Source organism: Sturnus vulgaris, chromosome 9, assembly GCF_052056855.1.
Source record: "Sturnus vulgaris isolate bStuVul1 chromosome 9, bStuVul1.hap1, whole genome shotgun sequence".
Taxonomy (NCBI): Eukaryota; Metazoa; Chordata; class Aves; order Passeriformes; family Sturnidae; genus Sturnus; species Sturnus vulgaris.
Window position 1 is genome coordinate 22,572,268 of NC_142251.1, and position 1,140,632 is coordinate 23,712,899.

The 1,140,632-nt window shown below is 38.2% G+C and overlaps 8 protein-coding genes and 4 long non-coding RNA genes across 21 annotated transcripts; 6 read left to right on the plus strand and 6 right to left on the minus strand.

The window, feature by feature from the left end:
- The first annotated feature begins 34,964 nt into the window (after positions 1 to 34,964).
- Positions 34,965 to 184,862, plus strand: DENND1B (DENN domain containing 1B). 2 transcript variants are annotated; one of them, XM_014885761.2, is made up of 23 exons: positions 34,965 to 35,047; positions 37,855 to 37,919; positions 73,840 to 73,883; positions 89,183 to 89,232; positions 97,159 to 97,278; positions 105,791 to 105,860; positions 107,688 to 107,768; positions 110,369 to 110,428; positions 112,227 to 112,280; positions 115,225 to 115,335; positions 128,290 to 128,390; positions 133,892 to 133,937; positions 135,446 to 135,547; positions 143,384 to 143,509; positions 151,421 to 151,522; positions 155,362 to 155,452; positions 159,423 to 159,463; positions 160,266 to 160,334; positions 162,487 to 162,543; positions 163,343 to 163,453; positions 174,939 to 175,018; positions 176,050 to 176,263; positions 177,480 to 184,862. In XM_014885761.2, exons 1-23 carry the CDS (start codon positions 35,031 to 35,033, stop codon positions 178,029 to 178,031), a joined length of 2,364 nt encoding a protein of 787 aa, XP_014741247.2. In that variant the 5' UTR covers positions 34,965 to 35,030; the 3' UTR covers positions 178,032 to 184,862. The 2 variants fall into 2 exon arrangements, with proteins under 2 accessions (XP_014741247.2, XP_014741256.2); XM_014885770.2 differs by lacking the exon at positions 110,369 to 110,428 and having other exon boundaries at positions 34,966 to 35,047.
- An 11,930-nt stretch (positions 184,863 to 196,792) lies between these two features.
- CRB1 (crumbs cell polarity complex component 1) lies at positions 196,793 to 292,310 on the minus strand. Its single transcript, XM_088170134.1, has 12 exons — positions 291,995 to 292,310; positions 264,840 to 265,424; positions 258,449 to 258,644; positions 254,893 to 255,032; positions 253,409 to 253,591; positions 230,758 to 231,708; positions 226,764 to 227,314; positions 226,215 to 226,380; positions 223,009 to 223,915; positions 221,609 to 221,737; positions 218,566 to 218,692; positions 196,793 to 197,515 (listed from the first exon to the last, which is right to left on the minus strand). Exons 1-12 carry the CDS (start codon positions 292,068 to 292,070, stop codon positions 197,300 to 197,302), a joined length of 4,227 nt encoding a protein of 1,408 aa, XP_088026260.1. The 5' UTR covers positions 292,071 to 292,310; the 3' UTR covers positions 196,793 to 197,299.
- On the plus strand, positions 275,420 to 307,382 carry LOC148222848 (uncharacterized). Its single transcript, XR_015805498.1, has 3 exons — positions 275,420 to 275,583; positions 298,392 to 298,573; positions 303,560 to 307,382. It is a non-coding gene; the product is annotated as an uncharacterized LOC148222848 (long non-coding RNA).
- Positions 307,383 to 307,608: 226 nt separating this feature from the next.
- ZBTB41 (zinc finger and BTB domain containing 41) lies at positions 307,609 to 324,804 on the plus strand. The gene is made up of 11 exons (XM_014885792.2): positions 307,609 to 307,677; positions 308,335 to 309,538; positions 310,710 to 310,917; positions 311,623 to 311,692; positions 314,067 to 314,214; positions 314,886 to 315,015; positions 315,609 to 315,704; positions 316,230 to 316,336; positions 317,764 to 317,869; positions 318,883 to 318,971; positions 319,710 to 324,804. Exons 2-11 carry the CDS (start codon positions 308,416 to 308,418, stop codon positions 320,351 to 320,353), a joined length of 2,721 nt encoding a protein of 906 aa, XP_014741278.1. The 5' UTR covers positions 307,609 to 307,677; positions 308,335 to 308,415; the 3' UTR covers positions 320,354 to 324,804.
- A 562-nt stretch (positions 324,805 to 325,366) lies between these two features.
- ASPM (assembly factor for spindle microtubules) lies at positions 325,367 to 352,014 on the plus strand. The gene is made up of 29 exons (XM_014883288.2): positions 325,367 to 325,675; positions 327,130 to 327,273; positions 327,647 to 329,003; positions 330,348 to 330,449; positions 331,183 to 331,329; positions 331,948 to 332,193; positions 332,348 to 332,415; positions 332,969 to 333,110; positions 333,188 to 333,318; positions 333,567 to 333,742; positions 333,842 to 333,987; positions 334,066 to 334,151; positions 335,501 to 335,716; positions 336,575 to 336,785; positions 336,869 to 337,014; positions 337,115 to 337,243; positions 338,074 to 338,268; positions 339,196 to 343,821; positions 344,759 to 344,908; positions 345,214 to 345,383; positions 346,207 to 346,366; positions 346,887 to 347,096; positions 347,614 to 347,763; positions 349,026 to 349,217; positions 349,663 to 349,855; positions 350,349 to 350,503; positions 351,038 to 351,214; positions 351,440 to 351,612; positions 351,691 to 352,014. Exons 1-29 carry the CDS (start codon positions 325,367 to 325,369, stop codon positions 351,794 to 351,796), a joined length of 10,413 nt encoding a protein of 3,470 aa, XP_014738774.2. The 3' UTR covers positions 351,797 to 352,014.
- A 144-nt stretch (positions 352,015 to 352,158) lies between these two features.
- LOC106858915 (coagulation factor XIII B chain) lies at positions 352,159 to 362,282 on the plus strand. The gene is made up of 12 exons (XM_014885842.2): positions 352,159 to 353,207; positions 354,285 to 354,485; positions 354,940 to 355,125; positions 355,575 to 355,751; positions 355,859 to 356,035; positions 357,206 to 357,376; positions 357,701 to 357,793; positions 358,451 to 358,633; positions 360,083 to 360,286; positions 360,645 to 360,827; positions 361,505 to 361,746; positions 361,984 to 362,282. Exons 1-11 carry the CDS (start codon positions 353,126 to 353,128, stop codon positions 361,726 to 361,728), a joined length of 1,881 nt encoding a protein of 626 aa, XP_014741328.2. The 5' UTR covers positions 352,159 to 353,125; the 3' UTR covers positions 361,729 to 361,746; positions 361,984 to 362,282.
- Positions 362,283 to 363,538: 1,256 nt separating this feature from the next.
- Positions 363,539 to 391,452, minus strand: CFH (complement factor H). 2 transcript variants are annotated; one of them, XM_014885869.2, is made up of 24 exons: positions 391,268 to 391,452; positions 387,351 to 387,536; positions 385,508 to 385,613; positions 384,747 to 384,823; positions 382,864 to 383,058; positions 380,546 to 380,716; positions 378,877 to 379,056; positions 377,222 to 377,422; positions 375,810 to 375,986; positions 375,311 to 375,487; positions 374,297 to 374,473; positions 373,965 to 374,138; positions 372,653 to 372,835; positions 371,796 to 371,978; positions 371,115 to 371,297; positions 369,720 to 369,899; positions 369,146 to 369,352; positions 368,321 to 368,497; positions 367,517 to 367,693; positions 366,382 to 366,558; positions 365,739 to 365,921; positions 364,844 to 365,044; positions 364,064 to 364,258; positions 363,539 to 363,920 (listed from the first exon to the last, which is right to left on the minus strand). In XM_014885869.2, the coding sequence occupies exons 1-24, from the start codon at positions 391,326 to 391,328 to the stop codon at positions 363,901 to 363,903; spliced, it is 3,948 nt and encodes a 1,315-aa protein (XP_014741355.2). In that variant the 5' UTR covers positions 391,329 to 391,452; the 3' UTR covers positions 363,539 to 363,900. The 2 variants fall into 2 exon arrangements, with proteins under 2 accessions (XP_014741355.2, XP_088026261.1); XM_088170135.1 differs by lacking the exon at positions 368,321 to 368,497.
- A 10,043-nt stretch (positions 391,453 to 401,495) lies between these two features.
- On the plus strand, positions 401,496 to 518,114 carry KCNT2 (potassium sodium-activated channel subfamily T member 2). 7 transcript variants are annotated; one of them, XM_088170137.1, is made up of 31 exons: positions 401,497 to 401,702; positions 429,542 to 429,621; positions 435,390 to 435,489; positions 438,212 to 438,268; positions 438,946 to 438,994; positions 440,301 to 440,360; positions 443,561 to 443,635; positions 444,113 to 444,196; positions 444,769 to 444,863; positions 464,586 to 464,766; positions 466,856 to 467,020; positions 468,578 to 468,714; positions 470,538 to 470,601; positions 475,501 to 475,609; positions 480,979 to 481,087; positions 483,337 to 483,393; positions 484,452 to 484,601; positions 485,721 to 485,950; positions 486,670 to 486,886; positions 488,390 to 488,495; positions 488,721 to 488,893; positions 490,524 to 490,595; positions 493,757 to 493,891; positions 498,030 to 498,141; positions 501,916 to 502,017; positions 505,387 to 505,470; positions 506,764 to 506,892; positions 509,096 to 509,116; positions 512,972 to 513,272; positions 514,532 to 514,616; positions 514,936 to 518,114. In XM_088170137.1, the coding sequence occupies exons 1-31, from the start codon at positions 401,608 to 401,610 to the stop codon at positions 515,045 to 515,047; spliced, it is 3,546 nt and encodes a 1,181-aa protein (XP_088026263.1). In that variant the 5' UTR covers positions 401,497 to 401,607; the 3' UTR covers positions 515,048 to 518,114. The 7 variants fall into 7 exon arrangements, with proteins under 7 accessions (XP_088026267.1, XP_088026263.1, XP_014741289.1 ...); XM_088170140.1 differs by lacking the exon at positions 401,497 to 401,702 and adding an exon at positions 422,831 to 423,261; XM_088170141.1 differs by lacking the exon at positions 509,096 to 509,116 and having other exon boundaries at positions 401,496 to 401,702.
- Positions 503,041 to 515,003, minus strand: LOC148222849 (uncharacterized). Of its 2 annotated transcripts, none has more exons than XR_015805499.1 (4): positions 514,886 to 515,003; positions 510,467 to 510,575; positions 505,805 to 505,847; positions 503,041 to 504,222 (listed from the first exon to the last, which is right to left on the minus strand). It is a non-coding gene; the product is annotated as an uncharacterized LOC148222849 (long non-coding RNA). The 2 variants fall into 2 exon arrangements; XR_015805500.1 differs by having other exon boundaries at positions 510,467 to 514,266.
- Positions 518,115 to 518,773: 659 nt separating the features above from the next.
- On the minus strand, positions 518,774 to 523,281 carry LOC106858947 (beta-1,3-galactosyltransferase 2-like). Its single transcript, XM_014885880.2, has one exon. It carries the CDS (start codon positions 522,874 to 522,876, stop codon positions 521,791 to 521,793), a length of 1,086 nt encoding a protein of 361 aa, XP_014741366.2. The 5' UTR covers positions 522,877 to 523,281; the 3' UTR covers positions 518,774 to 521,790.
- On the minus strand, positions 518,780 to 526,725 carry LOC148222850 (uncharacterized). Its single transcript, XR_015805501.1, has 3 exons — positions 526,216 to 526,725; positions 523,775 to 523,874; positions 518,780 to 518,861 (listed from the first exon to the last, which is right to left on the minus strand). It is a non-coding gene; the product is annotated as an uncharacterized LOC148222850 (long non-coding RNA).
- A 1,407-nt stretch (positions 526,726 to 528,132) lies between these two features.
- Positions 528,133 to 939,373, minus strand: LOC148222851 (uncharacterized). Its single transcript, XR_015805502.1, has 7 exons — positions 939,272 to 939,373; positions 889,416 to 889,482; positions 810,502 to 810,666; positions 544,774 to 544,926; positions 539,549 to 539,635; positions 534,575 to 534,676; positions 528,133 to 529,040 (listed from the first exon to the last, which is right to left on the minus strand). It is a non-coding gene; the product is annotated as an uncharacterized LOC148222851 (long non-coding RNA).
- Positions 939,374 to 1,140,632: the final 201,259 nt, after the last annotated feature.

Below are 1,140,632 nucleotides of genomic sequence, written 5' to 3' on the forward strand. Positions count from 1 at the left end.
CAGATAATATACAATTTAGCTTTGTTTATCTCTGCTACTATCTGACTCTGCTTTCTCTCTTGGTGTTCCCCTCATCAGCACTGCATTCTTAGTCAGAGAAAAAACAGGCAGCAACCCAGTTATAAGAACCTGATGCCTGCTAATGTGCCTTACTCTATCATGATGTAAGGCAATCTTAGCAAAAATGAGAATTAGGTCTTGAGTATCATCTCAGGCCCCCTGACTCTATCAATATAAATCCTCTACACAGCTCCTCATGAAAGATAAGAATGTTCAGTGCCTACAGAGCACTTTGAGGTCAAGGAAACTGGGGAAGGGGAGCAGTCTGAAATACTCAGGGGTCTGAGGGATTGTTGTAGTGTCAAATTCTCCTTAGTAGTAACAACCACTGTGTGTCTATTTTTATAGTGAGCTAGCAAAGTAGGGAGACTGCCATTACAGATGTGATTACTTACTCACTGCCGTGCCTTTTCCCTTGACTTGTTTTTCTTGTGTTTTGTAAACTTACCTCCTTTCTCATTTTTGTTAATGTACATTTATGGTACTTAACTGTTAATAGGAAACTACAATTTTAAGATCAAAGAGTAGCTGGTGGGTCAGAAGCACTTGTTCAACAGTTGGTGATTGCAGTAATTTGCTGTTATGTATTGCACGTGCAATCACCAACACACAAAATCATAGTATCGATATTAGCTAATTGAAATGCTGGATATGGTAGCATTTAATGGGAAAGGGCTGATTTGCTTTAGCCTCTGTTTCCCTCTGTGATTCATTGCTTTTTCTCTAGCACATATGGAGGGAGTCCATTGCAAGAACTAGCACTGGCATTTCAAGGACTTGGTGATTTTGTTTGTACAAGGCATATAGGAATGTGAAGGGTTCCACTTGAGAAGAGAGCCTCTTTCCTCTGCAAATTGTATGAAGATTATGTTCTGTCACAGGAAAAAAATCTTCTAAACCTGTTATTTAAGGATTATAAATGAGGACACAAATATTTATGGGTACTTGTAGAAGACTTAGAGTTATCATATAGTTTTATCACCAATAAGGAAAAGATACAGCACTTCATAGGTTTTTCTGTCTTCACTAGAACAAAAGAGTTAAGCTAATTATTTAAACTAGTTTAAAAAAATAGCATAATTCAGTCTACTTCAAACTAGCAGTGAATTTTTGTTTCCTTTATTTGTGACCTGAGGTGGCAATCAGCATAAACCAGCATTTGTGTAATACATGGGCAGATAAAAAAAGCCACCCTTGTTTTTGTGATATAAGGGGGGGATTCTGTCAGGACTGATTTCTGCCAAGCTGGAAAGACCATTTTGAGGTGCAGACAGTAGACACATAATTCATGTGATCTAGAACCTGTTGGTCAAAACCACTCTGCTGCAGCCTGTAGAGATTGCACAGGTTTGTCCATAGTTCCTTTCCATCCCTGAAGGCAGGAGGTGGGAGTATCCTGTCACAGCTCAGACTGAAGGCTCTATTACCTCTCTTTTACTGTGACCTATGGATGGCAAGAAATATATTTTTAGCAAGGGGGCAATAGGTCTGGTGCAACCTCTAGTATAAAAAGGGATTTCTACCACGTTGTTTTTATCTCATACCAATGGTACAAACCACCTCACAGTATTATATGGCAGAAACCTCCAATTATTTAGATGAAGGCACTTACTGAGCAAGATAGTGAAGGCTTTCCTGCAGGACAGAATGCAGGTGTATTAGCTAATTTCAATGGCAGGCAGAGCTGGAGAAAGTGCTCTGGGGGATTACTCTGTGTGTGCATATGTGGGACATACATGCATCTTCCCCCTGAACCCAAAGAAGGTGATATAAAGTGTGTTTGGCATCTAAGAGGAGTAGGATTAATTGCCTGGCCCCTGACGGCACCAATAAACTTCCATGCCCTGAACAGCCTCACCTGGGCACCCTCCCATACCCTGCCCTGGGGCCCAGGGCTCTATTTAAGCTCAGCCCAAGGAGCCCCTCTGTGTCTTAACTGTGTGTGTTATCCTGAAGGAATCATGTCAAGATTTCTGCTACTAAGGTTTGTGACTACTGGGCTTCTTTTTAATTGTATTTGGAAGAGTGGAATATGTGCATTGGTGGGTTTCTTTCAGGAGAGAAGTTTTTTTGGAGTAAAGTATTGTAAAAACGGTTTTATTTTCATAAATAAGCAGTTGAACTGAGCTGCCTTCTTCTGCAATAGGCGTAATGACAGCCTACAACTGCTCTGTGGCTGCATGCTTTTAGCTATTTAGTAAAAGAAACTGGTAAACCCAGCTAAAAATACCAAGCATGAGGGCTTTCAGCAAAAAGCCAAAACTTTTTCTCAGCTGCTGCCTCCAGTGGTAGGTTTTGACAGAGTAATTTTTCTTCAATGCTATAGGTGATTTTCTGCATTAAACATGGGGGCACCCTCAGTGGTTGCAGGGAATTGCCTCTCTCTTAATTGGGTTTAACTTCCTCACTGCCTGTCATTTGCTGGAGCTCTGATGCCCTTATTCAAGCTGTTTATCTCTGCTGACACTGGAAAAGAAGAAAAATATCTTGATAATGTTTGAACCAGACTGATTGTTATGTATGAGCTGCTGCTGACTGTGGCTGGCAGGGATCTGAACTGAGCTCTGAGGGAGCTGTGCCTCACACCTAGGAGGTATGGGACACTGCTCCTGTCAGCAGGGGGACACAGCTTCTGGTGCCCATTCTGGGCTGCTTTTACTTTTGAGTAATTCTTCCCCTAGTATTTCTGTGCTTTAAAATAATGAGTAATTAAGAATGGTTGCATTGAGATAATTATCAAGTATTTGCTGATGATATGGTGATGATGAAATTATCAACAGTCACGTTGTTTTTACAGATCTCATTTTGGTGGGGATGCCACTTTTGAAGCCTTAGGAGCTAGGAATATAATCACAGAACCTTTTCTGCAGCTCTCTTCACCCAGCCCAGTGCCAAACACCAGCCAAAAGCTGTGTGTACACTGCAGGCTGTTGAGTGCAGCTTCTTTTGAGTGCTTGTTTATGACTTAGCAGAGCACTGTAAACAGTCATCTTCATGTCCTCTAATTTGATCAGTATTAACATTAACTTTTATTGCTTGTGCCTGGCAATAGTCTAGTAAAGCAAAGTACTGCTTTTACACTTTTTTTTTTTTTTTTTTTAATTTAGTTTAGTCAAACTGTAAGGAGAAATTGGAAGGTCTTTTTTCACTCTACTCTTCAGAGACCCAGGATCACTGTTGGGCTGAAGAGCTTTGTTTGTGGTCTACTGAGTCTTTTTATTCTTTCTGTGGCAGCTCTATCAATGCTTTCTCAGTTGCTCCTGTACCTAACTTGTGAGTCTAGAATGTGGCATGTGCCTCTTCCCAGAGTTCTACCCATGTGTAGCAAGAGCTTTACAGAGCAGCTAAATAAATAAAGCTCTCAGCTTGGACAGTCAGGGATCATTTCTTTCTAACCTATTGTGGGTCCTTGTCTCTAGAGAGCTCTGTTCCCTTTGCTCACTGCATACAGGATGATAAGCCACCTGCCTGATTGGATCAGTGAAATTCACTTAGCTCTTGCTCAGAGGGACCAATATTTGCCAGTAGAGTATGGATTTCATGTGTATGCTGCCAGCTTAATACAGAAGAGTTTTTTCCTTGAGGTAATGCTCCAGGGTAGTGTGCATCACAAGCTCTCTTGCTGTGTATATGAAGAAACCCAAACCAACTAGTTTTGCATAGGAATAGTATTGTATAACAGCAAAACAGGAAAGAAATCTTTAACTGTGAGATTAATATTGTTGTTTTCCTAAGAAGCACAAATCCTACCTTCCCCATTGCCTGTCTCTGTTGGTTTGAGGGCTCAGACTCTAAGGTAAGGTTTGATTCATTATTAAAAAGCACGACTGCATTTGTAACTAATCCATAGCCTTTGCTTTTTCTTTTATTATTAGAGAACAGAAAAGAAAATTAAGTAGAAATAAGCTGCTTTGTTTCTTATGCCACAGAAAATAACCCAAAAAACCGAAACCCCAAACCCATCAGGGTTAGGAAGATAACAACTCTCTATTTGTTTTCTTGGCCAACTAAAAGCACCTACTAACCAGTGTGACTCCTGTAAAACTCCCCATAGAGGGCCCAGTTTCAACTCCTCCAAGACCTCAGTCTCCTTGCCTTTAACGGGGTGAGTGCAGCCTGGTGTGAGGAAGGACAAGGCCAGGCACAGCAGTGTGCCAAGGCACTGAGGCTTTGAAAGGATTCATGTGTCAACTTTGAACATCCCTTCTGTTTTCTGGGCTCTGCCTCTTCAGCTGTGTGACACTGCCACCTTTGTATGACAGAGCTGCTGAAGAATCAGGTTTTGAAGAGCCTCTTGATTTTTCATATCCAGTTTACTGTGCAGTAGCTAAGCACTGTTGTAAGGTTATGTGGCTCATATCATGAGCAATGTTACTTATTTGTCTTTCCCTATAGAGAATGTGCTTTAAAAAGTCCCATGAACATTTAAAAAGCAATAACCCAAATTAATTCATGTTTGATTATAATCCAATGCTGAGTTTGTAGTAACCCTGACTCTGCACATTGCTTAAATATGTATGATTTGGGCTCATAGAAATCTTGGGTTATGCAAGTGTTTGTGTCCCTTTGGTAAGTGCTAAGCAACCAACTCATAAGTGGGAAGTTCGGTGCTCTCTGGTTTGTGTATTGCTAACTAAAGATATTTGATTTTAAAATAAAGTTCTCATTTCCACCATACACTGCTCAGAATGATGGGGAAAGCAATTTTCAGTAGAGAAAAACATCTGATGTGCATGCAGTGCAGGAGCCTGACACCTGAGCTCACTGACCCTGTGTCCCATGGGGGCTGCAGCACTCTCCACAGCCAGGCACGGCAGAGATGAGGCACACTTCACATCTGAACATATTTTGGCAGTGAGTGAAGTAAGGGCTTAATGGAACACTTCTAAAATCAGCTCCCTTAAGTCTTGAAATGTGTGAGCATTTTGAGAGCTGGAACCTCATTGTTCACTTGCTTTTGTCTAAACCACAGGTCGCCCCCAGTGTGGAGTTCAGCCTTGTTGTCTGGTGGGATGAGGCTGTGGGGGAGAGCAAGGAGCATCAGATTTCCCCAGAGATGGAAGAGAGAGGCTACACCAGCCTGTTGGGAACTGGGGAGGGCTGGGGCTTGGCAGGCTCTGGTGCAACAAGATGGAAACATAATTTTACAATATATAATATTTGCTCTATCACAAAAGCAAACCCTTCATTTCAGATCTAATATTCATACTGGGTTGGTTGAAGACTTGGTACAATTGCTTCTGTATCATGATCTGCCATAGCAATACACTCACAAAGGGAGAGACCAAGGACTACACACCTCAGTCTTGGGGCAGGCTCGCCAATAATTCTGTTATGCATCTGAAATTATTGCTATTACCCATGGCAGATTGGTACTTACCCAAAAAATAGATATTTGCATGTGCTTTTGAACTGCAGCTGTCTCTGCCATGAAATATGATTGTTTAAACACCAAAAGCACAAGAGAATAATTAAAATAGAACTTGATCTCAGTTTAGCTTGGACTGCATGAGCAGTTGCAATGAAAAAACCCCCCTCAACTGCTTTTCAGAGGTGCTGGGGAAAAAGGTTGGCTGTATTAAAATGTGTGAACAAGGACAGGAGATACTAGGTTTTGGTTTGCTTGTTTGTTGTGTATGCCAGTGATTCAGCCAGAAGGGGCCAACCTTTCTAAGCAAAGGAATTGTCAGATAGATGGAAGCACTTGGAACAACACAGTCAAAGTCCTCCTTCACAGAGGTTTGGGATGGAGTCAGTAATCAAATTTTTTGACTGGATTTTAAATTCATACCAGAAAGACATATTAAAAATATGACAAGCTTTGAGAACCTAAAAGATCCAAACCAGTAAATGAGCTTATAAAAAGTTAAAAGAAGCAAGGATCCTCCTATATGAAAAGTAATGGTTTCAAACTTCCTAGACTCGCTTCAAAACTCAGCTGTGTGCTTTGCTTTTGCTCAGTTCCAGAAAACAAACTTGGATGAGGTTAGAGTTTCTTTAGGACTGGGACTTAGAATACTTCTGTGTAGATTAACACTGGCAATTACACATGGTGGACTGAACCATAAAGAAAGTGTTGTTTCTCTCTGATGAAATAATTTCAAAATCCATTCTTGGTTTTAAAGTTTTTAGAGTTGGCAGCAAAAGTGCTTCATGGGATGGAAACACAACTGCAGTCTTTGAACTACATTTTTTCTGAGTAAGAAGCAGAAATACAGTTTTTCTAGCAGACAGACATCTGGCAAAGCAAAAGTTCTGATCTTCGTGGCCATCTCTAGACTGAGTATATAAGGACTGCATTAACTAAGATGATTTTGAGCAAACGCCTTGTGGTCAGGTGTTTTAAAGTGATGTTTTAAAGCATCAGGGCAGCTGGTTAAATTTCATATACATATTGTTCCCTTTGAGTACCATGTGCAGAATTGCTCCCTGTTTAGGTACCTACACTGTAGGTGCCCATACCTGACCTGTTGGCTTTGTAGTCTAGTGACTGTATTTTTCTGAAGGACAAGTTAATCTCCCTGAAAAATCTCTCCTCCAGTCAAGTCATTTATACTTTTGAGGTGTTTTTTTTCTCCCCATGGATGATAGACTGATTCTCACCCACTTTGGTGTGGGTTTTCTGAGTTCTGCAGCTCAGGGAAATGTGATTCCACCCATCTTGTCCTTCCTATTTTGTGCCAAGTATGCTGACAGCCTGCTAATTTCAGTGTGCTGGATATTTCAAAATACACTTTTTTGCTACTGTAATTATAGCTTAACATGAAAACAAAAGCTTTTGGTCCCCTGTGTTACTGGGGAACTGTTTTGACAACAATGCTTCAGCTGGACATTGAGCCTTGGAATGAACATGTAAATGATCTCAAAATAAGCAAGATATCTTTAGCCAGTGACATTTTCTGCCTATAAGGGTCCCTGGTTATTAGGTGTTCATTGGCCTAACTTCTTAATCGTTTTTTTTTTTAAATGCATTTGAAGTGTCTGGAATATAGGTAAAAAGCAGGGGCACATGAGCCAGATGGAAGAGCTCAGGAATGCCATGCCATCCAAAAAGTGTGGGACTAGGAGCAAACTGTGGGAGAAGCACAATAATGAACATTCAAGGCTTGCATCGTGATGTAAGAAGGAAAAAAAAATAGGGTAGGAAGGGAAGACTCATAATGGAAAAAGCAATATACTAACCTGCCAAAGTTAGCTTAAAAGGAGTGATTTTACAATGGCAAATATAACTGCCACAGTAAAGCAGATTTCCCACTCTGTGTGGGAGGTTTCCATGTCGTGGTGAGACACTCTGAGCTGCATGGAATTCCAGTCTGGATACTGTGTGTGCAGGGGATCCTCTAGGTTGTGTTGGTGGGACTGAGAAGATCTGGAGGAGAGAGATACTGATGTAAATGTATCCTGATTTCTGGGAGTAATAAACCAGCTTGTGAGTGCATGACTAGGACTTCAGCATGCCTCGAAAATAATGAGAGAGACAAACCATGATTCAGCTCTAATTTATGCCAGTTTCGCATTAGTAAGTCAGCTGACAGCAGTGGAAGTAGTCCTGAATTTTTGTGATATAAAATCAGAACCAAGAATAGTTTGTGTTCTTGGAATTTGGGCTTCCACACTCCATCAATTTGTATCACAAAGACTACATTATTCAGGCACGAGTTGTTTCATATTTAATATCATATTACATATGTCCCTTGATGAACAAAGGACTGTAATGTAATTGGGTTCAACCATCAGGTTAAACCCTCAAGAGAACAGAGTTCAAGCTGTTAATAAATTACTGCAGAATCCTGACATAAAATTGAACATTGGGAATTCCATCTGTTGTTTTAATAGAGAGAGAGAGAGAACGATTACTTAAATATTTCAGAAAGGCTTGGCTGAGTAATAACCAGAGAGATGAGGTAGAATAGTATTTATGAGTCTGAGCTAATGACTCATTGTGATAGCATTATAAGACAAACAACAGGAAGCTGCTAAAAAACCTTCAGTTTTTCTTTTCTCAGTCTCTTAAGCTTCCCAAAAAATTCTCCATCCTAGAATAAGACATAGCATTAAAAAATTATAAAGTTGACATGGCCTTGGCTTCATTTCTGGAGGCATTACTGCTGTAAAATTGCAAGGTCTAACCTTGATTTAAGTGCCTTGAGTCTGAAATGTCTTGCTCTGAAGCAGTTTTATTGCCTGGTGATGGAACATAGGAAATAAATGACTGCTTTGAAGCTGAGTGGTAGGAGCTGGGTAGAGAAGGGAGGAATCATTGGTTGAGCAAGCAGAAGAGCTTGTGGTATAAGACAAAAGAAAACACTATTAATTAGAGGACATGTAATTTGGGCATTTTTCTTATTCTCAGAAGGAGCTAAAGATGGAATCTGTGTTGAATTCAGCTTTGAAAGAGTACAGGACTGCTTAGATGTGCAGTACAGAAACTAGAGATGCTGCACATAGAGTTGCAGCTTGGCTGAGGGCTCGGAGGCAGCTGATTACCCTTTCCTCCAGCCTTTCCTTTGCAGAAGCTGTCCCTGAAGTGTCCCGAGCACTCTGCTGGGGCGGTGGGGAATGCTGGCCCCCTTTGCTCCCTCCTCTTGGTGACAGCAGCAGCTGCTGGACACGGAGGGAGCAGTGGCTGTGTGGGTCAGGACACCTTTGTGACCTTTGTGGCCATGAGCAGAGCTTTGCTGCTGGGCTGAGACCCGGGCAGGCAGCGCTGGGCACTGCCCAGCCAGCCTCGGAGTGCCAGCTCCATCGGGACATACAACCCCTTCCTGGGAGGGAGGCTGCCAGGAGTTCTTTCAGTTAAAACCAAACTCCTGTTTCTGTGTCAGAATGTACAGAGTTTTTGCATAACAGAAGGCTTCTTTATTGAAGTATGTGCAAAGAATAACATTGCGAGGTTTAAAAATACATCATATTGAATTTTTTTAAAACCGTCACATTTTTGTAACTAGGTCATCTATCCATTAATTCATATCCCTTATTGCTCAGAGATATTAATATAGATATTTTTTTCATAGCATTAATCTCCTGCAATATGAATCTTCTTGTTTCTAAAATAAAACCCATTAAGCATTTGCTGGTTCATAAAAGAATACAATAATCTGATATCCTGATTAGATGTTATTTAATTTGATAATGGTGCGCCAGTGGCTAGGGGGAAACTGTTAAATAAACATGGAAGCATTGCTCTATTAAATAACAGTTAAATCATCCTCTTGATCTATCCTTAAATCTCCCACTTTCTTAGCAGCATTTTTAGGAACGGATTAATGAATTCTGTGGAATAACTTGCATATGCAATTTATAAATGCGATTACTTTCTGTAGTCACAGCAGACCCAGGTGACGACACAACTGCCTTCAAGTTTTTGCCAAAATGTAGAGGTATGCTGTGACATTGGTAAGTTTATGCCCACATTTTCAGCTCCTCATGTCCAGAGGGAATGAACAAGAATGGCACAGACCTTCAGGACAGAGGCAGCACTGGGCAGGATTGCTCCACCTGCAGACTGCCCATGCCTTGGCTGGTCAGGCTGGGAGCACAGGGCCTTCCCCCCTCCTGTGCATGGGGAGGTGCTGATACACCCTGACACCACCTCTGAGTCCCAGGAGGCTGAAAACATTGCACAAAAAGATGCAAATCCTGCTGTTAGCCCTGCCTGTGCACTGGTTTAGGGAGAGGAAGGCTGGGAAGGAGGTGGGAAGTGGAGCAGGGGGAGCTGGCACAGGTGTCACATAGCATCTCAAGGAGAAGGATTCCAGCTTCCTTTATGGGGCTGGAGAAGTGATCCTAAAGCAGGAGCTCCCAGAGGTGTCAGGGCAATTTTGGGCTACTGCAGTGACTTGCAGTCCTTGCAGAGAGAAGGTGCTGCTGTGGAAGAGTGAGCTGGGACTGGTGTTTGTCACAGTGGTAAAGGTGCTGGGGAGTCTTTTCCCATAGCCCCAGGGTTTCTCCAGGAAACAGAGCCTGAGTGTCCATGTGCAGTGCCCAGAGCTGCAGTGTGTGCATCCTGTGATACCTCTGCAGCAAATTGCATTTGCTCCAGTGGAGTTGCTCCAGTTTAGGCCTTCTACATGGTTTGGATTCAAATTATTGCTTGTCACAGCCACCAAAGTCATTTGATGTTAATTCATTGGGGTACTGTGGATTGTCTGTGCTCTCGTCTTGTCTCTTACTGTCAAAGAAACATCCCCAGCTGAAATGTATCCAGGGCTCAGGCACAGCAGCTCGCCTCCTTTTCCTGCAACTCGCAGGAAAGGAAAATTCTTTTTAGTACACAGTGACAAGAAACTAGCTTGTAAGTCAGGTGTAAACTATTAGAATGTTAAAATAATTCTGTGCCAAAGAAATAGCTTATATAAATATTCCTTGTGGGGATTATGCATGAAACCAGTTAGCAGGAATTACTGAGTTTTAGGCAGCCAGAAAACATCAATTTTTTCTATTGATTAAGTGCAGCCTTTCTGTAAATCTCTATTCTTACCTTGGTTGCTGCTATGTTGCTACTTTTTGCACTCTGCTTTGGGGTTGCTCTTGCTCTTTGGCTTGTTTGGTTGGTTTTTCTTTTTTTTTTTTTTTTTTTTTTTAATTTTTAAATTCTTTTTTCCTCCAATCTCTTGTGGGTTCCCAAGAGTTAGAAGTCTTGGGAAATGATGATAGAATGTGATTTGTTTTACAAGTCTGGAAGAACTCTCTGTAAAAGTGAAGATGGGACCTGGAACAGGGTCTTAGTTTGAGGATTACAGATACCATATATAACCCCTGAAAACACATGTGGATCTCATCCAGTATGAGAAAAATGTGAGCTAATAATTTGTTATTGCATACTTTAAACGTTTTTTCTAAAAAATGAAGAATAACTAACCGGAAAGGTTCCTTTGATATTTTTTTAAAATTTCAGTTGGTTTAATATACAATAGTTATATACTTATTTACAATAAGTTATATACTTATTTTTTAAGCTTATGTTTTGAGAAATTTTAAAATTCAAGTGAATTTTATGTAAGTCTTTTCAGACCTTGCTTCTGTTTGCATTATCATTCACATGCCCCTGGCATGCTTTAAGGGACAGTGGCTTGAATCCCATAAGAATAAAATAATTTTAAATGGCAAAAGACATGTCAAAAATGTCTATTTTATTTTATAGTGAGATAATTAGTCTGATTTGCACAGGAATTAAAAATGTATTTATTAGAATATATTGCTAGCTAATGGAGAAAAGGTCAGGTTTTTGTATTATCTTAGTAAAAATATGTTTTTTGGATCAAAAAATTTTAGTGTATGTTTCTCAGACATGGATGAGGGAAGGCTATTTTTTGGCTTTCTTGTGCTCTTTTTGCCTTTTATTTCAGCAATAGGGTTTTGTTGCTTGAGCAGGTAACTTCAAATATGTTACAAATCTAACCTAGACTACTGATGAATCACATGGCCTTTGCAAGAAATAAAAAATAAAATAAAATTTTAAAAAAAGCAAACTTTTCTCTGAAATCTGTGCCAGGAGTTGGAACTTTGTGAAGGATGATCAGCTTTTTGTAAAGAGTGCTCAGGTTCTTCTGCATAGCTTTCTGCAAAGGTGCCTTGTGTTTACAAACCAGCTCACAAAATTCAGGGTGTGAGAATTCGGAAGTGATGCTCCAAAAATTCTACCTTGAACTTTGCCTTTACATGAGATGTGAAGAAAATGCCAGTGGGATCATGCACAGGATGAACCTCTTTTATCTGCTGATTTTCAAACTTCTTTTAAGGATGTTGTCTAGGAGATCCTGTATGTTTAAAGAAGGTACAAGTGAATAGGATCCTTTATTTTGGGAGTTAATGCTTATTTACAGCTTGTCTTAGTCTTCATGCCATTGACTTTGTGAGCCATTCTGCCACTGATCTTTGAGATTTTTCACAGTAGTTAGTTCTGCAGAATTAGCTGGCTCTGGTTTGCTTTAGGCTGAGGTAATGGTGCTGTGCTTGGAGGTATTGGGTTTCTTGAATCCCCACTAAAGTTCACACAGCAGCATTGCCACTGTTGGAAAAGGTGAATCAAGCAGCTGAATTCCATTTTTTGCACCTCTCTGTTTACTTTCTCCAGTGAACACTGAACTTTAAAGGACTATAGTAACTACTTGAAATAATTGAATGTTTCAGGATTTGGACTATTTTGGCTGGTGGAATTCAGGAGTTGTGGCTGGAATTGAATTGCACACTCAGCCCAAGTATGATCAAAGCTAAGGTACTTTTTGCTGCTGCTGTAAAAAACCAAAACAACAACTTGGCCTTAGGTGATTTTCCCTCAATGAAAGAAGTGTTTTCAAAAGCTCTCACACCTCTGTTTCTTGGCCTTCTAAAATTGCTGAGCAATTACCTGTCTGTGTAGGCAAGCAAGGGCTTTGAGAAACCAAATGCCTCACACTTATCTGTACTTACATTGTCCATCTGTCCATGAAAATAACGTGGTATTCTCAAATATTTAAAAGCTTGACAAAACCTGTTCAGCAGGCTTGGAACCAATGGGTTGTTAAGGTAGCTTTTTTTTTTTTTTTGAAGCATCTAAACAAACATTAAGTTGTCAGGTGGAAGAAGGCTGTCTCTCAGGAGATGGGAGAGAACAGGGAGCTGCACCTTCTCTGTGAGTGCTCAAGGGCTGTGGTGGTTCTGAGCAGCAGAAGTCAATAAGGCTCAGGCAGCAGGATTCATTTCAAAGGTGATGTTCCCATACCATCTGGGATTAATACACACTACAGGATGATTCATAAAACTGCACGGAAATGATGTCTGTTCATCCAATACCTTTGGCACTCAGCACTATTCATAAAAGTGTAAATGTTCTGTTCCTTTGAAATAGGGACTTGACAGTGTATAGGGTTCCCTGCTTCTTGTTAGCATCTCATCTAAGCTAGGAGTGGACAGGGAACATTTTTATTTCTCCTGTGTCTCGGGGGAAGGGCAGATCAGTCTACTTCTGCATTATTCTGCCTACCAGTGGTCTTAGCTATAAAGTTATAAATGGTAATTTTCCTGCTGAAACGGCTCTTGGATGAGTTGAAGATCAACTAGGCAAAAGAGTTTGGTATTCACTATAGAAAAATGTAAGACACCAAGACTAGAATTCTCCTTGGACTGTACTTAGACCCTTTAAAAGTACCACAAATGTTACTGAAACAATCAACCCCAAAACAAGCCCCAACATTTTAAGGCAAAACAAGCCCTGGGCAAAACTAAGTAGAGCCTCAGCATTCATTATACATTACAGGATGCTTATTCCTATAGCTGCAGGTGATCCAGGTACTCCATAGCAACAACCTTGAAGCATTTAAAAAAAATTGTATCATTAAAAAGTAATAGTTGCAGGGACTCTTCAAACGCAATTTTAATACTTGACAGACTATTAGAATTTTGGAAACTGAACTTTATTTTTATAGTCACTCTCATGACAAAGATTTTTAGCAGAAAAATTTACTCTAAAAACCCATAAAGTAATACTCCCCAAGTGAAGGAGTGGGGTTTCTTACAATGCTTTTTCATGCAAGCTCAATCCCAGAAGGAGCAGCTGCAGTATACCACAGGCAGCTTTGAGCAGTAGAACTGGGGGGAAATGGCTGCACAGTCTGCAGATCCTGATTAGAAAATTGAATGAGAACCTAAAACTTGTCTGAATTAACAATTTATGTCGGAAGTCCTATTGAAATGAGTAACTTGGCCACAGAGTATTTCTGAAAAATCTCATTTTACAAGTCAAAAATATCACTTTACAGGACCACTTATGTTCACCAAGCAAGTTAAATGGCATTGAGAGCCCTTTGCCAATAGCTTCAGTAAGAAGTGGGAGATTAATCCAACACTTGCATTCAAGAGCCAGGGATCCAAAGTCACACACAGCCTGACATGACAGTTTTCTGGTACCTGGTGACAATGCAGAAAGTGCCCTCGGGGTAGCTCAGTGATCCTGAGCTGTTTGGTCATCTGGGATGCAGGAAACCTACTGTGACATTTCTGCAGTGGAACAAAAAGAAATGGGGGAACTTCAGAACCTCACATGGAATAGTTATTTTCTGCCTGGCTATGTTATCTGCTAAACTTGTCCTTCTTCATTTGGAAAACATAGATTGCTCTGCTCCTGGGGATTGACCTGAACCTGGCATGAGTCCATGGTATCCAGCCTGGTAGCTGGGACTAGGGCTCTTCCCTGTGCATTAGTCCAGACTCAGGAGGTTGATGTGGACCCTCAGTACAAGGAATTGTGTGTGTGCAGAGCAGAAAAGCTGTGGTCATCTTGTTTCATTAGCACATGTTTGGTTTTAGTATAGGTGAAGGGATGCCAAATCAAGTGAACACACCTCAGGGCCAGAAATAGGATCCTGGTGCTGGGCTGTAGGATGGCCTCACTCATGTTAGTGAGGGGAAGAAAAGTTTTTCTCCCCAAAAATTAGATGTTAGAGAAGCAACTGCTGGAGCTGTAATGCTCCTGAAAGCACTGGGAATGCAAAACCTCAGTGGTGGTGGTTCTGGTCATAAGGGCTGCCTCTGGCTCAGGTGAGTGGGAAAAACTCATCTGGAACTGGCTTCTGTGATGGAGGAAATGGGGTCACCTTCCTTTCAGACTTAACTTCTGCTCTGTTCACTTCAATACACTTCTTGTTCTGGCATTGGTGTGCTGGGCAGCCGGGTAGGGATGTGAGCACAGATTTTAAGTGTATTGAATATGTTCAGAACAGAGCAGCTGCAGCAAGCAATGCCAGAGCCCAGGCCACCAGGCAGCAACCCAGAGCATCTGCTCAGTGCCTCCCCTGAGCACCAGTGCTGGGCTGTAGCAGCTCCCTGGTACTGGGAACAAATGGCCCTTTTCATTGACCAAGGGGCTGATGGTTCTGGAAAGCCAAGTGTGGCCTGGGCGAGACTGCAGTGACCCAGGACACGTCTGAAAGGGAATGTTTGTGCCAGTGCCTGATCCCTCTCCGTAGGGTGCTCCTGTTTGCTTGCAAGCAGATGCTCTCCCTGTGCTTGCACATCCTGCTCGGGAAACTAATTCAGTGTCTGTGTGGTGGAAGCAAAGGTCTGAGAGGACTGAAATGAGAATGAAGGCTGTAACACCTCCTCAAAGTAAGAGTGCCAAATGGACTCTTAATCCCTAAAATAACTGGTTTAGTAGAACTCAAAACAAGAAGTAGAACTCAAAACATGTTTTCTAAAGAAATCTTCATCTACTGGGCCATTTTTCTTGAGCCTGCACTTCTCAGTAGGTGAGTTATGGCCCCTTCTAGCTCCTCTGGAAAACTCTCCCTCACCTCAGAGGTGGAGCTGCTGGAGTGGCCACTGGCCAGAGGTGATCCTGCTCTTCCTCTTCTGCCAGCTCTGGAAATTGCCTCACCATCTGTGGGGCTTGTTCAGAGCACTGAATTGGCAGAAAACTACCTCAGGGAGATTTTTAAAGGTTCTTCCAGATGAGCATGTTCATTTACTACAAGGAAAGGTATAATTTCCCTGTCCCTTGGCACTGTGTTGTCTGACCAGGATGTGGGTGCCAGCACAAGCTGGTTGGGCCACGGAGAATATACAAGGGCTCACCAAAATCACCCTTTTTCCACATCAAGATGGGGCTCCTTACTGAAGCAGCCCATAAGGATGGTGGACTGTAATATATGCATTGGTGTAATGAAAATCCTTGAGAATGAAAGATGAAATCCTGGCATCATTAAAATCAGTGGAAAAATGTGCTGAATGCTATTAAGGTATTTTACCATAAAAAGTAGGGGTCTCTATTAACCCATCAGGCTCTTCATACCTTCAACCCTTTCATGGCTTAAGAGCAATTTTCTGGTGGAAGTTTTAATTTTGTTTTCTGGTAACTTAGAAAAATATCAAGCTCTATACACTAGGTCAATGCTTCCCTTCCCACCTTCCCCTTTGAACTTATGAGAAAGCAAATGTTGCAATCTGTTTTCCCTGGCCCATAACAAAGAGATGCTCTCTCAGCTAGGCACACTTTAAAAGTGAAAGATCAAGACTTAAAGAGAAATATTAAGGGCATGAAGTTATCGAATAATGCAGAAGTTTGCATCTCTGAATTAATCACTATAAATCTTGATGTTCTTGCAAACCACCACTTCTTTTCCCAAAGTCAGAAGAGAGCTTGTCCCTTGATTTCCTGTTGGACCATGGGATAAGACATACTTACCCATGTGAAGTTTAGGTTTGCCTATGTTGCAGATTGAGGCTATGTAGAAAACACAGTCCTTCTGGTTTTTTGGGTTTAAAAATCTCAAGCTGCACTCTTCCCACTGAATGGGCTGGAGTGCTACAGAACCAGAGGCACTCTAGTTTCAGCTTCATGGAGCCTGTGGTGACAATGCAAATGCAAAAACCTTTTGCAGAATTTGAAATGTAAGTTATATTGGTATTATATAGGACATTGGGGACATAGGAGTCATTTGGCATTGACTTCATACTGGCATATTTATATTCACGTTTTTCTATTTATGATCATTTAGGAATAGGATCAGGAAATGGATATTGAAACATTACTTGCCAAAAGCAAAGACGACTGAAACAGATGACGTGATCTTTAGAGTAATTTTGTACAATTGGGGAAAGAGAGGAGTAAAGGAGAAAACCAGTTTACATGTCAGTTCTGTGAACTTCAGAATAGAAAGGCCAGAAACTACAGTGAGAAATGATCTGAAACAGTCAGCAGCATTGCTTTATTGTGAGAAATGATGATGATAAACTTGGCTACAAAGACAGTGAGAAATTTTGTGGTGTAAAAGATCACAGTCCAGAGTTACCAGGTTCACAAGACTGAAATCAGAACTGGAACTGGATGCCAGCAGAATCAGACACTTTGGCTCCACAGAAGAAAACTGGGCAAGAATAAAGATTTTTTCATCCAAATGCCATGGCTCCAGTCCCTGACTCTGAGAAAAACATACAGAAGATCTTGGTTATTGTTTTCCCTGAAGATGTCTTGTACAACTTGATAAAGCACAGTAAATTGCATTTACTTATTAGGGTGTTTAGAATAGGGTAAAGCTCTAGGCTAAAGATAGGAGCATGGGCAGTAGGTTTGGAGTGACCTTTTCAGTTGCTCTTTTCTGCCCTGACCCAAGAAGCTGCACTGTCATTATCCTTTCATAGTTCACTTCTCTGAAAAGAAAACTTATTTCCTCTTTAAGTCTCCATGAAGACTACTGTTTTTAGCCCAGTTCCTTGAGCTGTTGCTATTATAACTTAAGCTAAAAACTTTTGGTAGCAGCAGCTTCAAAGATAGCTGGGAAATTGGATCAGTTTCCCTCCCAGCCTTGGTTTTCCCAAGCTAGATGAACCACTTGCTTCTTTCTACCAGAAATCTTGTCTGGCATGAGAATCTCTTGTTTCCTCTGTTCTGTGTTGGCTTTACCAGTTTGTATCAGCTTCTGTACTTACTCCTAAAATACTTTTGGAACTGGTTATCCTGGGGCTACTTCTGAAGTCCTTTCCCTACAGTTTTCCTCACTTATCAATTCCAGAGAGTTTTAGCAAATTTTGTTTAAGAAAATCTCTAGTGTTAATATTCTGGATGACTTCAGGAAATTTTTTCACTTAGTTTCCCTTCCTTAAAATCTGCTCTTTTGAAATAAAACTCATAGTTAGAGATCAACATTTGTTTCTTTTTCCATTTAACTAAACGCAAGCAACTTATGATAACTTCAACTTTCTTTTGCATGCACAACTCTCTTATAGTGTGATTTCTAAAAGTCTAATATAACCTTGCTAGTTAGTTTGATAATTATTTCATAAAGAAATCTGCCAGCTGCCATGTTTAGGAATAACTTTTTCACATCATTAGTAGAAAACACTGTTTCATGTGAGCAAAGTTAAGATTGCTCATTATAGAATTCTTGTTAGTGTTCAGCTTCCTAATATGAGTGGATTTCAGTAGTAGGTTATTGAAGTGATCTTAGCAGAACTTCTTCTCGTGCTTCTTCCACATTTTGAAAAGCTTTAGATCTTTAACTGCTTATCTCATTATAGTTTATTACAACATTGATAAATAATTCTACTTTGCTGTAATAGGTTTCTCACCTTTTGTTTCTTAATGCTAACTGCAGGTACCTGTACTGGGATTAGGGTGAGGTTCCCTTGGTTTTGAGTGCCTGTAAAATGTCTTCCGTCAGTTAGCTGAAGTTTAGCAAGTTTCTCTTCATTTTTCTGTTCAAATTTCTTGTATTACACAAGACAGTAAGGGCAGGCATCCATTTTCAACTACATTGAAGCTTTCCATGCAATTTTAGATGTTTAAGGTCTGTTGAGCAGTTAAAGCAGATTTGCGCAGGTCCAGGACTTTATCTGCTCGTGTGTGTGTGCAGTGACTCAGAGTGCAGAGTGGTTATGCATGTGCAGGAGCTGAGCTCAGCTCTGCAAGTGAAGTGGTTACATCAGGCCTCCTGCTATCATCTGAGGTGCCCTTAACATGAACACATATTTATGTGATCATTAACTACTTTACAATGAGTATTTTCCTGCCTTTTTAAAGAAGCCCAGTAAACAACTAGGAAATTGCAGAAGGATGGTTTGTTCCCTGAGATCTGCTGAACTGGGAGAAACTTTTTCAGAAATAAGCAGCTGACCAAGACAGTATTTGATCTGAAATACTGGGGCAGCAATGTCATTGCTGTGGTCTGAGGTTGCAAGAGTCTAGCTCAGTGCTCTGCAATAGGTTATTTTATCTTCCAGGTTTTAATTCTCTGCCCAGGAGATAGAGAATCACATTTAGCTTTCTCATAATGGTGGTTTGTTGGGATTAATTTCTGCAGGCTGCTGAATTTGGCAGATGAGGATCTTCATAAATCAGACTTTCTAGACGTGAATTGCAATCTGGACCCCTCCTTTGGGACCCCTTTGGAAGGCAAGTACATTGAGACATTTTCTCTTGGATTATTGTACAGCAAGACTGCTATAGATATATTAGCCAGTTTAACTTTTTTAGCCTTTTCAATATGTCCTGTCTCTTACAGAGCCTATTATTCCTGACAAAATGATCAGAAAGTTATGTTTTGAAGTGTGGACTGTTTGTTCCTCACCACAGTTGCTCAGGACTCATCCTGGCTTGTCATGTGCTCGTGTGCCCAGAGACCAGCTGCAGTTTCAAAGTGGATTTGCTGTGCAGCGGTAGAAATTTCTTGGAAAATAGGTAATCTGATATATTAGTTTATATTAAACCATGAGGACTATTATTCATGCTGTTCCTGGTCTTCATCATCGTGGCTGTCAGTCTGATATCCCTTCTCATCAGCTGGGTAGACAGGGCTGAAAGCCTCAGGCATGTCTATGAAGCAGAGAAAGAAGCAGCACTCCAAGGCTGCCTGGCAAAAGTAGCCTTCTCTTGTCAACGGGGACAAAAAGAGAAGGATGGAGGTCACATTGAGGGTTTTAAAACAATTTTGTCGTGGGGCTGGGAGGTGTGTGTTGATTTTTTTTGTTGTTGTCGTTTTGTTTTTGAGGGGGAGGGAGAGGCAGAAAGGCACTGGTGTAGCCTTTGCCTGTGCTTGACTTGGCTTAAGAAAGCACTGCAAAGCTGTAATGTACCTCTGTGTCCTAAACTGCAACAGCAAACTGAGATAGTGCTAAACCTGACCCTGGGGACTGCTCATGGGGGACTGCTGTCACCCAGGTCCATTTCTTAGAAATGCTTTTAGTAAGCATGATTAATGTAGTCAATCTCTTGATGATCTGAGCTAGTGGATTCTTTTTTGTCAAGTTTTGCTAACCACAAAATCAGCCAGTCACCACCAAAGCATATGCAATGCTTTGAAAAAGAGAAAAACACATGCCAGATTATAAAGGTAAGATTTTAAATATGCAGCTATCTAGATAATTGGGAATACTGGAAATATTCCTGGAAATACTTATGCATATACTTAACCTTAAGCATACACATAATTCTAGTAACTTCAGTGGGACTATATATATTTCTAAAGTGGATCACCTGTGTGTTTGAGAAGACAAAGCCATTAAGCTTCTCTGCATGCAGAATCTGATCCTGTGACTAAGTCTTTGTGTATCATGCTGTAAATTTACCCTGGAGCTTGCCATAAAGTCAGTGCTTTAAAAGAGTATATTTGAAGAGCTTCAGTAGAGTCTCAAGGCAGTTATAATAGTGAGTATTTGATTTACAGCATGCCATTGAATTAGAAGGCTATTTGAAAGAGGATTTATGTTAAAATAATATAGACAGTGATTTAGAGCATGGATTGTGGCCATAAGTATGGGCAAACCAGAAGAGTTTATTGCAGCAAACAGCTCATTGCCTTCTGCGGAAAAAACACTGAAGTAGAAAATTTGGAGATTGTCATCTTGGCTGAGTATATCTGTTCACTAAAAATACTGGTCAACACATGGCTTTTCAAAGTACAGAGGACTTTCAACAACATTTTGTGTAACCAGCACTGGATAGAATTATCAATGAGCTGGAACAGTGATTTGGAAAGGAGAACCATGGAATCAATAAACCAGCTGGGACAACGAATCCAAGAAATATACATTTCTTGGAAAATGACAAAGCATTTGGCAATAAGTGCTACAAAAGAAAGCTGATCTGAGAATTTTGCCAAATTCCTCAATGATACTGAGATGGCTCCTGAATAGACACATGCCTTGACCTGATTAGTAAACATTTGGGTTTTATACAAAAATCTAGAAATTAAATCTTAAAATAATAATTTCAATTTTTTTATAACTCTCTCAATCACTCTCAGTATTGTTTTCCTAATTTCTTATTGGAAGCTTAAAATGCTATCAGCTGGCATAAATTACCTGACTTTTGTGAAGATGGGCTGGTACAAATGATGTGAGGCTTAATCTATCTCCTCCAACATGTCTCTTCCCTGCCTTTATAATATTACAGTCTGTTATTTTGGACTTAAGTGGATTTTTAAGATGCATGAGGCCGCTGTGAAAAACGAAAACTTATTTTCAACATAATGCTGAACTTAGCATACACTTGTAAAGTGAAAACTGTGAGAGCTCTCTGTGTGAACTTGCACTGGGAGACAGGCAAAGCCCACGGTGACTCATTTGGTGACAAAGTGCACCTGAGCCAGCCCAGAACGTTTCCTGTTGCTGCACAAGGAGCACACGGCCGTGCCAGAAGGTGGGACGGGCAGAAACCATGGGACTTGTACAACTTCTTGGTTTGGATGGCTGTCTATAATTCTGATAACAAACTGCTGATTAGGGGGTTGCCAAGCTTATCAGCTGAACTCTCAGGTGCTCGTTTTGTTGTTTTTTTTTTTTTTAATGCTAACACTTGGAAAACAAACCAGTAATGATCCTCTGTGGGCTGCAGTTCCCTGCTGAGAGAAGCTGGTCAGGCTGCTTCCCCTTTGAAAAACATCATATTCATTCTTAGAGCCTGAAGTCGCTGGGTAAAACTTCGCTGGATTCACTGGGAGAGGCAGCACTGCTTTCTGTACCAGGAGCCTCACGAGTGAAGTTCCTCCCTAGGACTGTAAGGATAGAGCAGATAAAAACTGATATGGGACAAATGCCGAGGACAGAAAGGTCTGTGCAGTGAAATGATGCATGAAATATTAAGGGGGCGGTGTTTGGCAGCTTCATTAGGAGGCCAGGGGAAGCATTCTGCACACCAAGAAAGGATGAAGGCAACTGTGTCTTGGAAACTTGACAAAGAGATCTTTGTGTTCTCCTCTCTTGTTTGGTTTAACATCGTCACACTCCTCTCTCTTCCCGGAAAATGCTCTCAGCCACAGCAGAGGAGCCTGTGTTTCTGTTTGGGTGGATGTGCAGGTCTCCCTCCATCCCCTACCCTGACACACTGAATCAGTCTCCTGCTGGATCCACATGGATTCACACAAACTATGGGAGTGGACAGAGGGAGCTCTCCTGCTCCTGTTTCAGGCAGGCTGTGTGTTCAGCCAGACATTTCAAGATCAATTATTCTCAAATTTGAGTTTGAGCTAGTGAATGAAAGGTTTTGAAAACTTGAATGATTTCTTGTTTTTTTTTAATGGGAAAACACAACTTCATCCCAGTGCTCAAAGGATGATGTGTGCCTCAGTCCAACATGGAGAGAGTTGATGGCAAGAGCACAGATGAAGGAGCTCATAAATAAGTGGCAGTAGAGCTGCTCAGAAATAGCAGCAACAGTGCTGGAAATTGAACAAAATTAACTCCCTGCAAAAAGAAGAAACTTGAAAACATGTGGAAGAAAAAAGCAGTCCAAAGAAAATTATTTTGATGCTCTCTGGGAAAATAAAATAGACAAGGTTGAACTGCATATAGTCAGATCATGATTCCTTTTTTGGACATGAAAATTTCAGAAACATTTAGTAATATAAACTTCTTACCCCAAAAGTGGTTGCAGAGAATATTAAGAAAATGTTCTTTGAATCATAGAATGCTAATTAATATTCTTAATGTACTTTATCAACTTTATGGACAGAAAAAAATTACAAATTGTAAGTATGTCATAGACACAGATGAATAGGCAGTAAAATCTAAAGACCTACAGAGAAAACAATTTTTAAGGTAAATTAATCATAATGCATTGGAGATATTTTTCTACTTCTGTTGAAGCAAAAGTAGGAAGCAGCATTGCTACTCCTTCTCACAGGAAAGCATCCTGCTTCATATAGAAACAAGGAAATGCAACTTCTTTTGTCAGAGGGCTTTAAGAAATTTTCCACCACTAGTACTCGTCCTTTAGGCCCCTTTGTCTCAGGCACCTGTCAGCTCCTTTATGGCTCTGCAGAGGTAAAGCCTCTGTGATAGAAGGAGGAGACAGCAAAGGAAGCAAAGCAGCACAGTGACCTTGCAGGTCACAGGTCAACCAGTGCTTGTCCCAGTTGTTTAGGATCCTATTTGCCTTGCAATCCAGCTGCAGGACAGATGTTTTCCATATAGCTTCTTCTAAAGCTCTGAGAAGATTATAGATCTCCATTTTATGCCATCAAGAAGAGTAGTCTCTGGCAGACATTTTCATGGGCTGGTTCTAGAAATGCTTTCTCTTGGATGCATAACTGTGAACAGTCACCAGGAAACAAGGATCCCTTCCTTGTCCCTAGTCAATGCACCTGGGTTTAGTGCTTGGTTTTAAAGTGCAGGATGAGTTTAGCAAAAGAGTAGCTATACAAGCAGAACTGCCATACTTCAGTAATTACTGTGAGTGATACAGATCTCCTGTGTAGCTGGATACAGCAGAGGGACTGGAGGGATGCTGGTTTGTTGCTTGCATTAAAGGTGATTTGTGCTGATTCTTCTGTTGCAGGGAGTGAAAACCTGCAAATGTTTGGTTTGAGAAGTGCAGGGAAGTTGTTCTCCTTGATTCTGAATGAGTCCAAAACAAAATAGGTAAGACAAATATCTTTACTGGCAGTGTATGACTGTTCCTGTGCCATATGTGTGATGGAAGATTTATGTTATGGGTAATGCTCAGATTTATTGAAAATATTGGTTGACTTCCTCAGCAGGCCAGAAATCATCTTGCAATAAAACACAGAATGTTATTACTTCTCTGGGTTACTGCTGTTACAAGTTGATGACTGCACGATGAGAAATTTAAATTTTTCAGTGATAACATTTAACAGAGGCAGTCTCAGGCAAAGAGCAGAGGCAATTGCAAGCATTTGGGTAAGTGCATGGGCACTGCAGTTAGACTATTTTAAGAACCCCTTACTGTATCCATCATAAAAACAACCTCTAGTACATGAGAAGATTGATAACACACTCTGTGCTGTACATGATTTTCATTCAGTCTGTAGATTACAAAAGTGAAAACAAGTTGCATCACATCAGAATCACAGTATATCATGTCTCCAGGCTAAACTAGAAGTCTTTTAAGGAGGTCCTTCAGTTCAAAACAAGTTTTATTTACTTAATTAATGCCTGAAAATACCCTATAGTTTTATAGTTTTACTGTGGAAAGGAGTTCTTTCTTCTCTCTTTTTTTTAAGTGTACTGAATGCTTGATTATACCTAATTGTCATCCCAGGCTTATACACTGAAGAAAGAAACTCCTTTTGCAAGATTCTGGCTGTATTTTGTAACACATTAGAGGAACTCTCATATGGATTACATCTCCCAAGTCTGCTGGTGCCTGACATATGTTCTGTGAAAAAGAAAAATGACATATTGTTCTGTAAAACTATTCCCCGTGTCTCCCAACTTGCCAAGTTTACTATACATTATGTGAGGGGAAAAAATGTCCAGAATATTTCAGGAAAAGTGGAACAAACAATTGTAGTTGATTATGACAGCAGTGAATATACTTGTAAGTGTAAATGCTGGTATCAGGAATATTCTTTAAGCTCTTTGGAATGCTTTCACTCGGCATATTTCAGATTTCCTGGTTTGTACCCTGAAGAACAGGCCCAGCCCTGTTTATATATATCAATTGAGTGTTATTAAGCAATGCTAGGTGTGATGAGCAAACCACGAATGACAGATAACAGCTTTCACAGTGCTTTTTGAAATGCACATCAATGATGCTTCGCCATAGAAGCCTGTATACAAAACACCACACTTAACTGTTGGCATTAAAGAAACTCAGAAGATAATAGAGCAGAAAGAACATGTCCTTGGACTGGTTTATAGAGTGCAATTACATTTTCATGTGTAAAAGGTCCTTGAATGAGGAACTTTAGCTTTGCTTTCTCTGGAGATTGCAAGAGAAATAAAACATTGATCCTTGGAAATGAGAATTTCAAGACAATTGTATTTCAATATAGTCCATTAGATCTCACATGCTACTTCTGGTGCTGTTTGGATAGAAACATGCAGAGATTAACTGCTTCAAGAAGTGGAGGTGATAAGGATGTAGGGATCTTCTTCTTTAGGGTCAACACCAAATTCAGGATTAAGGGGATACCCTCTGGCTTGGTGTCTTGATCTCAGGCTCAGTCCCATCGTGTCCATCCACATTCTGACTGACTGCAGCTCACCACAGCTCTAAGATGCAGATCCCACTCAGTGTGCATGATGAGGTTTCTCTTTGGTATCACATGTGCTTGCAGGGATATTTGGCATCTAAACACATTGTGGGCATAAAGATGAATTATTGTTTAGCCCTGTTTTGAGTGCTTATCACAGGCCCTGGCATTCATAGAGAATTTCAAACACCCTGTCCACTAGAATGGTGACAGGATCATGCACAACCAATCCAGGAGGTTTTTGAAGTGTACTGAGGATATCATATTGTAGCAGGTGGTGACTGAACTGATTGCTGGACCCATTACACACAAAGAAGGAAGAACTGGTTGAAAAGGTGAAGGTCAAGGGCAGCCTTGGCTGCAATGAGGGTGAGACTTGGCAAATCCCCACGTGAGACACTTGGAGGAATGAGGGGCCCAGGAGAGTGAGTCAGTCTTTAAGGACAAACCTCCTTAGGGCATAAGAGTAGTCTATTGCAATAAATGGAAAGTAAAACAAGAGAAACAGAGGGCAAGCATGAGTGGAGAGGGGATTCCTGGCCCAGCTCAGATGCACAGAGGGAGCACACTGAAAGAGGAAGCAGAGATGGCAGCACAGAAGGTATTCAGAGACACTTCTTGAGCATGCAGACAAAGAACTGCAAAAGCCAAAGCTCAAGCTGAGTTGAAATTAGCAAATGACGTAAAAAGGTATAAAGGGGTGGGCTTTGTGAGCTTATATGCCTGGAAAGAGTGGCCAGTGTCAGCCTGGGTTCAGTGACCACACAGCAAGTCTGTTGTGACGAGGCAGGTTCAAGGTCAAGGCAGGGAATGAAGGCAGCAGGTCGGGATCAGGGAGGCAGGGGACTGGGCACTGACACAGCTGCAGCACAGCTGCAGTGCTGCTCAGGCACAGGCCAAGTGCAAGCGCCTCAGCTTGAAAGCAGCTCCCAAGGGAGGGAGAGGCAGGCAAGCCTTGCTGAGGCTGTCTCTAGCTTTATTCCCAACAAATAGCTCAGATCAGCAAAAAGGCTGACCTTGAACTCAGTCAAATCAACTCCTAAACCAACTAAAATCCTGGCAGGGGGAGTTGAATCAGGGCCCTGATGCACTACAGGCTGGGGATTTGCTATGCAGAAATCAGTATTACAGAATAAAACCTGGGAGACCTGGTGGACAAGGAGCTGACTGTGAGTCAGCAGCATGCTCTTGTAGCAAAGCGAGGCTGACAGCACTCCAAGCTCGGGGAGCCAAAGGCCAGGCAGCTCTGAAGGGGAGGCATTAGTCCCTCTGTTTACTGTGCCCCATTTTGGGCTCCCCATCACAAGAAAATGAAGCACTAATGCAGGGCCAGTGGCAGCTTGCCAAGATATTGTGTGGCTGGAGTTTCTGAGAGAGGGGGGAGCTGCTGAGAGAGCTTGTTCAGCCCTAAGGAGAGGTGATTCAGGGAGAACCCCCTGGTGCATGCAGCTACTGAGGGGCGTGAGGAGAAGATGGAGCCCAGCTTTTCCCAGAGAGGGACAGAGGCAGTAAAGATGTGTTGAAACGTGAGAAATTTTGACTTGATGCAGTGATTTTCATTTTTGCTGGGGGGGTGGTGGAGCACTGGAACGAGCAGGATGCCCAGGGAGGCTGCAGCATCCCCCAGCCTTGGAGATGCTCCAAACCAACCTGCACGAAGCCCCAGGCAGCCTGAGCAGCAACCAGAGGGGAGGGCAGCATCCCACAAGTGGGATTGCACATGGCAGCAAGGTGCTTGGTTTGGTGTTAAAATGCAAGTCTGAGGACAGAGGTTTGTACTTAGCAACATTTCTAATTCTTAGGAACACGTACACATCATTCTGCTCCAACATCTGTTAATAATAGAGTATGAAACAATACGACTTTCTAATGGAACTGTCGAGAAGAGCAACAGATGGAAAATTTTGTGCAAACTATGTCATATCAATATGATTTAATTTTTGTGTTTGCCTGGGACTCTGATAATAAACTGGCCTGATTGTGTGGCAGAAGTACAGCAACACTTGAGAACTACTACAAGCCCCGTTTTCCCTTCACCACCACTGAGGAGCAAAGCCCTGAAATAAAACAGTGAGGTGGCTCCACAGGCTTGCTGCTGTCATCTTTTCTGAACTCTCTCAGGCACAACCTCTCAAATGCCAAACAGGATGGTGTTCCTACCACCCTTCTGCTCTTAAACTGAATCTACAGCTCCAGTGGTTAGGGTAGGCAGCAGGACTAACTCCAGTAAATAAAGCTATCAGATGTGTTAATGCAGTAGGGCTGTACTGTCCCTAGGACAGCCCACTGGCCTTGCTTTTCTGGAGATGGCACTTCCTTCTGATTTCATTTTACCTATTAAACTCAAATTTTAGCTATTAAACTCAATAATTTCTTCAGTAAGCGTACTAATAAACATGAAAGTTTATTATATTAGTTAATTGCTGGGATTACACTCCCATCTGTTGTGCTTAGAACCTTCCCATTTGCTTTGTGTCTTTGGTATCAGATGCAGTGGTGAGTCAAAAATGGCAAATGCATATAGGGACCTTAACCCATCTGCCTGAAGTACTTGTAGCTATTTTGCACAATGGTAACTGGGTCTGCTGTCCTTACACCTCTGAATGAAGAAACCTGCAGAAGATGTATTCGACATTTCAGTGATTTACCTGTGATCCAGTTGCATAACAAAGTGCTAAAACAAATAGCATTGTAGGAAGACTTCCTTAAATACCTGCCATATTCCTACATTAGGATTCATACACTACACAGGGATACAGCTTTTCCTTTATAGGCAAAAAAAAAAGAAAAATCATTTTGTTAGAGGGAATTTACTTATTCCTAAGAAGAAAGGTTGGCACTGCTGAATTACCTTGTAGAATGAATTATGAGCAAAGCACCCTCAAGAAAAGATGAGGACAAATTTCTGGCCAAGGAACCTGGCACTGAGGGCTCCCCATTATGTCAGCCACAACGTCAGAAGAGGGTTAGGGACATTCTACATCTTATATCTTATCATTCTTATATCTTTTGATATAAGTAACCATACAGTGATTTTTAATCTTTTAATGCAATAAACAAAAAAATACACTGTCTCTACTGGCTATTTGTAAATTATATACTGTTTTTAGAGCTGAGAGACTGGCTTTTTTATAAAGAATTTTCATATAAAACATCTGTCAGTATATACTCTTTTATGTGTATGCTAATGCATAAATAGGGCCTTAATCCATGGCAAGTAAATAGCTGGAAACTGTTTTTTTAATATTTAGGATTCCTTGATTTACTGCTTGAAATTTTTTGGTAGACACAGCAGATAGTTTCTAATGCAGCCTAGAGACTTTTAACATCTTCATTTTAATAAAAATCTGTTCCTAATTTTATGTACATTTAGCCTTCCCACAATAAGTCCACATTCAGAAGATTACAAGAGTAAAAAATTTTTATGTCTGATAACAAAAATCAGTTTCATACTGCTTTGAATAGAACTTTTTAAAAAAGCTCCATTGTAGTTTTAATGAGTACCAGATTCATCAGGTAGCCTGCAACCTGCAGCATTTAAAATATACATTTGAGAAGTATGAGGAGTATATTCTTGCCTAAAGAGAACTGAATTTATTCAGCAAGAAAGCATTCAATCTGGGATGAAACTTTTACTTGCAAATGACTTGAATGAGTGATTTCCTTCTCCTGAATCCATGCATATTGAAAGATGCCACCTGACCCTGCTGCTTCACTAAAAAATTCTTCCTTAAGCAAACTGTCTGCTGAGCTGAAAAAATTTCCACAATAATCACTAAGTATGGGAAAGAATTGGGTATATTCCCTTAATATTGCCATAAATGTTTCTTGAAACTTTCTTTGATATTTTTTTTTTTTAATGCAAAGGAAAGAGCAGCTTCTTTCTTTTTTCTGTCTTTCTTTTCTTTGAAGTTCCTAACAGGGAGGCCGGCTGCAAGGTGTCTGACTCGCATCTAAACTGGAACTGGGCAAAGACCACCCCTTGTTTTCAAACACTCCCATGAATAATCAGCATCCACTGGAAAGCACTTGATATTTGCTGGCTGAAGGCTGGATTTGGGCAGCAGACCTGAAAGGTGGCTTATTCTACTGTTAGATTCTGCCAGCTGTCATGTCTGAATAAATTAGAAGTCCGCCCAAATTTTCTAAATTGTATACGAATTGAAGTTAATATGCGTAGAAATGCTACTTAATTAATTACTAAATTATTTCTAAATTAATTTGCATCTAAACAACTGATAAAGCATCCAGACTGCATAGGTTAAACAAATGTATGGTTAAACTTTATAAAGGCTTGTAAATATTAACTAAATGCATACTTCACATCTTCTGTATATTATGATGCAGATCTATCTAACAAACAAAAGGTATTATGGATTAGACTGCAAAGATTTGCAAACACTACCCTATAAATAGTATAAATACTACTCTATAAATAGTATTTATAGAATTAATTATTATTACCAGTAAACCAAATGCTGAGGTAATACAGCTGTATCATAAGTATTTACATTTTGACTGTCTTATCTCTCAAAGCTCTGTAGTTATGTTCATAAAAGTTCCCCCATCTCCTTTGTTAAACTCGTAATTACAGCTGACCTGATTATGAAGACCTGCTAGCTCAGTCTTGTTGGGAGGGCACATTGATTAGAAAGCCAGGGAATCCTCATTTCCATCCAAGCAATGATCTCTGCCCAGGAGTGCACTGATTAATTAACGAGTGTGCTTACCTGGGTGTGTGAGTTTGGGCAGATTAGCCTTTGCACACAGCCTGGCTGCAAGGACAATGACAGCTGGTGGAATGCAGCATCCCGGAACCTTAATGACAATGTAGCACACACATCACATCAAAGTCCTTACCCAGCCATGGTGAGGTGTCATTTGTGGTCATGCCCACCTTAAATAATTTTCTGTCCTTAAGCAGGAAAACTTAGAGCCCTTTACAGCGCATTTTTGAGTAAATAACATTGAAAGGTTAAAAAAGATGTTTGTATGATCATGCAAGGAGTCAATAAAAATGTGCAATACTTGTAGATATGTATATTCTATATATATATTTAGTTAATAAACAGGCTTCTTGAAAGAGAGTATCTTTAAAGAAACTGAATGATGAAATCACATAATGCAGGTATGTGGTGGTTTTTTAAGGTACAGTATTTTGTCTCTAAGTATTGTCTCATGACAGTATTATGGCTAAGAAGTTTAACGGGCAAATTGATGTTTGTGAATTTGGTAGTCTGGAAAATTTTGCATAGGGCAGATGACATAGTCACTTATTTATAACTTGGGATGGGTGTGTGTAAGATGCAAACAAGGTGATAAAACCCCCAAACCTCCAACCCCATTAAAATGGGGCTGAGAGCAAACTCTCATTGTAAGAGATGCTTTTCAAGTCTGTGAGGTGTGACAAGGTAATTATGTTGTTAGGAGATGTACTGATAGCTGCTGAGATAACATAAAACTACTGTAACTTGTCTGAAGGACAAGGACTAAAACAGATAGGAGTACACTCAGGGGTGAGTGAAGAAGTAATTCTTGGTACAAGGTATAAACTGCAGATCATATCAAAGTATTCTAAGAAATATTTATTATGGCCATAGAGTGGGAAAATTAATCGTTTTTGATTTTGACAAACCCATTGGTGTTCCCAGGGGAGAACATCTCTTTCAGTAAGCTCTGTTAATAATCTTCTGAAGGAAATCTCTTTATGGGTTTCAGCAGCACTTAAGAGGAAAATCACTTTATTAGTAGTATGCTTTACTATTAAATGAATTATACCTGGCTAGTGAGGAATTCTGTGATACTAAAGATTCCCTAATTGACAATATGTATGCTCCAGCTTATGGTGATGATGGGTGTTTTCTACCTCTCAAAGCCTTGCTGGAGTTATTTGGGGTGGGAGATTAAGATCTGTACAGAGCTGGATCCAGTCAGTGATTCCTAAACCCTATTATTTCATAGGGTGGCATTTATGTGTAAGGTAAATTCTGTTTCCTGTGCTCCCTGTGAATCTCTCTGCACAAAGCATGGGTGCTTGCAGTTTACATTAGGAGGATTCAAATTCCCCCATGCTAAATACTGAACAGAATAATTTTTGTCTTCAGAGGTTTAGTGCTTTTGTCTTCCCTCTGTCCCTTTTATGCCTTCTGTGCTAAAAGAAAATCACTACATGTGTGAATGTAGTGGTATCAACTCAAAAAAAGTAATTGGCTTCTTGTGGAACTTCTCTTCCTTGCTCCACTGCTTACAAGTGACACGATGTGTGGCCATTTTTTGTCTGTTTCTCATCTCCCTTTTGGAGATCTTAACCCTGCTTTGCACCACTTTTATAGACCCAAACCCACATGGTTTTGATTTGGCAGAGAATGGCAGATTGCTAACAGAAAGGATGTGATGCTTGTTTTGGCATTTTGCTTGGTGTTTTTCATCTACATCTCCTGTTGTGTCCATATTGAGCTTGGTTATAAACTAGAAACTATGCTCTGTGTTTTTTGGGGCTGATAACAAATCTCATGAGGTTTGGGAATCTCATGAGGTTTAGTAAGGTCAAGTGCAAGGTGCTGCAGGAGTCCAGAAGGGGCCACCCAGCTGATCAGAGGGATGGAGTACTGCTCCTGTGGGCAAAGGCTGACAGAATTGGGTTTGTCCAGCCTGGAGAAGAGAAGGCTTTGGGGTTGCAGCCTTCCAGTACCTGAAGGGACCCTACAACAAACATTGGCAGGGACATTTTAAAAGAGCAATGTAGTGACAGGACAAGGGGGAATGGCTTCAAAATGAATGACAGTAGGTTTAGACTACATATTACAAAAAAATTGCTTGTTCTGAGGGTGGTGAGGCCCTGGCACAGGTTGCCCAGAGAAGCCCAGCATGCGCCATCCCTGGAAGTGTTCATGGCCAGGTTGGATGGGGCTGTGAGCAACCTCGTCTAGGGGAGGGTGTCCCTGCTCAAGGCAGGGGACTTGGAACTAGGTGAGCTTTAAGGTTCCTTCCAATGTAGGCCATTCCATATTCCTTGAAATGGAGCTGCCCTGATGGCACTTCCATTTTCCTCTTATATGATACAGATGAAGTAGACTTTTGGATATTTTTTCATTCATCCTCTTACTCCAAACCATGAATAAATCTGGGAGAAAATTAAGGCTTGTAGATCCAATTCAATTTACATGAGACCTCTTTTACTGCCAGTATGAAAGAGCTGAATTGTGTAAGTATCTGTATCAGATACTCCTTTTCTTATTAAACTGGTAAAAAAATGACTAATGAATATCACCACTGGTAAACTACAATGGACAATTGAGTAGGAATCTTCATCTCTAAGTTACCTGGTTTTCAGTTGCTCGTATCTACAAAACAAATGTTCATCTCCCACACCAGCAAATCCTCTTATATCAGGTCCTATGCTAATAGTTTAGATATAATTTAGGTTGAGGTCAGCCATTTTCATGTTATGCAAAACATAAAGTAAAAGGCTTTGTGTCTTCTTGGATTACATGTAAATCAGCTGATTCTGAAACGCCCAAGTATCAGTTGCTTCATGGCTCTAATTTCGAATGGAAAACCAGAGTAAAGAAGAGTCAACTACACTCACAGCTTCAGAATATACTAAATTACTCAATTTTCTGCATATCTAGAGATTTTGCTTTCAGTTTTTCCTTCTTCCTTGACCCTCTTCCAATGAAAAGCTGAAACCAAGGCAGTAGCAAGAGGTGGTTTTGAACACCAACACCTTTCCTAAAACATAATCTTTCATTAAAAGGTGCTGTGGTTGCAAAACAGTCTTGAAAACATGAGCTAAGTGTAACCTGGACAGAGATGTCTGCTTAAGCTTTCACAGAGTCTGAAATAATGGCTCGGAGAGATGTGAGCCTCATCTCAACAGGGTGTTCTCTCATATGCCTTCTATTTTAAACTTGAACTTTCTCTACTCTTCCTGCTCTTCCAGGCAGGCGAGGTTTAGTCACTGCATGCAGTCAATTTACTCCAGTGACAAGGCAGGTATTTACTTTGGGAAAGAAACCCTACCCATTTTTTCTCCAATTACAGTAAAATGAAATCTAAGGGACCCAATGGTCCTATCTGCCATGACAGACCCTAGTCCAAGAGTGGCTGGAATTGCGTGGCAGATCAGCTTGACAGGCCGCCAGATTACTCTTCTGTCTGCAAAAGAGGCAAGCATCAGCAGCTTAAGAGAAGAGGGAAATAAATGCACACTAGACTTATAAAATATTTATTGTATTTCAAAATACAGATTTACTGAAACCCTGGGGTTTTTTTGGGGGGGGATGTTGGGGGTTTTTTTGTTTTTTTTGTGCTTTCTTGTACACCTCAGATTAAATTTTTTCAAAATGTCTTAGTATTTGGATAATCATCTGATCCAAATTCAATCTTGTTAAAGTATTAGCCATTTTTTTGCAGGAGAGACTTTCAAATTCTGTTTGCTTTACAGTAGGGGAGGGGTCTGTGGGGAGAGATGGAGGGCAGAGGAGAGGCAGGCAGAAAGACAGAGGTACAGACATGACTGTGGTTGTGCCCCATAGCCTTCCCCTTCTCTTGAACCCAGCTTTACCAGGTGCTGCTGCTTTTGGCTCTGTAGCATCCCTGGGTGCTGCATGCCTTGCTCTTCCCATCCCCTTGCTAGAGCAGACATGGGCATTGCTCCCTTCTCTCCTGGCTCTTTAATCCACACTGATCTCACCAGAGAAGTTCAATTTAATAGTGGGTAAATTAACACTGCCTGCTATGAGGGCCTCTCATGGTATACAAAAATTCACATTTAACTTTTTTTTTGTAAAAAAAACCCTAATCTACATGAAGTGCATGGTTATATGTTAAGGATACAAAGCCCAAAGCAATTTAATTTACTTCAGTGGGAGTTGCAAATACTGCCTGCTAAAACATAGCCAAAAATTACCACAGAACAAGGACTGGGAAAGTAAGTACTTGAAACCCAAGAAAATCCCCAAGCTAAGGTTACTGCTGCAACATTCAGTTCTTTTTGTTGTACATCTATGTGGTTTATTATTAGTTAATCTATGTCCTGTGAGGTGTGTAGGATGTGCAATGAAGCCAAAACAATATTGGTTTGGAGAAGTTACTATTTGTAATTTCCTGACTTTTGAATATTTGATTTTTCAGTCCCAGTAATGCACTAATGCTGTTTTATGTGTTTAATATATAATTGGCTTGAATTTTTTCATCTTTTCAACTGTTGATACGATGATTAGTTTCTGGAGGAAGAGTGAAAAGAATGACGTTTTTTCTTTGGCCCAGTACCACAGAATCTATTTTATGCACTTTTTCATTGCAGTGTTACTATGTTGGTGAGGGAAACTTGGTGTAGGTGGGAATTTGGCCTCTCAGATGAATGAGACTTGGAAGCCTCTCAAGGACGGTGTTATTTTTATTTCCTTTCCAAACTCGAGGGAAGCACTCGAACTGAAAGCTTTTCATGTGTGTTTACAGGACGGTGGCTTCGCTGCAGCCGTCCCACGCTGCACCCGCAGCTCTTCAGTTTGGGATAGTGTTTGTTTAGCACTCGATAAAAACAAAAGCTAAGCAGATTACCGCAGGTTAAAGTAACATTTATGACCTTTAGTACAAAAAGCTCCACTTTGCTGCAGTGCATACAGAACGTGAAAGGGCTTTACGATGTGTCAGTGCACACAGCAGCCGGACCATTGCTCCGAGCCGCGGTGGCAGCGGGTGAAGGTGCCCGTGACGGTCCCTGCCCTGCCCTGCCCACCCGCACCTGCCGCGGAGGGCAAGGGCCGCCCCCAGGTGACACCAGCCCGCGGCTCCCCGGGCCGCCGCCGAGCTTCCTGGTTCCCAGAAGGTGCCGGAGCGGCTGCAACAGGAACTGAGAGACGGGGGAGGAGGCGGTGCCGCCGCTCCGCCGCAGTCGCGGCCCGAGCCGGGGGAGCGGAGCGGAGCAGCCATGGGCCGCCGCCCGCCGCGGCGCTGAGCCGCCCCCGCCGCCCCGCGGCCGGCGCTGCCCCTTCGCCCCTGCCGGGCGGGGCGCTTGTCCCTGGGGCGCCGGGGCCGCCGCCGGGGGCCCGCGATGTGACCATGGACAGCAGGTTCAAGTGAGTGCTGTGTGCGCGGGGGCCGCGGCGGGGCCGAGGGGCGCGGCGGGCCGAGCCGAGCCCCCGGCGGCGGGCAGGCGGCGAGCAGGCCCCGCGGCAGCCCCGGTCCGCACGATCCTGCCGTGCGGCGGGCGGGGACGGCAGGAGGGGGAGCCCACCCGGCGGGAGCGTGCGAGGGGCCGGGCGCGTCCGCCGCGGCCGCTGAGTGACAGCGGGAAGGGCGGGCGGGAGCGGCGGGGCCGGAGCCGGGGCGAGGCGGGACCCGCGGGGCGGGGGGAGCGGCGGCGCCCCCCGACCCGGCCCGTGGCGGCGGGAGGAGGAGGAGGAGGAGAAGAAGAAGAAGAAAGAGGAGGAGGAGGAGGAGGAGGTGGTGGCGGCGGCCGCAGCCCCGCCGGCCGCTCCCCCGCCCCACGCCGCCTCCCGGCCCGCGGCGGCCCCGGCATCGCCCGTCCGTAGCGGGCAGGGGGACGCGCTCGGCAGCCGCCGGCCCGGCCGGGCAGAGGCCACGGCTGTGCCCGGTGAACGGGCCCGTGCGGGGCTGGCAGCGCGGTGCCAGGGCTGCCGGGCCCAGCAGAGCTGCCCGCAGTGCCCCTGCCCGCCGCGGGCCGAGGCTGTCACAGGCATCTCTTTCGGAGCTCACGGAATTGTCAGGGTTGGCAGGCAGCTCTGCAGATCATCCCGTCCACTCGCCTTGCCAAGGCAGGGTCAGGTAGAGCAGGAACACTTTCAAGTGGGTTTGGAACGTCTCCAGGAGAGGAGACTCCACGACCTTCCTTGGGCAGCCTGTTCAGTGCTCTGCCACCCTCAGGGTAAAGTTCTTCCTCACGTTCAGGTGAAACTCCTTGTGTTCTCGCTTATGGCCATGGTGGTTGCAGATCACTGTTCTGCCATTGCGGCACGGCAGGTGCAGGAGAGGTTTTTTGGGTGTTTAGGAGCACTGCCGCCCGGGCTGCCCTGCGGCTCCGGTGACTTTGAAAGTGACAAGATGTTACACACGGGTTTCGGCGCCTGACAAGCAGCTCCGTATCCGTACGTGCTGAGCAGGCTGGCACCGCCGAGCTGGCAGGGAAACCAGAGATGAGAGACGGGCTCACGATTCTCAGATTAGTTTGACACATTTTTGACACTTCTGAGCGTAGTGGGATGTGAAGAGTAAACTTAGAAGCATTTTCCTGCGAAAGCAGTTATAGAGTACTACAGTGAAAGACAGAAGGCAGTATTACTTCAAAGAGCTTTTTTCATGAGTGAAATTCAGCTAGGAGTTAGAAGCACTCATTTGGTGACGGTAACACAAACTGATTCACATTAAAACCCCAACCTGTGAGGATAAACCCAAGGCCTAAGCTAGAGCAATGTCATGGGGAGGTGTCATTTCTTTTAAATGTAGGATTTTTGTGGTTCAGTTTTCTAGGTGACTCAACCAAGCACAGCCTTACCAGTTTCATTCTGAACCTGCTCGCCAACCAGAGGAGCAATGGACAGTTTTGCCAGAGTAAATCTCTAATGTGCTGGATTTAGGCTGTTGTATCTCCTACAGACAGGATCAGTAGATACAGGATTTCCCCAACAAAACGCTTTAAAATGAAAGGAAGGAGTGTGATATGGGCAAGTTATGTCTTCATAATCTGAATTAGACTATAATTGCATATCTCAATTGATGATGGTGCTGAGGTCAGTGAAAGCATGTACTGAATCAATTAATTTGTGACAGCTGAGTTTTTCCCTAGCTTAGCCTTTGGATTTCATTCAAAATTTTATTTTAAGAAACAACATGTTAATTTCCTGCATGCTTTATGTGAAGCATTCTAGAAACCTGGAACCAAGTCTTGTTTTTTTTCTTTCCTATGCTGAATCTCCAGCTGACTTCAGTGGGAGTGTTACACAAGACAGGAGTTCAAGTGTGTGCCTTTTATGTGGTTAAACAGATAATTGATATGGGTGCGGTTATGCCACTTGTTTTTAATATAAATAGCAGTGTGCTTGGTAGGAGAGAGGACTGGTAATGGCATTTAGACCTGTTTCAATGAATATGTAGTTTGGGATTAGGTTGGGTGTTAATTGCTGTTGGCACATGCAGTTTGTTATTACATTCAGGTGGAAGAGGCGCCGGCCGTCACCCGCAGCTGCCCTGGATGGCTACTGCAGATAGGGCTGGCTGCCTCGGGCTTGTGTCATCCCTTAGCTCGGGCCTGTGTCCATCCCTTAGCTCGGGCCTGTGCCCATCCCTAGGCAGTGCACTCGTGTTGGCTCTCGCAGTGAATCACGCCTGAGCTTCAGCCTCTAAAGTCCCAGCTGGCGATCAATAGCTGGTGAAAGAGGAAGCCAAACGATTCTCGGCCTTGGGGTGGTAATCAGATGCATTGAAAGGAGAGTGGCTAAACATAGGGAATTAAAATGGAAGTCTAATGATGGGCTGTTGCTATTTAGTAGAAATAAGATGTAGCTGTAAAAAAGGCTGCCTGGGACTCCATTAATGTTGCAGATTGACTGATTGATAAGGAGCTTAGTAGCTCTTTTTTCTCAACTGTGAGGTGGGATATGGTGGAGTGACTTAAAAGCTATTTGATATATGAGGCAGTGACAATATCACGTAAATAAATCACACAGTTTAGCATATTTATCTTTCTTACTCCTTTCTTAAGGCTGCGAGACTTTTTGGTTCTTCCTTAGAACTAATTTGAGTACAAGTTTTGTTTTAATGGTATTTTCATTCAATTTATTATTCTATTAAAAAATAGAAGGGATATAACAGTAGAAATAAGATCTGAAATATGTATATGATAATTGGTTGTGTTTGTTTCTTCCAGGGAAAATCCAGAACGTACCTTTGATTTGGTACTGAAAGTAAAATGCCAAGCTTCAGAAAATGAAGGTAATATACTGTGCCTATGATATTTATATAGACAAATGAGAGCTGGAAAAAAATACTTGGCATCCTAATCTAGTGTTATTTTATACTTTGAATTGTTTTTGGACTGAGATTGTGTTAGAATGTGCCTATGATTATTTTATTGCTTTTAAAAATCTATTACTTTGTAGTAGTTGTGGGGTTTCTTATGTTTTCATTTTATCTGTTGTAAAAATATTTTTGTTCTGCATGATATATTTGCAAAACTTGGACTTGAAATGTATTTTCTACTCTTAAAATGTTGGTTTTGTCGAAGATTTCATTTTAGAAGAATAGTTGACTTCTGTCTATCAGGGGAATGTTAATTTTGATCAGTGTGATAGAGAGAAAGCAAGTTATTTTCTGAAAAACAATAGGAAGATAGCTTCTTTGTAGCTCACGTTTGGCAGCTGCCTTGGTCTGCCACACCATTCAGACAGCAATGAGAGCTGCCTTGAGCTTGTATCAGCCGTCACTTTCACGTCTCTATAAGCACAAGGTAAAAGAGATGTAGTGGTGCAGGAGTTGTCTGAGAGAGGCTTTTTTTCCTCTTGGGTAAAAAGAAGATGGGCTTTCCAGTACTGAAATTAAATTAATTTCCAGTACTGAAATTAAAGTGACCTCTTGAAAGTCCGCTGGGGGAACTCGGTTCATGTTCTCGTCCGAGGTTGTTGGCCTTACAAAAGCAAAGGGAGAGGAGGAGTCTGGTTGGGGTTGTATTGTGGTCATGTTAGTCTGTGACAGCTGTGTCTTAATCAAAACTGTAAAAACAATAAACTACATCTTAAAATAGACTATATTTCTTATCCTACTGTGCTAATGGATGCTGTTTCCAGAGTTTACTACTTTAACAAGTAAGAAGCCTATAGACGTTTATAGCCCCAAATTATTACTTTTTTTTAAAATATATATATTTCAGGCAGCATTTCTATTAGTGTTAGTTGTAGGACCATGCCTAATGTGTTTGGGGGAAAAAACTATTTTTGTTGAAGCTAAACAATTGTAGTTCTTCAGGTCTTTTAATTATTTTTGTGACCAGCCAGCATCCTTCAGTTTATTGCCTGCTTTTAATTTGCTGTTGTTATGGTCATAGTTTGGCAAATCAGGTGGGCTTTCCTAACTCTGATCATTGTTGTGACTTATATCACATGGCATCCTGCCTTCTTTTCTCTCCCTTTTGTGGTTTTTGCCTTAGAGATTTCATAGATGATGTCTGGGAACCCTGCTTAGCTACTTGACTTTGGATCTGTTCTTCCTTGCACTGTGCTTTTAGTCTCTGCCTCTACTCAAATAACCCTTCCTGGGGGCCTGTCCATGTCTTGGCTTAGGCCTAGCTTTAGGCTGCAGATTTTATTCCCTTTATTCCTTTCCATCCTGAGATCTAGACTGTTGGTAATCCTTTTAGGTCTTCATCTTGAAATCTTGAAAAATGTGGGCTTTTTTTCTTCTGTGATCAGAACATGGATCTAGATCCTTTTAATTCCTTTTATCTCCTGTTTGACTTCTCATTTTTCTTGTGCATCTTTCTGCCTCTGCTGCTGTAAGAAACCACTTCTCATTGCGTGCAGCTCTGGCCACTGACCACTGGCACCTGAATTTTGGTCATAGGCACTTCCCTTGCCTCTCTTGGTGGGCAGTTTTGCTGTTTATTGCTTGTCCTCTGTGGAGAAGAGGATCTTTAAGAAATCTGTGTGTCTCCGTGTGCTGTGACACGAGTTAATGTAGAGACTTTGTTTGTGACTATATTGTGGTTTCATTCTCTGCTATTCCCCTTTTTGTCACAGTTGCTTCTACGCTGTGTGGGCTCAGTTGCTCTTGGTTTGTGGGGTGGCCAAAGACAGGAAGGAGGTTTGGTAGCAGTAATTTTTTTGAGTCTGCAGTGTGTAACTGATGAGGGGCTGAGGGGCCTTTAGCTGGTCTGGAGCTAATGTTGATTCTTGCATGCATCCACAGATCAGGACAAAAGTACAGTCTCCTTTTGCCAATCTAACAGTGCTGGCTGAATATTCCCGTTACCATCCTGTTGTACTTGGTGACCCATCTGGGATTTGCTTTAATGTCTTTCATATCATATCTAATTCAGATAACAAACTCACTCCAGTGAGGGCTTGACATCATATTTACATATGGTAATATGAGCACAGTGATATATCAAATTAATATATCTGAGTGTTAAAGTTATCTAAAGGAAATTCGCAAGGGACAAAAGTGTATTGTCTTCACTGCCACTTTAGAAATGGAGCACAGGGCTTGTCATGCAAAACAGGGAGCTTTCAAGGTTGGCTTATTATAAGGCCTAACAAATTTGACAGTTACCCTGTATTGTAGGTCTTGCCTTTAAATAGATTTTCATGCTAGGATAATCTTTTGAATATATCATACTTGAAAACGTGATCCATTCACCTGGTTCTTTGCTCATGCCTCTTTCTTTCTTATGAAAGAGATTTGTGTTTAAATAGGGGCTTTCTCCCTCGCATCCCATCTGCTCCTTGTACTTGATCCTGAAGCTATGTCAGGACAGAATTTGTGACATCACTGTCACCAGTGTTGCCGTGGAAATATCACAGCCACAAAATTATGATCTCCCTGCATGAGTGAGCAGCAGGAGAAGCTGACTTAGGAGAGAGGAAGACCTTAATGTGACCTGTGTATCTCGAAGCTTTTACTTTTCAGGCTTTGCTAAAGTCTGCCTTCTTCTGCATTTTAATTTCCCTGTGCTAATGTGTAACTGTTCTAACAAATCAAAATTGAGGTGGCCTTACTGCATGTGGAGTTCTGAGAAGATGTTTTTATGAGGATGCTAAATGCTTGCAGCAATGTTACATGATAAAGAATTTTGCTGTTAAAATTGTTTAACACTTTTGGAAAAGTATTTTTTCATAACTTGTTAAATACAACATAGCTCTCAAGGAATGTCAGTTTTTCAGATGTTACATTGTCCTAGGCCTGTTCCAACTGGAACTGGATCATGCATACAATGAAATGCAGCAGCATATAATTTCTTATATGTCTTAAGAAATTTGTTCTTCAATTATTTCACTAATTATTTTCAACATAGGTGTTTACACTGAGTAGAAACCAAAGAGGTTTCACGTAGGTTAGTATGAATCACTTCATGTTTGGTGGGTAGCTCTTGGATTGGTTACAGGCTCAGTTGTGCTAGCACGTATTTATTTATAGCTGGATTAAAATTTTGTTTCCCACTGGATACATGGTTTTTGGATTGTTTGTGATTTAAGAGTAGCTTGGGTACTTGAATATTTGTTACTCTGTTTTAAACTACAGTAGCATTGCTAGAACAGTGATCTTCCAACAGGCAGGAGAGAAAAAAAAAGATACCCTGTAGTTAAATATTCTCATAATTCCCTCACCAGTTTAGGATCTATTACTTACTGTACTTTGGAGTAAATCTCCAAAGAGGAGACAAAACCCTTAACACCAGCATCAGATTGTAGCCCAGATCATAACTTTGAGTCCTTGGCAGTGCTGAGGGTAGTGAATATAAATTAGTGACTAGCTGATGTGACAGCATTTACTTACACGAATTCATAACCCATTTCTTGCAAAACTTTGAGATGAATTAGCTTCTGTTCAGCAGAGTTTGCTAAGTGACTGGGACATAAGTGCTAAGCTATTCTAACAGCCTGGTATTTGTTAATTGTGAATTTGGCTTGCAGTATGAGTAGCACCTTACAGAAAAAAGTTTTACACTGCCTTCCAGGCAGTTGCATATTTTTGTAATTCTTTTCTGTGTTATTCCTTAATGAGCAGTGAACAAGAAATAGCAAAAATGTGTGCTCAATTTAATATCAGCAGCAGGCCTTCTGTATTAAATTTTCACTTACAGACCCAGAGGGCAAGTTGATAACAAATATTATCAAAACTGCTGTGTTATTTTAAGGACAAGAATTGCTCTTTTGCTTTAGGGTGAAAAGTTTTTTGCACCTTAGGCTGAATCACCCTTACTGGGTATCAGGAGTAAAGCAGTGGTACAGTTGTCCTAAGTGCACAGTCTTACATAAGTCTATTGCTCAACAGCTGCACCTACAGCAACTTTACTCTTCTCCTGGCACTCTTTTGTCCCTTGAGAGTTGCACTGCAACTGGCACTGGAAGATGGGCTGGAGCCCAGGAATTGTCTGAGCAAAGCTGTCTGCAGCTTCGTTTTTGCCATCCACATCCTTCCATCATGAAAAGTAAATTGAATTTCTGTAAGGTTAATGTTTCAGAGCTTTTCCACAGGACATATCCAAATTAATAGTGCCGTTGGAATCTTTGAGAGGAGTGTGTATTTGTGTATTGTATCTAGGAGGACACAAGCATGTCCAGTTGTGCATACACAGCTCTAAGTCTGAGCTGTGGATTTGAGTTAAATGGGCAGAAATGAAGTTTGCAATTTAACTCAGTCTATAAATTCTATATCCTGTGCATTGATTCTGTTAAAACTGGGCTGCAGATGCAAAAGGCAGTGCAGATACAGCAGCCAGCAGTAGAAAAGCAACGTGCAACAGCTTCTGTGAGCATAAAGACTTCAGCAGTTCTGTCCACAGTTTCCCAAGAAGACGATTCAGATTGGTTTCAGTGTGGTTAAGAGAGTGCTGTTTGCTGCACCTTCATTTTCTTTGATTACAGCACATAAAAAAAGCAACAAAAAGGCTCCTCGGAGGCTGCAGGTAAATCCGGAGAAGTTAACCACTGAATTGTGGTTTGGGTCTCAAGCAGTCCTGACTGTTAAAGTTTTACTTGAAAACCCTTTTAAAGTACCAGTTCATATTCTGTCCAATCTAAGAATAATTACCAGAACACCCTTGAAATTTGGTTGCTTTGTCTCTATTTCTTTTTTAAATGCTGAGAAGTCTTATATAGCACTAGGGCTAGATAATGTGATTTTCAGAGAAGGTGTTAAATAGGTTGTGTTGAATTGCAGGAGTAATTCCTGTAGTTTATCTTGCCTCTGCCAGAATGATAATAAATCTTAGTGATGTGTGATCTCCAAATAATTTTTCTTTAAAGGGTCTCATGTTCATTAAATTTTCAGGAAAAAGGCACAAATCCAGTTTAATTGTGTGTTGGTAGAGTTAAAAACTGTATGCATTAAGTCCAGGAATTAGTTTAGAAATGCAAAATTTGTTGTATGAGGTTTGATTGCTCTCTGTTAAGGTACTAACAAAATATGTAAGGTCCCAATTCCAAAAACCAGTTTAATGCAGTTGGTAGTTTTGTCCAAGGGTAATCTGTCTTGCTTTGATAAGATTTTGATTTAGAGTCTTCCAAGGCTGCCCCTAGGATTGTGGACAGAGCAAGCACCACTTTTTCTTCTTCTGCTTTTTCTTCAGTCTAGAGACTGGTTTGTTAACCACATACTCAGCCAGTGGGTGTAACATGCTGATCAAGATAAGTTCTTTCCTCTGCTCTACATATTTTTGTACAGCATCTCTTGAACCTGATGAAAGAGATAATTCTATCAGTGTAATACAAGAAGAAATCTGCAGGATTTTTTTTAAAGAGCAGTTAAAACTTTTAATGCAGTGTTTATATACTGCTAACCATTTTCCCTGTTGGTTTTAGCTGGAAGGGTACTAAATAAGTACTGGCCCACTGGTTTCTCTAATTTTTTAAAGCATGCTCTGTTCTTCAGGCAGCTATGGAGAGTAACTATATGTTGCTATGAACTAGAAAAGCTTTCTTACAAGTCTCTCATTTATGTCTATATTTTTAGTCTCAAATACCATATTAACATATTAGAATTTGTTTTACACCAATAAAAAGTTAAAGTTGCTTTTTCAATCAGTAAAATGTCATTTGAGACCATTGACTATCTGCTTATAGTCTTAGTTTAGATGCAGGTTTTGTGTATTAAAAAAATAAAACTTTCTTTTTATATTCTTCAGAAGTTTCATTGAGCTTAACATCCGCTCCCCTGCACCCTTCCCCAACTCATTAACTCATATGTTGTTATTTAGGTTAGTGCTACTTCCCTGTAGTGGTTTCTTGCTTTTCTGTTGCAATTTTGAAGCTAAAAAGGACATTTAATCTAGCCTGGCTTCTCTGTAGGATTGATTGATTAGGAGAAGAAAATGTCACAGTCTTTTGTTGAAGGTTGTGTAAATGCTTTGAAGACAAAAGCAGGTAGTGTATGAAAAGCAGGTAGAGCGTCACTTTTGTCCTTTAGACAAACCCAAAGAATATAAGCCACAGTTTGGCTGAAGTTCTCTTGTGTATGAACACCAAGCATTAGCTGTAAATCCTTCATAAGTTATAATCTTTAAACCCTCCACTTGTAGCTAAATGAGTAATTTCATTGTGTTCAAATTTCTGGCATTTAATTGGAAAGCCCCTGAGGGTATGAACAATGTCTTCTGTGTGTTTGGACTGTCACTAGCACAGAGTGGGTGTAGGAAAATTATGAACAACAAAACTAATTAAGACAAGAATGATTTTGCATCTAAGATAAAGATTGGCATATTGATGCTTTTTACCTTTTCCTTCTTCTCTCCAGAGACCAAGAAATGCAGTGTAGTCTCTCCAGCTTTCAGTTTCTCCACAGATGCAGAATTGTGGAGGAAAATGTTGCTACTTTTCAGCATCTCATTTCCTACAGATCTTTTTTTTTCCACCAACCTCCAGAGATTCTTGGATGTATATGTAATTTGGAGGTGGGTGCAGATATGTGTGTGTAGGAGGGGAAGGGGTGAGAGCTGCTGAAGAAATAGGTCAAGGAAGCCCTTTCTCCTATCTGGCCTGCATTCTTTACCAGGGTGAAGAGACCTCGATGGGGAGGGCAGACCCTGCTCCCCAGCAGCCAGAGGACAGTGCTGGGAGGAGTGGCAGCTCTGCTGTGCTGCACAGATTCCAGCTGCAGTGATGTGGGGGCAGGCACTGTGCTGGGAATGCTCACAGAGATGAATTATTCCCCTGCAGGCACTTGCCTGGCTGTGTCAGTTTTTCATGTACTGCCATATGCCACTTTCAGCAGTGTGATTGGGTTTTGGGCAGAGAAATTGAAAGGGAAAAACTCGATGAGTTAAGGAATATAAATGCTAAGCTAGTATAAAAAGGATTTTATATAAAATTGAGTAGAATGAACAAACTAGTATTAGTATAACTAAATATAAGTCGAAAACAGCAATGTGTGTACTATAGTCAATCAGTATGAAGGTTGACATTCTAATGCTTTTTTCAAATTTAATTTTAGTTTCGTTTTAGTACTTCACTATTTGAGATGGCTGCCTGGGGGATAGTTTGTGGGCTTTTAAATTGCTTGTATTCAGAAGTGTTAAGAGTTTGCATATTTTCCTAAGCTAATGCCAGCATGCTTCTGCCCTCCCACACACTGTACAGCGAGCCCATCGTACACAGAGATTTATCTTTCTTCAATGTGCTGTTTTATGCTGCTTGCTCTCTTCATATATAGTGTAATGACTTTTAAATTTTTTTAATGTACAGAGGATTTAAAATCTGCTGAAAAAACTTTGAAAACTAGTTAAGCTTCCGAGGTTTAAAATACTTTTTTTGGAAAGTTGTAAGACACTTCTGTTTACCACTAATTTGAAGATGCTGAAGTGTAGGGTTTCCTGTCTGGTTAACAAAAATAGTTAAATTCTTTTTCCTTTGCCACTGATGATATTATCTGGAGAATGGCACATACATGTACATGCACATGCTCATCATCTAATTGTTGAAATACATATTTTATAAATAAAATAAAACATGATCGGGGCTACAAAGGGAAGAGTTACATAAGTGTTCATGAAGGGTTTAAAAACTCCTGAAGCCAAGTAAACTGCTGTTTTTATTTCTTAAAGTAATGTAGTAAGAGTAATTTGAGCATATCATTGCTTTGCAACTAATATGTTAAGAATCTGTATTTTTCATGGCAGGCTGATATGTGATAACTCCAAGATCCTGGTTAAAAAACGATATTTACAGGCAAATATTTAGGATGGAAGATTCTATGTGACTGACAGATAAAGTAATAAAATGCTGAAAACATTAACTTCCGATATTCACCTTTAATATTTTTCCATGTATTTTGAAGAACTGCAGCTTTGTGCTTAAAACTGACTAATTTGGGTGAACAAAGACTTTTTATATTTTGGGAATCTGGTTTAGGAGAAAATTTTAAAACTTAGTACTGAACTTTATATGGAAAAAAGAGAAAAAGCAGAAGTTAAGAAAAAAGGCCTGAACAAGATTTTGGGTGTGGTATCTGTGCTTCCTGCCCTGGGAAAGCCAAGGCAGCAGTTTACAGTTTTACTGTGTTCCTCTGCAAAATTCTCAATCTCTGTTTGGAAGGTTTTGTCCAAGTGTTAAGTCCTTAATTAGAAACAAGGTTTGGACAACGCCCTCAGATGATTTTCCTGAATCTGGTTTCATTGCACATTTGAATGAGTATTCAGATGTAGATTAAAACCTAGCTAAAATTAAAAACTTTTGTCTGAAAAGAGCATATTTGTTAGGGTTTCTCTGGGACATATTTTTAAAAACTTTCTTAGTTAATGCCAGGTTTGATCATCATGGAAGCATAGTTGTCATAACCAAGGTATTTTGCCTTAAGTGGCTTAACTCTGCATTGTTCCTTAAACTCAGAATGATAGAATGACACAAAGACTTCCTATTCATCTGACTTTAGAAGCTGCTCAATATCAAGGGTTTTATTTGTTGTACCACTTGAACCTGATTAGAACACATGTGAATATTGTTGTATTGTCATTGTGTGGATGGGGTGAAATGTTTGTGTGATGGGGTGAAACTGGGAGGAGGCAGTTCTTTTGCTGTGTCAAAGGGACAAGCTAAATGCAAAAATCTGCTTAGTATTTAAATACTTAATTTAATTGTATTGAGATAGTTGCACTTGATGCAGGGAAGCCATGCTAATAATGATTATGGGCAGGGCATTGTTTCCTTCAGAAGTTACAAAGTAAAGCTTAACACTTGAAGGCAACTGTTTCCAGGAAAGAAATTGACTCATTAGGCAATAGCGATGCTTTTTATATCCATAGGCTAAGATGCAGTTGAAAAAAAGGAAGAGTGTTTTGTGCTACATTGAAGGTGTTTGTATTCTGTTTAAGTGCAAAATAAGAAAAAGTAGCAGCATAAAGGCAAAGGACAAGGGTTGTGTGATGATTGCAAACTTACCTATCGTGAGTTTGAAATAATGGAGTGAAACCACTGTGCCTTAAGTGTCAAGAGGGAAACAGTTACTGTAACTTAGTCTTGATGGCAGGAGCTGATCCTTTTTGCATCCTGTTCCTATGTTCTGGGGGTTTTTTGGCTCCTAATCTGTGTTTGCTGTTGTGTTTCATTTTAAATAGCTGGCAGTGCTGACAGCATGTGAGGGAAGCATCCTTCCTGCTCCTGGTGGCACCTGGCAGGCTGCTCCATGGCATACTCACCATCCACTGCTGGGGCTGCCTCTGGAGCTGACAGGACAAGTTCATTGTCTGAGAGGGAGGGACCCCATGGGATTTTCATGCCATTCAATGTGGCATCAGCTGTTGATTCATCTCTTAGTGCTAATTTCAAGTATTTCAGGTTTGTTGAAGTAAATGTATTGCCAGTTCCAGAAGCTAAACACGACTAGGTATGCCCTTACTCTGTCCTTCTGTCTTCCTGTTGGCTTTGTGTTGGAATCTGTTTGGGTTTTGTTAAATTCTTGTCTTGTTTTTAAAAAATGGGTTTGACAACTGTGGTGATTTTTCCCAGTTTTTCTGTTCACAACAAAATTTAGCTCCTAAGAAAAACCCAAATACTCAAAGTTAGAGCCCTGTCACCTGTGGACACTTTGAAGCATTGTAGATTTGGAGATAGATAAAATTTTCATTTTGTATAAACAAAATTCTGGCTAAAGACCACGATTGTACTAGGTTGATATCATGCAGTAATTTATAGAACTGAAAACAGTTAACAGTATTGTGACATAGCAGAGGAAATTCTGATGAATTTTGTGTCCAGGAAAGACTTTTGCTGGTATTCATCCTCTAGGTAACTTTTCCTCTAAGAATACTGCCAGAATAAGAACTTCAGTTTCCTGGTAGCAGATGAATTTTGCTGTCACGTCAGAGGAGGCTGTGATGGTGGTGGTTCTGTGACAGGACAAGTAAAGCTTCCTGACACTGAACCTGAGTTAGGTGAGGTTCTGAGCATTCAGATTCAGCCAGGCATTTTTAATTGATACATCTGAGTAAATCCATTTTGGTTTCTGGGAATGGGTGTGTTGCATGCAATATAAGTGTGTGTTTCCATCTGCTTTAACTTGAGTTTGGAGCCCTCTAGCACCTTACAAGTTCTAGTCTAAAAATGCTTGTACAAGTTTCAAGTAAGAAAAAAAAATCAGAACTAGCATAGGTAATTAATAAGTAAATGTTTTAAGGAATTTATAAAAACTTTTTTTTGGTCTTGATATAATATGCTGTATTATACAGAGAATGATTTGAAAAATACATTCTTTTGCGTTCTGATTGTGATGCTAGAAATCAATACTGTGACACTGCTTGACCAAAAAGAAGCTTGAGATGACCACCTCTCAAGTGCCTGGATGAAAATATTTTTCATTGGCAATAAAAACATTAATAAACTAAAGACTGTCTTAAACTGTGTGGCAGATAGTGATGGTGACTCTCTTTTTTTAAAATAAACAATTTTGTGTGATGTTACTGGACATTGACAGATACAGCAAACTGTCATTGAGAATACTTGTCACATCTTCCAGTCCTTGGAGGGAATTTGCATTGTGTTTTCAATAGTGAACAAAGCAGAAATCATCTCAGCTCCTGGTATTGGGGACAGTGATGGAAGACAGGGTAAACTAGAGCAAACAATAATAAAAATAAACTAAACTACCAGAATTTTCAGTGGAAGTGAAGTAGGATGAAGTGTGGAAATAAAAAGGTAGCAAATTGTGTTGACTGTGGTCAGCAGTGCTCTTGAAGCTGGTAAATCCATGAGGATGGGCATTGCTTACAGAGTAGCTACAGAGCATTACTTGCTCTGTAAGTGCTGGGAACATGAACTTGCTCTGCTCAGATATCATCTGCTTAGTGCAGTTTAAATAGATGAGAAAGATCTGAAACTGCACTGAAGCTCTAAAAAGAAAAAAAATACTTGCTTCCAGCCCTAAATTACTTCAGTTCAACCTGTAAGTTTGCCTTGTCTTTCCTCATGTGGGATTGCATGTCTCTCAGCTTTGAAACACTTGATTTTCTCTGCATTTCCCAGAAAAATTCTTGGTAATGACATTGCTCTAAGAGAACCCATCCGTGTGGCTTCTCCTGTCTGGGTGTTGTGGTTGGTGATGCTTTCTGTAGCTGCTGGACTTTCATAAACTGGAAAATACTCTGTGTGGCAATCTGTGTGAAAATAAGGATACCTTGTTATGATACCTTGTTACTCTGAAAAAGAGTACCCAGTAGAAATTTTAGCTTTCTGGTGAATTGTGACTATACTTCATACACTCTTCAACTTTTAAAATATTCAACAGCACATCTAAAGGGAGAGAGAAATACTGACTGTGAAAATGTGTATTTAGTCACTTCATAAGTAAGATGTGGCCTAGGATTGCAGAATGATCTGTGCATTCGCCAGTTAACACCAACATTAATTACTTTAGTAAAAGAGCCTGTAACTAATTCAACTTATGACAGTTGTAGAGGTGCTCATTACAGTTTTACTGTAGTATGGATTTAGAGCCTATCTGTGTAAAGCAAATATATACTCTTAGTAGATGCAGTTCTGGATTTCTGCTATGAACATAACTGGGCTCTGTATGGAGCCAAATCAGAATTTCTCACATTATGTCCTAGAACATAATGGGATTTTATGATCTGATAAAAGAGCCATGTTTGTTTTGTCTCGCCATGTCTCTCCTTTTATCTTAATATAACAAGGAAACTTGATACTAACATGTGCTACTGGGGGACTTCAGCTACTGGAGTTCTGCTTCTGTGTATTTTAACACTAGAAATTATTCATCTAAGCATGACCAGTATGTTTTAATTGTCAGCACATCTTGAAATATTCATCCTTCAGGGAGCAAGACAAGAAGTCTTGTTAGGACAGAAAGTGCCAGAACAGCATAAACAATATTTGCAAACAATGTGATGTTTCAAAGCGCTTTGTATGCAGAGAGATCAAAGTGGGTTTGTTCTTTTCTTTCTTTGCTTTGTTTTGTTTTAAGACCTATATTTAGTTAATGTTGCTTTGGGTATGTAGAACAGTATATGTTACTTAGCATAGCAGTTAGTATAGCAGCTTTGTGCTTGTGCATTGAACACAATGCAAATCATGAAACAGATACAGATTGCTTAATCTGAGATAAATGTTAAAAATTAATGTTACAGAAACTGAGAAAGTGCCTTTCTATTAATCAGTGTTCCAGAACCTAATTTTTTTCTTTATAAGTCATAGCAGTAGATACTCAATATTTTTAATAGGAATGTTAGAAGTCATGTCACATTTGTAAACCAAAAAGAAACCACAGTGTATGTTATCTTAAAGTAATATTCTTTTTAGAGAGCCATAGTGATCCAGTACAAAAAAGTAGTATGTTTTAGAAACCAAAGAAACGAAATTTGGAGTATATATACATTATTCTAAAGTTTAATTACCATGCCATGTTCATACATGGTTCACCAGCATTTATGGAGGCTTTTGTTTAACTTCAAATGGTATTAACTAGATGCACTGGAATATTGCAAATATGCAGGGTTAGGCAGAGACAGATTTTATTCAAGATCTACTTTGAACACCAATGGCCAAGAGAGAGAAATTTGAAATTGATGTTTTCATCTTCATCAATTCTTCTTAAGAAGTGTTTACTACAGAGGAGCATTGGAAAGTGGTGTTTTGTTGAGATCTGCTTATTGACTCTTCTAATCTGAAATTCTTAAGACATTCTAATACAATTTTTAGTTGTCGTCAGATAAAACATGTGAGCAGTGAAACAAGAATTCTCTTTCATATGTAGCTGTGTAAGAAGTTATGGGCATTGATAGAATGCACAGATGTGGGGATAAAATCTGCTTTATGTATAATGAACTGCAATCCTCCCCTGTAGAAATATCTGTGCTTAGAAAACTGATCACATACACTAAAGATAAGGTAGTACAAAACACAGTGTTGTACAGGATACCAGCCAGGTCTGGTCTTGAATAGTGCTAAGTCAACAAAGAAAAGCACTTTATAAACAATAGATGAAACATCTTCCTAACTTGTGCTAACTGCTAGATAGCTCAGTAGTTATTAATAGGATACAAAATCTTTCAGCTCTGGAATATGTTTACAGTGCTAGCTCTGATATTTTCTTCCTTCTTCTTTTGAGTGTCCTGTTATTGTCTTTGCTTCCTTCTTTGCATATGTGAGATTTATGTTTTCATTTGACTTAACAGTGCCAAGGGAAAAGGATGAAAATACTCCCAACATTGTAAAGGCCAGACATAATCCTTAAACCTTGTTGGATTTTGCCTTGTTCAGCCAAACTGGGAAAGAAATGGCTCCACAAAGGTAAAACACATCCTCTGTGTTAGTAGGAAGTGCAAGCACCAGTCACCATGAAGAGAAGTGTCAAAAGCCTGGATCATGTTGCTGAAAGCTTGGGTGATGCTTTACTTTGGGCCATATCAAGGAGCTGTACTGCCAGTAAGTGTCCATTAGGCAAGTTCTGCAAAAAACCACAGGTGTTTGAATAGCATTTTGCAGGAAGTAGGTGCTTCAAGCTTGAAGTGAATGACTAATACTGAGCATGGTGCATTTCTTGGTAGTAGAACTTTGGTGGTAATGGGAAGTGTTACTGTCCTCTCTTCTACAGCCTCTCTTTGCACAGGCAGGAGAGAGAAAGCAAAAGCTCCCTCAATTACTGCCCAGAAACTGTGTTGGTAGAATTGAAGTAAAAGTGAACAAATGAGTAGTCCCAGAACTGCCCCAAAGAAGATGACATACACATTCTGGAATTCAAGATCTAATTGCATTATAGAGAAATTACATAATTTTCCGAAGTGCTAGCTTTTCTTGGGCCTGGAGTAGCACAGTGCCAGTGTTGCTTTGCTTCTCTAAACTTGTCGTGCCTGAGAGAGCTGGCCAAGCAGAGCTGGCAGGTGTCTGTGCCTGTCACTGGGTGCAGGGCTCCCCGGAGAGCAGCAGGGAAACATGGAAACAAAATCCAGTGACCAAAGACTGGTTTGAGGGAGGGAGCAGATTAGGACTGGGCTTCTGTGTTGCATCATTTTTCATGTCTTTGTTTTTAGAGGGGAGGATCTTGCTGAACTCTGTTCTCAGAGTTCAAGGTACTGCACAGATGTGTCACATTTAAGATAAGAGACTTCATTTGATTTCTTTCTTTTTACTCAATAAAAGCAACATGTAGAGAGCAGTGAAGTGGACTGTGAGTCTGCTTCAGTTCAGGCTGAAAATTCTGCCACGTTTGTAATGAGCTTTTAGCATTTCAGGGCATCTGATAATTGTTTCTGTTAATAGCAGATTGGTATTGCTTTCTTTGGAAGCTGATTTGAAAACAGATCAATATTTTAAAGAACTATGAAAAGGAATGAATCTGCTATGAAAGTTACAAATGGGTGAATCTGTTCTGAGCTTCCTTTTTGTTGCCAAAGCCTTCCTGTATATTTAGCAAAGAAATAACAAACACTAAATTCTATGTTTTGTGGTTTTTTTAAACAAACTGAGAAACGATAGATTCTTATTCCAAATGTAAAACAAAGAAGTGATGTATTCACTTACCCTTTATTAGAACCCTTTCTGGGGAAAAAATGGACAGTTTGCAATCAGAATTCTCTTGAGTAATTTACAAGTGTTACTGGAGGATTATATTCAGTAACCTTTGTCTTAAACTTAGCTGCTGGGCTTTGTGGTGCTTGAAATGAGCCATGCATTGTACAATGGCTTAAAATCTTTATTTTTTTGTAAGTAGATCTATAATTCTCGTCTTTTGAAGGAGTTTTAGTAAGTGAATAATTGAGATTAAAATGACTTGTGTCCAAAAGTGATGATAGACAAGTAATGAGTAGTTTACTTTGCTTCATTAGCTGCTTCTAGAATAGTGCTTATTGCATAATTGTTAAATGTTAATTTTACTGTATGCTTGAAGGTCAGGAATGAGAAACAGATTAAGTGTAAGAAAGAACAAGATGGTAAACAAGAGCACATAGATGAAGACAAAGGTAAACCAAGTCATCTATGCAGGATGGTTCTTAAATATGTGTTGTGTGTTTTCGGTTTGTAACTGCCTGTAAAAGAAATTTTTCTTGGCACATCAGAAATGATATTTCAGTATCTTAATGAAGTAGCCCCTTATCACAGCACAGTTGATTCTCTGTTTTTATGGCTTCTTGTTTTTGGGTTTAATTTTGGGTGCAAGTGTATATGTGGGAAGAATTGTGACTGAGGCTGTTTGTTAAGGAGATACTCTATAATTTGAAGAACAACAGAAATGTGTTCTTAAATTAGACTTCTATATTGAAAACTTACCTTGCAGAAGTTTTGTGCGAAAGAAAGATGTTGCTTCTCATCATCAGGACAAGTAAAGATTCTGGCATTTTATTCACGGCAGATGAGTTACCTGTGCATTTCTTGATGTTTCATGCATACATGATCTCCATGAAGGCACGTTCTCTTACACATAGCTGGTAAAACACTGGTTAATAAAACCAGCTGAAGTTTTAATCACAGCAGGTGTTGCTATTTAGTGCTTTGGTGATACTGGCCAGCACAACCTGAAGCTGACTGCAATATCCAGGAAATGTCTTCTGAGAGATGCTTAACTCTTCTTTCCAGATCTGACAGCTTAAAATAGGTCTGATGTTGCTGCAAGGAGCTCAGTGTGCAGACTATGGAAATAAGGCTGCCTGCTTGGAACAAAACACCTGAATCCTTAGTCTAAAATATGCACTGTGTGAAACTTCTTTGCTGCTTGTATCCCAAACTAAACCATTATCCATTTTAGTGATCTCCAAAAGCATCAGGCCTCCCTTTTGCACGTGTGAAAATGTTCTGTCCTTCCTCATTGTGACTGAAAGGGGATCAGTCTGGCTGGGGAAGGGCCTGGAGGGCTGCTCCTACCACCTGCTCCTTCCATTTGTGTCCCTAGTGAGACTCCATTCTTCTATTTATACCTGAAAGGAAAATGGAAAATGTGTCAGAACACAGATTGTAGCCTTCCAGGCAGAGAGGAAGACCTGGGAGAAGGTTTTGTGGGAGTTTGTTCCTCTGCCTTCCAGCAAGTGGTGGTGCTGGGTGTAGGCACAATATGCCCTGTGTCACTGCCCAAAATCCACCTTGATGGATGTCACCCTAGATTTGGAAGCTGATGGAAAACATTTTCTCTCAGAGTGAAATGTGGGCCCATCTTGTGCAAGCACACTGGGGTTTGAGCTGTCTTCATGCCCTTGGCCTTGGCAGCAATCTTGAGCAGTCCTGTCGGTGGCTGTGGTACAGAGTTTGTGAGCAGGTTCCTTCTTTGTTTTAAATATGCTTCTGTTGATTTCGTTGGATTGCAGTTTTTGTATTACAAGAAATAGGGATTATTTATGTCCTTTTCTTCACTTGTTCCATAGGTGATGTTTTGCCCCCGCCATCAGCTGTGTCTCTAGCCTGAACGTGTAATTTATTGAACCTGCCCATGAGTAGATGCTTTTCCATAACTAGGTTATGTTATTTTATATTCTTCTCTCAGTCTTTTTTGGGTTTTGAGGAGAGGGTAGTCCAAGGTGGTGTTGTGCTGTGGATTTCTACAGGAGCTACAGGGAGAATTTTGAACTGTTCTGATTTTTAAGTCTCCCATAGTATTTCTTGTCCTGTCAGTAGCCTGGCGTAGAGCTAAAATTAATAACCATAAGAAAATCCATTTCAATTATCATGTTCTTGAGTTAATACTCTGTATTTGTTACTTCTCAGACATTTTGTCTTTATGAAATCAGTTTATGTATATATTCTCTGACAGGCCTACATATCTGTGAAAACGTGCATCTTGTTGAATCATTCTCAGTCAATAGCTGACTTACATAAGCAACTTCTTTGGTACCATGAACAGAATTATAGTATTAGATCCTATGTTGTTTTTCTTCTGTGGCAGCTGCATTGTTTTGGGGGGCTGACTTGGATACCTGTGTATCACTGGTCAGCTTCAGAGAGTGCTGACTCACCCCAAGAAGACTTTGTGTGTGAAGAAAGCAGATTGCAGTGGGGCTGGAGCATATCTGGGCAGTGGTACAGAAGGCAATCCTTTCCAATTTAAATACAGTAAATGCTTGCATTGCTATTTTTCAGTATCACTTCTGGAGATGAGTGGTAATTTGATGGGTTTTATACATGGTATCTCCAGGTAGAAGTAGTTCAGTAGAAGCCTGAGGGTGCTTATGCTCCAGTGGCAGTGCAGCAGGTGCAGTACACCTCTCCTTGGGAAGCACATCACGCAGTCTTGGGAAAGATCACAGAGCCTAAAATATCAGAAGTTGACTTAAGTACTTATATAGCTAAAGAGATTAATACTCAGCAGTCTCCAGGTCTGACAGCTATCTTGTGTGGGATTTTTTTTTTTCAAGGCATTACAGGAAACATTAAAATACTTCCTAAGCGTGACTGACCAGTGTGGCAGAGGGAGATGGTGGCATTTCCCTGGTGTCTGATGCTCCTGAAGACAGAGAAGGTTCTTACCTCCTGGTTTCTGCTTCCTTTGCAAATCCAACCTTGTTTGCCTGTTGAGAGAGCTGAGGTTGTTTTAGGCCCTTCCTGGATTGTTGTATTTGTGTCCAGGCTCCCCAATCCCGTTACATTCCTCATGCTGCTGCCATGACCGGGCACTGTGGGGTGCTGGTAAAGGATAAACGTTGTTGTTTTGTTGTGCCTGTTATGACAAGGATGATTTCACACTTTCTTGTTTCAGCACAAAACATGCTTTAAAAAAAACAAACAACCTCCCCAAAAAACCTAGCACACCCCCTCATGTTCCCCCAATCAATCAACCTATGCCAGACAGCAATTTGTTTGCCTCTTATTTTGAGACACTCTGGCTCTCTTTTCGTAACAGATTGGGGAAGTTGATGAGAGAGATGCATTTCCTCAGCTGTGCCTTATTCTGCTAGCAAAGCCCAGGGAATTCTTTCCAAGTACACACTCAAAAGAGGCTATAAGAATTCCAAGAAGATGCAAACATCAGTTTTTCTGCAATAACAGATTCTTTTTAGAGTTTCAAAATATATAATATGCTTATTCAGACATTGAAATATTGCTCAGATCTAGATTTTTTTTTTTTCCCCTGGCCTACTTGGGTTTTTTTTGGGGAGAGATTGTTTTTTTTGTTGTTGTTGTTTTGTTTTCTCAAGATTAAAGAATAGATTTTTATTAATGTTAGTCCACTTCAGTAAATTGTCCTGCTACTGTGGATTATTCATGCTACAGCAATGCAGGTATTGCAAAGAAAAAAAATACAAGTCACTGTAATTTTTTTTTTTCCCCTGGAAAATCCAATGTCTGGTTTGCACTCTAACTTTATAGATACCCTGCCTTGCCTACTGTTTTCCTTGCAGGTCTTGTTTTATACAGCAAGGCATAAAATGCTTCTGTTGCTATACTTCTTTTATTTTGTTTGCTGAAGATAACTGGGATAGTAGTGATGCTACACTTTCAATTAATTCTGCAAGATACAATTCTTTTTGTACGTCTTGAGTTCTGCTTTAGTGTATCCATAGTGAGTATAAAATTAGGCTCTGTGAATATCCAGAATGCTGGGTGCTTGAGTATAATTTAATAATCTGTGTATTATTTTAAAGACACACATAAGCAATAGCTGCTTGCTTATAAAATGCATTTACTGACCCATGAGTTAATTGATCCCTATGACTATTTAAACCTCAGGGCTTTAAAAGTTTTTCTCTTATCTTTATGTTAAACAATGGAAAGTTTTACCGTATGTTCAAATAACGTCTTCATCAGGTTCACCACAGGACACCATAGTTAATTTTCAGTTGAGTGCTTTACAGGATTTTCTTTTTGCTGGCTGGTTGGGTGAAAGTCTAGACACTGAGAGACGAGGCGTTAGAGGGGCCTCACAATATAGTTATTGTGAATGGTAAGTAGGAGCAGCTTCCTCTGATGTACGGACTCGGTGCCCAAACCAGTGGTACAAAGGCATAGCTTTTGTTCAGGGGGATAGGGGCTAATCCGAATGCTGCACACTGTGAAAAACCTTTTATGGAAGGGGGGAAAAACTTGCCTTGAAGGTGAGAGGTCAGCAGTTTAACCTCTGACTACAAAACAAGAGACCAGCGAAGAATGGGATGAACAAGGGGGAAAAATACTTCAAGTACTCCATTCTTTGTTTATCAGAAATGGGTCAAGCAAATGAGTGTCAGGAATGGTTACAGAAGTTCTGATGGGCTGCAAGGAAGTCTGAAGATGTGCTCTGGCTTAGTTGTGCATTGCTACAGAGTTTGAGTCTTGCATAGCTCTCTTTTAAATGCTTGATAAAGAGATCCCCAAAACAAAATCATATCTTTCAGCAGTCCTGAAAAGCACAGACACTGCTCTCTTCCTCCTCAGCCCATATCAGGTCCTTTTATCATTACAACTCTTTATTCTAATTTACCTTTTTGTAGATTAACATCATTTAGTATTTGGCCTTCTAACTCTTTGCACTGTTTCTGGGCTGTTCTTAAAAATTTGTAAAGTAGCATCACAGTAATCACATGCTCACGTGTTCAACAGGCAGTGAGATGGGTCTCTTAGCTAAAGCCATGGATCTTTGGGTGGTCAGTGCTATTGTACAACAGCAGGGGAGAGCTGTTTCCAATCTTTGTGCAAAGGGAATATGGAGGCTTTCCCCTCTGATCTCATTTTGGTATTATCAGTGCTGGGAATTTAGTCACAATCCAATTAGAAATGATGGAAGTTATGTTAACTAATAGTTAAGCCTCTCATATTCTCAGGTCCACCCATTTGGACTAATGGGTTGTGCTGCTCTTGGCTCAGGCTGGGAGAAGATACCAAGAGTGATTAATACACTTGGTGCACTAAAGCTCCCTGCTTGGCATACAACCATTCCTCGTGCTTCACTACATGCACCCCATGAGAAGCACTGTTCACCTCCCTCCTGGCCTCTCCCAGCATGCCAAAAAGCAAAGAAGACATAATGCCTTGCCTGTGCACCTCTGGAAGTTTTATACTTCACTGGACATAGATGTATTGTGTATATGAGGTAAATTCCTCTTCCTGCTTCACACAAAGGGATTAAAGCTGGGCTTTGTTGCTGACCCTCTTCACATGTCGCATCTTCAAACACTTGCTTATGACCTGGACAGCTTTAGGCCACTTGCATTCAGAGAAGTGATCAGGAACCAGCAGTGTTCATCAGCAAGTCAGTGGCAGGGCCTCTCAGCACTCAGGGAAATATGTTTTGGTACAGGCTTGATTTTATTTGTGCTTGGAAATAGACAGCCTCAGACATTGTGCATCCTCTGACCCTTGACCGAGTTTAATCTTTTGTTTCTCAATTTCACAGACATCCATCTTTCTTCTTTTTAAATATTTTAAGGGTAAATTCCTCAGAAAGGTGGTACTAAGTATACTTCCATGATCTGACACATCTTCAAATGAGGAAAAAAAAAAAGACTTCGTTTTTCTTGCATTTCTTAGGAACTCTGTTGGGTTGACTGATTTAAAATACAGCATTTTAGTGGAGACCTTGTTAAACATGCAAAGTTGTTTATTATATAAATCATAAATGAAAGACTTAGAATTGTGTTTTTTGCTGGAATTACCTGAGCAGGTGATTTCCATAGCTATTAAATGAAAGTAAAATCAGGAGCCCTTTATAGTCTTTTAACCTTGGTTTTAATGGGTTAGTTTTGTCACTTTATGAATTGCAATATTTTCGGCTTTTCAAATTTGATGGGATCAAACGGTGTTCTCAAGCTAAATGACTGACATTTTTGCCCTTGGGGAAGCACCAGAAGTTAAAATATTGATGTATTTTAGAGTAGGCACCTTTCATTATATTCTATCAAAATTTGGAAAATAAGAGAGAGAGTTTTTTCCCCCCATAATTATTTCTTCTGCAATCTTAAAAAGGATAAACCTCTTCTTTAATGGCCCTTTAAGGTCATTCAGTCCAACCCTTATCCCAGCACTGCCAACTCCACCACTAAACCATGTTCCAAAGCACATCTACACATCTTTTAAATACCTGTCAGGGGTGGTGACCTCCTTACTTCACTAGGCAGCCTGTTCCAGTGCTTGACAACTTTTTCTATAAATCATTTTTCCCTAATATCCAATCTAAACCTCCCCTGGTACACCTTGAGGCCATTTCCCTTTGTGTTATCTCTTGTCACCTGGGAGGAGAGACCAACCCTGTACTTGCTACACTCTCCTGTCAGGCAGCTGTAGAGATCTGTAAGGTGTCCCCTGAGCATCCTTTTCTCTGGGCTAAACACCCTTCTCATCAGACTTGTGCTCCAGACCCTTCCTCAACTGTCTTGCCCTTCTCTGGACACTCTCCAGACCTTCAATGTCCTTCCTGAAGCGAGTAGCCCAAAACCAAACACAGAGTTTGAGGTGCTGCCTCACCAGTGCCCAGTACAGGGGGACAATCCCTGCCCTGCTCCTGCTGGCCACACTATTGCTGATCCAAGCCAGGATGTCCTTGGCCTTCTTGGCCACCTGTGCCCAGCTGGCTCTTGGTCAGCCACTGTCAGCCAGCATTCCCAAGTCCTTTTCCATCTGGCAGCTTTCCAGGCACTCTGCCCCCAGCCTGTAGCATTACATGGGGTTATTGTGGCCAAAGTGCAGCTCCTGGCACTTTGCTCCAATTGAACCCCACAGTGTTGGCCTCAGCCCATCAATGCAGCCTGCCCACATCCCTCTGCAGAGCACTCCTGCCCAAGACTCCTGCACAACTAGGTTTCATCTTCAAATTTATTGAGGGTGGACATGATCCCTTCATCCAAACCATTGATAAATATATTGAACAGAATTTGCCCTGAAGGAAGGAGGTACACTTTACAGGTTTAGGCGTAATGTTATTCTATGGAATTTGCCTAATCCTCTGTGGGCTTGATAGGAATGAAGAATTTAAACAATAATGAGTCATTTGGGAGAACTTGATAAAATTAAGATGTGATATTTGCACATCCATGATTCTTGAATTTCTTTTTTTAGTATTTTCAGAAATTAGTGGATTTCCCCTGCTCTGGAAAGTTCAGGGATTTTGTTTATCAGAGTGATGGAAGACTCAAGATAAGAAAGGAGTTATCTGAGACATGCTTGAGAGAGAATGTATGTCTTTGTACTTGAAAAGTGCAGCAATTTTCTTATCCTGTGGGTTTTTTTTACTAATTATAAAAACAATTAATTAAAAATATTATATAAGGAGATACCTTAATTTTATGCAGACATAATTTCCAAGTACATTCTATCCCATTGATTATGAAATTTTCAGCATGAGTAATTATGATTAGTCTTTATTAATAAAAAAAATGGAATGAGTTATCTTAAAGCAAAGAAACTTCTGATTTGTCTAGCTGCATATTGAGCTGTTCTTGATGAGAAGTGTATGTGCGTGGGTAGTGATAGGTTTTTGCTGCAGCACAGTGTATTTTTAATGCCAGAACTGGCTTGTCTGAAAACATTTTAATGTTTCCTCCAAAGATTCTTTTGCATCTCTAATGATGATTGGTTGACACCTGTGATTAATTCTTAGTGTTCTTAGCCTCTCTTGTTTTCCTGTTAAATGACCAATGAGACAATGATACTGTTTTCTTAGGCTCATCTAGTCATGCCTCTAATTTCCTTAGATCAGAAATTATTTTGCTTTCAGCTTTTACATTGATTCTAACTGTACACTGTGCTGGTCTAGGTTCTTACATACATTTGTAGAGCTCAGCTGTGCTCCAGCAGGTGAATGCCTTTCATTTTCAGAAACAAAATGAAGAATAAAGAGAAAAGCTCCATGTAGTTACCCAGTTGTTATCAAACTGTGCAGAATCATTGAGCTCTCCTCTGAGGCCTTCCAGTGGTGAACCTGCAGCCAAGGCAGCACACTGTCTTAGTGGTGGAGGTGGAGAATGTGCAGGAGGACAGAGCATGGGTGTGAAATGACAAAAAGTGATGTGGGGCTTGGAGGAAATCTGAGGTTTGTTTCATCAGCTGCATCAAGGAAGAAGCTGAAGTATGGAAGCCAAAATAATTTAGCCCTTCCAGTAGCATTAAACCCTTCCATGCAACACCGGACATGGAGAAATTGGGCAGTGAGAGGGCAGTGGTTGAGAGGAGAGCTTTTAATGAAAATCTTCTTATAGATTAATGTATGACATGAGTGTGTAATGTTGCACATGTAGTGCCATGTGTTTTAGCTCCTTGTGCATTCTGTGTGTAGACAAGTGTTACTGTTGTGCAGGTTTATAGGTGTATTTGGAAATATTAGCACCAGATTTATTTGGTAAATCAATTATTTTCAGATGAGACAACCTTAATTTATGCTGTTGTTGATTTATTGACAAGTGTTTCTTTGTTCTTTCCCTTCAATAATAGTATCATTTTTTCACCTTGCTAATTTTTTGACTGCTGTATGGTGCATACACAGGCATTACTCATGCTTTCCATGGCCTCATCTCACTTCTTTCTGCTGTAATGCTTTTAGGAAAGTAAAATGAAGGCCTTCATTACTTAAGGAGCAGAAATGTTCAGTTCAAACATAGGGATGGTCCATCATTCTGCAATGCTCCCTTCCTGTAGATTTTATCTTCCATCTGCACTGCCCTTCCAAGTGTGTATGGGTCTGTTTTCTTTCTCCTTTCTGCTCTGCAGAAAGGAGAAGCACTGGAAGCACTCCCTGGGCTGCTGCTTTGCCTGTGTGAGGGGGTGATGGAGCACCCAGAGCCTGCCATGCCTGGCTGGTGTGTCCTGGCTTGGGCTCCCACTCACCAGTGTTAGCTCGCAGGGTGCCTTTGTTGGAGTAACTGCTTCTGACAAAAAAGTTCTTGTACTTTTTGAGCAGCCAGTTTGAATGCAGACTGCTGAAATGGGAGAAGGCAGCTTCTGACCTTGCCTTCTGGAAAGGCTCAATTTACAAAGGATGTGTTGAGTTCTGACCCCTCATGGGCCATGTGAGTGCAGCCTGCTGTTTTGAACTCCAGCTTTTTCTATTAGAGTGAAATATATTGTCTGCTATTATCACACTGTTAAATTAATTTTCACTATTTTGTGCATGATTTATTTGAGATTTCACTGGACAAAGCAGGCATCAGGCATTGAGGTTTTGTAAGATAAAACAGCATTGCACGTTAACCACATCACTTTACTTTGTAATGGGATGTAGAGTCATGAATCTGCATCAGCCTTCTACTTTGCTATTCTGAATAAATAAAAGTATTCTGTATTCTGTTTATTCACTGAATTATGTGATACCAAGAACCATCTTGGAGTGTTTTCTAGTTGCTGAATGTGCTTTGGGGTTATTAACTCAGAACCCATGCTTCAAGGGCTGCAGGACACAAGACCATTCTGGTACAGTCTCTTTATGTATTTCAGGTTGCTGTTTACATCTCAGGTTTTGCTGACCCCTCTCCAACACATAATTGGAAATTTTGACCTGGGTAACTGTAAACACCTGTGGGAAAACCCTTTGACTTGCCTTTACTTGTTTTATGTGTTTGTGTGGCTTGTGTGTTGAAATAACTTAACTTGGCCCCCATTGAAATGTCCCCTTTTTAGTGCCCTTTCTTTTGAATTAAAAAAAAAAATAAAAATTTCAAAGACCTCATGATGTTTGGGAACCTGAAATAACTGATTTGAGGTCAGACAGCAGGTAACTGGTAGGAAAAAATAGTGTTCTTCTTCTAATTCCCAGTGTGCTGTGCTGCTGGCTGGGTGTGTTCAACCTCTGCTGAAGCAGAGAGGGACCAATATTGTTAATGCAGCTCAACAACAGCAGCAACAAATTTCCTGCCTTCTATTTCCACTTTGTGATTCTTCAGAGTCTTGAAACAGATGAAGAGTGCAGAGAGTTGCAGCTATGTCAGAGTTTACTTTACTAAAAGATCAATCTATTTTTCAGTTAGAAAATGCTGAAGAAATAAATTGCATTAGCCTTCTGCCATGTGTGGTGTTCCCTTTTGAAAGGCTTAGTGAGGCAAAAGTGCCCAGTTTGGGAACACCCCTGGCATAGGTGTGCCACACAGGCTCTTCTCCAGTTCTGGGAGGTCCTTGGTGGGGATGAGAATGATCTGTGCTCCCTGGGATGTCAGGTGTCAAAGCCAGGGTGCCTCTGCCTCAGCCCCTGGCTCTCAGCATGCACTCTGTGTGGTTGCTGCCTCGGAAATGTTTGATTTCCTAATGTTTAGTTTGTTTTCTGTGGAAGAAACCCAAGGTTTGGTGATTCTGTGAGGATTGCTTGGTAAGTGACTGGCATATCTTCATTAGCTGTAGAAATGAATCCTAGAGGGGACTAGTAAACATAAATGCAAGTGCAAAAGTTGTTTTCTGCAGCCTTCTTTCTGAGCAGGGTGCTTGGATACTAAAGCATGAGTGCTTCTAACAGGGGAGATCTCAGCTGTTGGTGTAACACTGATCTTTCTGTGAGCAACCTCTCTTAACCTGCTCTTTGTGTTTTGTTCTTATCAAAAGTTTAGTGTTGACTTTTAAGGATTGGTATGGGAAAAATGTCAAAACACTGATTTTCAGCTGCATGCTGCCTGCCATAGACATATCAGGGTGGGTGCATGTGGGCCAGCCTCTAAAATATTTTGTTGGTGATTCTTGGTCACGTGGAGGGCCCTTGGGACTGATGGCCCCTCGCTGCTGATGGTTCGATTACAGCGATCACCCACAGCTTCTGAAGAGTGCGAAGAAAAGAAATTGCTTTCTTTGTCAAGGTGTTTTCATTTCAATTCTCACCCATTAGCCCTGTTTGGTTAAGTTTTGAATTACTCCATCAGGTGACTGATGAGTTTTATTTTCCCCCTGATGATATTAAAATAGATTTGGGGTAAGATGGAAAGGAAAGGCAAAAAAAGATTTGTGCTTATTGATCAGTGCTCCTTCATCTTTGTTCTGGCTTAATGTGTCATGAACAGCAAAGATTAAAATGAACACCGAATCAGAACATGCTAGAAAATACATACTTTAAAATAAAAGTTTGTGAACTGATTACATACATAGCAAACTATGTGTACGCTGTTGTTAACCAACATGATTGTTAAAATTCTGTAACTAAGGTTTGTGATTGTTATAATTTACATATATAAAATTATGAAATGTTGCTTTATGTAATAATAGCTTTTGAAGTTAGATATGTTTCAGCTGTAGGGCTGAAGATGTTCAGAGGAGTAGGAATCTTTTAGACCAGATCCTGATTGCCAGTGGTATTCTACTTCCATACCTTCCTACCACAGACTGTAAGCAAAATGTGAAAGGTTTGAATTTCATGTACAAAATGCTGTTTGTAATTGGAGAATGAAAAAAGGATGAAGAATTTGAAACTATGTTTTTATAATGTACAGTTATGTTCATTCTTCCTCACACATGAGGAGAATATCATTGCACAATTCCTAGTCTTGTTTCACAGCATAATTATAGATGGGGTGAATATATGATACAGTAGTATCTATATTAATTAAATAAAATATCATAAATAATCTAGAATAGACCCATGAAAAGAGACTCTAACCCCTTCTCCCTGTAGCTGTCTTTGGTTGTAAAGTCAGTGGCAGTGCTTTTCCAAGATGTTATGTATTCCACTATTGCTCTGGCCTTTAAGTAATTTGTAAATTTGAGTAATAGGTACTTACTTACCTCTTAATTATTGAGTAATCACATTTTACTGCTTGTGCTAGTCAGTGTTTAAGGCAAGGGGCATAATTTAGTGGGCAGTTGTGCTGACAAGTACCAGCAGTTGGGCTGTGCCCAGGATGTGGTGCTCACCAGCAGAAAGGGGAAGGAATGCTGCTGCACTGTTCAGGCAAGAGGTGATGTACATACATAGCCATTATATCATCTTTGGCCAAGAGGGAGTTCCTCTGCAACACTCATTTGTCCTTGAAGTAGCTAAAGACTGAACTAACTTTTGCTTAGAGAAAATACCTTGCAGAAGGATTAAGCTTTTGGTTTAATTTTTTATTGCTTTAATTTATTTTTTAAGGCATGTTAACTCTAATGTGAGATTTATTTCTGTATTATTTTTGGAAAATATCTGTCAAAAATGTCTATATCACTCTGTGTTTTCTGCAATCAATCAACCAGTTTGCTTTACAGGGTCACATATATCCCTGGTTTCATGTCCAAGCTGATACTAAATTAGTTTTTCTTGCTGTAAATCATGAGGCAGTAAACTCAGGTATCCATAATGTAGTGAGATGTAGTTTTTGTCATGTGCCAAAAGCTTTTTGATTTTTCTATATGCAGAGTGTGTTGGTTTCACAAAGCAGATATAATAGTGTAGTCTGTGAGATAAAATGGTTATCTCTGGTCACACATCACTGACATGGAAGAGCAAGTGATGGTCCATCCCTAGTGTACTTGGCAAGGCAAGACTTGTGCTTCTTCCTAATTGACTTAGTACATGTTGCTTGGTAATGATATGCTTGAACTTTTCTAGATCTTTCATAAAATGAAGACTGCATATTTCCTAATACAGGAAAATTTCATGTAGCCCATAATATTCTTAAAGAACTTTAAGTCCCACATCTTTATTTAAAATGAAGAAACCCCTGCACAATATCTGTTTGTAAGGGAATGTGGCAGGTTACTCTTTCATTCTTATGGGGAGGGTGTAAAAACTTATGTTTGCTTGCAAAGGTGAATGCTCTTGCTCTTACTCTTGTCAGGTACTGTTCATTTCAGTAGATCACAGCACAGCCTGTCTCCTTTAAATTTCTTTGAACAAGAGACCCAGGGACAGCAAAAGTATTTTGTTTTGTAAACTCTCCTTAAACATTAGCAATGACTGGAGACATACGTGGTGCCCACTTGCTGCTTCTTCTGCTGCTTTAGTTCTTAGATCCTTGTTCTCATGAGTCACTCATGCTTACAACTTAGAAGTAGGAAAATTTAAGAGTAACACAGCTTTGAAAGGCATACAGTTGTCGCCATACTTTACAAGGTCATTCTAAAGACTTACCAGGTAAAAGAAAACCCTGCTTATCTCTTGAAGAGACCAAATAAAGGCTGAACATACTCATTTTATCTATGCACTATCTGTGCAATGAACTCTCACCCTGATTAAGGTTTTAGCTAGAAGCATGGCTAATAGCATTGCAGCCAAAAGGACCCTTTCTTTCTGTCTGTAGTAAGCTGAAATGACTTACTGCTCTGTCCTTCAGTGGTACAAATTCTTGGGCTAAAAGGATTGACCTATGGCTCTGAAGGAGCTGTCAAGTTGTGGCTAGAACTTTTAACCATCTCCCTGCCTGTAAAATGGGAAGAAGTACTTATTTCCTAGTTCAAGTGCCTTGAATATCTGAAAGACTGGAAGAAATTTTGGGTCCAAAACCTTACAAAGTTCTGCTTTTCTACAATGTACTTGGCTGAACCTTGCATGTGATTAGTTGGGAGGTCAGTATTTACACAGTGTTCTCACATTTCTGAAAACCTTGAGGAACCTTTGTCACATAAGTTTAAAAGTAGAAATGTTTGAAAATAGTTCTGTGATAAAGGGTCCAATCAGCGAGTGTCGTGTGTGGCTTTGCAGCGTCGTGTGGACATGTCAGATTGTCACACTTCAGTGTGCTTGCTGAGCTGTCAATGCCTCGGTGGGGCAGCCATGGCCAGCACCTAAAAGCTGTGGAGTTGCTGTGATGAGATGTGGTGTGATGGGGCTGACTGAACTGGACCCACTGACTGCAAATGTGAGTGGTTTTTGTGGGAAGTAGAGAAGATCATGGTGTGCGTGTGTGTGGTTTTTGTTAAGAGCTGAGTGACTCTTAGAGATATGGACTGTACCTTTTTTTTTCCCATGTATTAGAAACAAAATTCTGGATTTCCACAAACATGATGTGAGCACTGGTATCCTGAAATAATTTGTTAAGTAGTATGTGTTTAGAGGAAGATGTAATTAAATTCTGAGCCAATTGATAAGTCCATGAGTAATTTGTGCTACTTGTGACTGGGAGCATTTTTCAAGCATACATCCTACAGAAATTACGTCAGTTGGAGGTGTTATTACTACAGTTAAAAACAGTTCCTTAGGAGAAGATTCCTCATGGAAAGAAGATGTTTTCATCTTGCCTGTAATGTCTTTGAAATTATGTTTCTGAACCTGATACAAAAATCACGTTTCTGATTGGCAAATGTGCAATCCCAAAGATTTACAGCTACAGTGACTGTAACTGAGGCCAGTAAACTGTTATTTTCCATTTGCCATTCCCCAAAGCTCAGTATTTAGAGTGTTTGTTGACTCTGTTGTCATTTAGTTCACACTTTGCTTTCTATGAGAAAAGTTGGAAGGAAAAATGTTAAAAGTCACCCACTCCAAATATCAGCTTTGATGCCAGTGTGAGATGGGTACCTTCAAGTCCTAAATAATTTTTCAAAATGGAGCATAAGCTTTACAATCAGTTGAAGACAAGGCGGAGGCCACTGGTGTGGGTGAGGGAGAGGGGACAGGAGACACTGGGCTGCTGTGGCTTGTTTTCAAAGGCAAGTCCCACCTGAGATCCTGAAGAGTCTGAGTGTATTAATATATGGGAAAACCTGGCAGATATAATTACTGGAACTCACTAACATTTTTCTGTAACTGATGTTGTCAATGACATTATTTTTGTCTTTTTCCTTTGCTATTTGCTGAAGTAGGAACTGTTTGAAATGGTGGAGGCAATTAAGGAAGGCACACTTATGAATAAAGTGTGAGTAAAGAGTTAAAGGTGCTGGATTGTTAAGATTTGATACAGCTTTGTAGATACATTTTCTTTTGCTACATGATTTGTATAAAAATGTACTTTAAGATATTTTCTGTAGTGGCACCTTCATTTGCATAATATCTTGAATCTGACAGGTTTTAGGTGCCTGAGAAGTTAGTGACTATTTCTTAGTTTCACTTTTTAAAAATCAAATTGCTTCAATGTATTTTGTTCTTGTTCTTTCTTTTGATTATCGATGCTTGGGAAATACTGTAACTCCCTTCTTCTCCCCTTTTCCATGGCATCCTGCTCTTCTTCTCCTGCTCCTGGCTGGTGCTCCACTTTGATCCCCCAAACCAGGGAGTTGAAGACCACTGCTGCACCCAGATCTTCTGGCAGCAGGGCCTCCCATTCCACTCCATTTTTGGCACTTCATGTATGAAACTGTTAACAAGCGGATTTTAATATAATATACAGAAGTCTTTTGTGGCAAGAAGTTTGTTTTTCTTTTTTAAATGTGAATGCTGTTTTTTTAATCAGATGATTTCATCTGTAAAAATCCTTTGGTTGTAAGTTATGGTTCATCTCTTATTTTGTTTCTGAATCCCTGTTGTAGTGATTTGGTTGAATACTAAATATTGATTAAAAAAGCATCACTAGAATTATTGTTGAGTGTTTCTGGAAAATTTTTTGAAGTATATGAGAGACCTTTGTTTTTGAACAATAGCAGTATCAAACTTAGATAACTATTTTTTTTATTGTTGAAAACTACTTAGTCTAACAAAATCCATTCTGCTTATTGCTTAAATGTGTTTTTATAAAGGTTCTCCCTGAGATAATCATAGATAATTTCAGATTTATTAATTGCATTCTCATGTTCGCATCAGGAAAAAAAAAGACGTGGCAGTTGTTTTTTCTAGACATAAAAGAAGAACAGTCTGCAATAAGCTTTGCTTAGCTACCTTCCTTTTCCTCGTTATAATTCTTTCCCACCCCCTTAGCTCCTGGCCGCAGTCTCTTCTTTCCCCTCTGCACTGACAGCTTTTTTCCAATGAAAACCTATATATCATCAGAGAAATATAACTGGAGGAATACTGAGCAGTTATCTAGTCCATTCTTCTGTCCCAAGCATGACCAACTCTGCTTGGCAGTCTTTTTGTCTGTTCTGCTCAGTACCACCAAGAGGGATGAAGATTCCTCCTCTCTCCAGAATACTGGACTACTTAAATCATATGTTTCATTTCACCTTAGCTGTGCTTTCCTCTCTGAAATATTCTCTGTTGCTGTCCAAGAGAATTAGCCGAGATGATGTTTCTCAGCATGTGTTTGTAATTTCTGTTCCATTACCAAATTGAATGTGTGCTAATTACCTTATCCTATTGTATTTTTGTGTGGCATTTATAATCTGCAAGCTGGATGGTTGTGAAGAGTATTTTTAGAGTGTATTTAACTTGTCAGTTTTGGGGAAAGTTACAACTCACAAAGCTTTCTCTCTTTTTTTTCCATAGTTTAGAATGTACTACTTCTCTAATCTACTCTGTCATGAGAAATAGTACCTTTGTATTTTCTTTGATTTGTTACAGAAGTTAAACTGTGTTAGAAGTTGTTTTCCGAAAATACGAATGACATGCTTTATGACCTTGCCTCTACAAGAATAGATTTTTTTGAGAGAAATTACCTTGAGGATCTGCATATGTTTTCCTTTTGTCTTAGTGGGTGTCAGGGATGCCTGCATTTTTCTTCTGGAGCAGTTCTAGATAACGACATCTTGAATTATTTTTTTTTTTTTTAAGCATTGCATGTGACTCACTTTTCTCTTTGTAATTGTACTGCACACTTTTGGTACCTCAGCAAACCTTTCCATGATTTGTCTCTCATCTGGCTCGTACCAAGGGAGATGTCCTTTCCAGTGCTGTAGGATATTTAGCAAAGGAATTTTCAAGTGTTACTGGCAGGTGCTGAGATTCATGTCTTGGATGTGGTAGGCATAGGAAAAAGTGCTGTTTGTACATGGAAATATCCATTTACACATGCAACAGTGTATATATACATTTATACATGTACCACACCAACTATGTTAGGTGTGCACTTGACAATTTCCTCTTGCTACTACATTTACTTAGAATTGGTGCAAGCCATTTGTCCTGAAAAGTCTGTTAGAAAAAGTGAATGAGGAGAAATTCAGTAGTTCCTCAGCTGACTATAACAACAGCTATTTCTGAGTGGTTCTCATCCTCTCACCCATAAAATCAGCATAAAATTGACCTAACGTTGCCAGATCAGACAGGGTATCTGGGATGTAATCCTCGGGGAAAAGAAAATTCAGTCTTTGTAAATCTGAAGATAGAGTGCATGAAGTTGCAGAATCAGATTATACTTTCTCTTTTTATTTCTAAATCGGTACCCTTTTGTTTCTTCCTTTGCAGCCCTTCTGAGAAGTTGCCCCAAAGATGTGTCAGATGTTGCCTGAGCCTAGCTCCAAAAGCATGATCTTTTGAAAAAAAACCCAATCCCAGACTTGGATAATTAGCATAAAATCCTGAGGCTTTTTATAGGTGTTAGGGTTTGGTTTCAGAGAGTAAAGGCATATAAAGAATATAGTAACTTTTCTTTTGGAAGCACAAGTCACATCAGATTTTTGTACTTAATAAATGTATGGCAAGTACCTACTAAAATAAGCAGTTAAAAGCCAATAATAACAACTGCAAAACCCAGCTCAAAGCAGTTGGACAAGTCTTGAAGGTATGTAATTTTTGCTGAGTGTAGCACCAAATGTTTTTCTTGGATTGAGTTTGGAATATATATTTTTTTAATGTTGGCACTTTTTTGTTTTCATGGAGTATTAAAAGTATTGTTCTTCCTGTTTAGATCGCATGACTTATTCTCTTATGATATGAATATCTTTCATGATATGAAAGTAAATGTTATACCTATAGTTGAGTGAACTGGAATTTACTTTAGATTTGTTTTTACCATTTCAAGTGAGACTGGAGTAGTATGAGAGAGCCTTAGTATGAAGTGAAGAAAGCAAGATGAGCAGGACACTAAATTAAAATTTCAGGGTTTTTTTTGTTGAGCTATCAGGGCACCAAAAGAACTTATTGGAGCTGTTGATCTTGTAGATAAAGGGTGGCCCTGTGAAATGCTGTTAGCTCTGTTGGCACCTCATTGATGTGTACATTTTATCCATGTTTTGACCCCAAACCCAAAGTTTTGCTTAATTCTGAGTTTGTACTTTTCTCATGACTGTGACCTTTTAAAAGGACACCTGGAGGTTTTGCTATTGCGATCTGCTTCCTATTTTGAAGCCTGGCAGTTACATGTGCACTGAGGAGAGTGAACAAAAGAAATTACATTTCTGTCCGATTTCAGAACCCCAGTGATTTTGTTACTGTGTTGCTAAAGCAGTCTCTGTACTGAGTGTTTCTCATGTAACTGTGCTTCACATCTGCCGAAACCATCTGCCTGGCTTCCTTGCAGGGAAGAGGCGGCTGGGGATGCTCCGGCAGCCCGGCCCCACTGCAGAGCGGTCCCCTCGCCTCCTCACAGCCCATAGCGCCCGGGTTTTGCAATAGAAACACCTCTAAATGGTCAGGCAAGGCTTGGGAAGTTGTGAACAAGAAATGGGTGATAAGAAACGGAACTAGAGGCAGCTGGTAACCAGCTTGTGTTGCATGAGCTGTAGCAAATAGTTGATGCTGGAGTGCTGCCGCACGAAGCAGTCCTGCTTTCTTCTCACCACAACTCCCTATTCCCCAGTTTTTCTTCCTTTTTTTTCTGGTGCAAACCAAATGGTTTTGGGGAACTTGATCTAGTCAACGCTGACCTGAAAGGTTTCAGACAGTTGGTTTGATCTCGGTCAGTTCCCTCGTCTGGCTCCGTGTAGCTGTGACAGTCTGCACCAGCAGGAGACACGCAGTGCTACAGCTTCACCAACAAGTACCTGGTAGTGGCAGTGCAGAGGGATTATTGCTCTTTCAAAGAGAGATTTATCCTTGAAATGTTTGTGGACATATGGCATTAGATTTACAAGTTCTGTCGAAGTATTTTTTGGATTCTGCAAGTTTTCAGTGTTTTTTAGCAAGTAATTTATGGATTACTTAACATCGAGTATTTGATATGCTACCATACTTGCTACTCTACTCCTTGGATTTATCAGGGATCACTGTTGATATGCAATTGCTTTCTTTTTCATGATACTAATTTGGAATAAAAACAAGAGCTCCTTTACAGGTTTGTCAAACTCCTCTTGTACCTGGTCATTATAGAGACTTGTTTGCAATTTAAATACACACAAAATAGATCAGGAAAGAAAGGTCTCTGTTGTAACTACCTGTATTTATTTGCTCTCACATTCTTACAAACATAGCATCTTATCTCTTGCTTTGTATCTGCCTTCAAAAGTTCTTGCTCCCCACGGGGGAAGATTTATTGTGCAAAATACACACATTTTATTAAATAATAGCTGCAAAGCCCTTCCTGGATTTTCTTAGGAGAAAAAACAAGCTCGTCCAACAAATCAAGAGTCAAATGCCTCAATTTTTATTGAAAAGCTCGCTTAGATTTGAATTGGGCACAAATTAGGTCTAAATTGCATTGAGTTGATTGACAAGTTGAATTTTGTAACACGTTTGAAATGTATGTTCTGCTGTTGACTTAAGATGTAGCTCGGGGTGAAGGAGGAATGCTGACCTCAGTCTCCAGCTCCTGGTGGCTGGGCCAGCAGCAAATGTACCTGTGTGACAGCTCTGTGCTGAACAGCAGGATTTGGGGTCAGCATCTGGCAATGACACCACCAGCAGTGGCATTTCCTTTCTCATTAAATCTCCAGTTTGCACCAGCAAACGTACGTGGGACCCGAAGAAGAGCAGAAACCTCTGTACTTTGCCAAAAGTGGAAAACCCTGTGATGTCAAACCCAGCAATGAGAAGGAGGTTTACAGTGCTGGTGCTAGAGGCTGAAGTGGAAATCTGAATAGCTTCCCAGACATTGGCTCCTTGGAAGCCAGGAATGCAGCAGCCCCTGAGGCAGACAAGAGGTGGCAGCTCCCATCAGGCAGTGTTTCCTGGCTCTTGCTGTTGTGTTCCTCCTTGGTTTTCCTGCCCTCGGGCACCCTGAGCTGCTGCTGGCCTCGTGTCAGTGGTGGCAGCATCTGCCTCACCATGGCTGGGGCACCAGCACAAACAGAGAGCTCTGCCTCTGGTCCAGCCTTTGCCACTGCCCTGCGTCTCCCTTGCAGGTTGATAATTTCACTTTTAGCAGGTGGACAAACACTGCTGCTGATGTGTTTGTTCAGGAGCCTGTGAGGTTTGGTGGGTGTTTGTGGCTGTGTAACAGCAGCACCTTAGAAAGGGTTTGAGTCAAAGGAGATTAACAGCTGGGGGGGAACAAGGATGAAGGTCATAAACTGTGTTTTTGTTGAAAGGTTATGGTTCCAATCATTGTGATAGAGCCTTTCAAAACAATATTTTAAGTGGAGACTAATATGTGGCCTAAATAACTGTGATTATTTTTATAATTAGCATTTTACAAGAGGGTAATGAAAACGTCAAGGTATTACTGAAATGCTGATTTTTGAATGGCTCTGGAACATGCTAGCTCTTCTAAACTCTTCCTTGAGAATGCTGCTTACATTGATACTATCATTAAAATCACAAAGGAAGTTTTTCTGTACTTTTATAAGCGCCTTTTTTTTCCCCTTATAATTTTCTGTTCTTTTTCCCTGGGATGAAAAGAGGTTTTCTATCTCTTATGTCTTATTTCTTAATTGAATTAAAAAGTGAAAATTAAATGTGCTTAAACAATGAGCTATTCGAGGAATAAAGAATTGACTATGAAAAGAGTTTGATACATTACAACCTGCTGCCATATGTAAAACAATAAACATACAGTTTCATAAATATGAAATAAGTCTTTTTAATAATCCAGTATCTTCCTTAGTTTTTAGATGTATTTTTTGCACTTGCCTCAAAGCTTGACGCTAAGCTGACCCTCTCTTTAATATTAATGTACTCTGACTGTAATACTCTGTTCCTTTGCCTCTGATTAATGCTGTCTGTCAATTATTTACAGATCCAGTGGTACTGTGGAAGTTCCCGGAGGACTTTGGAGACCAGGTTGGAAACATGAGATTGAACTTTTTTTTTAATGTTAGAATAATAATAAAAAAGCTTTTCTATTCAGCTGTGGAGAGGCAGATGCTAATGATAGCAGGGTGGAATCTTCACCCAACTGGTGGCTTGGTGATTAGATTGCCTCTGTGACAGGAATATGCAATAGCAGTTGTAGAGCACTGAATGTTGTGCTAATTCTCTGTATCACCTTAGTTTTGATATAGAGTATTTTATCAGGTGGTCCTGTTGGACATGTTGGGTTTTTATCTGCTTTAGGATTGAAAATGTGGGAAAAATTTAGCAATAAAACTTTGCCAAGCATTGATGTTATAAAAAACCACCAGAACAAAAAAGTTGAAGAACTAACCATGTATGTCCTCTTAATGTCAGAATGTGTGCATTCCATTCCTTTAATCCTTTTCAATGCATGATTTTAGATAGTTTTTAAATAATATTTCAGAGATACCCTAGTTATTTGCTTGGGGAAAAAAATCCTCAGACCCTTGTAAGAGACTGATCTAAAGTTACTGATTCTGAAAGCGTGAAAATCCTATGTTCTATCTATAATTAATCCTCAAAGGAAAGTTTATACATACAGGACTGATGGATTATTTCACTGTTTGTAGTGACAGCAAGCTATTAATTAGTGTGTTGGGTTTTTTGCCCCATGACTATTTTATGGAAGTTATTAATATTAAACTTTAATGAAATTCAGACAGAAAGTCTAAAATTCTCAGTGACCAGGGTTCCAACACTAAATTTTATTATTTCAGCAACTTCTACAAGAGTTTCTTGCATAGAAATATTTTTATTTTCATAAAAGAAAAATACATAAAACAGCTAAATAGAATTAATATCTCTGTCTCAATGGCTTCTTTGCCTCTTATTTTTATACTAATATTGAGGCAAACATTCTTCATTGGTAATGTCACCACAGTGGATGATCTGGAAGTGTTGTTGTATAGTAGATGTTGATAAATTGTTGATTTTTTTTTTTAATCAATAGTACAAGATTCTATAAAGACAGCTATAAGGTGATTCATGATGAAAAGAATAAATCTACAAACATAGAAAGTAGGATGTCTGGTTAGGGAATAGCATCAGTCAGAAATGTGCAGCCTGTAAAACAGTGACAAATGAGCAAAGTGTGCTGTTATATGTTCTCAGCTAGGCATTCAGCAAGTTTTGATAATTATCCTGGCTGCAGAATGATCATCTTCATTGTCATTTAAATTCTTTTTTTTCTAGTTTGTTTTGTTCTTTTTCTCCAAGAAAGACTTGCTCTTAAAAAAAAAAAAGAAAAATTATGTATGAAGAAAAATGGGAGCTTATTCAGCAAGTTCAAGGTTATTCAAAGAACAGCTGGTGTAGAAAAATGATTAGAAGATGAATCCCACTAAAGACTGGAGGGGAATCATACAAAGATGCAATAGACATAGCTAATGTATGAACACCAGAGGCCTCAGGCAGCACTCTGCCTTTGGGCTCTGAAAACCCATGTCTGCACATTGTGCCTCAGCTGTGTAGGGAATCTGGTGTTTCAGGTAAATTGCTTGTGTTCCTGGAAAACAGGATATTTTAATCCTTCTCTTTGCAAGGGAAATTTTCCTATTGGAACCACTGGATTTAAACAGAATATATAGTAGCTTCTAAAGCAAAGCCATGAAGCAAGTCATGAAGTGAAATCAGCAGAAATCAGCAGAAGCCTTCTCCACAATGTGTGTGTGCATGTTGAACTGGGTACGTTTAGATTGGAGACCTGAGTATCCACCAGATTGAATTTCCTTAAAAACCAAAAACTCACTAAAACTATCAGGGCTAATTTCCATGAAAGTTAGTGTGGAGATTGTTTAGAAAAAAAAAAGAAAGAAGAAGAATATTCTCTGTCCTGTTTTTCAGTCATTTCTATTTTAAATGTAAAATGTGTGAGTTAGTTTTTGGATGTATCCCAAAGAATCATCTTTCCTAAAATTGAAGGGCTGTCTGTTTGCACAGTGATGTGATAACAGTGGGCAAAATATTTTCCTCTCTTCCTGAATTTTTCTACAGTTTATCATGTCACCTTTTTGTTGCTTTCATAATGGAAAGAAAACTTGTCTAAGTAATTTTGACATTTTCTTCCTCTTTCTCACATTTGTGTTCTAAGTATGTCTGAACTTCCCAGTGCTTACTCATCTCTAATCTTCTGTTTTTCTTCTGCCCTCCCATTTTCTCTGATGCTGGTCAATATTCTTTTGGTGTACTTTTTTCTTAAATATTGACTTTCCAAATTCATGTTTTGCAAAACATTCCATCTGTTGTGGATGGGATTTAGAAACTAGAGTTGATCAGGAGGAAGACAAGTAATTATGACAAATCCCTGGTCTTGTAGACTCACAGTCTGTCAGCTGAAGGAAATATTAAGGCAAGGTTTTGGTACCACGAAAGAATTTGCAAGATTCATTGTTGATTTCCATATCTGCTAAGACTGCAGGGAAACCACTTATATTTTCTCTGGTAATTTCTCAAATGCCAGAATAAGAAGGAAAAGAGAAAAACAGAATGGGGAAGGAAAAAAAGTAATGCTTCAAGGCAGGAAATGAAGAATACTTCTCTTTGCCAGGAGAGTTTCAGAAAGTGTATTTGCCCTTTTATTTTTATTTTTTTTTTACATTTTATTTTATTATTTGAAGTGGCAGTAATTCCATTTTTAGTAACTCTCAAAACTGTCAGTGAAAAAATGAGCTCATGCTGGTTAGAATTCAAAGTACAAAGAGCCACACTATCATTTCAAAGAAAGTATCTATTACAAACTGCCTTAAAAGCCAGAAGAACTAATCTGTTTGAGACATCATAGAGTTACAAATTACTGTTGTACTGGCATTTGTGCTATAAAAGTGAGTTTGACAATGTTGAAAAAGTTGTGAATAATCTCTGCACTGTAGAAAAAAAATGAAAATTTCTGATTTGAGCATATATAGGTCTTCTTTGATTATCTTCCCATGCTCAAATTTGGATGAAGAATGAGTTGTAGCCATTTAATGGGCTAATTTTTTGTTGTTGTTTAAAAATGTATTTTGAATGTATATTCCTAGAGGAATATAATTTGTAATGTGTTCAAATATCCCCTTTATGCAAAAATTCCCATGATAAAAGATACGTATGTTTTTAATCTTGAAATTACTATTTTGTTTATTCAGATTGGTTAAGCTAGAGTTTCATTTCAGTCTTATGAGCCCATTTTTCAATGGAAGTCTGAAGAAAAAATGCTGTGATATATGGAAAAAAAATTCTATTTGTTTTTAAGAAGAAAGTATTTTTCAAGGGCTTTAGAACAGCAGCTCAAATGAAAACAACACCTTGGCTTCAAAACTGAAGTACGTGATGACCTGCTGAAGAAGAAAATGCACATTTCTGCAGAAGTCAGTGTCTCCCAGCAGAGCTGCCTTGTCTCCTCGTGGCACTGCAGTCAGTAGCAAAGCCCTGCTGATGTCACACGTGTCCAGATGTCTCCACTAGGGCTCTGCTCGTGGCTGTTGAGTCAATAAGAACACTGACACTCCCACCAGCTTCACTGGGTTGGAGCATTGCTGGGAAAAGAGTGGAGTTAGCACAAGCAAGGAGGAGAGCAAGGGGCTGATAGTGCCAGCAGCAGGTAGTGCCTGTGCAAGAGGCAGTGCTGCTTTCTGTGTTGTCTTATCCTTTGAGGCTTTTTTATTCTTATTAGCATTTCTTATTAATTTAAACATCTCAGCGTTTCTTATTAATTCAGTAATTACAGGCAAGTTGGGTATTATTTTTAGCTGTGTAAGAATTCAGTAGTTTTTTATTCTGACCACCTATTGACCTAAAGTGATTTCTACCTGTAGTACGTGGTGTCCATGAAATAGTTCTCATTCTTTGCCCTTCTAATCACATAATATTTTCTAGCTTCAGCCTGCAACTTCTCTGCTGGTGAAAAATCTCTCAGCAGGAAGATGACACAAATAGCTAATATCAGGAGATGGTCTTAGCAGAAGCCACTTTAGTAATAAATATGACAAGGGCTTATTAACTAACTGAAGATGTGGGTTAAGAAGGAATTCAGACTCTGCACTGGACTGTTGGGTGTGTTGCAGATTTCATCCTATTTCCTCTTGCTTTCTAAGACAAGCAGTCGTAATCTGCTTTCCCATGTCAGGCTGTTCCCAAACCCTGCAGATGAGTAATGAGTAAGGGATATGATATCCCATGTGAGGAATCTCTGCAGTTTTCTCTGAAGTTAGGGTACTGCTCTTTGTTATTATCTCATATTTTACATAACATCTGGGGTTTAGTTTTACTGTATCACATTGTGCAGAAGTCACCACTGAATTGTAAACTTTGTATCCTGTAGTGACCCAAACTACAGTCTGACACTATACACGTAAATCTACCTGGTTCATGTGAAAATATCTTTATATATAAGATATATAGGTGCATATGCAGTTGTTTTAAGACTAAATCTTCAGAAATACCAATGTGTTGGTCTTCCTGCAGCAAAGCACTGATCACACACTTAACTTTCAATGTATGTTTTAACTACTGAAAGTTAAGCCAGGCTTAAATAAGCATGTGATTGGAGACAAAAGGCTCAGTTTCTTTCAGGATGGAATATTTAATTGCATGGATCGTGGCAGCAAATACATAAATGAGGTCACCATGAAAAAGATTCTGTTCTTTTAAAAAGGATGTAAATAATAGCACAAATTGGGTATTTTGGGGTTTGGTTTTTATATTCTCAAGAAGCAAGCTAAAATCTGTTCTCTGGGTCAAGTTAATGTGTGGAAGCCAGCAGTGAGATTTTCGTGTTCCTCTGTGCCCTCTCAGGAGAGCAGCAGGAGCCCAGGAGGTCCGAGGCTGTTTACACTCCCTCCAAGGCTGCAGGCGTGCTGTTAGGGGATGCATCTCACCAGCTTTCTGCAAGACATGGCTTTGTTCTTGTATTCTGATGAGGCACTGAGTGCATGCTTCACATGTTTATGCTAACTAGATAGGTGCTTGCTTTGTAGCGTTGTTTTTATCAAGAAATCTTAAAGGCTTGGTGATTTTGTTGTTTGTGTATTAATAAGTATGATTAATATTTGGGTGCGTTGGTATGAGAAAGGTGGAATCAATCTAATGGGATTACTAATTTTCAGGAGTGTTTTTGTTTAAATGTTGCACGTTATGTTTAGTTAAGGGATATTTTCGAAATTGAATCTTTGTGGAAAGCAATTAGCCTTGCTGAGATGATGGCAATGTGGCAATTTTGTACCATTGCAAGGGAACTTTATCTGGTTAAGATAAAGTGATTTTCTGACTGCATTTGGAAGACATGCTGCTTAAATAATGAAAATTATTGAAAAATACTGCATGTGTAAGGCAGCAATGTTTTTTGTCTATGCAAATCCTAGTTGATGGATGAAGGTGTATTTATAGTTGCTAACTGCACTGTGTGAACAGAAAAGATCTGTTCAGTCCTGATAGTGGAACAAGTGCCCACGTAGATGTGCTGGGAACACCCAGAATCACCAAGACCCTTACATCATACATTCAAGATGTGAATATTCCAAGATGCTTTCTCAAGCTTTTCTTTTAATTCATCCTAACAGGGACAGAATAAATCTTTGAGACTTCTATTTTTAAAAATCTTAAAATTATAAATACCAATACCTGAAACTTGGTATTTCCTTGGAATTTTGAGGACAGGTGGCAACATGAAGTATGCTTGTTCTCAGAATTGTGGGAGTTTTGTTTTATAGAGCTTTTAAGTTAAAAATGTTGAACTTGATCAGCATATGGTACTGGCTAACCTCATCTCTACCAGCTCTTTTGTTATCTTGTTATTGTTACAGGTCTTAATGACAGTTGTAAGCCATAGTTCTGGATGCAGGGGTTAGTCCACCCTGGGGAGGAGAGAGAGAAACAGCAGTGTGGATTATGGAAATATGAATTGATCTAAAAAGCAGCTCTCTTGTAACAGAATGGGACTCAAAGAAAGACTGGGGAGAAGCTGGTGAAAAGACGATGGACTATGATGTGAAAATGATCATTTGAATGCTTTTCTTTTCATTCCCAGCTGCTGTGTTCTGGTGAAAAGGCACACATTTGTATATCTTAAGGCTGGGTGAAAAAGGGCCAGATGAATGGAATTACTTGTTAGATATGTTTTCATTTTGAGTCAAATAAATTATGTGCATTTTAATAGACTGTCTGCATATGTTAGCCATTTTTAAAAATCATACAGCTGTGATATTGGGGGACTACATTTTGTAGAAGTAGTTTTTTCTCTGTTTGCTCAAATAAGTACAGAATTAATATTTGACTGTCCTTCAGATATTCTGTATCAGGCTATTGAAAATAACTGTTATTGATTTGGCTTATTTCAAAGCCAAATCAGATTCCAGCCTACAGTGATGTGCCAAACCAAAGAATTAAAAAATAACTGATGGCTGAAGTAGTGATGACAATCATTTGGAACATCTTCCAGAAAGACTGCCAAATTGTCATGTGTGATGTCGCTGTTGATTGACCTCAGCTGCCCTCACAATATTCCAGTCGAATGTCCCCTAATTCCTTATTCTGGGATACCTTATATTTTCTCATCTATTTCCTTAATACCCTCCTTCCATTTCAGTCTTCTATTTGTTATCTCTGGTTTACTTTCAGCATTGTTTTTGTGTCTCAGGCTTACTCTGCTGCACTTTTAGGAATATCTTATCCTTTCTATATTAGTACTGCATGTAATATTCCTGAACCCTGTGCTTGGTTCTTGGCTCTTCTGCCTTTCTTGATGGTAGTTTTCTGCAGAACTGGGAGAGCTTTTGGGGTACATTGATTCACAGTTACTGCTACAGGTATTTGAAGTGTCACTTCAAATAATTTGCTGATAGTTTGTTAAATAAAATACTCTTCTACATATTGCCTATGTTAGGAAATGGTTTGGGATCAAAGTGCATAATCCACATGTGATGAAATCAAGGAGCCAGGCAAAGAACAAGACTTAATCAGGACTAAAATCAGGAACAGGAGCAGTAAGAGCAATGCAAGGGTGATTAGTGGGCTGCAGCTGGAGGGATCTAGGCTGCTTGATTTGGGATCTTGGGCCAGGAATAAGGGAAGGTGAAGCAGTTCCAGGCAGGTGATCAGGAAGGGAAATACGTTAATCCATCAGAATATAACTGTTTCTGGTGCTCATTTCTTCTGTATAAATTTTCAAGGCATTGTAAACTACCTGGCTGGGAGACTCTACTTGCTTCTCCCCTAAGCAGAGGTGTTGAGTTTCTGGCTTTTATGTGTCTGTTTTTGTGTGCAGTCATTAATAAATGTACACTTGGTAATGAGAGATCCACATAAGAGAAATCATCTCTCTCTGAGGGTACAGTGCACACTTATCTCTGCCCTTTATTCTTTACTAGGCACTAATGACAATGGTTAGGGAAAATTTATTGGGCCAGTGAACACTCACTGTACCCACTCTTGAATTTTAAACTAAATGTTGGGAGAGGGAAGACTTATTTCAGTTGATAGAGAAATCCTACTGTAGGAACAGGATTTCTGCTAATTTTTCAGTAAGTGTAATGAAGGTTTAGATTTATCAGTGTCTTCCCTGAGCATTGGCAGTTTCATTCTTCTGATCAAAGTCAAGGAGCTGAAAATCTTCTTGGCTGTAGCTGCTTGTGCTGCCTGGCTTGCTGGTGAAAGCTGCCTCCCTCTTGTCTTAGCTGTTCAGAATTGGCTTATGCTGTATCAGAGGTCAAAGCTAAGCTGATTGACTGAGTGCTGAGGTGGCTGACTGATGCTCACATGCAGCAACACCAGCCTGCAATTGTTGCAGAGTAATTGCTGGCAATAAAGCTGCCAGAAGTCTTGAGCAGGAAGCCAGAAGGCTCAGCTATAGGTAAAGTGAATGTACATTGCATATCTTCTAGGGAAGGAGACAGCCAGTTGTTTGTCCATTGCACTTGATTTTTTGGGATAATCATCTGTCTGCATCGGGTAACGCTAGGGGCAAGTGAACACTTTAAATTTACGCTTGTTTGCTTCTTCTCTCTCGCTCTTTGGTCTTTGTCTGGAGTTGTTTCATCTTCCTTCCGTTTTTCAACACACTTGATTGTATCTGAATTTAGTACTGAAAAATTATTACTGTAAGCACTTCTTACTGAGCTGCATTGTGATGGAGCTTAGAATGTAATCTCTGCTGAGTGTAAAACAAGAAATAGATGTTTCCTTTATAAAACTATCACAAATAATTTTATTTAAGGAATTATAATCCTATCTGGTTCCTTAGAAGCCGATTTCCTTTCTCAGTTCCTTTTCTTTCGGCTGTGGATTCTCGTAGCCCCAGCAGCTCAGCCCCCACGTCATGGGTTTCAGTACCCTGTACAAGGTGATGTGGTTCCCTGACTTCCCCTGCTGCTGAGCCAGCCGTGGGAGCCAGCATTGTCCCACAGGGCTGCACGTGTAGGCATGGATGAGCCCAGGCAAGGGTTTGGCTTTTGGACTATCTCACCTTGTTTACCTGCATAAATCATTCTCTGCTGCAGATGCTTTCTCTCAGCGAGGCACTCAAGTTGTTCCTTAATTTACATGATGCTCTTTTGAGTTTCTGAATTGCCAGTGAAATCAGGATTTTTTTCACGGCCACTATGCTATATCATTTTATGAAATAACCAGTGGGAAATTGTGATTCTGGAAGAGCATCACCTGGTGTTACAAGACAGTTCCAGTGCCCAGCCTGAGCAGGAGCAGAGCTGGTGCTGACCTCTCTGTGTACACCAGTGCTGGGTGTTTACTGGGCAGGCGAGTTGTCCACTAAAAGCTTTATAGACAAGGAATGGCATCCTACTGTTTACAGACAATCTCTGTTTCTGGATTTGTCTTTTAAGTAACTAATGCAGTACTTAGTGAGGGGAAGAAAAATATTTGGAATATATTTGGAACAAAATATGCTTGGAATTAAAATCAGTTTGAAACTTACCAAGTCACATCCGGAGTAGAATTGTCATGCTTGAAATGTTATGATTTTTTCAGTATATTTCATTTTCATGCAAATGCAGATATTCATTATCCGTAGTGTTTGTTTATAGTTAATTTTACTTTTATAAATAGCCTTTCTTGGTGGCTGAGAAGGAAATCTTGCAAACAGGAGCCTTTTGACCAGAGTATCAACTACACTCTACTCAAGATATTCTGTGATACTGTTTTGCAGACATTTCTGCGACTGCAATCTTCACTTTAAAGCAATACATTGAATAGCTAGAGTTGGGTTTATTGCAAATAGGCTCAGTTCTGTCCCTTGCTGTCGGAATTTTCAAAGGTGGAATGAAAAAAATAACATGTAAAACAAATAATTATGAACCAATTCTTCAATTTGTGATTTCTTTGACAATAATTATATTTTCACCAGTGGACAAACAGCATCTGAACAGGATGTGCAGGAGGTTCTCAGCACTGCTGCCAGAGTTGCATCTTAACTGCTGTTGTAAGCAGGGGGAGATCTGAAGAGGTCTTAAGTAAAACAAATATTGCTGCCGCCTTAGCTGTGCAGGATGACTTGGGGATTTTCTCTGACCTTCAGAGACTTACATATTTGGATTTAGAAAATGATGTCTCCTGTACTTCTTGTTAAGAGAACTTCTGTGTTGAGTTCTCAGATAGTGTTAGAGACATGGAAAGTATTTATTAATAAAAAATCACTTTTCTCCTACTGCATGGTGATAGAAAGTGTGCCATACACTGGTGCCCTTTTTTCCCTTTTTTTTTTTTTTTTTTTTTGCTACAAAGTGTAATTTTCTTAAAGGTAGTAAATACTCTACCACCTTAAAAGTTAAGTATTGCTCATGTAGTAATCTCAAGAGTGGAGATGGAAGGGCATATTTCCTGTTTTTCCCAACTCTCTGGTATTGCCTAGGGAATGATGATCTCCCTGACATGAGTCAGGGAACTGAGGGAAAACTATTTTTTGCTGCATGAAATACTAATATTACATGCATGCTAGAGATGTGTGGTGAAGTAATATTTATCTTGATTTTGTTTGCCTTGCCAGTAGTAAGGTAGATGGTAACATTTGAATCTAAATATTCTAAGGTGAACTCTCTTTGGGAAGAAGAGCATTGTCAATTTTTATGTTTTGATTATGAGTTCCAGGAAATTTGAAGGATTTTTTCTTTAAGCGGGAAATGTGCTGAACCTCATGTTGCTTTTATTCTGCTCTTTGTAAATGAGCTTGTTATTTTAATTGATTCTCTGTATACTATGCTGGACACAACTGTCTGAAATAGGCTTAATTTTTGTCTGGTTATATGATGAGATTCAGGAGCAATTAGGCAAATAGAGACTACAAGAATTTATAATTTAGTAAAATTTCTGAATTTTAAAACTTGCTCTGTAGTTGTTTAAAAAGTCTTATTCCTCAGTCTTATAGGACAGTGAGATTAGTCATGCAGGATTAGCTTTCTTTGTGAAGTGCCTTTGAAAGCTCCTGTGAAAGCAGTAGGATGTGCTGCCTGGGCCACCAGCCTTAGTCTGCTCTGCAGGGCAAGAGCATCCTGTAGCACTACAGCATATCTCCAGTTGGAGTGCACCACACACACCTTGGTCCTTCACTGTTCTGGTCCTTAAGGTTTTTCTCATTTCTTTTTGTGTGTATTTAATATGCTGTTGGTTCCAAGTGATGCTACAACAGTCACGTCCAGGTTCAGCCACAGGTACAGCTGGCCTTTGGGCCTCCAGTGCCACCTCTACGAGAGTTACTTGTTGATGTCATTTTTGCTTCTCTAAGATACCAAACTCATCCCATTACCTTGCTGTCTAAAGTCTTCCTGTCCTGCTACCTCATCTGTCTGTGCCCTTGTTGCTGTGTAGAGCACCAAGTCACCAGACTAAGCTACTAAAAATCTTCAGCTGCCTGTCTGACATCTTTTCCTGAGGCACCCAACAGAACGGTGGTCAGGTGGAGGAGACAGGAAGCAGAGGAAGAGAAATTAAATCTAACTGAAATTCTGTAAGTAATCTCATCCTCCTTTGCAGGTATTCAGCTCCTCATTCATTTTAGACAACGAATGTTTCTCTGAATAAGCTTTTGAAAGATGCAAACACCTTTTAGAGAGCAAGTATTCTAAAAGGCTCTGTGCTGAAGCATTATGAGCAACCCGATTCCTCTGAACGTCAGTCATTAGGATGTAGGGCCTTTCCAGTTGTGGTATACATGTTAGCCAACTAAATGAGCATAACAATGGTTCTCAGCAGTGGAGTGGAATTTGTTCTGTGGGTCAAAACAATCTGCCGTTGTAGAAATGTACATGTAGCTCAGTTTAGTGGAATTTTAATCTTGCTTGAATCCATTAGTGACAACTTCTGCAGTGTGGTCCAGAATCTCCTTCCTCTTTGCATGTTTGTCAGGGATGTATGAAGTGTTGTGTGGCAGCTGTATTGGGATAGAAAGAGCTGTCAAGAAACGCAGCACTATCTGCAAGTTAGTGTGAAAATTGTTAGCTGAAAAGAGCAGGTCTATTTTTAGGGAGATGCGATTGCAAAATTTTCTGTCTTCTGTGGACAGAAGTGTTGCAGCAGGTGGAGCTTAGAGGGCACATCTACAGCTCTGTGTTTTGTCACCCACACAGCACAGAGAGTCCCACGTCACACAGTTGTGTTACACCCATCCTGTGGTGTCACACTGCAAATGACATGGTGTGATGTGCACGGGACTTCTGTGGGACTGCCCCGTGGATGTGACTAGCAAGCCAGTTAGTAATTGCTATTAGGTATTAATTTTTCTGTAAAACAGTTTCAGGGAATTCTTCATAATTTGTCTTTAGACCTAGAGGAAAATCTGAAATATCCAAAGGTGAAACTGCTGGAATTTAACTACTGCCCATGTTTCTTTCCAGACTAGGAAGTTATCAGGACCCTTTTTTCCCACAAAGATGGCATCTGTGCATTCAGCAGCATTTTCTACCACTGTTGACATTGCTTTATAACATGCTGATGCACAGAATTAGCTGAGTGGGTGCCAAAGCAAGGAATGCTAAATAATTCTTACCTTTCAGGCTTCTGTAATACCCTCCCATTGTAGAGCCAGTGAGCATGGCCAGGCCAGGCTGGAGTTGGACAGTGCAACTGATGAGAGGGAATTAATAAACTATTGCACCATGAGCCTGTGAGAGTGCAGGCTTCTGCTGCTGTGCTGTTGATAGAAGGGAAATATTTTTGTCAATACCATTTCTGTCTTTAAGTTTTTTCAAGGGAAACAGCATGTCACAGTTTACATAGTATTAATTTTATGATTTTCATCTTTCTCTTTGAGTTTGCATGAGGAATGAAATAGTTATCCTTTAACTTAAAAATTAAACACAGTTTTATATGCACCTGTAGATATTTAGGCAGTGTTTAAAGCAAATAGAAAATTCTTTACTTGTGTGGATTTTTTCTTTTTTTTTTTTTTTTTTTTTTACATCATTATCATCTTCGCCCTGTATAAACCTTGTTTATGACACAAGGACCATTTCTGAGAGCACTAACAGTGTGAGAACCAGTGGAGAAAATAATCATGGGACACGTGAATCAAACTATTTTGCTTTCTGAAGACCTGTACCTGTTTTGCCTTCAGAAAAAAATATATAATTTTATCAAGTCATGAATACAAAAGACAACAAATAACATTATTCTTTTTCTGGGGGGAGTGTGTATGTTGACTCAGGAGGAAGTCCTGGCTGGTTAGGGAACCTCGAAAATGATGACCCGTTAGGAGACAGAGCTCCAATTTTATCGAATAGAGAGATTGCTGCAAGTACCAACTGTAATGGTACACAAATATGTACACAAATGTGAATGTCTGAATAATACAATTTGCATTTTAAATTCATCTAGGAGTATCTTGGGGGCATCTTGTTTTCTTCCATTTTAAAAATCTGAATAGCACCTGTAATTAAGGGAGAAGACTGAGCCCTGGAAGCTAGGTAGGACTTCCATCTATTGATCTGTGTAAACCCAGCTTACGCTGTCAGGGGAGAAGCACTCAACTGCTGAGCTGCTTTGTCACTGACATAAGCTGAGAGAAGATTTTTTTGTGTGTGTGTGTGTCTATAGTGTTTATCCAGCAGTCTATAGACCTGCTGGCTGGTTGAATTTTAAAGAGTGCGGAGGTTTAAAGACGCGTCCCCCGAGGGATGCCGCTGCCAGTTGGGAAGCGGGCGGAGGCCGCTCCGCAGAAGTTGAGCGCACGTGTGTGCCCGGGGAGGCAGCGCCGGGCTGTCGCTCGGCCGGGAAACGCTGCAAACACACCCCTCATTTCCAGGTTCTTGAGTCAAAATATTGAGCTAATACCTTTGGTTTTTTTGTTTTTGTTTTCTTTTCCTCGCGCGATAATTTATTCTGAGACAATACAATGGGGAACATAAATGAATACATTTCCATACCCAATTCTGAGTCAGTGCTAAGCTCACCAGGCAGCAATTAAAATCCTTGTTAGTGAGGAGAAAAATTACTTCCTATAGTGTGAGAATAGGTGCAGATTTAGAAAAAGGATAAAATACTATTTCTTTGTAACAGGAAAAACAAGCTTTATGAGCCTGAAGTGAAAGACTATTTGGAAATGTTTAAGAAATTTCTGAGTTACAAGTTTTGATTAGCCTGTTCAGTTTGCTCTCTTTTGTTAGAGTTTATTTTTGTTACTACCAGCACTGTGTGTGCTTGTTCCTGACTGCAGAAATCAAATGCTTACCTGCACTGTTTATATTTTGCTTCTCACTCTTCTGCAGTGGGCATTCAGAGCAGGCAGGATGGTGCTTGAGCAGTTCCTTTTGAAGAGTATTCTATGTGCTGCTGTTGTTCTTAATGGAGTTAACCTTCCCCAAAACACAGCTGTGGCTTTCATACACTGTGCTAACAAAGTAAAAGTTCTAAAGATTTCTTGAAATCTCTTGTGTGACTTGGAAATTTTAAAAACATTGACTTCCTGATTTTGTATCACATGAAGATTTACTGAGGCACATCATATACCCTTGAAATATTGCAGCCAACATAAACATGTTGTAGTTACAGGCATCTTCTTCCTGAACTATTCCTCTCTTGCTGATTAACTTGTGTGGGCTCTTTATATTTTACACTATCCACTGAGCCTGGTGAATGTTTGAAGTAAATAGTCATTGTAGTGTGTAGGAATTTAAATGCACAATGTCCCCTAACGGGAGCTGACTGTCCAACATGCAGTAAACAGGATGTTCAGGCTGCAGAGTGCTAACACCTTAAGTCAGCTTCTTAAACCTTCATGTGCAGCCCTGGAAATTTGTAATCAGTGTGCTCTTTTCTGAAAACAAACCTTGTGGGCCAGCTCATGTATTCAGAAATACAGGTCTGCTGGGCTGCTACAAAAAAGGAATTCTGCAGCTTTGACCAACTGCATTGATGTCAACTGTCTCTTCTTGCTGAAGCATTTCACAGGGGGTTTGTTTTCCCAGTTGGGAGCAAGGAAATAAAACCTATTTTCTAGGCTCTTGTGAAGTCGTTGTTTAATATTTGCTGCTAAATGATCTGGTAATTCACTTTTTTTTTTTTTTTTAAAGAAAAATGTTGACTAGTTTGAGAGCATTTTTATATTTTAATTAACACATTTTATTTGCCACTAAACAGCTTCTTAAATAAAATTCTGCACGAAAGAGAGACATTATCCTTTCATACTGTGGTATGAATGTAGATCTGGTGGATTCTCCCCCCCTCTTCCTTTATTAATAGCAAAGCTTGCTTGTGAAACCCAAAGGGTTAATCATATAAATTTCTGCTTTGGACCAGTAGGCGATTTCCATCATTTTCAGCATTTGACTATGGAACATGTATAGAGTTGTTATACCTCTCTGTAATTCATTCTGCTGCCAACTTCATTCCCTTTTCTCTGCCTGCATTTTAATTGAAACAACATTTGTATTTTTGAGCCAGGATCTGTCAGAAGTCCCTGTGGCTAGTCTGTGGTACAAGTAGCAGCAGACGTGGCTTACCCATATGGTGTGGTGCTTCTTGTAAAATCCATATGGCCTTGTTGAAGGGAATCCCAGCGGGGATGTGAAGGGTGTTAATACCCTTCAGGCCAGGCCTTTCCCTCCTGGGGCTTCTATGGCATTGTCTTTGCAATCTGCCAAAGCACAAACCTAATTCCTTTTTAATAATCAATTATTTTAGTCCAGGAACGTGTGCTGTATTTTTTGTAATCATATATTCCTTGAACTTACTATTTGTTATGAATATTTTTGGCCGTTTTTAAAAAATCAAACCTTTCAAATGCCTTTTCAAAAAACCCCTAACTTCATTTCTGTTGCTTGTATTTTCAGGAAGTGCTGAACAGCGTTCCAAAGTTCTGCTTTCCTTTTGACGTTGAAAGGTATGTGCTACAGTTATCATTTATTTTAAAATGTTTCATAGAAAGTTATTTTTAGCATAGTTACAAGCAAAGATTTAAAGAAAAGACAAATGTAATGTACTCCCCAAACTTGCACCTGCAGATGAGAAAACATACCCCTTGTTCAAGGAAGTATGAAGTCACTAGTAGGAAACTATCACAGCAAAATGTAATCCTTACAGAATTTTAGGAATATCTCTGTCCAGGTAGAGCTACATTCCAGCTCCCAGTTTTGTCCATTGTAATGGTGAACACCATCTGTGTTAGTATAAGGATATTATACAGTTTCCTTAAGCAGCAAGCTTCATTAAAAATGTTACGGTGCACTAGGATATAAAAACTCACTGAGCAGTACAGAAAACGTGTTGTTTGAGTTCAAAGAAATTAAGACTTTAATTACATGGAAGTAGCTGAATATGCAATTGATTTTTCTCAGAGAAGAATCAAGACCATTATTTATAATTAATTAGTCCTTACCTTTCTGGTATCAGTTATAGTCTGGCTTCCATGTTACGCTGCCAATCATTTAAATTGTTCATATAAAATGATTTTATTACTGAAAATATTTATTTGGGCTTGTCAAAATGATTAATTGTAATTTATTTAATACATTGAACTCACTCGGTTTGGAAAATCCGTATTGTCCGAACTGGCAAAGATTGAATTAAAAGCTTGATTTGCATAATTAATGAAAGATACACTCAGGTAATGTGCAGGCTGAGCCAATTTCAGAACAACGTAGGTATCAGTTGTAGATGGTGAGTTGGAGATGAGAAGCATCTATCAGATGGAAGAAGCTGCAGTCAGTGGAGGAAAAGCTGGTGTGTGTAGAGAGGAAAGAAGAGTCTTTGCAGCAAAATACACTGGCATAATAAAGATCTTTATAAATACAGCTTCCTTGAAGTAAACTAGGCTTATTTAGTCTTTTATAGCTGAATTTAATTAAGTTGTTTGGGTTTTGAACTGGTTAAGCCCTCTGTCCTTTAAGCTGTTTTAATGACGTAACTGATGTGGTTGTCAGTGTTGGCTTTAAAGCATTAAAGTCTTTAATGTGCTTAAGTTATGTACAGAATTCTGTTAAAATTGGTAATGAAGATGGATAATGGAAATAAAATTTGAGGATAACAGAAAAAGGTGAGGTTCTGTTGCTGCCATCCAGTGGCAAGAAGATAGTGGCAGTGAGTAATTATTTTCAAATAAGTTGTCTTACCTTAACTATTTCTCTTGAACCATTCAGAAGGCACTTAGCTGCTTGTATGAGGAGGATGAACTTAATAAACTGTGGGAATAGTTGAATTTATAGCATAGCTAATTATGTATTTTAGCTGATTATCTGAAGGGGTAAAAAACAAAGGAAAAGGGACAAAAAAGGAAAAAGTTAAAGGAAGTTTGGTGTTTGTTAACACCCCCTGTGCCCTCTCCCCAGAGATGCTTTTTGACTACTGGCCTCATGCTTGACTGTAAAGCAGTGTTCTGCAAGGTGCAAAATTTCTACAAATTCCATAAAACTTGTCAGCTGGACGGGAGTGGAGGTTCCTGGGAGCTGGGGTTGTGCTGACAGGAGTGAAGCTGCTCAGGCAATGCCGCCGTGTCTTCAGAGCAGCCCCGCACTTGCAGCTGTGCAGGGCTGGGAGCCGAGCTCTGGGGGACTGGGGGGAGCCAAAGGCAGTGTGGGATCATGGCACTGTGACAGCACGGGCACGAGGGGCACAGCTAGAGTGGAGCAAAGGACAGAGATGCTGGGAGCTCATTCAGGAGCGTGGCCACTGTTACTGGCGAGTTTTTTGTGTGAGCAACTTACTGGCTGCATGATGTGCTTGCCATTTTCTACTCAGCTCAAGCGTTTTCTATGGTGTGGACACACCAATTGTTTTAAACAAAACCTGTTTTGTTCTGCTTTCTCAGTTTAATTGTTTTTATTTTGGAGTGATAAAGAAAAGGATTGAAAAAAACACTGCTGAAGTTCCTTTTTATAGGGCTTTTTTCAACATTTAAGATGTTACAATCATTTTAGCGTTTGTCTAGCCATATATGTGCTTTCCCTTGTCTGATGAATATATAGAGTTTTCCTCTTGTATATAGGATCATAATAGATGGTATACCTAATACTCTCAAATATTTTACAGGCAGTTTCAATGACAGTTTCTGTACAGAAACATTTGAACTGAAATAGAAAATATCTATTTCATTCATTGAGCATGTTGTACCACAGAGAGCATAGCTTCTCAACCTGTAACATATGTATGTTTATATACATATGTATAGTATATGTATATTTATGTATATAAAATACTTCAAGCATTGTCTGAGCCTATTAAGAGCTAGAAATTACTAGGGCAAAAGTAGCAATTTCCACTGACTCTGCTGACCAAGATACTTAAAACAAAAAATGTGACTGTTTTATAGATGGCTTCTGGGTTTCTACTACACAGCATAGTTATAGATAATGGAGTACTAATACTGTTATCTAGCTAAATAAAACTAATGAAAGCAGGAAATTTATGTTCTTCAAATTATGGAGAAAGCAAACTTAAAGTACCAGTAGATCCTTGTCACCTGTTTTCTTTCAAGTCACCTCTATTAATTACTTAAGGAATTGAAAAAGGAAAGAAATGAGAACATATATTTGATTTTCTTTTATCCACTATCCTGCAGTAATCATAGAGATCCAGAATTAGTTCTCACTATTTGATGCTGCTTGTATCATCTCACCAGGCATGCTTTATGTAGATGTTATAAATAAGTGTATGCTACTCGTTCTAATTATCAAAAGTGCATACTGTGAATGGTAATTAAAAATGTAGAGGTAACTCCCATTAAATTCAATCTGAAAGTCAAGCCTAAAGAGGCACAATAGTGTAAAAAAAAATTCTTTTACCATGACTTAAACTTCGAGTTTTATATAAATTTTTTTATTGAAAACAAACACATAATTTTATTATTTCTAGTTATGGTTTAAATTTTATTTTAAAGGGATTAAGAGGTTAATTACATCGTAGAAGTTCTTGAGTATTTGCTTTGAGTACCTATGTCTCTTTATGTGAATAAATTATTTTACATTTAATAATGGGACAATTGTATAACATTCCAACAGTTTGCATGTATATATTTACAAAGAAAGACTCTTTTCTTTGGTAGTCAGTTTGTTTCTTTTTGTATGGTCTTGGAGGCTTTAACATTTGAGGACAGAGATTTTAACTTCCTTTGAACGTTTGCTAAAGTAATATTAATGCTTCAGACAAAACCATTTTGTCCACACCTCTTGTTACTTGAATCCTCTGTTCAAACCCTGCATGGTTTGCTTCACTTTTGTTTCTCCAGCAGTCTTTTTTATTTTCCCTTTCAAGCCAGAGCTGAGGTGTAACTTTGCAGAGTCCATACCTCAATCTCCACGTTTCTCAGTTATGTAGCTGGGTGATGGCTGGTGAGGACACAACTTCTCTCGTTCCTTTTGGAGCCATTTCAGGTTCAGTCTCAGGTTGTGTTACGTCACTGCTTGACCCTTCATTGTTATCTGTGCTTTGAGTCTCTGTCATTTCTCTCCACCATTAGTACTTCCCTTGGTGCTTTCATTCCTCAATCTTTCCCTTTCAGGATGCATTTCTCCTGCTGAATGTGAAGCACACAAGCCTCTTTTAGATACTCTTTTGGGAACTGCCTATAGGATCAGCATGGAGACAGTGACGTGTACCTCATTAATTCCCTCATGATGCTCACCCACACCCTGGGAAGGGTTGGATTTTGGAGAATAATCAATAGTGCTGCTGTAGAGAATTTCTCCTTAGCAGCAGAATGTCACTCGAGTATGGGAATTACCATGCAGGTTATTTACCTCATCATCTTTTAGCATGAGTGAGTAATGATAGCAGGAATGACATCACTGTCACTCTCCTGTTCCTGGCTGATACTATTTCTCTTGATATTTGTGCTAAAAGGCTGTGCAGAAACACAGCTATCATCAAGCAAAGTGCAAAACAATGCCTTGATATAATTGGATCTTGTAAAAGATACCTTACACAAAAATTTTGCCTTCATAGTAAATAGTTGAGAATGAAAAGTAAGGAATCAAGAAAGTACTTCCAGTTGTATGAAGGTAAATGAACTGTAGCAATTCCTGTACCCTTCAGGCACAGCAGTCAGTTTGCAAGGGGGGGTTGCAAACTCAGAAATGTCGAAGCAGTTACACACAACTGAGTTCCTTGCCTCTTGTGACCTCCCTGCATTATGGCACATGTTTGTATAATAGTGAATGTGTGTGTGAGAGACAGGTGTAAGGACAGGCTGCAGTGTGTGTTGTGAAGAGTGTGACTATTGATTTCAAACAGGGCTTGTTTGGTTTCTGTGTGTGTGCAGAAGTGCACCTGTCTGAGAGGAAACCTGGGAATGCCAAGGGAGCTGCTGTGTGCTCCCTTAGACCCTTGGCCAGGTGTGATGGCCAGGGCCCTGAGACAGAGCTTCTAGACAGGCTTCTGTTGCAACTTAAATACTCCCAGTGAGACTCTTTACTCAGTAGTTGTGGTTTCTTTTAATGCTTCTGTTGTTTCGAAAATATAACCCCATTAATAAGCTAACTGTGCTTTTTATTTGTGGGAATTTTCTTACTTGGTGGTGGCATTGTCCATTTTCATATCTTCTGCAGTTTTTCTCCTGTTCTTTTTTTTTCTTTTTCTGAATTGTAAAGAGGTGAATTTTTTTGGGAGGCAGAGCTCAATCTGGTTGAAACAGAGGAGCTCTTCACACAGGGAGCCTGAGCTGTGGACTTGTGGATCCTGGCGTGTGCCTGTAAGTGAAGAAAATAGTGCCTGAAGCTTAGATTAGGGGATAGCAATTAGCTGAAGGAGAATGCCCAACCTAGTGTTACTGTCTCCCCAGTCTCTCCATCATCTTATACCATCACCTTAACATCTGGTTTTCAAATTCCTGCTGCAAACAATTTCTATTCTGTTCCTTGCTTTGGGGGAAATTAGGGTGACTGGTGACTGATGGGTTTGGTTTTCCCTATCAGTTTGGGAGTTGTAATACATGCGAAGCTTTCAGGTTTAAGTAGCAGCTACCAAGCTTGAGTGAGACCTGTGTATATTAGTTACATTGGTCAAGGGCATGTATGTGGTATTTTATAAGTAATAATAATATTATGATGTATTTTTAAAAGAAAACAGAAATCTCTATTCCCACTTATAAGTTCTTCAGTTTTTTGAAACTCTTCAAAAAATTCTGAAATTTGAAGAAAAAAGTAAGTTCAAACATCTGCTCTATCCTAAACAAAATATTTTGGAAGAAGAGCAGTTTTTATAGAGAGCAAAGGCAGATATGCTCTTTTTGTTTGAAGGAGATTCAGTTCCTGACTTAATCAACTCTCTCAAGGCTCCCTTAAACTGAGGCCTGAGCTATGGCCACAGTGTAAACAAAAACCTTTAAAATTACTCTTTACCTACTCCATGGGTACTAAAGAGCCTTTTCTGCATTGTGTAGGTACACAGAAAATTTTAAAACCTATTTTTATTTCTATATTAAACTGTAATAACCTTGAAAGAGCCCATTGTTGTCTGCAGGGTTAATAAGTATTTACACACATTCTTCATTATTAGTGATTTATTATTGTTGAACTAACATTAAAAGTAAGCATGCAGGGCAAGAGTTGAAAGTGAGTCAAAAGCAAGGCAGAGGAATGAGTGAGGAGAATGTCAGCATTGGCTGGGAACGATTTGTGCCTGCTCTCCTCTTGCAAGTGGGCAGATCATGCTCTCTTCAAACAGCAGACTAGAACAGCATTCTTCAGAAAGGTTTTGCAGCTGGGCTGCTTGATCTTGTGCTCCAGTAAAAAGTCTGGATAACATTTTGTTGAAGGAATTCTGATAAATAATAATTTCATTTTATCTGTGCTGATTTTCATGCTAATTAAAACTTGAGAGGCATCAATGCTGTGGTCCAGGTAGCAGGGCCAGGAGCTGCTGCTTGTTTCTGGAGCAGAGATTGCTGAGCAACCTGAATGTGCTGCAGTGAAACAGAGAGATGCAAACCCCAAGTCACTTGGCCAGTGTTTGTCTGCATGATGGAGCATGCTATATATGTGTTAAAACTATAGTGCTAGCACTTGTGGCATGTTTTATGTGTCTGGTTTATACATTGTGGTCATCTATTGATTGAAATCCCCAATTATCATTTGTTTTTCATGGTAAGGCTTACATATAGTCAGTTTTAATTTTGCTGAAGAGGAGTAGAAAAACAGGCATCCTTGCTGCCCCCACATTTTAAGTGGAGCTCTCAAATTAGAAACCCAGAATTAATTCAGTATTTTAAACGGAAGAGAAAATGTAGTCCAGATGGATGGTCGGTCACTGGCTTCTGTTAGCTGTTCTTTTGAAGCAAACAGGACCAAATGCAAACTTTTGAGTTCTTGTGGAAATTCAGATTTAGCTTTGGAGTGTTTCTGATATTAAAAATCTGGGACTTGCTGCTCACATCTCTTCCTAAACTGTGTGGGAAGCAGTTTTCAAGCCGGGCCACTTTTACACTGACTGTCAAAACATGGAGTTGCCTCTCTTAAAGGAGCAGGGGGGAGATTGCGATTTGGAGGTGGTGAGATGGCATCAGAAATTCTTCCACTGAGCTCATAGCTTGGCTGGGCTATTTTTAATAGAAAATATCAGAATTTAAATCTCATTCTTAAAGTTGCCCTGTATACCGACATTTTGCCTGACATAGATGTACATGGTACATTACAATTTGGGTTAATATGGTGGTGCACAGAGCCTCCAGCCTAACCCTGGTGTAAGGAGAGGCCAGGCCTGGCTGCTGGAAGAAGCTCCAAGCCTTGGAGTGGGACATGGCTGGGCAGGGAGAGGCTGGGGACAGAGCAGCCAAGGTCCCTGCTCCCAGCATTTCCAGTGCTCCCACTGAGAGCTGCTGCTGGTTCCTGTGGGAGCCCAGGGTGTGCAGGGGTGCTGGAACCACACACACATTCATGGCAGTCTGTCACTGCAGAAGGAGCAGAGTGCAGAGATGTGGCACAGAAAACTGCAGGGGTGGCAGGGGAGCAGTGGGGCCTGGCTATTGATGGCTCTGTGGTGCAGTGTGCAGCATCCCAGCTACCCAGAACCTGAGCAAGGAGGGGCTGAGAACAAGCTATTGAGAATTTGTTTTTTAGAGTGTTCAAAGAGAGTGATAGATTGTTCCAGGCTGTCGAAGGCAACTGGGGAAAGTGCTCCTTTTAATGATTTGAGTTTTTTACCTAATGAAAAAAGTCCATGAATTATGGGTGATTATATTGGACTAAGTGTATCTTCTAAAAGCTCAGCACAGGCTTTTGGCTCATCCAAGTCACTTGATGTTCGTGAGGGGCTAAACCAAACTGAAAAGGGTGGGAGACTGCAGGCTGGGTAGTGGTACCACTCAGCTAATCTTTCAATCTTTGTCATGCATGTGTTAAAACAGTATAAAATCCCTGTGTCCTATGTAGCTTCTCTTGCCCTTTGATCAGCTGCTACTTTTTCCCTAGGAGGGAGATTTTCTATATTTTATTTTGCTGGTGATTTAAAAAACCCAAACAAACCAGCAAAACTGCAAACCCCCCGCCCCTGCCCCATATTGCAAGGGATAAATTTAAAAAATATTTGTGCTCTCTGACTGCTAGACTAAGGTCTGTGATGATTTTAAGCTTCTCTGGGAACTAATTTTCAGCATGGTCATCTGAGATTGAACCAGAAATGGTAGGTGTTAATTATTACTAGCAGGTTCTTAGATACTCTGCTGTAGAAGATTGTGCAAGAATTGGGAAAGAACAGCAGACTATAGAATTGTATTGAGGATTATAGTGAAGATTGAGCATGAAAATACTTGAGACTAATGACTTAAATGCTCGTGTTTTATGTGATTTAATGTTTTTATGCTCTGTATCTGGCTTTTCAGGGTGTCCCAAAACCAAGTAGGACAGCATTTCACCTTTGTGCTCACCGACATTGAAAGTAAGCAAAGGTTTGGATTCTGCCGTTTGACGTCAGGAGGCAAGGTCTGCCTCTGTATTCTAAGGTAAGGTGGTACAAGAAAAATTGAGTCAATAAGTGAATATAAAATTACAAGAAAAAAACCCCTATCTTTTACAAATTCTCTGCAGATGTGTTCAACTTAATCAGGTATTTTTACCTGATTAAGTAACTTTACTACAGCAGCGTTACCATTGCTTTCACATAAAAAGTGGCCCCAAGCCCCATATGATACTCTTCTGTGAAGCTAAATAATTTTATTTAAATAACATGAATATCTGCTTAAAAGCAGAGAAGAATACATTACAGCCTTAAAGGACTTGGACTGTTATGTGGCTATTTTTACTTTCTAATCAGATCTTTGACAAGCACTCTGTCAATTCAAGAATAAAGTGCATTATTCTGTATTACTTTCCTTGGAAAGGAGATTTTTGGGTGTCTCTTCCAAGTTCTTTGCCCAGACTATATCTAGTATAAGAAACACCAGATCCAGATAATTCACAGTGTAAGAGCATGCATGTTGTTGCAGAGATGCTAATGTTGAGGAGAGTGACCCCCAAAAATACCTTTGTTTCTCCCTCTGCTTTTTCTTTCTTCTCTCTTAAGATAATTGTTTTGGTAACCAAAAACCCCAATTGTTTAGCTGTCCTAAAACCATTTAAATTAAATTAAAGGCAGAGTGATCTCATTAAAAGATAAATTTGTAACTTCAATTAAGAGCCTAGCAGCCTGCAAACCCCACAGAGGAAATGGTAATATCCAGTTCAGCAGCAAATAGGAAGACCAAAATTGAATTTAAATTGCTTTAAAAGGGAGAATCTGGACAAACACGAGAGAGGAGGAGCCAAATGTCTTGGCAGCAAAGGGGAAAGAGAATTTTGGAGAGTAGGGTAGGAAGAATGTGGAGAAAAGCAGGTTCTCAAGTATTTGGACAACATGGAAATCAGGTAGTTCTGGAGGGTGTCATTAGAATAGACCATATGAGTTAGGGAGAAAAACCCAACATGAGCTTGTAAAAGGGTTACCAGTAACAGGACACTGATGGAAAAATGACCAGCCAATATAGAGGCTTGTAGAGTAGTGCTTACAATTATTGGAAAGAGCGCATCAAGATTTTAATGAACTTTTAAACAGATGCCAAACTAATGTTGAGAGCCACTAAACTGGATTTTTTTTGGCAAGTATTTTAAAAATAAGTGTTTGCTCTAAATATTGCAAAGAAAAAAAAATACTACCATATAATTAAAGTATCAAAAGGGAAATATTTTATTCTGGAAATGAATTTACTTTCTGGGATCTTTGAAATATGTCTTTAGTAATACTTAGGCTTATAGAATATATAATATTTAACCCTTTTCTCTGTGATGCCTTTTTTTTTTTAAATATAACTTCTTAAAGCCCAGAGTGAAAATGTATGTTTATGCTTTTAGCTCTTTTCTCTGAGTTAATCTTTTCTTCCCTCATCAAGAGAGAAACAAAATTTTTTACATTGTTTTTGTGGCTGTAACAACATTTAATCAGTTATGCACATTCAAGTACCTTTAAGTACTGTATGGAGTGCTGCAAAGCAAAGGATGTAAATTCTCAGCTGGTGTAAACTGGGTATTTCTTTTAACATTTCCCCATGGACATGCATCAGCTACAGATTAGTCAATGGTCTGTTACTTGGTAGAAATAAGTAGGAAAATGAAAAGTGGCAAGCTATAATTTTTCACTGAACTGTATCCAAAGCATTGCCTTTATTGCTTTTATTGTGACAATTTCAAATTTACAATGCACAGCTGAATGCATAACAGCAGTAGCTTCATAGCATTGCACTTGTATCTGGGTATTCTGCTTATCTCCAGAATATGTGTGTGTGCTGTGGTGTGTTCAGCTCAGACAGAAGGAATGCATCACTATTTCCATCTGATGTGTTCTAGTAGCCAGTCTGGTTTGTGCTCTGAATCCCAAGATTCATTAGAAGTCACCAAGTGAAAGAAGACTCACTAAACAAATTTCTTTGGGCATTTTATCTGCCTCTCCTTTGCACGTGCTTATTGTTCTTAAATTAACCAAAATAAATAAATTTTTGAAAAGGTATCTTTTATATATAAAGAGTGTAGATGCATGTTCAACCTCACTTTTGTCCATATATCAAAATGAAACATAAAATGATATTGCTTTGATACACATGTGTGTAAGATTAAAATCTTGTGGTTTATGGGACTTCTCTCTATAATTCATTCTCCATCTAAAACACTAATTAAAGGAAATTATCTCTGAATTTGCAGCCACATGCTCCTGCTTTAAATTAGATAGTTTGAAACAGTAATATATTTGTACATACAAAATTCCTCTATAAGTTTTATGGAGTATTTTTACATTTTATATACGTTTATATATGTATGAATTGTGTAAATAGGATTTTCTTCCAAATCAGAATGTATTGTTCAAATACTTTCTATGTTTATAAAGTGAAATAAAAATTTCCCAAGGTAGCTTTCTCAGGTATTTTTGTTTGAAGAACTTAACTGTGATATTGAATTGTCTAGAACGAATGTGCAGAGCTTGACTGCAGTTGTCAAATTCAAAGTGCTAAAGTATAGTAAGATGAGAAAATAACTCTTGGATTATTCTCCAGAAATGCTGTGTGATTCCTTTGCAAGTGTTATTTCATTTAATGCTTTTCATTAAGCTGCATGGCTGCTTCGTGAAGCTCTTGGTCTGAACCCTCTCCACAAACCGTTGTGCTAATGCAGCCCTGTAAGACAAGGAATGCACAGCAGGCATATTGTAACATACCTTGTTGAGCTCATATCCTATACTGGATCTTTTCTCCTCGTTTTACTTTTCCTATTTTGGGGTAATAGTTTTGCTAGTTGAGGTTTGAAGTGGCACAGTAGAAACTTGAATGTCTGCTTTTGAATAATAGTAGATTTAATTCTTCTGAGTTTTATTTCTAAGTATCACTGCTGCTTGCAGTGGAAATAATACTTTCTGGGTTTACATGAAATTGATTTTGAATTACCTGAATGGTTTTAGTACAAAGTACAAATAATTTGAAACTCTTGATGGACTCTGAGGTTGACCTTAGGTATGCAGAGGAACACAAAATGCATCATTAAAATGCTCAGTCTTAGATTTCATTAATTTTATGACTGTAAAATTGTCACCTGCATTTCCAAATGAAATGCTCTAATAAGGAAGACAGGTTTATGTGGTAAGGCTTTGTAGTTCTTCAGTTCAGACCACGCTTGAAACTTTTTCACTCTTCCTTTAGGCAAATCCCTTAGAAGCAGAATGTTTCAATTTTACACATTTTGTGTCAATTTTCCAGACAGAAAAGTGGCCCCTAGACATTAGACATTTAGCTACGGAAAGGCAGTTTCCTTAGTTTTATTTGATTACTAGAAGTTAGATTCCTGCTGATAGTTCAGGACTGTTAGTGGTTACCTGACTATTTGACAGAAAACATTTCCTCTCCTTTGTGTAACCTTTGACTCATGAATGTAAAAGTTTTATCAGAGCTGTAGTAGAAGCACTGGTGAGGTGGAAGCCTACTTATGGCAACAAGGGTTGTGCGTGACTTTTATTCCAAGTCTGAACTCCTGCCTTGTGGCTCATTTGGATTAAGAGAAAATGCTAAGTATGTTTTTAATTAACCATGAAGTATCTTGGTCTCTTGTTTTTGTGACAGACAGGGGCTGTACTTCTAAATAAAAAGTATTCTCAAACCCTGTAATCTCCATCAGGGAATATATATCTATTAATATTGTCTGTATTTTTATGTTTCTCGTGATTGTGGAAGAAATATTTAGATAAATTGTCCTATGTTTGTCTTACATGTTTGTTTTTCAAACAGGTACTGATTGTAAATTGAGGAATGAAAGGACAGTGTCTACAATTAAAGAAAAATAAATAAGAAACCAGTAGTGGTTTTATAGGTTAAGAACTGAAATTAATTTAGGCTTCCAAATACATTAAAATTGAACACTACAGCCCTGACTTTCCTCTACTTTCTCTGCTGTGAAGGGGCTTCATTGATAACCTTTAGATGTTTTCATAAGGCAGCTAATTAATTATGAAATGTACTGACTGCTCATAATTAATACTATGAATACAGGTATGGTGGTAAAGTTTTTCTGGTAATGGAGTTTAATTTTGATTTTATCTGTTGTTAAGGTACATATCAGTGTGTACCTTAACACATTAAGGTACACATTAGGGTACATATTAATGTGCCACATCTGAGTTAGGAGGAGTAATATATTATGTGTCTCCTCTGTCAAATTCAGCCACTTAAAAACTATGTGTTCCAGATAATGCATTTCTGTACCGACTTGGAAAAAAAAAAGTTACCCAGCTAATAGATGTTGATGGACATTGTGTGCTGGATGAATTTTCTGTACACTAGTTCTACTGTGCTAGCAAAGATTAAATAATTTTGCAAGATTTGTTAACAGGACAAGCTAAGAAAATCCTTTGAGCCATAATGCTTCTGGATTTTAGCTGTCAGACAAACAAATGTCAAACAAGCGACCAAGGCCAAGTGCTGGGGACTGTCCTTGCGTCACAACAGCCCCATACAGCATTCCAGGCTGGGCAGAGTGCCTGGAAAGCTGCCTGATGGAAAAGGACCTGGGAGCAGCTGAACAGGAGCCAGCTGGGCACAGGTGGCCAAGAAGGCCAAGGACATCCTGGCTTGGATCAGCAATAGTGTGGCCAGCAGGAGCAGGGCAGGGATTGTCCCCCTGTACTGGGCACTGGTGAGGCAGCACCTCAAACTCCGTGTTTGGGCCATTCACTTCAGGAAGGACATTGAGATGCTGGAGAAGGTCCAGAGAAGGATAACAGAGCTGGGTAGGGTTCTGGAGCACAGGTCTGATCAGGAGCAGCTGAGAGAGCTGGGGGTGTTTATCCTGGAGGAAAGGAGGCTCAGGGGTGACCTTAGGGCTCTTTACAGCCACCTGGCAGGAGGGTGTAGCAAGTGCGGGGTGTCGGGCTCTCTCCTGGGTAGTAAGTCATGGGACAAGAGGAAATGGCCTCAAGTTGCACCACTGGAGGGTAAGATTGGATATTAAGAAAAGTTTTTTTATGGAAAGTTGTTGGGCACTGGAACAGGCTGCCCAGGGAGGTGGTGGGTTCACCATCCCTGGAAGGATTTAGCAGACAGGTAGATGTGGTGTTTGGGCCATGGTTTGATGGTAAATGTGGCAATGCTGAGTTGATGGTTGCCTCAATGGTCTTACAGATCTTTTCTAACCTACAGGATTCTATGATTCCATATACAATTCTTTGTCCAATATGATATATTTGATAAAGATGTTAAGCCTATATCATCTAGTGTTTATCTACAAATAAATGTGTTTCTTGGAGTAACCCAAATCAATTAATAGGATTATTAACAAATGTGCTTCCAAAGTTAGCCCATGATAAAAGAGGACAAAAGTGTTACTTGACTGCCTTGAAGATTTAACAAATTGAAAAGAGCTTGTACTTGGTGTTTGAGTAGAGAATCTAAAAAACCACCTGATGGTGTCTTTATTATGAACAAACACAACTCTGTTCACCTATGAATGCAGAGATGCATTGTATATGTATACATGCAAATACAGTCTTTATTGTTTTTGAAAAAAAACCAAGTACTGTGATTCTTTATTATGCTGAATTAATTATAATTAGCAAATACATAAAAGAAAAATATAAAGGGACTTTTTTTGCTTTCCAGTAGATCTTTGTAATATTTTGTTGAAGAACATTATAATTAGAAATATTGACAAAAGCTTTTGCAATTAGGCCGTACTATTGAAGAACTGAAGATTATATAGAAAAGAAGCAGAGGACAAGTTCTGGCAGCCTTTGGTTTCATGCCATATAATGTAATGGAGTACTTGTTTTGATTTCCTTAATTTTTCAGGTTTAAGAGGCACATTGAAATTATATTAACCTTGTGTCTCTGGTTATAAGGCTTAAAGCAATTCTTTTACTATTCTTTCAGCTCGTAAGGGAAACTGACTTTCATAAACTGTGGTCAAGTAGGATGTTTTTCTTAGTGGTTTTGTTACACAAAGACATGGAAGTGTATCATCAACCTGATGTTGCTATGGGAAGAAATTTCTATGCAAGTACTCTGTTCAGCATGCCTGGTCAGCTGTATGAAGTAAAAATCTCCCTTGACTTTCTGTTAGGGTTCATTAATTTCTAATAATTAATTTGACCTTTTTAAATACTTAAAAATTGGATTTGCTTTTTCTTTTCTCAGTAATAGAGGAGCTGAGATCATGCATATAGGAAAGAAGTATGTTTAATGTTTTACTGAAATAGGAGAACTTATTTTTATAGAATGCTGTTCTTAAATGTTCATTATCAAAAATAGATAATCAGATGAGATTTTGGAGTATTCTACAGCAAAATGTGCTGGAGTCATGTATCCTGTTAACACAGGGGTGATAGCAAGAGACTGGAAAGCCTTTATGTAGTCTTACCCATTTGTGTGTGCAGTGTTATTAAAATACTTTGTGATTTATACTTACCTTGTACTTTGACAAAATGCTAGGACAGTGTTGCAGGCCCTGCTGTAATTCTGGGTTGTGAAGCTGTTCACAGCTCTGACATTTGCAGAAACTCTGAAGACTGCAGTGAACAATTAATTCTATTTGCCTCTCTGTGCTGTGTCTCAGTAATGTGTAAAACCAGGTTAGCATGATTTGAGAAGATAATAGAACAGGAGTCGTAGGTGAAAGAATGCTCAAAAATCAGATGTTTTAGGTGCTGATATGGTGGGTGTTTTATGAGGGCATGGAATGTTCACACCTGTAAGCAGTGAGTGGCCTTACAAAGGTGCACTCAAGTAAATTTTATGATTATATTAAGAATATATTGAGAAACAAATGTAATAATGTCACACCTTAACCACTGTCAGCAATACCAAGCATTAAAAACGTCTGTGAGCATTAAGAGGTTGATCTTGTTTTGATTAATAACCAGCACAATGTATGGTAAAGTGTGATAAAGACATTAATATGGTGGATTTAAAGGAAATCATTAAATCATTGCCTCTGTCTCTTTAGCTTGGCAAGAGTAAATTCGTGATGGATTTTTGTGGTTTTTGTTGTTTTGTTTTTTTCTCCTTTGTTTTGTTTTGGTTTTGTTATTTTAGGAGCCAGTAGTTAAGCATTTATAAAGACAGCAAAGATTGCTAGAAAATGCTTTAACTATAACTGTGTTTAGATTTCTGCTGTACTTTTTCTTTACCCTAAGAATCAGGATCTGTTTCTAAAGCCTTGCCAGGTGCGTACTGAGAACAGAGGTGTTACAAAGAAAACATAACCCTTTGCTGGACTCAGTGCACACAGCAGTACTTGGCTTCTCTACCAGCCAGGGTTTCCCCTGACTGCTTTCCTTTTCCTGTCAGGGAAAACATTTCAGTTCTGCATACCGGGTTTTTGCAGCTGCAGTTAGCATATTTCCTGGAATATATACATTTGAAATTTAAGGTCTGTCTGCAGCATGCACTAAAGCCTTTAAGAAATGCATGTCTGTGGATTTACACTGCATCGAAGAATGAAGTCTGTAGCAGTGTTATATATAGGTATGAAATGTTCTGAAAACCTTTCAGGCACTATTTCCTTTCCAGCTCCCACTTCTAATCTCAAACAACTAATATTACCTATTCAGAAATGATTGTGATAAAATTCTAACACACATGAGAAGATGTGTAACTTGTAAATAAGGCATAATTTATATTGTTATTATTTAGTTTATCAGACTTAGTATCTTAAATAGTGATAGTGGAAAGTTCTGTAACGTGTGATATCGCTGTTAAAGATAACTTCTATAAACAGGTGGCAAATTGGAACTCAGCACTGCGTTTGAGTTTATTTTCTTATACTCTTCAGTTATGTCTTATTTGCCTTGGATTCTGTTTAACTCGGAGTATTGTGCTCATGGGCTGCAGACTTGTGTTAAAAGTCTCTTAAGTATAGATGTATTAATATGTTTGCAATATTGATGAATGTTTTTATTTTTGGAAGTTAATTTTACCTATGGAAATGACTTTATAGAGAGACCAATATTATTACATGTAATGTGACATCTCTACTACTGCACATCATTGCACCACTTGTCAAATAGAGGGTACCTGGTCTGCCTAAACAAAGTTGTTTTTCATTCTCCAGGGAAGCAGCAGATCTGTCAGTCCACTGGGTATAGGAAGATGTAGAATTTCAAAATTGCAAATAACTACTGAAATCCGTAACAATTAGTGATAGTGGGAATGAGATTAGAATATGTTTCAAATATTTTTGGAGCCTTGAAAATACTAAGAAGTCTAAGTATTATGAGTTAATCTGTGCTTAATGGAACTTCATGCAAGTATCCAACATAAAGAAACCATCTATCTATACTGTCTATCAGTGATGTGCTATTGAATGTCTGGGGAAAAGTTTAATATGCTTTTTATTTATATATAGAGATGTCTTAAAAATGTATAAGTCAGATCAATCATCGTAGTATTTTATAAGCACTGGAAAAATACAGTGGTATTTTATTTAAATACTTTTTTCCTCCTCTTTTAGCTACCTACCATGGTTTGAGGTATACTACAAGCTCCTGAATACCCTGGCAGATTATTTGGCTAAGGAACAGGTAATGTTACATATTCTAGTTCTTTGTATAAAATATTTTCCTTGAAATATTAGTCACCATTTCGAATACTCTAAAGGGATTCTATACTGTTTAAAAGTTTAAGGTTTTAGTAGGATTTAGTAGCAAGTTTTATTCCTCTTATTGAAATTCGAAGAATCTGAACATAGAGCTTCCACAGTCACTTGAATCCCACACTATTCTAAAAAAGCTGCTGAGAATATACCTTTATAACATGTCAGTCTCAGCATAAGCAGGTCCTGTGTGAAGTGTGAGCAGTGTCACCTCTTTGGAGAGCAGTGTGACGTATTGACTGTAAACTGTAGCTCTCTGGAACTGTCTGATTATCAGCTGCAAACACTTTTGTTCAGAACTGTATAAAAGATGATGTACTGTTTCACCCTTCATATTAACTAAAAACTACCTCTCATAATTCTGACATCTCAAGTAGCAAGACAAAATTACTTGCAGCATTTGGTGAAGAATCATGATAGTTTAGTTTGCATATTCATGAGCAATTAGATGTATTCCAACATTACACAGCAAAGGAGGTACTGGCATCTGTCTTTACTGAGAACATTAGAGCTATACCTTTCTGCTTTATATTAGCTTGTTAGATTTCAATTTAAAAAAAAAGCATCAATATTTAGCCATATTCTGTAGACTGGAAAAACTGACATTTCAAAAATATATGAAGTATAGAATAAGCAATAATTATGCATTATAGTAAATGGACTGCAGAGAATGATGATATTTTATGTAAAAAGATAAATAGGAGAGTTTGGTGTTAGCTGTGTGATTCAATTAAGTGGAATATGTATAAGTCTTACAAATGCTATAATTAGACCTTGGTTTTGGTCCCTAGTTCACTGTTGTAGGAAAAACTGTTATTCAGACTGTATTTGAGAAAAAGGATAGGGATTTTCTTGATCACCAGTGCTGGCAGTGCAGTTACTATAAGCAATTTAGGTAGCAGGGTTTGTTATGTGCTGAGGCAACTGTTTTGGGTGTAGCAGTGCATGGAAGCAGTTTGTTGCATTGCCTGCAGCCATTCCTGTTACCTGTTGCTGGGGAGGCTGTGGGAGGACACTGCTGCCTCCTGGCCCAGGCACTGTTCATATGACCACGAGCTGCACCCAGAGCCTTGTTCACTGTATGAGGTCCAGCAGCATCCTCTTCTTACAGGGAGAGGCAGAAGCTTCCTGTAAACTCAAAACAGTGTGTTCAAAAGCTGGCCCTGGCTTGTCACCGATACTTTTGGTTTTACTTCGGCAACGTGAAGAATTTAATCTCCATGAACAAAACCCCTAAACTGAATGAAAATCCCAAACCCACAAAAGCTCCAATCACTTCTCTTTCCCAAGCAAATATTCCTTCTAGAGACCAAAGTGATGGATCCCAGTTAAACCAGGTAGCTGCAAGTACATTTTAATAGACCTTATTAACTGTTTTATGTGTTTTGATCAGACACATTTAATACAATTTTAAATAAATGTATATCATGGCTAACAGTTTTAGAAGGATAATGTCCAGGATGTACAGACCAGTGAGACATGGAATCTCAGTTTTTAGTTGCAAATAATGTGAGTCCTTTAAGGAGTGAGTGGGGAAGCATGTAAGGGATTGCCTTAACTTGCAGATACAATCGTTTTATGAGATACAAAACTGCCCTGAACTTTTCAACTTAGTATTTAAATACTTCATTATGCATTACAATTGTTTTGGTTATTAAATATTTATATCTCTTTGTCAATATGTAGCTTGATGTATACTAAATAGTAATTAGTTTTTATATGATAATTAATTACCTTTAAAATGCATTCCCTATAGGAAAATGACTCAAATGATTTGTTGAAATCATTGTATAGCCATCCTGTGCCAAAGGCGAATGCTTTAGTCAGTTTAAGTGTGGTAAGTATTTTTTCTGTTTTATTCCTACTAACTATGAAATAGTAAGTAAAGTTGAAAGAAAAAGAAACCTCAGCCCTTTGAAAGAGTAAGTTTGTGTTGCTTCCCATCATTAACTGGCTTGGACAATCTTTTTTTTTCACTCTGTGCAGGGTAGAGTCTGTCTCTGTCTCATGTTGTTTTCTGAAAGTCGTAGTCATAAAGAAGCAGAAATTTGAATTTTGCTCTATGGATGAGAAAGTAAACTGCAGTGAGATCTGACAGTGCTAGAACTACTTTTTTGTGCTTCCAGCTGTTTCATGTAGACAATTTTGGTTTCTCCTGCTGTGCATCAGGAGACACTAACTCAGTTTTATTGCCTCTTATGTCTGAGTAGGTACAGTTTCAGGATTGGTCAAAAGTCTGTGGAAGCTGGCTGTTTTCCTATTTTTCTTCCCCTTTTTCCTAGTTTTGCTTAATCATACAAAAATGCTGTAGGAAGAACAGTAGAAGTACACTCTGTTATGTGAAACTTTCAACACATCTCAGTGAAATAACATCCAGGCCTCCTTTGGGTTTGTGCTCCAACTTTTTGTGATGTGGGATGGGATGGTGACAGTGGGGCAAGATGGTGTTGCTGCAGAAACATCAAGAAGCGGATATGTTGTTGTTGTTGTTGTTGTTGTTATGGTTCCTGAAGTTTTAAGCAGAATTAGATTGTGGGTGCATGCTTAAACACCCTTGTGGAGCTTGGATGAAATACAAAGCCAGCACAGAGCCTCTGCTGTCCCCGAGCCATTGTGCATGTTCAGAGCACCTGTACAGTTTCTGCACATGCCACAAACACTGCAAATAGCTGTGTCCTGGTTCAGTCACCACATGTTGCAGGACACAGAAAGAAGTGACTTTGTAAAGGCTTTGCTTCCACACATACTGAAATATTGTTAGATTATTTATCTTGACCTTATTTGTGTGGCTTCTTGTGACTTTTAGGCTGTGTATTTTAGAAATAACCACTGTACTTCATTTAAAGTAAGCACAGATTCTAAAAAAGCATCTAGCCCTATTATGAAGGCAGGAAAAATGGAGTCTACCACTTCTGTTCCAGCAGTTACTGATCCTTCCTGCTTAACATAATTCTGCCTTTATTTTATTTTAATTTTTCATGTTTCAGATTCCTTGTTTTTTCACTAGACTATAGAGACCTAATATTTTCTCACCTTGTATAGTGCTAATTGATTGTATTTGAAATTCCTTCCAGTCTTGCATGTTGTTTTTCACCAGAACAATGAACAGGATTTGAGGCTGCAGTTGGAATTGTTTCTGTTGATACATTTTTTCTTTCTGTTGTCAGTGTAATGTTTCAGTTCCTAGCACCTTTGCCAAAAATACTTCTTTATCTCAAATAATATTTTGCTATCATTAGTCGTAGTATTATAACCAATTATAATTTGGCAACTCTAAAATGCTTTATAAAATGTTTTTCAAAACTCTTGTGGTTCAGAGGGACATAAAGAAGTTTTAAATATATTTTCCTGTGTATTTCTCACAAAGTTCATCTTGTCCATAACTTGCCCACCTCCAAATGAATGTTGTGGGGAATGTGGACATGGCTGTCCTGGTGAATTCAGCTGGCTACACTTGAATGACAGATTGCTTGCTATAAAGTCAATACTTGTTGGTTTTATTTCAATGTTGTCTGACTTTGGAATTGTTTTTTCTCAATTATGCCTCGTTCCTAGTTATATCAAAGAAGTTTTGTAATCTTTCTTGCTGAACAATGGCTATTGAAATGCAAACCTCTTGCCAAATGCTTGGCTGCAGGGAGAGTTGAGCAAATATTGTGGGTTCAGATAGAGCAGAGCAGGGAGGAATGGGTCAGCTGGAATCCTGATCCTTGTTGGATCTAAAGGCATCTCTGTTTTTGTAATGCTGCAGGGAGCAGGGAAATATTTATAGCCAGTTTCAGTTCTGGTCTTTTGTATTGATGTTTGTTTCTTGGTCCTCAGATATTGTAAAAAAGCTACACTGGAACCATCAGTAGTAATAGACTTTAAATTACAGTCTAAAAAATAATTGTAGAAATGACATCCTGAGGTGGCTTTTCCTTGTGCCAGGATCAGTCTGATTCACATTTCATTCACTCAGGTGTGCTGCAGGGTGAAGGCTCATGGATGCACCATGTTTGGGTGGCAGACCACAGTGGTCCTTAGGGTTGTGTGTGCATAACCATGCATAAATTACACCCAATATTTGGATATGTGGTGTTTCCTAGCAGTCTTTGGTTAGGAGATACAAAAATGCATTTGTCCAGTTAGGGACCAAGTTCTACTCTTACTTGTAATACTCTGCAGCTGAAATTTATGAGGTGGTCATTTGTTCTATGAAACCTGAGCTTAAAAATAATTTAGGTCACTTTTTTTGTTTGTTTGTTTTAATTTTTTTTTTAATGTTATCGTTATTGGGAAGAGTAGCTAAGCCTGAATTCAGATGGGGGAGGAATAAAACTTAGTTTCAGCCAGTATTTTAAACATGGAATGTTACAATCAGTAGAGCCAGCTTTGGCCTTTCTTGTTGGAAAACTCAAAAGTCAACTGTTCAATCTTTCTCTCATCTTGCATAAGAACCAAGAGATGATTTTTGCAAGTGAGCAAGTTTTGAAAAAACAGCCTTGTCTTGTATCGGTGAGTTTAAAAGGCACTGACTATCTAAAATCTATCATAATTAAAGAAATAATCACTTGCTATAAGACATCTCTGTTGATTTGAGGCTTATTTATACCTGTCCTTTGGGGAAATCTGCTGCTCTCTTTGGCCTAAAAGAATTGTCTAATATTAATGTACCTTTTCTGTTTAAATCCACCTTCAGAGCTATGTCTGTGTGTGTCATAATCCTTTTGTAAAAACTGCTACGAAAATCAAACCCTTGAACTGATGAGCAAAACCTGCATTTTCCAGTGTCCTTTTTAGAGAAAACTTTATACAGGACAGAAACTATTAATTTAGCATCTCTTCCAAGGTCGTTCATCTTCCTAAGGGAGTTCACAAAGATGTGCAAGGACTCCATACCACAGTATTTTTGCTACTTTATGACTTCTAATTACTGCAGTAATGGCTTTTGCTTCTCATAGTTCTGGCTTCCTTTTCTGTTTAATGAGTGAAATATTATTACTTTGTTAATTAGAAATAATTACTTCTCTAAGTTAATAACTTCATTACTCAGAAATCTTTTGATAAATATTCTGTGACCTTGTTACATATAGGGAATAATTTTCTGTTCTCAGTATACTTCTGAAGAATGCAGGCATTCTATCTGAATCTAATCTGAATATTTTCCTCTTCTTGAGCAGAGAAAAAAAAATTTTTTTCCTGTGTTGATGTGAAACAATACCTGTGATATTTATTGTGCTAGTGGTATGATGTTTATGGGATGCCTTTTTAAAGCAATTTTTTTCCTTAAATTCTAACTATTGCCAAATGACCTAATTTGTGGGGAAATTTTTCTATTAAATGTATCAAGCTGGTTTAATAAGTCTCCTACGCAGATTTAATGGTATTAATTTTTTTTTCTTGAATGCAAGACACATTTAAGTCTTGTAGACTTTGTTTTGGTATATCTTTCTCAAGTTTGACTTTAGAACAAGCTATGTCTTTGTGTTGCTATTTATAATTGTAAAAATATACCATAAAAACAAAACATCTGAAAAAACATCAAAATGCTGTAAAAAACAAAAACAAAACAAATCAATAATTATCTTATTTACCTAACATGCATTCATTATTTTCCTCCTTCAAAATTTAGGCTAACATACAAAAATGTCTTGAAATTACCGAGCTAAATCCATATCTCATAACTAGTAGGAGCATTGGATTAATGAGAGTTAATTTACATTACATCTGGTTTTAGTTTAATCCACTTTTTATTTACATCCTAGATGGCCTCAAACTAAGATGCATAAAATTGTTAATATATTTCATAAATGATTGCAGGATCTCAGGCTTCAGATCTTGCATTTCTGTTACCACATTTCTGATTCAAAGATGTTTGGAAAGAGAATTTATATCAAGTAATAATATTTCTATTCTAAATATTTTTCTCATGTGACTGGTTTTTCTTTTCCATTCTAAATTTACATTTTGTCCTTTAGCATTTTTTTGTTGCAATTTTTAATTCAATACTTAATTTAATCAATGCTGCTCAGGCTCATGACAACATTTAAAGCTGGCTTAATTTCAGTGTTATTTCAAAACTGCAGCCCAGCTTTTTGTTCACTTGGTTTTGTGCTGTGTAGAATCAGAGCTTGTCATTTCATGTCGTGATCTGCTTAATTCTTTGTCTAGCAGCAGTAAGAATATTATTAGAAAAATGGCTATTTGCTTAAACACAGATGGGGTTGGAAATCCTAAATGCTGGGTTCTTATGGAAAAAATTTTATTTTCCTGTGTGCATAAATTATCAATTATTTTTTTCCCCATCGATTAGCACTCGTATTTCATTACTCCTGATGTAACTGGATTGCCAACTATCCCTGAAAGTGTAAGTATTGCATTTCTTATTTAACCTCATTCTGGGCTAGGCTGAACTTTTGCTTTTATCAAGAGGAGATTTTTTTTTTCTAAGACTATTTTTAGAAATGATTGATGTCTGTTATTGCAACCTCTAGCTGGTAGTTACTGTTGCATTCATTAAGCCATTTTAAAGCATTAATAGGGCATTTCTGACCACTGTTATATCCACCCTTTGCTCATAGTTACTTGGCTTCTTTGCATTTACTAGGATTACTGATATATTCTACTTCTGCACCTCGGGTTTTATTTGAATACTTGCCCATTAAACACTGCATTGCTAAGCTGCAAATTCAGCCATCAAGATACACAGTCATTTTTTGTGCAAGAAGACATTGTTTCAGGCTTTTTGAAAACATGCTGTACCTGCCTACACTTGGATGCTATCCAGGCACCAGGAAAAGGGGATTTAGGGCTTTTTTTTTTGGTTATGGTTTTTAAATTTTTCTTTATGAAGACTTGCATTCTGTAGATGCTAAATTGTGGATTGTGCTGTGAGTAAATTGCAAACGGGAAATCTCAGATCACGTTCTCTGTGACGTGTTTAGCTAGATAGCATCTCATAAAAGAGCTTTGAAGGGTCCTTTTTCCCCCTCCAGCCTCTAAATCTGGAATTGTGTATGTCTGTATAGGTGTGTGTGTTTTTACACTTTCAAACAGTGCCTTCCTTCTGGAAGTTAAACTGTGGGGGCTCCCAAGTGCCCCAGAGCTTGTTCCTGGTGGGTGCTGATGTTGGGGCAGCAGGGATGCAGGGTGGGATGGGCCAGGGAAGGACACAGAGCTGGAAGCACTGGTGGAGAGGAGCCAGGAGGGTGCTGGTAGCAGAGAGGAGCCTGAGGGTACATCTGTGCTGGTGGGAAGGACTCTGAGCAGGTGGCATGGACCATGTTGCAACTCCAGAAATCAGGGGAAGTTGCTGGATGGAAGGATACAAGAGAGGACACTTGTTAGGGCTCATTGGGCAGGACAGGGCTTGGTTTTTAAATGTGTATTTAAAAATATAAACAGATGTAAACGTCTGTTTGATCTTACATTTTGAATGCCTCTATTTTTAAGGAATCTCTTAATTTATTAATTGGTGTTCTAATAAAGTATAGTTTTGGAGGCTAGAAGGTGTGTTACGGGCTTAAATTGAAGAAAATAAAGGAAAGCATTTATTAGCTGGACCTGTGACTGTCAAAGGATCTGCAATGGTGCCAATGTAGATTTATTTTTCTTTTTGAGAAAGGTGAAATAATTGTAAGGTGCCTTTCTGTAATTATTTTTTACTCCATTAATAACAGTCTCATCCTTTCGGTATGAATCAAAATAGTAAGGTACTAATGGAGAGTTAGAACATGCAAGGAGTGAAGAGATGAAGTAATTACAGTAAATTAACAACAAAACGAATGTTTTTACCTTTTGTTGTAAAGTTCACATATTTCAGGGGCAGTAACTTTTCAACTATAACAAAGAAATAACAGTGACTGTCTCTCAAAGATAAATTGGTCTGCACAAGATTGTGAACTGTTTCTTGACACAGCTTTTCCCACACAGAATCAGCACACCATTATCAAGTACAGTGTTAGATGGTGTCCAAGGTAAAATGGACTGAGATTCCCATGGTGCATCAGCCTTTGACAACCCTTTAGAATTTTGAAAGACCACGATTTTTTTCCTAAAACTGAGTATTTGTAGCCCTAAATCTCTGGTTTTTATCTCTTCCAAAATTCTATGCAGCATGGACCAAGAATAACTCTCAATACTCCATATCTTGAAGTCGATAATGGGTTTATGAATTTGCATGAAACTGGATTGACCACTGGACCTTTGTTTGTCTTTTCAATTTTTTTTGTTTAATGTTGCACTATATCCAAAAAGGAAGTGTCCCCACTCTGAAGCTTTTCCTACTCACCTTGCCCTGGCTGTTTTCTCGTGGCTGGGTGACCTTGCTGCTGTGTGTTGCTCACATCCAGCATAGAATGTTAGTGTACAATTGCACTGTTGTGTCTGTCCTTCTGCTGGGGCCTATCCTTGATAGACCTCCTGCATGGACATTCAGTAACAGTGTTGTCCCTGAGAAGAGATGAATAGCAGTTCTGGTTGCAGATATGATAATTAATGTGTGAAATTAAATATTTTGCATATTGAAGGCTGTATTAGTATATTTTCATACATGTTCTCCAGTGTTTACAGAAATTTTCTGTTTTCCCAGGCAATTTTGCTGGTAGCTATTTTGGCTTATTCAGAACTTGTGTGTCTCTGGCTCTGTGCCCTGCAGCAATATCTGTTACATTCAGCTGGAACACAGAGATCCCCCCACTCTTTTTCTCTTTTTCCCCCACTTTTCTGATGTCTGAACTATTAATGGGAGGTGGTGGTGACTTTGCCTCTGGTTAAACCCCACGGTGGGATTCTTAGCAGGGGTGAAAAGGGTGGCTGCAGGAAGAACCCAGTACCTTCCACCAGTTCTGCAGGATGTTTGATGTCCTGGCACACAGAGCTCAAGCTAAAGCTTGGTGTTGTTCAACAAGCTGTTTTACTGTACTAGAAATGGAATAAAATGTGTTGACTTTTGGAGACCCTGGCAAAGTAGCAGTTTTATTGCTGTAGCTGGGACAGAACAGTTATCACCGTGGTGGAAGATCTGTACCCCATCTCGTATTTTTCTGAATTTGAAAATACAAAAAGACAAATCTAAGTCACAAGCATAATGAAATAACCAAAATATTAATAACTTAGTCCACAGTTAACTTTTCGTTTGCTTTGAAACCTAATTAATTTTTTTTAAAGCACACAAATTCTGGTGCAAAATAGTTTGGGGTTATTTTTTTCTCACCTGCTAATTAGACAAAAATGTTCACAAGTAATATATATCAAAAGTTGCAGTTAGCTACTACTGTTGCTATTTTGTTAACTTTTTTTTATTTAAACAGAGAAACCTCACTGAATATTTTGTTGCTGTGGATGTGAACAACATGCTGCAACTTTATGCCAGTATGTTGCATGAGAGACGAATCATTATTACCTCCAGCAAGCTAAGCACTGTAAGTACTTCACACATCTCCTTTTAAGTAGGATATATTGAACATTTCACAAAATGACCTGCAGACCTTTGTGGTTTTAGATATGTTCCATGTGTACTTATAAGACAATATCTACATACTCTTCTAATATATGGTTTTAGTCTGGCTCTTGAAGTACAAAAGTCTGATTTATGTAAGACCTACTCAGATACATTAAGTCAGGTTAATTATTTTTCTTATCAGGAGATGAGAGTTCTTTAACTCTCCTGAGTTCATTTCTGTGCCTTCTAACCTAAAAAGAATTCTTAAGAGCTATTATAAGATCTTTATTATTCACTTGTGGCTTATTCCATTGGAGCTACTTGAAAGAAATCAAGGGTCCCTAATAATAGCTGCTATCCTAACCTGGTAATAGGTAGATTCATCTTTGTTAGAGTGGTTTGGGAGTGCACACTGTAATATCTCTGATTTGGAGTAGCTCTTCAGACTGTCAATAATGTACAACCTAAAATAGCAGGTTTTTAATTAAAGGTTTTGAGCTACTGCCCACAATAAAATGTTTCTTTTGCCTCCTTATGCCTGCTTAGGTTGCTTAATAAAAGAATATTGCATTTCACTTGGAAAGGATACCTAAATATTCAGATGCCATTTTATTTTACTCTTCACAGAATCTTACAGATTTTTAAAATCCTTTATATTTGGAAAATACTCCCAAGTCAATTTTGCATCAGTACAAGACTGTGACTTTATAACCAAGTTTTAATCAGAGAGTGTTATTCTTACACAGAATCTTTAACCTATTAAGCACTGTGACCTAAATTGTTTTGAAGAATGCTGTGTAAAACATTTAGTTTAATATGCTCTCTATGGTGGAAAATAATTCTGTATTTCTGAGCACTACTAATTGCACTACCAAATAAATGAACATATGGGTAAAAGGTTGGATATAGTACTAAAAATTACTATTTTCAAAGGCTTGCAGGTGCTGTAAGGAGTGAGAATTCTTTGATTAAAGTGGCTAAAAGTCCTTTCCATTTTTTTGAGTCAAAAATAAATTGAAGATAGAGAAGGTTCAGAATTGCTGTAAACAATTCTAGGTGCACTAGCAATTATTTAATTGCCTTATTATTTTTTAAAACAGCGTGGTGTTGGGTCCCTGGGTGTGTGACCAGCCCTGCAGTCAGGGCAGTGCACAAAGGCAGCACCTTCCCAGTGCTCTGCAGGGTGTGCAGCTAAGTCAGTCCTGGGAACTGGAGTGAAGCACACGTGGGGTCATCTAAGCAGAGGCCACATGAACAACTAAAAACCAACAAAAGAAATACTAAATTAATTTAGGCAATCTTCACATTACTAGTCTATGATAGATTTTTCTTTTTTAACCACCAAAGATGTTACTTTTTCTTAGGAAATTTCTGTATTTTATTACGTTTTTTTTCTCCCCTCCATGCTCCCTTCCCCTTCCTGAAATGGATAGGGAAAGAATTGTGCATTGCAACATAGTAATAAGACCTGAATGGGCAAAAAGATTTTGAAGGGAAAGCCCTTTCAAAGAACCTGTCTTAGCAAAAGCTCCCATGATGTAGCAAAATTGTGGAATCAGAATATTTTTTCACTTTGCCAGTCTGAAACACAGCTTGCTATATTTAAAGGGGAAAAAAATAAAGGGAAGAAAAAAAGAGAAATACACCATTAAAAAAACTCAGCTCCAATGATGCCCCAGTCAGCTCTGTTTTACTGCTCCAGTAGAGAGGAGATAGGAATGATGATGGCAGCTCTGAGCCCGTGGAAGATTCATTCTGCAGGTGAGCACGTGTCTGTCTGCTTGACACGATTTGGAATTGTACTCTCAGCCTACATTTTGATCTGCTTAGGACTTGTTTTTGTTAGGCTGAACATCTCGGCTGGTCTCTATTGCTAAGATGTGACAAGAGAAGAGGAAGTACCAGAATTAGACTGTGCTGATCTAGACCACCTTATTGAAATGATCAGACTTCTCTTACAAGTCATTACATGACAACAGATAGAATATTCTGGTTGTGAGAAACTTCCACTTTGTTTACACTTTGGCTGTTTATTCCTAACCTTTTAATGAATTAATGGCCATCTTGATAGTGTCTTGAAAATAATTTGTCACTTTCCAGACATTTGTAGTGGTGTTTGGTCCTGGAGAGTGTCCCCAAGCTCTGAATATAAATAATAGCTTCCAGGTCAAATCCAAAATGAGAGAGCCCATCAGCTTCACTTTTTTTCCAGTTGCTTATTCAGTCTACTAGCATTACTTAAGTCATAGCTAAGACTGTCACATCATGATGGATCCACTTTTGATAGGTTAATATTTGGATTGGTTAATTTTCACTTGCCCTAGTGAGTTCTGATGAAACAGAAAAGTATACCTGGCCTATTAAGAGCTTCAGTTGACAGAAATGCTGCTTGTTCATCTCTTTCATGAACAGAATAGGGGTAATGCATGGCTTGCTTCTTTACAGAGCAATATAGTTTAAAAAGGTAATGAAACACTTTCCAGTATTGCCTATAGGAATTTAATTGAATTGCCAAGAATGATTAAATGTATTTTGGCAAAAGATATTTATTCCTTAACGTGGGGATTGCTTGATGTAATACAGTAAGCAAATGGAGTGTGTTTGGACATCAACCTTTGCAAGCTCTGGGCTGTTTTATTATTGCATACAAAACAGCAGTTACAAAGTTCCTGTTTTCATATTCCTAAATTACAACTTGATACCAAAAAATATTTGCTCAAAGATAGTGCAGTCAAGCACAACTTTCTGTTAAGGGAGTTGTGTCTTATCTTTGGGGTTAACTGAATATCAAGTGTTTGTGTCAGTTCATGAAGACTGGGTTGTGATGTCACCTTCAAGTTATCAGCTCTGTTTTGGTTCACTATCTCAGGGCAGTGACTGATAACAAAAGGCATAATTCAAGGCCTTGCTCACTTTCTCCTCACCCTTCTTGTGGGGGCCAGGAATGGAAAACTGCACTTACTTATGTTCAGGAATTCTTTGTCCACCACTTCTGCCCTATTATTTTTATACTCTCATATTCAAGCGAAGTATCAGTCCTAGTATGGAAAAAAGGGGGCAAAAAATGATGCTCTATTTAAAAGGGTGTACTGTAGAGGAGAAAAAATAAAAGAAAAGAAGGTTGCTTATTTTAAGTTGCTGAGTAGAGTTTTTTTAAATTAAAAAAAACAAACCCAAAACAAACCAAAAAACACCAGGAAAAACAAAGAACCGTCTTGAGGATGTTTCAGCTTAGATTTTGTTTCAGCCAAGCAGGCTTTGGTTTTTGTGCATCTTCAGAATTTTGCAGTTGTTGGGCTTTCTTTGCATCTTCCTGTAAATTGATTTTCGGTGGGTTTATCTCCTTTAAAAATTCCTTTGGTGTAGATATTTGTCTGCTAGTCCTTCCAATAACTACCAAGATCCAAGTGGAAACTTCCCACCACTCCATTCTGTTGTAGCTTCTGGGTCATTATTTGCCCTAACTGTTGATACTTTTATTAGCTTGACTTGCCAACCACTTTAATAATGTGATTACCACCAACCTCACAGCTTGCTTCAGGCCTAGCAGTAGAGTGAGATGGATTCAGCTAGCCTGAGGATTATGCTCTGTAAGATGTTTGTAGCAAAAATTACCATTTCTGGCTTTTGAACAGTAAACTATGAAAGAGAAACAAATTATGTGGCTTTGGATTAAGTGAAAGGATGAATCAAACAAAGGGATCGATCTATTCACAGAGGTGGCTGTTAGTTATTTCACTTTAGCAGCAAAAGAAAGACCTTTCCTAAATGTCAGGCTGTATGTTCTTTCACAGCACTGGTTCCTCACACGCCACTGCATCTGCATGTATTCTTATTATTTGCATGGAGCTGTATGAGTTTCAGCACAAATAATTTTTTAATTCAGTCTTTCTATAAATTATTAAAGTGCTGGGGTTGGCTTTTCCAGGAAGGCTGAGCTACAGCATTGATTTTATGCATGCTGGAGGCAGGCCCTAGATGTTTTGGCCCCAAGTGCACCTGCTGTGGTAGTCTACCAGAACATCATACCACACTCTCATGTATTCAAAGCAAAGGAATAAATCATGATTTTACAACAGTGCATCAGTTGACTTATTGCTGTTTTGTGACCGGAGGTAGGAAGGATTGCTGTTTAAAGCCATGTCATCGGTTCTCAAGTCACTCGAGCATGAAAGCTTGTCATATGCCTCTGTAATTGTACCTCTGCAGTCTCTGCCTAACTAGTCAGCTGGGGCTGTGTGCTCGTCTGCAGCCCCGGCTGGCCAGTGTCTGACAGCAGCTTTCCCATCAGCCTGTCAGTAATATGCTAACTAGGCTGGATCTTCTGTGGCCGGCGCTGGCAGGTGGAAGGGCTGCTACACTTTACAGCAAATGTCTGAGCGTTAGCTCCACTTTGACCAGTATTTGTTTCGGGTAATACAAGCCTGACGTGGCTCAGAGCACAGCGCTCACAACTTCTGCTCGGCCCTGGCTCTGCGTTTCTTTGGTAGCCCTACAAAAACCAGACGTAAATATCAATAAAAGATACAGATGTGTTTGTTTTGGTGGTGGAGGAGAGCTGAATATAAATTTACACACGTGCATTTGTGGAATCACTTTTACTGTTGCTTCCATTGCAAAGAGAGCTTTCTGCAGTTGCCTCCAGTTGCCCTCAGTGAATTAGAATGAGTTGGCTTTATTCTCTTAGTCTCATTAGTCTTGTTCAGCTCTTGTCACACTATCCATAGTTGTCCAGGAAGAAGTACTACAGATTTAAAATTTAATTCATATCTCAAATTCATGTGACCTGGAAGTGTTCAAGGGCTAAATTGAGTTCTTAAAAGTTAAGAAAGGGATGGGAATTTATCATTAACTTGCAAGGCAGAATGGATATTCTGCTGATACTCACTGTGCTCCCAGAAGCATAATTAGAATTAATTTTGGAATATAACCTTGGTTGGGCCATTTGGTCTGGAAGTAAATGAAAGATGGCATTTAATTTTTTTTTTTTTTAATAGTTCATGTGTAGGCAGTCTAAGATAAACAGGGCAGAGGTGTAAACTGTTGTAGGTGCAGTTAGGTTCCCACTGGGACACCTGTAGGGTGCACATTTCCAGCAATGAGGCTATGGGATGTCAATATGGAATAAAGTGGGGTTAGAATATGCAGCCAGATCTGGAAAGCTGTCTTAGTCTTGAAGTTTAGAATAGTTTTCCCATTGCCACAGCGTAATATTAGGAGAAATAATTGCTGAAAGAATTTGTGAAAAGAAATGTGTGGTTTAAAAAAAAAAAATCTTCTAATGAGAGTGGGAGGGAAAAAGCCAGTAAATAGTTGGAAATTGCTATTACCTGCCATCTATGTAAAACAGATGAAGAACTTCATTGCGGAATTTTATTAAAAGAAAAAATTAAATCCCAAACCTCAAAAATCCACACTGGAAAAAGAAAAGGCATGTAGACAGATCTACAAATTAGTTCCAGAATTTAATTTTTCCATTACTAACTCTTGCAGGAAAAAGAAAGCTCCAAGACTGAGTCAATCTAGGACAAAGTTGTTTCTTTTTCATATGACTTTTGGCAATTCAGTAGAAACTGAGGGAACTAAATGCTGTGTAGAGCCAGTGTGGGCATTGCTGTGAGACTCTGAGAGAAGCCTTTAGCAGCTGAGTCCTTTGTGGCTGGGCTGAAGGGGAGCTGATGGGAAAGAGTCCCTATTCTGTGGTGCAGAACTGTCTCACCCCCTACATAGAGTAGCACTGAAGTAATTTATTGGTCGTGTGAAGCAAAAGAAGTGAGGAGGAGTTGCCAAAGGGTGAGTAAGTGTAATACCAGCCTTTGTTCTGGTGTGCTGGTATGGCAAGATTGACCCTTTCTATACTTGCTGCTGCTTTATCACCCTTTTTTCCACTCAATTCACCAATGATAAGATGAGCTATAGCAGCATTGGTGGTTATCTCTACTCTTGCTATAGTAAGTTGTTTTAAGTAAGCCATTCACAAGGAGGTTTGTTCTTGCTGCTTCTTAATTAGCTTATGGCAGAACATGCCATGGTATTCCTTTGGAGGAGGAAGTGTTAATAAAAGTGACTTTCCTGGAAACTCTCCTTTCAGAGGTGAGAAACGTTTGTAGAATCCCCTCCTTTTATGGCAGGGGCAGCTCTTCCTCCATGGAGATGGGTCATAAAATAAAGGAAGAAGGAAAGGAGGGATCAAGAAGATGGTCAGGAAAAGGGACACAACAGTATATATTAGTGGTGTTCTGTGTTTTTGTGAGTGAGGAAGAGATAAAGAAGTTAGGGAATAACTGAATGTCAAAATGGGAATAAACAAATCAAGAGCATACAGAAATGAAGAAATGTGAGGAAAACTGCAATTTTTGAACAGATGATATGAAGAAGCATAGTTAGTTTATTATTGGAGAAATGAGTATCATAAGAGACATCCTATTAATCCAACCTACAACATGTTAAGGATAAAATCTGATGATTAACTTCCAAGTGTTTAATTTTCAACCTATGAAAAATACAAAAAAACCTTTGTGGTATGAAAATACTGAGTAACTGAATGAAATTACATGTTTTTTTTGTCTGCACCCACACCTACTTTGTATATAGATATCTTTGATTATCTGTGTAAGTGCCTGTGTGTCCCTGGTGTAGGCACAGTATGTCAGTGGTATTCCTTGTTGAGCACTCACCTGTCTACTACCACTTCAATTCTATTTTCTGCTCAGCTTCCATTATTGGGAAACATGTCACTCCTGGAGCCATAGGCAAGGAACAAGCCATGTCTTCAGTCTTCTCTTTTCTCTTCCAAACTAATGCACAAGAATGATGCCATAATGCTGCTTTGTGAATCAAGAACTGCAAGAAAAGAGTGAAATTGATTGTATATGAAGTGCTGTCAGAATCATGAATAACACTCGTCTCTTCCCTTTCCTTCCTCAAGAAAGAATGCTAAAAGGAAGTGAATAACCCTAAAAAAATCCAACAGCAATTCCAGGAGAAAATAAGTTTGTTGTTTTGGTTTTTTTTAATATGTGTTTTCTTTTGCATCTTTAATTTTTAGAAGGGAAAAAGATAAAATTTTCATCTGGAAACTGGAAATATATTTCCCTTTCGCTCTCCCTTCTGTGAGAGAGGAGAGCTGGGTTTTTATCTTGCCAACAGGAGGAAAATGCATTATGGCTCATTTAAGGTCCTCCCTCTTTTTCTTCCTAAGGATTATGGGGATGGCAGATGGAAAATGATTAGCCAGGAGCTAAATTAAAGAATTACATAGAATGGCTTTGCATATCATGGCTTGGACAATATATTCTGTTTTCTTTTGCTCCTAATTTTTTTTTTCCTTACTGATTTCTCACCAGTGCTGCCAGAATGAGCTAAATTCATAATTTAGTCTGGCTGTTTAATCTTTACAGCTGGGAATAGATTTTTACTCTCTTGTAAACTGGCAAAATCGAGAGCTCACTTCCCACTTATGCTCCCCAGCAGTCTTCCCCCTGCCCTGCCCCCCATTCAAGAAGTGGATGGAAAGGTAGGTCTCCACAAATGTTAAGCATCTCATGGATTTGGGCCATGATCTTGTTCTTGATCAAACAGGATTTAGAGGTGTTTGCCCCTCTAAAATAAAGTTGGTTATTTTATGAGTTGTAATAATGTAGAGGAGAGGCTTCCTTTCAGCCGTGCAACTGTTCCCCTTTCAGGAAGCAGGGAGAGTTTCTCAGTAATTCTTGTGAACTGGGAGTATTGGAGAAGGATCCCCAAGGATTGGTCCAGGCTGATGGTGACTGCTGTAATTGTGGTAAAACAGTGACCCATCCCCTACAGTTTATTGCTGTAGGTATTAATGAGTAGCTGAGATAAGTAAACTAAACAGAATCTTGGGCATCTTTCAACATATGGGTGGTCAAGGCAGTGGGAGGGAAGCAGTGCTTTGGCCCATTGGGACTGTGAGGGAGGAGGGAGAGAGCACACCAGTACCCATTTCTGGACATGGTGTTGACAGAGATTGACAGTGTTTGATGATTTTTCAGGAAATGCTTTTATCACAGTAGTTCTTTAGTTGCTTACAGTAGATTTTGAAAGGTTGTATAGTATCACAGGTTAATTTTACTTTAGCATTTGTTTAACTTCTGTTGCTGTTTTTGGCTTTCTGACAAGATTCTGCTAATCAGTTTCTGTCTTTCTGTTTTGTGCATTGCAATGTGTGCAAATCTTGCCACCTATGCTCTTCTTCTCTTTTTTACCTTTGATTATAGAAAAGGCTTTGAAGAAAGTAATTTATATAGGTAGAAAGAAACGGCCAGGTACCTCTTGTGCAGGATACAGGTCTTTTTATGTTACTCATTGAAATTATGTGAATAATAGGTATCAAATCAGCATTATCTGTGAGTCTGCAGAAAACGTTTCAGCTGAAGTCATGTGGCTCCAGACGTGTCGCAGTATTTTAGCAAGACCTAAAATGAGGAAAAGGTAAAAAGATCAGCAGAAAAAGGGACCAGTCCCTTTGAAATACAGAAAGATTCAGTTGGTAGAAGTGAGCAATGGGGAAGCAGATACACACATCAGAACTGCTGCATCCACATGAGGGAGGGGAGGAGCTGCACTCTCTGCTCCCAGGAGCAGGTAACCCTGCTTTGATCAAGTCTTGAACTAAAACTTCTCACGGCTGTTCATGTTCATCACTGCATGGATTTTGAACAACAACCTTCCCAACTGTCTGCTTATTGCCATAAGGTAGAAAGTAATTCATTGTTCTCTAGAATTTGGGCATTGTTTCATTCTTGTTGAGATTTGGTAGTAATCAATTTTATGCCACCCAGCAGTGAATTTTGCTAACAAACTCTGTAATACTCCCACTATTTGGAGAGACTGTATTTTCACCACACATGCAGTTTCAGAATTTTTTTTTGCAGGGGCGAAGATAAAAATTTTACCAGAATCAGTGGAATACTCTGGAGAAAACACCAATTACTTTCCCTGCAGGATATGAAAGCTCACATGTTGATTCTGGCTGCAGCATCTTATCAGGAGAGATGAGAAACAGACTGAAAGTTTGTTGTACTCAGTACTATTAATCAACCTATTATAGTGGAATGAGACATAAAGCTTCTTATGCCCGGTGCAAATGCTAGAGATTTCAAATTAGATGTGTTTATCTTTTAACTAATTCAAATCATTTGACTCATGCTGTTCATGTAGTTTAAAACCACATTATTTAAACTAATTTTAAAAAGATAATTAGATTTGGTTTTGAAAGTAAAAGTTTTTTAACTAAAAGACATTCTTTGAAAAGGAGAAAAACAGTCTAAAAGTCAAAATTGGTGGAAGCAAGAATATTAGAAGTTCTGATCAGTGTCGGCAAATGAGTTTCAGCTGACAAAAACTTTACTTAAAGACTGTCTGTCCATTTTTTAATAGATAGAAACACAGCTCTAGTAGGTCTTTGGTAGTGCAGTGAACTACAGGAAGATATCTCAACATCACTTGTTGCCTCAAGCCAGGTAATAAATTAGGAGATTTGCAGAAACCAGGTTCTGCAGCACTCGTCTGCTATAATTCAAGATTTTTCACCAAACTGCAGAGTTGTGCAATGATATATTTGTGTGTATACGAAAACATACACCAATTTTATTGGACAGAGGCTTTTGCTTTTAATAAAAAACCTACCTGTAAAAGGAATCACAGTTGTCAGTGGAAAAATAGGTAGGGTTGTACACAGTCTGAAGGACAACTTGAAGATAGTTTGGGAGAATGTCTGCTGAAGACAACTTCAAGATAATTTAGGAGAATGTATACCTGTTTTGATTGTTATGATCTATGATGTATCTTTTTAAGGTAGTTCTTGATAAGTCCTTTTGGAATAGATAGCAGTTAACTGACAGACTCCAGAGAGATGCCTTTGTGCCTGAATAGTGTAAGGAACTGTTTTCTGCATAAGATAGCCCCACTTGGTCAAGCAGCAGATTCTCATTTCTTTGCCTGGGAGCTTGTGCTGGGTGCTGTGTTTGAGGATCTCCTCCTGCAGCCTTTGGCAGGTGCCTGCGGGGCTCTGCTCCCCTGCACAGACACTGTTGGACACCCCCAAATCTGGTGTCACCTTTGTAGAGTTCTGATGTAAATGGTCGAGTTCTCCCTGGTTCCCAGCTTTCTCAGATCTCCTGAACTGCCTGGTTCCTTATTCCAGGGTTCACAGCAGTTCCCATTCTGTTCTGTGGAGTGGCTGTGTCAGTTAAAGAGGAAGGTTATTTAAATAACTAATGCATTTGAGAAATTCAGTCACCACTAAAACAGTAAAAAAAACCAAAAAAGATATTTTTTGCACCAAGTATGCAAATTTTAATATGAAGTCCATAATTATCTTATCAGTATTTGCTTAAAGGCAGAGTTTGCAGAATAATAAAATGTGACACAGTTTGAAGAGCAGCTCAATTCCATAGCTGCTTGTGTTACAGGCTGTATACAACAGGAAACTATAAAACGTATTCATGGCATACTAAAATATTTGGAAACCTCCTGCAGCAGCATAGAGGGAAATGTTTAAATAAGATCTTACATTAAGATGTTATTAAATAGAGAAGCAAGGAACAGTACATCAAAAGCTTGAAGTGTAAGTAATCAAGTAAGTACTTTTCCTGCTAGAAATAATAAATTTTAGTATATAAAAAAAATAAATGGTAAATAGATGCTAGTGTGAGTGCCACACTAAAATACAGGTTATAAAACAGGTTAATAAAACTTCAGGTGTTTTTAAGGAATTGCACACTTCCTCTGTTAAAGTGAGAATTCAAATATAACAGACATGCATAAGATAGGGAAATTTCTTCATGCAAATAGTATAGTCATCTTAATTCATAATTTAAGAATGCCTATTAAGAGGAGGAGGAGGCAACTGTATACATCAGGGGATATCCTGTATGACTGTATGCTCAGCTTTATTTCAGCCTCTCATTGAAATTGAAAGAGCAAAAAACAATGCTGAGCTGGACTGTGCTAATCAGTAGCATTAGTTCAACTACACAAGAGATAATATGGAAATAAACCTCATAAATCCCACTGTGTGGAAGAGGGAGAAGGAACTCATTTATTTCTTCCCCTAAATCTATTCTTAGTAACAACCCAATAATTATTAAAATACCCATTATTATAAGTCCAAAATGAGAGTAATTGCAGAGGTGTGGTGTGAAGCTAAGAAAGGAGATGTTAATGTGCAAGGAAGAGTTTAAATAGGGAATGATGATATCCTTGGCTTTCTGCTGTGTAGCTGTCAGGCTCGGGCAGCTCGCTGGTCAATAGTGACATTCTGTGTGTCAGTGAGCAGAGTCTCCTGATACCTTAACCTGCAGTTCACACATTACTGAAGCTCCAACTGTCGAACATTCAAGTCCCTTGGTACCACTGCAGCTTCCAGACTCTCCTGACTGGCTCATGTTTCATTCTTTGGCAATTTGCCCTAATGATATCCCTCAGGAGCTTTCAGACCCTCTTCTTTTCCATATTTAATCGTGTTATATTAATCTGAGTGCTGAGCAAACTAGGCTGCACAAATTGTAATTGTCTGTGATTCCTGCTGCAATGGTTTTATAACTGCTTTTTTTCATTTTTAGTGTAAAAATACGTGTACAAAATTGTAGTGTAATTTTTTATTTACAAGTCTAAATGTCCAAGACAGCCAGGGTGTGAACGCTTTAACTGCTGATCTGTTCCTCAAAGAGGGTTGGTTTTTTTCCCCCTGTAAAATCTATAGTGCTTTAGCACTTGCTGTATGGGCAGGATTTACATTTTATTTTTTGCTCTTTGTTTTGTTACTGTGAAAGTTCATGTCTAATAAACAGTGCTATTATCAAGTTAAGCTCAGGTAGTAATTTTGTTGTGATATAAAACTTTAGGACAGCCTTGTCTTTTCCATCAGCTTGGTAACTTCTACATGGGGCATTCTCTTAATTTTTTTCCCTGCTTTTTTAATGAGGTTTGTAGTGCTACATGGGATGGATATAGGCTACCTTGTTTTGAACAGTGTGATTTTTATTTTTTCCCTCAGTCTGTTGTAACTCTGTGCCTGCATAAAAAAAGACTCTTTGATAGCAAAGATAGATCAAATTTGAATTCTTTCCATACTGCAAGATGATTTTGTTCACTTGTGGAATGAACTTGCCCTGTTTCTAATGAATTCCATAGTTATTTGTTTGTTTGTTTGTTTGTTTGTTTCTTTTAGGGGCAAAGTGGTGGTTGTGGTGGTTTTTTGTTTGTTTTAGAAAACCAGAGATATCTGTTTTGAGTGGTAAACAGTTTGTAGCACTTCCTTTCTTCATCAAGGAGTCCTTCATTTTCCATGATCCTTGTGCCAGGCTTGGAAGTCTCTGCTTTGGGAAGGGAGATTTGAAAAATTGTAGTTAAGTTGCTTTTCTGTTACAGGGAATGTTCACTTCATTTTTTTTTTGAGATAGTTTGGAAATCTAGATAGTGACACAAACAGGAGTTAATGCTGCTTCTCAGTTTAGTGCTGTTCTGTGGCTTCATTTAGCTTCAGATCAATTCCAGTTAAAAATAGCAGAAATGGAGACCAGAAAACTCCCCTGAGTCTTTCCCACTCAGTGGAGCCAAGTGAAACTGGGGTGCACTTCAGTCCTGTGTGTTCATGGCAGTACTCATGTTTGACCACGACTGCATCAAGTAATTCATGATTATTTCCCTTTTCCAAGGGAATAGCTGAGCAGGGAAGGCTAACTTGAGTTCTTAGCCTGACTTCTTGCAGATGTTGTGCTTGTATACATACATCAGAGTTCTTTGTGAATGTGTTTTGGCAATTCAGAGTAATTTACAAAATTATATAATTGGTGGTTTGGGGAGGTTAAGATTCTTGCATGTCTAAAATTAATTTAAGATTTAGTATTTTCTTTTTATTCATGTTTTTTTTTGTTGCCAATTCTGTGTGTGTGTTTTTTATTTTTAGTTAACTGCTTGTGTTCATGCGTCAGCTGCATTGTTATATCCAATGTATTGGCAACACATTTACATCCCAGTGCTTCCTCCACATCTTCTGGACTACTGCTGGTAAGACAGCTAACCTGTTCTCCCCATTTCTAACATTCTGACCTCTCTTAGAATTCTGGGTTACTGATGAGAACACAAACTCTATTGTGACTGAACATACAGGATGCAGTTGATGAAAGCACTTAGGCCAATGCTTAAATGATGATTTGAATAGGGATATTCCAGCATGCCTTGATGTGGTGTTTGAATTGGTATCTTGAATTACAGTGCTGATTACTATTAGTGCAGCATTTAGAATCCTGTTTGTAAGAATTGTTTCTGTTTTATTGGTAAGAGAATTCAATAATTTAAATGCAAATGTTTTACAGTTTACATTTATTTTGCTTTTATTTTAAGTTGAAATACATTATACTTATAGAAGCATTCAAAAAAACTCTAATCATTTTTTCCAGAATCAGATGTTAGTATTCACCAGTGATTTAGTATTTGTATTTTAACTCAGCCAGGCTCAGGATTCTAGCCAGCACCTTCCCAAAAGAGCTTAAAAACTCCTTTTGGGACTCCAAAATTTTTATAATAAGAATTCTGCTTCTCCTGATGTGTTTCTGTTCACATGACAGACTTTGTGGTTTTGGCATATGTTTAAGTTGAACAAGAATCACTTTTTGATTGACTTCTGATCCTTCAAGGGGATGATGTTTCCACATGCCTGTGTTTCACAATTTCAGGCTAAGACTAGCTTTTATTCAGAGTAGTGGCAGAGATAACAAATGAGAGTTTCCATTTTCTGTTTAAGCAGGGATATCCATCCCTGGAGATTTTCACTTTACCTCGACCCTCTGGGTCTGTTATGGAAAAATGAACCATTTCAAGCTGTTTCAGAGATTGGGAATTACTATATATAAAAACTGGGACCCAGCCAGATACTTACCAAGCTAAGTCTATGTTTTCTTCATAGAAATAAAATATGCCTATGTGTTTGCTGGGCTTTATGTTGTTGGTTTTGGTTTGGGGTTTTTTCCCCTTAAATCTGTGAATATGTTGGTGTTCTACTGAATTCCATCCAGTCTACTGAACTTTTGTTTTCAAACAAATTCTCACTATGTTGCCCTAAGTGTGTTTGGTAGTTTTTCCTAAAGTTCACAGTATTTGTCCATGGTATATATTTTTTTGTGGTAGTTCTTACAATTCATGTGTATATTATTTGTTGTTTTAGAAAAGAAAACAAAATTTCTTATCCAACTCTTCCCTTTGCTTACAAGTATATCTAAGCCTTTCATCTTTAATGATAGTTTTCTTTTGAAGAAACTCTGTCTTAATTGTTTCTCCTCTTACCTTTGATAAAATGCACCAAGATGGGGTAGAACTTGGGTGTGTTTTAGCTTTTGTATTGCTTGAGCTTATGGCCAGAACCTTTGTAATTTTTCAGATCATCCATAGATGCTGTTCTCAGAAGGCAGATCAACACCTTTGTTCAAGCTGTACCCTGTAGAGTGCATCCTGAATATGGGAAGATTTTTTATTTCCCCTTCTAAGCCCAGATAATGTTCCAGAAGTAACAATGTTAGATGCTGTACACAGCTCCATGTCATGATAATAATAGTTGGGATTCTAGGTCACTGTGGTGTGACCTGAGAAATTTTTTTACTCATTAAAAAGAAGCATGGAGTTTCTTAAACTTGTAAAATTCATTTATATCCCTTTTTCTTTTTCACAGTAGTACAAGAGAGTGGAGAAAAAAGTTCCCCTGTTTTAGAGATGTTCAAAAGGAAACATAAAGTTCATGCAAAGAAATACACAACTGATGAATTTATCACAGTAACTGTAATTCAGTTTGACTCAGATTTTTGTGCATTTACATTTCTCTTTCTGATCATCTGAATGGTTCTTTTGTGAGACGGGTTGGAAAAGTGTAATAAAAACACATAAATTACTTACCTTTCCTCATGTTCTGGTGTACTAACAGTAAATAAATGTTCTCCTCATAGGTATATAATATATCAAGTTAAAAAACCTTGATGAATTTTTAAGGTCAAAGTTTGTAGTAGGCCTGACCTAGTTTGCAGTTCAACAGGATTGTGCCAATTTAAAAATAGTGAAAGAATATAAAAGTTGTATGCTTCTATTTTTTTGTATAAGTTTGATGCAAAGTTCTTTTTATAAAAGTGCCATTTTTCCTTTTAGCTCAACATGCATTTTCATACCTAGAAATTTCATTGTCACTGTTTCACTTGGACTTGTTGGGATGTCTGCCAACTCATGAACTCATTTTCTTAGTGTTGTTCTGAAATGGTATTCAAAGACATGAAGTAGGGGAATATCAATTGGATAATTTGTTCATTCTGTGGTAGAAGGCTTTTTAAAAAAAATACATTTAAATTATTAAAAGATAGGCATGTTTCTATAACTTTTTCTTTTGCACATTCATCTTATAGCATCTTTTGAGAGAAACCCTTTTTTTTTTTTAAATTAGTTGGAATAAGAATCTTAATAATATAGTAAAGATAATGGATACAATTCTGTGGGGGTTAGAATTTGATTAATTTCATAAAGTGCCTAGCTGGTACACTTTGTAAGCATGAAAAAAGAAAAATGTATCTTTGAGCAAAACAAGGCTATATTAAAATTATTTCAATTCTTCCACTTGCCTTTTTAATTAAAAAGTTAGTTAATTTCTATCCTGCTGCCTGATTTACAGGCTGGATTTAGACCTAAAGTAACAGATGATTCTGGAGTAGCCCAAACCAGGGGGTCAGTGTGGACTGCAACATCCTCAGGACTGGCCAGGCTGTGAGTGCCAGGCTCCAGGGTGTGAACAGAGGTTCTGTTTATCAACTTCAGGAGGGTTTTTTTACCCCCACACAGCTTATCATGGCCTTAATGCCATTATGGGAGCTCCAGTGTGAGAATTGGAGTGACCATCCAAAAAGGAGATATAATCAATTCATTTTTCTAAAAGATAGTAAAATATAGGCTGAGGAAGTAGTATTCATTGTTGCTGCAGCAAGAAAAAACCCCACTACACAGTTAATAATAAATTGAGTTATATATTATGTTATAAAAAATTGATTTCTCTTCTACATTTAAGTAAAAGGAGAATGTTGCACTCAGTGGAGTGGGTGGTTGGCTTTCAAGAAAACTCTTACAAAAATTAAGTTTGAACATTGATACTGTAATTATATTTGAATAAAATGAATTTTTGTAAAGGAGAAATCTAATTTAATGAAATTGCTGTGTAATATCTTGGCAAACTAAATCACTCATATTAGAATATATGCCAGTTTTGTCTGTGGATGATAAAGCATCTGTTCTACTGGTGCTCTGTTGAGAATATAATGCAATCAGAAAATTCAAGTGACAATTGCAATAGGTCTTTATGAGATTTAGTCTCTTCTGAATTAGGATATACATATGCCTGCTTTCGTGAGAATGGCACAATTATTTTCCAATTAACTTGGATGTTTTGCATAACATAGTAATTATTTTGGGCAGTGATACCACAGATTGATATTTTTGGTGGTAACATGCATAAGCAAGAGAAAAACTCTGTAGTAGCTCCCAGTAGTATCGTAGTAAGCAATTTCATGTGCATATTACAAACCTCTGCTGTTAAGACTTCAGAATCCAGCAATAATAAAATCCACTTTTTGCTGAAAACAATTAAATTGACTTTCCATGCCTGCAGTTTTTGTTTCATTCATTTTGAAGATGTGCTTTGTATCTTTATTCTGTTAACTTAAGAATTGAAATGATGTAGCTGTTGCTTTGTTCTGTAGAGAAAAGAGCTACATGTATCCCTTTTTACTGCCAGATTTATTAATGGAGCAAATCATCATCAGCTATCTTAAGTCAGCACAGGCTGATGTATGAGTGTATCTCATATAGTCAATGTAGAAAACAAGTGTGCATAAAATGCATACATGACATAGCACTTGTTTTCACTGCAGTTTAGCCTGTTCACATTATTTGTAACACTGAGATATCCTGGTATGAAGAACCTGAAGATCTATTTTGCTGCATATTCTGCAGCAGAACTCTCAGTTATGTGTCAGCCATAATCATTCTTATTGGCTTGGTTAAATATATTACATAGTACAAAGCATTCTTAAAATTATAGAGTGGTTTAAAGCTGTTTAAATCCTCACTGCATATATATGAGTGTCTGCTCTGGAGTGACACTCGTTTACAATTTCATGTAATTTGTGAACTACAAAGACTTAAGGATTAGCGTAGGTGAAGTCATCAGGAAGTGCTAAAACTTGTCAGTATTGGGCTAAGAAAAAGATGTGTGGAAAAGTAGAGGCCTCTTTTCCTTTTTGGAAGCCCCACTGCCTTGGAACCTTAAACCATGACAGTTTGCAGTTTCAGGAAACCTATATAAAATCTTGTAGGGGCCTCAGACTGGTTTTTGTTTTGTTTTGTTTTTGTTTTTTGTTTTTTTTGCATTGATCCTCTCCTGTGGGACGTTGTTAATGAGAGCAATTGGCTAATCCATAGGGTGTACAGATTTTTCTAAAATGGGCTGTAGTCATAGGCAGGTGAGAATTGCTTTTTCTGGTCCCAGAGGTGGGACCAAATGGATGAGACCACGTGAATTGTTGCAGTGAAACCTTACCCATCCTTGGGAAATCAGTCACCAATCAGTCAGTGCCACTGGCTCAGATCTGTGATCAAATTATTGCCATGGAAGAAATTACTGTGTGTGAGTTGTGTACCTTTGTATGTCATCTTGCCTTCCATTTTTTTTCAGATATTATTTTTATTTATGTTTTTTTCTCTGTTGTCTATTAGTGATTCATTTCCCATTGAGTTGCTTAAACTAACCTGTCAATTGCTCACTTCTCTGGAGAGAATATGGTCAGTAATCTCACAGTACCCAAAAATCTCATGATGGTGGTTGGAGGTTTTTTCCTTCAGTGCTGGACACTGAGTATATTCTTGGTCAGATGTTGCCAGAACAGCAGATTGTAGGAAACCATGATAAATTAGCCTAGTTCACTTTCTTGCTTGCTTACTGCAGGAGGTTGTACTGCAGTGGCTTTGTGTGGAAATTTGTTCTATTTGGAGACTATAGTTCGTTGTCTTTTGGAAACTGGAAAAGAGAAGTTCATTATCTTGAGTTAAATAGGATATTATACAGCTTCCAAAGGCTTGCCAAAGAAGGTTTCAAAACCAAAACTGGTAGCAGTGATGTTTGTGTTGCATTGTGGTGGATGGTAACCAGGACCATGTCCTGCAGTTGGTGTTTTAAAGCCAGATCACTTTGGGAATATGTGCTGGGGTAGCTGATTGTGGTCAGTTACTGAATAGGTCTGGATGCAGGGCTGTGGGGCCTCTCCTTGCTCATGCCTCATGTTTGCAGCAGCATCCTTTATTTTGTGGTCATCTTTACTGCAGAATAAAACAAAATTTTCCTTGTCTAGTAAACATTCATGTAGCAGCTGTGTTCATTTAATACTGTCCTAAACAGTGACTTTCTACTAATTTTTTTTGTGCCAAGATTTAAAATACTCCATTAGTGTTGTACTTAACACTTGATGTTTTCCACTCTTTTTTGTCAGTGCACCGATGCCTTATCTAATTGGTGTCCACTTGAGCTTGATAGAGGTAAGTTTACTACACACTTCAGTGTACTGGGAAGGGTGAGGTGTGTGTGCCATAAAAAAATTTTAATGTAAATGCTTCAGAAAAAAATGCCTATATTTTAGCATGCAGAATTAAAAAATTTAAGCTTCATATGCTTTAGTAAGTAAAAAGTATCTCTCTTTGAAATCTTACTTTTGAAGTGTTTTATGAAGACTTTTTCTGTAGCTCTGCATCATGATTTGTTTCTCTGTCTAATTAGTTTCCTACTATTAGCTAGGTAACTATTTTCCTGCCTTTTAGTACTTTAGCAACAGATTTTCCCAATAATGAGGAAAAAATTATTTTCCAGGAAAAGTTAAAATTTATTTTGGAGTCACCATCACTCAGATTTCAGAATTATTGTGATTTCCCAGATAATTTAGGTTCCTGTCCCTTTGAAAACTTGAATCTGACCTCCATCCCATAACATTTCTAGCTATTAATTTATAAATTAGCATTTTTTGCCAAAAAGCAAGAGGTAGCTTTTACAGATTTGAACATAAAGCAACACAATAGAACTCACCTGACTGGTGCATAATAACTGGGTATGAAATAGTTTTAGCTTTTTCCATAACCATTTGATTATGCTGTGAAGCCTACATGTGCCATCTGATTATCATGCAGAGTAGATAATTGATTTGGGAACATTTTTTGATTTACACTTCTGCTGTGTTTCTAAGGATCAATTCACATCTGCTAAGCTGATAGGGTGGGTTCTTCCCTGAGCCATCAGCACTTTTGTTTTTCCAAAACCAGGCCTTCTATATCATCTACACTTCTCAGCTCCTCTCACATGCATCAGTCTTAATATCTGGATTAGGGTGCTTTTTCTTATTCAATAAGGAAATAATGGAACTGAAAGATTTGCCCTGAAAAAATGAAGTCAGTTCCTTCAGGAATTATTTCCTGCACTGCATTTATTATGTATTTTTGTAGGACCATATAGAAAAGAGTTCTATCCCTTTTTCCTGAAGGGAACAAATTGTTTAATTTTTGCTGCTAGCCAAGTACATTGATGAAAAAGCATTTTATCCATTCTTCTGTGGTAATAGGAGGCATCACATGCTTGGTGCTTACATAAATCTGCAAATAATTGTACTTTTTGCTGGTTTTCATCTGATTATATGATTAACATCCTATCTGTTTTTCACAAATATGAGAGAATGAAATGTTGTTACAAGATATGTATAGTTCGAATATATATTTATCCAATATATTCAACTGTGTTCTGTGTAAGTCTTGATTTTCAGGAATTCATTTCAGAGGTAATTAATATAACCTTAGTGTTTGAAGAATAAGAAGTATTTTTAAAAGCTACTCTAGTGCTGTATCTAATTCACAAATCCTGCATCTAAAGCTCCTAATGTTTTGTGCCATTACTGTCCTTTGTATTAAATCATCATTTGTAATTTAGCACATTACATTAAAAATGTGCTTCAGGAGGACACCATAGTAAATTGTTTTTCCAATATTTTTTTTCTTCTTAACAGAGAGTAAAAAATAGATCACTGGAGGATGTGGTTTTACTAAATGTTGACACAAACACTCTAGAAACCCCTTTTAATGACCTGAACAACCTACCTGGTGAAGTGGTAAGTCTTAGACATTTCATTCTTTCTTTCTTATATAGGTGCTTGAATTACTGATAGTTATTTTTGCCTCATTTTGCTAACTGCTATAAAACGAATAAGGGGGTGAAAAGCACCTAGTGCAGACCCCTATATTTGAGATTTTTACCTTTTTGACAGCTGAGGAGACGCTGAATGGAACATCATATTCCTTATTGTAAAAGTAGGATCATAATTACAAAGCTAGAGCTGCATTCATTAGGCAGAGCTGCTTTAAACGCAAGAGTCTCTTCATCTCATCTTAATCATTATATTACAAAGTAGGCATTTCTGTCTGCCTAGTGGCATGTCTTGCAAAAGAACGAGGGAGTTTTTGAAGGCAAAAAGAAGAAGGGGGCCAATTATCGGCTTCTGCTTCCCTGCCACCTGCCAGCGCTTTCCTTTTAATTAATGATCTGATGGCACTGGTCAATATAATAAGAAATGCTTGTACAGTTGGGGTCAGAAAATTCAGGCTTTGATCTTCCTCAACTTTGTGAAACATTTATTTGTTTTCTCTAAATTATTTCAGTTTTATTTTAATGTCTTATATCCTGCTGAGGGCTGCGTGAATGAAAACCTGTACTGTTTGTCATTTGCTTTGGCAGAGCAAAGACTGCTTACTTAGAATTCTATTTGTGAATTAAACTGCAAACCCAGTTTGTCATAAAAGACATCTGATCCTTTTGAAATGACGAAAGCTGTCTTTTGTCTGTAAAGGATGATAAATTAAGTGCCAGTTCTTTCTGGACTTTGATCTTGCAGAGGGTGCCCCCCCTCTTTTTTTTTTTCCTTTTTTTTTTTTTTTATTGCCTATAGGGGAACATACTCTGTATATCATTTTAAATAGTCACAAAATTCACTTATCTTGTTTTTCCCAATAGAGCTCTAAAAGAATATAATTGTGAAACCACTGTTTTCATTATTCAATTAAAGATGCACAAGCTATCACAAATAGTTGTCAAGACAAAGAATTTTATATCAAAATATGAAATCAAAGAGTTACATTTTCTGAAATTGTAATTGTAATAAAAAACCCGTAGTAATCAAAGTAAGATCCTATAGTGGCATACTGTGTCTTTTTTTATTGTTGGTAATTTGTATATATTTAGTACAACAGAAGTCAAACTGTTGATGATAATATTTGTGACACTGCCTTTGATTTCAAAGATCTAAAAATAAATCTAAAAATTTTTATAGATCATCTGATCAGTCTTTGGGCTTAGTATCAATTATAGTTCAGAAGTTAAAGGCTATAAAAATTATTGTGATGTTCTGTGGTTTACATTAGAGTGTTTATTATTACATTGGTATATTTTGTGATGTTTTGAGGTTTACATACGTATGGATATGTATGTATGCACATGTACATATGCACAAACATCTATACAGTAACTTTGACTCCTTTGAGAGTATAACAAGTTAAGTAAAAAAAGTAATTTCCTGGTGTGTCAGTAGTTTTAACTGGACTTGCATTGAGTGAATAGGGTTGATGTTATAATGCCATGAAGATCTGTATGCCAGATAATAGCTGGATGTGGAATTGAGAATTAGGCATCATATTCCATGAGATACTGGAGTTCCAGCTGGAGGTCCTTCGAACAGCCAGAATGGATCTTTGTGCAATAAGAGGCTCTTGTCATGTGTTTTGCAGGTGCATATCAAAATGACCTCTAAATCAGCAGGCTAGCATGAAGGAAGGGATACAGATCTTCCTACTTCTAGAAGTGTATTTTCTCCTAGAATATATGCATGTTTTTACTGCAAATCTTAATGTAGGTTATCCAAGTATACAGACTACAGACTAGACTTACAATATTTTTTCCATAGCTAATATAAAACAGAAAATAGCAGTGTCCTATGCAAAATAGACATCCAGATCTTGAGGATTTTATGCCAAAACTTTTAATTTGAATAATCCCATCTCTTACTTCACTTCAATCTGTAAGGCACTCTAATTAAACATTTTGGTGGAATGCATATACAATTATAGTTGGAAACCCTGGAAACAAAAGGCACAAGGCTGTGTTTGGTTCATAAGGTGACAAAATGCATGTCCTCCTTTTGCATTCATGAGGGGCAATGCAGCTGCTGACATCCTGGGGAAAAGTATAAGGCCCAGGAGTGTAGAGTTAAAACATTAAAGGGAATGTCAAAGATACATGTGTGAAGCATTTTAACTTATATAGGGAAACCTCATAAGCATACATACAAAAGTAGTAAAACTTCAGATGAAAAAATATGAGTACCTCTGAAAGGCATTAAAATAGAATGAAGAACTGAAAATATAAAAGAAGTTGTAGTCTTATTGTCCCTTTCAAAAATTGATTCCAGGTTAACAGCCTAACGAAAGAAATGCAGTATTTTCCAAATTTCTAAAACTGTTTCTTGTGTCCAGAGGGAACAAAGTAATTATTTTCTTGATCAATAAGCCTGATGATGTCCTCACAGCATAAGTATTTAATGGTTTACCCATGGATATATGCTCTGATAATGAATTTTTTCATGATAAATTTAAGATTGAAAGAAACATTATTCTATGGCATTGTCTAATAAACTGTATAATAAATTAACTGAGATTTAAAGGCATTTTTAAATCATTCACTTAAGTATTTAAATTATAGTTACAGGCTAGATGACTTTCCATGCATGTGAACTCTATTATTCTGTCAGACTGACCAGTGGTCTTGACTGTTCAAAGGTCAGTGGTCACAGTTGTCCTGAATTACCAGTCCTTTTTTCATGAGGACCCTCTGCTGCGTTGCATGCTGTAATCTTCTTAATGGCTTCATTCCAATATTCACACATAATATTTTAGATTTATTGACTGTTAGAAATACTACCATGCCAGTAGCAGTTCCGCTACTCCTAAGGTATTTAAAATTGGAAGAATAAATCAGGGCAAGACTTTCAGGAATCCTTTGTTTTCTTGGAAGGGGAAAAGCCCCTCTTTTTTCGCTCTCCTGACAAGAAAGCTTGTTTTTAAATTTCATCATTTCACTGTGAATTTGTCTATTATTTTTTAATTAGAAAAAAAAAAGAAAGTAAGGAGCTACATCTCTGGGAGTAAATTTCCTAATATAATAATACTGAGATCAACACTTTTTAATAATATAAGAACGTTTGTGACCACAGACTGAAATTTATAAATTTTGGGCCTGACCCTGCAATACCTGCTTGCACTTAACTCTGACATAAAGACTTCTCCTTTGCTCACATGTAAACACTTTCCCAAACAGCTTGCAGAATTGACAGCATCACTTTTAGCAACCAAGTCTTCATGACTTGAAATCACAGACTGAGCAGAACTTTTACAAAGATGATCTTCAGAAAGCAGCAAATTTTATAGTCTTTTAGCTTCTTTTGAGTTGTTTAATATTGTCAACTGCAAAAGCTACAGAGCTGTTGAAAGATGTGTAGTGTTTGTACTGCCTGGTACTTACACACTGTGATGCAGTACAGAATCTAAACTGGGCTTTAGATTAGTTTTGAGGTTCTTAAAGTCAGAGGATTTTAACACCATAAAATTGGCATATGAACATTGCTGTTCTAAAAGTAGCATTTGAGAAGTGGGCTGTAATTCATGTAGAAAATTGGTTACTTTATGCAGCGATTACTGGGAGTGCAAATTATTTCTTAAAGTATGATGATTAATGGTATTATAAGGAAATTAAGGTCGATGTATAACAATGCAATTAAAAATAATTTTTGCAAAATATAAGTAGCATAATTTATGATTTTTTTCCATCAGAAAATAGCCAAAAATATTGCTAATATATTTTAGAAACTCAGAGTGGTCAGCAGTGTTTGCAGTGTTATGAGGCAGCTGTTTATTGTGAACAAGTTCTTTGAGCTGAGATTCTGTTGAACCTTGGTATAGATTAGGAGCTAGAATACGAGATTGAGAAGTTCAACTAGTTTTGAAAACATTTACATTTAAGTAGTTGTTTTTGTCAAAATGGTGAAATTGTGATTAAATGCTGGAGATGCCTAAATCCTCTGCGTGTAGATAATAATCAAATAATCGAATATATAGAAGCCCTTTACTAGAAATACTGATTTAAATATCAGTCTCTGGTTTGTTTTGAGGTTTTTGTTTTGTTCTTTTCCTCTGCGATCTTCTCTTACTTTCTTGTTTTTGAGAGTGAGCTTCTACCTACTTTTATAGTGGTATCATCTGACAGAGAACGGGGAAAAGTACATTAAAACATAGCAAGTGTTGCTAATACCAGAGAAATATCTGGATATATTTTTTCAGAGGTCTAATAGTCATTCGAAACTCCAGTGTGTGGTTCTATATTCCTCAGATAACAAACATATAGGAACATAATTCTTCTATATGTGTTTAAATTTATGTGTGCTTTTGAGTTTTTCCAGGAACAAAGACTTTGATTAATAGCTGTGTGATCTTATTATTTTTTAATTTTATGTGATTCTTCTATTCACATGGATATTGAAGCAATATTAGTCATGTTTTCTGTCTATCAGATATTTAGATTTTAGGAGTCCTAGAAAGGTTGTATGGCAACCATTTAAATAAATGATACTTTTTGTTTCAATGACCAACACAGTATGTTTCTGTGTTTTAGGTACACTTAATTACGTATCAGTCTCATCTGTATCTTTGAAAAACTATTGTATTGATTTAAACTTTCCTCAGGTTCTGATTGCTCTTCACTGGCAGTGTTTAGCAATCCAATGAAGTCACTTTCCTATGAGAAGCTGTTGCTAGGAGAAGATAAAAACAGTTTGCTTCTAGTGTAAATTAATAATACCATTTCTGCATCGGATCACTGGTGTCTTTCAAAGATTAATTTTAACTGCATACTAACCCCTGCAGTTTGTTGTTGCTTGCAGTTCTTTATTTTTAAACTTTGTAAAAGGCTATTTCTGCAAGAGAGATACAATGAAAAATGTTTGGCATTCTTAATCATAGTTAGGAAGATGGATTAAAATATATATGAGGGAAAGATTTTGATACAGATGCTGCTTGCTGTTTTTTTGGCTTGGTGTCAGAATCATGTAACTTTAAAATAATTTAAAGTGCTATTAATGATGTCACCTAAAGGGGTCTCACATTTCCTTGGTTTGAGGTGCATGGAGCTGAGCAATCAGTCCTGCTGTGTACCAGGTCCTTCCAAGGAGTGCAGTGCACCCTGTCTCTTACTTGTGCCTGCTGTGCTGGCAGTAATAACTGTGTTATCACTCTCCCTCTGTCTTTGATTCCAATGTGGAGCCGGGAGAATTTGACATCAGCCAAGTGTGGCTGGGCTGGGCCCTGAGTAAGCACTGTCCTCTGCTCGTGTGTTCACTGGCCTCAGCTTGGAGGAAGCCAGGGCAGGTGCCGAGGGCACTCCAGGTGTGCTGCAGCCAGGGTCCTGCTTGGGACAGCAGCACATCAGGGCAGTGGCTCACATCATCTCTGCAGGCTTCTTCTTTAGAGCACCACACTCTTGGTTCTTCTGCAGAACAATCTGGTGGAGTTCTTCTTGCCTTTAAGCATTGCCCCCTGAGAGAAGCAGGAGTTGGAGGAGCTTTCTTTGAACTCCAGCATTGCCTTTCTGAGGTTCCAACTCCCTCCAGGACAGCACACAAAAATGTGTATCTGTCCAGAGTGCCTGCCTCCAAAGTGCCAGCCCATTGGAGGTTCTTAACATTGCTGAGCTAATAACACACCAGTGTGGCAGCAGAGCAGGAGATTGTTTTCTGTTGGTTTTTTTTAACACGTTTTTTGCCTAAAGCATCCTGTTAATCAAATTTACAATAGGGTGCTTAGGGCCTGCCAGAACTGAGAAAATTAGAAAGTACATTTTTCATTCATGTTCCCCATTTGGTCATCTAATCCCTCTGCTCCATTATCTTTACCCCCTCTCTTCTCTTAACCTGTCCTCTCATGTGCCATAATTTTCCCAAAATCATAAGGTATAATTTAGAAGAATATAGATTTTAAAATTGTAGAGACTTTCCTATCTTTTGCCTCTCTTACTTTTAGAAGATGCTTTGCCAGGCTTGACAAAGACAAAATTTTAACGTTGACAGTTCTTGTTGACTTCATTTTATTGCTTTTATTTTAGTCAAACAGTGCTACTGTCTATGGGCAGATCTTCCATGTATGCATTTATTTTCCCCACAATTAAATATTATTTTTTACAGCTATGAAATAGTCATACAATACAGAACAAAAGAAAAAAATCAGACCACAAAACCAAGACATGCATTTATTTTTTCAACCTTGAACTTCTTAACCAGTTTTTGTACGCGGACTTGTACTTTTTTTTTTTTCCTTTTGAGGTGTAAGGCAAGAACGTAAATGAGCCTTGGTGTGTGCTTTCCATGGGCTAAACGAATCAGGCTCTATACTTTTATCTAGATCTGTGGAGCTTGGATATAAATTGAAAAGATCACAGCTATGGGGAAAAGACCTATACTGTAAAGGCCTTTCTGCATACATTATGAACATCATAACTCAATAATTTTTTTTTCCAAACTATAGTTATAATTGGACCCAATGGGGGTCTCTCTCTTTGATCAGATCACAGTAACTGTGACTTTACACTGGAAAATGTCACTACTGTGAAGGTTTATCACCTGTAGAGCTGGTCTTTTCTCTGATGCCATGTTCAGTTCTCATTAGCATTATTCAAAGTTTAGTTGTTAATTAGGTTGACACTTCAATTACAATCATCATCTACAAGAGCAGTCGGGACTGCTTGCATAAAGAAACAAAAAGATACTCATTCTTGCATATATTTCCAAAAGAATGAAAGCTGTTTTGGTGATAAATTTGTATTTATAATATTCCATTTCAATAGTTACTCGGAATGTTACTTTATTTAGGGGCTTAAACAATGCTGTGTTGAGTACATTGCAATACAAGGGGCTGTAGAAATGTGTATTCTATGTAAATAGAGTTGACTTATTTTCCAGGTGTCCCTCCTAATGGAAATTAGGAGAGTTTAGGCTATATCTGAGTATAATTCCACATATCTTGTTACAATTCCAGAATTATATGATTTTCCTCCAAAGTATGTCCAAGTGACAGTTATTTAAATTAAAATTTCCCCCCCTTTCATTTTTTCTCACTCTCCAATTCTGTTTAACCAGTGGTTATTATTTGCCAAGTAAAAAAAGACAAACCTCCTTAAAAAAGTCGACCACTATAATCAGAATGGTCTTTTTTTCTTTCTTTTTTTTTTCTTCTGAATAGCAGACATTTCCTAATTACAGTTTTTGTTTTCTTCCCTTTCACGTGTTTTATCTTCAAGGACAATTCTAAAGGCAGTGTAACACTGAATTCACAAAAACTTTTCTCAGCTATTTGACTGTGGTAGCAGGTACTCCCATGATGCATGAGAAATGATGTAAGATAGGAATTTGACCTAAAATAAGAGATACTCCTTGGCACTGAATAGTATGTGACCATTAAGAGTCCTTGAAAATAAACCTTCATAGCTTAAATAAAACAGATCCAACTGTCTATATTCAAGCAAGCAAATACATGTTATACTAAAAAAAACAACCCTGCAATAAAGTGACTCACGTGCATTTTACTGTAAAATAATTAAGCTTATTTATGTCAAGAGGCCTTGGGAAAAAAAGAGATCATAAACCAATCTGCATTAGCACTCTACCATCATCCCCTGCCTTCATTTCAATTAACAGACCAGCAGGTGCTCCTTGCAGTTAAAAAGATAAGCTATCAAGGAGGAGGATGAATTTTTGGCTGACCTATAGACACTATGGCTTGCCTGCTGATTGAGTTCATACCTCGCTGTACCAATTTCTGAGGTGTTAATTTAACTGTTCCACTGTGTCACGCAGGTCTCGGCCTTGAAAAATAAACTGAAGAAGCAGTCGACAGCCACGGGCGACGGAGTGGCCAGGGCCTTCCTTCGGGCACAGGCAGCGCTCTTCGGCTCCTACAGAGATGCACTGAGATACAAACCAGTAAGATGGCTTCCCTGTGCTTTTCCCCACTGAATTTATAAGAGCATGGTCTTCATTCTTTCAAGGAAAATGTGAAATGTTTTATCGCTGTCTGGAATGGTCTGTTTTAAGTCTTACTCTGTGCTAAGGAATTGGAAGATACCACTGTCTCTCGACAGTGAATTGTACTGAATAATACTCATCCAAAGACAGCTATCTTCTTATTTGTATCACTTTTATTCTTTGTTTAGTACAAAATCAGATTTTATGAGTGAAGCTGCTCACACGCAGCTCACCTGGTTTAATGTGGTGAAGAACTAAAGGGATTGTGCCTTTCAGAATCCATCATTTTTCCAGAGGTTTTGCTGTGTTGGAGGGCAGAAGCTTCTTTCCTAGCAGAAGCTACATAGGAGTCAAACATGCATCTCTCATCTTACACACTTAACTTGGTTACACTTGGAAGACAGGAGAAATGAAAACCCATTTCATCACATCAGAAACTCAGAATTTGTATTTTTCATATTTTGCTGGTATTCACTTGATTAATGTTTTCTGAGCTTTCATAATTTCTAAATAATGAAGGTGACACATATCAAGCTTGTTGGAGATCAAGCTTTTTTCTGATAAATTATTTTGAGATTCATTTCATGCATCAGTCCAGATTATTTTTCTTGCAAACTACTGGTAGCAGTAGGCTTGATCAAATGCACTGAGATGACGTTGGGTGAATCGAATTCCGAGGATATGGTGCTTGGTTGTCTGATGGATTCTGATAAATTGAGATTTGATAGGAGAAAACCATCCTGACTTGAGGAGTCAAGGTAGTAAAGCTGGTAGGTGTGTGGAACATGGGTGGATATTTGTTTGAGGGTGAGAAGAGCACTCTAAGGAGCTATGGTATTCCTTGATGGAAATGGATAGAGTCGTTATTAATTCCAAACGAGGGCTTTGCTGGAGGGAACTTTAAAATACAGCTTGGGTCTTCCTTCTCCCTATGTGGTTCTCTTAAGGGTAGTCTTTTGTGCCATGAGCAATTTTGCACAGCAGCTGCCACTGAGAGCCACTGTTAGGAGAGGGAAGGTAACCCATGCAGACATGGAGCTGTGTACAGGTTTAGTTCCTGTGTTTCTCTTATGATAGGGAAATCCTGTTTGCATTCCATATTGAAAGGGCTGCACCTGTTCTAGAAATTGCTGGGTTAAAAAACTGCTTGTTTCAATAAAACAAATCATTTCAACAAAACAGCTTGTTATCCTTTATGCCATAGTGCCATCACCTGAATCTAATTTGCTCCTTAGTCTAAAGGTGAGGACACTAGTCCATGCCAACTCATGGCAGCTTGCAGTAAGAGCTGTTAAGTCAGAAAGTGTCTTTTGGACACTTGGGATATGTGCAAACAGAAGGATGTCAGTCTGCTTGATGTCCTTAACTCTGTTCTGACCAGAAGTAAGCTTCTGTCAGTCCTTTGTTTTGCTAACTGTGGAACTGAGCATGCAAGTTCTTCAGCATCCTGGTTAGCATCTCTTTTGAAAAGAGCTCACCTTTTAACTGATTCCCATTTTATTTCAGTTTAGCTGTTGGTATATCTGAGATCTCTACATTTGCACTGTATAGGAAACAGTGCACTATGTATCAACTGGCAAACATTTGTCAAAATGACCTTTGAAGTCTGTCTTTCTGCATTATTTTCATTTGCAGATTTATCTTTTTTGGCTCCATTGATTGCATATAAGGGAAGATATTTATGAAACCATTGTGGCCTGATTAATTTTTTTTTTTAAGACATTTTATTTCAGAATATCTTAGCAGGCAGAAGTCTGCTGGCAAATACTAGCATATCTTGGATTGATATCAAGTTGTCCAAAGACAAAGCATATATAAAAATAAATAAAACCCCCTTGTAACTGTTATTTTGAGCTGTGTTCTCATAATATTAACTAATTCAGTATTTCAAATAATTTTTGTTGTGAAAGAAATACTGAATTTGCTCTGGATTAATAGAAATTAAGAGGATTTTCACATGATTATTCAGCTCATTCTGCATTTGCCTTTTCCTTTGTGAATTGGAAAGCTGAAAAAATCAAATCACATTTGGCTGTATTAGGAATATTTTTCAAGAGTCTCAAAGCCTGATAACTGCTATTGCAAAGAAAATACTTCCCTTTGTTTTGGAATCTGTGGTGCCAGATCTAATAAAGTAATTTAAACCACAGCTACGGACTTAATTTACATTCTTTCAGGAACTTAAGTAGTATTTGTGTAGAAAATTTATAGAGGTAATAATTAAAATATTTTCCATATAGATTTGAAATACTACTTCTATAAATAAACTTGTAATCTCAAAATCAAGAATTGAGGTGTTTTTGGGGTACAGTTCTGAGGATGACAAAGCTCTTGATGAAAAATAAAATAATGTATTTGGACAGTTATCAATTGCTTCAAAGTTGTAAAACATGTCTAAGTGAACTATTTTCCTTGCAACAGCGTGTCCTGTATGATTTCAGCTTGAAACATGAAACAACTGTCATTAATATTCACTATGAGTAAAGAACAGCTTTAATAGTGTCTGTACTGATCCAACACTTCTCTCCACTCCAAACGCTGTTCATCACACTGAGCACTCATTCTGTGCAAATGTTTGTTTGCAGCACAGGACAGATTCTCCCCGGTGTAGCAATATGTCTTGGACAAACGTCTAGCAATTATTGAAAAAAATGATTGGTGAAAGGCAAAATGGGAATCTTCAGGGGTCTTGCAGAGAGTTCGTGGGCCTCCAAAGGACCATATGGAAAATCTGATTACTCCAATACAGACAGGAAATATGACATGTAATAGAGAAAATTTATAATAATTTTTGTGCATATTCAATGATTATGAAACATTTAATTCAGTAAAAGAAAAAAAAATAACTGTTTTTCCTGATTTAATTATTACTAAATTAATCTGTCAAATTGATATAACTGTTAAGAGTACTTTTTAATATGCTACACTTTGCATTAGCAAATGTTGTGTAATAGGAGTGGATCTGTAGAGCAAAGCAGCCCAGCTAGTGCTAAGGACCTGCCATTCACACAGTGTGCATTTCTGCCTTCATTGTGCTTCTGATTCTAGTCTGGTGTTGAATACCCATGACTAGCTGGAACTCTGCTTTAGTTTAACCCAGAATGAACCCACCTCACACATGGTATGTGGGGATGATGGAAAAAATTGCTTCAGTGTCATCTGATAAATGACCTAAAAGGAATCCAGAAAAAAGTATTATCAGTGGAATGGTGAAATATAATGGTTTTGTATATGGTCTCCTTCACACAGAGGACATAGCAAGCCATTTTGAGACCTTGCTTTGGGTGCTCACAACTTGGCCTTGATCCTTGTGTTGCTCCTAATTTCTTTGGGTAGTCCAGCATTTGGGAATTTCTCCTGGATTATGCTGCATGTTCCATGTTTCAGAATTGAAGGCATAGGTGGGACACAGACACAAATATGGCAGTTGTGAAGTTTGTGTCATTTTGTTATCAGGGTATGTGTGATGCTGTGTTTTTCCCAACTGTTTTGCTTTACACGTTCTTCCTGCCTGTACATGGGCAGATGAAGGCAAAGCCTAGTACATGTTTTTCATAAATCATATGCAATATGGGCAGTTAATAAAATAATGTGGGATGTAAAGAATTCTTTAAAAGGCAATCTATGTCTGGAAAGGGAGTGGTAGATAAGAGAATAAAGAAGGAGTATAAAAATATTTGCCATGGTAGAGATTAATTTCCCTTCTTTTGGGGATAAAGTCCTTGAAGCTCTCGATGTTAAAACAAAAGAAATGCAGAATAGCTTTCTTTCAAGTTGTGATGGCTGTAACATCAGAACTCATCAGAAATGAAGGAATGAAGAGCAAAGGCTGCTGGCTTGCTCTGGAATGCTCAGCAGTAGGAGTTTGGAGGGGGACAGGATAACCTTCATGGTGAACATGGCACAATCTGTCAGACCACTCTTGAACTGAATGTTAACTGCATGCTTTGGGCCAGTATTGACAAGCAGTGACATCAGCTGTCCAACAAATGTTGTATTCAATGTACAATTAATCAGAATAATACAATAAAATAAATAAATTTTATATTGGAAAAATTTGAGATTCAGAATGCATCTGAATTATTTGAGAATGCACAGATAATAAATGATTATAGAGTTCCAAAATGCAGGTATGTCTTGAAATGAGTATTGACTTCTTTACCTTTCCCCCAAGAGTTAGGAATAAAAAGTACAGCAGCACACAGCAACAGTAATGAAATGGCAGAATATAATTGGTGTTTAAATCCAGAACCACTCTGTGTAATACCTGTTATGACTATTTATTTGCCTTCCATAAGAATTCTATTTTACATATTGAAAACCATACTTTATTTGTGTCGAGGACTGTTAATAGTCCTTTTTTGAATATAGATACTGTATTAATAGGGGGTGGTTTTAGGTATAATTTGCCTGTAAGAAATATCAGTATATCAGTCTTTTTGGGTTTTTTGGCAGATTGCAAGAAATGTACACATTTTGTAAAAATTTGTTTGTAAATGGTAACTTCCTGAGAAGAATCACTGCACATGCTCAGTTACCCCTTGGCCTTTATCTCTGAATGTCAGAGATATCATGAATCTCAGAAATGACAAAGATTTTTAAAAGAGGACTTCTAATATCAAAATGAAATTATATTAATGGTTACAATAGAACTAATAGTTGGTATGAATCATGCTAGAGTGAAGCAATGTTTTCTGCAATAAAAAAGTATTTTTACTTCTTGTTCAAGTTAAATATCATGAGATTTAGAAAGCACAAACACAGCTTCTAATCTAGGGATTTTATTCCTTTTAAAATGATCACACTGCTTTAGCTCAGTTTTCATGTTCCATTGAGGTCTGTATAAATAGCTTGCTTAAAATGTGAATGTAGCTTAGAGTAAGAGATTCCTGCTGTGTGTGGCAAGCTATGAAAGGGGAAGAAAATTCTGTAGCAACTGTTGTTAGAAGGACAAATATCATGTTTGGGCATAGATTGTTTGGTGTGAGTATTAGCTGTCTGCTTTTCAGTACAGAGTCCCCACTGGGTTTAGATCGAACTTGTTGTGAAAGTGCATTGTAGATCAATACAGCAGGGGCCAGCTGATGGTCGAGCAGTTAAATAAATATCAGTGCAGCATTCCTCCAAAACTCGGTTTCTAAAGGTAGTCAGCTGTATTTGCAGAAACAGGAATGTTACAAGCTTTTTGTATCAAAACACTCAGGGCTAGTTTTGTTTATAGTGATTGAATAATTTACTTGTTAAATAGCGCTTCAAAAGGCTTTTTGTTTGCAGTAATCATCTGGAAGATTTGTAAAAGTTTTATTTAGAAAACAATTTTGTTGGTTGAAACCTTGAACAAATAAAAGAGCTAGGAGTTAATTGTGTTATTTAATGCAATTTCATTAAAGTTACCACAGATACCCTGAGAAAACTTCCATGTGGAATTTCTGCAGGTTTCAACAGATTTTCTTATTTTCATGTGCTGAACAGGTAGGAGCTTTAAACCTACTCAAGTTTTTAAATCAGTCTCACAGCCAGCAGGTTGAAATAATATGAATGACCTTTGGATGTGAACTCCTTATCAAATTAAATGAATTTTCAGCAAAGAAATAGCTTTGGTTATTCTGTGTTTGAACTGTACTGATAAGGGAAGAGATGCACCAGTGCATTCTTACTAGGTATCTGAAACATCCAGTGATTAAAGGAAAGTATTTGAGAAAATATTACAGCCATGCACTAAAAATGAGTGTTGAACTATCGTTTCCTGGCGTTCTCTTAGAAGGCTCCACCACGAGAAGTGCCATCAGGAAAACTGGCTGGCTGCTCTCTCTTCCCTGGCTGGTGTGAAAGGGCAGAGCTAACATGCCTGTTTTCTCTCCTGTAAGGAGATAACCTCTCCTTTTTCATCTGTCCCAAGAGAACTGGGAGACTGGCACAGGGAAGCATATCTTAGGTTTTATTTTATTAAATAATTTATTTTGAAATTATTTTCTCTGTTGATTCCTAAATTTAATGTCGTGAGCATCATCTAGTCAGAGCTGCACTCCTACAAAGCCTCTGTATTTCCAGAAGTGCCTTCTTTGTGTAACAACAACAATAAATAATTAAATAAATATGAGATGTGTGTGTGTACATATATATGTGTATATAGGGAGTTCTTTTAATTTGCTGCATTGAAATTTTTTGGAAGAGCAGCAGAACTGAGAAGGGAGTCTGCCCTCAGGAGCACTATGTCTTATACCACCATGTCTCACTGGAGCCTGTTCCATTTGTTTTGATGCACTTTGATTTGCTAAGTAGCTTGGGGTCATCTTCTTAAGACAAGAGTGTTTAGGAGCTCAAGAATAGCTAATGCAAAGTGGGTCAGGAAGGCAGTGCTATTTAAAGTACCACGAGCATTTCAGGCTGTTTAGCAGATCCATCATGTCCTGCATGTGTACTGTGTTCACCAGTTATTTTGGGATGAATAGAGGGAATAGCTTGGGTGCTTCTGGAGATTTGATTTTGACGATTGTACTGAGCTGGGTTTGTGTCTCAGAGCACTCCAGCTCTGGAGCAAGGATTGTGCAAATATAAGGCTTCTAGTTCTCCCAGTGAGAGAACTTTCCTAAAATCAGAGCTTCCATAAAGAAGTAAGGATGCAAGACTTGTTGAACCTAAATACTTTGCTGAGTCGGAAATAAAAGAAAGACTTGGAAGGAGGGAAGTTTTTGATAGTATAAGAATAGATCTTAAAATGACATTGTAATGGTTTTATTGCAGCATTCCCTTAGGTCACATTTGAACCATTTAAAAACAAAGTGTAAGGTGTGAGGAAGAATTGAAAATAATTTACAGCTGCTCCAACAAACTCAGCTAAGTCTCCTGGAGGAAGTGCTTGGTGACACTGGAAGCAATCCCTGCAGGGAGCTGGAATGGTGGGCAAATGCAGAAGTGCCATGTGCCATTGGAGTTAAGCAGGGCTAGGAGCACAAAGCTGGGGTAATCATGGTCATTGATGTTTGTTTTTAAAGTGGCTGGAGCTCTTCTGAAGATCAATGTAGCAGCTGCCTTTGATCTTTCTTTTGAGTGGCTGAGGGATCTTTTATTCTGCTGTGGGACTGCACTGGAGATGTAGCTTCTGGGTAGTAACATTTCAAATGGTAGATTTGGGTGGGGCATTTTGTGGCATTCCAAGTTTTGTGTCTTTGAGACCTTTGGTAATTGTTGTTAACCTGGTAATCGTTCTGGTGTTGTAAACTTGGGTGAGAGGACTTTTGGTTTTATGGTGAAATCTGATTTTGTACCTTGATTACCACACAAATTTCATAATGTTTCTGTTACTTGTCCAGTTATGCCAAACAGCTTCAGGTATTTATTACAAAGTATGGAAAAAGTTGGAAAAATGCTCCTCAGGAACATCCAGAGGTCTGTGCACACTGAAGACAGCAAATTTTAAATGAAATTAGGGAAGAATAGAAGAATGAATTTGATTGTTTATAAATACTTTCATTAACATGTCTTTCTTTCAATGGTTGTTGTTTTCAGTAACAGCTTTTTCAACAAACTCTTTTTCAATGAATACTTGTTTATCTTCTTTCATTATCCAAGGCTTCTGGTATCTATAGGCTGTGCACTTTTCCCATGTGGGAAAATACATTTTATTGTATTAAGTGTTAATGCTCAAACCTTTTCCATAACCATGGTTCAGTTTGTAGCTTTTGTTTTGTGTAAGAATAAAATGGATGTGTGTTTCAGTCATTTCCTGTTAAATCAGCAAGATATTTATCTTCTTGTGTCTTGGTAGAATAAATGTAAAATTAATGTGGTGCAGACACATATTCTTTGACTGAAGGACAATATATATGTATGCTTACCATCCTAACTTCTTCTGTTTCAATTTTTTAGGGAGAGCCTATAACTTTCTGTGAAAATAGTTTTGTGAAGCATCGTTCCAGTACAACTAAGCAGTTCCTGGAAGCAGCTGTTAATCTTCAACTGTTTAAACAGGTATGAGAGGGTAAATAGCTCATATTTAATGTTTTTTTATTAAAACATATCTGTGTTTAAATACATTTTCCTTTCTGTCAGCTTACAAAAGTCTGGGATGAAATGTAAATACAAGTACTTTGGGTACAGTCATCCCAGATTTGTTGTATTTTTGTATCTGCAGTTACAGTTCAATGGAGTGGTGGTGAAACTGAACAAAAAAATAACCCCAGGGTGCAGAGCCAGTGCAGCATCTCTTCAGAGCCAGTCAGCAGCCCAACTAAACAAGAAACATGAGGGATCTCCCAGCCTGATGGTTGAACTTCATTTTCAGCTCTCTTGGCTTATGCCCAAAGAGCCTAAACAGCAGAGTGCTTAACTTAAATTGGACTTCACTGGTGTTTATTTAAAAACTGGATTCATCCTGCAACTACAGTTTTCTTTGTTAGGCCTTTTGAAGTATGCACATAGAGAATGTCACAAACCTGAGCTGTAGGGGTGGCCTGAACAGTATTCTAGCTGATCTCTTAATGCAGAATCTGAATTAATAGAGGACAAATTGTTGAATGTCCAGCACAGCTCAGTTATAGTTTGATTGCAGTCTTTGAAATGGATTTTGTTCTTTGATTTTGTTCTGTAACTCTTCTCCCTCTTCATCAGTTGACCCCATTTCGTGAAATGGATGTTAAACTTAGCACTAGATTTTTAAGAAAATCAAGGAAAATATGAATGAAATCAGAAGAGTCATGAAAATATATATTTGTCTGCAACTGCCTGGAATGATTGATACACAAGAGTTCATGTTTAAATAATCAGGGGGACTTCTTTGAAGATATACAGCCATGATAGATTAAGGAAATTCATTATATGTGGAATCTTCTAATATTTGAAAAAACATTTGGCATTAATCAGAGTTTAGTGTCTAAAGTAAAGATTTGTGTGAGGATAGTATTTTATAGAAGGCCTGTGAAAATACGATCACAAAATTGGGCTCCTTTAATTTTACCATGGTTATATAAAATAAGCAATAAGAAATGTGAAACCTTTTGAAGTATGATTGATTGGATTGAAATGGGAAGAAGTATGATTGAAGATGGAAGTGTGGTTTACATTTTGCATATCTCCATGTGATAAGGTAGCATGAAATTTTCTTAATAAAAAGCTGCTTACAAGCAATGTTTCTACATTGCTGTCACACTGGTAGTACTGAAACAAAACCTTCAGCTGCCATGAAGTGGCTGACTCTGTACTTAGCCATTACATTTTAATGTGTTCAATTAAACAGAATCGGTTTACAATTTGTTTATAGCTTGTTTTAATTTTATTTCAATTGAAGGAAATAATAGAGGATTAGGAAATAGTAACAATTTTGATGATGTGTGTGGTTTAATAGTAGTGGTAGGGTTTTTTTCATTCCTCTGGTTCTTGTTGCAAAGGTTACTCCTACTTATTCAGTTAATCCTCAGCCCAGCTGCATCTTCTCCAGCTTTTCCCACTGACAAATGAGCTGTTTTCAAAGTTGTTTGTATTGAAAAAGACCAATCTGTATTTTATTCTGCTCTGAAAATCTTTTAAGCAGAAAATAGTTCTTAGGGGCGGCCTTAAACCGAGACCAAGCAGAAAATTGGTACTTTAAATTCACCTTTTTTTGCCATAATTCACAAGTGAGCTTTATTTGTGCTGTTCTGTGAAATCCCTTCTCTGTCCCTTGAATTAGGGTAGCATGGAAGGTAACTAATCTTTGTATCAAGCTGCAAACATAAGTAATTAATAATTGCATCTTACGTGTCAAATAGTTCTCAGGAGTGTCCAGGGAAAATATGAATTCATTCCTAGAAGTGAAGCCTAATGCCAGACTATCTCCCTAAATAGTGTACTTGTATTAGCAAGATAATCTGCAACATTTATTGGAATTTGTTCCTAACATGTTAGAAAGGGTTACTTAGAAAAATAAGTAATGAATGCAGGAATCATAAGCCTCTGAAAATTGTTAGTAATTCAGATATCATTGGCTGTCTTTATGAGCTGAACTCTCTTCCTCTGAGATATGAGCTTTTACTTTGTGGAAGTCAAATTTATGATGTTTTCTTTGTTTTTAAAAACCCTTTGGTTTTAATAACCCTTTGATTATTTTTGGATAAAATTACTTGGATAATTCTGAAGTAGATGTAGTCTCTATTTTGATTTTGGAGCTCAAAATCAATTGAAGATAATGTCTTTAGTCACCCTAAAATCCAAGGGTAACACTGGAATTGCTAGTTTTTCATTGAAGGAGGTAGTTACCCAAGGGCTCTTTGGATCTCAAAATGAATACATTTCTTGAAAGAGCATGCCCGTATTTTTCAGTCTGTGGGCTTGAAGAGTGTGGGCTTGAAAAATGGAAAGAGAAAACCCATAAATTTTATGTGTAATTCCACATGCTGTTCTATTAATGCAGCAGTTTAAGTGCAACCATTAACAGTAAATTACTCAAAAGTAATAACTACTACTAACACCGCTGCTAACACTTATCATTTCTTTTAAATAACGTCTCCAGTATCTTTTTGCCAACAGTTCTCTTTGTCAGTATTTACATTAAATGCTCAATTGGTGTGACCCTCTCAAATTCAGTGTCTCAGCCTTCTGTTGATAGGATTTTACCAGATGATGAGTATGTCCATAAATCTTGTGCTAGTTTATAGTATGGAATGAATTCATAACTTTTCCCCAAAGAGATAATGTGTTACAGTTCAAAGGAGGGGATGGCAGTGGAGGTTGTTGTTTTTGGTTGGTTTTTTTTTTCTCAGCAGTAGCTAAAGGTGCTCTTATCTCTTTTTCTTACTGTGAAATAATCCAGGAATCCCACAGTGGTCTGACCATGAACCAGCCTATTTGGAAAAAGGCCAACTTGGAGTAAAGTGAAAAAATAGGAAGGAATTTAGACAAGGAAGAGAGAAATATCTTCGTGCTTACCTTATTCTTGCTTCTGGAATTTTTGTACTCTGAGAAAGTTGTTTTTTCATGTCACTAGTCTATTCATTGGCAAGAATCAGATTGTCACTGACACTGTTTGGATAATCAGTCATGAAAAATGATACAGCCAAATAATTAATGCTGGTTCATTCCTATGTACTGTTTAGTACCAGTGAATAACTCATAATTCTTGCTAGAAGATGAACTGTGTGTAATTGGAAAATTGCTTTCTCACTTTATCTGTCAGACTTGAGTTAGCCTTTTCATAACAAAAAGGGAGGGGTTGCTTCTTGAAAGAATTTTAAATCTATAGGAATGTGTTTGTTCTACTTCCTTGAAGCCTGATAATTTTTGAAAATAACATATCATCCCTTCTGAGTGGTTTAATTGTTAATTTTCTCATTTTGACTTTTTCTGACACACTTGGATCATTTCAGTCTTTGTATATACACTTACCTGTAGCTGCAAATTCATGTGCTCATGCAGCTATAACCTCTGCATAAGGACAACTGTTGCAATTTGCATCTGTAGATGAACCTAAATAAGGGTTAGTGCTTAAAAAGACCCACGATTTCACAACAGGACATCAGGGAATGGCTGAGTGACCTTTATATAGTTATGATAACAAATCCAGCGTTTCTGTTAAGTAAGGAAATAAATTCTTTTCCTTCCATTAGAAAAATACAGAAAATATAAATATAAATAATTTTCTTGATCTTGATTACATTCCTACTATTCATGGTTACACCTGCTCTTGTAAGGCACATCTGAGAGCAGTGTATTATCCTTAAGACATACATGGTCTTGAACATACAGATTCCATTAAAATGGACACATTTAAAATTCTAACACTGTAAAACAATAGAAGAGACAACAAAGTGTGTGTGACCCTTCTTTTTCACCTCCAGTTCATTGATGGTCGGCTATCAAAATTAAACGCTGGAAGAGGATTCTCTGATGTTTTTGAAGAGGAAATCACAGCAGGAGGCTTTTGTGGAGGTACAGAATTAATTTGGGAGTACTCATTGACACTTCTTTGGGAACTGTTTGACATGATGTCCTCATGATGTCCTGTAAGTTTTAGAAGTCACTGATCTGAAATCTAAGTATCATTTTACAGGATTAAACAAACATATCTTCATTTAATACACTGGTGTAACTAGATTCATAATAATATGTGTCCCAGCAGTGATTTTTTAAAGGCTAAAATCTTTCCAATAATGAAGGAAAACAGTAGACCAGTAAAATAATACCTAGATTTCAATATAGGATGAGCTATCACTATAGTGTTTACATTTTTAACTGCATATTTATAGAATGTGATGCATTCTATGTAAACTGTATTTTCAAAGTCGTTTTGACATTTGTGCTGCTTAACTTCTAGATAATTGTTTTCCATAAGCACTTCATTTTCTTTTCACATCTACTTATTTCTGCAGTGTAGAAATCACGGTGGTGTCCTGAATGTTAAGAGAAATCTACTTTCTCCAACAAATGTGTTATTCTAAAATAAGGGAAAGCTTTTTTAAAATGTTTATATGTGATCTGAGAAGGGACATGGAAATTTATCTTCTTCATTAACAAAAATATTATTCCTCATGTTGTTTGCCTCTGTGTTCACTGACAATTGGTACAACACTTTTCACATCAGCTAACCCATGTGGAAGAGTGCTTCCTGAATCCAGTGCTGATTTTTACAGGATTGTGGAGTGGTTTCCTGTTAAACATTTAGGGACAGGTGTATTGTTATTTCAGGTATTGTCATGTTTTAAACCCAGCACCACACAGCTGCTCACTTTCCTGCAGCCAAAACCAGCCCAGGTGTAAGAGATGGTATCAAAAGATGGGATCAAAATGTGCACAAATGCTATTTTATGGTCAGTCTTGAAAGTTGTGGAGATGGAGATAAAGGAGATGGAGGTTATGTGATTTGAGCAACTCCACTGAGGTGCAGATGGCAGCTTTGGATGGGCTTCCTTTGCAAAACTGTCCTTGAATGGGACACATTGAGAAGAGGATTTGGCCCTCACAGAGAAACTATCTGCAGTGCTAGTGCTGCAGAGCCATCTGCACCTCCTAAAAAATAACTTCGCTGTACTCAAAGTGCATAATTTCTTTTGTTCAAGATTTTCACTGCCTTCTTCTGCTTTCTGTGTCTTGTGCTAGGATCTAGCACATAATCTGGGGTTTTGTTTCTTGATTAAATTGTGGCTAGTTATACAGAGATTTACTTCTTCCCTGCCTTTTTAGGGTAAGTTACACTGCTCTGTAAACAGATTGGAGACTTTGAGCATCCATTATTCAGATAGGTGATGTCAGTATTCAGAGCTCGTTTGCTGACTGCAGTTAGGGGTCAGGAGGCTGCAATAAAACTGCAGTAGAAGTTAGATAAGGCTTGTTTCTTGGCTGTGCTCTGGCAGGCTGTGAACTGTGTCTCACCTGGCTCTGCTCAGGAGGGAGCACTCGGCTCTGCTGGCAGCGCTGGGCTGCCCTGCACTGCCTGTGAGCTTTTCCAGTCACACAAGCTGATAGTGCCAGGCTGTGGACAAATTGCTTAGGGCACATACTCAGTATTTACATAACTGCTGTCTCATTATTGTTATGAAGTGCAGGGCTAACAATATGTGTGCAATTGAAGGTGACATTTTGTGATGCTAATGGGGTAGAACTATGATCTCTTTGTGGACTTAACTCCCGTCAACTTTAGCAGGAAGCCCAAGGTTTGAAAAATACAGGTGAAACCCAGATTTCAGAAAAGTCACAGAAAGTTAGTGTTAGCTCCAAGCTGTTAAAAGGACAGGTGAACACATTTGTAGTGTAGACAGTATAATTTAGAAACTACCGAATCAAATTCAAATGGAAAGTGTTTCTTTAAGTAATCTCTTTTTAAATTTGCATTTGTCCACCTATGCCACTTTGACTAAACCAGAAAATAAAATTAAATTGAAAATTGAATAATAAAACTTAAATTTCATTTTTGATTATTTTCTTTTTTTAAAAAAATGGTCAAAACTTACTTGTGTGCCTACATCTGAAAATAAATTTGTGAGACATTTTCATTACAGTTTGCACTTTCTAATTAAAATTTTATTTTCTCTTACATTTTATTCTATAGAAGTATTTGTTCTCAAGAGCTTTACGTAACTTTCAATACAAGAATATAGTGATGGATTGGTTTAGCACTCGGATTTCTTGTAGAATGTGTTAATTTTTAATCATATTAATTTTACTACAGCAGGTTTTCCTTTTTTATTCATGTAATGTCACTGGTGCTAATAGAAGTAAAACTGAAAAAAATAAAAACATTTGAAACTCCCTTGTAATGATAATTCATTTTAAGGGTTCAGTTTTTTATTTTTTGCTAGGGTTTCAGGAGGTTCAGCTCTAGCTGAGGGTTGCAATGTTAGCATGGCTGTCTGTAGATGAGTATTTATCTGTTTTCTTGATTGTCGTCCCTGAAGTCACTACATGAACATTAAACTTGGTCATTTGTTGTGATCCCATTTATTGTTTCTATTAATTGTTTAAGTCAGGCTGTGACAGAGAAAGCTCAGCTATGGAGTCACTGTTAAGGACGCCTCAAGGCAGGTGATACATGAACACTGTTGACAAGAATTGAAACTATAAAATACCATGTTAAAGAAAGCATTTATGGCTCATTCAATATCCTTAACACCCCAGCAGTGGTTAAATTTCACCTTATACATGTTATTTGTGTGCTTTCTTCCCTGACAGCTCTAGGGAGCCAAATCAAAGAATTGAAAAATGCTTGTTTCTGCTTTGGGGTGCTCTTTTCCTTTCTTAATGGAGATGGGATCATAATGGTTATGAGGGTGTCTCCTCTCTAAGGAAGCACTGCTTTCAGTTGTACTGTCATTCCTGAGAGTTTGACTGTCTCAAAATTGCTTGTAAAGTTGAGTGGAATGGGTGAAAGTACCTGATATGGGTCTAAAGAGTTCATGTTTCTTCATCTCATTTTGAAAATTGGGAATACCTTTTCCAATGATCCAGCTAGTTCTCAGAAATGTTCTAGGAGTGTATTTTGGCTCTCATTAGCCAGTGGAATAATTCTAGCCAGGCCTAGTTAATGGATTATTGTAACACTTGAGGAGTTTTGTGAGCTCCTGTTAAAAGTCTATAATGTTCTATCGGTATGGTCTTTTCAGCACGGTCAAACGCTGGAACTGGAGCGTTCTTGTCAAAGTGAATGTCTTGTATGGGGTCAGTAGCAGCTCACAGTGCTGGAGCATTTGAGTGACTGATGTACTCTAAAACTTTCTCAGGGATCATGGACCTAATCTTTGTTGTTCAGCTGAAGCACCTTTGGGAAGTATTATTGACTTCTTCATCAAGTAGAATTTAACGTGCTCCTTTGTGGCCAGTTTAGTCCTCCGTGGTCCTACAGAAGCCAGTAGCTCTCTCTTGCCTTTAGAGGTTTTTCTTTCTGAAAGAAAGCAGATACAGTTAATAATTTAAAAGGATTTTTTCTGCATGGGACTATACAGTTGTGTCATAAGCCTTAGACTTTTCTCTTGTTCTTTTCCTTTGGTATAGTACCTTCTGGAGTCCATGTCATTGCTGTGTTTGAAAGTTTGCCCAGAGGGATCATTATGCTTGAATGCAATTAATATATTATTCTTTCCTTTGAGTTAGTGTTTTAATTTTTATACTTTCTAGGAGTGTGTTACCTTATTGTAGTTATAATTTCTCTTTTACATCAATTGGAATTAAAACCTTTGTGTGGTGAAAACATAAGCCTTTACAAAGGAAAGAGAAAACAAGCAGTGAGAGATTCCTGGGTTTCTTTCTTCGTGTACACATTCTATTATCTTCACATTCCTTGTCTGTCTGGAAGGAATTAATTAAGTAATCCTCTAAGTGCATTTTTTATTCCAATAATGAAGAGGGTTGCAACATTTAAAATGTTGAATGTATGTTTGGTTGTGTTAATTTGACATTTCTCTTTCAGGAAATTCAAGATCTTATCAGCAGTGGATGCACACAGTGAAGGTATAAACTTGGTTAAGTAATTATACTGGCCACCTTGTCCTTTAGGTCTCCATCATTTTCCTTACCTCTGTGTAATGGTAAAAGTTTGTACATTTGTGAGAAAGATGTAAGTACATTCTATAAGAAATACTAAGTCTATAGTATATGCAAAACTTTTTGAAGCATTTTTTAAAAATTCCCGTACACAAAACAAATGTCAAAATGCATAAGGTTTTTATGTCTGAATAGTCCAAGATTTCACTGCTTTCTGTATCATGTTACATTCCATAACACTGAATTAGGTGTGACAATTTGATATGAAGCTTATCACTTCAAGTAAATAGCAATTTTGTTAATATGGATTTGTGCAATTTGGCTAGCAGAAGACCCTTGGTATAACCTTGTTATTCTGCAGCATTAGTAAAATATATTATTTTAGATTAAGAGAATTCTTGTGTGATTAAATGAGATAGTTCTTCTTGTCACGTCAAAGTATTTTTTAGTTGCATAATAAATATGATAGGAACACATGAAAAATAGCCTCACTTCTGAATTGATTTTGAAATGGTAACAGTGAATGAAGACCAAAGATCCATCATTCTGTTGGAGTGCCTTGATAAATGTGTCAGCTGTGGAATGACGTACTGTAACCCTTGTGTAGCTGCAGACAGCAGGTTGGGGAGGAAACACAGCTGTGCTTGCTCTTACCCATTTTCAAAGGAAGGTTGTTACTTCTCAGCACACTCTTTATTTTTCCTTGCTGTTGTCTTAAGGTTTGCCTTCTGTTAAAATGTTACTAAAATAGATTTTTTGTGTATTTCAGAAAGGCGGTGCACTGATCAACACAGCAATGACCAAAGCCACTCCGGCTGTGAAAACAGCATATAAATTTGTAAGAACATCTATTTCAAATAAATAATACATAAAAATACTGCAATTTCTGACAACCTCTCATTCTCCCTGCATACTGAAAAACCTAAGCTTTTTATAAATAAATTGCAAAAAAGTACTTCAGCCTGTAGAAAGTGTTTAGCTTAATTTGTTTTCTCATATAGCACTAGGATTTAGGGTTGATTCAGAGTCTTCTAGATAGCTTATACATAAAATAGACTTTATCAAAGCATCAGTGTGCTGGGTTTCTTTCAGTCCTAATACACACTAGAAGCTCATTTGAATATCATTTAGGTATTTGATACACAGCTGTAATTTCACTTTGGCAGTAAGTGCTGCACTATTGAGATGTGGTAAAGCATCAGTAATGTGTGCAGCAAATCATCTGCTCCTTTTTAAAAATCATAGTGGAATACCCATGTTTAACTGGGTTTAATGCTTATACTTTTCATCTTACAAGATCTTGTTTTTCAAAGGCTGCCTACCCCATGAAACATGTGAGATTATACTGTATTATGCAGTATGGTAAAACAGCAGTAGGAAAAAAGGAACTGAGAAGTATTTTAAAGTTGCTTTTATAATGTATGGGAAAAGATTTTTGGCTTCCTTTTTGCTTTTCCAAATGTTTCACTAGCTGGATGCATTATAAATAGTGCTGAATAAATCAGTAAATCAGTCTGTGCTAGAGTATTTTAAGTAAAGTTTTCAAACAGAATTTTTAATTTTATATCACTTGAAAAACACAGCAGTCATGGAGGGAAACAGGTAAATAAATTAAATATACTTCATATTCATGGACTCATTTATAATTTAAAAAATGGTTCATCTGCAAATTTCTCTTCTTCATTTGCACTATTTTAGACTGTGGTTCAACCTTCAATTTTGATAATTATGCCCTTGATAGTAAAGGTTCTTCAAAGTGAACTTTTGTTTATGCCAGGAAACTACAGTAAACTTCCGAGGATCTCTATGTATATGGTATCCATATTTCTACCCCATTTAATTTCTTACATTGTTGTCCTTTATGGAGCCTGCTACCAGAGGACTGAAGTACTCATTTCCTAATTGCCACATAACTGATGGGAGTTTTCAATAATGTCATTGGTAGCATCCCTCAGAGTTAGAACAAAGCACTCCAAAATTCCTCCAAATGCTGTGAGCAGGATCTGGAAAGTTTAAAGTGGCTTTCAGGTTAGCATCTGGTACATGGCACCCCATCGTGCTGTTACTGAGCTTATGGATGTATGGTTTAAGGATCAAAAAGACTCTATGGCCTCTTGATTCAAGAACTTTTTTTTTTTTTCTGAATTGCCACCACAGAAAAAATAGGTGGTTTTCAGATATTTATGCCTTTGAATATATTTTAAAAATATCTATTTTAAAGACAACCTTAAAGCTTCTGTCATTTTTTTCCATATTTGTGTAGGAAAGACAACTTTTTTTCTGTTAGGGTTTTGGGTGTTATACCCCATCCTTTATTTTGTTTCCTTCTCCACCCTTCCCTTTCTCTCTTTCTCTCTCTCTCTCTCTCGTTTTTTTTAGCCTAACAACATGGTATTCCATATTGATAATTTCTTTCTGTATTGAAGAATATTCTTGGCTGTTTTCTATGCAACAGTGATTCTTGTCTGCCTCTTTTAATGCATACAGAATTCCCCCCTAAATAGCAGCACTGTGCTGTTCAGCAACACTGGGCAAAATCTCCATCTGCATATGAAATCACTTCATTCTCTTAAGGTTGATGTTGCCCTGCAAGTTGCCAGACTGGAACACTGTAGCAGTCATCTTAAAAATCTTAACATTTTTTCAACATGCTTTATTGCTAAAATACCCTTTCAAATCTGGAGGAGCATTTCAAATAAAGGAGGGATGTATATGACCATTCTTAGCCTGTGCCTAGTAATAATTGGCAATGTATGTTTTCACAGCCATGGCGTGGATGTACTGAAAAAAAATCTTTAAATCTGTGGAGAAAGCACAAAAATAAAAAATACCGTGGAAGTCATGTTTGAAATTTGTGATAAAAGTTATTGCCCTTCTCTATATTACTAGGTGTTTAAAAAAAAGGCAAAATAAGTGTAGTATCATAAGGCATGTTCTGTGACTACAGCCAGTGTCTTGCAGAGCAATTTTAAGTCCTTTTATTTCTCCAGGCAAAAAACCAGGCGAGGCAAGGAATAAAAGAAGTGAAGAGTAAGTTAAAACACAAGGTATGTAGTAAACTTTATTTACTTTCTTACACTGCTTCCTGTATCAGTTTGAAGCTTATACTTTACAAATCACATGAGATTTGTGTTTTTAATGACTTTTGAAATATGCTTAGCCCTTTGTTCAACAATACATTTTTCATAACGAGCCCTCTGGCAACTATCTGTCATTCTATGCATCCTCTGAATAATCTCTTTATTGTTTGCATATTTTATCATAGAACAACAGAGGTCTTCAAAGATACATTAAGAGGATGTATGTTTTCATAAAGTTGATTGCTTTGATATCACAATCAAAGCCTTTGCTTCAAGCTGAGAATTTGAGAAGGGAGAGTCTTGCAGTACAGTGTATTTCAGGAGGTGCAGTTGTCCAGTTTTAGTTCCATAAGATACACGAACAATAGCAGGATTTCAAGATGAATGAATAGTTTCATTTTGCAAAAGCAACCTCACAAGCTATCCGAAAAGATGGTTTAGGCATTTTGCAGCTGCTTTTCCCATTTGGAATTTTGCTTCCATGTAAGATTTTTCTGTACAGAGAAGGAACCATTTTTTGGATACCTATTGTGCTATTTTAAGAAAAATTTCAGAAACATTTGAACAATTCAGCTTTTAAATGACCGTGTTGGTAATCCAGCATTTTGAAAAGCTAAATTTGGTTTTCTTACTACAGATGGTATTTTCATGACAGTAATAGATTGTGGCAAGATAATTTTGAATGCATTCTGCATGCATAATATGGAGAGTATGTTTGCAGATGATGATTATAAATAAAGGAATTTAAATCTGTTTTGTTGCATAGGAGAGTGAGGAAGAGTATGGAACTTGCAGTGCTGGTGCAGTACAGACTGTTCCTGTCTACACATCACATTATGACAAAAGAACAAGCTCAGAAAAACGAAGACTGGCACAGGTAAGACACCTGAAACTTCTGTTTGTATTCACATACATTTAGGGAAAAAAATTTACTGCTTACAGTAGTGTGTTTGTGAATCTGTTTCCAAGATGATTTTCCTGTCTGTGTTTGGATACTGTGATTAAAGGCTGTGCTTATAGAAATACTGCTGCACTGCTTGTGTGGAGAAAAAAATGCTATTTGTGTTTCATCCCTGTTGAGAGGGGAAGAACAGGAGATTTGTAAGTATAGATCTGAGATTTAATTCTTAAATACTGGTTTTGAGAAAGGCTTCTCACAAAAATATGTTCTGGTCTATTCATAGATCTGTATTAAGCTATCTCTTTTCTTTTAAGGCATATTAATTTTGTGTTTCTAATAAATTGTTTTGGCAGTTGTATGGCCTTTAACCTTGTTCAGATAGTTATGTTTCATTATTTTGTTAATAAGTCAGCTAGTTAATGCAGTGCCAATGTCTTGGCTTTTGTTCTCTAATCCTTTCTAGTCTAGATTTGAAGTAACAGGTGTGATGTCTCAACTTTGGCAAGTGTTCTAATGTTTTTGGATTCATTTTGACAGTTTTATTTCAAATATATCAACAAAGTAGTTTTTCTAACACCTTCCTTTCCTGCAAATATTTACCTGCATATATACATATTTTTAATGTATGGGTTTTTATTTTTGCATTATATTGTTTTTAATATATGTGGATTTTTAATGCCTGTATCTTCCTAATATGAGAATTAAGTATATAAAATCAGTCTAACTAATCCAACAACATTTACTTTTTGCTCTAGGTACTGCAATAATAAAAATCTTGGTTGTCTATTTAATCAATTTGATTTTAAATTAGTTTTTACCAGTAGTAAATATAAAGTTTTTGAAATACAACATAGAACTGATGCAGATGATTGCTAAATAAATGATGGTGAAATTGTACATTAGTATTAATTATTTTTAGTAAGATTATAAATAATACAAAGACTTTCTGCTTTGCTGATACGGTAGTGCTGCCTATTGTGATGTACAGGAGTCTAGGGATACAAAGGAATATAATTCACCTTGCTACAATTAAGGATTTCTTCTGAAGGTGTGTGTTCAAACAGAAAAATGGAACTTGTCTGTGTTTTTGCGTTTGTGCAGCTGTACAGTACCAAATCCTGTAATCAGAGCTGTTTGCACCAGTTGTCCTTTAGCTTTGCAAACAAGGCAGGAGTCAGATGTGTGCCTGGCTTTGTTTCCATGCATCCATGGACGTGTTATTGGATGTGTATGCACACAGACATGCATGTGTCTATGTGGGGTGTATTTACCAACAAAGCTGGGAGCTGAGAGCCTCACATTTTTCCCCTGCTCCAAACCAAAGGTGTCTTCTCCCCAGCTCTTGTCCCAAATGTCACATGAGCCCAGTGGGCAGGAAGGAGCAGCTCCAAGAACTCCTTCACCTCTCACTCATGCCATTCTCTTTTTCCTCCTCCCCAAGAGCAAACAAACCAAAGGATTTCTGAAAAACAAGTCTGCTGTTGCTACTCTTGTTTTTATTGTTGGTCTTGGTGTTTGAATAAGATAACATAAATTCTTTATTAATAAGTGGAGATTTTAAGGTATACATCCAAATAAAAATATAAATTGGTATTCACAATGCATGTGTATGAGACAGATCGTGTTTGATCTAGTACTGAATCTGCTGTTTAAAGGAAGTGAGATTCTGAGTGCTGTTGTTATCAGATTTAATCCTTTTTCTGGTAGTCTTTATCCTGCAAATGAGACTCTTCACCCAGATTTCTAAAATTATCTTCACCAGTGGCTGTATAAAGTTAGTGCTAATGTGGGGTTCAGGCAATTTGATACATATTTGAAATAATGACCAGACATTGATTAAGTTATTACATTGGTGTACTGCAACACCAAACTTAGATAAACAATGAACAAGAGAGAAGGATTGCTTTTAATCCAAAATATCCTGCCTCCAAAATAGAGGCACCTTTGCACTTTATTACTAACTCTTCCCTACTGAAACATTTAGAAAATTGTAAATACAAAGAATTTTGTGTAATATTTTGTCATATTAGAAGTATGCATTGAGGTTTTCCTTCTCCACTACTTGGAAACAGTTAAATACTAAGAGTTACCTGAGATGTTGTAAAGCATACTTTGAAAAGTTATGTAAGATACGAAAGTTTGCTTTTCTGAGAAAGATAATTTTAAAAATCGTTCATACAGGATTTAGGGATCTGAGAGGACGTTTTCTTTACAATAGGAAGTGAATCTCCTTTTACCCCAACAAACAGGAGTTTGTATATGGGTCTGCTAATTAGTATGGTTATTTCCTGTTTTGTTGATGAGGCTTTAATAAATGTCAAGGGTACAGCCATGAAGATCTCCCAATTAGGCTTTGCGTTTGTAAAACCCAACCCCTTTGCTTTTGTGTGAGGATGACAGTTCCAACTGCAGCCTCAGCCTAACAGGGCTCAAGGGAAAGGATACTTCTCTGGTTTTATTGAAAACACAGCCAATTTGGCCCAGGGAGAATACCAGCACTGGTCACAGTGCAGAGCCATTTTTAACAATGAATATTTACTAAGCTTTATCACTGCTGTCATAGTGGCTTTATTGTATTTTTTTTCTCTTCCAGATTGGCAATAGGCTTAAGAAAAATCAGCAGTAAATAAAAAAAAAAAAATTATAGCATCTAAAATAGCTGTCAAAACCTAACCAGAGGATAAATAATTAAATGCTTTATTGCAAACTGAAGCGCTTGGCTTGCCCTCCTATAATTTGCATGTTGAAAGTGTTTGCTAAAAGCAGGAGCTGAGGGGAGTGACTGGTACGTGCCCGCGTGTGCGCACAATGAATCTGTGCCCAGAGCAGCCGCTCCTCTCTGCAATATTCAGCTCAGCTCACTCCTGCTCAGGTTGGCTCTTCGGGGCTCTTCAGACATGTGTGAGCTTAGCTCTACTGCAAGTCAACATTAACAGATGGATTGCCCTAAGCAAGGGAAAACCACAACAACAAAATCCAGTGAAAGTGGAGGATTGAAGCGTTTTATTGTTAAGCCTTATTAAAACCTTGGCATGTGCACTGCTGTTAACTGTTTCATGCCTAGAGCTAATAATATGTCTCGGGTATATTTCATCTCTTACATTAATTAGGAATGTGGAAGATACAAGAAATCACCAGCTAAAATTTTTGAAATAAAAATTAATGCAAGCATGAGATTGCTTAGGCTCTCTTTGCAGTATCTTGTGACTGATACTGCTGAGTTCCTTTAACTATTGATGAGCAAGGTACAGCAGGGCATGCTTTAGACTATGGAGCATTCCGTTTTTGCATAATGTGTTTTAATTCTGTGCCTTTATATGCTCAGGTAATGCAGATCTCTGGGTACACAGGGACCTAAATGCAGTAGGAGCTCTGTAAAATTGTTTCCAATTAATGTATAATTAAAAAGAGAGCATGTTTATTATGATCCTGGTTAGAATGCCAGGAAGATCCATTTGATTTCATGAATATGATCTTTGTAATTTTCCTGTTATATCAGGTGTTGGGGCAGCTTATTGAAAATGGACCATGTCAGGATATCAACAGTCATAATGTATTTTATGGCAAATAAAACACTAGAAGATTAGCAGAATACCAAATAAGAACTAGAAGTTCCCTTTGCGGTTAGTAACTTAGCAATGCCCCTTGTCTCTCAGAAAATGTATATTCTACCTGTACCTTTAGGCACTTAGCAGTTAGTAACTTAGCAATGCCCCTTGTCTCTCAGAAAATGTATATTCTACCTGTACCTTTAGGCACCTACTACTTTCCATCTGTAATGGACATAGGCATGTGGATTTTAAGTGTGGATTTACCAATCACTGTGTCTCAGCACTGCTTTAAATGTTGCTATATTGAAGATACCAAGTGAACTACTCACCATGACTTTGCAGAATCCAAATACAGCATCTAAGAAGGTTTTTAAAACACTTTTAATGAAAATCAAGTTAGACTAAACTTTTTTCTTGGTGTTCTCAAACAGAAGAGAGGGTTTTTTCTTTCTTTTTTTTAAGCCTATTGCAAATGGAGCTTTTTGACTTTTATTGAAGCATGTCCTAGAGACTATACAATATATAATTCAGCTTGCAGTAGGTGTGCTTGGCATCTGTTCAACAAAGACAGCAAGTGTCAGGAGGAAGATGTGTTCAGAATAACCTTACCTTCAGGAGTGCCCCATTTATCAATATCCCTACAATGGCCAGTAAAATAAATGACATAATCATTAGGTACAAAGGACTTCTAGTAACTGATTACCCTCCTAACCTGAAAAACGTGGTGAGAGTGGGCTATTCTGAAGACTTCTTTTTTCCCAAGAAAATAAGAAAGGAGATTGTGATAATGCCGTGATAATGCAGTACTAAATATATATATTCTGTATGAGGTGACTGAATATCTTTTAGAAAAAATTTCCACAGTCAGCCCCACAGTGATTTAAGAAAGATTAATCTGATTAAGCATATTTACCTGGATTTGTAGTCAGACAATGTGCTTGAGATCACATCTATGCCTACCAACCACATACAGCAGTGCTTCTGTTGCTGGAGGTTTCTTCTACCCTCATTGACTGAAATATTATAAATTGAAAGATGTCATAAACAGAATGAGCTAGTTTTTAATGCAAATCATGTTTTGCTTCTGCAAAATACAGTTTTGAAGTAAGCATTGGTTGGTCAGTAAATTCTGTTTCTTTAGCTAATGTGGTGTAATGTGAAAATATCGTAGATATCATTAGCTTCCTTTAATTTTGAGAAAAATCTTTTGTCTTGTTGTGTCAAGTACAATCTCTTCATTCTGCAAAACAGTCAGATTTCCTTTTAATTAAAAATGAAAAAGCTAGGCAGCCAAAATTCAAATTGCAGATTACGAGAGTGCCCTCTCGTGGCTTCGGTTCCTTTCCAAAGTGGCAGAGCACAGGGGGATGCTCTGCCTGTGCAAGCCTTGCCTGGTACAACAAACACCTTTATTTGTGTGAAGTGAAATTTGCCCTGGATTTTGTGAAAATTAAGCATTTAGATGCTTTCATGTGTCATGCATGATACTATTTTCAGGAATAGGGAATAGAAGCTCCCAAATAGAGGCATAATAACAAAATATCCTGAAACCCTACCCTGCTTCCCACTAAACAGTGACAGTGACTGTCCTCGGGAGAGTTGTGCTGTTTGTTCTGCACCCAGAAACCGGTGTCAGCTTTGTGGCTGCCTGTCTTGGAGTTTTGCTGTAAAAATCACTTGAGAAATCTCCTCACTAATTACCACGGTTCAAATTTAGTTTAAAAAAAAAATAGATGGTGTAATGGTCAGGAAGTTGCTCTGGAATTCTTTGTTACCCTGTAGGATGCTTGGTTTTTCAGGGCAAAGTCATCAGCATACCTACCTCTGATCTATCTTACTGAAAGAAAAATTTATACAAGCAAAGAGTTTGCAGATGCTTTTCCTGGCTATTGTAGCCCCCCACCCCCTTTAAGTTTTTTAATAAAGAGAAATGCAGCTTTTCAGAGGGTCTTTCTTGTGCAAACAAATGAACCATACTGGTGTGTCTAGCACTGCTTCCTTTTTCTGAAGGAGCTCGGAGAAAAACGCTGTCTACCAAAGCATCTTCAAACTGGGTGAACCTTTCTGTCCTTAGTATTTAATTGGAAGAGCCAGATTAATTTTTTAATCAGGAGAATTTATTGGCATCTTAATGTAGCAGCAGTATCTTTTACTTTCTTTTGCTGTTTATCTTCTGTCTTGCAAAAGTCATGGTTTTGCTGCACTAAATCAGGGAGCCAGGAGAGCCATCAGAAAACAGTTGGAACCTGCATCCCCACTTTCATGTTGCTTTTGCTTTCTGCTTGAAGGTTTGAAGAGCACCACTTTACATCTGTAACTTCAGGTCTAGTACTCTATGTTCCCTAATATTTTCTTCCTATCTATATCCCTGTACCTAAGAATGAAAAAGAAAAAAAGAATAAAGAAATTCAGTTAAAGAAAAAAGTTTTTCTGGAGGCAAAAGGAGGGAGAAATAGAAGAAACAGGAAAACCCTTTCCTGCAGGGATCTCAGCATCTCTGAATGTGAGAGTCCAGATTCAGGCTGTCTAATTTTAGATACCTCTGAAATGCTGAAGTTAGCAGCAGTGCTGCCTTAGGCTCTTTCTGCAGTAAGTGGAGAGAGGGGCATGGCTGAAGGGCAGCTCAGCCCACCTGGAATCTCAGTTGCATCCCTACGCCTCTGTCTTGCTGCTAATTGTCTATTTTGGGCCCTATAATAGCTGAAATTAGTAACATCCAGTTCTAAAGTGCCAGCCAAATTCCACAGCATCTTGCAGAGAAAGACCTTTTTTGTTAAGCAGAAGACTCCTACTGGTGTCAAACAGGAGGTGGGACTCCTCCTTGGTAATTCTTCTGTTTGGAATCCCTAAACAATGTAGAAATGTGCTTGGAGTCAGTATTTCTAAAGCACAGTCTTTTTTTCCTTGCAAGTGTGATTAGTCTGTTTGCAGGCTTCATATGGAACTTTCCCCAAACAGGATTTTCCACAGTCCATGTCTGATGGACAGGGTTTGGTGCTGCTGAAGTCTGGAGGTGGAGGATGTTTACGTTTGCAATTACATCCATATTTTGTACATTTTAAATTACGTATTTTTGATAAGTTTTCTTCTGAGAAAGTCACACATGATCAGCAAATGGTGCTCTCAGCAGTGATGGTACCATGACATAGTTCTGCTGATGTAAGGGTATCATGCACATTTTACCCAAAAGATCAATTTAGCCAGTAGTCTCTTTTGTCTGCTTAGGAATTGTATCAAATAGATAGCACGTTCCAGCCAAATAAACTGGATTTACAGCTCTGCTGGTTCACTGAAGTCCCACACTGTGCACCTGAGCTGCTTCCAGGTCTCTTGACTTTCTTGTTACCTCAAGTCCATGTTCCCTTTTCTGGTTTTGTTCATATAAACATTTGTGTGGCTTTGGACACTGAGTTTTTCTTTTCTGACACACATTCTCCTTTCCCTTCCTGCTCTTGGGTCCGCTGTGACCCCTCAGCCCTCCATTCTATCAGTTTCCTTCCATCTAATCACTGTACATTGGGACATTAATAACCATCAGAAAAGGGAAAATAAATGATATATTTCTCTGTTTTTGTAACTGCAAATTCTGCCTGGTGAATCTGGTTCTTAAAATCATGCACAAAAAATGAGCTGCTGGCTTTAGTTGTTGCAAATGGCACTGCAAATCTCCACGTCCTATTTTAAAAGACTAACACTTGTGCTTGTTGCCAATTAAAGTGAAGCCAGACTGCCTTTGGATGGTGCACTCCTTGCAGCTAGGATGGTGTGTGGCACAGTGCCACGGTGCATCATCACTTCAAACGGGATGCTGTGCTAAGAATAGCCCCGGTGCCATTGAGGAAAGCGGGCTCTGCCTGCTGGGAGGTGCTGCCTCACTCTGGGCAGTGGGGCACCTCAGGCTGATTCGGGGGGCTCAGGCTTCCTGAAGAAAAAAGGGTCTGTGATTCCTCTGGGAAAGTGGAAGGCTGCTTGTTTTGGACCAAAATGTAACTATTTTTGAAGAAATATTTGCAGAAGGATGATTAGTTGTTAAAAAGGAAAAGCAGCATTACACAATTCTCAAATGATACCTGTGTTCAGGAGTTTAGCATGCATAAGGGAGGTGGCACCTTGTTCATTTTTTACCACAGTAATTCAGAACAAAAGTAATTACATGTGCTATCCTTGACTAAGTATCTCAACAAATTAATCACCCTTACTTATAATAAATCCTACCTCAGCATAGGTATTAGGGTCTCCTGTAGCTTTCCAATAGGCACTGGAGATCTCTGTGGCATTAAAGTGTACCTGGCATTTCAAAGCACTGTGCCTCTACACATATTTCTGGTAATATCTCTTTAATTTATATCCAGGACAGTTTTCTGATGTCAGAGCAGTCTTGATTAGAATCTGTACTTATTTTCTGTCTCTGCTTTCCTCCTTCTTTCATCAATCTCTGCTCTTGGGGAGTGTAATGAGGAGTACCTTCCTGTGAGTCATGGAAGGTGACAGGTTGTGCTTTACTGGAAAGTCTCATTGAGACATCTTTTGCTTCCCTACTGCATGGAGCCACAATTATGTCTGTGACTTGGTTGTAGAGGAGGATGAGTAAAGTAAAATACTGAATCATAAATAACAGTGGGCTTGTATTTATTTTGCTTTCTCATACTGAATGAATAATCTCTAAATTTTTAAGAAATTTTTAAGATTTAAACAATGATATATATTTTTCTTTTTTTGAAACTTTATATGTGTTGATGTATTGAGTAGCCAGTGAATGTGAAATTATATTTGTGCTGCCATTTATCAAAAGATTATTTGTTTTTCACTTTGAGTGTAATTAATAGCAGCAGCCTTGTTAAACTTCCTGCCTTCGTATCAATCAATAAGCACTCATTACCAAAAGCTGGACATCTGAAAGGTCTAGCATTATATAAAAAGCTGACATTTCCAAGATTGACTTTCATGCCCAATCAAGAATATAACTGTCTTACATTTAACTCCTTTAGCATTCACGTATTTTGGCATTTTTATTCCATCGTAGTACATTTTGTGAGGCTACCAGCAAGCAGAAGAGAGCAGTTTAAGGACTGACTCTCCCTTTATTTGAGTCTACTGTGTTTATACTGTCAGCTCCTTTTCCTTATTTCAGTGATCAGCATTGGTTCAGGCTGCAGACTACTTGCAGAAGGAGATTTTGAAGCAGGGCAGCAACCAGAGAGGATGGGTATGGTAAAGACAAAAAGAATATGTAGCCTCACACCAGGTTATGGACAGCATGAGCTTGTGTTTAAGTGTGCTCAGCTCTTACATTCCGAGCAAAATGAGAGATGAGAGATGCCATGTGCAAGAAGGTGAGAGAAATTTGAAACAGCAAAAGCTGAATCCTTGTCCTTGTTATGATATAAAGAAAATACATTAAGTAATAGATTTAATATCTAAGCAGAACTGTTTGGAAGAAGCAAAACAACCAGGTACTTTAAAGAAGTTTGTTCCTTTATTTTATAGAAAAAAACATGACAGCAGTCTATTAAGACTTTATAAAGTTCTGGTGCAGCAAGAAAGGACTGTTGGTATATCATTTCTTGTGGTAATAAATTTAAATGGTCTGGTTATTATTAGGATGCTAATCAGGAAGGAAGCAGAAGTCTGTCCTTTTTTCATAAAGGGGTATAAAAAAGGTTACACACTTCAAAATGCAGAAAAGACAGAAATTAAAAGCTTAAATAACTGCAAACAGCAGGGTACGTCAGTAATGGAAGGACTTCTTAAATGACTCTGACAGTTTTTGCAGGTGCACGTACTCTGTCACTTTGCCTAGTGGAGCACTGAAAAAGTTTTATGGCTCTCCTTTTGAAATTTATTAAGGGTTTCTTTCTTTCTTTTTCTTTCTTTGCAAAGTAGTCTGGACATACCCCTCCCTTGCAGTCGTTTTTATTACAGCTCCTAAAGGAAAGTCACCTATTCAAAAACATGTGTTGCTTGTTGTCTCCGTGGTTAGCTCACAGGGCTGTAAATGCTGGAGAAGGTCATTATTTACAGCCAGATATTTTCCTTCCCTTCCCCCATATCTTTTTCTTTGTATGTAAATCCTATTTTATTTAGTTTAGTTGTTGTAAGTCTCCCTGTATAATTTTATAATATACCCCTAATCATTTAAATTGGTAACAAAAACGTTTTTTCAAAGAGTTTGACCATCAGGAGCTAGGAGTTCTTGTTTTGAAGGGAGGTTTTAGGTTTATCAACTTGTCTGTTACATTCCTTTATATGATTATTTGTGCTTTCACTAACTGTTCGTAGATGTTCTGTGATGATCAATGTCTGTGATGTTTGCTGATTCTACTAAATTTTATTCAGCTCCTGTTTCTCAAATACCTTTTTTCCCCTTTTTTTCTTGAACCTTGAATCTGTCCTCTTTGAAATATTATTGTTTCAACAAATCGGCCAGTGTTATCTTGTAGAATTTTATTCACTGACAGAGCTAATTCCTCTACAGATGAACAAGTGTCAGTTTCCATTTTGTTTTCTGCAACTTCTCAACATTTTAAAGAACTTTCTTCCCTGCAAAATCTCATATTTATGTTAGTAGGAGTAAATGTGATGGCAGCATCTAATTTTGATGCAAATTCAAAGAAAATAAGAGAGGCAGAGAGGATTTTGCCCTCCAGGAGCCAGTTCCAGGTTAAAGTTCGAATTACTGAATGAATGTCATGTCAGAATTTTCTTGGGGGGGGGTGGGGAGTTACAGAGAGCATCCTAGTATTTGTAGAACACTGACAAAATCTGTAATAGGTAACACACTGAAATCCTCACAGTACAGGATTGTCAAGCTCCTTGTAGTCTGAAATTAAGGCCATATTTCTTCCCCATCAGGGACTTGTTGCAGGTTTAGGCATTTGGTGAACTGCATGATGAGATGTGGGCAGTAGCACTTCTTACTTGTGTATGATTTTCCTCAAAGTTAGCTAACACTGTTTTCCCTCTGACAAATTCCATCCATGTGTCTATAAAGTAATAGTGGCTATCCAGGGTTCACAATCTCATCAGTGCATTGATTGCCAGTATAATTAAACTTCTTATATGAAAAGTTTTTGATACAGAACAAGGATAAGAGATGTATAGTTCTGAAGACAGTCATTTGCGAAGTACAAGTGACTAGAATTCCTGATTTAAGTGTTCTGGTCAGCACAGAGACTTTTTTCCAATTATTGTGGAATTCTTTAGGCTGTTTTTGTTTGCTGAATAATAATGTGATGTAATAGGTGAGTAATCTGTACAGAAATGTGTGAATTTACAGCACACCAGCTCCTCCATGCAAAGTCCTCTTGGGTTGCTCTGAGGTTGCACTGTGTTGGAATTAATTGTAATCCACAGTAAATTATCCTGCATTCTTAGTGCAAAGTTTCTGATCTGGATATTAATTACTGTGCAGTCCTGCACAGCACCATAACATAAACATAGCTGTGTAAAGAGACTCCCAACTTCTTTTGTATTTACTACTTCAGAAATTAATTTTTCTTCATACTCAATAGACCACGTGAACCAAAGCTTGGCAAATATTGCTACCAGAAAGTATTAAACCCCAGTGCTTTTTGTGATGTGCTTTCAAGAAAGGGTAGCTGGTAGACTTGAGTGATGCTTTTCCTCCAGTATCCAGTCTTCTGCTAATCAATGCATTGCATAAATAATAAGGCACTCCAGGCTTTGCATAAATAAGGAGGCCCTCCACAGGCCATGAAGAGAAATGGTTCTCTTTAATTGGTGATGCTTGAGGACTTGGAACAACCTTTACAAGACTTGATCAATATGTGGTTTTCCTCATCAAGTGCTCAGAAGCCTTAATGAGTAAAGTGGCAGCTGGTCCCCAACTAAGTAATGCTCAAATAGAAAAAAAATAAACAAACTTATAATGTTAATTGTCCTTCCTCCAGACTCGTTTCAACCAGCGCCTCAGTAACCAGGATATTGCCTTGGATGAAGATGATGATGATGAAATTGAGAGAACAAGCAAGTAAGAAGCCTGTTTGGATGTGTTATGTATGTACAGGAGAGAGGGTAACTAGTGTTATTCAGCAAAGTGGAGTTCAAGTGACACATTTTTCTCATGTCCAGGCTGCTAGCTCAATTCTTGATTTAGATGATGTCAAGTAGGTTAGGATTTATATCTGCTTTAAAAAAGGGACAGGCTATTATATCTTTTCTTTTATTATTTGTAGTGTCCAGAAAAGCTTGATATAATCCTTAGTCTTCACAGCCTCCATATAAAAGGGCTACATACACAAAGAAACAGTGAAATATTTGTCAACATGGTGGGCAGTGACCTCAGCTAACCTATTCTTTAAGGCTGGTGTTGTGGCCATGACAATGGGACATTTTTTGAAGGGTCTGAAAGACAAATAATGCCTTGGCAGTTTTATATTGAGGTTTTCCTATGTGAGAACTAAAGGAAAACTGTAAGTTGAGGCTTAAGCTGCATTGAGGCATTTTCTGAATTCAGGAGTCGATTCTTGATAATGAACATCTGGATATAAACCAGAAAGGACATTGAAAGCAAAATCAAGCAGCTTAAGCTGTGATATAGTAGAGAAGAGGGAGCTAGTGAAGTGTTAAAAGGTTATAATGAAAATATGGAAAGGATGAGCCATGGAAAACAACCTTTGTAGCAGTATTGATAGACAGAGGTAGAAAAAGAATGGGGATCTGAGCTATGGGTATTGCAATGAACAAGAGAGGAAATAAGAGACAAAAGCACCAGTTCTCCTTGCAGTACTTCAGTAAATCTGCCCATGTGATGGAGGAGGAGTTGTAGTAGGAGAGTCCTGCCACTAGAACAAAGTATTTGGCTAGGCCAGGAGGCAGCTAATGGTAACTGCATCTCCATCAACACTGTATCTGTGTTCAGAAACATTCTTGAGTAGAAAGATATTCCAGGTTTATTTTCCTGTTCAAAGGTTTTGAAATGCATTCTCCTATGTCCTTTTAGAAGTGGCTATAATAAAATGGGTTTTATGTTCTTATCTGATGGAAAAGTTTTGTTTTCAGGTTGTCATCAGAAGACAGTGAAGAAGCTTCTGCCTACTTTTATGATAGTGATGGTTCTGGTGAAACTGGAATAATTCAGAATCAAGGAGAAATGGACTTGCTTGGAGAGATTCTGGACACGCTGAGTACACACAGTTCAGATCAAGGAAAACTCTCAGGAGCAAAGAGCCTGGATTTCTTTAGATCAATGGATGACATTGATTACAAGACGGCGGTTAGTCTCCTGCTTTCATTTGAAAACCAACCCAAGTCCATTTGCAGTGGAATCCTGCACTTGTGGAATGAACAACGTGCAGCTCAGACACTGCAGCACAGTCCTTAGAATTGCTGATGTGTCTTCCTGGGGCTGTATATAACAGTACACTCATGCTGGCCACTGCATTGTGGCCAGGCAAGAAATTGCCCAGGTTACTAAGTCATCTTGGAACAGTACTTTTCCCTTAAAGTAGTAACCACATAGAGAGCTGTGAACAGTATAATAATTTACCTAATCAAATAGTTTAATATTATATTTTTTTTTCCTGTAAAATCTGATATGCCTTGAGCTGGTTTAGGATTCTTTAATGCAGTTTAGAAGGCATTTTCATTTTCACCTTGTAGACTTAGACTAGTCATAGTGATATGATGATGTTTCCTTCTTGATTTAAGTCGTGGGATCCAGGTGGTAATTGCACCTGAAACACTGCTAGAATAGTACTCCAGAGTTTTCTAAGGGGGCTACTTGTTCCTATTTTAGGTAGAGTTGTACTGGTCCTTTAGTGTAAACACACTGCTTGCCTACAGTTTTAAAACCCTCACCAAGTCACTGCTGTGGTATTTGCCAAAAAAGCTTATTGTTTTTGAATTCCAGCACATATCAGCTGTCCAATGCTTACTTTTTGCTGAAAGGGATCCTATAGTAGAAGATTTGTTACTGGAGCACAGAAAATTGAAGTAAATATTTATAAAGCTTGTAAAATTTTATATTATGAGTATCACACAGTGGTTAGATTAATAAAAGGCCCAGTTTTGTTTGACCGAAAATCTTTAATACTGAAAATTGATATAATTAATTATTGAAGCAAAGAGGAAATACCATCTGGTTTTAGTTTTAGTCCCCCTGCCTCTCATATTATGGGTACAAACGAGAAAAGTGTGTCTTTGTTCACTGTCAAAACTACTTGTGCCAAGACTGAATGGACAGAGGAGACAGAAGTCCTTCCACTTTGTGGTACCAGTGGCAGTCCTTAGGCTAAGAGCCAGTGTTCTGTGAGGAAATGTAAAAACACCTGGCCTTGCATTGTGTCTGGGGTAGTTGTTTTGTAACACTGAGCTCCAAAGGGAATCCATTATTTAGGAATATATCGCTTCCAGTACGTGTGCTTCAAAAATACCAGTGTAGAGATGTTTCTTGTGACATTAACTATGAACATGTGGTTTTTTTCTTTCAGAACAAGTCAAATGCACCTAGTGAGAGCAACCTTACCCTGCTCTGCAGCAGTGCTAATGAGCAGGCAGAGTGGAACCTGGGCCAGGATGACAGTGTCCTCCATGGGAAGCAGCTCCCCCCATCACCAAGGAAGCAAGTTTCTTCTGCTGGCCAGAGCGAATCTCTCTCAAAGGTGGAAGAAGAAAAGAGTGGCAAAACCTTTACCACTGACAAGATGGGCACCACTAGTTTGACATCCCTGTCTCCAGTACAATCAAGTGCCCAGTTTGCTTCCCTAGAAAGTTTCAAAGCAGGCTTTTCTTCCTGTCAGTATGCAAAGCCTAATGAAACACTAAGCAATACCTCAGAAGATCAGCTCCCAGCAGGTCTTGCTCAACAGCCATCCATTCTGGTCCCTTGGGAGAAAGCTGGGAAAGAAGGAGATGAAACTCCAGAAGAAGGTGGACTTCTTCAAGAAGTGGTGTCATTGTGTAAACTGAATTCTGCTTTTCACTATGGTTTAAATATTTCAAAGGATAGCTTATCCAGCAGTAGCAGTGGAAATAAAACGTAAGAAAAGTATGAGAAGAGAAACTTGACTCCCATCAGATGTTAAAGGGAGACTACTCAGGACTCCATATAACTCCATATAACATGATAACCAAAAAAAAATGAAAAGGAATAAGATCTTCAGTTATAAAAATAATTCTCTTCAGTTGAGTATGCATTTTCTGCCATTGGACATCCGCTTCTATGTTTACTCAGTTCATTTGTTGGCTGTAGTTAGGTCCACAAAATGGAACTAAATATATGAATGCACTCTCAAATCAGGTACTAGTTAGTCTCTGTGTTAAAAATACAGCAAGTGTATGGTGCTTCCTAGCACTTGCTTCTGTAAGCAGCAAGGGTCTCGCCTAAAGGTAGCCAGGTTTTGAAGGTACTGTGTTAATCCCATTAGCATGAAATGAACCAAGCAATCTGATTTGTCTGAAATGTACAAATGTTAATATTTGTAATGAATAATAATTGCCTTAATCTTTTGAGAAGGGGTTTAACTGTCTTAGAAGATGAATGCAAATCTACAAAACAGCAATAATGATTTTCCATGGCAGGAATTTGCTTCAGCAAAGGTGGGGGGAGGGAAGGAGATTTTTTTAGATTAAGGAATTTCTTGTGACTATAACTTGGAACTTACTCCAAACTAAAACTGTGGCTCTGTCTTTCAGACTTCAAAAAGATAGCACGTGGTTTTTTCTCTTCTATGAAGTACATGAAGTGCTGAATTATAATGTGACGTTTATTGACTTCTGTTTACAACTAAGACACTTTAAAGACACATTATCAGTTTCCCTAGGTAGACTAATTCACCTAAAAATTCCCAGAAAGGAAAGTGTAAGTGGAATTGATAGATTTCTATTCTTTTTTTTTAATTTTCTGCAGTTTAATAGTTGGAAAACTAATTTGTGCCTAATTTGTAACACTAGAAAGCTAAATTTACAGATTCAGTTTGAGACTGCATATATCCAACTCTTGTTTTAGCCAAGATGGACAACCAAAAACTTATTTCTAAATTCAATGAAGAAGAAGAAACAGTTCTGATGTATAATGGATTTAGAACAAGCATTTGTCCTCCTTCTGGCAGTATTCCTGATGAATATTTGGATATTTAAAATCTGAACATTTTTAATGCTATATGGAGCAGCTCTTTAATTTTTAAAATTTTCTTCATCATTTCTTTTTCCACTTCACCATACATACCTTGTCTCCACAACAGCTCAGGACAGAAAAATTAATCTGTTTCAGCAGATTGGAATCATCAGCTTTGAGGGATATTTGTGGTAAAGTTGGTAGAAAGAGCACATGGGTATAAAATGAACCCTGCCTGTGAAGAATGTTCTCCTGCTTTTCTAGGTCATGAAACCATTTTTCTTTCCCACTTTGGCATGAATGATTTCTGTTAATCTCAGCCTAGGCCTGAGTGAGCCCGTTCCTGGGGCTGGTATTTGGGTCAGATTGTGCTTTAATATCTTAACAGTAGTTTGTAGCAGAGTTTCATATCAGTTGCCTCACTGAGATTTATGAATTCATTTACCTTCTAGCTGACACAAATGGGAAGGTTTTTTCTGGCTGCTTTCTTGCAAGGCAGCTGACCTAAGGGAATTGCTCCCTGTCATGGCAGAGACACGTTTGGAACCTCACCAGAGAGGATTATTAGGGTGAGACCTGGGGTTTGTTAGTGTGGAGTTTCATCTTCTTCCAGAATGAGAAGGGCTGGGCCAGTCCTTACCACTGAGCATGAGCCTCCAGAATTAATTTTTCTTAATCAGTGCAACAAAGCTAAAAGGTTGTAAAAGTGCAGATCTTGCAGAAATATCTGTGTCTGATCAAGCAGGAGCATTTTCGAGGGCATCTGCATTGCTGAAGAACCTCAGTGTTCCAGAGTCAGCAGTTGTACATCCAGAGGTCTGTGCTCCAAACTATTTGTTTATCCTTTGGTTTCCTCTTGTGCATCAACATGATATGTTGTGAACTTTTTTAATAACAAAAAATGTTACTTGGCAAAATATTTTGCACTATTAGAAATCAAAAGCATCATAAAAATAATGAAAGTCTTCACTCTCAGCTTTCCAAGTGGGTCAGGCCAGGTGCTGTTTAGATTGGACAAAGTGTCATCTGCTGTTGAGATGACAAAGCTCCAGAGCAACTTGGTAGTTCCTTGTTTAAAGCTGGCATTAATAACTTGAGGGCATCCTTCTGCCTTGCTGGTACTCAACATTGCCCAGCATTGTGCTGCAGCTGTGTCTGAGGAGACAGGCAATACACAGGTTCTTGTAGCACATCTCACTCCTTCTCATTCATCTCCTTGCATTTTGGGATGAGAATTTCAAAGTTCACCTTTTCTTTTCCTCTGCACCTCACATGATGTTTCTATCCATGGTTCAATCTAAGTTGCTTTTTCCCTTCATTATTAAAGATGCTAAACAGTATCAATGTTTTAAGGAGGAAAATAGGAAAAAAACCCAGAAATTATGGCCATCATTACTTTCAAAACTATCAAACACCTAAGTCCAGGAATGCTGCCAGAAAGTGGTTTTCAAAAATTACTGTCTAGTACTGGCATAAATCTTACTGGCTTTACATAAGGATTAGACACTGAACAAATTATAACATAGGTTGTCCCATTCTCAGCTTTGTGAAATAAATATGGAAGCCATGTGAGACTGCCAGTATTCTTAAGTTTGTATAAGGATCACAAAATTGAAGGATTGATAGTGGAATCTTTCAAAATTAAGGCATTATAGTAATAATTCACTGCTTCATAGAGTGAAAATGCAGGCTGAAAAGAAGTAAACAGTTTAAATAAAAGATGGTAATATTCAACTTAGAATTATTTTAATTTCAGTCAAAATGTTTCTGTGCTTATGCTGCATTGTTTCCTTACTATTTACAAAGCTCATAGTTTGTTTACAATCATTAAATAGTATGTCTTTTTTGGTTTTGAACCTTGTATGGGTTCAGATATAGCTTAGTCTTATATATATATATATGTTGATTTTAACTGTAGGTACATTTTTTACTCTGTAATATACAGAATCTTTTCCACTTACTATCAGTGATCTTTTAAAAAGGCTAATATTTGTGCCTTATTTAAATAGAATTGCCAGTTACCAAATAGATAAGAGTCCAAACTGGTATTTCTGGTTCAACACTCTTGTTCTCTGTCCTTGTGATAATATAAAACTGTTTATTGGCTACATATGCAGTATTTTTAGTACCACAGTGGGTTCTATATTAAGATAAACTTTCCAGGTCCAGTACTTTGCAAGTTTTATACTTGTATGCTTTTTATTTGTGGAAATCCTTCTAGTGTCTTTGAAATTCATCAACGTTGATCGCCAGGTACTGATGAGAACTGAATTCTGCTCAGTCAGAGCTCCTGAGGTCTTCTTCAGAGGCATCTCTTTTCTTCAGGATCTCAACAATCTTCCCATTTCTCCTGTTTAAGGGAGATACCAGGTTATTTGATTAAGCTTTTTGGTCTGTTATTTACACATAGGAACAAATTTCCGATGTAGAAAGTCAAACCAGGACTTGAAATTAATATTTTTGAGTTTATTTTGCATAGATGTCTGCCTAAAATGAGCCGTATCACTCATCTGGTTTAGGAGGAAAAAGTAAGGGCAGTGGAAGGACAAAGGGATTCCTGGATGTTCCAGTGCAGTGTGGTGAAGCAGAGCCTGGAAGTCCACAGGAGAGATAATAGCTTTGTAAAAATCCAGATTTCAGTTCTAGCTCAGTTACAGTGGTTTCCAGCTCAGTCATGTAAGTAAAAGTAATATTGCCTGTGGAGTTAACTCCCTGTGGGATTTGCAGAATGGATGATATGTTGTCCCAGTCAAAGCCTTCCCATTCACCTGTATGGAGATGTAAGGAGGGAAACTGCAGATACCAGGGAAGGACTGTAGATGCAGAGGTGATCCCTACCCACCCTCTATGCATGCAGAGGGCAGCCTGTGTAGAATAGGCAGTGGTTTGCTCTTCCATCTCACATATTTGGGCATCATGTAGTTCTGAAAAATAGACTTGTTCTGAAGAAAAAATGTAGTTGTAGAAGTTGTCCTAGAAGTTGTTGACTGAACCCTCCCTTGTCATTTAGCATTTCAGTGGTGCTGCTGCTGTTGGGGTGGGATCATCAGAAGCACTTGACACTGGCTGAAGTCCCCTCTCAGGCATTGCAACACAGACTTCAGGCAGAGTTGTAGACAAGTGCTGGGTGCTTCTGAAAATCCCACCCAATCTATTAGAAGAGTGTTCTAGACCTTAAATTTTTCTTTTAGATGTCTTTTCAGGTTTTAGGATGAGCTAGTTTACAACCTCGTGTTCTTGTAACCAATGTGAAGTCTAGGCAAAAGAACAGTTAAATCAGGCATTTAAAACAGCTTCTCTTTATCCACCTACAGTCAATAATACTCAGTTCTACAGAACAATTTTTTGTTGGTGCAGCTGTCTAATAGAATTACTAGGAGCATCTAAAATACTTTCTCTATGCATGTAAGTAATCAAAAAAACATTTCATGCAACAATCAAGTGCCAGCATGAGGCCCTTTTGCAAATGCCCCCTGTGTAATCCTGACTGTACCCTGTCCTGCAGGAAGAACCCCTAACCATGGACCTCCCTGATTCCTCAGGGAGAGCTCAAGAGGAGCTTTATTTCCAGGAATTAGCATCTTCTCCACTGGCACCAGCCTCCTGTCCAGGTGCTGTGAGACTCTAGCCAGTGTATTCCCAGCAGCCTGGAATTTCAGGCTAGACAAATGTGGCTAATAAAGTGAAACAGCTTCCTTATTGCAAAGTTCAGGATAGTGAAGGCTGTCAGTTCCCATGGTATTGCAGTGAATCTTTGAAGAATGAATGTAGAAATAATTGCACCAGCAAAACCAGTATGAATGGTGATGTGACTTGTGTTCAGTAACTTTGCTGCTGCTATGAGGCGTGTCTGTCTCTGCCGGGTGTTGTTCACTTGTTAGCAGAATCTGAGCTGACCAGAACGTGTCCTCATCTTCACCCCAGGAGCATGGACCACAGCTGGCCTAGAATTCATGTTCCTCAGGGTGTTGAACGTTAAGGAATGGAAAGGGATGATACAGTTTGTTTGTGCAAAGCCTCCTTGGATCTGTTTTGCAATATCTGTTCCACAGTTTCAGTCAGTGGCCAGTTGAAAGTACCTGACAGGTCTTTCTGAAAGCTGCTTCACTTATTCTTTTAGAGTTTCCTGTTGAGTCCTCAGCCACCTTAGTCTAGAGGGGCCATCCACAGCCCATGGAGTTGGCAGGACCATTGCCATCCTCTGCTGGGTTGGAGTATGAAGCAGGTAACACAGTTGGAAGTTAATCCAAGGTGTACTGTACTAAAGGGTACTCAGTTAAATTGTACTATTACTTAGGTCAATATTAATGACACTTGTGTTTAGAATCCAGTAACAGTATTAGCATCTGAAAAATAAGTTGAGTTCAAATACATTGACATTTATTATGCTTCAGTGTGAATTAACATTCTTTATGTTAAAAATAAGGGAGAAGCTTGGTTGGGAGGGGGAAATGAGTTGACTTTCAAATCTTCAGTGAATTTTGTGCAATATTTCTCCTTGTTTTAAAGTAATTTAGTAATTTAGTAGTGCACATCTGCTTTCAAGCAGATCCATGAAATTGTATTTTTCAGAAATATGTAAAATTACATGTAGCTTTGAAATATGGTTGTATGATAAAAACATGAAGAAATATATTCTAATGAGGCAAATGTATATTTCTAGTGACTGGGAGTGATTATGGATGTCACATTCTGTAGAAATAATAAGGCCTAAGCCAATGTTCACATACCAGTAGTTCCAGATAACTCTTAAAAAACCTGGTTAAATTGAAGTAAGGTTAACTATTAGAATTTATGATGTTTAGTTTATGATTTGGATCGCTTGCTTATCATGGGGTAAAAAGTCCTGCTTTTCAGGACCAGCAATGAGATGAGAGTTCATAGTGATGATGACAAGAATTTAGTTTGTGACATCCCTAATTATCATAAGTCATTACTTAAAACATCTACTAATGTTGCCAGTATTCTTTTAAGTTTTTGTAAATTAATGTCTTTGTATATTGATGTACATTTTCTTTTAACCTTTGTTTTTTCCTTGAGACCTTCTTTAAATTAATATACTTGAATGAGGCAATAAAGCACTGTGGAAGAGCTAATCTTGATGCAGCTTGCACACAAGCACATCACGTCTGTTACTTCATGATTTTTGAGGAGGAAGAGCAATTTAAAATGCTTAGATGTTTGGCAAACTGTCAGATTGTGTTTGTTAATTTTAAATCTGTGTCAGATATGATGAGAAATGCCTCGACACGGAACAAAGCAGAATCATGTATCTTGATGCTTCTAATTCGGTTTTTTTTTCATAATTTTTTTCTGTGACCCTTGAAAACCATTCCAAATAATGCCCCTTATTGTGAGCCTTTAATACTTTAAAGAGAGGCACAAATTACAGGACACATGGAGATTCTATTGATGATTGTGAGATTAAAAAAACCTCACCAAACAACCAGCATTGTCTTTACAGTTTTAAAAATTTAGTTAGTTACTGACCTTTTAACAAAACTAGAGCCAAATTTACTCCATGCTTTTGCACCTTCTGGACTACTGTTCAAAGTCATCTCGAGAACTGTAATTCTGACCTTAGACTACTGTTAGTAGTGCACTGTCTAGATGTACTAAGTGAGCTGTGATGTGTGGTGTGGTTTGTTTTTTTTTTTCCTTCCAAAGTTTGTGGCATCAGTAGAAGTTTTCGGTGAATTCCACATTACCATAAAGTGCCCAACACTGTATTATAAAATAAAATTTAACAATATCAAAATTCTTTGGGTGATGCAGGTTCTTGTTTGATGGGTTGATCTGAGCAGCATTTTCATCTTATCATTTTCAGCTTATCAGGCATGAAGATTAAAATGATCCTGTATTATTTTGGAAGTTTTTCTCCATTGAATGAACATTTCATTTTCTCAAATATAGAGAAAGCAGAATGTGTTTTCTTGAATGCAATAATGAATTGATTAGTGCAAATATTAAATGTTGATGTCTTTTGAAATTCTAGTGGTATTTTAAAAACCTTAGCTAATCATTCCTTTTTGTTAAACAGCTTTTCTTGGGCTCTAGATCTTCAAATTATTGCCGAAAAAGTAGGTATATTATCTTTTTCATAGGTTAAGAAATCAACATATTAAGGACAAACAAGCCAGAAGAAGGTACAGTAATAATTGATGGGTGCTGTGGTTTGAACCTTTCACATTAGATATTTTTAAAAGTAATAATTGTGATCTCACCAACTATTTTTGTGCTGTTCAGCCAAGTATTATCAGAGGTTAATATTGATAATGATCTCTTGGGGATCTTGCTGGTGAGGGAGGAGGGGTGCCTGACCTGCTGTGATAGCTGTGCTGGGATGTGATGGGGGGTCAGCCTGTGCTGCTGAGAGGTGCTGGCATCTCCCCTTTTTGCAAAGCTGGGCATCCCCTGCTCTTGTTCACCTGCCTTCACTGCCCTCCTTGCTGCTGCTGGGGAGAGGCTGCTGCAGAAGCATCTCTGGGCTTTGGGGGAGGCCGGGAGGACGATGGAGGAAGGTTTTATCTGGGCAAAAGGACATGTGAGGGCTGAGGTGACCCTGGCTGCCCTCTGCTGCTCCATCCTTCTCAGGGGGAGGGCTCCTCACTCTGCCCCAGCTCCATTGTGGAGGAATTCCTCCATGGGGGGTGAGGGGATTTCTGCCCCCATGGATCTCCCTGGGCTGCAGGGGCACAGCTGCCCCACCATGGGCTGCACCAGGGGCTGCAATCTCTGCTCTGCCTCCTGGAGCAGCTCCTGCCCCTCCTCACTGACCTCGGTGTCTGCAGAGCTGCTGCTCTCTCGTACTCTCTCCTCTCTCACTGTTATTGCACAGGGTATTTTCCCCCCTTGATCTCTTACCCCAGAGGTATTGCCAGTGTGGCTGATCAGCTCAGCCTTGGCCAGCTGTGAATCCATCCTGGAGCCAGTTGATTTTGACTCCACCAGACATGGGGGAAGCTTCTCACAGAAGCATTTAATGTAGTTGCAGGCGTGTGACTATAATTAAGATGGAATTCTCCATTGAATGGCTATGCAGTTTAATCTGATCTGTTATTGACTCTTCTATATTAAAAGCATTTTGATACCTTATGCAGACCACCCATAGACACTATGGTTTTAATATTTATGTAGTCAATCCACAACTGATGAGAAAACTACAAATTATCTTGATAAAAACAACAAGGGTATGATTTTAACACTTGCCATTAGACCTGTGCTAGCTTACTGCACCAGCAGAGTGATAACAGCCATGAAGCAAAGGTGGTAGCAAAGGGATCCTCACTGCTAGATTAAGCACAGCACATCTTGTAGTCATTCCTTTGACTTTCCAGTAGATATGCTCACATTTTTTCACCTGTTAAAATGATAGCTGTGAAAACAACCTTTTTGTCATAGGTCCAGATTATGAGTCACTTGAGGACATTATAAAAACAATCTTTGCAGAAGGAGCAAGAAGGAATGAAGCCTTTCAGGTAACGTTCTCCTGTTTTCCTTAGTTTTTTATCTCAAGGCACTGAGAGTGTGGTTGCAACTTGCATTCTGTGGATGTTTAAGTTCTTCCAAATCCAAGAATGAGAAAGGTGATAAGAAGAGGCAGTGCATGTTAAGTTGGCAGATTTTACACAGATGGTGCAGCAGGACTCTTCCTGTCGATACAATATGAAGTGTTTGAGAAAAACTCAGAGAGGTTTCCTGTACCAGCCATGTGGTACCTGGGTATGAAAGCTGGCTCATGTATTAGGAGTTGTGTCATTTGAGGGAAGAATGCAGTTCAAAGCACTGACTGACTGGGGACTTATTTAGAAGAAGAAATCAGAAACTCTCCTATTCATTAGTAACTTCTTGGTTGTGCTTCAAAAGCAGGTGAGAATTGCTTTTGCAACTCACTTTTACTTCCACACAGTGCAGCTGCAGCCTATCCTGAATGATGGACAAAGCATTTCATTTTCATTCCAGAACTCACTGTGTGTTAACCTCATGTTCACAAAATGAAAAATAACTTTATCAAATTCGAGGATTTAGATTTTTATTTGATGTGACAAGCAATAACAACAACAGCAACAACAAAAACCTAAGCAATGCCCGGAGTGTTGTTGTGGGTTTGCTGGTATTCAGATAAAGCAGAGTCGAGTCTGTGCAGATTTTTACCAGTCAGAAAAAAATGCTAACAGCTTCTTGCACTTCAAAAGCCCAGAGGCAGTCAATCCTGTTGGAAATTCTGTATGAAACATAAACAAGTACTAGTTCTAAAAGCAAAGTTTGGGCAGCACGTTTGGAATATGCTATGGGCTGTATATTATTTCTTTTCTGTGACTGCCTGTTTCACATTTCTCCTGAAAGTCGAAGGGCTGGGCTCCTGATGCTGTACTGCTCCACTATTTTTTTATTTTTGGGTCTGCTTCTTCTCTCAAATAATAGTCACTGAAAGACTCGGAACAAAGCAGCAACAAGCCCTACCATACAACTCTGAAAAAGAAAGCTACAGTGGCCTACAAAGAATCTACTAGACTTGGTTGTGAGGCTTTTCCTATTAGGTCTGTTATCTGTTTTTAATTGTTAAGTCCTAAACTACTCAGTTTCATGGATGAGACACAGTAGAGATGTCCTTTGCCATGTACAGCTTACACAATACTCATTTCTCTACAAAAGTTTGTTTTCCAGCTGTGTATAATTCTGTGAATAACTCAACCAAATTGTGGTATTCTGCCTTTAAATGTGCTTTAGAAGTTGTAGTTACAGCAGAAAGTTCAGTCCTGCCTACAGACCTCAGCTCAGTTCCATCCTTGCATTGGCTCCACATTCAGTAATACAGCACTGCATGGAGTCAGCCGTGTTCTGGTCACTGTTCCTTTTGAGAAAATAACCTGTTAATATAGTACCACCTGTTTAGCAATGAGAAGGATTATGTACTTAAAATGTTCAGCTGAATAATACATACAAACATCTGACATTTGGCCTGCTCTGAGAATAGGTGACATGCTTATTTAACGATTTCAGAAATGTTAAAATGGTGAGGTAGAAATTAAAATGTCATTTTAAAATAATATTTGTATTTAACTTATCTGATTCAGTCCTATTCTACATTTCCCCTTGGCATATTCGTACTGGGGGTCACAGTAGCAGTCTGACACCACAGATACTTTGAACGATATACTGAACATTGTTGGCATTTCAGCCTAATTAGTTGCATCCTATTTTGTGATTTGTCTTTGATCCTTTGGGTTGCTGGCCTAGGATTTTTTTTAACCTTTTTTTTTATGCTCATCATTGTCTCATTTTAAATGTCAACAGCCCAGTATTTGTGTAATTGGTTTTTTCCCCTTACTTCTTTTCTCCCCAGTGTCAGAAAATTTGACAAGCGATTTCTACATCTCAGGCAGGCTACACAAGAAAAATACATCCCAGGACTGAGTGACAAACACAAACTAATTTAGTCTGTGCAGGTCCTGAGTGCAGGCACATATTTTTCTGACCAGTGGCCACTGTTAACCATAGTTTTGAACCAGAGTGATCTTCTCTGGGACTGGTTTAATTGTTTGTGCTAGCACTGGGCCATGCCAAAAGGCAGATCTCCATCTTCTCTGTTGGGCTCATTTCTCATGCAAAAACCTGCTGGAGCTTCCTTCTCCCTGGGGTCAGCTTTATCATGCTTGTCTATGATCCTGCCACAAATCCCTCTGGAAGAAAAAGCTTGGTACTGGGCTTGTTCAACTGGGCATTGAGGTTTTATACATTCCAGAAGGAAAGTCTCAAACTGCTGGATTTAAATGTTTGCTTTAAAGGACCCTCACTTGTGCCCATGGGAATATTTAAATCTCTGGAAGAGCTGCAGTCCCTGGCACGAGGATGCACTGCCAGAAGCTGAGGGACAGGAGCAGTGCACCTCCTGCTCTTGTGGTTTGCTTCCCTGCTTTGTCACTGGGCTGTCAAGGTCACTCATTGTGTGGGTGTTTGTAGGTCGTTGTAGCCAAGGTGTGAAGCACTGTTCCCGCAGTGCTGCTGCAGCCTGGGCTCCTGGTGCCCTGTCCCACTGGACGCCCACAGCTTGTTACACAGGCATCCTCTCCCTGCTTGCTGAGGAGGGATCAGAAGCAGTTAAGGCCACATGTATTTGTTTAAACTGTTCTATCCTTCAAGCAAAACTACGTGGAAACTCCTCAGGTCTTCCCTGAAGACTTACACTTCCCTAATGTGGCTCACAATCGTGCAGTTACCTAGGGGTAACACTGGAATTCCTGTTACTTGTGTGCCAGCTGTGGGGAACACCAGAACTCCTGTTCCCTGTGTGCCAGCTGTTCTGTATGTGCCAGCTGCATGGGAGATGCTCAGCTTTTTGTTTTGTGGGGCAGAAAGCAGCTCTAACAAAATCTAACAAATTTCTAACACAAGGCTGCCCCGTGCCCACACTGCCTGGGCACTGCAAACACAGGAGTGCAGGGGCTGCTGGCACAGGTGACAAGGGCCACAGCCAGCACAATGTGGTCACCTTGCCTTAGGGTGGCCCTGCACAGCCCTTCCCTCCCACTCCTCCCCTGCTGCTGCTGCTGCTGAATCTGTGCTGCCAAGAAGGCTTAGTGCAGGTGCCAAGTGAAACTGAGTGGGTTTAAATTGGAAACACACATTTTTGTCAGCGCTGGTTATTACAGTACGTGCCAGTGGAAATTGCGCTTTTGCTGGAGCTACAGGTGGAACCTGAAAGGTCACACACAATATTGAGCTGAGGAGAATGGCATGCTTCAAATGGTGCCACGAGGAGCATGGAACCAGATGAAGGCCTGTGTGGCTTTTCTCTGATCAAAAAAGATGATTTAAAGCCATGATTTGGACATGCCCACCCCCGTGGTGCTTGACAATGTTAGATGGATTGCTGGGGAAGGAATTGCTTTGTCAAATGTCTCTGGGGAAAGAAAAATCATGGCCTGATAAAATGAGAAATTAAAAGCAACATTCGTGAAACCAAGTCAAAAAACAGGAAAGTTGCTCAAATTGGTTGCAATATAAAATCTCCCAGTACATTTTTATCCAATAAATATAATTTGAAAGAATGTAAACTCAGAAAAATCACGCTTGAATTGAGACCTCTGCCTGGCCTTCAGTACTTCACCTGTGCCTTGATTCATAATTTATGCTCTGGCTTTTCGCTGTGCAAGAGGTCTTCACACCTCATGGCATGCATTATAGATGGAGGAGTTTAGGTTAAAACATGCTTTTACTGTGAGGCTTGGGACACTGCCCACTCTCCACATCAAATTCATGTGTGCAGTTTAAACAAGACCTCACTCTGCTCCCAATAAATGCACACCAGATGTATCTTTTATAAATGTTAGGTTTTGCAGCATCTTGACACATGCCAGTAGTTTGAAGGCTGTGCATGCTTCAGTGGGGCATGAAAGCCCCATCCATTCATTCAGCTGTGACATCTTGCAATAGGCAAAATTCTAGTGGTGTCAGCTATTCGCTGCTCAACTTTATTGAGTTACAATGCCTAATCTGATGCTCTTTTTTTGAATTGTTTTCAGAGGTGTCAGTTTTCTTTAGCTGAGAGGTGATTGAATAGCACAGGAAAAGGAACTTGGCCAAAATCCTCTGATCCGTGATTCCTGATGTTATGTGACATTACACATGTAAGGTTTGTCCTGCAGTGACACTTGAGGCTTATGTTGAATAAAACATAGTACAGACATTTGGGGCTGGGAAAAAGACTTTGCTGTCTCTTGTCTGGAGACAAGATTTCTGCTGTGGGACTGTGTTTATTATGGACATTTTTAAAAGTGTGTCAACTATTTTCTTTATTTAATACTGTAAATTAGATGAAGTTTATTATTAATTAGCATCTGTGGGAACAATAATCACTAACCAGATGTAGACAGTGACAAAAAATTGTGGCTCAGCTAATCACTGGCCAGAAACCTGGATGGGCCAGATGCTTCCTCTCATCCTCCAGGAGCAGAAGGTGTGTTTTGGAGGTGTGGGAAGGGAGAGGATTCCCCACCTGAGAATGGCTGGCTGCAGCTAGAAAGTAGCTGTAAGTCTGTGAAATGTACTCGGAAAGTTTCAGATCACTCAGTTGTACTCAATAGAAAGATAATTCTATTTTGTTGAAATGAGTAAGAATTTTTGTGCTTCCTGTGTTGTGTGAAATAAATCTGTGGTGGTGGTGTTCCTCTTCCAGAGATCACAGAAAAGAACATAGGAAAGTTTTCTGTTTAAACCCCACTAGGTCAGATCATGATTGTCTTTGGAGAACAAGGCCTTAACAATATAAAAATATTGGCAAATGTGGGTTTCATGGTTTTGGAGCTGTTCCTCATGCTCAGACCTAAGAGGTGCTATTGATTTAGACAGCAAAATACTTTAACCCAAAAATCCCTTTGATTCTCCTTGCTTTCTTGGATTGTCCTGCTTTAACTTGTGCTTTTGAAGAATATACAAACTTTTATTTAGATGCCTGAAAAACTAAAGGATTGGACAATTATTTTTTAAAAAAACACATAATGATGCTTGACATAGCCCCTGGCACAGAGTTCCTCATGGGGAATCTGTGACATGGAAATAGTGGCTGACACACATTTATAAAAGGAGGAGATAAGAATAATACCTCAGTGGATTTGGATTCACCAAAGTGCCCTGTGATTATCTGGCAGTGCTCAAAGTGCCCTGCCCTGGGTGCACTGTGGCTGCTGCAGGATGCTGCTGCTTGAGTTTGGTTGGTTTTATGCCAACATACTGAGAAAAAAAAAATTCTCACCAAAAAAAAGTTCACATTCACCTTCTCTCCTGGGTGTATTGTTTTTGCAAAATGGGCCTTCATGACAGGCCTTTAGAGGGCTGGGGTGAGCACAGATGCCTCTTCCAAGAGGATCAGAGGACAGGGGTGTGGGAATGGCAGGACTCAGCTGGGAATGAGAGCAGAGTGCAGAAGGGACAAGAAGTGAGAGGCAGAGTTGGCCCATGGCCTCAAAGGCATCTGTTCACTGTTGGGAGTGGTTTCTTTAGGTGTTGCCTCCTGGGTTTCTGCAGTTTGGGAGGTCAGCTGCTCCCAGGCCATGGGGGCAGGGCTGGGCACTGCTCAAAGGGAAGGAACTGTGTCTTACCTGAGGTGTCCTGTCTTGGAGGAGCTGAGCTGCTCCCAGGGCACCCTATCAGGGTGCTGATGCTTTTGAGGCAGTAGGACTCTTGGCTTCTGAGGTCATTGATCTTTATTAAAAAGTAACAGAAAGGCTTTTGGAGAGAGCAGAAAATAGGACTTACATTAAGTGAAGAAAATCCTAACAGCTCTGCCACTTTTCTGCCTGTGCTCATCCACAATGCCTGGAAAGACAGCACTAATTTCCAAAACAGAGCATGTGCTTCTCAGCCTGTGTCTGTGGGGCTGTATTGATTTGTGCCACCCTGACACCTGGCACAAACACATCCTTTGGATGGTCCAGGGCAGTGGGTGGGTGTGGCTGCAGCAGAGGATGCAGTGCTGAGGCTGGCAGCCCCCACTGTTCATCTCATTCCCAAGTATGGAAAATGCTTCTTGATCACTTGATTTCTAATGGCAAACTTGACTTCTTAACCTGTAAATTTAGCTCTGATCTGGGGATCATTTCCTTTGTAATTGCATGATGAAATAATCTCATAAAGCAAAAGTAGTACAGGCTTTGATATAATCCTTATTTATTGGTCATTTTGATCCTGTACAGAGCAGAACAGTAATATGAATACAGCATCTAAACTATTATGTACATATAGAGAAGGAACAGCTAATTTTACATAAAACAGAGAAGGCACAATATGCAAGGTAATACTCACTGTTTCACAGCCTGGATGCCACCTTTTTCCAAGGAAAAAGGAATGGACCATGAAAGGGGAGAAGTTGCTTTTCCCTTCCCCTGCCTCTGAGAATCTTTGGAGGGATTTGGTGCAGAACAGCTCTTGTGTTCTAACCTCCCTTTCTTTGTAGAAAGCTATTAGATATGAAGAGAAGGTTAAATATGTAAGGCTTGGGAGCATACTGAGTTGTTGGGGTTTTTTTTTCTTTAATGGATAGGTTGTAAGTGATCATGAATAATATATTGTACTTCAAACTTTTGAGTCAAATAGTGAGAGAGATTAAACAAGTGGAATTTTGAAATCTTTTAAGTCTGTTATATGGAGATCTTGCCACAGTAGTAGAGGTTACCAGAGCTTTTTTGGAAACCAGAAACCAATTTCAATATATTTTCCTTATGGCAGCACACATGCTCTCCACATCTAGATGTTATGGCTTGTCCCTGAATGTCTGTGCTTCTATACATTCTGTTAAACCCCGGGGCTGAGAAGCAGGAAATACCTTGGCATCTGCTATCTCAGTCTTAATCTATGGGTTAATTTCATCAGGGATGTTACTAGACACTCTTTAAAATGTATTCTCTTTTGTTTTAGCTGTTGTTCCCTGGTTGAGACATGCCCCAGAAGGGTCAGTCCTCTTAACCATGCATATTATGGTCACTACAGCACGTTCATGAAGCGACAGCTTTGGGACTTTTTGTGCTTCTCCAGGCTGCCACTGAGCATTTCCAGCTGCATCATCTACCTCCCTGCTGCCTTTGGGTGTTGCTTCGTTAACTCAGATTTTCAGGAAATGTGTTTAGAAATGACATTTGTTGCCTTCTGGGCCTTTTTTTTGTTTGTTGCTTATAAGATCATAGAGTTTGGAATATTTCACATTTTAATGGCTGTTTGAAGTAAAACATGCTCCCTGTGAGTTACCCTGCACAGATCTGTTTCAATGGGTAATTCTCATTCCTGACTCACCATCATCCTCCCACTGCTTCCTTTGGCCTCACTGCTGTGAAAGTCCAGCTTCACCCTTGCTGGGATCCATATTTTGCCTCCACTCCCTCAAGTGCCATGTACTTTCATTTCCTTTTCTTCTCTCATTTTTCTGTGAATTTCCACCACTCTTACTTTTATCACTTCCTCTCCACCGAGCCTGACAGCAATCACAACTTACTCTAATCTTAGTTTAAAGGTTTTTCCCCTGCCTTCTGTCTCCTTGACTTACTTTCTACAAACCACACTCGTATTTCACTGTGAGATTTTTCTCTTTGTTGTGCTTTTATGAGTGTCTTTTTAATTCTCTAGGAGCATATTCCTCCTGAACTCTCTTTGGTCTGTATGAAAAGTCTTCAGGCTTTCATCTTCTCTGCCTCTTCCTTCCTCTGTACATGCTCCTGGGTATCTTGCTCAGCCCTAAAGATTCTCTCTGTGGCAACACTTTCTGGAATATTTTATTACATCTCTACAGATTGTTTTTTAACTGTCTCCCAAATTTCATCCAGAAAGTCAAACCACGGAGAAGAGCAGATGAACTCTTCAGCTACTTCCTTATTCTTGTGCTTTCCTTCAAGTTAGTTCTCCTTGCAAACTGCCTCCATCTTCAGCTGCTTTCTCCCTTTTGTCCTTTTTCTTTGGATAAGGTGATAATTAAGCCTGGAAGGGACCTGCTGATGTCCTCTAGTTCAACCTCCTGCTCAAGGGCAGACCTCAAAGTTAGACCTTTATTAAAACCATTCTACTGCTATTTCTGTTATGAGCTAATTTCTCTTTTCCTTTCTCCATCTCTGTTATTCCCTGAGATCTCAATCAATTCTCTCAGTTGAGCTCATTGACCAGAAAACCAAGAGCATGAAGCAGGTGTGTGGAAGCATTTTCTTTGCATCCACTTTGTAATTCCAGTGCTACTTCTGCTGCTTGGGCCTAATTCATTCTTCCACATTTACCCTGGTGCTGGCTGTCCCCAAATTTTTTCTTCCTCACACACTTCCTGCTTGCCTCCTTGTTATCACAGCCTCCCATGCCTTTGCCCTCTTGGCCACTTTCTTGGCATGGTTTGTCTTTGGCTCTCTTGCAGCTTTTTTGTGAGTGAGGCAAAACCCACGTGTAAGAATCCACAGAAATAATTCCTGCTTCCCTTGTGGTCTTTCATCTTCACATGCTGTTGTTCTCTGCTGGCTCATTTACTTGGCTGCCTCAAACTGGACACTCTTTGAGTCAATTGCTTTCTTTCCCCCATTCCCAGTGTTTATGTATCTTTCTAGAAATGATCACACCTAACAAACTTTGCTGTGTGCTTTATTATGCCTCAGCATAATTGTCTCATTGGGGCAAAAGCTGGGCTAAAGCAAGTTTCAATTAAAGGCTACTGCATCTGTAATTACATAAAGCCATGATTTGAAAAGATCCAGAGAAAATAGTTTCTGCTCTCTCTTATCATTATTTTAGTAACTTATTGTTCCACCCTTTCCTCAGTTGTCTTTTGAACTCTCTGAATTTAGACTGCAGCTGTACAACAGTGATTGCATTCAAAATAATAAGCTTCAGTAGTAAAGCTGTAAATTTGGCTGGAATAAAATCTGTCATGTATTTTTGCTGTGACTATATTCTGCTCCTCTAACTCAGCTTGAACCCAACCATACACTCACATTTTCTGTAGTGCCTTGTTTTGAAAGATATTGATGAGGACTGCAAAAAGTTCTGAATGTGCTTGCTATCATAGTTACTGCTAATCATCTAATACAAAAATAAATGTGAGTGGCATTGATCTTCAGTAATCCCTTAAGGGGCCACCCAAAATGAATCATGAATTGATCATTAATTGAAAAGATGAGTTAAACTCTCAGATACTGAGTGTGTGTGTGCTCTGTTATGCAACTCCTGGAATGATATCTGGGGTTGTTGTGTCTGTCTGGGATGTTTCACCACTGTGGACTCGTGTAAGCTGAAGTGCAGAAAGAAATGTCTGCATGGACTTTCCACTCTGTTGCCTCCTTATTGTGGGTTCAGTTTGTGTGGGAGCAATGTTTGTGATTTAATTACTTGGCTACATCTGAAAATTGACCGCATGAATTATACTTAAATTTTGCCTCTACATTCCAAAAACCCCTTTGACCTGGGAGCATTTTTGGCACATAGAATCATACAATTGTTAAGGCTGGAAAATACCTTTAAGATCATTGAGTCTAACTGCTACCTTACATTTTCAAATGTCTATTTCATTACACGATTTCTTTGTATCAAATGTTTGTTTCATTGCATTATGTGTCAATGTGATTTTTATTACATCTATGTAATTGTCTGTTTCATTACAAGATTTCTTCCAAGCTTCTCCTTTACATTTCATGCATTTGTTTCTTTTTCGACAAAGCAACCCTTTTGCTGCTGAGGTTTATGAGGTAGTTAAATAGGATTATCCCTGTTTTAAAAGAGGAAAATTGAGGCATAAAAATTTATTTGCCCATGATCTTATGAGAAGTCTGAGCTCCAGGAGAAACACCAACTTTGTCCTAATTATTTTCAAGCCAATGTTCTACCTGTAGACCACTTCTGCCTCTTTCCTGGTATTTTCCATGATCCTTAGGAAACATTTCTGAGCATGCTTTTTGGCAGCTAATGTATGTTTGCAATGTGAGAAGCAATAATTTTCTAAAAGGGACCACGGAATAATATTGTAATAAGAAAAAGGCAGTAGTATTTAGGATATTTAGGTTTCATGTCTCCTAACAGGTCAGGTTGTGCCCGCTGGTTATTTTATGCCACAGTCTTTTATCCAAAGATAAGCACGTTCTTTTGTGGAAACTGAAATTCATTTCACCTTCATTTTAATAGAAGGTGGAGGGGCAGCAAGTAAAATTAAAGAACCAGAAGGAAGAAAAACAAATTTGAAGCATTTATTTTGGAGAGTTTTCACACAGCTTCCTTTTAATCCCTGATTAACAGATAAAAGAAGATACACTGAGACACAGCTCTAGTACTAAACCCTTTGATAACAGAATTACAATGTCTTTACTGTACAGGCTTAGTTGATTTGTCTGCATCATCTTCTGCAGCACTGACTGCTAGGCAGCCAAAGGAGGGTGCCAAGGAGAAGCTGTTGTCCGTGTGGTGTCCAGGACAGGAGTTACATTTATCCCAGGAGCCATTACTGTCCATAATGCCTACTGCTGATTATCAAGGCTGGAGTTTCCCGTGCAAATAAAAATTGTCCTTGGATGAGCTGCTCCAAAGCAACGATAAATGTCATTGGTTCACTATTGAGCTTAAAAGGAAAGCAGTGAAAAAAATCATTGTAGAGTTTATCAGAACGAAAATGAATATATCTTACATTTGTACAGTGTCCCCTTTCAGCCGTGTCTGAGGATGGAGGAGTGGCTTTGCTCTCTTCTAGATCAGCCTTTCCATGGGTGGTGGCTGCACCATGTTCCACATCTCCACTCGGGAGCCTTCCTTCTCCTGGTGGCTGGGGCTGTAGGTGCCCTGTGTGGCCCTTTTGTTGGCAGTGACAGCAGAGGCCACCATGGCCACGGACAGCACCAGCAGCAGGGCCAGCGTCACCGAGCCGATGGCCGTGAACACGCTGGAGAGCAGGTCAGCTGCCAGCTGCAGGGTGAAATAACAACTGCAGTGAAATTGCTGCAGGGTGAAATAACAACTGCAGTGAAATTGCTGCAGGGGTGAAATAACAACTGCAGTGAAATTGCTGCAGGCTGAAATAACAACTGCAGTGAAATTGCTGCAGGGTGAAATAACAACTGCAGTGAAATTGCTGCAGGCTGAAATAACAACTGCAGTGAAATTGCTGCAGGCTGAAATAACAACTGCAGTGACATCGCTGCAGGCTGAAATAACAACTGCAGTGAAATTGCTGCAGGCTGAAATAATAGCTGCAGTGAAATTGCTGCAGGCTGAAATAACAACTGCAGTGAAATTGCTGCAGGGTGAAATAACAACTGCAGTGAAATTGCTGCAGGCTGAAATAACTGCAGTGAAATTGCTGCAGGCTGAAATAACAACTGCAGTGAAATTGCTGCAGGGGTGAAATAACAACTGCAGTGAAATTGCTGCAGGGTGAAATAACAACTGCAGTGACATTGCTGCAGGCTGAAATAACAATTGCAGTGAAATTGCTGCAGGGGTGAAATAACAACTGCAGTGACATTGCTGCAGGCTGAAATAACAACTGCAGTGAAATTGCTGCAGGGGTGGGAATAACTGCAGTGACATTGCTACCAGGAGCAGAGTGAGACACACTGGGGCTACCCCAGGAGGAAAACAGAATCCATTCTATGAACAGGGCTCTACATGGGTGAGTTACTGCTCAAGCACCATTTATTGTAGGTCACTACATGAACCCCTCCAGTTTGTTCCTTGGACTCCTCAGAACGTGACTGGATGCTTAGAGTTCAAAGCAGATGAATTTCATGCAAGGACCCGTTTCTTTGACAGCTTCCTTACCTTGAAAATAACCTGCAAGTTAATATGTCTTTGGGCTGCAGTAGTAATTCAGCAATTATTTAATCACTTCAATAAAAATTCATTATTCCTAGTTTGCTTGTGAGCACACTATTGCTGGTCTTTGCTACTGCAAGTTAAACATGAGCTAATTTGGACATATTTTGAGTTACATTTCTGTTTATCTTGCTGGAGGAGTGAAATTTATATTAAAAAGTATGTAAATATAAATTTTGCTTAGTAAACTTTTATATCAGCATGTTTGCATGAAATAAGCATATAGAGGCTGCACAAGAGTGCATAATCAGTATATTTTCACAAGCAAGTTTTAAAATATTCATGCAGCTCTTCCACATACAGAATTCACAGGTTCATCTACAGAAACATAAGCAACACAGTAAAGGATGAATGTAAGGATGCTCTGATATTTATTTTTTTCAGTTTTCATGTGGCAGTGGGAAATGTAATAATGTCAGAAGGCAGAGTGCACACAAACCAATCTGTCAGCTGAAAAGCTTCAGACCAGAGAAATTTTGTGTTTGGTAGGTGAATGTTTTGCACACATCTGTGTAAGCACTTTCATGTGTAAAAAATGCTTATGGTGAGGGGAGCAATGAAGTGATGTGGTTAGTGTGGAAAATGGTCACTATGGACAGAATGACCCTAGCAGGAATTGAACTTCTGGGCAGATTCTGCCATCCATCATCTTGTGATTTGTATTACAAGTGACAGCTGAACTGCCCGAGATGAACACGCGCTTGAGGCTGAACTTTCAAATCCCCAAATATTTAGAAACAGAAAACAGCAGGTCAGAGCTTGTTTCCCAGTTAGATGCTCTATGTTGCAGGGTATTTTAGTGAGCTGCTTACTCCTCATTTCTCAGGAAGGGCAGTCCCAGGCCAGAGCACGAGGATGGTTTTGCACTCAGCGATGGATGCTCTGGATGTGGATGCTCTGTGTGTGCATCCCCTGCACTCCTGCCTTTGCCAGAGAGCAACAATGCCAGAGGGAGAATGTTAGAACAATCCTCCTCTCTCCAATTCCACACTGATGTAAAAGGTCCTGCTATAATAGTAAAAGCAAGTTTGGCTCAGGGATTCTCTCCAGGGGATAAATGATCGACTAGGATATTTTCCTCTGTCCTTGATAGCTAAATATATGGTCCCTGTGATTTTAAATACATTTTTCCCAATAAAAATAATATAATGCAGGTGTCAGACCAAATGACTACTGCTCTAAAACAAGGTGGCATGAAGCATGTTGGTCTATTAAATTGTATTGGATTGGGAAGGTTATTTCATCTTTGGATGGTGTTACAGACATATTTGAGATCCTAGTTTTGCTCTATACTCTGTTGGACTATATGACCTTTGTTCCTCTTGTCTCAGAGGCAGAAGATTTTTAATGGAATTTTTGTTCTCAGAAGGTCTCTTTTATTTTCATTGCCTGCTCTGGGAAAATAAGGACTAAGATAGTCCAGGTTAACTCTGATCCTGGGGTTGAGCAGGCCATGTGCAAGAGAAATTCACTACCACAGGCAAATGGATGGTATGGCCTCACCTCTGGTATGTGCAATTTCTGAATTCAGTCTCCAGTTTTCCAGTCCATACTCTTTCCATTCCTGTTGCAAGCATGTCTCCCTGTATCTTTTCATTTATGATAACCTTCAAATTAATTTGGTTTCTTAAAGAAGAACTTTTTGCAAAGAATTGAGGTGATGAAAAAGCTTGTAACTTGCTAAAACAGAGTCACACATCTAAATGTCATTCTCAAATAAAAATCATCCTAACAGGGATTTTTTAAATTTTGCAATAGTTACTTATTAGAGAAACCTTACCCATCCTGAGCCAATATGTAAAAGAAGTTACCCCACTGATTAATATCTGGAGAGCTAGGGGTTTACCATGTTCAGATGCATAAGCTAACTTTATGTCTATATTACTTCTAATTTCTAAATGTGAAAAAAGGCCTTTACTTCATCTTTTAAGGTGGATTCTATTGATCAAAACCCTCTGATGTTCCTGTCTCCTGGTTTATCAGCCCACAGCTCCCTGCCAAAGTTTCCAATATGAGGCACCCCCTTAGCAGTTGTACTGAACTGGTAACAAGAGTTGCCAGAAGGCTCTGCAGTCTGGTCCCATCAAAATCAACTGCTTCTTTAGTAATTAATGGCTGAATTGTTAAATTAATTTGAAAATCAGCTGGCTGATCTGGGAAAAAAAATCTGAAAAGCTCTGTCCCCTGTCACCTCAGAGTCTGTTCACTGCGTGTTTGGTGATGATGATAGACTGAAATAATTGTAACTGGTGATTCCAAAAATAAAAGAATTGAGCAGCATTTTTAGTAACATTAGTGCTGCTGAAACAGGGGAGAGGAGGTTTTCTGTCACTGTCCATACTGTGTACTTTGCATAATGGAAGGGAGTGGTCACTGAAAATGCAGTTTGAAATTGAAGGTCCCATATGAGCGTTTCAGGCTTTTCTGGCAGGTCCTTGCTGGTGCTTCCACCATGGAAGGGTCTGGGCTGTGAAGCTCTGGGATGTTTCAAATTGCCCTGGGGCTGCTCCTCTCAGTGCTCCATCCATGTCTCAGACCCCTGGCCGTGGGTCTGGGGCATCCTGAGGGACTAGACCAGCACACTCTAATGTCACTTCTCAGCTTCATGTCACAATTCCCTTCCCTACAGCAGCTGGTTAATCCTGGCCATGAGCTGAGTGCTTGGGAGGGGGCAATACACAGATTTGTGGTGTGTTTGTTGCAGGGTACCAAGCAAGAGATGATCTTTGGCCTAGAGCTTTGAAAGCAGAAGAGGAAAGCTCTGGAAAGGAATGGACAGAGCAAGACAAACTTCATTTTGTCTTGGCACAAAAAAACCCACCACAGGACACCTGGAAGCTTGTGAAGAGGAACAAGTTCTTGAATTTTTTTGCTGGAAACCTTTGTTATTAGGGAAGTCTATGAGACACCCCCTACCCCCATACATTGTGATTGTCTTTCAGAAATAATTCTTGCTGGCAAATAACACATGGTGATCACAGCTATTTCTGAACATAACTTCAGAAGTGCTTATGAATAACTAAATATATGCAAGGTAAATGAAGGGGGGTTAATTAACTGGCTGGGCAATACCTTAGAGATTCTCTTTGCAGTTTGAGGCTGGACTGAAAGGCCCCCTGAGGCCAACCTGAATTATCTTATGAGCCTGTTTAGAAGGTATTTGGTCACAGAACAGTTTTAAGAGCCTCTCGTATAGAGGAACTGCCATTAAAAGCTGCATCGTTGGTGGTAATGGATACTGATGGCAAGATGATACCAACAAAATGAGGTTTGCTACCATTGGAAGGCTATCTGGTTTTTTTTTTTTAGGATGTTCTGTTTATTGGATGTCAGCTGGAGCAAGATAAGTTTATCTTGGCAATTTTTTTAAAAAATGAAAGAAAAAACATGGTTGAATTTAGTTTTCATGTAGAGGATGGTTTCATCTGCAAAGACAGAAAATGCAGGCAAAAAATTTCATCTTTTTCTAAAATCAAGTCTTTGGGCTTTTCACCAGTGGTTTCACATAAAAATGATTATTTTTTTCTAGGGTTATTTTAATTGTTAGATTTAAATTATTTAGAATATTTAGATTGCATAAAATAAATCATTGAATGGAGTGACATTTCTTTATAGCTCTGGGTTTTGCTTTTCATTTGGTTATGGAAACAGATTTATTATTCTGCTTTGGTTCCTTGATCTGTTTTTTGAATAAGAAGGGTCCATTTCAGATGTCAGAGCTCAGAGGCATTTATCAACCCAGTGTGTTTGCTTATCTTTAAATGCTTGTTTTATAAGAGGGAACATCAGGGATTTGCTGTAGTGAAATTTCCACGTGTGCCAAGTGTCAAAGGTGGGTGGGACAGCACGAGGGAGCCCAGCCAAGTGCCCAGGGGCTGCTCCTGCAGTGTTTTCCATCAGCACGGCTGAGCTGAGCCGAGCTGAGCTGAGGCTGCCTGGTGTCCCACAGGGATGGGTGGTGTGGCCATGGGTACCAGGGCTGAGCAGACCAGCAGGGAGGAGGAGGATGCAGCGTGGTGGGAGAGAGGCAGCAGTGCTTCCTCGGGGTGCTGCTGCCTGGGCTGGCTGTGGGATGTGTTCTCTGGAGGGGTCTGTGGGGTGTGGGAGGTGGGACCTGCTCTGTTCCCTGTGCTGGGCACCAAGGATTAACCCACCTTCCTTCAGCACTCAGAACGTGCCTGGCTCTGGATGTGTCTGAGACAGAGACATCACCACAGCCTTTACAACACAGGCACTGACAAACCCCAGAGACTTCCCTTCCCTGCCACGTGTGGGGCTGGCTGGGAATTCTGCAGCTGCTCCTGTGCCACTGGAGCTTCTGCCAGCCAAGTCTCTGGATTCTGAGTCCTGACACAGCTCCCAAGGTTATCAATTCATTCTGGTGAGAACATCTGATCCCTGCCTCCAAATCCAAACCATTTGCTGTGCTAATGATTGGCTTGAGGAGTCCTAATCCATGTCAGAATTACTTTGGAAGGTTTGGGGGCATATGGGGATAACAGTGAGCAGGCAAAGAAAAGCCATTTACTTGATTAAAGGCCCATAGATGTGCTGAGTTTATTTCATAGAGGATTTACAGCCATCTTATTGGAAATTTTTTCTCTTACAGACTGAATTCAAATAAGAATTTGTGTAGTTCAGGGAGAAAATCCAGTCAGGCACACACAGACCTGTTATCATGAGATGCATTGATAACCCCAGCCTGTGAGATTATAGTTTATTTTCAACAGCAAGAAAGTGGCCATAAATCTATAGACTGACTTTGTCCTAATAGAAGTATATTAAATGAGTGGCACATTAAGTCCCTTTCTCTGTGATTTTCTTTTTTCACCCTTGCAAACTGTGACCTATTGCTCTCCCTCAAATCACCTGCAAAATGTTGCTGCTCTGTTTGTGCTAAAGACCTCCACCATGTCCCAAGAGCTGTTGGGCTGTTGAGTTCAAGTAGTAGTAGTAATAATAATAATAATCTGTTTGAGACTCATTTAAGGAGCACAGATTCATGTCAAGCCAAACACTGCACAGGCCACTGGAAAAAGCAAACTATTTTAAAGATTTTTATAAATATCACCTATTTTCTATTTTCTTTAACTGCTTTATCCTTTAATGGTTTATCCTGGTTTCCTGCTTCATGCTGTTGTCCATTGGGCACTGATCTTTCACTGTGTCTATGCACATTTATTTTTCAGGTCCTTGCATAGTTTACTCCTTGCTGCTTTGGTGCCTGAGGCAGCAAAGGAGGCAGCACTTAGTGCACTTTAGCTGATTTTCCACTGTTTACCATCAGTGAGACCACCAGCTCCTTTTCCTTCTGCATACCTCAGAACTCTTCAGTTCATCTTGTGGGCTTCAAAAGTGGCAGTCACATTGTATAGACATTCCTCCTGTCCCCTGAAGAGATTCCTGAAAGGTGCAGTATTTGCTGTGCTGAAAACCTTATGCCTAACAAGTTTCAGGATTATCTGGTAAGAAAAGTGAATTCTCTCAGATGGAGAAACAGAAAGCAAGAGTTCAAAACAGATGTAGGAAGACTGCTGCAGGGTTTTCTCTAGCTTTGCTTCCTTTATGAGTAAGAAAAAGGACTGTTTGTAGGACCAGATTCAGCTGTGGAGCCGTGGACCCCTGAGGAAGATCCCAGTGGGCTGCAGGTGTGGCTGCTGGCCCCTGCAGTCAGCCAGCCCAGAGCTCCAGCTCAGGGGTCCTGGAGGTGCCACAGCACAGCTCTGCTGCCTTCTGTGGGCAAGGCAACACCCCCAGGTGGCATCGCTGCTGTTTCCTCCACATCTTGGGAACTTCTCTTGCTGACCCCCTGTCCTGTTGTCCCTCACCTCCCTCTGTAGCCCTCTGAAAATATCTCTGAATGACATGAAGAGCTGTAGATCATCTTGAATTTCCAGCAGTGCTGTTGCTGTTCCTGCCATCTGAGTTATTTTCCTGATAGCTGCAGGGAAATACAATCCCACTGCCTGGAGGGTCTGAATGAGACTTTGAGTCCTGTGGACATTGCTGAAGAAAAAACTTAGGTGACTGATTCTGATGTATGCACAATATCACAGTATTTAGGCAGTTCAAGAAAGATTTTAGGTAATCTGTTAGATTTCTTTTTTTGTTTTCTTGTGGGTGTTATTGTCTGAATATTTTCTTGAAATGCCTCTGAAGAAATTATGTTCACTACAACATCTTTATAGTATATGCTTTTTTATATAATGTAGTTTGAATAGCTTGTCTTAGTTGACACCTGACAGTTTTAATTGATTTCTTCCTGAAAAATGTCAACTTTTAATTTTCTGACACTTCTTGAAATCAAGGAAAAAGCATAGAGAGAATTCATGTTAGCTGCTACAATGATAAATTGGTCATCTGGCTTGGCCAGTTATAGATCAGAAAAATACAATCTTTACCATGAAGGAAGAATTATATCTGTGGCAGTCTGTGAGAAAATGAAGAAGATGAAGATGATTGAAGTCTAGGATTTAGCTGAGCTTGCAGAGAAAGCACCTCATTAAGAAATTCTGACAGCCTCCCTCCTGGCACGTGAAGTTGCACTGTTGTGACACTACAGAAGTTAATGAGGAAGTTTGTTCTAATTATAGAGGAGCAAGAAATTGGAGATTGGAGATGGAGCTCTCTGAAGCATTGCAACGAAATTGTTGTAAAGCAGACTTGAGTGAGAGAAGGGTGCTGCTCACATTAGTCTTGATCACCCAGACCACCTCCTCCCCACACTGGGCTGCAGGACCATTCCCAGATCACTTCAAACAGGGCTGTGTTTAAATCAGAACCATTTGCCCCCTCCTCAGTGCTGGCACAATATGTGGCAATATGTGTCAGTATTGGCCTCTTTCCAGCTCAAAAGGCTCACTTTTAGGAATTAACCTTTAGAGAACAGGCTTCCTACAGTAGCTATAATTTCTTTAACTACTCGTGGTATTGATATTTGGTTTATATTAACTGTTTAATGCAAGCAGACATGAAAACAAAGGAGTTTAGTACATCTGGGACGGTCTGTCTTAGGCAGAAGGAACAATAGTCCTGATTTTGGCCACCACACCATACATGAGCTCAGCCATGGACCCAAAAGAGCCAGAAGTACATAAGCAGCCCCTTAAAATCTGCATCAGATGTTTTGCTGGATCAGTATCTCACAGACTGTTGAATGCCTTTTAGGCAGCAGAGTGTTGGTAGCACAGAGAGAAGTGATTTGGGTTGCAGTTTGGGAGGGCAGCTCTCATTAAGCTGTGGGCTTTGAGAAGGCTCCTTGATAGTGCTTCTGCAGCAACTGCCAGTGCTAATTTTGTAAGTGCTCCAGCTCTTTTTAAGATCATCTGAGTGGCGCAGCACAGATTAAATGTGCAGTTCCAATGTGTTGTTATGAGATGTCTTTTAAAATTCTATCGACAGCCTCTGGTGTAGGAACTTCACCATCTGCTGCAATCTGAAAGGATAAAATCTATAGCTGGTGCAAATCCAGGCAAACCATGCTGAGGAGGAGTTTGTCCCATAGCTGCTATATCACAGACTAGACAAATGTTTTAGTAAAGGTGTCAGTCTCTGGGGTGCAACATCCTTTTCCAGTTTGGGAAATGCTTTGGGGCATCATACAGAATTATTTTTGTGCATGGCTGCCAGCACAGTGTATCAGGTGGTGTTTCTTCACAGGGGATAAGTGCTTTGCAGCTCTGAGACAGCAGAATCTGTATGAGTACATCTTGGTGGAGGATAAAAGCCTCATCAGACAAGCATCTTGCAGGAAGAAATGGGAGATATTTAAACTCAAGACTATCACTGAAAACATTGACTTTCTGTTTTTCCCTGCACGTGGCCAGGTTGAGTTTACTGCATCCCTGTAGCTGCCACAGTAGGAATGGCACCTGAAGAGGGATTTGGCCTTTTGGCCTTTTGAGGAAGTCTGCTGTTATGGGAGAGTGAAGTGGGTGTGAAGGGGTCAGTAGGTTAAACCCCCAAGCAGGAGAAGAATAAGAAAATATGCTACAGTGCTGAAGATGAGGACAGGAGAGTTTCCAAGGAAAAGAGATGGAGAAAGGTTCAGTAGACAGAGTGAAATAGGTAAAATGATGAGAAAGAAGAATGCATTTCAAAAGTGCTTTCTTCATTGGTTGCAAAGTTGTTGGTCAGACCAGCAGGATGTGCAGGATAATGTTGTGACACTCAAGATGGGGCTGATGGTAATGACAGCATTTGGAGAAGAGAATGGGGCAGGAAAGGGTAATGTAGGCTATCAAAAGCTAAGTCAAGGAAGCCACTAAACCATTCCTACTGCAAACTTCTGCTTTTCTTATTTTTATCATGAATATTTTATCTTGTCTAGATTTCAATCTCTTCTGTACAGGGAAAAAATAAAACAAAAGAGATTTTGCTGAGGTATTTGCAATGTGGAAGTTCTGTCTGAGTGAATACCTGCTTGTTTCTCCTCATTAGCATATTTCCTTGCACATTGCTTTCACCAGACATGATTCGACTGTATCAGGAATTATCAGTCTCAATTAACTTTAATGGAGCTGCACAACCTGACTTGTGCTCAACGTGGAGTTTCTCAAAACTCCACTTTTCAGCACACGACAGTTGAGGTTAAAGATTTCCTTCTTAATCAGTGATGTTAGTGGTGGGTGTTCTTTGATTTTGGTGATCAGGGCTTTGAGAGCAGCCCCAAGGACCCATCAAAGCCCAGCATCACAAAGGGTGCAGTTCCCTCCTGTGGGCCGGGTCCCTGCCTGTGACCATGGGCAGCAGGCTCTGCTCCTCTTGCCCCAGGTCCTGGTTCTCCTGTGCAGGTGCTGAAACTGAGAGCCCTGGGAATGAGAAACTGCTCTGTCCAGTGGTGCATTATAAACAGGTGGGTCAGCAGTGCATGGCATAGCACAGTCACAATTCCTGTCCAGCTTTGTATCTGCCAGACACTCTCCATCCCTGCTTCTCTGCTAACAACCAAAGCCAACGCTCTCAAAACTGTTCCATGAAATTCCTCCCCGTTCTTGGTGCTGGGCTCCTGCAAACCAGCCATGTGTTGCTACCTCGCGTTAATAGGATGCTGTCAAGTGGTGATGAAGTAAGGAGCGCTGTGACTGTTTCACACTGTCAGACAGCAAGGTATCGAGTCAGCAGCCAGCCTTTGCTGGGAGCAGCACTTCGATTGCAGCCATCTCCTGCTTCCAACTGTAAATATTAATAGTTTAAGATAGACCTTTACTGGCTACATAATACTTGCCTTAGCACGCTACGTGACACTGGCACGTTACTTTGCTAATTATATTCCTCGATAAAAACTTTCAGTGTGTTTTTATCCCACTGGCTGCTTTTTTTTTGGGTTTTGAGTAGAAAGTTGATTTGAGACAACAAAAATCATTACGGTTTAGCTTCAGGAGAGATTTTGGAAGAGGTGTATGTAGGTAAAATATAAACAAAAAAATCTAAAAACTGTTACATTAATAATTATTCACACTTGATTTAGACCTTTCATTTGTTAGCAGAGTTATTTTTTACCTTTTTTTAAAGTGTGCTTTCGTTTCATTGATAGAATTGTGTGAGTCTCTGAATCTCACCACTGTCCTCAGGGATTCTTGGTTCAAGTACTGCATACCTAATATAGGATCTATCATTGTATCAATGTAATAATATCTTTGTATAAATATTGCTGGCATTCAACAGGTTTGCATCTGAATGTGAGCTGGATGAAGCCAACTCTGATAATTGCTTTTTGGGTATCTGCTGAAGATGCAAATGTTTTAGAAAGTCTCTTTCTGTGTTATAGCCAGCACAGCACATGAGAGAAAGGTCTGAAAATGCAGTAGAAATTTCTTGTAAGTTTCTACTCCATGCTTTTACCTTACTGCCACCTAAAGATAACTAACAGAAAATACATTGTTCTTCAGATTAGAGAGTTTTATCCTGATATGCTGGGAAGGAATGGCAACCCTATCAGTGTCCTTCTTTTATGAAGAATTCCTACACTTCCAGATTTTCTTGAAGATCATCCTTCTTGGAAATTGGAAAAGAATCTGCTGACTGAGCTCACTGAATTTACTTCTGGTCCTCCAAGGCAAGGTGTCCTGACTCTGAGGCCAACTCACCCTGTACCTGGCCAGGTATGTTTGACTTAGATGATTAACTCAGATCTCTTCAATGCAGGCTGAGAACAGCATTTTCTGCAGTGCAGGGGGTCAGGTCACCTTTGTCTGTAGGTGTGAGGCATTTCTGACACCTGTCTCACATATGAGAGTGTCTGCTGTCACACAGGCAGCCCGAGGGGCTCCTCCTCCTCAGCACCATCCCTGGTGCCCTGTGTCTTATACAGCAGTTTCCAGTTTGCAGAATGCCTTTAAAGCAGCCTTTGGTCCCAGAGGGGAACTGAGGCATGAAATAAAAACACAATTAGCCCATGTCCAGTTAGGCAGCCCATGCTGGAGATGGTGATGGAGTTTAATCTCTTCCCTCTGCCTAAGCTCTGCCTGTCAGCCAGAGCAGGGCAGCCCAGCCCAGCCCAGCTCTAGCACTGCCCCTGGCAGTGGCACTGGCCACGTCTGGCCCTCCAGGCTCTGCCTTGCTGGCAATTTGCACAATTGCTGGTGCAGTGATGCAGAAAGCCCTGAGCAAGAGAGCTTGGGCCTGACAGCTGCTCTTTTATGGACCTGTTGCCATCAGACATTTTTACACTACGACATTTGTTTTTGGAGGAAAGTATGGCATTCTCTGTTGTTTAAACTGCAATATTGCATTTACACTGGTAATAAATCCCTCATATGTGCCTGCTATGGGTTTACAGTCTGCATTTAGACTAAACTCACATTTCCACCTCAACTGACCTGCTGTTATTTATTGGCTGAGCACCAGGACAGATGCTCCTTCCCAGGAAGGCCAGGCAGTGACTCCTCTCAGGCAAATACCCTTGAGTGCAGTCCTCACTCCTCTGTTCCTGAGGCTCAACTCCCTGCCCTGTGGGACAATTACAGATTCAAGCCTGCTTTGGTTTTATCTATTTTCAGATATTGGAAGGATCTGGCTCCACCAGCCTCATCACTGATAGCTGCCTCAAACCAGTGATGAACCATTTTGTTGAAGTACCTGGCTGTTGCAGTGTTTGGAGATTGTGACAGAGGATAAACAAAGTTCCACTCTGAAGTCTCACACACCTGACACTTTTCTTGCTGGCTATCTATATTTTTCATACCACAAATAAGGCATTTAATTCAACTAAAGATATGATCAGTGATTACCAAAATGCTTTTTTGTATGGCTCTGTTACTCCTCTGATTGATACTTGCATCCTTCCTTAAAATATTCCCAAACTCATATGTATTAGCAAAGTAATCAGAAAATCTGACAAATTATATATATTTTACAGAAGTTTCATACATTAGTTTTTTTCTCCTAAAAGAATACTTCTGCTTCCTCCTTCATCAGTGGTTTTGGGAGGGGATGGAAATAAATGATCAGAAGTTAGGAATCTTTGACTCAAAACTTTCTGGAAGTGAAATAAGTTGTTTCAGGTCTCTGGGTCCAGGCCAGTTGCAGTCTGAGCAGCCTGAGTGCTCCTCCAAGGCAGAGTGGGTAGCTGAGACTGAATGAAAATTTAACTTTCCTGCCTACCCCATCTAGAGAACTTCACAGTTTTGGAGATTATTGCTTAGCAGCAGGTTCTACCAATAATGCTTTAGTAGTTTTAAAGTGTTTAAAGCATCCTGGGGTAGGCTGTGGTCTCTCTCTCTCTGTCCAGTTCCTAGTGAAGAAGAAGATAATAACACTTGGGTACCTTACAGAGGTGCCCCAAGCACTCACTTGAAATAATGGAGTAATTTTTCCTGTATTCAGATACAGCCCCAGGTGTTCAGTGCTGTCCCCATCTGTTTTACAAATCCATTTAACTTATGATTTTCCTTATTTGTGTCCTGTCCCTTTGGAGGTAAGAAGAGGACAGCTTGTGATGTTACCAGTGCTTCCCCAGACAGAGAAATACTTCCATTTATTCCTGTAATGGATAAATTAGACCCCAAAGTATTAATGTGTTTGAGAATCCCCAGAATCCCTACCCTACCATTTCACAGAGACCACCAACAATCAAAGCTGTCTCCACTGGTGCAAAATCTGTTCACTCTAAATAATTGCAAAGATTTGTAAAGCTGCTGATTTCCTTGTCCTTTGAATTACAGCAGTATCACATTTTTTATTTCCATGCTCTTATTTTTTTGGAAAACCAAATAATTTGTTCTACCAAATATGATTTGAATAAATTTAAGGCCTTTTGTGTTTGCTGCACATTTAGATTGGTAGAATATTCTGATATCTGTGTAACAAGCTCTGCCTCTCATTTAAACGGTTCTCTGTATCAAAGTAGATAAATGTTCCTGATCATTGGAAACCAAAAGATTTTTCATATTCTCAAGAACAGGAATTATTTTTATTCCTTTTCAGTGGAGTAACATTCCATAAGCCTATTAAAGTGTGTAATTTTTTTCAGATGTTATTAGGAATAGAGTTTCATATCAAGAACTGAAAAAAATAGGAGAGAACATTAGGTCTCATGAAGCATATAAGGAAAAAAAAAGACAAAATTTAGTATCTGAACAATGCAGGCATGGAGTGCATGAATGTGTTATAAAGTGAGCAATGACTCAAGTAAATACCCATGTGATGTGGATGTGGGTCCACAGGGAAAACATCAGAAGGTGAGAATAGGGAAGACAATGCCATTGCAACAGAAAGGATGGTGTACAGACAAAATGTGTTAGTGTGAACACTGAAGTGTTATGTGAACACCGTGCTTGAGCTCATTCCTGTACTGCAGAGTGTTATGCTGTCATGTGTCATCTGGGCTCCCTTTTCTGCTTATATTTACCATGCACATTAAATATTCAACTGCTTTTCACTGATGCATGCAGTAATCCTGGACTTGTGAAAAGCTTCCTTGTCTTTCTCAGCTAGGACAAATTCAATAACCTTATTGTCTTTGCATCCTAATATTTTTGTACCTTATGTTGTGACACACATTAAATGTGCTTCATGCAATATCCTCTTAGAAGTTTTAGTTAAATCCTGTGTTTTGCATGCAGACTAATACAAAATAGCAAAGGGTATTAAGGCTTTATTCTGCTCCGAAAAACAACTGCAAAAATGACATTGTGACATTTCCAATGACTTTCAGAGCAGAGCTGCTTATTTTATAAATCTAAATATGTTTCTTCTTACCCCACATTCGACCTGGCACTGGAATAAAGCTGAGCCCTCTCTAGCTCCTACCATCAATGGTAACTATTCTGCCATGGTGTGTGATCTGCAGCCACACAAATGATGTGAAAACAAATACATTCCAGCCTTTTCCCAGCTCAGTTATGCTGATTCTGCCGGGCTAATAAAAGTCTACTTCAGTCATTTAAATAATCTAAATTAAATTCAGTAGCCTACCATCAGACTGTAACAAGTTTACCTGTGCTGTACAGTTGTCTTGATGAGGGTTTTCTCAAACCTAGGAAGGTACTACAGAGAGTAAATCAGAAGTGCCAGGAAATGCCCTTTATGCTTCCAGCAGCAGCCCTGCAGGATGAGTTACACAGCCCAGAGTGTTGATTTCCTTCCCACAGCCTGTTCCCTAAGCCTTGGCAGCTCAGGAGAGCTGAGAGGTCAGGGTTGGCTTCTGCTCACTGACAGCTCTGCTGACCCAGGGCTCGCTCCCAGCTTGGAGTGCCAGCAGGAATGTCATGGCCCTGTGGGTGCTGCAAGCTGAGGGATCTGTTCTGAACAGGGATTCAGTCCTCTCTCCACTGGTCCCCAAGCACTGCTGGGGTCAGTATGATGTTAGAACACGCTAGTGAGTGGTTTTAAACCCCTCTGATTTCCTGAGGCTGTAGCATTTGAGGCACTTCACCCGCAGTGGAAATAGGGACAGGGCACTTCAGAGAATGGTGTCATTCTGGAAATGTCACACTGTCCAGTTTTAGTCTTTTTCAACAGGCTGCAAGGGCTATGGAGAAGACAGAAGTCCCAGCAGGTACAAATGTGCTCCCCATTAAGGCACCAGCCTGATGCTCCCAGGAGCTTGGGCTGCTCTGTGCCCATCCCAGGAGAGCCTGGAGCTGCCCCACGCTGGGGGGACCCTCTGCTCCCTCCCTGCAGGCTGTGACAGCTGCTATAAGCTTTTCACTGACCTGGGGCACCCTCAGCTCGTGCTGTGGGCAAGCAGCAGGTGAGTGGCCTGTCTGAAACTTAGGCTGGCAGCACTTATGTTCAGTGGACTTACCCAGCTAACAAGTCAACTTGTTCATTTTACCACACTCCTGAGGCTGGCAGCTGAAAATCATTGCCTTAGTGTTCTCAGCACTGGGCATTCAGTCTTAGGGTAAGAATAAAAATTATCATATTGCCTTAAAATATATTTTAATAAGAATTTTTATTACTTTTTTTAAAAAATTATGTTTTATTTTTGTTCCTCTATTGCTCTCAAGGTCTTCTCTTGGGAGGTCTAGCAATGTATCTGCTTATATGGAGGCTGAAATACGTCTATAGGGACAGAAATACCAGATATCTAAGGCAGAATTTTTCAGTTTGAAGGTGCTTCCAATATAGCTACCCAAATTTTCCAATTTTCCTATTTTTTCCAATATGTCTACCCTAATCTCACAAATTAAAAAAAAATCTAAAGTATGAAAGTGTCCTAACCATCTGCAGCAGGAAAGAGCATAAATCCAGGACAAGAACAAATCTATAGTGATGGTGAAGAGAACGAAGTGCTTTCAAAGTTTTGCAATCTCCAGACAGAAATTGATGGGAGTGCTGGCTTAGAACTGGTGCAGAGTGGAAGCTTCACCTGCATGGGCTGTAATTGCCACTAGATCAATCTATAGGCCTTAAAGTACTGTTGATATTTCTGTGCACAAGGTAGAGGTGTACAAGAGCAAGGCATACAGGTAAAGCCACCGTGAGATTGGGGGAAAACAGTCTGGTTGTTACATTCCTGGTGTCCGTGTCTTTTAGTCAAATGATAATTATCCATTAATAGCCTCATAAGTATGAATATGTAAATAGCTATGGAATGCATTATTCATGAATCACCAGGCATTAATTATTGTAATTAAGTATCATTTGCTATGTTCCTATTACTAACCCTTCCAGTTAATGAATACATTAGCTAATCACTGTAGAGCAGATTCAATCAAAATTCCCTGTGTCTGTGCTCTGGAAGCCTGAGAGAGTTTTATTGAATTTAGATTCAATATTGAACATATCCAACATGCTTATCAGTGTATTTTTAATGACATTAAGTGTGAATCATAACCTCCAGTGCATGATGCTTGTCCTTGTGCCCAGGAGGATGGAATGCTACCAGCTGGAAGAGAACGTGGAAGCAGCAGTGGTGCAGCACACGGCAGCAGCTCTGTGTACCAAGGAGAACTTTAACTCTGGGACATGAAATCCACCTCCACTTTCAAGTCTCATGTATATTCACATGTACAATGGGAGAGGGGGTGTGTTTTGTGAGAGAGCACTGTCCCAAAGGTGCTGCTGGTGATTTGTTCAAGGAACAATTTCAAAGCTCAGCTGGAGCTGTTTGGCAGCACCAGCAGGACACAGCCCTGGCAGGATGTGCCCCGGTCTAATGGGGCTCAGGGCACTCCTGAAACACACAACCCAACCCTGGCTTTTGTCTTTACTCCCTGGAGATCCATTTCAACTAAGAGTCATCTCAGTAACACAGAAAGAAGATTTGCTGCAGCTTTTATTTCATTGCCTTTTTAGGGTTATAATTCTTAGAACCAGGCCTTGTGGGTTTTGAAGTAGAAATTTTGAATAATTTATTGCAAACAAGAGTTTCATTATTTTTAGGGAGAATCACTAACTCAAGATATAAATATGTAAGTTCAAGTGCTGAAAGTTAATAGAAACAAGTAAAATGCCCTCTTGGCTGAACTTTTGGCTGTCAGGACAGAAAAAAATATTTGCAAAGAAAGAATGAAATCTTATTTCATCACTGTTAGTTTGAAGCAGATTTTTTTCCTATTTTTAGGTTCACTATTGTACTGTAGTCACATGCAGTGAGTGAATGATTATTGGATCTCGTTTCCTCAGTAATCTGGGAGTAAGGAAATCTAAATAAGCATACATCAAGGATATTTTCAAATTTACAAACACATGGGCTCTTTGTAGTTAAAATTGTCATAAGATAGGGCTGCAGAGAAGGCTCAGTCAGAGCCTGGTTTTTAAGGGCCAGAAATAAGAACAATGGTCAGCAAAGACAATCTCTCATTCCCTGGAGACACCTTCTCAGTGAAATATCCCTCCTGTATTTTCCAAACACTGAAAAATCTGCTTTCATTCATCCCACAGCTGATGCAAATCCCTTTGCTCTCCCTTCCAGTATATCCATCACTGCTGTCTTCCCCCTCTTTTCAGAAATCTTAATTCTGCCTGAAGCCCAAACACTGTTACTTCTCATTATCCAGCTTTATGAATGACAGTCACTGGCATCTGAAAAGCAGTTTGAGTCTCAGTATCATGGAGGGATCCTTTACAGATATTACCAACAAGGAGCATCACAAGTCATACCTCCAAAACTCATGATCTTGCTTTTTGACTTTCTTTAATTTACATGTCTTATATCCCTCCTCTAATTCTGAGTATGTCAAGATGATGATTTCCCAACCTCTTCTCAATGCCCAAATTAGTAGGAGTGTGTTTTGATATTTCATTCTTTTTTTAAAATAAATATTAATTTTCCACAAAAGTATGAACTCAGCAGGGAGTTTGTAGTCTTAATTTAAAAAAAAAACACAATTATCAAAAGATTTGAAGTACAATTGCAACACTGGAGTAGTATGAAGATCTTGCTATTGTATCTCAGTATTAAACATGAATAATGGCCTTTACACCCCCTTGAATTCTAAAAAATCCTAGCAGTTGGACGTTTTTACAAAAAAGTTAGTACTCAGTGTTATTACTCATCCAGCTCTTTTTTCATGTTTGCTTCTGTTTCCCTTTATTTGTCTGACACCCGCATCTCTTAAAAAAAACCCCTAAATCTGGAATTTGTTTATTTATTTTTTGACTTTTAGAATTAGAAATATCAAGTCTGCAGGACTGCAGCTGGGGTGGTTGGAGTGCCTGAGGAGCTTCAGTGGGAAGCACCTGCCTGACTCTGCCCTTCCAGAACTCCTGGAAAACTCTGGGCTGAAGCAGCCTTGGTTGGTGTGTGGTGTTCTGTGTTCAGAAAACATGGCACACTGAGAGCAAATGAACAGAGCCATTAGCAGGAAATGAGGAGCAGACATAGAGACAAAGGCAGAAGGTTTATTTGGTGTATAAAGGTAGGAGATTTATGTACACGTGCACAATGCAGTTGAGGATACAGAAGTACAAAGAGGAAGAGAGCAGCATTCCTGAGGCCAGGGGATGTTTCATGATGACAAGGCATTAGAGGAAGGAAAGAATTCAATTACAGGTGAGTGTTTTCAGTAAAAGAAAGAGTGAACTGATGCCCTGCTAATAGAGTTTAGATTAATAACTTGCATATTGCTGCAAATTCATATAAACCTGTCTTTAACATTGCATAAAGACTCATATCAAGTGTTTAGTATTGAATAGAAAGAGCCCTGGAATCTCTATACAAATGGATTATTTTTGTTTTCACATTTTGGATATAGGTCTAATGTCAGACATACTGTTATTGCATTTATTGTTTTCTACCTTTCTTCAGCATTAAGACCATGATGAAATTTTTCCTTAGTGTGTCCTGTAGTGCATATTCTATAACATACATAATGCTTCAATTTAGTTATGTGGAAACTGAACTAAACCCAGTGAGAAAATAAAACCAAACCAAACGTCATTATGTTCTTAATTATAGTTATTAAAAAAGAGGGTACAATTGTAAGAACAGCTTTGATTAGTGTCAGCTTTTTTTTAATTTGAATTTTTAAATTTTCCCAACATAAGATGTTTTTATTTTAAATTTCCCCACGAGAAAGCAATTTTCCAAAACTGTATTTTCATTGGAATATAAAAAATCCCAAATGCAGTCTGGTTTTGGTTTTTTCTCTTTGCCTGAGTTCTGTAATTTCCAGTATTACATGTGATTGCCAGTAAGAAAACTAAACCTATATCTGACAGTATATATAATTTTGTTTTTGACACTGCTACAATAATTTCATCTCCAATGCATTCCCATCTAGTGTTTAGTGATTGCTTATGAAGAGGAAATTATTTTTTTGCTGAATTTATATATATATCATATTAAATTACTTATAATTATTTTTAATAAGAGTTTAACAAAAACATTTCCCTAATCCCTTTTCAGGTATGATGAAGCCAGCAAAGAAATTATCCTTGTGTACAATTCTCATAGGTAAATATACTTTGCTTAATTTTCATACTAAGGCAGATGCTAGGAGCAGGAATAAGTGACAGGGATGAATCATAACTTTTTTTCACAAATGTGCAAAAGTTTGTTTCGTTTTTCTCCTCCCCCCTAAAACAGGAGTAGGGTTTTTAACTGCATGAATGTTGCTGAATTCTGTGCTGAATGGTACTCAGAAAAAAAACAGACTTGGGAGCATTTACAAAAGGTGGAAAGTAAAAAATAGTCTTGATTCACTGTCTGATCCTGATCCTTCTGTGGTAAAACACAAACTTTAACATTGTACTTAGACACATTTCAGGGTGTCCTAATGTCCCTGGAGATTTCCAGGGGAGATTTGCTTTTCCTGGATGCACCAGGTCCGACCTGCAGTGAGTTAGGGAGGGCTGATGAAGGAACAGGGTCAGGTTTGAAGAGGGGGAAACTGATGTCAATGATTTCAAGGACTCCTCCAAAAGAGAAGTTGTTCCCTCTGGAGTCAGAAAACCTCCCAGGATGGTGTGAGTCTTCCCTATAACTCTGCTACCTGCCATGTAGCTGAAACAAAACATCACCCTATACAGGCTTCTTCTTTCAAATCCTCTCTCAAGGGCACTATTCAAATGACTAAAAGAGATAGAGAATCTATGCAAATATAATAATGAATGTCCAAATAAGTTATTTCATCATTCATAAATAGTGTTTTTGTCTTAAAAATGGTTAAAAACCGAGAAAACTCCTCACTTTTTACAAATGTTTAGTATTTAGCAGTGAATTTCAGTTGTATCTACACTCTCAAAGGCAACTACAAAGATATTTTGCTATAATATTTTATGTTAAACCTCCTGAAACTCATAATTTTCAGGTCTCTTTTTTCATTATTTTTAGGATCCATGGACAACCAACTCAATTACCTTGCTTGCTTCTTAAGAAGGAAAAATCCCATCTGTTTTTTGTCTGATGACACTGATCTACTAATAAATAAAACAGATTTACTTAAAGTTATGGAAATCTTTGAACAAAGAACAAATCTGTGATTTTCAAACTGAGCCTTTCTTGAAAGGGGAAATGTTGGTGTAGATTAAGATGGTTGTATTTTATCTCAATATAGTACATTGGAGATGTAGAGGCTACTGGAGCAGAGGATCAGGATTAGTGATATCAGTGCAGGATTGACACTAATTCAGATGGATGTGGGAGTCTCCTCAGCATGTTGGCAATTGCTAATCCAAACCATTACCTAATTATCCAAAAATATCCTGCATGATTTCACAGGTGTCAGGCCAAAGGAACAGTATAATAAACATGGTGTGTGATGTAAAGATAGTGACCACCTGGAAGATTTAATTTAAGATTAGAACTATTGAGGGCAGTGAGTCTTTGCCAGTCGTTGCAGTAGGGCTTGAATGCCACCCTCAGTAATGTGACAATTGTGTTTCCTGTTATTTGTCCCACTGCCAGTGTCCACGTGGTGAAATGCTTCGGTGAAGGTGGGGTGAGCTCTTTAATATCTGCTAGCATTTGTTCTAAAACTAAATCAATTAACTAGACCAGGTCTGAAGCAATTCATAGAAAAACCATTCAAAGAAATATAAAACAAGTTTTAAAACTCTGATATTTGTATTGCTTTAGTCAAGGCATCTTCTGCTGCAGTAAAACACAAAAGTTTAAAGACTGCTCAATAGTCTTCCTGATCACCCCACTCGACTGCTGGCTCATCATCCATTCGGAGAATGAGATAGGAGAGAAGCTGAAAGAGATTCTGCCACAGGAGCAAAGAGACAAAAAAGGAGAGGTCGCTTACATCGATCTCGCAGCGGTCGCCGGCGAAGTTGACGTCGCACAGGCAGTGGAACTTGTTGAGGAGGTTCTGGCAGAGACCCCCGTTCAGACACGGGTCAGAGCTGCACTCATCAATGTCCTTCTCACACCTGCAGGAACACTGCAAACAGTCAGCCCCTCAACCAAACAGGCACATTTTGAATTCAGAACCTCTGTGGGGGGAGGGGGGGAGGAAGATGCTCTGGGGTGTATTTCCACACGTGTTTATGGTTTTATGAACTAGCTGATTAGCCCCACTCAAATCCTGAACTTCCTGGATGGTTTTCAAACACAGATAGTTAAGCAGGGAATTCCAGCTCTGGAAAGCACTTCATGGTTAATGGTGCTTAGCAAGGTGCAATGCAAGTTCTTGTATGATTTCAGAGCCAGCTCTGGTGCAAGTCCTGCTGACAGCTTGTTGTCCTTTTTCATTGTTCCAGGAAGCTGAGGGCACGGTTTCCTTCTCATTAATCTGGATATAAGTCAAACAAGGGTGTGTTGTTCCCAGCTGAGTGCTCCTGGAAATATTCACCTGCTTTTTGGGGGTTTGTTTAACCTTTTTATTTCTTCCCTCAATTTGGAATGCCCATAGATCCTAGAACAATTTCCTATCGAATCTCTCTGAGGTGGGCCCCAAAAAAAGGTAAGAATGGTGCAGGATGGGTTTCATAGGCCTTAGTATGAATCATTAAATCTTTTTGAGCTAATTCTAGTGATACAGGAAATTGGAGTTATAGTTTCCCAAGGCAGCCAGTGGAAGGATAATGAAGGATGTGCAAGATTGTCTGAAAACTACTGATTTGGTGATTTTCTGTTCTGACAATGTTCCCTTTTAATTCCCTGCTCCCTTTTATCAAATTATGCTAACAGTTAATCATATTTTTTCCAGGTAAAAATGCAGGTTTATACTTGGAAAATAATGTGAGAAATTCTCTCTGAATTATAAGGAATTGTTTTGTTCAATCATATTCATAACCAAGCAAGAAAATTTTAATCTTACATCAGAGAAGAGCATTTTTTATATTGAACATTTTACTCGACTAATCTAAACTTCTTTCAATAGCTTCCTTAAAGGTAAGTTATATTCATATGCTGTGAAGAGCTAAGTTATTTATCCAATGTATAAAAATTGTATAGCTATGAAATTACCTATGCAAATTGTTAAAAGGCCAAAAACCTCTCAAATCTTCCAGGGAATCAGGTACCTGAATCCAACTGAGTTTTAGGAACACTTGAAAACCTGACTCCCTCTATGTAATTTTGAAAGTTGCAGCCTGAATTAAATGACAAATTTGGTTTTGAGACAGAGCTTTATCTTCTTTTATGGAGATTAATCTTTACACATTTATCTTTCTGCCTGCTATTAAGTTCATTGGGCTTTTTTTTTAATGTGATCCCAAGTCAATTGAGTGGCATAGAATTTCTCTGTACTATGCACCAGTGGCTTTCTGAGAGCTGAAATATTGTCTTAAAGGAAAATGCCTGCTTTATCAGCCTAATACATATATATACAAAGGGGTTTAGTTTTAATTTTGTTATTAACAGATATATTTGAATTCGTTCTGAAAAAAAAAATTAGAAAAGAAGGGATGGAATGCTCTCGTTTGATCTAGTGAGACCTCCAAGCATGGAAGCACTGCTGGTTTATGGTCTGGCAGGCTGGAGGAGCAAAGGCCAAGTGGTGGATTTGGGAGGCTGGAGAAGAGTGCCTGGCTGCCCCAGGCAGTCCCGTGCAGCTCCCCGGGCACAGCTCTGCTGCTCAACACGAGAGCCCCGGGAGCTGTAAAACAGAGATTATTGCCAGCCTGTGGGATGGGGCAGGAAGGCTCATTCCCAAAGCTGCAGTTAGCAAGTAGGCTGGCAGGGGAAGGAAGAAGGAAAAAGTGCTTTCCTGCTACCTGAAGTCCCAAGAAATACATGCAGTGCAGAAGTGGTGATGAATATGCTTTTACTTCTTAAAATTTTATTGTATTGTATCTTTTCCCCCTTGTTGAATATTGTGAGGTGGTACACAGGGAACCTGGCTCTTAACAGAGCAATTCAAGTGTGTCTGCCAGCTACACTGTGCATTGAGTGGGTGGAAATCTTCATTTCATGTCTTATATAGCCTACTGTACTCTTTCCACAAAATCAGTGGGCTCTTAAGTTTTTGAGAGGATGAAAACCTTTTGTTGGAAACTTCTCTGCGTTACAGCTTGGTCCTGTTGAACTTTTGGATGTTACACTCTGACATAATGCTAGTTTCACCAGGAGAATGTGCAGTTTTTCCTGTCTCTCAATCCAAAACGTCCTTACCTGTTCAGTCAATGAGTGGGACAATGCCTTCCTAGGCTTCTGCAGCACCTGATGCCCTGAGGCTCTCAGCCCTCCCTGCTCCAGAGCTCTTTGAAGGCCAGTATTAAGTGTGAATTGTGCTACAAGATACGAATTTCCCTGTGAGGAAAGTCCCTCTGTTCCAGGCTGAACAATAAGCTGTGCAAAGTATTCATTAATCTCTTCTAAAAGTAATCATTCTATTTTCACACTTCAGCATGCAGTAAGAAAGTGTGGTGTACCATGCCACCAGGTATGCCACCTCTTACCATCCCTGTGATAGAATAGATTGTATATTTACAGCACAGACATGTGAAAATGAAACAGCTTTGCATATTCATGTGCCAGAGCATGTAGCTGGTTTATGTATATGAGCAGGATAGGTGTGATTGGACAGGCAACCTTCTAACTTGTCATATAGAAATTCAGCACAGAAGCAGAAAAAGGCATAGAGAAGCAAGTGTGCAGGGTTCTTTAAGAAATAATATCTTGGGCTGGATTAGTGGTGCTGCACTGAACTAAAGCTTGCTGCATTCATTTGTGAATTTTGTCTAAAGCCACAGTACTTCAGACCCTCAGAGTCACTCTAGCAAGGAACTGCTGCACTTAAACAGCAGTTTAAGTCTGTATTTCTGCCAGGGGGCTGCTGCTACCCTCTTGAAGAGCTTTTGGAAGAGGTGCTCCCCAAAGATGTGCAGGACAAAGCCTCTCACCGTTCTCCCACAAAGCCTGGCAGGCACGTGCAGCTCAGCTCGCCTCCCAGGTCCGTGCAGTTGCCGAAGTTGAAACATGTGAGGTTCCTCTCTTCATTCCCACAAACTGTGTAAGGTAATCTTCGGTATCTGGCCAAACAAGAAGGCAGCAGCAGTTATTTGCACTCTCCTTGTTTCTGGGTGTCTTGTGCTCTCTGAGCTGCAGCAGGGAAACAGGGTATTGCCCAAAGGAATGACAGCTGGAACTCAGATTTAAGACTCTCAGAACATGTTTTGCCTAGCTTTTTTAATTTGACGAATTAAATTTTTCTTTTCCAAATATTTACTGGCAAATTAATGACTCATTTCTCATTTAAAAAAAAAAAATGGACATCACTCTACTTATATTACTAATGTAGTCCTGTGTGATACCTAGATAGCTTAGTATAAGAGTTCAAAAGAGACAGACTTAACATACAAGATAAAAAGATTGGGCCACCATGAGGCATCTTCAAATCCGAGGATGTCCTCACTACTCAGAAAAAGTCAACAAAGCCTATAAATTTTAGTAATTATATCCTAATATAGAATAGTTTGGTAGCACGAAGATTATTGTCTGTCTGCATCCTTTGGGCTGCAGCAGACTGGATTTGTTGGAGTCCTCCAAAGGAAGGAGGATTTTGCCTTCTTGGAAAGGAATTGGAGATGCTTAGAGGGGAGAATTTTATGAATGTGCAGAGAAGGACAATTAAAGGGAAAAGCCTATAGCCTTTCTAGAAGAGAGTCTGGGAAGAATAGGAAACAGCATGTGAGCAGTGTCAGAAGCAATGGCAAAAGTAGGATGGGATGTGTGGTGTTTGCAGCCACCAGGACTGAGAGTAAGCTGGGAGGAAAAGACCAAACCAGAAAAGATGCTGTGTGTGGGGAGAAAAACAACTTCTTTTCCTACTGTTATTTTCTCTAACCAACTCCGAACTCCTGTATTTATAGAGCTATATTACTCTAATAAAATATTGTTTTAGAGATTTAAAACCTTAAGATTTTTTCTGAAAATAAGATATAGCACATGTAGTTTCAAGCTCTGGAAGACTTGTAATCTTGTCATCAGAGAGCTCACAGGACCAATGTTGGCAGCAGAACAGGTAAGCAGAGCTGTGCCTTGTTCTTTCAATCCTTGCCTCATCAGTCTTTGCCTGAGCAGAGACTCAGCAGCTCTGCCTGAGCTGGCAGCTCTCCACTGTCTCAGTCCACATCTAATTGATCTGTACAACTTTCTGTGCTCTTCATACATCGACTCTGCAGCCATGATTAATACAGAGACAGATGCAAAACATCTGTGTTTAAAACAAAGACATCAGTGATATAGAAGCCCTTTAGAAGAGCCTTGACACAATCCTATGACCAGCCTTGTTATACAATACCTGCAGAACCTCCCTGTGAAGTTGGCAGCACACAGGCAGGAGTATCCATTAATCCCATCCACACAGGTGGCCCCATTCACGCACTGGTGGCCACGGCACTCGTCTATGTCCTCCTCACAGCTGTCCCCAGTGTAACCAGGCTCACAGCTGCACTCATAGGAGGCAATCCCATCTGTGCAGTTCCCGTGGATGCAGGGGTTTGAGGAGCACTCATCAATGTTGACTTCACAGTAGGTGCCAGTCCATCCATCGGGACATACACAGTGGTAGGAAGTGTACAAGTCTTCACATATCCCCCCATGCATGCAGGGGTCAGAGCTGCAGAAATCTGCCTGCAAACAGCCAGTAACAGCAGGGTTTGCAGATATTTTGAGAAATTGCTCCTCTTGAGGTTTTTTTGTTGGGATGTCAGCATTTTCAAAGTACGAGAGATAAATGCCACTGATTTCTATGGTGCTCATGCACCCTCGCAGGCCATCCAGGCTGTCAAAAGCCCTGTCAGCCACATAGATGTCTGTCTCTTCTCTTAAAAAGTTGAGGCTTCCTGCAGCAGCTGTGCTGGTTGCTGTGTCTTTCTTGTTGTCTATATCCAGGTGCCACCTGGAGGACTGGGACAGGGGCTCCACCATGGAGACCATCACTTGGTGCCATTTGCCATCACTCACGGGCACTGAACTCGCAAGGGTCAGCCTGTAGAAGCTGTTGCCACTTTGTAATTGGAAGAGGAGTTTGGAGTTGTGGATACTGATGATGACAAACTCAGGCTCCCTCTCTGCATACAGCAGGATCACGTCAGTGTCCCTGGTTCGAAAGCCAAAGATGATATTGGTGAGGTCTCTGCTGATTTTCCCGTTGCTTCGGTAAAATATCGCGCTGCTCCGGCCGCTGAACACGGCGTTAGCCAGACCTGTGCAAAGACAGCAATTGAGAAACTGGGCCAGTTTTACACCAACACACGTGGAACAATGTCTCTCTGGTGCACATGCCATGTAACTGCTTTTGGGTTTGCTGAGAGACAGCCAAATTCCACCAGTGTTTCAATTATCCTGGTCTGCCCCTCATGGTTGTGGAAATCACAGGGCACCAGCTATAATGACATCTAGACTGTACTGCTTTACATCATCTCAGGTTATCACTCTAATATACAATTCCACATTACTGTTATCTCTCTATTTCAAAAAAGACATGCATTTTTCACTTTATGATTGTTTCCTAAGTACAGGCAGCTAGTTATTCCCTGTGACAAATCTGGATGGGGTGAACATTCTTCCCAATTTCTTTTTTCTTAGGTGTGTCTTAATATGTTTTCTGAAGTATTTGATTAGATCCCAATTTCATCTCGATGCAAAAGGCTGAATTTAATGGAAGTGAGTTGATGGGCAGCCCCTTTGAAATGCCTGTCACGTTGGAAGCCAGCTTCTCTTGGTGGGCAGGCACTGCCACATCCTGTGCTGGTGGGACTGGGAGGGCAGCAGAACTCAGCTCACACTGCTGTGAGTGAAAATTGATGGGCAACGTTGTGGCAGCTTTATGGACATCTTCACAAAGGTATTTGACACCTTCATTAGCATGGTTTCTACTAAAATGCACTTACTCACTGGGCTGTAAATTTAAATGTTCTGAGGTTTCTGAGGATTATAGACAGGGAGGAGGGACAGGAAGGAATGTCTTCTGTCTGTACTTCAGAAAAAAATAGCTTGAAAGATCTGAGATAAGATGGGTTTCTGAACTATCTCTGGGCTTAGTAAATCTTGAAGAAAAGAACCCTGGGAGTCCCAGTATGAACTTATTTGCTTCATATCCTTATGCCAAGGCAGCAGAGGTGTAACTGCATTTCCTGGTGCATGAAATGTGGTGTCTTTCTCTTAGAATTTTCCTCTGAGGAAATCATACTAAAAGGAAAGTCACAGTTTTTCAAGATTATTCTTGTTTTTTTCAAATATCTCACAAACCTGCTGAGATTTTTTTTTAGCAGAAGGCACAAGGTAGAGAACTCACTTCCTAGGAAAGCTTTTCTTTTGTTATCCTGTGTTGAACAAGAAGAAGTTTATCCTGCAGCTAAGAATGCAATTAGTTAAAAATGCAGTTCTGTCATGCAGGAATTTTTGAATATCTATTAGGAAAGCTCCCCACTGTTGCCACATAAACCAGCATAGAAATCTAAAGGGGATGACCTTGAGTCATTGAAAGTGTAAATGAACTTGAGTTTAGAAGAAGGAAACAGTTCAGGCACTTTTCACTTCATTGTCTCTTGAGTGTTACTGTTCTACCCTAATATGCAATAGCAAATTTTATGAGAGAATATATTCTGATGTTATCACTAAAGGCATCTCTGAGAGAAAGAGAAATTATTTTAATTTCAGTTACAATCATAAGCCATCCTGCAATGCTGATCCTAACAATCTGCATAAAAATAGTATCATATTGGTCTATGATAGAGGTTTTTTGTTGACCAGCCTTCCCATTCCTAAGAGTCTGCCATTCTGACAGCTTCCATCAGACTGAGTGCGTATTTATCTTTTCTCATAGCTTTTTGTTAGGGCTTTCTTCAGTAGCAAAAAAAAAAAATCTTAAGAGTCCTTACTTGCTCTTTTTAATTCCACTCGAGGGTGGGAAGGAGAAAGAAAGTGGAGAAGAAGAGAGATGTGCAGGGTGGCCAATGATCCTAGGGCAGCTAATGGTCATCAGTTTTCAAATGGACTGCTTGGCATGCAGGTGCTTCTTATGAAGGCACTGCTGGAACAACTGTACTGCAGGTATTGAGGTGACTTTCTCCAAAGCTATTCAAGATTTAAGAAAACCAAATGATGTAATGTAAGTTATGTAGCTTGTCTTTTCAGGAGGATGGAGAACGTGCTAAGGTTAATCCAACACTGGATATCCTCTTATCTCTTTGCAGTGGAAGTGTGAGGGCAATGTACTGATCTATTGAACAACCCTGACTAGTTGGGCTGAGAAAGTCAAAATCAAAGTTCCTGTAAACATCAGTGTCTGAGTCAGGGGGTCTGGGGGAGAATTTCTGGGTTTACTAGGGCAGACTCTTCCCATTAGCTTTACTTAAAACTGACAGAACTATTATTTTAATACAGAAACAACACTTGAATGAACTTTAAAGGCAGTGAATACTTTGTTTCAAGGAAATGCTGCTGAAAATCTCTATTGCTGCTAATCTCCAAAGATGATTGGAACAACTGCAATGTACCTACATTCAAATCCTTGGTGCACCAGCTGGCATTGTGCTTCATGAGGACAGGGCCCAAGCTCACACCACTTTACTTCCTCACACGCCTTCCCCACCGTGTTAGGGGGACACGTGCAGGTGAAGTCATCCCAGATGGAATAGCACACACCACCGTTGTGGCAAGGGTTGGACTGTGGGGAAAGAGAAGAGAGAAACTCAGCATGAATCAAGGCTTTTGGACACCCAGCTCTAGGAATGGGGGGGCTGTTTGGCAAAAAGAAGTTTTCTTTTTATTTCAGATGGAAAATGATGAAGACCAGTACAGCACGTTCAATAATTAGTGAAAAACAGTACTTTAATTTCAAAATAGTTTCATTCTCCCCTATGCAAATACATTTTGTTTCTGATGTTCATCATATGTAGCACAGTTTAACAAAACCTGCTCTTTCTAGCATTTTTGCATGTTTTCCTAATCTGTCATTATAATCAAATAATGAGTGAGAACGTACTAAAAACTTAAAATAAATTCCCCACTATAAACATGTGAAAATGCTCTGAAAACTGTCGTTCTTACCTTGCAGAGGTTGTCACCAGTGCAGCCTTGGGTGACATTGATCAGAGTTCGGTTGATAAGAGAATTTGGTGGATTGGTGATGGGGAAGAATTCCAGTGGCTGGTTATTCACTCTTACATCTTGGATACAGCCTTTGAAATACCTGCCATTTCTGTCAGTTTCTTTGTTATCTGGTAGGCCTCCAATGTAAAGAATATCCTTCCTTTGGATGGTTAGTGCTGGAGTAGAAATAAAGCCTAGGTAGTGAGAGGACTGGAACAACTCCATCTTATTTGGTTCTATTTTTAATGTTATTAAGTAAAAGTTTCCATCGTTCAAGGAGTGTTTCCCTAATAACTTCATGGAATTTTGAGCTAGCATGGTGAGTTTCCCACCTTCCAAATAGACTCTTATGTAGAGGTAAGTGCTGTTTCTCAGGGCCAGTAACAAGCCAGAAGATTTGCGTGTTCGGACAAACATTGATATGATGAAGTTCTCATTGTGAGTGGAATCTACAGGAAAAGCAGCATAGCCTGAGGAGTCCTCGGATCCAAACCGGCCTGGAATGTACTCTGGAGGTTACACATATGGGAAAAGGTAAAAAAAAGAAATAAAAAAAATAAAAAAAGAGAGAGAGAGAAGGGAAAAAAATAAAACAGGGCTAAATGACAAGGGAGCCAATGCAATGATTAAATAACTACTTCTGATGATATTTATGTATGGTAGTAAGATGTGCTTGTATTTACAGATGAATAAAGACTTGATCCAGCTGTAAATAGCTTCTGCTTCAAAATTCCTGTTGGCTTCCATGGCTGTAGCATTAAGCCCCAGTGCAGAACCAGATGTTATATTATTGGGCACATTTTTCCTCTTTATCATGTTCTGTGTAATGCTGTGTTTTCAAGTAGTTAAACAAGGACAGATTTCTACAGTTTCCTGCATTGATCCTCAGAAAGATCATTTTGGAAAGAACCTACCTGCTTTGATCCTCTGATGACCATGGAAGTTAATGCAGTTCTGGGATTTTGTGATATTTTTTGCACAGATTCCAATCACAGAAAGTGGCTCTTGTGTGAATAGATCACTGTGTGGTGCTGCATGGGCTCCCCAGTTCTCTGACAGACTTTTTGTTGCTGGGGCTCAACATAGGCTCACCCACATCAACCTGTATCCAGTCATGAATCCTGCTCAGTCCCTGAGTGCCCACAGTGCTGTGGGAGAAACCTGATCCAGGACTGAGTAAGTTTTTTTTTTTCTTTGTGCTTATCAATTAAAATGATTAAACCAAAACCATCTGTCTGTCCTTTACCCCTTATTTTCGGTAATGATTTTCAGTCTTTTAAGGATACAAAATATGTAGCCAAAACTGTAATTTATTCTGATGAATCATCTCTTTAAAGAACAGCAAAGTGTTTCTATTTTTACACCATAAGTTTTGTGATCTTGTCTCCAATATTACAGACTTCCTGCCTAAACAGTTTCAGAAGCTATTTTTCATCTATCAAATTCCTAGAAAAAATAAACCAAGCTTTTATTAAATGCTCACATAGCTAAAGATTCAGTTGTCTGTTGTGCAGTAAAACTCCTGGAGCAGGATGTCGTAGGCCAACTTTCTGCCTGCAGAACTACCTTTTTATGACTGCATTAAAAAAAATGTTAAAAAAAGGAGACTGACCATGAAACCCCAACAGATCTTTAATAACCACACTGCACTGCTATGTGGTATGGTCATATTATTTAGCAACAGGAATAAATCCCATACAATTTCTTAATTTAATCTGGAGTAGTTTATTTCTATGAATAAGATTGTCTACATATCTACACCTACTTGTTAAACAGACTTAATGCCTCAAAACACGAATTTCAACAAAAAATTATTTCTAAATACAAGACTTTTAAGTTATACCTTCTCTTAAGGTGGTACTGGAGGCTGAGACACTTTTTTCATATGGGTAAAAAGACAAATTCTGCTGAACTGAGGATTCAACAACTGCAGTCTTAGAAAGAAGCCTTGATCTCCAGAAAGGCATTTCATGTTTACAATTACCTTGTCACATCTCTCTATTTATAAATATACACATATATCATCAGCCTGATCTGTTTGATGAGATGACTAGCATCACCTCGGTCAATATTAACCTCTTGGGTCACAACATCTGGATGTTGATCAAAATGAGTCAACATCTGTTTGTTATTTTGTATATGTAGAGAAAATATTGCCTCTTGTCAATTGAATATTTGGCAGCAACTTTTCTTCGGAAAGACACCAGCATTTCTTATGTTATCCTTTACCACAAGCCTCTCCCACTCTGCCTCTTTAGAAACCTGCCACACTCTTTTACATGTGACATATATCTAGAACCTATGCACCAAAATGGCATGGTGCCACGATTAGCAAGGAATATTGTGGTCACCAGGAAAAAAAAAAGCATGCTTTCTAATCATTCTCAACAGTTCTAATGCCAGTATAAGCAGCTCCTGGCCCTGAATGGTTTTAATTTTGCTTCATATAAGGAGGCAAACATATTTCCCAGATGTTGTCCTATATTCAAAAGTTGCCTTCCAAATCTTTGGATAAATTACAGCTACACTTCAAAGAAGTCTGTTACAATTACCTCTCAGACTTTGTCATTTTGCAATAAAACCAAAAGGAAAAACTATTGAAAGGTATTGATAAGTATTAGGTAGATCATGCAAAATGAAGTTGTATTCAAACATTTGAAATGTATTTGAAGGCCCAGCTTTCTGCAGCAATGCCTTCAACAAGCCCTGAGGCCACTTGTTCAGCTGATGTGAATCAATGTAGCTTCACTGGCAGCACTGCAGCCGTGCCAGTTTACACCAGTTTAGGATCTGTCCATTCCAATCTGACCATGGTTCTGCTGTTTTCTTTTTTTCCAGTCCACTTGGTAACTATATCTACATAGATATATTTGTGTACACGTATGTAATGTACGTATTTCTTGCTCCCTTAACATTGTTCTGCTGACCATGTGTGGATGAAGAGGGCCGAGGTAAGGACACGGTGTGAAGACTTAGTCCTGTGCAATTTTCTCAAACAAAACTGCTTGTTTGAAATCCCTAAAACTTTGCCTGGGGAAGGATTACAGAGCTCACCCTAAAGCATTCCTGAGGGTTGCTGTGTTTACAGCTCTAGGGGGCTTCACCCAGCAGATGCAGCAGGGACCTGGACACGGACCTCCTGCTGTCCTTCACTTTGCCCCAGCCTGCACTGCAAAGATCATTTGTAGCAGGGAAGGTGCTACAGGCATCTGCAGCCTTTGTGTTCCTGCTCACCACTGCCATGGAAGCTGCTTGCTGAGGTGAGCTCTGCTGCTCACACAGACAGGGACACGTTTCCCTCTGGTCAGCACTCTGGGAACAGCAGCCTGCACTGGGATTGTCCAGCCCTGCCTCGGGACCAGCTGAGGGATGAATGGACTCGGTTTCCAGCTGCTGAAGCCCTGCCTGCTCCTTGGGCTAATCAGATTAAGCTAAGAGTATAATCTCATTCATTTTTTTAAATTGGAATCTGTCTTTTTTAACTTGCAGTACTTTTGCCTGCCTTTCATTGCCTTAAATGAATCTCTTTATAAAAGCTTAGAGAGCTCGAGGATAAAATTTTCAAATAATGCTTTGAAAATAAGTCTTAAACTCCAAATGACTTGCTTGCTTTCTAAATTTTACTCATCATGGATAACCTCCAGTGAACTACAGTTTCTCAGAGTTTATGGAGTGCTAAGAGCACTGAGAAGATTTTAAAACAAGACGAGTGGAATCCACCAGTTTAGCCTGACTTTTTTTTTTTGTCAGGCTGAAAAGAAGCCTTCCTGGGAAACCTACTAGAAAATAACAAGGTGTGCCACTACTAAGCTCTTGCACTGGCTTACCACTTGACACTGAGCTCCAGAGATCCTGAGGGTCACGCTGCTACACCGCCAGGTGAGCAGGATTGTTTCTGGCCATGTTTTCAGCAGGCACATGAAACACCAACACCAGCGGTGCTGTCCCTTACCTGTTGCACAGTCTGGCCCTGTGTAGGGCCGGTAGCAGTCGCACTGGTAGCTCAGCCACAGGTTGATGCAGCGTCCCCTGTTCTGGCACGGGTGGGGGTCACACCAGTCCTTTTTAGCACAGCCTGTCCTGACATTTAAAGATGATCCAGATGATACATTCTCTGGAGTAATAACATTCAAGTCTATCTCAATATCCTGAAGACAGCCTACAAATGAAGGTGCAGAATGTGTATTAAAGGTGTTCTGTAGAGAGTTGCTGTTCCCCACTGGTAAGCCGCCCAAAAACGTGCTCTGAAACGCAAACATCACCAGCTCGTTATCTACCTTAGCAGACGTTTTATTGAGACAGGATTCTACACAGGAGCTGTCAAGCAAATTAAGAACAACAGCTCTTGCCAGGGTTACCTCCACTGAATGCCATTCTCCATCACTGACATTATGTGGAATATGCAAAAGAGCCTGTGGCTGATTATTGACTTGCACGGATAAGTGTAAGTAGCCATTCAGTAATTCCAACTTTGCAAAGGTGTTTTTCTCCCCTCGTTGAAATAGAAAAGCTGTGGGTTGCACAGTTTGAAACCTCAGGTTTATATTATAGAAAAAATTTTCCTTTTTATGGCTCTGGGGATTCTTCAACAAAAGGAAACTGTTTCCTTGAAAAGAAAATGTGGTTATGGTTTCACAGTGTATGCCAGTATACCCAGGTGAACATATGCAGCTGAATCCATGTTGGCCATTTTTTAAATGCGGGATACATATTCCATTGTTTTGGCATTGATGATCAGTACAGCCATGCAGAACTTCTGTACAGTTCCAGCCACCATAAAAAATCCCTTCTTTGTCTGCAGGTGGGCAATGGCAAGTGTAATTTCCAGGAAAATTCTCACAGATCCCACCATTTTGGCAAGGGTTCGTGTAACATTCGTTGACGTCTTCATCACAGTGAGTACCTGAAGAATAAACAAAGAATTAGGCATTCTGCTTTGAATAACTGGAGCCCAAAATAACACTTTTAATAATGTGTTTTATTATCTTTTATTAGAGGGTAATACCTTGATAAATAGATGATGGACAAGTTAAAAAAAATACTTTAAATATAAAAAGGTCAATCGTCATGGTTTCCTTGTGCAAAAATATTATGCAAACACTGAAATGGTGACCACATTTTAGAGAAAAGAACCAAACATATGGGCAGTTTTGAAATGGATAATGTGATGAAATCAAGATAAACATAATCAGATGGGATCAATAAATTGTTTCCCACATATCCTGTAGTAGAAATTTAGAGTAAGGAACCGAATTGTTTATCACATACAAAAACCACAAGACTTGTTGCTTAATTCCTGTCCATAATATAGTATTATATGGGGGATGAGCTGGAGTATGATCTGTTGGTCATTCCTTCTTTTTTGTGATCATTCAAACAGTGCAAGAACTACAGACTATTATTCCTGGTCCCATTTGAAAAATCTTGGAGCAACATTCTCCAAGTGAGAGTCACAGGACTTACAAGTGATATTTGATGTGGTGGGTCAGACTGACAAGTGGGTGAACATGCCTGCAAAATGTATGTACTGCAAAAACTACTACAGGGGAATTTTTTTACCTCTCCTTTATACAAAATATAAAGAAAGAAAAGATGAAAGGAATATTCTCTCAAACATCTCAGAGGTTGATTGTAGATGAGAGCACTTCTGCAGGAGATTGTCAATACAGTCTCATATTTCCTCTTCTTCCATATAATGTTTGGCTTCTGATATATCTGGTAAAAGGAGAACTCCTCATCTCAACTCCATTGTAATTGGATAGATGTGGCCTAAGTGGGTGTGCTGGATCACACTTCACAAAGAAAAACAAATCTGTTCCTCTTGTAAAACTAATCTGTTTATCCCTCTGCACTGTTGTTCATCTGTGAAGTGGTAATTACAGTAACTTCTCCCTTGAGCAATCAAGTGACCGATATGCATGCAGTGGATCAGGGAAAATCTGTTTCTCATCTCCCTTGGAAGCAGTCAAAATATCCAAATACTTTTTTGATAACTCATGCTAAGTGCAACTCTTAACATTTCCACTTCCCTTTATAGTTACCTTAGAGAAAAATGAGAAACACTTTGCAGATAGTTTTCAAACTAGTATCACCAGCACAAATTAAATAGCTAACTTTTCATCCATCCCCACAGAAAAACTGCCTGTAAATCAGGTAATGAGATGTGCTGGGGCTTCACTGAGTGGCAGCTGGGTGTACCAGACACCACACCTAGCTTTATGTACAAATTCACATCAGCCTTTTTTCTGTAACAAAACATAGCCATTCCCCATGGAAAATTACAGAGCAGCATTCAGTCACAATGAATTGCTTCAAATAGCAGTAGGTAAGTGAGTTACTCAGGATAATTCCTTGCCTGTCCACTTTATTCGATCACAGCTGTAACTGGACCCATCTGGGAGACTGGTAAGTACAGGAGAGCCAGGAGGGAACAGGATTGGGAGACATTTGGTTAAAAGATTAGCCAGAGTGAAGTGGTCACAGCAGGTACACAAAAGACTCTCTCTGCAGCCATCCAGCTCACTCATCAGCCCTCAATTAAAGCATACACTTTCCCCTTGAAGCTTCAGGCTATTGAGCACAGCTAGTGCCATCTCCCTGGCCTGGCAGTGGGGTTTGGCTGCAGCAGTCTCTCTCTGTTTTCCAGCCAGGCTCATCTTTATTCCAACGAGAGGTGTCTGTGTATACCTTAATGTGCAGTGGCATCTGGCAGAAATGTGACTCACTGGGGCTGACTTTCTCCAAGTGAAGTGCAGTTCCCAAACCATTCCTGACTAGGGGCCAGAGCCATGTCTGCTTTAACCAGTCTGTGGCAATTTCAGTGTTAGCAACTTGTCCTGCTTTTGCTATTCCTGTATATGAAAAGTGAAGTTACTGTGAGCTGTTTCCTGTTTTGGTCAATGTCTTAGTACATCTCCTGCCTGATGCTGCTCCCTTCCCTGCTCTGCCATGGAGAACAATGTGTCCTTGGGTTTTTATACAACTCAGTTTTAATATGATGGCTGTAGAAATGCAGGTCTCTTTGGGGTTTTTTTGTGTCAAAGATAAAAATCAGTCCAGCCCACAAGCAGTTGGATCAAGTTGTGCTTAGCCTTGTCCTAGGGCTTCAGAGTGGACAGACTCTGCTTAGGGATTTAGAGACTGGGAGCCTCTGTGAAGCCTTCCATACAAAATCAGCATTGTGAATGGCTAGGTCCTTAGCTGTTGCATTTTCAGTAATGTGTGGTGACTCTCTGTGTGTTATTTTATTATCCCACAGCACCTGCCAGACATTCCCTTTGCCCTGTAGCTTGTGGTCCGAGTCACACTTTGCAATAGTGACTTTGCTGTGGAAAGGATGATACAGATGCATTTACCTTTATAATAATCTTTAGTGTCTATGTTGTTCTCTACTTCATCAGATGAGACATAAAATTAAGACAATTATTGAATGAGAATGCTAAAATTTTTTTTGGAAATTATATATGTTTCTATCTTTAAATTTAGATAAGACATTTGATAATTGATCAATGCCCAACAAAGAAATCAAATCAGTTTTACAAGGAGGTACACATATAATTATTATTAGTGTGTTCTTTGCCTGTAGAAAATTAATAGTATCAGTTATTAAATATAAAGTGACTTTTATAGAGCCACTTAAATACATAAATTTCACAGTAATTTCAGTGTCTCAATACAATGCTTATTTTTTAAGTAATGATGTGAAAAATAATTATTTTATTGGGTTGTGCATATAGATACACACACATGTATGCACACACATATATAGGCCTACTATTTCATAATAAGATTAGCACAAACACAAATTTAGGTCACACCAAAAGACAAATAATAATTCACTTTTTTAATATCAAGAATAAATAAATCAGCTGTTCTTGCACATGGTGCTGATACTGCTTATTTTCTGCCAATTGCTATGCAAGCAAAGACCACTGTCAGTCAAGATAAAAGCACTCTAGATAAAAGGATTAGTCAATATTTATAGAACTGTATAAGCAGTTCAAATAGCTCAGGTTGCAGACATTAGCATGCAAAAAAAAGAATTCTCAAAAGATGTAAGACCTACCAAAACAAGTGCAGACACAACTATTTTTTTCCATGGCTACATGCATTAACTCAGCTAAGCATATTTGTGTTTTAAAGGGAAAAAGGAAAGTAGAATCATATAGCATTTTATCTTCTAAATATATTACACACTGACATAAAATTTCAGATAATGTGAATATTTTTAAAGATGATTACTTTTCCCAACTGTGAAGTTTGTCTTTTCTTCAAAAAAAAACACAGAGATGAAACAGTTCCTTTGATTCAGTTTGATAGCACCAATCGTGTCTACTTTTTTCACTTACACATTATTACTATATGGTGGCTATTTTCTAACTGTGTCACCTCTTAATTAAACTCTCTCTTGCAAAGATTTCCTGCAGAAGCAGGATGACAAAAGCAATTATTCAAGCATAATTCTGCTGGATGCCACTGATTTTCATTCTGATTAAACAATTATAAAAGTATTATGAAAATGACACGTTTGATGCACACCTTTGGTTAGAAATCTGCTTACAGCCTTTTGCCTTTCCAGTCCCCTGACACTAAATAAATACCAAGAAACTACAGGCAAGCAATCTGGATAGGTGCTACACATTCACTACAGTCTAAGTGCACATTCAAATCCACAAAAAGAAAATATTTACCTGTAAACATTGTCATTAAAATGATGTAAACTTGTATCCTAGTTGCAACCATCTTTTTCCACAGGAAAATTTCCGAAAGAAAAAGATCGTTTAGCACTTAGGCAGTTGACAGAGTCAATTTCTGTAAAATTCACAACAGTTCTTAGTATAAAGGCTTCCTTTCCAGGATTAGCTTGCTCCACTTCTGTACCTGCTGATGTAGACTGATGGTGTATTTTGCCCAAGCCAGATCAACAAGGCTTAAAGTAAGACCCATTAAACTGCTTACACAATAGATATGTATCCTATTTAAATTCTTTTTTCTCCAAGTTCGTGCTCACACTGAACATTGTTTGTGTTTCACAGAAATGTATATTATCAGGATCCATTCAAAACTGATTGGTCACTTTCTTTCTGTTTTGCCAGGTGTTGTTTTGAAGACTTTTTTTTTCCTTAGGTTTTTTTAATCCAGATCAAGTCTGTCATGGTCACTGTGATTCAGAGAAACTGTACATCTCAATAAGCAGATAGAAAGGATCTAAAATTTGATCCTGTTTCTTCATTTATAAAGTATTTTTGTTCCATTTGATCTCTCTACTTAATGGAAGCCTGTGTCTCTAGCTTTTTGAGCATGCTAAAGACACGTAAAAATTATTTACTAAAACATCTTTTTTCTTCAGCTTTTGAGCAACACATTTTGATTTAGATCAAATTTAATGAGGGGAAAATCAAGTTCAGATTTAACTATTTCTGTGATAATTTTAGCAGCAGACATTATCTTTGTCACTTCTAACTCTTCTGTCACTTCTTCTAACTCATTTATTCACTAATTAGGAAATTCCTGACCTTGTGTCACATTTGGGTTTAGGTTCACCAAAAGATGCATATACAGAAGACAGTTTTGGATTAATTTAATCTGCAGTTCACAATTGCTTTTATAGAGATGCTCAGAAAGCTGCTGCTTCTTCCAGCCTCTGACACAGGCATCAAGTGAGTTTTCCTATATTACATTTAAGTACCAAAGGGTGAAAATTTCACCCAGACTCTTGGAAAGGGGAATAAGGCAGCTTTAAACAAAATAAAGTTAATTTTGGTGAGTTAGTGTGAATGCACTTGATTAGTAGTGCTTATCAGACATCTCGTGCTTCAGTTTGATATTCAATGTGGATTTTACTTTGACTGTTGCAAGAGAAGCTGGAGGTTCTCAGTAGCAGTCATTCCTTTGGCAGTGTGACTGTGACAACAGGACCGAGGGAGGGTTATGAGCAGACACAGAGGTGGGGACACACATCTGCTCCTACAGCTCAGTGACCACACAAGGACGGTGGCACACTGAGATGGGAACTTCAGAGCAGGGTACTCAGCAAACGGCCCCAAGCCCTGCCAGAACCACTGGTGGGAGCTGGAACAAACTTGCCAGGAGCAGAAACTCTAATTACAGTCAGATATTGTGTTTAATAACATTTTCATATACAAACCAAGGAGAAAATTCCATGTGAAACCACCATAAAGCAGGTATAAAACTAGTGTAATCCTGCCCAGAAAGTAATTGTCAGAGGTTCCCTGTCAAACTGGGATTTGATTATGCTTTGGGATTGTCCTGGCTTTGCTTTGGTTGGTGTTTTCATAAAAGATGTGGATGTTGGCTCAGAAAGCTTATCTAGTAAATTGTCTGATAAAGCAGGATTAAGTGAAACATTTGAGTTTTTTACAGATAAAATGATCTTTATAAGTGAACATAAGAAATTGGAGAAATGGTCTGAAAAAGATTGTATTCAATTCTGGAAGAGCTCGCTCAGTTTCTAGAGTCTCAGGCCAGAATAATCAGCAATCAGGTGGAACAATAGTTTCAGTCTACAATGCTTCAGTTTCACTGAGTCCACTTTTACTTCTGCACTGCAAGGAAAAATTAGATCAATTAGGAAGAATTCAAGGAAAGCAATGAGAATGACCCCAGGTCGAGAAAAAATAAGAAAAGGTGGCTGTTCAGAGGAAATGTGACGTGGTAAGAGATTTTCAGTATAGAAAAGAGAGCACTCTGTGCCCTGAGACCATAGTAAACAGGTGGAAAAGTCACAGGTTTGGCTTGCACAGGGAACATCCAGGTCACACTCTAAGAAAATATTTCTAATGATAATAAGATGACAAAGCCTTTGCATATGATGCCCACTGGGAGCCATAAATTCTATTGTGGATCCTTAAATATTGGTTAGAGACAAAAATGCAGTGAGACACAAGCCAGCAGATGCTACCTTAGACCTATTGACAGTCCAAATGATACCTGCATGTCTATCCCTTCCAAGTCTATTTTTCCATGGTTTTGTGCCTCCCTTGAATGAAATAATTCCCAGAAACTGAGCTGTGGGTGTGCCAAACTATACAAACTATACCTCTGCACATACAGGTATCTCAAAACATACAGATACTAAATGCAAGCAGGAGTAAACCTTGGAGAAACTCAGATTGTAGCATCCCCTTTAAAATATACTTTATGGAAGACAAAGTTTTTAATAGCACTTTCTCCACCTGTATTTTAGAGTTTTGGAAATGCCTGTTATAAAATCCTACCCCAGGTGCAAACAACTCTCTCTTCAAGGGACTCATTAATCCTGAGGCCAACAGAAAGATCTGGCAGAGCACATATTCTTCAGGGCCCCAGGTTTTAGCAGACAATCATGAAAATTCTAACTTTGCCACACCTGTGCAGATAATTGCAAAGAGATAATTACTTTTTGCTGGAAGGAGGAAATGCACATTCATGAGTGAATAAGCGCAAGGAAATAAATTGACCATCTCTGGGTCGTCGTAATTAAACTCCATGCTTGTGGGTATAAATCAGTCACCATGCAGGTCAGGAAGGAAGTTTTACTCTTATGCACATCGTTGTAGAGCAAGTGAAGGGTATTTCAATGGATTTTTTTTTTCACTTATTTTTTTTCAGTGAAGAAGTGGCTTGTATTTGATACTGAACTTAATGGAACCAGTGGTCTCATCTTGCATGGCAATTTCTGTTGTTCTCCTGGCAGGAAAAGCTTGTGTAAGATGAAGGACAGAACACAGAGCAGAGCTGGAGCACGTGGAAAACAGGATTCTTGAAAATAGTAGGATAATAAGCATTTGTTAACATTGGGCTAATTTGCACATGATATCTTTCACACAGAACTCTATTTTCGTAACGTTTTAAGACCTTGCTAGTTACTCCTTTATTGCAGACAAATTCACTATTCTGCTATTTTTCTTCTTGCCATTTGAAATGTATGTATTAAGTTAATATTGGCTAGGAAAAAAAAATTAAAATGGAAATACAGTTGAGTGGCTTGGCTTAATCATTAAATATGTCACTCTAGCTAAGGGATATGGAATTCATAATGTGCTACATTCAGAATGGCATGCTGTAATTCAATATTTTTAAATGTTGCTGGCCCGAAGCTTCATAGACTAGTTTGAATTTTCAGTAAAAATGGATCTTTTTAAAGTAGTAAAAACCCCCAATCCCTTAATCTCTTCAATCAGTAAAGGTTTTCTGAGAGCAAAAGTACTTGGAAATGTTTTTCCACTTGTTTCACATGTTTTGTCACACCTAAAATAGTTTTCATTTGAAAAGGAAAAAAAATATAGAGAAGAAGAAAATCATGTACATGCCATAGGTGATTAGTTGTTTAGTGAGATTGGGTGTGTTTATTTTATTTTAGGAATATTGGAACCAGGCGTCTGCGCTGAGCTTGGCTGCAGCCCCCGGGTGGACGAGGCAGCCCCGGGCGAGTGCAGCCACGGGCGTGGCACGGCCAGGGGCCAGGGGACACTGCCGGGACAGGGGACAGGGGACACTGCCTGCCCAAGGCCAGGGGACTGGGGACACTGCCTGCCCAGGGCACAGGGGACACTGCCTGCCCAGGGAACAGGGGACACTGCCTGCCCAAGGCCAGGGGACACTGCCTGCCCAGGGGATAGGGGACACTGCCTGCCCAGGGGCCAGGGGCCAGGGGACACTGCCTGCCCAGGGGACAGGGGACATTGCCTGCCATGGGGACAGGGGCCAGGGGACACTGCCTGCCCAGGGGACACTGCCTGCCCAGGGCACAGGGGCCAGGGGACACTGCCTGCCCAGGGGACACTGCCTGCCCAGGGGCCAGGGGACACTGCCTGCCCAGGGGACACTGCCTGCCCAGGGGACAGGGGACATTGCCTGCACAGCACCAGGGCACGTCCTGCAAGGGCAGCACAGCCACACTGCTGCCTGGAGCCTGCACCTCCAGCCACCCCTTCAATTTGCACAGCCAGCCATGTGGATCCAATTGTGGGATTAGGATCTGAATCTGGAGTAAAGAAAATCTTGTTGAAGAAAGAAATATGTCCCTGCATGGCACTCATTTTGAGTGATGGAGGCAAGGAAGAAAATCACATGGTGGCAGCCCAGTTTTCCCAGGCAGCATCCTTCTGGAGTGGGTTTTGTGGCTGCACAAACGTGTTGTAGCTATGGCCATGCTGATAGTGCGAGATAGGAAGGGGAGAAGAGAGGAAGGACAGCACAACAACAGGGTGTGACAGGTTAAAGTAGAGAAAGGCGATGGAAAAAAGAGTAGGTAAGATTTTGGAGACTAAAGAGATGAAAAAGTAATGAAAGATGTGATTGAGGGAAAGGAAATAAAAATATGGGAACCAACAGTACCCCGAAGATCCTTCTGTTGGCATTTGAGACAGAATTCATGTTGGACACGAGGGCATTTGGGGGTAGTAAGAGGGCAGAGTACATGTGTATGGCCATCAATCTATATAGGATGTGTGAGGGATGCTAAGAAAGACATAGATCACAGATAAATTCTACACAGAGATCCGGGCTGAAACTGAGAGTGGGAAAAAGAGAACGTGGGAGCAATACCAGAGACAAAAAAAAAAAAAAAAAAAAGCCAAAGATATTTTTTTTGTAAGCAAACAGCCATGTGCACAGCAGAGAAGTCATTTCACAAAACACTGATAATTAGAACAGAATAAGAGAAAAAATTACATTGAAAGGAACCTTCAAAGGTCATCATCTGGTCCAGTGCTCCACTCAAAGGGTCAGGACATCATCCAGAGAAGAAATTTTAATAACAGGTTTGTAATTTAATACCTAATTCTGGACCAGGTATTTAGAAGCTAAAAAAAGATATTTGGCGTTCTGCTTTCCAGTATGGGGGGTTTTTTTATGTTCTCTGTAAGTTGGAAAAAAGAGTATGTGTAATGCAGGAATTTTTCATGTATTACCTTTTAGAAAACAGCGGCAAGACTGTCAAATTCAAAGCATTAATGATCTGATTTGCATTTTCTGTAGATTTATGAGCTTGTACATTTAGATGATATGTGTGCAATTGAACTGAAGTATATCCAGAGGGATCTTAAAACAACCAATACCTTTGAGCTGTTTAATTAGATCGTATAAGGTCATGTTTCATTGACTTGAAAATCTGTTTGGAGCACTTTGGAATTAGAAAACAAATTAATTTTCCATCCTACAAATACTGAAGGGCTTTAAAAGAGTGCTTACTGTTGATGAACACACCCATTGTGTCTTGTCTCCCCTAAAAGGGATTTTCTACCTTGTCTCTTGTTGGCTGTTTCCTATTTCTCCTAACTGAGTTAGGCAAGCACAGCCACTGTGCTGTCTAGTGTGAAACAGCTTCTGCCCTGGAAATGGCACTCGGGAAAATTTCAGTCATTTGCAGGATTTTCTCATTTTGTTATAACTAATGTGAATCTCCACAACATGAAAAAGTGACTGTGGTTATATAACTTCATTGTCAGTCCTTATTGAAACAAGCTGAAATAGCCAAAAGGCCAGAAAATCATAGTTTTAATTGGGCCTATACAGTTTAATTGATAATGGAGATGTGAGAACAGAAAAATGTAAAATATGAATGGGTGAGTGCACATAACATGTTTATGCTGTGTGTATTTTGAGCTGTGCACAGCATAACTGTATAAAGAGCATGGCTATGCTGTTCATAGTCACATTTCTCTATTTCTAGAGTATATATATTTACATTATTTATTATCACTTTAAATGTAGAAAAAATATCCAAGCTTCTTATTCTGAATTATCCACTTTTTATTATTTTTATGTGTGTTTTCTTTCCTAGGTAAGCTGTGGCTTGCTCTAGAGCAGATGTAGATGCAGAAGACCCGAGATTTTGGGCTGTGATCTTTCAGTCTCACTCCGTGTCAGTGGGAAGGGCAGAGGATTGTAGCTCTTTTCACTTCAGCAGCAGTGTTCACTTCCCTCATTCCCTGCAGTGTTAGTCCTTTGTAGTGTGAAAACTCATCTAAATGAGTTTTTGTTCATCCAAGGTTTCATATGCCTGATGGGGAATTTCCTGGAGCATATTACAGGTATGAGATTTAGCTAGATTAAATCTAGTTTTTCTATGTCTTTATGTGTTACAGTTAACTTCTGTAGCTGTGCAGACTTTTTCACAGTACAGCATTTAAATAGTTTTCTTTATTTGGTACTGCAGGCAGTGATTTACCATGATGTTCTGGCCTCACAAAGAGGTCTAATAACAGATTCTGAACCCTCTTTGTTAAGAAAAAATAGTGCCACAGGACAGAGAGTACAGCCATAATTGTATTGATCATTATAATTCTTTGTATTAGTGTCATGTTGTTAGCACAGCCAGACTCGAAGAATTACAGCAGTGGGAGAGCAATCTGAATCAGATCCACCAAATCTACTTCTAGCAGTTAATTATCAGCATAAATTAGCTGTCTATACCAGGTTTTTATTCTTCTCTCCAAGACAGTTTATTGAAAGTGCAAAGTTCATTGTCAGCCAGGGAAAGAAAGTGTTTTCCTTAATCTGGTTGTCCTTACACAATCAACAGAAGTAGTTTTCTAATTCAAATGTTTTAAAGGGATCAGCATGCAGGTCATTTGTAAAAGGCAAGCTTAACTTCTTTGAAATTCTCCTTGTACCTGAAAAAATCAGTCCAGGCACCTAAGCAGAAGCAGGTTGTGCCTTACTAGAGTCACCTCTGAGTTTATTTCAAACAGTGCCAATGAACAGGCATAAAAATACTGGGCTTTATCACTTGTTCCTCTTATTAGCAAACACTGTGTAATTAAGAGCTAGATGCTACAGGGAACAATTAATGTAAGAGCTTTTATGTAGTATATCACATAAAATTAGTTTCGGTGCTCACTTTATCAGCTTATTTTTATTGCTCAAAATCCCAACATATTATTTATGTCCTTGAGAAGACCTTAGACCTGGGACTCATCAGTGCTAATTAATTTCCAGCAAACTGCAAAATTTCTGAGTCCATTCCAACAAAAGCATTAAAGCAATTTTAAAAGTTTATTAACAATTAAAATGGGAACTGTATATGTGTATGTGTGTATATATACACGTGTGTGTGTGTGTGTACAAAATTAGAAAGAGGTTTTTATGCACCTGAGGGTTTGTGCTGCCATTCAGAGGGACCTCAGCAGACTGGAGAAGCAGGTAATCTTCAGGAAGTGCATGAAATTCTGCAAAGGGGTTCTCCCTCGCAGTCCTGCACCTGGGGACAGAAAAGCCATCCAGCAGAAGAAGCTGGGGCCAGCTGGCTGGAAAGCAGCTCTGCCATGCTCTGAGCAAGCTGGGCATGAGGCAGACGTGGGCCCTGGCAGCACAGAGGACCAACACACTCCTGGGCTGTGCTGGGAATTGTGTTGCCACCAGGTGGAGGCAGGTGATTCTTACCCTCTGCTCAGCACCAGGGAGAACGTGCCAAGCCCAGCTCTGCTCTCCCCAGGTACAGAAAAGGAGCAGGTCCAGCCAAGGGCCCTGAAGGGGTTAAGGAATTGGAAGATCTGTCATGAGGAGACACTGAGAGAGCTGGGGTTGCTCAGAAGCTGAAATGAAAGCCAGTTTTAAAGGCAGGAGATAGCCTGCCTTATTAAAATATAATATATAAACTTCACCTCAATTCACCAGATCCCTCCCTTTGAAGAACTCTGTATTGCCTGATCTTGTGTATGTGGTTGCTCTCATGGATGGAATTCTCCCCAAGACATGGTCACAGAAGTGTGACTCTCAGCTGTATAGATGTCCTGCTTTCAATTTCAAAACGCTGTATCTTGTAAAATAATTCTTTTTAACAGCCACAGGTGAGAAATCTGGCACATAATTGTACTGTAGAAGTTAAGAATATTCCTTGCTCCATTCCCCCTGTACACAGGCTTGGCAGTGTTAATCCAGGAAGGTTTAGAAGATTATGTGTACATGACAGCCCTGAGGATTTCCATCATGGTGATTTTCCTTCCAATCCTTTTTTTGAAGAGTGTAATGAACCTATGACAACTGAGCTTTATTCTCTGAGGAGCCTGACATTGCTCCTGTTTAATGGATCAGCCAGTTTGTGATACACCAGTTCTAGACACTTTCTTCCCCATGTCAGCCTGGGGTACCTCTTCAATATTTCCCATCTGTGCTGACCTGTGTGATCAAGAGGTCATGTCCTGAAGTCAAACCCAGAACTGAAACACTCACTCCTACCATGGGCCAGACTATTAATGCAACCTATTTAATTTACATCAACTTGGAACTTGACATTCAATTTCTCAGTCCAGAAGCAATTACTTTTAAAGGAACATGCCAACAATATTGCTTGGCTTAGAATGGTGAAAGTTCAAAAGGGTAAAAAACATTTCACACCATAAATAAAGAATTGATTATACTTGAAAACAAAGTTTGTAATTACTACTGACATTTCTGCGCCTAGATGAGGTGCTTTTTATGCTTTAAAAACTGATGTCATTCCTGCCACCGGCATTATGGGAACCTTATGTAAAGGTCTGAAATAGTCCTTTGCTGATATTTTAGGTACAAAGAGAAACATGAATATTTTGCACAATTCCTGGGTAAAATACTTTTTTTTTTTTTTCAAGAAAGGGTGCAAAATTCTTTGTGGGTGCCTCCCTTCAGCCCAATAGTCTGTAAGCAGGACCACTGGCATAATTAGTAACGTTCTTAATTTGTTGTTCTTCTTGTGTAAAAGACAAGCCTACAATGTGCTAAGAAATTTTAAGTAGGAATAGCCCTGTCTGGGTCATCAAATTCCTCTTTTCTACTCAAAACCATGGTTCTTGTTTTCTCCATAGCTTTTACAGCCCTGGATGACTGGCTGCAGACCAACATCCCTGAGCTTCACATGGAAGATCCTGCTAACCAAACTGCGTAGTGCAAAGCTGAAAAATGCAGCTAAGAATTTGGACTGGCAGACAGTGCTCATCACAAGTCCTTGGGAAGCAGCATCTCCCAGACCAGGCTGCAATGACAGCACTGACCAGACCTCACTGATGTCTCACAGATGCTGGGCATGGACAGCATTTCACGCTCCCTCTGCTGGCTCACAGGTACAGGAGGGGTACAGAGATCTGCTTCTCAGAGCTCTGCTGCGACCAAAATGCTGATTCCAAACAAATTGCATGTTTTCACAGCAGCTGACACTTTTTTAGCAAGGTAATACAAGGTTATGCTAAGCTGTGTAAAAACTTTAACTTCTAAGCAAACTGATGAAGGGCATTATACTATTTATATTTGATGCCATAGCAGTTTAACAACAGCCTGCATACTTTAATTTTTTATCTCGAAGTAGGTCAATATTGTCTTCATAACAAACATGTGCAGGTTTGGCATTCAAAGACGATGCATTTCCCACTGTCAGAAGCCAGACATGCAAAATAATTATTTAGTAGTGAAAACCAACAGGAACTGTCGTTATTAGCCAGCATGCTGCAAATTTTGCAGAAAGGAATGAAGACAAATTCTTGATTCTCCCCTCAAAACATCCAGCCAGAAAACAGTGCCCTTCAAAATAGCAAAAATGAAAGTTTGGGACCTTTTTAACTGGTAAGGCTTTCTATAAGCAGAGCAATAAAGTACTCTGAATTAGCTGTTATGTATGTGTTTGCACATATGTGTATTGCTTCGTGTATTAGTATATATGTGTGAGAACACACATTTATTCTACATGTACATGGTTCAGAACTACCAGCCCATGTGCTTTTTCTGACTGAGCTCCATCAGCTTCTCTTATGATACCCATGAATTCCTCTGCTATGCAGGGAAAGAGAAGTAATGCCTCCTAAATGTTTGGCTGTATAATTTAGTGTAATTCCAATAAGCCGGATTTTAATGGGGTTCACAATGGTGACATTATTAGGGCTGGTTTTGAAATCATCTGTTGAACAAAACTGAACTATTAAATCAGGTCATTTTGTTTATCACTTGACATTTGACCTTAAATATGCCATAAATTTAAAAGTATTGAGAAAGTAAAATATATTAGTCCCATAGCACAGGTCTTCTCTTTACTCTCTACTTGCCAAGCACTTTCTCCAGAGCAGTGAAAGCTGGATGTGTAGATTTAAAGGAGGTTCCTTTCTGTATGGGCAGAAGTTGTGCATTTGCTTAACTTTGCAATTTGACTGTAACTGAACCAGAACAATGCAGTCTTACACAAAGCAGTGCTAAAAAGCATATGCTCTAAAGTAACTCCTGAGATGCACAATCCAATTCTGAAGGAGACACTAAAGTTCTGCTGTCAGTTTGGTGTGTGCAGTACCTTTGATTTCACCCAGGTTTGTGCATGGTTATCACTTAGACCACACTTCAAACCCAACTCTCATTAGTGGTAGCCTGTGCCATCAGATGTGTAATGCTGCTGGCTGGGGAAAAACAAGAAAGAAATGAAAGGGTCAGAGAGATTCTTCAATAGAGAAAGACAGAACTGAGCAGGTTCATAAGCTCAGTCAAGAGGTGGCAAAATTGGGTTGTAGAGAGGCTATAAATATATGAGTTATGCCAATTAAAAAGGCTAGGAAATGTATATCCAGAGATTTAAGAAAGAAATCAAAAAGGTAAGTAGGCAGTGCTTGAAGAAGGCCCCAGGAGAAAATTCTTACTGGATAGACTTGATTTCACAAGTAGTCAATCATACGATGGAATGACCCACCAAGAATGAGTGTCAGGAAAATAACAGGTGCTTAAAAAGCATTATTCCTGATGCCAAACAATATCCAACTGCCTTATTTTTTTTTTTCCTTTAAGCATTTTCTGCCAGGTACTGGACACACTAATTCATTAAATCTAAGGACATTATCTGTCTGTGTGTTGCAATGTCTGGGAGCTTATGGATTAAAAGCCATTCATCCCCTCCTCCTTCCCTTCAAGGGAAAAGCTTTTCATGCTAAAAAGTGTTTATGTGCAACACTGTTTAACACAGAGAGATGTGCCAGATTCAAAATATCCACTGCTTCCAGGCTCTGTCAATCACACTGGACTACATAATATAACTTAACATATCAGTGCAACTAGAGAAAATAGATCATAGTAATGATGGGTCAGCTGTCAAAATTTAAAGCATAAAACTCTATACATGTTTGGAAAATAATAATGGTAGATGCTTCCTAAAGTTTGAATTTCATATATTTCTAACTAAATAAAAAACCCCCAAAACATCTGACCTTTGTGCACTCCTTTGGTGCTGATAATGCAGAAGTGATGGCTTACATGTCTCTGCATTCCTACTTGCAACAAGGAGAGAGACTGTAATTCCTGTTTCTCATTAAAAAATATACACAGGTATATCAGGGCTCTAAATATCAATTCCAGTGCTACAAACCAGGTATGGGAGCTAATTCTGTAAAGAGTTGTCAAAAAAAGCTCATTTCCTAATGATCATGGTTCAGCTTTTACAAAATTTTAACATAGAGTGGCATTACCAGTAAGATACTTTTCTGTGAAAAACTTCCCTTGTATAATAACAGGAATAACAGGGACAAGCTGAAATAAAGCCAAATTTTATTTCACCAAAAGCAGTCCTCTGCATAGTCAGTGCCCATGCTATGTGCATATTTTGTTTCTAGGATCTAAAATTTTGTTTCTAGGATCTGAAACTATTTCAGTCTCTACTTGGAGCACATTAATTGTGCTAAGTGGATCTGATAATGATGTACAAAGACATCCTTCATGGGCTGTGAGATTCCACTATTCACCAAAGTAATGTCATTCATTATGGTCCTATTGGACCTTGTTCTATTTTTCTGAAGTGCAGAAAATACACAAACATTCCGATCCTAGTGAGGTGAAGCCCAGGCTGCAAAATATTGTAATCACAGAAATGTTTTCAGGTGTTATTGATAACACTTAGGGATATATGCTACTCTTTTCTGATTCTTTAACCAGTGGCAAACACTAGGTAACCATTACGAGTCAATGCCTTCAAGCATTCACTCTCTCAGTCTGCTGCCATACAGGGGGCAAGTTAAGTCATAAGAAGATTAATTTTTGCCAAAAAAAAAAAAAAAAGGTATTAGGCTTTCATAAAGTGTCTCAAGATATGGGCTGTTAAGGAAAGAGCTGTCATGAAAAACACAAGTCAGTTTTAGTTGCTGCAGTGATTTATATGGTGAAAGAATGTAAAAATTACACTTTCTTTTACTAAATGGTATTTCTCAAAATTGTTCAAGAGGAACACTACCTGCAATAGAAATGAAATTGAAATGTCCCACTACTTCTGTAATGGTAACTGATAAAAGAATGGCAGATTCATAAATTCTTCCAGCTACAACCCAGTTTCAGTGCTGCCCACAGTTCTGAGGTATTGCTGCCCTTGCATGGCCATTGCTGGACTGAGTGTGTGAAATGCGAGCTCAGCCTTGGCTTTCCTTTTGGGGAACTATCCAGAAAGAGTTATCACACTGACCTAACAGTGTGCTTGGTCTGGGAGCTAAGCAGGTGACAAATCATTAGTGCTTATTGCAAAGAAAGCAGTTTGATTGTGAATAAAGAGACAAGCAAGAAACCAGGGAGCATAAATGACACACTTTGTCTTTCTAAGAGAATATTCTGATCATTTCAAATTAAGAAAAAAGGAGAGAAGGAAAAGCTCTGTGGCAGAAATAGAGGAGAAGCCAACTGGAAGGATTCAATTCTGATGACAATGTGAACATCTCCTTACTAGGATGCTACTGACCGAAGAAATGTTAAATATTAGTGGGTAGAATCATTAAAAGCTTACCCAAGTGCTCTTTCAAGATCAGAGACTTTGGCAGAGTTGGAAAAGTACTTTAAAGTGCTAATTGTCTGTTTGGTGTAGGGTTTTTACAGGCAGTAGGTGCCTGCCAGGCCCTGAGGGCATCCTGTGTTGGTCCAGCCCATGCCTAAATTGGCCATGGAATGCTGCAGCTGCTGGAGACCGGCTGGAGCAGGGGCAAGAGCTTCTCCTCCTCCTTCCCCCTGTGTTTTTGAACACAGGGACACGAGGAGATCACAGGGGCTAGGACAGAGACAGGGCAGCGCTGCAGAAGTCTCTCTAGGAAAGCAGGAACTTTGCCACGCTCAGAAAACAGGAACATTTGTCATGTGGTGCTGCACATCTGCCCGAGAAACCAACCGAGTTGGTTTTGTAAGGGAACATTTCACAGCAGTCCAACAGTGAAAAAGGGATCCTATCCTGACTGTGAGTGGAGTTTGGGCAGTGAGGAAGGGTGTTTGTATGCCAATTCTAGCCTCTCTGTGGTTCCAGAGTGGTAAGAAGTCCAGAGAGAGAAAGAGAGAGATCTCAAGCTCCAATTCTATTTTTCAGCAATTCATGTGTGTAATACACAAAAATGTACTTGGAATTTTTCCTTAAACCAGCTAATTTTGATGGATATTTCCTGGTATCAACATTTTCTTTCTTGAAACTTTGTTTGTATGGGAATAATAATTAGCCAACAGTACCTCCTGTTAATTCTGAGTACCTGTCTTGCCTGCGAGATAAGCCCGAGTCCCACTCAAAAGAGGAGTGGTGCTCTTGAAAGCCTCTTAACTTGAAAATTTCTTTTTTTCTCTGTCTTTTCTCCTTTTGTATCCTCATTCTTTCCTTGATCAACTTTGTCTTATTCTAAAGTCTCGGAATCAAGAGAAAATAACCTTTTAAACTGCGATGACAGGCCATGAATTAACCCGGTGTAATGGAGGAATGATTGGCTACCATGGTGTGAACAGCAAAAGGACAGATGAGGAAATAAAGGAAAATATAAAATTTGGATTTTGGAGATGAGATCTTTATTATTCATCTGCTTGATTTAATTTTTTTTAAGTCAGATTGCTTTATATAGCTGAGGATGGCAGCTGCATGATCATTGTGCTGATAGTTAAGGTATAAAAAATAAAGAAGGTGCATAATTATTTTTATAGTTATAAAAACATATGTATGTATTCTAAGCTTCCCAAGTTAGTGGTAATGTGCCCACAGTCCTAGCCACTACCCATAAATAATATTTATGTCTGCCCCACACTGTCAGAGGCCAGGGGAGAGGAGGATGGCTGGCTCAGTCTGCCCTGCTGTCTGGTGGGTGCTCTGCCTGCAGCAGCACCTACAGACATGCAGGGAGATGGAAGCTCTGTGTGCTTTGTGTTTCTGTCACCCTGCCCTAAGTGCAGAATGAGAGCCCAAATAATTCACTTTCTAAGTACTGGTCTCATGACATTCCCAGTTCAGTGTCTGGCTTGAGGTTTTCTTTACTTAGCTGAGTGTTCAGCACTCTCCCACACTGGCCATTTATCTGCCTCATCTTCTGGCTCTGGGAGACAGTTTCTTTCCCCCATGCATATGGCAGGAATTCAGTATGCATACGACACCAGTCTGATCATATCATTTTCTCTTGCAGTAGTCCAACAGGCTGGGAAAAGGGCCAAGGAAATTTAAAAGGGAAAACCAGAAAATAAGACAAACGAAAAGGCCAAAAACCATTTAGGAATTCCTGGTGCCAAAGCAAGCAGCAGTGCTGGTGGCACAGCTGGCACACAGCAGATAACAAGACACCAGCAGTGGCCAAGCCCTCAGCAGCCAGCACTCGTGTGTGACAGCAGGCACCCTGCCTGCAGCCGCTGGAGTGGGCTGTGCTGCTCTCATCCCCACCGTGCTGAAGGAAAATCCACGGGCTTCATCCCTGCTCCTGGCACTGTCCTCCTGCCTGGGGACCGAGGGCAGCACAGCTTTTTGGCACAAGGAGCAGGACCTGCCTGCCTGGCACACTCGCTGCTCCTTGGGCTCTGCTCCACTCTGGAATGTGTCACTTGGTAGACCTTGCAAGTACAGAAGCTCTCTAATTTTGACATGGTGTTAAGTTTATTACAACCTGGTGAAATGAGTCACTACCAAATCCATAGCTCTGCCTTTCTCCTTTCTCACAGGTTTTCATGAGTGAAGTGAAAAGTTTAACCTTTCAAATAACAGCCTTTTTAACAAACGTGCAGTGCTAGAGCAATACAATATATCCACAGTATGAAAGGACATGGTTCTAGGGTAACTATTGCCTTTACCTCGCAGCAACAAATCACAAGACCTTTAAATGAAAGCCCAATTTATTAAAAGTACTGTTGTGCTAGGGGGCCAGCATGCCAAGGTAATATAAAAGAAGCTAGGGCTTGCTACTGCAGTAGTACTGACACCTCTTGAAATTTGAGTATCCACAAACACTGATTTAAAAGGGAATGGGAGAAGTTTAACCCTTTGTAGAACCTGTGCAGAAATTTTCTGTCTTAGATCTGGATAAGGAATATCTAATGTCCTCAAAGAGTTTCTAGCAGGGATAAAGTCTCCAGACTGAGATTTATATATTTATTTTTAAGAATCAAATTGTCTAAGTAATTTTGGTTGCAGATTCGATCCTTCTAAGACTTTCAGTAGGATTTACTGACTGTTTTTCAGGTCACCTGAAAATCACTATCTGTAACCAGATACTGCCAGGTACTATTTATTCCTTTCTCCCAGTTTGTGAGTGAAATGTTTTATCCTGACATAGGCATGTGTTTAAGCTCCATTATCTCCTGCCCTTAGATTTAAAACTGTAGCCCAAAAAGTGGATATTCCCACTTTTTCAGTTCGGCTACACTAATTTGTTTGCAATCTTATCCAGTAAGTTCAAAGATGCTTGGTTACATACTGGCAATCATCCTCAGTTTAATTAGATCTTTCCACTGATTTCAGTGGCTTTTGGATCAGGCCCTTGCAATGCAGGGTATGTGGATTATCATTTCTGCATATAACCTGCTTTGGTGAAGTATGATTATAGTGCTATATGAGTCCTTTACTGAGAACAAAGGCATAATAAAATGAATGTGCTTTATTAGATAAAATCTCTGTCCTATTGCAATAGGAATCTGAGGGGTTATACCTAAAGCACATACAACAATTCAGGTGTTAAGGCTGGAAAAACTCCTGAGTTACAGCTGCAGAAATGTAGGATTTGGGGTGTCAGTGAAATACATTGATATCCAGATGGCAGGACCTTTTTTCCAGGTGGCTGTCAGTTCATCCCCATTAGATAAGCACCATATAGCAAATGGTCCTGATCAAGGACTCACCTGCTACCTTGAATCATACTACTGCTATGCTCTAATCTTAAATCTTCTTTAATTCTATTTTAAAACGAGGGGCTTATTTATCATTTGGCTATAACTGGAGAAATTGCTTGTCCAGATTGGAGGTAAACACTTCCAGTCCTGCCTTTAGGCTTCTTGTGATGAAGCTTCTAACATCCAAGGAGGCTGAGACTCATTTTGAGCACTTTTTATTTTCAGGTTACCTGGGAGGAGGAGAAAGACTGGAGAGAAATGTAAAGTGCGAGTGCTACAAAGTGTCCTGTTAAAGATTATGGTCTTCCTGCCAAGGTCTGGGCAAACTGTTTAGTAAGAATAACTACTTCGGGTTTTTTTCTCATGAAAGCTATATATAGTTGGAAAGCATCCAACAGGTATGTATGTGACTAAACTTACTTGTGGTTTTTAAAACTGTAATTTAATTTGCATACCGAGTCAGTAAACATTTCAGGGTCTCCAATATTTTCTCTCCCTCATACTTTGGAGAATCCTGCATTGGAATGGTGAAATTATGGATTGAAAAATTGATTCAAGATTGATATATTTACACACATTCAGGCACACTTTTTTTCAGACCAGTTAAGAGTTTCAGAGCGGGGGGGGGGGGGGGGTACGTCCTCCATATGAACAAAACCCATAGAATCATGATCCAAATCAGGCAAACAAGCCAGGTGAAGGCAATCAGCCAGGAAATGAGAGGACAAAGGACAGTTAATCAACAAAAGGCACCTTTCTGTTTGTCTCACAGACTAGGACAAGACACAAGGAGAAGAAATTGGAGGTCTGGACATCACTGAAAGGAGGTGAAGAGAAAGCAGTGGCACGAGAAGAGGTAAGGGTGCTTAGGACAGCTTGGGAGATGCTGAAAGCCTGGGTAGAACCTCACATTATGGTCTCTGAGGCAGAACAAAAGAACAACAGCAACGCTTAGTGACAGGATAGGGAAGGACAGTTAACGGGAAGGGCTGGAACAAAAACAAGTCTCGATGCCACTTCGAAGAAAAAGAAATATTCAGAGTGAAAGCTGTGATCTTCATAAGTTTTTGTACTTGTTATGTTGGAGACAGCAGTCGTGCATTTCACATGACGTGAAGTTCATAAGCTGCTCGGGAGATGAATGGAATGAGAAAGTGAAGGCTGGTTATATTAACACAGCTATTAATTATTTTTTTTCCTTTAGAAGGAACAAGCGGGTGGAGCTGACAGAACAATACTGTAGCCCCAGAAGCACATACACACTCCAAACCCGAGTGTTTCGCGGCTGTGCTAAACAGCGCTTGCGGTGGTAGAATAAAGGCGGGTCTGGACGCATCTCTTTGAGGATTACTGTTCCCTGTAAATCCCACTCTTTCCGCTGTGAGGACAGAGCTGTGCACACAAGTGGAGGTTGTTTCGCTGCGGCAGAGCGGTGCCGAGCGCGGCTCGGACCCGGACCCAGCCCCAGCCCTGCCCTGCGGCACCGAGCGCTGCCCGGGCTCGGTCCGGCCCGGCGGGACTCCCTCCCCTGCCCCTGGCAAGCGGCACTCCCCCGGCCCGGCCCTTACCGGCGAAGCCCGGCGGGCAGCGGCAGATGTAGCCCTCGGCCCGGTCGTAGCGGAAGGCTGGCGGCAGCCCCGGGACGAGCCCGTAGAGGCCGGCCCAGGAGCGCTCCAGGCAGTCACCGCCGGACAGGCAGGGGCTGCTGCGGCACTCGGCGATGTCGTCCTCGCAGCGAGAGCCAGTGTAGCCTGCGGAGACACCGCGGTAAGGGCACAGGGACACTGCGGGGACAGCTCCCAGCTCCATCCCGCCCGGCCTGAAACACCGCCAGGGATGGGGCAACCTGTGCCAGGACCTCACCACCCTCACAGTAAAGACTTTTGTCCTAATACCTAATTTAAACCTACTCTCGGTTTGAAGATATTTTCTCTTGTGCCGCCACATTCCCTCTATGTATTTCTTGTAGGGTCCTTTTAGGAAGGCTAGATGGTCTTTGAGGTCCCTTGCAACCCAAACCGTTCTACAATTCTGTCATTCCGTGCGCTATTCTTCCCTTCCAGACTCCAGAACATACAGTGTGAATAGGAACTGCACAGGCTTCAGGCTTTGTCATGTGCTAAAAGTTTTCCTTAGCTCCTTGAAGGTGTGAATGTTCCCTTGCAGCTCCCTGCTAGGGCTTGGCAGCAGGAATGGCTACTCTGCATTAGTGAGCTGAGCTGTGCCATAAAGGATTCGTTTGGGTCTTTTTTAGGCAGTAATGTGGAGATGTGTGTGTATAACAAGGCACTGCATTGTGAGTGTAATACACTTTCAGGTTGTGGGAAGGCAGGGAATAAAAATAATTTGGTGTTTATAAAGTGTTTCATCTGGAGGTTGAAGTGCTACCTACCAATGATCTCTGAATTCTGGAAAATGTGAAGGCTTCCGCCTAGTTTTCCTTATCTGTTGCACCAAGAGTTGTGTAGTGCAGCAACACTGAGGCATTTAGGCCTCACAGTGCTGTCTGTGCTCCTGCACCCTCAGTAAGCTCACAGACATAAACTCCTGGAGACACTTGTGGTTTGTGTGCTGATAGAGCTGTGTAGTCTCTCAAGAGCACAGGGTCTGTCCCCATTGGGGTGTGGGGTTTGTTTGCAAACAGCTGGTAGAAAACACAGCCTGTGGGTTTCACTGCTTTTAGACTGGTTTAAAGGTTGTGTTAATGAAGACTAAAACCAGTGTCAGCCGCAGCAGTGATGAATGTATCACATGGTTTGAAGGATTAAGTAACTGGGAGATGGCTCCTGGCTTTGACTTATCTCCTGTCCTCACACCATAATGCCAATGCCTTTTGTTTTGCCCACTTCTGCTGCCCAGGAGAATCAGTTCTTAGCTGGAAAAGCAAGCACCTTTCCCAAAGGGCTCTGCCCTGTGATGAGTGAAGCCCATGTAAGCACAAGGCCATAGGGGACTTTTGAGGTTATGGAGCTTCAACCTTTCATTGTATCAGGAACAAAAAAATGTCTCTACTACCACTCGAGGAATATTTATAGAAGAACTTGGAGCTTACCTGGCCAACAGTGGCACGTGTAAGTGTCAGCATGGTCCTCACAGGTGGCGTTGTTGTAGCATGGCTGTGACCAACACAAGGGAGCGAGGGTCTCGCAGTGCGAGCCCATAAATCCAGTCCCAGTGCAGTTGCAGCTGTACCTGCAACACAGAATGCAATTTTCACTCAGGCTGGAAGTCGAGAGATCTGGGCTTTGTTCCCAAACATACACAGGCTTCTTGTGTAGCCTTGGCTCGCAGGTTACAGGGTTGAGTCCAGCTCGAGACCACCATCTGGTGCTTTAGGAGAAACCGCAGAAATTGGGAACCAACAATGAGCTTTTCCCTGAAGTATGTGGTTTTGTCTGGGGAAAAAGAGCTGCTTGCGAATTGGTTTTGACACAACCCTAAGAATTATTGATCCTTCTTTTTTCTTATTTTTTAATTTTTTGGGGAGAAAAAAGTTTGTGGCATTTCCAATGCCTTTTTAAAAAAAATTTTATTTTGCAACATTCACAAAATGAGAAGGGAGGAGGCAGTAAGTGTGTTAGTATCCCTTCCTCTTGGACTGGTAGAAATTGAATTGGCAGAAAAATAAGGAATATTTTTTTCCTCAACTGAACAATTATTTTTTCCTGAAAACCAGCCTTTTATTGTTAAGTTAGAACAAAAATGTCAATTGCTTGCTTAGTCCTAATAACAATGGTAGTACAATTCCCTTTTGATAGCAATGTGACTACAACATAAATAAACAAACTAGTGTATTTATAGAAATTAACAATGTGCAGATATCAGTAATGTCTGGGACGTTTTGTTTGCAATTTTTTTTTCAGGAGAGCTGAGTGCTGTAAAAGCTTCATTCCTGTTCTTTGGTCATCAAGTATAAAGTTAACATGTACATGTCATATGAAAATACTGGCTTTTGCAAGGTACAAGTTAACTGTGCAGGCTTGTATGATCTTGTGTATGATTAATTAAAAATAATTATAGGAAACAAAAATTTCTTCTTCTATTTTCTTTTACATTAAAGTGATACACCATTATTATACAACTGCATTCATAGGGCATCTTGCTGAACAAGATATAAGTATACTTATTTGCTAATTTCTGTGCTTAATATCCAAGTCTTAGACTTGGAGTAAATACATGAAGAGAAAGTGAAACTGTTGAACATAAAGCAACATCAGAGAACAACTGGCTCCTGCAGTTTAAAGGACCAAAAAGTGTAAACTTTTTACTACACTGTTTAAGTGTGTGCATAAGCAGAAACTTCTGGCAGGCCAGTTTATTACTGGTGTATGGATTATTCTTAAATCAAAATCAGAGATGACTTAGACCAGGTGGCATTTGAATTTCTGATATAAAAAGTAATGAGGAAGATGTGAATCAGAAAAGTAATTTTTATTCTGAGGTATGTTCTCAAACCTGAAGTCTGCTTCTTCTGCTGAGTTTTTCACACATTTCTCCCATGCACCTTCAGATTGGTGCTGTTCAGCTTTTGGGGAAAACTTTTTTTTCTGCCTGTGTCCAAGCTACTTTTCCCTTTGGTTCAGAATCATAGAGCAGGGAGGAATAAGCAGAACTCACTGCTTAATGTGCAGCCCCACCTGTGTGCCTTTTTCTTGGGTATCTTTTAGTATTTGACATTGCTGTCAACCTTCAGGGGTTTTGGATGGTGTCCTGCTTGTGAGCAGGCTACAGCTGAGCAGGCAGATGGCTTTTTATAGTAAAAGTGTTAATTTAGATGCTCTACCTAGCATATTCTTTTGACTTCTTGTTTGATGTTCTCACAATCTGCAGAAATTAATACTTGTAGGCATTCTTTCCTTTGGAATCTCCTATGGACATTAGAGCTCCTGGGAATATTTCCTATGGAAAAAAGACATGGAGCATGCAGAGATATCCTCTGTGCCTAGGCACTCTAGGCTTTATAGTCCAGCTAAGTTTGTTACTCTTGAGTTTAAATAAGAATGCTTATTTATGTGAAAATGTTTTTTTAAGAGATCAGCTCATACTTTGTGGCATTCATGAAACATCACTGGAAGGTCAGTCTGAAATTTGTGAGAGAATTTGTTTTGATGTTTGTATTTACAGCTTTTTGTGCCAAATCCATTGCCTTGTACACATTTCTGTGAGAGATGGTGGCAGACACCTAAGCCTCAGCTGAACTGTAGATTAGTCAGAAAAGGAAAACTCCTGCTTAAATAATCCAATTCTTCATTTATCTCCAAAAATACACAAAAGAAAGGAAATTGCTGGACACCCTTCTGTTTTGAATTGCTTTTTTGTCCATTCCTTTCCATCACATAACAAAAGCAGAAAGAGCTCCAATTTTTCTCCAGATACCCTGCAGTATTGCAAGCCAATTAAAATTGCATGTACCTCAGATTTAAAAGCCAGGAGAAAAATAAGGAGGATTAAGTGTGGCCTGAATGAGCATCCCAGTTGCTCACCTCACATATGTATCCTCAAAAGGCTTCCAGGTTGCTACACAGGTCTGTGAGTGAGTCAGGTCCAAGGTGACCCCCTCTCACTGCTAGCTTGTGCTTTAGCTATACTGGGAAATAATAAATTGCTTTGTCCTGCTCAGAGCCATTCAGCACTGCTGAAAAGAAGCTCCACAAGGCTGGTGCCATGTCACCACACTGCACAAAAACTCATTCCCAGAATGTGATCTCTTATACCCCGCACTCAAGGCAAGCACCCTTTTGCTGACATGACTTCTGGACTGATTTTTTGGGCACCAAAGTCTTCAAAACTGCTTTATAAAAACTGGAAAATACACAATAAAGAACAAATCCTATACTGGCAAGAGGAGCACCTGCATGAATACACTGGGGAACTTTCACACTGAGCTTATATACATGTGTGTTCAGTTTGGGAAGCTCATGCTGAGCCAGAAAATCCAGAATTGGGGAGTGAATGCCAGAGCTCTGCTTGGACCTCTGTGTGGGGCCAGTAACAGTAGGTGGAGAATCTCACTTTTCCATTGCCTTGTATTCTTTTTTTATTTTTCTTTCTTTCTTTTTTTTTTTTTTTAATTACTGTTGTTATTTTTTTTTACTCATGGACTACAGGTTGTTTTGAACAAGTAGCTGTTCTACTATATACCTGTAAAGTTTCTGACATATTTCCTAATGACATCTATTACTATGGTTACAGTTATTACAGTTTTACTCTGCCTCTCTCTTCTAATCCTTCTGTCTGTCAGTGTGGGCAGCTGCTGTTAGCAAATTCAGTTTTATACAGTCTCACATATTCCTTGGAAACTAAAGTTTGGTAAGCATTAGAAACAGAATTCATATCTAAATGACAGTACTAACAGCCAGGAAAACAGCATGTTGTAAAGACTTAAAGTACGAATATGAAAAATACCCTTCTTGGTCAGTCTTTGCCATAAATACTTTGTTGTCCTATTGGCTCTGACACCAGACCGGCGCCCTTTAATTATTTTCAAGTAGAAACTGAAATGAGTGCAGGACCAAGGAGTGAAGTGTGGAATTAGGCTGGGAGGCTCCCGCTGTGTTCCCAAGAGCAAAGGGCAGTGCCAGGAGCCCCGGGCCAGGCTGCACACGTACCCGCCGGCCCCGTCCGTGCAGTGTCCCCCGTGCAGGCACGGCTGGCTGGAGCACTCGTCCACGTCCGTGTCGCACAGGTCCCCGAGGAAGCCCCGGGCACACGAGCAGGAGAAGCTCCCCAGGGAATCGTGGCAGGTGCCCCCGTTCAGGCATGGCTGGGACGAGCACTCATCGATTTCCACCTCGCAGTTCGTACCTTCAAAAGCAGAGAAAATAAACCCCAGGCTTAGGAGACAGCTTTGGAAATCTCAGCAAGAACTGCCTGAAGTACAATAGTCACATAATCTTTTTTTTTCTTTGGCATTTCTTCCTCAATGTGCTTGGCACAAATAGTTTTTTTAAGGCTTGGCAGAATTTGCAAAAGAACAAGCCAGTTGTTTTCACAAGAACAGGTAAAATAACTTTTTCTGTTAGCTTGAACGTGGAGACAGGACGAACTAATTTTCAGTTTATTCAAATGATGCTGCTGTCCTGTTTACATAATACAGAAGAGACCAGCAGTTTATTGATCTCCTAAGAACCCATTTAAAATTGGCTTTTAAATGCACAATTCACAGTTGATTGAATTCATTGGGAAGTCTCTCCTTTGGCAGTGGATTATTGCTTAATTTTTTTAAGGCTTATCAAATTGCAAGTAAATGGGTCTGTGGTGCCATGTTTGCAGCAGGTCAGAATCTTGGAGCTGCTCTTCAGCGATAATTGCTGGAAGTAAATCAGTTCTAATACGACTTTACAGCTATTTGTGATAGTTGGCAGGTTAAATATACACTCCTTTTCCTTATCTCTAGCACAGTCCAGGAGACATGAAGAAAATTTAATAACTAATACCTTGCAGCTTTGATTATTTCAGTGTTTTGTATGCTTATGCGCTTATTTAGTGTTTTGAGCAATAGAGTAATATTTTCAAATTTTTTTCAACTGCCAAGTCAGTTTGTTTTAGCAGCTACAGTATCAGCCATAAAACAGATGCAAAGTGGCAAATTATAATGAAGAAGCTGCTTTGAAGTGAATTTCCTTATTTTTTTATTTGGCCTGTTGAAGTAGCAGCAGTGTCGAAAAGTTTACAGGGGAATTTCCTTCTTGAAAGAAAAACTGAAGCCCTGAGAATGGGTTGGGGTTTTTATTTTTTTTTTTGTAAAAGTGAAGTTTGCAGTACAAGATAGACTTGTAGACTTTCAAAAGAGGGAATAGGCATGTTTGACGATGGGTATCACTCCTGCAATTCATTTAGGAGATCACCTTTAATTCTTTATTTATGCTCCTTTTGTCACCTCTGTACTGCTGTGGAATTTGTACATTATAACTCTGAGCATCTTTCTTAAAACACAGAGATTGATAACATTTAGCACTGTTACTTCATGAATAATTTATTTTGATGCTTGTGAGCATCTTTGTTTTAGAAGAATAAATCTGTACTATGGATAAGTACCAGGAAAATCCTAAAATGCCAAACCAAAAATTGCAGATGTTGACTCATAACTGTTTTTCGTTGTCTTTTTACATTAAAGTGCAAGTTCCCGTTTTCAGCAGTTGAAAAATAGTTCCTTGAGACCACATAGTGGATGGGGAAGCTGCCAGTGGCATGCCCCCAGTTCAAGGTTCACTGCTCAGCTAACCACTATTTTCAGCAGGAGCCTGCCACGAGAGCCCAGCACAGGAACGCTCTCTCTTATGGCTTTATGGTAATGTACATTACAGCCAGATATAGTAAGCAGTCCCTCTGTGGTCATTGCCCTGTGAATTCACTGTAATTATAAACAATGTGTTTGCAGAAGTGTGTCTAGTGACCGTAAATCTGCCAGAGCTTGTTAACAGCTTACTGCGAACACTAAAAATCATGTGACAAAACAAGCCCTGTTCAACTGATCCTCAGCTCAGCCAAATCTAAAACTACAGGCCTGAGAACAGCCTGACAATTAACATGAGAACATAGCGTTGTTGTTTTGGTTCATGTCTTTAATCTATCAAGCCCAGTAACCTGCCTTCGGCAATGTTGCCTCAGAAGAAAACTTCTCCCTGCATAATGCATCCAGCCAATGCGATCTGCCATGCAGACAGGGGGAATCCCTTCCTAGCCTCCGCTGAGTCTCCTGTCAGACTTTCTTAGATGTGTAGAAGAGAGATGAAAAGATTAGATCTGCATTTTCACCTCAGTCTAACATTCTGTCATAAATATGCTGTATGCCAAATATCATATGCCAGGCGGGAAGGAGAGCGCCAAGGAGCCCCACCGCAGTTATTGCACAGAGCTGCACCACCACGAGCTGAGGCACCCCGGGCTGTCCTGGAGCGGTCTGAGCATCCCAGCATGTACCAAACCACACAAATGGTTTGAACTGGAAAGCTGGGAAGGTGGGGAGAAGTCACATTCATAACTGTTGCAGTTCCTCTGAAGAACCACGGTTATTTCTTATACTGCTTGCTTCTCCAATGAGTCCTACTGTGCACTTCTTTCTACAGCCCCAGCCAATAAAAAATAAACACAAGTGATGGTGAAGGACACACAGCCAATGTTTTCAAACTTGCATGCCTACGGATAGAGTGTAAAATCACTTTCTGGTCAAAGATGCTAGCGATTTGCAGGCTCAGTGTACTTCCATGAGACCTGCACATTCTTAGTATGGCTGGAAATTGGTAACCCGGTCATCCTTTCTGCTCTCCTGCACTAAAATGCTGTGCTCAGGCCCAGCAGGTCCAGACGGCTGTCCTCAGATTCCTCATTTTGAATAAAGTAATCTTGTTTGCCATTATTTGAATGGAGAGTGTCACATGGCTGTTTTATAGGCACCAGGCTTGAAGTGACAGGAAGAGAGTTACATCAAAAATTAGACAGAGAGAGAAGTTGTGTTTCTTTGATCAAGGCTTGTCCTTTTTGAGCTTGAGCATCTCAGCAGAGCTGAATACCTGGGCTGGCTCGGACACAAGGTGGGGAGTGCTGGTTTGAACTGGAAAGCTGAGGGAGGAAACAGGCTTTGCACTGCTGGCAATGGCTGTTGGATAGAGCATGTTGTTTGCTATTACATCCCCAATGACATGGACATGACCTTATTGGGAAGTGAGATCTCTACTTGAGGTTTTTCATCCCATGGTAGAGCTGCTGTGCCTCTGCTTGCCTTTAAGTGTCTAAGACTTACTTATAATGCATCTTTTCTTAATATTTGCATAGCACATACATTATTGATGAGAATACTGAATGAAAACTTGGAGATCTATCAGGAGTGAGTTTCTCAGATTCTACAGATGTCATTGCAGCAATGGTAACCTCATAGTAAAAGGTATTGCACAAAGAACAAAACCAGCTCATTGCACCTATTTTGTCTGCCACTGAAATGTTTTCTCTTGCTGTCTTAGAGTGAGACTGGGTTTTGGAACTGCCATCCACTCCTGAGAGTTCACACTGGAATGTTCACTGGCAATGGACGACTGACTTCAGCAAGGTAATTAATGCACATAGCTGTGAGTAATAACAGGCTCTTACACCATGCTCTGTTGGGGTGAATTAAAAGCAAGTGCAATTAGTCCAATGGAGGAGAAAATGCCATTGATTAAGGTAGCCAGCAAAACTTCAACAAACCAATTGAAGTTCATTATTTAACAGCTGTGGGACACATGTCTTGTAAATAATTTCACACATGCAGAACATTATCATAGAAACTGCAGATTTCATGCTAAATTTTCCAGTCTTTGGCTCTTGGTGCGTTCTAACCTTTTCCATTTGTGTAAGAATTATATATGACATTTGTCAGCTATTTTAAGAAGTGCTGCAGCATACCAATCACACAGAATAGCAGTCGTAGTCCATGAAACAGGTAGCAACAGCAGCCAGTAACTCATGCATTTGGTTAACATTGCAGCTATAGATTTACTATACCTTCTTTACTTACATATCAAGAGATATAACCCGGTTTTACATCTTAGGGAAATGAGATGAGGCTGGATGACTTTCCACAGTAATTCATGGTGTCAGGCCAGGATAATAATGGTTGGTAAAATCCCCTGACAGGGTAAATGAGGGGTTTTATTACCACTGGGGACACCTCGAGGCTTTCATCCAGTAATCCCTCTGGCTTGTGCATTTAGCACAACTCACAGCAAGGTGTAAAAGAACAACAAAAAAGAATGCTTATGATAAATCATTTTGTTAAGTAGCTTTTAAAAGCTGATGTTTGTCTGCTGGAGGAATGGTCTGCTACTCCTCTATAGAATTCTGTGCTTAGTCTCTTTGCTGCTGGAAGCGGTGTCAGAGCTGTATGTCAAAACACTGCAGCCCCTTCTCCTGTGTATTTTAGACCTTTTCTCCTTCCTTGGTCCTCTCCTCATTTCTTAAGTCTGCTTGTGCAGAGTGTGGAGCATTGGTTACATTTTTTTGGTGAGAGAAAAGAGCATCAGCTTGGGAAACAGCAGAATTTCATGATGAAAGTGGAGCAACTCCAGCAGAGCAAGTTTTCATCAGCAGTTTGTGTTGACCTAAATTTTTTATTTCTTTTTGTTTGGGCTTCACTATTTCATTATGTTTTCTCTCCCTTTGTCTCTAAGGTGTATATTCTGACTCTTTCAAACCAAGTTTCTGAGCTGTGGATCCAGGCCTGGACCCCACTAACAGCGCCAGTTAAACAAGTACAGTTTCCTGAATACAACAGGAGGTCTGGGCTGAGTCTGATCATTGCAGAGTAACCATGCTGGTTGTTAATAGGTTTTTCCTTCCTTCTGCTCTTTGGCTTTCCCCCAGTTGTGTAGTTTTCTCCTCAGCTGGCCTGGGCTCCGACACCCCCTGGCAGCAGCGGGGTGGCAGGAAGGTAACGAGCTTCCTTCAAATAACATTCTCTGTGCTCATAAGGGATATTAACCAAGGGCTGCCTTCCAACGAGTGCTGTGTTAGACACAGGAAAGCTGCTTTTTACCTCTGACTTCCCCTCTTGCATGGGGATTTGGGGATGGAGCTGTAAACCACATCTCTTATTTCTTATTCATTTGAATCACTTGAAGCAATAGCTGTTTTTTCTACCCTTTTTGCTGTATGACTGTTTCTTTTCCTTTGCTTACCTGACTGGCAATCTATCACTAAAATACCTCCCCTTTTCTCCTTTTAATGATTCAGTGTGCTACTTCTCACAGTCCTACTCCTGAATATAGCTTTGAAATTTGAAGGTAGCTGTCTTCCAACAAGAATTATATGCTTTCTAGTAGAGGAAATAGGGAAGAAAAATCACACCTGTACCTTAAAAATTGAGCTACATAAAATGGGATTATCAAAAAACGGGCAGTTTGGGAACACAACACTTTTCTATGTAACTTACATAATGTTCTATTTGCAAATGAGTCCTTTGTTTCTGGGAAGGGCAGATGAGAAAAATTTAATGTGAAATGTCTAAGTTTAAGGGTAGCATTTGTCTACTTGGATCTAATTTTTATATCTGTCAAACACAGGTTTTGATCCTTAGAAAAAAACTAGATATAGCACTCAGAAGAGAGCATTTTAATAATGTTTCTTTTAAAAGCAAAGTCTACCCAGCCCTGTGACATAGCTTGGTGTTCAGAAAACTGCTGTGTAGATTTTGGTAAATTTGAGATTTCTTTTGTCCTTCTCTTTCTGGTATCAGTAGTTCACAGTGATGTGGTTATCCATAATGTACCAACAGCCAGTGGTGCCAAAGCTGAAGGCAAGGTGGTAATACAGATATGGCTAAATACATGTGTGGGCAAGGGGGTTGAACCTGGAATGTGAGTTATGATGGTTCTGTGTTGGAACCCTGGAAACTGGGAGTTTTGAACTTTCTATGCTGTCAGGCACTGACCCCCAAAAGAACACTGCTTTTGACCTGAGGCCATGGAGAAGGCTTCCAAAATTGAATGATAGAACTAGAATCACTAGTGTGTAGTTTGAATAGAAGTGTGGAATATCACATGGTGAAGAGTTTGGAATTTGGGGTTTCAGAATATAGTAATAGGTATGGGACAAGATGGAGGTTTTAGGGCGGAAATTTTCTTTCTCTCTTCACCTTCTTCTTGAGTTTAGGTAGTACTTTTTAATTAGATAAAAAATGCCACACTGCAGGTCATGGGTATTTGGTCATTGGGTCAAAAGTAAAAATAATCCAGGTGTTAGTTTTTAATTGGACCATTAGGCTTTAAAAGACCTTGTTACAAGCAAGATACATCTCCATTTCTTCATCTTTAGCTTGTTAGCTCGAAGTGCTGTAGCACTCACTGTGCTATAGATAAGAATTAATAAACAACTGAGTCCAAACACGAAATCCTGTCTCTCGTGCTTTTAATCCCTACTCTGACTGAAGAGAAAGAAAAGAAGACAAAAAGCAATAGTTCTGCACAAGAAGACAAAAAGCGATAGTTCTGCACAACCCAAAGGAAAAGTCGCTTTAACAGGGCTTACCTGTGTAGCCAAGGGGACAGACGCAGTCATAATGGCCTATCTGGTTGAGGCACATTGCCCCGTTCAGGCAGGGATCCGAGGCACACTCGTTCACCTCCAGGTCGCAGTGCTTGCCCTGGTAGCCTGGGACGCAGTAGCAGGAGTACTCGCCCACGCCGTCGCGGCACAGGGCTCCGTTGCGGCACGGCTCCGAGACGCACTCGTCCACGTCTCTCTCGCACAGCGCCCCGGTGTAGCCGGCGCTGCACACGCAGGTGGGCCCCGCCAGGCTGCTCTGGCAGGTGCCTCCGTGCTCACACGGGTTGGTCTCGCAGCCGCTGGCAGCTCTTTCACAGGTAGGTCCGTTGTACCCAGCGGGGCACTTGCAGGTAAAGCTGAGGTTGCCAGCAGAGCCTAGGCAGGTAGCGTTTTGGAGACAAGGGTTCGGGGAGCAAGGGTTGGAGGTTTTGTTGCAGAGTTCCTCCACGCTGTCCACTGATGCATCTGCACAAAGGCAAGGGTCGTCTTTATGACCAGCAACACACGTAGAGTTCTTTTGGCAAGAGTCTGACAGGCACCTGGAATCATTCCTCATGCAAAGGGATTCTAGGAAAGAAACACAAAAAAATCCTGAGGACTTCCACAGCACTGGCAGTAACCAACAGTGAAAGAAGTTCTTAACACAACTGTGCTTCAAAACCAACAGCTCCAGTTGCTGGCTATTGAGAAGAAAACAGGGCTGGCAACTAATGAATGGACTAATGAATGTAAAATGAAAACAATTATGAAAACTTGAGTAGGTTGTAATTTCCTGTTCTCGCCTCTTTCAACAGCTATGGTCTGGAGTGTCAGGATTGTTTAACATTATATTAAGAGTATAGTTGGGACAATATTGGTTGTTGCCAACAATATAGAACACATTTAGGTATATTTAAGATTTTTGGGGGGGTTTTTTGTACTAGAGAAAGGAGATAAACCACTTTTTTTAGTTCAATATCACTTTTGTGTCGGTACCATTCTTTTATGGTGGATGTCTTTTTGCATGGGGTTTCACAAGCTAAATTACTCAGATGCAGCTATAGCTCAAATAAACAATTCAAACCACCAGGCACCTTGATTTTGATTTGTTGATTATAAATAGTAATTTCACAGGTGTACAGCATCTCCACTACAAAGAATCTACCAAACGCCTGAGATGCAAAACAGCCTTGTGAGAGCCTTCCAGCCTCTGAGACAGGAAGGACATGGTGAACATGGTGTAAAGATGTTCCTTACTCCCTTAGCCTCTGGGAACTGAGCTTCTGTCAGTAATTAAAGGCCACTTGGAGTTGCCTTGCAGCTGTAAAGAATAACAATAGCAAGAGCTACTTCTCACTTCCCAGTCGAGGAGGGTGAGCTGTTACCAGCACTGTTCAGAATCCACCTCTGGGATACACTGAAGCAGCTGTATCTGGGCCAAGACTGCATGAAACGAAGCTGAATGTTCCTTTAGGAGAGAAAGCAATTTGTAAAAGGAAGAATTACGAGCTGGAGCACAAAAGTTGCATTAAATTATCTATATGTAAGTCCTGTAAACATATTTTTAAATTATTTTTCATTTTATACTTTTAGTGTGGAGTTTTGTTTGGATCTATGAGGGGTATGTGTCTTCTACAGCAGCAGAATAGTGTATGTTTGTGCAAACAGGGTGCTGTGGATGAGCTGAACTTCTCACAGGAATTCGGACACATCTACCAGCAGTCTCTAATTTCTTCCCAGCTCTTGAACTGAGATTTGGGAGAGCAGACACAGTAGAGATGGGGCACTGAAAGAGAAGTGGTGAGCAGAGATGGAGACTCCAATAACTGGAGTTAGACCAATGCTGATAAAGGCCTGGGACAGATCCCTGGAAAAGGGAGAGGCTAGGGTTGGTCACCTGAGGATACCAACCAACCAACCAACCACGGGGAGTGTCAGAGAATACAGACTGGCTGGTCATGGTGTGTTTCCATAGTGTGCATTTTAATATATAATACAGTTTAATCTGTTTTTCTCCTAGAGGGAGGAAGTGGAAGAAGAGAATATCAGAAGGCTTAACTAGCTCAGGAAAGACTGCTTGTGTAGATTTGATGCTAAGATAATAAATGGAAAGGCTGAAAAATTATCTGTGTATGACTTGTGCATTATCTGTGCTTTCTGACTTGAGGTGTACACAGGAGCAGCAGTGCCTCTGAGAATTAGCAGCACCAGTCTGCATGAACTTGATGTTCATGAATAGGTACATTTACTGAGCCAGATAACTAATTAATGCTTGTTTGAACAAGGGGAATAGAGATTTATGTAGTAACATTGATAGCAACAGTGATCTTAAGGATTACATAGAAAGCAAGCTAAATATTGATTAGCAGGAGGAGGGCTGGAGTTTTACCTCATGTTCTCTGAAAGAAAACAGGACAAATATAGTACCTTTGGATTAGCCTGCCTTTAAAATGACCATCCCCAAAGCTGTTAATAACCAGTTTTGAGAGCAGGTATCTCATCCTGATGCAGTGTTGGTTGCACTTGCTCCAGCTCAGAGCTCTCACTGAATGCAAAAATTAAAGACATTGGTCATGTGTACTGACCTGCACCACTGTCAGCAGCAATTCAGACCCTTCTCTTCCTCAGCACAGTCTCATGTATGTTCTGATGTCCTGGTTTACATGATTTTGTGCTTTACCCCTGCATTTAGGTTTTTTCTTTAGCCTGGATAATACAGACTTTACTGCAATTGATTAATTACAATTAAAATGAACAAAACTGTGCTCCTTAGGAACTTCTGCATCCTGTATTTTCCTTGCACAACTTTAGAGAGCTTTCCTTTCAGTCTGTGTACCTACTTAAAATTCATTAAAGTGCATGTTTGGGGAAACATTGCAAATTTGAAGAAATTAATTATGATCAAGTTATAATGTTGTCTAACTGTTTTACTGTGTAAGCTACAAGAGGTGAGGGCAATCATTTGAGTGCTTTCTTACACAGGACCACAGTGACACGAGAAGCAATTTAGTTAATTATTACGGCTTTTCCAGAGATAATTTGCATGCAACAGGCTGAGTTTGTATATAATGACTGTGTGAGGACATGATGTGTTTGCCAGTGTGCAGTTTTGATAGCAAGAGTAGCTGTGAGCACTGGTTAAAAAGCTCCATAGCTCTTCAAGGCAGTAAGAGTGGAGGGAAAATGAAGGAAGGAAAGAGACAGCCCTAAAAGCACTGTCTGTATGTAGTGAAGGCAACCAATCTGTCCCCAGGGTGACATCACTATGGGAAAAACAGAAAACCTTTCATGGATTTTTTGTTAAGCAGTATTTTAATTTCAACTTTTGTAGCTTTTATAAAATGAATTTCTAATGCAGAAATTTCCAACAGACAATTCAATAAATCCAATACTCCCTAGAGGATGCTCCTGTCTGATTTGTACAAGTTTATAGTGAAAGAGCAACATCTATGATGTTCTCTCTTTATTCTAGTGCACCATGCCATAGTTTTTGAGGCACACAAGAGTTCTGAAGGTCTTAGCAGAGATGTAACCATGCTGAGTTGTGGCTTAGTTGTGGTTTAAAGTGTGTGACCAAGAGTTTAAGGGTACTCTGTAGCAGTTTGTCTCAGCAGCAAAACTGCATCTCTAAAAGGTGATCATCAAAGCTATGCAGTTATCACACCATGGTTATCAAATGGTAGGCAGTTCACCTGGACATTTCCATTTATTCTCCCAAAGAGCCCTAAAAAAAGAACTTTTTTTTTTTTTTTTTTTTTACATCATGCTCCTGAACGATGTGCCTGATTAGCTTCAGCTAATCCTTGGACTCTGGACTGCTAGTTCAAACACCATTTTCCACCTATTTCAGGTAAGTTATTTGCACTACCTCCCTTGCTGCCCTGTGGAAACTGAGTTTTCCTGCTGCTCTGGAGTGATGTAGAAGGATGGATTTGGGAACCTCCTGAGCTGAGAGCTGCATGGAAGGAGGATGAAGAGTATGGCAGGTGGAAGCTCTGCATGCCCTGTGATGCAATGTGATGATGCAAAGACTGTCTCAGTTAGAGCAGATGCCTAAAGAATATTCTCTTCTGCATTCACAGAAAGAGCTGTAAAGGGACAGAAATGTTTCAGTGGAGCTTGGTTTTTGGCCAGGTTGTGGAAGGATAACCAGGAAAAGCCTCATGTTCCAGCTCAGATGTGCAGAGGAGTAGTTTTTCGTTCCTAAGCAATTAAGGTCATTTCAGCAGTGACTTGTTCTGACAGAGTCTTAAAACTTGTACGTAGCGTTAGGAAAAATGGAAACAAAATGCTGATTGCTTTGGATTTACACTGACTGACACTTGAGGTAATTATCAGTCTCTTTATAAACAGTGGTACTTTAATCTAATTACGAGAGGATTTAGTGCCAAGCGTTTTGCCCCATGGTGAAATCCTTGAGATGCAGATGAGATGGCTGGCAGTGAAATTCTTTGCAGTAAAGCTTGCCATCTACTGGCACATCACCCGTACTGCCAGAAACATGGCCATACCTGCAGCTATTACAGGAACTGGCACAAAGAACTTAATATAAGAAATGCCAAAAAAAAGACGGTTTTAGTTTGGGGTTTTTGCTTTTGGATAAGATTATTTAAATTAATTGAAGTGATCTTGTTAGTGTATGAATAATTCAGCACATACAGCTAATCAGCACTAAAAATGCATGATTTTGGCTGGTAAAGGCTTCTGAATGATCAGAAACTACTGTAGTGATACAAAACAATTTTTATGATGTTAGAAATGCATGTCATTGAAGGTAGGCCAAAATTAAATTAGGGAAAAGTTATCATAAACAGGGAAGGGATTTTGAAATGGCCAAAGCATTTTGGCACAGATAATCTGATTATCTGTTAAACCATTGTTCCTCAGTAAAGGAGGTAATTTTGAAAAGCTCATCTGCATATCTTTCCTGACAATTTCGAGGTGTTTTGTTCTACATCCTGTTTGAATCAGAGATTTACTGAGTTCATGTCCATTTTTCAAAACACTCTTCTAAGTTAGGTTGATAAGATCAAAAGTAAAGTGAATTGATGATCCCAGATTCTGACAATTAGCAATCTCAGCCACTCAAAGCCCCTAGATAAATCCTTTGCAATCTGTTTTGAGTCCTTTGTGTCAAAAATGTCTTTCAGCAAAGACTTGTTCTTTCAGGACACGACTCTTCCTACGAGTTGGTGAATATCATAATCAGTGGCAGCATTTAAATTTAAATTTCAATCACTGCTAATCATGCTGTTATGAACCAGAGCTCACTTGGCTGTGGCCATGCCTGCACTTTACTAATCATCTCATTGTGCCTGAAGGCTGCTTGTAATTTGCAGTGCTGTTCCTCAAATGTGCCTTCTGCCCCTGAAGGAGGACTCTAAGCTTCACAGAAGCTCTCATCACTAACAACTTCGGAATCTTTTACATATGCTGCAAGATTTTCTGACCTTCTCAACAGAGCCAGTCTATTTTCTAGGGGAAAAAAAGTCTATGATAAGGTAGAGAATTTCTTAATACCCATATAATCATCATCACTGATGATTTTACTGTGCTTTGAGGAATTTTTTCCTTTCCTTTTTTTTTTTTTTTTTTTTTAAACAAAGAGTTATTACTTTACCCATTTGAATTAAAACTAGGAAGCTACACCAGCCAGTGCAGATAAGGCAGTTCACAAGAAAACCTGACTTTTACTAAGTCATAAATTTTGGGGAAAAATGGATAGCAAAAAAACCCTGGTCTATGAGTTGTGAGATTAAATTTTAAAAATACTTTTAAGGAAAGAAAGATTGAATTGCAATAGCAAGATTTTTGGGTCTATAAAAAACCCCAACTCCAACATCACAAAATGTGTTACCTGTGAGTTTGTTTGTTTGGGGTTTTTTGTTTGTTTGTTTTGGGGAGGGAGTTTGTTTATTTTTTATTTAATTAATTTAATTTTATTAATTTTATTAATCTTTTAAATTTTATTGACATCTTGTTGGTGGTCAGTCACTAGAAAGAAAACTAAATCACAAATGAAACAACCAACCACTGCTTCTCTTAGTGCTAGTACTTCAGTCTGGATACTGTTGAATTAAAACCAGAATACAGCTTAGTTCACAGCTAAAGGCTTGCATTGTAATCAAATCAGCTCACCAAAAAAGTCACAGGAGAACATGATGGTAGCAAGGGTTTAGATAGCCCAGTGGCTGGAGTCAGAAACATGAACCTTCAATTCTCGTGCTCATTACTTGTTTGAAACCTGCCCTTGGGATTTTAAAACAAGTGTGTGAATCTGTGTCACTGAAATATCAAGCTCTGTTGCTATCCTGAGATCTTGAAATAATTATCATTTAACTGGAAATATTAAAATATTGCCCAAGGCATTTACTGCTGCATTGAGGAGCTGTGGCTTTGGTGTAACTAATCCTCTCTCCAGTTATCTGCAGTGCACTGTGACACAAAAAATACAATTCATCATTGTGACAATAGCTTCCCTGCAAAGACAGCCTTAGAAAGTTGTGGGTGTGCAGATAAATGTTCAGTCTTAGTGTATCATGAATTACCAGGGAAGAGATAAGCACAGCTGCATAATCAGCAGGGACAGAGGTTGGGATCAGGTACCTTTACCATGGACTGAAAGGCAGAGATGTCACTCCTGCATCAACATTTGGCAGATGGGGAAGGAAAGGAGAGCAAACCATGTTCTGGATAAAACAGAGCCAGGTAAGGGGCTGTCTTAGCCCTCAAAATAGCTTTTCCATGTGAACAGATAATTTCAGTTTTTCCACGCAATCTCAAACTTTTAAAGTATTTCACTAATACAATTTTACCCCTTCCCAGCTCCCAATACATTTGTATTAGCATTTTAATTATTCACTGTGATGAGCACCTTGTAGTTACTGTGGTGCCATTTGTCCTTTGCAAGCTTCACCTGAGAGGAGATCATCAGCCCCCAGACCCTCCCTGCTCCCTCCACAGCTGGAATCATTATTCCTCAATCTGCTCAATGGAAAATCCTACTTTGGGAAGGGATGATCAAACTTTTGCCAAACCAGCAAGCACTTGTTGTGTCTGCAAATACTGTGGTCATAAAGAGTTAATCCTGAATCTTTAACTTCAATTGTGTGTCCAAAACATCCTAGCATGTTGTTATAGAAACCACTTTCAGGCTTTAAATCTGGAGTCACGTTTATTACCATAGTAACCAGCACCACACACAGGCAGGAAAGGAAAAGGGTGGTTATACAAATATTCCATTGCTATCAAAAAAGCCAAATTTGGTTTTAGGTACATTTATATCAGCAAAATCAAGGAAAGTAAATTAACTTATTTTCTGAAGAAAAAGTATGGTACATTAATGTAAGAGTAACAATAGAATAGCATTAAAATTTTAAAATGTTGTTTAGGCAACACTTTAAAGCTATTTGTGATTGAAATTACAGAACTGGTTATTAAACCAATGTCTGCATTTTACTCTTCCCTAAACTTTTCTGTTCACACTGACTTGCTGCTGCTCCCTGAGAATAAAGGCAGTCAGTCTCTGGCTGGCTGTCATTGTCCTTCACTGTATTTTAACATTTGTGCCACCCCAGACTCCTTACTCCATGAGCACTGCAGCAGCAGCAGCCCTTACAGCTGCCCCCACTGACTGAACTGAGCACCACAGCAATGGCATCAGTTGTCCCAAATAAACAAACAAAAATGAGGTAAATGCCTTCTTTACTTCTAAATGTAAATAATTTTTGGCTTTCTCTTTATTTGGCATTATACCCTAGTGTTTGTGCTGGGAACAGGAGGAGAATCAGGCCCAGGAGCTCACCAGGGCTCCTATGCATTGAATTTGGAGGATTTTTGGTTCAATTGGACATCAAGGCACAGTGCTACTAGCAATGCAAACAGACTGGTTTCTAATGAGAATGAAAGATTTTATGCTCTGCTTCTTTTCATTTAGCACTAGAGCACTACAGTTTAAGGTGGTAGTGTACTGCTTTTACTGTGCACAGATATTTTTGTTTGTCTAAGATGTAGAACCGTGGCTGATCAGGCCAGGAGGCAGCTGATATCCATTGCAGTAAATGTTGTGGACACAGATGTAGAAACTGAATTTATCTCTGCTGTGCAATACTTGCTACTGTACACACTCTCCCTGAATGTAGCTCTCCCTTTTAAGAGTTTCATTATATTTGTCCTAATTTTTATCTTCTAAATCTGCAGAAGAGAAGCAACACAAGTATAGTGAGGTATTCCTTGTCCGTCTTGAAGTGCTGAAATTTTTTTTTTTCAGTTGAAGTCACACAGCAGAATTTATTCTTAATAGTACAGAACAAGGCTGCTCCACACAGGGACATAGGAGATAAATAGATGGGTGAGCAGCAACTGCAATACATGGTAGTGGGAACCTGTGGGCCAGCTTCAAACTTTCCTTTCTATCAGCTCTTCAGAGGTAAAGAACATAGAAAATTTATTTTGCTCAAAATCTGAAGCAATTTTATTTAGGTAATAAGCTTGATTGCTTATAGGAAAGATTTGGTGATTTTGTGGGTTAAATATCTTTGTCCCAAGGATTCGATCAATACCTTTTCTACCTGAACTGCTCTTAAGGCTTCATTAAAGCTGGGGACATCCTCAGCATGTAACTCAGGATACAGAGCCACGTGTTAAAGATCTCTCCTGTGAGATGAAAAGTTTTGCCAGAAATAAAGAGAGATAACCTTAGTGGTTTATTTAGAGGTGTGAATTATATCTTACACTTTAAAATGTTATCCTGGATTGCCTTTGGTGAGGTTTCTTGGCACGCCTAGATGAACTTGTTTGGATGGGTGGATTTGTGGTGCCTTTGTGAGAGGTGTTGCTCCTGCCTTGGGCACTAAAGCCACAAGCATCTACATCAAGTCTTGTAAAATGAATGGAAGCTCAATCTGCTGTTTGTAAATCCAGTGTCAGAACACACTGAGGGGTGCAGGTGTTGCTGAGGAAGAGGAAAGATGAAAGCAGTGCTTGCAGTTGGGAAGATACCAGCTGTATTTGCAGCTGTGCTAGGAAGGAAGGACAACGTGTACCCCTGGAAAGTGGATGCCTGGCCAAGTAACAAGGGAAATGGTGCCAGAGCTAGAAAGGGCTGCAGAAGGACCAAAGCATGGTCTCCTTCTCTGCATCGGGGAGGGATTTTCAGGAACACAGAGGGAGTAACACAGCAAAACACTGTCGGTTTGTGAGTTTGGGTGAAATCCAGTTGCTCCTGCTTCTGTGTGAATTCCAAATAGTGGAAAATATGGAGCAAAGAAGAAGTTTGTCTCTTGAAGAGGCTGGAGTCCAGGAAGAGTTTAAGGCATTTTTGTAAGACAGAGGCCTCCAGTTGCCACTGAGGAGCTGGCTCCTCCTGAATTCAGCCTCAGGAAGGAGCTGAGGGCTTGGCTGAGCTGGGGCTGCTGTCCCTCCAGCAGACCAGCTATTGCTGAATTGCAGTGCTGAGGTTTGGTTTAGGTGAGAACATGCAAGCAGCCTGGCTCCCACTGTGCTCAACCACTAACACAGGAGAGAAAAGGCATTCAGAAATGCTGCCAAATGCTGCTAAGAATCCCTCCAGTAGAGGGGCTAAAAACCGAGTAAAACGTTGATTTAATGTCCAAATTCTGGGTCCATGTGTTGTTTGCATTTGAAAGACATTACAAGATACCCTCTTCAGTCTCCTTTAGTTGTGGTTCTGCCATTAATTACTTCTTTCCTTTTGTAATATGAAAAGAGCATGAAGCAGTGATTCTGAGAATACAGAATACAGAAGACACACTTATCTGTGAGTCATAACTGGATAAGCTTAAAGCCCTCATTGTTAGGAATTCATCATAGCAGCCTGTAACATGGGGCAACTCTTAAAGTCTCTGGGTGCAAAGCCATGCTCTGATATGTGTAGATATTGAGATTGCCTGTGGTAGGTTCTCAGTAACACAGCTAAGGACTAGAGGTTCCTGATGACTTCAAACTGCAGCATATCAAAGTCATGATGCTGCTTCTCCTGTCTCCCCAGACTTAAAAAAAGTAATCAGCCCTGTGACAGATCTGCATTACGTGGCAGTGCACTGTGCTTTAAATGCCACAGGACTCAGAAGAAAACTTCAGTGTGGCTACAATGGGCAGTAAGCACAGAGAAAGCAAGGCCATGCTTTTCCAGCATGAACTTTGTAGAAGAGTTCACATTCCAGCCCTTTCTATTATGTGCTAAATTATTTTCAATAGAAATCACCTACAATTAGCTCTACATGAACTAATTACCAACTGGGATTTCAAGACTGCTTGGGGAAAGTCGCAGCTCCTGTGTTTTGGGGCAGGCTGGAGTGTCACAGGGAACTGGCACAACCCGAATTTCCTCAGCTGTCCTGCTGAGCCCCTGTGCTGAGGGCAGCTTCCCCTAGAGCCAAGGGCATAACACATCATGGTGATGTGATCCTGAGCTGCACAAGCTGCCCTCTCCAACTTCACAGAGACAGAAATCAGTCCCAGGCCCAGCAGAAGGAAATTATCACGTGAACTTCTGCAGAGGGCTGCCCTTTTGAACACAGTTCCACTGGCCCATGAAAGTGAACACAGTCATGGCTCTGATACAAAATCTGTGGCAGCTTTCCTGACCTGCAGACTGTATTGTAGCATCCTAAAAACTCTACTGACTTGCAACACGACAAGAATGAATTTGTTTCATAGTTTTACCATTCTTTTTTCCAGAGCAGGCTCAGAAGCACTGAGGAGGAGCAACTGTCCCAAAAGAAAAGTAGGTATTGAAAACCCACTATATAATTAGGGATACCTTTCTCTTAAACCTTTTTTAGATGCTTCACTTTAGAAGTAAAACCAGAATATTCACCAGCATCAGGGTATGCCCAGGAGTCTTCCTTGGGGGAATATGCTAAGAAATAAGCCTTCCATATTAGAAGAATATCACTAAAAGTCAAATTGTTAAAGGTTAATGTGGTGGCATGCTTTAGAATAAAAAACACTTGCCACTAGGGCATTAAATATCTGCTACAAGTAAAGAGGTGTCCAGCAGGCCTTTATCAAAATTAGATCAGTACCATTTTTGTCAGTAAAATTATGAAAAATTTTGAACCATGAATAAATGAATGAATGTTTATTCACCAGTAGCAATCAGTATAGTAGAGTAGTTTCTTGATGGGTTTTTAAATTTAAGTTTCTATTTCCCCATTTATTTCTCCTTTATTTTCTCTGTCTATTTAATGTATGGAAGAGGTAGATCTAAGTCCTCATCTCTCATTCCTTTCCTAGTTCTCCCTTCCGTGCCTTAGATTTTTTTCCATGCATTCTACTTTTCTTCCTCTGAGGCCTGATCCAGAGCAGACTTGGGTTTCCAGGGCAGGGATGGGAAATTACAGTAAGTTTTTGTGGCTGGTGAGTGAGCCCACAGTAATTGTAGCCCCAGGACACAATGTCAGCAGCTCCACAGGATAACACAGATGCCTGTGAGCTCTGCTGAAGTGCTCACACTCCTCAGGATGATCCAGAGGACAATGACACTGCTCTGGCCTGCTATTCCCCTGGATATCAGATTTAGCCATCCTGTTGCAGTGACAGGGGAATTTTGTTTCACACAGATCTGTTCTAAAGACACACGGAGAGCTCTGGGTGTTGGTTGGGGAATGGAAAATAAAAGCTCAGCAAGCAGGAGCAGGGAACAAAAGACTCCATGGCTTGACATCCACGTACTTACTGCATCTCAAGAAACTTTGGTGCCATACAATGATGAAAAAACCGAAAGAAATAGCCTATTTTGGGGGAAGGGGCCTTTGTCACAGTATCAGTCCAGACCTGCCAGTACAGGGTACATTATAGGGCAGCATCCTGCCCTGCTTTATGTTAAATTGTGCTAGATAAATAAAGGAGATGTGTGTGACAGTAAGGGTCTGGCCAGAAAAAAAAATTAGCAAAGATTTCATGGCAATAATGAATAAGTGATAAATATCTAGTGACTATCTTGCTGGGAGAATTTTTTTTCAGAGAGATCTATGATGGGGCTGGTTTTATGATCCCAAAGGGCATCACACATCATGGTGTGCTGAGAGGCTGCAGAACAGATTGAGAAGTAGTTCTCAGTACTTAATACCTAGGGATCCTCAAAAGCCATTTCCTCTTAGGATCACATTTCCTTTGATCATTTGGGTTATTAATTATAGATACCTTGAACAGAACAAGGCACTGTTACTGTACTCCTCAAACAGTATCTCATTTAAAAGGAACAAAATATTGTACTTAATTAGGGGTTCAGCTCTGGTGTCTTTTCAAGGCACTTTGGTATTGATTTGACCATGATAGCCTACTGTATCAAATATTATACCATTAATAATAAAGGGAGCTTGTAGACATAAAAGTGTAGGAAGGAAGCACCAAAATGTTTGTCATTCAGCTTGCCAGAGCAGTTGGAGTATAACCATCCAATATAGCATTTAGAATAAATGCTACATTCTGTGGTTCAGAAGTGTCTGCACTTATTTGGAGACCTTTCTTTTGTGCCATTTTCTTAATTGTATCAAGACCATGCTTCATCGAGTGGATTCAGGCAGAAGCATTTGAAGCTTAATTTTCTCTCTGGATAAATGGAAGCATATTTTTTCTGCCTTGACTATTTAGGCTAATTTTGCCTCTGTTCTGTTTTTGTCTTACCTGTGCTGTGGTCATCATGAAATTATCTATAAAAATTAACCATGTGAGCATCAATCTGCCTGTGTGCATGTTCACTTTACTCTCAGCATGTGTTGATTCATCCTTGCCATCAAAAATTGTATTAATTGACTGAGAGATGTTTATTTCTGTTAAGTTCTGGTCTCATAAGAAGCTTGACAATCATTTTCTTCACGCTGCAATCTTAGAGATGTGTGGCAGAGATACATTCAGGATTTACTGAATTGCATTCACGGGTTACCTGTCGGAAAGCAGAGGGTTTCTCTCCCCTGCCAGGTGGGTCACGTTCCTGTTGGGCTGCATAGGCAGGGGCAGGGGCAGGGGCAGGTCTGTCAGCAGGTCACAGATGGGCAGCTCCAGGCCCCTGCTCCTCCTGGCTCAGGGACCTGCAGGGGGATGGGGCCAAGGTCTCATGGAGCCCTGGAGCCCATGCCTGTGCCACCTCGTTTGGCTGTTGGGTGCCAGGATGGCCCTGCAGTTTGGGAGGTGCTGGAGAAGAGCCTGTCTCTCTGAGGAGAGGGGCAGTGCCTGGCCACCAGCCCTGCTGTTCCCAGGGGCTCTGAGACAAAGGGAACAAGCTTCGGGTGGCTTCCCTCCCTAATTTATTTAGGGAGAAGACATTAATCTGCAGTAATGGAGAGGGGAAAAGATGCTCCTCCTGGAGGAGCAGTGCTTGTGTGAGCTCCAGGGAACACCGCAGGTACCTACAGAGCAGTGTTGATGAGCTTCTGCTTTGCAAGGGATGAGCTTTAACTGCACTTTTCAGGTAAAATGTGGATTGTATGCATGCCAAGATAGTACAAAGTAGGTATTTTTATGTATTTTTTTTATTACCTAGGTGTTGTTGTAACTACTAAGAATTTGAACTAGTATCAAAACTATATGTGCAGGGATTTCTTTTCTAAAAAAATCAAATGAACAAACCACAAAATGAAACCCATCAACCCTCCCCACATGGTTCCTGATGAACAGAATTCCTACTCAAATCAACAGTAATTTTGTCAAATTGTTGAATCACAATGCTTAACTTGTCAAGTACAGCACTGTAGTATGTCCATGCTGTACCCAGTTAAGGAGTTGCTCAGAAGTTTAATTCAAGCAGAGAAGTAGATACTAAACTTACCCCACTTGTGCTGAGTTTTTTACCTGTTGTCACAACATTTGGCATTGGTCAGACTGATTGCAATGCTTTCTTTCTAGGCTCCTCTCTTCTAATTTGTGAGCTAACAAAACAAAATTCTACTTTATTATTAGCAAAGGGAACTAAAGCTCCAGCTAACCTGATTTCTTTTTTCTGTGGCCTTCTTTCTTTTCTGGTTGTCCCCCAAAAGGGATTCCAGTTTGGCATACTTGGGAGAAAGTGTAGCTGGAGAGTTCCAAGGCAGCATTTCACAGTAATTCAGCATCCCTGCTCCCCAGGAGATGGGCTGAAGTGTCTCCCATAACCTGAACTCATGGCAGTAAGAGGGATTGCTATCTAGGAACATCTGAATTTCAAGTACAGAACCCGTAACTTCCAATTGCCTTTGAGATTACTTTTGCCAGCCTTGGCTGAAGACTTTCTTAAATCAGCTTTTTATTAAAAACTCACTAGGAATGTGGTTTAGAAAAAGCAAAATCTTATTTTGACTAGCCTATAAATCGTCACAGTTCATCAACAATTTTCATAACACTTTTCCTTTTTCTTCTCCACACTGCCATGGCTGTTTGCTGCAGTGATTGAGTTTTCTTAACTGTCAGAACAATGTCAGGACAATGTGAAGACAGTGTCAAGGCAAATATAGAAGGGTGACAGTGTGAAGGAGGGAAAGAGAAAAGAGCTGTCAGTACTCAGAGTGCTCTCTAGAGAAAATATTTCCATGATAAAACCATTGTCACCATGCGCTGAGCAAGAGAGAATAAAGTGGAGGTAATTAAGTTACTGCACTAGGAACATGTCTGGATGACAACTTGGAGGTAAAGAAGAACTTAGAAAAGCAGTTTGTGAGGATGGCTTTTGTCAATTACTCTTGTCCCATATCATCTCCTAGATGATGCTCCCTAATACTTTTTTCTCTTTCTAAGCTGTGTACCTCAGGGAGGAAAGCCATTGCATTGCCCAGCAAGGGAAGGTGAAGGGTTTTCCCACTTGATGTGATTGCCAGACACTTTATTAGGTGTCATGAGACAAGACCCCTGCTTGTGGATAGTCAGCATTGAAAGGTGCTGAGTGTCCTGCTCCCAAATCAGTTCCGTTAAGGCACAATTTACCTCCACAGTGTGATTTTTTTCTGAAATACCCCTTAAAAGGTGACACATTGTCACAAGATGAGCAAAGTACAGAAGTGCAGCTCATGTGGGGCTAAATTCTGGTACCAAAGCCCTGTATTACAGTACATCTCCACTGAGGGCTTGTGCAGAGTGAGGTGCTAACCTTTAGAACAGTTTTCAGGTTTTAAAATTAGGCACTGGTCTTGCAGAAAATCTGTGAATTTGGTCTTTGTGCATATGCTGTTCCTTCCTCCTCAGCCTTAGAGATGGGGAGAATGAAAGGGTTTTCTACTATTTCTGTCCTTTTTCTGGACATCAGAATAATTGGATATAAGAGGGTTTAGATGGCCATTTGTCAATATATTGCAGTTCCGGAAAAACAGACACCCTGTTGCCAATGATTTCTAAATAATATTATAAATCCCACTGGAGAGGTTTAAGAAAAACTGAATCATAATTAGTTCCATAAACTCCACCAAATACTTCAGGGATTATATTTTCAGATACAAGAATTAAGTGTTAACTATTCAAAATTGAAAAGGTCAAGTATTTTCCATATATTGCATTATATATTTATTCTAATTTATTTTAAGGAAGTAGGTTGAATTGTTTACAGATTTTCTTACTTGTTGCATATGAAATAACTGAACCATAAAACCATTGCTTTTCTACCATTATCCAATAGCTGGGTTATACTTATTTGCAATTCATGACAGCATTAAGTATAAAAGCATCAAGCCGGGGTGACCTGTTTAGATGAACTGCAAATTTTATCCCCAGCTGCAGCAGCAGCGATGCTCAAAGGAAGCTGCTTAAACTGATTGTAGCCTAGGTTATATATCACTGAAGGCTGACTTTCCCCCTTGCCCAGTTAAGGGTTTTTAACCTGAAAATAGTCTGCCATTTTGGATTGAGCATCAGCTGGAGAAGAGTGTGTTTCTTGCCTGGGGCTCAGATGCCTCCTCCCATTAGTGTTCACACCTCAGCCTTCGTGTGCCTCTAGTAAAGGCTGGATCTCTCCAACCCTCACAAAGGAAGGGCTGTGGGATGGCAAGTGAGTGACCTGGTCTCTGCAAAAGAGGCAGCTAAGAGTGATCAAATGAAAGAAGTGATATGTAAATTCTTACAGTCAGCAGTGGAAATTGCACATACCAAAAGTGTCTCCATTTGTTACAGGAGTGAGTAAACAATAATGCCATTTTTTAAAAAGAAATGCTGGTCATATTACAGATCTCCAAGGCACAAGAAGAATCTGAAAAACTGTATGTGTGTCCTCCTGCTAATACATATCTATATTAATGTGTGTGTGTATAACATATGAAGGGAGAAACACAAGATCTAAATTTAGTGATTTGAACAGGGAGATCACTTGGATTGTGTTCACAGCTCTCTCACTGCAAGCAAGGAATTCACCTTGCCCTTCTCAGCTCAGCATTCTCACCTATAAAACTGTCACGTGCCTCCTTGCAGGCTCCAAAGCCCAATCTGTTTATACATTGCAAAACATGAAAAATACCTCACAAGGAAAAAGCTGGAATTATTTTCACGGGAGAAATTTTCTCTGCTTATTTGCAAGGGAAAGAATCTAAAAGAAGTCTGTTCCTCCACACTTGTATGCCTCTGATAGGCACGACCACACCTTTAAGTATTACTTTAAAGTCACCAAATGTCTTTGAGAGAGTCTAAACTGATGTCTAAACTCAAACTCAATGTACAAGTGTAAGTGCAGGGAGGACAAATGAGTTTTACAAGGTGAAATGCTGGACTGACCTTGAACACGAAAGCAGAGCCCTTGGTATTAGCACAGGAAAATGTTAGATTCTAAGACTTCACTTCAGAAGCAGAACTAATTAGAGAAGATTAACAGAAATGAGGCATATAATAGCTGGAATAGGGCATGACTGAAGTTTGAAAGGCTGAATCACTGGACCTCTCATCGAGGTCAAAATTTTAAAAACACCAGACCTTTTTTAAAGGCAAGTGACAAGTTTTACAGATGTCCCTGGGGTAGCTGAACATTTATTATAGAATTCAAGCCCTGTTGAGTACATAGGAGTTTCCTCTATATTAAGATTGTTCTCATCCTTCATGTCTGGATAAATTTCTGAGCATGGGATTTTATTCAGGGCCCCATTCACATTCCTACTACTTTGCAGGGGGTCCTGAAGAGATAGTAACTGAGTCTGCACTACAGTGGAGACTTTTTATTTTTTCTTTTTTTTCCCATTAATCTAGTAACTGTTTGTTTTCAAAAGAAGTCTGAAATATCTGTTGCAGTCTCTTCCCTTATACTTTCCACTTCACAATTTTTCCTGTTACTAACCAGCTTCCAACAAACTCTAAAGACCTTTTATTACTGAATGGTAAAAAAGGTGTCAGAATTGGTGAGGCAGCACTTCTGATACACTCCCTGATGTGACTGCTTTACCAGTATTGTAGTAGTGGGCTCAACTAAAACCCCAGTGGTTCACATGGAACAGAATTTGTTGGAAGGGACTATTGGTGATCATCCAGTCCAAGCCATTGCATCAACTAGAGCAGAAGGCTCAGCACCCATTGCCTAGGATGTGACTGCTTCTCGGAACTTTCTCTAATGATTTAGTACAAATTTCTTATTTTTGGAAAGCCAGGTTTACTGTAAGCATGTGTAACCACATGCCTGTGGTTAATGAAAGTGTTGGTGCTCATCAGGGATTGTAGAAAAGAAGCAGTCACCCATGAAGACCCAGAATTCTTCAGGCTGATTCAGAGCCCTTGCATAAAAGATGTGCAAGTTTAAAAGACAGGAGAATTCAGCTCTCTGGGTGTTTGCAGTTATGCTAATAAAAGTAAGGAAATGGTTTCCCTGTCTGTAGAAATGTTGACACAATATGTCTGAAAATGAAGCACAATTAAATAGCATTGGCAGCTGTTGTGTGAGTACCGTCTAGAACATGTTTTTATGTTAGTTCAAAGAAGAAATTGTGCAATTCAAGATGCAAACACATTTGTGATGCTGCTTATCTCTTGCACAAAAATCTCAGAAAGTGTAATAACAGTCTCCATTTGCTTCTAATAGTATTGAAGAATGCAGTTCACTCAAAGTTTAGTTTAAGAGCTGGAATTTAACAAGCAGAGTAATTGTTGCCAGCCAATCAAAGTATCAACCTCAAAATCTCAAATATCTCAAAAGACATCATTCTCCATCTCCTTGAAAAGAAACCACTCTTCATTACAACCCCTGACTTTCTGGTTTCATAAGCAAAGCCATGATGGCCCTCACTGGACATAACACAGCATCTTCACCAGAATGAATGGACTTAGGAGGTTAAACCAGAAAAAATAAAAGTGCAATCAGCTCTGCTCAAGGTTCCTTGTGGAATAGCAGAATTATGGGCAACATATATAACTGTGTGACTGCAGCAAAACCATTGCCAGCTCGGAGGTGTTGGCTGGGGATAGAAGAGGGCCACTGTAGGGTATTTGCCTTGGTCCCTGGGCAGTGAGAACACTGACAAAGATCTCTGGGAACACGAAGTGCCTGCATGAATCTGTGGGCAATTCCCCAAACAAAATGAAGAATGGAGTATTTATGGCTTTAAGGCTGTAATAGAAGCACTGTAAAAATAGATCTGCTGTGTGCAGAGAACTAAATTTCTCCCTTTTATATTCCTTTCTATCACTTGTCAAATCATTAGGTCAGTCTGTTTGCTGGAAAGATTTTTATATCCAGCTCCTTCAAAGGTGTTCAGTGTCAATTCTTCCTTCTCCTGTTTAATTCCATTAAAGTTTTGTTCCAAACACCCCTCAGTCTTGTCACTTCACTGCTGTGGAAAATGGTGGCAATCCCAAGTTGCCCACTTGTTTTTTAGGAAATACAATATTCTTTGGATATAGCCTTTTGAATGTAAAAATGGCAATTGATTTTAGTAACTTTAATTTTCTTGCACTTTTCCATGAACTCTAAAATGGGGCGATGTTAGACTAAATTGAATCAGACATTTAAGACATACTCATGAGAAAACAGAACAGATAGTTCTTGTTATATCAAACTGAGGGCATTTTTACATGGATTGAGGCTTGCAAAATGTTCAGTACCATTAGTATTACAACTTGAATTACAAATGTCAGCTGTATTTAATGAGAGAGAAGTGATGGATTTAGTTAGAAAAACTGAATTGGTGAGTCCTACAAAATGATGGCCAGACATTTGCTTTTTGCTCTTGCATTGCAGAGGCACCTACTTGCATTATGCTCCAAATATATATAAAGACAGGGATCAAAAAGTCTTGGATTATCATTCCACAAACATTTTTTTCATATTTTCCTAAATTTTGTGGTAGGAATAAGTGGAGGCTGGCTTTCAGAATTCTTTTAAGACTGAACGGAGAAAAGAGGGCTTACAAGGGCCTTGCATATTTTCATCCCATTTAACAGCTCTGATGCAACCTCTGATACATCAGTGTCACTCCCTGGCATTGCACATTTCTTTTGTGATGCAGCCTCTGTTTGCTTATTTCACAAGATTGGTGCCTTCTCTCTCTGCATCTTATTTATGAGGTTATCAAAGGAAGTTAGGGGGCTGTTGGAGAAGAGCAGGCACACTTAGGATTTCTTTACCCCGTGTCAGACCTCTGTAGTGTTTTTGCCTTTCTTACAGCCAGCACAGCTGCACCCTTCCTGCAGCAGAGGTGGGAGCAGAAAGGTGATGTGTATTTGTTCAGACACACTCTCAGGGGCTCTCTTTCCAGCTCTTGGGGGGGTGGTGAGTTATACTGCAGATAACAGAGCCTGAGCTCTTCTTTCAGCTGCATGGACACTCGCTGTGTTCAGACTCATGGGTGGTTTGCCATGCTGGGAGTGGTGCTTTGCAAGCACCTACAAATTGCCACAAAGCTTAGCTAAACACCTCTGTATTCAGATGTCTTTTCAAGGCTCCATTATTACAGTGAGAGTTTTGGGTTCCCTGCTGTGAGTAAGCTGTCAGTGCAGGTTACTTAAATTGCAGTTGCTTGGGTCCTTGCAGACTGATGACTGTCTATCATTCTGCATCCTTGCTTTGGCTTCCTGTCAAATCATGTTGTTTTCAAAGTCCTCTAGCTCACATTCAAAGAAGGAAAGAAATGTGTCACAGTCAAATTCAGAGCTAGGGCCCTCCTCGTGGAAGAAAGAGCTAATGAAGTGTTCTGTATCATCCTGTTGGAAACCCCAACAAGGGAGACTGGAACTGTCGGGGAAGAATGTGGCCAGTAGCTGTATGTATGCTGCCTGTAGCCTCCTTGGCACTCTGGATGTGAGTTAGAGCATCTCTGGCCTTTATTTCAGAGGACAGTCAGACTTTGGTAGCACCACAGTATAGGAACAAAGTTGTACCTCTCAGAAACCTCAGCAAAGGAACTGTCAGGCCATTGTGTCCATGGCTGAGCTCTAAGGGAGGAGTAAAGTTTTGTTTGTTTACTCACAGCCTTGATCTCGATCACTGTGATTGAGGGCACTTTGAAGGAATGTGTCCTGTCTGCAAAGTCTCTGACTAATGCAGTTAAAGATGCTTTGTCTGTCTCATTATTCAAGGAAAAGTTTAAGGGACTAGGCTGCCAGGATGCTCAGCCTTGGGCAGGCAAGCCAGAGCAGTAAAAAGAAGCAAGGAGTTTCTCCTCTTGCCTGCCAGCATCCACCCAGGCCACAATTACTCAGGCACAGCATTTCCCAGCACAGAAGGATGCACCAGGCAAGTGCCCTGATCCTTAGCTGCAGGAGAGGGGACACTGTAATGGGTTAGCAGCCCATGCCCCTTTTCAACCCACAGAAATATTTAGCCCTTGAAATATTCTGATTTCTGTCCCCGCTGATAAGATTCCAGGCAGGCAGAAGCTGCCCTAACCCTGAAGTTGCAGCAGCCTTGTTTTGTTGATGCCTGCAGAGGGACGTTTTGCTGGGCCTGGGGGAGCCCTGCAGAGCTGCAGTGGCAGCTGCGTGGTGCCCGCCCAGAGCTCCTGTCAGCTGCAGTCTTTGTCACAAGATGGAAGCAGCTTCCTGTTGACCCATTTTATGGGTGAGTAAGAGATAATCAATATAAAGTAAACATAAGAATCTCGTTGGGAAAGGGTTCATCTGGGTTGTTGGGGTATTTTGCTGTTTGCTGGTGTGAGAGGGCTTTCATACCACATAGCACTGGTAATGGCTGAGGAAACAGAGAAGTACAGTGAGAACTGACAAAGCATGTCAGTCCCTAAAACCAACAAATTAATCTGTGATATCAATCTGGAAAAGAATATGTATCATTTATCTCCTTGCTCCAGATGAGTCAATTAATGTAAAAGGTTTCCCTTAGAAAATGTAAATATCAGGATCTTTTTTCCATTTTTTGGCCACTACAAAGAGCAAAGGGAATACTCAAGGTTGCCTAGAGATTGAGGCATTGTCTAAAAAATTTTCTTAATGCTGGGATGTGAGTTATAAAAACAAATCCAAAAGTAGAAGTATCCCTGGGAGGTCTTTGGCTGCAAACCCCTGTAGGCAGGATCAAAGGCACTTAGGTTGCTATTTCTCTAACTTATTTATTAGGGACAGTTAGGTAACATGGACTAAGACATATTTATTTATTGCTTTGTAGCTGGCTGGATATATATATTTAAACCTTGATATTTCATAAATAAGTGATTTTTGCTGCCATCAAAATAAAATGCTAAACTTCTCTTAGATGAAGCAGAACTCCTACTCCAATGTTAATTTGTTGCACTGTATCCAGAATGGCCCGTTAGAACAGTTTTCTAGGAATCTACTGCTATTCGTTTTTCTGCATTAAGTTCCAGTCTTCCATTGCTTTTTTATATGAAGTGAGAAGCTGGCAGGTTCAGCAGGCAATCCATGTTTTCCATTCCATTTGAAAATTCCATTCAATGAAAATTTTGATATTAATAATCCATTCATTAAATGTATTTTCTTGCATCATACTTCCAACATACCAAATATACTCAAAATGCAAGTAAAAATATAAGTGATTTCACTCCAAAAGCTGGAAATCAAACTACATGATCTCTAGCATGGGGGTACTTTCTATTCTCATTGTAATCAGTGCCTTCAGTAGCCAAAATGTTTATTTTAATTCTAGAGTACCAGAAAATAAGAGTTCTTGATGTCTCAAAGAATGAGAGTAATCTATTTCCTCACTGAAATTTGGGCAATTCTGTTTTTGCTGCAACACAGGGGCTGGGTTCAGGGCTGCCTTTGTTTTGCACAGCACATAATCCCCAGTTGTGCAGAAGTGGAGGGAGCCATGTGCTCACCCTGCCCCAGAGCCATGCCTGAGCTGCCCTGGAGCCTCAGTGCCACCACAGCCCGTGGGGCAGGTCCCCAGCTGTGCCTCTCTGGGGCTCTGTCCCCTGAGACCTTCACACATCCCCCAGGGTGGTGCTGACTGCCCGTGCTCTGTGTAACACCAGCTGTGAGACAGCAGTCTAGACAATCTCTGGCAGATATTTATCTAACCCATTCATTAAAAAGTTCTGATATGGTGTCTTAATTATCCTTCAGTTGAGAAAGTTCACATAAATCTTCCCTGATGTACATGGAATCTATTATTTCCCAGAGCCTGCCCTTCTAGAGGTGACAGGGAGCAACTGATCTCATCACCATCCTTGATTGCCATTCTCTTTTGTGGAGATAGGACTGTAATCATGTCTTCCCTCAGGCTTCTCTTCCTGTGACCCTTTCTCAGAGGGCACATCTTTCTAAATGTCTTTCTATTTTTGCTGTCCCTTTCCAGCATTTTCCTAATTGCCTCTCTCTTGCTCACAGCAGCACTCAAAACTGGACACAGCCAGTACTGAACAGTGGTTTGATTGCTCTCCTGTGCCTTACAAGTCATTTTACTGTCCACACACAACAGAAAAATATTTGCCTTTCCCTGCAACTTTTCAGTGGGGAAGTGCCCAATTTGGCCATCAAAATTTGAGCACTCTTTAAACAGCATCGGGTTGGGGTTTTTTTCTGAGCTTCCTCTAACAGAGAGGAAAAGGTATAGAGATTTGCACAAGGAAAACTCCCTAGGTGCTTTAGGTTTATCAAAGTAACACAGGGAGAAAAAATTGTGGATAGATAGATAGAGGGATAGATAGATAGATAGATAGATAGATAGATAGATAGATAGATAGATAGATAAATATAAACTTTGTGTGGGGACACATTTGAAAGGTTTATGTATATATAAAAATCTTAGGTTTTTATCCTCTGCTTGTGTGAAATGCTTTAACTTTCCAGCATCAGTTTCTCCAGGACATTATCACGGATACAGAATCACATACATTAATGTTTCAAGATCTGTGTGAGGTCTCTGCTGCTGCTTAAGCACGAATGATAAAACACCATTTTGCACAACCTCCTTTCCTGCCCGTCAGACTCTTTCCTAATAGGTCATTAGACACAAACAGCCTGCTACAGACATTGATCCATGTCCTTGCTGCAGAGTTCCCTTCTTGTCCTGTGAATGTGAATACATCATTCAGTAGTTTGTCCTGTATTGCCAAAATCACTGTCACTTGAGGAGTAAATTTTTGAAGAAGCTGATATCTTGCACTGTAATTTCTTTATAACAAAATGGGATGTGGGGAAATGTTTAATCTCCAGAGGTTCTCAGTGGTGACAGTTCCCAAGTTACAGAGCACACACAGAGAGGGGATCTGTAACCTGGATCCTTACTCTGTTCTTGGAATGGTAGGTGTAGCACTCTAAGGATGCCTTGCAAGAATTTGAACTGAGTGGCTCAAGTACACTTGTGGCTGGGATGTTCTTAATGTCACTTTTACACATTTATCTTGCAGAAGTTACTGCCTTTTTTAAAGTTACAGGGTTACTAGTTTTCATTCTTAAGATTTAATTCAATTCCAGAGATGGAGATGTTATCCATAATAAAATATATACATGAAAAGGAAGCAAAAACCTCAACCCAGCACCATTACAAATGGGTCTAGAAGCTGTTGCTTTTAACTTAGTGGAGATGATGGCAGACATCTGAAGGATGTTTCATTTTTGCTGTGCCCCAGATGCAATGTGTGACAGCCAGGAGGGAGGCAGGGCTGCAGGGCTGCTGGTGCCTGTGCTCAGAGTGCAGCTCTGACAGGCTCAGCTCCACGGAGGGCTAATGAGGAGCAGCCAAATGGGCTGTGAATTCACCAAACCACACTAACAAGACTTTGCTGGGAAGCTCCTCACATCATCCGAGTGTGCATGAGGGATGAGCAGGGTGAGCAAAACCACAACTCTCTTTATAAGCAGAGCTTTATTCCTAACGCAGTAATTAAGCAGTAATTAGAAGTTTCGTGAGTAATGGGAATAGCTGTGCGAAATTAAGAGTTCTTGTCCACGGGGAAAAATTGCACAGTGCCAGCAACTCGGAGGGGTGGAAAAAGGCAGCAAGTAAAGCTCAGATATTTTGCTCACATTAACAGCAATTCCAAATGAATTTCTATTCTTTATTTCTGAAGATTTAAACAATTTATGAAGCACTCATTTTGAAGTAAATAATGCATTTTATCAGCTCTGCTGAAAGGTCACTAAAATGGAGAAAAATAGAATCACAGAATGGTTTGGATTGGAAAGGACCTTAAAGATCATCTTGTTTGAATACCCCTGCTGTGGGCAGGGACAACTTCCACTAGACCAGCAATGAGACATCCACAGCTTATATGGGTAATAGTTTTGATCTTAAAATATTATTTTCTGCATTTTTCCCAAAAGGAAGACAATTCTGCAGTAGTGATAGGTAATACATTGTAAAAGTTGTTAAAAAAATCAGTACTTGAATGTTGAATCAAAAGATTTTGAACTTGACTTCAGACAGAATCACTTCCAAAATTGATGTGTAAATATACCTGTATTTATCAGAATTTCTCTTCCTCTATTTCATAAGCAAGTCTCTGCCCACAGCTTCATGCTTGTAATTCCTGTTAGACAATAGTATGGCAGCAATGAGTTATCAGTGTTGTTTTGGATTTGGGACATGCTTCCTGTTGTACATAATGATTCCTGGTCCCTCCTCACACAGAGCTGGGCATCTCTGGATGCCCCCAGATTAATTTTCTGTGAATTGTTCATTTGGTAAGATTTGTAGAAACAAATGATGTTCACAAAATGCCATATAAACCCAACCTGTATTGAATGCTTGCATACAGAGTTCATGGCTACTAAATACTATTTATTTTCCAAATTGTTTAGAATAAGGAACATTCTGCCTTTAAGCAGGACCTAAGATTAGAATCCTTTGGGGGAAGACAAATCCAGTAAATTGATTTTAAAAACATAATGGCTGATACAACTTCTATAAATATCTTCACTCGCCTCTGCTCCATTTTATCCTCAGCTTTTGTGTCTTGGACATTCTCAGCTTTAATTTTTAAGAAGGGAAGTAATTGCAGTCAATTCTGCTTCTTTTTCTGGCTAATCTGTTCACAGTTATGCTTTTATTAACAGAAACTGTTAGCAGTTTCAAATGGGATACAAACTTCCTAAAATGAAAACACCTATCAAGATCATTAAATATACAGCACTGAGAGACAGAGATATGGTCCTGGGTCTGATTCTGGTTCCCAATGCAGCTGCTCCATCCTGGTATAGCAATTTGTATCACACTGTGGCAACAGCCACACTTCTACCTGAGAAAGTTCTCCAAGACTGAAAAGCCCCTTGCTTGAGACTGGCCATATGGCCACAACCCAGGGAAAACCCGTGCCACATCCGAGATGTCATCCCAGTGAAGTGGGCTAAGGAAAAGGCATAAAATGACATTCAATTACTTTCCTTGATTTGGCATCCTGCACTGAGCAAAGCTCACCCGAGGTGAAAGCCAAAACTTGTATTTATCGTCTTTCTTTAAACTGATTCCTTGGGGCTTTTTTTCATGGTTTTATTCTAGCAATGTTTTCTTTGTGCATCATGTTTTTAATGTGACCTTCTTAATTGATAAGAACTTTACTTGTAAGTCCCGTTCCCAAAGCTTTTATATTTTGTTCTGATTTGCCTGCATCATGGATAAATTAAATTTTCTTAACTAACACTACTTCTATTACTTTCCTTTACTTAGATAGCAGACTCTGTCTTAGAGACTTTCTGGTTGTTCATCCTAAAGGATGTAGACTTTGAAAATTGGTTTGTGAAAGTTAAAAGTCCAGTCTTTAAGGTCCAGTCCCTGATTCACATCAGTACATTTTTTTTTCCCCCAAAAGAAAATTACTAGCATAAAATGATGTTTCTATGACATTCTGTATTTTTCTTATATTTTCAAGTGTGGGATTTTTTTTTCCCAGTTCTGGTTGATTCAACTGCATCTGTTTGCTTTTTAGTCTTTAATTTATGTTGGGCTGTAAACTGTCCAAGTAACAATTTGAGTGATGCAGCAACAGAAGGTGACCCAGATTACACAACACTGTTCACTAATGCCAAGCCTTCTTGTTTAATGGCAGCTGCTCAAAGCTTTGTGTTATTGCTATTCACATCCAACAGACACAAATCAAACAGCCTCCTCAGGCACACATCCCACAGATCTTCATTTTAAACATGTTCAAGAGCTGCTGCTTTTCATACACACACAGCAGCCTCACCAGCTGAGGCCATTTAGCCTCCTTGGCTTGTATTTACTCTCAGCCATCTGACACAATTATCAAGGAAACCCATTGTGACTTCCAATATTTTGCACACTTCTGTTTATGTAGAAGTTTGCTGAGAACATTTTTTCTCTTTTTTTCTTTTTTTTTCTACTTTTATAAAGTAGTTGGACTTTCATGCTCCTTCATAATAGACGTATTTTACAACACCAAATACATCACAGTTATTTAATAACTGCTTTCTCTAGAGTCTGTAGTTTAAAAAGGATATATAATAAGGCAATACTACTTAAAAACATGCAGAGGATAAATTAATCTAGATTTTAATCAGAAAGGTTTAGGTTTACTGAATGAGTAGTATCAAAAAGCAGACTTTAAAGTATAGGTACAGTTTTAGCAAAATAACTTATTGCTGTACCTTGAATATGCAAAGCAACAAAATGCCTTCATTCCTTATTTGGAAAAAAAAAAGGTTAAAGCATGGAAATCAGGAAAGCTATCAAGCAATGAGTTCATACAACTTAGTTTCATGGACCAAATTTTTTTGGCATCTCCATCAAATTTTTAAAGCCTTCTGACAACACAAGCTTTCTGCTAGAAGTGAATGTCTAACCATCTCCCCAGAGGACATGTCAGAACAATAAGAAAAAGTGCAAATCTTACTTTTTAAATGGATGAGCAGTAAAAAATTGAGGTAGAAGATGAGTAGAGAGTTAATTCTTGAATGAGCCATATTCATCTTGATAGGACATCCTCCGCCGAGCCGCCTGTTGTCCAAGGGCTGGTGCTGATGCTCACTGCTTTCTCCTCATGTCTGGAGCCAGGGGCACAGCCGGGGCAGCCAGCCCGCTCCGAGCCATCCCGGCCCGCTCGCTGCCGACACTGCTCCACAAGGCACTCGTGCTTGTCAAGGTTTCACTTCGGCAGGTCCGAGAGATTGTTCAATCCCGGTGCAGATTTGTGCGGAGCTGGAGCGGAGCCTTTCCCTGTGCGGGCAGTGCTGTGGCCGGCTGTCCCCGCAGCGAGCCGCGGCAGCGCCCACGCTGAGCGCTCCCTGCCTCCCACCAAAGCCCGGCTACACGGCGCTCTCTGAAACATCCACGTGCTCAGGCTTTTTAGTTAGTGCGATGTTAGCCTGCTCTCTTCCTCAGTATTGGTTTTTTTTTGTTTTGTTTTGTTGGTATTGTTTACCCTGCAGTGACTGAAAAGCACGCTCCTAGGAGCTGGCACAGCACCTCTGAGCTTTCATCAGGTTGTGTTATAATCCTGAACTGCTCGTGGAGGAAGCAGTGACTTTCAGAACCAGGAGGGGTCGGTAAGAGAAGGGGATGGCAGCAGGGTATGGATGCCATACTCCACTCGGTTTAGCCAGGGCTGGTCTGAAATAGCTGGTACTAAGTGCCATCAGCCTGCCTGTTCTCAGGGAACCTGCCCCAGCTGCCATGGTAGCTCCCCAGCCGTGTGTGGCACAGGCAGCATGCTGTCTGTGGGCAGAGCCTCACCCCTGGATCACAGCTTTGTTCACAGATAAAACCCTTGTCCTGCTCTAGCAGAAGGGAAGGTGAGGGCAGACAGCAGCAGCCCCGGAGCTGCATTCACGCCATGGTCCAGTGCCAACTCTGGCCCTGTGGCACCTCGCAGCCCCAGTGTGTGCATCCAGTGTGGGGAAGCTGTGCCATGGCAGTGAGTGCCACAGCACCATCCTGCCTCTGAGGCCAGGACAGAGGTGAGCTGCCTGGCAGGCAGGGAATCTCCTCTTTCCACCGCCTTCACCTCTACCAGTCCTCCTGGTTTTTGGCTCTTGGCACTTACTGTCCTTGCCCCAGTGAGAATCCAGGCATTCCCAAGCCCAGGAACAGCCTGAAAAATCAGCTTGGTCATTGCTACGTTATGTTACTGTCAAAGAGGTAACACTCAGTACATTTGGTATTGTGTTTTTCCTCCCCACTTCAGCAGAATGTTAATCCCTGGTTCAGGAAGCCTTTGATAATGAGTTTAATTTTACATGTACACTTACCTGAACAAAGTACAAGCTGAAAGCTAAGTATATGCTGAAGGCCTCAGATGAGTTGGGAGCAGACTGTTGATGCCAACATGAATTCACTAAAGCTGTTTATAATAGGTAGGTACTTTCACGTCACTCATTAAGCTCAGTGAACTGATTGATTTGAAAATTTCTCCTGCAGCAAAGCTCCTCCTTCTTTCCCATCTCACCTGTGTGTAGCTGCACTCACACACTGCTGACCTTGTGGCACATCTTTCCAGACCCTCTCTCCCTTGTCCTGGCACCAGCAGTTCTCTATCATCTGCTTCCCAGGAATCCTCCACCTCCCACTCCCCTGAGCCTCCCTACCCCACTCACCAGCTCTGATCTCTCTGATGACACCCCAGGCTGGATTTCCTGGCCAAATGTCATGGGCTATGGACATTATGATGAATAGAAGTCCCAGTGGAAAGTGCTTAGATAATTATCAAGTTAAATATAATTAAATGGCTAATTATAGTTTTCAGCTCTTTCACTTTTTATAATCCCCTTTCTTTTATATTTACATTTCTGGTTGTTTGGATGTTTTCTTCTCCTTGCCATCTGTCTATTTAATTTCTGCTTGAAATTATGCAGTAAGATATATAATCATTACAACGTGAGCATGAAAGTACCACTGTCATCAGGGAATTGTTTTGTCAGGCTAAATTATGCAGTTTAGATCAGTGCTGATTGCCTGCTTTAAGTGCATTATTATTTAAATTTGTCACTATATAACTTACTTAGAACAATAATGTTTTCTGGATTCATATTCTAGTCAATTTGAAAAAGAAATCCTGTGAGTATTCAGAAAGATAGACCCCAAATTTAAGCAAATAAAAAGTTTTCAATTCTGAGGAATATAGGGTAAGTACTTCACGAAAACGGTAACATCTGGATATTTTTCTGAAAAATGCACAAGTACCTGTAAAATCTGTACTCTAAGGAAATTTAGCAGTTCTCAGACATGAGGATATGCCACTAATCTTAGAACCTAAATGTATTGTGTTAACACATATGTTGACATTGGAATTACTCTGCTGCAATTCTGTGGTAATTACAAAACATCCAGCAAGTATATGAACACCTCCTAAGTCTTTTGAAAGTTATTAAAACGTAATCACTTTCAGAATAACCAAAAAAGCTGCTTTTTCAGCCAGTTTGAAACTTAGCTCTGCATTTTCCAGTGCCTTTTTTTCAAATGTTTCTTCTTCTTCGTGAGCTATTCATATCCCAGAATTTCATGGGGGAATAAACTAAATTAACTTATCACTGCCCTAATTCCTTGAAGTTGCCTACAAGAGGAGGTTTGAATTTCTGCATGCATATCATTTGTACACAGTGAAACATAACATCTAAATGTAATTTCTATGCTTTCTCAGTACAGCTTAGCTGTAATGAGATTCTGCAGTCACAAAAGTCAGAGGCTATGCCAGTTTCTTAGGAAAAAAAGGTTTGTGTTGTCATTTGCTTTCACTTACATGCTGCCTTTTCTGATTGCTTCCATGCAATAAAGACAGAGTGGTGTGGTGTTAGACTACACTAGTCAGTGTCATCTCTTCTAAGACATTTTATGCAACTCCGTCCGACTAATTTCATTATCTAACATCTTTTGCTTCCTGATATAAGCAGTATTTTCAATTTCCAGATGACAGCAGTACTAATTAATTGTGTATCTTCTGCTTCTCACTGCTAGGCATGTTTTCTGATTGTTCAATGTTGCTCCAATTTAAAGTGCAATTTTTATTGATGCCATCCTGTGCCTTCTAGGTCAAATATATTTACAGGTGATTTTCCTAAGTAATTGGCATTTCTTTTCCAGTGTTTTGGTTGTTCTAGTGTAAACTACAAAATGAACAGAAACTAGAATAGTTAAGTAATTAATGTAAAGTGTAAAATTATCTTGCAAGTGGAAGATGTGAGTTTTTAAAATGCCTGATGCTGACTAACCTGAAGCTTTTATTAAAAATCCTTTTGTTCATTGGCAAGTAAGGCACTGGTAATAGTCAGGGACAGGTGAGTGACTTCATGGAAGAGTGAGCTGCAGATAACATTTGCCCTAGCAAGGTTTTGGATATGCAGAACTCAGCTGGACAGTGGCCCTTTGTGACCTGCTCAAACTAGATGTGCTTTGGGCAGGTGGTCCCTTCCCACCATATATTCCTGATTCTCTGAATATAGAGATTTCCTATAGCATTTAGATTTCCTGCACAAGCACCAGCCTTAGCTCAGTCCCCAGTTCTGCATACCTAATGCAGAAAGCCTCTATTTATAAAATAGTCCCTGTTTTTCCCTAGGCTCTTCCGTTTTCTTACTTGTATTCAATGGTGCTTCTTGTGTGCATATTCTCTTAAGTTCTTGCTGATTTTCATCAGGGATGAAATCGGGATTCTAAATTTCACTGGTGTTCCCAGTTCACCAATGGGAGAACTTAATTTATAAAAAAACTATGGAGCATTCAAGCATGAAGTCACTCTGATCTGACATCCTGGCTTGGACATTAAAATACATTCTGAAGTATTTATTGAAAACTGAGGATGGTGGAGTTTTCTAGAACAATGGACCTGACCAAGTCATCCAGATCATCTTCCTGTTTATGGTACTTTATGTACCTCTTCATTGAACAACTGACAGATAATTTTTTTTTCTTCAGCTTGTTGCACGTTGGGTAATTACGAGTGGACAAACCAATGTGAATAAGGGATGGCTGAAAGGTCTCCTAGATAGAGTTGTATTGTCAGAGGAAGTTGTTTACCTCATTAACAAAACCACTATAGATCTATTTGCATTTTAATTAGGCTCCTTGCAACAAGAACAATTTTGATTGCATTGACTTCCTTCAACACTTGCAAAGTTAACCATACACAAAAGAACTGGGCAAGAGAGAATTGGAATCTCCTTTGACCTGTACTTTTCCAGAGAGAAATATCTGATGACTATATTTAACCTACTGGTCTATAAATGTTACTTCTTTTGAGCTTTCTTTTTATTAGGGTGTACAAATTTCGAGGGTTTTAAACTCTTGCTTTGCTCCTTTTATGTCTTAGCCAGAGTAAAGCACCAGAGCACAACCTGCTGGTTCTGCCTATTTTTAGATTGCTAATGTTTTTATGAAACTCAAGGGCTTTATCTGAAAACATAAAATTATTTTGCAAGACCCACCAAGCATATTGCTTTCTTAAACGTAAAACATTTTCTGAAATTATGACTACTTTTTTGATTCTCATGGTAGCCACTTTCCTACTGAGCAATGAGGGATTCCTATGTGCCAACCTAAAATACAAATTTAACCAAAAATTACAGGAGCACCAAGCTGATTTGCTCAGACAGATCTAATTTTGGATGTGATAGAAATAGTGAGAGCAATAAAAGCTGTTTTGGCTTGCATATGAAGTCTCTCCTGAGTATTTTACATCTAGGTAGGCAAAACAAAGTAGCTGTGCAAGGTAGGACAGGATTCCCCTGGGACCTGCAGAAGTCAATAAAGTGTGTGATTGATTCACTTATCTTTGATGAATTTTTGTGAAATAACATGTTTTTATCATATTGTGTGTGGCTGGGAATCAAGAAGCAGGGAAGCAAGAGGCATCACCAGGGAAGCAATTTCAATCAGATGAATGCTAGGTCAGGCCTTGTCAATGCAGATGAAAATTGGCAATTAGTATTCTGTACCTTGCTGCTAATGAACCGTCTAATCAGGAAGTTTCTGTCTGTACCAATAAGCTTCATATGAGTGCCAAGGTTATAGGAGTGCTTGAGAAAATGAAACAAATTGTGTTTTTACAAAAGCACTGATATATTAAGTTCTAAATGGGTTGTACATTTATTTTTCCCTCTATACTTTTCACTTCAGCAGACTAGATGTGTTAGCAGTCTTCCAAATCCTCTTCTAATGCTTTTTAAATTTCCTTCAGAGGGAGATAACTCATGCTACAAACCAGAAAGACCTAAACATGAAAGTATTGGAATTAAATTGAAAATCCTATCTGTTACAGGGGACATAGTTGTATAGTTCATCCACAGTTTCAAAGGTATTTGGAAAATATTTACATAGGTTTGTAGCATGATTTCATCTGATCAATACAAAGTGGTTTTAGAAGGAATTCAGACCCAACAGTTCCAGCAGGCAACAGGGTAGGAGAGGATAAAGTGCAAGACTCAGGGAGGCAGGATTAGTAACCAAATAGGCTGGATTTTAACACCCACTTTGCATGTAAACATTTTCCTTCTGGTAAACACTGCAATTGTCCTAGGGACAGGGCAGGATGATGTTAAGTGGAGAGGCTGGGAAGGAGGAGATGCTTCTAGAACTATTGTTTGAATTTTGGTGTTTGCAAATAGAGAAAGGTGGCACCACCCTTGATTTCACAGGCCAAGCACTGGGCTGAGGGACACAAAACTAGTTCTCTCCCTGGTTTTCTTCACTGTACTTGCAGTGATAAATAATTTTGAGATAGTTAAATTTGCAATGCAAAATACCATAACACTCAAAAAGTAACAGGCAAATACAGAAGTTTCCTAATTTTTCATAATCTCTAATATCCCTTAAAACTTTTCCCCTCTTCTGTATTCAGTCATGGTATATTGAGTGTGACAAGGTTTTGAAAAGCATCTGACGATTTGGATCTCCAGGATTTGCAGGTTTTCAGTTGAAGGATGTGACTTCCAGAAAGCACAAAGCAAATTTCCCTGTAGGCATCTCTGAAGTGTCTCGGTGTGGATCATGGCAAGCACTAAATTCCTCTTGGAAATCTTGGCCTCTGTGTTAAAGTATTAGATAATATTATGGGAACAATAAGCAGTGGTAGGTGCCCCAAAGGGATTTCAAGTTTCTGCTAAGATTGGGTAAGACAGCATTCATCTTAATGCCAATGCCTCTCTCAAAGGCTGCAGTTTTGTACTGAACTAAACCCTGAAAGTTTGTCAGTTTGAATTACATTGTTCACAAGGTAAAATAAAATATTCTGGCTTCCAAACTTGTGCTGATTTTGATTATCTCACACCTACTTCAACCACTGGTGGTGACGCTGACTGCAGTGATGATGACGTATGTGATGTCACCATATTCCAATGCCAGTGAAAGGAAAACATCCCTGGATGGAGGAAGCACAGTTTGACCTCTAAGCATCATCTTGGATGTGAAAGGGGGAAGGAGGAGACATTACTACTGCAGCTGGCTTATATTCTTCAAGTGTCCAGAGAGCCCCTCCAATTACCAGGTAGTTTGTTGCTGAACTGCGTCTTAGTTTTTGTGTGTGGACAAGCTGAGATCTTTGTGTATGTTTTTTCTCTCTGTCTCTTTTTATTTTTTTTAATGGCATTTTTATAGTAAGTTTTTCCAATACACTGAAAGCCAGGGTGAATATGCTCGTTGTGCATGGGCAGGTGCTGAGACCTCTGGTCTATGCACCCAGATTTGACTTTAGCACCAACATTCACCAAACACAGTTTTGTGGGACTAAGACTTCTAAATCTGAGAGTTTCTGGGGTACAAGAATTTCTAAGCCAGCACTTCCAATGTGATTGCCATTATCAGACAAACAAGATTTTGTTGTCAAACTGCATCTTCATGCCTTGACTATAAGCAAGTTGTTTAAAAAAGATGTGTTCACAGTAGCAAACAGGAAATCCCCAGAGCAGCTTGGCCTATTGTGTTGTAGGAGCTCCTCATGCTGGCAGGGTAAGATTTCCTCTTAGCTCCCAACTGCACTCAGAATAGAGGACATTGCCACTGGTGTCACAGAGTAGCTCCACACCCCCACAGCACTTTTGAAAGACTTTTAGTCCCCAGCTAAAGCTGCAGGCATGACTCACATGCACGAAGAATGGCAAATGATGAGGTCTTTCAGAAATATATCCCTGAAAGTTCCTAAATGGACTGTAGTCTAAAGACACAGCTCAAACAGCTCACTCGTCCAAAATAAGATCAATTGGAGTGAATAAAACAGTCTCTGGCAGGATCTGACTACTGAAGAATGGATAAACATGAGCCATGTTAACCTTGACCCCCTCGACTCCTGCAGCAGCAAAGTCAGACTTCAGTATTCATTTGGTGAAGTAGATTAATGTAACAAGTCCTTGTGTAACACCATCTTTAAATAAACTGGGAAACCAATAACCCACAAGAATGATACCAAATTCTGTTCTGACATGGCAATCACAAGTGTTCAAGAAATGGAATTAACTTTCTGAAGGCTGGGCATGCAGGATTGCTGTATTTGCTCTTCTCTCCCTTAGAAGCTATGGAAATAACGAGTCTAGCACACTGCACGATTTGTGCTCACTCAGTGTGACTCTCTAACAGTTTGGCATTTCTTTTGGACCATATTCCTCTATGTGTCACAAGCCACAGTGATTCTGAAAATAAGTGTTATACTTGTAATTCAAGACAGGAAAGAAAAATTTTCTATCTGGCCAAACTGATGAATGTTCTCTAGCAATAATAGGTGAATTTATCTACTCACATTCATCATGAGCAAAATTAAGTACAATTGTTTTGTACTGTATGCCATTTAAATGTGAGAGCCCTTTTCCCAACACTGAGCAGAAATTCAAAGTTAGATGGTGGTCTCTCTAAACCACCTGGCCTTTGAAGTGAAGCTGACCAGAAATTTTTGAAGCCTTTCAGAAGGAAGAGGGTGAGGTTTTGTACTTTATTTTTCCGTGTGTTGTGTGTGTGTGTGTGTAGTTATGAGGTTTTAAAAGCACATTTTATTTTAAAATTGCTGAAAAAGAAGTTTTGGCAATTTTAAAAGCTATTACCTTCTTGAACTTTACTTGTTCTTTGAACAAGTAAAATAATTTTAAGGTGTTCTGAAAAATATGAAACATAAATTAAGATTCCTCCAATCAAACCTTTCAACTAATCCAAGCCACTTCTGATATCACACATTTTCAAGATAATAAACAAATATTAAAGATTTCAATCTGTGGTTTAGTTCAGAAAAAGAAAAATATTTTCAAAGGAGAAGAAAGCAATCTCACTCACAGATTTACTTTGAAGTCTCTTCTCCTTTTCTTGATTCTTGAATAACATGTACTAGTGGAAACAGAAGTTAAAAACCACTTAGAAGGAAAAAAACAATATCAGAACTTTAGCATGTAAAGGCACCCAAGCTCCTGTCAGCCCTTTTGCCACAGAACCCAACATCACTAAAAACACTCATGGTTGTCGTGGCTGAGGTTGGCAAATGGATGGGTGGCATAAAATTCAACCACAGAAAAGAATGAGCAACCATAACTGCTGCAGAAGGGAAGCAAGTAGCCTTTTGAAGGGCTACAGTGCTCTATCAAGTTTGCCTAACAAAAGGAAATTAATTTACAAACTGGTTCTCTGCCTCCACTGTTTTTATTGGAAATTAAAGCTTCTTTTCAAATAAAATTACTCTTGGGATAGCAACAAACTACACCAGAAGAGACATGTACAACCTATCATAGCATACCAAAATTCACTGAAAGAGGTTTAGCTCCAGTGACACCCCAGGCAGCAAGTGGGTTTGGTTCATTTTTTCATTTGGGAAGGTCACTGTTACAAGGGGATTGTTATAGGATTATTTCATAGGGTTATGCTTACTTTAGAATGAATACAAAAAGTTCTTTTCCTGCCACTGCATTTATTTATGCAGACATTTTACTAACTCAGCTGTCATTTAACTGTTAGGTTTTTTACTTTGGTTAGTATAATTCTTTAAAAATAACTTTCCTGTAGCCATTTCTTGCACAAGCTTGTTGTACAAGCTGGCTGTTTATGTGCATTGGATTGCTAACAAAGCAGAATTCCATATTTCCTTTTTTTTTTTTTGGTTAAAACATTTTCCTCTGTTTTGTGTGCTTGCTTTTTTGACTGGAAGCACTTTAGTCTTGCTCCAGGTTTTTAATAGTGACCTCAAAGCCTAATTAATATTCTTGTAGTCTGCCTCTTGCTATCAAAATCTAATTTTATTTTCTTAGGAAAATGTTGTAATTCCTATTCAAATGTAATTAAGAGAATAGATAATGAATGTCACCTACAATAAAATAGGGTCCTGAAATTCTCACACTATAGAGGTGCTCCAGAAACAGATATCATGCTTTCATTATGTAATGTTTGTTTCTAGCAGTGGGCAGTGTTACACAAGACTCATAAGCTTCATAACTGCAGCCTTTTATCCTGACTGTGAGTAAATGGGCAATACATCATGGAATATGTAAATTCAGACAAATAAAGAATGGCAGTTAGAAAGCTCATCTAACACTAAAATATCCTTGAGTTTCTGCAACAGTATGTGTTTGGGAAAAAATGTAGATGATACATACTTTTGACTTTATAATTTAAAACAAATAGCTTCCACAAATTACATGGATAGTGATTCAGGAGGGTGCAGAATAGCATTTTAATCTCTCCTACACCTTGAAGTACCCTGCCTCTCTAGCAGAGAGATGGAGTTTGGTTCCCAGACAACTGTAACCATGTCAAGGTTCATCACAAAGGGAAGGAGAAGAGCTCTGGGAAGCCTTGATAAACACTGAGCTGAGAGGCCTAGCTGAGTGCTTCTAGCCATCCTTATAATTACACAGCAGATATTTTCTGAAGGCACAAAGCCTTAATAGCTGCTGATAATTTGTCAGCTTCATGTGCAAACCTTCCAATGAATTACCACTATCAGCTTTCCAATTTTTTTATCCCATTCAGAAACTTTGATGCATTATACTCTATTTCTGAAAAGTCTTCAATAGCAAATGTATTTTTCTTCCTCTTCAATAAAAACTACTGAGCACATTGTACACACAGGTTTCTACATGTACATATAGTTGTATCTTACCCTGTGTACCAATTTCTGCTTTCTACTGGGCAATGTAAGAAGTTTTTAACCTTGGTAATTTAAATGAACTAGCTAGTTCAGTACCTGTGTTGGTTTGAAAGCAAATCCAGTGAGAGACTCCAAGTCAGTAATACAATTTAATAGGAAAAAAGAGGAAAAATAAAATACATGCAATAATACAAAAGAAAAACCACCGACAGAGTCAGAAATACAACCTGACACCCTGTCAGTCAGGGTGTTGGTAGCAGTCCCGTTAAATGGTGGCTGCAGTCCTCCTGGATGACAGATGTGGTTCTGTTGAAGCAGTGCTCCTGGAGAAGGTGCAGTTTTCCTCCAAAGATCCAACGATGATGTGGTAAAGATCCGACTTTCCTCTGGGATCCAGTAGAAAGGTCTGCCCTCGGGTCCCAAACCCCAGTTTTTTATCTAGGTAGGAAAGGCTTGGCTCCTGCCCCTGGTTGGGGCATCTCCCAATGGGATGATGTAATCTTATCAGTCACACAATAGGACTTAATGGCCCATTAACAGAATATATCTTCTGGAGGAAGGATGGGTTGTGAAAAGATAACGATGATATCCCCCTGATCTTATCAGATGGCACATAGGCAGAGGATATCTCCCACAGCGATAAGGATCACCACCCCTCCCACATTTCAACAGATGGTGATAGAATACACATTTTTGCATTGTACCCCAGGGCAGTACCACTTCCTTGTGTCATCGCAAGCAATGTGTTCCTGAAGATCTTGGAGGGCCAGAAGTAGGTGCTAACCTGAACTAGAATGGACTTGGACACCTAAGTGCCTCACTTCTTCTGCTCCAAACAACCCATGCAGTGAATTAGGCAGCCCCTCAGTAAATCAGCCTGATACTATGTCAAAAATGCTCTTAAGTTCCAAAGAAGTATAAGCTAAAAACTTTCTATATCCTTGCAAGAGTACTAGATAAAAACCTGGGATCTCAAGTATAAATCAGTACAAAGCTGCCACCTGAGGCCGTCCATGGCAGAACTCCTAACTTCATGTTCTCTATAAACTTGGATAGATAAAAGGATCTATTAATATTATATATATGAAAAGATTGGCATTTGTAATGTAAAACACAGTGGCTTTTCCTGGGGATTAAAAATACATTAATGCTTATGGAAAGGATGGAAAAAGAGAGAGAGACAGACCTGAATGGCTCTTAGGTGTATTCTGTGGCCCAACACACAGCACCAGGGCTGAGTGTAATAAAGCCCCAGTTACCTAATCTAGGGGAGGATAGCTGGCATCTCCTTCTACCCGATGATTTAATTTGGCCTGTCAGCCAGGGATAATTGGTTTCTGGTTGACTGAAAAAAGTGACAGTGACATCAGCTCCCTGCTACCCTCCATGACTGAAATTCTTGTTGTCTTGTACCAGGGCCTCAGCACTCAGGGCGCTCTGGCAGCTTTACAGGTCTCTCACCAGGCACTGCAATGGAAATGCAGCAAGGTAAGACACAGAGAAACTTTTTCATGCTATTTACTCTATACATTTTCACATTATATTTTTGAGAACCAAGATTATTTCTGTACAGGAAAGTCTGGTTATGCCTGTTTTACTTGATGATTTGATAATATTCTTGCAGTTATGATAGTCTAAGGTAATAAATAAAGCAAGATGTATTGGGAGAGGCAATACCTTTTAGTAACCAGCTAATATAGCTGGAAAAATAAAGATGATTTTAGGCACATGAAGTCTTAAGGTCACGTTCCCAGAGCTGGGGCACTGTTTTTAGTTCCAGTGGTGACATACACCAGCTGAACTAATAAAAGATATTTCACTTCTCCCCAGTTCTTGCCTTGTTTAAAGGAAAATACCTCCGATGCTAGTGGTGCATTATTGCAAAAGGTTTAATGTGCTCTGTTAAAAGCAACAGAAAATAAACATGTTAAGTCTTTGTTTCTTCTTTACACAGCTTCAGGAAGGAGTACAGCTTCAATTAACAGTAATTCTGTGGCACAACTTAAGACTTACATCAGTAGAGGGCAGACAGATATTTCCTCCAGTGCTATTCTCTCTGGTTCAGATTTCCTCTCACCCTCCTTTGCCCTGAGCTGCCAGGCATTAGTGGATCGGGTGGAGCAGGCAGGGATGGCAGGAAAACACATGGGCAATTTTCCTCTACCCAGGATTTTTTCAGTTGCCATATTTTTCAAAGTGTGAAGGCAATGCAGTGCACCTGTGAATCTACCTGTGGAGCTGGCCTAGTACTGAGTTCAGAATTACAAGACCTGGCATTTCTGCTTTATTGTGACAGCAGGGAGTGTTTTGTTCCTGGCCCCTGCTGATTTCACCTCAGGGCTGCACTGCATTAGCATTCCATGACATCTGTTCTGTGGAGTCTGTAGCCATACAGCTCTCTGCAACTTCTACACTGTATGAATTCCCTGAAAAAAGATGGCAGTGGCCAAGATCATTGTTATTCAACTCAGGTCTGCCTAGAGAACACTCCAGAAAACAAAACCCAAGCAGAGGTGGTGTCCACCCTTCCCGGCACTGAACCTCCCGGATGGAACGAGGCAGGCTGATACAGTCAGAGGATCTGACCTCCTTCTCTCCACGTTTCACTTGCTGCACTTCAGAGAGGAGACAAGGGGAGAAGCCTCATCAACATGATTCACATGTCAAACATCCATAATAATGCAACCAGCCTCCAGCTGATTAGTGCCCCAGAGAGTGCTCAATTGAGAGACCAGACCGGGGTGGTCTTTTCATGGCCTATGTGAAAGAATTTCTTGGCAATGGTTCCAGCAATGGACTTTATTCAGCACTGTTGGCTAGAAAACTTGTTGGAGTCTCTAGGCAATCTTATAACCCTTTCACTTCACAGCCTAATTTAAAACATTTGTGTGTATGTGGTGATTGGCAATAAAATACAGAAAAATCTCAGACTAGAGGAAGTATAGGCTTTGTGGGTTCTTCCCTAGGTCCCACCCATCACTGACACATCTGGGATACAAAAAGGAAGAATGACAGCACGGGTCATGTTTCAGCAGTGTCATGCACCATGAACCCATGGCAAATTAGCTATAAAATTCCTAGAGAGAGAGACATTTACCTTAGCAAAAATGTCGTGGCCAAAGTAAAGGCGGCTGTTTGAAGGAGGATGTGAATGTATGTGCTACTAGATTTATAACTGGGTGCTTACAGTGATCAGTTCTTAAGGAATATATTGGCAATAAACTGAAATTACTCACAGACAGGTATTAAAACTTGCATGCTATTTTTATGTAATTTTATTTCTGTTTAGTTGGCAACTAACTGCTTAACTTAAGAGTTGATTCCCTATCTGCTTATTGTTTAAACAGTATTTGATTCAAAAATCTGTCATTTCTAGTTTCACTCAGAAGGGAAGATTTTCAGCTGGAGAACACGTTCTTTAAGATGAAACCACCTCCTTCAACACCAAACTTTCTTCCACAAAGCTACTTCTTAATTTCTAATGATTCAAAACTATTTATTTGATAGATATACTGTTTTCCTGGACAAGTCAAAGCTGCTGCATTTGCAGATTCTGTACAGTAGGTGAGCAAGTGCTTATTCTTTGATTGATGCTGTCTTTAATTAAAGTAAAAGTCAGCTTTATAACCTATGTGGGATAGTCTATTAACTGGCAAGAAAATGTAGCATGAATAAGCATTGGGACACAAGGGATTACTATAGTTAAATTTTGTCTGTACCGCTTGTACCTTTGTACCAACTGCAGAAGACTTAATGCTGAAAGAACCATAATGACCTGAGATTTCAAGGACATTTTGTTTCCAGAGCACAATTATAGAGGCAATGCCAGGCATGGTAATGGATCACTTAGCACTGTACGATTTTTCTTTGAACTAAATCCTTCATGTATCATAAAATAGCAAGAGAAAAAAAGTGTTACCTAGGCTTGTGCTAAGTCAAAATGCCTGCTGAACTTGCACAGTTTGGCAATAAGCTGTAGATGCTTTGTAGACTGCCAAGGAACCACATTGTACTCAACACAGAGTAAATAATAGCAGCAGCAAATAAAGAAAAAAAACAGGTAGTTATCTAGGGGAAAAAACCCAAACCCTTCCCCAAGCCCCCCAACAACACAGAAGAAACTCAGGCCTCTCAGGCCTGGCCCAGGGAGCACTTCCCCAGCTTGGTTATGCTTGCTGGCAAAATAGTTCTCATCAAGGCTGCATTTTTTTTAATGTATTTCACTAACGAAAACTTAGTTTTATACTTTCCAAATGAGGGATTTGCTATGGAAACAGTAAGACCCAAGAAGCCAATTACCCACTAATGATGTTTTTATGTGCTTGCTATTCAGATTAGAGTGAAATGTAAGGATCAGCTTAAAATTTAAAGTGCCTTGCTCTAGCACTTTCTTTTTCCATGCAAAATCAAAATAGAGAAACTTACCAAATAGAGAAACATATTTTTACATTTATGTACATTTTAACAATTCTGCAGAAATAAAAGGTGGGCATGCACAAGGAACCCCCTAAAGGAGCAGATGGCTGAGAGGTAAGTAGATTTTGTATTCAGTGCAAGAAAACCTGAGTAATCTTAATTGCTCTATTTTTATTGACACCATTGTTTCACTGTAGAATAACGGAATAAAAGAACCGATACTACTTAGAATATTATTTGAAACAGTTTGCTATTGGATTAATATTAAAAATGAAAAAAAAAACCCGAACAACAAAAACAAAGCTTAAGTTAAATATTTGTAGACTTCAAGAAAACTGCAGGGCTGTGAGTACAGGCAGTACAGCAACACTCAGGAGGTAAAAAATGCTTTAAGAATTTTCAGTATTTTTATTGTATTTTTATTTAAAAATGCAAGACCTTCGAGCAACACTTTGTTCAGTATCCATTTACAGATCATAAGTACAGAATGCATGTCGAGGAATAAAGTTTAATCCTGCATTAATCCTTCTTTAAGGCTGTCAGGAAAACAAGCTCATTTTCGGTGTCACGTTGTCACTGGCAATCTTGGGGGAGAGCAGCGATGGAGCTGAAGGGACAGAAGGCTGAGGAGCTGCCCCCGAGCCGAGGGGCACCTCTGGGGCTGCTCCTTCTGCCACCCGGGAAGCACAAGAAGAGGGGATTTCATGTCAGGTGCTTCAAAATACTCCAGCAGAAAACAAATCAAAACTCGTATTATTGAACAGAACTACGGGAAGCACGAAAGTCGGGAATTTCACAGGCCCCTACGAGCACTGCTCCAAAGCAGGACACCGCCTCAGTGCGGCACGATGGCGCAGGGAGCGCGGCCGCCCCGAGTGGCTGGCGCTGCTGCAGCGAGCTCTGCCGCTCCTGCCTCGCCGCGCTCACCCCCCGGGCCACGTCCCGCCGCCGGGCCCGTGCAGGGCGCGGCCCCTCCGCTCCCGCCCCGCCCCGCTCGGAAGCGCCGCCGTGACCCCGCTGACGCGGGCGGCGGGCCCGGAAGCGGCGGGCGCGGGGCCGGAGCGGGGGCAGCGGCGTTGGGCGGCCGAGCGGCCCCGGGAGCGCCCGGCGCCGCGCAGGTGCGACGGCCGGGACCGCGGCGGGGCAGCGCGGGGGAGCGGCACGGCACGGGGCGGGACAGCGGGGCGGGCGCGGCCATTTTAAGCGCCGCGGGACCGCGGCGTCCTCCGTGCCCCTGCGCTCGGTGCCGCCGTTCCCGTTCGGGCCGGCCCTGCCCTGCCCTCGGCGGGGGACAAAGGCAGCGCCCCCGGGCCGGGCCGGGGCCAGCGCGGCCGCTCGGCGGGGACAGGCGCGGCAGGGCCGGGCCGGGCGGCGCCGGGCGGGTCCGGCCCGCCCTGAGGAGCAGCTGAGGCGGCTTTGCCCTGTTGGGGTGAGACGGGAAGAGAACGGGCTTCGGTGTAATAATAACAGCAGCGCACGCCCGTCCCGGAGCGGGGCACGGGCTAAATGCGGCCGGGAGCCGAGCGAAGCCAGCCCGGCCGCCGCCTTGCAGCTAATAATAGGCAGCGTCTGCTCCCTGGCTCGCAGCAGGTTATGGTCTGCAATGCAAAGGGATTTTAGTGATTTAATAAAAGCCTCAGTTACGCGGATACATAAAACTAACAGTGGAATGTAGAAAGCGTTATTAAAAATTGAAGTAATGTTTAAGTGCTAAGAGTAATTTTTATCGTAATTCTTTTGCAGAGTATGAAATTACTGTTGCATGTTTTCTTAAGGTCCAGAGCAGAACCGAGTCTTCACGGGAATTCTTCGCTAATCACCTATGAAGCTCCTGATCCTGAAGTTGCACTTTTGCAATGAAGAAAAGGAGACGGCTCGCTGCAAGTCTAAATGAAAAGGTTCGTCTTGGCCATGAGAAAGATACTTCAGAACAGATTCTTGTAGTGGACTGTGCACAACAAATTGTCTCCAAGACTGCAGAAATAGCTCCTGCAGATCAGCTCGAATCTTCCCAAGAACTTTCACCATCACCAGAACAAAGAAAGCTCCTAAGCTCATTGCAATATAACAAAAATCTGCTTAAATACTTAAATGATGATAGACAGAAACATCCATCATTTTGTGATTTACTCATAATTGTAGAAGGAAAGGAATTTAGTGCTCACAAAGTTGTTGTGGCTGTTGGGAGTAGCTATTTTCATGCCTGTTTGAGCAAAAATCCAAGCACCGATGTTGTCACGTTGGATCATGTAACTCATTCTGTCTTTCAACATTTGCTTGAGTTTCTTTACACTTCTGAGTTTTTCGTGTATAAAAATGAAATTCCATTAGTCCTGGAAGCTGCAAAATTTTTAGATATTATAGATGCGGTGAAGTTACTAAATAACGAAAGTGTTTCCAGTGTACAGACTGATGTGGTAACTGATGCACCTACACCAGTAGAAACACTCAGTGAACTGACAGGTAAACTATTAAATAGTCATCAGTGCACTTTTTGTGGTCGAAGTTTCTGTTACAAGAAGTCCTTAGAAAACCATTTGGCTAAAGCCCACCGACCCCTCTCCCTGGAGCAAAAGCATGGGTTAAAAATGGTTGAGAAGGGCAGCTTTTCCACCAGACGCTCCACGAGAAGCCGTAAATGTCCAGTGAAATTCGATATCAGTGACAATGAAAGCGGTGATGCCTCTGACAGCAATTTGGAAAAAGTCAGTTCTGACAAGGAGACATCTGAGAGAAGTGAATTTGAAGACAGTGAAAGTGAGTGCAATGTGGATGAAGACGGGCAGGAAGAGGAAATGTCAGGTGAAGATTCGGAATCTGAAGAGCAAAGCGAAAAGGAACAGAATGATGCTGAAGAGGGTTCTGAGGCAGTTGACTCAATGGGGAATATTCCTGAAGGCTTAGCTCCAGTCATCATTCAAAGCAGTAGCAAAAAACTACTCCAGTGTCCCAAGTGTGACAAAAAGTTTGATCGAATAGGTAAGGGCAAGTTAGGTTGATCTCGTTCATGGTGGTACTGTTTGTGTGGGAAACAAACCAAGCTTTTTTCTCTGTCCTGGAGAGTGAATATGAGAAACTCTGGATCATCTCACTGATCCAGTGTGCTGCTGTTTTCTTGAAATGTATTAAGTTATTACGTCTGTGGTGCTAATTATCTGAGCACGTTATTTTAAAAATCTGCAAATGCTGCATTTATTTCTCTTCCACTGCTCTGGATTCTGGTTGTTAGCAGTGTATAAAAGCACAGCTACTGTGGAGAAGTAAATGGCCTGTGAGTATTTAGGGTTGGAATGGTGCGTTTTGGTTCTGCACACATTGGAAGCTCTTTTCTTTTTGTACTTTGATAACTTATAATTCTAGTTCTGTGCTCAAAAAAATCCATTACAAGCATACCTTAAAACTAGCGATACATAAAGTTTTTCTTTATAAGCTTGTATTACAATGGGCAATTGACTAATATGTTTAAATTATGAACTTCTGTAGCTCATAAATTTACACTACTATGCAACAGCATGCATGTATGTTCTACAGAGAAAAAAAGTAAGATCTAGTGCAAAGCAGTGAGGCTGCTATAGACTCGAGGTAGATTTATATACAGGACAGAATTTTGTCCTCAGAAAAAAACTGGCAGACAGAAGAAGGGAATACAAGCCATGTGAAAGAAATGAGAGAGTAGCACTTTTATTTCTGGCAGTGTGTTGGATCCCAAATACAGGTAAAATGTGTACAATGTATCTTTCATTCAGTGTTCTGCTATTTGAAAGTACCTTAAGATTACCAGTTTGTTGTGAGGCTGTTCCCTATTCTGCAGAGGTACTTATGATCAGTGTAGTGAAAGAACAAGACTGTAACTTGCAGTGTTTAAGAACAGATGTAGGGTTGAACCCTATGTTGCAGGGTTGAATAAAAGTGACTTGTAACCCTTGCACGGACTTACAGGAAGATGGAAGTGTTTGGAGGGACCTTGGATCACATAGGTGAGCACTGGGCAGTTTTCAGTGGTGTAAGCCAGTAGGAATCTTTAGATGCATGTGGAGGGTGCTTAGAGCTTGACTACATGTGAGAGAGATTATGGAGCAAACCCCAGACATGCCTGTTGCAGATGATACGTGCTGCAGTTCATGCTAACAGATTTGACTTCGTTGTGCAGGCAAATACGAGAGCCACACACGTGTCCACACGGGTGAGAAACCTTTTGAATGTGATATTTGTCACCAGCGCTACTCAACCAAGTCCAACCTGACAGTGCACAGAAAGAAACACTCCAGTGACACTGACTTCCATAAGAAGGAACACAAATGTCCCTACTGCAATAAGCTGCATGCAAGCAAAAAGACCTTAGCGAAGCACGTGAAGAGGCAAGTATGGCATAATGTGTCTGGCATTTCTGAAGAAGCATTTTTTTCATTTTAAAAGTGAAGAAAAGCAGATACATAAACACAGCATATTCTGCATTGTTTTTATAACTACTTCTTCAAATAACTGCCTTTTCAAAGGGTATGGGGCTTAGCAATGTCACCTAACCTGCTGTAAGAAATAGCAGTAGTGTTTGTATGGGGGTTCTGCCAAAAGTTTTTATTACAAATTTTAGACTCTTTCAGATGAGCTAGCACAGTCAGAACACATCAGGCTTAAAAATTACCTGACTGCTTTTAATTTGAAGGCAGAGTAAAATCCCTTCGTTCGTTTTAGATGTCAGTGCTTTACTGTTTATGGTAATGGATGTCTAAACCATTTCTGTGCAGTTTCTTTGAGATGAATAATTTATGCCAGGTCTAATAAGGTATTATTATTTACATACTTATTTTAAAATGTCTCTTTGTAAATATCCATAAGTTGGAACTGCCTTCTGTCTTATCCAATGTTCTATGAGGTTCTACGGGAGTCCATAGTCAATGCTGCTTTCCAGTTACTTGTGCCATTGGAATTGTTTCACCGTCAGTATTCTGCCAGTGTGGTGATCAACTTCCATGACATATAAAGCTTAGAAATAGATATTTAGTATTTGGATTATCTTCATCTTGGAAAGCCATGACTACTTTAAATTTCTGTCTTTCTCCTAGATTTCATCCAGAGAATGTACAAGAATTTCTTTCTATCAAGAAGACAAAGAGTGAAGGTTGGAAATGTGATGTAAGTAATCCTTCAGTACTTTTGTTTTTCTCATACGGAGTTTACTTTCTGTGAACCTTAATGAAAATCTGGTATGTGTTATTGTGAAATCTCAGAAAGCTTTCTAAGGGATGGTTTTCCTCTATCTGCTGATTTAAGGACTGAACTTTGTCTATATGTACAGCCTCTGGTTGAATAAATAATCCCAATTTGAATTCTAAAATAGTTAGAGGCAGTATTTTTTCAAATACATCAGTTTACAGATTATTACACTTGAGTGTTATGAATGCTTTAAAAACAGTATTTGCTCTCCTGTGAATTACACACATCAAGCATTGACCATAAAGTATATTGTTATTGGAAAAATCTCTCAATTGTGAAGAAAATACATGTTAAATATGAAACACTTTCTCATTTAGCTGCATATGCATGTCAACAGAGTTGTAAATTTGTGCTATATTTATCTCTAGTTCTAAAATCATAGAATACTTTCCTTGATTTTCCCTGGGAAAAATATGAATATGTGAATATGTGAAACTACATCTGCTCTAAAGAGTTTGTAGAATTTCCATCATCTATGTGTATGCTGCCAAATGATGTTTCAAGGTTTCAGATGTGGGGTTTTGTTGTTGTTTTTTTTTTTTAAAGGGAATTAGTTTCCTTTTTTTTTTTTTTAGGGCAGCTGTTTTGTTTATCCAAGCTTCTGTATGCTGTTGTGTGTCTGTAATATTAGAGGCTGTAACATAATTACTAAACTTGCTTCATTTGGGAACCCTTCACTTGTAAACACATACAGAAGGAAGTTGGGAGATAGATAGCTGTAGTAATTTGTATTGTTTATTGTGTAGCTGGTGGGATCGTGGTTCAAGGTTATTACATGGTTCATTAAAGGATGTTATCTTCCAGGTGAAGTTGTATTGTGTGAATGTGTTACAGATTCTGTTTGATACTAGATAAGAAACGTTTTAATGGTGGGAATCAATTGTGCAACATTGTTGACATTCATTCTGAGAGAGTCTGTTACCAGATGAGTAATTTGATGAGCTCCTCTTCCTGGTTTGTGAGTTTATTTTTTTAATTAAAAATTGTAAGTAGAAATTTTTAAAGAAGTGAGCTACTGCTCCTGTACAGCTCATGTGCATTGAAAATTGAGTTGAATTAAAAGCAGGTAGAATTCAAACTTTTACAGCAGTTGGACACTGAACAGGACCCATGGGTGCTGTGCTGTGACTTTGTTTTCAGTTTGTGTGGTGTGTTCTGAGGGCAAAGGTACCACAGAGCTAAGCTGCAGGATTCACTAAGGTTATTTGTTTATACTGTAATCTGTTTGTGAACAACAAGATTTGCTTATCATATTTTAATCCTTGAGGAATATGAGCAAATTTACACAAACAATAGATATTGGTAGTAAGGAAAAGCAAGAGGGCTATTATACTTTGTGCAAATATGGGATTTTCTTACACCTATATTTAACATTAATGAATTTTAAAACAAACAAAGCTGCTGGTTTTGATTTTTTTTATTCATGTGTGCTCTGTGAAGCTGATTGCAGGAGTTAATGTGTGGGAGTTGTAGTGCTCAGCTGAGCTGTCATAAACAGCAGGAGTCTCACAGGGGAGCACTCTTGGTTTATGTTGAAGCATAGGACCCTGGTGATAAATTGTAATACCTGGTTTAAATGCCTAAATTTGAGCTGTGGATTAAATTCTGTAATTGCACTGCATGCTTACTTAAGTCGCTACTAATAATTCCTGAACATTTATGTTTTGGTTGATCTGAAAGCAGTTCTAAAGAGCACATGTAATGTTAGGCTTGTGATGGTCCTGTAGTTCTAAAATGCATTTTGAGTTATATTTCTTTGTTGGTATTGGCATTTTCTCTTTAATACTTGCTGTCAGAGAATTTCCCAGAGGAAATAAAGAAACAAGTATGACTCTGGTTCTACAGTAGCTTATACTGCAATAAATTTTACCATGGTCCAACTAAACTGTTTCAGCATCCAAAACCAAGCCAAAGCTATTTGCTTTTTTCCATTGGGTTATTTTCTGCTGAGTTACTGTGTTCAAACACTCTAGGAAAGGGGTCTGGGAAGTGCTGGAGTCAGCAGAAAGGAGGAGGAACATGTAACTGCATGCAGGAGCTGCTAGTGGTTGATTTAGGCTGCCATGGATCTGCATCCTAATCTAGTCCACTATGGCTTATGTAGAGCACAGGTTGGTTTGGATGTTGACTGCAAGGCTTTACATACTGGCATGGAGCAGGTTTTTGAAGAATACATGTTTAACTTTACATTGGTGCAGAGAGCAGATGAAATAAACTGTTGTATGAGTTTATGAATAGGAAAAGAATCTGGCTATAACTGATGTATTTTTGACAAAGTGTGTTATCATTTCAGATTTGTAAGAAATCTTTCACTCGAAGACCTCACTTAGAAGAGCATATGATCCTTCACTCTCAGGATAAACCCTTCAAATGCACTTACTGTGAAGAGCATTTCAAATCCCGGTTTGCACGACTGAAGCATCAAGAAAAATTCCATCTTGGTATAGAAACTTCCTTCTGACATGTAAACACTAGATTTAAAGTAAAACATTCCCCCACCATTTTATGTCCTGGTCAGTCTGCTTTCCACCCCACCTCCTTCTACAATTCCCTCTTCCACTTTTGGGGGAGAGTTGTTTGAGGGTTTTTTGTTGGTTGGGTTTTTACTTTTGTGTTCAGCTGTCTTTTTGAGGCATTCTCTTGTACCCAAAAAGAGGTCAGAATTAAGGTTAGTTTGGTTTAAACTTTTTTGCACAAAATTGCTTCTCATCTAGGGAGTTAGATTTTTCCTGAAGTTTTCAAAAGACCTTTTCCTCCTGAAGCATTCTGCAGACTTTTTTGTACTACTGATTATTTCTGCTGAGTAGGAACTAGATGAGTGATAAGAATTTTTTATTTCAAGTGGTCCAAGTGGGCTTAATTGCTTTTGACTATGAATTCTACATTTTTGCTTTCCAGTCATGAAATTTGCCAAAATGCCAAGTTGTAGAAGTAACTTAGCAGAAAGCTCACAAAATCTAACAAACTGTGCTGACTGTACTGAAGATGAATAATTTGTTAAGCAAAACTTTTGCTTTGTAAATTGATGAGGTTTTTCATAAGTAACCAGTCTGGGCTTGTTGTTTAGTTTAGCTGACAGTTAATCCTACTCTGTGTGTGTGTCTCCCTGCAGGGCCTTTTCCTTGTGATATTTGTGGCCGCCAGTTTAATGACACAGGGAATCTGAAACGCCACATTGAATGTACTCATGGGGGAAAGAGGAAATGGACATGTTTCATCTGTGGGAAATCCGTCAGGGAACGGTAAGGACTTGGCTGACTGCTTGAACTTCAGCAGAGCACAGCAATATTTAGCATACTTTGTTTGCTGTTGAATATGCTTGGAGTTTTTAGCATAAATGAGACCATTTCAGAGCATTAGTATGTTAATAGGTAGTGTCAGAGCCACAGGTAGCATGGGATTTTCTGGTCACCTCTACAATTAAGGGTGACAGCTGTAGGTAATTAATTATGAAGTGCAAATATATTAAGAAAAGTCTTACCTCTCATTCATTTCACTTAAGTTTCTTAACAGTAAGAAATTTAAGTTTCTGTTGTGCAAAAACATCTTGCAATTTTTTGGGAAAGATGTTTTCTGTAATGTATGTTTTCCAAATTTAGATTTGGACATTGTTTTATTTCTTTCTTGATACTGTTTCTAGACCCAGTTGGTTCAGTAAATAGGTTGCCAGACTCTCTTTGAATGCATGTGTTGGTATGTATATCTGAATTTATACAGTCATCTGCTTATATTGTGATCCATCACAGTAAAAGAAATTGAGAAAATTATAGTATGCTTCACTTTAAAGAGGCAGGGACATTGCTTAAAATTAAATTTTACTGCCTTTGTTAAACAGAACAACTTTGAAAGAACATCTGAGAATTCACAGTGGAGAGAAGCCTCATCTTTGCAGTATTTGTGGGCAGAGTTTTCGTCATGGAAGCTCCTACAGGTATAGATTTTTATTAAACAAGCTTCTAAACTGTTTTGCATATTTGGTGATATATATGCATTCATGTTATTGACATAATTCTTTGTAATGTATGTGTTTGATGCACTCTGCCTCTGAGAGCATTAGTCAATGTTCTAAACATCTTTCAATTTTAAAAATATATTGCTAATCTGTGAGAATTGATTTAATTTGTAATACATGAGTGGCTTAAACACAAAACCTCCTAAAAATCTTTTCTCAAAGTTGAGTTTTTTGCACATGTAAAACTTCTGTGTTTTTGTTATTCAAAGAGAAAATAAGCAGAGGACTGAAATATTCCACTTAATTAATTTCAAATAAGAGAGTTCAGGGCAGTTCTCTCTTGATTTCTAAGAGCAATTCAGGTGCATCTCAGCTGCAAGTTACTTCCTGATACTTATGTGAAGCATTAAAGACTACATTTTCTGCTATTTTGCATTGAATTGGCAGTACAGATTATGATAACAAAATTACATTTTATGGTCATGTTTATGACTAAATATGCAGACTTCATCTAAGAGTGCATCATGATGACAAGAGATATGAATGTGAAGAATGTGGGAAAACGTTTATTCGGCATGATCATCTGACAAAACACAAAAAAATACATTCAGGTAGGTATTTTCTTTGGAAATTGACTTCAAACTTACTATTTTGAAATAAAACCAAATAAAAAGTTCATTATGGATTTTTTTCAGTACATGCAATGTTTTAGGCCTGATAAAAGTTCCTGCCACTCTTTATAAGGTCTACTAAAGTAAAGTTAATCTTACATGTTTTAAAGGTTTAAAAGCCAAATATTTCCTCCATGATACCATAGACAGCCAAGGGACAGTCAAAAACATGTAACAATGAATTGCTTTAACAATCATAAATACAAAAAGCAAAAGTGAAAAAGGAGGATTTTTTAATGATTTCAGATTTCTTTTTTTTAATAGCAATTGTGTGAAACTTTATTGCCACAACACAGAAGAAGCTGTCAGAGTCTGTCAAAGTTTGTACACTGATCACGTCAATGTAAGAACATCAGAGAGGTGTTTCTGAAGTCTCTCTTGTGGGAAAGAGGGAAAAAAGGTTGAGAGAATCAGCCCTAGGAACACATGGGGATGATCAGGAGGAAGAAAAAAAATCTGTTGCTGTGAGAACAAAAGGTTATGAAATGTATAGGAAGAGCAAAGATTCACCAGTGAGTTTTTCACAACAGAATCTAGAGGAAATATGAAATATGACCTTCTAGGAGGCAAAATACTTTCTAGGCAGCATGGAAGTATGAAAGTGATCAGAGTCTAAACTTCTTGAGTCTTTATGTGAAAGACAGCTTCTTTCCTGCTAGTTGAAATCATAATGTCTGCTATGAAATAAAGAAATCTTTGAAAACTCCCAAGTACCAAAAAAAAAAGAAAAAATCCTCTTTTCTGCTCTATTTGCTTTTCCCCCCCTCTAGAAAGTTACATTCTTTGACTGTCCACACCCCTATTTATATGAGAAGAAATATTCTGCCACTTTGTGGAAGATCTCAAGATGACTAAAAAGCCTCAAGATACTTTTAAACAGCAGCATAAAACAAAAAGGTAACTATGTCCATCAGGATGATTAAAATGATAAATACTGAGGTGTAATTTTAAATTATACAAATCAGTAGCTGAGAGTAATTGGTATGTTTCAATAAGCTTCTCTTCTCCTTAAAACAGCTGAATTATTGAAGGCACCACACTTTAGGTCATGATAAAGATAATATATTCCCAGTCATTCACTGGTACCTCCCAGGCAGTGAGTGTTTGGGGAAGTGTCTCTTCACTTGGAACACAAAGCTCTTTGTAGCAATGACAGGGACTAGTCCTGTATAACAAGTGGTAAAATTCTTACTCTGATAGAACCACCATGCTTCCTAAATTTTCTTCTTTAATAAGAGAGAATCCTTCTCCAGGTGAGGTATGGAAAGGCTTGATTGGCTGAACTTTGAGAACATGATTATAGGTCATAGACATTTCATAAGTTCCAAAAAGATTGAACCAAAATTTATTGAATTTTGCCCTTGTAGGTGAAAAAGCACATCAGTGTGAGGAATGTGGAAAATGTTTTGGCCGTCGAGATCACCTTACTGTTCATTATAAAAGTGTTCATCTGGGAGAAAAAGTTTGGCAGAAGTAAGTGTGGGGTTTTTACAACTGCATAAGTTCTTCTGTACTGTAACTGATTTTGTTGGGATTTGCATGTGTGAGCAGAACTCTGCTAATCTATGTGTTTGTCATGCCTGTACCTCAGGCTTCATAGAGATATTACTGTTTGAGGATGTCAGAAAATTGCCTCCACAATTTAAGCTAGATATTTTCTTTGTAGGAAAATTAATTTACAATTAAGTAAATAAAAGCGTTAAAAAGGATCAGATTTTAATTTGTCAATTATCTGTCTCAGTGTTATTCTTAATTGATGGTTTGCTGTAATATTCTCATTGCAGACTAGTTAAAACTGAATTATTAGTCATGTAAACACTGGGAGAATTATCTCACATATAAGGTATTTTAGAAGCTGGCAGCAGATGAGTGGCTCTGAAAGAAGATAAAAACTTTGAAACCCAAGTTGTTTCTCTAACCTGAAAATGTAATAGGGTTTTAAAACTCTTGGGCTCTAAAAATAAACCTCTCAGACATTTGAAATAAACAGCTCTTGTTTTTCAAATGATGTGTTTTAGCTGTTAGCACTCATTAGGATTATGTAGAAGCCATTAAAGATGTGTCTGACTTAAAAGTACAGTACATTACTTATTCTGTTTTTTCCCTTGGTGGGTGTAGCCTACCTAGAAATTCTGCCATTCCTAGAACCTTATTTATGGTGTAATTCTGTCAAAGTAAAAGCTTCTTGTGAGTGTTGGGCAAAAAAATGTTACTTAAGAAGATTTTTTGGGGTTAAAAAAGAAGTTTTAATGGCTTTTGTTCTTTGAATAATTAGTGCCATCCCGACAGAGAGTAAAATTGAATATTGAAAAGAATCTAATTGATCTTATGTAGATGCCAGCAAATAGGAACTTAAGTGAGGAAATTTGGAAAGTTTGGTATTTAGCTATTTTGCTGTTAAAGATTTCAGAAATTACTATAGACGTAACTTTACTGTTAATTGGTTACAAAAAAAATAACATTAAATATCTTTTTTTTCTTTAAAGATACAAAGCAACATTTCACCAGTGTGAAGTCTGTAAGAAAGTTTTTAAAGGGAAATCAAGTTTGGAAATGCATTTTAGGACACATTCAGGTAAAAAGAAAATAAACCTCCACTACACCACAAAACATGTAGGAATGTATTTTTATGCATCAGTATTAATTCTGTTATTTTTTTTCATTATGGTTGTTGAGCATTCAGGACAAGAGTAGGAGAAAGCAGCAAGATTTTATTCATTGTCATATATTGGCCATTCCTGATTACTGTTTTATGATTGTTACTGATAATCTCAGTTCAGGTTTGTGGGACACTTTTTGCACCTCCTCCTTTAACTCACTGGTATGTGTGTTCTTGCCAAATTGACCAGACCTTCCAAATGTTTTTGTGCTCCAGAGATTACTGCATTTCAAGCAGTAATCTAAACAAGGTGTGAACTCCCTTTGGAAAGGGTTATGTCCTTTCTGTTTGACTCTGTTTTTCCTGCCTTGTGTTTAGGAAAATCATTGTCTTTTGAAGTATATAGATGTACAAACTGAACTCCTTTAATCCCAGTGTCGTATCAATTCTGTTATTTTTAATTTAGTTTGTATTCTAACATAAGTTCAGAGTATTAAGAGAATTGTGTGTCAGGAGAAGAGTATGCAAGTATAACTCTTAAACAGATTCCTGATGACTCTCTGGATTCCAGAATAGATACTGAACTTAGTTTGTTTTCAGTAAAATTGTTTTATAGTAGGTCTTGATGCCAGTAATCCATGGCAGGTATTTGCATATTTATGTGTGATTTGATGTTACTCAGAATAACTAATGGTTGCTTCTCTGTCTTTACAGGTGAGAAGCCGTACAAATGTCAGATCTGCAATCAGTCTTTCAGAATTAAGAAGACATTAACGAAACACATGGTTATTCATTCAGATGCTCGACCTTTTAACTGCCAACACTGCAATGCAACATTTAAACGGAAAGACAAGCTGAAGTATCATATTGATCACGTTCATGGATCTAAGGCTGCAGAAGAGGCATTGGCATCTTCTCCAGAGGAAAAGCTGGTCTCCTTACCAGTGCAGTACACCTCTGATGACAAAGTTTACCAAACCGAGGCTAAACAGTACGTGGAACAGTCCAAAGCATATCAATCAGAAGCCAAAACTTTGCTGCAGAATGTATCCCCAGAAGTGTGTGTGCCTGTGACTCTGGTCCCTGTCCCCATGCCAGACCCCCAAGCAGAGCTGGTGCAGCACAGTGCTCAGTCCCACGGCATGCTTCCCCCGCAGCCGGAGCAGCCGGATTATCAGCGAGCAACGGAGCTCTCCTTCCTCGAGAAATACACCCTGACTCCTCAGCCTGCAAATATTGTGCATCCTGTGAGGCCTGAGCAAATGCTGGATCCTAGAGACCAGTCATATCTTGGAACTTTACTGGGGCTAGATACAACTCCGACTGTACAGAATATTTCAAACAACGAACATTCATGAGCAGACCATAACATTCCACCGAATTTGCTAAGCCGTCGGCCACCAGAAGGCTGCTGATGGCAACTAAGATTTATATTTTATATTTTATTTGGACTCATTAAGTCTTCTGCATAGTTTTGGGAAAACAATTTGTTTACATAATATTTGAACATTTAGGCACATTTTGATGCATACAAAAGAGTGTTTCTTGTGATTTTAAGAGTTTTTAAAAATCTTATAGATGGTCTTTTAAAAATAATGCTCTGAAATATGTTTTAAGGATAGTGGCTGAACATGTAATTACATATCTGGCTATTAATTTTAAAAAAATTGTTTGCCTTTCTGCATCTCACTTTGAGTTAATGTTTTAAGTGGAATAGAAAGCATTCTAAAAGAATAAGGACTATTTAAAATCAATGAAAATTTGTAAGGGCAGGCAGGGCTATGAAACACAAACTTTGAATTATGTTTCACACAGAAATTAATATATAATTTCCTTGAACCTGAGGCATTTTTGGAAGGATTTAAAGGTGGCTGGACTCTGGAGCCTAGCCAGTGAACACAGGCACTATGTTCTTCTGAAAAGTGATTTATGACACTTTATGAAGACACTAAACAAGATGTTCGATGATCCCCTGAGTACAATTAGGCTGCCTAAATTTGGCTTCTTAGTTCTTTGATCTCTAATATTGAATAATGTGGGAAGAGCTAGACAATGGTATTGTCTAATTTTCTACACTTAGTTCTATATAATTTTAAGGTGCATTTTTTTCTTGCTTTTTCAATCTTCTTTCTCTTCTAAAGTGTACCCCACACTATAACTTCGAAAGAAATGGGAGTAATTGCAAGGTCGTTTTAATCCATGAACAATCACAAAGGATTGGTATGGTTTACCCTTGCTAGAGCATAAATGATATCAGGGTCCCACATTAATGTGCCCATTTTCAGGTTATCTGAGATAGAGGAGAAATTTAAAGACTGTTCCAGAACAGTATTTAATTTCTATTTTTTTTTAAAAAATCAGTAATTATAAATCTCATGTGAGTTGCTAATTAAATTGTTTTGTTTCTCACTTTCTTGTACTGTGTTTATAAACCAAAGTTAAACTCTTGAGAGTATTTTATGTCTAATTATTTTTAGCTCTTTTTTTACTAGACATAAGGGTTTTTTTCAAAAAAACCCGTTTGGAACTACAAGTCCGGTGTCACCATGAAATCTAGTATAGTTTAGCCTCATCTAGCTTTCTCTTTTAAGTCTACTTTGAAAATAATTATTCTGTGTTTGTTTGGTGAATATGATGCCAAAGAAAGTATCTGAAGTAATTTTATTATCTTCATAATTCCTCACAAGAATTGCATAAAAAGACTCGCATCTTACTAAGATGAGAATCAAGATTGAAATTTTCCCCCAGTTTTCCCTAGTCTTAAATTATTATCTCAAAGAATCTTTAAAACGGGAAACTGGATTTATGTGTATTGTTGTAACTGTTAAATTTATTCAATGACCTGAGCACAAGGGGGTTGTGGTGATAAGGTGACTCTCTTATCACAGTTCTACAAACTCTCAAGTGGCACAGATCATTTGAGATTGTATTCAGATACTTTGGTGTTAGATTCTATTAATCATCTACTTCATTGTTGAGCAGTTTGCAGGAGAGGGGCCAGAACTGCCTGAATGTTCATATTTTGAAGCTTGTACCCTAATGGATTCTTAACCTAAACACACCAAAGATTTCTGTTAGCTGTTAAATAGTGGCAGAGTTATAGAATTTTAAGTGTTACCAATATTTTAAATAGGACTTAGCCAAAGAAGCACAATAGAAGTCCTAAACTTTAAAAGTTCAGTTTCTAAAACAGGACTACTAACTGTTCTATGTTTGTATCTCTAAAGTAAAATTTAGAGCTGTGCTCTGGGAATGTTCAGACTGACATGCTGTAAATAGATCTGGGAAGAAGCTGAAGACTAGCAAATACACAGCAATAACAAGGCCATTGAATGCCACCTTCTGAAAGGACACTATCAAGTACTACCCTTCCTGCTTTCTTAACTCCACCTTTCATCTCCTTTCCAAATAAAACTGTTTCTGTCACCTTTACACTCCATGGCTTGAAAATGGCTGGTTTATGTGTGGTTTTCAAGTCTACATGTGTGTATCATATTCATACTATTCATGTGCACATGAAAAATGTTTTCTATTGCATTTGTAATTGTACTGTTGAAAGTAACCCAACATCAGTGGTGTCAGTGCAGTGCTCAGACTAAAAGCCTAATTCTTTGTTATTTCTTGTCTTTTCTGTCCTCCAGTAGAAATAAGTATTGTAGGACAAAACAGTAGCTTCAAAGTGGTTGGTAAATAATTGTTTCTTTTAAAGTCCAGTCTGTTTGGAGGGCACTCTAGGAAAACACTGAAATGGAATTTGGAGCATATTTACTTGATAATGTCCTTTTAAAAATTATTTCATAATTGTGCCTTTTATATCTATTCTAAAGAATGCTTTTTTTCTCTAGTTGAGTTGTTTATTCAGAAAACATTAAGGTCAATAACTTTTAAAGGGCTCCATGTTTGTGCATACCCGACAAGAAGTGGACTATAAAAGGACTCGTTTTTCAGAAAAACGAGTGTGCTCTTTGGGTGACCAGAATTACTAGTCATTCCTGGAAAAAATTACCTACTAGTTCTTTGGTGTTCTTTTGTTTGCAGATAACCCTACTAGTTAGTTTGTACCTGCTGGTCAGGCTGGATCATTGCCAGTTGACAGTGAAAGACAATAGGAAAGCTTATGTGCTAGATACATAGTTTTTATTTTTATTTAATATCATGAGCTATAATTTGTATGGCTTTACATCTACTTAAAATTCATATATGAGCAAAGTAAATTTTTATGGACTGGGACTTCGTTTGGTAGGTGAAAGTATCCGGTTTCTGCTTGATAGAAGATGGTCCCTGTTAGGAGGACTGGGGTGGAAGGGCAGAGGTCTGCACCTCACAGCTCGTGGGTTGGAACTCCTTAGTGTGTGCTCCCCCCGTTTCAAAATGTGCTCAGCAGAGAGTGTTTGTGCTGTTGATGTGCAGGGGGCGTTTACAATCAGTGTTTTATCTGGCAGTCTCTAGATCACTTGAGTGTTTGTTGCCAAAGAAGGAAGAAGCAGGTATCTCTTAAAAAGATCTCTAAAGAGTGTTTGTTTAGTGGCACATTGCAAAAAGTTGGTATTTTCCACATGCTGACCTTTGGAGGAAGAGTACTCCAGGCTGCTGCATGGTTCTGAGAACTTACTGCACTCGTTCTGTTCAAACATTAAATTCTCTATTTTTTTGCTATACAAATTTCTGGTTGTAGACTGGGTTACTGCCTTTAATTCTTTTAGTGAGTTCTATGTTCAGTTTATTTATTTATATTGGAATTTCCTCTTTGAGCACTGACACTTTTCTTACAGAGGTGTATCCTTCATGGGTTCTTTTCATGCTGAATATCAATCATTGTAATGGTGAAGATGTTTTTCTGTAAGGCGGTGGTTTCCTTAAAATTATAGTGCTACTATAGTCTGGATTATAATTCCAGTAGTTGTTCCTAAAGGTGGGTCATGCCAGACCACAATGACAAAAGATGTATTTGTTGTCATCAAAAAGCTGAGCTTATTTCCCTATAAGAAATGTGAAAGAGCCTCCAGAACTGAAGAACGCTTCCAAGGAGTCACCTCTCAATGTGCTTGATCAAACATGAAACGTGTTATGGACTACTAAGAAATAAATGACCCTCAAGTTTTTAAATTTAAAGTAACTTCTGTGTAGGAGTTAATGAATGTAGAATTATGAATTAATTCTGTTTTAGGGGAATAATGGGGTTTTTTTTCCCCTGATAACAATAAAAAATATGTGAAATGTTTCTGTGTGGAACGCACAAGCCTACCTGGTCGAGGCTGTGTGTTCCCCATATGCCTGAGGCTAAAGGGAAGCAGAGTTTCCCAATTTATCTGTAGGTCCTTGTGACTCTTGTCCTGAGGGATCTTGCTCTCCAGCAGTCTCACAACAGTTTGGTTATTTCATCGTGTGCATCAAAGAATGTCACTGGCAGAACGTAATGCAGGGCGGTCACCTTGGTTAAGGCCAAAAGGGTCTTTTTCATGGTTCATTAGAAATGTTTTGGTTTAAAAGGTTTTGATGGATTAAAGGTTAAAACGACAAAGTTTTTTTTAATCCCCTATAACCATTTTGATCATGTTAAATGTTGTTCCTTTTATATGAAAGAATGAGGTGAAAAGAACTCAATATTTTGTCACTGGTATATTGAGATAATGTGCTTTAAATGTGATCTGTACAGGTTGGTATTTTAGATGGAAGTCTTTAAAGTTGTCTTTTTAGGGGAAATCCTCTGCTGTAAGGAAAAGTTAGGAAGTGTACTGTAAATGTAGAAGTACTCAGTCCTATGTGTAATTTTGTTTGCTATGGAGAAAGTAAAGTTCCTTTGTCTTAACATTGTGTGCTTCACAGGATTTCTTGCAGGGGTGCTTGCACTAGGCTTTGATTTCTGCCCCCTTTCGTTTTTAAACATGGTGAAAACACAGTATTCTGTGTGTCTTTCAGTTTGAAAGCTCATGAAATTGAAACAGCTGAGACCGATGTTTCCATCAGATTGTGTCTCACTACTTTTGACTTTAAAGTATTTTGTAAATTAAATTTATTGACAAAACCCCCCCATTTTGGTTTGGTTGGTTAGTTTGTGTTGCAGTGCGGGGAGCAGCGCTGTTGGTCACAGTTGCTCCCCGCCCTTGTTTTGTTTCCCCGGAACCCTCACGGCACTGCTGGCGGCCCCCGAGCTCGGGCTGTTTAAATGAAGCGCCGGGCGCTGATTGGCGGACGGGTGAAGGGGTGGGTTGGAGTGGGCGCGATCCGCGCTAGGATTGGCTGGTGAGCAGGGGGACGGGGCTCGCGGGCGCGGCCGGCGCAGGGATTGGCGGAGCCGTGAGTTTGAACGCGCGAGCGGCAGTTGGCGCGGCGCTGCCTGTGCGGGCCCGCTGCTCCGCGCCTGCCCGGCCATGGCCGCGGGCTCCGTCACCGCAGCGGCGCGGGGGGACCGGGACCGCAGCCCCGCCAAGAACCCCGGCCGGCGGCGCTGGGCCCCGCGGGGTGGCGAGGAGGACGCGGATGAGGACCCCGCCGTGCTGATCCTGAGCTACTTTTCCCGGCCGCCCTTCCTCAGCTTCGGCCGCTTGCGCGTGGGCGCCTCCCGCACGCGTCTGCTGCGCATTGACAACCCCAATGACGATGATGCCGAGGTGGTCATCGACCGCTTTCCGGCCGCTGCCAGGGGCTTCAGCATCGAGCACCGCCGCTTCTTTGTGGAGGTACGGGGTGGGAACACGCCATGGGACGGGCGGGAGCTCTGGCGGCCGAGGGGCGAGGGAGGAGCGGCGCCGTCCGCGGTGTGGGTCTGCCCGGAGCACCCAGCAGTTCTCCGGGATGTGGGGCGGCCATGGTGTGGGTCTGCCCGGAACACCCAGCAGTTCTCCGGGATGCGGGGTGGCTGCGGTGTGGGTCTGCCCAGGGCACCCAGCAGTTCTCAGGGATGTGGGGCGGCCATGGTGTGGGTCTGCCCGGAGCACCCAGCAGTTCTCCGGGATGCGGGGTGGCTGCGGTGTGGGTCTGTCCGGAACACCCAGCAGTTCTCCGGGATGTGGGGCTGCCATGGTGTGGGTCTGTCCGGAGCACCCGGCAGCCATCCGGGATGTGGATGCTGCGGCCGCGCTGAGGGCGGTGCGTGTCGGGGGTCGTGTGGCCGCAGGCGGGGACGGCCGGGCCGGGCCCCTCAGGCTGGGGGCTGTCAGCGCCGCGAAGGCGCTACAACCTGGCTCAACAGAGAGGTGTTTGCAGTGTGGATAAAAGAATGAAATGAACTTAACTATTCTTTGGGAATGTTGTTTCAAAGACAGAGACCTGTCAAAGCGTTTCAGGGCATGTGTTTAGGAAAAAGACTCAGGGGAGAGGATGCCAGCTCAGTGTTCTGCACTCTGACACAACAGAGAGCAAGGCATGCTTAAAATAGGATTAAACATTTACGATATCTAAGGAAATGAAAACTGTGGCTAGTCCAATCAATGCTAGTTTTTAAAATTACAGTTTAGACGAACATATGTCTACAACTATCCAGACTGTCCAGAGTGTTTGTGAGAGAGGAAGAAACACTCTGGACATCTATTGCAATAGTGGGCTTATAAAACCAGGGTGAAGTCTCACTGAAAAGTGCTTGAATAATATGTTCCTCTAGGAATTAATGAATAGAAAGGTTCATTACTTCCTTGATAATTTGCAGTGTCTTACTTTTTTTCAAAGGAACTTGTATGTCAAATTTGAATAAAAAAATTGACACTTATATTTAGGGTCAGCTAAGGTCCTAAGTTAATCAATCTCTGATTATTTGTCCCACCATAATTCTTTCAGAATTACCCTAGAGGACTTCTTTGGTTAATATGTGCAAAAAAATATGTGATTTCTTCTACTCACCTTTACTCAAACCTTCTCCTTCTACTATGTGTTATATGTATTCTTGTTTTCCACTGTATTTTGATTCAGAGGTACACAACCTTTTAGTAAAACAGCATTTTTGATAGAGGTTGCTTAAATGTCCATGTCAAAGAGGGAAAACTGACATTTGAACATTTAACAATTTTTTATCATTTCATGTTGTCATAATATATATTTCTTCTATATACTGCTCGTTGTTTGGTTGTTTACTTGATCTTCAATGTTACCTAAGTGTACCTAAAGGGTAGATATTAAATATGTTTTTTTTCTCCAATAGTCAGGACAAAGAATATTTGTTTCTATCACATGGACCCCATTGGAAGAAGGAAAAATCAGAGAACTGGTGACTTTTGTTGTTAATGACGTTGTAAAACATCAAGCTGTGCTCCTTGGTGCTGCTGAGCAGCCCCCGAAGAAAAAGGTGAGTGTGTGTTTATTGTATCTTAGTTCGTTACTTTGGCATCTGTGATGCAAATTTTGGTTTTATTACTAGACAATTCAGTGAAGGAGGATTATAAGGTGATAAGTGATGCTGTGGAAATACCCATTGTCCTCAACTTTTTTTAGCTGGATTGGAAAGTAGGTACTGATAAACTACAGCTTAAAGAATAAAACTGAAACACGACCAAATAAATGGTTTTCAAGCCTGCAAATAAGGTATTGTGAATTTTTGATCAGGGCTTCTTTTTACAGTCTTTTTAAACTTTGAATGGCTATGCGAGTAATGTTTACTTCTACACTTAGAAGAATTTAGCAAGTCACCACACTAACTTTTATGTATGGTTCTTTTTCAGAGGAGTCTTTGGGATACACTAAAAAAGAAGAACTCTTCAGGAACATCTGCAATAAAAGTTAAGAAGAGTACTCTAGAAATTAAAAATGTTAATAAAACATTTCAAGTTTCTCAGAAGGTGGATAGACTTAGAAATCCCCTTCAGTCATGTGAGAATCAGAACACAGTGCAGAATAGTATATCCCAAGAAAATGACCCTCTTGCTGGCTCAGAAAATCAGCTGCCTCCATCTCCTATTGCATCAGTGCAAGAGGAAAATGGCAATACTGTTCACACACCACTTGCCCTGAGAAGGTCTACGGCATTTGGGGATATTGCTGCCTCTGGAAATAAGGAATTGTTACCTGAGATAGACATCTGTAACATCAATAAATGTGTTACTGAGCACAATCAATTGCAACCTGAAAGTGCCTCCAGTTCTGCTGGATTAGCACAATTGCCAATTTCAAATGATGGAGAAGTTCTTAATTTTACACTCTCGCCAGCTTCCACTCCAGAACACTCAGCCTCTGCGCCTGTTTTAAGTACAAGAAGAATTTTAAGTCCAGATGCTTTTGTAAATGACAATTATCAAGTGGATATAGATGTAATAGAACAACCTTTTCCAATACTGTCACCTGATCAATTTGTGAAGGATAGTTTGTCAGATAAACCATCAAAGACTCCTAAACCTGAGGCAGCATTAATATCATCCACCACAGAGACTTACGTTGTTAAGAGATTTCTACCGTCAAAATGGAAAAAAGATGGAGGCGTGGAGCCAGAAACACGTGTTCATGTAGAACATAGCTTAAATGAAGTCTTTGAGCTGCATAATGTCAAATCACAGGCATTTGAAAGTGATAAACCCAAGGAAGATCATTGCAGTTTTCCTTCTGCAGAGGAACTTCAGACTGACAATCCTTCTCGGAGAGAGCAAACAAAAAAACGTCCAATTCTTTCTGCCACTGTCATAAAAAGTAAGCCTGCTGCTACCAAAGAAACAAAAACAGAAACCCACCAGCCAAAATCTAAAAAATGCCTTAATAAAGCAATAATAGGATGTGCTAATGTGGTGCCTGGGCACGTGGAAGCAGAAACATCTAAACACCTACCAGTTACAGCTCCCATTTCATCTGAAAATAAGTGCCACAATGACAAGGTGAACTCATCTCCTACTGGATCAACTTCTTCATGTCGTAAGAGGAAAAGTGAAACATTCATAGGAAATAGTAGAGTTACAGCTCCATTGCATGTGGAAGAGGTGGAAAGAAAAAGAGCTCTTACCTCTAGCATGAGCAATCAAACATGCACAACCAGACGACCATCAGCCTTCATAGCCATGAGTGGAGAGAGAGTAGGGCAGAGGAAGAAAGCTGGTGAGCAGTGTTTCCTTCATTTACCATTTTCTGAAAGATGCCTTTGATTAGGAAATATGTATAGGAAACTGAACTGTCTAGCAAGTCAGCTCTGAAATCTGGGCTTTTGCAATTTGTTAGGTATCTGTGTTTTAAAAAACTGAAAACTAGGTTAGAATTTTGGTTATGTAATTGGCTTAAAACTTACTTTATTCCTGTGTAAATTTGTTAATAACAATAATAGGTAAAGTAGCTAAAAGCTCTTAAGCCGAGACATTGTTGCATAAATCAAATTTTCTGGGCACTTACTGCACAAGATTTATCACATATACATTTACCGTTGTGAATGTTTGCCTCCATTGCTGTTGTCACATATTTTCAAAAGCAGAATCATGAAGGTTGGAAAAGACCCCTTGGAACATTGAGTCTAACCATTAACTTGGCACCACCGTGTTCACCACTGTACCATAACCCCAGGTGCCACATCCATGCACCTTTTCAACACTTTCCTGGGCAGTCTGTGATAATTCCTAACCACTTTTCCAGTGAAGAAGTTCTTAAGTCTTTTTCATTCTGCCTGCTTTTTACTGTCTGTGATTAACTTGTCAGCCTTGTGTAGTTGTCTCTGCCTTATTGTTTGCTGATACTTTTTTGCTTGAAGATCAGAAGATGCTGACATGGCTTGCATTTCAGTTTATTTTGGGTTTTCTAACTGTTCCAACCCCAAATATGCTGTGGAACGTGAAAGGAATGAGGGTCTGGAACTTAAAGATGTGTTTAATTTGCAAAATTTAACTACCAGGAAAAGTTCATCATAGCTTTCAGACCAAAATAGCACTTGCTGCTTTCTTCAGCTGAATGATCTGTTCTGTGGTCTGGATTTGATTTGGGGCTTTCAGTAATGCACTTCACTATCAGGCTTTTAAAGATGGTTTGCATAAAAATAATGTGCTGAAAGTATTGATATGCAACAGGAAAAGGTGTATTATCTACCAGGGTATTTCTATTAATCCTTTAGGATAAAGCTAAATGGGCTGGACAAGGGCAGAGTAGAGGGGAACAATCCCCTCCCTTGACCAAGGGGGAGATGAGGATGCCATGTGGGTCTGTGTGGAAGGCTTTACAGAACTATAGGTAGATGGCATCACTTGGTTCCATCATATTCCCAGTGCAGAAGTGGGGCTTACCAGTCTGTAGCTCCCTGCATCCACACATCTTCCTTCCTCCCCTTTTTAAATCATCAATATCTTTTGAATGGTGCATGGGGAATTACTCTAGTTCTGTACTTTAGAAGTGATGTGAACTTTAATACATTAACTTTCACTGACATATTGTCTGTTGATATTTGTGTGTTAATGCTTGTAGGTTCTTCTCTTCAGAAGGCATCTAAAGCTACCAAGAGAATTAGTAAACCTGTCCCTGGATTGGCCCAGTCACACCTGACATTTGTGAAACCACTGAAAACAGGTAGGCAGACTCCTGGTATTTGGTAAAACACTGAAGAGAATGTCACAATTGTACTGCTGGTGTCAGGTAAGACCTAGCTGGTTAGAGCTGAGAGAAAATAGAAGATAGTACCTGAAATGAATCAAAACCTAGTAGAATAATATGTGTAACCTTTTGTGATCTGTTTTCACTACTTTTAAGAAAATTGGTTGCAATGGTCACCTAAAAGTAAATGTTACTTTGTTCCAGATTGGCCTGTAAGTGTAAGCTACATTACATTTCTGCTCCCAGCTTACTGATGGCCATCAGTTAAATGCCTCTTCCATATCTGAAAACATTTTAAGGCAACAACAGAGTATCTCAGAAGAGAATTTTTTTTTCCTACAAGATAAAAATTCTGCGGAGTTAAGAATACTAAGTTGATCTGATCATAAAAATGCATCTAATAAAACGGTTGTTCCTGGATGTAATCCAGTTCAGTTTGGGTTTGCCCCACTGCAAATGGCCTGAGTTCTAGGTGTCTTGTCTTACTTCTGGGACTGCAAAAACTCAAGCCATGTTTTGTGGCTGAAATTTATTTAATAGTCCCTGATCCACAAATCACTGAAGATTTTAACAATCTGCTTTTTTTGGCTATAGTGCTAAATGGAGCGTCAAACATGAATCCTTTCCACAATGAAATGTATATTGGTTATCAAACGTTTTAAGAACTGCAAAGGATTAAGTTATTGTTGTTTTGGTTTCTTTTTTGAAGTCATCCCTCGGCACCCAATGCCTTTTGCTGCTAAAAACATGTTTTATGATGAACGTTGGAAGGAGAAGCAGCAACGAGGTTTCACCTGGTGGTTAAATTTTGTTCTTACCCCAGATGACTTCAATGTAAAAACAAATACCTCGCAAGGTAGGAGTACAATAATTTTGTCTTCTCATTTTCTTAAGCTTTATGTAATATACTTTATTAACACCAACAAGTAGTAGTACTCCTTTTACACTAAACCTTTTCAGAGTCATGTTGTCATATTTTCCCCCTTCTGACGAGTGTGGATGGCTCACTAGCTCATGGCAAGCACAGCACACCACACCCCTGCGTGGGGAGGGTGCTCTGCAACAAGAATGCACTGGAATGTGTGGCTTTGGCACTTCTCAGTGGGTGGTGAGTGGGGAATCTCCACCTGCTGGAAAATATTATAGCTGGCACTTTACTAAAAGGATAGCCTACTTTTTGCTCTATCTTTAGCTTCATTTGAAGAAAACAAAGATGGAGCCATTCATCTTAAAACTGAATTCCTAGCACTGCTGACTTATGAAATAAGTGTTCTTATATTTAATAGTTGACTAGTATTCTTGTACTTGACAACATATGTGTAGTGCAACAGCTGACAAGCTTCCTGAAGGATAATTCATCACTCAGAATAAAAATAACAGAATGTCAGCTTAAAGAGGGAAAAAAGTAAATGAGGTGTGCAAAGTTACCCTTATTTGAGATGTAAATGCATACTTTTTGTGCATGTTTAAACAGTAAATGCAGCTGCTCTTCTCCTGGGGGAAGAGAACCATCACAAAAGGAGCCTTCCTAAGGCACCCACGAAAGATGAGGCGTCTCTGAAGGCGTACACAGCTCGGCGCAGGCTGAACAGGCTGCGGCGCGCGGCCTGCCAGCTGTTCACTGGCGAAGCCATGGTCAGAGCCATCCAGAAACTCGAGCTGGAGATCGAAACCCGGCGCCTGCTGGTCCGCAGGGACAGGCACCTCTGGAAAGACATAGGTAAGGGGGCTCAAACCTGGAATTCTCTCCTCTTGTAAGTAGGAAGAGGGTTATTCATGCACTGAGTTTGTTTAATCTAAAATTGGTTTAGAGAAATTTTTACATTATTATGAAATGTTTGCTGGATCTAATATTAAAAGATGCTCTCTTGCAGGAGAACGGCAGAAAGTCCTTAATTGGCTTTTATCTTACAACCCTTTATGGCTGCGTATAGGTCTGGAGGTAAGTGCACTGTGTATACTCTATAAACTATAATCTAAATTTAATGGACATTTAGCAATTTTTTTAGTAGAGGTTGTTTTGGGTGTCGTTATATTTTCTGTCATACTAATTCAGGTAGGTTCAATTCAGTTATAGCATGATGCATATATTTAAAATTGTTACAACATACTTGCTTTAAAAAAGTAATTACCTTATAAGAAGGAAAACATTTAATCAAGGTTCTTGGAAGTTAATTCCGTGACCAATAACACGAAAGCATTTCCCTATCGTTTTCACTTCAGTAAACTGGAGAAGAATGTGGTTGTCTTTAAAAAGTTCCTGATTGATTTCTCAGACACAGATAATCGTGCATGTTTTGAAATGAGACTAACTCTTCTGAAATTTCCTTTGGGTTTACCTTTCAGGGACTCACTTGAAAACTGTTTGATATTTAGAGACCAATTGCCATTTATTATTTTAGAAATTCAATAATGTGTATTGTTCAAAAAATCACATATTATTTAAGGTAACTTTTAGCACTTACTTCTGCTTTTTTCCCCTTCTTTCATATTAGACTATTTATGGAGAACTGATAGCTTTGGAGAATAACAGTGATGTTATGGGTTTAGCAATATTTATCCTTAATCGCTTGCTGTGGAACCCTGACATTGCAGCTGAATACAGACATCCAGTCGTGCCCCACCTTTACCGGGAAGGTAACAACTACTTCCAAAATAATTTATTTGTAGTGCTTAATTTTTAAACTACCACTTATCGAGTTCTATCATTTTAGGTCACGAAGAAGCTTTGTCAAAGTTCACACTGAAAAAATTGCTGCTGTTGGTTTGCTTTCTGGATTGTGCCAAACGGTCCAGATTGATTGACCATGACCCCTGCCTCTTTTGTAAGGATGCAGAGTTCAAGGTGAGAGCTGTGATTTGATGTCTCCCTCCAGAATTGTCCTAAGACTTAGTGTAGAATTTTTAATTGTTTTTAATCTGACTAAAGCTGAAGCTGTGTGACTTGCTAAAATAATTTTAAACAAAATATGTAATTTTGAGAATTAGACAAGGAAATATGAAATGTAATTTAGGACGCACAAGGGATGAAAATTGTATTCTGATTGACAAATATTGTAGTGTTAAGATTTTTTTTTTTTTTTTTAACTTTAGGCTAGCAAAGACCTTTTGCTTGCATTTTCCCGGGACTTCCTGAGTGGTGAAGGTGACCTTTCCCGTCACCTGGGCTTCTTGGGACTACCTGTCAGCCATATTCAAACTCCACTGGATGAATTTGACTTTGCTGTAACAAACCTGGCTGTGGACTTACAATGCGGCATTCGTCTTGTGTGCGTTGATACAGAATTCTATTGAAATATTTATTTTCTTTGATATCATACTTAATGTGAGCTCATCAGAGGCATTAAACATGCAATTATCTTTGTCAGGAGAACAGTGGAGCTTCTGACCAAAAACTGGAGCCTTTCAAAACAGCTGAGAGTTCCTGCAATAAGTCGGCTACAGAAGATGCATAATGTTGATATTGTTCTCAATGTCCTTAAAGAGCGAGGAGTGCACTTGAAAGATGAAACTGGTAAGGCCTAGAAATCAGGGTTATTCTAAGTGCATCAGATAACTATTGCACACTTTAATCCCTTGTTTTATTTGGTAGGTGCTTCAATTGACTCCAGGGATATCGTGGATAGGCACAGGGAACGAACGTTAGCACTGCTGTGGAAAATTGTCTTTGCCTTCCAGGTACTATTCAATTGCTTATTTTGTTTGGTTTTTGCTAGTTACAAAGGAGTAATAATGAAAACTACACTCTTTCAGGAATATTTGATGTATGTGAAAACCTCTACTAATCAAATTTTAGGCTGAAATGATTTGCTTTGTACATTCAAAGCTCCACGTAAACTTTACTAAACTGCTAATTGTTTCCTAACAATACAACTTGGATGTTTTAACCGTGCTTTTTCTTACACATTTCATTCAAATTTTTGAAAAAAAAAAATTAACTTCTGAGTTTATGCTGTATAGTAGCAGAATTGATACTTAAAAGTAAAATAATGTTGATCTCAAAGTGCAGGTAAACTCTTAGCAACTGAAAAGGACATTTTGAAGTTACACTGGTAGACAATTATAGAGTAATCTCTGAAGCTATAGCTCTTCTACTTTTTCTTCCTTTTATCTGAAACAGTCGATTAAACATTCTTGAAATAAGAATGCAGATTTCTTAGGCATTACTATAATGACATTTCTAAAGTTATTAGAGGAAGTAAAAATAGTTTTCTTAAGATTGTTTTAAGAGTTAGAGGGTGTTTTAAAATACCCTCTAACTTGAGACAGAGGTATTTTAAAAATAAGTGTCCAGCTGACAAATCCAGTTGGAAAGAACATAATGTATGAAAGGCAAAATAAGATAAAAGTTGAGGTGGGATTTCACCACTAAGTAGTCAGGAATGTAAGTGCAATTAAGTATATGTAAAGCAAGAATATTAAAGACTTCAGTGACAGAACTATCACTAAGATACAACAATATAATAAAAAGCAAATGCAATTATTTTCTTTCTTGAATACTGTTACACTACTAAGTAGTTAACTTCCTCCAGTTAGTTCTTCTGATGCATGTGTCACAGTTGCATTGCTTTTGATTAGAGAAATAACTTGAGTGAGTAGTGGCTCTATCAAAGCCCTGTGGGTATGCTACTTGTTCTCCAACCAGCTAAATTCCTTTTGGAATCCCTTAAAGAGGAGGATTGGTACATGGGCTCCGTGGAACTGCAGGCAGGACTCAGAAATTATTGTTTCCTCTGAGAGCACATTGAAATTACACAGGGAATTTCCCTGTTTCTCCCAACTATTAACTAATGCAGTAACTCTTTTACACAGAACAGTGGGAAGGGTAGATTTAGGTTTAGGTTTTAGATTTTTATCTGCTGTCTATGATGGCAAGTCCAGATTATCTACTACTGATTGTGTGGCACATACCTCACTAAGAAGTGAGTGTGGATTCTCTTTAAAATGCTATGCCTAAAGCTCTGCAGCTGTAATGCAGGAAATGTCAGACTGTTGACATGCCCATTTTTTGTTTTTCTTCCTAACAGGTGGATGTTTTTCTGAATGTGGAACATTTAAAAGAAGAAATTGAATTTTTGAAGAGCACACACAAGAAAAAAGTACTGTTGGGTGCTGTCAAGACTTTTCCAAATGATTTTAAAGTACAGGAAGACAGTAGTAACTTCTCATCTCAGACTTACAGTGAAAATGTGAAGCTGCTGATGGCATGGGTTAATGCTGTTTGTAGATTTTACAATATCAAGGTAAATAGTTCTGTGTACACTTCCACAAGTACACCCTGTGTTGTAATTCTTTACAGAACAGAGTTCTTCAAACCATCAAATATGTAGTAGAAGTCAATGGTATTTATTTATAAATATTCTACTGGACTTTGTTTAATCTGATTTGAAGTAACCATCGTTCTGTGAGTTTAACTGCACCTCTCTTTTTAAGCAAATCTGAAAAAAATTCCCCTTCAAGTTAGTCTTGTGCATAAAAATACTTTTTAAAAATGAACATTTTTTGCCAGAATGGGAATTTTTTGTGGACTTTCATTGAGCTGCCTTCTTAAAAGTATTTGTGCATAGAATTTTCAGTGTTTATAAAAGCTATGAGAATTAAGCTAATGTTTTGGATGAGGTCAGTTCATCTCCTCAGAGATGTTTGTTTAGAAGGGATATGTTTGCTCATTCCATGAAGGGAAGCCCTGGTCAGAGACCTGACTCTGGTCAGAATACAGTAGCAGCTGCTAGCCTTTCTGAAGGGTAAAACAGAGCTCTTAGGACTGATGCCAATTCAGAACTTATTTCTGCATTGAAAGCCCGGCATAAAGGTATCTGTAGAAGTTTTTTTGGGATCCTACTGCAGAAAGATTGGTTCCATAGATGTTCCCTTGTAGATTCACTGTTTAATGACTCACACCTCTTTTGCTTCTGGGTTCTCATAGCTGTATGTTACTGTACAGTAAATGTTCAAAGGAAGTACTAGCTCCCTAATTTTTTTTTAATAAAATAATTTGCTCTTGGTCACATTTAAAGGTACAAGAGAAGAAACTATATTCAGTTTATACCAACAGACTAGTAATAAAAATTCAAGGAATTTGTATTTTTTTTACTTATCAGGTGGAAAACTTCACAGTGTGTTTCTCAGATGGCAGAGTATTATGTCATTTGATTCATCATTATCATCCCTGTTACGTGCCTTTGGAAGCTGTGTGCCAACGAACTACTCAAACTGTGGAATGCTCAAGAACTGTTACAGTGGGACTAAACTCTTCTTCCTCTTCAGAGTCTGACACTTCTCTAAATGTTGTGGAAGAAATGTTTGATCAAAGTGAGTTATTTGATGTTCAGAAGTTCATGTTAAATCTATTTCTTTGCACAATTTGATTTGACTAATGTTTTGTCTTTACAAAGCTGTAAGTCCCTCAGTCCTATACAAGGAACTCTTGGACAACGAAAAGCAAAACTTCCAGCTGATCAATGCTGCAGTTTCTGACCTAGGTGGGATACCAGCAATGATCCATCATGCAGACATGTCAAATACAATTCCTGATGAGAAGGTAAAATGCCTTTAGAGTTGATATAAACATGTTCTGCCCTCATGTGAACGTGTCCTGCTCTTTTGTACAGCCCTGACCCTGCTGTGTTCTGTTTCTGTAGGTTGTTATCACCTACCTGTCATTTCTGTGTTCACGGCTTCTCGATCTTCGCCAAGAAACTCGAGCTGCACGATTAATTCAGGCTACCTGGAGGAACTACAGGCTTAAGAGGGAACTGAAACTCTCCCAGGTACTCTCTGCTTGTGCAATATTCAAAACTTCTATATTAATAAAAAAAGAGAATATAAATTCAATGGAAAATACAGGTTTGTTGGACTAATATTGGCATTTAAACTACTGGGTGCTATTTCTGTCGTCAAAATATGTGGTGTTCTTGGTGGTGTAATCTACCAAACTCCACTTTTATTTTAGACTTCTGAAGTAATTGCAGGTGTTTAGAGACTACTGTTCTTTTTTGTGTGTCACCCCTTAAACTCTTCTCCGAATATTTAAAATAGAAAATAGTTGCACTGTTTCCTTAAAACCAAAGGAGTAGTTGATTCGAGAGGAGTAATTAAAGTTCTTCATGAATTTACTATTTTTGTTAAGGAGGTAAGCTTCACCAGTCTTTTGAATTGAATTTCATGAGTTCTGATATTCTGTGTCTTGATTTTATGGTAGTTATACCAGATTTCGTGAAGGTTTTAAAACTATGAAACCTTAAGGTTGATAAATGCCAGCACTGTGTCTTGGTGGGTTACATATTGGTGTTAGAACAGCGTTCAAGTGAAATATTCTAAGAATCTGTGTTGTAGAAAGGGATCTACACAACCTTAACAATGATGACAAAACATTCCCTTTTACAACTCTTTTGAAATAACTAATAGTAAAGATGCTGGTGGGGGAGAAGGAATCGAAACCAAAACCCTTTAAAAATTGCAGGCATTGTATTTAGTAATTAATCTTACAATGTGCACATATGTACTATAATTTTATGAAATTACTGTAGATAGCTATTCAAATTAAAAATTTGAGTGAAAATTCCATAGCTAATGTTCAGTGCAAATGTACTCTTTGTAGGAAAGAGACAGAGCTGCTCGAATAATTCAAAAATCTGCAATGAGCTTCTTGGCTCGGCGACGCATCCTGAGGAAAGAGAATGCAGCCATTTTCATCCAGAAGCACTGGAGAGGATACTTGGCCAGGATGACTCTCTTCAAACTGAAAAAGGCAAAGCTGGAGGAAGCCAGAAATAAATCTGCCACAGTCATTCAGGTAATGCAATCTAAAGTGAGATTGCATAGCAAGGAAACCCCCTGAAACCTCTAAGAAAGAGCCTTGCCAAGGACCATCTATGCTGCTTGCATTAATGTTTTCATGAAATCTAATACTTTTTTTATTATTTCCCCCCCCCCCCCTCTGCTTTTGAGAGTTGTATTAAGTTTTTCTCTTCAGGGAAAGACAGTAGTGTGCTAATAAATTAACAATTATTCCTTCTTGGTGAATATTATGGCGTACCATAAGCATTAAAACACGGGGCCTTAAACAGGTGATGTAAGGAGTGATGGGGTTGTGTTGGTTTTCTTCTTTGCAGCTGCTGAACATTGCTTAAAGAAGCTTTTAATAAAAAATTACTTTCCTGGTGTTATGTCACCAGCAGTGGGCACATCCAGAGTGGCAGACATGGCAGTGTTAGTTGGGGCAGTTAATTCAGTTTCTTAAGATATTTGCACTACCATTACCCAAAGATAAATATTGCACTCCTAGGACTTTTTAGAATGGATATTAAAGAATTGCTGATTTACCATATAGTGTAAAAGGCAATCTGCTGTTGGCAGGGCAAATTGAGGCTTTTCCCAGAATTTAAAAAGCTTAAAAACCATTTAGGTTTTTGCTTTTATTTTCTTTTTTTAAAGTAGATTTCTGGATTTAACTTCCTAGGGATCAAGACCCAGAGATGAGCTCAGTTGGTTAGAGCATGGTGCCAGTAACACCAGGTCATGGGTTTGATCTTGGTATGGGCCATTCAGTCAAATGTAGGACTTGATTTTTGTGGATCCCTTCCAACTCAGAATACTCTGTGGCACTCTGATGAGTATAGGAGTAAGAAATCTTTTAAAGTCTGAAGATGACAGTCCTCATTCATGCTTAACTTAACATACTGTGAAGAAAATACTAATTTTTTTCTTTTTTTACCTGCAGGCTTATTGGAGGAGATACTCTGCAAGGAAAAGATACTTACAGCTAAGACACTGTGTTATTTTTGTACAAGCAAGGATAAGGATGGTGAAGTCTGTTGCTGCATATAAACGAATTGTTTGGGCTACTGTTACAATTCAGAGACATCTGCGTGCAACTAAGTTGGCAAAAATAGATCAGCAAAGATACAAAATCCTGAAGTCGTCAGCACTTATTATTCAGTCTGCATTCAGAAGATGGAGAAAATACAAAATTCAACAGAAAATTAAAGCAGCTTTGGTAATTCAGAGTTATTTCCGAAAATGGCAATCTTCAGAACTGGCTAAGAGAAGGAGGGCTGCCCTTGTCATACAGTCTTGGTACAGGATGCACAGAGACCTGAAGCAGTATCTACGGTTTAAGCAAAGTGTTATCAAGATTCAGGCTTGGTACAGGTGTCAACTGGCCAGACGTGTTTACCAGGAGCACAGGGCAAAAATAGTGACAATTCAGCAGTACTACAGAGCTTATAAATTGGGCAAAGCTGAGAGAAAGTATTATTTGCAGAAGTGTGCAGCAGTGATAGTTCTCCAAGCTGCTTTTAGAGGCATGAAGGCACGACAGCAGTACAGACAAGTAAAAGCAGCGTGTGTTATTCAATCACTGTGGAGAATGAAACGAGAGAAACAAAGATTCCTGCAGCTGAAAAAATCTGTGACTACATTGCAGTCACACGTGAGAAAATACCAACAAGTGAAAAGATACAAAGAGATTAAAAATGCTGCTTCTGTAATTCAAACCCAGTATAGGGCACGCATGGCCGCTAAAAAAGCAGCTGCTGCTTTCCAGAGGGTGCGCCTGGCTGCCATTGTTCTCCAGGCTGCCTACAGAGGGATGCAAGCCAGGAGGCAGGCTCGGATCCTGAGATCCGTGATCAGAATTCAGTCCAGTTTCCGTGCTTATGTCGCCCGAAAGAGATTTAAAGTCTTGAGAGATGCTGCAGTGAAGATTCAAGCTCTTACAAAGATGAGGCAAGTCCGTAAGCGTTACTGTGCACTGAGGGCAGCAACGCTTTATGCCCAGCGAAGGTATCGCTCTCAGAGACATGCTCTTCAATTGAAAGAAGATTACAGGAAGTTGAAGAGAGGTTGCATAAGAATTCAGGCTCTAGTTCGAGGCTATCTTGTCAGGAAACAAATACAGAAGTGGAGGAAGGCTGCAATATTACTTCAGGCCTGCTACAGAATGAAAAGGGACCGGCAACGGTACTTGAGTATCTGCAGTGCTGCCACTGTCATTCAACAACGTTATCGTGCCTGCAAAAAGACCCAGTGTCACAGGCAGGAGTTCTTGCAAGTTAGAAAAGCAGCTGTGTGCTTACAGGCAGCCTACAGGGGCTATAAAACACGCAAAAAGCTGAAACTTGAATGCAGAGCTGCTGTTAAAATTCAGACTGCTTTTAGAGCTCATGCTGCACGAGTGAAATACAAGGCAATGGTTCAGGCCTCCGTTGTGATTCAGAGGTGGTACAGAAATTGTAAGGGTGGTAGGAGGCAAAGACTGAACTTTTTAATGACAAGAGCAGCAGTGCTTTCTTTACAAGCAGCTTTTCGTGGCTGGAAGGTGCGAAAGCAGATTCAAAGACAGCATGTTGCTGCTACTAGGATACAGTCTAGCTTCAGAAAATTCATGGCTGTGAAGCAATTCAGGCTTGTGAAGCATGCTGTGCTAACCATCCAAAGGCATTACAAAGCCAAGGTTCTAGGCCAGAGACAACAGCAAGAATACATTCAGCTGCGAAATGCTGCAGTATGTCTTCAGGCACTATGGAGGGGGAAAGCTGTGAGAAAAGAGATTCAGAAGAAACATCATCTTGCAACAATTATTCAATCCTATTACAGAATGCACATAAATCAACTAAAATACAAGAAACTAAGACAAGCCACTTTGGTGATTCAGAAATACTACAGAGCCTACTCTATGAAGAAAACCCAACGTGCAGTTTATCTGAAAACCAAGGCAGCTGTGTTAGTCTTGCAGTCTGCTTACCGTGGGATGACTGTGAGGAGACAACTGAACAAACTAAACAAAGCTGCTACAACTATACAAGCTGCCTTCAAATCTTACCTTGTCAAGAAGGAGTATGAAAGACTTAGATGTGCAGCTATAGCCATTCAAAGGCGTTACCGTGCAGTAATTCATGCTAAATGTCAGAGGCAGAGGTATTTGTCTTTAAAAAGAGTCACAGTCCAAGTGCAGGCAATTTACAGAGGTGTAAGAGTGAGGCGACAGGTTCAGTGTATGCACCAAGCAGCTGTTTGCATCCAAGCCACGTTTAAGATGTATTTCATGAGCCAAAAATATCAGTCAATGAAAATGGCAGCAATAAGAATTCAAAGGCAATACAGAGCATTTTGTGTAGGTAAAGTACAACGCAAAAAGTACTTGGAGCTAAAGAAGTCTGTTATTATCCTCCAGGCTGCTTGCAGAGGCATGAAAGTCCGACAAGACATAAAAACTATGCACCAGTCAGCAGCAATAATTCAGTCCTATTATCGGATGCACAAGCAACAGAGGGATTTCAGAAAGTTGTTGCTTGCAACGAGGCAGATTCAGCAGTGGTTCCGTGCTTGTAAGGAGAGAGATGCAGAAGTTCACAACTACATGATTATGAAAAATGCTGTACTACACATCCAGGCTGCGTTCCGTGGTATGAAAACAAGAAAACTCATCAGAACCATGAATGAATCGGCTGTGATTATTCAAAGAAGGTTTAGAACTTTCCTTGAAAGAAAACATTTTCTTTCCATGAAGTCAGCTGCTGTTGTAATTCAGAGAAAATACAGAGCAACAAAACTAGCAAATATTCAGCGTCAAAAATATCTCTCTCTCCGTAATGCCACTGTTATCATACAGTCTGCCTATAGAGGATTTGTGGTAAGGAAGAAAATTCAGCAAATGCATCAAGCTGCTACGGTTATTCAAGCAATGTTAAGAATGCATAAAATTTACACTTCTTATCAAGCACTCAGGGTTGCTTCAGTAATCATACAGCGACGTTTTCGAGCTTACAGGGAAGGGAAGCATGAGAGAGAAAAGTACTTAAAACTGTACAATTCTGTTTTAGTTATTCAAGCTGCCTTCAGAGGAATGAAAACAAGGTGCTTCCTGAAGAGACAGCATGAGGCAGCACTTATAATACAGAGGAACTACCGAATGTATAGGCAGTACTGTCATTACAGAAGAGTTCAGTGGGCAGCCCAGCTAATACAGAGATGGTACAGGGCCCACAGGCTCAGGAAAATTGCTGTAGAGCGTTACACTTCATTAAAGAAAGCAGCAACTTGTATCCAAAGGGCTTTTCGAGACATGCGAGCAAGAAAACAACAGCGAGAAATGCACCGTGCTGCAACTGTGGTTCAGAAAAACTTTAAGGCCTTCAGAGAACATCAGCGATTTCTCTCTCTTAAAGCAGCTACTCTTGTCTTTCAGAGAAGGTACCGAGCTTTGGCTCTGGCAAGGCAGCATGCTTTGGAATATCGCTGTCTCCGCAGAGCAGCTATTCACATCCAGGCTGTGTACAGAGGTGTCAGGGTGAGGAGGAGTCTCAAGCACATGCATTCAGCTGCCAGTACAATACAGGCAGCCTACAGAATGCTCCGGGAGAGAAGGGCCTATCAGAATATGAGAAGCGCAGCTGTGGTTATACAGAACTACTATCGATCCTATTTGAAAGGAAAGAGCCAACGCAAGAGGTATCTGACAGTGAGGAATTCTGTTCTTGTTATTCAAGCAGCGTACAGAGGCATGAAGGCACGGCAGGAGCTGAAACTCCTGCACGTTTCAGCAGTTGTGATACAGTCCAGCTATCGCATGTACGTGCAACGTAGGTGTTACAAACAGCTGTGCTGGGCTGCCACAGTCACACAGCAGAGGTTCAGAGCCAAAATGGCAAGAGAAGCTGCCATGAGAAATTATGCAGAAATAAGAAAGGCTGTCATTTGCCTTCAAGCTGCTTTTCGTGCTAGGAAAGCCAGGCAGTTGTATAAAGCCCACGTTGCTGCACGGCACATTCAGTCGTTCCTACGAATGTGCACGGAGAGGAGACGCTTTCTCGCACAGAAGGCGGCAGCAGTAGTGATCCAGTCCACGTTCCGATGCCAAAGAGCACGGGCTCGCTATGCACGGCTCCGCAGCTCCGCCGTTGCTGTTCAGAGGTGGTACAGGTCATGTCTCAGGGCTCGTTCACAGAGGGCACAGTACCTGGCTCAAAGACAAGCAGCAGTAGTTATTCAGTCTGCCTTCCGAGCTAGGAAAGCAAGACAAACAGCAAGGCAGCTACAAGCCGCAAGGAAGATTCAGTCTTTCCTTCAAATGGCTCTGCAGCGGAGAAAGTACCTCCAACTCAGAGCAGCAGCTGTTACATTGCAATCCTATTACTTAATGCATAAATGTAAATCCCAGTATATGAGCTATAAAAGAGCAGCAGTTGTCCTGCAGAGGCACTACCGGTCCCACCTGACTGTGAAGCATCAGAGAATGGCTTACTTAGAAACCCGGAGGAACATTATCCTTGTGCAGGCCACAGTCAGAGGATACCTTGAAAGGAAGAGGTTTCACAAAATGAAGGAAAGCACAATTAAAATTCAGGTACTTCTGAGTGTATAATACTGGGATTTGGGTGGTTTGGTTTTCATTTGTAGGTGTTTTAAAGATTTACTGTTCTTGTAAACCACAGTTTAAAGATAAAGTAGAATCAGTTTCTGGCGTGTACTACAGGGCAGATATATAAAGCTTACTACCACAGTACACAGAAATAAGGTTCTTTAAGACAACTGAACTTCACCTCTAAATATTAGTGGCTCAATGAACGTTTTCTTTGATGGGAATATGAATAAAAGCTGTCTTGATGTTGTATGAGAGGGCACTGGTAGTGGGTATAAAGTGGCATAAATGGCAAAAAGCATGATTGCTACATTCTTTAGGACTCCTGTTTAATAAGGTGCGAGTAAATCAATCATGTTAGTCCTCCTAGGTTTAGTAATTGGCCCTAGACTAATCGAAGTGCCTAAGTAACATTTTGAAAAGGAATTTAAGGAGGGAAATTCCCCCAAATCCAGGAAGAAAAGGAAATAAATCATCTCTCATATCCATTTGTGGCCCTGAGTAGCCTGATCTAATGGGTATCCCTGCCCATGTTGGGTGGGTTGGAACTAGACCATCTTTAAAGGTTCCTTCCAACCCAAACCATTCTAGGATTCTGTAAGATTTTCTTAGGTTGGTTTTACTCTCTTGTTGGAGACCACAAGATGTGATAGATGTGCTTTCCTCACCTCCATGTTTTGGGGGTATTGGTAGCTGCTTAGTTATTTTCTGAATGTTTAACTTCTGTATCCTGAACAATATAAGGATGGTTACTTACCTTAAAAGGTAGAAAAAAAGAATTAGTTTTGACATTGAAAATATGTTTATTTACATTGTTTTTGTAACAAGCCAGTGAGTAGAGCTATACATAGAAATATGCAAATATTCCCAGCTGATATGATGCAAGTGGTGAAATATTCCAAGTTTGTCTTTTTCTTTGAAGGCCTCTTTCCGTGGATTTAATCAGAGACAGAAATATCTTCTGTGCAAGTTTTCTGCTGTGTTAATACAGCAGCACTACAGAGCCTATCGGAGGCGAAACATTGATCAACACAGATTCCATCAAATGAAAAAAGCTGCCATTACAATTCAGGTAATCATAAAAGTGGTTTTTATTGAGTGTTTGTTTGAGTTTTTTAATCTCTTGTATTTGTTTCTTGACAATGTAGTTGTTTTTGCAGACTTTAATATTAAAGAGTGGCATTTATGGTATTTCCCTGAATATGTTTCACTTGCTTTTGAAAACATCTTCTAGATGTGAAAAATTAAATATTTGTAGTATTTTAGAGATAAAAATCCTAAAAATTGTTCCTGTTGATGTGATATTTGTCTTTTTAATTTTGTTCATTCCGTTAACAGTTCTGATTTTTTAAAAAAATATTTTTATTTCTCTAATAGGCAGCATACAGGGGTTATAAAGCCAGGCAGCAGTGGATTAGCAAAATGAGAGCAGCACAAGTCATCCAAGCCTGGTTCCGAGGTCACAAGGCACGAGAGGAATACACATCTGTGCTCAGAGCTGCCCTTGTTATCCAGAGTCACTTCAGGGCCAAACAGCTGCGGGCTCGGTAATACCAAATCTGACATACATCATTCTGCTTTTCCAAGCTTTCATTATGTAATGGTTTTGTGCTGCACTGCACTCTTTAGAGCTCTTCAGGTTCTCAGGTTCTGCCCCTGCAGCATCCTTGTAACGTGTGTGTGTGAGTATAACCCTATTGGTGGAGGTGGGGTTATTATTTTGCACAAGATTTTCATTACATTTAATTGTTTTCCTGGAATGGAAGCTCCTTCACAAGTTTAAATTGTGTTTATTTGGGCTCCAGAAAGAGTAGGCCTTGATCTTTTTTCACTTCACTTTTTTGCAAGAAAAATGTTCTGGATATTGTTAAAATTCCAGCATACAGCTTGATGGTTGAAAAGCTATTTAATTTTAATCCACATTGGAATAGTTAAACTGGCTTATATGTTTATTTTGCTATGAGATCAGCTTGGTAGTTCATGTCATTCTGAAGTGTCCCATGCCAGTAGCAGTAAGGAATGCTGTTCAGTGATACAAGGTCCTCCCTCAGAATCCCTGCTTTTTAAACATCCTGCCTATTCCTGTTATTATCCTTTTATAGACTTGTTGTATGTCAGTCTGCCCAATGCCTTTCAAACTGCTGTGTCCCTCCCCAGCCTCCTTTGGCAGTAACTTAGGGAAATACCTCCTATGGGAAACTGGAAAATATCTTCTGTTTGAAATCAGACTTTCTGCCAGTGTTGCTGGCTATTAACCATTTTCTAGTGTTCCAAGATCTGGTTGAGAACAGCTCTGCTTTCCCAATATCTATCTTGATGATTTCATAAACCATCACTGTTTTCTTACTTACAAAAGCATTTCCATGTCAGGTTTTTGAAAATGAAGTCCTGCGCCCTTACCATCCAAAGAGTCTGGAGAGCAACCCGCACTGCTCGAGAGCTTCGGCAGCAGTTCCTGGCAACCAGGAGTGCTGCAGTGAAGATTCAGTTGGCATACAGGCAGTACAGAGCCAGGAGACTTCGAAGACAGGTATGTTTCCACTTGTACTCTGATGTGTCATGGTTACTTTATAAGTTTTCAATATATTTGAGTGATTTTTGTCATCAGTGTGGAGAAACATAGAAAAGGTGGAACCAGAGTAAAGATTGAACACTCTTCAAAATATTAAATATCCTTTTTTGCTTTAAGCAACAGGGTTGATTCTTGATTTTGAACAGTTCCAATTGTTGAATTACCCCTCTGTATACTGATACCAAAATAAAATGCCAAATTTTCTGCTGGCTTTATTGCTTGCAAAAGATTAAGTCCATATTTTGACCTCATTTAGGTAAGTGAAAAGACCTTCCAAACTGTGAAATTTCATTTTATATAAACTACTACTGCATGAATTAACTTGTTTTTCTCATTCCATATTTGTTCTTATGATGGAAAAAACACCTAGAACTAAAAAAAAAAAAAAAAAAGGTGTATTATGTATATTGATCCTGACATGAATGAAAAGAATGAACAAAAGATTAATTATCAATGCATTCTTCAACGTCTTTTTCAGAAGCACCAGGCTGCATGTCTGATCCAAAATGCATATAGAGGTTTCAAGGCAAGAAGGAAATTTGTTCAACAAAAAGCTGCTGCTGTAATTATCCAAAAACATCTGCGGGCTTGGCAGGAAGGCAGGCTTCAGTTTATGAAATACAATGAGACTAGAAGAGCTGTCATTAAACTGCAAGCATTTATCCGGGGTTATTTAGTCAGGAAAAAGGTTGGTATAATTCAAAATAAACCTTTGCTTAGGATGTAAAGTATCTCTAGAGCTGTTTTATCATGAATTCTGACTGACAGGGAGAGGAAAACTTGATTTCTTGGTGTTGAAATCAAGTTCTTGTTGGCTCCTGTGAGTATTGGGCATGCCAGAACAGATCAAACACAGTTTGAGTCTTTTCTTACAGTCCTTTATAGAACTGAAGTAGGTTTTCACTGCTGAGTGTTGTTTTAGCTTCTGAGATCTTTGTGGCTTACCTATAACTGGATAATTCTGCACACATAGGCTTGCAATGAAATTGTTCTCTGCTATGTATTGATGATGTTTCTTACAATCAGTTCTCTGTGTTACCATTTAGATTGGAGACCTAGTACTGCAGAGGGGTAGCTTACTTTAGTTCTGAGGTGATTTTCAGTATCTAGTAGTTTATTGCTGTGGACGATATTCTTTGTGTGGGCATCCAGCTACCTCAGAGTATGAAAATTAATGATGTTTTTGTTTTGTTTCCCTTCTACAGATTTCAGAACAGAAACAAAAGAAGAGACTTCTTTATTTTACAGCAGCTGCATATCATCATATCTCTGCAATTAAAATTCAAAGAGCCTACAGGATTTACCTCACCCTAAAACTTGCACAAACCCAGATCTCATCTGTTCTTATTATTCAGGTTGGTCTGATTAAGGCTGAGTGATTTGTGTAACAGTCTAACTTGTTTTCTATAAGTTAAGCTATAGCACTAAGACAATGTAGTTTCTTCACATGTGAAAATAAAGCTAAATTATGGAGGCTATGATTTATTAAATAATACCACTAATACATAGCTAAGCAAGCTCTGGAAGCTGAAGCATTTGAAAGCTGAGGATGGATGGGAAAGTCTGTTTCCTTCAGACCCTCAAGCTTACTAAAGAAATCTGAGTGCTGTCTTAGCCTATTTCTTTATGTCCTACTGGAGGTAGGAAAGACCAGACACAACAACCTGTCAGGTTTGTGAAATGATAGAGCATCTCCTTACATGAACAAATCCCTTGGGATGCTGTGATTTGTTTGGCTGGATGTTTCTGATCTGCCAGTGGTATCAGAGCCTGCGTAGGTTGCAGCATTTTAATAAAACCAGGTTTTACTTATCTAAAAGGAAGATCAAAATCAAGTCTGTATTGCAGCACTACCAAATTGTAAAAATAATTTTCAGCTCTCCAAACTGACCATTAACTTAGTTGCAGTATGGGAGGCCAGCACTGGATAAATGGAGAGGTGAAATAGGAGCTCTGAAATAGCTGCTCTCTGGTCAAGGATGTCATGGCAAACTTTGCCATACTACTTCTCTGTATATCCTAATCTGTTATTTCTCCCCATAAATTAGATTTTCCCTTTAAGGCAAGAGAGAAGGGATGGAAAAGGGTAATTTTGCTCTGATTTGGAACACAGTGCCCTGTCTCCTGTCTTTATTTATACAAGAGAATAAACAGAGATGGGAAATGAGAAGAGTGGAGTGGTGGTTCTCCTTAAAAGCCAGACAAGAGAAAGAGAACTCCTAGGGCATAGTAATGCTGGACAGAAGTATAAATTGGGAGAATTACATATTTTATCTTTTGGTTAGTTCTGAAGTGGTCAGACAGTTGGTCTGGATGATCATTGTAGGTGCCTTCTAACTGAAACCATTCTATCTATTCTCTCCTCTACCTTGCTGTCCTCAGAATGCTTCCCTAGTGGCTCCTAGTTAAGATTTCATTGTGCAGTCTTGCATTTCAGCTCCACAAGGGCAGTCAGAGTCGTGGAGGTTATTTGTGATTGGTGATGTTTATAGCGCCTGTATCTGCCAAAGCTCATGTTAGAACACCCAGTTTGTATCAGTGCTCATTTAGGGTGGGAAAAGGGAGTGTAGGGGAAGAGTTTTAAATAAACAGAGAAATGTGCTTTCATTTTAAACAGAGATGGTTCCGAGCAAAAATGCAGCGGCAGAGGTTTCTGAGGGCTCACCGAAGAGTGGTTGGGTTGCAGCGCACGGTCCGGGGCTGGCTGCGCCGCAGGAACGCGGCAGCGGCCGTCATCCAGAGGAACGCGCGCGCATTCCTCGCCCGCACGCGCAGGAGGAAGCTGGCACTGGGAATAATTAAATTTCAGGTAAACACCTCTTGTAAGAAAATAACGGGTTTGGGTTCGTTTATTTTTATTATCTGGGGTTTTTTCTCATGGGTTTTTGGGGAGAGGAAAGATCTTTGCTTTGGTTGATGGCTTTATCAGTGAAATTGCAAGCCAAGTCAGCTTTGCTTTAGCCATGAAAGCTGAAGGCAAACAGATCATGAAGGAATACTAAGCAGATAATGGCTGAGATGATTTAGGTGGGAGTGTGTGTGGACTGGATATGCATGGATTTTTTTGCCTTTTGTCTTGCAAGTCCAGTATTTGAAAGATAAAAACTGAGTGTCAATGCCTTAAAACTGAATACCCAAGGTCATTCAATACTTTGTCAGACTTGTGTAAAACTGATTTGGAATGGTCATGGAAGTTCTATTGTCTTGTGTCTCTTTTACAACTTTGTCTCTTTGTGGAATTTCCTTTTCCATAGGCATTGTGGAGGGGATATTTTTGGAGAAAGATGACTGACACAGCAAAAACCAGAGCTTTAAGACGCAGTTTAGAAAAGGCCAATGAAAAGAGCAGAGAAGAAAACAAACTGGGCAACAGAACTGCAATTGCAATTGACCACCTTCTAAAATACAAACATCTCTCCTACATTCTTGCAGCACTAAAGCATCTCGGTCAGTATTTTGTTCTACTGTAACTGATGGATTTTCAGAAATAATGATAAAAACTGGATTTTTCAGCTGAGGAGAGCTCATAATGATGTTTGGGCTTTCTGCATGACTATAAAATGTGAACATTAGGGGGTATAATGGGGGGTTTTCCTGACTAAAATTAGATTATTGATTGAAGAACAATATTCAAATGGTTATGTAGAGAAAGGAAATTTTATATGACTGCTCTAATTTCCTATCAGTCCTAGTAGTGCTATACCTAACATAAGTTTATTGTCATTTTTATTATCAGTGTATGTTCTCTGTGGGTCGTTTTGTCTGCTTCATTTTTAGTCTGGAATATTAATTTCTATTGCTTTAGAAACACTTACTTAAATGAATAATTGCAGTTTTTACTTTGCACTCTTACTTAAAAATAGAGAAAATCCTGGTTTGCAGTAATTTTGCAAACTTCAGAGTTTTCTTTTCTCTACTTGTTTTTCTTTAATTGTTTTAGAGGTGGCCACCAGGCTGTCCCCACTGTGTTGTGAAAATATGGCTCAGAGCAGAGCAATCTTCAGTATTTTCGTTCTGATTCGAAGCTGCAACCGAAGTGTTCCATGCATGGATGTGATCAGATACTCAGTTCAGGTTCTACTCAATGTTTCAAAGGTAACTTGAATATTTTCTTTTCCAGGTTTATAACCAATAGGCTACTTTATTGTAGTACTTGTTTATCCACAAAATTTCTGAATAAATCTGGAGCAATGAAAGTAGTAGTTTTGAATAAAAATAGGTTCTGATTTTTTACTGTTATTTTGAAACCAGTTGTTTATTTACCTTGTAGTAATTATATGGAGTTTTTTGGTGAAAAAATTATTTCATGGCCTTAAGGCATTGCAAGCTATCACAAGTATTTTTAAATTTCTCTGAAATTATTCTAATTTATTTCTTTATTTTAAATATAAAACCAGATTCTATGGATTTCTAAACAAGACAGGAAACAAAAGGCACCTTTTTATAATCTGTTACAGTTGTGTAAATACAGAAGTGATTTGTATTGCTTGGATAGCAGTTCAGCTACAAATTTATTCTAGGGGAGAAAATGGGCTATTGCTTTTTCCTCTAACCTCTAAATAGTAACCTATGAACTAAGGATATTTTAAAGATCTGTCTATAGAAGCTCTCCCATCTCTTGTTTAACAGTATGAAAGAACTACTCAAGCAGTTTATGAAGCTGAAAATTCTATAGATACTTTACTAGACCTACTGCAAATGTACAGAGGCAAAGCTGGGGACAAAGTTTCAGAGAAAGGAGGAAGCATTTTCACAAAGACCTGTTGTTTGTTGGCCATCCTTTCCAAGGACTCGAAAAGAGCTTTGGTAAGACCTAAATGTTTTGTGTTTAATGGTTTAATTTAGCATACTTTTCTTGCATATTTTGGTGGTTTTCTTCCCTCCCATACCTGTTATGGCTGTAGTATTAATTTCGACTAAACTATGGTTTAAAAAAATGCTTTTTCAAGATGGTGAACACTCATATTTTCTTGATTTAAGCTGTTGTTGAACTTGCAGTATTGACTGTGTGCTGTTTTCACCTTTCCTCAGGAAATCAGAGGCATGCCAAGAACTGTTTCTTGCATCCAGAGCCTCTACAAACTCACAGCTCGGAAACACAGGATGGATGCAGAGAGAATACTTGTGAAGCAGAAAACAAACACTGCCTTAGGTGGGAGCTCCTCTGTCCCAGTAACTCCTCTAAGAATAAAAACAGTTTCAAGGTAAGTGCTTAAAAATTAGTCTTCTATTTCTGCTGTGACATTGAAATATTTTAATGCAAGCCACTAATCTTTTCACAGGATTAAACCAGACTGGGTCTTGAGGAAAGATAACATGCAAGAAGTCGTGGATCCTCTGCAAGCAATTGTGATGGTGATGGACACACTTGGTATTGCCTGCTACTGAAATGTAAATGATGTATAGGAAGATATATTTGTACAGTATGTATGTAGTAAATGGATAAATGATTTTTTTTAAAAAGCAAATAAGTGTTAAACTACTGTTGGAAGTGTTTTTTCAGATTGGTATTAACATTTTGGTAACTTTTTGTGTTGCATACAGTTTTGAAACCCTATTTTGTACTACTGTCAAAAGCAATTGTACAATAAAATCAGTTAACTGGATTTTACTGGAAATTTCACTGGTGCAGTAATATATTGTTGTCACACAACTGTCACTATTGCAAACAGCATTCTTCACTCTGATTAGATATTGTAGAATTCTATTAAAAGCAGATGTTTGTGGGGGACAGTAATGTCTGATCTAGAGAGGTGTAGAAAGGGAGGCTTGGGCTGTGGATTTCAAAACTGACTGGTTTTGGGGAGCTTGATAATTTCTCTGTTTTGTAAACATTGCAAGACAGTGATGGAACAACAGGATGTTGTAAGGGTGAATTTAGAAATTATGACCTGACATTTTAAGGGAAATGGTCTGTGAGTTTTTTCTTCCTATCAAGGGAGGAATACATACAAGCATGCATCTCCTCTGGCATTGTGTTCATCTAGGTTGTGTTCATCACAGCATCCCTGTGCATTCTGTTCTCTTCTGCATTTTCAGAATTACATTTTCTTAGAGAAAGGCCAAGATAATGCAAACTGTAAAATTATACCCTCCCATTCCCAAATTTAAGCTTTGTATCTCTAATTATGCTAAATCAACTGATAACTATTAGTCAGTGAGGTGACTGTAAATAAAGTTCATTTTTTGTTTTGGTTTTGTTTAAAAAAATGCTTGGAAGAGGCTTGCTGTATTCAACACAACTCAGACAGATAATACTAATGGTGGCTATGTTGTTCATGTATGAAACTCCAAAATCATGAATATCCATAGCATGCAACTGCCTGGTTTACTCAGGGGCTAGGCTGGAGGATGGGGGAATTGTCTATCTCCTCTGATTTCAGCCAAGGTAAATAATCTGATAACAGAATGCCCTTTAAACCTGGGACTCTGGAGGTTGTGAAGGGAACAGTGATCAGCAAGTTTAAATTGTTCCATAAGCTCGTTGCCTGATTTCACTGTAAAATGATAAATTACAGATGGCAAAGTGTAAGAATCCTGCCAGTCTAGTGCTAAGGTCTTTGCAGAACTAATAGAAATGAAAATAGTTTTTCTAGTGAATTAACTTGTGACAAAATACCATAGACATTAAGGCATTTGTTGAATACCTTTAAAAATTCAGTTAATTATTTACAAAAGTAATACTTAGGGAGTTTTCAGAGGTGGTGGAAACTGTACATGGAGAGAGTAATGAAGATGAGATTTAAAAGCTATTTTATCTTCTTAGTTATGGTGTGTTCAGGCAAACTCTTTGCAGAAGGTAAATACACTGAATTCTATTGTTCATTTGAATCTAGAATATGCAATCTTGGTAACTTAAGTGCATTGTCTTTCGTCTCTTTACTGAGTAAACCCTGGTTTATAAATTTAAATGCAATTCTGTTTTGACATGGCTGATGATCACAATTCAGCTGTTGCTGATTCCTGTCGAAGCCGCAAGTTGTAATATTGAAATGTTCGACTTCAGTTCAGAAGAAATTTCTTTAGAAATGTCTTTGAGCTGTTTCGAGGCACTTACACAAATTGAAACTTGTACTATTAAAACATTTTATATATTGAAGTGTCTTGGGATTGAAATATTTTCACTTTGTTACTAAGCAAAATCGTGGAAGTTAACTGGAACCTGCAGAAGTTAATCTGGGGTGGTCCTGCATTTTCTATCCCTATTTTCAGCACTGATGTCTTCTTTTGGTTGTTGTTTTTAGTTTTTTTGTTTTGATTTTGTTATTTTGAGGTTTCTTTAAGTAACCTAATGTCATATTCAGCACTACTCTTTAAAAAGGTTTTCTCCTATTATTGGGGGATTGTTGGGTTTGGTTTTTTTTTAAATTGCCATTCTGCTTGTTTTTTCCTTAATCTCTGTTTCTTTTTTTTCTTTTCTGTCAACTGTTCTTAAATTCCTTTTCTTAAGCAAGCCTAACTCCTGTATTGCCTCCTAGCAGCTTGTTCTACTTTTCTGGTTACATTTTCTGAATTGAGGAGCTGAGGCACTGCTCACTGAATTTTACAGTAGGTGTGTTTGTGCAGCAAAGGGTTCTCATGCTCCTGAGCAAAAGAGAGTAAAGTAAAGGTGTCCTGCATCAGTTCTGCCCAGTTCACATTAGGAAGTTTTATTCTACAGCTGATATTCTTGTGAACCCTAAGAGCAAAAGCTGATAAAATTGTAGTATGTCTTCATTTCAGCAGGTCCTAAAAGGCCCTTCATGCTTGTAAGTATTCAGAATTTTGTTCTTGTTTGAAAGCCTGGATCAGTCAAGCTAAGATTAGATAAATTAATGAAAAAACATTAATATCTGAGCTGAAATTTTTAGTGGGAAATATATTGATCTTTTTGCAGATACATCTTGTGATTTGCCGCAGATAGAAAATGGAAATCTTGCCCAGTACTATTACAGTTTCAAAAGTTACTATTTCCCTATGCAAAAAGGAAAAAAGCTCTCCTATTCTTGTGTGGTTGGTCACACAACTGAAAGTGGGACTCAAGAGGGAAGAATAACTTGTACAGCCAAAGGATGGTCTCCATTGCCACGATGCTACAGTGAGTTAGCTTTATTCATCTCCTCATTGCTTCCAGCAGGAACATTACCCAGGCTGGTTTTCCTGGGACATAGAGGAAAAGAAGCTGCATTACAGAAGGGATAACATGTACACGGTGCAATCAATTATTCATGCTGAGACTATTCATACATAGGTTTATGTATGGACTATTACAATAATGCATATTTTAAGGGCATGTACCCATTTGTATTTTTTTATATGAACATAAAGTTTTCCAGTTTTCTTGGACTGGGAAAACTATTAGTTTTCCCTTAGAGGTATAACTTCTTGAGTCTCCCTAGCCCTAGATTCCTTGGCTGTATTCCATGTGGTTATTGGTGGTTTGATGTATTGTTTGATGATTGGAGCTGAGTTCAATAGGTCGAGAAAATCAGATCAGTATAGCTACAGTATTCCATTCTTTCCTTCTGACCAAGCTGTCTTGTTTCCTTCAGGAAAATGCACCAAGCCTCATTTGGAAAATGGCTCTTTTTACAGTACAGAAATGGACTTTAAAATCCATGAGAAATTGCAATACAAATGTAACCCAGGCTACCACACCCCAAGTGGTGCTACTGAAGATACAGTGCAGTGTCAGCCACAAGGATGGTCCTTCCAGCCGAGCTGTACTAAAAAACTTGGTAGTATTCTGCATTTTTCTCCTTCCTAATCTATTGCAGATGTATATAACCCCACTGTCCTTGCTGTACTTGTAGGCCCGAACTGCCTCTGACAGGCTGTTATTTGAGTACTCCTAAAGCAGGTTCTCAGCTGTACCTCTGGGGAAAAACTTGTCAGGTTTCACATGCTGCGGGTTTTGTGCATTTGCAATGGTATGGAAAATGATACATGTAAAATGAATCTGTAGAGATGAAATCACACTGTGTCAAGTAAATCCATTGCCATACAAACTTTCTGTTCCAAACGACGAGCGGAAAACTTGTGCCAACAACTGCACTTGTAGTTATTCCTTATTTACCAAGATTTTGCCTGGGCTATGGTTGCTTTTAAGGCGTGTCTAAGGGGAAACTTCGGAGTAGTCACCACAAAAAGAGCAGTTAACATCACGGCTGTGTTTTGTTTGTTTGAGAGTCGTGCCGGGTGCCCAGGTTACAGCACGGCAGCTACTCCGGGGCGGAGCAGGAGGTGCGGCTGAACGGGACGCTGCGGTACCGCTGCGAGCACGGCTTCCGAAGCGCCGAGGGGAGCGCCGCCGCCACCGCGCTGTGCCTCGCACACGGCTGGCACCGCGTCCCCAGCTGCACCAGTACGTCACTGAAAAATGCTTTATTCTACACGCCAAAGGGGCTTCTTCCATCAGCTGGTGGAGGGAGCCCTCCTCAGCTGGTTTTCACTGCTGTGTTTTCCTCCCAGGGATAACTTGTCCCACTTTGAGTGAAGTGGCTCATGGAGGTTTCTATCCTGTGAAGAAGATCTATGAAGAAGGAGATGTAGTTCACTTTTTCTGTGACAAACATTATTCTCTCACTGGATTTGACTTAATTCAATGCTATAATTTTGGGTGGTATCCAGACCCTCCAGTGTGTGAAGGTACCCTGCTTTTATAGTTTTACTGTGTCAAATTCTTAGAGAGAAGCTCACACCTTCTTTCAAGAAATGCTTTATAAATACAAAGTAAAAATACGGGATTTGTACCAGTTTGTAGCCTATTGTAAATCAAGTGATAGTCAAAGGGCAGGGAGCCAAGGTAGCAGGAAGGGAGGCAGTAGTAATTGGAACTACATTTCAGTGAACCCTAACAGCAGAGCAGATACTGTCTCTTACTGTTCTCCAAGTTGTATCCTGGAGAAGCAGGAATCAACAGTTACAGGGAATTTTTTAGACCCTGAAGCTCAATAAACTGTGTTCAGAATACATGAAGATTTAACCAGGCCTGCTTAATCCTGCCTCATGAGATGGGGATGTACCTCTTGAGAGGGATTAAAAATAAAATTTGTAACAAGGTCTTCCTTAGCTTGTGGTACTTTTCAGAGTTGTACAGCTTCCTTAAACTTTGTTTGTTTTGAACAGAATTAATTAAAAGATTGTCCTGAGGACAGAAACACGCCTTTAGCAATTGCTATCACTTCCCCAGTCAGTGAGGGATAATGGAAAGTCTCAGTAAAGAAAGGTCCAAAAGAATGAAAGGTGAACCAGTTGAGATACAGAGAAGAAAGCAGCACAAAACAACCTTTACTACAGCTTAGACTCAGCCCTGTGTTTATTCTCATGACACAGCAGGAACTTTTCTTGAGTGAGTGCAGAGAAGGTGGAGATGCTCAGGAGGAGCCTGAAAACAAGGCCTAAATCTACTTTTGAGGATACAGTAATCACAAACCTAATTTAGAGACAGGAAATGGACTATGATTATTGCTTCTTCTGTAGCACTAGAATTAATACATAATCTGTTTTAAATATTATATGAATGGAGAGTATGGGAAATCTCTATTTCCTGGAGTCCTATAAAGAACATTTTATTAAGTCTCTGTGGAGAAATTACAAATTTGTTTATAGCAGTGACATAGTACTTCTATTTTACATTTGTGGAATGCAAAATCACTTGTTCAGGTCTCCCATTGTATTAAGAAAATTTTATTTAGAAATTAGTCTGGCTTAGCCAAAAAAGCCTTTTGAGTGATAGGCTTACACTGTGTATGGTGAGCTTAATTGTGTACGTGGTTTTGGTAAGGGAGATAACGATAAAAAAAAATTTATTTTCAGATGTAAAACATAAATGTCCTCCACCACCACTCCCTCATGGCCATATCAGCACAGCCAGAAGAACATATCATAATGGAGACAAAGTTCATGTACAGTGTACCTTGGGAAGGAGAGGCTCTGAGGAAATCCAGTGTGAAGGAGGAAAATGGACATCACCCTCTGTCTGTATTGGTGAGTACTTCTGTGAAGGCTGACAACTGAACTGAAATGATTCTTCAATCCTTAATTTTCTGGAGAGTCTCAGTTTCTGTATGTGCAAAATTGTTACCATTCCTCTCCTAAAAGGCTTGAGAGGCAAAGTGCTGCATATTTTGCAGGCAATCCTTGGTTCCCAGATTAAAAAGGATGAGCTAGGTGAATTCAGCTGCCACCTATGACATCTTCTGTGGAAAACTGGGATTATTAAATTTTACAAGGCATCATGTCTGTCTGTTTTAGTATTTAAAATTAGCTGTTTCTGTGAAAACTAGTTCTGAGTCTCTGCTGTGGTTACAGGAACTGTGGATAAACAGGAATCTGGGGCATCACCACCACTCGAGGCAGATGCAGAAATAAGGGCAAGCCAAACACATCACAATGAAGATATGAGTAGGTGAACATTGCTCTTCTATTTAAAAGGGACTCTCCAATCCAATTATAAGCATTTTATGACTACTTTTATTCTTTTGCTATAGGGCAGTTCCTTATTCTTGAGAATGTTTGCACGAGCTGCAGATGTCAACGTACCCAAAAATAAGAGGCCATTTTTGTGTATTTCTAAATGACACAATACAATTACAATAAGCCTGCTCTGAATTTGTAATTTTATTTCATACAGAGCACTTACTTTCAGTCATTTTGTACCCTTCAATATTATTTGGACATGCAAGTTCATGAGTATTTTGTTGTTCCTTTGATTAATATTTCCAAAGAGGGTTCTTCTGGTTTTTTTTGAACCACACATAGATGAAACATTTCAAGTAACAAATGAGATGGTCTAGGTCACATAAAAAGAACTAATATGTATTGAGTGTAAACCAGCAAGGTCAAAAGTAGGCATAGATGTAGAGGGAAATAAAATGCATGTCTGCAATTCAGAAAGGCAAGTGTAGAATTTCTGAAAATGAAATTTGGAAAAGGAATTATATTGGTTTAGATTTTGTTTGCAAGTTTTTTTACTCAGTCTAGTATTGCTCTAATCCTTTCACCAGTGTTAACAATGTTGTACTCTAATCAAGATCTAATTGCCTCTCTATCTCATATCAGAAATGCAGCAAGACTGTGCCTCTCCACCTGTGATTAAAAATGGGGGTGTCCTGGGCCCATTATTGGCAAGTTACAAAAATGGTTCCTGGGTAGAATATGTTTGTCAGCATTACCACTTTTTGGATGGGCCCAGCACTGTTTATTGTGACCATGGAAACTGGACAGAGCAACCAACATGCTTAGGTGAGTGTTGGAAGGAAAAGCAAGGTTTATCATATGTAATATAAAAAGGGAAAATTAGAAGGAACCTCTAAATAATGTTTTCGTTACCATCTTTTCTCTTTTATTGGAGCTAAAAAAGATTCCAGAAACATGAGGATGAACAAAATTAGATTTTTAGCAGGCCTCTCCTGCTGGGTATCCTCTGGCCTGTTCTTAAAACCACACAATTAAATAGATTCCTCTGTTTCCTGAGTGAGCTATTCTAGTATACAGCTATCCCTGTTTCCTGGGAGGATTCTCCAATTTCTTTCCTCCATATTGTCCATTCACTTTAATTTCTTCCTGTCTTTCAGTAGATGATTAGAAGGAATGGTGTGGCCATTCCCAAAATGGCTTTTAGATATAATTTACAAGAATTAGCAATGACTTCATGGACTTTTGTTTTTAAACTTTCAGGCCTTTTTTTTTTTTTTTTTTTAATTGTGTCTTTATATCTGTTGTTTCATCCTGGCCTGGACTTTCAAATTTTTCTGTGGTGCTTTTATGTATGCTGCTCAAAACAATGTATAGAACTCCCACTAGAAAATTACCAATGCTAGTAGGAATACAAACAAGTGTTGTTTGTTTATCTTTCCTTCCTTCCTCTAATGAAATAATTCAATTTTACTAACATCGTTTGTTAAATTGGCTCACCTTTCAGTTTGTAATCTACCATGAAAATGAAAATACACAATCAGTTCAGTTTTAATTGCATATTTCTAAATGAACAGAAGTTACCTCTTCTAGACTGAAAGGTCCAGGTCTTCATCTTTGGATCTGATTACCTGAATTTAACAAATCCTGTGAAATAATGAAATCTCATTTCCTGTGAGCATTATTTGTCTCTTAAGTATCCCAATAAGCTCATCATCCTTTGCGTGTTTTCTGAGATTTCTTTTCCGTGCTCACCTAATCATACCAGAAAGAGCACACACTGATGTTAGCTTTGGGAAAATTCCATGTGAATTTGGTGTTACACTGCTGTCACCAGACTGCCAGTAACCGAGTTCTCCTTGCCTTTCCCTCAGCAAAGCATCACTAAGGGCCTTTATCAGCCAATGATTCCCATGGAACTTGTAGAAATTTATTTTTGTAGGTGACCCTCTGTTATGCTTTAGTGATGTTGAGCAGTGGTTTTGGAAGTACACAAGGTTAATCATCTAATGCAAAGCTACACTCCTCCATGTGATCCTGGCACTGAGTTTTAAGAACTTGTCAGATCCATTCCTTTTGCATGTGCTTGGTTTTTGTTGTCACTTCAGACCATTTCTTTCCATTTGCATTCTTTTATACATCTGTAGTTCTTTGTCTTGCAAGATTCAGAAGCATTTTAAAACTACTGATTTGGGGTTCTCTTTCTTCACCCCTACAAAAGGGAGCTAAGAAATCATTTAAGGTGGCTTTTTACCAAAATACACTTTTATTTGCTAGAACCATGTATTCTTAATGTAACTGATATGGACAGCAACAACTTAACATTGAAATGGAGACGGGAAGAATTAATTTTCCTACATGGAGATCTCATCGAGTTTGAATGTAAACAGGGATATGGTTTTCTCCAGACTGCCATTCCATCTCCTGGGAGGACACAGTGTGACCATGGCAGACTGAAATATCCAAAATGTGTTATTCAAGGTAAAGCAGTAATTTTTTATTGTGTTTTTAGTTAATCCATCTTAGACCTATTTAGAAATTATTTGCTTTGCTTTTTTTGGGCCTGGACTCTGTTGTAAATAATCAGTGCTTAGGCTTCAACAAGACAGATGCACAAGGCAACTGTATTGTTGAATATAGCCAAGTTTGGAGAAATGATACACCTTCCTTTGCTTGGCAAGGCTGTAGAAGGGAAGGGGAAGCTCTTCTCTGAGCCCAGGAAACTGAAAGCTCTGTAGAGAGAGAGCTGTAAAAAGAAAACCTTCATGTTAATTTAATTTATGATAAAGGTGTCAGTTTATTAGTTTATTATTCTTAAACGTTTTTATTGTTATTGCAGCTGCTGCAGAAAAATGTGGCTCTCCACCCTCTATTGCAAATGGAGCTCTTACTCTCCCAGCACTGCCCCAGTATGACAGTGGCTCTTCAGTTCAGTATATTTGCTCTGATTATCACTTTTTGCAAGGCTCCGAGAGAATCTACTGCTCCGAAGGACAATGGACTTCACCACCAGTTTGTATAGGTAGGTGTGATAAATAAGCACTTAATTTCTCTGTATTTCCTTGAGTTCACAGCCTCAAGGAGCAGCCTGGTAGTGACCTGCAAGGGCCATCTAGTCCAATCCCCTGCAATGAGCAGGGCTGCTCAGAGCCCTGTCCAGCCTGGCCTTGGCTGTTCCCAGGAATGGGGCAACCACTGCCTTTCTGGGAAAGGGGAGAACAGGGAAAACTGTTCCAGTGTTTTACCACTCTCACTGGTGGTAGTGTCTTCCCTGTATCTAGGCTGAATCTATGCTCTCTTAGTTTAACACACCATTATCCCCTGTCCTATTGCTCCAGACCCTACTGAAAAGTCTGTCTTCATCTTTCTTACAAGCCTCTTTCAGGTTCTGGAAGGGTGCAGTGAGGTCTCCCTGGATCCTTCTTTTGCCCTGGCTGAACAACCCCAATTCTCTCTAAAATCAGATACAATTCACAATAGAACTTTTAAATCTCAATTTCAGGGTCTTCAGTGACATATGAAAGTTTTAATAGAAGCCAGTTAAGCTCCTCTGGTGTTTTTTTTATTTCCTTAACTATGATAGGCCTGCAGTATAATAAGACAATAGGAAATAATTTACAGTTTTAGTCTAGCCTGCTCAAAATATTCTGTTCCAAAAAGAATCAATTTATTGGCACTGATCAAGTTTCTTTTTTTTAGAGCCGTGCACTTTATCAAAAACTGAAATGGAGAAAAATAATGTGCTGCTGCAAGCATTCTATGCAGACCAAGTTTACTTTTACCACGGGGATTATGTTGGATTTTACTGCAAACAGAACCATTTTGGAGCAGAATCTGGCACAACTTTATTTCAAGTACAGTGTAATAACGGACAGCTGGCATATCCAAGGTGTGTTGAAAGAGGAAAGCAAGTATGGACTTGAGGAAAACCTGTAGGAAAGGTATGTACCTGTTCTTTATTTCTTATTAACAGGTGCATTAGGGTGGCCTCGTGTTCTCCAGGTCACTCCACTCAGTTCTGGGAAATGAGTGCTGAGTCTGAGCTGGAGGGGGACAGAAGGGAAAGGCCTTTGTGGGATGAGGATGAGCAGTGCAGCACAGGGATGCACTATTGGCATACACATGGAGGAAGCTGGAGGAAAGAGTTGTACATCTTAACAGCAATCATGTCTCCCCAGGTAAAGAGCCTTGGAAGGACTGAGCTTGAGGAACAACAGAAAACAGCAAGTATAAAAAAAGTTTTTAAGGGATCTGTAAAACTACTTAAAAAGTATACAAATTTACTGAGAAGTTAATAATTATTTTAAGAATATTAAAATCCAAGTACTTAGTATGATTTCCTATGACACTTAAATACTGAATTCTTAAGGTTCTGCCTGAGAACAAGTGTGTCTACATCTCTGAAGAAAATCCAGGAATATGGACAATGTTTGCTTTGCATCCATTTTAGTCTGTTTTAATAAAAAAGCCACTCTAAGGGTGTCTCCTGTCTTTTATGTCTCATCTGTCTGTGAAATCATGGCATGTATGGTGCTCTGTATGGATTTCCAAGGGTTACATGAATGAATAAGACAGAAAAAGAAATGAAAGCATTCAGGAATAGAGAAATTCTGCTTATTTAGTCAAAACCCAGTCGACCAAGAGGTAGAAAAAAAGGTTGATAAAAATACTTTACACAATGTATATAACAGCAATAACCTTCCTCTTACAGAGCAAACAGAGGCAAATGGAGCAAAAGGGACTAAAAGGCCCTTGCTAGAACAGCTGTTGGAAACAGAATTCATTTACCCCCATCACTTCCTCTGGATGTGCACAAAACCCTGGCTGTGACTGTGAGCACAGGACAGAACAGTTCAACAAGATGAACTCTGAGGCAAAGAATGCATCAAATACTCGACCTTCATGTGGGGCTGCTGCCACTAACTCACCTACCTGTTTTAGTGACATGCCACATCTTCTTATTGATTGTTTTAATCCTAGTGTACCTTATGTCCCTTGTAAGTGCCACTCTGATCTTCCTCTTTTCTAACATTATCCATACATGCCACATCAATGCCATGGACAGCTCATCTTGGAGCCTGTTTATGCCTCAATCCCCTGTACATTGATTTCTGCTTCAGAGATCTCTGTGAAGTCTCTGATGAGATAAGCCAGTCCAGTTAGATGTGGTTTTCCTCCTGAAGATGAGAACTGAAGACTATTGAGCTTGCAGGATTCTATGCTTCAAGACCTCTAAGCTTTTCTGGACTCATATGACTCCCACACACTCTCATCTCCTCTTCTCCTAAATAAGTCAAAGTCTGCTCACCTAAGGTGTATGATTTGTACTCTGGTACCTGTTTTTTTCTCTCCCTTCTGAAGCAGGGAGTGCATTAGCACATGGCTACCACAGCCAGGCTGCCACTGATTTCCACAAGCACTTTCTCCTTGTTTGGGAAGGGCAGATGGGGCAGCACAGACTGCTCCATCCAGGACCTGGACCAGGAACTAGTCCCCACTTTCACCTAGATATCCCAATTACTTACACCCCAACATCTTGCCTTTGCAGGCAAGATCTGGCTCAAGTCCCCCCAGAAGAACTGGTTCTGGCTAGAGACTTCCTCAAGCTGTTCAAAGGAGACTCCACTTACTTGTTCTTTCTGCTCAGGCACTCAGGACACTCACCCCAGGCTCATTTCCAAGCAAGAGCATGGAGAAGAAGGTAGGAATAGACAAGGCCAAACACACTTTGTGTGCTGATAATCAAATTACCTGTCAGCTTTAATTCTTGTCTCAGTATGCCATCAAAGCCAGCTTGTTTTCAGGACACAATTGTTAATAAAAATAACAGTGAGATCAGTATAGAATGGATAAAATGCAAGCACAACCCTTTGGCTGCATAAAATGTAAATACATTTACAAAACTAGATCTGATGTGGATAATATGCAAACACAACCATCCAGTACTAAAACCAAGAACAAATTCCAAGACAGAAGCTTGGCTAAGCTGCAAAGCACAGAAAAATGGGGAAGACCAGGAAACATTGAGCTCAGATTACTGGGTTTCTTGAGGGCTCTTCCGTTTCCACAGCTGGGCTCCCTCCTGTCATTTCCATTTACCCCCACCATGATGATGCTGTGTAAAGAGGAAAAAAGGGGAAAAAGACATGAATCCAAATCCTGACAGACCCCAAGGGCTCCTCAGAGCAGTGAGCAGGCAATATCAGCAGAACTGCCTCCTACAACCCCCGCCCCATGCCTTTGGCAGCAAGCTCTTACGTTCACACTGAGGATATGTAATCACTCCATTCATGCACTGTGCTCTGAAGGTCTCTCTCGGGGAACCCTGCTGGAACCCATTCTTGCACTCAAACACAATGGAGTCCCCTGAGTGATAGTATCTGCTTGGTGAGCTGCGTGAGTGCAACCGAATGTTGTTACTGTTCATGGTTTTCCAATCCAAGAAACAGTTTCCTGCAAAAAAAACCTTCTGGTGTTAGCCTGTTGTAGAGAGCCTGGTGCAGGAATGGCTAGAAGAGAAAGGCCATAGTCAGATCAACTTGGTGAGGCTAGCAAAGTAAGCCTCAGTCTCAAGGATACAGTGTCCTTGAGATAAGGAAGGCACGCAGAATTGAGAAAAACATGAATGCCGAAGTGCTTAGCTAAGCAGCACATCTAGACCAATGAGGAGCTAAGATTTTGCACTATGCATGAGCTAATTAAGCACTGTATTTAATCGCCACTCTGCGTATCAATAAACGAGACTTTGCTGATGACCATATGGTGTCCGCGTCTCCCTTCTCCGACAGCCTGTAGATCTCACACTGGACAACTGATGCTCTGTTGGCACCGAGTGCCCCAAGTGCCCTTTCCCCAGCAGTCTCCCCAGCTCAGGTGTGCTGGGCCATGAATTCTTGGGGGCACTACCCCTCCATTCCTGCAGCTTCCAGAAAGCTCCCACACCCTGGCTCAGGGCCGGGAAAGGCAAGGGCTTTCTGCTTCCCTCCAGCACTGAAAATACAACAACAGAGCAGCAAAGCTGAAGAGGGGATGACTTACTTCCTGGTGTGCACCGTGGGTATTCCAGTGTCCCCTCCACACACTGTGCTCTGAAGCTAGAGGAACTTGTGTTTTGCAAATATCCCGGTTTACAACGGAATTCAATATAGTCACCCGATGTGGAGTACAGCTTGCTTTGTGCAACCCATTTCAGCTCAATATTGTTTCTGTCCATATCTTCTTCTGATGCCGTACAGGCCACTTGAAAAATCAAGAGAAGAATCTCAGCGCTTCATAGAGACATACCACATGTAACTGTTATGGCCCTAGAGCCTACAGAAGTTCTTCACATAAAAAAATGCTTCCGAGTATGTGCTCTGAACCTCTGTTACTTGCAACAGAAAAGACATTCTCACATCCAAGCTAAAGGGAAAAAAAAAAAAAGCCCTGGGAGAAGTCTTGTCACAGGGACAGTCAGGGCACGAATGAAGCACAGGTGGGGAAGACACCAGGCACGAATGAACTTCCCCATATATTTTTTGAGATTCCTCCTTCCCTTCTGCTCAGTACTTCTCTAAATTTGTTTTGTCATCCTGGAGGCACCCTTGGCTTTGCCCAGGTTTGCCACTCATGCAGACCCATCCTCCCAGCTCACAGCCTGCTGGGTGGAGCTGTGTCCCCAGCCCGAGAGCACTCAGGAGCTCTGCACAAGTAATGGAGATCCCCTCACAGGGACGGTTCGGCCACCTCCCCTCCTCGTGCACCTCTTGGCAGCAGAGGGGACTACACAAGCTGAATTTAAGAAGAAATTTCTTTGGGACAAATAGGAGGACTCACTGCCTTTCTGCCCTGCCAGCATTGTGGCCCCAGCACCAGTGCTGCCCTCGGGGTCTGAGAAGAAGACAAGAGTAGCAGTAACAGAGCCTTTGGCCCCCCAGCACATGCTTCAACCTACCCAGGCAAACTGGGGGGCTTGTCCACTGCTCATTAAGACAGGTGATTGTTGGAGATCCTTTTAAGATATAGAAATCCGGGCATTTGTATTCCACAGTATCACCTTGTTGATATTCTTGCATGGGGAAGACAAGAAGCTCTCCACTTTGAATAACTGGAGGTGTGCCACATCTTCCAGCTTGTCCTGAAAGAAATTTTCCAATCAGAGAGGAAGTTTGACTGCAGAGAAGGTCTGGTCAGAAATCCCACCCACACTATGTTGGCACTACTCAGAGAAGTGGAGGAAAACAGAGAGGAAACAAAACTGCTGGCAGGACTAAGAGTTTCTCATTTCTCCAATGTTCAGGCTCACAATTGCCAGCTAACCTCATCTGGGCACTGCTTAAGTGCTTGTAGTTGTCTGCAGGATTTCATCTTGTCCTGCATAAGGTGTGGCACTTGGCCCTCTTGAGTGAAGCCACCTGGGTCACTCAACTTGGTAAACTCATCCCATCTGAACAGAGACCTGCGAAAATGGCCTTGTCCTGACTGTGCCAGAGCCAGAGCTGTGCACCATGAGGGCACTGAGCTGCTAAATTACAATGAGGCAGCTTTATGATGCTATCTCTGACAGGAGGCTGGATAGAGAGAGAAAGAGAAATTACCTTTGCATTTTGGTAGCTCTGTCCAGGTCCCATTCTGGCACACTACAGTGGAATTCCCAGTCATCTTAAAATTTTTCCAGCACTGATACTCTGCACTCTCCCCAGGGACATACCTGGACTTTTTAATACCTTTAATTCCACCACCAGCAATTTCTGGAGGAGGTTCACATGTCACATCTGAAAAGAGACATTGCTGCAGTCACCTGTGCAGATTTTAAGATACTCATCTATACAACCAGAAGTGAAAGGAATTAGCCTTGTTACAATTTCTGTACAGATTTTCTGCCTCAGGTGGGTCACAGGAGTTCACCATGGGGAAAGCAATGAGGTATGGAAATGTCAGCAGAACACCGGGACTCTCAGGAAACGGCAGGGTCAATAGGAGTTTCTAGAAAAAGCCAGTGTTTCTCTACTTATGCACAAGAGCCACACCAGCCTTGTCTCTTGTCTCTCAGGGGAACCCTGGCCTTCCTGGAAACCACAGTGGTAGCAGCCAAACTGATTCCCTGCTGAAGTGCAGACCTCTGGAGGGCTGGTGGTGCCGGAGGAGCTTGTCAGCCTGTGCTGCTGGGAAAGCACAGCCAGCTCCACAGAGCTGTGCTCACCCTGCAGACACAGACTGGGACGGGGACTCTGGAGCACAGCTCCTGAACGTTCCTTGTCACAGGAACAATCTTTCCACTTCCATGGCCCTAGGAGATCTTACATGGTTTAGATCTGGCTCTCTGCTGGGGTCTGCATTGGTCAGAGTGGAGCACTGCAGAAGAAGAGCTGCTTCTCTAACCTACAACTGCTTCCATTCAGCTTTGAACATAAGAGAGAAGCCTTTTTGTGTCTGTCCACTGAAAGTCACTGAAGTGGTGGACACTGGGGAAATACCAACAGTATACAGGAGAATGACAGAGGAGCACATTTTAGGCCCTGCTGCTTCGGAACGTTTTTGCTATTGATGGAAATATTCCCAGTATCTCTAGAAGCATAAAGTTTAATTAAAGTGCTGTGCAAGGAAGCAATAGTAAGCTCAAAGTTGGGGTAGCCAAAGAAAACAAGTAAAAAAGGCAAAGTCTTTAGAGTATTTGGGTAGAGAGCTGGTTGTTTCCATGCTAACAGGCAAGGGGAAAGCACAGATTCCTACCTCTGCAAACTGGTGCTTCTGACCATTGACCACTTGAACAAAAGACGTAACTTCTATCTGCCATCTGAAAATTGCTTTCACACTGATAGTACACTCTGTCCTCAGGCATATACCTGTCCTGAAGAGGGTTTACAATGTACCCATTGGGGATCTCGGGCGCGGCTCCACAGGTGACATCTGCAAAGAGAGGAGTGTGCAGTGAGAGACAGAAGACTCACACAACACAGCATTCGAGAGCTCCTGGGGAGCAAAAGCACTTTAAGTGATGCACATAATTTTCTACAGGTAGAAAAAGAAGGTTTATTCTGATATATTACATGGCTCATTCTGCAATGCTTCAGCACTCAGTATTGTTTGCCTAAAGTAACTAAAAAGAGAGACCAGCCAGCTGTGCTGCACAGCATCATGTGCCACCAGTTTGGAGAGTGACATGATTTATTTACTATTTGAAGGTTCTGTCAGCAACTGACATACTTAGTGATGTGAAACTAAGATCCATTACCCTACAGTTATCTGCTCCTTTGCAGTCAGCACGCATCCCTCCATGTCTGCCTGTTTGATTTCAACAGAGAGACAGGATTCAGCTACCAGCTCCAGCCCACAGGAAGATGATTGCTTTGCTGATCTACCCTGCTTGTTGTTTCCCAGAAGCCAGGAAAATAGGTATGGTAGCAGCCCATTCAAAGCAAGTCACCTGTTGGTTCTATTGACCTGACCCACCTGCATGCCCAAGTAAAAATTATTTTAATTCACAACATGAAATGCTAAGAAGAATCATGGATTACTTAGAAGTAGAACCAACACCTTCACAGAAGGGTTGTGCTGTCCAATTTCCCTTTCTGCAGATAATTTCAGGGGGACCAGAAATCAGGAACCCTCGATCACACTGGTAGCGAATTGTTTCACCAGGCTCATAAAATGCCTTCCTTCTGCCTTCAAATTGAGCATTGGTAACTTCCGGAACACTTCCACATGACATTTCTGAAAAGGTAACAGAAATCTGATGCTCGAGTTACTGTGATACACACTGAAGAAGTGTACTTTTTCCATCATACAGGTGCTTTAGAGAGCTGTTTCTAACATCAGTATAGTCATCTGCTGACAGTGGATTATATAATTATACTTCATAACTGTATAAAAGGTAGCATACAGAAGATTAGGTAAGTCATTCCCTCAAATATACAGACTTCAGCTGCCGAAATACTTCAATTCTTTTGCTAAACATGCCAGAAAGTTTCACTTAAGGTTTTTGTCCCTTGCTACACTGATGTGATTTCCATCCCTGAAGCACCACAGCAACTTCTAGTCACCAGTGGACTCTGTAGAAAAGAGATCCTTGGATGAGGACGATATGCCTAGGACTCATCTGGCACAGATATGAACTGAAAAAAGACTACAAGAATATGAAGGAATATTTAAAAATTAATTTAAAATTTTCTGAATGCAGCTGCATTCAGAAAGTCAGTTTTGCATCCAAACAGGATTGTTCTGAAGACATTCATGATGGAAGAGAAGATTCCACAGCAAAATATGGAGTGGAAAAATACACTTTTACTGATCAACCTCCAGTTTAAAATTCTTTCCTTTCATCGTTAAATGCACTTCAAAAAAAGTAATTTTTTATATTACCCAAGCATGAAGGAGCTTCAGTCCATTTTCCCATAGAGCAATTTGTCTCTGTTGGTCCATTTAACATGTATCCAGAACGAGAAACATACTTAAATCTAGCACCAGGCAGATAAATCGTTTTCCCTTCTCTTTCAATTTTTAAGTGTGGACTTTCCAGCCTGGGAGCATCAGCACATTCTACAGACTGTGGTGGCAAACATGGTCTTTCTAAAAACGCAGACAACAGAGATAAACAATAATGCAAGACAATCAATATTGCAACTGTAACTAAGTAATAAATAATTTACAGAATACTATTTAAGGCCCCCAGTCAAAACTGAGACGTTGTTATGCAATATACTAAACAAAAAGATAAGCACACAGCTCTGCAAATTGTATATACCATCTCAGGTAAGTCTGTAAATGAAAAGACTATAGTTGTTTGCAACCTTTTTAGCAACTTATGTTCTATTGCTTTCCTGCAGTTCCCTGCTCGTGGTTATTTTAAACAGCAGCCTCCTGCTCATGATGACTGCAAATGAGTAACATAGATATTCATAACAAAATGATGGAAAAGAAATATGCCAGTACTGACCCACACAGTGAGGTGGTGATTGCCATTTCCCTTCTGTACAGGTTATTTCCTTTGTACCAACGAGCTGGAAACCGTCAAGACATGAATAAGCTGCTTTACTCCCATTCCTGTAGTTTCTTCCTACTGTTGTCTGCCGAGCACCAGACACCTGAGGTGGAGGTGGGCACATACTCTCCTCAGCTAAGGACACATATTCATGTTACAATAGAACAAAGAGAAAGTGTAGCAGTTCAGCAGAGATTACAACACAACCAAGACAACACCGGTGCTAGATAACTCCAATAGCTATCTTAAGCTTTAATTAATACTATGATCATTTTGTTCTGCTTCAGAAACACCAGAGCTGCCTTCAGGTGCTCATATGCTTTCAGAGTCATAGAAAAGACAGTCACAGTTGTCTACACCAAGCTAAGAGGGAGTTTCTTGCAGTCCTGCCCTTCTTTCTCACACAGCTGCAAACTCTCATGTGCTTTTCCTGTTCCTCTCTCTATAATGAACTATTTATTTTAGGAAAACTGAACCAACATCTGGAGTTCTTTCTTCAGACTAAGCTGATAGAGCTAAATGAGAAATCTAAAAGAAAAGAAAAGAAATAGGCTAAAGTTTTTCCACTCCAGGAATGGAGGACTATTTGTGCCAAAGGAAAGTAAAGGAGAGAATAAGGTAGATCTAGGACAGAGATCTGAGGAGTCTTCCAGAGCCTGGTTTCTTGCTTCTAGTGGTTCCAGAAAACTGAAGTAGGGACAGTGATTGCCATACTTCTCCCACTTCCAGGCATCATTTCCCATAAATCTAGTATAAACAAAGAGAGGAATGAGGCAATGGCTGTTTTATAATCACACTTTCTACAGACAATATCCTGCTCTGCCATGCATAAAGGCAGCCCTAAAGACGTTGACCTCTGGTGTGTGTGTGTGTTACATATGGGCAGCCTCTTCTGGGTCTGTGGTTTTTCACTGGCCAACTCAGCTTTTTTCTTATAGTTTCACTAGGAAGCAATTGGAAAAATGGAGGAAAAAACAGAATAGAAAAACTTTGAAGGTTTAGAGGAAATAAAGGAACTTTGGTTGGAGCTTGAACTATGTGCTCTCTGTTTTGCATCAGAGTAAAGCCCTTTTGAAGAACTGAGCTTAAAATTATCATTGCTCTTTTCTCACATCAGAAGTGCCAATGGCAACCATTCCAATTGTCAGAGTGGAAAGCATTAAGTCTGCCTTACTAAAGTGGTGCATCTCTAAACCTACTTAACTGCTCAAATGATGGCCACAACTACCTTTTAGCATATGATCAAGTAAATATTTCTATTTCAGCCTAGTGATACAATGCTAAGACTCCTTAATAATGAACATGTATCATGCCTGCATCAAAAGAAATGTTGCAAATGTAAAAACACACCTGTACATGCAATCTCTGGTGTCCATCTCCCAGACACACAAGTTGCCTGTTTAACATTTTCATCAGTTAATGTACACACGTAATGTATAACTTTATGGAACCCAGTCTTCCTTCTTGACATGGCATACTGGCCAGAGCGCACCAGCTTAACATCCTCTGGAACTACACATCGAGGGGATGCATCTGAAAAAAAAAAAAAAAATCAAAAAAAAGAGCTTTAAAAACAGATTTAGATCTGACATATACTGATGAAAATATCATCAGCTGACAGAAGTTTCACGTTAATTTGAGGAAGAACTTTACTGGGTGGGTGCTTGAGCAGGGAGGCTGGACCAGGTGACCCACGTGGTCCCTTCATTCTGTGACTCTGTGAGAAGGACTAATCCACATAAAAGTGGTTAGGCTGGGATAAGCCTAACACATTGTGGCTATTAACATTACTTTAAATTCCTTTTAATAATTGACTTTAACTGCTGGGCATGTGTCTATTTCCTTCCCTTTACAAAGCTATAGGTGCAGACATGAAGGACATGCTTCCATTTAAAAGGAGCAAATTAAAACACCTTAGTTTTGATGCATGAAACTACAGCATATCTGGCTACATACTGATGGCTGAAGTCCTTCAAATTTTGCATACAACTATGCTACACTCACATCTCAAATATTATGGAAACAGATTACCAGCACAAACAGGTAAAGGCTTCCATTCTCCATTAAGACATTTTATTTTCATTTCCTCAGTATTGTCAGAGCCTGGTTTACATCCACAAGTTACTTCATCCCCATGTGAATACTGGCTCTGGTCTGCCTCATACAGAACAATGTTCGGGATAGAGGAAGGTGATTCACACGGTGTTCTGTCTTCTGTTGAACAGAGCAGAAGTATTCCACAATAATATAGGAATCACATGTCAATAGCTGAAAAAAGCTTAAATAAAAATAACTGTATCTGCATTTGGTAAACCAAGCCTACACTCAAGAATTGTAGCAACTAAATTTCAGCACAGCTGGAGTAGGTATATCTTTTAGCCAGTTTGCTAAATTGCTCTCCTGTCATTTCCCTTCTTTTTCAAACACTGGCATGATCCTCAGGTAGTTTCGTGGACAGTACTTTCCCAAAGTGTTGGTACGTAAACCATAAAGAGTAAGGAAGATTTCAATTAATTCAAGTCACCTGAATCACTGATTCTGATCAGTCAAAATTAAAATTGATCATACACCTGCACATTCATAATGTGCCCTTTCAGTTAGAATTATTACAAGAACTGAAACCCACTGTAAGGTCTCAGAGGACTGTAGAGCTGTCACCTCTGCAGATGTTGTCTGTGAGAACAGCAGCTCCTGCTTTGGGTTGGCACTGCTGCAGTGGTAATGACAGCACAAGGTAATGCCTTGTAGTGCAACTTTATCTTATTATTTTATTACTTTGAACAGAACATTACATCTGCAAATACGTATTTTTAATTGTGAAAATATCTATGATGCAATAGCCTACAGAGAATTACAGACTTCTCAGAAGTAAGAGCTGTGTAGATTACCAATGCAAGAGGGAGGAGATGACCACTGTCCATCAATACATTCTATTTCCTTTGATCCAACCAACTTAAGTTCGCCATCACATTCATATTGCTTTCTGTCTCCATGCTGGTACTGTTCCACAAAGCCATCAACAATACTTCCATTGGTAATCTCAGGGGGAGGTCCACAGCCTCTGACACTCGCTGAAATCAAGAGATCAAATCTGTACTCTGAACTCAGTACTTTCACCACAGTTATATGTTAAGTGCAACATAAAACAAAATAATTTAAAGTGAAGAAAAATCAGTGGAACGGGTTAAACAGGTAATTGATTTATGCCTTTGAATATCTGGATTCATGTTGGGCTGAAGATCACAGACAGATACATGTGACCTAGTGTCCTGGTTTAGGGACATCATAAGGTTACCCTCAGACACCTAGGCTCACTTTTGTCTCTCACTTCCATGCACTGTTCAACACCTGCTCTGAGAAAAGTGGTTGATGAAACCAACCCAGTTTTAAGGAAAATTGACAATTCTGCAAGGAATAACCTATGTCCTGAAAGCCAGCAAAAAAAAAAAAAAAAAAAAAAAAAAAAAAAAAAAAAAAAAAAAAAGAAAAAATATACACATACACACAGAGTCTATTAAAGGAATTCACTTTTGATGCAGTGAGAGGAACCCCTATTAAGGGAGCTTAAAATATTCCCAAGCTAAAGAACTAAATATATGAAATACACTTGCTTTTAAATGCAAAAGAGTGTGAGCAAAAAGAAGGATGGCGGAGTAAAAGTCACCAAAAAAGCTGATTGAGTGGGAAGAAAGGGAGGTCCCTTTCTTCTTTCAAGCTTTGTGAAAACCTATGCACCTCATGAGAGGGCTCAGCATCAGCACAAGAAGCTCTTCTCAGACACCAGAAAGTTTTTTCTAAGCTGAAAAGAATGCCAAGTACAGGGGTACATATTTTTCCTTCTGCATGAATGTGCTCATTCTACTATAGGAAACAAAGAATTTGACAGGAAAATCCTTCACTGGGTTTCTTTTATTTGGGTCCAACTCCGTGTCATCTCCAAAACCATTTTTTCTTTCAATTTCACGTGATCACAAAAAAAGAGCACAGGATGCAATATCTCATGGGTATCAATATTAGGCAAAGGCAAAACTAGGACCTTTGGAATATAGCAAGAGAGGACACTACTCAAATTAATCATTGCCATACTGCACATTATTTATACAGTTTTGAACAGTAAAATTTTTTTCAAACTTAAATAACTTGATTAATATTTTATGCAAGCCATTTACTATTTCAGTTTCTGTATTGCAGAAGACTTACCTTGACACACTGGTGGTGATGGAAACCATCCAAAGCGGTAGCACTGAGTAGAGGCAGGTCCCACCCTTATGTGGTTTTTTGCACAGGTAAATTTTACAACAGCCCCACTGAGGTATTTACCCTCTTTAGGAGAGAAATCTCCGTTTCTCAATGGAAGAAGTGCACATTTTATTTCTATGGAGAAAAAATATTTTAACTTATAGTGGACAACCTACAGAAAGTACATGAAATGCTACTGGTTAGAACAAAACCAAAAAAAGGCTTAAAAAAAAAAAAGGTTCACTGAGTGTATACAGAGAGTGACACTGATTAGTAAACACAAAAATATTCACCATGACACTGGGGTGCTGGACTCCATTCTCCGTTTTTGCCACACACTGTGATATCAGTTGGCATGTTATTTGCAGTTTTGTATCCTTCCAAACATGAATACTCAATTTTATCTTCAGGCATGAACACAGTTTTGTTTGTGTGGTGAATCGAAATGTGCCCTGGTGCTTGACATGATTCTGAAGCATAAAACAAAGGGTATTTAGTTATCCAGAAACACTGCCCTTTGGAAGCATCATCCCTGTAGGTATATTTGAAACATCAATAATTCTGCATTGTCAGAACATTATTCTAGAATGTGCAGCATATTCCCATATTATCTATTGCATTAATCTTCCAAAAATTGTCTAGAAGTAATATTTAGGATAAATATTTCTTCTTTAGATTCAATTATTTCCTTTTCCTACATATTATCATTATCATCATTATTATTAATTTAGGTGTCATAGCAAATGGTTCATACTGCTGTTCCTATGATCAGTTGAGAGTTAGAAAAAAGCCACAAAATCCTAGGTAAAGGCAGTCTGAAATAAAAGGACAAGATAAAATAGCAGCTAAAGTTGGTCAACATTATGACCAACATATAACAATACAAGATTAAGTCTCTTACTGTACTATACCTGTGTTCAGGAGAGGAAGGAACTTTGAAATAATGAATCTTATTTGTCTCTAGTTTAATCCCATTTAAATAAAGTTCTGATTGGCAGAATGCCTCGGTTCACAGATGTTGCTCCATAAACTGGGATAAATTTGGCCAATGTACCTTGTACAAGCTAAGAATCACTGAAGAGGTTAGTGATTACCATTAACTCAGTGCTAAAGAGACCCCAAAAGATCCTTTACATTTTCTCTCTGTTTCTTGGAGCCTGAGAGAGGTTAATCTCTGGAGGATCAGCCATTATCTGAGTATCTCTCTGCCCAGTAAGAAACCTCTACAAATCAAGGTGACAAATCTCTGAGGCCACAGGACACACTGGTGACAATGAGAGGGAGCTCTGAAATCTTTAGCTACTCACTGATGCACTTTGGAGGTGGAGTCCAGCCACTCCCTTGGCACTGTGTGTGTCCTGTTTCTTGTCCTTCTGGAGTCACAAAGCCAGTGTAACATGTGTATGAGATCTTCTGTTTTAAATAGAATATTGAACTCTCCGAGTTCAAATAGCCATTCTCTAAAGTTATAGTCTGGCATTTTTCTGAAAGAGAGAGACAAGATTTCTTCCAAGTAAAGTACTGCTAAACTACTGTGCATAAACATCACAGCAGAAGGATAAAAACAGAAGCAGCAGTAGGATTTAGAAAATTGTTTTATACATAGTCAATTGAATACATTTTTAATACATAATGCTTAATGTTATTTAAATGGATGGAAGCCTTATATTCTGAGAGAAAACTTTTGTAGTATGTTAAATTCTTTACTGCTAAATCATTCTATTAAGGACAGTCTTCATTTTCAGAAATCACTGCTACAACAAATAGTTTTAGATAGAAACCTCACCAAAATACAAGCACACTCACTTTCACGGGTACATCTCGGAGGAGGTGCCCAGCCATTCCTTGTGCACGTGATTTCTTCATGGTGAGCTTCGTAGCCCTTGTAGCAGACATAGCTGACTTTTTCACCTTCCCTGTAAAAATCGTCCAAGCCACGGCGTGGGACATAACCATTTTCCATCCCTCTGATGGAACATTTTTCTAAAGAAGGAAGGAAAGTACATTTAAACACATAAGTTTCTACAGCAAGAAGTGAGGGAAATTAATCTTTAAGAACTATTACTAACACACAGGCCTCCAAGCACCTTTCTGTAGCCTTGTATGGCAAAAAGATACTTGTGTGCAAATTTGAATGAAAGCATGTTTTGTTTCAGTGCCTTGTGATTAATTGTCCAGAGGAACAAAAGTGGAAGTTACTGCATAAAGTGATATGAGGTGGCCTAGTAACCAAAATCTCATACTTATTGTTCACAAGCAAACTTGGCTCGCTTCAGTGCTTCTCACATCAGTATGCTCTGGTACATCTCTAAAATGTTGATGTATGCCCAGAGAGAACTCCAGCAAATTTTATCATCTCTGTGGAAGTGCAGTAGCCTCTCAAACCAGCTCTAGAGATTTTAGCAGCAGTTTAGCACACTGGTTCTAAGGCCTCCTGTCCCCAAGAGCCCAGACATAAGGCAGATGGCTAAAGTAGTGTTATATTGTGTTATCTGAGTGCCTGCTCCTTTCCTTCAGGAAGGGCTTCACTCATTTCCTGCACTGAGCACCACTCCACTGAGGGCAGTAAGGAAAGAGCAACCTTTTGTAATCCACTTTTGTGCCCTACCAGTAGGTAGGAACTTTGCTGTTGACTGAAGATGTGTGAGAGGAGGCCTCATCTCGCTGTTTTAGATTAATTTTAAGTGTAATTAATTTTAAATCTGAGTCAGTGTACGTGGTTTTCTTGCTGTTACCAAGATCAATTTCAGCTTATTGCAAAAGTGTGACACCTTTTCAGCTCTAAAAGTTTTCCAAAGGGACGAGGCAATGCTTCTCAGAGAAGATGAAGACTAAGTGCCAAAGTGCCCAAGCCACTGAGTAGAGTAGAAACTCTGTTCGTGTGTGCAGCTGTGGTGCAGATGAAAGTATGTGCTTGCATGTTACCCAGAAGCCAGAGAAGAGGAAGGTTTACTATATATTTATTACTCTAATGAATATTTTCAAGAGTAAACCATCTTCAAAATCCAAAAGCATAATTTCAGGCTGCCCCCACTGACAGTTTGTGCTCTGCAGATAGGGAGACAGTCTGTGTGCAGTTCCAGGGCTCAACTAAAGCAGTTTGACTTTCAGAAACTGTTTCATTTTGTGTTCCATCACAACAAGTTCTGCTGCACAGACCTTTGATTGAACCAGACTGAATTAAACCAGAATTAAGTATATAGTAGAAATGTACTTACTCAGGCATTTTGGCTGTGGAAACCAGCCCATTTCAGAACAGGTACTTCGAACCCAGGTAGCTCCACTGGGGGTTGTATAGCCATCGAGGCAGTAGTAGTCTATAGTCTCTCCAAATCTTCTTGGGAAGTAATAATGTTTGTAATTCTCATATGAACCACTTAACTTGCCATGTTCTATAACTGGGTAGTCACATGGTTTCCCTTGAAACACAATGTAACAGCAACAATATCAACACATGCATGATAAAAAGCTCAGGGCACAATTCAAATTCGGCTTCATCATCTGAGTGTTTTGAGAAATGGACAGAACCAGGACTGCACACCCTGGCAGATCCTAAGGAGTGCAGAAACAATTGTGCTCTACTGGGGTCTTTGCCAGTGCCTATATCTGTGCTACTTCCCTCAATTCCATTGCAACCGACAGAAATCCAGCCAGCATTCTCAGCAGACTCCCGAGGATGATTCATGAGACCAAAGGTTAGTATTCATTGTACAGTGAAATGACACTGTAGAGGGTCTTGATTAAATTTACTATTCTGACCATAAAGGGAGCCCAGTCATCTGGCTCAGATATAGAAACTGATCTGTGAACTCTTAAAATTGAGATGACACCTGCCATCTCCATTTATAGTTTTTGGGATCCTGCAGCAAAAGCTCTTCCTCTTCTCATTTTTAAAGCTGCAGCATTTTAATTTTCTCCACTTAGTTCCACAAAACTGACCCTTTCTAGGGACAAGTCCAGGATAAGAGGAGATTCTCAGAAGCTTCCATTCAAGTTTACCCAGGTTCCTCCCAAAATGCTCTGACCCAGAGCCTACATGCCAGGGCAGAGCAGATTACCCACTGGACAGACCATTGAATAAGGAGTGAAGTGGGCTCAGAATGACCGGAATTTTAGAACCCAGCTGATACAGAGAAAACATTAACTCAGATACTAAAAGAGCATGCTTCAGAAATAGCTCAAATAATCTTATCCAAAGGTTTCTTTACAAGGCTGATTTCATCAGGGTTTCTCTCACATTCTAAGTTTTATTTTCAGTGATCAAATATCAAAAGAGTGTTATATCATGAAGCTACCTGCTAATTTATATAATTTTTTATATTGTGCCTACTGGGCAAAACTATCATTGCACTTATGGGAAGTTTAACCCAAGAAAGAACTCATCAACCATCAAGAATACCTTGCTTTGTTATCTGACAGGTTATAAAATGGATAAAATTCAGTGACTGTCATAACACCAAATTACAACACCAAGTAAAAATCTACAGCTGCGATACTACAAGGAAAGCTATCTTCCAGTCATTACCTGTGGTTTAGCTACTTTAAACTCCCCATGTCCTCTAGTCCTGACTGGGATGCTATTCCTCAGATGGAGCACAAACCTTCCTGACAGTGAGCTGACTATAGCACATTTTAACAGATTTTCAAATACAGTAAGAGGTAATATGTGTGTTAATAAACACAATGTAAATCTGGATTATACCATTGTTTTTCTAGGTGATTTTCCTAAACCATCAAATTAACCTTTACAATACAAAGAAAAAAAATAAGCAACTGTCATATCTAATGCTCCTCAAGTTTTGTTCTTAACTTCTTTTTTCTGAGATAATTCCAACAATTCTATGTTATAACTTCATTCATGAGAGCTACTTACGGACACAGGCTGGCTCAGGCACCCAGCCGTTCTTGGTGCATTCAGCTGTGGTACTGCCAGTCATCCCTTTAAAATTATACCCAGCATCACACTGTACTGTGATTCTATTACCCAGTGTGTACTTGTCTCTTTCAGGTGTAAAGATCCCAAAGGAAATTTTTGGAGGAAAGCATGTAATTTCTAAATAAAAACAGGGGAAAAAAAAGAAAAAAAGAAGATGTTTAAATTTATTGCCTAAGTTCTTGCTTTCATGGTATATTGGTCATAACTGCTTAAAATTGCTAGAATTTTATTAAAGAAAAGGTTACATTTCTTCCTCGCTCTTAGAAATGTATGGTTCTGTAAGAGAAGAGTGACACCTGTTACTAATGTCAATTAGAAGATTAAAACTTAATTGCAAAGAGAATGGCTGGAGGAAGAACGGGAGGCCATCAAACTAAACCTGACTAATTTTTTCCCAGATCATTCTGCAGCTGGGTTTGCTGGGCTCATTTATGGACACCATCCCAAAGGAGGGCAGTTGCACTGGCAAGTCCTAACTGCAGAAATAATTACACTTGACTAGGAGCTGATCATTCAAGGGCGGTGTGATTAAGATTAGCGTCCTTCACTGACACTGGAAGTATTTCAACAACTGAAAAAGGTCAAGAATCTTATTCTTAAAAACTCAAGATATCTTTATGCCCAGAGAAGTCTGGGAAACATATTTATAAACCAGAGCCTGTCTTTTGGGGCTTTTTTTTTTTGGTCTTCTTCCAGTTCAGAAAATATCATCAACACTGGGCTGGGAGAGGATGACTGTAAGGTTGTTCCTGCTGTGGAGTGAGGGTGGGTGAATCAGTTTTCATGCATGCCCTGCTGAATCCTCTAGGTCCAGTGATAAGCCCAGTAGGATCCAGAACCACTATCTGAGTACACCCCAAGTACCAGAGCCCAGTGTACCAGTGTCTAGAAGAATGTTTTGTTTGGCACTCCTCAAAAGCAGTATGTTGTAAAACTGTAGGCAATGCATATTAATTAGTATCATTACTAATCTTGAATCACAAAGGTCAAAAATTGAGTGGGCCCTGAGACTGACAACAAGTCTTTATTTCTAAAGGAGTCTTTCTGGAAGAGGTCCCAGGAAGGTGGGTGGTGCATAAAATCCTACAATCTTGCTCTGTTGCCAATATTTTTCTTCCAGTTTCAAGATTTTGGCAATTCCTTGAAGAAAATTCAAGGCACTGATAAATTCCCCAAAATTTCGTCAAACTGTTTCAGTTGGGATATGATGTGCATATTTGGAGATTTAAATACAGCCTTTAAGTGCTGTCATTGAATTAAACTAAAATAAAATCCATGACCCAGAGGGCTGGTGTCAAACACGACTAGCCTCAGGAACTATGGATTGAACATGAACTGCTCAGAAGGCATTTAAGAGTTAAAAAACAATAGGGAGCTTTAGTATTGTAAATATATTAATTTGCAAAGATTCACAACAACATTCTGGTTTTGCTACTGCCCTTCATGGAAAACTCTTATCCAGTTCTTTGGTCCCTTCAGAACTTCATCTTTCCAGTCTCTGAATATTGGATGTGGATGGATTTATTTTGTTATGAATGAATTTATTAACCTCTAAAATTACTTCCAAACCCAACTAAAGTGCAAAACCATTTTAGGCAAGACTGACCAGTGCAATAGGGAGGTGGATTCCATCCCGATTCAGTGCACAGTGCATCTGCTCTGTTACCATATTTGTATCCTTCTTCACAGAAAAACTGCATTATTTCATTTTCCTTGTAAGACTTCTTTGAAGAACTGACATATCCATGTGGAATTTCTGGCACGTCACAGGTAATTTCTGAAATCGGAACAGACAAAAATTCAGGTATTTTTATTTTATTTGCTAAGAATAAATTTCTGTGGTAATAAAATTTAGTTGGGTTTTTTTGGGTTTTGGTTTTTTTCTTTTTTTTTGGGGGGGGGGGGCAGGAGAGCAGTATTAATCTAAATTCACAAAAACTTTCGCATTTGGAAGCTGCTTGGAACTTATTTGAGCACTTAGTTGATTCTGGGTTCCAGGTGGAAAATGTGGTGTAGCACAGCTTCAATTGTAAATTGCTTCATGATACAGATTTCAGGGCTTTGCTTTGGATTTTAATGGATCCAGAATCAAGAGATAAGGTAGAAGACATTCCAAAATAAGAAACTAGGCTAGCTGAAATTTAGGATTTTTTACTTTTCAGATAATTTCTTTGTAATTTCCAGAAAACCTAATGTGCTCTCAGAGCCAGTAGGTTATGAATTAAATTATGACATTAAAAGGAGAAAATAATTACGGTATCTGAAAAATTGACACTAGAATGCTTAATATCTCTAAAAGAACATCAATGTTCCTTGTCAAACCAAAGAAAATCACCAAGATCTTGCAGTTTCCTAGGTCACAGAACAGGACACTAAAGAGCTCCCTTGGCTTCTTTTACTGAATTTACTTTGTGTTTAAAATGAAATATAGCTCATGGAAACTGTCATTTTAAAATGAAATTCACTATATTCTGCCAATGTTACAAGAATAAATGTTTAATTCCACTTCATGCTGTACAAATATAATAAACGGGGATTTCAAAGTGGCAAAATGAAGCACTGGAATTGTGAACAAATCATAAATGTATTTGCCATCCTGACATGTGTATTCTGCTCTTCTAAACACATATTTCATGATCAAATAATGTAGAAATAATCTAAGAAACTTGATGTTCTGAATATTTAAGTGTTTGTTACCACAATCTTCCTGGGATTCATTCTCATATCCTGACAATCCAATCCCATCCATTCTTTTTGCAGAAACTGGGAGGGATAATCCCATCCATCAGTACCAGCTGCAGGAAGGGCAATGTGGGATGGACCGGCTGAAAAGCAGTTTTGCAGAAAAAAAGTTGGTGGTCCTGATGGGCAAGATGAACAGGGGCCAGCAATGGGCCTTTGCAGCAAAGAAAACACCTTGGGCTCCACTGGGAAAAATGCTGCTAGCAGATCAAAAGAGGTGATCCTGCCCCTCTACATCTCTCCAGGTCAGGACTTCCAGTAGAGGAAAGAACAGGGACATGCTGGAGCAGATCCAGTAAGGGACAGGAAGATAATTAAGGAATTGGAAAAACTGACAGATAGAGAGAGGTGTATGAGAGTCTGGAATAAAGAAGGCTTGGGGGAGGAGGGACAGTCGTTTTTACATGTGTAAATTCTTGCTCCAGTGGGGCAGGCTAAAGTAAAGATGATGGAACTGGACCTTTCCCACTGGCCACCAGCCATACAGTGAGAAGCAATGGGCATGAACTGAAATACAGGAAATGCCACTTCTAAGTTTTTACTAAAGAGAGTTGAACCACTGCAGTGGGTTACCCAGAGAAGCTGTGGATCTCCATCCTTGGAGATATCAAAAGCTGACTGAACACGTATAATTGCCCCAGATAATTGCTTTGAGGGACCTTGAGAAGTCCCACACCACCTCACTGATACTGGGGTTCTGTAAAAACTAAACACAAACCTTCCAACTTTTCCAAACACATTATAGTGTGAGGAAAGAAAAACCCAACTTTTTTTTTGTATTCTATATTCCCTAAAAATTAAAATCTTACTCGTTTACTAAACTTGGTTCACACAGGTTCAAAGTTGTTTCTGATTACTTTGGTTAAATCAGCACTGAAGTGGTTGACTCTTATGCAGACATATCAAAGAATTTGACTGCAACCTGGCAAAACATACAGCTTGTAGGAAAAATGTGAAACAAACAGATGGTCTATTATCATTATATTAGTATCCAACACTATTATATTTCTCTTTCTTATCTTACTTTTTCATATATGCAGTGGAGATTATTTACAGACAAACTACACTTAATTGCTATGAAATAAACTGAAAACTTTGTGGCTTCCCATATGGCAACCACAATTTAGGAGTCTGTGAGAACAAAGCTTCTTAATGACACACAGTAAATAGTGTCCTTTTTACCTTGGCACTGAGGCACATCATTACTCCATTTTCCATTAGCAGAGCAAATGACTTCTCGAGGTCCAACAAGCTTGTATTTTGCATTGCATTCAAAATTCACAACCTGGCCAAAGGAATATTCTTGGCCTAGCTCAAATGCACCAGTCATAATTATCCTTCCATTTTCAGGTTCTTGTACAGGTAAACACTTTATCACTGGAAAAACAAAACAAGGAAAAGAAGAAAAAAAAAAAAGTAATTTTGAGGTCTAGTCCATAAAATAAGCTGACACAAAGTTAAAACACAGAGAAATCACTCTAATTTCCTTACACACTTAAAAATACACACTCTAGCTATGTATTCAGATACCATTTGCAGCAAGTATAATACAAAGCCCTAAGCAAAAAGACAGAGTGACATAGGAAGAAGCTTTTAAACCCTCTCTAATCATCTCCTTCTCTGCCCTTGAAGGCTAAAGACAGAGCATCCACTGAATTATATGACCTCACCCAATCTAAATTATCTTAGGATCCTGCATTCTATGGATGGCTAGCTGAGCCTTGACTGACACCATTAAAATTTGCCAAAATCAGTTGACTTTGTTTAGAGTTGTGCCAAACTAAGTTTGCTATGGACAGACATCTGGAACAGTCCTCTACACACTGCCTACAACAGTTCAATTAAATTTTATTAACTAAAATTCTAATTAAGGATATCAGAGCAATCATATTACTGAAGTAAACAAACACAGTGGCAGGCATTAATTAGAGCTCTTGTACCTCCCAATTTTGTACCTGCAGGAAAAAAAAATAATTAACTTATGTCATCAGATATGTCTTATTAAGGGGGGAAATGACAATTAAAGCTCATTCTTAGATGTTTACATGGATATCATTGAGCAGGTACAAAAGGCTTCTGTTTTTTCTACCAAAGCTACTTCTCTCTGACATTTGCCATTTTAAAAGTCATCTGCCTTTTCCATGAGCTCATACTCTGTCTCCTGGGTTCTTCACATTTAGGGCATTCTACAAATTCTTTATTTCAAAGGCAATCATATTTCAATGAAAACTCAACCATGACAGAAATAACTTAGGAGGACTTTGTCTCATACTGGTGAGACATGACAAAAAATGTCGAAAACCCTTGCTCCATATGGAGACACACCTCAATACCTAAGTGCGAGGGGTCTCAAAATTCAGTAGAATAAACACAAAGTATTTAAATCCAAGGAAATATCAAACTACAGACAACAAGCTCTAGTCAAGATATCTACTTTCATTTGTCCTTAGAGACCTTTTTCTAACATCAGATGCTTAACCCAAAGAAAAATGTCACTGCTGCTCATATATGTTAAAATAAAGCAGTAAAAAATTATCCCTGTGAAGAACAGGAACCTTATTTTCATGATCATACAGGTCTGAAACTGGAGAAAATGTTTCTAAAACCATAATCTGAGGCATCCAGTCTATGATGTCTTTATCCCCTTTGCTCTCATTCTTGCTTGAATGTCTTCCACAGTATGCTAATAGGGAGACCTTAACAAAATCTTAATGCTTAGGATTTTCACAAGGATGGAGGAGGAAAGTAGCTAAAAACACATATGCCTTCACACTGGTTTGAAACTCATCATCTCAAATGTTATTTGCAACCATGTTTTGCAGGCAGCTATTCTATCAAGGCTTTTAGGTGAGGCAGAGCTTTAAGCCAGTCTGGAAGTGACAGGACTCCACTTCTTGAAGGGATTTTAACAAAAACTCACTGGGCTAAAAGAGCTGAGCAGTCACTGTAAAAGCTTCACTCCTGCCTAACTTGAATTTAAACATAGGTGAATTAATACTAGTAAAGCAATCACAGACCATTTTATATAGTATCAGATAGAGAATTGAATGTCAAACTCCATTTACCTTCACAGTGAGGGATGTCATTGCTCCATCCATCTGCCTGACACTCACGGTAATTCCTTTGGCTGAGCATCTGGTATCTTACCAAATAAAAAGTAAAAAATGCTAAAATACAGTTTCATACAGAAACAACAGTGATGCTGGTTTTGAAGCAAATGAAGACAGCTTCAGGTGTTCCAGCACAGAATAACCAAAATGTGACAGCACTGGGTAGTTTTTTACCTTAGTTTTCCCTATTTTCTTTCTTTTAATTACATATGGGAAAATATAAATTCAAATCAGAGAGTAGGAAGGAATAAGAAAGAAGGCTTCTTCATTACAGAGATTGTAAGCTTTGGCTTGCTCTATCAAATGCACTGAAATGACAGTGAGGAACTGAAGGGATTAAGGAGAATATTGATTTTGGAACTCTCTTTGTGGAACTCAGGCTAGATTCCAGTAACGTAACAACTACAAAAGCATGGCTAAAGCACTGTACCAAAGCTGATTTGCTTTCCAGGAATAAAGTATCCAGACACAGGCACAATACCATGTATTTGACTTGCTGCAGTTTTCACTGGAGAAGATGGATAGAAGATTTCTTTCAAGCATTCATTGAAGACACGTGAGTGACTCTGCCAGAAATGTCTTCCTTCAAATATTTTTTACAGCACATAAGCAAGCATTAAATATTAGTAAGTTGTATTACTGAGAACAAATCTGTAACTGACAGTATAATTAACACCTTTTGTTAATTCCCATACATTGAATTAAATGAGTATTACCCATCGTTACAACTGTATTCAACTCTGGCACCAAACACAAATTCACTTCCACTGGTAAGTTCAAAGAAACCATACTCAGTGTCTCCAGGATGTCCACAGGGCTTATCTGGTTGGAAAACAAGGGAAAAAGCCTTACTTACACTATACATAGGAAGGTGACAATGAGAAAGACAGCATTTTTCCAGTGATTGTAGTGTAGGTCTTTGAGGGCTTTCAAAAATTCAGAGGTGTTCAGCAGAAGTTTGATTGACCTCTCCTTTTTATCACTGTTTTCACAGATTTCAATGGTAACATGCTGGAGTATGCTTATTTTTAAAAAACAAACAAAACCAACCTACCTACAACAAACCCCCCAAAAACGAATTAGCCTCTTTTATTCCTTTAAAAAGGCTGGACTCATATTCAGTTTTATGACAAATTTATGGCAATTTTCATACAATTTGTGACATAATCTGGTCCAAAACCTCCACTAGAGAATCCATCTGTGATTAGAAATGAAATTTTCTCAATCTCCTGGGGATTGTGCTGAATCAAGTGAGGCCATCTAAAGCCACAGGAGTTATTCTGGTCCTTAGTGCCTGCTGCTCAAAGCTCCCCACAGGACTTTCCTTACGGCCTAATCCTAATTCTTTGCTTTGGATTCCCAAAAGAGTGGCAAAGATGAACACATCCTCCCTCCCACTCATCCCCTTCTGATCTCATAATATGGACTGCAAAATAAACTGCATAGCTGAAACCTATTACCCCTCCTCGGCAGAAATCTTTCCTGATTCTTGTCAAGCAAGGCAATTTAATTCTTGGGGCCTATCAACATCCTCCATTTTTAACAGTAAAGATGTGTTTGGGTAGGCCCTAAACATGCTCCAGTGGGATTCCGAGCAGATGGAAACTCCTGAGCAAGGTTTCTGTCGTCTGTCCTGCCAAGGGACCGTGTTCCTCCCAGCCTCCTCTCTCTCCACGAGCTCCCTGCCGGTGGCAGCAGCTGCTCACTGGGTGGCAGCATTTGCTAAAACATGCCACAAACCACACCAAATTTTGTATATGGTGTTCACTATTGTGCTTTGTATATTGTATTCACCGTGTTCACCGACTACTTACACAACACAAAGTAAAAAAAGCTTTTAGTAATTTATTAATTCTTATTTACTGTATGTATCAATCTCTGAACAACACCCAGGTCTTATAGTCTCAAATCAAATATTTATATCATATTAGCAAAAATTTTGTATGTTAGATACATAAGCATAACCCCTTGTTTCTAAAATTCCTTTGTATTTAAGCTCATTTATTACAGAAAAGAAGTATCTACTGACTAATGATAACAAACTCCAATTTCTTCAGTAATGAATTCTGTATGAAGGTGTGAGATACTTGAAAACTCTCAGCACAGTGTGCTAGAGATAATAAATAGCAGCTCTCATTCGAATTGTGAATTACAGCTTAGAAAGAAAAGGCAGGGAAAAATAATTTCCCACTTTCATAGAACTAGTTGAATAAACTGTCTCTTGACTCGCATTCAGAAGCTAGGTTTGTGCTTTATCCTTCTTAGACTAAAAAAATTTGAAAGCAAGCTTCTAAGAACTTAATAATTGATTTAAATAATGTAAATTGAGTTAATAAGGCTGGCCTAGAATAAAATCTTCTGTAAAGAAAAAAAAAATCCTTGAATCTGGAGAAAACTTAAAAAAAGCTCCATTACACACACATCCTTTTTAATGTGATATTTTAAAGAGTGCAGAAAGAAGTAATTTACAAGCAAAGGTACAACTTCACATTGACGTCACTGGCATGGAATATGGTCTGCCAGATGAAATGTCTGCAGATATTTTGCATAAATACTTACTTCTGCATTCTGCCACTGGGGCCATCTGCTTCCACTCTCCATCAAGGCACTGAAATGCAACTCTTCCAATTTTGATGTATCCAGGCCGACAATTGTATGTTGCTTGAGTCCCATGTGGATAGGGAGGCTTGTCCCATCTTTTAGCAGGTACTTCTTTTACCCTCCTAGGAGGAGGTGATTCACAAGCTAAAAATTTTAAATTAAAACAATAGTGACTGAAGTACATGCTATAAACACCAAAACAATCTTGCAATAGGAAATGTAGCAAGAAATCCTGGGGCCATTTGTGATCAAACCAGCGTGTTTTCTACTGAATCAGCACAAAATAGGAAATCGGCAAAGATCCACATTTTGTAGGAATGTGAATAGAAGGACATAGGAACAGCCAGGACACTGGTGGGTCACGAACTAGATTTTAGTTACAAAGCCTGAGAGGAGATCAGTGCCCTAGTTCTGACTGCAGACACCTCCTACCCTTCCATCTGCAGGAGCTGCTCCTGGCCTGTCCTTCCCCTGCCACAGAGAACAACTCTGCACTCTGGATTTTCCTTTCAAATTATTTTCCTCTCCACCCACCACTACCTTTACTGACATTATTTCACACGTCACTTGATTAAGTTCTGCCAAACTTTCTCTCCAGCCTCAGATCACCTGATGTTCCAAAACTTATTTCCTCTTCTTCCTTACTTACAAGTTCCTTATTACACAATATAATTAATTCTGGGTAGTCACTCTGACCCGTAGCTTCCAAGCATTTTCATTCAGTTTGGGGAGTGGATGGTGGTGTCTGGTTTCTTATCAGCTCAATATTATACAGTCCTTGCCCAAAAGCTCCTTTCTGGGCCTTCTTCAGTGCACATGAAATGCACAGCCAAGTCCATATGAACTGCAACAAATGAGCCTAAATTCATTTTATTAAGACATTCCTCAACAGCTTGAGAATGAGAAAAGTCACACTAAAGAGAAAAGAAGCAAATGTTGGGAAACTCTTAATGAAAGACTAAATGATTTTGTCAGGAAATAATTGCCTAATTTCACTGCTTGGGTGACTGAAATGTACCCATGCTGGAAGCTGAAGCTTCACCCAGAGTAACAGAGTCTGAACAGCTTAGCTAATTAAATGCAATGAACTCTGTTTTCCATCTGAACGTGAAAGGTCAGCATTCATCAGGAATACATAAAGCAAGCTCTGAGGAATAAAGCCTTGGTAAAGGAATGAAATCTCTGTATAGAAAGTAAATGGGAGAAGAAGTGTCCACCAGGGAAGGAAATCCCTTGGTGAGTAGATTCATTACTCAGCAGACACCTGGCACAGATATCCTCTCCCCAGTTTAGCTGTAAGGCCACGGGTTTGGGAAAGCAGCAGTAGTCTCACTGAAACCTTCTTATGGGTTGTCCAGGTGCTGCCTGGAAATAGGACTATGGGAAAAATCTTTGGGATCTTTCCTCATGTGAGGGATGTGGAGTTTAAGCCCACTGAACTGCACTGCAGAGATCACACCACACATTAAGTAGCTGATGTGGTAAAAGGTGCATTTTATCTGCTTACTTTGTGTTAGAAATCCCAAAGTGTGGAAAGTGAGTTTTACTTGAGTTTACAAAGACACACCCTTGAGAACTCACTCGTCGTATTTCAGTCAGGGGAGTACCAGCCAAATTAGAGGCATAATTTTATAAAATTTTTAAAAACTGGAAAAAATATTTGTTGCAAGGAAAAAATAGTATAATTTTAAGTGTTCTGTATGGCATTTTGAAAATATAAAGAAAATAATGTCATTTGTGAGCTCTAATAACTTTAGTTTAGCTGTTTTAAGTAGAAAGAAGAATTAGACAAACTTTGACAATACTGCTGATGTGCTAAAGGAAGAATGTGCCCACACATTCACATTTTTCCCCAATTACTCTGATAAGTATTCTCCCTCGTATGAATAATTACATCTGAATAAAAATTGTTTCTGTGCACTAGAGGGTACTAGGCTACTCTAATAAATGTAGGAGAGACTTTTTTTAGCAAGAAAAGACAGATACAAATTGTAACAACATTTTTTGCAAAATGTAGGAATAAGCAAAATCAAGAGGAATCTTCTAGCTGGTTCTTTCAAATGTGTAAAAATGGTTAGTTTATCCAAAAAGTTCTTTGCAATGGTGAGAAAAAGAATATTTTAAATTAGACCTTTTTGTCTGAATTAGCACTTTCAGTTTGCAAGCTGAGAGCACACACTGAAATCTATAATTTGAAAAATAGGTTATTGAGTACAGTGAGAACTTCTTTATTCCTCCCTCTGAACTGTATCATATTTTTATTGTCTGTTGTGCAGAATGCAGCCTCTTAACTCTTCCTTGCATTAAAAAAATAACCCAAAATGAAAGATAATCTCCTTAGTCTGTTCACCATTACTGAGATGTGCTGGGTCTTGCTGGGTTTTATCTCAACTTTTCCCCACTCCCGCCCTGATGCTAAACTGAGTGTTACCATCAAGTGTCACAGTATGTATATATAAATATATGTGTCTGTGTGTGTGTGTGTGCAGTTTATTAGTGACTTGAGGTGAAGAAATCTACTGGCAGGTTGTACTTCAAAGTTGTATTAATTCCATCGTGCACTCGCCAATACTGGCGGGTTTTATTTCTGTATCAAGCAGCATGCACTGAATGGATACCTTCAAATTCCTTACTGACAGACCAGAAGAGCTGGAATTAACTCATTCAGTCTTTATATGTGACTTGACCTCAGTTAGAAATAGCTCAAGCTGCTTTTTTTTGCCAACAATATGCTGGTAGCAGCTTCTACAAAGTACAAGCAAAATTACAAATCCAGGTACAAGCAGCTTTCAGTCCTTGGGCAAAACCCAGCTCTCAGAGCAATCCTCATAGACTTGCAGCATGAAGCTTAAACAAGAATCCTGCATGACCCATGGTAATAGTTGTTCTGGATAAATCAAATTTTGCTACATTCACGTTTCTTTCCAATCTCCCTGACCTAAAGAAAGCATTGTGAAAACAAAGCGCAAATTCAGGCAAACTTTCATTTCAAATTCCAGGACTTTTCTGCACTTCTTTGCAAATAAATTAGACTATTAGTTGCTTTGAGGCAATATTTATTTTTATTTAATTAAGACAGGACATTCCTTTAATTTTCTGATTTTTCAGTTTTTCAAAGTAAAATCCATTGGATCTTTTGGATTAATAAGGTCTTCATAACTTTCAACTAAACTTAAAACCAGCCTGAACCAAGCAAAGACATACCAGCTCAAAACCACACAGCACTCTGCACAACAGCCTATGCAAAGAAATTCAGACTTAAAGCAAACAAATAACTAAGGATACACTAAATAATATAATCACAAACCAAGAAAAATACATTGAACAGACAAACAGAAAGCATCAGAGGTTTCTGAAAAGATACACAGAACACCAGCAACCTCTTTAAACATGAAAAAGCATACCTGTATATATTTATCTCCTTTCCTAGACTAAAACCAGTCAGTGAATAGATATATTAGAAGCTTTGCAGTCAATGTGGTAATCATTCATCTTCCTCAGATCACCTCACAGGCTATTCCAGACAGAAACAAAATATTTCAGAAATGTGCATTTCTATTTTAATCTACGTTGCTTCCTGGTTTTAGACATTAAAATAATTAGCAAACATAATTAATAGAAAATTAGTTGTGTGGCTCAGTTTATAGTGACATTAACCATTTAAAAAGTTGGCAACAGAGTAATAATTGCAATAGCTATCTAAATAGATAGGTGAAAGTAATCCTATGACAGGACACTAAATACTAGAGGTGCTAGAATGCTGCCAGAAGAAATGTCAATTATTGACAGAAGTTCATGAAAAAACCTACAAAGCCTTTGTATATTGCTTTAGTTACCATCTTCACATGCACTCCAAGACAGGAGTTAGAGCTTACCTCTTTGTGCAGCACAATGCAGCCAACACAAGAGCAGAACTGTGTAGCCCAAGAACGACATTCTAGAGATTCAAAAACCCAGCAAACACATCCAGTATTGTGGCCTACTTTTTTTCATTACTTTGTGTTATTTCCACTCCTTTTTTACTTAACTGGTCCATGGACTGACCTTGCAAAACATTTATACTCTGATTTCAGCAGTCACTTCCCCTAAACCTCTTGCAACACACAAGTGTTTCTTTTTTTTTTAAACCCTCTCTCTAAACCTTGCTAAATGAATAAATAAACAAATGTCTGGCAATTTAGGTCGACACATTCCTTTCCCTGTGGTCTGCTTGTTTTTACATCACATTTTTCCATATTTATCCCTTCCAGGATCATATGAAGTTATGTGTTTTGATACCTAAAAGTTGGACAAATAAATTATTTTGTAATTCCTTGTTTCTTGAATGCTTAGTTAGAAAACAAATTCATGTTAATTGTGTGTAAAAATGAACTTCTCTACACCTATAATTCAAAATATATGTTGCAAACAATCAAAATAAAAAGCAGCCAAAGTACAGAGTGACTTAGGGGTCACTCACTGGTTCTTATAGAAGATAACCAACTACTCACAGCAAAGGAAATTTATTTGGTCATATTCCTCATTAAATAAACCCAGGTGATGTTGAAGCACTTCAGTATCACATAAGAAACGATAATATAGAGAAGATTTAAATGGAGTGTATCACAGATAATGAAAGAAAAATATAAAACTGCAAAAAGAACCATATGCCTAACAAAGGATCTTCCCATGGGTTTATGTAAGCAACAGCCTTATCAACAGTTTCACGAAATGTCTTGGTTTTACAAGTGCTCTTGAGTGGAAATGTAAATCATATGAAGAGAATTACTTGAGACTGAGAATTAGGGGGAAAAAATGTGCGAGTATAAAGTGCTCACAGGAGAAGGACATAAAACAGCTACAGGCCAGATGCCCCACAGTGGTGATGTCTGATTGGAAGGAGTACACACAGATCCATCCTTTGTATGTTCCCAAAAACTCACATAGCCTATCCTTAAAAATCACTAGCTTAGTTAGTGTGGTGCTATAGGATAAAAACGAGATCTCAAATAAAACCTGAATTCCACAGCATTTACAGCAGTTAAAACTTTTCCTCTTCTTAAAATGCAGGTGGAATACTTTTTTTCTAACTTTGGGCTGTGTTTTCAGTCACCAGTTCTAAGAAATGGTCTTAGTAAAACTGGCATTCAGCTGTTCCCTCTATAGAAATGACTTCAGAGAGCAAAATGTCTCTTCCTTTCCCTTCCCCTTGACAAATGACTCTTGTGGAGAATGAACTCTCACCGTGCTCCATGACCTTGTGATGATCGATCTGCATCCAGTTTACAGTTACTAGTGCACACCTTATCAGTAAATGGGTATTTCATGTACCTGTCAAACTTGCAATTTCTGCAGTTTTAAGTATTAAATAGTCTGATGTCATGAAGCTCAAATTGGTTCAGGTTTTGTCAAACTGCTTTTGGGTTATTAAACCACTTGTCAAATAATTATGGGCTTGAAATACAGTTAAAGATACTTTCAGGTACAGCTGAACCAGAACTGGAATTGAAATGCTAACATACATTTCCTGACTGCTCTCTATACATACAGGCAATGCTAAAACTATTTAATCTAAAAGGTAACATCAGCATGCAAAAACAGATATAAAATGTCTGTGAATAAATTTACACTGAAAATTAGAAGACTCAGCTGGTAAAGCTTTGAAGCAATATTGGTATATGCATAACACAGGCCTATACAAACAAACCATCTTCAATCACAAAGCAAGGGATCAGGCTCAGTCCTTGCCAGTCCTGGGTTTGTCATCTTCTTAGGTCATTTGTTAAACTTACCCTAGGCAAATGGAAATAGAATCAGGAGCTTAATTCTTTCCTTCCTCACTTCTTTCATTGGCTATCAGTTCAAAATCTCTTATCTTTAATTGGGTCTCACTTTGTTAGCCACCTCCAGTCTCTACCAAAACAGCACATCGAAAAACCATGCCTCAGGACCTCTAAGGCAAGGAGAAAAAATCCTCATCTTTAGAGTTTACCTCCTACTCATGAGAAAGGCAGAAATATCTAAGCAGTTATGCAACCAAAGACAGCTGGATTTTATCTAAGGAAGCAGAGCTACTGCTTTGAGAACTGGTGTGACTGCACTCAAAATACTGCTGTGGACACAGCCAGCCAGCCACACTATCAGCACATACTCCCTGTACAAGCAAAACTGCATGTCAAGGTGTGAGATCATAGGAAAGTACAGGTTGGAAGTTATTTTGCCCAAAACTCCTCCACAAAGCAGAGTCAGTGTGAGGTCAGAATAAGTTACTCAGGTTTTTATTAGTTCCTTACTCAACATGGAGGCTTAACATCAAAGTTCAGAGTGTCTGTTCAAACCAGAATAATTTTGAGAACAGTGTTTGGAAGCCATTTTGTGCTAGGAAAACAGGTCTGAGGAAGTCCATAGGGGACTAATGAAAACTAGTAATAGGAGCTTAATTAGCCACAGCTGAAATAGCATCTCTGGCCAGTACAATTTCAGCATGTTCTAACAGCATGCTTGCTGTCACACTTGAGTTTAATAACCTCATTAGAGCACACAGAAGCATCAGCCACAGCTTTACCCAACAATTGTCATGAAAATGCCCTATCCCACTGTATTAATAGTGAGATTGTCTTTGCAACCTCAGCATTTGTCCCTCCTCCCACTGGCATACAACTTCTGCCACTTCTAATTACATTAACACATCATATAACTGCTACAATCACAACCAAAGCGAGTGACAGGGAAAAACTGCTTAGTTTACTTCATTTAAACCAAATCATAATCAAACTGGTTTATTGGTCTATTAATAGAACACAAATAACTTGAAATCAGTGGAATATACTTTCACGTTCAGTATGGGCAATACACTGTTAAACAAAATGTTAATAACCACCTAATAAATAAAGAACCTTTCTTCACTAATCCCCCAAAGTTCTAATCATGCACACAAAGCTGTGTACCCAGCCTCTCATGGCTGATTTCCTCTCACAGGTACCCCTGTAGATGTTGGTACTTACAGTGTACTCTGCTGCTCCTTACCACCTGCTAATGCCCACAGCAGGGAGGAAGCACCACATAAAAATGACAGTGGTGTCATCAGCTGTGAGTGCTACCTGTGCACCTGCCCAGCCACTGCCCCAGCTGGACAAAGGCTGCTAGCACGTCCACACAGGTTTTGATGCCAGAGGATCAATGTACAACAACAAACGGTGTCAAGCCCACCTCTTCTGTTTTTGACCACTTGCTCTATTCCCATTGTTTTCCCTCCTGTTCCAATTTCATTTGTCCCATACATTTCTTTCCATTCATTTCAGAGCTCACTTGGTAACTCCCTAGTGGTTTGCCATCCCCTTTAACAGGATCAGCTGTGGCATAGGCACTCTCAGACAGGTTTGGATGCTTGAACTTGCATTCCTGTCTTAACAGCTCTGGCTGTTCAGACCATTTTACCGAGAATGGGTCATGAGAGCACCCTTGCAAACAGAAACACAATATTAGGAATTCTCTAGGAATATCCCTTTGACTTCTTCTGAGGTAAATTAGATAACAGCACGTGCTTAGACAGGAGATATATCATGTCTAATTCTAAAAGTAATATAAACCTACTTCTGATTACCTGTGTTTAAGTACTACCTCATTCTTCTGCCTTGGTGCTCTATATTCAAAAGTGAAGTGAAAATTACTTGAAAAGGTGTTCTTTGCAAAAAAAAAAAAAAAAAGATGTTCTCCTCCTATATAAAAGCAGCTGTCAGTAACCCTACTTTTAAATGAAGTCAGTCCTCCTACTCGCAGGCAAGTGAAGATTCACTGGAAGGCAATTCCCAGGTTATCTCCATTTCCCAGCAGTTTGCTCTCCTGTGACGCTGTGCTGCTGTTCTCTTGTTCCTACAGCTCCTTTCCAGGTCACCACAGATGCCAGAAGGCTGGGGTGCACCAGGCCCCGTGTGGCCCTGAAGTGGGCACTGTCCCTTCCATAATCTGTTCTGTGATGGCTCACAAGAGAAGAATAAAAGGATCAGGTCATATTGGATGCCCTGTGTCTGAAGCAACTCTCAAGATCATGCTTGCAGTGTAGAGTCCTGCTCACTGGGCCATGGAAAAAAATGCCTTCTATCTACCAACACTGCAATTTAATTAGACACATGAAACCACCTCCTTTTTTTTTTTTTTAAATGCTTTCAGAGGAATTATCACATTTGAAATCCCTCATTTCACTTTCTGCCCTAGCTTTGGAGCTTTACAATGACCTTAAAACTCTGTTCTCACTTCGGGCTATTTCAGTCTGTTACTGTTTCTGACACTATCAAACCTTTTGTGCCAGCAGAACAGACTGCTACTGTGCAGCCATTAAAAAAAAACAACAAAAAACCCCCAAAAAACAGGCATTAAGTGGAAAGATAGGAGGACTCCAAGAATATTTTTCCTCCTTAAGTTTAAACAATTCCAAACTCTGCAGCAGTGAACTCTGGAAGGTATATCAGACAATAAAATAAAGAGATATGCAAAATAGACAATAAAAAGCAAATAGGATAAATAAAGATTTAAATGTATATAAGAATAGCAAGACTTGCATAGAAAGAAATAGTTCTTTAAAAAAAAAAAGCCAGCATGGAGCAATCTGGAGCTTGTAAAAAATTATGATTATGATTTTTTTTTTTCCAAGTTTTATTACATGTAAGTAGTATTCCCCCAACAGCTGCACTTTCCTAAAGGACAGTTGAAGTTACCATTAACTCTCCCTGTTACCAGCCCAGCATTTTACCCAGCTACCTAGCAAGGAGGTGACACAAGCATTTCTTTCTGAAGAAGCTTACTGGGCTACACTGTCGTTTTTATGCTATGGTAATACTCGGACCCCATCCCCAGACTGTACTGTAAAATTGAGAATAAACCAAAAATGGGCCTTATCCCCAAAAGTCAAGAATCCAGTAAGGTGCAACAAAAGTACACTTAAACTAGCAAGCAAAAAAAGGGACAAACCCAATAAGCTCACATTGCCCTAACTCTCTAGCAAGTCCTTTTTAAGAAGGGGATGTGAAAGAGTGGGATTGCAGTGACAATTCCTTTGCAGCAAGGGAGAAGTAAGAAAATGATGATGCTTTCACATTATAATGTCTGCAAACAGAGGCTATTATGGAAAGATGCAAGACAAGTAACCACTGAATAAGAAATGACAAAAAAGAATAAGGCAGAGTCCCTGCAGTAGTTGGAGTTGAAATGGAAATAAACAGTTGCTCCTTGATCTAGCAGATTTGGTGTTATGGTCACAAAAATGGAGAAGATAAAACAGGCTGCCCTTACCCAACAGTAACTGACTGTGGGCCAAAGAAATTGTATTTTAGATTACATGAAGAAAATGTGCAAGAAGAAGACAGTGTGGTGGTAAGGATCTAAAAGTACAATCTCAAAGTGCTGTAGGCTCTACAAATGTTGCACTGCTTAGCAACATGCCTTTGATTTCTCCTTTAGCCTCAAGAAGCACAAATACTGGGTAAACCAAAGGGTATAGAACTTCCAGGTCATCCTGCCCTCCTCCAACTCAATGCCCCCTTTGGCATCCTGGCCAAGGTCCATTACTAAGGATTATCAGTGTGCAGTAGTTTTAAAACTTCAAAATTGCAGTCAATGAGTTTAAATCCATTCAGACATTCACTGATGTATTCTTTAGTCCTACACTCCACACCACTAAATAACAATCCTGTACCAAGGTAGGTAAACAGTGAGTGTTCTCCAAACACACCTCTCACCAGGTTTCGCTCCTGATTAGATTTAACCTCTCAGATCCATTCAGATTCCAGGATGCTGAGACTCAGTCTAGCACACCTAATTTTAGTCTGATAAGGCACTTGTACTTCAGATTTGAGATTACTTTTGCAGCTGATGGTCTGAAAGCCCCTGGAAAAAAGAATGGTAACAAATTCCTTTAAAAAGTAAAACACGTTGTTTTCTGAGATGTAAGCCTTTCTTAATGCTGAAATTCAGTTTTCTATGTAAGTAGTATTTATCAGCAAGGGCCCTTCAGACTTTCATCTAGGTACATTGTAACAGATAGTCATGATGCTTTTTCTACAAACTATTTTGGAAGTGAAACTGCAGCCAAAGTAAATAAAAGATTGTTGAAGTACAGTTTACTAATCTAAACCTCAAATAATTTTTGAACTCTGAATACTGAGTCCCTAAATATTCTATTCAGCTGCCAAGGGTGCAGAACTATTCCATGGACTGCCAGCACTGTCAGTACTCTAGTTCCCTGTTCTAGCCTTAAACCCAAAGCCACAGACATACTTGAGTGAGAACTGATCATCTGGCAGAAATGTGAGAGTTCCAAAGTTCACAATAGCAACACAAACATCCAGATGCTTCTTAATTATGGGGAAGAAAAATAAAGATTTAAAAAAAAAGAGAGACTTGGGAAAAAAAACTCAAAATAACCCTGATTTATTTTTTTAGCCAATCAGTTTTTCAGCCTGCCTGCCTAACCCTTTAGTAAAACCAACAGACAAATAAAAAATAAGCACACAAACTCTGCAGAGATGGAATTTCCACTGACCATTTTCCACTGCAGCCCAGACTACAACTTAGAATAAGTGCCTTGTGCATGTCTGCTGAGTTACCTGAATGCCATCCAGACAATACCAGACTACCTTCCTTGAAAGGACAATAAATACATGTTACTCATGTTACAGAACTCTTTGAAAGGATTACTGTGCATTCATTCCATAAACGCCTCATCCTTCTTCACCCTTTTGTTTAAAAATTATATTTACCGATGTCTTTTCTTCCCCCAACCTCAGACTATTATTTAGGAGAATAAAAACAATGATTGGGATGATAATCTTAGCCGGGGATGACAAGTCTCTAAGTCATGAAAAGCAATGGAGGCAACAGGGCAGAACTGTATCTGGCAGGACCATTTCAGCACCTCAATGCTGAGGACCAGCAACACATTCAGAGGTAGAAATGGAGCAGTATATCATGGCCAAAATGCTTCTCTAACTCCCTCCAATAAAGTTTGGCTTTGTTTTACCTGAATAATTTCAGGTATCAGTACCATCACTAAAGAATGCCCCAGTGAGTGTCAATAATTAAAGAGAACCTTGCAAGTGTTTTGAGCAAAATATCAAAATCTAACCTGATAATTTATTACGGTAGATTGCATAATTCAGATTTAGACAGAAGGACAGAACATCCTGAATAAAGAGCAGTATTAATAACCTATGTTTCCCTCCACACAATTGTTAAAAAACTCCAGCAGCCATTTGTATTGCTTCAATGTGTTTTACCTATATGCCATCAAAAGTATGGTAACCTAAAAAAGAAAAACCAACTACCTCTTTTTATTCTTCCTGTACCTGAGTATGAACCAGGATTTAAATCCAATCACCAGCAGTAAACTCAGTTACACAGTTCTTAAAGGCCCTGTCTTTCTCAGACTTCAGTCAACTACTGAGAACTACCCAACTGTACCTACTCACTTTGACAAACAGAAAAAAATAGATTGATTAAAGTCTATTTTCAGTCCCTAAGACAAGGTCACAGATGCTTCTGACACTTCTCAGGGCCAGAACCATCCCAAAAGTACAAACCTACATTTGTTCCTGAGAGTGGCTCACAGCTTTTCTTTAACACTAACACCTACCAAGGAACACCTGGCTTGAGCAGAGTGACCCAATATCATGGCTCATAACCAGCATCTGTCTCCAAGCAGATGACTCAGCATCTCCTCGGCTTGAAGACAAAAGTTTCTCAAGTGTTTTGAGTTACTAATCAAAATACTGGATTTAGCTAACTAAAATCCCATTTCTGCCCAATTTTATACACTTAGAGCTTTTCAGAGGGATCGAGCATCATACTGGCAGACACGTAAAAATGCATTTCACATTGCAAAGAGTTTCTATTACTTGGGAGCACAGAATTAAAGCATCTGTATAAATTGCATGACTATAGTCACAGTAATGAGTTTGTTTTCTATTAGCTCTGCTCAACTGCTCACCAGGTTGCTCATTTCCCAGTCAGCTATTACCTGTCTGAAGTGCATTTCCATGGCAGAAAAAGAGCAAAAGCTTTTCTTGCTACTTAGCTCCTCAAGTATGAAAACACATGTTAAATTAATCAATTCAGGTGGAAAAATTAATGAGGCTGCTAGAAGATAGAGTAGAAACACCATTAATTTCCCAGCCAGTCTAGGATTCATAGACTCCAGAAACGACTGCAGTCAGCCTAACTGCTTTGCTTTTATAACAAAACATTTTAACATATAGCCTGCACCCCACCTCAAGATTTCGTAAGATGAAAGACACTCAGGCAGAGAAAGGAAACAACGTTTTCCTACAAGAGAGAGCCCCTTTAACTGGAGCAGCAGCTGAGAAAGAATAAAGTGGGCAGCACATAACAAATATTCTAATGAAAGATCCTTGACTTTTTTTTAATTAGATTTTTAGAAAGCTCTGATTTCAGAACACAGCGTGATAAAACTGGCAAGAACATGGATGCAGAATAATTCGCTATTTTATTTATTTCCCATATCAGCCAAAGCAAAGAGCAAGTTACCTTTGAACTCTTGCCACATAGGTGCATCTGTTTTGCTTCAACTAACAAGGCTTTCTGAGAAGCACATTGTAAATGCTGAGTGCAGCAAGCTGTGAAAAAGGGTAAGCATCACAGTCCAGTGATCCCAGTGTTTTATAGGTCCTGAGACTCTATACTGCACCTCTCTAAAGAAACAGCAATCACCGAAGCTGTGCTTAAGAGCTCTGCTAAAGAAGCAAGGAAAGATGCAGTGACTGTAACAGCAGAGACGATCTGAGCTCTGAATTGAGCTACCTGTTGGTTACGTGAGGAAATCTTTGCATCACAGCATGGAGCTCAGAGCTGGATTCTCAGCAGGGCACATTGCTACATGACACACTCCAGGCTGCCATACTTGAGTTGATCCTGCGTGTCCAGCTTTTAACTAGCTTACCTTCCACACAGAAATCCAGATGAATGGAAAATACAAGGCTCTTTCTTCAATAAACCTAATGAATCCATGCCAGCCCCTTATTAAATATATGGTGTTTAAACCATATTTAGGAAATAAATTCTTGTTTATTACTTAGCTCCTGATCCAGCAAAATCTGAATCTAGAAACTGACCAGTGTTAAGATTAAGCATGACTTAATTCTAGGAAATGACTGCTACAACTGAATAGTTTAGGTGAAGAGTTAATCTAGGGAAGTTAATCAGGACAGGCTGCAGAAACTGCAGTAATGTCAGTGTTTACTAAAATTGTTTATTAGAAGTGTTTAGTAGAACGTTAGATGATTAGTTTGACAGTCTAGATTAAAGTAACCCTTTAACGGCAAATCTAAAACCACAATTCTCTTACTTCCAGTGCTTTCAATCAAATCACCATATTGATATTTTGTGCTTCATCAGTCAAGCATGGAATTAAAATACTCCTAGAGTGTCTCACACTTTCATGCATTACCTGCAAATCTCAACCATGGGAATAGTTCAACTTCTTCGTGTTTGTTTTTTTTTTTTTTTTTACAGGGCCGGCACCACCTGCTACGTCCAACAGCAATTTAGCTGTTCCCAACTCAGCAGACGCAGAAATGGACCGAACGCTCAGCCCGCTCGCACCTGGCGTTTCCGAGGAGCCGGCACTCCCAGGTGTGACCTGCCCAGGTGTGCCAGGGCACCGCGGGCAGCACACGAGGCTGCGGCAGCTCAGCCGCGCTCAGTGACCCCAGCGCCACCAACACCGGGGCTGTGCGGTCGCTACCTGTGGTAAATCGCCCGCTTCTCACGTCTCAGGGCCTGCAGGGAAGCACCCCCGAGGCAGCCCCAGGATGGCAGGGAGCTGCCCGGGGGGCGAGGCGCTGCCGAGCGCGGTCCAGCCCGCTGCCGTGTCTCTCAGCCGGCCGTGGCACAGCCCTTTGTTGTGGGCCGCGGCGGCGCGCTCGCCGTGAGGGTGGGCGTGGGCGGGGGGCGGTCGCGCCGCCGCCGAGGCCGAGGCCGCCGCCCGCCGGCACCTGCCTCCCCCCGGGGCGGGACTTGGCTCCCGGGGCCGAGAGGCTCCCCCCGAGTCACCGGGGACCGCGGGGACAGCCCCGCCGCGCCTTTGTGCGGGGCCAGCGCAGCCCTCGCCGCTGTCGCCGCGCCGGCTCTGCCCGCTGCACGCCCGGGCGGGTCCGGCCGCTCCTCGGGCAGCGCGGCGGGGCTTCCCCTCTTTCCCGGCTGCCCCCTGGCCCCCGCTCCGGGCAGCATGGTGGACCTGGACAGCGAGGTGCCGCCGCTGCCGCCGCGGTACCGCTTTCGGGACTTGCTGCTGGGCGATCAGGGCTGGCAGAGCGACGACAGGTGAGCGCGGGGCGCCGTGTCCCCGGCGGGGTCGCGGGGCCGGGCGGCGCTCCCCAAGGGCATCTCCGCCCGCGGGAGCGCAGCCCCGGGGGAAACTTTGCCGGGGATGGGGGGCGAGGACCGCCCAGGGGCTGCGGTGCCGCGCCCCGCCCGAGCCGGGCCGGAGCCCCTGGGCGAGCGCGGGGCATCCCGCAGGCTCCGGAGCGCTCCCGGCAGCGGCACGGCACGGCAGGACAGGTGTGAGCGTGTCCCTGGGATAACCTTCACAGAGGGAGCGTCCCAAACCAAACACGCGTTCCCGTTTGTCTAAAGGCTAACTGCAGTATCCTTTCGCTGTCCAGCCTGCTTCGCGTGCAGTTTCTTTCCGTGCTGGGATCCTAGGCATGGACGCAACTACTGTGATTTTACTCCTTGATGAATTTTTTCAAGTCTGTCAGTATCTTTAATCACACCTGATAGAAAAAGATTTGTTTGTTTCAAGTCAGATGCTGTCCTTAAGAATCGCAGAGGGAGAACCCGTTACATTGAAAGAAGCAAGCGAACCAGGAATGTGTGTTCAGTTTCAAAATGTTGAATCAACAGCGTTCATGAACAGCACCAGCATCATTCCACTCTGCTGGACCATACAGCCTTGTGTCTCAATAGACTATTACATGATCCCATCTTGCAAAATTATGTGTCGTATCCACTTCGTCTTAACGCTCTTTTGTAGTCAAATGTCAGAAAAGCAAAATCGGCAGCATATTAGATAGATTTTAATTCAGTAGATTTGCATTGTCAGAGTATGTCTTTAACTTGGCAGTCAGAAACTTTGATTATAATGATGTTCTACGTTGTTCAGATTTTCACTACTTTCCTGAAAAAATGTGGGTTCTTGTTGATTGCTAATCACAAGATCATGCAAATGTGTAACTAAATATTACCTCTGTTTAGGAGAATATGCTCTATATTGAAGTACGGTGAAAATGGTGTTTATTCAGACAGTTATGAAATGGTTAATGATATCCTAATATAGTCACTAAAAATGAATGCTGTTGGTTGGAAATGAGAGCATTGTAGCTACATAATGGAGAGTTAAATAGTATGTTTATCAAAGCATGGTTTTACTGTTTAAAAATTAGTAAGTATACTATAATGTAGTCATTACTTCTGATTCTTTAAGATTTTAGAAAATGTAATCTTAGCTCTTACACCTTCATCTTATTTCCTACTGGAATAGGAAAAAAGTCCACAACCTTCCTTATTTTAACAATTTTATTTATTAGTTTTGGGTTTTGGTGGCTAAAATTTACAAAATATGCTTTGTATACCTTTTTGGATCACTCTGGGGCTTAACACTTTTTCCACCTCGAGTTTAAACTTCTGTCAAGCACTTCCCTGATGCCAGTTGTTTGATTTGCACTTCATGAAGTTACCTTCTACAGAAGGAGCACAGTGTGGTCTCAAAGAGCAAATAGTGTAACTGTACAACCCAGAGCATCTTTTAGCTATTGTCTGTTTCAGGTCTATGTGCACTTAACAAAATCAAAGTAAATAATCCTTAAAGCAATCTTGATAGCAGAAATGTAGCACAGAAGTCTTCCAGAGCATGGTTACCATTTGAAAACTGCAGCAAGGAACTGGTGAAAAATTAATAGTCAATTTTAATTATTTCATTAATATTCCAACAAGCATTACAAGAAAGATCTCTGGCGCAATCTGAAATATAAAAATGTAAATGGCTTTCTAGATCTTTATGCACTGTCCTGTGCTGAGGCTGGGCACAGCTGCACAGTGGTAGGAAGGTGTGCAGGGGATTCCCCACAATGCAAGCTAGATTGTGTTTTACATGAGGCTGTCATAGCAGCTCTCTGTCCTCAGCTCTCCAAGTTACCATAGCAGTATTTTTGGATACCAGCTTTCCAGTAACTGAACGAGAGCCGTTCTTACAAAGATCTTGAGTATTATCTGTTGTTTGTCTGTCCAGATTCTTACTTTCCTGAATTGGAGGCTATCATGTGTAATACTGAAATATTCATTCCTTCCTATGTTGCTGGAATATTGCTGCAATCTATTATAGAAAAAGCATGCATGCTCTGCCTAGAAATAGTGTCAAGTGGAATATGTAGAATATTAGACATACTTCAGGAAATATTGAATGAGAAAGACTGCAGACCTATGGGGACCCTGAGATAAGCTTCTTTTAGTCTGCAAAGATTGGTATATATGTACAAGTATATATTATTTTTGTCTGCTTTATTGTCTTGTCTTTGTACTTTTAGGTAAATGGTTCTTGGTTGGTTTTGGTGAAGCACATCCTTTGTAGTCTATTCTAAGCATTGTGCAATATAGATACTGCCAGAGGTGTTGTTTGTAACCCCTTCAGTTGAATGGATGTTAACTAGGAATGGAATATCTGAATCCTGAAACACTGTTAAAGTAGCCTTTTAGGATGGTTGCACATGATTAAGATAGTTCATTTTAGGTATTGGACTTTGGCTGAGATGCTGCAAATATTTTTCTGCCTATTTGCAGTTCACTACACTTTTTAATTCCACTTGCTCTCAACTCTGGAAGTGTGATGTTTGCTAAGGGTTTCCATCTGTGTGATCTGTGAGCTTCAGGTCTGTTATCAGCCAAACTGTGTCTTGTCTTAGTTCCATTCTCTTTTTGATCTTTGCAATCTATTCATCCTTGGAGACATCTCTTTTTTCCTTCCCTTATGCCCTTTTTGGAAAGATGCTGGCTTTTTATCCATAGGATCCATTTCCTGTTTTTCAGGTGCTTGTTGGTTTTTTTAGAGTGGAGAGGAGATGGGATTATTCCTCTCATCTGCCACAACCCACCCAGGATTCTGTGTCGCTGAATCAGTTTTAATAGCATAGTTTGCCATTATATGTCATATGGTAGTATTTAATAATAAATGAGATTGTGTGACCTCTCCTCTTTTTGTTGAAAGCTATGTTTCTGACATAGCCATAGTTCAATTTTATAGTTCAATTTTGAAACCTTAATAGTTATGTTTCTTTAGGGTGAGTGTTTGATCACCTATTTCTTTTAAATGTTCCTATTAATTTATAAAATGCACATGTGCTAAAATGCTTAGCTGAATGTAACAGGGCTCTCATTCAGGAATTTTGTTTTTAGATCTCTACCTGTTTGAGGACAGATTTCTAATATTTTTGTTTTTTTCCCTTAGGGACCTTTCCTATAGAGGAGCCTCACTCAGACTTTTCTTTTTTTTTCTTTTTTTGCTATCTACTTCGTGATCCATTCCTTACCTGTATTTCTTCAATACAGTAACATCATTTCAGTGCTTTTGCATTTCTGTCCCCTCCCCCCAAAAATTCTGCTTTCATAGCTTAGATTCCTAGCCAGCCTTGCAGTTGGATTCAGTAACAGATGGATTCTGGGCTGTCATCTTCCACAAACCGCCAAATTGGATTGTATATTATTTTTCATAAAAGAAGTTGCTGTGTGCAGAAGAACATGCTGAATCTTTGACAAATGATTTTGTTCAGTGAGAAAGCTACTTCGAATAATTTATTGGCATTCTTGAATTTGCTGAGTGGTTTGGTTTTCTTTTTTTTTCAGAAAAAGGGTGTTAAAACCAGTTTTGGTTTTTGCAAAGCTAGATTTTCAAAGGAATCTTGGTTCCCTTTGAAAACTGGAGATGAAGCTTGATGCTTACACTACACTCATTTTATATGGAGAACACTTTTACAAGGCAGCATGTAAAAGATCAGCCCAGCTAGAGCATGTGTGTGTGTGTCAAGTGGGTGAATTCTGTGGCAGGTAGGGCAGTGGATCAGGTTTCCTCTGGCCATGGAAATATCCCAGGCACTGGGCTGAAGGTAAAGAGAAGATTGGATCCTTGACTTCTTCACTTGTTCTAGAATTATCGCTAATATCCCTTTGCAAATCTTACATTTTGCTTTCATTATTGAAAGTATCTGAAAATGAAACAGACTGGTTTGATTTACTCGATATTCTGAGATGTTTATTGACCATCATAATACAATTTACTTTTCAATTTGGCTGCTGGGAAGTGAGCAGAAATAAAAGGGAACTGAGTGATTAGCACTATTACTCACCTGTTAATTCAGACAGATTTCACTACATTGTGATTGTAATATTAAACTATGCAATGAAACGTGTCATAACCGTACTGGTCATCATTACCAGCTCTGTTGAAAAGCAACACAAATAAAATTAGAAAACACCCTACCTGGTGAAGAGGTGACATGTTCAAAGTCGGTAAATAATTTGTGCGGAGGAGGGGAGAAAAGAGGATATTTATTTCAGGTTCCCATGTAAGTTTGGGAAAGCTACAATGAAGAGGTTTTTGTGTACCTAAATAGTTACCATGTGCTTCAAAACAGCCAAACCACAGCACACTAGAGGTGTAAAGAAAGAATTCCAAGTTCAAAATTAAAAGCATTTACATTCTGTCCATATCACCACCTTTTTATTAAGGCCTTTAGTATCTTGCAGAGCACAGTTTACCTCACATTTCTTAAATCATTTATGTCCAGACATTTAATCCTTTCTTTAGAAGCTTTTGAAGATATAAAAACTGCATTTGGTTTAGTGAATTCTAGCAAGACAGGAATGTTTCCCACCATTGAAGCATGACTGATTATTCTGATGAACTGTTCAAATTCTCTGCCTGCTCTGACAAAAATGTCTTGCACTATGCAGGAGTGGTTTGGCAGTTGAGTGTCCAAGGAAACAATATGAACAGATAACTTGTGGGTAGTCCAACCTCCACCTTCAAAGCATCCGATTTCATAACTTTTTTATATGCTGCTGCAAGATATTTTTACAATTTCAGTCATGGAACAAAAATTTGCATTTTCCAATTCTGTAATTTTTTTTCTATTCTGTGCAGATATAACAAGAACATTAACTGGTACTGGAAATTCATTTCAAATCCTGCTTCTGTATTGAGATTAAAATTTGAGTCATTTTGCTACAGTATATACTTTAATTTTAAAACTATAGAGCTAAATTTTACCTTTGTGAAAGAACTGTTCTTACCCTGAGTACTTATAGGATTAAATTAAAATCAGCCCTCCATTCTGGTGTGCTTTTTACATAAATGCACATTACCACCTATCTGGAAAGGAAGGAGATTCACATAATACAGAACACCTCCACACATCACTTGGACAATTGTATCCTGCTGACTGTCATGTTGACTGGTGACTTTCAAGGAGCAGCTCCCCACTGCAAATCTCAGAAGGCACTTTAACAGTCATTTGTCATGGTGAGAATTAGTGAGTAAAGCACTCCCTTTGCCTTTCCTTTTGGAAATCACCTGAGATTGTTAAACTAAAAGGGGATAAAAAAGCCCACACGTTTCTGATTCAAGTGATTTAAAATAACTGAGTCTAGATTCAACTTGTATAAAAATTCTATTATAATTTCCTCAAAAGAAAATTCTATTGCAGTTTCTTCAAAATAATCCTCCTCTTTCCTTCAAGAAATGCATTAGTCAATTTGGCCTCCTCATTTTAGAAAGCACAGTAACTTACAGGAATTCTTTCATTTAATAGAGGCTACAAATAAAAGGACTTGAGCAGATATTGTCAAATTTATCTTGATTTGCCCTTGTAACTAAATTTTCAAAACCACGACGCCTAAAATCTAATGTAGAAACTTGATTTTGATTGAAATTGCTCAAAATCTTAACTGTCTAATTCTCTAAGAGAGCAAGTGTTCTCATATCTTGCAGTGGGCCTCTGCATAGTAGTAGTTGAAAAGTTTGAGTTGCCCTAAACCCTGAAAAAACTTGCTGTGTGTACAGGTCAAGCCCTTTCTCACTGCTTAGAAAAAAATAATAAAGAAAAAAATTTACATTTGTAAAACTACTGCATTTACCACAGCAAGAGGCCTGAGTTTATACTCTTGTGGCAGGCTTAGGAGCACAGTCCAAGGAAAGTAAACTGTTCATGTATTTCCCTACTCACTCTCCTCCTAAATTTATCTTGATTGGGTCCCTATAACAGATAAAACACCGGTGTGTAAGGGAGAGGAATTAATGCTTTGTAACAGGCAGTGCCATTGGCCTCATTCTAATTTGTATTTTATCATATTTCTTGCAACGACAGAGGCCAAAGTGTGTTGTTTCTGTGTTTCTATATTCCACTTAAATTAGCACACAGTGTGGAATTGGGAAAGGACATGGAAAGAAAAGAGGAATTTCAGTGCTGCTATGACTGGATCTGTCCAAAGAAGATGTTGGTAGCACTTCCCAGCAAGTTTTCTACTGCACAAACCATTTAAGTGTCTCATCTTGAAAACTCTCACAGACAAGTAGTTTTCCTCCTCTGGGACAACATGATGCACAGTTTGTAAATGTACTTGGTACTTCAATCATTACTTAATTATAGACTTATTGCTAAAGCTCTTATTTTTCCATCTCCAACTTGACACATACTACTTTACATCTGGCAGACTCTATAATACTCCATAGGGAGCTAAAGCCGTTCTTTTCCTCCTAATTTTATGATTATTATTCTATCACATCCAATGATTAAGACTATTTATTTTATAATAGTAAGCTCTGTGCTGCACTTTGCCTTTCATAATGACTCTTCCATAACAAATGGTAGCATTGATTCATAGTCTTCCCTTTATCCTTTAACAAAGAAATAGATCACTTGGAACATCAGAAATGTCTGCTTTAAACTTCCTTTTATAGAAAGAGTAAAGTTGTGCAATCTGCTAGCCATTTCTGTGCTACACATTTAATTTCTAGACTTCATAAGCAACGGTGATCTTTATCTTATCTGAATTCTGACACAGTATGCCCAAATGCTTATTGTAGTCCACTAAACACTTTAAATGTGGATTCTTCACCTTTTTCTCAAGTGAATGAACAATTCAAGTCCTTCCTGGAGGCCTTCACTCCATGGTCCCATAATCTGTGTCATTGGAGAGAATGCCATTCAAGAGCTCTAAGTGTTCTGCAGCACAGAAGATTTGGTGCAGAATGCCTTAAAACAGCTGTTAAAGATTTCAGCCTCCCCCGTGCAATCATCTGCTAATTATGTTAGCAGTCAACTTCCTGGTGGGAAGTAGCAATAAAACAGAAACAGTCATTAGGAGACAAAACCCAGTGTTTATCCTCACAGATAAAAACAGTGATATTATTATTTACTCAGAAGTATCTTGAGGGACAAATCCTTCCTCCACTTAGGGAGATATCTGTTGGGAAGTGCTGTATTTTTGTGGTGGAAAGCAGGTTGCCAAGTCTGTCATCTCTGTGCCTGCCTTGCCAAGTACCAAGCTATGGAAGATGTGGAAGGAAGGCACTAGGTTAAGATCAGTGCAGGTTATCTACTGAGGGAGCAAGAAAGAAAAGACTGCCTATCCTTGAGCCTGGGTGTGACAATCACCTGCCAGATGTAGCCATTAATAACTGCATCTCCAGCAGCCACCAGCACACGGGCACACGGGTCATGTGCCTGGCAGGGACAATGACACAGTTTGAGCAACAGTCCTCGCTATGGGTTAGCTCTGCCAGGAGAATCTGGCCCTCCCTCCTAGTTTCTGTACCCTGTGTCAAACCCCTTTGGCATTTTCAAAGAAAAGAGTTTTGCCCTTTAGCTTTCTATGACGTTAAAGTTAATGGCATTTGCTGTATTTGTAGCTTAAAGTTACAGAGTTCCTTCACAGCATAGCAGTTGTTAAAGTATGTAATAAGTAGTAAACATTATAAAATATCCTCACTCATTTATTGTTCCTAATAACCAAAAGTGTTCTAGAGATTTTATGTTATTCTCACTGTTTTCTCTTGCCCTTGTGGCTCAAGAAAGCTGCAGTACAGACAAAACCAGAGTTACCAAACCTAATCTGAACCAAACGCCAATGAGAAAAAAACCAATAAGCTGCACTGCAGATGGAACACTGTGGTTATGCTTTAGGTTGCTGTGAATAACGACCTAAATGCTGATACACAACGTTCCCTGACCCTGGAATGGGATTTAGTTTCTCATCTTCACACCAAATTCAAAAGAAGCTGAGGGCACTGGTCACTTATCACTCTTGCCCTGTAGTTCTCACCATGGAGCAGAGACAGCTCTAACAGAGGGACTAAAGGCTAAGCTCTATATTTAGCTGAATGTACCCTTTTGAGAAGTGAGCAAGCTATGTTTTCACTGTGTACAGCAATCTAGAATTTGATCATTGTTCAAAGGGGTTTCAGTTCAACAAATATCTTTTGAAAAGCTGTTTTTGTAGATAATGTCCAGTCTTTAATTACTGTTTTGCTCTCTCAGTAGTAATTCAAAGAACATAATACAAACACAAAAAGTGGAGCAAATGACTGTAATGTGCAGATGTTGATTAGTCAACCTGGTTTTATAAAGACTATCAAAATCTAAGTAGATTTTTCACCCACATAAAATTATCATAGAAGAGAAGCTAATCTCACAAGAGCCATTGCAGGTACCGTGTGTCTCATTGACACTGTGGACTGCATTCAGTGACCCACATGATCATTTATTTTTGTACTGGCGCTGACCGCAGATTGCATGAAAATTACAATTTAGCTAAAATGGTACAAACAACATTCAAAATGCACGGAATTAATTTTAAAGTCTTGATTAGCTTTTCCTTCATTTTTTTCCTATTTTTTGGCACTTGACAGATCAGTTTGAGTTCAGAAAAGAACAACAAAGTGAGTTAAAGTCATGTGACCATTATTAATCCATTTAAGACAATTAATTGTGGCTGTCGCTGTGACCAGCTCAACTAGTGATTCATAATGTTGGGATTTCACTGTGGTGTTGGCAGAGCATTTCATGTAGGAAGAACAAGGCTGGCTCCTGGGAATGTTTCAGATTATGGAGGAAGTACCTCTGAACCTGTAGAAGAGAGGAAAATTTCAGGAGCCTCTAAAAGGCTGTCTGCTGGGATGTAGCATGGGCTAGTCTGAGACTGAGGTTGTGGAAAACCTCAGGTTTTGTTCCTAATTTCAGATAAGAGCATGAATGTCTTCTTCTAAGGCAGATGAGTGGGGACATAGAGTCGTGTAGCACCCTGCTGACTTGACTTCAGGCTTAGCTGAACTGTGCATTTAGAATTTCCTTTCCTTTCTGACATGGCAGAGCCGCTTTACAGTGACAAAAGTGGCCAGATGGAGAGAGCTGGGAATACTGGGAATACTGCTGTGCTTTCTTGTGTCACCCTAGACATTGGAGAATTGGCTCCCAGACCTCCTGGCATCCATGCAGCCAGTTCTGTCCATGAGCACAACCTCTCCTCCTTGTATCCGGATATCCCATGTGAGTGTGAGCAGCACAAAGTCTGTGTCAGACTGGAAAACGAGGTGGCAGAACAGCACCTGTCCTGACCCCCCTCACCCTTAGGTAGCTAAAGGGATCTTAAGTAAATTGACTGTCAAAAAAGCCGGGAAAATCTGAAATTTATGCATTCGTTTTGGAAGTTATGTTTACAGGGGAAAAAAATAGTGTTTGTATTGACTAGGCCAATATTCTAAAGGCACTTGCTAAATGATTTTCTAAACACACACAAGGTACATTTTGAAAGTTTGACGTCATTATTCTGAAAAATTGAATACTGGGCAAACTATTCTGCCAGCCATAAAACTGATGAACAGCATTTTACTTCAGAGAGTACTAAGTGTTATTTAATATGAATAAAGATGACAGAATTAAACTTTTAAAATATTGTGAAACTTGATATTTTAAATTTTTCTTAAACTAATGAAGAGGTAATTAAAACCATGCCTTATGATTAATCAGGAAGTGTAATAGCTCACTCTGAGTAAGGAGACTGAGATTTATATGAAGTCAGTAATTATATGTACTCTGTTAGCTGTGGAAAGAACAGTATCAGACAGGTGACATTTTAGAGATAATAATGACTTTTAAAGCACTTGTTCAATTATGCGTTCAGAGTTCTTGAATCATTGCCACTCCTTAATGAGACATTTATAATTTATATGAAAATTTTGTAATTTTTTTTCCGTGTAAAACAATAATCATATCTTTGTATCAGGCTGCATTTGAAAGGAAAGAATCAGTTCCAATCCACTGTTAGATATATTGCACTGTGTATGTATGTTTAGTACATAGAAGTATTACTTCAGAAATCCTACATATTTTATCCTCCATCTGGATGTCATCATTGGAGCCAAAGCAGCTTTAAATACTAGAGAATGAAGACAGATCTGTCTCAAGGTGCAATTCTTTTGGAAGGAGTCATCAGCAGGAAATGTCATCAGCACTCTTCTCCTGATGATTTGGTAGAGGGAATGGAGTCTCCACAACCTTTCTCTGTGAAAGAGAGGAGAGACTTTCTGTGTGTCTGTGGGAGGCATCAGGAGAGACACCTCCTGTCAAGTACTGGGCTTTTGGTTTATGTCTTCATGAGTCTTTGTCTGAATGCTCCTTCTCTGTATTTATCTGTTAAATCTGCCTTTTGTGTGGCTGCTAAACGCATGCTTGTGGGAGACTGCAAGTGTACACAGCTCCCATCATTTCAGCAAAATTGCTATCATCTGATATTCAGCCCTGTATTACTTCTCAAAGTTGTTGGCATCCTAATGGCATATTTTGGGGTGTTGTCTAAGTGTTTCCAGATTGCATATGTGGACTGTCTCAATATGTAACTTTAAAAAGACACTCCTTTTTATAAAGTTACCCTGCTCCTGGGCATGTGTAAAAAGCATATGTGGTATAATTTTTTTTTTTCTTTTTCACTTTTTAACACTTCAGCTATAAATGGAATCTCAGAAAAGTTCTTTCTAGGCTTGTTAAGGTGTCTGTGGGAAGTTCCTGACAAATTTCATTTGACTTCTTATGACTTTTTCCCTTCCAGATCAGGCATGGTTCCCATAATTTTTTGCCCTATAATAAAAATATTGTTAATCTAAGTAAACCCGTGGACAGATGGGGAATTGAGCAGAGTACAGAAAAAAAGACTTAAGCTTTTAAACTAACTTTATATATTGGCTTTGATGTCATTGTCTTGCATCCTACCTAATCCTTTCCAACTAGAAGGAAAAATGTATCTTGGACAGGCACTAAACATGCAAGAAAAATTTAAGTGATCTGATGTAATGTTTTTCCATGCTCCTGTGTGTTTTGTGACAATGGTCAGTACATAATTTTGGAATAGACTCAAAAGATAATGGTGTAATATTTTTAAGTACTAAAAACTCTTAAAAAAGTTAAAATATAGTATCATTACCTTTAAGAGTGCTATTATTAACTAAAGACATTTCTCCTTTGGGAATACTGCTGGCTATGACTAGAATCAAGAAAAAGCTATAAAAATTAAGCTTCATTGTGTAATGTTTTGGCTTTTTTTCCTTACAGATAAATAAAAAACCCAAATAGCAGCTTTGTTCCATATTTGCCATGCTCTCCTCTTTTCCTAGTCACTCCACCTCCAACAGATTTATAGTTGAAACTAGGAAACTGTGAAAGCCAAACACCAGTGTTTGATCTGTGAGATTGCCATGCCACCTAAAGTGTATTTGTATAAATTCTCCATCACTAGTGTACATTATTGTTTTGGCCAGAGTTGTGTTCCCTACGTGTGATTTAAATACTGTACACCTACTAAGTCTACATGAAGAAAGTTAGCCAGAAAGTGTCCTGACAGTTATGGAGGATTGAGGCACATGTAAGCTTATTTTTAAGTAATTCCAGAGAGATTTTCATCTTTTCAGGTTGAGTACCACCTTCTTCTAAAGAGGAGTTCATTTCATGGGTGTCAGTCTTAGTGGAAGAGTTTTTTTTCCATTGAAGTACCAGGCAATACAGTATCATGACTTCTGATCATCTTCATTTATTGCACTTTGATCCAGTATAACTTATTAAAGCAGCAGATACAACTGCAGGGATTTCCCAATATATGGAAAACTCAAAGCTATCTTTGATTGCACTTATCACTAGAATAGATATAGGCATAATAGGTAAAATAGAAACACAATTGAAACAAAAGTCCAGTAAATTCTGTGCTGAATTTTTCACTATGAATGTGAAATAATAGTTTATTACTCTAAGTCTCAGTTTGATAAATGAATCATGATAAATGCATGACTACATTTTCAGCCCCTAAAGAGTTGGGATGTATGTATAGCTAAAAATTATTGGAAACCATCCTGTTCTATCCTATACTGAGGTTCATGGAGCATTCTGCCAGTGTACCCCTCTTATTTTATATGTTTTAAATGGAAATGCATATGTCAGTTCCTAAATAGAATATTTCAGGTGACAGCTTAGCCACCAGTGTTTGACAATCTAAAAATGTTCTAAGAGATTGAGAGGTTCACAGATAAGACATGTATCAGTCAAAATGTTGAAAAGAATATGCTAATTTTTTGTTATTCAGTATTTTAAGGATGGAGATGCTTTGAGTGCTTCTGTAAATACAACTTCTCTACAAGTCCAATGCTAAACAAAAAGCAGATACAAAAAAGAGAACTGCGTGTTGCAAGAGAACTTGGCTTTCTTGCAAACCTTAGCACCAGGTCCCATTTCAAGTATTATTTCAAGAGAATGTAAACTGGCTAATTTGAAGGATCAGGAGTCTGGGAAACTAATTATATTAAGAACCAAAGTATGACCAGTATTTCTTTTAATTTCACTTATTTTAATTGGAAAATACCCCAGGCTGAAGTTTACAGTGCCAAATAATAAACTGAAATATTCTTTCTTTTGTGTGTAAAGCTTTACTTTGAAAAGTAATTTATCATCAGAGATAAGCTATCATTAAAGTAGGTGGCATTTAGGTAGCCAAGAGGAAGTTCTGCTCTCATTAACCTTACAAATAAGTGCCTCATAAATTACTACATAGCTCTCTAACCATAGACAGAAGGTCTAAATCTTACTCTGAAGTCTGGCTGAGATTTTGGTAAGATGTTACAAAGGTAAGCATAAAAAATAAAATTACATGTCAAGTTGATCTTCAGAATAAAAAAAATGTAGTCATATGTGTTTGAAGTTAATTCAGTAGCTTCATTGAAAATTTGGTGATTTTTAAAGGCATGGTAGAGAGAAGCCAGAGTGGTATATAAAATTTCCCGTTGGTATTTGATCATCTCACCCATTATATGGCAGCATAAGTGGGATTGCTGGATAAATGCTGAAATACTGGCATAAATAGACTCCATAAATACAGTAGGAATGCTATTTAACAGTGTATTTGAATATATCTGAAATACACTTTTCCATTTCCAGAGGAGAAATAGTTCAATACAGTCAACTGGAATAAAATTATTCTATTGATAAATTGTACTAATTTCCTTTCCAACTGTGCAGAATTGAAAAAAAAAAAAAAGATTCTGAGAAAAACAAAACCAAAACTCCAGGTAGACTAATTTATTTAATCTCTGAGTCTAGACTGAATTGGCTACACCTTTCTCATCAAATTCCCCCAAGTCAGCCATTATTGCACGGCTTCATTAGTGAGAAGAATCTGGAGCATTTTGAAGACAAGGCATTTTACACTCCATCATTTTAACTGAGACTGTTTTATTCACATTTTAGTGATTATGATGTACACTTCACAGCACTCTGAGGTATGAGAGCATGATTTTATAACTTTTATTTCTTTGTAGTTTTTGTGGAAAGCTTTTAGAGCTGAAGACCAGAGTGCTGAAATAAGCAAGTGACCACAGACAATGCGAGAAACCCAGGCTACAGCAGGGATTTGAATCAAAAACATGCAAGAGAAGGGCCTGTTTGCTCTTAGTACCTATGATAAAATGAGTGGATTGGATGTGTAAAGTGCAGGTAGCAACATAACCATTGTCTTCCTGCTCTTCCAGTGAAGTTGGTAAACTGCAAGTCCTGAGCTTTGCATTGCCTTTCAGGTAATTTTTCAACTTCAGCTGTAACAATGCAATTTCAGACCCTTAGTTCAGTCACAGAGGTACCAGGAGGGAAAGCTCGATAGACATATTAGGAAGGGAAGAAAAATTATTAAAGGCCTTGGAACTGTTTGATTTTCCAAGTCGTACAATCCTGGAAATTGTTCATACTTCTTTTCCCTTTCTTTGTTAAAAATACATACCCTCCACTTGCATTACAAGATAAAATCCTAGGAAAGGGTGCATGCAGTATAATATCAGGAAATCTGAGCTTGGAAAGTTACTGAAGTAGACTAATTTCCTTATAACAAAGGGATGAAGATTGAAAAGTGAGAACAAATCAAAGTTCTTACCTCTGCTCCTGCTTTATGAGATATGAAGGTGAATTCTTAAGCTGTGGTGAGACAAACAGCAAAAATTTCATTTAATGGAGTAGGATATATGTTTGCTTAGGGGGAAAATGCATATGGTTTTTTTTTAGCATCTCTGTGACCAGATGCACAGAGGTCAGAGTCTGGTTAATAAGTACTGATGAATACATTTTTACCTAAACAATTAATATATCCACACACAGAAAGAGAGTAAAGTATATGGATTTATAATTTCTTTGAGTTCAACATTAGTAGATGTAGATGTATACAATTTGAAAAATATTTATTAAATGTTGTTGGATTAGTGGTTTAATTGTCTGGTTTCAAGGCAAATAAAGATTAATTTTGCTTTGCTTTATTTCTGCTTTAAGGTGCAACCAGACTCTGCCTTGCTATGTCAATAAGAAGTTACCTGTTCTATTCTATTAGAAGGCTCTCTGTTGTAGCTGTACATTCCTTTATGAAACAGGGGTTTGTGCTATATTTTCTTTTTCAAGTTGTTACCTTCTTATTCGTTAGTTTCTTTTCCTCTGTGACTTTTAAGCTGATTGATTATATATGAAAAATACAAAAAACGGCATGTTTCTGCAGTTTCTACAGTATTTTTATTGAGGATAGGCACTCACTTTATGTTATATCATAACATGTTTATTTTACTTTTTTGTGTTGTTTGCTTCTTTTCCTTTGTATGAGCATGTGATTTTTTTACCTTCAGTATCAATCTCCGGAGACCCTTTTGAAATGCCTTATAAAAATTTTAGTACATGATGTTCACTTTAGACTTCCCCCTTATCTATCTCTTCCAATTATCTCATAATGGAGCAGAGTGCTACAGCTCATAGTCTATTTATATCTGTCATTTGCTTCATTCTTAGTTTGTTCCCAGGCTAATCCAACTCGTAGATCTTGGCATGGGTGCCATTTATTCTTTTTTCATCTCTTGTTGACATGCTAACTAGTACTTATATTTTTGTCATTCTCGATGCACATTATGAGAATATTTTGGTTCGCCTTTTGCTGTGGTTTTATTTACCTGCTATTTTTAACTTTACTCTTATCTATAATACTGTGGTTACAAAATATGTCAACTCAGTGTCTGGCATTGGAGCCTAGTCACTGTAGAGAAACAGCAGTACAGGATTCCCCTCTCAGAAAGAGAGGGACAGAAGTCAAGCCATGTGCAGTGACTACATGGGGCACAGGACCAGGATGTATAGATCAAATATGAATTGAGCAATGAAAAATTCAAGGTACTGAATTACCCTTAATCTGGCACATACGTGACATTTGAGAGACACTGTTAGAGAGTTTTGAGGTTGGCTTGGTTTTTGAAAGTCATTTGAAGACAGCAAACATGAAAATGGAAGAATGAATGCAGGAAAAATGGCCAAGATGACAGCAATAAATGGAACACAGCCTTCCTCTGGCCAGAGCAGTGGCTCGACAGCCTTCAGGTGTAGATTTGTGTTTGTGCAGTAGCGTGGGACAGGGGATTTAGTTATTGACTCTGGGTAACTGCAGCTTCTCCAGAATCAGTTTAGCACAAAAATACGACCTGTAAAAGCCTCCTTTTGGGAATACTGTGTTTGTGCATCTTCTTACTTGTACCTCTGACGTGCACTTCTGACTATGCCTGTAAAAGGATCAGTTTTGATTTTATAAACACTACAAATTGAAATAGGGAATTACAGAATGTTTTATTTTAGTAAGCTAGCAGTGTATAATGCTGTTTCGGTTGATGGTGTAAATTTACACAGCCGAAATTTAAGATTCTTAGTTTTCTAAATGCCATTGTTAAAAGCGTGAAAGCACTCTTATAATATTTTCTTTTTGGCCAGCCATATTTGTCTTTGCTCAATTAGCTTTCTTTTAAAATTGAAGTGTGTCTGTACAAAGGCAGACTTAGTCTGTTATTTAGCAGAATGAACTGGTCTGTTCGGTCATTTATTTAGCAGAGAGTGGTAAGTGATAAGAGGAAATAATGTAAGAGCAGAGCAAGTAACACACTGTTGTCATATTATTTTAATATAGCCTCATTCTGGTATACTCCCTTTTTGAACATTTCCCTCCATCAACACTTACCTCATTTCCACACATTTCCATATTATCGTAATTTGTTCTTACCGTCAATATAGTTATTATTGCCATCAGCATTTTCCCAGTGGCTCCCAAGTGGTCCACAGTGGTCTGCTGTGTTCTGAAGTGCTAAAATGTTCTCTGGAGCTTTTCTATTGGTTAACATTTACAGGCAGTGTCAGTAAGGAAAGGTTGGAGAAACATCTGTAGCATCTTAGACAGGAGTAACTTGTGTTTGTGGAAAGGTCTTTGAATGGATGATTGTTATCATGGTCAAGTAAAAAGGTGATGTGTTCTGCAAAAGCTACCTCTGTGATCACAGTTAGGAATGCAGTTCCATGAACATCACCCTGTACAATCATAGAGCAGAACTTCTGGTTATTGTGTCCCCACCCATCCTTTCTTCCCGTTATTTTATTTGGACATCTAAGAATTGGTCCATTAACTTGTGGCAGCAAATTTCTGCAGTCTTTTACACCAGTAGAAAGAGATTGCAATTACTCTAAGTCAAACACTGCAAGTGGACTAGGGACCTGCCTTTTCCACTGTCCCAGCATGCTTACTCCTGCTGTACCTTTGCATTCGGTGTAAGAATCACAGTGATGAAGAAAGTCTGATCAAGAAACTGATCTCTTTGAAAATCTCCAAAGGAAAGAATATGGACAGTATCCAATTAGAGCAAAGTCCCACTCAGACTAATCTAGAAATCACCCATTTGTAGAGGTGTGAGCAGAGACACTCTCCCTCACTTGTACAGATGGCAGCTTCTTCCATTGGTCATAAAACAGCATCCTGACTTGACAATGTGCCTACTGCTGTCTGCCAACAGTCAGCACAACCTGATTTGGGTGATTTGGAGTTTATATCTGGTTTGTACACAAATCTGTACTGGTGGTTTATCTGGTAATGAGCAAATCAAGTGTTGGTTGGGCACTACTGATAGATTTAATGATAGCTGGCAAACAGTTGCATTGTTGAGAGCAGTGAACTACATGTTCGTAAATGAACAACTGTCTAGTTCCAAACGTAAATCAAACAGCTACTGCCTCTATAAACTAAAAACTGCCTAGATGGCTGTCCTGAAAGCCTGATAAACAATCATCCAATGATGATTAAGTGAAGGCATGCAGCTGACTATTCCTTAATGATTTTGCTGCTTCTGCAGAGATCCTAAATCTATACTTAAAAACGAGTCCGTGCTGAGCGCACACACACACACAAAGACACACACACACACACACACTCCCAAGCTGTGTATACCCTTGCCTGCAAGTTTCTCAGTCATACACCTCATGTCCTGACCCCCTCTACATTGCCAGACTCTGGCAGCAACTCTCTAATAGCGAGCTCAAACCAAAGCCCAAGGCTTGGCCCTGTCCTCCTTTCAGTGCTGCTGTTCACTGCTCTGCAGGCTGCAGGAGAAAGGGAACTTTGTGCCCCTCTGTTCCAGCAGCCTGAGCCCGATGACACTGTGTACTTGCTACTACAGACACTGAAATCCTGGGGAGCTGCTTTTATTTGCCACATCATAAGGCTTTGCTACTGCTTCCACCAACCGGTGCTTAAGTCTTTTTGTGGTGGTTGCTCGCTGTGACTTCTTTGTAACATTTTTTTTCTCGTGCTTTTATGTTTCTGTTTATTTATCTTCTAGTTGTGGGGGTTTTTTTAAAGACACAACTGGAGAAATAATAAGTGCTGTCATTTTGGTCTTTGTGGATTACTGCTGCAATAGTAATTTGGATTGCCAGACTTATTTACACTCTGTTGCACTACAAGGCACCTGTCAAGCACAGTTTTCAGGCAATTTCTGTGGAAGTACAATAATCTTAACTTGTCAGTCCTCTATAAATGTTTACATTGCAGTGTAGATCCGTACGAGGATTTACCTTCCACATAGCACATTTCAGCCAGCCTTGTTTGTGCTGTATGAGCTGCTCTGAGCAGCTCTGCTGCAGAGGGCCCTGGAGAGCAGCTTTGGCACTTATTCCACACTCATCATATCCCTCTCCGGAGGGGATGAGGAGGTGACAAACCACACTGTGCTGACAGCTGGGGGGTGGCAAGAGGAAGTTGTGAGGATTAGGAATGGGAGGAAAGGAGAAAGTGGCAAAGGTGGTAACAGGGAGTGAAATTGAGCACTTTTCTTCCTTCGCATCTCCTGAGCTGGAGGAAACAGCCAAGAGGTCAAATAATTGGAATCAAAGATGTTTGTGTCACAGTCGTGGAGATGCACACACAGACTGCACATGAGAGCACTGAAGACAAACTTCATTCTGCTTAAGTCAAATCTAAATATGTGAAGGTTATTGTGTCTTAGGAATTTGACTGCTTACTTTCCTGTGACTTGCCAGTAAGTCCACTGGTATCTGAAAAAGTAGCTTGTACCTGGATTGCCTTTGCAGAATGGGCACGGCTGAGTTGTAGACTGAGTACCAAACTTTCACTGGAGATGAATTTTACCTGCAAGATTTTTTCTGCAGCAGAGTGAATAGTTTTTGAGGAAATTATGTGAGTCAGGTTTTGAGGCATCATGTTATTATCACATTACAGGAAATACAGAAGCCACATTCTGTTTTAATTGGGTCAAAATCCCAGGTAGTACTAAAACTGAAATGAAAACAAAACAATACTTTGGTTGATTAATGCATTTTTCTTGGAAAAATCAAGTCTGTTTCCTACTTAAGGAACAGTAAAGAAAATATAAAATATAATTACCTCATTGAACAAAACAATTTTCAGAGGGGAAAAAAAAGAGATGTTTTTGACATGACATGTTGACATTTCTATCTTAGAACATTGCATTTCTGAAACTTCTCTCCTTATGAAATGTTAATCAGTGGGTAAGACTCCATATAAGATCATGTAAATTCATACTGAATGCTATAGTTTAAGACCATTTTTCATAAAGTTCCATTTCCTTTTGGGTAGGTGCAGCTAATACTCCCCTATAATTTACTATGTCATTGGTAAAAATGTAGATTAATTTACTAAATCCCAATATTTGAATTTGGAAAAAACCCCAAAGCCTTTGAAATTTGTTTTTCTGACTTGATGTAATTATACTGTACATTTGTTTCAGGAAACACTGAATAAATTGTTGGCTATAATTGAAGACTACCAAGTATAACTAACATAATACAGTAAAAAAGAACAAAAGAAGAAAAGCTAACAAACAGAAGTAATAATAGAACAAGATGGTGCCAATAAAAAGCTGAGGAATTATATTAAAGTCAATATGTAGATATGCTCTATTGAATCTCATACTGACCTCCCAGTTTTATGTGCAATACATTGCACAGTTGACATAGAAAGAAAATTACCTTTCTTTTGGGAGAAAAATACTAATTAAATGCTTAAAGTAATAGGAAAATATCTAGTTCGAATATTTTTACTATTTGATTATTTTACTCAGCTTTAAGTGAATAGAATATTCCATTAATCTCAGTGTGCATTGGATCAAAACTACTAGGAAGAGGGTTCTAGTTTCAAGTAGCATATTAATGAGATATATTTAAAATTATATTTTACACTTGGTCATGTAATTCTTAAAAAATGACAGATTGGGATTCACCCACAAAGTTTTTTTGTTCCTTTTTTTGATTTTTCTATCCATCTGCTTTTTTACTTCTTCCTTCTGCTGCAATTTCAGAACTTTAAATCTCTTAATTTCAAAGTAAAAATGAAACTGGGATTAGCCATCTAATCTGTCAGGATATCGAGGCTCTCAGCCTTGTTCTACTTGCAGTTTTTGAAAATACGAAATTCTGAAAAATGAGAAGTAAAAGGTAACTTACAGAAGAGGAGTAACAGAGCAGTCAGAGACTTAGAGGTGAGAAGCAGAGTTTAAGTAAATAGTGATTTGAATTTCTGTGGTAATCAGAAGCTAACTCGAGTCACTATCAAGGGACCAAAGTGAGAAGAGTTTGCTCAGCATTTCCTTAAGGTCAAGACACGGGTTTATCCTTTCTCTTGTTCATGGGACACCGAAGTTCACACAGTGTCTTTTGCTGGTTTAAGCTCTGCACTATTTCACCTACACCAAAACCACTCCAACCCAACCAAACCAAAAAGCAAGCAAAGATGGCACGTTCATTCCCAGGTATTTCTTTATATGTAAGAAAGGTGTATGGATCTGTGAGCTGCTTATCTAAAGTAAGCAATGAGTCTCTCAGATTTTTATTCATGAAATTCTTTAGACATAACAAAATCTACCAGAACAGTTTAAGGCTGTTATTTCTCTGAACACCTGTTTCTATCTTTATCTGGATAATCTCCATGACAATGTCCCTCATCGTGTTTACTGCTTGCTTTGTAAGAGAAAAGTGTTAAATGGGGAGCAAATTGAATCAAAACTTACTAAAATAATATCTACAGAGCAATAACATCACATGTTAAGTGTTTGGGTAGGAGAGACTCAATCCATCACTACCATCCATCTATTTTGGACATAGAATGGATATTTTCACAAATGGTCACCATTAAGTTTCTGTTGGGCTTGAGGAAGAAGGATTTTTGCCAGAGCACCAAAACTGAGATGCCCATGTGGCATTTAGGCAGCGCTGCAGGGTTAATTTATTAAAGCCTATTTGTTGGCTGCCCTAGTGTGCAAGAGTGGAAGTAGAGTGAAAGTTGATGAAATAATTTAAGAGGAGAGAAAAGATAAACATCTCAAAAGAGAGATTTCTCAAAGTCATGAAATGATAACTCTAAGAGTAGTAAAGTCCGAAGACTGAGTTACAATTCCAGATGGTGAGAGTGTAAAGAAGAAATGCATGTTGAAAGCAAAGGTCCGTGTAGGGAATTAGAGAAAAAGCCCCACTGGTGGGACAGTGCCATTTCCTCATTTTTTTCAACTCAGACAGTGAAACTGTGTAGTCCACAGAGGAAGAAAGAAAGAAAGAAAGGGTGAAATCTGCAAGGAATAAGAGAAAAGGAACTGTTTGAAGAAGGAACTAGAAGCTTTCTTAAAATTTGGATGGAAGAACAGGAAGAAACAGGAGGTGAAATGAGAGGACTGTGGACAGTAAATTGTGGACACTGAGAGTGGAAGAAGTAGCAGGGAAAAGGTTTCAGAGGACCAAAGAAAGAGACTGGAGGCAAGAAAGCAAAGAGACGGAGGGCTACCAAACTCCTAAACCTACCCCTGACCCTGCAGACTGTCTTCAGGGTAGACACAGGTGTGTCTACTTGGGAAAATAACTTCAGGGGGGAGTTTTTTGAGAGAACAAGAGTCTTACTGAAGTAACAATTAATTGGCAGCATTACAAGATACAGAAGTTGGGTAAGTAAAATTAAATAGCTTCAAATGAAAGCTGTGCAGTGATCAGCATTAAAATCCTGTAGTAGAAAATACTGTTAAATTTTAAATCAGCAACTTGAGATGTGTTGTGACTCTAAGAACAGTAATTTCTGTGTGTGAGATGCTCATGCAAACTGCCTGACCCTGTGTGTGCCTCACCTATCAGGGAGGGGACAGGGAGAATGCTGGAGTTGCAGGGGAGGGATCTTTGTGTCAGAAGATCAACAACTGAGTAGTTGTGATACAGAGGAATAGAGTACAAAAAACCAGCTTGCAGTGGGTTAGTTTGTATTTTGATCCTAATGCTAGAGCATTACAGAATTAAACCCAGGCTGATAGAAAGGAGTTGCCACAGAATGCTTGATTTCAACGAATTTGTTTCAAGTCTCTTTTTGACAAGTAGTTGCCACTATTACAAAAACAAAAAAGCAACAAATTAACCTTCCTGCTCTTCAGGTCTGGTTAATTGGCTCAACTCCATAAAACTGAACAGTGCCCGGAATCAAACTCCTGGAGCATATACCATTAGTCAGACTTAACCAGCAAAAAAACCTTGCATAATGGATTTTCATTGCAGCAGCTCTGTGCTGTATATATCCTACATGTGAAGTATTTTTGCCCAGAAGTTAAAAAGAGCTATTTTTACATGCAATAAAAACATTTTAAAATATCCGTTTCCTCACCTTTTATGGAAAAAAAAAAAGTTTTAAAAAAGTCTACTAAATTTATCAAGCATCTTCCTACAGTGGTTTTCTTTCAAACTTTAGCTTCAAAATGCACTATTTCTTAATGCATCATTCGTGTTTGTTTTATTAATTTTTCTCACCTTAGCTAATAGACTTGCAAGAAAAAAGTGTATTTACAGGAAAAAGTGTGTAAGAAAAACTACTTAGAGATTTCTTTTTCCCATAGTAAAGCATCACAGTATTTTCTCCTTTAAGAAAATTTCTAATGACAATTAATACAGATTGCAAATTCATTGTTTTTATTACTGCAGCATTACTAGAATGGTGAATTCTTGCTGGATTTTATGAGTGCAGGAATCAGATAATAATTTCGTTTTTGAATGTGCAAGACTGTGAATAAGGGATTAAGAAAAAGTATTATTAATTGATTAAAAAGCATGCATACTACCTGCTGCTGAGTCTCATCTCTTGCTATTAGTCTTCCCTTAAAAATCCTTCCCTCAAAAGAATGAAAAAATGAAGATATTTTCCACAGAAATGTTTGATAATGTCATTTCCTCTGTCTGTTGCTCTAACATTAAATTGCTGCTGTGGACCTGTATCGGTTTCACAAAGACAGTTTTATGTTACTGAGGCCAGCTGATTGCAAAAAGGAGCATGAAGCTGGCTACAATCAGATTTCAAGATACATTTCTATTTATATCCACCAAAATATAGGCACATGTACTATTTAAACTGTAAAGAAGATAATTTTAATTAAGGGCTGAATTTTTTAGCATTTTGATGTTTGAACAGTGAAGTAAAGGAAAAGTTTGCCTTGACATAGAAGGTATTTTTTTGTGGTTGCAGATCCAGATTTTTACTTCGTGCAACCTGAAAAATTTGGTTTAGCCAGTTTTCTGATGCTGTCTTAGTTTTGTTTCAGTCAAAGCAGCACTTACGGAAAAGAGACACTAAACAGAATTTGAGCACAAGATACAGTTCTAATGTCTTAAGATTATTTATGCATCCTTAATCCTTTATTTTATAGCTTATTATTAACTCAGCTTATGCTATTTCTATTTCATTAATGCAGAGAATTATTTACAGTGACACTGGTAACACCTGGTATCTATAAATCTATTAGTTATGTTAACATTCAATTACATAATCATGTGAATGTAGGTATGTCTGGAAAAACATCACTAAGGAGTTTAACTCAGATTCACTGATATGAAAGGCAGCTTCCAAGTAAAAATCCCTGTGGAACCTGTGTTCTGTCATGTAGTTTCCCAGGGTGAGGCATCATAAAGAATCTGCAAGACAATGTTAACACAAACACAGTTCTGCAGAGTTGTTGAAAATATTTATTGGTTTGTTCCTACTAAACTGGCAAAAATTCCTGTCAGAAAATGACCTTATATCTGTCAGTTTTAAGTACTCTGCACTTGCTAGAATCATGTTTAAGAAAGTGCAGGACCACATTGCAAAAGTTAGATTTCATCAGCCCAGTGCATGGCAAACACGTTCGGTAAGTGTGCTTACTGTGCTTTTGAAACAGAGTTCTGAGTGTTTCAGAACTTGCAAAACTTCAAATAGAAGTATTACCCATTAAGTCATCCTTAAAACACACTAATCCTTTTAATGAAAGCTATAAGAAAAAAAAAAGCCTATTTCTTCTTTTATTGCAGTAAAATAAGATCTGATGATAGCAGTTCACTTTAGCAGTTCAGGTGCTTCAATTTTAAGCACTTGTCTATACCCTACATAATAAGCTTTCAGGTCTGAAATCTAGCAGGATTTCACATATATTGAATTGGCAAATCCCAATAAAAAAACCCTATATTCTTTTTCTATTACACGGCTTTCTTTGTAGGCAAATATGAGATATCCTTTTCTAAAACGATGGATTTAAGTAAATGTAAGTATTTTTCTTCAGATTGGTTCTGTTTGTACACTTAATACCTTTTCTTGGTTCCAACATCAATAAGCATAAACATTTACAGCTCTTGGCATGCATGTAGTGAGAAATCCAGCTCATACTTTCATTTGTGATGTGATTATTTCTGCCAAATCTGGTTTTTAACATGAAAGTAAGACAATTTGTAGACTTGAGAGTGCAAGATAGTACTGTTACTGTTGGAAAATGTGGCTTTGGGGTTACAATGACATTGTAAATAGTAATGGAAAAATGCAGAAAAAATGAGTCAAGTAGACAGAGAGCAGACAAATAGGTCCCAGTGTTTTACAGCCACCAGTAGTGCTCTGCATTAGTGTCCTTGACAGGATTTAGGATTTTTCTGCTATACTTTGTATTACATTAAAATGTACTTCTCAAATTACATCTTAACTGAATTATTACAATGCAGTGTGTAGTTGGACTTAGGGTACTTCAAGATGATTCTTACAGTTTGAAAGATTTGAAATTATTTCAGTGACCTCACTGTTCTTTGGGTTTAACCTAGTGAGGACCAGTGCCAGCGGTGTTGAGCTTTAACACACCACCCTGTGTTTTCAGGACAATAATACAACTTCAGGAGTTTTTGCTACAAGCTCATCAGGTATTTGTGCATTTTCAACACAGCTGAGGGAAGAGTAGAGTATAAGACCTGTTCTTTTAACTTCCAGAAGCAGCTTTTCATGGAATATTCAACGCCAACTACATGTACTGAAAATTCCTGAGGCTATTAATTGACTGCCAAAACAAAATCCTTACATTCATCCACCGTTTCTCTCCCTGTAACCACCATTAAGGAATAGCATTTTAATCCTTCAGCTTCACTTCCTTCTGGTTAGGGTGGACTGTCTTTTACAGGAAGATAAACATGAAGCACAAATTGTTGAAACTACACTTTTAAGTTACACTATAAATACAGAATAAACCCAAATCTGTTCTGTAGGCCAGGATGTACTATCACCCTGATCTGCATGGTGGGCCATTTTGTCAAAACCATTTGCTTGGAATCAAATTTCAAATATCCTGCGACAGAGTAATCAAGTTTTATGTAAGTGTGTCACAAGAATTTCACTCCCTCACTTGAAACATCCTTAATAACTTGTCCTAATTTAGTCCAGAAAAATCTTGTTCAAGCCTTTTACCACTACTGCTACAAAATGTTCTCAATATTTCAGTGTGTGATCAGAATTTATTTTTTGTAGGTTCCCAGAAACCTCCCTTTCTAGGCTATATTTCATAGTGGGAAAAATACAGAAAAGATCAAATACTTGAGGTAAAATATTAACCATTAAAAGACTGTAATAAACATTCAAGTAGAATGAGTGTTCTCCTTAGAAATAAAAAGCAGTGTTGAAAAGAGTATCTAGAGATTTCTGTCCTTGCCAGGGGCTCCTTCAGCCAGTCATACTTAACTTTACTTAGTAAATAGCAACCTTCAAGAAATAAAGTGAAGTATTCTCTGGTCGCCAGAGAACGAGGAAAGTGCATTGATTATAGATGTGTGATAATGTATTTCTGCAAATGGAGAAGGCCAGTACAGTTTCTACTAAAGTATAAAAAAGTCAGGGGAAGGAGAAGGAGCCACAGAACTGGCATGAGCAGCAATCGTAATCCATTTTGCCATGGAAACTGCTGCTCTGTGGAATCCCAGTCTGCTGTGAGCACAGGTTTCTAAGAAAAGCCAAGAAGACAGCTGTTAGAGGGCTATCAGAGCAATTCATAGTGCTGGGGATAGGAGGGTGATTAGCTCCCACATCCTCTTCCCTCTTTATCATTAAACCATGGCCCACTGTTAACGTGTTGCTTTTTCATGGTAAGCCATTACTGACATTTTCTTACCAAAACTCTGATAGATTAATTCATAATGTGTTAAAAAAACCAAAAACCAAACACCATGCATCTTCTCAATAAAATCCCTTACTTCGATAGCTTGTACCACTTTGTTTACCTCTTGAAATAGATCCTTGAAGATTAAGTATGTACACTTAACATGGCAGCTGCCAAATCATGGGAGATGTTTGACACTAAAACTGTCACTGCATTAATGACAGTAAATACCTTGGAAAATAGATTTCTTAAAACAAGGTTGTGTTTGTGCTTCCACTGAATAGGAAGTAATGTAGGAACACTACAAGGAACACTACAATAAAACACACCAAAGGCTATAACTAGTTAAAATTAACTGACTTCACTGAGTGAATCATAGAGGCTTCTTTTTATGACCCTGTCCTACAAAGTGACATGCCTAAACTTCTGGTAATAAGCAGGCATGAAAAGTCACATTGCCTGAGATGCCCCCCATTCTAAACCCGTAAGTGAACAACCCTCCAATTCCTTAAGTGTATGGAAATATCTAACCACTATTTGAGAGACACTACAGATGCAGAAATTGTTTCAGCAGAAGGCTTCACATGCAAGATGGGAGAAACTAAAGTCAGGATTCTGCTAGAAAAATATGACTACATATAAAACCAAGTAGTGGAAGTACTGTTATTTGATGAAAGACTGCTGAGAAGAAATGCTGAAATAAAGTTCAAGCATGCTTATGAACAGAAAAAGTACATGCAGCTGTGCAAAATATGATGATCTAGAGAGAAAAGGAGATGTAGGGAAGTAACTCACTTGTGTGGTGTTACTTTGTTCTTTAGCAATAATAGACCTTCTCCAGCTGAGCTCTGGCTTCTCAGGAAGGCACAGATGTGCTGGGGCAGAGATTCATTGCTGGGGAAGAGCTGGCCTGGGGAGGGAGATTCACTAAAGTGGGTAGAGCAGGGACTTCAGTGAGAATGGAACTACTGCTGCTCTCTTCTTGCAACAAGCACTGGAGCACCACAGCTCTGAAGAGCCTGAGTTGTACAGAGCTAATGCACACCTTCCTCCCTGGCCAGTCCCTGCAACAGTTCTCTCTTCTAGTCTGTGTGGCTATTGAGGTGTACTCAGGCTGAACTGAGGGACAGAAAGATGAAATATATCCAGGCAGATCTGAGGGAATGGAGGAAAGATGCCCCGGTTGCCTTAATATAATCAGGAGGAGAGTTATTTTCTGTACAGTATTGGGGGATTGCAACATAATTCTTGCTTTCAGCTCTCACTATTTCATGGTGACAAAAACAAGTTCAGAGAGGGTGGTTTTGTTTGGTACATGAGTGTTTGATTATAGGTGAGTACAAACAAGTGGACCGAGACATGAACATTCAGCAGAAATGTGAACAAGATAGAAAAAAGAAGGATCATTAAAATGTCACTTTTAGAGGCAGGGAGTTCAATTGAGATGGGAGGCTTAACCTGGACATCAAGTAGGGAAATCTTCCTTACTAGCATGCAAATAGGAGAATGGTCATCCAATGACAATCCCAAAACCATAGAGCCTTCTTATTTTGCAGTGTAGACTGTCCAGTGTAAAGGGGATAAATTAAAGGTCTGCTTGGTGGTGGTGGGGTGTTTTTTTTTTGTTTAAGGGGTTTTTTTTAACTTTTAACATTAGTAATTCAAAGTCAAGTGAGCTTTTGGCTGAACACTCACTATAAGTCTCTCTCGTTTTATATCAAGAATAGATGATTAGAGAAATAAATTATTTTGAAATACTGATTTATTATCTTTCATAGCCAATCCTAATACTTTCTTTTTTTTATTATTTCAGGGTGCAAGTTGAATTCTATATGAATGAAAATACTTTTAAAGAGAGACTAAAGCTCTTTTTCATCAAAAACCAAAGATCAAGTAAGCAGTTGGATTAATTTCTGTTAAGCATATTTGTGATATTTGAAGTAAAATCAAATTCATTTGAAGGCAACAGTGAAGTTATTAATTTTCTTCTGAGTTTAGATATTTAAACTTGAAAATAATGTGCTCGTACAGGATCAAACAATTAGTGATATCACGAATTGTTAAATAAAATAATGATTTTATTTCTGTGTCGTGATCAAGTTGACTAATTTGCATTGATCTGGCAGCAGTGCTCATTGATAAATTGTGACCTTGTGACTAGGAAAGCAAAGACACTTAAGACAGTAAAGTAAAAAGCTGCAAAAGTACCAGCTTTTTGAAGTGTTCTATTTTATTATGTATTCCTAAAATTTCAAACTTTATCTGCACTGAAAAAAAATGGAAAGGAGACTACTGGGGATATGGTACTTCAGAAATGTAGTCCTTGTCATTAGCCTATAATCTAACTCAACTTACAGTCTTAACAATATAGTCTGACCTAAATATATCTTCATTGACATTCGTGCTTAAAGTCATTGGCCATCGTGGAAGAGAATAATGTGGAGGAACTAAGATATTAATCTTTTTTAATACATCCATGCAGCTGCTCCAGGTGGGTGGAAACAAGGAATGTTATCCAGTCTTGGTTAGGACAGTGGGGTTCATAGGTCAGAAGAGCAGTAACTGACCTTAATTTTCTTCTGTGCCACAGGACTGAAGTTACTTCTCTTTGCCTTTCAGATGTAGAGCACTAAAAATACAGTAGCTTTATACATAAAGCTTTTAGAATACAAAGAGTATATTTTGTCATTTGTACAGTTGAATTTGTTTAATGGTTTTGTGTCTGGAAAAAGACAGAAAAAAATAAAGAAATTTTTTGATGTCCCAGTCTGAAAATACCCAGACAAACAAAACTGGGCAGACTAGATCAAGCTTTTAAAAATAATACATACCAGAAAAACCTTCTATCTGTAAGAGCTAGCAGTAAATAAATACTAGCTTTACATCGCAGAACTTGATGATTTTATTAGCTAAGCTTCTTTTACTTTCCAAGTGTGGGAAGAAGAATACTCCTCTAAAAGGAAAGAAAAAAGGCACTGGGCTGTGAATAACTGACATTTTCAGTATGGGCTTTGGAATTAATTGCTGGTTTTTAGCTAGAGAATCAGGTTTAACAAAGCTTCTGGAGGTTCATCCATGGGGAATGCATTGCTTATTACACTTCCTAGACACACATGGGAAATTCATTTTAATTCAGGTGCCTAAATAGCATAGGAATGATGTGGAAAGCCATCATAGCACTGAATGAAACAAGAAAAATTCCCAAGCCAAAGTAGTCAGTATTAGTAAGCTGAAACACTGCTGCTCATGCAGATCTTGGTTCTTGTCCAAGTACTCAGAACCAGAACGTTCACAAAGAAAGTCTCCAAAAAGCTGCTGCTGACCCAGTAACCTGCCACTCTGTCACGTGTACTCATTCAAACTCCATTGAAACAGGAGTCTCTTGCCCAGAGGTACCAGGGAGCTGATAAACAAAGATAACAGATTTTAGTCAGTGTTCAGTGAGAGCACTGAAAACCTTCCTTCACATACTAAAGATGGACTTGCTGTCATTGAGAAAAAAATTGTCAGTAGGATCAGCAAAGTTTTTTGATAGTGTAACTAAATCAAACCTGTTCACCAAAGAGTTTTTGATAATATCACATGGTTCTGCCAACCAGAGCAGTCAGTCTAGAATGTATAAAAATTTTCTACAGAATACTGTCCTGATCTCAATCACATATGGGCAAGTAACTTGAAATATCAACTGTTTCATTAATTATTATCTTTCTTTAAACGGATAAACTGATAAAACAAGCCTTCATCTGTCTCATGCCAATCTAGTTTCCACTCAATCTTCTGCAAGCAAATGTCTAATCAAATTCAAACAATGTATAAAAAATATCTTACAAAGGTGTCACTCAGCACTCTCCCAAAGGAAAAAAAAAAAAAAAGAGAAAAAGAGAAAATGATATAGTCATACAAGCATGACTTGCTTGTACTTGCCAGGACCACAGACTGCATTATCACAGCCAACAGTAAGTCTCAAAGGGAAAAAAGTGAAGTTTCAAATCAGTGAAGAGGGAATAAAGGATAACTATCGCTAGGATATGAATTATTAAGAATATATTTTGGTCCAGCTCCTAAAGCCAGCTGCCACTGAAATGATTTTGCTGAGAATCAACAATATATTAGTGGCTTATGGGAAAGGAATAATGGGAGGTGATTCTAAATGCTCACCTGGTATCTGTCTCTCTGTTTAGATCAGCTCTCTAAATCTGACATTTAATCTACAAAAATGCTTGCAAGGAGAGCATCAAGAATTTATAACAAGTGAAAGTCAGAAGTGGTAAAATATAATGCATCACTCTATATTTAAAAATGCCTGCAAAAATAGCAAATACTTGTTTAAACTGAGAAAGAAATGTTAAGATTTGACATAGTTATATTTAGTTCACAAAACAAATAGATTTTAAAATGTTATTATAAATTCTTGTTTTAAATAAGACGAGTGTGTAACAACTTTGTTACATAGACACAGTGAAATTGCATTCCCAATAAACAATACATAACTGCATAACAGGTGGAGCTGAAAGTTTCAGGCACCACTCATATTCAAAACATAGAGATATTCTGTGCCAATGACCCTGCTACTTAAGCAATCTGTCTCTGAATGGAGAAAAAGAAATTAAGTCAAGCAGACCGTGTTGATCCATTGACAGAATGTGAAATACAGAACAAAAATAGACAGGAAGCAAACAAATATGAAATGCTTCCTTTGAACCAGAATAATAATTGAAAACCTGTTTTAAATGCCTTCTGTAGTGTTTGTGCCCTTCCTTCCCACATTTGAAATCCTACATCTCCATGATAGTGGAACACATGCATTGCTTCCAACTCACATGTGAATCCCCAGCTGGGAGGCTGCAGAATCTCTCTACCAGAGAAAAAATGCATTTGTTAGGCCTGCATGAATTATCCAAAATTTAGCAAGGTGGCTGCATATGTTACTAATGGCTGAGGCACACAGAGCAAGGAGGTGACCCAGGATAGACTTGAAGCCTGTTATTCTATATTTATATTTTAATAACTGACCCAATCACCTTTGCTACAGAACCTGTACTTTGCTTCATAAACAACCCCAGCCATGAAATTGACTCTCTAGAGAAGCTGACTGGATCTCTTAGATGAAAACATGGCTGGTTTGAAAACTCTGCCTCCCATTCTGTGGGAAGCAGCCATTCCTATGGAGATGCCCAGAGCCTGAGTTCCAGACCTATCAGAACTAAAATTTGAGAGTTAAGGGTTTAGGGCAGCAGGCTGGAGCATCAGTCTGCTGTATTGATGTAGCTTTAAATCAGATAATATAATATAATACATATAATTTCAAAGGATGGTTAGAAACCAGGCCGTTATCAATGCAGAAAACAAATGTTTCACACCAAGGATAACATTTACAGAGCTAAAAAGCAGGAGAAAAGGAACAGACTTCTGTACTTGCCCAAGAAAGTTAGACAATACAAAATTGGTAGGCTTTTATCTTGTTTAGGATTTGGGTTTTTTGTAAACATTATCTGCTTTAGTGGTTGTAATTGCCTGGTTGCTAGGGCAACCATTCATATTCCAGCAGATTTCTACAAAAGGCTTAGGACAAACAACTAATTCATGTTTTCTTCAGCAACACTTCAAAAAAGCTGCAAATGAGGATCATAGCACTGGCCAAGTCAAATAATAGGAAGCCCTTTCTCCCTCCCTCCCTTCCTCCCTCCCTCCCTCCCTCCCTCCCTCCCTCCCTTCCTCCCTCCCTCCCTCCCTCCCTCCCTCCCTCCCTTCCTTCCTTCCTTCCTTCCTTCCTTCCTTCCTTCCTTCCTTCCTTCCTTCCTTCCTTCCTTCCTTCCTTCCTTCCTTCCTTCCTTCCTTCCTTCCTTCCTTCCTTCCTTCCTTCCTTCCTTCCTTCCTTCCTTCCTTCCTTCCTTCCTTCCTTCCTTCCTTCCTTCCTTCCTTCCTTCCTTCCTTCCTTCCTTCCTTCCTTCCTTCCTCCCTCCCTCCCTCCCTCCCTTCCTCCCTCCCTCCCTTCCTTCCCTCCTTTCCTTCCTTCCTTCCCTTCCTCCCTCCCTTCCTATAGTCTGTGCCTAATTGCTCTTGATAGGGGAGCAGGGTTCCTTAGGTTAATGTTCTCAAACTCAATTGCCAGTAACAGCTATGGGAGTCCTCATGGACAACAGGATTTTTAACCCTTAGATCATAGAAAAAAGATGCTGTAAAAGCCCATCCAGTTCTTACATGATAACTGCAACTTCACAGTTAAAAGTAATAAGTGGTTTTATGTAATAAACTTAAAGATTTCTCTCACAAATCGCATGGTGAAATATTTAGGAATCCATTTTCTATTTTTCTGTGTTTGTAGTAGATGGAGTTTTAATGGGAAAGGAGCTAGTAGACATAAGGACAGATTTATTAGTTTTATCTGTAAGCTGCTGATTTTGAACTTAGGACTGAGTAAAGTTAAAAAATAAAGAAAAGTAATATTACCATAAAATGATTGTGATTCTTTCCTTAGCAGGAAATGTATGCACATAGCTTTGGGTATGCATTATTTGGGTAATTACTAAACTACAGAAATAATTACATTGAGTTCAGCAGACCTGCTGAAGTATTTGCAACTCAACAATAAAGCAAAGTGTCCTTGCTGTGACTGGGACAAGGAAAGTCAGATCTGGGTAAGACTCAGAGTATTCTGCTTTGGATAGAAGGGCTCAACCACACAGAACTGGACTCTCAGTTTGCAAGACTAAAAAAAATTATTGTTTAAGTGACCTCCAGTCACTTAACATTAGTCAACTAACTGTTTTAACTTAATTAGTAAATGAATCTAAGAGTCAGATGCAAATATTCACACTAGCAAAAAATTCTTTTGAATTCAATAGCAGTACTAAAAATATAAACCTTAATCTTCTAATGACTGCAAAATTACATAAAAATACAAAGAAGTTCCACTTCAGTAGATAATGGCTCCAATTGGCAGTGAAATAAATTAGCCATGAGATAGCAGTAAATGTCTATGAGGATCCCTTTGAAGGAATCCTGTCTTTGTGCATTAAACCTATGTTTCTGGGAAATAGTGTAATATTTTGTCATAGTATTTGGGGCATATCCGTTCAGCTAGAACATCTCAATATTTATATGGTCTGTAGAACAAGTTGTTGATTCAGTTCAATTGTGCATTCAGCATGACTTTTAGATGTCCTGATTCTTGAATGTATAGTTATTCAACTTCAGCATTAAATAACTCCAGTTTAATATTTTATGAGTTGGAATAGAGTTAATATATTCTATATGTAAAACTACTGCATAAAGACTTTTTTAGATATTAATATTTTCATATTAATTGCCTATCCTCTGCCTATGGTTGAAAGTATGTCCTTTCATGTTGCTGTATCCTGTATCTCAAAAAGCATTGCATAGTTCTGGTTCCCCTCCAAAGAAAGAGAACTTTTCAAGCTACCAAACACCCAAATAATGGCATCAGTAAGGATTAACAGCATAGAATATCTTTCAAACAAGTGACTGCATTGTTCTTTGCATTAAAGCAGGTTGAGTCTTAACCCAGGCTGGTTATATAGATATTTTCTTTTTACTACAGGACTGTTCTAACTTCCTTTTAGTTTTACCTTGAAGGTTGGTGGAAGTTTAAAACCCCTGTACTTTTTTCAATATTTTCTTTTATTTTCTTTTAAAACTAGGTCTGAGAATACGATTATTCAATTTCTCTCTCAAGCTACTAAGCTGTTTCCTGTACATAGTTCGTGTGCTCCTGGATGATCCTACACAAGGACTTGGATGGTAATGTTTGGGGTTTTTTCCTCATTTCTGCTTTCAAAGCATTATTTAAGTTGTAAGAAATAAATTAATGACTACATGAAGGAGTTGTTTTAGGTCTTCCAGGTATTTGGAAAGAATTACAAAGCTGGTCTTATATTGTGAATGGAAATAAGAATTAAAATAACAGTATTATTTTTTCCCTTTACTGCTAAAATAATCCTGGCTCTCTCGTTAGATACAGTGCATCAGACGTAATTGTGCTAACATATATTTTAGATTTATTATTACATAACATTTCTATGTAAAATTGCAAATTCCCAGTTTATGCAACAATTCTTTTTGGATTTTGCTTAAATTACTTAAAATCCCAGATCTCGGAAATGGACAGACGAATACATTAAACTGAGTTTTCATGCAGATGATATTGATGATTTTCTAGCCTTCTGCTTTCTCTAAATGCTTCAGAAGAGTGAGACTAAAAGTACATTCTATACTGGCAATTATTTATGGATATAATGCATGATTTAGCAAACTCTGAATTGCCAGTATGGTATTCTGTATGACCCTCTTTTTCTAACGTGTTACACAATTAATTACCAAATGTAGAAGAAATTATAATTTATTTAATCCTGTACTCCTGTTGTATTTGTATCCTGGAATATTGAATCTCCTCAATTTTTAATGCTAATAAGCATCACATTTGATTAACATATTTCCTTTCACTTGATTTGATTCTTTTGTCCTTAAATGCTGATAGAAACAAAGCACCTAAGAAAATACTAAGCTTAAGATGATAGAACCAGCAGTCTTCATACAATGTTAGGCAAGGGACAGAGTTTGAGTTCTAATTTTAATATTTGGATATCAGTTAAATCTAGTAAGGGTAGCACCAAAAAAAGGTAGTGCACAGGAGAAATACTCTACAAGAATGAAATCCCAAGCAAAGAGAGGTAAAGAATATTTCCTTTATTCAGCAGTACATGAGAGAAGAATCTGTGAATAGGAAGTACAGAAGATGCATTTCATATTTTTTGGGTCAAAATTTATCATGAGAATTTGTAAGATCTGAAAAAGGGCCCTGAAGAAATTTTCCTGAAAAACAAGACCTTGTAAAAAACTAATTTTGACTCTACATACACCTTAGAATGTCTTTTCATTAAGAGAAAACAAGCAGTAAAGTTAACACAAAAAGTTGTGGAGAAAAGGAAATCCATCCTTAGAAATTTATGAATATTAGCAACTCAGGGACTTAACATTTTCCATTGAATCATGGTTTCTGGCATGCTGCAATTCTTTCATTATGAGATCTCTGGTAAGCCCAGATGAGTATATTGTACTGCATGGTTCTGTCTGGGTGTGCAGGACAGGTTAAAATATCAGACCTTGTGCCAAATATACTTTTGTATTTATATGCAAAGATGCATATTCATATACATCTGCAGGCTGCTGAATGCCTCGCACCTTTCCTGGCATGTCCTTCAATGCAAGTGTTTTACAATTCACCAGAGAGTGTATTTATATTTTCTATACATGTTATTCCCTTACATGGTGTTGTGGTACATCTAAGAGAGTGTGTTCTGTCTCTGAATAACATTTGTCTGCCTGAGAAGATTCAGGTAAGTCCTTCTGCCTGCTCACTAAGGCCCTGTTCTTATACACTGTGCCAGACAAACAAATGGCACCCCATTAATGCCCTAGAGATACTGAGGGCTTGATACCAAAGCTCCTGCTTGAATGCATTCTTAAAGATGTGGTGATGTGAAAGAAAAAATAATTTCTAGGTACTGTGTCAAAGCGTGATGAAAGAAACTACTCAGCGTGCTGAGGGCGTGGCCAGAGAAGATGTTTTCATCTGGTTGGTTTTTAAGTGGCAAATCTGAGAGGAGTTCTTTTCATCAGATTTATTTCCTGCTTTTCAGAAATGCCTGCACAAGTTGGTGTTTTTCATTTACTCCTTCAGGCACAGCAGGTGTACAGGAAAGGGCTTAAGACATAAAGCATCCTTATTGATGGGTACAATTTAACACTGTCCCACTCATAGTTGGTACAAATGCAGTTTTTGCTAATTTGTGGGCTGCAGATCCCTTTATTTTCTGCTGACCTTGCTTGCCATGGATGAGCAAGGATATTTGTCATCATTTACACATTATATATTCCCACAACCTTATATGACCATTTAAAAGGAAGATTTATGCCAGCAATTAAAGGCAAGATAACATCACGTGTATAATGGCCAATATTTTTACTTGGGTATCACCAGTTTTGTACTTGACATACTGCTGCCTGCATCTCCAGCTCTCCCCACATCCTCAAAAGAGGTTATCAAGTGTAGTTTGCTGCAGTCTTTCCTGTTGAGAACGTTCTCTTTGTATCACAGTCTCTCCATGGGATAGGATTTCTAGAGTCTCTTGATCTTCAGTATATATTGTGTACTTAGTTCAGCTTTACAAAGTATCATTTCAGTTGTTTTTAAATTTGAAAAGAAATCTTTAAAAAATGTAACCTGGAATGCTTCATAGTCCTTTATCTACAGATATGGAACACATACAGCTGTACTTTCTAAAAGTTACTTTACTTTTAAAAATATATTGATTACTTTAGGTTTCAAACTGTTGCATGCATTTCATAGACCTCTTAATGATGTAATTAATGTTCTTTACCTCCCATCTGTTTTTATGACTGTGTTCCCATACACGTTTGCTAATGGAAATGGACTTTGCATGGATGGTATGGCAACTATCAGTAAGGAATTAAACCGGAGTTGTTCCAATCAAAACTACACACCTGGAACAATTGATTGGTGAGTTCCTAAGTTAAAACAGCAAACCAAAAGTCCACAGAATGGTGGGAAGGGAACACAGGAAGACAAATCCATTTCCGTCTGGAATGGTGGCACTTCAACACATAGTAGGGATGCTTCTGTAAATCTCTAGCCATTACTTATTTTCTGAATGTTCAAGCTGCATTTAATACTTTAATTCTTTCTCTTGATTGCAAATTGAACTACTGGACTGGATGCTGGGGTGAGATCTGGGTTCCATCAATGCTGATTGCAGAAATAAAAAAGGACGCCCTTAATTTAAAAAAGCAATTCTGAGTAGCAGTAGATGATTAGCAGGAAATTATTGTGCTACTGACAGTGTCCCATTCCAGTGGTGCTGGATCAAGTGCCTGTTAGCATTGATAGGATTCTTCCTAAGAATTAGATGCCATTTATATTGTTACACAGATAGCAAAATGTTCACACAAAAGGATTGTCAGTTTCCCACGGGAGCCTAATGATTTGCTGTGGGTTAGAAATACAAGACATGTCAATACTCAGTAGGTAACTACTGGTTTAAAGTTTTTATTACTGAGAAATTTTTTTTCAGTAAGTCTGCTCTAATTTCCATTCACATGTCCAACTTTTTTTTTGTTGTTGTTTGAAACACCAGATTATGCTTAATTTCATATTTATTTCCTTACTGTAATGAACAGGTCTCCCATTATCTGGGTGAATCGAAGCTTACCTTTATGGGGATTACAGGTAATATGTAAATGACCAATTCAATTCTTTCCATGGAACAGCTGCAGATGATATTGATTTACAGAATTGTAGCAGTGTGAAAGGATACTTGGAAATGTTGATGTCAGCAAGGAAATACTGAACACCAAGTACAGGAAAAGAATAAAGATCAGCTGATCTATACTGATTCTCTCTGTGAAATGTGGCTTTTTACTAAGAAAAAACTTACTACTTAAGCTTCCAGATTGGTTATACCATTATATTCTCTCACCATGATTGTGCAATGCCAATGCAATGATTGTACTTCGATATATTACACAGTTTTCTAAGGGAAGAAACCCTTGAAAATACCTTTAGAATATGCACAGTTTGAATAATTTTGGAACTAGTGTTCAGATTACTTTATTAAATTTGATTTAAAAATACTGAGATATTTATTTGTCTGTGGATATGGTCCTTTTCTGATATGTCTATTTGGTAGGGGTAGGAATTGATTTGAAAATAAAACCTGAGTTTATCTAAAACTCATAATTATGTGGAGAAGCTGATATATTTTGATTGCCTGTTTTCATAACTTTGTGTATTTTAATTGTTTCCCAATTCATAGCATCTTTTTTACTTCTAGATAAAGGCACTGTGCACCCTTCAGAGTATTCAGCTGTAGGGAGCATGAATTTAAAATTTAAAATCCTGAGGCTTGCCCTCAGGTTCCAGCCTGATAGAATCTATCTTGATGGAATATTGCCACGATGCACATTAAAATATAAATACTTTCTCTGCAAAGAACTTGAGTAAATTCTTAGTATCTCTAAAGGTTTAAGTATTTTGTTTTACTCTTTTGTTATTTGACTATTTCAATATTTTAAACTAGTTAATACATACACTACCTACATATAATCTAATTGAAGTCTGGTAAATCAAGCTCAGCTCAGCATTTACATATTAAAATCAATAATTATTCATTTGTATAATTTTTTGCTGCTTTCTGCAGAGTATACACAGTACACACAGTATACACAGTAAGAAAAACATTTGCTTTTCTACACATTCATAACATCTTCACAGGAAAGCAAGGAGCTGACTGACTTTCCTTATTTACAGCTTCCTTCTGTCTCTGTCATGTGGGAAGATTTTGGTACTGTTTAGGAATAAATGAAATTCAGAAAAATAACAATATCTAAGCTTCAAGCAAAATTCTCTTAGCTGAGAGGGTTTCAGAGGATTCATGGAAAAGCTATTTTACATAATCTTTTATTTTCATTGTAATGTTAATATCTATTCTCTAAAAGCTGGTATTAATACATTTATTTTATTCACTTCACTGAAGGTGTCTGTGGCCGTAATAAGTCTCTTTGAAACTCTGTTGCTAAGTTATCTAAGCTACAAGGTAAGTACTCTTTGTTACTTTTAGGCAGAATTCATTAAAAAGTAATGAGTTTAATGTTTCAATATAAAGTTTATGTACCTGTGCCCATGCTGGTGTCCTAGCAGGGAGCTGAGAAAAACACACTTATTGAGGATGGCATATTGTCACACAGGCAGCCCTGTTTCCCAAATTTATGAGGAAACTCCAATATCTAAAGAGTGGAAGTCAGCAGTTAAATGCTCACTATTTTCCATTGTCCACTGGCACACTGTAATTTGAAAACACATTCTCCAAAATGACCTTGATTTTTTTTGACACAGATTTTTCAATTGTGCAGTTTTATTTTTCTGTCCATAATGTATTGGACACATTTGTCGTTGATTTCAAAGCTGTAGCTACTCAATACATATAATTCAAGGTTTAGCCCTCTAAAAATGTGCATAGAAAAACTAGGCCAAGACAGTACTTAAAAAAAAAAAGGATATCTGCATACTTGTGTTATCCATCTGTGTGATGCTCTTGGAATATATTTTGAAAATGTCTTGAAATAATTTGATGTGAATACAATGTATTTCTGTATTTGCATTCTCCTTTAAAAGTTATTTTTTTCTAATATAATTATTCTGTTTTCTTCATTCCATTTGGTTCTTCTTTATCTCTGCGTTTTTAGTATCTTCAGGAGAAAAATACTAAAAACATTTGAAATCATTTACCAAAGAAAATACAAAAATATTTGGTTTCTAAATCTGAAAATATCTCGGGGGATAATATTTTTTTTTATTATCATATTTTGTATTACTGACACTCAGTAGCTATCAGAGCCACCAGTGAATTTAGAGACTTGTATTTCAGTGTGCTTATCGAGTGATTATGGCATAAATGTTTTCCTTAGTGCCCAATAATGCTAAGAGGCTTGCAGTTGTCTGCTCTCTAAAAATTATTCTTCTTAATCCTTGGAGCATATATTATTTAAGGGTTGGGAGTTAAAAGTGCAAATCAATTATGGGCAGAAATAGTCCAAAATTTATATCCTTGTGGCAAAGCAGTAAAGGGCAATCACAATTTGTGCTGTTCCTGAGTTTACTGGGTAGCATTTTATCCTCATCCATTCTGCTTGTGATTTGCATCAGTTTCAGTGGGTGCAAAAGATGAATTCTTGGCAAATCAGCTTCCATGAGAAGTTACTCATTAGTGTGGGATGGATGGAAAGCTCCACTGCCCTGATTGGCTGCATACACCTGTCACAGAAGTTGAGGCAATTTTGTGATTCCACTCCCCATAAGAGAAAGCTATGTTCTTTCTAAGACTAATCTAAGGAACAACAAAATTTTTCAATCACATCAGTCCACTTGATGCAAACACCTCCTTCCCTCTGGTCCTGTTTTCCTAGTTTTACACCATTCTCTTGAAGCTAAGAATGAGTGTTATTTCACCTGCTGTAAGGCTTTTCTGCACAGCCAAGGTGTGCAAAAGTGCCTTGATTCATGTAAATCTGTGACAAATTACTTATTTTATGGAAAGATTTTCAAAACTTTCACAATTTTAGTAACTAACTTTTACAAGTCAGAGAATTAGCAAGCAAGAAAACAAGAAAAAGATTATTGTGTTTGCATTGGAGTGCACATTATTAGAATTTCACAAATAACTTGATAAATGAATAAAGCTGTCATTTTAGAGAATACTCCAAGAGATTGACCTTTCTGATACCTGGTTCCTGACATATGAGAAATGATTCAACATGCAGAATAGTGAGGACAGAGTAGCATATAATGCTACTATGATGCAGTGAATTTGCATTTTTCATAGCTTTTAAATGGAGACGAATGCAAAGGATGTAGCATTGTGTTGTGTTGTGTTGCTGATCACTTGGATCCAGGAATGGGAGGTTTACAATCTGCATTCTTAAGTATTACATGAGGGTTTGTCCTTGGCCAGAATTCTAAAAGATGTCTGTGTCAAAAATCTCCATTGTCAAAACTTGCCACAGACATCTGGCAATGCTGCATATGCCTGGTGCTCAGGCACTCTCAGGGCTTTGAGCAGCACCATACATTCTCACTGCAAAAGACACTTTTGTAGAACTCATGATGCATTTCCATGTGGAAGCCAGAATCCTACAGCTGCATACATCCCTAATTACCTGGAGCCCATCCATACTGGCATTTTGCTGCACAAGTAAATTATGTGACATTTCTTCTCTATAATCCAGAGAAGAAAGCTCCTAACATTAAAAATGAGGAAATTTGTGAAATCACAAAATGGTTCAGTTTGAAAAATCAGATTTGATTTTGATTTTACTCTTCATACAAAACCCCCTGAGTTTACAGCCTCATAGTTTCACTTGTGTGTCTGACTCCCACCAATCCAGATGTGAAGAGTTAAAAATGGGAGAACGAATTTTCTATGATACGGAGTTTGTATTTAATTTTCAGTGGCTGTATCAGGTGGTTATTTTTTCAGGGAAGATGCACATGTCATTGTAACTGAAAATATAATGCTTTACTGCAAATTCATGTAATACTGTCATGGTATGTGCTACACTATTGCATTACCTATGATGGAGTCCTGATACACAGCATTAGTAAAGCTGTAAGTCACTGAAGTTCAGCTACCTTCGTTTTTTAATATGTGGATTTTCATCTCAACATTTAATCACACAGCCACTGCACAGATTTGGGAGAAAAATAGAATTATCCTCATCCTGTTGCTATCAGTAAGAAAATGAAAAGATCAATAACCACTTCACTGAAATATGTGGGAAGACCTCTCACTTCATGGAAGCAAGATCAAGTTCCAAAAAGCCCTGAAGTGTTCTGAAGTGTTGGAGAAAGTGTTGCAGAAATAGAGAACTTGATATTGAAGTCCTAATTCAAATATTAAACACTCAATTTCTTCCTTACTTCCCTCTCCAGAACAGTTGGGAAAGAAAAAATACAAAGTAAAGATAAAAGATAAATGCAAAGGATGAAAGGAAGGAGATTTAAAAGTGTTTATCTTTTACTTGGGAAGTTCATTATGATTTACTGTAGTAAAAAGGATCCAGAGTGATCTATATTCTATATTCACATTTGTCATGTGTTTAAATCTGAGATGATTGATATTCCTGAATTTCAGGTATGGGAGAGACTCCCTGTGTTTCATTGGGGTATCACATGTATTTCTCATTGGAACTGTTTGTAAGCTGACTGTGACATTGTGGGTTTTTTTCCTTTTCTTTGAAGGGAAATATCTGGGAACAAATTCTGAGAATACCCTTTCTCCTGGAAATAATTAATGCTGTCCCTTTCATCATCACGGTAAACATATTTGAATTAATACATTTGCACATTGCACTTTCATAGCTGCACAGATACTCGTACTTTTTTAAAGTAAATTTTATTCTTATGTGGATGATGAGTTTGTGCCAACAATAAGAAGATAGTTTGCTACTGGAGTGAAGTCATACAGATAACGTTCCTCTTCCATGGGCACAAACAAAACCAAAACCCTCTAATTCCAACTACAGCACAATCAATAAAATAAACCAGCTGGTTTTAGAAATGTAAGAATCACTCATGTCTGCAGTGAAAACTGACTGTGGTCCTATTTTATCTAATTATCTTGCATGTGGTTAATCACAAAAGAAGGCAAAAAAATGTTATTTAAAGCCAAATCTCACGCTAGAAACACATTAATAGTAAGTATTTTTCCCAAGTGTTTCATTCCTGCTTGAATAGTAAAGCTCTATTGTTTATCAGAAAAGCTTCTAATGAATTTGTTAATTTTTCTTTCAGATTTTCTGGCCAGTCCTAAGAAACCTGTTTATTCCTGTATTTTTAAATTGCTGGCTGGCAAAGCATGCTCTAGAAAATATGATTGTAAGTATGCAAAGGAAATAAATATTCTAGTGTTGTGGTTTTTTAGTATATTGTCTTTAGTGGGATTTTGGCAGTACAGTCCAACCCTAATAGGAAGCTAACCAGATCTGTATTTAGATTATACGAATGGTCAAGCATTACTAAACTGCTTTCTGCATGAAAACTAGAAAAAAGTAAGACGTGAAATGAAATCTTAATTAGTATAAATTGTTACTGTGCCAATAAAGGAAATGGCAGTGGATGGTTCTTTTGCTACTCTGCCATTCAGACACAATTGCAGAGAACTCAACTGTTAGGCCATAATTGGGCCTTGCAGCCTGTAATTTGTAAGCTAGACATGAGCAGACCTCAAGGCAGCTTGCAATAGGATCAGAATTGTGCTGTGATGAACAAAGAACTACTTAATCACAGAATCACAGCTGGTGCTTCTGCACCTCCTGTGTTATCAGCAAACTCTTAAGTGCATTTGGGTGACTGCATTGCTGTCAGGGTACTGCATAATTCCTCTGCAGAACCAGATCTTGACTTATTGGTTCAAACCCCCAAATAACAGCTATTTTCCATTAATACAGAATGATCTTCACCGAGCCATCCAACGCACACAGTCCGCAATGTTTAACCAAGTCCTCATTTTAATATCTACCTTATTATGTCTCATCTTCACTTGGTAAGTGGCCAAGCCCCCTCTGTTTTTATTATACATGTTGACTTCTCTTCCTCTCCTACGTGGTGATAAAACAGGCCTGGTGGAAACCATGCAGTGAAATGAGGGTGAAACACTTCTGTGAACGTGTTAACTAGCACCTGTACTACTGGGGTCTGGATGCACTGGCTTTGGAAATAGAAGGTGCATTCATGGGAAAAGGAATCCTTCTCACTCTTAGGAAGGAAATACAGACGAAGCAAAATCACAGGATAAAGTAGGGGGAACTTTTCATATGTACCAAGAGTGCAACCTCAGCAGAGAAGTCACTCACATGTGAAGAGTACCAACAGAAGTATATTGGCCCATGCCAAGGTCACCTTCCTGACTGCTGGGACAGTGAAGAATGTGCAATATCTCAGCCTTAAGACTTTGACCGAATCAGGTTCCCCTAAGTATTACAGGGGATAGCTGTTAATAATCCAAATTACAGATGGTATAGAATGTATTAATCTAGAGTACTGGCAGTACTGGATGGTAGATTCAAACAACCAAAATGTATTACTCTGAAGAATGCTTTGCTGCATGACCTGAAAAACTTAAATTTACATCCACAGGAAATAGCACTCAATTGTGCCATGTCTGTATTGTGCCACAGTGATAGGGTGTTAGCCAGGGCTGGAGGCAGATAAGGGAGAGTACATGGTTAGTCTGGCTATGCAGTAGCTCTGTGGGTTACTCAACATACAGAATTTTCTCATCAGTAGTGCCTGAGAATTGAGAATCATACTCAGGGGAAATACAGGACTGTGTACAGTGTGATACAAACTGGTGTACAAGAGGACATGGAAGAGAGAAGGTGGATTTGTGTGGAAAAGCTAAATCAACTGTATTTGTTTTGCCAGACAAGATGCCTTTAGGTCAGCACATTGATAAAGTTTGGTGTGTCATTTTGGAGACAGTAATTAGATTTTTCTCTTACTTTATTTCTCTAGCTTGCTTTTCTGATAGTCACTGTTATGTGCTGCCTAACCCTTTTGGTAATAAGTATAACATAGCACATGGCTTTTTAGAAGAAGAGTTTGCTCTAGCCGGTGGCTAAATGAATTTTCCAATTTTACCCTTTGTCTTAGGGCCACACACTTAGGGCTCTATGACAAATGCTGGCTGTTCCAGACAGTAATGAATTTTTGTGATGTTTAATCTCCTATTGAACATGATGTAATTTTATATGCATAAGGACTTGGACATTTTAATTTTGCTCCTTAGTTTTTTACAATACGAGGTGCTATTGAGTAAATATTCCTTCACCTTTTTTTTACCAACATACTTCAATATTTTACTGAAATTCTGCACAGATTATGTATCTTGCTCACCAGCAGGCATTGTGATAACTGACAGTAAAACACTCAGAAGTGGCAGACTCACCTGTAATAATGGCTGGGCTCAACACTTGCAGGTACTACTTCATTACAGTTCATTATTTACTGACCTAGGACTGACCCTGCTAGACTTGAAATTAAGCTAAATAAGGTGAAGACACCCAGTAATGCAGTAACAAGGAAACAAAGCACTTCTTGACTGAGAATAGTAGTTCAAACATCTGTAGCTTCTCTTAAGACTGGAGTTATGTTCAAGTGATTGTTACTCTTGTCTATGTGAACACACATAATGGCATTTTTATACATTCTTTCTTTATGCTACTGATGACATATTTAAAATACCCTAAAAGTACTCTATAAACAGTCCAAATCAATTAACTTAGTGTCTTTGGTTATGTTACATCTATGGGAATTTGAGAGAGCGTTTAATTTTATAGACATCATTTAGAGCTTATATGAATTCCTTCCTGGTGAAGGAGGACCCAAGTCCATTGCTGGGATCTGTGCACTTAAGGGTGCCTTTCACCAGACTATCTTTCATGTTTTCTGCAAAGGCAAGCAGTACCCAGGTCAATACCCCCAAACACATCTGGGAGCCAGCACTTGCACAATACACAAAACTTTTCAGTAATCACCAGTCTGTTGCCACAAGCATGCTTTGGTTCCATTTAGAAACACTGCCCCACTGCATCCAGTACCATGGCTTCAGTAAAGCAAAATTACTAAGCCTAGATTAGTATCTTGTACAGTGCCTTCAGCTGCAGAGCTCTTTCCCCTTAGAAGATGTGGGACATGCTCGTGGTGTGCCTGCCCTCACTGAGCCTCCCTGCTGGCACTCAGGCCCTGTGTGCATTCAGCTGAAACCCCACAGCCCCCTTAGCTCCTGGTTGCCAAGCTTGTGCCATCTGCTGCAAGAGCAACATCAGCACTTGTGAAGCCAGTATAGCTTTAAAACCCAGGTTTTCTGTTCAAAGCCACCTTTTTTTGGCAGACACACAGACAGAGATGGAATGGAGCTTTTTATGGGATTGACATGATTTTATAAGAAGTCCAAGGTGGTAGGATGCCCAGAAAGATTCCTCATTGGCTTTGTTCCCATCTGCATATAATAAGTATTTTCAAAATAACTTTAGCATAACTAGCAGGAAACACACAGAAAATGAATTTCACCTCGTACATCATCTGTAAAGCCATCATTTACATCTCCACATCAGAATCTTCTAAGTGGTGGTTGCACAGATGGGGCACATGCCAGCTTATGTCTTACAACTTAGATGGAAGCTTTCCAATGAAAAGTAAAAAAATAAATTATCGGAGGTTACAACTGATTGGCTAATCTCACAGTCTTTAGATACCATTATTCAGGCTGTCCTTTGCACTCAGAATATAGTAGAGAAGGGCTCCTTCTGCATTTTTGTACACAGCTGACAATTTTCACTGTTATTACAGAGCAAACAGTAATCACAACAAAATTATGCTCTATTCCACTCTTTGATCGTTGGTGATAATTGTTTATGGATCTGGGGGTGGAACTCATTTGCAGGTCAGTAAATCTATAAGACCATTTTCATCTATCTGTAATTTATAGATTACATACAAAGATTTTTTTTCTCTTTTTCTGACTTGAAAGACAGATCAGGCTGTCCAATGATTTCTCTTTCTTTAAGCATCTCAGTGGCCTTGTAACCAGAGCAATTTTACATCTACTAAAACATGTGTGCTCCAATATGACAGACTGTTGAGCAGTTACTATTGAGACAGTTCTAGCGAGAGTTACAGACCTAGTCATAATATGTGTTGTGTCATTAAGCTAATGGATGTTTGCACTTGTTCGTCAAATGGAATACTAATTATTTCTGTAAACTGTACAAGAAGACAAATAACAGTGAATGAGTATTTCAGGCATCTTTCTGTGACAGTGAATCATCTATTAGAAGTTATTTTGAATTCTAAAGCAGTGTTAGTCATATAGTGTAGAGTGATTAGCTTGTGAAAGAGGTGGCTACAAATTCTTTGAGGTGGACAGTTATTTTTTTTCGTACTCAAACCTGCAAAAACTTTACTTATGCTTTCATGGAAAGCTCACTGAGGTCAGTCTTAACTTCAGTGCCTTCAGCATCAGAAAATAAGGATGTTTCCACACAGTAACTTACAGAATACCTGTAGAATGGCAGTACTGTAGCCTCAATGGCAGTTACCCACTCACAGTTCTCATCAGAAGGAAGCAGTAGGAGTGAGTTGCTTGAAAGGATGAAGACAAATCCCAACAATGATCTAGTCCAAACAAGACAAGTAAAAAAATTATGATTTGGAACAATGTATCAAAAGAAAAAAAAACACCAACCAAGAAAGGATTAATCACAGACAATTTTAGAGAGGAAAAGGTATCTCAGTGCTCCAGTTCCTTTTATTATCAGTAAGTAGATATAAACACCTCAGAAGATGATCTGAAGGGAACTAAATCACTCCATGGACATCTCAACTTTACCTTTTTGTGTTGATTTTGACAGGAGCCTGTAATGGCAGTTATCCAAGAAAGATGCCTAGCCTTAAGTAGGATGAAAAGTGTTGGTGGATTATGTAATGTAAAATAAAATGTGGATTTTTATCCAGTGCAGTTCTTTCTGTGCTGTTACATTCTGTTGTGTCAGTGTGAGCAGTGTCAGTGATCAGGACTGGTCTCAGTTTGATTTAGAGAGATTTTCTGCATACCAGGACAGCCCAAGTTAAGACTGTGCTTCTGTCTTTTAGAATCTAATTATTCTAAAGTAGTAAAGCATGTGAAGTTTCAGGAGCTAACAGAATAAACAAGAGCTGCAGAATTTAAATCCTAGAATATTATACAACATTAATTGAAAGTTCTAAGTAACTGTAAATAATACAAAATAAATTATTCAGCTATTACCAGAATCCCACAAAGCACTGAAGTAATAGCAGTGGTACTTTTCTTTCTCTGAAACAAAGCAGATCTGTCAGGAACCTGCTTGTTTCAAACATGGAATCTCTGTTTCTTGCTCTGAAGTATTCCCATGCAGTGCTCTCCTAACATCAGCAAGCAGATCTGGAAGTAGGCCAGTAGCACATGCAGTACCTTCCACATCCATTGTACCAACTCCCAGCCTGCCCTTGTCCTGCTCCTCAATTCCTGGAACCAGGGCAGTGTGCGTGGCTGCTTTCTCCCCATGTGTGCAATGGAAATCGAGGTTGAGTTCAGACACTGCTTTTACACTTCCTTAAGTGAGGCAACAGTGAAAAGGCTGTGCAGCTCCTGGGAGGTCAACAGCAAAACATTTCCTAAAATATCCACTAATTATTTGTGAGCAAATGATCTATAAATTCAACTAGAGTTCACGTGAAATGTTGCCTTCTGGGAAAAAACTGTGCATGAACTCAAGGCCAACATTCTTGTGAGCTTTGGTAGGAGAAACACATAATGAATACAGAGTTTATCTGTTTAGATACAGGAATTTCTAAGGTGGCTCTGCTGAAATCTGCTGTATAAGTCACATGGGAAAACAGTGTTGCCAAAAATAGTTTAGATTTAGTTTGCCAATTTAGATTATTTAAATAAAACAAATTCAGATACAACTCTTAGAGTTTCTTTTGGAATACAAATTTATGGAATAGCCACACTTCTTTCACCTTTGCTAGCACTGGCATCCATTTGCTTACATGCCTGTGATTAATACTTAAAAGGCCAAGGCTTTTCAAAAGGTGAGCAAATGTAATGGAAAATTACCATGAAAATATGAAATAAACCCCACAATTGTTTCTTTGATTAATGCCTTTTCCTATTTTTATGCAACTATTTTATTGTGACAACACAGAAATATTGCCATATACAATTTTCTTCATTGATGTCTCTGGTTTTGTAATAATACACTTTAAAAATATTTTTTCATATTTAAGTTCAAGAGTTCAGATCTGAAAAAAGCATGTGAGTTATTAGTGCTGATGAGGAGTGTTGGATAAGGATGTGTGCTGGTTAGTTGTTGTGAAAGGCAGATCAGAAATCATGTATTATAGGGAGAGCAGAAGTATTGAAGCTCAATCAGAAGTCTTTTTGGCTACCCATCAAAGACAGTTTCTATGGAAACCTAGATAATTATACAGTGATTTTCATGCTATTTTAGTTATTAATTTGGTAGTGACATAATATTTCCTTTGTTAATCTTTTTAGATGTTTCTACATAGTTATTTCTAAAATAATTAGGTCAGCATCTTTCCCATGGCTCATGCAGGGAATTCTCTGTGCCACTGATGTAATGGAATATTTAAAACTCGACACAGACACTAGCGAAATTAATAACAATTTGAATAGTCTATTTACTGTAGTCTGTGGAAAAAAGTCATAAAGGTTAGAAGGTTCAATCTCAATTATCTTCTTAGTGTGAGAGATACATTTGTAGTCATCTTGTTTGCTTAAAATAAAAAATAATCAGACTAAATGATAGCTCTGAAAGCTGCCTTCACAAAGCCTCTCCAAAATGAGGTATCAACAACATTATTTATAAGCAAATTCTCCTATTTGGATTATATATATAAATATTAAATTAAGCAATTAAACAGTGTGATTGAGAGATTTCTGTTCTTTTATTTCACCCTGGAAAATGAGACAGATTCATGTACTTGTGATCTTTTCAAGTTACAAACTTTGCTAATTTTTTAGAACAGGTTACAGGTCATTTATTAGTCTGAAAATCAGTAGTTCCAAACTGAATGTAGATATAGGTGGGCAAAGTTAAATTTGTATAAATTTGAAAGGCAAAATTAACTTATCCACATTTTTTGTTCTCTGTTGTAGCACAAAATATCTCAGTATTTCGGTACAATGCAGTGTGTGCCTCTACCTTATAGGTCAAGTAAATCATCCTTTGACAATTAATGTAATTGCAATTTCACAGTCTAGTAGTATATTCTATAAATCAATATTTTAAATTGACACTGGGAAGAATTTTCAGCCTGTCTTGCAAAGCCTTTACTCTTGGTGGGAGTTACACATCAAAGCACTTACTTAGCATTCTGAAAGTTCCAGCCTCTATCCTCTGAAGCATTTTTATCTTTCTCTTCTAATAATTTTTTAATGCCATGTGAAGGTAGTGAAACTTCAGTAATCAGAATATGCATATTTAGGGAGGGTGCAAATCATATATTCAAAACCAAACTCCTGCCCAAGAAGAAGATAAAATGTCACTCAGATTCTTTCCCAATATTTTCCCCAATAACTTCCATGGGAGGTAAAAATTCTCAAATACCAAATGCTGCTAATATTTACATCAATAATCTTGACAACTTTTCATTGAAGATGCATTGAGAATATTAGGGAGTCACAATATTTTGGAAAACATTCTGCACTCTGAATATGCCATTGGGAGAATTTCAGCTTTTATTATCATGACATCTTGCAATAGAGTAATAATATTACCAGATACCATGACAAGCAGAGCTTGTTCTGGCAGCAGAGACCAATTACAATTACAAATGGAGAAAAAAAAAAAGCAAATGATTTTGAGTCATATAACATTTGGACTGTTAGAAATACAATTCTAAGACTGCATCTCCATGGTGTCCTTTCTCCAGCAATCATATTTTGAATTTTGTGAGTGATAATAAAATCAAGCTTGTTGCTAATATTAACTAATTATGGCTTGTCAACACATGTAAAGCAACATGTGAAATTGCTCAAAGTTGGTCTAAATGCATTTCTGTCCTTATTCCTTTGCAGGAAAAAAGCACAAAATAGAGTGACTGTGAGGAATATGTAATATCTCAGTAAAATTAAAAAAGTAAATTAGCAAAATGTGCTTTCAATGTCATAAAACGAGGTTTAGAGAAAATGTAGAAGTGATTGTCCAAAGAGCAAGGATAAAGAATAACAAAGAAAAACAGAGCACCATATTCCATGAAAAAACCCCAAACAGTAACCGTATTTTAATATGTGCAATATGCATTTGAGATGTGCATGTCTTGAAAATTATCAACACTTGCCAAAGATTCACAGGAAAAATGCAGTCAGATAAAAGGATTTGACATAGGGAGCCAGCGAGGTGAACTGAGCAGGCATGCAGGTTACTAGGATGGAGGTTTTCTAGTAAGCTTTCCATTGGTTTATAAACACACAAGCTTATAAGTAGATCCCTTGTGTGAAAATGTAAATGTTATATATGCAAAAGATGTTTGTTACCTTCAGAACAAGGGTGAAAAGAAAAAGTGCTGGAATGAAAGTTGATCTGGAGTGTAACCAGAGTCTGCAGGATGTGAAATACTGTACGATCATACTGGCAAAATAAATCTTAGGTTTTGATTTGGTTTTGGGAAGACTTATATGAAAGCAGGTATAGTTCCCTTTAAAGGGTTAATTTGATATACGAAATAAATGTTTGAACCCTCAGTCTTCCATGTCTTTCCTTACAGGAAGGCATTACATTTCACAAGCTTCATTTTGTCTTTGCAGTAAAAAGAAAAACCTGATACTCACATGGTGTCTGAAAATACGCTATCATTTTAGACAGTAGCAAATAGAATGCCAAGTGTAACAATGGTGAGTAACTATGCTGAGAATGTTACTTCACCATTCAGTAGCTGGCATCAAACCATCATCACTCACAAATCCTGGCTCGAAAATGAAGTCATTAGCATGCAGACTTAAAAAAATAAATATATCTTTCATTGACTGATTTATTAGGCTGACAAACCATTTATTTTACTTTACAGAGATTTGGTGTTTGTGGTGGTTTTTGCTAACACATTTAATGGTATTATCAGATGCCATCGGATATTCTGGTTGTCCAGTGAGCAGTAACTCATTATGGTGATTTGGGATCAGCATAACTCTTCAGTGCTTTGTTCACTTTTGTTATCTGTTTCATATTCCAACTATATTTTAAGGGTGTGGAGTTTAACAAAGTTCATATTTATCAAATCAGAAAGTGAAGAGTTAAAAAAGTTGTTTGATATAACTCTGGGCATACAAACAGAACTTGACACCAGCCTCCAGGGACTATTCACTCACTCCGTGTCTGTATTAAACATGTTGATGCTTTTTGGCATGTTGAAAGCACATCTCAGAGGCTTTGGCAGAAATCAGGTTGTGATACCAGATCATCTAAAAAGAAGGATTTTAATGCACTTAAAATGTTTTTTAAAAGAAAAAAATCACATCTAAAGTGCATTTTAAAAAGACCTATTCTGTATAGTTGGTAATCCATTAGAAATTACCATAATATTTAGACAGATGTTTTTCGAAGAAGTGAAGAGTAAAGGCACAGTCAGCCATAGAGTGTCACACTTGGGTGATAAATACACATAAAACAGTAGTTTGTAGATATAGACCCTTTAGGGTATAATCCAAATAAAAAGCACTCCGATTAGTGAGTTTTGTACTTCCACTGGCAATTAAAACCTTCTAAAAAAAGTTAAAGGTGGTAAATTAGTTGAGTTGTGTTGTATCAGTGTACTTATAAAGGAACTCAAGTATGTGCCTGAAGCTGAACATATGCTCCCATTCTATGCACAAACACAGCTGTATTTTTTCATGTTTCTGGAAGTTTTGCATTTCTACCATATATAAGTGTATATTAGAGTGGAAATGCCTGAGTCACAGCAATAAGGAACTAAAAATAATCAGTGTTCATTAGTATAAATTGAAGAACAAGCCATGGGTTGACTTTGTAGACTGCAAACATAACAATAGGCATGAAATGCTATGGCCAGTTCCTTTGGGCACAGAACACCCAGAGTAAGTAATGGCACTGCACAGCAAGCAGGGTGTTCTCTTTGCTGAAGGAGTAGGGGATCATACAAGAGACAAGGCTGTTTAAAGGTTTGCTGCATTGTTCAGAACAAAACTCTTTGTGGCATTCCATTTCATTTACTTTTTATTTTATATTTTAGGTCATTGTTACCACTGGCTTTTGTACATGGCAAGCCTTAGTCAGCTGCTGAGAATGAGCACTTAATCTGCTTTTTGGTTTAAATACAGTCCTATATTTTGCAAGTTTCTTTTCATTAGAGATGAGCAGAGGAAAAACAAGTAAATGCAAATATCTTATGCAAAGAAGTTAAAAATAAATTTACTGATGAGAGGGCACAGCTACATATGGGCATGTACTTGCTTTTACTAAAATTGGATAAATCACTGAATATTTCAAGTTGGAAGTAACCCATCATCAAGTCTAAGTCCCTGCTCCTAACACGTTTACCTAAAACTAAATCATATGACTAAAAGCTTTGTCCAGATGGTTCTTGAACTCTGGCAGGCTTGGTGCCAGGACCACTTTCTAGGGGAGCCTGTTGCACTGCCAAAACACCCTGAGTAAAGAAATTTACTTCTGTTTTAACTTTCCCTGTAGCAATAAGAATGACTGTGGGTCATCTTTTAAATGTACTCCTTCACTTGGATCTCTTTTTGTTCACTTCACTAATATTCTAAAACTATAAAAGAAAAAAATGCACAAAATATTCAGCCAACTTTAAGGCAAATATGAAATGCTTCCTATTGAATATTCAGAGTGAAAGTCTAATTTTATGAGTTGTAGTGTGTGTGTAGTAAGAATAAAATCTTACTGAATATTCTCCATGGGCTAAGCAATCAAGGGGAAAACATGCCAGACAAAACATAGCAGAAATTATAGAATATGCTGTCAGTCCTGGTAGGCACAGTGATCTTCCTTCTTCTTCCTTCCCCTTCACCTCTCTGCTGTTGTGATCATTTGTCCCATTCAAGCATGGCTGCTTGAGGAAGTTCCCCTTTTCACTCACTTGTCTCTTGTTTTTTGGTCATTATAACACCACCTGTGCCCTTCCTTTAGATGATGAGTATTAATCATGTACACTGTTATTTTTTTTTTTCCTAAACATGCTTGTATTTGTTAAACAGTCAAACCTCACATTTCAAGAGTCCTGAGATGTCTTGGATTGCAATGATTTTTAAGAAAAGTAATATGTATAGATCCATTTGAATTCCAGCCAAAGAAATTATTAGACTTGGAAGTTTTTCTTCAAGCAAGCACATTGTCAGAACAGGTGTCCCAAAGAAAATTTCTCTTTCAGAAAACTCTAAAATCATTTTAAATTGAGGATTTTTCACTCAACTAAAACATTTCATTGAAATCACCAGTGTTAACAGTAGTGAGGAGCAGGAGGAAAATGATGACAGTGAAATCCCACAGCTTGCTGATCAAAACAAGAGTTCAAGGTATCCAAGCCCTCTGGCTCGTAGCTAAAAGAATTGCTGGGTTTCCAAGCAGGAACTCAAACCATAAAGGAGTCTACCCTGTAATGCATGGTAGAATATATTGCTTTTATCTCCTCACAGATTACCTCCTGTAATTTTCACCCCATTACACAACCTCTGTTTAACGCTTCCCCTCTTTCTGGTGTTTTAGCAAACCTAAGCATTAAGTCTGGTGCTTAATTATATCTTTTCCACAAGCCAGTTGTTTCCTTGGTCACTGTCCAAAAGGTTGTCTCTAAGACTGTAGGTCAACAAGGAGGCGACTCTGAAGTAAAAATACCTTTCCAGAAGGAACACAAACAAGGAAAATTTACTTATGTGGCACGCATTTTCATGTGTGCCTTGGTTATTTAAGAACAATTTGTTATGAAATAAAAGAGCCAGAGCATACCATATGAGTATTTCAAATAAACCCCCCAGGCTGTATTTTAGGTCACATTGCAGTTTCCATACACCCCTTTGTGTCTTGCCCTCTTCAGTGAACTTTCTGCTCATCATGAATCTGCAGTGTTTTAAATAGACAGACTGGATATATCAGTGCACTTTTCTTGGATCTGCCCATACAGCCACCTCTTTAAGCAGCTGTGTGGACGCTCCCCTTGCAAAGCAGCAGCACAGCAAATGTTTCCATTTAGCTCACTGCCTGCTTGAACTCTCTTTGCCTTAAGACTGTCATGGAATGTAGCAGCTACATTGAGGACAAACTAAATACACATGCAGAGGCTTTACTTTCGTAGGCCAGATCAAGCAAACCTTGCTGGCAAGCTGCAGAGCTCTCGCTGTAATTATTGGCCAGATTTTCTATTTCTAATGTTGACAGGAAGGTGACAGATCTGAGAGTAACTGGTGGCCTTTGTTCTTTCCTGTACAGGTGACCTCACTGACAGAGGTATCAACACTTAAAACAACACCTATGCATATGAAAGAAGCTTAAATGATGCCAAATTTGTGCACATAACAGCTAAAATACTGAAAGGAAACACTCACCATGAGAACAAAGACCATTGATGAGCAGTGTTTTCACAGGGCAGTTTGAAATGCAAGGAATGTACACCACTGTCCTCATGTGATCTGACTACAGCCTTTTATCTTAAACATTCTTTCTATATTTACATTTTCAGAAGGGAGAATTATAGAAGCTGGAATTATAGAATTTAAGCTGGAAAGGAAAGCATTACTTGTGAGCCTTCCAAAGGGCTGCATACCTCATAGCTGCAGTTAAAGGGGATGAGACAAGAGGCATTTGATTTCAGTCACTTGCAAGTTTTAGAGCACTCTAGCCTGTATTTTTTACTGGTTTGAGTTTCACAGCAGGATAAACACTACAAGAAAGTCCATTCTTCCTTAATATTACTCATCTGTTATTTTCTAAGACATTCTTTTTTGTTTATGGTGTTAGCAACCATAAAATGTTGCAGCTAGGGTAAGGTAACTCGGCTTGTCCTGTAGCAGCTGTTTCAATAGCAGCAAGGAGAGCTGCAAAAAGAAGTTGCACTCAAAGTGCAGACAGATGAAAAGCTGTCAAGGAGATGTAAAAATGGATGTAAGTGTAAGGAGGATCCATGAATATCCTTAAAAATCAAATGAAAATGCAAAATCTGATACGGAGGGAATTTTGACTTAACAATAAAATTCATTTGTCATTAAAATATGTCATGACTTGAGTTAGGTTGCAAATTAACAAAAGGTTTCTGTCAGTAGCTAACAGAATATTCTGCACGCTGGGTTATCTTTTTCTTATGCACATTTAACAAATATTCAGATAATGAGTCTTTCAATTGTTAGTTCAGTTTGATTGAGGGAGTGTGGGTGGTTTGCATAACAACTGTTACACCCTAAGAGTGTTTCAAAACTGTTGCAAGAAACATTAAACACGATGTTCTGAAGCATAACATTTCGGGTGTATTAAATTAGAGGTTTGCATTTGAATTTTCCAGCACAACACATATAATTTTTTAATATTATAAATAGATTGCTTAATTATTCTTCCCAAGGAAGGATAGGTATAGAATACCTATTTCTGTAGCACTCTGCAGGTGAGGAGTATCTGGTGGTTAAATAGTGACTGCAGGATTCTGTTTCCTGAGTAGTTGCTGACTCCTTGTGTGAGCAGTCCATAACCTCAGGCTCCAGCAGGCTCTTGGGTGCCACAGTGTTGAGGCTACCTAAATTTACTTTATTTACCATCAAAGCTCTGGGGCAGACTGAAAGCACACACAAATACAGGTGGTCCTTTGGGCTTAGAGGCTGAAATGTGGACAGGCCTGCCTGTGGAAGCACACTGAGCTGGAGGCTGCCCAGAGAGGGACCCTCCTTGTGCAGTCTCAATGACCAGAACTCTTTAATTGCAGCTCCACTTCTTATCCCACTAAAGGCAGCAGCAGGAGTAGAAAGGTTCTCACTCAGATTAAACAAATATTTATATACACTTGGTCATTTCATAATCCTCTATTCTGCTTAACAAGATGTTCTGCAGTTGCTGGAAGTCACATGAGTTCCTAGGGGGGACAGTTTATTTTTATAAGTTGAGCTTTTGCAACCATTAGCTGCATATAATGTTCTGATCTTTGGGGAAGGAAAATGCTTATAAAGGAACCATGGGTAAGTATTAATCATATCATCAAACACCATCATTGGGGATAAAGATAAATTTGGAATGCAAACAAAAATGACCTTTCCATCTGAAGAGAAAGTCCGAATTAATTTCTGAGATGGTGGCATTGTTGTGTAGTGAAAGTAAATTCGTCACCCTTACCTCAACTTGTGTTCAAAGTCCTACATAACTGAAAAGTTTGATTCAAAGCTTGTTGAATTAATCCAAGTCTTCCCTTTCCCTATTGTGATTCTGGGGGGGGGGGGGGGGGGGGAAAGAAAAGAAAGGAAAGTGTTGTATGAAAATGAATGCTGGTCTCTGAAAAAACCGTATCTAGAAAAATAGATTTATGTTGAATTCTCTGATGAAATAGCATTAGAGTTGCAAAAATGTCTGAGATTGTTACAACTTTTGTCCTTTAATATTAAGAAACCACAATGTCCAGTATTGGTTTTGTCCAGTCAATGAATGCCCTGCAGCTGATCTGCTGCATTTGTTAGATCAGTTGTTGCCAACCAAGAGCAGCAAGGGTATTTCTCTGCCAATTTACTTTACAGGCAGCGTGACCTTCATCTTTCCAGTCAGCAGTTCTCCCTCATTTCTTTCACTGTCTTGTATGCAGTCAATATTTTCTATGTCCTGAAATTCAGTAATTCCTACAGCTTTAAAGCTTTTTATGTGGAATGAAAGGAGAAAATAACATCTTCTCATTGTAATGATTGAATTTGATAACTTTATGAAAATTGTACGTGTACTTAAACTAGTGGGGTTTTTTTTTCTATTTTAATATTGTTTATGAAAAATTGCTTTTAGAAAATAAATTAGAGAAAAAACACTGATTTTAGAAAAGACCTGAGAAAAGGCACAAGGCTTTGAAAAAATTGAAGCATTTGGTTTTTAGCAAGTTAAAACCTCATCTTCTGGGCTTTTGGATGAGATTAACATTTTATTATTAGTCAGAGTATTTTTTGATTGTTGCTTCACTCTTTTACTTGCTGCAGTTTCTGTCATCCCTTGTTCTTTTCGTCCATCTCTTCATTATTTACACAAGTGTCAGGGTTTCTGTCAGAAAGCATCAGGTTTTTAGGTCACAGGTAGGGTGGTTACCAACACCTTCACATTCTGCATTTATTGTCACAGAGAAGTCAATAGACAATATTTCCATATGCATCTGATACAGGGAGTGAAAAAGAAATGCACTTTAATGTCACTCCAGTTATATTAGTATTCAACCCAGAGTTTGTGAAAATTGCATGTCTAATGATTATATGAATACTAATTCTCCACACTGAGAATTGCTCTTCCATAATGTCTAATTTTAAAATATGAGACAAACCTTCACTGGCTCTGCATGATGTTCTAGAGAAGACTGAACACCCCACAGAGACAATTTCTAATACGAAAAGCTGTTTTCCTCTGTAAAAAGCAGGACTTTCTCCAAATACAGCATTAGTCCCAACACCACTTTCATTTCAAGGACTTCAGACTGGCACCTGCTTAGTATTTATGTCTTTGGCAAGTAGTGAGCACCTTTTGCCAATTTTAAGCAAGACCTCTGTACATTTATCAGACTTTTATGAGATATTGCATCTTCTAGAGTGAGACTGAAGAATGAACTATTCTATAGGTACATTTTATTTTGGTGTAGAGATTGAGGAAGTTTCCTTAAGCAGTAACAGTCACTGTAGTGGTAAAATAAGTCTCAAATGCTTGTCTGTATCCTGATTAGTCAACATGGCCCTTTTCTTCAGTATTTCACTGTATTTGTACTTTACCCATGAATATTTGCTAGAGTTAATAGTCTATCAACAACTTTGTTTAGTTCATTCCAGTTTTTTTCATAAAGAAAAAAGAAAAAAATCTGTGATACTAGGCTCAGAAATTGTTAAAATAACATGAACAGCAATTGGCAGGGACAATCAAATCGAAGTTTAATTTCTAATTTGTTCTAGGATCACCATTCTCTGGTAGGATATGAAGAATTTGTAAAGAGTTTTGGATGTGAGAAACTACTGATGACATTTGCTTAAGCAGGATTGCTGTGCTTGTGAGTTAGTTCAGGTGTAACTTCTGTACTACAGAAGCACTTAGCCTTTGCCACAGAATCACACTGAATGTGGTAAAATGAATCCATGTTGAGTTCAATACATTCATTAGCTGGTCCCTTCAGCCAGCTGCTGTAAACATGGCAAAGTAATTACACAAGGTGGAGCTCAAAGTTATAGGTCCAAAAAAACCAGTGCTGGTAATTGCTGCCTGATCCTCAGCACACAGAAGCAGCTCTGGCTTTTGGCTCAGCCTCTGGTGCATTATTTTAGACCTCAGGAAGTTGTACGTGTAAACAATAATTTTCTCTAGAAGTGAAAATGTAGAAATCAGATTAATTTGTCAATGCTGACAAATGAAAATATAAACTGATATCAAATAGACTCTAAACAATTGCTTATAAATAAGGATAGTTAATGCATATTATTTGCAAAATACTATCCAAATGGTTCTTGTTACATCCATTTCTGTGACATACTTCTGCAGTATAATAAAAAACTGACAGTCTCAAGGATTATTTTACTCTGCAGGATTTATTTCTGTAGTGCATGTAGAGACAGCTTATTTACAAACAGGAGTTAGTTTTGGCACATAAGGTACTCAAGCAAACAAAGATTCCTGGAACTAGAAAGAAAGCTTCCAGTAAAACAGACTGAACTCTCAAAAGTTCAAATAATACCCAAACTAAACATTACCAATCTTCAGAGATTACATGTTATTCTCTTTACTTTTTGTTTTTCAAGTACAGTGGTAGCAGAGTATTTGGAATCATACTTCTGTCCTCTGGATGTTTGTAATATATTTTCTGATGCTACTTTTGCTTCAGCAGACACTTAGTTTGGTTTTCCGTGGGGTTTTTTAGAAATACTAAATCCCTTCTGCATTGAGGCAATTTTGTTTTGTTGTGTCTCCCTTAGATCCACTGTGAAAAGACAGACTTCCTGAATTCACAGGAGTCCTAAAATTGCCATAGAAGGTGCTGACTTGGCCTTATGTTTAATTAGGACTCTCTGTGTACCGATTATTACAGTGGTTTATTTTCTCCACAAAAACAATTAGGTGTTAGCATCGCCTTTACTGCACATTCCTTTCTTGCTTGAAATAATTTTGTTTATCCAAGGATGACTAAATAAATTACTTATCTTCAGGAGATGAAAGAGGAAGAGGAAGCAAACAAGGAGACAAAAATATCACCAAAAAAATCAAAACAGGCAAAATATGGAGCCCGAATTACTGCACATTTCATTATATCAGGACACAAGAAAGCAGACACAAGAGCATGTGTATTTTTACATGCAAAATTTATGCTAAAAATAACGATTAACACTTCATTTCTGAAAATAGCTGATACTTTTTCATCCAGAGAATTGGGATGTATTAAAGGATGTCAATGAGTTGTGGGGAGTGGAATAACTAATCCATGTGAACTTGGCTTCTTGGACATCCACTGATGTTCTGCTGCACTCTCTCTGCAGTGTAATCAGGTAATTCCCAGACAGGTGGGAATGTGCTGTCAGTGCTGAGTAATATATCTGTGAAGGCATTGTTGGTGAGCTGAAAGTATAATATTCTTGGGGGAGTAGTCACAGAGGTAATATTTTAATTTTTAATTGGACTCCCATGAAGCTGTCTCTTTGAAAATCAGATTTTTTTTTCCTGCAGTTTGGTGCTCTCTGGCTCCAATAAAGAAAAACAGCAGAGCATCAAACCACCCAGACTTGGTAACCTGATTTTAGATTTACCATTTCCTTGTATGCAGAATGAGGGCTTCAAGTACAGTTTGGTAGAACTGCAAATGAGGTGCAAATAATTTCGAAGAAAGAAACGAATTTGATCAACAAGTTGTTAGAAGAGCTGAATTTCTTCTTCAGCAAACTAAATGTGGGAAGTGAGCTCATGCCCACTAAGTTCCATGAGAAACATCTCGAATCCACAACGTTTTGGATCAGGAACATTTGTTTGGTGGCTTCAGGGAGTAAGAATACATAGAACTGTAAGGGGGTAGAGGTGATAAATGAAATCTTGATCTCACTGAATTCAATGGGAATTCTAGTCTTCACTTAGAAAAGGCTGAAATAGTTCATATATTACCTTATTTCAATTCAGCTAAAGTATGATTGGGTGGGCTGGCTATGGAAATCTCAATAACAGTAACAACAACAACAATAATTCAAGACCTAAGTTTTCCTATCATCAAGCTATTAAAAAATGTCAAGGTTTTACAAAAAGAGCAAGAAATAAACAATTCTAATTCCTTGAAAATGAGAAAAAAACTAGCCTGAGGCTACCAAATTTTTATATTTTAATCCATCCTGTCAGATACCAGGAGTAAAACTGATCCTTTTGCATTTACAAACACCAAACAATTTCACAGGCATGAACATCAGAAAAAAATGCATCTTTACCAATGATAGGCTCATGCATTATGGTTCAATACAACGTGATCTGCAGATATTTAGTCTGCTGAGGGCAGTTGTGTAGTAGTCCTGTTACAGGGGAACCATACCCCAGCTCAGTGTAACTGTTGCTTTGGTCTTTATGAGCTTAATTCCTGAAGTCAAGGTTTTGTGGTTTTGGGATATATCCACAAAAGGCAGCTAGAGAGAAGAAAATGCACACAGGTGATTGAGAATAGTGAAATAAAGAATTAAAAATCCATCTCCATTCTGCTTTTAAAACTACATGTAACTTACGTGAGTATTGATATTAAAATAACTTCTTTTGCCAGGCTTCAGTGCCTTTACAATATACTGCATTATTTCATATTAAAACTAGAAAAGGCTTTAGCTGAGAAACTTTCTTGTCTGAGACCAAAAGAAAACTTCATTAGCATAATTACTTACAGTCCTTCTGTTAGTATTTTCAGGGACAAAAATATAATTATCCTTTTACTAAAAAAAAAAAAAAAAAAAAGAAAAAAGAAAAAAAGAAAAAAAAAACAGCAAAACTGTGAACATAGTGAAATAATGGAAGATCTGGATTACAACTCCAGTGAAAAATGTGGGATGAACTGGATAGGAATATAAATATCAGTTCTGACTGAAGCATACTTAGGCAAACAACAGGGGAAAAAACCCCACCCTTTTTAGAACATTTTGAGATGTGTGAAAACTACAAATGCTAGAACTGTGAAAAGGAAACTGGGAATTTGATCCATATGTTCTGGAAATGCCACTGCCCACAGCTAAATTATATTTGGAGAACAGAAGAGAGAACAGAAGAACAACTGCTAACGCTGTTATAAACACAGGGTCTCCCTGGTGATGCAAAGGTCTTCCCATGGCAGATATTAATGAGGGACTCTTACCATCTGGATACCATACATGAAGAAATAATATTTAGCATATTCTAGAATAATTACTGAGGGATACAATATGATTTGTTAATTATTTCTCTAATTCTCTGAGGAGAAATCATCCTGCTAGCTCCAAGGAGAAAATGTGCTGTTCGGGGTGGTTCACACATTGAGTTTTTTTTTAATATGGGTGAATAGAATTTAAAAGCTTGAACTGATCTAAGTTATTCCACTGTATCAGAGAAGATCATATTTTAAGCTTGGAAAGCTCTTTGCCGTGATATATATGTACAAAGTGAAATATTTTTGAAATCTGCAATGTTTGAAATAGCAGGATGACCTGTGGAGGGATTCTCTTACAGCTTCTCAAAACCAAAAGTGCATCATGCTGATTCCAAGAAAAATAATTACCAGTTAACTTGGGCTACTGTTTACTTCTTCTGAGGAATGTGTGACTGGAAAGGGTGAACTCCACTTGCTCTGCTATTACAGATGCAGCCAAGCCCCATATTTCTACTCCGTCCTTCTAGTGAGCACAGTTTTACCAATTGCCACCTTTCACTTCCTACCTGAAGGCTGACCCTGGATGCTCTCTCCTCTGATAATTCAGGAGTCTGCAGTTCTGATGTTCAGTTTATCCCAGTCAGTCAGTGCCCATTTGTACCATAGAAACCTCCCAATATGCAACGTGTGCTCTCATAACTGCTTCACATCAGTGACTTTCACCACGGAAAGGGCCAGAGACCAACATAAAGAGAGAGATTTAAAGAAAGCTGTATGTGCAGTTTTCTTGGCCACGGCAGCAAACCCTCCCTGAAAAAGTTGAAACATATCTATAAAAAATATTGAACGGTGGCAGCTCTATACCATCTGTTTTGTTCTGGTTTAGAAAGGAATTGCATCAATCCATGATGTTCTATATACTACCTCTCCTTCACAACAGCCACTAAGCAAAACCTAGCAACAGTTGTGCCTATCATATGAAAATAATAAAAAATGTGTTTATTTTATTACAAATGACGTTTGAAAATTGTAACAATATAGCACTTCTGGTTTGATACTAATTTTTGTTTTTCTTGGAAAAAATGTCTTTGCTAAGCAATTTATGAATTCTGAAAATAGTTCTTTGCACATATAATCATCAAGCTTGAACAGTTTTTATTTTTCATGTCTTTATTCATTCTTTTCTACGTAGTATTTGTGGAATTCAGCATCTGGAACGAGCAGGAAACAGGTTGACTCTCTTTGACTCCCTTTATTTCTGCATAGTGACATTTTCTACTGTGGGCTTTGGGGATGTTACACCCAAGATATGGCCTTCAAAGCTGCTTGTTGTCATTATGATCTGTGTTGCTCTTGTGGTGTTGCCCATACAGGTAAATGTGGAATTTTTTTTCTCTTTAGAATTGTTTTTGAAACAAAGGAACGATAACTGAAATAATTTATTGTTACTATTATTCTTGCACAGAAAATGTCAGAAAAAAGAACCATCTATCTCTCCTGTTGTGTTTTTTTCCTTTTTCCTATATGTTCTCCTATACTTTAGATTTATACTAAAAAACAGGGCAGTAATAACAGTTTTCAAGTGCTGATGGAAGTTTTCTGTGCCAGTCATGTACCACAGAGGCCTTCCTTTATCCTGAGATATGGGTTTGTTATTAATGGAGCAATTACAAAAAAACTCCACAACAGTAGCCAGCACTTTCTTTATGAGTACAGCTCTTCCTCTGCAGGCTCTCCCTGTTTCTAATCTTAGTTCTCTCCACTTCCTCTCTTACTCTCACAGCTCAGTGCTAACTTGAAAAAAATCTCATTAAATCTGCAACTCAAGCAAATTGGGTTCACAGCTGTGTATGGAACACATGCACACAGAGCCAGCAGCACAGTTTGGAATTTTTCATGCCTGCCTAAATTTAGGACTTCTTACAGTTTCAACAGAGAAAGAGCAACTTATGAAAATCCAAGTGTTCCAAGGAGTCAGTCAGCTTTATTAAATTTGTACCAAACATTTTCCAGCTCATTAGGTGAGGCTGGATGACAAGAAGTTCGTGAGGTCACATGGGAAACCTGCCAAGATGTTCACTGTTCCACACGTGGTGATCACCCAGCCCTTGTGCCAGAAAAAGAGAATGTGGGGAGACACTGCGTTTTTATCAAAGCTTACAGCAGACCTGCTAGACCATGAAGCTCCAAAGTTTCTCACACAGCCATAATTTCCAGACTCTGCTTCTTTGGCAGAGAGCTAAAGCTCAGTGTGGGCACACAGCACACAAGCCCTGGGAGGGTTGAAGCTCAACCTTTCAACGTTAATTTTCGTGAAGTTATTTAATACTCTAATTAAATATTGAATGTATGTATTCATAGCCATATGTGCTAACACAATTGTATTCTCACTCAGTGAAAAATTAGTGAAATGCATATTCTATTGAAAACTAAAATGTGCTCTGTTTAAGAAATTTGGAATTTCCTAGGACATAGGAATTTAATCCTTAAGGTAGTTCTGATACATACTTCAGGCCCGAGACCTCCACAGGAGCAGTAAATAAATTAGAATCTACTGGAATTTCACATAAATTTACCTATTATTAGCTACTTTATTTTATACCTTTTTAGTGATAATGGGGCTTTATAAAGCTTTCCATACACATAATGGAATGGGAGGCGTTCTCTCCTGAGTGTTTGCCCTTCAATGAGATGAAATCAGTTATTATTCACAATCCAGCCTCTCCTTCAGTGGAATGTGGATGAGAAAAAGATGCTATCACACAAGCATACAGTTAAATTGAGCTCAGTATTAAACATGTGTTACTTACAAGAAGCTTTGAACTGGTATTTGTATGTTTCTTTACAGACTTACAGTATTCTCACAAGTCTGGAGGATTCACAGTAATGTTTGCTGTTAACCTGCATAAATTGTTCAGCTGACAAAAGCAAACTTGCTGTATCAGCAACTGTTGTGTATTTAAGTTGTGTCTGAAATAATAAGGCAGATAAGAGCTTACAGAGCATCACCTTCAGAACACTACTCTGGAAAGAGTTGCTGCCCAAACTAAGAAAAAATGATGCTTCTCTCCAAGTATATTCACAATACATGTGTGAAAACTTAACCTTTCATATGAGGGAAGCAATTACATCTCAATACTAGAAAAAGAGAGCTCAGAGGTATAAAATACTTAAAGCAATAAGGTACCAGCCTTCATTATTTTCTAAACTCCTGTGATTTAATGTATTCTCATGGTATTTTAATGAATTTTCACTGCTGTTTGTGTGTGCTAGATTCTGGCACTATTGCCATGGTTTGTGATCACCTTATTAGAGAAAATTTAACAAAGAAAAAGATATTGTAGACTAAGGGCAGCTTTTCATAGAGGCATGAGATGAACCATACAACATTGCCAAGTTATTGTAGAGTTGTAGTGCTCACCTACTGGTCTCTATTTCACTGACAATTGGCATCTCTTGCAGTTTGAACAGCTGGCATATTTGTGGATGGAGAGGCAAAAGTCCGGAGGAAACTACAGCAGATACAGAGCTCAGACGGAAAAACACGTTGTGCTGTGTGTGAGCTCTCTGAAAATTGACTTACTCATGGATTTCCTAAATGAATTCTATGCCCACCCGAGACTGCAGGTACTGAGAATGAAAAAAAACCCCAGAAAACAAAAAACCCAAAATAGAACAAAAAACCCCTCCAAACACTGTTTGTTTGTTGTGCTACTTTTTTGTTTCTTCGTTTGTTTGTTTGTTTTTAAAAGAAAAGTTTCTGAAATGATTTTGGGAATAGATAGGTGAATTGGGAATCTATACCTGCAATAAGGAGCTGAGATAGCGTTTGGAGGCATTTTAAATTGAGGTATTGAGGTATTGAGGTGAATAGACTAAATAGGTAGAATTAGTGTCTTGTTGAATTGTGCCAGTCTTTTTAGAAAGATATTTCCATGCATATTCCTTAGATTCTACCCCAAAACAGAAAAAAAATGAAAGCTACTCAATTTATTTTTTCCCATTGTTTTGGGACAGGATCCAAAAATCCTCACATGTAAAAACATCCTTTGGTTTTCTCAATGTGCTTTGCTTTTTGCCAGTGTTGGGAATCACAGAATGGGTCAGGTTGGAAGGGACCACCAGGGGTCATCTGGTCCAACCTCCCTGCTCAGGCAGGGTCATCCTAGAGCACATTGCACAGGATTGCAAAGATTAGATCCTCTTGGAATTGTGGAAATTAAGAAACAAATACGTGTACTTTAAAGGACAAAGATCTTGACAGAATACACAGATTTTGTTAGTGTACACATATTCCCTAGGCAATGCAGACTTGTCATATGGCTTATTTGGAACATCTAGAAGCTTATTTCCATGAGGTGTCAATTTGGATTTGTTATCATTGCCTTTCCTACAGGCTCTCCCTTTTTGTGAACCTTCTCTATGTCTTTTACTAAGTTACCTGTGGTATCATGCTTCATTAACTACTGCAAGAATCACACAAATACAACCCTCAAACGGCTGAGCAGCAATTTCCCAAATCCCAAATCCAAAATATTCCTCAAAACAATTAGCTAGTAAGAGGCATAAGCAATTGCACAAAGAAATCCCGTCCTTTATAGATACAAACACAAATTGAAACACAACATTTAGTTAATTAAGCTGAAGAATGAGTCAGGCTCTGTGATACCCTAGAGACCAAGAAGAAAAGCCCTAATACTATACAGGTAACTTAAAAGGGCTTATATACATTCCCTTCACAGGTGAAATGGAGTTGGACTCAATGATCTTGGAGATCTTTTGCAGCCTTAATGATTCTGTGCACCGAGAGGCTGAAGGATACAGAGGGTGCACTGCATCCAATGCCATTTTGCTTTCTGCAAAGATCTCTGTGTTGCAGATGGGAAGATTTCTATGACCAGCCTGGCCTAAGCTCTCACTTTCCTCTCCCATGTTCCCTTTTTCCCTCCTTTTCATTTCTGCAGCTATGGATCCTTCAGATCATCCTTACTTTTCCAAGTAACATAGGAAGCAGTTTGGATTGGCCCATTAATGCAAAGGAAAAAATTTTGAGGAAGTTGAGGAAATAAACTCTGTCAGACAGAGTGTCTTATCTGAGACATTTTTGACATCTCAAGTCACTGTTGACTCATTCTCCAGCAACAATAACCATGACTATTTCCCCTTTTTTTTCTATTTTGACAGGACTATTATGTGGTTATTTTGTGTCCTACGGAGATGGATGCTCAGGTCCGAAGGGTGTTACAAATCCCAATGTGGTCCCAAAGAGTTATCTACCTGCAAGGCTCAGCCCTAAAAGATCAAGACCTGTTGAGAGCTAAGTAGGCAAATATTGACCATTCTTTTTTACTTTCTTTTTCACTCATGCTGTTTGATAAATAAGTTTAACAGGCAACAAAAGCTGTGCTAGAAGGAAAGCCATGTTTATTTAGAAGGCAAATCAAAGCTCTTTGATATAATTAGTTTTTCTTAATATCTGAAATTTTGAACCCACTGTACAGTTTTGTTTTCATAAGTTCAGCCTGGTAAAATTAAGCAACTATTCTGCTGTACATATGTGAACTCTTCAGGGCCCTCCTCTTACCACATACTTCCATCACTTCTAAGACATGCTCTCTGCCAATTAATAGTGAATGACATTTATCAAAACACATCAGTCAAGCAGAGTTCCTCACACACACCTCCCTCCCCCCAGTGCTCAATCAGTTGAGCTGCAAAGGAATTCACAGTGGAATTCACGTAGAAGGATCATCTCCTTAAACTCTCCGAAGAGAGGGAAAGGTGGTTCTTAGCAGATAACTGATTTAACTCATCTGCATTGCTCAGTGTCATAGGTTACTAAAATTAAGCTAATACCAGTCGGTGTCAGACAGGCTATTTGTGCCATTCTTTACCTGAGGGGAGTTATTTCTAAGAATCTCATCTGTGAGAAGCTTCATGGGCAGTGTTATCTTCTCAGACTTCTGCCACTGAAATAACAACTAGTTCTTCAGCTGTTTAAAATTTGACAAGACAAGAAAGCTTTTTTCAGGATCAGGGATTTTCTTTTGGAGAGATCCTTTTTTCTTTTTTTGTTTTTCTTTTTTCTTTCTTGCTGATTCCAAGAAGGAATTCATATGTGGATTTAGCTGACATTTGTTCTACACATTACAAGAATTAAAATTAGGCTGTTCCCTAAATATAATCTTGAATTTCACTTATAATAACCTGGAGGTAGTCAGCTGTGGAACTGTGCTTTTTCCTGCAGAACATGTAATTGAATGTACCTGTCACAGAATAATTTTCAACCTCTCCTGAGGGAAGAAGCATAGTGGGAATTTAATAGAGCATTTGATATGAAATATAAGCCTGTACCCAAGATGTTTGGTGTATTTCTTTTTAATGAGAACATAATGTACTGAGGAGATTACAAGGCACACGATAAAATTCTTCTAATAAATAAAGTAATGGTTACCAACGACAACAAAATAATCAAGAAGGCTCTCATTGTCAAAATTTATCCATATATTATATGTGAAGCCAATGTCAAAATAACACGATGAAGATCACACCAAAATGTAAGTGAATACCAAAAGCTGGGTGACTGCATTAGTAGGGAATAGCCAATTAACTAAAGACTGAATTTTTGCAAAAGAATCTCATCTAATTTAACTGAATTCTCTTTCCTATAACTTTGGTAAAGACCCTGTCTTCCAGAACTGTTCCCATGCTTAGCTGAAATTACTCATAGAGCTCCCATGTTTTCTTCCTAATCAAAGACCCCAAGAACTGGAAATAGTACATTTAATCCATATATACACAAAAATGTCTGTTATTTATCCCAAACACACTATTCTTGTACATCTACCCAACTTGCTGCTCTCACTAGGCAAGAAAAGTCTATTATCTGCCCTCTCTTGTTTATTCTTACCAGTAATAACTTGTGCATATTGCACTCTTACACACCAGGCAGACTGGTGCTATTTATTCACCTTCCATACTCACGGCAGATAACTTTGACACAGCTTTTACTGACACCAGGGTAAGAAATGAGAGCAGACTCAGCTTGGTGTTCTGTTTCTGTGTGCAAGGCTGGCTGTGAGCCATGAGTCCATGACTCGTGCATGCTGCTTGGGCTGTGACAGATGTGTCTCCTTTCTTCCAGGATGGACAATGCTGAAGCCTGTTTCATCCTGAGCAGCCGCTGTGAGGTGGACAGGACAGCAGCTGTAAGTTGGGGAGGGAGGAATGTGAGAGCATGTAGAGCTTTTACTGCCTTACTCCTCTCTGTTCTTTTTTATGCAACAAGGGCAGAAGAGCATAAAAGTAGTCTCATAGTATGGACACATTGATAATTGGTCATTAATCATTTCCAAGAATGGTACTTTGTCAATATGCAAAGTACCTGAACTGCTCTATATATTCAATTATATCAGTTGTATTCATTAAATCAGAAAAGAGACAGGTATCAACTGACTGGTGTATTCAGAACTAATGAAATAAAGCCTGAATTCCACTTTATAAATAAATTTGTGATGAATACAACTAACCAATATATATGAGACTATTTGACTGTTTGTCATATCGGCCAATTTTAAAAATGAAAAATGGCAATATTCTTTAAATAAGTTTCTGTGAGTTTGCCCATGCTGGTAGTTATTTGCAGTCAGGTAAGTTACTGTTCACAAAGGAACACTGCTAATGCAAACCTCTATGCAGTGCATCTGTGATAAAAGAATAAAACTGTATGAACTACAACTGTTCCAGCTAATGAAATCATCTACTGATTACAAATATCCAGAAAAAAAGTCCACTGAGGATGGATTTATATAACTTAAAATATTTCACCATATGCACTACAATGAATTATTGCAGTCTTGCCTCATTCAGTTCATTTTTGAACTCCAAAGGGGTTCAATATTAGTCTGAATATCCCCGAAGATGCTTATGAATTGCCTAACAAGACAGAACCAGTATTTATAATTCAGTAATTTCGTTTTAAGCAATCTCAACTAAAAATACTGTTTTAGTGCTACACTGTAAGAAATAGCAATTATTTTTCTAAATGTTGAAAACAGATATAGTAAAAAATAAGAAATGGGAGCTTTGCATTGCATCTGTAGCATTACTTAATATATTCTCTATCCCTTATTACTTCATGTGACATCATAACTTAGTTAAAAGGTCTTAGATAAAGACCTTCTGGACCCATCCACTGCAGAAAGTCACTGAGCTCCCCAAGAAATAAAACTGTGCTCTTGCTATAACATTTAAACTTACTGACCTAAGGACTTTGAATTTGATTCATCAGCAATAGACTCCTGAAAACACAGCAGTGAAAGCCACTGGACTGGCACTAAGTAAGCCCAGAGTAGTCAAGCAAGGCAGACCTACTGCTTGAAAGTGACATAGGGTCTGGGGTATTTAAAGGTAAGAACAAGCAAGAGTTCTTGCAAACACCTGGAAAAATACCTGCAACTTCTAGGAGACTGAAAAATTCCAAAATAGCCCGTCAGCCATTAATTCAGAACAAATCAGCTACAACATCTCATTTCACATAATGTACTTGGGAGTTGCACAGTGGTTACAAATGAGAAATCCCATAAAATCAGAGTGTGTGATTTACACTGCACTGGGAAGGTTTATGCAGCATTAAGGACACTAAGAGCACCAGTCAGCTGTTCATCTCTGCTCATAACTGCTTCAGAATTTACTCAAAGAAAAGACAATTTTCAGCTCTGCTGGACTGTGCTGTAGGGCAGGCAGTGGACTCTGCATGGAGCTCCCAGAGCTGCCATCCATTGTGGCCAGCACGGTGCAGGTTTGGCTCTGGAGCCATGGCCCACTGCAGCTCTTCCTTTCTGCCCTCAGGAAACATCAAAATAGTACCTGGCACACTTCAGCTGCCACTACAGATTTTTTCAAATCTCATTTCTCTTGTACCTGGAGCACACAAACAGGCATATCTCACCAAAGACACTCTCCTGGTACCTTCCCCTGGACCACAGTGATATCTCAGGGTCAGTGGGTTCTGAAGCTTTTAAACAAGGTGTCACCACTCTGCCTTGGTTTCTCTTTTGCTGTCAGATTACCTTTTCACAGGGAATGCAGTTATTTATACAGCAAGTAGAAATTTCTTAAATTTTTTTAAAAACTATTTCGTCTTACTGCCCCCTAGAGCTGTGAAATGAAATGCATTGAATTTCCTACAGTGCTCCAGCTTCATGTTAGTATTCAGAAGGTTTGTTTGTCACTGGGCTGAAGGAAGTTCAGCTGTCATCCCAGTATCAATCTTTCTAAGTACCTCTGATTTTCCACCCTGCTGTTGTTGAGAAGCTGACAAACTGATAAAAGAACTTTGGATCCTCTCCTATGTATGACAGCTGTCAAAATAAAAGGAGGAGATTCCTGACCAGAACAGCTGTTGTTACTCAAGTGATTTTGTGAAGCCCGTGAGGGTTTTTATTGCCCAGCTACAATCCTCAAGCATTTGCCATGGATACCCCTGGCTGTTCATTGCTTGCTATTTTGTTAGTTAATAACTTCTAGTGATAACACTTCTGCTGTTGCTGACAGCTTTGTTCTGAGGCTTTCTGAAAATTCAGAGATGGTCCAATTCAAGCTTGCACCTTTTTTTTCCCCCCCTTTCATTAATCAAATTGTGTGACTCTGCTGTACTGGTAATCTAAATTACACTGCCTTAATGGCATCACAATATGGATGCAAACATGGGAGGATATAACTAATTTATCAAGTTATGTGTTGCAAGAAAGAGATTCAATTAACAGAACTACTTTAAAATACATATTAAATGCATTTATTTGAGTTCCTATGATTTAAATACACCCACTTTAAAACTTCCAGTTTTTCATATATGAACTTAAATATCACCTCTATATTAATCACCAATTGTATGTCTGATAATTTTTTGATCACTGACTGCAGTTCATTGTGTGGAGATCATATAGAAGAGAATATATTTTTTTCAGTCACCTTCCAAAGAAACATATGTTTAATAATGGGAACAGAAGCATAATTTTTTTCAGTTATCTCTGTTTGTTGTGTGTACATATATACTATGTATTGGGAGAAAGGTGAACATTTTTTAAAGTGACTGCAATATAGCACCAAAATTGCTACATTTTTAAAAGAGAGCCACAATACTGTATGAAGAGACTGAATCTAATAAATCACTTAAGGTGCCTACCTGTCTTTTTCTCCCCTTGAGTGCTTCTTCAGAGTGGAATTTGGGAGAAAAACTGAGCAAAAAACTTGGGAACCAAATAACCAGCTTTTGTACACAAACACATGGATATGCCAAGTGGAAAGAGAGAAAAAAAACAATAATGCAAGGCTGTTAGATTAACAGTGGATACCCACTGAACTGATCTTATGGAGCTATTTAGGGCATTTAAGTACCATTATACAGATATAGATATATAAAGATATAGATATAGATATAGATATTTTATGTATTTGTGGACTGCTGGTTCAAAGAACAACTAGAAAATGGAAAGCAAGGCATAATTTGCAGTGTTAAAACTGTCAGTGTGCCAAATAGTAATCAAGAGATTTTAATTTTAAAGAGTCCCTTTTCTATAAAATAATGTAAAAAAATTATTTCATGTTGAGGTTCATACTTTTAGTTTTAAGACTCTCACTTCTATGGGTCTAGGTTTGTTTAAGTTTTTAACAAAATAGTGTAATTTGTATAATTTTAAAAAAAATCTTCATTCTTATATTTAACAATCATCATACATTCTGATAAAAACAGGGTTTTTAGACAAAATAATAATGAAAAAAAATCCAAGAAAATATCTGACATACAGATAACTGTATTTCTAGGCATGTACCATATCTGTGTGGTGGCCATTTAGCACATTACCCAGTCATTTGCTGCTTCTAAGCTGTGTTGGCGTGTCATTACCTTAAGACAAAACAGCAAAAAGCCCAGCAGCACACACACAACAAAAATCCTGAGCAGGGTAATTTGCTGTATGTTATAGAAAAGTGAAAAAAAAAGTAGTTGCATACAAGGAAAACCTACAGCAGGTTACACCCAAGCTCTTGAATCTCCTGACTGGGCACAGTAATCCTACATCTATAAAACTACTAATAAGAAAAATGTGAAATAAGATATTTTGCCATCCTCTTATGACTCCATTCTAGTTTTTCTAGTAGAAAAAGTACTTGCTAACATCTCAATTGTTAATAAAATATTATGGTTTGAAAATGTCAGTCACACTGTGTTCCAGGCAGATATTTTTCCCTTGTGTTCATGAGTGTGAAACCTTTTCTTACTGCTGATGCTGCAAATGTAATGAATCATTCTTTATATTTTATCTTTAAATATCACCAATATCATGGTTAGGCAAGGCACTTCAATCCAGGCATGACTTCCTAGATATAGCCCTGAAATGCTTCTTTTTGTTTTCAAATAAATAAAAACCAATGGATGATACACTGGAATTAGTTTTGCTTCACAAAATTCAAAATATGAATGCATTATCACATAGATGACTATTATGAATAGTAGTATTTACCCTGTAGGTAACTCATTCTTGCCATGTGGTAAAAAGAACTAGAACTAACAGCCTGAAAAATCTCTTGGAATCTTTGGTTAATAGCTGGCTAAAACCTGATATCAGTTGTGCAAATGTTTTAGTTCCACAAAGATCTTCTTTTAATTAAACTGATATTTTTAGAATTACCCACAGTTTTAAACTCTCAGTTCCTGATGTTGTCATTTAACACTATTTTAATTATGAGTCTCTTTGGAAGGACATCTATGCTGCATTATTCTTGATTAATTAGACATGACTAATCACTGCCATCTTAAGTTTTCACAATCATTCCACCTCCAAGTGCTACCCCTTTCCAAATGACACAATCATTAGCATTTGCAGAAAGATAGGAGAGCTTCAAAACACCTTATTAGTGGAAGATTTCTAGAAATTAATAAGTAGTAGTAATTATATAACTTGGACATAAATATCCATACCAGCTGGTGCCACTTGGTCTTAAAATGAGTTTTCTTCAATGGAGCAAGTCTAATAATAGATTCTTTTTCATTCCTTTGACATGGTTATTTGTATTTCATTGGCATCCCCTTGTACCCTTTCTTCTAGGATCACCAAACCATTTTAAGAGCATGGGCAGTTAAAGACTTTGCTCCAAATTGTCCTTTGTATGTTCAGATACTGAAGCCTGAGAATAAATTCCACATCAAGTTTGCAGGTAAGTGGAAGATTGCAGTCATTTGAAGCATTTGGTGTGTTTGACAGTTTGTTTCAGGAACACAATCAAAGTGAGAATCCCTGGGCATATTTAGTACTTGGAAACTGATTAAATGTGCAGTTTTGTAAAATGATACACATCCTAGCAATGGTAAAGACTTGCTTATAAGCACTTTAAAGAATTAATAGTCTTATGCTATGTAATATAGAGAGTAGAATTACTTGATGTATAAATTATTTGATGTATAAGTACTCCTTTATTACAGATCCAGGTAGGTCTCCAGCTTACTGTACCCATGTCTGTAATTTCTGTCTACTAAAACATAGTTACTAAGGGTAACTAAGAATGGTGTAAGAAGATCTATTCAGATTTAATTGAACAGGTGATTGAGGGGAAAAATCTTCTTATTGGACTGTTTTTTACCAAGTGGTATGGAAAACATTATTTTAATTACTTGCAAATATTTTGGAGAAATATAATTTAATTCTATATCCAGTAAAATGCGTGCCTTAGAAACCATGGCATAAAATGCAAAATTATGTTAAGAAATCTGAAGAAATTCACTCATATAAGAAGAGATTGCCATCTTTTATTTGACAAACTATTTCTCTGCATTATATGTTTCTCTTTCTTTCTGTCTATATCCAAACAGTCACATGTATAAGTACCTAGACATACATATGCTCATGTGCAAAAACACACAAATACTTCTGGAGAAATAGTTCTGAAGTAGAAGAGAAGCTTTCCTTTTCAACTGTAATTTTGAAAATTCAATTTTCTTGAATGATATTCCAAGGAAGAAAAGATTGCTGATTCTGCTAAAATAAAAACAACTCTATGGAAAAATATTAGTCTCCTCCATCATCCCAGAATGTGATGAAAAAGTAAATTCCAGCAGAACAGCTCCAGAGCAACAGTTAAAGCTGTAATTTTAAAAGCTATGGAATTTACCACTGGGTTAGAAAGGAGAAAAAACCCCATCAGTAGCAGTTCCGAAATTATAAAAGTGTAATCTCAAGCTATGAGATGGCACAGAGGGGAATAAGGCTCATGCTGTGATGAGAACGATGGTACTTTTTCATCTCCCCCTTAAAACCACCCAGCACAAACATAATCCCTGCTCCCTTAGCCATGGCTGCTTTTCTTTATCAGTAACTGTGTTAATTTGTTGTTCCAAATTGTGATTTTAAGAGACTTTCATTATTCCTAATGGCTTGTCTCTGTAGGAGCTTACATATAACTAGACTTCTAAAACAGAGCAATTTTTCATGTCTGTTAGAAGTGTTAGAGAATTTGGACCGTATTTTAAAAAAATAGAAAACCAAAAATAAAAAACAACAACCAAAAAGCGCAGAAAACCTCTTTAGGTAAAATTTCCTTCAACTGAACTTCAGCATCACCACTGGATTCTCACCTACTGCAAATGGTTAGGCACTGCTGGAGCTATAAGAATAATATTTGTTGGTAGACATTTTCCTAAGAGGATCCCCTTTGGTATTAATGCCATCCAGCACTTCATCATCCTGAAACGTGTACCCAGACTACAGACCTGTCCAGAGTGTTTACGAGTAAAATTTGTCACGGCCATCTGGAGCATTTTTCTAAGTGCTTTTCCTATTATGATTCAGGGCTGTTTTATTACTGCCTTAATGTAAAAGCTTCTTTTAAGTCCGATATTCCTTGAGAAAATGACTATTTTCTTCTAGAGGTTTCCCAAAACAATACTAGGCATTTTTATGAACCTGAAATATTCAGTAATAGGATTTCTTCTTCTTCTTCCTTTTATTTTTTTTTCTTTACACACAGGTTTAGAGACTACAGCTGTCAAAAATTAAGTTCTTTAATTTAGAAGAAATACAACCAAAGAGTCCTCCTAACTAAAGTTTAATTTTCAACTACTTTGAAAATGTATAAACCACTAGAAGCCCAGTTCTCAGCAGCTTATATTAGGTTACCAGTCCTTCTAGATTGCATGAGCAGTCCTGAAATTCAGACACTGACTGCATGTTCCTATAGGAGGGAAAAGCCTGGTTTTCTGCCTGGAGGTTTTCTGCATCCTGGAGTCTTTCTTCCTCAGGCAGAAATGGTATATGGGAAAAGCAGTTGTTAAAATGTATTCCCATCCAGTAAAGAAGACTTAAACATCCTTCCTGTCTTTAATGAGAGAATGAGAATTTATTTTTGTCCTCAAAGCAAGAGAATGGAAGCACCTTGGCCAGGTTCATACGACCTGTCAGAGTCAATTTTCCTAATTTTCCACCTGATGGCACACACACATCCTAGCATTCTGTGCCTTCTGATATTTTTTAGAGTGGATTCTAACTACTTTGTTTAAAATATTAAACTACTTACTTTGCTACAGTGGCATAAATATTTGTCCCAGCAAAGCCCTTGACAAGTTTAAGGTGTGAACACTTTAAATACAGAGCCTTGTGTATTAACATGGCTTAACATGACAGTGATCAGATGGGCAACTATCTTAACCTTTAAGCTGAAATGCTTTGATTTCTCCCGAGTAATTTCCAATATAAAAATGGCTTGACATGGCCAGTTTTTCTTTCAATAATGCTGGCAGTTACATTCTTAATCTTCCCACTTTTCTGTCAACCACACAAGGCTACAAGAGGTCATGTACCCTTGGTGCAAGCTCTTGGCCTTGCATTTCCACACGAATAGGAAATAAAATGAAGATTTTCCAGAGCAGAGCAATATATTTATGCAATTCAGAGACTATGAAATTCAATATTTTCTGAGCTGAACTTAAAACTTTTATAATGTGTATGTGTGTATATGTATGTATGTATATATATATATATATATATACTTTACTTTGAATATTTGGAAATTATATACAATTACAATTCCAAGAAATGGGAATACATTTTGACATTCTCTATTTATTCAAAACGCACCCATGAATTAGCACAGACTGTTGAGGTCTGACATCAAAGCTTCAGTAGTTTATTTCAAAGAAGCATAGTCCAGATTCACTGAAATGGATATTGAATGCAGCAGATGATTAATCTGTCCAATTACAGATAAAAATAGTCTAGAGGTAATGGATGGGCATTTTTCTCTATCAGATCTGGTAGTGGTCACATTAACTTAGCGAATTGACAAAAGCAAGGTTTCTCAGAATAATGTTGCCAGGTCTAGGTCATTCTTACCACATGGCTGCTGCTGCAGGCATAAATCAGTATTTTGAGTCTGTTTTATCCTCAGTAACATCACAGAAACCATAACTCACCCCACTGCATTACTACATCCATTTGAGACAGACTTAGCAACAAAACTTCTGTCAAAATATATTTTCAACAGAACCAGCAACTTAGGGAAATTCTAAATGTAGTGTTTCTTTAGTATAAACTCGGTCAAAATACTTCTTTTTCTGGGAAGCTGATTTGACGTATTTAATATTCACTTCAAGATAAAGTGCAATTTCCTGGGCTGCTTTGCTGTCTCTCTGGATGAGTAACTGGCTGATTGCTGTCAGGGGACATGACTGGTGTCCCAGACCTGAGGAGTGGGAGAGCTGTCATGCAGCTTCCTCCCTGCTCACTTCGGAAAGAAAGCAGCAGATAAAGTTCTGTGTAATCCTCCACAATTCAAGTCCTGAGCATACAGAAAAAACACAGTAATGGTCTAGGAAAGCTATGAACTGTCAAATAATTGGAGAAATGGGCGAGGCATTTTTGGCCTGGTCTGTGTCCAATACCAGAACTTAACTGCGGATGGTCACAGTCTCCAACAGGTGCAGAAATATCCGCAAGTCCAGCTCCGAGGCTGCTGATGTAACAACACTTGACAACACCATGTGAATCTCTGACATAGACATGACTGAGAGGCTGTGGTAGGAGAGCAATCTCTGTTTGCTGTGTGCTAAATTCTTTGGTAACATAGTATTTTACATAAACATCTGCCAAGAAAGTTTACCATATATGTTAGAGAGTAGAGTGAATCTGGAGGATTTAAGTTACAGTTTCCATCTGCATTGTGCCATCTCTCATTTATTAACTTCCATTTGGATATATTTAGGCCAGCATGTACAATTGAGTTCAAATACAAATCTGAAAAAACAGATGATGAAATCATTACCCTGTGTATTTTTTCTTTCATGTATTTTCAAAATGTTTAGCTATAATATGACAACATTCCAAACAAAAAATAAGGGGAGATTATTTGGGAAAATCCTATATAAATTAAAAAATAGGGAGAAGTCCCTTTCTTTCTGTGTAAGGAAGTTGGTGTTCCATAAATCCACTTCCATAAATCTTTGCCATCTGACCAATGGTAATGGACTGCAGATACTCCATTCAAACCACTATGCCTTACCCTCTCAAAAATCCCTGGTTTGAAATTCAAGTAGGTTTATTAATGGCATATGGTCAACTAAAAGAACATATTTCTATCTGAAATATATTCTGCAGGAAATATTTAATTGCTACAGCTGATATATTTACAGGAAGAAAAATCTCATTTTGTCCTACATTTGACAGTCTCTTTATATAACTAAATTCATCCCTTCCCTATGACATTTAAATAGGCCCTGATCTTCAGAAAATGGGAAAATTAATTACTCAATTCAGTAGTAAATGATTCTGTTACTGAAAAGCCTCTAGATATTTCAAAAGAAAAGGAACAGAGAAGGCACACAAAATATGCCTTCACTTTTATTTTCATGAAGTGTCATCAGGCTTATAGCTATACTATCAATTCTGTCAGGAAAGCAGCTTTGAGAGGCAGGGTGGTTCCAAGGATTTCAGTGACATGTTGGTTAAAGCAGAAGCAGGTGTGCACAGTTCAGGTCTAGGTGGGGAGGTTATTTGCCTGCTTTTACTCAACAACTTTCACATGCCTATGTTTTGATCATCTGCTGTACTACTTGTAATATTCTTTCTGATTAGAAGCAAATTCTACTCCCATTGAAAGAACCGAAAACTAAATTCAGAGGGGGAAAAAGCTTAGTATTAAATGCCTTCATGATTTTACAAAACCTCTCTGATTTTATGTTTCTACACTGACAAGCAGTTACAAGTTTTGTGCTTGTCCCTTTTTATAGCCATTTCAATACTGTCACAGATATATGGGAATTACATTAAAGAATTATTTCTATTTCCTTTTCATGCCACCAGCAAGCGCTGGAGAGCATTTAACTGTGATCTGGATTTAAAACAGTAGCCATCCATGTTAGATAGCATAGAAAGGGAAAATTTATACACAGCTGATTTCCAAGGTTCAAGCAGATTAAGATCTTGGGCCAACTGTTGATTAATCCATCTTCACCATTTTCCTAGACAAAGAAGTGATAATTCTGTTCAATTGAAAGTATTTTTGTAAAACAATTTGTATTCTTCGTTTTCTCCCTACAGATCATGTTGTATGTGAAGAGGAATTCAAATATGCTATGCTAGCTCTAAATTGTATATGTCCAGCTACTTCTACATTAATCACTCTGCTGGTTCATACATCTAGGGGACAGTAAGTATATAGTACCATAAAAAAATCCCCAAACAACTTGGAAAATCATAGCTGATACTCTTTGGAAAACAGCTTACCCTGAATTCCCACAGGGACAATTACAGTTTTAAAAAAGAAAATTAAATTTTCTGCACAATAAAAGCATCAAAATGCCTTACTCAAGGCAGTATAATTTTGAAGAGAACACCCCCTTCCCCTAGTATTTAAGAGTTTTTTGCATGCTGTTGTGCCACTTCCACAATATAAAATACGAAAAAATGATATTTCTAGTTTAGTAGATTGAAGTGCCTCTATCTGTCACAAAGTTCTACTTACGAGCACTAACAAGACTTAAGAATACCTATTAGGTTTATTTGAAGATTTGTTTCAATTAACTAAAAAAAATGTGGTTATTGATGACATATGGTAGTTGCTCTTCTGTGCCTGTACAATAAGAGGCAAACAAACATACATGATTTTTAACATGACCACACTGCTGGAAGGGCTGCAGAATTATGGTGTCTCTGCAGACTACATAGACACAGTAGAACTTCTCTGAATTTACTAAAAGAATTTCACCACATCTGGTGTATCTCTTTTATGCTGTATTCTTGGAATAATAAGGCATTCTTGATTGCAATGTTGTGGGCACACAGATGCAGTACAAGAGTGAATCTCTAAATATATTTTAGAAATGGAATAGCTGCATATACACTATATAAGTCTTGTAACATGCTAACTTCTTTTTCATGTAACCATGAACTCAGTATATATATAGGCAGAGTTATTTAACCTTCTATATGACATTTCTAGTATTCCCCTTTGCCCAGAATGGGGAAAACAGAAATTCTTCCTAGAACTGCTACTACTGAGAAAAACAAATGTCAAGATTTTAATGGCACTGTCTGCACTACAATCTCCTGGTAGGAAGACAACAAAACACTGTTTTGATACCTGCTGAGCACCGTGATTAAATACATTCTTCATAGATTGTTTCTGCCTGCCTTTCATTCTGTGACATGCACAGAATCCAGAGCCTCGTCCAGTTATTTCATATTGTGTGCATGTAAAAGAAGAGCAGTTTTCCTAACAGCTAAGGGAATTTTCCATCAGCACAAAACCAAACACACAAAAGGGAAATGTTTTCTGCTGTACTTAGGAACTTCAGCATTTCACTGGTTTAACACAGTCAGATTGATAATTTACAGATTCCCAACTGTGATGCAAAGTAACTGTCACAGAATTCAAAAGTGCTTAAGATTTCTTCTGCAATCAGAATTAATAGATATAACCAGCATAATAAATTTAACTGTTTTCTAGTCTGGTCATCATATACTAGGAGGAAAAAGAAAAAAGTTTTTGCATAAATAGTTGTAGCATTACTTTGAATCCAGAAGAATTAAAGTAATGTGTGTTTCTGTAAGAATGTACAATGTATGTTACTATAAGAATACTCTTCTGTATTTATACAGAAAGAGTGAAAAAGTGAAAATGTCTAGTTATTATTTATCTACTGTAGTCAGCACTCTTTAGAGCATTTATTCTCAGACAGACTCCAGAATAAGGGCATTTGTCATTCTACTGCTTGTACTGCAGACATAAAACTGCTTTGGATTTGACCAATTTATAGTTCAGAGGGTTTGGGGGTTTTTTTGGCTTTCCAGATGTTTTCTGTTGTTGAACAAGAAGTAAATTAACTGCTAGTTGTTAAAATTGATGAGATTACCTTTATTTATGCATATGAAAGATGAAGTCAGATGAGCAGTTTAGTTTAGCTAACTAAAAATTAGGTGAAAGCAGATTATTTAAACTACAAATAAAAATTCTATATACATGTATTTATAAACCAAACCAAATACAAAATTAGATCTACAACAAGAAAATAATTTGTTAAATAGACTCCCATTGTTAATATTGAACTGCTTTCCTTTACATTAGGTCCTGTTTAATTATCCTTTTATTATCATGGTTGCTATTAACACCTGCATTAAACCTTATGTAGGACTCAAGTTTTAAAACCTGTCAAGGAGCTGATAAAATAATCCTGTTGTCTTCTCACCTGTTTATGGAATTCAAAACTTCAGTCTGGGAGACACCAAAATTCTACCTTGAATATTGATCTCGTTATTAATCTTAATTAATAATCTTTAAAATTATCTTTAACTGTTTTCTGATTATCTAAATTATTAATACAACTCTGTTAGGGTTTGTTTGATGATACAAAATACTGGAAGAAAGTAAACTTTCTGACCTGAATGTGATCTTTACAGTACAGCCCCATGGGAAACTTTCAGACAACTCACTGGAACCAAGCAGACATTAAACAGGTGACCGTTTTATTTTAGGGGGGAAAGTGAAATAAGGGAAAATGTTCTGAAATTACATTGCTAGTTCTGCTGTTCTGTACCTAGTACACTATTTATAGTGTTGCAACAAAAACGGCTCACTTATTTTCATCTTGAAACAAAATGATTTCATTATGAGAGTGATAAAACATGGTAAATTGAAGAAAAATAGAAATTGTGTTAAGGTACTGAAAATGTAGAAATGAGCATAAAAGGAGCATGCCCCAGTTCTTGAGATCTTCACTCCAAGTGGCAAAACACAGAGCACACTTTTCAATGTCATCACCTATCTGCACATGTGTGTCTGTATGCATCAGTTACCTCCAGTAAAAGTCATGCAGGCAGAACCTCGTTTCCTTGTGAAAATCAAGAAGTTCCCAGGAGCTCCAGGGCTACAAGTGTTGGGGTTGCTGAGGTTTGGAACATTTCCACTAAATTCTTTGCATTAAGGACAGCAGCTGCATAAGGATCATCTGCTTTGTTGTTAATTTTCTTGCACTAGAGAAAAGAAGTGATGTACTTGCAATAGTCTACAAGACATGGGTACCAAAAATACCAGAGGGTAAAGATCGCTGATAAGCAAATGCAGAAAAATCTCTTTTACAGATCAAATGACCAAAGACAAATGATTCTTTCCTACATAAGTTGTTAATAATGATATTCAGACAGGAATGAGAGCCACAAAGCATGTGAAGAAACTGTCTTTATGAATATAATGAGAATGCTGCTGGGTTTACCTGTCATCTTCAAATTGCCATGGATCTACTTATTATGGTGTGATTTTAAAGTAATTGAGCCACCTCTCTTCTGATATTAAAGTACATACTGTTATATGTCTATTACTTAGCAGAAATTGCTCTTTAATACATTAAAATAATCTCTGTACTTACATTATTACCAAGATTTGATCTCAAATACGTCCTTCAGATTAGCCTATGGGACTTTTTCAGTTGATATTTGTAGTTTCTATTGACATGAAATACTATTCTGATTAATAAGAACTTTGCATTAAGTGTTAAATTATTCTCTTTATGTTTCAGGGAGAGTCAGCAATCACCAGAACAATGGCAGAAAATGTATGGCAGATGCTCTGGTAACGAAGTCTATCACATTAACCTGGAAGAAAGTACATTTTTTGCAGAGTATGAGGGGAAGAGCTTCACATATGCTTCTTTCCATGCACATAAAAAGTATGTTTATTTTTCTTATCAACCATCAAAACTTCAAAGAAAGAATTACTTGTTTTGCCTGCAATGTAGCTCTGCACTAAAGGCACAGTACTGCACATTAATCTGTTCCTGGGTTTAAGCATCTGGCCACTAATATGGATATATTTCTGTGAGTTGGAGCTGGGCAGAAAAAAGCTTGTATCCATTCTGTACAGCCCAACTCAGTCTAAAATAATAGAATATGAAAGATCCACGGGATATTGCTGGACAGCCAGGAAAAAAAGGCACCTTTCAGAGGTTTTTCAAGAACACCAATCCTTTCCCAAGTCTAAAACAATCTAGAAATGAATGGGTGGGAGGTGTGGGATTTTTTTTAATAATTTAGGACTCAGCTGGGAATCTGGCTTCTTTATAGCATGTTCATATTATGGAAAATGTTCCATTTAAAGGTGTCACATGGTACATTCTGGTGATCATTCAAACATAAAACTTTCTGGTAGATGATAACATACCTACTTTAAGGTCCAGATGATGCATCACTTATCCAGTGCTGCTCTCTGAGATGAACATGCAAAATAAACACAAATCATGTATGTTTGTATATATTTGATGAAATAAGCATTTATTAAACCCTAAATGCTGGGTTTATTCTCATATTTAATCAAGGAGAAAAAGAGGATTTTTTGCTGTAATTCCTTATTTTCTGTCACTAATCAAATACATTTTAAACAGTGAATTGCAAAAATGAATTATGAAAATGGTTTCCATTACTTATAAATAATGGAACAATTTAACATGATTAATAATTTTTCATATCATGTATCCATTTTTCTACCAATATTTTCCCAAAAAAGACTATTCATGTGACAGAAAAAAAAGAACTAGAACAACATTAGGAGAATATTATGGGCATTATGAAAAACACTTAACTGCCTAGGAATTCAGGAGCTCATAAAATCTGCTTGATTTGATGTGGCCTGTTTAACAGAACACGTTTTTCAAACATCTTTGTCCAGAAAGCTGCAAATGTTCATAAGGTGCAAAGAATAAAAATAAACCTGAGGTTCATTTTTGACAATGGAAATTCTGGTGTTTGCAGGACTATGCAAAATGAACCATGCCTTTCCTTTTCTAATTAAGGTTTGGAGTCTGTCTGATTGGTGTTAGAAAGGAAGATAACAAAAACATTTTGCTGAATCCAGGTCCTCGATATATCATGAGTTCTACTGATATATGCTTTTACATAAATATCACCAAAGAAGAGAATTCTGCTTTTAAGAAGCAAGAAAAGCATAGAAAAAAACACGAATCAAAATTATCTTATCATGGAGCTTCTAGGTTACCAGTACACAGTATAATAGCCAGCATGGGTAAGTAAAAAAAAAAAAAAAAAAGATTACATCACAACATATTCTTATTTAAGAAGTAGTACATTTTAAAGCATCTTCATCAACTTTTAAGAAACTATAAATAAGAGTAGAAAGAATTAATATAAAAATTTCAAACATTTGCTCTCATATTAAAAAAAAACCCACAGACAAACAGACAACAAAACCCAAACCAAAAAAAAACCCAGACAAAAACAAGCAGACAAACCAAAACCAAAACCCCCAGACAAACAAATGGAATTTCATTCTGTTCTACTTGACAATGTGGAATTAAACTATTAAACTGTGCTATAAAAAAGTAATAATGAAGTGCATGCAAACAAAACAAGTGAATAAATCATGTGAGTACTTCTTTGTCATTTCTACTTGATTGTTTGTAAGAAGTTTTTATGGGCTTCTTCAATTTCAAAAACACCATAAGTAAAATCTGCAGGTTGTTGATGCATTTAAATATGGACTAATTATATAAGGTCTGATTTTAAAGAGGTGGTTAACAAGAAGACGTAGACTAATTTTCAGGGAAAGTGTTACTTTCCTTGAGTACAGTTTAAATATTTGATTTATTTTAATGGAATAAACACAATCACCATAGTGTTGCTGTTGCTCCTTTGCCATGCAGCCAGGCAACCCCCACTAAACCTGAGAATCTCATCATCTGAAGGTTCTGAGAAGCACTGAGGAAATGTTTTCCCTGTCCCTAGGGACCGTGGCCATCGATCTACAGGACACGGGGTGCCGCGGGGCCAGCGGGGCCACCCTGGCCCTCCCTGCCGAGGGGGGCAAGGAGGGCAGGAGGCCCAGCATAGCCCCGGTGCTGGAGGTGGCAGACTCCTCCTCCCTGCACACCTGCGACCTGCTCAGCGACCAGTCAGAGGATGAAACCACCCCGTCCGATGATGAAGTCTCTGCAGGCTTAGAGTACGTGTCTTCGATGTAAAATAAAGTGAAAAGTTTGTACTATGTAAAAAGTATCAATAATCTTTTTTGAAATGCAGATCAGTCTGAGGACTTCTAGGAAGCAAGTCCCATGAAGCCCAATTATGGAATTATTCCCATCGAGGAAATGCTGGCAGAATGCCATAAGCCTACTTTGAAATATAAAAACGCCCAACAGATTAATTCTTCTATTTGCTGGAGATTTTCTCTTTCCAGTCATAAAAGCTGTAGTCGTGTTTTGCAATGCATTCATAGTATATTTTCGGGCCTTTTTTTTTTTTCTTTTTTACTTTCCATAATTACTAAGTGAGCACTCAACAAATTTGTAAACAAATAAGTGTTCCTGTCATAAGAATGCAGTGATAATCAGATCATCCAACAGGTTTTTGAATGCTGGGGTTAGGTGTGTGACTTCAAAATGCAGGAATGACAAAAAAGCAGTACAGGACAAAATTATCACATCTAATTCAAAATGCTTGTTAGTGTATTACTGAAAGTAATGATGCATTACTCAGATAAACCCAGAAGATTCAATCCTGCTGTGCAGATGAGCAATTATGTTTATTGGAATTGCTGACAGGGGTGTTAAAACTGAAATACACAATTAAGCCAATGCCTCAACCAGCAGAGTTTCCCATCTCCACCACTGACAAGCATGAGAAGCCCCAGGGAAGATTTCAGCTCCAGAGAAAAAATTAATAGAGCAAGTCATCTTAAATCTGCAGACTGAAACACCAGGATTTAAAAGGTCTCATGTAAAAAAGCACTAAGGCCAATTAGAAATTTCACCTTATTGGGAAGAGGATTTGCCATTTAGAATTTATTTCAGCCATTTTGAAAGTACATTGTTAAAGCTAAAAGGTAATGACTTCACTCATTCTTAGCAAATATTTGGAAAAAAAATGGAGAAGGAAGAGCAGAAGTACAGTTATTCCTTCCTTCCTTCCTTCCTTCCTTCCTTCCTTCCTTCCTTCCTTCCTTCCTTCCTTCCTTCCTTCCTTCCTTCCTTCCTTCCTTCCTTCCTTCCTTCCTTCCTTCCTTCCTTCCTTCCTTCCTTCCTTCCTTCCTTCCTTCCTTCCTTCCTTCCTTCCTTCCTTCCTTCCTTCCTTCCTTCCTTCCTTCCTTCCTTCCTTCCTTCCTTCCTTCCTTCCTTCCTTCCTTCCTTCCTTCCTTCCTTCCTTCCTTCCTTCCTTCCTTCCAACTTAGAAGTTTCCAGATCAAAACGTTGACAGCACACTGATACAACAGACTATTTTCAAAAACCCAAGCAAAATGCCTTCAGTCCCCAAAAGCATGGCAGCTTTCAGTAAGTTCTATTGATATGGCTGCAAAATATATTCTTTTGACCTCTATTAAACATAGTTCATTTTGTGTACTTGGCTCTAAAACTTGGACAAATGTATAAACATCCCATAAAACACTTGTGTAGGCAGCTGTGTTTTTGTCATTTGCTATACTGAAAAATGTTTTTTTTTTCTATTTTAGGTATGCCAAAGGCTATCCTCCTTACTCTCCTTATATTGGAAGTTCTCCCACCTTTTGTCATCTTCTGCATGAAAAAGTACCCTTCTGTTGTCTAAGACTAGATAAGGTAAAAGGGGTTTCTGCTACTGGATAACCCTGCATTCTCATTTGTCTCTTGAATCTGAGCACAGCTAAATTCTGATTTCTTCTTAGAGATGAAATTTGTGCTGTGTTTGCTATAATGCTGTGTTTTCTCCTTTTCATCATCAAGTGTTTATATCTAACCAGGTCTCTCTTGGTCATCTGATACCATAGTCACATCCACTGAACTTGTTTCTTACTTTGATTTTAGGGATGCCAGCATAACTACCATGAAGATGCCAAAGCCTATGGATTCAAAAATAAATTGATTATAGTTGCAGCAGAAACTGCTGGAAATGGCTTATATAACTTTATTGTCCCACTCAGAGCTTATTACCGACCAAAGAAAGAGCTAAACCCCATTGTATTACTGCTGGATAACCCGTAAGGAGACTTTTTTTCCCCCCTTCTGATAAGTTTTAAACTCATTTTACCATTACTTCAATAGATGACCCCTTTTCACGTGGCCAGCTGAAAATCAAAAACATTATGGCACACTTACCTTTGAGAAAAGTTAGTGACAAAAATCATACTCGATGTTCACTGTCATATACAAAATTGACTTTTTATTGACTGTTAACGACTGTAAACTTAAATGTTCTTATTCTTCATGGCCAATGTTTCAGCTAAGTTTTTCTTAAAATTACCCTCAAAAATGTGAATAATACTGCTAAAATTAAATGGCTTAATAAACACTGTAAAAAGCAAGCTGTGTAGCAGTTTCACAGCTACATGACAGCACTAACCTACTTAACACAATGCACTTACTGGCCTGGACCAGTTAGGTATATTTTTAATAACTCTACACTCAAAGATAAACAGTTCTTTAAGCCAAAAGGACGCCCACAGACACACTTTATCTAAAATTATTTAAAGCCATGGATGAACATTAAAACCTGCAGTATTGTTGTTACTTTTATATCTCTCTGGTGACTGCTGGAATTTTGCATTTCTTGCTTTAAATATTTCAGACAAATTTGCCTATGCCAAGACTGGTTCATTTATAATCTGATAATAAATTAGTTTTCTGGGGGATTTTTTGCATCACTTTGGTACAGTTCAGCTACTTAAAATCACTTGAAAGACACAGAAATGGAGGTTAGCTGTACACAGAATAGCAGAACAAGCTAAGACAGCAAAAATGTCTTGTAGGTTGTGATTCCAGGGCTGACACTTCCTTTTGCGTAGATCTGTTGCAGTTTAAGTGGTTTTTTTCTACAAAGACCTGCTGTGAAGTGTCCCACTTTCCCTCAGGCAGTTCCTTCGTCACCTGTGTTTGCAAAACAGAAGGTTTTTATGTCGGTACTAGAGTGAATTGCACAAACTGAGAAGCCTAAATGAGGCTAAATCACTTCCAGTGGCGGTGCGAGAGCAAAGCCATGGGCACGGGGGGCCCTCTAGTGCCAGCTCCTTTTGCCAGCACAGTGCCCAACTTCACACGCTTTAACGCTGTTGTGACACTTTATAGCTAAACCCACATTTGATTAATTAATGTAAGTTAAAGCTCTGCTTGCTAATTAAACCAACACCCTTAGTGTTGTCTATGCAGCATTGGCAGTGACTTCTCTGAGAGGGAGTAGGCTTGAAAGCAGTAGGTCTCACAAAACCCAAAAGATTATTTGATTTCCACTCTACATTTTAATTAAGAATTGTTGATGCTTATTTTAAGTCGTCATAAGACATCCATTGGAGTATACCTTGGTAGTGTGTCTTTGACATCACTCACTTGTTCTTATATTTGGAATTGTCCTGTGCCATAACATTTCTGATTTTAGAGGTGCATTTATTAATATAAGCATGCTAATTCTGATCATTCTTTATGATCACAGCAAACTGTTGATTCAAAGCTTTCTGAAAACCTATTTTCTGCTTAAACTGACATTATAATGCCAAAGTTTAAGAAAGTTTTTTTTAAAAAAAACACCCCAAACTCTACCAGTTGATTAAAATATTTTCGAAGAGATGCTGCTGTTGTGATACTGTGTTTCATTTTGTAATTCCATCTGCTGCTTAGGCCAGATATGCATTTTCTGGATGCAATCTGTTGGTTTCCAATGGTTTACTACATGGTGGGCTCTATCGACAAGTAGGTGAAATAACTGTTAGAAAACTTACCTTTGTAGTCTCAGTGGTTTGTTGTGTGTATTTGTCATTGCATGTTTTTGTGTGTGTGTGTGTGTGTTGTAGTTGGAGATGAGCTTTTTGCATGCATTGTTTGTATCTGTGTGCTGTAATTTGGGATTTCAAATTTCTGATTTATAAAGGAGCTCATTAGTGAAAAGCATGACAGGAAGCACGTGTTAATAACTTCAAAAACATAAGATTAACACTTATTTAGGTGAGTTCATACGTTTCTACAAATGAACAGATTATAGCCCTGATTCTAGTGTCAGTCTGTACTGAGTTATAATTTGTTGGAATTCATTGATTCAGGTTTTGTAAAGATAGCTACAGAATGTAAACAGTCTTGAATGTGTCCAAAAGTCTTCATCTTCCACTACTTAAATTATCACTTACTCCTACATCTCTGTCTTCACCTCTGCTAATATATGTTTATGGATATAGGTTTAGCAACAGAACTTTAGTGTGAAAATCAGGCAAAAACAAGAGAAGAGCAAGGAGTCATGAATATTTTAGTAAACTCCTCTGTGTAGATTGTAAATTTAAAGAAAACTGTTTGCTTCACTACATAGTGAACTGGGGCTACAAGCCCATAACATTAATTCCCCTTGTAGAAATCAAAAAACTTATTTTCTGCTTATAATAGTGATACAGTTACAGATTTGCCTTGGTGATAACAAATCCTTGCGAGGTTTACAAAGAGCCTACAGAAATGTTGTTTGCTTTCCAGTTTTTTCCTATAAAACAAGAAAGGGTCACAGGTTATTAATATCTACTGTTTTCTTAACTCTTAGTAATTATAAAAAGAACTCATAATGGCAGAATAATTAAACTGTTGCCTTTTTCCCAACCTGGAAATGAAACTCGAGATAATTTTAATAAGGAGGTAATATAAAAGGAGATCTTTACTTGAAGGCCTTCAGAGGCAGTTATGGGAAGATGTCCACAAAAGCTCACCCCTCCAAGGGTGGATACAATTTTAAAGGTTTTAGGAAATTAGCATAATTGATAAAAAGCACCAATTAGGAGGACAAGTGGTGGTGAAATTTCTCCCCAGGTCAAGCCCCTTCTCTGGAGTTCCCCCCTTGGCAGTGGCTGTGCTTTGTCCATGAAGGTGTTTCTTGAGGAGTTGTTCTTGGCCTTAGTTCCCAGGAAGAACCAAGACAGCACTGGGGCCCTGCACCTCCTGGGGCTTGGAGCTCTGGAATTTGTTTTGTCTTTCTGCCTAGGGAAAGCTCATGGCAAATTACTGGGAAAACTAACTACTAATACAATAGGCTACAGAGCTACACGTATGTGTGTGAAGAATACAGAGAACATATAAAAGCAAAAAGGCAAAACCCTAACAGCATCAAAATGTACACTCAAAAAGGAATACTCAAAGTATTTGAAGTAATGAATAGCTCAGATGTTAACTTGTTTTACTAATATAGAAAATTAAACTTCGTTTAAATTTACTGAGTTTATTTCAAAACAGAAATCGCCAAATGCCTCCTTAATGGTGTTTTGTTGTTCTTTCAGAATTAAATGCATTTTTAAAAAAATGAAGCATGTAGTCTTTGGAATAAGTGATTATTCAGAAGTTCATAGTAATACCAGCATGAACTTCTGCATCTTTTCTAACACTAAAATCACTTTAATTCCTGGTGCAATAAGCAACTATAGTTTGTAGAGGGTTTTTTTGACATCTGTTACCATCAATAAGAATGCTTTAAAAAACATAGTTCATACATATTCCCTGTGTTTTCCTCACCATGTTTTTAAATCATGTACAACTAATAGATCTGATCATCTGTATATAAGAAATAAAATCGAAAATATGCAAATTCTCCTTTCTTATTTAAGGGGTATAAAGTACATTCTCAAAGTACCACCTACTTTCTAATTATCTAAAATATTTATCATTTGTTCACCAGCAATGAAATATCATCATCTCAGAGAGAAAACGACTTGGTTTGAATGACTTCCATTTACCATTCTTTTGTTTTGTTAGAAGTAGATGGCTTACAGAAAAACAGCTTTCCCAAAATTCATAGCAGAGATGCACTTCATCAAAATATGTCAATAGTAGGTACCTGTCCCCCAGTCCTTGGGTAGGATTTGAGATCTGTAACTGAACAGATTTCACAGTTGTGTAGAAATCTAGTCAATCTTGAGAAACCTTTAGCTAGAGGTACCTGAGAACTAGAATTCCAATACTTCTACATTAGCTTTTTTCAAATTCTCCACAAATCAGCTGAATGTAACTCCTAAAATAAGAATAGCTATTGAGTTTATGAAACATTGAAATACAGAAAATCTGGGTATTTCAGAATATGCTGCTATTTTCAGGGATCAACTGAAAGTCTGAAAAAGAAGAAATACAAATTACTCAGAATAAAAGTTTGGACTTGTGCACTGCAGTTGTTCATAAATCACATAAAATCACTTTTTCTTTTATTGTAGTCAACCATGAGTGATATTGCACAGTTTCAAAAATAATGGTATATATTCTTTCAAAATATGTTGTTAAAAAAACCCACCACACTTGTCAAAAACTGCTTAGGATCCATGGAAAATGTTGTTTTAAAACAGCTGAAACATGCTTCATTTTGGAGACAAAGCTACAAGGCATGATGAGGACTGACTGTAACTCAGCTGTCTGTGAGTGTTTTTTGTGGTTGGGCTTCACACAACCATTGTCCAGCTGTGCACCAAGTTCTGCTGCCCTGCAGCTGCTCCTAAAAGCATCTTGAGAACACTGCAACTCATTTATTAACATTCTGAAACCAAAATAAAACTGTGGGAAACAGCAACCTGGAGCATTTATTTGGGTTTTTCTATTGTCAGAAGTAACTGCAATGGAGCAAGTTGTTGCAGTGGTTAAAGCCAAAGTCTTCCCAAGCCACTTAAAGGCTTATTAAAAAAAAAAAAAAAATCATTAACAAAAGAGAGGGATTGTAACAACCTAATTAAGTAGATTCTATATTCTATTCTACCAATTAATTGAGATATTATCCTTTGATTCTGTTAGAAGTTGTTACATCAGTTACATCAGTTGATCTGCAGGTGTGAGCCATGGCTAATCTTTCAGGTGTTCCATATTTAAGTTGCTTGTTTCTTTCTCCCTCTTTCTCTTCACAAAAGCCTAGATGACTTACTAAGGTGTGGGGTCACCTTTGCAGCTAATATGGTGGTGGTGGACAAAGAGAGCACGATGAGTGCTGAGGAAGACTACATGGCAGATGCCAAGACTATTGTGAATGTTCAAACCCTCTTCAGGTAAGGCATTTTTGCAATCTGTCTGCACATCCTCGTTAATTGTGACATACTTGATGCCTCTTATGCCAAAACTTTATTCTTTTTTTTATTCTGCTTAAGTTTTCCCTTGCATGAATTTGTGTCTTACGTGGGCAAACTTTTTCTCACCCTGCTTAGCAATTCACTTAAAATCCTGAACTATTCTCCTGAAAGCTCAGATGAAATGCTTTGTATCCCAAAAGCAGATAATCATTTTAAAAGTTAGCTGTCAGGTTTACAGGAAGGAAAATAAAATTACTCTTGAAGACTCAAAATGAAAGATAGTTGAGAAAAGAAAATTCACAATAATGCTAAAGCCCGTATGAAAAACAGATCCCTCTAATGCTGAAAGGTAAGCAGTGCATCACTATAAAGTTAGTAGTAATTGTTCATGTTTTGAATATCTAGTTTTGCACAAAAGTTAGGTTTTTAGGCACATATATACAATATTACATATGACAGCAACATGCTAAGAGTCATGAGAGTATAAAGAGGCTGAGGAGGCTGTGAGGAAAAGCAAAACACTGAGATTTGCTGTTCTTTTTGAGAGCTCTCCTCATTAAAGCCTTTGTGTTCAATATCTTGGTTCAATAAGTATAAAAAATGTGTCACTTTGAGCTAAGAAAAATACTACTTGCTTAATAAAAACACCCAAAAAATCTCACGTGAAGCAAAACACACTACACAGTCAGATATGAAATGCCTCCCTGATTTGGGCTTTAAACCTAGCACTTCCTGGTGTTCATTCTAATAAGACCTGGAATAAAATTGATTCAATGCTGCTTTTATGGCAATTACCTGTTTTCTTTGTCAGACTTTCCACGAAAGACTGGAGAGAGATGCATAGTAGACGTCTTTTGAATCCTTCAGTGATTTAGAAAATGGAGCTCATTAAAATGCAGTGGAGCTTTTTTTTTGTTTTGTAAATGCAGCTCTGTAAGAATGCAGTCATGCTCTTTGCATTTCTGCATGTGTTCAAAGGAAGCAAAATCTGCATTGCACAAGAAATGTTATTTCTGTCTGTTTCTAACATTTCGGTTTCTGCATTGGTATCTGATACCTGCACAGGTGTAAGTTTCATACTTACAACCTATGAAATTTGGATTGAAACTATAATTGAACTTTATCTGTGCATCACTCAGATCTACTACTAACCATACAGTGCTAGAGCATCTCACCAAGGTTTTTTACATACATCAATTTTTCTGAAATACAGTTTACCCTCAAATGGAAAAAGGATTTGTATCAAATGTAAAACTTGCAAAGTCCCAATTGGTTTTTCCCCAGTTGTGTCCTACTTTGTAAAAGAGAAACTACATACGATAGAAATGCCATTAGATGTTACTTTACACTCCTTCAGTTGTCTTGCACATTGTTTGCAACTAGATGGCAGCTTTAACTCGTGTACAAACTCTGTGTCTGCTTCAGCATTGTTTTAACACTGCATATTTACAATCAAAGTAAATTAAAATAAATAGCTTGATTTAAAACTTAACAACACTTTTTCATAAAACTTTGTAAACTTTCACAAATAGTGTATTGTATAAATGTTTTCTATTTTTTCCCTAGAAGACATAATGGATTTTTTTTAATTAAAAATTTTTAATTTAATAATTTCACTGCATTTTTATATAATATAAAATTTGTAGAAATAAGTAAGCTTTGGGAAGAGGTGTAAGGTAGTGGCATTTATGTGTTCTTCAGAATAAGCTACATTCTTTGCACTTAGGTAAATAGTTCTGTAAATTACCTTTAAAATGTATTGAGAGCTTTTTTGTTAATTACGAATAGCTAATAATATCAGAAAGTAATGAAGAAAAGACATGGTAGAGAGCAACAGCACTCGACACCAATTGTAGTGTTAAAGAGGGATTTAATATGCTGTTTTCAATGATATGACATCATTTATAAAGATTCCACTTTAGTCTCAGCAGGTGAAACTGTTCAGAGGATACAGGCTGATCTAAACACCCTGATGTGAGTTACTCAGGCCTGAAAAAGCCGTGTGAGAGTGCTGCAGTGACGTTCAGCCTAGGCTGGCAGTTCTCATACACCAGTTGTGTCATTATTCCCCGATTTACATAAACTAGCAGTTCTGCTTTGCCAGGAGAGTGGGCTCCCCACCCTGGAAGGCAGATGCATTGTTTATAAGGACAAGCTTATTAGCACCTTTAGGGATAGAAGCTTTGCCATCCCAATTAAAACTGACACAGCACTGATTTATCTGACACAGGAGTACAGAAGTGTGACTCAAATGGGCACACTAAGGAAGAGCAAGTTATCACAGCTTAAAAATAAAAGGAGAAATTAATAGTCTTGGACTATACCTTAAGATGCTTTTCACTTTTTAAAATTAAATAAGAAGCCAACCACTGAGTCCCTGTAGACAGGTGTGAGCCCACCTCAGAAAAACAGCAGGTTTCCTCAGGCAGTAGGTCTGTACTACTGTAAAGTTTTATTAGTTAACCTCTTAAAGGCTGTGTTTCAAATCCTGCAGGAAGCCTATTGCCAGCAGTACACAGCTAGTAACAGCTATCTAGCTGTCAGGACCATTTTAGAGATAAACCAAATGAGGTGTTATGGTGGTATTGCATTATTTTCTGGGTTTATCATTGTGGTTTGGGAAAGAACTACATGTCTCTCTTACTTGTCTGATTTCCAAATACAAGTTCAACAGCAAGCCATGCCTTCCATCAGGCTGGTGGGGGCTTTCTCTTCCCCATCCAGTCCTTTCTTACTAGAATGGTCTGCTTCAGTGCTGAAAGCTGGCAGGCAGTGTGCTTACACCCAGGGCAAGATGCAGCCTGTCCCTGACTACCTGGAGAGTCATTTCCCCTAATTTGGCTAAAAGGCACTCGTAAATAAATATTCTACCAATACCAATTTTGAAACTGATTTCCTAATGTAAATAATTTTTCACATCTTGGTAATAAACTAAACCATCTTTGAGAGAAACATAGCAGCCAGCAATTTTTCCTACTGTGTGTATTTTATCATGAGATCAGCTTTTAATTTTCTATTACTCCTAATTCTGAGTTCTGTAGTGTTAGTTTTTAAATACAGTGTGGGATTAACACATACTGGCAGATAATCTGGCTATACATTTCCCCACATTTAGGCTCTGCTTGAATTGCCATTTCAGTGATGTTTCTCCCTGCAAAACTGAGGGAGAAAAACAACACTTGCAAAAAGATGCATTGAATTCCATTTGAAACTAACTTACCAAATCCTGCTTCCATGAAAAGTGAGACAGAAGAACTACATCAATGATGTAATTAGTACTACAATTACCTATGCTAAGTGTAGGTCAGTAGCCTCAGGATCAGCAAAAGAGGCTACAGATGTACATCTCATTTTCTGACACAAATCTGTAGAGGAAAGATTTAAATAATAATATGTGTTCCAATCCAACCTATTTAGTATTTAAATAGTGTAAATGATGATTTTCTTTCTGTGTCTTGGAGCCCTGAGTTCTGAGGAGGGGCTCTTCAGTCTGCTGCTTGAAAATCTGTGTAATTCAGCCAGCTCACAATTGAGTTTTCCTAACTGCTTTTAGTTACTGGAAGCCTGAATTGGTGTTAAGTTATAAATATTTTGTATATGTAAATATCTCAAAGTGAGAACATAAGTATACATAAACATATATTTTCTCAGCAACTCCCACAAGTGTCACTTTTTATCTATATTGCTCAGACTGTAGTCACATCATACAAACAGACCTCAAGAGAGAAAAACCAACTGGAAAGGGTACATAAATCAGTAGTACTTTACATGCAACCAGGTACTAAGTACAAGCTTTGAACTTTTGCATTTTTTGGTTGTTTCCTACAGATTTGTGATATTGTACCAATCATTAAATAAAACCTCTGATAATGAAATTGTTTCTTTCTAGCATTTAAGTATTTTGTGAGCTCAGTGTGTGTTTCTTTGTGAATTCTACAGAGAATGTGTTGTTTCCTCTGCTGTTGCACCAGCATTTCACTGGGCCCAGACCCACCACAGGTTTCAAGGACTTAATTAAAAACATGGACATGAGCACAAGCTGTAGCTTTATGGAGAGCCTTACATTTGTGAATTGTTATGATTAGAAGTATAACCACTACATTCTTTTAAAATGCAGGTTGTTCTCCAGCCTAAGCATTATCACAGAACTAACTCACCCAGCCAACATGAGATTCATGCAGTTCAGAGCCAAAGACTGCTATTCTCTTGCTCTGTCCAAATTGGAAAAGGTAAGGAGATTTGCCTCCCCCGCCCTCAGTTTAAATGTTATATTTTTATGACTTTTTCTGGTTTTGTAACAAAGATTTCAAAACGAATGGAAACAGTGAAATGATTTATGGTTGTAGAGCTGTTGTAAAAGATTATTCTTAAATGAGACTAGAATTTTGAAAAAAAATTGTTTGGTTTCATTTAATCTCTTTACAATATATTAATCAACCAACTCTGTGGTGGAATTTGCTCAAGGAAAATGAAATGGTTTTGGATAATGAAATATCTAGAGGTAATGTAGTTGTCCAAGAAACTGACACGGGCAGTTAACGTGGAACATCTTTTAATTGACTAAACACTTAAAACATAAAGCTTTTATTATAATGTATTTTTTAATTCCACTTCATTTTAAATGCACTATAATCATGTCTTTTGTACACATTTCTGTGTATCTGTGAGAGATACTGGCATTACTGAGACAGTTTGAGAACAGGAATTGTCTCTGTCAGAATGATGAGGACACTGACGCTACTTAAATGTTAGATAAAACCTTCATATTTTATACATATATTTGGTATTTTCAAATTGTGTAACTGTGGCTGTATGGAGATAAATTTAATCTGCTTGTTCAAAATACTGTTACTTAAAACAGGTGGTGCAAAGGAAGTAATATTGTGTATCTATTTTCTAAACTCAAGGACAATCCTTTTCCTCACAAATATTCACTGGTGATCTGACCAACTGCCTCTGTGCTCCCCACATCTTGCAGTATTAATATTCATGATCTTTCAGGCCATATTCTGAGTTTGTGAGAGGCAAATAATATCACTGTGACAGTCTTCAAGGGCAGAAATCCTTCACTACAATATTTTTTTTCTGTCAGTCTATCAATCAGCACGATTGCTGGGTTTTCTCCTGTACCCTCCCAATCAGTGCACCTCAGAGCTCTCTTTGAATTCATGCCAAAATCATTACCATTACACTGATTTAACATATAATTTCCATTTCCTACTTGTACTGTAAATTTCCTGGATCTGGGGTATTTCAGAGTTCACTATATACAGCATAATACTAATGTAGGTAACTTTAACATATACGTAGTGCAAAAGAGCCTTTCCATAGAAACTTATCTTCCCAGTCACCAGAAGGAATCCTTCTCACAGAGGAATTGAATGCTGCAAAAATTCAGACTGTGTGGATGAGACAGGATAAGAATGAGAAGTAAATCTTTGACTCGGTTGAATATCACACCTGTGTGTCAACCACAAGATGTAGACATCTGGGTGGCCTTTAGTGACTTGTTATCTTTGCCTGTAATAGCATGAAGGCTTGATCTTGTGTTTAGGTGGTGACACAGACATAACCTGGAGAGCTATGAGGAAGCCAGACAAAAGCTGTTGCACAAAGATAGGAGCTGTTTGCAGCAGGAGGCTCAGCTTTGTTGGGATAATGCCACACCCACTACCCTTTAAGGTTTGCACCTGTGGCTCCTCCATTGTAACACTTCCTCCTTCCTTATCCATGAAGGATAAGCTAAAACTGGCTGGAATCTGCATTGCCAGTTCTTCCAGGGCAAGATGGGCCAACTGCTGGCTGGGGCCTTCAATGCTGTCAACCTAACTTCTTGTCTTGGTGGACTATGACTGACACGGATTTTGAAATTATTTGTTAACATATTCCCTTAATCTAATTCCAGCTGGATTCTGGAATTCTCTATGGGCTGTCTACTTCAATGCAGTGAAACCAGGATTTTTATCTCAATTGTTTCTTTCTTTACATAGGCTTCTTAATTTTTCAAGCAAATATTCTGGAAATACTTAAAAATATTTTAACTCCTTGACTATCTTTATTAATTTATTGTGCAAAAGTTATGAATATAGGTTGGAAGCTGAACGTTTAATGAACTTCCTATCCAAACTATGCTCTGCTGAAACAGAGGTGAATAAATTTTCTTAAAAAAAGAACATTTTCTTAATTGCTCTTGCAGTTGCCTGCTGTTGATATTTCCCAGTCACTTCATCTTAACGTTTGCAGGGAAATCTTCACAGGTGGTGCCATAGTTCATTTGATGTTTCAGAACTCCCTCATGCAAAATGAAAGGCGATTAAAAACTCCAATAAAAATTACCTAAAGCAGTCAAACATACAGTTGCTTGTTATTTCTGCATTAAGCACCTCATTTTCAGAAAGACTGAGAATGTCAGGCAAGTTGCCTTGAGGTGGCAGTGAAACTTGCAAAATTGGCTTTTCAGCCTAATGGGCTGCAGAAGACAGATACACAAATCAGATGTCCATCTGCTGTTGCAGCTGCAACTTTTCTCATTTTAGAGATAATAAATCTGACAGTAAACTCAGCACCGACACAGGAGACAGCAGTGGCCTTTATACAACAGAGAAAAGGAAAAACAAAACACCCACACTCTAAACTTGAAATCTGTGTTCTCCATTTGTCTTGCATAAGAAAAAAAAAATGAGGTAACCACTCCCTCTTTCTTGAAAGAAAGAGTTTGTAACGTTTTGGATAGGATTCAGACTTATTTTGCTATGTTGTTTTTCCAAGTAAATATTGCAGGTGTTACTGATAAAAATTCTAAAGCTGTAAGTGATCATTTTGAAATAAGTACAAGTTCCTATATCTTTTAATAAAACCAAATCATGTGGTTTTGTATCTTCCACAGGGATAAGCACACAGATGTTAGGTGAGCAGAAATCCATCTGGGATGGCCCAGTATATTTGCAGTGATTTGCACACAGCCACGCTGTTTTTTAACCTTCGGGATGGGGCTTCCTATTTTCTGTCTCCATTTTTTTTTCTTTAATATAATTCAGGTATTAAGCAGATTTGAATTAACATTAAGTAATAAAAAACAATACTGACATATGAGTTATAAAAAGAGATTGGTACTGCTTATTATTGGTGTCTTATTTTACATAGATCTCTAACAATTTTCATAAATTCTAAAATTGTACAAGCAATTAGCACACAAATTTGGCTGTTTGACTGACAGGTTCTTAGGAAGTTGTTCCAGATCAACACCAGAAATTTAATTTCTTCTTGCCAAGAAAGTAGGATTCTATTTCTCACAAGTCTCTTTGAAGCAAGAATGAAGGAAAAGCAAGGCTGTAGAAGAGATGGAAGGGAACTAAAGTGGCCTGGTCCAGTTGTATGAGGTCAGCAAGGCCAAGGGCTGGGTGCTGCCCTTGGGTCACAATCACCTCTTGCAGCACTGCAGGATGGGGCAGAGTGGCTGGAAAGCTGCTCATGGATGGGGTGCTGGTTGACAGCCTGAGCCAGCATGTGTCCAGGTAGCCACAAGGCAAATGGCATCCTTGTGCTCACTACCAGAAAGAGTGTGGCCAGCAGCACCAGGGCACCGATTGGCCCCTGTGCCATTTCTTCCCTTTTATACCAGATTCTGTTCATGTTTCCTGTTCCTAGGAGACTTCCTGGACCAAGATGACAGTCCACTGTCAGGACCAAGGAATTGGAGCAGGTTAACAGGAGCTAAGCAGAGTTGATATCCCTCCATCTTTTAAAAAGTGATCTGGTGGAATCTGCCCATGCAGTTTGAGATGTGATGACTGAAACAGCATATACATTGATCAATGTCTTTCAGCCTGAAAAACTGTACCTATTGAACAAAGATGCTGCATACTTGTAGGAAGAAACAATGTTGAGAGTAAAGAGATTTTACACTTTTGACTTCTTTCAAGATAACATCTATTTTATGTTTTTGTTACAGTCCTTCCAAAACCAGCATTAAAAATGTTTTCTATTTTTTAATTCCTTAACAGAAAGAGCGGGAGAAGGGATCTAATCTGGCATTTATGTTTCGACTGCCCTTTGCTGCTGGCAGGGTTTTCAGCATCAGCATGTTGGACACACTGCTTTATCAGGTACTATGAACTGTAACTTAAAACAAATATTGCTACCCATTTTATTGTGCTTAATTTCTAGATGACCCTATTTCTGCCATAGGATCTGTTAAAGTATGTCAGTACTGGGAACAATCAATGGCAAAAGATAATGGGGCATACTCCATGTGTTAGTTCAGTTATCAATCCCAAAATCACCCTGTGACTGCACAAAATCTGATGTTGCATAATATAATAGTATTTATGTATCTCTCCGTAGTCAAATAGCTTTGATAAATTCTAGATAAATTACTTATTATACAGAAGAATAATGCTTGTACTCTGCAAGGACAGCATTATGTCCCTAACAGCAACAACAGAATTACTTTAATATGTAAACTTGCTGATAAAGACCTCAATTACTTTATAGTGCCTTTTTGTCTTACTCTTGTTGACTAGACGTGCAGAGGCCCTGTCATTATACTGTAAAGTAAGCCATGCTTACCCTTGCAAGGAATGCTTTCAGTGGTTACAGGGACAGTGGGGGAAGAAAGGGCAGCAGTTCAACCTTGTGGCTCAGAATCCAGGAAGTAGTGATGACTGAGAACCAGGGAAGAGCACGACTCCAGAGAGTTGAAGAAAAAATACCATAAAATACAGTTGGAACAAATTGAGGCAGTAGTTGCTAGTTTCGGGGGGGAAAATAAGCCCATATTGCTCACTCTTCAGCAGTGCCCACGTTTCTGCACACTCTGACACACCAGGATGCCCAAGGAGCAGCCCCCAGCACTGCCCTTCAAGGACCAAGGCACATAGCATAAGCAGGAGCACCACCATGGCCCAAATCATCCTCTCACCTGAGCTTCTCCTGCTTTGCCTCTACCTAGGGATAGCCTGTGGGTGCTTTAGTACTCAGGTGAAAAACATCCTTACAGGGTGTCTTGGTTTGAAAGACAGGTGTCTGCTAAGGAAGGCAAGAGCCTCTTTTGAAATAGAAAATGTAAATCCCTTCCCTCCAAATTATTATAATTTTGAAATTAAGGAGCTCTCAGGCCAAGATATGGGATAGGAATAACAGTTCTTTACTAGGAGAATTAAAATAAAAATAACAAGGAAACAGACCACTGACAGAGTCAGAATAAAACCTGACACCCCATCAGTCAGGGTGTTGGTAGCAGTCCCATTAAATGGTGGCTGCATCCTCCTGGATGACAGATGTGGTTCAGTTGCAGCAGTGATCCAGCAGAAAGGTGTAGTTTTCCTCCAAAGGTCCAGTGATGGTTTGGAAGGGTCTGGTTTTCCTCTGGAATGCAGTGGAAAAAGTCTGCTCTGATGTTCCAAATCTCAGATTTTATCTAGGTAGGAAATGCTTGGCTTCTCCCCCTGGCTGGAGCATCTCCCAATGGGATGATGGAATTTTATCACTCTTGCAGTGGGACTCCATGGCCCATTAACAGGTGATATCTTCCTGGAGGAAGGATGGGTTGTGGAAAAGATAAAGAACACTGCCCCACCTGTTTGTATCAGATGGCCCATTAGCAGAGAATATCTCCCACAGAGATAAGAATCACTGCCCCAGATGGTTTCAACATATGGTGATAGAATATATGGCTTTTGATTATGTCCTACATTGAAACCCAAGACACAGGGAAATTAATTTACTTGGTAATTTGGTGCATGAAAGGTGTTCTTTCATTGCAATTCCACTTCCAAATAAATTTCCTGAAGGCAAATTCAAAATGAATAGAAAAAAATTTCTGGAGGTAAATTTTTCTTAAGAAGTCATTTATATATAAACAGTCCTGTATATGGACATATATATTTTTAAGGTTCTAGAAATAAATGTATTTGCATATAAAACGTCTTCATAACCTTGCCCCAGAATATCAACATCACATACCACAATACTAGAAGTAAAAATTCCACAGACATATATATAGAAACAGATCTGTCAATCATCAACAGCTCTTGCCAGCACATAGATAACTTCAATGTTTTATATTTGCTCCTAGACATGAATAATCATGCTATGACTTGACAGAGTAACACCATTCAGCAGAAAGTGTTGAAAAAAAAAAAGCCGCACATGCTCATTCTCACTTTAATTCCACCTGTCCTTCCTTTGAACTGCTACTGCTCATAGGTGAACTGTCATTTTTCTAGAATTATCTTTCTCAATCCAAGTTAGAAATTCCATAACAGCAGCTCGCTCTTCTTTTTCATGGTCCCATTTTCTGTCTTTTTCTTCTGCAAGAAACAGAGCAAATGACATGGGGAACATCAGGGTTCAGCTGGTGCTTCCCATTATAGGCTGAAAGAAAAGCCTTTGAATTATCTTTAGGAGAGTGATTAAAAAATGAAAACTTGGTTTTGCAAATCCTGGTGAATAAACTTGTTAATTAGATTAAAGTTCCATGGCAGAAATGATGCAGCCAAGATAACAAATAGGCTTAATTTGCAAACAAATTTTATTCGAGATGCTCCTTGGTGTTTAGCCCATCACAACTGGGAGACTACCAGTACAAAAATTAAAATAGTTGAATCACTATGTATCAAATTAAATCCATCTAGCTTCTGAGTTTGAACAAATCCAGTTTCTGTAGCACTGGAGGATTTCTGTAATATCTTTGTGAGGTATTTCTTTGTGAAAACCTCTTTGTTACCTGTGCATTTGCATGAAGTGAGCAGAGCTATGGTGTGTGCTGCATTCCAAGGACTGCAATGCTGCCCTGCTACACCTGAGTACAGGTGGCAAAGAATACCTGAGCCACAGCTAGAAGAGCACTCTCATGGCCCTCTCATTCCAGCAGCCCACCCCAGGAGGAGAAATATTTGTGATTTTAGCTGATCTAATGTCTGTTCCTGGCCTTAGTCTACACTTCTACACTAAATGTAATTTCTACCTTTTAACCAATAGCAACACATTTTTTAGCAGAGCAACAAGGCATATCAACCCTTAAAAACTCTTCAGATTACTCATTTGAATAAAGTAATAGCAGTGTCACCTCAGAGGGACCCACTGAAGACTGCAGACCCATCTAACATGCCAGCATTTCTTTTGCACAGAAGAGTTCATTATAATTTCACACCTCGTAGGACTAACACCTCACTTCCACTGACACATCCATTTTTGCTTCAATGCCTTTGTTATGCCTTAGTCTCCTGAATATTGTATGTACATTGCATGTACATACAGAGCCAATTTAGGAAAACCAACTTTATATAAGTAAATTCAGCAAAAGGAAAGGGATAGGTATTCCTACAGTGATTCAGATACTTAAAGAGATGGACTGTAAACACAGATGTATAATTTCTTTGAAGTTCACACGTGGTACTAATGGTTGCCTACTCATCTGTTCATTAAAGCTTTCTTTCTTTCTTTTTTGTCTCTCCTGTTAAAAAATCTTGCAGTCATTTGTGAAAGATTATATGATTTCTATTACAAGACTTCTGCTGGGACTTGACACCACACCAGGATCTGGGTTTCTTTGTTCTGTAAGTTATTAAAAAAAAAAAAAATCAAGACAGAGTATCAGAGAAGATTCTGTACTGTCTGCAAAATGCTTCAGCTTTCTTTTTATGGCATTTCCTTTTGTGCGAGCTCAAGGAAAGCCATCTGTTTCCTTTTTCATCGGGGAAAAGATGAGGAAACGAAACAGAAATACCCACTTTTAGTTCCATAGCAAAAAGCATCTCCCCAAGAAAACACAGTGCATTCCATTCATCAGAAAATAGGAAAAACAGAAGAATAGTGCATTTTATGTGAAATAGCAATGGCAATTCAGAAAACAGTTTGCAAATTAAATATGTAAAAACTAGGAAGTGCTACCTGTATTGTGCAGCCTGGCAGGACCATTTCCTGTTCCCCATTCCTATGGGTAATAAAGGGCATAATTAGTCTTTACATGAAGATTAGATGTAATAAATGACTAGAAATAAGAGTTATAAAATCATCTTGTTATTTTATATGTCGTTATTTCCCCATGCAACTTAACTGTGTATATACACACATAAAAACTTAACTGAAGTGATTTTTACTAAAATAAACCCCACCTTTCTCTTTTCTCCTACATCCATCACGCCCTGCATAGCAAACAGATCAATACGAGTTACTTGCAAGATGCTTTATGGAGATCAATAAAGAACAAGTTCTTTATAGGCAAGAAGTTGTTTAAATAAAAATTACATATTTCTTGGTCAATCATTGAGCTTCATTACAGTGAATGTAAGAACACTTGAAAGTACAATTGTATCTCTAAAAATGAACTCATACGTCTCGAAATAAAGCTAGTAATTAAGTAAGTAAGCTTCATGTAAAACTTTTTATGCCACTTCTGCTCAGTGTATTAGTTCTTCCCCACTTCCTTATCCCCATATATTCAGCCTGCAGTCTGGTGAACAAAATTAAAATTCAAAATACTCATGCAGTCCAGTCTGTCCACACCAGTTTCTTATTGCTGACAATATTTAGTTTATTCGTTCATATTTTAGTTAAATATAGACACTGGGTGAAGGCTGCCATGTAAATTTTAAGTAATCTTAAACCAAGAGGAGAAGTTCATAATTTTAAACTGCTTCCACTGCAATGTCTTCTGAACAGGGAGAAAGCAAAAGAAACAGTCTCACAAACTCAATAGAAGTGGCAGACTTGCTGTGGAGCAAAGGTGCAGCACTACAATGGGATAATTACCAGCTAGTGTTTAGTTTTTGGGGTGTTTTTTTATGAGTAGCATAGCGAGCAAGTGATAAACCCTCAAGAGTTGAAAGTCCTCCCTCCTATTTGTTCAGATGAAAATCACAGAAGAGGATCTGTGGATTAGGACGTATGCCAGACTGTATCAGAAGCTTTGTTCCTCTACAGGAGACATTCCAATTGGAGTGTACAGGACAGAGTCCCAGAAGCTCACAACATCCGAGGTGGGTCATTCACTGTGCTTTTCTGAGAATTTGATTGCAGAGTGCACGAGGCCTCTGCTGACACGTGGATGGGCACATTAAGCCAGGCTGAACCCCACGCTCCAGCAGTGCCCAGAGCCAGTGGCCTTTGATTCCTGTGCTCCCTGCTGGGAATGGATGTTTGGGAAACAAGGGGTAGCTGGGCCTGGCTCAGGAGTTAGCTCTGCTCTGACCTCGCTGTGCTCACTAAGGGCAGTGTTTGTAACAAACCCTGGAACCAGGTCCTCTGCCACTTGTGTCAACAATGGCAGCAGCACTGTCTCAAAGCAGGTGGGATTTCACTGCTCACATGACCTAATTCATTGTCCTGTTGCTCACTTCTGGTTAGTGTTATTCAGAGTATTGTGGGATCTCTCTAAATGTAGCTGCCGAACAGTGGTAATATTTTATATATGTATTTCTGTGTTTGCCACATAAATGTGTACATTTCTCCATCTCTCTGTTTATAAAAAACGGCAAAAATATATTTTCCTGACTATTTAACATACCTTTTTTTTTTGGGGCAGCTTTGATTTCTGTCAGGTATTATCCATTTGTTTATATGACCATTACTACTGCCATCTCATTAAACCGTGGCTTTAAAATGCAACAGTGAGCAACAAATCTTTCCTTTCTTCTGAAATACTCAGACGTAGTTTACACTAATTTCCAAGATAGGTAATTTATATTTTCTTTTCCATATTTCCGAAAAATATTAGAAAACGTTCAGGAATATAATGCTTAATGGCAAGATTTACTCTTGAGGAACTACATTCAGTTGAAGTTAATATTATAAAAGGGTGATAGAAAGCCTGTGCAAGATGTCACCCAGTTCATGGGTATATCTCTTTGTAGACCAACGTTATCTCTGCATGTGGCTTTTACAGCTTAGCCAGTGGACTCTGTCACTGCAGTAATGTCTTTTGAACTATAGTAGCCTTAATGTAATCCATCAAAACCATTCCTTGAAAAAGAATATAGTCAGCCTCACTGCTAATATGAAAAAAAGGTCTGTCAGAGCTTTCCACAAAACAGAGGACATACCAGATTTTAAGAATTCATTAAATAAGGATAAGATAAAATTCATGGCAATGCTTTCTTCTCACATTCAGGGCTCGTTATTTAACTTCAGGTCCAAAAAAAGAGATTGAGGAGTTTTCCTATTACTTCCTACCAATTTTCACTGGTAATCTCACGAAAAATTTGAGTTAAATCAGGTAGAGGATTAAGGAGGTGTGGCTGGAGAAACCTCCTAGCTAAATTATCAGGTATTGGACAAATGTGGAGGAATGGCGCTGAAGGATCTGAATGCAGACACACAAATACTTGTGCAATTTCTTGTTTAGTGAGTCAGAATTTGTAAAACCTTTCCTCTCTAGAGAGGGGCAGGGAAATCTCCCCTCATTTACGTCTTCCCCAGAATACGAAAGAGCAACATCTCTGTGTCTGGCCTTTATGGATACAGACCTACAAACACAGAGATGCTGAAAGGCCTAATCTTTCTGCAAAGTGTTTATTTTGAAGTCAGAGGAATTTTTTACTTATTTCACTAATGAAATATTAGCATGGGTTATCATTTTAGCTTTTCAATGTGTTAAGCCAGAAGAATGTCATTGGGTAAAATCTTTAAAATGGAAATCAGAGAAAAGTAGTTCACTCTTTTTACTCAGGAACTATGAGCTTCTAACCATAAATTTCAAGGTTTATAACTCAGAAAACTTTCAACATGATTATCAATTTGAGTTTAAACAGATATAAGAAACTAAATTTGTACTGCACATACCTGGATGCTGTCAGGTAATAACATGGTTAACTTGAGTCACGCAGACAAAATATGCCAATATTAATATTTAGTATGTACAGTTTATCCGTTGCCACTCCCTTTTTCACTATGCAAATGAAAAGCCCTCACTTCACTGACAGATACTTTAAAAATAAAGCAAGTTTTCAGTGATCCAGTAACTAAATAACAAGTGTATCTAGCCTGCCTCTCAATGACTATCACACCTATGACCCAAACCATTTCCACTACATTCAAAAAAATATAAAAAAGAGATGTAAAATCTCTTTTCATTAGCTGCTCAGCTGCTTTTCTGTGGATCCTGTTTAATAGTCCATATTTGTCTCTTTAGATTCACTTCTGTTTAAATTGTCTTTTGTTTTCTTTTCCCCCTTCCTTTGTCAGTCACGAGAAATGGCTTCACAAGTAAGTATTTGCTTATTGTCTGCCTGTTTCTGGGTGTCCTGGTTGAAGCAAGCCCCACCTGCTGCTGGCTTGTTTGCTCCCCCCTAGGTGGGATGGGGACAAAACTGAGAGGCTGAAAGGGAGAAATCTCTTGAGTTCAGGTAAAGGCAGTTCAGTAACTTAAGCAAAAGCTGTGTGTGAAAGCAGAGCAGAGTTTGCTCACACTTCTGATAGGTAGGGGGCGTTTGGCCATCTCCAGGAAAGCAGGAGGGAACAGCTGGGAAGACAAATGTTTAAGTCCTCTCATTCCTTCATCTTCCTGCAGCTGTTCCAGGATGCACTATGGATTAGGGATATCACTTTGATCAGTTGGGATCAGGTGTCCAGCTGTGTACCCTCCGAACTTCATGTGCTCTCCCCCAGCCCACTTGGTGCTGGGGTGGGAAGCAGAAAATGCCTTGGCTCGGTGTAAGCACCACTCAGCAGTAATGAAAACATCCCCATTATTAACATATCATCTCCACAAATTCAAAACATAGTCCCATATAGGCTGCTATGAAGAAATGTAATTCAATCCCTGCCAGAAACTGTACATTAGGTTCAATTGTGGGAGTAAAATCCTCACTGAAAATGGAACTATGCAGTGGATCATCCTTGAGTAAATGCAACATTGTTCTGGACACAAACAGCTTTCTAAAAATCTGAAAGCTGACAGACTGGGAATTTCAAAGAAGCCCAGTGGAATTCTGGTTCCTTTTGGGCCTGCTCCTCTTATATTCTGAAGGTAACAAGTCATCTTTACAGTGAAAAGATCATCTGATGAAAGCCTTTAGCTTCAACACACCAAATGCTAGTAGAGCAAAATCCCCAAGCTTATCACAAAAGGAAAATGTGGCTGTACTTAGCAATGGTTTAGACAGCTTTTGGAGCAGAAAAACATTTCTAGAACCCTGGTTGTAAGTAGCATTCTTGGTAGGCAGAGCAGTGAAATGTAGTTAATATAGAACTTGCAGTAAGGTAAAAATAAGGCACTGCTTCAGAATGGAACAGATGAAGCTACACCTTCAAACTATTTAATACTTTACACACAGCTCCCAGGGAGCAGAAGGGCAGCAAAAATCTGAAGTTAATAGATGTTAGGTGTTAGCACCACAGATACCTCGATCACCATCATTTCAAATATGCACACTGGTGTGTCTGTGACTACATTCCCATTTCTGCCATGTGTTGACCAGCCTAGTGTTTAGATTTTAGGGCATGGAGCAATCTATTAGAACACCATGCCTGAGTGGGTCACAGCTGTCTTGGCAGCACAAGTATACGATCACACACTTCAGGGCACACAGTGGGATACGTCAGACAGGAACCTACCTTTAGAAGCAAACAAAACCATGGGTTTAAAGGCAAATGTTTCTTCACTGTGTGGCATAGGAGTGACACTGTGTCATCAGTCATGCTTCTCATGTGACAGATTTACCTGCTATGAAACAAGGAAATTAAATTCAATGAAAACAATCAAACCTCAAAGTAATGATAGTTACAAAGTATTTTTAAACGAAATACAAGACTGGTTAAAACAGAGGGGGACACACAGAAGTACTTTGCACTGGAGTTTTATCTTCTCTGCCACTGGCAGACACACTTTTGTGCTGCCTTTGAAAGAGAGTTTGGGCTTTGATTTTGTTTTGTCTTTAGAGTTGAATTTTTTCTTCTAGCAAAGGGTCATTCTGCACATCCTTCTCAACAAGTACTATAAAAACTTCATCATTGCTGAAGTAAATATTTAGCTTTATCACCTTCTTTTATGCTTCCAGCTCACCTATACCAGTGTTTCAAAACTTCAAGCTAAGGATTTACAGATTCACAGAAACAAAAAACTTATTCTTTCACTTGGCCTCTCCCATTTAATCTCTGGCTCAAAAAGTGACCCTCCTGCAGTGATGATGGTTGGTCTCTGCCTTGACACTACTGCTGTCAGCAAGTCTGGTTATTTGTTTTGCCAAGAGCTTGACAAGGAAAGCTGCCAACGCAGGCAGGAAGAAAGGCAAAACAAGACCATCCTCTACACTCAGTTTGTATCAGATTTGTTCATACCAAATAGCTCCTTCCTACCCAATAGCACCTTTTCCTAAGGAATGTACTCTGCCTACCTTAGTCCTTGCTATAAAATGCACACAAACCCAAAATGACAGTCTAACAAACAACAAAATCAAATTGCATTCCTGTTCAAAGGGATCCAGGTTCACTCTTCTGTCCTAACATCAGTGGAGTCAGTAACAAAACTTTAATAAATCAGGTTGTTTAAAAAAAAAAAAAAAAGAAATAAAGGAATCTCTTTTATATTGCAGACTAAGCTGAAGAGCCTCAATAAATTAGTTGGTCTTGTGGCTTATTGCAAGATCCAGAATATTAAAAATGTGATTTTACTTGAAGTTCTAAAAGATAAACATCTGTAGTATTCTTCTTAATTATGGGGTTTAATTGTTTTGCTGTTTGATTGGGCTTGTTTGTCGCTTTATTTTTCTTACACTGATATAAAAGCTAGTTTGTGCAAAAGTGAAAAATACATATCTTTCACACTTTATCCAGCTTACTCATATCAAATACTGTTTTATGGACTTCAGAAACCTCACAGATTCTGTGGTGAGCCTCTTACAGAAAGGTTGTATTCAGCACTGATGAGGTCAACAGAATCTTGCTTTCAGAGTTCATGTTAGTGGGGAAAGGACATTCAGTAGCTCCTCCATTAAATTTGCTTTATTTGCTGATCACTACCAGCATATTCTGTTCGAGGGGATTCACACAAACTCAGCCTGTTCATTTATATCATCTTTGTTTTATAGTTCATGATTTGTTTTAAACACTCACCACACTGAAATCTGTGACCAGTAACTTTGTGATGTGCTTGTACTGACACCAGCAAGGACTTCCCCATTTCAATGTCAATAAAAGACATTCAAGTAGCACAAGAAGAACTCAGCATTGTTAAGGAAGTGCTTTTGAAATTAGAAACTAAAACGACTCATTAAATCTAAAATACACATTGAAAGAATTTATCTTAACAAAAGTTATCTTTTGAAATGTTTCCTCTGGAAACCTTTGTATGTTAGAAATGCACCTGTAGTCCATCCACCTGTGATATTTCAGCACTTGTACAGGCACATACCATTAGTTTTATTTGGGTTGCATAAGGAAAACACAGCAACAGAACAACAGATTTTGGCTCTTTATTATGGGGAGGTTGTTATTATGTGAGTAATATCTCTATTCTTTAAGGTAGGAATCAATTACTGCTTTCACAAGAGGTGCCTTGGATCACACTTGCATCCTAATTTTGTGTGTGCTGGAAGGTCAAGAAGACGTGAGAATTTGAGACACAGTTAAGGCATGTTCTACTGGTGGTCTTAAGAGAGTACTGAAAACAGTGCAGCCAAAGTTGAACCATTACTTAATGAATCCACAACACACATCAGTGTGTGCTACATGTAAGCAGTTACACAGTTCAGATTTCTGAAAATACGCAGACTGGGAAGAAGGTGGAGAAGTCATTCAGACCTGATTCCTAGATTCAGGAAGGGCAATATCAGTAGGCTAAATTTGCTCTTCTCAGAATCACAGTGCAATTGGGCACAAAATAACACTTACCTGCTTTTGCACTTGATAAAAGTCTTTATATTATAAATGACATTTTTACATGAAAATCAAAATCCAGTAAAAGGTGCTCGGCTCAGGAGCACTTGCTAAGTACAAAGAGCTGCATCCCCTCAGCACCTTTGCAGCCAAACCCCATGTCCAACTGCACTGTCGGGAAGAGAACATCTTTGTCTGCTTCCATTTAATGCAGCCCTTCATCTCTCCTGCCATTTTCCTTTCAAGTCTCAAATCTCCATCAGTGTGGAGGAATGGGAGGACACCAAAGACACCAAAGAGCAGTTCAGCTGCCGTGGCAATCACCGGAACTCGACATCCAGTGACCAGTCCGACCACCCGCTGCTGCGGAGGAAGAGCATGCAGTGGGCACGGCGCCTGAGCAGGAGGGCCCCTAGGCACTCTGCCAAAACTGCTGAGAAAATCAACCAGCAGAGAATGAACCTCTACAGGAGGTCAGAAAGGCAGGAGCTTGCTGAACTCGTGAAGAACAGAATGAAGCACCTGGGCCTTTCTCCAGCAGGATACGGTACCACTATTACAGTACTTCAGTAGCAACATTAGCATGGTGCAAGGTGAACTTACTTGTAAGAAATGATGGAGCCAAAAAACAAAATACAACGTTTATGATAATGCTTTTTGTTTTGTTGGTTTAGGTTTGGGTTGGTTTTTTTGTTTTTTTTTTTCATTTACCAAGAGTAACTTGGAGTGTTTTTAATGCATTTTATTATCACCCATTCCTGTGCTGAGATGGAAGGCTCATAAGGCAGTATGTCAGTCACATTTATATTTAGTAGATGATATGTGTATGCTGAATTTATAAACATTCCCCAGTCATGGAACAGCTGCACCAAATTTCTACAAACCTCTTGAAATAAAGATGAAGACAGGGCTGTTGTGAAGTTCACTCATATGTCAAGGCAGGGAGTTGTTTATATGTGAAGGATATTGCCTTTTCCCCACAATTTTCAAAAATAATGTCAAATTATCATATGAAAGTAATTTTTAGAAAGCATGTTTCACTAGGTCTTTAGATGCCATTTTTATCCATCAAGTCATTCTCCAGCAAGGTTGACATCAGGTTGCTTTTTAGTTTGTAGGATTTTTTTGGGGTTTTTTTAAGCTATGGGCAAGAGTTCTGGAACACTTTTTAACACATGCACCACAGCTGGCTAGGTTGCCTTTCTCTGGCCTTGGTCCTGCAGCATCTTGGGTGGAAACCCCAGGACTATGTGGTCTAATATCCTAGAAATGTCAATTTTCATTTATATAGCCTTCATATTTCAAGCCCTTGGCATAGGTGATAAAAGGGAAGTTCTTTCTAGATAAATAGAAAAAGGGAAAAAAAAGGTTTATGTTGACCAAATCTGGAAATAGATGAGAATGCCATACACCTGCATTTAACCTTGATCATCATTTGAACTTGATGCTAGCTGAGCACGGAAGTCTGTGCTCACCACAAACTTACCTAAGCTGCAGGTCAGATTGGTAAATCACCCTGAAATTGGGTTACATTCAAATAGCTGTGGTGAAAAAAACCCAGAAGATTTTTAAAACATTAGAAAACAGGATTTTTTAGAGCTGATAACTCAAAAGACAATAATGTCAGGTAGTTTCAGTATGAGTACAGTTGAAAAGAAATTGCTAAACTTATTTGAAATCACTCTGACACCAGACATTTTTAACAGCTCTGTGAACTTTTATCAAATTAATATGTCAGAAGTAATGTTTCTCACAGTTAATCTCTAAACATAATTTATTTGGTACTTTTTCCCTCCTGTCCTCTAGATGAAATGAATGATCATCAGAACACCCTCTCTTACATCCTGATCAACCCTTCTCCAGATACAAGATTAGAGCTGAATGATATAGTGTAAGTTAAAGCACACATATAAAAAAAGTCACAAGACCTGCAAAAAAAATAAAATATGGAGACTTTTATTTAAAGAGACATCTAATTATACTGTATATGTATATACTTAGAATGCACATACAAATATATAATACATATATTTGTAATGTTATAAGCCAGTCATCCTCCTGTTACTCTGTATATTAAATTGAAAAAATCTAACCAATGCTACCTTTAAAGTCTCTAAGTCTTGCTCAGGTCTTTTGAACATTCCAACTCTCTGCACTTACCCTGGCTTGCACCGTGTTATTTTAGTAACAGCTGTAATTTCTTTTTGTAGATACTTGATCCGACCTGATCCATTGACTTATGTTCCAAATGCTGGACCCAGCCGAAAGGACAGCTTCTGCAATACAGTGGGACAAGACACCAGGGAGGAGACACAACTTTGATATGTAATTCACCACAAAATTCAGAGACAATTTTATACACACGGTGTTTCCACTAACCATTTTACAAACTGAGTGGTACATTTTATTCAGATTTTGGAAACAAAATGACAGTGGATAAGTGACCAAATGCAGAAATGTGGTGCCTAGAAACTCTGATTTCAGGGATTGTCAAGTCTGTGGCCTGTTCAGTATTGTAGTTGAACTTTGTCAGCCTAACAGAATGATGACACCCATTGCTATTTAACCCATATGAACAAATGTCAGATTCCACCACGTTTTGCTTAGATGCTCCTAAGCGTATTTATGCAGGTGGCAGCATATCAGTGACTGAGTTTCTGACTGACATCAGATTATCTGATGCCCATAGAGAGACAATGCCTAATTTGTAGTAGCAAATATGTTAATACCTAAAGCTGCCAACAAGGCTTTCTGTGTCAAGAAAATAATCAAGTCTTTGAAATATTTCAAGTCTTTGAAATAATTTTCGGTCTCAGCCTGTTGCCCATTTTTATTAGTACAGGGTAGTTTGTCCCATTTTAGCCTCCAGGACCTGGGTTTACACAGATCAGGTTGAATGACTCAACCTGGTCACACTGCAGAGGTTGAGATTGAGACACATCAATGAAAGAAGAGCCCAGCTGCAGGAAAGTCCCTGTCATCTCACACAGGCAGCCCCCCCACACTGGCAAAAAACTGGGACGTTCCTGTGTGAAGCTGCATACAGTGGTAGCTCAGGTGAAACACAAGCCTTTGAACCTTGGTGAGCTTGTCTAGAGAAGCCTGAGAAGATTGTAACACAGAAGTGAGAGCATCCCTCTAGGCAGTGATCCCTACAACAAGCCCTTAAAATTTTCATGAATGTGCCAGAACTACAGTTGTCCAAAGCATTTCATGCCTAGTCATCCAGATTACCCAAAAGTGATACATTTTTACATGAAATTATGTATCTCATTGAAAATTAAGGAAATTTATAACCCATTCCACAAAATTAATGTAATTCCACATAGTGGGAAAAACATTATAGATTTAAAACCTCTGCTTCAGAAGCAGCTACAGTTGGTCAAGCTTTCTACAGAATTTAGCATTTCTGTCCATGGTATTCCAAAATCACTGTCACCAAAGGGGAAGAACATACTCAAGGTTTTAAATCCCCTTCTGTTACAAGTATCCACATAGACCTACATATAGAATTACTACAAGTAATTTTGCAGGTAGTCTTATATGGAAAATTGATTATTCTCTGAACTCCCTTGATGTCCTACTTGTACAAAAAAAATCAGTCGAAAATGTTTATATTCTTTTCTATATTAATTGGTAGAAGTACATTCTCCTTCTGAAACAGAAATGACAACCAAGTTGCCCAGTAAGCAACTCCTGGATGTGAGGGTGTTTATCAGCATTGTAAGGATATTGAAATCATATTGGGAATGACAGAAAATCTGCTTTTACTTTCTGCCTGCCTCTTAATGATTCCAAGGTTTAACAATTCAGTGCTTCTGCTTAGAGTCCATTATTGTTCAGTGTTTTTCCACACTTTAGTCATTCACGAGTTTATTCACAGGTAAAGTATTTCAAATGAGCACTGTGGGAAACAAACAGTTGAAACAGCACAGACTGAAGTCTACATTTTTTCAAGAAACAGTATATGATACAGAATCTTGTCCAAGATCTGTCACAGAAGTTACCCAGAAAAGTTTGCATGTGCAGTGTGAATAACTTTTCTATTTTTAATACCTTCAGGGAGAAGACTCTATTCCAGTTGAATATTTTTTTAAAAAATACAAGTTTCTTAAAAATGTTCATTCCAAAACATTAGGAGGATCTGTTGTTTCATACTGAAGGCCTCTCTAATGGAGTCTCAAGGAGGCAGAGAGGCTTCCAGAACCGTGGCTATCCCTCAGCAGGCAAGCTGGATACTCTGCTTTTAGCGTGAGTCACAGTTCACAGAAATTCCCTGTGTGCATATAGCACACATCACTGATTTAAGAACTCTCTGCCAAAAGGATCCATAGCGAGGGCTGAAGTGCTCACATTTAACAGCCCATAAAGCAGCAGAAACAAGCAGTCAGGTGTGTCCATTTTCTCACTTAACTCAGCAGAATTGCTGCTCAGCTAGATTGGAATAGTGGTATCTAATGTGACCTGATATTTCTCCAGGCTTAATGAATTTCTAATTGCTCATTAGCCCCAGAAGATTTGCTAAAGCAAACACAAAGACAGCTGGAGACACTTGGAGTCCCTAAAATGAATGCAAGGCAATCTTTGTGAACAAAACACTTAGTTATCTTCAAAATCTGCTGAAGACAAGCAAGGCTGTAAAAACTGACAACAGCTTCTGATGAGGCAGAAGTTCTAATAACCCATGAATAATGTACCACAAAGTTCAGCTATTCAGAATAATACTGTCTTTCATGTTGAAAGCAGAACAGGTTTACTTCCTCTGGAATATCCTCACAGACAAACAATTCTAGTGGGATTTTGATCTTCCAAGACCAGCCTAAGTACCACTGCATTAACCCTGAATGAGACAGTATGTACAGTCCCTCAGTGGCCAAGGAGGTGATTCTTTAATGGTCATCCTACAGGCAATCATGTTCACACACTTTTTCTCATCATGATTATCAGAAATGTAAGACAAGTCTAACTGGACTGGACACCAGATGGAGGAAAAGGAATCTCAAGGCTCAGGGCTGGAGAAGGGATAATGAAGTTCTAGAATGAGCAGGGTCAAATGACTGTTGAACAGAGGAGTTTGAGCAGGCAACAGTTCACTCAGTAGAGAGAGAAATGTGGAGCTGTGAAAAAAAAAAGATAATTTCTATCTGTGCTTAACTGTATGTATTTTTCCTCCTGGCTCACTTCTGTCAACAACCCAAAGATGCCCCTCTTCCCCAACACTGCCTTAGCACAGCCCAAGCAGTTTGGTACCCAGAGTCACAGACCTAGAGAGGAAAGTGCTAGCTGATAATAACTGCTTCATTCTCAAGGGAGTGCCCAGCAAAGCCAGACCTACCTATGAAAATGTGTTACCTAGTTTGCAATAAAAAAGTCACAAGAACTCTTTCAATGGCATGCAGTGTGTTTCCTTAACTGTTTCACTCCAATTCCATGACATACATGAATTCACATACATATGAAAGCATAAAGTTCTTGAGCTTTTAAAACCTGCATGAATGAAATAGTGATGTTGTGACATTTTGTCCTAGAAATTAAAAGAGCAGTTATTTCCCAGCATAGATATTTTCTCTCTCATAAACAACTTTATACCACAACTACACTTTAACAACTTCTAAATATACAAAGACGTATTACTGAATATTACACATCTTTATTTCCTGATGTGCCAAAAAGAGCTAAAGAACAAATAAATTTTAGTCTTCAGCAGTGGAAGAAAACTGAAATGACATCAAATGCAGCAGAGGTAACATGCACTTCTCTGGTTTCCAGAGTTAGGGCTGAGAGCAGCCAGTCTGTAATTTTGGAACACCGACATGAGATATTGCAGCATGGAATTCTGCTTGATACCCAATGGATACCAGACACTAAAATCTGGAAGTTATTTAATAACATGAAGCAGCTCTATGCAGGTACATCAGTTTGTTCATCAAAGTTATAAAAATATTTCTTCAAGGCAATGCTATAAATATAGAATTTATAAAACAAAGCAATATGCATAAAATATGGTTTCATATTCTTGATATTCTGTTAGAAACAACACTACCCACCTTGAAAGAGATGTACAATGAATAAATGTCTAAAGAGCAGCACTTCAAAATTTCAGCCGCTGTTCCTTGTGCTTGGTACGAAATATGTACTGCAGGGACACAGGAAAAGAGTTAATAATTCATATTAAATTACGAGAGATCACCCAGACTACTTCTTTTCATTTTCTGAATTGAAAATCTTAAGGATAATGTTGTTATATACTTAATTATTGCCTCCACCAATACAAGGATATCAATAATGGTAACTCAAGACATGGATAAACTCCCAAGAAGCTTAAAAAGGCAAATATTTCTACTTCATTAAGTTAACTAAATTTTCTACAAAATCTAGACTTTAAACTGCTGATTTGGAACTGGCCCATGCCAACCAGGAGAGAGACTGGGAGGCAAAGTATGGAAATGAAAGAGTAAGTACTACTTCATGTGCATGAGCTATCTAGACAAATTGGGACATCCTGAATGGGGCTCAGCACAGGGCTCTGGTACCTTTAAAGCCCACAGGTACAACATTAATGATTTGAGTAATCACTAACACCCACACTACCAATTACTGATCACAGGAAAACTTCTCTAGATCACTTCCTATTCCTTTTATCCTTTCACCAGTATGGGCTGGCTGATGAACTGGTTCATTTTACTGGCAAGTCTATAGCTTTTAGTAGTTTTAGCTTTGGTATTTATTCCTGCTAGGAGTTGTAAACTCCCCCTGCTTCTATAACTGTACAGAGGTGTGGCAGACTCCACAGACTCCAAACAAAACGGAAGAATTAGTATCATTATAGCTTTTATTTGTACAGCTGGCAAATCCCTGTTAGTATAATTGATTGTGCTGCTTGTGCACTCAGCTTCAGGCTGTGGTGAAGCCTCTATTACCTTATCTTAAACAATCATGGAATCATTACAGTTGGAAACACCTCCAAGTTCATTTAGTCCAATCTTTCACGGAGCACCTCCGTGCCAACTAAACCGCAGCACTGAGTGCCATGTGCCACATGTCCTGTCATTTCTTGGAACACCTTCAGCAATGGTGACTCCACCACTTCCTGGGCAGCCTGTTCAAATGCTTCACAGCTCTTTCCATGAAGAAATTCTTCCTGATGGCCAACCTGAACCTCCCATGGTGCAGCTTGAGGCCATTTCCTCTCATCCTGTCTCTGGTTGCCTGGGGGAAGAAGCCAACCACCTTTCTATAACCTCTTTTCAGGCAGTTGTAGTTTGTGATAAGAGATCTCCCCTGAGCCTCCTTTGCTTCAGGCTCTTCATCAGACCTGTGCTCCAGGCCCTTCACCAGCTCAGTTGTCCTTCTCTGGACTCACTGCAGCATCTCAAAGTCTTCCTTGGACTGGAGGGCTCTGAACTGGACACAGGATTTGAGGTAAGGCCTCACCAGTGCTGGGTATAGATGGATAATCTCTTCCCTGGTCCTGCTGGCCACACTATCCCTGATAAAAGCCAGGATGCTCTTAGCCTTCTTGGCCACCTGGGCACATGCTGGCTCTTGGTCAGCTGCACTCAGCCAACACCCCCAGGTCCTTTTCTGCTGGGCCCTCATCTTCAGGAATTACTGAATAACCTGGATTGCCATCCAGGTAATAGGAGGACATGTGAGGGTGGAGTTTGGTTTTGCTCACTTTTGTGGGTTGTTACTCCACAGCTATGCATGACATGGTGTTCCTCACCTAGATTAAGGGTGTTCCCTTTATTATGTTTATTATTATGTTCCCAGATTTCAGAGTTGAGCTCATTACCTTGTTTAATGTAAGGTAAAGATGTCAGCTATACAAGATAGCATGGCTACTATCAAGTAATCCACATATTATGTCCAAAAAGACCCATTTTTTAAACACAACATCCTGGAAAACTTTTTAAATTTTAGAAAATATTGGGAGACCCAGGAAAGCCCAGATGAATAGGTACCCATTTGAGAAAAAGTGTCCAGTGTAGGTATTGGACGAGTAAGAATATTCCTTAATCAAAAGGTTTTAAACCAAATTCCCATAAGGGAGAATTGCACTGTGTTCAGTGGCTGCAGCACAGGTTCCCACTGTCAGTCCTGGGTGGAATGGAGCTGCACAGAGCACAGAAAGATGCACTGCAGGATTCAGGGGTTTCTTTGTTGAAAACCATAATGTACATTTGTAAAATGCCATCTGGGATGCATATAATGTATACTCACTTTCTCACTTCACCTCCAGCTGAAAGTGCTTGGTGTTCATGTGATTGATATTTTGATTCCCACGATAGGGACTTGGACTGAAACGTTCATCTTCTGAGGTTAGTAAGCATCATCTTGTTTTTCACTTAACTATTTTGTACACAGCTGAGTGCCTTAAAAAGTAATTTAATATCTCACTAACAGGACAGTCTATCAGGATTTAATTTTCCTCTTTTTATTACATCTCCATGATAACAAATAAGTGGTATTTTGTGTGTGAGGTATTCTTTGTATATGTGACCACAGAGAGTAGTAGCCACTGTGGGCACTAACTGAGATCTGGGAAATGCTAATGTTAGATTTTCTGAGGAAGCAGTTTTTGCCCACATTTCTGGCACTAATTCCCCAGCACAGGATATCACATATGCTTTCTTCTTCAGTCACACTGGAATGAGTACATTTAATGGTACATAGGCAAATTACATCTGAACAGTATAAAATTACCACATTAATTTCTCAGTTTTTAATGAAAGAACAAGTTTCACTGCATTGTCTTTGCTTTTTCTTCAGTAGGGTTGATATGGTCTCTTGCTGTATTTTAAAATGCTTTAAAAATTAATTGATGCTTCATCCAAAACTAAATAAGGTACCAATCAGTATTCACTCAACAGAGAAAGGCTTCTTTATGGAGGAAAAATCCTTTGAACTCAACCTAATACAATACCTAGGCACCTGATTCAGGATGTCCATGGACCTAGAAAGTTATCATTACACAGATGTTCTGTTCCTACTAAGAAAACATCTGCTGCTTTGCCCATTGTCAAAGAAAGTTCCTGGGATGCCCCAGGACGGACCCTTCTCTTCTAACACGTGTGTTTCTTCTTCTGCAGCATTTCCCAGTAGTGTATGTGTTCGTGTGGCTCGATGTAATGAGATGTAATTATTTTATTGTACGTACAAGGAGAAAATGGGACCTTGTGTAAGTTGAACAGTGAATAAGAAACTGGTACTATTTCTACTCCCTTTGCATTAAGACAAAACCCTACGTAAACATCTTCCAAATGTATATGCTTAATCATTAAAGAGGCATTGACAATTTTTGCAGCCAGGTCTCCAGAAAAGACGTAGCCAGTTCCTGAACAGAAAGGGTGGTATCTGTTACCTGGGAATTCTTCTTCTGATATGTACCATTTACTGGCTTTATTCCGAATAGGGGTGTGCCCTTTCATTAAATGGCCTGTGAAATAATTCTGTGTGGAAGGTGGGAGAGGCCTGAGGAGCTTTTCAATCAGGTGCATCGTGTTGACAAAAACATCAGTGTCCGTCTTCATGGCAAACCTCGTGCCGCTGCAGTAAGAGGCCACCCACCTCATGCCCATCAGAGTTTTAAGAGTTAGGTTGTTGTAAGTGTCCAGGAAGTCCTGTTGGATGATGTCGTGATACTGCTCGCTTTCTCTCTGCAGGACGTCGTTGTTGGCCGCCTTGGCGTCGATGCCCAGCATGAAGAGGCGCACAACGTGAGCGCCCGGCACCGCAGCCTCGCTGCCCCAGCTCTGCCGGATGGCCCTGCGGCGCTGCAGCTCCCATGCCGTCGTTGCTATCAGCAGCACCAAGAAAGGTGTTTTATCTTTACACTTGTCTTCTTCATTAATGAGGAATGTAAATGACTGCCTAGGAGTGGGTGTGGCTTTATTCACAGATATCTCATTTTCGGGTGGTAGTTCCCCATTTTCTTTCCCTGAGATTTGTTTGAAATTTGTCAGGACTTTTTTAAGTAAACTCTTTTCATTTTTCTTGTGAAGATCATCACTTTTAAGTTGAGCAGGAAGGTGATGAGAAGTATAAAGATAGGAAATCAAATATACTGCTGTAAAAGAGATGGTGAAAGCCAGAAAAAGACTTCTCTTAGTGCATTTTGTAGGAGAGAGAAATTTACCACAGTAGCTCATGTTGGCAGCCGTGAGAGGATGCACAAGAAGCACAGATATTTTGTCAGAAGAGCAGCTAATTTGTAGTTGTTTTCCTCTGTGACACAGGAAGATAAAAGCGACTTTCAGGCTTCCAAGTCTTCAGGATTCCTTTCATTTTGTTATTGTTAAAAGAATGCCAATATTTCATTTTAGAATAAACTGCAGAAATTTTTATCAAAGACAAAAAAATTTTAAAATTTCTTCATTAAAGCTTCAGTCTTTTCTTCCAAAGAGAAATGCAGTATGATAGAAATAGTAAGAAATAAATGAAACTAAATAAATACACTATTAAAAGTAATAATTTAATCAGGTAGAAGAGAAATTATACAGATCTATATTTAAATATTAAAATATATGTAATTTATAAAGACAGCTTAACTCCCTGTAGGCTTTACAAAAAGTTATCACATAATTGAATCATCCAAAGTTAATGAAATATTATGATTGATTATGGATTCATAGTATTGGAGGCTATTATGATAAATCAAAAATTTGATGCATGGCTGAAAGTGATTGTCTAGGCTCTATAAAACATTAATGCAGACAGACTTTGAGATGAAGTGTCCCCTGCCAGCAACTATCTCTGTGAAGAATGCTTGAAACAACTGTCTTAATCTAGATCCATACATTTCAAATGGCTTCAGCTGAAGGATCCCATCCTCCCTGACTGCAGACAGGTAAAGTATAAATACTGGAACTGTACACATACTGTAGTTTTGGGTAGTTATTTGTGATTTCCATAATGTCCACTTTCAAATTTTGGCTTCCTTCAATGAAACAATACAGAAATTTATCTAAGCCTTGGAGTTGCTCCACAGTTCTTCTGCTCCACAAAGAATCGACAGATTTAGGAGGACTTAAATATCAGGAATCCTACCTCTGTTCCCATGGAGAATCTACGGACAAGCTCACAGGTCCTTGACTTTCTGTTTGATAAGGTGAAAATACTCTGTCACTTGCAGCAATGAAGAGACAGCCTATAAAAAGGAGACTGGATTTAATAACTTTAGAATATGCAGTAGAAATGCAAAGAAACTAATTTATGCTTGACTATAATTTAATCTGGATAAAATTGATATTGCATAATCTAAATGTAAATGTGTGTTGGATAACCCTTGGCCAGCACACAAACACTCACCCACATGCTCACTCCACTTCCCCTCTCCACAGGAGGACAAGGGGAGAAAATAGGATGAAAGAGTTCATGGACCAAGGTAAAGGACAGGAAGATCACTTACTGGATACCATCTAGGACAGAACAAAGCTGGCCAAGATGAATTTTAAATACATTTAGATAGTGAGAAACAGAAACAAAAATAAAACCCAATAGCTCCTCCCCATCTTTTCCTGGGCTCAACTCAACTTCTTTTTCTGCCCCTTCAGCAGCAGAAGGGGGTTGGGGATTAAGGTCCCTTCCTGTTCCTCCTCCTGTTCAAACAGATCTGCTCCAGTGAGAGCTCTCCAAGGGTCAGAGTACCTGCTGGAGGTTGCAGAAAAAGGACATAAGGATATTCTGTGATAAACTGGTCAATATTTCAATGCAGCTCACATGTACCAGACACACCTATAAAATATTAAGAACACAGCAAGTAATAGCTTAGCTCTAGCAGTCTTCCTTCTTATGTTTTCAGCTCTTTAGAAACTGTATATTTTGGCATCATAACATATTAAATAACCAGGATCCAAAAACAAGGTAAGAAAGGACATGGTCACTATGATATCAGAAGTCAAGAGGCATTTCTGTACCCATTAAATGCTTTACTGTTATTTGAAATACAAGAATTTCAGCACATGAAAATGAAAGAGCAGGAGGTAATTTTCAATGTTCTAAGTGTGGTTCTGTACTGCAGTTTTCTTGATGAAGCTAAAGGTATTTTGTCAAAGTCTTTGACTTCTGTTACTTTTGACAGTGCAATTCCAGTAGATGAAATCCTGGTTCCACTGTGGAAAGAACAGAAACTTCTAAGAAGACTTTTCTAGGAGGCAACTAAAATATTTATTGCTTCATATTGATTGAGTTATCAGTAGAAAATTCATGCTGCTGAAGAGCAAAGAGTATCTATGTCTTCAAAAATATAGTTTATCTTGCTTATGACTTTAAAGTGCCAAGAAGCTCCCAAAATACAATACTCCTTTTCTATTAAATTTTTTCCACAGAAAAAAAGAAAAAAACTTTAGAAATAAATGCTTACCCACAATAATTACCCATACCATTAAAACAAAACAATTGTAATTATGAAAATTATTTTTCTAAAGCCAACTGTGTAGCAAAATGCAGTGTATATAGGTTGCCTTAGGATACACTGATTATTCAGATGAACACGCATTTAACTACATTCAGATTTTAAAATTACTTCATATGTGCTAAACTTCCCCCTCCCCCCCCATAATCGGGCCTTATTAAAATAATAAAAAGGAAGAAGAAGATGACTGAAAAGGAGTAGAGAAAAGCAGGGAAGGTATTAGAAAAAAAGGTAAAATGATATTATAAATATAATGTTAATTATTTATTAATTAAATTATTAATTATTAATATTATATTTATATATCAGATAATATTATATTAGTTATTATTTATTAATTAAATTAATAATTATATAAATAAAATAATATACCATTTCTCTGCACTCCTGTTTATGTTATCTTTTCCTTATTTATTAGAAAAAGACAGATTTGAGAGTTCATGAGTGAAAATCTACCTCGCTGTGTTCTAATTCTACCCTATCCCATCACAGATTTTGAAAGGCTATAAAACGAAGAAAACCAATCCCTCACATTGTAGCAATGCTTTGACATTCTCCCAAATTCTTGAAGTAATGAGTTTTGAAGTGCAGGCCGTTGAAGGTGCTCCCACAAATGGCAAATTTCTAATTAATCTTTTGAGGAAATGCTAGGTGTGTTTGAAGGCTGCCAGAAAGCACCAGACAGGGCTGATTTAATCCCAAACTGCCAGTTGGCAAACAGATCACAGCACCTCCTCTAGTTAGCCCTGGCTTGGTTAAGCCAGCTTGGAGGCAGATTGGCTAAATGTCCCTGAAAGGATGAGCAGGGAAGCGAGGGAAGAGCAGGAGATGCACCCACCTAGACTAAAGGCAGCGTCTCCTGGAGAGGAGCTCCATCGGGGCTCTGCCGTGTCCTGCAGCCCTTCTGGCTCAGCTCAGGCTCACCGGTCCCTTGGCAAGAGCAGGCTGTGCTAAGTCCAGCCCCACCTCCTGCTGGCTCTGTGAGAGCTCCCAGGGATGGCCCTGGAGTCAGTGAGATGAACCAATAACTACTCCACCCCTCTTTTTTGAAACCTCTGTGGAATTTCAATCTCACCTGCCACGGTATTTGGAGGATGAACTTGGGCATCTCAGTGGCATTTTGCTCTAGGTGGCTGTAAAGAGAAGCAGAGATATTGCAGTTTCTGTCAGTACTAGTTTGTTATTGTGCTGCAGGTGAAAAAAAGCTGTCTTAAAACCACACAAGGAGCAGAGAGCTGCTTGTACCTCCTCTTACCTGCACCATTTGGCTTCCCAGAGAACCCAGGCAACCATTCTGTGGTTTACACATAGAAACTCATCTGAACATGTACTGCTGAGGTGTGACACGGATCAGTGCTGAAATAAAATTGTCTTGATATGTATTGTTGGAAATATATACATTCAGTTTTTCAAAAATTTAAAATAAGATTTTTTATGAGTAAAACACATGGTCAGTGATCCTTAAAACCACCACCTGTTACAATGATTACAGCAATTTGAAAAGCAAAGGGCTTAATTAACTGTGAAGAGAATCAAACACTTTGCATAAAACAATGGAAAAATATATTAATAACAACTGCACATATTTAAGGTGCATATGGAATTAATTTAAGAAATGTATAAAGTATTTATCTGCCAGTGTAGTGTAAAATCCTTGTATATGTCCTTTTCTGATTTCAATTATGCCTAGACTGAGCTAATCTGATCAAAATGCTAATTCTACACAGGAATAGTACTCTTCCCCCCCCCCACTGGAATATTAATAATTCTTTTTTAAATTAACCAGAAATACATGAAAAATTGAAGAAGAATTTTAGATTTTTTTTTCTTTACATAAATGCACTTTGGATTTAAAAATAGTCTCCAAAGAGAAGTGAACAGTAACAGGTGTCCTAGAATTTGCTTGTCTCCAGTTATCTGCTATATATTTTTTTCCTAAAGTACATACAGAAATATGGCTGCCAAATAATGAATCACATATAAACAGCACAATTCCCTCTCTGTTTTTATGGAAATTAAATGCAAGAAAATTTGTCATGGGACAAAAGGGGAGCACCTGTCTGCAAGGAGCCAAGAATTTTCTGTTAGTCTAACAAAAGTGTCCTATCAGCTGTTAGTATAATTTGTTATTAAAGGTCGAGTGAAGAAGGGAATATATTTCTACATGCAGTCCCTGGTATCTCCCTCTCTTGCCTCATGTCACATTCACCTTCTTTAATGCTCCTCTGGTGGGATCCTTTGAGTCAGTGGCACCAGCTTTTCTCAAGGAGATGGACAAGGAGAGGAGCTTATGGCAAATTACCTGCCAGTGCCCAACATCCTGGAACATCCTGGTCTTTGCTACCCAAGAAGGGTTAATTTCTGTGTATTTTGCAAGACAGCACTTTCCTTTCTTTCTTGGTTCTCAGTTGCCTGATTATATAACGCTGTGCTGTGTATAACACGTGCTGTGTTGGTTTTGGGTATTTCCTCCTCTTGTTCTTTGACTAAATGATTAAATGATTATGACTGAAGCCACCTTTGTCCAGCTGCCAAGAAGTGCATCCTCATAGCAGTAAGTAATTAGCCATTGGTTACACTTTTCCTCGGTTATCATCCTATATTACATTTCTCTGTACTTCTGTTTCAGGGCCAAGAAAACATACTCAACACAGAGTAGCTATTTCCTGCAGAAAGAAGGACAAATATCTAGCAGGTTGTGGAAAGGCAAAGTAATCAAGTAACAGGAACTAATTCACTACATAGTTTGCTATTCCAGTTTTAAAGAGCTAGAACAAATTCAAGTCCTTATCCTGTTAACTGATCTGATCACAGAGTATCTATGTGAACTATAAGGAAGAACGTGCTTGGGGGCTGTAGCCATGGAAAGGGGTTTTAACCCTTTAAGTGCAGCAGAAATAAGATGCACAGCTACATGGTCATCTTTCATGATAGGGAAGAAAGAGACAAGTTTATTCAGAAACACACTTGGTTTTATAGCATGACTCGCAATTCCAAGAGTAGAGGAAAGGTGACTGGTTCAGAGAGAAGACACCCCATTCCCAGGGCCTGGTCACACACCACAACAGGTGTTGTATCTTTATTATTGACTCCTTTTTATTTTGACCAAGTTATCACCCTGTGAGAAATTCTCCCTAGCTTTGAGCTGAACCAGCTTATGGGCTGGGAACAGAGCTGAAAAGCTCCAGCCTGCAATATTTTTCAGGCTGTAATTTGCTTTCTCAGTATGTGTCCCTACAGGGGGCATAGTACAGAGAATAATCTAATAATGCTATAGCAATTTGCTGTCTTCTGTCTGAGTTTGTGTTTGTTCCAGGTGACCAGTATCCCTTAGAAAATGCCCTTCTAGTGGCACTAGAATGACACTATTTTTTATCAGCAAAGATGCTGAGCATTGTGAACTAGTAATTCTAAGGGAAGATGTCCTCCACAGTTTTAGGTTCTTTGGCAGATACATATACACAATATAAGTATTCATCTAGATAAACAAAATATGAGGTTGAGAATGAGAGTTCTTTGAACTGTTGGACCGTCTAGAAATGTCTATAAATTAATAGAGACCTTAGCATAGCTTTTAGACCACAAGTCACCTCAAAACAGTATCAGTTTCAACCATGTAATTTCTGACAAATGTCTGCATGTGTCTTTCTAATCTGTATTTAAATAATTTAAGCCCTGTAACCTTCCAAAGCATCTATTTAATGTAATGCCTCATTACTCTATTTCCTGAATCCAAACTGATATTCCATGCTACTTGAATTCATTACCTCTTGAAGAACAGTTTTCTCTGTGATAACTTTTCTCTTGTCCCTTCTCAGACTTTACTTAACATATTTGCTGACCTTCGAACCACTTTCATTCCTCCTCCTCCTCAGTTCTCTCCAGTGGATTCTTATCTCCCTGAAAGGACAAAGGGGATTCCTTACCTCAGGTGAAGCCTTTCCCTGTTGGGGAAGAGAATGGAAGGAGAATAGGAGGATTCCTTTATGTCTCCTCCAGGCTTTCTCCCTGTTTGTACACTTTGAGTGTTAGAACCCTGGTCACTGAGAATTTTAGACTTTCTGTGCTGACAGGCACAGAGCTCCAGAACACTGCATTTGACCTGAGGCTGTAGAGAAGACTTCCAAAAGTGAATGATAGAACTGAAATTATGGGTGTGTAGTTTCAATAGAAGTGTGTAATATCACATGGTGGAAAACTTAAAAAGTCCACGTTGTGCACCACGGGTGGTTGGTTACTGGGTTAAAAGTAAAAATAATTTAGGTGTAATTTCTTAATTGGACAGTTTATCCTTAAAAGGCGTCAAAACCAATGTCAACGATTTACAATATTTACAGCAACTTTTAGGAGAAATCAATTAAATCAGGCCAATTTTAGGAATCACCAATGATGAACTTACACCACTTTTCAACTTATTAAAAGGAAACTACGACATTAAGTCTTCCAAAATGCTTACACCTGAGGCCCAAAAAGCCCTTGAAAAAATTGCTAAAACCCTTCAACAAAGACAAGCACATCATTGTGCGATGTCACAGCCGTTTCTTCATACAGTGTTTTAAAAAAATGGAATTATATAATCTCATATTTCAATAAGGCACCTCAAAGAAAAATCCTTTGCTGATTATCAAATGGATTTTCTTATCCTACAAATCTCCATAAACAGTTTTTACAACATTAGAAATGACAACTCAAATCATAATCAAAGCAAGAGCAAGATTGCTAACGACAAACAAAAATTTTGCAAGAATTTATCTACCATTGAAAAAAAATTAATTAAGCATTGCAAAAATCAAAATAATTGCAAAGTAAATTGCTAAACTATTCAAGTGTCTGTTCAATTCACTTTCCAAGCCACAAACTGTTGCAAACAAAATTAAGTTTTAAAAAACCAATGCTGAGTAAAGTACCGTTAGGTGCAATCACATTATTCACTGATGGTTCAGGAAAAACACACAAATGAGTAACGATATAGCAAAACCCAAAACAAAAACATAAAAATCAAACATTCAAATAGTAAAAAGTTCTCCACAAATTGTGGCGTTAGTAACAGTAGTCAAAGCATTTCAATTATTTCAAGAACCCCTCAATCTAATTACAAATTCACCTTATGTAGGCAATGTAAAAAAAATAGAAAAAACACTCTTAAAAATATTAATAATGATGATCTGTATCATTATCTTACATGCATGCAAAAAGTTTTACAACACAAAAAAATCAAATATTTTATTTCTCACATCAGAGCACATTTTTCACTTCCAGGATTCTTAGTAAAAGAAAATGCAAAAGCAAACAAATTAACAATGCCCATTACAAACACCTTGCCAAATATTTTTCAGCAGGCAAAAGTGAATCACGCATTTTTTCATCTAAATGTGCAAGCACTTATGCAAGCATTTCATATTTCCAGAGATCAAACAAGAGCAATCATAAGTGCTTGTCCAGATTGTTAACTCTTGCAAACCTCCTGTATCCACTGGAGCAGTGAATCTGAGAGGATTGTAGAGTCTATAATTGTGGCAAACAAACGTCACAAAATACCCGTCTTTCGGAAAACTCAAAAATATCCAAGTAGCAATAAACACCTTTTCAAGTGCACTCTTTGCCTCCTTGTATACAAGAAAAACACACGTCAACATTTTCTGCAAGCATTCGCTTCACTGACTGTGTCTCAAGAAATAAAAACAAACAATGGCCCTGCCTAAAAAAACAGAAAAGCTAAAACATTCTTAAAATATTGGAGTGTGTGTGACACCTTTGGCATCCCTTACTCTTCCACAAATCAAGCAATCATTAAAAAAACATTAAATCCCTTTTAAATTAACAAAAAAAGGAGAGAGGCAAACGCTACGCCTCAAATGCGCTTGAACAAAGCTCTGTATGTTTTAAATTTTTTAAACAGCTCTTTTACAGAACTGAATCCACCAATCATCAATTTTTCCAACAGAAGTAAATAATCTCTTTAATTAACTGAGCCTTACACCACTGTAGAAAAAACTTTTGAAAATACACATGTATGTATGTATTGTCATCATAGTTATCATGATATTTGTACCTTGTCTACTCCGGTATATCCAACAGAAGTTTAACAAAACTGTCAAAGCAGTGTTAATGATTCAGACAGGAGGGGGAGAAGTTGGAACCCTGGTCACTGAGAATTTTAGACTTTCTGTGCTGACAAGAGAACACTGCATTTGACCTGAGACCGTTGAGACGGGTTCCAAAATTGAATGACAGAACAGGGATTATGGGTGTGTAGTTTAAATAGAAGTACGTAATATCACATGGTGGAAAACTTAGACTTTAAAGTAATATATATATAAAGCAAGATGGTGGTTTTAGGGCAGAGGATTGTCCTTCTTCACCTTCTTCTTCATGGGTCTAGGTGCTGTTATGTAATTGGATACAAAAGTCCACATTGTGGGCCATGGATGGTTGGTTATTGGGTTAAAAGTAAAAATAATTTAGGTGTCATTTCTTAACTGGACAGTTTATCCTTAAAAGGCCTAGAAAAGAGAAAGATAGGGTTCCATTTTTAGTTTGTTAGCTTGAAGTGCTGTAGAACTCAAGGTTTGTGAGACTGTAATACAGATAAGAACTAATAAACATCTGAGTCCAAACAAGAAATACTATCTCGCACATTTAATCCCAACCCTGGCAAAAAGAAGATAAGCTGCGATATTTGAGAGACCTTATTCTTTTCTTTTCTTTTTTTTTTTTTTTTTTTTTTGCAGCTATTAGATGTTGATCCACATAATGAGCTGTGTCAGTAACAGGTAGAGCTCATGACCTGCTCCATGCTGAGACACATTTCCACATGGCTGATCAGCTTAGCCAACAGGCTACCTTTGTTTCTCATTCTCTCAGGCAAATTCTATTTTCCCTGCCCATTCACAACCTCATTTCTTTAGTGCATGATTTGAAGTGCCTTGGGAAGCCCTGGTCCGTATAGAATTCGATGTTCATAAGAAACCACTGCCAGGCAGTCTCTGACTCTGGCTTTCAGACATTTTTACAATCCTCTCATGGCAATTTCATCTGCACTGTAGCTCCTTAGTGAGTGATTCTCCCACTGTGAAAAGCACCCCGTCATCAGATCCTTGGCTACCTGTCCAAAAATATCAGCACCGTTGTGTTGATCCCCTTACTTCTGGCAAAGCAATAAGTTCAGTGAGCTTACACTGCTTTTGCCTAAATTTTGGAACTGCTGTACCTTCCATTACAATCACTTTAGCCCCTTTCCTGAGCTTGGCTTTAGAAAGCTGTGTGATTACTGTGTCACCCATTATCACTGCAGACAGATCTCTGACCACCTTGTTGAATTATTTCTTATCTGTATACTACATCACTGAAGATATTTGACTCTTTAAAGATATTCAGAAATGCATCATTTAAATAATAATGTAATAATTTAATAGCGTAATTTAATGATTTGCATGTAATAATTAAAAGGCAGAAAGAGGTGCTTGTATTCTAAGCTATAAATTCTCTTCTACATTTAAGCAAAGGCAACATAGATAAAACTTTCCTACATATAGAAGTGTAGAGTTTTTGATAGGAAGGGTTTTGCAATGATGCCATCTTGTGACCATGGCCAAAATGATGCTGTGTACAAATAGAGCAGTGTTTAATTTTAGCTACTTGAGGCTCAGGCAGTGAGTGAACACACAATGTCAGCACACCAAACTGATGGCATCAGGTACCAGCCTTCATCCTGTTTCTATGTTTGACCCAAAACTGTTTCCCCATGGTTAGGTTTTCATCACGTGGATCTTCAACAGGTAATCCAAACAGAAGGCACCAAACACAACTTCCCATAGTTTATGAGTATTAAAATCCCCACAAACTCAGGGGCTGCTGCATATAGGGAACTGGCTCTCGAATTGTCTTTCAAAATTATACCTCATCCAGAGCCTTCTATCCAGATTTATTTAAGAATTTAAACATACCATGTTAACAGAAAAAGTGGGTCTTGGCAAGGATACTACTTCACTACACCTTAAGTACCGGCATTTTACTATAATTAACTATAATTAACATGTAGATAGGGTAGTGTGAAAAATTCGGTTTAAGATCTGAATTCTGCAAGGAGAGAGTTTATGTTTTAACACAAAAAAAAAGGTAGCTTAGACAAAGTTTGGAAACATGAGAGTAAATATTTATTTGCTGAAGCTGTGTCTGGATTCTTAACTAAATTTATCATGGGCACAAGAACCAGAGCTGCATCACTTTTCTTTATTAACTTTAGTAACTTGGCTAAGTTTTTGCTGGAATTGGACTAAATTAGAATACTATTTGTATTAGAGATGTTTGGAAAATTTATATTTTATAATTAAAAGTTCTGACAATAAGGAGTTACTTAGATCAGTTACAGAAAAAATTAACATAAATGTAATTATGGGTGTTTATGTGTGGGTAGTTACAAACAACTAGTCTGCAGGATTAGTGTCTCCTAATTCCTTATGAGGAGTCCTATAAAAGCTGCAGGATGCTGAAGTCTTTCTTGCCTCATCTCTTTGTTAATCATGAACTTCTGCAGTTTAATTCAGCTAAAAATGACATTTATAAAGCTTCATTATTTGCTAGAACATGAGCTCCTAGTTTTGTCTCCACAGGGGGATATGCACATGGAGAGTCCTGAGCGTTTCTGTTCATCTGCCACTGGCAATAATTCAAGGGGCTCCTTCACTGCAGGGACTGGGAATGTTCCTTCACCAGTGGAAACGTGTGGGTCTCGTGTTCTTCCATGCATGGACTCACCACAGGAAGTCACAACCCAGGAGAGGAAAACCAGAACCCTCTGAGGCTGGGAAAGGCACTGAACCAGCTCTCTCCTCTCCTGGATAGAGTGCCACCATCATCTCTCTGTGCTTGTGTTTTAATGTCACTCTTGCACATCAGGCATGAGCAATGAGTGCTCCTTGGATGTGCAGAAAATGAAATCAAAATGTCACCTCGTTTGGCTGTTCTGACTCAGAGGTGAGTTTAGGGGCAGATGGGGAGAAGCTGGAAGCCTTTCCCACACAGTGGGTGCTGTGAGGATAGACTGGAGTTTAGTTGGGACTTTCAGTTTTATACATCTGAATCTCAGTCCATGTGCTGTTGTATTTGGTAAATAATTTCACTATCCAAAGCTACATTGTATTTCAAGGAGACCCAAGGTGATGCTGACCACTGGAGCTCTCAGGGTTGTTGAGAGCTACCTGATCCAGGCACAGGTTTTACCATTTATATTTTCAGGTTTGTGGTTCTTTTCTAAACCTTTAAAGATAAGCTGCCATAAATGAGGGGGAAATTGTCTTCATTCAGCAGGGCATGTAAAGAAAAAGATGTAAAGAATTATATCTTACTGAGCAAACTATGCCGCGAATTCTACACAGATTAAATTCTCATTTTTAGACAATTCCAAAGAAATACCAGCACAGTGATCTACCTACCTCTCATCCTCTAGTTTGGCCAAAGACATCTGCAAATCCAGATGCAAAGGTGTCTGCTCCTCTGGCATAACTGTTTCAAAACCACAGCATCAAGTTTCATTTCTAAAAGAAGGAAAAGATGCAAGGAGCATGGGTAAATAAAATTTAAAAGCACTTTTACTTTCCTGAGTGAGAATTTCTAAACTATACCCTTCCTGACAAACCCTTCACCCTTCTGCTAGACTCCCAGGGATTTACTCTCAGTCCTGAGAGTCAAGAAGGATTCATTTAGGAGATATTTAGCAAGTTGTCATCTATTTGCCACTATCAGGCAGTTGCACTGTCTTGTTTGGACAGCTTTCAGCAAAATGGGCCCTAAAAGGGCAGAATTTTGGTATGCAAAAGGTATTTGAAAACAAGAACTTTCTTACAAGTATCCCTAAACCCAAAATACTTTCTGAACTGATTTTTTAAAGAAATCCTGGGAAGAAAGATTTTTCTTATATTTTAATTTTACATTACAAGTCTTAAATCCTCTATTAGGCTAAAAATAAGCATGCATTGAAAAGATCCTATTAATCATACTGGACTGAAGGATGAGTATAAACAGGACTGACTTTTCTGGCACTCATGCAAATGTTCAGGTTACACAGTAGAGAAGAGTTTCCATGGGATGAAAGATTTCTCTACAAGTTGCACTTTGCTTATACATAACTAGTTTAAAGTATTTGTATATATTAGTTCAAAGAGGAACTAATAATTATTCTGTGGATGAAATTGATATTCCTTTATCCCTTTAGTCTTGGCTGGGTCTGTAGATGGTGCTGTAACATCACTCATAATAGTATGTGGGCTATGAGGATATTCACTTTTGTCACTGGCCAATACCAAGCTCACATTACAGATTAGTCCTAAAATCCATGTTACCAGTCTCCAAAAAACCAGCTGGGAGTACCAGTTCAAGTTTTATTGGAAAACTGTCTGGTTTACAGCATCTGAGTTTGCCTTCTTATTGTCCACGACAGCCAAATCATTATTTCCTACAGCAAATTGCTCTGAAAATACTCCACTGTAATAAAATAAGAGATGTTTTTATATTCCTGTCAAAAAAAATATTAATTTTATTCTGGTACCTAAACAAACATTACTTTTATGTCAGCAATCTTTTAAAAAGTAGCCTTGTGGCTACAGATTCTTAGAATGCATCATGTAGTACATGCTTTTGTAGTACTTTAAACATCAAAAGGAGAAGAAAATAAATTTGGAATATTTACCAATAAACTTCATCAGTTCAGAATGAATTTATGCAGAAACTGTGCCAAGAAAAGTGCATGTGTCTTCTATATTAAACAATGGATTGTGATGACTGAGCTGATTGCATTGAAATGATTTAATGGGTTTTTTTGATTCAAAAGAAGTTTCACTTCCTGTGGACAGAGCTCCTGAGTTAGAAAACTCAATTTTCAAAATCACTTCTACAAAGCTTGAAGAAGGTGTTCTTTCCTGGTCTTTAAGGAGAGCACAGGAACAGACTGAACCTTTATCAAGAAACTGTACTCAGTCCATTGTACTTAACATAAGGAGATATTTTTCAGATCTCAGACTGGATTCTAAAAGGATAAGATACTTTTTTCCTTATGTCATAGTATTTACAATGGAATATGTCCCTAGCACAGTTTTGTGGGATCCTCTTGACTGGATTGGAATTCACATCACAGGAATTGTGTGGACTTGTTTATACAAGCACAGTTAGTTCACATCATTTGTGAACAATGGAGAGGGTTTAATCTACAGTTTTCTCAAACACTGTAAAAAAAGATCAGACCAGCCACTAAAAATATTTTGCTTTCAAACATGAAATTAAACTGTTACTTCCTTGTTAAAGACTCAGAAGCTTTTCATTACAGTTCTAGATTGTACTGCTGTGTTTAAAAGACAAGGTTATGATGGCTACTAGGAAATTATGTGAGCAACAGAATTGGAAGCTATGAAAAATTTATTACAGCATATTTGATGCATATGGCTGACCTAGGAAAGCAATAATGTCTGCAATGTTCTAAAATTAGTATATGAAGTGGTGAAAACCTATGACATTTTTGATGACTTGCATTCTTCCTCAGTTATGCTCTCCCTATTTCTCGTAGTGGTTTCTGCTACACCAAATAATGTAGTAGCTGAAAAAAATGTAGTTAAAAATTGCCTTAAGGCAAGTACAGAAAGAAGTATTTAGACATGCATTTTTTTTTTTCACTGAGTTCTAATGTTCTTCCATTTTCTACCACACTTGAGCTCCTATATTTTGTTTACATGGTCTATAATTCACTTTTGTACTGCAGATCACTGTCATATAAAACGAGAACCATAGTTTTGAAATGTAGGAATTATTTGTCATAACATGGAAGTAGCAGAAAAAGGGAAGCTACACTCAGCAGCGAAAGCAGGGGAAAGCAAAAACAGTGATGCTGCACAGAGACTTTCCCAGTTCTCAGCATAGCACTTTGTTGGGTATTTCTCTCATAATCAAAAGTTTCCAGAGGAAGAAAGAGCAACTGCTCTCTGCTATCCTCAGAGGATCAAGTCACCTCAAAAGCAAGGGCTCCAACTCCAAAACTCCATGGCCACTCACAAATTTCTTTCCTAGTGTGAAAGTAATGAGATATTTTCAGCCCTTGCATGACTGTCTGAAATACAACAGAGTGTGGTATTAGGAAGGGGAACAGAGAATTGAGAGCTATAACAACACTAACATGTGCCAAATTTAGAGAGAAGCCCGTCATTATAAACAAAGGAGCAAGACCTTTGGAAAATCTGACAGTATTTTAGTATAAACTTGCTTATTCTTTATGATTAGGATTGAGGTAAAGAAAATCTTCTGGAAGTAATAAAGTATTCTATTGTTTTATCTATGGCAAAAATAATAATCAATTGGAAGCTTCTAACTAAATTTCGATGAAAAAAGCATGTCCTTCTTACAAGCTGGCTGTTCACTTTGTCTATGCATATAGGAGAGTCCCTTAAATTGCCTTTTTTGGTGCTATTTCCATGGTCTTAGAAAAGAACTTTTCCCTTCAAACCAAACTGGCCAGTGAAATGAACCTGGGTTTCACACGTCCAAGGATATTTCTTCACTTACTGAACCAATACACACACATTCCTACTTTTTTTTCTTCTTTATATCTCCTATTTAAGGGCTGAAAAGGGGGAAGCATCAATTTTCAAATAAATTTAAAATGTTTTTATTGTTTATTAGCGCAGTTGAAACATTCTGAGTATAGAAAAATTTCCAGGAAACTGTCAGCATTAGTAAAAATACTTGAGGCGTGTTCATGAAATCCTGTTAAGCTAAATTTCCTTCCTCTAAGAGCACAGTGTGATGGAATGCAGCTTTTGTCCCTCCTTTCTTCCATATCTTGTTCCTGAAGTGTGGGACATAATCAAATTCCTAACACCACCCCCTTGATTTCTTATGCACATCTATGCAAATATCGCAATTTAAAATAGTGCTTGTGATTTCCTTCATTACAGGAGCTGCCAAAGTCACTTTATTTCCTTATAGAAACAGTTACATCATAAGTTATTTATTCCCTTTTTTGTAAATAATAGTAAATGGTTCTTCTGCTAGACAATTCAGATTATTGCTCACAAGGGCCATCAAATTATGGATGCACTAAAATACCTACCACCTTAGAGTTTATGATGTATCCAAAAGTCTTGGAAATTTTAATAGGCTGTGATATATTTTGCCACTGCAAGTGGCTTTCACAACTCACTGTGCAATAAATGATTTAACCATTGCCAATCTGTTCTTGGGAATCAAAGGCATTAATTAAAATGCACTTTCTTGATATTTACAATGCCATCCTCCCATAAGTAGAAATGCATGGAGAAGAAATCCCTCTTCAGTGTGAACTTCAGCAAGCAAGGTGAGAACCAGTTTGAGAAGCTTTTGAAGTAGCCCTGAAACAATGTCACAGAAGCATTACTTCAGCTTTAAGGTGGTGCCTGTGTGTGTCTGAAGGTATAAGGTAGGCTGTGGAACTATGAAGCTGTTATTTAAGTCAACTACCATTTTATTGTCCTCGTGCTTCTGTTTCCAGCTTTCCTTCAACCAGTTTTAATTTAACCTTTATGACTTGTGTAAGAATATCTATGTAAAGCTGAATCCCTACCCTCTGTTAAGGGGATACATCCTGATCCAAACCCAGTGTTCTTAGTGGTTTTAAATTTGGGATGGAACAAAAAGAACCCTAAAGGATCCCATCTGTGCACACACAATAAAATGTTCAAACCACTCTATAAAATAATACATAAACTTTATTTCCTACCTGTCTAACTGCACTGCGACATGATATACTTTACATTAGCTATTATTTCTGCAAATTCTCATTTTCTCTGTCAAATGATGCATGAAAGTGAGAATCACTACAGCTTAATGGAATAAGCCTCTTATCAGTGCTATATATCAAAGGCATCCCTCTCTGAACACCTAAGGACAGAGGGATCATATGTTCTAAAACAATTTACTTGAATTCACAATAGGTCGCTGGGTTTGAGGTTTTGCTGCTGTGTTTATTTTTCCCTTGCTGGGGGTACAGTGGTCAGTGTTATGCTGTTATTTGTTCTTTACAGGCTTAAGTGTGCTGGAGGTCAGCAAGGGCTTACAGATAAAGGATGGGGTCAAGAGGGACTCCTCTGTCTTACAGAAGCATTAGATTTGTCTCTATTGCTCAAGTCTGGAAAAGAAAAAAAGTGTGTTTGAAATAATTTATATATTAATATCAATGGTGTAGCAGCATCTACATAATATGAAAAATATAATCATGAATAATTGATGAAGCAGCCAAAAGGAGGCTGAAATACTGAAAGGAGTATTTTATATCCCAGGCTGTTGTCACACAGGCTATGGCCAAAGAACAGCAATGCAGGTTTGGGGTAAGCTACAAGGAGTCATGAGGCAGCAAAGGGGACAGAAAGAGAATTCAAGTCCATGACTACCTTGGCTGATCTCCTCTGCATCTCTTCTCAGCCTGTGGTAACAGTATTTTGTAGCTGCAAGGCAGACAGCACGATTCAAATACCATCCTGGAAGAGAGGCAAACAGGTACATGAGGGGTTGTGTCTTTCATTAATGAAAATAATTTAAAAAAAAATCAAAATTTACCTTTGTAGAGGGCAGAGGGAAGCCCAGGGCTGTGTACAAGGTTTCAAACAGCACAGTAAGAATGAATTCAGAAAACTTCATACATGTCCTCTTTTTGCACATTGTTGAAAGCCAAACTTCAGCTGTCATTTTCTTTAATCATACCAAACTTATGATGTTGTGGGAGAAAGTGAGTCTGACTGAAAGTGTTCAGGTGGCTGCCTACTATTACTTCCCTTTCCAAAGTCCCACTTTCAATATAAAGCTGCATCTTAGCTAGATCTTCTAGCTCTGTGGAGGTTTAGCTTATACAAACTCTGCTTCATTTTCTTAGTTGCACCCTCTTTTGGATTCAGCCAAGTGGTATTTGATTCTTTTTTCATGGGAAGATGACTATGTTATTATATTGACTTTCATATTATTCATACTTTATAGGATGTGTTTCTTGTCTTGAGAAAAGGGCTGTGCCCACAGCATAGTCTGTGCTCCAGAACTTTTGACTTCAATCTAATTTTTTTTGTAGTTTCCTGGTCCTTCTGTGACATTGCCTTTATCTGGGATGATTTTCTCAGCAAATTCCAGCAGCATCCAGATGAATCAAAGAAAGAGTGAATTACTCAGTGAAATTTGAAAAAGTTGAAAAAAAGCTAATAAATATTTGCATGTTTTTAAGAACCTGGACAAACAGATTTCAGAAAGTTTCTTGCAGCAGAATAGTTCTGGAACACTTGTGCTCATGAGTATTCAGCTTGCAGACAAAGCAGCCAAAGAGCAAGAATGGGACACAGACGGAAAAGTGCTGACAGAGGCAGCTGTACAACTTCCTAGGTATGAAGGGACAGTACAGCTGGAGGCACAGAACTGATATTAATTCATTTTTTTCATTGTGAGGCCATGAAGGTTTTATTTTTCTAACCCTTTATTCTCAGTTCAAAGAACATTTGACAAGGGCTGGCTCGGTGAACCAATCTTTTTAATGTGATTTATAGAATCAAGTCATGAATCTTTAAACCTGGTGATATAAATTGTCTCTTCAAAGTATCATGAATTGCTGAATATTATATTATTTTCCAGTTTTAAAAGTTCTGAAGCAGAGAGTAAAACCAGCACTATATGATGAATGCTATCAATTAGACAACACAAAATCAGCACTTGATCCTATAGGTTACATATGACTTTGGACCCTAAGTAAAGAGGATCTGTAAACTGCAAATTCAAGAATAGTGCAACCAGATTAATAAAAAAACGCTGAATGTGATCATAGATATTAGTAATAAATACTGAAATATTTCCATCATATTTAATGATCATACTTTGTCTATTTCAAACACCTCTGAACTTTGCTATTTGAAAATGATGACTTATTTCCTCTCCTATACACACCTAGTTATGTAAAGAAATGGCTGACAATCAGCTTTCCTTTCAAGAGCCACATTATCTCTACAGGACCTGCTTCCTCTGCAGGTGAAGTTGCCCTACCAGTTCAAGGTTAACAAGCGAGAATGCTGGAATGAGTAAAAGAACTAATGCACTCAGCAGAAACCGTGGGAGACTGGTCAAAAATAACAGTAAGACCACTGCATTAAACAAGAAAAAAAAATAGATATATTTGGGAGAAGGCACAAAACTAGTCCATCCTCATCAGTATCTTAGCAAAATCCACGCTTGTCTCAATATCTCGTTACAATGACATTGTAGCAGAGAGAGCATAACTCTATAATCAACCCAATTGCTCAAAGCCAATACTCACTGCTCACACCCCATTTGTTACTTGTGCAACTCCAGCTCCAAGGATTTTACATTGATAATGACATCAGAATCTGATTTCCAAAAAAACCCAAAAAACCCCAAACAAAACAACAAAGTGAGGAAAGCCATAAAATGCAATTTAAGGGGCACCAAATTCCAGCAACAAATCTGTTGAATTAGCAAAGAGTGCAGAAAATGAAGTCCATGTTTCATGGAGGATGTTTAGCTATCTTTCACTGTCATCAGATAACTGAGTCTGTTTTATTCTGGTTCATCTGTCTTTTCAGGAATCACACACCTGGATCAGCTTCTCAATGCAAATTGTCAATTGTAGCTGGCAAATAGAATAATGAACACATTTTAAAAAGACAAAGAGCATCCTAGTTTAGATCCCAGTTTCAGAAAAAAGAGGAAATCTCTGCCATGTTTCTTGCCACTAAGAGGGGTCAAGAGAACAAGTCTGGATGTGAATAAATGTATCTATAATATTTTCTGAAATAGATCCCATCCCTTCCCAGCCCTGTCTTCACTGATGACTTACTCATGCTCCTTCCTCTTGTTATGGTCAGCATTCTTTTCCATTGTTATCACATAATTAGCACCTATTATTTGTACTGTAAGAGAAAGTCTGCCATTTAGTATACACATAAATGTCTAAAATGTTAAAATATATTTTCCACTTTTTATTTAATGTTAAATAACACTTTAATTCCATATAACATAGCGATACCCAGAAATAAACAAGAATGTCCACAGAGATGTTTGTATTAATATAACTGCAGTATCAGTTACATTGCTGTGTGTAAGGCACAGGTCTGATTTTAACTGAAAATAGGTAAGTTATAGAGGAGCTTTGTTTTGTTTTGTTTTTCAATATGATAATTTGTGGGGGGAGGGAGAGACCAGAAGCAACCTGCATATATGTTTTGCATAATAAACATATGTGATCAGAAAAATTATTTGGAATTCAACTAACAAACCAGTCATAAAAAACCTTACCGGAGGATAAGCCTAAGGTCTGATTTTTTTCTATTTATTATTAGTTATTACTTGAATTGTAGGTGACAAAAAGATCTTATATATTAAACAAAATTTTTTGTTTGAAAGTGCTTCACAAGTCCTTGGGATTTTCAGCTAGATGTTCAGCTGTATTTTCAGCTAGCTAGATATCCCCCAGTCCACCAAAAGCCTCTGTGCCAATGGGACTCCAGATGCTCCAGCAAACCTAATCCTGGTTGTTTGTTTGACTTCCATGTCTGCCAGCTGAATCATTATCAGACAGTTGGCACACATGCTCTGTAGGATACCTGGAACACCCTATTTTCACTTCTCTACTTTTCAATTTACTTCCCCATCCCAACTATCCGCTACCTTTTTGCCCCCTTTCCACCCTTTTATCCACTCTGTCTCCTAATTTCTAATGAGCTTCTGCTCTGGTAAAGGCCACTTGAAACTCTCGATTCTCAATCAGATTACAAATCTCTTTCCAAAATTTCTTTCTGATACCCCAGGACTCTGTCTCCTCCTGCCTGACTTGAAATGCACCTGAGGGAAGGTGTGTACCTGCTCTCACAGGGGGATGTCAAATTTCACTTGTAACTCCAACAGAAAAACATGAAAATCAATAGTTTCAAGGAGATGTAAATCTTTCTGTCAGGAGCTCTCCTCAGCTGTGCCCAGGTCTCTGCCTGGTTCTAACCAAAGCCTTTTATCCTCCTGCCTTGCTCCAGGCATGCAGACAGTGCATCTATCTAAAATCCAGAAATAAGGAGTACAGATGTAAAGCTGCTGTTCCTTTCCCTGACTCGCTGCAGTGACAAAACACTAAGTTTAAAAATTTAAAAAATATAATGACTTTTTTTCTCTCCATCCCTCTGATTTCAGTAGTTATTTATCAGGAGTTAGAGGATGCACAATCAAGCAGGTTGAAGTAGGAAAACCAGTTACAGGCTGGTCACCTGGGCTGATCCCAGTCTTGCTGTAAATCAAATCAAACAAACAATTAAGAAATACAGCTGAAGACAGAGGATTTCCATTGCTTTACCGTGGTAGATTTGGTCTCAAGCACTCAATGCCTCAGTGCTATCACAGGTGATCACTCCATGCCTATGCACAGAGATTAGCAAACAGGAGGTTTTGTTTCACCCCACAGAAACACAAACTGGAGTTTGGGATGGAGGCTCAGTGGGCAGTCAAGCTGGGCAGCAGCAGGGTGGGAGCACCAGAGGAGAAGAGGGAGCAGCTCTCTGCAGTCAGGGGGTTGCTCACTCCTGCCCCTCTGCTGCCCCTTTTTCATCATCTCACAGACCTGTTATCATCCTGCTGTCTTCCTTATTTGAATCTGTCACTATGACTATCACTCTGTTGCTCCAGAATAATCTCTGCAATATCTGAATATGAGAAGGATTTACTTTTCTCCTAATGAGTTACCTGAGTGTGGATCACCCCTGGCTGGATTAGAAAGTGGAATGCACTGTTAGTTCTGACAGGAGAGAGCTTTCTGTGGTCACTGGAAACAGCACAAACACTATTAAATAAAGTATAATATGACTTAATTTTTATTCCTATTCATGTACCAAAATGAACGTCTGTCAAGCCAGGACAGTAATTAATAATATCTGTAAACAATATTATTTGTTTTGATTACATTCATAACTGTGAACCACTACTGATGGAATTGCCAAAGTAAACAAGTTTGGTTGTTTTTCACTCTTCCTCCATGTTCATATAGCCCTGATTTCTTCAGCTGCTGACATTTTATAAATGTCATAGTTTATGAGGAAATAATAAAACCCCAGGTAACATCACACAACACTATGACCTTTAGCTGAGGGATTGCTCTAAGTTCTTTAGTAAGCTCAGTAAAGAAATTTGGAGGTGATAATTCAGGTTCTAGGAAGTAATTGAAGACTTCAAAGGTCAGAGATTTTCTGTCTGTGAGTCAGACTCAGAAATATAATTTTTTTTCTAACCTGTTGCTTGGGATTTGATTTTGCTAATGACCTACTTTAGCAACAAATGATAAACAGCTTTAATTGAAAATGTGGAAATTTTCACTATTATTTGGAACTGAATTTGTTTATAGTGACCAGTCTAGTCAAACCTAAAGGCATTCTCATTATTAGGGTTTTTGCCTAGGAAGTAGATCTGGTGAATATTTCCACCACAGAATTTCTGGTAGATCCTCTTAACAGGTACACATTGGCATTTAATGAACCATTCTCAAAACACTGTTGGAGAAAAATGGATTTTGCTGATGTTTGAAGACATTTGAATTCTATCATAACTTTCAATAGGTGTTTTGACAAGTTAAGGTTTTAGCATAACTTACCTGTCATGAAATTTGAGGAAGAATCCTCCTCTAGAGAGAATCTCTCTTCTTCTTCCCATGAGCCTATGCATGTGTATCCCAGCAGAATTACGCAGAATTTTAATCCTCAGACTTCAAGAATTGAGGAGAGTGCACCAGTTTAGTTTATACTGCCTAGAAAATGGAATTGGACACAGAATGTCAAGCTCTTTAGATTTTCTGATAGGATATTAAACCACTTCTCACCACTAAAACAGTTCCATCTAAAGCTGCATGAAACATGAAGCTACAATAACCAGAAGCAGTAGAACTAAAAACCAGCTAAACAATTAATACTTAGCCAACAAATCACTATGGGTAAAAAATTAGAAATAAAAATTAGCATATTGTATGTAGGTACTTGATAAAGTAAGTCAGGCAGTGCAGATAGTGCCACAAAGGCAAGAAGAGTCACAGTTTTTCTGTGTGCTGCATTTGAAATGAAAGCAGGAAGAACCAGCCATCCTCTGGGAATGGAAACCTTGTCATAGGTGGCACATGAGACATTGGACAACTTCTTCCAAAATGAAGCATTACTAATCTCAGAAAAGGCAGAGAAAATCTCCAATGTAAATGAGACGTTTGTTGCAATGACACAAAATTCATAGACAGGTGCCACTGGAAAAAGTGAATGACAGGTCACTGCTATGGGACAGTTTTAATTTTGTTCAAATGGTCTTAAACCTGCAACTTGTACTTTAAAGCTCTTGGGATTAGAAAACATGAATTATATCTTTGGGATAGAATAAGAAGTGTGAAATACACTCAGAACTTGTCCTGGACAATCACTTCAGCATGACCTCATGTGAGAGTTGTGGCTTAAATTACTGAGTTTCTGCATATACATATAAAATAGATATTTTCTTGCCTGGATGCACAGCTCCTTCCTACTCTAATCATGACTTCCAATGGATTAATTCCTCACTTTCAGAAAAAAGTGGCAATACAGAACATAGAACAAGAAAGTAATTCACACTTGCCTTAGCCTAAGGTTTAAATTACTTCACTCAGCCCCTAAAGCATCTTGATCACAATTCGAAAAATCCCAACAATTGACAAGTAGTGAGATGAGTTGTTTGATCAAAGTCTGAAGTCAGCACTTTGTTGCAGAGTCTGCCATCTGTTCATTACTGCCATGCAAGGAACACACCAGCTTGCTGCTGGAATGGTGTGAATTGGGACACTGCTGGCACACACACTTAGGAGCACTGCTATACTCTCATTATTTTGTAAGAGGAAAAGAAACATTTGAGCAGTTTGCCATTTATAGCTCCATGAGCTATAAATGTTAATGGTGGTGTGAGCACTGGGGGTCTCTGAACTCTCAAAGTCGTGCTGCATTTAGGTAAGAACTGTGAAGTCAGTTCTAAAATAAATATTAAAAAAAATTCAAAAGTATTTTTAGCACATGGAGAAATATCTCAGTAGTAGGTCACTTGGTAATTCCATAGAGAAATTTTAATATTTGGTGAATTAATGCATCCTGTAAACATTGCAAAAAAAGGCAACCATTGCCTTACTATAACTGTCTCTGAATTGTAGTGGTACCATTTTGTAACATTTATTACAAAATATCACAAAGCCATCAAACTTGTCAGCTTCTTGTGTCATGCACTCTAATCTCCCAATGCCTGAAGTGTAGGAAGAAGTTTCTGTAAAATCTCTCACTATGCTAAAAATTCCCCTTCTAAGTCCTTCTCCATTCACATTTTATGAGTGTCACTTTTTTGCAGATCACACTTTCAAATTTATTAAGTCTAGTTGCATTTTTTTTGTCCAAAGCCACAGTTTATGCTTAGAATGCTTTTACATGTCATTGCTTCTTGGACTTCAGGAAGATGATCTATCACTACATCTCAGTCCTCCACTACCTACATATATAATGGATCTTAGAATAAAAGATTCATCAGAAAAAGAGTAGATGAAATCATAGATTTGCCTGTTAATAAGGGAACTCTTGCACTCACACAGAATAATTTTAGGGATAAGCCTATTTTACACCCAGATATAACTATCTCTTCCCTAAATCTTGAAAAAGAAACTCGCTATTCCCGTTACCTTCTTTTAGATGCAAAATCCACACAAAATTACGATTATGATTGTACAAAAAACAACATTACTGCTGATAAATAATAAAGGGTTTGCCAATGTAAAAAATGCATTTTTTAAAACTCAACAAGCAATGATTATGAAAGACAGCATGAGATTTATCTCTACAGATTTTACAGCATGACTCATTTATAGTAACCTTTAATACTCTCCAACAAAAATCTGCTAAAAATTATTCTGTCATAAAAAATAATTTTAAAATTTTAAATACACTTTGCGCATTTAACATAAATACATTTTTTCTAGAGTCCTATCTTGCACGTGTATTGCACATCTTAAAAGAAATAAATTCGGGGTGACCTCACAGACACTGCCGATTCTGAGACTGTTGTGACTGAAGTTGTGACTGAATACAAAAATTGCTGGGCACTGGAAGGGGTGGGACACAGATTCCCTATGTAGAGCAGCATGTGGGAAGTATTAATTAGAAGTTATTAGGACTCTAATCTGAGGGTCATTTAGGAAAGGTCAGGTGAAACCTTTTCAAAGGGAAAATAGAATCTGAATGCCTCTCTGCTTCCCTCTTCCATCATTAAGCACTCATTATAAGACATGGTTAAGAGCAGTGTTTGAAATCCTGCAATGAGTTCCCTCAGTCTGTGCAGCAGCTGGTTAAAGATCCTCCTGCAGTAGATTGAGCCATCTAATGAGATGGTCTGATAAAGATTTCAAGCAGGAGGAATTGTGTTCTTCAAAAATCCTCAGAGACTGAATTTTCTTCTGTGTTCAGATTTTTATTTTTTTTTTGTGAAGAGATAAAATGATGAATTCCTATACAAACCCATTCATTCCTGAAGGAAATTAGCTTTGTAAGGGGCAGGGGTCAGGAAACTGGAATTCTCTATTCCAGATTCACTAGTAAGAGAATCTGTTCAAGGTATTTCATTATAGCTTTGCCAAGAACGAGGGGGCAAATCTACCTTGTTCTCATTCTTGAGGAAATCTTGCAAATATTGGCTGCAAGAGCAAAGCAGGGCTCTGAAGCAGCATCAGGGAGACCTGAATTTTTCCTGTGAGCTGTTGAGAGGTCTTAAGGTGGGGAGATGGAGGTCTGATAACACAGCTCCTATTAGGGCTCCTGTTTCAGGGGGCAGTGGATGGAATGGAAATCTCTGCTTATCTCCTCACTGGTCCATTAAATCCTTCACTGGTTCACTGACCATCTTTGAGGGTAACTTCAAAAAGGTACTGTGGTTTGTAGGAGTTAATGGCTTTGATTCCCTGGTGCATTAGAGGTTTGGGGTTTTTTATTGCAAACGAGGCAGAGGCCAGCTGCTGTGGGATCCAGAGTGGGAAAATCCCCTGGAAGTCACTTCAGTGACACTTCTGGCTGCAGTAACTCTGGCTGTAAGAAAAACAGCCAAGGAAGAAAGGATGCACTTTAGACTCCTTCCTCAAGAAATCCTTTAAAGACAGGATGTCCTCTGTTGCCTGCTACAGGATTATAAAACAGGTTTCAGCTTGATAGGGACACCTGGTTCCCTTTTACCAAGCCTGTGGGAAAGGGATCACTCCATCAATGCCACGTTCTTGATGGCTCCAGTCACAAGTCTGACACATTAAAGCCTCCTCAGAGCTGGGGCTGCCTTTCCTCTCCAAATCTACTCTGTCCTTGCAGCAAACCACAGATTGAAACCAGCTCCTCCAATCCCATGGTGTAGATGTAATTAAGTTACTTCCCTTTCAAGTTACTGATTTCTTCACAAGATATGTAAAGATTTAGAAGGAAAAAGTAGTGAAATTTCCCTAAGAAAGGAAATGTGTGCTGCTGTCCTGTCTAGGTGCAAGGGAATGTTTTTCATCAAGATGTGTTTCATTTTCTATTTTATTTTCTATTTTTGCTACATGGAACAATCCAAAGCAGTTCAGATTGGCTTCCACATGGTACCACATACTTGTTCAGATATAAAATTGAAGGAAACTAAAAAACAACCACTTAAACTATGTGCCCCAAATAAAGTACCTTTTAGTAATATTGGGAAGTTTTCAAACCACTTTATAACAAAAATATCATAAGTAACTGACCTTTAAAGTTTTATTTTTAAAAAAATAAATTTAAAGTTTTAAAAGGTGAAAGAAGTTATTGTGCATTTGTTCCCGTTTTCCTCAAACTAGGACAAAAATACCTGTGCATTCAGCTTTATAAACTCATCAATGCTAACCTATGGAAAAAAGGTATTCAAGGAGCAGACATTCTCCTGGCACCTAACTTCATTCTCAGCTTACTCATAATTTATGAAGAAAAGAGCTTTCACTGTCTCCCAAATGCAGCAGCCACTTCAGTACACATCATTTTGTCTGAAACAGTGAAATTACTCAGTCTTGAATGCACCACTGAAACAGCCATTTCTGTGAAACATTTGCAACAATTATTTTTTGAATGACATTCAGAGATAAACAAAAAAAAAAATATAAAAGTCTCAAATCAATATAAAGATTTTTAAAAAGCCTCAGCCTTTGGTTAAGAGTTTTCAGTTGCTGGCAGCAGCAAACTCTTTTTCTGCAGAAGCACCTTTGTTGTTCTGACGATTACCTGAAGAGCTGTATCCCATCTTCCTCTCCAAATGATATTCATATTACCAGATTTTTCCTCAGAGCTGTTTGCAGAACAAGAATTCCACTTGACAAACATTCTGAGAATTTAAAATACAGTTCTGCTCTGATTCAAAAAGAAAACATTATAAACTCCATAAAGGAAATCCATTTAGCTGAAGACAATTTATTTTGCTCAAAGCAGATGATTTTTAACTTTATATTTGGTATTATAACACCAAATAAATCCTATATAATATTATACTATATATATATAAAATATATAGGAAATAGATAATATTGGTATTATAAGCTAAAAAAGAAATAAAATCAAAACTTGTTCTAGAAAAGTTATACTGTTGTAATATCTTTTAATATAGAATAACAAAGGTTTCCAGGCCTTTTTCTTTTTTTCAGAATTTTTTTTTGTTGAAACACATTTCTAAGAATAAACCCCTGCTTTTAATTGAGGATTTTGATTTAATTTGAGCCTCACAGAAATAGCTGTGCTGCATTTCCTGCCTCCCTCAGTGAGAAATTCGTGCCACAGTGGGGTTGGTGCAGGGAAGTGTCCAGTTTAGGGTGTCCTGTACCAGAGGTGCCCCCTGCCAGACTGGGCTGATTTCCAGATTTCCTATGGGAAGCCTGGGTGTACCCTTCAGAAACATCCCATTCTTTGGTGGCTGAACTCTGGCTGAATTCAGATGTCCTGCAAGAATTCCCAGGTATGGGATCCCTGAGAGGATTGCACTTAGAGCAAGTCCTAGAACCAGCCTGACAAGCTTCATGTGCACAAAGTTACTGCTTGTTCTTTCCAGTGATTTTTAAATATTCTGGATGTATCACTGTGTGAATGTCAAAGCAAAGTGCAACAAGAAAAATGTTTGTCTATTCCACACAATGCTGTTATTACATCGATTTTTTTTCCCCCAATTTCCTCTGTTTAAAGGCCTTCATGTTTCAAACATCACACTCCAGGCTTGTGTCTTCTTCACAAAATTCCTTGTTTAACTTAATACAAAAGCATAACCAGCACCAAGATATTGATAGTGGGAATGGCTTTTCAATAAGATATCTTAATGCATTTAAAGCATTTTTAATGGTTTGTTTTGTGAAAGTTATCAATATTTATGTATAAACTAGATATTATAAAAATATCTATACTTACCCTTTCAGAAACCATTTGGATTCTTTGACTATTATTCAGGGAGCAGCAGGCACTGATGTACATACACTTTTGTTACTGTGCTCCATCACCACTGCATGCAGGTGTGCTACACTTTTTATTTATTTACAAACCTTGTATAAACTCAGTAAGTCCAGAAAAAAGGATTATATGAAACAGATCTTGGTTCTGTGCAAAACCACTAGCTCAAGCCCTTATCTAATACACAAAGGAAAAAAAAGCATATTCTGTGCAATAACATACTCATCTGTTTGTCTTGGATCATACATATGGAATATGTATAATTCTATATATATACACATATATGTACAGAAGGGAATTATGAAAAGTTACAAATTTGGAATAAAACAACAACAAGCCTATTTTTTTTTCAAATGATGATTAAGCATCCTCCCTCTGCCAGGAACTGCTCACTAACTACTTGCAACCTGCCCATGGGGATATTCCACAGGCCACAGTTCTCTCAGGGCCATAAACAAATCTCACATATTGCAGCTCTGTGCCCTCCTTCAGGTCCATCCAGAGCATGGAGTGCCAACTGGAAATCCACTTAATTATTTTATTGCTTTGGTTTTTCTTAAGCCATTGAAACTTTGCTAGTATGCCTAGAATATTACAAAAAGAAACTTTATTTTGAGCACGTAGTTTAAGTGGTTGTTTTTTAGCTCTCTTCAATTTTATATCTCAATAAGGACGTGTTACCATGTGGAAGCCAATCTGAACTGCATTGTATTGTTCCATATAGCAAAAATAGAAAATAAAATACAAAATAAAACATAACTTGATTAAAAACATTCCCTTGCACCTAGACAGGACAGCAGCACACATTTCCCTTCTTAGGATGACTCTTTCCTTCTAAATCTTTACATATCTTGTGAAGAAATCAGTAACTTCCAAGAGAAGTAACTTAATTACATTTACACCATGGGATTGGAGGAGCTGGTTTCAATCTGTAATTTGCAGCAAGGACAGAATAGATTTTTTCTACCTCTCAGGGCAAAATCTTTGTGCCAAGAGAGAATAAGATCCATCCTTGAAACATTAAATACATGGAGATTCTACCATCGATCAGGAAAACCCTTCCTTCCTTCACTACCCTTCACATAAAATAAAGATTTATAATGGACCACTAAAGAGAGTGTGAGCAGAGTCCATAAAGGTTCAGCTCCTCATAGCAGCTTTTAAATGTTTACTTCTTTATCCACAATAACCTGGCTATACAGGATGCCATGTTTCCATGTACAGGCTTCTGACAAAGGTGAACATTTTAGTGCCAGGGTCACATTTGCTACTTCCACTGTTCTTCCAAGACTTTTTTTTTTTTTTTAATTAAAATCCCTGTTTCTACCTAGTGCACTTCCATCTGTCCATATAATTTTCTTCACATGCCTGTCTATCCCTTCTCCAGAAATATGAGCTGCTTTTTCATTTGGCTGCTGTATTTCACTTTGGAAATGTTCTCCATTCTACCTGAAATGCCTTGGATTTTTGCAAAGTGTTCTGTTAACAAGTCTTGATACCGTAGTACTGTGCCAAGGTGAATGATTTCCTAATCAATTCCAACCCTTTGAAACAGGTCCCTCCGTGTGGCATGCTCGTGTGTGTCACAAAACAGAAGCCATTTGCTGGGTGGAAGGTGAACCAACTCTACCAGGCAGGATTTGTTGATTTGTTCCACAAGATGTCACAAAGTGACAATTCCTGTCAAAGGGAAGATCATTTTCAGTTATCAAGGTAACACCTGTAATCTAAATAGTGATTAGGCACTCCAAAGAGAATGGCTCATCAATTACATCCTTGGAGTTAGAAGCATATTCAGAATGGTTTTTAAAAGGTCCAGTTTTCCACTATTTGGGAGGAGAATTTCCCTCTATTTCAGAAGGACAATGAGTGCACTCCATGGCACTCATCTTAATTATGAGAAGCATTCATTGCTTCAAAACCCCAAGAATCTTTTTTCTCCACAGAAAACAAGGCAAGTGTTCTATTAGCTTCAGGAATTGTAATCCTGTCATTAATGTTTTTATCTACAGAGTTTAGGCTTTTTTTTTCATTATACATAAACCAACACATCACAGGTTTGACAGTGGTTGTATTGAGCAGACAGACACACATCTTCTTTTAGACAGATTAATGAGAGGTTTTATGAAGGAGAGAGCTCATTTAGGAATTATGTCTGAGGCTGCATTGCAAAGTCTTGTCTGCACGAGTACATTAAAGGTGATAAAATATTTAGAACTACTTTAATGAATCTATTCTTATCTCTAAAAGAAGAAGAGAGGGGGGCAATTCATGCAGTTAGTGCTTAATGGAAGAGGTTTATGTGCTGATGTGGACTGTTTTGTTAACCTCCCTTTAGTTAATTCATTATCTGTTACTGAAAAGGCCTCTCACAAGATCCAGTAAGAGATTTTCTCCTGTAAGCCAGGCCCAATAATTAACAGAGTGAGCTGCCCTGGGCTGATACTACCACCAGTATCAGCCACTCTTCTCTGTGTCATCTGCTGCATACTCCAGATCTTATAGGTGCAGCCATTTGTCAACCCTTTCTTTTACAGAAAAAGAAAAAAATAAAGTGGGAAACAGCAGATAAAGTAGTGAAAACACTGCAAAAACTGCAGATAAAATAAGAGAGCACACTGGCTTTAATAAAAGGGGTTTTCATTATCTCTGGTAAAAATATGAGAGTTTTTTCATCAGCTTCAGTGGCAGTGCTTTTATTCTGAAGCAGATTTTACTGGAAGAACTTCTGCCAAATTCACCTCTATTTTACTTGAGAAAGACTGGGAAAAGCAGCTCCTTTTCCTCTCATTTGGCTCATTCTCTTCCAACAATGTGTTTAAAAGTCATACTTTTAAAAAATTTACACTGCATTTATTCCCTATTTTTATTAATTTTCACCAATGAAACATGGTACACCGGATTTTCTATCCAAATATTGCTAGATTCTCTTCTATAAAGAGAACTGCTGGATTCTTTTCTATGTAACAGAAATATCTTAATGGCAATGAAAACCATATTTTTTTCACATTAGAGCAAAGTGTGCTATATAATTAAAGCAAGGGACTGAGAGGTAAATGATCAGGGTCATCAAGCAGCTGTGGGCAAATCATTTAGAACAGCCTTCCCCAAGTCATTAAATCAGACAGGCAATTTAGATTTCACATATGCAACATCCATGAAAATCAGGTCAGTCATCTGCAGTGCCCCATCCCAGTTTATCATACATTCTTTGTGAGATAATGCTAATCTCTGTGACAGTATTTCTCCCTAAGATTAAAAATGTTTTGGGTCTTCCACAAAGGTATCTAATAAGAGTTAACTAATTAATTTAATGCACAACTATTATTAAGTAATAAAACCTCTTAAAGATCCTCAGATGAAAGCTGCTAATGAAACTCTGTCCTTAAGAAGCTGCTGCTAAGAAATGTGCAGTTGCTGGAAGCAGCTCTAAAGAGGTTCTAATGAGGTCCCCACACACATCCCTCACTTCTCACTGGGTATAATAATCCATTTGGACTGGAAAAAGAGAATGGTAACAGGTACTTCTTCTTTCATGATTACAAGCAAAAAGGGTGAAAATATACTGCTCGTCCTGTTGCTGCAACTTGTGACACTGAATAGGTGACAATTGCATTTCTATGTGAAAGAAGGCATTAAAAGTTTAGAAAGATTAGAAAAGAAGCTGATTTAGAGTGTAACATTATGCTCTGACCTACTACATATAATGAGTAATGTGTTCTAAAATTAGAGAGCATGTCCAGGCAGGATGTGGAAAGGTTATGTCTGAATGATGCGGCATTATTAATTACTGAATATTCGAGGCAGATTCCAATAGAAAGACACTTCCTGTATCTTTTAAGCTCTTTGTCTCCCACTTCCTACAAATATACAGTTATAGAGAAAAATATTTTCTACCACTTTATTGAAGAGTCATGGGTCTTTACTTAACTAGTGACTTAAAAAAAAAATAGCTAAAACTAGCTGCTGTCATTAAAAGTTTGGGTTTTGCAAGTTTAAAAATCCAAGTTGAATACTGTAGATACCCCTTTTACATGCAGTACTCCTCATTTAGCAAGCAGAGACCTTACGTGTGCCCTACAGATCAATTTGGCCTCAAGCAGGCTGTGCTCAGGAGTTATCAGTGTAATCATGTCTAATTATTTTACAAGTGCCTAAAAAACCAAAGAATATCCAGGTTAAATCATATCAAAGAGAACGACCTTGACCAGAACTTCAGAACTACACTTCCCACTGGAAAGCCTTTGATACACAGGCTGAAGGAGACTCCAGTTCACTCTTTTCACTTTTTTTCCTTTTTTCTGAATTGTCTTAGCTGAGCCAGGCAGCAGAGAAGCCATTCCTCACTTTTATTACCAAACAAGAACTTAAAAAATGTTAAGCTTGGAAAACAAATGCAAAAGTTGCAGCAGCTTCTCAGAAGTATTTGTTGAACACTAACCAGTGCCTAACATCACAACACATTAAACTCTATCTCTCCTCCCTATTTCCTCTTATACCAGATACTTGCAAGAGCAGAACTTTGGAAATTTTGTAAACTCTCTCTTTTCACTTGGAAATCAAACCCCAAAACTTGCTGTCAAACCAACTCATTAGTATAAAAAGACTCTCCACAGCTAAAAGCTGTGTGATATATTTAGCACATCATGAGGGCACAGTGTTAATTGTTTGTAGCAGTGGAGATGATTTTGCTGTTTCATTTCCTGATCACGACTTCCACAAAAAAGTTCACAATGGCTATTGCATTATGTAAAACTGTGTTTAATAAAGCCTTTTTTCATTTTTTTCCCCTAATGTACATTGGACATACTTGATGTGAAATCTGCAAACTAGTGTCACATCCCTAGCTTGTTTCCATGTAATTAATTCAAATATCAAATATAATTAGAAGTAAAAGAATATTATTTCTCCTGGTTGAGGTAGGTCAGCTGTGTCCCAGCTGAGCCATCTTAACTCTTCTGAGTTGCAAATAATATTTGAGGATCCTTGCATGAGAAGTGTTACAACCTATAAGGATTTTTTCCCCATACTGGATCATACAGAGTTTAGTTATTATTTCTGTAATCTACCACATTATTAATTATTATTAAGGCAGTATTGGAAGCCATCAATGAGACAGTTGAGGGAAAATATGCCAGTGTTTCATGATCCTTCAGGTGACATGGAAGACTGGATTCTCTGATAATTAACTGTGTGGTTTTGTTTGAGAAGAGAGTTGAATGGAAACAGTACCCCAAAAAAACGCCTATAGGAAAAAAAGCAGCTGAGAAGGAAACACCATAAAGCAGCAACTTACATCTGCCAGTCAAAGGCACCACTAAGAATTCAGCATCTAAACAGGCAAGAGCTTCAGAACCTTCCTTCCTCTTCAAATCCCAACAAGTAAGAGACTGAACTTATTTTGTACGTTTCAAAAATGAACATAGAAGTGTGCAATGCAGACAAGTGCCTACGAGCCTTGGAAAGCACAGAGGATAAATTACAGCAATATGATGACTTTTTTATTTAGTAATATAATTTGGTACATAGTAGTATCTGAGTTAGGCTTAGATTTTCTTTCTTCCTCTAAACTGAGGGTAGAGTGAATGTGTTGCCATGGAGCATCACTCACTACCAGAAGCACTGGAAAACATATTAACAACTAATATATGTACTTTGTCAGATACAGTGTGAACAGACATAAAACACAATAAAAGAATCCTATCAACAGTTCATGATCTGAGCTTCCAAGGCATGAACCCACGTTGTTTCCAGACGGGGACTTTTTTTGCACTATAAATATTCCAGAGTACAAAGCAGCAAGGATTTGGTACTGCTGGGAACACTCAGAGCCAAGGGTTTGCACAAGATGAGTCACTGTCATAAAAAACTCCCCATGCAAATTTCAGACAAAATAGAGTGAGGAGCTGAACTGAAAGCCCAGGAAGGTAAAACCACATGTGCAGCATGGGCACATCCTGGTGGAGACTCACCTGCCCCACTCAGCAATAAGTGTTTCACAGGGTACTGCTGCCTTTGAGGACAAGCACTTCACCTTCCAACCTGAGCAGCAAACTGCAGCAGAGGAGTGCACCCCACTCTCCCCAGGGTGAGGAGCCTCTGCCAGCCAGGGAGTGAAAAACCTGAGCACCCCCATTCCAAACAGAAGAGAGCTGGGAACAGGGAATTGCTGAGAGCTGGAAAAAGGAGTCTCAGGCAGCAACTGTCCTTGCCTCAGACCGAGCTCCAGCACTGCCATCAGTTGGTTTGATACAGGGCAACGCTGATATTCATTTTTTATTAAGGCAAAGCACACTTACAAACAATTACAATCAATATAGGGCAAAGAGTGACAGCTATCCTGTCCCCAAACATTAAAGCAAAACCCAAAATCTTTGACTGCAAAAGGAACTGCGAGGCCCATTTTTAAAATATGGGTATTAGTGTTGGGTGTTTTTCACTAGTGAGGTGATCACTAACTGCCTTCAAATCATATTTAGCCAGCTAAACATCAAAACACAGTGTGACAATTCCACAAGTGCTGTGTCCCTCAACGTCCAAACACTGGTTAATTGTCACATCTGACAACCCTGAGATGAAACTACTGGTTTCACACAATCACAACTGCATCTTTGGATTGCTTTAGAAACAGAGAACAAAAAATCCACCCAAAACCACAAAAATCCCAGAGTGAACAAAACAAAACAAAACAAAACAAAACAAAACAAAACCCCCAACCCAACCAATCAGAAATCCAAACTCACAAAACAAACAAACACACACCCCAAACAGCTCCAGAAAGAAACTGCTCAGACAGAAAAGAAAGACTGATGGTAATCCTAAAAATTCTGTGATAAGGGAGTGCCATAAAGTAGGAATTGCTGTTTTCATTCTGGAGTGCAAACAAACACTGAATATTGGGGGTTTAGACCCATGGCCACATAACTGTCCAGTTGTGCACTTGCAGGCTGTTACAAAACCCCAGGTGAAATAAAACAAGTGCAGGTTCATGGATCCTTCAAAATCCACTGAAGATTCTTCATGCTGTGCCACAAAATGTAAGGTTGAAAGAACATGAGATCCATAGAAAAGGAAATTTATTAGTATTAAACATTGAGAACCTTAATTTTCATATCTTTATTTAAAGAATGTTATAAAATGGTGATAGAAAACCTGAAGTCCATAAAACTGGATTCAGAACTATAAATCTCCTAGCAATGATCTACAGATAATTGAAAAAAATCTCATCAGTTTCAGCAAACTGTAAATCAGGCTTGTGTATATTTGTGGATAATAAACTCCTTTATATGTATTTCCTTAGATATGCATCTTTTTTATCTGTATTTTTATACATTCAGAAGATGAAAGAGGTGGGAAATGCTACTTTCTGGATTTTTTTCCCATTCATTTTCTCTCTCTCTTGCTAATCAGTTCCAAGTGATCTGACTGTGAAAATATCACCTCATTTTTCACCAATGAGATTTTATTTCTGAATACAGAATCACAGATTTGGAGTGGGTAGGGAAAACTAACTGAATCACCAGTTCTGAATGCAAAAGAAACCTCAAGACATGCCAGGTAAAAATACAGAGCCCAGCCTTAACAGGAATGGAGAATTCTTTTGCCTTTCACAAATTCTTTCATTAATTAAAGACTCAACCTAATAGGTGACACAACTCTAGAGATTTTTTTTCCCCCCAGATGTACTGCCTGTTTTATATTCAGAGAAGATAGAAAATAGTATTTTTGCTTATGAGTTTGCAAAGCTCCTGGCATAATGGGAATATAAAAGCAAAATGTGTGCTCTTCCCCTGAGCACTGGGCTTTGCATGGTGTGTTTTACATATTAAGCAATACTGATAAAGTGATATTTTTAATCTCCCCACAAAACACAGGCTGGTGTTCCCAGTTGCCCTATGAGCAGCTTTTCTCTGAGCAGTTCCAGTAGCATTATTGGAATTCTGCATGCATAGGTGGCTATAATTCAGATCAGCTGATTAGAGTCTGTTTTTCTAAGTGCTGGTATGAAATCCTCCCAATAAAAATAAAAAAGTCCTACATTGAAAGCCTGAAAGATTAGGCACAACTAGCCAATAAAACTCTAATTGAGCAAGAATTTAGAGAGAAAGATAAAAGATACCATGAAAATCAGTTTGCATCTTGTTTTTAATGTAGAAATTCAGTTCTACTTTGATTAGGCATTCAAACAGCTCTGATGGCTTTCTGACATTTCTAAACTAACTGGAAAAATAGAAGAGATGGGAGCCATAAGTTTGTATTTTAAAGCATAACTTCCTAAAATCCACCTCATGCAGTTATTTTTTTTGTTTGTTATTTTAGCTTGGGTTTTTGTTTGTTTTTTTCCTGTAAGAAATATTTTATGAATAGAATTGATTTCTTTAGAAATATGCCACTAATGGCATTTTAATTACATTTATAATGTAGAATAAGGCTAATTAAAGATGGCAAAAAATTGATTTTTACCAGTGCTATCTTTATACAGCAATAGATAGCTGCAACTTCACTAATATGTAATTTTAATTTACTACTGTCCATTTTATCAAGCACAGTTGATTAACAGGAAAAGTGAATGGATTTCCAAATTTAGGTCTCAGTTACCAGTTGGCAATGATTTTGTGAGATGTGATTTCCATTGCAGTTTCTGCTGTGTACAATAAACCTGTTATCACTGAGAAGGTAAACTGCATGCAGGCTCACAATTTGGAAGGCACTTAAATCTTTGCCCCTAAATCTTTGCATTTTGCCAAATTTATTTTGTAACTTTATTAGAATCAGGCAGTGTTATTGTGCCTGTGTCACTGCACCCAACACAACCAAATCCATGGTGAAAATGCTGAACACAGCATTTCCAAACAATGCTTTCTTTGCAAATAGTTGCTATGAACCCGATCTAGTCTAGTTTAGAAAAAGGGAAGACTTTTCAGGAGCCCACTCAAAACTGGAGGAGCGTGGAAATTAGATACCAGCAGGAAAATCAAGTGGTTTCTGGATTTGCTCTGTGGACAATAAGATGAAGCAGCACATCTGTTACATTAAAAACAAAGTAAGGCAAAGTTCCAGCTCATCAGCACACACAGCAGCCTTGCTGTAATAGGGGGTGAGGCTGTTATTGATGAAGCAATTTATTTCTAAGGGCATATGTGAGTTTGCATTTCATAGATAGCAAGGTTTAATAACAACTGTATCTTCCCACAGGTAATTGAACATTATTCTGTCATTTTTATCAACAGGGGTGTAATGTTGTCATGTTCCAGTTCCAAGGAATATAACATTAACTTATTATTACCAAATAGTCTACATCAAGTTAATTAGACCTAATAGCAGAGTTAAGTGATAGCACTTAGTATTTATGGCATCATGCACTTATACTCGAATTCTGCAGGCTCTTAATTTGCCTGTAAATGCTTTGTTTGGGATACTCTGGGATTTTCTACTTAACTGCTAAGAGGTGAATCACAGTTTCCTCAGGCCTCAGTGAGTTTAGTCAGTTTTAAGGAAGCTTTTTGCCCTCCCTCATATGGTCTGCTGTTGTTAAAGGACAGGGTAAATGCTGTCCTTGCTGTAAAATGCTGCAAAATGACAGCATTTGCCATTTCAGAGCTCTTTAACCCCTCTGCAGTACACTGTGAATCCATCACTTTCCAAGGAATCATGTGAGGCTCTCCAGCCAGTCATTCCCAGCAGCACAACTAAAATACTAATTTCATGTAGGAAATCAGGCTTTTCTGCATAGGACACAGAGGACACAGAATGAAAGCAGCAAATTTTCCTTTAGCATTTGTCACCTCTAGGGGTGTAAGCCAAGCTGTGGCTGGACATGGTTTAGGAAAGTTGTCCCCAGAAACCCAGGCAGAATTCAGAAGAAATGTAATGAAAGAAATGTAGATAACCAAGTCTGGTACTGCCTGTTCTCATTAGCTACACAGAATGATTATTTTTAAAAATGGGAAGAAAAAAAAGCCCAACACAGTAAGAGGACACAGAATTGGAGAATGGTTGAGGTTGGAAGAATCTCCTGCTCAAGCTGGGTCACCTGGAGCACGTTTCATGTTGAACCTTATGTGCTTTACAGATGATAAAGCATCAATCCTGCAAGCCTCTACACTTGTAAGCCTGCTGAAGACTTTAGGATCTTTGCAGCAGATTTCACCTAAGCTCATCTCACCCAAGTGTTTTCTGAATGAGATAATTTTGTAACTCAGGCCAGCACTAGAAGTAATTCTGAGAACAACATGCTAAAAGCAAACCCATAAATTGCTTTACCAGGATGAGAAAGAACTAGTTAATTACACAGCTCCCAAATGTCATCCTTCTGGTATTTTAGCTTGTTCTGGAAGAATGTTGTTTTTTCTAACTGAGTGGAGATGAAGGGTCAGGCTTTGCTATGCTCCATATACTCATCAAATAATAAAATGTTAAAGTGTAAACAAATCTCTGATCATCACTGTGCACCTGGATGCTACAGAAGATGTGTCTAAAGCATTACTGGTTGCTGGGAGGGTGGAGCAAACCCCCCCTAAAATCAGGAGCTCTGGGGACCTGAAATTCATCATTACAGCCTTTTGCCCCTAACTGCAGCCAAGGACTGCCCTAAGGACAGTGCTGTGCAGTTCGGCCTAAAACTCACACACTGTGGATGTCAAAACCTCGGAGAAGCAGTGGCCAAAGGCTCAGGGGTTGTAGAAAAACTCCTCTTAACATCTCTCTTCCAAATTGTGAAATAGTTTCCTGCAAACTATGGAGATGTGAACCGGATTTTCTGTTCTAAGAGGACAGCAACATTTTGCATTTATTATGTAGCCATAGGGTTATGAAAAACAAGTGTCTTCATTTACATTTGCTGCAGTGCATAGTCTCACAGGTGTGGGTAAGGAAAAATCCTTAGGATAATGAGACCATTCAAAACTTCAGACCATTGCAGAAATCCTCTATTTCCAGGGGTAGGTTCTTACTACATGTTGTTTCAGAAATCCTCATCTGCATATCCATGAAATACCCAAACCAGAGCCATATACAACAATCAAGCAATATAATAACAAAACTAAAGTCTCAATAAATAATCAGATGTATTTAGAACATGCACTTCAATTTTCTTGTCATGTGGTCTTCAAAAACTGTCACAGTTTTTACAGACAAGACACCTTTGTGGAGCAACAGCCAATCTTCATTGTTCACAGCTCATATTTATATGGTTTTCTAAAAGCATTATGTTTAATTTAAACTGGTTAGTAACTGGTTGCTACCCAGTTCATTGGTCAGTAGCTGCTAGTGTACGTGCTCACCAAAAACTTTCTTCCCTGAAGATGTTTACATTCTTTTCTCTCGGGTACAGGATGATTCTCACGGGTGCAGATTCCTTTTCTCCTTTAGCCATACTAGCCCAAGTAGCAGGGCTGAGCCATGATTTACAAGGGTAACAAGGCTCTTATTTTATAAGGCTTTGCCTATATGCAACAAAAAACTGCAATGATAAGAACAGAATCAGAACAAAATCTGAAATGCCAGATTAATTTAACCTGGAAAAGTGAGGATTTCTGCATTTGAAGTCTGATGCAGTCTCCCAGTTATAGCTAAGTGACATCTACTTTCACAGAATTAAAAGTTACCTCAGAGGGATGTGTCTATGGAAATTTCTGACACAAGGTGCTCTTTTAGGGCAGCAAAAATTTCTAAAACCTGTAAAGTAACAGGGAACTGAGTAACCCTCTATTTAAACACTTAGATTAAAACTCAAAAATAAACCTTATAATACAAATGGTTAGGAAATTTGTTTTTGAAATAAGTGAGGATTTAATGTTTAAAAAATACATTATGTTTATGTCAAAATACTTTTGGCATGGCTCTCTGAACTTCAACAGTGATGCACATACATCAAAACAGAAATCCACATCCTTAACAGCTTGCCACTCACCCACTTGGTGCTGCAGATGGTACCAGAATGTTTTCCTAAATAACTAAGTTTCTCCAAGAGAGAAGAGATGAAACAGCCTTTCTTCACCAGGAATCAACCTAAGTTTAGCTTTCAATTGTGACCTTTTGTATTTTCAACAACTGAGGAATAGGGAAAAATTGTGTTTCATGTCTGTGCTTTTTCATCTCCATTTTCCTTTTGAAGTATAAAGACAATTTCCAGTCAGTGTAGTATGCTAATGGCTCATTACATCTCCGGGCTAGGAAATGCTGCAGCTCCAGCTGCACAGCATTAAATGGGTCTGCTGGTTCCCAAATTAATGGAAAGGTTTTGATGTGGAATCCTGTAATGTTGACTTTGTTCACCAAGTGAAAGCTGTGTTGTTGTCTCTAGTGTGATACTCAGACTATCACAGAAACACTGGAACATTTAGGTCAGAAAAAGAACTTTAAGATTATTGAGGCCAATCATTATCCCAGCACTGCCCTGTTCACACCAAACCATGTCCCCGAGTGCCACAGCTGCACCTCTCTCCAGCTCCTCCAGGAGTGACTCCAGCCCTTCCCTGGGCAGCCTGCTCCAGTTCCTGAGAACCCTTTTGGTGTAGAAATCTGGGAGAGGAGACCAGCCCATGGGGGTGCAGGACCTGGCACTTGGCTTTGTTGAACTTGGCAGAGCTGACCCTGGCCCATCCTTCCAGCCTGTGCTGTACAAAGCAGCCCCTCGGTGTAAAACAGCTTTTGAGAGCTGCTCAAACACTCTTGGAGAGCATTTTATAACTCCAAAGTACTCAGAAGCATTAGCAGAATTCACTACATGAGCCAACCAAATGGGAATGAGGGGATTGTGCTGTGATATCTGCCAATATTTGCCAAAATAAGTAAATCCCTTCAACGTTTCCTTTTCCATCTGGAGGAGTGAGAAAACTGACCAGCTTCAGGAGTTTGTCAGCTGACACCCAAACACAGGTAACAAAACACAGGATGGCACTAAAACTTGTTTTGTATAAGGAAACTGGGACTGGAAATATCCTTTTACATTATTTTTGAATGTAAAAAGATTCTGCTCACTGCTTATAATTCATAGGGAAAACATTGCAATCATGCAGGGACTCTTTGATGGACTGTGTGAAATGAATAGGTGTTAGCTATTGATTTATGATGGAAAACAGACAGTTCTCCCTACTAAATATCACAGCCTGGTTACCACTTGTCCTGTTCTGAATTTTAATAGAATTGGCATGGGTTTAAAGAGCTTTAAACTCGAAATAATAAAAAAAAAAAAAAAAAAAAATATATGTATGTATGTATAACCATGCGCAATAGTTTGATTTATAAGATTTGAAAATGCAACAGAAATTGTAAAATAAGAACTCCTAGCTTCTATTTCCAGTAGTGGAACAAAATTTACTGTACAGCATTCACCAGAAAAAAAATCTGTTAACATTTGTGACTGCTAACCATTAGCCTTAAGTTGTAGAAAAAGAATGATTCTGTAATGAAAGCAAACATCAACAAAAAAAAAGTGATCTACTTGGCTTCCTGCCTAGTCACAATGGTCCAACAAAAGCAGAAATGCTATGAAACAAATGAATCTCTGATTTAATGATTCTTAGATACTATATCTTCCATCTCTGTAGAAGAAATGAAAAACAAATAGTGTTATTACAGCAATGATATTACCAAGCACTACAGTAGAACAGCTCCTACTCCATCAGGCATTAAGGACAAACAGCACCACAGGAATCCAAACTTGATCCTAACTTTGGGCATAGTTTAATCACCTGCTCATCTCTGATGAGAATTGCTTCAGCATGGCCACTCTTGCACGGCAGGAGAGGAGGCCAAGTAACAACCAAGACAAAAAGCACAAGTAGGATAAGCTGTGCAATGAATACAACCTGGATAGTCAGTGGAGAAAATTATAAAATGATAACAAGGTAGTCTGCCAGTCCAGAAGGCTCAGAGAAGGCTCTTTCATACAAGAAATGTATGAAAATGTCTGCCTTCTGGCAGAACAGTCACTCATAGCTGAATTTGAAGTCCTCAAAATATCTAAACACCTTCTATTTAATACTAGAATCTAGGTGAAGGTGTCTAAAAATCCATCAAATTATTTTCTCTCAACAAGCATCAAAAATTTCCCTTCGAGGCTTGACAAGATATGCACTATGCTGATATAGATGAGCATCTTCAAGGAAAATCTGCATACAAAAGAAAATTTAGGCAAATTTAAGCCATTTGGGTTTTTTAATAGCTAAATTAGTCCCAGATATTTTAAAGGTATTAGGAATCTTTCCAAATTAGAGGGGACAATAGTATTTTGACATAAATAGCCCTAAAATGTATGCTTCCTCAAAATGTTTTAGAGGAAAGACAAATTGCTTATGTCTTTAATTGCATGAATTGTGTGGGGAAATCATTAAAGTATATTCAGGTAATTATCTGGAGTGTGGATGAGAAGACATTTAAATGTCAGCAACGTCATTAATTTCCTAATGGAAGATTGAGAGCTGGCAGAGCAGAGGGTACCAAAGCAAGAATGGTTGCCATTAGGGACTGATGGAATTTTGGGGTGGTTCTGGTTCTGTCAAGTTGTGTAAAACTGGTTGGTTTTGAGGTGCATGCAGAAACACAGCAATGTGTGTGTACAAATTAACAACATCCTCAAATCATGCCAGTCAGGCCCACTGCAGAAAATGATTCATGATATTGTGATTTTTGACTCTGCTGCCTGAACTCTGTAGTTTATGGGTAGGACACAAAGATTTATCACGACAATACAAGAGCCTCATGTGCTTTTAGCAGGACTTCAATCCAAAATCTGCTTTAGAAAATAAGAATGCTCAGTTTGTGCAAACCCTAAAAGGAAAGCATGGGGTGCACTGCATGACATTAAAAGGATGAGCCAAAAATTTATAACACAGTTAAGCAGAAATATGCTTCAGCAATGGAAAGGTTAGGGTCAACTTGGAAGATTATAAATGACAAAATAAATCAGTAACTTTAGAGATGAATAACTCAGACATAAAATTCCTATCAGTAGTCCAAACTTTCCATCTTTCCTGAGCCCCCCTTTCTCCATGTAAGGGGTCAGTCTGCTATACAAAGTGTCAGAAAAACAGTGACATGCACTTGTTCATATTTTTTCTTTCTCAAGATGGGTATTTTGGTCATTATTTTCAGTGGACATTGGATTCCAGTTGCAGGTACATTCTATGGAGATCAGTCTTAAAGGATACAGAAGTCAGAGTCATCCTTCCTACAAGAAAATATTCCCTCCCCAATGCAATGGGGCAGCTTAAAATGATCAAGGGACATTTAACTGCTCCCTCTTGCTAGAGCAGAAACAGCAAGATTGGCAACCATAATTCTGTGGCACAAATTGCAGTGCCATATTCTGACATCCAAAATTTAGTTTATGCTCTCTCATAGAAGCACTTATATACCAATTGGTTACTATAAATTTGATTAATACATTTTATACAGATTATTAGTTCTACTTGTTTTAAAAGCATTTAAGTTTTTGTGCTTTAATTTAATAAAGTATGGAAAGGATGTGTCTTGTTGGATTTCTTGAAGGAAAGACACTGCATACCCACCTAGACAAGAGACAAGAAGTGTTTTTGGGGAAATAATATTGCAGATGCAGTAAACACAAAATCAGTTCGATTTTGATCAACATCCTGAACAGTTTTCCAAGAAGCATTAAGACAAATCAGTAATCTACCCACAATGACAATACCCTAAGTATTTTATCCACTCTATCTACAAGAATAAACAAAAAGAATGACAAGCAAAAATGAAGTGAAAAAAAATTGTAGATCTAGTTCTACTGAAAACAAGAGCATAGTCCTTGAGATTTTTAGTAAAAATCAGACCCCAGAAAGGTGTTGTTCAGTTTTTTTTGCTTGTTTTTTCTTGAAAAGATAATTAAAAAGTCTAATTCAATATCATTTATTTGTCCCTGTTATTCCATTCCTGCATAATTAGAACAGAGTTTTCATCCCTTGTCAGGCAAAATATTGTGTGGAAAGCTAATGATGCCACCCCCAAAACATCATTAGGTTGCTTGATGGAGAACATGATTTATGTATGTTATGGAAGCATTTACTTCAGGGATCTTTTTCAAGTCAGCAAGAGCCAAATTTTTTCTCTGATAAACAGAAATGTAATGACAGGCTATTACTTTTGGGTGGCTGATGTTTGATTTCCTGGAGTTACAGAGTCTGCTTTTTGTTCTAATAGCATTATATATTTCTATGGTGGAAATTATTAATGACTGTGCAGACTTTGGCCAGCACTGCACTGGCAAACACTGTTCAGTTGTACTCTTACACATAGGTAAGTCTTAGAGTAAGTCAAATTCAACCTACATTTTCAGAAAGTAGCAAAGAAAACTTTTCTCCAATTCCTGCATATTCATAGGCTTTATACCTGGGTAGAAAAAAATGTTTTACTTTTCATATCTGTTCAAAAATTAGGTTCAGTTACTTCTTTAGTCATAAAGAAGTGCAGCCAGAGAAGTATTCAGTTTCTGAGATAAGATGAAGGCAGAACAGTCCCTTCACTCACAAATACTATTGCAGAACTGAAGGAGATTTAACAGGGTGAAGCTGCTCTTAAGTACCAAAAGAAAGAGAAAACACCACGATCAAAAGGTTTGGAGGTTTTTTCCCCCTTCTTCCCTGCCCCATTCTCCCCTCCCCACCAGCAGCAGCATAATTTGCTCCACTAAAGCCTTAAATCTAAGGGAAGTACGAATTCAGGCATCTAACTTTTCCAACGACCCTACAAGTGAAATACTTGAACTGATAATCACAGAAAAAAACCCAAACCACTTGCAGATAAAACAGCTCGGGCCCTGCACATAAACTAAGCTTGGATTAAAAGGTGAGTCAGCTCTAAGGTGCAGTTTACAAATTCATACAATCCATGAGATGGCAGCATCTTCATTTTGACTCAGGGTAATCAAAGAGTTAAAAGTTTGCTTGTTAACAGAAAAGAAATGAAAATTTTAGGCTCCAAAGATGCAGAGAACATACACAGAGTCCTTAGCAACTGTGAGCTGAGTACAGTTTAAAGACTCTTGCTCCTTATCTCCCTGCTATGGAAGTTCTGATATATGGAAGAGAAGATATGCAAAGTTTTAATGTGCTATTTTCTCCTACTAGATTATGTAAGCAGTGCTAGAACTTCACCACAGAAGCTATGAACCACTCTTCCCTTTTTTTCTGACCCTGGAGGTTTCTCCCTTTCCCTTGTCAGGCCACCACACATTTGCCAGTCTGGGTGATGTAAGGGGTTTCCAGCACAGAAAGTGTCACTGTCAGCATTTGAGGCTACGTTGGTATGACAAGCAGAGGAATAATAACCACAGTAAAACATCTAAAATATGTAAAGCTCAGCAAAAAGGCTGAAGTGTTTAAAGCTGTCTTGTAGATTCCTCCTATCCTTTTCATCTCCTGACCATAATGTATCAAAATTCTTTGGCTTGCTTAAAATTCTCAGTGAAATGTGACTTTACAGATAATAAGAGCAACTGAATGCCTGCAGAAGACATCTTCAGAATTGGTTTTGAAAAAAAAAAAATTAGAAATATTTAAACAGTACTGGGTATAAACACTTCCTTTACAAACCAGCACTGAACCTATAGAACCAAATTCAGTTATATTTGCATTTGTTCATTTCACACCTTCATCAAACTGATGTTAATAGAAGTAACCTCAGGATATGAAGGAAATGAAATTGCTGAAAGTATCCAAAAGCATTTTTCTAACTTCAAGCTACTTGGGAAATAAGGTGCAACTCTGCATACTTTTAATGTGAAGTAATTATTGTAATTTACTTTCTGGATTGTTATAGGTACACGTAGCCAAATGCTTCTAATCCCTTGGGTCCAATTACCTCATGATAATCATGCCAGTTGGTGCCATATTTATTTAGTTTTATTAAAAATACAATGCTCAAAGTCAAAATTGACACTTTGTGAATCTAGAGAATCTTCTAAACTTTTTTTCCTTGTGGTGACTATGTGGGATGTGAAGTCCTTAATAAACAGCCTGTGAGCTGTGAATTTCTTTCCAGAGGTCAAAAACTCCGAGTAGTTTGACTTTTCAGATAAAAACCCAAACTGATTAGTTCAAAAGAAAAATCATTCCAGAGCTGGGACTGCAAGTGGTCACAAGACAGGTGACAAGTAACTTGATAGATGAGGAATCACCCTTGACCATTAGAATATTTTCTTGTTACAGGTGAAAGGATAAAGTTGGGCATGTTCAAACCTTAGTGCAAGGTGAAACTACAGAGGGATGCATGGGACTTTTCAGAGCAGTGAAACACCAGAACCTTCCTCAGCAAAGTAAGTTTGGACTTCCCTCCTGGCACTCTGAATTTCAAGCTGACTTGCCACCCCTAAATTGGCAAAGGAAGTTTTGTGAATCACAGGAAACTGGCATTGTAAACTACTTTGGTTCATAGCGAGAGGTGGCAATACATTAAAGAGAGCCATTTCCACATGGCAAGTGAAATATGTTCACTGAGAAGTGAAATAAATTTAGAGAACCAATTACACAAAGTCCCAGATGCCTAAAGAAGCAGTGGTGTAAAGAATGTTGATATGTAACCTGAATAAACAATATCATCACACACTACTGAAATTCACAGCTCCTGAGGGGATAGCTGTCTGAAAGCTTCATGAACAATTACAAAAATCTGCTTACATATGCATTCCCCAACAAATATTACACTGTAGTGACTTTTTATTTTGAATTTCAAAGGCTTTTGTAGTGTGCCACATTACTGAGTATATGGCAGATGCATTTCTTTGGAGGGTAGATGGTTAGGTGTCTGGATTACCAAAAGTGGAATACAGAGATTTGAGCCTGGAAATCTCATCTGTAACAAATACTTTGAAACTCTTCAAAACAAAAACCCCAACATCCTCAGTCTACATGTTATGATGTTATAATATTATCACATTTTAGCCACTGAAACTAAGAAGGGTTTTTGCTTTAGAAGTTACTGAGTTTTCCATAACTTGATCTTTCATGTGATAATTTGCTTTGTAAACTTCAGGTATCGTACCACTCACACTGTGTAAAATGTGAGATGTGGTACCTGTATGCAAAATAAATCAAAATACTTGCCCTTTTGTTCTTTTTAATTTTTTTTTTTTTTTGCTTTACCTGTATTTATAGCACATGACCAGTTAAGACCCTTGAAGGGTACAGTAGAATAACAAAGAATTCTACCAAATAGTCACAGATTGAGTGTGCATGCCTGGATCTGGTTCATCACCAGATCAATACATCAAAATTTCTATTGAAACTGAAAATTAAGCATTATTATTGGATACTCCCATGCTAAAACATTATGCAGAACACATTGGTTGTTCAACAACCAGCTGAGAGACAATCCTGGAGTTAAAATAGGCCAAATATTGAACCTAAGTTCAGTCACTTTGGGTAAAGCTAGAGTTTATTTTCATGGAAGGATGGAAAGAAAATCTTGGCTTTTGAGAGGCCTTGAACTTTTCTGCTTTCTACTGATACATAAAAAGAATAAATAGAAATTAAAAAAACCTGCCCACCACATTTCAGTCAGCTTTGAAGCAAACCCTGAGTCTTTTTAGTCAAGCACCTCAGAAGCTCTCCCACGTGCCCAGAGCATTTTATTTACTGAGACCTATGGCAATAGAGAACACATGCCAAAGGTTTATAGTTTGGAGCTTAGAAAAACAGAGCTGAGCAGCATTCAAAATCATTTTCTCATTAAAAAATTAGCCTAGATCACAATGCTGTGAAGAAAATAAAATCTTTTCTAACAGAAAACAGTTATATATTCATTCATCTGATGAAGTACAGCATGGTTACTCTCTGGATGAGAGGACAAAAGGCTAACAGCCATTTGCTCTTTTCCTCTGATGTGATCTTACTAGTTTGAACATCTTCTGAAATTATTTCTCTATGGCTACTTTGAAAAGTTACACCCACTGAAAGAAATTAATAATAAATCATAAGAAATATTGAATCCTGTTAAAAACAAATAGCTTTTCCCCAAAGGGTAACATATAAGATCTCAGGTTTACTTTGAACATTTTTTGAAAAATCTAAAAATATTGGGTAAGAGAGGATGTAATGGAAGGGGAAGCAACAAAGTGAATGTGCTATTCCTTTTACTTTTTATCCTTCTCCAGAATTCATCAGAAGCAATTTTCAACAGTTCAGTCTCCTGCTGTTCTGACTTGCTATAAGAAAAGTCAAGAGAAAGATGGCATTTATATATTCCAAAGGTTTATTTATATATTTATATAAATATAAAAATATATCTATATAAAATATATAATATAAAATTATATAATAATATATAATATATATTATAATATATAATAAATATATAACAATATAATATAAATAATAAAATTCAATATAAAGTAACATATAATATAGATATATTTATTTTTATATTTTATATATTTGTATATTTATATATTCCAAAGCTAAGCTGATCCTTTCCATGGGCAATCCGTGCCCCCCTTTCCTTGTGCTGGCACTGGGTGAGAGCTGCAGAGGAAATTCTGTCCTGTCAGAAGATGTGGAGCCATGCTGAGCACTGTGACCTGTGCCAGGCCAGAACAGATGGGTCAGGCTTTCCCAGGGGGGAGGAGCTGCAAAATATCTCACGGGTGATCCTCCTGCTTTTGGAGTCCAAAAAGCATGGCAAAGGCAGCCAGTTATAAACCTGCATCAACCTAAACTCTTTCAAATGCTCCAGGATTGCCTTTCCCCTTCCTTTCCTCATCCCATCTTTAGAGAAGACTTGTCCCAAGAAGCAGAGTTCCCCATGGACTTAAACAAAAAAAACTTGGCCCATGAGCAGAACAATCACTTGTGGCAGCACTGCCACCTGACAATTTGGGATCAGAAGGGAACACCTTTACATCACCATGAAGAAGCTGCCAGAATCAAACATAAAAGACGCTTTATTTTTTTATTTCTAGAAAGCTACCAAGATGAAATTTCACTCTGGGGAGGCAGCTGCAGTGACAGGTATCTTAAACTTCTTGAAGAGTTGAAAATAAAGGTGATGAAATCTAAAATCAGGAACCTTCCCTTCATAGCTGCTCTTTAAAAAAAAATTGTTTTGTTCAGTTCACAACAGCTGAAAAATTCATTCTTCTACATGGCTGTAATGCTCATCAGCACGTAGGTATTTTTAACAGAAAAAGTTATATATGGTGGTGTGCCCAGCAGAAAAGCTATAAATTTGTTTACTTCTGACTGTCAAGATTTTAATTTATATCAGCTGTATCTAAATCCAAATAGCTGAATTTAAATCTAAACAAGTTTGTCTCCAGCAAGACATACTGAAAATCCAGACAAAATATCTATAATTAGAAAAAAAATTCTCATTTTATTACAGATCGACATTTGTGTAAGAAATATAACTGTTCATTCATGTACTTTTTTATCATTTGGATTACTCAACATGAACTATCAAACAAGAACGAGCTGGAGTTTTTGGGGCATCAGAAGAGATCTTTGTTCCCATAATTAATGTCTTTTGATAATTTATTGCTATTCAGTGATCAATCACCATGTGCACTATTGAGGATACTTTCATTACATGTCACTGACAGAAAGACTAATTTCCGGAATTTGAAAGAAATTTTTAAGAAGTCTTTTGATATGAATAGAACTTTTTAAAAAGTGAACAAAATAAAATAAGATACATTTAGGAAAGAGTATAATATTCACAGCAAGAAGAACAGAAAATGAGATTTGGCCAACTTGCACACTAATATAGTATTTGTCTCAAATTTAAAAGGCTAAGTATTAGAAGACCCTGCTTGAAGAAGGGTCAGATGGGTGATTTCCTCAGAGCAGGGAGTTCACTTCTCTTTATTTGTATTTTTGGTGACACACACTTCTAATAGTGTAAAAATGTGACACCTTTTCCCCATTATCTTAATTCAAGCTGCCTTCCCTACCATCAGTGTGGTTTTATGCCAGATACTTTTCAGTCATTACTTCCCAAACAAAGAGCAACATGAAGAAAGTGCTCAAGAGTGTAAGAAGGATTTAGGAAGCAATTTATCCAAGGTGTCTTTTCAAGTCAAGTCAGTTATCTCAGCACGATCAATTGCCTTGATCATGTTCTCTCACTCAGCTGTGCTTTAAGCCCACCACTGTGTTCAGGTGATACAGGAGGGTTTGTGGTGAAGAGCAAGACAGAAATTGTCATTCTGAGAGCTTTCAGGCAGCTAAAAAACCCCAAAACCACCTCTACAACAACAAAAGTCAACACAATTTAGCAAATCTCTTAGATGGTAAAAAAACCCTTAGAGCTGAGGAGGAAAAAATGCAAATTTCATTGGATATATTTCTTATGTTTTCTATTGACTGCATTAACAGTGATCCAAATCCATTAACAACTGCATACATAAGTTCATAATAAACTTTGCTTTACAAAAGTCAAACAGATAAAGAAAACATCCACGTAGGGCAGAAAAGATTTCAACCCTAAAACCACAGCAGTCCTTTCTCATTCCCCTAATGGGTTTGGCTTGCTGAGACACAGAGCTTTGCTCCAGCTGTGAAACTGCATCCTGGATTGCCAGAGCTTGGCCTGAAAGGGTGCCTGAATCCAGGTGCAGATCATTAAAGACAAGTGCAGATTGCCCTCTGCTCTTTTTTTTTTTTTTTTTTTTTTTGTTTCCTGTAGCTCCCTAGAATATGTGTATGCTCCCCTTCTCCCTCTGTGTATATGGGCTTTTTTAAATTAATAATTTCCAGTGTCTGAAAAGACATATAACGAGAGCCATCATCCTTTTAATGATGACAATTTTGACAGGCAGGATATGAAACCACAGCCCTCAGTGCATCACAGAGGGAGAGGGGCAGGCACATCACTGCTGCCATCCTCTGAGCACAGACACACACCCATTAAAATCACCAGCAGCTGCACTTTGAGATTTGTGTATTACTAAGCAACACATTGTAATAAGAAAAAAAATATACTGTGCTGCAGCAAGGATTATGAAATACCTAAGAGAGCCGTAAAACACAATTAACAGGATATTGCAGATTTATAAACCTGTAATGACATAAATTTGCTGTTCATAATTTAAATTAAACTGAACAGTTGTATGTGCTCTACACTGTAAAGACAGGTGAGCTCTTTCAACACCAAAATTTTTCTGCATATGGCTTTTGTCTACAATTAACATGAGGGTGACTCAGAAGAAATCTTTTATATTTGTGTTTCATGGAACCATCTTAACTGTACAGAGGTGAACAACAAAAATTCCTAAATCAAGTTGGTGAAGAACATTGTTTATCACAAAATGTTTAGCAATAGAGCCCAGTAGTTTGACATCTCTCTTCAAACTGATGAAAGTTCTTGAAAGAAAAAATGAAAACCGAGACTTGTCCATAGCAAGACAGCACATGGCAAGGCAGGCTGTGGAGTAGGAGCACCCTGAATAATTCCACTTGTGCAGAGAGCTGCAGCACGGGAATGCACTGCTGCTGAAAACTCAAAATATTGGCTAGGGACCACTGAGGAGTATGCAGGGAATATTGAATTCACAGCTGGCCTTTCCAGTTCATAACCAAGTCTTCCCTTGATCTAGAGTTCCAAAGTTACTCTAATTACTCAGAAGGTTTCTCTCTGAATTTGTGCATCAGAACAGAAAATAAAGGCGTTACCTCACGATCTGCAGCATGGCCAAGCAAGAACACGTCACGATTTGAAAAACATAAGGAAAAGTATATTCAAAATTAAGACACTTTTTTTCGTTGCAACCAAGTATATCCATCTAGCACGAATGTATTTTCCTGCCTGTCACCGAGTCACTGTGTTTCAAGTCCAGGGCTTCCCACAAATTTGGGTAATGAGACACCTACAGTCAATTTGTGCTGACTCTAAATGGACCTGTGCCAATTCGCACAGGGGAAGAATCTCCCTTGTCACTTCTTTATTTGTTACTATCATTTCTCAGCCATATGAAGGCCATTTTAATGCTTTTGGTTTAGTAAAGTATTTTACCTGTTTTAAGGCAGGGTTTGAACATGTTAAAGATATTTAAAATGAATTATTCAAATGAAATTAACCATTTGATTAGATTCAGTTTGAAAAGTTTTTAATTTTGTTAGGATTTGAGAAGAACAGATTGCTGTCACTGAGAGAGTTTTCTATGCCTCTTGAACAATAGATAATTTAATTTATAAATGACACAAAGGGAAAGGAAATGCTAAAACCTAGCTTTAATCTTTCTTATGTGGTGCAAAAAATTACTAAAGATGACTGGTCAATAATTTTTCAGTATTTCAATTTTACAATTTTTGGAAGGATAAATATAGCTTATCCAAGTGGTTTAATATTCCAGAACCCCTTTCTTTCTTGCCAAATATTCAGAGTCTTCTGCACTTTACATTGTGAGCTTCTCCCAAAGCTGAGCAAAACCAGTGAATGTTCTTGACAGGTCCTCCATTATAATTTATAATTTTTTGTAGCTGAAGTGGTTTTTCCTCACTAAAATTGACTGTCAGATAATTCTAAATGATCAAAAAGGAAAAAGACAGGTGGCCAGATTCTGAAGCAACAGAAGATGAAAATCAAGGATCTCCAAGATACAGCCCCAGTAATCCAGAAAACAGACATTGATTCAGTTTGAAATTATGTTTTTCTTCAGAGACAGCACTAACAAAGCAAAACAATGAAACAGTCATGTGGAACTATGGCAATGGAATAACTTCAAGTCAGAATCAGCTTGGGTGGGAAAAGAACAAGAGGCACTACACCCACCAGGTAAGAAAAATAGCTTGGGAAGGAAACAAAGAAAACTCTAAATAAAGAAACAAACAGAACCCAACCAAATAACCCAACCCCCCCCCCCCCAATATCAGTTTCTGAGAAAAATAATAAATCACCTCAAATCTCTCATTCTGGAATTTCCAGGAATGCCATATGACAGGCTAGAAAGGAACTTCAGCTGCTCTAAATTGACAATGAATTATTAAAATTGCTTCACTAGAATTATGCCAGTTATGTACATATTGTAAGTGTTAAGGAACAGATTAACTAAAATGAGAAAAATATTCTAGAAAGCAATCTAGAAAAGATTTAGTCAAGTAGTCTAAATTGAGGTATTTGATCATAGAACAAAATCCAGGGTTTATTATTACCAGTATTAAAGTAAACAGATCCTTATCTGGGATCTGCCAGTTTTCAAAATGTTATTTTTTTTTTTATTCAGCTCATCTTCAAAAACATTTTGGATCCTAGGGTATAATCCTGAGAAACTTCTGTGGGAGATTTATAGATTTGGGTCAGATTAAGTAAAATATTTTGTGTGCAACTTTGGAATTACAAGGTTGGTTTCAAAACATGTCTCTTATCACTACTTCTGCTGTGACTCAAATGAAAGAAAATGCCATTTCTTGGCTACCAGAGGATGAAAACCAAAGCACAGAAACAGTGGGATTCCTATTCCCTGTGGCTGAACAAATGCAGATAAATCTCAGAAAAGGGTTCATAAGTTTTATGGAAATGTGAAACAATATCTGCATGTATAATTAAGGCAAAGGATGCACAATGTTACAATCTAAAATCTTGGGAAAATGATGAAAATCAGCCAACTGTGAAGCAGAACATAACATATAAACAAACAGGTTGCAGAGCAATTTAGAAATTCAAGAAGTGATGTAATTCTCATTATCATTCATGTATCACAAGCAACTAATAATGGTATCATGAGGCATGGCTTTTTTATTAGCATAATTTTCTTTTTGATGCTACCATTATGGCTGTCTTATGTTGACAAATGACTGCTGCCCATTCCTGCATCTGCTCCCATCTCCCTTAGACAAATTATTTTGTTTCTGTGCTACCTAAAACAAAAAATGACCCCCCCAAACAAGCCTTTTTATTTTGTTTCTGTTTAATCACTTTGTTTTCTATATTCATTTATGCCATTTTTTTTATGATTACAGGTAGTTGAATTACTCTGTTTTATGTTGAGGATCAGGAAAAATTTTGTAAGTGTAACCTTTGAGAAATATTAATTCAGCTTCTTCCTAATCACTATAGACACATATTCTACTGTGACTGTGTTTTGGTTGGGATGTACTCTGGGTGTATTCTGAATTATAATCTTTGAATGGGAAAAACCACCTGGAAACAATCTTCAGATTAAACAATTACAATAAAATATTATTGTATTGTTGTTGCTCAAAGTTCCATGCAGTTGTTAAATTAATGCAATTTATCTGCTCTACAGCAGAGCTACAAGATGCAGAAGCTGTGAAGATGGTGTTTAAAACACAGAGCTATCATTATAGGTCAGATAGATTTTCTAGGAGTCTGGACCCTAAATGAAAATTAAATGAATTTTAATACAGCAAATCCTGTCGCATCCTGAGCCAGGATTTTGCACAGTTTCCTCCAGTCTTTGAAGTGCTCCACTGGTTTTCAGTAATGCCACCTACTGAGGTATCTCCATGGAAATTAAAGGAATACAACAGTTCATTGGAAGCTTTTCAGCAGCATGTTAAAAAACCCTTAAGCCTGTAACACTGTGCTTTTTCTGAGGAAAATCTATAATTTCTGGCAACAGATCATTAAAAATATGATATAGCATAATGTTTGCATATTCTCAGTATTTATGAAAAACATTTCTACTGAATTCATTAGCTGCCTTTTTAAGGATTCACTACTTTGTTATTACCTAAAGATTTTTAGCTGAGTAGGTGAGTAAAAACTCCATTCAACTATTAATAGCAGTGGAAAAAAAAATATTAATTACATTGAAAATGTCTCTTTCTACTTTTACTTGTAAGAAGAAAACGAACTCACACAAAAAAAAAGACAAGAAAATGAAAAATTGTTTACCCTTTTTCCTCCCAAATCAATAGGTTAATCAAAAGAATCTTAAATTACATGACATTGGAATGCCCTACAGAAATGAGCCATTCTAAGATCTATACTATCTTTACCAAGGACAAGATAATCTTAGATTGGGCATGTTGTGTACAAAATGGATTAGATTTGTTTAAATAAAATGTTCTTAGGTTAAATTAATACAAAACGCATCAAAAATAGAAATTAAACTATGATTTTGCTCTACAAAAAAAAAAATTGCTTAAACATTGAAGTTAACAAACCCAAATTTGATGTAACATTCTTAAAATATTAAACAATGTCATTATACTAAATTAAAAACCAAACAAAAAAAGAAGAAAGTCTCTTAAATCTCATAAAGAAGCTCTCCCTCCAAAAACAGTATTGGAAAGACATAAAGAGTTTTGCTATTCTGTGGTAGGAAATAAGGGATTCATGAATGCTGGAAACTCCTCTGGAGCTGATATTTATGCACCTCACTGCTGCCAGACACTGTCAGGGCACAACCAAGCAGATTTTCTGGAAGTGTGCTCCTGTACAGTACAGCAAAAGAATTCCCCAAAGAATTCCAAACCACCTTGCACAGTTGAGAGTCACTGGTTATGGGCTCAGATCCAGTAGGTGTATGTGTATATGTGTCATTTTCATGGCAAAGCTCCTGGCACACCAGTGCGTTCTGCTCTGCCTTGAATTTTCCAGGCTGTTCAGGTACTCTGGGCAATGCAGAGCTGTTTTCAGCCATGGGGACACGAGTTATCCTGAGCAGGCACACTGTTTTGTGTGCTGGATTCTGCTGCTGCAGGCTCAGGCTCAGTGCAGCACACTGGGGCTCAGAGATGTCCCTGTGCAGCCCAGGACGTGCCAAGGCTGTGCCCTTCCCCAGCAGGAGTACAGCAGCCCTGCACCTCTGAAATGGCACTGGGTGCTTCTGGCAGGCACCTGCACCGTGCCCAGAGCACAGAACAGTGCTGCAGGTTAAGTGTTGAAGAGTTTCAAAGCAGTTTGGGTCTCAATGCAGACACACTCCAGAGGTGCAGGAATGGGATTAGCTGTGTACACTTCACACTCCCGGGCTAAATCAGCAGCACACAGGAGCAGCAAGTTGAAGGCCCATGCAAAGTCACACCTTGATATCCACTCACAAGGCCATTTCCTGATGTTCCAGCAGCCAAAAAAGAGATTTGCCATTATATCAGCCTGACCATGTCACTGCCCCTGGCTCTCTGCAAGGTGCTCATCACAGAAACAGCAAAGAGAACCAAGCTTGGTGCATGGAGCTTCTCACTCCTATCAGCACCTGCTACTCCAGACAGCAATAGCCATGTTCTGTAACAAAGAGGAATCTCTGGCAGAAATCTACACAGGACAGTACTGGGGAGCAATGCACTTATCAGGAACTATAGACTTTCACAGCCAGGAATTGCTTCTAATGCACAACTATTCCAAAAAATTTCCAAAATAAAACATTATTGCACCACAGAACCTGCAACTGCTGAAGGCATTTAAAATTAGTCAGCACAATCAGTGTTTATTCAGCTTTTTCATTTTGTCCCCTGCAGGTTTCTTCTGATGGTATAAAAGCAAACATATTGTTATACCAAAGGTATGAAATAATGAGCTAACCACAAATAATAATTTAGTACTATAAAACAGCAGCACAATTACTGTTGTTACTTCATGTTCAGCATAATAATATGCTACAAATCCTGAAAAGGAATGTATAGTTATTGATAATTGATTAATGGCAATTTTTTCTCATTATTTAGCTTGAATTGATACACTTTTCATAAATTTCAATACTTCAAATTACTTTCCAAGTTTTCTGGCATCAGGCACTAAGCACATTTTCCTGAGGGGATTAAAACTCTGAAAAACTTTTTAATTATTTGTGTGTGTGTATGCATCCAGGAAGAATGGCAGAGCTGGTGACTAATAGCAAAACCAGTATCTGACCATATTTATCAATATCCCCCATCAATGGCAAAACCAAAATTGAGGTTCTAGGAGATGAGCAATTGGGAAGCAATAGTCACATAGATTTAGATTGAATTTTGAAGGTTTTGCAAGGTCTAGAGATGGAAACATTTTTGTTTCAGTGTGATCTACCTTCCTCAGGTTCTAAGACTTGCACATATTGTGTCTAACTTTAACTGTCTCAGAGAAAAAAAAAATCGACTTTCAGCTTCAAAATCTCAGCTCTAATAGACTATAGATTCTGGCACATCTGTCATTCTAACAATGATAAAACTGGCTGCTCTGAGATCAGATCTCATTTTTCTAGAAACTCAGACAGCTGTTATCTTAAAAGAAAAGAAAATCGAGATCTTAGCTGCCTTTTAGCCAAAAGACACTTGTTACTTTGATGACTGCTCATCATTCCATCCTCTTCAATTTTTAAAACTAAATTATACATTTAACAAATTTTTAAAATCAAACAAACAAAACCTGTGTGAAGAGGCTGGGGGACCCAGAGCTTTCTTCCCTTGTCAGTAGCTTCATAAAGAGCTTAACAGACATTTCATATGTTCCTGCAGGGAATGGAAGGATCAAAGCATGCAGGATTTTCAAGATTATGGAAACAAAGACCCACAGCATCCCACGCCGTAGGAAGTGAAAGGGTTTAAAAACATGAGTACTTGAAAATGCTTTCTCATGTAAACCCCATGTGAAAGAAAGCTCAGAAGGAGAAAATGAATAACTGAAACATCAACAAGTAAAAAATAACTCACAGTTAAAATTTGCCTCCGAAATGAGGTAAGTTCATGGGATCTAAAAGTGAACAGGCAAAGGTCAAAATACACTGGACCTCAAAGGCTCAGCATTTGTACAAAGGGGTACATTTGTACACTTTTACCTCTTATCGTCACCTTTGCCAAAACCAGGAATTAAAAATGATATGTAATGTTGTCTAATTTTCTGCTAAAAGCCCTGCAGACCTAGAAATCACAACCAAATCACATTCCTATTCCAAAATTATCACCCCAATATCTTCCCAATAGCAACTAGCACCAGTATTTTAAATCACAATCACCTGCATCCCCATAGACACTCTATATCCAGTCAAGACACGCTCCAAAAAAGTCTGTTAGTGAATGAAAAACAAAACACCAGCACCCACAAGGAAAAGAGAGAGCTTCAGGAACAGCCCCCAGATTCTTTGTGCAAAGCACAGAGACTCTGTGCAGCTGCCCAAAGGTCCTGCTTCCTCCACTGATGCAGGTGAATCTCCTCCTGTGGAAGCATTTCCTGGCCAGACACACCAGGATCTGGCTGGCTGGGACTCCTTGCCTGTGAAATAGGGAGAGCTGGCACAAATAGGACAGCTAAACACTAAAAATTGCCTTCTGTTTTTTTCCTATTGGACTTCTCAAATAAATTACATCTCTGGGAGCTGTGTCTCTGGGTAAGTGGTTTATTAGAGTGTTTCTACCTTTCTCTACCACACCAGCTTGTGTCAACCTGCAATCAAAGCGCCAGGTGAAGAACTTGACCAACACTGTTGCTGCAATAAATAAGAATTTAGATAAGTGTTTACATCTGGAGAGATCAGTTCTTAATGATGCTCAATGCCTACAGTTCAGTTTCTGGTTGCCCAGCATCTCTTATAAACCTGAAAACAGTTTGGCTCCTGTGCATGTCACATGGAAAGCTCCAGGCATTTTTTTTTTCTCATTGCAGTTGAAATTTCTCTTGATCCACTTATAAAGAAGATGGAAAAGTGGAAAATGCATCTTGTCAGACTTTCTTTATTGCATTCTTGTAAACAGGCCAAAATCCCACTTACTTCTTACAGAGACTAAACTCTCAGTTCATTGGCAAAGATCAGAACATAAACGGAAAGAAAAGCCTTAATGTGTCACTTGGAGCAGCAGCAGCAGCATTACAGCACATCACAGAGAAACTGACTCCATTCCACTCAATAAGGGGGCAAGAGGGACTGCAAAAGTCTCCTCAAAATAAACAAGGTTTTAAGCTGAGAGAATTCCCCCTAGAATTTCACAGTCTTCAGAGGCTCAGACACACCCAAAGAATGAAAGGCCAGAAGAAAGTTTGCTTGGCAATCTGATATTGTTACAGATTGAGAATTTAGAGGTTTAGAGAATCAGCACCATGCTAGCAGGCAGCAAGGATCTGCAGCTGCAGTTTCCATCTTACGGTTTTCTTTTTGAAAATGCATGTTAAATGGAATTTTCTTTTTATGTTTGTTTCTTTCTTCATTGCATTCATGACAAGACCTGCCAAGGGAAACTGTATCTTGAGGACTGTGTAAATATTATCATTTTCTACTGGGCAGATGAGTTTCTACTGCACAAATTCACAGTTATTTCAGGTGGTGAGGATTTTCTAAATTGTTCATATAGCAACTAGACAATTGAGCTCCATTTTCATATACAAGAAATCTTTACAGGCCCTTCAGTTAAAATAAAAATTTCTGACTCATTAACAGCACTGATTTGTTCTGGAACCATTCCAAACATCAGGAAGAAAATCCTCACTGTTTACAAGTTACTTACTGGGTAAATCCACAAGCATGTTAAAGATAACTTGCAAAGCATCCATTAAAACAATCATCAAATACTGTAACCTTCCAATAAAAATCAAATATTCTAGGCTATTATCTAAAGTAAAAAAAATCATTTTATAAGTGCAATGACAAATTAAATTGAGCGTGATAATATTTGAAAATAATCGTGGTATCTAAAATTATTGGTAATTCTCACCATTGAGAAGATGTACAAAACAATCATGGAGATCAAAGGTACATGAAAAGAAGGAAAAATATCTAAAAATTATTTCACATGTGTGAAAGACAATATATATATATAAGTGGAATGACTACACTTATAAAAATGACCTTAGAAGCCCAAGCAGTTTCAGATTCCAGCACTTTTGCAACACCTTTTATTCTGCCTCCCTTCTCTCCGTGACAGATTAATCAGAATTTTAATACTAGCGTTTAGATGAAAATACTAACTTCAGATGAAACCTATATTGCTCCAACTTTTTGAAAACAACGATAAATGGAGAATATTCAAAGACAGGCATATTAGATATACGTTCACTGTACCCTGAATATTGTATATCTCATACAATATTATTAATGAAGGTGATGAATTGGAAGAGCCTCTGTAATTTTTGTGGCCAAGTGCTATGACTATTGATGCTTCTATGGCATTTTATGACATGAATTGGTTAATTTTCTTCCTTAAATGAGTCTGATAGATACAGGAGGATAAGAAGTTAAAGGAAACCTTAATACAGGTAGGTTCTTTTTCCCTGTTCATATTGCTAAAGAGAAATACTAGGAGAATCAGTTATGTCTGCAGATTATTGCATTTTCCCATTTTTATTCTATTTTTCTGCTTTTAAATTGTTAACATGAATTTCATTAGTTTAAGCTTTTCAAGTTCTGACTGGACACGACTGAATGAGCACAAAAATTTTTCTCCAGTTTCAAAAGGACACTTTTCATAAATTACAGCATAAGCCCTGCTGGGAATTGGTTCAGCCTAAAGAGAAGTTTTGCTGATAGGCTGAGGTTAAAAGAACAGCTTTTATTGCATTTAATGGAACCCCAGGTTATTACTTTAATTTCAGTTGTAGCGTCATGTGTTTGAACCATTTCTAAAACTGAATCCCCACACTGAGGTTTGCACTAACGTTTCCACCTCTTCAACAAATGCAAGCAGAATGTGTGAAAGACCAAGTCTGTAAGTTGTTTATATGAAATGATATTGGAAATAATCTTAGGGAAAAAAACCACCAGTGAGATCTAGAACAGAAATGAATCATCTACTTCTACACAGCTGATGAAACAACTCTTGCTGCGTTTGATCCAGTAAAGCATTAAACTTTAACTATACTGGGACAGGGAATGTTATCCAACAGAGCCCTCAACAGTCAATTGATGTCAATGCTTCAGGTCATAAATTGTGGTAAAAAGCGCTTTATAGCTGAGCATGCATGTGCACATACTGCATGCAATGAAAGCTGATTGTTAGTTCAACATTGCTGCTGATTTTAATGAGAACAAAGTTCCACTTAAGCACAAAAATACAGTTGTATGTACTTTCAACAGAAAGCATATCACAGTTTCTTAGCGTTTTATTGCCCACATCTTTTTTATTTTGTTGGTGGTGACAATGCACAGTAATGTACAGTTTGTGCACCCAGTGAATCCACACAGATGAACCAAGAGAATCTTCTCCACCTGAAAAAACACTTAAATCAAACAGGAACTTCAAATGCCTATCATTGCCATAAACAAAGTATTTCCAGTTCCAAAGCCAGAGGGGGGGTACAGACATCTGAATTCAGAGAGAGCTCACAATCACTTAACGTGGCTCGAGCTGGAATCCCTTGTACCAGTGACTCACGGTACACATAACAACCTGCACAATACAGAAACACCTGCCAAGGTAAGAAACTCTGGCATTGGTCAGGGTGAGAAAGGTGAGGAAAAGTGCTGTTTCAGGGGGGCTTTGCTCCAGAAGCTACAGACTGAAATCTAGTAATTATCAAGAAAAACAAAAGGAAAATTCTCTAGGTTTCAGGTAGCTATTTTTCTGTGTAACTGGTATGTATGTGCATTTGTTATTTTTTTTCATTTACTCTTCTCCTGTGGGTGATATTACTAAGCCTTGTACAAGTACTCATGGGAGTAGAATTTAAATCATTGCCCCCTCACAATTTCCTGTGCTTGACTCTCATTGTAAGCCCTTAAAGCTTGAAAGCCCATAAACTCTAAACAACTGCCTTTTCAAACATATATTTTAACACCTTAGTGTTTATTCCTCCACATCAAATGTGATTTTCTTTCAAAATTATGCTTTTCTAGCATCTTCAATTTTGCATCTTGACTCTTGGTCTTACCTTGCTGATAGCTGAAATTTGGGTGCACTTTAACTCTCACTCTCAACATCATGACACAATAGAAACTGCAGCTGTGGCAGCCAGTGCTGCTTTCTACAGTGCTGCAGGACTCAGCTGCAGAGAATTCTGGCTTTAGTGGTGTGACTCATGGTTGTGTTTGACTAATGGGAAAACGGGGAATAATCCACAGTGCATATGCGACTTCCATTTGTTTTACACTCCTGCAATGCCACTGACTCTGGCGTCACAGCTCCTCCTGATTTACACTGCTATAAATCAAACTGCAATCACAGCCTGGGAGTGCCTTACTGGGCCAAAAACTGGCATTTCCACATTATTAATGTTCCAAATAGGTTATGTCCTACTTATTTTTCAGAATTCTTTACATTGTAGTTTTCATCTCCGCTGATTTAGCTGTGTAATTACTTTTCAGTGGTGGCAACAGAGAACATGCTTTCTCCTTGCTATCAAGGCAGCATTTTTTTTGTCACTGGGACTGAGAGTAACCACGATGTGCCCAAAATAAAAGTGGGGGTAAGAAACAGAACAAATAGTGTAAATAATTCAGTTCAAAAAATGCATTTTTTGTAATTTTTTTGTCCTCCCAAAAATGGCATCATAGGAGTAAAAAATTCATATATCAAATATCACGTATATCAAGTGAAACAAATAGTTAAAAGAATTAAAGGAACTGTTTCATAGTTATAATGACTTAAAGAAGTTTGGGTGTGGAGAGAGCAAAAGAGGAAGTCAGGGTATTCTAATTACAACTAATTGCCAAGCCATTTATGTGCCAGCTACTGAAATGACACTGTTGAGCCCCAAAGCTCCCAGAGATGGCCCAGAATTAAACACTACACACTCAAAGCGTTTTGGGGGAGAGTATTTTAAAATGCATTTTTCAAGAAATTCAAGTTAGTCTGTGCTAGATATTATCAGTGGGACTGAGGCAAACCACAGAGAAGCTTTAACTGAAAGCACATTCTCAATTATTTATTTCAGGCACTGACAATAAACTGGTCAGGGCAACATGAAACTCATTATGAGCTAATTTATATTGCTGTGCTCTGTGCTGCTGCAGTTAGCCTGATACAGTCACCCTCAGCTGAGAATTTGTACATTACTCTATATCCCCTAACAGGCAGTTTATGTTTTAGGATTACCAGTCTAATCCTATCACATTCAGTGCTGCCAATATGTAATCCTGATTAATGTTAGTGTTTTCTAAGAGTGGCTCCAGATCAAAAGTAATCAGCAGAAGTCAAATGAAAAAACCCCTCCCTGGATTTTAAATCATACGTACTGAATATAAATTTCTGTATTAAGATTTCTGCTTCCACAAATGGAACACACTTTGGTGAAAAAAATAAAAGGACCATAAAAATGAAGCAAATTATTTTTTCTACTAGAGCAAGAAACCAGTAGTTTCCATCTCAAGGACAAATCATCCAACCAGTAGAATGGGATGCAGTCATTACTGCTTTACTACTTTTACTGTTAATGCATAAATGTGAGAGCTAGACATTGTAGAAGCCCTTATCTATATATTATGCTAAAAGCAATAATGGGATTTTAGCACTTAGAAAGGGAATCTAAACTCTTAAATACAAAATTACAAGTTCCTGCTTAGGCCATTAGAGATACCTAAATTAGTTAGTTGAGAAATGTGCCTTAAATATCTGCTGGCACCTGCAATTCTTCTTCTCAGTATTTTTTGCAAACCTTTAAATGTTGACATGGGCAAATAACCCAATGCTTAAGGTCAGTCAAGATTCTATCAAGCTGTCAAAGGGAACTGCTCTAGAACTACTTAATTGCTCAAACATTTACTTGTGCTCAAATCTTTCTCAGAATTACATGGTGTAGGGATAGGAAGGAAAGGTTAAAATAAAAAAGGCAGAAGCTGTTTGTTCACACATCTGCTATATAAAATAAATAAGACTCAGAGTACCTTTAATTCATGCATCTACCCCACTGTAGAAGTGTAGAAAAAAACGCATCTCCAAGGATAAGACTGAATATATCCTAAATATTCTCCATTTCCTGTCAGCTTCAACAGCAGGAGTGACAGTGGGTGAGGATGAACACTCATGACTCTTTTGCATCAGCAGGTTGAGCTCCCCCCTTTGGAAGAGGACACTGTGATTTGGTTCCTTGGGCAGCAATTTTTCGAATGTATTTCACATCAGCCAGTCACTAAATAAAACACCCAGTAAGGTGGGGTAGGGACAGAGCCCTGCAAATTCCCAAGGGGGTGGTTTTAAAGGCTCTAAATTTAAACGTGTGATTGTACTTTTCCTTCCTTTCCATCTCAAAGATGGGGTTTTTTCCCCTTTTCAAAGGTGTGCAGCCATAAAAGATGGAAACTGCAGTTCAATTGATCTCCAATACTTCACAGAGAAGTTTCAAACACATTTCTTAAGAGAATAACTTTTCTCCAGTGCCTTCAAAGAACAAACTTGCTTTTAGGTGCCAGCTTCAGGTGACACTGCATGTCTCTGAAAATTTGGCTGGAAACAGATGCCATCCTGCTGGGTTTAGAGTGCATTTCAGAATGAAAGCACAAAATTATGGAGACTTCCTCAGTGGTTTTCTGATCAGTACAAAGACTGGGTTTTATTCCAGTTTCACTCTAAGAGGAAAAACTTTCAAAGCATTGCTTAAAAGCAAATAGCTAACACCAAAACTCTACATGATTCTAGACGATGGTTTTAGGGAAGAATTCTGCTTTTGGGGATGAAATAAATGATTTAAAAATTATGCCTATTATTTGGAAAACTCATACCTTCAGCTCATTTCAAGACAAGCTTTGAACATTGCAATATTTCATCCTCCAAACATTTAATCACACACCTGATTACTCTACACATTAGTAATTAAAAGCTTGATCTTCAGAGCCCCACTGATTTTAATAAGAACGTTTATGTAAGGATATGAGTAATTCCAGTTTTTGAAGTAGGAGAACTACAGAACAATTAAATTGAGAGTGCTAAACAATAATAGCAATAATCAAAAATATTTCACAGATTAATCTGAGATGGTATTTAAAATTAGAAAACTGTTTTTGTTTGTAGAGGACATCTGTCACAGACTAATACTGAAATGTAATTCTGAACACACACAAAATGATGCACAAAGCATTGTACACATCCAGCAACTATTTGTGGAGACTATACTGAACCACACCACTGAAATGGGGAGAAGTATATGCACAAAACCTTTAAAATTATGGTGCCTGTGCTTTTTTCCTCCATCAATGTGCTAAAGGCATTGAACAATGATCATATAAATAGTTTCTGGTGCATTTTAGTGTTGGTGTATGTAGGGGGAGGAATATATCTATAATCAATTTCATTTTAAGGAAAGATATACTTTTAAGAGACACCTTTCACACATGACATAAAATCAAGAGTCTTAAAATTTCGTACACTGTGTAATTTAAAGTTTTTAAATCCTGAAAATGCAGAGCAGCTGCCAATTAAAAGGTTAAACTGAAAATTACTTCAATGGTATGAGAAAAACCCAAATGGAAACTAAAAAAATCTAGTTAAAGGACAAATCAAGCACGATCATATGATTGCTCTGAATCCCTATGAACTGATCAAAACATCATCTGTCTTAAACAAGGTCTTCTTGCTGAAGAAGAGCACTTTATTTATTGTTATGGCTTATTGAGCCCTATCATTGCTATTTCCAGGCTGCAGACACCTCTCCCCTGAGAACTGCACTGAGAGCAGCCTGGAGAGTCATCACGGAGCAAATTAAGCTCCACGTGTTCAAAGGGCTACACGAATGAACCCTGGCTCACAATTGCTCACAGCATCATCCTCAACCTGGAGCTCATCATTACAGGGCCACTGTGGAGCAGAGATGGGAGTGAGGTAAAACCACACAGGGCCAAAAATGGTGCCAAGGACAAGGAATGGATAACCTTGGAACTGCTCCTCTCGAGTGTGATCACCAAACAGTCTCTTGGTTGGTCAGGAATATGTGTGCATTACTTTTCTCCACATTCTATTTAATATTAAATATTAATTCTACATTCTTTTTATATTAATTGTACATTCTATTTTAAAATAATATTAAATATTATTCTATTAAATCTTAATATTAGTTCACCATTCTGAAGAAACATTCAGATTTGCATGGCTACAAATACAGTTTTAAGTTGGTTTTCTTCTATCCTGAAAAAAAAGCTTGTGGCTTTAACTTTTTTTTTTTAATTTTCAGTTTTTTAATAGAGATAAACAGAGAATGTCCTCAGCATAGAAGTGATTGAAATTTTTCTTCATTTATTTTCAAGAGCATCAGCTTTTCTAATCAGTGTAAATCCTGCCTGTCTCATGGGAACAGCCCACAGACACTGATAAGGGCCAGAGAAGAAAGAAGGTGATCAGCATGGAATATACACTTCTTCATCACGAAAAAATGCATCACAGTTTAAAATCTCAAGGTCTTAATCGGCATGAAAAGAGCTTCTGAGGGAAAAGATAGGAAAAATTGATACAGATTTTTCCCTGCAGTGCAAAAATAAGATAAGGTTTATTGGCATAAGCAAAGAGAAAAATAATACTGTTATTTGTAAGGTAAGAGTTTATTAGAATTCACTGGGGAGGACTGCATCTCAGTGGGCATACATAAATTTGCTATTTAAAAAATAAGATGAACTTAACTACCGAAACAGACTGAGGAACATGTGTTAAGGAGATAAGCATTGCACTACAACAGCATTAGCAATAACTGCCACAAAAAAAACCCCAACAAAACAACCAAAAAACAAAACAACAAACCAAAACAAACAAAACGAAAGCACCCAAGGAAAAGAAAAGCTTGGGAGTTTGCCCTGAAGAAGAATTGATTCTGCCCTGAACTCTGCATTGTCCCCAGGGCTGCTGTAGAACAGCAGCTCCACATCAGGCTCCTGTTTGCTTTAAATCCGGTTTTAGAACATTTTGCTTTTGCTGTGTGCTGCTGTCCTGCAAGGATGGACAATTCCTGGCTGAGACCTCTGCAGCTGCAGGGCTCAGACACAGACCCTCAGTCTCCGTGGGGAGGGACAGAAACCCGGGGTGTGACACCAAACTGGAAAGACCCCATCACACCCCAGCAGCCAAGCAGGGCAGCTTCGCCCACTCACCTTTCCTATTTTTTTTTTTACAATAGAATTTAATTATTTTTGTCACAATAAGATATTGCACACCGCACATAACAGCTTAAAACATTCCCTAGTTGCCCAGCATGGTCTGCAGTCATGCAAAGTATTAGATATGATCTTTGATGAAAAAAAATCTGTATGGCTAAATTTAAATGTATGAATTAATATTTCTGTGCACTGTTCAAAATAGGCTTTTGTGACATATTTTTGCATATTTGCTTTTACAAGCTGATTAAAATACTGAAGATTTGTTATTCAAACTTTGCCAATTCATTTTAATTTCCCTGTATTGTGAAGATAAGATTTTGGGAATTGTGAAACTCCACTGTAAAAGGTGTAGCTGTATCTATCATCTCAGACCATTTGCTTCCTCTAAAAAATACCTTTGGTTCATTCTCAAGCTCCATTTTCAGGTTAGAAAAGGTAATTGAAGGTAGGTAGGAAGCCTGATGGTGCTTTTAAAAAATCACCCTTTTAAACAAAACCAAAAGAGGTGTACCTTCGTATTTTAATGCAGCAGATTGAAAATGAATATTAAAATCCCACATTAATTGCCACTTTCAATATTAGATTGTGTCCTGTGTGAAACAAAAATACATGAAGATGTCCTGGGATTTCAGTCTCTTAAATTGTGCTCTCAATACTTCATAGAAATACATTTTAAAAAATTAATTGAAAAAGCTGACTTAACTTAAAGATTTCCAGTACCAATGGTACAATGAGAAATGCCAAGCAGCAACTACAAGATACATTTTCTGAATCAACACCACTAATTTTTTCTGTTTCTTAAAGAAAAACTTGCAACTTTCCAACCCCATGGTTTAAAAACAAGCAATAACTGCTACATCAGGTAAGAACAGCCCTCTTTATTTCAAATTCAATTTTTTAGTGCTGATCAGAATGTTATTCAATGCTAATATTTTACTTCACATTAGAAAGTGATTATTGGTGAGCAGAGCCCCACCCGTGCCTGCTCCTCCCCTGTCTCACAGGGACATTAGAATGGGGACAGGCACTGATCACCCTTCCTGTTCAGGGAGGAATGCCCTCAATAATTGCCCTTTGCCTTTTATTCCTGAAGGAGGCACGGGGTGAAGCCCCCAGAACACGACCTGTGCATCTTAAGCCCATATCACCAACCAGAGCAAGAAAATCAAAGTTCTTAACTGCCAAAATTGGAAGGCCCAAATGCTCAGAGCAGCAACCTGGTTTGGTATTCTTCCATTTTGCCACCCATGTCCAGGTTAGAGAGAACAAGACCCCCAGCAGTTTTCATTTCTGCACCTCAGTGTGTCTGTCAGCAGCTTCCTTCCCACTGCCACACTGCAGGAGTCTCATACAGCAGCCAGGGTGCACCAAAAAAATCCACTTGTCTATGGGAATGCACAGAAATGCATTCTATAAACCCCATTTTTCCAGGCAGAATATTATTTCACAGACTATTAAACCTCTTAACACAATGATGTTGGGACATCACTGAGTCCATACTGCAATGGAGCTTCTGATTGTTGTTGTTGCTTTATGGAAAAAAGTAACATCCAATGCTGCTAAACAGATATTTTTAGTATTTCTAATTGAGGTACTACTAGGCTGAGGGCATGTAGAAGACATTTTTGTGGCTGAATAAATCTCTAAAAAAAAGGTTTTGTAATGAAAACATTAACACAAAATTTAGCTACCACACTATAATGAAAACTGTTATCCTCCTGTTCATTGTGATAGATGCTATGGTGTTTCAGGCTTTTCTTCCTGAAAGGAGTCTAAACCCCCACAGAATTATCTAGGCTCTTCTTCCCCACCCTGTGTCTGTAAAGTTAATTAATCTCATCCAAATGTGTTGCCCTTCCTTTGTCACTAGCGAATTTTTTATAAGTTTTCCATATAGATTTGGGATCTTGTTTGTTTGCTCATTTTTATTATTGTTGGTTTGGAGTTCTTTTGTTTTGCTTTGTTTAAGGTCATTCAAGTATCCATCAGAGGATAAAATACCTTCTAATAAAATGAAGAAGTCTTACGAGGTTTATTAGGACAATACATGTTTTTAAGCCAGGTACTGTCAAAAAATACATATTTATTTAGTCATAATGAACAGTAAAAGCCACTCTGAGAAAGTATCACATCTGAAAGAAAAAAATCTATGAAGCTGATTTAAAAGGAAAAGAATAGTAGACATCTAATATTCACTGGCTCCCTAATTAGTATTCATTTGTGTTTTCTCTTAAGTGACAAAGGAACCTGGCAAATGGAGAAAAGTTACAAAACCAGCAATATTTAAAATATAGATGTCACTTAGCTCACCAAACTCATTATTTTCTTTTTTTCTCCTCAGGTGATAAACAGCATGCCAAGGAAAACACTTTCTGTGTGTGGTCATTTCTATGCATTAATATATTTTACAATTTTCTGAGGAACCATTTCAATTCAGTACAAAAAATGCTGGAGGCAACTGTGGACTATTTGATTTTTTTCCAACTGAATGGCTTTACAATGTGATTCCAATAACTGTCAGTTTTATCAAATAGCAGAACTTTTCCATTTACAAAATTCTGCTTATTTCAATAATTTAAGATATGCTCTAGACCACCTGTTAGTGTTTCAGTTTGTCTTTACCCCACAGATCATTCCAAGACATCCAACAGGAAACAGCAAATCAAACTGACTCCAACCAGCTGAATCCATTAATTACTTCATGTAATTTCAAATTTCAAATGGTTCACATTTCATTTAAATCAGGCTGCTTAGACCCTTGGGGTAATTTTACTAAGATTTATTCAGGAGTGAAGTCCTATCTCATGTTACCTCTGTCAACAGGCCTGAGAAGCCTCTTCTCCTCAATATTACAGCAGTTTTCTCCAGGATAAACACAACCAAAAAAAAAAAAAATTTAAAAAAAAAGAAAAAAGAAAAAAAAAAAAAGAATGCAGCTCAGAAATATGAGAGAAATCACTGCTAAAATGTATTGGCAGTTTGCACAGAACCAGAATGCCATCATTTGCTTCCAAATCTAGTGCATCTGCAACACACCAAGCTTGATTTATTTTGCCTTTATTTGGATTTCTGTGTCTGCAGAAATGTGAGCACAGAAAATTTAAGTCTGATAAGAATAAAGGAGTTGAAGGTGTGTTCAAAGGTAAGAATGATCTGCTTCACAGGAAAGCTACATACAACTGGTGAGAAAAAGGAAAAGAAAACAAAATCAAAGGCTCTGTGTCCATTCATGTCAAATATTTAGCTACTATTCAGGATTATTAGTTATTAGGTGCAAGGAGCAGTACAATGACATCACCACTGACTGAAATTTAATTTTTTAATCAAAACAAGTGAGAATCAGACCCGTTAATAGTTAAGTACAGATTTGACAAAGGAATTATATGTGTAACTATGAATAGAACTGAAAATCCCTGAGTACAGCTGTATAGTGGATGTGATGATCCTTGGCTGGCATAGTTTTCAATCCTGAACTTATGTAAGACCACCTAGCCAGGAGGAGAGGCTCCTGAGAGGGAAAGGACGAACACAGGAGCATGGAAACAAAAAAAAAAAAATGGAGATCTTGTAGTCATTCATATATATAATATATCCTCCTTGTCTGCCACAGAACAAGCCACTGTCCTGCCTGCTGACAGCCCCCCTCCCTGCCCCTGATTCCTGTTCTCAGTAATTCACAGCACAATGCAATCTCCTCACTCACAAGCTCAAGCCTGTACAACACATGCCATCGGGTGGAGAGAAATCTTTATCAATGATTCTAAGAGCACTTGCTGTTTTGAAAGACTTTGACAGGTCTTTTCACATTAAAGGCAAAGGGGAACTAGTATAAAAATCATTCAAAGCAGGAGATGTCTCAGGCTGGCTGTCAAATTGTTTGGAGCAAGCATAAAACCAGCCAGTTTTAATTGGAAAAGCAAGAATATCCACACAGGTTTGGACAATGCCTCTCTCTTCTATTTATTAAACGAGTCTGGGATGGCAGAAATACAAGAATATTTCCAGAGACTTCATTCAGTCTGGCTTTGATTTAGCTAATCTCCTCAGAGACCTGCAAGGCCAACTACACAAGCCACAAAAATAATTTAAATTTAAATAATTTAAATCTCACATAAGGCTGACACTCTCAATCAGCATCTGTTTCATCCAGTTAACCAACAATCTCAATTTTTGCTGTCAGAACAAAGGGGATCACATCTGATAATATTTAATTCTATTTCATCCTCTAAAATGTTACAGCATTTCAGGCTTCCATAAAGTTGAATTTTCACTGTGGTCTGGCAGGCTTCAGAATATGTGTACACATATATACAGCCTAGCACATAATGAGAGGCTCTCATTCAACAACATCCTCAATGTTTCATGGTCTTGCATATTACAGATACAGGAGATGAAATAAATATTTACCAATTTCAGACATTAGTTACTGCTGAAAGCTAATGACTTCTGGAAAACTATTGACTTGTAGATTATAACAGTAGCTGAAATTACTAGATACTCTTTGATGTTTCAAATTCAGGGTATTCACTTAGTAAAAGGACTGGTGGCTGAGGAATTACTTTTTAAAATTGTGATAATCCATCATTCCATGTGTGATTCTTTCCACACAATAAAAAGTGAGCTCAAATCTTTCACAAAATTGGCTTAGTTGAGACTAAGCAAATTACAGCTGGTAGGCAGAGGAAGTCCTTTATTTTTTTCACAGTCTTTCAGATCCAAACAACCATCTGAGTGCCTAAGGAGGTAGCATGTGAATTAATTAATGGTCTGAAATGACAGGGCAAGCTGCTTTCCTACCAGCTAAAATTACACAAAATGTCAGACCTTTCTCTCTGTTCATTTCTGTTTCATCCTCAGGTGCATAAGTCCCTGAATTATGAGACTGATCCACTACAGCAGTAAAAAAGTATTGTAGAGATTGAAGAAAGTTTTCATTTAAAACACACACAAACAAGTAACCAGCAAAGACCAACAGAATCCCACACACGTGAAAGTATTGGGCAATAATGGTCTGTATATGAGAAATTCCTCATGTCTGCATAGCAGCCAAAATGCCTCACAAACAGTCCTCAAAGAAAAGTCAGGGAAAGTTAAGAGACTCCCCAAATAATTCTGTGAGTGGCTTACTCAGGTCAGCTCAGAACAAAATTCTCCACACAAAATAAATAAAATAAAACCCCTGCTTTCAGAAATCCATTTTTAGGAAGTCTTTAAATGTGAACTGACTCTGGGACAATCTTTGAACTTAAGTCTTCACACTAATTTCTGCCCGTGGTTCCAACCAACTCAATTTTTCTGCACACTCTGGTTGATTTTCTAGGGAACTTTATACTGTGATACTGTCAAACCATGGATGCAGCATCCAGAAGTCATGGACCTCATCTTCCAGATCTGTTTTATGTTGTCACACATAAAGTGCAGAAAGACATTTCCACTGGTAAAGATGCCACTTTTCCCTCCTCCACCTGTGCTTTATGCATTCCCACCTGCTCAGGGTGGCACTCACCCTGCTTGCAGTGTTTCTCATTGCTGAGAGACCAGTTTTAACCTGCCACCATCCATGGAAAATCTGTCAGAATTCATCATGCTCTGCCTGCTGTGCTCACTCATTTACAAGCTCTCCCTTCCTCCTGGAGAATTAGAGAGAGATCACTGCAGCTGGACTCGGTGAACACAAGGCAGTGGATCATAAGCCAGCACCAGAATCCTCATGGCTCATTTCCACAGCTTTCAACAACACATTCACACATTGCCCCGTTATTTTCTCAATTTTTCAATACTTTTTGGAATACCTTAGAAAAACCTAGAGGGTCACAAACTGAGATGTTAACAGTGCGTGGAAGAGACACAGCCTCACAAATTTGCTGCAAGCAAGCAGCATTATCCATAATCCTCCTCACCAATATGAAATCCTAAATAACCACATGACTGGTCAGCTTGAACACTGACTGACAAAGGTGCATAAATGAGAAAAATACACTCTGGGAAGCATGTAAGAGAACTCAGAAAAGATCATAATCATTGGCTATCCAGATGGTGCACTTACTGTTCCTTAGCTTTGAATCATGAATTAAGCAGTACATAAAATTCTTGACAATCCACATTTTCAACAAGAGTGAGTCTTTTCCAGATGATTCCAACAGTAACCACAAAAACAAACAAATAAAATACCCCCAAATATATTTTTTTTTTAAGTGGATAAAGATACATTCTTTTGAGCTTTTTTTTCCCCTAGTGAACCTCTGCTTCTTCGAACTCAGACTTTAATCTTTGTTTTTGTTTTTTAATTTTTTGTTTTTGTTGTCCTACTTGCAGAAATGATTACCTGTTTATACAGCTGGCGTGCTGCTGGTGATTTGTAAGAACAGGAAAAGTCGCTGAATTTTTCTCTCTAGCTCTTCCAAGCTCTTCATTGTTTCAGAGCACACAGCTGTGTGATAGCCACAGATACCACAAGCAAGAGAGGAGAACAAAAATGAACCACCTGTGGTCAGACAGGCTGCAGAAAACTTGCACCAATACCAGTGTCCACACTTTAGCTAAAATTGCAGGATTTTAAGTTTTTAGATAGAATATATTTTGAGAGAACTCACAGAAGGCAAACATTGGAATGGAACAGAAGGCTACTAGAAAATGGGGATAGATTCACCCTTTGACAAAGTCAGTCTATCAGGAAAAAAAAAAGGAATTAACCTATTTTTAAGCTGCTAAAGTACTGAATAAATCACTCAAAATCCTCTAAAGGATTCCTGAGATAACAGTCCAAGAAAGAAGTTCAGTCCCAGATAGAACACTCTACAACCACATCTGGTTTTATATCCATTTGAGTCCTTTTTTCTAGAATCATGTACAACTAAATCTCACAATTATTTTAATGTTCCATCTGTTTAGGCACACTCAGTAACTATTCTGCCTGATTATGCTGACATACAGATAGTGCAGCCAGCAAAATCGAGACTCATCATAAAACACTACTATATTTCATGAATAAAATAGCAGCAAATTGAATGATGATGAACACAGGTTTGCTTTAAAGTGAAAAAGGAATCCTGCACTGTGATGGACTCCAAGATATTTTTTCACTGTTTTCTGGTCAGATGGCTGTCTTTATACTATTTATTTCAATCCCAAATATATTAAAAATTATTCAAATTTCACCTCTAAAAATCCCCTTTTCTTTAAGAGGAGTCCACTGGAAACCTCTCTTCCATTCCCAGCTTCGTGCAAGGCACTCTGTGACAATGCAAAATATTCTATTTTCAGCAAGACATCCTGCAAGTCCAACCTTGTTCCTGCCTCTGGCTTGAAAACTTAAAAGAAAACTGGACCATCCACCATTATCCACTCTAGAGGGAACAGCATCTGGTTGATTGTGAAACAGCACTCACAGACAATTGCATAAAAAATATGGCAATGGAAAGCAGTGAAAAACCTTTTAACATTACTCAGCAGAGATTGGCTGCTGAATATTTTTAAATTTTTGATTTTGTTAGTGAAACGTAGCACAAAATTTTACCTATATCTTCAATAGACATATCTGCATAGCACTGAAAATATTGTCTTCTTTAGTAGCAGAAAATATTTTCCTAGCTTAAATATTTTCAAATAACATAATCTGGAAATTCTCTGCTAAATTTAATGCCTGGGCTTCTTCTTTCCCCTAAAAATGTAGTCAGCCCTTTACTTAGCTTTTATGAAGAATATCCCCTGATTCAGCTGCCCAGTTTTGCATCACAGGTGGCTGAGGAAAATTATCATTTTATTTTATACTGATGTTTCTCCAAATTGCCTCATGCGTTAATGAATATATTTATAGAAACCAGGAATAATAGACTGAATACTCATAGATTAAGAAATTATTAGTAAAATATTCATTGCACAATTAATAATTTAAAGAAAGATTTTATTAAAGATTCTTTGCTATCCTCATTTCTGGGTCGCAAATGCTCTTTGTTTATTAAGATGTCGTTTGCTTCTCAGGAATACCCTGAAATTTTAAAATCACGAGGAAAGTAAAGAATTTATAACACAGGAAAATCCAATACAAATTTTTCCATTACTGCACCAGATCTACCTAGAAACTAATTAAGAAATTAATATTTTTCAGCTTTAGCTATTTATTATTATTTTCAAAGGAGAAAAAAACCCCAAACCCTAATTCCAACTCCTTTTTGTTCCTAATAATTTGAAGACTATTTCTCTGTCAGAGATTTAAGTGCAGTACCTTCCTTCTTTCAGGATCTAATGCTCTGAAAGTTGTCTTTCTGAAATCCTGAAACATTAAATAAGGCCAAAAGAACTCCAAGAATATTAAATGGGTAAATTAAAAACTTAGGTTTCAGATATTAAAAACAAATATACCCTTCTCATTTTTTCCCTTTCACTTAAACTACCACTTTTCCCATCAATATCCTTTTATTGCCCTTGCTCACTTCCTCCTCAGGCATTCAGTTGAAATCACCTGTGGCACGTCAACTAATTTCAACTCAGCTACAAAATGGTTGTACCAGTCAGGAATATATTTACTTTGAATATTACACCATTTGAAACTACGAGAAAAATTAAATTTTAGCAAACTCTTTTTGGAATAGAATGCCTGAACATGTCTAGAGACAGATTAAAAAAGGGATGACATTAAACTGTTGCCTAAAATACAAGGATTGACGACTTACCAACAAGGGAATTTCCTTCCAGCTTTAAATTTCAAAGCCAACCAACTAAAATCCTCATCACCTGCTGATCACCCAAAGTACCCAAATCATAATTTCCCTTCTGTCCTGAGTCCAAAAATACTCTAGGCTCCAAAATACTCTTGTTTTTCTGCTTTATCCTGACAGAGTCTCTCTCACCCCACTTTCATCACAATCTTCTATGCATCTCCTGTCGTGTTCTATTTTTTATTGCAAGTTCAATTGTAAAGCATTCATTCTCTATTTAATCCTTTACTCCTCACATCCTTGTTCTCTTTCATTGCTTTTTAGCCTTCAAATCAATTTTTCTCATTGCCCTCTTTCCTGGACGACATCCTTAGTAGGTTCCCAGTGTCAACAGACTCTAAAGTTTCCCTTCACACAGTGTACCTGCAGTGATCTTGATGTAAAGAAAATCTTTATGACTCCGTGGTTCTTCTTTAAGAACTGCACCGAGAGTGCTTCAAAAATAATGATACTTTTGTGTTTTGCATATCACATTGAATATTTCCCACCACAGCAAACGCTGTAGATCACAAATGCATTTCAACAACTGGCTCACAAAACTAAAATGTGAGAAAATAAAATACCTTTTCTCCCTTCATATTTGTTAAGGTTTGCTTATATTAAAAAAAAAAGAGCTTATTCAAACCACATCTACAAACAAAATATAAAACTGATTAGGTATAACTCCCCTGAGCTTTATGCTGTTTGAGATCAAAGTTTTCAAGATACAATATTACCTCACATTTCCTCTAAATATATACATTTGTTTTCATAGCAAAATATCCTCAGTATAAAAAATACTTTTGAAATCAATATTAACACTAACTTTGAAAAAAAATCCAAACACAAAGTAGCCAGTTCCCCTTGAAAGACATCTTCCTCAGGATGCTGCAAGTACATCTGCAGAAATGACAATTACTGTTATCAAATTAGTATATTCCATTTCAAATGCATGTTTATTTCCCTTCTGCTTTTTTCACTTAGATCTCGTTGTACTTGAGCTCTATTCAGGGTACATGGGTCATGGAGAAAACTTCCTTAAATCTACTTCTGCAAGGTATGAACAAATCCCTGAGTTTTGGGCCCTGGAATCACAGTTCACCTTTTGAAAAAAATTGATTATTTAAAAGACCAAAAGATATAACCCCTAGGCTGAGCAGTAGAAACAGCAGCAGAAAGTTGATCTAATTAGCCACAAAAATCAGGCAGGACTGGGAGAGACAGGGGGAATCAGTGCTGGTTGTATGCAAATTGATCTGAGGCATACTAATTTTAACATAAGGATGTGTTGGAAGTCCTTTTTCTGGCAATGACCACAAAAAGTTCCATCTAAGCCAGCACTGCAGATAAGAGAGATAAGGTGTTATGGTGTGTGCAGCATTTAGGATTTTTCTTAGAAGAATGAGGATTTTCTGATTAAAAGGAGGATTTTTTTCTCATTACTTCAATAATCCCTAGTGTTTTTCCAATACCAATAGGCCTTGCTTTCCCTTGCAAAAGAGAAATTAATTTTCTTTGGTGAATAAAAAATGAATTAGCAATCTAATGGTTCTGATCATATTCTGGAGTCCTACATTTTCATGTCTCCCCACATCCTGGTGTTAAAGGCAGCAAATTTTTTTCAATGACTTCATGACATTGCTGACACCCTTGCCCTTACTCTGGAAATACCTCTAAGCACTTTTGTCCCTCCATTTTTATCAGCTGATTCTCCTCACTTACTTGTCTCTTCACCATTGAAAAACAACAACAAAAAAAGTGTAAGCTAGAGAAAAATGCATCTTTACCTTGGTTTCTAGATTTTTTTCTTGCACCTCACTAAGTCATAGTGAATAACACTGCAAGTAGGAAAGGGAACTCTCATTTCCTGTTGATCATGGGAGTTCCTTGCCTCAATGATACCTAAGTGTCGCTGTAGGGGCGGGTGTGACACATCTCAGAAGGCTGATACCTGCTTATTGCAACAGCAGCTGTCTTTTACACCCTCTACAAAGTTTACACTTCATTCATTGGTTACAACAGGTCAACACAACGTTCAGGGGTGTAAAACCATCTCCACCTCTGTTTTTCACTAAACTTTTCTAAAAGTACCTTTCCCAGCTGCAGGTTTCTTCTTGCTTATCTTCTTCTCCTCTCAGCCTCCATACCAACAGCCTTGGTAAAATTCCTTTCAGAAGCAAACCTTACCAATTCACTCTGGCTCACAGGGCAGCTGTAAGCCCTCTCTCTCCACACCTATGTGGACCAACTCCCTTCCAAGGCTCTTTCTCAAAGGCAGAAAAGCCCTCTGGGCTCCTCCATGCATGGCAGCAGCCACGTGTCCCCAGGGGTCAGCCAGAGACAGCATCCCTTGCCTGCCAGGCTTGCCTTCCTGTGTTGAAGCTCATCTGGAATCTCTGCCATGGATTCATCACCGGATTACAACCCAGCACCTCCCGTTTGTGAAGCACAGCTCTGAAGTTCTGGCTGCTTTGAAGGATTTTCTTAATTCCAGGCTGGCTCAGAGCTTCCTGGGGTAGGGACTGCAAGGTTCAGTCAGCAGTCAGCTGCCAAGCTTGGTCAGGAGCAAAGGCACAGCACTTTTAACTCTCTGCATCTTTGTTAAATCTGCTTCAGCTTTTCAGCTGCTGCCTTCAAACTGGGTGCTGCTCAATTCAGGCCTTAGAACGGCTAGAACAGCTATCCCCTCATTAATCTTTTGTTTAATTAGGCTGGAAACTGCTGTGGCAGGAGAAGGAAGAGAGCAGGCTAATGTATTTGGTGATTTAAATGAATTGTCCCAGAGTGGTAAAGCCCAAAGGAAAGTTGAGAAGCTAAGAACATTAGAGGCAGCCAACTTCAAGGTGACTGTACAACCTTACATTGTTTTGTCATTTTCTGTGTGGAGATATTAAGAAAATTGAGGTTGAGCACTTCAACAGAAGTTTAAAAAGTGAAAATTACCCTTTTGGCTGCAACCATATTTTACATTACCAGGGAAATGTGTCCTGACCTTGAAAAAAGCTATTAATGAGAAAACTATTTTCTAAGCATAAAATTATTTATATTCTTGGATTTATCTCAATGTTCACAATATTCCATCTCCCTCACTAATTCCAGAGCTTCAGAGGGCTTATTTCCCCAAACCAAACCAGTTCATCTGCCTCCCTGTTTTGCTGGATCTTCTGGGGCATACCAAATGTTCTGAACAGGAACATCTTCCATTACTCCCTAGAATCTAGCTCTGAGTTATGATTAAAACTGAAAGAAACAACTGATCTCATTTGATCAGTGCTGCTATTTCTCTTCATATTTCTGCCTTTTTCATAGTCCTATTTTCCAGTATCTATTGTCAATACCTGTCCTTGTTACTTCAGTCTGAAGAAAACATCAATTTGACTAGAATTACAAAAACCAGAGTTTTTGTAACCTTTAGTTACTGTGTAAATATTTTCCCCCTCCTGGGTACAATCAAGGAAAATCCATTCACTGAATCCAGGTAAATATTAAATGAAAAGCCTCAACAGTATGGGAAAATGTTGTATGTCATAATTCTCACTTGTTAAAATGGATGCTTGCAGTGCATCATCAGCTTCACAGAAAATGTTGAGTTGACTTTGTCTGTCACACAGGAACTCTGAGGGGTGAATATATTTCATCCCATTTTAAACACATGAACAGCAATATTGTACTGAATTTTTACTTGATACAGCACTTAGATGAATTTGCCTGAGGCAACAAGTAAATGATGTTTTATCTCCTCTCAATGTCAAGTACACAGCAATGCAGGGAATGAAACTACAGTACAATTTGACAAAATTGGTGCTCTGTTATGGGCATACCTAACCATTGAATATCTGCTTATATTTTCTTCTCCTTCAGGGTTCATTACAGGTGTATTTGAACCAGGCTGCTTTCTCTCTGAACTCTGGGAAAGGGACAACTCTGCTCATCACAGCAGGCACTTCTTAAGAAACCCAACTGAGCCCAAGGCTGAGTGGGCAAGGGCTTGTGCCTGGTTTATTTTGTGAAATAACTGCACCCAGAAAGTTCTGCATATTGTTTCAAAGCGAAAAGGAAGAACCTGAAGGTCCACAGAAGTCAAGAAAAGCTCCTTTCATTTCCCCAGGTTTTGTTTCCAGTTTTATATGCAGGCGACATTGGCTTTTTCTACACCATAGTCACTCAATTATAGAGAAAATTAATATTTACCAATCTTAAAAAAGAATGTTTCTATAATATCTACTTTAGCTCTAATAGAGCCTATCATGTAAATCTGCAACCTTATTTAGGCATTCAATAAATCATATCTGTATTGGCTCTAAGGAATATTCAGGGATTTTAAGTTCTGATTGGAACAATCCAGAGTAACAAACAAGGTTATTATGGTCTGTTTGGTCAATCAGGCTGTAATGTGTGAGAATTTGGTGTTCAACTCAAGGAATCTCCATGAGATTTTAACCAATCCTTGAAAAATTCTAATGTCATTGCATCATTCATTATCTTCTGTGTCTCAATAGATTCACATGTGAGAGAGGAAAACACTCAGAGAATTCTTTCTGATTACAGCAGGGGAGAGAAGAGAAGCCACTGTTCTATCCCCTTGCTTTATCCTAATTCTTAGCTGAGAAATTACAAAAATTGCTTTCCTAGAACCTGTACCTAGGACAGAGAAGGGCAATGTAATAAAGGGGGTTATTAGTACCTGGGATTTACATTTATTTATGGAATAGGAAAAAAAAAATTATTTCACTACTCCTTATTATACAATCATGGTTTAGGATGTTTCTCCTAAAAACTTCATGTCTTGATGAGCATTTTCTGTCTGATCATCTTCAATAAATCTTTTACAAGTACAGAGATTTTCTTAAAATCACATCTCATTTGACTTTCCATTGAGCTAAAGAAACCTTGCAAATGAAAAACAATTCCCAGACTGTCACCTTCTCACTTTTCCACCAAAAATATGTGCATAAATAATCTATTTATTATCATTGGCTTTTGTTTCTTATGTTACAGGCATTCAAGCAGCCAAGTGTAATTTGGTTTTATTTGAAGATGCATTTCCTGACCAAATGAGCCTTCTTTCTCCCTAGATACTAATCCATATATAAGAATACTAAAAAGTTCCAGCCTCAAGCAATTTAAAAGATCATTACCATCTGTTAAGTACTACTTGCAAGTTATGCACTGGCATCTTTACTTGTTGACACACACACAAAAAAATTATATATATACATAGATATGATCTTTTTTTTAAAAAAACTCAAACCAAAAGAACCCAGCCCCAAACTATCACATATTTATTGACATATTTAGGATTGAGAACAACTCAGATTAGTCTGCACTGTTCTCCCTCCCTTTTGTATACAAGGGGTACAGAAGCACATTCCACAGGCTCTACACAGATACCTGCAGCTGCTTCCAAACTTTAGAGAACCTGCTTTTTTTTTTTTTTTGTAAGCAGTGCCTACTATCTTGTGTTACTGAACAAGACCACTTAGCACTGTCAAATGTGAACTGGTGAATTTACTTAGAATACAATTCTCCAGTAGACACTGTTAAACCTTTCACCAATAAGTTACTCAGGATATTTCTCCCAGTCAAGTCACAAAATAATTTTTAAATTAGTAGGAAACAAAATAGGTGCTGCGGGAAGCACAGATTGTTTTGTTTACTGAGATGACCATTTGTTCTGCAGAAGTCATGTTTCAGATGAAAGGCACTTTCAGGTGCAGTCAGGGGAAAAGAACATGGAGAGCTACATGATGATGTGGTGCCCTAGGATGACAAGGTGACACTCAAGGGAGCCAGGGTGGCCCAGCAAGACTCCTTGCCGAGTGAAGCATTACAGATGAAATTGTCACAAGCACACGAGATGGCTCCTGAGCTGACACCAAGTGACAGAGCAGTGCACTGCCAGGAGGGGAAATGCTGGAATTCCTTAGAGCATTCTGTGAACACGAGGCAGCCTGCATGCACTGCACACAGAACACACAGGAATCCTTTTACAAATGAGATAACCAAAACCTGCATCATCCATTGCATTATGGTGCCTGGCATAAACTGCTGGGCATTTCAGGACATCCCAAATGGCTTCTCCAGCAGTGCCCAAACACATGGTCATGTCACAGACAGCAAACAAAAAGGAAATTTTATGCCTACGACTCAACTACTGAAAAATAGCAGGTTTCTGTCATACAGGGCTTTTCTTAGGTCTCAGAGCCTGATGTGCTTTGTATTTCTTCAACCATTAAACAAGATGATCATTGACTCCTTTTGTCCTGTGCAAAATCAAATGCATGGATGATTCTTAGTGAATAACAGCCTCTCAAAGGCAAGGCAGGGATGCTGGACTCCAAGAAATACTTTAAACGGTTTTTAGCTTTAAAAAAACCAGGAAGGAATGCTAGAACAAATGGCTAATAAGGACTGAGAAATAATACCCAAAGAAAATTTGGGGTGTCACCATTGTTCGTGACAACAGTGTTGGGACAAGCACAGGCTTGCAGCCTGACACTGTCACAAAGAGTGGGATGCTGTGGCTACAGCAGGACCTGGCAAAGGGCTGAGACAGAAGCCTGATTTAAAGGGAGAGACCAATGTTTAGTTCAAAACACAGCTCTGCATCCAAAGGAAAAAGCGTTTGCTGGAATACAAAGACTTGGAATGAAAGATCCAACTGCAGAGAATGTTCCAAAAGACAGGACACAGACTAGGCTGTAAACCTGTATTTGAAAGAGACACTGACCCCATAGCACAGGCTGGGAGATAATAAATAAATAAATAAATAAATAAATAAATAAACAAACAAACAAACAAACAAACTGGAATAAAGGAGCCAGTAAGAAAGTTGTGGGCATTAAGTCTGCTTAATGGACTTAAGAGTAAGGGTGTATTTTTCTGTTTTCTTCTTTTCTTTCTCCTACTTACCAAACTCATCCACACCATGTTTCTGGACTATATTAGTCCTTATAATTTGCAAGGTTCCCTGATATCAACTTTAACACATCAATAAAGCACAATCCAAAATCAATTTCCCTACTACGATTTTTTTTGTTAAATTAACTTTTGCTTATTCAAGACCCATAATATTTATGTGCTTCTGACTCAGTTTAAACCCTATACCACACCATATCAATTATTCCCAATTGCATGCTTTAAACAACTATTCATTGCCACTGAAGTCTGAAAATGTACTTACACAGTTAAAATTAAGTGAATGATTCTACTTTTGGACTGAGGTCACAGCTTAACACCCTAAGATTGATTCTGTAAATCTACACATTGAAACAGTACCAAATAATGCCTTTTTTCAAAGGAAGGCAGAAAAAAACAACTCTGGGTAACCTTGCAAGAAGATTAATCCAGTTATAAAATAATAATTAAATGTATGAGCAAGCAGATAGTTAATTAGGAGAGAATGCTTAATCACCTGAAAATATTCTTTAAACATAATGGTAGAACAACTGGCAAGTAACAAGGACTGTTCTGGAATTGATAATAAAGGCTATTGGGACTACATCAAAAGAAAGTTACTTTATTTAGTATAGTAGCTGATAAGACCTTTCATATGCACTAAACACAAGCGAAATTCTTATTTCTAAAAATTATAAATAAGATAATCAATCATAATCAAAAGCATGTGTTCCTCCCCTACACTGCTACTTACCCTAATATAATATAAGTCTAAAGAGTATTCCAGGAAAATAGCTCTGGTAGAAGGAGAGGTGAAAATGGTGATTACCAATGACCCTTATTTCCAATTAAAACTGAACAGTGAATTCTCCATCTTTTCTGACACGATGAAAATGTCACTCTAGAAGAACTAGAGGTTTTTTCCATGAAATTATAGAAGTTGCAAAGTGGAGAAAAAAAGAGTCTCCTTAATTCTAAGCACAACTTTTCTCCACAGACCGTATCAGCATGCTGTAGCACAGAACCTGCCTGGTGACAGAAAAGGAATTGCTGACAGCCCTGCTGAGATCCCAGAAAGGTGATTCATTTTGGGGTAGGCAGGCACAACTGATAGGATAATAGCTGATTTTACAAGGTGATCTAACTTAAACAGTTTGACAAGATAAAACAGTTTGTGTGGCAATACCTAGTAACTTTGCTTCTTTGGCATTAACATGAGAATAATGTAGCAGGAAACTGAGAACTTGCTTTTAAAAAGCAATTCTGCTTCTCTATTGTCTTGCAAACAGCTTATTCTGAATCAGTCATACTGACGTTTATTTCCTTATCAGTTATCACCAGAATGTTTGACAGCAAAAGTACATTTTAATCTGTTGTACAAATGCTTAGAATTCATTTATATCCTAAAACTAATTTAGTCAATTTACTTTAGTACTCACACAAACTTTTAAAAATAGCTGTAGACCTATTTTCCTTCTCACAGATGGACAGAGTTATTTTGCAGCTCATTTAATTTGTCACAGATACTGAAAGGAATGGCAGAAGTCATTTACTTGTCTGTCACATTGACAAAATTTGACTACAGTTCAGTTCCCTTGCAGGATTCCAGATTATTTTATCTTTATGGGGTTATAACTCTATAACGAATTGGAATCTAGGCTTGATACTAACCAAATATTCCAGAAAGACTAAACCTCAATTACTGGAGGTAATTACTCAAGCTACTGGAAGTTTTAAGTGAATTCAAATATTTTCCATGTGGACACAATCAATTTTCAAACATTTCGGTTTGCTGATATGCAGAGCTATGCAAAGAAACAGAGCTTCCAGTCCTCCCTATCTGCAGATTGTCACACAGACTACTTCAAATACGGGAGAAAGTGTCTCTGATGCAAACTTCAGCAATCCCCAGCTTTAATATATCTGTGCCTTTACTTATAGACATCCGACCCACCAAAGCTGGAAATCTAAAGCTAAAGTTTCACCGTGACAGACCAGAGGCATGAACCATGAGCTGGAGAAAATAACTGGAAACCCAAGTGGGAAGGGAGGACTCATCCTCAACATGTCGCAACCACGGAACAGAAGCTTCCCTTGAGATTCCCTCCCTTGGCACTGGAATTGCAGAGCAGTGCAGTGTGTCCAGGGACCTGGGACACTCCTTGTTCAGCCACATCTGAGGTGTGTCAGGCTTTCTCTGCTCTTTTGGCAGACGCTGCCCCTTCTCCTGTGCCTTCACTCACCATCCCACCAGCCTTCCAGCAGCTCCCCGGGGATCCAGGGAGGACAATCCCAGGCAGCTCCCAGCCTGTGGGGCAGCCAGGCATGGTCTGTGAGAGCACAGCAGAAAAAAACCCAATAGAACCAAGAATTCTCTGTGGCAATGGACAGAAAAGTTAATAAGCTAGAGCTGTTTTAGGAAGGTGGTGATGACAGCAAGTGCAGAGCACACTGTACACGCTTTCATTTTATTGCTCCCATCAGCTTCTCCCATTTATTTCAGGAGTTCCTGTCTCAGTGTCAACAACTGCTGCCCTCACCAATCCTGCACTGTCTGCCTTACCCAAAGGCTTTTCTCAGAGGCTGTAAAATACCCTAGTTTAACTTGTTCCCAGATTTCTTCAAACTTACAGTGCACACCGGGGATTACTTGATACCTTTGTGGACAATAGCAGAAAAATAGATTTGAGACTGGGGACAAGCAAGAACCATCAGGGAAAACCAGATCAATATCAAAAGTTTAGAAAAAAACTCAAGCCCCAAAATATTCATTTTTACTCCTAGTATATATTCAGCACCGAGTTTTCAAAGGAGCCTTAAATCATTATGAGCTCTGCTCCCTATTTCCAAAGGTCTTCAAAATTCTAATCTTGCCTAGTGGACACTAGAAAGCCACCTAGAAAGCCACTACATTCTGCAGCAATTTTGTCTTTAGATAGTATTAAGATGATAACATGTCAAGCATTTGTCATAATGTCAAACCAAATTGATTTACAAAACAAAGATTTAAAATCTGTTCCCCCCTTTAAGATCAAAAAAGTTGGCTATTTCTTACAGATAAAGTAAATACTTTCTTGTTCTCGTTCTTCTGCATTAATTGAAATATGTTGGTTTAGATACTCTGCTGATCAGTCATTACAAGTGTAATTAACAGATGTCTATCTAATCTCCAAATTCAGTCACACACACCCAACAAAAGCAAACAAAAACAAAAACCCCAACAAAAGCAAAAACCCCAGTAAAAAACCCAAACAATCTAATAGAATGCCATAGAATTTTGAAAAAAAGAATCTAAATAAAAAAATCACTTTAAAAATCAGTTAAAGGTGCTTAGTGACAGTAGTTTTAGATAACATAATTTACAAAACATATATGCTTAAAAGCAGGGAGATGAGAAATTACTGACATCTTAAATCCTTCACCATCCACGTGAAAACCACGAACCTGACAATAACATTTAAATGCATAACTCTCACAGTACCAATGAAATTTAGCCATAAAGTACTGCTCTTTCATTATTCATCACAGGCTATACAGACAGCACAAAAATAATTCAAAAATAATCTGAAAAATTACATTAGCACACAGTGACGTGGTGCTAGGCATTAAATAGAATTTTCAGTATATAATTTCTCCCCTACTTAAAATTAGACACTCTGATAACTGCATATATAATCTCTTGAAGAAAAGTTATAAACTATTTTTTCCCCGCAAAAACCCATGTGAATGGAATTTTTGACTGTTCATAATCAGTACATTTACAAAAAAAACCCCACAAATACCACATATTCGTATTAAAATGATAGAAACAACTATGGCAAAATGCTGAAGTTAAGATTACTGTGCTTTGTTTAAGCATTCACCCAGACACCTGGTAAGAAAAATGTCTCATGTGGCAGATTATCTTGCTTTTAAGTGCTTATGTGATGCATAAGGGTTACTGTTCTCACTTAGCAACTTTTAACTGTCTTGCAGCTTTATTTTAATCAATAATAGGTTCTTTATGAAGGAAATAGAAGAGATATAAAAGTTTGAGTTCTGCAGGAGCACCTTCAAAGTTTAATTTCAATAATGTGGTCAGATATAGAAATGAAACCAAAGCACGGTTCCTTAGTGTAAGCATCTCTAATGCTCAAAAACATTTTTACTGGAACCAGGACAGAAGGAACTTTAGGTGATTTATTGATAATCCTCCTCTAACAATGGATACAATTTCACAATAAAAGTTAACGTTTGGTAAATTTAACAATAAAATATACCCTTTTCAAATAGAGCACACATGCCTACAGCAATATGTGCATGGATAAATGGAAATTGTCAGTTTTGCTGAGAAAGCATAAAGAAAAAGTGAAACAAATGAAATGAAGGAAGTAATTAGAAGCCTTGTGAATATACTGGCAAAACATTATCACATAGATATTTTTCCAATTAATTTTTGGGTTTGCTATGTGAGAAAGACTTTTATAAAGTCCTAATTAGCTGATCCAATGTCCTTTAGTTCTCATAACAATGATAATTCATGAGACTTACTACTCTCAGTAGAAATGACTTGCAGAACTCTTATGCTTTTCTACTTAAAATGATAGACACTACTTTGCCCTTCACTATTCCCTTGGCCATAAAAAGTAGATCTCCTTGGATTTTAATGAGGTTAAAAGAGGTACAAATTATAACAGACATATAAAATATTTTTTCTGAAAATAAATCATTTGATAGATCATTTATAGCTCATAATTTACAGAGATGTAAAGAATGTTAACATGAAATGTTCTATGGGATAAAGAAGTTAACTTCCTGCCTTTCTAGCTTTTCTGGTTTGATCTTATGAGCTGAACTTTGAGAAAATGTCTTCTTTTTAACCTTTCCACGCCCCCCCCCTCCCTGGGAAAATAAAACTTATATCTTTAGACAAACAGGATCATGTATAACCTTCTCTATCTGGTTGTACTGGGAACAATCTCACACCTCTTCCTTGAATCTTCAGTCATAAATGTCATATTCATGCAGATTGCAAACCAAGTGCAGGATATTCTCCAGAAGACAAATTACAACAAGTAATACAAGTCCTGTGCTGACTCAATGACTGTGACCCTACAGAAGGAAATCACAGAATCATTTGTGATGATCATTTGTAAAACCCTTTAAGACCATCGAGTTCAGCCTCCATCCTCTAAGCCAGCACAGCGTGGCAGGACATTACTCCCCATCACCACAGATAGCTGGAACACAGAGAGAGAACCCAGGGGTAAAAGGACCAGCAAGGGTCATCTCTGGCACCAAAGGGGCTCAGGCCTCAGCTAAGAATCAGCAGCTTAGTCTGGGGAGATGTGGGAAGAGATAAAAGAAATATTCTTGACTGAGGGACACTGTTTTAGAAACTACAAAAGACAGATGAGTTATCATAGAGGCAGAAGCCTCTTACATCCTAACAAGCATCCAAGACTTCTCCCTGGAGTTTGCATGCAAATCCATGGTTACTTCCCTGGGGATTGAGAGAAAGGATCTCGGTGTCTGCCCCACCAACAATAGGATTCAATGGACCTTAGCATCCCAAGTTATATTATTTCTTCACAGCTGTAACATCACAGAATCACAGGCTGGAGGAGACCTCTAGGATCATTGAGCCCAACCCAGCCCAACACCTCAATTAAACCATGGCACCGAGTGCCACATCCAGTCTATTTCTAAACACATCCAGGGATGGTGACTCCACCACCTCCCCAGGCAGACCATTCCAGTACTTTATATTCTTTCCAGGAAAAACTTTTTCCTAATATCCAACCTATATTTCCCTTGGTGCAGCTTTAAGACTGTGTCCTCTGGTTCTGCCATAGGTACCTTTAACCCTGAGCTGTATTTGTTTACTAGGAGTTTCTTTTTGTCCTTTTTCCTGTGCAGTACTAGTTTTAAGTCTTGTGTCTGTTACTTCTGTCTATTTAAAAAATAATTCTTTCTATAATATACCGAATCAGCCATTATTAAAGAACTTCTGAACAAGAGAAGGTTTTGGGGTGCTGGCCACCTCAATAAAGTTATTGCCTGCTGCCAGAGGCCTGGGCAAAAGGCAAGGACTTACCTAAACCCCTACATCCATTTGTAACACACAGCCAACCTAGCTCTGAACCTTGTCCCTAAGTGCCACACCTGAACCTCCTGGAAAAGCCTCTAGGAGTGGCAGCTAAACCTCTTCCTGGGAAAACTGTTCCAGTGCTACATCACCCTTTAGGTGCAGATATTTCTCCTAATAACCAATCTAAAACTGACAAATAAAACCGGAATACTTCCATGTCCAGGCACTTCATGACACTACTTCCCAAAATCACCTTTGCAGGTAAATATTGCCCTTCACACCCACTTTTCTCTCCATAAGATTTCCGAGATTGCTGTGGGCTTTAGACTGGCCAAGTTTTATTTAACCCCATTCCTTTAGTGACATTTTCTAGAGAAGCAAATGCATAACTATAGCATCATCTCAATCTCTCAGAAATTTACCATATTCTAGCCAAGAGTAGCTGGACTCCTCTATTACAAAACTGGAAAATAAAAATTATAAAATAAAAATATTTGTAATGAAATTAATTTTTTGTTTTTGTCATAATTCAGAAATTTCCCAGAGCAATTATCAGCCACAATACTCCAGGGAGCAAATTAACAGTGTTGCCTCTTGAGGGGGTCTACTTCAGTTCCTTTTCCTGAGGTTTTCCTGCTGTGCTTCAATGCATCAAAGATCCTTTAAAGATCTCTTAATTTCCTTATTAATTAAATGCCCTATAATATTTTATATAGCCTTTATTGATCCCCTTTTTCTATTTAAGAATGCTAATCAAGTATCCTTTAGTTTAAAAATTACTTCACTGATATCCCCAGAGAGCTGATTCTTGCACTTTTGTGTGCCTTTATGCCAGAACTGCAGTTATGTAATTGTGAGATTTAACATATCTCCCATTATATAGATATTTTCAGTGAGCAACCCAATTTTTCTTTACTGATTTTTTTTTTTTTTTAGAGAAACTAAACTTGACGGAATGTTGCTCATGCAGATGCAGGTTCCTGAACAGCTTTTAGCATATGTGCAGTTGATCGTTATTGTACTTTATACACACAGAAGCAGCAATGGATTAATTCCACTTTTCAGATCTGGAGATCACTGGGAAAATAAAGTTCTCCTTAGGTAGTATGAGCTGCCTTCAGCCCACCACACCGATCAGTAACAAAGCATTAAAGCTGAGATCACAGTTCCTCTTCCTACAATCAAGATCTGCACTACCTCCCACAGCTGCACTTCCCTGACAGAGACATTTGGCTTTTTATGGGCTAAAGTTTGGTCTCTTTTCACTCTCCTGGTTTAATATTACCATAAAGCATTGTGGAAAAGTGGGGGCTGCAAACAGGATTGTAACAGGAACACGACAATTTGCATAACAATAAATACTTGTTGGCTCAGTGACCAGTTTTACCAATGTGAGAGGTTGAAGTTTTTGGGCTGCAGGGAACAGTTTATCAGGTACCCCAAATGAGTACATCAGCTGAATGTTAGTTCAGGGCTCTGATTTCTTGGTCTGTTGTGCTCTGAAGCTGCTTTTCTGAACATATGGCTTACCTAATTGAGGGTTTGGACCAGCACCAAAATTACAAACTGCGTATGCAGGCTGAAAATACAACCATATATTCATTACAGGAAACCAAAAATAGAGGATGAGAGTGAGGGATCGTAAAAGCAAAAGAAAGAATTAATTACGAGGAAAAGAGAAATAATTAATTAAAATCACGAGCTTACAATCAGAACTGGAAAAACTGAAACTGAAATCCCAGCAACTTGGCATGCTCTGATTCACATCCAAACAACTCCAAACACAGCTGTGTGAAGGAAATACGTTCCATTTGCCTGCTCCCGCAGGCACCCTCTCCATGCAGAGAAAATGCAAAACCAAGCAGTTCCAAAAGTGACTCTCCAGCACTCTGGGGCATGGAACACCCAGTGAAACCCTGATGGGAGCTGTGCTGGGAGAGCTGCACTGCACAACTGATAAATATCGACTGAAGAAATGTACTCTGCCAGAAACACTGACTGGAAACAGTTCAGAATCAACCATTATGTCATGCTTCCTTACAGATATTGATCATAAACGTGACAGCTGTTTACCTAAACAGCCTGCTCTGAAACATCTCTAGTGCTGATAAGAGTCCTGAATCGATGTGATATTTTTCCTTTTGACTACAAGGAAAGTTTCATTTTCTCTTCAGGCTATTCAACTCATTTTTTTTTAAGAATTAAACTTTAAGTCAATTGCAAATATGAGAAATCTAAGTCACAATGGTTTGGGTTTTTTCTATCTCCTTATTGGGTTTGCTTTGAAAGTTTTTCTGCTAGTGCAATTTCTTTCAGCTCACTTTTGTTTGATTTTTCTGAAACTTTCAATGCATTATTTAAAACAATTTTTACCTGAAACACATAATTATGTGGGCTTTTTTTAGTCAGATGAAAAACCCAGATTATGGAGTATAAAATGTATTTTTTTCACATGAAGCAAATCCAAATCCTATAGGCAGGCAAATCTAAGAATTCGTATTCTACACCATCTTTTTCTCATTTAGAACAGCTAAGCAGAAATGAATACATTAGTATGTTATTAAATATTACTACTTTTTCCTGCTTTTCTGTGAGCTGAGGAATGTAAAGCTGTTTCAGTTAGAGAAGGACATTACTCACCCCTTAAAATCTGGTGACAGATGGCAGCACTGCATATATGTGTGAGAAGAATCACGTCCAAGCACAGAGAAACATGGTATCCCAATGCAGTAAACAATTATCCTTTATGCTTTTTTGTGTTTGTCTTTGAAAGCTCCAGAAAGTACCAGGTAATACTAGAGCTAGCACTAGGAAACGCTGCCAGCATGGGAACACATGGGAATTAAGGATATTACCTGGGAAGTTTAGCAGCCTGCCTCAATGGGAAGAAATTCGGCAGCTTGAGAGGAGGTGATTAGCTTGAAACCCTAATTGACTTCACAGCACAGCTCCTGACTGTTACAGGAATTCCCTAGGTGAGACCTTCAGCCAGCCCCAGAGATTCCCTCGGGAAGCCTGTGCCAAGCATTTACCACCTGCCAGGCACTCCTGAATCCTTCAATACTTTGATAACATTGTCTTAGCAGCTTCCCAAGGTAGCTCCTGGTTTAGAAGCAAATTCTACTCTTTTTCGGTGGAGAAGACACTTTGTCAGAAGAGACCTCCTGCAGATGAAAGAATTGTCCCATATGGCTCTCTCCTGGTGAAGCAGTGTGATGTTTTGCACAGAACTCAAAATAATGGAAGGAAACATCACACATAAATTGGAGTCATCAGGCAGAACCACAGGCCAGCTGGATACAGGAATTCAGCAGAACAACAAACTGTCCAGGGAGCCTTAGCTCAATCCATCTGAAGTTACCATACCAGGATCACAAGATTACCTAAATAAGCTTCTTATTTTAACAAGTTCCCACTCTGTGAGTTCAATAAAATCAGCCTTGAGAAGTTTCAGGTTCTCCTGAGAATCTTCAAACTCTTTTGTATTGTTTTGGCCAAAGGTGGTTATAAACATGAAGTGACTTATTCCTCACTGAATGAATCAATTCACTGATGGAGAATTGGATAGCAGCAAATACATCATTTGGCATTATGTACAAAAATCTAGGTATGTCACTGTATATGGGAGTCTGAAAAGTAATTATTCACAGTGGAACAAAATGAGTTGAGAGAACTTACTGAAGAAACATAGAATATAATTTTTATAGGTTTTACTAAAAAAAGAGACTTATTTAAAGCCGATGCTATATAAACCTGGAGGGTGGAAGCCCAAGGCTGACAAAAAACATAGTGCACAAGAGCATTACACCATGTCATGGAAACAAACACTTGAGAAGCAGAAAATGGCTGGTTTCTAGCCCAAAGTCAATGCCAGGCTCTCTAATCAAACTAAAAAACTTTAAAGAGTAAGTTAAATTGTAACACTGTGATATGGACATGAGTCTACAAAAACTAGTAACAGGTCTAGAAAAAGGAAATTAAACAAAGAAAAAATGCATTTATTTCAAGGTGAATTGCAAAAGCAGAAACTATTATAGATTAAGGTGAGAAAAGGATTCTCTTTTCAAAGTAATATTCTCTGTGATTTTTGAAAGGTGCCTGGAAGTATTTTACACGGCAAAATTTTGAGATACAGTTGTTTGGAGAAGAGGAGAAGTGGAGGATAGTTTACACCTCGTTTTTCATTTCACAAGTGTTTAGACTTCAAAGATGTTCTAACAGTCCTTGTTTATTGGGTGGGAAGAGTGTGTTCTTTAATTGAAGTTATGTAAGCACCAAATACTGAAGAGTGGGGTCCTTTATAAACATTGATCAAGTCCAATTAGTATTAATAAAGCCTATAGGGGAAAAAAGTGTAAAACCTGACTGCCAAAAATAAGACAAACTAGAAAAATCATATTTTCTTTCACTGCTCAAAATTCAATATCTTCTGTTTTTCACTAATGCATCAGTCCAACTTCAAAGATCAGAATTTTAAATGGTGATTATCAGTATTTTGAGAGCACTCCCTTAATGACATCAATTAAAATCATTGGGTATAATGGGGGGGGAGACTAAGAGAGTTCTATAGTTTTTAGACTACCTGAAAAAATCTCATTTGTCCAATTAACCTCATACTCAAAAAAACCCCAAAAACCCCCAAGAAAGCATATTCCTACTTGCAAAACTGAAGCACATTTATATTTCACATTGCTTGCTTGAAGCTTTCCAGGCTTCAGAGCTCTCTGCTCCTTTTGCACTGCTCACAGTGATTTAGGGAGCAAGCTGTGCACTGCACACAGCACTTGGTCAGCTGAGGATTTCCTCTGCCACTTCCACCTACCTGTCAGTTCAGGTATTCCACTTTGGAGACAGTGAAAGCTGTGACTTTTTATAATTTCTGTAAAGAAAATACTTCACAGTCTCCCAAAGGTCAAAACACAGAAATGGAGAAGAGTAATTCTCCGTGTTTTCTTTGGTGTTGAGCTTACTCAACATAAATAAGATTCGTGACCTAACTTCATTCTCAACCAGCTCAACTCCTTGTAGTTCTCATCTAACCTTTGTACTCCAGGCATTAAAAGCTAAGAACATATAAATACTATTAACTCTCATTATTGTAAGAACTAAAGGACCAAAGAAACGCATTTTAATGCATTACATTTTTACTGTTCCAAACTTGAAGCTGTAAGTACAGATGAATTTTTTTAAATATTCAAATTTAATTTTCTTCAATTCAAATGAAATGTCTGCCTCACTGCAGAAGCACGTCAGGAAAAAAAGAAAAAAAGAGTAAGTGTTGTAAGGTGGATCAGAATCTAACCACACATTGAATGAGAGACTTTGTTATTCCAGTCTCTAAGGAAGAAAAGCAGCTCATTTGAGCCTCCTACTGAGATGTAAACAGGGACAGTTAGTAAGACAGGAGCAGTTTGAATAGTAGAATGGAGAAGAAAGTAACTCCTTTACAATGGGGGGAGGTTAACCAAGCAAATTCAGGCTATTTCCTGGGAGAGTTAAATAAAAACATTAAACAACTTGCACTGTGTAATTTCAGTGTGTCACAAGACACAATCCAAAAGCAAAGAAAGGTATTGGGTAAGAGCGTTATGAGTTGAACAACAGGGAAAGAACCTCAGTCTGCCCCTCAGTGTTCTAAAAACGCTGACTGTGGTTCTGAAAAGTCCCATTATTGCAACAGATAAACAAGGCTTTTATAAATTTATGCACTAGATAAGCATCACTTATCTATACTTTTGGTCTTTTCCTATTTTAAATCTGTTGTTTGATACCTGATAATTTGCTTTGTGACTTTATCAATGAAAGGTATAGTTTATAAATTACACATAGAGGAAAAAAATTCTTTTAATGGAACACAGCTAAGAATTTTCTCCTTTTTTTCCCTGAAGACAAATTGACAAAAGACAAAAGACTCAGCTGATAATGATGCAAGAAGTACAGGAAACAGATTACAAAACAGGTATTTAACTGCTTTTCTCTTTAGACAGCAAGGATCATCATTAAAGAGAAAGATAGTAAATAATTGCTAAGAAGGCATGCGCTGTAAATCTTCACATCCTATCCTATGATTTAGAAAAGAAAATGTAGAAAAGGGGATTTAAAAATGAGAGGAAGTCAACAATCTGTATCAAATGGCTTGGAAGGACTGTTTATCCTTTAGGGAGGGATAATTGTCTCTGGCTCTATCCATACTGTCTTCTGCTGGCACCAAAGTGTTCCACAGTGTGAAACAGATGGTGCACACTCTCAAAGCTTCACGGGCTTATTGGGATAAACAAAGCGATGAAACACAGGAATAGATTGTGGGGACAGAGAATTTTGTATCCTGAGAAGCTGGGCTAAAGAGAGCTCTCATCATAATCCATGTGCAAGCCCCATTACTGGAAGAACATAATCTTTGTGTTTGGTTATCTCAGCTCTTTCACTGCAGCCATTTGCTGCATCAGAACACATGGGGTGGCCGAGCACCCTGGAGAGTCACTGGGCTGCTCCCTTCTCCAGTGGGGGCTCTGTCTGATGGAGAAACCCCAGAAATTGTCCCAAAGACTCTCTAGCTGCTCCCCTCCACTGCACTCTGGTGAGAGCCCACCTGGAGGGCAGCTCTGGAGTCCTTGGTGTGGGACAGACATGGATCTGTCAGAGGGCTGCAGGGAGGACCAAAAAGATGCTCGGAGGGCTGGAGCATCTCTCCTCTGAGACAGGCTGAGAGAGCTGGGGTTGTTCAGCCTGGAGATGAGAAGCCTCTGGGGACACTTTCAACACTCAGAGGGGGCTTGTAACACGCATGGAGAGAGATTTTTGGTAGGGCCTGTGGCAATAAGACACAGAGTAGTGGTCTATCAGACTAGATAGAAAAAGGACATTTTTTACATCTAGAGTGGTGAAGCAGTCAAAGATTTCCCAGAGAGGTGGTAGAGTGTCCCATCCCTGAAGGTCAGGTCAGACACTGGGCTCTGACCAACCTGAGCTTGTTGAAGATGTCCCTGTTGATTGCATGGGGCTTGAACTTTAAAGGTCCCTTCCAACCCAAACCATTCTAGGATTCTATAGAAAATCACAAAATCAGAAGACTTGGGGTTGGGAAAGGACCTTTAAAGGTCATCCTGTCCAAACCTGCTCCTCAAGCAGCTCTCCTAGAGAGGGTTGAGCAGGACTAAATATTCCCTCTTTGTGTGAGCAGGAGCTCCTGGAAGGTGTAACCCCATGGGACTTACCAAACTGCTTCTTCTTGATGGAATATTCATAGGAAACACAAAGAGATGAAAAGTAGACAAAACTAAAACTGCCTTAGTCTCATGAGGCCTAGGAGTGACTAGAGAAACCACCAAAGGCAAACAAGTCATTTCCTGAGCTTGGCCTTCCCTTGGGAGGCTGTGCAGACACACACTGCTAATACACACTGTACTGGTCAATCAGAAAATTACTACTAAAATGGAAAAAGAAATAAGGTAATGTTACCTCATAAGTGTTTGAAAGGATCTCAGAAGCTGAGCTGATGGCGTAAGAAAAATCTTTATAGATGCTGATTTATGCAGCATTTATTTCTTGTCTGTAAGAGACAAAATGTCTTAGAAAGTTTAGAAATAAAGATAGTTTGCTTTCTAAAATAAAGAAGCTTGAAGACACCATTCTACCTAATTAAATAATGCTATAAATCCTTATTTATGGGTGATGATATAATTCCATTCTGGATTGTCAAAATGATTGAAACATTGCTCAAACTTTGAGTCACATCAGCATTTGGAAAATGCATGACTTAAAATTTTTCATGCTTCTTAGTCAGAATATTTCAAGAGTGTTTATGTAAATTTTAGAGTATCGTGTTGATTGCAGAATTATTTTATGCATTGAAAAATCTATTAATTTTCTGAAGGGAAGAGACTTGTACCACAGAACAAAAAAATATAAATATTTGGTAAATTTAATAGCTGTGTGATCAAGTGTAAGGCTTGTAAAGTAGCATGGAACTCAGCAGTCTGACAGACAATAAGACAAAATTTTGAATTATACCACGGAGGATGTTGCAAGGTGATCACATGGAAACAGCACTGCCTTGAGATAAAGTTTTTACAATCCCTTTCATCTTCTGATTTTTGAACGAAGTAATGAATGGCTGCTAACCTCTGCAGTTTAACAATATTCAATGAGTGCATATTAGCTTACATAAGTATGTGGTAAATTTATAATATAAATTAATATTCTAAAAAATATTTATATTTAAATTAAATATAATAATTTGTGTTATTTATTTAAATTTATAATATAAATTGCATTGTATTCCTTAGTTTTGTTACCCTAGAGATATTTTTAGCTGGAATGCTACTGAAAATAATTATCTACTAGTTGTTATTACAAAAAGACACCGGCATTCCCCAGAACTGAAAAAAAACCAGGTTCAAAAGGAGAAGATACTATTCTAGTTAAAAAGCCAAGATTTATTATCATAGATAATTGGTCATTCTTGCTCCAGATAATACCCTCAGAGTTTTATTTCCCTGTGGTTTGCATTAACATTAAAGAATTAAGTGGTTTCCTGGAGATTAAACTTCAACTCGGCTACATTCTGTTGGGTCTCCAATAATTTTCTTGCCATCAAAAGACGGTCACTTTGATAACACTGAGTGGAGAGGAAGGAATAATAGAAACCAGCCTGTTCCAGGTTCCCTCCCGTGCCCTGCTGCCTTTGGGAAGCAGGAGGTGGCTGCTGAGCACGGCAGCGAGTGAAGGACTCACGCCGTGAGCAGCTGCCTGCCCTGCAATACCGTGTGTTCAAAAATACTGTGGCACAGGTAATTCTGTCTGTGCCGTGCAGAAACCCTCCGCTGCTCTCAAGGACAAAGCTCACCCTACCAAGCCGTCTAAATGTGATTTCCTGCAGACAGTGGCTTTCCCCTCGCTTTAATTTAAGAGCCTTGAGATAATAAAAAAGATTAGAGAATACAAAGTCTACAAAAAGCTGAGTTAACACTCAATCCTTTCTCAGGCACTCAAACCTAGCGTGCTCCACAGTGTAGGGAGGTGTTTAAGCACTCAAACACCCAAAGCTGACACCATGGAGATGACTTTTGGTGCTGCAGAAGGTTGGACACGCTCAGTCTCCTCAGGCCACTGCCAAGTGCTGGCGATGGCACAGAGGAATGCCCAGCCCGCACAGGAGCGGCTCCAGCTCCGACCAAAGGCACTGCTGTGCCATAAACGCTACAGTTCGCCTACAGGAACTGCAACACCTGCAGGGCATGGCGTTTGTGTGAAAGCACACCTGTGGGCACGAGGAAATGGGATATAAGGCTCAGCAATCCTGAGCTCAACACTGGGATGCACTCCTTTAATACAGGGCTGCTATTAAATGGTATTGCTCATTTTTCCCGACTAAAAAGGTTCATCAAAAGTTCCACGACATCAGGATTAATATTAACCTTTTTTTTTTTTTTTTCACATAGATAATACTAATACAGTCAAACAAACCCATCTCATAAAGAGTTATACATGTGTTTAAAATTCTGCTGGAAAGCCAAATTTTTTAGATGGCGCCAGTGTTTCCAGACTCTTTAAAGAGTTTTGGCTGTACGATAATCAGTAGATTTTAGCTCTCCTCAAATGAAAGAAAGCATCAAGAGCAGGCTAAAGGATGGGCTGCAGGCTCTGGAGCACATCATGCAATGAACTTATTCCTGTGCTTAATGAAATGCTAAACCAAAATGAAACCTGGAGTCTTTAATAATTTCTGTTAGAACTAATCAGGAAAGAGTAAATTTAAACTGTGGCTTTCTATTTACTTGTGTTCATAGAAATTAGAGGCCTTGGGGTATTTTCACCTATGAATTCAGAGTATTGTTTCACTGTTGCTGAAAAATTCCTTTTAGGTATTTCAATACTGAAATTACATTTTCAGATGTCAAAATAATGTCAAAGTCACAATATTTTTTATTTTTTTGGGACTAAAGCCCTTCCTGTTTAAGTTTCAAATGAAACCATACCCTAATATCTTGAAATACCAGCACAATATGCAATTCAAATGTAATTGCCATATATTTGCTACTCAGCTTTCACAGTTCCATCACCCACTTGTCCCAAGTGTCACTTCATATGTATTCATATGATGTACCACGACACAGTCATGTGGATTCCTTACAGACACTGAGGATATTTTGATTATTTTAAAGGCAATAAAATATAAATATGCAGCCCAGGGTTTTTTTCTAGAAAAGAAATACAGTGTATATCATATGATACTCTTTGCATTAATGTCATGAATGGAAACGTTTTGAAGGACAGCACTTTTTTGTAGATTGAAAATCCTTGCAATAGTAGCACATTTTCATGGGTTTCAACTCAGGGACTTGCTCAAAGTCACAGCTTTATAATAAATGTATACTTCTTTTATGAAGGCAGGGTTGCAGGTTTTGGTGTTCATCTCTCTCTTTATCATTACCTATATTACAAGTGAAAAAAAGCATTCATATTCTTGCTTGAAAGTGCAGAAAAAGGTTCTGCCCTGGGTGACCCAACATTTAGTAAGGCTCATGAATCTCACAAGGAGAAAAGAAAAATGAAAATTTTCTTCTAGTCAGATAACAAAAGGGAATATTACAGGCTTGACAATGGATGATAAAATGGTTTACCTAAATCTTTCCTATTCAAAGATAGGGGTTTCTTTATGGCATTCTTTTACAAAAACCATAAAAGTGCATTTAATCAGATTTTCATAATTAAATCTCTTTCATTGTAAGGTACCCAATCATACATTAGAAGCTCTTTCTGAAATGTGAAGAAAATTATCCTGCAAGCTCTTTGAGTGGAGTCTTTTCAGTCACAAATAGAGAACGTAAATGACACGCCTTGATAATTAAGAAACCTAGACTGAGATTTCTAATATCATTATTATAATTCAAATTCCGAGAAGTATTTCAATGCCTTACACCTCTGTGAAGAATTTCAAAGGATCAGCCATTAAGCTGACAAATACACTGACAAGTGCTTTAAAATCTAGGCCCCATTAAAAATACCATCTGACAAATCAACATTAAGAATGCTAAAAATTAACGGTTTTTTTAAAAAAAGTAAATATAATTCCAACTTAAGTAAAAAAGTAGACAATAGACAATTAACTTGAGTAACCCCAGTGTGTGGGGTACTTTGCATTCCACCCAGAAAAATTACAAATTTTAAACTACAGACAATAACCTGTATATATTTCAAGTATAAACTACAGTTTGCACTGTTTAAACACTGTCTAAATGCATTCCATTGAACAGCAACCTCATTTTAATCAAAATAAACCTTCATTGGGGCTGTTTAGATGTCGCAGTGTTTTGCTGAAGGCATCTGTGTTTAACTGAGCGCTGTTAAAGGACACGCCCTGTGTGCGGATCAAAGAGAACAAGCTGCTCATTCACCAGGACATTGCTCCTGGTTTTGGGACCCTGCTCAAAGCAACATCACCCCTGCCCTTCCTCTACTGCATGCAGGGTTTGAAACCATTCAGCCAAAGAAACCCTCCTGCTGAGGCTGCTGCAGCGAATTCTACCTCAAACTACAGAAACGCCTCTTGAGTCTCCAATATTCAAAACCTTTTCTATTCGGCTGTGTTGGAATTCAAAATGTAAGAAATTCGCAGAACATTGGGCCTGTAAATTAAAGCCTGAAAAAGAACACGAGATTTGAACTGAAGCCTTGGAAAATCTTCCAAGCTTAAGAGCTAGAAGCAAGAATGTAGATTTACAGCTTAAAGCAGAAACATGTTAAGCAAAACAAAGTTTAACTATAAAGTTTAAGCTACAGAAAGAATAAAAAGTAAGCTATAAAGTTTAAGATATAGAAAGAATAAAAAGTAAGTATAAAAGTAACAGAACAGCCTTAGAATAACTCTATGTGTTAGAATGGGATTGGCCAAAAAAGGTCACACTGTAATTAAACAGAATTTCTTAGTATTAAATTAAAAACATAAATGTCTTTGTTAGCAGTATTTTATTAGCTAATAAGTAATTTAAAAATTTATAACCATAAGTCTTGTGACTTCTAGTCATGCTCTCAACACCTGTAACAAAACCTCACGTTTTCTGTAAAAAATAAGAAAAATAAACTGCACTTTCTAAACAACCAAAAATCCCATCTCTCTGCCTTATTAAAAAAAAAAAAAAAATCCCCACAAAATGTGATAATGTGAGAGCAAATCACCCACGTCTGGGTAAGCCACAAGCTGTATCCACCATTTCCATAGGGGGCAAACTTGATGCATATGAAAGCATACCTGCTCACAAATGCCTCCTGTTTACTCCATCTTCTTCGATGTTGCTTTTCTTTTTTTTCCCCTAAATATCACTGAGTATGCACATACAAATAGAAATCATTCTCACACAATCAAATTATCTACAGCCTTTATGGGAAGTACCATTTTAAGCATCAAGTAACAGAATTTTTATTAAGGAGGTTTAGTCCTTCCTCAGGCTATAAAACTGTACTGATAAGACAAGCCTGAATTTTCAGTCCTTTTTTTTTTTTTGCACTCTAAGCGAAATAGATTAAGCTCTGAACAGATAAGGGTTCATACAGAAAGTACTGAACTATTGAAAAAAGTATTCTACCAAAAATATTAGACACAATATTGCCTTGCAAAAAAAAGATCATCAATAAAAAGTAATATCCAGAATGACATAAAGGGTCAGGCTTGGAGATATTTTCTAAAATTAAGACCTATTGCATATAAAGCTGTATTATTATGTAGCTAATCAGATCTGTACTGGAGGTTGATGGTAAAGTACTGCATAATGATTTTTTCCCCCACAAAAGTCTTGTTTTGTTGCAGTTGTTTAATACATTTGAATAAACTTTTTTTTTTCTTTTCACATTAACTGAGTAGGCTTTTGTCAAGGGTGCTCCTTCTCTCAGGGGAAGAGGGAAAAAGCCTCTTTTGGTGACATTTCCAGTGTCTCCACGCTATCACAATTCCAGCAGGGATGTGCTCCTCTGTCTTTCCACAAGAGGAGAGTTTAGCTGACTACCTCGGACTTAACTCCAGCTACTCGGAATGCAAACAACTTCATTTGTCTGTGTTCAGTGGTGCTGCACCCAGGAACAGCAAAAGCTGCAGAGCATAAACTGTTCTTGCTCAGGCTGACAGATCCTTCAGCATCTTTCCAGACACACGCTGGTCTTCACCTTCCTGTCTGAAGAATGCCAGCTGTGACAAAGTATTCAAATTCAATTTAATGCTTTAATGGTTTGTGTCATATTCATTAGGGAGCATGCTTTTTTTTTTTTTTTTTAATTAACTTTGCAAAAGATGACTTCTGACCACTTTGAAGTTGAACATGTATTTGCAATTCACAAACATGCCAAACCAAATACCCTCCTCTTTCTGCTGACAGTTTTTAGACGTTACTGCCCTACAGCAGATGGCTGAAGAACCTAATAAAGTGATGTTGTACAAAGCAACAAAAATAAACTTGGATCTGTAGTTATCACAAAACAAACAAACAAACAAACAAACCCCCAAAATAACCAAACCTAACCAAACCAAACAACCCCATCAAAATCAAACAAAGAGAAAAAAATAAAAACAACCCAACCAAAAAAAAAACCACCAAAACCAGCCAAAAAGCCACTATAGAACTCCCTGTCTAATACACTGATATAATTGCTGCAAAGAATTATATGGGCTTGTAACATATTAACAAAAAAATCCTTCACTGGATCAACAACCTCTCTGGGCAAGAAAAGCTGCAACGACACAAAACCCCGACGGTTTTACTGAGCCCTGTCCCTTTGTGACCCGGTTGCTGATAGAAAATTCCATCTCTTCTTGTTCCCAAGTGTTTCCTTTCAGGCTCCTCCTGTTGAACATTTCCTCCAGCCCTTAGGCCAGACCGTGTGCCCTTGCTCTGGCTGCTTTCCTCAACTTCTCCACACTTCAGCTAGGGACACAAGACAAGCCTGGGAACACAGTTTACTTGAGAACATTTGCAGAGTTGTCCTTAAAAAAAGGTTAAAGATGAGCTGATGGTTTCATAGAAATCTCAAGGAAACTCCAACTGAATTGGTTTCCTCAAGTTTGGCTTTACTGAAAGGCTGTGGAATTTTGGGTGTTTTTGTTTGGTGAGTTTGGATTATTCTTAATCTGTTATTCATCTTTTAATTACTTCAAAATCAGAATTATAATCCTAACTTAAAACACCATTAAAAATGCAAATAAGCAGGTGCTATGGTCGATATCCTCTGTTTTACACCAAAAACTGCATACCCATATCTTGGCAATATGATTCTTGGGTGTTATTTTTCAGTTTCACTTAATCTCACAGTGAAATCACTGTGGTAAACTGCTGCCTTTGTTTGTTAAGTCAGACCAAATAGTGGTCCTCTTTTCTGAAATTCTTAATTAAAACGTGGACAGAAATCCTAAATTGGATTTAGCTTTAATTGTCGAGAGGTTTGGTATTTTGTTTTTGATTTTTAATTTTATTATTCTAAACTTCAAATCCGAGGAAATACATGAATACTGTATGTTAGTTCAGCCTGCAGTGAGGCTGGATTCTACAAAAAGCACCACTAAGAAGCAAAGACAAGAAGATTGAAAATTCAGGAAGGGACAGGATGCCATGGTGACACCACTACACCTTTAATGCAGAACTCACTGAGGACAATGTTTATGGCTGGACAAGCCAGACTTGACACATAAAATGACATTAGACTTTAAATAAATATTCTCTGATTATTTCTGAGTGCTCTGTGCATAATGAAAACATTTAACCTCTGAGAAGGAGGATTATTAAAATAATTTCTGCATGAATAACACTGATTTAAAAACCCACCAAATCTTTACATTTTCCTTGCGTGTGTGATTTGAGTTTGCTCTGCTGTGAGCCAATCAAATTGCAGCTTTTACCTTAAACCAAAATCTAATCAAGTCACAGCTGACATTTTTCTCCTTGCTGCAGTTTGCCTGACTGCATGTTTGTTTATTGGAAGTGGTAGTGGTTAATTCCTATGTCAAATACAGAAATCTGCAGAAATATACCAGAATATAACAACAAAATTCACAATCTGCTGTGGAACAATATATACATGTAGTGTATGAAATTAAATGGTACAAGTATATGCAGTGAAGTAAGACAGCACCTAAATATTTAAGATCGGGTAAAAATGTGTTTCATAGCCCTTGTCCTCACCAAATAGTAAGTTTGTTTTAGTCAGGAGTTTGTCTCCTATTTTTAAATCAGTGCATTTTTCTATAAGAAAAGAACACAAGCTCATTCCATTGGCCTTCCCAAACACATTTTCCCGAGGAAACACTCTGTACTCTACTTGCCAGTGTACTTGCACAAGTACCTAAATATAAATATTAACTGAAGAAGGGAAATAATAGAAAAAAACCACACTTTTCTCTTTAGTTTTTATTTCATATGGGATAATACCATGTTATGAATTTCCAATTTAGGGTGGTACAAGCAACAGCTCCATGTTTTGCATTGTTTTGTAAACACAAAGCGTCACGGTGGAGGACTTGGGTCAAAGACATCAGAGAGAAATTATCCCAGAATTTATCCTTAATTAGCTTCATACCCATACAGAGGTAAGAGCAATAGCTACAGGGAGGAAGAAAAGGGGACAGGCTGGGCTTAAAGAAGAGCCTGAATGACCTCCCTGAGATGTCCCCCAGCCTCGGCAAATGAAAATATCATGGTAAGATTTCTTCTGACACTGCAGATAGTGATAAATATCTAAAATGTTTAAGAGTGATAAATGAAGACAGCAGTCGGTTTGTGAATTCACTGAGTAGACTGAGCCTTGAATTTGCCTGTGCCAAATGGTTTCTTTAATCTTAGATTAATGAGTAACTAACATGAAGTCAAGGCTTCTAATCAATTACAGCTTCCTAGCACTTACAAACAGATTAGGCTTAATGGCCTTATTTCTGCTGTCAGGCATTCAACTTCTTTAAGAAAGACAAGAACATTGTTAGATTTGAAAGAAAATAGAGAAAAGGAAAAAAAATAGTAGAGGAACCATTCAGTTGCCATTTCTAAAAATTCTAGGTGTTTCATGCTAAACACCAAAAAGGCAATGTTAATATAACATAAAACAAAAGCCACCACCTATGAAACAGTAATGCCAAAGGTGCCTCAAAAAGACTGAAGTAGAAGCAATAGTGAAATAAAAGACAGAAACATGATTAATAGAAACACCCCAAAGGACCAAAAATAATATTAATGTTCTTCTCTTATATTTGTTTAGGTTTTGTCTTGAGGGCAAATGAAAAATTTGGACAAGTTTCTGCACATAAATATAAACTAAGAGGAATTAACACACTCTAGTGCTTTACAGAAACCTGTGGAATTATTTTCACTTTTTTTTTTCATTTAACTTAATTCTCAATGTCTACTGAATATAGCATAAAAATATTTTTCTCTATTTCTTAAAGCATTCTCTAGTACTTTAGTCTTCAAATTACAACAATAAAATGAATAAACATTTTAGTTACTCTTAGTTCTCTTTTTTCAGCTTTAAAATACTATCTTAGCTGTACCACTGCCAAGAAACACAAGCCATCTTCCATTTCTTCTTCTTTCAGGAGAAGAAACAGGTACCTACTCCTTACTGGTTTTTTATTCCTTGTTTCCATAACATCCCTTCAGCAGAAGAAGTTTTCCAGGAGCAAGTTTGTTCCTAACCAGCATCAAATATAACTAAACCTTTTCACATGTAAGGCAAAGCATTTTTACTATAGCAGCAGTATTCCTATTAACCACTCTGACAGAGCACAGTAATAAACTGAGGAATAGAAGCTCTTTCAGGGTAGTTTGTATGAGAAACCATCTTAATTTTGTTTCTTAATATATGTGAATTACAGTAAAAAAAACCAAACTTTGTCCAGAACTTGGCCTGGCCATTCTCTCCTGCTCTCAGAGCTGTGCCCTCAAGGGGAAAAAAAAAAAAAAAAAAGGATGCAAACAAAGTATTTTGCATAATCTGTGCCAGCTCTTTCACCCGAAACAACCACTGGGTTTTGTGTCTCTCACAAGGCCCTTAGAAGAGGTTGAGTCTCAGTTATTAGAACAAATACCTCAATTTTTCTACAACCCAGGAATCTACAAATTCTTGGGACTATGAGCCCACTCTCAGTTCTGAAAACCCGGTTTCCTTAACACAGCACCAAACTTGCACACAAACAGCTACCTCGGCTAACAGGCTCTTTCAGGAAATATTTTATTGCTGCAAGCATGCATCAAAATGGCATTAAAATTCAGCAGAAGTTAGATGACTAATTCCTATCAGAACTCTGGAAAATTCCAATTAATGAGCTTGGGAACATTGAGGCTAATAAGTGAAAACGTAGTTATTTTTAATTAAAAGGCACAATGCTAATAAGGACCGTGAGCATCACAAAGTGCATGCAAAGCAGACATCAGCGAAGCAGAGCTGGCCCACATAACTCCTGTGGAGGCACAGTGGCCATTTCCCTGAATCCTTTTCATCAGCACTCGACTGCTTGTTTGTTCCACCAAATTACATTTTGTTAGAAAATATCAGTTTCACTCCATGGGAATGACAAAAGATCAATAAAGTCACAAACACGGGGAATGCATAATAAACTCCTTCAGAGCTGGGAATACGGACAGGGTGTATGACAGATTGTTCCTGTGCTGCTGGAGAATATTGTGACATGCTAAACGCTACAGCTTTGGCACTTCCCAGCTTTCTTTAAAGGAGGAAAATTAGACCACTTCTGAAAAAGGTTTGTAAAAACTTCCATATTGAGGTTTGCAGATTAAATGAACAGGGAACATTCACAACGTTCTCTGCTTTTTTTTTTTCTTTTTGCTCTGTAATGCCCAATGTGAAAACAGACCAGTCGAAATGTGTCCAACAAATTGAAAGCAAATTCAGACTGAGATGAACAAATGAAAGAACCCTACTTGAACTGTAGGGAGTGTATTTTTTGAAAACATCAAAAGTCACGCCTGTATATTTCAAAATGAAATATTGTGACAATCTCCTGCAATGATTTTGGCAAGTAAAGCAGAGGGCTGGCTATAAAATATAAAATATAGCATAAAGGCACAATACTCAAGATACCTAATCTATAAATCTTTGCCCTCTCTCTGATTAGTCTCTTTAGTACATTTCATTTTTACATGCCTCTGAGTTGTTTTAGCTAAACACATTCTCATTTAAGAATAATTTATCCAAATTAGAGCTTGCATTGCATTTATCTCTAATATTTATCCTTACAGTTCCAGCCATCTCCCACACATAAAAATTCTCAGATGCTTTTGAACTTTCCAAGCTTTGAACTACATCCACATGTAGATTTGCAAGTAGAACAAAGAACAGAACTTTATTTCTCTAGCCCATGAAAGATCTATTAAAATAATAGATCCAATGAGTCTGCTGAAGGTTTGAGGAAAAAAGTTTGTGAGACTGTAAATAAATTTAAATTTTATAAAAGTGGTATATTTTAATACTCTTATAAATACAGCTCTAATCCATTAATGTGCAACATTTTGGGCATGTCAGGCAACAAGCTGTGTATTTAATGACATTTATTTTACCAATTTAATAAGGCATCTCTTGCAAATATTCAAATATTCCTTTGAAAACAGCGTGTAAATCACTATAAAATTATATTTCATAGTAGGAAAAAATACTAGAAACTACAGGAAAGGCTTGAATATCTTGCCTGAGAAACCATCCTTTGATAAACAAATACACATATAACTTTAAAGCAGCCAAGCCAATATTGAATAGACTGAATGTCTTCAACATTTCACTTTCCTGACAAGGCAAAAAAAAAAAAAATTGGTTAAATTTCATGAAACCAGTGTTGACTAGCAGGTTTTGGTTAAATCTGAGTACAATTTTGCTGACAAAAGTAAACTGGGGAACACAGTAGGAGTTTATGAAGTGAAATCGGAATCGATGTCTCTCCCATCACTGGGGGGATCACAGCCCTGTTTGTTGTCGTGGTTTGACACGGGCCACACACCAGGCATACACACGAGCTCACCCTTCCCTGCCACAGCTGGGCAAAAAATAATTAACAGAGGTTTCATGAGCGAGATAAGGACCGGGATGAAACACTTCAAGGGCAAAACGGGCTCAATTTAAGGTTGCAAAATGAAATTTATTACTAACAGAATCAGAGGAGGATAATGAGAAGTGGAATAAGCCCTTAAAACACCTTTTATTGCCCCAGCCCCTCCCCTCCTTCCCACTGACAGCACAGGGGACAGGGCGTGGGGGTGCATCCCTGTGGATGGGCTGGGGGTGGATCTCTGCATCCCCATGGATCCCCACAGGGCTGGGGGTGGATCTCTGCATCCCTGTGGATCCCCACGGGGCTGGGGGTGGATCTCTGCATCCCTATGGATCTCTATGGGCTGGGGGTGGATCTCTGCATCCCTATGGATCCCCCCGGGCTGGGGGTGGATCTCTGCATCCCTGTGGATCCCCCGGGCTGGGGGTGGATCTCTGCATCCCTATGGATCCCCCCGGGCTGGGGGTGGATCTCTGCACCCCTGTGGATATCTATGGGTGCAGGGGCACAGCTGCTCCACCATGGTGTCACCACAGCCTGCAGAGGAATCTCGGCTCTGGCACCTGGAGCCCTCCTCCCCCTCCTTCTCCACTGGCCTTGGTGTCCCCATTTTATTTCCTTCACATATTCCTTCACCTCTTTTCTGACTACGAAAAGATTGTGTGACTTTGTTTTGATTTCCTTCTTAACTATGTCACCCCAGAGGCATTTCCAGCCTCTCTCATTGCCCCAGCCTTGGCCAGCAGCACGTCCATCCTCAGAGCCATCAGGGACTGGCTCTGCTGGCCATGGTGGAAGCTTCCAGCAGCTCCTCACAGGGTCACAGAGGTGGCCCCTGCTTCCACAAACCAGGCTGTTTACACTAGTTTATTGTAAAATTGTGTTTAATTAAGAGATTTGCCCTAACACTGGACTTAATCCTAAGTCAGTGAGGTCAGCAGTGAAGGGGGAGTTTTTTATTGGTGGGTTTCATTTGCTACAATCAAACTAATCTCTAGCAATAATAATTTTACTATTATAAAACTAATTGAACTGATTAAAACCAGAAATGTACAATGTAGATATATAAATATATATAATAATATGTATGTGTAAATTATATGAAATGATGTAAATGAACATGTAATGCAAGACAGAATTTAATCTTTGTTGTCAATAACTATGCTTTTGGCATCTCAGTTAAAATTTATTACTGATAATCCCCAAATCCATTTAAACATTACAATATTTATTGAAAAACTAGTTGCTTTAAAATATTTTCTGTGGCACCTGCTGCACCATAGCCTTTCTTTCCAATGCTCAGATGCAATTAACACTAAAGAAGGCATGAAGCATCTAGGGAAATTTGTTTTTCAATGGATTAATTGCAGTATTTAAAGATTTAAATTATTATTTAAATAATACCTTATTTAAAATAAGGTATTAGCATGACTCCTAAGACATAGTCTAAGCAACAAGCATTTTTAAGGGCTGTTTATATAGCACTCTATGGAAAGGAAATAAATCCTGTTTCTTTGCAATAGACGAGTTCAGAAAAACTCGGGTTACATTTAAAATATATAATACAATTACCTGAACAAACAGACATTTCTTTCATTGGTAACTTATTTATAGTCAACTTCAAAATACGATTGTTCTTACAACAACTTGGTATTATTAAATCAATTACTGCACAGAGCCAGAACACCACAATCCTATTTTAATGCAAAAGTACCTTTCATACCACATTAGTAAAATATAGAAGAGCATCAGTGGACCTTTTTCCTGAGCTTTTTCTTCTTAAAAAAATCAATGACATTTATATTTATCCAGAGATGTCTTACCCAAAAAGGCCTGAACAAAAGCCTGTACAAATAACTTTTGTGAGCAAGTCTGTACAGATAACATATAGTAATGTTTTAGTAATAAGACTGTTCAAGTAATTAAAATAAAGATACAGAATCTATTTTGGAACATCACATAGGATGACTATTGAAAAATACTTCAGTGTTAAGAATAATAGGTTATTTGGTTTGGGGCTTTTTAAAGTGTATAATACTCTGTGGACAGTGGCAGCTGATAATCTAGATAGTCCTGGCTGGTGCAGTTATGTGACTTTCACATGCAGAATGCTTTACAAACATCCAGGAACATCCTAAGTGTAAAGGATATCTCAACAAGAACTGCAGGGAGGGTCACACTGCCTCTGTAGGAACACAGTGGGGGAAAAGAACCTATTTACTGTGCTTGGTGGCAAAATTTAAATTCAAATGAGCAACAGTTTCTCAGGGAATTTAAAGAATTGCTGTGGCTGAAGTTTTAGTAAAAAATAGGTTAAAGGGAAAGAAGCCAGCATTTTTCAGCAATGAATACAAGTTGAAATCATCTTGAGCAGCTCCACTGGATGCTAAAGTTGCTCAGGGTTTACCAGCTGCGCTTCTAGTATTCTGTTGCATTTTCTGTGACCAGCAGCTTTCCCAGGAAAATAATTTTGTAAAAGACTATGTAATTATGCAAAGATAATCAGGCAACAGTAAAGGGAATATCACCACTTTCATTGGTTCATAACTACACTATACACTCCCATGAATTATATATGTTAGGGATTTTTGTTCCCTTCTTGAATTTTTCACAAAAAATTGGAAAAAATACACTAAAATCCTGGGACTCAAACTGAAGCCAGAGATTATACATAAGGTAAAGGAAAATCATAAGTATTTTAAAATTGTTTTCTGAGTCTTTTATGATGTTTCTGCATATGCAAAATACTTGGCAAGTCTTTCTAGAGGACAGTCCCACCCCTTCAGAATACAGTCAGCACAGTGACAGAACACTATAATTAAAGGGATTACTACTATTTTTATCATTATTATTATTTTCTTTGCATAAAACACCCTGATATTCTCTGATAAATAATACTGGAGTCTTTGTGCAGGGATGAAAGCAGATCTGTAATAATGAGGTGTATTACAGAGTGACTTCACTACAATTACACTGCAAATCAACCCTGAGCCTCCTAAAGACAGAGCACAGGGACTCCATGGATCACTCACACGTTTCTCCTGGAAGCTGTGTGCAAGTGGCAATTGCTTGGTCCAGGGAGAGAGAGAACTACCATAATCTTGCAGCTACGTATGGTGCAACTATAACAACTGCAGAAAAGGCTATTTTGATGAAAACGGGGAAAAAAATACATGGCAACAACTAGAGCTGATGACAGTTTTGGGAGACTTGCATGTCCAGGGAGAACAATTTGCTAAATTAAGTCCTGAGCACCTTGTAAAAGAGGAGGAAAATTGAGGGGTTTGTACTTTTTTCTTTCTTTAAGCCATAGGAATTCATATGCTGGTGATTGCTCCTAAAGGCATCAGAGCATGCTATAGAATAAGAATTATCAAATTATAGATTTCAGCTTTCCAGAGACAGAGTCAATCTCTTAGGTGTGAACGTACTTTACAACCTCCTGGGGTCTTTAGATGGCAGCACAGCATATTAACAATCTGCTTGTCTGTTTTCCTTACAGGCAACAAATCTGCTTTCACTCTCCTGAAACAGGTTTAAGACTAAAGCAATTACAAGACTTGCATCACTTAATTTTGATGAGCTCCTGCATCAGGCTGCACAGGACTTGATGTGCTTGGGAGATGTGATTCCTGAAGGTACAGGGCAGGAGGTTTGCTAACAAAACAACAGCTGCATCTCAGTACTTAGGTTAAACACCTGAGCACCACAGATGCTAGAGATGATTTGGGCCAATTGATTCTGGAGGCTCTGTAGGATTGTGCTGAAGCAAATCTACTGAAAAGGAATACACCTGGATAATTTTGAAATTTGGAACAACAAGTTCTGAATGGAAAAAAAAATTCTAGCATTTTTAAACCCAAATGTTTATATTCAGTCTACATAACCAGCAACTGCTTTTTGAAACAACATTTGGGTAAACTTGTAACTATGAATGGAAAAGTGCTGTGAAAACAGGGTGAAAAAAGCACCAGAGACCACAACCCCTCTCGCAGCTGGAAGCTTTCACATGTAGAACTTGCTAACTACAACTGACACATGGTCTCATGCTGCTGCCTTTACTCCTTTTCTGTCTCATTTTTCCACAGGAGGATGCTGATGGGGAGAAGGAGGAATAAGCTGTTGGTTTTACAGCTCCTTGCAGTGAAATTGAATCAGTAATAAGACTCTGGACTGGAAACAGAACAGGTAGAACTCCTACTGCCACCTTCCCAAAGAACCCAACCATTTCCAACCAGTGGGAGATATGTCAGGGAAGATGGGGCAAAGTGCATGGCAAGTTCAGTTCTTGTTTGGGAACTGTTGCTACAAACACAGCTCTTGAAAAGTAATCTGGAAGGAATTTTCTAGCAATAGTGACTCATGTTTCTATGATTTTTTTTTTACAATTCTGATTTCTCAGATGATCTTTAAAGTAACTATAGTCTTAGTGTCATTTGGTGCTGCAGGAACAGAGAAGATACCATGGAAAAATTAAATGGAAGATGGCAAAGCAATTATCAAGACACAATGAAGCCACCCTTCCTTCTCCCACCTGCACTGCTGTGTATAAGCAGGTGAGTATTTCATGTCCTGAAACTCTGGAGAATAAAAGTGTTAACCTTGCACTGCTGTATTTCCTGATTGACTTATACCTCCTGAAATACAGACTTTTTTATTGCCTTCATTTCCAAAGGCAGGCTCAGATGTTTTATTTCTGACAGCTACTCAGTCCTAGTCAAGTCACATCTGTGTCACTGCTGGTGCACCTCTCATACACAGCACTCAATATGTCTCTTCTCTGTTATGTTCCTGAGGTACCTCCTGTGCATGGGGATACACAGGACACCTATCAGTAAGGTCACCAGCTGAGTATAAAGTTCTGCTCTTGCTCTTATACCAGAACTGGACTTCTTCTACTGTGTGGAATCTTACTCAGTGAACAACTAGTTAGGAAAGGAGAGAAGCATTTTGGCTGGAAAAGACTTTTAAGATTACCAAGTCTATTCAGTTTTTGCTCATCTTCCAGAAATTTAAATATATACAGTTCTAGGTATGAAAAATTGCTGACAGAAAGCATTATTGCCCTCTCAACTGAGCAGGCAAGAAACTTGACCATAATTAAACAATTTCTCCAGGCCATCATGGGTCTCTTCTCCCATGTGCTAATAATGGCAGCCTTTACATCACAGTTCTTTTCCTATAGAAAGATTGAGATATTATTCCTTATTCTTCCCTAGGACTCCTAAACCTGTGACAGAAGAGAGAAAATGGAAAAAGGAGGGAAAAAGTGTGCCCTCCTTATACCCTCTGTGTTTCATTGCCTACAAACAAATCCCTCCCTCTCACAGCAGAGCAGCTCAGCTACTCCATTCCTTCTCAGCTTCCTTCTCCTTTATACAGGAACTTACAAATACTGCTCTACCCCACCAGCCTGATTTACTTAATCCAGCTAGGAAAAGCAGATAAATTCTAAGCTCTCTTCCTTCTGAATCACTCCATGCATGCTGAGTTTGGGGAAGATGATGTGTGGGCAGCATTGCACACAACTGTTCTAAACCAACACCTATTTTTACACCTACATTTTTTATATAGCAAATAAGTATATATATATATTTATATAGTAAATATATATTTGCTTCCTTCTCACTTCTTGCCTGAATCCATGATTCAGTGCCTTTCATGTCACAGATAGATGGGAATGTTTAACAAACAAAGTTCAAGCCTCTGAAAATCAGACAAATCATGACATAAACAAATAAATGTGCCATAGATTTAGCCCTCTTATCTCTTAATTTTCTGCATTACCTTTTGCATCTTTATCCTGAAGACCAATTTTGTTTTCAAACTCTAAGTCTCTCCAAACTTGTTTGGTACCAAAAGATGATGCACAAAGAGCTCCTTGCTGCTGATACCATGTGTGTGTTCATTCCTCCATTACAAGCTGCCTCTTTTACCAATCCCCCTGTTTGTCCTTTCTTCAGCATCAAAATAAAACCAAGGAGGGTCAGAACAACTCATTCCATAACCCTTGGCTAGGATGCAATCTCATGTCCCCATCTCATCTGAGGCTCTCCAATTTTGGCATCTTTAAATTTCCTTCAGTTGCTTTTTTTTTGTTTGTTTCTGTTTGTTTTTAATAAAAAAGTCAATGAAAAACTAAAAGGCAATCTTATGAAAGTGTCATGGGATAACAGAATAAATTCTTGCTTTATTTTAATTAGAATGTGAATCCTACTGAGTTTAATTATCCTGTCTTATTATAAATTTGACAATAAGGACAACCTGCCAAAAAATACACTTTTTTTTGTTTGTTTTCCAGGAAAAGCTGTCACGGTCCATTTGCATCTCAGATTCATATGACAATGTACTCTGTGATTTAAACCTTTTTTCATGAACTCATTAAGAAATACAACAAACAAACCTGACAAACTGGGGCTCAACCCCCTTTGGTGCAGATTGGTTGTGAATTCCCTCATTCACCATTCCAGTCCTGAGCCCAGCCTGGGCAGGGGTGAGGCAGCAGCCACAACAGCTCAGGCTTTTCTGTGGCCACAACATTTACTAGAATTGGACAACATTTACTGGAATAGAATATTCACATTTGCTAGAATAGGAGAGTATTTACTAGAATAGTTGTATTTTTCATTTTATTAGAGGGAGCAACAATTATCTTCTCATATTTAAATGCTACTGCTTAGTAATTTCCATGTTCCATATCATAAATGTAGGATTTTATGGTTTAATTTTTTTCCCACAGCTCTCTAATAAAATTCTCCTTTTTCTAAACACAATTAAGTGTCACAGAGGTAGCCAATTTAGAAATATTCTAAATGTAAGAACCATTATAACACTCTATATTATATCCTTATTGAAATTTCATAATTCATAGAAGTAATAATTTATTTACCTGCATTTTTCAATATGTTGATTAAGAGAGAGCTAAATTTGTAGCTTCATAAACAGCAGTGCAGTAATGTGTATACTAGACATGAAAAATAATTGTTATATTAATCTTTTTACCTTACAAATATGGCAAAACATGAGAAGTTATATTTAAGCTTTCCCAATCCAACTATTAAATAAAAAAGATTGGTTTAATTTCAACTGCATTTTAAAAAAAGATCCTGCCATTTCTCTCAATTAGTTCCCTCACTAATGGATTTAGCAGTCCCTTAAAAGCAATTAAATGGGGAAGTGTTACAGAAAAAAACTGTTTTCATTTGTAAAGCATTAGAATGGATCTGAAATATTCCTCTAAAGAATATTTGGCAAAAAGAATACTCTCAAGTAGAACAGAATCTGAACGAGCAAGGTGTGTAATAATATAGCACTAACGATATTAATGTCTCAAATAGGAAGAAATATTAAGGAATAATAGAGATGGAAAGTAATAAGAACTTCTTTTGGAAAGAAGTTTCTAATAAAAAACTGAATATTCTAATTCAACTTCTATGAGTATATAAGTCACCTAATAGTGTGCTTCCTATTCTTGCTTAGTTGATCTAGAGAAAGATTATATGAAATATTTAATATTTTGGGAGGGGTCAGATTACTTATTTGACAGAAAAACTCTAAACAGATTTAGATGCAAATTTAATGAATCATAGCTAAATATTTGCTTTTCTTTTAAATGTTTTACGTACATTACACATGTTTTTCCTTCCCATTTTTCCTCTGTTGATGAGTTTCTTGTATGGTAGATGATGAAAAACAGATACAGGGAAAGACAGCATAAAAAGCTACTGTTTTCTTCCTTTTAAAAACAAAGATTACTGCAAGCCAACAAATACAAAATATATATATATTTTATAATGCGATTTATTGTTCATGTAGGGAGTCTGAAGACCAGAGCACATCTTCCCCCTTCAGATAAAGCTGTGCTGCCAAACCACAGAGCATTTTCTAATTTGCTGTGCAGTTAGGTCTTGTTTACACACGCAGTGTGTTTAATAAGCACCCTGAGACATCATAATGACCAGAATTAAGGCAGCAGATATTCCAAATAATTTTGATTTTAAAAGGAGAAAATTATGAGGATGCTTTAGGAAATTGTATGCTAAATTTCAAATATAACATATGGACTTGGTGTTTAAACCCCCTAATGAGCTTCTAGCAGTGCTCAGACTCAGAAGACCTTGCTAATTTTCTGTCATTTTCTGGCTCTACACACTAGTCATTACAGAGACCACTTGGAGTGAGTTCCAAGAAAAAAAAATTCCCTGGCCCATAATAATGCATTTATATTTTATTTATATTTTTAATAGCAAAACTCCCTCTTGCAAATATACTTTTTCATAATCCTAATATAAGAAAAAATAAATTAATTTCAGGACATTTACAAGTATTTCAGCAACATGAACTGTAAATTTCTCTCCAAAAAGTAATAAAGACACATGAGCTGCTGAGGAAAACAAAGGTAAATAGAACTGAGAGTAACGAATTTAAATGAAAAGTGAAAAAGATTCTACTTCATCTGTGGAAGTGAAGTGACAGTATTGAAATACATGGAACAAAATCTGTTTTGTAGGGAGAACTATGTAACAAAGTACATAAATCAATATCAGAGCATGTAAATAAGGTGGAAATGAGGAAAAATATTCTAATAGAAATAAAAATACATTTTTAAATACATGACAGCTAGTAGGAAAATAAAGCCATTTAGCTATTTTAGTTTGTGAAAAGGACTATATGATGCAAAGTTTGCTGGTGAATGGACAGAGCCCCTGGAAGTACTGGGCCAGCTGTCATTGCCTGACTGCTCTTCAGCTGTGCTTCCCAGCAGGGAGAGCACTGTCCTCTGCAAAGATCCTCAGATATTGATTTCTGGGAGGAATAAAAGGCATTTTCTCAGATAAGCACCTCATAATTCAGCATAAAATAGAAAACTGCACTCTGAAAAAGGCTCCACTGTTTACTCAGAACCATGTGCTGGTTTAAAGTGGTTTGGCTTCAAGCAAATGTGTAGAACAAGGAAGGAAATAAGGAAACAGACCCTGTGAGAGAGCACGAAATTATCCAGATAGATAATTCATTTACACTGCCTCAGTTTTGGGGTTTTATTGGTTGGTTTGAGGGGTTTTTCCTAGCAGAGATGTGTCACCTAACCAATCAACACTATCTCCATCAGTGAGGTCTCAGGTATCCAAGCCAAGGGTTTTTGAGTCAGATTTGGGGATTTTCAGAATGAACAAGTCAGAATTCAGTATTTTCTACCTAATCCTATAACAAGTGTGGTCAGGAGTAACTTTGGGAGAGGCCCAAAAGAGACCCTGAGTACCTGAGCAGAGCCAGAATGGACCCCACAGCCCTGGAGCATCTGTCTTTGTGCAGCACAGCTGGAACCACTGTGCTGACCCACGGGACCTTCCTGCCAAAGCACAACACCTCCCTTGCAGAGCAGGGAAGGAATTTCATTTGTTGTGCCTGACATTAAAATGTTCTGACATCAGCTCCGTTCAGTCTCCATGCTGACAACTTGGTCTCAAGACAAGCACAGCTTAAAAGTAGACCTCTATTAGAAGGCACCAAGGTTTTTCTGGATGCTACAGTGCTTGTTATGATTTAGGATACATGGCATCCTTCTTCCTCCATGAATTTTTTCACTTTTACAGCTGGTCTCCTGGGTAACTTGAAGGAGGCAACTGGACAGTTTCCAGAGTTATGTTTCAACTCCAGGGCTTTGAGCAGATACAGTAAATTAGTTATAGAGAGACCTAAGAATTATTAAAACATAATAACTACTTCATTATGCCTTTGGAAAAAAAGTCTCTTGATGCTAGTTATCCTATCATTCATCTACAAAAGTCTCTTCAATAAACAAAACCAAACTGAGATTCTGGCCTGAGGTGCAACACAGTTGTCATTTAAGAAATCATTACTCTTAATTTTGAAAATCCTAAAGGCCATTAGGAAGTATCAGTGCATATGAATTGCAATATCATAAATTTCTGTGATATGCACGCTATGGTATATAAAACACTGAAAAATCTCAGAGCAGCTCTTTACAGAATATATAGTCTGCACTCATCCCTCTTATTCAACTTCTGTGCTAGCATGATTTGGAGTTCAGCTCAGTCACAACATAAACCTGATGGAATGTAAGGACAACTCAGATTATATCTGGCAAATATAATTTGTATTCAAATTAGAAAAAAGTATTCATTCTAATTTAGGAATCTGGCAACATAAGGACAGGGGCATTTGCAATACTGTCAGTTTTTGAAAGACTTTCTGACTGCATTTATTAGACACATAAGTAGAATAGGATTCTGTATTCTTAGAAATTATGAACTAGAATTTTGTTTGCTTGTTGATAGGTGGTTGAATTCACCTTTCCCTCTAGAAGTATTCTCCACCTATAAGCTAACAACTACTTATTATTTATTATAGAACTATTCATCATGGAGCAAAGTATTTTCATGCACATAACATCCGGCTGATAAACAAATGGTTTTTTTTTTCTCCAGAAGTTTTCAAAGTAACATTTACCTTTAAAAAGGACACTCTACAAATACACAGCAGGCCAGATAATTGTTTTCCTACTCAGTTTTTAATCCAGAGCAATTCTAACTCACTGCAATTTTTGTGAGTTCACATCACAGTAATTGAAATCAGAATCTGGATCAGTTTTTCAAATACAACAGTTGTTTGTTCAGCTGGTCACACATTTGGAAGTAATTTCTAGTGCTTTAAAATCATGTTAAATGGATCCATCTCCCTTCTCCTGCTTCTCATAGAATGAAATTAAATTTTCTGTAGCTCAGAAAGTGTCCAATCCTGCAACTTCATGTGCATTTTCAGAGAAGTTATCCATGCCAATGGCGTTCAATAGATTTTTTTCCTACACTCACATTAACTGATATACTTGTAGCAGCTACCCTGCTTTGAAATTAGAACAGGACAAGAGCCATAATCTTATTTAACTTACTCATTACAAGATTAGTTTCTAGCACTATCCCCCAGAAAAAAAACATGTCTGAAGAAAGCAGTCAAGGAATTCCCATGCATCTATTTAACATATTTGTAAAAAAATCCATACAGATTTTACACCTAGCCTGAAAATGGGGTGATGAAACACCCTGTGTGACTTATGCTGCTGAAAGTGCACAAGGAAAACATCAGTGGAAATCAAGATTTGAAAGAAAACACTTGCTCAGGAGGAAGTTAAACTGGAATGTGTGGCATACACCAGCAAAGGCTCAGCCACCCCTGGCCACTGCCCTCCCAACTCCTTCCATTAGGGATTTTCTGCTCCAAGTGGGATTAGCAGCTCATTTGCACTATTCTGCTGTTAAATCAGCCCCCAGAGAGGAGCTCAGCCTCAGAGAGGGCATCATGGCTTATTTCTCTGAAAGGTGCTGGGCAGTGCTTTCATAATTACCTAAGATAAATGTCTGTATGCAACTGTGGGGCCAGCATGCTGCTTTTGAGACCTGCTTTGGCTTCACTTGGAAGTTTTCTGGAAACAGCAGGAGATTTTACAACTGCCTTAAAGGTTTACATTACCATGAACTAACTGAAATACCGTCCAATAGCCAAAAATCACGATCTATAAAGCATGCAAGGGTAAACCAAGGAACTATGAAACTAAAATGTTAAGTTACTCATCATAACTTACCCAGGGTTTGTGGAACATGCCACCATCACACAGAAGCTCAGCCCCAGTTCAGACAGGAGCCTGCAGCTGCCATCACAGCACTGCTCCTCAGACCTGAGTGATGATGCATTTTATCTTCACTCGAGACCCCTGGGGGCTGACCTCCCTCCATAAATATCAAGTCAGGTTTGTTTAGCTGGATTTGATGGTCCTTCAGGAGTGCTGGAATCACTGCTCATGAGCCTGTCAGGCAGCAGCTCCCTTGGCTGGTTACATCTGTTCATCCCAGCATCTTGGACCCAAGGGCAATATCCAGTGCCTGCCATTCCAGCAGGATACAGCAAGGTGCAGCAGATGTTTCACATTGATTCATGCAGGTAAAATTTAACAGGTTCAGAATTATTTGTTCAACACTCCCATGCTTCTCACAAGATATTTAGAGAGTCTTTGTCCTCTCAACTCCATAATTATCAAATAATTATTTTCTTGCCTATTTCACCCACTTGTACAGCATAACCAACAATTACACCTGAGGAAACAATGCTACATCACATTTTTTTCATTTTAGGACATTTTCAACCATCCCTTTCACTGTTTCCATGGGATCAGTGCACTGGTGCAATAGCACAAAAAGTCTAACTTCGTAAAAAGTTCTGTTCCACCCCTTGTAAGAGCCAGATAATTCCATATTTCCAACTTTGTGCATTTGGTGTAAGAGACATAAATTAAAGACATAAAATGATAATGCAGTAACACTACAGACAATATCCCACACATAAAAGAAAACAAAACCCAAAAGCCTATTGCTATTCACAACTGGTGGTCAGTTAAAAAAGAGTATCTGACAGCTCTGGCTGCAAACAGTACAAAAGCTGAAAAACTCAGTGATTCAGAAGAAAGTCTTTGACGTCAATGAACTGCAGAGTCAGGATCTTATTCAGCAAGATGCAGGAATACATGCCCAACTTCAAACATCTAAGTAGGCCAGCTCAATTTATTTGCATTATGGCACCTTTATATAAAAATGCAAATGAAAATCAGATACATCTACTTCAAAGAGCATCTCCTGAAAGTGCAATCTGAAACTAGCTGGGTTCAGAACTGAATTACACACACTTTATGGAAATCCTAGGAAGGTACTGCCTAGGCAACTTCAGTACTTCAGTTCCAGGCAAGGTTATTTAATGTTATTTCTTATAACCACTTCATTTGCACATTTCTGGACCCCTCAGAAGATCATAGGCTTCCACCTGAGTAATGAGTCAGCCTGAGTTAGAGGTGGTGTAATATGACATTACATTTCCACAAAGCTCTTGGCGTGGGCAAAAAACCCAAACTAGTTAAACGCAAAAATGATCTATCAACATGAATTTTAATTATCAGATGCTTCTGGTATGGAAGGATGCTTATTTTAACAAAGCAGAATCTTTGCATTGTTCAGAAATTTAGAAAACAATAGCAACATGTAAAATATTATGAAGAAGAGCTCCAACTGGCAAAAACTCAATTTGTGGATCTGTGCAAGTACTGTCAGCTATGAGCATGTGTCTGTGTCAAACTGCAATGAATAGGAAGATATGACTTCACTTTACTACAGGTTATGAATATTTGATAGAGACTGCTCTTCTACCTTAATGAAATCCTTCAGGGACATAAAAATACAAAGTTAGCTCAGGGTGGTATCTCAGCAACACAGTCAACTTAAACCTAAGGTGGTATTTGTTCCTCAGTGCAGAGCATAAAATGAATTGCTCAGTACAAATAGTTTTATAAGTCAATGAAATTAGCTTGTAGACTGTTTTAAAAGGTTTTGGCAGTAAGATGAGTTTACTAATGCCAGTAACTTTGGGAGATTGCAGCACATAAGGGTGCTGATGGCATTATATTTCCCTCCTTTGCCACTGGTGAGGTTCTAATGGGATTGTCTAATAAAGACATAAAATAACCTGATCTAGGAGTCTAGTCTGTGCTTCACAGGGTTTAGTAATTTCTCAAAAGTGTTGCCAGGACAGGCTAGATAATGGGAAAACTAGAATAAATTAAGAGACAAAAATAAATTTGTGCAGCATGTACACTGTGCATAAAAGGCAGACAAGTTTGAGGGGAAGTCTGCTAACTGGAAAACTGCAACTGCCTGTATGAGCTATCTTACTCTGCATCCTGTACTGCTATTTTTATAATGTTTTTTACAACTCTTATCATTAAAGAAAATTTGTTCAGATTATAGAGTTTTATACTTGAGTTTCAAACAAATAATTTAACTACAACTGCCTTTTTACCTTTCTATGCATTTTCAGCACATAAATGAACAGATGTCTTAATTTCTTTGCTGTATCACTGTTTCCTATATGTATTTGTAAAAGAAACACTAAACAGTACAGATTTTTAAAGCCATCTTTTTCAACAGGTCATTTCTCATACTGTACATCAGGTTTTCCTCTTAGTCCTCTACTCATCTACTTTCTTATTCAGTCACAGTTTTCACTTATGTACCTCTCTGGCACATTGTAAGGATGAGCCCGAGTCCTACAGACACTGAAATTATACCTTTCAAAATACAAGTTCTATTATTTATATTATTTTTTTGGTTTGAAACATAGTTCATGGTTTGAAACATAGTTCAAGCTAACATATATTTTCACTGAATGAATATATTAAGAAGGTAAAAAGAGAATCATGTATTCATTACCCTCTCCACTCAGAGTGGAGAACACAAAAATATATGCAAGCCCAAAGAAATATTCCCAGAAGCTTTTGGGAGGTTGGCATTTCAAACAAATTCACCATGCTTTCCAAAGACATAATTCTGTATTTAGCACACTACTGTCTGAAAAAGAACTTCAAGGCATTTTACTTCCATCAGGTGCTCACAACTTGATGAAACCCCAATGGGTGGTTTCATCACCTTAGAAGCCCTCCCAAAAATGGTATTGCCTCCCAGCTTTCAGATTTTTTGGATTGTATTCTGGAAGAGAAGTGAACTTGAGTTTTTAAGGAAAATGGATGAATAACTGTTTCGCTAATTAAGATGCTGGATTTCTATTGTGCATTTATGAAATCTTTAGGAATTTATTTTGATGCTTAACATGAAAGTTAAAATAATTGCAAATGTCACTACTTGTCTGTGTACAGAGAAATTATAACTATCCAGCTTAGCAGTATCTTCATGTAACGATTTACCAATCCCTCTTCCTCTAATTTGAACTATTTTCTTCATTCAGTTAGTGCATCTTTTTTGCCCCATCTCAATCTTTTTCATGCCTGTACTGTTCTCCAATATTAATCTTTTATTTTCTTGCAATTATGTTTAGACATCTATCAAATTCCAGGTTTTTTTGCAACTTTGCTTTGTATAGCAACGAACCTTGCATTCACAGACCTAAAAACACTGTGTAAGGTATTCCTGATCCCTCTTTGTTGCATTACTCAATCTACACATTAGGACCTGTTTTTTTCTTATTCTACAGCTGTAGATGACCTTATATTTCCCTATGTGTGCTTTCAATGACAGTAAGATAGGATGCTGAATGGACTCAGGTAAGCTCAGATGCAGACATTACACTGACTCACAGCAATAAACCTAAGGAAGCAGCAGGCAAGGCTCTGAATTATCCCATTTTTAATGTTCACTGCAACCCAGGGTCTCTATCTTAGCACCACATTCTCCAGTTCTAAGGAGCCAGTCAGCAACAGAGCAATTCTAAGCTATAGACCTGTCACTTTAGGTCACCTCATTAAAGGTTGTTTTTAAATACCCCATAGACTGTATGAAACATCCACAGAACATGACTGAAAACTGAATTTCCTCCACTGTCAGCAAGAAGGCCTTACTGCAGTGCAGTCCCCTTGCAACAAAAGGATTGGCAATGGACTGAAGCAAAATCTTCCTCTTTAACAATCTGTACTGCTTAAGTGCTGTAAAGGCAGTCTTGGGACTTCAGTGGTGCTGCTGTGAACACGTCTCAGGTTCATTAAGAGCTGCTGCAGAGCTGTATTGCTAATTCAGGGCTGGCAGTGCTACTTCTGTCACATACTTAATGGAAAGCTGCAGAGAAAAGGGCCCGTTCAGACCCGTGATGAAATGAAATGGCCCCATTCAGTGATTTCACTTGCCATCAGCTGAGGAGATGCTTCTCTCAGATTAGAGATTAATTAACAGAATGTTCTGTGGGCATTTAGGACCTCAGCTACCCCTACACACATGAAAGTTCGACCAAAACTTTGAGCACCACTAAAATATCAATCCAAAGAATATAATAACAAAATGAACAAGAACTAGAGACAAGAGAACCGAGAATAATGCATAAGGTGATTCTGGAAGGACTGCCTTGCAGCAGCATAAAATCAATTCAAGTCATTCAAGTCTAAAGGTCATTCTCAGGATCATTTAGTGTTTGTCAAAACACTCATTCGTTGACACATCAGAATGGAACTGTTTATCAAATACTGATAACCTGTATCATCGTCATTCACTTATATTCAAAACAGAGCTATATTAGGGGACAACTTGTCTGGGGATTGACAACATGGGGCTCATTGCATGGATGCAAAAAGCCAATTTAATGATTCTACAAATCAGTTTTTATACTTTTCCAGCTATACCTAAAGTAGCAACAATCACATGATTGGTGTTTCTTAGTAACTTTACTTAATCAGAGCCCTGGACAGACCTGCACAGGCACGTACAGTCTTGCATGATTTATCTTAAACAAAGCATTCCAAGCACACCTTTTGCTTCCTCATTCAGAGACTTGCCAGGGCTTGCAGCCCACTAAATTTAGCAATTCTACTTCAGTCATGAGTTGAGCAGTGCTCTGGGTCTTGTTCTCCAGTTGTCTTCCCATAACAACCAATCACACTCGTATCAGATTTGTATTTCAAAAATCTGAACCTTAACAAAGGAGTAAAGGCTAAGGAACACACTAGCACAGAGAACAACAGAATATGGAAAGTCTTTGAAAAGGAGATGTGAGCCACAGATATCACAGGCTATAACTAAAATGTTCTTTTTGGCACAAAATAAACAGAAATTAGTGGCTCTAATGTAGAATGTATGAGTTGACTGTGCAACTGACAACTTTTTCTCTGCACATTTGATTTCAACAGCTAGCTGAAGGTAAATCTTGCAGGGGTTAACTGTGGCAATTGCACATCCTAAACATTTTCTCCAAGGCATAAGCTAATGCTTTAGCTACCTGCATTGCAAAGAAATATTAGTGTTATTACATATGCTTTATTGCTGATTCTATTTACAAGTATATTTTGAAACAAAAAAGTTCAGCATTATTATGAAGATTGTTTAGAAAAGAAGCTGGAAAGTTCTAGTGCTGCTCTGGACGGTCTATGTCCACCTAAATAATTTGATAATACCACTGCAATAACACAAGACAAGCATAAGCATTGCCAAGAGCTTGCTGAGACCCTCTTTGATCCCTTTGGGAATTACCTCCACAACAAGACAGCACTTGGATTCTACCCCTCAACTTCATTCTTGCTCTCCCTGGAAGGCACTGTCACACTCTGGCTCAACAATAAGTTTACCTGGGTAAGCCTGTTGAGATCAGAAGAGAGATTCTTTCAATACTAGGTAAGACTAGTCAAGGTATAAAAGCAAACTACATTACTGTAACTCATTATAGTTTATTTCACATGCAACTCTCCTACACAAACTCCATCACGCCTGGGCTAAATTACTGTTCCAAGAGCTGCAATTGCTAAAAGATCAAGTGATCAGACATATCAGTCTTTCATAAACAACAGAAATCGAATCCCAGCAAAGTTTCGATAGAGCTCAGAAGCCAAAGTTTGCCTCCTAAACCTTATTTAATAAACGGTGTCTGAATACAACCAGTGACACTCTGCCCCAGTCATTATCAGTGATACTTTGTCCTGCAAACAAGAAGTTTACTGAGCTGTTGGGTAAATAAATGTGCACTGTTCAAAGACACCTAGCCTGAGTGTGCTATAAATACATACACATGAACTTTCAAATCTTGTGGTATTTCTCTTGGTTCCACTTCAAATATTACTGTTTCAGAAAAAAAGTTCCATTAAAATAAAACAACAAAAAAAAGCAGCCTGATCTGTTTCTGGAATTCTAATCTGAGATGCAGATAGGAATGAGCAGGATCTTTAAAACCCAATTCTCTTATATGATGAAATACCTTTATCTCTTTTGAAAATATATCAGTGCAATTTATTCTCTACAATAACAGCACACACCAACAAATATTTTTTTTCTCTCTCCCTTGTGTCAGAGTGCAAGACAAGCACCCACAAATGCAGATTATCCATTTTCATCTGATGTTTTCCTCCTTTTAAACATTCATAAGTAGAACCATTTTTCCCAAGCAACAGGACAAAGAAAACAAAAATATGTAAATCATAACATCACTTGATCTATTGCTGGATTTTTGCAGCCCCAACTCAGGAAGGCAAAACAAAAGCACTGACAAGAGCCTGGAAAATTTCAGTGAACCTTAACAAGAATGGCAGTGACTGACACCAGCTGAGCATTTATTCCACTCCTCAATAAGAGATTAGCCAGGGCAAGAGCAAACAAATCTGCCCATTTTCAATTGATTCAGCCTTAATTAAAAAGAATGAGATAAAGACAAGTGCATCTGATAGCACCCTGTATTATCCTTTCATATGAATTTTGGTCTTAATTCAGTTTTGAATACTGGAATAACCTATCTGATCCGTGTGAGGACTCCTCTTGTCATTTGTCAAGTTCAGTGCTTGTCTGACAAAAAACTCTGCAGAAGATATTGCATAAACAATCATGAAAATGAGCAAACAGATAGAGATTTATTAACATAATCTGAAGAAAAGGAGATCTTCCAGATATGCCATTTATTAGAGCTCTACATATAAATTCCACTGAACTTCAAGGAACAATTCTGATAACTTTAAACTGCAGGGAAGAAAGGGGCTTCACTCTTGGTGGTGCCCTACTGGAACAAAAAAGCTCCTTACACACTTACTAGATACTGAAGGATGACTTGACCCTGGTATAAAGAGACTTCACTTTGATCAGCCATTGATTGCAAAAAAAGCCATGTGGATGTGATTAAAAGGAAAATTCAGTACAGTTACATTTATAATTGTGTGCATGGGCACATTTTTGGGAAACACTACTGACAAACTGAGAACCAATTTCAGATTGAGGTAATAAATGATACAATAGGAATAAGTTGTCATAACATTTATCTATATAAAATAAATATGTAAACCACTAGACATGTAGAAAGGAGAAATAGAAAAGAGCAATAGAAGTGAGTTACTTATACTTGAATTTATTAAGGTATCACAAGCAGCTCCAGTGCAGTTTGTTTCATTAGAGAATAAGAATCACCCCAACTCTGTATTTGATTGCTTAAGCCCTGTTGCTCAGCTCAGTTTCAAGAAAGATGATATACCCATAGAATGATCTAACCTCCAGAGTTTGATATAAAATAGTAACCTTTTTTTTTTCTAGCACATTAGTGATATTCATGAATTTCAACAAAGATTAGAACTTGAGCTGGGATCCAGATTTGCAACTGTACACAGACTTAATTTTACTTGTTTTCCATACTGCAGGCATTTGTGTAACAGCAGGCAAGAGCCATGCCAGCTGCACTGTTTACCCAGAAGGCAGAGAAGGAAATTCCTCCACCCCTTTTTCTCCCAGTCCCTGCCTGTTTGCCTTCATTTCTCTTCCCAGAAATAGAATCATGTCTTTCAAAATCGAGGGCCACTGGTGTGGTGGGGAAGAAGGTGTTGAGGAACGGAGAGGTTCCTAAAATTTATTGTACATTAAACAGTGTCATATTTTCAATTCATGATGTTCATTATATTTTATAAAAGTCCTCAGATTTATAGGATTAGACTGCACATACGTCTGTATTTCATTGAGCAAATCATTCCAGGAGAGAGACACAAGAGACAGTTCCTTGCATAAAGCTCCTGAGAGTAAAATATTTAACATTAACAAAGGGAGCTTAGATAAATCCTCACTCGAATATCCTTCACCCCATATACAGGAACTTCCAGACTGTGAAGCATTCTTTAATGATCTTTGGGAAGAAATTAGGTAATATTGTGCCCTGCTACTCTCATACTGCAGGGGTGTGTAGCACCTGTAGAAGTGGGTTTTACCTAAATGGAAATCATTTATTATCTAGCAAGTAGGCTGTCAACAAATTTCAGCATCTGGCAGGGAGACAGAACTTGGATACAATGTAATTTGAGCAAGAATGCAGTAGAGTTTTTCCTCATTTTGGCTATTGGGGTTTTTGGTGTGTGTGTTTGACATAGAGACAGCTTCCTCATATTATTTTTCCTCCTTCCCTGCTGAGAAGGTGAATCTTGCCTCCATCTATACAGCACAAAGACATTTATTCTTAAGATAGTGCTTGTGGATTTGCTTCAGAAAACTTGGACACTTAGGAACTAAACATTTGTAAGCAGAGTAGTTATATTTAGGAAAGAGGCCTCAGTTGAGAAAGAAAACCCTCTAACATGTATAAATACAGCACTGTTAGGCTCAGGGCTCAGACTATTTCACACAGCTGTAATTTGGCAAACACTCGGTGCCTCAATCTTCCAGCAAACACTTCATTGTCACTGATTTGACCATCCTTGAAGGCGTATACCTGTGTCCAGCTTTTGCAACCTGTTTGCAGTTTCAGAGGGCACAAAAGGCTGTAAACTTGCTCTGATTCACATCTTTTTTCCTGCTCTCAATCCAGCTTAAATTGCAGCTGGCATTTGTAGGCAATGCTTTTCCAACACTTCCTCCTCTAAGCTGTGTCTACCCAAGAGATGGCTTTCATTTCTTTATTCCCCACTCCTGTGGAAAACCCTGCCATGCCAACAAAACAAACTGCATGGATATTGTTCTCAGGTGTAGAAGTCAATATTCCAAGGGACAAAAACTTAAGTGTCAAAACCAAAGATAGCTGAAGCTATTTTATCCCAGTGCCTGTTTTTCTATAGCAAGAAGATACAGCACAAAAAAAAAAAGTTCAAGGAGGAAAGAACTTATTGGCAATAGAAACTGCTAAAGATTGAAACTGAAGAATAGCTGCAAGATGAAAAACCAGCACCTCAGAACAGCTACATCAATTTGTGTAAAGGAAGAAATTAATTAAAAGTAACTTTTCAGCTTTTCCACCGTTCTTAAAAGTTGTTAGAAATAATACCCTGCACAGCCACTAGGAAGCCTTGGTATAATATTAATTTCACTAAGATACTTCCAACAAACTGCATTTATCTAAAGCTTTTAGGAGAAATCATAGGCAAAAGCACCAAAAGTTCTATAGAACTAAACAGAGACAAGACTGTCTTTTTTTTTTTCCTTAATAACGTTGACCCTTGAAACTTTACTTAGTTTCTTAATTGATTTGCATCAAAACTGTTAATTTAGAGGTTTGTTCAAAACAGAATGGATTTACTGCGCAGAGAGGTGAACTGGTTTGGACAAGACAAACTACCAACCTAGTAGTAGATGAGAAATACAATGTAGACCACAAAAAGAAGTTCCCAGAACCCTATCCCTGTTTCCACAGTTCGAAATTGTTCAGTATCTTCCTTGCAAAGAGATGTAATATCTGTCACTGAAGCCACAATGAAGGTCTATTGACACCACCATGAGGAGTACTCTGGAAAAAGCTGGATTTTGGCCCTCTATATACTGCCCAAACCTTGGGTCTGTGGAACAAACAAGGAAAATTCAATGCCTGAGCTAAATGCCAAAACACTCCTGAAGCTTTGGGTCACTCCTTACCTCCACATGACCTAGAGAGGTAATTTCAATTATTCCATGGGCTCCATATGAGACACATCAGCTTTACATCAGCCTCCTGCACATCTGAAATCAGGGAGCTCTTTCCCACGGTGATAAGTGGGACTCTGCAGGACTTTGCCTGAAATACCCAAATTTTTCCCAAATTTTGTTAATATGCAGGAAAAGAAAAAAAAAAAAAAAAAAGGCCTGCCAAGGGTATTTAATGAAGTCTCCAAGTCTTTGCATTACCATGAAACAACACGTTGGTGTTATGCACTACTTTCATCTCAGTAAAAAAAGGTCTATAGAGATTTTTTTATAACACACCTTTAAAGAACAAAAAATATAGCTAAAAATGAGTTTGAAACTGTGCATGGCTATACATTAAAGCCATATTAAATCCTACACCTGCGAGAGAGCTGAAATTCCTGTTTCTGCCAGCTTCTTGTCTCCTGTCATTTCTGATTACTGATGCAATATGTGTCAATGTTCAATAATGACTGTTGAAGTTTTCATGCTTGATGGCTTAGGATGTCATAATGAAAGTACAAGCTTTATTAATCCTCTCATCAATAGAAGCCACAGGGTGTCTGTCACATTTCATTTGTATGTGCCAAGAGTAAATAAACTGCACCAAATGAAAAGTGTGTTTATAAATACAGACAGATGTCAAGTTACCCACACTGGTATTTCCTACTATAAATTTCCAGGCTTTATGAAAAGCTGATAGAGCCTTCCTTGAAGATATCTCTGTTTACATGGCTATTTTACACCAATTCTGTATAAAATGAAAAGAAAAACTATTACATTAATGGCCAAGTGTGAAGAATTTCATATTTCAGTCTGTCTCACAACTTTTATTCAGCCAGCAATTGGCTATTAGGGCAAACTACAACATTTGAGAATCCGATTTGCAACGACAGGCCAATTTAAAATGTGTTAACAAACATTGTACTTCCTGGATTTTAGGTAAGAGATGGAAGATACTCTGCTCAGGAATGCACTATGCAAGCTCATACAAATATTTTACTTGGCAAGTTATAGTTACCACTGCTTTAACAGGACTGAGGGAAGTTCACTGAGATCCAGAGCAGATTATACTGAAAGACAAATTATGACTAGCTCACTGTACACACGGAAAGTTCAAGGCAAGAGGAGATAATGCTATTTGCTCATGTCCCTGTGTTTTGTTCCTGGCTCAGTTTCTTGCTTTGGAACACAATGGACTTGCAAAAGTTTGTAGGAATCACTAGGATCTTCACAATAACAAATTACTTGGTGACAAAAACAGAAATCAAAATTGACTATAATTGAATATTTTAAAGTGATGCATACAGGAAAGAGAGAGCTGCAATTTATGCCTGAACATCTTTATCATTCAAAAATGAGACTCAGTTTTCCAAACAGATACTGAAGCATAACCCATCTAGACCTAACATGAAAATAGGAAAAGTCAGCTATTTACTGTCTCTAGAAAGCAGGAACATAGCTGGAAGGAAAGAATGTATCTACCCACAGCCTTAGGTTTTTCACTGGGAAATCGTTGGTAGTACTTGCCTGAGAAAGATCACTGGGCTAAGGGATGCTTAGTTTAAGAAACTAAGACTAATCTTCTATTTTTATATGCATTAAAATTACTTCTGCAGGTTTTTGATATTAAGAAAAAAAGACAAAGTATTATAACCCTATCCAGATAAATATTCCCAAACACTTGGGTTCCAAAATATCCAACCAAAAACCTGGTATTCCAGTGCTCAGAATCAAAATGAAGACCTTTAATGCACATTAGAGGTCTCTGCATTACTGACTTATTTTCACTGGTTCAGGTTGAAAAAGGAGCAGAGAAGGCTGCCAAAGGAAAGGGTAATGGGGAAAAACAGGAGGAGGAGAAGAAGTGGAATGACAAAGAAAAGAAGCAAATATGGAAGATGGAAAGCAGCTTTGCAGAATGGATCAGTGTGCCCTCAAAGCTACATCAGTGTGAGTGCTGAGTCTAGAGTTTAGTAAAGGAACCAGGACAGAGTGAAAAGGGACCTTTCAGACCAAGGAGGGAGGCAATTCTATGTCTGACAGGAGCTCTTGCATCTGTGACAGAGCAAAAACTACAGCACAAAGCAGCCCTGCAGGATCCTGGTGCTGAGCTCTGCCCAATTCCCATCAGTGACCACGGGCTCAAAGCTCCCGGGGGAGAAAGGCAGGCTGCAGCAGAAATGTGTTTGGCAGATCAGATCACAGTGAACATGGCTGTATTTCATGTTTATTCTTAGCCAAAAGAGGGAGAAGCAGTCACTGACAGCAAAATCCCACTGATATACCCCCAGGGACACTAAAACCATAGCTGAAGCAAATGATGAAGAAAAAACAAAACAAAACAAAACCGAAAAAACAAGCAAAAAATCCTCCAAAAAATTCCACTGTTCATCTGTTCATTTAAATGAATAAAACTATGCCAAAATCCTTAAATGAATTCACTTTCCATTAAACTTGTCAATGCAATATCAACACACAGCTCAAATCCTAGTGCTGGTCATAGGCACTCCAGCATTGTTTTGTTGATCTGATTCACTCATTCCTCCTACCCAGTATCTCCAGTGGAGCCCAAGGTGCTGCCAGGTGCCATCCCTGGAATTTTCTGATGGCTCAGGATGGAGACTTGCAGCCTCCTAACAGCTGCTTCTCAGCTGTGTCTTGTCTGAGCTCAATTTGGTGCACCTGTAACAACAGTTTTTTTTAATTGAGTGTTTACCACCAATTTTGCTCACACCTATCTTTTTATTTATATTATATCATATATAATGCATGTTTCCCTTGGCCTCTAAACTAGATTTTGAATGTAACATCTTACAAGCAGTCAGTATTTTAGGGAATCACAAAGAAATGGAAGCAAAGACAGGCACTGTTCACAATTTTGATTATCTGCTCAGAGCAACAGTTGTAAACACCCCTTATGGTATCTCATATTTCAGAACCATTTATGTCCCAATTATCCTCAGCAGCACCTAATTAACACCTGCTGTTCTCTCCTAGAAGTCAATAGTTATTTCTAAATTTATATCCCTTTTATATCCTGACACCTGAAAGTCAGGAAAATAAAAACACATTTTTACTGGAATGAACTCAAAATTACCAGGTAATTCAGGAAATTTTGCAGAATAAATGAAGTTCTTGCATCATCATTTAGATAAATCAGACTTTGATGATATACTAAGTGATAGCTCCTTCTATAAACATATTCAAGTAAAGCTTTCAAAGTATTATATGAAGTTTTGTTTGCTAAAAGGCATTCTGTGGGTATAAATAATTAAGTCAAATACAAAGATGGTAGCTTGTTTAGAATGGAGAAAGCCACAATTAACATATTTTTAACTGTATAGTAATGATACAGAAAAAACTAGGGGAAACCAATAAAAACAAATTAGAAATGAAAGCAGCCAAGCTTTCATTTTAACAGTTTCTCCAGCACACCTTTCCTGCAGGCACACACATTCTGTGCATGTGAGAGATTGCAACCTGTATTTCTTTTGTCTGTAGGGGGAAGAGAAAAAAACCTAAAAAACCAGCAACCAAACCAAACCACTAAAACTCACTAAAGATTGTTTTCAGAAAAAAAAAAAACAAAACAAAAAGAACAAAAAAAGTTGATTTGTGATGAAGTCAGTTTTTCATTGACCCCTGATTTAACAGGAGCTGATGTTGTGCAAGACAAAGTCAGTTCTTTTGGAGACCTTTGTAGCCAATTTAAACTTAAAGGCTCTTTTGATATCCTGTTTATCCAGCACATTACACAGCAGATTTGTGTTTCCCTGCCTTCCAGCCGTACTGTTGTAGTTAATAAAAGTTCAAATTAGAAGTGTCTGTAAGTTCAAAGGCTACAGTTCAGGACACAGTCTTTTCAGATTAACTGATACAATGACAATATTTTTTGCTAATAAATTTGAAACCCAAATTTTCAATTTTCTGGCCTGTACCTGATCACTTACATGACCCCACAAGAATAACAATATTTTTAACATCTTACTTAATCATATGTCTGCAAGGGAAATAATGTTTCCTTCTCTCTTAAAATAAAGAGTTAGTAGATAATTAATTTCAACTGCCTTATCTAGGATGCAAGATCAGTCTAGATTTCCTGCTTTCAGTGAGGAGCTAGCAGGCCTGTCTATACAATTCCACTGAACCAGAAGAAAACTAGTCATAGAGATGAATTACTGCAGTATTAATTAGCTAGGATATCTCACTAGGTCAATTCAACTACACCTGTACAAACATATTCTCATTTGTAATACAGACATTTCTGAATTTTGTGCTTTATATGAACAGAGATTCAGGGATCAGTCTATCCCATGCTGCCCCCCTATGCTAGGAATGTCCATTGATTTCTGGATGATCTTCACTGCGTAAAGTGCTAGGACTGATGAAGATAGATATACAAAATGCACAGTTCCCATACTATTATTTTCTATTTATAATGTATACATGATAAATATATTCATATTTTAGACTATAAATTAGTCTAAATTAATTTATATATGATGCCAGCATTTAGAGCAAGGACTCTCATCTACATCCTATCCTCCTGGAGAATGCAGTTTGCTCTTTACAACCAGCAAGTGTGGATCAGAAATGCTTGTTTGCAGACCAAACAGAGGATATGGAGGCTGTTCTAAATTTTTACTCCTATACAAACAGGCAAGAATGATGCATCTTTTCCAGCAGTTAACAGCCAGCAGATTTGAGCCAACACATTCTATTAGGAAAATACAGTGTTAGACCCAGACCACTGCATTTTCCATCCCTGTCTAACAACAGTGGAACAAAGGCAGTGCAGGCTGTGTCCCAGTGCATCCATAAAACAAGAATTTAACCCCTCAGAGAGAGGTAAAACTCCAAAGAGTAATTGTGTCAGTGACACATATAAACACCAAAACAGCATCTGCAGTCCCACTGCACTTTCCAAGCTGCTTGTAGAATTTAGTGAAACGGACATATTTGTATAAGATCTATAATTTAATTTTTTTTCCCCTGAAGGAAAACAAGGGAATTCTACAGAGCTCTCCATATCAATAATCCCATGGCATTTTACATGTGTGCATTTCAAAGAAGTGACTTCCCTATAATTTAAAAATCTAGATGAGTAAATGCTGAATTTGGTTTAGAGGATTCTTAAATAGTAATATTTAATTTAGTCCAATGGGAATATTTTCAAAACTTCAAAGAAAACAGAAAAGGAGCTCCCAAGCAGATAGGGGAAAGGGAGGTCACAGAATGAATAGAGCTGTTGTTCTGAAATAAAAAAAGACAAGTATATTTATACGCTTTTCTTTTATATTTTCTATTTTTAGTTTATTTCCACTTATAAATCAGGTTATGTTGTAATTCTATCTTTAGATGAATCAATATTTACTAAAATAAATCTACACATATTCTTCTACTATCCCCATCACTTTTCCTATAAACTATATCTTTATGAATTATAAATAGCAAACTACTGAATTACTATTTCTTGGCAAGCACTGCTAAAATAATACACATGTACTGATACTGGGGGGAGGTTCCTATTTCTTTTGTGTCTTCTGCATTTACTCAGCTCACTGCTATTCATTCTGATCTAATAAATGAAATCTTGGAAAATGAGGCACTCAGATAATTGGTATTTAATATGGTGAACAATCTGTCAAGCACACCTTAAAGGACCTGATTACACAGCTGGAGACAATGTCCTTCCCAAAGATGACAACAGGAAGGTTCTGCCCAGAAATGGTGCATTTTGTAATGGAGCTGCTAAAGACAGGGGCAGAAGCAGATCCAGGCGTTTTTCAGCTGCAAGACAAAACTCGGTGTCCCCTTCAGGCTGAACTGGCTGCCAGGAACCTGCCTGGGGTGGGCAAACACAAGCAGGACAGGAACTTGACTCATCACTGCAATTGCCACAGCCATCTCTGCCCAGGAAAATGCAGTATACTGCACCTTTATTACTGCAGCACACGGGGGCAGCCCTGCCAGCCATCCCTCACAGGGGGGTGATGTGGGAATGGAAGTGGAATGGGGGATTTGAGGAAACCTGGGTCCCAGCTGGGGGAACTGCAGGTCGGGATTGCACTGAGACTAATTCAGAGCAGGGAAAAGGTGGGGTAAGATATCTCACTTGCCTGCACACTGGTAATTCCCCTTGGTTACATTATTCCAATATTCCTTTCCAGAGGATAATTCCCTTGGCATTGCTCAAGGAGTGCTGCATTTCTCCCAGTAGGAGCATTGGAACCAAAACAGGCAGCACCCAGGCGATTGCTGTTCTAGTGATGTCTGTTGTCACTCCTACATCTCTGGAGGCAAATATTTTTATCTCTGCAAAAATTTCTAAATAAATTTTGAAATAAACCTGTGAATTTATTTTCAAGCAAGAACTTTGAACAAAGAATTAACTTCCTAACAGAAATTAATTCGCTATTTTATTTTTTTTTAATTAATTAAATATGTTGTGTTTCTCTCTTGCTGTTTTGGCCACCTGCCAAAATCAGATGCTTAATATTTGATAGCATATAATAATATCTGTAGAATTATTAATTCAAATTTGGTAGATATTAAGAGTTCTAGCTCTATCACAGCAGAGGTTTCATAAACATGCATTCTCACAACTTTCAGTGTATGTAAAAAAACTCCAAAACACAACAAAAAGGATCCCTTGATTTATAAAAAAGTGCTTAACTTTATGCACATATGGATATATGGATATATGGATATGCATATATGGATCTATCTCATTCTGGAGTTGACTATATTAGAAAACTGCCATTTCAAATTTGTTTCCTAGCTAGGTTTTGTAACATAAAAAATCTTGTGGGGTTTATTCCTTTCTATAAGGAGACCTTAAATCAGAAATTATTCCACATCCATGTTCCTAACAGACCTCCTGGGAGTTCCTTTCTAAATTCAGCAGAACTGGCTGCCAGCAAACACCAAGATCAAAGACACACTGAGCCAGCACTACATCAAGCAGATATTTACATTTGCAACATTGAAAGTTGGCACATATCAAACAAATCAGTGCTCTTACATGATGATGATGATGATAATTTTTTTCTCCATCTTGAATGTAACCTGCACAAGAGAACAGTATCTAAGTGCACTTTGGAATTTTTCACACAGTTTAGGGAACGTTGTGTTTTTACTGGGGACCAAGTCAATGTGCAATTATGAAAAGCACTGTATTTATCAGTTATTACCATATATATATATAATATATATATATATGAGGCCTGACATTTATTTACAGTTAAGAACATCAGTTAAATAAAGAAAGGCAAAATGAAATTTAAGAAGCAAATACTGAAGCATGAGTTTTTATACTTGCTGGAATATAAATTTCTATCAGATGAGCCTGCATTTATCAATATTTTCCCTAAGGTTTCTGAAACTCTCCTTACTGATAAAGAATTGTATTGAGCAGAATTTTCTCAGCAAATACTTTTCAAGTCATCAACCAAAACACATTTCTAAAACTTTGCAACCATTTTGTCTCATTGAAAGAAAGTGCTAAAGAGTTACATATGTTAAAATGAGACTAAATATTGAAACAGCAACTGGTTTTATACTGAATTTCAGTTTACTGAGGCTATTCTAGTTCTTCATGGTTCTGAACCTTAGGCAGCATTAATACCAGTAGCAAAGAACCAGAGCATTTTACCTAATATAATTTATTCTAAAAAAGTACTCTGTTTTGCTAAATTGCTTGTTCAGATGTGGTAGCAAATGATTTTCATTTAACAGCTCTTGATGTTAAAGGGAACACTAAAAGCTCCCTAAAACTTTCATTTGTTAATTGTAAATCAGAGTTCTGTCAATGCACCAATGTTCCTGTGAGTTGGAGGACAGTTAATCCCTCTTGAAGAACTTTCATGGTTTCATTTTGTTTTTTTCTTTTTTTTTTTTTTTTTTTTTAATCTGTAGATCTGGTAACTTATTTAGTATTGCAACTATTTTAAAGATTAAAAGAATCTTTTAAAACCCCACTTCTCTTTTCAGCAGTGAGTGACAGCTAACCAAGCAGAGAAGTCAAAAGGAAATCAATTAAGACAACATAAGATCAGTAGTGAAAAAACCAAAGCTTGTACACAGTTAGAATAACCCGTCAGCACAGATTAAGGAGAAATATTGCAAGCAAACACTGGATTTTGCTTGTGGATTTTCTTGCAAAAATTCATACCTGCAACCCACCTGATTCACTCAGGAACATCTGACCTTCCCTGAGTCACATATGACCCTAAATCATCAAAGTATTATGGAAACACTTTTATTTTTTCCTGACAGAATTTATATTAAAACTGCTGTAAAAGAGATAAATCCAGTCATATGCAACAAAAAATTAAATTTTGATAATGCCACTCGTCTACTGCTCATTTTATGTCATGAATGTCAAGGATGTAAACTGATATTGTTATTATAATGCAGTTTAAATAGAAAATATATTTCTCAGAAATAGCCTGCATAGCAAAGTTTAGCGAGTTCTACCTCCTCTGTGAGAGTTAGGAAGGAAAAACTGCTGGAGGTAGAGCTGTTAGGGGGAAATTTATAATATCCTGTACTATATTACAACATTGGATATGCTCAGTTTGTCTAAAATCCAAGAATATCAGGGACTAAGAATGCATGGACAGAGCAGCACCAGAACCCTGTTAAATTACACCAGAAGGAAACAGAATGCATGAGATTTACAACTGGAGTTGTAGTGACACAGCTGTCATCCTATTTCAGAAAGAGGAGAACAAGCATCTATCTGTCTAGAAAAAAGACATTATATAGCAGCAATATAAATCTATTGTAGCTAAATACATATATCTATAGTAGCTATACACATATATATTTATAGTAGCTATATACATATATATCTGTAGTAGTTATAGTCATAGCTACTGCCTGGACTTCTTTTTACACAGAAAGCAACCCAAAAGCAAACGTGATATTCCAAACAAGCCCAACAAAGCAAAAAAACTGAATCCAAAATATTTGACATCGCAAAATTCCACACAGATCTATTCCTAACATACTTATAGGGAAAGAAAGTTGATCCAGGAAAAAGTTATTGCTTCACTAATATGCTTAGCTCACTCATTGGCAGTACAGCTCATAATACCAAGTCACTGTACATTTGTTAAAAGCAAAATGCTTCAAGATCAATATTTAAAAACAGGTCAGTTGCTGAAGCATAGGAACAACTACAGAGAATGGATAGCACGATTTCCCCATGTTTAACTGAGAGTAATATTAAAATAATCATCTGCAAGTGTGCAGCCCCTTTGGAAAGGTTTTCTTTCTATTACCAAAGGCATAGTATATATATATATATATATATATACACACTTTATATATACTGGTTTTCAAACTTCAGTGAAAATATTTTCCCATTTCAGTGGGACAGCCTCTAATTCATGTTACATGCATTCCTTATTTGTGAAAATACATCAGACTGGAAACCCCAAACATCTCCTATGACACACAATGCCAAGCAGATGCAGAAAGAGATCTCATTCTCATTTACACATTTTACCAAACTATCATCACTGTTTAAACTCCCATGTTTATTTGAGCAGGGTTAGTATTAGTGAATTTCTTGCAATAAGGTGTTTTGTAAGCTTCCTAATTGTTTCCAGAAACAAAGCAGGTCCCTTTGCTGGGCTGGTGAAAGGTTTGGCTCTGTTTCACTCCCTTGGCTACCAGCCCACGGGGTGAAAGCCTCAAGCAGATGCATCCTGATGTGCTCACAGCGTCAGGGCTTCCAGAATTAGTAACTCAGCTGACCTTATTGATTAAAGCTGGGAACGTGGATGGGTGTAATTGATTTTAACACATACAGTGTCTTATTCGAGGTCTCTATAAGCTGTCAAAAGGCTACAGCCACTGGGCCACCAGAGATTAACCTATACAAAGTATGATTCTACTGTGGGTGTTCAAAAGGACAAAGCTAGCTGAGTGCAAGAGTTTTACACAAACTTTGCTTTATATATACCCTAGCCTTTGATTCTAAGATCGTTGTATAAGCTCTCATCCCCTTGGAGAGGCATTCTGGTGAGTAAATTTCTGAGTATGTTTTATTGAAAAGTGTTTTGTAAAACCATTTTTTCTAGAAAGAAAGGGCACCATTTTCAGTGACACTCAGACCAGTAGCAGAGAGGTGAGCTGGATGCACAGCTCTGCTCAGAAAGGCTCATTTGCTTAAACCCACCAAAGTGTCTTTAACCAATCCAGACAAACTATCTCTAGGTCAGACTACATGGATGTGAACAAACAGAACTACAAGCACCTTGTAAAATATTGGAACAAATAAAACACCTTGAACTAAGCAACCGACTACATCTGGTCTGCTCTCAAATTCAAGTTAAATTTTCTGTAACAGACAATCAGAAGTTGCATACTCTAGCAGTCACTTCTCTTTATCATTTGGGAATTTCAGTCCACTAACAACTAAAAAGATTCAAAAATAATTAATCTGTTTCTATTATTTATTGTTCAATTTCGCTCCTGTTTTGATCTTTTGATCTTCCTAGACTATCCTGAAACCCATCTTCTAATACATAAACTTTTAATATTTTAATATATAGTCATCCGAATTCCAAAAATCTTTATCTGTTATTATTCTGCTTTGTTTTGAAGTTAAAGAACTCAATCATATTTATTATAGCTGATTTTGGTAAGGTATTTATTTTTTAAAACGTTTTATGCTCTTCCATAATGAAAGCATCTCAACCATCTCAGATGGTGATATATCTGCCACAGCATCCTAACAGCAGCTCCAGAAACAAAACTGTCACACATTTCACAGTGTTGGCCAGTGATGTTTAATGTATTCCAGGCTGGCTTACTGGTTTAGATTATGGGCTTTGTGTTGATAATAATTGCTCTGCAAGATTTGTTCAGCTTTGCTTGGGCAAAGGACAAGCCTGGTCTGAGCAAATTTAAAGGAGGTCAGAAGGAAGATGCTTTTGGTACTTAAAGCATCAAGATTTCTAGAATAAGCAAAATGGCAAGGATTGAGAAGCGTGGCATTAATACATGTCATACTTCTCACCTTAACAACAGCAGTTAGTGCTTCACCTCACTACAGAGATTAAACGTGGTCAGTCATGTTCATTTTGAGGTCAGTAGGATTTTAATTATTCAGTGTTATCCTGCATTAAGATTGAAACTTTATATTACCTTGCAAAGATAGGAAAAGTTTGTTCATTCTTGTCAAGAAAAGGTGATACTGTGAGATAACAACTGTGGATATGACTGAAAAGGTTATTCCTAGCAAAATCTCATCTAAAAATCAAATAGTGAATCCTATTTTTTACCTCTGCCATGGTTAATAATTTCTTATGGAATATGAACTGACCTTGGAATACTGAAGCTGCTGACATGGACACCCCCTGAAAAATTTAGAGCGTTTAGAAATGTTAGTAGTTATATCAAAATTGATCCATATATTGCAAAGAATAGCTAAGCCATTATGTAGACAAAGCATTTGAATGACTGCTTCAGTACATTCTAGAATTACACCCGACTTTAAAGCACACACTTATCTGAAAATTATTCCCTGTGCAATCAAGGGGGAACCTAAATACACCCTCAGAAAAATTTGAAACACTTCTACCACATATTTGTACTTTCTCTTGCAATTCCATTTTATAATCGATAAATCCATCTTGTTTCTTTGAAAGTAAAGCTTGATTAATTAGCAATAATTTTATTATTCATTCTGATGAAGTGTAAAGCTGCAAAAAACAAATCCAGAGGAACATATTTTAAACTGATGACAGAGGTATAACATTAAAATGCTCTGCATTTAGAGTTATCTGGAACACAATCCCCACTTGTGCTTAGCTGTTTTGATAAATGTACACAAACTATGGAAACATCTTTACTAAAATGATTTTTTTTTTCATTAAAAAGGATGACCATTTGGAAGAAGTCATAAGTTGTCTTTAATTTTAGTTCTGCATGTTAATCATGTTTTTGCCAAGTTTCCCTGAAATTTTCAGCCATGCAAGTTTTTATTTATCTCTTATCCTAAATTAATTAATTAATAGCATACTTGTTATACTACTTAAACAGACCTGCACGAGCAAGATATTCCTGTACCTAGACTTATTGCAGATAAAAATGAGAATAAAATATCAATTAATAAATAGGTTCCTGAGCAGCAAATGTCTGATGCTATTTCTTTTTAAACGAATTTATTACCTACTATTCCATGAAATCCAAGCAGTTACCAAAATTAAACTGGAAAAATGTTATTTTTAGAACTCTGCTGAGTTGTGTTGTCAAAAGTAGCTTTGTCCTGGACAAATGTCACAAAAGGACACTGGACAATGAGACAGTGAAGGTCTGTAGAAGAATCCTGCACTCTGATGCAGTGCCAGTGTTCTGAGGCAAAAAACATACCTGGTTTAAAAGCACTGAAATCAAGGTACTGTAGTGGAAATGAATTTGGATCAATATATAAATAAAAAGTCAATTCGATTCCACACAATTTCAAATGAGATTTAGCATTAATAGATGTGAAACTGAGTTTTTTATGCAGTGGCTTGAATATGAGTTCTGAGGGCAAGAGAGATTTTCTCTCTTTAACTGCACAGCACTGCAGGAGCACAAGCATAGGTTGTTTGTCCAAAAGCACAGTAAAATCATCATCAGATTTTTAATTTCTTACTTGCAATTGTCTGATGCGTTCAAACTTTCAAGACAAATGGACCATTCATTAGTGAAATTGTATCATACAATACAACACAAATAAAGTTGGTACTATAAAATTAATTTATTTCAGATGTGGGCAATATTTGTATTATCTCTGTTGCTTTCTGCACCATTTTCCTTCATTCACATTGCTTTTTGAAAAGTGTGGAGATAACATGCTTCTTTTTTTAAAAACATGCAACTTTATGAATACTGACAAATATTTTAGCAACTTTAACCCTACAACTTCCAACTAGAAGTAGCCAGTTAGAGACCCTGCTACTTAATTTTCATATTGTTGCATTTGGCACTTTTTTAACAGAAAGTTCTTTGTTCTAACACAAGCAGAAGTTTTCTGTACGTTTTCATTATGATTTATTTTACTCTTCTTCAGGCATCTGTAAAATATACATGTCTCAAGATCAAAAAATACCTTTTATAAAACCAAGAACTGCTATCTTCTCTTTTCCCTAACCTGATCTCGAGAAGGAAAATCTTTGTAAATTCTACTATTTGCTGCTTCAGTAAAAGAGTTTGCTGTTTCTGAGATACAAATAGTGTGTCCATCTTTAAGGATAAGGAAACCAGATGGAAAACTACCCAGTCTTCATCAGTGTGAGAATGTGACAACTCATCCAGCTGAGGATCAGCTCCTTGGAGAAGAATTTGAAGTTTATTAAAGCTAATTAGAAAGTGGCAGACGAGTTGGTTAAGAGGAGATTGTAGGGATGCATAAACAGGAAAAGATTTTTGACAGCTTTGAGCAACATCTGAACAGCTTGTGAAATGAATTAGATATTATTAACATTTTAATTACCTGGGGGTGGCAATGGAAAGCTGTTGTTGTGGCAGTTGGCTTGACTGGGACACAGGGGCAGCAGCACTTCACCTCTGGCAAACCAAGCCTTAGCTACGAGCTCTGGGAAACATTTATCCACTCAGGGCAAGCCTCAGATCTCCTCCCAAGAGCCTTTGGGAGCTGTTATGTTAATTAGTCCAAGTTCTACTCCCCTATTGGTTAGTAGTGTTCCATATAGGGTATTGTTTCTAGAATGTTCCACCCCAGGACTATATATTGTTACTTGTGCCCCGTTTCTGGTCTTTGGTGTATGTCCCTATACTGTGCATGGTTTCTGGGCACCATCCCTGTTTTGTTTCCAATTGCTTCTTTTCCAGGTAACTCCATCATTCCCACTCCTTTCTTATCTTCACAACCTTCACCCTGAAGTCAGGGGACCTAAAATTTTATGGCAGCCACCCTCACTGGGACATGACTTGAGCTGTCAGACAACTCAATCTTACTGCCCTAAGGGAAAACATTAACAATTCAGCAGGCATTTTTGTCATGTCACAAATGACATGAACAAAAGGTGGCCAAAGCCAAAGCACAGGCAAGATTTGCAGTGAAATGAGAAGGGCAACAAACAGCAGCCACCACACGGTTTGCCTGCTAGAGAAGCCTGTGTGTAAATGAGGGTTTACTCCTGCACTGACTTCCAGGAGCTGTGCCCAGACCCAGCTGATGTGACCTCAGTGCTCATCCTGCACTGAGCAGGACAGGGACAAAGTTCCTCAGGGACAGTGGGATTCTGGGGCTTGCACTACACCCTGATTTAGCTGCTGACAGAGAAGAACACAAACAGTTTTGTTCATATAATTTAAACTCCTACTGGATTCTACTCCTATCTAAGACTTATGACTGTCAAAGGAGGACAGAAAAGAGAGAGAAAAGGAGGATTTTGTGTTCTGTCCTCCTTCCTGCTGGGGAACAGCAATAAAACAGCAGAAGTATTGACTGCAGAGCTTAACCAGCTCTGTATCACATCTGTAAAAAAGACAGTGGGACAAAAATTCTGCTGAATCCAGCTCAGCAGGCATTTAAAATTCCTCTCCATATTCGTGAATTTTATACATATTAGGTGTGATCAGAGTACTTTGCTATGTTTGTTAGATAAGGGATAGGTCTGGTTTTCCTGGGGAAGGAGGGAAGCATGTCTGTGCCATCCTAACTTGGTAGTCCAATTTGCACATAGTTTATAGACACAAGTAAATATGGTACATAAAGGAGAGAGTTATTTTAATTTTAAAAGGTCCCTGGGAGGGGGTTGGGAGAGGGGAGTTGTTGCTTGCAAAATAACCTTGAAAATGTAGAAATTGTAAATGCCTGTAAGGGCAGTTCATCTTGTTCATCCTCTAGCTGTGTCATTGCTGTTTGGCCATTGGTAGAAATGCCTGTTAACTGTTTCATTTCTATAATCACAAAGATTCAGAGTTCTGAATACTCAACATTCAGTTCTCCAATATATGTTTACTAATAAAATAAAAAAAAAAATCATTAACCCTTAGCTTGGGGACAATAGGTCAGGTTAAGGTTACCTGCTCACCAGATGCACATTTATGACCTTTTTGTTGCAGCACCTCTAATAAAGTTTAGGGGAAAGGAAGAATATTTTTGTCCAGTTAAATAAATCAATTAGGATCTTTCAGTCTTTTTCAAATATGAATAGATCAATTTAAAAAGCACAGACTGATAGAATCTCTTTAAAACCAGTTCTTAAGAAATACTACTAAATCTTAAAAGCCAATAGCCAGTGCAATAATGCACGAATGCATTAAGAACCAAGCATTTAGAAGTTTTAAATATCTTACATATTAATTTCTACAAATAAATACATAGGCCTGGAAACTGTTCTTACATTAAATTTAGAGTGCTGTAGTATAATCGAGTTCTGAGTGTCCTGATTCACAAACATGCAAGTGAGAGGAGAGGCAAGTCCAGAAAAACATCATCCAGAAAGAGAGATTAGAAAAAATAGCCAAAAGGCAGATTTTCTTTCTCTTCAGTGTCAGATAACATAATTTTGATGTACTGTGCTTTGGTTTTTGTTTTGTTTCGGTTTTTTTTTAAAGAAGAATTAATCCTGTGGGAGTTGTTGAGGGAAAAAATGCCATTTCAAAGTAGTAAACATCAGTGCCTCAATTTAAAAAGGAATCTCTGTAGTTGTCATATGCAGTAAAAAAGGTTGGCCTTTCAGTACACTTTGTATTCCTGACATGCAGATGCACATTAATGTACCAGCTCAGTGCTCTAGTAAAAACATCTTTTCCAATTCCTAATCCAGCCTCCCAGAAATGAGTGTCTGACACTAAACCCCTTTAAACAGTTTAGGCTCTCAAGTGGGATTTGTGTTTTATATGTACTTGTCATTGTAATGGAAAACACATTGTCCTAATGCCAGGTTCTTAAAGCAAGGAGGGTCCTTTACAACAAATAGTAATTCCAGGATTTACAAAGCAATGGCAGAGAGGTTTCTCTTAAGGATGGATTTTAGCTAATCATGTAAAAGCATTCTCTGCATCCTTTTTTAATGCAAAATAAGGATGAGTTTGAGGTTGCCTTGGCTGGGGCTCTGAGAAACCTGGTCTAGTGGAAGTTGTCCCTGCCCATGAAGGGAGGTTGGAATGAAATGATCTTTAAGGTCTCCTCCAACTAAGCCCATTCTATGAAATTTCTCTGAAATGCAATGTATTTATAAAAGCTTTGGCTGATTATGGAAATAGGCATAATTATGCAATGGACTTGTGAGGTTATTATTGTCACAAACCATTCAAATTCATGAACTCTGTGTATATATGCAAAGCTGAAAACACCAGTGGAATTTCAGCAGAAAGCTGGTCAGTGCTTCCTTCATTCTGTCTTGAACTTCAGTTCCTATAGGTTTCAGTCCTAAGGCTGATAATCCCTGGTTACTGACTTAAAGCAGTTTCACTGAACATGTAGTTATTCCAAAATATAAAAACTGGGATTGAGGACCCATTGTCAGGTCACACTGGGAATAAAATCACCTGTAAAATGTATGTGATAGTTGATGGAGGTTCTTCAGTGAGAAAACCCTTTCTGGCCTTCTTCAACAGCTTGAACAAATGGGCATTTACATGTACCAAAACCTCAAGGGGAAAATCCTATCTCCATGAACCCCAGGAAGTTACCATATAATCTCATAAAGGGGGAAAGAGCACTGTGGGAGGTAAGGAAGTCTCTACTCAGGATGTTCATTAGGATGTAACTTCTTCTATTCTAATCCTTACAATCAATGTTAAGGTTTAAGTGCTCCACACAATCATTTTGGGTTTTTTCAGCCTGTAAAGGCTGAAGAGTAATCCTTTTGTCTCATATTCTCTCTCCTTCTCTCTCCCTCTCTTAGCACCTTTATTTTGTTCTTGGAGTTTGCTTTCTGCCATATAAATGCTCTCAATTTGGCTCACCAAGGAGAGGACCAGACAAAGGGAGAGAAGTGGATGGAAGGAGTATATGGTCAAGAGTGAAGAAGGACTTTAAGGGAGCTGGAACTTTCTTCAGGGACTATCCAACCCTATCCTGTTATAAGCAGCTGTACCTCAACAAGAGGGATGCCTTTGAGCTGACAAACCTGATATATCAGTTCTGTGAAACACCCTACTGAAAAGAGACTATGTGGCCTCTAATACTCCAAATCCCTTATGTAGAGGTGTGTTGAATGGGATGGGACTGTTAGACAGATCTTGTTCTGTCTGTTTGCTCAATCTGCCACAGGCATGCAGTACAGAAGGATTCTCAGCTTCAGCAAGACTCTGTGAGAGGTTTCACTACACATTTATCTGACACTGGAAGTCTGACAGAGCACAGAACAATCAATTGGGCTAAAATATAGCTCTCAGAACAGGTGGCTCTACAGACACGTTCATCTCTGAATCAAACCTAGATGTTTCCCTGTGTGTACTCAGTATAAAAGCTTAAAATATTTGCCACACATAAATTATATCTGGAGATGTGTCAGACAATGCTTGACCAGATCCAATCAGAAACCAAGAGAAGACCACAAGGATCCAACCATCAGAACTAACTCAGACTTCTTTGGTTTTAAAATACATGTCAAAAACCTTTAGCAGTTTCTTTGGAGCAAGACTAGCAGCCATAAGTTACTGTTTCATGTAAGATTAAATGGCCTCTTTCTATTAAAGAGGAAATTCAAACAGTCTGTTTTATTGCAACCACTGTAATGGACACAGCCCACTAACAGCAGAGAATTCTTCACTGATCAGTGCAAATCCAAGAGGATTTCGTGTCCTCTTTGCAGAGGTGTAAAAGGGGCATGATCTGTCCTAACTGTGAGCCACAATCACTGCAGCAGGGCTTGGATACCAGCCTGGGGGCAATGGGGCCATCACTGGTGTGCACTGGAAAATGCTGAAAAAGAGCCAGGCTGGGGCCATGGGGGTTAAGGCTGAGTGCCAGGCAGGGAAGGTGAAGAGCCCCTGGTGTCCATTAACACAATGTACCACAGATCCATCCCTGTAATGCATTGCCTGGCTTTTACCTCCCAGCCTGAAGCCAAATCAATTTCAACAGTTTGTGCTGGACAGAGGCCAATTACCAATCTTCTTTCTCCTCTTTCCTGCTGCTTAACAGGGCTACAAATAATGGTTTAAAATTACTCTCTGAGACCTACCCACATGACTTTCAGAGCAGAAAACAAAGTAACTTAAATGATCAAAAAATTGTTTATACTTCAAGGTGAAATAGCTTTGAAATTCACAGAAAAAAAAAATCCTGGCTAAAATTAATCCAGAAATACCAACATTTTGTGGTGACAAGGATCCTCTCTGGATTTGCAATCATGTAAAAGAATCAATTAGGAGCCAAATTTAAAATAAATTCAAAAACAGGTAAGGGAACTTCTCAGTATGTATTCAGGTGTTGCAGAACACTTGCCATCATTCTGGCACTGCCAAACAACTGTAAATGTATTTAACTAAACAATTGAGTGGATTTTGTATCTGCTCTGCACTGCTAGAGAATTAAAACAGCTGGAGCACAATGACAATTCTGCTTGTGTCAAGACTGGGGCTGATTAGGTCTTTAATAGGCAGCTCTTCCTGGTACTGTTATGGTACTATGGGTGAAAAACACTCCCCAAAACCCAGAAATCGACATAAAACTAATCGTGCAGACCTAATAAATATAAGAGAAGCATGAAGTTTGCTCTTAAGGCCCACTTTTCACTCCAAAGTGTATTTGAATGCTGATCCTGTCATAGATCTGCTCTGCACTTATGGCACACAACACTTGGTAATGCAACAAAGTTTAATAAAATATTTAAATATTTTCTCAACTTCAGGAGAAGGGATCACTTATAAACCCCTTATGTACCATGTTGAAGTGAAATTTAAGCTTAGATATGCACAATGCTTACAAACCTTCCAGCCTTGTCCAGTATCAGATTGAAAAGAAGGGAAATTTCCTCTGGTTATAACAGAAAAAGGTCAGTTTTTGCTTTCAGTTCCTGATTAACTTTAGAAATACAAGAAATACTGTTGAGTTCTCAAATCAAAATTGTCTTTTTATGCATTCCCATTTACGTCACTATTTTAACTTCACTCACACAAAAAACACCTTTACTACCACCTGCTGATCAGAATCTGTGACACAAAAAGTTGTGCTAAACTAAAAGAGAGTTTTGGCTTCGATAATACATACAGTTTTTAAAAATTCTTGTAAATATTTTGTGTGTACCTTATCTCTTTGAAAAACTGATTTTTTTCATTACTTGCTGAGTGCTTTTGGTCAGCTGCTTACTGAAATCCATCTCTAATACAATTTTAAGTATTGTGAAACAGGAACAATATTTTTTCATCTGTGCTGTTTCAATAGACTGGGAAAAATAATCAATATTCCCTTATTACATGAAGACATAATGCCTTGGATTGAAGCAGTGGCAGAGGTTAATGAATGTGAAATGAGTTCACCCAAGGCTACCTAAGAACAGGGAAGAATGTGAAACACCAACAAGTGGCACAGTTTTCTGCTACAGCTCTGCAGAAGCTTGATGTTTGCTATTTCACCTGGAGAAGGACACGAGTTAGCAATGTGGATTGTTACAAAATGCAACTGAGATAGAACAAAATGTTCCTTAGATGGAAGAAACCCAGGGAGTGCCCAATACAGAGCAGCTTCAACTCACTGATTACCTATTATCATATCATCATGTATATAATTGCACAGAATTTATTCCAGTATGCAGTTACATGTTCATGCAAGCTGTTAATCAATTTTCTGTTAACTCATAGAAATGTCTGAAAGAAAAGCACAAAATTCTGGGAGTAATACCTTTCATTTCAAGCTGGAAACTGAAGCTACATCAATAAGTTTCTGTCAGGAAAATCAGGCTGCATCTGGTACATCAAATGCTTCTGGAGCCCCTTTAGCTTATACAGAATTATGATGGATTCAATTCCAAATGTGAAAGTTGTAGAGGTCATGAAGAGCCATTTGTCAGAGAGAATTAAGCACATAAAAATTTGCATCATTCCAGGAGTTAATGAGGAACTCTAGCTCATGTATGTGCTGCAAACCAAAGGAATCCATACAAATGTACTCAGATCCACCTCATCTTGCCAGCTCTCAGAAGCAAACTGCAGCACCGTGCAGTTTCTCTGCCAGCACTGCCTTATCTTTGTGTTTCAGCTCAAGAGTCTAGGAGTTCACAGAGTTTCATTCTGTAAACTCTGCACAGGCTCATGTAAAAATAGATTAATACTGGTTCACTTCTGTAATACAGAGCTCAGGGAAATCAACAGCATTTACACGAAAAGCAGGTTTTAAAAGAGATTTCTAGAATGAATAATGTAATTTCTTCCCCGCAATATTTCAGCATCACTAATATGAGTGGCAACCAGTTGGAATTTATACTCATGTCTTCCTTCAAAATGCTGAAAGGTCAAGCTTGATCACAAGTTCTCTAGAAAAACTGCAGAGCAAAACACAAAGAGTGATACATCAAATTAAATACTTGAGAGAAGTCGGACTCAAAGATGCAAACCCCTTCCTTTGAGAACCTGAAGACATCACAGCATAATAGGGCAAGCACAGTTAAAACTCAGTAATTAATTCCTCATTTATTTCCACAACAAACCACGGACAGATCTGAAAAACAGTAATAAATTTAAAGTGGCTAAGACATGAAGATGAATGAACACAATTCTAACTTGATTACTTGGAAAGTGAATCAGAGATTCAAGGCAGCTGTTTTAGACTAAGAAATATTGTATTTGATTGTAGTAAGAAATTTGGAATCACAAGGTGAGGACGAATGTCTATGTCAGGCTTTTATTAAGCACTAGCAGGTCATGTGGTAATGAGTTCTAAATAAAGGTATTTAATTTATCTTTTAAAGTCTAACCAGAACTTAAGATAAAAGACTTTTTATATAAGACAAACCTTTTTTGTAAGAAGTAGAAGAGAAATCGAAAGTATGACAGGTGTCTACAGAGGAGGAGGAGAAAGAAGCCCAAAAATCTACATGATGAAATGACAAGTGAGGTCCAAATTAGAATACATCAGGTCTGAAAGATATGAAAATCTTGAAAATTAATGACTCGTTCCATTAACAATAATACTGGGGAATTGAGTTCATAGGAGAATGGAGTGTAGGGAGCATGACACCACAAGGAAATAATCTTCTACCAGAGTACACACAGAAACCCACGAGTGACATATTAAGGGATTTTTGACCTATTCAGAAATTAGGCTTTTGAAACTTTCTCATTAGGGAACTGCTGTTTTGATAGTCAGTCAAATAATCCAATTTATTCACCAGCTTCACTGAAATTATTTACTCCACCATTACCCTGAGCAACAAAATTAAAGGGAGAAGAGCAGCCCAGATTCTATTACTGGTGCTGTAATATTGGAACTACAACCAAGCATTTTCCTAAAAGTGAGGGCTGCTCACTCATTAATTTTCTGTCATGTGCTGCAAGCAGTGCAGTTGAAATGTCACAGTCTCTGGTTTCTTCTGCCTCCCTGTCCTAAAAGAGTAGAGCTCCAACAGTTTCACAGCAATCAGACTTTGCTACTCGTACATGCTTTTCATTAAATTACTGGAAAAAATAAAAATAAAAACAAGGCTGGCATGAAATTAGGTTACACAGTATGAAATTATTTACAGCAGCCCTCCAAGCCCTGCATCAGGGAGAGTCACAGTGTCTGGGACTGCAGAATTTACACAGCTTGACTGTACTACATCTGGAGGTCGACAGCTGGTTATTATGTACACCTAATTTATCCAAGCTGTAAATACCACAAGTAGAGAAATCTATTCACCTAAGGCTTGTGATTCAGTTGGTTTAGTATTTTATGTTTAAAATAAAATGTAGAATAAATTATGAGCAACTCTTCCCCACACCTCCTCAGCAGTGCATGATGCTCCATAGTTTAAATACACTAAGTGGAGCATCTTTGATCTAATTACAAATCCGGCAAGGAACCTGACACTCAATTGTTTTTGAAAACAATAATAATTTAAAATAATTTTAAAATATTTAAAATAATAATTTTCAATTCCAGCACCTCTTAGGTAAATGACAAAAGGTATTGGAACAATTAGACTACAACTGACAGCAAAGGACTACTTACAGCCTACAACAAATAGAAAAAACATCCCAGCAGGCTGATTTTTTTCAAGGGATACTGAAATTAATTGAATATATGCTAACTCAAACCCTAAGAAGAATACTAGAAAGTAAAATAATAATACTTTGCCTACCCATGCTAATTCCCATTCAGGTATCCCTCAGCATATGCTAACAGTGCCTTAAACTCTTCAATGGCCTTATGCGGTTGTGTCGAAGCATAATTAAATAAAAATAAATTGACTGCAGAGAAAACCATTTGAGAAGAGAGATTTTCTAGATAATAGTGCTCAATCTCACTGGAAAACAGAAGGCAAATATTCCAAAGAAACTTATTTGTTACATTTTGATTTTAATCTCAAAACCTCATGAATATACAGAAAAGCTGAGCAAGTTTCTCTTCATGTTACTTCCATGATTAAAAGTCAATTTTTCACTTTCTCACAATTCTCAGTGCACAAATCATAGAAAGGCCTGTGTTGGAAGGGACCTTAAGGATCCTCTCATTCCAACAGACCCTTCCTCCCTGGGCAGGGACACCTTCCACCAGACCAGGCTGCTCAGAGCCCCATCCAACCTGGCCTTGGACACCTCCAGGGATGGGTTATCCACAGCTTCCCTAGGAAACCTGCCAGGACCTCACCACACTCTGAGTCAAGAACTTCTCCCCAACATCTGATCTAAATTTCTTGGCTTTTAGTTTGAAACCATTCCAGCTTGTCCTGTCACTGCCTGCCCACTTCAAAAGTCACTTTCCCCTTTAAAAGTACTGGAAGAAATGAAGTGACTGAGGTTTCCCCAGAGCCTTCTCTTAGGCTGAACAACCCCAGCCTGTCTGCAGGAGAGGAGCTCCAGCCCTCTGCTCCAACAGATTCAGATTTTTTTGATTTTTTTTTTTTAATCAAATGGTTTAATATTTTTTTGGCTTATCAGGCTTGTGCAAGAAACAGGGTATAAAAATCTACTGGTATTATACTTTTTGAAAAAGCCAAGTTGAGCTGTTATCACTGTCTCCTGTGGCCATCGATCTTCACTCTAAAGGAATATGAACCAGAAGTTTTACAGATCTTTCTAAAAATTAAAACTGACATCTTAAAATGAAATACTAATATTTTCCAAATTCTTCAAACTTATTTTTAGTGAGCCAATTATTTTGAAAACTACTTTATTCGTAGGGAAGAATATATAACAGATGGGGAGTTTTTAACATCAGGGAAGAAATATAGTAGTAAAAATTGAAAAAACCTCAAGGTTCTGGAACTACTTAGAGAACTCATTCTAAACTCAGCCGCCAACAAAAGCAGGTCATTATTTTGCCAACTTGAACTCCCTGAGATTGCTAAATCAAGCCATCATTTTTTATTCTATCAAAGAGGTGTGCAAAGAAATACAATAAGAGCCAGACTGAAATTCCACTACCTGCCATCACTCTATTATGCCATTACATTTCTTGTGAATATATTTCATCTTATCCAAGTGTTCACCCTTGCTCTCAGCTTGTTGCTCTTTCTCAGACATCACTTATTCAGATTGCATGTATTTATCTTCTTAATGTTACCTCACAAATCATTCCCTGAGATTAAAATTCTTGTTTTTCTTCATTCTCATTCTCTCTTCATTCTCTCCCCTTTAGCTCATCCCTTTTCAAACAATTGTATTGGTTGTCGTTGAATGCAAAGTCTTAATAATACATTAAAAAAGATTATTTTGATGGGATTGAAGAACAAAACTATTCAACAATAGTTGGGGTTTTTTAAAATAATGACTGAAGACTGTAGCAGTTTCTGGAGAAGTTCCAAGCAATCCCTCCCATGACTGTAAATATTATCTCCCCATTATTGTACATATCTGTTCCTCTGAGTTTTATTTGCACCCCATGACATTTTGTTTATACAACACACAGAGAATGGAAAGATGCCTATAAAGCAAATATGGGGTAATATACTGGCATTGAACGGGATCTTCTTTAGTTTAAGGTATAAAATTCTATGACAAAGAATGAAAAAATCCACGTTATCATCTAGAAATGAAATCTCTCAAGTTCCCTATAAATAATCTGATTTGCTACTCGCATAAGTAAAAAAATTATTAATAAAAAAGGTATAGATGAGATCCAAAGCTGAAAAGCCCTTGATGGGTCAGAACAGTTTAATCAAGACTAAGACAACTTGCCACAGGCTTCTATCATTAGCATTGTAAGAGATAATTTAGAATGTATAATACAGAATTATATGCAGTGGATCTCTTAGATCTATTATGTATATACTTTATATAGCTGTATCATACTATATATAATTATATACAGCATATTTATAACATAATTGCAATATATTATGTATCTAACATATAACAAATTATATGTCTCATAACATATAACACAGGTTACTACATTACATATGTTATACATTTAACTTGTGTGTGTTCGTTTGTGTGCACCACAAATCTCAAGCAGAGCTCCTGCTGTTTAGAACACTTGCTGTTATAACATGTTGTGACTTTAACATCTTCAACCTCACTCAAAATTAGTGTTCAATTAATCTGTTGGCACTGTTTTGAACCTGCTGGACTTGATGCAGATTTGTGTTCTTGTTTTCCACAAATGATTTTCACTCTCTAAGGTTGGCCTTAAAATTCTCCTTAAGCTGCTGGATGAGTTTTGCTGGCCTGTCACCCCTCTAGCATTTTTTGCTGAATTGTGGTACCCATTAGCTCCAATATAATGTCAAATACATTACTCTTAAACAGCTCTTTGACATATGGAGTCATCAACCCAGTTAACCAGGCTGACCTTCTATCTCTTTCTTCCCATTTTCCTTTAAGCAGTTTCTTTTCTTAAAAATGCTTTAGGAATGAAATTTCCTGGATGCCATTCTTACACAGAGAAGTTAAATGTAGGTCCATTATGATCTCTACTACATCTTGAATCAGATCTAAATAATTAAGTGCTACATCTACTTTTGAAGATTTCCTGATTGATTTCTCCAAAAAGGACTGACTCAAGTTCTGGATATGTCAGAAGCAAGCATTCTGTCCTGATATGACATTTATTCAAGATTTATGAAGTTAGTTGAAGGTTCCCATTATTACTGTATTGCAATCTTAATCTTTTGTGTTTCGTGTTCTTTCTCCCTTACCATCATTGCATGGAGAGAGTACAGACCTGATGTGATTCTCTCTGGAATTGGATATTACATTTAAATCCACGGATACTCTGTGGTACTGCTGCAAGAGTCACCTTAACTCTCTGATCTGACATATTATGCCCATCATGAACTGTAAAATCCACCATAAAGGTACAACAGGACATCTATTTTGGAACTATTTGATCAAGCATTCCTATCAAGATGATGGTTTTATCACTGTGCTTATTTCAATGCACAGTTAAAGTCAGTGATTCAAGAGCAGCCTGTAGGAATGGAGCATTTATGCAGAAGAACACACGTGATGAAGTCTATTCATATGTACCTTTCACAACTGAAATTTTGTAAAAATGATTTTTCCTATTTCCTACTCCCTTGTTTGCTTAGTTAGTATATGTGTGCTCTACATGTTTCTTGGAATGACAGATAAGTAGATAGTTCTCTTTGACATGACATGAATGAGAAGCAGTAATACCAAACATCTGAGTATTGCAAATTCTGAAGAAAATTCAGTTGGGTCACAATTTGCAGACTGATGATAAAGCTCATAAGTAAAATGCACAGAATCTATCACAATGTAAAATCAAAATTGGGGTATGTCAATAGTTTTTTTCCAGTTCACTGATATTAATGGTATTAGGATCAGAAAACTAATGGTCATATTGATGGATTAGAAGTTTCGTTTGAATTAACTGCATTCACAGACTAAGAACAATCTATTTTTCTACTTATTTCTACTAATCACAAACACTTGAGATGATTATTTAAACACCTTTATGACTGCCCTGCAGGCCTTCAGTGTTGTTTTCTTGACATAATGTCTGACTTTCCCATTATGTTGGTAAAGACAGCAACAAAAAGAATAAAAAGACATAAATTCCAAATAGCAGCTGCCTGTAGTTTGTTTTCCATTACCCAAATTGATTTCTAATGCCTGTAAGATGCATTTCACTGTGGAGCTCTATATTGTATAAACCACTCAGCAGGCTCATTCCACACTGCTGCTCCACTCTGCTTATAAAAGCTTGAGCTTCATCTCAGGATCTTTGTATCCTTCAGCAACAGGGAGTTTAGGATTCCAGCTCCCCCAGTATTGATCAAGAATCACAGAATCACAAGGTTGGAAGAGACCTTCAAGATCGAGTCCAACCTGTTTCCTGACACCTCAACTAAACCATGGCACTGAGTGCCACATTCAGGGATGGTGACTCCACCACCTGCCCAGGCAGACCATTCCATTACTTTATCACTCTTTCTGTGAAAATTTTTTTCCTAATATCCAACCTATATTTCCCTTGATGCAGCTTAAGGCTGTGACCTCTCATTCTGTCAGTTGTCATTCTGTCTGCTGCCTGGACAGAATCATTAAAGACTCAAAGCACTGGGAAGAGTGGTGATTTGCACCTTGGAGAGCAGAGTGCTCAGCTCTGAGTGCTCTCAGAGCAGAATGGCACAGAGCTCTCAGCGCTTGTGCCACCAGCACAGCTTGTACTGGAACCTGCAAACAATCCTGCCCCAAGGACAACCACTGTGCCCCAAGCAGACCCAGCTGGCCCCTGAACACCAAATACTGAGCCCTGAATGCTGAGCATCCTAGTGGAATCATTCCTCAAGTCACCTAATTCTACTAATAAGGAGTGTAACTTCATTCAAAGTTTCTGCTACTTAAGTTTTCTCTTCATATTACAACTTGTAATAAATGGCAAACGTCCCCAGTTCTGTAAGTGCATGTCATTGACAAAGCTTTTCTGAAGACAGCTTGCAAAAATCCCCCAAGTGTAGAGCATGGCAATTTGAATATATCTTTAAAAGATATATTACCTCTGTCATTCAGTTATACAATTCTATCTCTGTTGGCACTCAGTTTTCCTGTGAAATCCATTCAAATGCACATTGTTACCTAAGAGGATTAACTTTTTTCTTGCTCTAGCAGCATTTCCAGGAAGAAACAAGTTTTTTACAAACATTTCTATAACAGGTTAATAAATTGTAAGGTTACTCTAAGCATGTACATTGGGACAACGCTGCAATGCTTGTATGAAATTCATCCAACTTGCTCTAATCCTTTCTAGAAAGAAGAGTTGAAATATATATTCAGAGGAAATTATATACATTTCAGAAATTTAGCAACCCTCTGGTTGATTCTGTAGAACTATGTCCTAATTTCTCAATTGAGAGTGATAAAAAAAAAATCTGTTTACATTTAGCACAGTGAAATGAAGTGCTTTTCTTCTCTCAGTATTATTCTGGACAGAATGGCAAACAAATAAAAAAAGGGCAGCAATGCAGTGTCAGACTGAGTCATGAGTCCAGTATTCAGTGTTGTTTCATAATTCAGGTTTGAGATGATTTGTACATCAGGCCAGAGTTTGCTCATAGATCCTGTAGACCCATAAATCATCCAAATCAATTTACCAAACTGAATCCATAGCAATTTAAAGGAAAATAATAAAAGATTAAAAAATAAAATAAAATAACCAAAATAGTATTTTGAAGTGTTTGCTTTCAGTAATTTGATGGTGCTTTAACTGTCATATGTACAAGTTCATTCCTTTAACCCTAAATTTACTTGGAATGCCAAATTAAACATATCAGCTTTTTAACACATCCATTTAATGAGTACAACGTTTACCACGTATTTTTTTCAGTCCTATTCCATGATAAGATGTGGTAGGAATAGATGAAAACCATAAATTAATGAGACTGCAGGCACCACAGCTTCTTCAGATACAGTGAAAGGATAAAATGAGCAGAGTCAGATAAAACCATCCACTATTCTTTTTTTACTACAAGAGACTCTTTGGAGAAAATTTTCTTTTTCTTTGCCCAAGGCTATATCCAGCCCTGCCTAAGGCAGTTTCTAAACTATTAATAACTATTTTTTAGTCCTAACATTTAGGAATTAATAGGATTCCTGACTTAACACTAGAAATGAAACTGCACCCTTGGTTTTCAAACATTTAGTAATTATACTTAGGGTCATTACACAACTCAACTATAACTTATTTGTTGATATTCCACATAGTGATCTCAATTCTGACTCCGACAATTTGTTACTTAAACATTTATTCTCTGGAATTGTGAGTGAAAGACCCCAGATTATCCAGCCTGGGGGTCAGATATACAAATCTACATATTAGAGACAGAGACAGAGAGAGAGAATTATAATATTTTCTCTGTAAAAAAACTCGAAAAAGGAAATTTCACTGCTTAATGATGGAAATTGCCCTTAACCTGTTTAATGACAGTAATATCACCTGATCTTAATCGTAAAAATTCCATCTGTGGTTGAACTGCTGGTCAAAAACAGTGAAAAAAAAAATAAATAGAAAATTCCAAGGTATATAACTATATTGATGGGGAAGAACTAATAATCATAAAGGGCTAAAGAGTCAGGAGTCACAAAGTTATGAAGTCACCCATTTGATTTAGTTAAATCAAGTCAGCAAAAAATTGCTGTCATTTGTCTCGAATCACAGTAACTCCAAACTTTTGGGAATAAAGATTGGATGCATAACTGTACAATTACTCTCCTATTGGAATAGTAGATCCTAAAAGTCAGGACTATTTGCAGAATTGGAGACTTGAATTAGAGCTTAACACTTCTGTTTGGCAACTGTATGGTGTTTTAACAGTTGTCGACCTTATTATTTTTCAGGGCTTCAGGGATCTTTTTAATTAGGCTCATTAGTAAATAAGGCAAACAGTCCATGAACTCCAGAATCACAAAGTGTTTATAATTGGATTACATAACTTTTATGATTGGATCTTCTCTTTCTAATGCAAATTTCTTTTCCATTTGAGAACTCTCTGGAGCAGCTAATCATTAGCTCTCCGAGCAGCTCAAACTTACTTATTCTCTGATATTATCCACTAAATGCTTTTGGAAAATACTTACTGAGATGGAACAAAATACTGCATTTCAGACTCAGTGTAGTAAAGATGAGGAAAAAAAATAACTAAGCAACCAGCCAAGAAACCCCAAAAGCATTAAGTTCAGTCAGAAGCTGACTCTGAATAACCCACATGTAGGAAACAGGTAACCCTGGGAAACAGCCCTGGCTCACTCATCAATTTTCTGAGAGAAAGGGTGTTTGTTCAGGAACTAGGACAACTAATTTTCTTACATAATCTTCATTTTCTTCACCAGTTCTTTCTCTCACCTGCCACGGCAGAACTTTCTTATGCTGGTTAATACAAAAAGGCAAAAAGGTTTTAGTTCCAGTTTCTCATTGATTGTTGATGTTCTGGGGTCTCTTGTTTATGTTAAAGAAAAGCAAAGCAGATTGTATATCGATATAACTCTCCTGTAGCTGGTTTGTTTGTAAAAGGCTGAAGTATTATCAGCTATGCCAGATTCCATGGCCAGGAATACATTCCTGAGAGGTGCAGTTTCCACTGGAATTAACTGGACCACACAGATTTGGCAGACATTCCCAATCGACTTCCCAAAAAGGCTACATGCAGTTCCTCGATGCCACTTTTCAGAACAAGCTCCAAGGAAAGCAGCAGATAACTTAGTATTTTATTTAAGAAATAAGCATAACCCAAACACACTTTTCTGATTCAAGGTTTGCTCCCCACTTGCCATTACAGTGCAAGACTGGAGTGAGATTTCCAGGTTTCATTTGTAGGGGATTACTTTTAAAGGGTATTTAGAGATAATATTGCAGAATCACAGAATGGTTAAAGTAAGAACAAAGAGCAATGCCTTATTCAAACAAAAATAAGTCTACTAATACCTGAGAGCAGTGTATTTTTTGTTTGAAGAATTGATGAAAATAATTCCAAGCACAATTTCTTTCTTTTTTTAAATCTGCATTTTTTTCTATAGACTTCTCTGAAAACTGAGACAACTGAAAGTGCATCTACTAAGAACAGTCAGGAAAGTGTTATTCACGAGAGTCTCAGTGCCTCCCATTCTGACCCCACCACATTTCTTTCACATTTTTCCCCAATACCAATTTGAGAGTAGAAAGGAACTTGCTGTATAAAAATGCTTTGGCATTTAGATAGATATTTGCATTTAAATTAATATGTTAATTACACTCATGAGCTGCGTATAAGGAGATTTACAGAGAACACTTAATGCTAGCCTAGAGTAGTGGATGTATGTGAACACATCAAGCTCTTTTTAAACTTGCCATTTATATAAACTTAAATCATCAAAAAGTTGAATTTATTTTTATGCTTTTTTTTTAAAAAAAAAGAGAGTTTCTTGGAAATATTACAATCTAAGCAGTAGGAATTGCCAGGTCTGATAAAAGAGATTAAGAGCAAAACCAGACAAGAGGAGAATCATCAATATATCTTCATGATTAAGAGCATTCCTATTTTATCTGATGTTTTAGGTTGCTGCTACTTTGTTATAGTCAGGTATACAATAGTAAGGTGTAAAATACCTCCATACATTTGGGTCAAGATTTTCAAAAAAGTTAAACAAAAAAATCTTCTGCACTTCTGAAAAGTTTTGTCCTTTTAAAATGATGGAGGAAAAAAACCCCAAAACTCTGTAAAATCCTAATTATACACAGCTATACAGTTCCACCCCTTCCACCAATAAATAGGCCATCAATGTAAAACAGTCTATAAATTTAAATGCCTATGGAGCTATAACAATTCTCAGTTTCTGTGGGTATTTTTAAACTGTATTATGTTTAGCTGATAATCACAAAACACAGCACTATATTAATTACTCATTTTTATGAATGTGTATAACACTTGTTCCTGTTAACAGTGCAAGTTTATCCCAATAAATGAAATAAATCAATATTGAAGTTATTTCGATATTGAACAGTTAAGTCCTCATTAAGAATCATTAACAACCTTTTCATGCTGAACTTTTGACCTTTGGGGAGAGGTGGGAAGGAGTTCTCTTAGTGGGTGATTCAAAGATTTCAGATATATGTTTGAGTTGCTTGTATTTCAAGCACAGTATTGAACCAGATCTAAAGCCAGCATTAAAAAGAAACTTTTCTTCAAAAAAGAATTTAAAAAACATGAAATAGAGGTTAACACTATTTCCTTCACTGCACCTAGTGCCCTGACTCGTTCACCAAGAAGCTTCCGTTTCTTTCCCCCCAACAAATATCTTGAAAAAAATTTACTAGCAACATAATTCAAAAACCAGGAAAGATTAATTGTTCTTTTTCTCATTTTATTCTATGTCATCTCATTCTATTCTATTCTATTCTATTCTATTCTATTCTATTCTATTCTATTCTATTCTATTCTATTCTATTCTATTCTATTCTATTCTATTCTATTCTATTCTATTCTATTATTTTCTGCAGTAATAATTATAAAACAAGCTCTCTGGTCTTCAAAAATTTTTAGGGATGGCATTTTTACATTTTAGCATGATATTCCATAGCTCATTTTATTACCTGCAGACACACACAATATACCAGTGGCACGCCTACATTTTTTCGTTTCCCCCCTCTCCCAGCTGCTTAGTGGATTTGTCTCTTTCTTCCTCACAGGTGCTGCTTTGTGATTTTACAAGTTCTCCTACTTTCTATCAAGGACACACTTAACTTTTCTACTCACACAGCTGCCCTGATCACAAAGATGTTAAGTCTATATATATAAATGTGTGTGTGTGTGTGTTTGAATGTATATATATGTATATACTGTTATGTACAGATGTAAACATAGTTATATGTCTTAATAATTAAATCAGTATTCAGTATAATCTTCAGATTATTAAGAATCCATGTGGTGTTCATGTGAATGTCACAGGTACTCCCACAGGAATTCCAGTGTAATCCAGCATATTTAAAATCCAATGGGCACCATGGCCTGATACACCTGAGAACATCTAGAAAGCAAAGAGCTCTTTTTGCTAAAATGTGTGTTTTGAGACAATGCCATAAACTGTCATATGACATGAAATAAGGGTAACCTACAAATCAGCACTGCACATAAATATCCTGGTCAGGAGGCATTAGAATGGGACAAGAGAACTCTGCATTTTTCATCCATCTAGGTACCCAGAATCCAGTCACCTGATGAAGGAGGGGAGGAAAGACCCATTTGAAACTGTTTTGATCCCCTATAATTTCTGAACAGGAAGACTGTTCCTCCTTCCATATATTAATGGATGGCAAGGTTCTAACAATACAGCAGTCAATCTGAGTTTCATTAAAATAGATTAGATTAGTAATAGTAAGTCTTAATCCCTTCCAGACTTCATCACTAACACTTTCCTGCTGTCAGCACAGCTGTGTTTAAATCACTGCAGAAGATCCAAGATATTCAATCCCCACACATATCCACAGTAATGGAATGGAACTGCTGTACCCATTATTGTAAATGTAGTGTAAGCTCTCACAGACATTCCCCTTAATGAGAGGCTGCTCTGTTTTGAGACACCACTCACAGTGACAGCTACAGTATGAACAATTTATTACTCTTTGGTTCTGGAACTATAGCTGCTTCTGTGTTCAGTGAATATTAATACAAGCTTGACAGCTGGGCTGAGCCCCAACTCCGATTCACTGTGGCTGTGGGAACATCAACATTTCATAAGTTTCACAATGTGTGTATGTGCCCCCAAAGAGTTCCCTTTTCTCTGATCAAGTAATTCAACTGCCATAGAATATTGTTCTAGACAGTATAACACTAAGTAGTAAATTTAATCTATACAACTTTTTCTCATTAGGCAAAAAACCCCCAAATATCACCTTACAAAAAAAAATTTTAAAAATGGGGTGTTTTCTTGTACAGTCATCACAGGTGCTTTCAGTTTTAATTATGCACTTTGAAAAATATGAACAATAAACAAGCCATTAAAGTATAATTAAAAAAAAAAAAACAAACCTGTCCAGACTAAATCCTTATATAGTGACTTCTTCTTTAGAAGTTTATTTCTGTTTAAATAATATTTATATTAGTCATGCCACTGACATGCATGAATAGGATACCCAAATAATACAATATCAAAGGCATTATTTAGTTCAATCACAGGATTTATGTTTCTTGCAGCTGAAGAAATATGCACAATCCAAGGGTAAATTAAATTAAACAGATTAGGATATTTGGTGATAAGTTTAGGTAGCTTTAACATACTTGTTTGCTCTTAAATTCCATTAACAGTAAAGTAAGACCACATTAGTATTGAGGAAAATGCCAAGCCAGTATCTGTGTTTTAGCAGTGAAAAGTAGTTTTTTCTTGTATTTTAAAAACTGTAGAGGATTAATTGACCAGAGCATAAAAATAGAGAAAATGTACTAACTTTTGAAATGCATTATATAACTAAAATGAAATGACATTATGTAACAAAAGTGAAAATTGTTAATGAACCCTTTATCAAATTACATGTCATGAGAATGCCACTTCAGAAATGCTCTTTCTATCACTGCTGCCATGGAGTAACACTGCAATAGTATCCTGACAGTGTCTGTGGGATATGCTGAAGTGAAGTACCTGATGTAAATTCCATGCACTCCCAATATGAACTTCACTGAGGAAAAAAAATCCTCTTGGTGCCTGTATCATGAACCTATCAAGCTGATTTGATAATCTAAAGGCACAATTTCAGTATATTTTCTTATATTTTTGCCTTAGTGGATGCCTAGTCTTCCTAAGGATTCTGAGAACCACTTGCATTACCCTTTATTCTTTTGGTGATAATTTCTAATGTTCATGCCTAAAAAAATCAAGGCAAAGGGTATCCCTGCAGCTGGCAGGGAGCTCAGGTGATGACATTTGAGTTGGATTTATTGGGTTTTTGACCAGAGAGGAGTTTGTAAAAGCAGTCCCTGGCAGTGTCTGGGTCAGGGCACATTGCACCTCACCCTTCTGGAGACCCCAATTTTACAGAAGCCCCTCATCTTACACTGAGGTGTTCTGTCCAGCACAAATCCAGGAGATCACTGCTTCTACTGCCAATGCCACCCCTAGAGAGAGAGAAATTATTTGTGCTCTGTATAGAGTTTCACTTTTGTTCTTCCAAAAAGGACAAATTCACAGCACCCTGACAGCTCCATTCCAGTTTTCTAGGAAAATTTTTAGTGCTCAGTACCTGCAGTTGCATCTCTCTATTAGTGCCCACCAGGAACATCCAAACATGAGGTTGTCTAAGGCCACTGACCCCTAATTCACAGGACAGCATAACACACAAAAATCCAAACCAAAAAACAAACAACCAAATAAAACTGCAAGACAGAAAAAAACATGAGTGTTGGTAGCGGAGAGGCTTAGAGTAAAATTTTAATACCATTTCTATCTCTGCAGACTCGTTTTTAAAGTGCCTGAAAAAATTATCTATGCTATAGGAACAGGCTGATAACTGAAGGACATGAAGAGGTCACACTGATTCTGAAAACTTAGCCTTTGAGCCAAACTATTTTACATCAGTGAAGACTTACACCCCATATATTCTCAGCAGTCTGCATTGACAGATAATTGTGTTTTATTTTGAATAATTACTCGTTCTTGGCTAAGATAATTGTGGTTCAACACCAGCAGCACATAAAATCCTAATCCTTTATCACTTTGGCGCCATGATTTGCTTTTGTAATTCATCTTGATGTGTAATAGGCCTCCATACATGATTTGTTTCTTCAATTGTTTATAACTCAGTAGAGCACAACATCTGTAATTGGAGAACTGGAAGAATTTCAAGAGCCTGTCTCAGAACAGCACTGAGGTAGATGAGGGTACACCTTCAACTGTACAAAATGAGTCTGCATTAAACAATTTCTTTACTAAGAATCTAGTCCCTAGTTTGCTATATCAGAGAAAAAATTTAAATACAATTATTTATACTTCAGCTATTATTTATAATTTCTGTCTTAAATCATTATTATAGTATCTATTCTATCTTCAGTCATTTTTATAACCCTCATGTTTCTCCCTGTAGGATTAGACTATGTAAAAGTTACAATGATGAAAATTATGACTTTTCAGAAAAGGCAAATCAAATAAGTGATGTCCAAGGGGGATGATTTGCTTTAGAATTACTTTTTCTTTTCTATCCCACATGTTGGATACTCCACAATATCTTTGGCATTTCTTTTCAAGGTACTTCTACATTGTTTCAAAGGCTTTTTGTAATTCCCTGTCTGCTCTTCAGTCTGGATGATGCTCATCATCATCATCATCCTCTCCAGCAGCACCACAGTTTCTGCAGATGCTCTCAGACAGTTTTGCTGGCTCCAGTCACACAGAGTTACTCTCACACCACTCTTTGGCAGCTCTTATTCTCCAGATCAGCCCTTCTCCCCTGTCCCCAACAGGACATCTCAGAGTTCAGTTCAAAGATGGAACCACAGTGTGAGGAAAAACTTTGGGAAATAAAGTCAAGGGAGTAGATCAAACCCACAAAAGCAGATGTGAACATAAGCTTCACCTACATTGAAACACTCAGTCCTAAAATCCATGGCATCTACTCGGAATAAAATAAAACAAATATAAATTATTTATAATTTAATCCTGTGTTTCAGATTATAAGAACAATAACAATAAATGCATTTTGTAAATAAACCAATATGCTTTTTATCAAGAATAATTAGAGGGATTAAGAGACTGTATCAAAGCTGCATTCATTTAACTTTCTTCATTTCACCAGCTTTAGTTTTAGTTCAATAATTACTCTCCCTCATGCTTCTTAATGAAAACCAAGTTCATCAGTCCTGATGCTGCGTCATCTCCAGTGTTGGAAAAATGCTTTTTCAATAATAAAAAGATTCTCATAGGACATAAGTGGGTCATGTTTAAGTGTATCTTATATCAAGTATAGGACATATATGAATATAAAAGTTATTTTTCTGAGGACATTGACAGGTTGGACTGAAAGGTCTTTTTGTTCCTTCAGTCTGTGTATTTTGATTGGATTTTGTGAAAAAAAGATAGCTGAACACAGGAAGAACTTTGATTGGTCATCGACCTGAGTATGTCACACATTAATCACCAGAGTAGAAAAAAAAAAAGAGAAAAAGAAAAATATAAGCATTTAGTGGAACAATTACCATTACTAAACAATTATTTAATTACAAAAAAAATATTTTGGCGCCAGTATTTGCATCTGTGTAATTAGAACACTCTATTCTGACTCTCCTCCACTTGTTACGCAAAGCAGAAGGAAAATAAATTTATTGTGAGTAACTTCTGCCCAAATGTACTGATCATAATCTCTGTTTTCCACTTAGAAGAAAATGTGATGGGAACAATCTTAGTGACTTGTAACTTCTGCTTGATTTTGGACCGCATTTTCTGAGCATTTTAAAATATGGAGCAAGCTGGAATGTAACAAAGTTTACTGTTGCTGTTGGTTATGCAGAAAACGTCTCACATAAAGGAAAATAAATAAGGCTTTTTAAAGCAGCATAATAACTGCACAATTAAGCACCTTATTTAACTGGTGACATAATGATGACACTGTTGCTACTATAATTAACAGCCTATGGTCCTAGCAACTAATTAAGTCAGCTGAAAGACTTCTGTAGCCTCTCCAAATAGTCTGTTCCAACCTTAACCAAATTGCTTTTCTATGCTGACACGGAATACTTTCCTCCTCATCATCAATTGGTTTTACTTTGTTTTCTAAAATCAGATTATGATAAAAGAAACAAACCAAAAAATTGGTGTATTTGATCAAACATACAGTATTTTTAGAATTAGCCTTTAATTATTTATGACTTACCAAGGGAAAAATAAAATAATTGATAAGTAAGTATTTTTGTAATTGTCACTAGATATTGGACACTTCTTATTCCATATGCTGACAATGCTGTCAGGGAAGACTTGCTCAGAATGTCTATGATGTGTTTTTGTTTCAGTATTCAATCATAATCAACAATTCCTGAAGTAGTAATAGTTCAAAATGGCCCCAAGGCCCCATAAAAAAGAACTGCTGAGTTTGTGACCTTGATCTTTAGAAAAGGTAAAAACGTTTCAAGACTGGATCTGAATAAGAATTCTGTCAAGATGCTATTTAAGAGTTTTAGGATTTTCAAATACAACATGCAATAACTTTGATAAAAGACACTTTATTGCAGAACTTAGTCTCCCTAATTAGGTGTAATTTGCTCTAGTTTTCAGTACACAGCCACTAAAAAAACAAGATAAATGCTGCAGGAAATGTGGTATGACCTTTTCATTATTGCTTTGTCAGGACATCTGTCAGGGGACTTTTGCTCCATTCCAAAGCAGACACTGCAATGAACTGGCGTAAGGAATAGCTTGTTCTTGGCAGGGTGCCAGACTGTGCTACCAAGTAAGATTCATAATGTACTGCAGTCAATAAGATATCAAGGTACAAGGTACAGGATAACCCCACATTTATCTTTTGAAGTAGGAAAGATCAACAATTCATTGTGCATTACAAAGGAAGATATGAAAAGACAAAAAAAGATCGCATTTTTCACAGCCCCCCCTAATATTATCTATGATTATACTCTACAGTTTTTATTATGCAAATCCATTTCTGAAATGCTTTTAATAAGAAATTTCATAATACCAACAATATGAAATGGTGGCTCAAGATATGCAGAAGAAAGAATACACATAGCCTGACACAGTTTTCTCACAAAAGGAAAAAAAAATTCGATTTACCAAATTCTGGCTTGTGTTTTTAGGAAGCTGCTCAAACCAGGATGTCTTATGGTTAAAATGAATTGTTGGTTAAAATTTATATTTCTCATGTTAAAATGAATTGTTTCAGTGACAAAAGAACCATGCCAACCCTGCAAAAATTAATAACCTTTTTCTAATGCCTGTTCTACAGCAAAGGAAAGAGTGAAAGCAGAGTCTATTTCAGTATGCTCACATTTTCTGGCCTCTTCATCTTACCCCTAAAAGAATTGCAGAGTAATTGCACAAGATACACATCAGTGGTATTGACAGCCCTCTCTACTGGGAATGTTTTAGAAACTTGTTAATCAAACCCATCATAGGTATAGAACAAGCTGAAACTTCACAGTAATTACCTGCTGCAACAATACATTTGCAGATAAATATTTGCCAGTCATGAGTAGTAATATCTTTACTCAACAAACCATACATTTGAAATACCTAGAATGTTCTTAAACTTTTTACTGGTAATTAAATGCATTTCCATTATAGCTCTCCTTCCCCTTTCTCTTAGTGTTTCACTTACATCTCTTGTTTAATTAAACTACATTCTTAGGAAATGAAATTATCTCGTGCAAGTTTATGGATTTCTTTTTTCAAAAACTATTATTTTACAACTTCCTGTTTTAGTTAACACCTTCAATTTCCAGAGCACACAGGAGTCAGGACATTCATAGCAGAAAGCAGCCAGTTATTGAAATGCTGTGAGTTTGGGCTCATGTCACCAATGCTATCAATGCAATTTTAATACTATTTTCGACTGCAGAGCCCCCAAAACTATATAAATAAGTATAAATCAATATTATAAAGAACACTCCCAGAAATTTTCTCATTTCTTAGTATGCCAGGGAAAAGTGCAAGAAGACTGCTTCCCAGAGTGATATTCATTGTCATTGAGGAACGACACTATGATTTACCAAATAATTCCATTCTTATTTAATCCCAGGCAATGTTTCTAATGTTTTCTGATTCCCCAGTGAGCCTTCCCATCCTCCTCTGCCCTATAATAAAGAAACACCCAAGAAGTCAGGTTTAGTTAGAGCTTAGCAGCCTGGTTTATCTGGGACTGAATCATGCTTTGACATGCCCAGTTCCTATTATTTCCTTACATGGTGAATAAAGCTGAACTTGACTTGAGTAGAAAAGCAGAGTTGAAGTCATGAAAATTTGCAAAATCCTGGGGGATATTAGAGTGAGAAGAGGACAGCAGAGCAGAAGGTTGCCCTGCCAGAGGTCACCTCACCAGCACTGTCAGCCAGAGGTGCAGCCCTGGGCACCCAGCCCTGGGGGTGTGCAGGTGGCCGTGGTGCCTTTGTCCCCAGCAGGTTTAGGGGATTTGCATGTTTTAGATGGGGACAAGGTGCCTAAAGCTGGGACAGCCCAGGTTCTAAGAGGAGCTGTGTGAAAAGCTCAGGAGCTGCTCCCCCAGGAGCCAAAGGGGTGCCTGCAGCTGCCATGGCCGCAGGACAGGGAGTGTGCCCAGGGTGCACAGCTGGAACATTTGAGGAGTGGTTATAAAGCATTTAGGGAATTGTAGGTCTTCTGTGCAGGCTACTGTAGCTATCAGAAATGACTGACTCACTGATAGTTAATAATATGCAATTAATAAACCATGGAGCTGCTCCAAACCTTCTTCTAAGCCACGAGTTTAGCGTTTTTCCCTGTGTCAGCCTAGCTCTGATTTCCATTTTTTACAAAGCTTTGCTCTCTGTGCATGCCCAGGACAGCCAGATGGCACAGCAGAGTGTAAATGAGAGACACCTACACTGCATCTCCATACCACAGGTATTGATGCTGGCTTGTAACTTGTGCAGGTGGAGCTCTGTGCCTGTCTCTGAACACTTGAGCAGTTCCAGCTGTGTGCTGCTGAGGTGGTGTGAGCAAAGCAATGAGCACAGGCAGGGACCACTGCCTTTCACCAAGGTTTTCAGGTGCTCCTCAGAGCATGAGGCTCTAAGCAAAGCAGCTCCTGACAGGATTTATAGTGATGGTAAATATATTACTAACTTCAGAGGACAAAATAGAGATCTGAGTTCACCTACAGTGAGGAAGCGAGAGAGATTTATTTCTGTAAAACTTCTTTAGTCTACCAAAAAAAGGCCTTTACACTGATATAAACTGTTAGTGTGTGAAGTTATGGAGATTCATAAAAGGTGACAAAATCAGCTGGCACCACAGTTGGGGTCTATTGTTCAGCACTGGTGCTTTTCAGTGAAGATTTTACATTTAACTGGCAGGAATCCTCAAATCTAACAAAAAAATAACTGAGTTGAGGTGAAATTTTCTTGATGTAAATAATATAGGTGAGTCATATTCATCCTTTAGATCTTGGAATATACCCACCTGCCCAACAACTCCCATTCCTCCTGCCTCTGTTAATGTCCCTCTCTTTACTATGCAGAAGAAGGTTTTTTCCTTCAAACTTAATCGTATTTTAAATAAAAAACTATAAATACGCAGTGTTTTTAATCACAGTTTCACAGAACTTTGGAAATAGGATAGGTTCAAGAGGAATTAAATAATAGGTAAATTTAATTTCAATAAATAAATTATATCCAATATTTTTTGCAACTTAATGTAGGCGTCACTAGATTTGAATTAGCAAAATATTTTATATCTAGTGTTTTATCAGTTCACGTGTAGTAACTTGCATGTGATGTCTTTTTTTTTTAACCTTTTCCCCTAAAGTTATTAAAGTGTTCCATTAAGTCTGGACAGGTTTTGATTAGTTTCTAGAGAGGAATAAGTAACTTATGGCAGCCAGTGGCTACAAATTTCATCTGAAAGAACCAAGTACAGATAAAACCTCACACAAGAAATGTTTAAATTTTAGGGGGACTCAAACACGAAATTAACTTGGAATAGAGAGCAGCTGCACAGTTTTTGGTAGTTGTCTTTTACATTATACCACAAGAACTTTCTCAATGACACCCCTATCACCAGCATCACCTCCCTGTAAACACAAATCTCTTGGCATGGAATCTGAATATACAACAAACCGATGGAGACAAAACAGATCTCAAACTAAACATTTGTTTTAGGATATCACGAGTCCCTCAAGGACCCTATAGACTGATATTGCTTTTAATTAGGTGTCACTTAAGAAGTTCCTCCAAGTTTGGATACTATAACCAGACTAGTACTCTGATGAGCTCCTTTCTCATCAGAAAGAAATTAAATTATTGTCATATTTGCAGATACATAAAGATTGAGACAAAGGTTAATGCAGTGGAATAACCATGACAAAAAGCCATCTTTACTAGATGGTAAACCAGGCACAGTTAGAAAACAATAATCTTTGTTTTTGGCTAAATATAGAGTTTTATACAGAATAAAAGAAATAGTTCGTGTTCTTTAGGGACAGGAAAGGGGACTGGGAAGAAATAATGCCAGAGAGAGCCCTGGGAATCCTGAGCCCAAGCTGACAATGACAGTGCAGTAGAAGGTGTTAAGCAGAAGTTTTGCTGCACACTGAAGAGATAGAACATCTACTCTGTGTCCTTATTTGCCATGACAAAATTCCTATTGGAATATTGGCCAAGGTCTGCAGTGAAAAAAAACTGTTGCAGAAACTGGGAGGGCTCTACTGCAAATGTCATTGAAGGTTTGGAAAACCTGCAAGACTGAAGCACTTGGGTCTATTTATTTTACTCGAGAAGGATGAAAGACAAACCTAATAGTAACAATAATAATGTATAAATAACAATATGGAGAATAAAAGGGTGAAGAAATTCCACTTCCAGACATTCTTACTTCATGCTATTTAAACTTAACGTAAAACATTTTGGTTTTCTCCTTTTTTATAGGACAAGGGGGACACCAATACTGCAGTTCATCCCTTGACCCTTTGCCATAATTTCTCTGATCCTGTCAGTAATCATACAGATATTACTGCAGTTTATCTTTATCATGGGATTTTCAATTGCTCTCCTACAGCAAGTGCAAGCAAAACAGTGTATTTTTTAATAATGTGCTTATTTCTATAAGCCAAATTGAACTTAATTATATTCAACGTTAACACTCATTACATACAGATGAGATCTTAATTTACATATTTATGTATAAATACTTCTATTACATATTGCTGCCTGATTTCAAGCATGACTAGGTTCTATTTAGATTTAGGGAGATTGTGATTCTGTTGAACACAAGGGAAAAGAGCCATCGTGGAAGCATGGGCTAAGATGACTTGGAATAGTGAAAACATGGCACAAGTTATTGACCCATGTGAGCCCATCCTAATTATCATGAGCAAAACTGGTGTGCACAAAGTGGTCTCAGCAGTAAGCAGACTCATTGAAAAGTATCAGCACCAGTAAATTACTGGAGTTTCAAGCCCCTGTTGTGTTATGTAGAAAAACTTTTTGGTCAAACAATGAAAAAATAAAGCTGAATCTCCTTTCCCCCCAAAAAGATTCCCAACAAACAGACCTCCACCCACCTCAAAATGCTGATCACAAAAGAATTTTATCATAAATATAATTGTATTGTTTAAACTGGTTTTTAAAAGCTGACAAATAGCTCTGAGAGTTTTTGAGATTCTTTTTTGGATATATTCTTTAAAATTAAGAAGTACACCAACAAATAAAACAAAGAAAATGTTTCATAATTAATTTTAACAGAAATTTATCAGAAATATATAAGAAAGAAGCATCATAAAAATAACATCACTGTAACTTACCTGAGAACTAAGTATTACAGCCCTTGCTTCTGCCAAGCAGGGTCTACTTGGCCAGATTGCCTTATTACAAAGTGTCAAAGCAGAGCTGTGGGGAAAAAGGTTCTGTTCAGCACGGCTTCAAAATAATTGCTTAATACTCAGATAACGATTATTAAATATGTTTAACTATCCTGAAAGCAAGAAGCAATCAAAAACAAGGAGGAAAACACATTGAACCAATATTTCACCTCCAGTTAATTGAAATCTTATCTTTTCTCTACACTGACTAACACTTCTAGAGATAAGAGCTGATATTTTTAAATGCTTTTGTTAAATTAACACAACCCAAACCTCTCCCTACTTTCAGTTCTCAGCCTGAGGGTGCAGGTACCAGGAAATGTCTCAGAGCACTGAGAAACTTCTTATTATTGATGGTTCTACAATTTTTTGACCATGATAGCACCTTGACTCCTTTCCCTTTTTGTTGTGACAGATAAGCCTAAAATATTTCAGAGTTTGAAATGGAAGATAAGCAGTAAGCAGCAAAATGTTTGATGATTATTCAAAGCTTATCTGAATTGCCCATACTTCCTGAGACCAGTGTGTGTCATAAGATCTGCAGTCCTTCCAAATTCCAGACAGTTCAGAAGTACCTGGAAAATTGTTTTTAATCTCTGTATGTTGGCACTTTTATCTTTGCAGACCTCAGGTAAGGCCTGCAATTGCAAAGTTTTAAAAAAACCAAAATGCTTAATATAACTCTGTACCTTAAACAGTTTGATTTTTGAGATCCATTAAAATTTTTATTTGGGACCCCTCAACTGCCATGCTATCCTCAGTCACAGGTCTGCCATATGACTGGCCAGATGATAAATGCTATTGGTCACATCACATGCTTTTGCATCTTCTCAGCTTATTTTTCTATATTTTAAAATATTTCTTTAGTGTAGCAGCAAATTATACATTCCCCAAAAAATCAAGCTCTGTCATGGGAAAAAAGGCAAACAAAAAAAGAAGTTGCTCTCAGTATTCAGGAAGTAAAAAAGCCCAAACCATTATAGGTTTCCTCAGAGCAATTAATTCTCGTTTTATCCTTTGCATTACAGAAAGACTGGAAAACATTTTCAAGGTAGGAGGGTTAAACACTCTGAGTTATGCTACATTTTCAGCTGGTCCTGACTAAAAGCAGAATGAAATTCTTAAATTATAATTTCAACCACTGGAGGCACCCCCCCTCACCCCAGCCCCGTGTGTCCTGGAGAAAATGAGTGTTCTGTCACAAAACCAAGGGAATCCATGCTCACCAACCTGCACAAGACATCTTGAAATCTGAGTGGAGAAAGAAAGGAAATGGATTTGCCCATGGCTTTTGTGTTGCACTTGCAACACTTGTCAGCATTTAGTGCACTTGCTGAATGTCCAGGAGTCATGTTTAGAGGTTTTTCAAGGTACATGATTATTTCTCTCTTTACATAAAACTTTCTCTCCTTTGGACACTGTCCAGCACACCCTGTTAATGTACATTTCTCAGGAATTTAAATGTATTCTAAGGCAGAGTCTGTATTGCCACATTTAAAAAGTCAAGCACTTTATCTTCTAGTCACAGAGGAAAATCCTTTGAATTTGTGAAAATATTCAAGGCACAGTCCTCAACTGTACAAATACCATTTTGGCTTTAATCGCTGCACTAGGATCTAAGAATGTCCTGGAACTCAGAAGGACAGAAGCCAGTGCATAGAACATTACATATTTCCCCTTCATTTGCCCACCCTTGATTTTCCCAATATCAAGAAATTACATCTAAAATTTTTGCACTGTGTATTTCCATAATTTATTTACCAACATGGTTAGCAGAAATCAACTGTCCTCCACATGCACATTTATTTTAACATTTGAAGCACTTTGTAATTACTCAGGACTGGATTACCCAATGAAATATATCCACGTGACAATATCCATGTTCTTTGAAGACTTCAACATTTTTCCTTCTGGACCAATGGACTCACAATACTGAAGCTTCAAGCTGCCCCCATGTCTAAGTATTCCAGTTCCTGCCAAACCATATGGCACATCTTTATTTGAGTGTTAATGATTTTCATGTTCAGTGTGAACTCTTTGAAGTAATGCTGCATTTCTCTTTGATATAAAGTAGCCTGATATAAAATAGCTTAATTAAAATAGTTTGATATGAAATAGCTTAATTAAAAGTTAATTCAGTAAGTTTTCAGTGTGCTGTAACTATAATTCTTCAGCACCAAACCTTCCAATCAGGACATATTTTTAATTGATAGAAGTGTTACAGTGGTTTTAGGAGATCTTTTTCAATTAATTTGGAAGCGTTGTTCCCGTTAATAGAATCAATGCCTGCTGCTATTTATCTTCAGGGGAATGTTTTGTTTCTAAGCAAATTAAATCCCAAAGGACTGAAAGTTGTATTTTAGCAGGCTCTCAATATGTTTTCTGTTTGAAACAATTGCAAATGCGCTGGTTGCTTTTAAAGCATATAATATGACTTCAACTTCTGCGCAAAAGGCTGTGAAAGATGTTTTGGATATACCATTTCCCAGGGGAAGCAAATCCATTGGAATAGAAATCACATCAAGATTTCATGAAAAAGCCGATATACTCTGCAGTCCTAATGTTCGTGTGGCAGAGCCTTCCTGCTCCTGTCACGGGTTTTGTTTATCCTCGTCAAAGACGGACCTGTCTTAGCAGTGACGGTGCTCTAAACAGGCTGCCAGCATGGGAGCACGTCAGGAGGAGTTTTAATAAAGCTGCCCAGGCACAGGGAGCAGCAGTCAGCACTGCATCCCAGGAAGGATCACAAACTTGGAGTCAGTCAGCCCTTCTGGCAGCGCAGATAAAGGCTGGTGTTTGTGGCAGCAGTGCCCTCCAGAGAACATGGAATCCTCCTGGAGCTGAGCCCAGAGCACCCCCTTAGCAAGGGACCTGAAGGCAGCACTGCTCAGGTGACTGCTTGTTTTGGTCAAGATGTGCACTTGTCCTGCAAACCAGCAAACAAAACTGAAATCCCATCCCACTGCATCCAAAGCTCGCTTGGTTTCTTGATCTATAAGAAAATGCTGTGCATCTTTCTGGTGTTTTGCAAGATGTTTATGAATTGACTTTCCACTGAAGAGTATTTACCCTGAGCAATGTGTATTTTGTGCAGTGTCATCCAAATGCTTACTTATCCATGGTCAAAAAATATTTATTAATAACAAAAGAAGCCTACACCTCCCACATATTCCCCCAGGTACTCTGAGACCATTTCTTCTCTATAGGACAATTCCTTTTTACTTTGGGAATCAAGCCATTCCTTCATCTACCCCAAATGATATTTCATTCCTGTTGGTGTAGAGAAGATAGCTATACCTTCTTACCCCCCAAACCAGAAAAATCAAGATAAAAGCAGGTTCACATACAAAAAGGGCACAGCTTTACAAGTTTATGTTCAGTGACACCCAACAGAAATACACTACTCACCTGTATAATACTTTCTCAAACGTTTCCTATCCAATTTCCCCTCCCTAGCTTTCTCCTAATCTCACAAATTTCCTTCTCATATTCTTCTAGGCCTTCGCTTTTCTAACAGATCCTGATGATCTGATCATTGCAAACCACAGAGCACTCTGAGTTTTTCCTCTCTGCAGGCTGAACTGTTAGTCCCTGCATGAAGTGTGTGTGACACTGTGATGGATTCACAGCAGATCTTTATATTTAAGCAAATTTTAACCTTACAGATGTGAAGATTGCATTAAAACTAGAAAACATTAATGTCTCACTTTTCTTTGTTAAATTTAAAGTGATACCACAAGCTAACGGAACTAACAGTAGAAACACAAGAAAATCTATCACTTAAAGAATGCTTATTGAGAAAATTTTCTCCTTTCTCTCACATGTCATGGTGAAATGGCACAGATCCTGTAAGGTGCTTAAGCTAAGGCTGTCAAGTGTAAAGGATTTACTGTGCAATCATTATTTACAATGATATGTCAGCATCTCCTTCAAGTAAAGGTGAAATGAGCTGGTGGAATACAAAACACTACACAATGACTAATGAATAAAAGTCAAAAGATTGGTCACTTATCAGATAATATAAATTCCTCAGAGCCAAAGAGAGGATGACCATAATAATTCATGAATAATTTATCTAAAGATAAACCATTTGAAACAATAATCAACCAGAAATGAGTAGCTATTCTGAGCTAATTAACGTCCCCCATTTAAGCACTGATTGACAGCCTTGCACTACTGGGCATTGTGTGAGAGACAATCCACAGAGGGCAGTCAAGCAGAGTTATGGTGCCTCCCATTTGAAAGCTGCGTGGCTTTTCTTACTCAGAGATTTTGATATTCCTGTAGCAGATGGATTATCTGAGAACAGCTTATGGACAGCCAAAAACATACATAAAGTTACTGTAAAATCTTTTTCAGGACAAGTTTGCTACAGGGTCGAGGTTTGTAATGCAACACATACAGTTATCATCATATTTGTCTTTCAAGAAATAAGTGACAATTTTCCCCTCTAGCTTTTCAAGCTTGACATATTTCAGTAAAGTCTATATCCTCTTAATGTTTCTTCCCCATAACAATTAAGCTACTTGGAGAAAATATTATCTATATTTAAATCACTACATACCAAACCAGAAAATAGCACCCTGAATTTAAATATACCTAAGGAGGACTCTATGTCAGTTACTCTTGTGGTGAATTTCATTATTCAGAACATACTGGATTAGAATATAATGAGCTATAAAACAAAATATAAGAACTGTATTTTGTTACTAGCATGTTAGCAATAATTACTAAGTGTCATTACAACTTTTGTTGTTGTTTTACTGGGAAATCATTGCATTATTCATGTTTATCACCCAGTTATCTGCCTCTCCCTACTGTTTTTCTTCCTCTCCTTCACATCAGAGAAGATTCAGTGCAGCAGCACAGAGGCACAGCAACTTGGTAATGTGCTACTTATCACAAATTATGACTCACATTTGACTGCTTTGCTAAATGCAAATAGCAAGGACTTGAGGAAATCATTAACAAGATCTTATTCTGAATTTTGGATGGTAATTGAGCATATAGAGACAGCTAAGTCATTACTCATTTTTCTAAGAATTAAATAATTCACCATTTGAATTAAGCCATTTGAAATAACTTCACTAGTTAGTTCATGGAATGCTGTGTTTAATCACTATCCATTCAGATAGGATAGGCAGCTTTCATTAAAAAAGAAGGGAACACATCCTGCTTCAGATCATACAGCAAGACTGGGCTCCTGTATCAGGCTTTGGGGCTGAAGATAAGTTTGGGGCTGCAGTGTCAGCCAGGGGACAAATCCCTGCCTTCCACACATAGCTCAGAACAAGCCTGGGCTGCAGCATGAGAAATGAACCAAAGAGTTCCTCTGATGTCTGTAGGAGAGGTACAGGGACACCAGAAATACCTGCCAGGAGCTGAGGCTCACAAGTGTTCACAGATTTGTTTATCTAGCAGGGGAGCAATATTAATTAATTATTAATGCACTGTTAATGGTGCGTGTTACACACATGGCTTTGGATTTTGGCCCCAGTATGACCAGTATGGAGGGTCCCAGCTCCAGCTGGATGGAAAGCCATGGCCCCAGGGTTTGGTGTTGCTGTGTGAACTCACTGAATAGGGAAGGGTTGTGTGGTGTGAGAGGCCACAGTATTCCTCAGAATGTGAGCACTCAAGTTTTGAAACAATGTCCGTGTAGTCAGAACCCTAAGGTTTTTCCCATGAATAAAAGTTTTAGAACCATGAGCCAATAGCATTTAGAAATGGAAAAGGCTTGGATAATCATGTTTATGCAGAGAAAAGGAAATAAAATCTCACAAAGTTCACACTCTGAATTACACGTTGAACAGTACTCTTCCTAGGAAGATACCAGTTTTGAGGAACTTCATGCAAGATAAAACTGTTTCTGTCTCAGGGTAAGAATACCAAAAATGAAGTTTCAGTAAGTAGTGTGTGCAAAAACAGCTTCCTGGGTGGTAGAGTGGTGCATAATTAGTGTCACCTCCCACAAAGTTGACAATTTCCTGTTTGCAATCTGTTCTTACTATAAAAGTGGAGAGATGGAAAGTCAATGTATCTTAATGGCCGTGCTGACTCATTTATGGCCGGGTTAGATTTACAAACTCTCTGTGGTTTTTATTTTCTTCTGTTTGTGTTTGGAAGGCTGACTCAATCAGCCAAGTGAGCAAAGTAATGATCACTTCAGGAGATTACTTTCCAGTTTCTGAACAACTTCAGAAGAAAAACACCCTAACACCAAGTCCTAATGGTTTCTTTAGAGTCTCTCAGTAATTCTGCAAATGCTGAAACACTTCCCTCTACACTGCAATGCTAGGTGCTATTTAATGATTGTTTTTAAATTCCAATGTACTGATTCAAGTGGATTCCTGTTTGTTTTCTGTAGGTTGTTTTTTTTCAAATAGACCAAGTGTCTTCCTAGACTGAAGTTATTTGTCAGGCATTAAAAGAAAGGGGGGGGGGGGGGTTGGGAAATTACAAATACTATTTGTAACTGTCTATTTTGTAATTTTTATTCTGAGTAGACCTATGGTTAAGAGAAATGTGGAAACAGTTGATCATTAAAGATTAATACTGTGGGAGATTACACTATCAGATAGAACTGCATTATTTATAGAAAAATACATTAATTTTAAACCTTTTTCTGACAACTACTCTACTTATGGATTTGAAAATTAAATTGCACTTGAATTAAGGAATTGGCTCCTACCCTGTTATTCATTGTCAAAGCTACAACCCAGAAGATTTATAGCAACATAAAGAATTAGATGAGCACAAAATTGAAACATTCAGCAGTGAAAGATATCAATTTAAAAAGGATAAATAAAACCCACCTATGATGTTTTTTTAGTTGCTCAGTGGCTCTGGCTGTTGCAAATGCTGCTTAATAGAGATGGTAGCAATAAGAAAGTAAAGCAACTGTATTTCACATGACTAAACCTTTTTTTTGTCCCAGAAAGGCCCGTTTTGCACAATCTCAGAATTTTTCATCATGCAGCTAATTCACAGATACCATTTAACAGAAAAAAATAAACTAAAAATGTACGTGATAATTTGTGGCAGTAGACACTGATTCTAAATTTTCAAAGACAAAACATTATAGATTTCTAGCATCCCATTACTCAGAAACTTAGATCTCGGGCTGATGTCAACATGGCCTTTTATAAATTAAGATTCTTCCTTATATTTTTATAATTTAGTGGTAAAGAACACATTCTAGCATACTACAGGGTGGCAGCCAACATTCTTTTCTCTGACTCTAAGGAGTCATTCAGCTTAACAGAAAAATCCCTCAACTCCACATTAGGATCCTACAGAGACTTTGGTAATAGGCTGTCAACATTTTCAGTTTCAGCAATTACCCAGGAGATGAATTCTTAATGAATTAAGCAGGCTGCTAATTTACTGGAATTGTCTCACTGTCCATACATTTAGTACTTTCTGTAAATGCAGAAATTTTTATTGTTCTTTTTTCCCTTTCCCTGACAATTGTTAATCAAATTGCATTCAGACCTAATTTTACTTACATCTAGTTGTGCTTGAGGAGATTTGTTTTACTGAAATAACTTTCAATATTAAATTAACATATTTGGAACGTCTTTTGTTATTTTTTTGTGTGAAAACTCCAAGACACATTCCACAAAAAAAAACCCCAACAAAACAATGCAACTCCCCCGTTTCCATTTATAATAGAGCAAAATTAAGTCTTCACTCAGCTCGGTTATGTTTTCATAAATATGTAAGCACAGTATAAGGCAGCATCTTTATACAGGAGCTCTCACTGATCTTTAAGCAGACTCTGCCGTGGGAGCAGCAGGTTCGTGCAGGGAGGGGTGAGTTCAGTCCCTGTGACACAGCCCCTGTTCTCGGAGAGCAAAGCTGCTTCTTCTGCCAGCACCTGCAACCACACGCTGGCATCACCTGGGTGACCGAGGCACTCAGAGCAGGATGGAAAGGAGGAGCCCATTCTGACTGAGATTTTTGTTGGGAAGCACTCTCCCTGTAGCACTTTAAAGCACCGAGCAGATTCCTAAAACTTACTAAATAAGTAATGAAAAAAAAGTGCTCAGATATTTAAGAATATTTGAGAAATGTTTTCTTTTGTCTTATACAATTGCATTCTGAGCAATGTGATGGCAAACTATAAGTGTCAATATTCTTAAAATTAATAAAAAGACTGATTTCTGCGTAGCTCAACTACAAAAATAAAATAGGTGCCAAGGCAGTGAGACAGATACATCTTTCCAGTTTCTTTTCTGTCTCTGTTTTTTTTTTAACACTGTAATAATTTAGAGATATATTTTTAAGTAATATACCTTCTGTGTCCTGCCAGAGTTCCCAAAATTCTCCATGGATTTCAGAAGCATCGGCTCTGCTCACTTTTATTTACTGGGGTATGTACAGAGCTTTACAACAGTTCTGAAACTCTGAACTGCATTGCCATAGAGAAATAAAAAGGAACAAAGATGCATGTCTTGAACTGCATTTTGTTGTGCTTTCCAAAAGTCAATAGCAGAAGTGAAACATATCTAGAGTTTACTAATAAGCCATATCTAGTAGACATTATAAAACACCCAAATGCCCAAGGATCAATGTCTAAGTAAGAAACTGTAGCAATTTTTTCCTCTAGCTCCAGACGGACTCGAACCAAAATTAAACATTTTTCTACTGCTGGGATGAAAAGGGCAAGCCTTTGACCTCCATAATATTCGCAATTACGAAGTCATTAAGGGTGCCCAAGAAATCAAGGAACTAACTATATTGATAAATTTGCTTTATGAAGGAAATATCTACTGCTGTCCACCTATTACAAGAAAGAACACAATATAAAAATGATTCAGTACAACTCTGCCAGTGACTTTACAGACGTGTCATGCTACAACAGCATCAATCTAGGCAATATGACTTGTCTTACCCTTTCTAGAATATTTGAAAGAAGCATTTCCTTACTTGTTTCTAAAGTTAAAAGACATTTGAAGAAAGCATCTTTGATTTTTCATTAGAGTATAACAACACTGGACCACTGTGCAGCTGTACTGCACAAAGACAAGCTCTGGCCAAAGCAGCTCACAACAAACAACCAAAAGCAAACAAACAAACAAACCCCTGAAACAAAACAATCCCAAAAAATCAAAATAAATTTAAAAAATCACAGCCAACACATTGTACTCTTTTTACAGATGAGGGCCTGGGGCCCAAACACAGCAAGACCCTTAGAAATAGAACTTCCATCAAAGATCTCAACTGATTACAAACCTCTTTAGGTCATTAACCATATTGCCACTGCTCAGTCTCGCTTTTAATGCCAACTGTGGGGCTTTTATTTGTTTATTTACTTTTTAAGCAAAACAGATGAAAAAAGGCTATAAAATGCATTGCTACTTTATAAATAAAAAAATATCAAACTCAACTTTGTTAATAATATTGATTTAGGAAGAAGCTGTTCAGTACACAATATCTTGTTGCAATTCATAATTGCCAGTACAAATATGGTTTCTACATCTTCACTGCAATAAAACATTTACTGCCATTAAAAACATAATTTCCATATAACATATAAAATCATCAGTTCTAATAATTTTCTAGCTGCCTGGGAAATAGAGGCTGTTAATATTCATATTGAATTATAAGCTTTTCATATAGCCTAAAAAATTACTGTAATGAATGTTTCAATAGGTGTGTGATATTGGTTTTCAGTGGTATTAAATTATTCAAATTGATTGTAGCCGATATGACCTTAATTTATTATACTGCATTATTACAATGTAATTGCTTTCCCCATATTTGGGATACACCTTGATTGCTGATTAAATCCTGTGAGTTCCCCACGGCACATGGAGCATGTGCAGGTGTTACTGCAGTGCTCCACAAGTGGAAATGTCTGCCAGTGGGGGATGAAGGGTAAAGACCAAATAACATCTTATTTCCAGGGCTTAGGACAGCATAGAGGTGTCTCTCTCCCTCCCACCTTGTCCCTTTTCCACTGTAGAACCTGAATTTAGACCCAAGTACAACTTTTCTCCACTTGGGATTATGGCAACCTGCTGGACAATATTTCACAGTTCTGTAAAGCAGAAGGACAACAGCTGACCTTCAGGTGTCAGGTACTTGATAAAAACCTCCCATCCTGTCATTTGTTAGAAATCTGATTCCATGACTTACTCTGAACTGAATTGAAATGAAATTATTTAGGGCTTGGATAATCAGACTCATCCCAGCAGTGTGTTTGAACTTCATCTTATAGCAGTGTCATGTCACGTAATTATGACAAAACTCTCCTCTTTCCATTGCTATCTCCTCTGCTGGTGGAAAAGAAGAACTGAATAGATTTATACAGCTGGCACTAGGTAATTTATTATATTTTCTTATATAAATACATTAGATATATACAGATATTATATTTTTTATGCAAACAAACATTATTCTGATCCTCCTAAGTTTGCTTTATTAAATAGAATCACTGATAGTTATGTAAACAAAATATTAGCCTTTTGCTACATTACACATTTTCTGAAACGTCCCTTAAAATCAAACTAACACCCTTGTGGCCAAATTTTGGAGCTACAAAAACTGAGTCAGACAGTAAACTCTCATTTTTCATTAAAGCAATAGAGCTGTTCTCTTTCATTTTTCCCAAGAACTTGATCATTATCTTGTCATGGTGATATAAATGCCTTTTCCTACATCCCTTGTCTTCTGTCAGTTTACTTTTATTTAATAAGTTTTCTACCAACGACTGCTTGCAATGTAAGCCCTGATAATCAGAAAAACAGGGAATATATTCTGCAAAACAAACAAATGAACGTCACCACTCTTCCCCCAAAAAACCCCAAACGAACAAAAACCCCAAAAACCAAAACACCACATACCCAAAAGCCACGCAGGTAGTAAATACTTGGTATTTTACCATCATTTATCCCTTGCCACATTGTATAACTTAAAGCTGAGGCCATTCTTTCCTAAGACCCCACAATGTGTTTATCTCTGCTTTCCCTGTTTGAGGACATCATCCCATGCACACAGCCACAGACCTCAATAATATCCACCTGGATTCTATGGAGGACAGCATTAATTGTTCTTTCTTACAAAAATACTCCTTTCTTGATCTTTAATGGTGATTTTACTATCTAAAGTTAAAAACCACATGTGGAAATCAGAAGTTGAAAGAAGTTTCAGACTTTGTTTCCCTGAAGATGGGCTTGCTTTGTCATTTATGAGTTCTAATGGTGTCAGTCCCTTTAATTGAAAGGTTTTGCCAGAGCACGTCCAGTTCCTGTGCATAATTTTATAAATGTCCTTTATTAGTTCCTAACTTCCCTTTCCACTGTGGGTCTGCTTTAGGGACTCTGTTAATTATCTAATTTACCTCAAATTCTGACCCCTGGGTTACTGGCAGGAAACCGATTGCCCTTTACCTCTTTTTCTATTAACTGCATACTTAGAACTGAAAGAATAAAAATCAACATGAAATGAAATTACACAAAGGTCAGCTGTGGGGATGGCTTTTTTCTTCCCATGGTATTTGTTCCATGTTAACTTTGGTTAAACCACAAGGAGGATCTGAAGGCACTGGTGGACTTGGCCAGTGTTTACAGGCACAGAGGATTCCATATCCATATTTCCTTGATACTGTGGACTTCAACAATGTTGAAAGCAGCAGTAGCTATCCAAAACACAATGGGGTTTTTTGGTGTTGTTTTCAATCATTCGTTTAGGAAATAATTTCATGATAATTTATCAGAGATTAACAATTTTTCTATTTTTTTAAAAAATACCTGAATAAAACACTCCTAAATGAAAACCAATATCCCATGATCCCAGCAATGAACATGACTAGTTATTTCTTAAAGCAAACAGTTTACAAATAAGGAAGAAAATATATTTGTAAAATTAATCTTCAGATTGAGGTGAGTACTTCTGAGCAAATTGAGGAGGCTCACGTACTAGATTTGCAAATAGAAGATGCTATAAAGCATCTGACAAGTTATAAATTAATGACATTTACAGTCTCACTGAATGCACATGATTTTCAAATTTAGTGTTAACCTATTAAAAAAAAATAGAAAAAAGGAAAGGATGCTGTTGTTTGTTACATGGAAGGCAGCGTTTGAAAGCTAACTGAAAGCCTTTACAATACACTGAAACAGTTTCTTCTGGACCTCAAATGAGCCCTCTGGGGAAGAAATGAAGGGTAGGTGAGGTTTACAAAGGATAGTTTTGATTAAAAATGAATCTTCAAGAGAAAATTAAAACAAAAAAAAAGTGCATTTATATCTATTTTGGCACAGGTTCATATGAAATGCTGTAAACTGCTCTGCCAGAAATTAAATGAATAATGGTAAGAGGTTTCAAAACAGAATAGTTTAAAGAACCTGGTTAAGAAACATCATTGAGGCACCTCCTGTGATGAACACCTGCCAGAGACTCTGACATTTCTTCTGAACACTTGAGTTTGGAAACATTGCCCTTGTGCTGATTAACAAACTTTGGTCTGGGGGAGCAGGTCTGAAATTGTTACCAGTTGAGATTTCCGACTGGGTTTTGTCGAACAAATAACAAAAACTTCCAGAGAATCCGAGTGAATTCCGTTTACAAAGCTCCAATCTTACCTGTGATGCCGTAAGAAAGGATGAAGGGTGGCCACGTAAACATGGGGCAGAATTTTATTTTGCCATTTTCTCTTTGTTTCATACCAAAAGGTGAGGCTCACAGGACATATGTAGCTGTGCCAAAACTATTGGCTGCCCTTTCATTCCCCTCTTGAGAACACAAACCTCCTTGGGACTGAGCAAAACCTGCATATTTACATTTCAAGGCTCCTAATGTCTTGAGGGTATAATTAATGGCCAGGCACAAGACAGACCGAATATAAAGGAAGCACGCTGCAGGAGGGCAGTATTGCTGGGGAAAGAGGAGAGAGTACAAATGTGTATCAGCAATAGCCTGTGTTCTTTTGCAGCCAGAAGAGAAATGCAAGCTTATCTCAATGGCAGATACTTAAGAGAGTTTTCTTCCAACGGTGGCTCTTCTCTGTTTAGAATTCCAAGGGTTTGAGGAGAAAAAAATTGGGTGCATTTATTTTATAGGAAAGGCACATGACCTGGTAGGATATAAATGCTTTTTCTTCCTACATTACACGCCTGTTTTCTGAGTAGATGTGACTAGAGAAAACTTGAACTAGACAGATATTGCTTGAGTTCTCAGTACCATCTATAAAATCAACACTAATACCTTTTAATTGCTTCTTTTCTCTTAAAAAGCCACTTCACAAACTGAGCAGATGTGGAACAAGGGAATTAAGGTTTGAATTTCTGCCTTGAGCCACATGGGTCTTTCATGAGTTGGTCACTTAAACTTATGTATCCAAGATTGCTTAAGGGATTGCAGAGTAAATAAACTACTGCAGTTACCTAGCTGTAGAAAGTTTCTTCCACTTTTCTGGATCAAAATGGTGACTGTGCAAGTTCTCTTGAGCTTTCTGTAAAGAGCTGCAAACTGTTGGATTCCCTGCAAAGACACCTCTGAAGGAGCAGCTCCATGAAGGAGGATGAGCAGGAGCCGAAGGTGAGCTCAGCCCAGGCTGTGCCCTGCCAGCTGGCACCACCCCACAGAGCCTGAGCAGGGACGACAGCCAGGGGATGGACACAAGAGAGCCTGGCACACCTGTGGCACAGACCAGGGAGGCAGCCAAGCTCAAATGGAAAAGAACCCGGGGAAAGGGGAGGCAGGGCAGGCTGCTCATGGCATTCAAAGCCTACAGCTGCCCTTGGGGCTTTGACAATCCCCAGGTGCACGAGTTTCAGAAGTGGGGATGAATTAAATGGTTGCAATCTAGTCCAATTTGCTCTTTAGCAACACAAAAGGAAGCTGGCCCCGTTGCCAGGCTGTCCGGGAGACAGGCAGCAATGGGATGCCAGGAGCTTGGCTGGGTGCAGAGAGCTGTGCTGGCAGAGCTGTGGGAAAGGCTTGTGGAGCACCTGCTCCCAGCGTGGCTGGCTCCAGCTGCCACATCCACAACATGTTTATATGCAGCAGCCTTCCTCCTGAAAGGAACAGAACCATCACATACAATATTTCCACGGCATGATGTTTCTTTTAAATGTTTAAAAGCAGCGTAAAGAAACCATCTGAAAATCAAGAAAATGAAACAGAGCTACCAAGATACAGCTATGACTTTATAAGCTGAAGATGCAAATTTGCTGTGTGGATATGATAAAACAGTTTGCTGGGTTTTAAGAAATAACTTCCTTCTGACTGCACACAAGAGCATTTTGATAAGACTGTGCTGTCAGGGAATATATTCAAAAATATTCAGGTATGGTAGGTTTGGTGCATGTAAATAAGGATAAGGACATGTCAATGCATACATGTAATCCTTATTGCTACATGCCAACCCAACAAGATGTTGGGTAAATCATGCTTTTACCTGCATTACCATTACCACAAATGAAAAAACATGGAAAACACTTCATATCTCTCCAATTCTATCTCTGCCTACTGGTATCTACTACAGATCTTGTGCAGTAAAAGTATTATGGTTTATGGGAAAATTAAAGTATTTTTCAATGCGAAAGGCAGAAGCAAATGGAATTTTAAAGCCCTTTTTGCTGAAATAATATCTCTAATTGTTTGTCCCCATTAAAATGTATCACTGACAAACTTAAGAACAGTTTTTATAAGCTATTCATATTATATTATCTGTCCTTCCCAATACTCACAAAGAATTGTCACAAGCTCAACTTTTGGGTACACGACAGAGGCAGAGTAATATTACCATTAATTACTGTAATTAATGCAAATTATGCAAAACCAGTAAAACTCAATTACCAAAGAAATAACAACCTTTAAACAGAAAATACAACAGCAAATGCAGAAGTTCAACTCGTAATGGCTTAATTGTGACAGAAAGAATGCTGAGCAGGGTTTAGATTTTGTTTCTAAGTGCTAAAGCAGCTAATAATAAGCAGCATAGATTTATAGATTGCTAATATATGAACATAATATAGGAAGTGGTATTCTAGGAAGCTGCTCATAAACCATTTGTTTTATAGGATGTGGTATTATTATTTAAGCCAGCTATTTTAAAAAGCAGTGCACAGTGTATTTTTCACAGAGGAAAATAATCTGGCTTAATCTCTGTTTGAATGGAAAAACTCCATTCTCCCGTGTTTAAAATCAATAAAGTAGGCTATTCTTACAAAATTACTAGTGTTTCATAAAGCCCTAACTTCACACACAACATGCCCAACATGTCAGTAGTGTTTGAGGGGTCTTGGTGGGTGCTTACAATTCTAATCTAGATTCATTACAGCCTCTAGTCTCTGGTGTCAGAAATCTTATGTGATTATATCTTGTCAAATGCGTGAGGAAAACAGCATTTCTTTGGAGAGGGCACCATTTAAATTCCCTTTACAATTTATTTTCCCATGTAATGTGCCATGAGCAACCTGGTCCATGGAAGGTCTCCCTGTCCACTGGTATCAGCTGGTCTTTGAGATTCCTTCCAAACCAAGCCATTCTATGATCCTTTAACAATACAGGTGCTTGTCCCTGCAATTCAGGAGATAATGGCTTATATCAGTTGAAAATAACAATTTTCTGTTTAACTGAGAGCAAACACTGTTGTCTTCAAGGGTGTGTTAAACAGTGATCACATATTGTAAAATACCAGATATCCTGAAAAATCTGACAGCTGTGAATATTACAAAATGCTGTGGAGTATCAGCAGGGGCCAGGTATATGAATGCTGCTACTTTCTAATGAGCATAAATATTTAGGTAATGTATATTTTAAAGTAAAATATGGTGCACATAGGTATATGCCTAAATAGGAATTACAAGTGAAAAAAAATATTCCCTATCAGATATGTGCCTATTGAGGATCAAGTTCCCTACCAGATCTAAGTAATATAGGGATGATATTGACTGTAGACCCAACTTGGAGGTATGGTTCGTGAGTTGCTGCTTGGAAGGAAAATCCATCAACTTTAACATTTATTTTTATTTTTTATTTTATTTTTTAACAAAAAACATGAGAAAAATTAAAGGCTTGATTATGTACTTTCTCTGAAGATTGGATTGCCCCTTCTTTTCCCTGGTATTGAGTTTAAAACAACTTATATCAAGCTCTGTAGGTACAGTTTCATGACACTTGGAAATCAGTCGGCTCATTCATTTTCCTAAATCCAAGAATGCCTATAAAGTGCTCACAAGATCATTGCTCAAGCCTTCTATTAAATATTTTGTATTGTATTGTTTTATTCTAACTGACTCTAAGTGTGATCACAATGCTGAATTTCTTTTGTTGAATAGGAGCTCAAGAATGTTCACTTTATAATATAAACATTTTTTGTAAACAGCCTGTTTAAAAGATTTTTAAAGACTATTTCTTGGTTATTTTATTTGATTGATTGGGGTTTTTTTTTTCATTGATAAGAAAAGTTTAAAGGCATGAGAAAAAAGCTTTCAATTGGCTCATTTGAGAAAATGAAGCAAAAAGGCAGCCTTGGCACACTGAGCCCAGACATTGCCAGCATAGTCAGCAAAAGTGAAACCAGACTAAATGCCAAATGAACAGGTGGGATAAAGCTAAAATAAAATGTTTGTTGGTCTGCAATGACAGGTATTACTCCTTGCACCTAACCTGCAAAATTGCTTCCATTTATCCTTACTCTTTACAGGATTCAATTTCCTTATTTTATGTTACACATGTTTGAGTTTTGCCTTTCTAGAAATGTACACAAGTTTCTGTAGCTTGAGCTGTAATTGCAGAAGAAAAATGGGGCGAGCAGTCACACTCATGCCAACATCCCTTTAGCCAGCAGGAAAGGAATCTATACCCTGTACAACCTATAAGCAAAACCCAGAGCCCAAGCCACCAGCCTGGAGCTGGATTTTTAGCACTTTTCTACTGCTTTTCACCAAGCTGCCTACCTGCACTTTAACACACTCATGCCAACAACACTGTCCTGGCCGGTGGAAACACCCATAACTCTGCTCACCCACCCTTGTGTGCTCCCACATGACAATAACAATGACTTAAACTCCCAAAGTCATGAGGTTGTCCTAGAAATCACTAATACATGCATATTTTCTGAAATGATGTGATCTGAAGAACACAGAATGCTATAGGATGGCTTTAAAAATGCACTGTTAGGAGTTTTTGTATACTAATATTATTCCAGCGTTAGCAGTTCTTGGACACTGTGATTGTTATGGCAGGAACATGCTTTTGGAACAGCGAAGTCAGGCAGGAAAACACTCTCAATAGAGAGAGCTGTGGCCCTGTGCCACTGTGATGATGTCCCCTGGCAGGGGCAGTGCCACCTGCAGCTGCTGAGCCTTGCCCAGCCTCACACTCAGCTGGCCTGGAGCTGCCAGGGAGGAGCCACCACAGCCAGTGCAGCACTTACAGCTCCTACAGTACAGCCCTCCTGTAATATCTCGGTATAATTCCTATCACAGCTTTTCTTACCCTGCTGGGAGCTCTAAAACTCCCCTTGATAATATTTTTAGGGCCCAGTTACAAATCCAGACCAAGTAAATAACAAATAAATAACTGAAAGCAAAGGCCACCCAACAGCAGTTTCCTCCTGATGCAGAGCTTCACTCCTGAGATAATGTCCATATCACACAAAAACATTGCTTTCCTTGAAATGGAAAATGGGAATTTTAGCAGCAGTAACATGACTGCATAAGCTCAAAGACTGCACTGCCTGCCACTCAAACAAGGTCCTTGCATGCTCAGAACCCCCACCCAGCAAAACAACATTCAGATGGTTTAGATTAACAAGCATTTCAGTTTTTTTCAAAATGACAGAGATATTCTGCAAGGAAGATTGATAATAAAACAAGTGGTTCGTATTTGGAAGAAAATATATATTTAATTTTCATTTTCAGTTTCAGCAATCCTTATTTCATCATTTCAGACTAATTTTATTAATTAAATAAACCATCATAACCATAGAATTTCAGTCTTAGCTATTCTATGCTTTAAATGGCAATATAAAACTCAATGTTCTGCACCTGTTTTTTATCTGTTAATAAAGTTCTATCTTGTTTTTCTTCTCTGATTGTGATAAACATATGATTTTAACAAAAATCCAAATTTAAGAAAAAATACCCCAAAACCCACAAAATCCCCCCCACACTCAAATCCACAAACAAAACAAAACTTCCCCCCAGTTGTATTCAGCATTTTGAGATTTGATAATCTGTTACTCCTCACTGCTTTTGGAAAATTATTAATCCCTTCTTTCCCTGGGGAAAAAAAGCTTTTTAAGTATAACTAAATTTTCAATTTTGCCTCTTGAGAAAACACAGGAAGGAAACTAATATTTCTGCTGGCTCTTTTAGGAGACAAAAGAATTATAATGGACTTTTTTTTTTGAAGACTGCAGAAAAGTCAAAGGTGAAATTTTACTTTAGCTGGAAGCACTGGAAACTCTGCTATTCACTTCAGAAGCCAAGATTCACCTAAAATGTTTCCAAAACTCACTTTTTCCTACTATGATGGATAGTTTACAAATTGCTTTCCCTGTGCACTGTTCATGAAATTTAAACATTTGGCATTGTTTTTGATGTCAGGAGAGCCAGACAACAAAGTCCTCAGAGACCTTATTGCAGAGTGACCTGGTTATTAAGACTTATACAAAAATGTTACCCTCCAGAAGAATTACAATGTCCAAAAGATGTATTCCCAGTTCTGCAAATCCAAGCCGATCCTTGGACAATTTTATGCACGCCCATTTTCATTACTAGTTCCTACACTATTTATTGTATTTCTTCTTTTCTTATCTACTCTGTTCCCCAGTTTTATCATCATTGCTTTAGGCTGTGGGAAACTTTACTGTACCACTTCCTTCGAATGTTAGAAGTCACAGGAAAATTTCTTTTTTATACGTCTAAGCTTGTTTAGAAGATTCAGTTTGGCAAAAGTTGTTTGCCTTGGTCATGATAAGAGTTCTTGAATTGATCTGAACTCTTTGGAGCATTGAGAAAAATCAGAGGAATGGTATATTTTGGGGTTTTATTCCCCCTTCCAACTTTGACTTTATCCAACTGTAAAAGAAAGTACAGCAACATGCTGGTTATATATTGAAAGTCCTATGGAAATGATTGTATTGATATTATTTTTGCCAACCAGATTTGTTTCCCAAATAATAAAGGTGTGTTTTACCCTGACAGCTCTGTGGTTCACCATCTGGTGAATTATACCTCTAACCTGAAAATATCCAACTGCCTTGATTCACCCTGGGCAGGTCCCAAGCCTGAAGATATTCATTTCTACAGAGCTCCATGTACAGATTTTGCAGAATAAACAACTGGGTAACTTTACTTCTATCATTTAATAGTAACACTTTGGTTAAGATTTTTACTGTAGCTTTCCATATTTTTTCCCTGAAGCTGCTCTGAGTTATCAACAATCACAATAGTTTATTTTGCTGTGGTATGTTTCCAAAGACAGCACTATTTAATGCAAATCAAGTTATTTTCCTTAACATCTGAGTTTCTGTTTCTAGAAGAGATTGCTGCCAGCATTTCTTTGATAAAAGATCAACAATTCAGGAAGGAAGAAATTTTCCTACTTAAGCAAGATCTGATTAATTAATTCCAAACTCTCCCCTTGAAAACAGGGAATTTTGTACTGGCCTGTCCATTGCTCTGAGACCTTTATTTCACTGGCAGTAAGTGAAGGCAACACACAAAGATGCCGAGGCTGTGACCAGGGGAAGCGAGCTGCTCTACCCCTCCTTGAGAAGAGCATCTTCCCCAGCCTGTCTGACCAATGTTCCTGCTCTGGTTTCCTTCACCCCTGAGAGCTTCTCGAGGTGTCTGTGAAGTTAGAGAAGGTAGGACTGGGCTGGAGAGTGAAAATGAAAGCTTTGTGTAGAAATTTGGGTCCCTGGTTCTATTAATTTATTATTAATTAACAATACTTCAGTATTGTTAGATTGTAGAGATCCTGTCTGAATTATTGAAATCCAGCTTCTTCATATTACACAGATTTAATGGGGATTGTTGGTCAGACACATTTATTCATATTTCCAGAAACAAAACATACCTATTTGACCCTTCTTTGCCAAGTCATCTTTACCTAAGTGGATGAGCTTGCCTCTATTTTTATTTTCTCTTCAATTGTCATTCTTCAGCAGTGCAGACAGAGCCCTGATTGAGCCAGCCAATAAAAACATGGAGAAGCTGTTTGGGACTAGGGCAGGGATTTAATATTTAATGTCTGCCACTGTCCATATTTATTGTCTTAACAAAATGTTATTTCCTTGTCTCTGATTCTGTAAATCAGGGTGAATTATAGACTGAATTTGGTGCACTCCAAACTTGCCATTGTTATAACTAGCTTTTCTCAGAGGACTGAGAGACTGAAAATGGAGACCCACATCCTTACTAATAAAAAGTTTATTTGCACACTTCACCAATTTAACTGCAGGCATAATTTGATCAATGCAGGACAACAAAAACGTTGTTGAGTGGCTGCATTCAAGGAAATGAACATACACAATAACACCAATGCAACTTTTGATGACTGGAGTAGCCTCCATACCAGATCACAACCCTAAAGCCTTCTTGGGATATCCTAACAGCCAACTTTGGTACATTTTAATCACCCAGGATATGCACAAGTGTCATGATTACTGCTAGGCGTTTAATCTGCCTTCTAAAATAAAATGTTCTTCATCAGAACCAGATCTGCTGAAACGGTAGCAGAAATCACCAGTATTTTCCAATCATTTAATTTTCATTTTACTGAAATGAGGTGCAGTTTGTAATGATTTGGTGTGAGTACAGACTGATCAAGCTAATCTAGCAAAAACATCGTTCAGTTTGGAGAGGCAAGCAAAACAAAACGCTAAATATCAATACTCTTCTGTTCCTGGAAAAGGAGCTTGGCTTTAGGGTTATCACAATTAGGAAAAATTGGCTCCTTTGCAGGTTTTATATCCTGGGAACACCCAGCTGTAAATGCAATAAAGTTTTCTCATTTTTTCACCTACTGAGGATCTGATTCTCTCTTTGCATGTGTCATGTAAGAGTGTATCATTAGTATTACTACCAGACCCAAAAATGCACCAAATGGAGCTGGTAAATGGAGCTGTACCTTTTAGACAAGTATGTGGTAGTGGGGAGAAGTGTATAACTATTAATATATGGGATATTGATTTTCTGTTAGCTAAAACCAGTTGCAGTTTTCCTATGCATAAAGTATCAGAGCTGATCCTCATCAATTTGTATCTTCCTTGCTATTGATACAGAAATAAGCAAGAAGCTACAAAGCAGGATATTTAAAACCAAAGACTAAAACAATCTGAGAGCTCACCTGGCAGAAATTGCTGACATCCTCCCTTCTTAAAACAAAAATATTTAATAAAGTCACTATCGGCTTCAGAGAATCTCCAGCCTACGTCTACACCACACACAGGTTGTCATAGAAACAAGAAGAGGTTCAGGATCATTTGACATTTTATGAAGACGATTTAAAGCTATTTTATACAGAGAAAAAATGAGAAATCTAAGCTACTTTTCCAGTTTTACGATTAAAGGAGTCAATGCCAGAAACTCAAGCATCCCTCGCTCCTTTGTCTCTGAGAGCACAGTGATGACCAAAGGATGAGCAGGATCATTAGCACGCGATGCTGCTCTTGACTCTGATTTAAATTCACCTGTATAATACACATAACACAATAAAAAAGATGCCTGGTTATGTACAAAATTGCACGTAAGGGTCTGCAGAAATGTGAGACACAAAAGGGAGCAGGAGCCACTCCCTGAGCACTTCATCCTTAGTAGGGAAGCAGAGCCTCAGTATTTATAAACTGACATTGGAATAACACTGTTGAATTATTTTGGCACAAATAAATAGAAAATTTTTCATGAAGATAAAAAGACTGACACAGATTTCTAAACTTGGAGGGAGGTTGAATCCTACAGATATTTTAAACCTGATCTTTCAATAAAAAAAAAAGTTTTGTCATATTAAAGAGAATCTTTCTCATCTTGTTATGAATAAAATTACCTACATTATAAAAAGTCTTAATATTGTAACAAGGAATTTTTTGTAATCCATCTGAATGGATGCTCATGAGAGAAGAAATGAAATACCATAGCAAGAGGCAATCTCAGACCCAAATGAAGGATTTTATTTTTTCTAGTAAAAAGAGAAACTCTTTTTTATTACTGCATAAGTCGCTGCCGCATCAGTAACAACCTAAAATAATAGTAAATAAATAGCAGAAGTGTAAATCTGGGAAAAAACACGAGAGATATTCAAGCTAGAAAGTTGATGAAAGGATGAAAAAATGGTTTTATGTTGCTTTAAATATGAAAAATTTCAAAAGCAGGCAGATTAATAGTGCTTTAAAACACGTTATTTTTTGTTCTTTTTCATAGCATCCACACGGTCATAGTGGATCAGAATAATGCCATGCAATATTTACAACATTACTTTTTCTTAAATGGCACACTATCTACCCTGTTGTTTATAAAATGAAAAATACCTCTATTACATTCTGCCAACTATTCTTTGTGCAGTATAAAGGACAGAAATTGTCCCCAGAGCAATTTTAGATTCTCAGCAAATCATTTGAACTCTTTATATTGTATTAAGGGCTATATCTGCAACATCACCTCTTATTAATTTTAAAATTAACTTGTTTAGTAAATTCATATTTACTGCAAGAAATTCATGTCATCTGTGTGGAAGAATGAGCTTATTCTCAAATTCTCGTACAGTTGCTATCTCTGCTGGAAGCTGAAAAGGCAAGATCATTTCAGGACTGCAACTAGAATGCATCAATTTTTGTTATAAAGCTCCTGAAACTTCTACTGCTTTGTCCTTTGATAGCTGTCTGTTGTAAATACACGGTTACATCCTGGTGATTTTCGAGGTAGAATTGCACCTCGTTATTTATTTATTGAATAAAGTAAATCCCTGGAAGCCCAGGGATACTCAAACAGGAGCTGTAGCGGCGGAGGAATTTGGCTGAGGAGCCCTGTCAGCCCTGCACGTTCGGGTACCCAAGCCAGGCTTTGCCATCCACCTGTCCTGCAGTTTTTCATCCACCAGACTACAATGCCCTGGGGTTTTCTCCTTTTCCTTACTCTGGTACACCCCTGGCAGTTTTGGAGACGGGCACACGGCAGAGCACGGCCGGTCCGTGTGACACGGGCGCCGTTTATTGATGGGAGCGCCCTTCCATGGGGGCTTCCAAATTCCGCGCATCAACATTGGATTGGTCGAGGCCTCAACAGCGCCCAGCCCGCTGGCCAATGGCATGCCTGCATTCAGGATCGAACGGGATTGGCTGGGGTCCCCTGCTTGAGTTCGAATCCAGCCAATCACTGCCCGCCCCGGGGAGCTGTTCCCTTCTGTTGGATAATGCACGGGGCTGGCCCGGGCGGGGCTGCCGTGGCCAATTCATCCCTGCAGCTCCATCACAACATTCAGATCTGCCAGATGAAAACCTTTACTGGAGCTTCCCCATCGCTTCTCATTGCACTGATCCTGCTCGCACTGTTCCCCTCTGGAGGATGGAATCTGCATGGGATCTCTCCCTGTGTCTTTAATGTGATCTCACTCACTAAGGCATTGCAGTGTAATTATAACCCCACTCTGCAGATGCAAAATGAAATCAGATGAAATTGAAAGGTTTGATTCCTCTTTGTCTCACTTTTTTTTTTTTTTAATGTTTCTTTCCTCCTTTTTTGCTTCAACATTCCAAGGACTCACAAGTGTACTCTGAATTCCCTGCATCTGTTCTTGACATCAAAACCAGAAGGAATCTTTAAGATTTATGGCAGGTGTTTACTGTTGATGTTGAAAATTATAACATTGGATCTTACCTGTAACTCTGTGCTCCAAGAGCTTTGTTGAGCTAAGGTGTAAACTGGAGTTTGGTCGTTGGGGGTTGTGCTGTCAAATAATATGTCCACGTCAATCTTACCTGGTAATCCCTGGTAAGAAATTTCATGAGGTTTTTTCCTCTTTTGACTTTTTTTTTCTTTTCTCACACTTGGCTTCCTATGGCACTGTTCCTTGCAGCTGTGTGCACTGAGGAGCTTTTTAGAAGCAAACTGGCCACCATAAGCAAGACTGGTGTTATCAAGTGAGGCATTTTTTATACAAACAATAAAAGACACCCTAAACATTACACTTGGGAACAAAGCTTGTGATTTTTTTCCAATCTCCTTTCCCAATCTTTATTTCAAAGGTCAGCTCCAAATAACCTCTTTGTAATGATTCCTTTGTTTATTTGTTTTGGTTTTTTTTTTCCATTAGACTTATTTTACTTCTTACAGAAATACAAGAATATGGAATTGTTTCACTATTCGGAGGTCACATGTCAAATGGTATCTTTATCACATTCACAGGGAAATTGTACATTGCATCCAAGAGAAATTTCTGTTGATACTAATTTGATCACAAATTAAAGGTCTTGAAGAGTATCAAAAGAACACCAAAACAGTTAAACAAGTCTTTTCTATTAGTTTTTATTTCTTGGTTTTGACTGACATGTCTGCAGCTACAGCTTGCCAGGTAGTTTGTGCAGATATTTATTTCACAAGTATGAATGATAATAAATGCTGAGATAGGAGTGGAAACCCCTGCTTTTACCTTTAGTATTCAGAATATGTGAAGCATTTCCACATCTAAGAGAACTTCAAAAGCTACACAAACCTCTAGATGACAACCTAAGCAAAGGACAGCCCATTATATTATATAAAATTCAATTTAAGAGAAGGAGGATAATTTTCAATCTTTCAAGTGCCTGGTAGGAAAGCTATAGGTAGATAATATAAGGTGTGGGGGGAGAAAAAAAGAAAGAGGAGTGAAAGAATAGGGCAGTAAGGCAGATTCTTCATAAATTTTACACTGCATAACACACAGATCCAAACCTCTGAAATTCCAGCTGTCCCACAGGACAGGTTATTAAAGTATCAGCAGTTGTTTTCCTTTTTACTGTACCTCATTATATCTCGCCAAAGAGTTATAGCTGTGAACAAGCATCAAAAAAAGACTTTGTACTCCCTGTTACCATATTGCTTGCCAGCTCTTCAAAGCACCTGAGGAAATCAGGAGTTTCATTGTTACCCTAATAAATATGCTCACCTTCCTCAGGTTTCAAGGTACTCACTGAAATGAATCATGCACCTAAGAGAATACTTCTTCTTTTCAGTTAAGAATCTCAAGATGTTTTTCCCCCTAAATGACACTTGTGATATTATTTTGTAAACTTTAATATCTCGAGGTGCTCAAATATAAAAAAAGATTTTTTTTTTCATTTCTTGTGTTTGTCCTATACACTTCAATTAAATTTTATTATACCTCTTTTATGCTTGAGAATCTTTTGTTATAAATGGCATTCAGCGAAAATTGGGGGGTGGTATATGAGAGGAATAAAACATCTTCTTAGGAGGGCATGGGAGAGTGGAACAGAAGTCTTTAGGGTGTCATTTTGATTTCAGCCTTTTACAAAGAGCTGCACTTGGAACTGAGCATAGACTCAGCCAAGAACAGAGTGCTGCTTGGTGCTTTTGTCATTGTTCTGTCACAATGACACCACTTCTGCAGTTATGAGTGTAACTGTGTGAGGTTTAAGGAAGCCAGTAAAATGCCATTATACTATCCATGTTATGGATCAGTATTTCATACAGTGTGCATTAAGTAAAAGCTGAAGAACTCAGAAAGAAATGCTTCTAAATTGGACCAGAAACTAATTTAGAATCACATCACTCTCAAAGATGCAACCCAGGCAAAACAAAACAAGAATGTGACATCCTGGAAAAAATAAGGAAGCAAATGATTAAGGTCTATGAATACTCCAATTAATCCACCCAGAAATAAATTGGAGTATAAGATCAGCACACTCAGAAACACTTGGCCAGATGTACTAAAGATCTGGCTGGAAAAACTAAGAAATTCCTGCCAACATCAGAAACTTTTTTTTTTTTTTTTTAATAAAGAAAAAAAAGAAAAAAGAAAAAAAGAAAAAAAAAATTCTGCATACTGCTCTTAGACCAGATTGCATATATGGCAGTCATACCTTTCAAAGTGGCTGTTACATCATAGACTGAAATCAAACAACCAAACTCTGAAAATTTATAATTTAACTCAAGGAGAAGTAGAGTCCCCCAGAAAAATCCTACAAGATATTGATAATAAGACATGCTGTAATGGAAAGAGACTTTAAAAACCATTAGGAACACCAAACATTTCAAAAACTTGCTGTAAATGGTTTTCCTTCTCTAATGAGTTCTTGGCTCCTGCTTACAGGATCTGATTACCTTTGCAATGACCCCATGGCCTGCTCCATGTCCCACATGCACAGGATAATTTCTTAGCTCCCCTTTTGCAATCTGGAGCCATGCTCATCCTGACAATTTGTTGGTGTCTGTTCTCCACAAAGTAGCTCTTCATCTACTTAGACCACTGACTGCTTTTCTCAGCCTTCTCCTTTCCTATTTTCCAGTCTCTGGGCTCTTCTGAAGAGTCTGTGAGGTGATGGAAGTCCTGCAACATCTAAACTGCCTATTCTTTCCTGTCAACTCCCTCACAGTTTTTTTCCCTCCAGAGGAACTCGGGAAGTCTCAGTCAGTGCTTTTCAAATAAAGCTATTTTTCCTGTGACAGATTTCTCAAGGGTCTCAGGCTACCTGCTTGCCAAGTGAACAGGAGCTGATCTGGATCTCAGCCCTGAAACTGTGATTTTATTCAAATCTATGATGCAAAGCCGTTCAGAGAGGACCAGAGAAGTCCGGGAAGGAGACACAGTTACATTAATGCTGACATACTGACACATAAGTACAGAACTGGTACTGTAACATCCAAAACCCCTCAAAACTCAGAACTGGACCTGCCAATTTTCCTTTCAGCCTGGCTGAGGTATTGCTTTCAACTTCTTTTCCACCCTGACAGTCAGAACTGGAATGGATCTTTGCTGTTCTGCTGAGAGTGACATTTGCTATTAGCTGCTGTGTCCTACATGAAGCAGTTTGTGGGAACAAACAGCCCCTGATGAGTTGTCTCTGCACCTACTGCAGAATGAGATGATAAAGGGGTTCTTTGGCTGCAGCAATTTCTAATATGCATGCCAATGCCTTAATCCTAATTATTAACTATAATCTTCCATGAGAGAATAGAGACTCTATCTTCCATCAATACGTCTAGACATGAAGATATTTGGGTGTCTAACTCTAATTGTGATGGATAAGAGGGCTAAGTAACTTAATGAGTTTGAAATCTCAGTCTAGGCATATCCCAAATCAGTCTGCAGTGAGCTTCAACTTAGGTTTTACAAGACCTTTTGGAAGACGAAAGGAAAAACTATGCTTGAAATAAGGTTCGATTTCTTAGAGTTCTGAATGCTTTCATTTTCATGAGGTTTAAGAGGAAAACAGCACGAAAGGCAGTGAAGAATGTTATATGCAACATTGGAATACAGAGGAATTTGGCTTGACTGACTGTTATTAGAACTGGTGTCTGGGCAGCATATTGGGGTTAGTGATCCTATTTACAAAAGGTACCATGGGATCACAGCTGATGCAGACCTCTGGAATAGATATAGACTAGCTGATCCAAAAGGCAGCATAAACAGAGGCTCAGAGCTCCCTGAAGTCATGCTGAGACAGTAGATGAATACCTCAGGGGGCAATCATTTGCAATTCCTACAACATTTATCATCCAAATATTGATGTATCCTGGACCTGGTTAGTCTGGGTGTGTTTCCTCTCCTGATGGAATAATGCTCAGGATGCTGTGGTAGCTCAGCACTAGCAAAGCTGCACAAGTGCAGGTAGATGGATACAGATGTACGTGTCAGAGATGGCAGCTGCAGTAGACACAGGTGTTCTGCTGTGCTGAGGAGCCCTTCTAAGTTAAATATGTTTTTTTAGCTATGACTTGCTGCCCCATAAGAATAAAGCAAAAGGAATGCAGTTCCTTGATTTTTCTTCATTTATCTTATGCCTGTAATTTCCAACAGTTATAAAATCCTGCTTGCACACACGTAAAGTGACCAGAATATCATTCTTTATTTTGCAATACTGTTCAGCAAGTAATGAAAAAATTATTATTGGGACAGTAGGCCGACTTTTAAGTCTCTAGATAATACTCACCATTGTGCTCAATCCCTCTTAATTCTCCTGCCTGGATATCAGGTGCCAACTGCATTGTCCAGGCTTAACATACAGCTAACACATCGACTTTGCCTGAGCAGCTGGGGAAAATATTTTCTATTGAAAACATTTCATTGTGCCTAATTTGTCTTACATGTGTAGGATCAAAACTCAGGCATGTAAATGTCAATCCCATGCCCCACACCAAATAACTATATACAAGACATATAAATAAAAGTTGTGCCTCTACATCAATAATGAAGGAGGTTTTCTAACATAAAATAGGCAACTTTTTAATTTTGAGAGTAGCGTTCTGTGTTGGATTCCTACAAAATGACTCATCCCCAAATAGCAATTTACTGACCCATAAGGGCAAGAGAGATGAGGTTATCTACTTTTCACTCATTTCTTCATTTCAGAGCAAACGACAAATTCCATAAGGAATAATGTGTCAATACAGATTAGTGGAGAGTTAGGATTAATTTTAAAAGTGCCACTAACTAATTGGACTTCTTAAGAAGTAGTTTTCAGTTCAATCTTTCACAAAATTCTAAGGCTGTTGTTGTATAAGAATAACAAACCTGAGTATGTGTTCCCCAATTTGTTGCCAGTATCAATTAACTTTCACTTTTCACAGGAAATAACAAATTCAAAGTGATCTTAAAATGACATGGTTAGTACTTTCTATTCCAATAAAATCCTCCAGATTTTAGCATGCTCCACAGTCAAAAATTACTGTATGACCCTTTTAGGGGAAACTTTTATCTTTGCATTCAATGATGGAAAGATTTATCAGATTTCCCTTTCAGTGTGCCCTTTATTTTTTTCTTACATAAAGCCCACGACAGTTTTGATTTGAAATTTGATTTAAAATTTAAATTAAACAAGCCCGATGGAGGGATTTTTTTGTTCTAAAAAGTGTTTATTTCCCATTATAATAGAAGCAATAATGAATAATTTTTCATGTCACGTCATTGATTTCCCCAGAATTCAGTCAGAATGCTGCCATATAAATTTCCATACAGCTGTATTGATTCCCTACTTGGCCAGCACTCGCTGATTAACAACTCTTTATGTTGCCACACCTCCAGCTGTACTTTTGACTCTGCCACAAACTCCTCAAATGAAATGAAGACTTCTAAAAATTTCATCTGCTGCCTTTTCTTCATGTTTATCTGTTTTAAATGGATGAAGGAACAACCCCTCTTGTTTAATAGAGGAAAAAATGATTTTGTTTTCTCCAAAAGACATGGAGTGTACTCCTCGTTGTCCTTAGGGAAAGGGAAAAAAGGGAATGTTTTTCATAAATTTGTATATAAACAGTGAGCAAACTTTCTCTTTTCATTTAATTATTAATTTTATTTTGGTTTTTTTACGTACATTTTACCTGTATGAATTATGCAAGGAGTTTTTCCCCCTTTTACAACTGTTAAAGAGCCTTCCCAATTAATGATGAATAGTTTATTTATTCTTTTGTCATCTTTTCATTAAAAAGAAGCCTGTCGACTAAACTCTAAGTGATGAGAAAATTAAGTGTTTCTAGCTATGCATCTTTTGTGGTTTGCAGAAAAAATGGAAAACCCCTCTTTTCCCAGAGAGCTTAGATGGCCTTTTGAAATATTGATCCTGTATATAATAATATATGACTACATTTCACATTTTGCCATTCTTAGCCCCAGGTTTTTGATAGCTGGTTTAAGGGGAGTAAAAGCTCTTTTAAATTCCCAAGCTGCAGAGCAGCTGTTATAAAATTATTTTTCCCAGCTAAACCTACATTGAAGTAGAAATAATTCTATCCAAATTCTGCGCACTACGTAACACATTTGCACATTTAATTTATAAGGAAGGTTAATTACATTGCTCTGCTGGCACCACCCGCTTCCATGCTGCAGCCAGAAAGCATTAATGATTTTAAAGAATTCATCAAGGGAGTGGATTTTTTCCTCTAGGGTTGCTTCTGAGTCTTCTGTGCTCAGCCAAGCAATAAGAGATGCACATGTATCTGCTGTGATTATATTCAGAATCCCAAGAAGTTTGAACCTCAAGGAATGTCAAACAAAGCTCAATACTAAATGAATTTTTGAGTCCAGAATCAAAACAACACATGCAACATCATTTCTCTATAAGCCTAAAGTTATACATATTTCAGGAAAATGTGACTATGAATGCTGTATCTTTCACCATTTGCAGATAATAAGTTCATGCATTATCCAGGTAAATTATTTACTAATTATTACAGTTTCAAAGGGGAGGACAGATAATTTTTAACGCATAATGTTGATGGAGAAAAAGTGATACAAGGGGACTCAGTGTTTGTAAAACACAGCACATTCATAAAGCATGTCTGGCTTCACTGGGTTGTCAGTGCTTGCACACGGTGATCATTGCTGTGCTCTGTAATGGGGATGTTTATGAGATACAGAATAATAATTCCAGCTGGCATTAGTGGCACTGCTGAGTCATCAGGCAAGGATTGGTTCAGACCTCTTAAACACAGGGCAAAAGGCAAGCAGTAGATTTTGTCCTTCCTTTAATATGAAGGCAGGATTGTCCCCAGCATTCATATCAGCTTCCTGCACGGATTTCAGAAATTACACAGACCTGTCACACACAGCAAGTTGGCACAATTGTGGGGTGAGCAATGCTTAGTGACACTCTGTTCCCTTCTCAGCACACCTACATCACACCTCTGGGAGAGCCTCGTGGTCTAAAGACTTCTCCTGAATCAGATGATTGACTACAAAAGAGCAATTTTAATACATAAGACCTTTGACAGTGATTTTCTAATGAATTACTGTAGAAGGAAAAGATTCACTCTGTTCCAAAGCATCTTATCTTATCTGCAGTTACCCAGAAAGTGGATCCAAACCACCTGATTTCCCTCATGCCCTGTGCATAAGAGCAGTGAGCATAAGGAGGACTTCAGAGAGTTTCAACAAAGGCATCAAATCTGCCAAATAACCCACACTTCATGGGGAAACCTGTTAAATATCTTAATCAGATCTGAGAGACACCAGTAGCCTGTGTGATTGGGGTATTTTCAAGACCCGGACTTTATTGAGATTCTAGAATTATGAGAACTAACTCCAAATATTATGGATAATACACCTGGCATTTACAGTGCTTTTGGAATAGCCACCTGAGCACCTACCTACTGTAATTAAGCAAGCTTGCACAAGAAAGTTTGCATTTATGAAACACTCAATAAGCTGGGTTTTTAAAATAAATGCATGAAAAAACTTTGATTGATTCAGCTCTTTCCAACTGAAGCCATTATTTACTGAGACGGAGCTATTTATTAATGAATAATCAACTGTATGGCTGATTAATGCCAATAGCACACTGTGCTTTAGATATGGGGCAGCAGAGGTGAGGAGAAAACTCCACTGCCTGATCAAATTGGATGAGCTTTACATTGCATTCTGTCATGCTATTATTTATTTGAAATTGAAAAATGGTGTCTGATGCAGAAAAAAGAAACAGTTCAAGTAAATGTTTTAAACATTTTGCTGTAGCCTTCAAGAAGTGTAAGTCCATATAAGCCAAAACCAAAAAGTTCTGTTGTTATCTTGGTTTTCATCCATGCATATGAATAAATTTATTCAAAATAATGGTAAAAGAACCCATAGGAATATATGAGTTGATCTTTTAAAAAGGTACTGGCCAAAAAGCAAAAGAAGAAATACTTTTTTTTCTATATACAATGTGTTGATTGGTTGACTATGATTTTTCTTTTAATGCTTTTTTTTTCCACTAGGAGGCACATACTACTCACTGAAGAAAAAAAAAAATTAAAAATTGTGTGGTATGTTCAAAATCACTTTCATTAAGGAAAAATGCCTGGTGATTCAAATTAGAAGAATATAAATAACATTTCAAAGAGACATGTCATGTGAAACATCCACTTCCTGTCATGTCACAGCCCCTCTCTTAAATCCAGTTCCCTCAAAGCCCAGCAAAATGTCCTACACAGGTATTAGAAACGGGTTTTTAAACACTCCTTCAGAAAATACTCCTAGTACACTTTGCTAACTTCCTTCTGAAGCACATATGAACAAGTATGAGGAACAGAAAAGCAGAGTCAAACATTTAACACACTTCTCATCATGACAGAAAATAGGTATTTCTCTCAAAGATTTTCCTGGCACCAATTCCCCTACCAGTTATTGAAAGGTTATTTCTAATGCACAAGATACCCAATTGCCAAAATGCTGATACTACATTTTGTTCCACAGTCCTTCCCTGCACTGTAATGAGGGCTAACAACAATAATAGTAATTACTTTAACTGTAGGCTACTGTACAAATTAAAATGCTCCCTTCTTTGGATTTTCAGATTCAAGTCAAAACAGCAAAGAAATCATAATGCCAATGCTAGGCCCTAGTTTACTGGAGATTTATTTGTCAAAAACCCCCAAACCTAATAAAAATCCATTAATTACTATTTTCTTATACTTTACTCTCCTTCAGTATTAATCTACTATGTGCATAATTATAATTTAAAAGAAAGAAATAGCCACTCATGTAGAGGAGGATTGTCAAGTATGTGAACAAGAAAATTTGTCTAGGTCAGTACTGGGAGTGTGAATAGGTGATATATATTTCTAATCTTAAAATCTAGCCATAACTACTCCTGTAAGGTAGACTTGTAACTTTTTTGAAAAAAAGCCAAGTATGCTTTTTATGGCCACTCTTATGGCCCTGTGTTGACACATTTTATCATAAGTTATTTGCACTGTACACAGTAAGATTTCTTCATTTTGTACTTTTATGGCCTATCTTCATTACCTCTAAAACACAGCATTTTTTAGAAACATAAAGAATTCTTCAGGGTGCTTGTAAATTAAAGTTTCAATCAAAACAATATTGGTTTGAATGCAAGTAGGATTCTAAGGTAATTCTCAAAATTGATTTTTACTGTAGGCTCTAAATTATTTTAAATCCTGATGTCTGGGGAAATTAAGATTACATTGACACATAGATTTCTGTGCCACCAGAAGTTTGAATATTTATACTGCTATTAGTTTGGAAATACACTGGGTCCCCTTCCTAATTAAATGGTCATTCTGACCATTTCACAGTTATTCAGAGAGGGTTCACAGCACCTCCAAACAGCTTAGCCAGCAGAAGCAGCCTATTACACTGTTAGAGGGTTGATTCTGAAAGATTTGAAAAGCATAAATGAATAATTTCTGACATCTCAACCTGCAGACACTTTTGATGTAAATATAAGTAGATCCCTTTTTGGAATAAAAAGAATCGTACTGAAATGTGTAAAAAGATGTCTGAAAATGACAATGGCAATGAGGTCTTACTAAAATAAGCTGAATCACCTAATGAATAGAATTTTCCATGCCACTACACACTTGCACACTTTGAACACCTGAAATAAAAATATATGCTTTATATACATCCAGTTGTCTAGACAGGCATCAAATAGTCAAATTAAAAAGATGTGAAAGATTCTAGAAGTTCTATTGTAATTATCATTTTTTTATTTTGGTGTGTACAGAAGTTAGTCCTTGGGTTCTGTGACTTAAAGTGCTATTTACAAAAATGTGCAAGACCAGACAGGAACAGAAGCTGGGCTGGGTAGTGCTGCTGACCTTTTGGCCCTGGCACAGGGGAAGCCATGGGTGACATAAACTCAAGGCAGGAACAGAAGGGATGACATCGTGTCTGGGCACCCTGACCCTCTGAGGAGAGAAGGGATAACAGGGACCTTGCTGGAGAAAGGAGACAGCAAGGACATCACTGGTGTCAGAGGGAAAATCAGAAGGTTGTGTTTATAAAGGGGACTGGGGCAAAGGGGTCCAAGGGGGAAATTTTGTACAAATGTAGAGACCAATAAATGCTGGTAAAGTGATGTAATAAACTGGCTTTGCTTTGCAGGCATAGCAGAGTCCGTGTCTCCCAATCCCTGTACAAGAAGTTGTTCCACAGCTTTTGATTTAAGATGCAGGACAGAGGTGAATCAAGGCCAAAGAATGCCACTGCACACAGTGAGGGGGTAGCATGCTTTGAAGTCAACACCCCAAGCCTGTTTTTTCCAGCTGACAAAAAAACCCCACAGTGAAGCATGTGGTGCTTTCTCAGCTCCCCCTACATTTTGAAGTATGGGTTTTGAAGAGATATTGCTATTGAAGGCATGCAAAGATTTAAAATGCTCTTTGAGCAGACAGTTTTACCATTTCTATTCACGGAAACCAGATAACATCCAGAAAATTCAACTAATGCTATACTTTTTTTCCCTAATTAAATTTCTCTAATTGCATTGCAAAGTTTGAACTATGCGTTACTGGAGATGTAAGTACCAGGAAATGTTGGACTTCTCATTAATCTAAACATACACGAGTGATTATGAATCAGAATTCCCTCATTAATTTCTGTAGAGACATATTTACTCTCTGGCAAATATCTCACATGTTAAAATGTATAAATAACTTTCCTTATCTGGGTAAGCATAAGTGGAGCTGCAGACGAGTGCATTTGCAGCACTGTGAGTTACATCTTTGGAGTGCCATGCACGGTTTGTTTGGTTAATTGATTTCATGCATTCTTACTGATTTATGTTTATTTATCAAATTCACAGAATGCAAATGCTGACCAGCACTTCCACACACAGTGTATGGACTTTGCAGTTTTTTCTGATTTGAAGACAAATTTGAGGATCGTTGATTACACTTCAGAGAAAGAAAATTTATTTCCAGTCACACATATTAATCCTTGATCATGCAATGTTCAAAAAGCAAACTCAAATCACCTGTCAGTGACCTGGAAATTTGTAATTTGCTTGCTTAAAATAGTTATGTATCCAAAACTGCTGAAATGTTACCACATAAAACTGGGCATAAAAAGTAACAAACAAGCTCTTAAAAACAGAACATCTGCTTTTATTTTGGTCATCTTTTGTTCTCCTGTTAGAAGAGCAAAAAAGTGACACTTCCTATTGCCTTCCTAATTCCTTCACACACAGAGATGAAAAAGCTTAAATTATGTTTGTTGGTGGATTAGGCTGTCCCACTTTTCATTGGGTTAGATGGAGAGTCCTCATATAATTTTTTTCTAATTCAGCTGTCAGGTCAGCAATTTTGAACAGAGAAAGAATATCAAGGAGGACATCAGGATCTTGATCTTGTACAGTAATTTGTAAGAGTATTTTGCCTTTCCCTGACCCATTGTGAGCCCACACTTCTAAGCAAACATTTGCAAAGTGGTTTATGTGCCTAGAGATGTTCTAGGTCCAGCAGAAGAAAAAAATTTCATCCTACACAACCATACACCTCCTGATAAGGATGCAGAACGAATAGAAATTTAATTTACTACTGAAGGAACAGGAATAATGAGTTCACAGTAACAGACACTCTGCCAGTAGAAAACACACCAGTAATTCTCTGCCACAGAATACACACAGATTCAACTAGGAATATTTCTGCAAATATTTTTTAAAATAACAATCCTCTTTCATTATTAAGCAGGAAGATTTGTTTTCCATCTTTCAATTATGCTAAATCTTCTATTTATTAAGAAATATTTTATTTCTCCTGTGAGGTTAAACAAAAGTGTCTTGTGCTAGGAAAAACATAGTCACCATCTGTTTAGTGGAAAATCCATGACACTGACTGCATATCAGGCATCTGATTTTAATTAGATTTCTAGATGAGAGATGCTCTTCTCAGATCACTTTTTTCCTATTTTCCTTTCTATGTCATTTCCAAAAGGCTCCTAGCAAAAGCTGCTTTGCTTGAGCTCCAGATCTATGTACCACAAGACAGCAGCCAAGGTTTGCCAAGAGGGATTTCTGCACACCCCATGCAGAAAGTGCAGGAAAGGTGGGACAATAAAAGAAAGGGTGTTGTTTATTAATTGCAAGAACGACCTGCAAAAACTTTTCTGATTTTAAACACAATTTCTGTTCCCACTTCCCAGTTTGTAAGTCCTCAGGCTGGAGCTGTAAAAAGCAATCATCATTACTGCTGAAATAAAAAATATTTCAGAACAGTTTATTTCTCTTTTTTCACCTGGAACTGCAGGGTTGTGATCTATGTCAGCCTCAGGAGGAAGTCAGGCAAAATCCCCTTATATCCATGAAGGCTGCTGTTCTAGTATGAATGGCCCATTCATAAATGTTCAGGTGAATCTCTCAGGGCCACTTTAAGTACACCAGGGATTAAGTAAATTATATCTATTTTCCTTTTGTTCTGGAAGCTAGAAAAAAAGAGCTTTTAGGATTTGAGAGGAAGGAAGATGAGGAAACCAAGAATCATATTCATTTGGCCTCTTTGTAATTTCACTTCTTGAAGTGGAAGACTGAAAACTAAAATCATATTACTCTATCTATGGCTAAACTCACAAAAACCAAATTGCATGTGATTTATATATAGTGGAAATACATTCAGAATGAGATGTCCCTGCATGTTCCCATGTTGCAATGATTTCCCCATTTCTGGGAAGAGCACGGTGGCAGCAGACAGCAGCCTGTGGCTCTTTAGTGCATCAGAGGCCCTTGTACTGCCCTATCAAAAATGCAGCAGAATTATTATAATTATTATTATTATTATTATTACACAGTCTGAAGTATGTTGTGCCAGGCAACATGGCATTAAGCATTTTCCAGAATGCACTATACATTAATATTCCTCAGATTTTGATATGGGAAATGGGACAGTAGAGAGTGACAAACAAATCCAATCCTGATGGTAGTCTTGCTCCAAATGCTGATGAGAGCAGGGCATATTTCTCTGTCTGCTTTTTTCTCACTTTGAGCCAAGCAGGAAAGTTTTTAATTTGTGTATTTTGGAAGTGCTGAGGGATGGAGTAATACCATTAGGCTTCTGTTTTGCAGGAATGTAAGAAACCCAAGGTAGTTCTAATGTTTGTAGGAATAAAATATTCCTATAATAAAAATTTTAAATTGAATATGAACAAATAAACACCTTATTAATTGAAATGATTGAGTAAATATTACCTATCAATATGACAGACTCTTACCTCTCAATTTTATTAGCCTGTTTAATGATGAGAAGTTAGTCTACATAAAACAAAGGAAATGGGAAAAAAAAACAACAAACAAACAAAACCCAAGAAAAACAAATAAAGAAACAAAAACCCCACAAACAAATTTAAAAAACCCCTAAATTTTGGACTCACAAACTGAGTGTGAAAAGATCCTTTTTAGCATTTTTTTGAGCCTAGGAAAATGACATTCCTTCCTGGGAAATAGTCCTGCTCTGGGCAGAGCTCTTTTCCAGAAAGGGGTTTGTATTTGGTCAGCTTTTCTAGCAGACATGGCTGAAATGTCTTCAAATGCTTTTTTGGTAGAATTATGAACTACTCTGGAAGTGAAGTGCACCTAAACCCAAAAGCACAGCTCTAAATAAAAGAAGGCAAATAAAATCCAGGGTCTGGGCTCTTATCAGAGGCTCTGCTAAGCTGCTGGCACAGCCCATCAGAGCAAAGGGAAATATTCAGGACGAGAAGCTGACTGAGGCCAGATGGATGTGGGGTGTCCCTAAAGCCAGGGACTGCTTCCCAGCTCTTTTTGTTGGCCAGCACAGACACAACTTAATTTACAGAAGAGCTGCTAAAATGCAAAACCACAATAAATGTAGTAGAAGGAGAATTTTGAGAATGCCAAAAAGTTTTGTTGCAGTCAGAAAATGATCTTATCAGCTTCAGGAGCAGTCAGGGCTCCTGGGTGTTTCATTTGCTCTCATCCTTTGTAACAGTATGGCTATTTTTTAACCAACACTTCATTCACTACTTCACTTCTTTGCATCTCTCAGTTCTCAAAAAAAGAATTGTAAATACTCAAGATCTTGGTGGGCATCTTTAGTTTGAAAAGTTCATTCTCAGGAGAGCACTATAAACTCCTGTCAAACAAGTAAAATGTTTTGGCAACCTTAAACACTGTCAAAAATAATTTTACAATAAATGTTATCATAAATTCCAAGGTTAGCAGTCACTCTTCTGTGCTTTCCTCCTCCTCAAAACCTTGTTCTCCAAATCTTTCCTCAAAAATCATGTTTTCAATGACAGTTCCCATTCTTCTCCCTGGAGATTAATTCCACGTATTCAGTATAAAATGTGGTACTCAAAATTCACAATAATGTTAAGCAAAAGTAAAAACTACAAAGCCTCAGTTTTATTAGGATGCAGGAAAGTATTAATGCCAAGCCCTCAAACTTCCTGAGAAAAATCAACATTTGTTTGAGCTCAGCTGTAAACTGAAGTTCTTAGTAAATTAGCTCATTGTAGCTGTATTAAAACCCCAAGGTAAGCATCTCTGTTCCTAAAGAGAAGCACTGCTCTCAGTAATTGTTTACTAACAAGAGAGAGTGAAAACAATCCATTCATCACAGGTATCCAGTGAATGAAGGAACAAGTAACTGGAATCTTCCTTCTGCTGTGGACATCCTTTCCCATTAAAATGTATTCACAGATATATCTTTGAAATAAAGATATTTACAAGTTATAATTTTGCTAGATTTGCCTCTCAGCTTTAAACTTTACGAAGTAGTTACAGCTGAGGATCTGGGAGAGGCCTTGGGCTGGTGGTTTGGTATTTTTTCATGTGTGTACATTTGTTTTTTCTCTTTCGCTGGCTATCGTTAAACTATTATTTTTTAGAGTACATGAGCATTCACATTAAATGTGTATATGAGGTTTTGAGAGTATTAATATAACTTGTTGCAGGAGAAAAACTGCTGGTTTTGATGGGGAGCTGTCAAAAGTTAGCAGCTATTTTTCAGAGCATCAGCACCAAGTGCCATCAAGCCTGCAGAAATACAGTGCAGTATTTCTCCCCAGTGAGACACTGCAACAAAATGGCTTATAAGTATATTTATTCTTTATGTTGCATAATTACCTAGCAGAAAGTAAAGTCTTCAAACCTCTCAGAGTCAAACTGCTACTCTTAGCATGTCTTGACAGAAATCAATCGCTCTGCACTTTCACTTAACCTTTATCTTGCCATCTGATTTTAGGCTCAGGGATCTCCCCCCGGTGTAACTGGGGCTGTCCAGAGCAGCTCCTGCAGTTCAGGAAGAAAAAGCCTCCCCCGGGATGAGGGATGTCCTTCCTGCTGGCATCACTCCTCCTCTAGGTACAGGCTGATCCTACCTGGGCATTTCTGTTCTTAGATCCCTGCACTCCAATGTCATAATCTCTGAGATGTGATTTTCAGAAGAGCCATCTTCCTGTGCTTGTATCAGACATATTATTCACTTAGAAAATATTGGTGCAACTATGACAACAAATACCCTTTATTATGAATTACTAATATTTATTTGAACCCTGACACATTTCTAATTTCAAGAGAGTACTCAGAGTGACAAACTAATGAGAACTGTCACAGGTCACTGTAATTAGAAACATTTTTCAAAATGCTGTGTTAAGGCAACAGCAGCAATAAAATCATTTATAATTCATTAAAACTTAAAACATTCAAGTGAATACAAAAATGCTATATGTGCAACTTTGCCTGAAAGGCTGCATGCAAGAAGAGATATGAATGTGCTCTAGTTGTATGATAATTTCCCTTTTATTCAAATGACCTAAATTTTTGTCTTTCTTATGATGTGATTACTTACATAGCAACAGTTTCAAAACTGTGATCAATTTGAATGAAAAATGATTATGACTGGATGTTTCAATTCAATGTTTCTACAAGATAATAAAATGAAGGTAAAAGGGGTTTAACACATCCTATCAGCAGTAGGATTCTGAATAGCAGAAAATATGTGAGTTTTGAGAAAAAAATATAATGCCTCAATATAATGCCTCATTTCCATGCCTGCAATGCAGTTAATGAAATAATCTTATTAATTTAAAATAAGTTCATTTCTGAAAGCTCCAAGTACATGCTTAAAAACAGCTGATCAAGTACTATTTTAAATAACAAAATTTCACATCAAAACAGCTTTGTGATTACCTGGTATGGGTAATTATTCTCATTTGTTTTGCTTAATTTGCCAAGTGTTTTGTGTTCTTTATTCAAGTAATTTAAAATCATTCATTTTAAAAATGGGTGAAAGAAAGGAAAATATGCAATCCAAGAACGAAGCTGTAACTGCTAATGCAGCATGAACTGCAATATTGTTTTGATTGCCAGACAATGGATACATTAGGAAGTAGAAAAAGAAACACAGATGCAGACCTTTGCTATGATCTGTCTTACAAACACAATGCAATTGGAAATTTCTTTACCTGTAACTGTTTGCACCTAATTCTGCTACTGTTTTATGCTTAATCACAGATTTTCTCTATTAGGCATTCTGAGAACACAATAAAAATTATTCTGGAATTTGTCATTAGGATTTTTTTAAATTAACCTTATAATCTTCTTTAAAGCAGGCAGAAACTGAGATCACACTCTCATACCAATGTAGTAACTGGAGAGTGGGACACTCAATGCTCCCAGACAAACACATGAGGATTTTCATTCAGGTTTAATATAAAGGCCTTCATGTACCATGTAGTCTTGTAACAGTTCATTTTGAAAACCATCATTACTGGCTGATTCAAGCTACGTTTCACTAAATAAGGCTTGGAGTCTGTTACAAACACAGTTTACAGGAAAACAGTCACAAGTAAAGGACCTCATCCACTTTATATTTAAGACATGTCTAGAGTGCTTGGCTGCTTAGTGACCATCTCAAATAGACTTAAGCACAAGTGACCAGGCAGCTGGACCCTTTAGTGAAAAGCTTAGTTCCTTGTAAAAAAACTTTTGAATAAATTCCTGTGATATTAATTGTTTTTTTTTTCTTTTTTTATTAGACATGCTGCTAATTTTATTAGACACAAAATTTCCATTTTATTAGACATTTACTGAGCTGTAAATAAGAGTTTCATTGTTAAATTGGTGAGCTGTGCTAAGCATTCACAGCAAGGAAAGTCACAGGGTGCACTCTGAGGTTTGTGAGATGGAAGAGTCAAAAGTGACAGTCAGTTTCCCTCAAGCTTTTGAAAACTGCAAATACATTTATCATGAAATTGTTTTTTTTAAATTGCCAGGTAAGATTTCTTCGTCATTTTTCTTCAGGCCTAAGATTATATTACCAAGCTCTTCTTTGCAAGCATGAAACGTTAGACTACACAATCAAGTGTTTCTTAACACATGAAGCTGAAATGTTTTTTTTGTAACTGAAGATTTTGGAAGCATTAAGGGTATCTGTGGTGATTTTGATGGTGAGCAGAATGGAAAGGGTTACATGGAATAATACACCAAAGAAAATATCTAAACACAGTGAAAACAGCCCTGTCTGCCATGCTCTGCACTGCCTCCTGCTGCGACAGGCTGTCCTGACAAACCTGGTGTGCCCAGACTGGCATCCTGTGCACCAGAGCTGAAATCCCACAACACTAAAGCATTAAATGACAAGAGAAGGATTCTTAATTTGGAAGGTGAATAATATTTCTGTGAAGTGTTTATGAACTGTTTCTGTTCCTGAGTTACAAAGAGCCAATAAAGAAGGTGTTTGAGCTTGTAAAAGCAATCTGCTCCCTGTGCTGGATGACAGAAATAAATATCTTCACAAATAAAAAAAATTAAGGGCTCATCACACTTTGTTTTTCTCTTGAGTCTTGGGTATTTTGAAGTGGAGCAATATTTCCTCTTTGATTTACCTAATCTCACTAAAGCCAGGAGCAGTTACTTTTGGAGAGACATGTTTCTCCTGACAGGAGATTACCTCTTATTTTGTCAAATAGCCAGTGGGCCATATAAATCATAGCTGGCCTGCAGACACGGACCTGATAAGAGCTCCTAGGGCAGTGCCAGATTTTCTGCTTTGATAAGCCACTGCCCCTTGGGCAGAAAGCAGGAATGATCCTGTGCTTTTAGCCTGGTGCACTGAAATTCCACAAAGTTTCCTTGTGCCTTATTGCAACTTTTTCTATACTGGATAATTTTACCACATTGAATGACTCCTGGGTTAAGTGAGGAAGTCACTAGATAAAAGTGAAGTTAAAAAATGGCCTTTTAATTATTTTTGTCCAGATTTTAAAGCTGTCCTGCTGCTTTTCATGCTGTGTAATTACTATGTTTATCATTAGAAATAAGCTTTGGTGCTGAGTAGTAAGAGACATCCCTTCTCTTACAGAACTTTTATATGTTTTAGAAAAGTCAAATCCCAGCTTCTTCCATCATTTCAGACTATGTGCTTTCAAGGTATCTTTCTTACCAAAATATGAAAACTCCAGCAGACATAAAAGTTTTGGGTTTCACTTCAGCATAGCACTATGCTTTAGTGTGTCATTAAATGTAGAAACGCTTTCAGGCATTTTCTGGAATTAGACTTTACAGCTATTGGCACCATGTATCAATTTCATGGCAAAGCAAGGAATAAAGTACAGAAGCCATAACTTGCTGGATTCACAATTAAGTTTTCAGAGCATGTAGGAATTAATAGTTCTACTTATATTTTATTACTCTCTTTTGTCTAAAGTACCTTATAATTCTTGTTTAATATAAAGGAAATTTAACTAATACCCAGTGTTCCAAAATGCCAGATTGATTGACAATAATGTTGAGAATAACACATATTTGCTAATAAATATGACCAAAAAATTAATTGCAATTCACATTCACATATAAAAGTGATTCCTGGAATTATTAAAGTAGTGATAGAGGAGCATGTTATACATGGGCTATGAAACACTCTGCAGGCTTTTCCACCTCAAAACCTCAATTTGCCATTGAGAAAAATAAAGTGGGTGAATCTAAAACAATTCTAGCTCTCTCTTATGGAGGTGCCTAATTTTCTGCAGGTAAAAGTCCATCCTCCAGATTCAGAACCAACTCAAGATGTCAAGAGTTACCTTTCAGTTGCCCATTACAACTTCTTAACTTCTGTTCCCAAGTCAGAAATAAGAATTATTAAAAATATTGCAAAATTATTTTTAAAAGTCTGACTTCTCACTGCATATGTATCAGGATTCACTATTTTACAAAACTGTTTGTTTCAGGAATTCTCTGGTACTTGACTGCAGTAGACTTCAAATTTTCTTTCCTCTATTTGTGTGTTTATCAATTTATTTTCTGCTGTCAGAATTTTATAGACCAACATCTTGTAATTTAGTACTTTGAAATCTATAGAAATTATTGCTTCACTTCTAATTCTGTGCTTCATTAGCTTAAGAGTGGAGTGTATTTGTGCTAATGAATACAACCAAATTCATCACTAGTTACTGTCACTAAGACATCTGAAAAAGAAGTCATGCTTTTGAAAAACTTGAACAAAACAGAATCATGTATATTCTTAAAGGACAGGAAATTTATCATATTGATTTGACTGAATTTAGCTCAGTGATCAAATGTCATTCAGTAAAACTTGATGGCTTTCACTGTCTGCAACTCTTGAGCAGGATGCTGATAAATGTGTGGTGTTGGTATGAGGAATGTGGGGTTTTTTCCATGATTTACTGTAATCCTTAATTTCTTCCCTGTGACTAACTATGACAAATTCCCAGTGGTTACTTTCTTAAAGAAGAATTTAACAAGGCAAGTGATAAATGAGGGCCTATAGTAGCCAGCAACTTTGGGGACTTTTTAAGATTTCTTGAACACTGTTTGGAAACAGAAGGGTACACTCAAACCTCAATTTCATTGGGGTGAAGCTCAGGACTGCAGCTCCATCTGTGCATTCCTCCTTTCAGACTACAGAGCCCTGACAGAGCAGCTGAATTACTGCAGTAAAAATAAGCAAATAAGCATGAAAAGCATTTTATGGAAGAGAATTCTTGTCTAATCAGAAGCCATCTACTTCAGTTTCCATAAATCTTAATGACCATACATTAGCACATAATGCCTTTAAACGCTATTTTCTATTATATTAAATTTGCAGTAAGTAAGTGCATTTGGGTTCTTCTGAATTGGAGATGAGACATTCTGTAATGTAAGTGAAATTGCTTAATAGCTGTCTTCAAGTCATACATTCCAGATTATTTTTTCCATGGGAAAAAAAAAAAAGGCAAACCAAATTACTTCATTTAATAAAAGTTCCTACCCTTATAAAATTTTTTCAATTTGCAGTGTGACACTTTCTCTTCCAGAATTTTCATTTCAGACAAATGAAGCTATAAAACACTTGGCTTCTCCCTTTAGGAATGTCATTGTTCATATCTTTTGTTACTCCCATTGACAGCAAAGTTTTTCCAAGTAGGCTGGCAGCAGCAGTGAATGTTTTTGTTTTAGCAGAGCTTTCCTACTTGCTTTGTGATGTTGTCTGAAGACTCCAAACCCCTGCCTTCCCTTCTCACTGATTCTCACAATAGGCACCTGCATGCACCAATTGGGAATAAACACCACAAATCCTCAATTTTGTCTTACAGTGTAGAAAAGTCCCATATTTTGACTAAGCAGTTATACACTGGAACAAAAATATTTATGAATATGAAACGCAGAGCAGTTACTTTTCACCCCTCTACTGCTCAGAGACATTATTCATGCAGATTTTTTTGACTTGCAGGAACAATCACAGGTATTTGCAACTTTTGTGGATAATTATTCAAGAATACAATTAGATCTTGCCACAAAATATGAGGCTACAGCTTTTATCAAATGCTTCAAAAGCCTGACAATTTTGAATTTAACTACTGGACAATGCAGCAACTGGGTGAGCAAGCCAATTGTATCCACTGGATAGAACATCAACCACTATTAACCAAAACTGAGCCCTAAACCACACTGTTCCACAGTAAACATTTGAACTGTCTGGTGCAAAAACAATGCTATTGATCTTCCCAGGGTGGTTTGAACTTACAAAAACATAACATAAAGGGTTTTTTTAAGACTCTCAGACCACAGATATTGCCCATGATGCAGTCCTGGCCAGAGCAGTGTCCTGGTGGTTCCTGCTGTACCTTTGGAGACTCTGGGAAGCAGCTGAGTTAACCCCAGCCTGGGAGTCCTCTCAGTGACAGCTCTGAACAGGAACTCCCAGACAAATAAACATCAATTTCAATCACCTTTTGTCTTTTCTTATTTCACATGAATCACCCATTTAGAGATGGGGGGTGGGGGTTTATGTCTGTCTAGTGGCGTTTATACCAGTCTGTATATAGCCACACTTGAACAAAATTCAATTTTAGGACTAAAGCGCCCTATTACATAATAAATTATGGAATAATAGGCATTATATCTGATATGATGATGATGATGATGATGATGCTAACAAAACCCATAAGTAATAGGGGACCATGATACTGCAACAAGGTTATCTTATGTAGGGTAGTAGTATTTACACTTGGAAAAAAATTCCTCTGCACTACACAGACAAATCTCCATTGTACAGGGGCCCATGAGCAGCCACCACTTTTCTGTAGAGTTCTAAGAAGTTTCTTCCACGACAGTGATTAAATAGGATTCTCTTACTATTATAAAAATTCTGTATGTCAGGAAAAAGCAAAACATGTTGATTCATTTAAGGCTGGAAAGATAGAGTAAATACAATTTAAACTGAGCAAATATCAAAACTATTGTCAGAGTAATTTAATTTTCAAAATTAATATGACAATACACATCACCCTACAAAATTCCTTTCTAATGATTCTGGTTTTCTCAAGTTAACTTAAGCTTTACATTGATTTTGATTGTAATGCAGTAAAAGAAAGTTAACGTTTTGATTTTTTTAGACATTAAAAAAATCAAAATTTGTAAAAAGTCTTAGCCACTTATTTACTTAATTTACTTACTTGCTTTAATTTGGAGGAAATACACCAAATACACAATCTACTAAATTTATTACCACAACAGACTGTTACTTTCCTTGAAATTCAATTACAAAAACTGATTTGAGCAATTTAATATTTGACAAGCTACAAATAATTTCACTTAACGACGAGGTTTTACAAATTAGCCCCATGCCACATTTTGCTTTTGTGAGATGACATTCATTCAAAGCATTTTTATTAAGCTGATTATTACTGTGGTATTTTAGACAGCTTTTCTTACAGGCAATGTAATTTTACTCAATTGCTTAGAACGATAAGAATATGGACTTTTAAAATAGGAGTGATTATAATTTGCTTCCAAACTAGTGGAGCACAGCAGCTCAGGAACTAATCTCAACCCAACTCCAAAGCTGTGGATTGCTGGACTTTAACCAGAGCTGGCTGGATCCAGCCTTGGGAATCTCTGCATTTGGAACAATTGTACTATATACAACCATATATTATATATATATATAAATTATGGGGTCATGGTTTGGAGAGATGAATTCACTGAGGGTCATCAACAAACAGCACTGAGTTTATTCTGGCTGCCCCTGTTGTAGGGGGTTTGAATTTCCCCCTATCCACATGTGCTTGCTTGAGGTCTCTCCACCACCCAGCTCCTGGCCAGTGCCACATCTGCATTTAGGGCTGAGTGAGATTTGCTGGGATCCCTGTGCAGGCTTGAATCCAACCCATCCTTGTTCACCCAGGGACCTGATCATTGGACAGGTTAGCCTTATTTCTTATTTCTTATTTCTTATTTCTTATTTCTTATTTCTTATTTCTTATTTCTTATTTCTTATTTCTTATTTCTTATTTCTTATTTCTTATTTCTTATTTCTTATTTCTTTCTTATTCTTGTTTCTTATTTATGGCCAAATTATCTGCCCAGCTACAGACTAGCTGTGATGTTACACAATTGCAGATGCATTTTGTTTTTATTTTGGAAGATACAAAGGGACATTTACAGAGGCTGGGCACTTAAGATTCTCAGAATTTCAAAATTGACCTAATTAGTCCCATTAAAATCACTACAAAACTTACTACTGAATATACAGCTAAACTAGTGGTAAGTAATTTTGCATTTGTCTTTTCAGAAAAAAATATTAATTTATTTTTTGACTCCCTCAAAAGATGGGCAGAGAGTGTTTGGCTAAATTTTAACGTCCCTTCTAAACTTAGTTTTTATGTATTTAAGTTGAAGTTGTACTTGAATATAATTAATGAATTGATTAAGGATCTGGGAATTTGACCCTCTGATTGAAGAAAAAAGAAGAAAATGAATTGATTTGCTGTTTACAAGCCTTCAGTTTCAGCAATACAGTTTCCAGTATGCCTAGGACTAGGGAAATCTTAGCTTGTTTCACTAAGTGTCCAAAGAAATGCCAGATAATTTTGAAAATACTCATATTTGCATTTAAGATTTGAACATAAGAAAGTCTAAAATATCTTATCTGTTAGGCACATCCTCCCTCCTCAAGGATAAAATACCCTATGGAAAGCACCATAGGCTACTTTCAGTTATTATAACTGAAAAATAACTATTAAAATATATAGATGGGAATTCCTCAGGACAGAGAGAGCTTTTCACAGGTCCAGATGTTAGAATCTCCAAAATTAGGTGTAACACTAGATGCCCTTCCAGTGTTATTACTAGACAAATTCTTTTTCCTTTGAACTGCCAGATATACATATGGAAGAGTGTAAATGTGTAAATGTGTAGGAAATTGTAATTAAACAGGACATTTAAAGTCAAAACCATTAGGCCCTGGCAACACTTTCTTCTTTCTTGACAAATTCCTGGGCACAGAGTGAACAAGGCAGGAGCAAAGTTAAAATGTGGATGGAAAAAACAGAATCACTGAAATACAGTGAACACCACAAGTCAAGAATGTTGTAGCTATTAAGGCCCTATACAGGTTAAAAGAAAACACACCCTAAATTATAATTAGCTGGTTTTCTGTTTAATGTATTTATAGTTTCAGCTGGTTGGGGATGAGCATAGCATAAGCTCTTCTGCACATGGAAGGGAGCAAACATACTGATTTCAACAGCTGAGCTATTACACATCATTTCAAGATTTTACTAAGTTGCTGATTCTAATTTTATGGCTGTGAAATACTTGAAATGTTGTTTTTCTGCACTGGGAATTTTTGTAGTTGGGGTTCTTTGGGGTTGTGGTTTGCTTGGGGGTTTGTGTGAAAAAGCTGCTGTATGTGAAGGTACCCTATATGTGCAATAATACTTAAAATTGCACACACCTTGAATATATAAGGCAGTTGAGTACCCCTTTGTTCTCCCAGGCAGCATAAAGCACTAGGGAATGATGACAAGAGTAAAACAAAAGTAGTTCTCAACATTTGGATGAGCTACCTGGCACAAAATGTTTTCCTATTTTGTTTTGGGGGCTGGGGGGAGGTGTTTGCTCATTTTGGTTTTTGGGTTTTTTTCTCTCACCTGAATTATTCGGACAGACTGATGCTGTTTTGAGCAGAATTTTCCAGACAAATGTGCACTACAATATATGTCTCTTATGGGCAGTGGTTTCAGGGACTGCCTGTTGATTTCATAGCTGTACATAGAGATCACAACTGTCTACTTTAATCTAAGGTTTCCTTATTAGAAGCTGCTCAGATATTTTGGGGTTTTTTTAGGGACAGTAATTCATGCATGATACCTGCAGGTGCTCTTCAGAAATTTCTCTGCTCATTTATCGTCACATGACTTTTTTTGGATCAATGTTTAAAATATAAAGAACTATCAAATATAAAACGACTGATGGTACAGTTCACAGCAGAAAAGGACCCCAAAACTTCTCCTGTCACCTCTGTAGAGGTCTAAACTTTATTGCAGGCCACGTTCTGCGATTTTTTATTTCTGCTTAGGAGAGGAAGAGTAGAAATACCCACCCTCAAATGAAGAAACAATACAAAGCTGCTTCTCAGCAGAACTGAAAGGTCAGCACTAACTGGGAAAACTGTTGGTTTCAGCTGCTGAAAGCACACACATCCTGCCTGTCAGGGGTGCTGATTTGGCTCATTCTGTAGCAAAGTAATCTTGCTATGCAGGGAAGTGGGCTAGCAGCTGTCAGTCAGTGACCCAGGACATTTCTGTACCCTGCATGGGAAATAACTCACTCAACAAAAGCCTGTGGAGCACAATGTGGAACAGTCACAGCCTGCACTGAGCAGAATACCCAGGTTTCCACCTGCCATAAGTTTAGGAGTACATGATTCCTTGAAGTAGCCTGAGGGAAAGCAACACATTGTCCCAAGATGCTTAATCTTGTGAGAATACAGTCACAATGTGCTGCCTTAGCTGATAACCTCAAAAGATCACTATTTTTTTACGACAAGACTTATCCTAGGCAGATAGGTGGTATTAAAGATACCAATTCACTCTGGAATTTATACACTGAGGCACTCTCCAGCTACACTGTCTTATTAAGCATCAGACCATGAAAGGACCCAATTATATCTTTAATTAGGTGAGACTGACCTACAGCTGAGAACTTGCACTCATCAGTAGATCACTATTTTACCAGCTACACACCACTCTACTGTGAGCAGCTTTTAGTTGTATGGCACGGCAGCTGCAAAATGTAACTATATAAGAATCTTTTTATTCCCTTAAATTAAATAGGAAAAAAGGAAAGGGTTCATCCACTCAATAGACTCGAAGTGCAGAGAGAGGAATATCAGAGAGTGGAAGAGGTGATATGGGGAAATTACACAAAATCCTTAATTTTATTATGTTTTAAGCTATGAGACTTTCATCTTTTACATAATATTTTATATGAAACACTACATAATATGCTATTTTAATATTAAAAGTACCATGTAATTCAGAATAATATTAATAAAATAAAATGCATACAACATTTGTGTGTGTGTGTGTCCCTGAACCAGTTATGTCTGACAGCACACGATTTAAATCTTGGCTGTCCATGGAGCATTCTAAGCAGAAAGCAGGAAAAATGTAAATGAGATAATTAGTCTGGAGATGAGACAATTGGTGCAGACGAACATCTATGCATGAAGATTCTGGGGATAAGGAAAAGGCCAAGTACTTTTCCTTAAGCCTCAGAGAGCTGTGCTACAGATTTACTAAGAAGGAAGATTTCAAAACAACTGCTTCATCACAAGCCAATTAAAATTTGAATTATACTGTCTTAAGTTTTGAAAAGCTGTCAAATCTACAGATAATTCCTCAGACCTTAATGCTGCAGTGCATGCCCAGTCTATTTTTATGTCTGCATGAAATAACACCCACCACAACGTGCTGTGAGAGAAAAACACTGCACATGCATATTGAAAAACATTTAACACAGCCAAATTTTATCTTTAAAAGCCAAATTTTATCTTTAAAATCTAGTTTTATCTAATGTGCTTATGTGCATTGTCGATAGGCTTGATTTGTCCTGTAAAAGCAAAAAATTGAACTCACAACAATGAGATATTATGAGTTCCTTGTGGTAGAACAAGACTATTATTACTATAAACATTGGGTTTGGACTCATCTTAAGTGCTTAATTATGTTTCCACTGATTTTGGCTAGGGTACTATCTTTGGCCCCTAGGCTTGTGCTAGAGAGCCTGTAGGGCAGATACATCCCTACTGCTGAAGGTCTTCAAAGATAGCACAAATTATTGGGATTCTATAAAATTAAAATTTAGCTTTGCTCCATAAACTATTCTTTACCTCAAACCCACGTATTAGGGCAGTGTTTGCCATAAAATAAGGATGCTTTCCTTTTTCCAACTCTTTTACCAGTATTCAGAGCACTCCATGAAAGCCTGTGTCCCACTGTGCCTTGAGATCAGTAAGAGATTAGCACTTTTTGAGTTTAAGGGCTTTTGATTTTCACTGTTGTTGGTCCTCTGCAAGAGAAATTTAAGAGTTTCTTTGAGTGATATTCACTGCAATATATACACATCTTCAGAGGCCAGCCACAACCTGCTCCCTTATATTGATACTCCTATTTTGTACATTTTAAAATTAGTCAAAAATTTCAGCTGGCATCAATAAATAAAAAAATACATAATAATTGACAGAGAGAACTATGTGCTTGTGCAGTTAGTATTTTTTTGATTATTGTAGGTACAGGGATTACAGAGCGAGTAGAGTATAGAAGAAAAGCATGAAGAGTATAAATGGTGCCACTGATCTTTCAAAGAGTAAAAAAGGAAATTAGGGAGACAAGATTGTGAGGCCAGAGCTTGACCACTACAAGTGTTAGAGAGGCCATTATAAACTCACACAATGCCCCACAGCAGATCCCAAGGCTCCAGGAATGAGAGGGGTGCAGGAAACTGACTGTTAGCCGACCATCCATCCTCAAAACTCACCTCATTCCAGCTCCAAACACTCGTCACACTTCCACAGAGCATGTTACTGAAGAGATTGTTTGCCTGAGAAATCTTAGTGACTTGCCCACTTCATTAGCCAAACTTCTCAATAATTGGAACATTAAGTTTGGAAGCCTAAACCACATATTTTATCCCACACATTTAGGTTCAGCCACATTAAATGGTGTGTAATGTATATGTAAGCAAAGGAAAGGCTTCGTTTCAGCACTTGTAAGAACCACAGTAATATTCCCATTCCAATTGCCAAGTTTGAGTTTCTGAATTCCATAGGTATGGATCAAGCCTCTCTACTCCATGCTAATCTAAACACTGAGCTGTAACTGTTCAGTGTGGAACATGTTCCACTAATATTGCAAGTACTCTGCAGGGCTTTTTTCACTGCAGATCTACAATTACAATGAGGTCTCATGTCTGATTAAGGAGTGCATTTCACTCAATACCAAGAGCCTGGGGGTGAACAGCATAGAAAATCTATTGTGAATGCAAAGAAATGACCATATTACTTTTTCATCTAGCTACAGGCATGAGTTCCTTCAATGCTGCTGAAAAGTTTTAATGATACTACAATATATGTCAGACAATTTTGAAAAATATAATGATATATATGATAAGAACCCAGTATTTGCCTGGTAAAAATAACAGACAAACATGTCTAAATAATTTATGATACTGAATACACAGACTGTGTGAAAGCCCTTTTATCATTTCCCACTGCCAGAAAAGGAACACTACCTTTACACTGTGCAGAGAAAATATTAATGTTGTTAACTCCTTGTGGGAGATAGAGAGGATTCTAGAAATCCTAATGAAAATGAAACCCTACAAAGTCATCAGGGATATGAAAATCAACACAGCAAGTTGATCAGCAGACACACACCAGAGCAGCTGTTTGGAAAGAAACAAGAGATATTTCCAGCTGTAATTTCCATAAACAGATCAGGCAATGATTTAAAGCTTCAACGGATAGGAGCCTGTCCATGCAGTGTCACTGGGAAGCAGCCAGAGGAAAGGGATGTGGGAAATAAGAAAAGCCTTAAGGGCTTTTTACACCTCTGTAAAATGCTGTTCACTCCTGTTGACTCCTGTTCACCAAGAAGCCCTCTGGGTGGGTTCAGCTGCAGCTCAGGTGGAGGAGAAGGGTTGAGGATGGGTTGATGGTGGCCTGGTGTGGGTCATATGGAGGAGAAGGGTTGATGGTGGCCTGGTGTGGCTCAGATGGAGGAGAAGGGTTGATGGTGGCCTGGTGTGGGTCATATGGAGGAGAAGGGTTGATGTGGCCTGGTGCATGGGGCAGTGATGGGCTGGGGAGGGACTGTGAGCTCCAGGAGATGTTGGGTGCAGGGACCATGATGGTGACACTGCTCTGGCAGGCAGCCAACGCCAGCTTGCTTTGGGTTGAGTTTAGAACATAAAAGGGTTCAGTTTGCTGCAATAAACATTCTTCTGGACAAGCAAGGAGGTCTGTGTGTCTTTGTTCCCTCAACAGCCCATCTGGTACCATGGCCAGCAGATGCAGGGAATGCACAGAAACTACTCCGTGTGGTGGGGACTGGATGGACTTCACATGCTTTGAGTCCAGTGTGGTTAAAATATGTATAAAAAATTATATTCCAGACAGCAGCAATAATGAAATTGCTGAGCAACCACAGTTTGGATCAGACTCATGTAAACGTTTTCAGAAATAAAGTAACAAAATAATTAACTGTAAAAATATCACTTGGCATTGAAAAGCACGGACTGAACAGACAAGTATAATTCCAGTCTTGAGGAGTTCAGTAGGCACGTGAGTGACACTGTAACTTATGTTTGCTCCTTTGTAATTCTGCTTAATCATAGCATACACTTCACAATTAGTGAATTGGTTAGAATGCTTTATAATTATTATGTCACTCTATGCATATACAAACTCAAAACAGGCAATTTTAAGACCAACTACTGTACCTGGTGAGATAGTCAATGCTAACAATTTTGTAGTGATTTTTTAAATACAAAAAAATATTAAATACCTTCTACAGTTGGTCTTTGTACTTCAGACATTCATAACAGTACCTCCTAGTTTCTCACATAAGGTTGAACAAACATAATCCTGGGGGTAGGTGGCTCCCACAGACTTAAGAAAATAAAACCAAAAATAAGCAATTTTAAACAATTTTTTAAATACTTCTGAGACAAAGAGTAACCAAATGGATGGGAATACAACCCCAGAATTTCTTCTTTATGAACCAAGACCAAAATGACCCGAGTTGTGTTGTATAACATAAATATATAAATATATGTCCGTGCTAAGTGCATTCATACCAATTAGAAAAAGAGCAATCAGCTCTGTTTCTCCTCCTGTGGCTCTGCTCCCCTGAAGAGAAGCAGCTGCACGGCATCCCAGCAGCAGGAAGGAAGCTCAGAGCACATTTCAATGCTGCTTAATTCCTGTTTCCTCAGTCTAGATGCAAAAGCTCCCATCCCATCCTCCCTCATTGTGAAAACGCATCTCTCAAGCACATGCACGGAGCCTTTCTGCTCAGCAGCAATGGAAGAGATGAGACAGCACATGCTGAGAGGGGCAAGGTCTGTCAGAGCTTCATAAAGGACACAGAACCTTCCAACACTGCCTGACCTCCACTGCACTTCATGTTAGGTTTAACTTTAGGAATGACTGTGAATTGCTTTCTCACACATGTGGAAAATACAAAAATTCAACACAAAATCTCTGGCATGATCTTCAGGTGCAGGACTCACTTTATCTTTTACTCTTCCTCCTATTTAGCAAGGTTATTTTCATTCATGGAATTCAGCGTAGTTTGAATTACACAATCAGACTTTCTGCAGGCTAAGTCATACCAGCTACTTTTTTTCCTAAAAGGATTTTTTCCAATTTTCTCTATAATCACAGCAAGCACACTGTATCATTGGGTTGTTTTGGTTTTTTTTTTTTAATTGAATTAATCTTTGTATTTTTTTATTTAAAAAAATGCTTTTCCCGTCTTTTGTCCCACTGCCTCTTTCCCTGTCTCCTTTTAAACCTTAGAGGGGAAGAACTGCTGCCTGTTACAGGAGGTGAGTTTCTTTCCATGCCTGTTTGTTCAGTGGCCGACCCCCAGCACTGGGCAGCTTTCCAGCAGGAGAATCTGGACTTCAGACCCTGACCTTTACATACTCTGCAGTCAGTGTGAAAGTTCCCATTGATTTCAATGGCATTTGCAGCAGGGCCTTAGTGTGACCTTATTTTCTGCCTAAAACGTAAATTGTTGACAACATTGGCAAAGGTAATCAATTTTATTCCAGCTGTAAATTTTATTTTACTGGCTAGTGGAGCCCTATAGATCTGTGTGAAGAACATTCTAAGCCCTAGAATATGATAAACCTGACATTATAAACTTAAAACTAATGCAGCAAAATCTTCAAAACCGCACTCACTCACAGTATTCCCAACAATATTTTAAGGTAGTTTATAGGATTATGTACCACTACAGATTTGAAGATGAGTACACTCCCCAAAACAATGGTGTCCAGTAAGTAGTGGGGTTTCTTCCATAAAATGGAGTTCTCATTAGGTGAGGACCTGGCCATTGCATTGGTTATGGTGTAAGAAGAGATTTCTTGTCATATACTTACAGAAATGGATTTATATCCCAATAAACTATTTTCTTAGATGACTGACATTAATTCCTGCCTGAGCAGCATGGAAATGATGTGCTAACATACCATGAAATCAGGGAGCAAGGTCCAGCACCAGCACTACCACTAGCAGTCCCGTTCAAATAGCTCAGACTGGGAGCTGCATTACAATTCAGTGTAAAAGCCTTCTCTCCGAGATGTGAAAGGCTGACCTTTGTGCCCCATACAGCTGGTGGTTCAGAGCCAGAGATAGCATTTATTCAACTTGAGCTGTCAGAGAGAAAGGGCAAATGTACCAGCAGGTAAGTGAATTAAGCACTGTTCAGTAGTTAATAATATCTAATTATTCATGACACATCTGTCATATGCTGTTAAGAGGACATTAAAAATGCTAATGCCTGGGCATTCTATTCAGTAACACATCTGCTGAGAAACACAGAGTGTGAGTGTTTCAGGTACTGCTGATTGCATTCTGGCTTTCTTCTTCTCACAGAAAGTATACTTCACATTTTCTTTTACTTTCAAGTGGGCTGCAGCTTCCGTACCATAAAAGCAAAATAAACTGAGCTTGAAAAATCCCTGGTTGCTGCAAAGGGCAGTGTTACAATGTGCTGTAATGCCTGCTGTTCATAATCCAGTCAGAACTCTATAGCACTGCTCTGTATCTTTGCAGTGCAGCACAGAGCAGGTATTTTCCTTTGGTGTTATTTCTGGCTATTTAATTTGCATTTTGGAGGCTATACCAGGGCTTTGCTAGTTTCCTATAAAGCAAACAGTCGTGAACTCCATTACCGTAAATGAGACAAATGTTTGACCCAGCTCTCTATCAAGTTAAGCAGTAAGAGAATGATGATATACAGACAAAGATTTCAGAGCTCAGTACTGGAATGTCTAGCTTGGGAACTTACGTGAAAAAGAGCCTAAAATATCTTCAATGTAATCAGGTATTTAATTTCTAGAAATGAACAAGTTTGAATAACTTCTGCTGATCCTCACACTTCAGTGGGAACAAAAGCATCTTCAAAGTGATGCTATCTTGCTCTGAAATAAAAATGTAAATATTTTTATTGAGTCTGATTCTGGCATCCTTAATGAAAGGACTAAAATTTCTGAAGATAGCTGAACTAATGCCAGTCTATATAGCTACTCCTTCACAGCTACAGATGGAGTTTGTGTTCATCACTCTCCTTATTTTTACTGTTATTGGCACTAATGTAAATATATTTTATAAACATCTTCTGCATAAGGATTGTTTTGGTAGTTCTAATAGTATTGATATTTGCTTGTCAAGTATAATATGCCCTCATCAGGCACAGAAGAAAATCATCTCTTCCTCCTGGCAGTTTAAGTGCCAAGCCCAATCAATTTAACCACTTGACGCTTTGCTAAATTGCACGACTGAAATGCCCATGCACATGCTAATTGACCTGAACTTCAAGGGGAAGAGAGAGGTGTAATTGCTCTCATTTCAGCACAGCCACATCCCTGGTCATTAGCTGAGAGTGATTCACAGTGCCCACATCACTTTCAGCACCCTGGGAGATGAGGGCTGATCATCCCCTTTCCAGCAGATCTTCCAGGGAGCGGCTCCAAGGGCAAGGCTCCTCTGAGGAGTCTGGAGCAGCCAGAGCACCTCTCTGTCAAACTGGAGCTCCTGGCATGGGGACAGCTCCGTGTGCACTGTCACAGAGTCCATCCTTGGAAATGTTCGACAAGTGTCTGGATGAGGTGCCAGGAGTACGAGTCCGAGCCCAAAGTCACCCTGCTTTGAGCAAGGGCTTGGACAAGAGACCTCCCAATGTCCTTTCTGACCTGAATTATCTGCTGGCTTTTCAGTATTGGAGAGTAATAAGAAAACATTAAAAAAAGAAAAAATAGTTAAGAGAATATCTCAAAGAAGGAAACTAACAGCGATCCTACAAAAATGACTGTCTTTTATTTATTCAAACTCTTCTTGTAACTTTCCTTTTCTAAATAATGCCCAACTGATATCCAACATTATTTGCTAAAGTTAACCCATGTATAATTCTGAACAGTCCTAATATTAAATCCTTTGCAAGAAGAATAACTCTGAATACAGCAATTATTCTCTATGGGATACAGGAGTCCTCAGCTGTTGTACACACAATTTAATGTTAACAAAAATTACATGCCTAGATTGAGAGAGATACAGCTTTGTGTGTCCATGATGTTCCCCAATGAATTACTTCAGTTAAAAGGAATTCAAAATGCATTAAAAAGTTATCACTTTACAAGTTCTGAAATATTATTCTGAAATAGGCTTGTATTCTTCTGAGTTTATTTACATGGACTAGAAAAATGGAGAACGAGATTTCCTTTGAAACGTTTTGATTCAACTTTAGAACTGTTTGGCCTGACTAAGCATATCCTGAAATGGTTTGTGTGAACTTGATTTTTTTTCTATATGCAAAATACAGAGAGAAAAAAATGTCTGAAAAATCATGTACTGTGAAAACAAAAAATCCCATAGAACTAAAAGCCGAAGTTGCCTCGAAGAATGAGGTAATGAGAATGGAAAAAAAAACCCCAACAACAACAATCCACAAATCAAAGCAAACACAGAGTCTTCATGTTTTGTGAGTAGGAGGCAGTGGGGAAAAAGCCCCAAACCAACCAAACACTGATGGTGTGCACGTTAGGAACACCTATTTAAATCAAAGTCATTCAGGCCCACAGGTAATTTGGAGGCAGCTCAGCTGTGTTTGTAAGGTCTAATGTACTCCACTGCACTGGGAGTCGTTTCTATTCAGCATCAGCCATCCTTCAGCTGCCACAGGGCAGAGGCTTCCTCTGTCCTTGTGCTGTCCATCACTCCGAGGCTTTGGCCAGGCCCCAGAGAGCTGGCACAAATCTCTTGGCAAGTTCATGACTCTGTCATTCCACAGCCTCTCCTCCTGCCCTGAGCACCAGCGCCGAGCTGACAGGGAGAGCTCTCCCCGGAGAGCTCAGACTGCTCCTTGGGTGCTCTGCTGTCAAAATACAGGTAAAATTTTCAAAATCGCCATTTCGCAAAAAGCCATTAAAAACACTCTGAGCTTCTCAGTGACTTCCATGCACGCACAGATGCAGTCACAGTGTGAATGACAGGAATGGAGGCAGAGGAGAAGGAGTTTGGGCAGGGCTGTGTGATGGGGAGCAGATGTGCCCACCTGGCACAAAGGGACAGGAGGAGGTTGGCCTCTGTGAAACCCTCCCTGAGCAGATCTACCCCTTCACACACAGGAAAATATAACTGATACTGACATCTACCCCCTGTGTTTCAAAGGTAATTTCAGATAAGTTCACTTCTGTGTGCTTATGATAAACTAAACCAGATGAGAGTCTCCCACCTGCAATGTTCTAAAACTGATTACCACCTTTTTCCTTTCACTGCTGAGCAAGTCATAAGCAATTCCAACATACAAGAAGAAAAATCACAAGTAAAATCCAAAAGAATAAGATTAAAAACCAATGAAAATTCTCCCTGAAAATAAAAAAAACCCTTCACATTTTAAAATGTACCTCTGAAATATTCATACATCATTGATTATCATTCATCTTGTGAGGCCTACTTTCTGTTTTTCAGAAGTCTAAGTTTCTTGGCTCAACTAGATTCACTCAAGACTTTTTCCCAAGCAAATTTACACCTTACAAAGCCTTAAGTGGGTTGATTAAAATTTCCTCACACCTTGCATGCTTGGACAGAACATTAACTTCTCTTATATACTCTGTTAATAGGATCTTTTTATGTAAGGCCACGGTACCCACAGTACTGGACACCACACGGGCAAATAATAAGAACCAATCTTTGCTGCCATTCTATTTAATTAAACAGTACAAATTATAAGACACATCAAAATATTTGTTGTATGTCTCATAGAATTGGCCCCATAATAAATCAGTGGTATAGAAGCCAGTCAAGTGTTGATAACTTGATTTTCAGCTGAGGAATTCATTCCTATAGGACACCAAAACCTCATTGCCCTCAATGCGAATCATTATTCCTCAATTATTTTAGTTTCTGTGATGACTTGGAGCAGCAATGCCATGAACTTCCCCAGAACAGAGTAAAGGGCAGGAAAATCTCTTCAGAGCCTTGCAAGAAACAGCCTGTCTGACACACTTGCTCATTACACTTGTTGCTCTCACCTCAGCTTCCTCCTTACTCAGAATTTCAGATTCTTGGGGATTCTCTGATGTCGCTGAGAGGACAAAGGGAAGGAAAACTTTGGTGCCCACAAAGGCAGGCTCTGGTCCCTCTGCACAGACACTGCTCACACAGCTGCAACAGCCCCCAGCAGTGTGCCAAGGGAACAGCACAAGCCTTAGGACTTCTCAGTATATTCCAAAACTAAAAACTAAATGGTTCTTTTGTTGTGACATACAGAGCATTGGTCTTGTACCGAAAGGAAACAAAAGAAAAATAAAGAAAAAAGGCAAAAATGCCACCAAATGAAAACAAACAAAAAAACAAACAAACAGAACAAAACTGACTGCAGTTTTCTGATAATGTATTGTTAGTGAGATTGTCTGGTTAATGTTTTGAAAAAAAAGTTCCAGTGCTCCATTTGATGCTTCATGAAATGAAGCAACTTTGTCATACTTCACTGCATTTAGACCTAACAACATGTCAGATTTTTCTGAAATAAACTGTGGGTCATTGACTGAGAAAATTTCCTCTGGCAAACCATATGCAGTGAAAAATTCCCTTATGATTCAATTAATTTTTTTCATAGAAGTGTAGTCTATAGTGCCACTACCCCCGATTCTGTGAAGCTGCTGATCTTTGAAAGGTACAAATAGCAGTCCTGAACACCACTGAGAATAACTTTTAACCTTTTCCTTTATCATCTGGAGTGTCCACTGAACCCTGATACCCGTGTCCCTCTTGGTGGCTGAATTCCTGAACTGCTAAATCAGTGTATGTCCTTCGCTGGAAGTGGTGATAATACTTCATAGGAAATCACAACATTTCACTTTCTCCTCCTTTACAGCCAATAGCATTGCCTGTTGAAACCCTAGGTGTGTGTGCCTGCCTTCTATTTCATTCCTTATAGCCTTTCTTAGCATGACATCATGAAAAACGTTTCTAAATAAATACCTAGGCACTCACAATTTATTATATGTTTTACAGGATTTAGTACTGATAGAAGAGATTCTATGTCTTCCAGCAGTGATTTGTAATTGTGAATAAATTTTGAGGAGATCTAAGTTCAGGACATATTTAGTTTAGTTTAAAATCGTTTAAATGTAAGTCAGTTCTCATGACTTCTAAGTTACCATCCTTGAATCTTTTCTAATCTCATGCTTAGACAATAAATTTACTTTGAGGTAAATTATCATGAGGCAAAGGACTTTGCAAATATAAGGTAACTTATACATGTAAGTACATTTTCAGGACACTTCATCTCCTGAGATATTAATTTTCTTTTCAGGTAAGCAGGATTTGGGCATTTCAGTTCTTAGGCTAGAAAGCTGAGAAATCAATTTCTAAATCCTTGATTTTTAGATTCACTGAGAGGGATGTGTGCTTGTCACTTGGTGTGTGAGTCAAAGCTTGGATCCTCTACATCCCTGCACTTTCCTATCTGGATGCTACAGGAACATACTTGTCTGAAAACACACACACACACACACACACACACACACACACACAAATATCCCAAAATTAAAGGTTTTAAATTTACTCCTGGAGATTCTGTTCCACTTTGCATAAATATTCACTAGCAAAAGAATGAAAATCTAGTTTCCCCTTGCTCAGGGAAGCAATTTAACTACTGCAGTTTGAAGTCAGCTTGGGTTTTACCTTGGCAGAAAGATTTCTCCCAACCCATAGAATTTCCTATAGCTCAACAATTGAAGCAGTTTAACTACATACAGCTCAGCCAGATCAGCCCAAATCACCCTAAAGCAGAGCATTGACCAATACATGTTTTACTTCATGTTCCAGTTGTTATCCCTCTAAGACCTTATTATCATTATTCACGTGTCTAAGACTCTCTGAACGTCATTGAAGTAGTCTGAGAAGAATTTTTGAGGAATTGTGAATATATAAATTAACTTTATATGGAAGTTTAAAAGAAGTTATAAAAGTGGTTATATTTTCCCACTATTAGGCTGCAAGACCTACAGGAATTAGAAGAATAAGAGGAAATGTTTAAAGCAGGTTGGGTTTTTTACATAAAAAGTATTCTGTGATAAATGAAGAAATGATATTTCAAAGGAATAAACCACAGATTTGGAACTTGTCTTTCTCTAGTCTTTCTGTAAGCTTTGTTTTGTGTCCTTTCTATGAAGCTTTTGGTGTTTGCTCTTTGTGTCGATACCAAAAAACAAATATCAAACACTTCCCATTATTTAAAAATGTCATTAAGGAACATGGAGCTTCTCAGAACTCCCACCAATAAGATTAGTAGAAAACTGGGATCTAAGAAGCTGCCACATCCATTCTTGCAAATGACTTTTCCTTCTGCTGGGAAGTATTTGGTGATATTTCACTGATAATTCAAGAAAAGACTGGCTGATTCAAGGACTGGGAAGGGAAAAAGCAAAGGTTTTACATTTGGTACATCAGTGATTAGAAGATCCAAAGGGACCAGAATTGAATACTTGCTCAGCAACCTCCATCAGGAGACGCTGAATTTGTTTCTGCTTATCAATGTATCAAATAAAAATGACACCATTTAGTGCTGTGCTTGGTGCATTAAAAAGAAATCTGTAAAGTTCTGAGAGAAAAGCTTAGGAAACCGAGTAGCAAACTGTGCAGAGCAGTGGTGCTGCTTTATCACTTTACTGGGTAATGGGTTTTTGCAGCTGCCCCTGTCAGAGCCCCTACAACTGGCTGGTTTGGAGGGATCTCTCTGGGAAATGCTCTGGACCTGCCTGAGATCAGTACACATTTCCTTCCCTTCTGTCAACTTATTTCTCTTGCAGATCCAAGCAGTGTCTCAGTCCAGTCCTACTCTGCCTCACATTCACTGAGCTACTGCATGGATGGGCAACTACTGCAATACAGGACCAGGAATCAGATCAATTTTACTTTTTCAAGTAGTTTGTACAGCAGCTTTGCTGTCTAATCCAACAGAAGCTGCACAGTCATTCCTTGTAGCTGTGGTGCTGTCAAGAGGTGTATTCTTTATAGAAGATCTAGATTCATTCTGCAAATCATCATTTTTAATTGCTTAGGTATGCCACAATGACCTTTACTACATTTCTAATCTTCAGCTTGACTCGTTTTCTTCTATTCATTGTATCTTCAGGTCAAGACTGCAGTATGTTTGGCTCCCTCAGGTACAAACCAAACAAATTATCTTTTAGGCACAAGAACATTTAACTTCTCTGCTTTTAACATGGATAACTGCTCCCTTCCTTTATGTCTCAGCAGAACCAGCTGGGAAGGTGATCTCAATAGATAGGGCCAAACTTGCTTTTGCTCTACTTGACAAATCCATGTTTTCATGGATGAAAAGGAGGTCTTTAGCACACACTTAGGAGGCTGCAGCTGCTGAAGCATCTGTGTGTACCTTGTCTTTCAGATCTCACTGGTAGAATCCTTCCTGCTGTACAGTAACCAAGAACTGGAATTGCCTTCATCAGTTCCAAAATATAATTCCATTCCACAGTTAAGCAGTTTAGTTGGATGTAACAGAACCAAATTCTGAACTGAACAAAGTGCAGCCACAGGTTTCCATTTTCTCCACGTGCAATGGGAGCTTTGCCTGGCTGATTATTATAGCCAGCTTTTTAGGAAAATGTAGCCCTCTTTCCAGTACAATCTGGCTTTCCTCTGTGTGAATTACAGCTTTCCCACTGAAGTTAGCAGAAATTCAAGACAAAGAGGACTCTAGCACTGCTCACAGCATCAAGGTCTGTACATGGACTTGGCTTTTCAAAATCTGATTTTATGTTTCATCAGAAACAGTCAGTATTCTCATGTTGACATACTGCTGGCTTCATCTAGGGTGTATAAAAGGACCTTAACTGTTGCTAGATTCTATGAATTATTTTCAAAAGAACAAAATTTGCATTAATACAGGCTATCAAAGGCTACTTGCTGAATTTTTGTAAGGAGCACTGACACCTTTCTGAAGCAGTGAGGCTGCTGTCTCAGCTCCTTTCTGCCAGGGTTGTTTGTGTATTGAATAATTGTTTTGCTGCAGTCCAACATCTCACCAAGCTTGCACCAACAAGTGTACTGGGCACTGACCAAACTCAATTCAATCTATCCAGTGTGGATATCATATTTCCCAAAGTAAAATTTCATTCCTTCAGGAGAACATAAACTTTCCACTGTTTCTACATCAGAAGTTTTATCTGCTAAATTAGGTGAAGTGAAGCAGATTCCAAAAGCTGTTCCCTGGAAATGCTGCATTAGCTGCCAGCATATCTGCCCAAAATATTTTATACAGGTAGTTGAAAGACTCAGTTTAACTGTTCAGAGCTACTCTGTTAAATTGCACTTTCATACTCTTCTCTTGGGGCACTTTGTGCCAGTTTCACTCGTTTTTTAATTAAAATCTTCACTATATGATTAGAGTTTTATAGGTTTTGGTGTAACTATATCTTAAAATGTTCAGGCTCATTGCCTATCACCCATGATAAAGTTATTACTACTACAAAGAACCATGTTCATTCTTAATTTGGCAACAGTTTAAAAGTCTGAGGAGACTCTTGCTTATCTCAGTCAAACCATGACTGTATGGGGCAGGTTAGAATACCTGTACTACAAAAGAATAATTCATGTTATAATCTCTTAAGAGATTTGGGGCCTTCCCATCCAGCTCCATTCCCCCAGCAGCCTCTTCCAGAGCACAGCTTAGGGCAGTCCCACACTTTTCCAAAATTGGTCTCATCTACACAAATGATTTGCAGGTGAAAGGAAACCTTTATCAGACAACAACATTAATTATTATAAATGATTATTTTCATCCTGCGTGAGAATGCTAATTAAGCCCAGTTAAACACAAAAGAACATAAGCAATATTGCCTGTGGTAGAAAATACGAGCATTTTCTGAAGCTTCTGTTTTGCCTGTTTGCAACCATGCAATACATGAACTCCAAGTCTGCATATTCCAGTTCTGCCTCTGACATCAGCAGGTAAGTAAATAGCTGAAAATTTCTGGGATGAAGATATTTAGAATAAGGCTTTTCAACGTGAAAGCTGCTCTGCTGCCAACACGGTGTAAGCAAAGCTGTGTAATGAGGCGTTTGTTACTTCCCTGAGCACGGGGCTCAACTGCTCCCTGGAGTAGTTCCAGGGAAGTCAATGGAATTGCCCAAGGGATAAACTTAGTGCTGTTCAGATGACCACAAATGATCAAATTACTTCACTTCATGATATTATGCTCTCACCAGAGATGTTCTAACAGATTGTGTTTCTAACTCAACTGAAAGAAACCAACTGACTTAATTGAAAGGTGCAAGTTTAAATTTCCAGCCTGCGTCCACACTGCCATCTCTCCTACCAGCAGGCACACCTAGCAGCTCCTCCCTCTCCATTCCCTATCCCTCTCCATTCCCTAGCCAGTGACCTCAGTGACACCTCATGTCCCTTAGTAGCTGTCATTTGCAGGCACTGCTTTCCTAACCAGCCAGCTTGTGCACTTACAGTTGTGTGTATGCACATCAGGCAGAATAATTGCTTTATACTTCACCACCTGGCACAATTCCATCTAGGATAATAATCCCACAAAATATTTTTTGCTTTTTTTGTCCTGTTTTATATTCTGGTAACACAGTTCTGCAGCTAAGAACATTTCACATTTTCTCATTCAATTGTTTGTTATAGATTGGGGTTATTTTTTGTCATATGTTTTGCTGAAACAAATGTCAGTTTTCTGCCTTTATGTTACTTTACTGTTGGCTTTAGAAGGTATTTCACAGGAGGATATTAGAAACATGAAATCTAAATTACCTTCATTTCAATATCTATTTTTTTTTCCAATGGAATTACTGACCAGAGCATTCCAACTGATGGTTTGTACATGTAGTTACTGTTGCAAGTCCATGAAATTATAAAATTCTAACTACAGCCACCCATCACTTCTATAAAGTTTCCTTTAGGAACTGAGAACTTTAGGAACTGTATTTCAGGTGTCTTTAAAAGGCACAAGAATGGTTGCAAAGTTTTCTATTTTAATCCTCATTCTGGGATCAGAGATTTCTGACGGTGGAAATCTAGATTTTGTGCTCTTTTTCACAAAAAAATTCTGTATTTATGTGGAATAGCATTTTAAGTAGGAGCACAGAGTCAGGGGAAGAATGCAAATCCACCCTTCTAATTGGAATGGACCAACTAATGGCATAAAACCAATTTGTATATTTGGGAATATAATCAGACGGGAGGGGACAACCAGAGTAATTTTACAAAATTATGTAGATTAAATAATATAATTTATGAAATAAGACATTATCATTTGAAAGGATTATTTCCTTAGTTTCCACATGCAAAACTTCTCTGTTTTTTTTACTGTTGAGATTTACCCAGTTCTCTGCAGACAGCTCTGTCTATTAAAGACCATCCAGCTAATTTATTGCTCTTTCAATACACTCCTCTCTAATGTATTTTCTCCTGTGGATTAATAAAATAAGGGTCAGGCTTCAGAGAGTGACAAAGCATGAGTCAGTGAGGATGATTTATAGCTCAGCTGAGAGTGCCAACAACACCTTTTGATAAATGCTCCAATCAGTTTAAAGTTGTCTTCTAACGATGACAGTGAATGTTAGTGATAACTTCTCAAGCAAGATCTGCCAGGATGCAGGAGTTAATAATGGCAGGAAAACAGGTAAAGGCCTGACTCCCAAGGAGTCCCTGGAGATTTTTTTAAATTGCATCTAAAAGAGCATGGCTAGGAAACAGAAAGAGAAAATGTAAAATCTTATATCAACTGGTTTTCCTATTCAGAAAAGCATTCATCAGACAACTTTTTAATATTTCTTAGTTGTTCTGTATTTTAGCATGGAACCCTTTTCAAATGGAAATACAAAGAAAAAAGTATTTCTTTAATACGTATGAATGGTGTTCAAATGAAAAAGGTCTTTAGAGACCTTGAGGGAATTCAGCTATAAATAGAAAACTAGAGTCAAGATCTAGAACACTGAGCAAAGTGACTCCTAACAGATGAGTGCAGTACTGACAAACACTTTGTGAGGAGCCACAGTGAGCAGAAAATGGTATTGTCCTCTGGGTGCTGCAGGTCCTGGGGAGGAAAGGTTTATATGCAGAGAGGTGTGAGGCTCCAGGGGGAAGTCTTGGACAAGGAGAAATGGGGGAATTCTGCTGAGGAGAGCCCTGTGGCTGCCCTGGGAGGAAAGCTGTCCTTGCTGGTGCTCCCAGCCCCATGCAGTGGAAGAAAGGAAGGGGTGTTCCATTTACAGTACTAAATTACACTGTTTGGGATAGTTACTAAGAAGATTAGAACATTCTTATAGTGATCTTACGACTTTGTTTCACACCCCTGAAGTAATTGCAGGTCCAGGGAGTGTCTCTAGCACTCTCTATGGTGGGGATTAAGTGGATCTTGTGGACACGATTACCATTTAAATTTTCAAACTCGGAGAAAGTTTTATCACAAAGTCAGTTTGGAGTTCTAAATTCAGCTCCCACATTACTTTAGGAATATGGATTTATATGCAAATCCCACCAGCTTCAAAGATATTCAAATGAGACCTGTAAGAGTTATTGTAACACAATTGCTTTTACAAATAATACTAACTTTTATGGACTTTATAGAGTTTTCAGTTCATTTAGCCAGGAAGCTCATCTTATTGCCTGATTAAAAACCAGCACTGCATCAAGGATTTCAGAGCCTAGACAGTTTCTCTAGCAAGCTATGAAGCCTGGCATTTAAACTTCTGAGAAAAAATTAAATCAAGTTTTGTATATTTGCTCTGATGGGATGACTCTAACCTGTTAGCCTTGGAAGCATGATGGTACCATTTGAAATTTCTATTCAAAACACACCCTTTTTAAACTGATAAATAAATCAAACAAGTGCAAGTGCATCAAAGACTGATATGGTAATGATGCCTCTTTGGGAGTACCTAAAAACAGAGGCCAGACAAAATTTAGGGAAAGAAAAGAGTTATATTATAATATGAGTGTAACATAACTCTTTTTATTCCCTAAATTTATGAAAGAGTTATATTATATTATGCTATATTTATTGAAGGGCCTTCAGGTACATTTTGAGCAGACAAAGTCCCCCAGAGGCTACACCCAAAAATGGACGACGAGTCACGAGTTTTCATATTTTTATAAGTTTTGTCCATTTGCATAACAGGGGTTAATCTTCCAATTACACCTTCATTTACTCCCAGTTTTCTCCCCCCAACTCACTTTTGTTTCCATCTCTCAGGGCCTGGGACAGTGAGGTGTCCCTGATTCCCAGCCCTGGAGAGAAATTGTTGTGTCTGACCAAAATGTGAAGACAGTAGCTACCACTGTATATGGAGTTTAGAGTTTTACACCAAAGAATTGCAGGATTACAAATATATGAAAACGTAAAAGCACAACTCCTAAGGCATCAGTAAAGATGTGTGACTAGCAGGCAGCAGCAGCATTTGAACAGCCACACCACTGAATGCCCAACCACTCTGGTCCCTCACACTCCTGCACAGAGACAGGAATGAGCTCCTCTGGTCCTGATGAAAAAAATACACAGAATTTTAGTTGGGGACAGCATGTCTCCAGAGATCCATGGCACAAAATATCTCCCCTTTCTGTCCCAACCTTTAGCTGATGGACATTCAAAACTTTCATGCTGTCTGGAAGCTCTGGAAACTTTACTTAAGGATTTAGAGATGAAAAGTGTGGAGGGAATTCCTACTACTGAGCAGCCCTGCTGTGCAGGTGTGAACTCATTAGCTCCCATGGTCTCATCTATTCCAAGGATTCACAGGATTTGTTCTTGGCTTCACAGAATTGCATCTGAGAATCTTCCCAAGCTATTAATCTTTCTGTCCAGCCATGACTATAAAATCTTGCTGGCTTTATCAGACTGCAAGATCCAAGAGTTGGTCTTTATGTCTGAGCCAAGAACTTTACAATTTGGACTCCTAAATTCATTCACTTTCGAGAATTTCAAAACCCTTAAAATTAATTTCCTTCAAAAGTGAAATTTTGGAGAAAAGATAATTGTTTGTTCTGGAAAGAAAACACTTCAATAATGTCAGCTTCCCAGAGAACAGATGTAGCAACCAATTTTTGTTTAAGGCTGAATAAATCTTAAAATTAGGTACTGACTGCATTTTTTATTCTAGCGACCATTCACTACTGCATCCTGGCAGGTTTATCAGAGATATTTCAAGCCTAACTTTTTTTTTTTTCTTTTTAAATACTACTTTACTAATGGTAGAGGAGAAAATGATTTATCAAGCTGAGATTTGCCCACAAGAAGAAGAGAAGGCAGAGTAAGGAGTCTCGAGTTATTGGCTCCCAGGCACTGGGGAGAGCAGGGTGTGTTCCCCAGGCACGGGCTCCTTCTTGGGCATATCCTGAATATCTGCAGTACCTGGCACCTCTGCAAGGTGCCCAGTTCTGGCTCTGAAGCAGAAAAGGGCTCTCGTCTTGCTTCACTTATCCCCAGCTATAAGATACAACATTCCAATGCCTAATGTAAATTCTGATTATACCTTTTAACTCAACACGTGACACGATTATATAAAACATCATCTCAGTCTGGCTACATCGAGTTCCTTAATGTTTTCCTGCTAACACATGGAATTATAGCAGCTAGCAATGATGTTGGCTTTAATTAAATTTCATCTTGTGACTACATCCACTTATTTTAAAGCCCGAGTCATTTAAGTTGTTATTAATATGCCTTTTTTTTGTTAATCAGATTGCTCTCTTTCACACAAAGGTCTGCATTTAAATATAGAAGTTGCAACAGCAAACACTATAGTTGATATTACAGATCTATTTTTATTTTCTCTTTCCTCATCTTTTGAATAAAAGGCATGATAATTTCTATGATCACTGTGAGCTTGAAAGTGAACACTTTATTGGTTCGACCAAAAATAAACAAGCTGGGGAAAATGCATGTCTTTATAATAATATTCTGATGGGGTTTTTTGTGGGTTGAGGTTTTTTGGTTTTTTTAACAGCACTACAACTGAAACTGCTCAAAGTTTAAAGCTAAAGTTTGCCATTGCAATAGCTGTCACTTGGAAATAGTTGGGGTCTTCTTTCTTATGGATACTGCTCTCAAACAGACTGTGTTACAGATACAAGTCTTAGCCACTCAGGCACTACCTCCAAAACTCCTACAGTGTGCAGTTCCACCTTCAGCTGACCTTCCAGTAACATCTGCAGTGATTTATTGTGCATGTGCTCGGGTCTGAGGTGCATAGCAATTAGCAAGAAAAGACAAAAATTGCTCAGGCTGCCTGGATCATAAGGACTTGAATGAGAGAAAATGTTAAGATGAAAAGGGTCTGTGATATGACCCTTGTAACTTTGCTCTCGTGTGCTAACCAACCAAGCTGCTACCACAGAGAAATCATTCCTTGGCAGGGGTATAACAGGAATATCTTGGGAACACAACAATTATTCTCCCAGAAAAAAAAACAACATGCTGTGATTTGCCTCCAATGGTAACACTTCAGTGGAAAAAACACCTGTGACAACAAATGATTTTTGTCTTAAAATCCAAGGGTGAATATCCCAGTTTAAACCAAACAAAAAGCATTTGTTAATGTCTTCAGCCTTGCAGGCTTTTAATATCAACTGATGCACAGAACACAGTAAGTGTATGACAATCCTAAAATCAACTGTTCTTAGACCTTTTTTTTAAAAAAAAATAACATGGATTTGCATTTATCATTTTTAGCATGTCCCTTTCTAGAGTTCATTAAATCCTTCTTCTAGTCTGGCAACACAGATCACTGGTACGTTACAAAAGTAATTACTTCCTCTGCAGCATTACTTTTTTATTTATATATATTTTTTATCCCCTGCATTTTTTCTCCCAGTAAGCACTTTCAATCTTTTAAATCCCCTTCCTATGGAACACTTTCTTCATCTCTAATCATTTAATCATCTGAATATGAATCTCCTCTATTCATGTTTAGGAAGGGTATTACTGTGAATCCTTAGACTTTGTGATGCTGTAAGCTATACTGGCTGCCTCTTCTTAAGAAGGCTGCAAGCCTGAATTTTCTAAGATTTCATATTTTTGTATTTTATGGAGGAAGAGAAATGTTTCAGGACTTATAACTTCTAGCGGGCATGTTCCAGAGGCAAAGAAGGCAATTGGAAGAAGAAAGGAGCTAGGCAGTGTTCTCTAAAAAACAGGATGTTCAGAGATTTTAAAGGCTTATTGCATGGATTAGCAAGAAATTTTATCACGGTGCACACAAATTAGTCAGGGACAGTTATAAAAATTGTTTCTGGAGATGAAGCTGAGCTGGCTATTGGAGATTACTCCTAGCAGCATTTGGCCAGGTTAAGACCAAGCTGTGTTTGGTGCACTGAGGAGAGTACACACAACACATGTACATTTCATGAGGCACATGAGGTCAGGTTAAAGGCCAGCACTAACAGTTTTATTGCAGATGCTATCACAGCAACTTGCAAAAATGAATTTTATTGCAAATACTCTGACCTGATTTTAACAAAAAGCTCCTTCTAGAAACAGTAAAATAAACTAGCACAACAATCTTGTTACACAGGATTAAATTCTATTTGCATTGTAACTAACAGGCTAATGAAAGCATTGCTCATACATCTTCTGGAATGTTTCCATTTAGTATTTGTAATTTTATATTAAAGATTTGGTTTATCATCTTTTCATTCTGAGACATAGTGCTCAGTCAATTCCAACCTACTAATTTGACTGTACTAGAATTCCTCAAAGATATCTCATTATAAAAGAGGAAGAATAGACTTCCTGAAATTAACTCATTGATGATACATATTTTTATACCCAACTTAGTGTTATACGATCCTGGAAAATTGCTTTTACTCCTCTGCCCTTGCCAGCGTCTGTTTTTGCAGATCTGAACCCCAGCTGCCGGTTCAAGTTGAAAATGAATTTCACACATTTGAATTGGTACATGAATTACAGTTAAGGATGGTGGCATCAGGATGCTCTTGGAACCAAGGCTCAGAAGCAGGGAAGGTCACTTTCTACAACTAGACTGTTAATGACAAGGATGAATAATTGGAACTTAATGAGCACAGAGGAACCTCTTGTAAGTACTTTACTAATCTTCCAAACTGCTTCAGAAAATAACATCAATTTTGTAAAAAAGTTGAATCAAGACAATGACACTTTTCAAACCTAGCTAAAACAAACTCAGGAGGGACTAAGCTTGCAACAAGATATGTACTCCATATAATACCTAAATATGGATAAATCTAAAGCTCTGACTCAGAATATCTGACTTTAGGGTTATGCTGAAGCAGAGGACAGAACAAGATGTTTTACCACGGTGGCCCTGCCCCAAGCTTGGATGCAGCATCCTGCCCCTTTGCACAGTGCTGATAATCACTGCTTGGGTTTGGGAGTAGAAACCCATTTGTAACAGCCCAGCTCTGAGTGAGGATGATTTACCATCCTGCCACAGCTGGACTATTTCTCATTAGAAAGTCATTTAACACTAGCTTAGTTTTTTCTCTGGTACATTACAGTGCAAACACTCTCAGATGTTTTATTGGAGAGCTTCATTTTGGGAGATGATCTGCCCTGGCATATTCTTGTATCTACACAGCTTAGATGACAAAATCACGACTTACTCTTGTGTCTTTGCAAGCTCCATTTCTGTCCATTATGTTCAAATAAACAGCAGGAATGAGAGGGGAACCTAACACGGTCACTGTATCTTATTCTGCAGTGTAATAAAAACATCTCTGATAGAAAGTTAGTGCAAACCCTAGGAGTGATTTTCTGCCACTGCTTTTTACACCATCCTCTTGCTATCAGAGCACCTGGCAAGAGAGGGCCTTCTGCTGTGATTTTTTCTTTACTTTTGGAGTGTTATTCTAAAGTCTGTTAGATCTTATGTTCAGTATATTCCTCAATGAAAACAATACAAAATGTGCCTTTATTGAAAATAATGGCCTAATAGTCTATCTTTTTACAAAATCAGGCTGGGAACAAGAAGCAGAAATTGGTCTCACTTTTCTGCAGCACACAGGGTTCGTGTCACTGCAGAGTGTGGATCTTTATTTTCCAGAAGAATTCTGTTGTGTCTCAATAGCTTAATCAACACAAAATGCCACATTGCTGGTTCTACAGCAAAGCTGAAGTTTTCTGTGTACAAAACACACAAACTGTACAAAACACACACTGTCTTTCAAAACTCCTGACTCCTCTAATCATTGCAGTCAGTCCTTTAAATAACACCTTGCAATATTGTACTTGCATATTTTGACTGAGGCATCAGCAACACAGAAGCGAGTGTTCTTAAAAGGCATCTAAAATGGCAAGAAATAATTTTTTTCTTCACTGTTTACCCTATTTTTTAGTAAAACTTTCAAAACAGATCAGACAAGCTGCACAATACACAGTTGCAGACATGAACAGTCGTATACTCCTGAATATTAAAAGGGGTAGCCACAAGCATTGGCTTAGGCAAATTTGGGCCTACAAATTCAAAAATATTTAATGTCCTTTCACAAACTGACATATGAATTACAAGTTGGAAGCTAAGATTTTAAAAAAGGAAAAATAGGAAAACTACAAGACAAAATTACTCTATCTTGGAAAGATTTTGTTTAATTATTCAGAGACCATGCCCTGTGTTTGGAAATTATATCACGAGTTCTTTTGTAAGTGGAACAGAGATTGTTGAAAAAAATACCTCTTAAATAACACTTATGCAACCACTAGTATGTGGTTTCTGCTGCTGCTCTTGTTTGACCAATTATTTTTCATAAATCTAAAACTTTGGCTTGCTTTCATCTTAAAAATAAAAAACACATCAAACCTGAGGTTGATGCTAATACTTGGACCCTTCAGCAATAATTTGCTGCATATCTGTGCATCTTTGCAACAACTGTTTGTTTCAGGGCTTAGTTTACATTCCTGATGTCAAAGTTTGTTCCATTCCTAATAAATTATAGATGATAGTTTTAGCAACAGTGTTATTGAAGCAGATAGTGTTTGATTCAATATATTAAAATCCAATTATATTCCTCCATCATAAGTGGATAATAATTGCTTTATTATTAAAACATGGCTTTCATTCTGACAGTGTTTAATGCCTTTTCTGAAATCAGTGCAGCACAATAATATTGACAGAAAAGCTAAAGGTTATATGGACAGCAAAATGCCATGTGTTATCATTATACAACACAGAAAAGGTTTCCATTTATAGATTTCATTATCAACTGCATTTTATGTTCAAAATATTTAATCTGTCTTTTTTATCTCAGAATCCTGTGTTGACCTTCATCTTAAGGAGGACTTAAACTGTGTACAATGCTGCTGTTCAATCATCTTTATTTTAGTTTTCCTGAAAATAGTCTATTAAAAAACAAAAGCAAAATGTCACATTTATTATTAATTTTTTTTCCCTTTCTATCGTGGTGCCTATTTTTTTATAAAAAGATCATGAGCCTGGCGGGGTGAGACACCCAGTACTTACTCTGCCTTTGCACACAGGGGGAGCTGTACACCTATAATCATCTAGAAAGTGGGGACTTCAGTCTATGTATTCCAAACATATTCATGATAAACTGCATAAACATTCCCTTTATATTCAGTGTGAACAGGGTGATGGATTCTCCTATCAATTTGAACTTCACATAGAAAAGCATTTTCAGGATCACTTTCACAGTGCAACCACAGTCCATTATTACACCTGTGGTGACACTCTGAAGAAAGCTTTTCTCCAATTTGGTGACTGCTGGCTTTCTTCTGTTCCCTTCTTGACTGGTGAGTAGTAAAATGTAAAAGAGCTTGCAAGGTTTGCATGTCTGTGCTTCCATGAACTCATGTCTCCAGAAGGCAGTACTTTGGAAATTGGATTAGGATTTTCTTGGAAACAAAGATGATAAAAGTAGCTAGATTACTTCTAGTGGATTTTTGGAGAAATACTATTATATAAGCATAGAAAATATAAATACTTTCAGCCAAAAAACTCCAACAACAACAAAGTGGAAAGAGACCAGGATAAAGGAAATATGATCAACAGGAAGAGCTCACTAACCTTGCCTAGCCCTGCTATTCCCCCCATGGAAGCTGGCAAAGAGCCACTGATTCTCATGGAGATGTGTCAGTCAGACAGGTAAGGACTAGATCAGTCATATATACATCTTAGTTTATATTGACCCTATGATATACACAAAATAAAACAGAAAAAAAATAAAAATCACTTGTATTGTATTAGGAAGTATTAGTGATACAAACACACAGACTACAACACAGCTTAGAGATACCAAGGCAAGCTATTTTCAAAATAGTGTGTAGAAAATGGGTTAACAAATAACATTACCAATGTTTGTGCAGACCACAACACTAACCTACTTTGAAAACTGCTCATGTGCTTACCTTAATTCCACTGAGTGCCAGTGTGCCTAAGGGCCTTTATTACCAAAAAAGGTTGCAGTAGTTAAGAGCTCTACACAAAAGAGATGAAAGTTTGTGGAATGCTGACTTGTCTCTTGCTACATCCCTATGCTCAGGACAATGGAGAGGAAATTAGATCCCTGCAAACTGGGCTTGCAAAAAAATACTGTGCACAGAGCATAGTGCCATACTGATGTGCTGGAAAGCCTTATGGCACAGTTCTTGTTATTCTCTCCACCAGCAGGTAATAGCCCACTCTGAAATCATGGAAAGATTCATACAAGATTGTACAATACTGGAATAGATCATGTCTCAATGACTGTGGCTGCAACACTCACTTGTTTGTGCTTTTCAAAATTATCAGCACATATATATCCAGAGAGCCAGTAAACAAAGCAGATTACAGTGGAAGACTTGCAAGACCTGGTGAATGTGGAATACACAGGATCCTAAACCTTGGGCCTCCAGGCTGCCTTTCATCAATCATGCCCTTTCTGAACAGGCTCAGCCAGTGCCCAGCTCTGGAGAGCACAGGGAGATGGGAATGCTGAATGCTGCAGGTGCTGCAGTCACTCATGGAGCTCATTCCCAAAGGTGCTCTTTCTAACAGCCAGGATGAGATACAAAATACATTGAAAACTGAATTATTTGTCTTAGAAGCTATAAAAAGGTCATAAAGCTATGATCTTGCCTGTAGACATCTTTCCCCATCCATTTGTGACCAATAGGTATCTATGATTTGACAGGGAAGGCACTCATGAAAAATGACTGTAGGTCAGGTGAATCCAGAATAAATCTGGATTATGAGTGAAGGAGATTTAAGTTCAGTGCAGGAATTTGCTGCTTCAGTTCAAGACTTCAAATTCCTATTAATGTTCTGGACACTAATTATTTACAGACACTGACATGGTCAGATCAGTCCATTGGTGTGATTTAAATCACCAACAGTAATGTTCTATTCTGAATTCAGCATTAAGCAGAACAAGACAACTATTTCAATTTTGTTTTGATGGGTTTGATACTGTCAGCTCTAGGATTTTTTGTCTTCCTTTTCTGCTGTCCTAAACAGTCTGTTTATAAATATAGTGACCAGCTGGCATGCACGTTATAAGAGGAAAAATAAATTAATTTAATGCAAGTGTTTATTATTACTTTGGCTTTTCTCCAAAAAGATCAGAAAAAATAGAATACATATTCAAAGACACAGAGAAGACAACATAAAGGACTTTCTAAACAAAGTTGATCAATCAATACATTTTCCAATAATCAGAAAGAAGCTGTATCACCCTAAAAAATAGTGATGGAAACCACATTAGAACAAAGCCCTCTCAGAAGTGCTCTTGATAAGTTTCCAAGCTTTTCTTTGATAAGAAAATTAATACACATCTTCTGATGCATAGTGGGCATTTCTGTTTTGCTCTTCTTAGTGCCTGATCTAGAACAAGTCAGAACTTCAGAACAGTGACCTCACAATGGGGGATGGATCTTCTGAAGCAAACACATCTTTCTCTACAAGAATTTCCTCATATTTTACAATATAGACAGATTAAGTCAAAGTGCTGCAGTTTTAATAAGTGTGTATTTGCTAGGTCGCTTCCTGGTGAAAACGAAATCTGGAGTTATTACGAATGCCCTGCATTTGATATTAACATAAATTTTGGGCTTTCCTGTACGCATCTGTCATCCTGATACGACCTAAGACTTGTAATAAGTAAATAAAATTAATCTTAGGATTAATAGTCAATTTTAAATTAATATTATTAAGAATACTCATCAATTTACATGAAATTGATTCCAAGATGGACCTGCCCCCTTGGACAGACGTCGGCACAATTCCAATGTCGCGGACATCGCTGCTTTAGACACGAACAAGAACGGGGGGGACAGGAGTGAGAACAGAGAGGTTTTGGCTTTAACGTGACTGTGAACAGCCCTTAGACCGCTCTTCAGTCACCTGCTGCCCGCTGAATTTATGACACCCGGTGAAGGAGGCTCACACACACCCGCAGCGCGGGCTCTGACCGTCAGAGGGCGGCGGCCACCGGCACCGGGAACGGCACCGGCACCGGGAAGGGCCGGGAAACACCCGCGGCACGGCCAATTCCAGGGGCTGCAGGCAGCCTGGAGCCGTGGGGAAGGATGGGCGAGTGGGCAGGCCACGGCGGGATCGGGAGCAGCAGGAAAGGAGCACACCGGGAATGCTGGCAGGGCTCGGTCCGGCTTTGCCAGGCAGGGCTCGGTCCGGCTTTGCCAGGCCGGGCTCGGTCCGGCTTTGCCAGGCAGGGCTCGGTCCGGCTTTGCCAAGCCCCGCTGAGCGCAGAGCCGGGAGCTGCCCGGGATTCCGAAACACTCCGAGTTTGAGATCAGCTCTGGCCGGGCTTTTGTGATGCTCTGTATATTATTTGTCCTTGTAATCATGAGGTTTTGGGCTCTGTTTAAGAAAGTTGCCCCAAGCCTGTTCAGCTGTTGGGTTTTCAGTCTCCTGACTCTTGCACTAAGAGATTTAACTCTGTAAAATCTAGTTTAACAAAGAGATTTAACTCTGTAAAATCCCTGCCGTGCTTTTCTCAGACAGATTCCCTTAGCTGATCACTTAGACCTTTCTATAATTTTTCTTACCAATAATTGAACCACCTCAGGAACAGCTAACCTCCCAAAAAATACCAATGCCAGGGTAATTACTTAAAAGTACAGTTAGCCTAAATATTAATGGTAAACTCCCAGAAAAGTCCATGAAAGCACTGTCTCTGTTTTCAGTGTAAACTGCAAATATCCTAAGAGCCCCCAGTCCAACTCAATGGAATACAGAGCACAAGATCCATCCATACTTAATGTACTGGTGTAAATGTAATTCTGTCGATTTGTTTTGTCACACAAGAAACAAAACATTAAAAGGCAGGTACAGATTTCACAAGATAGCTGAAATAAAATACTCAAACCATTTTCATTGTTGGATATTAGCAAAAAACTTGAAGTTTTCTGAGGAAAAATATTATCTTCTCTGCTCTGATCATTGAGGATAAGTGCTATTCAAGCTTTAATTATGGCCTGATTTTTCACTGAAAAGGCAAAGCTATAAGCTTGACAAAATTAACTTCTGTTCAGATTTTTTTACTCTTTGTTAAAATGCAATTTGGTACAACTTAATGGATAATTTACAATATTTGGCCCAGCTGTAGACTGATAAATTGATTTCTTGATCTTGCATCACTGATGAATGTGATTCCATTGAAAAGATATGAAAAATGTCTACAGATATGTCTTGGAAAGAAAAGAAAGGAGACTGAAAAAATGTATTTCCTGGAGTAGATCACAGCAGCCCAGTGGATAGAATTGTACACAGTGGTATTTAATTGATCTTGCTGCACCTGAAGAGAACAGGGCTCACGGGACCTCACCATTTAAGAACTCTTATTAAGCCCACATGAATTGTGTTCAGTTTTGTCCAGGATTCCATGGCTGCTGCACTGACAAGCTGATTAGAAGCCCCTGGGGGGGAAGAACTAAAATGAATAAACGTTCTGCAAGTGTCAGGCACCACAGAACCATTCTGTTAGCTGGTGATAGGAAAAAATATCTACTACACCACATCTCAAAATTGAAGGTCCAATCGTTTCCCAGTTTACTCCTTCAGTTTCTTTAAAAGTTCTTATTTACAATAGATTTTCATGTGCAGTGCCTGCATTAGATTAAATTTAAAGCCATGGCAATGGAAGGTCTTTGCCTTGAAAAGGTGTTTTAACAACCCAGAATATTTCACTGGATTCTAGATAGGAAAGTATGTACTAGAGAAAAGGAATCTTTGAAGGACATAAGTAGTCAATTTTTGGAGAAAAGCCAGCAAATACTGGAAAGCACATTTCCAAAATATTTGAAGGAAGACAACTAAGAACAGACAAATACTCAATTACTTTCTAACAGCTAGCTTTGAGGTTTTTTCCACTTTTTCTCATCTGTTTCTTTCTTCACCTCTCTTTTGGGTTTGCAAATAGCATGCAAACACCCATAAAGTTGCACTGATCAACTGGAGCTCAAAGGAGAAGAGTCCATTCAGTCCAGGACAGTGACAAGACTGGGGCAGGGGAACCGGGTTGACTCTCTGTGAATGAACATCAAAACTCTTCCATCTTCAATTCAGGATCAATGCATAAAGAGGCTTCAAGAAACTACCAGGTAATTAATTATTACATTGTCCTGAATCTATGTTCAATTCTAACTTGTGCCATTAACTTCCTTATTTTCCTGAATGTGCAAATCAAGTCACTTGTTCTAGACAGAAATGCACATAGATGAATTTCTACTATCAGTCTGTTTAAAAGTGCCATATTAAGTCCCAGTTTCATGGAAACATTAATTTACACTTCCAAAAGTGACTGCTCTCATGAAATCAGGGTTGTATTTCATTGCCATTGAATACCTCAAGCATAATATTTAAATCATTATGTTCAAACACACTATTAATTACAAAAGAAATTAAATATGTAGTATTACATAAGCAAAGTACCTCTGATCATTCTTTTCTGCTGACAAAAATACAGATTTTCGAGTCAATTAAAGTCTGTTCATTCATCTGAGAGAAAATATTTTGTTGGATATTTCACATATCATGATAAGTTTATCGAGAGTAATTACCTGGATTTTATTTGAAAACGTGTTGTAGACCACTAATGAACACAGCAAAGCAATGCACTCCAGCTGCTTCTTGACAGCAGTGTGCAAAAAACTATGAATTTGGTACATCCCTGATTAGCAAAGTCCTATTTCATACCCTTGTTTTCTAAGAAAGGTTATATTTGCCAGAGGGACTTTGCCAGTTTTTTTTAGTCTATGACCCAAAAACTTTAGTGACTGGCAAAGAAAACAATTTGATTATTCAGCTCAATTCAAGACCAGCTTTAGTTGACCCAAATTCTCCTTCCACTATTAAAAAAAAATAATTAAAAAATGATAGCTCTGAAGAATTGATAAGGTTCAATGGAGAACTTGCTTGAGGGAAGTCAGATGATGATTTTAAGGCGCCAGCATCATTGTGTGGTAGTCATTTGACATGTTGCCATTGATCCAGAAGTGCAGGTTCATCCACAGAATCACAAAGGTTGGAAAAGACCTTCAGGACCTTCAGCCAAACACCCACCTTGTCACCTAATGCACAGCACTGAGTGCCACCTCCAGGGACTGTGGCTCCAACACTTCCCTGGGCAGCCCATTCCAATGTTCAACTGCTCCATCTCACTCTTCAACCTAAGGCCAGTGGCAATCTAGGGCTGATTTCAAAACACTCTTGGCATCAGTTATCTCTCTGAAGACAAGTGCTTTCCTAACAATTAATGCAGAAAAATAATTGTCTGCCACATCAAATCTTAGCTTTTAAAATGGACTGCTCTATTCTGTTGTTTCCCTCATAGGAAAAAAAACCAAACAAAAAACCCCAAACAACAACAACAAAAAAAATAAAAACACTTAACACCGGTAACTAGAAAACCACACACGACTTGAAAATCACCCAAAGACCTGCCAAAAACTTTTCTGGGAAGAAATTGTCTCCTCATCCATTCTCTTTGAGTTCTGTCAATAATGTGCACATATTCACTCATGCTCCAAAAGAAAACAGCTTTTTCCTTGTCACAATAAAATAGCATCCAATGGCTTAGACTGCATGCCTATTTATGTACCTAAGGCAATTGTTAGCAAACAATTTGGATTTTCAATAGTACCTGTGCAGGTTGCATTCTTGGCTCCCACTGGAAAGAGTAATGAGTTATGCAATAAAAATACACTTTGGTATAAATTACACCAGTCTGCCACATGCTGCTTTCAAATTACAGCTGTGAAATACACTATATTTGTCCAACAGTTATTGCTCTGAATTGCTGCAAATCTCCCTGATTTGGGGCCAGAAGCCTGAGTCTTACCGAGGTCTGTGCTTAACATTTTGTAATTCTTTAATGAATTTTCTCTTTCTACAGAGAGCCCACCATTGTTATTGTCATACAATTTTTACTGAAAATTCTTACAAACCTCTAGTATTATTTCCAGAGCTGATAGGTCATGAAACCCCCGAAGCTGTCATTAAAATTCAAAAACATTCTCTCACGAACTATTTCACTCTATATATACATTGCTGCAGGGTGGCTCAAAATATGACAGGTGCAATCCCAAAAATACACCTGACCTGCATTTTAATTTTGTCATTCTCATAATCATATTTCAAAAGAGTTCCCTTTCTACAAAGTCATTTATAATAACAACATTACAAACACTTTCAGATCCATAAAAATTTGCTACTCCTTTTCCAGGTCATAATGGACTCACTTTCTTTTAAAAGATGTCTGTCTATAAAGGGCTTTTTCCATTTTAAAATTGCACTTTTTTCTAAATACCTTGTACTTAATGCTTTTTGGAGAAAGAGGGATTAGGATTTTATTCAAAGCATACTACTGAAATCCTTGTCTACACATAATGTGCACTCTTTAAATTAGAAAGGAGGCTGGCTCTAAAGCTCACTGGAGATGGAAAGAACCTGCCTTTGATTATTATGGTCCTTGCTTCTCAGTATCTCCTTCCTTTTTAATACTAACAAAGTCCTACCTTTGATTATCCTTGACTTTGTTTTTTAACTTTTCTTTACCCCAAAGGTAAACACCTAGAGACTGGATTTTATGCCTCAGGATTGTGCTTTACTCCAGTATTACAGGTAAAATCCCAGAAAACACTAGAAGCGTGTTAATAGAGAATTCCAATTTATTTTAATGAGGCCAAAACCTCATCCTACACATTTTTGTTTTTCTTTCTATTTAAAGCACTGAGACCTTTAATTTAAACATAAACAGGCATAAGGTTCTCAATTTAAATATTATACAGCCAAAAATCTGCTCTTGGAGCCTGGCACAGATTTGGATTCTTGGTAAAGAAAATTTCCCAGCTGGGAAAATCAGCAGTTAGTAGTGGCTCTTTAGGACTATGGAGTTATCCTGGTACACATCTATCCAGCCACCCCAGTGTGAAGTGTCAGGAATGAAATATCCACATGTGAATGTGACATTCAAAACGTCCCTCTCAGAGGCACGAGGTGTTACAGATCGTGGTGACTCTAACAAACTTCTGCAGGCAGCTTGTAGGATCAGGTAGGGTGGGCAAATCTACATAAAACTAGGGATTCACACTCACACTGTTCTCATTCAATTCCCATAAATATTTGCCCAGAGACAAGTGGCCTTGGAGGTGCTCAGAACATAGAAAAGCAGAGCCCTGATAACCTGATCCAGTTTTGAAGTTTGACAAGATGAAAGTCACAGAGACTTTCCAACCTTAATTATTCCCTGTGGAAAATCTCCATAAAGTGTTAATCCATAACTCCACTCAGCAATATTCAATTTACCTGTTTTGTTTAGAATTCTAATTTTAAGGATCATAGTTTTAAAATAATCATGGGCATTTCATAATTGAGGGGGAAAATTAAACTCTGAACCTCAGCTCCTTCAGGAAAATCAGAAACAATAATTAGCTATGCTGTAATTTCATCACTAGACCTATAATTTTCCAGACATAAGAGAGCCTTATTAAACAGTTTGGTCAGGGTTGTTAGGTTTTGCAATTTTCTTGCCATTCTGGTAATATATGAAGTTTGATTTGGTACTCTCAGATACACCTCCTAATATCTGCCTTTCAGTAAAAGGAATATCTCATTTGTGCAATATGTAATGTGTGGGTTAGCAGCAGAAAAAGAAAGGAAAAAACACACTTTTAAAACCACTATGCTTGATATTGAGAATATATTCATATATGTGGATATGATTTGAAATGGGCTGTTAGTGCCATAGCACAGTAAATCCATATGGCCGTTGGCCACTTAATGTTTTCCAGGGACACCATTTATTAAAATATCATACATTTTTCTTTCAGAGACCATGTCTTCACCAAGCTTTATCACCTACATAATATTTGAAGTGTGCAACCCGGCTGAAGAGAAAATCACTTACTTTTCTGTTTTAAATCCCTTCAAAATTAAGAACTGGTACTTTAAATTATAATTTTTCAAATTCTTACATGGAAATATGATAGAGATCAATTGATCCAGAAATAATACATCTAAAGAAGAATTTCTTCCACGTTATCTGATGTAGCCAGCACCATACAAACCTGTTATGAATTTCAATATGAAATGCAGATTAATGCTGTCAAAAACTGGTAAAAGACTGTCATGCCACAAACCAAGACAGTACAATGTCTATTTGAGAAGAATTAGATTTCTTGAACCTTGATTTGGAAATTTGGGTTTTCTGAAGAAGTTATTCCAAGTAGCTATATATGAGAGGTTAAATAAAAATTCATTTCTTATTGCTACATAGTGCCATGGAAACCTGCAAGAACATAGAGCTAAGAACATATTTCTTATTTTCCCCAGAAACCTATCTGCATTTGGAAAAAATGATAAAGAAAGTAGCAGAAATGCAGACTCCCAGGAAACACAGAAGGGTCTCGTTTCAAATCACAGCTCTCAGCACCTGCCATTCAACCCTGCCCAGGCTAAGAACCAGAATGAACTCTCAAATGCTGAAGCCCAGACTGGTGCTCTGGCAGCTTTCTCTCACTGCTCAGCTTGGCAGTGAGAAATTATGTTTAGTTATGATTATGGTTGCCCAATAATAAATACAGCAGATAAAATTCATCAAGCAATACGAGGACTGGATAACTTAGAGAAATTTCAAAATTATTGAAAATTACACATGAAGAAAGAAAATGCATTGCCATTCAGAAGTGTCTGTGATTACAGACGTTTAAATAACTTAAGTGACTTTCAGAGTTGCCAGCATAAGCTGAATGTCCAGATTTGGGGAATCTTAATGGGATTTCCTTGTCTAGATAACTGCCTAAAAGAACAGAGACTCTAAATGCTTATAACAAGAAAAGCAAAATGAGGAATTATTCACCACTGCAATTAGCCATGATTTTCTTCCTAGCCAGTTTGCAAGCTGCAGTTCATGGTAGGTTTGCTACTAAAATAAAGTTAAATTGTCATAGCACCTAGGACAAGGACAGCACAAACTGCTAAATGCTGAAGAGATGAAGGAAATTGGTGATCCTTGATCAGATGATTTAAGCACTTCTTACACCTTGCATGTTTAACACTAGCTGCAGATTGTAGTGACATCTTCTGACTGTTCCCCATCTTGAAACTTCAGATGAGCCAAACTACACTGAAAGGGAGTGCTCGTTCTGTCACAGCACTGCATCAGAATGGTCAAATATCTAAAACACAGTTTTTGCCTTTGCTGAACATCTTGCTGTAAACAGCTCTTTGTTCATGTAAAAGGAAATGATAAGTGAGAATCTTTTTTTATTTCTTTAAATGCTCACACTACAATAAACTGATTGGAAAAAAAAAAATAAAACTCTGTACACAGCTGGGTACATAAGAAGCTGCAGTGCAGAAAGAGTTTCACCCAGTGGCAACTTGTCACTGAAATGATGGTGGGCCATTATATAAAATGGACACTCTACATAAAAGTTCTGTGCCAGTTTGCCAGGTGCAAAGGGTTGGCAAAATTGGCAACATTTACAGGTATGTGCTCCTGCCTGTATAAAGTTCCTGAACTGGGAAATAAACCTGGGGCAAAGACGGCAGCACGCTGCAGTTTGGAATCATCCATATTCATTTTGCTGTGCCTCCATGCAGGTGTAGGATGCTTCAGATGCACATGCTGGCAAGACTGAGAGTTTTTAAAAGGCTTTAAAGAAGAGAAGTGGCATATTCAAGCAGTAGAAAACATTCCTGAGTTTGCTAAATTACAGGGAAAAATACCTAAAGCCAGAACCATATTCTTCTGCTGTTCAGTGTGTTTCCCAGCCAGTTGTACATGAGGAAATGGGCTTCAAACTCTGCTTCTGCCTTAAACTATGGGAACGTGATAAAACAGATCCACTCAATGGCAAAATACTTCAGGATGACATCTGAAGACAAGTCAGCCTCACTCTAAAATTGCACTTTAACTGTGAAACATAGGGCAGTTTTACCCATGAAACTTCACATCATTTTAAGGCCACTTCATCCCCAGATGAACACAGGCTTCTAAACAATCAAATGGGAGAAGAATTAAGTATCAAACTCTGCACCAGTACAGATAATTTCCCTACCCTTTATTTCACGACTTACAAGTTCATAGAACTGAAACCACTGTTTCCAGGATGTTGATGGGAAATACTAATAAAAATTACTTTATTGAGCATCTTTAATACCCCCAGGAAGGCAACAAATACCAGACAATTCAGGGAAAATTCTTAGCCAATGATTTAAGCAATAAGCAACCTGGATGAGTAGTGTACATGTAATAAATTATCAAACAGCCTTTTACCTTTAGCCTTGAAAATGTTGCTGAGTTTTTGAGGTTGATTTTTTTTCTGTAATATTTTGTGAGATATGATTGCTGAGATCTCTTTGAAAAGTCAGTCTATTTAGCACAGGGAAGACAAAAAGGGCCAAGTGAAAGAGTTTTCATTTGCAAATTTCTACAGGGATTAACAGAATCAGCAATTTAACTGTTTGATTCGTCCTTAAGAGCCTAGAGCAAAATATTGCAATATTTCACTTCTCAAAATCAGCTGTCAGATCATAATGATTACATGAAGTCACATGTAAGACTGAACAATATGAACAATATTTCAAGGACTTGCTATTAGTATGCAAAACTCCATTATGTTACTGACAGTAAGTGATAGCTCTCTGATAGTAAACAGTTTTCAAGAGACACCCCTACATTTCTAGCAATAGCTCCTTCATTTTCATGTCAATTTGATGGATCTCTGTGCACAAAATAAGAAACATATTCAAATACAATTTAAAAAGACATTTTAAAGATAGTCAGCCTGAACAGCCTAATAGAGCAGTAAATAGAGATCAAGGTAGCAGTAGTGACTACTAAATCTTACAGATAACCGTCCACATTATCTGCAGCATCAAACCTAGTATTTGTATCACATCCAAGTGAGAGCTTTCCTCAAATGAGTTTACCAAGGCAGAAGCAAACAGACAGGAGGATTTGATAACAGGTCAAGCCAAACCAAGAATATCTCCTTGGTCCTTGTCAGTCCTGCTCCTGTTACCTCAGCTGTGCTTCTTTCCATAGATGAGTTTATTTATAGAATTAAACAGACCTAGGTACAGCCACCATAAGACATACCACACTGTTTTTTAGGTGGACTCTAGTGCTGGTTTTGGCTGAGGTAGAACTCATTTTTTTTCTAGTGGTATGGTGCTGTGTTTTGGATAATTTGGTGGTGTTTTGGTTGTTGTTGAGCAGCAATTACAGAGTCAAGGCCTTTCCTGCTTTTCACATGGCCACAACAGTGAGAGGCTGGCAATTTCACTCCATCACACATTTCTCCAGGGTCCCTTGGTGCTGAAGCACCTCTTGTCTTCAAAAGGTCTTCTCCATAAAAAGCTCTTAAACTTAAAGCTCTGCTCTAAGTCCTCTTGGGTAACCTTGGCAGGGATTGAATTTGTCAGAGAAAACTGCCACTCCTTTCTTACTATTGTGAAAGAAATAAATATTGGCTTGAAGTAATCCCATTATCAAGATATAATATTTCAAGTACAGGAGATAGATGGTGCTCTGGAAACTGAGTCTGCAATGCACAATACTCTGGACACCTACATGCAAATAACAAATTCTGATTGTTCACTGCCAAGCCTTGTTCAAAGACATGGTTCAGGTTTACAGCCCTACACCAAAGCCAACTGCAAATTATTATTGACTGCAAAGCCAACCCCACAAATTATTATAACAGATCCCAGCAAAGTAAACTTCTGTGCAAACCTTAGAATTTTAATGGCATTTTCTAAAGACCTCCTTCTAACATAAGGTAAGACAGATGTATGTAATAAGAGAAATTAAAAGAAAGATTTAAAATTTTGCCAAAAAAGCAACGTTAATCTGAACACTGTATAGACTATAAAACTATTTTATAAGCACTAACAGAAATTCCATATTTTCTATTAAAAAATTATCACCAACCCTAAAATTTTATTTCTTCTAGAGCATAAAGCATAATTGAAAGGAATAAACAAAGAATTGTTAAGTTAATAGTGCACAGCAACAGAACAAACTTCAGCCTAAAGAACTGTGAAAAGAAGATAATGAATACATTTTAAATCATGCTGCACAATAGGAATTTACTCAAAAGTGATATTGAAGAAGTGTTGCAAGGTTCATTTTCCAGGTGTTTTTATAGATAACTCTGCTTTTTACTGCATGTGCTGTGTATTTTCTGGATTGAGTTTGACTCACTTCACTTTTTCTTGCTTAGAAAATGGCAGGGAGGGGGGGTAAAACCATTCCACTGAATTATTTATTATTTTAAACACATCAAGGAACTTTCCTCCTGAGCTTAAGCATTGTGTGAAGGTGTTGAACAAGAATGAGATGATATAAGTCTACACAATTAATTTTACTTCAAAGACTGAATTAATTTGCAGCAGGGTTTGAGGGCAGAAACTACCTTCAAACTCACATACCAGTTGTCTACTAGGCTATTGTATACGGTGTTGAAATTATGAAGAAGAAGAATTGATATTTGCAAATATACTGTCATCTGGGAAATAAATTGTCTGGTTGTTTAAGATTGTAAAAAAGCATTCTGTGGATTAACAGAACATCCTGTTGCAGTGGGCAGAACAGAAGATTTGCAGGACCTTTTTTAGGATAATTAACAAGTCAGTCAAATTCATACAATTCACTCTTTTTGTGCTACATCTCGGTGCCACAAATTCATATACAACACCGCTTAAAAGTCACATTCTTCTCCTTTCTAAAACAAACCATGGCTGTGGAAAAGAGGGAAACACTGATGTGAAGTGAATTATTCAAGTTCAAGGAGAGTAAATTCCTTTTATTCAAATTAAATAAGTATTCAAGGACAGAGACCAGGCTTGCTCCCCAAGACACCAAGAGTTGTCTGGTTCTACAGAGTGCACTGAAATCTAATGACTTCTAAAAAGAGTCCTTAGGAAGATGGGAAAGCCTCAAGGATGATAGAAGACTTGGATGAAAAAAATTTTCCATACTGGTATTTTTAAGGGGAGATAACAACAAGAGAAATTTGAAAACCAGCACAAGAACAGCATAATAGTTGAGTGGCACGAGGGAGGTTTTAGCAGTTTAAAAAATGTCCTTGTGGAAGGATAGTTACAGATAAAAGATAAGGTACAGAGAAACACAAAACTATTTCTAGTAAGAGGGATCTGAATTCAGTAATTCATAGCAGTCCTGATTAGAATTTTAGCATGACTTTTATCCTGAACTAGAAAGAAAAGGAATGTGAAGTGTGAATTATCCACATGATCTGAATCAAATTTTCATATTTAATTCCCTAGCATTTGCTGGCTTGTCCTACTTATTTCAGTCATTTAAATGTGTTCCACTAAGTTCATTTTATTAAAAATAATATAAACTGGGTTTGTATTTTTTATTTGCAATATCACACAAACTAAGTCTCACTGTTGCATCTGTCATGGTATACTGCAATTCTTTTGTATAAAAAGACCAAACCAAAGCATACAGAGGGCTAAATGCCTATTTCCTGAAACAGCTTGTGTTTCCAACAGATCCTATTTCAAGGTAAATAAAGGTCCATTTAGCAGGACTGGCTTTTAGTTAGCTATACAATTTACCTTGCTGCAGGTCAAAGCTCTCAAGTTGTCACAGAGTGATAGCTTGCATGGGCTGTTTACTTCTTAATACAAGATATTACACTGAACAAAGACAAAGCTGCTTCTTCCTCAAGGTGTTTAGCAACTGCAAAAATATCATTAGCACATGATACAGCACGGCTTTCAAGGCAGAACAGTCCCATGGGTGCATCCCAGAGCTCTGCTGCCACACAGGCTGACAACAGGTCCGGCCATCAAAAAATCTTTATGTAACAGCTTTATAACAGAAGATATGTAGCCCTGCAGGGAAAGTCTGGATGGAATAGCTATTGATTGAGGCTGTGATCGAAAATGGGAGAGTCTTGAATTTATTTCTTCCTTTTGCTACTGGCTGGTTTTGAAATGTCATGGAAATCCCTTTTGCATCTCCCTGGCTGGGAGGAGTGACTCGTCCAGTGCTTGTGCAGTACCTGACAGGAGGGCTGAGAACAATGAGTAATTTACTCCTTGAGTAGCAGCAGTTTGCTCCCAGTGGAGCAAACTCATGGGATGCACATAGCTGAGGAGAGCTGTATTCCTTCCTCAGCCACTGTATGCCAGTTCTTACAATTCTGTAATACATTTTTGGCATTCAGATATTCAAGCATCAAGCCTGTCATCACCTGCTGGGGCACAGCCACCTCTACTAAACATCCCTGAGAGAAAAAGTGTGAGCTTTTGGTAGAAGGGCAAAGCACGAAGGTGCTGCTCACCAACCTGGCTGCTCCTCAACTGGTCCCAGTGAAAATGCCAGCACACAGCTGAGCACTGGGCTAGCAGCACAGCATCACCAGCAGAAGGAACACGCAGCTTGTGCCAGTCCTGGCGAGTTGGGAAGCACTGCAATTCTCCAAGACTCCTACACACAGGACATCAATGATTCCCTGAATGTCTCCATGTGACATGTTCAGCTTTCATGGCTCTCTGAGTGCATGCAGTTGGATTCCTTCTGAAGGGCACTAAACCAGCAGCTTTCCTTTAAAGCACCCCGGCATTAATTCAGCCACTGTGTCCCTAATGCCTTTTCCCTTCAGAAACCCTCAAGCCATACGTTCATGTGGTGACAGTGGGACAGGGGTGACAGCAATCACAATAAACAGCTGTGTCACATGCAATAAAGACATGCATAGTCCCAGCAATAACTGCCTCGATGTACTTATAATACTGCTGTGAAATGCCTAATGTGAGCAAAGCCACAAGTTCACTCACTTCAAACTGTGCTACGTGGCAAATTCTGGGTCTCTGTGGCCATCTCGAAATTTGTCATCACTGGAGTAGCAACAAAAGATGCAAAAGTAATTAATAAGAGTACTTTTCTTCTAAATTACTCTGATTATTTCAGAGGAGTACATTCAGAGATAAGTGGAAAATGTGAAATATTCCTAAAGAGAACACTTGAAACTAACAGGAAATTTCTACTCCTTTGGAATATGAGTCCCTTTGCCATCACCCCTGTTTCTGATAATTTAGCGTCACATTTCCTGTTATTTCAGGCAGCCATCAATGTAAGAATGGTAAGAAATTTTTACTTCATAAATTAGGATTTTACCTCTGGTCTGTATTACAAATAAGGAATATGTGAGCATACATATTGCTTTCTTCATCCCTACCCTTTGAATTACTGAGAAGTAAATTTCCAGGGGCATTTATCTATACCCTAAGTCATTCCTTGGACAAACAGTAAACAGTCTAAAGGTAAAAAACCCCTGACTGCATAAAAGATTCATTGAATAGCAAAGCAGCAGCATGTTCACAGGCTATTCTTAGTCAAGACAAGGGGTAGGTTCACAACTAGGACAAAGACAACTGGGCACCACAGCTTGTTCAAGCAGCTGTGCAACAAAGAGCCCGTGTGGAGATTGTTTCCACAATTTCACCAATAAATGAAATATTTCCTGTACTGACACAAGAATCCCAGGGTCTATGTCTCAGGTCCTTTTGCAATGGCCTGTACTTGCTTTATAATAAACAAAATGCAAATTGAAAATACTAAGCCCAGAACTGGCATAATGTAAGGAAATGAGAATTACATTCTCTGCAGTTAAGACCACATCACTACTATGTCCAGTTTGGTTCTGCTAAGTCATTGCAAATTTCACTGCTTGGAGATGCACAATCAGGGTATACATCTAATAAAATGTTCCTGAATTAAGTCAATGTGTATTTATACATTTCAGATATCTTAGTCCATAACACAAAATAAGTTAAATGGTTAAAGAGTTTGAGGTTGATAGAACACATCATTTCCTCTATCACTTTCCTATTATCTACATTAATGCAAGTGCCCAAATGGCTACTTTTCAATTGAACAAGACTATAGAATGTTCTGTCGAAATTCCCTTCAGTCATAAAAGCCTTTATGTGGAATCACTAAGCTTAGTGGCAATAACAAGACAGAATGACTGGCTGAATACTTGAGCTTGTGTGTTTCGTGAATACTGAATTTTTGAAGGGTCTTGGCAAAGGATCACACATCTGTGTTCATTCAAGTTTCATTCGAGGAAGAGGAGAAGACACTCCCACCTGCTTCCCAGCACACCAATGGACCATGAAGGAACCCACCCATTTATCATTCACAACAGAGTATGACAGAGAGGAAGTTCCATCAGCTTTCCAATAAGAAACAGAATGTTCCTCAAGTCCCAACTAAATATGCCAACTAAATTGTGTGAAAGGAAAATCCTAGCAATTCCCAATGTTGATGTAGTAGCACTGAAATGCTAATCTGGACATTAATTAATGCTAAATTAGTTACAGTGGAATAAAATTACATCAACATGAAAATCAAAGGAGCTAAGCATAATTTGCCACATAAGATAAATATTTCTACTTTACATGGGAATTGTAACAAATTATTTTTATGTCAAATTAATTGATGCCAAATAACAGTGAAATTCCCTTGGAAGTGAATATTACATTCACATTATTTTCAATAAAAACCATAATTGCATTGTGTGCTCTTAACATAAGAATATGATTCTCACAGCCTGTACATGAAAACTCAAAATATCATATCATACATTGAGGGGAAAGCCATATACCACCACTGTCCAGAAGAAGGGTGAAATAGGAATTTTAAAAGCTCTACCTATACTTTTATTTGTGAAAGTATATCGTCCTCATCCTAAGTGGAAGCTTTCATATTGGTGAACAATTTATGTTAGCTTAAAGCACCTAGAAATATTCTTGTCAGCTCATACTTGCTTTGATTTAAAGAATCTACTCAAATGGGTATTGGGGTAAAGCAATCTCTCACTGCTGCAATATTTTGACTTTTTCAAGTGATAATTATTAAAAACATATTCTAGCTAATATTAAAAATGAAGAACTGGAATCAAGAGAGATAAGCATTTTGAAATAGTCTATATCCTTAACAGCATATATATAACCTCTCTTATAGCCAATATCTAGACCTTATACACTATTTACTGCTAGTGTATAAAGAATCCACAACCAGAAATTCTAAGCTATGCACATCCTTGCCTGAATACAAGCTGCATGTCTCCAAAAGAACTTCCTTTGTTAGCATTTGTGCAGACATTATTCAGGAAATTCATTAATGGATTTGATGCAACACTAGGCTAGATTAGGTATCCAAGATACAAGGGATGAATCTGCACCTTCAGCTTTCAATTGGCTGTAATGGGAACCTAGTGAGAATTTGAGAGTCAGATTCCACTTCCACTTTAGATTTTCCCAGTAATAGTGAGATATCCAAGACTATTCCAAGCCCAGTTTTATTAGGGTACATAATTCCTCGCTCCTCTTTCAAAAATCTGACTTACATTCCCATTGACTTCAATAAGCATGAGTGATTAATGAGCCTTAAGGTTGAGGTGGAAGAACAGAATTACCTGGCCGTGGGCAATCGATCCATCAGCACCATGGATTTCGAATGCTTCAAAGAGTTTAAGGCTTGTTGAGAAGAACTGCACACACCTGGGAACACAACACACTGCCTGCAAAAACACCCTCCTCATCCACTTCCAGTTCAAGAGGTCTCATTTATTTTGCCATTACACCTTCAAGAATGAAGATCTGATCTCCCCAAGCCCCTCAAAAATAACTTAGAATTTAACGATTAAGGTTTCTGCTATTTTATTGAAAACAAGAATTACTGAATTCATGACTCAAAAAGCATCACAATATTCCTCATACTGTATTCTGAATAAGACATTGACCTACAATTCTGAGTTGGCTTTTCCCTTCAGTTTTATTCCACTTAGAATTTTCAACAGAATGCTCTAATCAAATCGGTTTTTAGGCTCTTATTTTCATATTTCTAGGTAAGAGGAGATTCTAGAAAGGAGAATTTACTATCATAATGAACTGAAAAAGCATTCTTGAGTCAGATAAAGTTTTTTATCAACCTATATAACTAAAATACACTTGAATTATACCATTTTTTAGAATAAACCTCACTGGAGGATGTTTGAAAGTCAGTATAGACACTTATCCTACATCCCATTCTTATAAATTAAATATGCTTTTGAAAAGTGAAACCAGTATTTTAGACATGCAAATAAACTTCTCTTTAATCAACAGGCTTCCTTCATTCAAACATTTAGACTAGAAGAGTCTAGGAGACTAGGAGAGTGGATTGGGCACCTGCAGAATATTTTCACAAGAAAGCACAAGCAAGGTTTGCTGTATAATTTTACTATGCAAGCATGAGGATTGCCACATAAATCACAGATTATCTCTCAACTCTATGTAATTGTGCTTTGAAAATCTACAAATCTCCTTTTACAAACAAAACGAAGGGCCAGATTTTTTCCTTTATTCCCCCTACTTCACGTCATTCTAGACTTGCAGAAGAGCTATAAAATGGGATTAACAGGTTGGTTGGACAGGTTTATAGCTGCTTTATATCCTTGCAATAGTAGATATCAAGCAAAACATAGTCAAATTTGAGCCTGAGGCTCTAAACATTATTCCAGATACAGAGCTAACCTTTTAAATGTGGCATGTATAGCATGTCTGCCTAAGGCTGCAGACAGCTTGAAACAGTCATGTGGCAAGGTATATATTATTTCTTTCATCTCAATGCAGTATTAATTCATAAAACTCATCTGGCTGGATGTTAGCCCAGTTAACTGCTTAAGTGCTGATGGTTTCTTTTCTGGTTTATTTATCTATCAAAAATATAAAAGTAATTAGGAAAACCTTTGTAGTGTCTAAGTAATTGAAACAGTTAAGCATATGAATAGGTGCATAAAGTCCTACAATTCAAGCTAAGGTGACAATAAAACAAGGCTATCCAGCAAAAATTTCAGTGTCAATAATTTGTTAAATGCCTGTTGCAACAGTCATTAGAACACTGGAAATGCCATACAAGAACACCCTTCACACCCACAGCGATGTGTGCTCTTGTATCCACTGGCAGTAGACAACAGAAAACCCCTGAAATTTATATAAATCCAGTTTGAGTTAATTCCTTCCTGGTGAGGATGAGTTCAGGTGTACTTGGTGAACCAAGTTCTAACAGAACCTTCCTGCCAGAATAACAGCTCTACACATGCAGCATTTACAGTGAACCAGTCGTATACAACAGGATGTTTCTGATTTGTATCAATATATTTGCTCTAACAAACCATCATCCAGTGCTAAATACTGGGAGAAATATCAGCAAAGATCTTGGCTCATATATTCAGGTTTGCAATTCATAGATGAGCAAACCACCTCTTCCTTCACACCCAGCAGTTATTTCCCAAACACGAGGGTAGAGACATGAGGTTTGCTGGCCCCTACCTTTGAAAAAGCACATCCTTAAATAATGATGGACACTGCCATCCTTGGCTGGTCTGTTTGCTATCCAACAAAAGTTGGCATTTTAAAAGACTGAGAACTGAAAGTGGAAAGAACTTGAGGCATATTCTCTCTCTTCACCTACCTAAACAACATTCACCAATGTCTCTTTCAACTCCATTCCTAACCTGAAGTAAAACTGAATTAAAAATAGTACTATTAATATTTTTAATAAATACGCATTTTCATTAAGTTTCTTGTAGATTGCTCATTTAGTATTCTCTGGGACCAAGCTAAAAGATGTTACTGTCAATAGATAAAAATATTTTTGGCCATTTAGAATGTTTGATATTTCCATAAAATTCTTGCGTCAATCAAACATTGAGATTTTTACTCTGATTTAAAGTCACTGGATACAATGGGAGATTTTACAAATATCTCCATGCACTTTTGCTTAAGTCCTAAATACACAAATCAAAACAAAGCCCCAGGTAGCACACTTGAAACATAAACAAGTTTAACCTAATACATACATCCTGCACACACCCCCGAAAGTTTTGAGCAGTAATAAACCAGAAATGAACTGCTATTGGCCTGTTATGATAATCTTTAAAAACTCAAGATGTTTAAACAAGTCTAGTAAGATTCTTCTTGCTGCTTATATGTATTTCAGACACAGAGTAGGTATTCATTAAATTTACCAATAGAAGGTAAAGCCAATCACCACTGCTCTTATTTAAGTTCATGTTTTCTGAATAAAAGGTACTTTCAGTCGTTTTATGGGAAACAAATAGAAATTTCTAACTGTGAGAATATACAAAAATGTAAAGATAAATTTTATTTGCTCTTAATGCTATTCCAAGACAGAGAATTAATAACTGCCTGTGAATATGTCATGCAGGTTACTTTTATATGCACAAGAACTTTTTGAAAATACTTATCTTCAAGCCAAACAGCTTGGGAGGATATATCAGATTTGTCTCAACATTTCCATCTTTTAAAAATGAAACCTTTAATTTTTGCACCTTCTATTCCTTTGCTATTGCTCAGGCTAGGAAGTTATGAAACATTTCAGGTAGTGCATCCTTGCAAATTAGCAAGCACAGTGTATTCTGCTGGAAAGCACCCATGGCTCCTCTGCATTCATGGCACGATGTTCCAATTCCAATCCCTTACTTCTCTCAGGTGGCCTAAATATGTGGATGCCATAAATTTTTCCTACTGTCAGGTCAAAACCTGTAATCTGAAAAAATACATGCCTGAATTCTTGTTAGTGCCATTCAAGTCTCTTGCTTTCCTTCTGCACAGAAAAGCACTTGGGAGGGTCTTTGCTACCATCACAGCTGACCTAATAACTACAATGTTCACTGTATTACCTTTTTTATCTGCCTTGTTCAAAAGCAAAATAAATAATTTATGATAACGGATCCTAAAATAAGACTGCTAAGCACAGATGGATTATTTAAACCTACCTTAAGACCATCTTTCTCAGTTATTTACATGCCAAAGTTGAAGTCCTTGAAAATGGGTTTGGAAAACCCACGGACTATCTCACATGGATTTAAAAATCCCATTCAACATAAAGCTGAGACAGTATTGGTTTGAAAATCAGATTTGTTTGAAATCTTTCATGAGTCTATTCTTATTGCTTTCTTCAAATACAAAGATTTTTCTATCAAAGTTCTTCAAATTTTAAGCCGTTTTTTCATCCATCAAATACAACACAAGTGTAACCAAGTAAATAAAATTAACCAAACGTTAAGAGAAGATCTTAGAAATTTGACCTTAAACTGGGCTAACCTGATGGCTGTACACTCACCATAACGCATGGAGGTGCATTAAAAGGTGCAAGAGATAGAAAGTTACAGAACAGGTGAATACGAAGGTTGTGTTTCTCTAAAACCAAACACAACTCACCTGTGAAGGAATCTGGGTCCACTGTCATTCAGTGTGTGCCAAACCAACACTGTTAAAAGCTCCATGCTTGCAGTGCCTCTGTCAGATTAAACGAGAAGATTCTCACAGCACTCTGTGCTTTGCAGAAAAGGGCTCTAGATGGTATCTGATTCAGCACTCATCCCCACTGAGCAAGGGATTTGGGCACTGCAGAAAGCAGCCACGATTAAATCTGGGTTATGCATCACAGATCCCATTTAAACAAGGCTTTTACACACATTTACACAATGCAATGCTTTTGATATTGTTCCAAAATAAAATCCGCTAAAACTTTGCAGCTGTAGAATTCATTTAATAAACTATAGCTCCAAGAATGGTTGCCAAATTTCCAGCTAGACTTTCAGGGCAGAATTTGATTGGGCGTTTAAAGAATAAAAATGGTCATGTGGCATCTGTGAGAAAGCATTAGTGCCTCTGAAAATAATTATGCTTGAGTTTTAGCAAAGTACTGAGGATGGCACCAAAAACGTGGATCTTTAGATAGCCTAACATATGTTTTAAGAAGATTTTAGATGTCCTAAATCCAAAAGTAAGTCACAGAACCCAAGGACTAACTTCTGTACACACCAAAATTTTGGCAGAAATCCAACTCATAGATCCAAAGTCCTGTTTTCTCTTACATAAATTTTTCTTTGGTAATTTAAAACAAATTTCTAGACACACCTTAAAAATAGAGAAAGTGAACCCCTGCCATTTTGTCCCCAGTAAAATGTTGTCTACCCTTGTCATACCTAAAGTACGTGAATGCTGATTTTTTTACAGTCTTTAAACATTTAATATCCCTCTATATCTGAAAATTTAATTTTGGAAATGCACAGAGAAACTCAATTCTGGCAAGCTTCATGCAGAATTTCAGTGCCCAGTTTCTGCCTTAAGCTGATAAACACTCACCTACTACTCCTGTTCAGAGTGTAAATAAATCACACCTACACAATCAGACAAATGCAACCTTATTTAAAAAGGATAAAAAAACCCAAACAACCAAAAGCCAAATTTCTTGTGTAATAGTGTGGGTTTTGCAGTATATTTTGGAAAGGGTCATGAAAGTGCCTACCTACATTTCATCCAAGGGTGCTCAGATTGCTGTCTCTCTGGTGAGGACTTGGACCAAATATCTCAGGGCTAATTTAACATGGGAGGCAAAGAAAGGCTTTCTCTGGCCCTCATGCTCAAACTCTGCTGGAAAAGGTATTACAGCAGGTACAGAAATAGATAAAAACTAAGAACAAGAGTGAAAAAGGAGAGGGGATGGAAGGACTAGGGCAGCGTTTCTGTCAACTTATCCAGCTCCAGCCCAATGGAATTTTAAAAGTGACCTTCCTTTAAATTCTCTGACTGGATTGTACCAAAAGGATTGCCAAGCAGTGCAACAGGCTGCCCGTGGAAGTGGCTGAGCCATTGTCCCTGGTGGTATTTAAAAGTATGTGTGGTACTTAGCAGCATGGTTTGGGGGCAGATTTGGCAGTAGTAGGATAACAGTTGGACTGTCTGAAAGGTCCTTTCCAACATAAACAAGCCTATGATCCTGGCAGAGAGTATAATTCAAGCTTTACCAAATTGCTGGTTTTAGGTCTGGGTGTTACACTGAGACATGATCATAACTAAGGCCAGACCAACAAGAGCTCAGTATTAGACTGATGAGGTGATTTTTAAATTCAGGGCATGAAACATGTCACAATAAATACTTTGGGAGGCTTCTGGAACTCACTGCAAATACCAAGCCATGTCCCATGGTGTGCTCTGTATTTAATGCATGGCAGAAAAATGCTGAATACTCAGTGCTCTGAAGTAGTTAATATTTTGCAGGAAAACAAAATCCTACCACAAAAAACTAATACTAGTCACAGTGATGAATAATGTGAAATTCTCAGCAGCACTAATATCACTTACATGAAATAATCCCCAACTACAGTTCCCAAAGCAATTACCTCCCAGGGCCATATAATTAGGTGTGCTATGAGCACAACCTGCTTCTCTCTCTGGAGTGCCCAATATTGCTTCATGACAAGAGAGAGGATGCCAGTCATTACCATCTCTTATTCTGTTGCATAACTCTTAGGAAATGGGCATGGGATCCTCCAGACATGATGTGGGAGGTACCCAGAAACACATAGGCATGAAATAACCCACATAACACAATTTAGTAAATATCATGTGCAATACATTTTGCATGATGTAAACAAAACGAAACTAAAAAACAATATAACAAGCAGCAAAAACTCATTTGGTAAACAAGATCCTTCAAAAGGCAGCATTTGCTGTCCTCAGAAAGAGCACACCAATTTGAAGCAGATAAGTAAGGACCATTATCAGAGGGATAATAACCATCTCATACTTATGCATGCAGCATAATGAACAGAAAAGCACAATAACGCAGATATGTTAGATTAGCATAATTTTATTCCACTATTCAAACGTCTAAGTTGGAAATGGGTTTTGTTTCAATTACTGCTTTCCTCCATGGGTTTTAAACATTTTATTCAAACCCCAGACTGTTTTATTTTGGTTTTAGCCCATTATCTGCTATTACCATCTACCTTGCATCTCTTTTACCAATGAATACAGCTTTTCAATATCCCAAAAATCTTAGGAGTATAACAGACCATTAGTTACATTATCTAATAATATCTTCATGATATTTCAGATAGATTTGGTAAAATGTTTCTCCCATTTTTTTATTTGTTGATATCTTTAGCTTCTTCCTTTGACTAAACATTCTCTGTCAGAAATACATTATTTAGACCCCTGAAAATTTTTTTCAGAATATTTTGCTCCTGTTAGACTTGTGTTCTTTAACAATTTACATCCATTGAATTAGGCAATTGCATTTAACTTAAAAGTAGGAATCAATAAGCAATTACTGTGCATGAAAGTCTAACCTACTGTACATTAAAAACTACCTTATTTAATCCATTTACTTGTATTCAGAGTATCAAGTTGTTCCTAAAGGAAAGCAATCATCCAAAGATGAGCAGTTTAAATTTTAACTAAAAGAAAAGATAGCAATGCCCTTAGGGAATTTTTCCAAAGGCTCGTCACCAACACCATTACAGAAAACAATAACACAGAAACCTTGTATGGCTTTTTGTTTCACTTCAAGTACTGACAATTGTGACATTTACTTGCAGACAGAGTTACATGGCATTTTTCCTGCCCCTTATTCTGCTGCTGCAAGAAAAGAAAAGATAGCATCTGAAAGGCAAGTCTCACACGAGGCACTTTATCTCGAAAATAATTCCACAAGCAGTTTTTTTGTTCAACTTTCTCTGTACCTTTTCCCAAGCACACCAGAACTGCACACACAGCTTAGTTAAAAGGCTAACTGCTGTCATCTATGAAATTACCTCTGCAGACTCACACTCATCTGCCTTCACAGTTAACACAATCCCTTTTCTGAGAATTTACTGGTTTAGAACATCAGTGTTTAATTCTGCTAGACTAGATCTTCTTGCATCTCAACATTAGCACAGACAGCAGATTTTGATTTTCAGCTTATTCCGACCCCAAATGTAAGCACAATATGAGGGATGAGTTGAGAGAAGGGCAACGGAGCTGGGGAAGGCTTTGGAGCATGAGTCTGATGAGGAGTGGCTGATGGAGCAGGGGTGTTTGGAGAAAAGGAGGCTCAGGGGGATCTTACAGATCTCTACAGCTCCCTGAAAGCAGGTTGTGGAAAGAGGGGAGTCTGTCTCTTCTCCCAGGTAACGACAGGATGAGAGGAAATGTCCAGATGGGACATGAGGGGTAACTTCTCTCTCAGAGAAATACTCTGTTGAGTACTGGAACAGGCTGTCCAGGGAAGTGGTCGAGTCACCATCCCTGGAGGTGTTTAAAAGACCTGTAGATGGGCTTGGGAACACGATTTAGATTTAGGGGTGCAGTTGGCAGTGCTGGGTGATGAGTTGGACTCACTGGTCTTGGAGGTCTTTTCCAATCTAAACAATTCTATGATTCTAATTACTGATCATTCAAGCAATTGCAAATGCCTGAAAAAACCCACTGCATTTGCTTTAAAGAGAAAATGAAAGAGCAGCTATCAAGAAGCAATTTGACTGATTAAATGTCTTCTATATCAGAACAACCAAATTGTACTGACTGTATTTAGCAGACAAGTGACACATATTTTATCAGAGCTCAAACGAAACCTGTTTATTGCAGAGCTGCAATTAGGAGGCCAGGGAAACAGGAGTGCAGGACTATTGTAAACATGTGTCTGATAAGATAGGGTGCTCAAAACTAATAGGACATAAAAAGAGACAAGAATCTTCACTGTATCCTTGTGCAACTACCGTGTGTGTGTATCCTTCCAGAACAAACTAAAAGCTACCACAGTATATGGAGAATATGGATAACAGAGGCACAAAAAAAGGAAAAACTTCCTGAAATACATTAAATAATAGCCTGATTCCTTTCAGCTGAAAGGCTATCTGAATAAGATGTTCAAAGCTATTAATATAATACCATATTAAAATCACTTCCAGTAACACAAAATAGCTCATCAGGCAGGGAAGAACAAAACGATTAAACTAATAAACTGAAAAGAAAATAAGACTACAATTATTCTGACCATACACTAGCATATTTCTTCCTTTTACTATCTTGACTTGCTTCTATAGTAATGCACTCAAAACAGTTTCCTCATAGCAAGAGATAATCATATCTGCACTAGCTCTCAAGACAGTTGAGAAAGTATTGATAAAAAGAACAGAAATAGTCATTTAATTACCATGCTAAACAACAATTTCTGAGCTTCAGTTTTTGGTTTCACAACCTGCAGTGGCCTGGTTTTGTATCAGGTGAGTGTTAGTAACTGAGGATGTTTTGTTTGGCACAGCTCGCAGTTGTTGGGACTTCTATGAAAGCAAAGTCCTTCTCCATTGTCTGCATTTGCTTTTGCTCCACTTGACAACTTGATCTGCTTTTAGATGGCATTTTTTACCTAGCATAAATGAATTTATTTGCTTTAGCACAAAACCAGTCCCTCCCTAGATGGTCTGATGCAGCAACATTAGAACATTGAAATACAAAAAGGAAACACCACTGCTCAATGTGGTATTGACCTGTTAATATATTGTGACTTGTTTAATGAAGCTTTTATTTTATTAAACCAAGGAAATAGGATTGCCCAAAACTAATCAGTTGAAACTCAAAATATCAAACAGCCTCCTGTATATTTGTATGTTTATATGTATATAAAGTTACTGGTTCAATACTCTGATTTCTAGGAATTACATGCAATTAAATAATCCACAACAGTATGGAATACAGCGTAGTGCTACTTAATCAAAATACTTAAGAATCTTAACAAAGTTAAACAAATCCAACGAATTGACTGTCTTTTTACTTGTCATTATGTTACAGATGTTTTTCTATTTGAGGATGGTTTGCAATGAAGCTGAGCAGCAAAAAGCTAAAGGCACAAGGGAACAGTTCTTGGTTATATACAATGACTCCTGGACTGTCATAAACATTAGTAATCCTGCAATTAATTTAACAGCATAGAATTGCATTAATTGCACACACTCCTCCCAAGTATCTCTACTTTACTTTCTTAGCAAGCCTCAGAGTCAGAGGAATTGAAAAACTAAACCTATCACCTCCTTCTAACAGTAAGAATTACTAATATTAATACTCATACTGAAGTCTGTTGACTTACACGTGAATTCACAAACATTGGCTTTCATGTGGAAAAGGTGTTGATAAAAATCAGTTTTGGTTAAGAAAAATAAATGTCTAAATCAATAGTATTTTTTCCCAGGAGTATTTGATTCAGTTGGTTAGAGTTGGGGTCAATAATTCATCCTTCTAAACGTGAATGTTGAAAACCTTTTCCTATTCTGACAATTCATCCTACAGGAATGCATGGCAGTACTTTGTCTCACCAAGCAGGAAAACTTCCCAGTGTGGACCCAAGGCCTGATATCACTGAGGATTTTGGAAAAAGCCTCTGACCTGTCTTTTCACTCTGGAACAACTCCAGCCAATACCTCAACTGTGTCATAATCATTTTGCAAAAATACACCAGTGCTAGAAGTCAGGATCCAACCAGACATGCTATGGCTACAGGTGTTAGAAAGGAGTGCAAGAGACAAACAACCCTCTGTCTAATGCCACTTACTGATTCTGTTATCCAGCACTCATTCAGACCTTTAAAAGCACTTCTAAATTACCTTCTACAGAAAATATATTTTTCCAAAGCTTTGTTTACTCTGATGCCTTAAGAGGCTACCTAGAGCAGAGGCTAGGCAGTGTTAAAGGAATAAAGTAGGTATTTTATAAAAAGGCCATCAAAGGCTCCACCTTGGGCAGTACAAGAGCCCAGCCCTGGCTCCACCCAAGATGGACCTCAAGTCACACTTGAGTGTGACACACACCTCAAGTCAAGTTTTCACACTTTTATAAGTTTTGGTCCATTTCCATATCGGGGTTAATTGTCCAATTACAGCTTCAGGTTCTGCAGTCCCATCCTCCCAGATTCTCTCCTCAATTCACTCTTTTTACACTTCTGGGGCCTGAAACTGCAATGGTGTCCTTGGTTCTTGGGCTGGAGAAGGATTGTTTTGTCTGACTAAGCTGTGAGGAGAACTTGCTAACACTTTATATGAAGCTCAGAGTCAAACACTAATGCAGTACAGAATCAGGAAAATATGAAAGCTAAAACTTAAGGCATCAGCTCATATGGCTCTACATTAATAATCAGCATGGAAAACAGGAGCACGAGATTAAAATGCTTTTGAAGTTATTAAATATACACCACCAGATTGGATACTGGTGTTCAGGAAGATGAGAGAAGTGTGCACCTTTTACAGGATGTGTGAAAATGGATCACTCACAGCTTGCATTAAAAAGCACTTGTCATTTGGCCTAGCATGGATATCCAGCTGTTTAACTGGAAGGGAATCCTAGAAATAGTTGCTTTAAGTATTATGACAGCTCCATTAGGCTCAGTGGTTCCAAATTAATTGAGTTGGACTGAGATTATGAGGGTATTTTATTATATTAATTAAGTTCAGAGAAGTAAAATAGAAGCTCAAAATCTTGCTTGAAAAGCAAGAAAAAACATTCTTTTAGTGTTTTGAAAAATGATTTGCCTGATCTCTCTAATTTCAGGTCTAAATCTTTACTTTTCTAACAGTCATATGATCCTGTGACACGAAATGCTTTAAACCCAGTGACACATCACATACCCTACATTCCCCCTCTCAGAAATGTAGAAGAGAACTTGGTTGTTGCTCCTCTGCTTCACATGATCATTGGATGGCCATGGCACACCTGCCTTAATTATCATCACCTTTCCAGAGCAGATTAATTCACAGTCTCTTGCAGATATAATATTCACTGTCAATCCCTTGCTCTTGGAAATCTAAAATACGTTTATAAAATGTTTATAGATGTCTCTGTTTCTGCTGCTTTAATGATGCAAATTTATATATTTACATGAAAGTATTCGTTTCATATTAAAAGGATGACTTTTTTTTAACCAGATCATGCTGAAACTAACAGAGATCTAGCTTTTGAATTCATCACAGTTATCCCTATAACATATTCCCATTAACAGTTTTTTTAGTCACTAAATTAACTTTCTTTATTCTTATGCTTTCACAAATATCTAAGTTTGCAGTCATCAAAACTTTCTTGAAAGATTTATGCTGTTTTATTTTCCCTCTACAACTATTTAACTACTTCTTTGCAAAGCTGGACAATTCTTTATCTTTAGATTAGCTGACAGTTTAGCTGCCACGTAGAAGACTCATGTGAAAGTCCACAGAGAAATTGTTGAGATTCAATAGTGCCCCTATTCTAGTTTCCAATAATTTTTTATTTTTAACTAGGAGCACTCCTCCTTGTTTCAGCAGACCCTGGGACAGTTTGTACAAGGCCATGTTTAATTATGCATGACCTCCTTGATTTTAAAGTCCTGATAAGAAAAATTGTTTGTGTTGATGTATTGCAAGATGTACCCACAAGTTAAGAATAAGAGCACCTTAGCAGTGGTTTCTTTACATTTAGGAAGTTTATTATTGTTCCTCTTGAGCATTTAGTTTTTTCTCCTTGTGCACTGCCCAGAGTGAATTAAAAAACCTTCCCTTAAACTCGCTGAGTGAACCAAGGCATAAAAACATGAGATGAATAACAACCTTATGCAAACCCCATATCAAAAAGGTATGTAATTCCCTAAAAAAACAAAAAAAAAACCAAACAAAAAAACCCCAAGCAAACAAACAAAAAAAAAAAGTTTTGTTTTAGGAGCTTAGCAAAGAATTCCATATATTCACCACATTTACAAAAACAAACAAATAAACAAAACTAAAAAAAAAACCCTCCAGTAATTTCTTTCAAACCCAGATTACTCATAGGTAGATTAGTACTATTTCAGGTGAAAATCAAGCCCTGAGAAATATGCATAATAACAACAACAGATTCAAGAAACACTGTGTAGACAAGTCTTGAAACAAAGGCCAATATTAAGTGTCCTGGATCGCTAACTAGAAGTAACTGCTTCCTTTGAACAGCAAAAATTCTTTAGGCACTATGGTCCTAATTTAGTACTTTATTTAGGTATTTGAAGATAGATGATGATGGTCATAGGCAAAAAAAATAAAATAAAGTGTGATAATGTACTCACATACATTTGTTTTCACTGTACTATCTTCTACTGTGCTTATCTCTACCATGAAATACCTAATCATTACCAGAGGGAGTTGCAGTGAAGTGAAAAATGGAGCTTGCCAGAGAAATTATTATTAGAGATTCTAAGGAGCTAGAGGAAATATAAATGCTTGCACAAAGTCAGTGAAAAGTCAGTATTTCTTTCTATAATTACAAATATACTACAGATATTACAAATGCTTCCTAAAGAAGAAATATCCAATTTCTGTAGAAGGGTTGTTCCCTTCTGAGACAGAAATTCTTTCAGCCTTAAAATATTCTTTTCCTTATCGACTTCTAACTAATTAACATTGAGAGCTTTGGTTTTGTAGTGTATTTGCCTTGCATGTTGTTAAATTGGTCAAGTAATAAGATATGACAATGCAAGTCAGGTAGTTATGACATTATCATTTTGCCTCTCCAAGAAAACGGATGAGAAGGAGATAAAGCCAAGTGTCCTTCATGCTAATGGGTGTAATTACTTGCTAGTACCTATTCCCTGTGGAATTTTGCATTCTTTTAACAAAGTCTGTGTGGCATGGAGGACCCACTGAAATGATGAAATTCAAATTCATCATTTGAGTTTGATGTTCAAATTTTTGAACATCTCAAAAAATTGTTAAACAGAATTAATGAAAAATCCTCAAACTTGTTTTCCTCATTTCTTACTTCATGTTGAAAGCACAAACTGGTATACACATCTGCAGAACGTATGTGAAGTGGTGACTTCTCCTGTAAATAACTAAATGCAAAGGAAAAAAAACTGTGAAAACATCATGAAACTTAAGTCTTTAACTCTAGGAGTCAGTTATGAAGATATTAAGGTTTCAGATTTAAATGAGAAAATTCTCATTGATGAAAAAACCAACATTGTTAATGATTTATTTACAGATGGATCTCAGAAACCACAGGATTTAAAAATAAATTTTAGAAGTATTTTATGCAGGCTTTGTTCAGCATATGCCCTGAATCTTTCTGAGCAGCCCATTGAAAAAGTTTTTTCACAAAACTGGTGGAAAGATCAAGCTAAAAGAAAAGGGGTTTAGGGCTAGGCATTAAAATAACCTCTGCTAACACTTAAGAGCTCTGTGACACCACCTGCAGAATTCTTAACAAAAAACACTCCCCTCTAAGTTTCACCCAGAGAGGTGTCCTAATAGCTCAAGTTTTCAATTTTGAAATGATCAGGCTGACTGGATTTTGGACATCACTAGTTTGACCAAAAATTTACTTTCAGATTATATTGTGATTTACTTGCTCCTGGGATTAAATAATTTGTCCTTCTATCCTTCTACTGAAATTCCCTTCCCTGTAAGATTCAATTCAGCCATTCTCACTGTTCGTTATTACAGAGTACCTTTATTTTCAGAATTTAACAGCAATGAAATTCTGATTTTCTGGGCAATGACCTCTCCTTGAATCATCACTTGCAAAACTGAACCCAAATTCTGCTCAGGTTTTAGGTGGGGATTAGAAGAAGGAGTTTATGACCAATACTAAACACCATACTCAACACTTGAACCGAAACAACAAAGGATAAACAATCCCCTGCTTCATAGTCAGCATAAGAACCTGTTTGTTTCATCTTTTTAAAGTTCTGCTTAAAATTAATCATCCATTAGGATCATGTACTCTTTCATGGACTATATCCATGTTTTGTGAATTGAGAGAAGTTTCCAAAGGAATGGACAGCTGCAGCTCAAAATACCTTTACTTGCTTTGCATTTGCAGAAAAGAATCATGGCCCATGCTGAACTCCTATTCTAAATTACAGTTCTGTGGGGCTTTAAAAGCCTTCCAGAGCTCTTTGCTCTCTCTTGGTCCCACATGCCAAAAACAAAACACTATAAACAGAATGGAGCTATGATTTCAATGCTTACATTTTCTCTAGACTTAAAACAGCCTGCAGTTGTTTGCTTTTTTCTGTCAACTAGTTTGCATCCAGAAGATAAACACTGAGAGCAAGAGAAATGAGGAAGACAATGCAAGTGTACAAAATAGGTTGCTTTAAAACAAAGAAGAATGTGATTTGATGAGAAAATGCATATAATTTTCCGTACCCACTTCTAACGTTTTTAGGATGTGGTTTGCTTTTTTTATATTAAAAACATTTAGTTTAATAATAGCTGAGTGCTTATTTTTATTAATGTCGGTTTTTAGGGACATGGATCACCAGTGTTTTTAAGCATTAATCTGCTACAGATAAATCTGTTTATATTTCCTTAGTTATAATACTGTGCTAAAATAGTATTTGTAGTTTGACTAATGAAAACGAGGAAATTTTGCAGAATGTATGAATTTCACTGTCACAAAACATTTCTTAGCACTTATCTACATTTATTCACTGCAACTCTCTTTTAAAAGGGCAATTCAATGTAACTAAAACAGCAGGATCATACCATGTTATGGCTCTGACAATCTAACCTATCAGTTACACAAAAGGCAATATAAGACTCCAGAACCAGCAAGTTCCAAACTTTATCTCCCTCCTCCCTTTTCCTAAACATATTTTATTTTGTAGCAACACAATTGTCTTGGGCAGTTGAGTAAAGAAATGCAGCAGATTTACTACTGGCTCTGCACTCAAACATTTCAACCCCATGCATTTCACCCTAAGGTTGGTAACTACCACATATAATCCTAAAGTACTATTTCCTCTATTGCTCTATTCTGGGAACCTCATCTTTATGAATGGTACATCTACTGCAGGTATGTAAAGCACCCCACTCTGACTCACATATTCACAGTTTTCAGAATGTTAACTCATTTATTCCTTTAGGGGTAAGGGGTTTTGTGTTATTGTTTTGTTGTTTCTTTAATATGTTAAAGGTTTCTACATTTTGAACTTTATAACCACTTGTATTTAATACTCTAGCTCTTTAATTATTAAACTTTAAATATCCAACATACTGTTAGATACAAGTGTCTATAAACACATCTCTATTGTGCCAAATTAGCCTACATCAGTGATTTTATTAAACCAGTATTTACATTCTGGAACTAGGTACCACAAGCCCTTTTTCCCTTGTACCATATCCACTGTCTGGAGAAAAGCTGTATACTTTCTTCTGCACAGTTTAAACAATTTTTCACTGCAGAACAGTTCCCTGAATTTTGGTGTAAGTTTAGTGTCTCACACACATAATCACAGAGTAACAAAGATTGAGGAAACAGCCTACATATTCCTTATCAGCTACAGTTTTACCTAGTCAAATACTCAGGAAAAAACTTAGCAGGAATAAAACTGCAGTAAGACAGAGTTTAGTACTAAGTTGCAAGCCCAGACATGGCTGGACTTAGACAAAAGATGCAGTTGTGTAGGACAGAGGACAAGTGAAAGCAGGAAAGGACTTATCCCTACCACTTTCATAGCCCACTCAGGATGCACTGTGCCATCACATTCATTTTTTCCCCTCTGAGCCCAGGTATCCCAACCATCTCTGGCTTTCTTGCCTTCAGATTATTAAGTACAACCCGTTGGAATGAGCCAGGTCTCACTGTTCCACCAGATATGAGTCCCCCACATACAGTGTCTGCCCACTTTGGGGCTCATAGGAGGTTAAATTCTTTCAGTGGCATATAATTAACTGCAAATAATTGAGTATCTTTGCCTTGCATAAGAAGAGGTATATGGAAAATGTACAAGTTCAATAAGTTAGCAGGAGCCTCAATTTACTTTTGATTTATTTTCAGTGTTTACGCTGTGCTTAATAGATTGTTGTTGGGGAGAGAGACAGTAAAAATTCCTTCTGGTAAACAATTTAGTTTAAGAATTAAAATTAGAGATAAATAATGATCCAATTTTATTGAAATGGAATGCAACTGAGAAGAATGCAAATTGAAGCATCTTGATGGCAAATTAAGTTGTTTCATTATCTCTCATAAATTGCTTTGGGAGGATTCACTCTTGGCTAATGAGCATAAAACTGAAGACCAAATTACTTTTTTTTTCTTCCCTAGGAGTTTCTGTCTTTGAGGTCAAAGGGAGTCTCTCAAAGTAACTCTAACAGAGCCTGGGCCTTTGATAGTTACTAGGAGCAACCATCGTTCCCATGCTAGCAGCACTAAAAAGTATGTCAAAACCCAGCAAAAATCAATCCACTTCTAATCCATTTCATGGTCATTTCAATTAGTGTCCTTTCTCTCAGAGGTCTTCACAAAGCATGAGGTCTATTGCTTGCAAAACAATATACACTCACCATGCCATTGAAAGTTCAAATGAACATAAACACAAAAAAAACTGCACCAAAAAAATAAATAAAAAAAAAATAAAAAAAAAAAAAAAAAAAAAAAAAAAAAAAAAAAAAAAAAAAAAAAAAAAAAAAAAAAAACCAAACCCCAAAAAAACCCAGAACCAGTCAAGTTGAAAGAGACTTTAGAAGGTTGTCTGGCCCATTATCCTGATCTTATCATTACTTTTCATAGGAAAAAAGCATATGATTGTATTGAAAATTGTTCTAAACAATATATACAAGCAACTCCAGAGTCAAATCAAGCACTTGACAAGAAATGCAACAATAAGTGCTATACTGATGTCATTACTGCATTATCATTGTCATTATTAACCACGATAATGTGGGAGCAGCCAGTGATTCTTATTCTATCAAAAACACACGAACTACAGCCATACCAATGAAAGTTCCCAGCCTCCAGCCCAGTTTAAACCAGCATACCATTGACCTACAGTAATGGGAGCCAGGCACTCCTGACCCAGCCTGAGTCCCTGCTCTTGGCTGGTGGCCCAGGGCTGTCCATGGCATTTCTGTTACTGGCCCAGGTGTGTCAGGAGTGTGGGCTTGGATGGGGTGGCTCAGGAGGGGGCACATGCCCATGGCCCTGTCACTCACATCAGCTCCTGGATGGTTTCATATTTTATGTCTTTCCACATCACCAGCAACCTGACAACCAGTGCATTTTCAATTCCTGCCCCGGGTGTGTCACAAAGGCTGTGAAGTTGTTACAAGTTCACCTGTGCTTTTTCACCTCAATAACCCAAAATATTTCGTCAGGATTGCTGTAGGCCACAGCTTTCACATAAACCTCCGCTGTAACAATGACCTGTGCTTTGCTTGTTTCTCAGCTCAGTGAAGAGCTGGAGAGGTGCAAACTCTCCTTGCTCAGAGCAGGGACATGGGGCAACACCCCATGACTGCAGTCAGTCCTCTCCTCCTGCCTTTGGAAATATGGTTTTGTCAAATGAAGGACTACCTGTGAGTTTTTTCTGACTGCTATGGACCCAAAGATCCTCTCTGGTGTATGGATTTGAGGGAAGATGCAGAGTATTTTCTGTGAGTGCCTGCCACAGCTGTACACATCTGTGTAGCCAATGAAGGCAAAGAGCAGCTGCAACTATTGGGAAGAATAAGGCTACCCAGAGGCAGCCTGGAAGCAGCACCCATCTGAACAAGGAGGGATGCACTGACAGCCACCGTTTAATGCTCAGACTTCAGACAAAATTGGTTTTGGCCCACAAAAAAGCCTGCATGAACTCCCGAATGCACCATGGAGATGAGATGCTCATTTCACTGCTTGCTTCCCTTGTCATGGAGGTCTCAGCCCCTCTCTCCCTCAGATATTAAGCACTGTCAGAGATTCATTTCACCAGAGTCACAATCAGACTCCTGACACCTTATTTCTTTGGGACTGCTCAGAAGCTCAAGAGAACTTTCCAACTTCATGTGAAGCAGCAGAACAAAAGTTTCCGGTGTGGTGTCACCACGTGCTTTGGTCCAGTGCTTCCGTATGTAAAATATTTTTTTCAGATTCAAAGAGGCTGTTTTACAAAAAGACACAGAATATTGAAGTATTTCCAGAGTACATTTTCTAAACCATTCCATGGATACTGGGGAGTCACAGTAGCTTATTTCTGATCTCACAGTTTACCAATCTCCATAATTACAATCTCACAGGCTTTGGTTTTCGTCTTAGCAGTTCCACTCAAGTGGTCCTCATTACAATTTGTTTCCTAACCCCAGGGTGCTGCCAAGATTTTGTGTGCTTGGAACAGTGACATAACCTGTCCTGGAATCCACACTGCTTTCATTTTACTGCGCCAAATTCTCTACTGGGTTCCATTTTGTAGCTTTCTGTAGAGATATACTTTGGGAAGAGTGTAACACTGGGCTTACAGGGCTGTGTAAAATAACATATGAACCACTAATCTCAGAACCCCATATCTCTCTCAGATTTTCTATTTTTCTACTTTGGTTGAAGAAACAGTAATTCCTAAGAATCAACAAGTTGATAAACTTTGTACAGCCACCAATGGATAATAACCTGACTCACAATGTATAAATTTGATGTGGAAAAAAGAATTTGAGCAACTATTCTGCTTGCATTGAAGCACATTTGTTAGTTTATTATTATTAGATTCAGCCCTCAAAAAAAATCACATAGAAGTTGCTGCTGGAAGTTGTGTTATGCAAAGAAAACAAAACATGACAACTATCCATATTGCTTATAAGAAGTTCTAATAATACAAGTTTTCTCATTCTTGAAATCCCCACATGGTAGAAAAGATAAATGGAGCCTGCCACAGCCTTAACAACAGAAGAGTTTAAAAAATCCATACAATGAATACACTTAATATTTCTGATATATTCAGTGATCTATCAAAACATGGTACACACGATTCCCAAAGTGCATTTTGGCCACCACATTCCATACAGAAGCCTGGCTAAATAGACTGGTTTGCACAACGAGGACAAGAGATTAAGGAAGTAAAATACCATTTTATAAGCATGTATATGGGGACCACTAAGTTTTATGCCGAGTCTTCAAGTGCAGCCTTAGATCTCACAATGATAAATGAATGCTTTACATGACTGACCTGCACAACCTCCTCTGACTGCCAGGAGCAGCTCCTTGTGCAATTCATGCAGTGCCCATCCTGAAACTCACACAGCAGCCACAGCAAGCCCCTCACCCTGGGACTGGGCCAGAAGCAGCCTGGGCTTGCTCACCTCCACACTCTCACCTGCCCCAGCAGCAGATCCCTCCAGCCCACCCCACACTGTGCAAGGTGGAGGGTCTGGTTCTTACTTGTGCTACAGCAGATTAAATGACAAAATACACGAACCCAATACTGAGCCTTTCCTTGACTAATGCTGCTTTTCAGTGACTTTATTGGCTCAATAGGAAAAGCAGATTTGCATCATAAAGATACCATAGTGCTCAAGCCCATATGTGTTTAAATCTTTAGAAGGAGCAGAAAATTCGCTATCATTAGAGCCAAGTTTTAATTGCTACACCTTAAACCCCTAATTTCTGGATTCAAATCAAGTCTTAAAAAATAATATGTTCCTATAATTTCTGACTCCTTAATCCTCACGGCAGACTGCTTTTAAATAGTCATAGGAAATGTGAGTTACAAGTAAATAACTTATATACCAGAGATTAATCATTCTGCATGGATTTTTGATGATTATATTATATAATCATTAAATACAATTATACTATTTGACTGGCATTTTTCAAATCTGAAGAGCTCAAGGAGCAAGACAGTCTATTTATACAAAGTACATAGCACAACTACACAGCATTAATCAAAAGCTCTTTCAAATTCTTTTCACTCATCCTTCACACCCAGAACAGAAATCAACAACAGGAAATACTTACATTAAAGTAGTTTTGAAATCAAGATAATTACAGAAATTTCTGACATCTTCAGAAAATAAGCAAGAGCAGAGTCTGCCAGATTCAATCTCTGTAATGTGAGGTTCATTATCAATAAACATTCAACAAAAATTCTTCAAAATAATTGAGACTTCAAGTTACTAGGTATCATAGGGCTTTATAAAATGTATGGGGTTTTTACAATATGCTGCATATAAAAATATCTTCCTTAATTTTTTTTTCCTGGATTCTTCATTCGTGACTTTTAATTGAATGGAACATCAAAAGTTTAAAACTGCTCCACTATAACATGAAATAGGATGTAGTTCTGCACTGCACTATTAAAATTCAGATCTGCATTACTTTTCATTCTCCTCAGTTAGGATTTTTCCCAAAATACTGCCTCTCTGCAAATGCCAGAGGAAAATAATCAATCTTTAATACGAAAGATACAAACTTTCTATTGATTTGTTGAAGTCTAATCTGATATCTAAATGTAAATTATTCACTTCAGTAGCTTTGTTTTTGAGCCATTAATTAAAAGTGTGACATATAATAAGCTATTAGTTTTGTTTCTTACTGTCTTCTGCTGTTCCTGTATCTGATCTGCTATAAAGAACTCCTCAAACCCTATAGTTTTAGGAGCCCATAGCTGCTAATTTTCTGTATTGATCAAAAAAACCCCAAAAGCGTCTAACAGATGATAAAAAGATAAGCATATGGCTCTAAAAAGATGAACAAGACCCCACATTAACAGGATTCTACCATCGAGTACTAGTGGGAAGTGAGGGAATGGGACTTTCAGTGGGAGGAAGCTCACCCCAGTGAAAGGAAAACAAAAAAGGAAACAAAAAGGAACACTGTTTAAAAACCTCTTTTATGTTAAATAGCATAATAACTGTGGTTATTATATGCATGTATAACACTTGTGAATAGTACCTGAGGATGACTTAAATACCTGTCCACAAAACAGATCAAAGACAAAAATCTTCAATGTTCATGGTGCCATTTGGATTCACTTAGAGACAATGTCAAAAAAATCCCCAAAGTTCAATTAAAGTTTATTTCTCTAAATCCCATTTGAAAAATTAAACCTTCAGGTTAAAAACCAAAAAAAGCAAAATACTTTAAATACAAACCAAAACCACATTACAGTAATTTTAAAGTCCAGCTAAAAGAAAATAGGGCACATACCAATATCACCACTACAAAGTCAACATCAGGTCTCTTGCAGGAAGTATGATAGCTATGGCATAGATATATTTATAAAATATTAAATAAGAATTCTTGTTAAAAAATCACCTATTGCAATTTATACGTGCATAACTTTGCAATCCCCTCCTCTCCTATGGCATACATAAAAAAAAGAAATAATTAAAATAATCCTTTAATAATAGTTTTCTTTTACTGGGTTCCAGTCCCAGCTGCTGGGAATTATTACATGGCAGGATCCATATTAGTCCTCTGGGAGAAAATTTAACTTTCCACAGAGAAGCTGCACAAGGTTGGGGCGTGATTTCCATTTGTCCAAATGTTTTGGTTGAACTGTAACTCTGCAAGCATGACATTTACTCTGCCAACGGTGTGAGACTGACAGTTTTAAAGACTGCACAGAAAACTTGCATACAAGAACAAAGGCAAGCCAGAAAAACGTCAAAGGATGTGAAAAGGAACAAGTTGGGCAGCTTGGAAAGCTCTCATTATGAATTGGAGCTGGGCTTGGCTCAAACACATTTGGCACCAGCATCAGCACTCTGTTAGTCTTTATGCTTCTGAAATATTCACAAGTGCTACAAGGACCTAAGTAGTTTATTTCCAATTTGCCAGTTTTCCTAAGCTAATTAAATATCTATGAAAGCAATTTCTGCTTACTGGAATCCAGCTTTTCATTTTCATAAGGATAAAATGACTAGGATTCAAATGATGATCCATATTGCTTTGTTCATCTATATACATCAAATAAACACCTTTTTTCTCCATCTAAATAATCTCTGAAAACAAACAATCCAATTAATTTGGTTATAAAATCTGGGCAGTGACATCCCAAGAGCTGAAATGCAAGGTCACTGGTACACAATAATCTCATAACAATTTTTTTAAAAGATAAATATTTACATCTGTAATGTCTCACGACAGAATAGGATGTAACCCAGTCATCACGTATTAGGAATAGAGATGCAAACCAGAGGATTGCTCCCATGCTCTAAGCAGAGCACACAAATTGTTTTAAACAGCTGCTGGATTTCAGGTTTCTGCTCAAGGACTAGAGTAGAGTATTGGTGAGCCCAGGACTCAGACTCATCTTCACTTTTTTATTGTTTAGCAGGAGTGTTCGAGTTTCACCTTCATTATAATGAGCAATATCTTATTTCCTATGTAGAACCACTGAACTGGGAGCCAAGCTCTTGGACTAAAGCAAGTCTTGAAGTGCTGGTGAGGTGACAAATGTGTGATTTCAGAGCACAGCTGCACACAGCACCAGCTGTCTCCTTTCTTAACACTGATGACATTACAGGGAGGTACAAACCTTAGTCTCATAAATATGCAGGAAGGCAGGTGCAGCACTCGGATCAGCTGCTTGGTCAAAGAACAGTTTCAGCCTTTTTTCTACCTAAAAAGCCACTGAAAATTATAGTTTTCATCATACTTTTTCTTTTTTCCCTCCAAATGCAGTCATGGGGCTTCCAAAAACCCCAAAAACTAAACACTGCAAATCCACCTGTGCTGCAGTTCAGAAGGTGTAGTATCAATAGCAAATGCAAAAGCTATAAATTCTTTTAAACTCCCTAAACTTGGTCCTTCTCAGTACAATCATAATCAGCTCTAACTTACAGCCTCTTCATTTGTTATTAAATAGAATCCAGGGTGGTAGATCTTAAGACTTTGGAAGGAGAGTCCTCTAAATTAAATGAAAATTTAGTCTAAGTGATGAATATATAAAACTTTTGACCTGTTCTTCATATCTGCCACAGCCACTTCTGATTCCCTGAATGTACTACATTCACCATTTTTTCTCAAGTTTCCACAAAAAAAACCAAACAACATATCTCCACAAATACTAAACAAGGAAACCAACTGCTAAAGAAGCTGATCAGAGCCAAGAATTCTGCAGTCCAGTGAGTCAGACAGATGAGGTCACTTGCAACTTCCTAATGGAGCCTTACTCCAGCTGACACCAAAAAGATGTGACACAGGCTTGCTAGAAAACCAGAAGAGATCTAAGCAGAAGATACAGTACCAGAGAAGCAGGATCCTGAGCGAGATGGATTTTGACACGAGTCAGTTTGCAGTTCAATATTCCAATGATACAAGGGATAGAAAGAACTATACAGAGCCTTTGCCAAGGCATGGGAGATGGTAAGCTGAGCAAAGCTCACCATAATGGTCTATTATCAGTCCAATAAAATTATTTATTACTAGGACCTATGAACTCAAAGGCTTTTTATAGGAGTATTCATTTGTCCTCCATAGACAGCACAAGAAACTGAAGTCAAATGTGCCACACAGATATATCAATAGCAGACAAATTGATTCTCAGGTAGGGAGATTTCCAGCTTTTTACTTTGTCCATGTCACTGGCATTTTAAATGGGCTTTTTCTGTAGGAATGCTGGAAAGTTAAAGCCAAAGCATCACTGTTTCCTTAGGTGATGCCACTAAGGAGCATGCACCAGGGAGTTTCCATGTCTCCCTGAAACCCTTGATAAGGGTTTTCTACCTTGTCCCTCCATTCCAGTCTAAACAAAAAATATTATTAATTTGGGTATTGAGAGCATCTCAGCAGCCTCTGAGCTCAGGAAAGCTTTCAGAACACAGTGCTGCCTGTGGGACACAAAGCTCCCTTCGTATTGTCAAAGTAAAAGGTTATCTGCAATGAGCCAGATAGAACTCCTTGGAAAAGAATGTTTTCCTTCCAATAACCCCTCCCCATGAGAGCTATTTCTCTTCACTTCCTTTAACACTTTGCACAGTTTGATCTATTTGTTTCCCCTTATTACACTATTGCAGTCACTGCTGAAATTATGCTGGCCCCATATCGCAGCAGTGATGCAAAAGAGAATTTACAGCAGAGCTTTTGAAAATTAAAAAAAAAAAATTACATATTATCTGGAACAAAAAGTACATTATAAATAAAGAAAAGAATAATGCACGCTAAAGGTCTCAGCTCAGATAAAACTTTACTGAGGCTGTGCATCATGGAAGCTTGGACTTCACCACTTTAGGTCTTCCAGGAAACCTGACTGAGTTTTGTCATTTCCATCCCATTCCACATCCTATCTGCCAAGCTTTTGCAATAAATGTGTGACCCTAGAGAAACTTCACTTTTCTCTATGCCATTCCTCATCAGGTGCAGGTTATAACCAATGCACTTGAGGCTTTGAAAAAAATTAAATATGACTCACATTTGGTAGACTTCAGTCTTGGACTGCTCTGGGAGGTTCCTGCTCTGCTGTTTGTGTCCAGTTTCTTCCTAAAATCCTCACTGCTTAAATCTGTGCCCAGCACACACCTCAAGTGAGTTGCTGTTTCCTGGAGAGAGCATCCACCTGAGCTGTATTTCTCCATACCTGTTAAAATAAATGGCGCTCTTATAAAAGGGGAAAACCAAACAAACAAACACCACACACAAAAAATCCACACACACAGCAAAACAACTGTTAATTTTATACCCAAAAACCCCAAAACAATATAAGTGTTTTGGAGGTTTTTTGTTAATCACGTAGAAATCTGCATGTACTGTCTAAATACCTTGAACTGGACATTTTTTAAAATGCTGAGGTTATAAAGACCAAAAATATATCTGGAAATTTTTCTTTTTTATTACAAAAATGAGGATTTTCCAAGTCAACACTAATATTCCAGAATATTGATAATAAATGACTATTAAGGATTAAAGACATTTAGTACTTTGCATTCTTATTTAAAAAAAAAAAGGAAACCTTGAATGCCAATTCCTAATGGTTTTGGAGAACAGAGGTGCTTGGTTTAGGTAAGAGTGGCATCACTATAAATGAATGAATTTTCTCCCAAGTCATTTAATTCTCCTCTGAAGAGCTCCTCCCTAGCAACTGCTGAGATTTCCATTTATTTAATGTTTACTCCAGAAAATTGCCAACCCACCTCTGAGCCATCCCATTACCAGCCTGGGCTTTTCACCTCATGCCCTTATCTTTTCCTTCAGTAATTCTGGCTTGAGAATAAATGTGGAGCACAGAAGAGAAATAAAAACTGCTTTTACCTCTTCATATTATTAACTAGATATAGGAAAGTATGTAAGATTCTAAACATAAAATTTTGGTAGAAGGAAAAAGCTCTCAAAATAGGCCTGCACTTCTGCCCCATTTTTAAAATAATACACCAATAACATAAACCCCTACATATAGTAAAGAAAAAATCCTTAAAATATCCCCTGCATTCACATTATAACCATTGTGTTAAAATTCACAATACTTTGTGACTGCAATACAAATAAAAATAATAATTTCAAAATATCCTGTATTAGAAATCTACTAAAATGTCAAATCTATACCTTGGAATTTAAGCTTTCCTAAAAGGTTTGAATCTCCCTTCGAAAATTCTCTTTTTTTCAAATGTAAAAGTGGGCATTTATAGACATATGTAAGGAAATTGTACTATACTAAAAACACATAAATACACACTTTTCTTATCAGTCAGAAATCACACAGAGCAGAGCAAGGACTAAGATATTATATGAATACACCAATAACAGGGAAAAAAACCCCAGAGCTGTTTATTAAGTGGATAAAACCACCAATACTGGAAAGTAAAGCAATGAAATTGTTTTCTTTTAAAGCAGAGATGCATGTGAATATTTACTTCCATAAGGTTAAACTATCAGTAAATGGCAAATATTCCCTCTTCTTACCAATAGAAATGACCCAAGTTTCTCTGAATTGGCGAAAAATAAATTTGCAAGTTATTTTCCAGTCAGATATATGCATAGTTCCTCATTAGATTTTATTTTGCAATTGGTGGATTTCAACTCTAATTTAGTATAACTTGTGTAAAATTCACCTACCACTTAAGGCTTATTTTAATTTATTGGGTTTTTTTTTTTTTTTTTCAATTGCCAAGCCTCAAAACTTCTTTAAAAGCCAGCACTTGTAAATGCAGGAAAGCTGAGTGTGTATTCCCTCTCCCTTTTCCAGCAGTTTCTCTCTGGGTATTTACAAATGTGTATTAAAACATATATGCTGTGCTTATATCACAGAGTACATCAAATTCAAGCAGTTGTGGATTTTGTGGGTGACAGAAAATCTGCTTAGCTCGAGAAGGCATTTATGTTGCTCAGCTCTTTTCTCAGCTGGTGGAAAAGAGGAATAAGAGGCAATAGGAGATGGAAAGATGGATAAAGCAGAGATAAGGTGTGTGGCTGCTGAGCTGCACTTGCTTCCTGAGCACTTCTGCCGAGTTTAGGAAGCTCTCCACGTTAGCTACACGGGAGCAATAGGCAGTGTCAGTGCATCCAGCTTCATTAGAAAGTCAAATAAGAAAGGATGAATGCCAGGAGATGAAAGACCTTCAGAACACTTCTCTCCTCATTCTGATTTGTATAAGTTTAATATATGGGGTTGTAGAATCCAACAAATACTGACAATGAGCATAAGAAGTAGATGATTAATAGCTTAAATGCAGGAAAATGTAGTTTTCAATGGCACAAACATGCCTACCACCCAGTGAATAGCAGCAATGACTCCCAGTCCACTGTCACCCACCTCTGTAGCAGACACCCACACCACACCTCCCCAGCAATTCATGCATTTTGAAAGCCTTAACAGATTCCTTAGAGCTACAAGGGTAGCTTTTGTAACAGAAAGCTACACCTAAATAGGAAAGAGGATTATATCCACATCAGACCAAGAAAATTATTCTATTTTTCCTGTATCTTAGCTAGGGAAGCTCCAGCTAATTTGATGTCAGTGTTGCCAAGCCTTTTCTTCCTGGAAGAAAACAGGCCAACACTGCAACAAGCAAGTCCAGCCTTCCACAGGCTCTTCCTGATAATAAACACTGCTCCTGATAATGAGGCTGATTCATGTGCCAGCATCTGGAGTGACAACACCACAATTTGGGTGTGCACAGGCAACAGACATTTTCTTGGGTGTGAGTAACTCAAGCACAGAAGTTCTTAATTTTCTTTTGGATTTGATTGTACTGAAAGGTTTTATGAGCTCCTGGACATCTGTTAAGCAGTTTTCTCCTAATGTTTAATTTTCTGATTCATGTACAAACCGAGCAACATTGTCGTCCTGCAGCAAACAGGCACCTTGGATCTACTCTAAATGAGGTGATTTGTTCCACAATCACTGGGCAAATTTTCTTCTTTCATGTGCTTGAAATAAGTTAAGAACAAAATAAATATTAGGTTTTATTGGTTGCATTTGCACCCTATCTAAAAGGTATGCAAATGAGTGATGGGCTGCTGAGAATGATATTCACCAAATGACTCCCTATTTTGCCAAATCACATTCATTCTCTTCATTGTAAAACCATGTTCCCCTGCAAATTAATGCACCAAAGAAGCGGGCTGAGAGAAGCCCAAGCATGAGTTAAAGTAATTACCAGAAATTTAGCATAAAACAAAGCACATCTCAGGAGTCTTCTGGCCCAGGAACAAATGTTTGCTCTGCTGTTAACTCCCATGAACAACACTAGATCATAACCTGTCACTGACACACTCGTGCATGTCTGCATCTGGAACAGGGTTCTGAGACTTTGCACAACAGTCATTTAAAATACAATATTTATTGCCTAGAGATTACTATTCACACAGCAAACTTGTTTTCATGCATAGCTCCCTTAGAATATTCACATTATTTGATAATAAATTGCACTGACTGAAAAGGGGATCTAAAAACAAAACCAATTCAGAGCTGTGCACCTGCTGATTTTCAACCAAATGTGCTACAATGCTTTATTTCTCATGTGAAACAACTCTGAAGAGACTGAGCTGACACTGACCACAATACTACTTGGAGTCTTAGGATCAGCCTACGAAATTGTGCTGAAATTTTAGCTAGTAATCCCTCAACACCCAGACAAGAGGTGACCCTATTCCTCTAAAATACAGAGCAATATGTTCACATCTGGCCTCTCTTGTTCTTCAGCTCCTACTTTGCTTGGCACTTACTTTTAGTACTACAGGTGCAGAGAAATTGGAACTTTCATAGCAACTACTTTTCCACAGAACTCATTCTGTCACACTTTTCCTTTGCACAGATGAGAATACACATGCCGAGTCTGACACTCGCCATTAGGCTCATTTGGAAGAATGCATGCAGTGAATTCCCCTGATCCAGTCTGCAGCTGGGAGCCCAAGCCTGTCTCCTGCTTGCAAAGCACTGAGGTTCCTGAATGGGTTAACTTTAGGAGGGGTATCGAGAAGATGCCACTAAACAGTTCCCTGTTTGAAAAAGCTGAGATGGATATCTTTGATACAAACCAACTTTTCCTGCACGTACCAACTGCTCCACTTGGGTTTGGTGGCAGCTTGGCAGGGCAGCACAGAGGAGCAGCCAGGGCAGTGCTGGGGAGGATCCCTCCCCTGGCACAGTTTGTGCCACAGGAACCAGCTGCCTTCTCTGCAAGGAAACCTCTGCTTCCCTCAAAAGGGAAAAGGGGCTGGAACTCGTGGGTTCTTTTCTTGCTTTCAGCACAACTGTCACAGACGTGCTGTAATTCTACCTCTGTCTGTTTACATGCAGCTGAAAATGTGCCCCACGCTCAGGGTGTTTATTATGGTGTCCCAGTGTATAAAGGGATCGACTGTGGATTTCCATTCCATGAAGATAAGGAGAAAGGCCACCCCACCCTTTTTTTAAAAGTATACAGAAGCAGGTTGTTTCATACTCTTTTACAGTATCTTCTGATGGGCAGATCTTGAGTCGTGATGTTAGATCAGCCTAACATGTTCTCTGAAAAAAAGCCACTGCCATATTTCATTGTCAGGAAACAACAAAGAGTTTAAGAAGAAATAAACTCAGCAAAATTCTCTTAACAAAACTGGACTGCACTTACAGTTACACAAGAGTTTTAGCTAATTCCTCTCTCAACCAGATAAATGATTTGCAGGTATAATTACATTTAAAATACATGAAATTTAGAAAATATATTTTTTCTCCTTTATCAAAAACTCCCATCTTCTTTGCAACTGTTTGCTAGTAAGTCCATGAAGAGACTGTGGTTAGCTGAAAACTAAATAAGTTTCAATTTATTTAGTGGGAAAAACCCCCATAAAATTAATAACCCTCAAGATAATTTTAAAACTATATGTTATAATTTTTAAATATCATTACCTTCCAGGGGATATAGTGTTCAGATGCTTTTAATACAGCTCTGTGCAGGAGATATAGATATCTGAATTTTATTCTCATCTTAATATTTGCTTCAGAGGTATTTATTTTTTCTACTACTTCTGGCCTATGCACCTGTACACAATGCCTCCTAGAGACATGAGGCATTATTTCAAAACTAAACACATCATATGTGACAGCCATCAGAAAATCAGAAAACACCCAACTATTATTGCCCCTCCCAAATTCCTCCAAACAAGAAAACATCCCATCCACACAAACTATTCTTGTCCTCCCCAGATTCCCCTGGGTTCAGCAGAGGCATCTCTCAGGCAGCTATCATCGAGTCTGACAGCAAACCCACCCCTGCCAAATCCACCTCTAAACCACGTCCCCGAGTGCCACATCTACATGCATCTTACAAATCTCCAGAGATGGTGACTCAAACACTGCCAGGGACAGCCTGTTCCAAGCTTGACAACCCGCTCAGAGAAGTTTTCCCTAAAATCCAGTCTAAACCTTCCCTGAAGCAACTTTAGACTGTTTCTTCTCAGCCCATCGCTTGTTACCTGGGAGAAGAGACCAACCCCACCTGGCTGCCCCCTCCTTCCAGGGGGCTGTAGAGAGGGCTAAAGCCTCCCCTGAGCCTCCTTTCTTCCAGGCTGATCCCCTCAACCATTCCTGACAGGATTTGTGCTCCAGACCATTCCCCAGCTCCTTTGCCCTTCTCTGGACAGGCTCCAGCCCCTCCGTGTCCTTCTTGCAAGTGGGCAGCGTGGAGCAATTCACTACAGGCACATCAACATCCTCTGATTCTTAACTTTCTGTTAATTGACACAGCTCTCTTAATCTGATCCTATTCTTGAGTGAAATCATTTCCTTGAAATAATAAGTATGGGAGAGCAGTCAGTTTTGTCTTTTTTCTCTGGGAATTTGCAGTTTTGTAGCCTGACCTTGTTTACAATTTGACTCTGTTCACATCGATTTATGCTTTGCATTTAAATCTCTTACTACATGAACTGTAACTCACATAATGTATCTATAAGTTGTGTTTCTATTCTCACATTGGATATATAACCTCCTTTGGACAGGCATTAAATCCTCAGTACATGTTTTTTTGCTATCTGGTACACAGGAGTTCCAGCATCATACCTTAGCAGAACAAATGAACACCTCCCTCAGTGAAAATGCATGTCCTAACCTTTCACAGCTATTTATAGCTGACCTCTTGCACTGTGCTGCCTCTGCTCATCATAGCCCTCTTCTCTTGTTCTCTCCAAAATTTCCTGCTCACCCAAAAGGCCTCGTGGCTGCTGAGAGCTGCAGGTTCCTGCAGCAATCTTTGGGAGAGGGAGCTGGAGCTGCTCAAACAGCCCAAGACCTCTCTTGCAAAGTGCAGGTCCTTAGAGCTATCCAGCTGTATTTAGTTATGGAATCCTTCCACTTCCAGGCTACTCATTTTCACATTTTTAGGAACTTATCTCTTAGACCTTGAGCTCTCTGAAATTAATGAAGACCTTGTTTTTTGTTTTGATCAGTACAGAATTTATATATTCAAAAAGATCAAAGGATTGTTCTACTTGCACTAATGGTGAGAAGAAAGTTACACTTGATGCAAAGCACATTACTATTGTCTGAAACACATAGCTGCAGATAGAAATACTGGTTATTGGCTATACTCAAGCATTCAGTAAATATATTAACATTCATTTTTGACTATGCTCAATGCTATTTTAGAAAAGTATCTCCAAGCTTTCAATTTAGTGAAAGTACTTAAGTAACCAATACATACTGCAAAATATTTAATAACACATGAGACAATCAAATAGCTCGTGATCAAATGAAGAGATTAAAGACGATTTATTCAAAACATTACTAAAAATATAAGAGTATAAAAATATTCTCAAAAGCTGAAGTCACTTCACAGGTTCATGAGCAGAAAATTTCATGTGAATAATAATAATGAATTCTGGCTCAAGTTTTTAAATCTAGGAAATTCATTTCCATAGTTGTAATATTCCAATCACAACATAGTGTGGGTATCATATAACAGTGTTGTTCTTTTCTTTTAGAAAAGACTCCCACTTTTAATTTTCAATGAGAAGCACAACACAATTTACACTTCAGTGATGTTTCAAAACCCAAAGTCGCCCTCCCTCTGACATTTCCCATTCCCCCATCCTCCCTGTGGTATATTCCCTCTTAACCTCAAAGGAACAGCACTTTACACTCCATCTTTTTGAATTCACTTTGCTTGATCTTGAGCAAGCAGAGACAGACACAGTATCCCAAGACAAATTCTCACCAACTCTTTGTGCAACTGTGCTTCTTTCCCAGTGAAATCCCCTGCTGAATAGGTAATAAATTGGTTTCTCTCAGTCACCCTATGATCCACTAATACACTTGCTTGTTCCTCTCGCATTTTCTATGAAAACATTGCCACCACTGGTAGGAACCTTGTTGTTAAATTCAAGAACACAAACTTTTATCTGGAGATGAAATTCAACAGTATTTCGGCTGTGATACAGCTCAAGGACATCCAATTTAAAGCAAGCAAACAGAACACTGAGCCTCCTCCTCTCTGACGGTGCCACTCAATTCAGAGAAATGAAGAGAAAAGGCACTAAGGACCCAGCACATCAGACTGTGCTCTTAATATTCCAGTTAAACTGTAACGTGGAAGGGGAAAACAAAGCCAAAGGAAGAGTTGAAGCCCACTTAAATCAGGGAACAGTCATGTCGTGTGCCTCAGTCTCAATACCAATACAGTACTTGGGAAATAAAAATGTTTTTAATACAATTACTAGCAATCCAAATTCCACACACCATCATTAAAAATGTTTCCCAGCAGCTTCCTACACCTATTTCTGGTGAAGTCATTATTGCAGTGTTGCTGTGCCAGAGCTGCTAGAGGCAATGTGGGCTGACAGATCTGTGACAAGAGGCTGCAGCAGCCAGGACGTGAGTGACAATGCACGGACCCACCAGGACCGAAATAGAACGGTGCTGGGCACAAATTGCTTCAGATCATACCCCTTGACTCCCTCCAAGAGTGTGCAGCTCTTCCCAGGGCACCTTCTTATCCATATAAAACACTTTCTTATTCATTTCCTTACCAAAATTATTCAGACACAACTGTACTCTCCCAGTAAAGGTCACATATTTAAAGACTTTAAAAACTTAAACCATTTTTTTAATATGTCTTGAACCATCCTTCAGAAAACCTTGAACCAAAAAGGCACAATGGAAGTACCAGCATGAACGTGGAACAGCAAAGATAAAATTAAGAAGTAATTTGAAAAAGCAAAAATATTGTGGCAGATAAAAGAAAGCCCTAGCATTTAATCTCCCAACAGAAAAATCAGGATTTTTGTTCTGTGGCCGAATTTAAACTTCAGAATATACAAATTTTAATCAAAATAGCAACATCTTTGTACTGTCCAAGTAACTAATGTGGCCCCTCCCTCAGGTCTAAACAGTTACTCTTGTAAAAAGTCTTTTCATGCCTCTCATTCATTTGGATTAGACTTTTCCAATTTATTCAATAATAAATTATTCAAGCATTAAACCATCTTGCTGGTTTTTTATGGCAGTTATTGGGTTGTGTTTAACTTTACTTCACTTGTCCTAAAGTCATTACGACACCAAATTCACCATTTTCTAAACTGTCACTGAAATGAGTTAAATAAGGAAGCATATACAAGACACATCCTTTTCATTATTAAACCAGTCATGCTTTCATCCCTTCTAGTTTATATTACACTACAGGGGATGAACTCAATGCAAGGCAAAAACATATTAAAGTTTTGTGACTGTTGTTTTGACTTTTCCTTGAGATAATTCTACCAATTCTACCAATCCACTATGATTTTGTTTCCATATATACATTCTTTCCTTTGAGCTGGCTTTTTCCCAGGTCCATTTCATGAAACAATTTGAACTATTATTCATAGTGGTCAAAAGAAATCAGATTCCTTTCTTTGGTTTTTTTGGGTGGAATGTCCTTGGCATTATCAAAAAATATTTTTAAAAAGCCACTGGGGGACGGTTTGTCCTTGGATAGAGTGTGTAGAGTGTGCAGCTGCAGAGCAAGAGAAAGAAAACAATCAATGCTAGCTGCTACCAGTAGAAATCCCCATTAATAGCAGTTTCATGGCAAGATGTCTGTGACATGGTCATAATTCACTTCCTTGGAGAACAGACTTCAGGATGATGAAGCTGGACAGGAATCCATCTGTCACAGGGTCAGGAACCAAAGAGAACCACAACAGCTCCACACAAACTTCCTTCCCAGCACAAGCAATTATAATGCAGTCTGCTGAGGCAGAACCCTGGCTAGAGTGTGGCAGCTGAAACCACATAAAAACACTTCACTGTCTTTAAAAGACATGTAAGTCTCTTTTTTAACATATTCATCTTGAACTGTTTATATTTAAGAGGTTGCTTCACACCTCCACAATTCTTAGGTGACATTTCCTATGGACTGCAAACCTGTTCATATTTCTGGACTCACAATGTCCAGCACTGCTCTTGAATAATTTCTCCTACACCCCATTGTAATTAACATTTTAAAAATTACTTTCTACCTTTTCTACAACAATATTGCCATAGGATTCTGAAAGTCAAATATTAACTCTCCTGCAATATTTTAAGTTTCTGTCTTTGGTTAGCAGAGGTTTTCCTTTTATCCCTGCTTTTTGCTCAGAGCACATGAGGTAATGGCCCACTGGAGTGCAGCCAGTGCTGCTGCACCAGCACGGTGAGTGCTGTGCCAGGGCACCTCTGGGGACAAGGCTTGTAATTAACTGCACTGCCACAGCTGACAGGGCACAAAGAATGCCTTTGTGGGGATTTCAGGAACTCTCCAGCTATCTCATAGTCAAAACCCACTTTTGCTTTCATTTTATGCTAAGTATGTACATTCAGAAAAACACCCCAGTCCATTTTCTGCACTAGAAAATTGTATTAGTGCAAATAATGTGACAGACTATGAACTCAGGAGGCCATCACAGCTTCCACCATGGTTACAAAACAGTGTTAAGGTGGCTGTTATTGCTGAGATATCCAGGCTTGTATTCAACTTTCTAACACTCAATGTCTATTCAAAAAACAACACAAATCTGTCTGTAAGCATGTCTGTGGAAGACATTGTCTCTTTGTGCCCAAACTACTCAATTTGATACTGAATTCTAGTGCATCCACAGTTGGTAGCAGAATTTATTCTCATCCTCTGCTGATTTTTTTTTCCCCAATACACATGACTTAAATTTTTTCACAAAAGGGAGGACAGTGAGTAAACAAAACTAAAAGAAGAAATTCAAATCTTTGTCCATGCTATGTGTTCATATAAATATTACACATGTACACGTTATGTGTATTTTCTGCTGATTAGTCAAGTATCCCAGCAAAGAAACACAGTATGACCTTCACAAAAAAGCCTTCAGGGTTTTTGCTGTTACCTTAGATCAATCCTGTACTACCAAGTTACACCTATTTGAGTTGTGACCAGGTTTCTAAAAGTTCAATAAAGTAAAGGAGGGCAATTGCACTGAAATGTTTAGGATTAATCCCATAATTAATTTGGCCCAAACAAACATTCTATAAACCAAATATCTATCTTGATCATTCATTCTGTTTGCTGGTGGGAGGTTCCAGGTCACTCAGGCATGTTTGCAAATGTAAATGAGCCCAATTCTAAACTTTTGTCAAGGTTAGTTTACAGAAGCTGAGGTATCCCTGCACCTCAGAGAACAACTAAGGCATAAATATTCATGCTTCTCATTATATTTTTAAATTTACATTCAAGTTTCCTGTAGGGGAATCTATAGAACACCTGAACCAAAGAGCTTTTTATTGCCTGCAAAATTAGTAATGAGAGGCAAATAGAAACACAGATCAAAAAATTCTCATCTTTATGACAGTGGTGAATTTTGAAAAATATAATTTTAAAGCCAGAATTTAGGTTTTTTTAAAGGGGAACTGACACAGGAAAAAAAACAAAATCTAGGTATTAGAAGACTTCCATCATTTTTATGGCCACTGTTAAATTCAAGAAAACTCAAGAAATTATTTTCCCTGCAGATAACATTTTAAAGTATTAGAGGATTTTGTACTATTTACCCAAATCATTTGGTAGTGCCCTTTTTAGTACATCTAGGTACCCACATAAATCTTATGTACCCATGTTCTCTGTTTTAATCCCTGTACTCAAGTTAAATGTCAAGATTAAAGGCAGATCTTAAGAACACGAGTAATCTCCTTTACAATGTGGGTATGGAGCCACTAATCTCAAATTTGTAACCAGACGTATTCCTAAATCATCTTAGAAATCAGATTTAAATACCTCAAATCTTGAGCCAAGGCTGAAAACCAGAGTACAGGCTCATAGCTCTTCATAGGCTCCAAGTTAACCACAACCTACATGATCCTGTGAGCCCAGCATTAAACGTGAACTCAAATCACTGCTTTATTCTGTGGCCAACTCCTGTTATTCAGGTTCTCACATGAAATTTAAAATAAAGGCTTCTGCAGCTTTTGCTGCATCCACAGCAGTTGGAAACACATTCTGAAGAGGCCTGGGTGTCACTTTGGTCATTGTAAACCCCTGGAGTTCCTGTTAAGGTTCCTGGAAAGACTTTCTTTGTCTAGTTCAGATATCTCTAGAAAATTTCCTGAAAGACAGAATTTATCTCCTTGTCATTTTACATGGAAAAAACTACAAACTTGCAATTAGATCCATCGCTACTAACTAGAGCACTGCGAGCTGCAAAACATCCTCACAAAGAGTCACTAAGGTTACAGCAAGGTCAGAGCGAAATCAATTCCAAGCAATATGAAAAGGTGCTCTAATCCCTATAAAACATTAAAACTGAAGCAATATCCAAAAATAAAATATTCAAAATAAATGTAGAATAAAGACAGAAAACGTTTTGAGTGTTTAAATAAATACATTTCTTCAAAGGTAAAAGCACTTCTGTTTATTTTCATAAAACCATAGAAAGGGGTCATTGAAAAAATTATAAATAAAATATTGCAGCAGTAGTCCAAGTCCTTGGTCACGTTTGGAGGGGAAACATGTTTAATGCAATTCAAACTGAAAACATAACTTCTCAAAAATAGTACTGGGAGATCCTTCTTACATTACCAAATAAATCACAATGGTTTTCATAGCTAACAAAAACAGCCCTGAATTCTGGACTAATCAAGAGCAATGTCCCCAGGCCAAGGCAAGCCCCTCTGAGCAGGTTTGCCAACAGAAGCATTTCAGTCTCACGTGAAGTGCTCTGCACTGGCAATAGAACTGCAGCTAATGCAATAACTTCGTGTGTCACAGGACCTGATCTCCACAGGTTTTTTCCACAGACAAGCTCCTCTCCTGATGATCCTTCAAAGTCTTGTCACCCTTCAGATCTGTGACACAAAGTTATTCTCGAGCAGGCTGCAAGTCTATGTAAAGCAGGGGGTTTGTAGGGTTTCTTTCGAGTCAGTTCATAAGTAATTTATTTCTACACCCCAATTATCAAAGCAATGTGCAATCTTGACAGCTCCCCATAAACAATTGTGCCACCTGTAGAGCCTCTGCATTTACTACCAAATCTTTGCATGGGGGCTCCTGTCTATCCTTCATCAGGAAGACTTTCACTGTCCCACCTGGAGCTTCTTTTCCAGCTCCCCTTGATGACACTTTTCTTGTCCAGTCTCCCCTCCCAGCTCCACCTCTCCTGGCCAAGGCTGATGCTGTGCTATCTCCTCCAGACTGGTCTCTGCAAACCCCTCTTCTCTCTCCTGCAGTGCTCAGCCAAAAGGCAAAAATTAGTTTCTCATGCCTTTTGAGGTTACCACAATACATCTGATATCAGATGTATTACATCTGATATTACATTTTTTGTAAAAGATTGCATTTTCTTGTAGTTGCACAACAAACTCCTAAATTCTAACTGCAAATAATGTCATTGGACATAAAAGTCTGGCAAGCTTATTTAGTTTCTGCAGTCCAATAGGCATGACAAGCTCCTTGACTGACATTGGAAGGAGAGCACACACATGACAGTAAGTGAACACAGTTGTTTTTCTTGACCTTCAATTCCAATAATAGTTCCTAACACAAGGACTTCCTGAGAACAGCTGGTGTTGTTCCGCTGCTTTGCCTCTTCAGGTTTAATGGGTTTTTCATACAATCCTTGGAAGTAAGGCTTTACTAAAAAAAAAAAAAACAACAAAAAAAACCCCCACAACTTCTCTCTTTAAACAAGAGAACTTCTCATCAAAGTCACAGCCTATGTTTATGGCAACATTTTGGTACTAGGACTTCCTCCCTCATGTAGACAAAGGCATTAACTACCAAAGCCAGCTGCCTGTTTTGTAGATGAATTCTGACAAAACCAGGAGTGGTTAAAATAGAAAACCTTGTAGGAAGTAGCAGTATTTCAATATCTTTGATAAGCAAATGTCTCAGCTACAGACAGTAAACCGAATTTTCCTGCATGACTTATTTCTTTAAGCAAAAGGAAAATGTGACCCAAATGAATTACAAAACACCAGGGGTCCAAGACACCTTAGACTTGGGACAAAGGCCTGGAAATCTGTTTCTCTAGTGAGCCTCTTTTTCAGGGTTTGGAGGCTGGGGGCATTTTCTCTGAGTTCTTGAAAGATTTTAACTTAAGCTGTGAAGAAAATCTTTCCTCTTTGTTTCACCAACTGCAGCTCAGGTGGTTATATTATCAACATATTTTCCTTTCTTACTTATAAGCTTTTAATAAGAAGTATCTGTTGAGCTCAGTGAAAATACAGTTTTATAGGCATACATAATAATGTGTGATAAAAATTTAAACAGAAGATATGATAGACTCATGGAATCATGCATGAAGTATGGAATGTAAGATAAAATATATTCCTGGTTAGCACAAGTATTTCTTGCTTTTGGTCAAGTCTAAAAATTCCAATTATACTCAAATGCCTTGAGTTATAACAAAGTTTTGCAGGAAACTACTTTCTATATAGGTCAAATGAAAACAGTCACAGACTAAAGCATCTCTGAATAGCTAAACAAAATATAGAAGTCCTGCAATGCTTTGTATCCAAGGTAAAATGTTGAGTCTAAATCGATTGATTTCCCAAGTTTGTTCAATACCTGGATTGCATTAACATCCTTCCAGGAAATGCAGAATAAAATCCTACAGTTCTCTATTCACAAATTTAGTTCCAACTACATTCTGAAGGTGTCCATTTTCAGGTAGATTATGCATGTGAAAATGTTATTTAGATTTCTGTTATCTACCACAGCTAAACCTAAGCTATAACAAATTTATAAGCACTACTCTTTAAAATCCCCATAGTTTTCCTATTCATGTATATCACTGCTCAGGCTTCACAGGATATTCTCTCTTGTTCTTGAAAATTAATACTGCACGTGAGTGTGTCTCAGTACCAGCAATTTCTATGAAATTGAACTGGAATTTAACAAATTTCTTTTTTTGCTTTACAAAGGCAGACAGCATTCCCTCAACCCCCAGCATCTCATAATCAAGCAGAGAGCTATTCAAGCCTTGCTCCTTTGTTTTCAGTGCTGTCTTCACATTAAAATTTTGTGCAAAACAAGCACTGCGTTTGTTTTGGTAATGAAGTTAAGAGAGCATCTTCTATTAAAAGCTCTGAGTAGCTCCAGGAACCACCACTGAACAGGCAGAGCAGCACTGAGATGTACCTCCCCATGATATGAAATAGAATTTGTAAGTCATTAACAGAAATTATTAAGATTAATGTGCATATTTTGGCAGATTTGTGAATATAATTACAAAAAGAAGCTATAAAAATCAAGCTAGAAATAAGAATGTATCATTGAATTAAAATGCAGGGTTTTAACAAGTTGCCTGAAATGAGGATTTTGTTAGAATGAATTCACACATAGTATAAACTAATTTATGATTACCATAAAGCTTCCATGGTTACAATACCCAACAACAATCACAGCACAAGGAACACCTTCACATCACTCAAATTTTTTGAGCCACAACAAACATCAGGGAGGGTTCCTAAAGCTCTCCTGATTTTTAGTCTGGAACTATTGAGTGTTTATAAAAATGAAACATAATAAAACAAAGCTAAAGAGTGATTGTAGCTTGCAAAACATAGGTTGCAGTGGAATTTATAGTTTCTGGGAGAGGTTTTTCATGGTAGGTTAGAAAAAGAGTGAAATGATTTCTTATTGTTTGCATGCTAAGGGAAACATAATATGCATAATATGCACGAGGACAGAGTCTTGTGAATAAACAAGTTTGGTAACAGGATTGCAAAATAAAGGTCTGAGTTATTAGAAGTTTCTGCTGTTGCTGGAGGAACAGTATATAAGGAGCATTGTTTCCATCCTCAAACCTAAGATGAATCTTACATCACTGGAGCATTAAAAAATAATTATATTAATATTTGCAATAGTTGATATTAGAATGACAGGACAGAGTTCCAGAGCCACCTCCCTTTTGGAAAAAGGCTTCCCTGCCAGCACAGTGCTTTACAGAAATGGGCTCCTTCTGTAGATGGGTGCTTTGTCTCCAACAGCCACTTTCCAGATGTGCACAGCCCCCATCTGCATAGCCTCAGAAGGTGCTACTCATTTATTGCTTGAGGCATTTTGTGAAAAGTTACTCTGCTTTTCTTCTGAAAGGGATAGGATAAGAATAAAGAGAAGCAACCGGCTTCAAAGCTGGGTAAGCAAGAGCCAGCACCTTATGCAAAGAAGAACATGGCTATTGTGTGGTGTGAAAGGAAATTACCCAGAGCCAGAGCTGCTCCCCCTTCTGCAGGTTCAAAGGTGTATGAAGAGAATCAAATCAGTGCATCTGGCTATGGATAGGAGAGAGCAAGAAGTGCAGGATGGACGGAGCCTGAATAGTTAGGCACTGTGTGCCAAAAGCAGCTATTGCAAAGGGACAAGGGGTAATTAGGGACAGCCATAACCTTCTCTTCTACCCGGTCACACTGTAGGCACTAATTACAGTAATGAGGCTGCAGCACATCTCCATCACCACTCAGTGGCAGGATGTGTCTGCTTTGCTCACCTCGGCCCCTGAGCTCAGCCTTGCTCTCACATGGCTGTGCTCTGAGCCAGGGCGAGCCAAAAGCCTGGGAATGCAACTCCAGAGGCTGCTCAAGGAACTCTGCTCATGGCCTTGCTGTGACACAACGGACAGCTCTTGCACTCAATTAACTGGTGGGGCAACCTCATGTAAAATTTGAACTGATCAGACCTGTCAAATATTCAAGCTGATCCAGCCAGCTCATAATGACCAGCAAGTTCTGCTCATTCATTTTGTGTGAGCTTAGGTGGGAGCCCAAATGTCAAACTGATTTGTTGATACATTAGGATAGGGCAATGACAGAGTCTCCTCTTAATCAGTGAACCTTGCTGGTTTCCCTGAAGCAGAATCCCCTTTTAAGAAACTAATAGCTGGTTCAGCCCTCAACAACTACTGTGCCACTCATCTGCAAACATCCTTCATCTTCCAGAGTGGACAGCTTTATAAAGCTGCTGTTCTAGCAGAACAGATGCTATCATTAACTTTACCCAATTATTAGTCACATAACACTAGAATGCTTTTCAGATACCATATATCCCTCCTCAAAAAAGCAAGTAAAGACAGCTTTATTATTGACCAGCACAGGATTCAAAATCTTTTCTCCGAAGTCTTCAAGAACAAACAAATTGTTTTCATATGCGATAAAGATCATTATACACATCACTGCCTGGCATTTTAGGGACTGTGTCACTTCAGGAACTGCAGTGCAGACCTCCATTTCTTTCAGAACACGCTGGGAAAACTCCAGCTGATACAGACTGCCTGCAGCAAAACTAATCACCACCAGAGAAAAGCTATTGCCGTGCTGCCCCTTCTTTAGACTCCATACTGACTTCCCAAAGATTCATTTAAATTAAAGTTTCATAAAAACATTTATTCTTGTGCAGAACATTCTCCAGGACAATGATCTTATTTATCTGAGGAAACATGGGTCTCTTATACTCTCCAACCACGTGTTCTCGATAGCCGAGTCTATTAATTATGCAAAATAGAAATAGGAGTAGGCAGATATCACAGTCTTGGTAAATTCTACCTTATGGGGGCTGCAGACTTAGGTATCCAGCACCCTGTTCAGTACCTAAGAGGAAATAAAACGGTTTGGGGTGTTTTCTTCGAGATTTCGAGTGCATCCAAAAACATTTCTCTGCACTGTCTCTGTTGCTCTTCTGTGAACTGAAGGTCAGGTGCAGCAGCAGACAAAAAAGGCTAAACTGCACTAGCTAAAAGCCAGTCACCCAACCAGAGAGAAAATATGGATTCAGTGCAACTTTGGGATCTCAGTAACTTTTTCTTCAAGTCTCAAACAGGTAAAACTCTACTCCATCCTCAAAGCTGGCTACTGAGATCATGTGTTCACAGTCTTCTGGCCTAAACACCTTTACTGAATCAAACTGATCTGAAGGCACCATCCAGTCGGTTCTGAATCATTAACTTTCAACCACACGATACCAGAACTTGCTTTTTTACTAGAACTAATCAGCAAGCACCTGTAATAGAACATCACACATTTGACATCTGATTACATGCCAATTATGGGTTTTAACTTCTCTGACTTAGAACTCTTCTGAACTTTTAAAACATGGGCAATAATTAACATCAGTCCAATGATCTCTTCAATTTGAATAATACCTTTAAAGAGTTACAGGATTTTATTCAAACAGAAAGGAAAATAAACTGTCTTAAAAGCCAAGGCTGTTTCGAAAAAGTTCAGATAAGTTAAAAAAAGTCAGGTAAAACATGGCAAGCATCCCACAGGATACCAGCTGTTCTGCAGTTTCTGAATACAAAATATTGCACATGATCATATCTGTGAAAGTGAAAAGAACAGTTTTCGATCCATTTCCATACCCTTAATCTAAACAATCTGCCTGAGAAACATGAAAACTTGCAGGTTTTCCAACAGCTTGATTTAGTGCACTTCAGATAAGAGATCTGACTAGTGACAGGGAGGAAGCTCCACATGCTCCAGTTCTGCCCCTCTTCCCAGCATCCAAACCCCCAGTCTGAGATTTTCTCTGAGACATTTACAGAAACCCTTGTGCTGTCAGAAAGCTGGGGGGGGGGGGCTGAGGGGCAGAGCTACACACAAAAAGAAACAAATGTAAAATCCGCTTCACCAGCAGAACTGTTGGAATGGACATTGGTACCTGCTCTGGGGTTCAACAAGGGAAAAAAAAACCACACCAACATGGGTGAGGTATAAAACCCTAATAAATTAAGGGACAAGGGTAGAAAGGTGGCAAGTCAACATCAGCACAAATGAATTTCAGAAAGCAGGAGAGCCAACCCCTCCTCTCCTGAGTGATGCCTGCCAGCAAAGCCTCTTTGGGCATCTTACCCAAAGCAGGGAGCACACTAATGTGCAATCCCAGCTATTTATTGGCTAGCACATCCAAATGCAAGTGTTTTATATCCAAACTGTGCATTTCCTGCTCACAGATTTCTCTTTTTCCACATGCATTCACCTCTGCCAAAAATTATCCAAAAAAGGGAGGGTAACAAGACCAAATTTCCTAAAGAATTAAGGAGATTAAAGAGTGCAAATTTTTAAAATAGCAAGTATTAGGAAATTACTTTCTCAGTACGCACGAGGTCCCTGGTATAATTCTTGCACATCTAACATGGAAAATCAGTCCATAAAACCACTGTTTTTCAGAAACCTACAATAAGGCCACCACGGGATTGTAAAAGAAATACATGACCAGCTCTAGCCATGAATAAGGTCACAATATCCCTGAATCCCACAGACATTGAGAATTTGCCTTTTATCCCTGGTTTCAGAGGGAATAAAAGGAACACACAAATTAAATACAGGGACATGAAGAGGGCACAGGGTCTAAAATCACTAATAATTTGTATTGCAGCATTGCTTGGATAACTAAAGAGAGGAAGTAATTTCTCACTTTTGTTTATCCTTCCTGAGGGAAGGGAAATTATTTTGTGAGAGCTGAGTTTGAGGGATCTGGCCCTACCTGGACAGGAGCAATATTACAAGAAGTAGAAAATTTTCTAGAGAGTTTTTATATTTCACAATTAAATTGCAACCAACTGTTGCCATCTAGGAAAACAGCACTCATCTGAAAATTTTAGATGAGGGCTGAGAACAAGTCTGGAAAACATTAAGGTGATTTCTTTTCTTCTTTAGTCTAAAATACTGCATTATGCATCCATTTAGCACTGGAAATTTATCAGTTTGTTAAGGGTTTTCAGCTTTTCTGAAAGCTTTTTGTTCTTTAGATCAGCCAGAAGTTATAGATAGAATGGTCTGTCGTTTAGAAAAGACCCTGCCTTGAAGCATAAATGGATTAAACATAATGGAACTTTTGCAGAAATTCCAACCCTTAAGTTCTCCTAAGGACCTCGCTTATATTCACATTTATATTCACTGGGGGAGCCAGTGTTTTCTCAAGTCATTAATACCTAAGGCCAGTTTTCCCCAGGTTCTTTTACACCTAACCAGCTCACTACTTACACACTTACAGACCTGTAAGTATGTGTTAGTATGGGAAAAGTGTTACCACACTTTTGCAAATTAAAAGTTTGCTCTGTACACTTTTTAACCCTGAATGATGATTTCTTCTTTATGCTTTGTTTTAATCCCCAGTCAGTGATGTATAGGATTTTTTCACTGATAAGCTGAAACAAATCAACTGCTGTGATACAGCTGCCATACAGCAAATCAATGTGCAGGAAAGCTTTCTGTGTATTATCCACTTTGTGGCTTACACAAGTGCACAAATGGTCATGAAGTGGTGTGAGGACTACAACAGGGGTCAGGAGAGATATGGGGCAGAGTATTTGCACACTAGAAGCAAAAACCCACTAAATAAAGATACAGAAACATCACTGAAGCATCTTGCAGTGTGGTTACAATGCAAACTGTGAGATCACCAACCTGCCACTAAAACCAAACCTTACATCTGCATCAGCTTTTATAATACACAGAATTACTGATCCTACTACACCGTGTACCAATTGTCCAATACCTCCAGCCCCAGTTCTTCCATCGGGCAGAGGAAAGCAGCCTCTGGCCAGGCATGGCAGAAACTGCAGCTCCCTGAAGCTGTGCTCAGCACTCGAGGAAAACACGGAGAAATGAGACAAAGTTCTCTGCTTCACCTGCACTCCACACCTCATTTCACTATTCTCTTCAGGCTGGATATCTTCTGGCTTTTACTGAGACATAATGTCATTAGTCTGGAGCTCTCTCTGAGGATCTTGAAGCACCAGTGTGAGTTTACTGCAAAAGGCATTATTTAGTTCAACTCCTTAATGTATTTAAAAGCACACTATTAGAACAGCTGAATAGCAGAGATCCTGCTTTTAAGAAAAAAATGTTTTGTTTTTTGGAAGTTATTTCCGTATTTTTAATTTTAGTTTAGTTTTAGCTTTCTTTATATTTTATTATTTATATCTAAATTATATATATAAAAATATATAAATATATAATGAAGTATACAATACTATATATCCTATTAATATTATTATATAATATTTAATTAATATTATTTATAGAAAATTATCTATTATAATATGTATTATAATATAATATCTCATTAATATTATTAGTTTTATTAATATAATATATATTATATATATTTTTTGTTTCTTAACAACACTTAATTATTCTCTCAGCCATTTTATAAACCTTATCTTCATTAAACCTAAAAGAGCAAAATACTGTGTAGCAGTTTTGACAGGAAGGAAGAGGGAAAGTTGAACTTCAGAGAGTTCTATTCCCTATATATGAAGCACTCAGTCCTGCTCAATGTTCTAAGTCTGAATTATACACATCCTTTTGCATTTTAAAACTTATTTTCTCATTTACATTTAAAAATATGAAAAGGCAAAAACCATTGTAATGGCAAAGGAAGAGAAGTTAGGATCCATTTCAGCACCAAGCAAGCAGAACCAACCATTGATGCTCAAAGAAGTATCACATGATATGGTGTGAAGGACAGAAATGTTATCTAGAATCCTAAAGCAATATATTCTTTTCCATTTAAGAAGAGAACAAAACACTTCAGTGCCAATCCAAACCACTTTTCTTTCCTTGCAGCAGCAATCCAGTTACAGCAGTATCTTTTATGTGCCAACTACAGATATTTTACATCATTTTTTCAGTTTAGATGTTACTCTAGCAGAAAAAAATGGTTACCCAGCTTTGGGCCTTGATGCATGTTTGAGTAATTTTTCTTCTGGTATTTTCACAGCTCAGAGTGGAGAATGTGAGCTCAGCCAACAGGTAAGTAGAAATACTTTCTACATTTGTATCAGTAGAAAAACACTGACAAAATTTCCATGCATATATGGTCCTTCCTGAACAGTATATCAAGAAAAAGGGACTTCAAAATGCAGTCTTGTCATATTTGGGCAAACTCCTAAATACAGTATGCAGTTTCCATTAGCATCTAGCACTAGTTTCTAGTGAAGTGTTTCTCCAATATTTCCCTGTTTTATTGCTGCTAAGTGAGCCAAGATTCTCAAAATTATTTCCTCAGTTTAGTCACTAATTTAGAGCCTGTTGCAGGCTGTCTTACTGTGACATGAATTTCAAATGTAATGTTTCATATTATTTCCCTATCTCACACTGTTGGAAAGCACCATGCAGCTGCAGATAGCATCAGCTTTGACTAACCAGGAAAGGAGGCAGCAAACCAGATTATCAATGTATTCATTCTTTCCTGCTTCACTGTGCACCAACAGGAAAAGCACATGGCCCTGAAAGGCCTGCAGGTACCTCAGCCTCCAAGCAAAAACTGCTAAGGGCTTTATTTCCTCCATCTACTATTAATTCATTTTAAGGAATCTCTTTTCCTGTCAAATACTGCAGAGCAGACACATTTTAACTCTGGACAATGTTGATTTTATTTTGTGATTCCCCACCTGTGAAACAGAAATGGCTGTCCCACATCGTGCCTGGTGCTTACACCTGGCCAGTTGGCATCTCTGTTTCAAATAATATACTGGATATCTAATAAGGACTAAATATTAACACTAATATCTTACTCCTTCACCAGATAAATCTGTTTCAGTCAGAGGAAGAAAGTTCAAGAAATGGGACAACAGCAAGTGCCTCAGAGTCAGAGCACAAATTCCTGCAGTTAAACACCTCAGTGTTTCTCAAGTTCCTCTGCATGTATCCAGGTGTGTCTTCCCCAAAAGCTTCACACACAACTTCATTTGTTGAATTTTTACACAAAATCTACAAATCATTTAAATGCTGTTGAAATTTATCAGTGGTATAAATTCGAAAATGAAATTTATCTGGTTTATACTGCTCTCTGCATTTTTATTGTCTCTGACTGAATAAGCATTCACAGCACTCTTCAAATTCTATCCTATGCGTGCATACCAAAAATAAGCATAGTTAAACAGCAAGCTAAAACCAGATTAAATTGATTAACCATTTTCTAAATGGTAGCACTGCCTGAATTTGAGGTGGGGAGAAGGGGGAACCCCCAAAATATCTGCAGCAAAATACCCCAGCTGACCAGTAAATTGGACATAATTTTTGTGCATTAGAGAAAATGATCTGAGTGTTCTGTAACATCAAATTGCAGTGGGATAAGCCACGCTGGCAGGGATGTTGAAACATGTAAAGCTAATTTAATAGGAGGGAAAGCTGTATATCATCTTGGACATTATTCACCTGATAAAAAGGGGAAGGCACAGCAGAGCCTGGCCCCTAAATCTGAATTATATAAATTCTAGTCCCTCTGATTTCAATAACATTAGAAAAGAAATCTAAAAGAAAGCTTTTCTAACTACTCCACAGGAGATTGAGACTTCTGTTTAGCACTGAACTCTGGTAAGACTTCCCATGAAATTCTGAACTTTTCACTTAAAAATTTGAGAATTTTGAGTGAACATAAATACCAGAAATTCCAGAGTAGGTTACCTAAAATGCTATGTATCTCCTCCATTCATTATTATCTCGTTTAACACAAATGGTCTATCTAAAATCTTGTGCATAGTATAGCACCTCATGAAATCCCAATAAGATATGAAGGAAAAGTCTAAATGTATGTTTAAGGTATTTACAGATTAATATATTTTTTACTCATACTACTACTATTATACATACACTAGTTCTCATTTTTTATTTCTGAAGAAAACTTAAACCAGTGTAAAAGGAATTATTTATTTTAAATAATGGCTACAGGGCAACATTAAATTTTCTTAAATTTACCTTTCCCCTTCAACACCTAAAACACTGCCTGGAATAAAGCTTGCAGGTCTTTTGGCTAATGAGTTTAATAAACTGTGTCCCTAAAGCCCAAGAGCATTATGGTGGTAACAAAAGTTTCCAAATGTGATTCCGTGAAACCGAATGGAAAATGAAGAGACCGTGAAGCCACGACAGCTTTGCTTGCAGTGATCAGAAATATGCCAAAATTGAAAAGCAATGTAAAAGTCCATCAAAAGGACACCACAGATGATGACAAACATGGTTTCCATGATCTCTAATTAAACATAACATTGATAACAAAAGATGACGTAAGCAAAGCAACATCTTAAATATTTCCCATTTCAGCAAGTTGCTGACAGGGCAAAAGAAGTTCATCTAAGAAGTCAAATAATGAAGAATACAGGAACTTATTTCAGAAATAAAAATACAACACTGATTTAATCCACAAGAGGTGGTTGGTATCTAGAACATTTGGTGTTTGCCTAATGCAAATAGAGGCTAAACAAGACAGCTGCATAAAACTTCAGCTATCCCACTAAGAATCAAAAAAAACTTACACAGATGCTTTTTAGTAAGAAAGAATAGAAGAAAGCATTGTAATATTGCTGAGGAATTTCTCAGCTGTTTCTTTATACATTTGACAAGTTAGTAAAAGAGAGTAATCTACGATACAGGATTACTGTAATACTGAAAGTTACACAAAAACTCCAAGTAACTTCTTGTCCTTCTCCCCTCAAATAAATATTTTGCATTCTGTATGCATTATTTAGTCTCTTAAGCCTTCAAGCCACTGCTTAGTGCAGCAAGCTCATAAATCATCTCTTCCACATCCCCAGCTAGCCTTAGAAAAGCATCAAAAATAACCCTTTTTATGCAATATCTCTATATGACCATAATTATTTTACCATATAAATATATTTCATCTGCAGACTAATATGAGTTTTATATAGTAGTAGATTAGATCATCAGCAAATAAATGTTTGCATCTGAACCTGGTAGAGGTTTTTCATGATGAAAATTTATTCATGAGACAAGGCAAACAAAACCAGACTGTCCCAAAGCACATGGTACCACTTTGGAAAAGTCATGGCTTTTATTTTCTAGTCTCCTAAGAATAAATAGATTTTAAAAGGGTCAGGACCAGCCTCAGGTTCAGCCTGTCACAGACAATTACAACACACCCTGCATAAGCTCAAGAAAATTCTTCCTATCCTTCTTTCTTTCACCTGTTGTTATCATTGATAAAAGATGACAACATTTGTTATGGTTAACTTTCCAGTCTGAAGCAATTACAATTTTCTTTTGTCTGCAATGTATTCCAGGAAATAGTAATCACTTTCATTCACATCAGGCTTTCTGGAGGAGGGCTGATTCTTCTGATGACAGAGCACCACAAAACATAGCAGTTTGTGACTAAAAGTGCCAATGGAAAAATAATTACACAGTGCTGAGGGGAAAAAGTTCAGTAAACAATTTACCTCACAATAGCCCTCAGCTCTACGTTTAAAAAGGACACTGAAGATTACAGAGCAAATTGCACTTCATCACAGAAACATAAAATGGTTGGGGCTGACTGGCATCATCTAATCATTATTATTTATAGAGGTGTCCAAATCCAGCCATCAGAAGGGGTGGCACAAGTAGCATATTATTGATGAAAATGGCTTTGTTCACCTCGAAAGCCACAAAGGCTTTACTCTCACTTGACTGTTCTTCAAAGAATATAAGAACTGTTCTTATGTATATCATTAATTATCATGTACTGGGCATTTTTCATTTCAAACTGCAAGCAGCTGGACACGTGGTATAAAATCTATAAGAGCACTAGCATGTGTTGGTACTTACACATTAACTGTTCAGTGTGACACCTAGAAGCACAAATTAAATGTGTGAGGAAAACCAGATATGGGGATAGAGAGCAAAGAACAGCCTCGCTCCAGTTAGTGCCACTAATGGTGAAAAGATGCAACTGGTGCAATAAACCTCTGCTCATAGCAATGCCAGACATCAGAATGCACTTGCTCAACTCCACAGTGAAAGAGAACCTTGGGAAAGACAAAAGCTTGCTACAGGAATGCAGAAATCAGCATGTACTGATCTAAGGCACGGCACAAATGTTAAGAAAAAGATTATTAAATCTACAGAATGCTTAGAGAAGGGTATTTGCCATTTTATGGCAGAAAGAGAAACAAGACTGTATTATTCAAAACTCTTACTGGACTCCTCAGCTCCTAAACATTGTTGGTACAAATGTATAATGAGAAGGGAAAAATAGTAACACACAAGGTTCACTTCTGCTTTCCAATAAACAGGGAATTACAATTAATTATTTAGAGACTATCACAGAACCAGAGCAGTGCTACAATACTGAAGACTATAGGAATATAAACCTACTGCCTTTACCACTGCATTTATATTCATGACATTTTCTTCTGAAATTTCAAAATAAGGATTTTGACAAGGATATCAAATATTGTTATCCACTGTGGCACATGACAGAGCTTTTCATTTAGGCTGAGTTGTTTGAGTTTGGTGTGTTTTCTAAAACTTTCCTTGTCTAATTTTATCTGAGTCGAATAAATATAGATGAACTTTAATACAAAGGCAAAGGACACATTTTATCCGGTGTGACAAGCTGAATCACCTCCAGGGTGTCCATCTACTGAGGAAGTCATAATCTATCTTTTCCAATCCAATTCTGAGAAGTGACAACACTCCCCAGAAGACATTAATGCACTTGAGCAGACTGTTGGTCTTGCCATGGCAAAATCTGGTCAAATGACTTTTTTTCCTGGCTTACATGAGCCAGGACAATGTAAGCAGGTCCTGAAACTCCACTTTCACAGGGTGAGAGTCTGCCTGCTGTACTAAGAGATGACTTGACCATTTACTATCTTTATATGTCTCTTAATATCTCCAAAGAGAAGAAAACACTCATGCATGAGTGTGATCATCCAACACAGTGAACATAGCTACTACAGTTTTCCAATGAATATTTATATGATTTCTCTCATCCTTCAGGATCAGTCATGAGATGTTATCATCAGATTTCTTTTTTCTGAGTAGCAGCAGCTTGCAAAAAACCCAATTCTCCTGTCTTCATGGCTTCCGGAAAAAGAGATGCTGAAATCAGAGCTATTGTGAAGCCTCTTTGGCACTACATAGATGTTAAAAACCCAACAATTAAAACCCAAACAAGCAAACAAAGAACTAGAAATAAAACCAACAATGGGAAGAAAAAAACACCCAGCAAATGGTCAAACTTGTGTGTTTCATTTTATGATATTCCCATGGACAGGAATGTTTGTTGGCAGTGGTGGGACAAGTTCTCCTTATGTGACAGGCAGGACTGCAAAGCCAGCCAGTGTGCTCAGGACAGGGCATGTGTTTGGTGAACTGCTTTCTGTCTTTTCCATGACCTGTAGAATCTCTTGGTTTTGATACAGTTCCATTTTATTCACCTCTCAGGAAAGGTGGGCATCCTACAGGGCACCTTCTGCACAAATCCCTTCTGCTACCTACACTGCTGCATGCACTGTAACTGCAGATATATTAAATGTGACTTTTCATTTTTTTACAGTGCTCCTTTTAATGGAGCCTGAGACAATGGACAATATTTCCTATATGCTTTGGCTTCATCCTTAGTGTATTCTGTCATTCTCAGCTCCACCATGACCAGAACTGGCAGATGCTGCTAAAGAACTTAGCACATGCATTGGCTCATGTGACTCTGTAAAAGCTCCCTTCCTTTCAGAAAGGGGTTTCCCATGGATGGTACAGAACAAACTTATGTTTAACATTGCAGTGGCATTAAAATATGTTATTACAAAAATACAGACTGAAATTCGAGCATGACTTCTATTTCAAGACCGACTATTTTTTCAGCAGGAAAAAACAGAATTATTTGTATATTTTACAGTTTCTTAAATCTTCTTCCTTGATTAAATACTGTTTTATCTAGGCTTTAGCTTTTGGAAACAAAAGCAATATATCCTCCTTTGCTAGACTGGAGACTGCCTTGTTAAATAGCATAACTATATTGCCAGAATGCCTGCTGATACATGATTCAGACCATACATTTCAAAATCACAAGCCTTGCTTTCATTTATTATCCTGACAGCTTTGCTGCTAACAAAAGACAGGTATGCAAGCTTAAAACCAGACTGCTTCCCTGCACTAACACAGCCAAAAAACAGCTCTTACTGGGACTGCCCATACAAGCAGCCTCTGCAGTGTCACACAGCACACGGAGTAATTAAAGCAGTGAGTATTTCCCTCTTTGCAAAGGTAGGGGGGACAATGAGACAAGTAGAACGAGCTTTATTCTAAAAATGACACCACGGTGGTATTTCTCCTAACACACCACTGTTTGCATTATTGGTTTTTCCAAAAGTTACCAGCTGGTGGTCACCTTGACTAAATGCCAGACTCTTTAAAATGTCATTTGCAAAGGGGCATGGCTTTCAATTATGTGTGCAGATGAACAAAAGGTTGATGGAATCATCTGAAGTAAATCACGACCCTAACTTACCTCTGACTGGTGTGATTATATCAATGCAGTGGGTTTTAGTATCAGGACAATACACAGGAGTTCATATTTGCCTTAGGGCTCTAATGCAAAGATTCCTCATTGGTGGAGCAGAGGTTTAGAGCTCAGAGAGAACTGGAACTCAGCAGAGAAACAGCAAGGCTCAGGTTCCTGTCCCAGCCCTAGCACAAGCCCACCACCAAGCCATCCTTCAGTATCCAGAGAGTCAATCCCTGTCCTTCCCAGCTCATCCTGCTGGAATCTCATTGTCCCTTCAGTCAAATAAATTTCTGTTTCCTGCTGTTCCCTGAAACTTGTGCCTGAGAGCCCTTCTGCTTTTTGGAACTGCACAACACTGTTGGAGGATGGTCAGATTAGCATTTCTGCAATGTCTCCAAAAACTGAGAAACCCTAAAAAAAAAAATAGTATTTGTCTTGCTTCATTACTTGATTAGCATTAGTAAGGCCAATCTCTCTCACAAGTTTGCATAACTGCTTAGAAAATTCAGCTGTCTGCAACCTAATTTTCTGGGAGAGTGAAAATGCTATTAATACATACTCTGTTCAGTAAAACAAAGAACAAATCATTATTTATTCTTTATAAAGCACTGAACATTGACAATTTTCTCTGCTACATTTGGCTTAGCACATCACAGACAGCTTGCAAGACTCAAGTTAGAAAGATCTGGGGCCAGAATATGAGCACTTCAGGGATGTAAAGGGGTCTGAAATTATCCTGCAAGACAGGTGGAAGTCCTCCAGTCAGACACTGGGAGCAGACAGCATCCAAAGCAGGGATTCACCAGAATGGCAGCTCTGAGAAAGCCATGAGCTGAGGACAGCACAGCCACCTCCACCCTGCACAGCTTGGCATAGTCCTTAGGACTGCTCGAAATAATGACAGAACACCAATATTTTGGGTGAAAGAACTTCGAGTTTAGAGACTAAAGCAGGCTTGCAGTCTAAAATATTCACTTTCACTGTGTTTTTTGGTAACTGGGCTATTAATAGATTGTTGCTATCAGACACATTTTAATTCCTATGTGTTGTGTCCAAATATTTGACTCTTATGAACTCTATCAAAGCTAGCAATTTACAATAATTAGTCTGAAAACAAAAAATTCATATGCTATGCTTTTGCTACACAGTCACCTGCTGCTGCACAGTCACCTTCTGATCTAAATCCTTGCTGGTGAGCCCCTCCTTGTGCAGGAAGAAGAGTATTCCTTGCTGATTTACCCTTGGAAGGTTGACCTTGGTATCTTCTGGAATTTCTGGTGTTATATTAAAAACAGCTTGGATAATGCTCTATCTGGTCCTTATTAAATTTTTGCAGTATTCTTAGTTACCATGGAGCCTACAGTTCACATACATCTTGTTTACTATCTAATTTACTGCCATTTAAATTTAAAATAGTTCAATGACCAAAAACTGAAGTTTCCAAAATTTGAGACTCGGATTGAGGATTTTGACTCACATCCACTATTAGTAAACAATAATGCCTCCCTTTAAATAAAAAGTTTGTTGTTCTTTTTGATATAAGCACCAAGTTTGTGAACAAGACCAAACATTAACAGAAATGTGTAAAGCAAGGTTCTGCCACAGTAATAGTATGGTTTTTATGACATTACTGCATTTTTTCAATTCTAATTAAAGTGCAAAACTATGCATTCATAGTAGATTTCTTTGCATTAACTAGTCTTTACATTAATTACACCATCCAGAGTCTGTTACATTAAAAACCTGAGATTTCATGTCACATAATCACATTTTCCTTAGTGATAAAAATAAATCTCTGCCCATAAAGATTGGTGCTAATTTGCAATTATGAACCTTGAATGTCTAAAAGCTGTGCCCTTTTCAAATAGTCTGTCCCAAGAGGAGGAGAAGAATCATGAGGTACACTTAGGGCCTATAAATGGCACACAGTACCATAGAAATAGGGAAGGTACTTTTGTATCACACCAGCAAAAATTGTTGCCAGCCAAACATGTTTCCTCAGCTTTCTCTGAGAAATTCTATAATGAAAGTCACCAAGAGGAGCATTCTGAGTTGCTGTCATCTACTCTTACTGTGACACCAGCAGCACACATCTCTGTAAACAGTGTCTGCTCACCTACCCTGCTCTAACATTAAACACTAATCACAGATTCGAACCCCAATTAAATTAATTAAATTAATTCTTAGGATCACTCTAAAGCATGATGAGTGGCCTGGCACCCAGGACAACAACCACAAGATGCAACAAACACAAACCCCTTACTTTTTCTCAGCCCAAGCCCCTCTCCTCCCCAGGCATTTTTGCAAGGGGAATAGTCCATTTCAAAAGTACATTTCCTCCAGAATTCCATATGTATCCAAGTGTTTGTACAAACATTGCTGCTTGTTAGATTCTAACAAAAATGTCTGCTCAGCTGTTTTCAGCAGCAGAGTCAGCTGCAGAAGGTCTGATCTTGCATTTCATCCCCCAGAATCTACTGCTAAAATAATTTCTCCCCCTAAGAGTGCAAGACAGACTGTAAAATTAAACTTTGCCTTAAATTAACCTTTTGACTGAAATCTCCAACACCTCTTAGGGCTTGCATTGCAAGGCTCAGCTCTCATTCTTAAACCACTTTGCTTTCTCATCTTTCCCAGCCCATTAGTGCAGGAAGAGGAGATATTTAAGCCAGATTTCCCCACTCCTTACAACTGGTAAGGGAGGCCAGTGAAAGTCCAGACCTTTCCTTTGCTCTCTGTTAGCAGGGCTGATATGGTGGGGAGTGATGGCTTCATCACCCTCAGAGGACAGCAGCACCCTCACAAGGGCCACCTAAACTCTTCCCATTGCAGGATTTTGGCCTCCCAGCATTAAAAAGAGTTTATTCAAGGTGCATTACAGACACCTTAAACTTTTTAAAAGCCTCACTAGCTTTCTCCAAGTGAAATTCAACATCATAAGAAGAATAAATTAATCAAATATCTTCCAGCACCCATAATTAAGTCAGTCATTCAAACGATGATGAAAAGTACACCTTCTAAAGAACACTAATTATTCAATTTAATGACAACATGTCTATTAGCTCCTAGTACCATAAATCCTGATCACAAATAGATCCTATTGTACATGTTACCTTTTTATTTCATGGAAAAGATTTTAAGATAATGTATTAGCATCAGGAATTTAAATTTAAAAGGACACACGTCCCCCATCACCATATCTATGTTCTGAAGTTGAAAACAGTAAACAAGGCTCTAAAGAACTCAGTTATTACTATCCCACTAGTTTCCCAAGTTTTTTACAAATACAAGTTTCAATTCATACATTCCACTGTAGAGTACAGACACTGTGTGCAGTTTCTATAGGTTCCTTTCACCTGGTAAAGCTCCAAGGACAGAGAGCAAAGGATGTTTTCTTATATAGTTTTAGACTTCACCTCCAAATTTATAGGAAAGTCCCAGTGAAAATAGAGGAAGGAACAGGCAATGCTTTGTACAGGAAATTTTTTCATCCACTGGCCTATTATTACTTTATTTCAACCATAATTTATCAATTGACTGGAGGCAAAAAGCCTGCTACATACTTCTCTGTGTCCAGATAAATACACTCTGAAAGCCACAGGATTCAGAAAAGAGGGTTCAGCACTGAAAACCAAGGCATCAAAGGAGCTACTAGCAGAAGATGGGAAACCATGCACTATATGGCAGCTATAGATAACAAGAACAGTAAACACAGAAAACCTGAAAAAAAGGTACAACATGGAGAAGCAAGTAAGAGAATGAATAGTCTTGAATAAAGGAGGTAATGCATCAGGGGAAAAATATTCCTGAAGTGATATTAAAAACAATGGAGGACGTCTAGCATGAGTGAAGCAACAGAAAGAAAAGCAGGAGGATGTGCTTTTGTAGAGTATTCCTAGATAAATCTCTTTATTGTATGGTTTTTAAAGGGGAAAAAAACCATCTCTTGCTAGAAGCACATACACCACCACTGCACTGCCTTGAACTTTTACTGAAGCCTGCAACACTATCCAGTATAAAGAGCAAAGAACTAAACCATTGCAAAGCCACTGCTCCAAAACAGGGCCAAAAAGCTGTGAAGTCTTGCCACAGAACCTGGAAGAACCACCTTGCTCTCAGAGGATTAATCCCATGTACTTTGTCTTCCCTTGACCTGAGCACAGCATTTCAGTAATTCCAATGGGCCTGTGGCAGCACAAGAGATATCTTTCCCTCCATTCCCAGCAAAATTTTAGCTAATGTGCAATCCTAGCAAAAAAGCCAAATATTCCTGTGTCTTCCAGCAGCAGTTAGGTTAAAGCTATAATTTTAGGACTTAAACTCGGCAGAGCAGCACATCTTTGAGAGTTTCTCTTGAGCAAATGCACCTTTGCTGAAATAATCTCCAGTATCTCCACGAGTCAGAGAAAGCACGAACTTATTTCATGCCAGAAGGAATCCCAACTTCTCAGCTTTCTTCAGTTGACACAGATTCATAATAAAGGTGGTGTCCACTCAGCTCCTGCCTTGCCCCTTGAGGCAGCACTTCCCTTTTATCTTTTTTTAAAATTTATTTATTCTTTGTTTTATGTAAATAAAACCCTATTTCCCTTTACTGGAGCGTGGCTCAGATAACCATCCAAAGTTACAAATGTACCATTACAGGGCTTTTTGTCTGGGGCTTTTTTTGTGGTTTGAGAGTTTCTGCAGCTGTGTCACATTCAAAACTCAGTTGTTTGTTCTGCCCCAATGAAAGACAATTTAAAATAGATGACTCTCAAATTTAGATTCATTTAAATTCTATACAGAATGTAGTTTGACAAGATTGCAGTTCTTTTTTGGCACAGTTTTCAAAGCTATTCTAGTAACAGAGTTTACTCAATAAGAAGCAATAACTTTACACAATTATTAGGGAAAACAAATATCAGATAAAACTTGGTTTTGAAAATTGTCTCCACATAATCAGGAAATAAATTTCAAATTCTTTCAATGTATACAAATAGTTTTGAATTGTGACATCACATAATTTGAAGAACCACTGTCAAACAGAAAAAAAACCCTAGTAGGATACATTCCTGAAAGAAAAAATACAGTGTAGTTCTTAAAAGTTTAAAAATATATATTTTTCAGAAAAGACTGATGCAAAGACCCAAGTACAGAAAGGTCAACTCTCAATGAATACATTATTTTACAAGTTCTAAAGCTTTGTTAGTCCAACACAATCCTGAGAGTGATGTTTATTAGTTGATTACATTTTCTGAAAATAGCTTAGGTCCAAACAGCTTTTATCCACCATCAAAACCAATACTAGATATAATTCAAGTAACCTCTAGGCGAGAGTTTCTTATTTAATTTGTGCAGATATATTGCAAATTATTAGAAGCCACAGCTTCTGATACATGGAGATGTGTTAGAAACAGTTCACTTTACTCAGGCCTTGCCCTTAAAGTGCTCCTCTCACCAAAACAATCCCCAAACCAAAACCAACACATTATAATCTGAAAAAAAACCCAAACAAAAACAAAAAAAAACCAAAACAAAACAAACAAACAAACAAAAAAACCCATGCACATCTTTTTTGTTTTAAATAGACAGGAACCATTTTCCAGCTTGCTCTTGCTGCAGGGCTCTTTGATGAAAACCCTCTGACAGGGTATCAGAATTCAATAGTGCTACTCTGGAGAGCCTGTGTTTAACATCACACCTCCCATGGCTATGAGGATATGATTTTTATGCCATTGTGTTGCCACAATGTTATGGGGGTTTGTGTTTTAGAAAGCATTTTGGACTTGTAGGAGAACACAGAGTGGACACAATTGACCTGCCTGCAGTCTGGAGACTGTCAAGGCATTAGCTGGCTAGGAAACCCTGGTGAGAAACAGTTCTAGCAAGCTGACCTGCTCTGTCTTGTCAGTTTGAGGCTTTTACTGGAGAGAACCATTATAAAGCTTCTTTTCTTCCCTAGCTCCTTACAAATTTCAATTATAGACTCAGAATTACACAATTCATGTTCCAGCACCATTTTGTCAATTGTAAAATAACCACAAGCTACAGGCTGCTATGGTATGGCTGAAAAAGTCATAGAAAACTGATTGTAAATGAGTTCATGGGCTGTAAACATCCCAGGGGCTCCAAGGCACCTGAACCTGAAACTTTCCAAACAGGTTAAAAAAACTTAAAACCGTCTGCTCTCTTTTCCCCATCCATCACCCTTCACACAGATTTGAAAAACAAATCATGTACTTGCCATTAGTGATAAAAGAATACCACAGAATGTTTGATCAGATCCCAACCCAAAACTCACTGCAGTCATTGGAAATTTTCCTGCCGCCTTCTGAAGGTACAGAATTAAGAGACAATGCCAAATGCTGAGTTTCAGCATGACAGGAACTTCCAGCCAGGAATACATACAGAAAAAACATACTCTGAAAGGCTAAACCCATGCCAGGAAATTACTTCTTGGGTAATCATCTTTACTTTTATGCAGAAGGGGGCTGTCAGCATCTGATCACTGTAGTCAGTTCAAGCTCATTTACAGGTGCTAATCAGAGCAGATTCAATCTCACCTTTTATAGCTTATTAAATCTTTGAAGGCTCCTTTATAAAAAGTGCTTCCTTGCAAAGAACGCAGTACATTCAATTCCAGTTCATTCAGTAGAAACTGAATGGGTTTAGCAACCTTCAGGAGTCAGTAGTTTCTTAGATTTTTAAAGCCAGAATAGACCCTTGTGACCACTTAGTCAGGCCTTCTGCATGCAATTTCCCTGCAGTCCTGAGAGAAGCACCCAGAATGCAGGCAATTACTGACAGAATGAGAAGCAGCTGCCCAAGGCAAGCAGCTGGGTGGGTTTTTGGTTATATTTTTTTCCAAAGTTTACTACCTAGAAAAATATTTTCAGTGATGCTGCAGGAGAGGAGGGGGTGTGTGTGTGTGGATGTGTGCTTTTTGGGTTTTTAAACGGTAATTGCTCACGACAGAAGTACAAATAAAATGCAATAACACTCAGCTGGCTTACAGAGAAGGTCTGCTTAACTGAATGCTTATGATGAAGATCTGAAATTTAGCATGCATTCCATGGGAATAGCTAATGAGGTTGGGGTTAGGGGGTTTTTGAGCTATGATATAAAACCAATTAGGAGCAGCCACATGGAATGATGGTAGAGAGGGATCAGCAAACTGGTTTAACTGCATTTAAACTGCTGCTGGATTACTCCTAAAATTTTTGAATGTGCTAATCAATATTAAGTACCTTGTCTGGAGGAAAGCTACTCAATTCAAAACCTACTGATCAATTCGCTATCAAAGCAGTTTGATTTATTAACAACACAATCAGCAGTGCAGGCAGGAAATGTCCAGAATCAATATCAGCAATAACACACATAAACCTCAACTTTACAAGGTATTAATACACACCTACTAATTTTCTAAGCACCTTTCAAGAACTAATCCCCAAAAGCCACAATCCCCTCAAGTGATAAGTAGTTATGGGGCATTCCCCTTCCTCTCAGAGGTGTGGGCTCTATTCCCACACACTCCTTGGAGCTGTGGTTGCTGCAGCTTTCCTGCTGCTCCCTACAACCCCTAACCCACAGGCTGGTGAGAAAGCCAAAAAAGCAAAGATGAAAAACTCCCAGTAAGAATCTCTTAGCAAGTCCTTACACCCACATCAAGGACAGCAATCTCCCACTGATTTTGCATTCCAGCAAATACACCAAGGTAAGAAAGTCATAGGAATATTTTTACTGCAACATCACTATAAATATAAAACATTCAGATAATATAATAAGACTATATTTCATTCACCAATGGCATTTTCAAATTAAAATGGGTATTTTTGAAAATAGAAGAGTTGCTGTAAGATATCAGTCTAAGTTAGATTCTGTCAATGCAGAGAGAGCACTGCAGAAAAAGAAACTAAATAATAAATATTATAATAACATGAGCTCAGTATTTGTTGAAGTGGCAGTGAATCAAACTAATCAGATTTTTCCAATGACCTTTCCAAAAAGATGTGTAAAAATTCTGAGGCATAAAAATTGGTATTGTACATCACATCATCTTACAATATTACATATGGCAGTGCTATAAGCTGGCAAGCACCAATAATAACTAAGTTTTTGGATCTTTTATCCGGTTCATATTCTCAGTGGAATGACCACCTGTTATCTGATATAAACACACTCTCTTAAGTACCAGTACAAACAGAGAAAGAATTTTCTCAACATCTAAAAATTTGGCAGAATTCCTTCATCATTGTCTTCCTAAACCACTGAAACTCTCTTTGTGACTGTGAGATAAAGTGAAAACTATTGTCATTTTTAGGTAGTAGAGCATAGTTTGAATATTTAAACTTAAAAGAGCTGTGTAATTACCAATGCCAGTGAGTCATAATCTTTCACAGCAAGATATTTTCATTCTTTTTATAGAAGAAAATTTGCAGAGGCACCACAACTGAATTTTATGCAATTTCTGACAATAAAATGTGTTTGGGTTATTGCTGTATGAATAAACCATTTCCCAGAGAAAGCAATATAGTTTCTAAAACATATTGCACAAACTCGCCAGCTAACACCCCAGAGGAAAACCATCATTAAAAAAGCAATTTGATAAGTCTGATTCCAAGAATTCTACCAGAAGTGCATCATCTAAACAAAATTACTGAAGCCAGTTCTATGATGCAAAGATTGAAATAAAAGCAAAAATCAATACCAAAATAAACATATGAAAAAAGAAAAGAGGTACTGAAGAAATAAATCTGATAACACCAATACTTCACAGGGAGCATACTGTCTTTCTATGTCGATGTATTTTACATTGCATACATTAAAACACAGATGTTTTTATTAGTTGAAAAAGCAGCTGAATGTTTCATTGCCACCACTGCTTTCAGATCAATGTGTGTAAGCAGAGAGAACAGAGGTGGATGTGGCAGAACTCTTCGGTGTCCAACAGCCCCAGGGGGCACTGACAGCCCACCCATTTCTGAAACAGGGAATCTGTGCTTCCTTTCATGTATGGACAGCTGCCCCCAAAGTGTCATTGCTTTTCACATGATGGGAAACCTATTTTTCCCCAAATAGTCAAGTGACTGGCAGAATCTTTCTTTGTGGTTGCAAATTTTGCACCTTACAGTAAATCACAACCATTTCATGTCAAGATCCATGGAATTTTCTGGGTATTCTATAGAGTTCTGGCTCCTATTCAGATGAGATTAGATTTCTTACAAGATAAAGTACCTAAAAAGTCAGGTTTTAAATCCTTTCTAGCTGCTAATCATCTGTGCATATAGTGTTATTAATATAATTTAAAAGACTGGCTTTGGGAATGATAGAAAACTCATGATTAAGGTCACAATTAGAGACTAGCATACCCAATATTAAACTTTTTGTTAAATATGTAATAAATACAGTCTTTTAAGGGTTCACAGGAGGAGCTCTGGTTCACACAACATTTCGGTTCCAGAATTTAATTGAAGCTTTAAAACTCATTATATTTTGTAAGAAAGACTGATGTGAAGACTCTGGAAATACAACTGGAGGTGTTCTGAGTGCCTTTAAGGAGTTTTATGCTCAAGAGTCTAAATGAAAATAAACCACAGGTTTAAAAACAACTGCTTCTCTCAGATTCTTATGGCACCACAGAAGAAATTTGAGTCTACCCAAATATCCACACAAGTCCCACAGTAGCTGAAAGAACAGTTTAAGCAATTCCTGCACTCTTCTAAACTCAGATTTTCCACAAATACACGGTGCCTGAAATTCACATTTTCAAACTAACTCTTATACTACTGCAAGGTTAAAGACACATTTAAAGTTACTGCTACTGTTTGTATCCTCCCTTGGCAGGCAATCCCCTGGCTCTGCAGTGCAGTATCTTTTCATAATCCTCATCTTCAAAGCTGTGCAACCAGACACCTGAGCACCATGTCTGAAATCTTTATTTGCTAATAATACTTGAAAGGAGAATTTCTGATTAATTCTGCAAGTATCATTCTTTCACTTCCTTGATATAATCACTTACAAATTAATTCCAGGAACAGAACTGAATTAGAAATGAAACCTAGACCAGCTATTATTTCTCTTGACTGGCTCAACAACATCTTATTTTATTCCTGAACAGCCTATGTTGTGTATAAGACACACAAATGCCTCCTTTACCCTTCTTTTCCAGAAAAGTTAGGCACAAAGGCACCAACCAAATATGTGACATACATGGATAACTTTTGGAGATTACAAGTCTACAGATTCCACAGGAATTTGAATTTATTACAGATTTCATGCAGAGAAAGAAGAATTAGCCATCTGAGAGCTGGAGATCCTTTTGATCATTTTATTTCTGCTCTATATGCCTGTGCTCAAGAGGCATTTTGTACTCATTTATACAGGAAATGAAAGGGACTTCAAAAGCACAGATACAATCTCCTTCCACTGAGACTATTTTACCTGCATTTTGTTTGAAAGTCAAAAAAAATATCAATAGTTTTATCTGTACAGTCTAATAAGTTCAGGTTTCAGGGGTGCCTTATTCCTTTAGAATTGCTGAAAGCCTAAATTTCTCATAAAACAGTGTTTAAAACAGACTGTAAAACCATATTGTGCCTTTCAGGTCTTTTTGCCACAAAAAGGAACCAACTCAGAAGTCCAAATCCCTAACAAAAATTCAGAAAAGGACAGTTCTAGAATTCTACATTTACACATTTTACATTTAAAGAGAATTCTACATTTAAATTTGAAATCTACTCCCAACAGCAATGGTGAACTCCGTGAAGGGAGGATGGGGGGGAAAAAAGAGGAATCCCTAAGACAAGCCTAAGCCAGGAGTTATTGCTAAGCCTGAAGCTCCACCTCAAGCTTTTCTATGCTGCTCTGCCTTTAAAAGAGTAAAATACTCCATGCAAATCAAGACTGATTAGTCCTGAGATAAGATTTTAAACATGGGTCGAGTCTGTGGGTGACATCTTTTTCCTTCTTCTCACTTATGAGGTTTAAACTCTGAAGTGTAATTTGCTTCCATCATTAATTCCAAAGTTCGGATAAATCAGAAATTAGAAGTGGTGAAATTATGATTTTCAGAGAACTGGTAACTGAACCATGGGCATTACATCCCAGGAATCTCACAGACAATATATTATGTAAATATGTGAGCTCAGCAGGGAAGTTCCACTGCTATTTCTTCCCTTCAGAAATATTAAATACATTTCACCTTCTGTATTAGTTAACATATGTTAACTAATAACATATGTATGATTGAAGAGACATCATTCTTTTTCTAACAAAAAAGTTTATTACTGGTTATGAAACTTGTCTGCTGAAAGAAAATACAGGGGGGAGGAAGAATATTTACATAGCAGGTACCCCCCAAAACATAGAAAAACAAAAAACAAATATCAACGAGATCATATGGATTTTCTGTACATTTTTCCCCAAAGAATATCATATAAACACTCAACTTGGCTATCTCTTGTTATTTTCTGTATTAGGCTGTTTCCAGATAACACAAATCAGCCCCTCAGAAGCTGTTAGTTCAAATTGCAGGTTATTCATTATAGAGAGTACACTAGCACAAACATACCTACTTTGATAGGCTTACACACTAGATTGAAATAGAAGCACATTATCAGAAGATAACTTAGCATCTAGGGGCACTTGACAGGTTTTCTAACTTTTCCTTGAAATTACAGGGATACAACAAAGGCAAGCCCACTCCTTTACAAGAAGCAAGGTCACCATTTTATCTCACAGAATGCTGATGGCATCACTGCCTTTATCAGTCTAAAAGTAGTACTGAAGCTCAGGATTTTCGCTGGCACCTTAAAAGCTGAAAATACAACATCTGAAGCATTTAAGTCCCTGATTTCAGGTTCTGCCCAGCTTCCAATCTCCCTCTATTCCATTTCTTTAAACAGAAATTATGCCTTAGAAATAGTTTAATGGTTCTATTCTCTCAAGTAAGATCTAATAATAGTAAAGAGAAAAGATGAGGCAATTTACACTCCATTTACAGACTCTAAATGAGTGTGCTTGCTAAAGCAAATACAAGAGGATGTAAAATCACCAAGTCACATAAGAACAGAAGAAGCAGTCAGTGGAAAACGACTTGAAAACTCAAGTTCATGAAACAAGTCAAAACTACATAAAACCTATAACATTTTGAATAAAGTTGGGTAATGAGTTCTTAATTACTTTTGTAGTTAACTGAAGTGTCTTAACAGCGTTATCAACTTTCAGACCAGGTATGGCTGAAATCTTGGCACTATTGTTATGCTGGTAGAATTAAACAAAGTTCAGAATTGATTAGTTTAGCTGATTTTACTCAAGCAAGCAGTAAGGGCATCCAACTTCTCTATTCATTGTTCTCTCTTCTTTCAATGGATGTTTTAAGCAGATTTTGATAATTTTGCATCAGTAGCAGTTTCTATTACAATAATGAAAATTATACATGTACACATATGCCAAAAATCACTGTTATTACAGAGTCATAACAAAATCTAACACTGAATCTCAGAAAAGTTCCATTTTCTTCCTGAAAGGATGTCAAAATTGCCCGCACTTTTCTTAGCAGTTGTAAACCTCACCAAATTAGAGTTATCTTGTCAAATAAAGGTAATTTTTGTTCTGATTATTGTGCCATGATTGCTGGGGATGTGCTACATACGGGGTACTTTCAAATCGGTATTGTGCTTTTCTGCCAGGAAGATTTTCACCAAATACTGAAAGAAATACTTTTAAAAATCAAGTGAACTTAAATATTAGGTCTGCAAGTTCACTTACAGCAGAAGCAAAGAAAACTTGGTCCCTTAAATTCCAGATAACAGGAACCTTGCAAGGAATTTTTTTGAATGTCTATGCAGATGAGTACTCCCAAGGAGATGGGCAAGTCCCATATTAAGGCACACGTTTCAAAACTTGAATTTAGGAAACCTCTTGCTTGGAATGCTTCTTTTGTGGCAAGCAAATGCACACAGGAAGAGGAGAACACTCTATCACTTGGAATGTAAAGGTGTCTATACTCAACCTTTTCTCAGCCAAACACAGTTTTGGCAATAATATTTAAAGAAAAAATTAAAGATACTAATCAGCTCTAAATTATTAAAATCTGCCAATTAGAAGTATAATGAATATTATATGAAACCAACATAAAAGGCATTTCTTGGAATTATATCTGAAGGACTAATCAAGGTTAGTGATGACAATATGGAAGTGCTCATTACTTTTTTCTCTCCTGCAAAAGATAATAATTAGTGCTTCCCAAAGAGCTCTAATTGGAACAGTGAACCTTTTTTCTTTTCTTTGAAAAAGAAATTCTGAAATTGTCTATGTTTCACCAAAAGCAAGCGACCAGAATAAAGACAATTTTCATTTACTTGACAAATTAGGCTTTTAACTCAACTCCCTCCTTTTTCACAATAATTAATTACTTTCCTGCTCAGTTCATCTGGAATACATCACATTAGGATAGACAGATGACAGTGAAATACAGTGAAAAGGAAGTGAACTGGGAAATTCACAGCAGTACCTCCTTCCTGTGTGTGCTGCCTTTAGCAGCCAGGCAATAACCACGAGTTACTGTCCCAATCCATCAGAAGGCTGAAGACCAGCCAGGGCTTTTTTTTTCTCATTTCTGTTTAGTTGTGAGGTATTTTTCTTGCTGTTTACATAACATTTACCACATGAAAGCATGTCGATCCCAGTTCACCCTGTGTTCACACTGAAGCTGGGTGGTTGTGGCCAGGGACTGCACATCTGCAGCTTCCCTGGCTTGTGGGAAAGGCAGGATTCCCTCTTAGCTCCAAAAGCACAAGAAAATCTGTTAGTGACAGCATCTATATGAATGCCAAGTTCAATCAGTCGTGCATACTCCCTGCCTCAGTGCCTGGAGCAAACAGACAAGAGGAGTTCATGCCCTACCTTTTTCCTCATCACAAGGAGTTTATCCATCTCTTAGTCCTGATAGCTTCTTGCCAAGGAGCCCCACTTCCAGACAGTTTTAGCAGAGGTTTAAAGGAAATTTTTACTTCTTTGCTGTAGATTACTTCCAGTTCAGCTTTACTGAACACTAAGTACCTCCCAGTCACTACATGGTGCAAAAGTTAGATTCTCTTTCAAGAAAATGAGATTTTTTTTTCCCCTCCTGTTTCATTTCTTGAAATATACAATTTTCTCTTTTTTTTCCTGAAAGGGATGAATAAAACATCAGTTTCATCTCAAACAGTTATTCACTTATGGGTAACTGAAGACCACATCAGTGTTATGTATCATTATGTATACCATATGGCTCTCCTACAGAAATTTAGCTTTAGGAGTGTAATTATCAACAATGCTTAGTGGCAATATGTTCCACATAGTTAACAAAAGAATATGATCAGTGATGTGAGAGAAGGATTAAGACTATTTTAGAATATTATGCAGTATAAGCAAGGCCAGTAAAATCATATCTATATATACACACACAGAGATATGCACACACACACACAAACACACACACACAAACACACTTGGGTGAAGCACTGAAGGCACTTCAAGCACAGTATTTTCCTGTTAAATAAAACATAACTTCTAGTCCAGGACATTAGCTGAAGCTAGGAAGATATTATAGAAGCTAAAGAAACCAAAAAACTGATAAATGAGTAACAGACACACCCCAGGCAGACACTTGGTAAAATCTGCTTCCTTCCTATCCCAGGACAAGCATTTAAGAGCATCTAGGGAAATATGGGGGAAATCTTGTGGAATGATTTTTTAGCAGCAAATGTGAAGGTGTAGAAGATTATTTAAAGCCACCTCATGCAGTGTGTTCTGTTCAAGGACTTGAAGACCTCACAATCCAGGACCGTGTGTGCACAGCCAGCTGCATCCCAGCATCTTGTCCCATGGTGCAACACATGGAGGACAGAGCTCAGACACAGCAAATAAAACACTTTCAGAGTTCTGGGATGGAGAACAGTAAAGTGTATTAATAAATACCCACACACAGGAGTAAGGAAATGCTACACAGTAGAATTCCTCCAAAAAGGAGCTCTCAAGAAGAAAGCAGGCCACACAGACCTGCATTCTCACTCTCCCAGACCATTTTCTAAAAATATGCTTTGGATTCAGGTATTGAAGCTTACTTACTGACAAAGGCTTGTAATGAAGTAACCGAACAAAATACCATGCTTATCCCAACCTTCTTATAAATTAAGAAATACAGATTTAAATAAAGCACCCTTAAAGCAAAATAAAAGTTACATGAGTTTTGTTTCACTTTCTGATTCAGAACAGTAGCAGGGCAACTATCACAAAGCACAAATTCAACCTTCTCACTATCTGAATGTAAATATTCATTTCCATTCTTGCATTACTTTTTACAAAAAATACCAGTAAAAAAATTCACAGCACACATAGACATTAAGTGTTTTTGAGATACTGTTCTCTAATTTCACTTGCCAGATTGCAGCATAAAATACTCAGCTACTAAAAAAGGACAGCAAAGCTTTTGGCTTATTATTAACAGTAAACAGCAAGCAGCATTTTGCATAATAGAGCCTGAATTGCCCAGAACAGCTCTTCTGCATGAAAAATTATACAGTCACTGAAAATGCAAAAGGTTCCACCAACCAAATAGCAGATGAAAACATTAAATAGAGGGGCAAACTTTTAAAAGCTGTGTTTCAAACAAAGCTTGTCCTGTCATTTAAAAACATCAAATTCAGTCCAAAGAGCTACACCAAAAGCAGCTTCACAGTAATTTCATTCAAGTTTCCACAAATGTCCATGTTGTGCTTCCCTCACCCTCTATCACCCCCCTAAAAGGCAGAGTACAAAGAAGTATTTCAGGAAGCTGGAAATTGCAGTGTGACAAGGATCCCTTATCACAGCTCAGCCCGTGGTACAGTGTGTTAAAGTGATGGATGAGAATTCACTCTGCATTTCCTCCATTGGCACGGGCAGCATTTCCTATCAGAGCAGAGGCAGGCACAGCTGTGCTTGCTTTGATTGGAGCAGGGCTGCAGGGAAGGCAATCCCACGGCAATGGCACACTTCGCTTACAATGCACACATATGCATTCTTACACTCACGCTCCCTAAGCTTCTTCAGAATATTTGAGATAATAGGTGAGTTAACTATGCAATGCTCGGATATTTTTCCCCTACTGCACCGATTTTCAATCTCTCCTTTAAGTGCAATCTAGTTTTCCTTGCTCAAACCTGAGGAAACAGCAGACTAACTAGCACAGTGACCAGATTTCCTCCTCCCTCCTCACAGCAGTAGCCAGGTACTTGAAGACAGTTAAGTTAGTTGATTTTACATTTACTCTAGACAATTTATGGATCTAGTTCAGAGATCTCATCATTGAGGAGCTAACTATTTGCAAAATCAACCATTTATTTTGCAAAACAAGTACCCAGTTAGCTGTTCCTTCTCATACACAAGTACTCCTTTCAATAGAACAATTTCCAACCTCCCTTCTTTCCCCACTGATATTCACCATTTAACAAGGTATTTATTTTGAATTCTTGGTATATCCCCCAATATTTTCTACTCTGAAAGTTTCTTTCAGCTTGACTTTGACTGAAGGCTATATATACCATTGCTGATGAAAATGAATGAGATGGACTGAAACACGAGGGCATCTCCACACACTTTCCATTAAAATATTAAGAGCTTCTCCTTACAGTATTCTGACCAGTTCTGTGCCATTTCATATTACTTCATTTAGTTGATTTTTCCCCAATACATGTTAAGGCCAGGCTTCTCTGTTGTTTTTTAGCAAGATGCACTCCCTGTAAGGTGTGACACCCACAAGCCATGCCTGCTATCCACACACTTGTCATGACAGAATTGCACATAATTTCTGAATTAACTGTGAGCTGCTGTAAAAAATCCACAGAAACCCCAGGAACTCTCACCAAGCTCAGTTCTCCAAGTCAGCTCACAGTCTGCTGCAGAGCACCAGAAGCAGTTCAAGGCAAGGAATCCAGTGTGGTAACAAGACTCCCCTCTTTGGCTGCAGGTTGCTTTTCAACCACTCAACACAAACCTCCAACTTTACTTAACATGGTTCCTACTTCTCCCTCCTCAATGGGAAATGCATTTTTACCTCCAATATAACTAGTTGGAGAAACTGCAATTTTCTTTAGTGCCTCTGAGAAGCCTCTAGGACGATTTTACTGACCAATTCTAGGAGTTTAAGAGAGTGTGTCATACTGAAATGCATTGTTTTTATTTTGCTATTTTTCCTCCTTCCTATCTCAGAGATCACCACTTGCACTGCTGACAGCAGCTCTCAGTTTTTCTTCACCTTGGCATTTTTAACACTTTTTTCCTTGCCAGTCACAATTAAATCTTCAAACTTCTATGCCTCAAATGCTTTTTTTCTTTGTAGGAAATATCCTCTGAACACATTTTAAGAATTGTGTTCTGTTTTGACTCCTCATCAACAAATTTCTGGGCAGTTAAAAATGTTTTACAGCCATCAAGTCCTGCAAATCAAATGGTGGCTCAAAAAAACCAAACTATCAGTCTCTTATGAAGAGAAGTGTTACTTAATTATTGCTAAGCTTACTTTGAATTGATAGTGCTTTCCAGTGCATAACAAAATTCATAAATACAAAAAAATTCTTGCCACTCTATTGCCATCCCACAAACCCAAAATATATAGCTTTATTCACCTTGAATCTGACTTCTGATAATATGGTGATCATCTAAACCTATTGCAGTTTCATAGATTGTGCCAATTGCTATGAAAAACTTGAAAGAAGACAGCAATGTAAATTACCTGAACGAAAGTCTCCAAAGGAAATATCAGGAAAATAAAGTAGGCAATTGCTTTAACATTGAAAACAAATTGGATTTTTGTGCCTTGGAACTAGTGAAACCATTGACATCTACTAATTCTGTCATTACTTGTATGATATAACTCCTAAAACATAACTCTCCCCTCCCCAAAAAACCTCTAAGGTTATTGTTTTATACTTTGATACCTTCCTTACCATGTGAAAGAAATCACGCACTGGCATCACTTCTGATGGAACTCAAGAAAAATTTAGGCATTAAAGAGTTTAATATTTCATTGGACTTCATTAGAGAAGGGCAGAAATCAGACCATTATCCTAATGGCCATTTACACAGGGCTGAATTAACTCTCACATAAATTTTTATCTATGTATTCACTTACTCCAAATTGATTGGACAAACACACTTTCTTATGCAAGGTTTTGCTCCATACAGTGCCAAAGACCTATGGGTAAGTTTGTAAAAGGACTAAACTAGAACTCCATAAAAATAAACTATCAGTACTTCTTCATTTTCAAAGTGCTTAATGGCACAACATTGCCCATTTTCTTGCAGAGACAGTTTGTTAAGCAGAACAGTTGTCCCTCTGTGGCCCAGCTTGGGTTGTGTTCCAGTTTTCCTGGCTGGTCTATCAGAACATTGAGGTCCATTCACACTTCCAGCAAGGAAGAGTTACTTATTTATGAATATTCTCACAAGATGGTGAGGCTCTTCAAGAAGAAACTGCATCTGCTCCGAGGATCTTTTTATAGAAGAGTAAAGAGCCACAGAAATACAGTGGAGGAATGGTGATGACAAACAGGGCTGGTTGTTTTCCCTGCTTGATTTCCTTGTATGCTTTGCCCACAAGCAAATGGGTAGAGGACAACTGAGCCACATCTTGCCTCTTTGAATAGCACAAAGAGGCAGGAAAAACTAGTAGTAGGATGGAATAAAAAACTGCTTAGAAAATGCAACTCATGCCTCAAGAAATGGGGTAGGACCCTGCTCATATAAAAATATAGGATACAGCCCTCTGTGCAGTAAATAAACAGGAGATTCCAGCCTGGTTTTTTAAAAATCTCCTTTATAATTGCAAAATTAGTTTTACATTCCAATACTTAATTTTTCAAAGTCACTTCACGTCATGACTTTAAAAATGTTAAATATACTTGTGGCAGAAATGCTACGTACCCAGAAGTTTATTCAAGACAACTTTCCCTCTAGCTCTTTTTTGCTATCCTAAAGGATTTTTCATACCATTACTTAGTAATGTTCGGTGTAAATTTGTATTCAAGCTGTGCAAGCTCTATTTTAAGATGCTGGGCTTCCACAATAATCATAGCCCTTTATGGTTCTTAAGTTGAAGCATTACTGCAGCATCTTAGGGTTTATTAATGTGACAGAATATATATTGTTTGGTGCAATAATGTGTTAGGAGTGATACGAGTGACCCATATGGACATGAGCACAGACAAATATACCCATAAGCTAGCAAGAAAATGAGAAATATTGCTGATTTGCCTATAGCAGGAGACTTAATTGTAGGAGCAGAAAGTAAAAAGGAAAAGCTGAGGGAGAAACTGCAAATAATGATCTATTCAGGTTTACAGGTGTCAGCACAGTTTTCAAATAGTACTGTAATGGGACTTTCCAGTTTGAGAAGTATAATCTGTCTGACTTGAAAGTGTGGCACCAAATGAAAATTTGTTAGTGCCAGGAGGGAAAGAGTGAGAATTGAAAGTCATTCATCATTGTAACATTTCACCACAAACTAAACACAGATAAAAGGTTCTGTATAGGCCACAGTCTCCAGTACACCAGCCTTTCTGTTAACTTGTCATACTGGAATGTACAAGGTGCTTACACAGAAGTGACAACTTCCAGAGAATAATCTACAACTTTTCCCAAGTTATTTTTACCTTTAAGATATGCTCTACTTATGTCCTTAAGAATGTCAGTACCTACAATCATTCACTGGGCATGAAATGCTTTTAATAAATAATTTGGTGCTTTTTTAAAAAGCTTTAGCACAATCACTGCAAAAAGGTTATTGAATTAGTTTGCATAGAGAAAAAACTTCTTAACCAAAAGAATATGTCAAAAAGCCTGAATCTCCCGACCACTCTTAACAAAGTGCCCATCTTCCCATCAGTTTTACACTCTAGATGTTTTGCTTTGAAAGGAATTAGAATTTGAAGGGGAAGAACTTGAGAAAGCTAATTCTGTGTTGTCACTCTCAACAGCCATGGCACCTTTTTGCTGCTAAATATGGAAACATTTGTCACTGCTGGATAACCATCAGGAATGGAGAATGGAGCAGTATCAATCATGTGTCTTTCTTGGCACTGGGATGAATATATAATATGCCATGCAGAGAAATCTTCTGGGAGGTCCAGCATTACACTACATGAATTAACATCCACTTACTGATTAGGCTTTATATCAGCTAATAGCAGAGATGAATTTAAGACACAAGAATCATTTAATGAACCTCATCAAAATATATTTCAAAAATTCAACAAGTATTACTCCTGACATCATTAGGATTTCTTACGAAAAGTTCCTATTCAAATTTTGGGTCAAGAAAATGCTTAAAAGATAGCATGGCTTTTTTAATACAAAAGCTTTCTGAATTTCATCACATTGAAGATGGAGCATTTAAGAAAAAAACTGTGCAGGACAAGTCAAGATATGACTGCTTATTCATTCTAGGCTAAGTTATTAAATAGGAATAAATTATAGAGAACTATAATTATTTAGAATGAGTATCACATATGTAGCTTGTTAATGTTCTTGGAATGATTATAGAGTTACATGTATTTCATGCAACTCATATAGATGGGACAACTTGTTGACATTCAGTAACAGTTCTCCTTTTAGAAATTAGTCATATAATGATGTTCTGCAATATTAACAGCTTCCTTACTATCCACATTTGACCCTGTGTCAGGCTAGGGGTAAAGATCAATGATTAATCTTAATACTGTAAAAAACAGACACTCCATACCCCAAAATATCTACCTGCAAGCCTTATTTTGCACACTGGCACGTTAGGAGCTTTAAGCATTTTGTTTCACCACATAACATGAGAAATGTTGAGTTTAAACCTGTATTTGTCTGCTCATGTTTCATGCTGTGCATAACCATGTACTGCAAAACCGTTTTGCACTGCAGACTCAGGTGACTCAATTCTTTCTATAGAATGAGGCATTCTTTGAACCAAAAAAACATAAGTTCATCTTTTTTTACTTTTCTGAAGTATTTCAGAATATAATTCAGCCTAATTTTTGTGCTGCCATTTACTAAGTACTTGTGTAGATTATAATGTCAGCAGGAGCAAATTCAATGTTCAAATCCATTGAAGACTTTTATTTTTTTGACATTCCATATTAGCAATTCAAATATCCCTATCCCACATGTAGCATAACAATTATAGCCCTTTAGGGAAATTTAGAAATCTAAAACTTGCTCTACTTGAACCAAAGGTCATCGTGTGGAGGACAACAGGAAATTAAAAGTAGCAGTAATAATAATAATAATAATAAAGGAGTTTCCTGTATTAATCCAAGTTCTAGGTGGGAAAAATTCAATGTTTTCAAAGATAACTGTCTGATATATTGGATTTTCTAATTTATTCCTGTGAAAATTACAGATGCCTTAGGAGCACTAAGTTTTGTCAGAGTTGTTTATATTTCATTTGAAAACAGGATTTAAGGTCCTAATTTAAGTAAAGAATTAATTTGTTAACTGCCATGACTCAGGTTGGCTGTCATCAAATAACAACAGAAGCTGCAGCGTCTCCATTGTATCGATTTCCCCCAAAACAAATGGCCACAAACTTTAGGCTCTGACTCACCAAAGTCTGCATTTAGCTCACACTTAAAACCTGCAACTCAATGGAAATTCGGCAGGAATTCTGCCTTGCAGCTCCTCTTTTCCTCTGGAATTTTTTTTCCCTTATACGCATTTTGTTCCCAAAAAAAGGTGCTGCCCACAGGTTGCAACGCTGATTCATCACACCTGAATTAACTAACAACTATTTTAGGGCCTTAGCCTTTCTTTGCCTGTTTCCAGTGATTGCAAATCATCATGTAGCAACATCTAATTAAAAAACTCCATTTCTATTTAGCAAATATTTTGAAAGAACTGTGTGCTACATATTATTGTTTATATAAAATAAAAATGCTCCTGCATCACACAATTAAAAATGTGTTTCCTGCCAAATAAATCTCAACTACTCAATTTAGAATAATGTTGACTATATATAGATTATTTTTAGCCCTCCTAGTAAAATATTAAGTTCAATTCCTTTACAACTACTATACTTTTGGCTACATACTAAATCATACAGCTCTAAAACCTGAGGATCTTGCTTTTGCCCCAGTCAGCTGCTAACATAGAAAGGGATAATTCATCAGTGAATTTCTCACCTTGTGCTGATGGATAAAGAATGACAGAAATAAAGAACAGCGTCTTGTCCCTACCAAATTCTCAGTTTGTAAATGGATTTAGCTGGTGCGAGGATAACTTGAGTTTGAACTACAGAGTATTCAGATTGTGCTTTACACTCTACCAACTTAGGAGACCTTCTGTTACAGAGAGAAATGAATCAGTATTTTGATCTAGAAATAAAATGAAAAAAATCAAACACCTGCTACATGTAAAAATATAGCAATAAACATATATACAGGAAAATAACAGTTACACATAAGAGCTACAAAATGACATAGGTTTGATGTCTGATATTTACCTAGCACCTTTCATTCCAGAGAATCATAGTGGCTTTATGAGCTGTACACAGAGGTCAATTTATCCTGCACTGAATGGAAACACTCCTGCTAATAACATATGGTGTCAAACTTGGAGATGGCCAGGAACAGGGAAACACAGTCTGGGTAAGACTGACATGAGGCAAGCATGGATACCATGAAACACACAACTGTACCATGGAGTAGAAATGTCTTTCAAGGGAAAATGACAGTAATTATGTTCTGATGAATTTTACAGAGTTCTGAGAGCAAGTCTGAATTTCCAAAGCCACTCAAAACCAATCATTGCAGAGCAGTGTTCACAGCATTTCTGCAATCGCCCTCATCAGGTTCCTTTTGCACCTGGTCATTTCATGGAAATCCTTCACCAGTCAAGAAGAAATCCCAGTCTTGTCCAGCAGGTGAAAATTCTGCTGCTTCTCAATCTCTTTCCCCCTCTTCCCCATACCAACCCAAAACTTCTCACAAATATGGAATTTCTATCCCAGAATTAGAGGTATTTTAAAACCTCACTGAGAAGGAGATCAAAGAGAGAGACAATATGAGTGAATAGGTACAAGAGTGAAAGCAACTGCATATTTCATGGCTTTTCCTGACAGCCAGGAAAAATTCTCTCCAAGGAATGCTGTTTCCAATAAGCAGGCACAACTTTTGTTCTAATCAAAGTGGAAGTGTTTTATCTAGGGATGGATACTAAACTGAAGAGCTGGTTGCTAAGATAAAAAACTTTATCCATATCCAAAAGTAAAGTGCAGTATTTGGGTTCATTTCAAATGGCAACTTGCTGTGATGACAAGGTTACTGTTCCATTTTTCTACTTGCTAGCTGCTCTCTAGTTTTATACTTCCCTTCAGTTCTCCCAACATTTACATCACAGTTTGGAGTACACAAGCAGCAAGGCTCAGCCCAGAGCACTTAGACCCTACTACCTTTAAGAAGGCAAAGTGCACACAGTTGCTTAAAAATGCAAAGTAAATTATTTCTCGTCTCCTTGCAGCAAAAAGACAGCAAATAGACAGCAAATAGTGCACTAGGGAGCAAGAAAAACATGGGAATGTTTTTCTTGGTCATAGTTCACACATATAGCTCTGGGAATTAGTCTGACACCAACCCCTCTCATCTTAATAATACACTGGGTAAAGGAGAAATGTCCATAGCCCAACAAGCAAGTGAAATAGATATCACTACTTAAAACTCATTCAACATTTATGGCCACTGGTACTGTGCACACTCTGTACAGCTAGATTACTCAATAGCTTCAAAGATGCTTTTGCCATGACATTGTTTCCAAACAAGCAAAACCCTGAATTTTGTTATCCATAACTACACATTTTTAATCAGAAGAGCTCCCTTCCCTTTCTGCAGAGGTACATCAAACATTAAAAAAAAGGAAACTAAGAATCATCTGTATCACCTACTCATATTTGTACTCCTAATTAAGGACTCGACATCTCATTTACCAGGAGGAGTCATGGGGAATGCTGAGATCTGAAGGTGAACAGTGGGCCAGCCGAGATCTGAGGCACTTCTTGCATCACTGCACCTTCAAGTTCAGGTCTCTCTGCTGCTGTACCTCAAACACATTTTTTAGAAGAGTTTAAAACACCCACTTTTATTGCTCAATAGTCTTTGGAACACATAATTCTGCTCCAAGACTTGAGAGCAAATTTCACTCGGTAATGTTCACACAGCACAGGATTGAAGGAGTGGGGCAGAGCTCCTACCACCTTTAACTCCTCTCAGGAATATTTAGGTCTCTTCACCAGAAACTGGGTGGAGCTCCCAGGCAGAATTTCACAACAAACCAAAGAATTCAATTGAAGATAACAGAGCTGTTCAAGGGAAATATAAAAATCATCCAGCTTTGTCAGGGAGAACAAAGACAGACACTGAATCATCAGACACTAATAACTAATAACTGCTAATAACTGTAATGATAGCCCCATATAATTCATTATCTTTCCCTTTGACATTCCAATTTTGTTGATTTCCTGGCTATCTACCTGGACCTACTCACTGAAGTAGCAGAAATCTGTGCCATTTATAAATACAAAAACATAAATATATGTCTATTTTAACTTCCTTTGAAGTAATTTTTCATTGTAACTAGCTTTACAAAAGCAATTCAATTTGTTTAATAGTGCCTGTGAGTTAATCAAAAGCTCTTAAAAGTTCAGTGATTACAAAACTAGTAATTAAAACCACCTTGGAATAATCATATTCAAAATACAACTATGAGAACAGGTCTGTGAATTGACATTTCAAGTGTAAAATAGAGAAAAATTAACTTTTTTTTCTTATGCTAGGGGGTATCCATGTTGCAAAAATATTGAGAAGTTGATCAGATTTGGTACATGGTAACACTACATATTCTGTTCCATAGCTCATATTAACACTACTTGCTTCGTTTTAAATGTCTTGGAAGGTAACAAAGCATGACTAAGACAATTTGAGACATTAACGACTATGTGCAAGAACAAGTGTCTCTACTGACTGGGGAACTGTGTCTAGAAACTCACCTTTCTGCTTCTTTTCTCAGATGAGAAAAGAAGCTGAGAAAAGAAGACTGAGACATTAGGCCACAGAAATAAGCAAAGCTGCTTCTTTCATGCATTTAGAAAAGATTATTTGTTGGAGATTTCCTGCATGCATTGAGGAATAAAGACATTCTGTCTCAGCAAATGTAATGTTACTGGAACACCTTCGATGTAGTTGAATATCTTGCTCAAAATTTAAAATTCTGCATAAAATTAAAGAAATTTCTCAGAGATTTTTAAGTGACCTGTCATTTCTTCAATATGGAAAAGGTATCAATACCATTTAATAATTCTTAAACCAAGAGGAGATTCTCACTAACATCACCATATTTTTTCTCAACTACCATCAAGAATTACATTGAAAGGAAAGATCATCTCAAAAAATAAACCACCACAACTGCAAACAAAGTTTCCTTAGTATTTCCTTTTATTCAAATTATTATGACTCCAGAATGAGAATGTCTTGATTAAAATTTTCAGCTGGACAGTACATTTTTTCAAGAGCAACTAATTCAATATCCAGGTAACATGATTAATATTTTTGCCTATGTTAGGTATTTTTACAGGAGTGCTGACCACTGTTCTAGTCTGTAGTACTCTAGATGGTTGTGCTACAGCTAAAAAATACCAACAGCTGGAAACAGTATCAATGGCAGTGATTACCTCAGGTCCGGAGGGTATTATTTAGTTTCTACAATCCAGGCATTAGTGAAGCTGAATAAAGTTTGGAAATTGCTTAGGTTTTCCAAGCCTAGACTTCAGTTTTTAACTCTGCTTTCCAGATATACTGAAAAATAAACGTACACGTATTTCTAAAATCCCTCCAAGGCAAGAATCACTTAGCAATCTAAACTTGCACCCTGAAGTTCACAGTTATTATTTTGCTTCGTGAAAGGATGAAAATTCTGAGAGACTCACTTCTTTATCATTAGAGACTATGAAGTTCCAAAAATTAGCAGCCTATCAGCCAAATAAAGCTGGCTCTGAAAGTATGTTGAGTGATTCCAATGGGATGGTCTGGACTTAATCAGATTACACATGAGACCTACAAAAAGTTGTGGAGTTTGATGTTTGACTGTTTTTTGTCTTTAAGACCTACAATCCAATTTCCTCAGTTCCCTGATGAAAAGATAACTAGAGGGAGAAGTTTCACAAAACAAGGGTTTTGGCAGCTTTGCCAGTCTAAGAAATTGTCTTTTCTTATCTGCAGTTACAGATTCTGCAGGACTCTGCCACCTCATCTTGTGCCAATAAAATTGTTTGTAAGGCTGAATTGAGAAACACATCAGGGTCTGGGCAAAATAAAAAGAAAAGGGCCTATTCTTTATCCACATAAGTACCCTGATTCAGTCCCTGCCAGATCTGCACAAAACATTTGTTTCAGTACACCTGTAAAACATTGTATAGCAGAGGCAGCAACAAGCAGGCAAGAGCAGGAGCTCTGTAAGCCAGAACTGCTCCATGACAAAACAGCTTCCCTTGCCAGGGCCAGCCAGTGAGGAGCTGTTCAAGAAACAATGAAAAATGGAAAATGCTAAATTCTTCTTTAATTAGAATAGAATGGAGGGAAACAAATGATCAGTATTTGGATGCTTCACGAGTCTGCACAAAACTCCTGTTAATGGTTGGTCCCTACCAGGATTAAAATTCATCTTTAAAGCATAATACTTTCATGATCAGTTCTCACAGAATTGTTTCTTTACCCAGTAGAAAACCATAAACTTTACTTCCTAAACAGGGACACACATTAAGCACAGACAGACAGCAATTACTGCACCACAGCAAAGGTTTTGGGCCAAACTAGCAATGGAAATGGCAAGCACAGCACAACACATTATCAATGAAAGGATGATCAAAGGACATCCAGCTGCTAATTTCAAGCTGTTGGGCAGCCAGGGGCAGAATGACACATTTCTTGGCACCTCTGGGAAAGAAGAAATAATTTCTTATAGCCAAACATATATGTCCAGATTTTTCCCTGATGTCTTCACAATTCCCTATCATCAGTGATCAGATTTTTTTTTTAAACAATGTCAGAAGACAATAGCAGAAGCAGTGAAGCAAGAGAGTGCACAGAAAGAGAGAGTGGCTGATCCAGCCAAGAAAGCAAGCTGCATTTTTAAACAGAACTTGCTACTGCCAGTTCTTTTCCTCTGCATCAAAACACATTTCTGAGAGAGCTTAAAAGTTTTGTCAGCTGGAGCGTGTTGTTATTCAAAAGCAGAATTTTTCATTTTTACAAGTGGAGGGAGCTGAGCACATATAATGAATGTTCTGTATTGAACGACTCTGAGGAAGTTCTAGTGCCTCTTAACGAGTCCCTGCCTCTGACTTAATACATGCAAGGCTGAGGGCAACTGAGCAGCATTAACTGCAGGGATATTTCAGTCCAAAGCAAATCACTGCTATGCTGGGCTGGTTTTTGGTCGTGCACAACAAGAAAAGTGGTAATAGCCACCATCTGTTCATGCAAAGCATGAAGGCAGATAAACCAAGTGAGCAGCGCTGGGGACTCTGAGCAGCCTGAGGAGAGTCAGAGAAGGTTAACTGGGCTTGGGAGGAATGGGAGTGCTCAACCACAGCAGGGGAAAGCAGCACCAAACCACAGGGCAGAGCAAAACGAGGGAGAATACAAGACCATTCCCCTTGTTTTCTCACCGAAGTGGTCAGGTCAGTATGCTCATGGGGAATGGAGGAGGGTGTGCTCATCAACTACCTCCAAAACCAGACAGGCAGATTAAGGGTGGAATGGGAAATGCCAGAGAATTAGTGTCTTAGTTTAGGACAAATCTGGGAGGAAACCTTTGAAATAAGCATCATACAGTCACCCTAAAACAATTAGCCAAGAACTGTCCCAAGACATACTACATGGAAAAGGGCCCAACTTCTCTCATCTCTCACTTTGGCTCCTAGACTTGCAAAATTCAGTGAGTTTTATCTCTTTTTCTGAGGGATAAAAAGCTGCAGACCAAGTTAAATATGAATTCATGTTTCCTCGCTCCCTTTTTTTCATAGGTCTCCACATATCCCCTTGACAGCAGCCCACAGCAGCTATTCCATGACACTGAAATTATATCCGTATTGGCAGAATGAAAAAAGGTGGAGCGAAATTCACAGAAGCAGATTGAAGAGAGAGCCCTCAAGCACAAGCTGCTACTAAAAAAGAAAAAAAAAAAGTCATACTAATGGCTGCATAGAGCATTTTTTGCAATGGAACTGCACACATCTGTCTGGAAGCAATCGTACAGAGCTCAGCTAGTAGGAGAAAATGAAATGCTGCTCCCTCATGCATTGATTATAGCATTCATATCTGCAGAGACAAAAATCTGATATGAAAGAGAATCCCCAGCCCTATCATGGCTGTACAGATAGAATAACAACAGCCTTTCAGAAGGCTCAGTTTTCTTTGCAGATTTTGAAATAAACTCCCTCTGCCTTGGAACAAGCCTCTGTTGAATACATGTTCGGATTCTGTAGTTTACTGTCAGAGTTTTTAGGCTTTCTGTAAGACAATCCTGAATCTCACAGCTATTGGACCACTCCTGGCATTAACACCACACTCAATTAAAAAAAAAAAAAAACAAAACCCAAACGAACAAAACCACAAACAAAACAAAACAGAACTTTCTCTGGAATTTGAAAAGATTTAGCAAAGAAAACTGAGGTTGGCATAAATGCATTATTTACACTAAAAAACAAACTATAACACTATTTATGTGCCATCAGTTGTTCCTAATGTCTGTGTCTATTTTTCTACACTTTTTGCTGGATAACATTGCTACACATACTACACATCATAAAATTAGGATATTCTCCATAAGAGCACCAAAACCACAGCTAGAGCAGCTCACAAATCAACCAGGAAATAAGCTGTGAAAACTACTAAAATCTTCCAAGTCAAACCATCAATATTTTCCCTGTAAATAACAGTCTAAATTCAACCCAAAACTAGGAGGGGAAAGATTAGAGCCCCCAGAACTGTTCCACAATTTTCTTCAATATTTTCTCTCCTGTCTTTCTTAAAATCAAAAATAAGTCTCATTATGCCTCAGTCACCAGACATGGGCAGTGCCCTCCTACAGAAACAACTTTTTTATACTACCCAACCTGGAAGACTGCTGGGAAGGAAAGGAGATGCCAGCATCTGGAATCAGCCTGGAATCTCAAAATTATTTCAAATAATCTCAAATTATGTTTTCCTGACTCCTAATAAGTTTTGTTCTTGGCCATAGCCCAGAGTCAAATTTTCTGACAGGAAATCTTTGGTTGCTGTATATTACTCAAACTAGATGAGTATGTAATGATAACCTCTGGCCTTAAAAAGCAAGTCTTTGAAAGAGATTTGACTATTTTTATTGATATTTTGGTAAAGTGTTGAAACAGGGTTTTAACTTAAAAATTAATTTTCCAGTGGTAAGACTGGTAAAGAAAGGATTAACTTCCTTTTTTCAGAGTCTTTGAATTTATGCACAGGCAGAATATTAAAAGGAAAATTTTAATAGGAAAACAAAAAAGCAGCTAAAGATTTTATGGAAAAGCAGCTTTTTCAAGTAATATCTTGGACAAATTAAAATATTTTTCCTTCATAATTAAAGAGACATGAAAGTACAAATGCAGGAGTGTAGAGGACAGATTTAAACTAGTAGCAGTCAAATACTTAGTTGCCCAAATAATCCCTCAAGGAGGTGATAAAAGAAGCTTTTTAATTAAAATTAAACAGACAGAATATAGCTGCAAATATTCACAAAATTTATTCTATTACTTAGGTTAAGGCCTATTAACTGTTGAGAAAACATATTTTGGTTATAATTGCCAGAAGAGGATGTGTGTTGTTATTATATAATGCAAAGGGCACTAAACTCAAGATGTGTCACCTCTTGCTGTTCCTCTCCGCCAAAATTCAATTTATCAGGCATTTAGCAATTAAAGGCCAGTACTTTGTAGATTTTACTTGAAGGTCGTATAAAAATGGGCTTTATTCCTCTGGACACTAGCTAGAAAGTGATTCCTCAAAACAGCTTTTCAGTTTTCCTTCAAAATTTACAAACATTAGCATTTTTGTGAAGGCATTCTGTTACTTAGAGCAGCATAAATTTACACAGTTCTACTCACATGCTGTGCTGTTTGCTAAAATTTGTATTAGATCTAAAAATTAAATTCTCTGTGCATCCCATGCATTCACAAAATAGGCAAGCAGCACTTAGCAGCTTGGCCATGGCAGTGAATAAACTCCAGTGATGGCACTGGAACTATAAATAGCCAAGTGTGCTTGTTGTGGAATTGGCCTCCTCCATCACCTTGGTTAATTACAGCTAATTACAGTTGGGGGGCATAGTCCTGGGTACCTTGGCAGCAGTGATCTCATACCCAATAGTTATTAACTACAGCACTGCATTAATCCTTTCTCATTCATAAGCACTGTGCATTCCCTCACAGGTTCACATTAAAAAGAATAAGCAACTAAAAAACTAAGTAGTTAAGTTGAATCCAACAAATTTTCTCAGCACTGAGGCTGCAGTCTCAAGTGCAAAGTAATTTATACAATAGTTAATGAGCTCAAAGAAAATAAACAGTATAAAGACAAGAAACAAAATTTTTTCTATTTTGCATCAACTGGTTTAAGTCTTTGGTTTTATTTGGTATTTTCTCTGGTAAATCCATTTGGAGTAAAACTTTACAGGATAGATTTATTCTTCAACATTACCACCTTATTTCTCTTTAGCTATCCTAAATAGATCACAACAAATTAAGTCCTACCTTGCACTGGATTGAAAAGAAGTCACGTCTTTAGTTACAGAAAGAGAAAGCAATAGAGAAGCTCAGTGAGAAAGTCTAAGAGTTTTGGCAAGAGATTCTCTACCTGCCTTTGTTTTGTCTCAGTTCTTGGACACCAAAAACTCCACCTTGCAATGGAAATCCACCCATGCAGCAACTTCACATCTGCTCACAGAGCCCTGAAAGCACTCAACATCATGAATGACTCCATTAAATTAATTAAATCATCAATATGGTTAAATTTAAAGTCCATGCTTCAAGGGTACTGATGAACTAGATCTTAATCCAAAGCCAATGAAATGCAACAAGAGTTTTCAATTTCACTTCAGTGAGCTTTTGCTTCAAAGTGCTTTGGATTTTAAGTGCTCTCATCAATGAATTTTGAATTTTTCCTGGCAAAACAGATGTACATTCTACTTTTTTAATGTTTAGCAATTTAGCTTTTGTTTACCAAAAATGTCAGGTTGGATGAAAACAATCAATATTTACAGCAGGAATTTCCCCTGGAAATGCAAAGTTAAATCCCTGATGGGTTTTTGTTTTCTTTCTATAAAGAAAATCAACAAAATGAAGCAAAACCCTCACTCCCCCTCCATGAGAGACACTGTGCTTACTATCTGTGAAGTGGCAAACCCTCCAGCTCACTGGTACCCTATTTAATGTTGGGCCTCTTTGTTTATTATAAATCCAACTTTCTACCTCTAACCCATCTCTCATATAATGAAGCAAATTGCTTGTTGACAGTTTAAAGATTACAGTCTGTTACATTACCTATTAATAGCAATATTAACCACTTTCTTTTTCACAGCTCTTCCAGAAGACTAATGATGCTTCCCTTAAAACAAAATTTGAGATTGCCTTCACATTCCTTTCCTTATGTTGTCCTTAAGGCCATCAATTTAGTTCAATAAAGATGAAAAGGGAGAGAAAGCCTCCCTGTTTTCACTTCTCTGCTGTGAACAAGGTACTGACACACCAACCTTGAACCAAACCATCCTTGAGATTCATTTTCCTGCAATTAAACACCATGAATCCACAATACTGGCTTGTCTTGCAAATCAAATCTTACATAAGTGAAAGCTCCTCACCAGTCCAGGAGCACCCTTTATAACCTGATTAGCTACACATTATTATATTTAAGATGCTGTTACATTTATTACTACAATAAAGATTTCTGCCTATAATACCCTATTCTTTTCATCATATATACAGCCTTCCAATTAGAGATCCACCATTACACTACCCATAACTAATATCAGAAGAAGCCAGGTTTTATTTTATGTTATTATTACAAACTCTTGTGGTACTAAACAAATCCATTTCCTAATCACATCATCTCTAATGTGTTACTATTCAGAATAAGCATTCTTACCTAAAGGAGATTGACTTTTCAGAGAATGTAGAATTCAATATTGTCCTGTTGAAAGATCTCCATGGGGATGACAGTCTCAGATATATTAATGTAAATACCCATTTTTCCTTACAAGTCAAATCCTACAATGAAACACCACAGAGAAACATAAATGTGGCCAGGTTGCTGTTGAAAGTCTACAAGTCTGAGAGACAGACCTTCTTGTCAAAGTCTCATCTGAGCTCAGATAGTCCCAATCAAGTGCTTTGTATCCATAACAGGTCACTTTTTGTCACACAAAAGTGCAGAAATCTTATATGCTCAGCAAGATGTCATCAATTCCTTCTCCAGACAGATATCTCATTCAATAAAATCTACTTCTTTAGTAAAATCTGCAAAATAAGAGAAAAGAAACAAACAAACGAGCAAACAAAGAACCCCCACAACAAAACAGTTTCTCCATCAAAACTTTGTTTTCTCAGGAGAAATAGAACTGAAATCCTTTCTGTGTAAATTCCCCAGCTCTGTGGAATTTATTCACAAGGTCAGAGATTTTTTTCGAAACTTAGAAGAATCTCCCATGTGTGTTTACAATTTCTTTTTTTACTTATTTTTGCTGAATGGAGCAAATCTTTTATTATAACCTAAAAATGTCATTTCTAACTGAGTCACTATTGTTTCTACAGTTCAGTTCACCTGATGCCTTTCCTAAAAGGTCTGCTCCTGTTAAAGACAACAGCAAAATCCTACATGACCCTACATTACTGGGAAAAGGATCAGATTTGATACACTGTTCAAAACAGGGGAAAAGGATGGATTTAATAAGAGTCTGGTTGGAAAAAAACAAAAAAAAAAAAGGAAAAAAGAAAAAGGAAAAAAAACCGGAAAAATCCATTACATCCATAATATAAACAATTTTCATATAATAGAAATATGATGGGTTATTCCTATTTAAATGTTTCAAATTCCTCCAATTAAGAAATTATTTGAAAGTGTCAAACACTTCCAAATACATGAATTGCTTTTGAAACTCAGAGTTTCAGCATACAGGGGGTATAAAGGTTTTTGATAGTATGAAAAAAATTAACTGCATGTGCCCATGCCATTAATATTACAAAGGCTCCAACTCAGATGTGTGTGAAACATTTCAATTCCATAACATAAGCAGTCTGTTTTCCACACAATTACACTGCCCAGTGGCTTTCTTAATGAACATCTAATAATTCATAGACTTGGCAAACAGCAGTGATTGGTGTTTTTTGGGATCTCTGTGGAAAGTATTAATTTCTGTCATCTTTAATAACTCTTTTGTGGTTGTACAGAAGAATCCAGAGTGCTCAGGGTACAATACCAAAGCTGAAAGTGCCTCCTCTTGCGCTGGTTGGAGTTTCATTTCCAAGTTTGAACTGAGGTTTTCCATAGCAGACACAAGCAAAGCACCTTTATTTAGTTTATGTTTGCTCATTATGTTCTTCCGAAAACTACAGGTCAGTACCTCAGCCATTACTTAACTGCTAACATAAATAGTGTTACTTTTAAACTCCACCTAACACAAGTATTCTTTGTATGGAAGATCTAATGGTGTTTGCAAGGAATAAAAAATTAATTCTTTGGGAGCTCTACATGCACATGGATTTCACTATAGCATCAGTGCTACATTTATTGAATGACACCTTGATCACTGTCAGTAGGTAACTTTGATGGAGTCACTGATTCAAATCAGTTAGGATTTTATACTTAAATCCTATTTTCCCTATCCCAAGGAGGGATTGAAATCTCCAGCCATTACAAGCATTGAGCAATGAAATCTATATTCTATTTTGCCTAATAAGAAAAGGTGTCAGTTGTCTAGATCAGTAATAGAATTCCCTAAGCCTCCAATTTCCAGATCAGCAACGGGGGACAATCCCAGCAGCCTGCACCCTCCAGACTTAGAGCAATGTCTAAGTTTATGACAGACAGCTGCAGGACAAGTTACCACCTCACAGCTTCACTGGCCACAGAATCCTAACATTTAATTTTCAGCCCCCAGAGAGATTTCTCTTAACATACAGAAGTTCCTTTCCTAGCCGAAAAAAAACCCAACAACATACAATAAGGGGGGACTGTTGCAGACATAAAATCTCCAAAACTTAAAAAAAAAAAAAATTAAAATAAAATTCAATAGAATGGCAAAAGTTCATCTTGAATTATTGTAATTCAGACTCAAAGGATGTCATAAGCAAATAATTTAATGTAATAATCTATGAACACTTTAAAATATAAATCTAAATCCTACTTCTATTAATCTTATTTGAAGCAATAAAAACTAAAGCTGGCCTTCAAAGTACCCCAGCAGTGCTCACACTAGATAAGTAATGTATATATACACCATCATATTGCTTATAAAATATTTGACCTAAAGGTCAGCTTGCATTCAGCTTTCAGAGCAGTGTAAATGTGAAGTTAAACTGCTCATTGCAGCAATATTTGTCTATATTTAGAGTTGCACAATGCACTAGATCTGCATTCACTCTAGATTTGAGTCTGCTAAGGCTTTAATTTATTTGATCATTTGAAGAAACTATGCACGAAGAAATTAATAAAAACCTGTCCCACTGCTACAAAACACAAGACCTACACTTAAAACCCTTGTTTCACACCTGCAATTATCTTTCCTCAAAGCTTTTGAATCAGAAAGACAGTGGTGCAAAGTGGACCAGCAAATCAATGCAACTCCTCCCAAGTACTGTAATCTAAGACAAAATTGCTTATGAATGTAACTTTTTCAAGATTCAAAATTAGAGCAAACTAACACATAAAGATGCATTTATCAGCAACAATCTGCTTCCAGTCACCAAGAGTGTTGGTCCCTTTTCACAAAGGGGTGAAAGAGGCAATTTTACATTCCTGGTATTGATCTTACCACATACTTTAACCAGCATATAAACAATACTCCTGCTTCCAGCAACGGGCAAGACTTTTAGTTCTCACCTCCAAGGGCTTCTGTGAGCACTGAAATTTCAAAAGCCAGTTCAGGAATAAGGTTTAGAATTTTTAATGATTTGGCTTTACATAGGGACACACACATACAAAGAATTCTTGTGTTAGATGGAGTTTGAAAGTGACACATTTAGAATACCTACCCAGTTTCCATCTGACTACCATCTCTCATTTGTATATTCTACATTCTTGACATGAAGTCTAAAGCTCACTATTTTTCCTCTCTGCTTTGCTCTTGACCAATAATCAATTTTTCCATTAAAATGCTGGCATTCTTCAGTTGCTGTTTCATCTTGACAATATTCTGGAGCACAGTTGTAGCCACAACTTACTTCAACAGGTTGATAAGTTGTTTTGCACTGTTATCATCAATGAATTAAGTTTATTTTTTTTTTGAAGAGTGATAGTAAGAGAGCAAACACCTTAAATAAGCCATTCTGCTTCACTTGCAGCATTATGTGTGTTCTGTAAAAATTCAGTGCCAAACATCCTACCAGTGAAACTGCAAGACACCAACATATAATTTCAGTACCAGAACTCCTGTAGGTACTAACATGAATTTAATGTACAATCCTGCCTAACTCCCCCATTCATACAGTCTACAGATGTCACAGAACTATGAAAGTAAACATAACCATGTCCTCATTAGGTTTAAATTACCCTGCTTTACTCCTCCCACTAAGAAGCAGCTCCTATTATCAGCCCTTATTCAAAGTCATCAGTCATGCAAAGTTTGGTTTGCTCACAAGAGCAGACTCTTGTGAGCAGAACTCAGGGCTTCTAATCAGTAGTAATCCTACCACAGATGATCCAGGATACCTAAAGGCAGGCAAGAACTACTCAGTTGAGCTCCTTCTTGCACATGCAATAAAATAATATTTACATGTTGCATTTATTATGGTCTAGCAATTCAGAGCTCTCACTAAGTTCACACCCTTTACAGCTTTACAGACATTGTATGTAATAGATAGCATACATACACAAAAACATCAATCTTAAACAAGAAATACAAATAAAATCATTTTCAATACCAAACACATTTGAAAGGTTGCCTATATGGACATACATACAAAATTACCCTCAAAAAAGAGCTATTATCTAATAGCACAACATCACCTTTTTATATTATTTGGCTACAACGCCCAGGCATCAAACTGTCTGTAAGATTCTAACTGAGTACACACCAAAAAAAGATCCCTGCTACACATCAGATGAGTAAGTGATGAACATTTGTCCTCATAAGGTTTTGCCTGTATCACTACAAACTTTCATTGTCACAGACTGCCAAAGGTCTCTTTTACAGAGAATAAATCCATCTGGTCCACTGTTTGGAGAATGCTATGAAACAGAGGGAGCAGCTGTCCAAACAGCCCATCCCAGAGCCTGAATGTCATGATGGTTCTTGCAGCAAAAATAAGACAGAGGCCCGCTCCCCCAGCCTACACTTGAGAGGAGCTGTGAGACGCTGATGCCACTTTTTATGCCATCATAACAAGCTGAATTTCTAAACCTGACAATATCTCATTAAAATGTTCGATTAGGAAAAACTCAAACAATGATGTGTGCACAAAATAATCACTAAGTGATGACTGATACTCCAGGACACTGCCCTGAGCACCCCAGCTGTGCCTGCAGTCTCATGTAGTTATTCACTCTGGGCTGTAAACTAGGGATAAATACACATTCCATCTTTACAGTCAGCATTTAACATAGCCATGCCTTGGCACTGGTCGTAGCATGAGCAACAAAAGACCTTTCAGGAGCTCTTTCCAGTTTCTCAGAGATGGGATTCCCCTGGAGAGCATCCCTAAACCCTCTCTAACACGAGCCACATTCCAGCTGCACGCACCAGTCCAAATCTGAGATCCATTCACTGCAGCAATTGTTCATCCAAACTGAGTGCACTACACTGCAGCTCAGTACTGCTGCAACTTCACAGCTCCTTAAATATTTCAATTCTGACTCACTCAAGATGATGGTTATAGGCTTTAATAACGGCAGAAGTATTAACAGTCTGTTTCAAAGAGACAGGTAAGTTTCATTTTATTTCTCAACATTTTACAGCTAAGATCACGAATTTTCAGCAGCAGGACTGCAATGTGTGTTAATTCTTCAACTGCACAGAAGTGACAGTCACCTTTGACTTTTCCAGCATTGCTACATACTTTTAAAATTATGTTTCTATAGTAAAGGAAAAATTACAAAGTTACTTTGAAAGATGATAAAATCAAATCAGAATCATTAATAACTCTTAAACAAAACCACAGAAATACATATAACAGGGATAGAAATACTGTTCCCTCCTCAGCTTATTTCAATTCTGCAGAAAGAATCAATGTTTTCCTGTATAAACTAAGATTAACAGCAGTTTTAGCTAAGAGCTCACTAGATCTGTTCAGATGTCAGATTGAACTGAACTTTCAGGCAAAGCTTCAGCTTCTTCTGTCCATCAAAATAAAACTTTTACATAACTGTAAGAACAGGTTTGTTTTCCTGTGTCAGTATAACATTAAATTCATGGGCTCAATTCTTGTAAGAATTGGGAGGACAGGAATGACAGGAAACTATCAAGTGCTAACATGTAACACCAAATGTTACCACAGAAACCTTTAATCTTTTAAAGTGTACTTTGCCTTGATGTTCCAACCCACATAAGCAAGTAGACTCCATTTCATTTTCATCCAACAAAGATACTTTTGCCTTCCTGAATTCTACCAAAATGCCTTAATACTGAAAAAAGACCTGATACTAAAATAGGATTTCAACGTTTATATTGATATAAACTGGTGCATCTTGTTTATTTCTTGCTTTTATCTGGGTGGTAGAATATGGAGAGGACACTGACATAAACTGGGTTTGCACATAGATGTACACAGCTGATGTGCATTTATGAAGTTTAAATCCTGAAACGTGGATTTCTGAAAGTTCCCTGTGAACATACTGATGGATGCACAACCACAGGAGCCAGATGAGTGTGGCCATGGCTTCTTTTTTTTTTTTTTTAGGAAGGGATTTTTGGTTGATTGGTGTGTTTCCAAGGAGTTGTTTTTGCACACCCTTCATGATGCATATCTTTGTCCTGACATTTTTTCCATAAATGCAGAGCAGACATATTTTAAGTAGCACATAAAGTTGTTATTATGGCTTTATTTCAATTAAAGTGTGAATATGTTTGCTTTGACAAATTGAAGTTGATAAAAAAGCATCCCATGTTTTGAAAATAAGCAGCAAAACATCAATGAAAATCCATCAAGTCTTAACTAGCAAGTACTCCTGGTTCTGCCAGAAACAGACATTAAGCACAATAAAAGTGCTGCAACTCACTATATCCATACAAGACTTTCTTTATAAACATTATTTCCAACATGCAGAGCTATGACCCAATTAACTGCACATAATGAAAAAGAATCACAAATATGGTGTGGCTACTGCCTACAAGTACTAAGAGCCCTCAGGGGATGAAAAAGTTTAAAAAGAACCTTAATTTGTTCAGACAACACGAACTTCATGCCAATGAAAATCTCATTAGAAGTAGGTGTTCTAATCTTTAGGCTGAAGGGCGATACTGCACACTGAAGGATTTCCTCTGGAACTCCCCATTTGTAGGATGGGATTGCACACAGGGGTGTCTCCATCACTGCAGCACTCACACACAGCCAAGGCTTCTGCTCCTCACAGCAGCGAGGAGCTGGGGGTGCACAGCAAACTGGGAGGGGACACACGTGGGACAGGTGAGCCAGCTGACCCAAGGGATGTTCCACACCATGGAACACCTCATACCCAGCATCACACCCAGCACGGAGAGCTGGGAAAGAAGAAGGAACAGGGATGTTCAGAGTGTGATGGATGTTGGTCTTCTCGAGTCCCTGTTGTGAGTGCTGGAGCCCTGCTTCCCTGGGGATGGCTGAACATCCACCCACCATGGGGACTGGTGAATGGATCCCTGATTTTGCTTTGCTTGTGGGCACAGCTTTTGTTTTGCCTACTGATCTGTTTTTATCTACACCCAAAACTTGTCTTGCTTTTCCAGTTCTCTCCCCCATCCCACAGGGCTTAGAGTGGGGCTGTGTGGGGCTCAGTTGCCAGCTGGGGTGGAACCACAGCAGTCCTTAAACATTTTGCTATAACCCATTAGTCAGACAGACTGTGACTGGCAGAAAGCAGTTTTAACTTCTCTCTGGCAGACAGGAGTCTGAATTCCTACAAACTGTTCTTACAAATAGCACCCACAGATGTCTCAGCTGGCAACTCAACACAGATACCTTGGAAAGGCTCACCTACAGACTTATCCTGGAATTTTGATTAGGCCTGCATGCAGAAGCTGGTTTTACAATCAGTTAAATGAGCATCAGTGAAAAAAAACATAAGGCTTTTAAAAAGGCAATAGAGACAAATACATTTACTGTCTGCCAGTAGGAACTCAACACAAATATTAAGACTTCAGCTGAGCTGACTAAAAAAAAAAATCTTTGTGTATTTAAGAATTGTGAACTCTCCTGGAGATCAGTAAAAAGAGTTCACATAGTGTATTTCTCAGTAATGCACTTGTGCCATAAAAAGGAAATCACACATGGTAGTAACTTTAATCAGGCATTCAATTTCCTGAAGTCGTCAGAAAATAAATTATGGAAGACCAGACAGGAACAGAAGCTGGGCTGGGTAGTGCTGCTGACCTTTTGGCCCTGGCACAGGGGAAGCCATGGGTGACATAAACTCAAGGCAGGAACAGAAGGGATGACATCGTGTCTGGTCACCCTGACCCTCTGAGGAGAGAAGGGATAACAGGGACCTTGCTGGAGAAAGGAGACAGCAAGGACATCACTGGTGTCAGAGGGAAAATCAGAAGGTTGTGTTTATAAAGGGGACTGGGGCAAAGGGGTCCAAGGGGGAAATTTTGTACAAATGTAGAGACCAATAAATGCTGGCAAAGTGGTGTACCCCTTGCATCCCCCGACCCCTGCATAGGGAGCTCCCACACCCTCATTTTTACACACCGAGGAAATACTCATGAGACACCATCCAATCCCAGATTTCCACTTGCCCACTCTTATTTTGAAAGGGAGAAAACTAAACTCACGCTATTTCAAGTATGATGCAGAAAAATTGGGAATACGGCTTTCTTTTTGTAAGTGCATTTCTTTTTGTAAGGTGAGGGCAGCGCCAGGATCCTCTCACCTGCTGTGTGCCCGAGAGGGCTCGAACCCCTCCAGGTGCACCACACTCGAAAACTTGCAAAACTTGCAAAAAATCTCCAACACACCCAGAAACACGATGGGAATTTACACCTTACTTATCCCCAGGAGCAGCGCCGGCACTGGCGGCCACCTGAGACTCCAGAGGGTGTGCAGGTGAGCCCACCTGGGCTGCTGGATGGAGGAGGAGGAGGAGGAGGAGGAGGAGGAGGAGGAGGAGGAGGAGGAGGAGAAGGAGAAGGAGAAGGAGAAGGAGAAGGAGAAGGAGAAGGAGAAGGAGAAGGAGAAGGAGAAGGAGAAGGAGAAGGAGAAGGAGAAGGAGAAGGAGAAGGAGAAGGAGAAGGAGAAGGAGAAGGAGAAGGAGAAGGAGAAGGAGAAGGAGAAGGAGAAGGAGAAGGAGAAGGAGAAGGAGAAGGAGAAGGAGAAGGAGAAGGAGAAGGAGAAGGAGAAGGAGAAGGAGAAGGAGAAGGAGAAGGAGAAGGAGAAGGAGAAGGATGATGATGACAATGATGATGACGATGATGATGACGATGATGATGATGAGGAGCCCACCGGGGCTTCTGGGTCCTGCCAGGGCTGGACACGGGCAGAGGAGTGGGAGAGAGGGAGCAGATCACCAGGAGGGTGCCTGTGAGCATCTTCACACCTTCCAGCTCCCAAAGATCCAGCTCTAAGGCCCTGCTCTTCCATCTACTGCATGGAAGTGAATCCCTCCCTCACAGCAGCAGGCACTGATGAGCTGAGCCTGACCTTGGCCTCCCCTGGAAACAAAACAACAGACCCAGCTACAAGAAATGTCTGCGTCTTTTAAATAACATCTTAGATAATGCTCTCGCTATGACAGCTGGAAAGGTTCCTGTTAAATATCATGATAGCAACTTCATGAAAATGAGAATGCATGCATGGAAAACTTTATCTGATTTCAACAGCTCTGGAACTGGACCATAAAAAACAAAATTTGGTTCTCAGAGGTAGAAGAAAGCTGCAAAGATAATTTGAGATAGTGCCGTACTAGGAAGTCTCATAATGACTTTAATCATCCCTGACAGATTCTAGGAATTTTAATTATTATTTAGTAAGATCATAAAATACTTATTACTATGCTGTGGCAACAGTTTGAAAAAGTGTAACTGATATTCTCTAAGCAGTTGGGAGTTTTGCTTTTTTTTTTCCCAGTCTTCATTACATTTAAGTGAATCTCCTCAGCATGATTTTTTGGCTCAAAGACAGCATGGATAATTATGAATTGCTGTCATAACATACCTGAAATCTACAAAAAGCATCTGTTGTGGAAGTGCTCCTAATTTAATAGGACACATATTTACTCAGGAAAGATTGGTTGTAGTTAGTTTCCAATATTCCTAATTATGCAATGAAACCTTTTTTGAACCCACTGGAGTTTTGTCTTTGCCTTCCATGGAAAATGGATTTCACTGATGGTATTGGAAATAATTGTGAACACTGAGCAGTGACACTGTGGTCGGGCACCTGAAAAAGCACCTACAACCTGTATCTCTTTTTCAGAGCTGCTGTTTCATTTGGGCATAAAATGAGAAAGGCAATAAAAAAAAATCCATTTGGCAACAAGAAGTAACAAAGTATTACCTGCCTTTTAAACAAACTGATGTAGAGTTTTGAGGAGGTTTTTTTAATTGCAGGACTAATTCTGTCCAACCAGGGAATGTATCCAAAATGTTACATGAACTTTCAGCACTGAGGCTTGTGCTGTTTCTGTGGAGCTTTGCTGTCATGAGGCAAGAGGGGGCTGTCACCCTCGTCCCCAAAATGCTTGTCAGCTTTTCATTGCCATCAAAGGAACTTCTTTCCAGAAGTTTACTGAGCCAGCAGTACCTGAGCTGGAGGCACTCGAATTATCCAATTTCCCATTAAAAGCAGGGAGCTTCACAGGAAAGCCTACCTGTTGGAACACCCAATATTTGCCCAGCACTAAGCACTGTTAAACACAGGCATCATGTGCTGGGTCAATTTGACCTGCACTTCACAATCTTTTAAAATTTGCCCGTGTCCCCATCCTCACCTCCTGTCTTCCTCTTCTATGTGAATAACATAACTGTTTCCAATTTCAGTGTGTTTTAATAGCTTGCTAAAAACTTTCTATAAAAAGAAATAATTGATGTTCCATTCTTAAAATAAGATGTGATGGATGAAAATTAGATGAGCAATTATATCTGACATTAACAAATAAATCTGCACGATACTCACTTGGGGCTTATATGAATTTTACAATATAACATCAAATTATTCAGCAAAATTTCAGACTTAAATGAATGTTAATGAAAGTATAGCTATAAAACTCTTAAACCTAGCACTCAGGGAATGGATTACACTCCATCTTAAATTCTTATTCCTGTATAAAACTGTTACACATCAAAGAAATAGAAGTATCAGTGGTTTGGATTTTTTTCCATTTATTCTCCCTTAAATAATATAATGTCATATTTGTGAAAATCCTGGTTTAACAGTCCCCACAGTGTGACGATCCCAAGAAATGGCACAACTATTATATGAAGAAAGCAGCAAAGTCACACCTCCAAAACAATATGCTTTAAACAGAGGTTTTAGATGAATCTGCCATTTCCTGAGTGAAGCAGATAAAAGGAAGAGTTAACAAAGCTGAGAAACTTGGAGTTTTTATTCTGTGGACAATTCCAAGTTAGGACAAAGAAAGAAAATTATTCCAAAGGCAGAAGAATAATAGATGGAAATTAACAGAAGTGGGGAATTTTTTCCCCAAAAGGTGGAAACTTTTAATACTGATAAACCTATTTTTTTCTCTTACAGGGTTTTATAGCATTGAAATGGTTTGTAAGAAAACAAAACCACATAAGCACATTCAAAGCACTCTGAGTATCAAAAGAAGAAACTTCCAGATTAATTATTAAATTCAGCACTAGAACTCAAAACCACACACTTAAAGATAACATTAAAACACTATATCTTGTTTGTCCCACCAACTGAGGAAATCTGTTTTGTTTCACAGAATGTAGATGAGAATTTTGACTTCTATTTTAAAGTCTTTATTTAAGAATAAAACTGTGTATAAGATCTGATTTATCAGTAGGTCTTATAAACAAAAGGACAAACAATAGCAGATGGTATACAATACTTCAGAGAAAAAACAAAAAAGCTGCTATGCCTCTAAAAATGGGACAGAAATTTATTTCAGATACTTCTAAGGAAGCATTTTAATGCTTTTATAACTTCTGTGGGCTTTGTTCCATATATTCCTTGTGCAACTCTCCTCTTCAAAATGTACTTCAAAGTCAGCTGGTGTCAGTACAGTGAGATGCCTTTTTTTTAATGTCTTTTTCTTTTCCTTGTGCTTTAGCTCATTTCCTGCCTTCCTTGTCATCTTCTGTCACACTACCTGCTCTCCCAAACACTTCAGTTGACAGTTTATCATAATCCCTGTTTATCTGCATTCCAACAGCTGTGAATAAAGGGATCTCTGCTATCAATATCTGCCCAGCTAATTGCTGTGCTCTTTGTGCACATCAAGTTGCACACACAAACCTCATCTCCACAATTCCATTTATTAGCATGGACATCTTTACTGAGATGAGTGCAGAGTTAAGTATCACATATGGTTCATATATGCTGTTAAACACTGTGGGAGGCTCTCAGCCCATTGCTGCTTTAATCACTTGTCACTCTGAAATTATAATAGTAGCAAGCTCTTTCAAAAAGTAAAAAGCTCTTTCATCTTTCTGGAGAGCTAAAACAGCTTTTCAATGCTACTTTTGGATCACTCAGACAGAACTTTCCAGATCTCCCCAGCCTTGCTGAGAGACAGATTTCCTGTACAACACAAGAACACACTACTTTCCATTGCTCAAAATGTATGCTCAAAAATGAAAATTCTCCTAGAATTGTCAGAAACTCTGTGACCCTTTAATCACTAAAGGATGACAAGATAGATGGGCAGAGAGACATCTAAGAAACTTTTTTTTACCATGTAAAGGGAAGATATTATATATAAAATTGTGACTCTGCAAAAGGTCTTTTTGATATGGTTTCAAAGCCAAGAATTTTTCAGGGTCTTTTAAAGAATATTTTAATAAAATTCATACAAGTCAGAAGACTAAAAGAGGTATGACTTATATTACCAAAGTATTTTTGATAATCTATATTTACATTACACAAATTACTTGAGAGTAGGTCCAGAGGTAAACTAAAAATAGTACACTGAGAAGGTAGCAAAAGACCTTCGAGAGAAAATTAATAACCAATTGCAAAGCTACATTCCTCAAATACAGTTTTCTAAGTGGTTCAGGTACTCAAAAATTCTACATTCTGTTTTATGTTTTGCATTTGAATGATGGGATCATCAAATGGAGAAGTGAATCTCCCCAAAGTGAACGAAGAGCTGTTTGACATGGAACATTTTCTGGTGCCTGCTCACGAGGAACGTTTCTTCAGTCAAAAGTATTAAGACCTTATTGAACTTTTTCTGCAAAAGCTCTCCTAATACACTGATAACAAGTCACCTCTCTAGAAAAGGGAAAAATATAATTGATCAGAATTACATTTATCAGACAAGATCAACAGACAAGAAATGAAGACTCCAAAAAATAGAGAGGGAATAAAAATGCCAGAAGAAAAAGAAAGAAAAAAGAGAAAAAACGGATTAGGAAAACATGTCATGCACACCTCAATTTGCTCTACAAATCTATGGAACTGCATTCAGAAGGTAGAAACATAAAAAAGTAAGAGAACTATTATAAGGCTCAGAAAAATTCAGGAATTCTAAAGTAGGCAAGGGAGGCAGGCACAGACAGCCTCCACCTGACAAGTGCTCAGATGGCACAGAACCCAGAATAGCTCTGTTAAACTGTGGTCAAAACACGTTATCTCTAGATAACTGAGGGACATCTAGCAGGCAACAAAGGCAGAGGTATTCAAGTTTCAAGCATTCCTTTTCCACTTCCTTCAGAAACATCACAGGGCCATATTTTAGAGTGAACCTCTTGTGCTTCACCATTGTACGTATTTTTACTCACTGAAATGTCCTCCTTCCCAGATTAATATTTGTTCTGCTTATCATTCTCCCCAATGACAACCTCAGTCACAATCATCCTGTAAATAATACTTAATACTTGATGTCATTTAAAAATTCAAGTATAAATCACCTGCATAAGTTAACTTCTGAAGATATCTTTTGGAGCATTCTGGATTTGGCTGCAGATTTGTAGATCTCTCTGTTGTTTCTTTATCCCAGTGTGCCATGATTATTAGTCAGTGTGACATTGTCTTTGTGACTAAAATCTCGCCTTTTTCCTATAACGCACATTCTCCCACCTCAGTCATTTTTATTTCCTTTCAAGATCTCTCATTGACAACATCTCATTGTGCTCATTTATTTACTTAATTGGCATTCACATAACTTTCAGTACCGTGATCTATTCATGGTATTGATTTTTGCTAGGCTGCATTGCTGTATCTCTTGTAAGCATTGATTTAAATACCTGGACACAACCTTGAAAGTTTTCAGTTTATAGACTACCAACTCCTTCCTGCATTTTCTTCCCACTAATTGAAAATCTGCATTTTACTTTAATAAAAAGACAACTGTCACAAACCACAGGCCTTTACTGTTTCAATCACACTTCCAACACCCATAAATAAGGGTCTGTTAATGCACATTCTGTAAAACTTCAATTTGTTACTTTCTTGCATGACTTTGTTTTATTTTTCTATCAATTCACATCAAGTAACACCACTTCTTGAAAAAAGCCAGTGAATTTGCCAACTGTCTTTTGAGTCCATCATCATCAAAATAAGAGGAAAACTGTAGAATATGAGGAGTTTAGAGACTCTTTCTTTCCTCTCCAGACCTGACTGAATGGATATTGATATTTTCCCATCAATTCCGTCTCCATACAAAAATGATACATAGCTACTACAGGTTTGCCACAGATCAGGACACCCATAGAAGGTTATCAGCTAATAACTAGGAGTAATTCTAACTCTGAAAGCTGATATAAGCAATATGTTCATGCTCTTATGCAACAGAAATATTTGTCTGCATCTGTCAAATTGCATAAGTATAGCGTTTTCCTTTTTGTTTATTCATTATCTTAGATCAGGTTAGAATAATGAATTAAGATAGGAACATTGTTAAATGTGCAAACAACCTGAAAGGACCAGGGAATTAGTGCTGCCAATAGTGATATAATTTGACCAAGTTCACCAGATCAGAAGAGCCTTCTTTATCTCAAGAGCTCACATTAAGGAAAAGTTGCATATTACACCAAAGTCTCTGGAAAACAGTAAATCTCCCAGTGACATTTTAGGTGTGTCCCAGAAAAGTGAATGGCACTTGAAATGAAATTGCAAGGGTCTAAGAAAAAAAAAATAATCCCTGTCTCTTACAAGCACTGAAAACCACTATTGTTTACCACAAAGTGTCTGCTAAAACAACACAGGTTGCACTAAAGTGCTCAGCACAACCTAATGGAACAGCAGGGCATTCTTTTCCCCACCTTAATATAACACAAGCAGAGCAAGTAACACTTGGAAAGAGAAGCCCTTGCAAGCTCACATAAATCTTTATTAGGGTATCCTTTGTATTCTGCCTCTTGTGATGCCACAACATAACTGTTCACAGTCTTCAACTCATTCAGTCAGGAAATCCTTTAGGAATTGTTTTGGCTTTCTGATTTTTCCTTTTTTTCAGGAGGGACAAAAGCCCAGCACGAATGTGGATGCACTTTGTAAGGATAAGAAAAAGACAGACTTCCCTATGCTACACGGAAACCTGCTAAAATGAAATAACAAAACCAGACAAAAAGAACAAGTGAGAATCTTGGGCTGTGTAAAGCAAACAGGAGGAAGTTCAGCTTTGTCTCTGAATAAAAGTGTGTGTTTTCAGCAGGTTAACAAATCCACAGAAAAGGCTTGGATGGGCTATGATATCACTGTCTCATCAATCCTTGCAAACCTGAAAGGGCAATAGCACAGAGATGGATGAAAGAGCCTGTGCTGTTTGCAGTTCCTGTGTCTGCTCTGCACAGCACAGAGTAATAAGTGTGGTTTTGAAACAAAATATTTTAAGGTAGCTATTTCATTTCTTTCTGCAGCCCGCTCTCTGTATTGCCTCAGGGACATGTTATCTGAAGATTATTTTCCAGTTGTCTTTGTTGTTCTTGCCAAAAGACCTCAAAGAATGAGAAGGTGCTTTTCAATGATAGGAAAGATATTCTGTGAGGGCATCACAGGCTCACTGGCCATTCATTGTTATTCTTTCTTTGCTTTAGGTTTTGCAGCCCTTCTCAGGAAGTTGCATTTGAAAGCATTTTTGGAGATACTAAATGTGCTTATGAGAGTTTTACTTTATACAAGTGAAGCCAAGAAGAAAACAGTTTTGGGGATTGCTTGTCACAACAGTATGATTGTGACCTTACCTAAATCTGGAACTTCTTACATCAATTGCATTGGATTTTGAATTAAGTCCTAGGAAAGCACTGATTTCATTAGTGAGCCAAAAATAGACAAACACTTCAAAAGATTTACTGGCTGTTTTTACACAGTTCACACACTCAGATTCTACTACCTGCTCCTGTTGTTCTGTAACAGCTGGACTTTGGTGTGGATTCCAAGGAGAGTCTCATAAGATTATTAACTCATTCTCCCTCTCTAAATCAACTAATGTAAAAAGCAATTAATTATTAAAACAATTCATTCGCTCCCAATATATGAAGTGGAATAGTGGAAATTTTGTAATGATTGAGGGAGGGTTAGAAACGTTGTCTACCAAAGTGTCTCTAAGACAAGCCTCAAGTGCTAGTAAATATAAATGAAGTCTCTTTGGTAAAAATCACTGCAGACACACACACAGAAAAGCATTCTATTTAAAAGGCCATGGTATAAAATACATTAAGCAGACCTCACGTTGTGACTGAGAGACCTACAACACAAAATGGAAGAGAAAAACTCACCAGTGCCTGCTCACAAGTGGCTGAGTTATCTGTGACCAACCCTGGTTAAACCCAGATCTCTTTCCTGTGTCACTGCTCACTGATGGCCCCTGTTGCCCTGGGACAGTTTCTAATGCAGCAATTCCTATCACACTGCTGGAGGAGTGGAAAATAAAAATGAAAGTATGTATCACCCACTCCAACACTCTTTTAACTATGCTGGCCTCATTAATTCTCACTTTATTAAGTAAAAGTAGAATCAGATCACTGATCTTATACAGAACAAAAAAAAATTTCTATACATTTGTTTCACTGGGATTAATTTAGACTTTTAAAGCATATTTTTCAGTAGAGTGATTCATGGAAGACTTGGAAATAAAGTTAGGGGGAGGGTGAATGAAACCTTGAGATGCCCATTAAGTTCTCTAAACTCCACTGAGGTCATTGGGAATGCAGTGGAGGCTCAATCTTAACTCGGCCTGGCTCAACCATTATTTTTTATCCTTACCAATTTTCATCTTTTACATCTCTAGAAGAGGGTTGCCAGCTGCTGCATATACAGCTATTGTACTACATAAGCTGGTACAGGACAGAGGACAATTATTCATTTAAATAGGTCCATTAATCCTCACAGTTTGTCAATTGGCACATAAAATGGGCTTGTATTCATTTTTTTTGTGTGTGAAGTAGGCATTTTAAAATCTTTCACTGTCAAACAAGCCTGTTACACAGCCAGTGCAATCTTTAATGCTGTTTATTTATCAAACATAATGTAATAGGATTCCTTGACACAGTACACTGATGAAGAAGCGAGGTTCATTTTCAGAATGCTGAAATAAAGCAAAGATTTGGTAGCTGATATTCTTCACAATTCCTGTAATGCACAAATATATGTACTGCCTCCACCTGCAACAATTTCTACAGTAGCCCATAGATTTTGAAAAATGCAATGGAAAAGCTTGCTGTAAGACCTGTTAATCACTGAAAAGTGATCTTGCAAGCTACAGCTGTGGTCTAGTGATTCACAGATGTGGCTATAAACCACATGAGCTGTATAAGAAGTATTAGCAACTCCTGGATTTAGGTAAAATGGTGTATTATATATCATAACTAAGAGACTGGGATGTGAAAACAATTCCCTCGTGCAATGATATGCAACTGCTCTCAGTTTCCAGAGAAAACAAGATCTTTCTCAGCTCATACTGCCATAAAAAACAAACCAACTATAATTCGCAAGTTGGTGGTTTGGGGTTGTTTTTTTTGGAGAGAATAAAAAGTATTACAGATCACTGTTAGCAGTACAGCAAAACTTTAAATGTTCTGTATGATAAATATTTACTGTAGGTTCTATGTCTATGAGACCTGAAACTGCACTTTTTCTGTTTGCCAGATGCAATTACTCACTATGTATTAAAGCATACAAACAAAGGCACAAAACCCATTTACCCAGTGTTAAGTACATTACTTTTGACAAACGAAAATAAGATGCCTGTCCAACCCCTTTCTTTCCCAAGCCCAGCATCCTCTTTTAACCTGAGAGTGTTATTAGAGAGATGCAAAGCCTTCAGGTGAAATTCCAGAGCACAGTTCAATCAACAGATATATTAAAAGAAGTAAAAATATTACCTCAGTGTACACACTCACACAAGAATTCAGGATATCTATGAAGTGCTGTTGTTTAAAAAGCACAATGCAGTGTTTTTCATGGATATAGTGACTTTTGCAAGAACAGACACACTGTTTTATAGTGTTCCCATCAATAGAGCTTTCCACTTGTAATACAACTCATTGGGGAATGTGCAGGTTCATAAACCAGAATTTTACAAAAGGCAAGTGAAAAGCTACAATGGTTCTTATATTCGTGCAGTATTTATAGTAAATCCCAGAAATACAAAGCAAAAAGGTCATGGCAGGAGCAAGTTTGTCAAATATTGGACAAAGCATGAGCAGATCCATCCACCCTCCCCACTTTTTGCAAGGTATAAGCATGGCTAATCAACATTAAACAAAAAATCAGCCCCAGACTTTTTTTTTCCAATAAACCTTTTCATGGGAGAAAATACAACTTCATCTTTTCTACCTGAAAATGAGAGAAAGCAGTTTTTCCCCGGAGCAGCCTGGTGATACAGCATTAGGCTGGGTCTTAAACAGGCACAGGTGGAATCTGAATGTGTCCATCTCACCTGCCAGGTGAAAAACCAAACCCCAACAACCAATGCAGACAAGCAAGCACTGGCTTAGCACAGTGCAAACCTAACTCACCCCACACCACTCTTCTAACATGGATGTTGAAACACAGAAGGAATTATTGGAGGAATTACTTTTTCTTCAAACCCCAGACTTTTTCCAGAAAGGAAGCATTTTTTCCCCTGGTTGGCCCTCTTTGAGAACATATGGAGCATGTTAGATATAAGGGAGAGTGCAATATGTTTTGAGAAAATTCACAGTTTTCTAACCTAGATAATGTCAGCAGAAATGTCTTTATTTGGACTGTGTATTATCAAAGACAAAAGAAAAGAGTTATTAAAAAAAAAAAGTATTTATGTAGACCATACAGGAATAAAAATTTGGGAAGACAAGTAAAAATTTGGAGAAGAATCAAATGTCATATCTAAATGTTTAAATTTTTGTTGAGTCCAAGATGTTAAAGTAAGCCTTTTTTTAAGATACATGTCCCTAATGAATATCATTTAAGAAGTCAGGAAAGAGGTTTGTTTTTTGTCAATCTAAAACATACACACAAAAAAGCACATGCATGCAAAATCCTTAATAGAAAGTAAGGATAAATAAAATTTTAAAAGGCTGTTCAGAATGCCTACAGTATATTTAATCCATAAAAATTATCTTAATTGTGTTTCTGTGAGCCTGAAGGAGAAAAATATAAATAGAATCTCCTGTGGGTGTGAGCTATAATATCTGGTTCTTCTCTTACCTCCATCTTTTCTTCATTTCTCTCTCTGTAGCTGGGGAAAATGCACCATAGCATTGTCCTGCTCACTCTGAAATCAACAGAAAATTTGATGTTAGACCTGTCAAAATATCATCACTGGAATATATCATATGTCAGTGAATGGGTTGGGTTTTTTGGGGTTTTTTTATTTATTTGGATTTTTTTGGTGGGTTTTTTTTTCTTTTGTTTTTTGAGTTTTTGGCGTGCATGAGGAAAGAATCTAGAAGAGAAAAGAATTTCAAATGTCTTGTAAATGTCTTTTGGTGGCAGTGGTGAACACAGAACAACAAGCTGTCATTTATCATCCCTTCTGCAAAAAATACGGCCAACAAGCCTGTTGAAAATGAGATGGGGCTTCAAAGTCTTTCGAAAAAAATAGAGTTAATGAGAACATAACATCATTCAGGACTCCAGGAAAAACAGAAATAGAAACTTTTAAATCCTCTGGTTTAAAGTCTTTGCATTGTCCCTTTATTTATCTCTATATTTTCATATAAAATGAAACAACTTGATGCTGGGAGATAGGTACATGGAATCCTGGATTTACAGTCAAGGTGTTCTGCTAAAAAAATGGCCCATCAAAACAAAGAAACAAATCAAACAAACAAAATACAGAAATAAAAGGTTTTCCTGTAAACTGATATTTCATTTAGTTAATTATTACACCAAAATAATAAAAATAACTTTTAAAGTTCTGGACTCTTTTAAAAATTCCTGTACCTCAATACTAATCACTAGTACTAATAGAGATGAAACATTTGCACTTAACTATGGACTAAAATGGAACTGTTAATCCACTGCCTTTATATCATAGTAAAAATTATTTAGAATTATTTCTGTAATAAGAGATTCTTAGTCTGACACAAGTCTAACTAAAGACAGAATCAAATAATATTTTAAGGTATTTTTCAATTTCTCTCCCAATTTTGGATAAAACTATGAGGAAAAGAAGGACTGTGGAAAAAAAAAAAAAGAGTATGATGTGAACTCTGTGGAAGTTCATACTGGTCCCAGTTATTAGTTAATCTATACAAAAATAAAAATAAATCAGAAGTTCACAGCAGATATAGAAACAAGGTGTTATTTTCCAGTTTCAATAGCCATAAAACTAAACCATCAACACCTCAGGTTCCAGTAGTAGCTCATAATTACATTTCCTAAATTTGTTTTTTTGTCCTGCAATAGTGCCATAGCAACCCAACTGAACAAAAAGGAGAATTTATAAGACAAGGCTTGTGAAGGAAGGCTGGCGGTGCAATGGCTGACATAGGTCATTTATTTGGCACACAGACTCTGTAAAGACAATCAGATTTCCCATGTTCAAATTGCCCAGAAGGCATTTGGTGCCTTGGGTTAGAAATATGTTCTTCACCTGAAGCTGGTTTTAGCACAGCAGGTTTCTTTCCAGCAATTAGCAGAGCAGAGCTGAACTCCTGTGTTTGCTTTGAGCACTGATTGCTGCTGCTCTGGAGCCATTTCAGAAAAAGTGTACTTGTTTTACTGAAAACAGAGCTAATTTGATTTTGGGACATTCTTTGGTTTCCCTATTTCATCAGTTTTTGAAGTGTTTATTCACTTATATCTGAAGCATCTAGCATGTTTCCCGTCTAAGCTGGAAACTTCTGTTTTAATTTCTTATCTGATCTAAATTAATAACAGCCTCTGTATTATTTCCCTTAAAATTGGTCTACAACAGTGTCTCCATTTCGGAGACAAATTTCAGGAGAAAACACCCTGGAATGAGCATTTCCTCTGAAGGGAAAGGGCTTCAATAACTCCATTTTCTTCTGCCAATGAGAGAATACCAGCAGGTGAAAGTGAAGAAAAAGAACTGTTTCTTAACTAAAAAGAGAGGAGGCTTGGGAGTGCCCACAAGCCACAGAAAAGGATTAAATAAATGCTAGATATGAACTCTGAGAAACCCTCCACTCACATACACACACCCACACACAGCAGAACAAAAAGAAACTCAAAAATGCCAGGGAAAGAAAAAATACACGGGCTGACCACATGGCTCAGAAAACAAAATGGGGACTGGTCCCTTGTTGCAGCACATGTTTACTTTATTTTATTCAGTTTATTGTTATTATAGTTTGTTCCTATGTACCCCTATGTTTTCCCCAGTTGTTTTGTCCCCAAGTTATAGCCAACCCTGAAACCACTTTGTTTGGCATTCCCCGCCCCTTGTTCCAGAACCTTCCCTGTCCATCATTGTAACCCCGCCCCTTGTTCCAGAACCTTCCCTGTCCATCATTGTAACCCTGCCCCTTGTTCCAGAACCTTCCCTGTCCATCATTGTAACCCCGCCCCTTGTTCCAGAACCTTCCCTGTCCATCATTATAACCCTGCCCCTTGTTCCAGAACCTTCCTTGTCCATCATTGTAACCCTGCCCCTTGTTCCAGAACCTTCCTTGTCATTCTTACCCTGGGCCAATCCCGGGTAGTTCCATCCCTTTGGCAATCCCGTTACTCGATGCCCCATTGGCCCATATCACCTTTTCTCCTCCCCCTGGTTGGATTTCCCATGAGGAGACCCCAGGTCAAGGGGAGGGGAAAAAAAAAAAAAAAACAACAAAAAAACCCCCCAAAACTAAAACCCATAAGCTTCTTGCCTGAACTGGTGAATATTAATGTAGCAAAATTCAATGAAGTAACAATGCACATAGCCAGCCCACCATGCTGGAGAGAGAGATTGAAGAGAAATTGTGAACAGTGCCCGGGGCTCACTGCAGACATTTCTGGGGATAAAGCAGATGATAGGGAATAACGTATCCTCATAAAATCACCCCAAAACAAACAGATATTAACAGCTATTAACAATATAGAGAATCTCCTCTAAAGTTTCACTCAGTTACTGTTTTATAGGCCCGGATTTGGATTCAAAGCACATTCCAAACAGTAAATGAACTTCACGTTACTGTCTGTGGCAGTCAGATATCAGATTCTATTTAAACACAGTATAAAATGTAGTATCACGAGCTCTAAGAAAATAAATTAAAATATATATATATAAAATTAATTAAAAGCAGCAGTTCATTATATATGAACATTTTTTAGCAAACTATTATATAACTGTATTATGTTATTGGATTGTACTCAAGTTACAAAATAAAATTTATTTGATCCTAAAGCCCAATCAAGTTATCGTACATAAGCCTAAGAATGTTAAGGGTATCTCAATATTCTCTCCTTGATACTTTTTCCTAATTAGACTCCTTTTTCACTACAATTCTGGAAAAGCACTCAAAGAAAATAATCATGATATTATGAGATGCCGCACAGGGAAATTCTGCAAATAATTCCTTGACGTGGAAAGCAAAATGTGTTTCTGTCAAAATTATGTGTTTTCTCATGCAGTGTGGGCTTCCAAAGATGAGCTATACCCAGGATGCATTAATGTGGAATCTGATGCAGAAACTCCAGTAACTATGGACAGCTCCCAAGTGGCCTCTTGCCAAAATTTCTTGATGAGTTTACAGAGTGCATCCAATTTGGATTTGTACTTTAGCCCTTGGAAAACTCATTATGTATATATGGGAAAAACAATTCTCAAGTTTAACAAGAGGGAACACTTGCAAAAAAGCCCTGCTAAATTTGACGGTGTTTGTGTTCTAAGTGACTAATAGAGGGAAATGAGCTCATACAGGGAGAAAGATTTTGTGTCTGCCAGCCTTATCTCTAACATCAAGTGGGAACAATGACTGCAGCTCCTCTTTTCTCCTTTTCCACAGTAATTCTTGAGAGAACTCTGATTCAGACCTTGATAAAGTCTACTAAAACCAGTCCTCATGGAACTTGTTTTCCTTAACATCTCTGATCACATGTGTTTGCCTGCTTCTGAACACCTCTCTCTGTCTCTCAGCACTGCAATCCCAAATCCACTCCTGACACACACTGTTCTCTGGACCAGCTATTTTGTACCAGCACCTTTCTGCCCTCAGTTTTGGCAAAACGCCTCCTCAATCTTATGATGTCTGTCATCACCCAACTGAAAAAAAGACACATCAGCTTTAACATAAATGCACTTACAAGTATGAGTTTTGCAGCAAAGGGTTTATGGATAATTTTAGTCCCCAGTCCATTAGGAACTGTGTCTAATGGCAATGCACATATACCTTTTCTGCTTGGCTATTCTGTTTCTTTATTATTTTACTGCAAAATCTTTGACACAGAAAATGTATCATGGAAAAATTGATACACAATTTTCTCAGTGAAAACATTGCTGTATTTTCAACCTTCAAGCAAAGTACTTTTAATATCGCATCTCTGGTAATTTTCTATTCCACGCTATTCCATGATCTAGCCACATTTTGAGTCTTTCTCCAATTATTTTTGGCTGTGTGCTGGTTTAGGGCAAAATTTGGAAGGAAAGCTCCAAATGGGGTCCCTCTAGAAGTAGACTTAAGCTTTCCCTGCCCCAGTTGGTTTAGGAAAAGATTTCCTTGGAGAAAAGTGGGGGAAAAAAACTGTTTATTCAATAAGCAAAGCACTCACAAGCACAAAAAATGGGTAGCATTAAACAATAAAACCTCTCACTGTTCTGAAGAGATGGCAAACCCAGAAGGGCCCTGTTGTGGGGGGTGGCTTGGCTCACTCAGTCTCCCATTAGTCCCTCCTTCACGGGAATGCCGAGTCCTGGTGCGCCACACGCCTGAGCTCCCAGTGTTTTCTGGGTTTTCAGAGCAGGGTAGAACAGTTCCAAGGAAAAGAAAAGCCACACTCTGGGGAAGTTCTCTGCCTCAGCTATCTGAACACGAACTAACTAAAGCAAAGCAGAGCTCTGTGCTGCTGCCCATGAGAAGGACGGGAGGAGCGAGCGCGGTTTGTGCGAACAAACTCCGCGCTCCTTTTCCCTCCCCATCGCTCTCAGAACCAGCCCTAAAGGTGCAGAACTCAATATCCAGCACCAACAGAGCACACAGCTGGGGATACAAGTATCATAAAGCCACCCCAGGGCAATTCTAATGGAATTATTCATTAGAAGAAATATTTTCCAAGTAACTGTCTAATAACGTGTCCCCAAAATCATATTTAAACATACACATTGTTGATCTGATTTTTTCCCCAATATCTACACAATGAAGGAAAATGCTTTACCTAAAAAAAGAGGATCCAGCTCATTTTAAAGCTTAATTATTCTTACTGCATTCTCTTCTGCGTTCATGGAAGAACAAATATTTGAAAAATCATTGTAGCCTCAATAAAAAGTACAATTTGGATAGAAGATGCATACTTTTCTACAATTTAGTCAGCAAAATCATAACAGCACTTGAAATAAGTCAGCTCTTCTGAAATCCAGGAGCAGATAATAAGATATATGGAATATCTATGAGCAATAATTCAGTTACAATCAGATATATGGAATATCTATGAGCAAAATCTCCGTTGTTTCTAATCACTGGCAATTTATTTGGAAAGCAATGTCGAATGAATAAAATTGTCTATAACCTCCTGTTTTTGTAGAGATAAATAAATTAAAATTATATTTCAGAAATGTTTATCCTTCTGTTCACAATGGAGGCTTGATCCTGTTCTAATGAAATACTAAAACCAAGTAGAGATGAGTGGAATGGATGGGCTTGCTCCAGGTACACACCTGCTGGAAACTGTTGGTAAAGACTGACAAAAATGCACATATTTAAAAAAACCTAAAGGAACAAATAACTGGAAAATCAATTTGACACTCTGTTTTCCCTCTTCTTATCACCCATGAAAATATTCACATCATTTTGGTTTACCGATACTTGGCTTGCTGTGGACTTTCAGGGAGACCAGTGGAAGAATGGCAAGTAGCAGGTATTAAAACTTCCAGAAACAGCATGTAAAGAATTTAGGGAAAATTCTGAGATTCTAAACTCTTCTGTTCCATAGACTATCTCCTTTATTCCAGATTTGAAGAAAGCATGTTGCTGAATGAAGCACAAAGACAAATGAAGTCCCACCTTATGCAGGAGTTTTACAAAGCAAACAACGAAATCTGAGTGGATCATAAATATGCAAAAAAACTCTACATAATTTGTTGGCTTTTCAGACATGCTCTTTATCAGAAGCACATTTGATTGAATTGAGGACTTTGGGTATAGGGTTCAGTGGAAGTGTGTGCTGGTAAAGGAAACATTTGTCATTCCACAATGACAGACTGTAAGTCAAGATGCCAATCATTAGAGGATAACAGATGTCTTCAGTTGTCTGCTGACTCTTTATTTGGAATTTACTGTATTCCAGAGATGGCCAGGAACACCAAAAGATAACACTTCTTTATTGTGATGAACAGTGCAAGTTTGCCCTAGTGAGCAGCTAGAGAACAGGAATGCCCCAAGAAATAAGATTAGCAGAACCGAAAAGGACACATCACATTCTCAGCAGTACAAATCCAGCAGCAGGAGCCACTTTGCTTACAAGCCTATTATCAGCCTTGCCAGGGGCAGGAACAGTCTGGGTAAACAAAATTCTTTGGTAAAATTAACAGCAAAAGTTAAAAGACTGAAACAGCTGGGAAAAAAAGGAAACCATTTAAAAAAAAAAAATTTCTAAAAACCAACCAATCAATCAACCAACAAAAAAACCAAACAAACAAACTAAACCAAATACAAACAAAACAAAAACCAACTGAACAACAAAACAAAATAAACAAAAAAACCCCAGGAACTTAACTGTACCTGTCTTAGATCATCTGATGAATATGGACTAAAATCAGAATACTGAAAACTAGGCTTAGATGGAGAAAGAAATAACAGAAGGCAATATTTTCCTTATCATACCACTTCTTCTCCTTAAAATCAGTAATTTGTACAAGGAATTATGACATGAAAGTCATGAGAATACATTGAAACAAGAATATTGAAGCACAGCTTCCACACTCTCTTTAGCTTCCAGATCACCAAAGGCATTTTGGATATGTCAATAGCCAAATCCTGGCCAGTGTCTGTCAGGATTTTATATGAAAATTTTGTGTGTTAATTTTATATTGTAAAAGCTAACTTTTCACGATATACAGAATTATCCCGCAGAGTACAAATATTACCTATAAAATTCTTCCAACTATATGTGGATATGGTCGAGAAGAAAATCCTTATCAGGCAGTTAGCACAAAATTCTGTCCAGCACCTAGGGTGTTACAGGAAAATTAATGCTTCAAAAAGCATTTATCATCATGCTTGTAATTCATGGAGTAATGAACAATAACCTGTTCTGTGCCTGGTTCCCAACTGTCAGGATGCAAATACCATCAGTACCAGAGACAGAAATTTCCTCTGAGATCCATCACTTCCATGTTTTTAAACTTGTGTTGACTTAATCGCAAGGTCGTGACTTAGTAATATCAATAACAGCAGTAGACTTTCTCAACTCATTTCTGAAGCATAACAATACATTTTACATTTAAACACAACTTCAAAATCATTCCCAAAATGCTGTGCAGGCCAACAAAAAGGGTGTAAGGAATAAAGTAAAATTAAACTTTCAAGAAATGTTCCACATTTCAGATATTATTATAAGAAAGATTATGCGACTAAGAACACATTTTTAAATTTAAAAAAATACTTTAGGAACAATCAAAAGTACATCTTGATACTAATTTAATATACAGGCAGCCAAGATTTGTCATGTGAGTCAAAATCTTTTTAATCTGGAAAAAAATCTTCTGAGTCTGAACCTTTTCACCTGAGGACTTACTAAGTGAGAGATCAGAATTAACAAACTTGATACTATGGGCCCATTGATTCCACCAAATTTGTTAAAATAGCCAAGAAATCTGGTTTTGCTCCTCATCAGGCTTGCACCTTACCTGTGTGTATATCTCAGTCTAGCTCCCCAATACAAACAATGCAAAAGTGCTGAAATGGTTCTAGAAGTTTCAAATGCCCAAACACTCAAAAGCTGAAGTGGCTTTGGCCACCTGAGGCTCTAGCACAGTCAAAGATCTGAAACTCACATTGCAAATATTAAATCCCCAGCTATCACATTGTTCCTTAACTCAAAATATCTTCCTTCTAGCTGGATTAAAATTGATGATGCCTTTTGTTTGATCTAGAAAAAAACTCCACTTGGATCCAAAATCTAATTATCTGATGAAAATGGGAATAAAAATTCTATGTCATTGACAAACCAAACATATCCCAGTTGATGTTTTATGTCAATAAAATTTTGCAGCACAAATTTCAGTATTTTGAGGCTGGAGTTCTCACTGATGTAAACTCCAAGTCATTACAATGCTTGTGGGTGAAGGACAGGAATCAGCATTCTCTGCCATGCTGAGTTTACTCCATCAGCTTCATCATATTTGAATAATTTCTTACATGTGATAAATCACACTAAATAACCTCCAGTGAGCGATTGTGCCTTCTGTGGAGAGCAGCTATCCTGGTCCTTGTGTATTTATCCTTTCTCATGGCAGATTTTGTATCTTTGATAGCGACAGCTCTTAGAAAATTTTACTGACGAGTTTTGGTTTACTGTTGTGATTATCCCTCAAGGAAAACAGTCTCATTTTCAGCAGACTAAGCATTGTAGGCAATAAAAGATACATCTTTGTGTAAATGTTTGCATCATTTGCTCTATTACTGGAGCAGCTGAGGATGAAATTTTTTTAATTTTCAGGTAATTAGAAATCATTTTTTTCTCTACCCATATTCTCAGGAAATGCTATCATTTGCTGTTCCCAATGACTGTTTTATACAGATTTCAGGAAAAAATTAACATCCAAGTAAAAGCTACAAGACATGACAATTACTAACAATTCTTCAATCACAAACCCCAAAACTACTCTAGTCAAAGTACAGGAATAGGAATTCTGTTTCTCTGATTTTTTATTTCCATCCCTACAGTCATTTGCAACAATTGCTACGTGATCAAAATCAAAAGTCCTGTCATGCTGAAATCTTTGAGTTTTAAGTATATGTAATTATATTTGAATCTATGAAATACTTATTTGCTGTCAAGCTGCTGAACAAAATCATAATATTAAAGAACTTCTGCAGAGCACTGGAAAAACAGTAATTCACTGAAGCTAATTTTTTTTTTTTGGGGTCAAAATGGTTTAACTAAATCAGGGATGACTAAAATCCCACAAGAATGGCTAAATACTCTATCTCCACTAAAGGCAGAGGCTGCAATATTAAAGCACCACAACTATTTTCAACTGGATTTTCTTGCTGCTGTTTACTGTTTTATACCACTTAATGGAACTCCTGGGTTTCATGACATCACTAAGAAACGCTGTTATCATAAATTTGTTTCTGCTCAGGTATTGAGTCAGGATCAGCAGAATAATTTAGAATTTAGATCTGAATATAGATTAGAATAGGCACAGCTGTGAGCCAGGGACATTTTTGCCAGGTTTACATTATTTCTATAAAGAGGAACATTTACTGGAAATAACTAGAAAAATGGTCAGTAAAGTTAATAATTTTTTTTAAAAGTTGAGTGAATGGTGAACACAATTTATAAAATATCCATAGTAGATAAATTCAGGAAGAGAGATGTTCTGCTAGGAGATATAGGGCAACAATCTTCCAATAACAGAATTAATAACAGGGCAAATTGTGCTAACAAGTGTGTTAAACTATATAAATAGATTTTTTTCTTGTCCCCAAACCTACAAATACAATCACCTGCAAAGAAAAGGATATTTGTGTTTCAAATGGACCTATAATGCAAAACATAAATGTGTCCCATAAAAGATTTCAAATTCTAAATTTCCTGACTCATAATATCTCTGATAACATATTTCACCAGATTGTAATACTGTGGTTCATACTAACATCGTTGATTTAAGCAAGCAGAAAAACTCACCAAGGCATTAATTACAGAAAATCTCTCTACTGAAGAGGATGCAAACCAATATATCTACTTAATTAAACAGATGGGTGTTTAAAGCACAAATGTAATATTTTCGGGAATTTACAGAAAAGTATATCAGAGTATTTTACTTCACATCACAACTAGAAGTGATAAAAGAGTGTGATTAATTTTTCTTTTCCTGAAGCCAAATTTGGCTGCTGGTTCCACCCCCTTCTTGTTATTCCCTGGAGTTTCAGAGAATACAAAATTCTGTATTCTCCACAGAAAAACCCAAACCAAATAGCCATAGCAAATGTTCCTACATATGCCATCCAAGAGGAAATCCTGCCCCAATGTCCTTATAGCTACTTATTAAAGCCTTAATTCCTTTTTATCTATTATTAGGATATTATTTTAATTATACTTTTAAATAACCAATTTTACAGTAGCCCTTGAATTTAAAGTATGTTTTTTCAAAGAAAAGAGAATAAATGGGAAAATTTTATTTCACATGAAAAGCTGGGCTTTTTGTTAAATTTGTTTGTTTAAAGTTGCTGTGATTAAAAGAGGAGAGGGATTTTAATTATAACCCAGGACCTATTGAGCAAATTGTGCATAAAAGTTCTTTTAGTTATGCCATTCCTTGCACTACCAATTGCTTTTGCTGCTTGTAAATCTGCTTTATCAAGACTTGTCAGTGAAATGCAGCCTGTGGATTCCTGTGCTGCAGCTGACAGACAACCACTCTTAGCCAGAGTTGTGCAGGATTTTCTCAGCAGCATTATTAACATGCAAATTTAGAGAGTCCAGTTCTCCACCATGATCTTTTTGCTTTGATTGGCTCTCATGTTCAAAATTTTCAGATCTGTCCAACAACAAAGACATAGCTCAGCTTCTCATTTCTTGTTAAATGAGCAATAAACTTCAAGGTCAAACCCAGGGTGATGTAATTACCTCATTAACTGAAAGTACTCTCGAGTTATCACTTTAATAGTATTAAGGAGAACAAAGGCTGTGACCCATAAGAGTGAGTGGCTCTGGTTCACATTTTGGCTTTAGCTAAATAAATAACACTGACTGAAAGCTCTAAATGCTTAATCTCAATCACAAACCAGCAGTTTATTTCTAACAATAAATCTATTCTTTGGCTTGATCAGACTACATTCAAGTTATCCATAAAAGCTGATTGACTTGAATGATTTGGGAAAAATTTCCTCAAATACTATTCCCCGTAGAGATTTGGCATTCTCTTGTTTGGTATTTAATCCTCATGATGCAGCAGCACAGCTCACCATTGAGATGTACTAATGACTGTTTCATTCAGTGCAATTTGTTTGAAGTTATACTTCTAAAAAATTATTAACACATTGATTTTCCATCCCTCTATTATGATTCTGGTTCTGCAGGCAGCACAGCCATCGGTGATCTGATCCCTTTAGAGCACTTTGGCTCTCCGAGGGCCCAAAGCCAGCATCACATGGAAAGCCTGAGGCTCTCCCAGCTTTCTGGTGCCCTCAGGATAGTCAGGAGAAAGGTGCAAACATTTCAGTAATTGCAATCATCAATATAATACACATCAGTCACTTCAGCATTGGCAGAACAAACCATGGGACCCCTCCCCACGGTCCCCTAAGGTCCCTACACTGCAGCATCCTCTCCTGGAGCCGTGCTGGGCATTCCTGGGCAGAGCTTGGCCAAGGGGCTGCCCAGAGCCCCCCTGGCCCTGCACACGCTGTCAGGTGCTGGGGCTGAAGGTGCAGCAAGGAGTGAAAGGCTCACTACCCCAGCACCAAAGCAGGTCCTGTGATAAATATTCTGACATTGCTCAGGTACTGTTACATGCTCATTTAACTGGACAAATGTACTTTGACTCAACAGTGTTTAGTGCAGCAAAGAACTCCTGTTAGTGCACGAATGTAATGTTTTAGATGAGATGACAGAGCATGTACTTTCCCCATTTCGTGTATTTATTCCCTCCCTGTTTCACGAATCCCTGTGCATTATTTTATTTCTGTATTCATTGTAACCTCAGTAATCAAAGCATCTGAAATAATCACACCATTTGAAAAACAGAAAAGTTGAAATCTCTGCTTTTCTAACTATTTACATGTTGTGAAACATGAGGTATTTATTACTGTGTTTATCTCTTTTGATGACATATGGGAAGAGCCAATAACAACACTGTAACATCTGAAATCATTTGAGCCTGGCACTTAAATTTGATTTTAACATCTACAAATCTTGAACAGTTAACATTAAAGACACATAAATCCCATAAAACCTCATTTAGATGTGAAGCTACTGAGTTCACAAAACCCATTATGAAACTTAATAGTGATGTACTGTTCAGTTACACCAGATTGACTAATCCAGGCTGGGGTGTGTTTTCATCATTGTGGCTTGCTGGATTTAAATAAACCATGTTAGAGATGTTCTCATGTGCACAGCTCTGCTCATAAAACCCCAGGCTGCAATAGAAAATAGTTGATATAAAGATTGTAAAGGGCAATTTATCGACTCAGACTACTGAACTATTGGTCTCTATTGCTGTCTGGGATTTATTTCATAATTAAGAAGAGCTTATCTGCATTATATGATCTGCTTTATTATGATCAGAGAGTAAAATACCAGAAGGCCTTCCAAACAAAAATAGAATCAACAATTACATCTAAGATCCAGAGAAAATCTCTGCATTCTATAATAAAAAGGAAATATATAACTAAGCAATTACCTATGGAAAATCATGGAAGCAAATGTTTTTTATTACAGCAGATTTGCAAAAGGAAGAAATGCCTCTAGTCCTCTGTATGGCCCACTTCAGATAGGGGTGAGCATTTCCCCTACAATATTTGTAGGGACAGTTCAATGCCAAGAGACAGAAGCACAAGCTGACCATGATCTTCCTCAGCCTTCTAACAGTTCATTTTATTCCATTGCATTAAATTAGTTAATGCCTTCTCCAAATACAAGGAAGAAACTATGAAGCAATCAAAGAGAAGTCTCAGGGGCAATGTTTTGCATACTTCTGATGCTCCTCACGTAAGTCCTTGTGAAAAAAGCACTGTGACACCGTCTGACCCTTTGCCTGTCCCAGGAAACCACGTTCTGCTCCCTGTACAGAAGAAAGGCATCACAGCTGCTGCAACAAGAGAGCCAGTCTAAGCCTTGTGACTGCAAATAAGCACGATTTGGTCCTTATTGACTGCTTCATAAAATTCAGTGATTGCACTGGATATGTCAATTACAGTAAATTAATGGCATTCTACAGCGTGTTGCCGCTCTTCACTTACCGCGCCTTTCATCTGGGGATTCTTAACAATCCCAAATAATAATTAAACATTTATCTGTGGAGTAGTAGTTTCTATGGGAGTCAGTCACAGTCCAGCCTCTGAAGAGGGAGAGGCAATCACGAGACATTACTCACTAGGCAATAGTCACGATTTGGCAAACATTATAGCAAACTGATATTTAAATAGGACTATTTCCCCTGCTTGAGGCAGAACTATGATGTCTCTAACAGACATATACAAACTCCTCAATGAAACCATGGAATATGAAGAAATGAAGCCAATTCAGATTTTTCAGATAGATGGAATAAAGTAACCTACAATTAATTCCACATTCCTTCAGTTTTACATCACTCTTTCAATGTTCTATTAAAATGCTCTCTCTTCTCATTAACAATCTGCCTTGTCAATACTTTTCAATACTTCAATGCCTTCTCACTCTTAACTTTCTATTTCAACATATTATCTTCCCATCTTTCAAAAATTCTATCCCAGGCTGCATTTTTTTTGCCCAAACAACATTACAGATATTTCTTTTAACGCAAGCCTGAACAGTCAAATGTAAAAAGTTTTAATAATCAAAGATTAAGCATGAGATAGTAATTTCCCAAAATAAGATTTCCTAATTCATTCTGAGCTAGAACCATTTGCTTACATGAGCATTCTGGACATTAGATGTATAGAAATATCTGAATATGATGAGTGTGGTAACAGCCCACCTCAGATAGCCAGGATTCTTTATGTTGGCTAGTATTGAAATACCTAATTGTTTAAGTATGGAAGTTTGAAACCTTATAGATGCTAGAATATATGTTCATCATTATCATCCATTAACAACTCAATTTGTTTTTTGTTCATAAACAACTGGACAAAGACAATATTACAGTGCTGAGCATTCATTCATCCTGAAGCTCAACTCCTGCACTCACATTACAAATAGGTAGTTACTAAAAAAGGCTCAGATCTTCCCTAATGGAAGGTTACCTGGAAGCCAAGAGTGACCTCAACACAGGCCATGCCCACTCCAGGGCCTTGGGCAGCACAAGCAGAAGCCAATGGATCCATCACCAGATCTCCTTCCCAACCCTCAGCAGGCACTGGGGCTAGGCAACATCCCAGAATAGTCCTAGACTAATGGCAATGTCAGAGATCAAGTGTTCTGAAGATGATAAAAGAGCAAACAAAGGAAGAACTCAGTACCAGCAAGATGATTTGGGCTGAGTAAGCAGGGTGATATTTTTATTTTCTGTGTTTCAAAATATCACTCATCAAAGTAGTGAAGTACCAGCGCTTTCCACATCATTTATATCAAGTTGTGTTCTTACCCCAGCACGGCTCCCACCGATTCACTGCCAGGTGAAAGATAAGCACTGACACCACAGCACAGAATATGTTATTCTCAACACCAGAAGCAGAATAATGATCTACCAATATGAATTGATTTACAAACATGAATTGATTTGGGGAAAGAATCTCCTGCAACTACACTACCAAGCAGAAGCGAATTTTCTTTTTACAGGAGAAACAAAAGTTAATTTTTCCTTTTTCATGGTAGCGAGTGCTCCAAGACAAAACTAAATTTATAACCATCACAGAACCTCTGAGATGATCTTCAGAATAACCTCCCATCCCAAAGTGTATTAATGTGTAACATGGTAAAAACGACCTCCTCTATTCAACAAATGGAAATATTTGCAATTGAAAATTAGGAATAATTCTTTTAAAAGAAAAAAGTCTCAGCTGCTCTTATTGTAAGGAACTTCTAAAATATAAGAAAAATAAATGAAAATCCAGGAATATAAACTGCAAAAATTATATATAGGTGTACTTTTAATATACAGAGTATTTTCATTTCTATCAGACTGTTCAGCACCCACAGGGATAATTTCCTTAAATAACAGAAGGGACTGCAGTTTTCCTTCCTTGCGTGGAGCCCTCATGGAGAATCCTTGTCATTACTTATAGTACCCCAAATACACATTTTAACTGGGCTTTATTTTCCTCCTTGGCACAATTATGATGGCCAGCAGCTGATATGGGATTTTCTATGAAAGGCTGACAGGCAAGTGTGCCTGATAACAGAAATCAAAACTGCAGGAGGGTTCAACACCTAACACTTCACTCAGAATGCCATAATGCCACTTTTATTAGGAGAAAATACAGACTTCAATACAGTGAGAAGTAATTTTAATGATAATTAGGCAATAAGAAACAACAAACCCAAGAAACTCTGTTGTCAGATGACCTCATAGAGAAGGAAATGTGACATACCTGGGCAGAGCTATTTTAGTGCATCCTTTTCCCTGAAGTGATCTCAAACACAGCCTAATGAGAGGCTGTCAGGTGTCTCTTCAGGCCCTTTTTCCTTTGCATCAGAGCAAGCCACCAGCAAACCCCTTCCTTGGGAGCCAGCAGTCCAGGGCAGTGGGGGATTGTCCCTGCTGGAATGTGGCTCTCCTGCTGCCAAGCCTCATTCCTGCACCTCCTGGCCAATGCTTTGTTCTTGTTCAGTGGCTCCCAAAGCAGCAGTTGTGACCTCAAGAGAGATCACAGCAGTTAAAATAGGGCCATAAGCCAAATAATCCCGTATTTCACAGTCAAGAGTATAGAACTGCTGCTCCACTTCTCCTTTTTATTGATCTACTAATGTTCAGGGACCAGGACATCACAGCATTTCTTCAGGCTCTTTAGTGATGGACTGGTTCAGATCCATCATCAGTAAATTTACAAGAAATTCCTCCCTCAATACTCCATTTGCTTAAACAAACCATCAGAGGACCTCAGAGGGTTTGTTATGAAGATTATTTAATTTTCAAGAGGAAGAACTAAAATAACTGTTTGCATTATTGTTGGATATATATACACCTTACATTTTCAAAATGAAGCTGTCCAAATAATCACTTTTGTTCACATTTATTTATGTCTCTAATGCTTATCAAAAATTTAATTAGAACCACATCTTACACACCATTATGCATCTTAAGTTTTCTTCAACTTAAAAATGAAAATTAGGGAGGAAAAATGATAATTTGAAATTGTGATGTTATTCAAGCTGAGTTTTTTAATCAATTGCACTAGTGGAGAAAGGCATCAATTATTGGTATACCTCTTTTACTTACCTGCATTAACTCTTCACTTCTCCTTTGTATTTAATTTAATCTAAGCCATTCCATGTAAAACCTTGGTGAATCCTTTCAGCAAAAGTCCTGCTTAGTTTCTGTTAGAAAGTCCATATGTACAGTGGAACCTCAGGTCTGCACTTGGCTGCACATCTGCCTCTCCCTTCTCTCTCTTTCCTCTCTTGTTTTGAATCTGCTCTACCAAGCCATATACTCCTCTGAAATTCTGAAGTGTTTCCATTTATTTCACTGCATTAAATGTATATATGAAATTTATGGATCCAAATGTGTACACTTGGAAATACAATGAAGTGGCTTGCTGAGGACTGAAGATGTGTACAGACCTGCAGGGCCCATTTTTTCAGCAGTTATTACTCATTCCCCTTCAGGCAGAGATCCTTAACTCTTTCCTATCATAAACCAACTCCCATTGTTCAAAAAATGACTCTCAGCTGCAGAGGGCGTAGCATTGATTTTGTGACTGCAATTCTGTTCAGACTTTCAGTCCTATTCACCACGGTGCCTCAGGAGTATCAGACATGCAGATAAGGAATTCCCAAATTGTGCCCGTGGGGCCTCGTGCCTTTTTCCCCGAGGTCATGACAAAACCACCATCGGCTTCAGAGATTCAGAATGAAGCTTTTCATTCGGAGTTCAATTAACTTAAGCTCTCTAAAGGAAAGACATCAGAAAAATGACAGCTTCTCAGTCACAGAAGGAAACCAGTGCAGCAATTCCTCATTACTGCCTTAATGGATACATATTAAGCAATCAGATATGTTTAATCCTGGACTGCTGAGAACTGATGATGAAAAGTTTCTCCCTGCAGAAACACACAGCCCAGGCTCACAGACAGTGATGAAAATCTGGCTGCAAAGCAACAGGGAGTGAACAGCTGAAGACACTTGCAACTCCTGTTTACAGCTATTTTGAAAACATTTTTCTTCCTGGTGCTGAAGAGGAAGAGTCTCAAGAGTCTTTTTTCCCTTGATTATGGGAGGAATTTGTTCACAGCTATGAATATTTGCTCACAGAGAAATAAATGGATGCCATGCTCAAAAAATAAGAACTAAAGATAGGCTTTTAAAATGTCTATTTGTGCTGCTTGGTGTAAAGCAGATATGACACAAACTCAGTCACATGAAAGAAACATTTCTGAGACCACCCACCTGGTGACCTGTTTTTGGAACCGTGAACCCCAAGTTGAAGCCTGGTGTGTCTTTGAAAAGAGACTTCACTCCTGTCTCTCCCAGGCGCTGCTGCAGTTCTCCGTGGTTAGTAAGCATTTTTTCTGAATCTCAGTACTCTCAAAATTTCAGAGTGACCATAAATAATTCTTGACCAATCCCAGGATCAATCTCAAACCTTGTCTTTTCATTTTTCTTTCCCCACCAGAATGGTGCTAGCTAGCTCATTCCAGTTTTCAAAGATGTAAATACAAAGTGCACAGAGTGATATAGAGCCCCTGAAATCTGAAACAAGGAGATTTCACCAGAGATTTCTCAGTTCTGAAGAACTGGCATTTTGACCTTAATAATCCAGCACAAGTCACCACTGTGCCTGTGGACTTCGTTATTGAATAATCTGAGCCTTGAATGAGGATACAGTTCTGCAGCTGAAAGAGAAAACAATCTGATGTGATTAAGAGTGATTTGGTTGTGAGATATAATGGTCTAGCACTTTTTAAGAGTTATTCCAATTCTACTAAGTAATGAATTCCTTAATTCTAGAAAGAATGAGAGGTGTAAAAATACCAACTGAATGTGAAAAAGGTAGATTGTCAGAGCCTTCTTCAGGAAGCATATTTATTCACTGCTACAAAGGAAAATCTATCTTTGTTGTGGAAGTTAGCAGCAATAAGCTATGACAAGATTAATGAAAATATTCAAGTCCCTATTCCCAAACATGCCTGGCAGAAACATGTTCTGTCTTTCCCAGTGATGCTGCATCTATCAACTCTCACAACAATTTGTCTTCATGGATTTCATTTGCTATGCTCTTCAAGGACAGAGCCAGCCTGTTCCAAAAAAAGTCCAAAATTTATTCAAGAAAACTTTTATTTATTTTTATTCTGTTTCCTCTGTGCTGGTATGATTGATCTTTCTTCCAAAGATTTTCCATGAGACCAAGTTACACAAATCACTATTCAAATCACAACAAATGTCAGAAATGGGCCTGAATATTAATCATCATTGGGTCTTACAGGCATCATTTAAAAACTGGAAAGATTAAAGGAATGAACAGAAAATTGCTATGTATTTTCTGAGGATTGCTTCATTACTTATTTTTTGCATTTTACATGCTTATTTTGCCCTTTTCTGATTTATCAGTGCAGTTCTCCTAAGAGAGAAATGTTACATGGCCTGTTGCAGTTTTGCTTTAATGACCAAACTTTATAGGACTCTATTCCAGTAACAAGAATCTCTGGAAGAATCACCAAGGGTAAAGTAAACTCCAAGAATTGCACATATGAAAAATCAAAACATCAGAAAAATACAGCACCTGAGGAAAGAAATCTGCTTATTTTTGCCTACTGACTTCGTTTTGTAGGGTCCTGGAGATCTTTAAATCAATTTTCCCATCTTTCTTCTCCTTTAGTCAATTTGTATTTGTCCTTCACACCATAGTTCCACTACCCCAAAGTTTTCCATCTGACACTGAAACATAGTAAATCTCCTTTTGCCAGCACAACTCTCTGAATTCAAATACATGCATTCTGCAGATGACAAAAGGGGCATAAACAGATTGATCCTACCACAGAATCTATTGAAAATTACAGGTTTCTCCTTATTTAGGTATTATGTGCATAATGGGATTGAGTGATGAAAATGGAAAGCAGAGACTTCATTTACATACAATTTGTGTTTCCTTCCAGGCTGGTACAAATTTAATCACATTAATTCTTGGAAAGTATTTTTCATGCCCAAATGTTATATGATGAGAAATTATGGGCTAGGAAAATCATACAGCACAAACTTTACAAGGCAAGTGGAGTGGTTATCCTCCCAAATTAAACCCAGGGTGTTTGCCTAAGGGACAGAAGTAGCTAAAGCCTTTATTTGAAACATAAATTAAACAAATAAATTCACAGACCTTTCCAGGTTAACACTGAAGAAAAAACTTAATCCTCAGCCACTTATAAAGCCACTATTTGTTCTTAACTTACATGCTGCTAAGGCTACAGACAAAGTATGGAATTGTATAAACTAACATGAGAGATTGTTTCTGCTTTTAAAAACAAGAAACAAGATTTTGGCTTCTAGTTTAAATTAAAATCCACATTTATAGAAGTATGCTGAGCAAATTATGCTATTTTTTCCAGCTGTCCATCTCAAACCATACCTTTGCTCTATTCCAAAGGAAGCCATGGCCATACCAAATAGATAATCTGCCCAATGTGTAGCTAAGATTTTATACAACTAAACACTTAATTGTAACCCATATTATCACCCTGAAACATAAAATTCATTGAGGTTTTGTCTCTATTGCATAATATTCTTTTAAAAGTCAAAAGCATCTTCTTAGCAGCAAAGTGTTCCTCTTATATTGCATCATTCTACTGCCTAGATGGTTATAAAAATCAAAATGGAAGGGAAAAAAAAGTTAAAGGGTTTTATTTTTAAGTATTTCTCATCCTCTATTCAGTTATTTCATATTGCAACATAGATTGTAATTGAGAAATATATATCTTCCTGCAAAAATTACTGAACTTGCATTTTTAGGTATCTAACTTTAAAACTTCTTTTTTAAACCTTCAGTGATTTTAGTTACATTATGTTTACATTTCACCATTTACAGGATAAGACAATTTTATGAATTAGCTTGTAAGTAATGCAAAAACTTCTGTTCATGCACCTGATAAATGCAATTCTGATTGAAACTCTCCTTTCTGAAGTAAACAGAATTCAATGCCCCTGCTTTTTAGTTCCCTAGTTCAATGAAGTATTTCTTTTTAGCCAGAGAAAAAATGGTTATCGAGATAACTAAGTGTAAAAATACATCAGCAGTGAGATTGCATTACTGACAAGAAATTCTTCCATGGTGGTTGAGTTAAAAGTGCCTCAGAATTGTGTCCTTGAGACAATGAAGGTCACCTGCACACTGGGTTGCATTAATAAGGCTGCTGAACAAAGCAGTACACTGAGCAAAAAGTTCCTTTGCACTCATAAAACTTCGTGTGTAGACCTAAGTCCACCCTAGGGCTCCCTGGAACAAGAGACATTGAAATGCTGCAGGAAATCCATGGAAAGGCCACAAGGCAGGGGGCTGAGAGGAGTGGGGGCAGTCAGAAACTGGATTTTTGTCAGGCTGTGAAATGGCTGTGTTTGGAGATGCTGAAAGACTCACAGATGAGGGGCTGAGAAAGCTGCCAAGTTTGAAATGTGCCCTGTGTTGAGCAGGGTTAGAAGAGATGATGAATAAATCATTGTGCAGTGATTCATCCTCTTTTAAAATAGTTACTTAGGAAGTTACCTAAATCACACTGACTTAGAAGTCAGGTAGAACTTAAGCTTCTACTATTTGAAAGCCAGTTCCCTACCAGATACAAAAGGCAGCACTTGACTGAAGGAGTAGCCAGGATTTTGCACCTTTGTAGGCAGACCTTTTATTATCAACAATCTGCTTGCCTGCCTTTACCCAGCACAGAATCCTGCATCAGGCAATGTTCACTGGAATGTCGGGGTAATCCCTGTGGGATGGAAGGATTTCAGCTAATCCTAATTCAGCACTCGTCATTCCTGATGAGAACATCACTCTTAAATAATATTTTAGGCCAAAATCCTAGATGCCAGTTGTCTGTCAGTAACCATGTCCCCCTGAAACTGTAATTTGTATAGATCTTTCTATACCTTCTTATTTACAAACACTAAGCTTGTCAAAATGGTATCTACCACTACAGGAGCCTAACAGGAATTAGTTTATTTATTGTGAATGCAATCCAGTTGACAACCCAGTCATATCTGTTTATCAAGACCTAATCCAACCCACTTGAATAAATTCTCCTGAGGCTGCAGCATCATAACAAAACTGATCTCCTTGCTTTAATGAGAAAACTTTAGCAGACTCTTGCTCTCCCCAGTGAGGGATTGCCATAACAAGATCCCATCCTTCAGTACAAAAGACTGAAAAGAAATTCTTCACTTCTTCCTTTGTTCACCCTGGGGAAAATTACTATGAAAGACAGCCAACTCTCAGAGATGCTGTTAGAAAGAATTGTCTAAAAACTTTTACAGAACTTGGGCTAAAGAACCACTGTGACAACTGACATACTTATCATGCACTGCTGCTTCCAAATTTAACCTCCAAGCCTTAGGGGCACATGGTATCATACCAAACAATCCATGTCATTTACATAAGCTAAAGGAACGTGCTTCTAAGTGAAGATAGGAATCTGTTCATAGTCTAATTAAAGTCCTATTAGTTGAACTGATGACAGTTATTAGTCACGCAATTTGTTTCCAATAAAGACAGTCAAACTTGACATTTACAAACTTTCTAATACACATCTTTTTCTCTGATATTTCTTTGCTCACTCTAGGTTTCTATAATCTTCTTTCTTTGCTTTCCTTCCTATAGTCTCCTAAGTGCACATTTTATGGCGTTGGCTTACTTCAAGGAGAAAGAGGGACAACAATTTATTAGCATCCCACGTCCTTTGTCAGGAGTATGATGTTCATCATCTATTCCACCTTGTTCCTGGGTGTGACAGGGTCAGTTTCAGCATTATTTTTAACACAGCACCTACTGCCTCCCTTGTCATGGGTTTGCAAAGTCCATATTATGTGTGAATTTACTGTATATAGTTCTGTATTTTAATGTTGTCTCTGCTATCCCTAAAACTGATTTTAGCATCTTGCAAGGTCACACTAATTTAATGACCATTGATGAGTTATTTATACCTCTGATACCTGTAGTACCATGCTGTGTTTGTACTTTCAAGACCTATGCTTTCATTCTGTATTTGTGCATTTCAGTAACCTCTGCTTCATCCTTCAAGCTGTGGGTTTGTGATAAGTAAGGTTTTATTAGCACAGGCTAATCATACATATATCTTTGCTCAAGGGCAGTAATAGTTCAGTCTTCAAAGTATGATATATTTGAATACAAACACATAGAAACTCAGTACTCTGGTAACAACTTCCTGCACCAGTGGCTGCCAGCTGCTGCAATATCCCCAGTATGACACTGAAATTTTCTGACAGTAACATACCCACCGCTGACAAACAGCACTAATTAAATTCTCTGCAAGGTGAGGATTTTCTAATTGTAATCCACATTTTTGTGCTCCATTAATATGAATTCATTGAATCAAGGGACTGTCTTCATGAACAAATGCCAAAAACACCAACAAGCATTATACCAGAGGGATTATTTCTAAAACTCAATATATTGAGGGATTCAGATGTGAATAGTGTGCAGAAAACTGTTGAGATACAAGCCATTTTAAACAAGTAAAGCATTCATAGGAATATCTGAGTTTAGATGATGTCTGTGCTTCTTTCCAGATACATCACCTGAGCCACAGCCAAAAGCACACTACTATATGTATAAAATAGCAACAGATGCAGTTGGAGGGTTGGCTATAAAATACCCCTTCGAGATTATTTGCCTCATTATGGCCAAGTGTCAGGACACATTTGGCATTGTTGGCTGGAGGAGATGCTGCCAAAAAGGCCATGGGACTTTTGGGTTCCAGATCCTGATAAGAGGCTAAGCTGCTGGTGGTGAAAATTCTCAGATTCATTACCACAGCCTTTTCCTGATGCTTTCAGAAAATTAAATTTATTTTGCCTTGGCACTGAGCAGGTAGTATGCGTATGGGGTAGATTAACATGCCTCAGCTGACAACCTGTGACTTGTCTGGGAACATATGAGCATACCAGAAGTTTCGTCTCTGCACCAGAAAAGTTCCATCAATCTCTGGCAGAAGCAAAGCTGCAAATTGGGCAAATATTTCCCAGAGTTCAATCACAATGGATAGAAGTAACATTTAGCAAATTGAAGTTTATTTGCTATGTAGCTTCCAAAAAAAGGCTAGCAACAAATAATGTCAAGAGCATATTAAACATAAGGACAGGTTTACTTTCAATTTTGCCTCAGATTCCAAACAAAACTCAGAAGCCTTTTTGGATCCCAAGAGCTGTGCTGAGATCAGCAGCAACAACTCTGGGACTGAGCTCAGCAAGTGCATTACACGTGGAGGCACAAAAGAGGAACTTCAGGACTCTGCTGAGGGATAACAGTGGGTAAAAACCTGGCACGAAGGAAGTGACCACAAAGAGTTACCTACAGAGAGAAGAGACATGGTGGGATGACAAGCCAGGAAGATGAATTTATATTTACTGCTTGTAGAATATAAAACCTGATTATTAGAGATGTGGTTACAGGTTAAGAAGAGAGGAAATCATGACTTACACAGAAATATTTAGCAGTACAGGTAAATGTACTTTGTTTTGAAAGGCTGTGTACGAAAGGGCAGGATGTGAATGCAGAAGGTGTCTTTACAACTTAAATATGTGAATACAGGCAGATTGCAGGGAACAAAGAAGCGAGAAGTGAAGGAGTAGCAAAGTAACATTGTGGGCAATGGGAAATGGCAGCTGAATGCAACAACTAGTTCAAGTTATATTGTATTCAAATTCTCCAGCCTTAGAAAATGTATAAGTTAACTACAAAAGGTTTACTGTAGAGTCAAAAATGAGAAAAGACTAGAAAAGGTATTAGGGTTTTTAAAAATAGATTTCATAAAAGCAATCCATAAAAGGGTCAGAGGACAATAAAAATAGTAAATGAAAGGAAGAATATGACCAAAGTTGATATAATTCTATTCGGTATTGTTATAAAATTTTTGAAGTATGAGGAGGCTGGCAGAGAACTGAGGATTGCCGAGAAACAATACGAGATTCAGTCACAGCAGATAAGCAGCCAACCATAAGGGAACAGGGCAGAAAATATGTAGGAAACAATAATGCAAAGGGAAATGAACCACTTTGGCAGTGAATTAAGAGGTGGCCTGACACAGAAACTACTTAAGAAATGCTCAACAATTCAATCACAAAAAGAATATTTGTCAGAAGAACTGTGCAAATGTGAACAATGAGATTCACTTTGAACTGCAAGGCACTGGTGTAGAGCAGCAATAAGGCTGTAAACACAGACATTGTTTGGGGAAATGTAGCACACAATATAAATTTTCCATGAGAGAATTCCCTAGGAGTTCAGGAGAATTAAGTAGGCTGTGCAATTCTTAACTGTTAATTTGTATATATTTTGTAAAGTACCAATTCCAGGCTAAACATGAAGTTCATTACAAGATATTATATTTTTTCCTTTTTTTGGGGTGACAATTCTCTTTTTTGCAAAGATGAGAAGTCTGAGAAAGCAAAATGAAGGAAAACATTATTCCATGTGCTATCCAACAGCTCTATTGGGTGACATTTTCTACATGGAATTTGTAAGAGGAATTTGTCCCAAGTAAAATCCTTAAAGATTAACAATGAGAAGAGTTGTCAGTACTTTATGTTTTTCACATCACCCACCCAGTTTCTTCAAGGCTATTTCAAAATGAGCTATTCCCTTCAAATATGGATTTGGATAGATAAACTAACCTTGTGCAGAATGCCATAGTAGGAAGGTTGTATTCCCAGAGCAATGAGCTTCTTGCACAAAATTCTTTTGCTTTGGGGTTTTTCTAAGCAAATCTGTGTATTCCAAGTAGTGCTACACTCTTCCGTTTGAGTTCAATCACACATCAAAGATCATTAATTTTTGGGAGAAGCACCTGTAGAGGAGCCCACAAGGGTCCATGTTCAACACCTCCATCCCTTCTGACCTTTAAAGAGAGGGAGTGGAATAGTTCAGCTGGAAGGGACATGCAACAATCATCCAGTTCCAACTGCCTGACCCTTCATGGCTTCAGATTTAAGGAGCAAATCATGTTTTGTATTCTTTTTATTAGGATGAACTTACCCCAAAGTAATTAACTAAGGAATCTTGAGCAAGAAGGATTGACTCCAGATAAAATCCTTTCCAACTGAGCCAAATTGAAGAAATGGAGAAAATATTGTAATTCATCCTAAAGCAGCCCAAATTTCTAACTTCTAGTTGTATTACATTCTCTTTTGAAGCCCATTAATGTTTTGCTGAATTTCATCTTCTTGTGACCACAAGGAAGAAATATCAAAATTGCTGCATTCATCTGCTTTCCCAAGGAATCCCTCTTGTGTTAATTAAACAGCTGTGGTGAGAACACACTGTTATGGTGATAATATTTTGCAGTTCTATGTGTGCACATTTCCTTTTCCCTCTCTGACACAGTTTTTCTTCAGCATCTCCCCTATGTAAGTACTACCTTTGCCATCCCATTCCTGAAAATTCTGTGTACAAAAAGCCAATATGCAAGGAAGATAAACTAGTAGTTTTCTGTAGGCTCAAGGGACTTCAGCTAATTCTATATGGTCATTTCTACTCTTTCAGAGCATAATAAAAATTCACCAAGAGGGGAAAAAATAAAATAAATCTCTTTAGAGTTCCTCTGCCATGAGTGCATGGTCAGTAAGCTGAGTGTGTGTGCACTCTGATTCTGTTCTCCTGCTATTCTGCAAATCCCACCTGTTAACAATGCAAGGATGTCAATTAGCTTGTTCTTGGGTAAACCACGTTTTATTTAAACTGCCTTGGAATGATGGAAAGTTGAAACATCCCAGTCTGGATGTGACCCTTGTGATCTTTCTGGACTTTAATCTGAACAGCTAAATAGTAAATAAAAGCTTCGATTTTTAAGTTGATTTAAATGCATCATCCACTAATATTCACAGAACTCAGTCAACTAAATCCACAAAGGGCAGCTGAAAAATATTAGTATTAAGCAAAGCTGAATATTATATATCCATAAGACTATAAAACCAACTACATTTGTTTTTCCTAATTTTTCATAAAGCTATGCAGTCCTTCTGCTCCAGAGCTGCCATTCACATCTCCAGACCAATAAGCAGTAGGGTCTGTGCTTTCAAAGGCTTTCTTCTAATATGGTTCAACATTTATAATATGCAAATATCTTTCTTAACCACACTTGCTTTATACAGCCATAAGAGAGGTTTGTCATGTTTGACTTCATTAAGTGTCACAGGATGTCTCCAGGCATTTAGCAAGGTCAGTTAATGAAATAACTGGCATATGCTAATAACAGCAAAGGAGACTCAACTTACCACAGCAGGACTGAATTAAATAGCTCAAGGCAACATACATAATTTTATCTGTCTGCCTGAGATTCTTCTTCTCACCCAAAATTAAACATGCTCACTCTCAGGAGCCTTTAGACTTCTGTGCTACTTGTTTACTACTTCATTTTACTAAATATCTCCTTCTAGCTTATGCAGAACCTGTGATTTTAAGAAATGTCCATCACATCCATGAATAGGTTTTGTGTTTAATTTCCTTTCTTGCTTATAAACTTTATCAGGAAACTGATTATTTCCATGGCATTCAGCACTGTAAAAAAGGTACCAGCTTTTCATCTCTAATATCTCTTGCTCTGCCAATGATACCTGCATTTATTTTACATCTCCTTTCACAGCATTTTGAAGGATAATACAGTCTGCTCAATTTATGCCTTGGTTCTCAAGATACTGGATACAAATACAATAAACATAACTTAAACAGACTCAAGTGAAAACAAAGCAGGATGGAACAGATGTAGCTCCTGCATTTCATCATTCCTTATTCAATGCAGGTTTGTAAGAAGAAATCCAGAAATCATCTTACTGAAAAAAATAATGTATCTTTTAAAATCATGAGCATTGTGCACAAGAGGATCTCTCTAACCCTTTTAAAGTGCCTGCTACCATTCTTGCCTTGTTTGCATAATCAGTGTTACAAAGGCATCAAACCTCTGCAACAGATTACTGCAAATTTTTTTTCCATAAAATCATCCCATATCTAATCCACAGGAGCTGGGAAAGAATCTCTACATTTTCTCATCACCTGTGCCTTCAAGCACTTCCATTCTGCTTCAGACTATCCAACAATGGATTCCTTTTTTGTCTAATTTTAATTCTTTTTACTTTCATCTTCATGTTTTGAGCTGCCCCTGTGCTCATTTTATGGACAGCCTTGTACAACCCAACAAATACTTCTAAAATATCTTTAGCACAAGTTTTAAGCCTATGCAGCACAGCACCAGCATAACTGTTGGAAAAGATGGAGATCAACCCATGGAATACATCTTACTTTAAACTGAATCAAAAATAAGCTGTGGGCTAGAATCAGCAAATCCTGATTTTCTATGTTGAACTGATGCCAAATGAGAAACTTACAATTCTCCCAGGCATATTTTTTCCATAGACCAAACAATAACTCAGCTCTCATCTTCTGTTACACACAAAGGATTATTCCAAGCTCTGAAAAGGAAAAGCCTGAAGACATTAAAGAGTTCTAAACAAATATCTAAAAATGTAAGGCAAGAAACAAACACAAAGTTGATACATTATATTAAACGATAAAGTTTTACAATTTTTATTTTCCAGCAAGTCTATCATAATTTTTTGATTGGTCAGACTAGTTAAATACAGATAATGTATTAAACAAGTCCAAGCCCTTTTTTCCATTAAACATAAAATATTATATTGTTGTAATAAATGATGCAAGACTCCATTTTCTTCATGCAGGAAAAGCCAATTCTTTATTCACATAATGCATTTTTGTACAGTTTTTACAAGCCTCTTGTCTGACTCCTATTGGCAATTGGTTTTCTTACTGCTTCATTTACTGGTCAGAAGGTGATTTTGTGTGTATGTGCTAAGGTTCAAGTGTTTACATTTTTCTTTTTTGGTTTCTCATGGGACAAACCTTATTGTTTACACATGTGCACTTGTTTTGCACCCAGGAATAGGTCACTGTGTTAACAAACCTTTCATACCAAGATTGTTTTCACATGGGAACTTGCAGAGTATTTAGGTGCACTTAGAAGAAATGACGGGCCAGCTATCAATTTAGCAGAGTATTTTATGATTTTATGAGGCCTTTCTTTTATAATTTCTCCACCTGTCTACAACATGATATAACTGACCTTAGTAGAAACTTAAAACAAATACACATAAACTTGATTTTTACTCAGGCTTCAGGCAACTTTTGTTCTTTCTTTGCAGTTTGTGCTGACAAATTGCTGTTTCTACTGAGGAATAATCCACTGACAAAAATGGCCAACATATTAGAAGTAAAGCAATACTGGCACAACAGGAAGGGCCCCAATAACCTCACTGTAAAGGAAGACAACATGGGTTCAGGGTTTCTGATCAGAGATTTTGAACAAAGAGCTGAGAAAAAGATGGTGAAGCAACTCCAGAACTGCCTCACTGCTCTGCTCCCTGCTGTAGCAACAAGAATGTGAAACATGAGACAACAAACTTGTGACAGAAAAAAAACCTGCAGAAAAACAGATAAAAGGGGAAAAACCTATTTATTCTACCACTGCACCTGATTTACCCTCCTGCAATGCCTCTCTGCTTCTGAATCATACTTCTTGGAGCAGATCCTGTATTATTTTCTCTTCTGACCACAAGCAAAGGTTCTAAAAACATGCTCATTTAGATTTCCATACCAATTTGAAAAATATCTCTATTACAGACAGACAGACAAAGGCTCATCCTTTTTGGATGTGCATTTGTTCACTCTTAAACTGCCAATAAGTGCTGAGTCCTGAATTCTCCATGATCTTCACAGTTTGGGTTTTTTCTAGTTTTAATCATCGTCTATGAATATTTCTGTTTGTAAACAAAATATTTTCAAGATTTATGTAATAGTTTCTCTCACAGCTGACCAACATATGGTTTTTCAGGGAAATAATTTTCTGATACAATACAGTCATAAATACAAACATGGAAGCAGTTTTATTTTCACTAACTCCATCTGCTAAAGCAGCAGGTCATAACTTTTTTAAAAAGTGAAGAAATGATAGAATGAACTATACTGATTCCAGATAACCAACACAATATTTTAAAAAGTGCTTTCCTTCTTTGCTTGCCTTTGGAGCTCCACTAGCTGATACTGTACATCAGTTCTGCACAGAACACTGAACACAGAGCTCAGCTTTCCATACATGAGATATTTTTTCTCATATCTCAATATTGCCCTAGCAAAAGTCAGTGTTGTGACAATTTGACAGTAACAAATTCCCTGGGAAGGTTTTGTGTTTATCTCCAACAAGCTAAATGCACCCAAATTCAGTTCAACTTGCATCTAGCACCTGAAGCCTGAATAATGACCATAAGTTTTACCTAGAGATCAGTACCTGTGAACTAACTTTATTGCATCACCAAGGAAATTAATCTCCTCCTTGAGGCTGAATACATTGTTGTAACACAGACCAAGAGTGCCCCTTCCCACTCAATTTAATCCAGTGTAATTGCAGGCAGTCCTTACTGGGCAGCAACCCTGCCCAGACCAGGGCTGATTTAATGACCCTGTGCCCACACGAGCAGATGGGCAGGACTGGGAAATCTGTGGCTGGAGATCAGGCTGCCACTGGCACAGCCATTATAGGAACCATGACAAAGCATGACACATTTTTGGTTTTTCAGTCCAGTCAAGGCACCAGGTTTTTTTTTCTGTTGTGCATTCATTTAATGTTTAAGTTATCTAAAGCCCAAAGACATCTCACATCTCAATATTCTAACGTGCAGAGACAAATTTACAGTGTTTGGAAATAACCAGCGAGGTTACTGCTTGAATTTGCTTGAGAAATACTCTGGTCATATTGAGATTTTTTTCTTTTTCCTGAAGCAGTTTTCAGATCCACGAAATATACTTCTGTCCACTGCTGAATGCCATTTTCACACGGACAGAAGGATTTTTTCTTTATAGTGAAGAGTACATCTAGATTTTTCTACAGTAACCTTTTTAAATCCCTTTGAGATGACAGTGTGGGATCAGTTAGGGCACACTGCACAAACTGGTGCTTCCCTCTGGGATATCTGCCCAGCTCTCTCCAGGTGCCCCAGCCTGAGAGCTGTGCCAGGTGTTCCAAGAGAGGAAACCAGAGAAGATAAAAGGGTAACCTGATACAAATAAACGTGTATTTGTCATATTCCTGTTAAGAACCTGTCACGTCATAAAGGGCAGGAAATCAGGCAGGGTGAGGGCCTGGCAAGGCAGCTGGAATGTCCTGGGGTGAGCAGTCACATTAAGGGACGGTGGCATGAAACCTTTGAGGAGGGACTTTGTCAAAGCCTGCTTTGGGCAGGGCTGCAGCAGTGCCAGCAGCTCACACACAGCTGCAGCTTCCAGGAGGTCTCCTGCCCACTCAAAGACGTGGTACAGCCTGGGAGCTGCAAGGGCTTGTCTGGAAATTCATTTTCCAGATAATTTTCCAGCCAGCAAACAGCTACTTGTTTAGCAGTCTCTCAAGATAAAAATCAGAGAAGACTTGACATTACTTTTGTATTTAGGAAAGCAGAGTTAGTTTTCCTATGTTATCCTTTTTTTACTTTTCTCTCCTTTAAACAAAACATTTATCAGTAATTGTCATTCGCTGAGCATGTACACATTATAAATTATTTTATCAAGCTATCAAGTATGTATCAGGTAGGATACATAGACCAGTGCTCATTAGTGACCTCTAGAAACTGAACCCACTCTTGGCTGAAGGGTTCCCAAATAAACCCATGATGTGGAAAGAAAGTCAAGGAAAATCTTTTTGAAGCAATTTAATTATTCTAACAAAACTGGTTTGCATGAATAACACTATTTCACCTCAATTTAATTAAATATTTGGTATGACAAATCCTCATGAAAAAGGTTTGCCATACAAATGCTAATTATGCTGCACTTTAAACGTTTACATTCTCCCTATGAAAAAGTGATTTTTTTCCTCAGAATATCAAAAGTGAATTTATATTATAACACCCGATTAGAAGTCAAACATTTACTGAAATATAAAAATCACACATGATAGAATAATATTTTTAGCAGGATTAAGGCATCAAATCTTTGCTCACTTAAACTCTAGGAGTTCACACAGCCTATACAGATATTCTGATTTCAGTAGCCCCTGCTCATGAGAGAAATGTTCAAGCTGGGTGATAAACTGGCCTAAAAAGCCAATTTTACCAGAGCAGTGTAAGGGGCTTTAGGCTTAGCAGTAGTCAATATCCAGGAAATAATTCAGACAAACCAAAGTCACATCTTCTAGTTCAGGCATGAAACTAGCTCATGGTAGACCTCACTATTTTGTGTTCTTTTCCTGCTATGAATCAGATGAGTGGTTTGAGTTTAGACGAGATGGGGATTCCAGAATGATCTGCAAGTGACCTCTTGGTTTAGACTGGTTGACATTGAATGGAATGGACTCTGCTCTAGCCTGGGACCCTCAGAGTGACCCCAGTTTGACATAAGTGTTAGAATACAAAGGGAAAAAAGAAAGAAAATAAACAGCAAACCCCAAACTCCCAGAAGCAAAAAGCCTATTTGTTTAGCAAAGTCAGAAAAAATCAACACATTTTTTTCTTTGCTTATTATTCTTGCAAAATAAAGCAGAAGCTTCAGCTTGCAAAGAAAAGGGTACAGCTGAAGTGTTTGTGTGCTAATCAGGAGACACAGATCAGCATTCTGATAACCCAGCAATATCAGAGATTAACATCCTGATAATACAGCCTCCAATGCAGTTCCACTGAAGTACCACCATGACTTCTCCAAGATCCTTGTGCTGGATCACAGAGGCCAGCACAGCTCCCTGATGCAGGAATACAATTAAAGGCCCTGTCTTATGGATAAAACAAGAGCATCATGCAGGAGCGAGCCATAGATGTTTTCCATTTTCTTTAAAACCTCTCTTGCCTATTGGACATGGCACAGGCAGTTTCCCAATGTATCTCATTACCAGAAAACAGTACATCCTTGAGAGATCATCAATTGGAAGGGTATCTTAGAGTACATAGTATGTTTATAAACAGTGCTAATCCATTTCCCAAAAATAATTCCAATACTTGAACATTTACTCTCAGAGCACCCAAACTGGGGCAAGGTTTACACAAAATTAGCCACTATTAAAGCCCCAGTGCAGAGGTTTCAGGAGCACCTGCAATTTTATCCAGTTAACAAAGATTGATGTGGCTGCTCCTTGAGTGACATCACAGCAGAGCACAAATGGCTACTGCTTCTAGATCTGTCCATGAATGATTTATCCTGAATTATTTTGCTTTCTGTATTATTCTATTCTGAATTTATTTTCCAAAGAGGCAAATACTTATTTCAGAGCCCATTAAAAAAAAAATACAAACTGGTAACAGCTTTGTAGTAAACAACTTTCACCTTGCCTTACAGAGAGAGCTGTGTTGCTAATTCTATTTCCTAGACTCCATTTAAGTTTTGTATAAAATTTCCTCTCTAAGCTATATGCTTCCTTTCAATAAAACATTCTCTGTACAGTCTTATAAAACTTAAATTATCACATTTCAATAACCACTTTGCTCAGCAGCAATACAGGGAATAGACTCTTGTGCCATTGACTGGTGTAAGAGGTTAAATTTTGGCTCAATGTCAGTATTGGTTTAGAGACTGTTTGATGGTGGAGATAGTGCTTTGTCAAATCAGAAATTCAATTAACTAGTAGTGATTAATTCTCAGGGTAAGGAATCCAAAAGCTTAGTTTGTAATACCCTGATACACATTAGAAATAATTATTGCAACATTTTATTATACTTCTCAGTCTGAGAAATACTAGGTTGTCCTTAATATTGCTCTTCTGTTCATTTTAATTAGAGTATGCACCTGCTGATAAACAGAAAATGCCTTGTCATTATTCAGAACAAGTAAACTAAATGATGCTTTATATGAGCCTTGGCTGTAACACTGGTTCTTAAACCATGAAGGGGCACTGATTGATATTTTCACTGTAAAGGCAATTTCAATTTGAAATATGCATTTGAAGTTGATAACTTAAGTATCAGTTATGAAATTATTTGAAAAGTCTCTTATCTAAAAAGTATGAGCTAAATTTCAATACCGACAATGCAGTTCCATAATTGCATGCATCTGAGGGCAAGAGATTTGTATCTATAAAGACACTCTTATTTCTCAAACACAAATGATTAATTTTAATCCCAGGATCTAAATATTTTTTCATCACTCGAGTGGAGGATTGTGTATATACACACATTTTTGCCTGGTAAACAGATAAGATACACCAAGGATTTAAGAATTTGCTTTGAAAAAGTAATTTCTCTCATTTTTCCTCCAGAAAAACGTTTCAATATGAGCATTTTTAGGGTCCTAGACAGCCATGCTAGAGACTGACATTTCAGATTTACTTCCTAATCCAAATAAGGGAGACTTGCCTACCTGCAAAATTCAGTGCTCCTCTTCAGGGCTGATCTCTGAGTCTGGGATTGCCCCAGCCCAGGAGCAGCACCTTGCCCTTGGGCCTCTGGAACCTCATTTAGGTTCACCTGGGCCCATTTCTCAAGCTTTTGACTCAAAGTACCTAATTCCAGGTAATTATCTCGCCACAAACCCTGCAAAAGCATCAGTATAATGTATTTTAATCAATCTTATCAAGCAAGATTTTTTCTGTGTCAGTGTAAAGTCTAAGAGGAGGAAAGCACAGCCCAAACCCTTTTTATGCCTCGTGCTCAATTCACTGTTGTTATAGGGTGCTACATGTGTAGGAATAAAAGTAAATTGTTTTTTCCCTCATTTACTAGAGGTACAGGCACTATCTTTTCATAGGTAAAATAGCAAGAGAAATATATGGTTGCCATAACAACCATTTTAAATAATATTGAGGTAAAAGAGTCCTTCACAAATGTTTTCAAGTGATAAGCTAATTTAAAAATTTTCACAGAGAGCATTTGAAAAATAAGATATACTGGGATATGAGCTTAAAACTACAGAAGTGTTACTATAGTAACCCATGGTATAAAGTACTATTCATGCAGTGATTATCCTGAGCAGATAAATCACCCTCATTAACAGCGAGGTGCATCTCTGCAATAAGTTGGGGAGAGTAAATAATATAACAGACTCTCTAGACATACTTATGTCATTGGTGTCTGGAACAACATTATAAAAATCCAAAAAAATAACAAGATCCTGAATATACCAAAAAACCCCAGCACAAAGATTTGTATTAACTCTATGATTAAGAAATAAAAGCTCAGAAACTCAGAAAAGTGGCTCTCCATATTTCTGGTAGGTTACTCTGAATCTAGGTGGGACATCATGCTTCTCATGAAAGTCATTTTCTTCCCAAAAATTATCTAATGCAATAATTAATTTCAATGATTTATCAGTCCAAGATTTGTATTTTGCCTTTGATTCTTTGAGAAAAACTCATTTCGAGACTTTCTTGTGTGGAATGAGAACAGCAGGAACCAGCTGTTTTCATAGAATGAGAGAATCCTGGGTTGGAAAGGACCTAAAAGCTCCTCTAGTTCCAACCCCCTGCCATGGGCAGAGGTGCCACTCACTGGATCTGCCCCATCCACCCTGACCTCTTTGGTTGCCTTCATTTTCCTTAGACATGAACAACTTCATTTCTAATAGAAATATTTCTCCTCAAGAAAAATCACAGAAAATGCCTTAAATATATAGGATGATATGGATTTCTGCATTATCCTCATAAATTAAATATGAAACTGGGGTATGCTCTGGATATTCTTGGAATGTAACAGCTGCTGGAGATCAAGCTCACATTCATTTTAGACAGACACATAAGCAGCTTTTGAGAATGCTCCTCAGCAGTTCATCCTCAAATGTTAGCAATGGCTCCTGGGTGCACAGTACTTTTGTAATGTCACATAAAATAAAAGGCTGCATGAATCACAACCTTCCTCTGTCTAATTAATGCTATAAATTTTAGATAAGTTAGGCAAACAGAAAAATACACTTGCTTTAAACCTGACTTTGCATGCTGAGACGACATATGTATAAATAATACATACATGATTAGAAGACCACACATAAAACTGCCCTAAATTCTATATGTTCCAAACACATTTTGAATTAATCCTTAGTAACCACAGACATAAGCAATATGTTATTAATATGTTAATATTAATAACATGTTAATAAGCAAAGACTTTGGACAATCAATTGAATGTACCTTGAGAGAGTGAGGGCAGAGCTGCAGCAGTTTAAGACACATGATCCGAGTCCTGCAGCATTCCCTGCTCATCTCCCTGGGACCTGGTATCATGGCTTGACCTGGTTATCCCACACTTCCCAAAGCACAGCCCTCAGGCTACAGCAAATTCGAGTCAGTACAACTCAGATTATCTCCTTCTTTTCCACAGTTACATGTATTAACATTTAAGTGTGGGATACATCAAGGTGTTTCCCATTAAAATTAAATAATGTGCGGAATTATCAAATTCACAAAAAGCATGGATGTGGTGGGAAGGCTGTGCCAAGTTTCTCCATTCCCCAAAAATAAGACTGGGATGGATCTCAGAGACCTTAATACAAAATATTAAAGAGTGTTTGATTTACCTCATGCAGTACTTATCAATGCATTATTTTATAAGCTAAATTTTTGTTCAAGGCCTATTTAAAAGAGCAATTAAATGCATGTGAAAGCTGACTGACCATTTATAATATGCATACTACTAATGGAAAAACAACCATTCCACAAAACTCTGTGACTTTTGGATTAGCCCACAGTAGTAGCACAATTCCAGAGTAACACTGAAACTGTAATTCAGGTAGACAGCAGGAAGAGGGTGATCCAGCAGTAGCAGAAATATAGAAATTCCTATATCCAAATAATACCTGGAAAGTTATTACACAGCCAACTGACAGTTTTAAGTCTCAGCAGCTATTACAGGTGATTTTCTCTGATACCCCAAAGAATATTTTTGGCTTGCCTTTAAAAACTTCATTATAGCCTAAAATGTCACTTATAAATAAGAAAACACAGCGAGGCATCATCAAAGTGGAACTCCACTCTCACGGAGCCCAGTGCTGCTCTCACTCCAATCAGAGTCTGTGCATTTATCACAGTTAGCTGGATTTCTATTTATTGAATGCACGTGGGACACTATATATAGGCATCTTGAACTGGAGTGGGAACACCTGGATGTATTTCAGTGACTGCTATGTCACTTTCCTTCAGCAATGCCCAAGTATATCCTTGGACCCAAAGGACTGAGTGAAAAACCAGAACTTGATGTTTATTCATGATAAAAGAACCCCAAAAAGATTGGTTCTTACAAATCCTGTTATTGTTCTACTTTAAAGAGCACTCAGATTATGTCCTTAGTAAAAATCTCTGTGTTTGCATAGGACCGATAAGAAAATCAGAAAAGCAATTACAAACAAGGTTCTTGCTCTCTCCTTGTGCTCCTCCTGCAGTGCCAACTGCAAAGGCATTTGGAGAGCTGATGGACCTGAGATACAGACTGGCAAAAGCCAGACAATGCCCCACCAATCAGTCCCCAGCAACATTAAAAGGTAATATAAAAAGGCAATTTCACTACGGTGAAAACCAAACACTTCAAGTAGACTATGAGGAAAAAAAAGAAATAAGGGCAAAAGAAAAAAAAAGGGGAAAAAAAATCTTTCTTTTTGACCAAACTTAAATACATCAAATTCCCCTTGTATTCAAATGATAGTGTACAATCCCATCCCCAAAACACCAACCAGAAACTCAAAGGTTTCTTATTGATAAACCAACTGCCTTTTATACATGAACACACAACCAAACAATACGTTATGAGAGGAAATATTAAAAGCAAAAAGGTGGTATGGATAAAAATTGCAATATATTAACTGTGTACTAAAGTAAAAATTTAACCTTTCTCTAACAGTGTTTTCTTTTTTTCTGTAAAATCATTCACACCACTTTCAAAGATGGGTAGAATTTTTTAGTTTTAAATTCCTCTGTAATATGAAAAAAGGTAATTTATTTCCACAGAAAACAAAAAGAAACATAAGGCACTACAAGAGAGGGCCTCTGAAATGCACATGATCCACTCACTCTTTTCTGATTCATCCTAATTTTTTTAATGCATGAAGCTTTTAGGCAGGTATTTTTAAGATTCCAGGAACCAATTTGATTAAACTTCAGAACAGGAAGACTATCCCTTATTACAGCTTTCAATGTATGTTTTATCCACCCCAGGTACATGCTCAGTGCTTTCATTTTGTAAATACACTGCTGAGATTTAACATGCAACAATTCATAACCAGGAGTAGCTAGATAAGAAATCAATGAAGAAAAGTGCATAACTCAATTTGGATGCCTCCTTAAAGCTCACCTTGCCTTCACAAACTGCAGTTTGCTGCTTTTATAACTCAGTGCTTGGAATTACTGCAACAGAGGAAGCAGGGGTAGAACTTCTCCTGTGTGAGTGACATTCATACAGCAACAGCTTAAAGAAAGTCTTGCTGCCATTACAAATACCTACTTAGGTGACTCAGAGAGAGAAATGGAAACTGAAGTAATTAAAGTTTATTCTTTTCAACCAATCAGATTTTAAATGCTGATAATCCTTGAAGGAGAGATGAGTACAGATTTCATATCCAGGCTGTTTCCATTGAGTAGAGAGATCCACACCACATGCAGATCTGCATTCAGCTTAGTTGGGGAGGGGGGTTTAATTACAATTTGAATTGCATTTCAGTCCCCCAGAGCCATGGGATATCACAGTGCACTGACTACCATGCAAGCATAAAGAGGGAAAATTCCCTGCCTTAGGTTGTTTTCATAACAGATCAGGCTGGAAGGATTTGAAAATATAAATGATGGTTGAATAAGTGAAATGACTTGCCCAAGGTACAAAAGGCCTTTTTAAAATTTGTCCCACAGAAAACCAGTATAATGCTAGCCTTTTGCATGGCAAAATATTTTTATCTTGGTGCCTTTTTTACATTAAAAAAAAAAAATCAATTGGGAAGCGATGCTTCTAGTTCTGTACTGCCCTTGGGTGAACCACATGATGCTTTGATAATAAAGATAGCAACTCTCTAAAGAGGGAAGAAAATTACATGCAGCCCAGGGCCCTGCTTTCTTTCCCCAAACTCAAATTAGCAGGTGCTGCCTGGTTCTATTTAATGGCATCCTTAATGTTCTTAAGTGTTATTGCTTGGTGCTGTAATATTATTTTGGGTTAGTTTCCACTGTTAGCAGGGATGTTTCACACCTACAGTTTTGTGCTACTTGCATTTAATAAATGTTTATAAGCAATCTTTCAACAGTAAAAAAGAATGAGAAATCTAGTCAGTGAAATTGCATAAACATGTATCAGAAAGATTTGACTGAGAGTGGTTTTGTTTCAAAAACAACTGTATTTGGTAAAAGAAAGTGCTAATACAGCTGCTGGTTGGGTCCAAATTCAGTCTTTCACTGAAGTTCTCCCAGTGACTTCTTCATGGCTGATTCATACTTGTGGACTGGACCCAAATTATATATAATTAGCTAATTTGTAGAAATCTGAAGGAATTCCATATAGATTTGCTGTACTTTTAGTTACTAAGAATTTGGAAGTTTGGCTGGTGCAATGGGGTGCTGTAAGTAGAACTGTCAAATATGCAACGCTGATTTTTCTTACAATAATAAGAAAAATGTGCTCTTTGAAAGCATATTATTTCCACTAGCTGAAAGGTCATTCCACTCACCCAAGAGATTTCAAATCAAATTTACCACTGATAATTCCTTTATAACATTCCCATATGCTGTATCATGTATTCCAAGGAAAACGTGATAAATTACTCTTTATCATCCTTGGAAATATTCTTTTCAAGAACAAGTAAGCAGTGAGTAAACAGTGAGAAGTGTCTATTTGTCACTGTAAATACCTTGTGATGTTTACAACTTGATATTAAAATAAAGTAATTCCATGTGGACCGCAGGTATTTTGTTGATATCTGTGTGGTTGTATCCTCAATAACCATAAGTCAGTATAGTCTATTTTTATGGTAATAAATGTTATACATGAGACTGAGCAGGATACACATAAATTCCTGTGAAATCTTAGCTTTTGTTTTGGAACCATAGAAACAGCTCTATTCTTCCTAGCAATTTGCTGGTGACTCTGAGAATATCAATTATGTAATTGTCTTGTAACTTACTGTCAGCAATAGAAGGTGATACCACGGAATTCAGCTACTGGGATATAACATCACACCCCTGTTAACTCTAATGACTCTTAATGGCTGCTTGGAAACATTTTCACTTACAAGTTATTCTAAGTATCTTAAAAGAAAATTATACTTTCAACAGCATAATTATTTTTTCTAAGAAACTACTTGCTTTTTGAGAGGAATACCACCATTTCATAAAAAAACATTTCCTAAAGTATAATTAGAAACCCACTGCTAAAATACTACATATGAATTCTTTCTTTTCTAGCCAGAGGTTCCAGTGAGGTGTGATTTACATCCCAGGGCTTGTCTCAATGGCTGGAGATTCCTGCCTTGCCTTACACTAAAAAGAAAGGGGATGTATGTGTTCTTCCAGTAGAGGAGCCCTGGCAGCCACAAAGCTGTGGGGACAGTACTGTGTCTAAGTTATCACCATGTTTTTAGGTACAGTGGCATTTTCTTACATTAGTGCTGAATTTTGAGCAAAAAAACTTTACATCTTCACAGAAAAACAGTGTAAATGGATGGGTTGAGAGGAACATAATGCTCTGACAAACTACAGACTGTAAGCAGATTAATTAAAAGTAATGTGCAGATATTAGAGAGCTAGAGATGTGCATAACTAAAGCTATTGTTACTTGAAAATACACAAATTGTAGGAAAGGCTTTTATCCACCATCCTGGACAAAGACTCTCCTTTGTAGCTTACACAGTACAAGTCAGTCTAACAGTGAAATGATAATTGATTACACACAAGATATTTCAAGCTGATGTTGCATGTTCACTAAATTTCCACTTAAGGAGAAATAATTGTGATTCTTCAGCTACAAGTTTCTCAGGTGCTGCTCTCTCTCTCACTACCCATGAGACAATTGTTGCATGCTGAACTCTTCAAAAGATGAATACCTTAAATTGATCAGATCTCAAACCCCCTGATATTTATACAGCAAATCTCAGTTTACTGTGCCTTTCATGAAAGACAAGGCTCAGCATTTTCTTCAAAAACTCATATCGGAATCCATGGGTATTTTATGTCAGAAGCATTTGGTGGGTTTGTCTGACTTAGCTGCAGTTTGTTCAAGACTGGGCTCAAAATCCTTTTATTGCCAGTTACTGTAGAATATTAATCTGCAAAAATCTGTATTTAATAGATCAATAATTTTTTTTAATTCTCCTAGACAGAGTTTTGGCATGCAAAAAGTGATTCTACCAAAAAAAAAAAATCAAAAACAATCCATGTAGACAAGTCTTGCATAGAAAGAAATGTGATTCTGCCAAATCCTACAATATTCATAGCTGCTCCTTCTCGCCTATTATCTTTCCAAATGAGAATTTTCAGTGTTATTTGATAGTCCAAAATTATAGAGGAACAAAACAGAGTTTTAACAGCATCCTCAAAAACATTTTTACATTTTTGTGAATGTGATCAGTGATAACTGAAGGTGATTTAAACCTTCAGCCTGGACAACCATGACAGAATTACCTTTATTCTATACCCTGATGCTAAGAGAATACATTAGTATATTAATAATGAACTAAAATACAAAACCTTTTAGCAAAATATACTGTTTCTCTTCTGTGGCTGTACATATAAATGAGCAGGATCCATATTACAACATTTGGTCCCCAAAATCCCGTTCTCCATACTGGGGAAATTTGCTTCACTCTACAAAGGGCTCAGTCTCTGTCCCTGTTCCCTCCAAAGAAAGTTAACTGCATGTTCTCCACCCATCATGGCCAACTGGAGCAAATGTTTTTACTTCTCAAGCCTTTTTGTTGCAAAAAGAAAATAATCTTCTTTTCAGTTAAGGAGCTGAAGCGCATGAATTGCTTTTCCTGTTTTTCCCAGCAAATACAAATTGTAAAGCACAGAACCAAAATCTACTTATCTTTTGCTTAAGAGTTTTGCTTGCAACCCACAAAAACTGGCTGTGAAGTCAAAGAGGATTTTGTAGGCTTGGAACTGGAGAAATAAATTATTTTTTGTCAAACACTTTGTGCATGTGTGCATCCTTATTTACTCTTCTTTTGCATTAGTCTTGCAAATGATTTCTAGTGGGTTATAAAATGATTTTTTTTTTTTAATGTGTAGAGATTAGCTTACTTACAGTGGAAGACATATAAGACTTACAAGTGAAGGATAAAATACACACATCAATAAAATTATTTAAGGAAGGGATGTCAGAACAAGGACTAAATGAATGTGAGAAGAGAGGGAAATAAAGGGCTGTATCTGCACCACCACTACCAGGCAGGATGTTTCAGGTCACAGCTCCCACCAAGCTCAGGCTCTCCCCAGTTACCACCGCTGTACATTCTGTAGATGCTAAAACACCAATTAACATCTCACCTATCACTCTTTACCCTTGACATTCTTCTGCACACCTGGTTGGTACAACTTGCTAGGTAGTTGTCCTTTAGCAGAGAATTTACAAGGTGGTAGAACAGATACTTCACTTCCCTTTTCTATGACATAAGCAAATACTTGCCTGTTAAAGATAGAATGCTGACCTGAATATTTTGCTGCATGTAAAAAACAGAAGCAGGAAAGACATAATAAATAAAATCCTCATTATAGCATAAACTTTGAGTCTTTGAGTGATTTCTCCTCGTTTGAAAAAGAGCTAATTGACTATATCACTGTAGCAGCTGTTTTGAACTGATGATTTTCAGAATGCAGATGGGTTATTTAGCAACTGGGAAAAAATTAAAATTGGAAAGGCAGCATTACCAGCTCTGGTAGAGCAACTACAGGTGTATTTTTTAACACATAGCTAGCACTAAGAGTAGGTGTACTCAGTTAAACCCTAAATGTGAGCAAAGACACGAGGCAAAGTAATGGCTTAGTTTAGGAGCGAATAAAAAAGGAGGGTAAATGTGCAGCTTGCAGGAAAAATACCTACACTGCAAGCAATGAAGTTCCTGTGTGACACTGGTTATGGCTTCTGACAACCATCATCTGTGCTACTTCCTTTGAGTACATATGCAAGAATAAAATTTAACTACTTTGTATTACCAAAATCCCATTCCTGACCAGGTATTTATTTTCTTTTAAATATATTACTGACAGAAAATGAAGGAAAGCACTGATCTATCCTGTGTGTCTCAGCCATACTCATTGAAGCCTGCTGGGGTAAATAGGTGTAATTTTATTGGGAGAAATGGAGCTGAACCAATTTTAAGCTTCACTGAAGCTTCTGAAGCTGAGGAAACAATATATCCCTTGTTTTGGAAAAGGATAGAAAAATTTAGTAAAGAGGAATAATAATAAATTTAACTGCATCAGGAATTCAAAGATGCAGTAGAATCATTTATTTCTCAAGTATTCTGTGAAGAGCTGGCAGTGTAAGACTAAGTACAGAGTTCTTCTTATAAATGCTGCTTGATTGTTCCCTTCAGTTGATTTTGTTTTAGAAGAGCAAGGCTACAGATTTAAATTCTTTGCAGGAGTTCTTTGGCGTATCTGCAAAAACTATCAATGCTCCCAGCTGAAAGATCATCCTTGTGAAACATCAAGAGGTTCCCAAAGTATCTTATTGACTTTCAAAAAACTTAATTGCCTTGTTGCCTTGCATTCTTATAGGGGGAATCATCAGCTTAACTCTTGTTTTTGTGGCTACTGTAAAAAATCCTTCTCTCAGTCATGGCCAGAAGATATGATTAGTGGTAAAGGCAAAGGGAAAATTACACACAGAGTTAATTCAAATTATTCACCAAACAAATAATGAAACTTGCAGGTAACATCAGACCTCTCATTTCTCTGCTAGAGTAGTAGATCTTGTTTACTTTGGAAGGGTTATGAAAATAAAAATGATGCGAAATTGGCTTCTTTTACATTAAGTAATGAATATTGCTTTGTATCTGTACAGACACATTTGAACAAGATATACTCCACCAGCATATTCTGGGTTTATTTCTTCCCAATCATGGTCTTTTACTGTCCTACTCACTGCAATCAGAATTTTAAATTCACAGGGGAGAAAAAAATCCATCTGAAAACAATAACCCAGTCATCAAGAGCAAGTGACGCTGGGTATGTGACAGACACAGTGATGGTGCACAAGTCAGCCCTCTACTGTTGTTATGATTTGCAGTGGTGATGACAGAACACAGAGCTACTCCATTCTAGGAGCACTAAATCTGTGCCATAGGGGCTGCAGCAGAAACACAGAGAAATGAGAATCAGTGGAATATATGTGTTGTCCCATGGAGCAACGCACTATGGAAAGCAGAAAAGGAAAAAGCTCAGCCCTGGCTGGAAAGTGCAGTGGATTTCTGTGACCAGGCCAAGCAAGAGCTGTGTTACTGGTTTGGCCTCAGCTGCACTCTTGGCCAGACCCTTATTTAAGCACAGCCAGATTTGTCCAAGGGAATCCTGGCAGCATGGATTGGCACTTTTCACTCTTAGCTAATTTGCAACTTAGGAATTTTCACTGCTAAACATTGCATCCTCATCAAGATCCAAAAATACTAGGAGCTATTTATGGCAGAATTGAATCTGGACCTGTGTCTCTAGAGTAGACTCAACTACATTTTTGGATATGACAGGGTTTAACTATTTAAAATTCAAAATCTGGATGTAAGAGCATGAGCTGCAACTTATTTTGATCATTGTCAGCATACCTGAACTGTACTCCTACCATTAATCATATTTACAAAATCAAAGTAGTATTTATTGATACAAGAGCTGGTCTGCATTTCTTTGCCATACTGTTACTTCCTCCACAAGCACAGAAATTTTAAAAAGCCTTGAAGGATCATCTCTTTTTGTCTACTTGGCAAATTCTGACATATCTCAGCAGTCACACTGAAATCAATGTGATTGTGCATTCCCATAAAGATACACATATTAAAGTTGAACACTTTTGTTGCAAAGTGTTCCATTTTCTGATGTCACTTTCAGATGGACAGAGGAAGTTTCAGGCACTCATCCCTTCTCAGTTCCTTTTAGGACTAGAAGCATTAAAGAAGAGTTTATGAACATTTCCAACAACTCCCTAGAGAGCAAATGCTAAAAACTAGTGGTATCTTCCTTTCCACTCACTTATAGAATTTAGCTAGGAGAAATTTTAAATAAACTGTTTAAGCACTTAATACCAAAGTTTTAGGGGGCAATTCTGGGAAGTGTAGATATAGCTGTAAGTCTGTCCTACTCCTACTTCATTTTACTTCAGAAACAGATAGTTAATAAAATAGTAAATTCCTTAACAAAGGAAATAAAATGGCTTTTTTAAATAGGATTTTCTCTACTTAAAATTCTTACACACATTAGAAGAGCCCTATCAGAAAAAAAGGTTGGTTTAGGATAATATTCTTATTTAACTCAATTCTAAAAAGGACAGATAATTTCTCTCTCCTTCTAAACAGAATATAAAGGGCAGTGTTGTAGTTATTCAAGCTATTTGAGTGAGACATGTTATGCTGATTACAAAGAGTGTAAAAATTTCTTTTAACAAATTTGTAATTCTAATCAGCATTGGCTCTCTCTCAAGCTGTCAATGTCCATCCTATTATTCTCCTTGATAATGAAATTATTTAAACATCAATCAAGCATGAATGCTCTATTTTTGCATAGAGAATAGCACATTAACATGAAGAGAGTAGTTAAACCCCTCATAGTGCTTAATAAATGTGCATCATCAACCAAAAATATCTACCTAAATACCTGCATACAGATGTTCATGATTAACAGTTCAGAGAGATATGTATGGCCAACTTTAGGAAACCTAAAGGTTACTGATCAGTCATTAAGGTACAGAAGACCTGGAAATGGCAGATAAATCCTTGAAGCAAATCCTCCAAGAACTCTGAAGCTACAGATGGATTCAATGAGACCTAAATGCCTGCTAAAGGACCACGAGTGAAGGACAAACCTCACGGAGCTCTTTGGGCTTGTGCTGAAATCTCACTTCCTTCCAAACTGAAAGCAGAACATCAGCACATTCCATCGTTTGCCACATTTAAAGTACCTGAAAAAGCATTTCTGAGATGGTTTCTGCTCCCATCTCCCAGGGTGCACACACAGCTGTTCCCCACGCCCCTGGACCAGCCAGGACCTCCCCGGTGCAGGAGGGAAGGTGAAAATCCTGGTGCTGCTTTTCTGTCCTGCTCTGGCATCTGATGGGGTGCTGAAAGCTGTCTCTGACAGACTGCACAAAGCAGATTAAGGAGGTTTGTCACACTGTGGTACAAAGGCAGACCGTGCACATGTGCAAACATACTTCTGCAGTTGGGTTAATAGGACTGCTAAAGGAAAACACAGAAAACAAGAGGAGAGGCAGGAAAATTCTGCCTTCCTCTGCTTAGGAACTGAGCTAGCCTGAACAGTGGTGTGGAAATGCAGCCTGAAAAAATGTCGTGCACATTCAGGGCTTGGATCCTTTGCTAATATCATTTTCAAGTACATTTGGCTGTGAATAAATGGGATACACAGAGCTCTAATTTAGTCTTTATGTATGTACTGAATACACTATTTGAGTTACCACCCACGTTATTTTCAGCTAATTCAATACCTTACAAACAATCTTTCCTCTTTTAATATATTCTGAAGTACATTTAAGTATCTTAAAAATACAAATCAAATCTCTTCAGAGTGCAATAAAAGCACAATAAAGCAGGTCTAACACGTAATCAAACATAATAACCACATATTTAAAGGTGGAAAATGAACTCCTATAACACTTGCAAAATTCAGCCAGTGACCAACATTTCAGAACAAGAAAAAATTCTGCAGTCTGAATTCTTCCAAGTGATCCAGATTATGCTTCCAGCTCCCCGGTTCTGTTTTTGTAAAATATACAAAGATTAAAAGGAATGAGACAGAAGCCTTACAATTGCAAGAAACTAACGATTCTTCTCAGCCTACCATAACCATGTATACTCACGAGTTTATTCATCATCATTTAGAAATATAGACATTTATTGAGTAGGTGGGATGTGCTTGTCTAAGAAACATCTAATTCTTAGAACAGTTAAAAGGGAAAGACAGATTTGTAAACCATTCAAAAATTCATTAATAGATTTAACTTAGCTTTTTTATCACACACTTCTCGTAAAAAATTACTTCAATAGAGAATGAAAACACAATTTTTCCAGAAATATAGCCTAAAATCTATGTCCACTAGGTTTGGATGTTATAATATCATATTGTACTTGTAGAAATTCCTAATAAACAGATAAGGTACTTTCACTTAGGTAGGATGTTCTAATGGCAGATGCAAGGTGACAAATTCTGCTGTTGAGTGAATACACTGACATTTTTGTGGTGGCTTTGCTTATCATAAAAGCACATTCCATACGAGGCATTCTCCTCTGGATTTCTACAAATATTCACAGACAACTAGGATACACACATTAAATTGGGGCTTTTTAAAGAAAATCACTACCCTTCAGTGTGCAAATGACAGGAAGGATGGGAAATGACAGAATTTAAAGAATAAAAAAGCTAACTCCAATTTCAAAATTTAACTGTAAGAGCTACAAGTCAGACACTATGCACCACTTCAATTCCTCATGCATTTATATAAATAGCAACAGAATTCCAAGGGGGCAACATGCTGCAAGGACAGGTACTTAGAGGAGCCAGCTGGGGATTCCAGGGGAGGTGAAAAGACTTTGGGGGCCTAGTCCAGGTATTCCTGAGTCCAAACTTTCCTTCTTTCAAATGTTCTATTTGCCTAACCTGACCAGTAAAACAAGACAAGGCCACCAACGTTTCCAATCACTTGAACAGAAAGTGCAGTAACCGTTCTAGAATAGAAAAATGCTTGCAGAGGTTTTAGAAATCTTTTCCAGGAATAGGTTCCCTGTGACAGATGGTTTTACCCCCTGGTGTTTCCATAAGAAGTTCTCCTTTTCACTCCATCCATAAGAATTAAGAAAAATGGGTTTTCACTAGGTGTTACAACTTTCATAGAAAAACGTATTGGGTAATCAATACTTAATTTTTAAAGGAGTTGTGGAAATATCACACCTATAGAACAAAATGGACCTACCTGCTGGACCACCTCTTAGGAAGCACAGCTAATTCTCTTTATCTGTCCCTCTTAGAGTAACTTCAGGCGTGGCTGTTGCAGGAATGGGGGAATCATTCAAAGGCCACAACTTGACTCCAGAACTAGTGGTTGCTTGGAAAAGCACTGCTCTGGAAAGCAGAGTTCATGGAAAACCCTTTATGAAAATGGGTGCATATATGCAATATAAATATGTGCATACATGCAATAAAAATAAATATTTATGCAAAGGAAAATATGGTTTTTGCATTATTGTGACTGTTTGCTGCAGACCAACATTCCTACATTTAACCATGTATAAAGGCTGTGAACAAAAGATGCTTTGATAATATCAAAATGGTTTTGTTCACAACTGGTACAGTTATTCCTCCAAATCTCATTCTTCTTCCATGTGACCATAAGTTATAAACTTCCTTCTTGTCAATACACTATGGGAAATCTCTAAACCAGCTGACAAATGTCATTTCTTCTTTCTCTGCAGTTCTTTCAGGCTGATATTCAGGGTTAAGTAAGCTCCTGAAAGAGACTCCAACTTTTAGTCCATTTGATAAGTAGGTGAATGACTTGGCACGGCTTTAAACTGGAGGAAGTGCTGTAACTGGAAACTTCCTACCATTTTTCTGAGCAACACATGGTTCCACAACCCCCAGCCTCATGCTGGGTAACAGGGCACAAACTTTTCCTGATGCTAAAAGGATTTCATTAATAGGTCCCTGAGCAGCACCAAGAAATGACCACACGTACCCAAGAGCTCCTGCCACCCTGAGGTGATTAAGACAGAGATCCAAAGCTCACTGCTACCAACCAAATACCCCATAAACTAATTATGAATTCCAGTTTAGAAACACAGCAATGACTCCTCCATTTTTTATGTATGTGGTATTCTGAGAAACATCACAGTGTAGCAATTACCATTTCTACCTGTACATATCTCTGCTGATGATGGAACCCCAGAAATGGCATTTCTGGTGCCAGGAAAGGTCACTGTCAGTACTGTAGAAGAGATAAAGTAGAATGTGGGGAAAAGCAGCCTTCCTGCAGTGTGCCCACAACTCTTGCCAGCCCCTCCAAGGGACAAAGGAAGGAAACATGAAAGACCCTGGTGTGCTCTTAGGACAGAGGACACCAAAAACATTGTCAGGAGCTGCTCGGGGGAAAAAGCTGCCATTGGAGGGAGCTGCTTTTAGATCATCTTTCACCTAAACATGTATTTCTTTTAACTCCAGAATGCTGGGTGAAGATAAAACTTTAAAACAAAATTGTGTAAGTTCATAGTGTTCCACTACTTCAAACCACAGACAAAACAGAAACAAAAAGTTCAGTTCTCTAAAATAAATTATTCAATACACAAAAATCACTGTCCATCCACATACAGCATATGGATTTTAGTTGCCTCAACTAAAATGGCAAGGCAATAAAATAAGGCTGTTCCATTGTATACTAGTGAAGGCAATTGAATTATTATCAGAAAATCTTCCTTTCAAATCACATTAATAAAGGATTGTTGTAGCATCAGTTTTCCATAATATTTTATGTATGAGCTTATAAAGTACAACAATAAAATTCTTAATCAGATAAGGCATTTCTGGTGTTTGAAGGAAAATATTGCCATAAAAACATATCCCAGTGTTAAATCAGCACCACAGCCCTGAAACCAATGCCATCCTCACTGTGTCAACTCATCGATAGTTACAATGCTGTTGGGAATAAAACATTTCCAGTACTGCTAATACCACCACTTCAATAGCTCATTTAGAGGCAAAAAGCCTTATTGTTTTATCACTGCTTGAATAAGCTCTTCACATCTGAGAATTTATTACTTTAATTACAAAGAGTCTTCCATGTTATTTCAGGAGTATTGAAAAACTATTTCTCTACAAAGGTGCAGAGATACTTTAATATTTATGGATATATCACAAGAAAATTAAGAATTTTTGATAAGTTTGAAAAACACCGATTATCAGACTTATTTTTCAGTTTCTTGCAATTCAACTGCTGTCACTGGCCTGATTTCAGAAGGAGTCCAATTTAAAAGGTTGCCTTCTGGAAAGTAAAAGAAGGTAATTATTCAAAAGAATCAGTGCTTACAGGGCCTCCTTTTTAGATATCAGAGGCATGCTGTTTCCATGTTTTCAGGCAAAAATACATCCGTGAAAGCAATACTTCTGCAAAGATGTATCTGACATAATGAAAAAGGTGTAGGAATAAATCCTGCACTTACCCAAGAAAAACTCAAACTGCCACCCACACTAAATATACTATTAAAAACAGAAGAGGTGGGGAAAGCAAGAAAACTAGAGGTGTCAAGCAAAAAAAAAGGCAACAAGAAAACACAATCACTATGCTGTTTAACAGGTCTAGGCACTGTCACATCACTAATTATCCATATTTTCATTAATCCATAAATTAATAGGAACATAAAACTATCAGAATTTCAAGAGCAACGACAGATAGGACTCACTGAAGTATTTGTTAAAAGCCACTAAAAAGAAGGGCAACATAAGTAAAACATCAATATACTTTTAAAGGGGAGAAAATAGAAATAAATCTGGAACCTTAGGAAGTACCTGGGAAATGCAAGAAGCTTGTCCTTTATTGCTCTCTGGAAAGAGAAGCTCTTGAGCTGTAGATGTTACAGCCATACATCACAGCAGTGTGGGGATTTTTCCTTAAACCCTTAGGAAGGATGAGAAGAACTTTTAACTGTGTGCCTCTGAGTTCCACCTGATTTCTAAGCCATGTCATATACAATTAAAATCATCAAATGGACTGAGTTTAAAAGAGAAAAATAGCAGTTTGGAAATGCTGAGAGTGACATATCCTTAGGAAGTAATTAAAACTCAACATGATTCATCATACCTTGAATCATTTCCTCCATTGTTGAGTTCCTTATGGAATAGCTCAATCAAATCTAGTTCCTCACAGTATTTCACAGACTGGCATCTTCCCACACAGAGAACACTGTTCCAAATTGTTTTACCAGCAAAAGTTAGCAAGAGATTTTGCATTCATTTGCATGTGTCTGGAACTTCTTGCATGACTGATGACACACTGAAGAGTTTTAGTTTTGAAAAAAGTTATTCTCTGTAATATTGTGTAAATATCACTGCCAGTGATTTTTGTTCATTCTTGAGTATGACAGTGAACACTTGCCCCTGGGATAATCAAAGATGAGCCTGGAGTCCATGGAAAGCAGAGGAAAGCAGTTCAGTAACTGGATACTTCATTAAGGTCCTTACCACTTGAAGATAAAATATTCTGACACAACAGGTCCAAACAGCTGAACGACTAGTCACTTGTAAAATAACATGTAACCAGATTTCTTCTTTAAACCAAAGCTGAATTTCAGAATAGATTCTGAAGCATAACATTCTGTAAAATCAACTCAACCAAGTGTTCCTGGACTGCTCATTCAAATGATTATAATGGAGTTCAGCAGTTTACGTGGTGTCTCTGTAGTAAACTCAAGAATTTGACATAAACAGATAAGAGCTGTCATGCAGCTGATAAACTTCTTTTCCTGAGGGTCTTAAGTTCCCAAAATCCATTAAGACTTTAAAAACCCCAGGATCTGTCCCAGCCTAATTATCTAAGGGAGTGACTCATTTGACAAAACATCTCTCTGATTCATAAGCTACTTGCATAATTTAAAAGCTGCTACTGCTTATCCAGCCCACACCACTACTGGTGAAACTAATACGTGTAATGGTTGTGTTGGCATACTCTAGAGTAATACATGGGAGGATTATTTTCTCCCTTCTTTATACCATAATTTATGAAGATATGTGTATGTATACAAAGAGAGATCAAAACTATCTCACCATATGGTGCTTTTAGCATAAGGTACCTTATCAGTTCCTTATCAAGTTAAAAATGAAGAAAAAAATCCAAAACACTTGATAATATTAGAATATTGGCATGCATATAATTAGTCTTTTCCTTCTTGGACACCCCCAAAGAATTAATAACCAAGAGATGTTTATTTTGGTAAACTGTAAGATCTCAAAAATTCGCTTCTCTTTTCAAGTTTAAAAATGCTTGTACTAAAGAGTATTGCCTTCTACTACTTATTCCTTATAAAAATTATCAGGAATAAGATGCTCAGTGACTACTCATTATCTAGACTCATATTGCAAGATAATCGTAGATAATATGAATTTATTTACAATTTTAAAAATTATTTTAAAAAACCAAATTAATTTTAAAAAGAGAAAGTTCTAAAATAAGGAGATTAAAAAATAAGAAAATCAGTGACTAAACCCCCAGAATTTTAACACAGAGATATAATACTCTAATACTACATAAATTTCTCGGCTGTATAACTAGATTACCAACTAAATTGTCAATGTCTACTCTGCTACTATCACAATGTATTTTTTCCTCCAGTTTGAGCTTAGTGGGATAATCAGTGCCCAGAGCAGTATTTAGGCTTTCCAAGCTGTGGCAGCCTTAGTCTCCTGTGGCTCTGTCTTCTACCACAGTGGAACAGAACTCCTTGAGGGCAGGTTCTCTTAACCTCACGTCCTCCAGAGAATAATTCAGAGTATCAGCTGTCCCTTCACTGCCTGGCTGAGGTGGCCTGGGAGACTGCAGTCTCTTAGATACCAACTGGATGTTTAAATATAGATATAGGAACTGTTTTCTTGCATCCCCAAAAGTGCTCATAAAACCTCCTAGGAGACAACATGGGTAAGAAGCAAGGAGGGCTTAATCTCCAGTACCTTTAAATTATCTTCTAAAATCTTTGTTCACAAGAACAAGATAAATTAGAAATGCAAGTGTCTAGTGAAAGGGAACAGTGGGGAATAATTTTGGGTTAGCACCGTTCAGAAAGCATCTTGGGCTTAAAATATGATTTTCTTTCCATAGGTAAATCCTTTCCTGTGTGCTTTGTACTTAAGCCCATTAAATCTTTATAATTTTTTACAGATAATGAGCATTTAGCCACTTAAGAGCTCTAATACTCCCCATCACTGGAAGAGAATCTCTTTGTAATAAAGATCTGAGTGTATTCTATCTGTCTATAATCTTCTCCTTTGTTACACAACTTCTTCTCTGTTTGCTGTACTCCTTCCTTTTGTACATTGTCAGTATAATAAAAAGTTGAAGTGAATCATGGACTTGGAAAAGCCATCAATGACTTCTAAAATTTCCCAGGAACTGCCTCACTTTACAAGAGTCAGTGCATTTTAATTTCAGGAGAATGAAACAGGCAAAAAGACATCGTCCTAAACAAAGTGTACTTCACACCCCTTTCTGTTCTAATTGCCTTCCTGGGTTGTTTTCTGCCAACCAGCCCCACAGAGCAGTGAGCCCAGCTGGGAAAATCTGTGCTGCACATCGTGATCAGCCCTCAGCACCTGTGGGAGGCTTTGTTACACCAAACACAACTCCATTTGTATTTGTTTAGAGAGCAGACAATGTTATTCTGAGTCAGGTGAGAGACTTGTGGAGAAAAAAACCTTTCCTCTTCTTTTGTCACCTCTCAGAAGTTTACTCAGAGAGATGATGATCTGTTTGGATTCTGATCTGCCACCAGTTTAAATCATAGAGGAAAAGCTGTGACTGCTGAGCTGTTGGGTAAACAGTTGTAGCAGAGGCAGAACACACAGCCCTCCTGAACAAACAGATCTATAGATACAGGAATGTGTTTCAGTTTGTTTTCCAAGTCTGTTTGGCCCTCTCAAGGGGTTGCAGAGAAATGGAATAGTCTTTTCAAACAGATCAAGCCTTATTTCTCAAAGTGGGTCAGAAGATATTCCCCATTTTAAAAATCAGCAAGTTTTAGCTGAAAATCGCTTGAGTTGTCAGGCCGAGATTAAACTAATGGTAGATGGAGAAATATTATCTTAGAGCTGCCACACTTCAGAGCCCATCACCATGGCCCAGGAAGGAGCTTTGCCTAAGGCTGTGCCCAAATTCACAGTCCATACCTTCAACACAAAATTAATTTTAGAATGATGGTCCTTGAAGGAATGGATAAATGAAAGGAAGGTTACTATGGCTCACCATTTCATACTTTTGATTTGCATGGTAGAAGCTGTAATCACAGTCAAAGAATGAATAACGTGGAAAGAATTATTTCCTGTTCCTGAAATCCAGTGTAGGTAGGCTAAACTTGTAGGCATCAGTATCCTGCAGTATCATACTTCATAAAACTTTTTATTTTAAAAGTATTTCTCCAAACGCTGACAATATGAAAAGTGAAAAAAAAAATTAAAATCATTTTCCTTGTTTATTAAAATGTAAAATCACGTGAGACATTATGTCCTGCATATAAGTAGCAAATCAAATGAAATTTCAGGTTTATATATTTGATTGATATAAACTTGAAAACTTTAAGTACCATTACTCCTTGCTTTATTCAATATAACTAAGCTCCAATTTTTTCTCTCATGCAAAATCAATTCACATGGTACTTGTGAAATATTTCAAATCCCTTTATTATTACTAATATACAAAACAATTCCATTAATGAAACTACCATGGGCAATGTAGCTATTAAATTGTATAAATTAGCCTGGTGATATTAATGAAACTTCAGGAAAGTTTCAGAAGACATTTCCCAAATACATTTCCCCATAAAAAATGGCAACTTCTAAAAAAAAATTTTCCAGAAAAAAATATTTTTTATATACCTGTGCATGTATCTGAGATCAAGGTGAAGGTGTGGGTTTCTACATCTCATTTTCAGAGAATCAGAGAATGGTTTGGGTTGGGAGGGATCTTAAAGCTTGTCCAGCTCCAAACCCCCTGCCATGGGCAGGGACACCTTCCACTGGCCCAGGCTGCTCCAAGCCCCATCCAGCCTGGCCTTGGGCACTGCCAGGGATCCAGGGGCAGCCACAGCTGCTATGGGCACCCTGTGCCAGGGCCTCCCCACCCTCACAGGGAAGAATTTATCTTCTCTAAACCTTCCTTTTGTCAATGGAAAGCCATTCCCCTTGTCCTTCTACTCCAAGCTCTTGTCAAAAGACCCTTTTCAGCTCATGTAGCTTGTTTCAGTACTGGAAGGTGTTTTAGTTCTCACCTTTTTTCCTCCTGGCTGTACAACCCCAACTCCCTCAGCCTGTTTTTTGGGGGTAGGTTTCCATACAGCACAACCTGTTTTTCCAAGCTATACAAAGGCTCAGGTAGCAGAAATGAAGGATTTCCTTGCTCTTGCTACAGGGGAGAAGGCTAAACATCAGGGTTAGGACAGGTGAAAGAAACAGTCCCAGATGCTCTCCCATGTTTGCCACGGGCTAGGAGTCTTGACAGCTGTGAAAAGTACAAATCTTTCACTGTGTGTGGATGTGGATTGTGTTGGATTTGTTTAACAAAACTTAAAGGCAAAGCTTTTGTGAAATTATGCTTAGCATGTCAAGCATTGCCTGATCTGAAACTTTCATACTATTTTCTTTAAAGGAATTCTTCACATTTCAATTTCTATTTGAATGAGATTCATCCAGTCTTGAAAGGGCAAATCGGTTTTTGCCAGGTGACAAGAACATCAACAAGCTTAAAAATCAAAGAGGAAACTTATTGCCTACCTTTCTCTCTTTGGAAGTTATGAATATGCTGAGGAGCAGCACATGAAAGAGAAGCAAATTAAAAATATGCTAATATATTGTATTTCTTTTATGATATGGCAGGAAGTGTGCAGCTTGGATAAATCAAACTATACAACATAATTAAAACCCGAATGTAACATTCAAATGATTACTAATAGAAAATGATAAAGAGTTCATAAATAGTAAGTATTAAGCACAGTAATTACTACATCAGAAACTGCAAGGCAGCTGAGTATCTTAAAAGTAAATGTCTGTTCCCCCCTTCAGTGAGAAAACACTCAAACTAATCAACATAAGCTTAATATTTTGAAAAATAGCTTCTGTTCCTTTAATTGCTAATTAAATAGTTAAACTTGCGAGCTTGAGCAAATTATTAATGATCTACCATTGAATTGTGATCAGCCGTGGTGATTTCAGGAGAATCTCCCCAAAGTCACAAAGCAGTTTGGGCTTATCTGGTTTATTCTCATGAAGGGTTTCCAAATGAGTTCAGAGATGAGGTTCTGATCAGGGTTTTATTAGCAACAAAACACTTCAGGGTAAAGGAGAGTATTCTAAAAGAAAATGAAAACTTTGGTTCATATTCTTAGAATATTGACATATTCTTATTGCATACATGTTGCTATTTTAAAGTGCAGAAACAAATTATCAAATTTATTCTACAGCTGTTTTGTAGAACTTTCAGAACACTAATACAGAAGTGAAAGCAAGGATCTGTAACGCATTAAAGCACTTTGATATACGTTAGAAGCCAAAACAAATAAAAAAATTCTGAAGAACAAAAAAGAATCTGAAATAATAACTAGAAACCTCAAAATCTAAGCATATACAAGACATCCCAAAAATAAGCTGAAATGGGAAAAGAGCCCCAAAACTACCTAAAGAAAAGCATAATATTCATCAATTAAAGCAAAAATCAGCTCTAAAATCTCTGATCTTTCTACACTGCTATAAATGCAGCCCACCCCCCATCTCATCAGCTGTCCTTCAGCATAATGCACACATACACAGAGTTGTTATGGAATTGTTTCTGGAAAGCAAAAAGCTCTGCATTTAGGGCTGAAATAGTCTCTGGGAAGCCAACAGCTCTGCATTTCAGGCTCAGTCCCACCAGGGCTGATATCCAACACTCAGGCTTTGTGAGTGTGAGCGAGCTCTGCCCACCTGGGCCCCAGCAGCATTTTCTTACCAAGACATTCAAAAGCCAAGAACTGAAAAATCACCATACAGAAATATATGGTACAGGGAACTGGAGGAATCAACAGAAAGCACATGAGAACATTAGGAGGGAACCCAAATTAATCCTGATCAAATCTACTTAAAGTGGACAATTTGAGGCCTTTAATGTGATCATGTTTCTAGTTTATATATTCAGTGCTTCTTTTTCTGGGATAATTCTTGCAATTATTTGAAGACAAGCAAACAGACAGAAGCAAATGTCTTGTTGAACATTAACTCTCTAGTAAAGTACAAGTATTATCAGTATCCTAAGTACTCTTCCTGGTTTAAATCTTTCTGACAATGTTTTTGGAGGCAGGATAAACACTCACCTAAATTCATTTAACTCTGCTTAAAAACATTCTTTTTTATTCTCCTGGGGTAAAGCCTGTGAAGTGATCATAAATACACAGGGTTTTTTAACTGCTGGGTTTTTTTCATGGATATATCAGCTTTGTCTAAAAAGCAGGAGAGATAATGAAAATCCTGACAAAGTACACAGCTAAATTGGATTAATGTCATGGACTAGTGCAGTAAGAAATTATGTAATCAAAAAAACAAATGTCTCCTTGATACTGCAATGACACTGTTTGAAGACAAAGGGCTCTTACACTTAAACTACAATTTTAAAAGCTGTCAAGGACACTGAACTATAAAATTGTTACCAAAAAGGAACTGTACAACTATGTTCATCATTAACACTAAAATCTCGACCTTTCTCAAGAATATCAGTGAAGGTGCTCATTCTCCTGATGATTAATGTGCTGGCAGTTATCTACAGAAATTTCTTGTTTAAGAATCACTGCTCTACCTGCTCCACAGAAATGAAAATGAAGATAAAACAACTTTACAAAGGGAACACCTGATAGCTTTGGTAACAATAGCAGGACTTAATGTGTCTTTAAATGTTTCTATTAATACAGATTCCCTTTTTGTTTTGTTCAGCAGCTTGCTTGGGCAGATGTGCTCGCTCAAACCCTAGAAGACAAAGTTCTGTTTCCTAACCTCACCCTGTACAGAGCAGCTGGGCAGCCATAAGGCACAGGAGCCTCAACTGGTACCAATTAATTGCCACATGTGTTCAAGTTAATACAAAACATTCGGCTATTGGTTCATCACAAATTAAATTCCCCTTGAAATATCACCTGCCAACAAAAGGAAAACCTTCACAACTCTCCGTGGCCTCATTACTGTACATCAAAATATTCTGGGTTTGGAAGCATTAAACACATAAATGAAAAGGCATTATTAAACACATTTCAATACAAAAACCCAACAATTCCTTTTTAATTTAGTAACATGAAAGTCATTCAAACATCTTTGGTTGGGATAAACCAATAAAAACCAGCAATGGGAGAGCTGGCATTCACATTAGTTGCCTGCCAGTTCTGTGGTTTGAGTTGCTCTATGAACACGTGTCTGACCACAAAGAAATGCTTCAGTCCTAAACCCAAGCAGCCTAAATCATCTTCTTCAGATGCCTGAAAACAAGAGCAAACATCCTGGAATGTTAAATATCCAGAGTCATCTTATTGACATTAATGTCTGAGCCTGCATCCAGAGCATGCATACACAATTATAGTTTCCAGGCTGGGAAAAATAGCAAGGGTCATCTCTGCTGAATCTGAGGGCATCTCATCTTTAGCAATGTGAAGCAAGGTAAACCCCCCATGAGTAACACATGGCAGGCAGGAAATTAAACTGACTTCCACACAGGTTACACCTTAGGCATTGGACCAAATTCACAATGAAAAGTAATTATGAATGAAAATTAACGCATTAAAATTCTCTTTGTAATTATCACTGAGGGAAGGAAAGGTGAGAGAACAAATACCTCACCCAATAAAGGGTTTTACAAAACACTAACTTATTGAGGATCACTTTAAAATAACACTGAGTATCTGGATGTGTGTCCCTCATGGAGATCTCACAGAGTCCTGCACAAAATCTACCTATTTCTGTTCTTTAGAGATAATATAATTAAATCAGGTATCGACTGCCTGCCCACCATGGTTGATTCATTTCTAATTAACACTGCTGCAACAATGAAGCACACAGAGGGAAAGAAGAAAAAAAAAAAAAAGGCAACAAGTTGGTTTAAAAGAGCAAGGTCAGGGCCTTACCATTGATAATGAGTTTTCCTCCCACTTCTTAAGTTTAAAAAGTTGCTTCTGTTAAAGTCTATATTTCTATAGCAGACCTTGTTAGTGTGCTGCTTCTATACATTCACACAATTAGCCAAGGAGCACTGTAAAATCTGTTAAGTTTGAAATGGTACTATTTCTATTAAAAACCCAAAGAAAAGCCTAAACATGAATTTTTTCGGTTGAAACAACTTTCTTCTGCAGTTTCCATGTGCAATTTCTCGTTTAGGTTCCTGAGAATTAGAAGCACACTGAAAATCTTGATGAAATAATATTTTCAGTGTTGGTTTTTTAGGGCATGGTGCTGGCAACGCCAAGGTCATGGATTTGATCATGGGCCATTCACTGAAGAGCTGGACTTGATGGTCCTTGTGGGTCCCTCCCAGCTCCGAATATTCTTTGATTCTCTGAAAATGTCTAATATTGAAAAAAAACACGCAAAAATCTGTCATTGGAGTTTACCAGAATTATAAAATTCAGTTCTGCTGGAATTAAAATTGATAAAAAGTAATGAAAATAATCCCATGAATATAGACCCAGGACACAAGCCCTCAATTTATAAGCTACAAAATACCTCAATTCTGTCTGAGAGAACAGAAGATTTGGGCATTTGATTTTCTTCTAAAGCACTATTTTTATTTGTTCTCCCTGCTAGTGAAAGATAGATGCACCTGAAAGGTGATTCTGAGAACACAAAGATAAAATGCACAATTAAGATGGCAGGTTACAAATCACCCAATCTATTTTTGTGGAAAATCAAGTGCAAAATTGCAAAATTTTAAGAGGAAATTAAGTCAGAAAGAAGTTTTCATTACCAACATGTTTAGTCCAAAATTTGTCTCAAAAAGGGGGAAAGTCCACAATGTCCACTTAAGAGAAAAAAAAACCCAAAACACTGCAGCATTAATTACTTTTGAGACATTCTGCTGAGAATCAGAAAGTGTGGAATCCGTGAAAATCCAGTTTTAAAGATCTTTACATTCATATCAGACAAATCACTGAAATTGGCCCAATTTGTAAAATGTGTGCTACTTTTGATTGATGGTAGAAGAAAAGATTTCTTTTAGAAAAATTACAAGTGCTTTCAGACCAAATCAAAGTATCTATTTAAAGAATAATTGTCCTTTCAATTCTTGTGACTATTAGTATTTGCTGTTCTAAGAAAAAACTCCCAAAATGGTAACACCAGATCATCTCGATTTGCTAATAACACAATCAGAATTCCAGTAAGACCAGCAAAAATGCCAAATGACAAGATAAAACTCCCCCCTTCAGATCACACAAAGGTGTGCATTTCTTGGAGATTATGTGCTCTTTTTCTACAGCTGACTGTAGAAAAGTTGGTTTCCTTGTTTTTACACAAATAATCTGTTGCTGGAGAACAAATATCTGAATCACATCATGTTTACATTTCAGATACATAGGCATTAAAGCCCACAGGAGAAGTTTGATGTAAGCTTCCTGCCATCCTTCACTTTTGGCTGCACAAACCTTCACCTTAAAATATTGCAATTCCTCCAGAACGTGGTAGGGATTTCCAAGGCCTCTCTCTCACCTTCCTATTCTGAGCCTTCCTGGAGAATGCAGCCTAAGAGGCAATATGTTTTAATGGGCCTTTAGAGATACCATGGCATTGCTAAAATAACACAACTCACTAGGCAGGGCAGGGCTGTGTGAGCTGCATAATGTGGCAGATGAAGATCCTTCTCCAATGAAGGAACTGTAAAGTTAACAGAGGCAAGAGAAATGTTATTAGGAGACAGATTTCTTCATACAGGTACTTGATTTCACAGCAGTTGGTCTCAGAGGTGCTGAGTAAAACTACACTTGAAATAATATAATCCCTAAAGATCCATACTGAACTGCAGGTAGAATGTCTTGAAAGAAAGGAAATTGTAGCTCTGTTAAATTTGTTTCTCATACACAGAGTGAGCATTCTTGGAGCTTAAATCTTTATTATCTTGACAGGATGAGTGAAAAGGGGAGGTATTTGTTAAGCCATAAAACTGCAGCTCAGATTTATACTTTTGACTAACCACCAGTTAGACAAAAGCAGGACTGAAGCTGCCCTTTCCTCACTTTGTTCTAAAACTTTCATACTAGGTTTTGCTTTCAGTCCATGTACAATATAATCTTGTTCAATAGTGTAATAACGCTGCCAAAAAGGGGCTCCAAGGCCACTGTTTAACACAGGCATTGGTAGGAAAATTGCTTCAGTAAAACTGAAGTTACTTCAAAACACATTTCTCGGTAGACTGGTAAGTCAATGCTATTTTGCAGAAATATTTTTATCTCATTAAAAATGTGGTGGTTTCCTTTGTTTCACAACCTCTTTAGAGCTCAGTGAGCTGAATATTGCTGCAATATAAGAACAGATACAGGGAGGGCAGACAAAGCCCCTCAGAAAGAGTTACGGAAACTTTTGACTGTGAAACAGCACAAGCTCAGGCAGCACAGAAAATGCAACCCTGTTTTTGTTTAATAGCATGGCAGTTCTGGAGAAAGTGTAAGACTGGAGATCAGAAGTTTCTGCTTCTACTCCTGTCTCTGTCTGTCCAGTTAATTTCAATTGTGAAATTCTGATATCCCTTAGGGGGAAAAAACATCCTTATTTTAGGTATTTGTGGAAAGCAGTTTAAAATTAGCAGATTGGAAGCATTATTAAGAAATCTAGACACTCTTCATTTTGAAAAGATATTTATATGCTGTTTGAAGACTTTTTGCAGAGAGAAGCCTTTCAGTTCTGTTGCTGCATTTGTTTTATCCAGCATACACACTTACCAAAAATGAAAAATTTTGATGCATCTTGAACCAGTTATTTGACATGTCAGCTTCATACTCATTGCAAATCTTCTGCAGTAATATAAAAAACAAGTAGCCTAACTAAGGTATTAGATTTGTGTTTATTAACACAAAGCAGAAGCCACAAGTTTGAAGTAGTTCTGACCCATTCTGTGATCATTACTTGATAACTGTATTAGTCTGTAAGAAATGGAAATAAAGATGAGATCCCCTAGGGAACTTTAGTTTTCTCTACAAATCAGTCAGTCGTAGCTGGTTTTTCAGAAACTGCATCAGAAACTAACATTATTAGGAGCCCACAGTAACACTGACAGGAACCACTGTGCAAATACATTCTGGTGTCCCTGACACGGTTTCATAGGGGAAGAAGAGCTTTGCCAACTGCAGCCACTTCAGTGATGTCCTTTCCTGGCAGCTTTGCACTGTTTGTTTCATCCTTCAGGGGTATCACTCAGAAGAATCAACAGACTGGCATTCCTGGTAATCATATTCAGTCTCAAAAGCTTCTTTTCTTTTTTTTTTCTTTTATGAGAATGATTACAATCAATACATATTCTGCCTTGCAAGTACACTTAGACAGCAGTGGCAGAATCTCCGTTGCCACCCACACTGCCTTGCAGGATCTTTGCTTAAAAGATCTCATACTCTTTGCAAGGTGTATGTGACATTTCTAAATTACACACACTGAGAATTTTTTTTTTAGATTATCATTTGTTAGTTCCTCCTCACTCACCCCCTTCCTCTACAGAGTGAGAAATCATCAAGGAGACATATGACGAACCGTACAGGAAGCGACTGCCAAAATGTTTCAATGTGGATCTGACAGTTCAGAAAGTGGAAAATCCTTTGTACATTTCTCATGTAGGAAAACTGGTGCATGCATATTAGAGTGCCCCAGTTTCTTTGTAGAGGAAGCTGTCTTCAACTACCTTTTCTTTTTTCCATATTTGATGCTGCTTTTCTCACTATCACAGAATCTGAAATTCAAACAAGATTTTAAAAGGATTTTGTTTAGCAACTGAATATAAGATTACTATGCTCATCTGATACTATAAAATTATGCACTCCTTTTTCACTCTAAACTCTGTTTCCCTACTGCTTCCATAACATAGGGAGCAGAAAACACCAGAATACAAATGAAATCTAACCCATGTCTGATCTGGTTTAATAATCTCTTGATCACCAATTACATTCCCCAGTGCTGTTAAATTAGCAGTACCAAAAAATAATCGAGGCATAAACCATTAAGAGATCTTTAAAATCTCTTTCAGTCTGCTCAAAAGCTTTCCAGAATGGCAGTGAAGAGACAGACACAGACAGACAGACAGCACAGAGACAGCATCTACCTTAAAGAAAAAGCAGTGGCAGCAAAATCAAGAAGGTAAAACCAAAGATAACTGAAATGTAGAATCCCCTGCATCACAGCAAAAGGTAATAACTAAACAGAGAAAGAAAATTACATTTTGCAGTACATGCATTTGATGTGGTCTCCAATAGGGTTTTAGTTTGCTGGTTTTGCACTTTAGACACAGACACCTACAAAAGGGAATACAATCTCAAGGAGCAGTAAAGGCAGGGTGGTTTGTAAGGGGAAGTGAGGCAGCATGAGAGGAGGGTTGTGCACTCAGCAGCAAAGGGGTGATCCTGCAGGACCCCAGCAAGGCAGACAGGGCAGGGCCAGTGATGGGAACCAGGTTCTGCAGCTGCCCAGACTGTCAGACACTTCTGGTGCTCAGTCTCTTCTCCCAGGCAAGCAGCAACAGGACAAGAGGACACAGCCTTGAGTTGCACCAGGGCAAGTTTAGGGCATTAGGAAAAAATTCTATACAGAAAGAGTGGGTGGGCATTGGAATGGTTTGCCCAGGAAGGTGGTGGAATCATCATCCCTGGAAGTGTTTAAAATAAGACTGGATGTGGCACTCAGTGCCATGGTTTAGTTGATGAGGAGATGGTGGGTTGTAGATAGGACTTGATGATCTCCAAGGTCTTTTCCAACCCAGTTGATTCTGTGATTTTGTGGGTAAAGAGTGAGTTGGAAGCATGAGGGACAAAACAAATTGCCATTTTTATTACCACCTTCAGTGTAGTTCTCTACCAAGTCTCTTTACTCTTGTTTCTGCTCCCTCTCCTTTGCTGTTAAATTCCTTGCCCTCCTCATGCTGACACCCATTCCCTACCCATCTACTTTAAAGACTCTATTAGACTCTAAAGAGTCTATTTTAAAGACTCCAGTACATTGAGGTGTGGTACCATAGGCATTCCTATCTCCCTGCTGTAAACCTGGAGTTAAGAAGGGTTCACATCCAAAGTACAATTCAAAAAATAAAGCTGCAATTCCATCATATGTTCAGAAAAGTCCTTATGAATTTAATTGCTCCAACATTAACTTCACACATCTGAAAGATTCTAGTAGTCAGAGAACAAAGTTCATGAGCAGTTTTAAACAAGATTTCCTAATTATCAGAGCACAAAGAGAAGGTCAGGTCTGTTGTATCCAAAACTTTTCTCCTCAAGGACAGCACAGTAAATAAAAAGAAACATATAAAACCAATTTCACTTCTGCTCTAAAGATTTACAGAAAGAAATTCCATCTGCAAGGTAAATTTTCCGGAAAACACCAGGCACCAAACTCAAAAATTAAATTTGTCTGTAGCTACAACAGTGGTAACAAGATGCTCTAATACAGATTAATATTAAGCATGGTAAAATTCCAAAGATTTGATTTGCATGAAAAGCAAACTAAAATTGTTCGCAAAAAATCCACAAAAGTGTTTGGGGAAGCAAAGAATGAACAGTGCCTAGTACCTGTATCTCGTGGAGTATTTAGCTTTAAGTGCTTTGCCATCTATTCTGAAAGCCAGCAAGCACTTGGGGGAATGATGTATTGATGAAATACGCACAATCAGATACTTATGCATTTGACTGCCTGATGGTAGATAAAAATGATTAAGAAAAATCCCAAGAGGACAAGGTCACAGATGTGAAGGAGTGGTCCTGACAGTTTCAGAGAAGTATTTTTGGTACTTAAAATATCCCTTTAGAACAAAGAGCACAGATTTTGAAACTAATTATGACAAAGATAAAACTTTTTGATGATCAAGTAAGAATGTCATGTGGTTGATAGATATATTATTTCATATATAATTAGAGAAAAGTGAATAAAAAGGACTTTCATTTGAGTTTCTTCTAAAGTTGCTCTCTATCAACTTGTTTTGACGTAGATAACTAAAGACACCTATTCAATGAGAAACATATAAAGTGCTCTTTCTGAATGTTTTTTTATCCAAAGTGTTCTTGTATAATTTCAGTCTAGCAAGACAGAAATAGCTGGGCAAGAGCTGGGCTGATTTTGACTGTGTATTTCAAAGCCATCAGCATTTGCCGAATTTGAAACAAGCGTTGCTTTAGCAATCTCAGCTCCACGCTGCTTGGGGTACAGCCCCCTCTCAGCTCCAAAAGTTTTAAGTTATCCTCAAGTTTTCTTTACATCATTTAAAAGCATATTCCTTATGAACAAACAACAGACCACTGGAAAAACAGCTGTCAAATTTTATCACAGATTGCCACAAATCCGAATTGTCAGGTTTCCTAAGGGAAGACTGGTTCTTGCTCTGGTACGTGATGAAATTACCTAAGTGACATCAAGACAGCACAGAAGACTGACGTGTGTGTTAGGGTAATATTCAGGGGCAGATGACATCAGCTGGGCTCTCAGAATCATAGAATCATTTAGGTTGGAAAGGACCTTGAAGATCACCCAGTCTGAACATGAACCTAAAGCTAAAGAGAAGTTCCCACTGCAGCTGATTAATGTGGGGAGAATATCAGGATATCAGGCTAAGGACAAGCACGGGAGCACTGCTAGTGAACTAAGAACTTAGTAGAACTTAGCTTGGGGTGCATGTGTGAAAAATCATATAGTGCTTCTAAAAGGTCACTGAGTTTGCACTTTCTTTAATCTTACTCTTCCACCAAGTGATTGTGCAACCCTGAGTGCCTCATGTAGCAGGTATTCCATGTGCAAACACTGGGTCTTCTGTGCCTGTCTCATTCTCACCAAAACAATATTCTCTCTATTTACAACTAGGTAGATTAGCAATTCTCCATGTGAGAGTAACAGCATTAGCCTAAAGGAGGATTTTTAGATGGAATATTTTTTTTAAGACTAGCAATTGTCTAGCAGTGCTTTGTTCTGTCTGCTTAGACAATATAATCAAATGTTGTTTGCTCAACATGCAACAAAACATCACAGGCAAAACATTCCTATTTGGTCTGAAAAGGAAGCAAAATTTTTCCACTAGAAAATTTCTTTCAATGTCTTTCTTTCATGAATCTTTGTGTGTGGATAAGCCCATCACTATGTCAAGATGTGAGACACAATTTCAGTCTCACTAAAATGCACAAGAATTACCACCATAACTACAGTGATTTTTGGAAGGTCTCCTGGGTTCAGCTTTGGGGTGGTGCTGTGGGGGGGTGAGGAGGATTTTCTGGGGTGTCATAGGTGGCACCCCCAGTAACCATTTCCAGAGAGAGTCCTCAGCTACTCCCTAACACTCAGACCTCCAACCATGAGTGGGCAATCAGTCATGTGAAAAGCAGGAGTACACAAACCAGACAAATGGCTTCAAGGACTCTGGGACTGACCCTGATTCTTTCTATAACTTGATAAAGCTTCATGGAATGTGATCCCATAATGTCCTGTTTCCAGAGTCAGGCAATAAAAGCTAGGCACTACATACCATAATCCAGGTTTTTCAGGTACTGAGCAGCTGAATTTTTATCAGCCTAAATAACATTGGCTGTAAATGTTTCCAGCCTAATCCAAATTTTGATAACTCATGATAAAAATAACTATTTCAACTTTTGCTGCTAGAAAATCAACCACTGAAATGGTATAGTTAATTTTAAACAATCATTTCCTGTGGAAAAAGAGAGGTTTCTGAGAGGACCAGACCTGAATTTCTCAGGCATCTCTGGGTTTACCTTCCAGCTTCCACTGGGGTGAAGCAAGGCCAGTAAATGCTGGTGCTCAACAGTGAGTCCCATGCACAGCAGTCCTATGAGCTGGGTAGGTGAGAGGTTTTTTGGATTGTTTGGTTTTATAAACCAGGATTATACCAAAACTTCTGTTCAATACTGCTAGCACCAGGAAAAGTCACAAGAATCACACAGACCATCCATAAATGCGGCAGAAAAACAACCAAAACATCTGATGAACAATGTGGGGGTGTCAAGGTGGGCTCTATATGCTGATGTAGAGCAGGGGCTTCCACTGCTTCAGACTGTCCTTGGAACTGGTCAGTTGGCAGCGTGGACACAGGAATTCTGCTGAGTTTCAAGTCCTTCTGACTAAGACATTCAGAGTCAGACAGTGGCAGAACACAGAAATCTGCCTAGAAAAAGGATACAGATATTTTTAGACCTGTTCAGTGATTCCACAGATGATGTGTCAGCCCCTTGGAGAGACCCAACTGAAACGTTACAACTTGAATTGCAAGAAGGTGGGAATGGGCACCATAACAGGGCTAAAATAGGAAAGATTTGCCTAAAAGATTAATTTCTGGCATGGTTATATTCAGGAACTAGATCTGCCAAATATAAGGGGGGAAAGGGCTGTTGTAACCTTCAATAACTGCCCATTGCACCAATATTAGACTAGGAAAGGGAAATACTCCTAGAAGTGGAAAACACAGAATCTAACCAGATTAACTTGAATCTGGTTAGAATATAACTCAGTAGTAGTTGTATCCTCAGAGAGGATAAGAATGGGGAATGGTGGAAACACTTGCTGAGTACAAGCTGAGATGTGGAAGTTATCAATGTGGAAATTGCCAGGCTGACCAAATACAAAACTCTGGCTGGCTGGAAAGGGGAGAGGCTGGGGAAGCTGCATACAACATCTGTGTGTGGTGGGAACATCTGTGCTCCAGAGGGAGATCAAGACCTGTGTCTTGGAGAAGAGGCACCACCCCTCTGCACTGTGCAGAGAGAGGACAGACACAATTCTGAGCTCATGTGCATGATTCATATTCCATCTCAGTCACAGAGACATGGGAAACCAATATTTATGAACCTAAGAGAAAATAATGCCTATTTTTAGAACTGTTCACAGAAAGAGATCATGGTCATTTTAGCATCCTTTGCGAAGTTCAGTGCATGTCCTTTGCCTGCTCATGTTAAATTTTGTGGGTGTGCCTTATTTTGGAAAAGAATTCAAAGAGGAGAAAAATTCTTTTTTTCATGATCCTGCAGAGAGCACAGGACCTTATAGAGAGCTACATCAATCACTGCCTGCCTTTATTTTGGCCAGGTCTTGGACACATTGTTATGGTAAAGGTTAAAACAGTGTGGCATGAAGGTCTATTTGTAATGTTGCCTGTTCTCCCTGTACCTGGATGTAGTGTAAGTCTGCTTGACTTAGGCAGGAAATTAAACAGTAATTCATATATTTGGTTAATGTAGGTTCACCAAAAAAAAGCAAAATTGGTCTGCAGTTATGTGAAGGAATCACGTTGCTAGTGGAGATAATGTGCTAGAATCACAGAACATTCAATCAAGCAAATGAATCCAAACCACATAATTCAAACTGTTAAAAATGCCCAAACTTCTCCATCTCCAGTCTTGTTCAAAGGTGAACAGTAATGAAATAACCTGATTTTATGAATGCTGTATTGATATCAGTATTGCTTTGGTAATTTCTGACTCATTTTTTCATATACACAACAAATCTTATTGTTCTAAAAGTAAAAAAACCCTCAGGTAACTTGGGCTTATTACCCCAGACTTTCACATTGACTGACTAACAGTAATAGCTCTTTCTCTAAAAACAACCAAATAAAAAAGCCAAACCCCAAATAACAAAAATAATTTCCCCAAATATATTCTTTTCCATTTCTACATCCCTACTGCACACTTTCTTTTGTATTCTACTTTGGTATTTCACCTGTGCTCTGAAATATTCTGATGTACAGCATATTTACATGTAATTTTTTTAAAGGTGTGACTGTGATATTTTCAAGTGGAAGGAACTGCACTGATCTTTTAGGAGACAACAAATTTAGTATCCAATGAAACAGATATAAGTAATTCAAAACCATGAAAAATACTCTGTAGGTGTCATTCAGGAGCACTTTCCTCCACCTGTTTCAAATCACAACAATATCTAATTTATCTGTATCTTCCTATTCAGACCTGGGTCTGGAAATTATTAACATGAAACTAGTAGAGCCATCTGTGAACTGCTCCAAATTCCAAACCAGAACAGGTTCCAGTACCTCAGGGAAGGGTTAACAGCCCAGAGAGTCATCCAGACATCAGGCTTGACTTCATTTCAACTTGACAGCAGCAGAGAGTCACCCTGCCATCAAAAGCATATTCTTGAATCCATGCAAAACCCACACTTATTATTATGCTTCCAGTTCTCTGGAAATATATGTATACATCATACAAATTACTCTCACAGATGGTACATTTATTATCCCTTTGGACAGAGGCCATAGAAGTCCTGAAAAAACATGATTTCCTATTAGTCACAGATAAAGGACACTAATCAGTTATGCTGTAAATTCGGTTGTAGAAGAAAGCAACAGCCTTTCCAAGTGGCTTAAAACACAGGATATAGATGTATTCTTCTTTCTTTAATACCAATGTCCATAAAAATATTTTTTAATAACTGATTTTTTTCTAGATCAACTTTTTCATCCATCACTACAAAGAAAATTCTTTCCTCTTCTCATAATGCCTCATATTGTTCATAGGAGCAGCTGTTAGAACACACACATCATGTCTGTCCCCTGGGCAAAATAAAGACTAACCTCACAACAAGCAGAGACAGGCTGGAGGGGTCATTTGTGCTGAAGGGAGTCACAATTGGCTTTTCAACTGCAAGACTTCATTCCTACTATGATGACAAGCTTTTATAAACCTGAGCTCTATATCTTGCCCTCTCTACTTTCTATAGTTCATATAGTCATTTGTCATGAGCTAGCCCAAAAATCATGTGGTATGTGGACTCAGACAGCAAAGAAACCAAGTTCAATACTTCGTACAGGAGAAAGGGTTTAATACATTGTTTAAAGATGCAAAATTAGACTTTTTTTCCCCAAAAAGACATGCTGAAGTCACTCTACAGTTGTACAGCTGCAGATTCTGATAGAAAGTGGCCTTAGACAACCCAGGCAACACCAGCATGTAACTCATTTATTCCTTCTGCAGCTATCTCCCTTCACAAGCCATTCACTCTGCTGGCTGTTGGTGGAACTGAGGCACAACTGCACAGCTCACTGTTGATGTCCATAAGACCTTGATGGAAGTTACACTTCTCAGCTCCCATTTTCCCTTCTGGCAATTAGTAAAACTGATTTTAACATCTACCAAAGACCTAATGAAATTAACTAAAATACTTTGATCGGTGCTGGATCAGATGTGGCGTATGAGAGAGAGAGATACATGAAAGCTCCCTCCCCTTTAAACATTAGAAAAACTCAAAACAGCAGATGACATGAAAACCTTATTTCTCTTTGAAGTCAGTCTGATTCATCAACCCTGGTGGGAAGACACTCATAAAATTTTAATTTCCTATGCCTTTAAACTTATTCCCTTGTTCTATGCAAAAGTCCATTTGACCTATACAAAACAGAAGGTAATGAAATCAAGATTTCATATCTCAAAAGTTTGAAGGTCTCAGCTAATTATTCATGTTTACTAAGTATAGAATTCCATCACTACACAGAGAGAAGATTATGTACTTAAAAAAAATAGGGTACTGGAGAGATTGCATCAAAATCTTACTATCTTTTAAGAATACTCTGAAGTTATTAATTACTTCTTGAAGTACCTTTCAGATAGAAAAAAATCATCTGTGAAGATGACTGATTCATGCAGTTGTCAGAAGACACAACTTTCCCTTTTCCAGTCCATCTGTTGACCTTGTGTTCCTGTCTCACAAGGTCTCTGCGTGCAGCTAGTTCATAAAGACAAAACCTAGGACACACATGGAAATTATTTAGCATAAAAAAATAGTCTCCAGGAGCATGTGTAACATCTGTTACCTGTGTAACAGAGCCACCCTTAGTTACAGGGCAGAAGCACAATTCTACCCTTGTATTCATAATAAACCCTTGCTTTTGGAATGCCATTTTCATCCGAGCTATTTTGTAAACAAATGAGACATCAGGGAATAAGTGGTGCCTAAACAGACTACACAAAAGGTTCTGTTTGAAACTTAGTAGTGATTACTTTCATTCTTCTTTACAACAGAACATTCAAGCACCTTTTAAAAATAAGCCTCAAATAGAAAGTAATGGTTGGTTATGCCAAAAACTGTTTCTCTGCTGCTGCTTCAAAATAAAAGGCAATTAGAGAGCACTAAATTTAACTCTTGAACCATATTGAGATGTCTGAAAATTTGTTTGATAGAGCAAACTAAATACTGTCAGGCTGCATTGCTGGTAAAGCTGCTGAAACTGAGGGGCTGCCCTTAGGGGAAGACATCTCTTCCCCAGGTAACACAATTCCTTCAATTCCTGCCCTGAAAATTTCAGTGGCTCTGCTGAACTCCTCAACTGACTTCATTTCTCCTTGACTTGGCTGTATTAGGGGAGCCAAAACTGTCACTGGACACCAAAAAAACAGCCCCTGTCCATCTTCTTTACACTCTCCCTTCAAGTATCCGTTTACATTGATAAGAAGATCACTCTCCTCAGCTGACTGCAGAATCAATTAGATTCTAATCAATCAGATTCGATTACTAGCACCATACAATATCATTTCTCTTAGATGAAACAAATGCAACAGATGCACAAAGTGCTGAGTACCTAGGTGAAGTTTCTTACTTTTATATTGAAGTGTTCCTTTCTTTTTGCAAAATTTTTAAACATCAAGAAATTAAAAATTCTATTGATACATTTTTTTGTACTGAACAGCTACTAAAGAAAGTTAACTCTGTTTTATACATAGCAAAGGTATTTGAAAATATCCATTCAGGATGCTTCTAATATAACTGAAACAAACTGTTTAATGCTATAGGCAGTTGTTTACAATAAAAAACATCATGTAAAGATAATGGCTTTTCATCATCAAAACTGGTTGATGCAAAATTAAAACCATAATGGCTACTTGTTGCTCAAAATGGAAAATTGTATTTATCAGCCAGAAAATTTAATAGAAAGTCATATAATACAGAGAAACAAAGCTTTACCCTACTTTATGGCATAAAACTTTCGAAATATTTGACCTGGTCATGAACAATGTACTCTGATTTGAAACAGATTTAACATTGAATCTGCAAAAACTAACATTATAAAATGACCCCAGATGACAAAAAAATCTGTTTTCAGATCTTCAATGTTAAAAGGTAGAAATTTTCAAAGATACCCGAGGGCTATTTAGCAAATGGCTCATTCCCAGAAATGTGTACATAATTGTTAGATGATATTTCAACATCTACATGTTCAAAGGCTTAAACTGAAGAGGAAACAATGTAAGAATTTAATTAAATATCTCTTTAGCTCCATTTGGGACAATAATTAGAGCTTTCTCTGCACTATTTGACACTGTCTTCTGCTTCTGGCTCAGGTAACACCCACCCCATGACCTCAGATAAGGGAAATGTATCCACTTTCCTCCAGCAGCTCTCTGGGCTTCTAAAGTAAGGACAGCAAATCTAGGTGAGAACAATATAAAAATACCTTTGTTCATAACCTCAACCAGGTATTGTGGACCAGTCACTGGAGAAATTGCATCACTTTAACAAGATATTGCTAAATATTCCATCTATTGTTCCCCTGCAAAATATCCCAAATATCAATGGCTCAACAAACCCCATATCTGGACTAAGACTCCCTTTTGTAGTGCTCTATATGTTGGATGGAATCATCACCTACCACCATTCTCAATTTTTACAGTCAGTGATATAAAGACAGCAAGCCCTAAATCTGAATCTCTGATGCAATGAGAAGGATGAAATTTCTCCAAAGCTCACTAGGATGAATATTGAAGCAAAGCCCTTTTAAATAGCAGTAATAGCAGAAAGCACTTTGACCTAGTTTTCAAAGGAAATATAAAAGCTAGAAATGGAAGATAGAGTCCTGATCTCTTGGAATCCTTTGGAAATCTGAGTCTTTTCTATAAAGCAGCCAACACATGAAGCAATTTCTATTCATCTCAAAAGCACAGCACTCAAACATTTAATTTCTCTTGAATAATATCCCCCTTGAAATAATTTATTTGAAAGCAGTCTTCCATACAGCTTATACTGAGTTTTTCTCTTTTTGATAAGGGGAGAAGTTTTTAATATAGAGTGATTTATCATGCACTGGGTCTTTCAACATGATATTAACTGGTGTGAATGTTTTTCCGAACCAAATTAGTTCCTACATTTAATACAATACCATAACCATAAGTACAGGATCAAGTGGATGTTGCTAATGAAGACAAAGAGATGGAGAATTTCGATTAAACGTGCTCAGAGGAAGATCAGCTTCCACTGCTCATGCCAGCAGTGCAGCTGCTCTGAGCACACAGACCCTGGGTGCTGCAGGGAACCTCAGCAGGGCACGTCTGGTGTCACCCATGTTAGAAAGAGCAGCAAGGGTCAACACCATCCTAACAGAGAGAACTGGAATTTTCAGTGGCATTGGCATATTCAGCCCTGACTGTAAGACTGCCCCAAGCACTCCTCTCACAAACCCTCTGACTATGATACACCATAACCAGATTAAATCTGGCTGTTTCAGTTTAATTTAGCTGCTGCTATCCAAAACCATGCATGGACATCCATACAAGACAATCCCCCCTCACTTTTGTGACTGCAATGAAATCTTCTTCTTCAAGCCACATGACCAGTAAGGATCAATTTCTTTACTTTCCAGAATTTGTGTTTTTTCCAGCTCCACAACTATCTTACAGAACAATTGTAATTAGATTAAATAAATTAGATTCTTCTTTAAAAATACAGTAAAAACTCTAATAGTATTCTCCCCATCAACTGTATTTCAATACTTGCAGTCATTATATCAGAGGAAAAACAGAGCACTATTATGAGAAAACCTAAAGATCTCACCAGCTCTTCTTTTACTGTAGTGCTTCAGTTTGAAAATTATAATCTCTGTTCTCACACTTTTTTCATTGATTGTATAGACAAAGTGTTTTAATTCAATTTTGCTGTATTATTTGTATGCATTAGGAAAAGTAATTAAAACAGAAAATAGATGGCAACAAATGACAGAAGAGGCCCATAATTTTCAGAACACAGATACTAACCAAAGATGTAATTTTATCAAAGCAATATCTCTGGAAATTAAAACTTTAATGAAAGCAATAACTGAAGCATAAGCAAAACAACATGAAAGCTCCACTCTATTTTTTCATTATATTAAAGATTTTAAACTGTTTTCCTTTCTTAATTCTGCAGTGCACTCAAAGGAAGTTATTAGTTTTTAATATTATTATTCAGTTGTACATACTTGGAGAAAAATCTACACATATAATATCACTGGGGAGAATGCAAGCAACACACTGTAAAAACTAAAAAATTATCAGTACAGAACGTGCAAGGGTATTTTAATAACTGGAATGAGGCTTTTTGTTATTAATGAGATACATCAAAAGCAATGCTACTGATTCCCACAATTAGAGATTTAGGATTTATTTCAGAACTGCTAGGAAGTCTCTTTGCAATTTTTCAAATTAAAAACTCTTCATTTTTGTAACGAACAGTGGGACTTATCAATGATTGCATTTTTTCAAAGACTAATACCAAGAAATTCAAGATTCACTTCTGACTTAGACGTAACTCTGTAATAAATTGGTTATAAAAGAAGAAACAGGAATGTACATTACAATTAACCTTTTTATTTTCCTTCAATGAAATTAATCATTTCAATTTGTAAAAACATTAGGCTAAATCCCAAAACATAATGAGTTAGAGCATTTTGCAAGGTAAATTGAGGTTTTCTTTAATTTGTAGCAAACCTACTCTTCTGAGATTCCTTGTCAAGACAGAATGGCTATTCAGAGATTTTCCAATCCCCCTAAAAGAAATATCCAAATATGTTTTTTATTTGTATCAAATCAGCAGCAGGTTTGATATGTCAATTTATTTACTTCCATATAAAATTCTCATTTAATTTTTCTGGCTTGGAAAAACAGAAATTACTTGAGTTCTGTGTATGAGGGAATCTTAATTTTCTGCAGAAGAGTCTATAAAACCTATTATTTTAAAATTTAAGCATTTGGGGAAATTAAAATGCATGCTTAAAACAGTAGGAAAAAAAAATCAGTTCCATCATTTTAACAAATTGCAGGTTATAAAGAAAATAAGACTAAACAAAATATCATAAACTCCTGTGAATTACAAATTATTGAGGCGTACCTTGTATCCACAATCAACACTAGAACATGGCAGTCAGCAGAGAACAGAGGATAATTTAGTGGGAATGATGGGTGACTGATAGCTAGGCAAAAATGGTAACAATAATGGATGTATAAAACTTTAAAAGAATCATTATAAACCAAAAATATGAAATGAGAGTTCAGCAAGAACAACAATGAAAAACAAGCCCTTAAATCTCTCACAGGGCTGAAATCTCTCTTCCTTTTCTCTTTCCAACTCATCCCACTGATTTATGTGGCTTAAGGGACTTAGTTCAGTTTATATGGATCAATGAGGGATGCCTGGTTCTTACCAGTCAATTGATTTTGATTCCCTCACACAAACTGTGCATAGCACATTGTACATGTGCACCCTGTGACACCAAGAGAAGATATTCTGCTTTGGAAAATGACTTTTCCTGCTGTGCTCTCTGTACATGCTGCTAAGACAGGGCTGCTCCAACCTAGCTAAGGCTGTCATTGATCTGACAGGGTTTTCATAATTGCTGGTTATATTTGATTTCTGAGGGAGTTCTGAAAGGATTAATAGTATAGTTTAACAGTATAAGGTGGATTTTATATGACCACTATAACAGATTTAGATTGCCTGGTGAGCTTTCTTCTACAGAGGGTACTCTGCTATCACACTAGTTATGACATACTCTCAGACTCAGAGTTAACTCTAATCTTGACATAAACACCCTGAATCCCAAGTATTTGCCTCCTTCAGCAATATTTTATTATTAAAAAACTTACATGAAGAGCTGAGGAGCTCCTATTGCTGAAAGTTTGTTAGCAATTAACACTTGTACACCTATTGTGTAATTCTCTCCACAAGCCTTTGTAAGTCTATAAAAACTAACAGGACATTTGTTCAGCCATATGAGTTTGATTTTTTGATTGTAAAAGGACATAAAGTGAAACCATTAAGGACTAATGGAAAATTATGCAAAATACATTCTAATCACCACTGCTCATTACAAAGAACTGACCGTAGGCCATTCAGAATATATCATACTACTAATGAAATTGTTAAATGCAATCCATCGAAGAGTTTTTGCTGATAATATGCTCTACCACGCAAGAAGTGCTGCTCCATAGTAAATTTAATGCAAAAAGCCTCAAATTCCATTCTCAAAATCATTCATTATGTAATCTCACTTACTGAATATATCCTAAAGGATTTCATTGTGTTTTAAGGGCAACTACATTATCTTATCTTTCCTCATCACTAATCCATTTTCCTAGCTATGCTAAATGATAAAGGCAAAGAACAAATAATTATTCATTTAAGAATCAGATTATCATACAGGAAAATGAAAAATTATTTACATTCTCATGCAAATTCAGTAGATGTGGTTTTGCTTAATGAATTTGATGGTTTCTGCTATCCCTATTTTGGATCAAAGAAACACAAGATGTTTTCAAACTATTCAAAAGGAAATCCTGACTGTGTTTTCAAAAGGTGGTGGTAATTTAGAGAGATGATAATTTAAACAATGGCATTAAATTAACCAGGGCAACAGCAACAGTTTTACCTTGTAGCAGGTTTAAGAGAGCAGTGGTTTATCAGGTTTTCAGGTAGAATCCATTTCATTTTCGTCTAGGACATGTAATCAGATTTGCTGTCTGCCTACAGGTGGCCAAAACAATGCCCTGATTTTGCTGGAGGTGCTAATTGAACTTGGAGGGTGTTATCTCAATGCTATGCCAGGTTCCATGCCTGGACAATGGCACCTATCAACCAACTGCACTCACTTAGCAAAGTGCAGCTCCACAACACAGAGCTACAGTGCAGGAACCAGCTCCAAATAATTTGAAGAGCTTATATTAAAATGCTAACATTGTTGTATTGCCTTCCTGAAAGTTGTTTTCCACTCTGAATACAACTATATTTTTCGTGTCTTTGAAGCAAACAGCCTCAATTTTTGTAATAAGATTCCAAATTTACTGTCTCCATCAGCACTACAGGAAACTGTGTCTCATAACATTTCAAAACCCAGTGGTCATTTCAAGCTTCTAGCCCCAAGTTTTGTGGGGGTTTTGGCTGCTTTTTAAGCTCTTTCAGTAGCTTTTCTGCCATAAGTTAATATTCTAGGCTGCATTAAGCTTTATTTGAAAGCAGTCATCTCTGCACATTATTTGATTTTAACTTTACTAGCTTTTCTATTTTTTTTTAAATAATGTATTCCTCTTAGCTACAACCAGGGAAACCATCACCATGCATGATTTCCTAATGCTTTTATATCTGCTTTGAGACCTATCAGCTTAACTCTTGGTCTTGAGTCCAAATCAAATTTTCAGTGGTTGCAAGTAATTCAGGTATTCTCACATATCTCTACAGACCCTGAAAACACCAAGCTGTACCACTGGTAGGAAATTCAGTGAGATGGAGAAATGGCAAATAAATGCCAGCATTTTTCTGTTCTCACACACACTGCATACTTCCTAACTAGATGGGAAAGTACACAAAAAAACCAATTTTATGTTCCTTAAACAAAAATCTAAATATTAACAGCCATACTTAATTGTTGCTCCCAAACAATTATCCTAAATGTTTAAGTTCTGGAGTTTTGCAGAACAGAATCTGCATACAGGGAGATCACCAGAATAAAAGAGAGGGACAGAGCTTGCTGGTCTGGAAATAGCTTCAGAAAAGCTGGTTGGATTTCTGCTGATGTGTTCTCTGGCAAAGTCTTTCACGTTTGCTTGGTCAAGTCATATTTCTTCCTTCCCACCTGTTTCTAAGATTATTGGGGGTTGTAAACCCTGAGTTACAGGCATTTAAACTCTGTCTAATAGAACTTTAAAAGCTGTTGAGTGACATTTAAGTTTTAATCAACATCAATGAAAGGGAAAGGCAGGTTAAAAGGTTTGGAGTCCTGGGCCACCATCACTGGGAATTCAAAAATTCACCAGGAAATGTGTGAAATGTGGTACTCTGCAACCTCATTGGGGTAATGGAAAGAGAACAGTGATACCATTTTCGAGTTTAAATGGTCCTGTAAATGCAAATTGCAGCTCCAAACTTCTCAACAGCACAATCTCACAATCTCACTGCTCTTTCACTGCAGGATGTTTGCGTTGTTGATCTGTAAAGTACATGATTGCCTTTGCTCTACAGATCTGGTGAAAAATCTTTTTAGTTAAAACTGTTAACTACTAAAATTCATGTAGGAAATACATGTCCTTTTCTTTTAAATAAAAAGCCACAAAATTTGCATTCTTAAAAAATGCAGGTCAGAGAAAGCAGTGACTATTGATTTTGTGAGAACTCACTTTTCTCTTGTCTAGCTTTTACAGAAGCTAACAATATTACACTGTTAAATGCCTTGAAAATGTAGTAGGAGTAAATTTCATAACTCAAAATATAATAATCATATATGAAGGCTTTATGCTCACTATATTTTTCATTACATGAACTAACTATGAAGTGAAAAATTTGAGTGAAAGTAACAATTCCAAAACTCTCAGATGTCACTGGACAAAACATTCATGAAACAGATATTTTACACCAAATGCCTATATTTTACACTAAATTCTATAGTTCTGCTGCTGCCAAATCTTTCATTGTGATGTAAAGTCCATGAAAAATAAACCAAACCTTTCTACTGTATCACAACATCAATAGCTTCTCTGAAGCCATAGGGAGTACTCAGAATAAGAAAGGGCTCCTGGCTGAAGAAGCAGGTAATTGAATTGAGATTCAGCCCTCACCTACCTCAAGGGGATAATTGAAAAGAGCCTGTTTGCAGTTTCAGTCTAATCTAAAGGCATCAGCTTTTCAAAAAAAGGTATCACAGAAATCAGTTCCCACCAAGAGGATAAATCCACTCTTCACCCAGCACATTCATTTCACACATCCTTCCACCCTACCTGCATTCCCCTAGAAGGGAGCAGAACTGGGAGGACAAACCCAATCTCTGCACATTTTCCAGCCTTCAGTTATCTTCATGCAGAGGCTATTTTCCTCTTTGAGTCCCTGATAGCCCTGACTGAGGAATCACACACAGTTCATGAACACTTTCATCTCCAGTACATTGGAAACCATCTTTTAAATGCATCTTTCAAGGTGGCAAGCAGATAATGCTCATGTATATATGGAAAAGTCTCCTAGTGCAGGAATTGCCTCCTAGAGTTAGAAAAGCACCTGCCAGGGCTGATGTGGCTTAACCCTGACCAGTAATGAACAGTATTTACCTTGTACACTCCTAAGGAAATACACATTTCATGGAAAAACATAGGTAATTAGGCAGATTGCACTTAATTAAGGTGCAAACAAAATAACTATCTTAGTTCCATCTCTCATAACTATTTTGGCTTTGTGTTTGATATTACTGCTGATTCCATGCATTTGAGCTTGGTTTACTTGGTAGACGTTTCTGTAACAATTTCCCTCTTTATTTTCTTTCTGACACATTCTACAATTGCTTTCTGTGAAAATACAATACATTTAATGATTAGGAAAAGAAATTTCTCCAGCAGAAAAATCTTGCAGGAGAAAATATGTCACAGAAAATCAGAGTTTGTAAATAGATTGAAAACTCAGAGGCTGCAGTGTCTGACTATCCTAAGATACAACATACATAATTAAAATCATGATGGTATCTTTAAAACTAATCTGTCTACTAAATGTTTAGACAGGAAGAAAATTATGTTTTTTCAAGAGATAGCAATGATTTTGAAATTGCTCAGGGTGATATGGAAGGTGGAAGAGCCTGCTAGGAACAGTATAGCTGTTGTCCCTGATGTAATTTTATGTAATTTTGTTTCTCCATTGCTCTCTATAACCTGAGATCAGCTGCCAATGTTCCAGGAGTCCTAGGCCAGCCAGCTCTGGCTCACACACTGACAAAACTGATAAATTGTGGAACACACCTATAATAACGTCCATCGTTGCTGTAGCTCTGTCTTAAAACGAGAGAATTTTGTTTGAAGTTTGGTTCACAAGCTGTATGCATACACCTACAGCCAAGAAACTGATTCCTGACTTGTGGGAATGGTGCAAATACCACCAGCATATGAGAGAATTGTAGCCACATTAAAAAAAATTATATATATATAAAATTATTGATTCACTTTTGTGTAAAGTAAATAGTAAAATCAGCACCAGCCAGGAGAGATCAAGGCTAAATATTTGTAGTGTAACTACATAAACATGTCCATACAACGAAGGAAAATCATTAAAGAGCAAAACGATGTAAAAATAATAGAACTGACAGATCCTGGTCACTTTCAGAATAAAACAGTGAGTTTTCTGTCATAAATGAAAGTGATTGCTCCAAAGGAACATCCCATCCCATAACCTGAACAGCATTTACAATTGAGGCTGTAGTGAAAACAGAATTATTTCTCAAACCAGCGTCACAGCTTCTTTATTTCATGTTTTGTGGAATTCTAACAATTAAGATTTTTGTATTAACCATCCTCATGCCTTCTTCAGCTGTGATTCAGTAACAGAACATTCTGTCCCATGAGTGTATTTGACTCACCACATGAAGCTCAATATGTTTATTTAAGGATGGCTGTGCTTTAGAACAAGCTGTTTAACACAGGATGATGGCACCTAACCAGAAAAGACACCAAGAGACCTTCAAGCAGGTTGTATCAAGAAATTTAAGGAACGTAAGAGTTTGAAAAAATCATCTACATGAAACCTGACTTTTTAAAAATCCTTTTATAACTTTAATATTCAATAAAATATTTCCATCATGATTTCAACAGTTTATCCTAGAAAATGCATATTGGCTAATGGTGATAAACAGAGAGCTGGAGGATTTGATTTTAATTTCAAATTTGACATGCTTTTCTTCAGACTAGTGGCTTGACTCACTTGAAATTCCAGAGATGAATTTTATTATGTTTTTTGCAAAAACCTGGTTAGGATCATATACTTTTTTCTGTCATCATACATTTTATGTCAGCCAATGTAATGCAAAGAGGTTTCATCTTTTCTTAGATACATTACACTGCTTCACCAATAAACAAGCCCAGTTACACACAAGTAGGATATGCTGTTGGTTTGAGCAACAGCATAATTTGGTTTTATTTCACTTACAGAAGAGTTCTTTCACCACAAAACTTCATCAAAATGTCTCCAGAGATGCCACTAGAGAAAGTGTTTCTTAATAAGCAGCATTTACAGTTACTGCTTGGCTGGTTTTCATTTACCCTCACCCTACTTCCTGCTTTCCTTGACAGTTATAGATAATAGTGGAATTATTAAGGCCAACAAATAGAAATTCTTATTACTCAGGAAAATGGATGATAGAAATTTCTGTGATGGGATTGACTGTTAAAATTTTCATTATGTTCAAAATGCCATTCTTATTATGATTCTTCTTATTCCACAAATTTCTATCTCAAACTCCACCTGATATTTAACAATGAGCTTAGTCCCCCAATCACAGTGGCTGTCACTGCAGTCAATCACTCAGACCAGCATGGTCTACACTGTATTTTATATATTTCTATTTTATTCTTTGCAGAAGTCCCTGGTGTTTACAACAGTCACCTATATAGTGGTGCCTCAGCCTGCAAGTCTGGCTACAGTCATCTCTACCCTACCTCCATCTCTCATTCATACCCCTTGTTACAGAATTTTTAATTTATTTAAACTCTGATCCCAACTCTTAGATACTGCTGTAGAAGGGTCCTGTCTCTGCCCTCATCTGTCAAACTGTCTTAATTCCAAATTGTCAGACACCTCCAGTGACCAGTCCTCTCACACACAGCAGAGCAGTTGGCAAGGATCACCACACTGTGCAGAAATGCAACTTCCTCAACAGATGTATGCATTTATTCTTAGCTCTCATTTCAAAATAGCACTTGGAGAAGACACAGAGAGATATATCAAGTGCTCATTCTGTGATAGGTCATGCATACAATCCTGCTGAAAGTTATAGTAGTTGTAAATTATGAAAAGCTGCAGTCTAGGATCTCATAACTGGGTGGCCTAGATAATAGTAAGAATATACATACTAATGATGATGAAGCAGTTGTCCGTGGAAAAGCTGATTTAGAGAATATTCAGTTTTATCTTTCTGACAGCTCACATGGGAGCACATACAGTATTCATTTCTTTCCATTGCACTGGAGTCAAATTAGAATATTGTTTAAAGATAAGGGGCAGTATCATCTCACTTGTGTGACCTACTTATTTTATTTCATGCTTTTCAATCTTTAGCAAGAATAGTTTAGAGACAGGGTAAAATTCAACTCACAGAAATATAGAATTTCAGTAATTCCATTTGTACAAACAAGATTTATTACAGTTTTACACCAGAATAACTGAGATCAGATTGTGACCTATAGCAAATGTTTGCAGATTTCTCCCTTATCCAAACATGAGAGGAATATGAAGGACAAAGCACTGAATTTGCTGCTCAAGTAGCATTCTAGCTGAATCATATTTGTATACTGGGTTTTATTAAAGAATTAATAATAATTTATAGCAGCATAATTTTCCTGCAATTTGATCATTCATGCCTGACACAGTTTTGGCAACAGAGCCCAGAGTCCCAACACACAATCCTCACAAAAGCATTATCATGACATACCATGATTTTCCCTCGGAATGTTTTAGACCACAGTATCTTGTACCCCACACCAGCCACCCAAATATTCCTTACTCTGCTGTATCAAAGATTTATTCTTTAAGATGTATCAGAAATAACAGTTTTAATTAATTTTGCACAAGTGATTTAAATTCTTGAGCAGAACTTCAAGACATTAAAAATCACAAGCATTTAAGCCCTAGTATTCTCTTTCTGAATTTCTTGTTCACCACCACTGACATATTTGGGCTGATTTCTGCTAAGGTCAAAAAAAATTACTGCACCATATGGAATTGAAAACTCGGGAAGAATTTTTTTTAAAAGCAGATCATAAGGCTTGCTGGCCAAAGAAGAATTGAAATAAAGTTATTTGCCACTTGAAATATGGAGTGTAAGTTTGTAGCTTTTATGCAACACATACATAGGGATTCAGACTATCACAAAATGCTGTTTGTGAGAGCACAAATAGCTACTTAGATTACTGTACTGAACTGGACCTTCTACTGGTGCATCTTACAGCCTAAGGCTCACTCCTCCTAAGGACACCAAGATAATAAAGCTAAGACAAAAGAACCTGTGTTCTTACTTAGATCACACTGCATCAGTAGAACCAGAGCAACTTCCAGGATGAGGTATTAAAGATATTAATTTATTTTTAGAGTTTGTCACATTCCCCATCATCACCTCGAGCCACATGGATGGATGTAGAAAATAAGATACTTGAAATAAAAAATGCTGAGACATCCTTCAGCTCCTCAGAACCTGATTCAAAGCTTGACCAACATGCCACAAATGAATGCTAAGAACATGTCTCAGTCCATTTGTCATCCCCTTGATACAGAGCTCGAACTTCAGTCAGCAACAAGAAATTGACTGCATTTTAAATACCAGAAGGAAGCTTTTTGTAAGCAAACACACTGATATGAAAAGCCTTTTATTTTCACTCAGATTTGCATAAATTCATTAAAACTGCTGAGAAATAAATTAAACTTCTCCAGATTACCTTTTCAAGACCTTGGTACAATCATGGACTAAAAATATTTCAGTGAGAATGCAGCTACAGCAATAAAAGTTAAGAAAATATGTGTATCAGAAACAGGATACAGAATCAATTCACTTTTTTCATTAAAAATATTTGCTTCTGAAAATTCTAACAAATCCAATTGCTCGAGGAACAGCTACTGCAGAGGCTGACACCCTCCTCTGAGATTAGGATATTACTTGAAAGTTATTTGCCAGACTAATGAATGAAGGCAAAGTACAGCAGAATGAATAAACGCTGAAGTGTTGTGTGTGTTTATAATGAATGCCTCACCAAATACAAGTACCTGGTTGCATAGCCCATAGGTAAAAGTAATGCAGAGAGAATTTCCAGTCACTCCCAAGATTATCATATATTGTCCTGTACAATATACACCAAATCAATAAGTATATTTGTTGATATGTTTCACTTCCAGTTACTGAGAACTGACTTACCTGAGATTTGGGAAGGATTTCTGAAAGATCAACCTGGAGAACTGTTACCAAGCCAGCCCAATTTCTGTCCCTGAAACCACACCTCTGAGCCCACAGCCAGTGGAACTGGCTTTCTGGGAACTGGAATCACCTGTAAAGGGTAAGTCATACCTGACCAGTCTGGTGTCCTTTCATGATAAAATGACTGAATTTTTGTAGCCACAGAGAGCAGATCTTTATCTCAAAATTTATCCCAAATTTAGTGAGGCTTTCAGTGCTATTGCCCCACTACCCCTGTCTTTAAACTAGGCTGCCATGGTCCAGCTGGCTGGGCAGCCAAACAGGTGAGAAACTGGCAGGAAGACTGGGTTTAGAGGGGAAGGAGATTTAGTGGCTCCTGCTCCACCTGGATGGTGGTAACAAGAGCAGGACCACAGGATTCAGGTTTTTCCCATTTTATATCTTTATCTCTTCCACTGTAAACTGGAGAAAGGCATGGCTACAAGATGGCACTTGAAGCTTGCAGATGACACCTGTGGAACAAAACAAGAGAAGCTGCTTAAATATATTCAGCAAATCTGGAAAGCTCTGTTTGCCCTCTTATTCCTCTGTATCCTGCCACAAATAAAACTAAGGCTGATGGAAGAATCAAAATTCCAATACGTGTCCTTTGATCACAGTGCTTGGAAAGTGTTTTCCTAAAATCAATCTTTTTTGTTGTTTCTGCTCTTCCCTGGTATATATTTCATTTTCTAAATTCTAGCTAGGAAACTCGGCACTATTTCAATTAAGATTCTTTACAAAAAAAGACTCCAGCTGGTGGATAAATTACTGAAAAAGACCAAAATAATTAAACTCCATACCTAGTTTAAAATTCAGTTATTCAGTTATTATGACTTCTTTCCGTGGGTTAAAAAAAATAAATATTTGAAATAACAGCTTGAGTCAAAACAATTATGACCAATTTATATGTTGGTCATAATCAATCCAAAATTACAAAGCAGAGTTAAAATCAGAGAATACCAGCACTAATTGTCTGTATGCTTTAAAAAGTAGAAGGAAATTGCACTGAACCAGCCTATATCTCTTGTCACAGGTAGGAGAAATAAAACATGGGAATAAATCAACAACAGATTTTTATCCAGAGATATTTTTCACATTAAAAATGTGATCTTTATAAAGACTTGACATAAAACTTCCTATAAGAGAAAATGCCATCTCCTCATACATATTGAAAAAACCGCATAGGGGTAAATGTATGAGAAAAGTCTCATAACTGAGAACCCACAACGAAAATGGAAATTATATTCAACAGACTCAGCTGAAGAAAAGCTTTTATTTGGATGGACTGATGTGATTGATCCAAGTGATTAAAAAATGACAACCACAACACCAGGTTCCTCTGAATCCTATACATGCCATACATTATCTGCTCACAGCTGTATGGTACCTACTTAACACATAAAGAAAACAGATGAGGTTTTACATCCTCATACTCGGGTTACACAAAAAGATAACAGTTCACAAATAACAAGTGCAAAGCTCCACACAATGTTTTAACACTTGGATTCTTGCCTGATGAGCCTGAGCCTCTCAGCCTCTTTGGCCATATCCCAGCAAGCTCCCAGGGCTGTCTGAGGCCTGATTGCTGCTCCCTGCCAGCAATCACAGCCACTAAAGGAACAAGCTGATTGTAGCAAAGTTCTGGTTATCACGCCTGGACCTCAGAATTCTGCCAATTTCACAGTGCCTTGTCAGAGCTGGTAATTCTCCAAACAGCGGGGTTTCCTACATGCAGCTGCTTGCTGAAATCATTTGGTGTCACTAAAAACTGGGATCCAAATTTCTTCTTCAAAGAACATAGATTCTGAGGTGAAAAAAATACTATTGATAGAGAACTTTCAGGAATACAATGTGATCATTTCTTTCCTGGTACCTTTTCCTTTAAGCTAGGTAAGTTTCTATGGAAATTATCCTTTATGAAAAAAAATTAAAAATTTAAATATATGTGTATGCACATAGGGACACACTCTAGTGCTTTTCAGAATCATCAGAAAAATACACCCCAGGAGGAAGTCCAGTATATTGATGCTGCCAGAGAACTGTATCCAAAATAAGAAACTTATATTGGATTATAGGATAATCCAGTTATATTGTATAGCATATATTATTATGACTACATTGGATACACATCTATTAAAATGTAAGATATGAGCAGAAGAACCAAATTCATACATACAGAATTTCATATTCTTCTTTTGTATAATGTTGAAGATGACAGTGGCAAATACAAACATAACTTTGAATACCTGATGCCAATTTGGATTTTTAATAACTCCCAGTCAAATAAATCATGTTATAGCCCTTCAGTGGATTGAGTCAAGTTTCCCATTTCCGTTTTTAAACAAGTTTGATTTAAACCATAAGCAGTGAGGTGGATTCTGCCTCCAGGAACAACTCATTCCTTAGGATCTGCCCGGGGATCCGTGGTCCCTGCTCTGTCAAGGTGCCCATCAGGTGTCTGAGCAGCGCTAAGGTCTGTGATGGATTATTGAGAGGTGGAAAGAGAGCACACACAGCAGCCACAAACCCAAAGGCTGCCTGGTTTGCACACAGGAGTCCAGTGGTCTCTCCCTGGGATGGCTGCACACGTGGCAGCCTGGAAGGATCTGATTTCCTGACATCCTTGGAGGCAGAGCTGTATGTCACATACAGGCAGACTTGCCATATGTTTACATCACAGGACAGGATCTGTAGAGCTCAGGAGAGTACAGCAAGGAGCTGAAGAAACCTTGCCAGGTAAAAGGCTGTGCACAGCCTTCACTTAAGGAACTGCCTAATACAATAATGGGATTTTAAGTTCTGCTCAATGTGCCACATTAAGTGAGTTCTCAAAGCAGTTCATGATGAAGGAAAACAAACACACCAGTATTTACATGGCTGTGAGTGACAGTGGAGACAGACATTGATTCAGTACTTCTAAAACAACAGCTGTAGATACTTTGACCTAAGCAAAGCAAACTACAAACAAGAAAACAATTGTCTTTTTTTCTGATAAGTACTTTTGAGGATATTTGAGCAACAATGGATGAAAATTTCTATTTCTGTTTCTGAACAAACAATTCCTTTTCTTTCTACAGAGAATGCCCAGAGTGGCTGCCCTTACTGCAGGCCCTTTGGAGGAGACTGTGTTGGGGAACAATGCTGCAGTTTGTGCCCACTGCATCTCAAGAAACACCAGCTCTTTTAACATAAAAATTATGGTCAGTATTTAACAGTAAAATGTATCAAAAGTAAATCAGGATCAGATCAAAAGGAAAGGAATTCTGCTAACACACGTATACAAGCAGCAGCAATCCTCTTACCAAGATATCACTGAAAAAATGGCAAAAGTTTAACATATTTATAGCAACTTGGATATAACTAACTAATAAATTACAAATTTCATTTTATTAAATGATTCAGTATTCTGCTACTTCACATCAAGACAAATATTATCCTTGTAATTACTGTGCTGGATCAGATGGCTTGTGCTTCATTTTCCTATCTATCAACTTATTTATGGAAGCTGTTATCATACACTGTAAAATAATTTTACTCAATAAGATATTATTAGGTGCCAGAAGATTTTTTCTCTAAGATGTAGAAATTAGGAAAGGCTGTGCATACTAAAAACTTAGAGAGAAAAAAAGCAAGAAAAAAAGAAAACACACACTGAAAAGAAGAAAAAACTTTTAAAAGAGGAAGACAGTCATGGAGCATTACCAAATCTTTGATCAGTTATATTTTTCCTAAACAAATTCCTGATAACTCCTGTTGTCACCCTAATAAAACAGCATATGCTAAAGCATTTAGAGCTGCATGTTCTATTAAGAGATATAAATACTAGAGCTGATCGCTCTGTGGCTTCCTATAGTATGGTAAAATTTATCAGTGAGCATCACTTATATTTTCCCTTCAGCTAAAATTGGGTTAAAGTAATAAATACAAGTGTCATGAATGCTGGGGGGTTGGGATATTTGTCTGGGTGTCTATGTTGCCTTTGTACGCTGATGGATTAAAATTCTCAGGGTTAGGTTTAATTTGGTTTACCATAAAACAGAACACTTAGAAATTAACTGGCTGGTATTGCACTGAAATAATGCTAAAGATATTGGATTATTATTCCAGAAGCAGAAGGGCTGATACTAAATCTCAGTGTCATGATTGCCTACTTTTGTTTTTTTTTTCTTTTCTGCATTTTACACAGCTTCACTGGACTGGAGGGATTCCACCAGTGCAGCTGTAATTCCAATTAAAAAATCCTAACAAAATTGGAACCCCACTGTAATATGTAACTATATCAACAAAAACCAAGAGGTTTTGACATAAACTTTTAAAACGTGTACTAGTTAAAAAGACTGCTGATCCTTGCAAGCATTCAAGCATTCTCATTGTTCTGTATGTTTAAGGAGGAACAAATTTAACACCTCCATGAACAGGTAGAAAATGAGGTCTAAGCTGCTGAGGGCAGAGGGAACTGTGTGTGGCCTAAGGACTGCTATGCTGCTGACACAGCAGGCATTTATATCCTTTAGTGTGCCACTGTTAAGGCTTTTCTGCTATCAAATAATCAGTGACAACGAAGGAGGGAAGCTAATGGACTGCAGTGTATAAACACATAACAGATCATGTCTTAAATCAAAACTAGAATGAATACATAAAAAAAAATCTGTTCAGATTTTGACCTGAAATAGACTTGAAATTCGTTCTACAGTAGCATTCTCCTGGTACTTAGATTTTATTACATAGTTCATTCTAGTGTTACAAAAAAGCCTTTGATAGAGGAAAATAAGCATTTCCAAATTCATCATATTTTGGAGGTGTGGAAAGGGTGAGAAATGAAAAAAAACCCAATCTGCTTCAGGGTGGATTTAGTATGTCTAAATAGAGTCTTCAATAGACATATCTAAAATATTCATTTGCAAGAAATACAGATTTCCACACAAAACAGGAAAATTTTCTTCAGTGCAGGAATTAAATGTTATACAATTAATTCATTGAAGATTTTTAGGTAGACCAGAATATCTCCTTGTTTGGAACTGTAGGCATGAATTGGCAGCTACAAAGACCTTGTTTAATAACTTCTGAATTACTCTCATCATAATAGTCCAACTGTTATTAACTGTGCACAGCTCTAACTTCTGCTTTGCCCTGGAAGATGAAGGCAAGACAGAAGTTTGACATAATTCTGCGTTTTACCCTGCACTAACAGGAATAGGTTAGAAACACTTCATTAGACTCCACTGCAAGCAAAATTTGTCCATGGCTCAACATAATAGAGGGGTGGTGGGGAGTAGGGGTATACGTGGTTTCCATTTATTTATGTTTTTAAAGTCTACTAGGAGAGAAGATAACTGCTTCAAAGGCAAATGTTCACGAAGGACACAAAAAATATAGAAGGAAAATGTCCAAAGATAGGCTTTGGAGCAAAAAAAGGTATTCACCAGTACACAAGGTACTTCAAGCTTGAAAAAATATCAACTTCGTTTTAGTATGCTAATTATTTTTAAGTGTTTTCAATCCAGAATTGTGAAAGCTGGAAGAATTTCTCCCCTGTGTTAGTTCTGATTTCTATCATCTCAGCAAGGCTGAACAACTTCTGTTCAGTGGAAAATTAGTTTGGGAGCCAGAGGGGAAAGAAAAAAATTCCCCAAGAATTAAAAGAACAGGGTTTACTACTGAAGCCTAAGGCTGTGACAAGAAATATATCACAAAACTGTTTACCTGTAAAATTCTGATTTAGATTTACATTTTCCTCTTACATTTGCTAGATTTATTCTTTGGATCACTAATTATTTTACCCACACTTGCTTGTCTTTACCCCACGCCTCTGATTTTTTTCAAAAAGTGAACTAAAAAAGAAACAGCTGGAAAAGAATGTAACAGTGCTAAACATGAAATAACATTAAGATGACAATTTATGGCAGTACTTTGGAATAACTGCCTTATTCATAAATACAATTTCCTATGTTGTTTGTTCCCTTGATTGATAACTGGAAAAATAAAAGAGCTGCTCAAGAGCACCGTGGTCCACTAAAGCACAATGAGCTTGTAGGAAGGAAATCTCATTTCAGGTATTCCTGTAACACACTGTCTTCCAATACTGCCTGTGACCTTTACCTGCAGCAGATCGATGCAGCTGTTTTCCCCAGGTCTGTCTTGCAAGATTTGATTTTAAACCTGTACTGGGGCAGTCTCACATTTTTTGTTCACAAAGGACCAAGCTCAACAAGTTTTGATCTCGTGTGGGACTGTCAAGGTGCTGCAGTACTACAGAGCAGTACAATAACATTTATTTGTGTGGATATAAATAAATACAGCCCCCAGTATTTTATACTCATTTTATTTGAGTAACAGACTGGGGAATGAAGCAAAAAACTTCATCTATGAGGGTGCCATTGTTTAGCTTTAGAGACATATGGATGTCTGGAGAAAACCACAACTCAACTACAATATTTTAAAATAACTTTGATAAAGTCGCTTATTTTGATAAAATCTCTGTAATGATCACACACAGTGTTAATTTCCTTGTTCTCAGATAAACAATGAGAATATTTGTTATTACATTGTTATTTGTATCATTATTGTTATTATATGTGATATGGAGAAAAACTCCATTTCCAGAAAAGAAAAACTTCCAAGCTCGCTCATTCATCTCTTCCTACATGACAAAAATAAAAGCAGCAGTCCATTACTGTGCAAGACCCAGGCACCCTTAACTGTATGCTCTTCACAAACTATTTACATGCTTCATTTTCTGTTACCTCCCTTCTTTCAAATTTTAAAAGAAGTTAAAAATTTTAAATGAAAATAATAAAATCAGTTTAGTCTTCTATTTTGAGAATATTACTAAGATTTGTCTTTAATTTATTACTGTTTGAGTACAAAGCATCATAAAACCCAACATCAGAATTGAAGGAGACAGTAAAAAAACTCTAATGTTCTGAATCAAGGTTTTGAGACTTACTTGTCTCAAAACAAAAAACTTGGGAAGAAATATAAACACTGGATTTGAACTAAGTTGTCTGTCTCAGGTGGCAAATGTTGTATTAGTGCCAGCCTGTACCAAATTTAAACAGATACATCCCAGTTCTTTTCAAGGCGAGATTTAGCTTAATAAGCAGCTTTAACACAAGCCATCCTCTATCTGGAATTTCACATCTGAAGCTGTGAAAACCCTCACTAGCAGTGTTCATTCTAAGCAGTGTGAGGGCATTCATCTTGCACCCCCTGACATCTCGTGGCACCTCCCCACCAGTGACAGAATTGTCTTCCAAAGCTGCCCCAGTCAGCATTTTTCAGGGGCTGGTGGCCCTGGAGATGCTGCTGGAACAACACTGAATTATTTAGCACCCATTGTACCTCACCAAGTACAAGGAGGAGCAGCAGCAGCCTGCTGGCCTCTGACTGAAGGCTGTGCTGTCTTTTGCATAGCAGATTTTGTCCCACTTTTCCTAAGGCAGTGTTGGATGAAGAACACAAGGCAAACTCTTCCCTGTGTTGCTCCACACTGGCATGGCCTCGGTCTCAGCCCTCTCTTGTTGACTTTCACAAGATTTTATATAGGGCTGCTGCTCCCATACACTCAGAGCATTGAATATTAGACAAAAGAAATTAAAGAGACAAATAATGGAAGAGTAACTGCAGCTGGAAGTCACTGCAAAACTACTAATTACAATATTAAAGTGGAAAAGCAAAGTTATTGCAAAGAAAGCTGTTAAAGACTGAGAGCAAAAAAAAAATATAAATATACCTTTGTCGAGGAGATATTTTATGTATGTTCCTGAACCTCAAGTAAGATTTTAAGTTCCTATAGTTTTGAAATCCTTGAAATCACTCAAGAGAATACACAACTTTTCTAAATCCAAAGCCATAAATTATAACACACAGCCTTAAGCAATAAAAAAAAAAGTCTGGAATATAATGCCTAACATCACAATCTTTCATATGAAGAAATAAATTTTTTAAAATAACATACAAATTTATAAATATTTAAGCTGACATAATTATTACTAGCCGACATCTGTCACTTTTCAATATACATTTGTCCTCCAGTGACAGTAGCTTCCCTCCTGAGAGCCATAGTTCAGAATTTTGAGCAGACTTGTCACTTTACAGAGGAAAATATACTGCACATGAAAAAGCAGAGTCCTATTACAAATTTCATCTCTATTAATACTGCATGAAAATTCTAACTTTGTCTATGTTGGGTCAGCAACTGTCCAAGTTACTTCCATATCTCTTTAATAGTTACTTAAGTGAAAAACACAAATAAAAGTAGTTCAGAAATTATTTTATATTTCATGTTAGACATTGTAACTTTAATATTGTTTATGCAATATCAATATTAAATATTAGTCTTCAATTTCAAAAGCATTTCTTATGTGAAGTATGTTGATGTAACTATTTATTAGCTTTACAGTAATTAATAACCTACCTCCATTTTCAATCAATCTCACAAGTTTGATATTAATTTCTTTTCTTCTATAAAACTCTCTCTTGAAGACATGATCTTTTTTCTGCATTTAATTGTACTTACCTGTATTTCTGTTAGCCAGGCTCTCTGACTGAAATAATTTTTTTTTATTTTGTGTCTCAACTCTTTCACTAACGTGAAAACATTATATACCATGTATAGGGCATATATTCCATTAATACCTAGAAATGAAGACTACTCTGTAATTAAATTTAATTCAGGATGGCGGTAATCCAGAAAGTTATGTGGTTTTTTATTTTCTGAAGGTCCTTGTTTTCTATAAAAGTCAAAGCAAACTGAAAAACTTCAGCACTACTTTGGACAGAATGTCATATTTATTATCAAGATACCAAACAGAGCCTTACTGGCCAGGTTGCCAGCTTAAATCAACACAATTGGTAATAACTGGAATTTTTTCTTTATTCACATTGATAGTCAATCGAATAAAGTGACCAAAGGAGTCTTAACAATGCAGAAGCTTTAAAAATCATGACTAGTGCAAGACAGGAACTGAACATGTGAATGCTCCTGTTCTTGGTATTATTCCAGTAAAATGTCCAGCAGCATTTTTTTTACTGGGGCAATTAAGTGCTTACAACACTGTCAACTGTCCTTTTCCTTCAACAGAGAGGAATCCCCAAGTTTTAGAGACAGAAGGGTATTTTTCCCCCTTGGGGCAGTTTTGGTTCAATAACCAGGCAGAAACACCAATTAAGTGCAGTGGGTTTGACTTGCCAATCTGAGTTTCCTGGGTGGCACACCAATAAATGTAGTGGTTCTAGTGCTGGCCAGTACACCCAGTAGAATTATTGACTCATTTTATGCTGTGAGATAGGATTAGGAGGAAAGCAAAGCAGGCTCAAACTTGCATCAGAAATTTACCACTCACTGGTCCCCTTACTGGTGCTTACAGTGGAGGATTTTTTGGTGGCCATGCTGGGAAGGGGGAATCTCAGCAGCCAAGCCAGGGCTCAGCAGCAGCACACCGCAGGCCAATGGCTTCCCAGGGATGAAAGTCAGCAGTGGCAGAACCTTGGGCAAGTTGCACCCTACCAGCCTTGCCTGGCGTGGCCAGTGCTGCAGAGAGCAGGGCCCAGCCCAGCCCGGCCTGGCCAGCATGGCATGGATTTTCTCTTTAACTAAAAACCAAGCTATGTTAACCATTGCACCCCTATTGTTCATAGACAAGAAAAATAAAGCATGACAAAAGCAATCTGAGCAGTGCAGAACAGTCAGGAATGGAAGGAGAGATGGTGACTCAGCTTGGTGAACTGGTATTTAAAACACAGATGGGTCATGACCTACGTGCTAAAAACTGCCTGCAAGGCACCTTTCTCTCACTCTCACAGAAGCTGCAAGTCCTGTTCTCACCTTAACTGAAAAGTCTTGAGTCTCTTCTTCATGTGAGACCCAGAAATATTTTCCCCTTAATAGGAAAGGTGAACCCTGCTGCCTTCTGCTCCCACCTCCAGCCCTTGTTTAGCAGACAGCCTTTGTTCCATCTGCTCACTCTGACTACAGCTTGGATGCAGCTGGGACTAAACCTCAGTTTATTGGGAGAAAGCAGGAAAGGCAGAGGGCAACCCATGCTGCCTTTATCAGCTCTGGGCAAGCCTCCAGCTGCAGAGGTAGCGTCCTGATCCTGCTCATCAAAACTGCTGCCAGGGCAGCACAAGCCTTTGCCCAAATGCCTTGAATTGTTAAAGAAGGCACCTCCTTCCCCCACTTGTCCAGTAGATAAAAGAATTGGTTCTATGTTAGTATAAAACAACTAAGAGATAAAGAGATTAACCAACATTTATTTTGCCTTTTGCAAAGTTAAATCGGGTTCTCAGAGTGGGATAGCACCGTATATATAAAAAAATAGCTTCCAAAAGGATAAGAAACTAATATGTGGTTAGCAAAAAAATTTTTTTCCTCCAGTCAGTAACCTGAAAAGCACATTTGATAATATGAAGCCCTCAAAACTCGCTTCTTTTACAGATCTTCTGACTAAACCAGCAGCACTCATGAATAATTTCAGTTAGAAATACTGAGAAAGCAGCATGTGAAACAGCCAGCTACATGCAACTTTGATGTTTTCCTTTTCTCCACTCTTGAATATTGTAGTCTGCTGAAGTAAACATCATTTCTCTTCTGGCACAGCAGCAGGCTTTTCTAGAAAACATAGGGCTGACGATCTTCCTTGGATTTTTCTCTTGGGTTTTCTTTATCTCTGGGCTTTAAACCTGATGAAGGAGGAAACTCTGCAGGCTTCCCCTTTGCAGCAGACAGAATCCTGTAGTCATCTGATTAAGGTGACACCTATTCTGATGTGGATGAGTGAGACTGCCAAACAAACCCAGCAGCTGTGGCACTGAGCACAACCCAGTAGCCCACATGACTATATTTTTCTGTTGACAACTTATTTAATACCAAAAATATATTCCTCCTTAGCTGCCTACCCACTGCCTGTCTCGTTCATATCCCAGTGCAGAATTTGGAAACCAGCTTTGAGGTCTTACTCTGCAAAATGGGCTCTTTACGAATAGCAGTAAAAAAATTACTCATTGAAGCCATTAGAAGTTATAGTCAATATCTGTTTGGAAAAAATAAGGATCTTACTCCTGATTTTGATGCAATTTTCTTCAACTCCTATCCTCAGAATTAGGAATGTACAAAACTGGAGAGAAATTAAGTTTCTGAGGGAAGAGGAAGAGTTCAAGGTGAAAATCTTCCCAGTTTATAGAAGCATTTGGGGTTTTACAGAATAGTAACATTCTTCAGATACACAACTCTATATAGTTTAGATTCCAGTATAAATCTGAAATAATTTGAAGTGATTTTGCTTCCTTTAATAAAGACTTTCAAAACTGAATGACTGAATTTGTTTTTGGTTTCAAGTTCAATCATATCTTGGAGGCAGAGTTAAACTGACAGAACAACATCTTCTGGGGTTGGAAGGAGTAGAATAAACAGCAGGGGGCTGTGGATAGATATGTGAAGCCCACAGGCCAGAACCAGCTTAAATTAGGGTGTGATAGATACTTTATATAACCTCAGTGGGTTACTTCAGTTAACACCAAGCAGCTCAGGACAAAGTCTACATAAACAATGTGCTTATCAGAAGTAGTGCTTCTGGTTTACTTCCTTTATATGTGTAAATACAGACTTTTTACTAAAACACTACTATTAAAGAGTTTTTTACAATTTTTATTAATATTTATAACAAAACAAACCAAACTAGTGTTTTATGGCTAAGAATTACTATTACTGATGGAAATGAGTGTTGAAAAACTTGGCCCACAGTCAAGCCAACTGAACACTTGCCTGTATCTTTAAAGCCAACGCTGTCCTTTTGATATTGGGAGAAAGCCTGGACCCTTATTTTTGAAACAAAAAGAGGCCACCTATCAATTGAGCAATGGAAATTATTTACAATACAACTGTGGACAGAACTCCAGAACCTCAGCCACCAGGAAAGATTTCAAATCTGAAAAACAAACTGATTACAACTAGGGAGTAACTACTCACTACACAGCCTTGCATTCATCAATCAGAATTTATAAGAGTAGTAGCATAGACTTCCTCAATCTGCAAGAAGTGCATTCACTGAACTCTATTTTTTAATAATGTTTACTTTTATTACCAGATCGTTGTTTTAACAACCATGTACTTGACATTATCCTCAGGAGAGCAAGAAAATGTGACTGCCTTCTCTTCTTCAACTTCTTACTTGAAAAGTTTCAGGGAGTTTCTGGAAGATTGTACTGAAAATTGCAGCCACCTTATTAAGACAGAACCATATTTGTTTCCATATTGAGAATATACAACTCTCCAGGCAGCTCTGGCACCAACATCTATCAGGCTCATAATGTCCCATAATTCCAGTCAAGTGCATGGGACAGAATATTTTCCTTACATCAAAGAACATGCTTTCTATGTACCTTGACTCACAGAGTAATGTCATCCTACAGCACTCCAGCATGAAAGACAAGAAAAACAGCACAAAAGCACACTGAGGCACTGAGAGGGAAAACAATCAAATTCAAAACACCACTTAAAGCAGTATTGAGCAGTAGTAAGTGCTCATGAAAACTAGTGAGGTAGCAGAACACAGCAGAAGGAAGAAAGAGAATGATCTTTAATTAAAGTGCTTTTAAGGACAGCAGCTCTAAAAGTGCTCTGAAATAGGCAGGTTTGTGGATATGTGGATACACAGAGTTGCTCTGCTGAATTTTTTTTTTTTTTTTTTTTTTTTTTGCCACTTGGGAAGTGGAGGTTGATTTGAAGTGCCTGTCTTGTACCAGCTGAGATGAAGCATGGCTGTGTATACTTAGTTTTCGCCTGGAAATACTTTGTGTCATGCCTGGAAAGACAGTGCTGTAAACACTTGAATATTTTAGGTTCAGAGGCTCATTGATGGAATATCTCATGTCACAGCAGCACTCTGGGAATTCCACTAGGCAGAAGCAGAAGCAGCAGAAAATACTGGCCTGCTATGAAAAAGAAGTGTTTGGACAGAGAGGGAGAGAAATAGTAATAAAGAATGGTCAAAAGAAGTGGAACAATCTGTGTACAGGAAGAAAATAGGAGAGAAGAACAGAATCCAGTTGGTGAACAGAAAATAACAGACTTTGTAAATGGCAATTACTGTGTCCAGATGCTGCTAAAGTTTGGCAAAATTCTTACCCAAATGTTTGCTGAACGTTTCTTTAGCACAATCAAAAGTAAGTCTTCCATGAAAGCAGCTACTGGACTGGAAAGAACCAAAATACTATCTCATCTGACCTAATCATAACATGAATTCAGAACTCAGTCATAATCATGGAATTAATTTAGGTCAGAAAAGACCTTGTTGAGCATCGAGTCCAAGGATAAGCCTAACACTGCCAAATCCGTCACTAAACCATGTCCTTAAACACCCTATTTACATGTTTTTAAATACCTGCAGGGGTGGCAAACCACCTGCTTCACTGGGCAGCCTGTTTTAGTGCTCAGCAACCCCTTCAGTGAAGGAAATTTTCCTAATACCCACTGTAAACCTCCTTGGCACAACTTGAGACTGTGATTTCCTCTCATCTTGACATTTTGTATTTGTATTTTGACCCCTATCTGCTTACACCCTCCTTGGCCTTTTTGCTCACTTGCTCTTGTTCAGCTGCTGTCGACCAGCACTGCCAGGACCTTTTCCACTGGGCAGCTTTCCAGACACTCTGCCCCAGCCTGGGGCATTACATGAGGTAGTTGGTTGTGACCAAAGTGCAGAATCAATACTGTTGCCTTCAGGAAAGGCTGTTTTGTCAAAGCCTAAATGTTTTGTGTAGGCCTAGCTAAAGCCCAAGCAGAAGTCTTTGGAAACCTGCTTTGATTCCTCTAAGAAAAATTCGTGGGTTACTGTGCAGTGTGGGCATCCAAGCCTTGTGCCAAGGGATTGCCCCAGCAGCAGGATACTCCTCCCAGAGCTTAGTACCAGCCCCATATTGACTGCATTACTCTCCTTTATGCTCAATTCCTAATCATGGAACAGAACAAAGAAAAGGATTTTGACTGACAGCTGTACTTAAAAAACCCCTGCCTTTTCCTGTGATTTTCCAGATAACTGTGTGAGAGACTAAGAGGGTGTAACATGCTGTGCAATGGAAGTTAGATTTAGTTGCACTCCTCAGCAAAGTAGCACCTCCATGAACACGGACAAAATGTCAGAGGTTTCTCCTTTAACTTGGGTCAGTTTCTTTAAGAAGGTGCTCTTGATGTGCTGGGGATCACCTTCTCAACCTCCCTTCCTTCCTTCCTTCCTTCCTCTCTGAGTGCAAGGCTTGGGCTGCTGCTGCAGCTCTTTGCAGTTTAAACACCTACCAAAGGTAATCGTTCAGGGTGCAGCTGTGAGCAATACTGAAACAAAAGGATGCAAATCACAAGTGTCATTCTCCACAGACATGGTAAGGAAATCTGAAAATGTTAGCAATGCTTCAAAATTCTTGCTAAAAATCTGAGCAGGTAGCAGACTCTTGCTTCCAGAAAATGTTTTTAATTAGGTTTACTGAGGTTCTATCCCATGTCTCCAGAAATTCTTAAAGTCTCTTGGGCACCTTCCTTGGCTACTGCTTTCTTGGCTTACTTTGAGTTAAAAGAGCAGTGACCATTTTGTCAATCACTCCATTATTGAAGATGACATTCATAGTTACTTATCTAAGCATATAAATTATACATCTGGGATTTTGAAAGACAATTTTCGTTTACCAGAGAGAAATCTTAAAAGTATCACAGCTCTTTTCACAGAAGGAAACAAGAAGGAGCAGGGCTGCTCTGGAACAAACATTTCCTCCAGGGCTTATATAAACTAATATTCTAAATGTTTTCATTTGTTGGGAAACAATAATTTTCAAAATGCTGTCCTTTTCAAAAACCTTGACAGAACAAAATGCTGCAGAAGTTGTATACATATCAGAAAACAACAACAATACTGTGGCTTGGCATAGGAGACAAATTAATCTTTCTGTTCTTCACATTTCAATGTCTTTTCATACTCAGGTAATCCCAAAAGACAGTTTCTGATATAGACAAATTTATGACCAAAAGTAACTAAGTCTGTGTTTTTTAAGTACTGTCAATTACATTTTAAGACATCTAATAATGTTATATTTGTTTATTAAAAAAGAAAAACAAGTCAAGAAGAGCAAAACAACTAGCTGTCACTGAAATACATTCCTGAGCTGGACGGCACCAATTTTAAGAAAAAAATTCTCCCACTTTATTCTGCAAGAAAAGACACCAATTTTATCTATAACACACTTACAGTCAAAACACAATGAACACTGAGCATGCAGAGATACAAATTATCCAAATTATTCCTATGAAGGCAAAAACCAAGGTTTCTTTCCTTCTTTTGGTATTTTACAATACATTCCTGAAATTTCATCTCACTCTCAGGTAAACTGGTAAGCTTAAAAAAAGAACTCATTTGTTGTGAAACGCATTCATGACAATTTGACATTTTCTGAAAAATTAGTTACTTCCACCTCTGAGAGATGTTAATGGCTCTAATTATGCTGTTTGCACAAGAGCCCTGTAAAATTCCCAGGTCTGTCCAACACCAGGAACTGATTTAAATAACAGCAAACAACGTCTTGTACTTGGCACCTTTTATCTTGTAGACTCTTGCTGACCAAATACCATTAGTGTCAGTGGAAGTTTGCTTTAGCTTTAGGGCAAGCATATCAGGAGGGCTTAACAAGCACTGCAAATCAACATTCAGCTGCTCCTGTCCCTTCCCAAGGCTTCAAATACTGAGCTTTCCCTGCTTGTTCCTGGAGTCAAGATCCTTCTGTAGAGCTAGAGATAAGCATATATCAGGAGTGAGACTGAAATCATTTATCATCCTGTACCCACCAGAATTTTCCGTCAAAAGCCTTTTTTTTCTTCGACACCAGAATTTGCTGGGTCTTTTTTGTTCTTCTCTCTCCAGCAACTGACTGCATCCAAAGGAATATTAAGCTGTGTTATTACAACCACAGTAGTGTCATTTTCTAGACAAATCATGCAACATTTTCTGCTAAGGGTTTTCTTAATGCGTTTTAAAGTCATCTGGGACATTTGAATTTTCATATCTAAGTAGATGTAAATTAGTGAATTTTATGAGTGAAATGTTAGAATGAAACAGTTTGGTAAACACTACAATGAAGGTCTAAAAAGTCAGGTGTGTCATAAGCGGCTGCAAATGTGTTTATAAAACATCATAACCTACATTTGAATCAGAGATGCAAAAATAAACATAATAGTTACAATGCTCATGTTTGAAACCTCCTTTTAGAAGGATTCTTCTCAAAAGTTACAATTTCTCACAAATTTTTATCATTTTACTCTATCACATATTACATGACACTATGACAAAACAATTCTTAAAGAAAACTCCTAAATTTTTTAACTTTTTACCTGACCAAATTGCATAACTTATGGGTTTTTTTAAAAGCCTGGCTGTTTTTTTTATTACTTTTTTAATAGAGGGGTACAGACTCGTACCCCATCCAGAAGGGTACAAATTTTACAAAATTTCCCATTCTATTTCTTATTTCAGGAACATCCTTATTTAGCAGAGCAGGAGGTTGATTTACAGATCAAGGACATCAAGACTTATTTTTTCACATAAATAAAAAAGCAGTAGTACATTTGTGAAATATAAGAATATTCTGTAGGCAGTAACCTCTACAGTATCACTTTAGGTCAGTAGGAGATACAAAATCTCACAAGAGTTGGACACAAATATTCTCACTGAAAACTAGTCAAAATTTTCTCTGCTAATTACTCTTAAAGGTATAATCAGTTGCAATAGATAAATTACATCTCTTGCTGAAAGCATCTCACTGATAAATGCGTGAAGTGGAAGTAAATCAACAGAATTTTATAGAAATTCTTGTAGGAAGCTAATTCATGTAGAAAATATGTCTTGAAATATTAAAAAAAAATACAAAACTTCTTCCAAAGTAACCATGTTTCTACCTGACATGGGAAGAATCTAACAGACCTTCTGCAGTGGACACATAACTTCCATTAATTTTTGTGGCAACAGATGATGCAGGAGTTGCTTGCAGGAACCAAGTCCCTCACAAAGCTGAGACATTTACACCAGGAATTAACTGAGAAAAGGATCTTTCTAGCAAAGGTTCGATTCTGACCTCTTTATAAATTAGCACCTTTTTCTGTGACTCAATAATACTCGCCTCACTGGGACTATCACTAAGAATTCTGCTTGCCATAATGAAAAAGAATGTCCTGATGTAGAGGTTTTACCAGGAATCTGATGTCAGCCATATCCACTGTATTAAGCCTGCATCACAGATGATAAAACAAAATAATACTGGGAAGATCTGTGGAAAAAAATTATGTCTTAAGCTCTTATTTTTTAGTGAGTTAATGTAAGCCTTAATTCAAGGGTGTAAGAATATGGAAAGCAACATTGTAACCATTTTTCTGATATTTACATAGGGGCTACATAAACAAGAAATATATAGCTTTCCTGTAAAAGAGAAAAATGCCTGGCATGGCAGTAAACAGTAATATGTAAGGCATGATGAATATTCCTTAAGAATCAAGGAAAGAAAATAGTTCTGTATAGCCATAGGGCAGGCTTCTAAAAGAGAAAAACTTGAAGAAAATTACTAAGAAGGTTTAGACCCAGAGGCAACACAGATCTTAAGACTCTTGCTTTTCATAAATGCCTGTGCTTTTGATAAGCAAGTCATATTGTGTAAACATTTTATCTGTATTATAGAATCTGTCACTGTTTTTCAAGAAGAAAAGCTCCACAGAGTCTTTCTTTTTCATTTGGGAGAAAAGAAAAATAGGTATGGATGAAAAATTTAGGTTGTTTTGCCTTCTACCACTGTAATTGCTATTAAAATATGTCATATATTTCAATACTTTTTACCATAGAATCATAGAAATGTTTGGGTTGGAAAGGACCTCTAAGATCATTGAGTCCAACCATAAATTTGATGCAGCCAGGTTAGTACAGCACAATACTTCCAGGAGAAGACTTTATACTGAAATAAAGCATACTCTAGAGCAAGGAAAACACTTCTAACATCACTGCATACCTACATTGTACAGGTGAAGGACAATTATACCAAATCTACTCAAACTTTAGAGATGAAAAACCCTTAGCCACACTGGTACATAAAAATTCAAAATGGATTTAATGGAATTTTAACTCACGTAGTGAGAAATTTCTTACTTAAAAGAAAACTGATTTGTATGGATTTGCTGGGTATTTTTTTCTAATGTTGTACTAGGGAAATTAACTGCCAAATTTGATCTGCACAGGGTTAAGCTAATATTTTGTGATTAGAAGTGAATATCTATCTGCACAGCAAATGATTATATACACTTGAACTCTTTCCTAATTCATTTGAGGTTTTGGAGGGACTCAGGGTTTCTAGATTTATATGTAATTTCTTTCTAAAACATTAATCTTTAAAGTAGCACTGTTTATTAGTCTATGAAATGCAAGTACAAACAGGATTCAAACTTTACATAGATGAGCTGTGTCCTTTATACAGAAATCACTTTTCAGTTGTTTTGTAGGAACATGTTTCTATCTGGGAGTGGTGTTGAAATGCAGTAGAAGGATGACAGGACTGACTGGATATAGATGTCATTACCCTGCTAAAGGCATTCCAGGGCAAGTTACTTCAGAAAAGGCAATAAACAGGAGCTTAAACCTCACTGATTAAACAGGAAAATAGGTCATAAATGCCCGAGTATTTTGAGATAAAACCTCAGTCCTTCTTCAAAACATAGAGATGATCTCTACATTATTTGAAAATACTTAGTATATAGACTAAATTAAGTAGATTAGGTAACAAAAATCACTATTAAAAATATAAAAATTAAGCATAATATTTATCTCTCTCCAGGGTCCTTGCCACTTTTTCAATCATGGTAAAAAGTAATCCACCAATTTGATATAGAGGGACTTCATATGTGAGAGATTGGTACCTCCATTTCTTAAGAAAAACAAATACACCCCCATGAACCATATAAATCTGCTTCTCAGTCATTGCTCTAGCTTTTATTATTATATTGAGATGAACAAATTGTGATTTCCAATGCACTGGAAGTGTCCCAGTCATTTCAGTGCACAGCTAAAAATTTTTCTCCTATGTCCCACATTCATTGAAAAACTGCCAGGAAAACTGTCCTATATTCAGCCATTTAATTGTGAAAGGCTTGCTTTTATTTTTACCATAATCTTCTACAATTTAGTAATCTAATATTTAATCCTCCATGGTAGTCAAAGGATTCATTGAGAAGTCTTTTGCCACAAGTCAATTATTACCGGCTAATTGTGGAAGTGATCAGCATCAGCTGGAAGTTGTGTTGCTGTACACATTTCCACTGAACACCAGAATCTGCAGTCACATTTTCAGAAGAATTCACAGCTGATTTAGACACACAAGTGAAGGTTTGTAATCAAAAGGATTCAGTATGCAGTGTCATCACAGACATGGACAGACTCAAGTTTAGAGCAATATTTCTCTCTTTTCTCTCACACCAGGAAAAAAACCAGGCATTACTAGAAGGTAGCGTGGCAGCACATGAGAGCAGTCTCACACACTTGGATCCATACAAAGCCAAGCCCCAACAGACTGTTTTGAGAAGTCACCCATGTATTGTGGTGCCTGAATCCAAGCTGAATTTCAGTAAATACCCTTGTCTCTTGAGCTGTTAAGGTGGTCTGTAAGTGATGCCCAGATTCTCAGTGAGGAGCAGCACTGCCTGGGCAGTTCAAAGAGCTGAAGGACCAGCCAGGTAATCATTTGAACATGGATGAGTAGCTGGTGCTTTAGGAGAGGAAAAGCTACTCCAGACAAATGTAGGAGTTGAGTGACAGGATAAAGTTTACAATTTGGGATCTCATTTGCTTTAGCAGACAAAGTATCCATGCATGAAAGAACTGTGATTTAGCAACTAAATCTACACAACAGAAGAAACTGAGTGGTCTTGAAAGATAACATTCTTAGGAAATCCCAAAACAGTGAAGCTGATTCGTTTCAGGCCATTTTCATAGCTGACTTGATGAGTTTCAGCAAACAAGGAACCACTTTCTGTGAGCTTTACACTCATATTATGTGCAATTTTTGCTGTACAAATTAATTGTTCCTTTGAACAGATGTCAGAAAACTGCATGTTTATAAGTACATTCCAATTATAAATGCTTAAAAATTTGCTAAACAATATCCAATCCTTTTGTCTGAGTAACCACATAACAGGGCTAACATCTGAATATTCATAAACTACTATCCTTATTGCACTGCTGTCTTAGAAAGTTTGTGAGTAGTATTTTTGACCTGTCATATCTAAATTAATCAGGAACCTTACAAAGACAAAATTTTCAGAGCACCTATAATAAACATGATGCTATTCAAGGTTCATCCACTACTTTGACACTGACACACTGTAGAAAAGACATGATTTCTGTACAAAAGGTCTGTTCTCTAAATTGTCAAGGTCCCCTGCAGGGCCTCCCTGACAGCAATGAAACTCTGAAGAGTGGGATTCTATGCAGTTGTGGCAACTTTAGCAGAACTAAATTAATTTACATTGGTTGGGTTAAGAAAAAAAAAGGAATCTTAAAAAGTATATATAGCAGCACAAAGAACCCCTATGCAAGTGAAACATATCTGTTTCAAATAATTTTACTGTAGAACCAAATTAGCTTTCAAAGCAGGATGCACATTCCAGCACATTATTGAGTTCACTGCATAGGAAATACAGTCAGTCTACTAATTCAACCACTAAAACCACTAATGGTGTACATTCTCTTTGGAGTAACGTGTGTTGTGAGTAGTCTATCCCCAGGCACTATTTGAATTAGAGCTGGGTTTTTTTAGACTAAAACACCTATTCTCACATCCCAAACCACATTATTGACCTTCTTCAGCTTTAAATAGTCTTGCAAGAAAGAGGACAGGCAAGCTTACATTGACTGCAAATTCTAAAACCTCACAGAATTAGAGACTAAAATCACTCCCTTAAAAAAAAAAAAAAAAAAAAAAAAAAAAAAAAAAAAAAAAGGCATCAAATATTGTTTGCAAATATTTCACTAGCAAAGAGGAAGTACACACTTCTGTCCCTGACAATCTAATATGCCAGAACGGGGTTCCCCAGGGATGCTTATGACCTGACTGTTCAGGAAATTCTTTTAGCTGGTCAACCCCTCAGACACAGAGGCCAGCATGACCATAGCACAGTTCAAGATGTGGGAAAGCAGAAAAACCTATTGCAGCTGGGCTGCAATTACAGCAGAAAACAGTGCATCAGAAGCTCAAGATCTCTGCATGACCACAAGAATAACACTAAAATAAATAATTAAGGATCAGGACAGGCTTCTGCTTCTGAAAAGAAAAAATTAGCAAAGATTAAGTATGAGAATTGTCAGTACAACAAATCTATTCAGTACAAAAGAAAAACTTTCAGGATATAGAAAACAAACCCAAGCTTGATAGACACAAAAACCACAGGAGCAGGGGAAGCAGAGGGGTGCATGTGCAAAGGAAACCTTCAAAATTACAGAGGAATCAAACATACCCTTCCAAGGCCCTCATGGATGATTGACTTTCACATTTCCCCTCCCCTGTTGGAGTGCCACAGACATTATCTCAGCTGAGAGGTAAAATAACATTAGAGTCTAGTCCAGCCCTGCACAACCATAGACAAGGTCCCAGATTAAAGCTCTGCAAATGGCATTGCCCTCTTTGCTTTTGGAATAAAAACAGGCAAAGAACCCCAATGGATTAATTTAAGTTGGACTAAAACAGAGCATAACATTTTCAAGAGAGAAAATTAGCAATGGTGAGCATAATGTAATTGTCAGTAAGCAAACCTGGTCACTTCATACTCATAAAGCTGTTTCTCTAAACCTGGTTGTTAGAGAGGGAGAAAGCCTTGGGCTCAACAGGGCAGGGCGAGCATCACCTGCAGTGCTGGAGCTGGCCCAGGTGTCTCCTCAAGAGAGTTAACCCTGCAGCTGAGATAAAGCTGCTTCTGACTCTCTCATGGATGTTTCAAAACAAGCAGCCTCAGGATTACAGAGCAAGTTGCAGAAACTGCCCAGAGATTTTCCTGAGCATTCATTTTATTTAAATAATTATAATGAATAACACAAGAATTTGGACGTAATGAATTAAAATATAAATGAGGTGTTAAATACAGCCAAGTAAATATTTTAACAGTTCTCAACTTTTGTAAGATTCAAATATTTACAACAAATTAAACCTACATTAAACACTAAACTAAAGCTACTTTAAACCCTTCTTAGTAGGCTACAACAATTTATTTTATGACCACAAATTTCAGCATTTTCTGAGGAATGCAAGGATCCAGCTGCCTTTGGAAGTTTGCTAAAGAGGATAAAAGGACAGATGGGAGCAGCAGAAACAGAAAATGCTGAATTATCCTCACAACAACTCAGTCATAAAAGTTAAACTTATCATGGGAAGGGAAAGTATCTTGCACTTTCCGTTTTGTTTTCCATGGGAAGTTCTCAAAACATAACTTGCGCCAAAAAAAAAAAAAAAAAAAAAAAAAAAAAAGGTGAGGGGAAAATTAAAAAGCAGGGAAGTGGCACTTGGGGCTGCATTTTAGGAAAGGTGAAGACCTGCAGGTGCCATAGGGCCAGCCCATCCCCTCACAGAGCTGCCCTCTATCTTCCCTTTTCCCTGCACACCACCCTGGGCCTTACTTTCTGCTTCCGCTGCCTTTAACCAGAAATAACGCTGCTCTTAAACCTCCTTCATGTCTTCTTTTAGCTGAGCTACCCCCTGCTCGACCATACTCAATAATAATAAAAATGAAGTTCAGCACACCCTTTTGTTCCCCTCTTCCCCCCCTGCCTGGGGTAAGGAAGGCCAATCTCCAAGGGAGACATCTAAAGAGACAGGCAGCTGCAGCCACCTCGTGCTTGGTAAATGGTGCAATAAAAACACACAGCACAGTCCACAAAAGCTTATTTAAACTCTCAGAGGGGTCATTCCTCACCCTCACAGTGAAAAGGGCAGCCAAAGAGCACACCACAAATGCCATCTCTTCTACAGGACACACATCTTTTAAAGTAAGAAAATCTGAAGGACTTCTCTTCCTGAAATACTCATTGTGCCATTTGTGGTCTCTCAGTTTAAAATGCACAAGACCTAGGATGTAGGCAGTGAAAGAAGAATGTTTTAAGTTTTACAGCAATTTCAGAACCTTATTTTTAATTAGGAAGAATGCTCTTTTACATGGGGAAACAGAAGCATGATCAGTGGCTGCACAGCACAGCAGTGATCAAGTTGGATGCCTAAACAGCAGCAAGGAATGATAATTGAAGAACAGGTATAATGGCAAAGCAATAAAACTGTAATGAAAATTTATAATACAATACAATAACTCTGCATATGAAAACAGATTAAAGTAATGTTGTTTTCATGGAGTTCTCCTCTTCTTAATTAACAGTAATTTTTGTTGGTCTACCATTAAAGTCATTGCTGTTCAGCTCTGGAATTTCTTTCTAGTACTGCTTCATCTCTAACCTTTTGCTAAGTATATTGCTTAAGAAAATCCCTTCCCTCATTTTTCTAGTCTCAGATCCCATAGTCTTGATTAGTTTGAAAATTCATTTTGCTCCTACCAAGACCAAGAAATAAATTGTTCTCTGCATAGGCTTAATTTTAGTGTGTTCTTTAATTTCTTCACTGTGCTCACTGGATCACCTTTGCAGCTTGTAATAAAAGAATAACTATAAAAATCCCCCAAATAACTTAGAAAATGGTGGGGTTTAATACTGGCGATTGAAATATTTTAAATTAAGGGTTGTAAGTATGACTTTTATTGAGAAGATGGTGACAGCATCTGCATTTCAGCTTTAACAACACAAAGAATAAATTACTATAGAACTTTTTTTCTCAAGTCAAAAGCAGGTCATTAGGAAATTTAAGTGAAGCAAGACTGTTCTGTTTAAGTGAAGCAAGAACTGCAATCTGTTGCAGAAAATATATTCGTCTTTGCCTAGGTTTCTTTGGGAAAGAAGTTGGGTTGGCTGACATAAGTCATGTTTGCCTGAAATTAGAGTACTTATGGTATGAACATTTTTCTAATTCTGAAATATGAGTAAACTTCAAGGCAGAAACTCTTTTCTAATCCCTGAATGGAAAGGCAATAAATTTAGATCAGTCTTATATCCAGAAAAGGCACATTTATCTTGGTCACGGTTTCCAGTACATAGAACATTCCTGCCTAACTGAAGAGTTCTCTTTTTATCTCACCGTATCTCTCTTGAAGGAGTTGTTCTCTGCATGTTCTCATAACAGCTTCTCCTTCTCCTTCGGTACTGATGATTTCATATGAAGTAGAATTCTGCTTTCATTACATCCCTTGTAAGGCCCAATAGTGATGCATGAACTTGACTCATCCAATATTTCTGTATTTCTGTGTTGGTTTGAGACAGCCTGGTTTTTGGTAGCAGTGGGGAGGACGGATCACAGGGGTAGCTTCTGTGAGAAGCTTCTGGAAGCTTCCACCATGTCCAACAGAGAGCCAATCTCTGATGGCTCTGGAGATGGACACGCTGCAGGCCCAATCAGAGAGGTTGGGAAGGCGTCTGTAATGCCATATTTAAGAAGAAAATCCAAGCAGCACGCACACAGGTGTTTTTCCAGGGCTGGCGAAGGCCGCCGGGAGCCGTCCCCGGCACGGCGCACGGCAATGTGCCGCGGCCGACGCCATCTCGGGGTGGCCACAGCGAGCCTCGCCTGCCTGGCCACCCCCGGCCAGCGGAGCCGCGGGCACAAGGGCAGGGCCAGCGGCTTCCCCTTGCCGGCACCGCACCGAGAGAGGCCTTGGAGCCGCCCCTGCCCCGCAATGGTGGCGGCGCCGCTGGGCCGGCAGCGGGAGCGCGGCGAGCCATTTCCCCCACAGAACCCGAACGACACCGACCTCTCAGTGCTGGGGCAGCGTCCAGAGCCTTTGAGTCAGTGGGACTCGTTGGCAATGGCATCTACAGGCAGCAGCTTTTCCTCTAGTCAGAGAAAAGGAGGAAGTGAGGACACGTGAGGGAAAAACAACATGGCAACACCAAGGTCAGTGGAAAAGAAAGAAGGGGAGGAGATGCTTCAAGTGTCGGAGCCGAGATTCCTCTGCAGGCTGTGGTGAGGAATTTGGTGAAACCAACTGTCCCCTTGTAATGCATGAAATCCACAGGGGATGCTGAGACCCACTCGCAGCCTGCAGGAAAAGTGCAGTGGGTGGGTGTCAGAGGCAGCCATAGTCTAGTGGGAGACCCAAACAGAGAAAGAGAGGGCTCCTGCTTCCAGAGACAGAGAAAATGCCCTTGCTCCCAAACTAGAGCAGCCTGTCCTTAAAACACTGCACCCATGGACGAATGGCCCACGCCACCACAGTTTTGGGTGACTGTTTGCCCATGGGAGGGACTCCATGGCATAGCAGAAAAAAATACTCTTTTCCTTCAGTGAACAAAAGGAAATCTCGAATGACAAACTGACCAAAACTCACATGTCATATCTCCCTGCGCTGTTGGCAAGAAAGAAAGAAGGACTAGGGAGAAAAAAGGTGTTTTAAAAGCTTCTCGTTATCGTCCTCTAACTTTGTTAGTAATAAATTTACTTTATATCCTTAAATTTTGAACCTGTTTTGACCTTAGAATGTTTTCTCCGAATTCTTATCTCAGCTCATGAGCCCTTTGTTAATTTTTTTCCCCTCTCTTCTGCTCAACTGTAGCAGAAGAAGAAAAGCTAATTACTTTCATGGGTACCTGATGTTTGGCCAATGTCAAACCATGACAATTTCAAAAGTACCAAATACTTCTTAAAGTTTCCTTTTCTGTTTATTTAAAACCCTTAAAACTATGCTACGATATTTTAATAAAGTGAGCTAAAGGTTACCCATCTGTCTGGTCAAACTCAAATATGAAAAATAAAAGTGGATTCCAAGTTAATAATATAATTAATTCATTATTAAAAAGCCTGGCAATACAACCATTGCACGAGTAGGTTCTAGAACAGCAGGACAGCTTTTAAAACACTAAGCTGTAGTCAAGCTTGTGCACGACTTTACTAACAGAAGTCAAAATGTTCAAGACATCTTGACACAGCACTCTTAAATTGTAAATATGACAAACATGAGACACTTTCTGGAAGTTTTTCCCATGTTAAAGGGAACTGCAGGAGAGAAAGCATGACAAAACCAGAGGAACTGATGAAACATAACAGAAAGATTGTTTCATTCAGTTGTGAAATTGAAAAGTAGAATCATAAGAATCTCAAACAGCAGTGGTCATGATTCCTCTCCCAAATTACCACATGGCAAGATGTAATATCTTCCCATACTGCTGCAGGCTTTTTAGTATTCATTCACAGTTTGATCTCCAGCAGAGACAAGTTTCTGAAAAAAATACGTATTGACAATCAGAAAGTAAGAAAAATTCAGAACTTCCTGTAGAAATTACCCAGCAAAGTCAGGGATGACTTAATTGAGGGCTGAGGTCACTACAAGAGTGAGTGTTCTTTGCTTAGGGTAGCTGAGAACAAAGGTACAGAAAGAGCCAAGCAAAGAAATAGTTAAAAACTTCTCAGTGGGCAATGCAGTGTTGTATCAATTCAGAAATAAATCCAAATTTAGAGACATAAGGTGGTCTTCAGGTATCTTTATTTGCCTGCATCAGGTTAAATTCATTACAACAATATAGTGCTGCCTGTAAACCTGACCCTCCATACAGTTCCATGAGCCAGAATAAAGCTGAGAAAGTTCAAGTGCTCCTCTGTTGACCAATTCTGAAGCAGGAGTAAACTGAGAATAAAAGGAAGTTTAGAAGCTTTTTTCTTTTCTTTACTGTTTCTATCTTCATTTTAATTTATTTCACATTACACCTGTGTGAGGTTTAACCTATATCAGACTCTAAACTGGTTTTGGAAATTTCATTCCCTTTTCTGACCACCCCTAGCACAGTGATAAACTGTGCTTGGATGGACTCAAGGTGTGATCTTCTGATTAATTGCTAACAACTATTCCACACAGGCTGGGAAACAAGTCCTACTTCAATTCTGGGCCACATCCTGTAGATTTTCTTGCCATCAGGAAGTTTACAAATATCATATATTAAATTTTGGATCCAAATCCCAGATTTATTTGGGGATTTTAAACTAAGTTAGCAACACTGGTTTTGACTGTAATTAACAAATTAGCTACATGCAATTTAAAAAATTGTGTGCATCCCTGTCACACTTCATTTGTTATTCCTGGAACAGCATAATCTTTCCTACTTAGCTTTTAAGTTTCTTAACTTAGAGCCCCTGTGCTAATCGAAGTGTTAAAATTTGCATATGAGAAAATGTAAGAAAGACACAGTAACAACTCAGCCTTCAAATCGTCCCTAATAGACAAAAGCATGGAAAGTGCACAGTGTTGCCGCTAATCGCTAATTTCTCAAAACTTCATTTTTCTACCTCAAAGAATCGGGGGCATGCTTAGGTTCTGTTTGGCAGTCCTGTGAGGATGAATTCACTGACATGTGCAAGCAGTGCAGATGTGAAAATACCTGAATAAAGATACAGTCTTGGAACAGGAGTAGCTTCCATTTTGGCTACTGGCATTAAATCAACAGGCTGGTTTTGTACCAACAACACAGGAAGCACCCCAAAATCCAGGAGTGCTTAAAAAAAAGTGCTTTATCTTCAGTTGCCTAAAATGTGGAAACTGCTATCCCATCCAGCCTGAGAAGAGTGAGGCATACTTTGACATGGATTAAAAAATGGATTAAAAATATTTTTTAAAAATTATAATTGCTCTTTCATCAGAGCAGAATCAAGCTGACCTCAAAAGTTTGGGTAAGGAGAGGAATCAATAGTTCCCATGAAATTAAGAGACTCCCTAAAGTTCATTTCTGGTGTTACCGTAATTTTTCTTCATGACAGGAAAATTCCGGAAAATCTTCGGTAGAATAATTCTGAAAATGTTGAAGAAATAGGTACCAAAAAATTCCTTTTTTTAATGTTCAAAAACTACTTTTTAACTTTTAGATAAAAATTCTAAATTAGTATGTCAAATAAATAGTGTTTTCATAATTATTGTTATAGTTTTGACTATGATGAGTAGTAGTAGTAGTAGTAGTAAAACATAGGGATACAGATAGACTTAGAGAAATAATATCAAAGCTGGAGCACTGCAGAAAAGTAGGCAACTCTTTCTTTTAAAGGTGAAAATCCTCTCTGCTGCATCAGGAATTTAGCTCCTTAAGTTAAAATTGTTTGTCTTTTTAGAATTTCAGCCATAGCCTTGTAGATCCTTATTCCTAAATAGAAAACCATTTACATTAAAAGAATATTAATCTGTTTCAGACTCTTGGCAGGAATAGTGAGAAGGAATATCTGTTATGTGCTCTAATTTGAAGATCTGAGGGCTTGAATCAAGGGTATCTGTAAAACCTCGGCTCCCATCTTCACTTAGTTTCGACCTCACAACATGAAATTACCGGTGTTTGTGAATAGTTTGGAAAACTATTTTCCTGCGCTGCATGAGATTTCCATCATGCTTTCCCTTGATTTTTATCCCCTGTAGATCTTCCCCAACAAAATACTCGGTGGTGATCCCCATCAGACTTTGAAAAAGCTCCATACAAACAGGATTATGAGAGCCAAGGCTGAATTTCTCTTACAGCTATTTTCAGTTTTGCCATAGCTTGCAGATGAGCTTGTTTAGGAATGTCAATTCCTGAGTTGCTAGAGAAGTTGTCACAGGAAAGTAAGAAACTCATGCTGCCAGGATGTTTCCATTTAGCAAACAAACAAAATGCTACAAATTGATTGCTGTTGGAGTAGGAAAAATGAGTCTGATGATGGAATATTTGGGCAAAACATTATGCTGCTTCCTTACGTTTGTACTTCTCTTTACAATTGCTTCTTGGCTGCAGCCAAATGTGGGATATTTGGCTAGATGAAGCTGGTCTACTATGGATGCCCTTTTGATCTTTACATTCTTAAGAGCATCTCTTTTGCAATGAATGCACTTCTCTTTTTTTGGTATTTTCCAATGTTCAGCAGCCTGCAGCGAGCAATGGCACAGCAGAAGTTCAGTTAAACTCCATACAAACGAGATCCAGGGGCAGTGTGACTCCAGGTCACACACACCTGCCTGGTGCACAAACACACTTCTGGCCTGAATTAGGCAACCTCATGTTACCACACCGTATGAAAGGAACATTACCTGCTGATTGTCTTCATTTTTCCTCTTTACCATGCTGTGTATGGAATTATAATAACTTGTATTAGTTATTTCTATTTACATGGAATAGAACAAAACAGCAGAGTCAAATACTAACAGAGAGGGTAAAACCTGTCAAACTCAATGGACTTATAAAAAAAGAAAAGATCAGCTGTAAAAAAAAACCAGTATTAAGCTTATAAGATAAGTCTTATGAATAATATGTCTATACACCACTTCCTTCTGCTCTATCTAATGAAAGAAATAGCTGCTCTTGCAGATTAATCAATCCAAACTGCACAACATCTAAAAAAGACTTTTATTAGTATTCAAGAAATATGAACTTTTAATAAACTGTCTGAAATGCTCAGAAATACACTTTCTGTAAATATGACCACAGACAGTAGAATAGAATCGTTTAAGTTAGAGCCAAGATCATTGAGTCCAGTTGTTTCCCTGACACTGTCAGGACCACTATTTAAAACCATGTCCCCAGGTGCCACAACTACACATCTCATAAATACCTCCAAGGGTGGTGACTCCACCACTTCCCTGGGCCACCTGTTCCAGTGCCTGACAACCTTTTAGGTGAAGATATTTTTCCTAATATACAATACAAAGCTCCCCTGATACAAACATTAGGCCATTTTTTTTTCTATTCTGTATTTTGTTACCTGAGAGAAGAGACTGATCACCACCCATCTACAACCTCACATTCTCCAGGCTAAACACCCCCAGTTGCCCCACCAGTTCCTCATCAGACTTGCACCCCAGACCCTTCCCAGCTGTGTTGCCCTTCTCTGGACATGCTCTAATCCCCTGAAACCTTTCTTATGGTGAGGAGCCCAGAAGTGAACACAGCACTTGAGATGTGGCCTCAGCAGTGTCAAATACAGGGCAATGATCCCTTTCCTGGTCCACCTGCAAATTTTCTGAGGGTGCACTCAAGACCCTCATGCAGATCATCAGTCAAGATCCCAAGCAGGGCTGGTACTGAGCCCTGGGGAACCCCACTTGTTAGTGGCCACAGCTGCATTTTTCTCCCTTCACCACCACACTCTGGGCTTGGCCAGCTTTATTTATAGCCAGCAAACAGTGCACCTGTCCAAGCCATGGGCTCCTAGCTTCTCCAGGGGAATGCTGTGAGAAGCAGTATCTAAAGTTCTCTTAAAGTCCAGACAGACCACATCCACAGCCTGTCCCTTACCCCCTAAGCAGGCCACCTTGCCATAGGTGAGCAGGTGGAGCAGGTTTCTCAGCTTTGAAGGAGCACCAGATCACTCCGTTTCAGCTGTTTGAGGATAAAACTCACTCGTGATCCCTGCCACCTATAGTTCCATAATTCTGTTGTAATTCACCTTACCTTCTCTTCTTATCCCACCAAATATCGATACCAAGTTTTTGAAGCAAATTCTCTTTAATTGATGCTACTGCTTTGCACTTAAAAGACTTAAAGTAGATATTAAGCTCTAGTAAATTCTGAAGTGGTTTAGGTTTGACATCAGTCACAGAGCCCAATGCAGGAAGCTAAGCACATACTCTGCCTAACAAAATTGAGATTTCTGGTTAAAGGGACAAGGGAAAATAGATTGCACTGAAAGGTCAATTGCTCAGCCCCAAGAACTATTTTGAACAGGTTATTCAGGGATCATTGTGAATGTAATTCCATTAAATATGGGCACTAATATGCCCCAAAGACAAGGGTGCTAATAAAAACGGTTTTGATGATATGTTATCAATATAGAGGATCTGAAAATCCAAAGGAATTGAAAACTTATTTAATACACAGAAAATGGGCTAAAATAGCATTAATGTAGAGTACATTATCATGCATTTCAGGACTGAGAAAATTCCTGTTAAAAAAAAGACAGTTCTCATCTGCAGCAAATGACAGATATTTCTTTGTCCATGTGACTATGAATCATCAGTCTAAGTCTGCTTTAGAAAAGGATATTGAATTTATCAGACAAAATATTTCTAGAAGTAAGATCAATGCTCTTGTATAAGTCAGAGGTGAGATATCATTCAAACAGCACATCTGGACATCAGAAATATTGCTTGGGTCTCCTGTGCTCAAAAATATGGATTCAGGTTGGAATACATACTGAGAAAAGCAATTGCTGTGAGCATAGGAGTGCATTATCTACTGCACAAACTATATCAAAGTAGTGTGGTGTGCAGAACCTGGCAAAAACAAGACTAATGTTGTGACAATATAAAATTTTCTGTAAAAATAAATGAGTAAAAACATAAGGAGGGAATAACACCTGGAACTAGTAAATTCCAACATCCACATCCCCACAAAAGGATAAGAAACTAGTCATTGAAACACTGACATGGAAAATTAAAGAAGGTAAAAAAATTTGGAACACTTTCCTAACTTTAATAGTAGTTTCATTAAGAGCTGTTTAAATTTCTGAAGAAGTTTATATGAACAATTATCAGAAACACCATCAGCATTCTTCCTCAAAGACAAGCTTTCCAACTTATTAGAAAAACTGAGGATTACCAGTTTTTTAACTTTATTTTCTTTCTGCGTGTGTTGTTTTCAACCAAACCCATACAATATGTGCTTGCACTTGCTTTCACACCACACTGTAAGCACAAATGTGAAGTAAGGGACAGCACAACAGATTTCCTTCACATTTCCCGAAGTCAGAATTAGCCAGTAATTTATCCATTATGCATTCCCTCTTATTGAATTTCTAAAGGCACAAGCTGTTACTTTTAGAAAGCCCATGAAATCTCAAATTACAAAGTTGGTTTGAACATAAGAGCTACATGGTATATTTCTAGTCACAGAGGCAAACACTTTAGAACTGTATTTCCAGTTGTATTTACTAATGTAAACTATTTTCCAGCAGAGTCATAGCAAATCATTTTGGCCTTTCTTATCCTGTGTTCAGGAGACTTTCCTGCTCTATACAGTTTTTAGTCTCTCTTATGGATCCATTGGATCCATTGCCCTTATCTAGATATGGATGGCTCCCATTGCCTTCCTTAATATCTCCCTCTGCCTTTCATTATTTGAATTTGTGGTGGGGGTTCCTATCCCCTTCTCTGATATTTCCCCAAGCATTCCTTCCAATAAACTCACACAGTGCATATTTAAGGAAGACAGCTACAAATGCAAATTAATTACATTGGTTTTAAAACAAGAACAAATAGTCTCCAACAATAAAAGGTTTGTGACATTTGTTCCCACTATCACATCAGTCTCAGTCATGTAAATCCTTGGGGAGTGGACTCTTGCCTAGGCCATCGGGTCAGAACACATGGTAAACAAAACACCTATGGAGCACTGAGAAACAGATGTTCTGGCAAAAGACAGATAAAATGTAACTGAAATGTTTATCTAGAAACTCTGCCTAGAATCTGATGGATTAAAAAAAAAATAGTCAAAAGTTATTTGCTGGAAGTTTTCCTGTGTTATACTGCATGAAAAAACCACATTTTTTTTCCTTACTCATTCTTCAATAGAAGAATAAAAAAAAGATGTAAAATTAATATCTGTGCCAGTTCATTAGTCTCTCCTAAGCAGTGATGAAATAACATTTTCTTTGCAACAGAAAATGAAGAAGGCTGGCAGCTAACCTTGTGCTGACTCTGTTATGAATTTAAGTCTTCCTTAGGCAATAAGGGTTCCCAACAAAATTCCAATGATGAATTGAAAAACTGTTATGGCTTGAATTTTATTCAGGAAAAATATAATATGCCAGTAAATAATTAGAATTGCAGTTCAGCTTTTGTTAATTATTTCTTAAATTCTATCACAGAAGAGATTTTTACAAACATAGACACTTTCAAAAGTAGTATTTACTATCACTGGTCATTACTACAGTAGCACAGCATACCTATTTTTAAATACACAGATTATGATTAATTATAATAATACAAAAATGGAAGAACTCCTTTACTCACTTGGGCTTCTGCTTTAGGACTCAATGAATTAGAGTCTGGAGTCAACTGAAGTAAATGCAGCAAAATTGGGGGCAAAGTATTTGAAAACTGGGCATATACAGATCATGATTGTTCTGGTCATACCTTTAAAAAAAGAGATAATCCTTCTACTCCTCTTTTAGAAGCATGGATGTGAGGAAAACACTGAAATTAGGGCCTACTTCATTGCACAAACCATGCACCTCTCCTTCATTTTCAAGATACAAAAATGATAATAAATTGCTCCCTGCTATCAGCCTGCATGTAATGTCTGAGAGCTTCTGGAGGATCTTTAAAACTCTACTTTTCCTTGCAATGAGGAAAAATAAGAATGTAGGTAAATTACTAAAGAAAAAATTCATCAGGAATCTTTTTGTAAATATTTTTGTCTCTTATTGTATACCTTTATCTTTTTAACTTCTCCCTTCTGATAAATTGGGCTGAAGAAATAAAATAATCCAAACTATAAAGAAGTGTGGAATTTGAAAAGAGGGTATGTTTTAAGTATGCTTATGCACTTTCAGGAAACCTATAAAGTTCATCATCAGAAAATGAAGGAACAATTATGTTGATCTTTCCCATTAGCCTAATATGACTAAACTCACAGTGAATGTCTTAATCAGAGATCTTTATGAAATATAATCTTTCCTGTATTAGAAGTTAAGAGGCCTTTGGTTAGGAAGACAATTATGCTGAACTTATTTTTCCCCAGCCTATAAAGGAGGTAATCCCTCTTATTAACGGTTCAAATATCAAATACAGGAGACAAGTTTAATGGAATTATTTTTTAATCGTTTCACTGTCACCACAAGTGCCACCTGACATTAATCCCCTGGCACCAGTAATAAGATTAAATGAGAAATTTTACCTTTGGCATTGTATGATAGACTAAAGCACAGGAAGAAACCTCATCAGTGGTTTAGAAAAGATTTAGCATCCGTTGTATGACAATCTAGAAGATGTTCCCTATGGGAAAACAGCTACAAATAATAAGCAAAAAAGCATTGCTTTTTCTGTCTAGTAATATACAAAAATACAGCAAAGTATTATTTCAACCAGGGGATCTAGCAGTGGAAACCTTAAGGCCTGGAAACACTAAACAAATAGGAAAGTTAGACCTAAGTGAATGAACAGTATAAACAAAAATAATAAAAGCTTCAACAGAATATTTACCAACAACAAGAAAAAACCTCTGTCTTTAGTCCAGAAATAGGGATAAATTGCAAGCTGCAAAAATCTAGATGAGTCACATCCTGCAGAAAAAATAAAGAAATAAAGAAACTGGAAACTGGGAAAGCTGCATCTTGCTGCTAAGAAAATAAGGCATACTGGAGATGAAAGTTAATCTAGGTTTGATCTGGAAGCAAATCATATGGGCTCTCTTTTCAGCTGAAGAGATTGGTTAAGTGTAAGACTAAAAAGAAAAAAAACAAAGCAGCCAAGGATGACAAAGTAGAGGTAAAGTGGAATCTACAGTAGAACAATGTTGTGTACCTAGACACACACCGAGTGAGAATGGTCTCAAGCTTTACCAAATTTGTAAAGTCAATACCAAAGTGCCATATTGGTGAAAAACAACCACAACACTTTAAGAATGGGATCTTTAGGTCCAGTAGACTCTCAATAACAAGTAAAAATAAAATGTTGAAGGGTAATTGGTCATAGTGCTGAATGAATAATTAAATCAATGGGAAATCATTTACTAATGATAGTAAATTAATTTGGCAGGGCAGACAAGTCCAGTCCAGGTGTAAAGAGAAATGCAACCCAGTCTATTTTGGCTTTATAAACTAGCATAAATAATATACTGGAGAAGACCTCATTAAGGAATTGTCTAAAGGGGCATGGCAATATGATTAACTACAGGGACTTTCTCAGTTTTACTCTATTTCTTAAATTTTTATTCAATCATTAAAGTAACAAAAATATGTGAAAGATTTCTTGATGACTCATTTAGGAGAGATTAATCCTTTAGAAGGATCACAAGATGCTGGCAGACAATCCAGATGACTTCAAGGAAAGCAGCATTAGAAATGGAGCTACATTAAAGTGCAAGGTCATACCCTCAAGGGCCAATAAACAGAATGTTTCCAGTGAGCAACTTGAGAGGAATTGCTGAGGAAGAGTAAGACAAAACCATATTAAGCCACAATAAACAAAAGAGTCCCAAAATAATGGAGCATAGAAAAAATAATTATAATCTTTACCCTTTTCCAGCCTTTCCAGCAAACAACACAGAGATGAATAAACAAAAATACTTTTTTTCAAAAAACAGGTGAGACCTCATCTGGGTTATCACACATGAATTCGGACTGGAGCCTGGACCAGGTCAGAGAAATAGATATCTCATAAGAAGAGCTGGAGGGATTGCTTATTTAGGCTAGCAAAGTAAACACTGAGGAGGAAAAGCTGCTTATCAGGTGGGTAAATGTTAGGTGAAATTGCTATATAAAACAAAGGACAACTCTGGATCACTAAAGACACCAACTTATGAGATTTAGACCCTAAACTCAGCCTTGAAAGCACTGTCTGACATTTTCATCAAAAGTCAGAGTAAGAAGATATGCAGTGTCTGCCCGTGAATGTCAGGCCTTCACAGTTCAGCACTAAACAAGACTTCCAGTTTATTGAATATGAACTAGATAATTTGGGAAAACTGGTTTCATATGTGGGTACAATCTGTTTGAAAACAATCCTACATTAGACTACGAAGACTAGTTAATTTCAGTTAATCCCAAATTACTTGCAAAATTTTACCCTAGCAGTAGTTAAGATTCAACAGGGTAAAATATGAGAGGGAAAGCTGCTCATTTTAAAACTGACCTTTTATCATCTGCAAGTCACTCATATTCTGCTCAATTAAGAGATTCTTTCAAAAGCAGTGTTTTCTCTAATTTTCAAACCAGAGCAGGTGCTCCAGTTGATGTGATTTTTGTACTGAAGGCAGCAGGCAACCCAAAGGCTATGGAGTCTCATTTAATTACTTGGCACCTCAATCCAATTAAAATGTACCATAAAGGCAAGAGTGTCAGAGTGAAAATTTGGTGCAACTTACCTAAACCCATACCCACAGCTGATACATGCCACAGAAACCTGTCCATACATTTAAGAAGTTTTAGTTACATTTCAGATTACATGAGAATTTTGTTAAGTATTTTAAGACTTTTCAAGGATTTATTTTCAATAAATTCAAGTTATCATTCACTATGAAGCTAAAACCATCATGTAATATTGTTGCTTTTTCTATATTGGGCAAAATTATGTCTCTAATAATTTCCCTATGAAAGTGGGGACAGCAGCCATTTTGGTTAAACCACAGCAGAGGGGAAGCAAATGGATTTCTCCTGGAAAGGTTCAACTTTTTGTTTTCCATGTTATTCTTTCACTGTTTTAAATCTGAATTAAAATCTAGTTGGGGTGAAGTCTGTTCTTTCTATATTGGTATAGAAATATAATCTATAATCTTAACTCCATAGGCTGAGTGTAGTGATCTGCATTTTCTTTACATAACTTGATCAATGAAAGAAAGGAGTGAAACTTTTAACATAGCTTCCTTCCCTATTTCACTCCCAGCTTTAGAAGAACTTTTCCTTTCCTGGGATGCTAAAAAATATTCAAAACAATCTCCAACTAATTTTTCAAGCCCTAAGTTCCTGTTTGCACATGAATTCTGTTTATACCTGAAACAACTTCACAAATCGATTTAAATCTCACCATTTATCCTTTCACTGAGTACAGTGTGGGCCACCTCTATTTCGGTTCCATGGGTAATGTCCCAGTTGCCCGCTGATTCAGGAATTATGTCCTGTACACAACAGATTTTGAACTCCCAAATGTTTTCTAAGAATCTGGCACAGTAGAATATCCAGCACAAACATTGCCTTTGAACATTTTCGTGTCTGCACACTTAGTAGCAATGGTAAATGATTAAAATCTCTCTTTTAAAATGCTTTAGAACATATTGTTTTATGATCATATATTCTCAGTAATAAGACCGAGGCAAGCAAACCTAGCCAGAGCTGTTTGCAGTCTTTGTATCAGCCAGAAGGCTGTAGATTCCAAGTTCACCTTGAGGCTTGCAATTGTTATTCACCAATTAAATTACAATTGCTGTACTTGGAATATTAATTACAAATATGTTATTGGCATCCATGAGATGATTATTTGTCCTGCACACTGTGCAGAAATTTTATTCAATCCCTATAATTTTCTGGTTTTTCTTCAGAATCCCCTCAAAACCCTCTTTTAGAATGAAATCCTGCCAAGATGTTTATTCTCCTGGTTTAAACAATCTCTAAATTACCATCACACACATTTTTATTACATCACAAGACAGTGGTTTATTTTTCTTGCTACCCAAAGCTGAATTCAAATGTATGAAAATGCATAGTGAGTTATCTAATGAATAATATCAAAAATGTTTCTCAATCCCTTTATTATTAGTTTGAACAAACCATCCCCTAAAACAAGGGTGAATCTAAATTGAAAGCACTGTTCAATAGAGAAAGCTGCATAAGAATCCTCTGGAATTTTGAAAGTTGTATACCAAATTTGAAAGAAACTGGAGGATTTTTGGAAGAAATTTACATGTATTGGTAACAAACTGATAACCATATATTTAATAACCATAACTCAAAGGCAAAAGTGACAGGAGAATGATGTGGCAGAAATTTAAGAAAGACGACCAGAAACAGAAGGTTTGGCTTTACACAAAAAAAAAAAAAAATAATCAGTTCTTCTTTAAAGCCATAATCAGAAAAGCTGCTGTAGGGGATGAAAGAAAAGCATTTTGCCTGTGGCAGACTAAATCAGAATAATTATACAAGTTTCAGCTCTCTAAACCGAGCTGGAAGCATATTTATGTATGTTAAATTTTTATCATCCTAGCTTTTTCTCTAGCAGCTCTACAATGCTAAACCCTTGAGTCATCTCCAGGAAAGATACCTGTACACTAATTTTAAGAAGGAAATCAGGAGGAGAATTCTCTCTGTCAGGAGGCAAACAAATACAAGGAAATCATTGATTGATTTGCCAATTTGAGATTTCCCAGTCAATGCACCAGTTGTTGTGGTGGGTCTAGTGATTTTGCCAGTGTGCCCACTAGAATTGTTTACTCATTTCCTTCGGTGAAATAGGATTAGGAGGAAGGCAAAACAGGCTCAAACTTTGAAAGGTATTAAGAAAAACTCTATTACCAGAAACTACATGGAAAAATAATAAGAATCAGAATAAAGCTTCCAGAACAATTCTCCCCCCACAACTTCTTCTCTTTCACACTGACAGCATACAGAAACAAATCAGTCAGTTTTCCATCTCTACAAATAGTCTTTCACTAATTCACATAGGGAGAGGAGACTTCTCTTCATTCTATGGGGACTACTCATGGCCTGGATGTGAATCAGCTTCCTGGGAGAATGGAAATCTGATCACTGTGTGAGAGTCTCCTCCTCGACTGTCAGTCTTCCCACAGCTGTTATCAAGGACCATGACAACTTATGGGGCACATAAATTTAAGGATTACCAGTTCAAGCAAAGGTTCTCATCATCCTTTTCTCATCATCAACCTTACCTAAGCTATATTCAACAGTATTTCCTGCTTTTGTTTTACAACATTTCCCTACAAAATAACACATCAATTCTATTCCTCCCACAACTGTTGTCTGTTCAGTTTATTCAATAGTGTTATGAAATATGGAAAGTACTTGAGAAAACACTAAACAAAGAAGAACAAAAATATTTATGTTTATCTCAATAGACTGTACTTTTGTTGTTGTTGTTGTAAGACAAACTAGCAACATGAAGCTACTGTGTGCTTAAAATTCTCTTCCTGACATCTTTTTAGTTTTCTTGGTAAAAGTTGATCATTCAATGCAAGAGAGATATTTCTTATTCTTGTCACCATTTCTGTATGACAGCTTTTTTTCAGTACTTTCTGCTTCATCTGAGTAACCAGCCAAACTCACTTAAAACAGCCACCAGCACTGAAATGTTCCATTTTAAACAAACCCTTTGTTTGAAGCCCTTCATTCAACATTTCAGTCCCTTTGGGAAATTTCAGATTCATGCCATTTTGGATTAGTTTCTTTCAATGATTACATGACAGGTCATAGCTGGATCTATCACGAAACTGTCCTGATAACTGTATTTTCACATCTTTCCAAATTTCTTTATAAATCTCTGCTTTAGTAGAGCAAGTGGGAAATTCATGCAGCAATTGTGACTAAATCTTGTTTAAATTCAAGCAAATGAGGACTTGGGTCTTTTAAAATTTTTTATAAAAGCTCTGCTTCTAGAAACCTGCACTGGATTTTAATGAACAATATAGCTCATTATTTTCTGCACAACAAGTGTGGCAAGCATATTATTTTCCCTTCAATAACTGCATACACATGAAGCATAAATTAATATCTTCCTAGTGACAGGTTCACCATATACAATATTTCTGCATTTGCTTTTTTAGCAGTTCACCATTTTCTTAACTTTTAATAAAAAATATTTCTTGAAGAACCTAATAAATATAAACACTTTTACTATTTGTTATGGTGTAGAGATTGGTCTGTCAGGTTTGGGGGGGCTGTGTGCTCCATTTCCTTCCTCCAGATCACAGGAGGTAATTTTCAGACACTGTGCTGTGGGGAATAGATCTCACTCCAGCCAGCCAGAGTCCCCAGATTTGTGCATCAAGAGGCCCTGACACAAAGGTTAAAAATATGACCTTTGGCCTTAATATGAACTTTGGACTTAGCTCTTCTGAGCTTATGATGTTTTTCCTTTGGTCCCAACATCCAGCTTGAGCTGGAGCTCAAGCTAACAACAGTATCCGTCAACCCACAGCAAAAGCAGGAAAATTAGTTACCTGGGGTAAAAAGCAAAATTAGTGCTTCAAATCTACCATAGATGATAACTGATCATGTTATTCAAGGGTAGAACCTCTCATACTTAATTTTTATTGTTTATCAATAAGGCATTGTGAAACAAGATAAACATGAGTAGCATTCACAGCTATCTATGGTCAATATCCTGAAAAACACTACACCTCTAGGTTTAAAAATATTCCTTTTCACCACAATTCACAAACGTACACTCACCAACTCCAAAAAGCTGACATCAGTAGTGGGCAATTAATTACCTTCAAACTCCTAAAACTGAGCACATTTGCATCTAACAACTCTTGCATACACACAATAATTTCCTATGTTACAAGTTGAATGTTTTACAAAATTTTTTAAAAAACAACTTTTATACAGTCTTCAATATTTAAATTATTAATTTTATTAACTATTTGGACAGTTTGCTGTCCAAATTCAATGCTGCTGTTGGTTCTCATACCTGAAAATATTCACAGTTATTGCTAACAAGTTGCCACTTGTGACTATGTACACTTACATCTGCCAGTTGGAATATGACAGCAACAAGCTGTGTGGATTGCAGTTAACAAAATAAATGGATATTTATTCAACATGAAATGTCAGAAGACAATATAAACTCCACCACTAATCTTCTGTGTGTCCTTATAACAATTTCTTGTAGGAATTATACAGAACGTCCTTAACTTAGAAGTGGCTTTCTTCAATATGTCATTAATTCTAGCACGTAATTGATACAGGTTTAACCTTTAGCTCTACTATCTATAACCTCATGCTTCAGTCCAAACTGATATTTTTATTCTAAGTGCAAAGTCTCCAGCAAACCTCCAGCCTGTGTTTTCACCCTTTCTCGCATGAAAATGAAAAATCAGATCTGTAAAAGCATATTACAGCTGCAGTTATTACATTTCCAGTGTGGCTGTTATGAACTGTGTGCACTCCGTGCCGGGAGGCTGTGTACAGGGAATTAAACAGTCTGGGGCTTGCTGTTAGCAAACTGCAGACCTCTCTCATATCTGATATATTCCTACATATATCACTATCTTGTTCACTGAAGTCAAATTTATGAAGTGCTCTCCAATTTTAAAGAATCTTGGTATCTGGATTTTGGAGAAACATATTGCAATTGGTAAAACTTTGGAGTTTTTTAAGAGATAAGCATAGCTGTAATTGTGCTTCTGTCAAAGTGTCTGAAAAGGAGGCAGTGATAACATGGTCCTGAGCATGTGCACCTATTAATTGTCTCGTGTAAAACAATCACTCTGCTTTTTGTGGACAGGTGTGGATGAAAAGATTTAGAGTGCTATTATATCTGAGTGCATTAGTTGAGATTACTGATCAGTACTGCAGCTTACCCAATTTTACATGAGCCCATTGCTTGCAAAAAACTCCGGTCCAGGAATGGCTGTTTCCAAGCCTGCTCTCCACTCAAATGTTAATTTGTTTGGAAAGCTGCTGTGAAATATTGTTTAGTTACTTTTCAGAAACAAGGAGTTTGATGGGCTTCAGGAGAGAAAGAATGAAAATAAAAGTTTGCTTGGAATTTGAACATCATTCCTCCATGCTAATGAAGCATCTGCTAAGATTTTAGGAGTTTTTAATGAATCCTGCCCTTTGCTTAGGAAATTTCAATGGTGTGTTCCAGCTTGTCTTGGAAAACCCATGGGATTAAAAAAACCCATGAGTGGTTAAAAAAACCTCCAAACCACAGATGCCTTATCAGAATAAATTTTAAAATTAAATCAGTCTTTCAAAAATGCAGATTAAAGCCTAAACAGTGCACACTATCACTCATTACTAAGATTTTGCTAAAATTCTAAGTGGTTGTAGATAGTCTAGAATTTAGCCTGCAGTGCTTACAGATGGGAGTAGCCACATCAATTTCTATTGCTTCACAGAAATCAATTGGGCTACTCCCAGCAGTAAGTGCTGCTCTTCACTGTAAGCACTTACAGTCCCTAAGAGTCTGTTAACCCTGTCTCACCTGAAACCAGCACAGTGTGTTCTGTAATATTTTTGTGCCACTTTCTCACCTACATCATCTTCTGCCTTGAAAGGTTCATCCAGGTAAACAGCAGAAGCAGCAGCAATGTATAAAACCCACACTCATGCTGTACCATCCACCTGAAGGGATTGTCATTCCCCTGAAAGACTAATTATGTGATGTCAACTTCATAATCACAGAAATTATTTCGACTGAGCAACCATGACCACTATTATTCCAACATACCAGACTACATCAGGAAAATGAGTGGTGCTTTAAAATTCATTTGTCTATGCTGATCATAGCCTGGAACAAGTTACATCACATCGTTTTTCATGCAAGTGCTGACAAGAAGTTAAGACAGGATTTTCAAAACCTGAAACGTGTCTGTCTTATGAAAATGAAATCGTAGCACACAGAAGGAATAAATTTTTAGCCCTAACTGAAGGCTTCATGAGGGACAGATATTTTCAAGACTGCCTTGTTGCCAGGTGCTGTTAAAGCTAAAGGTACTACTATTTGTACCATAAAGTTACCATGGACATGCCAGCTTGAGCTTGCACTCAAATGTTGATACACTTTAATTTTGAATAAACACATCCTGTGATCAACAGATCATAGGAAAGCTCAGAATAAAAGGAACCTCAGAAGGTTCCTGTGGCCAGCAAGTCAAAGGAAATGATTCTCCATCTTCCTAGTCCTGGAATGCACAAGACAATTCAACATGGCATGCTGGATAACAATTTTTTGCAATAATACAGTGCATAAGTGCAGCCTGTGCACTGTGAAAAAGCAGATCAAAAAACACCACTTCTGTACAGAGGCACTTTATGTAAAACACACATTACATTAAGTTGTTGTCCTGTGGGCTCAAGCTGCTCCCAAGTCTATAAATCCTGAAGATGAAAATTTTCCATTGAGGTTTTCATTACTCTTAGTGAAATCCAGCACCTTCCAGGAGGGAACCATGGCAAAGTCTATACACAAGTTAATGCTTTGGAGAATAGAAATATGCCTACATGGCTTCATTTGGTTCTGTATTTAAGCTGCTTGGCAGAGCTTCCCTGAAAAACCAATGTGGCACAGGGGAGGATTCTGTGAGGTCTAACTGTAATTACTGTCAGGTCTTGGGAACAGACACCAGTTCTGGCTCGTTTGGACCTCTCTGCACTATGTGTTATGGAGACATACCTTATACTGTGAAGCTCTTCTATCAGCTGTAGAAATCAGAAGACTGAATCCTAACAGATTCTTCATACAAAATGGGAGACCACACCAACCAGAACTATTTATCTGGTTTAGGTAACACTGCACAAACTGGTGAAAAAACTGTGGCTATAACAAACAAGGCAAACTTCAGGTCAAAAACTATTTTCATTAATGTCCCTGTCAATGTATTAACAATTACTCGTTTGTAATTATAATAAAAGGACAGAGGAAAAACTGCTCTGTGATTACTTGAGCTGGCCCCACTTTAGGAAGTGTGTCTTAATTTCATGTCTTTTATCTCTAGCTAAGAGCAATTGTAATGCATTTAATCTTATCCCAACCTTTAACTGCTTTGTTTCTGACTGTTCAGGCTCAAGATCTTCCCCTCATTCAGGATTTTGCAAATTGTTTTGCATAATGCAATTACTCAAGGATTGATAAAGCATAAAACGGTAATATGCATTTGAGAGCTCTACAATGAAATAGTACACAGCTTATAGCGAATGGGGAAAATGTATCCCTCTTTTCCCTTACTTAAATCTAAGGATCAGACACTTCATTTTGGGGAACTTAACATTCCCTGCTGCACATAAATCAATGAATAGACACAGGGTCTAGCAGGTGAATCAAAATAAGAACCTTCCTCATGACTCAGTCAGAAAGAGCTGTGATAAACTTGTCTAGTGTGGGTCATTTCTTGTAATTTTTACATCCACACACTGTCAGGATAGATTGAGAGCTCTGGTTTAGTCAAGGGAACAAGAAAAAGATAAATGAGAGAACTGTGCAGATGAAATGTAGTGGCACAGAACACAGGCAGAGATGGCATATACACAGAAAGATATATTCAAAGAAACTGCCAGAGTTAAGCAGCTAAGCAAGTTCCAATGGATAGAAGCAAAATGTTTTACTGTGTGACTTTTATGTCGTACTTTTTCCATTTATAGTCAAAATAAGCTTGCTGCTATTCCTAGCCCACAGACAAGAGTAAATCAAGCTGTCTCCCAGCTTTAAATCAGCAACTTGCACACCACGGTAGCATTTGCATCATTTCCACCATTCCAAATTAAAGCAGCCATTCTGTGCTTTTATAATTTCTCATGCAAACCATACCTGGTTAAGCAAGAGCTATTTATAGCTTACATTTACCCATAAATAATATTTTTTTAACAGGAAAAACGCCTCGCATTTAATGGAATGTCATACACTTGAGATTAGCCAATCAAACATCTATCTAATCTAATGGTTTTAATGCAAAATAACCCTTCTTCATTAATAAAAGTGAAAGGCAAAACAGTAATAGCCAAATATACTTATATACATATATATATATATGGAATAATATATAAATGTAATAAGATATATTTGCACTGCATTTGCATGTATGTGTAGACACACACACTGTTTAGGTATGTTTATCTCAAAGACCAGAAAATGGTGACATAATAAAAAATATGTATTGCAATAAATACAGCTTGGCTGAAGATAAAAGTACCTCCTAGTTTCTATATTGTCCAGTTTAAATATTATCTTTTTGTGGAAGAAAGCAACTTCTCTCCATTCTTGCCATATGCAAAGTTTAAAAAACTTTTTTCTCTAGTTAGCCACTATGATGGTGTCATGGTATGAAAGACAGGTGTCAGCTAGGGAAGACAGGAGCCTCCCTTGGAATGGAAAATGTAAACCCTTTCCCTCTGAAATATTATAACTTTGAAACTAAGAGGCTGAGGCTCTCAGGCAATGATATGAGAATAGGAATAACAGTTCTTTATTAGTATGTGTAATAAAACAAACAAACAGCAACCACTACAGCAACAAACAACAAACTACAGCAACAACAAACAAAACCACAAACCCAGCGACCCTTCCCAGCCCCAGGCTTTCCCCTTGGGTGCAGTTCCGCTGGCAGCCAGCAGGGGCGCTGGTGGCTCCCGGCCGGGCAGGGCAGGTGCGATGATTCCCCCCCGCCTGCAGGGGGCGCTGTGGCAGCACGCGGTCATGGCGGCTGTGCCCGAGGTGGGAAGGGATGGAGGAGACAGGATTTGGCTCTAAAATCCCCCTGGGGCAGCCGATCCCAGTGACCCAGCAGGACTCTGAGGAGCACTAAGCTGGTACAAATTCAGCAGGAATGAGCAAAAATCCCAGGATGGTGGAGAAGATGTATCAGAAGCTCTGCAGCTGGAACTGTGGGACATGCCAGCAGGACAGGGAGTGCAGGACTACAGTGCAGAGAAAACTCAGAGCAGTGCTGAAGAAGCAGTGGGGACAGGGCAGCAGTGACCAGGCTCCCAGCCCAGGGCAGGGAGAGGCAGGCTCAGGATCCCTGGCACATGAGTGATATACACAAAATCTTCACAGAACATATAAAAACACTGGCAGGAAAATTGACTGACTTCAAATGACATCAAAGCGACTTCAAATGGACATCAAACAGAGATAAATCTAAATTGGCTCCATAAGGCAAAGGTTCAAATAAATTACAGTTAGATGCAACGTGCATGGGAGAACAGATTGTGGAAGATTAGGAATGGGGCAGTGGCCAAGCCTCATCCCTAATGGGGTGCAGCTGTATAAGACAGGTGAACAGCACCAAAGTATAGAATGCTGATATGTATTGACCAACCAGTAAAGAGTAAAAGGGCACCCAGGTGTCATGCACATAAGAAAGGTGTCAAGAGTTAGGAGGACAGAGAAGCTGTGAGGAGGAAGGGTTAGGTGGTCATGTAAGGGACAGGAAGGAGTTAGCCAGTCACGCAGAAGGAAGAGGGAAGGAGAGAAGGAGTCAGTGTTGCATAGAGCTGCCTGGGAAGTTTACAGAGAAAAGGTATGCAGGTTTTTACTGTAGGATAATAAATAAATAAATAAATACATATATATATATAGGACTGACAGTGTCAGTTTGAGACGACTGTCCAGAGCACCAACGCCAAGAAACATGCAGCTTTTTTCAAAATGAAAAGAAATATTGCTGCATGCTCCATGCTAGATGTTAACCAGATGGCTTGATAGATGCCTTTACTAGAGGAACCACACTGTCCCTGTTCACATGATAAAAAGAGAATGTGTGTTTCTTTTGGATCCCAATCAATTTTAATTCATTTTCACCAGACAATACATGCTACTAATGATTACTCAATTAACCTCAGAGCTCCACAGTAACCAGTGAATCTCTAAGAAACTTAATGACACAAATGCATTCTGAACCAAATAACACAGATCAAACAGCGTTAAAATAAAATGAAATTAATAGCAGCAAATTCCCAAAGCTTTGTATCTCCCCAGCTTTTTTTAACAATAATTAGCAAAGAAACTGGAAGCACAAAGAATATTATTTCATGCTGGTGTCTCCCTAGCAACAAAGAATGCAACGTTTTAAAGAACTGTAATTTTTTCCAGTGTGTAAGGATGCACATAATGAAAATTTAAGATGTTTCTACTTATATGTAAACTATGAAACTAAAGGAAGTAAAAGCCAATTACACTAGCAAACTGTCTTCTGGGAAGATTGACAGTAGGTGTAGAACACAACAGACCACAAAAGAAAGTAACCTCAGGAGAAGGCTGGAGTGACAGATATTCAGTGCCAATAACAAATTAGATAAAGGGCAGAGATAACCTGAGAGAACTGAAGACTCTCCAATCAGGGCACATGGTTTGGTGAGTTAGTTGTTAAGACAGAAATCAATAACAGAACTTTCTGTTTTTCCACTGCTTAGAAAAATGTGCAGAGGGACAGTGGAAAAAATCATCAGATAGCACAGAACACATCATAAAGAAAATACATTTTAAGTCAATATACAGGTTCCTTCCATTAACATATGGTAACTTCTGAAAAGCTTATCCATCAGGCTGTCATGCACTATAGAACTCTACCAGTTCTATGGCAAACTTTTCAATTGATTGTTTTGTGATGAAACAGTTGCTTAACCAACATTACTTCCCCCATCCTTATTCTTCTAAACTTCCTGTAATGGTAAGATTCACAAGGCAAAGGATGCAAAATTTCAAATTATCTGTAGAGAATTTCACAATAGAGCAACAACTGTAAAGCACCCAAAGGTATGGCCAACATTTACCAACTGGAGTACAAAACATGTTCTGGTCTGAAATGCCTGTATTATATGAGGCAGTACAAAATTTACACGTCTGTCTGAAAGCACACAATTCAAATCCATATGGCTAAACCAGTAAAATCAGCCATGAAAAATCCTGCTTGAGTGTTTTAAAGTCATTTACTGGGCATGATATAATGGGTTTATTTCCATGTAGAATGCAGCCAAGACAACGTGAAAGCAAGTGAGAATAGACACAGTCATAGGAAGCTTAAAAAGTATTCCAAGGAGCTCAACTCAGGTGAGAGGACTGAGGAAGCCAATAAACTTGCTTTTGGAGTTCAGGATTTAGAGGAAAGCTCCATGGACTTGAAAAGAGGGCAGGGGACTACAGCTTGGGATCAGAGCCTGGAGATGTACAAGTTCACACTCAGGCTGAAATCAGAGTGGGGAATGTGTTCTCAAAAGATAATATTTCTCAAAATATCTTCAAATACAGTGGTTATGAAGAGATCATAAAAAGTGAGAAGATACACAAGAATTTTACAAAGTTTTCTCCCCTACTCATTTCTATCACAATTAGGACTTTGGAACTTGACCAGATTCACAAAAACAACTTGCCTATTTTCCCAGATGGTGAGAGCCTAAATTTCACTCTTCATCAAATATTTCTTGATTCAGATATGAATCATGATCCTTAAAGAGCATGCTCTTTTTCCTCATCCTCTTCCCCAATTTTCATGTAACCACTTTCCAGAATGTATCTCTCATCAGCTGCACAGCACTACTTCACAAATATATTTCATAAAAAAGACAGCTCACACTAAAATGTTCTTACATCACAAATTACTTTCTTCAGAGCAATATTGTCTAGAGGTTTAGGAAAATTAAACAGAAATTTACTTACCTTTTGAAGCTTTCCAGAAAGACTAGACACCTCTGTAATTTCTTCCTTCTGTTTCAGCAGTTATCAGATAAGTTATCAACTCACTTGGGGGAAAAAAATTCTTTTAAAAACCTAAATATCTAGTAATAAACTTAAAACTCTTTTCAAGCTTTAAAAGACATTTCTGTCCCAGTTACAGAGCAGCATTCAATAAAAACAAGTATATCTTCCCATATTTGCAAACATCAGTAAAATTCTGTTTAAGCTCCTCCAGTATTACTGCAGGAATTATATCTAGAGCTCAAAAAAGGTATTAAATATTCACATTTTCTTCAGTTCTGGCAATCAATCTCCAGTCATCTGTTGGCTGTCACCGTGTGACTGATCTATACCATCCATAATGAAAAAGAATTGTACAACCACTGCTGGACAGATAACCCGTCTCCTGTTCTAGGAGGGGTGCAGCTCATCCTTCCCACTCCCTCAATACTTTCCATTAGAGGACTGTAGCAGTGAAGTAGGAATCTCATGGAATGACAGAATCATTTGGGTTGAAAGGGACCTTAAAGCTCATCTCATTCCAACCCCATGGGCAGGGACACCTTCAACTATCCCATCTTATTCAGAGCCCCATCCAGACTGGCCTTGAACACTTCCAGGGATGGAGCATCCACAGCTTCTCTGGACAATCTGTCCCATTGCCTCACAGTCCAATAAATGCCCCTCTCTAAGCAACTTTTAAACATTTCAGACTGGCACTATCTCATTGAAACAGAGTAGCAGATTCAGGGCTCAGAAAATATCTCTATTTTTCTGCAGTACTTCATGAATTTTCTAATTTGTTAGTAATCATGAAGACAAAGGATATTTTTAAAGTGTCACTTGACTATAGGAAATCACAGCAACAGCTGGGAGGAGTGATAAGAGGATGGAATTCAAGAGGACTTTTTTCCCCTTACTATTTTCTATATAATAAGCTCCTACCTACTACTCCACAGTGCTTGCATTTGAAGATTGCTTGTTAAAGAAGATGAACATTTTTTTAAACTATAGAGTTTAACCTTTTTACAGAAGAACAACCTACAGGTTTTGTGCTAACACATTTAAATTCCAATATTTCTTTAAAATTTTAGGTAAAAAGTGATACAAAGTGCTCTTACCCCTTCCATACACAAAGCTATGAGACTCCGCATGTCTCCCATTCTACTTCAAAGATGATTCTGAAGTTGTCACCATGCGAAATTATCACTCTATTCCTTAACCTTATACCATACAAATACATGTTTGAGACTAACTTGGAATTTCACACTGACTTGATTAAAAACCTTATTTCAGGATCAGAATCTCAGCCATAAGTATCCACACTACACCTGCTGAGAAAGTGAGAAAGGGAGCCTATGCCATAATTCAACCTCCTCCAGCCTAGACAGCCAAACACCATAAAGGTACTTTCATAATTAAAAAACTCCCTGAAGCCTGCTCTAAATTACAGTAGGAAAACAGAGGAGCTGCCTTGTATGAGGTAAAGCTTGTCCCTTACATGCTTCTTCCAAGTCTGCAGTGTTACACAGATAAACAAAGGTGTTAAACTGGACACAGAGGATCTGGCCACCCACACCAATCTGTGCTCCAGCTCTGCAATAGCCATGCTTTTGGGACAGCAAACAGTACCCTAAACCTTCAACCTTGGTCTGCAGCTAGAAAGTATTTGACTGAAATTATGCTGCACAGCACACCTGATGCAGACCTTTTGCATCCCTTACATCAGGTAGAGACATCAACTGGAAAAAAAACCTCTCTAAAGTCCCTAAGCTGAGCACCAGCTCCACTGGAACTCATCTGCACTGCTGAGGTGAAACCCCCCTGCCTTTTGTAGCCTCCCAGAGCCTGGCTCATCAAAGCTAAAAAACTGCCTTTTTGTAGGGCATGAATTAAACAGAGCAGCTCACCCATGTTACCAAATGAGAGCAGAGAAGATTAATTTACTTCTTTATTCAGTGTTGAAAGCACTTACTGAAAACTATCATTTTTAGTCAAGTCATCCTACTGTGTTATTTCCCAGTGTTGTCTTAAAATGTTTGACACAGCAATTCCTTGCATGACCCAAAGGAATGTAATGAAACCTGACTTCACTGAAAATAGAAAGCAAGAGTCCTTGTTCTTCTGTGAGATTCCCTAAAGAGAAAAGTGAAGAAATCTGCTCTATACATTATTTGTTGATCTAGAGGGCATCGCAGCTCAAAATTGACACTTTCTGATAAGGTGTAGATAAGTTGCTGATTTGCAGTTCAACAACAACTACTGGGCAGTATCATCATAAATTTGTCAATGCAGAAACTTCTTGAAGAATAGCACTTTTCCAGAACTCTGTGGTTTTTGAAACACACTGGGAGATTAAAAAAAATAAAGACTGTCTAGGTAGGGAATTAATTTTTTGTAGGAGCTGTTGCTTGCATTGGAATGCTATTCCTGGTAATGGGAGTTGGATCTGTGCAGGTATATGCACAGCTGCAACACATGCAGGCTTAAACATGTCATGGGGAAAAAAAGGAAAAAAATCTTAGAATTTTAGTATGACAGCATTCCTTGTGACCTGCTGGTGCTCATAAGTGGAAGTGGTTCTGCTAAAACACTGTCACCAATTCAGAGGGGCCAGGGAAAGGTTTGAATAAGCAGGTGTACTGGTTTGACAGCAAAACCAGTGAGAGACTCCAAGTCAGAAATGGAATGGATGGAATTTTATCAGTCATGCAGTGGGGCTCAATTACCCATTAGCAGAGAATATCTCCCACAGAGATAAGGATCACTGCCCCAGCTGGTTTCAACAGATGGTGATGGAATACATGGCTTTTGATCACATCCTGTGTTGCAATCTAAGACAGCTGGCAACAAGGAAAGCAAGCCAACCCAGAGAACAGTAGTGCCATTGTGAATGGACCTGAATGATTTGAGTCAGTTAAAAAATTCTGGGCTAAGACAATCTGAAATTAAATACTCCTTTATCAGCTTGACAATGAACAAAATGAAAGCAACAAAACAATATGTTTAAAAATTTTAACCAAATTTTGTTGAATCTGCCACTCTAAACACATATTTTGGCTCTAGGTCTCCTGCACACATAAGGTGAGGAACCCAGACTTTGCATCTGTCAATAAATGTAAAATAAAGTTTTCTTGTGGGTCTTCATAACCCTTGATAGTTTTAATTCAAGGTAAGCTTGGACTTCAGTGACTCCATCTCTGTACACTCAGAGAACATGTCCAAGCTCTTCCAAGAAGCCTGTCACTGCTTCCTCCTCCTGTGCCCTTCTTGCTCACATTTGAGTTGATTCAGGAATGCCCTGTTTGTTCATCAACCTCCTGCACATTGCAATGACTCATTCTTGCTCTCCAAGGAAACTTGGATTAGCCAGTCCTTGATTAGCCAGCTCTCCTAGACTCCCTCAAGTCCTGCAGTCCTGCTCATACTGAGACCCTGCTAAGATCTTCAAATAAAACTAAAGGTTTCCCTCCCGAAAGCCAGCTTTATAATACAGCCACGTGCCCTGCCTTGCCATTGCCTGACTAACATCCTGTCACAGATCAGTTTCTTAAAAGTGCATTTGTACTAAAGAGACCTGGCTAATGCGAGCTGTTAGATTGCAGAGAGAAGGAAATATGGAAGGAAAAAATCTATTCCTTTTTCATTTGCCTTTTCCACTCTAAGAAGCTCAGACATAATTCAATCTAAAAGTGTGATATATGGCTTTTAAACCTCTCATATTTCTTCCCAGTACTACAAAACCTTGCAAAGCAATAGAAAAGGCTTAGGAAAAAAAAATGTCTTCAAAATCAATTCAAGTCCTGGACGCTACAGAAGAGTTAAATTTTCCCAATAAGTCTGTAAAAGAGAGGTGTCTGTCGTGAGTAAACAGCAATTCTGCTTTGTACTACTAATGAGGTTTCTTGTTGAAGATCAGGTTTCTTATGGAAGTTGCTGGGTTTTGTGTAACGTCTTAATGCAAGGGTTTAATAATATCAGGGCTTGGTATTATCACAGGAATAATTAAAACCCCTAAATTACTAGTGCAGGGGGAAAAAAAAAGGAGATTTTTGGATAGATTTAATTATCCATAGCTAAAAAGAGTGTGGTGTTCACTTCACAGTAGCACCAGCTCTAGTTTTAAGATAAGACTCCATAAAATATGAATTGACATGTGCTGGGAAGGGAGATCAGAGTGCATTACAAATGCCACCCAAGAGGAACTATATCTTAAAATTTGATTTCTATAAGATAAAAAAAAATAAAAAAGTCATCCTGGGATTAGAGAAGGCTCAGAGGCAAACGAAATCTTATTATGTAGCTACTCAGAACTAGGATGGTGGTTGTAATTAAACTACTCATTGTCCGAATTTTTTTTTCTACAAATAGAAACATATGATGGTTGTCTACTTCATGTGTCACTAAAAAAACCCCAACTCTAATCATATGAAAACTCACTATTTATTTTTCTCAGTCCTTTCAAGGAAAGATTAGGATTAAGATTAGATGTCATTGTGATTTGCACATTTGTGGATAAAACAAAACCCACATCTTTCAAATCCAAAACTGTTTAATTGATCTAGAAGTGAAAACCTAAATTCACGATAGTAGAAAAAAAAGAGTTGTGAGGTAAAACAGGGAGTCTGCCAGGCTCAGAGTCAGAGCAGCACACTGGGTCACAGCTGGTTATTTGTGTTTTGAAACAGAACAAGAGTCACTGCTGCTTCTGTCCCCTCAGAGCTGCCCATGCTTGACCCAAGAGCTGCTCCTCGCTGTGTTTGGAATTGAGGCACTGGAGGCTGATACTCCCCCATCATCTCTGGGACCCCATAGGACCTGCCCAGAGAGCCAGATTTTGAATTTAGGAGAAGTTTAATGGTACAAATATTAACAAGGGAGAGAGCACATCTTTAAATATGAAAGTGCACATGCACAGTCAAAGAAAGTTGAATGAGAACTTTGTGGAGATAGACAGGGGAAGGTTGGTCCCATTTTCACACTACAGAGGTTCAGATTTTGTGCTAAAATACAAGACAGGAATAAACAACTTACACCACTTCCCGGATAGGATCCAACAAAGCACACATGGAATGTTTTTTCTGAAATACCCAAACTGCTGATTGCTGCATAGTGGTCCAGAAAATGCTGGTGATTCCTGAGGCTGTGGTAAGAGGTTTTGCAACTTACCTTGGCAACAGATTTGTTGTTACTCAAATGAGATTCATTCTGAAAAGTTGGTAAATATTGTCCCAAGAGTGGTTACACACGCAGTAGGAGATTAACTGTAGCAATGTCAACTTAAACTTAGCTGTTAGAAAAATGCAACTGCTTAGTATTAAAATAATTAAGTAGCTTTTTTACTCCCTCTCCTTAAAGGGTGTTAAGCATTTTCAGCTTCAAAATTTTCAGACTTCAACAAGAAATATTTCTTCCCTTCAGCCACTAAATTTCGTTAATGCTACTTCACAATGCTTCTTTTAGATTAAGCTTTTCAACCCCACCTGAAGTAATTATTCCAAATGTATTTTAGTGCACACACAACCCTAAGAGGTAAATATGGAAGATTAATATTTGCAGGAGCAATCTTTTTCCTATTAAAAAACCAAAACCCTACAGTGCTTTTAACTGAAACCATCCCAACACTGATTTGCTTAGGGTGTTGAGAGAATGCCACAATTATAGAAGCTCTTCTGTACATGGACTGGAGCTGTTGGGATCAGGATCATTTTTACTGACCTTAAGGAAAATCACATTAGATTAGAAATAGGGTCCCTAGGATACCAAAACAGCAAAAAGAGGGATTTTACACTTAGTGACAGCATGTTCAGATAATGGAGAGAAAGCTATAAAGGTCAATGGATCCTAAAAGCTAATTATAACAAAAGCTATTGCACCTTGACTTTTTTTCAGTTTGCAGTAGCATGTGCTGGTAAAGAAATGCTTTGAAAAGTCCTGGGATATTTTCCTTCTCATATCTGTGCTCACACAATAAGTCTTCTCATAGTTTTCTTTGAGAATAGTCTTTTAAAACAGTCATCCAAATTTAGCACAGGAAATAAGTAACCTCTTGCAGAATTAGACAGCCACGAGACTGAGTATATTTAACACTCAAGCATTTTACAGACTGCTTTTTCATCTTCTGATCTCCAGAAATTTCCTTTTCTCATCCAGTAAGAGACGTGTGACAATATCTAAAAATAAGATACCTTAGACAAGACTACTTGGAGAACAAAGTAACAGCAACCTCATTTTCATTATGTTCACTTACTCAGTTCATATTACCACAGTTATAATATTCTCTGATTTTAACCTAACTAATCTAATTGGCTACCAATATTCTCTAATACAAAGTAGTTTCTTTAATGATCTGAAGCCTAAATTAGCTCAGCATAAATCAAGAACTAGGTGTTCTCCTACTACACATTTCCAAGTCACACTTTTCTGATGAGGATCTACTACCAAAGGGAGGATGGATGGAGAAAAATATTCTACTTCTAGCAAACGTAATTTTATATTTCTCACAAAAAATATATTTAAATGAGTCTATTTCTATTCAGTCTCTTTCAGGCTCCACACAGGCCATAATCCATCTTGTGGGCGGCTGAGTGAGAAAGAAACATTTATGCCTTCCTGTTGCAATTAATTATTAGCATAAATGTTTAAAAAGAGATTTTCCCATTTCATAGCAAACAGTAATTGAATGCTGGAACCAAACAAGTATTGCTGCAGGCATCTGGGTGTGATGGGCAAGCAGAGGCTGAGCACGAGCTGCTGGTGCAGGTGGAGGTTTGGGTTGGCCCTCGTTCCCTGAGGACACCCCTCCACTGCTCTTGGGGGCTCATCCTTTGCCTTTTTCACCACAACACACATTTGTTCCATTCTTAACCAAACAATCCACCCTTAAAAAATAACAGCCCTGTGGGGTCTCCTGCTATCAACACGAAACAAGTTTTGTGTTGCTACCTGGACAACAAATCTTGTAAAGCTCTGCCTTTCTTCCTATGGAGACACTTTAGAAATATATAGCCTTGAAGCTTTTCATTTCATTTGATCTGACGAGAAGGAGGGAGGGTTTCCTCAGGAGACAAATAAAAGCTGAGTATTACTCAGTGAAGCTCTGGGCCACTCGTGTCCATCAGGGCAGGTGTCCTGAGGCTGCCCCAGGGCAGGGGGAACTCACTGGTGGGTGCAGCCCTCGGTCCCTGGCCAGGGCAGGGACACTGGCCATCCCCAGGGACAGCAGCTCTGGCCAGCACCATCAGGCACAGCAGCAGCTCAGGGCCAAGGCTGCCCACACACACCAGGAGCAGGGTGGGAACAGGCAGCACTTGGGAGGAGGAGGAGCCCTCACACCTGAGTTTCACTGGAGCTGCACCCTGGGGCAGCACTGGGGGGCCAGGGGAGCCATCAGTGCCCTCGGGGCTGAGCCCTTCCTGTGGCCGAGCAAGAGCATCAGAGTGGCTGCATTTATCCTACTGCTGAATATCAAGAAACTTTTAAAAATCCTATTTGGAAATAAAATAAAGGAAAGAATTATTCCACGATGGAAGAACCACTGAATGACAGTTATCTGTTCTCCATCAAGAGAGGTGCAACTTGTTAATTTGTCTTATTTTAATCAGGTTCAAGTACATCTGACAAACTGTTTCAAATCATTGCTACTCAGGGGGTTGATGACAGTCTCCAAGACACATCTGTTCTGCAGTAGGCTTCCAAAAAAATTAAAATAGATCCTCCTTCATTTTCTTAAAAGAATGAATTCCTCTATTGAGATGGAAAGGGATAAAAATATAGGTATAGATATATGCAAAAATGACTCTATCATTTATTTGTTTGATCCTTAATTTGTCCAAGGGTAATATTCTGTATGGATAATCACCCTGCAAAGAGCAGGTTATGCCTGGCTCTGTCCATGTGTTAAGATGCAGAATATAAAATCAAAGATGTATAAACAGCCTTAGAAATATCTTTATGATACCAAAATATAAAATTCCAGATCCTTTCTGAACTACACAGATATAAATCTTGCAGCTTCCTGTGGACCAGTCTGAGCAGCCTGATAAACATAACCTTCTGCTTTTATTGAAACATCTTCTCTTTATTATTACCACTTCCCTTGATCTTCATTCTTTCTGTCTGTTCTGAAGTCTCAGCTTAACTTGACTAAATTCACAATCATTTTCTCTTACCCTTTTGTCACTTCTCCTATTTTCTGGTATAATTCAACATACGCCCATCTTCAATGCATGAAGATTTCTGCACATTTCCTCAGAGTCCTGGCTTCTGAAACAGAGGCTGAAATGAGAGGCAGGAGGCTTTGTGCCTCAGTGCTCTTTGTGAAGCTGAGAATGGCTGCTGTTATAACTCACAAGGAATTAAGGAAACAAACCATGGTATATTTCCTGCAAAAGATTTCTTTGTGTTTAAAATATTTATGGTCAGGATTAGAACCCAGGAGACCTGGCCTTTCTTGGGTTATGAGACTACCTGCCTCAAAATGGGATTTCTTCTAGTACTCCCTCCGGTCTCTCACTTTTCTGACACCACATTTTTTGCTCTCAATTCACAGAAGTGATTACTATGGGATGGATGCCAGAGCAGTTTTAAAATAAAGAATTTTTTTACAAAAATTACTGCAGGTAAATTGACTGATAAATTACCTCAGAAATAAGAATCTTCTGGTCAAAGCAAAGAGTTGGCAAAGAGTTGAATCCCAGAAAGTGGTTCGATTTCTCTATGCATAGAGGGGTTTTCCTGGGCATTTTAAAATAGCCTTTCTTGCTCTTCCTATCACAGAATTACTTCTTTTCTCCTGTCTTTAGTTGCTTTTTAGTTTCTTTTTTATTAAGTAAGCTCTTCAAGGCAAGGACAGTTGATGCAATGTCTAGTACAAAAGGCTGCTGATTTCCCTCCTGGCTTCTGAGGTACTTTGTAATACAAATAATGATGCTAATCATATTGGGTGAGTCTCTGGAAATGGGGCATTTTAGAATTTTGATATAAGTCAAATGAGGGCAAAAAACTCCAGCCTCATAAATATGTTCATCTCAAATAAAAAGATATTCACTTTCATTCCTCTTTAGGTGCTCCCTCTAGTTGGTACTGACAGGCAAATGAATGGATTTCTTATAAAGGAAGTCTTCACATCACTCAATTCTTTGTAAATCTCTAGCCAGATTAGAGGATTTTTGCCTTCTTTTTTCCTTTTCCTTAAAATGTTATAAATACTTCCTTTCCATTTTGCTCTCCCACTGCTTTAGACATAGAGATGGTTATATTACAACCATAGATAAATTAAAATGACTGGTGTGAGGTTATAGATATGCACAAGAACAAAAGGACAGATGACTGAAAAGAGAACTGTTTTAAATTATTCAGAAAGATTCTTTTTCTTTCCTTGGGATTTTGAAAGCAATTGAATAAAGCAATGAATGAATATGAGCACTGCATGAGCAATCTGACACTGTCAGACCCAGCACTAGTGCCATGTGCGTTTCCCTCTTTTGATCACTCAGTTCAAAACTTGTTCAGTTCCTTTTTAAACAATTTACCTCTTTCTGTTTAAAACAGAAACTTAAAGATTGTCCTCTAATTCCTCTTCAGAAGTTCTTGCAGCTGTACTTTGGAGTACCTATGAGGTACATACCCATGAGAATCCATTTTTTCAAAACTTCTTTTAACCTTGATAGTATCATAAAGGAGAATCTAGGATCTTCAAAGTGCTGAAAAACCCAGGAGTAAATCCAGAGGTTTTCAGTTCCTCCCTTCTACCTCTTGAATAAAAGACAGTGAAGCTATTTTTTCCTTAGATGTACTATCAAAGCAATACAGTAATGAAAAAGATACCCAAAAAAAGTTAATAATGCCCTTAAAGATGTCATGTCAGCCAGAATCCTTGATATTTTGAACAAGTAAAAAGCCTTTATGCATAATGATATGTGGAGTGTGTGCTTACTCAGGTAGAGTTAGATCACACATTGTAAATCAGCTAATTTGTGTAAGCAGCACAGCTAATGATCTCTAATTCTTGCTATGTGCTCACTTACAAAAGAACACTGTGCTTATTCCTCCTCGGGTTTTTTTTTGCTGGAAGCAGAAAAACAACATCACCATATTTTTTCCCATAAATTGTAGGACCTGCACAATTGGAAAATGCCTTTTTTGTATCTGACTGGAACTGTGCACAGCCCATGGATAACAGAAGCAACATGTGAAGCTGGCAGAAATAAGCAAATTAGAAAACAAATGCACTTCAGAGGATGTTTTTCAGAGGTTTAATCTTGCTGAGGCACTTAATCCTCCCTGGTTTTCTGAATCAGCTGTTCATAAGTTGTTCTAAATTATTTTGAACAGAATGGCAGAAAGACACCTGTTTTAAAAAAGCAGGATTATAAAATTTCTGCCAGCTATACAAAATGCCATTTTCTACGTTACAAAAAAGCCCCCCAAAAAACTGTTACCAGTAGGTTACAGAGTGAGTAGAGGGCAAACCATGAAAAATGAAAGAAAAAAAGGTTATGTATAACTGAACATACATATTTAAAAAAAAAAAAGAAAGCAATAAAATGCTATTTATTTTTACTAATGTTGCCAAGATCACACGGGCTTAGAGAAGATGACTTGATTTATATTTCAGGTCTTTCTCCTTGGAGGCTGAAGCTTTCAGCTTTAGTCCCAACATTGGTACAGCTTAATAATGGGGGACAGCAGGGAAGTCTTCTGTGTCTCTCCATGATTTTTATAATACCGAGAGCTGAAAGGGTTCAGTTTTCTTTTTGAATCAGCACACAAGTTGACAAAGAATATGATGAAATTGTTTTGACTACCCAATTGTTTAATAAGTTTAATTAATTAATTTGATGAAATTATTTCCTTTTTTCAGTGTTCTATTGATACTATTGGTTTTGACTTTCCCTTTGTGCTCTTTAATTGTTTGATATGAAAGTTTGTAAGTCAGACAGCCCTAATATCAATTTTCTACCTAGTTTGCACAGATTTATCCACTTAAGTGGCAAATAGGTGCAGTCAGTCCTTCAGTGACCTTTGAGATTCCTCCAGAGTTATCCATTGATCTGCATTCCTCAGCTCCTTAAGAATGTTGAACTCTTCTCTTTCTACTCTGCCTTGCAGCTTCCTCTCTCCTGTAACTGTAATTGTGCTGTGAAGCAGAGCAGTGCAGTGACCCTAGCCTAGGAAAAGCTCTGTCAGCACTGGAGAGTGGGTTGGAATGCCCAGGGGAACTTCCCTCCACTGCCAGTGTGTACCTCTAAAGTTTATGAGATGAGAGCATCATGCAAAGGATATCATGCGTGTATAACAGACAGCCTCAGGACTGCATGTTAGAAAGGATATTCTGTGGAGAGAAACAGTGGCCATAAATAAATTGTTGGCCTCTGTCTTTTCCTTGTCACACAAGAACCATACAGTTGTCTGGTTTTCCCATTATCAGTCCCCAGTAGTCATCGCTAACAGGAACCTTCTATTCATCTTATTTAATGTGACTTTGGGGCCAGTGCTCAGTGAGAACAAAGAAAATAACTATCTATACTTCCATGGGTTTGGCTAAGACCCTCTCAGCTGGAAAAAAAAAGATATATCTCATAACATAGAAGTACCAGAAGCTTATCCTGCAGCAATACTCTGCCTGTATTTGTTGAACTGGTTTCTTTTGGGCTCTGGTTTAACCCTGATTCTAATATTCTGTTCCTTCTGGCAAAAAAATGAGAACCAAATCCCACTACAATGAATGAATGAAAACTCTGCTGGCTAAAATAGCTACCATTTTATATAATTTATCATTGATAAATCAGTGTAATTACCTTTATTTTCCAGGGAAAAAGAAAGACAAAGTGAAGAGATGTGATTTATCCAGAAGGCTGACAGCAAAGATAAAGAATTCCAGAGTCTAAATCCAGGGCTTGGCAGATTGTTTCCACCATTAGGGATAATCTGTCTATCATGTGAGCCAGTATTCTGTTTTATGTTTTACATACTGTGTTTTCTAGCATAGATTTCATTCATGTTTATGCAGTTACCTATATACTATTGCAATATAAATTATCAGAGTATTGCGATTTCTTCCCTGGTGCAAGTTCTCTGAAAAAATTCGGCCAGAAGATTGATTTTCCACAAACAATATCAAATACTACCTCCTGAGGAAGCTGTGAAGACAAAGCTACTCTAGAGCCCAGACTGAGAGTATTCAGTCCCAAACTGGCAGAGTACAAATGTTTCTATTCACACTTTTTTCCTCTTGCTGTCTTGGATTGTTTTTGCTTCCCAATGTATACTTTTGATCAGTAAAGGAGTTTAAAAGGGAAAGTTACTCATTTTCCTCCTGCATGTAGGATATACACATCTGTTTCCCTGGGCACATCACTCACAGCTAATGTCTAACTCGGGGGTTTGGATAGGCTATATGTACATAGAAACATCTCACGGTGTACATTTCTCAAGATATAAAATATAATTAAAACAGGGGCTCTCCACACAATTATTTAATCATAAAGTGATTGAACTGAGTAGTGAAGTTTTCTCATCCCAGCAGCCAGGGATTCCCATCACTGTCACTCACTTCACAAAAGTGATTTGTCTGTTTCACAAAGCATGATTTCAGTTCCATGGATATCTAAGTGTGATGACGCCCGTTTCTGTCCTTTCAGAAATTTGCTTTATTTTAGTCATTGCATTATTCTTTCCTATTTAATGTTTACTTTTAGTATAGATCATTATTCTTTTTGCAACAACACAAAATCATGCTTTATTTACCTTTCTCCTAGCTTCTTAAATGATTGCCTGGAGCATCCATATCGGGTTGAGGGTGTTGAGAAGGTCAAAGCAGTGACAGCCTTGAGGGCTGTGTCAGTGAATGCTAAGTTGCCTACTCAGCTCAGCACTACCACAGGCTCATCCACAAAATACAGCCAGACTGTGATGGAAGCAGTGCTTGAATAAGCCTCAAACCTTCCTTTCATGACTCAAAGCTTTCCAAATTTTACAGTTAAGGCCTGATTTTCTCAGCAGTAAGCATCTTCTCCTCGCCTTGACTTTCAGAGAAATTGCCATTTGAGAGTACAGCTCCTATAATTCCTACTTCTCCCCCCACAGCAAGAAAGGCCTGTCACTGCAGACATGACAGTTGGCAGCAAAGCTGAATGTTCCTAAGCTGAAGCAGAATGTTCCTAAGGTGAGGGAAAGTTATTTATGGTAACCAGGCCCCAAAACAGATTCATTATTTTAATGGTACCCTGGCATCAGCACCTAGAGACCTATTTCAGTCCCTTACCAACACATAAGAGATGTCTTACAATACTTTTCACTCGAGCTGAGGCTGGTGAAATAAAGTCTGCAGGTATTGTGAAGGGGTGTCATTCCTTTCGACAGTTTTTTTTCCTTTGTTATGAAAACAAGGAGCAGCTTGTCCTCTAGCTGTGTTCATCACATAAAATAAGCAGTTCTGTTAATAACTTCTTACTTTCCTGTGCTGGAAGTGCCCAAAAGAGGCAAGTTATAGGAGCACAGATAAATTACTTGAACAGGACTTTTATGTCATTTAGGTTTGTGTTTACACTCTCATAACTGTAGTCTGTTGGAAATGAATACATGTGAGATGACACATGTACTGCATATCTCTGGTTTCTATCACTTCCATCCACTTTGGGCCACCTTCTAACACTTTATTTCATTGAGCAATACCTCACCTCACTCAAGTAGGCAAGACACTGCCCAGTTTGGGTGTACATTTCAGAATCTGATTATTTATAAACAATGTTTTCCTTCAGTACTAAAAAAGTAACCAGACTCTGACAACTGAGATGAGCCTTTATCATCTAATGCATAATTACCACTTCAAAAATGTTGTCATATAACTTTCATTCTACAGTGCAACAGAGATCCTATTTGCTTCAGCTGCTGCTCCTGGTGACAGTGACCTGTGGCACTGAAAGGCTAATGGAATTGCACAGGTGTCACTACAGACATCATCTGTACTAAGTGAAGTTGTGCAAGATTAGCTGAGGCCATAATTTAGTACGTTTTTGGGGTGAGCTGCATGTGATGGAAAGAACCCAGTATGATGGCAAGGATCTGAGTTTGAAGTCCTTCTATTTGGGAAAAAAATAATTTTCAAGACATAAAGTGTGGAAATTCATAAGACTCAGTGATCCACATCTTTCTATGTCAATATGGCATAGCCTTTTGTACCTCTTTTAATGGTTGAACTGTTTTTCAAACAACTGAAAAGGAGATCTGAAATGTCAAACATGAAAATTCCACCAAACCCATAAACACATTCCTTAAATTAGGAACCAGTCAACAATTTTCTTAAACTGGTTATATTTCTAACACAGTGCTACTTCAACAATGGCCTGGTATCAATTTTCACCATGTTTTTGGATACTTACTGAAATCTATCTCTCCTTGAACCTACATTTACTAAGACACAAGCATATACTCAACTTCATTTTTAAAGAAGTTCTTGTTCTGGTCACTAGTTCAGGTTCTGTTCTACTACCAGTTAATATCCTTAATTACAATATCATTATAAGTTGTTATAATTATTTTATCACTTATGAAGATTACAATGGTTGGATAAAAACATTAAAAGTTTTTAAGTGTGAAACATATCAGTGTACCCTGACAGTACATTAAAAATTTATTCACCTCATCTGTTGACACCAATTTGGTTTTTTTAGCCATGCACAAGAAAGCTTAAAATAATCCATAGCTCTTGATTTCGAAATTATTCACTAACAGAATCTCAGAAGTTAGAATCTCCCTAGACTCAGCACATTTAAGAAGCACACCCCAAAGCATCCAGATAATCATTCTACACAGGATCTGCAGACTTCCAAGTGAAAAACAACCCTGTTCTGCAAGAAAATACCTCTAGTACCTTGAGATGTAAAACCAGTGTACCGATGGATCATGGTATTTATTCATGGGTTTGTTTAAAGGAAGTTATGTACTTAGAACTCTTGTAGTTCTCGAGTCAAAGAAAAAAAAGGGATACAAGAAACTGAAAAAAAATTAAGTTCGAGTTAATTCCTGTGCTAGTTTTGCATTGGAGCCAACCACACAAGTGATTTTCTAAGGAGCTGCTAAGACCTTCCTCTGTGCCTGGCAAAGCCAATTGCTGGCTGGTTCTGAGAATAGACATGCTGATAAGCCAATTAAAGAGCTGAACACGCCTCTGTGAAATTCACATTTTAAAACTACCAAAGTCAAGGAATTTCTCTTTTTCTTCTGGCCTGAGTACAATAACAGGCTGGCCCACATGGCTGGGCCGGGCTGGGCAGACTCTGCCACAAGGCCAGGCCCTTCCCAGAGAGCGCCATAGGCCCCATCCCAGCCAGGCCAGGCCCTTCCCAGAGAACTCACCAGGCCCCATCCCAGCCAGGCCATCGAAGAATTCTCCACCATAAACAGCTCCAGCAACCACCTGGCAGGGATCACATGAATATCTGCAGGCCTCGGGCAAGGTATTAACTCTTTCACTGCACAGATGAGACGTGCAGACCTTCCATCCTCTCTCGAGTGAAAGAAAAAGACAGAGTGAAGACATACAGAGAAACAATACAAAGACTCCAAGGCCAGTAAAGTAGAAGTCAGGTCCCAGATGGGAGGGATTGAGGAGATTCCTCAGTCTTGGGCTGAAATCTTTTTGTAAACCTGTGGAGAAGATACGATTGCTACATCAGAATCTTTTTCCCTGTAACTCATAGAAGAGCATGGGGGTATGGATTGTAGACATGAGCGAAAGCACCCATGCTGAACAAGCAAATGTTGAAGTAGCTGTAGAAATTTGAACAGGGAGAGACAAGAGTGATGAAGACCCTTTGCCCCCAGGGAAGAAGAACAAGACCTTGTTCCCAGACATGAAGATGATCTCAGAGATAGATGAAGAGAACCTTTGCTTCTGAAGGGCTCACCCTTAAAAGGGTATCCCTTTAGCCAAAGACTGAGCCCTCAGAAACAGTTGTGGGCAAAGCTGTAAGTCAAGGGGAGGGACTTTCACACGGCAAAAGGATTTCCATCTCCCGGGTGGCTGATTCGCTGTGACATTGAAGCCACGAGAGAATTGTTTCTTCTGGAGAAGTCTCCGTGGCGTGGCAAGACAGACTCCTCTCCCTAAGAAAACCGAAGAAAGATCATTGTAGAGGTGGTAAACTGAAAGTCCCAGGTGTTGTCTCTTTACGTTGTCAGTGAGAAAGAAAAGAGAGTGTGGGGGGAGGAGAAGTGTTCTGAAGGTTTATTCAGATTCTTATTATTTTTCTTTTAATTCTGTTAATAAAGTTTTCTTTATACCCTTCAAAGTTTGAGCCTGCTTTGCCTTCCTTGTAATCCTGTCTCACAGCAGGAAATGATCAAATAATTCTAGTGGGTGCACTGGCAATTTGGCCAGCACTAGATCCACCACACTAAATTGAGATGTTGGCCAGAAAATTGAAAATTAGCGAACCAAAACCACTACAATTCTTTCTGATGTCTTTCCTTTGAATAAAAGTCCTTTTGAGCTTGACCATAACTTTGCATTTCTTAGGAGATACTGCTTTTTTTCTATCAGGTTATCCAGCTGGAGAGCCCCTGAAGGGATCTCTTGCCTTAAATGTGCCTAATGAGAAATGAGAAGGTAGAAGTGTTTTTTATAGTTGTTGTATTTTGTTGCCAAACCCTTGAAACTCATCTGTTGCTAAGTGAGAGGGAAAAAAAAAAAAAAGAATGCCCATTCAAAACAAGCAGCCCATAGTTTACTGAAAATCCTTACTAGTGGTATCTAAATGCTCCAGTAACTTCTTGGTTATTTTTCACCTGGACAGCAATGTACTCAACCTGTCAGAGGCCTTTCAAGGGCAGCCACTCTAAATTAATTTTACTGGAACTTATTTAATGTCAATGTTTATTTAAAATAAAATAGCAATTAGAAACAAAGGAATATTCTAAATTTCACTGAAGTTGATAGAAAACTTTTGACTGGGCTGAAGAAAGCAGAATGGACAATGAGATCCCCATGGAGGTTGAAGGGTAGAAACATGTTTTCCTGTGAACAGTTCCTATTTTTTAAGTGCTCTAAGCAATTTTTTAATGGGATTCATCTCTAGCAAGTTCTCTAAACTCTATCTTTGTCATGTGTTTCACGAAAGGCAACACATTTGCAGGCATATGTGGTTCTGAATAATGAATTCATTTAACTCTGCAGTTCATTACTGCCTTTTGACTGTCCCAGTAACTGGCACAGCCACACAGTCCTGAGTGCTGGAGCAAGGATAGGTGTAAACACTTGAAAGACTCAAGACATGAGTGCAGTGGTTTTAACAAAGACATATCAATAGAATGACAGTTTGGATTAGGATCTTGAAAGCCAAATAAAAGCCTGCTGAGGCAAACTGGGTATTTCTACCTCTCATGCTGCAGCACAGCACTTGTGCTTGGTGAGAGGCAGGTAGGGAGGATTAGCACGACCTTTGCTTAATGAACAAGGCTATAAACCTTCAGAGACTGGATGGTAAACAAAGCAAAGAGCTGGAAAAGAACAGGAATCACAAAACTTTTATTAAAGATTGTTTTATTTATCTTCAATTTTTAAATCTGTAAGATATTTTCTATCACTGACTTTTGGCATCAATTGTGTATCCCAAAGGAAATTTATCACGGGACCTCATTCAAACTGCTAAGGCTGAACTTGTTTCATTTTTATCTAATGAAAAACTAAAAGCAGAAAACTCAATGCACATTGTCAACACAGGATATGAAAATCCCTTAGAAAGTGACACCACTGCTTATGAAATCTGATACAAAATTTTGGTGCTCTAGATACCTTAAGATCTGGAGAAGCTGATTCTACCTGTGTCATTTGACTCCTTATGTTACCTTGATGGGTCTTGTGGTCTTTGTAACTACTAAAACTTGAATGAGAAAATCAAAACGATATCTGTGTCTTCTCTGTAAGATTTTGGTGATTCCATGTTTCCTCCTCTGTTGTCACAGGCAGCACAGCATCTGGAGCTTGTAGCAAACAGAAATCTTTGTGCTTCCAAGGAAAAATTGGTTTCAGGGGTATTTAATAACAATATCCTCCATGTCTTCAATTTTCTGCAGCCCTCCTTCTTCCTGAAACAAAGAAGAATTTGTTTCCTGTCTCTCTACTCCACATTTAACCCAGCCACTGATGACATTCAAGGGGGGTATTTGCTCTTCCCAGAATTGTGCTGTTTGGGCACAGATGACCAGTATTGCCAAAGTTATTGCATAACTTTGTGGTTAGAAAATTATCTGATGGATATTATTGCAGTGCCTTTCAGCATAGTGGCAGTTTATTTGTCATATTAATGACAAGCTAAAAGATGCTTCATTTTGACTTAATCATCCCATCTTATATATAATTAATAAATATTATTTAATATCTATTTAATAAATCCACAATGTAACAGAGCATTAGAAGAAATGAAAAAAGATTTTTCAGAGCATAAGACTAACTTTATGATTTATAAGAAGACTGTAACTAAAGGAAAGTCTTGTGAAGATATCTCTCATTAACCAATATGGGATTCTAACACAAGACAAAAATTAACAGATTTACTGGATGCTATGGGGGGTGGGTTTAATATTGCAGAATCAATAGAGGGAATAAAATTTAAATTTAAAAATAGCAACATAAATGAAAGTCTATCCAAGATTTAGGCCTTCCTCAATTTTTATTTAATGTGAATTCTGTAGTGCACAACATACTGTGAGTTTTAACATCATACGTGCATTTAAAGAGATTGTTTGCCAGGGTATTTCACAAGGTTTATGGGAATTTATTATTATCAATCCATTGTAAAATATAGTTTGAAGTTAACAGTAAGTTCTAAATTAGTTTACAGGATAATGATTAACATATTTCCTTAGGAAATCAGGCCAAATTCAAGTGATACTATTAAAATCACCACAGAACAATAAGTACTCGCAGTAATGTTGCAACAGGACTAATGAGGTCCAAGTTAAATGTCTTTCTTTTTTAAAAAAAAATCACCATGTATTTTTTAATTTGGTTTCAAATACATTCAGAATTTTAACTGCCATTTGTAGTGTACCTTGGAATAAAAAGTCAGTTTTGGGCAAGGAGACTATTCAGGTATTTTTGGTATTATTTTTGAGAGATCCAGTTATTGAACTCCATCATGCTTTTTGCTTATTTTGTGTCTTAATGGTGTTGAGAATGCACTTCTTAAACAAAAATTTATATATATAAAACAAGCACTCTTCTGCTTCAGCAGCACCCATTATTTACAGAATAATAAAAATGCATTCATTAAATAGTAAAATAAATAAAAAAGATAAGCTTGCTTTTCTAAAGACCTCAGATTAAGTCACAGATAAATGATCGTGTGTCCAGAAACAGGAAGAAAGCAGAAGATGAGAGAATTATTTATCTACACTTTGGACAACAAAGGACTACAGAATTCAAATGCAGATTTTGTAATTCTTCACCTCTTGATTTAGCTACTAGACTAGAGAATCATAGGAAAGAAGTCCTGGAAGAAGTACATTGACCTCACTGCCTTTGGGATGAATGTCACATTTTGGATCAGAGCATCCAGGTAAGTATTCATTGCATTGTAAATTAATGTTTTTCAGTGAAACAGAAAAATCTCCACAGAAAAAGCAGTCAGGACATAGTGTTTGTTCCCATAATGGAGCTGCCTTTAAGTAATTTTTATGCCCAGAGGATGATGCATGCCCCTATTAGAGTGATGTTGCCATACTGTGTCTAATAATGGATGGATGCCAAGCCAATGCTCCTGAAGAACTGCAGAAGGGAAGGATAGTTCCTTACTGACCAAGTCACAGATAAAGTTCAATGCAGGTAAGTGAAGATGATACAGCCAGGAAAAAAACTACCCCAACATTACTATGGAATTACAGTCTTTCAACTGACAGTCACATAGGAATGAGATTTTCATATTACAACAAATATCTCTGTGAAAACATCAGCTCACTCTCATTAATGGTTAGAAAGCAAACTTGGAGTTAGAAATTATTGAAAAATAATGAAGACTAGAGCAGGCAATGCTATTATGCCAGTGCATAAATCAAAGCCTGCTTCCTCTCAAAAAGCACACTGTGGAAATGGAAAAGGCACAGGGAAAGGCCATAAGGGAAAGGTGCATGAATCAGATGCATGGGACTGCTTTTGTAAAAGGAGTGCCTGAGCAGATTAGTATTTCTCTGTTTGAAAAAGAGACAACCAGAGGCTGAATAGAGGGAGTCCTCTAATATTATGACTGGAAAGGAGACAGTGAATAGACATTAATTGTTTACTGCTGCTTCCAATACAAAGGGGGAAGGAAGAGAGAGGGGAAGAAATCAAATAAATTTGCAGGGCTGGAATCAGATCAAACTTCTTTGCACAGTGTAGAATAGTGAGTTATTTCTTCATACAATATGTATTTAAGATATGCAGTAGTTAAGTTACAAATTTCTTTTGAAAGAAGTCAGCAGAAGCTAAAATACTACATGGGTTGAGAAACAATGGACAAAGTTACTAAATCAATGCCACGAGTCCCACTAAAACCAAAGATCTTTGCTTCAGGACATATCTAACACAGTTTTTTTTAACTTTGATAAATCACTCAAAAAGTAGAATATTCAGAAGACACACTGCTGTGTGCTTGCTCAGGCCTCTAGTCTAGTTGGTCACCCCCATCACAATCACAAGGTGCTGGACCAGACTGACCTTGCTATGACTCCATCCTTGTTTCTAGACAGAAACTCTCCCAAGAGCCAGAGACATTGCTCAGCTAGGAGCTATCTAGTACTGTTTTTCTCACACCCCAGATTTCTGACAATTCTCTCAATCTTTTAAGAGTAAATTAGGTGAATAGAAAAAGGTTCAGTAAAACAGCCTTTTTTATCATTGTTTGTATATATGTAAGAGAGAGCAAAATGGAGAGAAAGAAAGAGAGGGACACAAGTTGTGGGCATTTTCAATGCAATAAAAGGGTCTGTACTATTTAGCCTAGTAGAGGATTTAACCTGAGTTTCTTAGAAATGAATGGCTCTTAGATTTGCAGAAGGAGGTTGCTCTCACACAGAGCACTGCAAATGTCTTCAATTTGTTCATCTGGTTATACATTTCACTGTAAGTCAGATCTCAGATCCACCTCCTCTCTCACCCATTAATCCTGCTCTAAACCTGACCTTGTTTGTTCTTTGACCCTGTTTTGCCACAGTTCATAGTAATCCTTTTATTTCTGCAGCTTCATCTATCTTACAATCTCTGCTTCCTTTCTTACTTGGGTCCTGTGTACTATAAAATACCCACTGAATTTTCATGTGCTGCATGGTGTGCCAAATTGCCTCATGAAGGACACTCCATAAAATGCTGTTCTGAAAACACTATCAAATATACTACACAATTTCTATAAAACTAATTTTGTGCTTCAACATGTGAGCATCAATTCTTACAAACAAGATTCTTCTAATTAAAATTCCAGCTCATGTAGAAAACAAAACAAAAAAAAGAAAAAAAAAAACACAAAAAATACCCACCACCAACAACAACAAAAAAAAGGAAGGTGCTGTACAGCTGGGAATAATCAAGTGAATATTGAGTTAATGGCTTTGCAAACAAGTAGTTTGCAAAGAAGGCACTTAAGCGGTTTTCAGACACTGTTTCAGTTTACAGCTTAAGCTCTCCTGTATTTCCAATTTTCTTTATGTGTCAGCATGTTTTCTACATCTATTTATCACATTTTGTTTTGAGAGAAGGTGGCAGTTGGAAAGTTTTGTTGATTTGAAATATTTACTTCACATCTTTCCTAATGTAGAAAATACCACTACAGACAGAGAGACTAAGATTTTCCACCTGCTACATGAAGTTCCATAAGGTGAGTAAAGCAAACCAAATTGCTGTCAAATCCACCTTAATGATCCTTGTTCTAATTACACCCTTTATAAAGTACTTAAAATTCACTTTAAAAGCTAATTTATACTTGGTATGTAAAAAATGTTTAAGTAGAGGTCTTAATAGGATTAACAAATTTAATTTTATGTTCATTGATGTTTCCATCTTCAGTGGTACCCCATTAGGTTTGGTGGTTCTGAAGTTTTTGACAAGATCTAGGATTCACTGTTCTAGTAGGCACCAAGAGTGCAGTATGGCCGAGGAGAGGAGAGAGTAAACTGCATGTGTTCACAACTCCAGAAAATGCAATCCTTGGTGTAAGAGAGCCCTCGGGTCCAGGGGCTGTCAGACAATGGCATCGCTGTCTTTTCCAAAGCCCTGCACCCCCACACCAGGTATCAAAGCCCCTCCCCTTCTTTGGCTGTGAAAATTCAGTTATTCACTCTCTTATGAATTCATTTTCTACACCCTGCAATGTGCCCAGCTGTGTCCTACAGGGAAGCACACACTCACCTAGGAGCACAGCACCAGAAGAAGTTCAGATAACAGAAGCAGTGTCCCTGCTTCAGCAGCAAGAAATGCCTGAGCTAATTAACCCTGTTGCTTCTCAGTAGGATAAATGAGCCTTTGCAGAGGTTCCAGGATAGCTGGGGCATGTACAGCCTGATCAGCAGCTCCTACAGAGGCTAGGCCTGGAACACATTCATTGTCATTTTAAGTGATGTGAACCAGCTCTTCTGAAACACAAAGATTCGTTTCTTTAAAATGCAAAACCTGGTATAAAACCACTGAAAGAGGCATAGCTTATTATTCCTCTAAGGGGTCACCAGCCCATCTAATCACAGTGCTAAAGCATCCCATGCTGATTGCAGTCACTGTCAATTCCGGGGCCAGGTGAACCATCCTACCTAATCCTTGTTACCTTAGAAGGTCAGGATTTGCTTTCCCATCTACATTGCTGTTTTCTCTTTCCTTTTATATTCTGTAACTATGTTTTATAAGCTCCTTTTCATTCAAATGCACACTACAGCACACTGGTTGTGTTACACATCAGCTGACAATTTGTTACATTTCCAGATACCATCCAGGCACTCAATATCCTGGACAAATTGGCTGTTGTCACTTCTTCCAAAATCTGGTTGGAAAGGGCAGTAATGTTCACAGAAATCCAATCATATGGTAGCCATTTGGCACTATTACCCTTTTTCTATTTACTGGAAACACTTCCATTAGCAAAACACCCCCCAAACATTGGTCTCTCTGAGGCAGGTTGATACTAGCTGGTGAGGAAGAATAACAAACCAGAGAAGAAAATGAAGCAGTTCTCACTCAGCAGCTTACCATGTGGCCCTTGCATTTTGGAATCATTCTAAAGAAAATAAAGGTGCAAATGTAAACTTAGAGTTTTGTGCCTTCCTGCCCTTGTGAGTCTTTAGAAGATCACATTATCAAACACTTTGTGTGGTTTAGTGCATTGCAAAACAGTTTCTGCCAATTGCAGCAGTGTGGCAGCTGGGCTAAGCCCCAGGTAACTGTGCTAATGACCCCTGGTGTGTTATCGAATGTTATCATTCCCCCTGAAATTAAATTACAGTTTTACACGAGTTTCTGCAGATTGACAGTCTTTAGCAGTTACTAAATGCAATGGACGCTCGGAACAACAAATAATGGAATTAAATTTGCATCTCAGAAAGAGTTGTATTTTATAAACCCTTGCTGATTATAGCTGAACAATGTTTAAGAATAATAGCAGATTTCAGTTAATTGTAAACACAACTGTTTTTGATAGGATTTTGTTTACCTTTCACTATGTTATCCTGGGTTCACAGAGGAAAAAAAATTATACACCAGTGTAGGGATTTTAGTTAGATTTTCCAGTGTTAACCTGGCAGATTTGTTTCTGCACCAGGCCTCTTTGACAGAGGAGGGGCTGGAAGGGCAGGAAATCCTCCCAAAATCTATCCCACTTCAGCTCAAGACATGTGTTGTGATTTTAACAAATCCACTGTGAAGCATCAATTTTATTACAGAATTGAATCATGAGATAAAATGGGATTTAGCTTTGTTTTTTTTTTTAATCAAATGATGAAAATACCTGGAGCCAGGTAAATTTTAAAGCCATTTCCACCAGCAGTAAGAAGCTTAATACTCATTCAGACAGTGCCCCAGAGATTTGACTCACACCTGTATTGTTTCATCTAAGTTGTCAAGAAGAAAAAGGGAAAAAAATATACTTGAGAGTTTAACCCCTGGGTCAGATTATAGGAGAGAAGGAGAAAAAAAATCTACTTCAACAAGTTTAAACAGTACAATAAATCTGTTCTGACAGATATTTGACAGCCATGTTTTTACTGCCATCTTTCTGAGTAGATGGAAAGGAAAGCAATGCTTATTGAGGGTCATTTTGGAACAAATAAGCAATCAAAACAATCAGAAAATTGATATGATTTTGTTGGAGCAGCTAAGGGCCTGTCTGAGTTAAATAGAATAGGAATGTAGATCACTATTTACCTTTAAAATCTGGCAGAATATTTACCTACATTTATTACAAATCAAGACACTAAAATATATTTTTTCAAGAAATTCTTTCTCTACTAATTAATATTAATGTTAATATACTCCTGAAAATACAGTGGCTGGAAGAAATTCTAGGACAGCTAGGCAATTACCAAGTACATTTTAAGACAAAATAATTCTCACTGAGTATCATTCATGAACATTTCAACAGGATGGAAACAACCATGGCATTCAGAGCAGAAGAGACTCTGCCTCTGGAAGTTGTACATCCCATTAGGCAAACATAAACAGGATGTCCCTGTCTGTTGGTCCATATCTGTTGAAGACCATGGAGATGTAAGGATTTAAATCAGCTGATGAGAATCCAGATCCCTAACAGTTTATAGTTATTTTAGGTTTTACTAGCTGCATAGTTTTAGGTGAGGGCAAAACAAAACATTGCCCTAAGAAAAAAAATATTAAATCATTACAGGAGAGAGAAAATTTGAAAGTGATGGGGAATTCCTTATTTTAGTACTTCAGGTAACCCTTTGGTCCTATAGTGTCTGTTATAAGGATGGTGAATTAAACAGCCAGGAAGAAATGTTATTTCTTAAAATTACATGTATTAGGAGATGCAAGAAGAACAAAAAGGAGGAGCACAATAATAAATAATAAATAAATAATCTGGGCTGCTGGGCCAAAACAAAGGTTCAATTAACATCAAACCATCTCTTTACAAGAAAAATGCCCCGAAGATAAAACAATGGAAGAATTACATTTGATACATAGGTGCTCTCCAACTTCCAACAATTTTCATTTCAAGGATTTCCTGATTTGAATATTGTAGAAGAGCTGGGCTGTCCAGGTCCTCTACAAACTTTACCAGTTTCCCAATGTATTTCTCTACCAAGAAAAGATGGTAAATGTTCTAGGACTTCATAGCTAGCCAGACTTAAAAAGAGTACATATTCTTTAAAAAGGAAATCCTAACAGTGCTGCAACACTGACTTTTTCTTTGTAACAGCAGGAAATAAGAAAAACGTATCTAAGATTCTGTAGATAAAGTGATTTAAAAGTTTTACAAGAGTCCAGGAAAATTAGATGTCCAGATCACTCTGGATTTCAGAGAGATATAGGACACTGATCTGCCTTGAATATTTTAATGGTATTTCTGACACTTGTGATATTTCTTCAGGACAAGAACATGCACATCAGACTCTGCTGATGATTTCCCAATCATTTTGCTAGTGTAATGGAAGCTTCTGCAGACATGTCAAAAGCTAAGTGGATATGGAGAAGGGGACAACCTATTTTTCTTAGTAGTGGTCCTTCCTGCTTCAGTTTGGGGCTCATCAGTGGGACACTGTAGTCAAGTTTCCACCACAGTGACCATTTGAGAACTTTTAAATAAAAATGCAGTTTCTGATGTTACCCAGCCATCACTTATACACAGAAAGCAACATTTAGGTTCCCAGGAGACCACAGAATCTACAGAACAGCACACAGAGCCATACAGTCAGAAGTATTCTCTAAGGTGAGAGTCTGTTGTCAGTGTTGTTCTTAAACTGTGATCACAGAATCCTTTAGGTTGGAAAAATAGAGTTCCAAGGTCATCGAGTCCAACAATTAACCCAGCCCTGCCACATCCTCCACTAAACCATGGTTATCTGTCTGTATAGTAAGAGCTGGTTTTGTCTCCTAATTAAATATGAACTAATGTTACAATTTCTTTTCATCCTAACACTGCTCCTTTAATATTTATATCTGAAATTCCTCTACAGCCTATCACTTTCGAGTAAGGAAAACTGAAAGAAAGGATTAAGAATAGCAAATTATGTTGTAATTTGTATTGCTTGTTTGAAGGAGCAAAAAGAATTAGTTTATATAGAGTTAGAAAATTGATACATAAAACTTGTTCATCAGTCTTGGATAAAGAGAAGACATTAATTCACATTTGAAAAATTCTATATTTTGAATTGTTTTGTCAGTATCACAATGATGTGTAGGACAAAAATCAGTCATTTAAAAAAAGAAATACTTCTTGATTTTTCAAAATTATGTTTTCAGACTCACTGCATATGTTTCCTCAAAGACTCATTAGGGGATTTGTGATGGTGACAATTTCATTTTGCTGCACTCCAAAGGCTGAAAATTTGATACAAGTGCTCCTTATACCATATTTCATAGAAAGATGGAATGCCTCAGGGGGCTATTGTGGACCAGACTGCAGTTTATTGTATAATTGTAGCTTGTCAACTTTTTGTCATCATGTCCAGTACTTAATTTTAAGCTGGCAATATCCTTATGAACAGCTTCCTAACCCTACTGTGGCCTTGATAACTCTATTCAATTTCTGTTCATGGCTCTTGAGCAGCTTACAGCATAACTAAATCCAGAGTGAATGATTAATATTTGATAAAGATATCTACTGTCACCTATTTAACATTCATAATGTTCTGTGAATGAATCTTAAAATGTGTATTAACATTTTACAGACGTTGTGCTACTTGTAACATATATTTATATACATTTTTAATCCTTAAGTCACAGAGCATTGTATCAGTATTACAAAAACACATGCAGAAAGTTGGTGCATGTTCCTAAGATCATGTCACAAAGCCCTTCGTCATCTGAAGCTCCCATGCATATCACATTTTGGTTTACAACAAAGTCACAGCACAAGGGAATGGTAAATTTATACAACGAGACTGACTGGAAGGTCTGGTTCTATTTTATAATATCCTGGCTAACAGATTCCATGGAGCTCTGGCAGGCTGGGAAACTGCAGTGAACTCGTGAAAAACAAGACCTAAATCAAATGATCAAACGTGGATGATTTTCATTGTTCTTTTTCTCATGTTAAATAAACTTTTTGCAAGGTTTGATTTAGTTCAGATTCAAAACTTTGTTTTAAGTCAATCACACAGTTAAATTTGAAATGTCCATAATTGACATAACTGGGGAAAAAAACCCAATTATTAAATTATGTGCAGAAATTTGGGAAATGAGAAGTCAGTATAGACAGGCTTAATATTATTAAGAATAAAATAAAAAACACGTTTATGGAAATAGTGGAGAAAGTGATGATACCAAAGTAAATTTTTACTATATGATCTTGCCCCTTTTTTGTCCAAATAATGAGATAATTTTCACATCTAATATATGCAATTAGGACAAAGATATGAAAAAGTTAATCCTTGAGAAGATTTTTATCAAAAACTTTTGACTACTATTCACCTCTTAACTCAAAGTCATGGGATCTAAAGTTGCATGAATAATTGATGCTTCAGTTCAGAGTTCTTACTTTCTCTATTTTTCTTGCCCAATGAATAATTCATTATTTTTTGCAAAGTGGAGCACTTTAAATAGGAAAGATTAAGAGAAAGCCATTTTCAAATACTCCATATCACTTGATTTGGAAAAGCAATATATCTAAGTTCATGTCCCCCATCTGAACGTGGCAGGCAGCAGAGCTGGAGCCTTCTCAGATGCTCAGAAGGTGTGTGAGGAGGAGGAACACCAGTACCTCTGCTGTGGTCCTCGTCACTGTGCCTGAGCTTCTTGACTAACACCTGTCAAACATTTCATTTTGATCGTTTTCTAGCTCTATTATCTTCTTTCACCAATATTTTTTTACTTGCAGCTGGGTCAAGATAGTAAAAAGCTTGTAGTGAATTCAACTTTTTAATGCTGTAATCTTTAGCAGTAATTCATAAATAGTGATTTTACATGTTAGAATATCATCTATCCACTTTCTAATATTTCTTATGAGGCATTTTTGTCAGAATGACTAAATGTTTGCAGTCCTTAGACTTCAAGTTTTCATTATTATTTGAAATGTCAATTAATCCATGAGATGCATTAATTTATAGGGCATTCAGAAAGATAAGACAGAAGATATTGCCTCTTAGATCAGACCCTACATTGACTGAATTCTTCTCAAGCTCTTCAAAAATAGTTTGTTTTAATTAGAAGTTTTAATTTTGATTCTATTTTTAAAATGCTTATTTAGAGCTTCCATGCCTCAGACCTATATCATCTTTATGTATTTTCCTTTTGATAGTAAAGCTGAGATCCCCAGATAACTGAAACTTGAGCCACTTAGCATAAGTTATAATTATGTGTTCTATTTATACACAGAGAAACCGTTTGAACAGGAAAAAATTGAAAGATCCATCCCAGATTACTTAGAGGGCACAGTCTGTACATTATTTTTAATGAACAAGCAACAGTAGCTACAATTAAGTATCTATATAAATTTAATGGTGGTTTAAAACACTCATTGCATTCATTAGCTGATAGGCAATCAGCCTCAATTCTATAAAATTGTCAGCATATTCCTTCTTTATGGTGACAGAGAGCATCCTTATTATCTGCAGCTTTTCATTACAGTCTTACTGAGGTTTAAGGGACTGTATTGTCACAATACAAGAGCTGATAATGGTTTTTATCACTACTTTAAACCTTCCTCGATCTTATCTACATGGGTACCAAGGGAATTTTTTCCTCTTCTTTTTTTCCTATTTACTATACAGCAAAGATTTGGAAATCTTCCTTTTTTTTTTTTTTTTTTTTTTTTAGTAAATGCACAACTAAAATATTCCATCTACTCAAGCAAACTTTTAGTTTGGCTCAAAGTTTCACGGTCCACAATGAGCACTGGAGCACCAATGCCAGGCTGCTATATCCAGAGAGAGTCCAGGAAGAGAATTTGAGAAATGAAGACCAGTGAAACCAGACTTTACTGCTCAAATGTCCAAAATAATGAGCATTGCACTTGAATTATCTTGTCCAGTTAACACATGTTTTTAATTATTCACCCATGGCAAGTCACCCCAACAGCTCCACTCCTGTCTGCTCCTGAGACAAATCACTGCAATGTTGCTGTTGGGTTTAAGCTTGGCATTAATATTCATCTCCTGGGGGCTCTTTATGGAGATTCCCAGCAGCCAGCCTGCACAAGGAACTCCTCCAAGCTCTCAAGTGCTATTTTATTGAAAAAAGTTTACACACTTCATTCATTCTGGAGGAAACTGAGGGGAGGGGAAATGAGCAGGAAATGTTACAAGTTTCTGAAATGTGACTGCTTGTTAATTGAGGGCTAAATCCACTTGATGAGACCCTTTATATTAAGTTCAACAGACTGATTACAAAATCAACACATTTGTGCCTTTCCTGATGTGACCCTCTTTCATCCTCCTTTACAGCAGATTCCTGTTAAACACAAGACATCTGTAACTTGAAAGAATGGAAAGCATATGAAGAAAATAAAAAGCATTATTTTTCTCCTTTCCTCTCCCTTCCTTGGACAACTCACTGAATAGGAAAGTGAATTTAATTTTCTTTCCTTTATTCCACAGCATTACTATGTACAGGTATGTTTCCATCAACAGGAAACTCTTCCAAGGCATTAAAAAATGGAGCTACATTTGTTTCACTGCCCTAAAGATTGGAGTGCCTCAGAATCTATAATACATTTCTTTTTTTAGCATCCTGTGTTCTAGGGTTACTATTTTCTCCCCTTTACACAGAGGAACTGTTGTAAATTCAAGTTCTTGTAGCATAAAGGAAATCTGGGACAGAACAGACTTCTGTTCTCAAATCTGCTTTATAAGGTTGTAGCAGACTCCAGCCATAGCAGACTTAATAAGTAACAACCATTTATTGTAAAGATTTTATTATTGAATCAGAGCTTCAGGCTTCTAACTTCATTATGTAGTTTACATATTACTGCCATTATCTAGCACTTATTAAATACATCTGCTAAACAGGACACCTGACAACCCATTAAAATCCCACAGTTTTACTCTCTTTATGTCCCCAAGAGGAAATGTGAGCAATATAACAAACGCTACTCTTTAAAAAAATAAACAAAACAAAATAAACCCCGACTCACCTGACTCAGGCTATGAAAGGTTCAGAGGAGGACACATCCTTTGTTTTAAAATTAACCTAGTGGTGATAAATGTGCATCCAAAATACACCTATGCACAAGCTTCTGAATAGTTGGGTTTTCCATGTCCCCCTAGCTTTCTTCTGTGTATTAAATAGGTATCTGAGTCCTTTTCTTTGTTTACAGAATCCTCTAAGGATCCTACCTATGAGTCTGTTGATTCCATCAATTAACCTGGAATTCCTCTTTGGGGAAATCCACTCTTTGCACCAATGCCTATTTTCTCATACATAATTAATCCCTGCTAGGATCCTTTCTGCCCCCTCTGCAAACTCCATTGCAAGTGAGGCTTTTTCCATTCTACTGTAACACAAATTTTTGGGAAGAGAGATGAATGTTACGAGTTTCACAGTGCTGCTCTGTCAGATTGTACATCTCCAAATTCTCCACGTTCATTTATAAAGGACAAAAATCCTGTTACTATAGAAACTGCAGTTTTACATGCCCTGACTGCTCTGTCTTTAAAAGCTTTGCCACAATGCTCTTACAAGATTCTTTTCTCTTTCTTTAATGTTATAAACCATTAGATCTTCACCAAGCAGTAATATACAAACATTTTCAAATATTCCTCTCATAAAAACCCTGCTTTTTATTCCTGTCTGTCCTGAAAGACCCAAAACAGTAGGGGAGTGAATTGAATCAGTGACTTTAAATTACTTGATTTAAAATCGTTAGGTCTGAGCTTTATAAAAATTAAGTGGAAAATAATTGCTACCACAACTTGAAATTTTTATTTAGAATGTAAAAAATTACAATTTTTAACATAACACAATTGATACCTTATTTAAATTTTAAACAGCCATAAGCAAAAACCAATGTATTAAAAAATAAGACCCAAATCCTTCACAACCATCAGCTAGAATAATTGCATGTTGTCTTATCTGAAGATAAGACTCTACATAAATCTTAGGAATAAACTTCTTTTTACTAGCAAGTTTTTGAAGTCTGAAATGGGTGCCACTTCAAAAAGAAAATTCCTTGAGTGTTAAGATTGTTTAAGTTGTTGACTTTTTTTCCTTTTTGATTTATGTATACTATAATACTCTGATCTGTGCCAGGAGCTCAATAATCATCCTTAGATTTGCAAGGTATAAGGACAGGTGACATTTGCCTGGGAATTCTCCAGGAATGCTCTGGCTTCCTGATTCCACTGTGTAGGAGTATTGACAAATGCTGTGCCATGGTCTCTGCTGCTGCTGCTCAGCACGAACAAGTGGAGACAGTACTTCACATATAGAAAGTGATAAAATTACTAAAATCAAAATAACCACCTTAGAAAAGAACTCCAGGTTCTCAGTCATCTGATTTTCATCTCCTTGCTCTTCCTCAACAATTTCTTTCTCCAATGATCTGTCATTGAGTCAATCTGTATCTGACACTGGACAAACATTTCAAGCTCTGGATGCCCTCCTGGTTTTTGCCTTTTCCATCAGTTGCTAGATTCACTGTGTCCCTTTTCGTTTTCCATTTCCAGCATTCCACAGAAGCCAGGCAGCAGCACAGCACTTCATTATCTGAACACAGAAACTCAAAACATGGCAACCTAAAATCAAAAGTGAGACCCTCACTTCCATGTCTCACTTCGGATTCATGAGAAAGTTTAGCACGACTTAAAAATTCCTGACATTTATGGGGAGCTGCAGAGGAAAAGGTTTTTTCCCATTATCAACCAGTGCACTCAGATTCCTCTGACTAATGCCTGCTCTCAGGCACACTTGTAAGCACAGTCCTCATTTCACTGCAGAACACTGTGCCCCCCGATGTGAGGCATGCATTCACTTCATGATTTCTGCTGAGGCTATTGCCTGGCCTGCACTAAAGAAATCCTCATTTCTCACAAATCAGTGCCAACTTCACCACATGCTGTTAGTAGGGGGTTTGTGTGCTTGCCTGGAGCACAGAGTGGAGCACCTGGAGTGGCTCCTCAGATATCCAGAAGTGACTAATTCATAGATCCTACTTTCTCTCTGCAAGGTGGAAGTTGGACATTTTTTCCTTTGGCACGTGATTTTCCTCTTATCACAATACAAACAAAATGTGGCCGGTTGGGTTTACTCAGCAGAGGCATCTTCAACAAGCATCCTGCTAATGGGGTGAGGCTGCACAGCCACCGTGTCCCCAGAACAGCTCGACTTGTGCCACTCCAAAGAGCACAACCAGGCACAATTTCTCCTCTCAGCACAGCTGCCTTTGGTGTCTGTCAGGGCCTCACTTGAAAAATGCCGAGTTTGTATCAGTGCTGCTTCCAGGCTGTCTCCTTAGGCATTGCTCTACTATCAGTCAAAAACTCTGTCAATCTGAAATACTTGGTGACTGATGATTTGTATTCCTTCACTCCTGCAATGTTGGTCTTTGAGTCTGTATGTATGAATACTCTCTCGGGGGTTTCTCACTTATGAATGCAGAATTCAGACAAAGAGTTGACCACCATTTAAAGTTTCTGATCTTCTTTCATAACTGTAGCTTAGAATAATTATTATTTTGAGGCTCTTGGCATATATCTGAAGTCCTTCAAAAAGCATCAAGTAAAGGATACCTGTTCAATGTTCCAGATGCTGTTCTTATCACCAGGATCTAATCACTGACCAACTGTGACAGATTTTTGATACTGCCAGGTGGTTTTGGATCAGAGATTACTTCTGTGCTGCCTGAAAATTATTTTCCTACCACAAAGTAATTTATCTAGCTTACAGGTGTTACAGAAGGTAAAATTAAGACATTTACTTCCAGAAATATTCTTTCTTTATTTGCTCCGGCATATAGTTTAATCATGTGGTTTTGGGATCATTTAGGACCCCTGTCTTATTTTATTATGGTCTATAGAAATCTATCTCCTCTTCAAACAACCTTATACCTTGCTAAAACTTAGAAAAGCCCAACAGAGATTCCTCACCTTCCCTCCTGGTGAGATTATTCTGGAGTTACAGTGTGTGATCAAGTGCATTGTTTTGCACTTTCCAGTTGCACAAGAATGGTTGATTCTTGTGTCTGTATCAACCACTGCAAATTCTCACTGCAAATGCCTTGTAGTTTTTCGGGCTGTCTCCTCAGTTTCACAAAATAAACGAATTTACTGTGAAACAGATCTAGGCCAGATGGCACTTTTTGCATGGCACTGGATTTGCAAACACAGGGTCTAATTTTGAAGTTATGCTCTAAAGCTGAACAGATGCTATGGCTGACGGGAGTTCTGCTTGCTCTGCTTGCACTGCTTAGCAATGGCAAGAGATAAATACACAATACTCCATAAATTCTATCCATGATATCATCATTGCTGTGGCAACTTTTCTTGGCTAGAAGGCAATAATATCTTATTCCTGAGCCAGCTATCCCCACCTCCCGTGCAGGCAGCATAGCCACCTCCATTTAGTGCTTCTGGTCCCTCAGGGAAGTTTCTGGGGACACAAATGGAGCAAAGTTGAGTAGATGAAAGCCCTGGTGCTGTCCCAAGTTTTTTGCCTAATAATTTAAACAAATGAAAGATGGGGAAAAAATATAAGGATTTCTGAAGGCTGAAACTGTTCACTGACCAAGTGGTGAGACACAGTGCACTCTAAGTTTATGAAATCTACCTTCATTTTCGACAGCAATTTTTTTTCAGAAATAAGAGTTTTTTAGAGTTTAGAAGAAGAAAAGAGACCTTCAGTCAAAAAAAAAAAAAAAAGGCAGATTACAGATAGTGGCATAGATAGAAGCAGAACAATTAACCCAATATACACTTTGCAGACACTGTCTCCCTGTGCAGGATCCAGTGGCACAGTCTACATAACTTCCAGATATCACCAACCTCCTATAAAGCTCATATACCAATGGTTACTGCAAATAAAATGCTCACAAAGTCTTGAGTGAAGAAAGGCTTCTTTCACCAAATTTAGGAACATGAACATGAAACTTGAGTGAATAAAGAACAAGGTGAATGAGTCATAAACACCTCCCTTTCTCCTCTCATTTCCTCATTTTAGGAATAAAATTCTTATTTGTCTTCTCATAATCCTTCCCACATGTCAGTTAAGGACAATTGAGTGCACACAGGACTATCAGCTTGGTAATTTTTCATTTCAATGTAGGACAAAAGTAACTAAGGGGAAAAAAAGAAAGTTTGTTTAGGTTAATGATTCTTTCAAATATCCTTTCATACTCAGAGTGTCCAGTTAACTGGGGATGAGAAAATCACATGAGATAAAAGAAGCTGCATCACTCTTCACTAATTCTTCACAATGAATCCAGACCAAAACATTGGTCAAAAATCTATTCCTTTTTAGTATCTATGCTGTATTTTTACCTTTTGTTTTCACACAATCACTTGCAAAAGTCACTTCTTCAAGCAGTAATCATGGAAACCAAGTATGAATAAAAATATGTGCATGAGTTGTCCAGGCAGGGCATCTCCACAACTTAGACTTTTATGTAATTCAGGCATAGAAAAATGTGTATGTCAAATTTCTACATGTAAATTTCTTATCATTTTATAAATGAAGGTATAATTAAATGCAATGTAACATTTGTTTTACAACTGCCTCCCAAAAGAAGTTATAATTTATATTTAGAAAGACAAATCAAGGCCTGGAACTGAAGGCAAAACAGGTAGGTTTGACTCGATAATAGGAAAGTTTGTGGAAAATGTATTTTTTGTTTTCTTTAATCAAATGGCTTCCAACTAGCATGTGGAAAATAAAGGGGTGTGAAAATTTATCTGATACTCATGCATACTTCCCCAAATGCAATACTAGTAATTCATAAGGCTTTAGTGGATGGAAATTTTAAGCTTTTCAAGTTTTACCTAATCAGTGCATATGTCTGACTATCTATCAATTCAGAGTAGTGATTCCACAACATCAGCTCTCCCTAGAGAAGGCTTTCAGGATGTGTATTCTAGGACTTGCAGTATAATTTTCACCTCAGTTTGTCTGCTTTGCAGACTGTTCTTCCAGTACTTCATAAAAGGGCAGAGAGCTCACTCTCCAGTACAAAGATTGTTTACACCCACTTAAATCATTCTTTGAAAACTCCAGAGACTTGCTCTTGAATTGAGCCAGACAGAAAACCTCCATTCAACACTTCATTCAGAGATGAAATTCTGCCCACGACATCATTGAGTACATTCCTGACCAAAAAGTAGCAATCACTGAATACATCAGTGAACAATGACATGGGGAGGGCACTGTTCTTCATTCTGGCCAATAGACCATGGCTAAACACCTTTCATATCAGAGATTGCCACTGGAGGACTTAGCCTCAGAAAAGCGTCTGAGCTTGTACTCCTTTTTCCTATATTTAAAAAAATATATTGAAAAAAACAAACCAGCAAGGTTCTGCCTTAAAAGTAAGAAATTAATTTAAAATCCCATTACATTTTACATGGCATTAATGTTCTTTAAATGGTGACAATTATTATTCTGTAGCCGTGCCATTAGAGTTCTCTTCAAGTGTGCCCACAGGGGAAGTTTGGCATGACACCCTAAAGCAGCTTCTCTCACATATATTTAGAGTCACAGAATTTATAAATAGATAAATAAATATTTCTAAGTTTATGTTGACATTTTATAGACATCCTCAGGACTGTTCTCTGCTAAAAAACATTGCCACAAGTTACATGTTTACAGATCCAGGGGATTGAAAAAGCCAAGTTGTGACATTTGGCTTTTGCAGATGAAAGGGGATTGGACACAAGCAACACAAAATTCTTGCCTTGATATGTTCCTAGCTTTGAGATAAGGCAGATGTTGAGGTGGTCAGGAGCTGGAATATGAAAGGCTGAGAGAATTGGGTTTGCTCAGCCTTAAAGACAGAAAACCTAGATGGTGCCACACTCTTCTCAGTGCACAGTGATGCTCCACAGAGTGAAAAGAAGAGAAAACAAACACAAGTAGATAAACATAGGAAATTATACAATTCAACACAAGAATTTATTTCAATTTATTTTTGAAATAGATGGGTGTTCAAAACTGGGACAGGTCACCCAGAGAAGGTAACTATACCCTTGGAGATGCTCAGAATTTGACCAGCCAAAGCCCTGAACAGCCCTGCTCCTTTCAGCCCTGGTCTAAGTGGGAGGCTGGAAGAGGTGACCTTGGAAGTCTCTTCCTAGCTGGTGATTCTGTGCCTAGCTTTCAGATTTGCTACATTTCACTCACATTGGATGTCCCCTCAGTTTTATCACTGAGCACTGATCACGTCAAAAATAAAGACAGATGCTATTAAGGTTCCTGACAGAGAATAACTGATACAAAAAGAACCTTGCATTTGTCTGTATTTTCCACGTTTTAGGTAAATTATAGGAACTGCATTGCACTCTGGAATCTTGGCAAGGATATGGGCAAATACTTGAAACTCAAACCTTTTCTGGCCAGCTGCATTCAGTAACTTTCTGCTGCAGTGCATCCCACTGTGCAGAAGGCCAGAAAAACCATGTGTCTTTTCCATTCCTCAGATATCATTTCCTGCCACTAAGGGACCCTTTAACAGAGTTCCACCACTGTGTGTCTCTTAGCATTCAAGACAGACAATAAGCCTTAAATTGCAGAAAGTTAGCTTGAGAATCTCAGCTTTCTGCAAGCACAAGTTAGTAACTCAAAGGCGTAGGGAGGGAAACATGATGTATCAACATTACAATATTAGAAGCACTCCTATTTAGCAAGGGCTTAAAACACAGTGAAAAAATTAAATCTGGCTACTAAAATCTATTACTTTTATTGTCATTTTCCAGTCTGATAAATTGGAAATGGAGATAGTTTAGCTCCAATGCAATAATATCAACTCGCAAAAAAAATCTTAAGAACTATTTTTTCACCTTCTCTTCTGCAGCCCTCTTTTTCTGTGGCTGAGTAACTTGCTACACATGAATTATGCAGCTCTCATTGATAGATGGAAAGAGGCAACAGAAACCAAATTATTTTATGCTTCTTTTGCTATGAGTGAAATATAATTTTAAAGGTTTTTTGCTTTATTCTTAAGAGTGGAAGAAGAAGAAACAGCAACAGAAAAAAAGTACCCAGTATCTCAGCTTTGTCTAAAGCATGATAAATTAATTTCCTTAGAAACTTACCAAAAAAAAAATTAAAAACAAAACACCGATCAAGAAAAAATATAGAAAAAAGAAAACCACAAAATATTTCCTTCCTCCAAGTAGCAGAGGGGAAGAAAAAGCAGTGCAGATGAGAAATGAAAACTGCATGAAAACAAAAATGCTTTGCAGCAGATTCCAGATCACATCTTCACCAATAGAAATAATTGTCAGTGCAGCAAAGGAAGCTGCTTCAGTTGACTTTATCAAAGGATACAGTTCTGTCTTTTCACTACACTTGTTACCCTCAGCTCAACTCAAGTCAAAGAAGTGACAAGTGACAATGGCTACAGAAACCTCAGCTATAGCAAAAGGGCAGTGTCTGACCCCCTGACGAATTAGCTTGTGTTTATTGCTTTACCTGACATTTTAAAGCTGATTTTAGTGAAAACATTAACTGACTTATTAAGTTAATATACAGACTGCTGATGCATATATCCCAGGTTGTATATGACATCAATTAAATATATATGTACAGATATTAGCTCTATGTTTTCTTAGGAGACACTGTAATTGATCAAGTGGGAATACATTTAGTCATTTTCATGGTTTTACTGGACGTCTGAATCCTCATAGGTATAAATTAAAGTGGCAGATATACTGGAGCTTTTCCAAGTTTGTCTTCGAAATCATGAGCTGCTCAGCAAAAGCTATGCAGCTACTGCTTTTAAACAGAATATATAACGGGGGGAAAGACCAAAAAATTCCAGAAGGTTGAAAGCAAGCATATGTGAGTCCACCTTCTCTGCTACTGTCCTCTCACTCACTCATACACATTACAGTCTTAATTTTAGTGCCTTTATTTTTGCTTACTTTCCACTAAGCAAAGCTCAAAAAGTGTACTAAGAGCACAGTAAAATTGAGAACTAGTTTGCTATATCATCTTCTATTTTTGTCTTGTAAATAAAGCCTCCCGTGAAAATTAAAAAAAAAAAAAGCAGAAGAATGTGGCTTAGAGAAGTTTTTCTATATGAGAAGTTTTTCTATAAGTGAAGGCCCTACTTACACTGAGTTTTCAAACTTCATGTTAAATCTGTAAGAGCAACATTAGCCTTAAGGGGAGAAAAGAGACATAGGGGAAAAAAGAGCAGCTAAATTGGGCAATGCCTCCACCACTCTCTCAAAGCCCATGTGCAGAAAAGGAAAGCTCCACTTGCAGTAATGAAAGCCCTAAGTACAGAAAAAGAACCATTGTTCTAAAGCCCTGAGCTCATGTTTTAAGCTGCACCTTGACTCACACACCTATTTATATCCTACTTAAATATGTGTCCAGTAATTTTGCCTGGTGCAGTGTTGTTGCTTGCATTCAAAACAATCAATCAAAAAGACAACAAAATGTTCAATGAAAGGATGAGAAGTAAACCTTACATGGCTCATTTTTTGAATTTCACTGAAATGCATCCATGCTATGTACATCCAGATTCTGCACTGAGCACTAGCAGGCAAAAAGGTACTACTCAGAAATAATTTTGAGGCAACTAACTTGCAATTCTCTATTCAGGTATGGAAAATCTGGAATTTAACATCAGTCAACTTTTGTATGCTTGTGATGAAAGTATAATTCCCAAAGAGTTTACAAAATTTCTACAAGGGCATGGGATATAAACCAACATTTTTAAAGGATATCAAAGAGAAATAGCACTGCTTAGAGGCAGATGGACAACGGCCTAGTCTTTTTTTATTAGAAGAGAAAGGACATGACAAAAAGCTTTAAAAATCACAGTAAGTACATCTTGTCCATCACACGGATGAGAAACTGCTGATGAAACAACTTGCAAAATGTTTTCTTTATGGTTGCAACTGGCTTTAACTGACAGATTTTAAACTGATCTTTAGGGAAGAGATGCTTAGGGAAGCTGAAACAGACTTCTGTGGAAACCACAGAGCCAAAGTGAAGCACAGTTAGTACTCATCCATGTGGCTAAATTTCAACTTCCTCTCAGGTTCAGGAAGAACTGCCAGCCACATGAGGGAATATTGGCATATGAAATGTTTAAAATACAGTGCTTCTTCTCCTTTATGCCCATCCTTAAAACTGCAGAATAGCTTTTCCAATGTAAACACTGCATGCTGCACACACCCACTCAGAAGGCACTATGGGCACTGCTGGTATTTAGTCTGGCTTGAGCTCCCAAGGATAACACACACCCAAAGGGAAGCTCTAACAGCAGTTTAATGTGGCACGAGTGAGGCGTGTTTGTGTATATAAATCTCAAATTCCCATCCAGCTCCATATTCTGTTCCACAGGACTGAATTGTCACAGAGTGCAGATGAAGTTCAGATCAGTGTCCTTTCCCAGGGACAGATCTGCCCAAAGGCCTGTGCATCACAGAGCAACAATTTTAACACATCAACACTCTTCCTATTCATCTAAGGCTAAGTCAAGTGAAGACAGAAATCAGGCTAGTAAAAAAATCATTCTTTGTCCCAAATGTCCTGATGTTTCAGTAAATATCTGAGAGGTAATAAGTGTGCTTTGTTAGTTAGGTTTGATTGCTAAAAATCCTTGCATAAGCGAGCAAAAGGCATCCTTGAGAACAAAGAGAAGTTGGGATGCTGAGCACAGAGCTGTGTTTGCTCTGGGTCCCAGCCCATGGCAGACCCAGCACACAAAGGGCTGCCCATGGTGCTGCTGATCCTGAGGAGCTAAAACCTCCTCCCTGTGCCCAGTAACACTGCAAGTCAGGAACCACGACAAGAATTCATTTATCCTCTTTGTTTGGGTCCAATTCCTAGTCACTAATTTCTCAATTAATTTAGCGTTAAAGGGCATTTATTTGCAAAAGAAAAATGCTGCAAAGGTCTCAAAAATAACAGTAGGCAGATCTACATTTTAACATGGACTAGAAATGTTTTTCTGGTGAGAACTAATTTAAGAGTAATTAATTTATATTTTGAGGGGATGTGGAGAGTAGCTGCTGATTTTGCAGCTCCTGCATATAACTCAATTTTGAAGAAATATCCAAAGCAGGGATTTTGCCTGAATTACTGAGAGTATTTGGCTTCGTTGCTGTTAAAGTTGCAGACAAGATTGTTGGTCTTCCTCTTTCTAGTGAAGCTTTTCAAATCATCATATTAAATAGAGATTATAATGTCTCCAACTGTGTTAATTTAATGGTAAATTTAATCCTAAATATGCAGAGCAGTGCAGTTCCACAAGAAAAAAAATCCCTAGAGCCTTACCTCAGGTGTTTCTTTGAAAATATTATTATTTATCATTTTAAAGTTGCTAGAAAATTAACCTAAATAGACCCAGAGATAAACAAATAAAGACACAAATGCAAGGCTGTATCACCAGAGTGCCCCAAACCCATACATACTACATATTTTGGTGAATGCAAATAGATTATTGCATTGAAAATGTCAGTTTGCACAATATTATACACTTCAGGAGCTGGCTTTTTGACACACTGCTATTTTATATGCTGTTCCTGTCATCATATGAAAATCACTCTGACTACAAATAAAGAATAAAACATGCAATCTCATTAAACATCTCACCCATGAAATTGTAATGGTAATTAGTCTTGTAAAGCTTAAGTGAATAAAATTTTTATTAATTTTGCATCCAGTTTTGTGTACCCAGGTACTTCTTAACCAAAACAGGCCTATGATCACAGGACCAAGATGTGAAATACCAGTATATGTTTCTTCATCAACTTGTGCTCCTAGGAACCAAAACTTCCTCCCAGCTGGTTTGGTCAAGGCTTATAGAAGTTCCTGAGATTGTAAAGAAGGCCCAGGATGGGAGAGGTGGGGGGGATGTACCACTACAGTCTGGAGAAACCTGGAAGCATCAAGGGGAAGTGGGAGAGCTTCCCACACACATAAATTCAATACAAAATTCAAAATCACAGAATTTCATAGCCCCAGCAGTTTCTTCCAGGTTGAACACTGGCTTTAAAAACCCAGTCTACCCCAGAATTATTTATGCACCACCAGTATCAGAAGTATTTATTACAGAGCATGGGTTTCCAGGAAAGCAAACATTGCCATGAAAACTGCATCATGCATTCCCAAAATAATTCTATCAGTTAGTGAGATGAAAGGTGCAGAGTAGTTTAGAATTATATATAGTCCAGAAGACTGGTAAATCAAAGAACGTGTCAAATAGCCTCCCTTAAAAGAAATCATTCAAACTGATTTTTTTCTTGAGCACAGACTGAAAACTGACTAAGGAACTATAAACAAAGAGAGAATGACAAACAGCAGAGTATCAGTATTTAGGTACCCAGGCACTTTTAGACTGATTTTATTGCTGGACTTCTTTTATCTCCTTAAGCCAAGAGAGAAAACTGGAGGAAAAAATATTATTATATAGAGAGGAGTCAGGGGGTTTTATCCTGCTTACCTGGATAGCCTGTAACACAGAGCATAGCAAAGAGTTCCTTTACAAAGCATAGATAGTCATGGGATGTATTTGTGAAGAGAGTTAAAAATAAGAGGCAGCGTTTCTGCAATGACATGTGACAACCTCCTGTGCCTTCACTGCACTTCAGCTCTGCAGGACAGACTGACAGCACACCCAGACTGGTGTGGAGGGGCTGAAGGCTGAGCTAAATCCACCACATTAAATCACCTCAAGCACTGTGGTTGTTTGGGCTTCAAAGAATAAAGTAAATATGCCATAACACAGTCTCATTTGCATTTGTTGTAATAACCACCAGCACCTTATTTTAAATTAAAAGACCAAATGTATATATTCTGATAATTCATTGGATATCCATCACCTGCAGCTTTTCCAGTATTATCACCTTGAAAAATTCAATAAGACCTTCACAAGTTTCTGGGTATGTCTAATTCCCATACTGGCATCTGTACTTGCAATGTGGAGACACAATTTTTAGGGTATTTGTACTGGGATCCTCACCAGTAACTCTAACTTAAGTGAAAATAAACAACTTGGCCCTGACTCAGCACGTGATTCTCTATGTTAGAGTGTTGTGCAATAACAGAAAAGTAATTTTTCTGAGGGTTTTTTTCCAAATTGAGCTATTGATAATTTTGTTTTCTTTGTTTCCATTCATAGTCTTTAAATATTAATGTATTTGGTACTAAAATGTTGCTTTTTAAATGTGAGGTCAAGCACCACTGAGGATTTCTGTTGTATTTTAGATTAATCTTTTCATTTCAGTTTTCAATTAATGAAATGAACACCAGTTTAAAAATGCAAAACAAACATCATGACAGTTCATAGATTATGGGATGCAAACATACTTAATTTTATTCCCAGTTGAAAATAATGAAGTGCTGTTAAACTTTTAATAAAAACCTTTCGTTTCTAAGATGCATCAGAAAGAGAATCTTGTGTGCCCAGTCCCTGCAATGTTGCATTAAATTTCTTCAAAAAGGCACCATTTTGCCTCAGCTGAGCATAATCAGTGAAATGCAAACTGTTGTGTAAAAATTGCCTACACTGTTTGATGTAAATTAAAACTACTCCTATAAACTCGATGTTCAGATTATCTGACAACTACTGTTGTATTAATTTTTCTGCTGAATACTTTAATTGACTGCAAATTCATTTTCTTACTCACATTACAATTATTTTGGATGCTGGTCAGAAAAAGCTACTAAATACGCCAATAATTACATAATATTTAAAGCTTTAATACTAGATTTACCTAAAATCGATGATCCTTTTTGTATTGGTATAACTCTTGCAAATTTTAAAAATGCTTAGTGACAAAACTTTCTGTAAAAAGCGAACAAGTTTTATTGCTTTTCCTGAAAACACCAAAAGAAATTTTAGCTGTTCTTTACAAGAGAGCCAGAATCTTTCCAAACAGCAGGTTGGGGTAGTCTCATAGAGATATACTTGTACAAGTATATTAAAACTTGTGCATGAACACATTGTATAGAGGCATAAAATGAGCTCTGGATCACAGCAGAAACCAGGAACAGAATTGAAATTCAAGTCTCTCAACTCCTACATGAGTACCAGGCCCTAGACCAAACAGGTTTTCAAGACAGGTGCAAGGACTCCTGCGAATAAAATTTAAATCTCTTCACCCTTTCTCTCCTCTTTTACTCTGAAACCTTGAGGAGGTACCAAGAATGCAGAGAATGCATCTCATGCTTTTGATTTTGAGTGTTTACCCAGATTTAGCACCGGTTCAGTCATGCTGCTGAGAAGTGACATCCTTGAAACATTTATTACTTTATATGTGTGGAATCTCAGTTGCAAAGGTGTTTCTGCAGCTCAAGCCTTGCTCTGTCTCTGACCATATATGCAAGTGACAAAAGTGGGGCATGATACAGAAAAGAAGAGGAAATGAAGTTCTAGAGTTGGCTTAAATAAAACCTGATCCAGTCCAAAGGCTGGAAATGGCAAAGCAATGATGGATGTTGTTATACCTACTAATATGTAAACACTCTCAGGAATACTGAATGATCTTCTGAAAATATTTCGCCCTGATGCTTCCAAGAAAATTAGGAAAAGGTTAAAATATGGAAAATTAGGAAAATTAAATTTATATTTAAAAGGCCTGCAAAATATTTTCTTATTGACAGAAATGTTTTATTTATACAGTTTTGATGAAAAGTTAAAAGTTAAAAGCATTGCTACTGCCAGTTCTTTCTCAAATGCCCTGTGGCTAAAAGAAAGTTATCTGGCCTCCAGCTTTTCTGTGAGTGCATGGTAGATTTGCTAGAATCCTAACTTTAAGCCTAATTTAACAGGCAGAGGTGGGATGGATGCAGGGTTAGACACAGACAAAGGCTGTAGCTGCAGAAACACCTTTGCAACTGAGATTCCACAGACTGCTGAATCATTTCACAGAAACATTCAATTTTCCAGTTTCCATTGTGTTCACCAGGTACCAAATGGCAAATGACTGTTTATGTTTAATATGTCAGAGTAACTTTAAGGTATAGGTCAGGCCTTCACTGCACTGACTTCTCCAAACATTAACACCTTCCCCTATGCATCTATCCTCAGCTAAATAAGAGAGAAAGCAATTGCTGGAGGAATTTCACATCCACAGTCTTGCACGTCCTTCACAGCCTGCCTGAAAAAAAAATCTTGCCTATAATTAAAGAATTCATCCAGCTCACAAAAGATTTCAACACAAACTCTTCAGTCTTGACTGATTTCAAAAGTCTTATTGAAGCTGCAAGAAAATTACAAAGTCATACTTAATTCACATTTTCCACCTTACTTCATTTTAATGCTCCAACTTGTTTCCAGCGATACAATCCTGTTTAAAGTGGAAAAAATATTTCTATGGTCACTCTAGGAGGTCAGTGATAAGAAGAAAAATAGGTATTAAATTATCTTTTGCCCAGCTTTTAGCACAGAATATCACCTTTCCTTTTGAAAAGTTTCCAAACCACAAGTCCTTTCCTCAGTTTGGTAAATGTGTATCCTCTACTCCCTTGCCAATTTCTTGTCACCTGTCAAATGCCAAGGGATTTAAAAAAAAAAAAAAAAATCTTTCTGCCCTTCCACCAGCAAATCACTTTTATCCCTTGTTATTTCCCAGTCACCAACTTCAAGGTACATTTGTTATGACTTCCAGTATTGAGTTTTCCTCCCTTATTTGTCACTCTTATCAGATACATCTCAAATAATTTAGAAGGTAAGAAGTGCCCAGGACAATTAGTTTCCTAATCACTTGGAGGAAGAAACAACTTTGTTATTCAAGAGTATTCCCATAAACCTTGGCAGAATCGTTCTGTTTTAACTCCTGCTAAGCTTTCTAAGCCCTCTGGAGCTTGTGGCTGCAAACTCCTCTCTTGCCACAGGCCAGGCTCTTCCCTGGCTCAATTCCTTGATTTCTCCGGACCTGGCTTAGCAGCGAATTTGCCCTCTCGATGTCTTTGTCCATTACTGAAGCTACTTTAAAAGGCTAAAGTCAGGGTTTCAGAGCTGAACATAATCCAGGGAAATGTGATGTTAGATGATGAAAGCAGCTGCACCCAAGGCAGCAGAAGCACTGCTGGCCTGGCAAAAGCTGATGGTGTCAAATATTCCAAGTTTAACAATTCAAGATTGTTTCCTTACTTGGGATGATGGAAATGACAGTGTGACAGTTCAAATAAATATTGAGTTGTTTTCCACAAAGAAGAGTTTACACTCCTATCACATTTAAACTTAAGTAGGAATGTCGATAATTTCAGTTGTATGCCTTGTCTTAAAAAAATCTATGCTACTCTTTTCTATTTCTAGGATTTAATTTTTCAGGCTACTTTAACAATGCAAGCAAAAAAACCCGAGCAATTAGTTAGTCATTAGTTACTGTAAATCAACATGGACCTGAAGACAGTGAAGTCACATCATGTAGGTAACACTGGTGACTTCTCTCAATCTGGCTTTTGCATATTCTATCATGATAATGGAAAATAAATTATTATATATTTGATTTTCTGTCCTTGACACCAGCCTTCCATTCCAACAGTGAAATTTGGGAAAAGATAATATACATTCTATTTTTTGTTATTATTTTGTTTGGTTTTGGGGTTTGGGTGTTTCAGGTTTTTTCCTTTTTGTCAATAGCACATGAGCCATATTTACCTTCCAATATCAAGGTAGGTTTTAAACATGTTTTAATCTAAACTTTATTTTTTAGAGATTAATAAATAGGTAATTATCTTTCCTAATGAAATGTGCTTTAATTTCAGTTAGTTTTTTAATGGGCTATGACTCATATTTAAAAGGACCATTGCATAAATACCTATTAGTTGTAGTTTAAAGTGGTAATGCTGAATTCATTTTCCCTCTTTCTACATGACTCTGCCAAACTCCCTCAGTACAGGGAGCAACTCCCTTCCTTTAGATTAGGATGACCACCTATAAAATGAAATTAATGAGCATTGAAAATAACAGTGCATCATCCCTTGCTAGTCCCTGCCTGTAACTAAACAGCAAATAAAAAGAATAAACATATGAAAGGGGCAGAATCTCATAGAATTTACCAGCTGATGCCCAAAAATAACGACATTGTTCTCATGGCAGTGGTAAAGTACCAGTGTTCACTGCTAATAACTCTGCCAGGGCCCCTCTCTTTGCCAGGCCCATTGCTTTGAGTCATTACTGGGAAATGGATTTGCAATGGTGAGTAACCAGGATCGACCCTGCTCTGCCTCACCTCACCCTTCCCACTAAAGAGCCAAAACTGCCCATATTTAATGACTTCCCTCTTCCAGCAGCTCAGGAAGAACTTTGTGTCTCACTTAATTACTGTGGGCTTTGATTTACTTGGTAAAGCATGAGGTCTCACTGAAGAAAATGAGGATTTGAGTTTATATCCAAAGAATTTTGCTAATCAGAACTGGACTCCAGCATCCATGTGTTTCCTTGGATTATATCTCTAGCACTGCATCCCTGTAAGGCATTCACTCCACAATGCAATTTCACCAAGTTCATGTCCAGTGTTCACCCCCATGAATCCCAAGCACATCTTATCTCACACACTGCACAGGAGGGATGTCACCCGTGCTCATACATGCAGATATGCACAGTGACTTTCCACTGAACCTGGAGTCCTCTCCAGGAAAGGAAATTCTCTGCCAGCTGAGAGCTGCTTAGGAGGTGGGAGATAAAGCAGATCCCTGGTGTAGAGAAGGCATTTCCACTACAGCAATGATTCTGAGACTTGATATACGTTCTTTCTACACTTCTAATTTATTGCCGTTATTGTTTCTTATTCTTCACTGAATTTTAGAACTGTGACATGAGGAAATTGAGAAGTTCACGACAGAAAAATCAAGCCTTAAGTGTATTCATCACACAAACAACTTCATCACTTGGTATTTTATGCTCCAATTCAAACAACACATCTGTTCATAATTGCATGCATGACTCGGGAAGATTACTACAGGCTACAAATTTATGTGTAAGAGTAGCGGGAATATTGGAGAAAGACAAGGATAAAGCATTTGAAATGTGAACACCTTTTACATAGTATATATAAAACACTATTTCAGACTCCAAGGTATATTTTAACATGTTTTTTTCTAATTCAAAGCCAATGTATTTATGTACCTAAGTCTGACCATATTGATGGTCTACCATAAAATTACTTTAGAGAAAATAAACATTTTTTTAAAAAACTTAGTATTTCAATCTCCAAGTAATCAGTACTTAGATAATCACTATAAATCCCAGTTCCCAGAACAATATATGCCCAACTTCCTCTGGAATAATTATGGTCCTGTATTGTTCCTTACTAATAAAAAAAAACCTTTAACACATACATCTTAGGTCTAGCACTTCAAAGTTTATTGTGTCTCACCTTAAAGCTGAAAAATATGGGGTTTTTTATTCCATGATACTGAAATATTGTTGGATTTACAGCTCTTCCATCAGTGCTGTATAAAATTATTCTTCCCAATAAAACTACCTACTCCTCCCAACATCCAGTGGTATAAATATGTGAAGGGCAGCTGTCCCACTTGGTACACTTCTAGAAGAGATTGAGTAGAATGGAATAAAAGCAGCAGAAAGCAGCTTGTATTCTGAGCAGTATGAATATCCTGGAGAAAGAGTGAAATGGGAACTCTCTCCAGGCAATTGAGCTTGAAGATAGTGCCTCTGACTAGAAAGGATAAATACCAATGGCTTTCAGCAAGGACTCTGCCTTGACCCAGGAACTTGATATTGTAAAGCTTCATTACATTTATCATCCTCTTCTTTATTCCAAAACTACTGTTTATATTAATGCAAGAGGAGGAATTTACAGAGCTCATACACTCCCAAATGAAACACAGCAATTTGATGTTAGGGCAGTGCTGCAAGTTAATAGGATTGAGCACAACTGCCACTGATTTACCATGATGGGAATTTTTTTTCCCTTTTTATAAACACCTTGCAGTGCACATTGTTCCACATTATACCTCTAATACCTCTTTATCACAAAAAACTTTCTGCTGTAGTTATAGCCAGGATGCTGTACAATATAAAGTTCTTTGAGCAGAACAAAGAATGAGACTTTCTGCCCTGGGCTTTCCAGCTCTGTGTTGCTTTCCAGCCATTTACAGGAGTGTTTAGACAGAGTGAGATCCTCTCTCCCTGGGCAACTCTCATGCCCACAGCTTCACTCACTGCAATGACATTCTTGCAAAGACCTGAAAATATGCATCCATTACATTTCCTGATGACTATTCCAGTTCTAATCTATTTAACTTGTTGCTATAATGAACCTGAGGGTGTCCAAACACCTCTTTCCAGTTTTACAGGACCAATTGAGTTTGCTGAACCAAAGAGAGGTTCCTACCATGACCTGGCATTACACTGACTGACAGTACACATCTACATGAAGTAACACAGATGTCCTGACACTCTTGGGACAAGGATTATTTCCCTGATTACTTTTCCCAGCAGGTGAGCACGAAATCAAACCAACTGAAAACGGTCCTGCCAAATCTAAACCAAAAAAGGAAAATTATCTTGGAAAAAAAGTGAGACAATTTTTTAGAAAAAGGAAAGCTCTTATTAAATTTCCAGAGCATGTTAGTGAATGACACTTGTAAAAGGATTTTTCACTGCTTTCTCAACAATTCTCTTCAGCCCTGTAAGGGCAGCTCAAGGTATAAGGCTGAATCACTCGAAGAGGTATTAAACCTCATTGCTTGGATTCTGTCCATACCTTATTGTTTCCTAAGAAAAGAATGGGACCACTGAAAATTCAAGCTAAAAATTAGCTAAAGAATCCTTCAGGGACACAAGATTTTTATCTTTTTAAAGGAAGCTGAGGGTAAAATTCAAAAATCTGCAGACAACTTGACAAGTTTTGCATCCTAATAAAAAGCTACCATTCAGGACCAAAGTTTTTATGCCCTTGAAAATGCTTTTGTAATGAGATAGATGGCTTTTCCATTTGAGTAACAGTTGCTGCTCTTTCACTTAGCCTTGTAAAGGATTTTTTTTAATTCTCAAACAGTGACCAAATCAATAGTTATTCAATCATAGACATGATTAGTGCAGTACAGACAATAGTGTTTTGTGCCTTTTAATGTATTAGAGACCAAACATAAAGAGAGATTTGTTAACCCCTGTAGGCACTATTACATGAAGAGGGCTTTTTAAGCCTTCTGATCTATTCTGTAGGCTTTAATTTTTTTAAGCTCAAATATATAAACATGCAAATGACATTATTCTGATTTCTTAAAAAATCATCAGAAGTGTATTGCTGAGTTGCTGAAGATATCAAGAAGACATTAATAAATTTTAAAAATATTATCTCTGTGCAACATAAGAAATCTTTGCTTTTATGTAGATAAAAAACATTTCAGAATTATATTAGAATAATTTCCATAGCTAATAATAATGATTCTTCTCAGGAATTCAATTGCCTGATTCTGCAACTTGAAGAGAGCAGAACTCTTGCCTTAGCTTTATAACTCTCTGAGATCAGCAATGCCATGCCTTTTATAGCAAAATGCCTAAATATTTGCATTCCCAGGCTGAAAGTCATCCATTTTCTAGACCTGATTTTGATCTATTACCTGCATTTTAGCAAGTGCAAGCCAGAACACATGAAAGCTAAACAGTGTTTATAAAGCCAATGTGTGTCAGAGAAAGAAGCTGAATTCAAGATGTCTAATTTCAGGACTCTCTGTAAGTCCTTCACTTCTAGTTATTAAAAAGGAAATAAAATTTCTTTTTCTCCTTAGACACTTTATGCATTGCTTTTCCTGGGTGCAGAGCCTATAAAAGACTGAAATACAAGGTATCCAAAGAATTTCTCTCAAATGAGTGCTTAAATTAATGCTGAAGTCTTCACATAATCTTGTCCACCTTCAGTCTAAAGGTTTAGGTTTCACTAACGTCCAAGATGCCTGGAAATACAAATGGATACTATCTAGAAGTCAATGAAGCTGCAGAAGTGAAAGGGCAACCTTCAGAGTGGGATTGGTGTTTCATGCTGTGTTATACACATATATACAGGCTGTTGTTGCCTGTCTGAGATAGGCCTGTATTAATCAGAAACAGGAAAACCAGCAAGCAAGTATTTAGCAACACGAGAAAAAAAAATCCACTTTTGTTTAAACTCCTGCTTTTATGCAGCAGTAATGGGCTTACAAAACAGCTCTTTCAAAGGGTTTATCTGTTCGTTAAGAAATTAATATTATAAGGCATCCAGAGAGGCAGAGGTTGAATTATGAAAATAAAGCACTGTTTGAGGATACATCCTGCTCTTAATGTGATGTAAAACATCTCTAGGGTGTTGTGCATCCAAGGCTATATACCATGGAGCTAAATTAATCCCTGTCAGAGTCAATGAGCCCATTTCTTCCACCGTGCATGAACTTTGGGTTAGGCCATGTTTTCAATGCAGAGTGTGAGAATGGATTAAAGTACAGTTCAGACATCCAGTGTCTGTTCCCACTTTTTTCAGGACTGTATTATATGGCCTTAGGCAACTCCTACCCTCACTCTGCTTTAGTTTCCTCAACATATAAACATTGCTTTGACTGGGGAATGTAAGGCACAGCAAAATCACAAATAAGTGCAGATGCTTGTAATAATTTCCCTTTGAACCGGGTTCTTTACAAAAAACTATGATATATAGTGGTCAGAGCATGAGCATCTCCAATTTTCATAGCTGAAGATCAAGCTTACAAATAAAATTCCTGTTATCCATTAAGAATCTCTTGCAGACTCAAATTATGACTTTCTGTGACTGACTTCCATTCCAATATCTCCTCCTCAGACTCAAAATAAGTTTGCCTCTTGGTCATGCCATAAATAACCCACAAAACTACATTCATAACATAGGTAACACTGTAAATTAACTGAATAGAACACAACCAGTGGTAAGGATGTAAGTAATGGAACAGGACTCTTCACATCAGAATTAACTTGCTGTCTTGAAATTCATATCCATATGTAAATGTCTTTCATCTTGTTACACAGAATGGGAGCAGGTGAGAAAGCAGCATTTTACACATTCACCTTTCAGTGGTGTTCTTAGTAACACTTACAAAAACCTCAACAACAAAAACACTGCTTTCATCATTATTGAATGATGAGCACTGTCAAACTTTTGCTAATGGAGATAGGCAAATTTATCCTATGGAGGGAAGCTGGGGCACAGGTTATTCCAGCTGCAGTCAGCTGAACTAGGGATACACCTCCTGCTTCCTGCTGAGACTCCCTCCCTTCCTCACTGTCTTTGCAAAATGCACAGAAATGGGGAAAAAAAATTTAAAAACAAATCAATCAGTTACCAGAGTGGAAGTTTAAATGGATACATTGACATATGCAAATTGAAAACTTTTAAATTGTGATTGATCTTGCCTGTAAGTCCATGTGCCCTCCCAGGACCAGCACTAATGCACTGTTAACAAGTGTTCCATTATCTGATTTTATGTTCACTGAGAAACCAGATTAAAGATTTGAGCACAAGGCTTGACTCTGTACATCTTTCTATGCAAAAATGGAACAAAATTGTTCAAGATTTAAACACTACAGATGGTTAATTTCCTTAAATTGTTTGTTTCATTATAAACTTATAAGCTTTTCTTATTGTCACAGGGTGATTTTCTGACCTTCTCTTACTAGCCTTTAAATCTAGAAAGACTTCTCCTTCTTAGAAGAGGTTCTGCTTGCATCCACAAAATGAGTTAATGACTATGAACCAATGAGAACTTCATTATTATTATTATTATCATTATTAGTATTATTATTACTGTTATTACTATTATTATTCTACTATAAATAACAATTAAAAGCCCTGTGAATGACAAGAGCTGAAAATAGCAGCAAGGATTGAAACAAAACAGCAGGTGGTCTCTACAAGCTCTGCTCTGTTCAGCTGCTGCTCATAAGTGCACATAGGCAGCACCAGTCACAGGCTTTGACATTAAAGAGCTGAGGAGACAAAACACACAACAGATGCCAGCAGAAATTTTACTGTCAAAGCAACGCTTCACAAACAGTACTAGGATCTATTCTGAAGATGTTCAAATTTATAATTGCCAGTATCAAATGAACTCACGATTACCATCTAGTTAATCAATTATAGAAATCAGTTTTGCCACTTCTAGTGTCAATCCAGTGAAAAATATCTGTTAGCAGTGAAGCACATCTCCTGCCACGGAGCCATGCTGCACACAAACAGGTTTTACTGTGGCAAAATGCACTGAGCAATACAGAGCACAAGCTCCAAACCTGGGGGTCATATATCGACACAAAGAGCTGAACAATTCTCAAAGCCTTAGCTTTGCAGGTGCTAAAAGGAAATGGATCTTGGATCATTTCTTGGGGTTATGACGCACAGTCCTTCTGACTAAGAAGCTTTTGGCAGATTTCCTTTGGAAGAACATCACTGCTGTGTTTCTAATCTCTCTGTACACGTAAGCCCAATTATGCACAGCCCTTTGTGAGCAAGCCTCTTCTGCTGCAAGAAAAGCTCCCTTGTGGCTGCCAATTTCCTCTTACCTTCCCTACCCACTCAGCACAGCACAAGATGGCAGCTCCAAGCTGCCAGATCCCTCTCTTTTATTGTCTCCAAGAGAAGGCAGATCCTCTCCTGCAGACACTTTTCTGGCCTACAGCATTTCTCAGAGCCATCTAAGCAAATGGCTTCAGCCAGAGAAACAAAGCTCTTACAGAGAGCAACAAACATTTCACAGCAAGAGGAAACTGGCTGAGAACACCCGTGTGAGCATTTGAGAGGGTGCCATCTTATGCAGCAGAGGAAAAAAGACAAAGAATCATCCAAGGGAAAGATGTGAGAATAAAGGACACAGTGCAGGAAAGGTGCCCTGTATGAGAGGAAAGTGAGGCATAACTGGAATGTGAGCAAGCAACTTGGTATGGAGTTGGTTATTCATGCCAGTGTAAAGAGCACAGGGAACAAAGGAAACTGAGCCAAGGTTCTCCTCAAAACACAGTTTACTGGACTAGTGCTGCTTAGAAGCTGACAGCTAGCCTTGTCCATTCTGTTCATAGCCTTGTTCATAGTGGTTCATTCTGAGCAGAGCAACTGTTTTCCCAAATAAAAGTACTGGCTTCCACTAAGGCTCTGCTCACAGATATTCTCTACTTTTAAACCTCTTCTGATGTTTATGTTTTCTGATGACAAATTCAGTCTACATGCAAGGTCCTGAACATCTCTACTGTTCTAGAATCAGAAATACTATTTAGAAATTAATCCTTACAAGGTCATGGTAGAAATAAGAATATATCTTGACAAATTTTACAGTCAATACCATAAGCAAAAAATGTACTCAGAGGACAGACTAAAGCACCTGCTCTTTCTTATCTCAGAATATATTTGATCCATGTAGAGAAAAGCTCAGAAATTCTTGATTCTCCTCTGGCACTTGATATATTCTTACACTTATTAAATCTGCCTATGTATCAATGACTTAATCACATAGCCACATGGCCCCTGTGTGCTGATGATGCTTTCTTATTCATGCCTCCTTAATCTCACTTAATCTCTTCTAATCACAGCCTCTTTGATCATATAATTAACGGACTATTAGTGTTGATGTTGCTTTCAAGAATACTTGAACTAGCCAAAGTAGCATAATTTTGGTTCTTGGACAGTCAAGTTGCTCACTTTCATCACTGTTGATACCACAAAAACTCATAATGGGTGGAGGGTTTGGACACAGAACCAACTCAGGGAAAGTCTCTTTACTGCCCTGATGATTCCAACATTAGGCTATGCTGTTCTTGCAGCATTTAAATATTAAAAAAAATATTAAAAATTCAATCAAAGTTGGATGGCTTTAGATATACCTTAAAAATCAAAACTGACAGTTTATGATAAGGAATAACTTACATTTCACACACACACCCACTCCTGATAGCCAAACCAGACAATCGTGACTCTAATCTTATTTATATATGCAAAAGAGCTTTATACAGTCCAGAATGCCTATTGGTAGAATGAATCCAAACTACTGTACAGTTACAAAATATGTTGCTTGGTTTATTGTCACCTATTCTGAGTGTTATATGCACCCTGAATAACTAATGCAGATTTTTGTGTGTGTCAAGATATATCAAAATAAAAGTTACAATGGTCTCGCTTTTTCTTCATCATATGTTCCTTACATACACACACAAAAGTAAAATCGCAGCAGAAAAAAAATAATTACATCACCATTTTCAAGTGTACAATTTCCTGTATTTTTCTATGCTTATCTTTATCACCCATTAGCAATATTTTGTACAGCATTACTGCTGCACCAAGGGAAGTTCAGGTTAGATATTAGAAATAAAGTCGCCACTAAAAGAGTGGTTGCATGCTGGAATCATCTGCCCAGGGAGGTGGTGGAGTCATGGTCCCTGGATGTGTCTAAAAAAAGACTGGATGTGGCACTCAGTGCCATGGTTTAGCTGAAGAGGAGGTGTTAGGTTAGGTCACAGGTTGGACCTGATGATCTCAAAGGTCTTTTCCAACCTAGTTCATTCTGTGATTCTGTGTGTGACATGCCTGACCAACAGAGCCTTATTGCAGCACATCTGTACACTGGATGGATTCCTAAGGGAGCAGAAGCACTTTGGGCCACATTTATCTTCCTCTCTTCCTTTAACAAAATACTTCAACTCACACTGGGTAATATCTTACTCAGTATAAAATGACCACTTCCAAAGGATCTGCTTCACACTCCATCAGAGATACTAACAAGGCAGGAAGAGACATACAAGAGTTGAAACTCACAGAAGAGATTTCCAACTGATGTGCAATGTCACAGCTCCATTGACTTCAAATACAGCTATGCCACTGTATCCTGGCTGAGGATGTGGTCTGCAGGCCTTGAGCTCTGCAGCTGGATAACTTATCATTCAGACAAAGCTTTAATGACATCCCTTAGGTTTGCACTGGGGAGGATATGAACATTTCAGCCTGCAAGCCAGCAGGAAAACCATTGCTTTTACAGGCATGAATTCATAGCTGAACGGCTGAAAAGAAGTGCTGAGTTCTGAGTAGATCTCTCCATCAGAAATTATCCCACTTGAAACATGCTACAAAACCGGCTCCTCCAGAACTCCTCCCAGGAGAGACTGAAATGTGAGAAACACAGGGGTGAAAGAACATTTTCAGAGACCTTATTTCTCAAGAAGAATAAGACATAAAAAGGAAAATTGATTACATGTCAAAACAGCACTGTGAACATAAAAGGATAAGAGATACAGCCCTATGGATAGGTAAGATGTTGGGAAATTTTGGAAAGTATATGCTGGGCTTACTTAAACACACCTTAAAAGCAGAGTTGTCAATCAGGAAAAAAAACCCCACACTCAAAAATAAAATATTTCTATCTAATATTATTCTTAAATCTTGAAATTATCTAACAACATTTTCTCAGTTTATTTCATGCACATTTGGTACAATTTGCTTAACTGTTCCACGTGTGGGGTCAGTTTGGCACCAGTCCCATGAGACTTGGGTGCTTTAGCTGAAAGGAGGCTAAGACATGATGAAGTCTACAAATGTATCAAGGTGCAGGCATCTTTAAACATAATGTGCTATAATGAAGAGGCAGTGCTGGGCCATGAAAATAATTACTGTACACTGGCCATTACATTTAGACTTAAAATCAGGTTTTTGATGAAGCAAGAAGAAAATTCCCAGAACTGTCTTCTCCTTGGGGTATGAGAAAGAAAACCTTGCCTGCTTTAAAACGGAAATGTCTACATTTCTAAAAAGGAGTATATAACAAGGGGCCTGCAATAGTATAAGATTTTATACTGTTAGATAGTTGTGCATTTCAAGGGAAGGAATTTGATGATCCAAAACTGATTTCTATTGTATAGGACTCAGAAGAAAGGCTAAGAGCTGAAAGTCAAACAAAATAAGTCTTACAAGCTCTATTTCATAGGTTCAAGAAGTCTGGGCTGTCACTTGGTCCATCTAATTCACTTCACGACTCACATTATCATAGTCAAACCCATGCCTTTACAAACAGCATAATGATGGAAACTCAACATTCCAGGAGAGCTAATCAAAATCCCATATTTCCCTTTTTGTGGTTCAGCATACACTTCACTAGATTAGTCCTGGAAAGAAAGGGAAGGAACTTTAAAAGATTCATCTGCATAAAATATGTAACTGTGTCAATTCTCTAGTTCCTGAATCAACCCAGATGTGAAGCCCTTAATGACTGGGCACTTTCATTCCTGCATGATGAGGCTGGAAAAATGCACAGTAGCCCAAAACCCTTGCAGCCCAAATTGCAGTGCAGTTTCAGTACTGCAGCTCCAGAAAACTCAGCAGCTCGCCAAGTCAGTGTGGTAGAAGTAATTTCGTTTGGAAAAGACTTTTAAGATCATCAAGTCCAATCATTAATCCAGTGCTGCCAAGTTCACCACTAACCAATGGCTCCAAGTGCCACATCTCCACATATTTTAAATATCTCCAGGGCTGGTGACTCAGCCATTTCCCTGGGCAGCCTGTTCTGGTGGAAAACACACTGTTTTCCAATGGATGTTTGACTGGCAATGCAATTCAGTCAGGACTATAGAAAAAATGTTGCAATTTCAGTTAAAAATAATTTTTTTTGAAGAAACACTGGTCATTCTTGAGTATCTGTATCTTAGTTCAGTTGAACATTAAATTCGTGTAATAGTTTTGAATGCCATGGTAAATGTGACACAAATACTAAGCACAAAAAGACATTTAGAGGATTACAAAGAAGTGTCTGGAATAGAGCCATGAAGCTCTAACCCAACTGATGTCTCACCCACAATCTCTACAAGCATAGAATCCCTGGTTTGATATTTGTCTGTCTAGTTACTTATACAGGTTTGCTGTGCACTCTTAAGTAAAACTATTACTAATTAATATAATTGAATTTAATGTGAAATTCATTACTTCTCTTTAAGTATATCTGGGTTTACTTGGAATAAATTAGTCAAATATTTAAAATTAATAAATTCAGAATAATATATATATGTCTGATTACAAATACAATTACTTCTTCAATTAAAGTACAGGAATTTAGTCTAATAAAATATTTATAAATGCTGATCTTTAACCTCTTCTGATTCTTCTGTCCAAAACGATCATAACTTGCTTTATCCTTAACCAGAGGTGTGTTTTGGTCTTTGTCAATGACCAATATAATGCCTCTAATGCAACAAGGCAAAAGCAAACGCTTCAGTGAAGCTGCAAGGACTTAAAACGATTCTGGCATCTTACTGCAATTTAAGGTCTAAATTCTGAAAGAATGCTTAAAGGGAATTCTTCAGTGATTTGGTAAATGTGATTGGAAAAGATACTCAGAACCCTCATTTGGGATAAAAGGCTTATGGCACAGAGTCATGCTCACACAGAGACACCTCCTGGCATCTGGTCCATTCAGGACCAAAGAGTTCTTCCTAACAGTGCCAGCTGTTGCCTGCCAGTCACCCCAGATTTTCAACTGATGTTTCTTAAATCCATAAAAATGCTTATTTTCAGAAAAACATCACCAAAACATTTCTCTCAATCTTGGATGTAGTGGAACACATGACAGAATATTAATATAACCAGTTCTATGGTAAAGTGAATTATTTACACAATTAATTGCTGAGGTGAATCAAGTTAGGCACATCCCTGCCAGAATTTTTCTAAGGTTCTGACTGGTGGGAAAATATTTGATACTTGTTTGATACCTCAGAGGAGGGAATGAGTACAAGATAAGGGACTTGGAAAGGAAGTGCAGGAGCTGTGAAGGAGACCCTGAGACACACAGAATGAGATGGAGATCCTAGGAATATCTCAGGACTCTGCAGTGAAGTCACTCACAGCAACTGTGTGTTGGATTCGGGTCAAAACCTACACACCACTCACTTTTCATGGGCTCTTGGAGACATCTGACCAAGCAGCCACAACTGAGGCTTGAGCCTCACTCCAGACTCACACTGAAAGTTGCCTCCAGACAACCACAGGAGCACAGCATTAAACAAGGAAAAGACAAAATCAGAAAGTCTCCATCAAAATCTAGATGAAAATGCCAGAAGAGGACAAGGGAATGCCAGGCAAAAGTTGGTGGATATAATACAGCAAAAATGGGCACTCTTGGTTATTGGAGCTCTCCACAGATTAATCTGTTCCCAGTCTCCATACTTGCTCCCACTGGATACCTTTTAAGAATAAAACAAAAATTTAGCCTGGAAGAAAATGCAACGTTCAACTTTGACAGCAAAGGGTTTTCCTCAATCACACTCCTGAGGTATTTTGATTGTAGAGGAGCCAGATCAATAACATCAACCTCAACAGTTTTATTCACTACAAAGCAGCAGGATAAAGCTAGGGGGAAGAGGTAGAATTTATGTTACAATATTAGCCAAGCAGGGAAGTTCTCTACAAACATTTAACCCAAGAGCAAAAATCAGGATTTTGACTTTTAGTTTTCCTTTTTCCCACACTTGAAAAGAGTAAAAGAATCACTTTTGTACCTGCAAATTGTTAGCAATGTTTGTCAATAGCAATTATAAAGCTTGTGGAAAGCTCTTTACCAGCCTGCTGTTTCCTAGTATTGTTACCCCTCAATTCTGGTCAGAGACAGTGCAGCCTATGAGCAGATACAGAGTGGAAAATGTTCTCATTCATTAAGTGTATGGAAAATCACCTATTAGGTAAACAACCACCACCTTAGCCACAATTTTTAAGGGAAGTTAGGATTACCAAGTCCAAGGCAAATGTGCTGAGCAGAATGGAAGCCAAACTGGTAATTTTACTGATCTCTCAGCATTTAATGTCATTCCACAGATAGCATTAACCATCTTTTTCAAAGGTGAGCTCTTGGGAATAAATAAAATCATTTGGGATTCTACAGTATAAATATTTTTTATACCCTAGAGATAACAAGACCAGAATTTTCATTCATGGTAATTTAAAAGAAATGCCTAGAAGAGTAATGTTATTTCTTGTGTTGACATGTCAAATAGTACAGGTGTTTGAACAGTGAAATTTCTCCTGGTCTTAAGAGTTATTTTATTGCTATGGTGCTACTGTGTAGACTCTTCATTATAGAGACCCTTTGCAAGCAAGCTGCAGGTTAAGAATTAGGCTTGGATTTTCAATTGCATCAGATTATGGTAGTTTTCATCAGAGAATGTTGTAAACTTATATACAAACTTAAACATATGCCAAAGAGAACCTATCACAAATATTTCACTCCTACAGTATTTTAGTTTTGAATGTTTGTCAAATATTAATCAACTGTGGGGGTTGAGAGACACAGCCTCTGGTATGCCAGCAAAGCAAATCTAGTTTATTACACAAATTCACCAATATTTATAGATCACTCCTTCCACTCAGACTGTTTTGCCTTTGTTCCCTTAGTAACACAATCTTTTTGGTTATCAAATCACTGTTATATTCTCTCTCCTCAGAGTGGTCAGCATCACCAGACATGATGTCTCCACTTCTGTTCTTGCCTTGAGTTTATCTCTCCCATGGCTTCCACTGTACCAGGGCCATCATCTCTTATGGAACAGATCACCTTGGGTGCCATTACACAGCAACTACAGGATGGTCAGGGTTTCACACCTAGCCAGGATGGGTTTAGGAGGGGTAGGTCGGGTTTGACCAGCCTGAGCTCCTTTTGTGACCAGGTGGATGCAGGAAAGGCTGTGGCTGTTGTGTACCTGGACTTCAGCAAGGCCTTAGCCACTGTCTCCCACAGCATTCCCTGGAAAAGCTGCAGCCCATGGCTTGGACAGGAGCACTCTTTGCTGGGTTAGAACTGTCTGGATGGGGCACAGAGAGTGGTGGTGAATTGTGCTGCATCCAGTTGGGGATCAGTCACCAGTGGTGTCCCCCAGGGGTCTGTGCTGGGGCCAGTCCTGTTCAATATCTTCATTAATGGCCTGGATGAGGGTATTGAGTCTTTCATCAGTAAATTTGCAGATGACACCAAGCTGGGAGCACATGTCAATCTGTTGGAGGTTAGGAGGGCTCTGCAGAGGGACCTGGACAGGCTGGATTGATGGGCTGAGTCCAATAAGATGAAGTTTAACAAGTTCAAATGCCAAGTTCTGCACTTTGGCCACAATAATCCCCTGCAGTGCTGCAGGCTGGGGACAGTGTGGCTGCACAGTGCCCAGGTGGAAAGGGACCTGGGGGTACTGGTGAACAGCTGGCTGCACATGAGCCAGCTGTGTGCCCTGGTGGCCAAGAAGGCCAAAGGCACCTGGCCTGGATCAGGAATGGTGTGGCCAGCAGGAGCAGGGGGGTCATTCTTCCCCTGTACTTGGCACTGGTGGGGTCACACCTTGAGTGCTGTGTCCAGTTCTGTCCCCTCAGGTTAGGGAGGACTTTGAGACACTTGAGAGTGTCCAGAGGAGGTAATGGGGCTGGTGGGGGCTTGGAACACAAACCCTGTGAGGAATGACTGAGGGAGCTGGGGGTGTTCAGCCTGGAGAAAAGGAGACTCAGGGGTGACCTTACCACTCTCTACAACTTCCTGAAAGGTGGCTGCAGTCAGGTGGGGGTCAGTCTCTTCTCCAGGTAACCACTGACACAATGAGAGGACACAGTCTTGAGCTATGCCAGAGGAAGTTCAGGTTAGACATCAGAAAAAATCCTTCACTGAAAGAGTGATTGGGCAGTGGATTTGTCTGCCCAGGGAGGTGGAGGAGTCACGGTCCCTGAACGTGTTAAAAAAGACTGGACACAGCACTCAGTGCCAGGGTTTAGTTGATGAGGAGGTGTTAGGTTAGGTCATAGGTTGGACTTGATGATCTCAAAGGTCTTTTCCAATCTAGTTCATTCTGTGATTCATTCTGTGATTCAATCCAAAATAAGAACAGGGGACTGAATGGGTCATAAATAATTTCACCTGTTCCATATTCCATGAAGTTAAATCTGAGTAGCTCAGAATGAGCTGGCTGCACCTGACTACTATGAAACTTCAATATATTTGGTAATTTAGGTCAAAAATCTTCAGGCACGGATTAAATCCAAACATAGGAATATATATCATTTAAGTTTGTCTTTAATATTCCATATTGCTTCCATGCTTCCATATTATTGCACTGAAAGAACTTGGAGCCTGTCTGTATAATACTTGTGAAAGACCTTGAGAAAGCCACAATAATAGGAAATTTTATGCCTCAATATTAACTATAAATCAATGCACAGAAGAGAGACATTTTCTCGTATTAAGAAGTGGGCACAGAAGCATGACTTAAGCAGGAACCAAATGAAGAGGATGAAAGTTATAATGGTGCTCCATAATCAACACAGCTGTGCAATAATTTGATTTTCATTATAATGACGCTATTTAGACATGCCCTGCATATTGAAGATTGAGCACAGTACATAATTATTGATTAGTTATAACCCATTTGTATTTTATGTTTATTTCATCTGACAATAATTATCATACATTTGCACTAATTAATTCATCATCTTTTATTACTGGAGCTGAAAGGTAACTAGCAGAAAAAGCAGGAAGGGAAGTAAGAAAAGCAGAAGGTTCTCTGAAGCAGTAATATTATTTGCAATATAACACTACAGTGATGTAGTTTGCTTCTTGATTTTTGTAACACAAATAAGGGAAAAATTATTTTCTAGCTAAAATTTACTTGGAATTACTAGTAAATTGCTCTCTAAAGCACACTGAAGTGAAATTCAGCAAATATACTGATGAGATGAATATTGACCCGTCATTAAGTGTTAGTGTTAACAGTCTGCAAAATCACTGGCCATTTTGGAACACGATTTAGAAACTGTGCAGAAGATTGCCTGTCTTTGAAAGTTCAAATTCTTACACTACAGGTCTCATACAACACGGTATTGAAAACTACGAAATGAAGCTGTATAATGTTTTGTGAGCAGTAGTTTGTCCCTTACACAGAAATAAGAAACCTTGTGTTTTCCTTGATGGATGGCTTCACCAGCCAATAACACAATTACTGTGCAGGACAGATAGGGCAGGTCTGTGCGGGGTGCAGCCCTAAGCCAGAGCCAGATGAGGCAGAGGCCAGGGAAGCAGACACACAGAACTGCTACTGAGCCTCAGCAAGAGATGCAGTGCACTGAACAGAAATACTCATGGCTGCTGTTTGCAAAACCTCAGCTGGTAACTACGTGGCTCTGCTGGTTTGTGTAACAGTGCCCACTGGCCTACAGGAGTGCTGGAGACACATGGGATGCTCCACTGCACCTCGGGAATGCACCTGAAAGGGATCAAGGAAGGCAGTGATGAAACCATTGGAAGGTGTCTATAAGTATTTGAGCCTTTCCTCTTTGAATGCATACATGACATGCCCATTCCATAGGGGGCATCCCAGGTGACAGAGAACCAGACACTGCTTCTCTGCTGAGCTCCGCAGGTGTAGGCAAGAAAGGGGAGGCAATAACAAGGCAAGGGAAGCCAGGGGAGATGCTGGAGGCAAGGTGAGTGTGCTCTGGTGCCTCCAGAGCTCTTCTGGGGGGTACTGATGGAGACGAGGGTAGCAGAGCCTAGCCATTATTAATCCCAAGGCCCGTGCATATTTAGTCCACATCTTGCTTCTCTGGGTGATATCAGATTGTTTTCAAAGTGTGAAAACATTCAGAGTTCCTGTACATTACATTCACGTTCCTGGCTGATAACTGAAAAAAACTGCAAAAATGTGTTTATTTTGCCAAATACATATTTTGTATATTTTACTAATGAATGTGATATATTTTGAGAGACTACAGTAAATCATACCTGTCTTGTTATATAAGAGAGATTGACACTCAACTGGAAGACCCTGCTATACTGAAGTGAAAGGGAATTTCAAAACACTGAGTCTGGTGGCTTATGAGTGATCAATAAGAACTTAGGGCAGTAAGAAAAGTGGACAAATAAGTTTCATTTAATCAATCTCCCACAGCCCTAGCAAATATTCTCCTACTTTTATATCAGTTTCATTCTCAGCACATCTGTTAGCATCTGTTAGATTGTCACGTACTTAAGCATAGGAAAGCAAACAAATTACAAGAATTTTGTAAAAAACCTTAACCCTGCAGAAACAGCAAGCAATTCTTTTCATGCTTAAATTTGATCTTTAGGGAGAAATAGGATAAACTCTCACAGAACAGCCTGATAACAACAAACAGAACCCTTGAATAAATGGAATTTTGAAGATAAGACTCATAGAAAAGCTGGAAATCATACAACCAAATGCTACTGAATAAATACCAAAACACTTGATATAGCCTCAGAGCAATATAAATCATAAAAATACACACTTTTTTTTAGCCATATTTATTTTGGCAGCTTCAGCTGATATAAACATGTCCATAAGATTAAGTCCCCAAGTTTGGTTCAATAATTTTGTATTTAGGATATTCAAAAGCATAGTTATGGTGCTTCATTTATTGTGGCTGATGATATACTGGTATTTTCTTAAGCAAGCACAAACAAGGCAGTGATAAATAGATCGCTTAGGTAAAACAAGAAATGTGACTTAATCATTTGTTTCAGCCCTTGAGTTGTGAATGATGCTGCATATCTTTTACATATATTCACCTCCCTTTTTGCCATTTTTCTCCCTATCAAATTATGCCTGACAAAAAGCTCCATCTACTACCTGACATTCATTCTTGTTGCACTGATTTCTCACTCTTCTCCCTTGGCAGCTCCCTCTTCACTCTCACTCCCCACTAATGATCCCTCCTGTAAATCTGCTGCTGTCCTTGGATTCTATCTGGGTACCAGGACATGGACCAGCTCTGAAGAAAGCAGCTGTATCTGCACCCAGGTAAGCAAGGCAGGGATACCAATCCAGGATCCATTAAATGCCTTTTATACAGAGTGATTTAGGAGTGTACTGGTATCAAAGACAGCAGCTTTGACAAAATTTGTCTTTGACAATACCTTATCACCTGGGCCTTATTTGGCACAGTCTTCATGTTCATGTGCAGTACAAGGTTTAGACAATGTGTTAATAACCCTGTGACTGAGGAATAGTCCCGAAATGGAAAGCAGCTTCTTCCAATAGAATTAGAAACCCTAGTTTAGGAAAAAATTGCTTTTGAAGTCTGCTTAAGACATCGAAGAAATAAAGGTGGTGTTTTTTCCAGTGACTGTTTCTTTTCAATGGAATATGGCAACATTCATGCTTTCAGCCATTCATTTTTGATTTTTGCATGGGGAACTACTGTGGAAACATAAGAAATGCAATTCACTAAAAGAGAAACTATGGGTACCTAAGCTCTTTAAGTATGTAGGTTTCTTTCTTAGTGATTTTATATCCCATGGCAAAGGGCTTGGTCCATCCCATCCCAACATAAACAGAGCATGTAATGCTGAACAACCATGTTATCATCATAAAATTTCCTATATTTGCTGATACTCCAGTTTTGTAGCCAGATTAGATATGCAATATAATATTAAATGCTTTCTTATAATGTATCTTTGTGCTAGAAAATACCAACAAATTCAGCCATGTGTCTAATAAAAAGAGTTTGCATATTCTTCAGAACTGTCATTATTCCCCTTGGAGCTGACACTTTCTGCCCATCTTTCTTTCCACCATCCTAGAAAGAGCCAGTGGGTCACATCCCTCCCTATGCAAATACAATCACCCTGTTGTAGAGGGTTAATGACAATTAAAGCATAGTTTAGCATGACTGTTAAACACATTCTTCCTTCATGGGCTTTTAGTCAGGAGCTTGATTATCAACAGCAGATAGACCTCTGGAGAATGTTTACCTGATATTAGCTGGGCAAAGTTAAAATATAGACAACTATTAATGATTCTTTTTTATCAGATAGAATAACAATAGTTAGAAAAACTTAAGGGTAATTCTTTTCTGGCTCAAAACATTGCCCACATGAAGTAGAACTGCGTTGTGCTAAATGCAAACACACACTAGAAAACAACTAGAGATTTATAACACAAGAAAGCAGCACAGTGAAAGGAGGCCCATCATATCATCACCTTCATTTTTACTCCTGAAAATGACAATGAGTTTAATGGTATAGTAGACTGGTATTAACTACATGAGCAAATTTTTTTGCTGTTGAAAACTGTATGTACCAAGTAAATTAAACAACAATCTGCTTTTGGAAGAAAAAATACCACAGCTGACCTATCTGAGGCAGGATGACAGACAAGGAATGTGTCCAGCTTTAACTTAAATAAGAACAAGCATGATACAATATAGGTAAAAATTGCTGTGCTCCAATAGAAAATTTCTCTCATAGCTTTTTTTAAATTAAAACAAAAATAACAAAAAACCCCAGCAAAATAAAAACATATTTGAATTGACATCTTCCTTCTCTTGTTTAATTATATACAATACACCATTGTTTCTAAATGGTACATCTAACCTGGTATGAACTAACCTGTTCCACAGAAAATCTGCCAGTGGTTGGTTGTTCAGAAGGAATTTGCATTAGAAGTTTTTATGGAATACATCTAGCACCAGTATAATTTGGAACATTACTGAAATATTCCAAACCCCTATGAACCCTGTGCTTTGCCACTAATTTCTCTGAGTTTCCACACAAAACAAAATACACACGTTAAGGTGCACTGCAAGAGAATAAAGGCACTCCTGTCTTACATTGTTTCTTTGCCATGTGCCAAAAATTGCAAAATCAGTGATTAAAAAAGCACAAAGCTAAGGTCATTCCATTTACTGAAACGAATTGCCCGATCACAGAAACTACTGACAATGGTTTATCAAACCTTGCTAGGTTTCAGAATTGGTACCTGATTCCAGTTCTCTCCTTTTTCCACACGTACAGCTGATGGGAAACGTGGCCATGCAACACACACTGCATGAGGATGAGGCCAGCTCTAGTGCTGCCTTTCACCTGCTTTCCTCACAGCAGTCAACTCCCTCTGTTCCTCTCTTCCCCAGGTGACTGCCTGCAAGGATCCTTTGTGTGTTCTCAGAACACACCTGTACATGGAGGTCATTCAGAGGGAAATTGGGGAAAACCACGAGCTCGCCATCTCCTCACCCAGGGTCATGCAGTAATTAATCTCTCTGGGGATTAAACACAGAAGTGTTTCAGAGCAAACTGGTCCCACCTTTGTCACAGAAAACAGACACAGGAAAGCAGCAGCTCAGGCTGCCTTTTTGCCTTCCCTGAGATAATTATGGGTTGATTTTAATGTGGCTGCAACCAGTCAGGCCCCCAGGTCTATTAGCAGTTAAGAAACAATCATGTACCCAGCAAAAATTTCTTTAAAAAGTTGTGATGAGAATATTGTTTTTTTCACTAGAGTTGCAAAGTCAAGCCTGCTCTAAATACCTCTATCAAATAAATTGTTATTGGAAAAATACTATAGTCCAAGGGGAATTGAATACCAATTATCCTGCTTGTAAACCTGATTTTTAAAAATGTAATTAAATGAAACCTCAAAACATTTTACAAAGTGAGGCTTTATGGAACTCAATTTGACTTAAGTCATATTAAGTCAGCAGACTTATGGTGATTGCCTCCATTGTCATGCAATGTTCCCCTCTGACAGTCTGCTGGACTAAATGTAGTCTAAAACATCTGATCTCCAAAGCTAGCTTGCTGTTACAGAATTAAATAGAATATTCACATTTAATTGCACATAAATGTGATCATTCTATACTCCATGAGTGACTGTGAATAGTCTTTTCTGTGGCCTCGAGGGGGTTAAAAAGAGAAAACCCACAAAGTTTGCAAATCTCCTTTGCCACACATGAGGAATATCCTAACAAGTGTGGAGCACTCTCAGACCCACAGCCCCTGCAGGATGCACACAGAGGGCTGCAGAATCTGGTTTCATGCACAAAAACAATTGTTACTAGATTTGCAATTGCCCTTTCTGGCCCAGTTCTGTGGGGATATATTTCAGGGGAAAGTACAGCTTTACATTTGGGTGTGTGTATACTGTACATAAACAATAATGAATAGAAGAACCTGGGTCAGCTTGGTTAAAATTATTTAAATTCATTTTTTAAAAAAAATAATTTAAAAGCAGTTGACCAGCTTTCTGGATTTTTCAGCAAAATGTTCTGGAAAATATTAAAGAAATGCCCAGATTAGCATACTCAGAGAATTAGAATCAGGAGGCTTTAGCATCCTCAGAGATATCTAGGTTTAGCCATTTTAAATATATGGTTATAAAAATTGAATTTTTTTAGTCTCATACAAAGGTTCTTTTGTTCTTTGGCAAGATCATTTTGTGAAAATACAAATGGTATTTTAATATCATCTGATCATGTCTTTCAACTTAATACTTTACTGGATTTACTTTATCTAGACATAAATAAAAAAGTGAGTCTTAAATATTTCTATTGTGGCAGAATGAAAGGAGGTTGTTATCCTTTTGGAAAAGTATTATTCCAACAGCAATTAAATATTCCTTTAAGTAAAGACTTAACCAAATTGAAGTTAAAAACAACTTTCTTATTTAAGACTCCTTTTGTAGCCACTAGTAGGTTTTACTCTGAGATTTAGCTGGTCATTTACAATAGATGGGTAAAAGATCAATTCTTACTAACTGAAAAACATCTTTAATTCACATAATGCATCACATTACTATGTGAAAGTAGTTATTGACTGTGCCATTGCAAGTTTATTGTCCTATTATGTTGTAATTGCTCCTGGGTCATTGCTTTTTAAAAATTATTAACATTTGTAATTAACTGTAGGCAATTCAAAGAACACACTTAGATCTCCAGGATTATGGGAATATGTTTATCAACAAAGTGGACTTGAAAGTATAGAATTATGTAATCTGATAGTTTGAGAGCAAAAATATTTACAGGCAATAAGGCAGGAGAGAAAGTGGATGGATTTTTCTCATAGGTAGCTCTTAGGTCAGATAAAATCAAGAGTGTAAAAAGACATCTTGAGGGCGAGATTATTTTAAAGATGTTACCACAGAAAAAGAAAAATGCTAAAAATGAACAAAACTCCATTTTATCATCAGTCTCCAGCTGCCTTTGCCACAGCCTCGACCCAGTACTGTGAGGGCTGACACTAGAGAAGGAAAAGTTCTCTTTCAGCAGTAATAGAACCTCAGCCAGTTTGTCAGAACAGACAGAAAGGCAGCACTGTTCCCAAGAATGTGGGAGAGGCTTAGAGGTCCTACACACATCTTCACATACAGATTGCACTTGCCAGTCTCATCTCAGTTGTAGGGCTACTCCAAATTACTTCGTGAAAAACTTCCAGCAAAAATGTACCTAGTCAGATACAGCACACAAATACATCATGAAAAATAGGCATCATCAGAAAGGATCTTGTCTCTATTACTCAAGCAAGTGTGCTATGTTTTCAGCCTAATTTCTGGTCACACAAGCAGGATGTAATACTAAAATGTCTAAACAAGGAAAAAACCTTGGCAAATTCAACTGAAGCCCACTTGCAAGTAGTAAAACAGGGGCAGGCAGTCAAATGTCCTTTACAGTTCAGAGAGATAACTTATGTGAAAAGTACATACTATTAGGATATTACCTTACTCTCACAAATTTAGGTTCTCATCTTTTTTCCACCCACAGCTCAGACCCAGCAGAACATTTTATTCCACAGACAAGCAGTGCAGACTTCCTTCCCTCTTCCCCTAGTTCCTCAAGTGTCCCACTGCATGACTGATAAAATTCCATCATCCCATTGGGAAATGCTCCAGCCAGGGGGAGGAGCCAAGCCTTTCCTACCTAAATAAAAACTGAGATCTGGAACACCAAGGCAGCCTTTTTCCACTGCATTCCAGAGGAAAACCAGACCTTTCCACATCATCACTGCACCTTTGGAGGAAAACTGCACCTTCTCCAGGAGCACTGCTCCATCTGAACCACATCTGTCACTCAGGAGGATGCAGCCACCATTTAATGGGACTGCTACCAACACCTGCCTGACTGATGGGGTGTCAGGCTGTATTCTGACTCTGTCAGTGGTTTTGGGGTTCTTTGTAAGACTGTATTTCTATTTTAATTTTCCTAGTAAAGACCTGTTATTCCTATTCCCATATCTTTGCCTGAGAGCCCCTTAATTTCAAAATTTTAATAATTTGGAGGGAGGGGGTTTACATTCTCCATTTTAAAAAGAGGCTCCTGCCTTTCTTGGCAGACACCTGTCTTTCAAACCCGGATAAGGGGCCTCAAGATTCCCGTGCTTACACACCTGATTGGTCGAGATCTCCGCATCACCCAGCCCACTGGCCAATGACATGCCAGCATTCAGGATTGAATGGGATTGGCTGGGGTCCCCTGTTTGAGTTTGAATCCAACCAATCACTGCATCTCCCAGGGCCTTGTTTATTCCTACTGAATAACCAACTGGGCTGGTCCCGTTGGGTTTGTGTTGGGAACAGAATGGCCACATGTATCCGTGCAGCTCCAGACCCCCTGTGGCTGTGACATGGCACAAAAGAGATTTTCATTCCGAGCCTTCAACTGCTCCACCTACAGACAGGGGGGCTGGCCCCAATAAATTCAGTGAGTATGCACAGAGATGTAATGAGTGCAAGTGTAGCATAACACCCCAGCACACCTGCAGGACATCCTCAGAGTTTGTCCTTGTGTTGTAGAAGCACATTCCTGGCAGATTGCCTCTTGGAGACTCCAACAAAGGGGTCAACCAAAACCACTCTCTATTCCAAAACAAGTCCTTACAAATACACTTACACTGACAGGTTCAGCCAGGTTGATTCCCATGTTTGAATCAAATTAAAGCATTGCAAACATAAGAACCCATTTGATAATGGAGTGTGTCTTTCTGCTCAGTCTAGCACCATGTTACAGCAGACAGCCAGGCAGTGATTATTTAATCAAGGAATGCTTACCAAACTGCAGGTTTGTGCTCTTTCCAGGGAAAATATAAAAATAGAAACATCCTCTAGCTGTCAATCAAGGCAATTGTTTTAATGCTGCCACTCTTAGTTTAGAGAAGGTAGGAGCAGCTGAGATTAAATATATACACTCTGTGCACATTCAGTATATTTCTGCACCTTATGAACTCTTTGCATTACACCAAGTTCATTCAAAACTTCTATACTGTGTAATTTAGCTACATTTTACATTGGCAAACACCTACAGTGAATTCAGTCATCTTGTCCACATGATACTTCACCCTTCTGCTTATTCTTGTTTACAGAGAGAGGTTGGGGTGGTTTGTTTTTCCTTTTTTATGAACATTTCTTAGCAGTAAATGAACCAGGAATAGGAATGTCACAGGTCGTAGTAGATCGAGAAACAGGAGCTCTACATTTTGTTTTTTGACTTTTCATTACTAGAAGTAACAAGCATGAGTTAATAGATTGGACTGGGGGAAATGTAGGAGAAACTCTGGGCATGGATAGCCAGGAGACTGGAAGAGACAAGCCAGGTGATATGGAACAGCTTCCTTCCTTTTTTCTGCTTCCCCCATAAAAAGGAACAGGAAAACAGTCGTGACTGAGCCATAACTTGCTCTGTGGTTTGCACCTCAGTAAATGTAATTACCTGCTGTCACATCTCCCCACCAGGCAGATTGCCAGGCTGCAGCTGAAACCCCAGGGTGAGATGGTGAGATGGTGAGATGATCTGCACTTCAGTGCATACAGAGTCATTGTACCTGAATATTCCGTATGGCCAGTGGTGTGGAAGAACCACCAAATCACAAAATTCTGAAAAGGAAGGGAAAAGAGATAATTAGGCAGGGGAAATTTTCACTGTATGCTTAATACCAAGTGACATTTATCATGTGCCAAAACTAATCTCCAAGGACAATAGTGAAGGTCAGCTATTTTTCATTTTTAAAAATAATTAATAAATGAATTCACTTAATAAATAAAGTTTTGGTGACATTTTTACTGAAAATTGTTCCTTCGATCCAGAATGGAATTTCTGGTCAAATAAAGAGAAATGCTAAATGCAAAACAGGAATTAAATGGATTTTAAAGGAAACCTTAACACGTGGAGAAGCTGTAATGTCAGGCCCATGTTCAGTCCTGTTTCACCTCAAGATTTCAACTGCAGTTTCTTATAGCAAAGGAGTTGACATGATTAGAGAGAGAAATACTCTGTGCCACAATATCCAGCCAGCTGTGAAAGGGCTCTGGCAGGATCAATGTTACCACCCTCCCAGAACGAGCAACCTCCTGTCCCCGTCTTGGGGTGGGCAGGAGTTTATTGAAAATTTGAAACGTAGTCAGGTTCACCCTCATACAGATCAGCAAAAAATTTTAAATCTCAAATATGTGCAAAAACCAGGGAAATCATTCATCTCTCTCCCTAGCAAAAATACGTATTTTATCACGAATTGTTATAATAAGCAAATACAAGGATAAATTCTAGTTTTAATACAGGCAAAAGCTGTAACTGGAGCCTAAAATCTGATTTACAGTTCTTTTTGTCTGAGATTATAATATTTTAAATTGTAATCTGGAATAGGGATTAGAGGTCAACCAAATAGTCATATTTTTAAAAATCGTTGAATTAATCAAAATTAGCCTAAATAAGCTGTAAAATATTCTAGAGAAAATGGTGTTGAACTAGACTGAAGAAAAAGGCAGAATATAATTCATCTTTGGTAAATTTCTTGTTTACTCTGACATATCTAAAAGTGACTCAAGACATGACTTTGAAAACATCCATATATTCATCATATATCAGTGCCAAGAAGAAAACAGAAGTACTGTAGGAGCAGTATCATAAACATCTCTGTGAATACTTTATTTATCTGCACCTCAAAAATAAATGGGCAAAAGCCTAATACAAGACAGAGAAGTCACAACACCAGGCAGCATGAAGAGGGTGCAGACCAGTTTCATTCCAGAAACAACAGAAGGATACAACATCTTAATATTCATGAATGCTCATAAAGCCATGTATGTGGAAGGAGCAGAATCCCTAACAGGGCCTCCTTGGAAAGCTATCCCTTAGATAAGAAATTGCTTATTTAGAATGACTAATATAGAAATATTTCCCCCCCTTTGCAAACCCACGCATTACCTCCCTGTGAAATAATTGGTCCACTTTTCAATCCCCTAAGGAAGTTTAAAATTATTTGTTGCTCTATTAAAGATAATAAAGTAGTCTATCATTCAATATTTACTCCATCATGAAAATGAAACACACGAGCTAAAGCCATCAAAAAGCAAGAACTACAAATTCATAAACCCCACCTCCTTTTAAAAATGAGAATTGCTGGTGACCAAAGAACTGAGATTAGAGGCAAGTCCTAAACTAAATGCCCCTTCTTCTTCATCAGGTTAAGTATATTATAGTGCAGATTAAAATGATCCACAGTTCTTCACAAAACCAGAACTTCATCTGTTACTTTCTCCTCTGTTCCTGGAAAATCTATTCCTCTGTTCTTGCCATTCTGCTCCTTGCTTGTAGAGACATCACTGCATCCCATATTCTCATAGCCACTAATTTCTAATTGGGTGTTCAGCATGTTCAGGTAGGGGCTGAAAAACGGTCTGTAAATTCACTGCATTCCAGCCAAACAACTAAACAAGAAAGAAAGAACCAAACTTTTTTCAGCAGCAGAATTTCTGAATCTTGATTTCCATGATTTTCTTCTTTTCAGATTCTATGTTTAATCACGTGCTTGAGATCTTTCTTCTACCTTTCCTTCCTGAGAAAATGAGGGTAAAAAACCAAAGCTCCCTGATGACAGAAATACAGATTTGTAAAGGACCTTGTGATCACCCAGTGGGACACGTGCAGCTGGTACCCACCTCTCAGGTGAACATGGGAGGCATTGACTTTCCCTGGATCTTGCACTGAAAGAAATTTTCCAGAAATAGACAATATCTCCATACATAGCACAACAATTTTATTTTAGATATAATACTGTAATCTCTCCGTCAAAGAAAATAACTAAATTCTATTCCAGCTCTCAGCTGCCCCTCAGCACTGATGTGGAGTGTCCCAACCATCACTACAGAGATCCAGCCTGGAAGAAATTGAGCAAGGCATGTGTGAGGAGAGGTATTAAGAAGGATCCAGTAATAAGAGAAAAAGGGAAAAGAACCCCAAATCCTCAATATATCAGGGAATCTCAGTCTGTATAATTACAATAGAATTAAACAATCCACTCTCTCCTTTAAGAAGGATTTCTCTCCCATGGTCCTGTTTGTAAATCACAGTCAGTCCAGGTCTGCATTTAAAAAACATCAGCTATATTGTTTTTTTTCCTTAGAATAATAAACTCTTGTTTAATCAGACACCCAAAAAGCTTTTTTTGTCTTCCTTTTCATCAAAAAGTCATTGTGTTTACCAAAAACCTTAAAACAGACAAGTCTAGTAGAGTACGAGGATCAATATATTTCTTAAACATTGTTTTCTCATAAAAGCATTTTCATTTGCTGCCCTTTCTTTCCAGTACAGATAAGTTGTTTCTAAGCCATGGGAGCTGAGTAAGGATTTATACTTTTCACTTTATAATTTGAACCATCCAGGCTTGACTACATGCTGCTCAGAGTCAACATACACTAAATAGGATTATTTAAAAATATATGTATACAGGGTAATTGCTAGAGTTTACACAAGGCAATCTTTTCATTATTGAAATTGTAAGCAGGGTAAATAGTGCTGTACTTTCCAATGGCAGGATTTCAATCCATTTCCAGTTAACCACTACAAGGAGAATATGCTCTAAAGACTTTTGTCTAGAAATTGCTACATTGCTACATTACACCTATCTGTGCATCCATCACAGTGATACCTTCAGTTTTAGCTTTTATATTTTTCAGATTCACTGCCTCGTATGTAACTTTGAAACTTCATATTAGGTGTTAGTAAGTTCTCTTCACAGGGTAGTTAGACAAAACAATCCCTTCCCAGCTTGAGAACAAAGGACAACCTGTACCCAAAAAGCACAAACAATGGCTAAGGGAATGGGGCAAGCCAGGGGGCTGGGACTTCATGGCCTGGGGCTGTGGTTGGATAATTGACTCATATATGCAGATGAACCAAAACTTATAAAGGTGTAAAAACTCGTGACCAGGATCCATCTTGGATTTGATTTGGGTGCAGCCCCAGCTCTTGGGCTCTTATACTGCCCAAGGTGTGTCCTTTTAAAGCCTTTTAATCAATACTTATTTTGTTCATTTGACTCTGTCTAGATCAGTCTTTCTGGGCATCAACAGGGGCTCAATAACTGAGCCACTGGCTGTGGAATTTGATTCTAGGCCAAGTCAGCTTTTATCTAAAACTAATGCAAAGTTTCTTACTGTTACGGTTGTGGGCTAAAAATCTGAATCTGTAGCTCAGATGGCAGCCCAATATAAGAGCAGATTAAAGGATAATATTTCTGGTTTCTTTTATTTCATGATGCTTGAGTGCTTGGGTTGGCCATGCCATGATGCACCCAGGAGGTTTAAGGTTCAAGAAGATGAAAGATCAATGCTGAAATGACAGAACCTAAATTCAAAACATGTCTGGATCAACAAGATGAGATGTAATTTTGCATGTGTCCTTGCCAGTATAAGATAAACAGAAAAATAAAGTACTAAAAACACGAGAGGCAATTTTATATAGTAAAAGTAGAGCACACAATAAGAAACATAAAAGTACTATTTTACTCTACATTTTCCCCGTGTGAACAAATGAACTCTGAACTTAATTATATTCTGCATATCTCACTAATGCAAAGGAATTGGTAAACCACAGAAGCCAGAGAACAGCAATGCAATTTATAGATATGCAAATCAGACTTAATTAAAAAGGATAATTAAAAGAAGAAATATACAGACAGGTACAGCATGGCAACACACTTATGAGGAAAACTGGGAAGTGAGAGGAAGTAGATTGTTTACTCAGGTTTTAAAGCACCTGGAAAGAAGAGTAATGAGAAGTTATGAGGAATAAAGGAGAATACAGTTCTGGTGATTATCATTAAATATTCAAACATGAATTTTCTTCAGCTTTTAAAAGTTCCCCACTACACTTAATTGATCATTTTAATCAAAGATACTCTGGATAAATGCTATGAAAATGTATGCTGGAAAACAGCCTGTCCTAGTAAGTTGTGTGGGACTGCTTCACCTCTACTTCCTGTAAGGACTGAAGCTCCTATGGGTAGAAATCAGCTAGAAAGAAGGGGATGGTGATGATGATGATGATGATGATGATGAGTGTGGTGAGGGCAGTAGGAACAGTACATACACTGGGGAGAAGAAAAAAGCAATCACCCTTCATATAACAGGGATATCTCTTAGGGGAAATAAATTACCTATTCCAAATTCCAATGAATGAAAAGCACCCTAAAGAAGCAAAAAATTAGTATCTCAACTTCTGCATCAACGTGTGCTAAAGGTGACTTCTTGTATTAATCATGTTTTCTTCTTATGAGCAAGAATAGCAGCAATTAGGTATCCCATATCAAAATATTATAAAGATATTAATAATCAGCTTATAAGGAAAAACCCAAACCTCTGTTAATTTCTGCAGAATCCAAATCAGCTAAGAATCAGAATCCAGTTTGGTGGTTTGGGGTTATTCTCCTTTTTTCTTACTGTTATGGTGAGGTAAATTTGCCATAATTTCTAGAGGAAAAGAAAAAAATTATAGATTTTGGAAAGGGGAAAAAAAGGCACTTTAGCTAAAACTGCAAGTAGTGAATTAGTGGATGCACTTTATTTCAGGGTAAATCTGATACAACTTAGAACACAAACTGACTTCAAGCAGGCTTAAGAGTTAGAAGTAACCAGCTATGAAAATACTGAGGACAGCTACCTCCCTCATCTCTGAGTAATTATTCAAGTTCAAAAGATGCTAACATTTTTACTTTTAATTAGTTGCCATTTTGATGTCAGCCTCCAAATAGCATAAAAGAGAAGAGGGCACTGATGACTGGGTATGAGAGAATCCAAGACGTCACCTTTCCTTCCAGATTTTCTAATCATCTTTGTTACTTTCAGAACAGTGGGTGAGATTCAAGAAAATAACAAGCTCAAAAAATCTGCAGCCTGCCTCTCTCAATCCAAGACATTTTCCCTCTTTCCAGCTGCAGCGAGGTTGTTAACTAAACAGTGATTCTGGCTCTAGGGAATAAGCAGCACACTAAGGCTGCTTGGAAGGGAACACAAACTCCCTAAGGCATGCCCAGAGGCTCAGAGAAGAAACACAAGACTGTAAGCTGACAGTGTTAATATCTGAGATTCTGTTGGGGTTTTTTCCCCTGAAAATGAGGTAAGCCAGAGAGAAATAACATCTGTCTGAAGCAAGAACACACACACACATTTAAGTGCTTTTTAAGGGTGGAGAATGAAAGAAAGGGGTTCTTCCTTTTGACTTGTTTAAGCTCTCTGTGGGTTTGTTTAGTGTTCAGGCTTCTAAAAGAGAGGCTGAGAAAAATGGCAATCAATAGTGTCAGCCGAAGGTGACAAACAGGGCACAAGGTGGCTGCTGGAGGGACACACTGTGAAGACAGTGCCTGGGCAGTGATCAATTGCATTAGGAGATGAAGAAAGACAGAGCGAGCAAAAAGAGGAATCGATCCAGTCTACTACATCTGCAGATACAGGCACCTGGAGCAGGTAGCATGTGCCAGACAAGGCTTCACCCTGTCAATAATTCATACTACTTCACTGTATAACTTTGAGCAAAAGTCTTCTTGAAAGCAGCAGTATTGACATAGGTTGTATGACAGAGTTTTACTAAAAGCTGGCATCTCCAGTCAGGAACAATTCAAAGCACACTGCTCAGGATCCAATCACCTTAGTCCTTTCTGCTGAATGACTTCTAGGCCAAAGTAAAAAGGCAGGTGAAATACTGGTTTTGACAGAAAAAATAATAATGAAGTACTTTTAAAACTAGACAGAAAGGGGAAATCAAAGACAATCCTTCTCTTTTACGTGCCTCACACAATCCAGCCCCACACTGTTGAAAATTCTGTCATTGTATTTGGCCAGCAAGCCTGACATGATACTCTAATGAATTCAGCCAATTAGAAAGGTCTGGAATCTAAGTGGGAATAATGATCTAAGACATCTGAAAGCAGAGGCTGCAATTGCAAGATGCTTCCAGGGCCAAAGGAAAAGAAGGATTCACAGCCTAGGTTGTGAGCTGCAGCCCAGAGAGGCATCCTCTATTACTGAAATGTCAGCAGTGAGCTGCTACTTCGTGGAGAGGGCTCAGACCGGTTTAAATTTTCCAAATTCTATACCCTCGACTATATGAAATGCAAAAGTAAACACAAAAAGTAGAATTTTAAAACTCATCCTCAGAAGACAGAAATAAATAACTTCTCCAAAAGTCTCCCACAGGTAATAATCCCACAGTAATAACCAACAGAAGAAAAAGTTGCTTCTATTTGTAAATAGGTAATTCAGCTAATTCTTTAAATAACTGTGTCAATGTATTTACTTAAATTTCTGGGTTTATTTACTAACTTCAGTATAGCCATTCTCAAGAGAAAGGATTGTTCCTTCAAGCAAAATGTTAACATTTTCAACTAATATTCCATTAATTTATTTCAAATCTTCTAAGCAACATTTAATTGGTAATTTATTTATTGTGATAGTTAACATTATGCAAGGTCAAGCCTTTGATTAATTGCACCTTCCCTGATTGAGATAAAAACTGGTGGTGGCTACTATAAAAAAAAATCCACATAGGTAACCGTAGTGTCATTAATGTATTACAGAAAAAGTAAAAGTAGAATTTACCAAAACTCAGCACTTCTTAAATCACTTACAAAGATTCCAGAAGATCCCTTTACATAAATACTCACATATTAAAGAAACAGACTGGTTCAGGAAGGCACACACATTTTAGCCCTGGTGACACACATTCCTGACTGTATTTTAAGGAATGTCAGTCATTTCTGCAAGAAGCTATCGTTGCTGTGTAAATTGTCTTTCAGGCCATGTGGCTGTTTTTTTCCTGGCTGATGACAAAAGCTCTGATAAATTTTGTGACCCTGAGTTGAGAAAACTACATGAGGTGCATCTAAATTTGGCTTGTCTATGGAACTATTTCAAACTGTTGTGCCAAAGAGTGTCTATATCATTCACCCTCTGGTTTTGATCCTCCCTAAGTTTGGAACTGCTGCATGGTTTTTAATCTAGAACACAGTTATTAGTTCAGACCATGTTTTGTTTCCTGCATTTGCTTTGCCTGTATTACACAGCTTCTCCCAGCTGAGCATGCTGTGCCCAAGCCATTAATTTGGTACAGAGGAGTTCATCCTTTGCTGAGGCACAGGTGCCTCCTGCTATAAACCAGGCCACTTGTCTGCTCTAGTGCAGTCTCCAGCAATCTTTTACAGGGAAAGCAGAAATGATTCAGCACTCAGCAGAGCCTTAAATGTTTCAGAAATCTGTTTTCCAAGGCAATTGCTGCTACCCTGACAGCTATACTTAGCCTTTGTACGATGCCTACAGATAGCTACATTTCCAACCTCATTACAGTGCTATCAACAGAAGCCAAGCATTTAAAATGTTTTATGCATTGGCTGAACCATATTTTAGTTTAGAAAGAGCAGGTAAGATTTGTTTCATCACAAATAGGCATGACATTAGAGTAAACAAATCAAAAACATTAGTCTATGCTGTAAGATCAAAGCAAATATCGATTGAAACATTCCACTGCTGCCTACCAATACTTAGCGAAATTAACTTAGGTTGATTTTCTCACTTTCATTTTTACTGATTATCCAGCATTTCATTAGTTCCAAATGTAAAAAACTTGTTTAATCCATGATGTCTGTCAGGGCAAGAGATGGGAATAACAAGTCCCTACTCTCAGATGAGCACAGCAGGTTTTCAGCTCCTCGAAAATAAAGGCAGCTGCAATAAACACTTGTGGTTGTTCATGTAGTGTGGCACATAAATCTTAAAATGTTCCATGTCATAGCCAGTCCAGAACGAATTATGCTGCTTACATTAAATTCAGATGCACAGTTCCTCTGATCATTTTTGGGTGTTCATCTGCAGTTTCCCTAAGGTCAAATAACTTGCTAATTACTTCCCTTATCCAGGTCAGACCCACCCAAATCATCACTTTCTGACCTGTGGTTTGGCACAGCCTGGTTTTTGGAAGCTTCCACCATGTCCAACAGAGAGCCAATCTCTGATGGCTCTGGAGATGGACACGCTGCAGGCCCAATCAGAGAGGTTGGTAACTCCTCTGTAATGCCATATTTAAGAAGAAAATCCAAAGAGCAGGCACACAGGTGTTTTTCCAGGGCCTGCAAAGCCATCGGGAGCTGTCCCAACAGTTTTGGGGTGATTGTTTGCCCATGGCAGGGACCCCACGGCAGAGCAGAGGAAAGACTCCTCTCCCTGAGCAAACAGAAAAAGATCTCAAATGATGAACTGACCAAAACTAAAACCTCCATGCCCTGTCTTCCTGAACTGACAGTGGGAAAGAGGGAGAGACTGGGGGGAAAATAGGTGTTTTAAAGTCTTATTTTATTTCTCATTATCCTCCTTTGACTCTGTTAATAATAAATTTATTTTAGACCTTTTAATTTGAACCTGTTTTGCCCTTAGAATGTTTTCTCCCAATCCTTATCTCAACTCATAAGCCCTTCATTAATTTTTTTTTCCCTCCTCTCCTCTGCTCAGCTGAGAGCAAGAGAGGGTGAGCAAACAGCTTTCATGAGTGCCTGGCGTTTGGCCACTGTCCAACCACGACATGACCACTGAGAAATTGAGTCTCTTTTCCAAAATTATTTGTCTTTGGAAGAAAAAGGAAAGCAAGGGAAGGAGAGACAATCTATACAGAGTTGTTTCTCAGGACCAGAATGAGTGGGAACTCCACAACTTAAACAAAGTCTATTTGAAAAAAACCCAAATTGCTACATTTCTATAGTGCTCATAACTGAAGAAGAATTATTACATTCTTATAAATTGTAGTATTGCCTCCACTAATATGTTTCTGCACACTTTTTTTTTTTTCTTTTTTGTTCTTTTTTTTTTAAGAATATACTCTTTTGGACAAATTTTTAAAGAAAATATATCTTGCAAAAATCTTCTTTGAACAGAGAGGTTTCTCCTTAAGTAATTGTAGTGTCTCTGTGTGCAAAAATTGGAGAGGAATCTTAGAAGTTAAAATAATCACTCCTGAACATAAAAATTGTCCTGTCATGTACAGAATTGAATTGTTTAAAATGCATTTTTTGCAAGTTGCACTCTGATAAGGGAGACAGGCTTTCAAAGGATGGAATTTGTTCTAATGATCCACCTGGAAAGTATTTTTTAAATCAAAATTAGAACTTTTTTAGAGAAGTAATGGAGTATTTCTTTTTGATAAGCCACTTCACAGAACAGAGATCAGAATGCAAATTACAGTTATTTGCTCTAAGTGGTTTCCATTAGAATGGCATTAATATGAAACATTTTCTTTTCCCATTTCATCAAGACATTTCACAGTATTTCTTCTACCTTTAAGACATGGTATATTAATTTAACAAAATTACATATCATTTTGGATGCATTATGTATGCTTCATTTACTTTTTGCTACGTCATTATCTTATTTTTCATGTTTGAACCTGTCAATTGATAACACAGCTACATCTCCTTAGAGAAGATCATGTTTCAGATCAGAGAAGCAAAGTCAAATTACAAGAGTAATTTGTGAAAAATTGAGGGGTTTATTAAATAAAAGGATGACACAAGACCCTGTGTTTAATAGTCTAAAATCTTATAGGTGAAAGCTTTCTTTCTCTTTCTGCCTGCTCTCAAGTATTTTAAGCAGTAACACAGTGAGCTGATAAATATTTGGGGATTTTACTGCTGTGTAAATGAAAGGGGCTGGCACAAAGATACTGCAGTAGAAGTGACCAATAGCACCAAGAACACAGGTAGAGACTATTCAATATGTAAAATATAGTCACTATCTGTGGCTTTTTCACAACAGCTGTTCCAAACCACTTGGTTGTGGACAGTGGACCACCACTCCACCAAAGGAGCCCAAAGGGGCAGGTGCAATTATCACAGTACATACTGCATCACCCTTTAGTCATATCTAAAAATTGCAATTTTACCAGCTTTTGATTCAGCTGCAGCACCTGTAAACATCATTTCAATCCCCACCCCACAAAGTATATTCTTCACTACTTCTTTCTCAAAGAAAAGTTTGTGTGGCTGTGCAGTAAATACAGATATAGAACAGATCTGGGAGAACATTTTTCTCTGGCTTCTTTAATATCAACCCCAAATTTTCCCCATAGCTGTTTTCAAGTCCAGCTGCACAGACAACTCAGAAGGTCAAACTATGCATGTAGATATAAATTCAGCTTAAGCTGGCACTCCTCTAAAAACATATGCTCACAAAATGGCACGGCCTGGAGAAGTGGTTGCCATTTAGGACCCCCTTATAGGCTTGGTGTTCCAGGCCACCAGGAAGGCCACTGGATAGCCTTGTAAAAACAGAGTTACTTGCTTCACATCACAGCCTCAAGAAAGCACAAGTGTTCTCCTTATTCCTCTAATCTCTAAAAGCTTCAAGGATGTGAACCATGAGCACCCTATTACAAAGAAAACTTCAAGAAACAAACTAAAACATTCAGGACAACCTCCAATGTTCACTTGGTTCCCACAGAGGAAACACAAGTTTTTGTCTTCTACAGTCAGCATGCACACGGCATCAAAATCTGGTGGAATGTCACAAATACAAAATACAGAATCAATTGTCTGTTTTGCTATTTATGGAAATATAAAAAGTAGGGAAGATTTTTGTCCTCCTTCACCCTGCCAAGTGCAGTCACTTCCACAGCAATGTGCAGTAGTCTGCACTTGTAAACCCAGCACTGAACTCTTCTGGATTAAAATAGTAAAAAGAGCTTTTCCATTTTGGTATCATTTTTATTCCCTTGTCTCAATGCTCTGGCTTCACAGAGAAGGCCAAGAGAAGCCCAGTAGAAATTTCCAGCACACAAGCTGTGAATTAGAGTCCTGGAGGTCTGTCATGGGAGCCAGTGAAATCCACAAATAAAGTATTTTATAATACAGAACTCTTTGAAACACATAATGCTGAAAAAAGGAAGAGTTATCCATGACATCTGTGGTAATAACCTGCCAGAAAAAGTTGCAACAACTATCAGTGAATACAAAGACAAGTCAGCAATAGAAATTGTTCTGCTGGAAGAGACAGACAAGAAAAGCACCATTATATGGAGATAACGATAAACAAGGAGGCTAAGAAAACATGTGCTTTCTATTAAAAATGCAGAAAAATGAAGGTAGCAAGTGAGATGAAGGAGAAGCAGGAAGGAAAATGTAGTCAGGATGATGAGCAAAGAGCATGCTATTAATAATTAAAGTGGAAATCCCTCCATTAGTGGCCACTATGGACAATTAACTACTGGTTTATTATTTATTTTAATTACCTGACCAGAAGTCAGACCACATTTTAAAAAACCATTAAATATAGTAATATTAGGTTTTAAGAAGAGTAGCTCTTTTATAACCTGTGTTAACTAGTTTACAACAGCCATAATGTGTTTTTAACTATGTTGGTTCTGTGGCTACTGAAAAGTGGTTTTCTCTTCAGCAGCTGACTATTGATTTCCTATCAATCCAAAGGCTGCACTATTTCACTATTTCTGTTACATGTTTTCTGTTACATTTTAAGATAACCTGACACACACAGTATGGAAAAATGCCCTTTGTTTTTTCATGTGTTCTGTTTTAAGTGTTTTTTTTTTCTTATCTAGTGATTAATATTTGAAAGGAAGCAGCCCAAACCATTCAGCCCTTGTTCCAACAAATTTCTTGGAGTCTCATCCTCCAATTGTCTCATGTTCTCAGGTCTCTCATACCACTCTGATCTCTATGTCAAAGCATCACCAAATCAGTAAATGAAACAGACATTGCCCAGCAAAACAATCCTGTCTGAGATTGCTGGTTCTGAGCTGAAACACTTTAGGTCACACCTGTCTATATCTGGATGTGTTTTAGTGAATGAGGTGGTCATGCTTTCCATAGCAGAATAGGACTCATAAAAATTAAAACATAAACAAAGTAGTAAAATACAAACATTTGGGTCTCTAGCTCAGGCAGCAGAGCAGGGATCAGTACAAACTGCTGCTGAGGGGACAGGGCTGAATGAGCCCATCCCTCCACATTCCCTTTGCAGGGCTGGAAGAGCCCATCCCTCCACACTCCCTTTGCATTCACTGTTGTCCTGACCTCAGCATTTCATCACGGCTGCAATGTCTTGATAAACTATCTACAGTAAAGGGCTGGGGGGACAGAGTCATTCACACCTCACCTCTTGCATATAGGTAAAACCTTACAAAAGAAAGGCCTTGTAAAATCATGGCTCAGGCCTTGTTAGCTGGCTGAACAGCAGCAAAAGCTCTTGTGTGAGAATCAGCCTGCACCCGTGAGAAAAGAATGTAAACATCTTTAGGGAAGAAAGTTTTTGGTGAGCACGTACACTAGCAGCTACTGACCAAAGAACTGGGTAGCAACAAGTTACTAACCAATTAAAATGAAACACGATGCTTTTAGGAAACCATATAAATACGAGCTGTGAACAATAAAGATTGGCTATTGCTGCACGAAGGAAAAGTGTCTTGTCCGTCTCAACTACAACAATCACCATCTAAATAGATAGACTAAAAGGATCTCCAGTTACACTCAGGATAGCATTTTTATTTCAACAGCTTATTCCTCCTCAATAATGTCCTCTCTTGTCTAAACCTTCGATGGTGTGGTTCTGCTTCTGTGCCCACCCTTGGACAACACTGAAAGTATGGTATAAATGAAAGGAAAAATCCATTTTCTTACTCAACATCTAAGAAGAATTACAAAAAGCTAAGTCAGCAAGCAGTCTCATATAAATAAGTGACATTCTAGATGAGATCATAAATGATTCTCAAGGTATTTTGGAACAAAAGAAGAAAATGCAGATGCAATAATGTATTTGGAAATTATATGTTGAAAAGAAGGAAAATGACAGAAGCATCGTTTTGCAATAAGACAATGATGTGAAACTTCAACAAGGTAGAATGCTGTGAATTTTGAGAGAAGGAAAGAGAGAAATTGATGCCATTTTATCTACCAGTCTTATGGCATTTCACAGATATTCAGAACCTGTTTATAGCCCAAAATCATTCAAATACCTCAGAAAACTGAGCTGACCCTGCTATTGGGAGGATGAGGAAGAATACATCTGAAACACACATAGTTGTTTCTTTTATTGGAACAGAGGCAAGGTCATTTTAAAATACAATAAAAATGAAGTCTATCAATCAGCTTCTCTTACCAAAACTTTTTCAGAGTAATACTTGTCTATTTATATAAAATAGGGTCATGCTGAGAGGAGATACTGAGTGAAAGAGATCAGATTTTTTTATATCTCACATTTGGTCCAATGGTTTGCTGATGCAAATCCACTGTCCCAATCCTTCCAGGCCTGAATTGCCTCCTTTTCGTTTCCAGCATTTCTGGACTCATTTGTCTTCTCAGTGATCCCTTTCAGCTAATTTTTTTTTTTTTATGTTTTTCCTTCTAGCTTAGGAAGACCAGCACACTCTCCAAGGAATCAGCTGAGCATCAGAGCTCACATAACAGATTAAGTTCACAGAAGCAGGAGAGGAAAGAAGTCCAGCTCTATCCTCAGTCATGGACCATCAAACACCTCTTGAAAGTTCACCTTAACTCCTGTGCCCTGAGGAAAAGGCAGTCAGAGATTGACATTGAAGTCTCTATTCTAAAGGAGTTAGAACCAGATCCTACTACAGATCCCTTTCACAGGGAATTAGTCTGTCGTTGTGTTGCCATTCCTTCCTTCCTTCCTGAATTTAAGAAATGTCTCCAGTAAAATCTTTATTGAAATTGTGCATTTATGCAGAAATACCTTACTAAATCAGAAAGTTTCATCTCTCAAATATAGTTCAAAAAGTCATGGACAGTTGTCTTTAGGATTCTTTATTTCATACTGTGGAATAATTTTTGGGGAACACAGCAAAGCAATTAGCTGGAGAATGTCATGCATTACAATCGAAATAGTATTTCTAAAGAAAGACACTAAATTCGATATTACTGTTATATTCTGAAGGCCTACTTGTACCTGGCAATTGCTCTTTACTGTCTGACCACAGAGGGTGAAATTTCCCTATCCTCAACACATAAACATCCCATCACCATTTCACTCTTTTGCTAACTTTGAAATAATTGTGGCACCTAGGAATGTTGTTTTAGTGCACCATCCTTTTTTTGTTTGTCAGTGCTTCTCACTAGGCTGCCTCTGGTAGCAACAACTGTATCATACTCCTCTAACCCTGCACTTGTCCAAGTAAATTCTCTCTTGCAATTATAGAAAGCAAAGAGGCTCCAATTATCCCTAGTGTAACAGCCATGGGAAGATGCCACTGTAAATTGGGAGGCAGCCTAAATTAAGGACAGTGTCATTGTCTGGACTGATCTGCTTGAAAAAGAGAAACGTGGATTCTAATGGAGCCAAAAAGGACAACAACAAAGTGCTTTGTTGAAGGTTTCCAGAGTGACTACAGTCCCATCTAGGCATTAAAAATGCATCTCTTCCTATGTCTTGTGACAATATTCACCATGCTAAAAAGGGATCTAGGGCTTAAGCTGGCTGAGGGTTTTTTCTTGCCTTGGGTTTGAAAAGAAAAAAAAAAAAAAGGAACATTTCTTTCTCAGTGTTTATTTTATTTATAAGCTTCCTGTAAGTTTCCCAGAAGAAATTACTCCATTTCAGAGTAAGACAATTATCAACACTAACATATAATATATATAAATATGCAGAGTAGTAGTAACCCACTAATGTGCTCAAAATACTGCTGTGAGAATCTGACTATTACTGGATTTGAACTGTTGGATGCAGATCTTAAGCTCAACAAAATGAAAATTATACATTTAGATTCTCTAGCTTGTGTGGGTGACCCAAGCATTCATCTAGCAGGAAGGAATGGTAGGACAAAGACAGACTAATTTACCCACAGATTATTCCACCTACCTCATAATCAGAACTTAATTATAAACATGAGTCCAGTTCAAGTCATAATTCAAAAACTATTGATAAAGAAGAAAAAGTGGACACATGAACAAAAGGTGTTGAAAAAGCAGCTTCTTCAAAATGGAAAATAATCCTTAGGGAAATTTTGCATATTGTTGTCAGAAATATATGAAAATGTATAATTAAAAAACTGGTGACCAGGTTAATTGTGTAGTTCTGTGTAACAGAATTATATCAAATAGTGAACACCTCAAAAAATAATCTACACTCAAGCTTTGTAACTGGTTTGATGGATCACATAATTTTATTTTTTTGGGGGGAAGAGGTACACTCATACTGTACATATCTCATGTTGTCTGGAGGCTGAGAAAGTGAGCCGAAGATAAATCAGTACTTGCAATTTTACTGCTTTTATAATAGCACAGATTTTGTTATTATTGTCCTGGCACAGCAGCCAGGTATTGGCAACAGCCAGAAGCTCCATTCCTGCTCTGTGGTGCCACTGGGCTCCAGGCACTGCACCCCTTTGTGTGCACATTCCACACCTGTGCAGTTCCACAGATCACTCTTTAGGGTTTTGCATCCATTCACAGCACTTTCAGCAACACTGACAGAGACTACTCCCTCTTCTTCGAGAAAGATCAGGTGTACCTGTGATATCCCAGCCTACTCTGCTCTTAAATACCTTCAAGGACAGAACAAACTGCCCCTTTGAAATAAAAAAAATCCTATTGTGTTACAGTGCCCTTTATGCAATTTGATTCTATTCCTCCTTGTCACAGACCTCAATACTGGCATTATACCTCAAAGCTCTTTACATTTATTGAGTAAGATTTTCCTCTTTAAACACTTCTACACTGTCCTCCCAGATTTACTGGCAAAATTCCTATTCTCTTCAGTAATGCAGTATCTGGATTCATGGTAATGAAACATACATTTTAACCCAATATTTCTTTTCTTCTGTGACAAGCTTTCCAAAAGAAAACAGTAAGTTGTTTGAACCATATGATATTCATCTAAGACACCTAAAGGAACTTAAAGATTAAATCTCTGAACTGACAATAACCTTTTCATTAAAACTGCTTCTCAGTCACAGCAAATGTAATGCCAAATTTTGAGAAGGTGGTGCAGAGAGTGATCAGCCAGAAAGCTTGGCAGACTTACTGGGAAAAGGGGTATGAAAAGCAAATGAAAAACATAATATTTGACCCATGGCTATTTGGACACAGGTGATACACTGAAAGGAATAAGTTATTGTCAAAATCATGGCATTGGAGTTTCTTGAAGGAGTCTATTGTTCCAAGAGGCAGATCAAGATGACAGAGGCAGCCTGGATTTCTGGAAAATGTTCAAAGAAAGCTTCTGAGAGCTGATCTTGCCAGGTAAAGAACTTACTAAGAAAGCATGAGAGCATACTGTGGGAAAGCTCTGCTATGTGCCCTCTTCCGACAGGAAGTCCTAGATCGGAATTGCCAAAGCTTCCTAACAGATTGTATTCTCATAGAATATTAAATTAAGTGGCTACCTCCTCCTCTTTATTTCAGAAGCCAATTAATTTTTGTTCTTTAAATAAATTTAATTCTACCAAATTTAACAGATTCAGGGGAAATAGCAGCCCCTTTTTCTTAAGCATACTTGTTCTTTCAAGCTCAAACCACGAGTGGGAGAATTACCATTAAGCACACTGCTATGAATTAGTACACACAACAAATACCAGCCACACTAATTGCTAAGAAGCATAAATTTCCAGTTTAAGAGAAATGCTTCAAGGATTAAAGGGACTCTTACCTTCTGGATTGCTGATATAAACTTCCTTAATTTTTATTTTCCTCTGATCAAAGTCTTGAATTTCATGTTGGGCATCAACAGTCTGCATGTAAGGCTTGTGTTTACTCAGTAGCCAAAATTTGAGCTTTCTTAAATAAATGACAATAAGGAACTACTCATCTCATAACCTGCCTCATCTCAATGTAAATACTTTAAGATGCAGTTATTTGTATAGATCATGAAAATTAAGGTCTCTTGGAACTTTGAAATAACTTAATTGAAGTGCAGACCATGGAGCAATCAGGATCTGTGTTATCTATTCCAAAAGGCACACACCTCTGTACAGACAGACAGGCAACCTGCAGTTCACTTAGAAAGGGCAAATTAATACCCTAAAGCACAATACTTTTTTTTTTAACATAGCATCATTATAATTTTTATTTTTCAACCTATTTTTATTCTATGTTTCTTCCAGCTGATTGCCCTATAGTAGCACTTCACCTATTATTAGCTATTTATGTTAATAAAATTCTATATAATGTGTAACAGCACACAATAAATTCATAATGGAACAGGCAAACCTTATGATTACTGGGGAGGGAGGTTGTGTTTGGGTGGTTTTTAACTTGTCATTGGTCAAATTTACTTATCTTTATGAACAAAATTTTACATATATCCTTTCTGAAAAACAGTAATTTACAGTAGTCAGAATTGTTTTCCCCAGTGTCAGCTCATTTGAATCCTTTTCCAAGTGATCAGCAAACTTGAGAGGTAACAGAACCAACTACACAGGAAAGAATGTCAACTCTGATTCTTTCCTGATATTTTAGGAAAGAAAATAATTTCTTTTTTAAAAAAGTTCATTTCCAAGCTTGGGTTGTTATTCGGTTTTTTTCCTTTCAGTTGTCACAGAAATAGATTTTATATAAATTCCTAGTATAACAGTACTGATAATTCTGAAAAGGTTATATGGAAATTGTACTAACATAAAAAGTTGTATTTGGCAAACTTTATGACAGCTTTTGCTATGTTGTTGGCTGATTCAAATTTTCTTCCAGAATATCAATCATATTCCTACATTTGTAGACTAAAACATGAATAAAATATGAAAGTTTGACATTAATAAATATTAATTTACAAGTTTTTCTTGAGTTCTAGAACTCTGGCGAGTTCTAAGTAAAATGTTAGGCTGACTTCACAAAGCTCCATTGACCTCTTCTGATCATGATGGAATTTGCTTTTCATAACATTCCTTCCTGGGCAGTGCACAGCACTTCTGTTGAATAAGGTTACATTTACCATGTGAACCACCTCTACATAAAATAAAATTGAGCTACATAAAATTGTTATATAAATTAACTTGGTAAGAAGAGAAAATATGAGTAGGGCTTAGTAATAAGGTTTTTAAACAATGGTAAATTTACTTAGTGATAATGAAATTATTTCAATATAACTTCCATATATTTTGTTTAAAAGTGTAAGCAAGATAAGGTAATGAGCATTGTTCCTATTTTAAATCATGATTATATTCTGAAAATGAAAGCTAATAGGCTGAAAACTATTTATCACATAATAGAGGTGCAGGCAATACATGATTAACAAGAATGAAACAGAATGGACAAAAAGCTCTGTGTGAGAAATTAATATTGATAGAATGACACACAGTGCAAGAAATGCGAAGAAAATATCAGGAAGACAGAATTACTATGTAGCTGTGTCTAGTAATTTCCAAAATAAATCAATGAGCCAATACACTCTTCTTTCTACATTATTGCTCCTTTGCAATAACCAGAAAAGGAGTATCTCAGCTTATAAAAATGTAATGTTATGGAAATATTCAAACTCTGCTAACATGCTTTAAATATAAATGTGTTAGAGCAAAACGATTTATCTTTAAACGTTTTCCCCGTGAAAGTCATTCACTTTAACAAAACAAAAGAAGTTTTATCTAGAAAAAGGTTTTAACATAACAGTTGATGCTATTAAAAATGAAACTTTTTAATAGTTTTAGTTTCTTACGTTTGGTATTCGTGTTACCAAACAAATTAGAGTTTTCAGATTTTGTTCTGAATTAGAAAAAGAATTAGGTTTAGAATGTTGCAATGTCCCATAAACGTGTATGCCTTTTTTTTTTCTGAAACTATTCCCAAAATCAGATAAAATTTTGGATTCTACTGAATTTTTTCACTTAGTTCTCTTGGTCAGGTTATCAGCCAAGTACCAGGAACCTCAAGGGAACTGCAGTCCAATGAGCAAAGGCTGAGTAATTCTCTTTCAGAATTTTTCTAGTGCAAAACAAAAATTAAGATGCAAGTGCAAGTTTTTGAGGTTTTTTAATGTTAAGCTCAAGTGAAGTACTAATCAACATGACCAATACAGAAACCAATTCCTAATCTTTCACAGGAGAAAAAAGACAGCTCTGGAAAAAAGATTGACCTTAAAATCTAATTTTACTAAAATAAGCTAGCATTGGCTAGAGGCAAATTTCTTTTATACTCAGCCCTGCATGAAGGTCAGTCTTAAACTGACAAATTTCAAGATCCTGGTCTTACAAGGTCAGCTCAGGATAACATTAGTATGCTAACAAAATACATTTTACAATAGGAAGGGAACAGAGGTACCAAGGTGTCAGAAAAGAATCTTTAATATGGTTAACTCTTTTTGACGAGAAACAGAAATTTCCACTGGAAAGTAAATATATATTCATGAAAGGTTCAAGCCACGAGATGAGTTTCTCTGATTATGACAAAATTTTCCAACCACATTATGATGAGACTGTCATCCTGTATATGAGAAGGGAGGAGAAGAAATATGGGTAGAGGTTTACTTTCTTTCCAAGCCCAGGGAATATCTGTAAGCACTTCTCACATCTCTTGGTGTTTCTAAAACAGCACTTTCTGCTTGAATATCAATAATGAAACAGAAGCCTCTTCCTTCTCTTTGCTATCAAACTTGTTTTTAACAGAGAACAAGGGATATGTTTATTCCTATTATGTATCTCTAAAAGGAATAAAATTGTGGTGTAGAATTACACAGACTCAGGAGAGTGTTATAAGCTCAACAGAATTTTTAGATTTACCTATACTCCAATAATTTCAGTTTAAATATATACAGTTTCTGAAATATGGGCATCTAATCTAAATCCCTCTCAAAGCTCATATTTCCTCCTAGGGGAGAGTCTGAAATTGCCTACCAGAACAGGACATGGAGTTTAGAGTAAACAATGAATAAAAGCTGGCAGGAAAGCAAGGTATGAACAAAGAGAAAGTTCCATTTCTTTTTCTGATGTTTCTGCACAGAATTTGTAACAACTCTCTGTACATCCTGTTACATCCTCGTCTCATTTGCATTCAGACAACATCAATTAGAAACTCGTTGAAGAACACAAACAGATGTCATCTGGGGTTTTTTGCTCCTATACTTCGGACATACTTTAGTAATAAGGGGACCTCCAAATTTTTCTTTTAGATGCAAAGACCTCCGAAATTCCTGGAGAAGAAAGAAAACCATTTTTTCCTCAAATCTCTAGACATATATAACAAATCATTTTATCCTAAAATATCCAGCTCCTTTTACAGCAGCTTTTGCCAGTTCACATCTCATTGACTGAGGTAACACAGTACAACTGATGTAACCCAGCATGAATGATCACAAAACACACCAGTTAGAAAGGCAGGCAAGGAACACATGGGTAATAAATATATAAAATGTGTTAAGGGACTCCCAGGGATGCAGCCAGTAGTGAGATGATACAAAGCCTTTCAGCAAAGAACCACCTTCATCATTTCCTTTCAGACAAGTTTCAATGGAGATTTCACAATTAAAGTAATTTTACTCCAGCATCTGGTATTTTCTGGTGACTTTAAACCTCCACAATATTTTATAATTCTAAACATCAATATTATTCCTACATCTAAGACACAGTAAAAGTAAATTCAGTCGTGCCTGACTTAATGGCATCACACATCCCCTCTAAAAGGACAATCTGTATAACAATCTGTATATCTGCTTTACAAAGAATTCAGACACACGACAGTTTTTCACTAACACTTACTTGTGTATCACGATCTCATGCTGATTTACACTACTAGTATAACCAGATTGCTGGAAATTCTTGAATTTGAGTCACCTGAGTACAAGATTACATCATTATCTAAGAAATTTTTCAAGACCTGACTGCGATATATGAAAAGCCCACTCTTAGGTGAATTAATATGATGCATAATGAAATTCCCCCAAAAGAAAAACAACACAGCAAGGAGTGCTGACCAACAAAAATACCTCCACCAAAAAAGCTTTGACCATGATCCAGGTTCAGATGCCCATTTTTTTCCCCTCAGTTTGTTAATTATGCATAACAGCCTCAGTTAAGTAACTTGAAAACAGCAGGGGAAAGAAAACCCAAAACAAACACAAAAATCCAAACCGAACTAACAAAAAACAAACAGTCACAACAAATCAACCCACACAAACAAAACCAGAAATAGCTCTTGGAGAGCAGTCCTCCTAAGATTTGAAATCTCACTGTGTAGTTCTGTTATGACCAAAATCTTTAGATAATCAATTATAGAGCCAGGTGAATAGGAATTAGCCTCCTCCTTGTGCTTTACATCCTAGCCTGGGTTAATGTATGGAACAAGGCAGCATCACAAAATACAGCAGCTATAAACAAGCTACAGTTGAGCCACGTAAATGTAGACTGCAGCAGCATTCCTCAGTAGCACCCAGCAATCTGATTTAATGGGCAATAAAGAATTCTTAAATTAAACAAAATGAAAAAGCAGTTTAATTTTTTTTCTTTTTTCTTTTTTTTTTTTTTTGCAAAGCCTTGAGACACTGACAATATTTACAGCCCACACACGGAAACACAGATGCGCAAAAATTAATCTGCCAAAATAACTTTCCCCAAAAACATGGTGGACTTGCCTGAGTGAAGGTTTTATTATTATATGATTAATAATGCTATTGAGAAGTACAGGGTCAAACACTTGCACAGTGGTAAAGATGTGGGTAAAATTACCTCTTCAGAGTAAGGAAGCAGATCAGTCATTTTTATACAAATATGAAATCTATACATCATTGCATGTTGCTTTTCAGATTTATTCTTTTCACTGAAGCAGTGAACACAATGTACATAGAAAATTATCTTGAATAAAAGACTCTATATGGCACAAATGTCATGGAGTTTACTTAAACTGCAACAGATTCTGTGTTAATTTCCACAGTAGGATGAAGGGAAATTGATTCTATCTTTTTGCTGTATTTATAAACAGTTTTTAATGCTTCAAAGGTCAGTTATTTCCAGCAACTAAAATTAATTGTCAAGTATAGTGATTTTTCCCTCCTCATCAATACATTTACATTGGTGTTGATATTTCAACATAATGGATATCTCAAACTTTCAGAAGAAAGTGCAAATTCTTTTTGTCATTTGTTCCTGTTATGTGACTGAGATTCAATCTTGCACCCATGTACAATTATGTTTATGAAAAGGTTGTCCTAGCAGGTTCCACTTAAAGAGGAGCTTACAAAAGCTTGCTGTGAGCTGTTTATGTGGGCTGCACATGAACAGCTTCCTCTTTTCAGATATCATAGAGCCTCTTCTTACTCTCCTCTAGAACTGTCCTCTTCTGTAAACTCTTTCTCAAATGAGGCTACACTTACAAAAACACAAAGCAAAGTCCTCACCACATGGACTTCAGGCCATTCTCTTCAGCCCCCCCAAAAATCTATAATTAGCAGAGACAACGTTTTCAGCTGTATGACATTCAAGGTCTGAATTCCTGGGGGAAAAATAAAATGCAACAGCATTTTTATTGCCCATCTCAAGGGATGCAGCAATTAATTTTTTTCTCAGTTTACTAATGTACTTCATGGATGTTGTTATTGTTATGGTGATAAAGGATGACTTTAAAATGTAAATGAAGACAGCATGTCTAGAAACTTCAGAGGAAGATTTCTCTACCGGGGTCAGAGAGAGCAAGTGAAATACAGAATTAAGTAGAGAGTGTTGTTATAGCCCAGAGATCTTCTTTTCTTTCCCTTTCCCTCCTTTTTCTTAGAAAAATAATAATGCCTTGAATAAACTGCCAGAGTTCAAACAAAACTCTAGTGCCAGCTTCAACTGTTCAGTGATTTAGGATGCCAAAGTAACCTTGAAATACTTGCTACTACTTTGTTTCACTTTCCCTACTTGTTTTTTTATTCAATAATGTGATTTGAGGGAGAAAAATTAGTGAAGGAGAGGAAGGAAGATTTAATGTTAAATTTTGATCAAGTTGTACTCTGCAGTGCAAATGAAGCAACAATATAAGAAACAGAGGAAGTAAAAAAATCACTATGATCTTAATTCTTAAAAATGTGTCCAATGTCTTTACTGAATTTGAATTTCAGGAGGACAATATTTACACATTTGAAGCATGTACTTCAGTCCTTTGCTGGCCCAGGGAATCTATTTGTAAATTAGACCTTGTATATAAGATCTACTAAAACAGATTCTAACATTTCTTTTTCCACAGTCTGAAAATAATAAGCTTTAGGAAATAATGAGATTTAGGATGCTCAGTCTTCATCTGTGGGCTGTGCAGACACATTGTCATATGATTTTATAAGCAACCAGTTGCTCACAGGTTTGGGAAGCACCATCAATAGAATATCACAGATCTTTATCCACTTCTCATCATAGCCTCTCCCCAGTATTTAAAAAACTGTGTCTTTTGCATAGTTTTTCTTATTTAACAGAACTTCACTCCTTAGCCTAATCCACCAAGGCTTATACTTTCAGGTAACTCAGAATGTGAGGTCTATAATCCAGTCAGACTCAAAGTTCAAACACATCTAACTACTATTTTGATAATAAGTTCTACATATCAGTAACTATCAGTGCCTGTAGATCTATACACTGGTATATCAATGATTATCAGTACATATATCTATACATGGCAGTCAATTATCAGTATTATCAAAACAGACTTATAAATATATCTAATTCTCTCTCATGCTCTTTTTCTTTCTTTTCCTGCTATATTCACTTAGCAATAGCTGCATTTTCTAATTTAGATTTTTGATTTATACTTGGCACCAAAAGTTTACGCTGATCAAAATTGGTTTCTTCTTAACCATGCAGATTACCATCCTCCTCTACATCTCTACTTTACTAAAAAAAAAGAAAGCTCAGAGAAACTTTCAGGCTTTCTGAATGTTGTTAGTATCATTGTATAATCATTCTGTCTCACATTCTTGTACAAAGAAGAGAGATCCCAACGGACAATAAAGCATCAAATGGAAATGCCTTGTGTTGATCGTGCTTAAAATACAAGTTGACTTAGGCTCTGTCAGCAAAATTCACCTCTCTCGATGATCTCCTGACTTTTGGAGCTATGAAGATTTGCACACATTTTCACTGGGGGAAGCCAGTCTCTTCTTCACCCTTGGAGACTCTGACTCTGGAGTGCCTGGGCAGAGATTCTGCACAAACATAGAGGTCCCTCATGATTAATTTAGGTGAGACTGAGCTGATACCAGCAAAACAACAATTTCTACTTTTTCTCTTACCCTCTTTAAGATAATGGACACTGTCACATGAAAATAAAACAAATACAAAGCTACTCCAAAATATGCTAGGTAACTTTGCTCTGAGTTGGTGCAACTACAGAGAGTACTCCCAGCAAAAAAGCCTCATAACCCAGAGATGAAAAATGAGGCTACAAACAGAACTCATTCCCTTAGGACACAAATAAGACATATAAATACAAGCATAAATACATGTCTTGGTTTAAATAGCTGGCAACAAACACAGTTTTTCATCTATTCTAAAATTTCCCTGAGCTATCTTTCCCCTTGTATGTTTAAAACCCATTTTTAGAGTTCTAGCCCAATTTCAGGCATTCAATGGTACATCACAAAGTCATTGTATTACAGATTACAGCACATCTCAGCAGTAGATTTTAAACCATATGAGTACCTCCGTAAATAAAGGTAGTTAATTTTTAAAACCCCACTTTTCATAATACTCAGACAATTACGGTCAGAGCAGTCCAAAAACCTGAGCTGCCAGAGAAAGACCAGAATAATACAAGCAGCCTGTTCACAGATGTTTGTGCCAAGCCATAAACAGTGGGAATAGGAGTTGATTCTGCCTCCTGCAGAAAGAGCAGTGCTTGAATAACCTCAACTGATGACTGAAAATGACCCGGCTGAAAGGCTCAGCTCTGTGGTCACACTGACCTAATTATTTTTATTTTTTTTTAAACAAGGACTTCTCTTTTCAGATAAAGAATTTGTGGAGGGGTGTTGCTTCATCAAAACAAAGAAAAACAGTAAACTAAGGCTCTAAAGAAGAATTTAGGAAGAACTAGATTAAAAGGATTGCACTGTGTCAAATTCCCCCACGATGGTGGGTGTTCAGTTCCTAAGGGCTGCTATAAATTCAGTATTGTATCACTTCTCTGCCTCATGGTGGGAGCAGAATATTACAGCACCTATCCCAGAGCCTGAATCCTGACTGGGACCAGAGCAGAAGCAGATGCTCAAGGAACCTCTTTCACTGCTGTATTTTGCCAGTTTTCATCAGTCTCCTGCATTTGTTTCATTTTCCTTAGATCTTATACAATGAGAAATAGTAAATAATTTTTCTCTATTCACTCTCTCCAGGCAGCTCATAACATTGCATTATTTGCCCTCTGGTAATTCTTTTTTTCCCCGAGCTAAAAATCCTGCAAATGTTTAATCTCTTTCAGCAGTAGAGCAATTCCACATGTTCTTCTGCTTTATTGTTCTTTCTGCACTTTACAGGTCTATGCTACTTGTCAATTTTTTCAACATTTTGAGCTGGTGAAGTAAGCAGACATTCACAGACATATACAATAACATGAAAACTATTTTCTGTTTTCTTCTTCATTACTTCCAAGTAATTTCTAATACCATATTAGCTTTGTTGGCTGTATTAGCGAGTAGCATCAAAAAAAGATTGATTTTTATTAAATATGTTCTCCAATTTTCTATCAAATGCAACTGCTGGCAGAATGTATTACTCTCCTGGTATTGTATCCTGAACATCCCACTCTGCTGAGAGACTTGAATGATTGCATTCAAAAGAGAAGCCTATTTGTCTCTGCAAATTAGTCACTCTGATATCCTCAGGATAATTACAGTATTAAAAGTTAGAAATTAAATTAAATAAGTGAGGGACTGGTTTGAGAGTTAGCAGCACTCTGCAATGCCAAGTGCCAGTTCAGGTCAGGAAATTAAAAACACTGTTAGCTGAAACAGAGAAAGTGCTATGAACAAATGAAATAGGCTCGTAAGTGACTCCTCTGAGGTGCAGTCAGGTGCTATTGACTTATTTCATCTAGTCAAAGCCTCATAATTTGAAAAGAGATATGAAAATGGTATCTTTGGGAGCATAGGCCCTTCTGACATGGGAGATGTTATGATTCCTGTTTTGTTTTAATGGCCCCAAAAAGAAACACGTTGTCTGCTGCCTTTCCATCAGAGCCTGGACTTTCCTGCTGATGCACTTTTTGTGCTCGATAGCCCTGCCATTTCTGAGATCTGGAGAGATCACAGGCTAAAGTAAGAAGGCAACAGGTGACTCTGGCAGTACCACCAAAACTTTGCACAGCTGTGGGTTACTGATGTTCTTGGGCTGTAACTACTTACCCACCATGGGCTGCTGAATATATAGTTACTGCAGAAAATATTCATTAAAAAAACAAAATATAGGACAAATACTGAAGCATTTTTCCTCACTGGTGTATCCCAAATTGGAAACCAAAGAATATAAACCCACGTGTTTAGTCACTCAGCAGGCAGTCCCCAGGAGACAGTGGGCTGTGGAGGCAGCATGTTCTGGGAAAGAGCCACGCTCTGACCCACTGCTCCTTCCAGCATCATCTGCTGCAATTGCCATGAGGATGGGAGCCACCTCCTGCCATGAGCTGCACCTACAGATCCACAAGAAACCAGCACAGCTCCCGGAAATGCAAGCACAGTGGTGTTTTCTGGAGGAATACACTGGGCAAGGAGCTGCCTCAGTGTCCAGGCACTGCTGTTTCTAAATGGGGTCTCCTCTGCCAGTGTGAGCAGAGACCCAGGGTGGAGCAGACACAGGGCACCAGCCACGAGCAGCTGAGACAGAGCCTGCTGGAAACAGGAAAAGCGGAGGGAAAATCAGCAGAAGTTACAAGTAAACACATGGACCAAATAGGCATTTATCATAGAGTTATGATATTCTATCATATAAACTTCTGAGGAAATCAAACAGCTCCACATGATTTTTGTAAAGACTTATTAAATGAAAAAATATTTATATTCTTTTTATCTCTGTATTAGTTGCTCGAAAAGCAGTTTGAAAAGCACAGTAGTAGTCTGCACATAGCAATAGCTTCTCTGAACTAAAACAGAAGTTCATAAGTGCTGGGGGGGAGTATCTTGAATACATTACATTATACAGACTGCAATCAGGAGGGACCACCACCAGTGGGACACTCGAGTCCAGACTATTCATTAAACTCCCTTTACAGAAAGAGAAAATAGCAAGAGCATAAACATGCAATTCAGCAGCCCAGATTTTTCTACTGGGGACATGATTGCTGGAAAATACCTCTGTGACCCTTCTGAACAAGGATGGCAAAGGATACTTGATGGAAACTTCGGCAGGACTTGGAATGTCTATGTATGACTATATATGTAACATAAATTAGTTCTTTTCTGTTTCTTCTTTGCCTTGCAGTTTACTCAAAGAGATACATTAACACACTTTTTAGAAGAAAATGAAAATTTTAAGTATTATGGACACATCTTCTTTTTATAATCAAAAAAAGTATCTACTAAAAATATGGATTGTCTGCAATTATCTCCTTTCTGAAATTTAGTTACCACCTGCTACTCCATGCAGAGCTTTTTCTCTAAGACACCAGATGAAAACACACACTTGGTTTGTAAAAGTTATTAAATGGAGGTAATTAAAAAAGCTACACAGACATCTTGGAATATTAATGCCTTCCTGCATTAACACAGAAAAAAAAAAAAAAAAAAGAGGATTTCAGCAGCCCTTGAAGCAGTTCTCTTTTTTAAGAGCTTAGTAATGGTGTAAGGCTTTTTTCGTGCACACATGAAGAATCAACTTAGTCTAAATAAGTACACTTTTAACCTAAATTTAGTTTGAAATACTTAAGTAAATAATGTTTCAGTGTAGTCTTGAACAAGACAAGTAACTTATGCTTACAAGGCTTTGGTTTTGAATAGTGATTTGCAATATCAGGTACAATATCAGCTTCAGAATTTAATTCAGGACCTGTGTAAGATCTTACTTGTCAATCACAAGCACACAGGTGCATTTAAAAGTGACAATTCTATTGTGCAATGTTGAGTTTTTAACAATCATTTTTCATTCACATTGTAATGATTTTCGTTTTAGCTGAAGGATACTTCACAGTCACCCAGTGCTGCTCTGGCACACTTAAAAGGCCTCATCATCAATTTCTTTGAATCAAATTGAGACAGAATATTATGAAAGATCAATTTCCTTCCTAAGCTACTATTGTACTTTTGAAATAAAAATACACAGCAATAAATGTTAGTGTCTATGTCTGGGTATAAAGGGAGCAAATCCCCCAGGAGGGTGAGGGAAAGCTTGAAGTGGCAATTACAGGGTGAGAGAATTACCAAAGTCTGTTCATAATTGTGCCTACATAGAGAAAAATATTACTTTTACATACTTTAACTTTTTTTTCATTTAGGATTGAAAGCAAATCTTTCCAAATGCTATTAATATAATTATATTTTAGAGCATAGAGTTGGCAGCTCCCCTCTGAAGTCATCATGCAGCCTGTATCATGACACCATTTTTGCCATTATGAATGCTTCATGTATGGCAAAAAGTTAATTTTAGTGGGATTTTAAATTTCAGTATTAAAATTACAGTAAACTTTAATAAGCTATGTCTCTAGAAGTTAAAGAAGAAAGAACGTTTAAGAAGAAAGGAGATTATTAAATATAACTTTTTTTTTTTAATCTGTTCTCCCTTTGTATTTTACCTCAAAATAGGATTTTGCAATGAGGACATAAAGGAAAAGCTTACACAACATCAGCAGCTTTTCACTGAAAGGCCCTTCTTTACTTAAAGAATAAGTCTCTGTCTAAAGACAATTTTTGAATGGTTTTACAAAGTCAGATGAAAACATTGGTTCAAGTGAAATATACCTAATATTTTCTCATTTCTGACTTTACTAGGAGTGAATGAAAAAGAGCAAGAAAGCTTTGTAAGAGCTGATAAAAGCTTTTATAGATTGATAGTAGCAAAACACGGAGTTTTCCTACTGAAAAGGTTTATTTAATCTAGCAGACAATATTCAGCACCATTGCAACAATCAGCATGCTCAGATATGGAGCATCAGCAAAATTAATGACAAGGTCACACTTTACCCCTGAGCAAACAGCAGCTGCTGAAACACCTTAGCAAGGTGTGCACTGGCAGCTCCGTTATTCAGATTTTATAAATCAAGTCTGGGCTTCTCTCTGAAAAATATGTTCCAGTTTATCCCCCAGACCAGTTGAAGGTGAAGTTTATGATTATTTTATATTGCCTCATGGATTAGCCTAGATAACAATTACAGTCTTTCTAGGCCTTTAAAACCAAAACCAAAATATCTTATTAATACTAATGATAATAACGTGGTCAAAATTCAAGGACAGGGAAGAAAAATTCCTAGTTTTCAGCTGGGCTGCAACCACACTAGTATTTATGAAGTCAGCAAAACACAAGTGGACACTCTACTGATAAGCTTTTAAATATGTTTTATATCAACACTATGTGTACAAATCAATGAGAAAAAGCCCAGGTCCAGGGTTAGCAGTTTTTCTGCACAGCTGATCTTTAAGGCACAAGATGCAGTAAGACTGGAGTTTACCTCCATTGGATTCTGATAGATTTTAAATTATACTTTTAGTTATTCAAAGCATGTTGTGATCCTGACATGTTTGAGAATACTTAGAAACATGGGTGAGAATTAGAACTGACAAGCCATGCAAAGAATCTAAGTGGACTGTCATTTTTATTTATAGTGCCATTCTTATTTTACTGACATCATGATTAAGAAGACTGCACGTCACCACCTCTTTTGTGCATTAAACAAGTTGCACTGTACCACTGAATGAGCTAGAGTGATTGTTCCATACCTTTTAGGAAGGATGGAGGAATCCAAGTAAAGGCATCAAGGCACTCTTCTGAGTACTAATAAAATTAATTAACATAAACACATTATAAAATGATTAAGTATTTCTGTTAATGACTTACAGAAATTTATTACTTTAGAAGTGAACTAATACTACTACAGAAAAGCACATCTTATTGGATATAATGTAATAAAGCCTTCATGGTTCATATTCACCCAAAACCCCAAATAACACTAACAAATACAAACCTTGTTTCACATCATCTTGTAGTTCACAGACAAAAGGCTTTAACCAGTAACACATCCATAGGTTTTAAGTTTCAAAATAAGTCAAGAATAGATCTTGAATCTGTTGAACCCCCACACTACACGAGAAGACAAAGACTCTCATTCTTCCAGTGGAGGTGCTGGGCACTTCTAGCAACCCCGCAGATCTTCATGGTATTCCAGTAACAAACACATCATGTAACATCTTCAGGTGAATGAAAGAAAATAAGGAGAGGAAATGCAATTATTGTAGTAGTCTTAGATCTGAGTTTTAGTGTACTTTGCATGTGCATTTTGAAAAAGTTTCAGACTTTTTAAGAAAAAAGCCTGGAAGAAGATCCTAACCATACAGAAGACAAGTTGAGATTTTTGTTGCTTCAGGCACATAGACTTACAAGAGAACATCTTTGGCATTGCCAAGCTTTCACTGCTCTGATTCACCTGCCTTCCAAATCAACACATCATTTCTTGTGGGTTTGTGTGGCATCCTCTCCTAAACTCCTACCTGTGTCCAACCTCAGCATGTCTCCTGTTGAGGAGAGCTGCTCTCTCTGCCCTGTGAACACACCTGCCGAGGTGAACACGCCAGCCCACTCGTGGCTAATTCATTCAGGGGCTGCTGTGACCTGCAGCACACCCAGATGGTTCTGTCAGAGCCTGTCTGGGGGCAGCACAGGCTGGTACCCACAGCACAGGGCTGAGAGAGCAGGTCCAGAGGCCATCTGGCTTTAGCAGGAGCTCTTGGAGCTCCTTCTGGCTCGTGGTGCCCCAGCAGCAGAGCGGGGTGAGTGTGCCTGTGGCTGTGCTCTGTGTGCCCTGAGGGCTGAGCTGAGCCTGGTTTGTCACAACCGTGCACCCAGCTGCGAGAATTTAGGTTCCTGGAGGGGAGGGAGGAGGGAGGGGAGCTATTTCTGTAACATGCCATGGCAATCACTACTGATGCATACAGCACACTGTCCAAGGAGACGGGAGATTCACTGGGGGACGGGTGTTCCCATGGAATCCTGTCCTCTCTGCACACCGTGTGACATCTCCCCCAGGGCAGAGTGGAGGTGAAGCTGGAGGGCATGGGGTGCAGGGGAGCTGCACACCCCCGGGCTCGCTGTGCCCCCACCCAGTCACTGTGTATATACATATATGTGTGTGTGTGTATATGTGTGTATGTATATATGTACATACATGTATACACAGGGAGCAGCTGCAGTGGCAGTGCAGCCCTGTGGGCCGAGGCGGTGTCAGGGACACAGATGCTCGGGCCCAGGCTCACTTGGGTGCCTACATGACTCAAAGGCAGCCTATTCACACAGAAAACATTCGGGAACAGGGCTTAAAGACTGGGCAAGCCGTGGTGACAACAGGCAATGCTGACAGCAGTATAACCAGCCCTTTTTATCTCCCTGTTCTCTCTTCTTTCCATGCTCATTCTTCCCCCATTCATTTGCATCTGACTTCCTTTTCCGCCCCCCCACCCCGGAGGAAAAACCCACTCCTGCATACTTTTCCCGTTGGTTCCAATTTTGCTACACCTATGTCCACGTTTGTTGTTCCTGATCCCATTATCTAGGTCATCTAAGCTTTCTACCACATGTTGACAAGGTCACCCAAGTTCTATTGGTATTGTAAGATTTCACTGCCCGAAATGCTCCCTCCAATCATCTGTGAATTTCACTGTCTCTCACATAACTCCCCATTAACCATCTGTGAAATCCAGCTAAGCTCAGGGCACTGTCTGTTCCCAAGCTTGGTATTTCTGATCCCATTACTGAGGTCATCTCAATTACACAGTGTTATTGTTATGGCTATCTAGGTGCTGTTATGGCTACTCAGGCTTTGAGTGATTCCCTTTCCTGAAAGGTCCCCCTTGCAATTATTGGCATTTCTCATGTAATTCCCCCTTAGGCATCTGTGCAATCTGACCACACCCCACTGCAGCACACACATTTTTTGCTCCACTCATTTCTGCTGTCAGGACTTCTCATACCTCTCCACATCTTTAGTTTTCCTTTCTGCTAAATCTATCTATCCTTCCAACTGCTTATTCCACTTACCCTTCCATTCTGTCTCCAAGTCTGAAGATAGATACTCCGAGAAAAATGAGATGATTCATGGAAGGAAAGCAGATCTGATTTTCCCTTGGATAGGGTTGGAAATAGCAGGCTCTTTACATATATTTATCCTCCAGCAAAGAAAAAGAAACCTTATAATTTGTGTTGTTAGTTTCCCCCTTCCTTTTCCCCACAGGGAAAACAGTGTCTTAATATAGTCTCCCTCCTTTCTTTTCCACATCAGATTTTTGACTCTGTTAAGAGGAAAACAGGCATCTGTAAGAACTCTCTCCAGCAGATGTCAGTTCCTACTTCTGATAATGAGAATTCTGCAATGAAAACAAGCAGAGAAAAGGGGATGATGAAGCAGGACTCTTCAGCGTCAGGAAGATGAAAAGTTTCTCTTCCCATTTACTGGTGGTGCAACGGCTGAGCTTCCATTCGTTTAACTCATGCACTCAGGATTCATGTCTTTGCTCCATTAATCACTTCATCTCTCACTGGGAAAGCAGAAAGGCACACAGGAGCTGCTCTGTGTGATCGTGACAAGATTCCCCCGTGCAATAAATTACATAGAAAAGGGTGAATTAAGCATAAATTTAAACTGAAATTGGCAAAGATTCATTAATATTGATACAAATAACTATGCTTTGATGTTTTGGGTACTTGCATGGGGCTAATACAGGTACACAGGGCAGAGCCAATTCCAAGAGGTGCTAAATAAACCCCCAGTGGCCTCCATCACCTATTGCTGTGATCTCCTCAGATCACACAGGAGTCAATCCTGCTCCCCAGCTCTCCAATTTCCTGCAACACCAAAGCACAATTGTGATTCATTTACACTGCAGAACCACCTGTTAGAGACATTAGGACTTGCTCTCATGGTAAGCAGAAATAAACAGCAGAGCTTCTGTTAGGAGCACCAGACTTCTGCCATAAATGAGCATTCTTGTGCTCATTTTTGTGTCGTTCTTTGTGCTCAATCTTTCAGCATGGTGCTGCTGTGCCTGACCTTGTCCTGAGCAGGAAGCATCACTCTCTCTTCTTTCTCAAATGGTTTGCTGTGGTCCAAGGCAGCCTAGAATCAAGAAGGGACCACCCTGGTCACAAAGAATTGCTGGCATCCATGCAGTGAGTACCTAAACAGACAAGGTACACACAGCAAATTCCTTCAACTTGTTTGAAATATGTACAGCTCTGCAAGTAAAGAAACAACAACTCAGTACCAGTGGAGAAAGAAAGCAACTCTGAATTCCTAAAGAGGGAATTGGGGAAAATGGGCAAATAACTCACACCCTACTGCGATTGTTATATTTAAGTTAGCCGGAGTTGAAGGTGATTCGATTTTGTAGGCCAGGACTTTGCAGAGAGATATAATTTTGATCACATTCAATTTTGGGCACATTAAGACCCCAAAGCTGCTTTCCAAAGAACATTTGACTTCTGATAATCAAGGTTTCTACTTCCAAATTAGGAATCTAAAATTACTTTTTCGAAACCACAGCATTCATTACTAAAGCACAGACTATTAGTGATCAATTCACTATGTCAACTCAAATTCTAAAGAATATTCATTTATTCAAATTATTTCTTCAGAGTCAAAACTGACACTTAAGCACTCAGTATTTACATATACCCTTAAGCAATTGCTCTCTAATTATTTCTAAAATAACCATAGTAACCAAGTGTGATCATAAAACTCGTATTTCAGGGCTGGCCCAGAGTGACGACTCAGTATTGTAAACACTGGAAGAGATGAGCCCATTACAGCAAAGAGCATGGAGCCTGAGCACCCAAAACATATAAAATATAGGGGAAAGAATATAAACACAAAGCAGGCTGATCAAGGAGTTATTTTTGTTTCTTTAGAAGAAAAAAATAGGTCAGTAAGCTAGCAATGGGCCAAACAAAGACAAGTACCAGGGGCAGGGGGGAAGGGGACATTGATGCTAAAAGCAAGTGAGAGAGAAAGTAAGGGAGGCAAGTGGGAGAAAAAAAGATATGGAAAGGAACTATAGACTGGGACAGTAGGAGAGAGAAGGGATCAGAGAATATGATCAATTGCCACAGAGCAGAGGACATCCAGACAGAGCCCAGGAAGGGCACTCCAAGTGCAAAGGCTCCTGCTTTGCCTGCTTTCACATAATCCACTCCTCTCACATGATACAAAAATTACATGAGTGAGCAATAATCTAACCTCCCATGGAACACCTTTACCTCAGCTCAGAATCTGTTTTTCAAGTGAATTTTTAACACTATAAATTCCAAAACTAAATTTATCGCAAGCCAACTCCTCCACAGTGGTCAGTTCAAGTTTAGTTTTATAGGGGTATCCAACATTAATACTTTTCATAGCTGATATGGCAACAAGCTCTCGTAATTATTAATTTTGTGAATACTAATTGAAAAATATATATCACTAAACAATGTCATTTATGGTTGTATAAAGTATGCCTACATCACTAATTTGTCATTTTCAAAGTCACCTCAAAATTGGCTTTTTGTTCCTTTTCCAATTTCCTTGCTGCTTTTCACAAGCAAATCTCATCTATGTTTTACATGCTCTACATCTTGCTCTGTTTGTTGTACTACAACTGAATTTAGTTCATATTTGTGTTTCACATCTGTGAATGCTTTCTGCTCTCTTTATAACCCCTACAGCTGGTTTTATATAGCTCTAAGGCTGCATTCCTTTGCTGACCAGGATCTAACCACGGGTTAGTTCAGTTTTAGCCTTGGTGTCCTCATGTAGCTGTACTTTTGAGTTTTCTGCCAATAAATGGCTCACTCTCCACAGAATAACTGCTTGTGGTTACTTTGCATTAGTTTAAAGGAGATTCATAATGTTTTGTGTTATGCTACACATCTTTACAAAGCTAAGCAAAAGGCAGAATGAAGTAGGTCATTGTCCTTTTGTCACTACATAATAATCTAGCAGGAATTGGATAATTGTGGTTACATCTAAACAGGATTTTAAAAAAAATCTCCAGACTGACTAAGACAAGGCCAGACAAAGTCTGGCAGATGTCAAGACTACACTGATAGTTTAAACCAGTGCTGAGACCAGGCACATAGCACAGCAGCTCCACATTTCCCAGGCTACAGCTACTGAACAGGTCATACAAGCACAGCCCTCATAGTGAAAGGACCTACACAGCTCTGGGCAGCTGGGCAAAGCTGGCACTGCTGTTCTCTCTTACCTCAGGTGGTTTTATCATTAATAACACAACTTTGCTCTCTCCAGTAAATTTCTTATTGTTTCACAGTCCAATATTACGAGTTTAGGTAAGATTTTGGCTGTTATTTCTGCTCCATGTACTAGTCATACTCTAAAGAGCATCTGTATATCTGGCTTGATTGGATCATTTTTCCCATTAGTATCCATATTTCTTTTCTTTTTATTAATGCATTAGGAGACGAATTAAATTTGTATGGCTTATGCTCCAAGCCCCTATGGAAGGGGGTTGGAACTATATGATCTTCAAGGTGTCTTCCAAACCACACCACCACTCTATGATTCTATGATTCCCAGAAATCCAGATTGATAAAATCTGAGGTGGTCTCTCAGCATTCAAGGACAAAAATGTTTTATACTTTTATTAATGGAAGATTAAACTCCAGAAGTAGAGTTGATACAGAAATCCTGAGTAAAGGAGTAAATATTCAAGCATTTGCTTTTTAACTTACAGCAATAAAAGTGTTTGTCACCTCCACATAGCTCAAATAGGAGTCAGATTAACAAAGAATAAGATTATCTGAAAACTGAGACTGAGTAAGCTGGTTTGGATTTTTCTGCCTGTGTAGTCCTAGAAATTATGCTTCAGTTTTATCTGCAAGAGTATCCTCACAGCTACAATGATTAAAAATACTCATGAGTGGGCCCTGGGAATTGAGAGTTATTAAAACACAAAGAGACTCATATCAAAATCCTTATAAATAACATTGGAGGAATCACAAGTCTGTAGGACATGGAACAGGCGTGGGGAAAAAAGCAGGAAAGGATTCCATGAATTTGTTTTTCTCTAGAACTCAGGCCACAACCTTGACCATTGGGTAGCCTGTTTCACACCAGAGCATTTCCTGCTGAAATCCCTTCAAAGATTTTGAGTTTCTCATGCTCCTTCCAGTGCCCTCAGAGCGGTTTTGTCATTTCCTCAATTAATGTTTTAACTTGGAGATTTCTCTGCAATTCTTTAACAGAACAATCATTGCCTTAAAAAATAGCTTATGGGGAATATCTTAGAGTGTTTTCCTTTTAGCAAAGGTTTATGAATAATTTTCTATAGCCCCTTTCTAAATCTTGGGGTGAAGAGACTATAGCAAATAAGAGACGTTTGGAAGAAATACCTTGTAACTGGTTTATTAAACATAAACAGCAAGGTGCAGTGAAGCTTAGGCAATTTTATATTTTGGGAACTGATAAAGGGCAAATTCATTTTAGAAGATGAAGGTAGAAGCAAGAGCTGCTCAACAACAAGATACAAGAGCTGTTCAAAGAGTGATTTTTATTTGCCATCCAGAATGATAAGGATTCATCATAAAAATTTTCCACTTTTCTTGGAGTGGGAGGGGGAAAACCAATCTTAAAAGAGCCAAAGCTAAACATGGAAGAAGGAGTGAGAAGAACTCAAGGGGAAAAAACCAAAACAACAACAACAAAAACCACCACCAAAAAAAGCTAACCCAAAAATACTGTTCCTGTTTGCTTTGACTATATTACATTTTTTCAAATCAAAATTCTTCTGTCTAAGCCTTAAAAAAGCTGGTTTCTCAAAGTTACTGAAATGCCTGATTTCTGATGGAAGCTCAGATAAGACCAAAGCATTCTTGGGGAATGTTGCAATTCCAAGGATGCAGTGTTTTCCAGCAGAAAGATAATTTCTCCAAAAACTGTAAGCATTTTAAATATCAATACTAGTGTTGATTCAGTTACTTTAGATTAATGTTTCAGTCAACATTTTTGAATATTGTGTAAATTATTTTTCCTGCTATTCCCATAGCTTTGAGAATTTCAGCTTAAAAATTAATTTCTGCTCATATTAAAAAAGTGTTCCAGAATTCCATTTAAAAGCCTTGAAGGAGAAGGCAAACAAAGAAACTTCTCTGATAAGCTTATTGCCTATTTAAAATCTTGTGGGTTGTTGTTTTTTATTCCTTAGTGCTGGAAAATGGAAATGGCAACTCATTCAAAGGTCCAGCAGAGAAGCACTGGCTGTATATACACTGGCATATAGATGTAATAGTAAAGGTTTTATACCAAACCCCTAAAATATAACCAGAAAAATCTCTCCAGCTCCAGTAAGCTTTGTGCCTATGCCTGATTTTATTAAGATAATAGTTTTGCCTTCTTTCCTCTCAATTTGTTTGGGTTTTTTTTTTTTTTTAATGTACTGCCTTTTTCTTTATGTTTTAGAGAATATTTGCGTGTTCACTCTTGTCTGAATGCTGGGAGTTTTATTATGCCTCAAAGGAGTATAAATAAAGCTATTAAAAGAACATGTATTTTTCTCTTCCTAAATCTCAAGGTGAAATTTATTTTCAAACTAGGTTTGTCCTTCATTTCTACGATTGTTTGAATATGCTATTTTATGCAGATCAAAAGTTCAGCACTTTCTAGCATTTGTAGTTCATAATACAAGAAAAAATATATATAGGTGATTGAAAAGTGGTGAGCTCAGTTTTCACTCCATAGGAAAAGAGTATGGGAAAAGCCACAGCTCCAATATACGTGGCAAAAGACAAAAGAAGGGATTGCAGAATAGAAACTGGATGAGAAAATAAGGCTCCTTTTGTTTTTTCTCTCCGGAGATTACCTGAGAATTTCAGCTTATGAAAATGAACCATTCAAATAACCTATTTTCCACTGTTCTGAAACAGCCATGCTTCTCTGACAAGCAAGAAAAAATTGCTTAACTTTCACAGAAGTTGAGTGGCACTAAGTACAGGTGTAGCCAACAAAGGTGTGACAAGACACCTTATTATGCTGAAGATAAACTGACCTGAGTTTCCATGGACAGAGCAGCACGAGGCACCTTTGGCTGGCAGAGCTGCTGCTACCCCTGCAGGCTGTGATGTCCCAGCTGGACACGGCCCCACTGCAGACTGCTGAGCCAGGCTGAGGAAGGAGAGACATTCAGACAGTGCTGGACCTCACCTTCCTGACTTCTGCCTGCCACTGCAAAGGGATTAAAAGCAGATTTTCTAAACATCAAATGGAGTTTTTTCAATCTCAATGTCATCTGATGTGTATCAGGGGTGTGTTGAGTGTGCACAGCCATGTGCTGCTGCTTGGCCACAGCAGTCAGGATGAAAATGGTATTCTGGGCTGCCCTTGGGAACTGCTTTGTCATACTCCTCATGCTGGCCCAGAAGCCCCACATCTCCAAACCAATGTTTAATCAGTACCTCTTAGTTCAGTTTGTCTGATTAGAGACCTTGAATACTTTAGAATTATCTCATTAGATTGGTCAACAAATATGGAAAGCAGCATTGCTTACTCATTATCAGTAATTTAGTACAAATTCCAGGCCCCTTGTGAAATTATTTCTGTATTTTCTCTTGCTTTTCTTTTTTATACTCTAGATTTCTTCTCTGTCCCTTTTCCTTAATTCCTGATGTTTTGTTTGTGCTTTATCATTTCACACCAAAATTTAATGCCCTTAAAAGTCACCTGTTAGGAATATTCTTGCATATTTTTTCAAATATAGAAAAGCACAGATACAAGAGCTGTTCAAAGAGTGATTTTTATTTGCCATCATATCTATATGAAGTAGAAGCATTTGTTCTAATTGAAATAACCAAATTAAAAGTGCCCTATAAAATGGGTCATTCTTCTATCTCCTAAACAGAATTTTTCCATGAGCCTGCCAGTGAGCTGAATCTTTCAGAAGTCAACCATCACCTCAACATGAATTTATTTATGTAAAAGAGTATGTATTAATGCAAGGCACACAATGTCTACATTGAGGAAAGACAGTGGTCAGATGAAGGTGAAGACTCGATATTTAAAGGCTGTTGTAGCTAGAATTGAGGAAAACTGTCCTTACAGTACAGAAACAGCTCACAGGTACAGATAGAAACGCTTCTGGGTGTTTGCAAGTTCTGCAAAGACTTCTAAAGCTAAGATGTAAACTGGGACATAGACTGAACCTCAAAGTCCTGAGTTTGGTGGGTTTGTGTGCCTAGGTCTTTTGTTTGTTTTTCAGTGTAGTCAGACTGCAGGGACAGCAAAGTTTTGCCATCCTTCAAATCCACAGAGAAATGCACATGAGATGAGCAGCTGTCATTTCAAAAGGTGTTGCTGTATGTCCCTTCTTTGCCCTTTCCATGAGAATACAGAGGAAAAGCACTACAGTCCTGGACTGACAACCCAAGGGATCAGCACTGAAGCTTTCCCAAGCAAGGAAAAACCTGTGCAGACACAGCAGGACACAGCCCCCTCTGCACGCCCTTTCTTCAATTCGAGACGAGCCTGAGATCTCAGTTGAGCTGTTTCCAGCTATCAGGATAGCAAAATATTTATCAAGTTAATTCTGGGCTCTCGTCAGGATAGTATAGAAAGTCTGACACTTCTTGAGAAAACTGAGTCACATCAAATCACAAGTCTGTGGTAGAAATTATATTTGAAACATATGCTGCTACCATAAAGTGCTGCTTTTATTTCAGGAAGAGACGAATCTGAAGCGGTCTGCGTTGCACAAAGAACTACCAATATTGCCATATGCCCACTCTAAAGAATTGGTCTGAAAGCTGCCTTTAACTTGTGCAGGAAAAACTGCTTTTGATCTCCTAAAGGAGGTACAATAGCACCAACTGCTGCTAGCTCAACCAGTGACTTCTGCATCTTATTGCTCTACAGCAGGAAGGACTGCCCAGCACAAAAGCTCATTTACCTCATGGATCAGCTGCAGCCCATCTTTGGCTTTAGCTGCCAAGGAAGCTCTTTCATCTCTATTCAGCTGAAATCTCCCCTGATCTGAGCAATAAGACAGAAACCACACTGAGGAGGGGGAGACCCAGAGAAGAAAATATCTTCCTGGTTACAAAACAATGACCAAACCTCTCTCCCAGAAAAGTCAGCAGAGAAGTATTTCCTCCTTGCAATTAGATTGTATTCAAGAACTCCTGTGTCATTCTTGTGCTTTGAAATGGCCTCTCCAGATGTTCTTTGTCCATCACATATTTCTTTGTCCATCACATATGTCTCTGTTCCACCCCTTTGCCTTGCTCAGCAGTCACATGCAAAGCAGAGACACAGGGAAAACCAAAAGCTGGCTCCAGGTTCTAACAAAAGGACTGTGGGAACTGAGAGATTTTAGAAGCCACATTTAGCAAATGTTTTGAAGAACTTGAACTCCTTTTCTAAACTCTATTCTAACAGAGTATTTGGGAAAGGAGGAAACCTTTTTAAGAGAAGAAAGGATTACACTTCTGTGCTCTATTCTTATCCAAAGAAACCTTTCACACATGATGTTACAGCATCAATAAAACACAGTATATTGCGTGGGCAGACCCTTTAATAATTTGAAGGTAAAAATAATGGAGTGATTGCAATGCTAACATATACATCTGTAAAGAACCCTGGTGCTCAAATCTTATGCCTAATAATAGTCAACATTAGTAAGAGTTTAAATGTTATTCATAATTTCTGGTTGCCTTTGAAGTGTATCAGATACGAGGACCTTATCACTTCACCTCCAGTCAGAGGGAATTGGCCATTTTCTAAGCATGATTGTCCTCTAATCTATGTTACAATTTGATAATTATTTTGATTATTATTCTATTATTAGCTTGGCTGTTTACCTGCATTCTGATAACTACAGAATTCCAGAGCCCCAAAACTCTCTTGACTGCTGCTTTTGAACAATTAGAAATATGTAACAAAAGGCTTGCACTGAGGTCAGGGAGGAACATTTTAAATATTATATGCAAAGACATCAGACTGTTAATAAATGCAAATATATTGATGGCATCTGTAAATACTGCTTGGAAAGACAACACACCTGCTTTTCACCTCTAACACGTCTACTTCAAGAACTAAGCAAATCATGGTAAGGTAGCAGCTCTAGCCCAAAGTCTAATGCCCAGAATCAAACCCAGTGTCCCAAGAGAAAGTGTTCTTTAGCTGATAATGTGCTCTGGAAAGCCAGATAAGAGCCCTTCCATTTGCAATGTGCCACCTTCCCACACAGGAATTTGTTTCACTTTAATACACTGCATTTCCCTACAAAGACTGTCTTGATCAAGTGAGCTAACTCTGGACCTGGTTCAACATCTTTCAGGGGCAAGACATTTTCAGCAATTGCTATTTTTAACATGTGTGAAGCTGCTTTCCTTTTAGCATTGTCCAAATAAACCTGTCTAAGTATGTAAATGGTTCATATGCTCTGCTTTTTCCTTTTTTTGAGCTACTTTGGATAGCAAATTACATTCTTGTGACAGAGCAGATTGTATTTTCTGGTACAGTAAAGCAAACTCAAATTTCTTCTGTACAGTAAAGCAAACCATTTTAAGTATCACTGCATTTTAAGGCCAGAAGAGACTGAGATGCTCACCCAGCTTCCCACACGATAAATCAGAGAATTTCATCCAATGATTCCTATATGTAACTCATTTCTAAAACTCATTATTCCCTTTACATCTTGAAGAACCTCAGTATTTAACAAGCAACATTCTTTTGACTTCAAGAAATAAATTACATACCAATTTATACTGCAGATCATTGCAGGCAAGAATCCAACACCCTCATAATTATCAGACAGGGCATGTTACTGTAGTTCATTAAAACTAGAGTTCTACCAGCACTGAAACAGTCCTCGGTGCCTTAACAGTAGCAAAAAGTCTCATGAAAGTGTTGAGTTTACTTTGAATGGTTCCTTTCATGTTAGGAATGGGGATGCTTCCCATTGAATTCCCTCCCCAGACAGCCCTGGTAGAGGGATCTTTACTGTTAACCTTCTCAGGAACTGTGAAACAACGGGATGAAAAAACAGATGCTTCCTGGAATTGGTAAACTGATAGGTAACAGAGCTCGACTACATTTCACTTAGCATACAAGGGAGAAATTGGAGCTTGCTAAACTTGATTAATCCAAAACATTCAATACTCACTTCCAGTAATGAGAAGCGCTGAAAACCTGGTTTCACTTGGCGAGGTAAATGCATCTCAGAGGTCTTTTTGCTTTTAGTGTAAAGAACCTTTACTGATGAGGAGCAATAACACTGAAAAGAAGATTGATTCTGTGAGACAAACCACAGTGAGACCAGATCAGTGAAACTTCAAAAACCTCTGGAGATTTAGAAGGAAAAAATAAGCTCTCTGAAGGTTCCTAAGACACATAAAACTGCCTGGATAACATAATTTTGCCTTGTATCTCACTGACCCTACCCATCAAAGCCACTTTTGGTCCTGTCTCAGTCAATATCTCCAGATGAATGGGAAGAAGGAACATACCCTAAATTAAACTATGAAGATAATAGGCAGTGGCTTCTGACTGTCAGTCTTCATGTTTCATTAAAAAAATCAGATTACCTTGTTAACTTGCCAGGGAAGAAGTCTCAAACATTAAAAAAAACCTTCTTAAACTGACATAATTAATTCACCAGTGGTCAGAGGACCAAGGAAGAAAACTGAGAGACAAATTGGCTATCTTAATAAGAGCAGGGGAAAAAAACCATAGCTAACATTTAAAGAAAGGCAGTGATCAATTTTCCACAAAAAAAACAAAACCAACAACAACCCAAAAACTCAAATAAAAAAACCACCAAACAAACCAAACCCACTGCTATGGGAACAGTTATGAGCTTGTGTTTAAGGTACATTACAAAAAGTAATTTTCTCCATCTGGATCTGGAAAAGATAACAAGCAACTCTTGTTCTTTGCTGCAGAAGCTAAGATAGGTGTGAATGAAGCCATGCTGCTAATTGGCAGGGGAAACAATCAGCAAATAAACCTGATTGTTAATATTTACATAGCGAAATCATCCTGGCCATTATTAGAAGATTACTCAGAACAACATTTAAATACCACCACCTTCTGCTGATTACAAACTGATTAAACTGAGGAGACAACTGGAACTCACTGCTTTCCTCTGCCTCCTGCTCTGCGGGCAGGCGCCTCACCCTCATGGCCACACGGGGAAAAATTCCCTGGCTCTTGTTCAAAGGTCGGGGATGGGATCTGCAGGGCCGGGGGGTGCGAGGGGATGAGCCACAGCTCCTGGGGAGAGGCAAAGTGAGGCACGGCTGGATCCTGAGGATCCTGAGGCACCTGAGGGTGGGGGCAGTTCCTGAAGCACAGAGGTGCCCAGGCACTCGAGGAGCTTTCCCTGGAAAACACGAGTCTGTTGACATGGAAGCCGCTGACACAGAGGGGTATCGGCATGTGACTGACTTTACACGCGTCTGTTTAAAGACAGATGTAGGATTAGCTGGGTCCCGACATTGAATGGCACACTGTACATCTCTACCGCATAAAGGAATGATCAGTGGCCTTGAAAGAACGTGAGATAGTAAGGAGACAATGCCGAGGATTTGTGGGCTCATGGAAAAGTCCAGGCCTTCGGAGATCCCTGGTTCCAACATCCTGTTAAAAGCAGGGTGACACACGAGCTGAACCAGAGCCCATAAAGCCAAGCCTGGAGTACTTCCAGTGAGAAAAGAAGTTTCCACGGTTTTGTGGGCAATCAATTCCTATGGTTAACTGCTCTAATGAAGATTTTTTTTTTCCCCTTTTGATCATTCCAGGCAGAGCTGCCCCTGAAGAATCTTGTCTCTGTTTACTCTTATTCTGTCACTGTGCATCCTCGTGAAGAAAGAACCCATCTTCTCCTCAGCTACCTCTTAAGTACTGGAAAACACAGTAGACTTCCTCTGACCCTTCAAAAATCCCACATTAATTTCTCTCCCAGTGATGAAATGAGTGTCAACACAGGAGAAACATAATATATAAGCAAACCAACCCAGACAAAATGGCATTTCTCTTACATGAAACCAACCAAAAATACTTCTCTACCCCTGAAAGTAAAAAAAGAATAATCTGTTTATGCTATACCATCTAAATACACAAGCTACATTTTACATGTAAACATACCATATACATTTTTAAAATAGTTTTATACAACAGAGAAGTCTCCAAAAGCATTAGTTAGCAGGGCTTACATTAGAGGCATGAAGTGGCCCTCCAAAACTCAAGACGAAGCCTTCTAGGTAAATATAAGTTTTAGGCTAAGACTGCAAGACATTCACTTACTCAGAAGGCTCAGATCCTTCCACAGCAACTGAATTAGCAAGTTTCATGGATTTATTTTTCCAGAAATGTATGTTGCTTTTTCTTGACCATTCCATGCAGAATCTAGAGTGAACCTCAAAGGATGCACCTGTATTAGTGCTGCAGTTTGGGTGAAGAACATGTTCCCACAGAAAGCCTGGAAGTTCTCTGCTTAATTTGCTTGCACTCTCTGTTGTTACATGCTATGTAGACATCCCACATCTAATTTGAGAGAAACTTAGTTTAATACTGGAAAGACTTGATCTAGAATCAGTAATTTTCTTTCTCCATGCTCACTCACAAGCACAATAGTTAAAAAGACATCTGTGGAAAATTATAGGAAAATCATATTAGCTCTGCATGGCACAGATAATTATATTAGACTTTGCACTTTACCCTGCAAGTTTGGTAAATCAGGTTTATCATTCTGTTGAAAGATGCACATATCACTACAAGTAATTAGAATTAAAAGGGGTGCACAGGAAGGTAGAAGTTAATAGAACAGAATGCCTTTTGAAAGGGCACAAGGCATGCCATTTACAAGTGTAAGTCAACGGCAATCATTCACACTCTCCTGCAGTCAGCAGGCAGAAATTCTGTCTTCAAGGCACATAGGATACAATGCCTGGTCTTGCTACCTTCACAGGGAAATAAAGTTATCAAACGCTAGTGTCATTGGGCAAAAGCACTGAATTTCTAAAAAATGTAGAGATTCCAAGTCATCCACCTCAAGAGGAGTGCTTTACAATATCATTTCTATCAGTCAGGCTATGGCATTGCTGATGCAAAATGAATCTGGTCCCATGCAAGCAGCTGCTTTCTCACACCACTGAGGACCTGCAGCATTCTCCTAACATCAAAATACTTAATGAATTTTTTTACATTGTGATCAATTTCCAATAATAGAAAAACTGCTGTCTTTAGCAGTTATTAGCTCCATACTCAGCTAATGTAAAAGCTGTGTCAATTTACCTCATGACCTAAATTATGTTTTGCAGGGTCAGCTAGCTTACCCAGGGAGAAGGATGCAATAGTTAGCTGAGTCAGACAAGCATCTCATTAGGATTGTTTCAGTTGCACATTCTAATAAAGGCAATTGCATGATGAAAAAAATTGTATCCTTTTTTTAGCTTGTAAATCTTAACCTAAAAATTCACATATAGACTTTTTCTGACATATTACAGAGAATCTACGGATGACTTCATCTAACCTCCAGAGCATAAAACCACAGCAAAATAAAGTTAAGCTATGATAAATCATGACTGCCTGTGGGCACTGTAGAAATACGACTCCTTTGATAGTCCTGAACCTCCTCACCTTATCATCATTTTATGACACAGCAGAACCCCCATTTCTCTGTCTGGATGCTAAAAGCTTCAAGGTTATTGCTGGTTTTAAGGAGTCTTTTAGTCTGCAGACAATGCCATCCACTGCATTGCTAAGTGTAGCACGGAACATTAAGAGCTGCATTAAAGAAAACCAAACATTCATCTCTGTATTTCAGATATAAACTTTTTATCATCTTTTACTACTATAGAAAAATATTTGACATGGATATGAGATGGCCCATGACTGTTTATAAGGATAGCAATATAGTTCTGGCCAGCTGAGTTATTTTTGCAGAAAGTGGGCAGGTACTGCAATACAGTAGATGGGAGAGACTGAGAAAACAATGGGAAGTAAATGCTGTGAAATAGCACTGGACAGGAGGTAAGAAAACTTGGCTACGGGTTGAGACAGTGTGGGAACAATGAATTCTTAAACACTTTGATTGCTGTGCCCCCTAAATCAAGCAATTACCACAATCCATTTCTTTTCCTGTTTTTCAATTAAGCAACTCTTCCCACACACACTGCTACCTGCACTGGACATAACTTCTGTTTCAAGAGATAATGGTTATTTAAGGAGATAAAAAGTAGAAAGTATTTACACCTGCCCTCTCCCCTGATGTGACTGGTAACACACCTGAAGGTATTAATCCCAGAAAAACAGTACAAATCACAATTTCAAGGTAGAAGATGAGAAGCATTAAAAAATATGTTGCACAAAGAATTGTTGGGCCATGGTGATGGTGAATTTATTACCATTCTGCAGACTTGACATGTGACGGATGAGAATGTTTTGAAGACACCTGCTTGACACTTCACATCTCATATCAAAGGGGTAAATCCCTGACATATTCCATGCATTTCGAAGACTTCTGGCAGATTTTATTATCCTGAAATTCTCAAAGGCTATTTATTGCTCTTGGAAATGACCTTCAGTCTGTATAAGTACAAAAACAAGCCCCTGAGAGGGAAATTACTAAATGCAGAGTTCTCCTTACCTATGATTTCTTATGTAGCTTAAGGTATTGATTATTGTCTCAGGCTGTATGGCCCAGTGTCAACTCTGTTCTGAAAGGAATTAACTCATGGAGAACTCCACACTTTAATTCTGATACGCTACAAAAGTCATGATATAAAAAATGACAATGTACATGATGATGGATGCACATTTCTCAGTAAAACAGTAATGTACAGAAACAGAAAATTAACTGTTATTTTTTTTTATTTACTTAATTCTGTACTTACAAGATCATCCAGCTGCCTTAATATTTGGGCAAAAGAAAAGGCAAGATGAACAGACCAACAGCTACAGACCAGAGCCAAAAAAATCCAATATGAAGTGAAAATAAAATTCAAGAGGAATTTTACACCAGTGAGTGAATTTGTTGATCAGTCAACTTAACAAAGGTAAAACAAGATTATCTGGAACACAATTTAGGGCATTAATCCACACAAAATAAATTTGCTGTATACAGACTTCACAATGCATTGTTCCAAATGCATTTCAGTTTAGTAATTTCTGTGTTGTTTGGGTTTGTTGGTGTTTTTGTTAATTTGATTTTGGCTTTGGGTGGTTTTTGCAGGTTGTGGTGTTGGTTTTTTCTTTTTTTGGTAGTTTTGGTTTTCAACTTTAATCCAAATGTGACCTTTTTATCAACTTTTCAGCAACCAGACTAATTTTTTCCATTGTGCATAAAACATGGGCTCTTTCCTATACGTTTTATTACAGAATAAAAAGTCCTGTCTCCAGCAGAATTTGCAATCCGAGTATGGACACTTCAGCTGATGAGAGGTTCAGCCCAGATGTCCCACTACAGAGACAGACACAGCTGGTAAGGTGCTGTTCAGCTACATCCTCTTTTTCTTTGACCATTTGAACTTTTTAAAGGCATGCTGCAAAATTTACTGAGAACTCTTAGCCCTGGAAAACCATCAAATCCACACTTTCTGCTCTTGGGATTAGTATTAGTTGCTGTGGTCATCTCATAATTCTTACTCAATTGTAAATAGCTCTATTATAAGACTTGAGTAGCATCTGAAAAACAAGTATCAAATTTTTAGTTTTTCACTGCTCATAATTTCTTTTAATTTGATCTGTCTCACAAAATCAGTAACAAAACCAGCGTGGTGCTCCTCATACCCTTTGCCAGCTGTGAATAAAGGCTATCAGGTAATTAAATGTTTAGATTTCACTTGGGCTCAGGCTAAGAGACTCAGTGGAGCTCAGGATAATCATTCTGCACCTCAGACTAATCTGTAATAACAGGGAGAACTCTGCAGTTAAAGGTCCTTGAAGAATAATTAGCAACATATCAGTTTCTTTAAGGTATTTTTTACATCCTATTTCATCAATAAAATACATTCAGTGTTATGAAACTAAAGGTTTGGTCTTAACTGATAGGAACAAGAGAAACATGCTTTGTTTCTCATGCATTTAGAAATTAGAAATTGCAATTAGAAAGACATCCCACCTTTTAAAGTCTGCAAGATATTTTTCCTAGGAATTTTCAAAAGTTGGATTTGAGCTAATGCTGAACTATAACTCTGTAGAAAACATCATTAATATACTTCAGATCTTAAATAATACTAATAGGTCATGTGACAAGATGTTTCCAAAAATTTAAATTTAACAGTCTATT

Bases quoted from the DNA above. Each gene is read 5' to 3' on its own strand.
- DENND1B (XM_014885761.2), top strand. The intron at 110,429-112,226 runs GTGAGTTTAAAA...CCCATCGATTAG, and splicing joins AACAGCCTTGTCTTGTATCG to CACTCGTATTTCATTACTCC. The intron at 135,548-143,383 runs GTAAGTCTTAGA...TGTGTCACGCAG, and splicing joins ACAACCTACCTGGTGAAGTG to GTCTCGGCCTTGAAAAATAA.
- CRB1 (XM_088170134.1), bottom strand. From the start codon at position 292,070: ATGAATATGGCTCATTCAAGAATTAACTCTCTACTCATCTTCTACCTC. The intron at 258,645-264,839 runs GTAAGCCCTGTT...CTGCTTTTGAAG, and splicing joins CTGTCCCCTTGGCTACACAG to GTACGAACTGCGAGGTGGAA. The intron at 231,709-253,408 runs GTAAGGGCCGGG...TTTATTCTTCAG, and splicing joins CTGCCCGCCGGGCTTCGCCG to GTACTCACTGTGATGAAGAC.
- ZBTB41 (XM_014885792.2), top strand. From the start codon at position 308,416: ATGAAGAAAAGGAGACGGCTCGCTGCAAGTCTAAATGAAAAGGTTCGT. The intron at 311,693-314,066 runs GTAAGTAATCCT...TTATCATTTCAG, and splicing joins GTGAAGGTTGGAAATGTGAT to ATTTGTAAGAAATCTTTCAC. The intron at 317,870-318,882 runs GTAAGTGTGGGG...TTTTCTTTAAAG, and splicing joins GGAGAAAAAGTTTGGCAGAA to ATACAAAGCAACATTTCACC.
- ASPM (XM_014883288.2), top strand. From the start codon at position 325,367: ATGGCCGCGGGCTCCGTCACCGCAGCGGCGCGGGGGGACCGGGACCGC. The intron at 347,764-349,025 runs GTTGGTCTGATT...CATTTTAAACAG, and splicing joins CATCTGTTCTTATTATTCAG to AGATGGTTCCGAGCAAAAAT. The intron at 351,613-351,690 runs GTAAGTGCTTAA...ATCTTTTCACAG, and splicing joins AGAATAAAAACAGTTTCAAG to GATTAAACCAGACTGGGTCT.
- LOC106858915 (XM_014885842.2), top strand. From the start codon at position 353,126: ATGGAGAGAGTAATGAAGATGAGATTTAAAAGCTATTTTATCTTCTTA. The intron at 353,208-354,284 runs GTAAATACACTG...ATCTTTTTGCAG, and splicing joins AGGCAAACTCTTTGCAGAAG to ATACATCTTGTGATTTGCCG. The intron at 356,036-357,205 runs GTACCCTGCTTT...ATTTATTTTCAG, and splicing joins AGACCCTCCAGTGTGTGAAG to ATGTAAAACATAAATGTCCT.
- CFH (XM_014885869.2), bottom strand. From the start codon at position 391,328: ATGTCGTTCTTGGGCTACACAGTTCTGCTCTTGTGTTGGCTGCATTGT. The intron at 380,717-382,863 runs GTAAAAAGGACA...TTCCGATTTCAG, and splicing joins TGATGTGCCTCAGTGCCAAG to AAATTACCTGTGACGTGCCA. The intron at 375,987-377,221 runs GTAAGTACATTT...TTCCTTCTTTAG, and splicing joins TCCACAGCCAAAATGCCTGA to AAAAATGTTCCATCAGAGGG.
- KCNT2 (XM_088170137.1), top strand. From the start codon at position 401,608: ATGGTGGACCTGGACAGCGAGGTGCCGCCGCTGCCGCCGCGGTACCGC. The intron at 401,703-429,541 runs GTGAGCGCGGGG...TTATTATTTCAG, and splicing joins GGCTGGCAGAGCGACGACAG to GGTGCAAGTTGAATTCTATA. The intron at 481,088-483,336 runs GTAAGTATATAG...TGATCTTTACAG, and splicing joins GTTCATACATCTAGGGGACA to TACAGCCCCATGGGAAACTT.
- LOC106858947 (XM_014885880.2), bottom strand. From the start codon at position 522,876: ATGAGCTACTGTGGTAAATTTCTCTCTCCTACAAAATGCACTAAGAGA.